Source organism: Mus musculus, chromosome 7 (assembly GCF_000001635.26).
Source record: "Mus musculus strain C57BL/6J chromosome 7, GRCm38.p6 C57BL/6J".
Taxonomy (NCBI): domain Eukaryota; kingdom Metazoa; phylum Chordata; class Mammalia; order Rodentia; family Muridae; genus Mus; species Mus musculus.
The window spans coordinates 115434596-116588028 of NC_000073.6; the positions used below are offsets into that span (position 1 = coordinate 115434596).

A 1153433-nucleotide genomic window follows, 5' to 3' on the forward strand; every position below is an offset into this window, starting at 1 on the left:
AGTTGCCTTGGTCATGGTGTCTGTTCACAGCAGTAAATCCCTAACTAAGACAGTATTCATTCCTCATTTTTCATGAGGCTGTCTGGGTTGTCTAGATAGTTCTGGCATGACGTGAGCTGAATTCAGTCTTTTGCAGTTAGTTAGTACTGGGTGAGCCCCTTGGGAATGGGCTGATGTAGTGTGGCTTCAACCAGGACCACCGTGAGATCCATCTCTTGTGTCTCATAACTCCTCAGCATGCTTATTTTCTGGAAGATAAGATACCCATGTTCTCCTGAAGCTAGGGAAAATAACAAGTGATGAATGACCAGAGAGCAACATCTGGTGCCTGGAGATCTGTGAAGGTTCTGTGGGCAACACATTTACTCCCATCCTAATGGCAAAAGGAAGGCTCAAGTCAAGGGCCTGGTCCACAAGGGCAAGGGTTAAGAGTTGAAGCGCTGAAGAATAGAAGAGCTTCTTCCCCCTCACAGGAGAGATGCACAACTGAATGATGGCAATCTTGATGCACATGCGAAGCCAAGGTGGACTTCTTCCTGACACTTCTACCTCTAAGTACCCATTTCAAACTTGAAAGTTGCATGCTATGAACTTGAGACTCAGAGAAGTCAGTCCCCAATGCTGCTTGCTGGACACCTACTTCTTGGAAGACTTGGATAAACACCTCTTATAATCTACCTATCTTCTAGCCATACTGAGAAGAGAGAAAAGACTGTCATAGCTCATCTAGTTTCTCCAGCCATGAGGCATGTATTATCCTTCAGTCAAATAAAGCACAGATAGTTTCTAGCTTTCAGGACTATTCAGGTTAGAGATAGCTTCCCTCTACTCCCAGGTCAAATCTGTCTAAAATGGGAAAAGCTAGCTTCAGAGAGGGATCTAGACCATTGGTCAGAGACACTCTCATGCTCTCCCTTTTGTGTCAGAACACCAGGTTTGGTCAAAGTCTACTCTCTGCTCCATCACAAAGGACTTGCTTAAATAAGCATGCTTAGCCCTTTTGACTTTCCACAGTAGGAGGACAGTGTTCAAATCCTGCCCTGGGAGAACTCAGTGAAAGGAATCATCCATGAAACAAGAAGCTTTTACCAAGCACTGAATCTGCTTGAATGTTGGTCTTAAGGTTCCCAAAACCCTAGAAGTATGGAAGATATATTTTATTCTTCATATGATACTCAGTCTAGTGAATTTTGTCATACCAGGTAGAATTAAGACAGGATAGCTACCAATAAAGTTATTATCTCTTGGGTAAATCTGTAAAAGTGGATTGTCTAGGTTTGCATGATAAACATGTTTACCTTTTAAAGAAACTGTTGATCTGAACTGAGTTTAATGAAGATTTTTATTTTTGTTTATGAGAGCGTGTGTGTGTGTGTGTGTGTGTGTGTGTGTGTGTGTGTGTGCTCATACACATGAGTAGAGTACCTACAGAGGCCAGAAGAGGGCAACATATCAAACGGAGCTTGAGTGACAGGCATGGATTTGGGGAACCAAATTCTAATCCTGTGGAAGAATAGGATGTGCTCTTAGCCACTGAGCCATCTATCCAATTACAACCTGAGCTGACTTTTTAAGTAGTAGTACAACCCTTGTATGAGAATTCTAGTTGCCCCACATTCTTGCCAATGTGCTGTATGATCAGCCTTTTTTAAAATGTGTGGATTCTAGTAGCAGCTTAAAAGTGTCTCATTGGTTTAATCTGTCTTTCTTTAGTGGCTAGTGAGTTTACATTCATATGCTTATCTGACATCCATTTTCCTTCTTTTAAGCAAAGGGTTTGCTTATTTAGCTAGAAAGTAAATATTTTTCCAGCTTCTCTTGCAGCTATGTGGATATACTTTCTTTTTAAGTGCCCACTTTTTATTTTCATTTAATTGTTTAAAAGATTGCTTGCCCTCAGCTTGTATACTGCATCTGTCAGCTTTTTCTGCTGTGTAAGGTGACTCCCAAATTCACATGCAAACAAGTCTATGTCCCCATTTCTTGCTCACAATTCTGTAGGCTTCTGACCAGCTGATAAGTTCCAGGCCAGGATAGAATGCAGGTTGGTTTCACATGGTTCACATTGTCACTAAGCTCTGCAGGTGACAGCTACCTCATGCAAGTCCCACACATAACCCAGGTTAGACACTGCCAGGGAGAACATGCCCATGTCATTTCTTACAGCTTTGATGTAGTAGCAAGGCAGGAAAGTTGACTCATCAAGTAAAGATAGATCCAAAGAAACAGGTTTTCTGAGCACTGTACTTACCAGTGCATTTTCTCCTTCCTACCATGTGAATATGGAATCCACAATTGACCCTGAAGTTGATGGTGGAGCAGGTAGAAGGATCTAAATCCCTGAGAGTTCATGTGGAATTTGACTGTTTACCACTGTGACCTACCCTTACCTGAGGCTCACTGCATGAAAATAAAGTACTTTTCTTCTTATTTGTAGCATTTTAAACTCACTGCATGTATATAATATGTTTCATGAATGTGTACATGTCCGTGTCATATGCCAAGGCCAGAGAAGGGATGCCATGTGTCTACCACTCTCTAGTGAGGTCGGTCACTGAACCTGGACCTAAGTTGACAGCCATCAAGCCCCAGCCTTCCTCCTGTATCTGTCCCTAACAATGCTAGTGAGGTAGGTATACATGGTCATGGTAGGCTTTTTATATGGGTCCTGGGATTTCAAACGTATGCTTGCACAGCAGGCAGAACAACCCACCGAGCCATCTTCTCTCTGGCCCTCTTAAATGTACCTTATTTTAGCAGCCCAGACTTTAATACATGTTCCAGATTTTTCAAGTATAGGGCAAATTTCTGTTTTGCTTTGCTTTCATCTCTTCTCAGGTAGGTGAAGGGAGTCTCCAAATATCCTACAAGGAGTCCTACATGTCCATCAATCCAGGTGAGAGAAGATACAGAGATGAAAATGCAGGTGTTACCACCTCAAGTTTCCACCCATGGGATGGGCTTCCATCTTGATAGTTCCAAGCATCCCAGGAACCAGTCTTGTCCTGGTGAGACTGTTTCCTTCTGAGTACCTCCCTCCATGAAAGCAGGAGCTCCCTCTCTGATAACGGGGGAGGGGGCTGTCTAAAAAAGCCAGGTGTCAGCCTTGGCAGGGCCCTCATTGCAACCTGGTGGCTCTACTCCATAGACTCTAAATGACAGGCTGAGCATCTACTGATGTGCTCATTAGCACGCTAGGAGATAAGTGTAGGTAATTGGGGAGAATTTACCCTGTGGCAACAGGCTTCCCCAGCAGAGGCCAAACACACCCCAGCAGGTAGCAAGTACAGAGATGGGGTCTCCTGACCTCCCAAACAGCCATTTCCCTTCCTACTCACATCCTGTGGCTTACAGGCTCTTCTGCAGCCTGCATTGCTGCTATGTCACCTGGTACCTTTTCTTCCTGGACACACTGTCTGCCCACTTCCAATTGCATATCAATCCCTTTATCCCCCACAACCCACTGCCTATTCTTGTCTGTCTGTCATATCCAAGCCTTCTTCTTCACTTGGCAAACTGCCACTATGCCTCCAAGTCCTGATAAAATTAGATTTTCTTGAGGCCTTTCAAACACAGTCTCTCAGCTTCACTGAAGGAGCCATCTCTCAGCTCTGGCCCCAACATCCCTGTTCCAGTGGCAGTGGAATATCTGTCTTTCCCATGTACCAGGCCCTGAGGATATGGTCGAGGTCATTTTCATATTTGAGTCTCTGGTGTTTGGTTTAATGGCCAGACAATGACAGTATTTATGTCTGACTGGAGGGAGGAACAATGTAGATAAAGGGACAAATGGATAAGCCATCAGCTAGATGGATAGATGAATGGGGAGCTGCTAGGATGCACTCTCCTGGGCTAGCACTTGCAACTTATCTCAGGCATTTATTTGGCATCTCCTCTCTTACCCTCTTGTCAGCTTCAGAAAGTCATGGGTCGTGTATATTTTATTGAAAGCTCTAACCTCAGTAACCAGTTGGGCTGGGACCTCAGACGGTGAACAATAAGTATCCTCTGTGTAAGTTAAGAAGGAAGAATTTACCAGATTGTGGGGCAAGTGTGTGAATGACTGGTACCCGAATAAATGCAAGGTGGCTCCAGGGGCTCTGACCTCTAGAGAGACTTGGAGCTTTCTCTTGGGAGAAGATGGCTCTTTTGGGATAAGATAACATCATAACTAATCTCCTGAGGGCTTTGTAAAGACTAGGCTGTAGGAAGCATTGAGAAATGCATAGGAGGAGGCAAGGGCCAATATTTTTTTTAAGAAATAATACTTTTTTTCTGTGTCTTTTCTATGTACAAGAACAGGTATCTGTACTTTTGCTTTTTTTAATATTAAGAAAAATAGGTTTTCATTGAGCTGTGTTTTGTTACTCCCAGTAAATTGACAGATGGAGTATTCATGCATCTGAGTCCAGACAGAGAAAAGAAACAAGAGTAGCCCCTGGGTTGAGTAGAAGTGGCAATAACGCTCCTTAGTCCCTGTAGCAGGTGGAAGCCACAGGGCAGGGAAGACAGTAGCAGAAAAGAGTTCCTCACGCTGGACCATGCATGAGAGACCTTAGTATAGGATGTTTAACTACCCCTTGCCTGTGCCACCATTCCCTTGGGATATCCCCAGGACTACCTGGGGTTTGTGACAACTTTATATTCACAGAGCTGTGAGACAGAGCAGGCTGTTGCAGCTGTGTTTGAGGCCAGTTGCTATAAAGGAAGAAAAGAAAAGGGCAGAGAAACCCAACATGAAGCTCACTCAGAAGTTCTAATATGCCATAGGTAACACAAGTAGACACTGCCCAGAAACCCTCAGAGACTTTACATGGAGCTCAGAGTTCCCCCAGTTAGGCAGGGTGAGGCTCAGAAATGATAGCTAAAAGGAAGAAAGATCACAGACGCTGGAAATTTGGGGATATAGAGGATGAAGGATGGATAGATGTTGGATGGATGGATGGATGGATGGATGGATGGATGGATGAGTGGTATACTGGCTGGTTTTGTATGTCAACTCAACACAAGTTAGAATAATCAGAAATGGGGCCTCATTTGAGAAAATACCTCCATGAGATCCAGCTGTAAGGTGTTTTCTCAATTAATGATCAACGGGGAAGGGCCCGACCCATGGTAGGTGATGCCGTCCCTGGGATGGTGGTCCTGACTTCTATAAGATAGCAGACTGAGCAAGCCATGGGAAGTAAGCAACACCCTTCTATGGCCTCTGCATCTGTTCCTGCCTCCAGGTTCCAGCACTGTGTGAATCCCTGTCTTGGCTTCCTCCAATGTTAGATTATGATCTGGAAGTGCAAGCTAAATAAACCCTTTCCTCCTCAACTTGCTTTTTGGTCATGGTGTTTCATAGCAGCAATAGAAACTCTGACTAAGACAGGTAGATAGACAGACCCACAATTAACAGATGGATTGATGAAAGGATGAATGAATAGATAGATGAATGGGCAGGTAATGGATGGATGGATGGATGGATGGATGGATGAACAGAGGATAAAATGGATAATGATAGATCAATGAATGGATGTGTTGTTAAACAGAGAGATGGGTTTATAGAAAGATGGGTAAATTAATGGACAAGAGGTATGTGGATAGATGATGGGTAAGTGACTAAAATTACTGCCTCTCCCTCCAGGGCAGTGACTGGTCCCCCGACATAAGAGTTATAATGGAACTGGATGCCACCAGATGCCTATAGTATTTATCTGGAAAGCACTTCTCTTTCTAGAGTTTACAGTGAACGCTTGACTGTCTCATTTGTTCTTGGTCCTCCACACCAGAACCCTGATCTGGGCAGACAATCATTGTGCCTCAATCGGCCTGGAAGAAGGAAATTCTACTTAAAAATATTCAACTGAGCACCAAGTATGTGCCCTGCTTAGCAGAGAGCAACCTGATTCCAGCAACTCCACACAGTGGCAGCAGCATTTTGACAGCCCCTGACACTGCTAGTCCCTCATGGCTGGGCTCTGTGGGCATATGGGGCAGGCAGAGGGACTGTCAGCCTCACTCCCAGCCACCTGTTGGCCTCTGAGAGTAGGAGGACCTAGCCTCATCATTTGCCAAGTTGAGTCACATTGCTATATGTCTACCATGTAATCATTAAAGATTGGCCTTCACTGGGGTTTATATTATTGTGCCCATTTTTAACATAATATTTTTATTGGTTATTTGGGAATTTCACATCACAAACTTCACTCACACTCATTTCCCTGTCTTCCCAGATCTGGCTTCCCCACCTTTGTGATACCCACCCCCTCAAAGAGAGAGAGGGAGAGAGAGAGAAAGAGAGAGAGAGAGAGAGAGAGAGAGAGAGAGAGAGAGAGAGAGGAAGGGAGGGAGGAAGGAAGGAAGGAAGGAAGGAAGGAAGGAAGGAAGAAAGAAAGAAAGAAAGAAAGAAAGAAAGAAAGAAAGAAAGAAAGAAAGAAAGAAAGGAAGGAGGAAAAAACTCCAATTTGTATTGTCCATATATTCACTGGAGCAGGGTCAAATTCTCAGTGAATAGCCCCTTAAAGAGAACTGAGTTCTACCCCACCTGCACCCCTGGCAGAAGCCATCAATTGTGGAGAGCTACAACTCAGCATCCTTATCACAATTTTGAAGAGTTCTCTTTGATGGTTTTCTGTTTAGGCTGTTAGTTTTAGGCGGCAGATGGGATATTGGTTGTCAGAGAAGGAGTCTATGTCTATTTCTCAAATGTGAGTCTACAGTCATCAATACAATGACAAAAGTAGTTTCCTTGCCCTTTACAGTCAGCAGGAGTTCAGTAGATCATGGAGTTCCACATGACTTATGGCAACAGCACAGACCACAGACATCCATATGGTCTCCAGTGTAGGCATGTGCCATGGACTTTGATAGCAGTGAAGAGCACAGATGTCAACAGGCCCTCTGATGTGACAAGGGTGGACACTATCATGGCTTCAGGTGGCAGTGCAGATCACTCAAGTCAACATGGCTTCAATTGGCAGGACAGCACACACTGCCTATAGCTCCCACTGTCCTAGTTGTACTCCATGCTATAACAACATACTAAGCCTGACTGGTCTTTCACAGTGCCATTGGCTTCCCTTCCATCCCTTCTTACGTACCTGGTAAACGCTAACTTCTTTTTCATGGCTCAGCTTCTGCATCCTTTCTTGATCCTCTTGGACTCCTATTCATCCCAATAGTAAAATAACCATGTCTCCTTTGAGTTCTTCTCTGTCTGCCTCATGCCATCAGATGTCCACTAACCATGAGTCTTCTTTTCTATTGTCCTGCTTGGCTTTCTCCACAAGAATGACAGAACTTGAAACTCTGAAGGCAAACCTTCTATTGCTTTCAAACTCCCTGCCTCTCTGATCTTCATTCTTCCAGCATTCATCCTGCTGTATGCTCCTCATACTGTCCAGTATATCATGTGGTACTCTGAAGTCATTTAGTAAGGATGCAAAGGTCTGTGTTGGGGAAGAGCCTGTTGCTCTCAGTGTTGCCCTGCTAACTAAGGTCAAAGTCTGGTGTAATCAGAAAGCCCTGAGATTGGTGCAAAATGACAGACTCCCGTTAGCCCCAGGCTTTTCCTTCTCTGACCTTGTTTGGGGATCTTGAAACCACTATACCCTCTGCAGAATGCCAGGTAGCTTTGGTTAGATTACAGGTTCAGCTTCCTTTCTCCAGATAAGAACCCATTCAGTGAGGACCTGATATTTCTGGAATGCCTCCCCGTGCTAATGAGGTTATCTCGGTACCTTAGCCTTCAGCCATTGTCCTTTGGCCACCCTGCATATTCCTACCCACTTCCCCAAAACTATATAACCCTTGATTCAACCTGGATAAAGATGATCTGTCCCCCAGCAGCTGATCCTTCATTTCAGTTCATGCTCAGGGGTTATCTGAAATCCCATTCATCAACTCTGTTCCCTTCATCCTGTGGGCCAGTGTCCAACGACTCCTAGGGAGGAGGGAACCCCACAGCTCAGCATAAGTTCAGGTTCCTGCAATGTAGAAACAGTTTTGTGCTCCCAGTAACAAAACAGTGAAGAGCCTCCTTTACCTCTCTGGAGAGCCACAATGGTACCACTGTGGGGCTTCTAGAATTTTCTATCATTTTACACTTAGTTGCACCATTTCTGCTCATGTGCAGACAAAGAAAGCATGAGAAGAGAGCTGATGCCTGAAGCCCATCACATCACAAGGAAAACAGATGGATTGGCACCCACTTCTGGACCATAGGCCAACCACAAATCACTCAGAGGCATCTTGGAATCTGGGACCCATCAAACCAACCCACAGGATGGAGGCTAAAATTTGTGAAGGACAAAGTGTCTCTACAAACAGCACAAGGGCTTCCTTGGTTTGAGTTGTTCTTCTAGGAATAATTAGAGACTGAATTGTTTCGGTTTTCCTGTGCAGCCTTAGACTGCCAGAAAGAGTGTCACCATGGAGGACTGGAGTTCTCTTGTGTTTTCTCAGGGACATTGTTAGAGATGTACTAAATGATTTATTATGAATATTCTAAGTATATCTCCATCATAATCTTATTTTTCATAAATACAGATGAAAGTATTTTTGGTGAAGCAGATATGTGAGGTCATCATGTTACTCTGGTCTCCCCACTTTCGTCTTCCTCCTCCTCTTCTCTATCTCTTTCTCACCTCCCCCTACAGTTTATTAAATAGCATGGGCACTTCTTCATTAATTAAACTTTAACTCAGGAATTTTCCTTTTAATAATTTGAAAGCTAAAAAGCCCTTTTACAAAGATGTTTACCACCTTGTTTTATATATTAACAAAAGTGTAGAAATAATGTGGTAAACATCTTTGTAAAAGTACTTTTTAGCTTTCAAATTATCAAAAGGAAAATTCCTGAGTTAAAGGGTAACCCTGACCATGCCAAGAATGTTCCTCTGTATATGCAGGTGAGGCCATGTGAGAAGACCTCAGGATGCTGCCCTGCTCCACCTTGTCATGCCCTGCCCAGGACTCCCAATGTCTGGCAGCTTTATGCTGTTTAGAACCCATTAAGGAGGTCCAGTCAGAGCATGGAATTTGTGTTCTGCTTCTCTGCCTAGCAAATCACTTCAAATAACCTCTGAGAGCCCCACCACTGAGCACCACACTGATGACAGCAAGCAGAATTCTAATAACTAGATAGTCTTAAAACAGACCATCTCCCCAACTGATGAAGTTAACCTAGAAAGAACCCACAATATGACCAGGTTCATTTGCAATGAGTGAGAGTCAGAAGACTGACAAACATTTGAGTCTCCAGATCTTAGCAGAGGGAAACGGTGATACTCAGATTACAAATATAATCCTATGCTAAACAAGAGATGACAAAAACATAGATCTCAAAATGTGTTAAGAGACAAGAAACTATCAAAACTGGCCAAGCAGATATAAAAGTAAATGACTTTGATTCTTGGAAATGAAACAGAAGCTTTTAGACATTGAACTTTGGATGGATGTGTCAAAACAGCAGATCAGATACAATGGAGTGGGCAATCCGTGATTTGGAAGGCAGAGATGAAGGGATGTTTCAGAGTACAAGTCAGACAGGGAGCTGGAGAACACTCAGGCTGTGGAGTAACACAAAGTGGGAAAGAGCAGTGAGAAGAAAAACAGCCAGTGGCCCCGGGGATGGTAGTGCACATTAGGAATGCTGGGGTAGCCTGGGCTACACAACAAGACCATGTTAGGGGAAAAGAAGAAGCAAGAGGGGGTAAAGTGGGGAGAAAAGAGAAGGAACAATATTAACAGAAGTAATATCTGAGGGCTGAAGGCCAGCAAGATTGGTTAGTAGGTTAAGGTACCTGCTACGAAGCCTGACAACCTGACTTTAAGTACCCAGGACCTACAGGGTAGAAGGAGAAAAACAGTTAAAATGCTGTGCTCTGATTACACACATGACTTGGCACACACATAGGCACACACATACAGTAAGCTGGGTTTAAGAATAACAACTCTTTAAAAATGTGATGGCTAAGATTTTTTTCAGAACTAATGAAGAGATATGAATCTACAAATTCAGAAACACAAATGTGCCAAGCAAGAAGAATAAATAAATCAAACCAGACCCATAGCGAAATAAACATGAAGAAAAAGCCATGACAGCGACCTGTAAAGCGGCCAGAGAACAAAGGCAGCTCACTGGGAAGCAGCTGGACCCACAGCACTGTGGGGAAGAGCGGCGGAGGCCAGAGCTGGTGGAATAAAGCCACAGCCTGCTAAGAAAAGTGCCAGCTCCAGAAAGCCAACCTCAAGGGTACACCAGGCTAGGGACATGGCTCGGTGGTAGAGCACTTGCCTAGTGTGCACGAGGCCCTGGGTTCACGGAAAACACAATGGTGGTGACAAGAAAATAAGGACACTGAAGGTAAGCAGACACTGAGCTTGGGGTCCTGTTGACCTTCTTTAGAGCAATTTCTAAACTGGGAAATGTGAAGATAAACACAAGCCAGATCTCTACCACTCACGACGGCAATACAGACGAGGTGATGCATTAAAGCAAAAATTCAGTGATGGTGTCACACAGGAGAAGACAGAGTGTGATTGAAGCATCTGAATAGTTTTGTGTTCCTTCTTGTGTTGTTGAGGAGAGAAAATAGATATTATCTATTCATGTGAAGTGTACAAGACAAAGATCAAACACAGTAACCAAAAGAATAAAAACTAAATTTGTAACTTACAAAATTGTAGAAGAAAAAACAAGTTAAACCAATAACTAAAAACACCTGAGGATGAAACCGTATAGATGGGGAGAAACATGGAGAAAGAATAAAGATACGTCAAGAGACACATATAAGTGTGTTAGCAATCTGGACAAACAATAAAAGAAAAGGACCAAAGTTACAAACTGAAACTGACACACAGAGCTTATTAGATTTGACTTTCTAATTTTTTAAATTTATTTGTGGTAGTGGTGGTGGTTGTGGTGTGTGTGTGTGTGTGTGTGTGTGTGTGTGTGTGTGTGTGTGTGTATGCCAGGTATGTACAATGCCCTTGGAGGCCAAAAGAGGGCATCAGATCCTCCTGAACCTGGAAGTACAGGCAGCTATAAGCAAACTGACCTGAGTTCTGGGAACCTAACTCAGTTCCTCTGCAAGTGCAGCAAAAGTGCTCTTAGCTGCTGAGCCATCTCTCCAGCCTGGCTTCCTTCTTCTCAAAACTGTCCTATTTTAAAGAGAAAGGTCTAAAACATAAGGGCACAAGCAGTATAAAGTAAAATAATGGAAAAAAATACAGTCAGCTAAGTTTACCTAAGTAAATATAGGTTGGCTATATTGTTTTAAACATACACTTTAAAATCCATGGATGTCAACATGTTACAATAACTATCCCACTCTTCAGCAAATTGTAGACCTTATTAGCTTATATTGAACTAAATAAATAGCTTTAACAATCATTAGAAACAGAGACAGAATAAAAAAAAACTTAACTTCATAGTAGGAAAGTTCAACATAGCTCTCTAATTAAAAATATTAACACCAGAACCAACTTGCTTAATACTCAATAATTAACACTAAATTGAAACATAAATAATTAATTAATACTTCATACTGCCATTGCTTGATCCATATGTAGGAAATTTATAAAGTTGGGTCATGTCTTTAAAAGTAAGAAAAATACCAATCAATCAATCAATCAGTCAGTCAGTCAATCTAAAAAGAATGAATCACATTCTGGGCAATCAAATAGTTTACAAACAATTCCAAGGATGTTCCTGACTAGTCAGTGACTAAAAGATCACTTGTAAGCCGCTCCTCCCACTAATGCCAAGCACGTGGGGCAGCCTTGGATATTTTATAGAACACCTGACTCACATGATCTAATTCTTTGGAAATCCCAGTGAAGCAGGTGAGGTCGTCACTAGTGTAGAGATGAAAAAGCCCAAATTGGCCTCTTGGGTTACTGTGCCCACATTGGCACCCACAGAGCAGCCACTGATGGGCCCTTAAACATGGTCACTGTAACACTGCACCACGCATTGTATCAAAGACTTTCCCATTCCTTTCAGAAAGTGTCTCCAGAACCCCGGGGCAGCCTGGTTCTGAGAAGCCCCAGGAGGCAAAGCTTCCATGCCAGAGGGCAAAGGGCAGCAGGCTAGGTTTAGCAAGCCGGATTCCTCCAGCTGTCCATGCAAGGGGCCCCCTGCCAGCTTCTTTGATGTCTCCACTTGAGGATTGGGATGGGATTAGTGTTCCCCCCACACCCCACATATTTACAGATGGACAGGAAGCTCTGCAAGGGAAAGAAGGACGGATTAACATTCACACACTCTGAGTTCTGGCTTGGCTCTGTCCTGTACCATGTGACCTGCAGAGTCTCATCTATAATGTACATGCTGACGATTCTGGGAGCCGGAGGGGCTAGCTTGGGGTGGAGGGTGGGGTGGGGGGTTGGCAAGAGAGGACACCAGGCTTCTGGAAGCATAGTTATTCTTTCCCACAGTCAGGTTAATCTGACTCAGCCTGTCATGAGAGTTGGTTCTTTGGGGGATGCACAGAAGACCCACAAATCCCTCGTGTGTTAAGTGGCCCAAGTACCACCACTCAAAGTTGCAGTGGTAGAGTGAAGTGAAGCTGTTTTCCTCTCACAGCACAGACAGCCCAGGATGAAGGTTTGGCTCCGGGTGGCCATGGCATATGATTCTTCCAGCTGCCACTATGCTGTCCCTCTTACCATATGGTCTAAATGCTGCTCAGCCTGCTTCTGTTTCAGGAAGCAGGTGGGAGGACCAAGAGTCCTCCTCCTCCAGCTTCTAGGAGATCCCATTGGATGGAATCCACTCATAGGGCCATGCCTCACTGCAGAGGAAGTAGAGTTATACAGCTGCTGACTATGTTACAGGCAAAGACACTACGGGGTGATTTTGAGCCTTTTTTTCATGCCACCATCTTTCCATTCACATGAAAGGAGAACAAAGAATTTCTAGGGTTGAAAATGGACTTTTTAACAGTTTGGGGTTTGGCAAACATTTTCTGTTAGCTGTGATTTATTGAGTTCTTATTCTGCGGTCATTAAGTCAGACACCTCAGCAACCAAGCATCACATCTTACAAATCAATTCCGAATACAACTAGGAATGCTCCTGTGGTAGTTAACTTTGATCGCCAGCTCGTCTGGATCTAGAATCAGCTAGGATACTCTGGGCCAGTCTGTGGGACCTTTTCTAAGAAACACCAACTTAGGAGTAGCCCCTCTCCCAGAATGGGCAGCACCTTCCAGGTGTCCCAGATATAACGGGATCCACTAAAAGGGGGTGCTGGCTCTTGCTGCTAAATCCATCTATGTGGCTGCTATTGATGTCATCACCATACACCTTCACTGACATCAGAACCCAGCTTCTTCAGTCCTCCAGCCATGGACTACATATGAGAACCCTATAGGAATTCACCAGGCACATTCTGCCTCGGCTGGTATTACTTGGTTGTCCTATGTATGGCCACCCATTTTGCTACCCAGGCCAAATAAAGTAAGCCAAGCCAAGCCAAGACCCTTTGTAATAAATAATAATTCCATTGGCTCTGTTCTCCCTACTCTCAAGAAAGAAATCTGCCACAGCTGCTAAAACAAAATGTTCGTATGTCCGGATGAGGGAGGCTTCCTAGTAGTCAGAGTAATGCCCGTACAATAGGCCTCCCCACAGCCCACAGAATGTCTGGGAGTGGGCTTCATATCCCCAGGGCAGAAATAAGTGACAGGAGCATCCAGAAAGCCCATGCATCTGTCACCACGAGCTTGTCACATACAGGATGGAGGGGTTGGGAGCAGAGCCTAAAACTTAGAACTGAAGTCAGGGAACACCTTGCCTCATTGTCAGCAGCAGGATTCAGTCAGAGGCTAGCAGGACTGGCAAGATAGATGCAGAGGCAGATGTAGCTAGAAGCTCAGGTGTCCTTCACCATGCTGTTGAAGCCCTGTTGTAGAGCCAGAGCCCAATGACAAAGGCTAACGGAAACTTGTGTGCAGGGCAGGAAAGGTGGGGAGGACATTGCCTTTGAGCACAGCCCCAGAGACTAGACGAAAATCAGAATACCAATATTAGTTTAGCAGCTGATAGAGGCCCGTTTATGCCAGGAGTCGTGATAGGGACTTCATGTATATTTAATGGAGATAGATGCATTTATTGTTCACGGAAACACTGTGGAGACTAAGGGAGGTGAAAGTTAAAGAGGTCAAATGATTAACTGCGAATCACCCAGCAAGAAAGAGGCGGGGCCTCCAATGCTGGAGAACAGAGGCCCAGGGTAGAAGCAGAGCCCTGGAACTGCAAGGGTAGGGCTCTGAGTCAGTGGATGTGGGTGGGAATCCCAGCCTGTCACTCCCACTATCAGTCAGGTCCTGATAATTACATGTGCTCTTTGACAGAGCCCTGCCATGTCTGTGTGAGATCCCCAATCCACGGAGCCTTTGCTAGCATTGGACTAGGAACAGGTTCCAATGTCTTTCCTGCTTTGCTCTGTCAACTCCAGGATCTGGGACACTGTCTTCTCCTCTGACCATCTCTTGCCATCTCTCCAGCTCCCTTCTTGTGCTAGCTATTTTGTCTCCTTGGTGTGATGAAAATACCTGACCTTGGTTAACTGGAGGAAAGAAGGGTTCACCTTTTCTACAGTTTGGTGGGGCTGTTAACCACAGAGGGAAAGGCTCCAGTGTGAGGCAGCTGCTCACACTGCAACCCCAACAAGGAGAACCTGGCAGGCAGGAAGAAAGTAGGGCAAAGCTATAAAACCTCAACCCTTCCCATGCCTTAGGGGACCTACTCCAGTCAGTAAGGCTCTACCTCCAAGTTTCTATAACCTTCCAAAAGAATGCCACGCCACTGGGGATGGGGGTGTTTAAACAAATGAAATGGGGGAGGGGGTGTTCACACTCAGATCCAATCACAGGGCTATCTTCATTGTTCCTTTATCATCTTAGCACATATCATTCTCTGATGTACTAATCTTTAGATTATTTGTCTGTGCATGGAAATGTAGACTTAGTAAGATTAGAGCTTTTTCTTGTTTCTGGCTTACTGCTGTACCCTTACTGTCCAGATAATAACCACAAAGTGTGTTTACTAGTAACTTGTTTTCTTTTTAAAGATGTGTTTTATTGGGGAAAGGGAGGCTCTGCAGAGACAGCTCAGTGCTTAAGACCCCTTGCTGGAAAAAATGCCTTTTCCAGAGGAGCACAGTTTGATTCCCAGCACCCACACAGGGGCTTACAGTAGTCATAACTTCAGTGCCGGGTGATCCATTGCCCCCTAGGGTACCGCACACACATGTGCATTGGCAACATGCAGGCAAAACGCCCATACACATACAGGGAAGAGAGAGAGAGAGGGGGGGGGGAGAAAATTTACTTATTTACAAGTGCGCACGCGCACACACACACACTGTAAGAAGTGAGAAAATGTTTAGGTCTTTAGGGATTTCAGACTAAGCCAAGTATAATGGCACATGTCTGCAATCCCAGCAACTCAGAAAGCTGAGGCGGGAGGATCTGAAATTGGAGGTTAGTCTAGAAGGAAAATAATGACAGCCCCCCCACCCACAATCCCTAAACTGCCATGGGTTGGCTCGTGCCCTTCTTGAGAAACAGAGCCATGGAGTAGCCACAGGGCCATCAGTTTTCTTGCCTGGACTCACTCCCTTCCAGCTGCCCACACAAGGCGATGAACATTCCCTTTGAGCAGCTTCTAAACCACCCTTCAGAGTCCCATCCCCCGGTGCTTTCTCCGGGGCCGCAAGCCTCTTTACAAGACAGTTTCTTTGGGTTTCCCAAAGCAGGACACCCTGACACTTGGCATCCCAAACAGGCTTCTTATTTGCTTCCACCACACACAGTGGGTTCTGGAACATTCTGAGGAATGGGCTCTTCTGGCCAGCAAAGTCAAACCCAAAGAATCAGATAAACAGCAGCGGCCCGGCCTCCACCCCTCTTGGGGCTGATTCATGAGGCCCAGGCGTGCCCTTTAGCTGCCAGCACAGGGCCCTGTGTGCTCAGAAAAATCCTGCCTGGGGTCTGGGGCGGCGGCAGGCTCCTAAGAAGAGCACCGCCTACATAAGCAGGCGTCTGCCTCTGCCCGGGAGCCCATCCGTTATTCTCCGCCGCACAAACACCTTCCACTTTGTACTAACATTTTGGCAGTTCCCTACAAACAAGCACTTAGCGCTGCTCCATAACTCTGCGTTGTTGCTGGGCCTTGGCTCCCGGCTGGCACAGGCAGCGGAGTGGGCTGTAAAAACAACAAAAAACGTCTGAAAGCGAATGAACCATTTGTGCTTTTTTTTCCCCTTCTCCTGCATCCCCTGCTGCTCCCCTGTGTTGTGGTAGATACACAAGTATGAGTTCAGACTTTGCACCACATTGGGGGGGGGGGGGGAACAGCTATGTGAATTTCAACAGGATGGCTTACAAGGCCCCAGGTGTCACTTTGTGTCCTGGGGCGGTGGCTTCCTGTATTGTTGCCCTGGATCTACAGACTTCGAGTTCACCTACGACTCACTCAGTTTGGGCTTCATTTACCATCTGGGTACCCATGCGACAGGCTCTTCTGAAAGAGAGGGTGAAGGGTCTTAAACACGGTTGTTGGCTATCCCAAGTCCGTCTCCACAAGCCTGGCCCAGAAGGACCTTGGGTCTAACAAATAAAAGACTTAGAGCTTTGCCTGGCAGAGTTACAGCATTGCCACCACAAGAGCCAGGTTGTGAGGCTGCTGATGGCCTCTGCATGGCTCTTCTAGCCCCAAACTAGCAAGGTTGCTCCAGGTCTGAGAAACAAACCATCTGCCCAGGGCCCCTCTCTGGGTGCCCACTGCTGGCTCAACCTCTTAGCTAGTACCTCTTTGTATGTTTCCTGGATCCGCCAAGAGCTCAAATTTTGTCTAAGGTATTTGAGAGGCCCTGCCAATGTTATGTACTGGGTAGGTGACCATACATTTCTCCTGAAAAATGGAATTTAATTCTTGAAGGGAATTTCTTCCATCTGAAGGCAAAAATGCTTGGGCTCACAGTGGCTTGCCTGGGGTCACACAGCTAATAAATGAGGATTCTGGGATTGCAAGGAAGGTCAAGAGTGCAAAATTAATTCTCAGGGCCAACCTGGGCTACTTGAGAACCTAGTTAAGCTGGGTGGAATGATGTACATTTTTAATTCAAACACTCGGGAGCCAGAGACAGGTGGATCTCTATGAGTCTGAAGCCAGCCTGGTTTATGTAGTGAGTCCAAGACCTGCCAGGGCTACCTATGAAAATATCTAAAAACAAATGACAAACAAAACCAAATTAATCAGGGAGAGGTCTTACTTCTGGGTCATACCTTTTTACCTTCAAACCATCTTCAACATTTTGCCAACTGTGCAACACAAGGAACTGTGCCCTCTCCTCTTAGGCCTAGGGCATCTGTACAGTGAGGGGCCTGGGTCTGGTCCTCCCTCTGATCTTCTGTCTTTTACATGTAACTGTGGTGAGCTCTGGTCTTCAAATTATGCCCATCCTTCTCCTCAGGTACCTTTCTCATTCATTCATTCATTCATTCATTCATTCATTCTTTCATTCTTAGTGAGGCACTTACCTCCAGCTGCCTCTGGTCATATGCACAGCACACCAACAGGAACCCGCCATGGATCGGATCGTGTGACCAACTACAACAAATGTGTACACTCCAGCTCACTGGCAGGTTCTTAAGTTCTGGCACCTACACTCAGGGACAGAGCAAGCTGAGACACCAGAGGGTTAGAGACGAAGCAAGGTCCAGGTTGAGCAGGGAGGTGTAGCTGATGTAGGTCTGGCTCGGGACATAAGCACTGAAGTGGGTAGTATGAGCTGGCAGGCGAGGGTAGCAAGCCCAGTCAGTCTCAGTCATAATTGGAGGTGAGGGCACAGGCTAACCTGAGCTTGGTTCAAACCCGAGCCTAAGTCAGCTGGCTGGGGAGATGGCTTGGAAGGTAAAGTGTAAGGAGCAAAGCTCAGAACCCCAGAACCCAGGAAACCGTCAGATGGGTGTGCTGGCCTGCCTCTAATCTTGATTTGGGCCAGGCAAAGACAGGGGATGCTCAAAGGTAGCAGAGTAGCTAGACTAGCCAAATATGGGAGCTCTGGGTTCAAGTGAGAGATTTTTTTGACTCAATATATAAAGTAGGAAAGTGACAACCTCACCCAACAGCAACATCTGACCTCCATACTTGTGTGCCTTCCCATGTATGTGTGAGCATGCGTGCACACACTACACACACAGGCGTTACACAAACAGAAAGTAGGGGTCTGGGAGGGGAGGTCTAGATCCACTGTCCCCACCACAGATTCCCCACAGATGAGCAGGTGCTAATGGCTTTGTCCCAGGGTGACTGGAAGCCATGGAAAGCAAGCAGAGGCCAGACCTGTTAGAAAAATATCAACACTCTAAAGACCTCACAGCCTCAAGGATAAGTCCTGTTATTATTCTTATATGGACGGGGTAACCAGTAAGAGGTCTTCCCCACTTCCAGCCTTAGCTTTGAATCACACCAGAAAGATTTAGACACAGAGTCCCAGGGAAAACAGCCTGAACAGTCATCTTTCCCAGGGGAAACCCCAGCCTCTGACTGGCCACAAGGTTCTGCGTGCCTTGCCACTTAGGCCTGGGAATTGACAGGCCCAGCCCACCCAAATTACCCTCAGTGGGCATCTGCCTTTGGTTAAAGGCACAGCGCTTCTTAGTAGCTTAGAACATCAGCCATAAACAGAGCATCTGCATGGCGCATGGTGTCGTTTAAAAATAGCTCAGGCTTGGGAACCGCATTTTCCTTCCCTGGGAGTTCTTGGAATAAGAGCAGAAGCATCTTTGGTAAGATTTAGCCCTCTAACACGTTTCTCCAGTAAGCCATCTTTGGTCTCAGGGCCCTGGATAAGAGCAGGCTGCCATGCTGGCGCAGTCCTCCAAACAGCCACGAGGTGGCGCCATGGCTGCCTTGTGGGGGTCTATAGGCCCCAGGGCCCCCGCACTACAGTCTTGGCTCGCCCACCCCTGGGCCCGGGAGCTGGCTGCGGGCAGCGGCTTGGCAGCCTAGATCTGGGGGCGGATGGCGGGTGGTGTGGGGTTTCAGCCTCCCCGGAGGGCCCTCACTGCTGTGTGCTGAGCAAACGTTCGGGCCTGATGTCGGCAACATGCGGAACCAATTTACAGGGGAACTCGGCAGCCAAATCAGCCACCTTTGGGCGGGAGGCAGGATCTCTGTCGCCCCCAGGGGCTCAGGAGCTCCTGTTTGGAAAACCAGAGGTTTCCTTATGCTTAGGGACAAGACCAGCCCAGCTAAAAGTGTGGAGTCAGGGGTGAACTCACCTGTCCTAGGCAGGGCATTTTTAACCCAGGACTCATTGTCGTGTTTCATAAACTACCTAGTACCCAGGTCATCCTCCAGGCCATCTGCCAATCTTTAGGGAGTGCGAAGACAGCACTAGAATAAACCAGGAAAGCAACGTGGGTTCAGGGCACTCACACTAAATAATCTGACTCTTCGGCTGGGCCAGGGCACTTAAACACAGACCCCTCAAACGCAAGGCCATGGGGCCTAGACCGGAGCTCCTCACAGCGCGGGCACAAAAGCAAAATGAGAGAAAAGGTTTGACTCACAGTTCAGGGTCCATCATGGCAGAGTAGTGACTGCAGCAGACCTTAGTGGGATCTGGTCACTTTGTGTCCACAGTCAAGAAGCAAAGAGCAGTGAGCCCATGGTCACCTTTCTCATACAATCCACCATTTTCTACAATCTAGCCCCCTCCAGCACAAACTGGCTCTACTCACAGTAGGTGCATATTTGCATCTCACTTAACACAAGATAATTCCCCACAGGTCTGCGCAGAGGCCCTTGTACCGGGTCTCATCAAGATGAGAACTTTGACCATTTGTGGGGCAGCTGTGTTGACAACCACTGCAGTGCAATACTCTACTCTTCAAGCTTCTAAAGACGCCAGTCTTCACATTGTGGTTCAATGGAAGAGCACAAAGCCCTGGAGTCCATCGACAGGACCACCCCAAAATAAAAGTCCTTAAGTCCTATTTCCTTCCAAGCCAGCCAAGTGACAGCCAAGTGCTGGCCCCAGAGCCAGCCAAACCTAGCTTTCCTTCTGCCTGCTGCACGCTGTGGCTACTTCCCATGCCCTCTAGCTCCTCCATTGCTTCCTTAGGCTGACTGATACTGGGAGTGCTCAGGCCTGCTCAGGTCTGCAGAAAGAATTCATCTGCCTCGAACCAGCAGGTGTGGCCAACACTGAGAACTAGATGGGATTCCTCTGTCTTTTGGTTAATGTAGGAAGCCCATGGAAGACCCAAAGGAGTAACAAAAGACACCATTTGTGGTCCCCAGAAAGTTTATGTTTTTAGTAAAGCTGACAGATAGGAATCAGTGAATCACAGAAATGAGTGTAAAATAACAACATGGCCCGGTGCTGCAGGGGAGGGCTCTGTGGAGCTAGCCAAGCATCTGCAGGTATCAGGAAGGCTTCCCAAAGACAGTGAGGGCTAAAGCTGCCTCCAGGTCAGGTAAGGAGAGAGATGTTGCTGGTAAAGGGCTCACATGACAACGGACCAGCAGCATGTGCAAAGCCACGGGCCTGCTCCGAGGCACCTGACACAGAGAGATGAGCTTAGAGCAAGCCGCAGGGGCTGGGCTATGGACTGGAACCTTGTTCTGTAAATAAGAGCAGGGCTGCTGAAAGGGTTAAAGGCCAGCAGGGCTTTGAGCCTGCTTGTTGAAGTTGGTGATAAGGAAGACCAAGTAGAGTGTGTGTACTATTCCTCCAACCGGAGGAGGGATGGATGGCATGTGATTTCATATGCTGAGCAGCCCAGTGGGCCAGATGCTAAGGGAAAGACTCTACAAGTGGAGAGAACCCAAACTGAGGCTTCCTTGTCCCTGGTCAATGAGACTGTTCCTGCCACACCAAACACTCCAGAAAATAATCAATTAATTTCTTGGGTTGATGACATGTAGTTAAAGTGTTTTTGTGTTTTAAATACCCATAAGCAGGAGAAGCTGGGCATGTTGTAAGGGAAGTAAGCTCTCTTTCACGTAACTTCACAGGACAACAAGAGCCAGGCACACCAAGATCTGGCCATGGCAACAGAGCCAACCAAGCATGTGCTGCATCCAGGATGGAGGGACCTGTGAGCTCGTGGCCTCTGCCAGCCAGTGCAGTGCCTCCCTTGCAACCTTCATGGCTCAATGGTCAGGGTTTATAATTCATAGATAGCAGGAAACATGACATTTTATACAGTGCTTCATTTAAATGTACAAATATAATCCTGGCACTGTGTTAGATGGGCAACGAAGGCTGCTATCCCTAGATACAGGCATATGGAGCCTGGGAGAGCTGGGGACCAATACCCTTGGGATGGAAAGCTCTGGCCTGCACAGAGGCCCGAGGAGAGGCAGCATGGCTGACTGGCTGCGGCCAGGACTTCATGTTGTCAAACAAGGATTAGTGATGAATTGTGAGGCACGTGACCTTGAACGAGAGTCCGATCATCTCTTTCCTCAGCTATAATAGGTGGATAATAATTTGTCCTGTCAAGCAAATCATGGAGGTGATGACACCCCATAATGTGTAAAGCGTGGAGAGTAAGAGGCCTTAGTATCTCCCCACAGAGGCTCTGAACTCAGGACCAGGAGGGTAATGGAGGAGCCTTCCTCAGGGCTCAGGAAGCAAGGGCCTCTTGCCACTTCTTCCCTCGCCACCCGACTGTCCTTGTGCCCTGTAACAGACAGGATCCATGCCTGTTGAGTTCCTGCCTGCCCTCACCACCTGCCACCAGGGTGCAAATATCTAGTGGAATGGAATGCCTCCCTCAGCAATGTCTGTGTGGCCCTGTCCTGTCATTTGTATGCCCTCCAAATGCATACCCTCCATTTGGGGGGGGGGGGGATAAACTAGCCTTGAACTAGTTGTGTAATTGAAGATGACCTTGAACTTTTGACTTCTCTCTTCTACCTTAAGCATGCCCACTTTTATGCACTACTTGGACAAGAACCCAGACTTTGTGCATGGGAGGCAGGCTCTCACGGTGGGAAAACACGAAGCCTTGTGGCTGGCGCTTACCGTGCAGTTTTGTTCCCACATTAGCAAATGGAGAAGCACGGGGCTGAATCAGAAACAAGTGAGCCAACATTCTTCAAAGCCCTCTACATATGTCACGTAGACCTCTTATACCAAAGATCCCATAACTGTCAAAAAGTGTACCACCAGCTGGGGACCAGGTGCTCAAACACATGAGTCTAAGGGGGACATTTCTGGCCCAAACTTTATAATAACAATGTATTTTACCATTTAAGAGTGTTCACTTTCACCAGTCGTGTGACCTCTGACAGTGGTACCTGCCAGTAGGCACATGATGAAGAGGGCAATGCAGGAAGATTGTGAGTTAGAGGTCACACACACACACATATACACATGTGTACACACACATACACATGTGCGGACACACACATGCACACACATACACACAGGGCAGGGAATAGCAGAGAATTTGCTTCTATTCCTAATTCACTAAAAGTTTACTGAGAAAAATGAGATTTGGTGGGAGTTGAGTGTTTTCCTGTATGATTTAGGTAATAATATTGGTTTTCTCAATTGTTCTTTTAAATGTAAATTACATGTATTGCTTAAAAAAATATTAAACCAAGAGACTGGGGAGATAGCTCAGTGGTTAAGCGCATTGGCTGCCCTTGCAAAGAACCAGGATTTGAGTCCCAGCACCCACATGGTTGCTCACAACCATCTGCAGCTCTAGGGGATCCAGCACCCTCTCTGTCTTTCACGGTGGCTGCATGCACATGGCACACATTAACTCATGCAAGCACACACATTACATACGAAAGTAAACAAAATTACTGAAGAAATAAATAAAAATAATATATTAAACCAATCTTGACTTCCTAGAATAAACCTCTCTTGGTCATGATTAATTTTTCTTTTGGTACGTTCTGGAATTTCACTTGCATACATGTCAAAGATTCTTGCATACATGCACTAAAGATGTTGATCAAGTTTTTGCTCTTCCCTTTGTCTGTCCATCCCACCCATCCATTTCATCCATCACACCCACCCATTGTTGTGTTTTATAAAAAGAAAGAGACCAGAGATATGTTTGGTGGAGTCGTGGTATGGTGTGGGAGAATGGGGTGCCTCTGCGGGGCCCATGCTGAGGCATCCCTTCCCCTGAGGGGCCAGCCACACAAAGACAGTTTAGTATAGAATAGAGTTTATTTAGGGCATGGGGAGGGGAGTTGAGGAGGTCGTAGAGGCAGAGAAAGGCAGAAAGAGAGCAAGAGTGAGAAAGAGAGAGAGAGAGAGAGAGAGAGAGAGAGAGAGAGAGAGGGGAGTAGAGGCCGGCCATGAGCACATGGAGAAAGAGGGGGAAGGGGGAAGGGGAGGAGGGAAAGGGAACAGGAGCAAGAGAGAGGAAGGGGCAAGCAGCCCCTTTTATAGTAAGTCAGGTACACCTGGCTGTTGCCAGGTAATTGTGGGGCAGAGCTTGGACAAAATGCCAACACCCGTCCCTTCTCTTCCTTCCTTCCTTCCTTCCTTCCTTCCTTCCTTCCTTCCTTCCTTGCTTCCTTGCTTCCTTGCTTCCTTGCTTCCTTCCTTCCTTGCTTGCTTGCTTCCTTCCTTCCTTCCTTCCTTGCTTCCTTACTTCCTTCCTTCCTTGCTTGCTTGCTTGCTTCCTTCCTTCCTTCCTTCCTTCCTTCCTTGCTTCCTTGCTTCCTTCCTTCCTTCCTTCCTTCCTTCCTTGCTTCCTTCCTTCCTCCCTTCCTTTCTTCTTCCCTCCCTTCTTTTTTTGTGATGTCTCTGCCCGGTTTTAATATCAGGGTAATACTAAAATCTTAAAAGAAACTCTTGAAGCTTGGCATTATTTATTTCCTTTCATACTTGAGTTTATCAATGCCACTTCCAAACCTGGAATTTTCTTTGTGGGAAGAGTTTGTAACCACAAAACATCAAATATTTTTTAAAGACTAGGAAATTATTCATATTTCGTACCATTTTTTGAGCCTCCTTGCTAATTTTTAAATTGCCCTCTGTATCTAAGACTTCAAATTCATTGACCAAAACACAAAGCATTTTTTTTCATAGTTTTCTCTTATCTGTTGCGGTCTCCTTCCTGTTGTCCAGGAGGCTTACATCCCTTCTTTCCCTCCAGTCCAGCCTCAGTAGAGGTTTATCAATTGTATTGACCTCAAAGAGGAAGCCACTGATGGTTTCTTTGATTTCCCCCATTGCTTTCTATCTACTAGCTCATTGATTGTTACTGTTTATTGTTTCCTCCTTCTACTTACTTTCAGTTAAAAGGAGACTTTAAGCACTTAGGTCCACCTTCCTAGAATGACAAACTCATTTGCAAATAGCAGCTCTGCTCCCCCTCCCTGCCTCTCCCATTTGTCTATCCATTGATCCCAGGGCTGTTTTTTGTTTGTTTGTTTGTTTGTTTGTTTGTTTGTTTAAACAGAGTCAGCCCGCCCTGTCATCTATCCAATGGCAAGTCATAAAAGCTGGCTGCAAATGACATGTTTTTAGGGGAACATGCCTATGCTGCAACTCAGCTCTCCCACCCTGGGCTATGTGAGGCTAGACTTCCTCAGACCCTTGGTGTATGTGGGTTGTCTAAAAGGTCAGGCCCCTCCCCTGTGCAGCCCAGACACACCTGCTTTCTAAGTGAGTGAAACTCAGGTTGTAAGCTACACACCACACTTGCATGCTTCAGATGCGGCTATGCATTTTCAGGTATTCCTTGTGATCATGTTCTATTTTGTTTCCCCAAAGTCACTATTTCAATGGGTGGTCTATTAGAACTGATGCTTGTTGTTCTTGCTTACTCGGGACTTCACCACTGCCGCTTCTGTGCCTCTCTCCATAAACAAGTTCACTGGCAGCTCCTGGCACAGGCCTGCAGGAAGCTCAGGACCCCAAGTGTGCTACCCCCTATCTGTGGCACCCTCAGCGCCCCTCCTGTATAGAGTTGTTCTGGTCTTGCCTCCCAGGCTCATCTTCCTGCTGTGCTCATTCCTTTGCATTCAGAAAGTGAGCCCTTTCTGGAGACTCCAGGCTAGGCTACCAAGGATGGCCATCTTTAAGGAGCAGGAGATATGGGCCTCTGCTTGTGTGGATGGCTAGAGGCCTTGATGGAAACGGTTCTTCCAAAAGCCCCCTCCTTGCTCTCTCCATCCACACATTCTATGGCATCCCACCAAGCGACACAGACTGGATAGCTTCTTGTCCAACAACTCAAAGGAGCCTTGTACCACATTCATAGCTCACCAAGGAACCTCACACAGGCACTTCCTGAACCATGTGCCTCTGTAGGTCTCCAGGTCCCCACCCAGACAATAAAAAAATAAAATTTAAAGAAAGGAACATGCTTTTTGCGCTCTCACCTTTCTTACTCTCTAGCCTTCCTTCCCTCTCTCTCTTTCCCCCTCTCTCCACATGGCCATGTCTGGCCTCTCTCCCTCTTTCTACCTTCTCTCTTTCCCCCTGTCTTTTTATAATAAAGCTCTAAAACCATAAAAAGTTCCCACACAATGCACCATGTATGTTAGCTCCTCAGTAAATATTCAAACAACTGAACACTGGTTTTAAAACACTGTGCAAGAACTCTAAGTCTGTTGTTTAAGTCAATCTTCAGTTGAATCTCTCTCTCCAGTCCCCTCGCATGTCCAGATGTGGAGAACTCAGACTAAAGGATTATGGGTAACTCTCTGAAGTAATAGATCAGAGTTCTTCAGAAGGTTTATCTACTTTGCATTTTGCTTTATGAGTCTTTCAGTTATTATGCTATTAAGCTGTGTAGGGCTCAGGTTTTCTCATTTACACACAAAAAAAAAAAGTTGAGTGAGTGAATCTCAGCCTGGAGAAAGTGCCAGTCATCTGGAAGACACGCTAGAACAAGTCTTGCCCATCCCATCCTCAGAGACAGTCATAATCTCAAACTTGAATTTGCAACAGACCCAGCTTGCTACTATGAGGTGGGTCTCAAACCCAGGACAAAAGGCTAACCTGGGTGCCTATTTAACACATCCTAGTATTCTTTAGTCCCTTCCTGTTATAGGAAGGATTGTTACAGGGAGTATGGTGACCCCCTATCCTAAACTTCTCCAAACCAGAGACTGGGCTGCCCTTTTCCCAGATGCTTTTCCAGCTGTTTGAGTTACCCAGACTTTTTCTTCTACCTTTTACTCCCCTGGTTCTCCCCTTCCTCTTCTCTACACATGGCCAAACTCAGGGTCCTGTTCACTCTGAACTTTCCCAGATGTCCCTGCCTTTGGCTATGCTCTCTGTCTTATCTACAGTAAACCTTCTTCTCCACCACACCTAGCAGTCATGTCTGTCCTATTTTATTTCATTTTTCATTCATCTGGGGCTGAAACCTTCAGGGAGAGAGAGAGAGAGCGAGTGTGTGTGTGAGAGAGAGAGAGAGAGAGAGAGACAGAGACAGAGACAGAGAGAGAAAGAGAGAGAGAGACAGAGACAGACAGAGACAGACAGAGACAGACAGAGAGACAGACAGAGACAGAGACAGAGACAGAGAGACAGAGAGAGCGCTCCTTACTGAGTTGACCCAGGTGACAAAGTAGAGTCTGAAATCTGTCCTTGATTCCAAGCTCAGAATTTTCTCTACTCCTCTGCATTGGTAAATGTTCTAGCAAGGCACTTTAGCAAGAGAATACTGTCATAGTTTTTGTCATTGTGACTCAAACCTAGACATACTTGATCTCCTCAACTTAGGGAATCTTAGTTGAGGAACTCTATCAAATTGGCCAATACACGATCTCTAGGGGACTTTTCGTGATTGCAGAAGGGTCTAGCCTAGTGTTGGCTGTGCCATCCCTATACAGGTACACTTGGGATGTGTCAGGAAGACAGCTGAACAAGCCAGAGAACACAAGCCAGGAAGCCATATTCCACCATGGCCTTTGCTCCAGTTCCTGTTTCCAGGTTCCTGTCTTTAGTTCCTGCTCTGACTGCCCTCAGAGATGGATTGTGACCTGGGAGACTGAATAAACCTTTTCCTGCCCACCTTGGTCTTGGTTAGTGTTTTATCATAGCAACAGAAACCAAACTAGAACAGATCCTGAATATCAATAAATTTGTTTAACAGACAACCAGAAAATAGACATTAGGGCTAGGGGTAGAGGGCTAGAGTAGGCCTTTTGTAGCTGCCCTTGTTTAATGACTAGGTCTTTAAACTGCCAGTCTTGTACCCTGTCTGGCTATCTTTCACCTACAAAAGTCCTCTGCCTCGCTGTACACACAGAGCTTCATTATGTGAGCCACTTAATTGCACGTATGAGGTGGAATGAAACTTCATATGTCCATGTGGAGTTGCATTAGGCAATATTTTCATGTTGCTTCCAGCCATGGTGTGAAAATCATAACCTCACCACCACGTAATTTCTTAGAAATTCACACCTAATACAGTATGGGTAATGCTAAAACCAAAGAAACTTTCTCTCCCTCTCTTCCCCTGCACTGCTTCCCCTCCCCCAAAACCAACTGCTGCTGTAAAGAACACTAAATACATGGAAAAGTCTGGAAGATTGAAAGTTCATAACCTAAAACTGAGTTGGGCCTCCAAAGGCATGGCAAGGTGACTGAAGACCTGAGTGTCTTGTTTGGGCCAAGTTGTGGTAGGGAGTGTGATATGCCTTCTCACCCCTGGAAAATTCAAAAATCAGGTTTGCTTTACTCTGGGAAAGAGAACAGGAGGATGCTAATGGAGAAAGACCAGGAGGAAGGGGAGGGAACACACCTAGTGAACTCTAAGCCACAAAGAAGTGAGGTCGTCTGGAGGCCTGGAATTGCCCACGTGTAGCATCTTGGCAGATTTCATTCCACTTACATGGTGGAATGTAAGCTCATGAGAGCTTGGGCTGTGTTTATTTAAGTCCTGTAAACATTTACTGTGCTGAAGAGGAGACTGGCCCTGTGCTAAGGGCAGATGACCTGGAGACAAAGTGAGCAGCTCCCTGCGTGGGGATGGCTGGGTTAGGGTTGGGTCAGACACGGGTGTGCAGAGGTGGTTCCAACTCCACAGTGATTTTTCAGCAAGGGCAGGATTACAGCTGCCATTTGGGAAAGGCCATTATAGCCAGAGGTGGTGTGTTATTGCTCTCCTGTTGCTGTGACTAGGGAAACTTAGAGAAGAATGAGTCTATCAGGGCTTGTTGTTCCAAAGGGATAGGAGTCCAATGTAGTGGGAAGGCATGGCAGCAAAATGGGCATGGCGGCTGGAGCAGGGAGCTGGAACTGATATCAGCAATCACACACAGGGAGCAGACACAGTGAACTTGACTAGGGCAAAGCTTTTGATCTTAGAGCCTGTCCCCAGGGACAAGCTTCTTCCAGAAGGGCCAACTGGGCACCAAGTCTTCAAGTCTGAGAGTAAGGTGGGCATTTCTCATTCAGAGCACCACAGATGGAATGCTTGGATAGACTTGGATGTAAAAGTCCAGAGAGTGACACTTGTACATGCTCAGAAGGAACTCCTAAAGCCTGGAGACCCTGCAGGACACCCAGGAAAGCAGGGGAGTTGGGGAATGCCAAGGGCACTAGGATGCCCAGTCCTTAAGTTTGGATGACTGAGTGTTGACATCAAGTCTTCAATAGGAAAGTAGCTCAATCAACTATTTCCGCAACAGATTAAAGTCATCCTCAAACTCACTAGTAGCCTTTGGAGATTTCAGGTAGTTACCTCTGCCTGGTAGGAAAGGACCAAATTAATTGCCAAACACAGCCATGGTTGAGAGCTAAGTTTCTCTGAGGTTTCTCTGGAGGTGGAGCCAGCTTAGCTCCAGGGAGTCATGGGACTTTCTAACATACCTAGGAATCATGCCTCCCCCTCCTGTGTGTTTTGGAGTGTGGCCTGACTTCCCCCAGAGCTGGCCCAGTCCAAAATCTCCTTACCTATTCAGTTTTCATTCTCTGAAGATCACGATGGAGTACCCATGGGGAGACATCTGAGCCAGGGGCTGGCGCTGATCCATAGTGCTAGAGATGTGTTGTGCTTGAAGCTCAGAGACAGAGCTCTTACCAGACTCCTCTTGGTTACTGTGGTCAAAATAACCACTGACAGAGACAGTCTGCAGAGGGAGGGAGTCTTTTGACTCAATCTTTTGGAGGCACCAGTCCACCACACAGGAAGGTGTGGCAAAGCAGAACAGTTCCCACCATGTAGCTACCAGGAAGCGGAGAAAGGGGGAGCTGGCATTCTCTTGGCTCCCTGGATCATCCAGTACTCAGGACAGCGTACCCGCATCTCAGGTGGGTCTTTCTCCCTTTAGCTTCTCACCTCAAAAAGCCATCACAGACAAACCCACAGACGTGCATTGTCGGTCTCCCAGGTGATGCTAAATATAATCAAGTTGACAGTGAAGATAAGCCATCATGGGTCACCAGGGTGGGTGGTAGATGAGGTAGGGGGTGGCAAACGTTTTCTGTAAAGAGCCTAACTTCTCACACATTTTGGATTGTATGTCTTCTATTGCATCGACTCACCTCTGTCGTGCACATAAAAGAAGTAGCCTCAGCGATGCACTTAAAAGTGGGTGGAGCAGTGTCTTAATAAGGTTTCCCTTACAGAAATATATGTTGAAGTGCATTTGAGGACTGACTGGCTATGGTCAATCTTTAGATATGTTATGGTGGTTTAAATGAGAAATGTCCTCCATTGTCTGAGGTATTTGAGCACTTGGTCCCCAGTTGGTGGTGGTTTGGGGAGATTTAGGTGGTGTGGCATGCTGTAGGAAGTATGTCACTGGGGTGGGTGGGGGTGGGGGTGGGGGTGGGATTCCAAAGCTTAAGACCTGGCCCTACCCCAGTTATCTTTCTCTGCTTTGTGACTGTATTTCAAACTGTGATTGTTTTGTTTGGTTGTTGTTGTTGTTGTTTGCATCTGTACCTGTTGCTATGCCCACCACTTGCTGCCATGATGGACTCGTCCCTCTGGAACTGTAAGTACAAATCAGCCCTTTCTTCTCTAGGTTGACTTGGACATGGTGGTTTTTCACAGCAAAGATAACTCATAGGCAAGCTCTGCTGCAGATTTTAAGCTTTCCTATTGATGAGGCCTACCTATTTCCCCAAAAGAAGCAGGCCCAAGTTCTAGAGAATACCATTTTTATGTAATAAAAATAAAGGTCTATTCTGTGAACTGTGTAGAGAAATTTTAATCCAGCAACATGACTGCTCTGATTACAGCCAAAGAAAGAACTTCTAAGATCTACCTGGAATGCAGACATGCCCTTGGTACTCATCTTTAATCTCTCTGGCTGGACTCCTTTAGTACACAATTTTAATCCCAAACAATGTTATCTCATTGAGGGACAGACAAAGTGACAAATCAGAGAAAGATTTGACAGAACGAGTCATAGAGAGGACATGCCAACTCTCAAGAGAAAAACTGTTTAAGAGCAGCTTAGGGAGAGTGAAGGCTGGTCAGTGAATTTTTCAGTGAGTTGGAATTTGAGTTGGAAGTGAACGCAGTGAGCACAGCACCGTCAGTGCAGTGCGGTGAGTGAAGTGGAGTGCAGTGGGCACAGTGAGCACAGTATAGTACAGTGAGTGCAGTGCAGTGCAGTGAGTACAGTGCAGTGCAGTGAGTGCAGTGCAATGCAGTGAGTGCAGTGCTGTGCAGCAAGTGCAGTGCCGTGAGTACAGTGCGTGCCATGAGTGCAGTGCAGTGCAGTGCAGTGCTGTGAGTGTAGTAAGTGCAGTGCAGTGTGGTGAGTGCAGTGAGTGCAGTGTGGTGGGTGCAGTGCAGTGCAGCGCAGCACAGTGCAGTGCAGCGAGTGTAGTGCAGTGAGTGTAGTTTGTTAGTGAGTTTGTGCAGTCAGTATGAGTCAGCAGAGGCAGTTGAGGCCAGAGAACTAGGAGCCAGATCAGAACAAATTTCAAATGTTAGTTTGAGGCCAAGCCGAGCAATTCAGTGAGAAGCTGAGAGAAGCCAGATTGAATCAGAACAGCAGAGTTGAATCTGCCATCTAGAGTTCAGAAAGAACTGCAAAGGGCGAACGTATTCAGAAGTAAGCCTCCAGGATGACAATTGAATTAAGTGAATAAATTTACAAACTTTAGATTCAGTCCTAATATCAGAGGTTCTGGAACAATCCTTGCATTATTATAGAGAATCAGAGGCACGTGCTCCAAGCTAACTCTCTACTACTACCTTAAGTAAGACCTTGGTCTCAAAGCTTTATTCACTCTCTCATGAGAAGACAGGTACACTGGAGACAGATAGCTCCGTGTGGTGACTGACACGGACCACGTCGAAGACTGCTATTTGCTGAAGATGAACAGGTGAAGTCAGCCCCAAGCTGCCAACAATGCAGGGGACCCGTGCTCACACAGGACCATGGTGATGTTGCCTGGGTCCCTTGAAAAGAAGCCTGGAGACTCCACGTGCTATTCACAAAGGCTTGCCTGTGCAAGGCACAGGGCCACCCAACCCAGCACCCTTCTCTGGGCACCTGGTTTTTCTCGGGACATCAACCTTCATCCACTCAGTCTATATGATGATGGAAGGGGCTGCTTCTGTTCCTGTCCTGGGCCACAGTGACAGGCTCTGCCACAGTCATGCCATGCAAGCCATCCCAAGGAGACTGAATTCCCTAAGTCTGGAACATATATTGGAGAAAGAACAGGATTTCTTGATCCCTTTCTGCTCTGTAAACCACTTAAGCTGACTTCTTTCCCATCACTTGTAGCCAATAACGTATAATCTAAATAAACTGATATTTAACTTCAACAGTATTTTTAAACATTTACTTATTTTATGTATATGAGTACACTGTCACTGTCTTCAGGCACACCAGAAGAGGGCTTCGGATCCCATTACAGATAGTTGTGAGCCACCATGTGGTTGCTGGTAAATGAACTCGGGACCTCTGGAAGAGCAGCCATTGCTCTTAACCACTGAGCCATCTCTCTAGCCCAACTTCACCAATATTTTATGATTTTTATTTCTTTTGTTTTAGGGTCTCAGGTGTCTTTAATTCTCTGAACCCAAGCACTTCACAGATGGCCAATCAGAAAATTGACTGCAATTTACATGTCTGATTGGTCAGATCTTAATATTGCAGAAGTCAATCAATCAGTCAGTCAGCCATTAATCAATCTTCAGCTGTGTCTAGCAAATCCTCTCTTTAGTCTGTCAGCATTAAGGCGCTGCTGCACTGATGCCTCGGGTCCCATTTAAACTCCTCCTAGCAGCCTATTAAAGTTCACCAAGTTAATTTCAGCTCCAAGTTTTGATGGGCCGGTTTACCTCTTCTGCCTGTCATTTCCCCGGATTTTCTTGTTTAGATTAACTGGACTTTTGCCACCCCTTGCAGCAGCATTGCAAAAATAGAGAGCCCCAGATATCACACTCAGTTTGGCAGGCATTTGAAATTCAACAGCCTACAAGCCGATCCAGTTTCTGGACTGTATTTATAGCTGCAGACTTATCCCCCTTGGTGCGTCTTATCTGACACAGTTTAAGGTCCAAAGCCACTTATGTTTTCCACAGCATTGTCCAGGGCAGGCGTGCTTGGCTCGTATACCCCAGCACACCCACAACCTGTCTTCCTGGCACCTGTGGTGGTCCTGGTTACCTCTGCAAATGGAGAGTCCCAGGTGTCGAGGCTATGGCCACTGGTGGGTTTACTTATTTCTCCAGTGGCCCAAGTCCAGGCATTTAGCAGGTGTTATTCTTTTCAACATTCACAAGCATCTTTCCCTAGTGAATTAACTTCTTTAAGATGGGCAATAATCGCACGTGGTTTTATGGGGGTATTTATCCAAATATAGAATATGATTACTTTTTACAATTAAATGCATTCTAATTTCCCTGTAAGCCCTGACAGCAGGATAGTGTATCATGGCTGAACAGCTGGCTTATCCCTGGCTCAGTATCCTGACTGTTCTTGAGCGATGGTACAATTCTTTGGATTTTTTCCCTCTGTCTTAATTTTCACACCTGTCTCTGCAACCCATTAATAATAATAACAGTTCTTCTTTAGTTTCCAAAGGGCAGAGGGGGCTTGCATTATTGGGCAACTCATAGAAAAAAAAATCACCATTTCCTACGATACTTATAAAGGAGTTCTGAGGGCTCACCAGAAATTAATGTGTGCTGCTACTTTCAATAGAATTATAAATAAGATTCAAAGAGAAGAATGCAATAGTAACCACCCTTGCTTGAGTGTGTATGACAATGCCTATCAGCCTTGACCCAAGATCAGAACTCTGAAGATTTTGTTGAGATTTACATTGTTGTTGTTGTTGTTGTTTTTTCTCAACCTCACATTTTAAGTGTAGTTGCTGATACGAGTGGGTCTTTTAAGGACTGTTTAGAACACGGCACCAAGATTTTCTGAGCCAGAAAATTGTTAAACTGTTTTTCTATGACTCCGTGGCTTCTCTGCTGATTATTGCTGTTTAAGGCATCTTTTGTTGCAGTGCCGACGGAAACATCAATATAGGATCTGTGTTGCCACCGGTATTGTGCTGATGAGTGGCATTACTTTCTTTGATGGTCTTGTATAGGAATGAATATTAGTCAAATTCTATTGCAGATACCCCCAGGGAACTCACCATAATATGAGACTAAACTGGTTCGAACATTTCTGTAAGTATCTGGACTTAGAGGGAACCAAACCCCCCTCTTCAAGGTTGTAATAACGTCAATGCCTCCAACTCACAATTATTTGAGAATTTTCTGCCTCCCCTGAGCTATTTGCTCAGAGCTGGCCTCTTCTGGGGCCTGGGGGTCCTGGTAACAACATACTGGCTTTAGCAGGGTTGGGCCACAGCTCGGTTTTAAGATACTGATGTCAGTTTCAGGCACTGGTGTCAACACTGGCCCCATGCAAGGTCCTGTGGAGGGAAGACATAGTTGGAGGTGGGGTGCCAGGGAAAGGGTAAGCAGGCAAGTCCCTCGGACAGCAGATGATGCACCAGAGGCTCACAGCAACATCCACACCCTTCTTCCATAACTCCCCAACGAGGTGAAGTTGGGGTTCCTTACTTTCAAATTGAGTAAAAATCGTGACTTGCAGTCTGAGTTATAAAAGAAGACACAATATTGGCCTGGCCCTCTTTCTCTCACATGTGCAGTTTACTCTTAACATACAGCCCCCGCCATGTTGTAAAGGCAAATAGGCCATACTCTACCCTGGGTGCAGGAACAGTTAGACAGCATATGAGGGGCAACTGGAGGGAGAATGTCTGTCACAGTTGGTCCTTGTCAACTTGACTGCATTTGGAACCACCTCTAAGACACTGCTGGGTGTGTCTGTGAGTTGAGTTTCCAGAGTTGACCAGAAGGGAGACCCACCCTGAATGTGGGTATCTCCTCCATTCCATGGGCTAGAGGGTCCTACACTGAATAAAAGGGATAAAGTGAATGGACTACCAGCATTCGCTCTCCTTAGCTTCCTGAGTATGGATGCACTATGCTCATCAGTCAGGCTCCTGCGGCCATGCTTCCTCTGCCAAGATAGGTTGCTTTTGTCAAGAACTAGTCAGAGATGTTGAGAAAAAAAAATACAATGTCTATACAGGTAGGCATATACATAAAACAAATTAAGAGTCAGAGGGAGCCTTCTAAGGAAAGAGCCACGCTCACACTGCCAGAAACCCTAGAAATGGACTTGACCTCTCTGAGTTTTAGTCTCATCCTCAGAAAAACATGAGATGACATGGGAATGGAAACACACATGTTCTTTCAAAGTGTTATGTGGAAGCCCAGAAACTGGGGTTTGGGGAAGGCCTTGGAAAGCAGAGTCAAAAACAAGTGGAAATTTTCTAAACAGAAGGGTGAGAGTTTCCTCAGAAGGGAAATTTTGTGTGGTCCAGGCTGGAAAACAAGCAGCAGAGTGTGAGAGAAGCAGCCAGGAATTGTGGGTACTTAGGATCATGTGCAAGATGAGACTGGGTATGCAGAGGTTTGGCTGTCAAGGGAGGAAGTTGTATTCAGTGACAAGCCAACGACTATAGGAAAGCACAGGAGTGCAGGCCTGGCTTTGTGAAGGCTGTGGCAGTGGATGGCCTGGGGGAGAAAGAAGCTTGGAAGAGGGAGACAGGCCTTGTCCTTTACTCGGCTCAGTAGATAGCAGCCCATCATTCTCTCTGGCTCAGACATTTGCCAGAGAGAATGGTGGACTCAGAGGTGGCAGGTAGCCCTGTGGTTAGGCTCTCCGTGATGTCCTGTGGCTGTATATCTTACACCTGCCACCTCACCCCATATTGCTCCCATCCCCAGCTCTCTCACCCTAAGAGGTAGAGGCTAAGATCCCATTTGACAAAAGGGAATACTGAGTCAGCTGACAAAGACTCCTCTGACTGCTAAGTCCATTCTTTAATGTCAGGCTTACCTAGGATTTTCAAGACCTATGGGCAAGTGGGGGTAGTGGCATGTGAGTGCCACCTCAATACTAGCGAGTTCAAGGCCAGTCTGAGCTACACAGTAAGTTTCAGGTCACTCTGGGCTACATGAAACCCTAGATAAAACAAAGAAACCAACAAACCCCCATAAAAGCAGAAAACAAACCAGCAAAAGCCTTTGGGTCCTGGAGGGGGGCCTTGAGATGCATGGTTGCAGATTTAATCAGCTTGTGTCAACTTGCTTAGGATAAAATTTCACAGGTTCCTGGCTTCTCTCTAAAGAGGGCTTTTGTATAGGGAATACTAAGAAAAGAAGCAACTGGGTCTCTGGCCCTCACACTCTCTGTTACTCTGGCCTGCTGTAGCTCTGATTTGACAAGTCTATTTTAAGGCCCACAGCCCCATGGAATTGTGTGTAAACACCCTAAAAGCCACTATTACTGGGAGCAGAAGTTCCCTCTGGGGGGCACTAACTGTAGAAAGAGCTTCCTGTAGGAAGCAGAAGCCACTAGGCATATGCTCAGCACCTTCATGCACAGTAAGCTGCTCTGCTTAGACAGGCTGGTGCCCAGGGCTTCCACATTTGTCCTAGCTCATTCGCGCTCAAAAAGAAGTCCGGAGACAGGGAGAGACTTTCCCTCTCATCTTCTCTGGAAGAATCCACACCTGCTCTTTCCTCCTATCAAAAGTCACAAGAGTTTCTTGTTGCAGTGGTGTGTGGGTCATGAGAAGAAGCAGGTGAAGAGCTGTGAAGCTGTCAGGCCAATCCCCCTCCATCCTGCAGTGAGTTCAGGCAGACACCTTGTAGGACGCTTGGGACCTCCAGGCTCTAGCATGAGATGTCCATAAGTTTGGGTCTTGCTGTACTCCGTGGAGGAAGGGTTTGAGGGCACAGATTAAGCCAAACACAGAGGTCATAAAACAAAATTTATCTTTAATTGGTAAGTGTCAACAGCAGTACAAAAGATGGAGTGATGACAACTAGTTTAGGGTAGAGGACAGTCTTGAGGTAAATGAGCATAAATAGGCAGTTCCTATAGACACTCCCCCGCGGGCCTGAGCCCTCTCATGGCATATACATTATCACCCAAGGATGGCGTGTCTAACACATATCGGGAAAGCACCTTGTGCAAAGAGGGGGAAAGTAGCTAAGGTGCCAAGGTATTCCAGGATAGACAAAGACGGCACGCCTTTCTATCTCATCCTGTCCCTTAATTGTGAGGCAGAGCTGGAAAGCCCTGGACAAGTCCCACTGGAGGGTGTTCCATGCTGAGTTTGTCTCATGCCAATACTGTCCAATAAGATCCAAGAGGTCTGTGTATGTGACAAAGCTAGGGGCAGTGATCCACTCCTTTGCGTTTGAAGAGATTCTGTTGTTTTTTCCCAATTCTTTAAGTCCTTAGCAAACTTCTCTTTATCACTATCCAGAGGAGAGTGTGGAAAAGCTGTGATGGTAACCCTTCAGGTCATTTAAAAACTTTACACTGGACTGTACAAGATTTTTTTTGATAAACTATTTACATTTTCAGACTTTCAAACATATTCAAAGCAGCAATAGACACTAGTTTTTTTAATGCTTGTTTGTTTTTCTAATTGCCCAAAATAGTTACCAGCCATGGGCCACGTAGGTACCTGTGGTATTCATAGAGTTTCAACAAAGAAAATCTGCACTTAAAATTTACTGGAGGGTGTGCCGAATGTCCCTAGAGTTTCAAGGGTCACACCCACAGTGTTGCTATGGGAACCAATGCACAGTACCTTGGCAACAGAGTTGTAGTTGTCCGGACAGCCCTACACAAGCTTTATACTTCAAAACAGCAGCCAGCATGTCAGTCCAGCATGTCAGTGAGTTGTGCTGATTAAATTAACATAGAATACAATCTCACAATATACATCACAAACAAATTACAATGTAGGCAAAGAAAAGGGTTACAGTAAGATAAGTTATGTAGTAACAGCTTAGAGGCTTGTATAGGGTAATTCAGAATTGTACATGGCAAATACAAGAATGAGCAAAAACAAGTGCTAAAAACATCCTAATGTGCTACAAGCTGGAGGAGGATACAATGAAGGCTGGGTTTTAAAAGGAGACAGAGTAAATGCTCTCTGACCAAGAAAGACAATGGAGGACGCACACCAGCAGACCTGCAACGTATAGTGATGGCAATTAAATGTTCGCACATCCCCCAGACTCCCAGAGTGCCACACATGAAAGCCCCGCTCTACACCTACAGTTCTGTGGAAATAAGACCAGCAAGAAACATCATCTACTCGCCTTCCACCAGCTTCTTTGTCAATAGATGGGAATCTGCAGGAAGCCTTGACTTTTCCATCCCTCCCAGAATCCCTGTTCCTCTGCCCTCGAGAGGGCCAGTTTATAGGTGTTTGGAAAGGTCAGGATGGGGACAAAGAACTATGCTTGCAATGTCATGATTTTCAATCTACTTTTGCTGTGCAGATGCACGATCATGTGCAGCATTAGAAACAACATGATTGGCAAGAGGAATACCTGCTCACAAAGAAGCCACATCAGGGATAGAGGGCCTAAAAAAAAAGGCAGGGCAAGTGAGACAAGCCAGGCCACCGCTGTTGTTACACTTGGAGAATGAGCTCAAGGGTCAGCCTGATCCTTAGAGGATATGTGCACACCAGGCAAGGGCACAGCCAATTGGTTGCCGCTTTCTCAGTAAAGAGGAAGACCTGGCTGGCCATCATCTCAACTGATTCTTCTAGACACAGATCTTTGCTGTTGTTGGCACTTGGTACAGGACTTCTATGGCTCAAAACTATGAAGTGATGTGTGTTGCCTTTCCCTAAGGAGCTGGTAAAGTCAGCTTATTGGAACTGAGAGACTGGAAAGCAACACCCTCCTCAGTGGCATCAGCCATGACCAGGCCATGTTTCTACTGAAGGAGGTGGTCATCCTTGATTGCTGAGCTCCTGGCTCAGAGACTGTATACTAGAGATGTAGCCTGGCTCTGCAGGAGCCTGGTGTCAGCCCTAGAGGGATCACACCTTTTTTTAGCACTCCTCCGGCTCACTCACACAGGGCAAATGTCCAGAGGAGGCCAGCATTTGACAAGTGGAACAGCACTGGCAGCCCACACCTGAATTTAGAAGCTGGCTTGGGAGTCAGTGTCAGGCCTTGGAGAAGGGAGCTGTTGTCAGCCTTGGAGGAGGAATGCAGGCTGAGGACAGGCTAGAAGGTATCAAATAGCTCATGATGCAAACCTGAAAGGTTGAGAGAGTGTTTGCGAAAACAACATGGCCTGGAATTTGCCAGCGAGGAAGAGAAATTGCCAACTAGGCTTCTCATGTCCACGGAAGAACCTTTTTTTTTTCTGTGTCCCTGTGTTCCTTCCTCTCTGCCCTTCCTTCCTGTTCCATAGAACCTGTTCATTAGTAAGTAGGCTGTCTATCAATGCTGCTGTTCCCAGTTGACAAAGAAAGACCTGAGCCTGTGAGTTCTTTGATGGAGACAAACCTGGGCTCTGATTTAAAGCTAGTGTAAACTGGGGAATGGAACATTGCAAGAAGGTGATTTCAGAATGCCCTTGACTGGTGCTGTGGGGTTTATACTAACCTTGCAGGCAGATCTTTACCTCTGAACTACAACTCCTGCTTCTTGCCATTCTGGGGCCACAGAACTATCTGGACAGATGGGTATGGATTCCCAAAGCAAGCTGACTTTCTTTTAACTCTGCTGGAAACTCAGTGTGTGCAACTCCTCAGCTTCCTATTTAGAAATAGGGGGAGTCTGAGCTGGGGGACCAGCGGGTTCCAGACTGTGTGAGAAGCAGGTAGGGGTCCTGCTGTCTTGGCTGAGGGTAGACACTGCCTCACTGAAGCTAAATGTGATGGGCCAGCTTTTAGTGCGGAGCAACACATATGAATAGAGAACAGAAAGAAGATTCATAACTTATATGTCACTAGGAATTCATGAACCAAAAATAAATTCTATTTCTATGTTATATTTACACAATTAGAAAACTCTAAAAATGAGATGGTGAAGTCATAAAAACTTTGCTTAAGCCCCACTGATGTAAGTGATCTCTGTGATTGTCATTCTCCATTCCCATGGATATTTAGAGCCAAGTGTGGCTAATAAATAGAATAAACTGTGTATGCACAAAATTTAGATTTGAATACAGCATCACTGTCTGAGCCAATGAAAGAGGCATTCATACCCAGTCATTCCCGGACAGCTTTTGCACTTGAGAATATGGCTAGAAGTTACTGGCCCCCAGTGCTGAGGCCGAGCTGGAGCTGACACAGAGCGTTCCTACACACATGTATTTTGCATAAATAAATGAAATAACAAGACGTAAAAATGACTCAGATCCGGCAACTGTGAGGCAAGCCCACACGAGTCGAAACAGGTGACTTTTGTTCATGTAGTTTCCATACCAGTTTCACATTAGTCAGTGATAAAAATACCATTTATATCCAGTGCTTGTAACACTTACGAAACGACATCTGTGAGTGTGTGGGATTTTTTTTTTCTTTTTCTTTTTCTTACTATAAGCAAAATCAAGTTTCAATCCTAAAGAACAGTCCTTTGTTCTCTACTAGCCCAGAATATTATTTTGGCATGGTCATAAAAACAAACAAAATTAACTACTGTGCTAAATGTTTGCCTTTGTGCAAAATTAATTACATACAATACAATGCTAGCTATACAACATTCTACCTATGCAGCACAGTTTTCTTTTTTAAAAAAAAGAACAAACAAACAAAAACAAAAACAAACATACCAATGGGAGCAGAAGCCAAAGACATGTGGGGAAGCATGAGGAGAAACTGAGGAAGAGAGATCCGAGAAATCAGTAAGACATAATAAATACTCATTTTGTTTTTGAAAAGTGACCCCTCCTCATATGAAATCAATGTACAAGAACAAAATTCCAATCCCCAGTTAATCTTAAGAACAAACATCCCTAGCAGTACCTTAAACAGCTTATGGAGAGCACTCACAGCTAATGACTCAGCTGGTCATCTCTTGGCTAGACCTACTTTATTGCTATTAGCTATGGCCTGGAGCACTCTTTAAATAAATATGAAGCTTTACTACTTTTCCCAAGTGACAAAATGGCTCAATTTTTGATGGAGCTGTTCTTTTCCTGATGCTTAGATGCTAGGCTATACTGTTCACTGACACCCCCCACTGAAGGGCTCTGAGTAAGGCCCCCTGAAAACAACAGGCCTGGGTTCAGGATGGTCAAACTCACAACAGTAGAACTGCCTGTAGTTAGGAGATGAGAGAGGGAGCCCTGACACCTCTCAGCCCTGCAGCATGTCTCAGTCTCCAGAGCTCACCTTCAGTGGCAAGAGCTTATCAGCAGCAGCGTTCACGAGCAGCCACTGAGAAACGAGGTCTTCAGGGGAGCTGTGGGTACCTCTAGCATCTGTCCCTAGGAGCTGGCAGCTCACCATTGCTTCCCTTGCCTGTGGTTTCCTTTCTTCCTGGATTTCCTCGGAGTTGTCTAACAACCTGTAGAGTTTTGCAAAGATCTCCATGGATGTGCCAGCTGGGACCAGGTAGCTCAATAAAGGTGACAGAATGCCGGGTCCAAAGTAGACCCCGTGTGGCCCATGGTCCTTGGGCTTCAGAGTGGCTGTGAGAGGCTCCTTGACTGGCAGTGACCACTGCTGACTCTCACTGCTGAATGGAACTCAGGTTCTACTGTTTACTGAAAAACTCAATGAGGGAGAAACTCTAGTCAAAGACCCAAGGTCATGGTGACTCCTGGGGGCATACATGTTTAAATGTAGGATACCTTGACGCAGATGCACAACCCTGCAGCCAGCTACACACTTGTCTTTAAAAACAACAATATATGCATGTACTAGCATCACTTCAGAAATGTTTCCAGGGGCTCTGGGGACATGAGATTGCTATGTACATCTTTTGTATCCAGCAGGAAAAAGAGGTTAAAGGGCAAGGAGGGCAAAAAAATATTAAATTAATGCCACCAATAATTTTTAAAATAAATAGTAAGTGGACCCTTGACATTCTGGAATGAATAAATTATTTAAGAGAACAATGTGTTAAGGTTGAATGTCAGGGCAAAGGCAAGGTAAGAATGGATGTAGTGAGAGGCGGTCTCAGACAGGGGAGTCCACCGTGTGGTGTCTGGTGTGGTGATTGCTCTGATCTATGTCATCCCACGCCACACACTGATGGCACATCAAGAGGCAAACACAATTGGGTTCACGCACTGTGGCAGCCTTGCTCATTCCTTACAATATCTTGTCTCCAGATTCCTGAGTACTTCACCATTTTCTGGAAAAAAAATGTGGTTTGCTGTTTTATTTTAAGATGTCAAAGATTGTCTAAGACTTTGCAGTGTCTCCTGTAAGACTTTTAAAATAGTTAAGATTCAAAAGTTATGAAAAAAGTTTGGCACATTCAAAGTTGAATTCTACACATTGAAACAAATGGAATTCCGAGGCCTTTTGAACATGTTCTATATGCAGCCGCTCACGCCGTGGACTTGTCCGGTTTCACAATACGAAATCCTCAGTTGTTTTCTAAAGTAATTCAGAATAAAAACACATTCACAACCTGTAGCCGGCACAGCATACCTGAGTGAGAATGTTTAACCCCATCTAAAACAGTAACTTAAACCCTTTGTCAACATCCAAAAGAAAAATAGTAAGACAGAAATGTAAGACTCATAAGACGGCGATGGGCAGAGATAAGTTTCCAAGTCCCGGTGTCTCATATTTAATACGTCTTCACCTAAATAAACAACAACAGTAACGGTAACGACAAAAACTCAAGTTTATGAAAAATCAGGAAAACGTAATCTGTCTCACACGTTACGAAGCAATTAAGACCATTCTGCTGATGTATTGTGGAGCCACAAATGCATGCGGGCTCTTTAAGAACTTTGTTGTTGTTGTTGGGGGAAAGGGAGCGAAATGTCAGAGTGTTTTAATTCAGCAAACAAAAGCTCCTCAGTTGGCACTGACAGGCTCTGGGGCCTCATTCTCGCTGCTATAGTCTGATTTGGGATCATCTTCGTAGTCGTCATAGGCTTCCATTTCATCCTCTCCATTAATCATGTCGTTCCCAGCCAGGCTTGCGCCGTCCATCTTCATACCATACGTGCTCTGGATGACAGGGAGGCTGGGCTCGGGGCTGGCAGAGGTGCTAGAGCAGTCAGATGTCATCTGAGGTGATGGTGTGGTCGTTGCCATAGTAATAGCACCAGGATACACAACACCTGTTCCTGTGGTGATGGGCATCTGAGGCTGTTGCCTGTATAGATCCACAAACAAAATGAAAGAGAGAGGGAAACTCTGTAAGTTCTCACATGAGACCTGGGACTTCCTAACCCACATTTGCCAAACCAGGCCCTCTGTAACATGTTAAGTGGCCAGAAGTGACAAAAAATGTTCTTGGAAGAATCCCTGGACTGTTCCTAAAGCTGTAGCTGGTGGTTAAATAATACAACGCAGCAATTTGCTGACAGTTTCACAACATAAAGGCAGAACTTCAACTTGGCAAATATCACAGAGCTCAGATCACACTTGGCATTGGGTTGGGCACAAATACTGCAGTTAAGACCACAGAGGTCCATCTGAGACCATTTTTAAAAAGAGACGAGAGAGAGCAGCGTTAAAAAAAAATCCTTGAGAGGCATGGGCATGTTGTAATGGTACTCTTAAGTGGGTTGGTGTCGTCTTCAACTTGGTTTGAGAACTATGGATGAAAGAGAAAAATGGGAAAGGGCCTGGCAAGTCCCAAATAGCCCCATTTGGCAAAGGATTCACTCTGCCTCTATTCTAATGTGCCCTTGTTGCTTTAGCTGGACTTTCCAGGCTGGGGTCCTTCCAGAATAATCATCTTGGCTATCACTGAGGCTGAGGATGAAGCTGGGGCTGGAGGACTCAGTAATAAAGAGCAGTGAGCTTTACACCCTAATAATAAGAGACACCAGGCATGCTGCTCCTGCCTCATCCCAGCAGATGCCAAGTTGAGTCACACCAGATCACCTCTTTATGCTGTGTCCCCAGCTCAAACAAACCAGCAGATCTTGTGACAGTCAAGCTCTCCTGTGCAGCAAGAGCTGCCACGGTGTCTCCCCTTTCATTCAGTACACAAGAATTAAAGCTCTATTCAACCCAGATACTATGTCTGAGACGTTATTTATCAGGTGGTCCTCAATGGTTCTGGGCAGCAAATTATAGTCAAGATTCACCCCAAGCATCGCTGTAACTCTTCCTGAGTCGTGATAGTCATGTTTGTAAAATGGGTCAGGGGTGTTCTAGAAGGCCCTTCTGCCTTGTTTTAACCAAGCTTCTAGTCAATGGTCATTTGAACAATTCTTATTAGGCTTCTATGTCAATATGACTTTCTATCCACCTTACTCTCACAGAAAGCCTGCCAGCCTGTCAGGTCGGAGCCACTCCAGCATAGGTGTCATCTCCTTACAGAGGTAAGCAGCCTTAGTTATAGAAGGAGAAAAGCCAGAAGCCTGAAGATGTGGGCTCATACTGCCTTTACTGACCTTCAGTCACCAGAGGGATATCTCCAATTCTTTAAACGTTTACTAACATAACACAAATATTTGTGTGATTATAACTTGTACACACACACACACACACACACAAAAACACATATCTTTGTTCAACAAGCACCTCTGAGATGATATAAGCCAAGGACTCAATAGCACCTGGCTAGCTGGGGCTATGTCAAAAGGAAGCAAGCGATACTGAGAAGTTACATCTATTTGTAGATATATCACATGAAATCCTGCTCCCTCTCAAATTCTAAAAATATATGTTTCAAATTTTTTGAAAGTAAATTAGCACAAATTAAATTTTATGCTAACCTGCCCAGAGCAGGAGGTACTATATTGCATTTATAACTGACTATGGATAATTATAGCATACATAAACTTTATATTTAGTATATATATATATATATATATATATATATATATATTATTGCCTTAATTACAAGTGTAAAGAGGACATTCTTCTGCAATGTTGACCCATTTTACAGATTTCTTTTGTTTTGGTTTTGGTTTTTTTTTTTTTTGAGACAAGGTTTCTCAGGACAGCCCTGGCTGTCCTGGAACTCACTCTGTAGACCAGGCTGGCCTCAAACTCAGAAATCCACCTGCCTCTGCCTCCCGAGTGCTGGGATTAAAGGCGTGCACCTCCACACCCGCGTTTTACAGATATCATAAGGTGACAGCTATCTAAACTTTGTAGGTCAACACAAACTATCAAACATTTTCTTTAAATACAGAAAACAGATGCTTTTCACAAAGACAGATGATTGATTTTTGAAATATTTTAAGCAAAATATCTGTACCTCATTTATTTTTATGTCTCAAATAAATGTAAACTGTGCCCCAAACCTAGCCCTCTCCTGACTCGACATTTGCCCATCACTGGGCTGCTTCTGTGGTGCATTGCTGTGTTCTTCCCCAGGCCTCTGCCCTACCTACCCCTGCCTAAACACTGCTTTACTAGCTGGTCGGTAACTCCTGCCCTGGTCAGTCCAGGCATTAAGATGAACTTAGGTGGAGTAATTACACTGCCCTGCTTCTGCTCTCTGCATCTAAAACACGAACTGTGCACCAGCCTCTGGTGCTGTCCTCTGGTGCTGTCCAGGCAGTGGACGGCACACTCTCCTGGTGCACACCTTTTCTCTCGTGCTTTCGATGCTCATCTGGTATCTGACTTCTCACTTTAAGCTGACAACATGGTTTTTCATATGATGGGGAAAACTAGACACAGTAGATGAGACTTTCTGGAAGTTCCCACCATTGAACTGACTTGCTCATGGCTCTGACCCCAACCCTCTACCTGCACTGTGCAACTTTTAGTAAGTTCAGAATCTGACAGAGAGGCCTCTGTCACAGCTTACTAAGGATTCCCTCCAGCCATGGTCTCTCCCCATCTATACTATCATGTCTACTCTCCCCTCCTCTCCAGCTGCTGATCCACTTCTCTGATGTTCTAAAACAAAACTCAGGAGGCCCTCTCTCTATTTCTTCCCCTCAGTTCTTCCTTAGACCCATTTCAATTACTCCCAGCTCTGTGCTGAAACGACTCCGGAGAAAATCACCAACAATCTCCAAACTATTAAATGCAAAGTCAGCTTCATCCTCACCCAGCTCTGTGGCTTTAAACAGCATCTCTGTGCTGACCACTCCAGCATTTGTGCATTTGTATTTCTAGTAAGCACCTCCCTCCTTAACTAATTTCTCTCTCTCTCTCTCTCTCTCTCTCTCTCTCTCTCTCTCTCTCTCTCTCTCTCTCTCTCTCTCTCTCACACACACACACACACACACACACACACCTGTGTGTTCTTTTATGTGGATGCTAAGGACTACCCCAGTCTTACAGGCGTAAGACCAAACTTCTGCTCATCTCTGGATTTCCAGCCTTTATGTGGCCATTCTGATCTTGACAAGCACTTCCAACCTTTGCAGTTGCTTAAGCCAATTCTTAGTAAGAGTTCTTCTTTCAATTACAGTTAATCCATTAGCAAACCATGCTGGTTCTCCATTGGGAAAATATCTAGCATCTATCTACTTCCTGGCACCTCTACTCCTACACACCTGGTCCAACCACCTTCAATTCAAATATGATTTATCCTAGGAGCCTAGCCTCTTTGCAACAGGCTGTTCCTCCTAAGACAAGTCCCAACACAGTGATTAGAGTGATCCTCTCAAAACCCAGGCCAAAACTCAGTATCTTTTGTTTTGCTTTGTTTTTGATTCTTCAAAGCCCTTTCTCTTTGCCTAGAGTAAAACTCGACTTCACAATGACCTACAAGGTCTTTCACAGTTTGGCTCTCTATCATCTCTCTGATGTCTCTTCTTTCTACCTATTCCCTCTTTGTTCCTGCTATTCTGGCCCCAGTCTTCCTGAATAAGCTAGGTATAGTTATGTCTGGGGACCTTAGGGCTTGCTGTCTTCTCTGCCTAGCATAGGCAGAGCTTGCTTCCTTACCAACTTGGGTCTTTGTTCTCACTCTCCTCGGAAAATGTCCTGGGGCTCCCCTAAGCACTGGAACAACCTCTGCAACACTCTGCCACTTTCCCCGTCCTTATTTTCTCCGAAGGCACTTGTAGCTATTTTATACACTTACTTATTTATTGACTGATTGTCTGACTTCTTCCACCACTAGAACTTAAGTGTCATAAGGATAGGACTCTTCACTAACATAGCTCCAGAGTCCAGACAAGGCCTGAGCACAGGGCACACTCAGTAAGTCCCTGCTGAATATAACCAGTAACTGGATGTGGGAACAAACTGGTAAATGGGAGGGAAAACCAATAAAAAAAATATAAGGGACATTTCAGCCAAGAAGAGATATGAGACTAGAAGTCTGGGAGGGACAATGACAAAGAAAAGATAAGGACTTGACAATAATTAAAGGCTAAATGGCTGTCCTCATAAACAGGTGACCAGACCAGATGAGCAGGACTAAACTACAAGTCAGCAGGCAGGTTTCATGGCAGAGAAGGAGGAAGAGCCTTCTGATATTGGAGAGGTTTCCCAATGGAAGTGGCTGCATGGGAGGCAGCATGCCAAGCCTCCAGGAGCCTGAGTCATGTGGTAAGGATTACAAGGCTAGTTGGTGACATGAAACACAGAAGACCTAAGACCCTTCTGTGGCCACACGAGATTCTGTGGGGGATAAAGTCTAAAACTATATCCTACTCTGGTTCTGTCATCTTATTATTTAGTCTTAGAGACTTAAGACAAACAATTACTCGAACACAACCAGTCTAAGCTGAAGAAGGTTGACTTTTGCTGTTCCTCCATCCAGCTTACCTTACACTCTCTCCGTGGCTGCCTCCGTATTATTGCACATCTGACATTTCCTCCCTCACACAAACCTCTCCTTTATTCTTAGTTGGGAATCTACTCTTAACTAGCCAGACTTTCTCAAACCTCAAGGCACTCCCTCCAGGGTGCCTGTGGCTGGCTGGCCTGGTCTTACTGCATAGGAAACTCCCTTCCTGAGCTTCAGTTATTCATGTCTATGTGTCTAGATGAGCAGTGTGTGTAACACCACCTATATTGTGGCTGGTGTGACAAACTATTCTCAGCTAACACAGTCATACATTGTCTGGCTTGTCTAACCATTGAAGGTGCCAAAAACCTCTTGTCTATACAAACAATGCCTCAAGCTTTGGTGATTTAGAACAGAGCTGGGAATCTCACTGATATCTAATAGGCCCTTAACAAGTCACTGCTCAGTCAATTAAAAAACCAAAAAAAAAAAAAAATCAGCCAACAGCATCAAACATTGTCTATCAGGAATCATTTTCCTAGAAAGCACTTTTCCTTCCTTTACAGATCAATTTCAAAATCAAAATTCAAACCCTGCAGATTTCACAGGCAGGGATAGCTGGCAGGCCTGGGTCTCTGCAAATACTGAGCATGTACATCAAGACAGAGCTGAGGAGATCTTGGAAGTGCTTGCATGCAGCTGGCAGAGCAGGGCATTACCTGGGCTAGAGAGAGCTCAGCACCGAGGGGAAGTTCTTAAATCCCAAGAGCGGTTCTGGAACAGTCTGGCTTTGCCAAAAATAAAAGAACTATGTGTTTATATGCTAGAAGCTGTGTAGCTTTCAGAAGCACAGGGCTTGGCTTGTGAGAATTCGAGGTAGGTTGCATGGCTCTGTGGCTGATGCTATAGGAGGGGGTGGAAATACAAGCCATCTTCTCAAATTATCTACTGAGATTTCTAAGCTGGTTCCTTACCAGCCAGTGCAGGAAACAGTATGTCCAATATTTATCGGTGTCTTACAGGCTTCTTTTGACCCCTTTAGATTTAAAATGAAAATGGTAGATTTCTAGATCACTTGGGGCACAATTATCTGGGAAACAATGCTTCTGAGGTAGTACAAAATAAATACCTGACACAGGTTTATTTATTTTTAACAATCTTTACGTGTCTGCGTGTTAGACACTGTTCTTAGCATTTTCCATATGCTAAGCCATTCCATCTTTAGAGGGACTCATGTTATTGGTGCTGTGGTTATCCTTATTCTACATATAGAAAACTGACAAGCAGAGAGATTAAGGAAGTTTTCTAAGGGTAAGCGGGGCTTCTGAGGAACAACGACTGAGGCATTCTAACATTGGAGCTGAAACTGGCTTTCTCGGAGTCAGTGCCTTCAGTACTGTCCTGCTCGGGTTCTAATTGTGAGGTGTGCGCACAGTGTTAAGGCAGATGCACTTTCTACCCACATCAGCCACTTAAACATCAACAGTGCCCCTGATTAACTGTTCCGTTGGACAAGTGGGTTCACGTCTACCAACACTATGCCTGCCAATCCTCAAATAGTGATGGTGTCTATCTAATATAATTGATATATTTTCAATAACCTATATAACTCTTCATTCAGCAGAGCCTATTGCATACTATGAGAATTCAATATCTTTCCATTGTGGTTGCTTAAAAGTCATCCCCATTGGATACTCTGCAATATCTAAGTAACTCCCTATAAGTTCAAAGGTAAGTTACTACATGTGTTTCCAAATAAAAAGCAGCTTTAGTAATGATTCCCAAGAAAAATATATCACTAAAGCTACATGGGCCTCAGTGAATATCAATTCTGTATCCACAGAATAATCACAAAATCCTGATACTTAATCTACCATTTGAAGGAGTTAAATCCCAGGCAAGGGGAAACTCTATTACATGCTATTGACAGAATTCTTTTTGTGATTGCTAAGTTTTAAAACAAATCTAACTCAGCAGTTACAGTTGTGCAGTCATATAAATGTACAGAAATGTAAAGTAATGTATGTAGTGTTACTGGCTCAAAAGGGATGCATGCCTTTTCAAAATCAGCTATAAAAATTGATCTTGCCCCATCAAGACGTCAATAGTGATCTTTGAGTTTTTGTTTGTTTTGCTTTCTGCTCCTATGGTTGTAATCTTAGAGCTAATGAAGATCAATTTCCAAAGTTGAGCCTTGGGGACTTACCAATCTATCAGACTTAACTATTTAAAAGAAAATAGGAATCCGTGAGTAGGGATAATACCTAACTTTATGTAGCAGATGTTACTGTAACTGGGCAGAGGGACACACTCAGCACTTCAGATTGAGGACAGGCCATTCTGGTCATTGCCTGCCATTTGGCAGCCCGACTCCTTCTATACACTAAAATGCCCTTCCTTATACAGGTCTTCCTGCACTGTCAAGAGCAGCCGAGCTGGGAATGGTGACACACACTGAGTGGTCCCAGCACTCGGGAGGCAGAGGCAGGAGGATTTCTGAGTTCGAGGCCAGCCTGGTCTACAAAGTGAGTTCCAGGACAGCCAGGGCTACAGAGAAACCCTGTCTCAAAAAAAAAACAAAAGAAAAAAAAAAAAAAAAGAGCAGCCTAACCCCTGAACGTAAAGCTCCTTTAATCAGCACACCCATGGTCATGTGCCACACTGGTTTCAAGGTCCATGACCCCTTAATGAACCACACAGCTATGCTCATGTCTGTTCCAGAAGAGCTTGTGAGGTGCCTTTTGAGGTAACACGGTAAGGAGAGTTTCTTTGCCATGTGGGATGGCAGAGGCAAAGACCTAGAGTTGTGTTTTGATGTCTCTTCAACTTAGAGAGCCATAGAAACTCTTTGAACCTTAGTTCCTGTATCTTATTTAGAGGATTATAGATTGTGAGCCTTGGAAATACAAAACGCCTAGTGCAGTCTAGGCATCCAGTAAACAGCAGATGTCATCAAGTCATCTACATTTCAGGGAGTTGCAAATCTACTATGTTTGACTACATAAAACTATAAGTCTGTACCAATATGTGTTGTGGTATTTGGATATAGGCCCATTTTAATGTACTCTGCAGCAAAGATAACTAAGGTAAATAACATTGCTACAACTCATCTATTCAGCTACGCTTCAGGAAACAGAAGAGTTCTTCGGATAACCTTTTAGGCTGTGGTCAAAGAGACCCACCAAGTATCATTCAATACATAGGGCCGCGAGAAGGCCAGGAATCACAAAAGCTCTCAAATTTAAATTTTTCAAAAGATAAACACAATCCCAGGGATGCAGTATCAGGTTAAAATAAGCTGTTTATCATGCAGTCTTAAATCCATATTGTGTTTAAATGACTAACCTACTGAAAGGGCACTATGAACCTGTATTTTTCATAAATCCTCTCATTACCATGTGAATGGTCAAATTATATTGCATTGTACTTTTTGTATTAAAAGCATTATTTTAAAAGATGCAAACACTCATAGCACAGAGATATTTGATAAGCCTATTTTGTCACATCTTCATATATTAACATGTTGGAATCTTTACTTAATAAGGTAGGACAATTTTCTTTATCCCTAAAATGGTCTCTGAATGCAGAGTTTAGGGAAACTCGTAGGGGACTCAGGATGATATTTTTGCTGGCATAGTAGATACCTAATAAGTCAAAAATGATGATGCTGGGTTAGAGGTACTGTACAAAGTACTGACTTCTGCAAGTTCTACCATCTTGAATTGTCTCCGCAGCTCTGCATGATGCCTGCTATCATTCCTCCCATCTCATATGTGAGGAAAGGCAAGCTAGCAAAGGAAAGGCCTTCCCCAATAGGTGACAGCCTGGTAGGTGACAGGTCCATAGGTGACAGAACCAGCATTCCTTCAGAGCCCAGAGCCCTAGCTCTCCCCTGGGACCCTGGTGCAGCACACTCTCAGGGCCCCTTCACTGACCTCCAGGCTGTGCTCTGCTCACTGCTGAAATTAAGTTTACCCTTTAGACACATGCTTAGCTCCCTTTTGCTCTTCACAGCTCCAGCTTCACTGCTTCCTTTCTGCCTGTTCCACTCCTCTCTTTCATCTCTCTCCCAGGATTCTCCCTTTGGCTGCAGCTGCTTCAGCCTCTGTCTCCAGAGTGGTCCTGGGGTTTCCACCCCCACAGGCTGCTAAGGTCTGTTTGCTGGAATCACTAGGCATCTATCTGCCCCACTTATCCTGACTACTGTGGTTAGGAGGGGCCTCTTTTGAATGCAGACAGCCCGTCAGCCAAGTTGAAATTTATACCAGAAATCTATTACCTAATTTTTAAACAAAATGACATGAAATCAGACTTGGAGATATCAAAAACATGCCCAGTTTCTGATTTAAGCAAGAAAATCCACATTGTTACTGCTTCCACCACAGAATAATTTACTGCAACAGGAGTTCTGGATATGATGCCAAAAATGAGGTCTTCTAACCAATGTCAAGGCCAATTATCTTGTGGCAGATCCCACAACAAAAGCAGATCATTGTGAATATAGTCAGAAGCGCCACCAGAGAAGCTGGGAAGCTGTGGGGATTTCTAAGAGTCAGTTTTTACTTTTTCTCCCTGTCTGTCTGTCTAAATAAACTACCAGAAACTCTGTGTGTGGGCACTGGCTATCTTGGTATCATTATTTTCATGTAGAGTAGGGACAGAAGCCCAGTTGTAGGTTGGTGGTACAGCAGAGTCCCATAGTCATACCTTCCACGTGTCACAACCCCTCCCTTCACAAATTTCTTTTCCAATGCACATGCTAGGAGCACTCTGTGGTCCTTTCCTGGGAAGGGGAGTATGGGGCTCCACTTGGGAGTACCTACCCCACAGTGAAGAACTGTCGCATCTCCTGCCTTCGCGAGCGCATCAGTTGCTTGTACTCCCCAATCCGGAGCTTCTTGCCATCCACGATGCATGTGCGCTTCGGCCGGGGTTTGTACTTGTAGTTTGGGTACTTCTCTAGGTGGATTTTGCTTAGCCGGGCCTGTTCTTCATAGTAAGGTTGCTTCTCCTGGTTGGACATGGATTTCCAGCGAGATCCTAAACATGGGAATAGCCTTAAGTAAGTAAGTGGTCACAAGGATGGTGACACCTTCCAGACCTAGGCCATATCTCCCATTACCTTACAGATTTTGCTCAGGAATCCCTGTTACTATACACCACTAAGCCTCTCAACTTGTCCTCTGAACCACAGAGCCAAAAGGAAAGAAAGAAAGAAAGAAAGAAAGAAAGAAAGAAAGAAAGAAAGAAAGAGGGAGGGAGGGAGGGAGGGAGGGAGGGAGGGAGGGAGGGAGGGAAAGGAAAGAGAGGAAAAGAAAAGAAAAGAAAAGAAAAAAGAAAAGAGAAAAAAGGAAAAAGGAAAAAAAGACAGTATATTGTATTTTTTATCAATACGTGGCTGGTGATACTATGTTATTTAAACAAAATATTGTCATGATTGTGTGTGTGCACAGGAGTGCAAGTGGGTCATAGGACATCTTTGTGGAATTGGCTCTCATCTCCCACTTTTATATCGATTCTGAGGGTTGAACTTAGTTTACCAGGCTTGTGAGACAAGCACCTTTACCTTCTGAGCCATCTCACCAGCCCCACTGTACAATTTTAACATAGCTTTGCTGCCGTAACCAAGAAACTTCCCTGCTTACCTGTCTCTCAGCCTCTACCTGTCTCTCCTACCCTCCATTCCCCACCCCTCTCCCAAAGGGCTAACAGCACAAATTTTCAAGGCGTACTTGACTGCCCACATTCTCAGAGAGCTTCTGTCTTTAGGCAAATGCTAGCTAGCATTCTTACCCACATAGTAATCCATCCTGTGCCCGTTACCTCGTTACCCAAGGATGACACACCTCTGCTTAAAGGCTGTAGCTCTGAAGGACAGCTGGGGTCATATGCCCCATTCTTACATTCTATAAATGATCTCTCAAAGATGAGCCAATATAACACAGAGTTTTTTAAAAGTAGGGTTTATACAGGAAGAAGGAAAAGTATTCCTTTCTCTAATATTGTTTACAAAGAATTATCTAAACACTTGACGGAGAAGGGATGTGTTTTTTCACATGTATTGAATTGCATTTTTGTGTCTGGTGGATAAAGTGGTCACAGCTGTGCAGGCTGGATGCTAGCAGTTCTTCAGTGGTGATTTTTCACACATAAACAAATGGTAAGGTTGTTCAAATAGTCTCAGTAGCCAGCAATACCCCGGTTTGCTCTCGCTGTATCCCCGTCCTTTCCTGGTGGATGCATGAAGCTGTGCAGATCCATCGGCTATGCCAATCAGCTTGTTATGCCGGCTGCAAGCAGCACAGGCCCCAGCTTAGAACGCCTGGCATGCTGGAAATGTGAAATGCTTGCACATAATGGTTTACATTTTAATGAATATACTTTTTATGTCCCTCATAATGTTTTCACAGGATGCATATCAATAATAGAGATTTTTCAAGGCTGCCAAGATGGAAACAGAGGGTGTCTGTACCCATCTGAAAGCTTACAAATGCCAGTACCTAAATGGCAAGAAACAAACATGAAGTTATCAGCAGTTGTGAAGCTGGAGTAACACTAATTTCTTTTATATGTCTTTGAATTTAGAAAAAATATATGTATGTGTAGATATTTTCCGTCCTTTAGAAACATTTTAGCTTGAGAGGTATTTAAATTTAAAAAAAAAAGTATCATCCCTCTACCTACCTCTGAAACTCTAAAATGGAAATTTCTCTAAATAGGAATAACTTTTAACATTTGCTTTAAAATTTAATATTAACAAAAAAAAGAAAAAAAAAGAAAGAAAGAAAGGAAGAGAGAGAGAGAGAGAGAGAGAGAGAGAGAGAGAGAGAGAAAGAGGAAAAAGAAAAGAAAAGAGCCAGTCTTTCTATGTTCCACCTCTATTTGGTCCAAAGTATGTTTTAAATTTTCTTAGAGGCTCCTGCCTCAAAATGTCTCAGAATCAAGTTAAATCATTTATTTTGTGACAAAACATGTGTATTTGTGTGTGCCCAGATCACTGGTTTTTACTCAGGTTAAATATTTATTGCTCTTGAACAAAACATTTAAAGAATTAAAGCCCCAGTTTGAGCCTGGTGCTTTCCAGCGGCTCCTTGGGGTTCTGTTCTACGGTGGCAGCTTAAACAGAACAGGGACGTCTGTGTTTCTTCTCTCCAAAGAGGAAACATGTTGACTGTAATGCTGCATGTTGAATTAAATATGTTCAATATGTTGAGCACAACAGTTCCAAACTGTGTAATCTGTGTGAGGAGAGCCTACCCTGATGGAACAGAGTTTAAGACTGAGAACCTGGAGGCTGACGCTGGCAAAGCGGGGCTCTACCCTGAGGCTCACAGCTATGAAATGTGAACGAGGCATACAGTGTCAGATGAAATGTAGCATTATTTCACAGGTCTTCAAGTTATCATTAGAGGCATTGTTCCACACCCCATGAATTTCACGCCATTTGGGGGGCACTGCTAGTACTTGGTGAACTCTGCTAGTGGGCCAGGTGAACCTGAGCTGTAAGGTCTGTGTTTGCAGGGCTGCCTGGAAAAATATGGATTTAAAAAGCCAGGGTAAGAGCCTTAAGTAGCCTGTCCCTGTGAGTCCTGTGACCTCATTCAATAGTCGCTAAGTTTACAATGTAAGCCCATCACTCTAAGAAGTTCAGCTCTAAATTAAAGTTTTTAGCCAGGCTTATCCAGAGGATAATTCTGCTCAGGAAGAAAGTTTCAGGCCTTGTCTTAGCAGACAAAACATCCCTCACCTGAGCTGTGGTGTGGTAGCATTCTGAGAGAAAATAACCAAGACTGCTGTAGGCAGTTGGTTTGGTTTCATTTGTCCCCTGACAATCAGTTTCCCTATGGGGCTAACTTCTGCCCCTGCTTCACACCTTTCCACCCACCCTACCCTCCTCGTGGGCTGAGAGACCAGTGCCAGCTGGGCTGCAGCACTTGCCTAAGATTTTGCTAATGTTGGAGTTATGCATGTCAGGGAAGGCCTGAAGAATTTTCCTCCTTTCGTCCTTTGCCCAAACCATGAACGCATTCATTGGTCGCTTGATGTGGGGTTCGCTGCTGGCACGGCCGCGGGCATCCCTGTAGACACGGGCTTCAGCCACAGTGGCGCCTCCTGTTGGCCAACAATAATACTGCTGTAGTTTAGCTGCAGAGCCATTCATTGCTTTGCTTCCTGTAACATCAGGGCAGGAAGAACAAGATGGGAAAAGCATTATAATGAGAGCATTTCACACTTTTCTGCTTGGCTTATCTGCTGTCCTCTGGCCCATCTTCTGTTCTAAGGGACCTTCCAGAAAAAGACATTTAAGACGATGTTTCCACAGCCCTTTCTGACAAAGTATCAGAGTGGGCTGAACTGATGCTGCCCGGTCCCTACTCCATACACTCCATTCAGCTACGATCTGGTGGACTCTCCTGATGCAATGCCTTCCTTCAAAAGTAACATCATATCAAAAAAATCTGCTACTTCAAACTATATGTGTCCCCAAATGGTGTCCTACCCCAGATGCCTTCTACTCCTCCACCCTGGTCCCGCTGTCCTTCAAGTCCTTTTCAATTGCTGCTGTTTCAGGAATGAATTGATTCACTGTGAGTGAATACATTGTGAGCTTATGCACTGGGGATGGGAAGGCGACTAAGCCTTCAGGAAGCTCACAACCCGGGAAGCAGACAGTCAGGACTGGCTGGGTTTGTGAGAGCTCTGCAGGACTGGAACCATCAGGGCACCACGAGAATACAAGGCAGGATGGCTGCTCAGCCAGTGTACGGGAGACTGGCATTTCAGCTGATTCTGGAAGAAAGAACTAGAAGGAAGGGATGAGGGCAATAAGGAAGGACATTCACGCTCCAGGAATAGCCATGATGATGAGGACCTCCATACAGGATGCCCTGGCTCTGGGATCCACGTCCATGGCCTGAAGTCACTACTGTTTAATGTGACTGTCTCCTTCTGGCCTTTGCACTCCAGTTCAGGAATATGAAATCCCCAAAGTTAGAGACTCCCTTATTCTCATGCTTGTATATTAGTAATTCCCAAACAGCATAGTAAATATTCATTACGTAAAAGGTAATTGGTCTTCAATTCATATGCAAAAATAGCAGACTAAGAAATACTTGTTTCAAGAGTCCTGGTATATTTCTGTTGATTAAAAGGATTTCTTTATCGTTTATGAAACTATATCTAAATTCCTCATCTTTGACACTTTCTGAAGACATAGTTATTAGCATATAGGATGGACAGACAGCTCCTGGGGACAGAGCGAAGGCTGAGGCTCACTTGTAGCTGGACTCCTCAGATCTGGTGTTGCATCTGGCACACAGAATTCTGATTAATAATGTGTGTTAAATGAAAGAGGGAATAAGGCTCTTGGGTTATCATCTGTCACAGGAGTGTGACACTGTCATGAGCTTTGCTTTGTATTAACTACTGAACAGCTACATAGATTGAGGCCCATGGTAAAATGTGAAGGGAGCACAGTTGATGGTCTCAGCTAGTGCTCCTACTACACAAACTAGAAATACTGCTTCCCAAAGTTCAGTATGCGTTAAAGCCAATAGCCCCATCTTCTAGAACAACCTATCAGTGCAGGCAGTGAAGTTCTGCAGGAACAACATGCCCCATCAATCTCTGGCCCTTCTTTCCTATTTCCAGACACCTTGCTTAAGGAGCAATTTGTTTATGTCAAAGCCAATAATAAATTAGGACATTAAGAGGTACTATTATTTCAAAAATATGGTCATCATTTACTATAAAACAAAAGGCAGGCAAAAAGGATAGAATTTTGCTGATACTGTGACTTTTTCCCTCAACATGAAGGGGGCGGCGAGCCACTTTCTGAAGATTATGAAAACAACAACGCATTTTGCAAACAGCCTTTCTTCAAGCCCTCCAGACAGAACGATGCCTTACTCAGAAAGGCTCGGATCCCAAGATGCATAACTAATATGCTACCTTTTTGCCACCATACCCACAGTACATTAATTTCATTTAAAATGCACTGACCATACAGGATAAATTGATTTCACTTTATGTGGGTTTGACAGCCATGTTTATTGTGCAGTGAAATGCAGTGTAGCTTCCAGCTGACAATATCCATCAACACGGGGCAATATGCTGACTGCTGGGCCAGATGAAGGCATGCATTACTCTGGAAGTGAAACACTCATTCAGATACGACAGTGTCTTCTCCTGAGGATCACTGCGGTAATTTATGATGCCCTCGGTGCCATTACTTTACAACTGACATGGATGCGGCAATTTATATACTGGCATGTGTACACATAAAAGGAGACAGGCTTGTGGAAAATGTCAGATGCCAAAACATTGCAGTATTATTCTAAGTTAACTATAATGCCACAGGTGATTAACAACTGGGACCCAATTTGCTGCCATTGTTTCCACTCTACTAGCAACAGCCAGCATCTCATTTCTCCCTTGGCAATGCCATTTTGTGGGACCAGGGGACACTTTACTTTCCCACAGACTGACAGAAGTCATGGTCAGATTTTAGAATGTAGTCCAGAAAGACATCGAAAATATTCTACTGATACTGGTTCTTTCAGATGCATGGCCAGTTCTCCCTCCCCTCTGTCTCTCTTCTTTGTTCCCACCCTGTCTGGGCTGTTACACAGTCTCAGCTTCTTCATCTCTTTAGGAGCTCTGTGATAGTCTGCATCTTGCAAGGGACATAACGTAGGTCAGCTTCTCCCTTCACCAGAGTCTTCCCCTGTCCTCCCCAGCGTGTGCACCACCTACACCCAGCCCCAGGGAGGTTTAAGCCTCCAAGGATGAATCCAGATCAGAAACTGAAACACAGTGCATACTACAAAATGCAAAGTGAGAAAGAGACGAGTGATACTTGAGAATATGTGTCCATGTCCCCTTCCTTCTCCCTTTCCGCCTCTATCTTTCTTGTCCCCTCCTTTCTCTCCCAGAAGGAATGAGCTGAAAATGGAGGGGACATCTTAAACTGGGAATAATATTAGGAAAAGCCAGGCTTTCAGAAGAAGAGACTTATCCAAGGAGTCCAAAGCTTAAAATCATGAGTTGGACCTGATATCTGATCAGATATTAACTGCAGCTGGAACTTTTAATATGGGACAAATATGCTGTGACCAAGCCCCATTATAAACCACTGGACCCATGTGTTTGTCTGACTTCCTCCTCCTCTCATATTCTTTCCCTCCTGTCTTCCATGTCTGAGGTACATCACTATATAGATGACATCTTGGATGTCACTCTCTTTCTTAACTAGACACTCAACAGGAGGCTGACAACAAGCTTGCACTGCACATGAAAACCAGCCCTTCCCCCTGGACTCACTACTGCTAATATCCTAGAAGGGGAAGCCCCTTCCCAGACTGTACAATGTCCAGGTCCATGTTTACATTAATAGTGGAAACAGTGCTGGGCTGTGCACTACGCATGCTCCACCAGGGTATACAGAGGGGTTTGCATTTGCACGTTTTGCAGTGTCCGTGCTGTACACAGCTTCTATGAAGTGATCTTGAGTTCACCATACAGAAAGATGTTTTCCAATAAAGACTTCTTGAGCTGAATCTTTTGATAGAAAACATCTCTCGGTATCGCCCCCCTTTTATTCTAAGAATAAGAGAAGAAACCTGTGCTTTAGCTCTAGGTTTGAACTAAGTGGGGAAAGAATCCCACAGAGATCTGAGAGGTGGAGAAGTTTTAGAGAATGTTACTAAACCTCCCTAGGACTTTGTTTATGAAACAAGAGGATCAGGCGACTGTTGTAGCACTAGAAATATATATGCTGTACATGCATGCATAAATTCAGAAACCTTCAGGAAGTCCCATTAAAATGAAAATCACATGTTTTTAAACCCCCCTTTAAAAGATAAAAATGTTTTACAAAACACTATACATTATTTTCAAAGATATTCTATTAATCTATATTTCAGAAACCCAAAATTGACTTTCTGCTTTAAGTAACTTTTAAAATCTTTATATCAAGTATGCCATGGCCTATTTATTTTTTAAAATATCATTAAGTGCACAAAGATAAGTATATTCTTTTTTTTAAGATTTATTTATTTATTTATTTATTTAGTGGATATGAGTACACTGTAGCTGTCTTCAGACACACTAGAAGAGGGCATCAGATCTCATTACAGATGGTTGTGAGCTACCATGTGGTTGCTGGGAATTGAACTCTGAACCTCTGGAAGAGCAGTCAGTGCTCTTAACCACTGAGATAAGATAAGTATATTCTTAAATAACCAATTCTTATGTCAGAATCTAGCACCAAATTCTAGCATGCAATCACTCAGAGTTTCATGAGCGACTAGATTGGGAAGTCAAGGGAGTCGCATAGAGAGTGGCTAGAAGGTGTGTAGGCTCACAGCAGTCTGTCGGGGACCACACCTTTCCTGCTGACCTGAGAGTCTTTACCCACCAGCACAGGCAGTCCCAAGAACAGCTACTGTAGGCCAAGAGGACAGCAGGACAGTACCAGGAATCTGAAGCCCTGTTTGCTGGGACCTCCTGCTCTCTACAGTGTCCCTGCAACAGGGATCGTAGGTTAGTTAATTCATTCTTTCTCCAAAGAAGGTTGTGTAAATAAAAACTTTCAGGTAAACAAGAGAATCTGTAGGGAGAGGATTGAAGCTGCCAAGACAAAGATTTCTTTAGGAAGCTGTGAAGTGAGTGATTTAGAGAAGACAGAAAACTGAGTTTTTCCAGGTGGGTTGTTAAGAGGCTCATTTCACCAGCACAGCCCATGGCAATGGTCCTGAACTAATCCTACAGAGGGGCCCTTCCTGGGCAAGTCCCAGGGGCTGTCTGGGTGAGTGAGTGTGCAAGGAGGTTTTGTGCTTATACAAAGATTTCTCTAGGAAGAAATTCTGGAAAATTCTATACTGTGCTTGGTAGTCACTCCAATGCATTAATTCAGCGAAGTCTCATGACAAATTTTCAGTGCACAGAAAGCCCCAAGATAGAGCCCCACAAAGGTAAGCAACACTGGTACTAGAAGTTTTAAGGGGTTTGGTTAACACAAAGTTAAAATTATATGCCGATGCTAATGAAGATGATTTCAGAACACTGTAAAAGGGAAGAGATGTTATCAGCATCCTTGGGGTACACAGAGGTGCATCATAGGAAGGTTTCAGAGACAAGGTGCCACTTTCAACTTTAAAGATGAGTAAGATTTGGTGAGTGTGGTGTGAAAGTGTTCCAGGGAGTCGGTGTGAACAAAGACATAGACTCACAAGTGGAGCACAGTGAGATGCTCTCAATGGGTTTATAGAGAAGGAAGGGAAGTCATAACAGATGAAATTAGAAAAATAAACAGAGCTGGATTGCTAAACACCTTGAATGCCAACATCAGAAGCCTGTAAGGTATTTAAGCCGAGAAGAACAAATGTATCCTAGAGGAGATCAAAGCAGAAACTAAATGAGCAAATACCACCAGTTTCAGTGATTAACTGTGAAGTCACATAAGGAACAGAGAGAGAAGGTGACTAAATACTTTCTGAAAGACCTTCACACTTTCATTTTGTCAGAATGAGTGAGAAAGACTGGGGTACAAAACAAATCTCCACTGCCATCTAGTAGCACCAGACTGCTTTTATCAGACCAAACCCCAAAAAGATGAACACTTGAAACTCTGGGCAGCAGTCTGAAGACAGTGAAGAGCTAGGAAAGTCAAGCAGAAACTGTAGAGTTTGTCTTAGGAGAAAGGGAAATTCGTGTAATGGAACCCTGTTGTTGCAGACTTTCCACAAGGCAATACTTCCCAGTGTGGACATACGGAGTGCCTGGGATGCGACCAAAAGGCCTACCTGTGCTGTTTATGATGTCAGAAGACAGGCTGCCTTCCAGCCCTGAAGCCTGACTTAGTTCCACAGCAAAAGGGAAGATCTGTCAGGTTTTCAGCATATGGATGGTAAAGAAAAGGATGAGGGGCAGCACCAGCGCCTCAGCTCGGGATGCTGAGAGTGAATAGAACGAGGTTGCTAAGCCAGCAACACTTCTAGTGTCAGAACAACCACGGTTTCTGACACCCTCAGAAACACCAACTAGAAACACAGCCAATGAGCCAACAGCACAGCGGAGGGAGGCTCTCAGCACAGGGGAGACAGGGATGAAGAACAAAGTGGAAATTCAGACCATGTTTTTAAAACTCACATTATATAACCTAAGCCCATCACATTCAGAGTCATGTTAGATAAAGATGAGTTAAATAACTCAACTTCAATTCAGAGATTTTTTTTTTCAGAATGAAAACTTATGAAATAGAAGAGTAATACAATAAAGATACTTTTTTTTACAAAGCAAAGACTTAGTAATTTGAAAAATAAATCAATAAAATTGGCATACCTATTTCAGTCTAATCAACAAACAGAAAACAACCAAGAACATCAATATTTACACTGAAAGGGGGGATTTCACTGTGAGTCCTATTCACATTAAAAAGACAATAAAGAGATTTCTCAATGACTGAATTTGAATCAATCTGACAACTTAGATGAAATGAACAAACTCCTTAAAAGACAGTCACTAAAATGTACTTAATAATTAGAAAGCATGAATTCTTTGATAACTGAGGAAGAAATTTTAATTCATATGCTAGACACCTTCCCCACTAATCTATTCCTATTTTTTTCTAGTGGGATAGATTCACAAAGAAATTTCCATCAGTAAGAGAATGATTATGGTAAAAGAACTTCTGGGGGAATCACCATCCCTGACCTCAAGCTGTACTACAGAGCAATCATGATAAAAACTGCATGGTATTGGTACAGTAACAGGCAGGTAGATCAACGGAATAGAATTGAAGATTCAGAAATGAACCCACACACCTATGGTCACTTGATCTTTGACAAAGGAGGTAAAACCATCCAGTGGAAAAAAAGAAAGCATTTTCAACAAATGGTGCTGGTTCAACAGGAGGTTAGCATGTAGAAGAATGCAAATCGACCCAATTCTTATCTCCTGTACAAAACTCAAGTCCAAGTGGATCAAGGACCTCCACATAAAACTAGATACACTGAAACTAATAGAAAAGAAAGTGGGGAAGAGCCTCGAGCACATGGGCACAGGGGAAATTTTCCTGAACAGAACACCACAATAGCTTATGCTCTAAGATCAGGAATTGACAAATGAGACCTCATAAAATTACAAAGCTTCTGTAAGGCAAAGGACACTGCCAATAGGACAAAATGACAACCAACAGATTGGGAAAAGATCTTTACCAACCCTATATCCAATAGAGGGCTAATATCCAATATATACAAAGAATCAAGAATTGAGACTTCAGAGAACCAAATAACCCTATTAGAAAATGGGGTACTGGGGATCCATCCCATTATCAGCCTCCAAATGCAGTCACCATTGCATACGCCAGCAAGATTTTGCTGAAAGGACCCTGATATAGCTGTCTCTTGTGAGGCTATGCCAGTGCCTGGCAAACACAGAAGTGGATGCTCACAGTCAGCTATTCAATGGAACATGGGGCCCCCAATGGAGGAGCTAGAGAAATTACCCAAGGAGCTAAAGGGAACTGCAACCCTATAGGTGGAACAACAATATGAACTAACCAGTACCCGGGAGCTCTTGTCTTTAGCTGCATATGTAGCAGAAAATGGCCTAGTCGGCCATCATTGGGAAGAGAGGTCCCTTGGTATTGCAAACTTTATATGCCCCAGTACAGGGGAATGCCAGGGCCAAGAAGTGGGAGTGGGTGGGTAGGGGAGTATTCTTATTCTGTTCAATACATTAGGAAATTTATAGCTAAGATCCCACTGAACAGCCTCTGCTCTCTATCATTAGTCAACATGCAATGGAAGCACACAGATACAGCACATGCTACTATCTGTTCATAGGTAGTACCATTTTTGCAAAATATATATATATATATATATATATATATATAAAGTATCTACAAAGTCAATGACTAGAATAAGTGAAAAATTTCAGTATTGTGATATTAAATAACACAGAAATCAAACATATATATATATGCATTGGCAGTAAACAATCAAAATCATTAGAAAAAGTTTTGAATCAGGTCTAGTGACAAATGCCTTTAATTTCAGAATAAAGGACATAGGTGGATCTGTTTGAGTTTGAGAATAGGCTAGCTATAGTTACACAGTGAGACCCTGTTTCAAAGCAAACAAACACACTTTTATGTGAATAATGATATTAGACAATAAACTACTAAATTTAACTAGAGCGTGTCCAAGACATCTACATGGAAAGCACTGTGCATAGACTTTTAGAAACCCTACGGAAATCAGAATGCACCATGTCTGTGAAACATAAAGTCAACTGTTAACTTATTGGTTCTTCCCGAATTTACTTATTCCTCAAAGGAACTGACATGGGATTTCTCAATTCATATAAAAAGTAGAGCAGGAGCAATGCAGGGTTGACAAAACTAAAAGACCTGACGGTCTTTCTACAACTAGGACTAAGCCCGGGAATAAATACCCTGAAAAGAGTGACCTTTGACCTCTCATCCCACACAACAGTTAATTTGAGATGAGTTATGACTGGAAATCTAAAGTAAGATCATAACACTCCATACAAAATAAATAGCAATATTTTAAAGTGACTTTGGAGTTTTGAGAATCTTGAGATGGCATATACAGCTCTCAGCTCATAAGAAAAATAACAAATTGAGCTGCATCAAAATAAAAGGGCCGTTCATCAGGAGTCATTGCTGAAAATGGGCCAGCTATGGGTGAATGCCTGTAACCCTAACACTCACAGGAGGCTGTGGAAGGAGGCTCATCAGGAATGCCAGGCCTGCAGAAGCTACATAATGTGTTCCATGTCAGCCCAAGCAACGGAGTGAGTGAGACACTGTCTCAGAACACACAAAATACACAAATAGATGCCCAAGTGTAAGAGCAGGCTGGGGCAATGAGTCAGTGCATTCGTTTGGTAAGACTTTCAATCTAGAAGAGATAAATAACAGCTACAGAAACAACAAAGCTAGGAGGCTCACAGCTCCCTTTCTCACAGCAGACACCCTGACCAGCCCCTCACCCTCTGCTGTCATTCCTTCCCTGTCACCTGCACCCTCTGACTCTGAGGCAAAACCAACCTTTCATGCCTTAAAAACAAATGGATAAAAGTAAACATGCAATTTTTAAAAGGGGAGAAGACAAACAGTTTATAGAAGAAGATATAGCCAATGAAGGCAGGAAAAGCTATTCTGCATAATTAATTACAAGAAAAGTACAAATTAAAACCACAATGGGATCCCATTTCACATTTGTTACAATGGCATAGAAATGAAGTGTTGGCAAGCTTGGGGCCAACTAGCAGAAATGGGAAACAGTAAATAATTTCCTGGCAGTTTATCCTATAATACAGCAGTTTCACTCCAAGTGCCTCTCTAAAATAAATGAAAATTTCTGTCTAAAAATAGATGGATATAAGAATATCATAGAAGTCCTAGTAATAATAGACAAAACTTGAAATAGTTGGAAAATGGATAAAGTATGCATACTACAAGATACTCCCCAAAGAAAAATGCTTTAAAATCTACTTAATTAAAAATAAAAGCAATAAAATTTTAAAATGAAAAGCCAACCAACTTACAAAACGACTTTTTCTGAACATTTTCCTCAGGAGCCCTGAGGAATGTGTGGTGTTCTCAGGTCATGATTAATTCAAAGATGTTGTTGGTCAAAAAGAAAGAAAGAAAGAAAGAAAGAAAGAAAGAAAGAAAGAAAGAAAGAAAGAAAGAAAGAGAGAGAGGGGGGGGAGGGGACGGGAGGGGAGGGGAGGGGGGAGGGGAGGGGAGAGAAGGGGAGGGAAGGGGAGGGGATGAGGGGAGGGCAGGAGAGGAGAGAAGGGGAGGAGAGGGGAGGGGAGGGGAGGGGAAGGGAGGGGAGGGGAGGGGAGGGGAGGAGAGGAGAGAAACAAAACAAAAATCAGGAAGGGAGAAAATTAGGAAGGGAGAAAAAGCTGTCATTGGTTGCTTTTGAGTAACTGGGCAGCACCTGCAGTAGGTGGCTCCAGAGGACAGTGCACACTCACAGCATTTCAGACTGCTTTGCCATCACTAAAATGATTGTTCCTCTCTATGGGGCTTTACAATTACCTGATGCATGTGCTAGTCTCTTATGTAGTTAGTAGGGATAATAAAAACAAGCACACTCGAAGTAAAAATGTAAATGAGAAATTCTGGGAGGGGCATGAGAAAGGAATTCTGGGAGGGACATGGACTATCAGGAAAGAGGAGTTATAAATCACATTCAATTTATTCACCGTGCTCATCTCACCAAATCCAAATGGCTGTCTTAGAGATTCAGCTCACTATTGTTGGTGGTTTTAGCTTTGTCCAATCAGGAGAGCCCTTTGGTAGCTTCTGTTCCTGCTTATGGTCAGAATGTTAACTTACTTTCATTACAAGAATGCTGATTAAAGTTAAATTTTGATTTCTTCTTGTTTAAAACAAAGAAAGAAAGTAAAAGGGGGGGAAGGAGCTGGCTGTCCTCATGATTAACTTAGTAGAAAACCCATTCTGTGCCGGAGAAAGCCTCCATCATCAGCGAAGCAACATGCTCCTCATGTCTGAGACATAGACGGCCAGGCCAGCAGGGCATGGCTTATCCCTGCCTCCTTTATAAACCATCAGCTAGATGTGTTCGTCTGTTTACTTTGGCAGTGTTGGAAACCGACCCGCCTTGCACAGACTAGGCAACGTGCTTCACTGCTGAGCTCAAGGGCAGGCCCTAGCTGGGCAGATGAGCAACACTGGGGAACTGACTTGAGGAAGGCACATGTGGTGGATATATGACTGGCTCTTCTGAGCTAAAGATTGGTAAATAACTAAGAACCAACAGTGCAAATGAGAAGGATGGGGTGCCTGTGTCATCTGCCTAAGTTTCATATACCTGTTTTCATCCCAGGATTCTATAAGTCCACTATAACAAATACCCTGCATTTCCTTCATCTATAGACTCTGTCTAAACCAAAGAGACAGTAGATAAATCATAATGGTAGGTGGGTAGTCATATGTAGCATACAAACAAATAAACATTTCACTGAATACTCTGGAAACAGTTAATTAATTGCCATTCCAAAATGATCCTTTGGGAAGCAACTTAGCTTTTTAATAGACTAAGCCAGAGGTCATGTTTCAGGAAGCACACCAGATGTGCTATGTAATTGTACTCCAAACAATATCTACAAAGTGCTTTAACTAAATACATGATCTCAGTTCTCCTCACAATACCCTGAAATGGGTATGAGGGTAGACAGCCTTTAGACCAAGGCTTCCAGATTCTGTGAACACTCTCTGTGCTAACCAGTCTCTATCATACTATCAGGGAGCAGAGCCACACCTAGGCCTTGTGTCTGCCAACTCTCAGCCTAGCACAATTTCCCTAGGCCAAAGTTCCTAAGTCACCATGGGAGATTTGAGAAAATGGAATTTCAGAGCCACCATTCTCTAACTGGAATGTAAGTTTCTCCCTATAAGGATGCTCTTCCTTGCCCAGCTTAGCACATCCTAGAAGTCTGTTGCATGCTATGAAGTTCATGCCCTTTACTGTGGTCTGAAATGCTGCCCACCTTGGCACCCCCACACTGAAGATGCAAGCACACTTGCAGAAAGCATCGAGAACTGAAATGACAGCAGGGATTAGAAGTGTTACACCAAGGCATCTCCTGATTTCAGGGTTATGAGAGCATTACTGTAGACAGCACTGTTCTGTTTTTCTATTAGAAACTGTCTTCTTTGGAAAAGATTAACAAGAAGAACCAAAAGGGAACTCCCTAAGGTCAGCTCTGAGGAAACATAGACTCTAATTCAATAACTCTGCTACTGCCCTGGAAAAGGCTTTAGTACTGCAACATCCATATGGAGCCAATTGGACATTAATGGCTAATCAATCCCTCTGCTTTCTATTCTACTTAAAGTGTCACAAACCATGTTTAGATTAGCCCATTTCCTGCTAAGGATTGCTCAAGATGTCTTTTGTTCTTTTAGGCCCCGCCTGACGGAGGCAGCTTTAAACAAACACAGAGCAGAGTGGTGTAGGAGTTATAACGTGCCACAAGTGAGGACAAAGGGGCCACACTAAAGCCCTTTGTGGTATTTGTTAATGTTTCTCATCTGAGTTTGAAAAGGCTTAATGACTTTGTGGTGAGCTGGTGCATGTGGCCCATGGCTTTACAAAATGAAGGGAGTTCTCACCAGAGGCCCTGCAGTCTCCTGCTCTCGGTTTTGGTTTAATTTTTTTTTTTAATTCTCATTATATTTACTTTGTACAGATAGCTGAACAGAGTCCTTCAGCTTGTTTCAGCTACAGATTCCCGCAGCAGCTGGGATGGCTTCTGAGTTCCTGTATTTTAATGATCTGAAAGTGGCACAAAGCACGGAGTATTCCACTTAATCTGTATGTGAGATGTAGCTCGGGAGGGCTCATGTGCCGGTGTGGCCAGGTGAAAAGCAACGTTTAAGTCTGCACTGGAGACCTCTGGGGATGAAATAAGACAATAACAGGTTTTGTCTTCTGAGGATGTCAGGGGAACCAGCCTGGTACGAGCAGAGGCCCATGGAGGACACAGAGGCTGCTGAAAGCTGGTAGACTAAATAATTCACGCGCGCAGCAGCTCCTGGCTTCACCTAGCCCTTGTTCCTACCACAGACTCTATATGAAATGAAGCATAAACCAAGGCAAAGAAACACTTACAAACAAGACATTACTTGCTGATTGTCTCAGCCCCTCCAGGTCCCTGCCAGAGCACTTTAAAATCTAGCCTTCTGATTCAGATTTACTTTCCAGGTTTGAATGCTTTAACCTGCACAGAAATTCCACTCTCTCATTTCAGGCGGAGTGGAGCATCACACATTCACTCTGTCCAGGCCACTTCTCTATCCAAGCCCCTCCAATGTCCTGCCCTGTCCCTGTGCCTATAGATGAATCTCAACCTCCAGAGCAGCAGGCTAGCTTCTCTGTACAGCTCCAGCGCTGTCTCTTGTTGCCCTACTGGAAGCATTGGTTTTTTTGAACACTGCACTACCTGGTTCCTACACACTGTTTTCATGCTACAAATCCCAGTTCTCTACTTTCCTACAAAGGCATCTCCATCTTGCAATCACTCCTTGAACACAGATTAAAGGACTGTTACTCTTTTGGAAGACTGGCAGAACTCTGGGTTCCAGTAGGAGGTATCCTGTGTCTTACGCCTACCTCTAACCTGACGTTCAACCTCATTTGTTCACATCACCAATTCCATGTGCCCACTTACTCCAAATGCAGTGAGTGCATGGTGTCCTAGCCATAGCTCACCCCAGGGTCCAGCAAAACCAGCTATGCCAGAAATGCTGAAACACAGAGGGCACAGTGGAGAACAGAGCTATCTTTCACAGGAGGGATTTTAGAGACAAGTCTGTGTGTTTCCCTGGCATCTGAGCGTTTCTGCAGTTAGACTCTAAGTAAGTCCCCCATTGATTTCTTTGGTTTTTTTGTTTGTTTGTTTGTTTATTGGTTGGTTGGTCTTCTTCTTCTTCTTCTTCTTCTTCTTCTTCTTCTTTTCTTCTTCTTCTTCTTCTTCTTCTTTTCTTCTTCTTTCTTTTCTTCTTCTTCTTCTTTTCTTCTTCTTCTTCTTCTTCTTTCTTCTTCTTTCTTCTTCTTTCTTCTTCTTTCTTCTTCTTCTTCTTTCTTCTTCTTCTTCTTCTTTCTTCTTCTTCTTTCTTCTTCTTCCTCTTCTTCTTCTTCTTCCTCTTCTTCTTCTTCTTCCTCTTCTTCTTCTTCTTCTTCTTCTTTTCTTTCTTCTTCTTCTTTTCTTTCTTCTTCTTCTTTTCTTTCTTCTTCTTTTCTTTCTTCTTCTTCTTTTCTTTCTTCTTCTTCTTTTCTTTCTTCTTCTTCTTTTCTTTCTTCTTCTTTTCTTTCTTCTTTTCTTTCTTCTTCTTCTTTTCTTTCTTCTTCTTCTTCTTCTTTTCTTTCTTCTTCTTCTTCTTCTTCTTTTCTTTCTTTTTCTTCTTCTTCTTTTCTTTCTTCTTCTTCTTCTTCTTCTTCTTCTTCTTCTTCTTCTTCTTCTTCTTCTTCTTCTTTTCTTTCTTCTTCTTCTTCTTCTTCTTCTTCTTCTTCTTCTTCCTTCTTCCTTCTTCCTTCTTCCTTCTTCCTTCTTCCTTCTTCCTTCTTCCTTCTTCTTCTTCTTCTTCTTCTTCTTCTTCTTCTTCTTCTTCTTCTTCTTCTTCTTCTTCTTCTTCTTCTTCTTCTTCTTCTTCTTTTCTTCTTTTTTGAGACAGGGTTTCTCTGTGTAGCCCTGGCTGTCCTGGAACTCACTTTGCAGACCAGGCAGGCCTCAGACTCAGAAATCTGCCTGCCTCTGCCTCCCAAATGCTGGGATTAAAGGCATGGGCCACCACTGCCTGGCCCCCCTTTGATTTCTTATATACTGTTTTGTGTCTTGTAAGAAGAGCTGTGATGAAAAAAAAAAAACATATACCTACAATTGTTTGGGATCCGCACACTGTCATTTTGCCTTTTGCTACTTCTATTGACTTGCCATACTGAGAAGTTCTCGTCTGCTATCTTGCCACTTCCAGGACAACCGTGGAAGGAGGATAAGAGGGTCTGAGCTTCTTGCGAGTATTAATTCTGAATGCTGTTGCCAGTGTTTTATGGTGTGTGTAAAATATGTAAACTGATGCATGCACAAACTCATAAAACCACAAAATGGGACCTTCTCTCTCTCTCTCTCTCTCTCTCTCTCTCTCTCTCTCTCTCTCTCTCTCTCTCTCTCTCCCTCTCTCTCTCTCTCTCTCTTCCTCTTCCCCTTCCTCTTCCTCTTTCTTTTTTCTTTCTCTTTCTCTTTCTCTCCCTCTTCCTTTCTCTTCTTTTCCTCTTTTCTCTTTCTCTTTTTCTTATCTTTTCTTCCCTTTTTTCTTTTTCTTTTCTCTTTTTTTTCCTCCTCCTTCTCCTCCTCCTCTTCCATCTTCTTATTCTTTGGAGATAGTATCTCAGGTCACCCAAGTTGACCTTAAACTCACTAAGTAGCTGGGGATAACCTTAAACAGCCAATCCTCATGCTTTTGCCTCTTAAGTCCGAGGATCACAGGTATGTACTTATGGGAAGAAAAACAGCCAATTAGGCTACAATGTCAGTTTCAAGTTTAATCCTGATCTTAAGCAGAGAAATTTCAAGAACATTCAGAATTGACTTCATGCCTTGATTTCTACCAGCCTAAGCTTGGGCCAAATGTTAAGTCTGCATATGGAAAGCCAAGGGGCTGTTGCTGCCAGGAGAGGGAAGTTTTGGGACTGGTACCTAGACAATGATAGCATATCAAAAGCTAAATAGTCTGTGCATGTGTTACATAGAGCTCTGTGTGCATGCTCACTCCAGTAGATTGGTTTACATGAAGTCGACAGGCCCATGGCTAGAGAAGCAGTCTGATTGGCAGTCTGGTTTTCAAGGTAGGAGTTATTAATCCTGGTCATTTGGTTGCTGTAGAGTTGGGGACCACTCTGTAATATAGCAATAGTATAGACAGACATATCTCCCTCGGTATAAGAACATTCTTTCTGAGGAGCAGTTTTGTGTGTGTGTGTGTGTGTGTGTGTGTGTGTGTGTGTGTGTCATACACACTATCACTGGATCTTTTCAGTACAGTCTCCAAAGAAACTAGCCACTGGGCAGGACTCAGTACCTCACAGATGGATGGGCCTTTGGCTGGACTTTCAAGCCCTGACACTATATGAAGCAGGCTGAGTTCTTCTTATGCAGTATTCAGGATGCAGCTTCACAAAACCCTTGACATTTCACTCTCTTGCCCCAACAGGCCTATCTATCATTTGAAGAGTTCAATGGAAATTGTTTTCTCCCAACATTAAAAGTTATTTGGGAGCTTTTAAGACACAGCAAATATATTTCTGTAAGAGAAGTTTATTTGCTTGTTTAAGAGCCCTGCACTTTATATATAGAGCTGATATAAGCTGCAGCACAGGAGCCTCTAAAACAGTTTATATCCACAGTAAAATACATTTTTGTGATACTCATACAACAGCCCAGAGCCAAGGGCTCTGTGAACTCTGTTGCTCTTCTAGCCTGCGCAGCTATTTCTCATATCTACCATGTCTCAGGCTTCTCCCACTTCCTTACCTGGCTATAGACACTTGCCTATTGGTTCTTCCAGGTTCTTCTGTCTAGAGTGTCTCAGGAGGGTCTCTGGGATGTCTGGATATGTTGCTACAGGAAGCGATAGAGGGCCAGATGCCTAACCCTGACACACAGCCTTGGGTAATAGTCCTTCTGATTTACTCTAGTCTTTTCTGCTTATGGATATAATTCTTCACCCTTTATTCCTGGTACATATTCTAACAGATTGATACCCTTCTAAGAAAAGACAAGCAAGCTCTGGAATATTTCTACTAAAAAACTCATTTATCTAAAGGATTACACTAGGCCTGAGTTATAGCTTAGTGGTAGATCCCTTGCCTAGTATGGGCAAGGCTCTGTGCTCAATCTTCACTATGGCAAAAACAGACCAACAGACCAATGACAAGACCACATGGTCCCTAATTGGTACTCGCTGCATTCTGGCTGCATTAAGGGCAAATGAGTCCAATTACAAGGCAGTATAATTAGAGAGTTAAAGAAAGCAACAGCAACACTAGGAACTATCTAAATAAGACCACTACTTCTTAAACTGTGGCTCAACACCTACACAAGGCGATCTAGCCTAACATAGAAGTTGGGAGTAGGGTGGCAACAGCAAAAGGTCCCTGAATACACACAGTGACCAAAACTTAATTCAAAATCAAGCACATGATGGATCAGCAGTGTCTCTGGAAGCGCCTACCTGTGCTGCACTGTGTGGCCTCACTGCAGCCTGCGCTCCGAACACAGGCTGTCTGCCTGAGCCTGTAATGGACACCACAGCTCTGGCAGCTCAGAGTGCTGCCTTCACACTTCTGCTAGGGTCTGAGATTACTGCATGCTGTGAATCACGCTGTTGTCAGTGAACTTACAGTTTTATGTTCGTATGGAAACATAATGGCTTTCTCATAGAAAACAAAGATTTTTATTATCTTCCTACCATCATCTGTCACTATGTTAGCATCAGACAGTGAGTCTCTGGGTTGTATTGCATTAGAATGTTTGGTTTTAAAATTTGCCATTTGGATGATGACTTGAGTTTCATACAAATCACTAAATTTTAGCTTGATTCAGGATAATTTCCAATCATTTCTTAGATGGACCTAAACACACCTGTGCCATTTTGTACAATGTATATAGATGAAGGGGAGTCTCCACATTGATAATTATAAAATCCAAGTGTCAATCAACTCTGAAAAATGCTGAAGGTGCCATAACTCCTGCAGCTGAAAATTTGCTTTGTTTTTAATAAATGGTAAAACTGTATTTATGCCAAAGAATTGTTTTAAGGTATATTTTATGATTTACTATAAATAAATGATTCATAGAGCTCTTTTATGCACCTATATGGGTATACAAAACACCCAACCAAAGTTTTGTGGCATTCTCAGGTGACAGTAAAGTCTTGTGAGTTTTCTTGGGTGACAGTGGGGCCTGAGGAAAGCTTAGAACCTGCTCTGCATCTACCTCCGCACTCACAGGTTAGGAAAAGCTGGGAGACAACATTACTTTCTAGAAGGAAACAATAGGGATGGGAATCTTCTACTTCTTGAAGTGGAGGGTGAAGGGGAGGGAGTGCGGCACCTAGCACAATCCTGTTTTACTTTTCCAGAGTCCAGAAGTCAAACTGGACCCTTTGTGCAGAAGTTAAAAGAGAACTGAGAAAAATGATAGCAAGCCTTTTAAGAACAAGTCAGTTCTCATCACTCTCGAACATCTGAACAAGGTGAAGCCTCCGTTTCCTGGGAACCAGAGAAGGGACAGCTCGGCTGAAACTGCAGGGGTAGGTCCCCTTCTTTGTTCCAGATCTGAGGATCTGGTGTTGAAAGATAAAGCATCACCACTCCAATGGGCTCGAATCAGTGACCTCACACTCCAAGGCACAAGTAGCCCTAGCATTTGAATGCCACCTCAGGTTAGGCCAGCTTCTTCTGCTGCCTCCAATGACTCCTGGCTCACAGCAGCAAACTTCCTTCCCTGTGGGAATAATGATCCAGAGAAGATAAGAGAAAGGACAAAGTGTCAGGGACTTCAGAGGATGGCCCAAGGGGAGGTGGGGCTGCCAAGGAAAGATTCGAATACTAACTGGCACACTTTGAAAGACAAGAAGGCAACCCCACAGTCTTCTAATTTATAAACAGTGAGCTTAAGCCGATGATAAATACAACTGACCTAAGATAAAAGACTCAGAGGCAACCAGAGGTGCCAAAAGAAAGATGGGGGAGAAGATGACGATGGTGAGAAGTTGCTTTAAGAAAAGTAACTTTGTTGTAATCCAGTTCCCCACGTATGAAGCTGCAGAGAGCTTCTGGGAGCCTTAGGCCTATGCAGGAGCCCCTGGGATGGAAGCGTCCACTCCCATCAAATCCGGATGAGTATCTAAAACACAGAGTAGCACACTGGTCTAATGCCAATTTCAAGTTTCAAAACTCAGCTAAAGATAATCGCTTTCAGAGCTTGTCCCTAAAGACAGGCACGTATTCCACTGCTCTCCACATGAGAGTGAGGGACAGATCCCTCCAAGGCTACACCATAGCAATTTCTTATACAAAACATACTGCAAAGCAGTGAATTACCACAGGTTTAAGAGGGAAACTGAGAGGGAGGGAGGAAGGGAAGGAGGGAGGAGCTAGACAGAGATAGAGGAGGGGAGGGAGGGGTAAGAGGTAGAGGACAGTCTCTGGGAGAAGAAACTCATCTGTGGAAGGTAACAAATACTGCAGACGTTCTGTTTGCATTAATAAACAGTAAAGCACAAAGAACATGCACGCTCACTTGAGCAAGTGGCAGAAATGAATCCTTGAAGGCACCGTTCTCTTATTTCTCTGAAAACAGAAACCTAAATGGAACCGACTGAACTTGGTGCGGATATATCCTTTTTCTGACCAGAAACAGACTCTGTGCTTTCCAAAGAACCTTACACCAAGCATGGAAGCGGAAGAAACTTTGGAGACAATCAAATCCAACACGCCTCCTTTAAAAGACAAAGACACTTGTGCAGGGGCATCGGGCACCAATTGCCAGTGGGTCGGTCATTGAGCAAAGGAGCTTTAATCCAAGCCTCCCAATAACCAAGCCAGGAACCTTTCTGCTGCACAATGTAACTTTGAAATCAGCAGGCCTGGGATAAGAAGGAACTCTGGCCTACAAAGAGCCCAGAAAGGGGAAACGCCACACAGAGTCTACAAACAGTCTGACAGCTGTTTGTCAGATTGTCATTTTTAATAAAAGGTCACAAAACCCAACTAACCAAACCCTCCCATTCTTATGTGTACTAAAGGAATGTTAAAATCTTGTGCGAACTCAATACAAGTCAAATCTTCATCGGCTTCTAAACATAACAGGGCCTTAACCAGGCTTCCCAAGTCCCCAGCGCCAGTGAAACCGTAGCTTTATAAATACCATGGCGAACAAGAAATGCTGTCTTGTCACATCCAAGCCAGATAACAGCTGGACTTTAAAAATAAAATTTTGAAGACATTTGCCTTTTATATTTCTAATTTCTGTTTGCCTTGCTTATGGTTTTGTCATTTGATTTTGATGAGTGGTTAATACACGGGCACAGCTGCCTTTTGGGGCGACCTTTCCCCGTTGCCTCCACGCCCGGAGTGGGAAGCAGGCCTTTAAGCTGCTTCTAAGAAATGCCATCCTTTTCATGGCTGGCAGGCACAGTCCTGGGAAGTATGTCCAGGCAGGGCCTGTCTTCTGATTGACTTACTTTTGTACTTAAGACGTCTCACAGGAGGAGTGAGACATGCAAGAAGAGGACAGCCCTTTGAGATGGCTGTTCCACAGCGAGAGGAAACTTGGAGATGACTGTGCATGCACAGAAGGAGGCATAGCTCACCTTTCAGCTCAGCCTATTTAAAAAGTTTGCTCTCTGGGTACTTGGTAGGGGAACCAAGAAATCTTACTCTTAAGGTCCTGTTCTCAGTGATGATAAGGTACCACTTGTATGCACAGACTTGCCTTTGAATCTTGTATTTCCTCACTAGATCATAAGCCCTAGCTGCTGAAGGACATCACTGTCTTAACTTCCCATGACTTAACCAGGGTCTAGTTCAGGGGACTGGCACACCACAGGCACTCAAGCAATGTTGGCTGTTTGTTTGTTTTGTTGAACCATGGGCTTAGTGGCTGTGTAAGTACACTTGGTTGTTGTTACCTTGACACTCCAGCCCTTGTCTAATCTTCATGCTGAGGGGAGTATGAAGCAGAGGAGAGAGAATACTATGTGTACATGCTAACTCTCCTGACTTTAATATGAACTGTAACTCCAGCAGGATTTGCAATCAGCGCAGTCTTGAACAGATGCCAGGAACGAAGCTGGAGTCAGCAGAAGGCTGCTGCCCATCTCAGAAGTCCTCACAAAGGCACTGCACTGCTGTCCATATTAGTTCAGGTAACTCGACTCCATTCATGAACTCACAGTCCCCCCAGAGGCACATGAGGTCTCAATGGCAACTCTGGGCAAGCTTCTGAAGGGAGGTTTTCACACGCTCCGTAAGCTCCTGGGCCACTACAACCTGTCTACTGTTACACTCATCAGCATGCTGCTCTGTGTGATGGGGAAACATGAGAACTGATGTATGGCATGACCAGCTATATTTAGGGGAAAGGAAATGGCCCATACTGAGGAAGGTCACAAGAAGCTTGTTGAGAAAACTGAAGATATTCCAATTCTCCGGCTATACAGAGGTATAGTCTGGAAGCCAGAACCTGAACCTTCCATCCAGTTTTAGTTCTATCATTACTGGCATTGAACCTATAGCAAGTTATTTAGAAATTTAAGCCTCAGTCTTTTAACCTATAAAATGGGAAAAATAATACTAGCTAGGTGTTATAGAATATAGACAGTATTTGGGAGGCTGAGGTAGGGAAATCATTAATAATAATAATAATAATAATAATAATAATAATAATAACTTCCTCAAAGAATATCTAACAATTATATGAGAAAAGGATGTGAAAATAATAGATCCTCTGGCATATAAAAAGAAAAAAAGGTAATTAGGAAAATGTACTTGGATCTAGACAATGTGCAGACTGAGTGGAATTTCCTCAACTCTTCTGTAGATTTTTCTTTGCTGTTAAGGTTTTTAATCTTTTTATAATGGCCAATAGTTCCATTCACACAATCACATCAAATTGATTAGCAGCATTACTGAGAGGCAACTCACTATAATTATAGCTAATACATAGTTAAGAAATCAAATGAAAGTGCTGGCCGAGCAAGGGTCAGATGACAGCTCCGCAACTCCTGGTCCATAGCCAAATGAACAGTCGTACCCCCCTCCCTGCCCCCCGAGTGCTGGAGATAGTCTAGCTCACTTTATAAAGCCAAAGGCTTAGGAACTCTACAGTAGGACTTCTCAGGGACACCGAGATGGGCCCGATCTAAAACACTTCTTTGCAGACTACCATGCCAACTTCCATGTCTGTGCTGGTCACCCTGTTAACCATGCCAACCATTTGTCTGGCTAGACAGAAGCATCTCAGCCCTTGCCAGTGAAAGCCTGCTGTCTGTGTGCCTATGACAATGTCAGTGTGCCCTTGATACACACTCGTCATGGAGGAGAGCAGGTAGAGTCCTGGTCTTTAAGCCTTTTAATCCCTTACTTCCTGCTCTTCTTCCTTTTCCTCAGCCCCTTTCCTTCTCTTGTCCCTTTCCCTCCTCTGTGTTGCTTCCTCTCCTGTCTCCCTCTCTATCACACAAGCACACAAGTTCATGTATATACCACTCAGAATTTATGTTGACCCTATTCACCCAGGACCACCTTCAAGAATTAGTATCTCCAACTAACACAGAAACCATGCTTTCTGGAAGCTGGGAAGCCTTGCTCCTGTCTGACACCACCCATGTCAGTGTTCATACCCGGGCTTCCAAGCTGCCAGGGGAGGTCCAGTTCTGCTGTTGCTAAGAACTATCTTTGTGTGTTTTTAAAGGATCAGGGTCCTGGGAGAAACCCTGCCAGCACATGGGGAACTAGCGAGACATTTCCCTTCAAGCTAAAAAAAGGATGTTCACTAGGATCTGCGATGCATAAAGGATCCTGTTACTCTTAAGAGAGCAAATTAATCTTCCCTGACTGGCGGGATGGATGCTGCCAAAGAAACAGCTAACGGGAAAGCCGGTCCCCACTCTGTGATGACACAGTAAATAACCAGGCCACACTGCTGGCAAAGTGCTGACCTAACCTATAAATTGTACCCGGCCTCTGGGGAACGATTTTTGCTGACGGGTGCTTGGTGCATTTAAGACAAACAAACAGGAAGCAACGAGGATGGGCATAGAGAGCTGCAGGTAGACATCCTGAGAGGGAGGCTGCTCTCTCTAACAGACGCTGAACAGGCTTCAGCCGTGGCTCGTGCACAGGTCTGGAGCTAGGTCTTTCCTAAGCAGTCAGTCGGGGTCTGCTGAATCTGTCTGTTAGTCCCAAGTTTGACTGTGCCTAGGAATTACTTGGTCTAGTTTTTTTTTTTTTTTTTAAAGAGGTCTTCTTTACAAAGAAGACTTTTCAAAATTATGTTTCTTATTTTTCTTAACAAGAAGCCAGTTAAGTAGGTGATGATACACAGAGATCTGTTTAAGGAAATGTAGAAGGATTTTTCACTAAAACTTTAAAATAACATCTTGAGGTACTTGCATTGCTTGTGTTCAGTAATAGAGAATCCAGCAGTGTCTCAACTATAATACACATTGAGGACCAACATTTCATTTTTGCCTAGAAAATCCAAATAGTGACATCCAAGAATGGTCATAAGGATCCCGTGCCTAAGTCACTCATGTTCATAAGCGTACAGATTAGCAGAAACATAACCTAGGGAAAAGCCACTCACCTTCTGCGTCCTCTGGCCGAGTGAGATCGATGACACCCGGGCCCAGTTTTCCATCTTCACTTGACTTTCCTGTTAATTGGGGACCCAGGTTCTCAAAGCGTGTTCTTTCCTAGGAGAAAGGATAGCCAGAGACCTGTTTTAGTTTTGAGCTTCAGTAGTTGCTTAATGGGCACAGTGTGGCTTTAGAAACATCATGTCCGACCCATGCATGCTCTGAGATGGCTGACGGCTGAGCTGTCACTGATGAACCAGGTGATCTAGGAGTCAAGAAGGCTGAACCTGGAAGGAAAGGGAAGTACGTGATGATACACAGAGATCTGTTTAAGGAAATGTAGAAGGATTTTTCACTAAAACTTTAAAATAACATCTTGAGGTACTTGGATTGCTTGTGTTCAGTAATAGAGAATCCAGCAGTGTCTCAGAGCCCTCAACTATAATACACACTAAGGGACAACATGACAGAGAACGTGCCAGAGCTATTCTGCCTGTCCTGTCCCTTCTGTTGGATTTGCTTCTGGAATCTACAAGAAATACAATGGAGAGAGGGGCCAGATGTGCAAAAACTTAAGAAAGTTCTTAGAACCTACGGCTAAGCTAAACGGAGAACAACCTTTCCTTCTAGAGATCATGATTTTGATCAGTAAATCCTGATAAAGTACAAATTAGAACTATGTGGACCAGGATTTGAATGTGTCAAAGTTGGTAGAGTGGACAGTGGCACTGTTCCTTTGCTTGGAGCAAGTGTTTCAACTGTAAATTCCTAGGAACTGAAGAGTGCACCTAGTAAAAAACAAAAAAATCAAAACACACAAACAAAAACAAAAACAACCCCCCCCCAAAAAAAAGCCCCAGGAAGCAAAACCCCTGCTTCTTTAGGAGAGAACCCCAAAGGTGTTTGCTTGTTTACCAGTTCCTGTAAGAGCAGGAGTTTGGGGTAACAAAATAGAAGAAGCCCTGCCCCCCTCAGATCAGTGGCTGGGGCTCACCGGTCATCCTAAATGGAGTGGAATGATCTGTACAAACTGAGCACAACAACCCTATTCTCACCTCCTTCTCCATGCTTAGTCTCTAGACTCACACTTGGCTTTGTGTTATCCTTATGAATGAATGAAGCCTTGTTGTTCATTACTAGGAAACGATATTAAATGTCATGTCGGCTTGAATGTACAGACATGAATAGCAGCTTGCAGCTCGGGGAATGGTTTCTGCATGTTATACTAATGCATTATGCAGCAGTGGAGTGCTGATTGCTCTTCAGTCTATTGTTCAATGACCTAGTTCTGCATCGAGCATGTTCGGCATCTGATGGAAACATGCCGAGCGTTCTGTTCCGTAAGATGTTTAGAAACTTGGAAATATTCTGAAGGAGCAAACATACAATTACTTGATAGAGGATGTGCCTCATTTGTACAGCCTCACTGCGTTTGTGCTTTCTAATACGATTATTTTTGAATATCATTATATTTCTATAATTAATTCCCATCAGTCAAATTGTTGCAGTAAGTCTTCCAGTTCCCCTTCATCAGAGACTGCGTTGAAATCTTCATTGGAAGAAAACACAGCACAAGCCCTGCTTTAATCTTGCACTGTTTCTGGGAAAGCTTTGCAACAAAACACAATCACCTAGCCATCGCCATCGTTTCTCTAAATGCGTAACACCAACCCACTAGCTTCAACAGCAGGGTGTGGGGAAACCTCTGAACTACAACAGGTATAAAAGACAGACAGAAAATCAAAACCAAAGGGAATATGGCTCCCCAGGACCTTCTCGAGTGAAAGCATGGCTGCAGGGGAACAAACTAAGCCAGATGCAGTGCACAGCATAGAGCCTCCACAGCTAAGTTGCGCCAGAGCCACACGTGGTCAGGGAAGACAGCTGCTGACCACCAGTCTGCTTCTTCTATTTCTGAGTAGTACTTTGGATCCCTGATGATGCAAAGAGAAAGAGTCAAAGGGACAAGCCCTGGAAAGCCACCTTAGACCTTGGCTTCCGCCACTGCTGGCACATTTGCATGTGACTGTCCCTGTGATGGGCCCAGAGTCCTCCCTTCTTCTCTGAAGAACAACCTTTCACTGCATTTTTGAGGCAGGTGGGGGTAGAGCAACTTTCTCTAAAACCCACCTATCAATATGCATATTCCAGGGATCTTTCTAGTCATTAATTCTCTTTGATTTTCCTAGAAAATATTCTCAGTTAAAAAAAAAAAGTTCCTGAAAGAGTATCAGTATTTTGACAGCGAAGAAGAAGAGGGGAGATTACATGCCATGCTTTGTAAAAGCCCCAAGACAACAAAGCTTACATGATGATAATATCTTTTCTTTCCTAAAAGTGAAGTGTGCTCGCAATGCAGTAGTATCAGCTTGTTTTAATCATAACAAAAAACATCTAGGACGTCCGCAACACATTCACAGTGTCTTTGAAGTCAGACAATTTTTCTGACTTCACTGAAAAAAAATTCTTCTGCAAAGACACTTTCCCTGTAAAATATCAATATTTTGACAGACTGGAAGACAAGGAAGAGCGTCCCATGAAATACTGGTTAAATAGGCAGAAAATAAATCCACGATAAAAGTGTTGGGGGCAGTGGGTTGCATTTTCAATTTGATAATATTAAGCACTGTGTTTGAGATTAAAGCCAGACCCTGCAAAGCCAAGCCCTTTCATATAAATTTCTATTCAGTCTCCCAGAAGATTTCCCTTCTTTTCTTCAAAGAATAGCTCAGAATATTTATTTGCCAGCACAGAACCCTAACACAGGAGGGCCCGACGTCTACCAGTTAGGTCTGTTCAGGTGAGCTAAGCATAGATTTACCAGTATGTTGAACATGAGCCTCTTAAACACAGGACATAGATATAGGCATGGGGAGAGTATGGAGATGCTTCAGTGTAAGAAGTCATGTCTCTGGCTTTTAAACACCAATGGGCGGGTGCCTGTATGGAATATAGACAATGGAGTGCATGTCCTTACATGCTTACACCGCAAATAACCCATACCGAGCCCTTGAACTAGCCCTCCCAATATACATAGCTTCCAAGTAGGATAATGTAGAGACAGGAGCAAAATTCCTCAGTGTAAGCTTAGCCCCATGCCCACTCCAAACTCCCCCTGGTCTTTATATTGATAATAGAACATATTCTCCATGCTGCCCCATGAGCGGACACTCACGGATGCATTGTCAGTCCCAAACACGCAGGCAAGGTGAAAGTTACTGGAAAAAAATGAAACATCAGCTCTGCTGTGTTGTAGGGACTGTTGGCTCTCTAAGTGCTTTGAAATTATGATGTATGAGGTAGATGTTGCATATTAAATATAGATATTTAAATGATAAAGCCCCCGTTAGTGAGAGCTGATGAATGTAAAATGTTATAAGCCACAAGATGGTAGCATCCATCATATCCACGTGTTATCCGAGTCAATGATGAGGTGGCCTCAGTGCTGACAGACAGACTCTGATTATTAGCCCTTATTTCCAGAGTCACTGAACAAACCACTCAGCTCCTCTGGCATTATTTTTAACTTTGCATTAAATTAGCAACTTTTCCCTGCCTACCGTGACAAGATTGATCAGTTACATCTTGGCACCAGTGGAGAGAGAATGAGTTTGGGGGTAAATACAAGACCAGGGGTTTGTTCTAGTTTAGGCAAGGAAGTCAGCTTCCGGGCAACAAACGTGAGACTGTGATCTGGGGAAGGCACAGAGATGAAACAGTAAGCACACAATAATGGCTTTTCTTTGCACTTAGATAAAAGCTGAATTTTTGATGGGCACAGTATATTTTAATAAAATTTTATATACTGTGTTTTATACACTTATTGGCTATTCCATAATAATGTGTGTGCTCACAGTAAAATTGCTCTTAAATTTATGTGTGTTATTTATATGTTCCCACGTAACAATGCTTTTTGTTGTAAAAAATATTCTGTTTATTAATGTAACTTTACAACCACTGCATCCAAGATCCGTGGTAAATTAATGACATTTTTATTATTTTATAGTGTCATTAAATTTTTACTGATCACTCCATCAAACAGAGGCAGTAAAGGCCATAATGTAAACTGGGACACTTAGATCAGGCAGCAGGAAGACATTCCATGGAGTCTGAGAAAACTGCTGGCAATAAATGATATTTATACCATCTTTAAGCATGTGAGACTACTTGGATAAGTTTGGCAAAACCGTTTCAGTAGTAGAGTGGATGGTGTACTTAAATAACAGTTTGCTTGCCAAAGAGACAAGCCACTTTCAAACCATATGCAGGATGACAGATTGTAGCTGTCCCCAGAAAACTAACATATGAAATGTAACTCTGTGCCTCACCTTCCCTCTGGGTCACCAAGGGTGGCCAGCCTGTACTGTGTGTGCCTTGAATCCTTCAAGGCAGTCCCTTCCCTACAATCGAGAGGGAAAATGGCAAATGCTCAGAGAGCCTTTGTTAGTCACTTTACAAATGGATATATTTTATTTTAGACCTGTGTAGACAATGGTACCATGTACTTTACTCTGGTGGTCTAAAAGAGAGTCACTTTACCTACCTTTATTCAAAAGCCCATTTGTACAGATTGTCTGAGTGTGGTGTCACAAGGCAAACAGCTATAGGTTAGGGTGTTATTAACTATACTGTAGTTTTTAAAGGTAAAAAATAATTATATTGGGTTATTTTTACATTTAAATATGTGATAGTTAGGATTTGTTCAACACCAACTTTCTTAAATAAACTTAAATGTGTGTTATTAACTAATTGACAAATATTCTACACACACACATATGTATGAGATAGTAAATAGAAAATTCTGCGCCCATATAACTGTGGAATTAGTAGCACCAATCTCTTGCATGGGGAATCTGACATGATTCTTTTTTATGTAAATAAGAATTTTGTTGTTACATAGCCAAATGAGCATTTAAATATTTAAAACGTTTTAAAACCGTTCAGATTTGCAATAAAGGTTAACACCACAGCTCATCAATCATTTTGTGCCCTCCCAAAACACAGGTATTGCAGTATTCTGAGATAATGTCAACCCTTGAAGTCCAGCTATGTGTAGTTATAACATCTTTCCATCTTCGTCCCAGTTCCAAGCTCAATCATTTCTAGACATTTGATTTCACTTTTATATTGCACTAGCTCTTCAATATGGGAACACAGCATCCAAAACTAAATATGACCACTCTCCTTACCCAGCACACTTCCTGACCTTTATTTACACAGGTGCTAACTTGCTAATAGTTTCAATCTCACTTCCTTCTTAACTCTTGTCCACTCAACCACCTGGGCTGGCTGCTTTTCCTTTCAGAAAGTCTTTTGTCCTCACCTCAAGGACATCCTGTCATCTTTAGCATAGTGTAAGCCTTCTGCCCTACAGCCTTCACTGTCTACAACAGCCTCCTAGCAGGCCCTGATCACTCTCTTCTCTGGTCTACTGTTCCCACTGCCTCCTCAACTTAGGTCATTCCAAGTGTCTAGGTCAGAATCGTCTATCACTCCTATTTTCCACTGCATTTTGGTCAAACCCTGGCTTGCAAGGTACTTCATTCACTGCTGCCCACATGCCTTTTCAAGTCCAAAAATTGAAAAAACAAACAAACAAACAACAAACAAACAAAACCCCTCCCCCCAGGCATCTTCTGCTAGGGACAAACAGTGGCTCATCTCTGGACAATCCTGCCTTCCTCACAGTCTCTGGGACATGCTTCTTCTCTGCCTTTTTGCCAAGTTCTATTCATATTGAAAAACCCACATTTTCTCTGTATTCTATATCCTGTTTAATCAACTCATTTTCCAATATGCCCAAATTCTAAGTCTTGACTACATAATTAGCCCCTAGTTTTCATCGCACTATGTTCAACAATAAGGGTTTGGTTCACGGACATTGCTGACTCTCTATCATCAAGATCAAAGGATTTTATAAGTTGGGATTCTATCTTAGGCCTTGCTATAGATCTTACACAGCAGTTCATCTCATAAGACCACACACAAGGGAGTGGCTAGAAGGAGAAGGACTACTAACTTTCCAACAGTCAAGTTTTGTGACTGAGATACCTAGACTCAACACACTTTGCACTGTACTGATGAGAGTTCTTGAAGAAAAGAATCTAAACAAACAAAGCTTGATAGGAACCTGAAATATTCCTGAAGGGGGAAGATAAAGAATTTTTAAAGAAAACAGAAAAACGTATTTGATTATACAGCTTAATATAAATCTAACTTGGACTTTCCACAGGTAAATGAAGGCATCTTTGCAAACTCTGTCAAATACTGACAACAGAAGATATTCCCTATCAAAGACATTTGGCTTAAATCAGTACATATTCCAAAATAAAGTTTTATTTTATTTTGTTTTTTAAGCAAGACAAATACAACATACAGTGATTCTCTGACCCACTATGGCCTGCCCTGGACATACCTTTTTATGATTTGATTCTCAGAAGATATTCTCAACCACGTACACACAATCCTATGATTGACTTACCATAAATATTCTATCATTTTATTTTATATCCTATAGTTTGCATTTAGTAATTTAATGGTCAGAAATATGTTTGGGGCTGGAGAAAATGACTCAGTGAGTATGAACACTTACTGCTCTTGCAGAGGATTTGAGTTGGGTTCCCATCGCCCATATCAGCAGCTCAAAACCTCTAGTTCCAGGGATATGACATCCTCTGGCTTCTGTAGGCATCTCCACTCATATGGTACAACTCATACATACATACATACATACATACATACATACATACATACATACATACAAATGAAATGTAGGCTTGACATGTTAGAAGGTGAATTTTTAGAGGAAGAAGCATTACAAGCAGTGGAAGTCACATTCTTAGGGCCACTTCAATGCTTCCAGAGTCAGTATTGGTGATAATTAAGCCACTGACTAGGAGAGATGAAGCCCACCATTGACCTCTGGAGTCCAATAATATTTTGTTAGCTAACATTTTTAGCTTATCTAGCTCCTAATGCATCCTTAACAGCAACACTGTGCTAGTACTCATGAATGAATTAATCCCTGAGTTTTCTGATTGTGTTTGCTCCAGAGCACAGAGACACCTATTGGAGGACAAGAAGAAAGAGGGCACGTTCTGACCAACTTGTTAGAACAGAAGTCTCTCCAATGAGAATTTGTACCAAGGCGATTAGTACATGGCCCTCTGTCCTCTCATTTCTAAAGAGGAATTAAACTGAAATTAACCTGACTTTGCTTAAGTGCTCATTCTTCCATCTGTCATTAGAAATAGACATGTTTTAACAAAGGAAAATTACCAATAGTAGACAGCTAAGCAGTGTAAGCGGAATGTTTGGGAAGAGTTGAGATTGCAGGGAAAATTGTTCATGCAAAGTCTTTTTTTTTTTTTTTCTTTCCATTATTTATTAGGTATTTAGCTCATTTACATTTCCAATGCTATACCAAAAGTCCCCCATACCCACCCACCCCCACTCCCCTACCCGCCCACTCCCCCTTTTTGGCCCTGGGGTTCCCTTGTTCTGGGGCATATAAAGTTTGTGTGTCCAATGGGCCTCTCTTTCCAGTGATGGCCGACTAGGCCATCTTTTGATACATATGCAGCTAGAGTCAAGAGCTCCGGGGTACTGGTTAGTTCATAATGTTGATCCACCTATAGGGTTGCAGATCCCTTTAGCTCCTTGGGTACTTTCTCTAGCTCCTCCATTGGGAGCCCTGTGATCCATCCATTAGCTGACTGTGGGCATCCACTTCTGTGTTTGCTAGGCCCCGGCATAGTCTCACAAGAGACAGCTACATCTGGGTCCTTTCAATAAAATCTTGCTAGTGTATGCAATGGTGTCAGCGTTTGGATGCTGATTATGGGGTGGATCCCTGGATAAGGCAGACTCTACATGGTCCATCCTTTCATCTCAGCTCCAAACTTTGTCTCTGTAACTCCTTCCAAGGGTGTTTTGTTCCCACTTCTAAGGAGGGGCATAGTGTCCACACTTCAGTCTTCATTTTTCTTGAGTTTCATGTGTTTAGGAAATTGTATCTTATATCTTGGGTATCCTAGGTTTTGGGCTAATATCCACTTATCAGTGAGTACATATTGTGTGAGTTCCTTTGTGAATGTGTTACCTCACTCAGGATGATGCCCTCCAGGTCCATCCATTTGGCTAGGAATTTCATAAATTCATTCTTTTTAATAGCTGAGTAGTACTCCATTGTGTAGATGTACCACATTTTCTGTATCCATTCCTCTGTTGAGGGGCATCTGGGTTCTTTCCAGCTTCTGGCTATTACCTCTCCTGGGCATATATCCAGAAGATGCCCCAACTGGTAAGAAGGACACGTGCTCCACTATGTTCATAGCAGCCTTATTTATAATAGCCAGAAGCTGGAAAGAAATCATGCAAAGTCTTGACACAGGATTAGAGTAAGGTAGAATTCCCACTTCCTAGCAGGAGCCCAGCCCTGGCTAGAAGGTTATTCTATTGTTCAACTGATTTACATACCTTAATTTGCATTTATCTATCTTTTAATATTAAATATATCTACATATAAACACTTAAATATATTTAATTGCTTTTGTAAAAATTCTGAAAAATAATTTCATTTTGTTTAAAAGTAAAACCAAAATAAAAGAAGAAAGGGAGGTTATTTTAGCAGGATTTAGTAGCTGGCGTGCCTAATCTGATATAAAGCCAACAAGGCAGACATTACATCTTTAGAGCCAGCTGAGGAGCCACAGGAACACACCCATAAGACAGTTGTAATATGTATGCCCTATGGTCTTGGTGGCAGAAGAAAAAGGAATGCAAAAAGAAGTCAACAACAGATTTTGTCAAGAAGAAATGCTTCAGTTGGCTTAATTATAATGCCGTCTAGGAAGAGAATGGCGTTTTAGGAAAAAGTATAAGATTTGGAATTCTACATTCAGAAAACTCAAAGAAGCTGTACAGCATCCAAATAGAAAATGCACACTGAGTAGGAGATGAAGTTGATCAGGGAGAGAGTTACAGCACAGCCGGTCAGGCAAGCTATGTCGATGCTTGCTGTTCACCATGCAGGTGGCAAGATCCTTTGCGTGCTTAAAAATGGAAGTAAGATCTGGCTACCACATGATTTCTCGAACTAAGGCCTAAATTTAGTTCTGAGATGCTTAGTCAAGGTAACAGGAATGCATCTCTACTTGTATAGGTCATCTATTAATGCAGGAGAATAGATAGTTTTAGATAATGCTGTTAATGTTTAGCTTAGAATATGTAGTAATAATGTCTTTAACTGTTATATTTTACTAATTTGTTTTCCTTTCTTTCCTTCTTCTTTTTCTTTTTGCAAAGAATTCACACATATACTCTCTCATCTAGTCCTTTATCTGAGAGTTTATTACTCTACCCCCACCTCAGTCTCTGTCTTTCTGGAAAAGCACTCACACATACAACCTTTTATTTAATCACTATAATCCCATGGCACCAGCATTTGCTTACCCATTTTATGGATTGGGAGGTGATACAGTAATCATATTTTAGAGTTATGAAATTTATCTCACCACAGTTTAATGGTTAAAAATATAAAGATATTCTTATGCCTCACCACTGTTTTCTAAGGACAGCCATAGTTGTAACTGAGTTCGATGAGGCTCTTACAGTCAGCATTACTACATTATGACAAGGTATACTAAGAAGGAATTTGGACACAAGTGTATACAGACTGAAGAAAGACCGTGTGAGAACAAGAAGGGCAGATGTAGAAGCCAAGGACAGAGGCCTTGGGGCGGGGGGGGGGGGGGCGGGGGGCGGGGGGGGGGAAGACAGCCTCACTGGCATCTTGATCTAGAATTTTCTAAGATTAAAAAAAAATCTAAGTTGTCTGAGCCCCCCCCCCCCCAGTCTGAGGTAGCTGTGATAGATAACAAACTGTTAGAATGGCAGCTTTTGCTTCTTATCTCACAAAAGCTTTCTTGTCACTGGGCAGTTTATCACATAATCTAAAAGCAAGATGGAGAGAAATCTTTAACCTCAGCAACGATTCTTCCAAAGCACTTGCGATCAGAACTGGGCAGCAGTTCACTGTTGATAATTCTCTCTCCAGCTGCCTATCCTGTCACCCAATTACTACCTAGTTACCTGCCTTTCTATAGTCTATCTACCATACATCTATCAATCATCTACCTACCACTTATCAGCCATCTACCTATCTACCTACCTACAATCTATCACTTAACTACCAACTATCTATGAATAATTCCTCAAAGATGAACATTTCCCCCTAGAGAGAAGGAAGGTTTACAATGATTCATCAAAGGTTGCCAAAACCCACAAGATTCAAACTCAAAAAGAGGAATCATAGTCATAAGGGTGAGATGAGCTGTTCAGATTTCCTGGGGTGCTCAGTTGGTTTTTGTAACCCCTGGACCATAGGCTGCTTGGGAAGGGAAAGTGTGTCATGCCTCCCTCTGCCTCAATAGTACTGGGCCCTGCAAGCAGAGAAGCATCATGCAGCACGTGCTTGACGCAGTGAACTACTGTCAGCACAACTTCTTGCGAATATGTTTTATGGGGCTTTCAGAGACACTCTCAAATGATGTATGACAAGCTTTTCCCAAGGATGTGTAGGGTCACCAAGCCTGAAAAGTTCTGTCTCTACTGTTCTGGCAACAACAGCATCCCATGCATCTCCTACAACATGCTTAGATTCATGCCATCGACTGTCATATGCCAAGTGATATGGCACCATTAGTCCTAAAGACAGGAGACCATGTAAGCTTTAGGAGCCGCTGAATTCAATTATGTTTCTCTGGGTCTTAGTGCTGACTGACATCCTGGAGCAGAACACTTTCTGTTTTGTTCATATGGTTTTAATATGGTTTTAACCAATTGCAAGGTTATTTATAAGTTTGCAACTCCCAAGTAGACTTATAAAGCACCCAAATTTAAGCAGATCCAGTTGTGTGGTAGACAGAGTCCTGCTTATATGTGGTTTCAACTTTTTATTCCTGCACAGAGGCATGTGGCAGATTTGTTCCTGAATATTCTCTGATTATTTGGTAACAAGTTCACAAAAGGTTCCATTGTAAAATTACAGAAGCTCCTTTGAAAGCTAACACATGATTTAAAAACAGGGAATTCTATCTCACTTAAGCCACTAGTAAGACTCTGTCAGTCTGACATTCCCAGTATGAGCAAAGGACATCAAAACAAAACTGATGGCCAGCTAGCAAATGTCTTTGTCCAAAATGGTATCTTGGGAATTGTACAAATTTGAGTTCAGATATCTATGCAATTTGCAGTGTATATTGCTCAACATTATTTTCGGTAACATGGGTACAATTTATTCAAGCTAAAGACATCAAAACTACACAAATCAAGAATGAATATTTTCTTCAGAATTATGCATTGTACTTCAGTTTTAGCAGGCCAACTGATAGTTTTGAAGATGCTTCCCCCACAGAACTATAAACACACACAAAAATGCAAAAGTGTAAGGCATTACTACATTGTATCTGTTTTAATTTATGAGCTGTATAATATATATCATATCCCCTAAGAGGTTTTACTGTAATTTAAAGAAAACATATCTACTATAAAATATGCATGTTTTTAAGAGAAAAAGAGGGGTATGGGGAAGCTGTCATTCCAGAAAGAAACATGAAGGCCTCTTCACTCAGAGCTCTGAGGCCAGAGAGGCCAGGAGGCTTGCTTGAAGCCCTGCAGTCACTACCAACACAGTCAGTTTTTCCCCAGGGGCCTCCAGGTTCTCTGCTCCTTCCAACCTGTCTGCTGTGTGCCAGCCATGCTAGGTTGTTTACTTCATCTACAGAATCAAGAAGCTAGCTTATCTCTGTGGATTCTTTCAGGTTTGAAACTCTCTGACCCAATAATAACCATCTATCTCTCCTAGATCTCCGGCATATACTGCAAAATCATGTCACTGTGTCACAAAAGTTCTTAGTAATTATTCACCTTTTTAAGGGATGTACTCAAAATTAACCCCTCTGTCAAACAAGCCTATCAAGCTGTGGTCATTTTGGGTCCTAACATGTCCATTTGTTTACTGCTTCAGAAACTCTTGAGCCACTGCAGACAATGGAAGGTGACAGGGGAAGGCAAGGGAAGGGGGCAGTGAAAATCAGAGGGTCATTTTCATCTAATTCGCTTTAAATCTGTCTCTGTCTCCAGGCTGGTGTCCACTGTGGGCCAGCGGGCCCTGGATACTGCACATCCATCTCACCTGCAAGCAAAGTTTAACAGAAGGGCTGCTACTCTCTTTCAAAGAAAGATCTTGTGTATTTTACTGCAGCCTTCTCCCAGGAGGAAAGAAGCACCATAAAGCTAAAGGATATCACAAATGGGTTTGTAATGAAAATCACAAATAACTTTGAATTACATCTGATTAGAAAAGGAGCTTCCTTTGAGTGAAAATAAAACTTAGGAACTATCCTCACTTGCTAGTAATGTTAATAGGCATTTCAAAGAAAAAATATTTAGGAACCTTGTTGAAAATAGTACTCCAAGATGGTATGTCACAAAGGACAAAAGAAAGTATCCAACTGTGGCGATATGTGTTAATTGTATGGCTTTCCAAAGCTGTGGGAGAACTGGTATCAATTACAGTATAATTACCATTACTTCCAACAGAGTTAACATGTAGTTACTACAAAGTAGCACACAATTAACTGGTGTCACACTGCAGACTAAATAAGATACAAATTAAAATTCCCAAATGGGGTCACAATACTCGTCTAAAAAATAAAAATAAGCCTAAAATATAAAATTAAATTAAACAAGTTGTCCCTGATACTGTCACACACAGTCTTTTCACATAATTACTTCAAAGGGGAGACATTCAAGAGATTGACGTAAGGACACTTTATTTCTAGGCATTACATTTTAAAAACTGCATAAAGACAGAAATGCATTCATTAACAAAGACATTAAATTTCTTAGTGTAAATCTATTGCAAGTAAAATTAGGCTTTTCTCGCTTCTTTGAATTCCTGAGCATTGAACAACCCTTCTTTGAAACCAAATTCAAGAGGATTATCAGTTTTTACTAATGGCCAATACATTTTGTTTTCTATCAACACTTGACAAGAGGTTGCCTTAGTAGGACCACAGAGGCACACAAACATGAGTAAGGCTGAGTCCAGGAGAGTGGGGGAGCTTGCACAGACTAACAGGTGATTTGTTGCGTGTGGCACTAAATCCTGTCAATTCCGTATCAAGAGGTGACTGAAAGCCAGGAAGAATGGCCCAGCTCAGTCCATAGGAGTGAAGTTCCTTGTTGGGATGTTTCAAGTCAGCAATAATAACACAGGGTACAAGGATGTGCGTGGGAACATGTACAAGCTAAACAGCACAGCTAGGTTTAATTGGGAGGGAGCTGTGAAGAGGGCAGAGGCAAAGGAGCTGTCTTTAAAACACAGCTACAGTGTGTCTGCTGTCTCCTTTTCAAACATCTGGGCTTCTGACTGAATTCCTGTGTAAGCGTTCTTCAGAAATACTGCACAGGACTGTAGAAAGCTGATGGCTTTGTAACAGACTTCCAGGATAGAACTGTTGCTACAGTCCTAAATAATCAGAGTGGAAGCTGCTATGGGATTGTCATCTTCTCGTTAGCATGCTAAGAATAAACTTCGTAAATAGCATGTTAATTAGTGTAGCAGACAATATTTTATTAGCAACTTGTGTTTTGCATATTTTTGAACTTTTTTTCTTTTAATTTCCCATGCCTGACTTTTCTTTCTTCCTTTTTTTCCCCTTTGTGGTATCCAATGCCTGCTTGAGATTAAATGCGGCTCGGCACATTTGTTAAAGGCTGCACATCTCCTTTGAAAATTACATAAGCATATGTACAGATCCACAAAGCTTGGGGCAGTTTGTTCTCCCTGAAGTCAAAATTTTCTCTTCTTACTGCGTAAGAAGCCTAGGAATTGACTTTTATCCTTGCTCCTGCTTCTGTAATTTACTCTACTAGATTTCTGACCATTTGTTAGGCACCGAGGAAACCCAGCCTGATCCAGGGGTGATTGGAATGGTGATGGGCATGTGAGGATGTCAGGCCACTTCCTCTTGTTCCCCCAGTGCTGCTACATTCCTCTGACTATTGCTGTCTCAAAAAATGTGCTGATCATTGTGTGTGTCAGGCAACTCCACCAAACCTGAAACGCTAATATCCCAGCTAGTGTGCATTACACATGTGATGTAAATGAGCTAGAGGCTCTCTACGTATCCGCAGTTTGTCATCAGAGAGCCCACAGACAGAGAGGTATGCTAGTAATTACTGTCTTATCCACCATGTGAATAAGTCATGAAGTAGATACAAATAAAGACCACCTGATTTTAGCAACTGATTCTGATTGACACAAACTTGAAATATTTTTAATTCAAAGTATAGCCTGCATGGAGTATTTTATTTATTGTCATTATATTGGGGTGGGGGAAAGGTTATCATCTCCACACTCAAAAATGAAAGAGTGAAATGCTTTACATTATAGCAGAGACAATGAATTTTGGGACTGCACCAACTTTACTTCTTAGTAAGTCAGAAATCAGTTGTTAGAATTATGATTCAGCAATTTAAACACCAAGGTGATAGCAACACTGGAACAGAATCTAATTCAGTTCATAAATTTGAGTCCCAGCTGATGATCATTCAGGGTCAGACTCTAAACAGTAAGGTGCTTTAAAATGTGGGATTTTAATTCCTTTAAAAAACAAATGTTTCTATATATTTAGGCAGCTGTTTCTGCAAAGTTAGAAAAAGCTTCACACTTAAAGAAATGTTCAACGTTCTTAGTCATCAGGGAAATGCAAATCAACGTGACTTTAAGATTCTATCTTACACTCATCATTCTATGACTCTAAGATGGCTAAGATCAAAAATTCAAGGGACAGCTCATGTTAGCGAGGGTGTGGAGCAAAGGGGGCACTCCTCCATTGCTGGCGGGGGTACAAACTTGTACAACCACTTTGGAAATCAATTTGACAGTTTCTCAGAAAATTCTACCTCAAAATCCAGCTATAGCACTCCTGGACATATACCCAAAAGATGTTCTACCATACCACAAGGACACTTGTTCAACTATATAGCAACTGTACAGCTTTATTTGTAATAGTCAGAAACTAGAAACAATCTAGATGTCCTTTAACTGAAGAATGGATAAAGAAAATGTGGTTCATTTATACAATAGAATACCACTTAACTATTAAAAACAACGTCATCATAGAATTGGCAGGCAAATGGATGGAGCTAGAAAAGATCATCTTGAGTGAGGTAACTCAGACCCAGAATGTCAAACACGGTATGTTGTCATCTATGAGTATGCTTTAGCCATAAATTACAGGATAACCATATTATAATGCATAGATCCAAAGAAACTAATTAACAAGGAGAGTTCAAGGCAGGATGACTGAATCTCACTGAGAAGGGGAAATAAAACAGACATCAGGAGTGGATGGAAGGATGGAACTGAGTGGCAGAAAAGGTGGGGAGGAGAACAGGGAGGATCAACTATGGTGAGGATGGAAAAGAGAGATCTGGGAGAGAGAACTGGAATTGGTGGGAGGTTTGGTTCAATCTAGAAACCTGGAAACTCCCAGGCATCTATGAGGGTGACCTTAGCTAAGGCTCCTAGCAATAGAGAAAGAATATGGAGTCCAAAATAGTCACTTCCTGTAGTAAGGCAAGACTTCCACTGGAGGGATAAAGACACCAATCCAGCCACAAAACCTTAGACCCACAATTTGTCCTTCCTACAAGGTGTGCAAGGATAAAGTCAAAGCAGAAATTGATGACCAATCAATGAGTGATCCAGCTTGAGACCCATGCCATGAGAGAAAGCCTACCCCTGACACTATTAATGATATTCTGTTACACTTGTAACAGAACTAACTAACCCAACTAACCTGGGTCCATAGGGACTTACATGGGATGAACTACTAACCAGAGAACATGCATGAGACAAACCTAGGCCCCCTACACATATGTAACAGATGTGCAGCTTGGTCTTCATGTGGAATCTTTAACAGCAGGAGCAGGGGCTGTCTCTGACACTGTGGCCTGCCTTTGGATCTGTTTTTCCTAACTGGGCTGCCAAGTCTAGGCTCAATAGGAGAAGGTATGTCAAGTCCTAGTGCAACTTGATAGGCTGAGGCAGGTTAAAATCATGGGAGGCCTCCCCCTTCTCTCGGGAGAAAGGGAGGGCAGAGGAGAGTAAGAGGGAGGGACTGAGAGGAGGGGGGAAGCTTTAAAGTAAATAAATCATCAGTGGAAAAATTAAAATGTATTACTTCCAATTTTAAAAAAAGAGCTGGTGGGGGTGTGGGGGGTGTGAGAAAAGGTGCTTCACCCATGATCCCTGTAAACTGTTTTCTAAATGAAACACGAACAACTCCTCCAAAAACTTGAGAACCGAAAAACCAGCAGGGGCAAAGAAGTTGTCCACTCAATCCCAAGACCAGCTAAGGAAGGGTTCTTAAAATGGACTACACAGTCTCAAGGAGACAAAGACAACAAATCGAACTTCCAATGGGAATAGTGTAATTAGCAGAGGTTCTAAATGGTTGCACAATTTTTAACTGTAATTTTAGACCAATCGATGACCTAAGACCATGAGAATAATGATTACACAAACTATTGAAGTGTTAAAAATAGAATCTTCTTCCATTTTGTGTTTGATTTTTGTTTTTGAGAGAAGTCTCACTATGTAGCTTTGATGGTCTGAAACTTGCTGTGTAGATCAGACTGGCCTTGAACTTGAAGTGGTTCTCCTGCCTCTGCCTACTAGGTGCTAAGATTAACGGTATGCAACATGCCTAGTAAAATTTAATTCTTATAAAACTTCCCTGACATATGTAATCCAAAGAAAAGGGGAAAAAAAGGACTAAATCTGTTTTTAACCAATTAAATAAACTCATGTTTAAATTTTATTGATTAGAACAGTCAGTTTTAATAAATAAGGTGATAGCCAAACAAGTAGCAAGTTGGTTGATTAATTAATTAAAATAAACTCAACCAAGCAGGTTAAGACCTGCCATTCAAACAAGACTTGAGAGCTTGCTCTCCTGTGAGTGCTAGGATCTGAGGACAGACTATTAAAAGGCTGAGACCCAAAGAAACTAGCCTGAAAATGAATATCTATTTAGGAGCTGTCTGGTTTAAAATCTTAGCCTTCCCATGAAGAACAGTCAAGATGTCTGTGTGCTTGCTTAGCTAACGTTTAGGTCTCACTTACTGCTGCTGGTAGGGCAGTGTCATCTGAGCACCAGAGAGCTTGGGCACAACAGAGCTGAGTTACTTGAAATGGACTGCATTTCCTCTCCACAGTCTCTCCTTGCCACTACCACCCACAAGGATCATAAACAAAAAAATTGCTTTATTTATGGAAAACCAGAGAGGACACACTACTTATTTATGCATCAGCTTAAGGCTGCCAAGCTCATTCCAGTCCAAAGAGGCTACAGGCAGTAAGCCCAAAGTATGGCCACAGTTCCCTTCTAAGTAGAAGCCACTGCCTCACTTCCCAGACCCCCTTCATAGACACCAAAGCCCCCTACCCAAGCCATGGTGACATCAAACACACCATCAAGCCCTGTGCCTAAAATCATATTAGAGGCAATAATCTACTGATGCTTCAGAACTCTCTGAGGGAGGCTAAGTATCTGTAGCCTTGCCTGAGTCCCCTAGAGAACAGGCCTCATGCCTTAGCACCTAGCCTCAATCCCTCCTGCTATTGTGCATGGCTTCATTTCCAAGAGTTCACTTTGTTGTAGGCATAGATCAGGCCATCAGCAAGATGGCTATCCATGTCAACTTCCAAAGCTCTGCCACTCAGCACTGACTTCATCAATTTAAATTCCAGAAGCTTCCCAAGGCGGAGACTTCATGCCCTTAGCATTCGCCATTTAAATAAAGGAAACAAATCTTAGCTTCTGCTCAAGTCTGTACACCCTCCACACCCTTACTGTGCAACCTCCTCCTCATGAAGTAATTCCTTTGTTGTTTAGGGTATCTTTCACAGGATGCACAAGCTAGAGCTCCCATGTATGTGTTGCTACAAAAGTCACAGGCTGTACAAGGAGACACGTTCGTTTCATATGGTAACACTTCACCAGAACAACCTAGAACCAGCAATTGCCTCTTTCCATTGCAAGAGTTTGGAGAAAAATCACCAGTAGTCAGACACTGCACTCTAACTGCAGCAAGCTTAAGTTTGTGGTGGGAGTGAGGTAGGGAGATAGGGAGAAGACAGATGAGGAGAAGGGCAGCAGAGGGCTTAGGGAACAGATCAGAGAAAGAGGAATACACCCCCATACACATGTGGAGGCATAGACAGAGCAGAGCACAGGCTACACCTCACCCACCAAGAGCCAGCAGTGAGGCAGAGCAAATAGGACTTCTGACTGCAAAGCCCTCTGGAGCCTGGCAAGAGGTACACTTATATAAGGTCTGTATTCCCTGGAGAACAACACACACACACACACACACACACACACACACACACACACACACACATACCTGGAGACCCCTGAAAGGAAACTACAGCTTCAGTGGGGCGGAGGAACAGTGAAGTCATTTCTGCTCATGAGCACATACCTAATGAATCAGGATTTTAGATTCAGTGTCAGGGAAGAGCATGGAGGAGATTAGGACAAGGGCTCTTCCTTTGAATTACCAAAACAGTGAGACACAGTGGGGCTAGGAAGGCGACCACAGGAGGAAGTGGTGGGTTCTCAGTTTTTCTCTTGAGAGAGGACAGCAGAAAATAAGGGCTTTGCCAGGGTTTTCTGATAGGAGACTGAGACTCTTGCCCCAGACAACTTATTAGTCATAAATGCCCACAAACCATGCTAATTACTTCAGCTTTTCGTTTCTGTTTACAGCCACACATGCCTACCATTGTCTTGCTTGGAAAAAATAACTTATTAGTTGCTATGTAACAAGTTCATTGTCTGAAAGTTTATTTATCTGGGGAAATATTCTTTACCTCAGCCACTGTTACCTTCCTTTCTCCTCCTTTGTCTCCTCTCTCTCTCTCTCTCTCTCTCTCTCTCTCTCTCTCTCTCTCTCTCTCTCTCTCCCTCTCTCTCTCTCCTTCACCCCTTCCTCTCTTGCTCAGTCATGGCCAATCACTTACTTTCCCTCAGACTCCTTATTCAAGACTCCTGGAACCTCACACCCTGTCTTGGAGCCTGGTCCTCATTACTGCCCCATGAGAAGACAAATGCCCATGTCCTGGCATATCTACATGGGGGGGGGGTGTTCATCTGGATCTCTCTGTAGTCTTTCTAGGACACACTGCTCATCAGATGAGAAACACTTCCTGACCACCTCTCTGCAAAGCTTTAGTGCTGGAAAACATGAGGCAGTCAGATTCACTCACCCACCTTACCCCACACAGAATGTTCTTCACTCTTGCCCACAGCCTTGTGTATTTATCATGTTTGCCTTCCCAGTGAGTAAACAAAGGCACTCGAAAGTAACAGGCCAAGGTGTAAGGCCACATGGTTGAAGTGAATGGAGCATTCATTAGACCAGAGCAGAGACTCTGACTTCACTCTGGACTTATTTAAAGATGTTTTGTTCCTTCTTCCACTGATGATGTTAGACTAGACCTAAGGATATTATGTTACAGCAACTACATCAGTGGTCTAGAATACAAAAGACTAAATCTGCTTTAAACTCATCTACAGAGGTGTTACCAATTTAGTATGGGACTTCATACTTGTAAAAGGACAAAAAGTCCCTCCCCCTTGCTTATGTTGGGGATCAAACCCAGGGTCCCACACATGCCATGCAAGTCTATCACCAAAGTCCCTCCCCCTTGCTTATGCTGGGGATCAAACCCAGGGTCCCACACATGCCATGCAAGTCTATCACCAAAGTCCCTCCCCCTTGCTTATGCTGGGGATCAAACCCAGGGTCCCACACATGCCATGCAAGTCTATCACCGAGCTTTAACCCCTAGCACTGAGAAGTTCTTGATAGGTCAATGTGGCTTTTCAAACCATGAATTCATGAAATTATTTCTTTAAAATTGTTTCTATTTTAGAGGCAGAAAAACTGAGGTTGATTCTAATGTTGATAGCTTACTATCAACATAGAATAAAATCCCAAACTTAAGATTTCTCTTTTTCATAAAAACTATGCTGATTCTCCATAATAAAACAAATTCAAATGATCTTTGGTAGGAGTTACTGGGACTGGCAGCCAAGAAGATATGTGAGCTAGGGCTAGTGGGCAGTGTGTGTCATAAGACACTCTTTGTGTTTCTTTAGAGCCAGTGCTGTTGACTTTATTTATAAAAAGACATAAAGGGCAAATCAGGGTTGTACCAAAAATAAAAGCAAGCATTTCTCTCCATAGCAGGAAGACAGTGCTTTGGGAAATTCTAATCTTAGTTGCAAATGTCAAGATTACAAACTGGATCTTAGCTAAAAGTGAACCTTTGCCAGAGTGTTCCTGAAGGTACATTTGGGACAACCAGATTCAAGACAAAGCTGAAAGGGGAGCCAGGAAGGAAAGAAGGTCACATCTATTGTAGAATTCTCACTACTACAAAGGCAGGATTGAGACCCACCAACTGAAAATGATCAAACAAAGCAACAGTCGCCACCATCCAGAGAGTTGAACAGAATCAGACGTAAACACAGATAGACATAATATTTCATGGTAAAGCAGCCTCACATGTATATCTGGGTCAACACACACACACACACTAAGAGACAGAGACAAAGACTGTTTAGGGATCACTTGGATACATAGTAGAGCCTGACATTGAAAAGTGACGAAGTCTATCTGCTACAATAGAAAAGATGTTGGCTATGAAACCATGACTGTGAAAAGCGTCACTTTCCTTGCTTCCTACACGCAGATCAGCTAATGATTTCATCTCCTGGAACCTCATTTTTACCTGCAAAGCGGAATGATAGGAAATTATCTGTAAGGAGGGCTGTGAGGGTCAACTGTTGATAAACAACAAAAACAACAACAACAACAAAAATGCTTTGAAGACTAAACACTGACATCCTCATAGTCTCAAAACTGCAACTGCCAGAGGAATCTCCTCAGGTAAAGAAGAGAGCTAGTGTTACTCACCTGGCTACTGCCAGAAAGACTTTTGTAAACCTTGAACAAGTGTGAACTAGTGAGAACTAAAATGTCATATAAAATGGATGTAAAAAAATTCTGTTATTGGCATAAACTTAAATCACTTCATATGCTACTAAGTGCTTATTGTGTACTAAATAAACATGCCTAGAAAAAAATGTGTCCTTTGAACTTTAACTCTAATGAGGCATTATACAGCATATAATATATACTTTATATATCTATATATAGATATACATATATAGATAGATATATATATTTCATATACTATATATGTGTGTGTACCATTTATCATATGTGCATGTAACAGAGGAAGACTAGACTGAAGTCATACTATGAAAACTTGAGACTCACTATCATTGTGACCTTAGGAAATAGATGCTGTCCTGAGACCTGGGATGCACACTGGCCCAAATGCTGGGGAGCTGGGTCTTGTACCCTTTCCCAACGCCTTTCGTTTTGGAGTAGGCAATAGCTCCAGTCCTTTCTGCCTCACTTCCGTCAGGTATAAGGCGAGAGCCTGTACTAAGTGGTTAGAAGCCACCCTAATAGTGCCACTCCCTATGGCCAAGCATTCAAACACAGAAATCTATGAGAGACCCCATTAGCAATTAAACAAACATGAACATCAAAACTGCTTGTGTGCTTATCCTCCTACACTGTTACAGGACTTCGTCTCACCTTCACATGTCTACTTTGGTTTCTTTCCAGTTGTTGTCCTTGGTTTTCTTTTCCCAGTAGCCCTCTTCCCTGTAGTTCTTATTTACCTGTACCACTGCAAATCACTCCTAATGACTTTTTTCTGCATTAAGGCAAACCATATAGTTCTGTTAACAGTTTTTCTCCCTTAACTCTAAGAGGACTAAATCTCAAAACTGTACTTATTGCTAAATACTTATGATGTTTGAATAGAAGATGTTTTAAAATTAAGGTGAATGCAACTCAGTCACTGATGCAGATAGGTGTATGGTACAACCTAGAACAGCTCACAATCCCTGCTCTGAAAATTCACGGGCCCCTTAGAGGATCCAGTATGCCAAAATTCTTTCCACAATCATACTGAGACATTATTTGTTCCTTTCCTTTCCTTTCTTTATTATACACACAATTGTGCTCAAAATGTTACATGACTAAGGATAAAATTTTAGTGACAAAGCAGAGAAAGAGAGCCTATTTCCAAAGTGAGTCAGGCACTAAAGGGGACTGTAAACATTAAAAACAATGCTGTCCACATGATATGTTTGCTTTACATAGCATGGTTAGTGTTAAAAATGTTACTAACATTGATAACTAATTAATTTGCTACTGTGTTAAATAAGTATTCTGATGTTTCAGTTTTAATATCTAATATGATGGATGTTGGTTGTTATCATCCATGGAGTATAGATCATACAAATTCAAAGTCTTTGAAGTCTTTAATAATTTTCAGAAATGTGGAAGGGCCCTAAAACCTCAAGGGTTGATGACACCCTGGCAGGAGAAAGGTTAGATCTACAAGGATGAAGGCCTAGAAAGTGCCTGCCCGCCGGGAGGCAGAGGCAGGCGGATTTCTGAGTTCGAGGCCAGCCTGGTCTACAAAGTGAGTTCCAGGACAGCCAAGGCTATACAGAGAAACCCTGTCTCAACAAACCAAACCAAAAAAAAAAAAAAAAAGTGCCTGCCCTAGTGAGGGGCTTAATTAATAAGTATGTTCTATGTTCTATACATTGCCCAGATAATAGCTCCTCCAGAGCTGGGCACAAAACCACTACCTGACTGTGTTGAGTCTTAACACATTTACTAGAAGTGATAACTAGATTTTGCATTTTGACCTAGATACTTGTAAGTAAAACTGAAAGCTTCCTATCTGCCCCAGACCCTCACCTCTGTTCTTAAAAAGCATCGTGAGTCCTGAAACCCTGTACCAGTCCTCACCGTTCCTCCCAGTGAGAGTGCAGAAGAAATAAGAAACACAACCAAGTAAGGGTTTTTTTTTTGTTGTTGTTTTTTGGTTTTTTGTTTTTTAATGAATTAAGCCTTAAACCAGTAGCTAGGCAACCAATGAAATAGCCCTGACAACAGGGAAGAAAGAAAGAAGGTAATGGTTGCATTCAGCCAGAGTTTACACACAGCACACAGAGCTGCCCAGTGCTGCTGGTTCAAATGCAAAATGCAGCACTAATAAAGCCTCATTGCTTTTTTCAAATTGTATAGAGCTTCTGATTTGTGTACATTCTTTAAGTATAACTATATATGTTCATCTCAAAAAACATCCAGGAACACGTGTTTATGTAGCATGCTCCTGACATGTTCAGTAAATTGTATGTTTTGGAGGTGTGATATACCCCTTGGTTTAATTTCTAAGTAAAACTTCCCTCTCCATCTTCTGCAGGTGCGGAAAACAAACAAGATGATGAGAGAAGACATGCTGGGGTAAGGTCTTAGCTGGCCTTTGCTTCCCAACCAAGAAACAGGGACAGCAAAGCCCATATCCTTGACAGATCAAGAGAGACACACTGTATGTAACAGATAGTATTTTTGGAGCCTAAAGCACTTTTTAAGTATTGTTTATCATGTTCAAAGAATCATTCAATGTCTTTTGAACTGACTGCTGCTCTCCTTTGCAAACAAAGGTGATCATAGATTCTGCCCCTTCCTGTGAAATTTCCACTGTGGTTTACATTCCTCCATAGTATAGTTTTGGGAGCAAAGGAAACATAGAAAACACTGCAACTGATCACACTAGTCAAACTGCAAAGACAATAATCGCAATCAATTGGTTCTGCATATACTTGATTTGAAAACAGTAAAATCCCACTGGTCTGTATAAGGAGTTCAGTCATTCTGCTGTTTGCTAAATAATTTCCTCTCAGCCCCATTTCAGTTACTGCTGTATGGCTGCATTGATCTTTTGATTATGCTTACCTGGTCATGCAACAGTAAATATCTGAATCAGCTGTAGAAATAACAAGAAGCTGTAGCAACTGACCATGAGCAGCAGAGCCCGCTTACTGTTTCCCTTCCCCAATTAGAAGGGAGCTTTATACACTGCGGTGCTGATGGGCTGAGCTTTGCAAAGTCAGGCAAGAAACAAGGACCTATGCTTGGAAAAATGCAACAGTTGCCTTTTAAGACACACACACACACACGGGGGGGGGGGGGGGGGGGGGGAGGAAGAGAGAGAGACAGACAGACAGACAGATGTATATCTGCATCATTCAACCTTCTGTTTATGAACCCAGAGCCAAAGAATAGCCAAGCAGGGACAAGGCACTGTGGAGACAGAAAGCAGGAGGTTCATGCTGCTCTATGTCTAGCTTTTCCTTGTGCCATCAAAGGTTTGGGACAGTCAATACACAAGTTCTTTTGTATGTCCTAGGATTAAAACTATCATAGAAAGTTGCTAACTGAATCAGATACAATTGTCTATGTGAAAATAGTCTTCGGATGAGAAGCACCAAGACTCAAATCCGTTTTTTGCTCTAAGTCCGAAATGTCAGGAAGTGCCTTCCTTTCTACCAGGTAAGATGTAAAAATCCCTTCCATCCCCTCATATAAGGGGCCTGGTGGTGGTGGTGGTGGTGGTGGTAGTTGAATGGTTTGGTTTTATCAGATTTCAGCAAACCCAGGACCATGAACAGGCTCTCCACCAAAAAACTCCCTCTTCTACTCTGTACTTTCAGTCACAGCCCATGTACTTCAGATACAGGTAAAGTGTGGTCTTTATGTCACTGTGGCTCACTTTGTCATCTGCTGAGGGCCAAAATCTTTCTCAAGCAGTTTCCAGAGGGTGGTGGCTCAAGCCACATGTGTATGCCTGTGAAGCCTGCCCATTTCTGAGCACTGCAACCTGACATGATGCCCACACAAGAACATTCTCCAGCCAATCGCTGAGTCCATTCATAGGTCAAATGCACCACAGACCATTCATTAAGAGGGCTACCCTGCCTCACCTCTCCCTTAGCCAGATGCCCTGAGCTTAGTTAGCTCTAGGACATTTATAAGCAGAGTGATTGAAATTCAGCCTGGGATTTTCACAACAAAAATACTTAGAATTATCAGAACAATAAAGTGTGGTAAGGAATTTACCATAATATGATCTAATCACACTGGTGCTCCGGCACAGATGGGGCCGGCTGGTGTTCTTGGTGGGAAAAGCTAATTTAGGATGGAAACTCAGCCTTCTGCTGGCAGGATGCTCACAGTGTGTGTGTGTGTGTGTGTGTGTGTGTATGTGTGTGTGTGTTGTGCACACAGAGGCTCTTGGAGATGATGGTGCAGAAGAGCTCCTGGGGTGCCGTTACAGTCTATTGTCCCCACAATCTATGTATTTAGCAGACCCTGAAGAGAGATGCTCCACTGGGGCTGTTCTGACCAATCAAATCAGTGATGTTTTGACATAGCAGACATTTGCTCAATAAAGTGAAACAGATCATGGATAAATATGTATTCATATGGACACACACGTGAGCTTGTGTGTGCTATGGAAACATGGCTTTTCTGTTCCAGGTCCATAAATGTTAGTCCACCCTGGTTATACATACAGTATCTATTTAATGACACCTAGAGTGATAAATGTGACAGGCAGTGGTAGGCACCGGCATGTAATTCCCCATCGCCTTTAGCACTGGAAGGGTCTATCTATGTATGTTACTTGGCCTTGCTTCAGCTAAAGACAGTCACCTCAGGTCAAATCCTCTTCTCAGAGCAGCTTTCACGAAAGGACTGACTGGCACTAATGTAAAAACTCATTCTCTCTAAACTTGGAGCAGTTCTCAGTAACTGTGGGGTCCTGGAGCTTGTGCAGGAGTTGCTGGTGGAGGCACAGGGCCACCATTTCCTCACCCGGTCCTGCTTTGTCCCTGTCCCTCCTACAGACAGCACTTTTGGAGAGTCACCCCCTGACACACACATACACACACCTGCCATGAACATCCAGCTAATGGCTTGCTCCCCAGGGAGCCCAGGTATGTGTGCTACATTCTTTTGTAAAGAATGATCAAGTATGAGCGAGAAGTATGCTTAGTCAATGACAAGGCTTGTGACAGCAATGCTATAAAACTTACCTAAAACTGTAATATGGGGTCCAAAGAACAAATTCCTAAGTCTAGTTTAAAGGTCTTTATATTTAAAGAAAACTGGGCCAGTAGTTCAAAGGTGGCAATTTTCAAGCCAGATAGTAACCTGGATTTGTACCAGTCTACTTCCTAGTCTTTCTGCATATTATATACTCCCTTTTGATTTAGAAGAAAAGGTGAGAAGAAATAGTGGTGCCCCTATGGAAGGAAAGCCACCAAAGTAGGATTGAGATATGAGTCATACGAGAGACAAAGCTGCTTTCGGGGCTCTGGATGGTCTCTTGATGCATTCCTCTAACAGCGACCGGCCTAGCAAGCACAGATGTTCCCTCTAGAGGCCAACAAGGCCCAGGTCACACAAACTTCCCCAAGCCGGAGGTCAGGAGGTCTGAGATCCTGTACTGAACATGCATAGCATCCCTAAAGCGCGTGGGCTTCCAGTGTCCCAAATTCAACCCCAGTAAAGCTAGCTACTGACACAATGAGACCCTTCAGCTGGGAAACCACAGCTTCCTGATTCTGTGAAAACCACATTGCCGTTTACCTTGAGGGACTCGGTTCTCTTCAGCATGTTATATTTTAGGTTGTAGTTTATTAGTGTGTTCAAAGTCAACCTCACTTCTCATTTTTCTCTCATAACTTCCAAGGAAAAGCATAGTTTTCTTTTTCATTTTTAACTTCAGATTTCTTCCTCCCAAACGAATTAAGAAAAGACAGTGGGAAATAGAAATTAGGCTTTGGGATTTGAAGTGCATAGTGTCCACATTTGACCTGCAGCTCCAACTGATCAGAGTAAGTAAGTAACTACATAAGATGCAAGGTACTACTTTTAATTTCTGATTCTATGGGTAGGTGTGTTGCCTGAATTTATGTATGGTGTGCCAGGTCCTGTAGGAAGCTAAGGGCAGCCACAGTCCAATGAGAACTCAGGGGGAAATCCCAACTTTACTATACTTTGGGAGACCAGCTCTTTCTGGGGTTAATCTAGTGCAATAAGATGGGGCTTGGAGTGCCCCATCTTATTACCAGCCCTATCAGCCCCATCTAACCCTGCACTCCAGATGTCTCCTGAATGTGACCCAAGAATAGAGCAGTAAGGTCAAGAGGTTGGGAATGAGCTATGCATTTGCACCCCTTGTAGAGGTTCACATTGTTTCCTTAAGAGAGAAGTCTCAACCTTATGTGGCTACAAATGTGGCCTTATTTTGAAGTAGAGTTTTTATAGATGTCTGCAAGTTAGAGTAAGGTCACAACAGATTAGATGGGTTAGAAAGTAGACACATAAGACAGAAGGCATATAGAAAAGACAGGAGGAAATCGATGTAGAATAGACACAAGCCAGGGTTCCTGCAACAATTAGAAGCCAGGAAAATAAGGGGGAGGTCATGCCAGGAGAGCTGCAGAGAGCACAGCTTGGGGACTGGCCTCCAGAGCCACATAGCTGAAGTCGCTGCCTCTCTATACAAGCCAATGCGTCCTTACTTAGGAAAGGGTTTTACACCTGAGCTTCCAGATGATCACACCACACAGGGGACTACAAAAAGCACCATACACTTCCAACTTCTTCAGGAGCAAACAGAAAAGCCCTGCAGGGAACTGGGGAAACCACAAGCTTTTCTCCATTGTGCAAACTCTGCCATGTCTCCTCACCACAGTCACTGAGGATTGAAACAAAGGGGAGGTTCCCGGCCTGAGCTCAGCAGCCTGCAGTCTTAGTTTACAGAATAAACACATGGAAGTGTTTAACACTTACTTAACTACTATTACTACTGTCTATCACAGAATTCATCTGTCTCTCTACAGTAGTTCCACAGTTAAAAGTAAATAAATAAACATTTTCTCATAACTTAGTGCCGGGCAAGTATTTGTATGTATAAAAGGAATGAGTTGTCTTATCGGGCATACACCTTCCAGTCACCCCATTTCCACATTTCTTCAAGAGGCCAAATGTCTCCTGTATGTCAACCAGATCTCATTCACACCCAGGACAGATCCAGCGTGGCATGAACTGAAGAGGCTTCCCAGAACCCGCCAGGTCTACCATGCTTTTCCCAGGCTATGACTTTTACCTCATGTCCTCTGCTGCTCCCTCTCCTATGACAGTCTGGCCACACTAGTCTGTACACCCTTGGCTCTCTCTGTCTGGAGTGCCTTCCGTCCTGTTCCTGTGGCTTCACCATGGCTTCCTTCAGGTCTCTCTCCTGAGTCTTAGGCCCAGGCAGTCACTACTGCCAGTGGCTTCTCCCCTTTAACTTTCTTCTTGGCTCCTAACATATATTCACTCTGTTTTGCATACTTGCTTGCCTCTTCATGGTCTCCTTCCCCTGTTAGTGTGTGCTCTGTTTAGCTCCATGCTTCATGAATCTATCTTAGAACAGGTACTACATAAGTGATTTGCTGGATCAAATTGATAAAAATGAATACAGTTTGAAATTTGCTTGTTTTTGGTTTTTACTTTTTGAGGGAAAATCACAGCATTAATGGTGAGCAACAATTCACTTAACTGTTGTGAGCTTATGTTTATATTCTTTTAAACATTCTTACACTAGATTTTCATTCTAATTGGATAATTTACAGACTTTATTAGAAAGTTCCTAAGTATGTCCCAGAATGGGACAGAGAGAAAGCAACAGGCAGGTAGGTTGGGTACCTGGGAGGCAACCTAAGTGCCCATCAGCAGGGATGTGACCATGTGACACAGGACGATAAATTACAAGGTGGCCCTCAAGCTGGAAGCCCAGATCTTTGGTAGCAAGTTAGGACCTGGAGGCCTAAAGCAAAAGAGATGCAGACGAGCTGGTGGGCCTGCCATGCAGTGGAGAGGGATACAGGATTACCTTCTCAGTCCTGCAGTTGCTCAGCCCCATGTTGTTCATGGAGGACAGTTTCCCATCAACTCCGTGTGGCTGCTGTTGTTGCTCCCGCTGGATCTGTTCTCGCATCTTCCGAGCCTCCTGAATGGCTTTCATCACTGTGTCCTGGTCCCCAAACAGGGCAGGAGAGTTGAGACTGGATAGTATATCTGCATACACAGGGTGAATTATTAGAGGCGTGTGGGGACATAGTCTCTCATGTGCTGGCTATGATCCATTCCCCAGGGTAACAGTGTATTCTCTGAACAAGGAAGGGGCACATTTGTTATTAAGGAAACTACAACACTAGTTAGAGAACAGAAAGTCAACCAAGCTGTACAGGTTCAGGGTGCAGGTTGCACATGGAGGATACCCCAGTACTGCAGGCTGTGTGGTTGTTTTCTACCCTCTCACGGAGGACTGGTCCAAGGTTCTAATCTTGTATATACTGGGGGGAGTATTTTCCCTGCTTGTGCCTACAGTATCAATGCCCCTACATTCCTGTCCTAGGTCTACTGGGAGGGTAACTGCTTTGCATGTATCTGTAATTTACGTACAATCTTTGCTGATCTGTGGGGGATGGACAAGACAGGGGTAGGCAGAGAGGCAGCTGAGATTTGTCCCCATCCTCTGTTTGTGTGCTATGTGGAGGAGAGCAGTTTTAAGCTCAACAGAATGAGACCTAAGAGGGCACATGTGCACTATGGTGACATCTGTATGTGTATGTTATGTGTCCACTGCAGGAGTGAGGGGGCGGGGAGGAACACAACACGTTCTCCATTCTCCAAGAGCTGGCTGGTTAATGAAGCATTCTTCTTATCATGCTGCCTCGGTTATTTACCAAGAGGATGACAACCCTGCCCCACCCCCAGCTTGGACACCCACTGCTCCCAGCCCTCTCCCCCACTCCCGCTCCTGACAGTGAAGCAGTATGTGTGTCGATGGCTTTCACATGAGCACAAATCCTAAAATCAAGTAAGAATAAACATTTTCCTTCAATATGTTCTGTGTAACCCAGGGGGGAAAATGAAATGGAAACTAATTTTCCTCTATGCTTTGCATTGTCTCAGCTTAAATAAATACTTTGTTGGATTGGTTTTTCCATTTTGAGACAAAGGAGGGCAATTATTTGATTTCTGATAGATTTCAGCTGCTGTAGTGTATTTGACACAATCTACTTGTGTGAGGCCCTTTGTATTTCACCACACATGTGTGTTAGAGGTACATATGTATATATGCATATACCTCACAGAGACAGGAACAGGAAAACCAGACTACAATCAAGCTTATATCACATGCCTTGTATGTACAATGTGTGTACATATATATGTGTACGTATATGTATATATGCATATATATATACCTACATATAGAAAATGTTGCAAAAAGTTCCAAAAACTGTCTATGAAAATGTTTTTAAAAGTCAGTTACTTTATAAAATATTAAAAACATTTTCTTTTGTTTTGGAAGTTTGCTGATTAAATAAAAGACCACTTTTGTGAAATACTATTTGCACAAGATTGCTGTCCAGCAGCTAATGCTTTTAGTCCTTCCCATCTGGCTTCTGACCTAAGAAGCTGCTGATAGGAGCAGGGCCTGGGACATACCAGCTCTGTCTCTATCCCTTTGGATGCACAGTCCAGGCTGTAAGTACTTTCCAAACAACATGTGAAAGTGACTGCACAAAGCCACTTCAAGAAGCAGGCCTCTGTTTCCTTATGTTGGTTCTCTTTTCTCATCTCCCAACTCCCAAGATGTCAGCCAAAAGAAACAGTTCGTGTTAACGTTCTGGATGTGTGTCTCCATCCTCTCCCTGAGGGGCCCTGACAGGGTGTAAGAATCTGTGGCTCCTAGGAGAGGAGCCTAACTGGAAATCAGAACAGACTGCTGTCCACATCCTAACGTCCCAACTGCCATTGGTAACAGCACATCTTACTGTCAGAAGACACACTCACACTCAGCCCAGTTGAGTGTACTTCTAACTGTGAGCTTCCTGATAGGCAATAAGGCTCCATGATTCAATACCACAAGGAAGAGGACATAGTAAGAAAATGGCCAGTCTAATCCCCACCACCCACGCCCCCATAGTCTTTATTTGGAAACCAAGAGACGTGAAAAGTGTGAAAAGTCTACTAACAATCCCTTAGTGCTTGCTTTGTTCCTGCCGACAAGTGCCTTCCTGTCTTTGTTTCATTTTACCAAAGCAGGCAAGCATGCTGGGATCCACCTATCATTGTCTTTCAAAATGGAGACTCTGGCAGGTGGACTGTTCTCTTCAGGCCTGCAGAAGCCCACAAGCTACACAATACTATTGACTTTTCAGGGTTTAGGAAATCCAAAACGACTCTAGTCACTAACTTTTTGGTTCAGCTGTGTCCTTGTAAAGCCCATGCTTTTACTGTATACTTTTCAAACAGGGGCAAGAAAATCCCTTCAAGTTCTTGAAAATGCCCTTCAGAGGGCAAGAAGGAACAGGCATATTGTGACATGCTTCTTGTATGAAGCCAATTCTTGATGCCCTTACAAAACTACGTCAGGGCAAAACTGACAAAACTCAGACCCTGCTAAGTGTCTGATGACCAGGATCTGCCATCATCCAAAAAAAAAAAAAAAAAAACCAAACAAACAAACAAAAAAACAAAACAAACAAAATAAAATGGACGCTAGCAGGACTTGTGACGATTTCTAAAATTTCTAGTTTGCACAAGATACTAAGTTGAGTCTGCTTCAGTGGGAACTGCATCGCTGTCCTTCCCAAGGAACACGTGACCCAGGGCTAGAAGGCACTGGCCCAATTGCTTTCTTTCCCAGTTCACAGGTCTCTTCCATTTACCTAGAGAGGATCCTCTCCCCAGGCTTCCTCCAATGGGGCTGGGGATGCTGCTTTTGTTTGGCAGGTTGACAGGGCTGGTTTTGCTGGCTGGGAAGAGGTTCTGGGTGGGAGATGTTGGGGACTTCACAGGCTCTGCTGTCTTAGGCCGGGATGAGAGATTCAGCGGCTGGGCTGTTGTTTCATCCTACAAAAGTTTAACATAAATAATTATTTAAAAAAAGACAAATGAAGCCCATTATCACTTAGAAAGCCACAGTTATTTTACACCTCCGAGACAATGCCATGTTCTCCTACAATTATAACAAAAGAAGCTAATTACCCACCTCCTTGAAGATTCATCGGAAGGCACCTCATTAATTTCCCTGTGTTATGCTTCTATTTACATTAACTGTGTAGTTGGATCATTCTTTTTGCCAAATTAAAATCTGAATTAGCTCACATTACAGCTTAATTTCCTAATGTGTTTTCAGGGATCTAAATTAACCTAGGGCATTTACAAAGAATTATTTAAAATTTCAGTAGCTCTGTAGTGCTTTTGTGTTAGTCTCTCTGAAAAGTTCCTGTGACTATAAATAGTCCCCGCAGCTAATTTTTTAATATATATTTTAAATCAAACAATTCCAAGTACTTTAGAATGGAAACATGGAAAGCCATCTCTGCTCTCCAAGGCCCCTGCCCTCAGAGTCCCATGCCACACCACAGGCTTCTATGTGGCTTTCTGGGTGTGGGTGCTCTTGTGGTTTATATTCTGGTCTCTATTCATGTTTAAAATTAATTTTTGTGAAGAGCAAGCATACATTATAATTATGTTTTACATGCTATGCTATATGCAATTTATTTTTCATGCTTAAAGTGATGTCTTGTTACAATCTTTGCTACATATATTTATGGAATGTCTATTTTAAGACCCATATCCCTCCACACCAAGCCCAGTATTTTCATCTCTGGCTTGGAACTCTGAGTTAGCCAGTGGCTTGAAAGTTAAGCAACTTGTTTTCATTTTGTCTCATTTATCCAACTGTCAAAGAGCTACAGACAATATTTCTCTCATTTTACATATTTAAATATGTGATTTAAAGGTTCAATATTAAGATTTGCATTATTCGCTCTGAAGCAAAATCAGCAGCAAATGTCAGATCCCATCTCACTTCTGGGACACAGGGGACTTGTTTTCAGTGACATTATTGAGAATGCACAACAGAATCTGGTAACAGAACATTCTCTCCCAGGGTAAACATGTGACCTCACTGAGGCTTAGATCTTTATCTATAAAAAGACAGCCATATACTAAGGGATGTCAACCAACAACCATGCCAGAAAATAACAGTGGAGGAGGAGGGGCAGAAGGGCAGGCACACTGACCATGCAGCAGGCAGGACACTGGCACCTGCAGTGCATGAGCCACTGAGCCACTGCTGCCCCTGGAGGATGAGCTGCACCACTCAAACCCAACAAATGCAGAGATGAGCTTCCAGATAACCAAAACTCCCTCCTCAAGGCTGTATAGGGAGAGAAAAAATTGAACCCAACTTACTGGACTTCAAATCTCGCCCCTGCCCTTTCTACCAAATAACCAGCAAAAATGATCATTTGTCTCTGTCCCTTTGAGTTGTTTTGTTGTTGTTGTGCTTGGTATTAATAGGAAGCAAGGGCTCAGTCCCATCTGTGTTGCAAGGCGCTTTAATCTATATTTAGTATAGGGCATGTTCTGGGGAAACATGATTACATCCACTATGAATGTCAAAATTATCTGATGTACTAAATTAACTTGCTTCTTTTTGCCCTTGACTCAAAGGATATTTAAACTAGTCACTTCCTTCACTCATATTGGAATCATAGCGATTTATATGCTAAGTATTTCACTCGTGTTCTCCATGTTTCTTTTATTTGGAGTTTGCTGAACTTCTAAAATGCCTGAATTTAGAGTGTTTGTCCAGTTAGAGACATGTTCCACCACTATTTCTTCATATGTAAGTCAACTTCTTTCTTTCAGTCATGCAAGTTAGGCCAAGTGACATTGCCCCAGGACAGAGTCTTTCTTCTGTTCTACTTTGCATTGTTTTGCTCTGTCTTCCATGTTTTTTTTTTTCTCCTGTGGGTCTGAACTGCTCCTAACCCTATTAAGTGACTGCTCACCTGCACTACTGCGCTTACCACTTATAGGCAACTCATTTTACTTCTGTGCTTTGTCTTATTATATTTATGTTTTCTTCAATTTTCTTGAAAATATGAACTTTACAACATGTTTTCAGTTTTACATATGCTCTAATTTACTATTTATAATTCATAATTTATGTCAAGAAGTTCTCCATTGTAAATGATGACAGAGGGACAGGAACAGGCTTACTCCTCCAGGTTAAGCACTCACTGTAGCTGGGCAATGGTAGTGCATGCCTTTGATCCCAGCACTTGGGAGGCAGAGGTAGGTGGATTTCCGAGTTCGAGGCCAGCCTGGTCTACAGAGTGAGTTCCAGGACAGCCAGGCTACACAGAGAAACCCTGTCTCGAAAAAACCAAACCAAAACAAAACAAAAACAACAACAACAACAAAATAAAACAACTCACTGTCAGGACACAGGACATGATGCCCATTAGACAGTACTCTAGAGGGATCTATGCTAGGAGCCTGGGAAAGTGATTCCTGAAAAAAGTGAATTCTAGACTGGTCCTACTTTAATATCTAGAAGGAGTTTCTGGGAAGTGGTACAGGGAACGACGTATTCTCCCTGAGTAGAGAGTTCAGAATTTATGATTGCTAATGTAGACATAACTTTTGGGGGGCACTAAAGAGGACAGATCTACAGATTGGCTTGCATGCTGATATAGTTGAGCTCTAGTAGCAGATGCATGTGAGAAGGCATCCCGAGGCTGGGGAGAATGAAGAGAGTAAACAAAATGACTGTGTGTTCATAAAAGACTGAGAAGGCTTACTCTCACATTACCACAGTGCAAAGGTCCCTTGATGGACATACAGGGCAGGAAGGAAAGTTTCTAGGAGGCTATTGCCTCATCCTGGTAGTTTAGCAACCTCAAGATTCCTGGTTGTTTTGAACTTAACAAATATGAAAAGTATATCCAGAGAGGATCCAAAAGTTCTGTGTCTTAGAATAGATTTCAGATACTTAAAGAAATGCAAACACTTTAGTAGTAAACACTGTGAAATTCAAAATATGCAGTATCTATTCAATATATCAATATATCAATATCTATTCAATAACTGAGCTTATACAGAAGCACAATAATATGAATAAAGAAGAGAAAAATACAACTGCTTTCAAACAAACATCAGAATGGCACAGATAGTAGCGTTAGATAAGACAGAAAAACAAAAACAGCAACTTATAGGAGGTCTGAATGCAAGCAGACCATGACATAGTCTAGAAATGCAATCAGAGAAAACATTTATGTTCTTTCTATATAAGAACAGTGGCATTTTTTGTGACATTTTGATAGGGCTAATAATTGTATGCCCCCCCACCCCCACTCAGGTTAAGATAGCACAAGGCATATGTCAGGGGACAGGCTGTAGGGACTAAGCGCCTTGCCAGGCTGAGAAGGCTTTTGCTGTATATAGAGCAGACACATGATACTCACAGCCCAGCTCAACATTTCTCAATCTTTCTCGGTATGGGAGTATGCAAGCAGACACTTCTATTCCAACACTGAAACTACCTTCATTTCCTTCATGACCACCAACTCCTGGATTATAGTGACAGACTTTTAATAGATGAAAACCCCCTGTCTATCGCTGTTACCTTCGACAAATCCTGCCATGTCATATTTCACTATACAATGTGTAATAGTGCTTTATATCATGAGAACCCTGATGTATCTGATGATCAAATCTTCACAGCCAGCAGACTGAGTTTATTCTCAGAAGTTCTTCAGTAATAGAAACATTCAATTTAAATGCTCACTTTATATTTTGGTTTATATAGTTCTACTCACATACATAATATATGATCTAAGATGTAAGAAATGGGTCCTTTGTTGCTAACATAAAATAGTCAAGTCAAACCATACAGAACTCTTATGCCTAAGAATTTGCATGTGGTCAAGTGAGTAATAAAATCTGTTGGCCCACAAAGCTGGAATGGTAAAAGCAGATAGAAACTTGAATTTAGCCAGGGAACATTTACTCATCTAGTAAAGGCTTGGTTTGGTGCAGTTCCAGTTGGCCGACTTAAATTACAAAATGACTTTTTCACATTAAAATATTTAATACCCAAATAGCCAGAGTTGCGGTGTTTTACATATTCGTTCTCTAACAGCTATGAAGAGACTCAGTCCTTGTTTGAGCTGGTATGCTAGGTCTTGTATTCACAAATAAGCTTTTGGAACATAAAACAATGTGTTTCCACAAACTTACAATTCCTGTGTTAATTGTTATAGCTCAAGATTTCTAACAATTAAGTGTAATTTCACCTTATTTCTCTAGAGAATCTAAAAGAATAGATGTCATTAAGTTAATATTTGGGGGTCTCCACCTCCAAACAGGCTACCTTGGGGATGCTCATGGTTTTGGTCTTCAATAATTAAAATCCATTATTTTTACAGAATTTTTGAAATCTCAACATTGCTATCTGGAAATTGACCAGAATAAAACCCCTTCAGTGACTGCAGAACACTCAGTAGTGATGCTGGTTCATCTCAAGTGTTTCCTATGTGAAGAGTCAAAAGCTGCCCAGACTCCCCAGATACAATGCTTCTGATGCATTACAGTCATGTAGCCACACTTAGCACAACTCTCCAAGGTCATGGCCAATTACACACAACAATTATTTCTCCAAACAGTGTGAATTTATTAACTCGATATTGGAAGAAGATACAGTCCCCCAAGACAACTTATATTTTGTATAGGAACAATATGTAGCACACATTTGAAGTGCCTGATCATTTCTCTTGTCATCAAGTATCCCTCTGGTGACCAGTTTGGGGACATTGACAAATCAGTTAAGAAAACCATATATCAACACTCTTCCCATAACTGCGAGAGCACATTTATCCTCTCATAATGACGTCAAAAGTACCATCAGCCAGTGGTGCTCTATTCCTCAGCTCCTGTGGCTGGCCAGTGCTAAGACAGCCCTCTACAGACTATGCCAAGTCTGGCATTAGAATTCCTTCCATCCTCTTTTAACATCAAGGATTCTAGGTCCTACTCTGATACTGTGAGGGGGCTCCCCACCTGTTTGAGGATCAAGGAGAAAAGTGTTGCAAGTCTATGACAAAGACTGACAATACAAGCACAGTCATTTCTGCCAGTGAACATTAAAAAAGGAAAGCCAGACTCTGAAGGGAGAGATTTTTGAGGAGTGAGTTTTTGGAGTTCGGTAAGCATCTCTCAATATAGCACTATTGTTATCAAAAGGGGAACACCTGCTTCTCAGTGCTCAATCATGACATCCCTATAAAGAGGCACATTTGGGAATCTTTTATGTTGCTGCGTTCCTGCTGCTTACTCCCAGCATAGCCCGCTTCACTACCTTTCTTACAAAGCTATTTTCCAAACCGTTTCCACAATCCTGCAAAGCAAGTACCTTAACTTGAGTTACAGGGCTGGTCCCTCTCTTTTCATTTTTTATCCCAGTAGGTGAGACTGCCCCTGCCGAGTTTGGTGGCTGTGGAGTTGATGGCATCTTTGCTCCAGGTGACACCTGCATGCTGGCCAGCTGAGCGGCATAGAGCTGCTGCAAAACAGAGAAGGCAAACATCGGTCTCATTAAATACAGCTGAAACAGGTTCAAAAAACCCTTACCGTATTGTCAGATAACAGCTCTCAGAACCCTTAAGTTTTTCTCTGTTTTTGTTTGTTTGTTTGTTTGCTTGTTTAAGAGGAAAATAAGAAAAGCTAAGTAACTCAGAATGTAAGAGGGCTGGAATGAGAAACACGATGCGTGGCTGTTCCAGCAGTGACAATAGGAGGAGACCGGTCTCTACACCTCAGTCCTTTCAGCTGCACTAAAAGGATTTGGCTAAGCAATCTCTGAGGGTCCTTCTAGGGCTGGAAATTACTATACAAAGTTCTTTAATGTCCAGTGAGTCCACTCGTGGACTAAGAAACTAACCCAAACTTCCCTGAGACACCTTGGTTCTACCATACTTCTCTGGCGATCAGATCCTTCTTGGAGATCAGTCCTGCCTCTAAGCTCCCTGACAGCAGCCACTTCCCTCTCAAGGTCTTATCTCTAGGCACCATATAACGGTCTTTGACAGGGTATGGCCACATTGGTAGCCATAGAAACAAAAGTTAACCTTCTTTTCCTGGCCCTAGGACTGAATGAGGTAACCAAATGGCTTCTTTATGCCTAGAATAGCTCTCCTGGTGTCTCCCAGAATTCTCTTTGGCTTGCAATTCCAGCTTCATCTGCTCTTCTAAGAATTTGCAAAGGTTCTCTTTGGTAGTAGACCTCTGTTCTATCTTACAAGAGCTCCTCTTCCTGAGGCAAGGTAAACAGACTACCTGATACTGTAAATCTTAACGTGATCAACATTAAATACATTGATGAAACTGAATGTAGACCCAAGACTGGAATATAAGCCAGTCTCACTTTTATATAATTTTAGATTTTATCAAAATAATGTTATACATGGTTCCATAAGTTCAATATTACTTTAAGGCTTTTAAATAAAAGAAATCACAACAGCATGAGCACCTTGAAAAAGTTAAAGCCCCTATAAGCCATCCATGATGGCCTTGGCCTCCCGCACTGGCCTCTCCACTTCATGTCTACTCTGTGGAGACCATCTCTTTTCAGCTTGGTTGACTGTTCTTACTGGCACTTTCCACCTTGCTTGCAGATGTTTATGTGCTGTTCTGCCCTTATCCTTTGACCTCACACAGGAGGATGAAAGCTTGGCCTTACTACATCACCAACCATTTGTGCTTTTATGTATCCCTCCATTTGCTTAATGTTAACATTACACATTTTAGGTTAGTCTCACTGTTCCATTCTACCTTGGCACTATTCAAAGCTGAGCTATGCAAAGAGCTATATTGCATTCTTTCTTCTCTTCTCTAGTCTCTTTCTCCTCTCTCTCTCTCTCTCTCTCTCTCTCTCTCTCTCTCTCTCTCTCTCTCTCTCTCGCACACGCTTGCTCACTCTCTCACTTGCTCTCTCACTCTTGCTCTCGCCATACAAGGATTGAATTTGTGTCTTCAAGCTTGCTAGGTAAATACCACTGAGCTACATCCCCAGACTTCATTATTTTATTTTAAAACAGGCTATCACAAAGTTGTCCAGGCTAGACTTGAACGCCTCTGAAAGCAGACACGCCTTGGACTTGTGAGCTCCCTGGCTCAGCCTGCCATGTACATGGATTAGATACAGCAGCAACTTTTCTCTTTAACTTTTTATTTTGTTAGATTTAGTATTTGTATTTTTTATCATTTTATTTTTCATTTGTCTCCTTTTGGTTTCTGTAACTATCACTTTGTAATTCCCAGACTCTCCAAAAGACCAAGAAAACTCAACACAATACAGTTGACTATACAGCTAATCTTGAAATCCCTTAGAGATACCGTACTCAGGATTCTCCACACCCTTGCTCCCGTCTGAACTAGTTTATTCATTAGGCTGCTGTGCTACATAGAATCCCCTTTGTGTCTCCCATATTGGATTCTGTTTTCTGTCTGTCACAGCTTCCTGTCTGTTAGTTAACTGTCTTATTTTAGGTAGTAAATACCTTCAAGGAAATACTTGAGAAAGTGCCTATGAGGCTAGTTTTTAGGAACTAATAATTCAGGAAACTGTTATTATATTCTCTTGATACAGAATTCTAAGTTAAAAATGACTCCTAGAATTCCAAAGACAATGACCTACTGTCCTTTTTCTCTTTTTGCTAAAAAAGTCTGATGTCATTCCGACTTCAGATTCTTTATATGAAATTAGTTGTCTCTTGAGATAGCATTGACTTTTTCCCTTTATACCAAATGTAAGGATTTCACCCCAAGGTCTATCTGCCTGTTGCCTTGGCACTCACTGGTCTGGAGCCCAGCCTGTCTAATGTATAAAATCATGTGTTTCAACTCTAGGCAATGCTCTGGGATTTCCCATCAACTCACACTAATCAACGTTAGACATGCTCATGGACCTTAGTTTTTCCTTCTGTCTCCTACTATGCAACATATTACTTTACTCTATTACAGATTTTTTTTATCAGTTTCTAAGAGGTCTATGAATTTTCCTAAGTTTCAGCTGTCCATTTTTAAGGGTCCTTTTGTTCCCTGGCTGCTTATACAAAGCATTTTGATTACTTTTCTGTTGGGTAATGTTAATGATGGCTTTGAATTTGTTTTCTTTTTCTGTTCTCTGCACTTATTTATCTCTTTTAATCTTTCGAGCTCTTCCTCATTGGAAGCTTTTCTAAAAGTCTCTGGTGATGGTTGACTGATATATAAGTAACATCACCAGAAGTGGGTGGGGATTCTAAGTGTGAGGAAATATGGAATGAGAGACTTCCATAGAAAAGAATGGTGCAGAAAGTAGTTTTTTTTTCCCTTGGAGAATCCAAAAATCACTCATGCTGGACCATACTCTTAGAGGGATACTCCCAAATTCTGTCTCCGTGGGAGGGTTCATTTGAATGCCATTATTATATCTGATGTCCCAAGATTAAAAATATAACTATTAATACAGATTCTCAAGAGTCTCTTAGTCCCTTGCTAGGTTGTGTGCTGCTAATGATGGGTAAGATGAAGCAGTATCCATTATCATGCATGAGGCTGAGGTACCATCTCTTCTTGATTTTACATGGCCATCTTGTTGACCACTCTCTTTCTATTCTGCCTTCCACGACACATCACCTTTTCTTTACTGATGACAGTTATAACTCTAGTATCCATTTCTCATGTCCCCCAAACTTATAAAGATCTTTCTTTCTATCTGTAGTCAAAGGTTGCTACTTCCAATCCTTAGATGCCCCTATTATTAGAACTTATGTAAAACTGGTAATACATGAATCTGTTAATTTACTGTGGTAACCCACAGTCAGATATCCCAATCTTAACACTTTATTCTTGAAAACATCATTCAAATATTTTCTTTTCTACCTATAATCAAGATTAAACCATTACCTTGATGGTCAGATTTCTATCATAATAAAAAGCTTCCTAGTTCATCAACTACAGAAAAAAAATAGGTCAAACTTGACCATATTAGTAGAAGAGAAAAAACAGGTGGTTTGTGTATTTCAAGCATTACTATTATTCAGATGGACAAATAAAAAAAATTACAGTAATCAAAAACAGACCTTTCAGCACATATAATTAAATGAAAGCTTAATAAAGAATAATTTGCAAGAGCCAGATGTGCCTATGTCATGATTGTTGCTTTCTTTGGAACAATTTTTCTAATATAACAAGCCTCTAAAGAAATTAAAGTTTCTTAATTCTGTATGCAATGACTCAGTGGCAAGAAAAATTCACAAGAGTCAAACCGCTATAATTTAGGCAAAGAAAAGGCTGTGGTTTGTTTCTTTTTTACTTTGATGGATCTTTTCCTTTTGAAATTCAGCAAGAAACAAAAAAGGAAAAAGAAATTCAACAAGGCTGAGCATGCGGCTCATTTGGCACTGTGCTTGCCTAGCACAGTGGATCCCTTTCTGACACTACATGAACCAGGGATGTAGCATAATGTTTGTAATCCCAGGACTTGGGAAGTAGAGGCAGAAAGATCAGGAGTTCAAGGACATCCTTCCATACATATCAAGTTTGAGGTCAGTCTGAACTACACGAGACCATGGCTCTAAATAAATAACACAAAACAAGTTGGTAGGACACACAAGCATCTGCTATGGAATTTCTGCTTGGACTAAGCCACTGAAGCTCGATAGTGAATGACGCAGGTAAAGGTAGCTTCAAATAAAAAGACACATTGGCTGGTTTGGGGAACTATAACCAATAGCTGAATTTTAAAGAGCCATTAGGTCTTAGAGACATACTCCTTAGGAATGATCTATTCCTCATCAAAAGGAAGTTCATTTCGTTTTAATCTTTCAGGAAACTAAAGAATGCAAAAACACATCTTTAGAAATAAGTCTATATTTTAAATATCTAACTCAATTCAATGACCCTTTAGATTTACTGGACAACATAGTTAACTTTTAGAAATAAGGCAGCATTGTTTTCTCTAAAGTTATGATAATCATTTCACACTTATATCCATTAAGGTCTATATAAAAGTGGCAGGATCCCATAAACTCATCCTGCTCAGGACTGGTTTCTTGTGAGTTGTGACTCTTGGTGCATTGGAAACAAGATGAAGAGCCACAAGTGAAGTGGACAGCAGGATGTAATGTAAAATTCAGTACAACTAGCCTTGAGATTAAAAAAAAAATCAGAAAATAGAATACAACAAAAACAAAGCTACTATATTCTACCTAATTCTACCTAATTGGAGATTTTATATTTAATTTAGATAATAAGAATGCTATTCATCAAATAGGCATAATTTTACAAAACAATTTCATGGTTCACTTTCTAAATTACTATCAGCTTAATATATTCCATTTGCAAAGTTCTGTACCAGGAACAGAGGATCCAAAGTATTGGACCAACATTCAGCCCTGGAGGTGTGAATGGAGATGCCCAACACATAACTGACAGCTTTCTTAAGGTGTCCATCCCTTTTGAACCTTGTGTTGAGTCAGGCATGTGTTGGTTACTGTCTATGATAGACGGTAAATTTCCTGAAGACAAGAGTGATTTAATTCTTGCATGCCTGACACTAATGACAGCAGCTTGGGAGGAACAGGTGCCCGAGGAGCACTTCTGAATTGACACACTACACAGATCATTGCACGGCAGAAAAGATTATACAAACAAGAGAATCACACTCAGTTATATTTATTATAGGTCATGAGAATTATGTTCAATTCTAGAAAATCAAATCAAAGGAGTATACACTCAATCTTTGCTAAAATCCATTGTTTCCCGTGCATAGTGGGGGAGGACAGGGGAGAGAAGGAATAGAGTGTGTAAGTCACATAGGTATGAAGATGTCCCAGCGAAGCCCATTACTTTATATACTAACCTCAAAACGAACTAAAACATACATTTTAAGAATTATTTTGTTTCACAAAAATGGCCCTTTAAAGTGATTTGATGACACATTTACCAGGTGTCAAGTGACTGCTAGTGCAGTGTGCTCAAGCGTCTCACAGACACAAGTCTGAGCACAAGCAAGGAATAGCATCAGGCTTTTCTTTTTAGTGTATTTACAAAGAGCTCTAACATTTTCCCGATACTGCATCTTCTTTGGAAGAATATAAAAATACTAGTTATTCTAATGGCATAGCTTTAGTTAGAAGATCTCTTTGCAGACCAGGGGATTAGGAAGGAAAAAGGTCAAACTCTGATTATGTAGCTCATAGGGTTTATAAAAGCTTCATTGGATGCAGGATTCTCAGGCCAGAATACACAGTCTGGAGATGATCATGAACAGTGGCTCCTAACCACAGCTGAGGTCTGAAAAAATCAGCAACATAGAAAAGTAGACGGCAAGCTTAGTAAAAGTCCTATAAACATTTCAATTTGGTGAAGACTTTTGTAAATGCAGATTTTTTTCCATTTAAGTTGTGTAAAATGCTTAGTGATTGTCTGGGATACTGAACTGTGGCTTAAATATACACTATATACAAAAGAAATGCACATAAAATTGAGCCTAGTTGAATTTTTAAAATTATAAAAGCACTTATATTTTACAGTGCATTAAGAAATTATTTTTTAATCTTATCGCTGAAAGAGCCCCACCTTTACTAGCAGAGGTTTAAAGAATGTACTTAGCACTGGACCTTGGGAAGTAGACCATGGCACATAGAGACCTGAAGGGGCCTAGCCTGATGTCCTCATTCTATTGGTAAACTGAGGTTCTAAGGAGCTCACGGTGTTTCCCAAGAACAATTATTTATTACAGGAAGTGGAGGAAACTTCTCACTCTCACCTTGTTACCAGAATGTCACTGGAAATAGAAATTGGTTACAGGCTCGATCTTTGCACCTTTCAAATACATTTCCAGCACTGATTGTTCATTGACCAAACTTTGCTCTATACTTATAAATTAAGTCTTGTATTAAACAGTGGAGGTACATCAACAAGACTCTCTAAAACAACACTCCATTTAATGAGGAACTCACAGTATACAGCTGCCTAGACAGTGCTTGTAAAGTTATAGTTAGAAACCTCTGAGACTCACAAGGAGAGAATTTCAGGAATCTCACTAAATAGAGCACTTGATAGTGTCTGAAGGATCAACAACAGCTTCTCCAAAGAAGATAGATCTTACTTAGGTAAAAAGCTTTCCAGGTGGGACGCTTAACAGAAAGCCTTCCAGAATGAAAAACCTCGAGCATTCTGGCTCTGAGGTGGATGTGGAGGCAAGCTTTTGAGGAACTTAGGAACTTAGTTAGAGCTGCTGAGTGCACAGAGATTGAAAGATTAGGTGGGCAGTTTAGTTCATTTCAGTTTGTAACCATTGTCACACAACATGAATGGACTGATGAAGAAATGAAAGCAAATTATTTCGCACAGTTCTGAAGGCAGGGATATCCAAGCCCAAAGCACTAGGAGATTCCATGTCTGGCTGGGGTCTGCACACTCCTACAAGACTCTTCCCACTTTGACCTTCCATGACAGAGCAAGCAAGTGTTCTCTTTCAGGCTCCTTTTTTGAGGGTTCCCTACTCATGAGTTGATCCTCTCCTGCAGGTTTATTTTCTGACATCATCAGGTGGGGATTACAGCTTTCAGCATAGGACTTTTGGTGGGAACATAAATATCCAACCAATGCCAGGCTACGTTCATAATCCTAGAATTTATCTCTAAAGTCAGGTACTTAGAAAGAAAAGTTAACTAAAACCAGGAAGCACTGCATCTTCTCCATGCTATTACTATTCAACAATCTTTAAAATAAACAGATTAGGAAAATCCTCTGAAGATTGTACAAGCCTACAAACTATATACCTCTAACAACACTATCAGGAGCTTAGTCTCAGGACCAGCCTGAATAAGACCTTCCTCAGCGTTGTATCCTAATGACACTTTCATAAGCAGGTCTGCACAGGAGTTCTACCAAGGCAAACATGCTTGAGAGTCTTCTGGGATCCATACTGGCTGATACACTGTGCCAGAGTGATGCCATAGCACTCTGTGTGTGTGTGAGAGAGAGAGAGAGAGACAGAGACAGAGACAGAGAGACAGAGACAGAGAGAGACAGAGACAGAGAGAGAGAGACTGTGCCAAAGTGATGCCATAGCACTCTGTGTGTGTGAGAGAGAGATACACTGTGCCAGAGTGATGCCATAGCACTGTGTGTGTGTGTGTGTGTGTGTGTGTGTGTGTGTGTGTGTGTGCATGCACATGCGTGCGTGTATGTGTGAAGAGACCCATGACTTGGGAGCAAACAACCAATGTGATACCAAGTTATAATTCGAAACATGATGAATCTACATTTATCATATTGAAAAAATATTTTTTTTGTATTCTTTCATGTAAGATCTCCAGTAGAGAATTCCACAGAGAAAGGTACACGGCCTTTTTTTATCCATAATCATATCATGTTCACACAACTATTCTTCCCATCACCTGGTGAACACTCCCATTCATTCACAATGTAATTCAGCAACCACATACTGTGAAATAAACTAAGGTACTGTGCTAAATATTTGGATTTATTATTTTATTTAATATTTATTATAATTATATAAGAAAGGTATAGTTACTATGTTAATAACAGTCTCTCTCATTTTTCTCCTAAAATCAAACTGTTTTAAATAACTAAACAGGAACACATAATGAAACCCATATCTGGTTTCCAGCTAAAAAAGATTCTGATGTAGCCCCTGTTCTGAGTTCTCAATCAGCATAATACAACTCCAGATAACTGGGACTGCTCATTCAAAGTGGCATTTCATAATTATAATTTTATAAATGGTGAAATAAAAGTTAACATTACCACTAGGTATCATATACTTAATCTTCAACCAATTTAAGCCTGAGTAAAAGACCTAAGAACATCAGTTCACAGACTGAAGAGTAGAGAGCAGAACCATGCAGGATATGGGTAGGGACAGGGGGACTCGGTAGACAGGGGTAAAAGACCCCTACTATGTTCCAGCAAATAGAAAATCAACACAAAAACCAAACAATAACTTTCCATGTTCTGAGTTCATTTTGGAATAAATTCTCTCTACATGTCATTTTATCTAACAAGGACACAGAGTGCCCTGCCCACTTCTTTCTCAAAAGAAAAGGAAAATTCTCCTCAGGCATAAGTTGCCTATTGGCAATATACTGTTCAACAAAACCAGATATCACCGTTCCTACCAACAGATTTAACTCTTACGTTCATATTTATCCCCATTAACATCTGAGAACCCAAAGCTTAGTTCACACCCAGGTTAATATACCCTACCCTGGTGTGTCACATACTGCTAAAGGGGACAAGAGAAGTTGGAAGTAACAAGCTGGGTAAGAAAGGGAAGCATTCTGAAGGAAGTGCCATTATTAACCTGGCTGATGCCCCAAGCCTAGCTCAGCTCTCCAGGGATCCCCTGGGTTCCTCTGCCTGCCTACCCAGGAAGCCATGCTGTAAAACTGGACAAGCTCAGCTGTGAAGAGGTGGGAACACAGGCAGGTAATTAAGGAGCCTGATTTAGTGCTTGTTTAGTAGAGAGGAAAATATGTCAGTACTAGCCATTCCAGACAGAAGGAGAGGTGAGGAGGGAGTTTAAAAATAATTACTTGAAAGGTTTACAAATACTTTTACTTCTCATAAACCTTCAATGTCAACAGAACGATCCAGGAAATACAGCTGTGGTTTTCTGGAAGGGCAGAACTGAAGTCCCTGTTTTCAACACAGAAGGTACTTGTGTGGCTACTCCATTAATATTTGAGGCTAAAGAATCCTGTCTGAGGGGATAGAAGGGAAAGGAAGAAACAGAGGAGGCAGGCAGCTTTCATTCTCTGTATGAGTTCATTGCCAACACTGTCTTGCTTTCCTGCATGTTTTTATCCTGCACTCTTTCCCTTTTTTTTCAATTTTTATTAAACTATAATTATACCATTTCCTCCCTTACTCCCTCCAACCCCTTCCATGACCTCCCCCTAGCCCCTTTTCAAATTCATGGCCTCTTTTCTTTAATGACTATTGGTGTGCACGCACGTATGTGTGTGAGAATGAACATATACATACAAGCTGCTGGATCTGTTTGGTATTTCTTGTATGTATATGTTTTTCAGGGCTGATTACTTAATATTAAATAACCATTTAAAGGGCCCATCCCTGGGTGGGGGTGGTGGCTAATTTTCCTTTTCTCCGTAGTCATTAATTGCCTGTAGCTCTTCATCGGGGTGGGAGGAGGCGGCGGCTATGAGATGTCCTGCATTCACACTGCTATGCCAAAGTCCTACCTCTTTGAAACACAGAACAAAATGCCCTTTCTCTGTGAGCCCTTTCCTCCCTCTCCCTTAGCTTCTCAACCCTCTAACATCATAGACTTTGTGAATTTCCATCTAATTTTCTCCATGTCTTTCCCTTTCACAAAATTTTGAGCTTACTAAGAAGTGAAAGACAGGGACTTCTTTAATCTTCCTTCCTAGTAAACAAGGTAATGCCTGGCATTTAATATTAGTCCTGCTCACACTGGCCATCAACCCCCTTTCATTTCTAGTCTGTGACATCTTCTTGGAATTACTATTATTTCTTCCAACAATCTTTTCCTCCTCAAAATGAAAAACAGAGGTCATCTTTGGTTCTGTAGTCCTGAAGTTTTGGACACATGAGTTCACTACGTGATATACTAGTTCTTTTACACAGAAACACTGGGCAGTGTGAAGTTAGCAGGATCACTGTGAATATAATCATCTAGTCTCCCCTCCGTACATATGAGGAAATCTCAGGTCTAGAGGATAAAAGTGGTCTGCTGTACAATGGTAGCTGGCAAGCAATAGAAGAGCAACACCTGGAGCTCAGGGCCGTGGCTTCTCCAATCACCTTCGTGTGCACTCAGGCTTCTGTGTCCTGTGTTCCCATAGGGAATAGGTTGCAGATAGAATTTGCACATTTTATCAAAGATAAATTTGTCTGAAAAATAATTAAGACCTAATCTGTGGGTACCCAGAAATGACTTATTTTGGAGAACTTTTTTTTTAATATTTGTTTTTAAATGTACATATTTAAAAGTGCCACCACAGTAATTAGGTTAAGGTAATTATAATCATGTTAAGGTATTTTTGGATTTTTAAAAGTAAAGTTTATGCAATTATAGATAAAGGGGTAAAAATGTATCTCAGGTAAGAGTAGGCCTGAGGGTTTTCTTGGTCTTTGTGTAATATTCCAAAGCAAAACAGAACAAGTTTAGCGACTATAAGCCAGTGGGAGTCAGTGAGAGCCACTGAGAACCAGGACCTGGCATGAGATTCACTACTTCTTGCAGACACATCATAAAGGACAATAATGGAAATGAATGCAAAGAAAAGTATCCCTACTGGATGTCCCCTTGCCTAGTTCTCAAGCATTCAGTAACTTGGTCCTCTGCATGACTCAGCAAACAGGGCAGGGAATTTGATGGCTATGAAGAAGAGAGACTATAGAGAGGCTCAAGAAACTTCTTTAAAAGTGAGAGTCCATCAGATGGCAAAACTTCCAATCCTCTGTTACAGAAATGATGTTGAGATTCATTCTCCAATTGCACTGATTACATTGAACTACAGTTTAAGAGTAGTCCCTTGCCTGATAATGCTGCATGGTACAATTTGCTAAGAATAAGCAAAATTCTCTCTCTCTCTCTCTCTCTCTCCCTCCCTCCCTCCCTCCCTCCCTCCCCCCCTCTCTCTCTGTATGTGTGTGTGTGTGTGTGTGTGTGTGTGTGTGTGTGTGTGTGTGTGTATGTGTGTATGTGTGTTTTGAGTAACTTTTCTTTTATTGGTGTTAAAGAAAATATAAAAGCATATAATGTGTTATGTATAGAAATAAAAGCGAATCACTGAAATGATTCATGAAGCAAAATATTCAAAGTGGTGACATTGAGGACAGGTGGCAACCACCATTATGGAAACCAGCAGCTCCATGCCAGGAGCTGAGTAGGCCCTGCTGAGAAGTCTACCTCTGTGAATGTATTACTGGTCCAGTGAATTTCTATTCACAGAGCCAGAGTTCACCAGCAAAACCCCAGACAAGTACTTCTCAACTCTATAAAGATGATAGAAAGACTCATCCATGAGCCTAGCGTTTGGGTTTGGAATTTGTGGATGGCAGGTCTTTGATAGAGGTGCCCTCAAAAAATCAAGGAATCCAGTGTGGGAGGAGTAAGTTGTACAGGCACCAGAGAAAGGATAATGTGTCAGAGGGTTGCATCCTCTAGGCCTTATATATTATGAAATGGACTTTGGAGCCCACACTGAGTTTCTGGGTTTCTAGGAAATACCATCTTAAAACAACATGGCTGACCTCAAAATTCTCAGCAGTACCAACATGGGAATCTGGAGACAGTCCAGGAGTCTTGCATTGGCTCACAAGATTGCCAAGGAACCAGCTGTTATTGCTTGAAAAATAGTCTACAACAGCCTGGCTTCCATGGTCATCAAAAGCCTATCTATGATGAAGCTTCCAAGCCAATACAGAATGAAGACAATTATGGTAACTATGTAATTAAATAAATATTTAAGTTATATATATATATATATATATATATGTATATATATATATATATGTATGAAACAAAAATACACCAAAATACAGTGTTTTCCCAATGCTACCTTTCTGCTCAAGTCATTGAACAGAACAAATATTGTTCACTGGAAGTATTCACTATGTAAGAACATTGTGCTATTTTCTTGATGAACTTGGTTTTGATTTCTCCACAAACTTTGGAAAACAGAGCAGAAACAGGCTACTAAACACAATTCACACCTATAATAAAATCCACACATTTATTAAAAATCCATTTATATTAATACCAAAGTAAAATTTGCATTTTTAGAACTATTGAGGGAGAAAGGGGTGTATTCGGAACTCACCAGTAAGGAATCAGGTCAACTATGAGGAATCATGTAAAATATTCTCTTAATTTCCTCAGATTTTCTTCTATGCTTTCTTTAAACTCAAGCAAATGTTTTGCCCTATTTCAGGGCTAATTCTGCTGTCACTGTTTAAACAGCAAATTATTACTATTGCCAACTGTAGAACTTTGTCATATTTTGTAGTATGTAAATATGCTACCTGCATCTTGCAGTGATACCCATGGTTTACTCTCTAATTAGCAGAAAGGGAATAGCTTGAATGTGGTGGCCATAGTGAAAACCATTCAAATGGTGGATAACAGCACACAACATGCTTTATTGTCAGTAGGCACAGACACATAGCTCAACAACTTCCATGGAACCTTAACAGATTATAACTACATAAAGGGTTAGAAAATAAGATTTTACATGTTCTCTGAGAAGCAGAATTACATCCTTCCCAAGGGTACACCTCCTTTAGCTATCACCTCTGCTCACTAATTGTGTGGTCTTCTATAAGCCATTTAATCTCTCACAGACGGGAAATGGGACACAGGCAGAACCTTCTCCACAAATTACTGTGGCAGTAAACTGAACTCATTATTGGTACTTCTTGTTCGTATAGCACATTTTCCTTAAGAGGCCATTTGTAGGGCCGAGGCTGGAGCTTGGCAGATAGAGCACAAACTTAGCCTGTGAGGTGGGAGAGAGGGTGGGAGATTAGAGAGAGAGTGGACATTCTTGGTTGGGGATGTAGCTCAGTGGTAGAGCACATGTCTAGCATGTGCAAAATTCTGTATTCAATCCCTAACACTAGAAAAAATAGACCAGAAATAAAAACAGGCAAACAAAAAACCAGGAAAACAAAGACTAGGCTGAGAAAAGTATTTACAAATGACGGAAACACCATGGCTGGGAACAGTTTTGACTAAAAGCACTTGGCTGAGCTTTGCTCCAAGGAAGCTCTAGAAATAGGCCCTTTGCTAGCTGAAAGGTAAAATCACCATGAACAGAAAGAGCCCAATCCCTGCACACGGCTGGCCTGGGTTTAGTATGGTCTCCTTCCAGCCTGTTCCTTTGAGCCAGCACTGGGAGGTTGCATACTACAGAAATAAGATGCTCATGCTGAGAGTGAATGTGGCAAGATTTATAAAAGTTACCATCCCCTCTGGTGACAGGGGAAGTACCATGCTATTCTCTAGGGAATAGGAGATTTGTTTGAACTTTGTTGTTATTGTCTATTCTTGGAGAGAGAGAGAGAGAGAGAGAGAGAGAAAAGAACTTTAAACATTCAAAGCCCTGGCCTTTATGGAGAGTGTTATGGCTCTTACTATCTCTTCTAAGCCTACTGTACCATGTCTGAAAAACTCTATTCCTGATGTCAAATCGCAGCTTCGGTTTGTTAAGAAAGCATCTTTCCAACAGACCATGGAATATTTATGTCTCTGTGCAGCTCTTTGAAGGAATAATCTTATGTTTCTTGTGCCTGTCTTGGGTCAGAGGTTCAGATCAGCATTTCTTTCTGTCATCCCTTATATGCTGTGTGATAATTTACAGCACAGTAAGATGAATCATAAAACAAAGTGACTATTTGACTTCAGCGACTAATTCTAGTTAATCAAAGATTTCCAGCCTCCTCTCAGCATGAATGCTGTGTGGAAAATATGAGAAGAACAAAGCGTTTTGTCAAGTAACACACCTCGTGATATAAACACATATGTCTCTTAAAGGAAATTTTATCGTTTCCACATTATCGGCACACAAAAGGCACATTCTTGTCACAGACCTGGTGTGACTGTGGAGTCATCGTTGTTGGAAACAAGAGCCTGATTAGGTTCCCACACAGATATGAATAGACTTTCCTTCTTTTTATTTTTTGTGAAATAGCTGCTTTTATTCCTTTTCAAACAGACTGGTAATTGTCACCCTAAAAACACTGAATTGTGCTCAGGCAACATTTGTTTCTGCTCTTTCTTCCTGTCGTTTTAGAGTCAGCCAATAACATTACTGTCCCTTCTTGTTGGTCTTCTTCTGGTAAGTCTGAGTTAATCCACAGCTGTGTGGATGTGAAAAAGGTACACAGCAGGCTACGGCTGCTTGGTCTCTTGTCTGCTAATAAAGTGAGCAGTCTGCAGGACAGATGTTAGGGGATCTGTTAAATAAGTCAGTGACAGAGATCCTGACCTCTGCCAGGGAACATTTTATTATTCCAGAAAGGGGCATAATTACAACACGCTAACAATGAGAAGAACAGAGTCTTTCTCTACAGATTTAACTTCTCCTTACGTGTTTTGGTCAGGATAAGAGTATCCAGGCCCATTCACGGAGAAGCAGTTTGATTCTGCTTCACAAACTGCAGATTACGGGATTTCCCCAAATCCCCAGGAAATGGTTGGACCTTGGCTTTGTGTCAATCTTCCACAGTGTTGTTTATTCAGCATGTATCATTACACTATTTGTACAGTGTCACTTGCCACAGGGCACCATTGTACTGAAGGGAATATCAATCTTACCAAACACAGTTCCCTAACTATTAATTCCAATATAATGGGAAATGTAAACTAGAGATCAAATTAATATAGGAATAGAACACACTAAAGTTACTCGGTAGACCTTGTACTGATTTACTATTCCTGGCAGGAGTAAAATTATTTCTCCACAGCCATTGCAGACGCCCCCTCATGTTGCGGAAAAGGCTGCTGCTCTCTGACTCCACGCTGGCCTTTCCAGGCTTACCTCTGCTTGCTCTGCACATTCAACCTGGACCACGGACCTCTAAAGGTGCCACATTGTTGCTTTTGTCCCCATGTTCCCATGCTGCTGTTTGTTTAGGGATCTCTCTAGGTCTCTGTCATTGTGCCTCCCTCCTCACACTCTCTTACCAGGAGTCAATATTGCCAGCATCTCACCCCAGGAATTTGCCAGAACTGCCCCAGGCAGAGCTAAGTGCTTCCTCCTCCCACAGTGTTTTCAAACTGGGAACACATCTATTTTAACAATTATTATGCTGCTTGCTAGATTGTGGGCCCTCAGAGGGCAAGGGTTGAGCTTTATTGATATTTCTATATCCCAAACAGAAAAGGGTGCTTACAACATAGTAGCCATTTAGCACACATTTGGAAAACTAATGTATAAGTGAACTGAATAATCTTTTATAATGCCTACCATCGCTACAACAAGGTTTTTTTTTATTTTGTATTTTAATGGATAATCTTAATTATGTGGGTGCAACCAAATGCAAACACACACACACACACACACACACACACACATACACACACACACACACCTAGTATCTATATCACCAAAAATAGATAAAAATACAAAGCATACTGTTTTCTTGCTTTCTGTTTTTATTCAACCCAAACTTATTTACACTAAGCACCGAGGCTCTTCTTTGCCTTGGTGCCTGCATTTCTCTGCACCCTCACCCAGGCCACCAGTAAACACTGCAGCTCTAGCAAGCTAATCTAGCTCTTTGGGTCACAGTTTCTTTAGTATAAAATCAAAATATTCATTAAGCACTTGGCAGTGTGCAAAGCACTTTCCTTGGGGATTTTATCCCAATGGACATCATTTCTAAAACCACTTAACAGAAGGATCTGGGTACTGGGAAGGTTAATTTGTCCAAATTCAAGCAACAGGCTCAAGATAGGACTTGGCAGGTGAGACTGGTCAAGGGTTTTCTATCTTTCCAGCTATGAAAATCTGTGGCTTTCACAATATTACTATTGACTTGTGAAAATTCTTTTTCTGTATTTTCTGTTCTTTTTGGGTTTTTTTTTTTTGTTGTTGTTGTTCTTTATCAGTAGGAAATCAAAACTAAAGTACTCTAATTGCCAACTGGCTGTGATCGCCATAAGTACACCGTGGGGGGGGTGGCTTCATGGCTTTTGAAGTCAGGAGCATGAGATACATATACTCGGTCAAAATATTCCTCAGCATTTAGATACAAGGGTTTGTAAATACAGAAGCATCCTCAACCAATGAACACCGATGTGTTATCTGTTCACTTCGCTCTGAACCACTATGTGTTTCTGATTTCCTCCCTGGAGGGTAGGAAATTGCTTAATTTGCTTGCTTAACTGAAGGACATCAGACATAACTTTAAAATGTTTGCTAAATAAGTAAATGGATTAGAATTCAATACAAGGGCACAGACACAAAGGCGACCAAGCATCTAACCATGTAGCAGGCCTTGTGTGCCTATGGTTTCCTTTAACCTCCTGACTGCCCTGTGGGAGATGGGATTCCCACTTCACAGGTGAGGAGATTGCGATTCAGAAGAAATTAGTCCATGTTCACTTGGTTCTTATAACTACAGGGATCTTGTACAATCAGGAAGCACTGCTTGCATGAAACCTCCAAGCCACTCACAAAGTTAAAGATTGTGAAGACAGAGAAAAGAGCAAGTCAGGGCAGGCAAGATGGCACGGGGGCTTAAAAGCCATGGCTACACAAGCCTTACAATCTGGGTCAGATCAATCCTCAGAAGCCACAGTAACAAAGTAGAAGGAAAGAACTAAGTCCCAAAACCTTATCTAAGCTCCACACATTGGACATAGCATGGCTATGCCTCTCCTGCCTCATATGGGACATAGTGTGGCTATGCCTCTGCTGCTTCGTGAACTTCTCTGTACTATAAATGAGTGACTTTTTTTTTTTAAAAAGAGAGAGAACAAGCTAGCTGCCACACAGAGAGTAGCATATATCTTTGGTCACTGGCCATGACTTGATTTAAAATGACCTTCAGGTCTCACAATGTGGTCAGGAAACCCCTGAAGATGGAGGTGCAGAACTAGTAGGTTGTGGCTTCCTGGAGAGGAATTCTAGAGGGTGGTTTTGTTCTACAACTCCTGAATGTCTCTTTCTAAAGACCACTGGTGAGTGGATAGAAAATTGAGACGCCTATGTCAAAGGAGTCGTACATAGACCTCCATTATCAGAGTGAAGCTTCTCTCTTTGCCTACCTCACCCAACACACTAATGCTATGTCTGACCCTATCCCTTATCTATATACTATGTGGTTCCCTGGGTGTGGAGTCAACACATTCTGTATGTAAGGAAGGGGTCCTAAGTGCGTGACCAGCATCCCCACCAGGAGGGATGTCTTCTTGTTCTTATTCAGTAGTATAGATTCAAGATGCTGAGGGCAGAAGCAATGAGAACGCCCTAGGTGGCATTTCTCCTTTTTGTTGTTGTTTTGTTTTGTTTTGTTTTTACGAGACAGGGTTTCTCTGTGTAGCCCTGGCTGTCCTGTAACTCACGCTGTAGATCAGGCTGGCCTCGAACTCAGAAATCTGCCTGCCTCTGCCTCCCGAGTGCTGGGATTAAAGGTGTGTGCCACCACGCTTGGCTCTCCTTTGTTTTAAAGTTTCTTTCTTTCTTTCTTTCTTTGCTTGCTTGCTTGCTTTTCTCTTCAAGCAGACCAAAGGATCATCCAATGGGAATGCCACACTAAAGCACTTTTCCTACTGAGTTTTGAAATGGGACCTCTGAGAGGGAGCTAAATATAATTCAGTAACTGAAGCAATACCTTTGTAGGTTTGAGCATTAGATGGCCCATTGCCATATAACTTAGTTACAGGGAATTTCAGAAAAGATGTTTTTTTTCTTTCTCTCCCAGTTGACTAGAGGGAGACTTGGAAAATGGAGCTCCCAGCCTTTCACCAGTGTTAATTAAATACAAATCACTCAGAATGGGAGCGGTTAACTGGGAGCACCACACTGTTCCTTTTCAACACATTCCTGGATGCACAGACAAGGTTATCTGTTAAAAGAAGACTCTCAAGCCCAGAGGTCTTACTGATGAAAAATTATAAGAGGCAAAGCACCATAATGTGACAACTGTTCATAGAAAAACACATTTCAAACTACCAATTTCCATATCCATTGTGCTTAAGTAACACATACCATAAAGGAAATTGGCGGAACAGATGGTTTCGGCGTTGGGGAACCAATGCAACCCGGTTTTCACATGAATGCAGTCCGACAGTGAAAGCCTCCGTGGAAGACAGCTGGCTTCTTACCTACAAAGTCTACTTTCCCCTCAAGTTAGAGAAATTTCCCCAGCACTACAGTATCAGCATATTTTCTCCTTGTGTCAGACACCCTGTCGTCTACAGCGTCAACTGGACAAGTTGCCCAAACTCTAAAAATGGAGCTTGCTGAACCGGCGCTTCTGTCCCGGCCACTTTAAATTAGAAAACTCCTCAGCTGCTCCACTAATGGTTCTGGAAGTTTCATGCACTGTCTGGATCTATTTGTAAATTAAATCGTTTAAAATAAAGCCCTTTAATACTCCATAATCAGTCGTGTCTCTCGGAACATGACTTTACTGCGAATGCTCCTTCCTGACTCTCCTATTGTCCCGAGGTTCCCGGGAAAGAGGCAGCCAAGCGATAATTCAACATTATCACTGGTCCAGTGCACTAATCGCTTAAAGAGCAGCAGAGGCTCTGTGCTCTCTGCCCCTGGCTCCCGCAGCCTCCTGGCCCTAGGCAGGCAAGGCGACCCAGCCACAGCCAGATGTCAGGAGGCATAGGCAGCTCCTCATGCAGCAGGCGCTCACTCCAGTATGGTTAAACATCTGCCTCCTCTGCAGGCAGGCAACCTGCTGAACACACTCTGAGAGCTGTGCGGGGGAGGGATGGCCAAGGACACAGTTCCCAGCTCCTTTAGGAGACCCATCAAAACTCTGAAATGGCAAGACAGCCCCAGACACTCTCTAAAGGACAGAGCTGCACACAGCAGAAGCATTCAAAGCGTTTCCTCTGAGGAAAGAGAGCTAAGGAGTGAGATGGGCTCTTCCTCATAGTAGTTCTCGGGCTTGTTAATTCTTTTTCAGCTTGAAGTTTCTTCTAGACAGCTGCAAATTTGAAAAGTATGTAAACTCCTTGGGGTGTGGAAAAGACCACACTGACTTTGAAAAATGTCCTCTTTATGATTTAATTAAGTCGGCCTCCCTTCACTTCCATGTTGCTGAAAGAAGAACACTTTGTGAAGGAGTTCTAAATGGCTGTGCATCCTGCAAGCATTGTGCCTCCTCTTGCGCCCCGCCATTCAGTGGAGTTTGAAGCAAAGGATCCTCACTGAGAAACAGATTCTAGAATATACCCAGCCACCCACTAGAGTCCTGCCTAGTCACTAGGGAAGAAACTTGGTCCAAGCCACTTCATTCTCCTGAGCTTTCATTTCTTCTTCAAACGTATGGAAGTAACATTAAAAACATTTCTTACAAAGGCTAAGTATAAATTGCTTTTTAAACTGGACAACTGGTGCTATATATGTATTTGTATGTATGCATGTGTACACATACACAATATTACGATATTCTGCCATGTACAACTGGCATGGATACAACTAGATCGATTTCATTTTGTCATTTTTATACACATACATCATCACAACTGGCTATTATTTAATGATGTTCATGCCTAGCTTTTCTTTTGCTTTGTATCCGAAAGAAATTCAGGTTTCCTTTGTATCATTTATTTAATACACCAGATACAGGTCCTCTGCCAAGAATGGTTTCATTCATACTACTGGCTCTAAGGAAAAGTATCCCCACACCAAAGCTAATGAGCAGCTCCCACATCCTTACCAAGTCTCATAGTCACACCAAGTCTCATAGTCACACCAAGTCTCATATCACACCAAGTCTCATAGTCACACCAAGTCTCATAGTCACACCAAGTCTCATATCACACCAAGTCTCATAGTCACACCAAGTCTCATAGTCACACCAAGTCTCATATCACACCAAGTCTCATAGTCACACCAAGTCTCATAGTCACACCAAGTCTCATGTCACACCACTCTCCTAGAATGTGTGTGCTGTTAAAGATAAAAACCAGCACTCCCTCCGGAAAGCAAGCACATACTGTGTGCCTCTTAGTTCCATCAGGTGTGCTGTGGCTGCTATTAGAAACCTTTCAGCTTTGAGGATCAGAGAAAAACAAACTGAGGACAGACAATCAAACAGGTCTTGATTTGTAACAATCTGCCTGTGTCTGGATGGACAGGATACTTCAACCTGGATGAGGATACTTCTGCTCCAGTGAGTGATTGCTGTGTCCTATTCTCTCCTCTATTTTCTCCTCCTCCCACCAGAATACAAACTCAGTAGAGGCAGGTGCTTTGAGCATCCACTGATACCTCCTGCTATCTACATACATGCTTTTCTCAAGCTCAGCCCTGCTGGCACTTTAGGCAGGATGTGCTTCTGTTGCCAATGGCTATCAAAATATTGCAGTGACTTCAGGATGACGTGTCTGGTGATCTCTTCCTATCTGATGCCACAGTAATCTCATTGCTCTCTGCCAATCAAAGCAAAGTGTCTCCAGACACTGGCAATCAAGCCTTCAGGAGAAAACTGCCCTCAGTTCAACCCTGGTACCTAGAACAGTGTGTGCTGCACAACAGGCACCATGTAAACACTGGAGAAGGACTGAATCACTAAATTTCTTATGTTTGGATTTGTTTATAAACTTAACAAAAAGACACTAACTTTAGAGCAGTTGGAGTGTGACTGCAAAGTTACAATGGCACAGAGCTTTTGCATCCCAGCCCTGATGTGCACATGCTCTCCCCATTATCAGCATCCTCATCCGAGTGGAGCACTTACTGAGGATGAGCCGTATCAACTGGTGTGCTCAGCTACAGCAGCGTCATTCAGAGCCGCACATGCTCTATGTTCCACCAAGTATGACTTTATATTCTCAGAGGATTTTCACAGTTTCCATGCCTGCCTTGTCCTGTCCCTCTTTACCCCAAACCTTGGTAACCACTGTTTTCACACATATATTTCATTTTTCAAACTTGCTGAGCACAAATCACTTATAGACTCTCTTAAAGATATATCTTAAAACAACTTTAATGTGGGATTTATTTATTTATTTATTTTACAGTGTTTATGTATCCCTGGCTGGGCTAAAATTTGCTATGTGGCAAAGCTGACCTTGAACTCTTTATTCCTGCAAAAGTGCTGGGATTACAGGCATATGCCTCTGTGACCAGCTTAATAAGTGTTAAGTTTAATGGTCATATTCAAGCAAATACTTGAACTTTGATTTTATTGGTCATCTAAGAATATTATACAATGTTTCTATTATATTCACTCTTCCCCAACTCCTCCAAGATCCACCTGTTCCATATCGACCAGTAGGATGAATTTTTTAAATATGTATTCTTTCATTATTTAACTTAACTGGACAGGTAAATTAGTAAACAGTTGATAGATAACCCAACTGGATTCAAGCATAATAGACTGCCCCCCGTAGGAGGTGAGACAGTTAAGTGAAGGATGTGTCTTAAATAGCTGCTCTTCATACACGTGTTTTTACTTCTGCTTTCCTTTATACTGCTCAAGGTTAATACCTCCAGAGACGGTACCGTCAAGGCACCAAAGATGAGGACGAGGTTAAGCTCTGTCACAATGCCAAGTGATGGTCACAGGTATGGTCACTAGTGTAAAGGGAACAGGACAATAAAAGACAATAAGAGAACTCCCATACAGCCTACCAAATGGACTCTCACACAACCTCTCAGAACTTGAAAATTCCAGCTTAAATATTTGCCTCACCAACTGATCAGGAAGATGGAGACCCTGGAAAATGTATTCAGTTCTACTCAGCTTTTATTCTTTTTAGTCTGGTAAACAAGAGTACAAATTCTGCATTAATTGTTTATTGATATAATGGAATTGTGTCTGTTTATAAAGCCGGGTCAAGGGAGTGTTTATTCCTCTCAAAATTTTGATGTAAATATCTGCTACTCTCACTAATTATAGTGACTAGAACATACAGTGGTTATTTTTATATGTGTATTCTTCAGCACAGAGAAGATGTTTACAATGAACTGAGAAATGAGGGTGTTAGTAACATTTAAGTTATATCTACCTCTCTAAATATATAATATGTGAAAAATTATAACTCATTATCACAAGCCTTAAATTCTAGAATAGTCAAAATAAATTGAGATGGTTTCAAACAATTATGTAGAGGGTGAAATATTACAAAACTTCCCTGTACTGACAATTGGGTGGACTCTTACAAACCTGTAAACCATATGAACTCTCCCAGGGGTAAAGCAGAAAGGCAGCTCTATAAGGCTAACCAATCCATTCCAACCTTCATGGGCAGAAGTTTTGTAGTGCAGTTGGGCTAAGACATGAGAGAAACCTGTGACCCTGTCCCGCTTCTCAGTCTCTTTTACTTAAATATCACTAAGAATGGTTTAGTCTTGATCACTCTTATCTGTTACCTGACAAATCAAATTAGCTTGTGATATCTTTCCCATATATAAATGGTGTAACTGTTGGCTCTACTCACTCATCCTGTCATTGAAAACCGGATGAAAGTCTCTACTGACACAGGATTTTTTTTCAAACTTTCTAATACATGCTCAGTCAGCTCATGCTCTAATTCCAGTATAGACATATGCAGACAATACCAATCCAAAATGCTACCAAGCTTATGTGGGGACACAATGATAGCAGTATTCTTGGGGAAGGAGTTGTCACTGTCTATTTACATGCAAGGACAACTGTCCCTCAGTAGTTGTGAGGGATTTGTTCTCACCCCTTCTTGATACCTAAGTCTCCGGAGGCTCAAGACCCTTCTATAAAACAGGACCTCTGTATATCTTTCCTTGTCCTTCAGCTCATCTCTAGATCTTGTATAATGCCTAATACAATGTAAATGCTATGCAAACACTTGCTATACTTGTATTATTTAGGGAGTCATGACAAAAATAACCTGTGCACATTTAGTAGAGATGCACAGTTTTCAAGACATTTTTCTGCCCATGGATGGTTGGATTCATGGATTGTAGTGCTCTCAAATAAGTAAGGGCTGACCATTTTTGCATAGCGGGAGATTCTTGGTTGTGGAGTGAGTGACAGGTGGGGTTGGAGGTGAATGACTCTTGATGGGGATGGGGGGCTCTTCATATTAGTAGAAGTTTTGTGCTTCCAGCATTCTGTCTTCTATTGAACTATCTCTGAGGGTATAGTCTAATGCCCCAAGAATCAGACAACAAACAAAAGGTATCAGGGTCTATAGGAGAAGAGCCAACTCTCTCAACTTCATTGCACTGCCTTAAAACTAAGTGAAAATCAATCATCTTAAGGGAACCCTCCCACCACCTATTGTTTGATTATACACAGATAGTAGATGAGTACAAATTTTGACTTTGGCAACTATAATAACCAGTCAGATGTCCAAGGGCTGGAGAATGCTTCTGTATCTCCCTTTAACTTGCTTATATTTCCTTTAGCTTCTGTTGGGGTTCCTCAAGAACATGCAAATTTTCTTAAACTGGAATCTGCAAGTGAAAATTTATATGATCCCTACAGACAGAGTATAGGACCAAATGTTTTAAGAAAAGTGTTAAAGAAGGTTAGATGTGATGGCCACCAAAGACAAAATTTGTTCACTCTTGTTCATCTTATTAAATGCAATGCCAAGTAATGTTGGGGATTTTATATTGAAGAAAGAAAGAAAAGAAAAGAAAAGAAAACCCAAATCTAAGTTCAGTGCCTGACAGTCAGATGACAATGAGGAACTTGGTGATATTGTAAAGATTTTATATAGTTGCCAGCATTTGGGGAAATATGATTTATGATCCTATATACTATTCATGACAATCCCGAACATATGTGTATACACACACACAATATATATCTTTTCTCACTATAAAAAGGCTAACAAAAGTAAGCATTTTGGAAGTAGTGCTCAGCAAACAGCAAGTAAGGAATGGCAGGGAGCGGAGCTTAGGGCTCCATCCCATTAGCTCAGGGCACATGGGATCCAGCTGCTGCAGTTCTATCAAGTCTCATACCCCTTGAAAGTCAAGAAAAGAAGCTGAGGAGTGGGTTTGTGAAGGCTGATTAATACAAGGCAAGCATTTCTCCTTAAAATGCAGCCACGCGATTGGTATCCTCAAGACAAGCCTAGAATCAACCAATTCCCTCTCCTCCATGGGGTGGGTAGTGCTCTGCATCTCTGATCACCTCTGTATTAACTCTCAGTGCCATCCAGCACAGCTAACCTGCACCAGCATCCACATCCCTGACATGAGGCATGTTTACAATTGTCACAAAAAAGACACCGTCCTAGCAGCTAGAGAGCCCCTAAACACAACAGATGAAGCCAGAGTTAAAATAGCAAGGGAGTCTCTCTCCCACACAAATGGGAACAGTTTCTCTTTCCACATGAAGCAATAAATTTGACAATATTTTTTTAAAAAAATATGTTCCTTTTCATTTTAGCAAAGCCTTCAATATGCTCCTCCATCTTTGTAAACTTGGCAAGACTTTTCCTCTAAGCAAAACAGACTAACCAACAAATTTGGAAATCTAATTCTATTGATATTGTCTTTAATTTGCACACCCAATTCCTTCATTTAGGCTACTCCCCATGCTACCACTATAGGAACCAGTCTGTTAAAATTTGCTCCAACTAAAGCTTGGTGGCTCTGAATGCTCACAAATCCTTCTCAGGGGCTAATGAAGACAGAAACTCTGCCGTGACAATATTAAGTTTGTTTCCTCTGGTGATTCAGAGAAGTGAGCAATCTGTCAGCAATGCATTGAGGGAAATTACTTGTCTTGGAGGAATAACTGCTGACAGTCACTTTATCTCAGGGCTGACCCAAACATCTCCCCACTGACAAACAAATTACTGTCTAACTTTGAAAAGGTAGCTAGCTAGTTTTAATTTTGATTTCTCTTTCAGAATCATTTATATAATATCTAGTTCCACCATTTATTGTATTTTTAAAGGGGTAGCAGAAGTGTTCAGTGGTGTATGTAGAGGGGCAGGTTTGAATTCATAAGCAAGAAAAAGAGGAAAAGAAATGATAAGAAAATGAATCACGAGGCTCCCTTCAAGACTGCGCATGGACAAAGCTGTAGAGCCGACTCGACATTAAGACTGGCAGCATTGCCAGTGGCTGGCTGGGTGAGTGAACACATTACCCACACAGTTCTGTAGGAATTAATTTTCTTCAATAAAATGATTTTTAAGGATCATATATTTCACAATCTAAACATATGTCACTGTTTCATAAACAAAATAAATGGATTAAAATAATACATTACCAATATGCTGACATGTGGAGATATTTTAATTAGAAATTCTTAAGCTGTGTGGTATTTAACTGCTGGATTTGCTGAAGAGAAGCATGCATCATTTAATAAGAAGGCATGAGGCAGGTGTATCACTTTGCATATGGTACCAGATTGTGTTTAATATAAGCTACAACTATGAGGCAGCATTGCTCCCAATTAAAAACAAAACAAAGCAAAATTACACTGGGATCTATCATTGACAGTAATCAGGTAAAATGAACCAATATACTATAAATAGAAAAGAAATCCAGAACTCAGGTTTTGTGACAGTGAATCTTCAGACAGAATCTAACTGTATCTATTTAAAGGCCATAGTTACATGATTGCCTCATTATTCTGGTCCCCTTTCCTGAACATTCTTTTTGACTTACTTAAGGACCAGTGCTAACATAGCTACCAAAAGCAAATGGCAAATGGTGCAGAAATGTATACGGTGAGCGCCCTAGAGTGAGTAGCAATATAGTATCTTGTTTACTGAGGAAAGTGCCCTCTGTTCTGGAAAGGTCAAAAGCTTTGTAACCTTAGAGTTGCAGTTTCCCATAGTTCCCAGGGTTAAATACATTATCAAAATTAATGGTTCAAGCACCTCAGTCTTCAGATATATGAGTATTTGTCGCTCTATCTACTGAACTGTTTAACTAAAAATAGCACCTTTGGCCTCCTGTCTGCTGATATTGTGCCCCTGAGGCAGAGATGACCAGAGCTTAGATTAGAACAGCTTTTCCTGTCTTCCTTAATTTAAAGACAAAGCTAGAATATGCTAATATCAGAAGGGTCATCCCATTTTTAATACCTTTCCTCTCCTTGATGCAAATTTTCAGACTTTAGAATATGAGTAGTGTTGCTAGGGTTGCAGACATGTGACCATAGAAATGCCAGCTTCTGAAGGGAAATCAACAGGTAGAGCAAGCCCTGAGCACTGTGTTGGTTAAGGGTCAGTATGCTGTAGAGTTCTTCTCCCAGGACACTCTCCTTGTAAAGAAATCCTGGCACTGTCACAGTTTATCATGACCCCTATTATTGACAGAAACATGACATATTAACTTACCACAGGGAGGAACGAAGCCCCAGCTTAAAGAGGCCATGATTTAACTGCAGTAAAGCAAGTTACCATAAAGTTTTCTCTCTAAATATCCTAATATTTTTGTACATATTACTGTCCAGCAGTTTAGATGCAGGTGTCTACTGTGCTGTTTAAAGATGCTCCAGTAAATATGCTGTGCTCAGGCCACAAAATCTGGAAGACCTGCCTTTCATACAAGTGTAACCAGCTCCAAAGGCTTATTGACATGCAGAAAAATACTTTTTTTAATGGAAAGGACGAGCCGCATGTCCTCCCATGGATGCGGATCTAGCCTGTGATGTATATTCTTCTACATGTAGACAATTATAAAAGTGGATAAAGTGTAACATTTAGAAAGGAAACCAAGGGAGGGTAACATTAGCTAACAAGGAAAGACAGGCTGCAGGCAGAAAGGACAATGAGCTACGCAAGGGGCTATAGAGCTAGTTGTTTTCTAGTTTTGACTCTTTGTTTTCTTCTTTTTTGGGGTGGATACGTGCATAAGAATGTGGTCTGTAGTAAGTGCAAAACCCTAATCAAAGCTCAAGTGGCCAATATAGCTGTACAGAAGTTCACTGAGATTTGGGGAATTTGGAAATGGGTTCCTTAAACCAGCTATCTGACATTTTTATTTGTGAGTTCATCACAATAAAGATATGTCTTTATAATGAAATTTTTAATTAAATCAATAATTTAAAATGCAGGCAAGAGAACATAGTACAAATAAAACCCAGGATACTCTCAGACCAGATACACTTAAACTACAAAGCTGTAAAAGCTCTTGCATAGGATGGGGTGAGCCCAATTAGAGTGACAAACATGTGGTATCTGCCTAGCTTCTACCCCAGTACCACTGTGACTCTGGGAAGCTATGACACTATGGTTTCCGGGAGCCAGATTTGATACAGCAGGCATATGTGCCTGTGAGGGAAGAGATCAGGAGAGAAGCATGAGGTAAATTATAGTATTTGGTAGACCCCAGCTGAAGGGAGAGGAAGGGACAGAACACGATATCTCTACAGAGAACCAAAGGCAAAGAGCTTGCACGGAGATCCCCTGCTTTCCCAGTCTCCTTAGGCACATCATAGCTCCTTGGGCTGGGTGTTCTGAGTAGGTCAGCTTGCTACCTACCATTATACAGAAAGAATGCCCCCATCTATATACACCCTTCTTTAGCACTTTCTGGAATGAGCTGATTTTCACACTGCTCAGGAACATGGACGCATTTCTACAGCCAACAGAAAGGCCTCTGAAAGAAAGCTTTCCTGGCTATGCAGAAGTCGGCATAGCATGCCAGTCTGTGTCTAGTCATATCAGAGTCTCCTGCCCCATCAAAGAGCAGGGAGGTGACAGAGGGCATTGCAACTCTTCCTTTGGCTGTTTCAAGATGGCCTTTTATCTTGTCCTCCTCCTTAGGCATGACCACCTCAGTATCTACCATCATTTCCAAGTATGTGGACTGAAAAGAGGCAGAGGAGATCATGCCAAAGGTCAAGGACAGCTGGCCTGTCTACAGTGATAAGACCAAAGGGCTGAATAACATACAATTAGAGTTTTTTAGAGGAGTGCAATGGGTAAAGTATCTAAGTTAGATTGTAAAGTTTGGTACTTGGTCTCACCTATGAAAATTAATCTTTTTTTTTAATTAGTAGCTACATTACAACACTCCCATATCTGAAAGAGCCAGAAAGGGACACTAATGATCGATGCCGGAGAGGGATGCAGTCAAATCAGACACCACAGAGAGAAGGGCCAGGTTCCCATTGCAGAGAAGGCCTTCATGTTCTAAAGGGATCACACATGCAGAAGGACATGATTTCAATTTCCCACAACACTGAAAAAGGTTTTCTGGGTGATTAAATACTTAAAGAACACCTGAGAAACTTGTTGACTCAGCCAGGCCCAGGCACCCAACTTCAGCCTATGAAAACTAAGTCAGGAAACCCAGCTCAGGCAGAGTCAGCAGCTGTGAGTGAGTATCCTAAGGCCCAGAGTATTTAACAGCTGTGGTGGGCTCTCAGGACCGCTCTATCCCTTAACTGTAGGACTCTAGAATCAGAATTATAGTTGATCAAGGTTACAGGGAAGAATATGGTCAAATAGAAATAATCTTTAAAGTTTAAGTATTTGTTAAGCATAAGACATACTACATGAGACTGGGTAAGAGTGTGGAACAACAGCTTTGAAGCTCCTCGAAAGAAAAAGGCAGAATAGAACCTAGCTTAAGGCCTTCCGGTTAGGAGACAGGAGATTGGCTTTAGCATTCAGGCTGTTTGCCACTTTTCAAAAGGCCTAAAATATGCTGGAAACATCCAGTGCCCCACCCAAAGAAGCACCAACAGAAGCATTCATACCTCAATCTGTCTGTGGTTGTAAGAGTGGCCACCACCATGTTCAGAGGGGTCCAAATTCCTGCCAAAACGGTCACTTATGCCCTTTAGCCTTGGGTTAATTTGTGGGTGGGAAACATGACCCTTCTGTTTAATGGCATATTCAGAAAAAAAAAAGACAAAACATACTGTCAGAACTCATGAAACAACATGGAATTCAATGCAGGGTATAGACCACATCAAAGGACGGCACGTAGTCCCAGACCCGGTCTCTGTTTTATAGAAACTGGTAAAAGAACCTCTGTCTCTAAACCCAGAAAGCACCACAGTACAGCTAGCTCCACAGTGGGATGAGGAGGACCAAAGTAGGGTCACCAATGGGAGGGTTTCTTTTAGATCTTCCTATGCTGCTTGGAGCCCAGTGTTGGGAGTGTGGAAGGTAAATGTCTGTGAGAGAAGTGGCTGGCCATCTGCTAGCAAGCTGTCTCTGTCCCAGGTGCCTCTAGTGGGGACAGCTTCAATGCTGACCAGAGGAGGCTTGTGACTAAAACTTCTCGGGTGTTGCAAAAATTCTTTTCTTCTTGACCCAACTGAAAATGTTTAAAGTGTTATAGGGTGTGTGTGTGTGTGTGTGTGTGTAGTTTCCTTTCCATACGACAATGACATTCCCTTTATGTTCAAATTGCACAGGCAATGACAACACGAAAATGCTGTCTGTCCGGAAGCTCTACCCTGGGTTCAAAAGGGAAGAGCAGATAAAAACTGCCCTTAAGGAACTTTGAACTGTATGGAAACTTAACTTATGTATTTCTAAGTATGTTAATACTAAGAGTTTGACTCTTTTTGTTTTTAGCACTGATATCTATTCATATTTAAAGTCAATTCATGGCTCTGACGAGGGTGTTAAGTGTGCAAAGGCTGCGCAGAACTATTTTAAATACCTCATTTTACTGTGAGGAACATACGGTGCAATAATTCTTCAGTCAGCCTCCAAACATGATTACCTTGATAAACAAGAGACACTGATCCAGGACTGAGTTGGGCACCATGCCTAGACCTTTAACCCTGGCAAGAACAAGGTCACACTACAGACTTGGGAGCAGTGTGTTTATATTTTGCTAAATAATCAAAGTACCCAGGAATAATGACTCCTTATTCCCTGAGCTCCAAGGAGCAAGAGGCCCAGCATTGTCTCTGGTCTAAAGCTGATGGGAAAAAAAAAGCCTGTCTGTATACCTGTGTATAATGGAAACCCAGATGAAACGTGGATAAGAAAAAAGCTAATACCTTCAAACAACAACTAGCCTTAAACAATGTAAAACTCTTAATTTGCTAAGAGAGAGCACACAGAATCACAGAACCAAATTGTAACATCGGATTTCCTTTAAAGCCGGCTGGAACTGGCACCTTTCTCTTCCATTTCAGCATGTTAAGTACAGAAGGTGTTAATTCTCTGGACTATGCTTAAAAAATTATTTAACATTTAGGCCATTATTTAGAACACAGCTGGATTGCAGGTTTCCACTCAAGCACTGGCCCTTCTCCCACACTCCTTTTTCCTCCTGGCACTTACCTGAAGCTGTAAAGGGCTGAGTCCAGAAGCAGCAGCAGCTGCCATTGTTGACGGAATGAACTGTACGGGGTAGTTATCACCTGTCGGAAAGAACAATGCGCACAGGTTTAGACAATGCACAGGGAATCGCAGCAGACAAGTATAAACATGGTCCTTGGATCGCCTGAGCTTTACAACATTGCCCTAAGCCCAAACATCTGCAGAAACAAAAGGCTTAGTTGGGCACAGGCTTGCACTGCCGCCTTGGAACTTTTTGTTAACAGATAGCTGGTAGGCAAACTGGCAAAACATGAATGTGATGTTGAAAAAAATTAAATGTGCAATTCAAGCATGTTCGCTCCACTACAAATCTTGTAATACATCATTTTTTTAAGTGTAAAAAAAATAAATAAATTAAAGCCAGGCTGATGCTCAGCACACTGTGGATTTTCTCTTAGAGAAACAGAAAGTTTGGACTTGGTAAATAAAATGGAGAATTAGAGTAAAAAAACAAACAAAAAAAGATATGACAAGCCATAATGCTCAATTTTATTCCATAGAAAATAAAGCGATAAGAAAAAAATCCCCTTTAATATGGCCAATCTTACCTGTTGGTACCCTAAAATGCTGGTACCCTACTGGTGGGGGAAGTTTGGGTCTTGGTTTAACCACTGGTACTATAGTGAAACCTGGTGGACAGTCACTCACACAAGGCACTGATTGAAGCATTTTGGTGATGACAATGCAATTACTTCACATTCTGCATGGGCTGCCTGCACTGAAAAACTGGGAGTATTCTTTATGCTTTACAGTAAGGCGCTTCAAGCCCAAGCCAATACCTACCTGTGTTGAAACACCTCCTGTGACCTGAGAACACAGGCATGGCCAGATACCCATACAGCCAAGAGGAAAGGATGAAGGACATATTGGAATTGTGGTAAGTGAACTAAAAATTAATATTTGTGGGTGAATCACACAATATCAGTGATTTAATGTAGTAGCATGCTGGCTCCAGCTACTTATTTAAAGTCAGTGTTATATACTATCTCTAGGCTATATTTTAATAGGCTGCTCCCCCACACATTTTTGACATTTATAATAATCATGCTGTTTTGCATGAACTTTTCCACACTGAACGCTGAATGTAATAATGAAGAGACATTGCAAGAAGAATTCCAGGCACTGGGGTTGTCAACTAGAAAGCAGGAGAACCTCTTGTTTCCTGTCTGCATAGATGCTAACACCCACAGCGTGTCTGGTACCCCTAGCTTCTTACAACTCATCCCTGCTTGCCATGTAAAGTGCTACTCAGCTGGCCCAATGTAAATGTTAAGTTGCTTTCACTTTTAACAAATTGTTAGCTTCTGATCTACACGGTCTCTTTGCATCATATCCATAATACCTCATCAGACCATTGAGCACAGTGTGCGCCTGTACACAGTCCAGTAACAATTGGCTTCTGATTGCAAACGCAGTGCCGCTACAATGCACTCGCTAAGGCCACATTGTGCCAGTCTCCTATGGAGCAATGTTCAAAATGTCTGATCTGGTTTTTCCCCTTCCATGAGGCTGATTTTCATCTGCCCCACTCTAGGAGCGTTTTAAAAAAGACAACTTGGCAAAATTATTTTTATAGTAAATGACTATCCCTTTATGCTTAAATAAGTCTACTGATCTTCTTGATATTTAAACTAAATTATCTGAAGAAAAAATATCTTGATCTAAGTCAAATGGTAATTTTTTGGTGGCTATCTTATCAGCTTTAAAAAAACCACAAATGATACTGAATTAATGATGTTTCAAAAATAGAGGGAAAATATAACCATTCTACCCATCAGCACAGACCTCCTCCCCAAACATTTTAAAGCTGTTCTTTCTTTAAATGTCATGCATTATTCATGCAACTCCACACCACAACCCCCTCCCTAGAAGTTTAATACCAGTGGCTTTATTTGTACTAAAACATTTTTCATGTCAAACATATTTTAAAAAATCAAACTCTGAAAGAATTCCCCAGGGCACTCCTTCTCCATAGCTGTCATGCCACTGTGCCGTGAAATAGTCGGCTTTTTACATGGTTTCTGGCTTGCCAGTTAATTTATGACTGTCTCTACCACACCCTGTAGTACTCTCCAGCTCACCTGCTGGCTACAAACAGCTTTCTTTCCACTGTTGACAAGCATATTTTCAAAATATTTTTAACCTTTCTGGGGGTTTGAATCTGCATATCTGAATAGATCTTCAGAAAGCTATTTCTCCAGAACCCATCATTGTATCAGTACTAAAAGTCAAAATGAATCTATTAGAGCAATGGAGTATATCACTGAGGATGGTTAGAAGGGAGGGGGAGCACAAAGCCGGGAGAGGGGGATGACGGTTAGTTGTAGAAGAAAAAAAAATGTACCAGGGAGAGGGATTTTTGGGCACTGTGAGTCTAGTTTGTGATATCAAAGTTACACATTTCCTTTACCCACCCTACTTTTCTTTAGTAACAGTTGATCAAGAAAAGTTTGCAGTGGCTGACTTGGCAGGGAATCAGCCAACATGTTGCAGCAATTTTTTTCAAATTTGTCTCTGGATGTGAAATGTTTGCATGAGGACCATTCTTTTTAAATTTGTACAAAGGAAGAGGCAGCCTGTTGAAACAGGTTCGCTTAGGCATGACTGTAATCTGGCCTTTTTTACCTCAAGTCTAAGCAGTCAGTCCACAAACACCAATAAAAGAAGCAAGGGCCATCCTATAAGCCCATCTTCTGATGGTCTAGCTATCATTGCAGAGCACACACTAAACAGAATTGAGACCCAGGTGAATGTGGCTGACACTGGCGCATTCATCAGAACAGTCAATGTTCCTCTAGCATCCATTCTTCACCAAGGATCCCAATTGAGAGAGAGATGAGAAGAGAGAGTAAATTCTTCCATTTCCAGAGACATCCAGATGTGGCCAAATCTTCAAGCTCTTAATCACTCTCTAGAGGAGGAGAACTTATTTCAAGACTCTAGAACACACCAGACACCTCCCAAAATGTTCCTACTAGGTACATTTCATATATAAATCCTACTTTCAAAAAAAAATCAGGAAGACACAGTCAAAGTCTCAAGAGCAAAATTCTGTCCACTTATTTACATTCCGTAGAAAGGCAAGAGATTGGGAGATTCATAGATCCTAAGATTGTTAATTATAGGTATTAATACACTGTGAAAGTCGTTTGGAGACTTGGGAGGGGTCAAAGGGAAGAAGGAAATTAGAACTAGGAGTGAGGACTCCGCTTCTGCAGTAACTTGACCAAGATGGGAATAAAGTCTCCTATCACATTTTCTGCCCTCCAACAGAGAAGAGCAATATTTTACACATCCATACCTTCACAAATTATTATGGTGGCATCATTAGAAGTTGACAAACCTATGGAGCATACTTTCATGAGCTATGCATGTTCTTGTCAATATACAAACGTTTCTAATATAGACTTTGTTGTGTCTCTTTTAACACCATCTCTTGGTCCTCTGAGAAGATAGAGGAGGTCCAGACTTATCCCTGTGTGCTGCTATATTGCTGCAAAGGTTTTCAGGTAATATGACATGTTTTTTAATTAGGTATTTATTTCACTTACATTTCCAATGCTATCCCAAAAGCCCCCCCACACATAAACTAACACAATACTTTCAGTTTGTTTTAAACTAGTCAGTTTTAAACTAACACAATACTTTCAGTTTGTTTAGGGCACAAAAACTTAGAATTGTTGATAGCAGCATATTCTCATTTCTCTGCTAATGTTCTCTTCTATTCATCAAGAGTATTACAGGTGAAAATATTTTTAGCTTAGTTTTATTTATTTAACTATCACATAGATTATTCTACATGCGTTTTAAAAACCTAAGAATCATGCACCGTATTTATCCCTTCAATTATTTGGTGACCACATCTTATGCCCTTGGCCAATCTTCTAAAAACCAGGGCGTTGTCATGAGGGCAATTAAGTGAGTGAGTATGGATTAACAGATACAAGCCATCTCCATAAGAAATCAACTCAGATGACAACTCAAAGTTCATGTCTAACAACAGTTTATCTGTGACAGAATCTCTAAACATGAGAGGACACAGGAAATCAACCTCGGTGTTTATAACACAGGTTGCTTTGGACAGGTGAGTATGTCTTCTTTCTGGACCTCAGCACTCACACTAAAAGCAGAGGCAAATGATGGGAGCACCATGAAGATGCGTTTGTCCTAGATATGTGGGTTCAAGTAACCAGTGTCCCTGTGTTGGTGACACAGCTCTACTCTGAAATATTGTGGAAGACAGCAATGACTGGCTTTGTAAGATGTTGTTTGGATAAGCCCACATGAAAAATTACTTTCTAAATAAAAAATTTAGAGTTCCTTAAGATCATATCCATTTAGACTATGTTTCAAGAACATGAGCTACCCATTCAGAGAACTTTCGATCTGAATGCGGATGCCATCATTTTTGAGGTATGAAGCCTTAGAAAACTTAATTAACACTAAAAATTTTAGTTTATTCTTTTCATTTAATAAACTAGAATACCACTTATTCCCACTTATATCTTAGGGTTGATATAAAAATTAATGAGATTACTCACACACACGGGGTTATCTTGGCAAACAAATGGTATGCAATAAAAGAAACATCAGCTAACAACTGCAAGCATTGTATGCCAGCCAATTACACAACTCAGAAGAAATAGAAAACACAAAAACTGCCTAACTACTCACGTGCAAATAGAAAATCTCAACAGGCCCATAACAATCAGAGATATTGAACTAGTAATCCAAGCTCCTAATAAAGAAATGAGTGCATTAGAAGGATTCCCTAGCACTCTGTCAAATGCTGAGCTAAGACGTCCACTTCACGTGCTCTTCCAGAAAAGAGGAGAGAGAAGTTTCTCCTTTGTTCTACGGGGCCCCAAATACCTTGATGACAGATAAGAATGTCATAGGAAAAGAAAACTGAAAATCAATATCCTTTATGAATGTAAACACAATCTCTTTAAGAAAACAAGCAAATTCCATCTAACAGAATATTGAAAGCAGTATTTGCCATAACAAGTAGGATTTATCCAAGAAATTATAAGGTGGTTTCATCTCAGCAAATCAATGAAATGCATTAAAATAATAGAACAAGGGTGGGGGGGAGCAGAGAGTCCTGCATGATCATCTCAAAATTATACAGAAAACATGCTTAACCTTTCTACAATAACTCCTAGAACTACAAGAAAACAAACTCAGAACAACCAGGGTTATGATTCCTAGCTAACACTGTATTAACAGCAAAATCCAGTAAAGCTTTGCCTCTAACAGAAAGAACAAGAAAACCTTCCACTGTTTTGAAAGCTCCACCCCATATTACTAAACAAGAAGAATATAGAAAAATATACAAACTGTCAAGAAAAGTTTTTTAAAAAGGTCTATTTTAGAATACACACATACAGAGACAGGGAGAGACAGAGACAGAGAGAGACATATTAGGATTAACACACAAAAGCTCAATTTAGTTATTTGTGCCAGGAATAGATATAAATAAACCAAAAGGAAATAAAGAAAGCCCATTTGTAATACCGCCTAAAAGAATTTAACACCTGGGTATAAATCTAACCAAAGAGATGGAAACAGTTACACCCTAGAACTATAAAACACTGTTGAAATAAATAATGAAAGCATAATATTGCCTAAGTGTCCACCAACTTAAAAATGGGGAAAAAAATGTGGGATGCACACAATGGAACACTATTTCACCAAGTATGTCGCCTGTGACGACATGCATGAAACTGGCCAACATTGTGTTAAGTGAAATAAACCAAGGCACAGAAGGACAAGTATGGCCTGTGCCTGCTCATATGTGCAAATCTAAAGTCAGTTGATCCCATAGAAATTGAAGGTAGAATAGCAGTTGCCAGATATTCGAGGAAACTTGAAGGGGAGAAGATGTGAGTACTGTCTCATCAATAGGTACTCAGTTACAGTTATGAGAACTGAGACCTGACATCCCACTGCACTGCATGATTGTGGGTCATGACAATGGAATGTTACATGTTTCAGAAAGGAAGAAAGGATTTTAAGTGTTTTGGCATTTAAAAAAATTACAAATGCTAGAGAAGATAGCTGGCTTTCCTTGACTGAGCATTGTAAAATCTAGCCATGAATCAACACACATACATACATACAATCTTCATTTGTCAGTGGATTTTTTTAAATCAATAAGAAATACAGAAATACACAGAAAGAAATATCTGTATTGACAAGAAGACAACATTATTAAGATGTCAATACTATTCAGAGAAATATACATATTAATATTATATATATAATATTCATTATAATAAACATTATAATTACGTTATAATTATGTATAATATACATAATAATCCCTGTTAATCCTTTTTATAAAATGGAGAAATGAATTTTTAGGCTTATGTGGAACTACAAGGGTCCCTCAAAACTGCAGTGATCTTTCAAAAGGTGAATAAAGCAGAAGACTAGCACCTCAACATTGACTACAAATCAACAGTTGCTAACACAATGTGGCACTGACATAGAGATAGGCTGGCCAGCACAGCAGAATGGACATGTCAGGGACAAACCCTCACACATACACTTGTTTTATTTTTGAGGAGGTGCCACAACTATTAAAAGGAAGAGGGTGGCCTTTTCAGCAAATGGTGTGAGAAAAACTAGACGGACTCTGGCAAAAGATACAGACATCCAATTTGTATATCTTGTGTATGCCTCTCTTGCATGGCAGTAGTACAGTAAGCTCTAGGTACTAGCATGGAATATGGAGAATCTGTAGGTCCAGGTACAAGCATACATCCTGTTCTTAGAATATCTGAGGAAAGTCAAGGGTGCTGGTCACACATGATAGTTTTAAACTCCCAGCTACACGTGACAGTGTTCAGCTGCCTAATGCAAAGGAGAGTAGATATGATTTTGTTTTTCAGGCACAGCCTTGTTCTGAAGTTCACACTAGTAACTGTGGAGGAGGCTTCCTGCTTTGATTTCTAGTGTCCGTGAGCAAGTGTGTTTACTGCCTCCCTGACCACTGCATCTCAGTCTCACAATGTGAGAAAGTAGACCAGCTAATGTCTGAGACGTATATGTTCAGGGCCCCAGTGGATCCCTATCTAGAAAGATGTCTCTAATGATAAGACTAATAGAAGAATAAAGATGGAAGGATCAGAAGTTAGTAAAGCTACTTGTAGAGAAGCTAGTCTAAGAGCTGCTGCCTAAAGTCCTGCACTGCATCCTGGCACTGTGCCTCCTCAGCTACCTGGAGGTGGGAGATCTCATGTGGTATGCACCATACCTGGCATACTACAGTTTCCAGAGATGCAGGTCAGATCACCTGGATGGGAGTGATAACTCAGAGCCCTAAATATTTGTGACACTACTCTAACATAGGATCCAAAATGGCCAACTTCAATAAGCAGTGAGTGCCACCCCACCATGGTCCTTACTTCTGGTAGTCAGGACAGTTGTTCAACCAGTAAATCAGCTTACTTGGCTCATAAACACCAAAATATGGCTGTTCTTGGAAGAGTGGGGGAAGTAAAAAGAGAGGAGTTTATGTTCTATTTTGTAAAAACCAGAGAGGTACGTGTTCTGATTCTCACTTAGGGGCCCAGGTATGAACGCGTGCCATTTCAGGACTATGTATCTCCTCTCCAAATACAGTAGCTGCTCATGTTCATTTTAATTGAAGTGACCATGATTTAGTTTGGAGTAAAATATTTGCTTGTCCGGACTCAACCCAATACTGTTCCCCCAATTTCTGTGATGACAAAAAGGTCGCAATGTTTAGTTGCATAAATCTATAAGTTCTCTACTCATAGCTTAAGCGTGTATATTTTTAATCCATTGCCAACATAATTTTTTATCTATAATTAAGATTTGATTAACCAAAGTACTAAAGGATTTAAAATTTAAATTGTTTTGGTATATAAGTTTGGGGTTAATAGAAAATACCTTGAGAGAACAGCTTGCCTATAATTGAGAATCTTCCTACAAATCCAGCCCTACTAAACTGCTCTCAACAGGTTTAGCCAGCCTAACCAAACACAGATTTGCTATCCAAAGACACAACTCTGAGTCACTAAATCCTGTACAAAGTTGTTCCTATCCATACTTGTTCACCTAACATGGTACAACCTCATCAATACCTTTGGAGGAGAAACAACTTTAATTCACTGAACATATAGCAATATCTACCCCTATGAGAAATAATGTCATTACAGTAATGAAATTAGATAACACGATGATAAGAAAACTACAGTAGCAAAAACAAGGCCCCTGTGTGGTTTTGAGCTGGGGAAAGAACTAGTAGTAAGAATACTCAACCGATCTTTAGCTCCAGACAGCCGGCCACCTTCCTGGTGAGAGCACGGGGTCTGCCTGGCCTGAGAGGTTTGTGGCACAGGCGCCGGCGGGAGCCTTCTTGGCTCCGGGACTCCGCGGAGGGCAGGCTGCACGGGTGACCGTGTGGAATACAGAGTGCCAGCTGTTTCTGGGACGGGCGAGAGAGTCGCAGAGCTTCTGGGCGGCGCCATCTTCAGCTCCAGACAGCCGGCCACCTTCCTGGTGAGAGCACGGGGGTCTGCCTGGCCTGAGAGGTTTGTGGCACAGGCGCCGGCGGGAGCCTTCTTGGCTCCGGGACTCCGCGGAGGGCAGGCTGCACGGGTGACCGTGTGGAATACAGAGTGCCAGCTGTTTCTGGGACGGGCGAGAGAGTCGCAGAGCTTCTGGGCGGCGCCATCTTCAGCTCCAGACAGCCGGCCACCTTCCTGGTGAGAGCACGGGGGTCTGCCTGGCCTGAGAGGTTTGTGGCACAGGCGCCGGCGGGAGCCTTCTTGGCTCCGGGACTCCGCGGAGGGCAGGCTGCACGGGTGACCGTGTGGAATACAGAGTGCCAGCTGTTTCTGGGACGGGCGAGAGAGTCGCAGAGCTTCTGGGCGGCGCCATCTTTAGCTCCAGACAGCCGGCCACCTTCCTGGTGAGAGCACGGGGTCTGCCTGGCCTGAGAGGTTTGTGGCACAGGCGCCGGCGGGAGCCTTCTTGGCTCCGGGACTCCGCGGAGGGCAGGCTGCACGGGTGACCGTGTGGAATACAGAGTGCCAGCCGTTTCTGGGACGGGCGAGAGAGTCGCAGAGATTCTGGGGCGGCACCATCCTCAGCTCCAGACAACCAGCCACCTTCCCGGCAAGAGCCACAGAGCTTCTGAGGCTGCGACATCTTCGACTCCAGACAACTGGCCACCTTCCTGGCCAAAGCAACACAGCTTCTGGGAAAGATCCTGTTTTGGGCCTTCACCTTCAGCCAGGAGGAGGTCCAAACACCAGATAACTGTACACCTTCCCTGAGAGAGGAGAGCTTGCCTACAGAGACTGCTCTGACCACTGAAACTCAGAGAAGAGAGCTTGTCTCCCACGCCTGCTGATAGAGGGTAACAAAATCAACAGAGGAACAATCTTTTAACAAAGACAACTATAACAACTAACTCCAGAGATTGCCAGATGGCGAAAGGTAAACGTAAGAATCCTACTAACAGAAGCCAGGACCACTCACCATCATCAGAACCCAGAACGCCCACTTCGCCCAATCCAGGACACCCTAACACACCTGAAAAGGTAGACCTGGATTTAAAAGCATATCTCATGATGATGGTAGAGGACATAAAGAAGGAATTCAACAACTCACTTAAAGAAATACAGGAGAACACTGCTAAAGAGTTACAAGTCCTTAAAGAAAAACAGGAAAACACTGCTAAAGAGTTACAAGTCCTTAAAGAAAAACAGGAAAACACAACCAAACAGGTAGAAGTCCTTATAGAAAAACAGGAAAACACATCCAAACAGGTGATGGAAATGAACAAAACCATACTAGACCTAAAAAGGGAAGTAGACACAATAAAGAAAACCCAAAGTGAGGCAACGCTGGAGATAGAAACCCTAGGAAAGAAATCTGGAACCATAGATGCCAGCATCAGCAACAGAATACAAGAGATGGAAGAGAGAATCTCAGGTGCAGAAGACTCCATAGAGAACATCGGCACAACAATCAAAGAAAATGGAAAATGCAAAAAGATCCTAACTCAAAACATCCAGGAAATCCAGGACACAATGAGAAGACCAAACCTACGGATAATAGGAGTGGATGAGAATGAAGATTTTCAACTCAAAGGACCAGCAAACATCTTCAACAAAATTATTGAAGAAAACTTCCCAAATCTAAAGAAAGAGATGCCCATGAACATACAAGAAGCCTACAGAACTCCAAATAGACTGGACCAGAAAAGAAATTCCTCCCGACACATAATAATCAGAACACCAAATGCACTAAATAAAGATAGAATACTAAAAGCAGTAAGGGAAAAAGGTCAAGTAACATATAAAGGCAAGCCTATCAGAATTACACCAGATTTTTCACCAGAGACTATGAAAGCCAGAAGAGCCTGGTCAGATGTTATACAGACACTAAGAGAACATAAATGCCAGCCCAGGCTACTATACCCAGCCAAACTCTCAATTACCATAGATGGAGAAACCAAAGTATTCCACGACAAAACTAAATTCACCCATTATCTCTCCACGAATCCAGCCCTTCAAAGGATAATAACAGAAAAAAAACAATACAAGGACGGGAACCACGCCCTAGAAAAAACAAGAAGATAATCCATCAACAAACCTAAAAGAAGACAACCACAAGAACAGAATGCCAACTTTAACAACAAAAATAACAGGAAGCAACAATTACCTTTCCTTAATATCTCTTAATATCAATGGACTCAATTCCCCAATAAAAAGACATAGACTAACAGACTGGCTACACAAACAGGACCCAACATTCTGCTGCTTACAGGAAACCCATCTCAGGGAAAAAGACAGACACTACCTCAGAGTGAAAGGCTGGAAAACAATTTTCCAAGCAAATGGTCTGAAGAAACAGGCTGGAGTAGCCATTCTAATATCGGATAAAATCGACTTCCAACCCAAAGTTATCAAAAAAGACAAGGAGGGACACTTCATACTCATCAAAGGTAAAATCCTCCAAGAGGAACTCTCAATTCTGAATATCTACGCTCCAAATGCAAGGGCAGCCACATTCATTAAAGACACTTTAGTAAAGCTCAAAGCACACATTGCACCTCACACAATAATAGTGGGAGACCTCAACACACCACTTTCATCAATGGACAGATCGTGGAAACAGAAACTAAACAGGGACACAGTGAAACTAACAGAAGTTATGAAACAAATGGACCTGACAGATATCTACAGAATATTTAATCCTAAAACAAAAGGATATACCTTCTTCTCAGCACCTCACGGGACCTGCTCCAAAATTGACCATATAATCGGTCACAAAATAAGCCTCAACAGATACAAAAAGATTGAAATTGTCCCATGTATCCTATCAGACCACCATGGCCTAAGACTGATCTTCAATAACAACATTAAGAATGGAAAGCCAACATTCACGTGGAAACTGAACAACACTCTTCTCAATGATACCTTGGTCAAGGAAGGAATAAAGAAAGAAATTAAAGACTTTTTAGAGTTTAATGAAAATGAAGCCACAACGTACCCAAACCTTTGGGACACAATGAAAGCATTTCTAAGAGGGAAACTCATAGCTCTGAGTACCTCCAAGAAGAAACGGGAGAGAGCACATACTAGCAGCTTGACAACACATCTAAAAGCTCTAGAAAAAAAGGAAGCAAATTCACCCAAGAGGAGTAGACGGCAGGAAATAATCAAACTCAGGGGTGAAATTAACCAAGTGGAAACAAGAAGAACTATTCAAAGAATTAACCAAACGAGGAGTTGGTTCTTTGAGAAAATCAACAAGATAGATAAACCCTTAGCTAGACTCACTAGAGGGCAAAGGGACAAAATCCTAATCAACAAAATCAGAAATGAAAAGGGAGACATAACAACAGATCCTGAAGAAATCCAAAACACCATCAGATCCTTCTACAAAAGCTTATACTCAACAAAACTGGAAAACCTGGACGAAATGGACAAATTTCTGGACAGATACCAGGTACCAAAGTTGAATCAGGATCAAGTTGACCTTCTAAACAGTCCCATATCCCCTAAAGAAATAGAAGCAGTTATTAATAGTCTCCCAACCAAAAAAAGCCCAGGACCAGATGGGTTTAGTGCAGAGTTCTATCAGACCTTCAAAGAAGATCTAATTCCAGTTCTGCACAAACTATTTCACAAGATAGAAGTAGAAGGTACTCTACCCAACTCATTTTATGAAGCCACTATTACTCTGATACCTAAACCACAGAAAGATCCAACAAAGATAGAGAACTTCAGACCAATTTCTCTTATGAATATCGATGCAAAAATCCTTAATAAAATTCTCGCTAACCGAATCCAAGAACACATTAAAGAAATCATCCATCCTGACCAAGTAGGTTTTATTCCAGGGATGCAGGGATGGTTTAATATACGAAAATCCATCAATGTAATCCATTATATAAACAAACTCAAAGACAAAAACCACATGATCATCTCGTTAGATGCAGAAAAAGCATTTGACAAGATCCAACACCCATTCATGATAAAAGTTTTGGAAAGATCAGGAATTCAAGGCCCATACCTAAACATAATAAAAGCAATCTACAGCAAACCAGTAGCCAACATCAAAGTAAATGGAGAGAAGCTGGAAGCAATCCCACTAAAATCAGGGACTAGACAAGGCTGCCCACTTTCTCCCTACCTTTTCAACATAGTACTTGAAGTATTAGCCAGAGCAATTCGACAACAAAAGGAGATCAAGGGGATACAAATTGGAAAAGAGGAAGTCAAAATATCACTTTTTGCAGATGATATGATAGTATATATAAGTGACCCTAAAAATTCCACCAGAGAACTCCTAAACCTGATAAACAGCTTTGGTGAAGTAGCTGGATATAAAATTAACTCAAACAAGTCAATGGCCTTTCTCTACACAAAGAATAAACAGGCTGAGAAAGAAATTAGGGAAACAACACCGTTCTCAATAGTCACAAATAATATAAAATATCTCGGCGTGACTCTAACTAAGGAAGTAAAAGATCTGTATGATAAAAACTTCAAGTCTCTGAAGAAAGAAATTAAAGAAGATCTCAGAAGATGGAAAGATCTCCCATGCTCATGGATTGGCAGGATTAACATTGTAAAAATGGCTATCTTGCCAAAAGCAATTTACAGATTCAATGCAATCCCCATCAAAATTCCAACTCAATTCTTCAACGAATTAGAAGGAGCAATTTGCAAATTCATCTGGAATAACAAAAAACCTAGGATAGCAAAAACTCTTCTCAAGGATAAAAGAACCTCTGGTGGAATCACCATGCCTGACCTAAAGCTTTACTACAGGGCAATTGTGATAAAAACTGCATGGTACTGGTATAGAGACAGACAAGTAGACCAATGGAATAGAATTGAAGACCCAGAAATGAACCCACACACCTATGGTCACTTGATCTTCGACAAGGGAGCTAAAACCATCCAGTGGAAGAAAGACAGCATTTTCAACAATTGGTGCTGGCACAACTGGTTGTTATCATGTAGAAGAATGCGAATCGATCCATACTTATCTCCTTGCACTAAGGTCAAATCTAAGTGGATCAAGGAACTTCACATAAAACCAGAGACACTGAAACTTATAGAGGAGAAAGTGGGGAAAAGCCTTGAAGATATGGGTACAGGGGAAAGATTCCTGAACAGAACAGCAATGGCTTGCTCTGTAAGATCGAGAATTGACAAATGGGACCTAATGAAACTCCAAAGTTTCTGCAAGGCAAAAGACACCGTCAATAGGACAAAAAGACCACCAACAGATTGGGAAAGGATCTTTACCTATCCTAAATCAGATAGGGGACTAATATCCAACATATATAAAGAACTCAAGAAGGTGGACTTCAGAAAATCAAATAACCCCATTAAAAAATGGGGCTCAGAACTGAACAAAGAATTCTCACCTGAGGAATACCGAATGGCAGAGAAGCACCTGAAAAAATGCTCAACATCCTTAATCATCAGGGAAATGCAAATCAAAACAACCCTGAGATTCCACCTCACACCAGTCAGAATGGCTAAGATCAAAAATTCAGGTGACAGCAGATGCTGGCGTGGATGTGGAGAAAGAGGAACACTCCTCCATTGTTGGTGGGATTGCAGGCTTGTACAACCACTCTGGAGATCAGTCTGGCGGTTCCTCAGAAAACTGGATATAGTACTACCGGAGGATCCAGCAATACCTCTCCTGGGCATATATCCAGAAGATGCCCCAACTGGTAAGAAGGACACATGCTCCACTATGTTCATAGCAGCCTTATTTATAATAGCCAGAAGCTGGAAGGAACCCAGATGCCCCTCAACAGAGGAATGGATACAGAAGATGTGGTACATCTACACAATGGAGTACTACTCAGCTATTAAAAAGAATGAATTTATGAAATTCCTGGCCAAATGGATGGACCTGGAGGGCATCATCCTGAGTGAGGTAACACATTCACAAAGGAACTCACACAATATGTACTCACTGATAAGTGGATATTAGCCCAAAACCTAAGATACCCAAGATATAAGATACAATTTCCTAAACACATGAAACTCAAGAAAAATGAAGACTGAAGTGTGAACACTATGCCCCTCCTTAGAAGTGGGAGCAAAACACCCTTGGAAGGAGTTACAGAGACAAAGTTTGGAGTTGAGATAAAAGGATGGACCATGTAGACACTACCATATCCGGGGATCCATCCCATAATCAGCTTCCAAATGCTGACACCATTGCATACACTAGCAAGATTATGCTGAAAGGACCCTGATATAGCTGTCTCTTGTCAGAGTATGCCTGGGCCTAGCAAACATAGAAGTGGATGCTCACAGTCGGCTATTGGATGGATCACATGGCCCCCAATGAAGGAGCTAGAGAAAGTACCAAAGAAGCTAAAGGGATCTGCAACCCTATAGGTGGAACAACATTATGAACTAACCAGTATCCCGGAGCTCTTGACTCTAGCTGCATATGCATCAAAAGATGGCCTAGTCGGCCATCACTGGAAAGAGAGGCCCATTGGACACGCAAACTTTATATGCCCCAGTACAGGGGAACGCCAGGGCCATAAAAGGGGAGTGGGTGGGTAGGGGAGAGGGGGTGGGTGGCTATGGGGGACTTTTGGTATAGCATTGCAAATGTAAATGAGCAAAATACCTAATAAAAAATGGAAAAAAAAAAAAAAAATACTCAACCAACAGATAACATTTGTGTATGGTTTACTGCAAGGTTCCCAAGACTGGGTCAGATGAATGAAGACTATTACTGAATTCTGGTGCCAGCTCAGCATCAAGATCAAACAGCCAGCTTAGTTTAAATCAATGTTCAAAATGGAGCTACCATAAAGAACTAGGTCAGAGTGTGAACACTGATGAACACATGTTCTCTTATACTGAATGTAAAGACCAACTCTATAGAGAGGGGTGACTTCTAGAAACCTCATGGGAATAAAGATCCAGGACCCTTAGTCTAAAATGTGGAAACCAGAACTACCTCAGATTTTAGAATATTTGCATAGATTTACCAATGAAGAAAAAAATGATATATAGTGTTTTAAAAGCCAGAACTTTTCAATGTCATCTTGACACCAACTACTTCCACTTTCAGAATACTTTCTTTTTTGAAACCAGAATGCTCACCCTTGACTCGTTTGTGTCTGAAGACTTTTTAATCAGCCCTCAGAGGGACCCATCCTTAGAATCAGTATCCCTGGATCATCTGAGTCTCCCCCAGATTCCTTCTCTCATAGGAAATTGAGTTCCCTACCAAACACAGAGAGGCATCTATGGTCAGAAGCCGTTTTAATTGTAAGTTTGCTTTTGGGCTGTTTCATCAGTTTCCTTAGAATCTCAGTGAGGTGGTTTATATCTGTGGCTTAAGCATATTAAAATGCCTTTGTTCATGTTCTAAGCCACACATATAAAGGAACTGCTGCCCTCAGATTGGCTGTACCCTGACTAGGTAGTTCATATAATCAGGCTAATATGTTAAAAGGAACTTGACACAGGAATTATTAATGAGCAAAACAAGGTCACTACCTCTGAGCTGGGGTCACTTACAAAGAACGCACAAATGAAATCGAGGTTGGCTTCTGTGTACTTGGCTATTTTCTTACGTTGGATTCCTTTGGCAACCTATCTTTAAACATTTAAAGCCATGTTTACAAGGAGGCTCTGAAAGAACTTCAAACCATTATGCCCCTAATTGAATTCCCCAGGAGTCCAGGAAACTCAGAGGAAAAAAGAAAAATCATAGCATTTGCTAAATCATCTCAAAGCACATTTCACTACAAGGTTATATGACCTGATTTTTTTTTTTTTTGAGTTCAAGGATGAATGAAGACTATTACTGAATGCTTCATTATTTAGACCAAAATAAAAAAGAACTTTACCCATCAGTGGTGAAATAATTAAATCAGCAGTTTTAACTTTTTTTCCCAAAGGACATTTTCCAAAAAAGGAAAAAAAAAAAAAAAAAAAGAAAAGGAAAGAAAGAAAAGAAAGAAAAAAGAATAAAAGAAAAGAAAAGGAAAAAAAAAACGTAAACAGAACCCAAAGGCAGCATGACCAGTTTCCCAGTGTGAAAGCTCAAGATGGGCAAAAGACCTGTGGACAACCAAAAATGGTTAAGGGTAATGGAGTGAGAACCATGTGGGACTTTTATATGTGAGTTCGAAATAAACTCTAATGAGAAAAGAGAGAAGTAAAAGTTCTAGAGACCGATTAGTTATGACAATGCCCCCCCAGCTCTGGTTTTACTTTGAAATAGGCTTTTATGGTGTTTTTATCCATAGCTCCCTTGTCTGTGCCTGTGTTTGTTGTGACTACTAAGCAAAAACATGTGGGCCCGAGCATTTCCAAAAATTGTACCCGCGGCTCTCCACTTACCTGGCTTGTATGTTATTCCAGGGGGGAAGAGGAATCCCTGTTGGGCAGCAGCAGCTGCTGCCAAGGTCCGCTGGTCATGTGGAAAAATTGGGATCATGAGCGGAGGCATGTGCCCCTGAACCTGCTAAACAGAAGAGAGCCTGTGATCAGACAGGGAGCAGATGTTACCAAGAAGCACTTGTCTCCCATTGCTGGAGCTGCTCTGCTGCCCACACAGCCGCCCACTTCAAACCTCTTTGCAGAGCTGAAGCTGAGAACACTCAGGCAAACTCCACCTAACTGGTCTCCTTAGCTGCCTGCCGTGAGCAGACCACCGTCTTACCAGAGACTGACCACATCCCTGCTTTCATCTCAAGGTGGTCAGTGGCCTTCTTCTCTCTTGACTTGTTTTTCTAGACTTCTTTTGTGAAAGAAAGAGCAGGAAAACTAAATGCTCTGCTTTCCTCTCACCCTGTAGGTGAGAGGTTCTGCCCTTTCCCCTGCACTACATTCTAAGCTTCACTGTGAAAACAGTATTTAGCATCCGTGGCCAGAAAGTAATGTCTAATTGTTATATATTCCAGAAGCTGTGTGTCTCCCTCATCCATGAGCTTCTTCCAAAGCCTCACTGCATTATATTAAACACACAGCGCTTCAGATTTAAGGCTACTATATCTTGGCGCCCAATTAAACTAATATCCTTTGCCATACACACCTCGCTGTAACATATAAATTGCTTGTCAGCTTTATGCACTGCCATGTAGCTCAGTAATTATGGAGTTGTATCCACTGAGCAACTCATAATAAATCCTACTATATCAGATTTCATTTGACCTCAATAAACGTATCAAAGACCACAAAAATGCAAAAGAGAAAAACATTCAGTCTACATCAGTATTTGTGCTCTATATAAAGGAAATCAGAGCTATGACAGAATCATGCTCCTGAAAATCACATTTTAATTTCCTACCTCCCTTCTTTTCTCTAGCAAGCTGCCCTGGTTCCAGCAGAGCAGAGCAGGGAAGCTTTGTCCTGGCCTTTAAGGCCTGAGTCCATAGGCGGAGCCACGGGACTTTCTTCATTTAAAGATCAGAACAGAGATGCGTCAAAAGGCACAGTCTTTTGGTTTAGACAGATCTAAGGCTTTCGGTGACACAAAATGACTACATTATACACTTAACTAAACATTAAGATAGAAATGTGTTCCAGCAGTTCTACAAACTCCAAATGCATCCTCTAAATTCCTAAATCTTTTCTTTAGATGAAATCCCATATATGAGCTGATGCCCCTGTCTAAATGGTACCAGCTTACTTTCTCCTGTCTCTGTCCCTTCACAGCCAGGGACACTGTGTAAATGCTTCTGTGTGGGTCTGAGAGGTTCCATTTGCCAGCAGTCTTTCTCGGGGGAATGCCCTAAGATGTGGGTTAATAAAGGGCAAGCAAAAAATAAACACTTTACAGTATTTTTTTTCTGAATTCATTTCTCAGGAAAATCAAGTTATAATAAAAAGGTCTTTGTGCAATTACTACCTTGCCAGTGGGGCGTGAAAGAAAGTAGCTTTGAGCAGCTATTTCTTCTATTTTAGCTGAGGTAAGCCCAAGCTTTGTACATGAGAGAACCAACTTTGCCTGGTTAAATTGGAGCTGAACCTCTAGTGCCCGTGCCTCACCTTTAGCCTGGAGGAAAAATACCAGGTTTGCTGTTCAACCCCAGTTTGCTATGACCCTGTACAAATGTGAGATGTCCAAGATGAAAGTGGGAAATTCTATACCAGAAAACAAAACACAATGTCTTTATGAGTGACTACTCGTCAAAGGACATCCCTTCACATCCCTACAGAAAATGTGGTCCTAGCATGGGCCTAGAGCACCATATAAATGCCTTACCCTGAAGAGGAGGCAACACAGAAGAGTGAGGGTCTGCATGTTGTTTGTTCTCTCTCTCTCTCTCTCTCTCTCTCTCTCTCTCTCTCTCTCTCTCTTTGTGTGTGTCTGTCTTCCTTCCTTCCTTCCTTCCTCCCTTCCTCCCTTCCTTTTTTCATGTAACAATGAAATAAGCTGCTACTATGTCTTAGGGGTTTGAGAAGCAGCTAAAGAAATCACTGCTACTCAGCTTAAGAGAGAGAGAAAGGATAAGATGCTATGTGCCACATATAAAAGATGGTGCTGAGACTGAACAATTATAGGGACAGAATAAATCTCAAGAGAAAGGGCTTTTAGGAAAGCTTTGTACAAAGATGGATTTATCCAATAGTGGCTCTGAGATGGAGCAGTACCTGCCCTTTCCCTAGAGGTACTGTATACTTCTACATAAATTGTGTATGCATGTGTGTGTGTGGTGTGTGTGTGTGTGTGAATATATATATATACATATATATGTATGTATATATATATATGTATGTATATATATATATATGTGTGTATATATATATATATATATATATATATATATATATAAAACACATGGAGCCATTCCAACTTTGTGATTCTATGATTACTAAAAAGCTATCATTAAGAAGACAGTGTCAACAGAGAGCCACAAATGGAACATTGACATCACTCTACCTCACCAAGCTCAGGGACCATCACGGAAGAAGGAGCAGAAAGATTCTAAGAGGTAGAGATCAGAGAGGATGAGAAAAAAAAGTGTCTTCAGGATGTGACAGGGTCACTGTATTCACTACAACTATGGCTGTTACCCAAGGTGAACCATGTAAACATTCTAACATGGCAGGGGAAGGAGCTCATGAGCTCCCACCTCTAACTGAGGAGCTGTGGACAGCTGATGGCTTCTGAGGTACAGGGAGTAAGTTATTTTAAAGGATGTGACCACTCCCCAGAGGTTGGCCATAGTCTGTTTGATGGTCCCACAACCAGGAGAATATGGGCATTAACATTGTATTAAATGAGTCTTTAAAAAGTGATGGGGTGGATGGAGGTTGGAGAGACAGTTCAGCAGCTATGAGCACTTGCTGCTCCTGTGGAGGACAACTGTTCGTGCCCAGCACCCACATTATAATGTCTTGCAACAGTGATCTGTTTCTACAGTTCCAGGGGGACCCAATGCCCTTTTCTAGCCTTAATGGGCACCAGGCATGCATGTGGTACACATACATATGTTCATATAAATAAAATAGAAGTAAATGGATTATCTTTTTAAAAAGGAAAAGAAGCCATGAAGAGGATGTAGAGAAGTAGGGATAGAAGAGAGCAAGCGTGAACATGATAAAAACGCACTGTGTTGGAAGAATTAACAAAAACACTTTTAAAAGAACATCGTGTGACTGTAGTCATTCCTTTCATGTATTTACTGAAAACTGGCAGAGTCTCCATTAGTGAACAAGCCCAAGTGTCTGTCCCCTGTACTTCCTGAGCCATGTGCTCTTCAAAAACTTAACTCTCCTGATCCTGTCAGTTAACACTTGCAAACACTGACTAGGTGCCCGGCAGTCACCGTGAGGAAAGGAGAACCAAGCTCAAGCCTGAGCACATTCCCTAACATAACACTTGTATTGTATTGTAGTCAACATTAGCTCTTTGGTTTTTTTTTTATGTTTGGTAACAGGAAAATATCAAATTATGGTTAAACAGAAGACAGTAGATCTTATCCATAACTCTACTTCGAGAAGAAAACCGCGAGCTAACTGGACCATTCAGTTGAGACAGCTGACACTTGTCAGCATTTGGCAGACACTGTGCTTCACCTGTGTATAGTAACAATTTTGAAATTTTGGTTTCTTTAAAAAACACAGAAATATAAAAATACATTTTTGTTTTAATCTCAGACATGGGATACAGGGCTGCTCCAGATTGTCCATGGCAGCTGTCTATGATTTGCCTTGTGCTCTAGCAGAGGTGTGATTTTTCCAGCTGCAGATATTTTCTGAGATTGTGTGGTATTTGAGATTCTAGGCATTTTTCAGAGGGTGTGTACATGCTGGGGCCTCAGGGGGCATGGCGTATTGTTGTTAGTTGGTTGTTGGCTGTTTGTTGGTCATGGTTTGTTAAGTAGTCATGTGCAAAGAAGAAAACAACAAGAAGAAATTAGATAAACTAATGGTGAATATCAAACATCCCCCAAGGAACTCAACGTCCCTAATGAGCAGAAAGTAGTCCAAGGATAATATCACCCCATTTTCTGACCCTTGACTTTATTCAGGGATCTCTTTCCTCTTTATCCTTTTTTCCCTCTCTCCCTTATCTAGTTTTACTGGACTGGAAGGGTGGGGGGAAAGGATGGAAGAAAGAAGAACCCACAAAGTAGTAAAGATAAGCTATGCCTGTGTAATCCAGTACCAAGTTTCTAGAAAAACATGAAAAGGAAGAAGTGGGACTAATTACAGGGATTGCCTGGAGATGAAGCATGGTGGCTTCTAGTGTCCCTTGTTAATCAGCATCTTAGAAATTTAATTTTCCATCAGGTGAGCAAACAACACAGGGAGAAGTTGAGTGTGATTGTCCATCTGAAATTACCACTCTCATCTAAGTAAAATGGCTGTGTTTGTTTTTATTTATTGTGTATATGGTGTGGGTAGTGTGACTCTGTGTGTTCATGTGCATGAACACATATATGTCTGTGGAGTGTACCTGTGGAGGTCAGAGGACAACCTTGGGTACTGGTTGGCCTTCACTGCTCAACTTGTTTAAGACTTTCTTTGCTGTTGATGACTGTAAATGCCAGGCTAGCTGACCTGCAAGCTTCAGAGATGCTCCTGTCTCTGCCTCCCTTCTCCTCCTAGGAGTACTGAATGACAGATGTATGCTACTACACCTGGCTTTACCTGAGTTCTTCAAATTTTATCTCAGATTCTCACATTTGCACATCACATGCTTTATCCACTGAGCCATCTCTCCAGTCCCTGGGGTTGTTTTTGCATGCTAAATAACATAATTGTAGGTGTTTTGCATTAACATATGCAGTTAGAATTTGGGGTCATTCCTTTCTGTCATGCTCTTCAAGGTTAAAAACACCAAACCCCTTACTGGTAACTATTATCCAGGAGGCTGTTTCAGTCAAGAAGTCGGGATAGAGACAGCACGAGAGCAGCAGTGCTAACTAACAGAGCCAGGACTAGAGCTCCGAGAAGATCTAGGCTGGACAACAGCATCAGCAGCAAATGTCAAGACATAGGTCTGGCCAATAGCATCAGTAACAGGTGTCAAGATAAGGTCTGACCAACAGCATCAGCAGCATTTTCACAGAGCAAATTCTTCAGGTCCATAGCATGTCTTCTGAGTCCGATCAATGCTCTGAGGTGAACCAAATATGTAAACCAACATTTCAGGGAGAGTGGTGATGCTTTGATGTACATTCACACAAACAAGTGTTTTTTAAAACTGACAAGGCTCTGCCCTACCCTCATGAACTTGGAATCTGTACTGGAGGTGAAGCTGGAGCATGGAAATTTCTAAGCAGCTCCCAAGAAATGCTAGTACTGCTGGCCAGGGACAATTCCTTGAGAATCCTCACTTTAGTCCAATTCTTAAATTGTACACACAAGGAAACAGACTAACAGTGATCATATAAGATACAAGGCTAGGGTTACACTGCCTCTGACAGCTGGACCTAGAGTCCAGAACTGCCAATAACTCTACACAGTTGTTTGTTATTACATGGTGATTTCAGTAGTAGTAAAAAGAGAGATCAGTTTTAGCCAAGGGACCTAGAGGTTTCCAGCTGATAGTAATTTGCACGTCAGGACCATATTCTTGGAGACAGTTCTAGGGTTTGGATAATGGGAGCACTGTCAAATTTTAAATAGTTTCCTCCTTTCTCTCATTGTTATCCAGAACTTATTGTTCATGGCATTTACTGTCACTAATTCTGATCACTGATTACAATACATTCATTAGCTATAATCATTTAGCTCCAAGCAATAAAATTGCCTTTAATGTCTTATTCCAAGCAATGGGAATCAAATCCCCTTTGTGCATGTGAGCAAGAGCTCTACTACCAGGTTAGATCCCCAGCACTTTGTCCTTCTTTTATTATGAGTAAAGCAAGGATGTAGTGAAGCAAAGTGTCCTATTAAAGCCAGCATAGACAACCACTGCTTAGACTGAAGGCTGAGTGCAGACAGGACATTTCCTTTTTGAGTTTTAGTTAAAGAGAGGTGATGATGGCCAATATCTTCCATTGTTCCCCTTATACCTCCCATTGAAAAGGTGATGTGTTTACCCTCTCTCATTTAATCCTTACAAGCCCATGAGGCACTCAATTTTATTCTTACTCACTGAATGAGAAAGCCAAAGCTGGACAACACTAAAATAACTTGCTAGAATAACTTCATCAAATAAAAATGTAGCATGTACAGGATCCAAGGTCAGATCAAGATCAAAGTTTGTACTTGTCAGGGATAAGGTTCTACTACAAATTGTCATGCTATATTAAGCATGAAGTCGGGTTTTTCAAAGCAGATCTAAATGGCATTGGGAATGCAGTTCTTTGAGGCAAAGTTGTAGATTTCCACTCAGTTGTAGTAAACAATACAGTGAGAGTATAGGCAGCCTTTATCCAGTGTCCTTCAGTTGGGAAGATGCTAGAATTTACACCATAATAGCACAAAGGGACTCACATTTGTATCTCTACCACTTACTCAGAGCTGCCCAGTGTGTTGAAAATATTGTCTTAAAAATTAGCAAGGTTAATAAAGCCTATTGGTACTTGTATCACCTTCTACAGTCTTCTCCCCAGCAGGCTCTTCCTGTGCTCACTAACAGACTGTTGGATGAACACGGGAAGGAAAGGGAAAGCAAGCAATAAAGATTGGGAAAGAGGGCTTGGTGGCTATACAAGAACCATAGAGCAGACAAAGTATTTTCTTCTCCTGCGGGCTGTGAACTAAGGTAACTGCTCTGAGTGCCAGTGACTAGGGCTGATGAAGCATTATGGAAACAAATAAAATTCTGTGTTCTGAAAAATGTGATCCTGACTTCTGTCCCACTCACCCATTTGGTGGCATGTGAGGAAGGGTAGTCATATGGAAGACGGCAGCTTCCCAAAGTATTTTACTGAAAACTAAAAGCAATCAAATTTCCCACACTCCATCAAAGAGTAACCAGTCTCCACATGTCTTGTCATGTGGCTATATCAAGATTTTAGATGGCATTTCTCTTTCTTGAAATTGTAACTTTCCTTGTATATATTGAGATATTCTTTAATTATTCTATAGATAAAGAGAAAGAAATGACTTTATAAATGCAGAGAATAAAGCTTGATGTGGCCAAAATAAATCTCAGCATGAAAACGTCATTATTTCTACTGCTGTGGAAAAAAAGCACTAATTGGCAGGGTATCTAGTGAGTTAACAAGAAAGAAGGATCTCGTCTCAGGTCAAGCTTAGTGCATGCTGGAAGGAACAAACGACTCTCAAGTACTACTGTGTCCCTGTCCTACACTTCTGCAACCCCTGACCGACACATTTCCCTTCTTTAGAGAGAGTAGAGAACACATTCTCCATCATACAGGCTGTATGCCTAGAAATTTTAATTGGTGGGGTGTTCCACGCATCATTCAGGAAGGAAGACAGCAGCAGATGCATGTGAAACACTTGGGTCCGCTCCCTTCCAAATTTGTGAAATAGCATTGCTGTGTCAAGACTCATGCCTTTGTTTTCCCTGTGCTAAGTTGTTGACGATGCCATTTCTTGCCATCTGCCCCCGAGCTTCATTAAAGATACATGAATGGGCTAAGTCTCGCCTGATAGCTTGCGAGGGACAGGTGCTATTGTTTGTCCCTGAAGACTTGCACTAAAGATCTGACTCAGAATACTTGAGAAAGAGCATCTGTAGCAGTCAGTCAGAGCAACTTGGCAGAGACCTGGCTTCGTGCTAATATGCAAACAGAGTGACACTCAGGGGGCCTCATTTTCTCTTTCATGAAGATGGTTCCACTTTTTTTAGTGATATGCAATAAGTATTTGTATTGAAAAATCATGTACATATTAATGTCTGTGCTTGAGTTAAAGACTGGGCAAGTCAGGGTTTTTTAAATAATTTATTTCCAGAAAATAATTCCTGGTATGGTTTAATTGGAGAAAGTCTTTTGAAATGTTGGAAAGAAAATCTCCAATATGTGTACACCATGATGGAAAGAAAGAGGAAGATGGGGGTTGGGGAGAGACAGCAGAGACTGAGAGAGAGAGGCAGAACTAGTACACAGACAGTGAAGAGGGATCAGTTTCCCTAACTGCCACACTTGTCATCGCTGAGGATAGCTGAGTAACCTATATAATATATTATTCCAAGGTTAAAAACTGCAACATCTAGGAGAATGAATAAAAGGCCCAAGAAACTTATATGAAGAGCTTTAAAGTGCAGGTAGGAGTTGTCTCTCTGCCAAACAGTACATAGCAAACTGTAACACTTGAGTAATTAATTCTGGGAGATTATGAAGGAAAAGGTCCCATTTGGTAGTGTATATTTGTGGGACTGTGATAAGCAGCCAATTTTGGTTGAATAGGGCTTGCTCCAGTGACCCAGTAGAGAAATCTACAAGGGACAGAAAGGCGAGCCACGTTCCCAGAATCAGGTGCCTGTCCATAATTCTGTGACTATCAGTCATGCAGATGGTGTCCCAAGCTTCGGGCATTCTGGCTAGACACCACCTGCACAGTTACCTGACTATAGCAGGTATGCTCCTCCCCACAGTTACCTGGCAACAGTAAGATAGCCCAGCCCACTATAAGAGGGGTTGCTTGGCCCCTCCTCGCTTTTTTAAAGACTCCACCCCCACAGTTTCCTGACTATAGCAGGTATGCTCCTCCCCACAGTTACCTGGCAACAGTAAGATAGCCCAGCCCACTATAAGAGGGGTTGCTTGGCCCCTCCTCGCTCTTTTTAAGACTCCATCTCCACAGTTGCCTGACTATAGCAGGTATGCTCCTCCCCACAGTTACCTGGCAACAGTAAGATAGCCCAGGCAACTATAAGAGTGGCTGCTTGGCCCCTCCTCGCTCTCTTTAAGCCCTCACCTTTCTTACTCTCTAGCCCTCCTCTCTTTCCCTTGCCCCCTCTCTCCACATGGTCATGGCTGGTCTCTCTCTCCTACTTTCTCTCTTTCTCCCCTGCCTTTCTACAATAAAGCTCTAAAACTATACACTATTTCTGATCATCATGGCCCGCCATTCTTTAACACTTTAATGATGGGATAGGCTTTCTCTTAACGAGCTGCGTCTAACCTCCCACCAGAAGGCCATTCTGTGCTCCAGCCACGGACCTAACCAAGGACTCTCGCCCGTGTGGGAATTATCTAGTGCCCCTGTCCTCTCCTCCCGTCAGCCCTGGGGCCCAGTGCCACTCTCCGGCCCCCATTCTGGTCTCAGCTCCTCCAAGGTATCCAGGGTGAGATGCCAGAGTCTGGGAACCTGGTGCCTAGGACTGCCTCTTGTCCACCACTCGCCAGTGGGGTCCGTGGCTTCCTACAGCCAGACACCCACTTGGGGCTGCGTGGAGAGCATGTGGCAGTCCTCCCACATCCACCCGCCCAGAGCACCGGAACTCTAGTGGGACTCTGGTTCTCTCCCACTTCCCTCTTTCCCCCACACCCACGGCCCCACAAATGGTAGCAGAGGATGGTTGTGAGCCACTATGTGGTTACTGGGATTTGAACTCAGGACCTCCAGAAGAGCAGTCAGTACTCTTAACCGCTGAGCCATTTCTCCTGCCCAGTGGTGGCTCAAGCCTTTAATCCCAGCACTTGGGAGGCAGAGGCAGGCAGATTTCTGAGTTTGAGGCCAGCCTGGTCTACAGAGTGAGTTCCAGGACAGCCAGGCTATACAGATCAACCCTGTCTCGAAAAACCAAGAAAAAAGAAAGAAAGAAATCGTGTAAATGGAGGGTGATAACAGATTCAAGAGCAGTTAATAAGGTAATTCAACCAAAATGGGCTGCTTAACACAGTCCCACATATATTTTTCCCCCAAAAGAAACTTGTTCAGTGGCAAGTGTTCTGCTAAGTAAGTGTGACACCAGGTGACTGTGCTCTGTCCTTTCTTAGGAAGTTCACACAGAGTCCTCTTGGTTGACCACAGCCCTCATCTACTAAGCTCTTCAGTTCACTTGCCATGTCTTTCTAGGTACATGCAAAGCCGCTGAATGGCCAGTGTCATTTACATTTTAATCTGCCCCCATTACTCTCAACAAAGGGATAAGAACATAATGAACACTGTGTAATGGCTGACCAGTGACTCAGAATAAGACCAGAACTTCCACATTGTGATAACATTGTGCTTACACCTGCAAAGGATAGGAAAATGTCAAAGTACATCTTGAGATAACCTTGTCTGCATTTGCTTGACATATCTAGCAAATCTCTAGCTGGCTGCAGTTAAAAAGTAATTAAAGGGAAATCCTGGCAGGAACAGGTTTGAAATACACATCTCCTAGAGAATTTGTACACAGAGTCCCACCAAAAGGCAATGAATATACACTGGGTAGATACTGTAGTCCATTAGCAAAGGGATCTTTGGCTCCTGTTTGTTGCTGGGGACAGGGTGGTATTTTATCAACCCATTCCTTCTGGCCCTCTCTTCTTTCCCTCTCTTTTCATCTATTCTCTCTTCCCTTTCTCCTCCTCTTCTCAGCTTTTTGGGGAAATAATAGATAAGATATTTTGTGATCATTGTTCATTGTTTTTTATAATTTAAAAAATTATAATATAAATTTTTATAATTATAGCTATGAATTTTTATATAATTCATTGTCCCCTAGAATTCTCCAAATTCTTACTAATTAGCCAAGAAGATTCCCCCAAAGGTAGAACCAACTAAATATATTATAGTTTAAAAGCATCCTTTACAAAACTCAATTTTTTACTTCACTCATCTACTTCTGCAATCAAATTTTAAAAAGCACTAACTTTATATTGCATGGATACCATTTGTCCTATTTGCTTTCTGTTGCTGTGATAGGGACCATGACAGAAAGGAACCAGGAGGAATGGGCTTATTCAGCTTACTCCTCCCAAGCACAGTCCCTCAGTGAGGGATGGCAGGACAAGAACTCAGTAGGAACCTGGAGGTAGGAACTGAGGCAGAGATCATGGAGAAATGTTGCATACTGACTTGATCCCTCTCTCAGATTGCTGTGACAAGCTAAGCAGCACACTATTCCATATATTACACATCAACAAGAAGTTAATCTAAGAGAGCAGCTACAACACTTACTTCTCCTTACTAATCAGACCATTACATAGTGAAACATTTGAAATATTTACAGAAGAAATAAAAGAGACACAGCTTTTCCCCAGCTTTTCTTTGTCCCCACACCATTACCACGAGTGATTGAAGTAGGCAAAATTAAATCAGTTTGCTCAATTGTCCTTAAGACAATCATTCAAACCCTCCACCCAGCCCAGCTCTCTTTGCTTTCTTCCTTGATTATTCAGCAGAGAAGGAGACTTTGCGAGGAAGAGCAGAGCAGCTGTCTGTCAATGGGCACAAGCTCTACACCACTTCTTTAGATACACCCCAAAGAGAAAGCCAGTCCTGATGGAGACACTTGTCCTTCTTGACACCTCTTCATTCTCACTGCACACTGAGTACTCTAGCCCCACTAGCATTTTAAGTGGGCTGACATCTTTTTAATCTACCAGATCTCAATAATGAAGATTATTGCTTTAATCCTGGTTTGTCTATGTATGTTCTAAGTATGGAACTTTTCAAAGAAAAGAACATGAATTTGACACTAACAGACTTACTTTCTACCATCTCTTACTTACTGTCCCTCATTTCTTATTCCTAAAATGAAGAGCTTGACACACAGCCACCTCAGTTATTCTTAGGAGGAGCATTACTTCCTGAGGAAGGAGGCAGTGTCTATCTTATTTCAACTCTTCAAAAAACATGTATTGTGTCTCTATCACTGCATGGCTGGTAGCTAGGTTACTAGAGATATAAAGTGCCTATAGCCTCATTTCATTATAAAGTACTATTATGTTAGTCTTCACTATACCCTAATATAAGTCCTCCTGTCTGTCAGATTGCTTTGAAATAATGTCAACCAAGCAAGGAAGAATTTGCTTCAGGAGAAAATCAAATTATGGCCAAAAAAAATCCATTAGGTATTGCTCCATGATCTTTCCATGGTGTATACACCAGAAAAAAACAAGAATATTTATGAGGACATAAGTCAGATAATTTTCTTAAAAAGATGATAAATGTTAATTAAATGTGCTTAAGTTTCCTTACTATGTTTTAAGAAACTCTCACCAGGAGGGAGATAGAATATCCTGGCCATAAAGAAATTAATAAAACATGTTATGCAAAAGTAAAATTTATGATTCATTTGGAATTAGATATCTACCACCTTTTCAATCCATACAAATGCATAATCTTGTCAATTAAATATTATTGTTAAGGTCTAGTAGTATGTTAAAATCACTTTAAAGTGCGACTAAGGAAAATTCATGTGTGTTTATTACTCCTCAAGGGTCTATTAGTGGGCATTTTATTCAGATCCGTGCTGTAAAATCTGCATAAAGTCAGCATATTGTTATCCCCATGTGTGCATTTGTTTGGTTAAAGCAGAACAGCAAATCTCAATTTTTGCAACTTCTGGAAAAGTCAAGAGAAGTAAAACAGTCTTAATTTTAATCAGATACAAACAGTTATCACTACAGAAGTGAAGAGTTGACTATTATGCAAATAGTCACAGTTAGTGGTCACCAGGCCATCAGAGAAGACCGAGCTAGTCAATTACTTTGGCTATTTCCAAAGACTAGTGAAGATGAATGTCCTATGCTATCCTGTCTTCTGTCTGGAGAAGTAGGAAGCATTTTTAGAGACTGATGATTGTTGTTCTTAAGTGGAAACCTCATTAAATACACAATGATCAGAGTGTTTTGCCAAGATGAAAATTATTTCTTTTTCATATTTTGTATGAATGCCATCTACGTACATTCCCATTTGTAAAGAATGTGGTGTTTCAGTCTCTGTAGCAGCTACATCCATATATAAACCTTTCATAAACTTTTGACCTGTAATGAAGGCAAACTGGGTTTGACTCCTGAACTGTTTTATAGAAGCATGTTCTGCTAGCAATGACCAGAGTTCAATTATTAAATTCTTCGTCTAGAAATGCAGGTTTATATTTGGAACTGCAGGTCTTGTTAAAGTTCTGTTCAAACACCTTAAACGTAGGAGCATTGTGTTCACCAGACTCAGTAAGAGGCCTTGCACAAACTAGATGCTCAAGAATTTGTGACAGATGTATCCAAAGCTTGTACTTGACTTAAAAGCTAAGCCAAGGCAGTGCTGAAGACTTTTATCTGCTTGATTAAGTCAAATACCTCATATCTGCAAGCCTCATACAAGGGTAACAAGAGGAGAAACCTCCAGACACAACTTACCCTGGTGCACTTGAGTTTGCTATGCCAGAATCTAATTTCCAGGTTTGCTTTTTAATAAGAAAAATTAAAATTGATTTAATTCCTTTATCAAGATTTTTTTCTAGTTTGATCAGTCAGTTGAAGTTCTTCTTTAGTATAATTTGTAGATGATGCTAAGAACCTTCACCAACTACATCATCCCTGCCTAAGAGGATGATATGCTCTCAACAGAACCACAAGTGTAATAGTCCAAGTCATGATTTAAAAATGTTTGTGATGCCATCTTGGGCTGGCTATACAGTACATATTCTAGAAGAAAATTTAAGCTTCAACTAATTCAGAGAACAAAAGCTGTTCTTTCTCAAGCAAGGCCTGAGAAAGACACTGTGCAGGATGTAAAGAGAACATAAGGTTTCCATGCTGTCAATGTCTGGCATGTAGATAGTCTTAGGAGATATCAGTGGGATGCTACTCTGCACACTGTGTGTGGTTGGAGGGCAAGCAGGTGATAATCAGAAAATGGGTACTGAGGACAGGTATAAACGGTAACTGTCACCACAAGCCTAGTGGCCTTCAAGTTGGTCATCTACTATACCCACCAAGCTTTGAACAACAACAACAAAATCCCATTCACTATGATGTCATCCTGGACATTACATACAACTCCTACTGTACTTTTAGCATGTACACCACACATGTGCATACATTCATAACATATATACACAAAGCATACTTACATAGTATACACCATATCACACACAAATCCACATTTGTACAACACATACTAAACATACACCATATACATACACACAGATGCACACATATGTACATATATCATATACATCTATTCACATAACACAACAAACTTAAAAATACACTGTATAAAGATATACCTCACACATTCACACACAATAGACACAGGATCACCTACACACCGTAAGTACTCAAAAAAATCACACAACATTCTTTTATATACTACACATCCATCCACACACAACACAAGCATGTTCACATACATACCACATATATACATAAATACAATACACTCTCATATATCACACACACTCACACACAACGCACACATGCTCACTCACTCACATACACACAACACGCACACGCTCATTCATACACATACCACATACATAAAACATGCAGTCAGCATACTCTTATATACCATACATACACACACAAAATACACACACTCACACATATGCATTCTCATACATGTATAAACACACACACACAATCCTAGATCCTCCCCAAGCTTGATGAACAAGTCAGTCATTGGGCCACATGGAAGATGTTGTGGAAGGCAAGAAAGATAGTGGATGCTCAGATGCTTCTCCATTAGCAAGAGAGGACAAGATAGTGGGAAAATACACACTGAAGTAAGCTGAGTGGAAAGCGACTCTAGTCAGTGACTCTGGGGTTGTAGGTACAAAGGCCCTAAGGCAGCAATAATGTCAGGCAGGGGTGGTGAGGCCAGAATACAGCTAGCAGAGAGGGGAAAGGAGAGGCTAAAAAGTCCTAGATACACAGATCCTCTAGGGTAGCAAAGAGCTCAGGAAGTTGGCTATCCTCCTGAGAGTGAGGCACAGTCCCTGGGAGGGCTTGAAGAGAGAGTGGTGGCTTGAGATTTAATTTAAGCTCATCACAATGCAAATTGGAAATGGAGACTCATTTAGAAACTGCCTCAGTAGTCCACAACCAGGGGTGATGTGGGCATATTTCACTCTTGCATAACTTCTCTGTTCAAGCGGAAGGAAACATGTGGCAGACATCACAATAGGCTGAGGGGAGCATCCCCAAATTCAAACAAGGAAGAGGGAATGTGATGTTGGCTGACCCATGCTCCTTTATGGTGGTCTCCTGAGAAGCCATGTGTGCCCTTGAAGATGAAGGTGCACCCTTTGAATCTAGTGTCTCCTTCATGCTGCAGCTGAGATGAGTAGATCTTCAAACCTGGGTGGAACCTGCTGTGCCACAGGAACGTTCACCTACCTACTATGTCCCTTACCAAAACTTTAGGCAATGGAGAAAGTTACTGACAGAAACTAAATGCAAATTCTTAATTCCATTTCTTTGTAGAAAATAAATATTTAAAACACTTAAAGGTAACTGCAACCTTTTTATAAGAAAATGTCAATAATAAAGATCCCAATGACAGAATTTAATAAATGCAAACTGGCTCAAATATTGGTTGAAAGAATTTCTTTACATTTTTTGGTAATAAGGGTAATGTCATATTTGGTAAATAAAAATGGGCTCTCTAGTATAAAGGCAGATGTAACAGTCATTCACTTCTTGCCACCCTGCTGGTACAATGACCAGCCAATAGTGTTGTTTTGTGCAGATTAGTACTAACTCACTGCAATTAATAACTCAACAGCAGAATCACAAGTAAAGAAACGGAACCCAATGGTGATGAGAAATGGAAAGATGCTGGTGAGCCAGTGGGATAAAGAAAGAACAGAGCTCACATTGGCAAATGAAACTCCTGACTCTTTAGTATGATTGCTTGAGCCAAAACCTCTTACTAAGAACTTGTCTGGATGGGGTGAAAATATTTGATGGTGCTTAGGAGAAGGGAGCATGAGGACTGCCACAGGATAAGGCTTAATCATAATAAGACTCTGTCTATAGAGGGGAAAGAACAAACAGATCAAGCTAACTATGGCACATGCCTATAATTCCAGTAGCTTTGAGGCAGAAACAGGACAGCCTAAAAGTCTGAAGGCAACCCAGTTCACACAGGAAGTTCTAAGGCAAGGCTACAGAAAAGACTTAATTTCTAGAAAAGAAAACAGTGGGGGTGAAAAAGAAAAGGAGAGAGAGAAAGAAGGAGAAATAGAAGGAGAGAAAGGGAGGGAGAAAGGGAGGGAGAAAAAGAGAGAGAGAGGTAGAGGGGGAGAGGAAGAGGGGGAGGGAGAGAGGAAGAGGGAGAATAAGGGGGAGAGAATGAAAGAGGAAGAGGAAAAAAGAGGGAGAGAAAGGAGAGAGAAAGAGAACAAGAGAGGGAGAAAGAGAGGGAGAAGGAGAAAGAGAGAGGGGGAAAGAAGAAAGAGAGACAGAGATGGATTTTAAGATTTTCTTCATTCTGTATTTTCATGCTTTGGTTTTTACTTAAGCACAATGTTGCATTACCTTTGAGAACAATTCTTAATGGGAAGTTAAGAAAAGAATGCACAGCACAGATTTAAACATATGCCCATATAAAGTCATCCCTAAACTTCTGGATCATTAAAAGAACCTTGGTGTACAGGTTTGTCCTAATCATGAGATGTTGAAGAACTAGATGGCTAAGTGTAGCAAGAACACTAAGGAAAAGGACAGACAGAAGCAAAGGTGCCTTCTTGCAGGGAGCGACATCTATGGACTCCAGTTTGACTCCACTGTTGCCATTCTGTTCCTTGCTTCAGCAAAAGGAGACTCCAGAGCTGGGAGTTGAACCCACCTTGGAATAGTGTGTGAACGCTGCAGTGACCAAAAGCTCCTTACAAAATGTAATTGCTATGAAAGCTTTAATACATGGAAAAATGTGTGTGAGAAAACGTGCATCTCTGTGTCTACTTAAGCTTCTTGTGCTTTGCCTTGGCTCTTTTTCTTCTGTTTGTTTTGTGGTAGCACAGGAGTTGGAGAGGTCTGCATGGAGCCAGGGGAGAGAAAACTGTAATCAGAAAATATTGTATGAAAAAAAAAACTTTTTCAACAAAAGAATAGAAAAAGCTTTCATACACATATTTTCATTGTTCTTTTGTGTAGCTATGCATGTGTTCATGTGTATGTACACATGTGTGAGAGCATATATGCATAATGTGTTTGCATGCGTGTAGAAGTCAAAAATCAAACTTCCAGTGTCTTCCTATACCACTCTTCACATTATTGAGACAAGTTCTCTGTCCAAACCTGGAGATCACTAATTTGGCAAGACTGGCTGACTGGCAAGCACCCAGAGATCCAGCTACCTCAGCACACGAGACTCCACCCCCCTGAGCTAGGATGACATGCATGTGCAATCCCTGGCGTTTTGGGTGCTGGGGATCTGAGCTCAGGTTCTTATGCTTTGAGATCCATATGTTCACTCGTGGGAATTGCTTTAAATTGAAATTCCATATGACTATTGAAAAGTAGGGTATTTAGATTGCTAAACATACCAATATAAATACAAGGGCTGACCTATCAGTGCCCCAACACTAGCTACTACTGGTATAGAAGATGGTGTTTATTATTCCATATAATCATTTAGAGAGAGGTTATTTCCAATCAAGCCTATCAGATTATATAAGTCATTTTAAGCCTTTAGATTTCTATATAAGTACAAAACTGAAACAAAGAAAGAGACTCTCACTTGCTACTGTACCCCTTCACCAAAGGGGCAGGAAAGAGAAAGCAAAGATATTTAGATGGTTATTTATCGCTTATCTACACTGTCCCTGCCCACTACTTCTCCAGTAGCTAAAGGCAAATCATGATTTTTGTTAAAAACTAAAGTCCAGGAGAAGCACACACTGACATGACCACATGGCTATTACAGAACTGATTTAACACAAGGACCCAGTCCATCAGTGTCTCCAGCTGCAGTGCTTATGGAAAAAGACTCAATCTGCAGATATAAGTTTTTGACATTGGATGGTTTTGGTTACAACTTGAACTCCTAAATATTTAGCTGTCAATTTATGAGCATACACTGACCAGAGTTTTGTTATCAAGTCCACAATTATTTGGAATCATGATCAAAGCCAAGGGCAATTGTTTTTTAAATGTACACTAAAAATTTCCCAAGTCAATGGCACAAAGCCTGCCTTTCATTCTCTTTAGCCTTTTTAATTTAAGTTTAAAATATAAGCCCTTGTTGTGTTCTTCAATGCCACACTATGGCTGCAGTTTCCTTGGTAGAATAAGGGCTGAATGTACATGGAAATTATCAGCCAATAACAATAGGTCTTTGTCCAGCTGTGACTACTTCCCTCCTCTACAGCTAGTCCTTATCTGGCTCAGGAAATGCCTGTTTTAACTGACAGGTAGGAGATTAAATCTACAGCTGCTGCAACACAATCTCAGCTCTGTTAGATGGGCTTTCATTGGAAAGCACTACAAACACGTAATTTGTTTACGTTGTACCAGCAATCTCTGACAAAGCAGACTGTCTAGCTGAGACAAATGTGGTTAAACCCATTTATTGTATTATTTCTGCTACACAGAACAAGCTCTTAAAACGCAGGAACTAGACAAGGCACAAGGCTCTCACTGTCTAAAGAAATCAAGAATAGAGACTCCTTGCTACGCTGGCCTTTTACACGGAAGGCACAGTCTCCCCTGAAAAGCGTTGATTCCGGTTTCTCTTTTAAGTGGGTGGCTCGATTACGTTTCTGCTTTCAGTTTCTGAGTTTCTTTTGTTCCTTACTAGCATAAACACACGTGAAATCCTGCATCCAAACATCTTTAAACTCAATAACAAGATGAATATTTACAGCAAGTGCTGTGGCACCTCCTCCAAAAATATCCATAATGATAAGTGCTGTTGACAAATGTTTATTACAAATTCTGATCATGTTATTTGATTTCTTTATTTCATTTAATGAAGAAGATAACTTTGTAACTCACAAAGGCTATGAATGGCATGTCCTTCAAGTTAAATAAATAGTCCTGCAAAGAGATACATAACTGTGAAAAACATTAGAGGAGAATCCCAACAACAGGATGGAAAAGAGTGCTGCCCTCATCTCATTATGACCTCACTGCTCTGTGCTGAAAATAACTAGTAACTAGAATAAGAACGAATCTCAACTAGAAATGGAAAATAATTTTGCTTTTCTAAATTAAAGTCTCTTCTTCATATTTACACCTTTATATATAAAGTTTACTTGCTCATCTCTATCTAGTACTCAGAGTATGATTATGCACAAACTGTAACATTACTAATAGCTACAGTTTAAACTTTAAATACACACATACATACGTGTGTGTGTCCAAAGAGTGATAATCAGTGTGACCAGACAGCAGATGGTATGTAATTTAATTTTTAAAATAGGAAAACAGATGCTATAATTCAAACTTGCCTGAAGAATTAGGAAGATTGGTGTAATAGACAAAAGGATTATAGAACTGTACCCGAAGCAGTCAAGAGCCTCACACTCTAATATGTCATTACTTTTTAAAATCGTACTCGATTTTGCCTTAATCATCACCATAAAACAGGAGAGTGAGAGAAGAATCTTCCAAGTTAAAATGCTTAAAAACCTGAGTTAGTCTTAAAATACAGCAAGTATGCAATAAACTCGCTGAATCCATGGGGTCTCCCTCAAACAGTATGGATAATGAGGGGAATCCATAACAGACATAAACAAACCCAGAAAGATGTCTAGACCCCGCATCATTACGTATGATATATGCTCAAGATAGATGGGCAGACATTTGAATGTTCAACTTCAAACTTGGCTTCTATTAGACTGATTCAGTCACAGCATGGGGTTTTTTTAATAAACAAACCTCAATGTTAGAAAATATTGGGGACTCAAATCATGTATTATGCCACAGCTAGTTAAAGGTGTGGTGTTCTAATGTCTTGTATTCCTTGAAGCTTTCTTACAACCGACTATAAATAATAATAAAGGAAAAACATAGCATATAAAACATACAGAAGTCTTAAGACTCTTGTCTTGCATGTTCAGAGCAGCAGATGCAATGCTGGCATTTTAAATGCATGGCCAGGAAAGAATTTGTATCTCCCATTAAAATTAGAAATGGCTTTAACTATGTGGGCATTGGTTTTCATTTTCCATTATTAAAGATGTTGAATACTCTCACATAAAATATGTAATGTTAATTATTTATCTTATTTTAGTAAGTTCTTTGTCAGGCTGATGTGCATAGTATACATACATACAATACAAAAATAATCACCTGATTCATACAATCTTAAAAAGCTAGAAGTGTTTTTAGTAAAGCATTTTTCAGTATAGTCATCTTAAACATAGAGACAATAAGACCCAGAGACCTTGTATGTCAAGGTCTCAAAACCTGAGATCAAAACCCAAACTGAAGGCCAGTCTGTTTCCATTACTACTCAAAACATTAGAAAATGAAATTTTGGGGGATGAAAAAGAATTCTAGTCCAGTGATTCTCACACAGACAAGATAGCACTCCTGTGCTTTTTCAGAACGGTGTTTGCCACCTGCTTTCACAGAGCCAGTGGCCACATATGACAAAGACCAGAAGGATGTGGGATGCTTTGACTTGTTGGTGGCATTACCATGCAAAGAACATGTATGTTATTAAATCTGCTGAAATCCAATTACAGGGACTTTAATTTCCACTTACAGTTTCTTTTTGTCTCTTAACATAGAACCTAAAAACAGGCCACCCTTTTCTTCTCCAAACTTTACTCTGAGTTCTTTGTTACAAGTCCACACATGGGAAGAAAATGAGGACAAATCTCACTTTGTCTAAAGGGAAATTAGCCAAAATGGCTAGCAGGCTACACTGGGAATTACCTTTCTTCCTTTCACCTGCCCCACCAATCTTTATGCCTATAACATGTATTCAAATTAGTCACACACTATCATTTTACAAAATACATGAAACAATTAATTCTGAGAGCAGAATGATAACTTTGACCTTCAAATTCCTGACAATATACAGAGTTTTCCAAAAACTGTTTAGTAAAATGTAAATTTTGTGTGTGAGGGGGGCGGTATACTCCTGAAATTAATTTTTAAAAGGCTACATACACATAGGCAGGCTAAGTAGAATATAGTATATAAAAAGAACAATTTATCAAACCTAAAAAGGGCTGTTTGGAAAATGTAAGGTTGGTTTAGCATTTGAAAACCAATCAGTGTAATTCATGATAATAAAACTAAAACAATGATTATGTTAATAATAGAGAAGAATTTTTAATTAAAATCTATTTATGGTTTTAAAAAAGAAAACTTTCAACAAACTCAACTGGAAGGGAAGTTCTCCACAGTCATCAAGGTTGTTTGATAAACCAGCAGTTGTTGAAAGAAAATAAAATTCACAATGTGGAAAATCTGTGGAACACACTATCATGACTGTAGAAAACCTGAAGGAATCAAAATATTATAAAAAGCGAAGAACTAAAAAGCAATAAATTAACAGTCAACACACAGGGTAAAACAAATAAGAGCAGTTTCTTTTCTAAATAGTGTCAATGAACGACTAATTTTTTTATAAATTCCATATATGCTCTCATAAAAAGGAGAAAAGTTTAGCCAAAAACTATAAGACTTCTATGTTGATAGAATATACGACACAAAAGCACAATTCACAGCCTGAGAACCAAGCAGACAAGACTGTGCTGTAATTCGACAATGGCCAAGGGTGGAAAGTTCTGGCATTTTTATCTTAAAATACTTATGCGAAATAATGGTGATGGTGTGGCCACTCCATTTCACTATATTGAGCACATAAAAGTAGAAAATTATAAAAGAGAGAACTAAAACACCATAACAAGGAAGAAAGTAATATATGCACAGAATAGAAGAGTTATATGGTTCAGATAGCAATTCTCTTCATATTGACTCATTGAATACAGTATAAATAAAAATTCATCTGGGGTAAGTGTAAAACTCAAAGAGAGTTTACCTAACATGCTCCCTTGGTCCTGTGATCCATCTCAGCACAGCAAATCAAATAGATAGATAGATAGATAGATAGATAGATAGATAGATAGATAGATAGATAGAAATAATAGGTACATAGATGATAGATACAAATAATTGGCATATGAATGAAAGACATTATGTGGTAGATAGATTAAAATGCCATTGAACAAGGATGTCAAGGTAATTTAAAGAAGAAAGGATAGTTTCTTTAAATGAAATTTTGTTAGAAATAGATACCATCACGAAAAAGTAAGATTACCTATTCATCTTACATTATACACAAAGTCTAATTCAAATGGATCAATATATAACATAAAAGTTAAGGTTAGAAAACTTCTAGACAAAAATGTAGGAAGAGGCTTTGTGACATTGGATTAGACAAATAATTAAAATATGTGTACATAATGAAGCTAAAAAGAAAAAAACCACATCAGCCAAATTATGAACTTTGATTTTGACATAAATAAATCTTCCTTCACTCAAACAAAATTCAATGAACCTTGAAAATACACAACTGAAAAAACAAGCTGGGAAAAATGATTTGCAAAATAAATTGTGTGTGTGTGTGTGTGTGTGTGCACGCACACACGCGTGCAAATATATGTGTGTACATCTGGATCTGTGTTTGTGGGTGTATGGACATGTTGTATGTAGCTACTACTTTTGTGTATATGTATGCATGTATATATGTGTGTATGTCTGAGTGTATTCGTGTGTGTTCTACAGTGGGGTGGCAGCTATATGTGTCTTAAGAATCACAGAAGCATGTTTTAAAGAGCAGCAGATCATATCCCAAAGAATCACAATGCACAACCCTTTAAAGGTTTCCTATAAAGGTATTTAGAGAAAAGTTTCACAAGACAAAGACCAAGGTTTTCACTGAACTGTCTACAGAGGGTTAGCAGTAGTGATTCTAAATTACTTTATCAGACACAAAAGTAAGAGGGGCAGACTGAAGATGTAATGACAGATGCTAATCTGAATCTTATGGCATTATAATGATATTATGGTGTTATTACCCTGCTTTAAGCCACTGTGGTAATTACATGGGTGATGATAATAACGATAATGTAATAATACTAATGAAAGCCACACCAATCCAGCATCTGCAACATGTCAGGTGCTTTCCTATGGGCTTCATATGAACTAACACATGTAATTCTCAAATCACGTAGATGAGGTAGGTACTGCCATTCCCCTTACTTTACAGATGAGCATTGGAAGGTCAGTAGTTCCCCTCAAGGTCAGGCAACTCACAGGTAGAGGGCTCAGGATTTGAATTCAGGCTCTGGTATCCTACTCTTATCTTAGTGTGCCTTGTGTGAACATATGCTTCAAGGCTCGAGCACTGGGCCACAATATAGGGTAAGGTTATAAGAAAAGGAGAAAGTAGGGGAAAGCAGAGGGTGCTAAGACCTTGGAGACTCCACAGAGAGGATGTGGACTGTGCCTATCACAGCATGTAAGAGCACCATGCCACATGCCAGGAATGATGCTCTTCAACATACAGAGACCATGCTGGCTTTTCCATGGTTACATCCATGTGTTGAGAGTCACTGGCTCTGTGCTCTCACCTCCCGCTGCCTACAGGAAACTTGCAAATATTGAAAAGGATGTGTCTTGGAAGATAAAAATACTCTGAAATATTGAAAAGTACATTATCTTGAAAGATAAAAATTCCGTTGCCATATTAATCAAAAGTAAAATTTCTATAATGTTAAAGGACTGAATGAGGTATTTTTGCTTGGGGTGGGGGGGCATGTGGCTCTGAGAAAGATCAAGAAGCAATGGCTGGAAAGAGACCAATGTTCCCATCTGTAAAATCTATGCTACACCTCTGCATGCTTCTATCATCTTAAATTTGAACCATAAGATCTTGAATTCCTTAGAAATAAATGAGAAAATGGTATTTCTGCTTAGCTTGAGGAATCAAGGTAAAATTATCAAATACATGGGGAGACTGTAAGACAATGAACTATCATGAAGCACTACATACTGTGTAGAGTGCCACATTAGTATCGCTATCACTCATCTATAGATGGGGGTTTTAAACAGTGTTTCACCATGGTTCCACAATCACAGCAATGTCTAGGAAGAACAAAGCTCAGGAATTCAGACATAATTCCTGATATCCACAGGCTCTCCAGGAGATGCACACAACCTTCACACTTTATCTCCACCAGTCCACAAAACAGTGGGATGCACTCAGTCACCCTCAGAAGTATATAAAAGACATATAGTTATTAGATTGACATAGGTAAGATTTAAAACCAAGCAAGTGTGATGCTCATCCTCTGACAGCAACAGTCCTGAAGCATCACCCCCAGCTTGTGTTATGTCTCCATCTCCTGTGAAATGGAAGTGACCCAGATTCTTCTTGATCTTACAACCATAGCAACTTAGAGAACTCCAAGCCAGCTAATCTGTAGACTGTCCCTAAGTTGCTTTGCTTTTCACTGGGATGTTCTTTATGGTTAAATTCGGATTGTATGTTTTGGCATCCAAAAGAAGAGGCTGCTCTGTTGTGCTCCTCACATCCCATCAGTCACTGGGGGGGTCGAGTTAGTCCCTAACCGTTAGTGTCACCTGAGCAGTGTAGTACTGGCCAGGCCTCTCCATCACACTGATGAACTTTCCCTTTGACTTCCCTGAATGTTGTTTGTGTCAAATGCTTTCAGACTAGGTAGACGCCCTTCCATAGCCAGCTCCCTCCAGCAGCTTCGGCATCCCTGTGCATCCTCCTCTGAATTCACCATGACTAGCTAGGTTGGTTGCCGAGCAGCTTCCCTAAGCTCTTCACATCTTATGATGATGAGAGTTAATTCACATGCTAGATTAGAACTCAAAATAATAATATAATTTCATGATGCTGCTTATCAAAACTATAGTAATGTGAAGACTTACCTATTTATATATGGATATAGTTGTTTGTACATGTGTATATACATAATACATGTGTAAGACTTATTTCTCAGTTCTGTGAATGAAATGTTAGAATAAGACTGGAAGTAAAGCAGTGGTCTCAGCCTTCCTAATGCTGTGACATTTCATACAGTTCCTCCCTCAGGTTGTGTGACCTCCAACCATACAATTATTTTTTTTGCTACTTCATAACTATAATTTTGCTACTGTTATGAATTGTAATATAAATATCTGAGTTCTCCAATGCTCTTAGATGATGCCTATGAAATGGTCATTGGATCCAAAGGTTAAAAATCTCTGGAATAAAGTATCCCCTAGTGGTTGTCTATACACTGCAGCCACATCATATCCTCAAATACTTTCCCTTGTGTCTCTTTGGGAAAGAGAAAATAATGAATATTTCAGAAAGTGAGGAAGTGCCTAAAGAATTATAGGAGTACAGCAAACAGTGTTTTATGTGTGTATGTGTGAATGTATGTTAACAATGAAAAATTAGGTAAAGATAATACTCTCACTATATGGAATACCATGGGAAAGGGAAAATAATGAATATTTCAGAAAGTCAGGAAGTTCCTAAAGAATTATAGGAGCACATCAAACAGTGTTTTATATGTATATGTGTGAATGTATATTAAAAATGAAATATATATGTGTGTGTATGTGTGTGTAATCTACACACACATTTTGTGTATCTCTTCTATGTTATGAACATATGTCCTCATCCTTGGGTTGCTCCCGAATTCAGCAGTCTTTATTTATGGGCCCTATGTCTCACAATCACTATGATAAGCAGTTGTCTTACAGGGCTGCTTACAGCCTAGTTTCCTTTCTTAGTAGATCCTTCCTAGCATTCTAATCTGAGTAAGATAAGGAAGGAGAATAAGAAGTAAAAAGTGCTTTTTGTTTTTCTAGCTTCCCATGTAGGTCCTATTTCTTACTAATTACAAACTGCTATCCCCTTCATTTTACTGGGTGCAAATTGGTATAGCAGAGTGAACACAGCTTTGGGAGCCAAAGAGAAATAAGCTCAACCCCTGGCTATCACAGCCATCGAGTTACCTTAGTTTTCGCTTCTACTAGGTGGCAAAAGTTAAAACATAAGCTGTTGCATACTTATTAAAGCTAAAGAAAATTAACATAAAGAAACTGGATTGGTGCTTGGTAGCTTGAACCACAAATGATAACTACAAATCACTAGTCAAACTTAGATGGTAAGTACTAACATAAAGGCCTGTTTGGTTAATGGCTCTGTTTTGGGTTTGGAATGTGGCAACATGAGAGATCAGCAGAGGATTGACTTCTGTCCTGGCTTTTAACACACAAGGGCTTGGCTCAGGACCCTCCCGTGTTGCCCTCTGCCAAGGATAAGTGAAGAGTGTGTTAAGTAAAGTATAAGAATGGAGCAAGGAAAACACAATTTAAGAAAAAGCTAAATAGATGCTCTGAAAACTGAATCTTTAAGGTGTCTCCATGCTTAGCATGTAAGAGAAGAGACAGTGAGACCTAGCTCATGCCCCAGCTGCCTGTGGTTTGGATTTCTCCATTAGGCCTCCTGTGGAAGTGTCCTAATAAGGGTTAATATTTCCCTACTAAAGTTGGAAATGCACCAGATTATTCTTACTCAGACACGAGATCCTAGGGAGGGCTGAGTTGGTTCCAGCCTGGACAGCTTCATCTTTTCCAGTAAAACTACCAGCAAAGCCATTATGTCTTAGAGACTGAATGCTTTATGTCACCTGGGTAACTCTAAAGAGCCTACAAGTTCTGTCACAGCATATTTCCTCGAAAGGAAAAAGCCGGCAGAGTTTGATATGGTTAAGCACAGCAGGGCAAATCTTGCTTCCTGAGTCATTTCCTTCCCAGGGTTCTGTGCAATCCCTTCTTCTCAGTTCCAGTGGGAGAGAAAGGAAAAGCTCCCCTCTCCACTCTACACACTGGTCTTCTGTCCTATCTTCAAGGAGAAATGCATGTGACTAACAGTGCTCCAGCATCCTGAGGGCATGGCCTGCAAGCTGCACTGGACAGCAGTTCTAGGTCAGGTTTTGATTTTTCAGCTCCCCTCTTCTTCCCCAACCTCAGTTATTCACTGTGAGAGTTCAAGCCTACTACTGACTACATACCAAAAGCACAGCCTGATGAAGCTGGGAATTGCTGTGAGCCTCCAATGAGCCTTCAACAAACCTTTCAAAGAGGACTCGCCATCGAGTTAGAACTGCCTCATTCAGTGTCTTTTCATACAAACTCACTGCAACAACTTAACACCTCATGCGTAGCACATGACCACTGAGACGGACCTGAGTACCACTGTCTGATCCTGCTTGCTAGCCAATTAGCAAACACAGGAAAAGCAATGCCTTCCATTTACCACTCTACAAAAATCTAAAGTATGTTCTGCCAATCAGTTACCCAGCTAGACCACCCATGGCTGATTTTTTTTTCATTCTTCCACCTTGGAATAATATGGGAGGAAATTTCGTGTGTGCTGTCCTCTTCCTGCATTTTCCAGCTAGATTAAGCTGTTGTCTATGCAATTGCCTCCCAGCTGCCGTGACTTATGAAAACAACAGACCCTGCTCTGTTGTCTGGAGAAAGCAGGGTTGTTATGAGTAACTTTATTGCAGGCACATGAGTGTGTTAAGACTTTAAAACACGCTCAAATGTCATGTGCACACCCAATGACGGGCAAGAATAATGATGAAAAAACAAGAGATCTATGTCTATGAAACCGTGTTGGACAAAATGGGCCATTCATTGTGTTCCCCTGGGAATGCCTGGACTCTGCAGTCAGAAAACAAAAAAGGCACTTTTTTCCTGCCGTAGGCTGAATGCTTAGCTTTGCCATCTGAGCCATAAGAAAACACGGGCCCCTCTGCTGCGGGTGCACCCACACACGCTAAAAAATAGTAATGCCTCTCTTTCCTGACTTTTTTTTCCTTTCCAGGCAATCCCCTCTGTGTAGGCTGTAGCCAATATAATGTCAACACAAAGACAAAATAGTTTATCTTACAGCAGTCCCCAACAATTTCCCTCTTGTCCTCAGCTAATTGCCCTTCCCCCAACATTCAAAAGGAAAAGCAAATAAAAAGATAACCTTTACTCCAGTGGTGAGCTTAGTATTGGCACAAATTTTATACACAGCAACGTCCCTTGTGTTTCCTTGCATGTGGCTACTGTGAATGCTCCACCACATAAGCCAGAGGACTTGTTTACCTCTGCATTTTGCCCTTCTCCTAGCAAAGCTTCTGGGGCATTTTTGCTAAGTTTGCCAGCTTCTCAAGAGCACCCTCTTGTCTCCACATCAACTCCAAGGCATCCTTCCTGCCAGTGTGTTTACATATATTATAGGATGGAATGACAAATGAACCTCCAGGTCATTTTAGCCCCAAAACATCTTAATGTGCTTATTTTGCTGGAAGTTCAAAGCTTTTGTGCTTTATTGCAATTTTCGAGCATAGTCGTTTTATATAAATAGACAAGGTATGTTATTCAGTGATTTTCCTAGATGGATACACTTGCACATTGATGGTCCACTGTCGATGCTACAGTAATTTCCTTGGCAGCTGAATCAGCAGAAAGAATAAACAAATTTCCAAGAGTAAGCTTCTACCCAGGATCTTCAATCTTGAACCCTCTTAGTACACTCCAGGAAAGCAATGGAGGAGTCTTGCTCCACGGCAAGGTGTGCAGGAAGGTGTTAGAGAGCAGATGGAAGGCCATCAATCCCACCTCATCTTCCTTTCTGGAACGCAGCTCCCTGCTCTTGAATTCCCACCCAGCAACCACTGAAGGCGCCTGGCAATAAACTGGGGGCAGACTGCAGGCTTCTGTGGCTGTTTCTAAGAGTTTAGCACAGCACACATACGCCAACCCTGTGACTAGAGGAAGTGTTTGAAAACTGTTCAACATGTGCCTTGTTTTTACATAGTGAGCAAATGGCTTGGAAATGCAACAGTTGAGAGAATGAGATATACATTTTGTCTGACAATAAAAGTTGGTTATCTTTTGTTTAGCTAACTAGTGTTAAGGTAGCAGGCAAGCCTAAAGATAGTTAATTGTGGGTGTGTGTATACATACCAGAGGACACAGGGTATATTTAGCCAGCCTACTGGTTGTTTTGACTGCTCTGAAAGCAGTTGATTTCATGGACTAAGCAGTTAAGTTTGAATCTATGACTGAATTAAGGAAGTCAGAAAGCATTTCAGAAACTATCTAGTCGCTTAACACTGGGTCAGTTCACTTACTACTTAATTTAAGTCTGCTGTGGCTAGAGACACTCACAGAAAAATCATTCAAGCCACGGTTAAAGCCAGAGCATCAGAGAAGTTGGTGGCATCAAATAATCCTGATGAGAGCTATGTATATCTCTGAATGGGAAGAGCTATGTGGTCATCAGCCTCCCTGCAGAAGGAGGAGATACCTCTCCAGGGGGAGAAAGCATACCAGGCCACAGTCTAGAACTAGAGTTCAGCTTCAATATTTCTCAGGAAAGGCCTGGGGCTAGGAATGCCTGTAGCACTCTGCAGAGAGGCCCAGTCACAAGAGCACTGAGAGAAGACCTCACTGAGGTCCAGGGATGACGATGACCAGCCTGCTGGAGCCACTCATGAAGTATGAGAGTTTGCTAACTTACAGACCCCAAACCTGGACCAAAGCAGCACACTGACCTGGTGCTCAAGTCCTAGTGACAAGGAACATACATTAGTCCTGTCTCCTCTGCTGAAAGATAACCACTGACAACCTTGCCGAGCCATCAGAGCAGCTCCGAATTTGTTTTAACAATTCAACAACATCACCATTCCTCATTCATCCACTTAGCTTAATTTTCCTAGCATCACTTGCAATGCTGAGGTTGTCTCTATTAAGCCATTTTTCTTGCATCATTAACTTTTAACCAGGCATCGATAGCTTTATTGTTTAAATTGCGTATGACTTTATTTAACGTCAGCATTTCTTCTAGCTCCTGACAAGAAGTCACATTTTATAACTAATTAAATTGATCCCTGGGAAGCAAAAGCCACTAAACGGAATTATTCGAACCCAAGTGTCAATATATTAAATCAAAGGGCTAATGAGTTGGGTCACTGCATCTTTTATTGGGAGGCTACGGCAGAATAGAACTCATATTATCCTCTATTTTCTGCCTTAACAATCAATTTTATTTAAACCAAAGGCAGCTAATTAATACTTTTTGATCTTATAGTAAATAGTGCCTCTTTTCATAACACACAAATGGGGGTGGGAACCTTTCTCTGATACAAGGTGTTCTTTGCATCTTTTACAGAAACAAACAAGGTGATCCATACAAGGTTCTGCAGGCAGCCTATTTTGAGAAGTTCTGGGTTTCAGTGACTAGCATTCTGGGTATAAACACAAGGAATAGTTGCCTTTTGGAGCTGACAATGGAGGCTAACGAGTGTGATTAAGCAACAGCTAAGTGTGTCACACCAGCTTTTTCTCTCAGTCCTGCAGCCACTGAGTAACTGCCTGTACCATGGTCACTTCTGTCTGGACATTCCATTTCAACCCATTGCTTTGTAACTCACTCTTTTCAGTCTTCTGAACTAACTTTGCATCTTCTGACAATAACCCCGTCACCTTTGCTTCTTTTATCGGTAGAAGCATTCCCTTGCATGTGGCAACTGTACGTTCTGCCACATACACGTGAGATTGTTTACTGCATTTCTGTTCCTCCCCCTCAGGAAGCTTCTGGGGTAGTTTTGTCAATTTTGCCTTAGTACCTCTCCTCTCCATATCATCAACCCAGCATTCTTTCCTGCCAGCATGGCCACACATATTATAGGAAGCAATGATAAATCATTTAAACCCTAATACATCCTAATGTGCTTATTATTCAGAGATAAAATTCCTGTTTAAAATTTTATATTTTTACATTTTCTTTGGGAGAATATCACCAAATTTATCATTTTTTTATATTTGGTGAAGAAAAGAAAAAATAACATAAAATCAGATACAGAATTTCTCATCATCTTCAGAATCATAAACAAAGCAATCTTTAAATCATAACTATCATACAAGCACTTAGCAAATATAGAAGTCAAAAAAATTGAGTCCTATACAATCAGGCCTCATGGCAATTAACCTTACAACAGTGAGGAGACCACCTCTAGGAAACAAGGCACTGAGGTCAACATGAAGAAGTTGAGAGTGTAATGAACACGTACATGGCTAACTGCAGTTGCTAGATACAGTTCAGGCAACACCTTTAATGTAGGTCAAAGAATTTCATTGTATATATCTGGCAAAGAGCCAGCATCACCGCAGTTTAAAGGTGGCCTCAAGATCCTCTGGGTTGAATGAATACTATTTATCACATAATAAGTTGTCAAAAGTCAACTCCATCTCTACTACTCAACTCTGCTGATTTACCTACCCAGATCACATGCAGTTCGGAGGGACACCACTGATGTTTTTAACAAAAACAAGGCCTTTCGCCTACAAAGAGTTTGCTTTTACAAATATTACATTACAGTTGCCTTCTTTGTAGACAATGGTTCTTTTTTGGAAGCAACCTTAAATAGTCACTTTTCTCCATTTATAGATATGCATGATTTAGAAGTCTGGCATGTGCTGTGGCTGCTTGCCACAAATGCTTTCCTCTGTTTCCACTGGTCACAAGTCACAGGCATATTTGACCCCACCCACAGACAGATCTGTTCCTTATCTGGAGAAGTGATTGCTGACTTGACACACAAATGGGATCCCAGTACAGTCCAGGGGAGTCTGATGCTGGCCTGTCAGTAATTTACAAAAACAAAACAAAATACTAATTGCTGCTGTTTGTGGAACAGATGTATTGAAAATCAGAAAACACTTTGCCATTAGTAGAGATGACTGACATAGAAGAACACACTGGGATATTCTTGATAAATACTTAATACTGGTTTAAGAATTATACTTCCCTCCATTTTCTAGTTTCATGTTAATTTATACATGAGTACACACACTTTCCTACCAAAAGGGATACCAAGGCTGGCAGACTTAATGCTTTTAAGGAAGGAAAATTAATATCCTTAGAAAAGGGAAGATGTTGTGAATTGATAGCTTCATCCAATTTGTTTGTTGTTCTATGACCCTACGGAGCAATCCTGCACAAATATCCTACATAACAAACAGCCTCTAATAGGACCAGTTATTCAAATAAATTAAATCTTTCATCCAGTTATTCCACTACCCCCAAAACAGAGTAACAGTAAGGGCTCACTGCATCAAGCACTAAGCAACTGAATATACCCAGGACAGACGCCCACTGAACCCATCAGAAATCCATCTGTCTCACTGTGTCTCAAGGACTCTTTGGCTGCTGTAACCACTGGGCTCTGGGCTCCTTGAACACAATTCATTTAAATCTTCCAGTTGCTACCTCTCAAATGCCAGCAAAACTAAAGAGATTAGTCATATATGATCCCAACTTGAGTGTTCTAACTTACATACTACTTACTGGCTAGATGTAAATGATAATCTAGTTACTCTTAATGCTAGGAACGCTAAATCCCAAGTGGAAATACAATAAAACTAATGTTTTCCTCAGAGTGCCAATGGACTCGGTGATCCTGACAAGCACCATTCTAAGAGCAGAGCAGAGCGTAGAGAGCATAGATCTGGCCATTCTGCCCAGTAATACAGAAGTCAGTGAAGTACAACTGCAATTTATTCTTCCTAGCTCAGCACATTTGCACCTTTACCAGAGGCCGACCACTACCTGGACATCTGAGACCTGTTTTTTTTTTTTTTTCATTTGTGTGTGTGTGTGTGTGTTGGACAAATCTGAGCCATAACAAAACCATGCAAAGAGCTAAAAATCATCCAGAGGCAGAATTATAAACCTTAATAGAGTCAAAGAAGTATGTTATGATCAGGATTCTAAGTGTGCCTTATAAGCACATGAAAACAGTTCAAGTTAAATGCACCACTGGCAGTATAGGGGAGCTAGGAAGGGAGTATTGCAGACAGTCATGTGGATAATTCATTTGTACACATACACAAGCACGCGTGCACTAGCAGACATACATAAGTTTTTAAAGGCCTCTCATGTTGTCAGTCGTGAGTTGAGCCACACATCTCTGTTCAGCACCCTTTACACTCACACCGAAGCAGTCCCTCCTCTCCAGTGTGGAGGCCAGCAGTCTGTCCATGCTCCTCTCCACATTCCAATGCTTCTGTGTTGAATCTGTGACAACTTCACACACCTACCCCTGACCTTTTCTCCTCCCCAGCTCTGGAATAAATCAAGTATAACAGCCTTCTGAAACATTCAACCATGGCCTGATTACTTTAAAGCCACTTAATGTAAGTCCATGAAAGGTATGCAAGGTGGTTTAAAAAAAAAAAGATAAAACAATAGAATTTTAGTGATATTTACATCACATTTTCCCATCTCCATTTACCCATCTTATGTACAGTCACAAAATAGTATACGGACATTTGTCTACCTTGAAAATGAGTTACACCTTGAATTTATAGCCAGGCATTCCTGGGGCAACCAGCCCTCCAGGGAGTGCTCAGATATTTGCATGGGACAGTTTGGGTTGCGCATATTTGACGTCTTACTCATACATTCCTCCTTTACAAGTTGTGAGCCTGGTAAATTTCCCACTTTGAGACTATATTGCTCCCTACTTTTTTTTTTTTTTTTTTTGGTCTGTAGATGATTCTTGAATTGCACTCTTTGCTTGACCAAAGCTAAATATCACAAGAGATAAATATACATAAAACTAATTATTTATTTACTCAGTTTACATCCCAATATAAACCCATAAAACAAAATGCTTTGCATGTGAATTTGTTTTCTAACTTAGTTCCACTTTCCTCTTTGACAAAGGAATCTACAGGTCTCTCAACCAAAGCTGCTATGCAGGAAAATAATGAGAACACAGTTGTTATTACCCTGGAGACACTGAGGAAGAAGAGAGAGGCAGTGGATGCAACAGTTAAGGTCACAGACTCCAGTCTTGACTGTCAGCTCTGCCACAGAGTAAAGGTGCGACCTTGGACAGATTTCTTGGGTTTATTATTTCTCATTTTTACCACCTATGAGTGAGATGACATCTCCTGCCCTATAGGTTTATCTTGAAGGCATCAATGAGTTCAAGTATCAAAGCCTTAGAGAAGTATCCAGATTACAGGAAGTACTACGTGTCTGCTATTGCTACTCAGAATCCTGATGAGGCCTCTTAGTGTGATATCTGGCCCAGCTGGTATCTTACTTCTTACACCTCTGTTTTCTTGATGGTCAACAAAGAATTACTCTGCTAATCAAGTGGCATAAAGCATATGAACATTTATTTTGGTACAAACACATAGACCAGTAAATAAATACCGGCCACTATGCATACAGCCTATCTTGTTTCTCCATCTTCCTCTTCCACAGCAATGCCTGTTGCTTCCTCTCTCTTAAGTACAGTCTTTACTTTGATGAAGCTGCTGAGTGTCTCTTCCCGTCCCCTAGTAAGAGCTATTCGAACCCCAGATGGGAAGGCAGTTTTCATATGCTTCATGCCCTCTCTTCCTTGCCTCAATGATCACACTCATATTCCCATAACCTCTCCATTAGTAACCCATCCCCACATTCCATTTAAGACCAAAGTTATAGAAAGTTCTTTGTAAGTCTTCTAAACCAGTGTTCTTTCTGTTTGTTAGAGGAACAGAAAGAAAATAAATCCAAAGGCTCAAATTCCAGACCCATCATTATCATGATCAAACTACGTAGCCTCGGGGTGTCACTCTGTCTCTAGTACTGTTTCCTTAAAAGCTAAGTAAGTGGCTCTAAGCAGATGATTTCTTTTCTCTTTTCTTCACTAGTATATAGTAATAGTACAGAACAATGGGTTCTATAGTGGACACATTTATACATGCATATAATATAGGTTGACCATAGTCAACTTATTATTATTTCTCCATTATCCCCACATATGGTCCCTTCCCTTTCCCAAAACTCTCTGTTCTAGCCTCCTTTTCTGTTGCTGTGGTAAAAACATAGTGGAAAAACAAGTTTGTTTCAGCATATAGGCTACAGCCAACCATTGAGGGAAATCAGAGCAGGAACTCCAATAGAAGCTTGAAGCAGGAACCATGGAGGACCATAGTTTTTGGGCTCATGCTCTGACTCACTCATGAGCCCAGGTTCAGCTAGTTCAGCCAGCTTACTTAGATACTTAGGGGCTGTCCCTTCCTGCATCAGTTAACAGTTAAGATAACCCCCGACAGACATCACAAGCAAACCTAATCTAGACAATTCCTTTAGAGGCTTTTCTCTCAGATGACTCTAGACAAAGCTGACTACTACATTTCCTTTTTACTTTCACATTTATCTTGTGGTTCTTTTGTTTGTATACTTTTTGTTTTTTGAATCTAGGTTCTGCATATGAGAAAGAATTCTATTTGTCTTCTTGTTGCTTTTTTGTATGATTGTTCTGTTTTGTTTAAATAGGTCCTCACTCTGTAGCCCAAGCTGGCCTTCTAGTCACGTCAATCTTCCTGCCTCATCTCTCAAGTGCTAAGCTTACAGGCATGAGTAATCATTTACATTTGGCTTTTGATGATCTCCATTTCCACTCATTTTCTAGCAAATGATTTAGTTTAATTTTACTCTTGTTTTTGATTAAATAAACGACCATGTACATGTTTCATATGTTTAATGTATTCATCTGCCTGTAACTTGGCCCTCATGATTAGTACTTCTGGAGGCCTGAGTATCTTCCAGTAGACTTACAGTGCTACAGACATATGTACTGGAAGAGTATCGTTGAATCTCACCATACTTCTATTTTTAGTTGTTAGTTTTGCTTTGTTTTGCTTTGTTTTTATTGTTGGTTTTTTATTTTGAGGGCTGGAATTCCATAATGACTAGACTAGATTACATTCCCACCATCTAATGGATAAGGTTTTCTTTTTCCCTGGGTCCTCACTAGTACTTATTCCTACTAGGGTGATAAAGAGTCATAGAACATTTTTGATTTATATATCCTTGATGATTAAAGATGTTGAAAACTTTCATGATAGATTGACTTAAAAAAAAGGAAACTTTTTGAGGACCATTCAATTCATTTTCCCCTTCCTGTATTTGGTAATTGTTCTTTTGACATTTAATTTTTAAAGTCTTTTATATCTATCATTTATATTTATCTCTGATCAGACTTATGGATAGCAATGACCTTCCTCCATCCTGTATGGTATCTCTTCACATTGGCTGTTGCTTCCTCTGTGGAATATAAGGTTTTTAATTTGAGGCAATCCCTTTTTGTTGTTTCTTGTTATTATTCCATTAGTTATTCAGAAAATTATTGCCTGTGCCTGCATCTTGAATATTTTCCTCCTGAATTTCAAATTTTTGGGTATTGCCTTCATACCTTTTATCCATTTTTAAATGAGTTTTGTGCAGGGAAAGAGTTAGGAATGCTCTTTCAGTCATTTATATAGGAACATCTAACTTTGCAATGCCAATTATTGAAGAGACTATAATTCCTTCAATGTATGTTTCTGCCATCATTGCAGAACCTGATTATCTGTAGTTATGTAGATTTATTTGTAGGCCTTCTAGTCTCTGTTGAGCCACATGTCTGTTTTTATGTTGGCAGGGTGCTGTTTCTCTTGTCTGGTTGTACACTGTAATTTGAAATCAAATGTGATACATTAAGGAATGTTTTGGCTACTCTGGGTCTTTTGTGCATCCATGTGAGTTTTAGGATGTTTTTAATTCTTATAAAGAATGTCACAGAACTTTAAATAGAGATCAAATCTGTGCATAGAATGCAACAATAATCTTTTTCTCAATATGAAGTCTGCAATCCATGAATATAGGCTGCTTTTCGACCTCCTAGTGCATTTCATTTCTTTCTTCAGTGGTTTAAAGTTTTGACTAAAGAAGTCTATGCTCACTAGTTTTAAGGCAACTTGACTGTTTAGCCTCTATAATTTCATGGCTTGTCAAGTTTTGTTTGCTATTATGCTGTCAATACTTAAAATTCTTATTAGCACATATTAGGTACCTGGTAAACATTTGTCAGCCAGACAAATATCCATCTTCTTTGGTATCCTGGAGACCCAGGCAGAAATGTGAGGACTATTTTTAACCTCTTCTTAAACCCAGCCATTTGCTCACTGTAAATTCATGCACTCAGTATCCTCAAATCCATCTCCATATCGAGAGCCACTGTAGGCTGGGTCCTGATTTTCTTCCCTTTCGGGCTGCTTGGACATTAGATGCACTCTGACTCTGCTTTGATGCGATTCTTCACAATGTTATCAAAATGGTCCCTCTGGATTTCAAATAACATATTTTTCTCTTCTTTAACTTCCCAGAGAACTGGTTATAGTTTGTCATATGAGGTCCACTGAAAAGACCCCCTTCAGCTTCATTGTGCCACACCTGTACTTGTGTACACCACTACAGCCTTACTGAGAAACAGCTCTCATCACAGCTTATCAACTGTATTATTAGTTAGCATTCGCTAAAGGAACAGAACTGATAGACTGAATACATATGGGATTTGTTATATTGGCCTACAAGATGCATTCCTGATAGTCCCCAAATGTCTGGTACATACTATAGAAGCCAAAACGAACAGCACTACTCAGTCCATGAGGATGGATGTCCCAGCAGCCCAATCTGGCTTTGAGGTCTATAGAACTGCTGATCTTTGGTCTATGCTACAAATCCAAAGAAGCTGGCTCTAATATTGGTGAAAGAATTCAGGTGACAGCAGATGCTGGCAAGGATGTGGAGAAAGAGGAACACTCCTCCAGTGTTGGTGGGATTGCAAGCTGGTACAACCACTCTGGAAATCAGTCTGGCGGTTCTCAGAAAATTGGACATAGTACTACCGGAAGATCCAGCAGAACCTCTCCTGGGCATATATGCAGAAGATGTCCCAACCAGTAAGAAGGACACACGCTCCACTATGTTCATAGCAGCCTTATTTATAATAGCCAGAAGCTGGAAAGAACCCAGATGCCCCTCAACAGAGGAATGGATACAGAAAATGCGGTACATTTACACAATGGAGTACTACTCAGCTATTAAAAACAATGAACTTATGAAATTCTTAGGCAAATGGATGGATCTGGAGGGTATCATCCTGAGTGAGGTAACCCAATCACAAAAGAACTCACATGATATGCACTCACTGTTAAGTGGATATTAGCCCAGAAACTTAGAATACCCAAGATAAAATTTGTAAAACACATGAAACTCAAGAAGAAGGAATACCAAAGTGTGGATACTTCATCCCTCCTTAGAATGGGGAACAAAATACCCATGTAAGGAGTTATAGAGACAAAGTTTGGAGTAGAGACGGAAGGAACGACCATGCAGAGACTGCCCCATCCTGGAATTCATACCATAATCAACCACCAACACAGATACAATTGCATTTGCCAGGAAGATTTTGCCTACAGGACCTTGATATAACTGACTCTTGTGAGGCTATGCCAGTGCCTGGCAAATACAGAAGTGGAAGCTCAGAATCATCTATTGGATGGAACACATGGCCCCCAATGGAGGAGCTAGAGAAAGTACCCAAGGAACTGAAGGGGTCTGTAACCCTATAGGAGGAACAGCAATATGAACTAACCAGTATCCCCTGAGCTCATGTCTCTAGCTGCATATGTAGCAGAAGATGGCCTAATCGGCCATCATTGGGAGGAGAGGCTCTTGGTATTGCAAAGATTATATGCCCCAATACAGGAGAATACCAGGGGCAGGAAGTGGACGTGGGTGGGTTGGAGAGCAAGGTTGGGGGAGGGTATAAGGGACTTTTGGAATAGCATTTGAATTGTAAATGAAGAAAATATCTAATTAAAAAAATTGAAAAAAATGGCATGGGGGAATAGAGGAACTTTCTGGCAAAGGTGAGAGCAATTAGGTGAAAGTTTTCTTCTTCTTCTTCTTCTTCTTCTTCTTCTTCTTCTTCTTCTTCTTCTTCTTCTTCTTCTTCTTCCTCCTCCTCCTCCTCCTCCTCTTCCTCCTCCTCCTCCTCTTCCTCCTCCTCCTCCTCCTCCTTCTCCTCCTCTTCCTCCTCCTCCTCCCCCTTCTCCTCCTACTACCTCTTCTTCTTCCTCCTCTTATTTAGGCTGCTGTCAAAGGTGCTGCCCACATTTAAGATTGAGTTTTACTGCTTCCATGATCTGATGAAGAGAGTCCCCCACAGGGTTGCACAGCTGCTAGGATTGTAGCTGGTTACAAATATAGCCCAGCTGACAAGTGAGATGAGCCACTCTACCAGTAAGCACTCTTCTGTACCCTTGCAATGCCGGGGTCCCTCCTATTCTGCTTCACATTACCAATCTCACATTATTTGGCTCAAATTTCACTCAGACTCATCAATCTGCCCTGTGGTGGCAATGAGTGAACAGATACAGCACAGTGCTCAGCATATCCCAATGCTGCCCTAAGGAATGTGTCATTCTTCTTTTGTCTCAGTGCAATACCCAAAGTGTAGTCAACGTTAGTTTTAAGTAAAAGTTGTTATTTTTCTAAAAATCATTTAAGCAAGCAATTAGTTACAGCTAGGGAAACATGTTCCAACATGTAATGAAAAACAACTTATGACTAATATACATATAAAATAATATGTATAACTAGTCTCCTACTTATATCTACCCAAACTCCTCTTCCACCACCTTTCTGCTTCTATAACAAGAAAACGAGAAAAATAGGAAGGGAAGTGGAGGGAATCGGAATGATAAAGAAGGGAAGGAATTAAATATTCTGGATATTCTGGAATAGCTTCCTCTAAATATTTAAACTTCAAGTCAGAGTTACCAGTGTGTTAGAACCCAGGGTTTTCCCCTGGTCTTTGGGAGGGAAAAATATACCTCACACCATCTGACTACAAACATTTTATATTGTGCATTTTAGAAATGAGCAGAATATGAAATAAATGTGTCATTTACAGGAGAAAGATAATGCCCACAGTCCCCAGAGGACTTGATGCCAAAGTCATATCTACTAATAACAGAGAAATAAAAACACTCCATTCAGAGAATACCCTCATCAAGCACACTATCAGTGCTGCTGATGCTGGCCAGAATTCTGACATAAGTTCCTCGCCTAGAATCATTGAAGGTTGGCAGTGACCGGTGCCTCAGTTAGGCCCTACTTCGGTTCAGAGAATGAAAGTCACCTCAGATGAGAAAAAAGTAACTTCATCAACTGCTAACAACATCAGGGTGATTAGTGGTGCTCATGTTTCTTGTCATATCCATCCATTTTATTTCTCAACATTTTCCTTCAGGTCTCCAAAACCGGTATGTGGAGGAATTGCTGCTCATTCAGGAAAAGACATGTTTCCTGTTTTGAATTTTTTGATTTGGCCTCACATGATCAAAAGCTAATTCAATAGAAAAAATATTAGGTGATGTGAACTTGTGAACTGATAGAAAAAAAATGAGCACAAAAGACTGTTATACAGCACTCTGAGTAAAATAAGACTCTAAAGCATAAACCCGTGGATTTTAGTAACCATGTAACTATACACACAACTGTGGAATCTTTTAAATTTTTGACCAAGTGGAATTTTAGGTTAAATTTAAAATGTAATAAAGTTTGTAACATATTTAGTTGCTATTAAATAGTCTCCTTTCTACTGACTTTTATTGGCACGCAGAACAATCAGACTTTTGATAAGTCTGTTTCTACCTATAAAACGCTAGTTAATGCAACAGAGCACTGGGCTGAGTGAAACCTCATAACCAAATATGCACAAGTGGCAGGGTCAGAGAACAGGTACTGAGAAGTGGGTTAAGCCTCTTCTGTACAGGGTTTTGTTTGGGGTTTCTCATAGAGTAAGGGTGAAGACTATGCAAAAGAATTACCTTACAAGGGAGTGCAGGGCTCAACTGCACTGACCATACCTGAAAAAACTGCCTTTCATATACTAGTGGATGTGGTTAGGCGGCAGCAGGGTGAGTTCTCTCTAAAAGCAGAAAGGTAAGACAAATGTGGGGAATGGGTACATATTTAATAAAGAACCACATTTGAAAGCTGGGTAGAGGGGTACAGGGCAGAGGGACAGGGACCACTGGGACTTAACAAAATGTCCTCCAATAGGCAGAGAGCACTGTCTGTTATCTGGACAAAAATATGCCTCAACTTCAGATTTACATCCTCTGCCCATGGAAACTGACAGGGAAGGGCAGGGTCAGAGTTGTACAGCCTGACAGAAGTGAGGCAGGGTCTGCATATTTCGTGGGCTTGAGTCTGTTGCTGTCCTCCTGTGTTGGGTGGGCATTGAGCTTTCTTAGGGGGTGATTTGGATACTACTTGCCTAATTTCCGTCACAATCACTTTCCTTAAACACCAGCTTGAGCCATTACAGGCAGTGTGGTAAATTGCTTCACAGGGATAGAAGATGATGTGGCTACTTTTTAGAAATCAATGTCATAAGAATAATCTTTATGTTAAAGTGGGTTGGTGCACAGACTATTGCAAGATACTGTTTAGAAAACTCCTGGACTGAGGATAAAATTAAGTGTAGAATGTTTCATTTTGTCAGGCGAGGCTTTATTTGAATTTCTAAATTATCCTTTTCCTGGAGTCTACAAAAGTAGCAGAGTGGGCCCAGGGGGCTAATTATTATTTCTGACTGTGAATAACTTTAACATATTTTTAAATTAGTGAATGTTTGGAACTGGCCTCTCTTAATTTTTTTTTATTATCAAATACAAATTCTTACCAAAGCTTCAAGAAGAATTCAAACTCCTGGTGCTACACTAATGATTCTGGCTCCTCAGGTAGTGCCAAATAGCTTTAGTTTAATATCCAATTAGTTTGTTGTTCTCTTCAATATTTCCCCCATCACAGATTTGGTAAGCCAAATCTCAGTGAAGAACATGCTCCGAGCCATTTGTCAGTTTCCATTGGTACACACGGATTTCAATCAACCAATAGGATTTCCCTGCATCAGAATTTGGTAGAGATGCAACTGGTTCATGTGAAGCACGGTTTTGGTTCCTACACCACACCACTGTATCTTTAAAATGCATGTTAGCATTAACGAGTATTTTTATAACGGTAAACATGAGAATGATTTTAAATAGTACCAAGTTATCTAAATTAAAATACTTTATCGATTTTATTTTTATTGTTAGCCATGAAAGTTCACACAGATTCTTTAAGAAGGCACAAGATGATGGAAATTCTGAAAAAAGCAGAACAAAGAGAAAATAGGATGTTGGGTTTATGCAGCACAACAAAATTTCCACTACATAAAAGCTGCTGGGTGGACAGCAGGCAAAGTTCACACTAGTCACAAAGTCAGATGGCTCCTGTAGCACTCATGTAACATAGCTCACACTAGTCTTAAAGTCAGATGGCTTCTGTAGCACTCAGGTAACATAGCTCACACCAGTCATAAAGTCAGATGGCTCCTGTAGCACCCATGTATGCAGGTTTCTCTTTCTTCCTCACTGGCCCTCTGAGTGCCATAACACCTGGCACCCACTTAAAACATTATCTTCAGCTTGCCCCAGGCTCTCATAGGCCGAAATTACTATTTTTTTCTGGGATTCACTGTTTGACTATGCCAACCTCTCCTTTGGCAGGGGCTATGCTGTGGCCTACTCTATCAGACTGTGGTTACCCACTATCTTGTCCCTCATCTCCCTCCTGGCACTAAGACAATAAATTAATAGAATTTTCTGATTTCTTCTGTGTACCTCATCTGATGCAAATATTCTGTATAATTATATGTGCTGGAGCTTTCAGGCCTTCTACTTTATACCTATAACTCAGATCCCTTGTTAGTAAACTTAGCTTTAAATTCATTATGATGGTGATTAACTATGTTAAGCAAAAATAACTGAGAATTTCCCAATTTTACATGGACAGTCCTATTTACAGCTTCAACTAGCTATATCCTATATTCTTCAAAACAGGAGGAATTGGGTTTGAGGTTTTACTAAGATGGCCACATAACCTGGATGTGTTATCTCTTAAAGAGCATCTCATTCTTTTTTGATATTTTGTGGGATATAATGTGTGCTTTTTCACATTTCTTACATAATTGAAAAGCCATCTCCATCAACTTCGGCCTGAGTCCTCAGTGATTGATTGGTTTGACCAAGGTCAGTGTTTCAAAAAATATTATTTTTGTTGTGACAAGTCAGTGAGAATAGAAATGGTGACAAGGCAAAGATAGAGAAGAGAAGGGAACAGAGTACAGAACAACAGAATAAAATGGAATATAATACAATATAGAAGAATAGAATAGAATAGAATAGAACAGAATAGAACAGAACAGAACAGAACAGAGCACAGAAGAATAAAAGAATAGAATAGAGTGGAAGGAATGGAAGGGAATGCAACAGACCAGAACAGAGGAAAATGAGAGAGACCAAGATTTTCATAAAATGAGTGAAGAAAATAAGTGTTGAGGATAAGAACAAGAAGATAAAAATGAAGGAAAGACTGAAGAATCAGAGAAAGTGACATAGAATGCCAGCAGAAAGACTAGACTAGCAGGAAAATATGGGATGTGGAGATAGAAGAGAAGAGGACCTGAAAGGAAAAGAAAGGAATCAAACACAAAAAACCCAAGCAGAAAAGGCACAGAGTGGTCCATTCTGGGAAGGGAGTGTCATTTAACAGAACCTCAGCTTCTGTCATACACAAGCACAAACCCGTATGAGGTCAGGAGCATTGAAAATGAGTAAACCAGGCTGCTCTCCATCCAGGTTCCTCCCAGCCAAAAGAATCTCAGACCTTTTATATCTTGATTTTATCTTTCATAAAAGAAAAATTTAACAAGTAGGGCCATGATTGGAAAGAAACATGATGCAAAGATTACAAATGACAGAACATGTGATCTCAGTCTTAGAAAACTTTAAGTGCCATTTATTTTTCACTGAAAAACAGCTAAGCCACGTGTCGAACAGGGTCTCTGAAAAGGCATAATCCAACAGAGGAGGACACTTTCTACATATACTTTCCAGATATAGTCTCATGATGAAAACTCTCTTTGTCTCTTAAAGGCAGGAAAATATGACTAGAGACATACTCAGCAGCTGAGTGCTTGCTGCTCTTCCGGGGCACCTGGGTTTGATTCCCAGAGTCCATATTATCTTTTCTTTTTATCTTAATTCATTTACAACTATGGATTTACTTAGAGTTGATTATAAAACAGTGTAAAATCTACTTACGGTGGAATAATTTTTGGTGTATTTTCTTGGGAATTCCAATTGTTCCACCTTTCATGGTAACCTCTAAGACACTAAGAGCTATCTCACATCTTAGGGATGCCCTGGATGCTGCATTTTAATGCACCTAAGGGTCCATCAAAACAGATCGCTACAATTATTTCTATTGCACTAACTATAGACTCTTTCGTTCAGACTACTAACTTTATCAAATTAACATTAATAGCCAATTTATCTACAAATCCATGTCCACAATGGACAGACTTCACCTTGATAAGGTCAGTGCCTATGGAATTCAACAAATTCTTCTCATTCATGGAGCTAAATATTTTAGTGTAATTTGTTTCATGCATGTGCTTTTCAACATTTGCTTCAATAACTAATATATGCACAAAAGAAGAAAACTGAGTAATTCTGTGTGTTTTACAGTAAAACTGTTGAAAATTATACTTGTCCAACAATATTCACCAATGTTCACCATGTATAAAGCACCAAGTAAGCATGTTCAGACTGCAGAAATGTCTTGTCTTGTCTTGTCTTCAGGTGGACACTTATCTTGTAGGAGGATAAGACGTGTACAAATAGCTAAAGTCAGTGCCCATAATAAGTGGTATGAACATCTTGAGGGGCTGTGGAAAGTCAGAAGAGAAAGAACTGTGATGGAAGGTACCAATCACAGGTGATCAGTGAAGGCTTCATTGAACCAGGTCTTAATGGATCTCCAAGGCTCTAGGAGGTAAACAGGACTGTGAGAACATGGGCAGGTGTCTTGGTTCCTTTTACATTATTGCTGTGATAAGACAAGACTAAGAAAACTTAGAGAAGAACTTATTTGGGGCTTATGATTTTAGAGAGTGTGTCAATGACCATCATGGTTGGGAACATGGTAGCAGGTCAGCAGGTCAGCAGGCATTGCACTGGAACAGTAGCTGAGAACTTACATTTTGAGACACAACCACTAGGTAGAGATGCAGGCTTTTGAAACCTAAGCTCACCTCCAGGCACACACCTCCTCTAACAAAGCTATACCTCCTAACCCTTCCCAAACACTTCTACCAACTGGAGACCAAGTATTCGAAAATATAAGCTTATGGGGGCCATTCTCACTCAAACCACTGCAATGGGTATCCCAAATAGAAAAATGATGTGATAGGTGGCTTGCACATGGGAAAGTACAAGCATGCTCAGAAGGTTGCACATGGGCAATGTAGTGTACCATCTAGAGAGCCATGACTTCAGGCTCAGACCTCTGAACTCTGAAGACCATAACATACTGACACACTTTACCCTCACAGTCCCAATGTCTCCTTTGAATTCTGATTTGTAGATCTTCTGGCCTGCTTAGCACAACTACCTCATGTTCTACTACTCCTTCAATTTCTCAGCTCCATACTTAATTCAGATTCTCTGCTCTCCCTCCCATTGCCCATCCTTGTTCCCTGCTCTCACCAGTTCCCAGTGAGTTACACAAACCAGTGGCAGCTCCATTTTACCACTTTCTTAGGTCCAAATCCCCCCTTAGGTGAGGTTACCTCTGACTCAACCCCCATTCTCTCCGCAGCTCTCTGTTTTCGCCTTCACAGAGTATGTAGTCATTGCTACTGTTTCTATAGCTCTGGTCAAAGCAATCGGCAGGTTCTGCCAGAACTTTCTCAGTGTTCCCTGTGTTCACTCTTGACTCCTTTACAGCACTCCAAATCTGGATCAAGCCAGAATAAGCTTGTTAAAACCCTGGTCAGTGTTCACATCCTTCTTTTCCATGGTTGCCTATCTCACTAAGATACCAGAGTTCTCCTGTCTGCCAGCCACACTGGGTCCTTCATACTCCTTACCTACAGCTGACTTAGTTACCTTATGACTTCTGCATATGCTTTTCCCTCATCCTAAAAATGTCTTCCTCTGAATCCACAAGACTAGCTCTCCCAATTCCTTAGAGTCTCTGTGAAGACATCTTTTTGATCAGTGCTTTCCCATCCTGTTTATGATTCCTTTCCCCCAATGCTCCTCCAGCTCCTGTCTATACTAGCACGCAATGTTACTCACCTTGTGCACTTTCTGCCTGTTCCCACTGCCATGGCAACTTAACATGGCAGAGGGTACTACATACCATCACATCCTCAAGACTAGAAGTATAAACATAGGATAAAAACTGCTAAGTCATTCAAAATTCGAAGGCAGAGGGCCCCATTAGGGATATCTAAGCAGAAGAGAAACAAAGAGAAATGATTGCTTTGGAGTATATATACAGAGTGAAGTAGAGTCAGAGACCATCAGGTGGGGAAGCAGTTTAAGCCAGTTTCAGCAATTTGTTGGTGGAATCTTGTTGATAACAATAGATTAAAAAGCAGATAGGCTAGACCAGGGACATTTGAGGTGAACTGAACTAGAATTGGTGATTCTATGATATACCTATAATAGTGAGTAATACAAATGACATGGATTTGCAGTAGTGTTGTTGTGTATAAGAATGGGAAACAGACTGGAGTGGGGCTTACAGATGGTTACCGACTGTTACCTTGGGATACCCCCCCCCGAATAAAAGTGGGAACAAGCTTAACCTCATTGATACATGTTAATAAGAGTGCTGGGATTTTTTTGACTCAATTCTGAGTACTCTGATATATTTCATCATCTCGTGCATTCCAGATCTAGAGCAAAGGTGGCTCAGTCAGCTTAAATGGCTTGCAGTGTTTTACTTCTAGACCATTCTTTGTGACAGAGACTTCATGACAGTGCCTCTGGGTATTAAACAAGGCATCTAACAAAAAGCACTTGGGAAGAAACAGCTTCTACTTATTTTCTTCCCCAAGTCAAAGTCAATATTTTCACCCTCACAATAGAGCTATTACCCCATTTCCTTCAGAGTCACCTGCACTCTAGTTGAAACAGTCATGGGGTGAAGTTGTATTCTTCACACCTGTTAATGATGCATCACAAAGACCACTTCACAAATGCCATCAAATAAGGTGTCTATCTGCTGTCCATCTCTACAACTGTAATGAATAGTTGCCACTTTTCTATTCTGTAACATAGACTCTACCACGTACACTAGACAGTGCTACACGAAGTGAGCAAGAGGTGTCTGAGTTTGTGCCAGGATACCATATATGAAGGATTCCGGATGTTTTTATGTTATATATCTTAAATATAGATTTAACAGTATTTGGAAGAAACTTTTAATCACATCAATTGTGAATATTCTATAATTTATTTCATATCATAAAGCCATGCTTTATTCTTGAGACCTAAGTTCAGAGTTTAAAGAGATCTCCATTTACAGATAACCCTTTATAATAACCCAAAGAACTCGTGTTTCCTGCTTCCTGCTTTAAGAACATAAAAATCCAACGATTAGTCAGAAGATGGTCATTTCTTATGATTAACCCTATCTTTATAATTCCCTGCATTCCCATGCAGACACACTAAAATGGACTCCAGTAGGCAGTACCTGCTGGAAAGTACTGATTCTGAAAAAGAAAACCCTTCAAAGATAAAGATCAGTCGTCAAAACAAAACAAAACAAGAGGAAGAGCAAAGGGGCACTTCCTTGGCATCCTTTCTTTTCTGCTGAGGCACATGTAGCCTTCATCTGTTCTGGCAGAAGGACAGATCTTCATCTGTTTGTGCCCATTGTACAGTTGGCTGATATACAATCAGAGGAACACAATACAGCTGTAATGAAGTAAACATGGCAAATGTGGGAACCTGATGAAGACAAGAACAGTGCAAAGGGGAATATTCACGTGACTTCCCACCTGCACCCTTTAACAATGTGGATTGCACTGAGACAAATGAAAGATTCAAAGCCCAAATCTCCTACAGAAAAGGTTGCCATAAGGACCCCTCCACATTTGAAGACAGTGCTGTCAAAAGAAAGGTTCATAGTGTTTCCAGGGGTGCTGCTTAGTAAATAGTTTAAATTCCTTCCACTTGAGACAGAAATCCCAAGTATATTGGCCTCTCCCCTCCCCCTCTATTGAGTTAATATTCCATGATATACACCAGGACTACTGAGGGGAAAACCTCTCTTCAAACAGCAGAGATCAGCAAATGGCTATTTCACAGAGAATAAAAATATACCCTAGTAGTTAAAAACAAACAAACAAACAAACAACAACCATGTGGCAAAGCCATGTTAATAAACCTGGAGTAGTGTAAACTATAAGAGAGTGGCTAAGCGGAGAGAGTAATTAGCCTTTAGCATCCTCTTCCTTCAAGAATGCATCCTCCTGTGTTCTTTTGAACAGCTCCAGCCCTGGCTGCCTTTGTTGGGCTTGGAAATTGTTCACATATGAGAGGAATTAAGCCCTCATTTAACAGAGGCACATGCCTGTCAAGACCAGAGGAACAAAGACTAGTCCCTGGGGTCTGTTCAGCTCCCAGAGGCTGCCACTCATTCTGTTAGCAATGCTAACCCTTTACAGAATGTGCATAAAACCCAATAAATCATTTCATCTACTCTGCTTAATGCATAAGAGCCTGACCAGTTTTCGGTGTTTTTCTTGTACAAGTTCACAGCTAGTTGGAAGCAAACAAACAAAAAAAAAGTTCCTATTGTTTGTTTTCAAAATGTCCTGAGACTTTTCTTTTGTAATGTGAATGTCCTGAACACTATCCACAAAAGTAAGGAGGCAGTGTCTCCTCAGATCTCCTCACACAGATCTTTCCCACGTGGATGGTTAATCTTAGCTCTCATTCTGTAAACGCCAGTGCCTCTCACAGCCGGGTTTAAGCCCAGCTACAGGAGCCATTCCTGGCAACACTAAAATGGAGAGGCCGAGAACACCACAGAATTGCCATCCTATTCAAATTCAATACCTCACCCCTCTGGATAGAAGGGCAAAGCATTCTCAAGGCAGAGCATGCAAGGACTGCTTACTGCAGGCTCTTTGCACCAGGAAAGTGCAACAGCCTTCTTAGAAGCCTAAATACCTTCCCATATTCTTATTTCCCAGGATATACAACATTCCTCTGGGGAAAGATACTGATGAAGCAATCTTCAGAGTATTGCCTCTCACCCAACCCCACTTACTACTTTACCTGATGATAAGGCTGTGGAGGTAGAGCACCAACCATGCTTTAAGAGTTTTCAGTTTTTAAAGCAGTGAAGAGACAGGCTAGAGTGAAATGAATATGTGTTCATACTTATTAAAATGACTACTCCATTTAAAAGTAAATTGCTCGTTTCACCTGACTGTGCTGCATTTAGAGAGAGCAAACATGCCAAGGCTCTGCTACAATGGTGTTAATATTCCCAGAAAATGCAGAGTTGCAGGGCTGCCAGCTTCAATTCTTAAGGTGCCCTGAACTCAGGAGCCATAAGAGCCTGGTAGCACAAGGACTGTCCCTTAAGCAGCAGGGGGAGAAAAGCAGGCCTGAGTCTGCTAAGTAAAACCAGATCTAGCCAGTGGATATCTGACAAAGCCCTACAGTTAATGGGGACCATAAACAAACCATGAGACCAGCATGGCAGGAGCTTCCCAAGAATCATTGTTATAATAAGCTTCATTCCTATTTACTTAGGTAGCTGTCAGTTGTTCAATGGGCACAAATGCCTTATGCAAGAACAGATAAACTATACCCATGTCTCAGCAGAAAGGAAAGAATGAAGTGGTAGTACATCAGAGTCCTTCTCATTTGTAATTCTGGATCCTCCCCAGACGGTTTATCCATTTTCAAATAACAAGTTGTTTTCACGTTTGAACCACAATCACATCTTGCAGGCCGTGGCACAGGCAGATATCAGAATGCAGTGCCACAACAAAATTAAATAATCCTTGAAAAAATACAACAAAGTTTATTTATAAAAAATGGCATTAAGGTGAACTGTCTAATAAGAACTTAGATTTGCTTAGATAGAACATTATATGGTTCTGTTTTAGATTCATCCCTAAAGCCCTGAAATATATTAGAATTTTAGTGAGTAATTACCCTATTTACTTCAAACAAAATGGGAGGAAATCGAAAAACCATATTAAGCGCTACCACACATCAGAAATGAAATTCTCTCATATTTTCATCATACAACCCAATAAATAAATTGTAGTTGGAAAATTCATTGGTACCAGAAGATGAAACATAACTAGCTACAAATGAAGAAATAGCCGTAAGGAGTCACATCCAAGTTATCTACACAGGAAACCCACTTCCAGGAAGCATATAGGGAAATTTCCCCTTTGTTGATTGACTGACTCCCCTCCCCCGAGTTAGACAAAGTTCCAATCATTTAACCTCTCTTTCTAAATGAAAATGCAACTGGTGGTGAAATCAGCAGACTGAGAACTGCTCTGTATATTCTGTATGCCGCTGACGGAACACTTCAGTGGGATGTGTTGTCATTTCCTGCAATTAATAATACCTTGGAAAGCTATGAATTTTTCCCCCAAATTATAATATTTTACTTGTAACACTAAAATTAAGTTTGAGTCACGCTTTCCATTATGGATCCCTAGTGCCAGGAATTTGTCATTAACTGCAAGATGTGTTTGCTGTCCCCTGAAAGCAGGCCTTTATAGTCCTCTTCCTAACTAAAGTTTTCTAAAAGTCCCCACAGCCAGCATCTAGGTGGCAAACATTGCAATCCATTGCAATGTTCCATGGAGGCATCCCACAATTCCAAGCTCTTTCATGGTTTACAACAGCATCCTCCTCTGAACATGACCAATGGTACAGTCAACTTGGCATTTGTCCTCAAGCTTTCCTGGCAAGAATGCCACACCCTCTCTTTACTCTAAGGCCCTACATCTATTCTTCCACCCAGGATCAAAGCTCCTCAGAATTTCAGGGGCATAATTTAGAAACCTTGCTTTAAACACAAGAAAGCAGAATTATCTGAAGGACATGCAGCAGGAGCAGTGCAAGGACCAAGCACAGATGTGCTGAATCCCAGTCTGGGCTGCCCTCTGTCCTGAGCACGTCTTTCTTCTTTGCCCTGAATCTATTTTGTCTCCATTTGGGTATTCCTGTCCTCCACTGAGATGGGAATGCATTCTATAAAGAGCAGGTCAGTCACTCTTCTCTAGGCTTGAACATCATGGCCTCCCAGAGCCAAGGAGGGTATTCAAGTGTGGAATTAATCCATTGTCCCAGGGAAAGTCAGGAGAATTAGTCAAAAACAGTTGTGCGTATCAGTAAAAACAGGTTTTAAACCTGACTGAAAATGGACTCTACCTTCATTCTGATTTGGAAACTATTACAGTTCCCTCCTTGAAGGATGCAGTTTTACATTTTCCTAATGGACAGGGAGGTGAGAGAAATGGATGCAGCATCTGGCAGGAGACATTATGCATTTTGAATCATTTATTTTCTTTTACTTTGAATAGGTAAAAATGTTGGGCTCTGACCCTAATAACTTTGAGTGGGAATTACTATATGTGAATTAAGAATGGTTATGTCAGGACATCCCTCAGCATTCAGAAGACATTCCCTTGTGCTCCATCAAGTGCCACACAGTATATCAATTTTTATTCCTATCTCTCAAGCCTGGTATGCATACTGTTTAACTTCTTAAATTCTAAGTGTAGACATAACTCACAAAAGCCAGGCAAGTGCTTGACTTATGGGTGATGGCACATGCAAGATTTACATCAACAACTTTGTTAGACAAGGTCTTCTGTGTTTGTGCAGCCACACTGCACAACTCCATCTGTGTTTTAAAAGCTATAAAATAAATTGGAAAGGTTTGCTTGCTGTCCTTCTAATTTCTCAAGCACCATCGATCTAATAACAAGGACTATTTTAGCGTGAGAGCAAGGAATTGAGCCCTGGTTTCCCAGAATAAAATGCCCCATTCCCTTCTGCACCATCTTCAGGCAGCACTGTCTAATTCCTAGCTGACTATTCCTACACGCCTGAAAAGCCTTACTCCCTGACAATGGAAACAGCTCTCATTTGGCAGCTAGAGGAAATAGTTGCTTTTCCTTTGCCTATAGTTATTATGGAGATAATACTTGATTACAGCATTACACAATGATTATCTTCTAATCACATCACCAATTTGTAGGTTCTGAACATACATGTGTGTATCTACATAGACTCACATATGTGCACATCTGCTTCCCTTTAGTATCTCTGAAATTATTTCTGTACCCCATCACCCAGGAGAAGTACTAATGATAGTGTGGCAGCAGATACTAGGCATGGGCTTACTTGGGGCCTTTTACAATTATCTCTGATCTCAAAAACTTATGTAAGGTACCATATAACAATCCATTTTTAGGAATTAGGAAATGAAGGCTCAGAGATCTAAAGCAACTTTTCTGGAAGCTAGTAAACGGGATAATAGACTACAAAGCTAATCATTAACTGGACTGGGATCTACAACCTGCTTCATCACCTCCAACACCTGTGCTCTACTCTCCTAAGCATGAACCCAGAGTGCTTGGTTTATATACAGGAATCTAGTTTCTAGTGTCCCTAGATTCATACATTCTTCATGGATGTTAAAAGGTAGTCAGTTTTACAATTTTAAAACACTTTAAGAAAACAACAGGTTATGAATTGGGGATGCAGTACAGTTGGTAAAGCTCTTGCCTAGCATAAACAAAGCCCTGGGTTGATCCGCAGAACCAAACAAGCAAGTCATGGTGACTTATACCTATAATTCCCGCACTCAGTGGATGAAAGCAAGAGGATCAGAGCTTCACTGTCATCCTCAACTATACCGAGAATCCTAGGGCATCATGAGTAAGAACTCCACTTCACAATTAATTAAACAAACAGACATTTGGATGATTATATGTGTGAGTATAGTATTGTAATGTACAAGCATATGTGAATACAGCTGCATGTACATGTATATGAATTCTAGGTTGTTTAGATCATCTCTGTGACTTACTTTGTTGAGACAGGGTCTCTCACTGAACCTGGAACATAGCTGGTGACTAGCAAGTCCCCAAAATCCTCCAGTCTCCACTACTTACAAAGCAAGGTTTCAAGCATGAATGTGACCACACCCAGCTTTTAATGCAGGTTCTGGGATTCAAACTCAGATCTTTATGCTTATTCAGCAAACACTGTTACCTGCTAAGCCATCTACCTGCCCAATAAGAATGTCAGAGTAGGGGATAGTTCATGTGGCTGGTTAAAAAAAAAAAAAAGCTGTTTAGAATAATAATAAAAGTCATGTGATCTCTGAAAATTCACTTTCTAAGTGTTTTGTCTCTTTCTGGAAGAGTATATTTCATTTTGAAGTGTACCATCTCTTAAAAACATACACCTGTTATCATCAGTTTCTTGTGCTCCCCATATACCCCTGCAGAAATTAAAAGTCAAACTATTGGAAACACTAGCCAGAGTTATCTGCTTCAGATACAGTCTGCTTAAGTTAAGTGTCTATTACCAAAGATGAAAGTATATTTTAATAAGTCATTTAGTTTTTAGGCTGTATCTCAACTCTCTGGATTATTGAAAGTATGAATGAATAAATTGATGGATGGATGGATGGACGGATGGATGGATGGATGGGTGAGTGGTAGACAGATAGATGAGTGGAAGAGTCGGTGGATGGGAGAGTGGATGGATGGTTGGATAGAAAAACAGATGGACAGACAGCAGATCTAAAAAACCTAGAATTCACATTTAGGCATGTAATATATATTATCATGTAAAGGTCAACATTTCTCAATTCTTATTACCCACTACAATTATACACAAATAAATTTTTAGCTATGCCCATGCTAGGACTGTAGCCTAACTAATTAAATAATTACACCAGGATATTTCACATGGGTATTAGATGCCAGTACTTGTTAAAGTCTTTCACGTAATGACGAGGTACAAACAAGGTTGAGGATCATAAACATGCAACTTCGTCAATCACTGCTCATTTTCATCAACCAAAAGAAAATGTTTTTAAAAAAGTTTTTAACAGGAAGAAAAGTTATTGACCCTCAGGATAGGCCCAAAATACTTTAAAGTCCCCAAAAGTAATGCAGACCAGAAAGTTTATATGCAAATACCTAAAGATTCTCAAACATAGATATATCTCAAACTATGTCACAAAAGATTCCAGTCCATTCTTTTTACCTCTTAGTTGAAGTAAACTGAGTCCACGGCAATGGCTTGACCTTTTCCATTTACTAATGAAGAGTGTGCACTACCCTGGTATGAGCGGTGGAGGCAGGCTGAGTACTTAGAATTCAAATGTAAGAGTCATCAAGGTCTTTTATTTTATAAACCAGTAAAATTTAATAGACAAGTGAATGAAGAATAAATAAATACAAAAGCAGAGACCTACGTGTAGTTCATAGCATTTATCAAATAAAACTACTAGAAAAGGAAGCAGGCAACATCTATGATGACTATTGCTCCCTAAAAAGAAAGGACATTTTCAATTCCTAAAAGGTGAAATGTAAGGAGTGTTGCTTTTAAGTTGGCTCTGTGGTCAACGTGTGCAACCCTCTCCTTCCCTGGCCGTGAGTGAGGACCTTGAGGCAGCCTCGATGTGCAGTGGAGGAGAACACGCACCGCCCCTTCCTGCAGTGCTTGCTCAGGAACTTCTCAAACTCCATCAGCAACAGCTTTCAGACTGATCCAAATGCAGGTGCTCAGCCACTGTTTGCTTAAAGATTTTATTTCTACTAAAGTTGTTTTTCTCTCTCAAATACGTTTATTTCATAGAAAACATTGTGTCACTGCCTACAAATAAAACAAAAATGGCTCATCAGTAGAACATAACCAGAACCTTGGAAAATAGTGAGTTTGAACCAAGGTACCTGCGGGGCTACGTTAGTTAGGGCTGCTTCCAGAAGACATGGGTTATTAAAAGGAAACTCAGTGCCAGGCATGAGATATTTCCTTAGGAGTTATTAGTCAGGGCAGGTCCCCAGGTACCTACAACAACACAGCCTATCATCCTTGGTTGCTTGCCATAACTAAACAGTGGGCCCCTAGTGCTGGAGACAACACACAGCTTAGTTACAGAAGGCAGAGAAATATATATTTAAATGAGCAGAAAACTATGTCCCTGCTGGCTACCTTCCAAAGTTCCACTGTGTAGGCTCTTGGAAAAGCCACCAATGATCTGACCTAGCACTGGACCCTGCATGCTAAAGTACTGACGGGCCAGGCAAGATGTATTGACAGAGAAATGGTGGCATGACTGTTACAGGTAATAAACTTCTTTCTGATTGATTCTGAGGCTGTTATTATAAACCCGGTCAAAAGTACTTGACAAGGAAGGTCATTTGGCCTGGTGAGGGAATATATCGGTCTTTTGTTACATTGGTCATGTTGTCAAAATGCTTTCTAAGTCTTTCTTTATATCCATAGATCTTTGCTGCTCTCATCCGTGACCAGGGAAGCTTCTTTTTAGTGAAGAGTCTCTCATAACCAGTCAAAGTGTTGGATACTAGAGACCAGGTGCTCAGATTAAACAAAGTGTTATTTTTTAAAAGGAAAAGTAAGTATTTATCTTAGAAAAAATTAAATAAGTAAATAAGCTGAGGCCACATGTGGTGGTCCATGTTCTTAGTGGTAGCACTTGGAAGTTGAGTCAGAAGAATCACTGCAAGTTCAAGGCCAGTGTGGGCAATGTAGTGTAACATTATCTCAAAAAGAGACAGTGATAAAAATATATATACATATCCCATTATTATCATATTAGAAACCCCTCTCTCTGACACATACATATGAAAGAAAGGCAGGGGGAGGAAGGAATGAGATTCACTAAAGACTTATATAAAACTGAACCTTCAATGCAAAGAGGACCAAGAAACCAACAGAGTTACTTTCTTCTTATAAGACTGAGTCACTACCATGTTATGTCACCTGCTGATGGCACTAGGATCATCTTACCCACTGGGCAGCTTCATGCCCTGCCTAGAAGAGAAGACTTTCTACCACTTTAATCCCAAGCAAGGAACAGACTCTCTGGCTTCCATGAATTTTCAGAATCTCTGATTTAGGAAGCTGGGGATAAGATCTGGGAGATGAACAGGTCCAAGAAGCTGTGGGACTTTAGAGAGTACCAGAGCAAAAGAGGGGAGGTTCATACACAGGAAAACCACAGACTTATGATCTCCAGTTTCCCTTTGCCTAGCATCTACACAAGGCCGTGTTAGGAAAGCAGGAAACTAGAGGACTAAGTCTTCAGAGCATCATATGAGATCTTGTCTATACTTTTCTTATTTCTAGACCCATTCCAAACTAAGCAATCTAGAGTGATTAATGAGTAGTTTTAAACCACAGTAAGGGTTTGTCATTTTAGCTTTTATGGCCCTTGCAATTCATAAATTACAGCAGCTTTACCTATTCTTTATAATCTAGAAACTTCATTATTAAAATGTTTGAAGCAGGCTATACAGCATCTATCATTACTTTAAAAGTTAATTATATTACAGAAAAGAAATAATTAGATTTGCATTTTTATCTTGGTTTTAAACTTCGAAAGAAGATCACCACAGCTTGCCTGTGGGCAACTGAAAACAGCATGCAGCAGAGAAATAGAGAGGAGAGAGGGTCTGTTTTTCTTGGCTAATTCATGATTGAAGATAGAATTACAAGATATTTTAAGGGCTTGCTGAAGCTGGGGGCTAATCCTAGACTTGTAAGCTTTGTTTATTTCACTGCGTGGCAAGAGACTACCAGACACATGTACAATGCCAATAGAAGTATCAAATTGCTTTCGATGGATTTATTTGCTACTTTCTGAGGCTTTTGGAAGGATATCCATTACCTGATCGATAGCACACAGCACCAGACTATTTGCTAGAGCCAACACAGGGGCAGTGTAATTGCCTTTTGTTTCTCAATCCTAAATACAGTTAGAAAAGAGATGCAACCTAAGCTGAGAGTGAAAGCCAGCTCGTGACTGTGCTCTGCTCTAGCCATCTTGGAAAGACAATAAATGGAAGGTCCAGCTCTTAAAATTAGAGGTCAATTAGATACTTAACGATAAAGCATATCTTCAAATATATATCTATTATTTTATGCTAGCAAAAAATTAATTAACCAGGTCAAGCAGGCCATGAAGGCTAATGTACAAAGTAATTATTTCTGATCTTTAGACGACTACTTCACATTAAAAGGTAGTCCTTTATTCTGCTCAGCAGATACCTGAAATGTCTATAGTTAATCATCCTGAAGGAAGCCACAAGCAAAGCTTATCTGAAAAACAGGGGACATCTGAAGCCATCCTGTTTGATTGCTTAAGGTGATTGTTTTCTTGTTGGAATATTTGTGTATCCCTGTATCACATGGCAAGAAGGAGAGCATACCTTTATTGGTGTTCTACCACACAAGTAATGCAGACACAAACGACATATGCCAGCAGCATATAAGGGCATATCATAACCAAAAGAGAAAAACACTACATATGAAAATATTCATATACTCTTAAGAGTAAATCTTCCATGAAGCTAAACAGAATAACAATTTTGGGGGAAGGTTAATAAACAGCATGTTCTACAGCAGTTAAAAGGGAGAGCTTTCAGCAAGACAGAAGCTCTGGAAAGAAGTAGTGTGGCATTTGTTTCTGGATTTCTACAGATTGAGTTTCCAATCTAACATGTGTTTGAAGTGATAGAGAAGGGTGAGAAATATTGGATATTGATCACAAAATTGATAATGATTCCAAACTTCACAGTTTTACTCAAGAAGATTAGTATTCATGAATCGACAACATCTGCCCTTGTCCAGAAAGCCAAGTGCCTCAGGAAATCCCCCACAGCCATTTCCCCCAGAAGAGTGTGTTCTTTAGTCAGTCTTAAAGACAGACCACTTGAATGACTCTAAACTCTGGTCTGAAAAGACTTGGATCATTAGATAACTCCATTTATTTCTGGAAAAGTAATTTTTTTCACAAAGATATTTGAATGAGCTGGATTCTTTTACAAAGACCAAGTTGCAACCCTAAGATGCCATCATTAAATGTATTCCCAATGACAGGTTATAGATGTCAATATGGTATATTATATCCATGAAGAATGGTTTTTCTGATTCAAACCTATAATATGGTCAAATGAAAGTAGATGAAGGAATATATAAAAGAATAAGATCTAGATTTATAAAATATTTTCATCTACTATACCCTTATCTTGACTGGTTGATTAAAATATTATAGCAACTATTAAATATATTTTTGAAGTGGGTTCTGTATGCCAGTTCACATCACTCATGAATGAGATGCTTTAGAACACTAGTGGAGGTGCTACAGTGCAGCAGGTAGGGAACGTGGGTTGAAATGACTGACGCCACTATCTTCCTTTGGAGTTAAGAAGCAACTTCGCTGAGCAGAAAGACCCACATTCTATGACCTTTTTGTTTACATCCCATGGTCTTGCTGTCCAGAAATATCAATCATGCCTGACTTTTCCTGTGTTCCATAGAGGAGGTCCACCTAATATGCAACAACCTTGAGGAATCACCATTTCCCAAAGCACAAACAGGGCTCTGAGTTCAACAAGCAAATAGCATCTGCTAATATTAAGCTATGTTAATAATCCTTTAAATCATAATTTTGTTTTTAATGGTAAGCATTAGCTCACTAAAACCATTTTAAAAATCACTAAATCACTGATTTTTTTTTTCAACTCCACTTACACAGTCTTAGAGATCCTTTTTTCAAAATGTAGTTAGGATCCCCGAAGGCAAAATTATGAAGAAAAAAAAAAGCCTGTTCAAAGAGGAAAAAAAATAAAGGGAAAATTCTCTCAACTGCACATATAGGTTCTAAATGATTGCACATAAAATTCTCATCAGGACCTTTACAATACCATCTCAGTCACATCTTTCTCTAGGTCCAATGAAAGACCATGGTTTTCATTCTGGGCAAATCATTGAGGTTTTCATTTGTTGCTCTTATAATAGATCCAGATGTGTTTGTATGCAGTTAAGAGAGTGTAGACATTTTTCTCCTTTCTTCTAAAGCTTGCCAATTGAAAAACAAATCAGCATAGTGAACTAGAGTAGCGTCTTGACTGTAGCTACTTAATAAGGGACGGCTGATTGTGAAGGCAATTTTTGCTGAACATGTGTGCCAACAGGTTCTAGAACTGTGAGAAGGGTACAAGTGTAATACTTTTTCAAATTGTCTTTGCAGTCGTTGGGAACTTTAAGAAAAGCATTAATCTGCCCTTTAACACCAGAGCTAGGAAGGCAGAACAAGCCGATTTCTCTGGGTTCAAGGCCAATCTGGTCTACACACTGAGACCTAGTCTCAGGAAAAAAAAAAAAAATTAAGAGGCTAGATTTGATTTTTAATCATCTGGTTTGTTTGTTCTGTTTCAAATGGAAGAATGTTTTCTTTGTGAAAAAAAAAAAAGAACTGTTGAAACAGCCTTTAAGCTCACATTTTCCCCCTAAAATGTCATTGAAATTAACCAAACTATAATCTTTCTCATAAAATATGTTTATGGCTGGTGAGAAAGTATCTTTAACGTGTATCCTCTCCCAAAGAACTGATTGAAAGGTTGAAAATCAAAATTATGCCTTGTAAGAGTGAGAGATAAATAAGTTTAGTGCAAAGAGTGTTTGCAGCATTTAAAAATTCTTAGAGAGAAAGATCTCCCCCATAAGTGCTGACAAAGATGGGTCGGATCCCAGGACAGAAGGAACAGCAAGCACAAGCCTAGCCACTCTCTCCTTCTAAAAAGCACAGAATCGTGTTAGAAAGAAACTTAAATCCGTAAAATCCACTGAACAATGACATTATACAGCTCTGCTGTTTTATAACTTGGATTTCTGAGTTCAAGTGCTGATTAGCTAAATTAAAAAATAAATAAACAATGAAAATGTGCCCAATAATTAGGCAGTTAAAATTCTATTAGTAAACTTGAAAGAAGAGAAGCTTATCTTTTTCTCTGTCTCTGTCTCTGTCTCTGTCTCTGTCTCTGTCTGTCTCTGTCTCTGAGTGTGTGTGTGCGTGCCAGAGGGTACACATGAGAAAGGCTGCATAGCATGTATGTACACACCTGTAGAAAGCAGAAATCAACCTTGCATGCTATTTCTCCTGTGCCATCTGTCTTATTTTATCAAGACAGTCTCTCTCTCATCAGCTTGGAGCTTAGCACTGAGGCTAGTCTGATTAGCCAGCAAGCCCCAGAAGTGCACCTAGCTCTGCTACCCCAGTATGCGTTCTGGGTCAGAACCGAGGCCTTTATGGTATGTGACAGGCAAGCATTTTACCAACTGAGCAATCTCTCAAGGCCCATCTCTATTTTCTCAAACTGAATATTCAAGCTAATATTTTAAGATTGTGTTCCACAGTTACTTAAAACATGTCAATTTCATGTTTTCATGTTACAATAATAAAATCATATGTAATCAGTAACTATAATATTTCATAAAATACTATGAACTAACTGCTATGTATCTGAGGTTTTCAGTAGCAGGGGAAGGTATCAATCAAGATAGTCAGTTGACATAAATAACATTGGCTGAAGAGCAGACTATATTAGAAATACATAAACACATACGCTTACTAGAGTATCCATATTGATAACTAACTGATCATGTTATTTAACACCCCTGAGTTCTTGGAAAAGGAACCAGAGAAACGTAAGAAACCACAGACTAAAAATCTTAATGTCAGAAGAAGGAAATACACTGGAAACCTTAATAAGAGCAGACAAGTGGACACCTGGATAGCTATGTAATTAAGGACCTCAGCATGAGACATGAAAGAGATATCATGAAGAGAAATTATTCCCAGATTTAATTGTAAAGTCTGACCATCAAAAATGCAAAAGACATTCCATCTTGATTTTGAAACGTAGGTTTGAATACAAAATCAGAACACAACCAGAAAACACATTCCAGTTCTGTTCTCCCAGTGAAGTTGCTGAAACAAAAAGCTAAATTGAGGAGAGGCACCTCTTCAGACACTGTTGGAATTGTCAATGTAGTCACGGTGCCCAGCACAGTAAGAAAGGTTAACAAAACGAAGCAAAGATCTAAGTTAAAATCGCTGGAATTCTTCAATAGAGCATTAGAAGAAGCTATGGGCTTATGCTATTGGTGCTTTTGGAAGTATTAGAAGGCAGGACATCAACCCCTGGAAAAGCACTCATAATTCTCAGAAGACACTGGCTCAGCTGTGATGGTCTAGATCTCAATGGGTTAGAAAATATCTACAACAAACAAGAGAAAGATTTCTGTTGCTGGCAAAGTATAGCTCTGGGACCAGTCAGTGTTCTGAAGATTAATCTAGACAACTAGTGCTTTATTTATTTATTTATTCCAGCACTTTCTAGAATTCATATTTAGTTTTCTATTCAGAAATAAAAGCCATTCTCCCTATCGATCTGAAGCAGCTGTTAGTTGAGTTAATCAAGTGTCTAAAGGAACAACATAAATCAGACTGTCACCTTCCCTTTTGTAGACCTGTAATGAACTACACATTTTCATACTGCTGCTAGAATGAATAAATAAATACAAACATACATACATACATACATACATACATACATACATACATAATACATAAAAGCTTTTCTAAAGTACGTCACAATTATTCAGAGCCATCTTTCTTGCTGTCTCAATTGTAAGCTCCTTGAAGACAAGCCACTGTTCATTTCTATGTCTGCTTTGCCCTGTATCCAAATATACTGCCATTAGTATTTTCTAAAAAAGAATTAACTAACAGACTTTTCCCAAATTCTTCTCAGAATTGACCCAACCAGTCCTTCCTAACAAGTAAATAAAAGCAATCTTCTTTCTGCAGCCCTATTGCATAATAAAACACAGAGCAAAAAGTGGCTTTTAGCAGTGAAAACAGCATCTCATGCTGCCTTGGAAACCAAGAGGCTTCAGCCTGGTGGCATCAGGGCAAATAGAAAAAGGCAGGATTGAGGAGAATGGGCAGATGGACTCTGCTCACACATCACACCAGAGAAGGATGCTGTGACCCCCACCTGGCTGTCCTCTTGGACCACAACTGTGTACAGCATCGTCCTTGAATAACAGCCACGTTGGCACTGTTGATAAGATGGTCATTTACAACACTTTAAGTTCCATTTTGGAAGAGGAGTACATCTACAGATAGTCAGATGAGGGCAATAAAACACACTGACCTGGATCTGTTGCTGCAGGAGATTAATCTTGTGCTGCTGCTGTAGAAGTTGCTGCTGTTGTCTTGCGATCTATCAGAAATAAAGTTCCATTAGGTTAAAATGAAATGCTTGTACCTTTGCCATTACCTCTGCATCTCTCCTGCTACTCCCTGATGCCGTACTGCACCTCAGTGTGAAAGACTCCCTTTGGAAGGAGGCCATGGGACCAGAGAGGAGGGGAAGAACCTGAGCTAGTGGGGGTGCCTCTCTTTATCCAGAGGTACAAATGACAGCCCTGTGCCCTAGCTGAAAGCTAGCTCCTCAATATGCACTGACTTGCTGGAGACCACAGACTTTGGAAACTAGATCCTTACAGAATAAAACAGAAAAATCCTGGCCACATTTGTCTAACGAGGATAGTCTGGCTATAAAAAGTAAAATCTGCAAGTAAAAGGCTTCCTAATGTGCCACAGGTCTATTTCTGTCATAAGCCCTAGCAGACTTATAAATATTATCAAAAGAACATAAAAACAACGTAGTAAACAGGGAAAAAACTTTAGCTTTTTGGATGACACTCTGTGCTCTACAAGGCATTTTTAAGATAGGCTGTGCTGTAATTTCAATTTACCCTTTAGGGTGACGCACTGGTTCCCAGTACAGGATTTGCATACAGGTGTTCTATTCCCTTTCTTTGCACAGCAATCAAACTCAGCATCTCAGGAGGTTATCTGGGCTACAAAAAGAAATACTAGCCATAAAACACAAACCCTAGCAGAGGCTGCCCATGCGTAGGGAAAATACCTTTTCTAAAATGGTGGAGCTTGCTGCCTAACTAGATGGGAGTCAGTGTTCAGCTGCATTCTGTGCCCACTCACTACCCAGCTCACATTGACTGCAGCCTCAGGCTCTAAAGAGGTTTCTTCCAGAGTATACACTGCAAAGCAGGGAGGCACGGGGAGTCCAAGAGCTCCCAGGAGGACCTAGTGTCATAGTGCGTTGTGCTCAAGATCTCCTCTTTGTACCTATTTCCATAACCCAGGATTCTAAGATGAGCTATGGGGGTGAAACTGCGTGCCAATGACTCCAGCCTCTACCATGTTCATCTTCCTGCTTCCTGTCACTCTCCCTTGCCTAGAACAGGAGAAATACCCAATCATGTCATCCAGCATAGAAGGGCAATAGTGGGAGACTTTCTGATGCTGCTCCGTCGCTTCTGGGGACAACTGGCTCGTACCGGAAGCATAATGCTAGGGTCTTTAAGCAACCCCAGTTTGGGAACTGGGATTGTGTTTTCCCAGAATTTAGAGTCCATAGGAAAACAGGATTTAATAAGGTTAGGACAGCCTGCTCTGGCTTGTTGCCACTCAAATCAGAAACGGACCACTCACTTTGCAGCTCTAGGTATGGAGCTTTGAATATTTATTTCCCCTTAGCAAACTGGTGAAACACCACTAGGCATCTAATATTGATGGTCCCTCGTAAATGATAAAGTGCTGCCTAGAAATGCATCGGAAACACCACAGCGCAATTACCATCATCCACTCTGCACACATGGGTTTGACACAGTGAAGTATGGTACATAAGCACCATGTGGCTCAAACTCGGAATTTTATTTGCCAATCGGTTGAGCTACATGCTCGCTTCATTGAGCATGACAACCTAGTTTTAAGTGTCATTTAATTTTCATTTTGAAATATAATTACAAAGTGTTCACTGTAAGATATCACTCGTCTGCAAATGTGTCAAGATTAATTTGTGCTAGCTTATTCACAAGTGTCAATAGTTAATTACTGTGTCATCTCTGGATGGCTAAATGACATTCTAACTTCTGATTTTTTACAGTGTTCCTTTATGTTATTTTCCATTAGGGGCTGAGTCCATATTCCTACATGTGGGCAAATACTCAAGCATATAAAATACCAGACGTCACAACTCATTAAAATCAACAGAGCATATACTGCTCTATATATCCCTGTAAAATACATTTAACTGAAAAGATAATTCCAGTAATAATGTCAGAATTTTAAAAACTGCACATTAATTTGGGTCTGTCTGATCTAGGACGTGAGAGGCTATGCTATAGGATCATTGTTATATTAATGCACTCTGGGAGACAAAAAACTCACTTGTAAAAGCGGTTCATTTTCTAAAAGACGTACATTTAAACTCTGATATTTTTTTCTATGTTCTCATTTCTGAGTCAATCAAGTTCTTTGAGGATTCATGTACTAATTTGTTCAATGCCTCGCCTCACGCACACTATAGAGACTGTAACTCACCATCCAAACCAACACTGCTTTCACATGGATACGGGATGGGATATTAATAATTACCTTGGAAAGTAAACATAAGCCAGGCAGCGCTATTTGGGGAAGATTGAGCACTTTTAAAGTTAAAGGAAAGCGTTTCTAGAGGGGACAGTAAGGCCCCAGTTAGCATGAGTATGCTCTGGGTGACTCTGTGGATGACTATACCTAAGTATTTCAAATCACACCTTCCAAAAGCAATGTCTCTGGTCTGTACTGCTGCCTAGGATGTATTTCTTTGCCCCCTTGAAGACTCTAAATTACTAGAAGTTTCCCTCCTCTCTTTCCCTCCCTCCCTCCTTCTCTTTCTCTCTTTTTGTTCTTTCCTTTTTCTTCTCTTGAATTTCTATGATTTTATTTTCTGAAGAAAACCTCCAACAAGTAGACCAATTAGTGTGATTGCTTGCTGAGCTTGGCGCCGCCCCCCCCCACGCCCCCATCTCCAGTTCCCTGGCTCTTTGTGAGCCTCACCTGTTCTTGCTGTTGGCGAGCAAGGTCCATTTGCTGCCGCTGTTTCTCGATCTGCGATGCTGCCAGCTTTTTCTGTTCATCATGGGCTGCCAGGAGCTGCTCCCGCAAGCTGATCAGCTGGGTAATCATGGTGGAGAGTTGCCGTTCTTTCTCTGCAAGGCTCTCAGGTGTACCTAAAATGGAAATGAGAGGAAATCTCACAAGCTTGAGGAATGTCTTGCAGGAATCAGAGAAAGAGGGGCCCAATTTAGGAGGAGAACCTCTTGGACAAGAGTCTGGGACTGGGAGTATTTGCCATGAAGTGCATTGTGCTGTGATGTGGTTCGTGCTTACCATGCCCAGCACTGTGTTGTCACCTAGCATCCCTTCCCCTCTCTAAAATCAAACCAAAGCAGACTAACCTACCATCTAACATCTTTCACAGCACACAAATCCTTTGAGCAAACCAAGAAACCTGAGGTATTTAATGGTGGCTGTGGGGGGGGGGGGGGCGGGGAGAGATATTTTCTTCAGTGGTGTAGCTACAAGTAAGGAGCCCCAGCTCCTGTATCCTTACCTGTGTCCCTGGAAGTAACCCTAGTTAAACTCATTGGGTTACCTAAAACTAAAGAATGAAAACACACATAGATAGGAAAGCACATGGGGTGGGCATTGTGGGACAAGTTCAGAGGAGGAAGGAGATGGACAAGAGTGGGAAGGGGATATCAGATATAATCAGAGGTTTCATCAAAATGCACTATATACCAAAAATGTTGCCACAAACATACTATTATGTAGAACTAATATATGCTAATTTAAAAAAACTTTTAAAAAAAAAACCAAAGTTCTAAAGTCCTGACCAAAATGCAGAAACTTTACATATTTTAATAGTCTATAACTACCCTTTCTTTAGTGGCATTATCAGTAGCAAAGAAACGGTAGGTGCTTACTAAGCACTATCTAAGGAACTTCCTAGCTGTGGTCCTCATAGGCTTTCTATTCTCAAAGGTCTGTCTGAAGTTCAGAGGTAAGAAAGAGGTCAAGCTCTTGGCCATGAAACAAGTTCTCCCAAGAGAATTAAAATAGCCTTAGGTAAGAACGTCTTAGGGTGGTGGTGGTGGTGGTGTTTTGGGTTTGTACTAGAGATCAAGCTAAGGTTTCCAGATTTGTCCTCAAAGGCAACAATGTTGCTTGGGGGGCTCCCTCACCCTTTGCCATTTGTCACTCCTCAAAGGGAGAAAACAGGCTCAGAGGCTGGAAAGGCCTGCACAAGGATGTGCAGCTTAATGAACGCAAAGACGCAGAGCACTTACGGTATGCGCTAATGGCACTGCACAGTCTTTTATGGGCAAATTGCACAGCTCTCTTAAGTAAAGGGGACAGAATCCTTTTGTGAATCTAAATTAGAGCATTTTAGCACAGTGTTAGATAAGGATTTCAGTCACTGTATTGGAGCCTCACTGGTTTCATTATAAAGAAGAGACCTATGCTTTGAAAGCTTTTCAGGAAGACGCCAGCAGCTGTCAAAGGGGATGAAGAGTGCCGATGTTTGTGAATGTGGAAGGGAAGACTTCCAGCCCTGGGAAGCCCTCCCCTTCACGCCTGCTAGGAAAGCACCCAGACCCAAGGAGCTAAACATATCTTAATTCTGTGTCCGATTATCTGAGAGGACTCCCAAGGGGGAAAAAAAGTGTCTTCAGAGTATGCTGGCTAGCCCTTGCTAGCATGGGATTACTTAAAGGGAAGACAGATGGTGGCAGAAAAGCAACCCAGGTAGAAAACTTTTGGATTTTAATAACCAACTCAGGAAAAAAAAAAAAAAAGCCTCCCTGACTGACCTGAAAGGATATCTATAATCAAAATTAAAAGACAAGAGTAAGAGTGAGGTACAAGAAAGGAGACACTGATTATTGAAACATACAGCAAACCAGGAATGGCTCTTGGAAATCATTAAAGAAGAAAAATGGGTTTTTATTTCATCAGTAGGCTTTTAGATTTGGTTAGAAGAAGAGGAGGAGGAGGAAGAGGAGGAAGAGGAAGAAGAGAAGAGAAAGAGAAAAGGGAGGAGGAGGAGGAAGAGGAAGAAGAGGAAGAGAAAGAGGGAGAGGAGAAAAAGGGGGAGAAGGAGAAGGAAGAAGAAGAGGGGGAGGAGTAAGAGGAAGAAGTTGTTATTAACCCAGAAATATTAAATAAGAAAAATATAAATGTTGCCAAAGGAGATCAAAAAACAATATGCTTTCATTACAATATACAGGACTGAGTGGCTACAGGAAAACTAAGGAGCTTATTTATTTACTGACTTCATTCTTTTTAATTCAGTAAATATCTTTTGATGAAAACAATGTGCCAGGCACTATATCAAATAATCATTATATGACTGTAAACCACTACTGAGAAACTGCAAGCAAAGCAAGTATGCTAAGGGAGGTTGGCCCAAGTCTGGATCCAAGTTCAAGGAAGGAAACCTAGAAAAGTCACAATTTAACAAGAAGAACATGCATTAACAAGATAAAGAGTGGAAATAACTTCTGATAACTACCAGAAAAATATGAAACATTACCACTGCAGGGGAAATACAGATAAGGGAAGGGTTGTGAGTAGTGGATGATCAAGAGCTTTCCAGAAGGAAAAAACAAACAAACAAACAATACAGACTTAGGCTCTGCATGAGTACGCTGGGGGTATATGGGCTTTGGTGTGTTTCAGAGATTGAATAAAGGTGATTAAATATGAATAAAAAATAAAGCAAAGAGGCTAAAGAGGCAGGAAAATGTCATCCCACATAGAGCAGGTTTGATGAGCCTTCTCTCCATTCTGAGAATAACGCACCATCACTAACAGTTTAAGCTAGGGCTGCGCTCTGGCGGTGTTGTGGGGAACAGGTTGGAAAGTTCTGAAATCATAAAATAAATGTGCGCTTTTTATTGCCTATGTTTTGTGTCCTATCTTTAACCCATTGTAATTTTCTTCTTACACTTGATTATATGAGGTGAGTTAGGAAGCTTGCTGAAAACTGCATCGGCTGCCTTACCATTGTTCTTGGATAATAAAGTATCCCTCAGAGTGTTTTGGGTAAGGACCAAAGACACACAGGTTGAATTTATGTTTATATTTTTCAGTGAAGATGAAATTTTCCCTTCTCCAGTTTTAAAGCCTTTTCAACAACCTTTCATTTATTTTTCTTCCTCTTCTGCTTAGTAAACAGAGAAGCTGAGGTGGTATGTAAATAGCAGCTTCTTGTTCAAGGAAGAGCCAACAGTGCTATCTATAAAAGCTTGGGTGACTCCATTATGTGACCTAAGTTTACCAAAAAACACCAGTTAGATGAATCATTTTACAGAGTATAAAGACAGTGAAACTGTTGGATTGTAAACAGTAAAAGTGATTTTAAAACTCTTCCATTGGACTTAGCCATGTTTTTAAGGAAAATAAAACAAGGTAACAGTAGTATTTGTAAGTTAAGGTTTTAGGTACTCATATAACATTGTCACTAAAAAAAGTCAATTTTTTTCCCTTAAACTTAAGTAAAGTTTATCCATATATCAATTGATCCAATGATAGGTGATAGATAATTTATAGTCGATTGATGTAATAGAAAAGGTATAATATAGATAGATGGATGATAGATAATTGATAGGTGATTGATAGGCATATATGTAGACAGATGGTACATAATAAATGATACATAGCTAGTCAGATATAGATTGTAGGTGATAGGTAGCTAGATGATAAATGATAGTTAAATAGATCTAAATGATGGGCAGTACGTGATAGCTGGATGACATAGATAATTAACAGTTTGTACAGCTATGAGTCACAATAAGTGGCGCTGGGTGACATGTAAAATTCCTTTAGAATGAGAAATCCTATGTGTAGCCATCTCTTGGGTTCAGATCAGTGAGTAGTACATTCAAACAATACAATCATGTATGTTCTCTAAATGCATAGGTTGGGGAGGTGACTTTTCTGTTCCATACCCATTGTATACATTTGGCACAATGAATTTAAATATCAATATTTGAACATATACTAATAGATTTTTCTGTTTAAATTGATGAAGTATTTATCTACCCTGCTGTAATAAAAATAGTATCAAGTGTGAGTCAGTGATCCAAACAACCTGAGAACCCAGATTACTTCATTCTCAGACATGTTTCGTTGAACCGCGAGATTCCACTATTACGGAGAAACTAGAATGCTCAAGATGGCTGAAAGAAGAGGCAGCCAAAGGGGCATACAGGACTCCTAAGTACAACCAGGGAGTGTTAGAGAAGCAGGGGGTTATAAGATGCTTCTTCAACTAACTTAAGAATATGTGGGGGAAATCTTACCCTAAGTCATGTTTTGAGATTTGACCAAATCAACTTAGAGTAAATAAATAAGTAAATAAATAAGATAGGAACCTGGGATAAGCCCCATCTCAGCGGGCCAGCAGAGGTCATCGGTTGCCTAGCGTCATCTGTTTGACATCTTTAGACTATCTTAAAATGACTCTCTCAGACGCACTGCCAGAAAATAGCCTCTTCTGCCTTCCACTGAAAGCCAGAGGTAGCTTCATAAACCACAGAAAGGGAGCCAGTAAAAAGCTTCAGTACACAGCTTTTCTCCAAGTCAGTGCGCCTGCCTTTCCTGTGTGGCACACACAGGGTGTGTGTGCCTGACGCTTGCTCCTCCACGGTAAGCTGTATCTATCCTCCAACTGCAACACTGTATCTATCCTCCAACTGCAGAGACCGAGCTGCCAGCTGCAGCTCGGCTTTTCCTTTCTTTTTTCTTTCTTTCCTTTTTTCTTCCATGGGGTCATCTTTATCCCCAAACCACATCTGTCTTGAGTTTCTCTCGGATTAGTAAGGTGGATCAGTGCTCCCCGGGGCCTGCTCCAGCTGAAGTATTTTAATTTGACTAAACACCTGATTTATTTTATCTCTCCGATGAGAAAGGCAGTTTGTCTTAATAGAGCCTGTCAGCCCACAGCCCCATTCACAGCGATTTACAGGCGGCCGGGGACGCGGCGAGAGAAGAGTGCTGCGATTCTGTACTTTACCCTCCTCTGGAAAGCACCTAAAAGCAGCTATTCACTGCTACTGCATGTGGCATTTTAGAACTGAATTAGCTTTTTATTCAAGTAACTACACTTGTTGTGAATAGCTTATCTGTAAAATTGCTACATTCACTACTGATTTTATTAACCTTTGGCTCTATCACAAAATGGTCTTCAGTTAGGAAAGACCTTTAAAATTGACACGTTTTTTTTCCCCCCCTGAGGGGCCTTTATTCCAGTGACTTCAGATTTACTGAATTTGATCCACTGAATTCTTTACCAGTTGTAGTTAAAATTTTGAGCCTCAATAGGAAGTCAATAGTGTGTAAATAAGGAAACACTTTTTTAAATGTAAATATGGTGGCAATTTCCCTCATCAAAAGTTTTCAAATACCATCTTTTATTATAACAGTTCAGAATCACCCCTCTAACCTATTGATAATTTCTTTTTTAACTTTTACAAACCTCTCTTCAGACTCAACACCAAAGGGAAAAATACAAAATATATAAGAATCTATGTGGAACAGTTAATTTATTTTTTTGGCTTAAAATAGAAATCAAAAGTCATATTTAAGGTTAATTTAAAGTTCTTTCCCCCACATCAGTTCATAAAAGTTAGCACCATAATCTGCCAGCTAATTTTGCCCCTACAAATCCATATGATTACAATTGGTGGCACTAGAAAGAGAGCTGGGCACTAGGAGGCAAAGGCAGGCTCCGGGGCAGAGCCATGCACAGCAGGGTTGGGCACTTTGCGTGTGGACTGGCCTCAGTTCTTTTCAAATAGCTCCACACCCATGACTTGTAGAGCACAGGAATCTTTGTAGATAACCCCCTCAGCACTTAGTTGCAAAGTTGAACACTACTCTCCTGAGGGCTACATTTTTAGAAGAAAATAAGAAATGTGCACAGCAGTCAAGTGGGAGACAGAAGGAGACACTTAAAGAGAACAGGGAGGGAGGTCAGAGGGAAGGAGAGAGAAAAGGTAGCTGAAAGGCCAAGGGGGTGGGTGATAGAAAAAGACAGACACAGGAGAGAGAAAGAAGAGAGGGGGAGAGGAGAGAGAGAGCGAGCACTAAATTAAATTCTGTGCATTTCCCTGTATGTTTTTCCTTTCTAATGAAATGAGGGATTATGTTGTTAAAGTAATATTTACCAAGTCAAATAAAGCCAAGGGCAAGCGGCCGCATCTAACGCAAGTCTGAGGGGCTACAACATGAAACAACAGCTAACCAGCCTTTTTCATTAGATCCTGTGCCAGTTACTTTAACAGACTTGATAGAAGGTCACAGTGAAACTACAAGACTCTGCAGCTACAAATGCCTGCTCCTGGTGTGATGGAGAGAGAGCAGGCAGAGCCGCTGGAGTGGAGTTCCAATGAGGACAGACTTTTCCACATCAGTCCTAGAAGGATTAAAACACTTAACAGTCATTTCAAAGTGACACCAATCCAGGACCTCAGCCAACAATCCAGAAAGATTTTAAATTCAGTTGAAAAGAAAAGCTTTTACGAGTCAATTTTCAGGTCAGGTCTAATTGTTTTAAAATGGACACTGTTTGAGAAGAAAGCTAAAAATACAATGCCAATCATAAAAGAAAGCCTCATTTGATCCCTCCTGCCCTGGGGTAACCTGGTCAAGCTGCTGCCTCTCCCGCTTCAGCCCTGCACACATCAGATGGGCTGTGATGTTGCTACTTCACAAGCCCAGTACATCATTTAGCCCTGGCCTTTTTTGATGGAATCTTCTTTTAAATGTCACAAAATAGGGCATCAAAAAGTCAACAAAAAATAAACCGGGTGAGCTAAGGAGACCCACAACACACCAGAAGATTCCTTGATAAAAGTTACTTTGTGATGACTGCCTGAGAAAGGACCCCTGTCCCAAGGTACCAGCAGATAATTGAGCCCTGAATCCAACAGCAATGTAAAAAGCTTTCTACTCTAAGGGCCCCAGTACATCATAAAGATAAAGGATTTCAGAAAAAAATCCAACAACACAAAGCCCTCTATTATCTTATCAGGCTTTGGTTACAACAGCTGAACCAATAGGAGCAAATCCTGAATGACTTTTTTCAAAACAGCAGAACACTGGAATTGCTTTGTTTTCTCCTCAGTCGGCTATTGTCATGGCTCCCATATGTTCCCATCCACTCCTCAGTAAATAAAAAGTTTAATAAATGCAGCAATTGTGCTCTTAGGAATGACCTCAGGCGCAACACACAGGAAACCCGTCTCATGGATTGAGACAGAGGCTTTTTCCCCCACTAAATATATGAGAGTTTCCTTTTCAAAATGTAAAGAAATCTAATTGAAATGTCTTTCAAATCTACTAAACGAGAGACAAGAAGACCCCGGTCCTTCCTAAATGAAGACCAGTCTCCTGTCTATGCCAGGCACACTCACCTCTCCTTAGCTTCCCTTCTTCCTGGCTGTAAAAGGAAGTGTGTTTCCTGGATCAACTGAGGTCTATTCATGTTGCAGATCCTAACAGAGCAAGAACAATCCATGGAACTCTGCCATCTGGGCTCCCAACCTCACAGCTGGGCACCAGCCCATTGTGCTTTATTAGCCAATCATTTTTGGGTCCGGAAGTGAAGACATCCTGACACATCTCTTTTTCAGTAGGAGACAAGCTGCCATAGCAGTACTGCTAGGTGTGTGTGATGGGCAGTAAGGGCTATCTCTCCATAACCTACACATTAAAAATAATAACTCTGCCTTTCAGAAACATGGGAGTCTCTGCTCCTGTGTGGAGAACAATGAATCATTTTGTTTCAATCACCGAGGTTTGCAGACTTGCCTTCTTTGGACAGTCTATCATATCTACGGCTAGAAATGGAGGAGAAAGACAGACAGCCCTATTAAAGCAGCATTGCCTAAGCATCACTTGTGTCCTTACCCTAAACAGAGCGTTGTTATCTTTATGTCACAGATGAACAGCTAGATCAATGAGAACATAAATAACTTGGCCAACCCACGAAGCAGTTGACTGCATTTGAATCCTAGTCTTTTCATTTCTAATCCACACATGTCCAGAGTTAAAGCTACCATCTCTCTACAGGTTGGAAATATAATCAGGGAATATCTATAAGTGAAGAAACAATGTTATGAGGGACCCATCAGGGACCACGGCCAGGTAAGTAGTAAAAATAGACAATTGAGCTCTTTTACAGGTTTTATCTTTTTAAAGATTTTTTGAAAAGTTATGTGTATGTGTTTGTATGTGCACATGAGTACAAATGAGTGCACGTGTATATGTGTTTGTATGTGCACATGAGTACAAATGAGTGCACGTGTATATGTGTTTGTATGTGCACATGAGTACAAATGAGTGCACGTGTATATGTGTTTGTATGTGCACATGAGTACAAATGAGTGCACGTGTGTATGTGTTTGTATGTGCACATGAGTACAAATGAGTGCACGTGTGTATGTGTTTGTATGTGCACATGAGTACAAATGAGTGCACGTGTGTATGTGTTTGTATGTGCACATGAGTACAAATGAGTGCACGTGTATATGTGTTTGTATGTGCACATGAGTACAAATGAGTGCACGTGTGTATGTGTTTGTATGTGCACATGAGTACAAATGAGTGCACGTGTGTATGTGTTTGTATGTGCACATGAGTACAAATGAGTGCACGTGTGTATGTGTTTGTATGTACACATGAGTACAAATGAGTACACGTGTGTATGTGTTTGTATGTGCACATGAGTACAAATACCCACTTAGGGTTTTGGAGCTACAGTTACAAGCAGTTGTGAGCCACCCAGAAGTGGTGCTAGGAACTAAACCTGGGTCTCCTGCAAGAGCAGTATATATTCTTAACCACTGAGCTGTCTGGTTCCAGAAACTGGTTTTTAAGAAGAAATATACAGCTACTCTTTAAGGTTGTACTTGCAAAAGAAGTTTAAAAGGTGTACTAGGAAATCAAATAGACAAAAAGTTCAGCAATGAACTTTGTCAGGATATCGATGTGAAGACAGATCTGGACATTGAGTGACAAGTCTAGAGATCCTCAAGAAGCGAGCAGCCTGACTTGCAGAGAAGATCCTTGCCGTGCTTAGTTTTGAAGCGTACCCTTCTCTCCCCAAACAACATATGGCCTGCTGGTTCCAAGCCCAGACAGTGATTATGCAGGCCAAGGCATTCTCCAACATTCTCTCACATTCCAGATATAATATTTACAACACCCATGAAAGTCTGAGAACTTCTCAAATATTTGCATGTGTCACGTGTCAAGTGTGCTACTACCCTGGATGCAGTGTTTCTGTAGACTGAGACAAGGACTGGCCAGGAGGTGGTTACATGGGGAAACTTCCTTGCCAAGTCTGTGAAACTCCTAGGTAGCACTGAGGTTGGAACTATTCATGTCAGCATAATACACACACACACACACACACACACACACACACACACACACACTCCCCAGGTATATTTGTAATTTGCCTGATTTAAGTCTGGACAACTCCTGACCTAGTCCAACCTCACCTGTCACACAGTAAGAATAAATTCTTGGTAAAGGACTTTCGTTTTTATTCTAATTTATGTTTTGTTTTCCTGATTCATAAACACATACATGTGTTTATGAATATGTACATATATAATATATGTCAATGGTGTAGTTATTCCATATTTACATACGTATGAGAGAGAAAATATGTGTCCTTATGTAGCCATATGTGACTGGTAGTTTCCAGGATTACAAGGCTGAGCATCTGACCTGGTAACAAGCCATTCATGCATCCCACCCATTGCAAACTCAGATGAGGAGTCTGTAAAGGCTCATATAGTTGCAAAACTTTGCTTTTTCTTCCATTGTTATTTCACTATTAAATATGGATGAATAAACAGATATATCCTTTTCATTATCAGCTTTGACTGATACTATCTTTGGGTTAAAACAAGTACTACCAAATTGATTTCATCATTGTTTTACAGAGACACACCACATTGAAAATGTACCTTTCAAGGTTTTCTTACTAGAAATTCAGAGTTCACATATTCAGAATAAAGGAACTGAAGTATAATCAGAGACAGAGAGACAATTAAACCTGGATCCAGAAGTGACCAGGGGTCTCCTATCACAGGACATTGTTGAACATGATAAACCACAATATGAGAAAATATCCAGAATATTCTCTAGCCTTTTCCTATAAGAATTCAGCTAAAGGCTAATGTATGCTTGTTCAACTTATAAACAATAATTTCTATATATTCTCATAATAAAACATTCATTCCAAAGCCAGTTTGAGGTCTTAAAGTGATCATTTAATATGGTTGTAGATTCCAAAGAGAGCTTGGAAAATTTTTCATAAACTTGCTTTTAACTTTAAAATATTCCTGGTTTTACAAGTGTACTTCCAATAAAAATAAGCGATTTTAACTAATGTTTTAACATAATGGCAATATCTGAGTGTGCACTACAGAAGCAAGATAGAGGAACTATTTGAAACTCACAGAGAATAGAACACTGCAACTACTGTGTGGGAAAAACACAACCTCCCCAGTGGTGGACATCTCATTCCAAAGAGACAACAGCCTGGAAGGTACTAAAGAGTATTTACAGAAACTGAATTTTAAGTGTAGAGTTTTCTAAAGATGGCATTTGAGAACATGTAAACCTCAAGTACAGCTGTGGACAGTCACAGACAGTCTGGCTCCCAGCCCAATTTTAAAACCTGCTCTGCTGAGAAAATAAGAATGCATCATAGTGCCACACAAACGGATAAGGACTGTTGGTAGCAAGGCGGGACAAGCAAATCATTGGCTATTATACACCTCCCACTTCCCACCGGAGTGCTACGTCCTCAATGAAAGCGACTGTGTCACCAGCATCTCTGAGAAACAGATTCTATGCCAGGCTGACAAGCACTTCTTGGCTCAGTAAAGTTGAAAGGACTTAGTGACCAATTCTAAATCAGGAGTTCACAGAAAGGTTGGAGGTAGGCAGTGGCAGCAGTTAACAAGCCAGACGGATGGCTCTGAATCCCAGGAATCCTTGTGCCTTATGTGACTTTCTCACAGTCTGGGGACCACTGTAACTAAACAAACCTACTGGCCATCTCGTATCACTGTATATGAAGCACTAAACTGAATTCAGAGAAAGGAAAGAGGTGATTTAAAAAGTTCTGGTTTAGGTTAATAAGCATTTTTGAGCACTAAGAATAATCCCAGTCCCTACTGTGTGCTGGGGTCAGTCATATTTTTATCTATAGTTTAACAAATTTAGAAAATGGAGAATGAAGAAAATGTGAAAACGTATCCAAGATCACATGGATGTACTTCATTGAGGCATTACTCTAAGTTACCTGGTCTGTTCTCCAGGAACTCACAGGCTTGGTTTTTGTTTTGTTTTGTTTTGTTTTTTAACGAAAAATACAGATAAGGTCTAGTTATCAATGACTTGATACATAGTACTCAAGAAGTAACTCTATGTTTTTATATTTTTAAATACTTTATTGGTAAATACAATATTAATAGGTAAGGTATACTTAGGAAAATTATAATATTAACATCTATAAACATAAATGGAGAGAACTGAATACACATTAACTCTTTGAAAATACTCAGAAAAAATGTTATAACTAGAAATTTAATTTCAAACTACTTGAACGGTTTTGTCAAATAATTCTATGACTATAAAGTTTAAGTTAAGTTAGAAGTCCCAATAGTGGGAGGACTGTATGAATTACATAGTCTAAGCATTTAAGGGAAACGTCTTAAAGGGCTTTATATTATTGAATAAGTAATCTCTAGAATCACTCCTTTCAATAAAGTTGGCGTATGTATCAACACCCTGCAGCTAGAGTCCAGGTTCTAATTCTTAATTACTCAGAAATGGGGGAAAACTGTCAAAGGAGTTAGTTAGAAAGTTTTAAAAGAAAAATACGGGTAGTATGAGGAAATTAATTCTTTTTTATTTAAAAAGTTGGAAGAATGAGCTTTATTGTGATCCAGATCTAGCCAGACCTAGACATCGATCCATATCAGTGTTTCCTAACATTTTAAAATCAATATATCTATTACTTTATTAAACAAACTATAGAAAGTCAATCAGCTGAACAAAATCTCCTTGGCTAATGGAAGTATACAGAATGCAGGAAGAAAACTGGCACATTGCATAAGCTTTTATATGCTATTAGCAACCCATTTGAGAATCCAACTCTACTAATCAAGAAGAATTTTAATTAATGGAGTATTGGCAGTTTGTCTCCAGTTTAAACAATCTCAAGTGCTCTTTGACTCTATGAAGACAATGCAATTTCCCATCACACTGACACATGCACAGAACATCTGTGGATTTCTCCCTAAATTGTTGGCAGCTTCTTTCCGTTTCAATGATGTGCTGGGATTCGGAAAAGACTCAGTTGTCATGCAGAGTTGATGTTTATTTTTTTATGTTCCATGACAAAGACAATTTATCTAATCTAATTTTTTGGCAAAAGTAATATATAAAACCATCTAAGGTCCTTGTTTGTCTCATGACTTGCTCAGTCTTAGGCTCTCCAACACCTATAACAGATTCAGGTGGGAAGACCTTCAGAAACTATTTGTTGAAAGGAATTCTGTCATGTGAAGTCATTTGGACAACATATCATCAATGCCATTATGATTATATCAATAATGTACATGTGAGATTTAGGACACCTGGTAAATCTGGACATGGAGGCACTCCAGTTATAACTTACTCTCGGTACCATTTTCTAAATAATATCAAAGACATAAAAAATAGAATCCATAGCTGATAAATAAATGCCCTAAGTCCCACACATGAATCCATATAGTTTGCAAACCTGAGATATGGATGATGGAATTTTATAAAATAAGTGAGCTCAATTGTTTATTTCAAATATGTAGAAATGTATAATAAAAATTCATTATGTAAATATATAGGTGAATACATAAGTAGACAGATATGACTTATGAACCAGCTTATATAATCTTAATTCCACGACTTCTGTATTGTCATGGATTGTGGAGAGAATTTTAATTTAACATAAACAAAAATAACCTTTGGATTCCTATGAAAAGTGATTCCTGATTATGGGGATTTTCAGAGTATACAGATTTCCCCTTTTAGAATAAAAAGATTTATAGTTTTACTCAATGAACTAGATAACAAGAAGCTGCCCATGCAAAATATAGTGATTATCAAGATACGTATATTTTATAGCATTATATTGATATAAACTTTAAGTTTGATGTTAAGTACATGAGGAAAGTATAAATACATAAATAAATGATATTTACACTTGCTCCTGAAGATTCTAATCCCATAGGCATACACAGTAAAGAAATAGTCAAATTCCTTATAAAGACAGAGACTAGTCAAGTGATCCATCAAGCATAAAAAAGTGTAAAGCAAGAACTTTCATAAGCCAGTGAAAATGGCACCTAATAGAAGTGTGCCTAGAACCTACAGGTCAAAGGAGTTAGAGTTCATGGGTTTCAGATAAATTCCTTATAACATCATCTCTCCCTATAGCCCATTTCTACATAACAGCATTAAAATATTCATATAGCAATATTATTCCAAAGATTCTGTAAGTAAATAGCTAAGAGATTAATAGCAATACTACATATGCAATGTCTTACCAACTCAAGAAATAACTCCCACATGATGAGTAGAGAATGACTGTCTTGCCTGAGCCCTAATTATATTTTCAAGTTCGTATCTCTAACCTGTCAGACACTTCTAATAGTCTCAAACGTAAGGCATCTGAGGAATCTGTATAAATCACAACAAGGAACAGTTGGTGTAAGAAGTGATGGATCTAAACCAGACAAAGTTGCCTAAAAGGCTTTGTGCTAACAAACAAACAAGCATAGAATAGCAAGGAAATCTACTAAATACACTTGGAAAGAGAAACAGTGGTTCTTCCAGGCTTTGTAGATGCGGTTCCATCAGATCCTGGGGCAATGGCTTAAAGAGCTTGCTTCATACCATGAAGTTCACAGTAAGAAAGGAAATGTAAGAGGCAGTGAGATCAAACTTTTAAATGAAAAGTCTGGATTGCTCAAACATATACTAATTTAGAATTTTGAAGACTAGAAAAATAAAAAAAGCAAGTGGCTGAGTCACTTCAACCAAATGTCCCTAAACACATGCTTGGCGCCTTGGGTTTCTTTTCCTTTCCTTTTCATCTAGAAAAACTCAATTAAATTGTAACCATTAACATTGGGGAAAAAAAAAAAACTTGGTTTTCTGACACCCTTTTTTGAGGAAAGATTTAGTCAAGTCCAAGTAGAAAATTGAGCAGCCATGTTTTTCTTCGTGGCAAAAAGATAAACAAGGGAAACACTGGCCCAAGAAACTCACACATGTATTCTAGACGACAAAGTGTACTTTGGATTCAGGCAAAAGCACTTCCAAGTTTTAATTATCTTTGTAGCAAACCAAACATATGGGCAAGCAAACTATCCAAGGTGGTTATGGTCATGTGTGAACACTTAAGCCCACTCCTGAGCTAAACGCAAGCATCTGTGCAGATGCGGAACCCAGTTCTGAGTGCAAAGAAGAGCACAGGTGACAAAGCTGACAGCCACTGGCCCCATCTCCACCATTTCAACACAGCAGCTCAACAGTCACTGTAGCTTAGATCACTCAGGGAAAAACCAAGAAAGTTTTTCTTGATGTTTCAGGAAATATACAGCAGTTATCAGCTCCTTTATCTCACCATTAAAAATCAAAGCTGCAATAGCCAGCCTTCCAGGCCACCAAATCCTCCAAGATTAAAACAATGCACAGCAAGTGCTTTTGAGTATGAAGCGACTCATTTAGTCCTACTTCCCACTCAACTGATAAAATGATAAAACAGGTGCCAATGAGAGCATGTGAAAACTTTAGCTTGCAATACAGTGAGATAGAAAGGAAGACACTATCTTGGATAATTTGTTCATGAAAATCAACCAGACACAATAATAATTCAAACACTGAAAAGGGTTGGCAAGTGTTTTGAAAGCTCTCATGTTGTTAACTATAATCACCATTTTGTATCATAGATACCAACAAAAATAGTCACATTTGTTATAATAATAGCTGAATTTAGCTAATCCACAATGCATATATTGCAAACATCAAAACAATATTATTGACAATTTTGTCATTTTAAAAAAACTGTAATAGTTGATATGGATTTCTCCACCAATTTACAAATGATGGGCCATACAGGAAAGACATATGCTATACTCACAGAATATAAAGCCAGACCTTGAACTCTTAACTCAAACCTATTTGCCTTTCTAATTCACAATACACACATACACACATACACACATACACACACACACACACACACACACACACACACACACACACACACATTGGTAGTTATGCTGAAGAGGCATAGACAGGAGGATCAAAGTTCTCATTCAAAACACATTGTTCTTTCTTTCAATATAATGTTAGTTCGTGAATTTGCTTGGGTGGGGGCACATGTCCATGTGTATTTGTTCCTGTGCACGAGTGAAGCCTGAGGCTGACTTCAGGAGCCTTCCTCAATCGCTCTCTGATCTTACTCATTGAGGTAGTGTGTTTCAGATGAGGGTGCTTCAGATGAATCCAGAGCTCATGGATAAAACTAGTCTGTCTAGCCATTTTGCTCATGGGATCACCAGTCTCCACCTTCCAAATGTTGGAATTACAAGAGGGGACACAAAACCTGTGCAGCATTTATATGGCCTCTGGGAATATGAACTCTTGTCTCCGTTCTTGTGCAGTGAGCATTTTAACCACTGATTCATGTATTAAGCCCCCAAGCATACTATTCTTTTAGACAGGTATCTGAGAACACTTTCTTCATCTGGAATTTTGGACCTTTCATTAGCGTCAAAGCACCATCTGACTAATTCCCCCCTCCCCCAATGTCCCAGAGAGGCAGCCTGGAGAGCTGCAGAGGAAGACTGAGTGTGGCTGTGGGCACAGTGGGTGTGTTCTCTGTTTGTCTATCTCTGTGTAGCTCTCTGTAAGCCAGTAGGCTATTCACCCAGGCTATCATATACCTGAGTGTACAGGGAAAGGAACTTCATGCAAAGAAAAGCACTCCCTAATACTCCCCACAGCTTCCCATACTGACTCTTTCATCAGATGCAGATAAGTTTAAAACCTATCCTATCTATTAAAAAGTACTTGCAAAGTCTTTTTTTAAAAGCATGCTTATCCAGTCATAGACTCATAAAATCACTGTTGGAAAGAATCAAGGGATGATTAAACCCCACATTTTATACAGCAGCTAAAAGCAAGAGAGGGAGGGAGGAACTGCTGATGTCATGTAGTTAATTAGCTATTGCAGAGTTAGGAATGGAATCAGAACTCACATGTGCACTGCTGGGACTTGAACCCAGGGCTGGTATGTGCCAGGTAGCCTGCAGCAGGCCTTATCCTGAGCCCTGGGCATCAGAATCACTGAGACTCAGGGCAGATTCTTTCCACCATCACACGTTCTTCATTGTTGACATTTTAAAAATGAAGTTAAATAATTCACTTTAATTTCCCATTAATCAACTTTGCTAACCATTTTCCTGCCTTAAAATCAATGTGTATACTTTACTTATTTTAGCAGATTTGAATTTCCCAAGTATACCATATAATCTATCAATGAAATGTGAATCAAATGACAGAAGCAGGCATGGAGGAAACAATGTCTAATTATACCAAGGCTTTCCTTTTAGACATTAGAGTCTAGAGTGAGTATGAAGCTCTTCCCATTAGGCTGGTCTTAGGAAATTAATCATAGTTTGAATGAAATGGATATAACAAAGTCAGATAGCTAAAGCACACATATAAACCTGTTTTCATAATATTACTGTTTTCTTTTTCATTTCATTGTATTGACATTTGCCTTGATGGTGAGAAAGTAACGGCGGGTGAAAGTGTTGTGTATTAATATGAATTAAAGCGACAGAACTGACCTCTGCCAGTGCCCCGATGCATGCCTGGGAGAACATAAGCCCACACTTTAGTAACAGGTTGGCTTCACTTCTTGGTAAAACAGCAAAATAAATTGCTTTTTAAAATTTAATTTGGAGTAGACTTTATAAAATAATGGGCATAACTAATTGAGAAATAAGAAATATTTCTGCTACTGCCAAAATATAGTCATCGTCTAGAGGAGAAAGCACGCGTGTGATGCAGAGAACCAGGTGCTTTGTTTACAGAAACCACAATCTCTGGAGAAAAAAATAATCAATGATAGACAACAGATATTTATTCAGATCTGGATTTTTAGCATAAATTTTGAAACAAATCAATCATGAGAGATTTTGAAAAACATAGATTTTTTTAAAAATAGCTTCACATTTCCTAGTCTTTGTAGTTTAGAACAAGTTATTTGTGTGTTTCTAGAACCTTGGCTTTCCTACATTCTTCAATTAAGAGTAAATAAGCATTGTGAAGAAATAGGTGGGGCTATGGGTGGTGGGCGTCTGCTGAAGGAGTGGAAGTCCATATCTTGCAAGGACAAGATGCTGCACAGGTTGTCCACTCCCAAGAGGTAAGCCCGAGGAACACATTTACATGAGCAAACACTAAACAGACTCAGTTGGTTGTGTGAATACAAATGCAACAGTAACAAAGAAGAGGCTGTGATCTTGGGAGTAGAGAGAAGTGGGTGGAGTTAGTGGGAAAGGAAAGTACAGGAGTAACCTAGATGCAGTGCTCAGGTGTTCTCAAAAAATATATTATCTGAAAGCATGAGCACATGGAGAAGCTATAGCCCATGCACACTGAGAAGAGCCGGGTGAACAAAATGTGGTCTATATCTGTATCACAAAACAGTATTTGATGACAAAGAATGAAGGGCAGTCACAGGAGATGAAGTCAAAGAGCTAAGAGGGCTCACATGAGTCATAATATTTGGGACAATGATCTCCTTGGGCAGAACTTACAACAACAAAGGACAGCACTGGAGTCTGGGGATGGCTACAGTCTGAACTAACCCAGAGCACAAGAAGATGGGTCCTGGAATGTCAGGTCATCAAAAGGTCAAAGTCCACCCCAGAAGTCAAACAGGAGAGCTAAGAGATGGAGTACATGCCAACTCCCCAGGCCTCTGCTCATGTTCCTTGTCTCCCAATGCCAAAACCCAGAAATCAGTCACTACTGAAATCCATAATGCTGGGACTTGTGTTGCAAAACCAGGCTCAGAAGGATTAGGGTGGTGATGGAGTTTCTGGGACAGGGTTGCCATTTACTGGAAAAAGATGGAGGCATGGTAAATCTAGAAAACAAAGTCAGGGGCATCTTTTTTATCTATACCGAATGCAAAGTTTTCAGATCAGAATGAATGACAGAAAGCTGGCTCTATACAGTTGGAACTCAGAAACCAGATCTGTGCTAGAGAGAGAGATATGAACTCTAGCTTTCCAGGGTTTGGGACACTGAATAAGATATGATGGCATTCTGTAAACCTAAATGACTCTCCTTCTTTAATACACTCTTCTTTTGTTTTCTTGAAGTAAAAATAAATTATAATTTAACCAATTCCTCTTTAACATCCTCAGAAGGGTGAACTAAAATCAGTTGTTACCTGGGTGTTTTTTTTAGATGCAGGGCCTTTTACAGATGGGGCCTACATTTTAGCCATCTTTACATTCCTAACAGCTAGCACATAAGACTTCCTAAGTGTTTGTCATGGGACTGGAAAGATAGCTTAGTGGGTAAAAGCACTTGTTGTACATATATGAATTGGGATCCTAGCTGCCATGTAAAAGCCCCAGGTATGGCCAGGTTTATGTGCCTGTAACAACCTCTGCAGTGTCAGGGAGGAGGGCAGGAGACAGGAGGACCAAGAGTCACCAGCCTCTCTCCAGTTCATCACATACCTTCTCTCAAGGGAAGAAAGTGGAGAGTAGTAGAGCAGGAAAGCAGACAGCCTCCTCTAAGACAGCCTCCTCTAGCCTCCACATGTGTGCACACACACGTGCACACATACCCAAACCTACACATATGTGTACAGGCAGAGATAGAGATAGATAGATAGATAGATAGATAGATAGATAGATAGATAGATAGAGAAGAATGCAGCCAGATGAGTGGCACTGATGAAAGTATAAAAGAATGAACTGGCATGGGAATTACAGGCTGTCCCTAAAGTGCTGTCTGCAATACAGCACTAAGGAGAATTGCTTGCTTCTACAAAGAGAACTCCTCAACCCAGTCCCTCAGGTGTTTTCATGCTTCCTGAGGCTGCAAGTCAAGAGGAGGACAATAGCCACACTTTTAAGGGACAGTGTGAGGAGGCTAGACAACTCTCAAAGCTGCTGTGAAGCAGACAGGGGAGGGGCTTGAGTGCTGCTTGGAGCTCTGCTACTGGGTGGAAACAACTCACATTTGTCTGGTTGTTTTTTCTGCTCCTGCAGCACAGCCTGCTTCTATTTAAACCGATAACAACAAACACAAACTACTTAATGGCTTTGGTGTGTAGTAAATGTTTATCAGTTCAACCCATTTCATACTGTAGCCACATGAGTTTATATAAGACATCTACAGGGTTGTTTTATGTTTTCATTTTATAGAAATTATATAGCAGATATGTAATTTTGCAGTTTTCATTTAATGTTTCCAAACTTGTGCCTGTTGGTTTCTGTAGCCCTTTCCCTGTGTCGATGGCTTGATTGCTATTAAAAGCTACACTAGAAGAACATTCTCCTGTGTCTACAGGAGTTTCTTCAGCATAGAAATTTACCAACACAGAAATGTTCTCAGTTTTGCTAGGTGCAAAACAACTGTGCTGAGAGCAGCTTACTGTCCTGCAAGCGCTTCCTTCCTACCCTGACTGTTGGCCTAAGTGACAGGGAGCAGTGTCTGTCTGGTGCTTTAATCTGTTCTTCTTTAGACAACTCTTTCTATGAAGTGTCTATTTTATGTTGAGCCAGTTTGCACCTAGCAAGAGATGTTGGCCACCTTTATTCTGGTTCCATGATCCTAATATTCAGGTCTGTCAAGAATTTTCACCAAAGACAAAATGCAGTACTTTGAGCAAATGAATTTTACGGGTTTTTTTCCCAGAAGTTATTTTTAATAACGACAACCTCATTGTTTAAAATCTCTTCAGGATAGTGCTGGGCTTGGCTGACTGGACTTATTTTATTTCTAGACCTCAAATCTAGGATAAGTGATGTCACATCAGCGTGGACAAGGGAGAGGAAGAAGTACCATGTGAAAAATGTCTCTGTTCAATGTTAAGAAGGCAAGCTGGCAGAATTTAGGAGATCAGAGGGAAGAGTAGATACCTATAAACATTCTCTGCCTTGGAGTTTTATTTACTTTGAAGGGAAAAATGAATATTCTATGCACTTTGCTTCCTCATTAGTGTTTTCCTTAGCATGTTTAGTCTCTTTCTTTTACTTTGGACACTTTTTTTTTGTTTTTGTTTTTCGAGACAGGGTTTCTCTGTGTAGCCCTGGCTGTCCTGGAACTCACTCTGTAGACCAGACTGGCCTCGAACTCAGAAATCCGCCTGACTCTGCCTCCCGAGTTCTGGGATTAAAGGTGTGAGCCACCATGCCTGGCTTACTTTGGACACTTTTACATCTAACACATACTTAAATACACAAAAATCAGAATTAGATATAATGAACAATGCATGCATAAAAACCACAGTGGTAGCTGGATGAAGTCTAGTTGACGGTTTGCCTTTTTTTTTTTTTAAGATGCAAGAATGGACTTCCCTTCTGACATGGGTGGAGATAACTTAGAAAAGTCAATGTGTGTCCCAAGTACACACACTCATGTGAGGGAATGACTCTACTCCACTTCCACAGCATTGTATCTGGTTTCAATCCATTCCGGTGAGAATGAACTACATCTTTGTGAAAATACACATCATGAGCACCAATTTCAGAACTAGCCTCACATAATAGAACTCTTCTAGAAAAATTCTATTTCCAGAGACCTCACTGAAGAGTATTATTTCTTGGCATCTCTATGGTACATTGTCACAGAGGCATCTTGCTGAGGATGCTTACACCTCCACTTTGATAGTACTAGGACATCCTCTGATGACATTCATACCATACAGCAACACTGTCAAGAGGATGTTCACACTGCTATACAACAGTGCTATATCACAGAACTTTCCAGATAATGGAGATATTTTATCTCTTTGCTGGTTAGTATGATAGTCACTATCCAGATATCATAATTAAGCACTTAAAATGTGGCTGAGGAACAAAATTTTAACTCTGGTGACTTTCTATTAATCTGAATTTATATTAAATGGACATATAATGCTAGTAGCTTCTGTATTGGGTAGCAGATCTAGAAAACATTTCCTTTTAAATAGGTCTAAGCATTGGTTTCTAACTATACAAAGTAGGTAGCCAGAATTGGAGAATCTAAGCACAGGATCAGAGGTACACTATTCAAACACTATAAGCAGTGAGTACTTCTCCTCCTTTTACAGTTGAAATTCCATACACATGCTGCCCTGTAGCCCTGCACCTTGTGGCCAGGATCTCATTTTCACCCATTAGCTATCCTGTGGCTCCCAAGATAACTTAGTGCTGTGTTCCGAATTCTCCTAACTTGTATCCTTGGGCATCTTAGCTTGGTTCTAGGATGACTCAACTGCAATTAACCATAAGTTCAGGTTTCTAAGTTATTTCTCCAACAGGACATGCTATGTCTACTTCCAGGCCCATGGATGGTGTCAGATCCATGCCTCTAAACTCATGCCTGACTCTGCTCTCTCTTCTCCTCCAAGTTGAAATTCTTCATGGAAACTGCTGCAGAAAGTTTGATGACATGATCCTCTCTGTTCTCTTGGATCCAAAACTGGTCTTTCCTAGGGCACTAGCAATCCTGTTGTTTTGCTGAGTGAAAGAGGTTAAAACTACTTCTAATATATCTTCACAGAGAGAAGAAAATTATATTATAAATATGAAGACTCAAAAAAAAAAAACAAATAATTAACAGCACCTGGTACGATAGGAGACCTTGGAACAGGACCACAAAGGGTTGTTGTTGCAAAGAGATGGCAATCTTCTCTAACTGCCTTTCATAGTTTTAACTTAATAATTAACCACAGTGCAATCTGTTATTAGAATTCTGTTCATGGTTCATAAGGCTTTGCAGTAAACACAGAAGTCCACATGATATTGTGCTAGAAGTGTAAAAAGTCCAGAAGCCTCGCCAGCAGTCAGAGTGTCTGTGGCTTGTGCTCTATCGCTGTTCTTTTGACATATCCACATATCCTTCATGGCAGAGCTGCAGACCAGAGAACCCAGAAAGCCAGAGCATCCTATAGAATATACATGCAAGGAGACAGTGCAGGTCTACACTGCAATTAATAGCAAACCAGAGACCCCAAAGGCAAGGGTACACTAAGGGAAGCTAAGCCCCTCAAACCTGGAGGATCAACCTAACACTCATGAGATTTTTAATGAAAAATTACAGATATAAAATAATATAGATGACCTCCAAAATTTCAAAACAAATGAATGCATAGCTCCTATTGTGATCCTGGCCTAGTGTGACTCCATAGCCAGGATGGTAGTAATTGGTGCCTTTTGTTTCACTTGCCCATCTCTGTTCATCTGTCTGACTTGTTCAAATTCTAGTTTGAAAGAGCTAAGAATCACATGACAAAGTATGACCCAGTAGTGTCTGGGTGGCCCAGCAGGGGCCAATCTCTAGAAAGGCAACTCAGGCAGAAAGGATGGCAGCTTAGCAGCAAATAGACCTTGATTCAAACCTTGAAATGGCTGGCATTTTCTTGGTGTCTGAAGAAAACTGTCCTTTCTTCCCGAACCCTTCTTTCTCTTCAGTAAAAGAAAAGTGATGATACCCACTTCACAGCCCTGGCTTGAGGATTGTGTGAGATTAAAACACACAATGCACTGTGACACAGTATGTAATTAATGTCTTATCTCTTGTTATTGTCAGATTCTCTGCTCTTTGCTCTAAGTCTTTAAAGGGAAGCCTTCTTGGGGCAGGAACGGTGGCTCAGTGTTTAAGAGTACTTGCTGCATTTGCAGAAGCCCCGATTTGATTTCCAGCTCCCACTTGACAGCTAACAACCATCTGTAACTTGTAAGTTGTAAGGGATCCAATACCCTCTTCTGGCCTCCTTAGGCACTACACACATGCGTTGCACAGACATACATGCGGCCAAAGCTATCATACCCATAAAATAAACAATCCTGCCTGAGTGGTAGGAAATATGAAATCATATAAACCCCAAAATAAGCACTGTATGGGGATTTGTGGGTTCACTGAAACTCTACAAACACAGTCCTTCTTGAAAAACAGAAGAATGGGTGACAGGAATTCTAAGGATCCCATTTGGGCTCGGAATCTTGTGTTCAATAGGAAAAGTTTTGCTCTGGTTGGCAAGAGGGCTCAGCTGATTAAGGTGCTTGCCATCCAGCCTGACCACCCAAGTTCAACCCCACAGACCCACGAGGTAGAAAGATAGAACTGACTCCCATAAGTTGTCCTCTGTCCTGCACAAGGGCACCAAGGCAAGTGACCACACCTACACACCTCCTGTTTTCTCCATGAAATGGAACACAGGAATGCAGAATGCCTCCTCAGAGTGCTTCCTGCTGTTTTACTTTCTACTCTGAAAGGGGATGGTGTTAACTGCTCTACTCTTTCATTGATGGCTCATCAGTTACTTCTTATGGTATGTCAGGTGAGAGTCTGTAGAGAATGCTCCTGCAGGTCACAAAGATCTCTTTCCCTGTTTCCTGACAACCACACTGAATTTACACAGAGACCTGGCACAAGCAACAAGCCTTTTGGTAGAATACATTCCCACATCCACTTAAAAGGGTAGCCTAAAGCCTGTTAGCCACAGCAGAAAGACACACAGTGCACAGTGAGGGCTAAACAACAGGCACCATGCTTCCAGGCTAAGGCTCATTGGCACAAACTGTGCCTGAAAAAAATCAAAGGGCTCTTTTCAGTAAGCAGTAGAAAAGAAATCCAGGGTTCTTGGTGTATCCAAAAGCCCGTGTTTAAGCAAAACCACAGCATGGCTATGCCCATTTTGTTTTCTTTAGCGTTCTTAATAAACTTCTATTTACTCTCTCGTGATGTTACCAGCTTAAACTTTGGCTCTCAGTAGGTTTCCCCATGTTCAGCCCTACAGACATGTGTAAAGCACTCTTTGTGAGCCTCAGCACCAGGGCCGAGGATCAGGACAGTAGAGGTGGCCTCACTGACTGTGTCCAGATAAAACAAAACGCTTCAGAAACAAGCACAGAAGCTGAAAGTTGCTATGAACTAAAGTCAAAGTAGTAAAAATCTATTTGTCCACAAGATAGCCAAAGGTGTGCCTTGATGCACCCCAAACTAACATGTAAGTAAGTCGTCGTCTCTCTTTAAGACTTGATGAGCCAGGACTGAAAATGGTCTCAGTTAATAACAACCTACAGGCTTCTTTTATAATCTCTCTCTTTCGGTAACCACACTGCTTCTAACAAACCTTAAAATGAGTCTATTCCCAACAGAAAATGGAGAATTCTCTCCAATCATCTCAGCTTCTGACTGGATTTGGAAAATATGGTCAAAGCCGGGAGCCATGTGCACGCACGTGTGGATTTGGTTCCATCGCACTCCTGCCCTAATTCTTGTGGCTTGGACTTCCTCCAGAAGCTCCGCCTTACTCTGTGGTTTGTATTTGAGATCCCTTCTCCTGATTCATTGCATTCTCCTGATTGACAAACAGATTTAGATATGAAAACAAACAGTTACCTGCCTGTAATTGGTTTCTAACAGCTGTGCTGTTGTAGTGCTTTTAAAACCACAGTGAAGTTGCCACCCAGATATGCTTTCTGTTCCATTCAGGAGGGGGTGGGGTAGGGTTGGCTTTTTTTTCTTGTATTCTGCCACTTAGGCATCATGACTGTTGACCAAGGTAATCTATAACTTTGATATATCTATAATCTACTTAGTTTATAAAGTGAAATATATGTTTAATTTTATATCTCACAAATTGAATTTAAGTGAACAAACACTGGATTTTAGTTTTCTAGATTGGTGGGCCTTCTGATCAGATGCTGAATAATGTTCAAGAGAAAAAGAGTCACCTGCTGTGATATGCACCACTTTCCTGACAGATGAAAAGACTATCTGATGATAGTTTGCCCCATAACACCAATGACTTTCACAAAGCACATCAGACTAGTTACAGGTACTACTTACATACTAGCAACAATTGTAATTCCCTCTGAACTTCAGAGTAAGAGATGGAGCTTACCATTTTAAAATTCCTGTGGAAATCAAATGTATTTTAAGTATCACCTTTGATTATTTAATCAGACAACTTGCATTTTGCCCTGGCTAATTTTGAAGGCTGATAATATTTTACTCATAAAAATAATTGTGCACCTGTTGTGACGGGAATCTGGTTAAACAAATGTGAACAGGAATGAAACTTTGCTTTAACTGCAAGAACACAAATCTCTTGTTATTACGTCAAGAAACCCATTTTTAAAAGCATGGATGGATCTCATTTAGATCCAATCTCTTCTATGGAGAGAGATTTAAGAATACCATAAAGGCACACAGAACAAATAGCTTCGAGAAAACACTGGCTGGGCTACTGAGCCAATACCTGTGGAATCCCACCTCCGCATCAAACCCTGCCTTCATCTGCCTCACTTCCTCTCCTGGCCATACCATCTAAATGATGTTGAGCTATTTCTGTGAAACAAGTCCTTTCCTTCCAGCTTATGATCAAAGGAGAAATAAAGCGTGGGTCAGCGGGAACTCTGCCCCTCTGGCCCCTTTCTTATTCTCAGACCCTTTCAGCAGAAGAGGTCTTTTTCAGTACCCAAATTCTCTGCGATTTAAAACAGTCTGGAAATCGTGAAGAGAGTCAGATGTGTGCCTTTTCTCTGCAGTTTCAGTCATTTTGAACGGATTTCCTAAGAGCTACCAACTTGTGCTGGACTATTTAGTCCATTTCTGGGTGTAATCAATGCCAAAGTGCTGAAAAGAGGCTCAAGGGAAAATAATTTCTCTCAAGTTAAAGTAGCTAAAATGTGCACTCAGTCCTAGTGTCTCCCACTGACCCCGCAGGCAGGTGGTGTGGCTGACTGTCTACTCTCTTCAAGGTCGTATTCAAAGAGGGGTTTTATTTTATGTTACTAAACTTGGAAACTGTATTCTTTACAGTATAGTCTCTATGCTAATTTCATCTTGGTTAATGCAACAGATGTTTACCACCAGAGTTCAGAAAGTCAGTGGATTTTTAAAAGTGACCTAAACTCTCCAGAGTTTTATTTTTCAATAGTTTAATGTAGACATTTGAATTGAAGGAGAATCACAAATGAATAATTGCATCAAATTTCCCCAGTGCATTAAATATGCACTCAGTGGTAATTACCAACAGTGGTAACAAATTTAAAATATACAGAATAATGTATAAGTTATGTTCACTCCATAGGCCTTTTCCATAAGAACAGCATTGGGATAAAAATTCCATGCCTAGTTTTTGTTTTGCTTTGCTTTTTCAATCCAGAAAAATGATGTAAACTCTAGGACTGTGGGAGGTCCAGAGCCATGCAGCAGTTCCTCTGTGATGCAGCCATGACCCTGAGAGTGAGCTCAAGAGCTGACTCTAAGGAAGGGAATACCTAGGTGGTAAACTGCGTCTGCTGTGCTAAACACAGGCATTGGTGGGGTCCAACAGACAGAAGACTAGGAGCATCCTACAATTTTTTCTTCCAAGAATTACTTATGGATAAATATTTCCACCAATGTATATTTTAAATCTCTATAATTTATTCAAATGAAAGGATCTCAGGTGAGACACAGAAAATGAGTGTTAGTATATTTTAAAATGTTTTTCTCTAGTTTGCATTTACTAAAATCTCTGTATAAGTGCTGAGGTAAATGTATACATAGTAAATTGTATCTACCACAGTTATTTTCAAAACAAATTAAGCCAAGTCAGGAGAAGTGGCTTACAACAATAATCTCAGCACTCAGGAGTCTAAGGCAGAAAGGTTGCCATGAGTTCTAGGCTAGCCTGAGCTACAGAGTAATATTTTGTACAAACAAACAAGAACAACAAAACAAAAACAATATACAAAATACCTTATATCAGCTATGTATCAGAAATATTAAATGTGAGCATCCCATTTTAACAAAAAGAACAAAAATTACATGGGAAATCACTTAAGTTTTTTAATAAGACATTTTGACCTTGCTTAAACACAACTGTTTAATAATCCTACAAAAGGCTTGGGAGGTCTTTAATAACTAAACTGTAATTATAACAAGATGGAAATGAAGCTGGGTTAATATTGCCAGGTCTAACTTATTTGAAATTAATTAATTTTAATTAGCAATAGCTTGATTTTGGGTTGCACAAACATTAACAACGTACTCTGCACTGTAAACTTGACAGATGTGTATGGTATTGTCAATTTCTTAGCCTAAGAGGTCTCCCTCTCAGGCTTACACATGCTGGCTCATTTTCTATAAGATCTCTGGTGATACAAGAGGTCTTCTTCCTGTCACCACTGGAAACCAACCAGAAACTTCCTTTCTGTATAATTTACTGTATGAATGAATGAATACGTACTCTCACCTCTGCTTATGTCACTATTAAACGTTTCAGCCATTCTAGCCCACTTGAAGCCAGCCACTCATTCATATCATGAGGAATGCTGAGCCGCAAGTCTCTCAGTGGCTGATGGACTCTGTGGACTCAAGACAAGTCAGACTTGGGTTAGTGTCTTGGAAGGTGTTTCACACTCAATTTTTCTCTTTTATGGAGGTGGAAAGATGAGGCTGAACTTTCCACCCAACAGTGTTGTAAAATCACCATGCCAGCCTCCGAGAGCAGCCTCTTTCAGTAAGCACCACACCACATACAGATCCCTCTCTTTACAACATCCCCATCACTGAGCCCTACTCGCTACAGGCATGTATTAAAGTATGGGTAGATTTATGCATGTTAATGGCTATGTTCATTTACAGGTTTGTATATTAATATGAAATTTTAAAAAATGTTTCTGTTCAAAGAATATTACCTACTGTGGTAGAGAACTCGACCCCACCCCACCCCCCATCAGCCTACATCTGACACACATCATTAAAAACTCCAGTTTTCACTAATCCCACCAGGAGAACGACAGAGGTCCCGCTAGCCACCATTTCCTGGTAAGCAATCTGAGGGGCTTCCAGGAAATTGCTAATGACCTCCATTTGACTGAAAATCTAGGCTGCAATTAGTAAAGTTTTTCTTCTCCATACTGGTTGGGATGTTTATTTCCATTACAGCAATCAGGAAGGAAAAGTACGATGTGTTGTTTTCATGTTATATCAAAATGTATCCCTTTAATTTTGCTATATCACTGATGGACTAATGCATATTAATGTAATCATAATTGCATAAGAATACTTTAGTTCCTTTACTTCTACCCAAGTTTGCCTCCTTTCTGACTCTGGTACATAGCTCTTGCTAAAATTAGCCTTTTAAAAATGGAATCACTGGGAATATTTTATAATTGGAGACTATTTTTACATTTAAGAATCTTTCATAATTAAAACTTTTGAAATCAGATATGATTTTAAAGTTTTGTGTTTTAATTATAATAATTAACTACAAGAAAGAAGTTTCCGATTCTTATTCAGTGAATTTAAAATATGATTATGTGGTCAATGCAGTAACAACAAAGAACAATTTTAGCCAGTGTTATATTTATAAGCAGAACCTGTTATTAAACTTTAGTATTTTCTTTTATATAAACATTGATTTCACTAATTAGATTCAGCTGATCTTACCCCAACATATCGATTTCTTTTAATCCTGACAGTTAACAATGAGTCTAATGTATCATAATACTTTAGACCTTAATCATATAGTAGGAATTTTTGCTGGTAGCTTTTGTTAGAATTTTAATTAAGAAGACCTTGTGTCTCCAACCTCCAGTGGAGGGGGGGTGTTTAATTGCTTGCATGTATATCACACAGACTTCAAAAGAAGCAAAAGATGTTTATAGCAGAGAGTACAAAGGAGAGCTCTGAGATGTCTACACTCATGCAAAGCGGTGTAATTAGAAACCGTGGGTGCTGCTGGATCCAAATGCATGGATGTGTTCAGAGGGGCTGCTTCATGTATTTGCTGCTGGCTAAAGGAATCCAGGAGTTCTCCCGTAATTACTCGCTATTGATTACAAGACATCCAAAAGACTATGTGAAATTGGCTAAACATGTTATTTGGAACCAAATATTAAGTTTCTACCTTAGTAATTTACCATGTGGTTTAGAGCACAAGCTTTCTGGACTTATCTGGAGAAAAACAAGTTGGACTGTGTAACAGAAAAAAAAGCCTCCAGCTCTAACTTTTTTGAGTGTCTGTGATTCTCAATGTGAATCTGAAGTTCTACTCTATAGGAACATGTACAAAAGGCACTGGCTGTCCGTCAACTGCATCATTTCATAAAAGAAGGAGGTAAGAAGACAATGTCCCTGAATTACAACTCAGGGCATTAAAAATATTCAACTTAGAAGTTTAAAATACATTAAATCTTAAGAAACACTGGCACACTATTATTTGAACACATTTTTTTAAATCACCAAATGAATGAACTTTGCTGATTTTATTGATAAAGCAGCAAAAGATTCACTCATAGACATTTCTGTTCCATTTGGGATTTTTAAAATTTATTTAGAATTTCCATACACATGAAAATAAATAAATAAATAGTAAAAAAAAATACATATGTATACACATATATACATATATACCGTATGCATGTTTGGTATCTGCAGAGGCCTTAAAAGGATATCAGGTGTCCTGGAACTGGAGTTACAGGCAGTTGTAAGTCAACATCTGTATGCTGGAAATTGAACCTGAGTTCCCTGCAAGAGCACAAAGTGCTCTTAAGCCACTAGCCATATCTCCAAGATCTGTTTCTGATTTTTAGAAGTCTCTCCAAAGGAAGAAGAAATTATCACAAATTTATGAGTAGAAATACAAGAAAATCTCATTTATAAACAAATATTCAAGGTATACAATCATAGTTCCTGCTCAGGCAGTTAAGTACTGTAATTGCGTAAAGCAGAAAACAGTGGGCACCATGCCTTCTAGAACAGAGCATTCAGGGGAGGGGGAAGAGGAAGACAGGTGGGGAGCAAGCACCTGCACTGTGGTTTAGGTCCTTATGAGACTAAACCAAGTAGGAGTCCATGGGCATGGAGGTCAGCAATTGGTATAGAACACTGATTCTGCAGGAACTGGAAGATCCATTCTGACCTGGAGATAACAACCCTGCCTAAGCTACTTCTAGAACATTCTGCCCTATTTGACCTTTAGGACCCATCATGCCCTGAAATTAACCATGACTCTCCACATGCCTGTCCTTTCCTCTGAGGATTCCTGCTGGCAATCAAAGCTGAGATGAAACCAGACACTCAGAAGTATTTCACAAAAGTGTTAGAATGAAGGTCCTTCTTGGTTCCTGCTGTATTTTCTTTGTGTGCTCTCTCATTGGTTTTAGAGACAGAGCCTCACCATGTAGTCCAGATTCACCTTGAACTCACAACGTAATCCAAGGGGGCCTCAAGCCTAAAATCCTTCTGCCTCAGCCTCCTGGGTTTAGGATTACAGGCCCAACCTCCATACCCAGCTTAAGTTGATGTTGTCACTTTTGTATTTGCCATAAGCACATATAGTTCCTGCCTTTACATCTCTAGAAAGAACGCTGGGGAAGAACAAGTGCAGCCTCTCTGCTCCTCGGTGCACATGGTAAGAACCAACGTCGATGAAGGCCAAACCAGAACCTCAAACACAGCAGTAAACACTGTGCATGACAGTACTTCAGTAATAGCTCTGAAAACACTGCAACCTTTCGCAGAAATTCCCCCTGGAAAACGTAGTCTCAGTCAGTTTTCCATCATGAAAAAACAAACAAACAATCTTTGTTTTTCTAAGCTGTAAGGAGGCTATACCTCAAGGGCATCTATCTTATACCTAAATGTAGATAGCAAAACACATAATCCTTAATGACACTAGAAAGGAGTCATTCACTTCCTCTTCTCCTTCACTGCACATTGTCTTTGCGTGTCTCTTGTTATCCGCGTGTTTGACAAACACAAGCACAGTTTGTACTAACTTAGGCAACCAACAACACTGTTTAGCTGGCACAGTGCCCAAAGAGGCACCTTCACACCACGCAGGAGATGCCAGCCACCACATCCAGGGGAAGACGTGTGAAGGAGGCTCAAAACCTTTCCTATAACTGAAGATGCCGAGCCTCTGCGTAGCAATAAGACACAGATCCTCATGTTGCAGGCATGGCTCGGGGACACAGCTGCATTCAGAAATGTGTCAAACCACAGCTATCCTAGAATCCACACACACTCAGCACAACTTGAACCCCACCTATCAGTCTTGTACTCTGTCTTCTTGTCACTTGTCTCCACTCCTCTCTCTCAGTCATTTAAGTACAGATGGCAATAAGGATTGTATAGTGCTGCCTGTGTCCTGCCTCATGATCAAAAGTAGAAATGTAAAACTACTGTGTGCGCTGTGGGGGAGGCCAGGAGCCAAGTCCAACCACTCTAACAGTGTTAAGGCTTCAGAAAACTTAAAACCACTCCATTGTTCAAGCAGAGACGTCTGAGACCTCTACAGCTTTGTGCAACACTTTCAACAGCTAACTTTCTGTTCTGTTTTACTCAGTTTTAAGAATAGGTATAATTTCTTATTAGTTTAATATCATAAAATATTTTAGATTCTTTTTTATTTTCTGTTTGTTTGGTTCATTTGATGTTTTGAGACAGAAGCTCACAATGAAGCCCTGGCAGGCCTGGAAACTTGTACCTCAGGCTAGTCTCAAATTCATAAAGACTTATTTGCCTCTGCCTAGGATCAAAAGAGAGCCACCATACCTAGAAGATTTTGTCTTGTCTTGTTTTGTTTTATTTTGCTTGTTTGGTTTTTTGTTTGTTTATGTTTGTTTTTTGCAGTCCTGGCTCTCCTGGAATTCACTGTAGAGACCAGGCTGGCCTCCAAGAGAGATCTCCCTGTCTCTGCCTTCCTTCTAAGTGCTGAGATTAAAGGCACAAACTATTACACCTGACTTCGACTTGTTTGTTTGTTTGTTTGTTTGTTTTTTAGATAGGAGAACTAGCCTGAAACTCACCATATGGTCCAGGCTAGATCTCATGGAAATCCTTCTGCCTCAGTCTCATGAGCCAGTGCTCACAGTTTTAGGTATTTTTATATTCTATTTTGTGGACAGTAAAGAATCTCACATTCTTACAATGTTCCCTTTGATGTGCTATATTTCAGGTGCCCTCTGCTAACACACGCAATTCAACTCTATTAGATACTATGACTTCATGAGATGATGTTTTGTGCTTTTAAGAACAAGTTCCCTGTTATCTCAGCTCCCTAAAACAGCACAAAACAGACATCTGCTCTTCTGCCCAACAACTTCAAATAAGGTAGCATGTTCCAGGTCAATCCCTCCTGCTTGTCTCTAACTACTCTTCATAACAAATGTTTGGGCTCTCACCATGAGATTACTGCTACTAATCTCCTGCAAGTTACTGTTACCACATTCTAACCTCAAGTAATTTGACTGCAGGAAAAGAGGAGATCTGAGGAAATGTGGCTGTGCATGATGCTGTGGGGTTTCCCTTGGTGAAGTTAAAGGATGCTAAGAGATACTTTAGGTACCACACTGAGAAAAACAGAACTCTTTGAGGTGATGTTCCTATTTTGACTGCAACCAACCATTCAGAACGTAGTGTAATATAAGCATATTACTATATGCCTTAAATATAAACAATAAAAACAGTGGCTGGAGAGATGGCTCAGTGGTTTTAAGAACACTTGCTGCTCTTGCAGATGTGGTGTTTGGTTCCCAGCACCCACATCTACCTACTCCCAACCAACTGTAACTCCAACTCAAGGGGATCTGACACCTCAAGCTTCCTTGGGCACCTGTGTTTCTGTGCTCATGTCCACACTCAGGCACATGCATACATATTATGTAAAATAGTGAAATAAGTCCTAGAAAGATGGCGCAGCAATAAAGAGCACTGGCTGCTTTTCTAAAAGAACTAAGTTCAATTCCAAGCACCCGGATGACAGTTCACAACTGTAATTCTATTTCCAGGGAATCTGACACCCTCATACAGGTATACACGGAGGCAGAACAACAATTAACAATCAATCAATAAATAAATGCTTTTAAACTAATAAAATAAACCTTTAAACAAGCAATAAAAATACTAGACATGACACAGACTCATTGACAACTTTGACCCATTGTCGTATAAACTTTTGCAGTAGTTTGGCTGCTACCCATGGGTTTTAGCAGCTTCGCTGTTCTTCATTTGGACAGCATTACATGAAGCAAAGTGTTTACAGTGAGAACTTAAAAAAACATTGTGTCTTAATTGTATAGGAATATTAAGGTCTCTGGATTGAAGACTCATCTTTCAGTCTTCTCTTAAGCATTCTATGGCCCCACTTTTTTCCACTATATATTTCTAGAATATTCCACTAAGATTGATGGTGGCTATTCCCTCCTTATAGTAACTTTGTTACACTACATGACTTTAAAATGAAATATAAGCTTACGGAATATAAATCAACTTAAATTAGTTAGTGAATGATGTAATTATTAAATCATCATAAAATGACAAAAATTCTAAAACCATACAGAGTTACATAATGCTATTTCTAGAAACATACTCATAACCAAGTGCCTTTAATATTAGGTTTAAAAGTTTTAAATGAAGCATTTAATGTGGAAAGTTAGAGTACATAAAAACAAACAAGCAAAAAGTAGGAAGCAAATCGAGACTAAAGAAGCAGTACCAACAAAGGCAAGGTGGTTATTTCCCAGGCAGGCTGAAAAGGGGCAGCATCAACACGTAACTCCGAAAGCTGCATTTTTAGGGTAAGTGGCTAAATAGTAGAAAAACTGCTGCCAAGAGAAGTGAGAGACAGGAGGAAAAACAAATTTGCAAAAGTAAGATTTAGATACATAACAAGAAATACACAGAAGGTGAAAGGCTGAGTACGACAGGTTCAATCAACAATAACATCGAAACAATCTCACAGACTATATGATTTCAGAAAAAGTATTTCATGAAAACAATGACCTACCTTAAAAAGTAAAAAATGTTTTTATGCTTTTGTGTTTTCAGAATATATTGCTCAGAATTTCAAGATATTATATATATATACATATATACATAAATATTTTCTACTTTTATTACATAATCTAGAAAGGAAAGGCCAGTTCTACTTTGAATTCTGGAAGTTATTGTAATATATATATATATATATATATATACACACACACACACATATAGATAGAGAGAGAGACAGAGAGACAGAGAGAGACAGAGAAAGAGACAACAGAGAGACAGAGAGAGAGAGAGAGACTATTGTGGATGCCAACAAGAGCTTGCTGACAGAAGCCTGAAAGGCTTTGCCAGTGCCTGACAAATACAAAGTGGATGCTCACAGTCATCCATTGGATGGAGCACAGGGTCACCAATGAAGGAGCTAGAGAAAGTACCCAAGGAGCTGAAGGGGTTTACAGCCCTAAAGGAGGAAAAACAATATGAACTAACCAGTACCCCCAGAGCTCCCTGGGACTAAACCACTAACCAAAGAGTACATATGGTGGGACTCATGGCTCTAGAGGTATATGTAGCAGAGGATGGCCTAGTCTGTCATCAATGGGAGGAGAAACCCTTTGTCCTGTGAAGGTTATATGCCCCAGTATAGAGGAATGCCAATGCCAGGAATTAGGAGTGGGTGAGCAGGGGGAGGGGGGAGGGAATAGAGAGGAAACTTGGAAAGGGGATAACATTCGAAGTGTAAATAAAGAAAATATCTAATAAAAAAGAATTAAAAAAATAAATTACAGATAAATACAAATCAATGCAATTTATAAGAGATACACCCTGTAGGACATTCAAAGATGACTATCCCACAATTAACCTGGGTTTATTTCATAATGAACTCAAATCCCGAAACCAGCAAAGTGTGCCGTAAACACAACACAATTCCTTAGAGCCATCTAAGATGCTAGAACTAAAACTATATATATATGTGTGTATAGATAGATAGATAGATAGATAGATAGATAGATAGATAGTTGGTTTTTCGAGACAGGGTTTCTCTATGTAGCCCTGGCTGTCCTGGAACTCACTCTGTAGACCAGGCTGGCTTTGAACTCAGAAATCCACCTGCCTCTGCCTCCCAAGTGCTGGGATTAAAGGCATGTGCCACCATTTTTAATGATAAAGAACTATATTTTCAATGGCAAACTGTATTTTAATGAAAAAATAACTGGCATAGGCATGGTGGGATGTGCCAGGGAAAGCAAGGATTCAGAGTCATTCTTGGTTATAACAGCCAAGCCAGCCTGGGGTACATGAGATGGTATTTTTAAAAGTAGCTTATGCCAACACAAAGTGTAAAATACTAAAACCAACACTATAAATTAAAAACGATGTCAACAGTTCTGCTCCTGTCTCTATTGCTTTATACTGCTCTTAGCAATCTAGGTGATATGATGTGAAGTGATGAAACAAAGGCCGTTCAGCTGCTGCATGGTTAGACTCAGTAATCTCAATAAAAATCCACATGGAGACGGGGGTAGGGGGGGGTGGGGGGGTGGGGGGGGAGGTATGGGATGCTGAACTCTGAAGTCAGAGGGTGGATTGGGGGAGGGGAATAAAATATGGACTGTAAAAAATAAATTAATAGAAAAACCAATAAACAACAAAAAAAAACCCAAAAAATTGATACATAAAATATGTAAAAGGGAAATTATACAGTGAATCAGTAAAACTGATTTGCAAAACTTAGTATAATCTCTAAATACAGTTACAGAAGAAAAATAATATTGAAGGATAAGGAAATGTACAGAATTAAAACCAAAATAAGGAAGTGGAGAGAAAGCCCAGTGGTTAAGTGCATGACAGTAGGTGATCTGAGTTCTATTCCCAGCACCCTCAGGGTGGTTCACAACTGTGTTTAACTCCAGTTACAGGGAATCTAGTGACCTCTTCTGGCCTTGGTGGGTACTGCATGCACATACATTTAAGCAATACATCACACACACACACACACACACACACACACGAATTAATAAATCTTCAAAGAAAAATTGAATAAATTGTTCCCAATAAAAAAATGTATGACTTTATAAAGATGTCTGTTCATCTAATAGTTTTATATAAATGCAATTTTAAAACATTTTTAATGTTAACACACTGATATAAAACAATCCAAGATAAACTTTTTAAAGTGTGACAATACCTTTGATAAAAGTTATAGTAAATATGAAATATTCTATATTTATTACTAAGGCACTAGTAAATATATATATATATATATATATATATATATATATATATATATATATATATATATAAATGGTTTCAAATGTATAATAAAGTGTAAGAAAAGATACTATTCCAAGTGAAGAGTGATCACAACATTCAGTCATAATGTATAATGTTATTTAAAAAAAACACTATAACTTTAGTTGACATTATACATCTAAATATATTCAGGAGGGAAGGAAGAGAGAGAGAAGATAAGGTTAAATGTTTCAACATAGAACCAACTAATTGGGAGAAAATATGGCAGAATAGTATCTAATCTCAAGAGTAGGAGACATCTACCCAAACAAACCTCAACAGATTCAAACATTTAAAGGGGAAAGAAGGCAGGCATGTATGTGCCAGGATATGACACTATTAAATATACCCAAGGGGTCTCAAGTTCTGACAGCCAGCAAGCATAAGACAAGTCCTTTAGAGGGAAATGGGCAGTTTGGTGTTGAGTAAAATGGCTTGGTTGACACAAGGCAATCTCACTTTATGCTGCTGCTGCTGATTTTTAAAGACTATCCAAATGAAAACCTGCAGGAAATAGAAGGAACATCTCAGAAGTGGGGAGACACTAACTTTATACAAAACTCAGGGTATAGATGAAAGGTAAACAGAAAGCCTGTGCCACGAGATTTATGCAGAATTAAAGAATACTTTTGTTTTTATTGTGTGTTGTATGCTATTTCTTACAGATAGATATGTATGAATTTTGGAATCAGGAGAAAATAGGAGCCACTGACACACAATGCTTAAGATTGGAGCTACTGAAAACCCACAACAAATCCTTAAAGGGTAGATCACCTTTAAACCCTCAGAGAAATGCCCTGAGCACAGAAACACAGTTGGCCAAGTCACTTAGGACAAAAAGAGTGTGTTCTCTCAGCATCGGTTAAACCAAACTGTTGGAATTACCACTTTACTAAGGTTTTTAATGTCTAATTAGTGTATGATTGATATATTTTCTGTATGTGATGTTTGTGGTGACAAAATGCTAAAATGTATTAAAAGGAAAATGTAGAACAAGTTAAACAGAAAATTCAGAAAGAATATTATCATTTATGTCTATAAATTCAGAAAGAATATTATCATTTATGTCTATAAATTCAGAAAGAATATTATCATTTATGTCTATAAATTCAGAAAGAATATTATCATTTATGTCTATAAATTCAGAAAGACTCACCCCTGGAAGTTATGGGCCTCCAGAGAAGCAGCATAGAAAATCTTGATTCTGTATGTTTCACTTTTGAGAATTACACATTTTGAGCATCTGAAACTTTTGCTTATTTTTGAATTTTTAAACTCATAATTAGAATTAAATATAAATAAAAGTGAAAGGTATGAGAGGATAGACACCCTGAAGTGTATAAAAAGCCAAAGTGTGTTAGCACGGAGATAATAAAATGTTAGCTTCCGTGCTGTGGGAGAAAGCAAGACCCCCATCACTCATGTTGGCAAACGCTTGCCTTTGCATAAGCCATTTCTGTCCTCACTGTTATAAAGCCAATGGCTCTGGAAAGAGAAGAAAACACAAAATGACGTGTGAAGTCACACAGCCGTGTTATTGCAGCTGGATGGAGAATATGTCATAATGACTTTTCTTTCTACCCACCAGTTATGTTGAGATTCTGTTTTTTCCAAAATAGCAAATGGTCTTTATGAGTACAAAGCAGAAGAAGTAAAATTGAAAATAATATTCCATTTCCACTTGATTTTTGACACTGTGTTAGTTAATGGAATGAGCTATTAATTACTCTTTGGGAAGAACAACTGTTCTTTGCATTAAGTTGAATGGAACAAGAGCTCTATCAACTTTCTCCAATAAATTAAAAATAGCATTTTCATGAAGTATCTGCTACCAAATGGTTGTCTTAACTGAGCTATATGACCCAAAAATGTTTGATAAATCCAGAGATCTAATGTGATCAAGTCCCTGAAGTGTTCCTGCAAAAAGAGGATTTGAGTTTGTGAGCAATGACTGATGGCATTTATAGGGGGCTCTGGCTTCCTCTTGAGACAGAGAAGTATAAGAAAATAACACTTCTCCTCCAGAAAAGTGTCCACACAAGAGCTGGATTAGTCCAGATGCACAGACATTTTGCTCACAGGTTAGCAATGATGAAATACACTGTACTCCTTAATTTCTCAATATTTAGAAGGATGACCTACAGGCAGGGGGTGAACCTATGAGGCTTCCTAGCACATTGTCTGGTTCCTGTCTAGTTCTGTTCCCAGAACCACAAAAGTAAGTAAATTAGAAAACAAAGGTACTTTAGGATTCCAAGGGCAGGAAATGATAAATCCCAGAACTCTCTTTGCTATGAATCAATTCCCAGTCCTATAGGCATATGAACAGTAACCATCACTGTAACCCACACGCCCCCAGATTCTCTCAGTGCCAAGTGACACAGTTGCTAGACCTTTACTTGTGTAATCTGTGTAATCTCTCTCTCTCTCTCTCTCTCTCTCTCTCTCTCTCTCTCTCTCTCTCTCTCTCTCATATAAAGTAGTTGCCCATATCACCTCCATGGAGAAAGAGATGTAGGAAACTCCAGTGTTTAGCCAAAACTACTCAGACATAAAGTGATATAGACAGGATGGGAAGCAAGGTAAATAGGTCTCCAAAATTACCCATAAGTTGTGATGCGGGGCGTTTTCTATCTGCTTTTTGGGGGATTTTATAGAGAGCCAATTTGCAGGGGGAAAAAAGAAATCACATAATTTCAATCTATAAACTGTGCTAGTACTATGATCCTAAGAGAACAAACGTTATTTTAAACAGTTCATTGTTTGACAAAACTTCCTCTCCATCATCTTTGTCAAGTAGATCCACAAGGTAGTTTGTACACTGACACTGGGGGCAGAAGATATCCATAGAGCACACTTTACAGAGAAGACATTCAGGGATGTGTCACATCCATTCTTCCATGGAAAGAAGAGTAGATTTCTTTACCCTTTAGTAATTTAGAAATGAGAATTTAGGGTCCTGGCACAAAGACCAGCAGCTGCATGAAGTATGTGAACCAATAACTGAACACATTCGATAATTTTTATATTTTACCTTTGATTTCTCCAAGAAGTTCACTCGTATTTAGTCTTTCCATTTTTTCCTTCCAATCTTTTGAAAGTAGTTTTTCCATGCAGGAGGAATCTATTAAAATACAAAAGCAAGTATTAAAGATGTGTGCTATGGACCCAGAGGGTGAGCTGCCTGAGCAACTGGCTCCTTGGGAAACAAACAAATGCTGTTTCCGCTGCTGTTGCTTTAATTCCGCCATCACTCTATAATAAAACCCCATAGCTAAGGTAAACTATTGCCCCAGGATGATAGTGTTCCCTAATCCATGCTTAGCAGCCTAATTCTAGCAATATTAATCAATGTTTATCATTTATCAGACTGGTAAGACAGAACAAAGGCTCGTCCCTGTGGCTTTAGATTTAGATAATATTTCTTTTAGCCCAGGCAATTTTTTAAAAAGTTAAGTAAAATTTATATGCTGTGCAAGAAACAACGATAAATTGTTAAGAGAGAAGAAGCCAACTGACCTGTAACCACTAGCACATAAAAAAGAAATTCCACTTTGAAAAACTAAAAATCAGGCAAGTAAATAAAATTAAGATGCTCTTTGCACCCTCATGGTGAAATCTTCTAAAACTTTTATACAAAAACTAATATATATGTTTATTAAAGAAAGGATCTGTTTAAATACTGTCCACCTTCTGCACTTTAAAATAATGCTCTAGATTACAGGGAGTAAGCACATATGCATTTATAAAGATTCACGATATCACAGGAGTCCAAACATGAGAACACAGTGCTAACAATCTCTTTTCTTCTGGGTGTGTTGTTTTCTTTTCAGGACAGATGGACTCACAAGCAAGCCTCCTGCTTAGCACTGTCTGCGTGTACCTTTCCAAGGCTCAGCTCTTAACAAATAGACCATGGTTCCAGGGAATGCAGATTTTAAAACTCCCATTAAACTTTAGCATTCCAAGTGTCAAAATTCTGATAACATTCTTTTCAAATTATATTTAAAATGGTTCCTCCAGTTCCAAATGCTTTTTCTCCCCCATATCAGCACCTATCTTTTCAGCATTTTCTCTTTCAGGATTTTTCCCCCTTTAGCTTCCAAATCCGCCTTGAATTTTTCAGATTGACAGTTAGGTCAAGATGGCTCTAAAGGGCTTTAGAGGCTAGATAAGCTTTGGAAAAGGCAGTGATCCTTGCTTAAGAGATGAGAAGACCTTCACATGATTAGAAAGTATTGCTGAAAACAATTAACGTTTGTTTGTGACGAGATCAATCAATCAGGGAATGGATGGAATCCAGATCTAGTGCCATGAAAGGGCTAATGCTGTCACAGGGCCATGTTCTGTCTACAGAGAAGGGCTATTAAGTGAGAGCCCCACCTCTCCCTGCCTTCTCTCCACATCACATCAGAGATGCTGCATGTGGTTTGTTCAGCACCTGTATTTTTTCTAATGTTAAGACTGAGTTTACAGAGCCAAGGAGCGAATCTTCAAAGGCATGCATGCCAGACCTTACTGTTTCTCCAATCAGACCAAGATGGCTATAACATTAGATAACAGTGAGACAGATTAATAGAGTCTTGAATTTTACACTCTACTAGGGCTTGCTACATTTTCACCTATCATTGTAGGTTTTGTCATTGCACTAAACTGATGCTCACTAGCACAGATGCAGGAGCCAAAAGTCTGGTTAAGTTAGAGTTAAGATGCTATACCCATCAGAAAAAAACACAGTATAACAAGGATGGTAACAAAGTCAAGTCAAGTTCACACACATGATGTAAAGCATCTCTATAATTTCTATAAATAGATTCAAAATACCCCAGAGATCCCAGGAGAGAACGCTGAAGCTCCATGGGAGATGGAGACAGCTCTATGGACAACAGGAACGGATGCTCGGACACAAACCCAGCAGGCTTCACAGGAAAGCTATACATTTACAGGATCCAAAGCATGTGACATTCTACTAAAACATCCATCCTTGCTAACACAGAGACCCAGCTACACCAGCTCCTGCTTAGGTAGAAAAAGCTGAAGGAAAAGATAAAACAGGCTTTGTGTCTCTACATTTATAGACAGGAAGATATTTAATAACAACCACAGATAATATTTATCTGAGGGCACTAATAAATAGTCACTTCATACAACTTCATCATCCTTTGATCTTACTTCTAGGGCTTGAAATGAATAGTGTCTCTTGGCTGCTCATCTGACTGCCAGACCCTCAAGAACCACGTTGGTGCTGTAGGGTAAAGCAAGTGAAATGAATGTGATGGGCCAGGAGCTGGCTGTCACCCAGCCACTCTGTCCTGGGGGCTCTCGGATCAGAGATGAGGAAACATATAACAGGTTCAAAGTTACCTATGACAAGTTTATTGTCAAAGGTCCCAGTCCCATGGATCATACTAATGCACTCAATATCTGGGTAGGGATGCAGGTTAAGTGTAAGGCTCCCTTTCCATTCTACAACAGCCTTCCAGCACAGCAGCAGCAGGCAGCTGGTCAGAGCAGACCTTATCCCATCATGATTTAGCACAACTTCAGAGATCAAAGAGGGAAAACTACATAAATGAGACCTTACACTCCACACAGAAAGAGCAAGACAGTGTCTTCAATAAAACAGTCACAGTGATTCTAAATGGGGAAAAAAAAAAAAAGTCCCCTAAATAGTTTAGGGTTCTATCATGGATCAAATGCGTTTTATCTGATTAATCTGAAAACAACTCTCTGTCATGGAACAAATATGTTTTATTTGATTAACCTGAAAACAACTCTCCACTCAAGGAGACAGTGACAGTAAATTTCATTATCTAAGTTTGGCTGTTCAAACTTCTGTGACTGAGCTGTCTGCAGCTACACAACCAAATGACTCTTCAATACTGGAAGGATCATAATACTATGCATGGTACACAGTAGCCCCATAAGTAAACACATAAGTAAAACCAGGTATAACTTACAGTGCCCTGACATTGTGTAGCGCATCACCAGAGGCTATTCCATCCTCCCCAACACTTTCTCAGTGAAACCCGGGACCTCAGATTATTTTGCCTATTAATTTATGAATGATAGAAATCTGATTTTTGCTATTCTCCATTTGAAGCAAAGATGTAGAGATTCCATATCTCTAGACTGGGTTATGTAGCTGTTGCTAGGCTGGTTAGCGGGTGAGTTTGGGTATTTTGTTTGCTTGCTTATTTTTTTCAAATTCAAGTTTTTATCTTTCAGGAAACATATTCTAAACTTTTGCTAACAAAAGAAAGATACAATTCAGGACTTATTTATTTAAAATACACTGTAAAACAGATTGCAAACTATGGTTCTACTTCTTAGAAAGTGAGGCGTTGGGCTGAGTAAAGGATGTGACTCACCATGGTGTGCTAATGTACTGGCTAATAACACACTATGGAATAACAGAAGAGCAAGGGGGGTTAATCTGTGCACTGATATTCTAAGAAAGGTTTTTCAATTACTCAATACACACACACACACATGTATACATATACATATGGCTTCAGGAGTACTATGATAAAGGTTTATCTTCTGTGTCAGAGAGTAAATAAATCATAATTAAAGCCAAGGAAAAAGACAGAATAATGGGAATGTCTCCATGTACTTGAAACAGTTTATCTGTGAGTAAACATTTGTTACTCCTTTCATTTCCATGTGACACTGAAAATCAGAGTGTTAGAATATCGCAAACATGAGACAGAAAATATCGTTCAAATATTCCAGTGAAGAAGCAAATGCCTCAGTTCCTGTGTACACATTAGAAGGAATGTGTGCTTTATGGTGCTTAAGACCGTTGTAAAGGCATCCCTTCGTTTTACCATCAGAATCACCTATTTCAAATGCAGTCACTTTTCTCTATATCCCCAAATACTGATACTTATCTGAAGTGCCCAATGACTTTAATTTCCAGTCAAACCTGACACTGTATGTTTCCTTGCCCCTCGGTGGCCCCAAGTGCTTTCACTGGGGGACATTCAGATGCAGTCATCAGCTACTGTACATCTTTCCACACAGTGGCAAGCGCTCCACAATACAAGGGATAAAATTGGAGCTTGGAGAGCTTGAAGAGCACTCTTAAATTTTAATTAAAACCCTCCAAGCTCACTAAAAATAATTAGACCCTAAAATGTGCCAGTTTTATTCTGAAGTCACTATAACATACAAAGCAATTCTCCATGATGACTGTCCTTATACATACACACACACACACACACACACACACACACATACACACACACACACAAAATGAAACAACTGACTTTCCAAATAAGAACAAGGGGTATAAATAGAGTCTGTTTTCAAGCAAGCTCTTCATGCAGGGAGCTGACAGAAAAGCCCACAGAGTGTGTTTTTGAGACTGAACCAAACAAACCTAGAAATAACTTCTCTAACCCAGTGTGCAGATCGCCAGCAACTCCACAGAAAATCCAGTTTGGAAAGAGCCGTGCACACTATATCACTGAGCTTTGCTGATCTGAAAGTCAAACCTTTAACCTCTTAAATCTTTCTGCTATCTTAAACTATCTCATACAATGCTATCCTATTTTTAGGCACAGCAGAGAAAGCATGCCTTTCCCATACAGCAGGACAGCGGTATAAACATCAACACAGATGCTCTGCCAGGAAGGACTGGACTTGTCAAGCACTTGATCATTAAGGAATGCACCAACTGTTTGGGATAATCTCGTGCCAGCCCCCTTGTGCTCCACACTCCCCTGTGGGAGTGGCCAACCTTGGTCTACTCCTTGTCTTCATTTTCCTCCTCCACAGCATACCCTCCATCCAAAAAGATGAGAAGAAAGGCAAGTATGCCTAGCAATGAGAAAGCAGGCTCACTTCCCCAAACAGACCAAAACTTTAAAACAATTAACCCTCCCCTCTTCTTTCAGATAAATTGCTAAGTATAAAATGCAATCTGTTCCCTTTGTTTACTCAATAAGAACAATTTGTAAATGACTCAAGGATAAAATTCAGAAAATGTTGTGCTAAATTAGAACCATTATAAACATGCTAATGACTCAATACTCGAGTAAAACACGCATGATCCGTGTGAAGGGAGAGATTTCGTTTCTGTAAAATTCTGTTGTGCTGCCTTAAAATGATTTGGTCATTAAATCAGATATAGTCCTTCCAGGAAAAATGTTAATTCCACAGCCACTTTACTGAACAATATGCTGTGAGTGAGGGGGTGTGTTTGCAGGAGGCACCATGTGGGGGAAGAAATCAAGGTGTTGGAAATGTTGTTAGAACGATTAGATGCAAGACTCTGGGATGTTCATAAGGAAACAGAGGCTGCACTTCTAAGCCCTGCCAGGCTCACATGTAAGCATCTTCGTGTTAGGGGCAATCTTTTCTCCAGGTACTATTTTTATCTACCAGAGTTTTTCTTAGGCATCCCTGACAACTGGCACTGAGCATACATTCATGAAAGTCACACTGTTCTATATGAGCAGGCAAAAGCCATCTACCTCTCTCATCTTCTGGCCAAGGCTCCTAGCACATAAAACATGAGTTTGGGGATCATTCCCAAACCAGATGATCTACCTCTCGCCTGGTCATCAAAGCATTGCCACTGTAGGGTCAACACCGGAAAGGAAGGACATGCTACAGGTGACTGCAGGGCTCACAGCCTGGTCTAGAGCTGTAACAGCCATTTCCGAATGAGTTAGAAAGGAGTGAGGATGAGGAAGCTCTGGCATCACTGACTTCAAACAGATGGGGACCACTTGACTGTGCCTCAGTGCTTGCTTTACCGGAGACTATTTAAATCACTGTTTAACCATCAGTGCTGTGGCCTGTGCATCCCAGCAGCCAGCAGTGGGAAAGGGGTGCTTTTACACTCGCTAACAGGAGCTTCAGATATAGACACAAACATTCACTCTTTGGACAGGGTGCCAAGAAGACAGGTTACCTCAGGGAAAGTCAGTGGTGTCCAGCAGCCCAGTCCCCTACACATGGTGCTTGGCTAGTGTTTCTGACCCTCCAGTTTGCTTTTTCCATCTCATTTAAACTGAAACTTTTCCTTTCTTATATACCATCCACTAAGCAACCAGTACAAAGCTCTTTCAAAAATGCTTCGAACTCAACAGGTCATTTCTTCCAAGAAAGGTTTCATTTTCCTGAGGGAGAGCCACATGTGCAGCCTGAGGCCTTAGTCCACTGTCACCGCTTGCACAGGAGACCTCAGATGCTGCACTGTTTGAATGTACTAGAAATGTCTGTTAGAAACTCCATTGCTGGTGGAACTGCAAGCTGGTACAACCACTCTGGAAATCAGTTTGGCGGTTCCTCAGAAAATTGGACATAGTACTACCGGAAGATCCAGCAATACCAGCCCTGGGAATATACCCAGAAGATGCTCCAGCATGTAATAAGAACATATGCTCCATTATGTTCATAGCACCCTTATTTATAATAGCCAGAAGATGGAAAGAACCCAGATGTCCCTCAACAGAGGAATGGATACAGAAAATGTGATACATTTACACAATGGAGTACTATGCAGCTATTAAAAACAATGAATTTATGAAATTCTTAGACAAATGGATGAATCTGGAGGATATCATCCTGAGTGAGGTAACCCAATCACAAAAGAACACACATGATAGGCACTCACTGATAAGAGGATATTAGCCCAGAAGCTCAGAATCCTTCTTAGAAGGGGGAACAAAATACCCAGAGACAAAGTTTGGAGCAGAGACTGAAAGGAACAACCATCCAGAGACTGCCCCACTTGGGGATCCATCCCATAAACAACCATCAAAACCAGACACTATGGCAGATGCCAAAAAGAGCTTGCTGACAGGAGCCTGATAGAGCTGTCTCCTGCAAGGCTCTGCCAGTGCCTGGCAAAAACAGAAGTGGATGCTCACAATCATCCATTGGACGGAGCACAGGGTCCCCAATGAAGGAGCTAGAGAAAGTACCCAAGGAGCTGAAGGGGTTTGAAGCCCCATAGGAGGAACATCAATATGAACTAACAAGTACCCTCAGAGCTCCTTGAAACTAAATCACCAATCAAAAAAACAAAAACAAAAACGAAAAAAACAAACAAACAAAAAAACAAAACCACATGGTGGAACTTGTGGCTCTAACTGTATATGTAGCAGAGAATGGCCTAGTCAGTCATCAATGGGAGGAGAGGCTCTGGGTCCTGTGAAGGCTCTATGCCCCAGTATAGGGGAATGCCAGGACCAGGAATGGGAGTAGGAGAGTTGGGGAACAGGGGGAGGAGATAGGGGATTTTCCGAAGGGAAACTAAGAAAGGGGATAACATTTAAATGTAAATAAAGAAAATATCTAATAAAAGTCAACATTGTTACAATACTAAAAACAAAAACAAAAACAAAACAAAACAAAAAAACCTGGAGGTAGCCATATTGCTAAAATATATCCTACCAATGACATTTCCACTTTAGTTACCGCTGGTCCTGTTGTATATAGTTATCAACTATTTGTTTTACTGTGTCAGATTTATATGTACCTGGTTTTTAAAAATAATATTAGATTATGGATACAATTTAATTATTTTGGGGTGTCTAATGTGTTCCATTTGTTTGCTTATTTGTTTTGTATTTTTAAGCAGGATCTCCCATAGTCCAGGCTGGCCTAGCCTAGAACTCCCTATGTAGACCATTAACCCTCCGTGCTGTATATAAAGTGCCAGGGATCTAACTGAGGGCCTTGTACCTGGTAGACAAGTACTCTACCAACTGAGTTACATCCCCAGAACCCTATATTCATTTTTCTGAGAAATCATTTTTAATTCTCTGATTCTGGGCATACATGTATCCCTGGGTTTGGGGGGCCCCATGTAGAAGCCCAAGGTAAATATCAGATGTATTCCTCCACTGATCCCACATATTTAAGACAGTGAGTGTCTCTCACTGAACTGAGAGCTCACAGTACCTATGGAGCGGTTGGCCAGTGAGTCCCAGGGATCTTCTTGTCTCTGTCTCCCTGGCATTTGTATCTTGTTCTGTGTGGTCTTTCACTTGGGTTCTGGAGATCAAACCGAGGTCCTCAGCCACTTAGCTCTCTCTCCAACACTCTGAATGCTACTGCTATCTTGCACATCCCACCTGTTCATCCAAACACAACCACTGCAGGAGTTGCCAACTGCAGACTCTGTTCTCTGCTTTCTGCTGCTCCTCCTGATCACACAAAGAATTTTGATTCATCAGAATGCTCTTCCTAGATTATTAAAAGCCTCTCTCATGCTCAGGTCAGAAGAAAAAAAGTGTGTGGACCTGGGATTATTGTGGATAACACAGACAGACCCTGATTGTCCTAAGAGAAAATACACACAGAAGTGAGGAGCAGAGAGCATGATGCCTTACATCATATTATACTCTCCAATGTGAAAGTCAAATGCAATTCTCAGCCTTGGTGAGATAAGCCAATATGTTGTATTTGCTTCAGTGTCTGCAGGTTGGAGCTTTAAAAATACCTAATCAAGCCTGGTGGTGGAAGCATACTTTTAATCCCAGGATTCAGGAATCAGAGACTGGTGAATCTCTATGAGTTTCACTATACCTGGTACTGGAAACCTAGCCAACTACTGGAACTAATGAAGCCATGGGTCTTGGAGGAGAACCCACAACACCATGTTCCTAAACCAGTATACTCCCTAATTAGATTATAAATATTGGCCCTTATACCCACAGATAAGTGGAGCCCTCATCTCTCATCAAGGCAACTTTTCTTTGTGACAGAGAACATTACAGAAAACTACAACCAATCAAAATTCAGAGTTCTGGAGCCCAGTCCTAGTGAATATTTCTACAAAACAATTTCTATCCTATGTCTCAGGGAACATTGCAGAAGTGACAACAAAAATATTTTAAGAGTCTGAGAATCAGGGAATTTATTCTGTCCCCAAGTAATGTAAAGGTACACCCATAAAGTCTTACCAACATGAGTGCCTAAGCATAACTTGAATGAGAACAAAAATAGACATGCTAATGTGGACAGGGGAAAGACCATGAAGCCTCAACTCAACATAAAGAACTATAGGCACCTAAGGAATGCTGAGAATAGAAGAAATAGTCTTTCTTATTGGTTATCCAATTCCAAATGATCAGCTTTGAAGAAAATACATATGAGTAACATTATAGAAACTGAGCATGATATATATATATATATATATATATATATATATATATATATACATATATTGTGATATATATAGTTACATGTATATTACATATATATAGTATATATATATATATATATATATATATATATATATATATATAGGAAAATAAGCCATGACTTAAAAAAATAATTTGTGTTAATTGGGAAGATGTAGAGGGAGGGAAATAGGGGCATGGTGTAATTATATTATAATCTCAATAATAAAAGTTATAATAAAAAATTTTATAGTCCCAGTTTTATATTCAACTTGAAGTTCATTTTCATTTGTTTTATGTTCTATGAGTGAAACAGGCAATGTAAACTTTGTGTCTAGTTGCTTCAACATTAACTGTTTGAAGACTATCTTTTTCCTTCTTTCATGATCTGGGGGTGCGGGGGTCAAGAGACTGGGGAGGCTGCTGCTGGATTTCTGCCTGCCCTGCAGATGGTCCCTTGACCTTACAGACATTCACTTTGCCAGCACTGTTGTACTCGGACGAGCTCACACAGAATGAGGGTGTGCTCTCGGCTTGGTCATGAGCAGCTTCAAATGCATCTTAGGATTGCTTTACTTACAAAACAAAAGGGTTGGTAAGATTTTTCTGAATTTATAGCTCAATTTTAAATTGTACTTATTGCTTAAATGTGCACATAAAATTCTGTATTTCTCTCCAGCATTGTCTTAGCTGGTCTGATATATTCTTGTCAGATTAATTTCTCATTGTCATGTAGTTAAATATATTTTGTGGCTGTATATGATATTTCTTCATTAAGCCATGGTTGATTTAAGCCTGGTGGTTTAGTTACTGTTTGGGAGATTTTTAATTTTCTTTTCTTATCAGTTTGTTATCTTTTTCCATGTAACCAGAAAACATACTCTTTTTAAAGTTAAGTCTTTCATCTTTACAGAGACTTGCTTATAACACACATAAACTTTATGCAAAACTCTAAATTCACTTAAAAAGGATAATTATGCATAAGTTTGCATCTGCCATGTGCTGTCACCATCAATTACGTCCTGGGGATTGAAAGTTTTGTTCAGATCCTCTACATTTACCAGATTTTCCAACAATAACTGAACTGTGGGTGTGCCTTTTATTTCAGTGCTCTCGAGTCTTCTTTATATTTTGAAACTATGTTATTGATGCACAGAGGCTTAGAGAGTTAGGCATGGAGCAGGCACCAGCTGACACTTATTTCTGCTCCATGGAACTAGAGGCTTACATTCTTAAAGAAACTTAGAATTTTCTGCAATTATTTCTTTAAAACTTCCTCAGTTGCCTCCTTCAGGCACTCCTACCGCCAGCACAGCTAACAATCAGCTCCATAGGCTCAGCCCTGCAGTTCTGTTCATTTTTGAGCCTTTTCCCTGTGTTCTCTGGTTTGGAAAGTTTCTACTAAACGCTAAAGTTTAGCGTTTTGAATTTTGCTTCTTTCTTAGCCTACACTTGACTGTCTGTAGTCACATTCTCTAAACGCTGCTTTTCTTTGTTCAGAGTGTATGAATATTCTGGTTTCTGGTTTCCATGTCTCCATTCACTAATGCTAGTGTTTCTTTAGTTTCCTATTTTCTACTTTCTCAAGACACTTAATGAGGATTCTGACTGTCTGTACTGAAGGGGTTAATCCAGGACCAGTTATCCCTATGTGGCCAAAAGCAAGAGTAGAATATGCCTTTTTAAAAACATGGCAGTGTAATACACAAAGAAAACAAAACAGTATTGATGATGACAGACTAATATAACAATTCATGGTTACTATGAAAACCTTTATGCTAATAAATTGAAAGTTTAGATAAAATCAAAATTTGCTGGAAAATTACACACACACACACAAAGACAGAAAATTGATCACTGAGGTCACTTTGACCCCAAATTTGCCAAATTGGTGAATTTTTCCAAAGAGTCAAGGAAGAAATAGTAATCTCATACAAACACTTTTTTTAAAAATCCAAAACCATTCTTTTTAATAGCTGAGTAGTACTCCATTGTGTAAATGTACCACATTTTCTGTATCCATTCCTCTGTTGAGGGACATCCGGTTTTTTTCCAGCTTCTGGCTATTATAAATAAGGCTGCTATGAACATAGTGGAGCATGTGTCCTTCTTACCAGTTGGAACATCTTCTGGATATATGCCCAGGAGAAGTATTGCTGGATCCTCTGGTAGTACTATGTCCAATTTTCTGAGGAACCACCAGACTGATTTCCAGAGTGGTTGTACAAGCTTGCAATCCCACCAACAATGGAGGAGTGTTCCTCTTTCTCCACATCCTCACCAGCATCTGCTGTCACCTGAATTTTTGATCTTAGCCATTCTGACTGGTGTGAGGTGGAATCTCAGGGTTGTTTTGATTTGCATTTCCCTGATGATTAAGGATGCTTTCAGGTGCTTCTCAGCCATTCGGTACTCAGCTATTAAAAAGAATGACTTTATGAAATTCCTAGGCAAATGGATGGACCTGGGGGGGGGGGCATCATCCTGAGTGAGGTAACCCAATTACAAAAGAATTCACATGATATGTACTCACTGATAAGTGGATATTAGCCCAGAAACTTAGAATACCCAAGATACAAGTTACAACTTGCAAAACACATGAAACTCAAGAACGAAGACCAAAGTGTGGACACTTTGCCCCTTCTTAGAATTGGGAACAAAACACCCATGGAAGGAGTTACAGAGACAAAGTTTGGATCTGAGATGAAAGGATGGACCATCTAGAGACTGTCATACCCGGGGATCCATCCCAGAATCAGCCTCCAAACGCTGACACCATTGCATACACTAGCAAGATTTTGCTGAAAGGACCCAGATATAGCTGTCTCTTGTGAGGCTATGTCAGGGCCTAGCAAACACATAAGTGGATGCTCACAGTCAGCTATTGGATGGATCACAGGGCCCTCAATGGAGGAGCTAGAGAAAGTACCCAAGGAGCTAAAGGGGTCTGAAACCCTATAGTTGGAACAACAATATGAACTAACCAGTACACCCCGGAGCTCATGTCTCTAGCTGCATATGTATCAGAAGATGGCCTAGTCGGCCATCATTGGAAAGAGAGGCCCATTGGTCTTGCAAACTTTATATGCCTCAGTACAGGGGAACGCCAGGGCCAAGAAGTGGGAGTGGGTGGGTAGGGGAGTGGGGGGGAGGGTATGGGGGACTTTTGGGATAGCATTGGAAATGTAAATGAAGAAAATACCTAATAAATAAAAAAAATGTAAAAAACAAAAACAAAAAAACAAGAAAAAGTCTAAAAGCAAACTATTCAACTCATGAGGCCAACAAATTTTGATCAAAAAGTTTATGAGAAAATAATATATAGATGGATCTCCTTTAAAATCTACACACAAAAAGCTGTAACAGGAGTCTTCAAAAAGTTTAAGAGAAAATAATATATAGGTGAGTCTCCTTTATAATCTACATACAAAAACCTTAACAGGGATCTGCAAGATGCATCACAGGAAAAGGGACTCTCTCTCCAAGCCTCATGACCTGAATGGATCAGAGGGCCTATCTAGTTCAAAGAGAGAACAAACTCCAGCAGGTTGTCTTCTGAACTACACACACACACACACACACACACACACACACACACACATACACACACACACATACACACATACAAACAAATAATTTATAGATAAGAAAAACGATAATAAACATTTTAAGTTATTTATATACACAAAAAGTATTACCAAGTATAAGTATTAGAAATAAGGCAGGAGTGGGACCGTTAAGTTCCACAAAGATTCAGACGCTGTGCAACACAATGTCCCTTACTGGGACAAAGGTAACAAAGCATCTGACCGTTCTGTTGGGGATAAATAAGTCTCATTATAACACTTAAACCCCACACCTGGTGTGACTATACACTGAGCAGTCTAAGAACAGAGGAATTTCCAGCAAGTGTAATTATTAAAGGCAAATGCTGTTTCCCTGAAGACTCTAATCAGATGTAGGAAAGAGAAATAGCAACAGAGAGATAAGGAAAAAGTTATAGTCTATATAATCAACTTCTGACTTCCAATCCAGCAGTATAAGGAGTTCAGAAGTCACCATTCCACCCCAATTACAAGTAAAATGCTCAACAGACTGAAAGTTGACAACTCTTCCTACGTCCTTTAGAGAAAAAGAGATCATGTGACAAGCTGCTGTCCCCAAATGGGAGATTTGCACAAAGAATCACAACTCACACACAGGAACACCCAAAGAACCACAACTCACTGCACAGACAAACACACAAAGAACCACAACTCAAGCATAGGGACAAACAAACCCAGCTCACAACACAGATGGGCCCATAATGAACCACAATTCACAATACAGGTAGACATAAGCAAAACTCACAAGACAGATACAAAGAACACCCAAGATGACTAACACGTATTTGCCATTTTTGTGTTTTTTACATATGTGCTTTGGTGTTTTCTGCATGTCCTCTTTCTGCGATTTGGCCTTTGACACTAAATTATCAACAATTACTGTTTGGATTCTTTGTTTTAAAGTATTATCCTCCCCACCCCCTGCTGCTTGATATTCTGCTTTGGCGATTTCTACCAATGTGCACTCAAGCTCAGAGATGATCAGATACCTATAGCACCTGCTCAGAAAACCATCAAACGTATATTTTATTTCACTATATTGGTTTCTTTCAATTCTTGGAATTCCTATCGCTTTGCTTATGTTGCTTGTCTACTTCTGCATGCTGCTGACTTTCTCCACAAAAACCTTTAACACATTAAGTGTGATTTTAAACACCCTGGTCTTACAATTCTGAACAACTCTTTCTTTAAGCTGCTCTTGGCCATGGGTCTTAGCCTAGTAACAGGAAAGTAGCTGACATGTCATCCCACCACAATGGTAGAGTCTGTCCATGAGGGAGCATTCACATACTCTAATTACTTGATAAAGATCCCACTTCACCACCACTGCATTGAAGCTAAAGCTGAGGAACACATTCAAGCCACACCACCAGGTGAACAAAACACACAAGAAAAATCACTTGGGACTCTGTATGCTGTGAAGTTACCTTTTAAAAACAAAGTGGAAAAGAAAGATTTCCTTAGACAAAAGCATCCTCATAAGAAAAGTAAAAGCTGTTCTTCAGAGAGAGGCCAATAGTGCTATCAGTGGCTCAGACTAGGGAAGAGGTGGTGCCTCACCTGGTCTTGGGCTCTACTGAACCACTTAGTTAAAAAACGATAGCAACAGTGAGTGAAAGCAGTATGTATAATGGTGTGCATATCTCAACATGGCTGCCCCTTCTAATGGTGGCTGTGTCTGAGTAAAGGTGTGAGGGCAACAGAAGGAAGGCTGACCAGAAAGACTTAGAGACAAAAGCCACTCTTATATGGCTCTCGTCCTAGACGTGAACTACTGGAAAGTTCACTTGGATTTGCTATAAATCTCGTCTGCAAACTCTAGGCAGTGACTGAGAAATGTCCTAACAAAACTATAACTGATTATCTAAGAGAGAAGAGGAAATCATATAAACGCTAGATTTAGACCACAGGAGGAGTGGGCAGAGAAATACATGCAAAGACATGGTAGTGATACCTATTTGTAAAGGTTCCATGACAAATCTATTACTGTTTGCAAACTACAAAATTAATTCTAATAGATCCACATCAGGTAGAAAAGGTATCAAAGGCTAAAGTAGGACTGAGAACACAGGTTAAGCACCAACAATAGCAGCACAGTGGTGCATCTCAGTCCAACTCTATGGAAACCATACACAATCAAAGGTCTGAATGCACCAAGTTACAGGGGTAGTGGGGCCAATCACAGAACACCCAACTATAGTTTGTCTAAAAGAAAGCACTGTTGATATAAAGATACATAGATTAAGGAATGAGGTAGAGGAAGGTTTGCTATGCTACCACTGTGCAGAAGAAATGGGAGCAGCTGTAAGAAGTTCAGACTGATCATACTTCAGAGCAGAGAACGTTATCAGGGTTAGGGGATCATCTTCCTTAGCAACTCTACAAGACATGACCATCCTTGATATGCATACACCAGCAAGAGAACATCCCAACACACTGGGCAAGATTTGCTTGGAGAAATAGATGGATCCACTCTCATAGCTGAATATTTTAACATCCTTTTGTCATAAAATGGACAGAGCCAGCAGGCATAAAAATCAGTAAGGAATGGGTGACCTTAACACCATCAATCAACTGGACATAATTGATGCCTATGGATTACCCCCACCCAACAGAATAGTCTTTAAACTCATAGTGAAGAGGGAAAAAATGAGCATGCTGTGAGCTGTAAACTACAGCAGGCAAATTAAAAAGAAGAGATCTGTACAGTTCTCTTAGACTAAAGTGGAATTAGGGTATTAACCAATAATAGGGAAATGTCAAATGCATAGGTATTAACAACATGCTTCTGTACATTCCTGAGACAACAAAGAAACCTCAAGGAAAATGTTAAAATATTTTTGTGCTAAATGAAATAAAAGTACAGGTTATCAAAATTCTTCAGAAGTAACAAACGTGGTGCTTAGAGGGAAATGTATAGCATTTATCTAAAATTAGCAAGCCTAGTTTCTGTTTTATGACATTAAAAGAAGGGGAAATTAATCTACAAGTAGAAGAAGAAAAGAAATAATAATTAATGTGAATGACACTGAAAACAGCTCAGGTGTGGTAACTCCAACTCATATTTGTTATCCCAACATTTGCAACACTGAGGCAGGAGGATTGTTATGAGTTAAAGGACTTTGAGACCAGCTACAGAATGTGATTTTGTCTCAAAAATAAAAGAGGAGGGAAGATAGAGAGAATAGGGAGGGGAGGGGAGGGGAGGGGAGAGGAGGGGAGGGGAGGAGAAGGGGAGATGAAAGAGGCTTGGAGGGAAGGGGAAGGGGGAAGGGGGAAGCGAAGGGAACAGAGGGAAGGAGAGGGAAAAGGAAAAAGGAAATAGGAAATCAATAGACTGAAAGGTACTTCTTTGAAAATGTTAGTAAAATAGGTAAGTTTCTAAACAAACTAAGAAAAAGAAGAGAAAACAACAACAACAACAACAAACTTACTAAACCACTGAGTTCAGAAGCTATGAAGAAAGACATTGTTGCAGATCTTGCAATGTATAAAGGGAGACTAAAAGAATGTTATTAAACTTTTATACCCACACATGTAAATACCTGTCCTAGATGAAACAGAAACCAGTAAGTAAAAAAAGGCACAATCTGCTAGGCCTTCAAAAAGCATGAGAGGTTTGAAAGACCTAAACTTATTTCCATTGAAAACACCGAGTTGGATTCATCAGATGCAGGTGAATTCTAACACATATTTCAGGGAGACATGACACCAATTTTTCTTTGATTCCTTTCAGAGGGTAGAAACAAAAGGAAAATCTCCTAGCTTATTGTATAAGGCAGCAATTCCCAAATGTCAAAACCAAACCAAGGTATACTAAGAAAATTATAACCCAAAACACTATGAACTCAAGCCAACAATGCTTGAAAGAAATCATTCACAACAATCAAGTGAGATTGTCCAAGATATGCAAAGGTGGTTCAGATTTTAAAATAATCATTTAATATCACACCAGCACGCCAAAGAAGGAAAACCACATGATTATACCAATAAACAAAGAAAGGTCACTTGAAAGAGTTCAGTGTCAATTACTGATAAAACAAACAAGAAACAGCTTCATAAAGAACATTTAAGAAAAGAAATACAGAATAAAAAGAAATCACAAACTTAAGTTGTGGGACTCAAGCCTGTCCCGGCGAGACAAGCAACAAGCCACAGAAGCCCCTTCTCACTGATGCTCTTCAGTACCAGACTGTAGGTCCTAGTCAATGAATATGTCAACAAAAGAAAGGCAAAGGATAGCAGAGTATGAATAATGAGATATTTTGATCATCTATGTTGAAGATACCAAAACACTAACCAAAGCATAACATTAGCATGAGTTTCATTATGTGGCTACAACAATGCTGAAGGATATAAAATTAACACACAAAAGTCAAGCATTTTTCTATCAGCAACAAGTGGAATCTGTCATTTAAAACACATTGCAGTTTGAATCAGTGTCCCCCACAAATGCAATATTTGGACCTGAATCCAATACAGTATGCCCAAAATGTATAGAAAAAAGAAACTCTGATAAATGATACCAAAAATTAAATAAATTCAAACTATTCCACATTTAAAGACTGAATAACTCTAATATATAATATCAAAAAATGTGAGTTCTCCCAATCTGGTCTGTAGATTGATTACAGTCCCAATTAAAATCTCAAACAACTGCCCCAAGAACATCAACAAAGTTAAGGTTAAAGTTCATACTGAGAGAGACATAAAAGAGCCTATACCCACCTTGTAATTGAAGGAGACCTCAGTCAGAGGACTAACACAAGTCAAGGCCTTATTAAATGACAGCAAACAAGACCACTTGATATCAGAAAAGAATCTATGAATAGATCAAGATATAAAAGAAAACTTGACCCTTCTAAACCTGATCACTGATGACAGAGTCATCATGGGCTTGTGAAAAGATAAGTCTTCCCAATAAATGGAGCAAGGAAACTGGACAACCAGATGCAAATAAGGCAGCTAAACAAACCTCACACCCATGGTACATATTACTATGGACCGATAGTAGTCCTCAGTACAACACACAGAACTACTGAATTCACAGGAGGCCGCGAGGGGTCAATAGATCTTGAGGACTGTGTTGTGATGATGACTTTGTAATCAGCACACCAAAGACATACTCCAGAGTCAATGACAAAGTCAACCTTTGAAAGCTAAATTTATATCTTCAAGATTAAAACTTTTGAGATTGAACTTTAAGGTGACAATAAGATAGCGAGACAATGCCATTTAAAGTGCCAAAGCTACCTGAATAGACACCATAGAAACACACAGATGGTAAAACCTATGGGAGTATGTGAAAAACCTTAGTCACTGAGCATGAGATAGGCACTTCACACCTATTAGAATGGCCAAAACTGGGAGTGTGGCACCAAATACCAGCACAGTGTGGCACAGGAATGAAGAGTAGTACAGCCAGTGTGAGTAACACATAACAGTTTGTCCCCAAACTAAACACTATCTAATAACACAGTGTAGCTTTTTTTCGCTCGTACAAACTAAAAGATATGCCCAAAACCTGTATGTAAATGTTTAGAGCAGCTTCACTCACAGTCGCTCAAACTAGGCACCAGGCAAGCTGCCATTTGGCAAGTAAATAGATAACCAGTAGTAGATTCAAACAGTAGAATGTTATTCAACACTAAAAATAACTAAGTCATCAAGTCATGAAGATACATGGAGGGAACATTAATGTATATCATAATAGCAAGTAAAGGGAGCCAATCTGAAAAGGTTGCATACTATACTTACATTATAGTGTCTTAACACACAACATTCTAGAAAAGGGAAAACTATGGTAATCACTGAGAAGAGAGGATGAGTGAGCAGGACAAAGAGAGTTGACAGAAGAGTAAAACCAGCCATGGTGTGACACACAGACACACCATCAAACATGCAGAAGGAACCTTAGTGGACTGTGGACTTTGGGGAGTCCATGATGTTGACACTGGTCCATTAGTAAGATGTGCTGTATGTTGACAGCTGGGAAAGCTGTATATAGGACAGGAAAAAAGACTACATGAGCATGCCCAGTACTGCCCAGCCAACCTTGTTGCAAACCTACAGAACTGCTGTGAAATATGTTTATCAGCCTACAAAAATTCTGCAGAAAATGAATAATATACACTACCATTTGATCATGTACAAGGAAAGAAATATAAGCCTGAAATAAGTTATAAGAATTAATAAATATATTAGAAAGATAATTGACTATGTGGTTAATATAATATATTTCTATATATTTGAAAAATATAGAAAAATAAAAGCAATGAATTTATAAAATATACAGAATTTCTACACATACACAGTAAAAACCCTATAAGATAGTAATAAAATAAATTTCTTAAATTTCAAGTAGAAGGATGTTGTGCTACGATTTTGAAAGACATGTTAAGATTAAGCCCTGCCAAAACATATCTAAAGATTTCAGCTAGACTGCTATTTAGTGACATGTCTGAGCCAGTAGGATGGCTCAGTGGCTCAAGGCACTTGCCACCAAACCTGATGACCAGGTCTCACATGATGGAAGCAAAGAACTGATTCCTGTAAGTTATCCTATCACCTCTAGATGCACATTGTGGCAAGTACACACACACACACACACACACACACACATACACACACACACTCACACAAAATGTAATTTTTTATAAAAGAAAATCAAAATCATTTCCTCAGGAGTACCACTGATAGACTCCACTAGAGTACAAGGCTGCCTACATCTTGCCACTCAACACATTATTGTATTACTTCCTCATTGATCTCTGTCAAATCAATCAGCCCATCTATCAGCTCCCTAGCACACCCTCACTGTTCCACAAAGCAAATGAGAAATAACTAAAGCCTCATACTTAATGCTAGTAAAGTTGAATGAAGAGTGAGAGTTGGGGCCCAAATCCTCCATGGGATCCACTGAGTGAGCAAACAGTATTCAATATACTTTCCTTTTGCTTGCTTTTGATGTGACCCTTATGTAGTCCAGACTGTCCTTGAGCTTGTGACTGGCCTGTCTCTCCCTCCCTAGGGCTGAGATTATAGTTATGTACAACTACACCAGTAGTAGACTTTCTGAAATTGCTTGCCTTTTTCTCCGTCTTAGACTTCAGTTGTTTTGTTACTATGTGTAAAAGGTGCCAGGGATCCTGAATGCTCAGCCACTGCAGGAGAGATCAGGAAGAACCCCAGGTAGGGAGGCACAATCTGGAGAGCAAAAACCACTGTGACTGTGATGTTGCTTCTCTTCAGGGAAGCTTCCCACAAATACTCTCCACCCTCAAGTTTTTGTCAGGGTTTTTTCCCCTTAAATAACCAAATGTTCCGCATTTATATGAGAAAATGACCGGCACAGGAATGGGAACTTGGGAATTCACAGCAGGGTGAGCCTGTCTATTATTAGCTCTTCACAGACTCCCGTCTCTCAGAGAGAGGACAATAAATTAAGTAACCATCCAGACTGTAAAAGCGTCTACCTAAATATGCTTCCCCACGCCCAGTTTTAATCTGGCTTAGTTTTCAACATTTACATTTTGAGCTAAAGGAGGCTCAAAGCTAAAATTATATTTTTGAGAAGAAGAATGTTAAAGAACAAAAAGCCCAACTGAAATCTAAATAAATTCCCCTTTCTTTTTACTTTGAGAGAGAACAGGAAGAATGACAACAAATTCTCAACTGACTATTGTCCTGTGTGGATTCCAAACACTGACCAGTTCTCTTGATTACACAGAGCACAAAGGCTCTTTCAACAGTTCCCCTGCACAGCTTGAAGATGGACTACATGTGCCTCTTAATCCTCTATTCAAACTTGGCAACAGTTAGTGGTATCAAAGGGAGTCCAGCTATGAGCTGAGCTCGAAGCTGGTGATACTGCATGCCTGAGAGTCTAGGCTCTGTGTGTGCATCAGGTACGAGTACTGAGCAGTTTCTAACCACAAAAACACATGCATCCAGCACATAGACAATTAACAGCTAAATCATGCAAGTGTCAAGACTCAAAGGTTGTGCACAGTTATTGGTCTAAATGTTTCATCAAATAAGCAAAACACAGAATAGGCCTCAAAGTGCACTTTAAAAGCAAAGATAATGTCTCAGAGTGCAAACTCTGCAAACTACTGAACACAGCCACAAACTAGTGAGATGTGTATAAAAGAGGGTGTAACACCACAGCAACCAAAGGCCATAGGCTCTGGTCTGCCATACATTTCACAGGCTATAGTATTAATAGACAGATGTTATGGCAGATCTTTTAAACAGATAATAACATCCTTTTTACATATAAAACTCTGTTCTCTGTACATGCTTAAAAAATATAAGCATTGCCTTCACTGCAAAAAAAAAAAAAAAAAGTCCCTTGTTAATCAGCATAGAGAGAAACCCTGCACTAGCATCTCAGGGTCGGATCAATGAAGCATTAAGATCAAAGCACTGAGAGGAATTCTGAGGTAGGAATCATAAATGACAAAATAATTAGTGTGGACAAAAACATTAGTGTGGGCTGTGTGATGCATCCATCCCTAGAAAAATGGCAAATCCCACTGGCAGCTACCCTGATCTCACACCTCCCACAAGCCCTGTCAAGTGACCTGCTGACAAATGACATTACTCCCTTGAAGTTGCCTAACACACTCTTTGTAAAAAGTTCTCAAACTCCAAAGCTTTCACGTTTGCAAGTAAACTATGAACTTTATGATCAGGGTTTTATTTCAAGTGGCTTCTATGGAGGATAGCAATAGCAATAAAAATATTAATAACAGTCAAGGTGATGACATACTTGAAAGAGCCTCAGACAGGAGTGAAAAAGACTTATAGTCTTGATTTCATCTTAATTTATAGTTTCCCAGAGAGCCTGGGGTTCTTCTAGATACAACACTGAGTCTCAATCACCCCTACTGCCAAACAAAATCTCAGGAGTAAATTATACTCAGCTTATTATGTTTCCACTGTGCTATGGAAAGGGAACACACTCTGAGCCTCTTATCCAAAACTGTCAGAAGAATGGCTGGGAGACTCTGAGCAGGATGCTTGATACATCTTCAAGCAAACCGTTCATCAGACAACGAGGAAGAAATGGTCCCTGAGAGCTTGGTCATTTATAGATTTGTGTTCTTAAAGTTCTCAATTACCAGCTCCTGGGCTCTTGGCTTTCCAATAATTACTGAGTATCATGAGACTACAGGTCTATATAACTGCCAACAGTCTTACAATCACCTAATGCTTATCAGGGAAACATGTTTTCACTTAGGAAGTATGGTGTTTTTTTAACTTTGAATACACATGAGAGAGAAAGACAGAAGGGGAGGAATCTTTACCCATACTTTACCTAGACTCAAATGTTAAGCAGGCAGCTGTATAGTTGTGTGTCTCTTAAGAGTGTGTCCTTTTCTTTAGACCTGTGCTATGCAGTCCAAATATTCACTAACATGAAGCTACTGAGGTCAGTTCGACTGAGCTACCTCCAACCCTATGCCACTGCAGCTATGTCATTTGCAGTTCAGTGACATTCCTCATTATTCTTCCATCCATTTTGGTTCTTCCTGCCTATTTGCTTTGTGTTCAGAATATGGACAATGGTTGCAACTGGCACAGTGATACAAACCGTTGCTGAGCCACTGACAGGGAAGGCATCCATCCTTGCCTCTCCCAGTGGCCTCTGCTCCCTGCTCCAGCCACTCTGATCTACTCAATCACTCCCAGCTCTCCTATTCTGTTTGTGCCTAGTATCCTGCTCATAGATCTTTCTATTTTATATCTGTTTCACTCTATGTGTTGAACATTTGTTTGTACCCAAAATATAGTGTTTCTTAAATATATTTCTAAAGGAAATATATTATACTTTATATTATACTAGTAACTCCAAGTCAGTTTAGCCTCTTCAGCCTTTTATACAGCTACATGGTATTCCATTCTGTGGTTGTTCATTAGTTGATTCAGTCATTCTGATGTGTGACTATTTAGGCTGTTCCCCTTGTCATTAACATCACAGTGACTTATTTTGAGTATTTATATCCTTGAGTCGTTCAGAGGTGACTCTAGGGTAGATTACAAGAAGGGCACTGATAGATCATGAGAAAATCTACCTGTAGCATTGATATGCAGTGTTTCTGGGCAGCTGGCTTGAGTGTCTTTGGGGATGAAGTTCTTCCTCATAACCAGCAGCTTGGAAAAGCAGGAACTGAAACTACAGGATTGAGGTTACTGGTTATGACTGGATTTGAGGGTATCTCTGGCCCTAGTTGGGGACAAGACATTTTGAGTTGCCCCACAGGTTCTAAAATTGCTATCGAGCTGAAGGCTTTCTGTAAAACCCAAGCTACACCACTATCCTGTTCCTCAGGAGGGGCCTGTCAACCACCTGGGCAGGGAGTGCAGAGCCTGCCTTCACTGTAAGTCTGTACGCTGGCCTCTTGGCCATTGTCTGCTGTTGGTCTGGAAAGTGCTTTGCTCTCATAGACTCTTCTCATCCTCTATACTGTGCTCTGTGTCCCCTCTGAATTCTTTCCTCTAGTCACAAGGACTAGGGAGCCAACAGAAGGTCAGAGTCAGAAGCTGGAAACACTAAATTTCCCTTCCAAATAATTGTGCCAATTTTCATTCACCAAAAAAAAAAAAAAAAAAAAAAAAAGTGCCCCTTTCTTCATTTTTCTTCATTGGCTTACAAAAAAAAAAGTTAAAAAGTGGTCACAGGTTTAACTTTCAGTAACTTTATATACTAGAGTAGTACCCACTTCATTTCTGGATATGGTAGACACTGAAGTTACTCTGCTTCCTAAATTATGTTCAAAAGGAAAACAAGCCTTTTGAATAATATTTCACAGATATCTGGTGACAGAGACAGTATTCCCTAGGAGATGGAAGGAAAATAAGTAAGTCCTAAGTTGGTCTAGCTTACTACCTGACCCAGAGGGAAAGAGTCCAGGTGAAGGCTGCCTACATTCCTGAAAAGAAATAGTATTGCAGAGTCCTGGGCTCTGGGCTGGCTGGAAGAGAGGGCACCACACACTCAGAAAAAGCTAGCACTGTCTGTTGGCAGAGCGACCTGCACTTCTATTGAGTAAAAATGAGAACATGCACTCAGAGAAGACAGAGGAAGACTGCCTGTAATGATGAGAAGAAACGATCATAATTAATAACCCAGGGCAGTTCCCACTGACTTTAGGATCCAAGCTGGAAAGAATCACAACTCTCTATGACAATCTACTCTACAACCAGATAAATGCCACTTTGTCCTGCTGTGAAAACTTAAAAATAAGACCTGAAAGGATCATATTGCTTTCAAGCGACCTAACAGTATACAGGAAAAAAAGCCTAAGGACAACGACAATAAACACCTGTAAGGTACAACTACGTCTAGCTAAATGTGATACAAACCACACAACTATAGAGCAAGAATCCCAGGGAAATCCATGTCTGATGAATAGGGGAGCCCTGTTCCCCTATTACATGAAGACACCCCTAATCACACTGTTTACACCTTGAGATAGAGAAGCCTTGACAAGCCTGCAGCAAACCTTGGAAGCACAGTAATGTGAGAACCAATTCCCAAACAAAAACAAGGACCAAAGACTATTGTGCAACATTTTCACATAGGAAGAAAGAGAAAATGATCTATCTAAAACCTTGACCCAGCAAAAATGTCTTTCAGAAGCAAAAATGAAATAAGATGTTTTGACCATACAAAACTGATGGGATTAGTCATAGCAGATCTCCACTCCAAGAAATGTTCGAGGGGATTCTTCAAGTAGAAGAAACTTGTACTGGGGAATCTGGATCCACTCAGTGGAATTTAGGGTGACAGGAATAGGAGTAGCAGGATATAAGTTTTCTTACTACATAATTATTATTTTAAAATAATTTACACACACACAGACAGACACATCAATGTGTGATGGTTAGTCTTCCTTGTGGAACTAGCTGGATGAGGAATCACCTGGGAAACACACTGTTTGGCACTGGCACATCTGTGGGAGTTTTCCAGAAAAGTTCACCTGAAAAAGAGAAGTAGCCCAGCATGTGGGTAGAACCATTCCATGGGCTAAGAACCTGGCCAAATAAAGTTAGAGAGAGACCCGATCAGCTGTTCAGATACCCAGTCCTCCACACCTCCTGACCTCCAGATAGAAGGATGTATCTGAAACCATGCCCTCTCCTCTTGATAGGCTATACCCTCACACTGGATCCAAAAGAAACCATTCTTTCTTTGCCAGGCACTTGTCCTCAGCAATGAGAAAAGTAATAAATATATTACACATTGTAGGATTTCTGCAATCGGTATAATTAAAATGTATAGTATCAGGGCAAACTCGAGAAAAGAAAATAGAAGAATGCTTGTGGTTCCTGCAATAGTGTGTGAATAGTTTGACAACTGGCCAATGTGTAAGAGGAAAAGAAAAACCCACAATTAAAAGTCAGAGGCTTCAAACTTCATTTCTCACAATTTTATAGTAGGAGCTCTTCACAGTCTTTCTTCCTACATTTCTATATGTATGTGTGCCAGGAACAGGGCCTGTGTGTCCCCTGGCCTGTGGAGGTGAGAAGTGGGTGTCAACTTGCAGACCAGTTCTCGCCTTGCATCATGTGGGTACCAGGGACTGAGCTTTAATCTTCCGGCTTGGCAGTGAGGACCTTTGCTCACAGGGCTGTCTCCTGGGCCCTTGGCATGGTCTTTAGAGGTATTTCATATTTGTTTTTAAATAATCTATCCTGTCTTTCTTGCTCTATCATACCATCATACCTTTTACCAACAAGTTTTTCTTTACCAAAAAAAAAAAAAAAGTTAGATATGCATACGGCGTTACATTCTCCCAATACAAAGGGGATGGATTATGATTAACAAAGCTATGTGCATGCTCCAGTGCGTCCACATCCAGTGCTCAACACCCAGAAGTGTAAAGTCAGTACAAATTGGAGTCAATATGTTCTTTTTTTAGAAGAAAGGAAAACGGACAGGAAGTTAGGGGGCAGAGAAGGAAGGTTTACTAGGAGAGGAAAGAGAAAAGAGTTAGAGGTAAATGTGACCAAAACATGTAGGGCTCTCTCAAAGAATTAATATAAATATTTAAGAAATACTAGGCCACACATTTTGCTACTGCATTTACTAATTAAAAAAACCAATGGCTTGTTTTGTTTTGTTTTTATCTCACCAAGAGCACACAAATAAGCAGAATAAAATAACTAAACATACATAACATGTCAAAAGTCATGAGTCAGTAAAATGTTAAGCTCTACCACTGCTCATCACACATCTGGAATGCAATCAAGTGAACTTTGGTGGCCTTTCCATCTTCAGCCCAAACTAAAGCATACAAGCAAGCCAGTGGGGGACTGAGAGAAGGCCAACAAGCCCTTTTGGCTTCTAAACATGGCCATTCCAGGTCTACACAGTAAATGTGGAGAGGGGTCCCAAGAATGTCCACCTCAAGGAATGGTGGACCCTGATCTGTGCATGCTGGGGCATACAGGACTGGGCCGTTACTGCTCTGCCAGTGATGACGCTGACAGCCTTTCCGCCATTGCTTGGGGTCACTCAGCTGTCCCCATAGGTACATGACTCCAGTACCCTTTCCTGCTCCTCTGAATGCATCTCCTTTCTTCTGACTTTGCTTCCCTTTCTTTGACTGCCTGAATTAAGAGCAATTAATTCTCCTTTCGTAGGGCTTAGGGCCACTGTCCACCAACAGGCTAATGAGAAGAGAGGGGAGCAGAATTGGGAGAGCAGTAACAGAGCACACACAAGCACAGCGGAGAAAGTAGCAGGAAAGCCAGCTAGCTGTCAAAAACACCTCCAAATTGTTCATAATGGTTTTAAAGCTAAAGGGAAATCTTTGATCGAATATCTTATCTGGTGGTTGAAATAAAATAGTTATTTAGAATTTAGCAACCTCCAGTTCACTTTCTTTTCTATTAGCATAACAGAAAGACATTGGGTTCACAAACGTTCCACACTATGACCAGTATTCACATGTCTTTCTGTCTTACCCACTGACTATCATTCCATACTAATCTTCTACTTTTGTAATCACATACAAATCGTATATGCCTAGTATTAATGTCAGTTCCTAAGTGGCAGCTCTGACTCTTCTATTTTCAAACTTTTTCATGTTGAATTTTTACTTCAAACAATACATATGGTTTTTTTATTTGTTTTTTTTTTTTGTTGTTGTTGTTGTTGTTTTTTGAGACAGGGTTTCTCTGTATAACCCTGGCTGGCCTTGAACTCAGAAATCCACCTGCCTCTGCCTCCCAAGTGCTGGGATTAAAGGCATGCGCCACCACTGCCTGGCTTAGTAAATTATACTTATTTTTCTTATCAAAATAAACTAAAGCAAATATGTTTAATTCTGATTGGTATGAAAACAATTGACTATTTCCCTTTGTAGTTTTTTAACTTGTTAAAAATAAATTAAAAATTTAAGATTTAAAGGGCTACAATTCCTCATGTTGCCCCAACCTAAAGCTAATCCCTAGAAAGCTAACACAAAGCCCACAGCTATGCTTTTGTCCTCAAGTATTTTTACACAGTTAACCCTAGATCATAGCTGAGTCTCTGCTGAGTTACCTCTTGCCTATAGCGCATGCATGAGGCTTCCAGCTCCTAGAAACAAATGAGCACCTGGCCTAGGAGAGCACAATGGTGTATGCATGATCTGGGCTGAGGATTGCAGGCTAAGGCTTACTCTTTAAAATCTCCCCATTATTTTATGAGAAAGAGGAAATAAATGCTAAAATAAATATAGAATGGCAAAATCTTGAAATGTTTAGAACCTAAGTAAAGATACATATGAGTTTATTATAACATTTTCTATTTTTGCATGATCAAGATTACCTTATAACACACTTTCTTAAATCCTCTTTTATATGTTACCCAAACTATGGATTCTTTGCAATATACAAGCTCATCTCAGAACAAAATTACCACTTCCTTTAAGGAGTTAATGAACCAATTGGTCATTAACATCTTGTTATGAGTTATTTCAATCAAATGTTTAATCAAATCTCTTTCTCCTCCTATCACCTCGGATCACTTACACAAAGTGTCAGTCCAACAAGTGGAGAGGAAGCAAGAGTGACCATAGTGAGGGGGTGTTAAAGCCCACCCAGCCAGAGATAGGAAAGAGTTCGAGACAGGTAGTAACTACAAAGAACCCAGAAATGGCTTCTGTCTTCTTTAAAAAACAGCCTACTCTTTAAATCTTGCTTCATGTACTGTCTAAACTTGGCTCAGAATAGAGTCAGAATCATCATTGATCTTGTCCTTCAAACTGTGATAAATACAAAGGGATTCATGCTGTACTTCACAAATCTTGGACTCTGAAATTTTTCTTTCTACTCATCGTGTAAACAATTATTTACAGCTGTTAAATCCTTACATGATCACATTTGACTACACCTGATATGCGTTATGCTATAGAGAAGTCCAGAAACTTTCTGGATGATAGAGTTCTAATGTGTGAAAGAAACATTTGAACCTGGTCCGAGTCAGGCCCTCGCTAAGGTTAATCAAGTGTGTTCCTGCTATTTTCTATAAATGTACCAAAATTCTTTGTGAAAATATACTAAAATATGACTGCTCATATTTTTTAAAGGTATGTAATACCTGCTTCAGCAAAGCTCGAGAGTTAGAAAGCAAATGAAATCAAAGGACTAAACCTGGGATCTCTTTCCTGTAAGACACTTTTAGCCCGTTCATAACCCTTTTCCTTCTCCACCGCCTCTACTGGAAAAGCTGGACAAACAAGCCATTTGCTTTTGTCTCCTTCGCAGCTGCGGTAATCGGCCATATAACCTAATTCTAGACGAGACATGGGAAGACATCTGCAATGGGACTATTGAACAGTCTCCCTTGTTTTGAGTCACTCTACCCTCCCCCTGCAAAGAAAGGGAACATGTGGACTCATTCATCTATGCACTACTTTCTGTCCCCACTCCCAGACTATGGGCCTACTGTGGCTAAGGGAAAGCTGTAAGATTTGTAGGTATGCAGGACCATGTCCCTAAATTCTAGCCTCCTGCACTAACACCAGCATCTCACCTCTCCAGAATGCTTGTTATGCAAAAGAGCTAAATACCCATTTGTTTTTAACGGTTTATTTGTTCTTATGCTCTTATTCATCCAGCAGGTCCTCCCTCTGACTCCCCTCAGCCTGCCTCTTGCCTGCCTCCTGTATTGCTGCTGTTACTGATACTCTGAGCTACAGTGTGCTGGAAATTTTATACAGCTTGCTTTCTCTGTTTTGGTTATTCATGCTTGTAGTCTAACACATTCCCAAAACACAAGTTTTATCACTTAATTGTGCCATGTGAAGTATGGCTAAGCCACAGTTTCCTCAAGTGCTGCACAAATTAAATGAAGGTACATTCAAGAAACACTAAACCTCTTATACACCATAACTGCATGGTAAAAAGGTTTTATCTAAGAGATAAACAGTTGTTATATCTGTCATCACACATGCTCCAGGAGGAAACAGAAGTAAATACTATGGTCACCAGACACCCATGCCCTAGGGCTGAGCACCTAAGGTCTGGGAGGACTATGTACTAGAACTGAATTATGTCCCCAAACTGTACACATTGAAGCCCTGACAACCAGATTCATGGAACTCAGAGCATATTCCAGGAGTAGTCACGTGAAAATGAGATCCTAAAGACAGGGCTCTCAAAATGGGATGAGTGTTGTAAAAGAAGAGACGCCCGTGAGCTTTCTTCTCCCCTCACTCCTATGCCTCTCACCCTTTGCTATGTGAAGATCCAGGAGAATATGAACACCTGCCAGCAGGAAAAGCCCTCACTAGGAATCTTGGACTTCTTAGACTCTGGAACTACAAGAAACCCATTTCGATTGTTCAAGCCATCCGGTCTATGGTATTTTGTGATAGAAAGCAACCCAAATTGACTGAGAAACTAGGTGACTAAGCTCCTCTTAGAAATACTCAGACATGCTTATTGTGACCTAAGCCTTTAATCCCAGTGCTCAGAAGACAGAGACAGGTAGATCTCTGTGAGTTTGAGGCCAGCTTGGTCTAGAGGATGAGTTCCAAGACATCCAGAGCTATGTAGTGAGACCCTGTCTAGAAAACAAAAACAAAAAGAAAAAAAAAGGCATAAATAAGCAGAGAAGTTACAAAGTGGGGGAAAGCACATGGCTTAAGTACTTCTCCCACAAGTACTTAATAAAAGATAAGTCTTCTTTGTAGACTATCTACCTTCCAAACACCCCCAACCTGTGACTGCTTCAAAGGATCCAACACTGGCTGGATCAGGTGTGGGGGAAAAGAAGCCAGGGCACTTCTTTTCCTGTCCTTCCAGCTGGGAGAGGGGCTGAAAACTCCCTCAGCAGTCAGGTTTTCCTGCACTTCCCAGTACAGCTTACTACAGAGCACAGAGTGGTTCACACTGGGTTTTCGAGGACTACATGTGCTTTGGAATATCCAGTTCTGCTAATTTTTAACTTTGTGGTCTTGATTAGGGCACACACAGAGATCATGCTTGCTAAAATCACATTAAACAGTGTATCTGGCATTATGAACTTATCTGATAAGTATCACAAAAACAACAAAGTATCAGTGAAAGAATTAATTACAGGTGGTCCAGAAAATTTCCCAAATCCAATTAAACATTTAGGCACCTAACCTTAGGCACTAACCAGGACAGATATCTCTGTGCCTTCTACTGCTTATGCTAGATTGTTTCCAAAATGCCAGAGGATTGGAAAATAATGTTTTAAGAAAGAAAATGTGCAGTTTATTCCAAGTACTTTTCATTTAAATAAAATATCCCAAATGGGATCTAATTATTACCTACCAGAAAGCTTTCAAGTTACAAACAAATATGTTTCGAATTCACAACAAGATATAATTGCCTAATGAGTGTATCCTATAAACACTAATAATTATGACCTACGGTACAACTCAAAATAATACAATCTACTTTCCCCCACAACTGCACACCCCATCTGATCAAAACTATATGCTAGAAGCTATTACTCAGAGCTTGGAGCTCAGATGCCAAGCTTTGCAGCAGGCCTTAACTCGCACCTGCAAAGGGATTGTTGAATGTTCCTCTTCCAGGTAAAGACAAAATCAAACAAGGAGATCTGAGGATCTGAGGCCTCGGAGTTTCAATGTTGGAGAGGTTGGAGAGGAAAACAAAGGAGATGAAAAGAGGGGGGACAGGAAGAGGGAGAGACATGAGGGAAAGGAAGAGGGGGAGAAACATTGAAGAAGGAGGTGAGAGAAGAAGAGACAGGCTAGAAAATAAAAATAATAGTCATCCATTGGAGCCTGGATAAACATAAGAATGACAAACAACTTTATCAAGACCTAAATGATAACATTTTAACAGATGAACAACCGTGCCTAAAATACAGGTTTAGAATTAACAGGAAAGGGAAAATCAGAGACCTCCAAAGATGGAAACCTAGACAGAAAAGTCCTAGTGATCTAAGGTTGCACACTGCTGCACTTAGGCATAGGACCAAGTGTGAATGGTGAGTGATTAGTGAGTAGCAGGAGGGAAAGAAGGCAGCTCCCAGCTAAAGCCAAGCTTACAGAACTTCTCACCCATTTGCTCTATGGATGATGCAATGTAGGATTCTGGAATCAGATTGCTACAGTTGCGACATGCCCCTCCTTTCATTGTGGAAGAATTAATTTCAGTTACAATGGAAGGTCACTCCTGCAATACTAGAGATGGCACACCTTAATCCACACAAAGAGACTTGGAGAAAAACAAGTTCAAAGGACAAAAGCTGGCTACTGCAAAGCTGAAATATTTAAATTCTTAAGAATTTTCTTTGAGATTGCATCAGATCTATACAATCCTAACTAGCTTCTCTGAAGTAAGATAATGCAATCCGTTTTAGGAAATTTGGGATAAATGAATTATCCCTCTTTCTTTTTTTTTCCCTGACCTTTGGAAATTTCAGTGTTTAAGCCTTAGTTGTAGTCTGACTTTGTGAAGATTTTAACTATTGTGCTACCTTCTCTTACATGGTAAAGCACTTACTGAAATTTCATCATTTTTATGTTGCTTTTTAATTTTCTTAACAGAGATTCCTTCTTAGCTTCAAGAATATTGTGTTTTGAGCTTCTCAGAGAATCAAACTGAAACTTAACTTTTTCAAAATAAGCAACAAATTTAACCACTTAATTTAAGTATTTTTTAAAAACTCCACCTCAACTTAATTTAATATTTTTATTTGACTTAATTTTGGGAAACCTGTCAACTTTTTGTCAATATATGGGGAAAATAACAGCTAGTTTAATCAAGACATTTTAAATAGTATAGTCTTATCATTGAGTAGTAAAATTCTATACCAATAAGTATATTAACTCTAGAAAAATCTACACTGTAAACTAGAGTCTGATCTGACTTAAATCAGATTAGATAAGAATGACCCAGAAAGCCAGCCTCCCCACATCATTTGATCACAGTAACTTCAATGAAATACAAACAGCAGAACTTATTAAAAAGTTAGTTGGTCCGAAGAGGCAACTTCTTTTTGAATGCTTGACTCAAAAGTCTTATAGGTACACCACAGAACATATATATATTTTTAAGAGTTTATGTGAGAGGTAAAGATTTCCTTGGACATGTCAGCTTTGTCAAAAATGCAGATAAAGTATTTCTGGTGCCAAAAAAAGGTATCAAATTTATTTCCACCCACAAAAAAAAAATTGGATTGCATCCTTGTTTTATCAAAAACAGAGACTTCTGTGGAAAGAGGAATGCTCAAATTGGTTAGCCCACCAAAATGCTAAACAAAATAGAGAGTTACCATACTTTATTTGAGCTGATTTTATAGGAACCGTATGTATGACTTTCACTCTCTAGAAAGTGGTTTTCTCTTGAACACACATCAGAACCATTCATCATAACATAATTGCAAGCTGTCAGTCAGGACCGCACCCTTAGCTTGTGGCAAACCGCCAACACATCTGTCAGAAGCACTCATAAGCTTCCGTGTGTCACTGTGTGTCCCTTACAAAGGGAACAAGCTCAGTCACCGATTTTACATTCTCCAAATGAAACAATGACTCGCTTAAAACCACAAATGGAATTGTCCTGCTCCTCTATAGACTGTTAGCTACTTTTACATTCTCCAAATGAAACAATGACTCGCTTAAAACCACAAATGGAATTGTCCTGCTCCTCTATAGACTGTTAGCTACTTTCTCACCAAGTGACTGACTATACTGGTCCTTCAAGGGAACCACAGATTTATTCTACAGTAGAATATTAGTAGTATGCTCGTCTAAAAACAAAGAGATGTGCACATTTTGCTTGGCTATATGTATGAAGATTTAAATGTCCTATTCTTAAGTGCCTGGAAGGCTGGCTATTTTAGTGTTCTATTTTTTAAGTTTCTTTTCCTTAACCATCATTCTCTGGCTAAATGCATGGAGAGAAACCAAACCTGTTTCAGAAAGAACAAAATTCATTCTGGAATCCCAGTAGCTAGTTCAATGATAATTGATTTAAATCATTCTTATAATCTGGAAAGGCAGCACCTGAAGAGGAGCATGGAGGAAAGAGTGGTGTTAATACCTTAAGCCACCATCAAAGAAGAATTAAGTGATGGCTCTCTTATTCACTGCAAAAAATAGTCTCCGTGTCAGACATACAAATGCTATAATGAGACTACAGAACAAACCCACTGATAAAAAAAAATTGGATCTGACATGTCAAATATTCAGAAGGCCTAAGTTTTTCCATTGGTTTTGGTTATGTACATATATAAGCAAGGGGGTGGAAGGAGGAGGAAGGTGGGAGGAGGAGGAAGGGAGGACGAGAATTGCCACATCCATGGTCACCTTTCCTAAGTGTCTTCCTGTCTCCTCTCTCCTTTCTTCTTATTCTCTCTCTCTCTCCTCTCTCTCTCTCTCTCTCTCTCTCTCTCTCTCTCTCTCTCTCTCTCCACCACCCCAAATGCTACATCAAAAAAGTTTCTGTGTTTATTATTTGAATGAGATACATGAGCTACTGTAGCAAAGAAATGAGGATCTTCTACCTGTGAGACAGAAAAATCCTCACATACATCCACATGGTTTTTATATTGTCAACACAAATATACATAGTTTGCATAGTAGGTTTCTCCATGGTACTAACTTTTACCAGAATCATATGGACAAAATCTCTAAATACAGTAAATCTTTACTGGCTCTCATCCATCAATAACATACACATTTTTACTAGCTATTTTGGTGACCAAACCAAATATAGACCCCATGTTAATATCTATAACAGAGTACTTAAATCTGGTGATACTCGTCTGTATCTCAAGTTCAAGGCTAGACTGGGTACATAGGGAATTCCAGTCTAGCCTAGTCTACAGAAGGATAGTCTTAAACAATAACAACAACAACAACAAATCAACAATAATACACGTGTTTGATTTCAGTACTTTACACTATTCTTAGCCTTCATTTACTGGTACTTAGATGTATCAATTACATGATACGAATAACCCAACATTTAGAAGCTTCAGACGTTAAGAAGCGTTCCAAAGCACATAGAACAACCACAAATACCTGCTCCAGATGCTAAGAAACCCATGGTGCCTACATGGACTCATATGCAAATATAAAAATAAAAATTAATATGCAAGCAAGTTTAATATGTGAAATACAAGCAGGTCATATGTACTGTTACTACCTTAGCTGCATATATTATATATATACATATAAAGTATACACATTGTATACTTTAAAATACACAGCATATATTAACTCCCACGATCTATATCTCATAGAGAAACTTTCATTCACATCATGTTGATAGGAGAGTGGCATGCACGGGGCACCTAACTCTTCAGACTGACTGACTACCACTGCTTTCTGATGCTTTTGTTTTAAACTGACTCCCTCCCTCAGATTAGTTTTTCAAGACCAAATCCCCTGCTCATATGTTAACACAAAAGGATCCCCTCATCAAATTAAACACTAATACATTCATTTACTTGGAGTCTGTTCTTGATCAATTGCTCCCCACAATGAAATTTTAAGGAGAAAGCCAATGCAGCAATGCAAAATGCTCAAAACTCAATCAGCACTAATTGAAGTGTGTGTGGCTGAAATAGCATAGATTGTTTTAAAGATGGTTTTAAGAGTCATTTATTTTAGAATAAAATCCAATTGTGAAAATAATGTTTATAATTGCTCTGATTTCCTCACATAAAGTCCAAAATTAAATATAGAAAGTATTTTAGTTAAGGCTACCACCCACTCAATTTCCTTTTTAAGAAAATAGCTATGGGAAAAGCATATTTCCATAATTAGAATCTTTGAGTTTGAGCAGTTTTTTAGGTTTATATTTAATTTTAAATATATATAATTTATTATTATTAAGACATTAATTTCCATCTTTATTTATAGTAAATATATAAATTTTGAGAATAATTATAGAAGTTACAAGGCAAATAAAAAATGCCAAACTATGTATATACCTAAAAATAATCTATATACCTAAGATACTACACATTTATTAATTTCTAATAGGTATTTTAATCCCACTTTATTAAAATAAAGTATTTTTAAAGTATTTTATTAAAATAAAGTACTTTCACTACTTGAAGTCTGATTATTCATGCCTGTGTGTGTATGAGAGAGAGAGAGAGAGAGAGAGAGAGACAGAGACAGAGAGAGAGACAGAGAAACAGGCAGACAGAAAAAAGGAAAGAAAGAGGAAGAGAGAGAACTTTTGGCACAGTAACAAATATAATTCTATAAATTATGACAGAATTAGTAGGGTGCTCTATTCTAATCCTGCAATCCCGATACTCAGGAGTCTAAGGTAGGAAGAACCTGAGCGATTTAGCAAGTTATAGTCTAACCTGGGCTACAAAGTAAGACCTTGTCTAAAAAGTAAATAAAAATAAGCAACACAAGACAAAGAGGTAGAATTAAAATTCATTTAATGTTTATGCTCAAGAATGAGAACCCTGAAAAAGAAGACAAAGAAAGGAAAATAGGAGCCATCCACATGGGGCCGCTTGGAGCTCTAAGTTTCTGAGTGTCTACCTCAAGATAGCAAGTCGTAGGTAACAGGTTCAAATAGAACCTGTGCAAGAAGCAAGCAAAGCATGCTTGATTGATATCCCTCGGAGGCCTGCCCTTTCCAAAGGAAAATGGGGGAGGAGTGGATCTAAGAGGGTGGGGGAACTGGGAGGAAAGGAGGGAGGGGAAACTGCAGTCAGGACATGATAAATGAGAGAAAAATACATTTAAAAAAGAAATAGATAATATTATTATGTATAAATAAGAAAATATGCCAACTTTTAAAAGAAAGTTTGATTTAAAATATTAAAATAGAACTATAACACTAAAGTCATTGCATGGAATTCGTAAGGCGTTTGCTACAAGAACTGATGAGTTTGTATTATGAAATACAAATGTCTTATACCATACTTTAAAAAAAAACCTATCACCACAGACAGTATACACATAGAGAATTTAGTAGCAAATGATTATCTTTAACCATAGTTTACAAAGGAGACCAGAAGCATGCACACACCAGCACTGAACCTTTCTGGAAAAAAAAAAAAAAAAAAAAAAAAAAACGGACTGGCTTTGATTTCATTTCCATTGAATCTAATAAAACTTGCTTAAAATGTTTAAAAATTTGGTTATGATTGCACACTGTGCAAAAGGATATTCAGTGTCTCGAATAAATGCAAAGGGACAGATACATGAAAACAAGCCACAAAGACCCTACTACAAGAATGATTGTTTGCCTAATGTCTTGTTTTTTCCAAAAAGGAAACATCTCATTGGTAATGTTCAGAATCTCCATTCCTCATGGAGTCCCCTAGGTCCTTGGCATCCTTTTAAATGGCCATGGCTTAACGTTGCTAAAGTATTCCTGATACAATGAAAGAAAATTTTTGCTGTGAAGTGTAACTATGACCAAATTCAACCACAGTTGCTACACCTCAGTATGTAAATGCTGACCTCATACCTCACAGGATGAAATGTTCATTTTTACACTAATACTTAACATGAAGAGGGATTTTTTCCACCCAAAAATGTTAAATCCAAATACTTGTAAATAGATACCCCTCCATCAAGTGTACCAACTTGATTTTGGGTATCTATTGTAGTCAAAACGGGGTGTTCTTGTTAATCCAATAATCTAATCAGCAGGTACTATATTTATAACATGTGGGACACTAGTTTTATAGAATTTGGGTGCTACTACTATAAATAACTTAATTTTTATTGCTTTAGGAATTCTTGCAGAATTTTAAAATACCATTTTCATTTCTCAATAGGCCAAAATATCTACTAAAAGAGTATTCTCACAAAAAAAAGTGTTTGAACTGCATCCAGGTATAGAAAACTTTCACATTTGCTTTTAGAGAAGACAGTTTTGTAAATGGAAGGGCTTATAGGTTAGAAACAAGGCATTCCAAACAAGCAGGATATCACACAAAGGAACTCAGTGCAGCATACACAGAGTCTGCATGGGTCTGGACCAGATGAATCCTAGTGTTGAGAGAAGCAGGGTGTTGGTTTGGGAGGGGAGCCCACTCCTAATCCAAAAGATATCTCCAGTTGACAATTGATCACAAAGAAAAAGTTTTTTCTAACAGTCTCACTTGGGTATGCAAGTCACTCTTAAGGACAGACCCCATGCCCAACAGTTCAAGGTCAACACAAGACAATTTCAGTGGTACTGTTGGAGATTCTTTGTCTCATGCTTTATCTTGGCAATATTTTTATTCTTTTCTTTAAAAATATTTTCTTCCCACCCTCCCTTACAAGTCTTTTGGGTATATATTATGATTTCTAGTGTTGCATTTTCATGGAATTTCTTTGTGCCCAAACACATGTCTCTGCACCTATAGGTTTCTCATTCTTTTTCTTTGGATCTTTTTCTTCTGTCTGTTTTTTTTTATCCTATTCTGGTTTATTAGTATTTTATCATTTTTTTAGATGTCTGTTTATATTCTAATTAAGGAAGAAAGTGTGTAGATTTGGATGGGTGGGTAGTTGGGGAGGATCTGGGAGGAGTCAGGGGAGGGAAAGCCATAATTAGAATATTCTGTATGAAAAAATGTCAGGTACAGAACTTCCTACTTTATATTACAACTCTTTATGTCCACGTGGGTACTAGACTAGGTTACAGGAAGAAAGGGGAACATTTTAAAAATAAGGTGCTGTCTGGTTGGGCTTCAGTCATAGGAAATACTAGGCACATAATGAGCAAATTTCAAAAGCCTGTAGAAGTGCTAAGATAGGGGTGGTGTTGTTGCTATAGAAACCCAGGTGACATAGTCTAGCCAACCTCCTTCCATGAAAACAACAACAACAACAACAAAACCCACTCATACTACCTTCCCTTCCTTCCTCTCTGGAGAACATCTGTTTTGTCCAAACTTTTTTCATATGTATGTATTGCTATGGTCTCTTGGATTTTTAGTATTTTGAGTTGTTTTTAAAGAATGACAAAACATCTTGTAAACTCTAAACACTCACTTACCTCTTGCTATTTATGATTGTTAATAATCACTCATAACTTAAAAGGCACATCACATATGCTACAGCTGCAAGATAGATTATAAGGTATACTTTTTTAGTGTTTTAAAAAGGCATTTATTACCCTCAAAAACATGAAATCTCTGCATTTGACGTATGTATATATTCAAGCAATGTCTAATGTTTAAACAATGTTTAAAGTTTACTTCTTAAGCTGTCTTTTCTCTTACACAATTTCTCTTTCTTCTTTTTCCTTATAAAGTTGATACAGCATACTCAAGAGTTAATAGGATCACTATTTCAGAATTTTATCAATTTAGTCTTAAAAGGATAACCTTTGAACATATACAGTATACATTTTGTTTTGTTGTGGGAAGCAGGTTATTTCTATGTTTATTCAGTAAAGAGGTATAGTTAAGCAATGTTGACTGTTAGACACATCTGCCAGTACGCTATTAGTAAATAGAAAACCAGAGTAAATCAAAGTATTTTTCAGTTAATAGATTACAACAAATATAATGTTGTGGCCAGGCAGTAGTGGGGTATGCCTTTAATCCCAGCACTAGGGAGACTGAGGCAGATGGATATCTACAGGACAGCCAAGGATACACAGAGAAACCCTATCTCAGAAAAAAAAAGATGGGAGGAGGTAGAGGAGGAGGAGGAGGAAAAGAAAAGGAAGAAGGAGGAGGAGGAGGAGAAGGAGAAGGAAGAGGAGGAGGAGGAGGAGGAGGAGGAGGAGGAGGAGGAGGAGGAGAAGAAGAAGAAGAAGAAGAAGAAGAAGAAGAAGAAGAAGAAGAAGAAGAAGAAGAAGAAGAAGAAGAAGAAGAAGAAGAAGAAGAAGAAGAAGAAGAAGAAGAAGAAGAAGGGTTTTAAAACAGAGGCATAGGTTGTGCTAGTTAGGATCTGGGTTAGGTCTGTGAATCCATGTAACAAAGCTGAGCGTAGTGCAGATCCGCAGTCCCAGCAAGGAGGGGCAGAAGCCGTGCATCCCTAGAACTCACTGGCAGCCGCTCTAGCCACTTGGTAAGCCCCCAGGTCAGTTAGCAACCCTGGCTCAAAAGCAACAAGAAAAGGATGTACCTGAGGAATGACAGCCAAGTCGCCCTTTCTACACACGTATGTGAATATATGTGACAAACAATCTCACATATAAGCATCTGCATGCACTTACCTGTATATGAGCACTCACATACACATTCACAAATTATAAGGAGAAAAAAAACGTTAGAGCAGTTTTTAAAGACCTCCATTGTGTTGTGGCATACAGCAGGAACTCAGCAAATGTTTCTAAAGAAACAAATAATTCTCTCAATGTTCTGTGTCTATCACTCAAAGACTCAATGGTACCTCTAAGATATAGCCAGAGCCTACATCAATAAGAACTTTCTCTAATTATGTTACCTATACTGAACTGCGATGGGAGGAAAATTACCAAAAGCCTTTATAAATATCCTTAATAGATGTGCAAAAAAATGAGTTTTCTAACAAATCCTTAAAATAGTGTCATAGATTTTGAAAAATAAGTTGTTGCTGTACTTTGTATGTCTAGAGGTGATTTCTCCAACAAAAGAGTGTTCTAGACCTAAGGGCTTAGACTGATTCTAAGAAGAAGGTGCCAGAGGTGGCTCAGTGTAATTGTGGATTAACTTGGCTGGACCTAATGGCAGAGCACAGACTCAGTAATTTAAGGAAGTGTGAACAGATGTCACAGACTTCCCAATGGACATATCTAACAGCAGGAAATTGTGGGTGCACACTAAGGCAGACAGTGTTCCAGCAATGCCTCTGGTACAACTGCAAGTCAGAGCACCTCAGTTAGAGTTCTGTCACCTGACATGTGGCTGTCACTGTGTTCAAGAAGACATTTATTCAGCAGTCACACAAATTGTTATGCAGAATTCTATTGTTAAAGGCATGGTAGCAAGCAAGTTCTGGTAAATTACAAGATGCTTTTATTACACCCTTCTTAGTTTGTGTGCTCTGTGTCTATTTTCAATCTTTCAATTATTGCAGCTCATTATCATGTTTGACACACAAAAATAATGTGTGCTGACTAATAGTGGTGGAAATTTGAGTGCATGTACTAGATTTTCTAGATGCTTGGCATTTTTTGTAATTTACATTTTAAATTAAACTTTAATCAAAAAAAATAGTGAGTTAGGTGAAATATTTATAATGTTTATGTTAGATAAAGGGCCCATAAGGAATCATACCATTCTCTGATATTTTGCTTTATTTCTTTGATTTTTTTTTAAACAAAAGTGTGTTTATTTTGTTTAAAAACTGATTATGAGTATGCTGAAATTTTCAAGAAAGATGTATAAACCTGACAGTTCTTCAAACAACATGAAAATGCATATGTCTCTTTTGCCACTGTAGTTCATGCAGTTGTGTGGGTGGATCACTGCAGTGTGTATATGCTCTGTTGAGACCAATCGTTCATGGAAAGGACAACAGTGGAAGTCCAAAGGTGAAGGGAAATGCACTATTCTGTCGGTGCCATTCTTTCAGATTCTGCTCTCTTCTCCCCTTCTCCCCTCTTCCTGTCACACATACAACATGTGCGCACACACACACATATTGTCTCACACAGAGTTACACATACACACAGAGTCTCAAACACACGCATGTGCACATAGATACACATACATGCACACATTCATACTCCTCATAAACTGACTTTCCTTGAAGGAGCCACCTCTTCTCCTGCACAGAGCAGCTCCTAAGCAGGTGAGCCTCTCACTCCTTACCTGGTGGCTTCATCACATCCACATGACACCACACTTAACATGTGCAACACAACATAGGAGACTAAGCAGTATCCAGAAGATGTAAGTGACCTGAATTTTCACTCCAGCTCCTTGTTTCCTGGGTAATCGATAACTCATCATTATCCTCCTTCTAGAACAGCACAAGAATAATGTCCTGTTCATCTTCCCACTCCAAACTTGTATGGGATTTGAATGATGCATTAGAAAACTTAACTATGTAAACTCTAAAGACATGCATACAATTAAAGGATTATCAACCTAACAAACTAAGGTAGGGAAATTTCATGGTGTGCTCCCTTATGCAATGTGGGAGTGTGTGTGGATCTCAAGTACCAATACTGGGTTCCTAAGTTTCTCACATACTTTAAAATAAATAGTGAGTAAGAAACAAGACATATTTGGGGAGTTGAATTTAGTATCTTTAAGCTTGTGTGCACTGAATCTACAGAGACTGCTCCTAGTACTTTGCCATTCACCTTTCTGGCTTCAGGCTGTCTTTCATTCTTCATGGACTCAATGGCTATTCATTAACCAGATTTTACTGGAACAACAACAACAACAACAAAAAGCTTGGTTAAGGGACTGAGGTAGGAATACAGTATGATTTCCCCAGTGTCCAATATCCTAGAAAAGTCTCTGAATGCAGAAGAAAATCTTTGACTCACAACCAATTTCTTCAAGGCTTTGCCTAAGTCCAGATCATGCCAAGGTATTTGAATTTTCAATGTTCCTATTGCAATAGTCACATAAATAGCTAGCTCCATTTTTATACATGTGACCTCATGCATCTATTTTGTTGTTTTGTTCTTTAATCTGTCTTTGGTCTCATTTTCGTCATTTCAAACTTTACAGCATGATGGCTAATAAGCACTTTGCTCATTTACTTGAACAGTAAGTGTACTAAGAATAAGGGAAAGTGGGTATTAGTGTAGAGAAAGCATAAGCAATTGGAAGCTAAAGTTTACTTCAAATAACTCCTTCATTTCAAAGCATCTCAGAGAACTCTTATGGATGCCCAGGATGTGAAAGCCTACAACGTCAATGTCAATGGTGCAGCAAGTAGGGAGCTTCATAGCCATGCATCTGTCAGAAGGTGCACCTTAGTTATCACAGGACTGTGGTGTGATAGCTTCACAGAGAGCTCCACATATGACAAAGGGAAGGTTTTTGTTTTACAGAACAAGTGCACAGATCTATGATTCTATATCTAAGTTTCTCATTTCTATTAAACAATTCTTCCTTGACATTAATACATTCAGTGTAATTTCTTACAAGTTAAAATTAAAACTAATTTTTAACCAATACTTTTTAATATTCCAATCTATAAGCTGATTGAATATAAAAGCCAATGGTGTTATCAAGGCTTCTGAGTGCTGAATAGCTTCAAATTGATGGACTTAGCTGGGGTGGGGGGAAACTTTAAGTAACAGTATCAAAACAAATTACAAAAAATTAAACAAACAAACAAACAAACAAAAAACCACTGAAGAAATTTCTATCAACTGTATAGCTAAAAGCAATGATTTGTCTCACTAAAACCAGTCAAATGAAGATAGATTACGATTCTTAACTTTTTAAAACAAGGTCGCCTAAAAGTGATTAGAATACAAAATAACTTAATTACATAGAACTAGGGTCATGTGAATAAAAACTGAGGCTCGGGGCCTACGACTAGACACATTCTGAAGCGACTGAACACTGACCTGGGGAGTGGGGGGATCTGACTTCCCGTCCTGAGATTGGCATGAGAGTGTGTTTCTATTTTCTATTCCTGAGTTGAATGAGGAAATCTCTATTTTCTATTCTTGAGTTTGGGGGACATCTATCTTCTACTTGTTAGTTTTAGTGTGTAGATCTTTTATTCTGTAATTTTTAAAGCATAGCTACATTGGAATTTTCATCATCCAAAAGCCAAGTTTTCAACAAGCAGTAAATAATGTTTGAAAAGAACTAGGGTATTTCACTTTTATCTTTTTAATCGAGAGTCAGATTGCAATGCCTAAAGACATTTTCCCTCTTCAACTTAAAGAAATGAATGCGTCAGATTAGATAAATCACTAGATAGTTGTTAACAAAACCCTAGGTGTGCCTCTTAGCTTCCTAAAGCCCAGATGCAGCCAAATCAAAGACTGAAAGACCCATAAAGGGCAAGCCCACAGAAAACTTTTTGGATACATTTGGGCATTATTCAGAACCTATCTATTCTATGTCTGACAATCTAGACTTTGATTTAAATTCACATAAAAAATAAAGGCAGGAGCTGATTGTCCCAAGAGAAAAATGGATTTATCGGAAGCCTGAAGTCTAACTGAATATGCTATGATACTATGTCCCAAAGAACACCATCCTCAAGTAAAGAGTATAATAATGATGGCAATGGACTTCATACATTGCCACAATGGTACTTCTGAGAGCCGAAGTCTAATTAGGGTGATTAAAATCTTTTAACAAGCATAATTTTAATAAAGCATAAACCCTGAAATTTCCTCCACCTGCAATGATTTGCGGGTTTCAACTTCATTTGCTGCATTCACTGTAGTTGTTTCGGCTGCTACCTGCAGACTGGGGTGAGTCAAGCCAGAAGCACTGCCTTCCAGTGGCAGGAAGAGCCTCCCTCTAGGCCATGAATCTCCCTCCTGACAAACGAAAGCAAAGCACAAGATCTCTCAAAAATCAAAGTGAAAATAAACAGCCCAGAGTCGAAGAGAAAATAAAATCACTTCCAAGTTTCCTCGGTGGGTGAACTATCTGCATCTGAAACTTGGGAAATCATCCATTTTTATGACATTTTAATAGTAATATTTGGGATTATTAGCATGATAAACTTCTCACCTATTCATCTTTTACTTTAAAAATCTGCTCATCTTATGACTAACACCTTGGCATTCAAACAAATGTGATGCTGAGACAGAAAAAATAAAACCTGTATAAATGACAGAGTGTTCAACCATGAACACATTGTCTTTTATGAATATTATAATCACAGAATCAATAAGCCTACAAAGAAAAAACAGGACACAAAACGTGTTTTGTCATTTCTGACGAAGTTATAAAAACAACAGACATTCAATATGCCAAGTGTTCTTCAATCCCTCATAATCATAGCCTTATTGAAGTGAGGACAAAAAGGGTCTAATTGCATAGGAGCAATCTCAATGTAATAGGTTATACACCCAGGCACTGCTGCACAATACAACAAAAACAGCGTTCCCTGTGTATAGCAGAATGTCATCTCTCATTTTCAGGCAATTACCTTCTTTCTTGTCAACAGTTTTAATAACCTCCATCATCTCTAAAAGACTTTTGCTTCAGTTAAATAATTTTCAGCTTTTTAATATGCAAATGTGCTTGTTCATATGCATGGGTGAAGTGGCACTGCTACTTGAAATGTGTCAGTACATTGTGGAGCACCTGCACCTCGGGGAAGCTTGATTTAATTGACACCTAATACTATTCATTATTCCACTTAGTGAGCAACTCCTATTAGTCACCTGTAGGTTTGCCTATAAGCACTGCTTTGGCCACCAATAAAAATATGATATTTCTATAAATAGAATGCCCATATTTAGCAAGTGGGGTTCAGTACTGTTGAAGCTTTGGGGGGACATAGGAAGATGGTATGGAATCAATAGTTTTTTTCAGCTGGCAGTTTATAAACTCCTTTTTCTGTAGATTTCTGTACACGTGAAAACTTGAACTGCTTTCGTAGACACAAGATGTTGTGTTTTCTATTACATGGTTCAATAAGTAGCATCTATCTCCATGGAATGAATGGCTGGATGAAAGTGGGGATGGATGGATGGATGGATGGATGGATGGACAATTGAAAGACTGACTAAACAAAACTACCTTCCAAAGCATATTACTCTTTAGTTTGTTTTAATCTAGAGTTAATTTTTAATTTTAATGACCTTGGTTTAAGGTGCTCTTCAGATTGAGTTATTTACCATAAGATACAGTTTTAACATATCACAAAGTTAGAAGACAAAGGTAGAATCATGTAGATAAACATCCAATTTTTGGTAGATCTTTTGAAATACATTCCTGGGTAAGAGGGTGCTACTGTGAGGCATGTAGAGTATTTAAACAACTTCCAAATATCAGCTCAGAGAATTATAACACATATGGGATTTTGTGTATTTGTTGGTATTAATGTAATAAACATGTACTGTAAATGATTACAACTTAAGTCTATTAATCTTCTTGCCTTTATGAAAATGGAAGGATTAGTGTTGAAAAGAATGTGTGGACTTAATAATATTGGGGATGCAGCTTCACCACATGGTCTGTGACCTTATTGTCCAGGCTACTTTTCTTTCTGGCATTAATGCATCTGTTAGTCCCAGAGGCTTAAACTACAGATGTTTAACATCCTGCTTATAGACAGATCATCTGGAATACAAAGTGAGAAATCTATACTACTTATTAGTATATATTATAAGTGTAACAGAGATTTAATAGCCCATTCAAATAAGATTAGTGGGACCATAGCTCAGGGGGAAAAGGGGGAGGGCATCTCAACTGAGATAAACTCTCAAACCTGAGATGGGGAGACAAAGAAATAATGAAAAACATATCTTCATCTGGAATATGTTTTAGAACATCAAAGAAATTGTCCCTAATTAATGTTGTTTATATAGTAGCATAAGAAACATTAATTATATCCTTCAATGTAAACTTAAAACCTTTTTATGGAAAGGGATTTATAAATAAGGTGGTAACCTGCACTGAGGAAGCTTATCTACAGCATGCTGAGTGATCATAAATCATGTTAATGTCTAGAAGCAAAAAAATATATAAAAAGTGAGGTCATAGTGGAAAAATATTGAATCCTCCTTTCCCCAGGTCCAGTCATTTCTAAGGAATACAGGAGAAAAAAGGAAAGAGAAAGCAGTGGTCAATCAGACCTTTGTTGGTATCCCCCAAAATGTAATCTCCAAACTGAAGAATGGCAGCTGGCAGAACAGCTGGTGAATAGGATTAAAGTCAGAAGAAAGAAATAAACCTCAACATATGTCCAAGCCTGCGGTGCTGGGACCAAGCATGATTATACCCCAACGGATAGGCTGCGTACAGCTGGAAAGAGCCACTGTGCCATGCTTCTCCATCCCGCAAGGTCATTGCTGAGCAGCACACTGAAGGTCTGAGCGAAACTCAACTGCGCCTGAAGAACTCTGTGCCTGGGAAGCGGTTTTAACTGTACCAGTGAGCTGGGCACTTTAACCCTTGGAGCTTGCTTTGCTGTAAAGCAAACCAAATGGCAGATTAACACTGAATCTAACAGATTGCACTAAAGTAAATATAATTTTTAAATCATTTAAACCCCTTAATCTCATCTCAATCATATCAAATATTTAGAGCAAACATATTTCCATCTTTCATTTAGAGTTTAAATAGGTACCAAGGGGGGAAATCTAATTAAACAGATGACAGTAGGTAGGGGTTTGTAAATTGTCGATGCTTTCAAAATGAACGTTTTTTTACAGTTATGGCATCACAATTGGCAAAAGAATAATGTGAAGAGGCTGTTTTCATTGCAGGATCCTCGTGTTCTCACACCATGTAACTCACACCAACAAGTTCTGTGCCACCTCTGGGCCAGAGTGGATTTCAACCTTCTGTAATAGTATATGAAAGATGACATTGAACATAAGTGGACAAGCTGCAATACAAAACAGCAACCACATGGATATGACTGATGGATGAGAAAGGGCTTTATTATTTATGGAAACTTAGAACATGGAGCACCTAATTATCCCTCTCCTCTTAAAAGAGCAGTTAAGCACTGCTGTGGGTCCTGTGTCTTGTCCGGATAATAACTGTTTCTACCAGGAACTCAGCTAACTGGAGCTCAACAAGCACAACAGTAGAGGCCACAGATCACTTTCTCGTGTAAAAGCAGCTAGCTATGCCCACTGTCTTCTTTACCTAATGGGGGGCAGTATTGTGGTCCACAGCAAATTGTGCTTGATGAAGATGGGAAATGCAGTTCTTGGGAGCCCAAAGGTATGTTCCCAGACCTTAAAAGAAACCCATGCAGAAACCACCCAACAATCAGAAACCTAACCAAGCAGTCGCACTCCTGAGTCACTTTACTTCAGGGTTGGTCACAGGAGTTTGCCAAGATGAGAAACAGCCAGGCCTTCAGTTCAGCACTGCTCTGAAGCTGAGGAAGCCTGAACAGGCCTACTCTCTGCACTCAAAGGTGAGCTAAGCCATGCCCAGCACGCTTGCTCTGATTTTTCCCTCTTTACACCCAAACTAGTCACAGCAGCTCCAAATTAAAAAAGAAAGGTAGAAAGAAAAGGGAAGGTCTAGAAATTAGCAAACACTGCCTCGGGAGTTTTAAAGCCTTAGCTTAAACTTCAAAGAGCCAGTTTCTAATTCTTAAAAGAATTTCAAACAAGAAAGGCCATGTTTGTAAACTGAGGCTGAATCCCAGATGGAAAAATACCCAGTGGGCTTTTCAAGCAGTCATTTGGCAGTATGTCAGGATATAACAATGGCCTATGATAGTGCTAGTTTTTCTCAGAAATTATTATTTATAAATATCTGATCATTTTTGGGACCAGTTTGGCTCTGCCAATATCGGGGTACAGCAGCCTTCACTGTCCGCCAGCGTTCACTCATCCTCACTGTGTGTGTGGATTTTACTAATTCACAGTTTTAGGAGCCTCCTTAGTACTTGGTATTTTTTAAACATTAATGTGGTGCTGTCTATAACTCCATGAAAGCTCAAATTGCCTTACATTAAAGGTTTAAAAGTAGGAAATAGTCATTTCTGCAAAACACAAATGCTAGAAAAGTCTCAGTCAAGTCCGAATAAAGATCTAAATAGAGTTGCCAAGTTCAATGTTCTTGTAATGGCTTTTCCCATTTTCTAAAATCCCAAGATTGCAAGCGTAGAGTTGTAGGGCACTCAACATTTCCTAGAATATTTAAATGTTGAAAAAATGTTTCTATCTGTCATTGTAGCATATGGAAAGAAACCTACATAGCTTATTAATGTCTTTGGAATTGTTTAAGAGGATTTAAAGATATGAGTTAAAAGAATTTCATAATCTTAATTTCAATTTCTCCTTTTCATTTAATAGTAGACATTCATTAGGACCCACACACTGTAATAAATTATAATAATTTCAAACAAGAATTAAATTACTAGGTACCTAGTGAAAGAGCCATTTTTTCTTAGGTACCCTGTAATCTAACTGTCAGATTTAAAATCTATTCCCAATCAACTCTTCACAACACTCACATTTATTCATCTATGTTAAATTAATAAAAGGTGTGAATAATGCTGACAAAATTGATCATTATTGTTCATGTAGATTTAGAAAATTATAAGGTAATCTAAAATGTAAAAGGAATTGAGAGAAACTATTAAGGTTCTTATAAATAAATTCATCCTATGCTATTTTTTCAAATCAAGACTGAAACTTCGATGAGACTTATTTAAATTGGCTACATATGCTATTTGATAAATTGTACAGTTTTAGAGCACAAACCGTTTTCATTATTTTTGACAAATATCAGTACAAAGACTCTACTATAGCCTTAGAGTGTAACAAATACTTTAGGAGCATATGGCAAGAGAATTCCAGAAAGTAAGAAGCTAATGGTATCCAGGGACCGTGTAGCTTGCTGAAGAAAAGATACAAGCACAGGGACTATCCAAGAGTCTCCCAGAAATAAACACTGCCCCTTCCTTTTCCTCTAGGTGTAGCAATGTAGGTAAGTTCACACTCAGTCCAAATCTATTCCAGAACATGTCAGTAGTACTCCCTGTGTGGACCCTGTTTGCATACTCCTGAGTGCTCCACCCTGTAACCCCGCTGACCCTCCCCTTTCTACTGGGCATCCCTGAAGATAGGGGAAGCATGGCGACATCTGTTCCCATTCACACCGATTTTAATTTACCAAAAGAGCTCCGCTATTTTCAGAGCAGACTCCAGAGCACAATGACAGATTTAGGGCCTTGGCTGAGGTTGCATTTCCAGTGTGTCAGCATTTCCTCCTCACAGAGAGTAAATTCCAGGGGGTCACAACAGAGGAATCGCTGAAATTCTAGCTTCAGAGAAGACACTTTTCCCACCCTACTTATTTTGTCCTAACTGGAGCCGCCACTGCGCTGCCCTATCTGGTGGGCACCAGTGGTGGCCTGCAGTAACTGGACTAAAGTTATCTCATCTTAAGCAAACGTGGAGGTCCTTTGGACCCTTCCTGTGAGGTTCTCCACACAATTATCTCGTCCAGAGCTGACTGAAATGTAATAGCTGTCGCATAACAATTTTATAACTACACATTTATAAAGGACTCATTTTTAAAACACAGCCACATGCCCTGCCTGTTTCATAATCGGATCGCAGGAACAGTTTTAAGTTACAGATATTCTCTCTAACCTAAGAGTTGCACAGTTACATGATTTTTTTTTATGGAGTGCTTTTTGCAAACAATTTAAATGCAAGTTAGGAAAGTCACTCACAGCCACACCACGGCAGTTTTCCTGGATAATCCAGAGATTTTCAAGGCACAATATGAACAGCAACTTGAGAGAAACAATGCCCAAGTTGTGTTGTGATTACTCAGACATGAGCAGCTGAGCAGAGAAGACGGGCAATGGAATGTGTGCAGCAATCAGCTCTGTTGACTAATCAGAATTTGAGACACTGGAAGGTAATAAGGGTATTATAAAGAATGGCTTATTGAAGGAGCAGCTGTTTATGTGCAGCTCACTAGACTGCCATGGTATGTTTTGGTGAAAATGTTTAACTCCTTTTAAAATGATCATTAGAGAAGAGACGACAGCAAGTACCAAGAGGCAAGTTTGGAAGAATCAAAACACCGAGATTTAACAGCTTTGGGACGGTTATCTGGGAGCTTGGAAATGGTCAGAAATGCCAGTCCCAAGGCGCTTTTAAAATTAAAAGTACTTTCTATTCGTTGTTGTTTATAAAAGCTTAGTAGTTAGGCCATCATCGTTACTAGACTGATACAGGCACAGGGTGAGGCAGGAATATAATGGGGAAATCCTCAGGGCAGAACAAAAAGAAAGAGGCCCCTGAAAACAGCCACGGGACAAACACAAACCAGAGACTGACTTGGAATTCAGAAATGGGCTTATTGCCTCAATAAACAGAAAGGTGGAGATGCCCATGTCAGTCACAATTTCAAGTTTCAAATGCTGGTTTTGCTCAAAATATAACTACTAACAGCCTCTCCTATTTTGATTTCAGAAGAGTAAATAATTTTTAAAACACCAGGGAAGAATGTAAAACAATATTTCATTTACTGATATTATTTCCACACAGTGACTATCACCCCAGCTGAACTGTTGGTCATACTGAGTGTTAGCTTTATGCCCAGCTCATTCAGCTTGTCCTTTTACTTTCTCCCGAGAAGCAACTGTCTGGCCTTGTTCTGCCCCAATCACTTCTGGAACAACAACAAAAACCCATAGTATACCATAAGAGTAACAAACATTTCACTGGCTTTCTATAATATAGCATTATGAACATTTCTTTCTGACAAGTGTTCAGTAATATTTTTAGGCAGTCAGCAAGCAGTCAAAACTCTGCTATCTTTTTGTAACAGTTCACATGTCAAACTGGCAAAGTGCCCACAGTATAAGGCTGGAAAAAAAAATCTATTTAATGTCTGCCCCACAAGGCAACATGAGGTTTGATTGGCAGAAAGTGGAGAGTGGCTTTTGATCGTGTGTCCTAACATGCAGTTCCAGCTCCTGTCTTCTCAGCTGATGGGCTCCACATTACCCATTCAAACAGCAGTGACAGAGCACTGCACCACTCCCCGGCTGCAGTCACACGCAGTGGGAGCTAGGCTGGGGACAGCGCCACTGATTAAATATATCACTTTTTCAAGACAAGCAGGTTGTCTGAATCAAAGTTGGACAGAATAGACTCAACATTATTAAAAGGGGATATAAAACTCGGATTGAGTGATGTTCAGCCAGTTTGCACAGCCTCGGGGATTCCTGAGCTGACAGGGAGAATAAGGAAGAGCAGAACTCATAAAACAGGGCCAGAAATTAGCTGTGACACCTCGCCTATTTTCCCATCACTTCAGGACCAGTGAGTTTCAAAATCCTGGAGTCCCCTTTTCCCTTTTTAACTTTCATTTTTAAAAAAAAATGAATTCAGCAAAGGAAGAAAAACACATGAAAGCGTGCTGACTGCAGTTTGTCAATTACTGTCTTACAAGGAATAAAACGGCAGATGCAGGCTTTTGCATCTCATTTAAAAATACACTAATACAGGTTCTTCTAACGAGGATCCTTATTTTTAGATTTTATTGCATTTATTCACTTGGAATTATAGTATAACTTTTAAGTCTAGGAATATTAGAATCATAGAAATCGTGCAGTTTAGCATTTTATAAGTTCTCTGACTAGCAGAAGCTATGGGAGAGCTGGTTATCATATTTAGCACCCCTATATTCTCTGCTATAGCATGCATACTACTTAAACATTTTTGCCTAAAATATGTTTACATACATAAACATCTAAAATGAAGACATGCTCAATACAAATTTTTATTGTCTCCATTTTTTAAAATTACTGAACGTAGCTTCTAATAATGTGCGGGGCATCAACAGATACTTATAGACTGTGAAGAAATAAAAACTAAAGTTGTTTTCTATTTGGAAAAGTAAAAATAAATGTCCAAAGAAATGACAAAACTATAACCAACTATCTGGAACTAGAAACTAAAGGTATAGACTAAAATTTAAATAATTGTCTAAAACAAATTATTTGAAATCAAAATATACAGTCAAGTAAAAAATGGTCAGCCCAGGTATGATTTTAAAGCACTTGGAGAGTTTAATCTTTTCATATCTCTGCTATGAGGACTGGCTTTTATTTATTTATGGTCGTTAGTGGCACACGCCAGCTTTTTCTTGGAACACCTATGTTCTTGTTATTCACTTTGGCATCACTGTGCATAGTTAGCAGCAACCTGCTTGTTAGATATTTAAGATATCATTAAAGGATTAACTCTCCCTACCAAGGTGAGGACAGCTTTAATAGAGAAGGGGGAGGTGCTCAGCGGCACCCTTACACAAGACACCCAAGTAATTGGGCAGCAACAGCAGAGGCAACTGCTTGACAATGGAAAAATTACAGAAAAAATGCTAGGGTTCAATTTACAGTCACATATTCCTTATTGTATAATTCAACTAAATTACTTTAAATTTCAAAGTTAATTTAATGTTTGATGGTATATATTGGTGAAGTCGCATACTAATTTTCAGAATAATCTTAATATGACGATGTTTGATTTATGTTCTATTTGCCACAGAATGTGCCATTTATAATTGATAAATTACTCTGTATTAATCAGATACACATTCTCCTGAATGAGAAATAAGTTATATGTCATATGGCATCTGTACTTTGTGTAGTGAAAGGCCTTTGAGGATGATGAAAACGGTAATAACAAATTTTATCCAAGTTCTCAAAGGCAAAACCAAGCAATCACGTTGAAATCTCGGGGTTTGATGTTAGAAAATTACCATGAAGAGGATAATTTGACTTCCTGTGTGAACCCAGATTTTTCTTTAAAAGGGGGAGGGGTAGGGGCTTCTGAAACCCTGAAATGCTGCAAAACTGTATTTTCTCTTCTCCTCCCAGATATAAATTATATCAGTGCCCTTCCCGCACTGCCATGTGCATTTGACTAAAGCGTGCTGGGAATGGAGAGGAGACCGCCATGATGAGCTGTCAACTGGACCAGGTCCGAGGAAATCAGCCTGGCCTCCGCGGGACTGCCAATGAAAACACATTAGACCAAGTAGATGTGAAGCTCTCCAAAGCATACTCTCCCCTTCTATAATCCAATTGTGAGAGAAGGAAAAAATAGTCAGTGTTCGGAAGAAATGTTTGTGTTACTCCTGCTTTGCCAGTTGAGTCTTTCATATTCTATGCCAGGAGATCCAAAGAAAGGCAGAATAAACCCACACAATATTTTGCAACAGCATTTTAAAAATAGAGAAGGAATACTTTCCTTTTTTAAAAAAAAATCAAAATAATTAATTATTTTAGCCACTCTATTATTGCTTACAGTAATACACGGCAATAACATTTACATTGATTGAATTCTGTTTCCTTAATGTGAAATTTGTTTGGGGTTAATTAGCACGGCTGAGGAATAAGCTTAATAATTTTATCTTGTTTACACTGGAGGCAGTTTTCCGAGAGCACTGCTCAGGGAGGAAGTGACATCTAATTCCAGACAAAACATGGCGGTGAGGGCGGCTGCTCACTGTGGGGAGGCAAGCCAGGTCTTCCTCCTTGAGCAAGACTCCCACTACTTGGGGAGTCTAATGGCAACCACAGAAAGTTGTCAAATTATTTCTCAGACATGGTTAAGTTTTTAAAACAAATACCAAGCTGAGCAGGGAAGAAAGAAAAGACCGTATACAAATGGAGAAAGTCTCTGATATTAGACATCTTTACTGTCCCTTCCTAAAGAAAAAGTGGGTCTAATTAGTTGTCTTCCTAAAATGCGTACCTAGCATTTTTATTATGTATTATAACATTTTGCTCAGAGCTGACATTTTTATTCTGACAAGCACTGTCTGGAGAGCTCTCAATAAATAATACATTGACAATTTTCAGTAAATAAGCAGTGGACACAAATCGTTATCCTTACTTACAGCTGCCCCACTCTAATAGTGCTTTTACAAGGGAGGTGACTATTCAGTCTAATGCAATCCTCTCCGTGCTAGGAAGACATTTTCATTCATTACCACGGTCACAAGCACTTAAAGCACTTTTAAGCCCTGTTGCAAAACAGCAGGACTGGCAAAGTGAGTGGGGCTGACGAAAACTCAAGTTCTTCACCAGAGAAACCTGAGGCTGTTCACCTAAACACTACAAAAATTCACTTCTGCCCAGGCCACCTCCACACCTCTAGACCTGCTTGTCTAAGGAGAATACAGGATTTCCTTTAGTAATTAAATGTCTATCTTGTTAAGGCTAAGATGTGTGGTGGTAGGCTTTGTTTTCTGTATTACTTATAGCTTCATCAGTTAGTGGTATTCCTGAAGCACCATAGAGAGTCATGTTGTGACCTCTGTCTATATCTTTGAATAAGGTACAAAAACAAAAATAAAATTGGAATGCAAATAAATACATTTGAAACCACACAATAACTTTTCTTCTTTGCTTTGACAATGTGCTTTCCCTGACAAGCCCCTAACACCAGCACCCTTGCCAGTCATTAAACTATTAAGGCCGATTCAGATTTCATTTATCTTTATGCTGTAATATAAGTTCAAATGTTAAGCTATGTGGAAATGCAAACCTACAGAATAAGTAATCAAATGGAGAGTTGACATCTATATTTATTGACCTAGCTCCCCCACAGCTAGTATTTTTAACCTACTACTTAAAACTATGATCAATTATTTAACAAATTGTTAGGAAATTGATCATGGATCTGTATTATCCTGTTTGAAGTTAATGCTATAGTATACCACTGTCATAGGCCATGTCATCATGCTTTGGTCAAATCTAGAACACATAGCACTTAGGTACCAGATGATAGTGGAGTTAAAAGTTTAGATCACTATATTGACCATGTTGCCATAATGTAGCTCCCTTCTCAGGTATTTTTACTGACCCTGGCATAAACAAACCCACTGTCCCACCAGTTTCCAAGAGTCAGCAATTGCCAAATGCAACTGTGTGGTGCATGTAACACTTGGTAGTGACAGCAAGCCACTGTGCCATTAATGTACTAATTTTTTTTCTTGAGTGTTTTTGGAGTTAACAAAAAGTTTACTATAAGGCAGCATGCCAGCTATGCAGTCAGCATCCTTTCTACACAAGATGTAACTCATCTTGTGTCTACTGCATTTTTTGATGGCACCAAAGGGCCAGGTGTAGTGACTTCCCTCCATCTAGAACTGTGACCCATCAAAATGAGTTGACTAAGAAAAAAGAAATTTACTCCATGGCAACGAGAGACAAGGACCTCGAGAGCATGTTCTTATTTTTCTTGTATAGTTCCTCACACATCTGCATGCTGGGTGCATTTTCCATCCACAGAGAGAAGACTCAAACTTAGTGCATCTAGAACTAAACATTTCCCTGAAACTTCTCATCCATGGGAGACAGATCATCTCAATAGTCTCAGATCTCTCTTCCAGTTGTCTCTCCAACTGCATACACCATAGCCAATTAGCAACTTCAACTGTTTCTCTAAAATCTGGTTCCTATATATCCTCTACTGATATTTTACTGTTAACAGTATATGCCTAGGCCATTACAATAGCCTACAGCAGACTGTCGTTCGTTGCCCATTGTCTTTTTGCTACTGATGGTCAGAATGCCAATAGTTACTTCCCATTTTAAAAAAAATCCTATTCTGTCATTCATCCTCATATTTAAAGTTCTCATCTGTTTTCCAGCACTAAACAATCAAATTCCATCTTTTCAGCATACCTTCGACCTATTTTTTACTTTCACTCAGATCACCTGAATTAGACACAACAAACATCCTGAGAAGTTCATTCATAACACTGACATTTTATGTACATTTCTTTTCTACCTCAGATTCCAACTTATCCCTTGTTCAGGATATTCAGCTTATAATTACTTAAAATCCAGCTCAAATTGTATACATAAATTTCTAGCCTGAGACAAAATAAGGGTTCTGTCTTCTGCCCTGCCGCGTGCTACCAGCCTCTTCCTATTACAGCATAGACAGCCTTTACTCATGCCACTTTTCTCCCACCAAACCTTAAGCCACTAAGAAGAGTATCTATTCTTATATTTGCCTTCTTTTCCTCCTTCCCACCTTTACTGCCCCCACCTTGCTCTACTACAATAGATTTGAAAGAGCTTAATAAATAAATGCCTTGTAGAATTATCAGGGCCACATGCAGTCAAAGATTGCTGTGAATGTGGTCCAACACACAATCATAGATGCCTTTTAAGATGTATGAGATCTTAATAATCTATTTCATAACTTGATTGCAGTTCTCAGGAATGAACCTGTCAATGACTATCTGTTATAATGTTGAAAGGTTGGATGTGCCTGTAAGTCTGCTTATAAAAAAAATTCAAATATGATGGTGTACATATTACTTACTAGGTCTTACCAGATTTTAACAGAAACTGGATTAAATATGTATATCATTTGTACATCTTCAACACAGCAAGTTTTCAAGTACATGCTCTTAAATTTAGATTGTTGCTTTTTATGAGCATTTTGCAATTTCATATGCAGATTCTGTAAAAATGTGATAGGTGTATATCAAAAGAATTTACTTTATTGAGAAAAATTATAACAATATTGTTTTAAATTTTGTTTTCAAGTATTACTACAGTCCAAATGTTTCTGTCCTCCCAAACCCACATGCTAGAATAGAATCCGAAGTATGGTGGTGTCAAGAGGTAAAGATTTGATGGCTGGGTGATGAATGAAGTTAGTGACCTTATGAGAAAGGACTATGAGTGCTTGCTTGTCCCTAACAACATTTGAAGACATGGTATCAACTAAGAAGAAGGGAGCAATTAGGTCTTGGGATTCCTTGACTTTGGGCATGTGAGCAATGGGTCTTTGTTTCCCAGCTTGCAGCACTTTACTGTGGCAGCCTGTGTGGACTGACATGCCCCTAGTGCTGTGGAGAAGTGCAATGAATCTCTGGTAATCTTGCCCCTGACCAGTGAGTCACCATCCCACATGACCTCTGTTCTAGCCACGACTGCAGCTGCTGGTGTTTTGCTGCTGGTGTTTTGCTGCTGGTGTTTTGCTGTGCCATTTTGTTCCTGACTTCTAGGGGCATCCTATGTAGCCAAGCCTGCCATTTACAATATGAATCAATAGAGGCAGACAGGGCTTTTCAAAAGAAGTGGTAACTATCCATTAGCTAAACATATACAAATGAATTCTGACTTAAATCTCACACCTTATACAAAAGTTACCTCCAAAGTATATGCGGACTTAACTGTAAAGTGTACAATTCTATACATCCTTTAGAGGAGAAAGTAGAAAACAATGTTTAAAATCCATGACTTGGAAGTTGTTCTAAAATTTTATATCAAAAATATAGTCTATAAAGCAAAACATTGTTCATCTAGTCCTCATTAAGACTCTAAACTTGCAGTTGTGTAGGCACATGGAAAGGCAAACTAACGACTGAAGAAGATACTTCCAAACCATATCTCTAATGTAGGCCTACTACCTAGACTAACAAAGAGATGCCAAATATAATAGCAAAAGAAAATCTGGTTTCCTACAAAAGGGCCAAGGTCTGAAAGACAGTTCATGAACAAGGACACACAGACACCAAACAGCATATACAATGGGTAACACTCGTAATAAAAGAAATACAGATTAACTCACCATAAAACATCACAACATATCCATTAGAATGGCTAAAAGGAAAGTTAGAAAGCCAGCTACTGACAAAGGTACAGAGACACTAAGTCACTCCTCAGTGGCTAGTGGGAAAGAAACATTGCATGGGGACTCTAAAGCTGTGTAGCAGCTTTTTATCAAACTAAGACTGAAACCACCATCTAACCCAGTCATTATTCTGAATACTGATGATAGAGAAATAGAAACTTCTTTTCAGACAAAAAGTGGTAAATTTTATAAATTTCATAGAATTTTTTTGTGATATCACCAAACTGAAACCTATATGGAGGTCCTTGACCAGGGAATGTATTCATACTACAGGATTGAGAATATAAGAACTATTCATATTCAAAGCAAAATTAATGAAGTAATAGAAGAAAATCTAGGCTGAAAAAAAGTCACAGAAGCTATTTTCCACCTGGCAAACAAGAATGCAGCTTCTTCTCCCAGACGCTGTCGACACAGCAGGCACAGTCAGGGAGACAGTGAACTCAGTTTCCACCAGTGTGAGATCAACATGGATGGATGAGAGAGGTTCATGATGTGGCTGCATAGAAAGACTTGAGATTTTGCATATGTCCATGGTAAACTGAGAACCAATTGGCCATAACTGCATAGGGTTGTGGTTTCAGAATAGAGAGTGTAATTCCAATCCAAGGGATGATGAAAAATGGTATCATACCAAAACTCACATTCTCATTGGCAGAAAGACTTTTAAATAGGTCTCATATAGCTAAAAAGAGGGGCAAGTAATGTCACTAAAAGAAAAAATTGTTTTTGTCTCCACTGGCCTGCATTGCCATTAAAGTTATACTTAAAAGTCTAACTGTGAGAGTGAGGTAAATGCAAGGTAGGGGAGGCAGAAGGAGAAACTAGAAGCATTAGTCAAGATAAGTTTCATTTGTTTTTTTCAATCAATAAACATTTATTAGGAGTTACAAGTGCTGGGAAACAGGCCTGGACAAGCCCTGGTTGATTCTCTACCTAAATGAAGTGGGTGACAATACAAAAGACAAGTGAGGAAGTCACAGGCAGTAAGTCTGTTAAAATGAAGTACACATATATGTCCATAGGATTCCTGGATGCTAGGATCACAAGCTTATAAGACTTCTCCGAAGAAGAGGAAATTTAGTTTTGATATTTCCTATTATATTTATTTGTGTGTAATATGAGAAACACACATTCCATTATGTGTATGGGGGTTAAACGACACTCCGCAGGAATAAGTCTCTCTCTCTCTCTCTGTCACACACACACACACACACACACACACACACACACACACACACACACACACACTGGTCCTGGGAATTGAACTCAGGTTTAGCAGTGGGCTCCTTTATCCACTGAGCCATCCAGGCTTGCCTGGAACTGAAATCTAAGTATGTAGAAGGTAGAAACTGAGAGCTAAGGGATCATCCTTTTAAAAGGCCAAAGAGAGTGAGGGAGATGACACAAGGGTAAAATAGTCCCTGTGGGATCAGTTTGATGAAGGGAGACATAAAAAGCCATATGTGGACATGGTGGCATGCGTATGTAATCCAAGCACTCCTAGAGAGACAGAGAAAGGCAGAGAGAGACAAAGGAAGGCAGAGAGAGTAGAACCAACTGGAAGCTGGCTGGCCACCTAGTCTGGAATATGCTATGCAGGAACAGCAGGAGAGACCAGTGCCTTGGAAACAAGGTGGAAGGAGACTTAGGACTCCTGAAAGAAGTCACAGTCTGACCTCCACACATGCACCATGGCATGCTCATACACACACATACACATTAATTAATTAATTAATTGAGTAAATAAATAAACAATTCTAAGTGAGTTCTGTTTAAGCTGGGATGGCATTCTGGAATATGATGGAATTTCAGAGCACAGTGTGTTGGGCCTCTTCTAAGACTTCCCTTTGACTCTTGTTCCCATTCGCTAAAAAATAAGCAATGGTGTGATTGATCTTGCTGTTGTTGCTGCTGTGGCTTTTCTTAGCACGATTCAATATTTACCATAGTGCCATAGCTATTCAGCATACCTTCATCATTAGTATTTACTTGTTTTTAACATACTGCAAGCAATTATGCAAACACATAAGCCTCTAACTCTGCTGTTCTCAGTGGTAGTAGACAGCCTGCATCCTCTGACTTCACTGTGGGGCATTTGTCTGGACTTGTGCTGCAGTGTGGGCTCCTCAGACCTAAACTCAAAAGACATCAACTGAGAAAGGGCATCCACCTTTGTGCCACCAGATAACTCAGAGCTAAGCTATCAGCACTAAGTTGGGGCCTTGAAGCCATGGCTTTGTAAGGATTTCATTGGACAATGTCTTCTTCAGACATCAAAACTGCATAGCTGCTTTTATCACTCACTACATAAATATTCCCAGATCAAAAAGAAGAGACAATCATGAACACTTTCAAGAGTAAAAGAAAAGGAATTATGAGATTGGTTGAAATGAGTGATTTATTTCAAAAACATTTTGGGAGAGGGGCAACCTGATTAGTGGACTCTGAAGTTTAGTTGCAAATTTTTAAAAAATCAAAATAGCATAGAATTATAGAATTTTAGAATTGATTCTTTGTGTGTGTGTATAATATATATATATGTGTGTACATATATATATATATATATATATATATATAATACACACACAAAAATATCTTATATATCAACATCATTTTATAAATTTTAAAAAACTAAAACTCAAATCAATTAGTTAATTTACTATCAAGCTCCTAGGGTTATAAAAGATTGCATATCAATTCCAAGCCAACATCTGAAAGAAGTCCTCTTTTTTATTTTTATTAGGGGGTGTGGTGGGCACATGCCTAGTAAGCACATATTCACATTTATGAACATATATAGTAGACTTTGGGAGACTAGAGGTTGACTTTGGGTCTCTTTCATGATAAGACTCCACTCTAAATATTGAAACAGAGTCTCACTTGAACCCAAAGTTTATAGGTCTGGCTAGTCTAGCTAGCCACCTTGCGCCAAAGAGCCTATCCCACCTCCCGAATGCTAGGAGTATAGGCAGGCCTCCAACCTTCCTGGTGCTGGGGATCTGAACCACGCAGCCATCACCCCAGCCTCCCTCCTGAAAGGATTCTTAAATAATTTTGAACTGCTAAGGATGAGACCCAGACTATCCATGTATGCAAAGCACGCACGCAAACACTGAGTGATATGCCTTTTTCCTTTTCCTTTCGCTTTTTCCTTTTTTTTTTAATTTTATTTTTAAACAGGTTTGTCCAGTTTTTGAACTTACTATATAGCCCAGAATGGCCTTGTACTTGTGATCTTCCTGCCTCAGCTTCCTGGTAACTGGAATTATTGGTCTATGATATTCTTAGAGAAAAGCAAAGATTTCCATATAACAGGTCAATTGACTACCCAAAAAATGTTGTCTATTTCAATATAAACAATAGGATTGAGCAATAATCAAAAGGTTTGTAATTTTAAATTTAAAGTATTTCAGGAAAATGTAGGTTGTGAACCCAAGATAATTAGAGGTCAGTAATTATTCTAATCCCAAAACCACATCTTAAGATGGGAACATGAATAAAGACGATCAAAAGGGAAACAGTGTGTTTCCTAACAAACCCAGTAATCACAGTCCAGCATGAGAACAAGGCACCTGCGCTTGGCCATTGTTGAAAGGGCCGAAGACATTTTATTACCACACAACAAAAGGGAAATTGCAGCAAAGGGCCCATTGAAGACTCTTGTTGAGTTTCTGAAAAGGTTAGTGATTATAGAAAAAAACAAAAACTAAAAACAAAACTATAAGAAGTGAAAATGCATAATACTACACAGCAAAAATCATCTCTTCTGTCTAATATTTCACACACTACTGGAAGGTGTGACATATGACAGTCTGTTCTACTGTCCTGTCTCTAGACATTTGAATTTTTCACAATTTTCAGTAGTCAGCAGCCAATAGTGTCAGGGAACATCTTGCACTCGTATGATGCACAAGTGAGTGAGAGGCCTCCCTTCAGAACAAGCAGCACTAGTATTGATACTGATACTGACAAACACGCTTCTCTCTCTCTCTCTCTCTCTCTCTCTCTCTCTCTCTCTCTCTCTGTTTCCCACTCTGTTTCCTGTGTGCATGTGTGTGTTCTCCGAAAGCTGTCACTGTCTAGATCTCTTTGGTCTATCTTCCTCAACTGCTCTTACAGTTTTGTTTTTAGTTTTTGGGTTTTTTCCATAATCGCTAGCCTTTTTAGAAAAGGGGGTGAGGATACAACCAGGGCTCAGAAGCTACAGGGTGCCGTCATTTTTATAAAGTCCTAAAAGTATTATTTAAAAACTAATTCAAAACTATTTCAAAACAAAATGAAAGAGAACAGCAAAGTCCCCGCATGTCCAGAGCAAGGGCTGCCCAAGAGAAAAGCCATGGGCAGTCACCAGTACACAGCCTCATCCACAAGGCCATGAGCATTTGTCTCTGTGGTCATAGGCTTGGTCTTCACCTAACATGCCAAATGACCCACTTCCTTATCTGCTCATTTTCTCTTTCAACTATTAAAAAAAAAACACTAAAGATCCAAAGTTTCCTCTGCTCATTTCTTGAAACTCACAGAAAAAAAAAAATCTGAAGAAAATGTACTGGGTTTTCAAGGGAAAACGCAAACTTCCCAAACGCAAAAGGCAGAGGGTACTGTGCCTTTCCAGTGAGCCATTAGGAAGCTGCCTCTTTGTAAACAACAAAATGCCTAGAGCACCCTCAACCCCCTCCCCGTTCAGCAAAAGACAAACCTGAAACAACTGTGTGTGTCTGCTAACGCTATTAGTGAAAAGAGCCAGGAAAAAAACTAACCTTTAAATCTGAGGAGCTAGAAATGGGCCAAGAATCTACAGTACCTTTTCAAAGCAAAAGCCAAACAAAGAGAAGTCAAGGAGAGGACTCAGCTGCACAGTTGAGCTACCTGGACTGTAACAGGGGCCATGAAACAGCTGCAGATAGAACGAGTGACTTGTCCAAAAGGCCACGGGCCATGGAACTCTCACTCATTCTGTGATTCCTAAAGTTACAAGAGAGATTGGCCAGTTTCCAGAAATTGAAAAGCAAATATACCTAACTTGAAAATGCACTAAGCATAATTCCCACACTAAATAATCCAATATAGCACCAAGAATATAAATATTATTAGGAGAAAATAAATTTTAGGAAAAAAAAGGAGAATAGAATTTAAATAAAGCTGTATTAGCATTGTTCTGGCTAACTACCTGTCTCCTCACCTAACTGTGAGCAGACTGCGGAGCCTAAGTACTCATTTCCAATTGCTTGAGATGATACTTGGCAGGGCAACAGTGAATAATCAAAGCCCGTTGACGTGTATGGGTGTAATACGTATGTGTACAGGTTTGGGGCAGACATACATACATGTGCGTGGCCTGAGGTCTGCATAGGGTGTCTTCTTCAATCTCTCCCCTCTTAGTTTTTGAGACTGCATCTGGAGCTCACCAATTTGTCAAGTGCCCAGGATCCTCCTGGGCCTAACTCACAGTACTGGAGTGGCCTTTTAAGTAGGTTCTGAGTATCAAACTCATGCCCTCATGTGTGAGAGGCAAGCACTTCACTGAAGAAGCCATATCTCTGAGTCTTTCTAATGTGTTTTTATGTACAAATCTCACAAATGATAACCAGAAAAGGTTTAGACATGCTAAGACTTCAACAATCAAATCAATCAAAATATAGTAAAACCTTAATATTCACACATTCTGCCATAAAATTGTTTGGATGCTACAGCATAGCGGGAATGTCAAGGTGCTCTTGTTATTACTACACAGGATTTCATAGATTTCATTGCAACAAGAACACATTGTTCCTGACAGGAGTCTGAAACCTCATCCAAAGCTCCACCAACCTCAGTGGCTGACAACACTGCATTCCACATTTCACAGCAGGGAAGACTGGCTTCCAGTGGGGAAACTTTACTATCAGCTTTTCCAGAAGGCCTGAAAGGCCAGCAAAACTGAATTGCTCTTCCAGAACACAAGAACACCATTGCCGCCAAATGCTAAATCCCTTAACACCCTGGGGCATTTCCTACAGCCTGCCCGCATGCAAGGAGATTTTTATAACATTTCTCTTTGAAAAGTTTCTTCAAATAACAACACTGTAATAGTAGTTACAATAATAATAGCAATAATAGCTGTGATGAGAAAAGTGATATCCAGTCCCCAAAACCCAGCTTCATAGATGAAGGAACTGAAGCACAGAAGGGTTAAGTCATACACGCAAGGTCTCATGGCCAGGAGATAACTTTGGCTCAATTTATTGAGTGCTATCCTGTATGCCCACAATGGTCCACATGACTTAGTGCACTGACCAATGGTTGACTTTCATAACAGCACTATAATTTTGGTAGTTTGAAAGAAACTGCCATAGTTTGGGAAGTAATTAGGGAGTGTGGCCTTAATGGAGGTGTGTCATTGGGGGCAAGCTCTCTCTCCTGGCTATAGATGAAGATGTGAGCCCTCAGCTGTTCCTCACTTCACTACCATGGACTCTAACCGTGGAACTTCAAGTGGAATGAAATGCTTACTTTTATTGCTTTGGTCATGGTGAAAAGATAGAAAAGTAACTAAGACAATACTTATGTACATTTTGGATTTAAAAAAAACTAAAACAGCAAGAAATTTAGTAATTTGTGCTATAGAGTTTTTGTGGTAAATACTGAGTAACTACCAAACTATAACACCTTGCTCTAGCTCCAGCCCACATGACAGTTTGTAAAAGTGCTGTCATGAGTTCTGAAACTTGGATTCAAATCCAGATCTACGTCAATCTAGGACATGACTTTTGAAACAGAGTTTTCTCCTCATTTCAGCTATACTAGACAACAACTTTATTACACAAAAACATACAACATTGGTACATTTCAATGGGAACACAGAGCAGATGACTGTTTAGAGATGTAAATGATACCAGTGTGCCTGTCATACACAGAAACACATACATGGTACTTCCAACAGCTATAGCATCCTTTAAGAAGCTTGCTTTGTCAGAAGTCCAAGCTTACTGCCCTTTGTCGAGGGGCACAACATGGTGTATCTGTGTGCTTGTATCACCCTGATGGCCTAAGGTACACCAGGGGGCAAATTCATACTCTTATGTCTCTGACCCAGAAGTGTCTATGGAACCCTGACTAAGCTGTGTCTTCTCCACACTCTCCCAAAAAAAACTACATCTACTCTGATATTTGTACTTAATTCCAAGCACTGCTGCTTCCTCACAATGGTGGTAATTATTACCCAAAAGAGAATCTTGAAAAGTCTGAGAGTCAGAAAGTCTTATCTGACACCCAAGGGTTTTCCTCTTGTGTCCCTGTTCCTCACGTGAGTCCCAATGCTGACTGCAACCCACCCCAGCGGCCTGGGACCATATACTCAGTAGTATGATACACAAGACATGACAGCGGTTGGAGCACTATTATTAAAGAGAGATGAAAACAGCTGTACATTATGCTGAAGCACTCACTCTTCCCTCCACAAACAGACGGTCCTGGATTACAAGCAGCACTTGACCGTTTAAATCACGACAGCCACCACATTTAACCAGCTGGGCCATATTCTCCTAGCGCTGCCTGTTGACCTCCTCAGTCGCAGCTGCTCAAATGAAATTCTCATTAGACAACCTATTTTCAGAAGCCAAAGGGCTCTCTGATTAAATATATGTATTTAGATATAGAAGTCCTTTTTAAAGTGTTCATTTTCTGACAACTGTCGCTTATGTTAGGACCCAGCTATGCTGGCAACAAGATGGGTAACACGGGATAACTAGGATTCATCATTTAATCGAAGCTGAAGGATTTTTATCTTGGAAGCATTCTAACCTGGCTCTATTAATCACAGCCTTTCTGCACACTCTACCCACCAGTATCAACAGGACTTTATAAAGAAGATTCTAAGATTTAGTCATTCAATATACTCTGTGTCTCTACTCACCCATCATTTCCCTAAGTGCCACATAGTCATTCATCTACTTATGACACTAAATCAAAGTTAAATTCACAAAAGGCAGAACCCTTGTTCATCTTCCCATCAGCTTCACTGTTGGGAGGGGGTGCTTCTGACAGAATGCCATTGTTCATCAGATTCTCTGCAATTTAGTCAGAGCAATGCTCAGGGAGAAGAGTGATATAGTGGATCAATGCATCTGCCTGAAAAGTTGCTGTTTTATTATGTAAGCAACGATTTTAAATGGACAATGATAAATTTCACACAGATGAGTTTCTGCATTAAGAGGAATGAGAGTGAAGGTCTTTTTAATTTGATAAAGAGTCAAAACATTTTCTGGGAATGACTCAAGAAAGATCTTCATTTATTCTGTTATCCATACAGGCTTGCCAATCAGTTGATCCTAAAATATGGCCCTCAAACCATGATGTGGAGGGGAAATGATATATGTGAACAGTTCTTACATGCCCCGTGAGCTGTCCTGTTCCACCTGAGGAACCAGGCCCAAGGCTTTAAAGAGCCAAAGCCAAGGAGATACTGGGAGGATTGTCTGTGATCATTTTAGAATCAGAAATCTATCCTAAACTTTAATGATCTTTCTATAGCTCCTTGGTCTCCCACTGCCTTCTATTGTTACCAGAAGACAAATGAAATTAGTATTCAGGCTTGAGGAGGTGACTGACTGAGTGGCTAAAGCCCTGGCTGTAAGAGTGCCAAGGCCTGAATTTAGGATCCTAGTACCTTTGTGATGCTGGACACAGTGGTGTGCATCTGTAATCCCAGCATGCTTATGAGAAAAGAGAGTGGAGATGGGACAATCCCTGGAAGGGACAGGGCAGTTAGCCTAGTGTATGCAGTGGCAAAGAATAAATAATAAACACTGCCTTCAACAGGATGCAAAGGGAGGGCTGACGATTGAAGTTGTTCTTTGGCCTTCACACAGTTGCTAAGGCAGGGTGTTGCATACACATATGTGGGCATGTGGGCATGTACATGTGCCTATATGTGTACACATGCACACACTTAAAAATGGGATTCAAACTATAGCATTATAAAACTAGAAACCATGTATTGCTCCCATTTGCAAACCATATTTGCACTCTTTATTTTATTGATTGTATCACTATCCTCCTATTTGCCCAGAGTTTAAAAAACAAAATAAACAACAATAAAACCTTGGTTTGCACACTCACACATCTTCACAATTCCTCTCCCGACTCCATCTCCCTATACAGCCCTCCTTTCTCACTTGTGCTGTCTTCGTTAAGGCCCTTATCCTCTCTAGCCTGGAACTATTTCCTGAATACTTGTCCCTGCTCCCATCCACCCCACACTGAACTGCCGGATTTGCTTTCTCAGAGCAAAGGTCTAATCCTTTGCCATGAAGAACAGAGCAGTTAGCAGTTCCTCCATCACTTCCAATATTGCATTTGAATTTTCTAGCCAGAATGGCAAGACCTGTCAGGATCCAAACACAGCCTAGTTTTTTTTTTTTTTTTACAGGTCTGCACCATCACATCTTCTTTTTTTTTTTTCTTTCCATTTTTTATTAGGTATTTAGCTCATTTACATTTCCAATGCTATACCAAAAGTTCCCCATACCCACCCACCCCCACTCCCCTACCCGCCCACTCCCCCTTTTTGGCCCTGGCGTTCCCCTGTTCTGGGGCATATAAAGTTTGTGTGTCCAATGGGCCTCTCTTTCCAGTGATGGCCGACTAGGCCATCTTTTGATACATATGCAGCTAGAGTCAAGAGCTCCAGGGTACTGGTTAGTTCATAATGTTGATCCACCTATAGGGTTGCAGATCCCTTTAGCTCCTTGGGTACTTTCTCTAGCTCCTCCATTGGGAGCCCTGTGATCCATCCATTAGCTGACTGTGGGCATCCACTTCTGTGTTTGCTAGGCCCCGGCATAGTCTCACAAGAGACAGCTACATCTGGGTCCTTTCGATAAAATCTTGCTAGTGTATGCAATGGTGTCAGCGTTTGGATGCTGATTATGGGGTGGATCCCTGGATAAGGCAGTCTCTACATGGTCCATCCTTTCATCTCAGCTCCAAACTTTGTCTCTGTAACTCCTTCCAAGGGTGTTTTGTTCCCACTTCTAAGGAGGGGCATAGTGTCCACACTTCAGTCTTCATTTTTCTTGAGTTTCATGTGTTTAGGAAATTGTATCTTATATCTTGGGTATCCTAGGTTTTGGGCTAATATCCACTTATCAGTGAGTACATATTGTGTGAGTTCCTTTGTGAATGTGTTACCTCACTCAGGATGATGCCCTCCAGGTCCATCCATTTGGCTAGGAATTTCATAAATTCATTCTTTTTAATAGCTGAGTAGTACTCCATTGTGTAGATGTACCACATTTTCTGTATCCATTCCTCTGTTGAGGGGCATCTGGGTTCTTTCCAGCTTCTGGCTATTATAAATAAGGCTGCTATGAACATAGTGGAGCATGTGTCCTTCTTACCAGTTGGGGCATCTTCTGGATATATGCCCAGGAGAGGTATTGCTGGATCCTCCGGTAGTACTATGTACAATTTTCTGAGGAACCGCCAGACGGATTTCCAGAGTGGTTGTACAAGCCTGCAATCCCACCAACAATGGAGGAGTGTTCCTCTTTCTCCACATCCTCGCCAGCATCTGCTGTCACCTGAATTTTTGATCTTAGACATTCTGACTGGTGTGAGGTGGAATCTCAGGGTTGTTTTGATTTGCATTTCCCTGATGATTAAGGATGTTGAACATTTTTTCAGGTGCTTCTCTGCCATTCGGTATTCCTCAGGTGAGAATTCTTTGTTCAGTTCTGAGCCCCATTTTTTAATGGGGTTGTTTGATTTTCTGAAGTCCACCTTCTTGAGTTCTTTATATATGTTGGATATTAGTCCCCTATCTGATTTAGGATAGGTAAAGATCCTTTCCCAATCTGTTGGTGGTCTCTTTGTCTTATTGACGGTGTCTTTTGCCTTGCAGAAACTTTGGAGTTTCATTAGGTCCCATTTGTCAATTCTCGATCTTACAGCACAAGCCATTGCTGTTCTGTTCAGGAATTTTTCCCCTGTGCCCATATCTTCAAGGCTTTTCCCCACTTTCTCCTCTATAAGTTTCAGTGTCTCTGGTTTTATGTGAAGTTCTTTGATCCATTTAGATTTGACCTTAGTACAAGGAGATAAGTATGGATCAATTCGCATTCTTCTACATGATAACAACCAGTTGTGCCAGCACCATTTATTGAAAATGCTGTCTTTCTTCCACTGGATGGTTTTAGCTCCCTTGTCGAAGATCAAGTGACCATAGGTGTGTGGGTTCATTTCTGGGTCTTCAGTTCTATTCCATTGGTCTACTTGTCTGTCTCTATACCAGTACCATGCAGTTTTTACCACAATTGCTCTGTAGTAAAGCTTTAGGTCAGGCATGGTGATTCCACCAGAGGTTCTTTTATCCTTGAGAAGAGTTTTTGCTATCCTAGGTTTTTTGTTATTCCAGATGAATTTGCAAATTGCTCCTTCTAATTCGTTGAAGAATTGAGTTGGAATTTTGATGGGGATTGCATTGAATCTGTAGATTGCTTTTGGCAAGATAGCCATTTTTACAATATTGATCCTGCCAATCCATGAGCATGGGAGATCTTTCCATCTTCTGAGATCTTCTTTAATTTCTTTCTTCAGAGACTTGAAGTTTTTATCATACAGATCTTTCACTTCCTTAGTTAGAGTCACGCCGAGATATTTTATATTACTTGTGACTATTGAGAAGGGTGTTGTTTCCCTAATTTCTTTCTCAGCCTGTTTATTCTTTGTGTAGAGAAAGGCCATTGACTTGTTTGAGTTAATTTTATATCCAGCTACTTCACCGAAGCTGTTTATCAGGTTTAGGAGTTCTCTGGTGGAATTTTTAGGGTCACTTATATATACTATCATATCATCTGCAAAAAGTGATATTTTGACTTCCTCCTTTCCAATTTGTATCCCCTTGATCTCCTTTTGTTGTCGAATTGCTCTGGCTAATACTTCAAGTACTATGTTGAAAAGGTAGGGAGAAAGTGGGCAGCCTTGTCTAGTCCCTGATTTTAGTGGGATTGCTTCCAGCTTCTCTCCATTTACTTTGATGTTGGCTACTGGTTTGCTGTAGATTGCTTTTATCATGTTTAGGTATGGGCCTTGAATTCCTGATCTTTCCAGAACTTTTATCATGAATGGGTGTTGGATCTTGTCAAATGCTTTTTCTGCATCCAACGAGATGATCATGTGGTTTTTGTCTTTGAGTTTGTTTATATAGTGGATTACATTGATGGATTTTCGTATATTAAACCATCCCTGCATTCCTGGAATAAAACCTACTTGGTCAGGATGGATGATTGCTTTAATGTGTTCTTGGATTCGGTTAGCGAGAATTTTATTGAGGATTTTTGCATCGATATTCATAAGAGAAATTGGTCTGAAGTTCTCTATCTTTGTTGGATCTTTCTGTGGTTTAGGTATCAGAGTAATAGTGGCTTCATAAAATGAGTTGGGTAGAGTACTTTCTACTTCTATCTTGTGAAAAAGTTTGTGCAGAACTGGAATTAGATCTTCTTTGAAGGTCTGATAGAACTCTGCACTAAACCCGTCTGGTCCTGGGCTTTTTTTGGCTGGGAGACTATTTATAACTGCTTCTATTTCTTTAGGGGATATGGGACTGTTTAGAAGGTCAACTTGATCCTGATTCAACTTTGGTACCTGGTATCTGTCCAGAAATTTGTCCATTTCGTCCAGGTTTTCCAGTTTTGTTGAGTATAGCCTTTTGTAGAAGGATCTGATGGTGTTTTGGATTTCTTCAGGATCTGTTGTTATGTCTCCCTTTTCAGTTCTGATTTTGTTAATTAGGATTTTGTCTCTGTGCCCTCTAGTGAGTCTAGCTAAGGCTTTATCTATCTTGTTGATTTTCTCAAAGAACCAACTCCTCGTTTGGTTAATTCTTTGAATAGTTCTTCTTGTTTCCACTTGGTTGATTTCACCCCTGAGTTTGATTATTTCCTGCCGTCTACTCCTCTTGGGTGAATTTGCTTCCTTTTTTTCTAGAGCTTTTAGATGTGTTGTCAAGCTGCTAGTATGTGCTCTCTCCCGTTTCTTCATGGAGGCACTCAGAGCTATGAGTTTCCCTCTTAGAAATGCTTTCATTGTGTCCCAAAGGTTTGGGTACGTTGTGGCTTCATTTTCATTAAACTCTAAAAAGTCTTTAATTTCTTTCTTTATTCCTTCCTTGACCAAGGTATCATTGAGAAGAGTGTTGTTCAGTTTCCACGTGAGTGTTGGCTTTCTGTTATTTTTTTTGTTATTGAAGATCAGCCTTAGTGCATGGTGATCTGATAGGATACATGGGACAATTTCAATATTTTTGAATCTGTTGAGGCCTGTTTTGTGACCTATTATGTGGTCAATTTTGGAGAAGGTACCATGAGGTGCTGAGAAGAAGGTATATCCTTTTGTTTTAGGATAAAATGTTCTGTAGATATCTGTCAGATCCATTTGTTTCATCACTTCTGTTAGTTTCAGTGATTCCCTGTTTAGTTTCTGTTTCCATGATCTGTCCATTGGTGAAAGTGGTGTGTTGAAGTCTCCCACTATTATTGTGTGAGGTGCAATGTGTGCTTTGAGCTTTACTAAAGTTTCTTTAATGAATGTTGCTGCCCTTGTATTTGGCGCATAGATATTCAGAATTGAGAGTTCCTCTTGGAGGATTTTACCTTTGATGAGAACAAAGTGCCCCTCCTTGTCTTTTTTGATGACTTTGGGTTGGAAGTCAATCTTATCAGATATTAGGATGGCTACTCCAGCTTGTTTCTTCATACCATTTGCTTGGAAAATTGTTTTCCAGCCTTTTATTCTGAGGTAGTGTCTATCTTTTTCTCTGAGATGTGTCTCCTGTAAACAGCAAAATGTTGGGTCTTGTTTGTGTAGCCAGTTTGTTAGTCTATGTCTTTTTATTGGGGAGTTGAGACCATTTATGTTAAGAGATATTAAGGAAAAGTAATTGTTGCTTCCTGTTATTTTTGTTGTTAAAGTTGGCATTCTGTTCTTGTGGCTATCTTCTTTTAGGTTTGTTGAGGGATTACCTTCTTGTTTTTTCTAGGGCATTGTTCCCGTTCTTGTATTGGTTTTTTTCTGTTATTAACCTTTGAAGGGCTGGATTCGTGGAGAGATAATGTGTGAATTTGGTTTTGTCGTGGAATACTTTGGTTTCTCCATCTATGGTAATTGAGAGTTTGGCTGGGTATAGTAGCCTGGGCTGGAATTTGTGTTCTCTTAGTGTCTGTATAACATCTGTCCAGGCTCTTCTGGCTTTCATAGTCTCTGGTGAAAAATCTGGTGTAATTCTGATAGGCTTGCCTTTGTATGTTACTTGACCTTTTTCCCTTACCGCTTTTAGTATTCTATCTTTATTTAGTGCATTTGTTGTTCTGATTATTATGTGTCGGGAGGAATTTCTTTTCTGGTTCAGTCTATTTGGAGTTCTGTTGGCTTCTTGTATGTTCATAGGTATCTCTTTCTTTATATTTGGGAAGTTTTCTTCAATAATTTTGTTGAAGATGTTTGCTGGTCCTTTGAGTTGAAAATCTTCATTCTCATCCACTCCTATTATCCGCAGGTTTGGTCTTCTCATTGTGTCCTGGATTTCCTGGATATTTTGAGTTAGGATCTTTTTGCATTTTCCATTTTCTTTGATTGTTGTGCCGATGTTCTCTATGGAATCTTCTGCACCTGAGATTCTCTCTTCCATCTCTTGTATTCTGTTGCTGATGATCAAATCTATGGTTCCAGATTTCTTTCCTAGGGTTTCTATCTCCAGTGTTGCCTCACTTTGAGTTTTCTTTATTGTTTCTACTTCCCTTTTTAGGTCTAGTATGGTTTTGTTCATTTCCATCACCTGTTTGTATGTTTTTTCCTCTTTTTCTGTAAGGACTTCTACCTGTTTGATTGTGTTTTCCTGTTTTTCTTTAAGGACTTGTAACTCTTTAGCAGTGTTCTCCTGTATTTCTTTAAGTGATTTATTAAAGTCCTTCTTGATGTCCTCTACCATCATCATGAGATATGCTTTTAAATCTAGGTCTAGGTTTTCGGGTGTGTTGGGGTGCCCTGGACTGGGCAAAGTGGGAGTGCTGGGTTCTGATGATGGTGAGTGGTCTTGGTTCCTGTTAGTAGGATTCCTACGTTTACCTTTCGCCATCTGGTAATCTCTGGAGTTAGTAGTTATAGTTGACTCTGTTTAGAGATTGTTCTTCTGGTGATTCTGTTACCGTCTCTCAGCAGACCTGGGAGACAGATTCTCTCTTCTGAGTTTCAGTGCTCAGAGCACTCTCTGCTGGCAAGCTCTCTTACAGGGAAGGTGCGCAGATATCTTGTTTTTGGACCTCCTCCTGGTCGAAGAAGAAGGCCCAAAACAGGGCCTCTCTCAGAAGCTGTGTTGCTTTGGCAGTTCCCAGAAGCTGTCAGCTTCTGTGGTGCAGACTCTCACCTGTGCAGAGTAAATTCCTAAGTTCCAGGGAGTCCTGGAACCAAGATGGCGACCGCTGCTGCTGAGGCTGAGGCTGTCTCCCGAGCCAGGCGGACACCTGTCCTCTGGTCCGGACGGTGGCCGGCTGTCTGCGGCCCGCCAAGAGTGCTGCCTCAGCGGCTCTGTGCTTCTGCCCGTCCCAGAAGCTGTCCGGTTCTGTGGCGCACCCTCTAACCTGTTCAGACTAATTTCCTAAGTTCTGCTGAGTCCCGGAACCACGGTCTAGTTTTTCTATTTTAATATTCCCTATGCAAATTCACCTCAAGTTAGAACCTGAAGGCTGGCTGTTTTATGCCCTTCCTCAGCCTACAATGTCTTTCCCTGCATTCCACCAAAGCAATACTTTCATTCTCCAGACTAGTTAGGACTCATTCCCCATAGAACCCTCCGGTGGCTTCCTAGGCAGGAGCAACCTTACCTTGTAAACTCCCAAAACATTTGATCTGTTCAGCTTTCATGGAACCTGTCACTGTTAGACTTCAGACTGGGTTTCATTCGCTATGTGTCCTATGCCTTTTACTAGACTACGAAGCCTTTAAAAGTTTGAGACTACTCCCTCATGCATTGTGAGCACAGCATGTAATCTTGCAACAGCCTTCTTAACCTTGAGTCCAAAAGACCCCAAAAGACTGATAGACAGAACTCAGATGGGAAAGCAACCTTTCCCCAACTAGCTCATACTGCGATTTTTGCCGTTCCTCAAGTGATGGGTGAAAGCAACATCTGCCGTGGCTGTGGTATTATCACATTAACAAGAGACAGTTCTCCATCTCACTGCAATCGTTAAAACACCTGCACATGTCAGTTATAGCACTGCTGCACTAGAAGGGAGTGGCTGGGCCTACCTTAAACTTTATCTTACCACGAGTAAAGGATATCACATTCTCCCTTACCACATTTTAAAAATTACTTGGGTATTTAATATAATTCACTTCTCTGAAGGTCTATAGATTTTATTTTCTGAGTTTACCATAGTGCTAAGGAGTTACAGACTTCACTAGACTGTTGAAGGGAGTCATAGAGAAGATAAAGCTCTGAAAGAGCAGAAGAGTCAGTCAGCTCAGAGTTCACACACTAATGATCACATGTGCTATCCATAATTGCTCATCGGCCCCTCTAGAGCATACTTGTTCATGTTTTAAATATAGATCAGAATGTACCAATCATCATCTTTCACAATCTAAAGATGAATGTAAGAAACATATTAGAAATTACTGACAATTGGGAAAGATATAAAGAGCTTGAAACCCAGTATTGAAGAGGCAATCAGTATTCACGAGTACACATGCACACATACCCTCAGGTGACAAAAAGGATCAATCATACACATGGATGTGTAAAAAGAAATATGTGATATATGCATCAAGCAAGCACAAGAATTCTAAAGGTCTGTAACTAAAGAGAAATAATGGTAAAGTTGATTATCCAATCACCTCAGTGGTCTCCAGAGGCATCAGTACATGGAAACACAGTGGAATTATTAACATTTATAATGTGATCACCTTCAGAAACATCTCAGATCCACATAGTTTGCAGTTTATAAGAGACTTTCATATTCATTGTTTGGGTTATTTCTCAAAATATTTCAATTGCCATGTTAAATACAAAGACCACAGCAACTTTTGAATCCTGTGGTTTGGAAAAACTGAGTGTATCAGACAGGGCTACAGTTCCTAAGTTACTGCTGGGTAGCCTGGATCATCAAAAGCATCAACTACGTGCCAGCAATCTGATTAGCATGACAAGAACGTGAGCAAGACTCTTTAGTCAGACTTCCACAAACATCAATAAAAGACGAACATTAAGTCTTTATAAGAATAAATTCAATTAGACGGGAACTACCTGTCAGTCAAAGTCCCCTAGAGTGTCACTAAGGTCTAAATCTCAAAAACTAGTGAAAAATCCAGGGCTAGGTCAGGGCTGAAGCACACAGATAAAGAACTCATGTACACACTCACTGTGATAAGCCCACAGCGCATTTTGTTTAAATACAGAGTCCACTGGAGGCTCCTGTAGAGGAGCTGAGCACAGAAGGCTGTGGCAGGCACCGCCTCCCACGCTTGGAGGCTTTAGCAGCTCTCCACCCTAGTCCAGCATTTAGGGGTGGATGTGAAATTTTAAATGTGTAACAGTCAGAAAATGGAAGGGAAACACATTAGAAAAAAAGTTTACTTCATTTTTAAATGGGACATATTATCAAAAAACTATCTGTCAAAAGGAAATAAGAAAAAAATCACTAAAACTGTTAGATAGGGAAATTCCCTTGCTATCTTTTTCCAGGGTGATGGTTAACATCAGTTCTAATCCTTGGGGTATTGTTGTAAGAAACAAACAAAACGCACAGATTTTGAGAAAACTGGGGCTATCTGCTTAGCACTCATAATGGACTTCAGTCAGCTGTCACCATAGTAACCTCTGAGTGACTATTCCCAGCTTTCTTAGGCACTTCTGGCCCTTGGAATCCTGGTTATTTTGCTATTGCCGAGGGGAAAAAGCCCAGAGAGGAAGTCCACATACCCTCTTGTTCTGTCCGAGTCATCTCCTCCAGCTTCTTCTGCTTCAGCGTATCCACCACATCGGCAAGGCTCCCTTTGCGGCGTTCCGGGGTTCCAAAAGTAACACTGTTCATTATTTCACGCTCCCGACTCCCTTCGTCAGGCTTATGTGGTGAGGTAGACGTATTTCGGAAGGAATATAGGGAACATAACTTATTATTCTCTGACTCCTAGAAAAAATAAAATGAGATTGTATAAAAGTCATTAATATGTAGGTTTCTTTTCCAGCCACTCCAAAAAGAAAAAGAAAAAGAAAAGGGAAAGAAGAAAACCTAATTGTTGAATAGCTTATGATTATCACTAGATCAAATAAATTATATTAACAAAATAAAATAAATCAGTGAGACAAACAGAACTGCTTGTCTTATAAGCAATGCTGAACTTTAAAGTAGCAGTTAATTATCAAAGGAAACAAACGCAAAGCCCAGGTTCAAGCTGTGTCATTTTTGAGGTAAGAAAACAAAACTGGACAGCTTGGCTTCTCATTCACACATGCTGTGCACTTGTGAGCATTCAGTTTCTGTGACCCAGGATGAGAACTGGTGAAGTCTTTCTCCCTAACTGGGTCCTTTCATCAGCAGCACTCTTCCCACTGACCAAAATATGTACATAGCAAAAAACAAAAAAACCCAAAACAACAACCAAACAAACAAACAAACAAAAACTGCTTTCTCCCATTTAGAAACTTTAAAAATAGTGGAATTTAGTTTCAATGCCCAACATTCACTACTCACTAGAAATTAGATAAAATGTCTAAACCTGAGCCAGAGAGTCAGCGATCTCAATTCTCCAAATGCTGGGGTTTGTAGGACACCAGCTTGTTTCAAGCTACACACATGCCCATAGTCCCAGAAGCTCCTGTCCACCCTCAGCCTTGCTCCTGATGCCCCAGCTGTAGCATGCCATCCACGTGGCATTTAAAAACTATCTTGAACAACAGTAAATTGTTCATTGCAGAAATGTTTGCACAGGAATTACTTCCCAGTATACAAGAGTTTGCTAACTACTAGGAGGCTCATCTCTAGCTACAGAGAGGGAGCAAATCTTAGGTTAAAATACAAACACCGTATTAAAGCTTTTGGAAGAGGAAATTGTTTTGCATCTCTGAATAAGAACTGAGAAGCAGGGAGAGAAATGTCTCAGCTGTTCAGAGTGCACTGCTTTTGCAGAGGACCAGAGTTCAGTTCCCAGCACCCACGTGGTTCATTTTGCAGTTCTACAATTCCATTTCCAAGGTACTTGATGTCTGTGGCTTCTGTGGGCACCTGTGTTCATATAGTCACAATCACAAACCCACACACACACGTAATTTAAAGTAAAATAATAATTATAAAAATCAAGAACCAAGGGTTAGAGGCAACTGTTACATAGCTGTAGCCCTCCATATATCTGTCTGAACAAAAATATTCTTTTCCTGATTAAAAACAAGAAAAACTGTTGAGAAACATCAAAATTCTAATGGCTCCTAGTCTCTTTTCTTGCAAAGGTAACCAACCCTGCCAGCTTGAGCAAAGGAGGGCTGGAGCTGAGTCAGAGGCAGAGCACTGGCCTGCCATACAAAAACACCAGCTTTGGTCTCCTAGAACATGTAACAGAAATAAATTAGTGCTGGAAGAAATGGGAGGCTGGGGAGACAGCATCAGTACATGGAGGTGTTGGGGCTAAATCAGCGAGTCTCCACTGAATGAAACAATGGCTGCGCTCAATAGTACTGCTGCCACCGTTCCCACGGAGAAAGGGACCAGAGAATGGCACAGCACTTGAAAAGCCCCTGGGCACAGTGCAGAGCCCCCAGAGGGGAGATAATGTCTGAGGGAAGGAAGAGATATAGCACTGGGACTAGAGGCATTGATGTGACCCTCGATTAACTTAAATACTGTGATTACTGGAAACTCTACTGAATGGTTTGTGTTAATAGATAAACTGTATGGTTTGGATTTCAATAAAACAGTTTAAAACAGTGTGAGATGAGTCTTCTGCTCCCTGCCTTCATATTATTGCTAGCACAATGCCAGAGGGGCTGTGTACAATGCTGAAATCTGAAAGGACAAAGTAAATGGGTGAGGTATGGTCTAGAGTTCTTTATCTTGCCCCTAGACAACCCACAGAAGACTTGGCATCTCAGCATCTGTAACATCTGTAAGCATTCTGTGGAGAGAGGCTGAGAAAGCCCTCTGTGCAATGCCTACTGGGCTTAGGCCTTGATTCCTTAGCATACGTGGTTCAGTCTCCAAGTTGTATAAACAAAGTTCCCAGAAACATCATTGCAGTGCCACTGTGACTGTGATATTGGTAATGATTACTAGCTTCTTTATCCTTCACTTTCCCTCAGATGCAAAATAAGCTCATATAGCGCAAAAATAAAAACGAAAGCCCTGGCACAAGCTAAGAGGAGCTGAATGACAAATCTGGCCCAGGGACCTGCTCGCTGACAGGTGACTCTATTGAGCAGAATGGAGGTCCTCTCACAGGTGTCAGATGGAGACTGAAAGGCTCTGGAGAGGCACTCCAGACTAGCAGTCCATGCATGGAGAGCCAGTTGTCCCTCAGGCTCAAGTTCAAGCAGCCCTGTAAGCTGGTTATCACTTATCTGTTAGACTGTGTTCTTTATTTTATGGTCGCGGAATGTAATTACCATCATCCTATACCAAAGACAACAACCATGGGCTCCTTTACTTCAGTGATGACCTATGCTGTCCTCTGTCCCATGATCTGTACAAGGTGCCTCTACACTAAAAAGTACAGAACATGAGGCTGCAAAGTCATGATTGCCACAAGAACTACTCCTATGTTGCCAAGGCACCAACACAGGCACTGAGTAAATTCATGAGAGGCTGAGGTAGAAAGAAAAGTGCTTAGCCTGGCCTTTGGGAACTCGGAAGGGGGATGTGCTTATCAGTTTTAAACTTAATAAAGTTTCATAAGCACTGGGATTTTCATGAACAGAGATATGCCCCTAATTCATGTCAGTAAAACTGACAAGCTATCTTTAAAATTTTGTCTCGTAGGATGTCAGCAACCCCAAAAGAGAGGATGGAAGGGAGTAAGGGAGGGACAGCAAGAGAGGGAGGGAGGAGGAGAGGAGGGAGAGACAGAGACAGAGACAGAGAGACAGAGACAGATGTGGGGGGAATCTATCACGGCCCCTCCCAGGAAGACTCAGAAAACATTGTGGAAGGGAGGGTGGAAAAAGTGTAAGAGCCAGGGACCGGGAAGGACAGCTGCAGCACAGTGCCTGCTGGGTAGAATACAAGCACAGCACTCAGAGCAGCTGTGGCACTGCACAAGGTCTGCACAAGATCAAGCCGTCAACACTGTGGCATAGACAGGAAAGGGTACTTGGCAAGGAATCACTGTTGAAGGAAGGGGAGTCAGTTTCCTTTAACAGGATGGACAGCCACGTAACATAAGCATTTTTAAAAATTTTTAAAAAGTACATGACATGAATCTGGAAGGAGGATGGGCGAGAGAGGAGTTGGGGGGGTAGGGAAAAGTTATAGTCTCAAAATACTATATTTCTGTGTGAACTTAACAAAGAAAATATAGTCAAAATAGAGAGGAAATACAGAGTGAGAGCAGCAAACAAACTTAGACAAAAGATTTCAAACCACTCTAGAGAGTTACATCATTTTATGGAAATGCTCTTAAGGAATAAAAGCATACTTTATTTTGTAAAAAGACAAGACAGGTTCTAAGTCAGACCAACTGAGAAATATGTGCAATGATTTTTCTGTATCCCTAGCATCACCTCAGGAACAAAAAAGTATGGTAACTCTGAGATATAAGTCCTGACCTCCCTGTGGACATAAGGAGAAGAGAGTAAAATAAGTCTATGTGGAGACTGGAGAGCTGGCTCATTCTGTAAGGTGTCTGCTGTGCAAACGTGAAGACCTGAATTCAGAACCTTGCCCTGACATAAAAGGTGGACATGGTGTTGTTAGACAGTCACAATCCAACTGCTAAGGAAGCAGAGACAAGCCAATCCCTGCAGCTGATTGGCCAACCATTTTATACAAATGGGTGAGCTATAGATACAATTTGGGACCCCATCTAGAAATAAAGGTGGAAAGAGATAGAAGAAGACACTCAGTATGACCTATGGAAGGATACACACACACACACACACACACACACACACACACACACCACAACACACACACCACAAAAAAACAGTTTTGTAAAATTTTAAAATTTTCTTGGCCTTAACATTGCAATGTGGATATAAAAAAATAAATAAATAAACTAGTGAGTTTTGAGATTTTCATAAAAAAAACAAGACAGGAGATGACTCCCTTCCTTTGATCTTTCTTTGGAAAACAATTACTAAGTCACATGAGTGATCACAGAAGCACCACAAAAAGCCGGGAGTGAGGAGCGCAGTGAGCAGACCACTGTCACATACTACAGAAATTTACAACGGACTTGCTTCCTCTTGGCCTTTCTTCTCGATGGTCCCACCAAAAGTATCAGTTTAAAAAAAAGAAATAGCAAACATTTGTTTATCTGGTCTTCTAATTTCTCTATCTATGAACAGATTCTTTCTCTAATACAGAAAGACAAAAGTTACTTTGGAGTTGGACACTTAACAGAAGTGGCAGAGCTTTGTCTGTGAGCCCAGAGCCTGCTCTGTGGGGTCTTCAGAGCCTCTTGGTTATGATCTCCCTGAACTTACCCAGAGAAGACCAGCTTCAACCTTCAACTGAAGAATTTCAGATTATACAAGAGAATCCTCATGGGCTAAAATTATATATCTGCATTTGTATATATTTATGCAAATATACACACACACACACACACACACACACACACACACATAAAGAGGGGGCCCTGAGGAGATAATTACTGATGGGGATTAAAACCCTCATGGATGAAATTTGTGACCCAAAAAGCCTGTTGGCAACTTAGTTAGGCCCTTTTTGTCATCCTTCCCTTTCAACAATAAGGAAGGACATTGTTAATTAGCTCCTTCTTTCTAGAAGGTGCAGTAATGGACACCCTCTAACCATCTTGAGCCTGGGGAAAGTCTCACCAGACTGAAACTACTGGTAACTTGACTTTAGACTTCCTGAGTACTTTAGGTTTTTAGTACTATAACAAATACCTGAGATAAATCAATTCATAAGAAAGAAAGCATCGTTTTGCCTTATAACTTTAGTGGTTTTGGTCTATGAACTATGAACCCCAACCCTACTATGGGCCTGTGGTACATATCACAATGAAAGCATATTAACAGGAAAAGCCTGACCAAAGAGAGAGTGAGAAGAGGGAGGAGAATTGTAATTCTCCACAATTACCTTCAAGGGCACAACTCCAATACCTAAAATTTCCCACTAGGTTCCACCTCTCAACACCTCACAACATCACTTCATGCTAAGAGTTAACCTTTAAAACATGGACACTGGGGACACTCCACCAAACCACAGCACCTGCCTTCAGAACTCTGCACTATTAATAGATTTCTACTATTTTAGTTCTTTAGTCAATAAAATTTTGTTGTAGCAGCAAAATAACTGACTCTATTACATCATTTCCTGTTTGTGCTCCAAAAGTATGAAACACCAATTGATGTCCTCGTCCATATTAAAGTTGTTGAAATATCTTAAGAGATCAAATAATAGTATCTAAGTGTGCTCTGTCTACCTTTCCCCTCTCACTTCTCATTTAACATAAATCCCAGACCCCTGTACACTGTAATCTCTGTATGTGGGGAATTGCAGGCTGGTCTCCAGTTGAGCTGAGGTCTGAACCCTGAAAATGGTGATAATTCACCTTTATGACACAGTAGGCATTCCCTCATGCTCCTGGAACTCTAGCTCCTGCCTAAGTTACCACCCCCCCCCAACCCCCACAAGAGAAGCATGGCTAGAAGTCACTTAGGCAATGGCCCAAGCTTCTGACCTTCAGGCTAAACTCCTCCCCAGTTACCTAGCAACAGTAAAGACCATAAAAGGGGCTGATAGGCCCCCACCTCACTCTCTTATGCTCTTACTTCTCACTCTCTTCTTACCCCTCACTCTCACCCTCTCTCCCCTCTGTCTTCTCCTCTCCTCTCTCTTACTCTCTTTCTCTCTAGCCTTCTCTCTCTCTCTTTCTCTCTTTCTCTCTCTCCTCTCTCTCCTACCTTCTCTCTTTTCCCCTGCCTTTCTACAATAAAGCTCTAAAACCATATATAGAGAGAGATCTCATCAAGATCCGCTGCACTCACTCTGGTCAGTGTTGGGAACCTCTTCCCTCATCCCTCTCTCCTATAACCCTGGTGGCTTTAGCAAAGTAGCTCCGGGGTTCCCAGGTAGGGCTGCCCCTTTGCCAACCCCTGAAGAGTGGGTCAGCGGAATTCTCGCCTGGGGATGAGTGAAAAGTGTATGGCAGCTCTCCCACTCCTGACAGACCAGAGAATAGGTAAAACTCTGGCAGGATGTGGGTCTCCCCTTCCCCTGGGCATCCCCTGAGCCCCTCCCCGTCCCCAGGGCATCCCCTGGGCCCCCTTTTTAATTCCCAACATCTATATATCTCTAAAAATACTCTACTAAATAGTGAATTCCCAGTCTTCTTTCTGAGTGGGAAGCAAGCCAGCCCTCAGCAAGAGTATCTCTGCCATGCCACTTGGATGGAGCTCTCAGGTGAACATCTAAACACAGGATTTCTGACCCCAAACCCAGAGCTCTTTCTACTCACACACCCACAAAACAGTCACCTCAACAGTATAATGCTGTAATTCCAAACAAGCCCACCTTGTAAACCTTTCTGTTTCCACACATCTCTCTCCAGAAGGAAGACTTCCCCACTAAAAGGCTGCAATTGTATTTTTGATACTAATCTTACCGGAGAATTAGCAAACAGAAGTTGCGGTGCTTACATGCCATTCCATAAAAAATCCTTCCAAACTCAAGTACTTATAGCAACATTCAGAACTGCTGGTTCTGTCTCAGGGTCTCCCAGGGAAGCCGTAGTTAAAGCTGTATGGTGGCCGGCTCACATTTGAGACCTGCTTAGAGGTGCGGCACCTAAGCAGGAACATTTCAAACTCTGGGTTGGAATGGCTAGAGTTTCAAGGACACATTCCTTCCTCTATTACTGTGTGACTTCTCCATATTGTGTCTGCCCTCTAGCCTGGTTCCTCAGGGAGAGTTGGAGGCAGGCTATCGCTGACACCCTGTAAGTCAGTCCCAGCTTTCTAGTCAATCCTTGAGTCATGGAGCTTGCCCACAGTCTTGAGGATGGAAGCTAGACTACCTTTTTATAGGATAGAGCTATAATTATATCCTTAAGTAGTTGCTGCGAGAAGTCAATCATTTATAAAGCATTTCATATGGTACCCACTACTAGCTATTCAGGAACTCTTTATTACTGAGTCCTTTGTCCATGTGCTTTGTGTCACTTGTCTCTTCAACATACTGTCATGATAGCTACTGGCACTATTTTTAGGATTTTATTCATACTAATTCATCAGAGTGGAGTAATGAGCCTAAACTACATTATACCCTTTGCTCCCAAGCTGAATCCACTAAGTACTGGCTCCTCACAAAGCTCCAGAAACCTTAGCAATTAGATTTTCTCTAGGAATGTTATCAGCGAGCACTTATCCTACACATGCAAGTGAGCTATCTCCTCCCTAATTCAAGGCTGGGCGGCTGCCACACCTCTGTGAGGAATGTGAATGGGCAGCAGTACACAGGCAGAGGGAGTGCAGTGGACTAGTGCTACAAATGTCAAACATGGTGCCAGAGGTGGGAGCGGAAGAGCAGAGATCAGGAATGGGGTTTTGTCTGTATCCTGGAGTGGAGACCCATAAACAGGTTGAAGTCATTGCCACTGAAAGAAAGGCTTGAGAAATGGCCTAAGTCACTGTACCAGTCAACTCAGTGACTAGCTGCCCAATCTGATTGTCAAGACAAAGTATTAGCCTCTCTTACCCTTTCTTGAGCACATAAGCAAAATTCAATGAAATGCATCCATTTTTGTGCTTTACACATTGCCAATTTAATGTGCTTTCTATTTTTTCTTTTGAAATGTGGCTACATATATTCCAGGCTGTCCTTTAACGTGCTCAAGATGACCTTGAACTTCTGATTCTCCTGCCTCCACCTCCTGAGTGCTGAGAATGCCTGTTTTCCATAGTGCTGGACCCAGGCTCTGTGTATACTAAAAAAGCCCTCCACCACCCTAGCTACATCCCCGGATTCTGATGTCCATTTTAGGTACAACTTTTCTAGTCACAGCTTTATCTTCATTCTAGCACACTAAAGCCTCCCTAAAGATTATGTTTATTTAAATGAAAAGGATGTGATTATTAATCATCATTGATATAATCAGAATTATAACATACAGTGAAAAATCAAAACGAGTTGCCCAATGTTTTCAAATTTATGGTGTATTATTCTTTGAGATTCACAAAAAGTAAATCAGAACTCTAAGGTAGTCTCAGAGTTACCTAACTTCTGGTATTAAACATACGTCTAACAATCTTCACACTCTATAATCTGAATAGCTAAACTTAGTTAAAGAGTGAAAGACACTTGGTTTGGTACCATGGAGAATGAGAGCCTACAGGAATAGGAATGTCAATCAGAGCTCACATTAAGGTAAGTTCCCCATGCCAATTGTTTTGCAATGAAAATGCGTTATACCTAGGGAGATAATGAAAAGGATTTACAGGAACTATATATACTACACATGTGAACTCATTAGTGAGCATTTTATCTTTTTTAATATCATTTCCTGTTCTCCTTTCTAAATATTATACTCTACACACAAACTTGTTCACTTATATACATGCATGTGTCATAGGTTAAGATCCATACATGAAGAAGAACATGCAGGATTTTTCTTTATGTGATTGAGTGATCTCACTTAATATTACATATTCTAAGTCCACCCATTTTCCTGAAATTTTCGTGATTTTATTTTTCTTCAGAGTTGAATAACATTCTGTTTCATGAATGTGTCAGATTTCATTATCTGTTCATCTACTGATGGTCTACCAGATTGGTTCCAAGCTCCTGCTATAGTGAGTAGAGCTGCAGTAAACATGGAGGTGCAAATATCTCCATCACAGGCAGAGTTCTCTAGGCAGATGTCCAGAAGTGAAATATGGTCATAGGATAGTTCTAATTTTAATTTTTTTTAATCAGGCTCCAAAGCTGATTCCCATAGTGGCTGTGCCAGTTTGCACTCCCAGCAGCTGGGAGTCCTCTTTCTCTGCATCCTCTGCAATAGCAGTTATGACTATTGAGTGAGTCCCGCCCCACTCAAGGTAAGGTTTCCTGAGATTCTAAATCATAGACTTGTTCTTGAAATCTGATACTACTCAATATACAGTGACTATACTCAGCCCATACCTAGACTCATTTGAAGAAAGCCCAAATCAATAATCAACCCAACTTATTAAAGTACACTGGGTATTCTATTGATATTCAACTACTGGATAGTCTAGAGATAATTATGGATACTCAGTACCTACAAAGATGCTAAAAAACAATAAAATATCAACTAAAATTGATATAATAAAAAGAAACTAAAAGTTGTGTTCATGTTGACAAGTGTGTCAGGGGGTCAGTCTTCTCTGCCAAAGTGGAAAGTTCCCACCATGACCTCAAGTCTCTGTCGACCCTGCTTCTATCTATTCTAAGTTCCAGTGGGATGGTCAAGTTGTATTACATAAGTTGCATGCATCTTCATATCCATTTACACTCAGTGGCCTTATATATATACTATATATACACCAGGCTTAGTTAGCTAAAGCTTCAGTCACAGCAGCGTTATCTTCACTATATCCCACCCTCCCTAAAGATAAGATTTACATAAGAAAAAGGTTGTTTATTCATAAATGGTCGCAAACCCGAAAGTTTTCTTTTTAAATAGATATTTTCTTTATTTACATTTCAAATGTTATCCCCTTTCCTAGTTTCCCCTCCGAAAATCCCCTACCCCCTCTCCCATCCCCCTGCTCACCAACCTACCCACTCCTGCTTCTTGGCCCTGGCATTCCCCTATACTGGGGCATAGAACCATCACAGGACCAAGGGTCTCTCCTCCCATTGATGACCGACTAGGCCATCCTCTGCTACATATGCAGCTAGAGCCATGAGTCCCACCATTTGTTTTCTTTGATTGGCGGTTTAGTCCCAGGGAGCTCTGGGGGTACTGGTTAGTTCATATTGTTGTTCCTCCTATGGGGCTACAAACCCCTTCAACTCCTTCGGTCCTTTCTCTAGCTCCTTCATTGGAGATCCTGTGCTCCGTCCAATGGATGGCTGTGAGCATTCACTTCTGTATTTGTCAGGAGCTGGCAGAGCCTTTCAGGAGACAGCTATATCAGGCTCCTGTCAGCAAGCTCTTGCTGGAATCCACAATAGTGTCTGGTTTGGATGGTTGTTTATGGGTTGGGTCCCCAGGTGGGGCAGTCTCTGGATGGTCTTTCCTTCAGTCTCTGCTCCAAACTTTGTCTCTGTAACTCCTTCCATGGGTATTTTGTTCCCCCTTCTAAGAAGGAGGGAAGTATCCACACTTTGGTCTCCCTTCTTCTTGAGTTTCATGTGTTTTGCAAATTATATCTTGGGTACTCTGAGCTTCTGGGCTAATATCCACTTATCGGTGAGTGCATATCATGTGTGTTCTTTTGTGATTGGGTTACATCACTTAGGATGATATCCTCCAGATCCATCCATTTGTCTAAGAATTCCATAAATTCATTGTTTTTAATAGCTGAGTAGTACTCCATTGTGTAAATGTACCACATATTCTGTATCCATCCCTCTGTTGAGGGGCATCTGGGTTCTTTCCAGCTTTTGGCTATTATAAATAAGGCTGCTATGAACAGAGTGGAGCATGTGTCCTTATTACATGTTGGAACGTCTTCTGAAACCCAAAAGTTTTCTAAACTACCTCATTATCATGACATATAAGTGGAAGTTTGTGTATACACAGAAAAAAGAGGGGGAGTTAGGAAAGGAGGGACAGAGGAGAGGAGGGAGGGAAGGGAGAAGGGAAGGAGGGAGAACATAGGCAGGCAGGCAGGCCGGATGCATCCTTTAAGCACAAATTGTGGAGATAAGTTCTTAAGAGTGCCTGTGTTGTCACCATACAGTCACCTTTCATATTAACATCCTTAAAATCCTAGTTTTCCAGTCACAGCCAGTGCATGGATCCCTGTGCAGCACATGGAATGATAAAATCCTTACTTAACTCAGGTACAGGCAATTGGGCAAGGTTTTTCTAGTTTAACTCCCAGCTTTTCCACCATTCATTCATTCAAGCTCAGACAACTTAATTAAACTCTTTATCTTTAATTTCCTCCTCTCTAAAATGGGAGCAATAGCACCACCAATAAAGGACCGGCTGCGCTGGGTAGTTATTAAGTGCATGACTAAACCTAAGATTCTCAGACCTATGCCAGTTATATGGGCACTAATGAGGTGGTGCAGGATTGGTGGCAGTGGTAGAAAGCCCTGACAATCAACTGCGGGGGCTTCTCTGCAAATACCTTCCTGTTCATGGAGGATTCACTATTTCCCAAAGCAGTCTTTCATCTCTGGGGAGTTGACAAATTTTCTCTTTATAAGAATATAAAATTTATTTCAATCTATAAATCTGCCCCATATAAATTTCAGATTGAAACACTTTCAATACACCATACAGCTACCATAGCAACTTTCTACCTTATTTTTAGCAAACTCGGGGAAACATCCCAGCTTCCCTTACTTCTTCATAAAGATATAGTTCATAGACAGAGAAGAGGTGGTGCAGAACCTTCCTCCTACCACTCACGGGACAGAGGCAGGTGGATTTCCATAAGTCTGAAGCCACCCTGGTTTACATGGTGAGTTACATGCCAGCTAGGATCTACAGAGTAAGACCCTCTCACAGAAAAATAAAATAAAATTTTTAAAAAGTTCAGATATTCTGATTAGTCTCCCTGAAGTATATGCCAGCTTGTTTTTTCTCTCTCCTAAAGAGTAGTGTACTGAGCAACCTGAATATTGACTATACAAGAATTAAGTCACCCTTATCGGCACTGCCTTAGAGGTATCATGCTTTTAAGTTCTAGTGCCATGGGCAGGAAGTATCATAGATGGAAATACTCAGGAGGGTTCTTGGTAGTGGAGTGTAAGTATTCTCAGGCAGGAATGCCTAATGGTAAACTCCTCAGAGGCCAAGCCAACAGCTTAGAATATCAAGGCTCAGCCCTTGGCTTACTCATGTGTCTCCCATCTCAGGCAGTCACTCACTCAAAAAGTCACTGGGTGCTAACAATGCTGCCAGGCTCAACCAGCTCAAACTACTTCAGCTCTGAAAACGGGAGTTAAAAGTGGTTTGAGACTTGGCAATTACAATTCAAATCTTTCAATTTTGAGATGAAGAAATTCAAGTCAAGAATTAAGAGTGGCTTTCCTAAAGTCACATGACAAATCAGTGGCAGAGATGAGCACAGGCTTTTGGTAAGGTAGCAGCCTTCTGGGTCCCCTCCCAGTCCCACCAGGGAGAACAGCTCCAGAAAGGAGTCTTTTTCCCCCTTTTGTTGACAATCCGAGGCACTGGGTGTGGGAAGAATTACGCAAAAGTTGTACACGTTGCACAAGTTCTTACAGATCACAGGTCCACTGTGTGGAGGGGCCCAAGGCTCCACAGTCGTTTTCTCAAAGTCTGCTCTAATGTCAAGTCTATTCCTCCTGCTAAGCTCTGGGAAGATGATTTTCTCTCTCCTTTATCTGAGAGACATCTGAGTGGTTTGAAAATTAACCATGTGTTATCATTGTGATTGTTATAACCAGCAAGACAACTGGTATGCTTAAAATTAGACAAACTACTCAGGCTCTGTTCTTCAAACCTTACCCATCTTAACATTAAAAAGTGCCAGGTCCCAATTAGGGTTTGTTAGATCCACTTGTTTCTTAATAAAGATGTTTTTCTACAAACAGTGAAGACCTTTCAAGGCGAAGCTAATCTAGGGAAGAAAGACCGGACAGATCACTTTGCACACTGTACACACTTAGTCTCAAGGCCTCTTTCAGCCCAACAATCTCTCTTCATTGGCTTCTGTCTAGTACATGTTCCAATTTTGAGGATTTCACTGCAAAAGTCTTTTAATGGCTTTCTAATACATCAAATACCTATGATGAGCTTAACAGGAAACTTGTGTTAATCTAGAAAAATATATGTAACATCTTCAGCATTCTGATTTCAATGTCTACAAGGAGAACAAAATATGAACAGACTAAAAATAATTTCCAGATGCTACAGTGTTGTAAAACATCCATCCATCCATCCATCCATCCATCCATCCATGCATACATGCATACATGTATCTACAAACTTATCTCTGTATTTGCAGAAAGGGGGGAAACTAGGCACTAAATGTCTCAACATTGACACAAAGCAGTAGGAAGTCTAACCTGACCATCAGGTCCCCTAGTGCCTGAAGCTCTGCCTTTTCCCACCTCAGGCAATAAGCCTTTATTGACAACCACATCACCAGTCTGCACTTTCTGAGAGGGAACTTTCAAATACCAACAACTAAGATTCATTCCTTAACCTATTTTGCCATTTTAAAAAGAACAATAGCCCAAACCACTACATTCAAATTATAAACAAAGTATAGTTGTGTTTGTGCAAAATGAAACAGGTTTTATCAAAATGAAAAAGTACAAAATAAAACAGCTGAAAGTCAAATAATACTGATAAATTCAAGTGCAAAAGTTTCCTCAATTTCTTCATGGAGATAAGAAGAAATTAACTGAAGAATCTGTACAAGAAAATATGCATAAACCCAAACCACCTGTAGACTGAAAGCATGCCTGTGGAGCTCTTCATTTATCAGGAAAGTAATGGTATCCTTGATTTGTTTAATCCAAGCTACATCTCAATAATTACAAGACACACACAGAGACATATACACACACAGTTACACACAGACACACAGACACACGCAGTCCAAAATAAAAATAATTGTCATCTAAGTGTTCTAATTCTTCCTTTTCCATTTTGTTGACATTTCATATCATGAGTGTATTCTGTGACACTGCTCTAGTCTATCTGTGCTTGAAAAGACATAAGTCCTATCAGAAATTAGATGAATTTTAGAATATTGTATTCAAGCTACTCTCAACACACTGGTAATAGAAATAACTTGGAGTTAAATAATGATAAAAACAAAAGTTTACAAATAATTTCCAATCATTTTAGTTAAACAAGATTTTCCATTTTCTAGGGTACTAAGGAAATATAAAGAAGATAAATTAAATGCCTAAATATCCATTTCTAATTTCAACCTGATTGTAAAATTTTATTAGTGAAGGTTTGTAAATTATACTTTGGATCTAAGAATGTAGTTCATGAAAAGATATAATATTGAATTCAATTTGCATCACCTAGAAAAATAATGCCTAGCAATCATGGGAATGTAGTAGCACCAAAAAAATAGCTAGAAGGTTAATATTACAACATAATAAATGTTATCTCATGGAAGGCTATGTTAACAAAAGGGAATGATAGCTTAGAGTTGTTCTTTTAAAAGGTTACACCTCTCTTGAGAAACAAGGAAAACTTTTAATTGAGAAGGACAATCAAATGGTGGAATAATTTGCATACTAAAGTGATTAATACACATTTATTGAAGGCTTGTCTAGTGAAGAACTGGATGTGTTTGTGGAGAGAACAGGGTGAGCAGGATGAGATCTCTCCTGCTTGAGTCCTCATCAGAGCCTTTCAGGCTCTGAATGGTGCAGGTGAGATTCAATTGCCTTCCTGGAAAACCCAGCTCCATTGGAATTAGAGAAGACAGACCCTAAGGAAGGCAAACAGCACTGGCTTGTGGTTACAAAGCAGGAACGACCACCACTGTCCTCCCCATCCCGTCCCATCCCATCCCATCCCATCCCATCCCATCCCATCCCATCCCATCCCATCAGTTTAAAGGGGCTGCAGAGGAAGTTCATGCTCCCCTAAAAAGCTCAAAGTAGTCCTGAAAATCCCTACATGCCACTCGGTCCATACCCTCCCCTCTAGAGCACGTTCCTTAGACCATCACAAATATGCAGGTTTCATTATTTCAGTTATTGTTTTTCATTCTGGTGAAGTGCTCACAGCCAGGCAAGAAGAGATGGCGTGAAGAATTTTGAAGAAGTGTATACATGGGCCCAAACCACTTGCAGACTGGAAGCGCTATGGAGTTCTACTTTAAGCAGAAAAGCATTGGTGTCCTGAAGTAGTCCCCCACTGATTAACGACAACAAATTCTAACAGGATTATTTCAAAAGTAAAAGTCTTCTACATTCAAATATGTTCATCCATAAGAAAAATAAAACCTGAGGATCATCCTGTTCAAGCTGTTTCTTCTATACCAGATTACACCAGTTTCTGATACAATCAAATGTTGTTTTATATAATTATCATGGTACAACTTCTGCTCTGTAGAAGTGCAACTCCAAGATACACTCTCTACAATAAACCAGCAACAGGGAAGAGCGGCATCATGGATGACAAGACACACTCTGTGGTAGACCAGCAACCTAGGAAAGCGCAACATGTACACTAGTGGCACTCAGAAAAAGAAAAGAAAACTATTCATGGGGAAACAAATCACATAAAATTGATTAGGAAAAAATTAGGAAAAGATGGCCAAATCACCCAAACAACAATACCCATGATTGGGTAGAAATGTGTGAATGACAAGTGACATCAGTGATGGGGTTCAGTCCTCTACAAGCCTAGCCACTGGAGCTTATACAGACACAGTCCCGAGTTGAGCGTGGCATAGCCCAGCTCCTTGAAGAGACACTGTGCACACAGTTTTATTATAGTGACAGAAAAGATAGCAGGGACTGATTTTCCTCAAACTGTCAAAACACAGACGAAATACAAGTCTTTGCATGGATACAGCAAAGTATGGGATTCTTAGATTTTGGCAGGTGTTCAATATGTAGCCCACATAATCACATGCTAATGACTGGATTGTGCTAATCAGCATGCATACCTGATCCCTTCGTGCCCAAGGGGAAGTCAACCATTGCAGAGCAGCTAGTGTTTCTGCTTCTGATAAAGATTTTGATTATATGCCAGGTAAGAAGAAAACCTTTTTCAGAAAGTGTCTTTACAAAGAACTATGACATCACTAATAGGACAAAGTAGGATATGGCCACTCAGAATTCCAAAAGTGTCCAAGTTTCCTTCAGGAGCACTCCAATAACCTCTTTCTTTTTTATTTAAACAGTCAAGGTTTGAGGAAGTCTTTTAGAGTATCATGGAGGAAAAATAACAGAAAGGAAACATAGGGCATGATCCAGGCATTAAAGTTACAGTAGAGTATCAGTGTGTTAAACACACAAACAAGTTTCCCATGTCACTGCCACGGCAAGGTTTAACAAATTCCACATAGCAAAATGGGGCTTTACTCTACAGCATGAACTGCAACTAAGTTTGTGATTAAATTAATGAAATAATTTTTATAAAAAGAGACAGCGCTGTATGCTGATTTCAAAGTTATGGGAAAAGGGAATAATACTGTTTGGTGTCTTTTGGGCTACAGTTGGACATCTTCCCCTAATCAACACCTAAGTTTGAATTCTAAGTTGAATGAATTTTCAAAATTAGAAAATGAGAATAGTAGTGTGGTGGTTTGAATAAGGCTCATATGTTTGAATGCTTTCTCCCCCGTTCTTTATGGGACTTCTTAAAAAAACAAAAACAAAAACAACAAAAAAACCCTCCTATTGCGAAGCCACACCTCCAACAAGGCCCAACTACTCAAAATAGGCCACACTCCTAAACCTTCCAAACCCTATATGAACCTATAGGGGCCATTCATATTCAATCTCTCTCTCTCTCTTTCTCTCTCAATATATATACACACAAATATATATGAATATATATACATATGTGTACATACATATATATGTATATATATGTATGTATATGTATATATATATGTATATATATATGTACATGTACATGCTTATGGATCAGATGTAGGCTTTCAGCTACTACTATTCTAGTACCTGCCTGCTGCCATGTTTCCTACTATCATGGTCACAGACCTGTCCTTTGAAACTCCTATGAAACTGTTTCTTCTATAAGTTGCCTTGGTAATGGTGATTTGTCACAGCAGAAGAAAAGTAACTAAGACAAGAAGTAACTAAATTTCTCAAGAAGCCTAAATATTGCCAGTTTGAATTTTTTCCCATGGGTTTCAGATATTGATCAGACACCACACAGTAGACAGATCAACCTGCCCTCGGGCATGAGGACAATACTAGTCAGACCAGGTGAACCACACTTACTGAATTATAGCCCCAATAAATGTATTGAAATTAAATTCATCGGGGTGGTACCTAGTACCTTAAATTACTAAATCTCTTTCTCTCACACATACACACACACACAAAAAACCTTGGCAACAATTCAACATTCTTAAATCTTTCAAAAAGAAGCAAGATGAGAAATCTTCTAAAAGTCTGTCACAACATGAAGTGTGGCAGAAGATTAAATCCCCAGTGAGAATTCCTGGACTATGTTATCACACAATGACAACAGCCATGTTCCGAGAAATGGTACAAAGTCCACACCAGAAATTTTATGACTCCAAGTGAACTACAGAAAACACTCCAGTGCTGACTAGCAATTTTGCTTGGCTGAAGCAAGAGGCAGAGAGGCCCAACAGCTTGCAAGCAAGGAAGCATTGCTCCTGGTCACTATCGAGTGGTCCAGCATGGCATTATTATTTCTTTTGATTATAACAAAGAATAATCTTCACATCTCTTGTTGATGTGCATCTTACCTTAAAACTTCTCTAAAAAATAAAAATCACCATCTAAATCTTGCTCTTTTCTGTATTTTTTGAGTTTTTCATAGATTGACCAGGGGTCATAAGAACTGTGCATCAGTCCTCTGGTAGGCTGCAAGCAATCAGGAGCAGATCAATTACACTTCCTAAGCTACAGTCCCTACAAGCAAGAAAGCTAGTCCACTTGCCTCTCTAAAGCAAGAGCTTCAGACATTCTGGGCTGAGGGTTCAATGTAGTTTTTTTCTACTTAATGAGTAGTTCAAACGCAGATATATGTAATAACATCTTTGCCTAATAAATATCAATATGATTGTGAGTGTAAATGGACAAAGGCCTATGTTCATGAGTCCTACTTTAAACCTTATTGTCACGTTGTACATTTTTCAAGAAGGACCCTGTGTTGGCTGGGGATGTGGCTCAATGGATAAAGGACTTCCTAGTAAACAGAGTTTGAATTTCTGGGACTCACATAAAAGTCAGGCAGGTAAGGTGGTCAGTTTGTAATCACAAAATTCCTGAGTTAAGACCCTGGGGAAGTTAGTTAGTTAGACTAGGCAAATTGGCAAGCCCTGGGTTCAGCAAGTGACCCTGTCTCAGTAAATCAAGTGGAAGGTGATTGAAGAAAACAACTAACATCAGCCTCTGACCTCTATAAACATATATACATGTGTGCATTCTCACATATAGCTACACACATTGATCCCACACACATGCACTCTCTCTCTCTCTCTCTCTCTCTCTCTCCACATAAAGATAGAGCCAAACCATTGGTGTCTCATCACATTTTCATGGTCACACAGAAGTCACCATGGTTTGATCGGGAATGTGTATGTCTATCACTGTGTCCCTGGACGTTGGCCTCTTTTATTTCACCCAATTTTGACTAAGCTCCTGCCTTCGTGGTCTCAATGGATAACCTCTGAAACTGTTACCTCTCCCAGCCTCATCCCAGTTGTACCTGCACAGTAAGCAATGCGATCTATGAGAAAGTTAAATAAAACGTTATTACTGTCTTGCTTAAAATCTCCCAATGGCTTCCTCTTGCACTTGAAACAAAGTTCAAACATTTCATTACAACCTTTGAGACTCTATGATATGTATCCTCTGCCTGCCCTTGATTTCATTCCACATCATTCTGTCCTCTCCAGACACTCTGCTGTGTTTTGTTGTTCAAATACACTAATCAAAAGATGTTTGTACTAACTGCTAAAGACACTTTGGTTGCAGGACATTAAGAAATCTCAAATTGACCAGGAATCTCTCCTAATGGCTTTCACAGTGCCAGAAGGTGCTGTTCAGGCTACCGGGGCAGAAAGACATTTCCCAGTTCTGGACCCTTCATGCTATAGCATCAACCTGCCAGAAAAGATGTTTCCACTAGTGTGATCATGGTATGACAGTTGTGATAATAACCAACTTTTTTCTGATTGGATTAGAGACTTGTTTCATAAGAGGTATTTTTGTCTGATACTGTAACCTGGTCAAAGGTCTATGACTTGAAAGATCATAGAGTCTAATAGGGAAGTCTATTGAGGCTATTATACTAAATGGAGGGTTGTCAAACTGCCCTCCTAATATTATGTTTATATCCATATAATTGTGCTGCTTCCAACCTTGGTCAGAGGAGCTTCTTATTGCAGTTGATGGTAGTTAATGCAGAGACCAATAACTGGTCAAAGTGCTGACTTCAGGTACTTAGCCATAGATGGGTCATCTATATCAACCTCACCATATCCAAGATTCAGGAAACATGATGGAAGAGTGGGAAAAAAGAATGTAAGAGACATAGGATGGGAAGGAGAGTTGTGGAATGTTTTTGGACATGACGTGGCTGGTATACACATCAGCCCACATCAGCAACATCTACTTGGATAAGACCTTAACAATATCAAGCCAGTGAAAATTCCAGGGGCTGCTGAGGCTCCATCTCTATCAAAGGACCTATTGAGAGTTAGAAGCTGCTGATTCACTCTTCTGTGGGAATGTGCCTACTGATAGGTGGTCTGTCCCCCAGTGGATGGTCCTACATCCTTTCACATCGGTATAGCACTAGTTGAACTCAGGAAACTATTAATATTATTTATTAATATAGTAACAAATTTTCAAAGAGGACATAAAGTCAGGAAGAAGTTGGGTTGGTTGTCAGGGGGAATTGGTGAGAGGTGGTGGGCAGGAAGTAGATAAATAAAAACATATTTTAAATCCAAACACTGTTAAAATTGAGAAATTGTTAAGATTTTTGTACTTACTATATTACTTTTTACTACTTGTAAGTACTTTTATATTTATCATCTCCAAGTCTCTGTACAATTGACTTGTTCCAAATTTCAGCTGAAAGTTTTCCTCTTTAGAAAGATCTTCCTTCTCATTCTCCCCTCACTGAATCTTCCTCACTGTTTGAACTGTCTGACTCTGAGACCTGGTGCTATGTAAATTCTACTAGAACAGAAACCTGATATTATCACAAGTAGTCTTTGTATCTGGAACTGAGTAGTCATTCCAAAGCCCCATGGCCAATGGTTATCTACCTCTTTAAATTACATTTTAAAGCAAAAAAAGAAGAAGAGAATAAAATTGTACTAGTAGGAGAACATAGTATTCCATGCACCTCTCAACTCATTCATTTGATACAATAGCTACACAGAAATGCAATCTTCACAACACACCCTGCCCCACAAAATATGTAATTTGCAGAGAAGTTTACTAACAATACCTAAGCTCACATGTTCTTTCTACACATAAAACTTTTGTGGAAATAATTACATATAAGAACAAATATCAGTCACTACTAGCTATCACAGAGATGCTCCTTCACACTGACATCAGAAAGAAATGTGCTGTGTACATTTTATTACGTGTGTGCATTCTTTACTAATGGCACAGGGTCAATAAGAATGAAAATGCACATCTCTGGATGGTGTCAATGTTCCTATGCCAAAAAGGTATTGGTACCCAGAAAACCATGACAAGAAGAAGTGCTGTACACAGAAGCAGACAGACATTCTTATGTGTACTAACACTTCAACCATAAAAAAGTCACCAGTTGATTAAAAAAAAAACACTAAATTTAAAATCAGACATTCTGGTTTCTGTTTTATATCGCATTGGTCTGTGAAATCCCTTCCCTAGAACTTCTATCCTCCTTCTGTGCTTAGATTCCTCCGCATTGTTTTTATTACTGGAAACTGTGTGGCATCTTACTTTATTGAGTTTCCACTTAAAATAACCAGGATGCTAAGTTGAAACTTTTTTTCTAGTCAGGTCATGGGGACTGGTGAATTTTTTTGTCTTTTCTACTTTTGTTCCTGATATTTCCCAGTGAAACCCTTCTGGATTCGGTAGACCAAATGCTGTCCAGAAGATGAGGACCATTGTGGAAACTGATTCCAGAAACTGAAGAAGCCCTGACAAATGTGTGTTGTAGTTTGTATAGTCATTCTTGGCTTCTATTTCTCTACAGTATTTGATGGGATTCAGTTGATAGTAATCAAGCAAGCAAACAGACAGACAGGATCCATAGAAGACAACTGCAAATGCCTGGGCTCTTCATCAATGTGCTTTATACTTCTTAGTTAATGAAATAAATTAAAATTTCACATCAGTCACAGTCTTCCTACTCCAACACACACACACACATACACACACACACACATACACACACACTCCACCCAAACATACACATGCTATACAAACACATACACACACACACACACACACACACACACACTCCACCCAAACATACACACGTTATACAAACACACACACACATTTGCAGGTCTGGCAGGAACATAAAAATCCTTCCCATTGTTTTTCTTTACAAGAAACAGAAGCTGCCTGGTGACCTGATCTGTGGCCTAGGTCAGTTCAGGTCCGAGGCTACAGGCTCCATGTTGTTGACTCTATCTGGTGAAGAGGGAACACAAAGAAAGTTTCCACATGCAGCTGCTATTTCCCATTTGTTAAATCCTTTTATTGCACCATATAAGTACACAGCTGGGAAACGCTATAGAGTGGGAGTTAAACAAATATTTTGGCTTTCCAGCATTTGGAGAACACAAAAGCTCCAGCAGAAAGCATAGCGAAAGTTTGGAAACATTTCTATGAGAATGGTCTCTTTCACACTAATCTATAATATGTTTGCAACCTTAAGCTATTTTACACTACCATAAATCATACGTAACATAAATTATTACATATACATTAGTATCTATTTTCTGACAAGTTCTACATAACAAAAAATTCAGACTAACTCAGCAAAGCAACCTAGCACTTGCCAAAAATAAAGTTTTTCTAAGAAAAATAAGGAAAGTGCCCTCAGAAGAAACAGAACTTGAGTGTATTGTCCCTGCCTCTCCCCATACATTTCCAGTCCAGTTACTTATACTTGGTCAGGCCTGCGCATGGCATCAAAGCACAGCTATCTTGAGCCAGTCCCTCTCTGTGCCCCCCTTTGTTTACATTAATCCAAGTCACTGTAATCTTTCATCTAGGTTTCTGAAGTAGAAACCCCAGGGCCCGTCCTTTCACTCTTGCTGCCCGCCCATCCATTCACTGGGCCACAGTTGGAATTATCTGTGAGAAGCCTTCCTCAGCCCTTCAAAGGCTGCTCCCACTGCACTCAGATCACATCTCACCTCCACAATGCCATCTCCAAGGCCTGTATGATATGGCTCCTATCTATTTTTCCAACCGCATCTGATGTATCTTCATTCATTATCCTCTGACCACAAAGACCATCTTTCATTTCCTTAAATTAAGTTCTGGGTTTATCACCTCAGACACTCTAAACATGCTGTTCTCTCCACGGATTTATTCTTTGCCCTACTCTGACTACTTTCTGTCCGCCTTAGGTTGGAGAGGGCATCCTATCCATCTATATTCAAAGTTAGATTCACCTCATTGTGCTTTCAGACAACATTCTGATCTTCTGCATAGCATGGACAACTTCAACTATATACATATTTGCATGTCTGTCCCCTGTCCAAGAACACAACCTCCAGACAGGCATGCATCACCTCTGCTTCACCATAATACAGCTATAGTTAGGGAATGTGTGGCATCCAGAAGGTGCTCCATACATATCTGTTCAAATAAAGACCAAGCAGTCGCATTATCCTGCCTATGAGCGAGGAGCAGAGAGTGGATATGCACCTCAGCCATGCCACCGTGCAGTCATGGAATGAACAAGTTAAGTTCAATCAGAAAATGTTCTCCATTCCTGCCTCGATATATATTTGCCTTCCCTTTCTCCAGCCCAGAAAACTATTCACTCTTGATTCCCCGTGTATAAAAGAACAAAATGATGTCATTTGCAAGAAAATCTGGAGATCATCATGTTAGGAGAAATAAGTCAAATACACAAAGAAAAGTATAAGTATCCCTCCCCCATAGATGAAACAAGTTGAATATGGTGGGAGAGAAACGTTGACCTGAAAGGACTATCAGGAACTTAGAACAGAAAAAGTAGAGGAAGGGGGTGTTTAAGAAATGGTAGAAGAGCAGGAAACTGTAATAAAAGTACTACATGCATTATGAAAATGTCATAATGAAATTTGTTAATCATGGAGTAAATCTAAAATTATTCAAGACATGCTCCATTCATCCTTTGATTCCCTCCCCCACACCTATACTGTGTCTACAAAAACATTTGAAAAACAAAAACCTTTCTCCCTCTGGGAGTTATTTATGTCAGTATGTTCATTTGTTAACAAAGGCATTTAAAATGATATCTTGTTTTTTGTTTAGGACTAAAACTCTCATTGTCTACTTAAGATATTTTTCACTAACTTAATTTTTGGTCACCCAAAAGTTAAAAAATACAATCTAGGGTTAAGGCATATCAAGGTTCTGGTTTCTTCTAGATGATAATAAAAGAAGAAGATTGTTGTTGGACTAGATAATTAATGTCCGTCCTGAGGCTTCTGTTGGGATGTTTATAAGGTAGAATTTACCATGGGAAAGTTCCCTACTCCTGCATTACTTGGAATGTTGTTTCTGCTTCTAGAGAAAACCTATGTGGTCTGATTGGATGGTACAGTAGTCTCCAATGCTCCTTTGATAGTAATATATAGGCACATGACTTCTCATTTAAAATGATAGATACAGGCATGTCCTTATTGAAGATGTAGTCACACTAGGATCTCATTCACATGGACATATTTGCTTAATTGTTCAATGTTAATACACAGACACACTTCATTCGAATATCTATTTTGTGACATTACTAAATTAATCACATTAAATTAAAATGGAAGGTATAAGATAACTGACTTCTGCTTGTTTAAAAAGTAAATCAATATTCTTTTGTCAAGCAGACCTAATTATAGCCATAGCCTAGATCACAAACTGCTTTCCAAGTTTTCCCAGTTACCAGAATAATAACAACGGTATGTATGCCGCATGTTTGTTTTGTGGTCTGACCAGGAATACTGTGAAGCCATGTATTTTCGTTTTCCTTAACATATCCCATCGCTGATAGCAGGCACTAGAATTGTGGTGCTCACCATTCTTTGCTGAGATGACAGAACGCTGTCCCAGTCAGCATCTTGTTGAATGGTACTGACAAGTGTAGGCAGCTCCTCAGAGTGAGGTTTGTTGTGCATTATGGGGTGCAGAGGCAGATGGGAGGCCGGGTGTTGATCACTGCCCTCTTCCTTTTCCCTTGAGGTCAAGTCCTGGGTCATTGCTTCCTCTCCATCCGCTGTACAGGCAAATGGAGAGGTGGCTTGCTTGGAAGACATTCTTCTGCAGAAGAAGGGAAACACTGTGGATTAGAGGACTCTGAACAAACAAATTAGAAGCTATTGTATTTGACTAATAATAAAATAATAGCAAAAAAATAAAAATCTTTGAAACAGAGAAATTGACAGTGTAAACTGCAAAGGACAATTGGCTTATTTGTTATCCTCCTCCTTCTCTTTACCTGTGCCCCCTAACTGCTTTACACAACCCCCAAATCTGATCTTTATACGTTTTCATGATGTACAATATATGTATTTGTATGCCCTTCTTCCAGGCTTTATGAGTTTCTGGTGGCAAGGGTACTTGGGTTGGTGGTTAGCAGTGGAAAGACCGAGTGAGTCAGTAGACGGACTAATGAACAACTCTGAGGGGAGACTTCAGAGAGAGAATACCTAACTCTCTCACAGAGTGATGAAGGGAGAATTTAAGCTTATGTTTAAAAAAATTAGACTCATTAAATAATTTGTCCTTAATATGCTAATAAAACTGGTCATGACTTCCTATCTTAAATATTGATTATGAGTGGCAGACCGCACACCAATGGCCTATATGAAACTTTTCATTAAGAATTGCTTCTTAACTTTTAAGTGTCATGTTGACTGAATGGCTTCTAGTGTCAGATAAATGTTATAGCAACTTTGTGGCATTTTAGTTGAATTTCTAAAATAATTATATCTCCATTTCATGTCAGAAAGAATACACATGACTCATAGCATCTACTATGAAAATATAAAATGCCTCCTGTGCCTACTAGAGGTTTAACGTCTCTCTCATTAGTGGCAGTCTTCACAAAGAGACTGTCAAAGGACTGTGTAGTGGGGTCTTCATTGTGTGCTTCAGATGAGATCAAAAAGCATGTAATGCAAAATTACAGAGCTCTGAGAGCATCACTTTAGAAAGATGAATTTCTTAGTAAAGGGGTCAGTGACCAAATCACTAAAAGTTTACAAATTAATGGAAGAATCCATTTTCCCCTAAAGCTTCGTGTTGATTTTTATTTATTGTATTTCCTTTGAAACTGCTGTGTAATGGAAGGAATACAATCGCCACCTTAATTGCTCTTTAACATTAATTGATTTCATACCATTTTTAAATGCACAAATCAGTTAACATAGGGAACCACATGAGCATTTTTCAAATTAGCAAATCATTAACTTGCCTGTACTGTTTCTACAGACAAATAAATACTGATTAAAGGGTCTAGAAATCTGAGATTAACAGTTAAATTTACAAATCTGTCACATGCTTTCATGAATATTGCAGTGAAGGAAATATCAAGTGCAAGGAAAAATAATTAAGTTAATTCCAATTTAAACAGTAGTTTTTATGTAGCAGCCCATGTTTCACATAGGATTTAACAGCTAATGCTAAATTTCTCACAATTAATGAGGGGGCTCAGAGTTAGTATCCTACAGTGAAAAACATTAATAGAAGATCAGCTAAACTAATTATGCACAGTTCTAAATAAAAGTATTACGGGCTTTTGAAGTGCTTTGAAACATAATAAAATGCTGATACCTACTTATAATAATCATTGTACAAATACCAAAACTTTCATCTCTTTAGATGAGACTAGAAAATAGAACAGTTTGCAGATGAATAGCTCTATTTCCCTAAAAAGAGAGAAACCGAATGTTCTAAAGAGCACCGTTTCAAAGACTCAGACACATTCTCCAGTGACTCCTGTTGGTGCTAACAAATGGGGAAATACATGCACACATGGAGAATCATAACCAATGGATGAGTCTCAGTATTGAAAGTCACTACAGAACCTACTGTACGGGCCCCAGAAATACCACTGCAAAACCAGGCAATTATAACTGTCCTGTAAGTTATCAAGCATCGGTCACAGGCAGCAAGAGTGTTTGCATTGTTCAGATAATGGGCAGTTAGCCCTAATGTAATCACACACATTAAAAACGAATGAATGAGTTGACTGCCACCTTTTAGAAACACTTCAATGCAAGTGAAGAAAAAGTCATAATCCAAAACTCAGAGTGACTTAGGTTCTCTCCAACAAGCAGCCTCTTATTATAAAGTAATCTGCTGCCTTCCAGTAGCAGTATCTGTGATTGTTGCTTTAGTATAAATTAATCATGACACAAAACGCAAAATGTAAACAGTCTCTTAAGAATCATTTTGACGACAGACTATGCTGGTTAACAATGGTACGATCCTTATTAAACAACGCTGCAGCTGTAAAAATAGACTCAATCTGTCCAAAGCTATGAGTTGAGTTTAAAGGCAGGTTGGTGAGTGTTTTTCTTAAGGAAGGCTGGGCCCTCAGTCTTAATCAGCCAATAAATTATTTCCTGCAATTACATTAAATAGAAAATTATCTTCAAATGGGGAGTGTTAATTGAAAATCAAAATTCAGAGGGAAGTTTAGAAATTACACGCTGAATACAATTAGTGGGGAGAGGCCTCACCTCTCCTCCATCGGCAAGCTTCTGGTGAACCCTCTAGTGACCCATCAGAAGCCTATTTACAGTGGCACACAAGCTGTCTTTTCTTTTACACCCACAAACACAAATGTGTATCAAGGTTTCAAATACCAGCTCAGCTGCCAATATATTAAAGCCGACTGTTCATCCTCAGCTCACACCATAACCAGGCAGAGGAGTGGGGAGGTAGGAGAAGCTCCCAGCCCATGCCTTGGTAAGGAGGTCGACACGCTGTGGCCTAAGAGCGCTCCTCGGATCGTGCTTGACATCCTCTCTGTGCTTGCTTTATTAGCACTCTGCGCTATGTTGTCCACAGAGGAGGAGGGGATTCTTGTTCTCGCATCAAGGTATTTCCTTTGGATAAGACAGTTGGGCTATTTCAGTTCTCAGCAGTAGCTTGGTTGTTGTGTTGCATTAGTCTAGGACATATGTTCTCAACCTTGCCAACGCAGTTTAATACAGTTCCTCATGCTGTGGTGACCCCAACCATAAGATGATTTCATTAATACTTCATAACTCTAATTTTGCTACTGTTATGAATTATATTATAAATATCTGATATGCAGAATGTTTGGTATATTACCCAATGGGCTTGCGACTCACAGGTTGAGAAACACTAAGTGGCAGTTGTTTGTCTTTTATATGAATATACACACAACTTATTTTTAATGCATAGCTTTTTTAATTGTTATATTTCTATCAGTGCGTATGTGCATGCGCTTGTGTGCACATGTGCGCGTGCACATGTGGAGGCCAGAAAACTACTTGCCGGAGCAGGTTCTCTCCTCAACTATGTAGGTCCTAAAATTTAACTTAGCTGCAAGCACCTTTATCTGCAAAGCCATCTTGCTGTCACATAGTTTATTAAATAAATCATAGATTACTACTGGATCATGCTTACTAATTTTTACACATAAATGATTATATAGTCTTCAATTTAACTGATTATGTCCTCATTTGTTTCTTTCCTTAGTATTATCCTTTCTTATTGTTCATTTTTAATATTGGGGTGGGAAGAGGTATCAAAGATGCAAGAGGCCACTTGCCGAGTAATGTATGTGGAGACCAGAGGACAACATTCAGGAGTGGATTCTGGAAATCGAACTCGTGTCAGGTTTGCACAGCAAGCATGTGTAGGTAACCTTACCTTGGCACTCTTCCACGTCTTAGCAATCCTCCTTGACACTTTCCTACAGCAACTGAGCTGTACTTTAGGAAGCACAGACAATCAACTTTGGTGAAACCCTTGTTCCCATCACTCTACCCAAGTCACCTGCTTTAGGAGTCCATGAATCGAATACACCTTGTTAATTATGGTTTGCCAGCTTTGTGTGAATTCTCACACTTGTTTTAAATATGCTTATATACTATCCACTACAACGGTGTTTCCATACACTCCACCTCTGTATATTAGGTAGCACCTCACCTAGCTATGTCCCACACAACTAATGAGCAACAAAAAATGAAAATCTTTGCGAAAATGGTCAATTTTATGTGACTTTACTTTGTTTTATTTTTGCTCTATTATAACTTAAAAATCATTCGAATGAATTGTTTTTTTAATTTGTATTAAAAAAAATCTTCCTAGTTAAAGCCCCTGAAAACAGGGGTTTATAATGGAAGTGCTGACACAACCCTACTAAAGCAGCGCAAATGTTGCCGCTATAATACACAAAATCAAGTTCTATTATTCTCAACTCTCCTCGCTCATGGGATTTTTCTTTGCTGTGCTCCCAGCCAAACTGCTGAAGCATGAAAAATTTAAATGCAATCAAATGTGCCCAATTCTACTTTACTAGAACAAGTGTCTACAGTGGTACAATCTTAAAAGGAAATGCAACAGATTTGTTTGGTGTTTTTTTTAACTGTTTATTTATAATACAGTGCATTGGAGATCAAATAAAAGAGGAAATTACACTCACATGGTACCAGTGTATTGACTACACAGAGCACATTATAATCAGAGAGGAAAACTACATTGTCAACTTATCACACTGGTTAAACAAGATGGTTTTCTGGGGCATAGCTATTATCAAGGAAAACCTCCAAAAAGAATTGTATGTCTTGGGACATATGAAACTCAGTTCCCATCATATGTTCCCTGCACTTGAACTATATCTGCCCAATAGATCAAGTGACTCCCCTTGGATGTTGGACCATTGAGAAGACCTTCCAGCTTAAGATTTGGGGTTATGAGCTTGATGGGGACAATGCTCCATAATCAATGCTGTTTCCAGAACACCAGCAGGACCATCTCTACTCCAACAAAGGGACAAGCACTCTACCTTAAGCCCCAGTGTAAGGGTCCAGATGCTTAGGTTACTGCCAAGTGATTCAGTGGTAAATGTACACTCTGTTCTTGAGCAAGGCAGGTGAGGTGGTCTGGGCTTTATAAAAGGAGGAAGATGGTGGACACATACATACACTAAGGCCTCTGCTTCAGAAAAGTATGATATACAGAACCTTTCCAATATAATGGCACAGAACTATTATCTAATATTTTATTATTTTGGTTATTATCAAATAACACTCCCTTTTTAGGTATGTTACACTTATTCAAAAGAATTCTGTGCCTACACATACACATGGTGGCAATAATGAAAAAAGAGGCTATGAATTTAAAAGAGAGCAAGGAGGGGTGAATGGGAGGGCTTGGAGGGAGGAGGAAATGATGTAATTATATCATAATCTCAAAAATAAAAGAAGTAATAAAATCTAAAAATAAAAAAGAAATGCTGTTCTAACACAAAGCAGCACTTATAAGCTCATTTGCTGATAATAAAACTATTAAAGTTCAGTGCAATGCTTACATTTATTTTTTGAACCTCAGCATAGACTCATCTCGGTTAGATAACTCATTATTTCCTGAACACTGCACTTGATCTGATTCTGAGAAATAAGTTCATTTTCCAAAAAAATATAACACTGCCTCTCATTTTAAGGAGCGTGAGTAACAGATACATTCAGCTGCCAAAATGCACAATGCCCAGGAACCCTCACAAAGGATTCCAGTCCACCCAGGCTAGGGCAAAGAATGACTTCCAAGCCTTTTTCCTGTGCCTCCAATTCCCACGTTCAGGGATTTGAGAGGGTTGCAAGGAAACGCCTAACTCTACACTTTAACGTGAAGAGAGTCTTGAGGGCTGGAGAAATGGCCTGTTTGGTGAAGAACAACTGTTGCTCTTACAGAGGACTTGGGTTCAAATCCCACCACTTCTATGGTAACTAACAAACTTCTATAACTGTAGTTCCAGGAAATCCAATGTCCCTTTGTGAAGACATGTAAGGTCATTAGGTACCTGTATGGTACACAGATGCACATGCAAGCAGAACACCTATAGATATAAAATAGATCTTACAGTGAAGACACCTCTTGCAGGATACACACACACAAACACACACACACACACACACACACACACACACACACACACACACACACACACTGGAGAGGCCACCCTTGCTCTCTGGGTCTCTGTATTCTTTGAAGCCACAATCTCATGTCCTCTCCACTCCACCTCCAAATACCTGTGGGCTTTTACCAATTTTTCTTTCCCTGTCCATGTCTTAATAAGCAACTGAGGGAGTGCAAGGGGAGCGCTGTCAGAGCTACTGGAAAGCTGAGAAGCCATCTTCCTTCTAGCATTTCAGCTCCTCTTTCAGAGTTTATATAGAACACCAAGATGTGATACCTGTCAGGATACTCAAGGATCTGAGCAAGCTGGCAAGTGAACAGAGATGAGGCAATGAAATACACTTAACATTAAATTAATGGTCTTGATTTTTCTAAGGCCTCTAATTTTCCATACAGATGCACCAGAATTGTCACCAAAGGCGCTCTGATGTTCTTACAGAATAGGAACTACCTGGAACAGATTCCTCTCAAGTCATCAAATCTGTATCTCTGGAGCCTATATTTAGCTGACAATGTTGCTGTCACTTTATATAGCTTAAGTCTGTTCTTTGGACTAGAGCTCATATGTCTTGGAATGCTTTGACTCATGAATTGTTTCTCCTGATAATGTTACATCACGTAACCTCCTCTGTCTAACTAGTCAGTATCTGCTAGAAGGCCCAGGCAACCCGTCCAACTGCTGGCCTTTGATTGGCTGACTGCCTATGGAAAACCTAAAATGATCCCATTTGTCCCTGTGTATCCAGTTCCTTCCTAAGAGCAAAACAACTTGGTATCATGGAACCACTATACTTTTTGCTTTTGAAAATAATACTGAATTTTCTCACAGTAGCTGTTGGGAGTTTTGCTCTATAAAGCCACTACCAGAGAATATAAATAAAACCAGTGGCTTGACAGTCAGATCAAAACTGAACAATGGCTACTATAAATACACACCCTAACTCAGAGGGTTTTAATCAAGCTCAGCCACTGTTCAGCTCAACTGAAAGACCTCTTCGTGGCTTTCATAAGAGAAGGCCATCTAAAATAACAGCATAATGAATTTATTTCCACATGGTCACTTAGAATATCCTCTTCACGTGGGATGAAAAGCTTTCTTTTTCAAGGAGCATCCCCACTGCGCTGAAACTGATCCACTAATAGACTGTCGGATTCTGGAACATCTCATCTGCTTCTCTCATACAAATAAATAAATAAATAAATAAATAAATAAATAAATAAATAAATAAATCACAGACCAGAGCTACATTCTCTCAAACAGAAAGTGTAGGAAGCTATCCCTGGACATTTTTCCATTCTTCCTCTATTGTCAGTTACTCAGAAAAGGAGAGAGAGAGAGAGAGAGAGAGAGAGAGAGAGAGAGAGAGAGAGAGAGAGAGAGAGATATGAAAATTTGATACTATTGAGGTTGTTCCCAATATGAAATCTCAAGCATAGCTTTGCTGGACAAAATTATGTGAAGAAGCTGATTTTCTAGGTTCCCATCAGTTACATAAAGCTATGGGGCAATTCTCTCTGGTAAGGACATATCAGATGCATTTTAGACTCCTGTAAAAGAAGGATGGGAAAGTGGAGATGGAGGGGAGAATGGAAAAGGGAGGGTGTGAAGGAAAGGAAGAGGAGAGCAGTGATGGGAGGAGCAGAGAAAGGGGCAAGACGCACGGCTTTGCAGTTCATTTTCAGTTTGTCTACTTAATGAAAACCTCATTGCACAGCCCTGAAAACCATCTCCAGCCGGAGAAGCATTTCTGATTTAGCAGAGGTTATGCAAGCATCAAAGCAGTTAAATATAGGTGCCAAATGCATTGCCAGGAGCTCTCAGTTCTGTGAGTTAGTGTTACCTGACAGCTTAGTGAATATAAAATTACTTGTTTCTCCAATTGAAGACAATCAAATTGTCACCTTCCATTGTAATAATGCACAACTAGTGATCAGCAAAGTGCAAACATAATTACCACAAAGAAAACAAAAAATCAACTCTAAATCTCTCTACAGAGTAAATACACCTATCTGGCTTCCCCCAAAAGGGGTGCATTTTAACCCTGCCTGTGCGACAGAAATGCTCTGTTATTTATCAGAAAGGTTTATTAGTCTTACATCAAATAAAAATGAAAAACAATAAGAAAGACCAATTTAAGGGAAATGAACCAAGTATGAATAGGAGCCACACAGCCTTGCTGGCATGGTACAAAAGCCTACAGGTGACACCACAGTGGCTTATATGCCTCACACTCAGCAGAATGTCCATCACAAAACAGTCTAACCTCTAGAGAGTTCCTTCTAGTTTAGAATCCTCCATGAAAGTGGAAAAGAACAGAATTTAACCTCATTAGTTTTTTACTTACCTTTTCCTTAAAAGAGAAGGAAAATGTATGTTTTATTTTTGTCTTCTAAATTGGTCTAAGTTGTTTACATTGGAAATTTATCTTCCAAAATTGATTATTTCTATCCAAATTTAGAAATAGCCATGAGTAGGATACATCACTTCAATTGTTTTTGAGACCTTCAGCATCTGGAATTCTTGCCCAAATCTGGTGCCCAAACTGACTGACTCTTCTGGAGACCTTGGTAACTACAAACTAGTTTGGTTTTAAAGCTATGAACATTTGACCTGGTTTTCCCACACACTGAAGATGCCATGGTCCAGGTAAAACTATTATCATTAGCATCCTGGCACATAAAAAGGAAACCTGCTACATAAAAGCTCTCTTAGCAAAGTAACGTTCTTTTATGTCTAACTCAAAATTTAAAATGCTCAGATTCATATAATTCTTTCCAATATTGTAAAATAAATAAATAAGCAAACAAACAACTTCCCCCTATGCTCCCAGCTCAGAGGACTTGTTTTCTTCCTTCAGTAGTGTCCTTCCTTCAGTAGTGTCCTTCCTTCAGTAGTGTCCTTCCTTCAGTAGTGTCCTTCCTTCAGTAGTGTCCTTCCTTCAGTAGTGTCCTTCCTTCAGTAGTGTCCTTCCTTCAGTAGTGTCCTTCCTTCAGTAGCGTCCTTCCTTCAGTAGCGTCCTTCCTTCCTTCAGTAGTGTCCTTCCTTCCTTCAGTAGTGTCCTTCCTTCAGTAGTGTCCTTCCTTCAGTAGTGTCCTTCCTTCAGTAGTGTCCTTCCTTCAGTAGTGTCCTTCCTTCAGTAGTGTCCTTCCTTCAGTAGTGTCCTTCCTTTATGATAAATGTGCATAAGTTGCTAAAGTCTGGTATTCCACTTTTGCCTCTCACCTCTGTTCTAAAAAATTATCACTTCTAATCATTCAACTCATGAGGAGATAGGCTTGGCAGGGGAGCAGAAAGTCCTACACCAGGTTAAAGAGAGACAAACTGGGCACCATCAACAGCTCAAGATTCCCTAAGTCGGCATACAAATCAGAAGCTGTCAATCTGGTGTCTTGCTCCCTGCTGGGACAATTTCTTTAGACTAAACTCTTTCTTAAAGACAGGCTCCTTTTCACTCTACTCTCTCCACTCTCTATCATCAGGGAAGAGTAAGAAAGACACAGGTGCTCACACAGGCTCAGAAACTCTAGCGGGGAGAGTAGGACAGAAGTCGGGATTCTGGGCAAGCTTGACTGTGATCTGTAATACATTTGCCATCATCTAGTGAAAACATCATTTTCCTTGATCTTGCAATTTTTAAGTAATATAACAAACTTTTTCCTTCTAAGAGATCCTACATGTGACCTTACAGAGTGACAACCTCCTAGCTGAGAGGATGCAATCAGGAGTGTTGAACTTCGATGATGGCTAATTTAAGCCATTTCTGAAATTATACACCCACATGGTATTTCTTACAATACAGAGATAATAAGGAATGTTGAGAGAAAAGGTATACTTTGTCAGAGAAATAATTCCAAGGCCCTAGTAGACATTGTCACAAGCTTCTGTTAAGTACAGGAAAGGAGGAATTATTCTAGGATTTTATCCTTTGTGACCCACAGACAGACTTACACCTGCCCTGCTCATTGCTGGCTCCTTAGTGCCTGACCCATGCATCACATCTTACAGATGCTCAATGACTCTAGAAAGAAAAGCAGAAGGAAAAGCTGAAAGGGGGTCAATGAGCAAATAGATCTTTCTTTTTTACTTAAGAGAACAGATACAAATATACCACTCATGTGCCGAGGCATTCACCTCTATTCTGTCCCTATACTCTTGATCAAGCATCTTTCTGCTTTATTTCTTTTTTTTTTTTTTTTTTTTTTTGGTTTTTTTTTTTTTTTTCCATTTTTTATTAGGTATTTTGCTCATTTACATTTGCAATGCTATACCAAAAGTCCCCCATAGCCACCCACCCCCTCTCCCCTACCCACCCACTCCCCTTTTATGGCCCTGGCGTTCCCCTGTACTGGGGCATATAAAGTTTGCGTGTCCAATGGGCCTCTCTTTCCAGTGATGGCCGACTAGGCCATCTTTTGATGCATATGCAGCTAGAGTCAAGAGCTCCGGGATACTGGTTAGTTCATAATGTTGTTCCACCTATAGGGTTGCAGATCCTTTTAGCTTCTTTGGTACTTTCTCTAGCTCCTTCATTGGGGGCCATGTGATCCATCCAATAGCCGACTGTGAGCATCCACTTCTATGTTTGCTAGGCCCAGGCATACTCTGACAAGAGACAGCTATATCAGGGTCCTTTCAGCATAATCTTGCTAGTGTATGCAATGGTGTCAGCATTTGGAAGCTGATTATGGGATGGATCCCCGGATATGGTAGTGTCTACATGGTCCATCCTTTTATCTCAACTCCAAACTTTGTCTCTGTAACTCCTTCCAAGGGTGTTTTGCTCCCACTTCTAAGGAGGGGCATAGTGTTCACACTTCAGTCTTCATTTTTCTTGAGTTTCATGTGTTTAGGAAATTGTATCTTATATCTTGGGTATCTTAGGTTTTGGGCTAATATCCACTTATCAGTGAGTACATATTGTGTGAGTTCCTTTGTGAATGTGTTACCTCACTCAGGATGATGCCCTCCAGGTCCATCCATTTGGCCAGGAATTTCATAAATTCATTCTTTTTAATAGCTGAGTAGTACTCCATTGTGTAGATGTACCACATCTTCTGTATCCATTCCTCTGTTGAGGGGCATCTGGGTTCCTTCCAGCTTCTGGCTATTATAAATAAGGCTGTTATGAACATAGTGGAGCATGTGTCCTTCTTACCAGTTGGGGCATCTTCTGGATATATGCCCAGGAGAGGTATTGCTGGATCCTCCGGTAGTACTATATCCAGTTTTCTGAGGAACCGCCAGACTGATCTCCAGAGTGGTTGTACAAGCCTGCAATCCCACCAACAATGGAGGAGTGTTCCTCTTTCTCCACATCCACGCCAGCATCTGCTGTCACCTGAATTTTTGATCTTAGCCATTCTGACTGGTGTGAGGTGGAATCTCAGGGTTGTTTTGATTTGCATTTCCCTGATGATTAAGGATGTTGAGCATTTTTTCAGGTGCTTCTCTGCCATTCGGTATTCCTCAGGTGAGAATTCTTTGTTCAGTTCTGAGCCCCATTTTTTAATGGGGTTATTTGATTTTCTGAAGTCCACCTTCTTGAGTTCTTTATATATGTTGGATATTAGTCCCCTATCTGATTTAGGATAGGTAAAGATCCTTTCCCAATCTGTTGGTGGTCTTTTTGTCCTATTGACGGTGTCTTTTGCCTTGCAGAAACTTTGGAGTTTTATTAGGTCCCATTTGTCAATTCTCGATCTTACAGAGCAAGCCATTGCTGTTCTGTTCAGGAATCTTTCCCCTGTACCCATATCTTCAAGGCTTTTCCCCACTTTCTCCTCTATAAGTTTCAGTGTCTCTGGTTTTATGTGAAGTTCCTTGATCCACTTAGATTTGACCTTAGTGCAAGGAGATAAGTATGGATCGATTCGCATTCTTCTACATGATAACAACCAGTTGTGCCAGCACCAATTGTTGAAAATGCTGTCTTTCTTCCACTGGATGGTTTTAGCTCCCTTGTCGAAGATCAAGTGACCATAGGTGTGTGGGTTCATTTCTGGGTCTTCAATTCTATTCCATTGGTCTACTTGTCTGTCTCTATACCAGTACCATGCAGTTTTTATCACAATTGCCCTGTAGTAAAGCTTTAGGTCAGGCATGGTGATTCCACCAGAGGTTCTTTTATCCTTGAGAAGAGTTTTTGCTATCCTAGGTTTTTTGTTATTCCAGATGAATTTGCAAATTGCTCCTTCTAATTCGTTGAAGAATTGAGTTGGAATTTTGATGGGGATTGCATTGAATCTGTAAATTGCTTTTGGCAAGATAGCCATTTTTACAATGTTAATCCTGCCAATCCATGAGCATGGGAGATCTTTCCATCTTCTGAGATCTTCTTTAATTTCTTTCTTCAGAGACTTGAAGTTTTTATCATACAGATCTTTTACTTCCTTAGTTAGAGTCACGCCGAGATATTTTATATTATTTGTGACTATTGAGAACGGTGTTGTTTCCCTAATTTCTTTCTCAGCCTGTTTATTCTTTGTGTAGAGAAAGGCCATTGACTTGTTTGAGTTAATTTTATATCCAGCTACTTCACCAAAGCTGTTTATCAGGTTTAGGAGTTCTCTGGTGGAATTTTTAGGGTCACTTATATATACTATCATATCATCTGCAAAAAGTGATATTTTGACTTCCTCTTTTCCAATTTGTATCCCCTTGATCTCCTTTTGTTGTCGAATTGCTCTGGCTAATACTTCAAGTACTATGTTGAAAAGGTAGGGAGAAAGTGGGCAGCCTTGTCTAGTCCCTGATTTTAGTGGGATTGCTTCCAGCTTCTCTCCATTTACTTTGATGTTGGCTACTGGTTTGCTGTAGATTGCTTTTATTATGTTTAGGTATGGGCCTTGAATTCCTGATCTTTCCAAAACTTTTATCATGAATGGGTGTTGGATCTTGTCAAATGCTTTTTCTGCATCTAACGAGATGATCATGTGGTTTTTGTCTTTGAGTTTGTTTATATAATGGATTACATTGATGGATTTTCGTATATTAAACCATCCCTGCATCCCTGGAATAAAACCTACTTGGTCAGGATGGATGATTTCTTTAATGTGTTCTTGGATTCGGTTAGCGAGAATTTTATTAAGGATTTTTGCATCGATATTCATAAGAGAAATTGGTCTGAAGTTCTCTATCTTTGTTGGATCTTTCTGTGGTTTAGGTATCAGAGTAATAGTGGCTTCATAAAATGAGTTGGGTAGAGTACCTTCTACTTCTATCTTGTGAAATAGTTTGTGCAGAACTGGAATTAGATCTTCTTTGAAGGTCTGATAGAACTCTGCACTAAACCCATCTGGTCCTGGGCTTTTTTTGGTTGGGAGACTATTAATAACTGCTTCTATTTCTTTAGGGGATATGGGACTGTTTAGAAGGTCAACTTGATCCTGATTCAACTTTGGTACCTGGTATCTGTCCAGAAATTTGTCCATTTCGTCCAGGTTTTCCAGTTTTGTTGAGTATAAGCTTTTGTAGAAGGATCTGATGGTGTTTTGGATTTCTTCAGGATCTGTTGTTATGTCTCCCTTTTCATTTCTGATTTTGTTGATTAGGATTTTGTCCCTTTGCCCTCTAGTGAGTCTAGCTAAGGGTTTATCTATCTTGTTGATTTTCTCAAAGAACCAACTCCTCGTTTGGTTAATTCTTTGAATAGTTCTTCTTGTTTCCACTTGGTTAATTTCACCCCTGAGTTTGATTATTTCCTGCCGTCTACTCCTCTTGGGTGAATTTGCTTCCTTTTTTTCTAGAGCTTTTAGATGTGTTGTCAAGCTGCTAGTATGTGCTCTCTCCCGTTTCTTCTTGGAGGTACTCAGAGCTATGAGTTTCCCTCTTAGAAATGCTTTCATTGTGTCCCAAAGGTTTGGGTACGTTGTGGCTTCATTTTCATTAAACTCTAAAAAGTCTTTAATTTCTTTCTTTATTCCTTCCTTGACCAAGGTATCATTGAGAAGAGTGTTGTTCAGTTTCCACGTGAATGTTGGCTTTCCATTCTTAATGTTGTTATTGAAGATCAGTCTTAGGCCATGGTGGTCTGATAGGATACATGGGACAATTTCAATCTTTTTGTATCTGTTGAGGCTTATTTTGTGACCGATTATATGGTCAATTTTGGAGCAGGTCCCGTGAGGTGCTGAGAAGAAGGTATATCCTTTTGTTTTAGGATTAAATATTCTGTAGATATCTGTCAGGTCCATTTGTTTCATAACTTCTGTTAGTTTCACTGTGTCCCTGTTTAGTTTCTGTTTCCACGATCTGTCCATTGATGAAAGTGGTGTGTTGAGGTCTCCCACTATTATTGTGTGAGGTGCAATGTGTGCTTTGAGCTTTACTAAAGTGTCTTTAATGAATGTGGCTGCCCTTGCATTTGGAGCGTAGATATTCAGAATTGAGAGTTCCTCTTGGAGGATTTTACCTTTGATGAGTATGAAGTGTCCCTCCTTGTCTTTTTTGATAACTTTGGGTTGGAAGTCGATTTTATCCGATATTAGAATGGCTACTCCAGCCTGTTTCTTCAGACCATTTGCTTGGAAAATTGTTTTCCAGCCTTTCACTCTGAGGTAGTGTCTGTCTTTTTCCCTGAGATGGGTTTCCTGTAAGCAGCAGAATGTTGGGTCCTGTTTGTGTAGCCAGTCTGTTAGTCTATGTCTTTTTATTGGGGAATTGAGTCCATTGATATTAAGAGATATTAAGGAAAGGTAATTGTTGCTTCCTGTTATTTTTGTTGTTAAAGTTGGCATTCTGTTCTTGTGGTTGTCTTCTTTTAGGTTTGTTGATGGATTATCTTCTTGTTTTTTCTAGGGCGTGGTTCCCGTCCTTGTATTGTTTTTTTTCTGTTATTATCCTTTGAAGGGCTGGATTCGTGGAGAGATAATGGGTGAATTTAGTTTTGTCGTGGAATACTTTGGTTTCTCCATCTATGGTAATTGAGAGTTTGGCTGGGTATAGTAGCCTGGGCTGGCATTTATGTTCTCTTAGTGTCTGTATAACATCTGACCAGGCTCTTCTGGCTTTCATAGTCTCTGGTGAAAAATCTGGTGTAATTCTGATAGGCTTGCCTTTATATGTTACTTGACCTTTTTCCCTTACTGCTTTTAGTATTCTATCTTTATTTAGTGCATTTGGTGTTCTGATTATTATGTGTCGGGAGGAATTTCTTTTCTGGTCCAGTCTATTTGGAGTTCTGTAGGCTTCTTGTATGTTCATGGGCATCTCTTTCTTTAGATTTGGGAAGTTTTCTTCAATAATTTTGTTGAAGATGTTTGCTGGTCCTTTGAGTTGAAAATCTTCATTCTCATCCACTCCTATTATCCGTAGGTTTGGTCTTCTCATTGTGTCCTGGATTTCCTGGATGTTTTGAGTTAGGATCTTTTTGCATTTTCCATTTTCTTTGATTGTTGTGCCGATGTTCTCTATGGAGTCTTCTGCACCTGAGATTCTCTCTTCCATCTCTTGTATTCTGTTGCTGATGCTGGCATCTATGGTTCCAGATTTCTTTCCTAGGGTTTCTATCTCCAGCGTCGCCTCACTTTGGGTTTTCTTTATTGTGTCTACTTCCCTTTTTAGGTCTAGTATGGTTTTGTTCATTTCCATCACCTGTTTGGATGTGTTTTCCTGTTTTTCTATAAGGACTTCTACCTGTTTGGTTGTGTTTTCCTGTTTTTCTTTAAGGACTTGTAACTCTTTAGCAGTGTTTTCCTGTTTTTCTTTAAGGACTTGTAACTCTTTAGCAGTGTTCTCCTGTATTTCTTTAAGTGAGTTGTTGAATTCCTTCTTTATGTCCTCTACCATCATCATGAGATATGCTTTTAAATCCAGGTCTACCTTTTCAGGTGTGTTAGGGTGTCCTGGATTGGGCGAAGTGGGCGTTCTGGGTTCTGATGATGGTGAGTGGTCCTGGCTTCTGTTAGTAGGATTCTTACGTTTACCTTTCGCCATCTGGCAATCTCTGGAGTTAGTTGTTATAGTTGTCTTTGTTAAAAGATTGTTCCTCTGTTGATTTTGTTACCCTCTATCAGCAGGCGTGGGAGACAAGCTCTCTTCTCTGAGTTTCAGTGGTCAGAGCAGTCTCTGTAGGCAAGCTCTCCTCTCTCAGGGAAGGTGTACAGTTATCTGGTGTTTGGACCTCCTCCTGGCTGAAGGTGAAGGCCCAAAACAGGATCTTTCCCAGAAGCTGTGTTGCTTTGGCCAGGAAGGTGGCCAGTTGTCTGGAGTCGAAGATGTCGCAGCCTCAGAAGCTCTGTGGCTCTTGCCGGGAAGGTGGCTGGTTGTCTGGAGCTGAGGATGGTGCCGCCCCAGAATCTCTGCGACTCTCTCGCCCGTCCCAGAAACGGCTGGCACTCTGTATTCCACACGGTCACCCGTGCAGCCTGCCCTCCGCGGAGTCCCGGAGCCAAGAAGGCTCCCGCCGGCGCCTGTGCCACAAACCTCTCAGGCCAGGCAGACCCCGTGCTCTCACCAGGAAGGTGGCCGGCTGTCTGGAGCTAAAGATGGCGCCGCCCAGAAGCTCTGCGACTCTCTCGCCCGTCCCAGAAACAGCTGGCACTCTGTATTCCACACGGTCACCCGTGCAGCCTGCCCTCCGCGGAGTCCCGGAGCCAAGAAGGCTCCCGCCGGCGCCTGTGCCACAAACCTCTCAGGCCAGGCAGACCCCCGTGCTCTCACCAGGAAGGTGGCCGGCTGTCTGGAGCTGAAGATGGCGCCGCCCAGAAGCTCTGCGACTCTCTCGCCCGTCCCAGAAACAGCTGGCACTCTGTATTCCACACGGTCACCCGTGCAGCCTGCCCTCCGCGGAGTCCCGGAGCCAAGAAGGCTCCCGCCGGCGCCTGTGCCACAAACCTCTCAGGCCAGGCAGACCCCGTGCTCTCACCAGGAAGGTGGCCGGCTGTCTGGAGCTAAAGATGGCGCCGCCCAGAAGCTCTGCGACTCTCTCGCCCGTCCCAGAAACAGCTGGCACTCTGTATTCCACACGGTCACCCGTGCAGCCTGCCCTCCGCGGAGTCCCGGAGCCAAGAAGGCTCCCGCCGGCGCCTGTGCCACAAACCTCTCAGGCCAGGCAGACCCCCGTGCTCTCACCAGGAAGGTGGCCGGCTGTCTGGAGCTGAAGATGGCGCCGCCCAGAAGCTCTGCGACTCTCTCGCCCGTCCCAGAAACAGCTGGCACTCTGTATTCCACACGGTCACCCGTGCAGCCTGCCCTCCGCGGAGTCCCGGAGCCAAGAAGGCTCCCGCCGGCGCCTGTGCCACAAACCTCTCAGGCCAGGCAGACCCCGTGCTCTCACCAGGAAGGTGGCCGGCTGTCTGGAGCTAAAGATGGCGCCGCCCAGAAGCTCTGCGACTCTCTCGCCCGTCCCAGAAACAGCTGGCACTCTGTATTCCACACGGTCACCCGTGCAGCCTGCCCTCCGCGGAGTCCCGGAGCCAAGAAGGCTCCCGCCGGCGCCTGTGCCACAAACCTCTCAGGCCAGGCAGACCCCCGTGCTCTCACCAGGAAGGTCTGCTTTATTTCTAAACCCCATGATTATTTTGTCTCCTCCCAACATTTCTTCCTTCTGTGAAAGGCCCCAAACAACCACAGGCTGTTAACATGAAGATACACTTTACAATGCCATAGCAACAAAACTTAAAACTAGGTAGATCAGAGTTTTCCTCAGCACCTTCCCTTGTTTACACAGACGTATAAGAGTCTCAGAAGCATCCCAGCTGCTCTTTGCCAGCCTGCCTCAACTGTGTCAAGCCACCCTGCTGATGTCTCTCAGGCCCTCCCTGCTAGCCATACTTAAAATAACCTCAGGACAGGGTTTTTCTGTGCATCAGGCTCAACTCTAGCAACCTACTCTAAACTAGCTTATCTCTTTCAGTTCCTTCCTCTTTCAATGAATTGCTGCCATTCTGTCTGCCTCCACTGTTCTAATCAAAACACATCAGTAGCTTTCCTCAGGAGACACAGTGAGATCTAAACTCCTGACCCAGGCATTCAAGACCCTGCACCCAGACTCATCTGACTTTCCTAAGCCTTTTCTGGGCTGTACCTTCCCTTTCTGCCCTGTGTACACTGGTACCCTCAAGCTCTGTTCACACTTGCTGTTAGGTTCTACCTGGCCCTGTCACTTCCCTCAGCTTCGTGGAACCAGCTGGACCATCCCAGGTACTGTGGTCCTCTCAGGAAGTGCTCTAAGGAAGTCATCCTCACAACGTGTTTATTCAATAGTTCATCCACACAACCTTTTTCTAATGAAAGAATGATAGACTATAAGCAATTGTATAGATTACCCCAACCAGACTATAGAGTTTCCAAGAAAGAGAACAAAATTTCATGTTTCTCTGCATCCATGGTGCCAACCTAGTACAATATTTGGTATAAAGACGACATCAGTAAATATTACCCAGTTGTTTAAATGCTATTAAATAATTAAGGAGAAACTAGAAGGGTATTAACTAACCAGAAAAACAGTAGCCATGATAGAAAATTTAAAATGAAGCTTCTAAACTTCCATACTCTATTAAATGTCTCCTCTTTACTCACGCCCTGATCCATTAAATTCATTTCAAATTTTAAACATAAATACAATTAAAAAGCCAAACCAATCAATTTATTTTTCCAGGAACATTAAAAAGATAAACAAATGAGATAGTAAATGGATAGATGATGGTTAGACAGATGAACATTGGAAAAATCACTAAAAACTTAGAAAAGCCATGCCCTGTGCTCTGCTACTACACATAGTGTGAGCTCATGTTCTCAGACTACAACAGGAGTTAGGAGACATCACTGTCCTGTTTAATAATGAAACCAAGGAATAAAATTATTCTTATTCTTATGCTTATTAAAAAAATAAAATATAAGGCCAATTGAGATGACACATGTCCTTAATCCTATCACTCAGGAGGTAGAAACAGGAGGATAACTTCAGGTTCAAAACTTCCTCAATCTACATAATAACTGTGAGGCCAGCTAGGACCACAGAGCAAAAAACCTCCATCTCACAAAAAAAGAGAAAATGAAACAGCACTCACCCAAAGGGCATACCAAGCAAACAGAGGACAGAGTGTGAAAGCTGGCAGTCTAGAATTACCACATGACTCCTTCCTTACAATATAGTCCCTCCATATAGAATATCATTATGAATATTCTGTGTGTGTGTGTGTGTGTGTGTGTGTGTGTGTGTGTGTGTGTGTTCTAAATGCTCACTTAGTTCAACTTTAATCCACTCTTTTCTATTTTCTTTTAGGCCTAAAGTATAGCCCAATGGCAGAGTGCTTTCCTAGTCCTGGAGTTGATCCCTAACACTTCAAAAAACAAACGAAAGATAATTTCTAATCCTAGAGTTGGAGGTATTTGATTACTAGATATCTACTGAAAGAAGGGATAGAGATAAAGACAGGCAGAGAGAGAAGAAAAAGAGAAGGAGAAAGAAGAGAAAAGCTGTGGTGGTTTGAATGAGAATGGCCTCCACAGGCTCATATATTTGAATGTTTAGACAAAGTTAGTAGAATTGTATGGGAAGGATTAGGGGGTGTGGACTTATTAGAGGAGATGTTTCACTGTGAGGTGGGCTTAAGCCATTCCCAGTTAACTCTTTCTCTGCCTCATGGTTGTTGTCTCAACATGTAAGCTCTTGCCTACTTCTCTAGCACCAATACCTGATGCCTGTTACTACTCTCCCTGCCATGGTCGTCATGAACCCTAACTCTCTGGAACTGTAAGCCCCAAATTAAAAGCTTTCTTTTAAAAGTTGCCTTGGTCTTAGTGTTTTGTCTTGGCAATAGAAAGTAACTAAAACAAGAAGGAAGAAGAGGAGGCGGAAAGGAAGGAGAAGGAAGAAGAGGAGGTCAATGACCCGGCCATCCAGACTCTCATTCCAGGTACTTTGACAGCAAAATCACTTGAGCAACTAACTACAGCTTCTATACAATACAGGAGACTGGGAGGTGCGCTGTAGTGTCTAAGAACTGTTTATTAATGTAAACCATCCTTTTCTACTGTGCATTTTCTGACTAGCATTGATGACCCACATGTAACTATGTCCTTAAACAGTCAATGGTGAAATACAAGGATACCACTGCTTATTCATATCTAGGTTTAGAGGAAGATGAGACCCAATTTCTACTCACCAGCCCTGACCTCACAAGCTACTCTGGACACAGGTCAGAGCTGGAAACACTTCAAAAGGTATGACTCTTACTGCTATACCAGCTGCAAAAGCAGGGAATCAGACAGCCCTGGGACGGGGGCGGGAGCGGGGGGGGGGAGCTCCAGCAATATTCATTTAGACACAACTGTCTCAGCTGATCCCAAGGAGGGCACAGGAACTCAAACAACATCCTAAAACCTTACTGCATGTGACATTGCATATACCCTAACTTCTAGAGAAAGAGGCAGGAAAGCTTTTCAAACACAAGGGCATGAATTTTTCTAAACTGTCACTGTCTATAGAAGCTGAAGGAAGATTTTACCAGCAATACAGATTTCCACATTTTTAATATGCACAAAATAGTCTGCTTTTACAGATAACTAAAGTGCCACTACCTTGTGTTTTCCCCTCCATACCTCTACAGCTCTCTACCTCCTTATAGCTATTTGCTATAAATTTCTCACTTGCATTTGCTGGTAACATATTATCATAAACAGCTCCAGGAGAACATGAGAATCCAATTGTCTCCATGAATCACTGCACAGAACTGTTTTGCTTATCATTATAAAAGTCAAATGTGGCTGCCCACAGCCTTGCATATTAAGAGACTCTTTATTGAGTGTCCAACTGCATCTACTGCGCTAAGAACCTCTGGCTTTCCCAAGCTCTAGTATTCACTGTAAGAAATAACTAGATGTTACTCACAGTCACAGGCCCCCACCATGAAAGCCTGCCTTGCACCTTCTCAAACCTGACTTGAGAGAGTTCTGAGGATGACTTTTAGAGGTGCTATATTTATTTGTATCTACAGTGCCTAAAACTAAAAAAACCTTACCTGTCTTGACAGACCCCACTGCCAGATGGAAGACTGTGGTACGGTGGGCAGGTTTTGAAAAGGGATTTAAATCTCAGACCTCTTATTTCATAGACTTATGTACTTGAGAAGTCATTTAACTGTCTGAGCCACCATATCCCTATTTGTACAAGTGGGGTCAACTTGTGTACCTGTAAGAGTTGATGTGACTATTGCACTAATCACTGTGAAAGAACCTAGCATTTAGTAGAAATAGAAAAAATGCTAAATTACTTCAAGTGAAACTTAGCAGAAAAATATTTTGGTCCAAACAAAGGCAATAAAAAATCCTTAAAGAAATTCTGAAATTTTAGAAATTGTTTAAAGTCCTACTCAATGAAAGTTTACTAGTCTCAGTCTGTCTGTGACACAATGATAAGTGGGCTAGTGACAAAGTACATTTTATATACACAGGCACACACACCATCTCTACAAAGAGTTACAGACAAGACAGTCTTTACACTGGAGAGACCAGATCCTACTGACCACACTACTGAGAGCTGTTTCCCAAGGACAAAGCAGAGTCTGGGACTCAGGATGTCCATTTGGACCACCTCCTGTTCATCTCTTTCCTTGATTTTCAATAACCAACAATTTGGATAGCATAACCCATTTATGCTTGTTTTGAATGGATTTTTAAATGAAAACAATCTTATGGTAAACAGAACTTCCATCTTCAGTACTTATATTACCTTGAGAGTACACAGGAAGCCTAAGCCACCCGTGCTCCCTGAATGCATGAGTGCTCTTCAGAGCACACAGTGATACCTGTCCCCACATGACAGGCCCCAAAGTGTTTCTCGTCTTAGGCCAGTTTCTCTGTTTCTAAATCAGGTAGAGGACCCAGTTCCTACTGATGCTCTAAAAAGCTACGCTGCAGCCTCATGGCTGAAGACACAACGTTTATCCTCTCCCCGCCATTTACTTTAAAGAATCGGCCTGCCTGTTTGGAGTTTTAGCGACTTCATTATTACAAAATAGACGTACTTCACTGGGGCTCAGTCAAAAACTCGATTCACTGCAGCTTGAGGTGCCTATTCGCATTATTTGAAGCTGAATGTACGGAAAGGATAAACTTGCCTGAGGACCAAGCTCATAAACACAGAGGTCTCTACAGCAGATGGATGAGAAAAGAAACAAATAAATATTTTGAACTTTGCCAAGCAGTACAGGGAACAAACTCGGGGTGTGTGTTACTCGGAGGAAAAAAAATGTAGAAGAGACAAGTGACAGAATTAAACGGGTTGGAGTGAAAGGAATTACTGAAGCACTATGGTAATGCATTTCTCAGAAGTCAATTCAACTCACTGGTGTTTCATATAAAATACCTTTAACGATGTTCGACACTGTGAATCCTGGTAGAACAGCAGCCTTTCTTCGTTAGAATTGTTTGTGAGCATTGACCTTTTTAAGTTCTTTAGCTAAAACACTCCAGAAATTACCCGGTGGCCTGCTTGTCAGTTGTGCCTCTTTGAAATGTTTATTACGATGAAATATTTCCATTAGAGAAGGTATCTTTGCCGCTGCACATAAGGCCCCTTGTCAGACGCAGCCTGCCTTTGAAAACAGCAAAGATTCCTGGGGCACAGGTTACTCTTCCTCAAAGAGTTCCTGGACGAGTTCTGTGATCCTTCCTATATAGTTATCTACCAGGACCTTACAGTACACAGGGAAAAGAAAGTGCATGTTTTTAAAAATCTAATAAATACTACCCAAAAAAAAGGTGTGTGTATTAACCCCCCCCCCCCCAGAAAAAATCAAATCTTAAAAAAAAAAATTTACAATTCCCTAGGAAGATTACAAATGTCCTACAAAAATGCCTTTCAAGTTATTAGTTCGGTACCGTGACATCAGCGGGGGCTCCTCACACACCACCTTCCCACCCGATCAGGTAGGCTTTGAAGTTTAGAAAATTAGAAGGTAAAGTACCACAGCTAAGACCTGTGACAGCTAAAGGCACAAATCACTCACACGAAGTAGCTGTTCCTCCACTCTTCAATCCGGCTCTCTCTTGCCACATCAGCCAGAACTTCAGCACTCGAGGGCGTACCCCTCTGACACCTTCCCAAATCACAAAAAGCACTAACTAATTTCTCCTGAGTCCCAGGCTACCAAATGCAGCCATGGCTTTAAACAGCATCTAATCTGCTTAAACAAAGCAGTGTCAGTTTTGTTCAACAATTAAAAGAGTTTAAAGCGTAAAAGTGGATGGGCGAAGCAAAGCTTCCCGGCCTGTGGGGAGATGCAGCACCCACATGCCTTCTGCCACTGCTGCTACAGTTAAGCAAACTTTACAAGCTAGTCAAGCCATCATGCAATAGAGCCTATTTGCTGAGCAACAGTGGAGCTTTGTGGTCGGCCTCACAGTTGACAGTAAGTTATGAGCCCTTTGTGAGCACAGGGGAAGGAAAACAGAGATCGGAATTTGGCAGGAAAATATAATACAGAATTCTCCTGTCTATGGAACCTGAATTTTTGTGAAAACAATCAAGCATTGTTGAAAGAAAGAAAAGCAACTTTGACAGATGAAATATAGAGGGGCCCCTTTTAGGCAAACAGTAAACAAAGCGCCATTCAGGCCAGGTCCGTTCTGTCATTTATAAAGATAGCTCCTTCTGTGTGTGAGAGTTTACAGCAAAGAGTTCAGATTCAACAAATCAAGTGTAAAATCGCCCACAGTCCCCACTAGAAAAGCCTGCTAGGAAAAGACAGGAATGCCAAAGAGAAAAATATCACAGTTTTTTCTGTGTGGTAGAGAGGACACAATGGGTAGATGGGGTGAAAGGGCTCTAAGAGAAGTCTGAGAGACAAGCCAAAAATCTAACAATTGTTAATTATAAAGGGCTAATTTTGTCAGAGACAGGAAAAGAGAAGGACACTGGAGATCACTCAATAGAAATATGAAAGGAAGAAGCCATTCTCCATCATTGTTGGAGAACTATGTCTCTCTTTCTCCAGGCTGGACCTCATGAGGTCATCATTGGCACGAAAGCCTCGAAACCTTGGGCTTGGTTCTACTCTAGTTTGGCCATCTGGAATGCCAGCACACAGTGCAGTACTTTCTCCAAAGTATCTTAATTCCTCTTTCCAAAAATAGGCACCCTGGCCAGCTTTAGTCACCCAAACTGGAAAATGTACAGCAGAGAATGAAATGAAAAGCATTTTTGTTTCCTCGCCCTCCTCAACCAGAGCTGAGATTTCAGGGTGGGGGAGTCAGGAAAAGGAGCTCCAAACACTGAAGCTCTGACTTACAGAGCCTGTTTCTGCTAAGCAAACGGTCGCCAATCGTTTGGCAAGTATTACCAACCTGAGTTTGGGACATCTAAGAGACTCTTAGACACACATGTCCTTGCAGCCAACACAGTCATTGTTAAGGGAATTTTTTTTAAGAGTAGAAGAAAAAAAAAGTCCCAGTTAAAATCAAATGACACAGGACTTGCACATCATTTGGAAAGCATGTATAAAATTACTTGGTTTTTGCTACACCCAGCTAAAGCAACAGCCTCTGCTGCCGTGTACTAATCTGGAATCAAACCAAGCCACACCTAAGCAAATAATGCTTAGGAGATGCAAAATAATACAGATTCCTTTATTTAGACTACCCAAACAGTTTATTTCACCAACGAAATCCCATAATAACTAGCTACATTTTAAACATTCCTTTTAAAACAAAGCCCACAAAATGCTCACGTGTGCCCATAGGTCAAGAATAATAAAAGCAAGCATGCATATGGATTCAATGCTGCAGATTTACTCAGCATTGGTTAATGGTTTCTATAGAGATTGATGTCAATCTCTCTGGCCTTTCTTGTGTCAACAGTAAGTTACAACAAGAAAGATCGTGGCTTTTGCCTTTGATTAGAAGAGGTGTCTTTCTCTGGTTGGCTGAAGGTCACCGCTCTGCAGTATGCACTCACTTATTACAGCTCCCAAGCAGAGTGTATACAGAAAAGAGCTGATTTACTCCCCAAAATGGCCAGAGCCAGATGGAACAAAAGATGTCTCTGACTACATTAGCCAGTTTTCTTCTGAAAGAAATTTGATCCTGATAAAGCATTAAACACAGCACAGAGCTAATAAACCAGGAGTGGGAGGCTAACCACCCTGCCATTTTCCTTCTCTCCATCCCTTTCAAACCATACAGTATCAGGTAAATGGTTATATTGTTTTATTGTAAGCGGCATACATTACAGGAAAGTCAGTTTTATTGCAAATGTGCTGATGGTTCGAGCAAAGGGTATCTCCACACTGGAGGAAAACCAGAGATGAGGCACTACTGACAGACCGTCAGCCCTGCCACAGCTATAGATGAGCTGATCTGGGAGCCAGTCCACCAGAGGAAAGAGAGATGAGGCACTACTGACAGACCGTCAGCCCTGCCACAGCTATAGATGAGCTGATCTGGGAGACAGTCCACCAGAGGAAAGAGGACTAGTGGGACTTTTCAATTAGGCTTCTTTGTGAATGGTAGAAACTTTGTCATTGTGTTCTGAAGGAAAGGGACCATTGTTTGACCTGATGGAGAAAAGAAAATACATTATTGCTTGCCATTCTGAATACTTCATACAAAGCAAGATCTCCGAGACAGTGTCTTTATAGTAATCCTCAGACTTTGGCTAGCAACTGAGAAATCATCAGCCCTGAGCCCACCACCACTTTTATTTAGCATGCAAAACTTTACTGCCTGCTCCATATCATGTACTGTCATGACTCCCAAACTCAGAGGTATGTAACACTGTGATATATGGTACACATGTGCCTCACCTAGTGACAGAATTTAACCCGATGAGTCCATGATGAGAACTTACAAGTCAAAACTGCATTTTATACACTTCATCTACCAAGTCGCAGAGCTTAGCAACTGTGCGGTACTGCCTACGGAATCTGTGACTGAGCAGCTGAGTAGGAGCTGTGGCTTGCTGACATGCAAGGAAGCTCAGAGTTCACCACACCTCAGACTGCTAGCCTTGGATAAGAGGATCTGCATGTGGTATTTGGAATATAGTTTCTATTAACATATTTGTGCCATAATAAAGATATCAGATTGTAAACTGAGCAAATGTGATTGGGGACCATTTTGCCTTACACTATAGCAAGAAATAGAACTAGAGCATGAATCATCATAAGATAATATACATAGGCAGGTGTTCTAGAGAAACACGGTGGAAACCCAAAAGAGAAAATAACATATTCTGAAGAAATCAGAGGTGGCACAGAAGTCCCAGTCAGTGGGCTCCTGAAGGACGACTAGTAATTTGTCTGGTGGAAAAAGGTGGTTCCGTGATGTGTAAAGGCACCCTGGGAAAACAAACTTCAAAGCAGCAGAGATACAGGGTGTCTTGAGAAAGTCTGGAAAGGCAGGCAGGCAACAAAGCAGAAAGGATTTCAGTGCTTTCCACGCAGTAAGGATTTATCCTCTGGGAGATAACATGTTGATGAAGATATTTAACCAAGGGACCAGTGTGGTCAAAATTCCTTGTAAGAAGAAAATCCCTCAGTGGCCTTAATAAGGATGACTCGGTCAAAGGGGCACACGTGTGTTTATGCTCCTGCTGAGGTACTTATGTGTGTCTAGCTGCCCTTTCCTTATCTGCTCCTCACTGCTCGGCTGGACATGTGGTGCCAACCAGTTACTCTACCTCCACATTCTCCCCAGCCTCTGTGTTCAGCGTCTCCAGCCACCGCTGATAAACGCTGTTGAAAGAAGACAGGTGGAGAGAAGAGCAGAGGGAAGGAGACAACGAATAACAGCCAAGAAGGTATCTGTGAGAAAGCAGAGCTGCAGAAGAAATGGCTGGCGCAGTGGCTGGGGTTTGAGCGCTTACTGCACTCTAAGCTCACTAGCTATCTTCCCAGCACCTCATTAAGTCTCCAAACAACTTTTCAAGGGACCTACCAATCAATCCCTTTTACAGGGCCAGAGAAGTGGTACACATCTTTCCTCCCAGCCCTGGGAAGTCTGAGGCAGGAGGATACAGAGTTCAGGGCCAGTCTGATCTATACAGGCTCAAAACAACAATAAAGAAAAAATTGAACTCATTTTCAAATGATCCACGTTAAGCTCTAAAGTAGCTCAGGAGCTTGGCCGTGGTTATGTGCCTGGGATCTTACTCCCACGCTTTCAGCTGTTGGAGTGGATAGCAAGTGATCCCGTTTCCCAAATACAAATCATACCAAAAGCTATACTAGTTGCTTTGCAAGGGCAAGTATCCTGCCCCCACTTTACAGATGAGAAAACTGAAACTTCAGGAACTTAAGTAACTTCACTGCAACAACACAGGAAGTACCATGCAGCATCCTGTCCTTGCTCAATTTGGCAGCAGCTCCACTCCCAACACCCTCAGCTTTCCACACACCTCCCTGTTTCCAGATCCACCATCCAAGCTCAGCTACAGCTTGATTCTCCAGAAGCCTTTCAGGAAAGCATCAATCTTTCAGTGACTTTTCTATTGCAACTATTTATATAAGAGCCATTTAACTTGATCAGGATAGACTTATATTTATTTCCTCTTCTATTTGTGCTATGTTTACCCCCACCCCCCACCCCACCCCACCCCCAACAGCTAACTTTGAGATACATCCCTGGCAGGATCCTTGGGCAATCTGTACCATCCAAACATACCATACTTCACTCTCAGCTTTCAGGAGGGTATAAGAATTGTATCCTGGTGCGGTGTGACACCCAAGATAAATGACAGGTTCCTAGCTACATAAACAAGGTGTGGAATGACTTTAGTACTTTAATAATAAGAAGACTTTCAGAATGATCACAGAAATAATAGCTAATTCTCCATATGAATGTATATATATATACAAATTCATCTGTCATATAACACAATGATGGAGGTTCTTCAACCCTATTTTACACGGGAAACTGAAGGAAATAAGAAAAAAAAAGAGCTAAGTAATGTGTCCAAGTTCCATTGGACAAGCCTACACGTCTCACTCCAGAGTCAGTGTGACCTTAACTACTTCTCAACACTCTCTCTATGTATCGTAGCTCCATGTTGCTAGAACATACTGTTCCAACATTGAGCAGTTCTTATACCTTAGGAAAGAATGGTAAAACATTCCTTGCTCCTGCTGCACAGTGTGGAGATGTGAAGGGACGGGTGGGAAATATAAACAGCAGGTATCAAATAAACTGCTGGGAAAATAAGAAAGAAAGAAAGAAAGAAAGAAAGAAAGAAAGAAAGAAAGAAAGAAAGAAAGAAAGAAAGGAAAGATAGACAGAAAGAAAGAAAGAAAGAAAGAAAGAAAGAAAGAAAGAAAGAAAGAAAGAGAGAGAGAGAGAGAGAAAATGAGATACATTCCTCTTTAAGAAGGACAAGAGTATGCCAAGTATGCCATTTTTGCTCAAGTGAATTATAAAGCACCCATGTCATCCTCTCAGGAATACAGCAAATCATATGGCATACCTCAGAACGAGCAGCCATTGTTCACTAAGAACTGAAACTCAATACCAGACTCTGTAACCCTAAACCAGCATAAGGCCCCCTCCTCAGAACACAACACAACAGCTGTGAGGGGCTCAGAGCCGTGGCCTGGGGAAGACACCAAGGAAATCCTGGGGCAGCGCTGAGCACCAACTGGCTTCTGCTTCTGCCTGAGGCGGTGGTTGCAAAAGTGAAGAGCAAACTGGTCTCACTTCAGACAAAATCCCTAGGAATTCAAAAGCTGGAAAACAAAAATGACTGCACTTTGTGTTTAGATAAACTTATAATTTACAATTTTCACAGCCCGTATATGTACTATTTCCTCTACTTTACCCAGTTGTATCAGTGGTTAGACTTCTCACTACAAAATCATTATCTCCAGACAAAGTTCAGAGAGGGTAGCAATGCCACACCTCCACAGGTGGAGTGCGGAGCTGAGAGTAAAAATCCATGCCCCTTAAAAGAAAGGGAAACAACAAAAATACCGCCCTCCTTTACCATGTGGTCCTCCTGAGAGAAGAAGAATGTGGGTCCCTGTGTAAAGCTACTGAGCCTGAAAAGCACACAGGGGCCAGACCAAGTCAGGTCCACGCCTTCCCCTTGAGAGAACAATAGCAAGCAATAAACACTCCCGTCTAGGCTCCACAACCCCACTGCTCCCTCAACTCACTCCTACCTTCCCAGATCTTAGGGAACAGCAGGGCAACCGAGCATCACCACAGCAGTGTCACACACAGAGTCCCCGCCACCGCTCTGCTCAGAGAACACTAGAAGAGTGAAAATGCAGGCACGTCCGTGTGTGGAACGGCCCGCTGATTCTCTAGAAGGAGGTAAAATACAGCAAGCATGTACAGAAACACTATGGGGTGCCTAGCCCTGCTTAAGGAAGAGGGAGATCAAGAGAGAACCTGACAGAAAAAGCAGAGAAAGCTACCCAAAGCTGAGGTCTTCTATACCACAAACATTCTCTGGAAAGCAGAGATTAATATACAGATCGACTCTTCTCAGAATATGGAACTTTTCACATTCCTGTAAGGAGCAACAACATGTCACATATATTATTCAGAAGTTGCCAGAGTGGTAACGGCCACATGGAACAGCCCAGAGCACCTATCTCTCTTGACACGGAGATGACTATAAGCTGGGCACCTGGCCAGTAATGTGAGCACAGGCTGTAGATAAGAAAAGTGCTGCCAAGCCCAAGTATCCTCCTCACTATTCTCTTATTAATTAATCAGTAAATATAGATACATATGTACATGGCAGAACTCTGGAGTACAGAGATAAAGCGGGTAAAGTCACTTCCGTCACAAGCCAAGCGAAGCCAAGTCTCAGATGTTCTCCAGCTCCGTGGTCCACCACTAACACTTTATGAACTGCACAGTCCACGTAGAGGCGCTCCTCACAGTAAGGAAGAAAGGCCTTCCAGCCTCAGGATCAGACAGAGGGTCTAGTGACCGAAAAAAGGGTTTAAGTAAAGAGAGACAACCGTTGTTTGAGATGTAGAGGCAGATTCCCATTGTTAAATAAAAGCCCTGTGGCTAGACAGAGGTGCGAGGAAGAGATAAGGTCTGAAGCCAGCCTAGAGCTGGTTCATAAGCTCATAATGGGGGTGGGGGTGGGGAGCATTTGTTTTTTCCCTTCAAAAGAGGTTAAGATCTTATTTTTAAGGATTTCTGATGCTAAAAGTTATTTTTGGTAATAAGTCTCTATATCTTTGCTTATTCTTATCAGAAACATGGTTTAACATTTAAGTTTTCAGTAACTGGCTTTAGGAGATAAGTATTGAGAGATAAAAGTACACATAAAATTCACCTAAGCTGACAGCCTCAGCTACATAGCTGACTTAAAGCCAATCTTCATGAGTCCCTGTATCACAATAAAAGACAAAATAAACCAAAACAAGTTGTCAAACTCTACTATCTTGTTTGCCAAGTGAGGGCTGATCAGAGAAGGGAAGCAATTTGAGCCAAGTGTACAGCTACTTCATGGTGGCCCCAGCACAAACACCCAAGAGTAACCATACCTACAGAACCAGGCTTCCCTGTTACTAGACAGCAGGAAGTATTTGTAGATGGATTAATTGTTTTTCTTACTCTACAGTTTGAAAAGATACAATGCTTCTAGCATGCAGTATTTGTAATCATTACCTATAAGAAAAGTTTCCCTTTCAAACTTAACTCTTTTTTCCTCCCCCAAAACTTCTCTGTTCAATTAAGCTGGAGAATTTTTGAGAGCTCTAAAACCAAGGCCCTGGCCTAACAGACCCTTAAGTGAATCCGTTACACTTAATCCATAACAATAATAACTCTATCTGAATAGCCTTTCCCTGGAGACAGGGGCAGGACTTGCAGGATAAGCCCCACCCCTGCCCCAAGGGAAATTTCCAAAGACTTGCATTTTTAGGGAAAGAAAACACTCCTCCTTAGACTGGCTAAGGTAATATTTTGACACTTGTACAGTCACCGTTCTCTGTTGAAGTCAGCATCCCTGGATATACACAGCAGAGGGTGAACAAGATTGCCAAACTGAGGACAAGACATTTCTAGGTTTGTCTCTGAGAATTGTTTGACCTGGAAAATCAACACCGTCTCTGTCTGTCCTACCCATCTGTAAATAGGGATAACAGTTTCATGGCAACCAGGTAGAGCCCACAGCTTAACAGACATAACATCAATGGGAAAGGCAGAGTGCATGCACACACATGGGAAAAGCAGTGAGAGCAATTGAGTATCATTACTCAGACCTACTACCAAGTTTAGAGATCAGGAAGCCATCTTGCATAGAATTTAGGAAAGACTTAAGAGCAAGGCACAGCAAGAATATCAACATAGAGACATTAGATCACCCTAGTAAGAAACCAGTCTTTTGCAACCTTAAGGGGTTACTTAAATTTCTTCAGCCTCCCCTTCCTTATCGGTAGAATGGGGATGGCTTTACTTTAAAACTGCTACAAAGAAAAAGTAACAAAATTAGGCAGGTACCTTGAATTATCCAGAATGTTAATTGACATTATCAAAAATAAATATTTCCTTATAGAGAACTTCAAATCCCTGGCCTTCATTTAGTATTCTCATTATATCAACATTTGAAACATTTGTAATATAAAACAGTAACAGCACAAACATCATTCCAGGGCTTGGAGAGATGGCTCCATGGTAAAGTGCTGGCTGTCCAAGTGTAGAGACCTGAGTTTGAGTTCTCTCAACACACATAAAGCCAGACATGGCAATGCATGCATCTGTGATCCAGACCTCCTGTGGTGAAATGGGAGGCAGAGACAACTGAATCCCGTGGAGCTGATGAGCCAGCTAGCTAGCTTTCTGTATGTAGCAGCTGGATGTACCTGATCCTATCTCAAACCATGGAGAAGGCTATAGGGCTGACATTGAAGGTTGTCACTGACCAGCACAAGTATGCTACACTTACAAATGTAAACACAAGGACAATAGCATTTCTGATCAATATAGAACAAGAAAAACTAGGACACTAATTAATCAACATGCTAGCAATTGGACAGAATCAGTTCTGTGGATGGGTGTTTTCTGTTACATGGTACACATTTCAGATCCGGGAATTTTCAGCCTTCTTTATGACTGTAGACTACAAGAGTATTGTATTCTGAGAAAATGCCAGATGTATGGGTGTCTTAGTCCTGAGGTAAAAAATGTTCATCCTAGTGTCTATTATCTGTTTGGTGTCATGTTGACACCTATTGATGATGTTCGTGATTTTTTATACCTCTACGTCAGTCTTTGTTTTCAGTAAAAACATGAGCAAAAAGCCCTCAGACTAATGGATTCAGACATTTTCAGACACAGCTTTAATTCCCTTTCATGAGATCAGGAGCAGGGACATTTCTAGTGGTAGACATATGTGGCACAGACATGAGATCACACTCCGAGCTTAATAGGAACATAACAATCTACTCATTGTTTACACTTTAACCCACAGGGCAGCTGGGAATCACATCCAGCCATATGCAGAGCTGAACAAGTGGTCATGACTTCATTAAAGCCAAGCCTTAACACACACAGTTTGGATGGTGTGCTGAGGGGCAGGCCTCTTGCCCTGGGCTGCTCTGAGTCTAGCCAAAGGGCCCAGGCGGTTGTTGCAAATGTCCTCTGGGATTAGACTGTTCTCTTTGCCAGGGATTCATCTGCTCTCCTTCCCACTTCCCCGTTCTCCTACACAGTGTTTAATCAGCTGCTAGGATGGCTAGAGAGGTCTCTCCATTCTTACCTCCTGACATCCTGCAAAGAGAGCCAATTATAAAATGATCTACATACAATTCCACCAACCTACACATATAGAAGTGCTTCTTCTGTCATAAAGAATGAATTCAAGTAGAGAAAGAAATGAAAGGGATTTCTTACTTAATCTTTCCCAGTCTATGACAGCTATAGGGAATATTATATCCAATTTGCAGACAAGAGACTGAGAAGGAACACTGCAAGCAAATTGCAAGACGAAGATTTATATCTGGGCCTAAATTTGCTGTTTTTATTATTCAGTGGCTCAGAGAACAAATTACTTCATAAGCTACGGCCTATCACAGTTCCTTTCTACATCAGGCACTGTACAAATTTACCAGGGAAATGTGCTCTTGGTGAGGAATCACTGTTTAACAGGGCAGGGGTTCTTCTGTACACTGGTGTCGCTGTCTTACAAGATCTCCATCTGGGTTTTGTGGCTATTGCTTTGGGTTTGGTATTCTCAGTTTGCAATGCTAGGGCGTACACACAGGTAAGGGCTACAGCCACAGCCCAGCTTCTTTCATGTCGTGTCCATGCCTAAGATCAAATGTAACACAAGTACCAAGTTTTCAGGATGAGTGTGAGAGAATAGACCATCAAAACACCTGCAACCTTCACCAAAGTGCAGAGCCTTCTTAGACCTTCTTAGAGCCCTAGGCAGGAATTAGGCATGGGACATATATCTGTAATCCCAGCATTTAGAAGGCTGAGGCAGGAGAATAACAGAAACTCAAGATTACTTCCATTACATAGTGAAACAAATAAAATAAAACTTCTTATAAGGATGCCCACCATTCTTATATATGTATATACATATATTCATATATATATGAATACATATATATATGAATCATTACAGTATAATCTAATATTTGGCACACTAAATTTTAAAGTAACAAAAATTCCACACGTTGAGTTGCATGTCTCTGTTTATTCTGGTTCCTATTAGTTCCTTCCACTCACTTGACTGCAGTCCCTCTGACCCTCACCCCTGCTCTGGAATAGCTGGGTTCATTTCTACCCCTCCTAGGGAGGGAGTCGCTACACTGGCAGCTCCTCTGCCTGGAACTCTGCTTCCACTATGCCTGAACACTTCCTCTTTCTGTCTTCATTTCTTGTTTTATTCTGTCCCATAGAGGATATTACTTTACTTTCTGAGCTTGCCTTTCTGTTGTCGCCTGTTTCTCTCTGTTAGAATGTAACCTCCTGGGGCTGGGTTTTTCTCTTTTGCTCACAGATGTGTCCCCAAGGCCATGGCAGACATACATACACATACACATACACATACATACATACACATACATCTGGTGTGTGTTCAGTGAACACCTGATAAGAAACCCTGAGTTCCAGAGAGAGACTGGTTACAAGGTTACAGCACAGATGGAAACACTGTGCAACACACATCCTAAATTCACCTGCATGTGGCCTTGACTTCAATAGAGGCCATCATTACACATCCTTTCCTACCAAAATCTCACACTTAACAACTCAACACCATCAGGGCTCTCTGGCCTAGCACTCTAAACAGCCTGCCTGCTATGGCGCATTCTTATCCTACTAGCTTTGAGATCGTACTTGACCTCTGTGTCTTATATTCTCTATCAAAAATCATAAAATAAAATAAAACATAGCTCGTGGAAATTACATAAAAGATTCAACTATGCACCATGCTTACACATCTTCAGCATGGTATCTTGTCCAGAGATAAGTATGGATCTTAGCGATCATTATTACAAGAGTATTTGTTAAATGACATATGAAACTCTAAACTCATCCATTTATACTACTTTAATTGGTTTATATAGCTTCCTTGATTGGTCAATATTACAAACTTACCTAAGACAAAATTCTCTTTAACTCAATAATATTTGATTGAATTGTTGATTGATCTATTTGTGTGGTGAGCGTGTGTGTGTGTGTGTGTGTGTGTGTGTGTGTGTGTGTGTGTAAATGTGTGTGCCTGTTCTGTTTAGGAGCATGAGGAAGGCAACCTCAGCTGTGACTCCTCATGCCTTGTTTGTTTTGTTTTGTTTTTAAACATTCTAGTTATTTAATGTGTGCATTCACATCCATGTATCCTGGAACAAGTTTGGTGGAGAGAGACACTATTAGTGTGGATTCTCTCCAACTATGTGGGTCCCAAAGATCAAACTCAGGCTTGGTAACACTGAACTACCTCATTGCACTGACGTTGCTCTTTAAAATAGGCTTCCTTACTAGCCTAGAACTTTCAAAGTAGGCTAGGCTGCTAAACCCTCCCAGAGATCCAACCTGGGATTGCAAGCAGATGCCACCATGCCCGCTTTCAGGTTTTTTGTTTTTGTTTTTGTTTTGAGATTTGTCAGTTGGTGGTTAAAAACAAAAACAAAAATAAAAACATGGATTCTGAAGATTAATTCCTTTCTCATGTTTACATTGCCAACAGATAAACCCCAGCCTCCAATCTATATCATTAAATCAAGTAAAGATACAGATTGCAAATGCCAAATTGCTCAAAATGACCACAGTAAGTAACACAAAACTTTTTAAAAAGTAAGTTTATAAGTCCGGTCCCCTTATCTAATTATACCATGTGAGGTACTAAACTACACCAAAGTATATTAAACACTTTTTGAGAATTGTATAATAGTGTGTGTGTGCTCTAAGAGAGAAGAAATGGTGAAAAATGAATAGCATGGGAAGGAAGAAGCAAAAAGAACAGAAAAGTGGGATCAGACTGCAGGCTTTTCAATCGAGGGACAATCAATCAGAAGCAACAACTGTAAGAAAAGACAGCACACAATAACAAAGATTTGGGCTGATAACTAAGAGTGAACTTTGTTGGAAAGACCACTTCTTCGAAGACTGCTGAAAGATAAGCCCAGTGTAGTGAAACAGTGGCTGACTCTAAGGAAGCAGCAGTAGGTCCTGGTCACAAGAAGCTTGGGCACTGCATTCTCAGGGCAGGGAAAATGCGGGGGACAGTGACCAGAGAGTTAGGAATCCCTCAACTCTCTGTGAATGGTAATTTAAAAAGGAGAGAGGGGTGTTCAGCTTAGATTCGTCATAAATAGAATATCACCTGCCAAATTTAGAGTCTAACATTCCCTTATTGTGAAGTCCTGCCCATCACTTTGAAGATATTTCATTTGTGTATCTCACTTGATGCTGTAAAAATGCACATTAGTAATGTGAATGATGTTTGAAATTTGCCATGCTGGTACTTATGACACAAACACTTTCTCAAAAGTCTTCACAAATGTAGTTCATAGTGGGGGTGAGGATGGGGGCAGAATGACAGTGTACAGAATGTCATTCCCAGCAATGTGACAGCACATGTGCCATCCACAAGCAGCAGGACACAAAAATACAGTCTCACCACAAAACATTAGTAACGACACCGAACCTCGGCGTCTCTGTATTCAGTAACAGCCTCCAAGGACAAGCCATGATTCTTTCGTTCATACACAAACCAATAGATTATAGAGATGTGTCCAAAGGAGACAGCCTACTCTTCCACTAATGCATTTTTCTCATCCCTTGGGTCTAACTTCCTTCTTTGTGCTACTCTCTCACTCCCAAATAACTTAAGAATCCAACTTACATAACTGTTGTCATCTGTGAACCTCTCTTTCTACTAGGGAATAGTGAGCCCTACAAGTAATTATTTGTCTTTGCACATTTAATCGGTGGATTTCTACCATTTCCAGAAGCACACCCAGTAACTAGCTAATTTTTATCTCAAGAATTTGGGCTATATGGTCTAAATGTGCTTAATTTTGAAAATTTCAAACCCAAATGTACAAAATAATTGTAAATAAATGCATACACATAAACAGAGAGATGACTTAGCAGCTAAAAGCACTTACTCCCAATCCTGACAACCTGGGTTCTATCTCTGGACCCACATAGTGGAAAGAGAAAACTAATAACACCTCCAAGTTTTTCTCTGATTTCTACATGCACACACACACACACACACACACTTTTCAAAAATATGTAACACCCTAGGTACTATAGTATAATTGTGCTTGAAAGAAGGAAGGGCAGTGGGAAGAGGAGAGTGGGGGAGAAGGAAAGAGAAAGAAGAACGAGAGGGTTAAGGAGAGGTAGCAGGAACATGGAAGAGAGGAGGAGAAAAGAAAGGAAAGCAATAATGAAGTAATAAGAAGGGAAAGGAGAGGAAAAAGGAGAGCAAAAAAGGGGAGGGTGGAGAGAAAGAGGAAAAGGGGAAGGGAGGGATGAATGGGAAAAGGAAAGGAAAAAGAAAGGAAAGGAAAGGAAAGGGAAGGGAAGGGAAGGGAAGGGAAGGGAAGGGAAGGGAAGGAAAAAGGAAAGGAAAAAGGAAAGGAAAAAGGAAAGGAAAAAGGAAAGGAAAAAGGAAAGGAAAAAGGAAAGGAAAAAGGAAAGGAAAAAGGAAAGGAAAAAGGAAAGGAAAAAGGAAAGGAAAAAGGAAAGGAAAAAGGAAAGGAAAAAGGAAAGGAAAAAGGAAAGGAAAAAGGAAAGGAAAAAGGAAAGGAAAAAGGAAAGGAAAAAGGAAAGGAAAAAGGAAAGGAAAAAGGAAAGGAAAAAGGAAAGGAAAAAGGAAAGGAAAAAGGAAAGGAAAAAGGAAAGGAAAAAGGAAAGGAAAAAGGAAAGGAAAAAGGAAAGGAAAAAGGAAAGGAAAAAGGAAAGGAAAAAGGAAAGGAAAAAGGAAAGGAAAAAGGAAAGGAAAGGAAAGGAAAGGAAAGGAGAGAGGAGGGAGGGACAGGGAGAGGAGGGGAAGGGAGGGAAGGAGGGCACCTATATTGACTAATGTAAATACCACATCTCTGATCCAATGTTCAACTCAATCAACCCCACCCCAGCATCTATTCCCAAGCCCTCTCACAACATCACACTGGGTCACACTACCTTAAGAAAGCCAGCCCTTCTTCTCTGAACTCTTTATGGGTCTTTCATCCCTCAGTGTCTTAAGGCTGCTATGCACACATCTGAGACGTCCACTTATAAAATGTTGAAACCCCACAAATGTCTATCAAGAACATAGGAAAACTATTCAGATGCTGCCATCCTGAGGAACTCAGCCTGACTTCTCAGTTCATGAGCATCTTCACTTCTGACAGCCGAAACTCTGACTTACACTGTCACCTATTCCCAGGTCTGCAGCTTTCCTTTCCAAACTTTTTCATTCTTAGTGGTTTGTCGGATAAAATTGTGATTATGCATGTCAAACTAATTTTTAAAATTAACTTTATAGCAACGCAATGTATGGTACTTCAAATAACATATGGGATACATTTTTAAAACAGAAAAATTATAATTCAGTATTAATGTTGTTATAATTTTTCACAGCCAGCACTTTGATTTATTTCTCAGCCTCTGCTTAAATCTGTCACAATATGATCCAAATACTTTACATACTTATACCATGGGTATCTAGAGGAAAACAGCTCAGCCATCCAAAAACTAGCTTCCCCTGCAGAGAACCTGGGTTCCGGTCCCAGCACCTACATTGTGGCTCATAACAGCCTATAACTCCAGTCTCAGGGGATCTGACACATTCTCCTGACACCCACAAGCAAGTCATGCACATGACGCACATACATACATGCAAGCAAACATTCATATACATTGAATAAAAATAAATCAATCTTTAAAAGTCATTGTTAAAGACAAATAAGTGTGTATGGCAAACAAAACAAAACAAAACAAAACAAAAAAACCTAATGTGACAGAAAAAAATTATTCAACCTTGAAATCCAAGAAACAGCAAAACAAAATAGTGTTTGGGGTCAATTTTTTTAAAGGGAAGACCTATCTCTATTGCTATTTCACCTATTGTACCTGCCTCTCTTTTTCTCCATACTTCCCTCCACTCCTTATTTTTTGTAATGACTGCTGTTTGTCAATTGTATGTCATTGGATTTAGAAAAGGAGACAAGCATGGTCAGAGATACAGGATGGGTGTAGCATGGTAGCAACATGGACAGTCCCAGGACCTGAGAAGATGGAGGCAGGAAGAGCACAAGTTTAAGACAGCCTATGCCACATTAATTTATATGTGTGTGTGTGTGTGTGTGTGTGTGTGTGTGTGTGTGTGTGTGTGTGTGTGTGTGTATATATATGAGAATGAAAAAGTTAGTGCAACATTGTGACTAATAGGAGATTTTAAGGGTGAAGCTTGAAAAATATATTCTGGAATTTCAAACAATTACTGCTATCATTAGTTTTCATTAAGAAAAAGTCTGTCGATTTATTTGAAAAGGAAAGCTCAAATTTATATGAAAAAGAAACATACTGTAACAAACACTTTTCAAAACCTCTTCAGACTTTGCTAGCTCACACCAATGAACACTCCGGCTCCTCACACATGCAGAACTTACACTCTGGTTTCATCAAAACTTATCTCATAAAACTATGAGAGGGGAACAAGAACTCCAAAAAAGAAGGGAAAGGAGGTCTCAGAATAGATGTGTCACAAAAGCAGAGGGAAGGAATATTTGGGGGAAGGGGACACTGTGGAGGGAGGAAACTTCATAAGCAAGCAACATTTGTCCAGAATATCACAATTATCCTCCTTAACTGTGAAACAATTTAAGACAGAGAAAAGCCTGCCCCAGAAGACATGATCCTAAAATATAAATTGTAGGGTTCTTTATCCTGTCGTTATCTGCTGTATTACACATGGGACTCCACCCGGGTACACCTCACCCCAGCACCATTGTTTGTCTGACAGCTGTAGCAAGGGAGAGAGGATTTCACTCTCCTCACAGCAAGTTTGACATGCGTCTATCTCCTCCATACTTAGAAAATATGAGCACACTCTAAAAGTACAAATGTTTCTTTTCAAAACACATAAATTCCAAACTCATTAGAGAGTGGCACTGGGTTTATGGGGGACAGATAAGAAGCTGGCCAGAGCCCCTCAGTCTTAAACCACTGTTAAGAGTATGAATCTGCAGACACCCAGGCAGTCAGTTTGCTACTCTGTTCGATAATCTAGGCTAGCCTAGAACTCACGCACAAAAGAGACCCTTCACCACATCCTACAAGAAGGAACTAGATTTGAAATATCTAAGAATTCATTTTCATTTAAATTGAAAAGATTACTATCGCAGCTTGTCTTACAAATTTTATACATTTCTACCAAAATTGCAAATCGAAGCAGTTTTTGTTGTTGTTGTTGTTGTTGTTTTGTTTTAAGGGAACCAGAGAAAGAAATTTGGTAACATGACTGGGGTTCATGCAGATACAGGAACATAGCTCAGTGGTTTAGTGGTTTCCCAGCATACTGAAGACCTAAGGTGAGTCTCCAGTATGAAAAACTATGAGTGATGGTAATTCAGCTCAAATAATATGAAATCTATTAATTAAAGTTTGTCAAAGAGTAGGCAGATTAAACAAAATAAATTGAGAAGTAGATCCAAATGCCTCTAAGAACTTTATAATGAATGTAACATAAAAGATGGATTATACATTAGGCATAGTGGCACACCTTTAATTGCAGCTCGTGGAAGGCAGAGGCAGGCAGATCTCTGTGAGTTTGAGGCCAGCCTGGTCTACAAAGTGGGTTCCAGGACAGCCAGGGCTACACAGGAAAACCCTGCAAAAATGGATTGTGCTAGCAATGATGGTACAGACTTTAATACCAGCATCCAGGAGGATCTCTGTGATTTCAAGACTACTCGGCCTACATAGTGAGTCTCAAGCCATCCAGGGCTACATGGAGAGACCTTGTTTCAAACAAAACAAAACAAAACAAAACAAAACAAAACAAAGCAAACAAACAAACAAAAAGATTGTAGGAGTAATCTGGTTGGATCAGCCACCAACCAGTTCTAAATTGGCATGGATTGTATGCTCTATGGTTCAGATACTGAGAAGTCTGAAGTGGGCACATCTGCTGAGCCCAGGGACTCCAGGCCATCTAGGAATATAGTGAGACCCTTCCTCCAAAAGAAAAAAACAAAAGCAATGCCATCTTCACCATCTAAGATATTTAACATACAAGTAAATATTTCTTACAAAAAAGAATCAATAGCTCATGTTCGTTGGACTAACATATTTCTTTGTGTTCAGCTATCCAAAATATTTACATATATGTATATATGTACTTATTCAGCTGATTCTTGAAATATCTAATGACATACACACATGAGCAGGACATGTATTTTTTTTTAAATAAAGACATCCAGACAGTCCAAAAAAATGAAAAAGTACTCATTTAACTACTACTCAGACAAATGTAAATTATCCTAAAACTGAGCTGTCATTTTCTACATGTTTTACTGGCCTTGGTTAAAACAGTGACAGTGTGTTGGTAGAGATATGATGAAGTGGTTTCACACACTAGGCTTAAAAGTGAGCTGACTGAGCTTCTCTGGAGGGCATTTTGCAAATATATGTCTAACTTCCTTAAAGAGGATCAGCCAGCAATGCATTTCTGAGAATTTAAACTGAAGAAATAATTGCAGGTGTGTGCAGCAATTGAGCTGTGGTAGGGCTTAACAAGATGTTGCTAATAACAACAGAAAATTAGAAATAACCTTAACTAAAGCTATCAGCAAACATGTGCAATGCACACAATAGGACAGCATGAGATATTGAAAAACAATCAAGTAGGGCTAGAGAGAAGGCTCAGCGGGTGATGCACTTGCCACTGAGCATGAGAACCTGAGCGCAATTCCCCAGATCCACAAGGCAAAGGGAGAGAATGAACTCCTTCAGGTTGTCCTCTGACCTTGACATATTCACACACACACACACACACACACACACACACACACACACACACACACATATAAAATGAGGCTTTTCTCAAATTATAATTTTATTTTACTAGAAGAAAAACTATTATCATGCTAGTGACCATGTAGCATCATGGAAATAATAGCTTGTTAAGTAAAACAAGAAAATGAAACATTTCGTACTACTTGATCCTATTGTTATTTTTAAAGTAAATATATAGAGTATAGATAAATGTAAATGATTGATAGGTGATCAATAACAGAAGATAGACAGATGGGCTTGATAGGTAGACAGATAAGACAGGTAGGAAATTTTACAAATCAAAACACGTATATGCCTGAAGATGGTTATAATGGGACCAAGGAAGCAGGTTGTTTGCCTTGACTTTTTATACCTGCTCTGAACTTCTCATGTTACCTTTATACAGATTATGCACTCATTTAGAAAAGAAGACATTTGTGAGGAAGAGCATTTTAGTAATGTGTGGGGAAATGCTAATGAGGTGCTAATGTTCAAAAAGTAACTCACACCTAGTGGCAATATGTGCTGTTATCAAAGTTCTATTCCTTGGACATGGTAGTGGACTTGTGGATACATTTTTATTCACAAAAAAATAAATTAGAAAGTAATGTAACTACAAAGAATCATGACTTGGCTGATTATGAAATGGTGTCAATGCAGTCACCTCGCCTAAGGATGAAGTTATATGAATTTTTTAATGTAAATTTTGCAAAGGGAGCTGGGTGGTGGTAGTGCGCACACCTTTAATCCCAGCACTCAGGAGGCAGAGGTAGGCAGATCTCTGAGTTCCAGGACACTCAGGGCTACACGAGGAAACTCTATCTTAAGAAAGAAAGAAAGAAAGAAAGAAAGAAAGAAAGAAAGAAAGAAAGAAAGAAAGAAAGAAAGAAAGAAAGAAAGAGAGGGAAGGAAAGAAAAGAAAAGAAAAGAAAAGAAAAGAAAAGAAAAGATAAATTGTCTTGACCAAGGCAACTTATAAAAAAATTATTAAAACAAATTGCAAGGGGAAGAAATAAAGCATGATAGCCATTAAAAATCTCTGAGAGGTTAACTTTAGATTTCAAAATTATTTTCATTTTTACCATATTTTATAATTCTTTCACAGTAACTGCATAGAACAATGTTTATTTTTAAAATTGAAGAAATTTACAAAATATCAATATTCAATAATATTTTATTTTCTTATATAAATATGAATACATAAGTATAAAATCTCCTAAAATATATTCTACTAAACACTGCACTATTTCTCAATATCACCCTAAGAGTTCCCTCATTTTTAGTTTCCTTTTTATATTTTCTGATTTTCCCTAATAATCATGGAACATTTTTAAAGTGGAAAATAATCCATGAGAAAGACTGTATTTTATCCTTTTCTTCAAATCTATTCCACCAACTAACTTTTAAAAGCCCATAATTATACTTTCTAACAAAAATTAAATAATACACTGACTGATACCACAAAATGACAGTTCTAAGCAAAGCAAAGTTCAGGAATGTATCGGTGTGTTCTGTTGGGGAAGGAGATCCACAGTAACAGAGTACACACAGTGAAGCACGTTAGTTTATATGGTAACAGAAAACACAGAGAAGGATTATTTCAAAAACCTTCACGTAAGGTGCAGCGTACATGCTCATATGGAGCCTCCAGCTACATCAAGCTGTAAGAAGGTGAGGCCAGCCACGGTCGCCCATGTCAACTGCCTGCAGCAAGGCAGAGGGATGAGTAAGACTACTGTGAGATGGCGCAATAGGTGACAGACTGTGCTGGCAAGAGGTCACTGTACATGGGACAAAAAGCAAACCTCAGCCAGGGCCAGTTGTTTGGCAGGAGGCCTTGCTTTTCAAAGTCCTGGCCTGACCCCTAAGCATGCCGCCCTGAACACCAGGTAGGTCCTCTGGGTCTCAGAGCCTTGACATGAAGCAGAAAACAACACATCAAATGGTTGAGCTTTTAAATTAATGCCCAAATTTGTATATAGCAAGGAGACTTTAGGCCCTGGCATGACTTTGAAAGTAGTGTTAATTTAATCAACCAGACATGAAGATGTTAACGTTGGCAAAAACCACTAAAGACTTTTCAAAAGAAATAAAAAGGTGAAGAGGACTTCTACCCTTGGACATGGGAATTTCTCTACAGAGAGTGAAAGTTCAGCACTGGCAACTTTCTCCTACTTCAGAAAGCCTGGTCCCAGGTTCTGTCTTCTGGCTGCCAGCCCCAAGTAGGCTAATCACCCTGGAGCACTTCTCCACATGGAGAAACTGATAGAGCATCAACAAATTCTTTATCAACATCAACACTTTGTAAGACTGACGAAATTAAAAGTGTTGTAATCTATAAATGGCCAAGCCAGTTTTGCTAAAACTCTACCCCAGCTGAGCACTATGCTTCAAATTAGGTCCAAAAAGTGTCTTCGTTACCTCTGCCTCATTTTTTCAATCATATATTTTTCTCCCATTTCTAGAAAGTCTGATTGCCCTTATAATGTCCACATTATATTCATAAATACTCTTTGTGGAAATATGCATCATGCCACCAGTTTCATTTTCTAACTGTGGAAGAAAACATTGAAAACCTTCATTTTTCAGTTTAATTTTCCACCGCTCTGTATCAAATATCACTGACTTCTATCCTCTCAAAATTTCACTTCTCTCCATCCCTCCCCAGTCCAAACATATGCCCACACAGATGCAGGCACAGGAACACCCACGGTTATATACACACTGAGACAAACTCCTAAAAATAAATGTTTTAATGCCACCCAAAGGTGACAGCAAGATTGAACAATTCTTCATGGTGGGGTGGGGGTTGGGGTTAAGGGGAGGTTGGTGGGAGTAATAAAACAGCTCTATACATGTTCATCAGAATCTGGTAACTTTTGCTCTAAGTCAATGCCATTAGTCAAAAATGATAAATCACTATTATAATAAGCCAACTCTCAAAATTATTTGGTATAACAGAGAAGCAACAGACCGAAACAGCAAAAGTCTTTGTCTATCAAATCATTGGATTTTTACTCAGCTAATTGCAGGTGCTGCTCCTCTTGGAGCCATCATGGAAATATGCAGACAGCATCTCTGTCAAACAGTCACATCACCACTAACAGCAGCATCCCCGGCACCTGTACATACAACACAGTCTATAGTTGACTCCAGTACCTCTCTTTCAGGAATGAACTTCTTTCCTTCTTCCTCTGATGGCCACAGTGTCCTCATTGGAAGCCTCAGTTGCAATTGGAAGCCTCATTATTTCTATTTGAAATGACTGTCTGCCTCCACACCCTTCCACGAAGAAAACATAGCTTTTATCTTTGTTTTGCACATTCACACCACAGAGGAGGGAGTAGTTCAGTACTATTTGCCACTTTCTTCCAATAGTAGAGTAGCAGATGAACAAGGAATGATGGTTCAACACTTAAGTCAGCTGCTGAACAAGACTATACTCATCCAATTTGTCCAATGGAAGGTCACACTTTGAAACGTACAGGAGATGCTCACATCATGTAGGATATTATCCCAAGGTGAAGACATGCTGTTTCCGACCCTTCACCTGGAGCTTGGGTCCACTCTAAACAAAATCTTGTAGCTTTAGATTGTTCTGTGTTTAGGTCCAAGAAATAGACCGAAAAAACAAAAAATTCACAGTAAGGTCACTCTCAACTTAAGAGTAGATTTTAAGGAAAAGAAAAACAGAAATAAGAAATGGTGTTCATTATTTGTTAGATTAAAAATGAAATATATTGATTAATGAAGGCTTCAGCATTTTAGAGACTGTTCATAATTTTCACAAACATTGAGTTTTTTAAAAATGGTTTAAAGTTTAAATTAGAATCTTTTCCTTTTTTGTTTTTTGGGTTTTTTGGGGTTTTTTTGTTTGTTTTTTTTTTTTGTTTTTTTGTTTTTTTTTGTTTGTTTGTTTGTTTGTTTTGAGACAGGGTTTCTCTGTGTAGCCCCTCGCTGTCCTGGAACTCACTCCATAGACAAGGCCAGCCTCGAACTCAGAGATCCATCTGCCTCTGCCAGGATTAAAGGCGTGTGCCACCACTGCCCAGCTGTTTTTTGTGTGTGTGTATCAAATTAGAATCTTAATAGCTAATATTTGTAACTCATATTATACAAGTTTTATGCTAATTATTTTGCATACATTAACTTCTTTGGTTCTAAAAACAAACCATGTAGTAGTAAGTCCTAGGAGCCGGTTTATCGCCACTACCCCTAATATTCATCCATAAGAGAAGTCAGATACATGCATGAACTTGCCTGAGTATACACCCACTGTGGGCTAGGATTTGAACCTGGAAAGAGGAACTTCAGAGACTGCTCTCTGAGATCCTGTCTCATTTAGATGCATATAAAGAGGCTCACACCTGCTTCCCTGAGATGGCTAGTACCATGCTACTAGAGACCGTCTGCTTCTTCACAAATCATCAATCATATGCCTGATATGAGAAACACAACAAAGGTGTGCTTGGGATTCTGGGATCCGCAAGTCCTAAAAAGTTTCACGCTGCATATAGGAGGAGGGTACTCCTTCATGGCCAAGGTTCTGAAAGTCCTTTCAGGATCTGTTTGTCCTGAATGCCAAGCTGCTGACACCCCTTCACACTGTACCAGAGTAACACTGTGCTGATGGTGAGAATCAGAATGGATGCAGATCCCAAAGAACTATCTCACGGTCATATGGTTAGAGCTTATTTCTCTCCTTAAAGGAGAGTCCTCTCGGTTCACAATCTACTTACTCTACTTAAATGTCACTGTATTCTTTCTATTTTCTTGAGAACCACATCTGGGTTCAAATTCTGCTTCTAACATTTATCATAACACAGTCCTGTTATGTTCACAGAAGTACAACTTCTCTGAACCTATGAATTTTCATGTATACAATGTAGAAATGGTACACCATGCTGGACTATTGCAGGAACAAACCCAATGGGCTCAGCACAATGTCTGGCATATGCTGAGTTCTTAGTTCTAGTTCTTTGCTACTTGAAAAAAAAAAGAATAACTTTAAGAATTGAAAAGCAGGGCTGCAGAGATGGCTCGGGAATTAAGAGCACTTGTTTTTCCAGAAGATTCCTAGCATCCATTCTACGTGGCTCACCACTTATCTACAGCTTCAGGGGTAGGGTCTCTGATGCTTCTGGCCTCTGCAGGCACTGCACTCTCATACATATATCCACATGAACTCATACACGCATAATTAAGAAAAATAAAAATAAATGGTTTAAGTATTGAAAAATAAATGATGGAATTCCTGTACAAACACCTATGTCAGTGTTTGGCAATGGAAGAAGCCCGCTTAATGATATTTTCCCTATTTTTATCTAATTTGGCAGTTCATGGTCAAAAGTAAGTAGAAGCTTGGAGTATAGGAGAACTGATCTTGTTAAAGGCCAAAATAACAATCAAAGAGAAATAACAACTTTGAGTCTGGAAACAAAGGTAAATACAGGAAACTCAAATACAGATACAAACGTTTGGAAAGCACAGCAGTTTTGGTACAGAGGCAAGAAGTAAAGAGACAAGCAGACCCTCAGCTCAGGGGACAGTTCAGGACTGGATGGTCATGGTGACCACTCTGAGCCATTATGATAAGCTAGCAAGAAATGGAACTGAAAAACCAGAAAATAAAACTGATATGACATCAGCTGCACACAAATCACACCGAACAGTCACAGGGCTGCTTCCTTTTCAGTGTTATGCACTGTTATTATTGTGTGTGCAACTGTACGCTCCACAGACGCACCACAGTGTTCACAGTGTTTCAGGAGTTGGTACACTCCTCCTTCCACTGGAAGCTCTAGGATTCGAACTCGAGTGCTCAGGCTTGGGGAGCTCTTACATGCTGAGCCACCCAAGCCAGCCAGGAGCCAATTTAATACTGGAGTTGCAGATCATTGTAATTATCTCTGTTAACTGTCTGTATTTACAAACTCGTTGTAGTTACTGCTTAGGAAATCAGCATGCTTAGTTACACAGTGAAGCATAGGGCTGATTCTTAAAGAGTCCTAGAAGCTCAAGGAGCATGTGCGTGAATGACAGAGCAATTACTCTCTGCCTGTTAGTCTTCTCTCACATAACCTGCACTGTGCCTAGAAGAACAAAGGTTAATCAAAGTGTGAGTGACATTTAAAAATGAGAAGAAAAGAAGAAAAGAAAGAAAAATGTTATCCAACAAATTGTTATCCAACAAATTCACTTGAAAAGAGTGCCAAAAAAAAAATCAGTCAAAATCAGTATGGAGCCTAGATTATGGCACATGTGTGAGTGCCTCTGTCTGAGAGTTTAAAAAAAAGAGTTTAAACAACCCTAGGGAAAGAACAAAACATATGAATAAAGTGGGAAAGCTGAGGCTTCATCATCACAAACGGAACGCCTTTAATCCCAGCACTTGGGAGGCAGAGGCAGGCGGATTTCTGAGTTCGAGGCCAGCCTGGTCTGCAAAGTGAGTACCAGGACAGCCAGGGCTATCCAAAAAAAGAAAAGAAAAGAAAAGAAGAGAAGAGAAGAGAAGAGAAGAGAAGAGAAGAGAAGAGAAGAGAAGAGAAGAGAAGAGAAGAGAAGAGAAGAGAAGAGAAGAGAAGAGAAAAGAAAAGAGAAAAAAGAAAAAAGAAAATTACCCTGCTTTTGCAGATTTTGGTACAGCCATCCATCTCTGATGTTGTACTGGAGACAGAGAAAGGAGAAGATCAGAAACTGAACTGCACTATCAGAAGGGAAGCCATGGCAACAGTGCCCATTTCTGACCCACAGCAGCTAGGTCTTGGAATTGTCCAACCAGCAGAGATTGCACAGACACACATAGCAGACACCAGAGGATGGTTCCATTCAAAAAGTGTGAATCTTCCTAAAGTGCAAGTCACTTCCACTTCTTCATTATCCAGAGATATATGAATGAATAGAGAAAGAAAAGCATGAATACAGGATAAATGAATAAGAATGAAAAGGTAAATAAAAACAACGTGTGGGACACTGTGAAACCTCAATGATTTTAAATACTGACACATCACCAACATTGCTTTAAACTGTGGTATAGAGTAGAGATGGACTGAACTTAGAATCTGTGTATTCCACTCCAATTACTGTTCAATTCACTCGTTTATGCTTTCCCCAGATATGCGGCTCTCTAGCCAACTCAGCTAATATGGACAGGTATTCCTTTCTTTTTCTCCTTTACCAGAGCAGAGACTAAAGGTGATGGACACCATCGCTAAACACAGGTCATCTACATTTTATGGTGCAAAGAGGATTAAGCCCAATTTATCTATAAGGTATTTTCAGAGGCGCTCCATCCTTGGCCATGTTACCATTTTCAAGTCTTATTACTGTTGATTAAAAGATAAAAAGTTTCTACTAAAAGAATGGTAAAGAAAAATTAATGAAAACAAATATCTTCCCTTTACTATTATGTCTAGGAGGCTGTTTTAATCCATTTTAAATTGGATATACCCAAGTCTTAGAAATGCAAACTCCTGAGATCACAGGAGACCCTGAGACTTTTGAGATCTTAAAGGAAAGAAGGGCATAATAAATAAGTTTCTGGTTCTGATTCATTTTTTTCCTTGTTTGAATTAATTAATGCTGAGGAAATCCCAGGCAACTGCTATTTCATTTGTGACTGAATTGAGTCCAAAGGAAAAAAATATGTAAAACATTATTTAATTAAATTTTTGCAGTTTTTCTCTCTCGACTTCCTCTCCCACCAGCTAATGCACATTGGAACCCAGAGGAGAGTTTCATGTCAGCAGCGTGTGTGTCGCCTTGGGCGGCTTTCCTGTGTTCAGAGCTCTGTGGTGTCTGGAGTCACATTGTTCTTCAGCTCAAACCCTTGAGTGTGATTCTCATGCTCCTGGCCTCACTTCAAAGTCATCTCCAGCAGAATTCAAAACTCATCGGAAGATTGCATGTATTCGTATGCATAAGGATCTGGGAGGGATATGCTTTTCTTACTTACAATTATTTTTATTTATTTATTTGGTTCTTACATGTATATGGATTTGCCTTTACTTTTGGAAGTAGCATAATAATAAGAATTAGAGAAATCTTTAAGTCTATTAAAAATACAAAATTAAAGTTTTCTTTCCTGATTCCAAGTTGAGAACTCTTGTGGGTGGGTTGGAAGAGGTGAGGGGGGACATTATTTTAATGCCTGTATTGTGATCCCAAAACAATACCTAAGTATGTTAACCTCCTGCCTTAAGAGATTCGTTATCTCTCCATCATCTACTATACAAGGTCCTCTTAGTAAATCTACATCCTATGTCGTGTGACCTGATTGGGTGCTACCTTACTGGTCTCACTTCCTGGCACCTGTGCTCATATTAAACAATGTCTCTGTATCTTACATCATCACCGCTCAGTAGTTTCAAATGTTGGTGCATCTTGAAATAAGATAAAGACCTTTAAAAATATCGATACCTATATCTCATTTCCAAAAATTGATTTGCTTGGTTAATGGGTAGCCTAAGCATGGGGCTACTGTTTTTAAAAATTGCAAGTATCTAGAGTTGTGGTACAGAGGCACCGCTTGCCTGCCATGTGTGAGGCCCTGGGTTTAATCTTTAACACCACAAAAAGAAAGCAAAATTGCTAGATTTCTTCACAGTCAAGACTGAGAATCAGGCTAGATGATTGCTACCCAGGTCTTCTCACAATTGCTTTCCTCCTTGTGTTCTCAGGAAAGATCTCTTATTGAACCTGGAGTTTATCAATTCAGATTTGCTGACCAGCAATCAAGATTAAGCATCCCTCCAAGGGAGGGATAATACAAAAGGCCTTTTAAAAATCCATGTGGAAACCCACTACTCTAGAAGCTCCCTGAACTATGAACATATAAAAAGGAATTTAAATGAAGTCTATGTGCAATGGTGGAGACAATACTCCAACTAGACATACATTATAGGCTACTAAGTAAAACTTCAAAATAATAGGTTACATCTTGATGGCAAGGCCCTATTTCTGAAGACACCACTTACCATGGCATCAAACATTAAGAAATTTAGCTGGTGCTCAATTATTTTCACCCCTACTAACTAATGCTCATAGTGCTGGAAGGCTCTACACACACAACCAGAGGAGAAAATTAACCAGTCTCAACAACTACAAACCTTGTGACATACAGCAGCTACCTGCCTACAGTATAGACTGGTGCAACAGTGGCACAAATTTTATGTGAGTAACCAGCCACTTTTTGCTTGGATATAAGGCCTATAATAAGAGATGGGACCCACACCTAACACTATTTATGAGGCCAAAAACCTACGACTACAGAGATCCCTAGACAAAAACGTACCCTATTGTTCGAAATGAACATAGCAATAAAACAATTCCCAATGACATATGCAACCCTCAACGAAGAAGCTGCTTCTTACAATTGATGGTAATTAACATACAAATACACAACTGGACAATATACAGACAGAGATCTTGGAGTATTCATCTGTAATGAAATGTCTATATCAAATCCTTCCCCCTAAAGATGACCAACACAAATGAACTCCGTGTGTGTGTGTTTGTGTGTGTGTGTGTGTGTGTGTATGTGTGTGTGAATACACGCACAGCCCCCCCCCCATACCTATCTCCGCTGGGGTTTCAAATGTACTCACTCTGCCTGGCATTTACATGGGTACCTGCTATCTGAACTCTGGTTTTCATGGTTTCATAGCAAGCTCTTTACCCACAGCTTCTAAGCAAATTTCTGCAGGCTCAAGTAGTCTTTCCTTACTACCAGCCACCCTCTATATAAAGACATCTTATTTTTCTCAATGAGAAATTAAATGGTACCTTGTTTTATTCACTTCTCAGAGCCCTTACACCTTACATTCCTACCATGTCTTTTCTATTGTCTGTTCAATTAAATAAGAGTGAGTCTTTAACTCTACCACAATTGTCATGTACCCTGTAAAAACCTTCCCTGACTACCCTATATAAGTCAATTACTCTCATCACTGATTTAATCAGTCTTCTATTACATTGCTCTACATTCATAAGTTTATGTGTCTGTCTTGCCCACACATGTGTGCGATTCTTATAAACTGAAGTCATCTAGATCCTGGAGTCTAGGGGCAGGGGACATAGCTCAGGGGTTGACTATAAACATATGTGTTTAAAGACTTGGGTTCCATCCTCAGAATGAGAGCTAGAGACAGAGACAAACAAATAGAAAGTGGTGATCATCTCCTTGATGCCTAGGATAGAGAGCCACAACCTGATGTGTGGTCAGTGAGTGAATGGATGGTTTCAAGAGGGAACAAGGCCCTGAGTCATTACCTTAACTTTTAGACCAAGGGTCAGACATTCAATAAGGCATGCAAACAACATCTGTAGGAAAATAAAAGTGAGACAGTGGGCAATTGCATACCCATATTCTTTCAATGCAAATTACTAAAGGAAAGATGGGTGGTAGGGAAAGATGATGTTCCCTGAGTATACAAGTCCAAGGTACCCTTATCTATACTTAGGATTATCTTGATCCTTTCCAATCTAAATCTTCTATGCCTTACTTGCATAGTTTAAAGATAACTTATACTTTACCATTTCCCAACTTTTAAATATCTAAAATTTTATTTGAGGATCTTTAAGCTGGATAGCTCAAGTGTAGCAATGGTATATGCATAGCATAAATTATTGTGTAGAAGAATAAGAGGCAAAGCTTTGTAAACAAACACAATACTCTGAGCCATAATTTTTAAATGAAATAAAAATGTGAAAAGAATAAACCAATACCTGTAAAAGAGAGGACTGTTATCTTCCCACAAATAAAACTGTGTGTTTCTAAATAAAAGTACATATCTCTATATGGTTATATAGAAAAAATCTGGAGGAAAAGCACAAATTGAAAATAGCAGTTACAGCAGGGCGTGGTGGTGCATGTCTTTAATCCCAGCACTTGGAAGGCAGAGGCAGGCAGATTTCTGAGTTCGAGGCCAGCCTGGTCTACAAAGTGAGTTCCAGGACAGCCAGGGCTACACAGAGAAACCCTGTCCAAAAAAAAAAAAATTAAATAGCAGTTACGAGAAAGTAGTTACTCTTGGAAGGAAAAAAAGAAAGATTATACTGAAGAGAGACATTAAAGACATTTTTCTTTTTTTGAATAATTATTTATTTGAGAAGTCTGATGATTTGGGGGGAAATGTTGTATCTAGTCTATGATAGTACTCACTGGGCTATGAATAGCCTCTTTATGAAGGGAAGCTGAAATAACAGAATAATATAAGGTACTTCAAATGGGATCCTTAGACTTAACACACAACTAGAGGAGTCTGTTTTGAATCTCCCTGGCTCCCCCAGACTAAACCGCACTCTTGGTTGTTTTCAGGCCAGTGCTGAGGCCTAAGCTCCCTGAGCTTCTGGCCTGGCTTTTCATTGCACACCCCTGAGCTGCATCCCAGTCCTGAGACCCATGCTCTCCTGTTCCCCCTTTTCATAGCACACTTCTCAAGCCCACTCTTTTGTGTTTTGGTGGTATCTAAAATCCTCACTTGGGCTACTGGCAGATATCACCTGCCTAACTATATGTAAAAATACATACCATGTTTTTTATTCATAAATTGAACAACCCAAAAGGCAAACTTAGACATCATGAAGTTCACATAATAGAATACATAAATGTAAGTCTCTTGGGTCAAGTCTTTTCCCTTTGGAGCTAAGAGACTCACAAAAGATCGCTGTGTTAAGGATCAATCCTGAACTCATTTGCTATAGCTCAGTATTTTAGTCATTCTACTCTTGGTAGCCAGGTCTTCACTACCACAGCAAGGAAGTCTACTGTATTTCAGCAACTATAGCTTGCAAACTTCCTTCTGCATGCTGTGGCCATGGCTCACTTGGACTTGTGTACTGGTACACCTTGGTATGCACTACTGCTCATCCTTGCTTCTCATCCTTAGCCACATCCTTGCTAAGTATTGTATATTCTTATTTTCTCTCTGTGTGGGTAGGAACTGAACCTGGACTTCATGTATGTTAGGTATATATGCTAGCCAAGTGTTCTATCACTGAGCTATATCCACAGCCCTCTTTTCTACTTTTATTTTGCATCAGTCTCACTAGGTTCACCTAAGCTGGCCTTGAACTCATTCAGTAACCCAAAAAGGCCTGAACATGGGATCTTGCTGCAGGCTCTAGAGTAGATGGGTCTGTACCATCCACTCTTACATTCTCTTAGATCCTGTTTTTGAGGGGTAGCATGCATGGCTCTCTTCACCTCAAGAAACTTCTACCACCAAACCCAAACAAGCATGAGCAGACACACTTATCGTCGGCCTTTGTCCAGCTGAAACACAGAAGTCTGGCCTTCTTAATGCACAACAGCTTTTCAGGTAATCATTACAAATAGTTCCTGGAATTTGTCTGGAAAAAAACCCATTTGCTACTTGTCACTTGTCTGCCCGTGTGTGTATATGTGACATAAACACATATACTCTTCATGTCCTCTTTAAAGTCATCCAAATGAGTACCTGCCACTGAACACTTAGGTGTGCACCTGAGAGCCTATGACATCACAAGGTTTCACGGCTTCATTCTTTTCCAGTAACATTTGTGCCTTATTTTGGAGCTCTAAGATATTAGGCAGGGACCTGGCCATTAAAGTTCATTCAGTAATCCTTCACATAAAGGAAGCTCAGTAATCTTCATTGATTACAAGCATCAAGACAATTTGGTTCCACTTGTTGGAAATTGCTAACCATTTAGCATTTCTAGGAAATGTGAAAAGAAAAAGAAATTTTCAAGTCAAGACAATGTATAGAAGACATCTACCAAAGCCACTAAACACATCCTTTGACCTAAGCCTTCAGGGAGGCTTAGCGGTAAGTGAATATTCTTTTTGCATAGGCAGCTGTGCCTAGGAATTTCTTTAAAATAAGTTTAGTCTTGGATCCTGTTTGAGCTCTTGTGAAACAATAACAGCAAAAGCCTTCCTGTCATTATGTCACAAGGTTCCCACAAGAATTGTATAAAATGGGCTAGTAAAAATGGCTGTATAGATAAAGGTGCTTGCTGCCAATCTGACACCCCAAGGAAAAAAGATCTCAGGGAACCAGACAATGGCAGGCAAAACCCAACACCATCTTCTGACCGCCAAGTATTTGCTATGGCATAAGCACAAACAAAATAAGCAAATAAACAATAATAAGGGGAAGATCTTAGCAGAGTTTCAGGAAACAAAACCATAATCAGAATATATTGTATTTAAAAGTCTGTTTAAAGAAAAGAACAATAGAGAGAAAATAATAAGTAAATATCAAATCGAATAAAAATTTTAATTTTATAAGATGATACATAAAACCTTACTTAAAAACATGACTTAAGTCTCCTTACCATCTTTATTTTACCTTTCTATTATCACCATCACAATTATATTTGAGCACAATCTCAAAGCCTTGGACGTTAATTATAAATGTCAGCAAAGTTTTATGCAGAATACAACATAATTATGTCCTGACATTTGATAAGTCTTACCTTCCTGATTTCATTTTCTTTATTCTTTAAAAAAGAGAAAAAGTTACCTACAATTCTCCTGAAAACCAAAGCTGTATAATGTACCATGACAACTCTCCCCTTGAGACTTTTTTTATTTCCTCAGTTGAGTCTTAAGTTCTCCCAGATTTCAGAAGACTCTTAGAGCACTTCTACATAGGATTATAGTCGCTGAGTTACCCTATAGCATACAATGTGGGAGCTAAGTTCCTTTGTCTATACCACCTCCTCAGTTCATTCTTTGCTGACACCAAACTGCAAAATTCTACACAGTGTGTCCAAACAGAGCAACAGACCACTGGCTTCACCATCAGAGACTTGTCATCCTTCATACCCAGTTCCTTTTTCTTCTTTCTCTTTCTCCTCCCAGATAATAACAGGTACTTACAGAATGCCTATGATATGCCAGACTACATATACTACATGTGAGGGGAAAAAAATCCAACAACAAAGTAGGCTATTTCAAAGTAAAGAAGAAAGGAAGAAAGGAAGAAAGGAAGAAAGGAAGAAAGGAAGGAAGAAAGAAAGAAAGAAAGAAAGAAAGAAAGAAAGAAAGAAAGAAAGAAAGAAAGAAAGAAGAAAGAGGGAGGGAGGGAGGGAGGAAGGAAGGAAGGAAGGAAGGAAGGAAGGAAGGAAGGAAGGAAGGAAGGAAGGAAGGAAGGAAGGAAGGGTGCAGTTCAGGGGAGAAGACAGCCTTCTGTAAAGACCTCAGGACAGGAAATAAGTGAGAGTGAAGTGGAAACTTAAGGGTTCTTTGGAAAGTCAGTTGGGTAGAGTTTTGCTGGGCAAAACACATGAAAGAATGTTTAGCTAAAGTTTACACAGGTAAAAGGCTAAGGCAGACTTGTGAAGGAATGTTTTACTGAAGCAGACACAGGAGAAGCATATATTGGTCTGCCTTCCACTGTGTAGTTGAGCTACATTTGTTGTAGAGACACCACAAAGAAAAACAACCGAAAACCTGGTGGTATGCTGCGGCTTCTTGCTGCTTCCTCGGACTAGGGCTGATTGACAGAGTGATAGCAGTTGAAACAGACATAAATGCTGAGAATATGTGATGTTTGGAGGGTATAAATAAGAGTGCACAGACAGTGACAGAGGCTGAGCAAGGCTTACATATAGAGCTAGCTGCAAAACTTGTTGGTATCTCGATTCGCTCAGAGAGGCACAGCTGAGAACTTTTCCTGGTGTCCCTCTGGGTCCCTCCTGTTGACTTGACCCAAGGCCTGGCTGATGTGTTATCTTGACTCTACCAAACTAGACTACTGGTGTATCCATGAAGTATTAGCGGGTGGATTGAGCTGCTGCTGCTGCTGCTGAACTATAAACTGAACTGCTGATTTCCAGACAATACAGACAGGAGTTGCTCCAAAAACCTTTCTAAACAGGTCCACTGTCCTCCCCACCAATCCCCACCCCGACCCCGCTATCCTTTCTTTTTCACTGCCTCTGGTGGGTGGTGTTTTCAAAAATTGAAATTACATTGGTGGCTACAAGAAGTAACTGGAAACTGGTACAGGAGCTGGATCAGAAAGGCTGAGAACAAAGCTAGAGCTGCAGCCAAGGCAGAGTCAGGTTCTGGGCAGGAGGCCCTTGATGCTTGGTTGTTGTTGCTTGTTTTGTTTTGTTTATTTGAATGAGAATATTGTGGGAAGTCAAGGATCCAAAGAGCGATAAGTGGGGATCTCACTACTACACAATGAATATGATATATGAGTCAAGTTTGGGAAGAAAACAAAATGAACCATCAACTTAATAAAGTGGCTGCCTCTGGCATGACAAGGCAAGACTGAGCAAGGCTTAGACTTTGGAGTGACATTTCACTTCTTATAAATGTATAGCATATTTAATATGCTATGCGATATAATTGATCTCATTTTTTGACTGAAATTCCACAGTAACATTTGTCAAAGAATTAATAAATGCAGAGAACTCCATTGTTAGTTCCCTCCCCTTCTTCAGTGGTCCTGAATTTCAAGACAAGCATGTCAAATTCAGGTATTTCCCCTCTTACATATTCAAGTTCCTGAACCCTGACTCCATAGACTTATACTATCAGATGCTAAGGAATCGTTAATTAGCCTGACTTTTGTTTTAGCATCTACCTTAATCCTAGCAGGTCCCAAGAACCACAGTGCTAATGTGAGGATTAAGTGAGCTAAGGCATTCACTTACCTCTAAGAACTACACATTTAACTAATATTATTATTTCATTTATTATGCTCTGCTGTTTCCAGCCCTAAATATAGGCCAGGACATGAGAAATAAACACAAGCCAAGTATGTGGGGCTCTATGGTGTTCTGGCACTCTAAACACACACTTCTTACCCATATTCAGATACACTCAGACACGTGCACACACACAGCATATGCTTCCAACTTGAAATTCATAATTTTTAAAAGAAGACTTTTGTGCTCATTTTAGGAATTAACTGATAAAATTTTAATTTGAAATGATATCATTATCATTAAAAACATACTTTCAAAAGTGTTCATTTGTTGGACACAACTGCAATTTGAGGAAATTGTCTGACTTCTAAGAATAATAGCCTCATATTCAAATTATTTATTACACAAGCTTTTTAGAATACTCATTATGCTCCATGTTACATTTTAAAGGTTTACTTCTGTAGTATCAGGCAAATTTTCAACCTTATAGAATTGAATATTGACATCAAAATTTCTTCTTCAACGGGAGCAGTCTTTGGTGGAAGAACATTATTAAAATCCTACCTTTTCACTTAATTTTCATTGTACAAATAGCACAGATCTTCTCATTTCTCTTCCCTTTCAATTCACAGATACAATAAAAGCTGTCTTTAAAAAGGACTTTAAATTAAACACAGCAAGGAAATGAGTCCTGGGACCCTGAAAATATCAAAACCTATGACAGTTTTTGTTGCATCATTGTCTGGAAAATATCTCAGTGAATCTTTATGTGAATGTTATACTTTAAATTATATTTAATGCCAGAGAGTCCAGAATGTGCTTTTGTAGGGGGAAAGGCAGAAAGGAAGAGGGGGAAGGAAGGAAGGAGAGAGAGAGAGAGAGAGAGAGAGAGAGAGAGAGAGAGAGAGAGAGAGAGAGAGAGAGAGAGAAGAAAGTACATTTGTCACTGGGGATTCTTTAGTTTATGTTACTTGAGGTGAGGTTTGGACTTCGATTATCTTACTAATCATTCCTCCATGCCCACTTCCTTGTTCTTAATCATCAATCTAATCGTGTGTTTTCAAAATTAAATATATTTATCCACTCATGCAAACACTTTCCGTGACCTTCTACTGACAGAGTGTACAGGGATCTATCTCATCAACAAGAACATTTGGAACTTCTTAGAATGTTCTAGCAGCTTTTGAATTCATATTAGGCGTAATTGTTTACATACATCAACATTCTACTGTTCAGAAATGAATATAAAAGCTTATGTTTTACTTACCAAGCTCTGCCATGCCACCCCACCGCCTGACCAATATTATCCACTCTTCGGATACTCATTCTTGCTAAGTAAAAGGATATTTCTTCTCCAGCTGGATTAATAATCAACTTTCTAGATAGTTCATTTGTAATTCTCTTCTGGTTAACCCTTAGCACGACAGCAGTCTGCCTACCCAGCTCAAGCTAACCAATTTACGACGTGGGAAGGAAAAGAGAAAAATTAATCATGCAGATGACAAATGGAAAGTTCAAAGAGAAAAGAAAAATGAGCGACACTTTGGATTAGGTCAAAAAGAAGCATCTGCCTCCAGTTTTTCACAAAAGGTATGAATGTTTGTTAGGGATTACAAAAGCACTTGGGTCATAAACACAGGAAGCTAAAGAGGTGAAAAACCTAGCCGGTTTATAGCACCACAGACCAGTGCATTCCAGTCCATGTTTACGGCTTTCTTGCATGCAGATAAACACAACTGGACTCCTGAGCATGTTTCTTTTAGCAGGAAGGTCTGACTTTCAAATTCTAAATGCCTTTTTCCTCTCCCAACAGCAGTAGCCACTAGGTCCCCTATCCCACAATAAGTGCTTCCTGACAATTTAGGGCAATTTTCTCCAAATGTGGTCTGCAAACACTTGACTCTGAATGATCTGAGATGCTTGTGAAAATGTAGACACCTGGACCCTCTGTCTCCAGTCCTAACATGCCAGGCAGTTCTCATGGGATGTTAAAGGCTTAGAAAACTCTCTAGAGGAACCATTACTGACCTCCTGTCAGAGACTCCAATACAAATTCTGAGGATTAAGAATTAAATTATTTACTCTTGCTGCTGTTAGTTTGACTTTGACCTTTTCAAGATTTATTTTTATGGTTTTTTTTTATTGTGTATACCATTGGGAGTGCCATGGAGGCCAAAAGCATAGGGTACCCCCTTGAACCAGTGTCATAGGCAGTTGTAAGCTGCCTGACATGGATGTTGGGTACCAACTCTAGTCATCTGCTAGAACAGTACAAATACTTAATCACTCAGCAGTCAATCTCTCCAGCCCTATGACCTTGACTTTCTGCCTTGGTTTTAGACCCTGACATTCTACCTTGCTTTATTATGTGTAAATGGGCTGTCTGAGACCATGACCCTTCCTTCTAGGATATTGGCAGTCGTCCATATGTGGACCACCCAGAATCTAGAATCTATCTTTTAGCTCTGTTTGGTGCTTAAGGTCTGACAGTGGTCTAAGCTCCAGACAGGCTTTTTTCTTGGTCTGCTTTATAGAACACTTTAACTCCTCTTTTTGCCTCATTTCCATAATGGTCTACTTGCTGGTGTCTATTGCCCAATCTCTTAGCTGACACACTGTGCTTCCTGTGTTAACTTACTTACAAGGCTATTCCGGGCCTAGCTTGCCCCTCTGTACCTGTTCCCATGTATAGTCACATCCAGAGATGGAAATGAACAACTAACTACTCAGAAGGTGAAAAACAAGCAACCAAGGTTCACATGGTGGATAAAAGCCTGGTAAGAATGAATAAAAACAGATGACAGTCAAGAACAGCTAATGTTCTTGGGAAGTGAAGTGACCACCCCATGAAAATAAAAGCCAAGAGCTGAGTCTTGAGCCCAGGCCTGTGATCCTTGCTAGGACAGAAACTCAAGCAGCAGGATTAAGGGTGCAAAGACAGCTCAATGGACATAGCAAGATCATGTCTCAGAAATAAAAAAAACAAGTAAGACTTTAAACTTGTTTCATTATAAGCATTTGCTTTTATTTTCATGGGGTCTACTAAGGTTGGTCAAAAAAAAGTGATTTAATTCACAGAAAAGGTTATAAATTGACTCAAACAGTGCTGATCCAGTAGAACCCAAGTAACATGAATTCCCATGCCTCTCTACCAATATTTAAATTTTGGGGTCTAGACTCTGTTTTTCTGTTTCTCTGTCACCTACAAAATTAATATAATAAGCCATGTCTTTTGCATCTTTTGGTGCATTTTTATGATTAAGGAATCATGATCATTGTTAGGAAAAAACTTTGAAATTACAAATATCATATAAATATGTGATATAGCTATTATAGCTAATAAATGGTCATATATTTTATGATTTAAAAAGATTATAATTAACATAATCACAAAGGACATAAAGGATTGTTTTTGTTGGCTCATATTACTGTCATTGTAAAAGGGATAAATATTTAATATAGTATTATTGTGATGTGGTACGTGTGCACAGTGTGATATGTTCATATACATGTATGTTTGTGGTATATGTACTTGTTAGTGTGAGTGCGTATATCTGTACATGTGAGAGCATGCACAAGTGTGGACACAGGTGTCTTCCTTCAATCTCTCTCCCTCTTTATTTGTTAAGACAGGGTCTCTCACGGAACCTGAAGTTCACCTATTAGGATAGGTTGTCTGGCCAATGAATTTCAAGAGTCAACTTTTCTCTGCCCATTCCTCTAGGGTTGAAATTACAGATGTGTTATCACATCTGACTTTGGATGTGGTTCCTGGGCTTCTGAACTTAGGCTCTCAAGCTTGTGCAGCACACACGTAATCAACTGAGCCATCTTCCTAGCTGATGTTACATTATTTTAAGGATTGTATAAACTTAACCCAGTAAAAACACTAAGAAAGAGCTAGTGGAATGTTCTTCGTAGAGAAATGTTGAAAAAAGAACCAATATCACTTAGTAGCAGGATATAGTAAAAATCAACCTAATTTTTAATCAGAGAATCTGAAACTGCAACCAGATAAAACCCTTAGGAGTCTTCTCAGAGAACCCAGAGGATGAACAAAGGGATGATCTGAAGTGACAGGAAGAACATTTGACACACACAAGCATCTACCTAATGCCAGAGTTCAGATGACCTCATGTGGAGAATCGTGGAAAACCTGAGCAGTAATCAACACAGACAAATATTAATGATGGTACTCAATTAAATAATAAGTATATATCAAAACTGGAAAAACAGGATCTGGAGAGGTGGCTCAGCATTAAGAGTGCTTATTGTCCTTGCAGAGGGATGGGGTTCAGTTCCCAGCACCCACCTGGCAGCTCATAACTGCCTGTAACTCCAGGTGATAAGGAATTCCTGCAAGTATATGACTCTCATAGACTATGCAGGCTCACTTATATACATATGCGTATATTCAAAAATAAGCCTAAAAACTAGGGAAAAAAGGAAGTCCTTGATCATTGTACTAATTGGTTATAAGTGTTGCTAGTGTGTGTAATAAATGCTTGACTTGAAATCCTTGAAATAAGCATAATTCAATCAGTATTACTATTGAGATTCTGAAACGGTGTTCTAGGCATGAAGGATGGATGACTACAACTACCCACAACCCCCTGCTACACAAATCTGGTATTCTATGGGAAAGAAGGTTAAGAATTTCAGGAGATACTGAAAACTAATGAAACCTAGAAACATATATAGCACCAGAAAAATCAGGGATGTAGTGCAAACAGGATAGTCAAGGTAGACCTACTAGGGAGGTGACAGCTAAATAATGACGGGAAAAGTGATAGGATTTCATGAGCTACTGCAATCAAGAAGGGTTTGTTTCCTTAATGAAAAATACCACTGTTTTAGAAATAAATAGAAGAGAGTCTTCCAAATTAACTTCTGAGTGACAGTGAAAATTAACAAAATAATTAATTTCATGGTAAAACACAGCATGGTGGACTGTGAAGAAGTCATTTTAAATGTCCTAAAAAATTATTAACATGAAAAAATCCAATGATTCCAATATTAAAAATGTGCCTATAGTATGATCCATGCATGCAAGTTTTTTTTTTACCCAATAACTATTTGCCAAGTGCCTAGGATAAGTCAGGTTTCACATTGAACATTAGAGACAAAACATAAATAACTATCCATGTTCTTTCTTCTCACACTCAGGCATAAAAAAGACTGAAATAAAATATACCTAATGTCATGGTGGGGTAAATTTTCTTTAATATGAAATAATAAGGTAAGGACATGGGTCATTCCCTTTTATGTCCACACACAGCCTAAAATTTCTAAATACTTTCCAAATGATTCAAAATATAAACTATGGCATTTATACTGATCATATTAAATATCATGATTCTATATTTGCTTTTGAGTATTTGAATATAGCACAAAGTTACAGTCTAACCATAATCTCCCGAATCTATACTACATTTTCAAATCATGTAACAAATTTAATGTCTCCAAACAGCTAATTGAATAACCTCAGGTCACTTTTTACAGACACAAAAGCAAGAAAAAAAGTAATAATTCTGTGACTGTGTAAAGAAAGTGTTAAAACCATCCATTATACTAATAACTTGAAAGCACATCAGAAAAAGGCAAGATGAAGAAAGTCTCAAGACCCTGTTAACCAGGCTTCCCAACCAAAGCTCATCTCCCCAGGGTTATAGAGATGTAATCCTAAACTGTACTACCATATTTGTTTTGTTCCTGATACAGGAAGTTCCATTTCTGTAAAAATAGAACTTCAATAGTTATCAAAAAATTTTTCTCTGAATACCACTAGCATTCCAGATATTAGCTTTACCACACCTCTCAGCCACTCAGAGAACCAGGAAGCAAGTTAAACCTGTTTGAATAATGCTTTCTCTCTCTCTCTTTTTCTTTTAATTCAGGTTTTCATATTTAGACAATACAGCAAATGGTAACCCTTTAGCTCTAAAGAGCTTGCACTTCCTTGGGCCAGTCACTTCCATCTTTCTTCACGTTTCAAATGTAGAAGTGTAACTAGCTAGTGGCAAAAGTCTTGCAACTCTGGAGTTTCATGACTCAGCTATATCAGCTCAACAAACAAAAGGAATACAGCTCCTCCAAAGAACAAAGGTTAGCACAAGGAGGATGGTTGGCTGGGCAATGGGAGACCTGGGATTAAGGGAGAGTCTCAAACCTCCAACTCCCTGGACCAAGTTCAGCTTCAACCAGAGAATCACGATGAGACAACAGAGAAGAAAAATAAAGGTGTCTGAGATCATCAAAAACAGTCTTTTTTGTTTATAAAATGCAACACTCCTTTCTTTATTCTTTTTAGCTCTCTACACAGAGAGAGGGAGAGGGAGAGGGGGAGGGAGAGGGGGAGGGAGAGGGAGAGGGAGAGGGAGAGGGAGAGGGAGAGAGAGAGAGAGAGAGAGAGAGAGAGAGAGAGAGAGAGAGAGAGAGACTAATATAGAAGGAAAAGAGAAGTCATTCATTTCACTGAACTACAAGTATTGTGACCCTGGGAAGGGTGATTTGGCTTTGAGGATTTTAAAGAAATGGTGCTGTATTCAGTCTTTTTCTATCACCATCCCCATATACAAAGCCCTAGTAGATCCTAAAATTGTGGCATTTTCTTACGTACATAAAAAAATTGAACTGCTATTGCAGCAACATCTAAACAGTTTCCTGTAAACTTTCTGTGATGGAAGTCATAGAATTTATGGTAAAACCCTGTGGAGTGCGGAGACAAATTTCTTTCATATTTATCATTCATTTTATTCTGTGTGCATTTTAAGGAAAACCTTTTAAGGGTACCAATAATGCAAGAAAGCGACAACAACTAAATTTATTGTTAAGTATCACATCACTGGTCCTCCGGGAGCTCGAAGAGAAAGCTTAAATCAAGCTCCACACGCTGGAGAGGTTCCCAGAGATGTGCTGGCCCAGAGGCAACCCATCCAGAGCACACTGGGATCTCAGGACGGTGACAAAGAAATACTACTCTCTCAACTGAAGCAGGTTGGGGACAGCCCTTTCCCTTCTCTTTTCTTTTCTTTCTTTTCTTTTCTTCTTTCTTTCTTCCTTTCTTTCTTTCTTTCTTTCTTTCTTTTTCTCTTTCCTTCTTTCTTCCTTTCTTTCTTTGGCATAGTACAAATTCTCTCCCCCAAATCCTCCCCTCCTCCTGTTTCACCTGACTAAACTGTAGGTATTTGTCCCATCACCTGACTTAGGGGCTGGCTGGCTTGAAATATTAGAGAGAGGGAGAAAAAAGAACACAATCTACCATTGTTTCCCCAGACAACGACCTTTCATGTCCTTGAGGCTCACCATGACCTTTTCATCTTTCCTATCCCAATGGTCTCTCCTAACAACTAAAACTGCACTCAGTTGGGCTGAATTCCAGATTGTCATAAAAAGAACCCTGTCCTTTCAAAACAAAACCAATTTTTACACCAAGGTGGGGGAGAAACACAAGTCCATTGTTCCCTCCCAGATGGAAGTTGGAGTTACTAAGGCAACTGCTCTAATCCTCCTTTTTACCACCTTTTTCACATCGCTGGCCTATCAAGTATGCTACCTTTTAACTCATAAGCTCAAAAGCTGGTCGTCTAACTGGCTGCCCTAATTAGCTACGATTTTCACACTACAGACAACATGATGAGCTAATCGAAATTTGCAAAATAATGACGTACCTCCAGCAAATATTCCTCCTCCTGAGGCCCAGTCTTAGAATAACAATAATGAGAGCATTATTAGAGAAGGGCATTAAAATGCTGCACTGCTGCTAAACAGAGAACTTAATTGTTCTGGTCTTGTCCATTGAATCAACAACCTATTGTTGTGGACTTGAAAAATAAAGGACTTGAGAATGGGTGCCATGATGATTGGTCTGTGGCCATACCGGCACTCTGTGGAATTGTTTTCTTTTCAAACTCTTGATGGACTAGTAGCTTTGTTTAAAAGTAACATAAAAGGCGATTGTCTGGACTAAAAAAAAAAAAGTCCTATTTATTGAAATCCTTAGAAGCAGTTGCATGCATTTGTTCCTGACCCCTGAGATAAAAACACAGTGATCATAATACCACCATTTGTGGAGTCCTGTCACCACTGCCTACAGTAACTCGAGATAAGAGACTGTCTTTTCTAGCTACAGTAGGAAGGAAGGAAGTACTTCTGAGCAGAAAGCAGGAATGACGAAAGGTCAGATCCCGGAGAAAGCTCATTACTCTCTGAAGGGGGGACTTTAAAATAATGCGAGTCTAAGAACCCTGTGTAACTGCAAGTAAGAAGCACACAGCTTTTCCTCCCTGCCCACCCCACCCCCCAGCCCTTGAGATTCCTGCCTTTAGTGAAAGACAATTAAAATAAAATGATTATTAAACAACAGAGACGGCATGTCTGGGGCAACCTGGAGGACAAGAGACCTAAAAGCTTCCAGGTCTCTGTGCTTGTGCTCACCTCTGTCTGCAGCAGGAATAATAAAACCCTGGAGTTAAAGGTTAACTACTGTAGGATTCTTAGCAGAAGAAAAGCCCTGTTTACACATTGGAGAAGTGTCTTCCATATGGAGCCCTGGCTTGCTTTCTGTGAGGTCAGGCCAGGAGCTCCATGTGGAATGGTGGGGTGGGGATTGATTTTGTTCATAGTATTGGGGGGATCTATTTTTAAACCAAGTAAAATCTGTATTATATAAAAATGTATTACATTGTAAATAAGACCTCTTCCTTCATTCATCCTGTGCTCTGCTTCATTCGTCTTCATCTTGTTAGGCTAAATTAATTAACAATCTCGCTGCTGCACACTTTCTCTTTTCATTACATCAGATAATGGTGGGCATGTGGAGAATGCCCTCGCCACGGGAATTCTGCAACTGCAGGGCCAGGGAGAGTTTCTAGGTATCCGTGTAGTAAGATTCTCTTGTAAGTATTTATTCGGTGTGCCTTTTAGAGTTAACATTAAATTAAGCACCCAAATCCTTAATATATTATCATAAGAAAAATAGTTCCAAATAAAAGAAAAACTAAACTGAAAGGTGCAAGATACTTTAAACACACACATACACACACACACACACACACACACACACACACACACCCCACAACCAAGTCTCACTGTACATTTCACCTAAAATAAACTTTCCAAATTTGGCAGGTGTGTTTTCACAACGCACCGTGAGGCTGCATGGAAGACTGAGAAGACACACCCCGCACTGTTCCGCCCCTCGCTTTGGAATGTCTAGCATGTGATAAATGCATGATTAGAATCTCACTGGTCAGTCCCATTATTTTAAATCTATGAGTGCAATGTGGTCAGGACTTTTGTAAGTTTCCTTTTCATCCTGAAACCCAGTGGCATCTGGGGCTATGCAAATGGACAAAAAACGTAAAGCCCTTTTTAATCTTTTCCCTCATCAACCGGTGCTTCTTTCTCCAATCACAGCTTTGTGCGTGCTATCTTCCTGCACTCATTTCTTATTTAATTAAAACAGACACTGACAGAAGGACATGGATTAGTACTGTAATGATGCATTTACTCAGATTAATCGGAGGCTCCTTTTAGAGTAATGGCTTAAACAAAGAACAAAAGGAAATTGTTATGAAACAGCCTTTTATCCCAGGCAAAGGTCGCATTATGAGGTTTTTAATTTTGTCAGCTTCTGTTATGCTTTGCCTTGCTAGTGGAACATGAGAAGTGCTTTTACCCCCAATAAAGCCAGTTATTATAAAAACAGCCATTAAAGCTGCAAATTAAAATGTCTGATTTTAAAACAGGTTACTTAGCTTTCAGAATCCTCTAATTAGCATGGTGTGCATTGTTTTGAAGAAAAGAAGACTAAAAATGCTAATGACCTACCGCCAGGTGACCAGCACTGCGGCATGAAATAACAAGGCCCTTCCCAAAGAACTGGGTGAGTTAACTACAGGATAAATAGTAAGGACCTTCCCAAGGAACTGGGTGAAATCACCAAGGGCAGGACCTAGCCAATGCTCCTCAAGCACAGCTCCAGAAACAGAAAGCCATAGCTTCTGAGAAGTATCCTGCAAGGCTCTGCCAATGTTCAGAGGACTCTCAGCCAGCACCCTTTTATTTCATCACAAAAATGAAAGCAGACTTCTTTCTCAAACAAAAGAAAAGGAGAGGAAATAGCAGTGCTTTACAAAACACATAAAAACAATAGCCTTCTGATTTGCAAGGTCAAAGTGCAAAGCAGAGTCATGTGCCCAATAAAACTTGCTCCGCCTCTTGTCAACCAACCTTAGCTCTCTTGGGTAAGCTGGACCTGCTGTGTCTGGAGTTAAGTTTTAAAAGTTCAGTCTATAGTCATAGCATTCATCTACACTGTGCTATCTTCAAACGGCCCAGAGGTAAAGTGTAAAGTGGGTTTTACTTTTCTAAGACTCTCTCTCCTTTCTCTCTCTCTCCTTTCTCTCTCTCTCTCTCTCTCTCTCTTTTCTCTCCAAAACTTGTTCTTGGTTAAAGTTGCTCTTGACTAAAAATGTTCAGTCATGTGTCACACAATGACAGGGACATGGAGTTGCATAGTTGTACACAAACAGTCATCTCGTGGGGTTACACATCACACTAGCACACATAGGATCTCCCACTATTCAGACAGCCATCATAAGCCTGTAACTCATGTTATGTGTCCTATTGTATGTACTCAACTTGATGACTTACCTGTGTCATTCTTTAAAATTACATAATCCCATGTTCTAGAAAGCTACTCTACATTGGCTCCATGCACAGACTGGGGAGGGAGTACCTTTAAAATTTCACAAAAAGAATAACTACTTTTTCCCACACTGGTACCACCGAATGCTTTGCTCTCTGAAGATCCTGGGTCCAGCAGTGGATAATGTTCCCTTTTACCACATCCCGGCCAACCAGAAACAAATTGTCAGTGGGATAACAAGAAATGAATAGCTCAGTATCATTAGTGATGGTAGTTGAGTTACATACTTCAGAGATGGGTTATCTGAGATTATAGAAATATTTATGGCTACAAAAACAATGAAAAATTTTGACCATTGCAAAACTTAGTAGCTTAAAACAAGTTAATTCATGTGTTTGCAGCCATTTAATTTTAGATGAATCCATAAACTTACCTTGAATGGCTAGGTTTTTGGTGCTCTAGGATGGCACTGTAGGAACAAATGGGGTCTCTAAACTACACTCCCTACATCTCATCCTTCATTAATAGAGCAATATCTGACCAGTCTGCAAGCCTCTTCATGTGAGGCATTTGCTCTCATCCCATTAGCTAAAGAAAGTTAAATGACTAATGCTTCCCAGGAGAAAAAGGATACTGTGAAATTTCAAGGCAAAGGCTTTGAATATGAGCACGATTAGAAAATAATCAGGTCTTTAAAATGTCAACACTAGCAAAGAAGTCAAGGTCATTTAAATTATGCCTAAAGCTCTGCAGAAGGAGCTTCCAACTCATTCCATTGTAACTAATGTTGTCTAGACAGCTACTCAGAATTGACAGAATTTCCATTTTGATACTGAGAAAAGGCTCTTCAAAAGCAATGAACAAACAGTCCTCTCACATTTGTCCCCACTGATTCCCAGTGGGAATACTTAAAATTTGAAGGAAATCCTAAAATGTGGCCTATACAATATGTATTTTTATGTTCTGATGGACTTGAACTAGCTATACCTTAATAAAAGAAGATTTCAAAACTATAAACTTCTGTAGATCTGAATCTCCCATGCTACACATATTATCATCTATGGAAAGATATAATACAGTGGTTCTCAGGTTGCAACCTGTTTGTTGTAGCCCCTTTGGAGATCTAAGTACCCCTTCACAGAGGTCTCCTAAGACCACCAGGAAACACATGTTTACATTGTAATTCATAACAATAGCAAAATTACAGTTATGAACTAGCAACAAAAATAATCTTATAGCTGCAGGTCTCCACAACATAAGGGACTGTATTAAAGGGCTACAGCACTAGGAAGTTTGAGAATCACTGACCTAACAGTAGATGAATCTATTTTCCTCATCTCTCAAAAAATATAGTTTTCTTCCACATTAAGAAAAAAAAAAACAAATAACCACTAAATTGTAGTCCTTTGCTATATAGTACTTCAAAACTACAAGATCAAAATTAAATAGTATTTTTTAAAATTGCTTTTAAACCTCAGCCCATAGAACTCCCAAACCTACTGTTCCTCCAGCATCTTTAACTATGATAAAGGAAAACAAAGAGAACTGACCTAAGGCATCTCACAAGACAACTGAAAACAATTAAGAAGCTGAGTTGGATGCTCACAGTCATCTATAGGATGGACCACAGGGCCCCCAATGAAGGAACTAGAGAAAGTACCCAAGGAGCTGAAGGGGTCTGCAACCCTATAGGTGGAACAACAATATGAACTAACCAGTACCCCCGGAGCTCATGTCTCTAGCTGCATATGTAGCAGAAGATGGCTTAGTCGGACATCATTGGGAAGAGAGGCCCCTAGGTCTTGCAAACTTTATATGCCCCAGTACAGGGAAACACCAGGGCCAAGAAGTGGGAGTGGGTAGGTAGGGGAGTAGGGCGGGGGGAGGGTATAGGGGACCTTTGGGATAGCATTTGAAATGTAAGTAAAGAAAAAAATCTAAAAAAAAGAAAAAGTAGAAGAAGCTGAGTTGGCACTCTGTAAATTCTGTTTTTGATCTTAGAGGTGAAAGAGTAAGAAAGGTATCCACAGTGACTGTGCCCACTTCCTCAAGTTGATCTGGAAGAGGCACTACTTAACTCTAGTGTCATACTTAAAGCCAATCACCAGTCAATCTACTCACAAATACCTACCAGTAGTAGGAGTGATAACTATGCAGGGTTACTAAACCCTGTGGCAAGGGAACTCAGATCCTAATAGCATTACTGAATACTTTCTCCTATGAGCAACTAAAACAGCAAAGTGAGGATCCAGCATATCCAGACACTGATCCCTCTGAGCCAGTGCTGATAAAGGCTGCCAGAAATAAGTGAATAAAAGCCAATGAAATGGAAGAGTAGAAAACAGAATACAGAGGTGGGATAACTACTGCTATCGACATTTTGAAAAATTCATATGGAAACCTATAACAATAGAAGTTTCCTAAATTTAGATAGATAGATAGATAGATAGATAGATAGATAGATAGATAGATGGAGATATAGATATAGATATAGTTACCATATAATGGGAGGCTAATACCCAACTAAACACCACATACTACCAAATAAAAATACCAATACCAGGAATGGGTTACCTCTTTTTGAGCCCTTGGCCCATTGGGTCCCAGAGTCCTCCAAACATTACAGGCTATTTCCAGTGCTTTTTAATTACCCTCTGGAAGTTAACAGTGAGATTCTATTGCTGAGACACCACATACTTGAGTCATAAACATGGAAAAATCAAAAGGGTAGTAAACTGGAAGCATAATCCCTCCTAGCCAGCCTTCACAGCACTGGGGGAGAGGGGCTGAGCACACTACTAAAGAAGAAAGGAAATCACCAATCTCACCCAGCTGTGAACTCTGTGAGGTAGCCAACTACTTTCCACCTATATTTAAAGCCTTCTTCACAAGATGGATCCCATAGCTGGCACTTGTTATACAGAGACATAAAACAAAACAAAACAAAACAAAACAAAAAACACCTGTGATCAGATAAGTCATGGGCCTTTGGGGGGAAGCTACTAGTACTCTGCTAAATGAACATAACATTAAAATGACTCCTAATGACTTGCTGTTATATCCATAGAACAATATATCATTCAACCCATATCAAAGAAGCTTATAGTAGAAACAGAGAACCAAAATTAGACAACATGCAGAGAGCAAAACCTTTGGAGTCTTAGACCTAAATGGGACATCTGTATCATTCCCCTCTCCTCAAGGCTCTGGACACTCACAGAAGAAGGGGCAGAAAGTCTATACGTGCCAGAGTCTGTGGATGACTTCAAGAAAATGTCATTTTTCAGACACATGCATGTATGACAATTGTGGAAGTATGTACAAGATTTCTGTAAGCTCAAGCCAGACAAAATCCTAGCATAGGCTCAGGGGAGGTGGGCAATGAACCCCACCCTTCCCTGAGGAGTACTGACTTGGTAGCTTCTGTGAAAGATAGGGAGGTAGCTTGAATAAGAATGGTCCCCATAGGCTCATATGTTTAAATATTCAGTCTCCAGCTGGTGGAACTTTGGGGGATGGAGAAGGAGGTGTGGGCTTGCTGAAGACTTGTTGTGGGGTGGGGTTTGAAGCCCAGTTCAAAAGGTTTTAGAGGAGAACAATATCAGTAACTGGTCTAGAGATGATTCCTTGATTTAAAAAAGAAAAAAGAAAAAAGGTGACTATCTACTGTCCCTTGTCCTAACAATTTTCCTGAGGTTAAATTGAAAAGCAATGGACTAATTTCTTCAATAGAGGAGATTTCAAGATAGCTTAATATTGGCTGTATTGTATGGTTATTAGTAATCATTCTCATATAGGTCTTCAATAAAAAAGAGCAAACAGGGCAAAAAGGATACAAAGTGTACAGTTTGAAAAGTAAAAGAGCACCAAGAAAAGTTGATATTGGAGCCAAGGCTTGTGCTGAACAAGATAAGGAGACTAAGATAGGCCTGGCTTCACTGGACAGAGGAAAGGACGCCCTCCGGGCAAGACCACACCCAGCTAAACTTCCATCTTGGGAAAAGAAAAAACAGCAATGAATGCTGTTGCAAATGTGACATAAAGGGTGTGGGCTCACCATCTCAAATTTGGCAATGTTCTCCATGCAGTTATAGCTTTAGAGTCATGAGATAACATGATAATGGGGTTGTGGATTCTTTCTCCAAAGTTAAGGAAAAGCTGCTGAGGCCAAAGATATGGCAGAGAAGTCCCTGCATGGAGGCCCCAAGAGGCCATTTTGTGAAAATGTCAAAGTGAACCCTGTATTGTGTTGGAGACTCAAAGACATCAAAGGTGGGGGGGGGGGGTGTCTGCCATGGAGAGCTGCAAACAGAGAGTGGAACCAGCCCCAGACAGAGAAGTGTGTTGTAGGCAGCAATACTGGAAAGAAGAGCTATCTAAGCCCTCTGACATCAGACATGGAGCTCCAGGATTTGGAATTTGCCTTATTATTTAGCTTGATCTTGCTTTGGTCCCTATTTTCACACTATGGCCTGTTGTGTTAACAGTTTCCTCAAAAATTAAGACATTCCATACTGCAAGGAAGATCCTTAAACAGGAAGGTAAACAAGTCAAAATAGCTTCAGGAAGTCCCTGAAACTGACATGATTCACTAGACTCTTCAGAGTAAGCTGTAAAAGCTGAGGGCCTCTGAAACTAGTAGAACAGAGCGAGCTACAAAGAAGACTGAGAGGCCAGATTGGACGTGTGGAAGAAGCAGAAACCAGCTGAGTTGCCTGGAGGATGTTTAAATCAAATAAGGACATTCTCCAACCTGCTGAGCTGCCTGCAGATGATCACTTTGTGAACTGTCACCCATATTGGACTAGGCTTTGGTGAAGCAGCTATCTTTTAGTCATCTTTGCTCCTGTTAAGTAACCCAAATAGCACTCTTTGGTTCACCAAGCTGTACTTTGGTGGTATCTAGTCCACCAAAAGTCCCCAGGGTTCACTCTCTGGGGTGAATAGATGTATGTATTGTGTCTCCTTAGGAAAAGTTCTGTCATACAACATAATTGGCACCTGAACAGGGACACAACAAAACCAAAGATGAATTGGAGAGAAGTGAGTACATGGTCCTGGTCATTTATGGGTAGCAACTGAGGCTATTGCTGAGCACCCTGAGGGAAGAGCATCTATGAAAGATATTCCAATAGACTTGTGCTTTTCCATATAGTGTATGTTCGTGTGCCTTTGTGCTTTGACAACAGTTGCATGTATCTTACTATGGGTAGTGAGATATGCAGCTAAAGCTGAAACATCGGGATTAGGGGTATCTGTGGGCAGAATCCCAGAACGGCAGCCTTCATCTATGTGTATGGGGTGGCATGTCTGCTTGGTGAATGGGATCTACCTTGTGACTACAGAAACACCCTGAAAACAGTTAAAGGTTTAGAGGAAATCTTCCAGTCTTCGAGATTAGTATACAAAGATCAAGAGTATTGGCAGCAGCAGGAAAGGTTGCCTGACCTCTGTCCTGTGCAGTTAAAGATGCATCTGAGGCTGAGATAGTGCAGGAACTTGTTTATGTAAAGAAACAACTGCAACAAGAAAGGGAGTTGAGCTGCAAAGAAGACTCTCAGCCAAGCAAAGCTGCAAAGATGACTCTGAGACCAGACCAAATGCCTAGAAGAAGCAGAAACTAGCCTAGTGCCCAGAAGAGGGTTAGACCAACTAAGGTACCTGGAAAGAACATTCTCCAACCTGTTGAGATGCCTACCAGATGCAAATATGTTCCCAAGTTCCCAGATTTGTGAGGTGTTACCCATGCTGCAGTGGGCTTTGGTGAAGCAACTGTCTTTTAGTCAATTCTGCTCCTATAAGTAACCCCTCACCCATATTCCTGTAAGTAACTCCAATAAAATGTATTGACTCACCAAGCTGAACTTTGGTGATAGTTGTACTTTGGTCTGTGGTAAGCTTCCTAGCTGGAAAGAGTAGACATATGTGTTGTGCCTCCCCAGGAAACATTTTGTCACACAACATACCCAACCCCTTTCTTTTGGAATGGCAACACATATTCTGTGCCATGGTATGTTGGAAGTATATAACTTGCCTTTTGATTTTCAGGTGGGTTGTAATTAGGACTACATTGAGTCTCAGAAGAGGTATTGCATTTTGAAACAGTGTTAAAACTGTAAAAGACTGTAAGAATTTTTGAAGTTGAACTAAATGCATTTTGCATGATATGGCCATGAGACTGTGGGGTCATTGAGTGGAATGTGGTGGTCTGAATGATAATGTCTGCATAGGTTCATAATTTGAATACTTGGTCCCCAGTTGATAAAACTATTTGGAAAAGATTAGGAGGTGTGGCCTTGTTGGAGATCTGACATTAGGAAGAGTTTAAGGCATCAAAAGCCTCCCACCATCCCCAGTCCACTCTCTGCTTCCTGTTTGTGGATGGAATGTAAGCTCTCAGCTGTTTCCTGCCTGCTACCATGCTTCCCACCATGACAGTGATTATTCCTATCCCTCTAAAACCGAAATCCCCAAACAAACTGAAACCTTTCATTTCTAAGTTTTCTTGGCCATGATGTCTTATCAAAACAATAGAAAAGTAACACAGGAAGATTGGGTTTTCTTTAGTGGGTGACTTCTGACTAACAGACTACACTTCTGGGAAAGCCTTACTCTTAAGAGTAGCTGGGTGGCTGCGCAGTGGTGGCGCATGCCTTTAATCCCAGCACTAGGGAGGCAGAGGCAGGTGGATTTCTGAGTTTGAGGCCAGCCTGGTCTACATAGTTAGTTCCAGGACAGCCAGGGCTACACAGAGAAACCCTGTCTCAAATATCCAAAACAAAACAAAACAAACCAAACCAAAACAAAACAAACAAACAAAAACAACAACAACAAGAGTAGCTGGCCAACACTAAATGGGGAATATGGGAGGGAGGGGAAGATGTGGGGTTCCACAACTTCTCTGAACATAGAGGCAAGGGGGGATCTAGGACAAGTAGGAGAAGAGGGAATGTGAAGATGATCAAAATACATTGTATAAAATTCTCAAATAAATAACTAAGATATTATTTAGAATACATCAAGACCAGCAAAGCCCACTGCTGCATCTAAAATAAAAATAAAAGGGAAGTGCTTGCTGAAGTTCACCCAAGTGGAGCAAAGCACAGTGAAGCCCATGTAAGTGTTCTCGTTCTCCATCAATTAAGAACCTCCATCAATTAAGAACTTATTTCAATGAGGATTTTGTTTTAAATCAAAGCCCTAAATTCTGGTTTGCTCTTTGTCAACAAGGACAGCATGGGACAAGCATGCAGCTTGTGCTGGCTTTCCATGGTCTGATTCTCCCTGCTCTCACCTTCACCGAGTTTCTGTCATTGGGACAGCAATCCAAGCCCACAGAATAGAGGAGGAAGGGAGTCACCACAGGAGTCAAGTGCCATTATGCCCTCACTGACACTGGGTTCTAAACAAACAAACAAGCCTCGTTCATGAGCTGGGAGCAGGAAGGAGCTTGACTTAAACTTCAAATTTCCATTAAAAGGCTCTTTGGTTTGACAGACTGGGAATGTAAAAGAGAAACAGAAACCTGTGGTATCAGAAAAGGAGAGAGCCATAGAGGAAAAGGTGGAAAATGGAAGAACAGTCACCTCTGAGTATCCAGTACCTGGCATATAGCACAAGCCCCAATATGCACTGATTAAAACTGTCACACTCTTAGAATAGGAAAGGATTCGGGACAGTGAGCACATTTGCTCATTTGTAAGGAACCACTGGCCGCAGCACACATGCATGAAGCCCAAACCTGAGCGTTCCTAACTTTGGCATCAATTAGCTTTTTCACAAAAGTAGAGGAACCACAGCTACATCTCCAAACACAGAGGCAAAACAGGGTTGAAAATGGCCCCAAGAAGAGACTTGCAGGGATTTGGGTGCCATATATGGCTCAAAATGACCAGGAGCTGGGAGGGAAGGGCCTGAAAGTCGTACTGTTTCCACTGTATACAGAGGAGCTCAGTGTAACTCCCATTAGTGCAGGAACCTTCTCTTCAGTTAACCTTCCCTGACATTTCTAAACCTGCTGTTCTCATACTCCCCACTGACTGTTCTAAAAACCTTACAAGAACTAACCAAAGGCAAAAGCAGAACGGGTAACCCTGCTATTGTTTAGACCAATGGAGACATTCAGACATCTCCATCTTCTCTATTGCAACTTCCTCCATATCTGTGTCCTACACAATACCACCCCTGCCCAACAATATCTTAAGTTGGTGTTTCCAAAATCTTTAAGGATAAAATAATCTCTCCCAGTTACATAGTCCTCCAAGGAAAGATAACCTGGGTGTCCTTTGCAGGCTAACAGGTATATATTACCCTCAACTTATTTTACAAGGCTAGAGTGTTCTTAATTCTAAAGCAAAATGCAGATGCTATAAGAAGAGAAAATTATGACTAATCTAGTTTATGAATACAGATGCAAAACATTTTTCAATTTTAACCAATTCTAAAACTGAAAGAAGGTAGTTTCTATGCCATTTCTGCTACATGGTTCAGAAAATCTGCCAGTAACGGCATATTTACAAATCGAAGAAAAATTCTAAGAAAATAGAAAAGGCCTTTATAATAGTTCATAGTTATCAGGAAAACGTCAACATGTATTCCCACAGAAGACAGAAATAGTATCTTTGCTCAGAAAAAGAGGAAAATCTTCACATTCCTGTTGGAAGGAATACCCTAAGGCCTTTGGGAAGAGGAAGGCCTTACTACTAGGTCAGAGCCCACACGCGCTTTCTCCTTTGCAGAGAATCTAAGACAATGAGAGTAAAGACGCAGAACAGTGTGCACACGGAGCAGGACTGCAGTGTGCACACGGAGCAGGACTGCAGTGTGCACACGGAGCAGAACTGCAGTGCAGAAATAGTTTTTGGTCAAAAGACCACATTGTGCCTAGGTGGAAGGTATAGGTGGTAAGAATGAATGGTAACAGGTATGTTAACTAGCTTAATTCTAACATTTCACGTACATACATATTGACATGGTCTCCCAAATTGCAAAGAAGTATAACTTGTTAAGCTAAATGACTTTTTAAAAATAATATATAAACCTTATCTAGTTTTTAAATATAAGGTAAGACACACGTGGGTCCCCGTGCACATCGGTATGAGCATGGTGAACAATCTGGTAAAAGTGTACAACATTGAGTAAAAAGCAACGCTGAGTAACAGACATAGCCCATCACTGCTAGATGATTTGTGAAAAGAGAAATTGCAGCAGGGAATAGTGGTTCCCATCTGTAATCCCAGCACTTGAAAGCTGAAGGAGGAGGACTGCAGAGAATCTGGGACCCATCTGGGCCTACGAACCTGAGACAGTGTCTCAAGAAAGGATGCGGCAGCAGTGTCACATACATGAGGGTGGAGGGAAGCTTGTGGCATGGTACACAAGGTTTCTTCTTTTCTCCTCGCTCTTGCAGTGTTAATGCTTACACGGAGATAATAATAAAGTGGCATGGTCTTGCTATGTGAGTCTCTCCTGTCAGCAGTTTGTGGGTAAGGAAGACAAATAGTGAGGGAAGAAAAAAGGAAACAACAGAAAAAGCTTCAATGGAGAGGATAAGAACTTCTGTCAGCACAGGGCTGGGTTAAAATTCTGTGTCACTTAAGTAAAGGGTAAATTCTTCTTAATGGCTAGAAATAAAGCTTCATATCCCCTGTCTCTAAGACACTCCTATGGCTCAGGAACAATGTCTTCCAAACATGCTGTGGGAGGGTTGAACGGAACGAGTCTATCCTAAATCACTTCAATGTGAGTGTTCGTCTTCTAAACACCCCAAACTGCGTAAGATCATGTCCCAGAGGAGCCTCTACACCTCTGAGACTTTTGTCTGAGACTGTCAGATCTGAAGGCTGTGCTTTTCAGGTCCAGGGAGGAAATGGCCAACCTACAGCACTGGCACTGAAGGCTTGCAGGGAAAAAAAGAGCAAATTTGATTAAGAATGTACAAACAGGAAAGCCAGGATGCTATTTCTGATGATGTTTTTAACCGTTAAGCAATAAAATCTTACAACAAAAGGCCCAGTGTATGTTGAAGAGAAGCACATATTAGCCTGGTCTTTTCATGTGTGTTCCAGGTCCTATTAAAACACACAAATGGACAACTCCTAAAAGGCTATGTAAATAATATATATTAAAAGCATCCCCCTTTAAATACAGTTTATAACATGTGGAGAGTAATTTTCCTCTCGAATGCAGATTATTTTTTCCAGACAAACATCAAAATCTGTACTACAGCACCTATTCCTGTTTTGTTTTTTAAACTAGTAAGATCTGTAACTTGAAGCAAGTCCATTACAGTTCATCTCAAGTAGAATTATATACTAATGAATAGGATTAGCATATGAAAATGTCACACATAGGCAGATGAAGTACAGGGCTCCCATCCTTGCAGAAGGCAACAGCTAACAAAAATGTCAAACTGAAACAGAAATTAATATTTAAAACATAATCAAATTTCAACTTCTTTTCCTTAAGGAAAGGGAAAGTATACTTTTAACCAAAGAGGGAAAAAAATCCATAAACTTTTCTATTTTCAAATAAGCTGAAAGTCTGAAATTTATCTAGCTATATCATCTTGTTTGCATTCTGTTCTTTGACAATGCTAATAAAATCATCTGGCAGTGGCTGTTTAAACAGTAATGACTTTCATTACATCACCCACATCCCTCACACTGCTGGAAAGGGAAGCAGAGTAAATAAACCATAGTATGGGGTGAGTATGTCAACACCAAAACGGTGTTCCAAGTGGTCACCCACATCAGGAGTGCCGGCTTTGGTTGCATTTATTTCAAGTGATGAGACCAATTCAAATGGCTTTAATAAAAGTAACCTATGTGTTCACATAAATGAGGAATCCTGGCTTCTGATAGTGGGATTCAGTCCCAATATGATCTAAGTAAGAGTCTCTCTCTCTCTCTCTCTCTCTCTCTCTCTCTCTCTCTCTCTCTCTCTCTCTCTCTCTCCTTCCCCCTCCCCTCCCCTTCTTTTCCCTCCCCTCCCTTCCCCTCTCCTCTTTTCTCCTTCAGCCCTATTTCCCTCTGTAAAAAATGACTACCTGCATCTCTATGTTAGTAAACTCAGTAGAAAGATAGTGCTTTCTTCTCACTAATTAGAGAACATACCCCAAGATTGAGTCTTTCTGTTATGACTTAGACAATAAGCTTATTTCTGTGTTAATCTCTGTGTCCAGGCACATGGAATGGAATGCCCACTCCTTAGGAATTGGGCAGGTCAGGACCTCTATGCTTTAGCTACCTGGAGCATATGAAAGGCTTTTTCCTAGGAGAAAGCTAGGGAAATGCTGGATGGAAACCTCAGGGAACAACATAGTACATAAGAGTATGCCTTTCTAATAATGGGAGTGGGACTGCAGATCAAACTATTTATCATAAAAGAGAAATGGCTTCTATGAGTTGTGTCATAAAGTCCTTAGAACACAACTATGAACCAACAGTTCTTGCTTTGATAACTTCAGTTCTGTGCTCCGGCTTCAAAGATGAACACTCCAAATAACTGCTTGCTTCTGTCCTCCTAAGTTTAGATTTATACAACACAAATATCTACAGGGCCATACGTGTGTAGGTAGATAGATAGATAGATAGATAGATAGATAGATAGATAGATAGATAGACAGACAGACAGAGAGGTGTGTGTGTTCATCTTGAGTTTGGGTTTGGGTTTTTGTTTGGGGGTGGGAGAGTTGTTTGAGATAGAGTCTGGCTCTATAGCTTAGTCTGATATTGAAATCCTGATCATCTTGCCTCTTCTGGGATTATAGCCATGCACCACCACAACAGACTGCCATCATGAAATTTTTCTAACCATAGGCTCCAAGAACTACAAAAGCTTCTTAGAAACTTCTCTGATGTCAAGCAAACCTTTACTGTGAATGAATGAAGAGTGCATGTAACCTAACCATTTGTGGTTATTCTTTGAGACAGGGTTTCAGTATGTCTCTTTGTCTGACCTGGAACTTACTATGTAGTCCAGGCTGGCCTTGAACACTTATCTTAATTTTTAATTGAAACACTTATACACTTTAAAATATAAATGCCACAGAAGAACAGTATATTAAGTTAGCATGTAGGGCCAGTGAGATGGTTTAACAGATAAAAGTGTCTGCCTCCAAGCCAGGCAACATGAGTTCAATTCCCAGGACTCACATGGTAAAAGGAGAAAACTGATTTCAGCAAGTTGCCATCTGGCACACACATGAAATAAAAATGCAATGTAAAACATTAAACTACTGTGCCTGCTTATACCTTAAGTTGGAGCAGTCTTCCAAGTCCTTTGTAAGAAAGGTATGTGTTACGGAATGTTGCACTGCAAGAAAGTCTGAGGAAAATAGAAAGTCATTGAAGGATGGGCTTGCTAATGGACCAGCGAAGATTTCCATTAACATCAAGACTGTTCCCACAATTACTTTGTGCATGTGTTTAAAGCACTGAGTGCACACTGTGGTGCTGATAGGGTACAAACAGCATGGCCCACGGTGCAGCCCCTGATCCTCGAGCAGGATGAAGAGTGTAATAGTAAGTGAGACTGACATGAGAGTTCTTTCTCTCCCCTCCTCCCCCCACTTCATCACAAGCCCCAGATTTTCTTCAGCATCTCATGGTATATAAAGCACTTTATATATCTACAGACGTTTTGCTCAATTCATCTGCAAGTGACTTCTTTACATGAAATAACATGAAAAAGCAAGCAGTGCATGTAAGCCAAGCTGGATGTAAGATGAGCAATGTTGAGTTTGATGCATATCGAAAGGGTTATGCTATGCGTATGAGTATCTTAGAATAATGCTTAATTAATTTGTTCAATAATTACAAATTGTGTGCTTATTGAATTAGGAATTATATAGTAGGAATTATATAAATGTATATGTTATTTAAGATAAATTAGATGTAATATTCCTGCCTGATAGAAAGAAATTTGATCAGAAACTGAAAGAAAGAACTGTTGGAAAAAAAAAAAACACTAAAAAAGACCAATTCTGAGGAACACAACAAGAGAGAAAGTACAGCAGGGGTTCAGATAAAGCAAGATCGCAGCTACCAGGGACTGGCCTCAGACAACACACCAGATCACTACAAGTGAATGAACATGTTTGTCAGAAATATCCAAAGATGTGCTAGTGTGAAACACATTGCAAAATACAGGAAGCCTCTGATACTAGCTGGTTCTAAGTATCAAGAGAATTTTGGATGAAGATACCATGAACATATAAGCTTTTTTAATGTCCTAAATTTTTAATGCATTGTATTATTCAAAACTAGAAGATTTTGAGAGCTATAAATAATACATGCTAGAATGCTGTGGCAGTCAAAATATTTGCAATATATAGAGAATGGAACTTTTCATATACAATCTCTGGCCAACATTACATGCCAAAGATACTCAAGATATATATTCTTCTTTATTATTTACATTTTAGTACATGAATAATAAAATATGAGGTAAGTCTCCTACATATAATGGGAAGTACTTTTAATATTTGAGAGGCCATATAAATTATCTGCTTAACTGGGCAGGTAAAATCTATACCGCCTCACCATAAAAATAACTGGGCGTCCACAAGATTTCTTTTCCCCTGTGGCCAGTAAATAAAATATCTACCATTTTCACAAATACACCACAGACTACGTAAGCAGAATAAATGATCGATCATGAGGAACTCCCGAAAACCTCCAGGTTTTCTGATGGTTTAAATGGCATTGCACTGGGCAAAATAATAGGAAAATAATCTAGAAAGAAAAGATGCCTCCTGGGTACCCCAGTTGTTGTATTTAAACAGTTGAAACATGAAGAACATGGCAGAGATTGGGGCAGTCTTTGATTTTTTTAAATATTCGATGGGAAGCTTAGCAGGAACCTTCACTGTTTATTTGTCCTAACAAGTGGCTCTTCGAAGAAAGTGGCATCCTCTCCATATGCAATGAGCAAGTCACCAAACTTACCCATGAGCACTGGAGGTAGGTCAATGTAATGATGACACCCTGGCTGACCCCCTCCAATGGTAAGCCTGAAGAAAACCCACCTGTCTGTTGAGAGCCACGTGGCCACATGCAGACCAGTAATTAACTCACCACCAACTCCTGCAAACCTTCCTGTAGACAAGAAATGGTGACCTTCCCACTGGCCAATATCCTGTCTCTAACACTTTGGTGGGGGGGAGGCAAAGTAGCTTATACAGAATTTCCCAAGATGTGTCTGGTTCTGCCTATGACATTCTAGAGGATCTCACTGATCATAAACACACTTGGAAAACTGAAAACACCTGGGGGATAAGAGGTGGCTAATTTGTGCTATCAAGAAAAGTCTAAAATTTTGCTCAAATTACAGAAAGCTACACCTGATCAAAATGTGGAGCTATATCTACACCAGAACCCCTACACCTAAGGCACAGGGGAAAGCATGAAAGGGGGTGGGAAGACTATAAAAGCCAGAAGACCAGGAATTCCCTTGTGAGATTGTGCCTATGAAAGAGAAGCTATACTCATGAAATCTCAACAATATGGATGCCTAAACATGACCGGAACAATGACAACACCAACTGACTTCACAGTGTGGATGGGGGAATCTCACAGGGCCTCACCTCTAGATAAAGACCTCTAGGAAATTAATGGCTGCTGAGACAGGGAGAATCAGTCTTCCTCAGAGATGAACCCTCTAATTGATGACTTAACACCAAATAATCAACCCTAAAAATATATACACACAAGCAATATTAAATGGGCTTAGCAGGTTGTATTTATATATGTATTCATGACTATTGCATACATGCACAAGTTCACACACACATGCACACCAATCAATTAAAAGGGGTCTTAAATTTGAGAAAGAGTATAATGGGGTGGAGAGAGAAGAGATAGGTAGGGGAATGATGTAAATACAATACATCTATATGAAGTTTTAAAAATAAAATTATTTAAGATATGGAAAAAAGAAAAGGCTGCCTCGGTTTAATAAATGACAGCTAATTGTGAATCTAGACATCAGGTGTGAGCAGCACTAGCTGCTTCTGTAACTTGCCACACTACTCTTCTATACCGTTCCACACTTTACTCACTTGTTGGTCAATCACTGATCACATAGTTATTGGACACTTGCTATCTGACAAGCACTCCAAGCAACAAAGAATCAGAGTTTTGAGGGTTGTTTGGGTTTTTCTCTTTTGGGGGGCTACATAACAGAATGTCATAATATCATAATAAGACACTACCAAATAACCAAACACTTTATGTCTAAGTTGATGGCGAGGTGGCCAGGATGGAAGACAAGGAGTCCAAGATAATATAGGAACAACACTGTCTGCCTTACTCTGAACTGGACAACAAAGTGTTGAAGCCCCCTATAAAAATCTGATGCTTCTTCATAATGAACAAACTCACCTACCCCAATGTAGGGCTTGCTCTGAAATATGAAGAATTCTCCTAATTGAATAAAAAAAAAGTGAGCTGGTCTGTCTGTCTGTCTGTCCATCTACTCATCTATCATCTATCTATTTATGAAGTATTGGGGATAAAACCCAGGATGCCTTACATGCTAGACATGTATTTGGTCACTATAGGCTACTTCCGTGTCATGGCTGCTTCTGATGACAAGGAGCTAAGCAACAACACAGAACACAGATCATAGAGATGCAAAGACCAAATCAGCAAACACTTTCAATCTAATTGCACTTGAAAAATCCAGGTATTGACACTCTAAGACTAACCATGATGATCTAATGATCAAGAGAGACAATGGCAAACTGTGTACCTGCCATCCCATTCAGACTGTACCTGCATTGCCTCCTAGCCATCCACACCCTGCCTTTCCCATCAAAGGGCAATACATTGTGCTTTCTATCTGAAAGGCTCAGACACAGTGCTAGAATATGACAAATTCAGAAAAACCTTAACTTCCACTGTGGTAGGGTAAGGAGTTCATTCACACTCAGGCTCTTGCCTGACAATATCTTGGTCTTCAGAGTTTAAAATGATCCTCATCCCCAAGGACCAATACAAACCCAAAGAGTGATAGACTCAGATTAAGACTAGAATGCAGTTGAGGGAGAGAAGAAATAGATTTTACTGAAAATTCACAACAAATTAATTTGGAATAGAAAAGATATATTCTAGTATAAGCTAATTATCATATCTGAATCTATTTTTCTTTTAAAATGTTAAACATCCCAACTGTTCTCATAAAAGAAATACTAATATAGTGGTGGGTCACAATACCCTAGACCTTGTACAGATATTAGTACACAGAAATTGCCTGTAATTTGAAGTTATTTTCCACCTCTCTGGGCAGAGAGTCCTTCACTTGACTCTCTGGGCAAGCAATGTTCAAGAGCCTTGCCCGTTAAAAATCACTGCTCAGTTCATTCTGCAGCCAACCGTTCTTGCCTAACTCACAAAAGGGCAGACTATCGTGAAATATCTAAAAGGCTCTTTAAACAAACTCAAACATTCCCGATGCCACTATATTTTAAAGAAAATGAGAAAATTGTACATTCCCCAGACTGCTCTTCCAGGTGGTCCTTGGACATCACTGGATGCTTGCTGAGTGCCAAGAGTCTTCAATCCCTACATCAGCATTTCTAACCATTTCCCCCTCTCACAGCACCTTATCCTGGTTAAGCTGCTAATGTAGGATGTGCCCAGATGAAATCACACCCCGCAGGGTATACAGGGTTCTTCACCTCAGCACTCCTAAAACAGAGCACATGGCTTTGCCTTGTTTACATCAAAATGTGTAAAACCAATCATTTTAGGCAAGTTGTGGTGATCCTCATTGTGTCCACTCTTCTGTTAAAAGAGGAGAAGGAAAGAAAAGAGCTGAGAGCCAAACACCTTGTGAGAGACTGGAGAGTTTAATATTGAGAACTTGGAACTTCCGCAAGGCAGCCCCACAGGGAGCTTGTCCCCTTAAAGCAGATGCTTCTACTGTCAAGCAGAATATAACAAGAAACCTTAAGAACAGGGCACCTGGAGCAAGAGAATTGGGAGGAGGGAAGAAATGTTTGTGGTTCCAGCCTGACTTCTAACTGACAGATATCTTTACATAATCTTAACAGAGTTTAGTGGGCCAGATAGATATCCTTGGCTTTCACTTTCATTTATTTCTGTGAATCTTTAAAAAAAAAGTAGATAAAGTTGGGGGACAGGCCAGGAGAAGGATCAAGGAGAAAAGGAAGCTGGATGGCCAACTTCTGGCAGTTAAGCTCATCACCTTCAACTAACATGGGAAGTTCAACAGAAATGTTTTACAAGCTGGCACCTGCTTCCAGGATGAGATGCACTATCAGTCCTTTCTAAGTGACATATTTATACTGCCAGCCAGCTAAACAAATGCCCCTTGTCACTTTCACTCAAGACATCCTCCCACTCCAGTATTTCTAAACAGTAGAAACCAGCCTGGCCTAACACATGTAGTCTGCACATCACACTTCCCACCCTATAAAGGGAGTATTTCCATTAACTTTGCAAGTTCAGGGGGGGAATTCTAGCAACTCAATGCAGTAAGACAATGTAAATCTCTGTTAGTTTAGTATCCTCACTTATCAACCACTACAATTCCACACAAAATGAAGCCATTCAGTATGTTCCCTCACCAAGTGTTCTAGAGTAGGGCTGCTTGCTGCTAGGTTATTTGCATATTTCTCTATGTGAGATGCTGTGGCTCTCCTCTGCCTATAATACGATGAACTCACCAGGATGATTATCCAATTACAGCATGTGCTCACCACACCACACCACACATTATGGTTTTGTAGCTTGTTTGCCTTAAAATTACAAAGATTTGAACAGCATTCAAATGAGTGGTCTATACACACTATAGTTAAAATATTATTGCAGTTATATGTGTTTCCATATAAACTAGTAAAAATAAAACATAATTCTTCTCTGAGGTAATATTTTATTAAAATTAAAGTAAAATCTGGGCTCTGCTATTTCTTTGAAGACAAAATTAAGACAGAAGAAGAAGAAGAAGAAGAAGAAGAAGAAGAAGAAGAAGAAGAAGAGGAGGAGGAGGAGGAGGAGGAGGAGGAGGAGGAGGAGGAGGAGGAGGAGGAGGAGGAGGAGAAGGAGGAAATATAGTTGAAGAACTAGAGCAAATTATAGCATTAGGTTTGAAAAAACAAAAACAAAACCTTTTCAATACAAAGGTTAACCAAATATGTTATGTTATGTCTAAAACAAGAGTATTAGTCAACTAAAAGTAAGAGGAACACACAACAACAACAGCAACAACATCAACTTGAAGGCAATTGACATCCACCCTGAGGAAACGTTGCGTCTCTCTGGTCCTTCCCCTGCTGTTTGAACAAGACAGCATCTCAGTCCTCCCCACCCTGTTACTACTGTGCCATGCATGATAGTGATGGTTTTTCAAGCTCCCCATCACAGTGGAGAGGTCCCTGTACCTGAAAAGTTGTTCTACACAGAGCAATGAGCAATTCCCTTTGAATTTAAGAAGTATTCCACCAGACGGGGAAAGGGGCCACAGTATGGGTCTTTAAAACATTTCTGGGATTTCTCAAGGTGCATCCAACTGAAAAGTGACTCTCCAGCTCTGCTTTTAAACATTATTAGGGAATGCACTGTATCTTCACCAAGGCTCAGCTATCTGACAGCTGTCATGGGGTGACTGTTCTTTTCTTACTCTGACCTCTCAAGCTCTGGCTCCAGCAAAAGTTAAGCCATATTTGAAATAAAATGATTAAGAGAAGAAGAGTAGAGAAAATCTCCAGAGTAAATGCAAATTGAGGGAATGGTAGAAACCAAAATGACTAAGACTAGTGTGCCTGGTGGGCCACCATTATTAAGATTTTTAAAAGAACAGTGGTTTGCTGCTTCATCTTGTCTAGTTTTGGATGGCATTTTCTTTCAATGGGAACTTAGTAAAGAGAACTTAGTAAAATCTTCCAACAAGAGACAATATGTTTTTCTCAGACTATGTTTTTCAAAGTGAAGTCTGACAGACTATGTTTTTCAAAGGGAAGTCTGAAAATAAAAAAACATGAAAATGTGCAAACGTTTCTCTCAGTCCTCATAAAATTTCAACATTGGCTCTGACATTTATTTAAGGTGACAGTTTCTGTGGCAGAAGGGTGTGCTTGGCCCAGCTCCCCATACACGTCCATGTACTTTGGAGGAAATGCTATCTGGCCTGTCTAGAGAAAGATAGCTGCGGTAAGAGTTAGACGAAAGTCGGGACTGCAACTCTAGAAGAGTTCTGACAAACAAGTTTCTTGGGCAAAGGGGAATCTTCTAACTGATTTCCCTTCAGTGTTCCGATCCTCTCTCTGTACCAAGAAAAACAAGCCAAGCAAAAAATTAATTTAAATTTGTATCGCATTTCAACTTCTCTGAAATTGAGGAGTTATTTCTTAGTAAGACTTAATTAATCCTTTGGGCTACATATTGATTACAATATAGTGATCCTTGGCTTATTCCATACATACTTCAGTGCTATTTATCAAGGGTATCCATAAGAAGAAGAGACAACAGACCAAGGACATTATGTCTTTCAAGCTCAGTGGCACTTAGCAGATTCCTGGGCCTCCAAGGCCTAACAGCTTCAGCCAAGACTTTTCACACAATCAGGTGATGAGGCCCCACCAGTCAGCAGATGTCTAATTCAGATAACAAAGAGAATATCTTAGTGACAATGTGAGAAGAAGAAGGAAAAAAACCAGCAAAATGGATGCAGACCCATTGGACCGTGTCTTCCCTTTTGCTTTGCAGAATTCAGCCTCAAGTCTGATGAGGGCATTATCTATATTCTTGAGCAAATATGGCCTGATCATCGTCCACCTTTACTTTATACACAGCCCAAAATAAAAGACTCAGAGAACAGCAGCCTCTCAGTCTTAAGCAAGATTTTAACTTTCTCTACAGCTCTAACACATACACAATGTCTGTATATTGATATTCTTGTCTTAGAAGAGCGAAAAAATTGTAGTATTATTGGGCAGTTTATGTTTTTATCTCTATTTTCATCTCTAAGTCATCCCTAATTTAATATTAACAATTAGCAAGTATAATTTTGTTGCATATGATATAGAAAATGCACAGGATTTGAAGAGGTGTATAGGTGTTAGGACCAGTGGCTGCACTTCCAGAGCACTTGGATTCAGTTCCCAGCATCCAAGCAGCAAGCAGCTTACATTCGTCTGTAAATGCAACCCCAGGAGAACCAGTGCCTTCTTCCAGCCTCCTTGGGCACAAGGCACACAAGCAATGTGCAGACTTGCGTGAGATCAAAAACACTCAAACACATGAAAATAAACAATATTTTAAAAGAAAATGTACAATATGCTTATAAACTCCAATTGATCTATTTTCTTAAAATGTCAACGTGTGTTCGTGTAACAACACTAATTTCCATATTTGTTACTGGGTTTCCCATTCCTGGAGGTTATCTTTTTTTGTTGTTTTGTTTTGTTAAGGCAGTGTCTTAACTATGTAGCCCTAGCTGTCCTGGAACTCTATATAGACCAGGCTAGTCTTGAACTCACAGAGATCTACCTGCCCCTGCCTCCCAAGTGCTGGGTGCAATGGCACACCCAGTCTGAATGGTCAATCTTTTAAAATGTCCATGACTTCACCTAAGCATGAAAGAAAAGAGCCATAATAATGATGCAGAGACCCCACAGATAACCTTAGCTAGACTGTGGGTTTGACTTAGAATCAGTAGAAATGTCATTGTTCTTCCCCCTCTTTCTTTTTCAGAGACCAAGAATAAATTTCAAAAAAAAAAAATTTTTTTTTGTTAACTTGGGCCCCATTTCAACTTTTGAAAAGAAGCTAAGAATGGAGACAGCTTACAGAGGCACTTGGTGCTGGAGTGGAGGCATGGTAGTGATCAGTCAGAGCACTTTAGACATCGCCGGCTTACTTTCCAACCATCTGTATCGAATATGCTTCATTAAAACAGAACCATATGGAAAACAAGCTGGCAATTAGCAGAGCTTCTGAAAGCGCCCCTAGCACAGTGGCCTGCAGACTGCGAGAGGAACCCATGACCTCCTAACTCCGTACTGCTGCTGAGGAGGAGCTGGCAGCAGCCCCTGGACTGGCTTCATCCACAACACTGCACCATTGCAACATACCGCTGAGTTGTTGAAATAAGTACAAATGAAATAGTAAGGATTTTTTTAAACAGTTTTTATTAGATATTTTCTTCATTTACATTTGGATGCTCATAGTCATCTATTGGATAGAACGCAGGGCCCCCAATGGAGGAGTAAGGATGTTTTAAGCTTTCCTTATAGTTAGGTTAGCTATTTAAGCATGGATACATTGTGGCAATCAGCTTCTCAGATGACACTAACAGTGTACAAAGTCCCCCAAATCCACTTTCAAGGTATATAAGTCACTCAGTGGCTGTACAGGCACTAGCTCAGGTCTCCTAGCCATAGAAATAAGCTGTGATGACTAGCTTCTGCTGGCATAATGAACTGTCAGGCCTCAGGAATTGACTATAATGATATGTGTAAAAAGACTGCCATGAAATAATTTGGTCTTTGTTTCCATCAAGAAGTACCAATAACAGGTGCATCTTGCTGGACACTACTTGTCTTAGGGTTTCTATTTCTGGAAAGAAAATCATGGCCATGACAACTGTTATAACTGGGACTGGCTGACAGTTCAGAGGTTTAGTGCATTATCATCATGGCAGGAAGCATGGTACCGTGAAGATAGACATGATACTGGAAAAAGAGCTGAGAGATCTATATCTGGATCAGCAGGCAACAGAAAGTAAACTAGCTTGAGCATATGGGAGCTCAAAGACCACCCCCTAGTGACATACATCCTCCAACAAAGCCACACCTATTTCAACAAGACCATGCCTCTTAGCAGTGCCACTCCTTATGGATCTATGGGGACCATTTTAACTCAAACCATCACACTATCAAAGCAAAGAAGGAGTCATCCTTGTCTTAAAATACAGCTGGAGATAGTAAACTCATGGGAAGTGAGAAGGGCCTGGATGAGAATGATGATGGTAGAAAAAAATGCTTGAGGTATGGTGCAGACTATAGAGATAGATCAATGTGTATGGTGTTTGCCAAGCATGAGGACCTGAGTTCAATCCCAGAACCCAGTTGGGATGGTATACACTTATAATCTCAGAGCTGGGGAGGTAGAGACAGATGGATCCTTGGGGTTCACTGGCCATCCAGACCCCAGTGAGAGACTCTCCTTAAAAAACAAACAAACAAAAAATCAAAAACTAGGTGTACAGCACCTTAGAAAGGACCCCTGGTTCATGCTCTGCCCTCCACACTCTCAGACATGCGTGCGCACACACACACACACCTTGTAAAGTGAATATCTTATCATTCACTTTCCTCCTATTCAGGACGGTTACACAGCACTAGTTCCCTTAACTACTATATCAGAATGTTCCAATAAAGAAGGGAGTAGTAGTAAATCTAGCTGGCACCCTGCTCACTGAACCATGGCATGGATGGTAGCTACCATGGAAGAAGGCGCCTGGGAAGAAAGATTTTGCCAACTCACTCAACCCCAGCGGGATAGACTGTGTCTGCCACAAGAAGGGATTCTTTCCCTCTAATGTATACACACACAGCACACACTGTTTCCTACTGCTCCTGCTCCAGTACAAGTCTGATGGTTCATCTAAACTCTTTTGTCTCTTCCTGCTGCTTGGAGACCAAATCTCACACTTGTTCTTCAGTAGCCTATTTTTCCTATAAAAGGACAATTACTTTAATATATATCATATCTTGTTTCTCTCTCAACACCCTCAGTGACTTCCTATGCCACTTAGAATGAAAGCTGCCATCATGGTCATAGTCGGGGGCTCGTTTCAAGGCACCAGCTACCTCTCTGATATTACTTCCAACTTCCTTTCATTGACTCTGACTTTCTCCCTTAGCAGGTAGAGCTGAAGCTTAGGCTGGAGCTGGAGCTGGGGCTGCAGCTGGGGCTGGAGCTCGGGCTGGAGGAGGTGTGAGATTCATTCATGGAGCATTAAAAGGCACAAGGACAAATCAGAGATCCGAGAATGACCATTGAGAGAAAAGAGTGGAATGAGATCTAAACTGGAAAAGGCCTATATTTAAAAAAATAAAGAAATTCATTTAAAACATTCACTTACTAAAACCTTCTGAGTATCTTCTACACGTTGAGGACTGTGTTGAGCCGCATTTAGCCAATAATATCAACAACCACTGAGTTAAAGGAATGAGAACTGAGAATAAAAACAATAAATATGGAACTTAGGGATATTCAGTAGTCTTAATGTTAGCAGATTCTCTAGAGTTAGATTTTTAGGACAGAGAGTAAGGAAATATAGATACAATGCAGAGATAATTTTTAAGAGGTTTTAATCATACAGGGAAGAAAGAAAATATTCTGAAAGTTAGCATAAGTGAGGAAAACTATCTTAAGGAATATTAATAATTTGTACGTATGTGCTTTAGTGATTTCAGCCAGTACCAGAATGTTTATTCAGCTTATAAAGCATACTCATAGGCACTGCTATAACTGATTCACTACAAAAGTCAGTTTAGCAGGAAAAATTGTATGTTAAAGGTCCAGCAAAATGGCTTAGCAGGTACAAGCGCTTTCGGCCAAGACTGATGACCTGAGTTTGATCCCCAGAAACCACAAGGTAGGAGTGAGAACTGACCTCAACCTCCTTGAGTTCATATGTGTGTTTACATTGCCATATCTGTAAAACACTCTTGCCTTGAAATGTTACACCATCTGTGACTCTTAAATTATTTCTGCTTCCTCTTCTGCAAAAATTCCTGAGCCATACTTGCCATGGCAGGTGCAGAGAGGGGAAGAAAGGGGAAGGGAGAAAAAGACAGAAAGAATTTTTTTAAACAAAATAATAAGAAAAATGTTTATTTAAGAAAGAAAATTGAACCAAGGACCAGTAAATCTGCTGTGAGGTTGGATGTTCTTCATGGCAGAGAAGCTACACTCATGAAAGCTCACAATATGGCTGCCTAAACAAGACCTGAACAATTCCAACACCAGTTGACATCCTAATGTGGATGGGAGAAATCTCACCAGGCCCTTCTCCAATATGAAAAGCTACAAACCACTAATAACTGCTGGGAGAGGAAGAACTAGTCTTCCCAGAGGATGATCCCTGATTGGTTATCCAATACCATTCTGTCTGTCCTGTAAACACACACAAGCACCACTAAATGGACTTAACAGGTTGCACTTGTATATTGTTCATATATACATAACAATATGATTAAAGGAAAAGAGGCCAAGGATTAGAGAAAAAGTAGGGACATTGGGAGGGGTTGAAGAAAGGAAAGGGAGGGAGAAATGATATAATTACATTTTAATTAAAAACAAAATAACTAGAGAGTTTAAAAAGACAAATTAGTTTAACCAAAGCCAAAAAGAAGCAAAACAGGAATTTCAGAAACACACAACAGCATCTCCAGTGGGGATGGAATTTGTAAAATCACAAGTAGAGATGTCTCCTCAAAAAACCAGAGGGTACAGTTTTTCTTCTGTGACAAAAGATGAAAGAAAATGGCTGAGATATTGAAGTGACTGTGCTGCAAAGGTGAAGCAAGCAGAGCAGGAGGCTTGCAGCCGGCATCTGTTGCTTGAGAAAAGCTTATGTTGGGCAGATGTAAAGCCACACTCCTCAGATGCTGGCTAGGAACCACATGTCAAAGTTCTGCGCATCTCAAGATACCAGAGAGCACGATGGGGAAAATATTTGGGGGAAGGGGAAGCGCTAAAGGAAACCGGTGAGAAAATGCACACCGGAGCTGGGACAGACAGTGAAAGTCATGAGTCGCTGTGCCGCTGTGCTGGCTGCCGGGCTGCTGTGCAGCAGAGAGGTCCACAGGTCATGTCCCCAGGACACTTTCTTGAGCAGAGCCCTCTCACCCCCTTCCTCTGCTCTATCTCCTAGGAAGCTGCTTTGAAAGTGCTCATCCCTCAGAGCTCTGTCCCCCTCCAGCAAGGTCTTTGCTTCCCCCTTTGGACTGCTCTGGCCTCAGGCACTGGCCCCTTTCAAACCCTTCTCTATAAGAAATGGTCCAAAAGCTCAGCTCTGTGCCTGTGCATCCTGGCCTGGCCCCAGACATGGGTCAGCTCAAATTATGATCATGGAGGAAATACACCTCGATTCCCATCTAGTCCCTCCTTCCTTCCTTCATGCATTTACAAATACTGAGCATCTGTCAAAAGTTCTTGTTCCTGAGGACACAACTTCAGATGAACAATGTCTCAGCTCTCATTTAATTGCCACTCTGATAAAGAGAACAAGGGTTTGGCCCTTCAATTTCTTAGCCATCTGACCCTGAGCAAGAGGCTTTATGCTTGTACATTTCAATTCCTGAACTGAACTGAGCTGAACTCCCTCAGACTATATAGGAGAAAAAAAGTGGAGCATGTCAAGGCATTAGTATTCAGATGTCAGCACTCTGAGCTTTGTCTCACCAGAAATCCAGCAGCTCTTGGAACTTGACTTACACTTTCTCAGCACAGGACCTTTGTATATGCCCTTTCTTTTGTGTAAAACAGTATGTTCCTGTGCTATCTCTATCCTGACCCTTTTATCTTATTTATTGCCTATTCTTTGAGATTACAGCTTAATCATTACTTCTTCAGGGAAGACTTACCTAATTCAATCAATTCACACAAGTTACATTTGTTAACAGTGAGGGGTGGACCACAGTCTTTTTAGTGGGTCATTCATTCAAGGATCTAAGGCACCATTAACTTTTACCTGGGTCATTCACAACTCTCCTACTATGGCTTGAATGCCTGTGCTCCCATAGAGTCCTCCCTTATCCCTAGGGTGACTGTATTACAAGATGGGTATCTCTGAGAGGTGATTCAGTCCTAAGTAGAGTGTTACTATATGAAGCCCAGGGAGAGACTTGTTACCCCTTCCCCCATGAGAGATTAGGGTAAGAAGACAGCTATGTGTGAGGAAGCAGGCTCTTAGTCTTATGGATGGGCTGTGCCTGGCTTTGGTCCTCCCATGTTACAGAACTCTGAGAGATAAGTACTTCTTGTCTATAAGCCCTTTGGGCTATGGCATTTTGTTATCTCTATCATGCAGTCCACAGTCAGCAGCAGGCAGTGCACATTGCTTGAAACAGAAGACTGCGAACCCACCTGTCTCTGCTTTCCCTTCATCCTTCTTCAAAATGGCTCAAGTCATATGCAGCCTTGCCTTTCACAATACACAACTCTGCTGACCTCTGTAGCTCTGACCCTCACTCCTCAGTTCACACCTGTGATGGGATGCTATGTGCCTTCCTGACAGTCTCCCCTCGGGGCCATAAGTCATCCCTTCACTCATAGCATCAATATAAACTCCACCTTCTCTGTGAGGCAGTACTGTTTTTGCGCTAATAAACTAGGAAAGTCTGTACTTTGGCCTCCTGACCTCTTTCACCCATTCGGTCTTTCTTGTTAGCACTCATCTCTTCCACAGACAACAGTTCTTTTCCATGTTTGTCATTTGTAATGCCTTTGCTGCCTCAACCCTAGAATAAATAATGAGAGCAAAGACCTCTCTTTGCTGATACAGGGACCCTGCTTCAAACAGTACCTGGCACACCACAGACCGTACATCTACCGTGATAATGTCTGTGGAATAAGCCTCATAAATTCTCAAAGTAAACAATTTAGACAGCTGAAAACAAAGATCCAGTTATTTTATAATAGCTAGACAAAAATCCGATACCCTTTGAGAATTTCATTTCTAGACAGAATTAAGATACAGGTCCTAAGAAAGAACGAAATCCACATTTATGAGTTAGATAAAAAGGAAACCCAAAGAAGTGTAACATGTAACAAGAGATTATAAATGAAAACTAGAGTGCACTTTGGGTGTGGTTCGAGGGCAGCTGAAGGCCTTTCGAGAGCTGAACAAGCACACTGTCACTTAGCACTGCACGTGTACCTTTCCACAACTGTGACATATGTCGATGGTAACAGCTGTTAGCTTAAATTTACTAAAGTTCCTATTGTTTTAATTGCTTCATTGTGACACAGATCTTATGTTTAAGTATTCATCATAGATAATTTTCTACATTCTTTTGGATTATAAAAAAAGAATTTCTAACTCTGACATTTTTACTATTACACATTTTTACTATTATAAATATAATGTGCCACTCAGGCATCATCAAATACCTCCCACAGGTAGTATTGTAATGTAGTCAGGGAATAATTTGGGACAAGAAAGAAGAGGAAAGCTGGGCATAGTGGTACATGCCCACAATCCCAGCACTCAGAGACTGAGGCTGGAGGATCATGAGTTTGATGCCAAGGTGAGCTACATAATAAGACCTTAAGAAGGGAGGGAGAGAAAGGGAGGAGAGAGAGAAGTGGGAGGAAAGAAAGTAAAGACAGACATATTTAGAAACTAGGAAATGCTGTTGCTTGGTAATTTTCCCTAAGTACCATTAGCAAACCAACCATCACCTATCCTGTCTGCTTTATTCAACTGGCATTAAGTTCACAGCGCTTTCAGGGCACCTCTGCTTCTGATCGTTCTGATCCTAACAACTGAAGGTCTAGAGTTATCTTAATTGAAGGAACCAAAGAACTACATTTAATTAATACCACTTCATTTAGGACAAATATCTAGCATAAGGTGTCCATATGTCACCCAGTGACATAAGGACAATTAAAAGAATCAACACCACTTTCAAAGCTCTCTTGAGAGTTCAGAACTCCTGCTCTTAGCTAAAAGGCATACACCAATGTAATTATAGTCCAAGGTAGACTGGTGGGAACTTTCAAGGATTCAAAGCAGTTTGTGACTAACACTGAAACAGTGGGGACTAGCCATTGCTGTTGTTGGGGACTGAACCTTCAGCTTTAGCAGAGCCCGCAGCACCACTGACCAACATCCATCCCACTCTTAAGAAGTTGACGTTTACAACCAGTAGTTAAGGAGGTGAGATTTCAGTGTCAGAGTTATATCAGATATATTTGGCCATAAAACTGTCTAAACCTGAAATTCAGTTTTACATTTATCTTTTTTTACAGTCTCAAATTTTAACCAGTCTTTTTTTCTAAGACAGTGAGGGTCTCCATTTTTGTGGTGAATCCAATCACCCAACAATATTTTTGACTTAATAGTTGCAGTTCTTGAAATGCTCTCATGCCACGGACTACCCAAGGCACAGCTTGTAAATCATTGTGCAAGAAGGGTTAGGCTCACAGGTATAACCCACAACTTGAGGGCCATTAAAGGACCTCCCTTGGTACACCGGATTTGGAACATGGCCTATAAAAGTTCAATCAGCATTTAGTCACCCACCAAGCAGTCCTCACTTGTCACATCTAGTTATATTTCTAGTCATTGATGCATTAGTCCTCGAAATAGCAGCTGTTCAATTTTTTATTATCCCCATCACCACCAAAAAATATATTGTTACTATGTGCTATTCAACACACCCTTAACAGTCAAATAGGAAAGGTCACTGTGTTTAATCAGGGCAGTAAGTGCATGCGGTCTGACCCCATTTGGAGGGAGCAACCAAGTAACTGAGCAGTATGAGCAGGATGGGGGTGGCAAGATTGTGCAATAAGGCATCATGAAAAGGATAAGTTTTACTTTATATGTGACCGGTTGTCCCTTTCCTTTAGTGCTGATGTTAGTTCTGGAGCTAACTAATACTTATCAGCTCCCAATCACAAACAGGATAGTTTGCATTCCTGTTATACAAGGTCCTTCAGCATTTTAACCAACTGAATCCTTCTAGTCACAAACACATCACATCTCCACATCAAGAAAGAAATACTGACAAAATTTTATATCATTTTTCCAGTGGATGGACATATTATCAGATAGTCCATTTAGTCATATTACATAAACAAATTATTGTGAAATAGTTTGAGGCAGGGTATCATATAGGAAGATGTCTATAAAGTTGTTATATAGCAAAGGCTAACCCTCCTGTCTTTACCCCTGAAGTACTTGGATTACAGATGTCTGCCTGGCTACTAGAGTGTGGGGAATGGAATCCAGTCTGTGGCATGAGTCTTGTCATGCAAGATGCGGTCTTGGCCAGCTAGCTACTTCCTCGGCTTATCACTAGCTGCATTATCTTTTACTACAGTGCTTATGGACATCAGTTCTCTCCTTCAACTTTGTGGGTTCTAGGAATTGAACTCAGGTCTTCCCACTTAGCACCAAGTGAATTTACCTACCACTAAACCCTGTTGATAGACCCACTGGTTGTATATTAAAGTGGGAAAGCACTCAGCATTTGACCCTTTATCCCCAACGTGATCTAAGAGGAAGATAAGAGTCAAAGTCTAAGCCTGAGGATGTAACTCAATAGTAAAGAACTTGCCTAGCTGACATCCTTGGAGACTGAAAAGTATTTTTCTTAAAGAACCAATTGTAAAGTTTCTTTCCACATCTGTAACACTTTGTAGACTTCCTTCTACACTTCATTCCAGCCACAGTAGTGAGCTTGTGTCTATATGTCTGAGTACTGTCACTGATGTTTCTGCCCCTGGGAATAAGCTTAGTCGATCATGTCCCTCACAGCAGATACAAACGGTGCTGCTAAAGCTTTGATTATGTGTCTGAAATAATTCTAAGCTAGAACACAGAAAGATTTGGTATCTTAGACCTTGATTTTTGTGACCATTACCTGATTCCAGTGGTGGCTTTCGTGATGCAATTTTCATTTAAATGCATTTTGATAATCTCTTTCACGTCACTTTAGACAGACCTTTACTGTATAACACTACAATCATTTATATATCTAGATCATCTTCCCCTCTAAATCATCAACTCTGACACAGAAAGCCCTTGTATTTAGATGTGATCTAGCCCAGGAGAATGCCTGGTTCCTAAGCACTTACTAAACATTTTATTAACCTATAGAAAACCACATCAAATATTCATCTGAAGTGGTGTATTTATGGTCCATATGAGTTAAACATTAAAATACCTAGGAGAAAAGTCACGTGATTTAATTCATAAAATAAGTACAGAAAAAGTGATGGCCATGAATATGTAAAGATAATTTCCATTTTCCTTGGTGTTTTTCAATCTTTGGGTTTCTATTGGATATCACACTGAATGTCAGATAGTACACCCTCTCTTACAAAATTGAACTAGCTGCTAAATGTGCTTAACTATTCTGCCTCCCAGTCCATCATACAGGATAAAGAATAGCATTCACCCCAATCAAATTTGATATTATTTATAACTGAGAGCTCCTCTGCTCTGCCAGTGGAATTATAGATATTAATTCTTCAGTGTTCTATTGATGACTTATTAATAGTCATAATTCAAACTAAGTATTAATTGAAAATGACACAAATACCAATGGTTGTATGGATTATAAACAACTTATATCTGTGTTTATTGCTGTTACATCACATAATTTAGAATGTAATCAAATTTCTTAAAAGGTAATGGTTTCAAGAACTGAAAATTTGGGCTTAGAAATTTTTTTTGTTGCTTCTTCATTTTATTGTATTTTTGTAGGGTTTTTGTTTTCTTAGATAGAATCTGACTATACAGCCAGGCTGGCCTTAACCCTCCTGGGTGTTGGGTGTATATTAGCAGGTCTAGCTCTTTAAAATATAATTTATACATTTTTGTTTGCTTTTATATATTTTGAAAAATCCAAATTATCTTTAAAGCTGTTTGCACATAATGATAGACAAGACACTGAGTTGCAGGCTTAACAGACAAACATGAACTCTAACACACATCTTCCTATAAGAACATGAACTATAAATGTTAGATCTGGGACCAGTGATACCACCAAATTGTAAGAAGCCAGAAACAGACAATGAAAGTCTTGAGGAGTGTGAGCCTCCAGCCTCCAGGCTTTGGAGCCTGACTATCTTTCTAAGCCACATAGTCTCAGTGCTTTGTTAGGACACCCACACTCCTAGCAGAAGTCTTCTTCAAGTACAAGTATTTCAAAAACAGGGGTGTTATTTTTTTCTTTCCACTGTCTTCTTTCAGCTTTCTCCCTCCCCTCTCTTTCTTCCTGATTGTTTCATATCTGTTTATAAACATGTTTGGGTCTTCCCTACCAGAAAAAGAAGGGGTGCTGAGCCGGCTCAGTGGGTAAACATGCACCCTGCATGAGCCAGATGCCCTGAGGTCACTGTGGAAGAAGGGAACCAATTCCCAAAAGTTGTCCTCTGGCCTTCACACACACACACACTAATAAGTAATTAATAAAAATTATTTAAAGGGGATGTCACTCTCCACTAAGGGACCCTCACTCACTTGTTTCAGAGCAGATTCCATCTCTGTCATGACTCCATTATTCTTGTACAGCAGTCCTTGGCCATCCATGGCCTTAGCAACAAACTGCTGTTGACTAATTGCATTGGCAGAGCAGATGATTTCTCAGTTATAGGTAATATTGGGTTGTAGAGTAGCAAATGCTCTCTCCTTAGATTCTTCTAAGATTCTCAGCAGGGCTCACACTTTATCAAATCAACAGTCGCAACTTGAGCCACACTCCCCTTCTGTAGTCTCTTTCGTGTTCCATTACGTTAAAAAGTCCCAATTTACTTTTCCGTTTTTCCTCTTATCTTCCACAGCCTCTTGTTCCCTTTCACTATTCCCCCATAATTCCATCTTTAGGATTCTTTTTCTTTCCTTCCTCCCCTCTCCCTTCTCTCATCTGTCTCCTCCTCTCTCCTCCTAGTTCCTTGTCTCTCTCTCTCTCTCTCTCTCTCTCTCTCTCTCTCTCTCTCTCTCCCTTCCTCTCTGTCTCTTCTCTCCCTCTCTCTGCTCTATTCTCCCTCCACACCCCCCCAGTGTGTGTGTGTGTGAGAGAGAGAGAGAGAGAGAGAGAGAGACAGACAGACAGACAGACAGACAGACAGACAGAGAGAACATAAGAGATATCTTCTGATTAGATAGCTTTAACTACAATCCTTTGTACATAACTCCCAAACCTAGTCCCCTGACAGCCACACTTTCACACAGTGCAATGTTGACAAGCACTGTATTTTGGACCTTAAATGCCCCCTAGCTCCCATGTTTAAAGGCTTGGCATTATTCAGAGGTGACAGACACTTTAAGAGACAGAGCATAGTGGGAGGTTTTAGATCTCTGCAGATGTGCCCTCAGAGGAGACATTGAAACCCCAGTCCTCTTCCTTCCTGTCTTTCACATCACAGCCATTAAGCAAAGGGTCTTTGCCCCACAGCCCACTCCCTCTTTGCTGTGCTGCCTCCACCCAGGCCCCAGGGCAACAGAAGCAACCAACCATGGGCTGAAACCTCAAAGACTGAGCCCAAATTCACTTTCCTCACTTTATGTCTATCAATCTAGCTTGGGGATTTGTTGGTTTTTAACCTGCCTCATAATATTACCACTAATAATATCTGTTTCTAGGTTGTTGGAAGAATTAAATGAAGAAACATATTCTGAGCAGTAAGTAGCTCCTTCTGGCCTCCTCCATGGGAAGTTTTCAGTACATTCAACCTTGCTGCAGTGTCAACTGCCTGACACCTCTTCCTACAGTCTAACTAGATTCTAAGTATGACATCACCACATCATGCTCAATCCCCCAAATAGTCACAGAATTCTAGCATCTGTAAACAAAACACAACATCTGGTCAACAGCCACGGCAATTCTCTCCTAAATTATTCTAAAATATAAAACTAATCCCATTCTACCCAGGATTATCTATCATTTCTCATAGCCACACTCCCACCTCCATGAGACTAAAAACAACACAGCAGCAGAGGCACTTTCTGACCTCGTAGCACCCAAAGCAAGCTTCACAACAGCATTCAGAGAAGAGTTTCAAGTTAAGATTCAAACTCCTCAAGTACTAGGTTCACAGGCTAGGATCCTAGGACAGCTAGTCTAGTTTCTCTATGACCAAAATAATTTTTATTAACACAATAATGAATAGTAGGCAAATATTGGTTGAAACTCAGGACACACAAGCACTCTATCACAAAAGTTACTAGTAATAGCTACTGTGCTGGTTGGCTTTTTATCAACTTAACACGAACTAGAATCACCTAAGAAAAAGAAATCTCATTTAAGGAATTGCCTACATCAGATTGGCCTGTGTGAATGTCTATGGAACATTTTTTTCAACTAACGATTAATGTGAGAGGGCCCGTCCCAGACTACTGTGTATGGTACCACTCTGGACGGGTAGTCCTGGGAGGTATAAAAAGGGCTGTTGAACAGGAACCTGTATGCAGTAAGCAGCAGTCAGAGAAAGCCAGTAAGCAGCATTCCACATAGCATCTCTGCGTTAGTTCCTGCTTCTGGGTTCCTGAGTGTCTACTCTGGTTGATGTCCTGTTCCGGCATCCTGTCCCTTGATGATGGACTCTATCCTTTAAGGTGAAATAACCCATTCCTCCACAAGCGGCTTTTGCTCATGGTGTTTCTCAAAGCAACAGAAAGCTAACTAGGTAGAAATTAATCTGAAGTAGCCAATGTTCTATATGCACACATACAGACACAGCTACCTCAAAGAAGTTTGTCTGGTTTCACATGAAAATGTTAAATATAAAATGATCACCACAATGCCTGCTATTGTGGGGTACTCAATAAATGTTAGCTGTTGGGACTGCTACAAAAACATATACAGATGTAAGTAAAGGGAAGAATATGTTAACTCCCATCACTAATGAAATACAAAGAAACACTTTTTAAAAAAGGATTTGACTCAGAAAACAAGCATACTGCTGTAAAAGAAGTTACTGATGAGATTATCCAGAAAATACTAATTAAATCTGAGCCTCAATATGTGTGTGTATTTATGTGTGTATTTATATTTTATATATGCATACATATGCAGAATAAATAATGGACTATCGCTTATCTGTTTTTAAATAAAATTTAATATATGATTCAAGTTGCTTTGATTCCTGTAAAGAATATTGAGAAATAAACAACATATTTTCTTGACATTAGGTTTTAATTATAATAAGAGAACTTTAGAGATTAAAGTGAACAAAGCAATGTAAGTGACATTATGAAAGAAAAACTATTGCAATGAGGAGGATATTTGTCTCTCTTGCTCATTTTTTCTGGGAACACTGATAGAAACACAAAAAAGCATTTGCAGCGTCTTCCCCTGTAGAAAACAAACTGGGCAGACACAGAATCCCCGCAACGGTAACTGATGGCGGACCCTCTACCCTGAAGACTGTCAGGAAGGAAGAATAAGCAGGAGAAGGGAAAGCCTTGGTTTTACTTAGAGCTCACAGAAGGGGGATGTCACACTCTGAAAGGGATCTGTCCTTTAGACCATGACCTACTGCAGGCCTTGAGTGTTAATCTATCTGCAATTTCAATGGACAACAAAGGAGGAAAAGGAAAAGCCAAGTGAAGTGGAAGAGACCCTCCCTTTCCGAAGGCACCAGGAGAAGCCCATGAAGAGAAAGGTTTAGCAGGCCTGCAGCTTGTGGTGCAGAGAGACACAGGTCTGTTGCCCCCTTACTTGCCAGCATGTCTTCAAAGCTTCTGCTACCAAGCCACAGGCTAAGCCACAGAGTGACCTCCCCCTGGCATTGTACAGAGAGGAATGTGCTATTGTGCTCACCCCAGTCTCTAGCCTGCAGAAGCCCACTCCTTCCATCCATTGAGCTTAAAGAAATCAAACCTCTTTAAGTTCTGTTTAAGCCTCCAGAGACTGACAGAGAGAATCAAACTAGGTATCTAGCAACTGAATGGTCAGAAGAAAATGTATGCGCAATATTAATGCTATTTTTCAGGATAATTACGCTCCCATCTCCAATTCTCCTAAGTTAAAACTTAGAGGAAATGCTCTATGGAGTTACAAAAACAGATAGCCTTTATTACAACACTCCAGACACAATTCTGCTTCTTTTATTTAAGTTTAATTGTATTTCCAGCTTCTGTTTTAAGTAGTATCTTGTGCGTTCATTTTTCTTGTTAATGATAACAATAAATGGCCAGCATGTGATAGCATTTATCAGCTGCTCACTAAAACAAAGGACCCTAGCAGCCAGTTTACAATGAAGATCACAGATAAAGAAAATCCTGTACAGAATGCTGCACAGGACTTCCGATTGATCTAGCTAGACTGTCCCACTCTGTCAGTAGCAACAAAAATGCCTCTTGGCCCTTATTTTCCAAGGTATCCCTGCTTCCTTTGTGACAGAGACAAAATCTTGAGATACCTAATTCACAACTCTTAGAATGAACTGCCCATGGTACCATTTCCCACACAAAACTCTGGATTTTCACACCTGAAGCATACAGCAGGGCAAACAACGGTATCTTCCCACAGCAGGGCTGTCCTGATAATTCCTACACTGTGTGGTTTCAGTTCAAAGCTGCTAACCACAGACTATAATTAAGCTTAGCACTTGAGACCTTGCTATACCTCTCTGTAAAGTGTAAACACAATTTGGCATACAACTGATATCTCTGCAGTGACTGGGGAATCCTGCATTCACACAGCTGAGCTACCCCACTGAACACAGCAAGTTCCAGGCAGAGCCTCAGCGCTAAAGGGAATGGGAGACACTATGCTAACGGTGGCTACAGTATTGATGAATAAAAAACATAACCCCAAGGCTAAGCTGCCAAATAAGTAGTGAATTAATTCCTGTAAAGTACTCCAATATTACAAAGGTGTGTTGAAAGGTGTCTGCTCATGTTTCAAATTAAACGCACTGCTGGTCAGCGTTAGCACTTCGGCTTTGAACACCAGCCATTTGCCTATAACACTTCAGGGGCTAGGAAAAACGGATTTGCCGTTCACACTGGAATAATTAGAACATGTCAGGAAGAATTAATTTCCTCATTTTTCAAAAGGATACACAGAAATTACCATGTTATTATATGACAGGGTCCCTTGGAGAATTATATTAAATTTAATTTCTAGCGCAGCCCACACAACAAATTAAAGTCATAAATAAGATGGAAGAAGCGGGACGCGGAGCATATGTTTATGGCAATGAGTGAAGCCAAGGGACCAGAAACAACTATCTTCATTTCATTTTATTTAAATCAGCCAGACACTGTGTATCTGAATGACAGCACTTGTTAATGGTGCTGAGATTATAGGCTCCCTGATTCTAGAAAACAGAAGCAGTCAGTCAGGGTCTAAAATAGTGCACTTCCTACAGTGGGAAAATTAGTAGGAATTTACTCCCCTTTCAAGTCCATTTCTTCCTTTTTTTTTTCTTTTTTTTTGCCCTGAAGCAAGTTCAACAAAGATAAACTTATTGTTTGTAACCATCTCTCTCTTTTTGTCTTCTCTCTGGGTAATTTTCTGGGGTCAAGAAAATGAATGGAAGAAGTTAAGAGTCACCAGGACTTGGGGATGCTATGACCAGTCTGCCACGATGTACTTCCTGCTCCAACCTGTAAATGCATCGCCCACTGAGCGCGGGGAAGCACAGGCTTAGGGGAAACCTTGGTTCCATAAGAAATTACAAATACCTTTTCCGTACAGCTTATCAAACTGGACCAAAACTGAGAAGGAGACTGTTCAGCCAACCAAAAGTCACATGACTTTTCAATTTTCCATTAAGTCCAAATGCAGGTGGAACAAGAATGGATCTCGCACCTACTATTAATAAATGCCACTTATGTCCGGGGACCTTCCGGTCACCCTGACTGTCTGTCTGCTCAAGAACCCTGCCCTCAACCTAGTAAGTCCCGGGTCTCTCAGAAAGGATTCTCTCTCCTAAGGCCTCCTTATCCACCCAAGTCCAGCATAAAAACGCAAGAAAACTTTAATAAATGTATTATAAAATATTGATGGTATTGATTCTCCCCTCCTGCTTGTACATATGTATATTTTTATTTCTACTTAACTTATGGGTGAAGTAACCAAACTGGAAGCAAGTGTTTGTGGCGCTTTTAATTTGTTCTTGTACGCTATTTTTCAAAAGCCTTGAGCTGTCTTATCCACATTGCCTGAGCTGGGAAAGCAGCACCCTCTCCAGAACTTCAGGCTGGCATCTTAGACTCCCTAGGAACCCAAATGCTTCAAACGTCAATTGGCAATTATCACAACAATTTGTGTTGTGTTATTGCCCATTCAGGGCTCCCAGAGGATGTGTACTAGTTCACATTGTCTTCAAATGTGAAATGCATTCAATATTTAACAGATTCCAGAAGTTAAAAGAGTGATAGCTAGAAAACAATTGCAGATTACTAAAATGAGAGCATTGACAAACTGCCACAGGAGAGAACCCTAGATTTGGTGAGTGACTGGTTCTGTACATACTCATCTACGAATTCTAGTGTCCAGCAACTTGCTGGTGTTTTATCAGTCTTAATCACCCAAGACATTCTTAAGGTGAAAAAGGAGTTTGTGCACTTTAAGAAATAACTGTCGTGAAACAGAGCACTCCCTTGGGTGCAACAAACTTTAAATAATTTGTGAATCAATTAACTGGCGACTCTCTTCCTAACACAGATTTCACACTCTCAGGTCACTGCATTATCAGCCTGATACGAATCATAACATTTTGAAGAAAAGTTCATAATTGAAATCATTAATTAATTTAACAGGACTTTTAGTTATGCATTGCATTAAGCAGCTGTAAAGGAGCAGAGATTAATTAGTTGTTTCTCTGACAATTTTCGCTGCTGCTGTGACTTGGTGGACAACTTTCTGACTTGGAAAACACACCCTGCTCTCTATGTTCTGGCAGCAACCTACCCAAGCATCTCAAGTCAAAGGGACTATGATGTCACTGAGAGGAGGCTTGGAGACCTGAAATACTCCTCTGGAGGAAAACAAACTAATAACAGAGATTGCAGAGCCTGATCTTCCCCCTTCAGAACGGAAACTCGGGCACAGAGGAAAGCTTAGCCACGGAAATCACAAGTGGTTCACAGAAAGGAAAACACCCAAGTCATAAGGAAGTGATTGTGATAATACACATTTGTATATTTTGTGTATTCATGGCCTTAGAATTTAGACTCTCACTAACCTGCAAGTTGTCTATAAAGTGAATTTATGTCAAACTCTAGGAAAGTTCAAAGAGCAACTAAAAATAAAATAAAATTAAATTAAATTAAATTAAAAACTTAAGGAAAACTGACCATCAGTTTTATTTGTTTTTAAAAGGTTTTTTGTTTTATTTTGTTTTATTTGTGTGTATAGGTGTTCTGACTGCATGTACACCACATGTGCACAGTGCTTGGTACCTATGAAGGCCAGGAAAAGGCATTTGATCCTCTGTAACTGGAGTTGAAGATGGTTGTGATCCTCCATGTGGATTCTAGGAACTGAACGTGGATCCCTTGAAAGAGTAGCTCTAACCACTGAGAATTCTCTCCAACCCTGACCTGCAGCTTTTCCAATACAGTGGTTTAAGATTCTTTCACACTGAGTTGCTCTCTGCACCACTGGTTCATCTAATGTGCTGCAGCTCTCATACTTCAGCAATGGCACTAATGGTCTCAATAGAGACCAACTTCTGTATTAGTCAAGGTTCTCTAGAGTCACAGAACTTATGGATAGTCTCTAGATAGTAAAGGAATTTATTGATGACTTACAGTCGGCAGCCCAATCCCCAACAATTGTTCAGTCGCAGCTGTGAATGGAAGTCCAAGGATCTAGCAGTTACTCAGTCTCACACAGCAAGCAGGGGAAGGAGCAAATAAAAATAAAACAGGAAAATCACTACAAAAATGCATGTCCTGGGCCAGCAATAGTGGTACACACCAGAACTCCTTGCATGCCAGAGGCTGATGGAGCAAGCAGATCAAAAACTCTTGGCCACCCTTGGCTCCATAACAAGAACCTACATTTAAAAATACAATAAAATAAAAACTAGCAAAAGAAAATTACATGTTTACCAAAAAGTGAAAATTAAATAGTTCCAAGCTTCTATAAGGAAATCAGCATACTACCAGTATCTCAGTTATGCTTTTTAGCTTGTTCTTCTCTCCATCCTCTCACCTAATGTGTGGAAAGCATGGTAAACTTCCAGGTACCAAGCATCCCAGCTCTCTTAGTATCTAGATACTCTAACCCCTCTGCTCTGAACAGCCTACTGGCTTCCATGTGGTCCCAGACAAAAGCCTACCACTCCTATAAAAATCCCCTTGAATGGAAATAGCTTAATGCAGACTTGCCCCATTTCACCCTGGAAGACTTCACATTTCTCACCTCATTCATATCTTGACTCCAGTGCTAAAATGCCATTATAATTTCTCTTTTTCTCTGTCTCTGTTAGTGTTTTAAGGTATTGCAAAGTGCCTTTAGTATACTAACACTTAAGTCTTAGCATGTCTTCCTGGGTCACAGTACACTCTTGGTAATGGCCTGTTGATGTAAATAGGACAATAATACATAAGCAAATACAGACCCTGTATCACTTCTTGCCATGGTCATCTCTATAACATGTACACAGTTAGTAACTGCTACAGGTCATCCGTGGGGCTAGGTATCAGACAAAAGTCTACACAAATGTTCACTTAGGCATGAAAGCAGGCATCGTGGTATAAGACTGGAATTCTGGTGACTCACAATGAGACAGGAGGATTATTTGAGCCCAGCAGTTAAAATCTAACCTGGACAATACAATCATATAAAAACAAAACAAAACAAACAAAAAGTCTTCTGTGGTTTTTTAAATAATTGGTCTCTGTTTTATTTTGTTGTTTTGTGGTTTTAGTATTTTATTTAAACACTAATTTAACTAATGAGATTTGGAATATGAGACTAAGGAGTAGAAACAATAAAAAATGTTAAGTCATTTTAAGATTTTTTTTAAGTCAAATTTCTCTTTACCATCAAAAGGTACATTTCCTGGGAATCAAATTAAATGCACAAATTAAAACTCAGTCTGTGGTTCTTCTGACATTTCTTTACCTACTTGAGCAGCAGAGCAACCCGTCATCTTTTCTGAGATGCCATGCAATAAGGTAGCACTTGGGAGGCAGAGGCAGGCGGATTTCTGAGTTCGAGGCCAGCCTGGTCTACAGAGTGAGTTCCAAGACAGCCAAGGCTACACAGAGAAACCCTGTCTCAAAAAACCAAAAATAGATAGATAGATAGATAGATAGATAGATAGATAGATAGATAGATAGATAGATAGATAGATAAAGTAGATAGATAGATAGATAGATAGATAGATAGATAGATAGGTAGGTAGGTAGGTAGGTAGGTAGATAGATAGATAGATAGATAGATAGATAGATAGATAGATAGATAGAGTAGCTCTAACTGCACTGTTGTTTACCAATTGCATACACTATGTCTGAGAACTCACTGCTGAGCAAGTCAGAAGTCACTGCTCGCCCTATCTCCCCCATTTTGTCAGGCATGTCGATTCTATCTTCCTCATTTCTCACTTGGGTCTATAATATAAAGTCCTTCCCAGGAGAATCTGTGGCAAGCTCACTCTTTTTATAGTAACAGTTCCTGGTTTCAAATACTCTCTATAAATGTACCATTCAGATCATGAAGCCGATGTAAGAAGTAAAGGACACAGTATGTGTAAGCATTCAATGAGTGTGGGCTCCCTTCCCTCTGTGCCACCCTGAAACCACCATCACCACCATAAACCCTGCTGGACAGCTCAGTTCTGTCATATCATTCTAACATGACACTGGACACCCTTTCATTCTGCATTCATTGACAAAACTATTTAACATGAGGTCAAAGAGCAGGAAAGTCCTGTGAGTCTCTGTTAGCAGTATCTAGATATGCAGACAAAATGATGATTGCCAATATTTAAATAAAATACTATAAAAACCTGATAAAGCCTGATTGGCACTTTTTAAGAGATAAAGAAGAGGCTCTATTGCTTGTTTTCATTAGTTTTGAAGTATCTGTAAGAAATACAAGGTATTGGAAATATGCTCATTTCTCTGCCATTTTTTCCTATTGTTAAGAAATTTTCTTATTGCTGATCATATTTAAATTGATGGCCAAACTCATAAAACAACAAAGCAAGTTAATAGCTGTATAGTGATCACACTCACCATGTTGCTGCATTGCCTGTCACAAAAGTGTCCTAAATAGCTACTGCAGTCTCAATTTGCTATATGAGGGAGATATCTTAATGATCTAAGACACAGAAAAATCCTGAATCAATAATGGAATCCATATCTTAAAATGTATAGGGTTAATTTCTATGTAAAGATGCTTAAAATATATGAACTAATTAATAGCAAGGCAACATTAGGTCAGTAAGTCTGGAATTCATGAAACCCCTTTACCCAGTGTGGCCTATCAGCTCACAAATGCTTTACCCAACTGCTCCTTCACCCCAACATTATCCAAGGCACATATGACTGAGCTATCTGAATTTATTCAAATTACACCATAATTTACAGTTTTGTCCAGTCATATGTCTGAGGGTATTTTCACATCCTTATTCGTGAATCACATCTGTCTATCTAGGGAGCCTCAATGTCCCTATTATTGACTGTCTTATGACTTCTTCTACCATCACTGAAAGTACTTCTCATTTCCTGGCCCTTGGAGAGTGTTTATGCAACACACTCCCAAGTTCATCATTATACCTTGTCTGAACACTCTTGAAAAGGGTGGTTTTAGAATCCCAGCCTTGACTTCAACCAGGCCTAGATCTGTTCCCCACTGGGGAGCTAGACAGGACTCCCTCTGTGGTTACAGACAGAACAAGTACATCTCTTTATAAACGTGTGTTTTGGTGGTTTCCTTAGAGAGGCAAAACTATCTGAGCCAGTCCAGTTTTAGAGTGAAATTTTTGCTTTCATTTCTAATGAGCATATGATATCCATAGACAAATCTCATTCATGAGATACAGGGAGTAGAACACAGCATGCCAACATCTGCAGAAAAAGGACAGTATTTCTTTCTGAAACTGTGTGTGGTATGGAGAGAAAAAGAAAAGTATAAAAAAGGCAGAGAAAATATGTTTTCTAGATAACCCCTTTAAGTGGCAATGGAAAAGTCCTTTATACCTTTCTCATAAGACGCTAGAAAACAAAGGTCATAATGACAGTCACAGAGACTTCACCGAAGAAGTCAGTGTGATAGAAGGGACAGAGGGATACTAAAGTAGAGAGAGTGTCAGAGAAAGAAAATGATGAAGAAGGGGAAGAGAGCAGAAACAAGACAGAAAGTAACAGGAGAAGGAGGGAAACGTAGAGACTAGAAGGGAGGCTGGGGATGTGGTAGGAGCGGGAGAGGCAAACAATCAGAAAAGTTGGCTGCATCCGGTGGTTTCTTTTTTAAATATATTCTCTTTTACAAAGGGGGACTAGGAAAATGAAGCAAGCAAATTTCTTTAGCAGATAGCCATTCTTATGTGCCTTGGTTCCTCTTGTGGATCCAACAGCCCCACTGGTTAGAACTTCAGTGGTCACATTTCTGTATAGTCAGCCAAAGCAGTCCCAAAAATTTCCCCAATGTCTTACACACACAAACAAGTTGCTCTTCAAATTCAGGCATGATGGTCATTTTTTCCTCTGTTTTCTCTTCAACAAACATAGCTATTATAGAAAACGAAAGGAAAATTCCATGTTTCATTCAGGTTTGAATTCCTTGGCTTGGTAAAATACCCTGACCTGTGGAGTAAGATGTTATTCCTTGTCAACCTACTTTTTCCATAAAAAGAAAAATCTTACAAGATTCAATTATATAATATTTAAGTAGAGCAGTAAGTTTTTGTGCCCACCACTATAAAAGATTTCTTTTCCTTTCTTTTCTTCCTTCCCCTTCTTTATTTCCTTCTTTTTGCTTTTCAGAAAGAAAATTATTGCGAATTTCAATTTACATCTTAATGCAGCAATCATCATTACAAGTCTGTTTTTCTTTGCGTTGTGACACATACTGTTCACAATTAAATTATTAGGCCTAAGGGGAAGAGAATGAACATTAATTAAAATGATCCCAAATTGAAGACTGGCTCTACCAGTGTGTGCTTTTTGTCAGGGGCTGGCAATGATCCTTAATTCTACCTGCCAAAGTAGTTATATAAGATAAATGAAGTTCTCACGTTCTCTCTCCTCCTCCACCTCCTCCTCCTCTCCCTCCTCCTCCTCCTCTCTCCCCCTCCATATACATGTATGTGGTAGACACACACACACACACACACACACACACACACACACACACATATATATACACACAAAATCAGATACAATTAAACATGGTGCTATGAATAAATTACATGCTACCTGTAGAAGACAACTAACTTTATCCTCCTCATGATTTTAACAAAACAGAAATGTAACTAATATTCTGTGAAGGAGACTTGGTTCTTGGAAAACAACCGTAAACCAAAGAACACCAAGTTTATTGCTTTATTTAAAAAAAAAAAAGAAAAGAAAAGAAAAGTTCCATAGTATTACCTGAGGATCCAGTTATACCACTCCTGGGCATATACCCAGAAGATATTCCAACACGTAATAAGGACACATGCTCCACTATGTTTATAGCAGCCTTATTTATAATAGCCAGAAGCTGGAAAGAACCCAGATGTCCTTCAACAGAGGAACAGATAGAGAAAATGTGGTACATTTACACAATGGAGTACTACTTAGCTATTAAAAATGATCAATTCATGAACTTCTTAGGCAAATGGATAGAACTAGAAAATATCATCCTGAGAGAGGTAACCCAATCATTTACAAATACAGAGGCCAATGTTAGCAACCAGCCATTGAACTGAGCCCAGGGTCCCTAATAGAGGAGTTAGAGAAGGGACTGAAGGAGTTAAAGGGGTTTGCAACCCCATAGGAAGAACAATACTATCAACCAACCAGACCCCCCAGAATTCCTAGGGACTAAGCCATCAACAAAGGAGTACACATGGCTTCAGCTGCATATGTTGCAGAGGATGGCCTTGTCATGCATCAGTGGAAGGAGAGGTCCTTGATCCTATGAAGGCTCCATAGATGCTCTAGTATAGGGGAATTCGAGGGCAGCGAGGTGGGTAGGTGGGTGGAGGAACACCCTCATAGAAGCAGGGGGAAGGAGGATGTGATAGGGAGTTTCTAGGAGGGAGGGAAACCAGGAAATGGTTTGAAATGTAAAAATAAATAAATAAATAAACAAAAAAACATTAAAATCTTATTCACTTAAAAAAAAAGAAAAGAAAAAAGATACATTGGTGCAATATTTTCCAAACCATGGGTTGAATGCATGATAAAAATCAATTATCTGAAACAACTGGCATTTTTCACTTTAAAAGGATAAAGAAAAGAAGAGAGAGGAGGCTAAGAAAGATACAGGCTAAGACTGAAAAGAACACAAAGCAGGTACTAATGATTAGTGTCACAACTAATAAGTGCTGGGGGCTGGAGGAAAGCTCAGCAGAGAGCGTGCTGCTCTTCCAGGAAACCCAAGTTCAGTTTCCAGCACCCACATCAGACAGCTCACAGTCATCTACAACTACAGCTCCTGGAAATCTGATGGCCCCTTCTGGCCTCCACAGGCCCCAGTTACACATGCAGTATACACTACACTAACTCACACTGACAAATGCACAAAAAAAAAAAAATTAAATAAATAAATAAAAGCCATTAACTAAACTTTCTGTTTCAGTTACACTGTGTATTGTTGGGTCAGCAGATCAGTTTACTTTTTTATTCTAGGTCATACTCAAAGAGCTAGAAAGTCTCTTGACTTGGTGAAAACTAGAACACATAAAGCCCTGAGCTTCCATGGAATAAAGAACCAGTCACTTTTGTTTTGCTTATTACAGATCTCTTTGATCCATAGAATTCAGGATATCTTCTGATTTGCAAGATTGTGAGGCCAAAGTATTTATTTGCCTATCAGAGTTCATCTAAAGATGAGAGAGAAAAACTACATGGATCTAAATAACTTTTCAAGTTCTGGAACCATAAAATCCAGCAGTGATTTAAAGTAAAGAAAAATTAATGCAATTAGAAGAGTTAAAAATGTCATTCTTTTCGTATTCAATAACGCAAGAACTAACAAGTGAGAGGCCGAGGAGATGTCTCTTCCTCTGTGGGTAGGTGTGGGATAAATGGAAAGTAAAGCAGCCCAATGACCGAGCTTTGCTTGAAGAGCGTTCTCACCCCACCCCTTTCCTGAAAGGTGTAGAGCGTCTGTGTGTGGGAAGGTAGGGAGAGTTAGCCAATAGACATGACGATGGTGTATATTAGTGCATGTGTTCACTTTGGTCTCATTTTAGCCAAACAAGTTCAGAAGTCAGCTATCAAAAGTAGAGTCAATCAAGCTGAGTAAATAAGGCAACCATTGCACAGCAAGCTACACAGCTCTAGTCGCCTGGCAGTGCTGCCAACAGTGCCAGAGTAACTGGGCTGTTCTGTTTGGAGCGTATGAGTTTGTCTTTACCATTGGCTCCTTGCCAATGTGTGTGGCCCACACACCAGACATCTCTGTTTATGAGTGACCCAGCTATGGGGCCATATGATGGAGTTCAGATTTTTCACTTGGCAACATGAAGTTAGCTGAGTTGTAAGCTTCTATTTTTCTACTTTTTCCCCTAAATGTCCCATTTTAGGAATAATACCTGGTTTATAAGAGCAAGCACCTGGTTTGGCCTGCACTTTGAGCTGATGCATATCCTTCGGGAACTACATCTTTCTAACTGTTTTATCTATAACTCCCTCAACTGTTTTCTATACTAGCAACTTCAATCCAATGAGTTTATTAAATGCCAGCCCTTGTTCCTGCTTCTCCTTCCCTCATACTACCCCCACTTGGCAATAAAAATAAATATAATTTTCCATATCGAAAATGAAAGGAGTAAGCATGATTCAAAACTCGGGAAATTCAGATGTTTTCGGATGCCACCAAAGCTGTCAGTGCTGTTACGGATGCACTGTGGTTAAACAGTAATGAGCTACAGCTCTCAGTTGATCATCTATTAAGGAATATTTAATTCCCAGTCAACTTCAGCCACTTCCTATGTGCATGCCGACTTTATCTCACAGAAGACTTGATAAATAATGTTTTCCAAGACTGTTCAAAGCTTCACTCTCACCAGTGCTGATGTTTAAAGACAAAGAATCCATAGTGGAGGAGGCACAGGCTAAGTATAAGACCTATCATACAAATACCTGGCTTCTGTGGGTGCACAAATGAAGCGAAGTGTTGTATCCCCCTTCTCTGAACATCTTAAATGTGAGCTTAAGCACTGCTCTCTCTTCATCTTCAAACTACAGAGCCCTCCAATTAGATGCCCACTGTGCATAAACAGATATCTGTCTCTACTCCGGGATCCCAGGCCACCCATCCCTGCTCCTCAGCTAGGGTACCCAATTACTCTCTTTGCACAGAATGGTTATGAGGCAGCCCTGACATCCCAATTCCATCTCAAAGGGAGTTTACCCTCATTGCTCCTTACTAGGGAGTGCAGGAAGCTCTAGTCAGATGTTCTACCAGACACTATCAGAAGAATGTTATGAAAGCTAGACTTTAAAGTAAGAGTGTTTGACCATTTAACAGTAGGTTTCTATGAAGTTTCGTAATACAGGATGAGGTAATGAGACTTGGGAAGTTTCCTAAGAACCATCTATAACATGGTTCCTATCAGATAAGTTACTCCAAATGACAAACTCTCAGAATGTTGCCTACTGGTACTTTACAAACAAAGATGTAGATAAACACTAAAAGTAAAAACAGGAAATTAATAGCCTTCAAGTATATCATGTTTTACTAAAAGAGAAGTACAATAGAAAAATACATAACAAGAATTCAGTGTTACTGACTGTATATGAAGTCTGAGGTTTTAAAATACAGAATAGGAAGCGTACATAAGCAAAAGATTTTTGGGGATTGCAACACAATTATTATTATTATTATTATTATTATTGCTGATAATAATAAGTGAAAACTTTATGCCCATGGTATGAGCTAGAGGTGAGAGGGAGTACACTTCTAAAACCAGTACTTTTCTCTTCTGAGCATAAACACCTTAGATAATACCTTTTAAAACCACACAGAGGCAATCTTCAAAGCTGGCAGCACTGGAAAGTTGGCACAGCTCAAGTCAACCCATCTCTGTGTGAATTCCAGAGAAAGAACTGATGTACACTGAACTGTCTGCACAGCCCAGTGCTTTGCTTTCTTCCCTACACTTCTATGGTCCATGAGAGCATCATCTGGGCAGAGCTTGCACATTTGTCATCAGAGCTTCTCAAATGTCTTATACTCTATCGTGCCTAAATGATTACCAAACCAAAGCAGCTTTCAGTGATTAAGAAACTAGATTGTATAGGAAGGCAAACAACAAAGCTCTGGCAATGCTGGGACTCAAAGCAAGGATGGATGGACATGAATTATAAAGTTGTTTTAAAAATACACAGACTTTTTATTTAAAATAAAAACAGAATTCAAGCTATGTAGCTCTGTTGGAAAGATAGCTCTGTCAGTAAAGTGCTTGCCTTGCAAGCGTAAGACCTAAGTTGAAACCCACATGAAAGTGCCAGGTATGGTTGTCCACTTTGTTATCCTAGCACAAGGAACATAAAATCAGATCAATCAATCTCTGGGGCTCACTGAACAGCTTAGTCCATTTGGGGAGCTCCAGGCTCATCAGAGACCTTGTCTCAAAAGAGATGGACAGCATTCCTGAAGATGGCACCTAGGATAGTCTTCTGGCCTATGCTTAATTCACACACACACACACACACTATAAACACACTATAAAACAATATAATCTGTCTTTTTTAGGAAAATGGTGTGGGAAACTTAACCTTCTCCTTAAGTATCACAAAGGATTAACTGAATGTCAGATGCCTATCTCAGTTTTTAATAAGTAAAAGATTGACATGCACAGTCTGAAGCAAAGTGAAACATGTAACTGATTGTGCTTAGCCATCATCAGCTACCACTGAAATTCCACTCTAGCTGAAGGAAGACTCTGGCTATCCACTCAGGACTTCCACAAAGCTCCCCAGAGCATGTGATCTAGTACATACCACATGGTAAATGTCCTCACTTTCTCTAGGACCTCTTTGCTATCACTAACCCCTGTTCTTGTAAGCTACAAAAGTCATGCATGAAAATGAGAGCTTACTCAGCATTTCTGCCAGTGTATGAAGGCTGAGGGTTATGCTGAAACGGTTTCTTCTTGGAAAGTTTTTCACTCTGTTCAACTATAAAGCTCCCATCAAAGAAGCACACTTAAATGATAACGTCCTTACTTGTGACTGGACTAAGGTAGGTGTGTTAGTGTGTGTTTGGGCAACACTGGAAAATGTATGGATGCGGATGAAGGGATGCTTGTAAATGGAGACAGAAATGTGAATGACAGTGAAAGTGTCAATGAAGATGTGGATTAAGATGGAGGTGTGGATGCAGATGAGGATGAAGATGCATTTCTCCACAAAAGCCTTTATTCAAGCATCTGAACGGTCAAGAGATTCATGGAACTGAGTTCATCATTTGCATATTGAAGAATAGGTCTGCACAGGAAAAATCAATCAGTTAGCACTTGGCATTTTATAAAATGAATTGGTTGTAGCACTGTACCTAACAGGACATCAGGACAGACCTCTCATGCCTGAGTAGAGGTGGGTATTGGGGTGGATATTGGAATACTGTATACTTTCTTAGTCCGTACAATGGAGATTTAAAGTATCAGCTCTTAGTTGAACATGTTGGTACATGTCTCGTAATTCTGGCACTTGGGAACTAGAGGCAAGAGAATCAGGAATTGAAAGATCTCCTAAGCTACATAAAGTTTAAGGTCAAACTGGGCTACATGAGAACCAGGAAGGATGGAGAAGAAACCTCCTACCAAAAGCAGTCATCAACGGAGGGATCGAAGGAAGGAATTTTTTTTTTAATTTTTTTGAGACAAGGTCTCTCTACATAGACCTGCCTGTCCTAGAACTCACTATGAAGACTAGGCTAGGCTGGCCAAGAGCTCACAGAGATCTGCCTGCCTCTGCCTCCTGGGTACTGGAATTAAAGGTATTAGCTACCAAACCCAGCTAAAAATTATTTTTTTCAAAAGTCATCAATTTTCCAGGGAAAGGGCAATTAAGGAAGATTGAGGTTTTATATCAAGAAAACCCAACAGCAACCCTGTCTGATAGATAGTATGTATACATCCTCTAAGAATGTACAGAGACTGGAGGAATATTATGGTAAAAAAAAAATCAAGTTAAAAGAATGTTCCTTTGCAATGCTGATCAAGATGAAGTCCCAGCGTTTGCAGTTTCTGTTAGTGTTCTAAGAAACACTACACGCCACGGCTCACAGAACACAAGGAAACAGTGGATCCCCACACTGTGCAGCTGCAGCCTGGCAGGTTGAAATGGCACAAACAAGATGCCACCAGATTTTATTTTTCCTTATAAAGGAAGCTAGGAAGAAAAACATTTTCCAAGTCATGAGACACAGGGCAAGAGACAGAGGATAATAGCTAGTTTGGCATGAAGGGTCCCTGAGGAGCAGGGAGCCCAGGAAGGGCACACACCAAATAAAATGGACAAGCTGTCTTTATTTTAGCAGTCCTCCTAACCTCTGGTGCACTACTGACACTCCACAGACAGCCTGTGAGTGAGACAAGCTCCTGAGGCAGACGGACGGAGCTGCTCCAAGGCAGGTAAATAAATCTGTTACTACTGAGATAACTAACTATTCTTCTCATGTGTCACCAATCTTGGGGCATAAACAGAACAGGTGATGACACCTATGAAATGCCATTTTATCCCCCTACTCCTGACGCTGAAACACATAACTCATTCCAGTCTTAGTGGTGGTTTTTGTTTTGGTTTGCTGTTGTTGTTGTTGGTTGGTTTGGGTTTTTTTTTTTTTTCAGGGAGGGGGCGAAGGGAGGTTGGCAGTTTTTTTCTTTCCTCTGAAGATGAGTGGGATTTTGTTATTGTTGCTGTTGTTTTGCCTCCTTTTTAAGTCATCTTAAAAAGTGTGATACTGCTAAGTGATGGGGCAGGATGACTCAGTGGATAGGAACACTTGCTCCGTAAGTATGGGGGCACACAAATAAGAAGGTAGACATGGCACTGAGAATCAGAGACAGATGCCCAAGAGCTCCTTTGGCTAGGAGAGGAAGACTGGCTTAAATGGCAGGCTTCTGATCTAATAAGACGAAAATAAGAGGACAGCAACAGAGAAAGATACCTCATGTTCTGTCCTGACTTGTGCATGTGTATGAGCATGCACATATAAGCCACACCCACATGAAAAAGAGGGACAGAGGCGGAGGAAGACAGAGAGAGAATGCCAAGAGAAAGTTAAGGAAAATAAGATTGCCAGTATTTAATGTTTCTTGGCTGCTTCTCAGATTTTTTATGCTATCATATGAGACAGCAACATATAGCTGTTGGATTTAATGTTAGCCTCTATATCTTATGACCCTGTGTGGTGGTACCTGCATCCGCAAATCAGTGCCCTCCCCCAAAAGTCACTGCCTTTCATCCCTCACCTTGAAAAAAACCAAGAAATTATCAGTCTTTGTAGCAACAAATAATTTTTGCAACTATAATTCATTAGTGCCTTATTCCAAAAGCATATGAATACTTACAAGATGGTTAATCCTCATTAAAAACTAAGATTACATGACATAATTACATGTAAATAAGAAAAGTGAATTAAACTCTTACCCTTTCCTATGCTGGGCACTAGGTCTGAATCATATATACAATTAGAGTTATATTGCTAAGCTAAAAATATTGGTAAAGATCTAAAAATGACAAACAGTGCCTTTTAAATTAATGTCTTATTAGTTGAGTGAAGTACGCTGACAAAGAATAATTTATGCTCATTCAAACCGCACTCGACATCTTCAGGTGTTTCCAAATGAGCTCACAGAAGAGTGATTAAATGCATCTGATAACAAGCCACACATTGCTGAAATTACTTACCGCCTCATTTTATGATTAATTAAACATGTAGATTAAAGTTGCAAAAGAATTTAGATTAATGAGCAAGTTAAGTCTTGCTGATATAAGTGAATTGGGAATTGGATGCTCCGTGGAACTTTATAAACATGCATTTTATAATGAATAAGACAAGGCTACATGCAGAAGCGTGGCCACCAGGGCCTTCTGACGATGCAGTCTTTTTTAACATGGTTTGACAGCTTTCAAATAACATTCTTCTGTAAGCTTTAAACTTTGTGCTGTGCTGTAAAACACACGACTGCATAGCTCGGGTACCAGGAGGATGATTAGTTCCCAGCTCTCCAAGGTAATGACCCCCTGTAGCAGCAGCTGTTCAGAAAGAATTACAAGCTCAATTGTTATTTTAATCAGAGCTAGTTTAATCGTTAAATGCAGTTATGCAACTTGTAAAATTATATGACACCTCATCAGTAGCTTCTCTCCAACACTCCTTCTTCCCAAAAGAAAACCATCCCCCGAGTTCCAGCTTCCAGGGTGCATGGACAGCCGTTCATAAAATATCCAAAGCCTTTTATTAGCCGGCTTCTCTGCTAGGAAAAGTAATATTTAATTTGTGGCAACTCCTGTCAGCTCCAAGAGTGTGTCAAAATTTCAGTGGGGCCTGGCTAAGCATCCAGTTTTTCTCCTTTAAGATCAGCTTTATCTAATCCTAGCAGCTCAGACAGTGTCAGAAGCCAAGTTGGACTTTAGGATTTTCCAGGGCAAGAGAAAAGCAGGTCGTTCCCAGAGACGTATTGCACTTTCCTTCTCAAAAGGCCCCAGAGGGGGGAGAAATTGAACCAAAGTCACTAAGCTAGTCTCTAGTTTAAACTCTCATTTTATTGCTAGCAGCACAGCACAGTGCTGTTTGTGAGCACCCCCTGCCCCGCGCACGAAGAGCCCTGGCAGCATGTACGGGGACCGGCTCTGCTGCACACACCTCTCGTCACCCGCATCTCAAGCTCGGCAGCAGCCGCAACACTTCTATATGCCGTTAAATCTTTCTCTATGCTAAATCGGGTGTTTTGCTTTGTTTTAATTGATTTTTTTTTATCTAAAGAGTTTACCAAGAAAACTATGAAAATTTCTAAGTGGGAAAGAGAAGGCGCTTCCTGACACAGGTGGTGAGTTACAATCATTATTCCCACCTACATGTCATGTGGACATAATCACCCATTGGATGATTTATGTTAATGAGCATAAAATAGTAACATATATTGATTTTATTTAAAGTTAAAATCAGCTTCATCAACAAACAAAACAATCAACATCTTATTTTATCTTTTCTAAACTTTTAGTTTTATTGTCAATGTTTTTCTCCAGGTAAGACAAACCAGTATGGCTAATTTCACTAGTATGGCTAGTTAAAATGCATTCACTTATGCCCTTGACTATTGACTAAATGTCATAATAGAGACTTCCAGGAACTAATACAGGCTCCAATGCTTCAAGGAGTTCACAGCATACTTTTTCTCTATGTAAAGTTTATATCCTTCATTTCTAACCTTCAGTTACCTGAAAGCCAAGTGGCCCCAGGAGCCTACAGCACTGTCTTAAATAGTGCTTTAGTGTCACACAGGTTCCTATGTGTGCCAGGAGGACACAGATCTACAAACTATCTACCACACCACAGGTAGCCAGCTCTTTTACACCAGCCAGTACATACTGTTTCAACCCCACACAAACTATGTCGAGTGTACTGTGGTCAGTAATGTTTAAAAAAAAACTGTCATTTCTAAGACATTTTAATATGAGAAGGTATATTTACCTGTGCTGAAAATAACTGTGTATAACGACCTTCATGTCCCCAGCACTGAGCCATCCTGTATGTCTTATTATTAACATGTCTTAGGCTTCCAAATTTCTAGATCTTGTACATACATAAAATACATATATTTACTGGTATAAAGCTTATATGTTTGCCTGAAATATCTAAATGGACACTTCGTCTAATATTTTTGGACTAAAAGGTAATTTAAAATACCCCAAACCAACCACAATATGTTATAAAAATTCAGCATTATTCTTACTAAATCAAGATGGAAATTGACGCCTGCTGACTTTTACGCCACAGATCGCAGTCCTGTAGACTAGGGTACCTTCTGCATCTCAGCTACAGGCTGAAGAAAGTATTCAAATGCTCACTGCAGACCAAAACGAGAGGACTACAGTTATCTTCCCACTTGCCTGCACCACTTTGTCCAGGGGAACTGTGAATGCTGGGTATCCACAGCACCTCCAAACACTCATATCAACCTGAGTTGTGCCTTGCTTTGGGTTCTTGACCTATGGAGAGATTTTCAGAAATTCACAAAAATTGCTGTGTTGCAAGATGTTTACAAGCATCCTGGTGGCACATCTGGAGCTAAATTAAGGAGGGTCTTACCAAGGAAGATGCCATCAGAGAAGACCGAGGAAATGTAAAGATCCAGGCTGAAATTCAGCAGCTTGGGAAGACGGGTGCTTGCCGGCCTGACAGACAGCAGTTGACAAGCAAGCAGACAGATGTCTAAAGCAGGTCTACATTTGGCAGAAGACCAGCAGTAAGTTTGGTACCTCTGATTCATGTAGTCAATGCAAAGATTCAGGAGACAGTGGGAAGGCAGCTCCCAGAGCTGGGTGCTAATCATTATTTATCCATTGTTCTCTCAGACAAACACAAATCAATTCAATGAAAAAGTGCTGCACCTTCTCTGTGGGGAAGAAGCTAGGATATCTGCTTTCTAGATTGGTCACGCTAGAACCACGTTAAAGTTCCCAGATGTACATAACGGTTCATGGGCAAGTTCACATTGGCCATGGTATTTTTAAGCTAATTGAGGATTAAAAGATAATTGCTTTGGAATGTCAGGGTTTCTAAATATTATTTTCAGCCTAATATCATATCATTCAATGATGAAAATTAAACCCAAAACTTATTTCACTCACAAAATAAATTAAAGATGAATGAAAATGGGATAAATGCTTGGGAAATTTTAATATGTCAGATCTTCGTATTTTCTCTTCTTAACTCAATAGATAGATCCTCTACTTTAAAAATTCCTGAAAATACTGAATTATGGTAGTAATTTGTGTATAAAGTTTAGTTAACAATTCTAGTAGCTCTAAGTACAAGTAAAAGAGAATATGTGAGAAACTCTGATATGCACATTACCTATTTCTTAGTGACACACCACAAAACAGTGCAAGAGCCCAAAGCAATTCACCATAAATATAGGCAGGATTAATAAATGGGAATATCAGTTACAAACACATATATTGTACTTGAACTATTTACAAGGTTTTTCTCAGGCTGACCTTGAATTCACTATGTAGCTGAGGATGGCCTTGAACTTTTCATTCTTCTGCCTCCTCTTCTCAAGTGATGGGGTTACAGAGCTATGCCGCCATGATCAATTTATGTAACACTGGGGACTGAACCAAGACTGTGCACACTAGGCAACAAGTGAGCAACATCCCCACAGGATCATTACAGTTAATGAAGAACCACAAAGTGCTAGAAACATTTTCCTCACCTCATCAATACTTAAAGAATGTCTGGAAAAAATTAAAAATAGTAGTTGTTGGACCCACTAGCTACCAGATGCAGAATAAATGTGTACTATCATATCATCCTTTCCAACGGCCACATCCATTCACAGATGAGGGAACTGAGACTCAGGATAGCAATTTTCCCATAGTCCTGTAGGAAGCACTGCTTAGAATAAGCACCGGAGACATCAGGACTGTCAATCAGGTGGGCCTATTTTCTTCAATGGAAGAAAATGAGTGACACCTAGTCATCTGGAATGCCAGAATGAAAAGTGGTCAATCAACCTGGCGATTCTTTGTTATTCCATTAGGAGCCAACCTCCACCTAGATCCCCTCTTCCAATATCCTGAGCATTACTCAGGTTCTAATCCCATCCTTTGCATCCTCCACTAACAGAATCTATCCTTCTATTTCTAAATGATCTTTCTTCCAAGCCCTAGTCCTGAGCTCTGTTTATCAGGCAATAGAGTTCATTGTTAATATAAAGGTCAGAGGACATAAGCTATGCTATGTTTAAATGTGTAAGAAAAGTCAACCACAAGACCAGTCTCTGGAAAATCTGACCCACTGCCTGCTACTGTCTTGGGTTCCATTCTTGACCTCTTTGCACTTATCCTCCTGCTGGCCATGAGGCTTGGGAAAGGGGGTTTCCTACATTGTCACATCCAAAGAGGAACAACAATGAAATCCTAATGTACCTAACTGTGAGGTGTAACTGTTGTTCTATATAGCATGCTCAATGATGGTACATGATATCTATAATTTTCTATCTATAATTCCTTTCTGCTTCTTTTTGTTTGTGTGTGTGTGTGTGTGTGTGTGTGTGTGTGTGTGTGTGTTTGTTTGTTTTGGGGGGTAGGTTTTTTTGAGACAGGGTTTTCTCTCTGTAGCCCTGGCTGTCCTGGAACTCACTCTGTAGACCAGGCTGGCCTTGAACTCAGAAATCTGCCTACCTCTGCCTCCCAAGTGCTAGGATTAAAGGCATGCACCACCATTGCCCGGCTCTTTTTGCTTCTTAATTCACCCCTATCACTCTCTTCTAAGGTTCATCTATTCCATCTACTTAGTACATCATCTAACACCCCCCCACACACACACTGTAACAGTTCAAGTGACACTAGCTAACACAATTCACAAAGATGCAATATTACCAATACCAAGGTTGTCATCATAGCACTATGATGAAGACAGCATAAAATTGTTCCACTGGAATACTGAAATAATTCTTCCATCTTCTACTTTATATTTCTCTGTACTCTCAACTTTATGGGACCATTTATTACTACTACTATTATCCTCATCATTATCATTATTAGTTATTCACATTATTAACCAAGTCAGACAACCACTTTTTCTCTCATGCTTCTCTCTAGCCTCACCAGATCTTATTTCCCCTCTCAGTTTTTACTTTACTTGAATGCCTTCATATTCCTAAAGTCTCCTCTTTCTTTTCTGGTCAACAATCTACTCCTGAAGATTTTGTAAGAAGCTCAGAACTCTTGACTATTAATCTGTACAACAAATAGCAAAGTATGTTCCGTATGCTGAAGAGTAGGGGTAAATATGCAAGATCGATCTTACTTGCTTAAAAGCCATGAACCTACTTCAAGAGACACAAAGAAACGCAAACTTGTAACATGGATTTTTGTCATCATAAAGGAAGATTTAAAAATTGAAGTGTATGTGAAGAAGAGAAAACAGGAATTATTTAAAGCCTCACTAATGAACAGGACACAGTTAACAGCAGTAATAACTGTCTTGTTATTGAATACTCTCTAGTGTAGCAATACTTAATAAAATGCCTGGAATACATATGTTATTTTCCTTACATAGGTGATGACTTCTGCTTCTAGCCAAGATGAACTAACATGGACCAGATTACAATGCATGGTCCAACACTAGAGATTTGGACCAATAAAATGAAAATGAAAACAACAGTTTTAGAGCAGATATAAAGCAACAAAGAACCTGAGACAGGAAAATCAAGTATGGTCATGTGTCACTGCATGGGGCAATGGCAGCTCTGATATTCAGAGAAGAAACATAATGGTCTCAGTTAGCTACAGTGATGGAGCTAGAAACAAAAGTAAACTATGATGTCTGTAGTTTATAGGGCAATCTAATAGGAAAGGGACCTCAATATACCAGGTTCCAACCATCTCTAGGGAATCCCTTAAAAAGATTTAGCCAGTTTCTAATGGTGCTAGTCAAATTGGATGTAGAAGAATGGAAATAGATCTGTACTTATCACCCTGCATAAAATTCAAGTCCAAGTAGATCAAAGACCTTAACATAAAACCATATATGCTGAACCTAATAGAAGAGAAAGTGTGAGATAGCCTGGCACAGAAGATGACTTTCTGAACAGAACACTGAGAGTGTAGGCAGTAAGATCAATAATTAAAAAATGGGACCTTGTGAAACTGAAAAGCTTCTGTAAGGCCAAGTACACTGTCAATTGGACAAAGCAGCAGTCTACAGAATAAGAAAAGATTTTGACCAACTCCACATCCAATAATGGACTAATATCTAAAATATATAAGGAACTCATGAAACTAGATATCCAAAAAAACCAAATAACCTAATTTGAAAATGGAGTACAGATCTAAACAGAGAATTTGTTATAGAGGAAACGCAAATGCCTGAAAAACACTAAAGAATGTTCAACATCCTTATCCACTAGGGAAATGTAAATTAAAACTACTTTGTGATTATACTTGTCAGAATGGCCAAGATCAATAACATGAGTTAAAGCTAATGCTATAAGAATGTGGAGAAAGGGAAGCACTCCTCCATTGCTGTTAGGAGTGCAAACTGTCTAGCCACTATGGAAATTATTATGCCAGTTCCTCAGAAAGTTGGGAATCCATTCACCTCAAGATACAACTATACCTCTTTTGGGCATATACCCAAAGGATGCTCCATCCTGCCACAAGGCCACTTGCTCAACCACATTCATTGCAGTTTTATTCATAGTAGCCAGAAACTGGGGGTGGTATGGCCTTGCCCTTAAGCTCGGGTCTTGAAATCCCACCAATCCCCACCCTAGAAATCCCTGCCCCTAGGAAGTCCTATTACATACTTCAGGACATGATAATTAAACATGAACACTTATCAACAGAAAGAACCCAAAATGAAAGAGACCACAAGGAGAGAGGGCCTGAGCTACAGAAGTTCAAGCTCTGTATATCTGACCCTCCAGAGTGTGGCATGAGAAAACAAAAATGTCAGAAAACACAGTGGCTAAGCTGTTTCTAATGTGATGAAAGGCAAAAATCCGCAGACATCTCATCTCAAGGATCCAAAGCTTGAGAGGTAGTGAAGAAGATCTCTATGAGTTACATGACAAGACTCTATGAAATCAGTGATGAAAATCTCCAAAGCCACCAGCCAAAGATTGTGCATTACATACAGGGCAACACAGGCAGGAACTATAGCAGAAAGTTTTTGCAAGCCAAAGGACAATGAATCTATGAGAGAACAGTCAAATAAAGGTCCATCTGAAATACACATGAGAAAAAGAAAGCTTTTTCTAGAAATGCAGCTGATGGGCTTAGAGTCGTGGAATGTTTGCCTAACAAGTGCAAAGCCCTGGATTCAGGTCCCAGCTCCAATATAATAGTGAAATCTAAGTGGTAAACAATCCTACCGGAGACACATGAGTAATACAAAAGAGTTTGTATTTTTCATCTTCTGCCTCTTTTTAAAATATCTGTTAAAATCTTATTGAAAATTCAAAGCAAAAATATAATTTATCATGAGGATTGTAGCAGGTGTGAAGCATCAAGGGTAGAGAAACGAAGCCACACCACTGTGAGTCTTTGTATGTGATATCATTAGTACCAAGGCTCTGACCGTTGAACAGAGTTGCTATCAGAACTAGAGCAATCACCAACATTAATAAAACAAACAAACACGTTTTTTTAAAGTTTTAGATTAAAATAGTCAAGATTCCCAATAAATTGAAAAGAAGGCATAAGGAAAGGAAAGGAAAGGAAAGGAAAGGGAAGGGAAGGGAAGGGAAGGGAAGGGAAGGGAAGGGAAGGGAAGGGAAGGGAAGGAAAGGAAAGGAAAGGAAAGGAAAGGAAAGGAAAGGAAAGGAAAGGAAAGGAAAGGAAAGGAAAGGAAAGGAAAGGAAAGGGAAGGAAAGGGAAGGAAAGCCTGAAGAATGAACAGGTGGCAAACTGGAAAAAGGGAGTACATACTGATACTTAACCAAGCCAGTGACTTCATTAAACAAAAACAGGTTAAGCATCCCAGTTAAAAGGCAGAATTATCACATTACACAAAAATTAGGTCATGTATAAGAAATCAATTTCAAATGAAAACACAACCATTCAAAAGTGAGAGTTGAAAAAAGCTGGGCGGTGGCGGAGCACACTTATAATCCCACTTAGGAGGCAGAGGCAGACATATCTCTGAGTTCAAAACCAACCTGGTCTACAGAGAGTTCCAGAACAGCCAGAGCAACACAGAGAAACCCTGCTTCAAAAGAAAAAAGAAAAAGAAAGAAAGAAAGAAAGAAAGAAAGAAAGAAAGAAAGAAAGAAAGGAAGGAAGGAAGGAAGGAAGTAGGAAAGGAAGAAAAGGAAAAAAGAAAGAGAGAGAAAACAAAAGAGCATAGTATAGTAGCACTAATAAAAGAGTGCAATAGGTTTGCAGACACGGTAGACTTCAGAGCAAAATAGAATTTCTCTAGGTTAAATGATTTATAGTAATGCTTGTGTAATCACACTAGGAAGATATAACAATCTAAATACTAACCCACCTGGTTCAGTTTCAAAGAAAAAGAGGCAAAGGTAGATAAAAATTTAAGTAGAATAAGAGAGTTTCCAAAATCTCTTTTAGCAGGTGAAAACACAATAGTCAAAAATAATTAGATATGTAGCACACACCTGTGAACCCCGCACTCATTAGGCTGAGGCAGGAGACTCATACAGAATACAGGCCAGCCTGAGCTACACAGTGACATTCCTATCTTTAAAAAGTCAAAAGGGATAACAGAAGACCTGACTAACTCCATCTATCAATCAATCAATCAATCAATGCCATCCAACAGCAAAGCATTTGCTCCTTCCTGCTCACAGGGCATGTTCTAAGATGGAGCACGGAGAACTTTCTCAGCTATAATACAAGGCTCAATATGTTAAAAGGTCATTAGATCATACAATGGGTCTTTCTGATACAGTGGCATTAAACTGGGAATTTGTAACAAAAGAATGACTGGAAGACACCCAACTATTAGAGTATAAACTTAAACTTCTAAATGAAACATGAATTTAAGAAGGGAGGCAGAGGCAGGCTGATCTCTGTGAGTTCAAGGTCAGCCTAGTCTACAGAGTGAGTTCCAAGACAGCCAAGACTACACAATTAAACCCTAGCTCAAAAACACCAAAGACAAACAAACAAAGAAGAAATCAAAAGGAAAACTGGAAAGCATTCAAAGTGATTTCAAATGTGGTTGTGACCTCTCAGGCTCATGGAAGCAGCCAGAGCAGCACTTGGAAGCCAGTTCATAGCAACACAACTGCTATTGCAAGAACCTCAAAACAGCAGCCTCGGCCTCAGCTTAATAAATTAAAAAAAAAAAAAAAACAGCAAATAAAAACCAAACCAGAGGATGGGAAACATCAAGATTAGAACAGAAATAGGCAAATTAGAAAACAGAAAATCAACATTAAATTCTGATATGTTTATATTCTCATATGAGAAAACAGAGATATGGTTACACTAAATAGCTTACATACATTAAAAGTATAATGAGTGGTATCATGAAAAACCCATGCCAATAGAATCAATAATTTATATGAGATGCTCCAAAAAAAGTAACTTAGAATACACAAGAAAAATATTATAACTCAATGAAAAAAACAACCACAACTCAAAAACCAGGAAAGGACTAAAATATATTTCAACAAAGTAGATAAACAAGCACATGAAAAGAAAGTCAGCATCATCAGTCATTAGGGAAAGATAAATGCACAGGGTGGCCCAGTGAGATGGCTCAGCTTGGAAAGGGGCCTGCACCATGCCTGATGACCTGAGTTCAATCCCTGTAACCCACACAGTACAAGGCGTGAACTGATTTCCACAATCTATCTTCACATACATACTAAATTAATTATTCATTAATGAATAATTTTTAAAAGAACATATACCAAAAAATACTGTTATAAATCAGGAGAATAGCTAAGGCTAAGTATGACAACTGAGGCCATGAATGTGGAGTGCCTGAACTGCTCATTCACTGTAGCAGGAACACAAGGAATGTAAAGCTGTACTTTGGAAAAGTTCAGCAGCCATATAAAGTTAAGCTTACACTTGCCCCATTCTCCTCTCAAGTGCTTATCCAAGACACAGAAAAGTACAGAACCACACAAAAATGGATGTTCACAGCAGCCTCACTTGTAGTATGTCAAAAACAGAAAAAAACAACTATAAATGGACAATCAAAAGCAAGTATGGCATACTGATATAATAAAACACTGTTCCACAGTTTTAAAAATAAGGTATTGGCAAGCATGCGGCTGAATCTCAAAATAATCACACCCAATGAAAGAAACTCTAAAAAACAACATATTCTGTTTGATCCCGCTAATGCAAAGTTCTGTGAAGTACAAAGTGAGCTGTGATAACAGGTCAGTGACAACCTGGGGTCTGTGTCAGGCAAGGAGCAAGAATGAGAAACTGGGAAGGATCGAAGACCCACTGGGAATATGGAAATGTTACTTTGCTATGGAAATGGCATTATTACTGTTGCCTAACTCAAAAAAAAAGCTATCAAATAAAAGAAATAAATAAAGCTATCAAAACCAGCATACACAGGTGGCATTCTGTGCTTTAACTAACACCTCTGCTAGCTCAAGCAAAGCCCAGCGTGCCAGGAATACCACATGCCTTCTTTCAAAACCATTAGAATACTCTCACAAGTCCTCCTACAGGCAGTGGGACTGGTACTGAGGGAAAAAAATCTTGAGTACATTGTACTCTGATACTATGCTAGTAGCAGCTATCATTTAGGGAAATTGGCAGGGGGAGAACATGGAACATGTAAATATAGTTTGATCCACAGAGAAATTTTAAAAGTTTTATTTATGGCTTTGTTTATGCTCAAAGCACAAAGGCATACGAAGAGTCTAAGTTGTTAAATATCAATAAATGTTAATTTTCTCATAGGATATTTAAATTTTCCATATTTTAGCACAAAAATATCTTAATTTATAGAATGTATATGAAGGATATAGAATTTATGGAAGCATATGAAAAACACTTTGTTATTATTGACACACACACACAAAAGTATTTATCTGATATTCATATTCATTAGTCCTAGTAACAAGTAAGATAGGTTTTTCAGTCACACAAAAGCTATGAAAAAGCATTCAGTGTGTCCAGAGCTGAGACAGATGTATTTAAATACAAGATGAATGAAGCCAGCCTGTTCAACTCTCTAAAGAAGAAACAACGAACAGCTTTGCAGGAAGTACTAGGTGTGTCAGTTTCCTTTGCATTTTTCAGATGTGTGTATTTCATCTATTCTCACAATCAGACCATAAGCTCCTGATCTCTTTTAAATCTATCCCTTTTCTCTTTTAAATTCTGCCTCATGTGAAAGATTCTTAAGTTCAAATTGTTATGGAATACTGAAAAGATGGCTCAACATTTAAGTACATTGGCTGCCCTTGTATAGAACCTGGGTTCAGTTCCAAGCACCCACATAGCAGCTCACTACTGCCTATAACTCCAGATCCAGGGAATTCAATATCCTCTTCTGGACTCCTTCGGTACCCAGCATACATATATGGTACACATATGTACAGTCAAAACACCCATATACATAAATAAAATAAATCTTTTTTAAAATTCTCATGGAAATAGTTCAAATTCATATAAAATAGATGGGATGGATGGATGCATGCATGCATGCATAAATAAGTGAATAGGTGGATAAATGATAACTGGATAGAAGATGAATGATGGGTGGACAGACAAATGGATGAATGGGTGGATAGATGGATGGATGGATGTGTGGGTGGATGGATGATGGATAGATAGATAGATAGATAGATAGATGAATAGGTGGATAGACAGATGAATATGTAAGTAGATGATTAGATAGATGAGTGGGCAGAAGGATTATGGATAAATGAAGAGGTGAATGGATGGATGGACAAGTGTTTAGATGATTGAATGGATAGATGGATAGATAGATGTCAATTTTTTTTCTGAATGATACTGTAACAAAAATGGCCAAGATCCTCAAGGAAGCTGTGTGGCTATGTGTAGTTTTTTGAAATGCCTATTTTCTAAGTTTCACTTCAGTAGAAGCTTTTTGCATTGTGGTATATTTCCCAGCACTGCCCATCTTGCCTTGAAAGGAATAAGTAAAAGAGAGTCACAATGTTTTTAAGTGTAATGTCTGATGCAACCATACCTGTTGTGACAACTGAACCAGTGAGCCGTTGTCATCATGACCCAACAGAGCTTTACTCTTTACAGAGGCCACACAATTATGATCCCAAGAAAGCTGCCTCATCTTAAGGTTCTTTGCTTTCTTCATGTTCACAGCTGCCTGGCTCCACAATAAGCATCTAAAATCGACAGGACCCTGCCTATGTCCTTGAGCTCCTGGAGTCCATGTTTGTTCTTGTTAGATACATCTCCACATTGTGTATGCACTTGGGTGCCTCTAAATCTTCAAGGTAATTTTATCTCTAAGCTTACTAGTGTTCCTTTTGAAAATACTATATTGGCTTAGCATTCTATGGAAAGGAAAGAAAAATCCTTAAATATAAGTGAGGATTTCATCAGTGAGATGGAAAAGATTGTACACATTGGCAAGAGGTATTGTACTGGGTCACTCTTGCCTTTCATAAAGCCCATGTAGACATAAGCAAAAGAAAGACAGAGAAAGCCACAATGGCCATTCGCCATTATAGCCTTCCACTACCCTTCTTACTGATCCTTTGCTTAAACACCTTTACCCCTCCTAAAACATGTGCATTATATCCCTCACAGGCACTTTCCCTTGCTCAGATCACAAGGGGATTTCCAGTCAACCCTGCTGACGGCTGCCTGAGTTAGGTTTTCAGAAATAACACCTCTGGTCTCTGGTCATGATGGGCCCCTGTGATCTACTTAGTGTGAAAACATCCCATAGTCCTATATATCTGCATTTTCCAGCTCTTCCAACAAGCTGTGCCCCATGACATCCAACCTCTCACTATGCCCCTGGCTCCCTCACTGCCATCACCTGTCCTGTGCTAGTCCTACACTACCAGGCACACCTTCTTCCTCACCTATTCCTCTCACAAAATTGTACTCAACTGTAAAGGAACATTAAAGGTTTGCTTCCTAGGGCCAGTGCTGTGGATCAGCAGGTAAAGGTACTTAGCACCAAGCCTAAGGATTGAACTCACATGGTGGAGGGAGAGAAATGACTCCTAAAACTTGGTCTCTGGCCTCTACATGTATGCTGTGGTATATATGCACCCATACATAAGCATAAATACATACATACATATATACATACATACATGCTTCTAATGCCCTTGTCCTTAATGATGTATCTTTAAAAGACTCTAGAATGCTAACCTCTCTGTAAGGCACTTAATACATTCTGCATGAGAGACAATATTATATCTCTGTAACAATCGAACCATTGTAGCTTAGTCATTATTTATTACTACCTTCTTGGAGTATATGTTGTCTTAGTTAGATACTTGGGACACAATAAGGAATAAAAGCACTATACAATTCCCAGGAACCTATGCACACATTTGCATTTATTTCTAGTGCCATGCCTAATGTTATGCTTTGAGTATACTCCATGTGCAATATATGGCTGTGAAGATAAATTCATTTTCAGCAGGTACTAAGCACTCTCATGATTAAAAACCTTTATTGTCAAAACAATGATTTGCTTTAACTGGGAAAACAGCTGGTCACACATAGAAACAGGTTTTAGGGACTAAGCTGAACACTGGTTGGCCACTAGTTATGTCATCATATGTGAAGTCTGTGGTGGGGGCAAATCACTCCTTACTAAACTTCTAATTTCCAGAAAGCTGAAAAATTAGATGCTTCAAATGTTTTTGGTTTGGTTTGGTTTGGTTTGGTTTGGTTTGGTTTGGTTTTTTTTTAGAAAAGGGAGAGTAGAATGTGTGTGTGTGTGTGTGTGTGTGTGTGTGTGTGTGTGTGTGTGTTCACGTGCGTGTGTGTTGGGGAACATGCTGTGGACATGGGTATGAATGGGTTCATAGATCCCAAAGTCACAAAAATTAGTTAGTTATTGCTAGAGGACCAAAACAAGCATGGCAGTGCTAAGATTTACTTCAGATGAGCTCCACACCCTCACAGTGACTTGACTCTCCAAGGGAAAACTCAGCAGGGCATGCAACAACCACAATGCCCATGACCCAAACTCAAATCTGCAGCACCAAAACCTAAAAAACGGTCCATCTTATAGAATAAAGAAAAGTACTCTCTGTGTACGAGGAAGAGAATTCTGAAAGTCACTGTTCTGGAGGAAGCTGTTAGCTTAAGACAACTAAGTTAAGAGAGCCGAGTTGCAATGAGCTTGAAAAAGATGAGATGGCATTCAATCTCAAACTAAGATGGAACAGTGCAGAGACCAAATATTTCAGCTGCTCTGAGTTAGGTACAATGAAATGGGAACTTTATACCCAGGACTGTCTAAATAATGTCCATCCCTCGTGGGCATCAGATTTGAGGTCCTAGCTCAGTCTTTTACTTCCCTGCATTCCCACCTGTCCTTTATTTACTTACTGATCATTTATTCACCCTTTCAATAAATATTTAGGGGGAACTTCTTATAGATCAGGAATTGTGCTAGAAGTCGACTCTACAGGCTTAAAGAATAGTCATGGCATCCACCCTGAGAGAACTTTTAATCTGGGGGAGGAAACTGACATTATACATGATACATTCCTAGCATTTTAAACACTACCATGGGAAAAAAGAAAGAGAAAAAGAAAGGGAGACAAAAACCAACTAGCATACAAAACCACAACTGGGGAGAGTGCCTGCCCTGAGCATCTCTGAAAGTTAACCTATACAGTAAGAGCCATGGCTACAAGTCCTGACTGCTGAGCCCACCCATTCCTCTCCTGCTGTAGGAAGTGTACAGTACTAGTGTTAAGTGCTATCACCAAGGAAACTTCCTTGAGGAATTTCAGATTGTTGTGAACTCACCATTTGATCAGTATTCATGGTCTTAACCAAGCCACAGCATTCTTCCAAGGGTATAGCTCTCATTATTTAAATACTACTCTTTTTTTTTTTAATTAGGTATTTTCCTCGTTTACATTTTCAATGCTATCCCAAAGGTCCCCCAAACCCACCCCCCCAATCCCCTACCCACCCACTGCCCCTTTTTGGCCCTGGTGTTCCCCTGTACTGGGGCATATAAAGTTTGCAAGTCCAATGGGCCTCTCTTTGCAGTGATGACCGACTAGGCCATCTTTTGATACATATGCAGCTAAAGACAAGAGCTCCCGGGTACTGGTTAGTTCATATTGTTGTTCCACCTATAGGGTTGCAGTTCCCTTTAGCTCCTTGGGTAATTTAAATACTACTCTTGATATGACCTATAAACTTGATCCTTCTGGTACTATAGAACATTTACCTTATTTATGTGTAAGTGGAATTGTTCTTAAAAAATAGCAATATCAAGAACAGGGCCTAATTCATTCTCTGAAGAAGAAATGCCCAAGAGACACAAGAAATCCCCAAGAGCTGGGGATGTCCCTGGTGACTGGCAAGCCTACAGTGATAAGCAGCGAGCTTGCTCACTGTTGGGGAGCTTCTAAAACCTTTTAAAAGATGCTCATTCCTCTGTCCTGTTCTCAGCAAATATCAATAAGCCTTAAAACTTGACAATCCTTAATTCTGGCTTAGTAAGCTTCTAACACAATAAAGACTATTTCTTTCCAAATATTCTACCTTCATCACTTCATAATAATAAACTAATTCCAATAGTTTCTCCATTTCCCTGTGATTGCACAGGATGAACTAGAGCAGCGGTCAGGAATCCTTTGGCAACCCTTTATCTCAAAAAAATTTTACATTATAATTCATAACAGTAGCTAAATTACAGATATGAAGTAGCAATAAAAATAATTTTATGGTTGGGAGTCACCACATCAGGAACTATGTTAAAGGGTCACAGCACTAGGAAGGTTGAGAACCACTGGTCTAGAGGGACCTTAGTTTATATTTCAAAAATGGGACAAAATAAAGAACAATTGGATCTTGGTTTCAGTTCTTTGTTTCCCAGAAAGCTGGAAAACTTTAATCTCAGCACTCAGGAGGCAGAGGTAGAAAGATCTCTGTGAGCTGGAGGCTAGCCTGCTCTGCAGAGGTAGTTCCAGGATAGCCAGGGCTACAACAGAGAAACTCCGTCTTGCAAAAACAAAAACAAAAACAAAAACAAAAACAAAAACAAAAACAAAAACAAAAACAAAAACAAAAACAAAAAAAAAGAATGACAGCAGCAACCACAGGCTACCTTAAAGAAGGTCTGTAGCCCCGGTCAGAACAGTGGAACTGCACAGAACTTAAGAGGCAAGTGCCAACTGTCACCTTCAACTTACCACACAGTGCAAACTAAAAGCAAAGCCACCATCAGTAAAACAAAGAAGGGACAGAGACAGGGAGCAAACAGAGGGAGAGAAGGCAGGAGGCAGGAGGCAGATCCACCACACTCGCTCGCATGAAAGGATGGGTTGCACTAGCTTCCCAACACCCAAAACTAAGCAAGACATGCTTTCCCTCGCATGCTGACTTAGACTTTCAAAGAGTCAAGGTGAGGGCTAAGAGGGAAGGCATGTCATCCCTGCCTTGCTGTGCCGGGCTTATTTCAGCTAACATGAATCTCTAATTTCATGCATTTTCCTGCAAATCACATCATTCTGTTCTTTGTTATGGCTGAATAGTACTCTGTCGCATAAACGCTACACATCATCTTTATGATGCCATCTCTTGATGGCTGTCTAGGCCGGCCCTACCTGCAGGACTGTAAAATCACTGCGATATGCATGGGGCACAACTCTCTCTGGGAGTGCTGACCTGGTGAGGAACTTTTCTAGAGTTCTCCCATACAATGCTACCATGAGCTATATGGGTGATTATTTTCATACACATCTTTATGACTCTTTACCCAGATAAAGTAAAATGATTCTCATTAGTTTTTCTGCAGAATCTACACTTCCTGGAATGTCTTTTAAAAAACACTGAATTAAAATAAATACACTTGCAATAAATCATAAGAAATTGTAGAAATCCTTTTAAATAACTGTTGCTTAATCCCAACAAGTATTTCCAAGTCTTGAAAAACAGTCCTAAAATCAATTTTGTGAGCTACAAAAAGCCTCCTATGTTAGCTGTCTCCTGTCCACACATCTCTCGCTATCTCTGTTTTTGCAGTTACTCATAATGTTGGAGGTAGAGATGTTGCCCCACCTCTTCAGCCATATTGCCTTCTCCAAGGCTCTGGATCCTTTAATACTCCTCTTGTCTGCTCCATATTATGCTCAGGTTTCTCAGTGTCCCCAGATGTTTCCCTTTAGCTGCCTGCCCTACAACTCTAGATTCATGGAAAAACCCACTTAATTAGTCATAAAACCAACACAGTCAGTGGGTTCACACAGTGCCATTACTAAGAGAAATTCCAGAATGATCCCTTCCCTTAAAGCTGTCAGTGTTCAGTGAATATGAACTTAAGCACATATTTTAACAGCCATTCATTCTAACTTGTGATGTGCACACAATAACAAAAGAAGACAGTATCCCACGAGGAATAATATATCTAAATTTCTATATTACTTAGCTTAATGAAACTGGAACATTTGTGGAAGGCATAAAAACCAAGCCATGGGCTTCTTATCAGCTTGCCCCAATTGAAAAATTAAAATTGTATTTCTGTTCAGTTCAAGTAGCTATAAGGGCAGAGACTGGATTCCATTAATGCTGCTGCTTAATTGTTCATAATGCCAGGCTTAAAAAGGGAAAAATAACAATTAACTGGCAAACATGCCTTGTGCTATGGCTGTGCATTCCAAAGCCCTAAAAGAGCCAGAAAAGAGAGGAAACAGAAAGCCTGGTGCTGTAGGGGGGCTATCACCTCTGCCCATGGGAAGCTGAGCTGTCCAGAGAAAACTCCACCTGCAGAAACTCTCTAGTAATAGTTAAAATTTAAACCCCTCCCGTGTACACACCTCCCTTCTCATCAAAGCACTGTGCCAAGCCCGTAGTGCTCAGCAAATAATAATAACAACAAGCACACATCATGGGGATTGTCTTTTTGACTGATAAAACATTAATGGTAAGTCTCTTTGCCAGTCTTTTATATGAAGTGAGGTTTTAGAAATGCATCTTTCTCAGTATAATTAACTCATGCCTTTGAAAACTCCCAGCAAGAAGTATGTAAGCAATACACTGAAAAGGAGAGAGGCTGCATGGCATGATTCTCCTGGCCGGCAACATCTAACTTGCATTGTGATGCTTTGGAACTGGCAAAAACTGATGAAATGATTATCCTCGTGTCAAAGTGCAAAATAACATACCAACATGCTTAGATAAAACTAAGCTAAGTAATACAGACTCAAAACACAAAATAGATGTCTAAGATTTCTCAGACTTCCTAAACTGGATAGTTATTAAAATGGATGCAGTAATCAATGACTATTTTGCTAAATTATGGGCAGCCTGTCTGTCATGTCCTGCTGTTAGCTGTGTACGAGTGTCTATTGGCACTCCCTCACCTATGCTTGAGACCATTACCCAGCTGAGACAAAGACTGAATTTGCCTTCTCTATATGCATTTGGTCCTTTCATTAAAAATTACTGTCACGTAAAAATACAGGGTAATGTTAAAGTCTCTTTTTGGTTAAAACAATCTCAGAAAGCAGCAGGGAGCAGTTCTCCCCAGGTCTCACTCTCCTTTCTCCAGTGGACACTGACCACATCAGCACTGACCCTTGTGTGGCCCACCATACCTTCAAATGCAGCTAATAAATCCAGCTTTACCACAGTCCTACAGAAATATGAAAGGACCATTATAGCATCTAAAAATGGAGCTGTTGGTGTAATATTAGTTTAGAGAAAACTATAAACTGGGTGATAAATCAAAAATTGTAATAATACTTTGCTTAGTTGCCAAAAGCATTACAATAGTTCTGATGTAATGTGTGCATTATCTTGGAAGCATCGGAGTGTTGCTAGGTAGGATTCAATGAGTCCTCCTCAAAGCCTCTGCTCTTGGGGCTGTGTTTTCAACAGCAAAAGATAATGATTGTATGTGTCCTTTGATTACAGCCTCCCCACCTGGTGCATGAACACCACCACCACACTATCCTGCCTCCTTCGGAAGCTTCCTGTACTGGCACCAAATGTAGGCCCACCAGGAGCCAAGCCTACTTTACAGGAAATGTGTGATTGTGCATTTCTACTCCAATACTTAAACAGAAATCTATACCTTCCGGGCGGTGGTGGCGCACACCTTTAATCCCAGCATTCGGGAGGCAGAGGCAGGCAGATTTCTGAGTTCGAGGACAGCCTTGTCTACAAAGTGAGTTCCAGGACAGCCAGGGCTACACAGAGAAACCCTGTCTCGAAAAACAAAAACAAAAAAACAAACAAACAAGCAAAAACAGAAATCTGTACAACTCTACTTCCTTTTTCTTCTCTGAACCACCCCAATTCATTGGTGTTGAAGAGAAAACCAAGATCAAATTTAGACATGCTGTTTGAAATCAGCAAAGATGGAACACTTTGGTGCCAGACAAAAACTGGGATTGTAAGAGTGAGTTTCGGCCTTCTCTGAAATGCCTGGCTCAGGCCGTGTGTTTTACGTCTGAGGATATTGGCATGCCTCACATTTAAGATTATGACACACCGACTCATTTTGAAATTTTAAAGATCTTCCACTGCACGTGTTTCAAGTCCTCTGTGACTATCATTGATAATTGAGCAATTAACTTGAAATTACCAAGTGAGCTGTGATGGCACAAGGAGTAGCAAGCAACATGAAAGAGGAAAGAGCAGGGGTGCTGCACAGGCAGAAGTTGTAAGGAGGGAAAGGGGCCATAATGACACCAACAGTTCTGAGTAAGTCTTAATGGTCCCAGGTCTTGGGTCTGAGTGTGCCTGTAGAATAAGTTAATGGAACAAGTCCTGAGTCCTAAGAGCCCTTTGGGGCAGTGTGTTCTGGTGCTGCAGAAAGAAACCTTCTATCTCGTCTTGTGTAATACTTACAGATTGCTCCAATAAGTAAGTGAAGGAGCTTCACTAGATGACAAGCACAAAACAATTAGGTTTCAAACCCTGACACCCAGATCTTAAGAAATACAAGCTCTGGCTGGAGCAATGAGTCTGTGGTAAACAGTACTAGCTGCTCTCTCTGAGGACTGAATTCACTCCCAGCACCTATCTGGTAGCTAACAACTGTCTGTAACTCTAGTGTCAGGGGACCTGACACCCTCACACAAACATACATGCAAGGCAAAACATAGTGCACATAAAATTTTTTTAAAAATCATTTAAAAATTTAAAGAAATACAAGGTCATAAAAATAATTTGAAGGTCTTACTTTACAAAGCAAAATCTCTAAAATCTGACCTCCAGAAGGCATGGATATACAAGGCAGAAATGAAGAGACGTGGTCTGGCGTGAAAAGAGCAGAACCCTAGCTCTACCAGGAAAACCAGAATGCCGCTGAGCTGCTCAGGGTCTGCCTGCAGAACTGGCTTTTTCCCTAAAACTGCAGTGTGAGTCTGATAAGTAACTTGGCATGAGCTCCCTTCCACACATAGACCTAACGCCTACCTGACTTCAGTGTAGGCCATTCTAAAGGAAAACCAAAAATTTAGTCAGAAAAAAGAAACACTAGGAATCACATTTTTTTCCTGAAAAATCCCACTGATACTACTCCAAGACACCAGTCTGGGATGTGAAACCAGAGCAGGCTGGCCTTTGAGGGATAAATTAGAAATAGGCAGCAGAGAGCATATAAAGAGCAAGAGTGCAGAGGCACCAGTACATAAAACTTAAAAGCTTGCGGTGTAATGGATATGCAGTCAGATTAGCAGCTCCTTTCAATTAAAGGAGATTTCTGGCCTTGGTTCACAAATGTATAGTAGGTCTGTGCATTAATGTAGATACTTCAAATGTCAGTATATCTCTAATTAACATGAGCACACAACTGTAAAACTGAGAAGGCACAATTCTAAATTCCTTACACGCCCAGCACTAATGCTTTCGTGGGGCAGCTCCCGTTGTCATGGAAAATGGCATTCAAGCCCTATTTGTGGATTTTCACAGCTCATCTTTTTTATTTACCTGCTCTATGTCAAGATTAGACTGGAATAATATTTTTTAAAGATAATGCATTTAGACATACTTTCCCTTAAATTCACAGATGTTCTCCCTGAGGGAGCCTTGGTCTGGGCTATGCTCAGTTTGCCACAGATTAATTTTCATTAAAAACTAACAGTAATAATAATAACAATACCACAAAGATGCAAATTAATGACTCCATGTACCCCCTCCCCAAAAAAAAACTATGTAATTCAAAAACTTCCAGCAGAAGTATGACATGTGGTAGTCTGGACCACAAGCGTAGGAAAAGGCCAAGGAGGTACCAGCACTCCAGAAAGAGAAGTGAGTGGGAAGAGGGACTGGGCCTCTGCTCCTCTGACATAGCATGAAACTGAGGTCAGAGACAGTGACAAAAACAAGCGAAAGAAAATGAAAATTGTCTCTCAGAGGACGACACCACGATGCTGTGGGGAAGAGTACACTGAGGTCAGGCGTGTGTCCTGCTGTGCTGACACGGAAAGTAGCACAGGCTCATCTCACAAAACTCAGCCAGATTCACGGCTGTAGAATAGGGTCACGCCAATCTAAGCTGTATTCGTGCCTCAGTCCTTTAGTTAATCAATACTCTCTGCCCAACCCACCTCATATTTGTGTGTGTATGTGTACAGGACAATAAAGTTATTAAGATCAGAAGGAGGCAGCATTTTCTATGTGGGAATCTATTTCAAATTGCTGAGTAGTCTGGGAAGATTAGAAAAGCAAATTATCTATTGAACCATCTTTGGGTTTCGTTATTTGTTGATTTATTTAATCAATCATTTATTATCACAATAAAATTTAGTAGAAAGGATTACATAATTATTTTTCATTAACGATAAAAAGTTAAATATGACATAGAGCATACAGATCAAGATCTTTCTACCCAGTGCCTACTTTGGAAAAATATGTCATTTTACTCTTTAACAAGAGAGAAAAAAAAAAGGAAGAGGGATTGCGAGGATAAGACACGGTGTCAGAAGTCACAGCCATCTGAGCAGACTGGCAGATGCGAGCAGAGAGATTCCCATCAGTCCTCACACACCCTCAGTGCGGCCTATTCATTATGGATGTGCAAGATAATAGCCCACCTTCCTTATCTCACAGACTGGAGCTGTGAGCTGCAGCTTCCTGCCTTAGACAGGCAGTGACCAGGCAGTTTCAGAGTGAGGCTCATAAAACCTGTCACTGACCCTCCCACCCCGGTTTGCTGGCTTGACTGGGCGACCAGCTCCACAGCAACTGGAAGAAACAGAGCAGTCACAGCTTCCTGCCACATCTCTTCCCACAGCCCTACAGCTTAAGACAGCTTTACCAACCCTGGAATCTCTGGCCCATGCCCTAACCTAGCGTTTTCTGAACACTGGAAAATGACTACATGAGTCAATTTGACAAGCATGGCTTCCACTCCCATGACCAGACAGAATCTGACCAGAAAAGGTTTGAGGTGTTTTAAGTTAAACTATAAAAACAATGGCATGAAATCTGTGTGAACTGTGTCCCCTTCCAATGTCCCTACCCCCTGATCTTTGACCCTGAGGACCCGGCTCCTGATCACCTTCTTTCAAGATTAGCATCTCTGTGTCTTGATAAGGAGTGAAGAATTTAGGAAAGAAACCTTGGTTTGATGAGAAATCACATTTGAACTAAACGATGACAATTATATTTGTTGCTTTAAAACCTTTGATTTCTCGAAGAACTTACTGGAGAGACTGGAATGCTAGGAAGGAGCTGAGAAGGGGCTGAGAGAAATGGCAGAGCAAACTGGCATGAAATCCAAACAAGACATGAAGTTTATACAAGCCTGTGTTTTCAGGGTTACCTCAGATCATCAGACAAAAGTTGATAACTTCATTAAAGAATAATTTTGTCATTTTCTAAAGATTAATTTTTGTATTTAATGTGCATGAAGGTTTGCCTGTATTTATATGTGAGTTCTACATGTGTCCACATGAGGCCAGAAGAGAGTGTAGAAATTCCTTGGGCTGGAGTTTCAGGTGGTTGTGAATCACTGTGTGGGTGCTGGGAACCAAACCTGGGTTCTCTGCAAGAGCAGTCAATGCTCTTAACCACTGAGCATCTCTTCAGCCCCAGTTTGGTCATTCTTAAAGCACTAAAAATATACAAAATGATCTAAACTACATTTAATATTCGTATCTATTTGCTTGGTTAGTCCTGATCAACAGTCCCACTGACAGATAAAGCTGACTTTTAGATACATTTTCAGTGCTTTCTGCTTAAACTCTAATTTTTGACATTTCTTCAAATACTTTCCTAAAAAGTATATTCTTTACAACAACAAAAGATGTTTCTTATATTTTTTACTATTGTCAACTGTAAAGAGACACATCCTTAAACACCAATGCTTTGCAACAGTGTAAAATGGCAGCAAACTCTGGTTGCTTAAAAGTAGATTTATGCAGACTTGTTTTAATAGCTACCATGTACTTATGGCTTCTTCTGTATAACAAATATGCGTGAAAGTATTTTAATTCATCTTTTTTTTCTTGAGAAAATAGGGTTTTTTTTCTCCAAAATAAGGTTGAAAGTATAAAAGATACTTGGGGGAGGGGAAAAAGGGAGAACACCACCATTTCGGTGTCCATTCTATATTCACCAATGAATCTGGCTCCTTAGCATCAATCTCCCTGCACAAACCGCTCTTTGAAATCTACGCTATCTTGTATCTTCTCAGCATAGACACGAAGATGTACAAAGTTATCAGGGTAAACAGGCATCTGTGGATACAGGAGAATTTTTAAGGTGGCCTGTTCCTACAGTGAGGTTATTTCCTGAAATAAGGTTATTGTTTAGGCCTATGGTGGTAGGCCTGCAATGTGCTGCTGTACCAGGAGTCACAGCAAGCAGGCTTTACAACAGCCAACATTGTCTGCATTACCCTAATTCCAAAAGAATCACTTATGTAGAACTAATAATATTTACTAAACAGTTACTAAAAAGCTAACCAGAATTTACATATGGGTTGATTTGTTTGTGAACTGTGACTTTTGCTTTATATAATGAGAAAAGTAGTGACTGGATCAATACTCACAGTTATACACGAGGATCACCCAGCACCCAGAAGTCACTGGTAAATCGCCTTTGAATTCATGAACGTGACCTACAATTTTGGATACAAAATGAAATGAAAAAGTATAAGTAAACTGCATTTACTGCTTTATTGAAGAAACGTACATCCTGGCAATGAGTAGTAACATTTCAAACAAAGTCAGCGTCCTCACCTACTCTAAGAACTTTTGCCAAGACTTTTGTGCCAAAAGCAACAATTATTTCATTGTTCTACATCTAAAAATACAACCTCTCCATCCACAGTGGCTTTTTCTAAAAACTATCAGCAGTAGCAGGAATATTTAAAAGTAGGAGTGAAAACTAAAGGAAGATTTTTTTTTCAAAGGGGAAACAAAATTTGCAAGCTACATTTTGGAAACGCATCCTGCAAGTTAAAAAGAATTCACTTCATCAGAAATATGCTGAACATGTTCAACAGAAATATCACATAGGTGAATTAGTAAAGAAGGAGGCAGTGTTTGCTCTACACAGGGGTGGAGTGTTAGCTGCTGAGGCTGTGCCTTGCATCCTGCATGGCCACAGTTCTACCCAGCATTCTCATGCTTGCACACACTTCAGTTACACTGAAGTAGCAGATGTAGTTCAAACATGCAGAGCCGGCGTTATAAAACTATACTAGCACAATGAGTCACTTATGCCTCTAAATATCTATGGTTTCCTCCCTCCGGAGCCCCCATGCATTAGAAAGTAGTTAGGTCGTTTGCTTTTATTGTTTGGCCTAAATAAAGCACATTTTGGTTCCATGAAAACAAAGGAACTTTGTTACAGAGGCTGTATTCTTTCCAGAATGTGAAGATGCTGATGAGTGGTGTTCAAATGAAAGTAATGACGGAACTTAAGTTACTAATTTAGCTCAGGAACTTTCCTGGACTCTAGGGATGAGTTTGACTCATTCTGCGTCTTTAAAAATATAGACGGCAAACACACAGTGAGAACTAACTAGGTTAAGTAAAATTCATTCAAGAAAACAAAAAAAACTTTGGTCAATATATTGTTGTAGAAACCACTATACTATGTTTCACAATCCCTACAATTGATCAAAATAGATTAGAGATGCGCATCTGAAAGTAAGAGTCAAAACACAGTAAATATCTAATTCTGCCCTTCCATGGCACCTAAAATACACTTTGACCTAGGGGTCATGACAATCTATTCTAATCTCTAGTCAGGACCTAGGGACAGTGAGGGTCTGGTATTTGAGCGGGAGAGGATCTGGTTAGAGTAATGTTTTCTCAACCCGTGGATCATAACTCCTCTGGGGTCAAACAATGCTTTCACAGGGTTACATATCAGACATTTACATTCTATTTCTAGAATGACAATTATTATGAGGTAGCAACAAAAATGCTTTTATGATTGAGGGTCACCACAGTTTGGGGAGCTGTATTAAAGGGTCTCAGCACTAGAAGGCTGAGAACCACTGGATTAAAGCCTCCTCCATGCTTCCTCTCCAATGCTCTGCAGCTCTGTGATCTGACTTCCAGGGAGGAAAGAATACAAGAGCCTAGCTAGCCAGGAAGACAGTATTATCACTCATTTTTGGTATTTTATCCTTCTCTGCTTTAGACATGAGACATTTTAAGATCTAAGAGGGCAGTATTACCAGGAATACAACAGCTTTATCTAGACACTCAACATGAATTACCTCAAAGCAACAGAGTATTGGGTTCGGGGGGGGGGGGGGCGTGCAGAGATTATTTTCTTATCTGATCCTTTTACTTCTTTATGAAGATATACATAGATCCAACCCCAGTGGTACAGGCCTGGATCCCAGCTACTGGAGCAGCTGAGACAGGAGGCCTGCAACCTCAAAGCCAGCCTGGCCTACAGAGTGAGTTCAGATGAGACCTGACCTCAGCATCAACACTAAAGAGGGGCCTGAAGGTGTAGTTCCGTGGAAAAGCATTGGCTCAATAAGTCCGAGGCCCTGGGTTCAATCAGTTTTCATGGGGAAAAGAATTAAGTTTCTCAAGAAAGAAATCTACAGCAAAATGCTAGAAATTCAAAAGGGTTTTCAGAACCTATGCAATTTCTCTTTTAAAAATATCATATCATGTTTCTTTGTTGACTAATCTTTTACAAGCATGAATTGTAGTTGTGAGAGATACATGACACATCCTCTTCCTTCACTGTAACGTGAACAATGGGGGACATAAGAAAAGCAACTAGAGAATGTCATGCTGAACAAGAATTGAACTTTTTCAATCACTGAGCTGTTCAGGAATTAATTGGAGCCCACATATTGTGAAAATTTCTGTGAAATTGTACTTTGTAAAGCTTGCATGCATATAGATAGAGATAAAGGAAGAGAGATTTTTTTCATATATGTACATACAGGTATTTGGTTTTTCTAAAAACTCTAACTCTAACAAATCATTCCAGACATTTTGGTCAAAAAAAAAAAATATTCTAACACTACAGGAAATTCTCTACGTCCCATCTGTTAAATCAATGCTGTGCTGCTACATGTAGGTACAGATATCTCTCAGTCAGACGTCAGTCAACTTAAACTATTGGTAAATTCCAGAGCAAACAATTGGAAGAGGGTATATATTCCTCACATCACATAGTTCATTGCATAAACAACAACAAAAAAATGACTTCACTGTATCTTCCTGCAAAATAGAAAACAGGAATAAAGAAGCGACATGTCCGAACACGCGAGGGTGTCGGCCTGCACACACCATGTATTCTATACGCTAGCTAGAAAAGATAGTTCCAAAAGCACAAGTGGCCACTTTGGTCCTGAGGCAGCACACAAGCGAGAAGATCTGGAGGAAATGCCAGAGAAAATCACCATCTGTTCTGGAAAATCCCAGTCTGTTCAGTCCGAGGACTTCCCAGAACACCCTGGGCCACGGACTATCCAGACCTCTGCCCGCAGTCCACGCAGTCAGCAGGAGCAACTATGGGCCAGCGACTGCCCTGGAGCAGGAAGGTATTTTAAAGTCTTACCCCTCAAAATAATTCTATCATAGACTTTTACATTCACCACAGTGGTAGCCAGCTCCCTACCTTCCACTTGTCAACCCTTCACACATTCTTAGATAAATTTCTCAGTATGTATCAATATAAAAAAATCATGAAAAATCTAAAGGAAATGATACAGTAAAGAAATACTAATATCCAATAATACAAAACAGTTAATAACATGAACTAAAATATAAGTCATGGTATCATACTGAACAGAAATTTAATGGCAAGTGTTAAAATGCTTGTCTGTATCCTTCAAGTTGTCAAGCAATTATCCTAAAAGAACCAATCACAAACACATGAAAATCACAGCACATGTAGTTTTTGTGCTCATTGTAATACATCTATAATAGTTTAAAAAATCAAAGCCGGGCGTGGTGGCGCATGCTTTTAATCCCAGCACTTGGGAGGCAGAGGCAGGCAGATTTCTGAGTTCGAGGACAGCCTGGTCTACAAAGTGAGTTCCAGGACAGCCAGGGTTATACAGAGAAACCTTATCTCGTAAAACCAAAAAAAAAAAAAATCAAAAGCAACCAAGTGGTTGGATAAGTTAATTATGACACAGAAACACTACTTTGTAACTATTTAAAATTAGGGTGTAAATCTTATATTTACTAATATAATGTTACCACAATATATTTCTTAATAAAAAACAATGTGTATACTAAAAACAAATTTATAGAAAAACCAAATACCTACACATACATATGTGAATATATACATATGCAAGTTTTACAAAGTATAATTTCACAGAATTTTTTACAGTAGATAGTGAGCTATAAGTTCTTATTTATTGTTGTTACTCTTACAGATTGATGTTATTTGGGGGTTTTATATGTAACATGTCTAACAGATACAAAAACAGTTTCTAAAATCCAGTTTGTTGTTTAAACATTCAGAAGAAAGCAGATATATGGTAACTTGCTTTTAGTCTAGGAACAAAAGTTGAGTGTTAATATTAGAGGTTTTCAAAAGAAAAAGAAACTCAGAGTTACTAGGCAACTTCAGACCAGTGTCTGAACATCAAATAAAGAAGCCACGAAAACTCAAAAAAAAAGCCTGTCCCAGTCTGCCAAAAACAGCGGACAGATCAAAGGTAAATAGCAAATAAAAACACAGGCACCTCCCCATGTAATTAGACTTTAAAAGCTTTCAGGCTAAATTTTTTTAATCCTACATAAAGTCCTGTCTCCAGGCCACACCCATTTCTTTTGAACACTCCTCCTTTTCTCTTTACTGTTTGATTTGGCAAGAAGGCTCAAACATCAACTGGGCAGTTAGATTAAATGCCCTTCCAACCCTGAAAGTCCATAAAGTACTTAAAAAACAAACTTGTAAACACAATGTTGTTTATTTTTACATTAATTATAGCATTGCACATTAAAGAATTGATGAAGAACTAAAGAATTTTACTTTCTTGACTCACTGACTCGACAAGGTTATATATAGTGAACCACTGGTTTAAACCACTTGCCTTCAAAACAGTTCTTCCTCGGTACTGATCTTTTACATTCCAAAATAAAAATTGAGATATTAAAATACCTATAATATTCTCTGTGCAAATCTAATGCATTTCCTAGAGCTAAGTAGCCTCCTACACACACCTCAACTACATTAATCTTAACAAAAAATAAAAAACACTTTTTTTTCATAGTTTTATGAGATTGGACTCATTTTTCCTGAATTCCACAAGGCTTAGCTTTCGCATTTAATGTTTTTTAACAATTGCATGAAGTACTTTTAGCTATTAAAAAAACACTGAATTTTGACTTTCAAAAGAATTTATAACAAGGCTAACACTGAAGTGTGGTATTAGGAGTGTTTACATGTACGCAGGTACACATGTACATGTGCACACATGTATGAAGGCCAGAAGTCAACTCCATGCGCTATTTCTAGGGAGCTAACCAACCTGTTTTCTGCTAGCACAGCAATCTTCCCTAGAAGAGCTTGCCTCTTTAGTGAAATATGAGTTCTACTCTTAAAGAGTTCCAAAGACAGTTCTTAATGAAGCCAGGTCACTTAGCTACTCATGTATTCTGTTTCTCAGTCTGCATGACCAATATTATTTTAGTGTAAGGGTCCCACCTCAAAAGAGATATTAGAAAAGCAATCAGAGGAGATGGCTGAGCAGCACAGAACTACAATGACATTAAGATAGTCTCATAGTCTAAGAATATTGGCTACTCTACTGATAGTCAAACCCCTGGATATCAGGATTTTTCACAGTCCTTAAAATTTACAAATCCCAAAAACTTAGTGCTATATTTAGAAGTATTCATTATGCTAAAAACTGGAACTTGTGTATTTTTAAGTATTGATTTATTTAAAATAGCAACAATAAATCTATTATCCAATAATATAAGAGTTAATGAAATGCATTGTTTCTCATTTTTGTAAATTTCTTAAATGCTTTCTCCTCTGAAGGACAGCTATGATCTCCTGGATGCCACTAAAGTCAAACTGTTGACAAGCTGGTTTGGTATCAACAGGAAGAAGTATCCATTTGTACTGAGATACATACTCAAAAAGAGGTAACAACAGGAAGAAGTATCCATTTGTACTCAGATACATACTCAGAAAGAGGTATCAACAGGAAGAAGTATCCATTTGTACTCAGATACATACTCAGAAAGAGGTATCAACAGGAAGAAGTATCCATTTGTACTGAGATACATACTCAGAAAGAGGTAACAACAGGAAGAAGTATCCATTTGTACTGAGATACATACTCAGAAAGAGGTAACAACAGGAAGAAGTATCCATTTGTACTGAGATACATACTCAAAAAGAGGCAGAATGTTTTGTAGCCTTTCCAGATAATTGTGACTATTTTTCTTTGATCTATATCAAAAACTGACAAGTAGCAGTTTCTCAAAGGTCAAGGACAAGATGGAATATGAAGCATAAACATCAGTATGGTTTTTGTACTCTCTGATTTAAAGGCCTCTAGTCCTTACCTGGGTCTTCTGAGCATACATAGCTGTAGCATCATTAATCCATTCATTTGAAAAGTACTGGCTCATTGACTCACACACATCCAACACATTGACATGCTTTATATACAGTAGTTTTAAAGCAGCATTTCCTAATATTTCCAACAATCCTACCAGAAATGTTTTCTAAGCCTGTTGGGAACCCATCAAGTTCCTGAAAGTTTAATTTTACTAACAAATGACAGTGTCAAGTGCCTTTCTTCTTTCTTTCTATTTTTCCTTTTTTTCTTTTTCTTTCTTTCTTCCTTTCCTTCCCTTTTTCTTTCTTTCTTTCTTTCTCTCTCTTTTTTTTTGGTTGCATTTCCTTAAATTAGTAGACTTGTTGCTCATTTTTTGAAAATATGTCTGCCAAGGGCCAAGTCAAAACAGCTATGGTGTGTCTTGTTAACTGTGCTGCCAAGTGAAGACTATGCTTTACCACGTGTGCTCAATCACAATGACCCCCACACTGGGTGTGCAACATGAGTATTCTGTATTTACTTCCAAATTCAGAATATTAAATCCATACTAAAGAACTAAGAAAAATCAATCATTTTTACTCATGTATATAATTAAACAACTTTGTCCTTTTTTGCTTACTTTTATCATGGGTGATGAGGATGGAGAACTAAGTAAGTTCTTTATTGTTTCTCCAAGGCACCTAAGATCACTTCTAGTAAAAGATGTGAGGTCACCAGGCTACATTCAGGTACCACTTCCATGCAACTGTAGGTATAGTGATTAGGAAAACAGAGCTGTGCATTAGGATAAAAGTGGTTTTGACTTCAGAGACAAAGGCCCTTGAGGGTTCCTACTATGAAGGCCACTTTTTGATAACCACTGACATACTCTAAAACTCCACTCTGCTGCTAAGGAAACTAACTGGTTTAATATTTTCAAGACAAAAAGAAGGAAAAAATTTTAGCACAGCAAATATGATATGGTAAGTACTAATTAAGAGGTAACTTTTCTCTTGCCAAAAGAATAATGCTTTTGTGTAGATATCACAAAATGGTCATTTATAGTTAAGTCAAAAACGAATGTTTTTAAAAATAGAATAATTTGCTCACAAAATAAAAGGTGTCCAGTCTAAGCTGAATGCCTGTTACAGAGGTATCAAAAGAACTCTTATGCCACATTAGAAGTTGAAAGTCAGGGGATGGCTTTGTGGACCTGAATTCAGATCCTAGAACTCAGGTAAAAGCTACCACAGTGTCTCATACCAGCACTCCCAGTGCAGCATATGGGAGAAAGACAAGCAGATCCTGAAGGCTCATGGCCAGCTAGTCTAACTGAATTGGTGATCTTTCTTGGGACAGAAGGAACTGATGTTGCACAATGTAGGCCTCTGCCAGGTTGTGGGACTAAATCGTAAATATGAGCTAGGATTGCCGAAGTGTGACATGTTTCCACAACCACCAACACTGTATTGTTCTCCTGAAGTAACAATTTAAGTTATTGTGGACAAAAATAGTAGGCACAAAAACAGTACTCACCGGGAAAAAAATAGATTGTTTAGAAGAAAAGAATATGTCTTCATAAAGGCTTTTTCACAAAGGCAGCTTATCACTATGAACCAAGATCAAACTACAGACCATAAGCTTTCAAGAACTGTTTCTAGAATCACATAGTGATTCTAGATTGGTCCCTAAAGCTTTTGCACTGACTACAGAAAAATCCCACATGCTTTATAAATAATGGCCACTGGAGGAGAACCAAGCATTGTTAATGGCTTAAAAAGAACACTAGGGTATATTCTGTAATTTCTTCATTCAATAAACATGTACACTGTTGCCTTCAGTCCCTTCACCTTCCATAGCAAATGCACGTCTGGACCACCCGTTATGACGGACTTTCCATCTGTTTCATTTTGCTTTGGTTTTGAGCTGAGATAGAACTCATTACTTTGTGCTTGCTAGGCAAGCACTCTACCACTGAGCTACATCCTCATCCTCCTTGTTTATTTATAGTTACCAGCCTTTTCTTATCTCCTCGCTGCCTATGTGGTTTTGAACAGATGTGCATCACTTAAAAACAACAGGCAGCAAAGGAGGTCTTAAGTGAGTGGAATTTGTAAAACAACAACTAGGGTGCTTCTTAGCATTTGTTTTTAACATTAGGCCCACCCAGACATACCAACTGCATAACCCTGAAGCATGGCTGGCCCAGGAATCTATTCTTATGCAGTTTTCCCAGGTATTTTCTCCCTGGTAAAATTCAAGACCTACTGGGCTGAAAAGCACAGGAGTAAAATCATTACAAAAAATTTAGTAAATTTTTAAAGTTTTATTACTTGTAAAAATTGTAAAATGTTTTATCTTATTGAAAATTGTTTCAACAAGAAAGTTTTTTTAAGCTATGAAGTATTTCCTTCAGTGTAAATTAGGATTTGAAACTAGACCTGGGGTTTACTTAAAGATTAAAATGTAGTTATTACTGGATGAGCTGTTTTCTTCTTTTGAATATGAGATAAAGATACAGGAATTTGGTAAGCATTTTTGAGAGCCCATGGGTGTGTAGCATGGACTGGCATCTCAGAGAATTCATAATGATAAAGCTCAATTTCAGAGCACCAGCAATTGAGGTCTGGATTCGTCCTCTTCTGATAAAAACTGCAGCTAAAGGTCTCAGGTCGGTGGAGAGAATTGCTTCCTCTAGTCAGCTTCCCCCCTCCTGAATTATACTCACTGGTAAGAACGGAGAGGCAGAACACTGAAAATAGCAATAATGTAATAAAATTTTGTAAGCAAATACCAGATACTAAGAAGCCCAGACAAGTTTCATTCAGCTTACTGTTTTCTAAACAACACACTGGTAAAAGCAAGTAAGCCGGGCTGCTCTGTGCACCAAGCCAGTTAAGCCAAGATATATTTAAAGACATCTTAAAAGGGTCAATTTGATCCTCATTTTAAGAAACTTCTTGTTGCCGCTCTCAGAACCACTCCCTCTTAACCACAAATAATGACTTGGGTAATGGAGCTTGGTAATTGAAAGTATCAGGCAAATAACACCAAGATGAGTTGACACCGCCTGTTGTGCAAATATGTACTTAGGATGGTTATAAAAATAACAGCTGCATTATCAACTGGACACCAACCAGAACAACTTACATGAGTGCAGAGGGCCAGTGTGCGCTGAACTTGCTGTGCAGCACGATGTAGCACTTTGTATGTTGTAAGTATTTCTAAATTCATGGCAGAAATTTAAAAGAGGAGAGATCATTTAAAAAAATAAGGATTTGGTAACTTGGGTAATTAAAAACCAAATTTCCTGAGTGTATCATAGTTACGCCTTGGGCTGTGAATGCTTTCTCTGCTGGGCACCATGCTAAGGCCTGGAGAAGCACAAGTAACCCGAGTTGAACTGGTGATGTCAAGGTGCTCAACAGATGAAGAAGTTGCCTCAGCAGTGTAGAAACATCCAGTAAAGAAAGCAGAATGGAAACTGCATGGCCTCGTGTTCTGTGATAAAGAATGTATATTCTAGAATGAGAATATTGGGGTCCTCTCCCAGCTTTTGTGACAGTTGGAGATGAGAACCTGACTCCTGCCTAGGGCACAGTATTCACATACATTTTTTTCTCTGCCCTTATCCTGAAACTCAGCTAAAATGTGTCCAAGTCACATATTATACAGAAGAGATGATGGCTGGTATAGCCACCTACTTGTATGTGCCTAAGCATCTGTGCAGGGATCAGAAGTCAAAGGTGGATATCTTCTCTCTTGTTTTCTACCTTGTAATTTCAAACAGGGCCTCTCATTGAACATGAAGCTCAATGGTTAGTCTAGAAATGGCTAATCAGTGTAGACATGCTTCTGCCTCCCAGATCTGAGATCTGTATGTGGTGACATGCCTCTTTTTCACATCGGTGCTAAGGAGCTGAACTCAGGTCCTCGTACTTGCTCAGCAATCACTTTACCTACGGAGCCACTTCCTCAGTCCCTTAGCCAATACTTTTTTTAAAAGAGTGACTTAAGGATAACAGGACCCCAGAGCTGAGGCTCCCATTGAGGCTGTCAGGGCAGCAATGTGCAGACCCAACGGAAAGATCAGCTGAACACTGAGTGAGTCCTCCCCAACCTAAACAGGTCTTTACCCACTCTCAAAAACAGCAACAAGCAGCATGAAGAGATCTATTTATATTTTCAGAACATCTCAAGGGTCTCACAGTGAAGTACAGATGAAATCTGTCCTGGCATCTCAGAAGAATTTCCCTACCTCTGAGGTGGAAACTATGGTCAAGGGAACAAACACATAGCTCAAAGAAGGTTTGGCAACAGACGGGTGGCAGAGCTTGCATGCTAAGCCTGAGTTTGCAATTACTAGGCTATATCCATTCCAAGGGGGGAAAGAATGCCTCCTGTGCTTCATCTGTAAAGTGGGGTGGTCAGCAACAAGTTTCAGTTCTTTACTTCTGTGCTTAGTTCAAATGGAAGCTGGAAGAGCTTGAGGTTAAACACATTCAGTGCTAACGCCTACCCATCTCCATTTCCATCCCCAAACAACTATCAATTTTTTTTCTGTCCAAAAGTTTTTCTTATTTCACATTCTCTTGCTGACTCCCTCTCAAAACAAGATTTGATGAAACAGTAAGTAGCATATCTGTGCATATGTGTGTGCACATGTGCCCCTACATGTGTGTGTGTGTGTGTGTGTGTGTGTGTGTGTGTACATAATCATATTTCTGATGTTACTATGCTCAGGCCAAAAATGGGACAAAAACTCCTCGTTTTTACTTGAAAGGATGGAGATAACTAAGCCCTCCAACATCCCAGCCCTGAATCTAATGTCATCCCCCTCATTCTGTGAATTTTGTGGAACAGATGGTAAGAAACGAAGACAACTAGGACTAGCAAGATGGATCAGTGAGTAAAGGCTATTGCTTTAAGCCTGTAGACCCAAGTTCAGTCCTTGGAATCCACACAGTGGAAAGAGATAACTGACTACCACAAAGTGTCCTCTAAACTAAACAGAGAGAGAGAGAGAGATAGCACGTATGATAGATAAACAAATATGTTTTATAAAGAAAGGAAGATAAATACTACAAAGCAAATTCTATCACTCATACACAATACAGCTGATGTCCAATTTTCAAGCGAATTTCCACAATCATCTGTAAGAAGGGATGGCTATTCCACTGTATACATAAGAAACCTGAGATATCTGCGAGACAAAATATCAATTTCTCAGCAGGTTCCACAGTCAGCACTGAAGCTCAACCAAGTCTCATTTCAAACCTCATGATCTCTTCCTGTGCCATAAATGGAGCAGCTTAGCATCTGAGACCCCAGCCAGCCCCTTCAAAGCCTATTGGTTCTTATGCCAAGAACTCCTTTTAAGAGATTCTAAATGCTGCCACCTGTGTCTGCTGACCCCAACCTTGCTTTTCAGCTCCCATAATTCTTCAAAGGCAGACACTATATCAAGCACACATATCAGCCCATCCAAGCCCTTTCGTGGACTTCCATTTCAGAGTAACTGTGGGATAAACCCAGAACCTGATACATGCCAAACAAGCACTCTACCACTGAACTAGATCTCCATCCCCTGGTCATTCTTAAACACAAACAAACAAACAAAAAAACTAGAATAAAAATCTTAAAACATATATATTATGTACATTACATGAAAACTTAAAGAAACTAAAGAAAATTATGCTTTGGTCAAGGATATTATAATTGTGCTCCAATAAATGACTTAAATCCTAGGTGATTTTTTACAAATGAAGTTTAATATCTTCCCAAGAACATAATGAAACACATGAGCCTTGGGTTTAAAACCTCTAGTACAAATATCACTGAAGTACAAGTGAAGAAGGTGTTCCAGTGCAGAAATCCACCAACGGACCAATGAACAAGAATATCTTTTAAAAGATGACTCTGTAGAAGAATTTAGCATACTGACACTATTCAATAACTGGTCCTGAGAAATGTAGTCATTTAAGGGAAAAAACAACAATATTGAATTCCTATCTCACATGTCAATTAAAATAAATTTTAAGTGGCTTTTTTGTAATGTAAAAAGGAGAACCATGAGTAATCTATCAGAAAATCTAGGTGACTATTAGTATCTTAGTGATCTTTATAAACATGATATTAAAATAAAAATGGTCAAATGAATATTAATACAAATTATAACTTTAGTTTTTAATTTCTGTATAACTACAATGAAGGAACAAACCATAAAATCTTTAATAAGTATGTTTGGAACAGTGTGACAAAGAGGAACAATAAAAGCTCCAAAAGTCATTTAAAATGAAAAAAAATATATGTTACTGATGTAAGTACTTACAAATGACAAAAGAGAAAAGTAAGGAAGCTTTACAAAGTGTCCAACATCACATTAATGTTCAAAATGTGACATTCATGAGCATAAGGACGACTGGATGCTCCTGTTGACTGGTGAGAAAAGTCGTGCCTTCTGGAAGATGGCTGACTACACATAGCATTCACTGTGCATAGCATCCACTGTACATAGCATTCACTGTACATAGCATTGATGACAAAAATATGCATATGGGAAGATGTAAAAAGTAAAAGATCCTGAGTAAAATACATTTTAAATGGCGATGGATGACCTTTGTTACAAAACTCTCGTTTGTCTCTTTCCTAAGTAAAGTACTGGAGTAGAAGGTAAAGAGGCATGTATAATGCTCCTGACAGAAAATGTCTGGGAGCCAGCAAAGGTCTGGCGAGACATGAGTAAGAGCAAACCTCAGAACAGAGTGCAGACCTTATATATACTTATGTCAAGGAAGAAAGCCATAGATATCTAAAGAAAGGAGGTTGAAGAAGTCATAACGTGTTCCATAAACACAAAAACAAACTATCATGTGTGCACAAGTGCACATTAATAAAAGAATGATGCACAGGGAACTAACCCTGAGTATGGAATGCATGCATAAATGAAAGGGAGATTCAGGGGGAGGTTTGGTAAGTGTGGGAGCATAAGTAACTGCTGCTGCTCTTCTTCTATCTCTTCCCAGGTTGCCCAAATTATGTACATGCATAGGTACTCATTTCTCATAGGCTCAGAAGAAAAAAGGCCATTTTTATTTTTAAATAAATTAAAAATTGGGTAAAGATTAAATTAAGACTCAAGCACAGTTATTTTTAGAACAAATTATAAGCTCCAAAATGACACTGGAAATGATAAATGATAGGTTGAAATAGTGCTATGAAACGAATAAATTTACCTTATTAAGTAAATTCAATGCTTATGTATGTATATAAATATGTGAGACACCTACATTATACATTTATCTACTTACATTATAAATGATTAAGCCTTTATAAAAAGGTTGAAGGAAATTTGAAAACCATGTTTCCAGAAAGTCTGTTTTGACATGAGCACGATTACTCTGATTTAAAATGCAGAAGAAAAAGAGATGAACCAGCAACAAGAGGAATATGAAGCTACCTGTATCCCAAAGTCATCACATTTTAAGTAAACTTAGTCTACTCACCATGCATAAAATTATGTAGTTTTGTAGTTATTAAAATTTTTATTTAGAACCCTAGGTGATAACACAATATACTAGTATCAGAACACAGCAAAAGTAGAGATACAGATTATATTTGCATGACTTTAAAAAAAATCAATCCTATGGAAATTCCCTGGAATCTAAGAGAGTGACTCTAGCAAAGAAGCTTAGAAATGAGGGATACAGAGCCTGAACCAGCCATCTTCTATAGCCAGGCAAGGCTTACAGTGGTATGACTGTGACACCAACCCAGCCATAAAACCTTCAACCTAAAATTTGTCCTGCCTGCAATATGTGCTGAGGTAAAGGTGGCATAGAACTTGTGGGAATGACCAACCAATGACTAGTCCAACTTGAGACCCACACCTGACAATACCTGGATGGCCAGGGACCAGAGCCTGGTTAGCCCTGAGACCTAGGATAGAACCAAACACAACTGAAAAACAAAAAAAGCAATGGAATTATTTCTAATAATATTCTGCTATACTAGTAGACCAGAGCCTAGCATGACTGTCATCAGAGAGTCTCCATCCAGCAACTGACAGAAGCATATGCACAAACCCACAGCCAAACGTTAAGTAGAGTTCATGGAGCCAAGCAGAAGATCAGGAGAAAGTATTGTAGGGGCCAGGGGAGTCAAGGAAACCACAAGAACGTGGTCCAAACCAACTAGGGTTCATAGAGGCTCACAAAGGCTTACAATCAGGGAGCCGGTATGCATCCTCTACATATATGTTCTGTAGCTTTATTTTTCTGTAGTTCTTATGGGACTCCTAACAATGGGAATGCGGTCAGTTTCTGACTCTTTTACCTGGTTTGGGGAACCTTTCCTCCTAATGGATTGCCTCACCCAGACTTGACATGAGAGTATGTATCTCCTCTTATTTTAACTTCTTACACCATGTTTCCCTGATATCCCTAGGAGGTCTGCTCTTTTCTGAAGAGAAATAAAGGAGGAGTGGAATTGCCTGAGAGGTAAGGTGGTGGGGAGGGGGTAGGAGGATAAGAGGGAGGGAATCCCAGTTAGGATACATTAAATGAGAGAAGAATAAAATAATTTTAAAAATCAATCCTATGCTTAAAGAAGAGACTAAAAACTATTGAGCTGTTAGCTAAGGCTCTGCTGGCTTGGAAAGGGGTAAAGTTTACTCTTCTCTTTCTAGTTTTGTAGTTTTTTTTTAAATTTTCATGTTGCTAAATAAAGCCATTCAAAAGTATGGAGCTCTTTATGGAGTTTACATTTGCAAAGTTCACAATTCTGCCAGCATTCAGGACTTTTTTCTAGACTATATTAACATGTAGTACATCTCTTTAACTAGTAATATGAGTTCTATTTCCTATATTCAAAAGCCCAGCCTCTAGAAACAGCCCTGAATGCTTGTTATAGCTTTCATCTGGAGCCCTGGACAGCCACAACAGAAATGTGCATGCTGCACTGCCTCTCTTGTGTCCAGGGAAGTTTTGGCTTCATGAACAGAATTACTGAACTTCTCTCAGATCAGCAATGTTCCTCAAAGACGCAGAATGGACAGGTTTGCCTACTTTTTCCTTCGTGAGTAACTTTGCTTCCTCATCTGTGAGTGGCACAACATAGCCCTGTCTTATGTAGTTGGCACTGAGATTATGTAGAAGGAGAGACATCAGTATAGTTTCTAGCATAGAACAGAACTAGACAAGTGGTAGCAACTGTCACTGTTATGTTCAAATATTTAAGTTCACTTCACAATGTTGAAGCTCTTTAAACTGGTATCATTCTCCTTAGCATTCTCTGTAATATAAAAATAATCTACATCAGTAAGAGTTTTAAGGCTATTAAATAAGATCATCTACCATAAAATAACCTACAAAATAGTGAGGTTTTAACAAATTTTTGGCACTTATTGTGACCAAACTTTCTTTCTATAAGATTCCAGTCAGTAAGCAAGGGCAATTCTATGACTCACAGAGATCCCATCACATACAGCCAACCTTCCCTGGAGACCCATGAGTAGCCATGGAGGCTCTGTAAAGGAAAGGGCTGACTGTATTCAAAAAAAAATGATTACATAAATAGGGGAGCAGAATTGGCTTTTCTGCTTCCCAACTCACTGGACTCCACAGGCTAAGCCGTGACACCCTCGCAATACCTTAATAATACCATTTAGGCCAGGGCTTCCCCAGACCGGGTCCTATGCAACACTGGTTTCCTAACATACGAGGGAACTCAGAGCTGTCCCCTGATCATATGAATTCAGGAAAGTTCAGACTGAACAGATTTTATGCCTAAGGATCTTTCTGTGCATTAATGTCTGTGGAAATATCAAAACAGATAGTTAAAGAAAGAAATTTAAAGAAACTGTTGATAATTTTGACACAGTTTTTAAATGCTTACCCACTTATTTGATCATAAACAAGTCAGGCAGAAGTCTCCTGTCACTGAGTTTACCTCCTTACAGGGAGGCAAACAGGACACAATGAGGTGCGTGAACAGTGTTTCAGACAAGCAGCTAATGAGAAGACACATAAAACCATTTGAGCACAGAGCTCAGCGAGCTGGAGTGTGGAGCCCAAGATACCCAGAAAGTAAGCACTACAATAAAAAATATGTCATTCTGTGTAACTTACAAAAGGCATTTCTAATGCAAAAGTAAATGACTTTTCAAAGTAGCACACACATACTAGTCAAAAGAAAACACTAATAACATCAGACAAGGGAGGCTGAAAGTAGAAAACCATTAGAGAAAAGGACTAGTAATAATCATGACAGTATCAGTAAAAAAGCAATTTACCAACAGAACAGAGCATGGCTGTTTGTATGAACTTGAACTCATAGAACAAAAATATTTAGTTAAATTTAGTAGAAATATAAAGAAAAATAAACAAACTCATAAGCAGAGTGAAGATTTTTCAAAACTTCTCTTAAGTTTTTTAATTAAAACAGGGGACTCTGTTGAGATGGCTCAATAGATAAGGACATTCACCACATAGGCAAGTGACCTTCACTCAATCCCTAGTCCAGGTAGAAAGAGAGAACAGAGTCCTACAAATTGTCCTCTGATCTCCATGTGTACACTATGATGTTCATGTACCCGTATGTACACAAATCCATTCACACACACACACACACAATTAAAATTTAATCTATATGCCCAGATAATTTTATACATTAAATACTTCTATCGATAGCTCTTAAAATACAGGGACTAAGCCAGGCAGTGGTGGCACACACCATTAATCACAGGACTAGGAGGCAGAGGCAGGTGGATCTCTGAGTTGAGGACAGCCTGGTCTACAAAGTGAGTTCTGGGAGAGCCAGAGCTGCACAGAGAAATCCTGTGTCCCTATCTCAAAAAACAAAACAAATCAAAACAAAAAGTATAATGACTAAATAAAATTAAATAAAAAAAAAAGACCTAGCCAGTATTATCAACAAATTTGAACCAACTGACTGATTTAGAGTGGTGCACCCAACTTAACAATGGCCACCACACCATTTATTTCAATGGCTAAACTATTGGAAATACTGAAAGCATTTCCTTCAAGATAGCAAGTGTGAGAAGAATAATCACTGTCACCTCTTCTGTTCTCAGTATGGCAGTGAACAATACAGCAAGACAAGACAAGATAAATGTAAAGTTCAGGGACTGACAGAAGCATCAACAGATAATGCAATCCCTGGACAGAAGACACCAGACCAGCACTGTATGCAGATGGCTGTACACGGGCAGTTAATCCTGCCAGTCAACTTGACAGGATTTCCAGCTCCTAGAGGACACGCCTCTGCTGTCTGGGAGCAAGTTCCCAGACTGGTTTGGGTGAGGGGGACAAATCCACCCTGAATGCTGATAGCACCATCGGATGAGCTAAGGTGAATCAAAAGGAACAAATGCGCTGCATAGCAGCATTTCCCTATCTCTCTTCCTGACTGCCAACATAAAGGCACAGTCCCTCACAGTCCCACTGCCATGGCTTCCCACAGAGTGCATTATGCCCTCAAACCAAAGCAGACCTTCCCTCAACCCTGCTCCTGCCAGGAACCCCATCACAGCAGTGAGAACGTAACATATAAAATAGAAAAGCCCACAGAGGAAGGGTTACATGTAAATCTAGCAAGTTTGTTTGTGCCAGAGCACTGTACCAAAAAATGTACATTTCTATGCATAATCCCAAACAATATTTATGAAACTATTTCAAAATTACATTATATAAACACCAATACAGACATCAAACACCTAAGTAAAATGTATAGTGAAAGACATTCAAAACTTCCATGTAATCAACTGTAAAATTTTTGAGAACAAGTCTGAAGGCTGGCAATGGGACCAATACTGTATTGTGGATTGGAAGATTCAAAATCCTATAAGAGTCCATCTCCCCAAACTAACTTATAGTTTCAATGCAATGCCAATTAGTTTCAATAGTCTAAGCATGTATATGTATAGTTCTTAAGTTGAGTGCACACACACACACACACACACACACACTCAGAGACAGACAGACAGACAGAGAGTGCATGCACAGGCTTGCTAGGCAAGGCAGCCAGACTTAGGGAGTAAAGACCCACCCACAGGAAGACAGGCAGCAGAGACTCCTGTCAGGGCTGCACTGTTGCTTAGCATTGTGGGCACCATTAAGCAATGAGGAAAGGCAGGGGTCCCACTGGACATCTTTTTGTAAAACTGCAATAAGACCTGACCTAACCCTCACACTCCCAATTCCATTCCAATGCTCTGTGCGTCTAAACTTTCAAAGTGGGACAGTAGCCCAGAGTCTTAAATGAAAATACAGTGCATTTCAGGTATTTCGTGGAAGTGTTTCAAGATTGTACTCTCCCCGTAAAATTATTCAAAATGCTGCATTTTTCTAGGGAAATGAATGACGGGTATCCAGTTATCAGGGTTCCTGAGCAGAGTGCAGTGGGGGCCATGAGCTCTCAGCATGTTTCCTATCACCTGGCTGGACACTTGTCTCCCTTTTCAGGACCTTCTCCAAAGGTGACTGGATTGTTATCCCAGCACTGGCTCTGCAGCAGCCAGGGGTATAAATGCCCCTGAAGGGAAATCTCAGTCACTACAAAGCAAGTGTTCTAGGCTTTTCCTTCAGGAAGGCACCAGTGACCCAGCTGGAGCTCTTCCATCTTCCCAGCCTCCCAGCCAACACTCCTGCACTCTGCCTCTCAAGGTGACCACCTGAAGGCCACCTGCCCCTGCTGTCATCACAGTCTCCATGGCTGTTGGGAAACAACCAACAAGAACTAGCTTTCCTCTGGAGCACACTAGGGGATCCCACAAGTCAGTAAGGTGAGGCAAATGACGGAATAAAACATAAGTGGTTTAAACAAAAGTAGAAGTCACAAAGGAGTCTAAATGGAGTACTTTTAAAAGGTACTAAAATGTAGTCATACTTAGAGAACTACAAGTTAAAACCATTAGAAGATGTTCCACCATGGTCCCAGAATGCTGCAGCCACAACTAATAACAGCAACAAAGGGGACAGAAGCTGACCACAGGAGCCCTGTGTGCCATCAGCAGGAGTAAGGAAGGACTTGTGTCTAAGGAGAAAACACAGCTCAGCCACTCCACAGACTTCCCCAGCAAAGGTGCATCCCGTCTGTGCACATGGGAGAGAGAGCCTCTCACAGAGCTGTTCATATGAGCCCCAAACTGGAAACATTTGCCAACAGAAAACTGGGTAAACTCTGGTCAGTAGTACTCAATGAAATACTATGCAATTATGAAAAAGCATATTATTATCGTCATCACAGAGAAGAACCAGAATGAATCTTACAGTGTGGATTGAAAGGATCTGGACAGAAAAGAGACAGTAAATCTACAATTCTATTTATATTCGAGTACAGAAAATAAGCAAAGCAAAACTGTCTTGTTTAGGCAAGCCCGTTCTGAGATGAGACCACAAAGAAACTAAAAGACTCTATTACCTCAAAAGAAAAGCAGTGTGGGCTTTATCTTTGGATGGGGGTGGGGCTTCTACGGTGCTGGAAACACTGGGCCTGTTAACCTAGGCAGCAGCTATAGACATTCGCCCCAGGAGAAAAGGCATTTTTTTAAAGCCAAGTGTGGTAACATGCTCCTGAATTCCGGGGTCTTGAGAGATAGAGAAAAAGGGCCAATAGTCAAAGCGGGCCTGCAACAGCCTGCAATACATGAGACTTGGCTCAAAAACATTACTGTCAATGCCTGTCTCTTCATACCATTTACCACAAATGAAAACAGAACTCATTGTTTGGGTTTATATTTTTATTTTCAATTAGGTTGTTTGTCTTATATTTAGAGGTCAGGCAGTTTTTAACATTTGTACTATAAAATATATTACATATAGAGAGAGGTACACAAAACAGTAATGTTAGTATTAGAAACTGACAGGCCAGCTATGAAAAAAAAATGATTACATTCATTTAAAATTTCAATTGTGGGCCAGGCATAGTGATGCATACTGAAGCCCACACTTGGAAAGTTGAGGCACAAGGGTAAAGAGATTAAGGCCAACCTCAGCTACATAGTGAGTTCAAGGCCAGCCCTGGTCATATAATGCTCCAGATAGATAGATAGATAGATAGATAGATAGATAGATAGATAGATAGATAGATAGATAGATAGATAACAATTTTTATATAACCTTTAGCCCACAATTCAACATCAAGAAATATCTCAGACATCATTTGTGCATAATCACACATTATACAGGGATATTCACTACAATATTGTTAGTACCAATATACTAGAGCCAGTAAGCATCCATTAATAGGAGTTAAATTAGTTCTAGTATACACATATATTTGAACATATTGTAACATGTAAAAGAATGAGAAAATTATATTTCTGATACAAAAGCATTCTGAAGACATTGTGAAATCTTCAAAAACAACAAACAAAAAATAGGTTTGACACAGGGATGTTTATACTAAGGGGATGCAGACACTCTACAGGACATTCTCTGGTAGGTTGACAAGAAAACAGTGACAGCCATGGCTTTGGGGAAGGGGACTTAGGACCTGAGGGGCTTGAAGGAAATCACTGATCTACTTTTAAACCATATACCTTTTGTAGCTTTATAAATTTTTACTATATATGTATGAACTTTTCAAATAAGTAAGTTTATTTGGGAATTTAATTTCATAGAATTCCTCACAGACCTTGACATATAATAAAATCTAACTCTTGGAAGTTTGCTCAGCCAAGCCTTATTTTTAACACACACTAACCTAGGCACAATTGGCATATTAGGCAGCAACATCTCTGAGATGCCCTGGAGGGAACACAATTGACAAAGCCTAAAAACAAAGTTAGGAGAACCATGGTCCTGGCAGGATGGTCTCACTATAATGGGAGTGTCTTTAAGATAGCATATCTTTTTAAAAATACAGTACTAAATGCTGTTAAAGAGAGCAAAGATTAGAGACTTTTTAGCCTTGTGCTAATGAGCACCAGAGTAAACATCACAAACTCACATACACAGAAGGAGAACAAGCTGTGCCTGGGCCCAAACAGGCCCACAGAGCATACACACCCAGTATGAGATTATTAATAGATTCCATTTCTCTTCACCTAGGCATACTTGAGCAATAAATGATTCTTTCTTTCAGTTGATTTTGCCCATTTTTCTGGCATTCATACCTTGGGGATGTGATGAGGTTTCATAATTTATGCAGAAGTAAAACAGTTGCTATAAGGTAGGTTGAATCAGATATCTTCAGCTTCACTCCCTTTCTTGAGACTCAATGAATGTAGCAGTGCTGTGGCTATTATAACTTTGGCCACGTTCCATGAGCACTCTGGAGCCTGACTTTGTCATGGATCTAAGAGTATCTCATTTCAGTTGATCTCATATCTGTCTTTGAAGCTACAGTCATCTACAGGCCTCAGTTGTATACAGTCATAAATGATGTGCGAGTCGTCAATCGGAGTCCCATCAGAACAGGAGTGAATTACACTTGGAAGAGATGAACACTGCCCCTCTGAAATTCTGAAGCTGGGACTTCAGCAGCAGATGGGTGGTGGTGCAACACCTTCCAATCTTCATAGACTAGAGACTCCTGGGTTAACAGTTAGCCTACAAGGGCTCCAGTTATTTACTTGCTTGTGACAATCTACATAAAAGCTATGTTTCTGACCAAGCCAGCATCAATGGTTTTATCTTGATTTTTTTTTTTATTTTCACAGATACTGAGTGACCAAGTTTTGGCCTACAGTGATAGTAAGTTCCTGAATTTTTTCTGTTCTACCTCATGTCAGACTCTCTACTGTTTGATTAATTAATTTTTCAGTATTGAAAATGCTGAGTTTCACTGTGACTCGTGTGTCACTGTTCTTCGCTTATGTCCTCTCCTTCTAGCTCCCTTCACTAGGAACTACTGAGAAAGTTGTTTCCTGTCTTTCCTTTTATAAAGAACCTTAGTATACAGCCTTCAATAAGCATTTGATTAAGCCACAAAGTTCAATTTAGTTAGCACAATTTTATAAGTAGAAATATTATATAATCAAAGTACATTTTTAACCAGCCATGTTCTGTGGTAAAATGTGATTATTAACATCCTAGCTTTTGCTTTCGATGAAATATCTGAAATATCTAAACTTATGTGTGTGGCAGCTCTTGTGGTGTGCTGGTGGTGTCTTGAAGTCTGCTGCAAATAGAGTCCATTACAGAGACAACCAGTAGAGAACTGATTTTTTTATCCCCTATTTTTTAAAATAGGGAAAGTGATCAGAAGAGCAGGTAGCAGTGAAAAACAGTGAACAATCCTCTTGCAGACTGACTGCAGGAAAAAAATAAGGAAACTCCTGGGTTTTTATCTTAGTGGGAATCTTCACTGAATAAAAAGCAAGCTAAAAATCCAGGACCGTTGTCCAGAAAAAAAGGAAGCAGAGTAGGAAGAAAGGGCTGCGGGTTATTTACAAAGCACCCTGAGCTTTCTCTGGGCTAGGAGCATCTTTGCTTTTAAATACCATGCTGCTGGCTGTCATCCCCAAATGGCAGCAGCATATGGATGTGTTGCTATGGAGGGTGGTGGCTACAGAACCACGAAGTGGGTTCCCACCCATAGAGTGTCGCCCTCACAGGCCATCTGGTGCTCCTTCTGCATAATTAGCAAAATATTGACTTAGCACTTAACACTCTAGGGAGGCTTAAACCAATTTTTTAAGCAAGAAAAATTCTTGCCAACTCAAAACAGAATTGCACTGTATAAATCTTTCTCCAACAGAGACCTTATATGGCCAGGGTTAGCTGTTCTTATAGAATTGTTATTGTTACAGGTGAACTCTGCAGATAGTGTGACCCATGAGGACAGTGGCCACAGAGCAGATGTTGTCCAGACATTCACCCACTGAATTCCTGGTGTAGTCAGTGCACTATAGAGGTGAACCAGTAAAAGGTGACTCAGCCAAGCTTGGGAAGGGACATCTGATGGCCTCCACCTGAAAGAGCTACCTTAAGGGAGAAAGACTAAGCTACTAAAACCTAAAAACACAGGAACTTAACCAGGTTCCAAAATAACCTTCCCAGACAACCATGGCTTCTCCATCACTCTGTTTTTCTCAGAACAGCTGTCTAAAATGAGTTCCTTACATTAAAGACAAAAGGGAGAAGATTAAGGTTCTGAACTGTGCCTCTGAAAAACCTATTATGAGTGTCTCACCATCGTCAGAATACATTCAGGGGGAAAGCAAGCAAGGGAAATCGGAACTCAGCAAAGCATCATACTGCAAAATGTCTCATTTTCAGAACTGCAGATTGCACATGTGGTCTTTTTTTGTCCCAACTTCTGTGAACCAAATGCTTGCCTAAGGACAACAAAACCATCATCTTCTAAATGACGTGTGCCAGGAAAGCATGTTGTCATGGTAGGTACGAGATGTGCATAAAGCAGTAGCTTGCAAACCAAGTATCAAAGCAAGCAAATACAGCCACTCATGATAGAGAATTCACATCTCTCTGCAATATGATATTTTAACTCCGCAAGAAAAACAGCAGTACACAACATCTTTTGATCAGCAGCCAGTTACAAATGGATTGCTTCAGAGTCAGTATTACATCACTCTGTGTTCATGACTACGACTCCTCTTTGCAAGACTGGATTTTCAGCAGTTACTATGATAAGAAACTGTGTTATAATGAATGTGAAACAGGAAACTAGGGTGACAATGTGCAGTCTGCAGAGTTTGAAAAGAAGCAAACATAGTGTATTAGCAACAACGACTTAAGAATGAGATGAGCCAGTTATGGTGCATACTTAACTGCAGCACTCAGGAGGCAGAACTTAACTGCAGCACTCAGGAGGCAGAGGCAGGCAGGTCTCTGTGAGTTCCAGGCTGGCCTGAATGACAGGGCACAGTGAAATTTCGTCACACACACAAAGAAGAAGAAAGGAAATAAAGGGATGATATTAAATTAATGGTTTTATAGTTTATCTATATTGTCTTTTACAAAGAGCTAAAAGGTTACTAGCACATAAATACCTAAACTGGGTAATCTCTTTTGGGAAAGAATTACTGTAATAAAACCACTGACATGCATCAGGCAGTAGTGGCACGTGTCTTTAATTACAGAGCCAGGTGGATCTCTTCATTTGAGGTCTTGTCTACAGAATGAGTTCCGGAATAGCCACAGCTACACAGAGAACCCCTGCCCCAAAATTGTTTTAAAAAATTCCTGGCAGACTAAGGACATCACAAACCAAGTAAAAATTGACTTCTGATATGAAATCTTTCCCTGCTCAATTCCAAACATATAAAATACAAGGAAACCAAAGTACTGTTTATAAGTAGAGAAAGTGACTAAAGTCTGAAAACCTACTTCCCAAGCAAAGCAGAGAATCCACACGCAGAGCAACAATCGCGTGGTATCAGGACAGCAAGCCTAGCAAAGCACACACACTGTGACAGACACCCCGAGAGGAGGGGAGAGACCGACTGCACCAAAGGATGAAGTCCTGGAAGCACTACCCTGCCAGCTTAGGAAGTGAGACTCAGTAACGCTGGTGCGGCTGCACAGTCTGGGTATGCTGACTGTGTCTGATAGTACTGTTCCCAGACCAAGCGTAATCAGGAAAATTTACAAGAGCTTGTAGGGGAAATAGGTACTAAAGACGGGAGGGAGATAAAAACAAAAACACAATTTTAAAAACCAGAGACTAATCACCACTCTGTGGAACGCCTAGAGACATTCAAGAGAGGATGCTGGGAAGAAGTGGGGAGAAAGATCTTTGCAAAGTAATATAAAAAGAATAAGAAACCTACAAGTGCCAGCAAATGATGTCAAAGGCAGAACATAGAGGAGGCTAGGCAGTATCCACAGCTGTGATCCCAAAAGCCCCAGTAAAACATCACATTCAATGCAGCCTTAGCAGCCAATAAAAAAAGAGAAGACCCAAATTTGATAATTTCATATATTCTTCCTGGCAAACGAGATTTTTTTAAATGAAAAAAAAAAACAAATTTTCGTTGAAATATATAACTATGAAATATCAATAAAAATATTTGGTATTTTTTCTTTAATGCCAAGAAGCACAGTATTTTTCTGCTCTTGTGTTCTTGGATGACTTCAATACAATAGACTGGTTATCTGGGCTTATCTATGTAATTAGACCAAGGAAGACTTCGGTACACACAGAGTAACTTGATTTATAGTGGTCCAAAGAGGATGCTTTTTCCTCTCTGCTAAAAGCTAATCGTGCAGGTAACTTACTGTTTCCCAGACTACCCGAATTTATACACCATATTTTTAAAAATGAGATTTGTTGGAGCAGGAGTGTTGCAAATGACTTAGGAAGACAGGATGACAATAATTTGAATATAGGCAGTTCTACACTGGAAACATTTAACATCCTGCAGCACAGACCTTCACACTCATTCTCACGTGGGCTGCGGGGCCACAGGCATGCTGCTCTCAGGACACAGACAGACACACCTCCAACGGTATGACTTAAACTCAGAGGCTGCACCACATACCTGGCCACTGATAATGACCAAAAGAAACAGCTGCTATTGGAACTGGATATTTAAACCTGGCCATGAAAACTGTTCCTGAGGGCTACATGTGGAGCTCAGCAGTTAAGTGCCTGCCTGTGTGGCCCCGGCCCCAAGATAAACCCTAAGTACCAAAAAATAATAAATGATAAATTTAACAAATAAAATGATCCTGACTAAATAACTGGTCACCAGGAACAAAAATAGTCTGTAATTATCTCTTTTCCTAGTAAGAATGTGTGTTGTCACTGGTAATTTGCAAACTGCTTCTCAGGTTATTAACCCTCTACCTTTCCCTTTCACCAGCCCGAGTAACCCCTTCTGGCCTCTCACCTTAATTTCTATCTAACCTGATACCTGAAACGTCAACTTTTCTTCTTCACAGATGACTGCTTACTCCATCCACAATCTTCCAGGGATTTTTCTTAAACTCAGAGGTAAGCATGTCACTATTAGGCTCAACATTGGCATGGTTCCCCCGAATTCCTCATCATAACCCTACAATCTTTACTAAATTCAAAATTTTTACAACTCTGGCCTCAGAATAAGTTGTACATTCCTTTCATTAGGCTTAGCCACTGAGATGGAGTCCTCTCCACCTCCAGATGTCACATGCAAACCTACCTCCTCCATCAAGTTCTCTTTCTTCTCTTTTTACCATGTATACACCTATGTGCATGCATGTGTACGTGTGTGTGCATGTGCATGCACAAACACACTAGCATGTGCTGGTGATGGTCAAAGGACAGCTTGCAGGAGCTGGTTCCACAAATGGAAGTTAGGTTGTCAGGCTTGGTGGCAACTTTAGCTATTGTACCACCATAGTTAATGTCCCCTGACAAGTTCTCTTGACAGTTACAAAGTCTTCAGACTAGAATGCATCCCTCATGCCTTAAGTAATGAGAACATGGCCTGTATGTCTCTTCTTGATATGCGAGTTTGCTCTGTATCTAACATCTTTCATCTTTTTCAATAGACTGTCTTCTCATGGAGAGGCTTGTCCTGTTCATTTATTTCCCCAGCAAAGTCTACACAAGTGCTCTAATTACCAGGAACTCAGTAACATTCTGTGGGATTTAAATATGAAGCAAGTTATACAAACAAAACTTCTGGAAAAATACAAGTATTTGCTACTGGCATGCTACACCTTATATACAACATATCCATGTCAATTCGCAACTTTTACAAAGCAAACACATTATAGAAGCAATATGTGTATTCATCACAAACAGGGCAATACCTTCAGCAACAGTGGTTCACAGCAAAGCAAGTGTGTCTGCCTTTTCAAAAAACTCTACTTCCAGAATCTGACTCTTGAATATAAAAAAATTATCCTTAAAGGCTAGACAAAAAAAATATGGTCACTATCTAAAATATATTTTATTCACATCTCATTCAATTTCCCCTTTATATTTGGACCACTAACAAAATGTCTGTGACAGCACTTTTCCCAATAAGAAAGGCAGAGCTGGCAGTGTCTTCAGTCACTTGCTAGGTTCTGGGAAAACGGAGATCACAGGAGAGAAATTAGTTAAATGAACCTTTGTTTTCAGCAGCTAAGATAAAAATCCAGCATATTACTAACCATGTCTTCCAGGTGCTATGCAATAAGCTAATCTGGAAGAAAACTCCTTTCCCAAATTTCATGGTGTGATATTAAATTTTAAAAGTACTGCTTTGGTCTGGAGATATGGTGCAGTGCTTAAGAATACTGGTTGTTCTTCCTGAGAGCCTGGGTTTAATTTCCAGCACCTACATAGTGACTCACAACTATCTGCAACCCCAGTTCCAGGGGATCTCAAACCCTCTTCTGGCCTCTATATGTACCAGGCACTACATACACATGGTACACAGACATGCAAACAAAAAATAAAAATAACATATAAAAAAAAGTACTGGTTTACCTGAAAATCAACATTTCTTCTTCCTATAACAAATTTACTTAAAATAAGATCCACATATATTTTGGGTAAGAAGAAATAGATATACAAAAATCAGAAAAGGAATTAAGGACTCAGAATGAATTTCTATATAGCATTGAAAGAGGTTCTTATTTCTACCAAATTTTCCCTCCAGCCACCTTTTGATGTACTCTGAGCCACATTACAGATACAAATGTAGGAGGGGTGGGGCTGGCAAGATGGTTTAGCAAGTAAAGTTCTTTTCTTTTTTCTTTTTTATTGATTATTTTATTTATTTACATTTCAAATGTAATCCCCCTTCCCAGTTTCCCCTGTACAAGACCCCTGGCCCCTCCTCCTTCCCCCTGCCTTTATGAGGGTGCTCCCCCACTCACCCACCCACTCCTGCCTCAGCACCCTAGTGTCCCTCTATCCTGGGTCATCAAACCGCTACAGGACCAAGTGTACCCCCTCCCAATGATGCCAGATAAGGCAATCCTCCGCTACATATCCAGCCAGAGCTATGGATGCCCCCTGTGTACTCTTTGGTTGGTGGTTTACTCCCTGGGAACTTTAGAGGATCTTGTTGGTTGATATTGTTCTTCCTATGAGGTTGCAAACCCCTTCAGCTCCTGCAGTTCTTGCCTTAACTTCCCCGTTGGGGTCCCTGTGATTAATCCAATTTTTGGCTGTGTACATCCGTATCTGTATTGGTCAGCTATACCGAGCTCCTATCTGCAAGCACTTCTTGACATCAGCAATAGTGTCTGGGTTTGGTATTAGCAGACAAGATGTGTCTCTAGGTGGGGCAGTCTCTGGATGACCTTTCCTTCAGTTTCTGCCCCACTCTTTGTCCCTGCTTTTCCTTTTAACAGGAGGAATTCTGGATTAATATTTTTGAGGTGGGTGAGTGGCCCCATTCTTCAACTGAGGGCCATGCCTATCCACTGGATATGGTGTCTACAGGTTCTATCTCCCCTTTTGGGAGCATTTCTGCTAAAGTCCTCCCTGTTGGGTCCTGGTAACCTCTTATGTCCCTGGCATCTGAAACTTTCTAGTGGTTATCCCCAGCTCTCCCTCCCCCACAAATAAAGCTCTTATTGTATAAGCCCAACAACCTGCATTTAATCCTTGGAACTCACAGTAATAGAGAGAACTAACTCATAAAAGTTATCCTGTGACTGCCACAAAGGTCTGTGGCACACATGTACCCCAGTTCACACACACACACACGTATTCCCATACAATTAACAATAAAAATGAAAAGTTACAAATTAATCTATAGTAGGAGCTTTTACAGGCTATACAACCGACCAAAGGCTTTCCAGATGGATGTTCATGCCTGGGACACAAATGCCAATCCTGAGAAATGGCTCTAGAGGCCAAAGGAACTTCTCACTCTGAGCCCAGCAACCAGACTACAAATATCACCTGTCTGCTCCAAGAATTCTGACCAGCATCTCAGTTACTTTTAAAAGGCTCATAAAAATTCCTAGAGAAGCCAGGCAATAGTGGTGCATGCCTTTAATCCCAGCACTTGGGAGGCAGAGGCAGGTGGATTTCTGAGTTCGAGGCCAGCCTGGTCTACAGAGTGAGTTCCAGGACAGCCAGGGCTACACAGAAAAACCCTGTCTCAAAAAAAAAAAAAATTCCTAGAACACCAAAGAAGTGAAAGGAGGAGGAGGAGGAGGAGGAAGAGGAAGAAGAAGAGAAGGAAGAGGAGGAAAAAGAAAAATGAAAAAAGGGCATCTGCCCTAGCCATTTCCTTTTAGAGTCCTGGAAAAGTGACAACATTATGAACGTGTTTCCAAGGTGAGAAGTTTTTGACTCTCTCTAGAATGCATCTTCCTGGAACCAGCCCCCTTCTAATAGTTAACTTTTCTGTACACTCTTTCTTGTTGCCATTGAAGCCTTGGCTGGAACCTGCACTGAAAGAAACAGTTTAAAAGTCTATAATGGCTGGGCGTGGTGGCGCACGCCTTTAATTACAGCACTCGGGTGGCAGAGGCAGGCAGATTTCTGAGTTCGAAGCCAGCCTGGTCTACAAAGTGAATTCCAGGACAGACAGGGCTATACAGAGAAACCCTGTCTCAAAAAAACAAAAAGCAAAACAAAAAGTCTATAGTGAGTGAAATTAATCTAATTTGACCTACAACTCCCAAGCTTTTTAAGTACTGTATACCTACTCAGTCATCCTGGAATGGAAAGAGAAATGCTACAGGTAGAAGAATTCTACAAGTAAAAGTCTCCTGTGGCTACATTGCACTGCTTCCAACTGTCTGTTCCCACCTCTGCCTAGGACTCCCATGGCCTCTCAGTAGACAAAGTAGATGTCCCTGACCCATCACCAGGCGATAGAATATAAAACTACGTGGCATAGCCCTACCTTTGGAAGATTTAAGTGCACCTGTGTGGGTGTGATGAAGCCTCTTTTACTCCTGGGTCTTCTATGGGAACACCATAGCCCCAACAGAAGCTGTTCCTTCAACTCAGGTCACAGACTAAGAAGACATTTGGCCAAGCAAAGCAAACAGAGCCACAGCTAGCCTGTAGATCCAGGACTGAGAAATAAATGTTTGTGCTTGTAAGCTAGCTTGGGGTGCTTTGTGACTGCAGCAAAGCTGACACATTCAGAACTGGTAAACAAGGTGGTATTGTGTTGCATAACAACCTCAAAGACTCTGTGACTTACAGCAACAAGTATTCATTTCCCAGCTTGTGTTACATATCAGTGAGAACAGGTCATCTTCTATTCCTGTGTTCCAGGTTGTAAGTCAAGTTCAGGTCTATTCTGTTGTCTTCTCCTTCTGGAATTAGGGTTGAGGGTTATACATCCCATGGTTGAAACATGCCATTTGCATAACAGAGGAAATAGCAAGAAGAGGTTTGATACAAGCTTTCCAATCTTCTAGAAGAGCCTGACAGTCCTGCAATGTTTCTAGATGGGAACCTGCAGGCTTATAAAAGCTTCTGCCAAGAAATTACATTGTTAAGACCCAAGTCAGTAAGAAGGATAAAAGATGTCTCTATGAAATAGCAAATGGATGACTGTGGATAACAGTAGAATGTACTGTCTCTGTCTCCTAAGCATACCAGTTAGTCTCCATCATACCCGGACCCCACCCTGTGAGGAAGGTACTAGATTTTATAAAGCTAAAGTTAGTACTTGTTGCAAGTCATTTACAGAGAGCTGGGGGCTTCAGAATGTGTGAGGGGGAGCTGCTGGCCCCAGTGCAGGATGGCAGGACACTAGAATGGTTCCCCCATCCAGACTTATGAGCTTGGAGAGTATTAAATACTAACTCAGCAGGTGGGCTCTGTTATATGGAAGCCAGCATTTGCCTAAAAAGGGCTTTGGGAAGCAAACATTCTAAGTGAAAATAGCAAATGTAAGGGTAACAGAAAGCATGGTGCAAGCCTATGAACACAGACTTTAAATAGACTGTCAGGAATGAGCTTGTCATAGATAAGCCAAATGAAGAAATTGTACTGATACAGTGTGTGACTCCCAAGACAAGATATGACCATTAAAATCAACTCATGGCCTCCAGCACTATCATTGCTCATATGTGTGAGTAGATGAATAACGAACACATTTATTAAATTTAAACGAGTCAAAAGGTGACAATAGAAGATCTAATTATGATAAATAGAATCATATAGCATTCATTTAAAAGTTTTAATTATACAAACTGGGACCATATGGCAAAAAACTTATACCATTGGAGTTAGAAAAACATGGATTCTACTTTCAGCTTCACTACAGTGTGACATAGGCAACCAACTTAATCTGAATCTTAAATGGCTAAGTAAGACAGTATTAAAACATACTGCATTTTAAAAGATTCAGAATGATAATAGTTACTTATAGTTCACTGAGCAAGGCTTAATACATGATAGGCAATAAAGTCTAGGAAATGTTTGACCTGGAAAGTGTAGCAAACACATTCATAAATCCTTTGCAGTTGTTTTGGTTTTGTCAGATTTTTATTTGTTTGTTTGCTTGCTTGCTTGCTTGCTTGCTTGCTTGCTTGCTTGCTTGCTTGCTTGCTTGCTTTTAAGGCAGGGCCTTGAAACTAACTCTGTAGACCAGGCTATCCTCAAACCACAAAGATTTGCCTGCCACTTGCTATCAAATGCTGGAATTAAGAATGTGTCCTACTATGCACAGCCTACAAATCTTTTTACAGTAGGAGCCATTACACTAGCTAAAGATGGCACTTGAGTCAAGCTTACTAAGCTTACCTGTTCCAAGCTGGGTCTCCAGGGTGGTGCAGCTGGGAAGTGGTTATGGATCTTTAGAAGGAGATGCCTGTGGGAGATCCTAGAGTCACGGGGGCAGCTCTGAGAGGTATGTGGGACCCCAGCCATTTTCCCTTTCCACCTTCATTCTCTGACTTGATGAAGCAAGCAGTGTGCTCTACCACACAATCCTGCCATGTGAGTTAGCACCACATCCCACTGAGTCCAGATCAGGGACAAGAACCTAAACCAAAGCCAGCCTCTAGTCTTTATAAGTTTACTCCAGTAACAGAAAGCTGACCAGCACACATGGAATAAAAGCATTTTTTCTCTATTCACTCCCCTTAAAAGCAATCAACATAATGAAAATGGCAAATGACTTAACAAAATGATTTTTAAAAAAAACTACAAGATCAATGCACTAAAGATTATTTTCCAAATGCATTCAAACTAGAAAAATGGAGAATTGAGTGATCTGACACTAACTGTACACTCAAACTAAGAATACAGTTGTCTCAAAATAAGAAGATAGACCCAATGATCCTTTGAGGAAGGTGGAATGCAGTAGGGGTATGCAAAGCAACAGAACTAGTCAGGAAGAGTCCATGAAGAAATATCCTGGTTGTGTACCAAGGAAATTCCAGGTAAAGCAGAGCTCGATGAGAGAAACACAAGCATACCATCTTGTCTGTGATCTAATATCTTTAGACACTGTCTGTGGTGGAGAAATGTAAGCAGAGACCACCGCATCATACAGTCTGCCTTGCTTACAGCGCTTCAGCATAAGTCATAGAAAGCTCTAGTGCTACAAACTGGGGACACAAACAGGCATAAACTGTAAGGGGTGGGAGTGACACCAAATGCCCACAAAGGCTGTTGAGACTAATAGAACATAAAAGGTACTAAAAGTCTCCTGAGCAGCTTTGTGCAGTGGACAGCAGTTAGTGCAGAAACGTGAGTGATCGAAGGCACAGAGAGTAAGAGTATGGAGTGCTCAGCCATAAATGGAACATCCTCACCACACACCCCACAAGGCTCAGGACCATCACAGAAAAGGAAGAAGAAAGATTGTGAGAGCAGCTGTCAGGGAGGATTGAGATGAAGCAGTCTCCCAAGCATGACAGGGCTGATGTGCTCCTGAATTCAGAGAAAATGTGGGTATCTATACAAGGCTCCATAAGATGAAGCCAGTCAACAGTCCAGCATGGAAGGGATAAGGACTCATGCAGAGCTGTGTTGATGGCTTCCTGGGGAGGGAAAATCACTTTTATCAGAAGTGCAGTCCCTGGTAGGTGAAGCATGATACAGAGGACACACAAACACACACACACACACACACACACACACACACACACAACACAGCACAAATTGGACTCAGTGTGGTACTTTCCTAAACATGACATGAGGCTGGAGCTGTGTAATGGAGGCACCTCATCCTCCCCGGGCTTCTAGATATGCTCTGACTCTATTTCCTCCTGAAGACACAGTAACAAAACCTGACTTTCCTGTCTGATTTTGTTGGTTGTTCTTGCTCAAAGACAGGATTCTGCTATACATTGTTTTTATTATTTTTCCTCATAATACCCAGAATTCCTTTTGATATGGGATCACAACACAAAGCTCCTAAAGTAATTCTACTTATTCTAAGTAAAAAGCCAAAGTTAAATTTTGTTGTCTGTCTTAAATAAAAAACAAACTATAAAAACTCAAATAACAAAAAATCTCTTTTGACCTATAGTGAAAATTATTCCTAGTTTCCTTTCTATTTACCTGTGTTTGATAATTTTGTATATTAGCCATTCTTATTTTTAGGATTTTTATCATTACTATATATCAACTGTATATAAAGATAAGTTCATTGTGACACTTAGCCATTCTTTATTGAGGTTTACCACCTGAAAAGCTTAAATTAGGCTTCTGTTCCCCTGAGAAAAGGAGTTGTATCTGTACAGTCAGCCTAACATGGGCATGGGAAAAACCCCTAGACAAAGAACTACAGGCAACTGATGAGTGTTGAGAAGGGAGGGAAGAATGAGTCTTCCCCAGATGATCTGCTAGCTGGTTATCCCATACAAAGTGATCCGCTCTGAAATCATGAACATAAATGTAGCACTAGATAAACTAGATAAACTAGATAAACTAGATAAGCTCAGCGGGTTGTAGCATCTGCGTGTGTGTGTGTGTGTGTGTGTGTGTGTGTGTGTGTGTGTGTGTGTGCATGCGCATGTGTGTGTGTGTGTGCGTGTGTGTGCATGCGCGTGTGTGTGCATGCTCATATGTGTGTGTGTATAACAATAATAATAATAAATAGGCCATGAATTTGAGACTCAGTAGGGGGATCAGGAGGTTAGATGAAGAAGACATGGAAGGAATTGGGAGGAGAAAGGGTAGTGAGAAATGACATTACATTTAACGCAAATTTAAAACTTTTAGACACTAGGTTGAGACTCAGATAAGTGCCTCAGTCAACTGTCATCAGAGAAGCTTTTTTGTCCTACATTAAACAGCAATTAACAAAAGACCCCCAGCTGGACAATGTGCACATGGTGGGAGACAGACTGCATCTGCAGCACTCAGGCCCAAATGGAATGTCTGTATCAAACCTCTACCCTCAAGGCCCTGGGATCTTTGTGGAAGAGGAGGTAAAAGACTGTAAGAGACAAAAGTGGTGGCCAAGGAGACAGAATCTTCTAGACACAGAAGGAAAAATGCATACATATGAACTCACAGGGACTGTAACAGCATGCACAGGACCTACACAGATTCAAACTATACAAATTCCTAGCATTGAGAAGGGAAGGTGGGCACACAAAAATATTCCTTCCCCAACCAAGAAGCTGTTTGCAATTGATACCCTCCAGGAAAGGAAAAATCAGTTTTCTCCAGTGGACTGTTGCTAGCAACATCAACCACACTCTAGGGTAGGCCCCACACAAAATGGACTCTATATTTTTTTGTGTTCTTTGGTTAGGGATCTTATTGTGGCTTTTTAAGTGAGTTTAGTTACTTTTTGTTTTGGTTTAGGTTTATTTTTAAAGAGAGAGAGAGAGAAGATGAAGTTGGATGGGTAGGGAAGCGGGGAAAAGTGCTGGGTGTAGTTGGAGGAAGAGAAAGAATATGATCAAAATATATTATATGGAAATTTTCTATTAAAAAATAAGCCTTTGGTAGAAACATTTTAAATAAATGCATAACTTTTTAAGTCACTAGTCTTAGAATAGACCCCCTAAAAATTATTCTCATAACACCACTCAACTCACAGATTTATTCTTAATTCTGGAAATGAGGAAGGGTGATGAGTGCCTTCATTCTGAGCACTTAGCTATATGCAGGAAGATCCTTAATTCAAGGCCAGCCTGGCTATCTATGGAAAGCCTGTGAAAAAATAGAGAAGATGAGGAGAAGAAAGAAGGGAAGGAGAAGGGAGGAAAAAGGAAGGAAGGAGGGAATAAGGGAGGAGAAGGAGTGAGGAAGAGAAGACTGAAGAAAAGGAAGGAAGGAAGGAAGGAAGGAAGGAAGGAAGGAAGGAAGGAAGGAAGGAAGGAAGGGGGAAGGGAAGAGGGAGAGCGGGGAGGAGGCAAGGAAGGGAGGAAGGGAGGAGGGAGAAACCTAACTATCTGACTCACAGCCTGCAACTTTAATCTGCACTAGGTTCTACATCCAATGCTCTAAAATAATATGACTTTGTTCAGTTTTATAATGATGTTTCACTAATTAGATTTGCTCTTTGAGAGTTTCATACATGTATATAATACATTCTGACTGCTCTCAGCCCTATCATCTCACCCCCTTCCCACCCTGCTCATGCTTCGCTTCCTCTTGCAAGCCCCTTCCCATGTTCATGTTTTTATGCAATAAATGCTCAATCCTGGTGACCATATGCAATTTTGTCTAATAGTAATCTACTTCTTTAATTAAGCAAATTAAATTACTTATTCCTACTTAGAATATATTACTATATCATGGTAAAAAAAAAATCTCCTTTAGGTCGGAGAGATGGCTCAGTTGTTAAGAGCACTGACTGCTCTTTCAGAGATCCTGAGTTCAATTCCCAGCAACCATATGGGGCTCACAGCCATCTGTAATGACATCTGATGCCCTCTTCTGGTGTGTCTGAAGACAGCTACAGCTTATTCATAGAAAATATATAAATATATCTTTTTTAAAATGCTCTTGTTCTTTTGCTCTCTTGTTTCTTGCTTGCCCTCCTGGGCTCTTCCCCCCTCTTCCCTCTCTCCACATGTTCATGGCCAGCCACTACTTCTCTACTCTCTCCCCCTCTCTGCCTTTCTCTGCCTCTACTACCCTCTTGACTCCCTCCCCATGCCCTGAATAAACTATTCTATACTTAAAAAGAAAATCTCTTTTAAATAGCATAATTGGAGAAAAATTTGTCACGCATACATGACACCGTAGGTTTGATCTCCAATATTGAAAAAAAAAGCCTAGAGCTCTTTCTGCTTCCTGACCACGGAGAGGTGAGTGCCTCACCACCACCACCAGACCTGTAAAACCATGAACCAAAATAAATTTTTCTCCCTAAGTTGATGTTCTCTGATATCTTATCATAACAGAACACTCACTAATACAGTCACCCTGGAGGTATGCCAGCCTTTAAGAACACTGCAGTTTTAATGACTTCTAGTTAACAGCTTCAGAATCAACCAAATTATTTGATATTTTTCTAGGTTTTTTTTTTAAGTGATACTTCAGAAACATTTTTCTACAACGACCCTAGAGACAGAAGAAATGAAGAATAGAGAGGTGTGCTTGCCTATTGTTCCTGACTGTAGAATTTGATCCCCTGTGCTCAGAAGAATAGCTCAGACCTAGACATTGGTTGTGTGCACAGCATGCCAGAGCTCTCAGACACTGGGTACTCAGAGCTAAGGTATGAACTGCAAAAGTACTATGACCTCTGGAGTGCAATCATCCTCACAGGTGATTCTGTGCATTCCATGGAGGAACACTTCCATTTAAATTAAACTTTTGGATATTTTGGTGATTGCTTGGAAGAGAAAAGCATGCGGCATCATGTTCAGCATAATACAAGCAGAATATGAATTTCTGATAGAAATATTTTCAACAAAATGAAATCACTGAATTAAATTTTCATTTAATATTGATGCCCTGTATCATCAAAAAATACTTAGATACAAAATTACAGATTGGCATCTTTTTAAAACATAATACTTACCATACTGATTATATTCATTCAGCGAAAAAACACAAAATTTTCAACATAAATCAAGAGTATATAACACCAGTATCTTGTGATAGAAACATAATATTTAAACCTAAGTGAACATCTTTAATATTTTGTGAATAATTTAGTCTGTGAGGTTGAGAAAGATAGCAGATCACTAGTGACTGAGACTGTTTATCTCCTAAAATTAGGTACACTAGAGAAGCAATAGAAGGGCAAATGAAGAGGGTTAACCCTAACGGGAGGAAAAAAAACCTAACCTTGCATCTTGAGATTTTTAAAAATCATACTTTAGGGCAAGACTATTGTTCAGTGAGTAGAGTGCTGAGTGAGCAGGAAGCCCTGATCCAGACCCAACACCCTGTAGAAGCAAGGAACAGCAACAGCACTGTGACCCCTGCACTAGTAGAGGTCACAGCAGGTGAAAATAGGAAAAATGCAGGGCTTGCTGGCTAGCAAGGCTAGCTACAGTGAAAGGCCCTGTCTCAAGTATAGGTGAAGAGCAGTAGAGGCAGACACCCAACCTTAGCCATTGGCCTCAGCATGTGCACACACATGAGAATGCATGTACACACACACACACACACACACACACACACACACACACACACACCATACTCTAAAATTTTAATTCTGAATAAATCAAACATGAAAAACGGAGTGGAAAGCCACCTATTGACAGCTCTTTTGCCACCCCTTTTTCTGTAGCAGCAAGTGGTTGTTACACTTTTTTTTTTGTCCTAAATTAAAGATGTTTAAAATTAAGAGTTTTGATGCTCGTAGTATATATGCCTTTGTTGAAAACATGAAATTCTGTCTTAAATGTATCAATAACATCTCTAACTTTTTATTTTTATCTTATTACAGTACATGTTTGGATAAATAAGAGGTAATAAAACTGTCAATATTGCAAAGAAATTACCCATATGCTAAAATAACCATATTTTGCCATTTGGTAACAAAAAAATTGTTTCAAATGTCACTTTAAAAACAAATACAATTCTTCCTACATATTTATTTATATTCAATATAATAAAGTGTCTGAGCCACAGCATTGCATGAGTCATATATATATATGTGTGTGTGTGTGTGTGTGTGTGTGTGTGTGTATATATATGATGGTAGTATCCTATTAGATACTACCAAGAGCACATGCAGATCCAAAGAAACACTCAGAACTACCATACCATATTTTCAACATGATACTAAATACACCTAATAAAACAAGTCAGGGGCCGGGCGGTGGTGGCGCACGCCTTTGATCCCAGCACTTGGGAGGCAGAGGCAGGCGGATTTCTGAGTTTGAGGCCAGCCTGGTCTACAGAGTGAGTTCCAGGACAGCCAGGGCTACACAGAGAAACCCTGTCTCGAAAACAAAACAAAACAAACAAACAACAACAACAACAAAATAAGTCAGAGGCAAATGAGTTCAAAGAAATACACTCTCACTCACCCTTCACCAGCCGCTCGCAAACATTGGTCAGTGATACAGAAATCCTCATAGAGACACCTAGAAAATTCTCAAAGGATGAATTCCTAGGCCTCTACATTACAAAACTATGAATAATTTTGAAAACTAAGAGTCTTGGGACCCATAAAGAAGTAAAGTTATAGATTACATTAGGTTTTCTCAATGCTCTAAAGACACAATCCCATAAGATCACTTTTCTAGTCAAACTGGACTAGAAAACTAGAAACTGGACTATTTCTTTTAGAATTCTGGCCTGGGTATATAATAAATTTGAAATGGATGACCTCCTTTAGCTCCAAAATAATGCTGCTGTCTAGACTGTAAAGCATCAGAAATCCCCAAGTGGAAATGGATTGGCCCCACAAGTTCTTAACATTTGAAATGTTGCACTCACACATAAAAGCATTGATTCTAGCAGCGGCCAGAATCCTATGCCAGTCCACTCACAGCATGGTGTGGCACTGAACTGTAGCACTCTTGCTTCTCTAAGAAAATAGGAGTTGAGCATGGTTCTGCCTCAGGAGACTGATGCAGGCGTATCATGTTGTGAGAACAGTCTGGGCAACCGAGAGTTCAAGACCAAGATGAGTTACTAGTATGAGACCCTGTCTAAAGACAAAAGAGAATTGGGGTGAGAGGTAAGATCTGAAGAAACAGTTCGTGGACAATTCAAACTGTCAGGAGGGAAGGGAAGGAGAGAATGATGGAGCAGAGAGGGAAAAAAAGAGAGGAGAGAAAGGGAAGGATGAAAAGAAGGGAGTGGAGGGGAGGGGAGGGAAAGGGAAGGGAAATTTATTGAATTCCACTCCCAGAATAAACTATACTCCTGGCCCTCAAATGAGCACCATCCTTTTTACAAACAAGCTCCACTGGCACTGGCAAAATGGTTTCAAGAGCAAGAGACATAAGCAAAGATTCACCCAGAAACCTTCAACTGGAGCTTGGACACCATCATGACCTTTCATCCTACGAGCAAAACCTTCACAAAGCTACAGGCAAGGCACTAATGAGAGAGAGAGAGAGAGAGAGAGAGAGGTTTCTGCAGAAGTGTTAGTCTGAATGGTGCTCGGGATGAACCATCTTTACCTAAGCCCAAACAAAGATGTGTTCCTGTTTCTATAACAGAGTTCCATGATGATGAAATCTTACATGTATATTCAAAAGTATCTTAGTTGGGGGGCGGGGTTATACTATAAAACACTAACATTGACTCACTGAAGTCAGTACTGGGATCTCTCTAAGAATGGATACACTCTTTAGAAATGAAGTAGAATGAAAAAGAAAAATTTTAAGCTAGTGAAAATATCTAAAGGTAATGCATTTTTTAAATATATAGGCAGAATTGATAAAATTCTTTTTAAGTACTTATTTTGGGCATGTGTATATGTGCTTGACTGTCTGTATTTACACCAAATTGTGCAGAAGTCCAAGGAAATCCTAAGAGATGTAGGATCCCCTGAAAGTGCAATAACAGAGAGTGGTGAGCCACCATGCAGTGCTGGGAATCAAACCTAGGTCCTTTGCAAGAGCAGCAAGTGCTCCTAACTGCCAAGCCTTCTCTCCAGCCAAGAACTGACATCATTCTTTAGCTGAGAAACTATTTTCCACAAAACTCCAGAGTAAAAAGGTCTAGCCTATGCTCTAAGAGCAAATGATATATCTGCTTATATTTTCTTTTGAAGGCTGATCAATAATTTCCAAGTTTAGTCCTAAATGATAAACAATTCTAATTTCCCATAAAAGCAGCACTAGAAAATGAGTATAATCCAGGAACTGGTTATGAAGTCTTTGTAGTTGTAAAAAATTGTCCAACTCTGAATCAGGCAGTCATTTGTCTTACCAGGCAGGAGCATAGTATGCATACTTGTGAGTGAAGACACAAGTCTCCCTGAGAAGGGCATTATGAGCCAATCAGCTGTCATTACCTTCGTTTCTCAAAATACTTGGTTAAATAAGTTGTGTTGGTTTGGGGCGGGGTTGTTTGTTTGTTTCATTTCTTTTGTTTTTTTATGTTTATCCAAGACCTGCGCCATATTAAATGTTATTCTCCATCTTGCAGGAATGTTACTCTCCAGATCACCTTCACATGAGGTGACAATCATTGACTGTGAAGGCGCAACAGGTGGGTCATATCAAAGGTCACAGTAGTTCTGTTCACAGGCCCAGACATGAGGTTTTCATTATCCTTAATAGAAACAGAAGCTGACAATAAAAGCTTATCATTGAAATACCATCTCTCCACCCATTAAGATGCAATAACTTGCACAGTAGAACATTACACATTCTGCTGCTGGCTAGGACATGGTTATTTTGTAGTGTTATTTAAAAAAAAAAGTATAAATCTGATGGCCTTTCCTGAAGAAGTAGAAAGGCTGATTATAAATTCATATGAAATTGCCAAGGACCCTGAATAACCAAAGCTATATTGAAAAGGGTCTGCACTAGAACACTAACACTTCCAAATTCACCAGAAACGCACAGTAATCACAAGTAGTGCTGGCCTAAAAGTGAGTAAAACTAATGGAACAGAAGAAAGAACTCAGAAGCAAGTGCAGACATTCACAGGTGAATGAGCACCAAAGCATTCAGTGAGGAAAGAGTGGTCTGTTCAACAATATGAAAGGAAGCTGGATATATGTGTGTAAATCCTCACTCACACCGTGTGCAAGAGAGGTCATTGTAAGATGTAGCAGAGTCCTAAACCTATGCATTAAGTAAAGAGTCCTTGGTGAATGCCCAGGGGTATGTCTTTACAACCCTGGACTTCACACTTATTTCTTAGATATAGCATCAAAGGGGCTGGTGAGAGAGCTCAGCAGTAAAACTTTTGCCATGCAAGCCGGCTGATCTGAATTCAATTCCTAGAACTAAGATAAAGGTGGAAACAGAGAACAGACACGGCTAAGTTGTTTTCTGACCTTCACATGCATGTGGTGTCACATGAACATGCACATGCACATCATACATACACACATACAGACACAAACATATATATATACACACAAACACATATACACATAAAATACATGCACAGACACATACAAACAGACAGACGTACATATACAGCTAAATAATAATTATCAAGATAACACCCAAAACACTAGTAACTAAATATATATATATATATATATATATTAAACTTCTTCAAATTTTATAACATTTTTAAAGTATTTTTTAATTATGTATCTGTGTATGTGTGTGCAGGCAGTCACAGAAACTAGAAGCCTTCAGTCCCTTGGTCCTAGAATTATGGACATTTGTGAAACACTAGGCACAGATGCTGGGAAGTGAACTCAGGCCCTCTGCAAGAATAAAAAGTCCTCTTGTGTTATATTTCTGCAAAAATGATAAGAGCCACTCACCACCTAAATTTTGGAACTTTTTATATATCAAAGAACACTACTTAACTTGAGAAGAAAACCCACAGAAAGTAGAAAATCTTAGCAAAACATAGTGTTATTTATGTTTAGGATATTTAATGTCCCAAATACAAACGAACTCCTCACTACCCAATACTAAAAATATTTTCTTAAATTGTAATTACTGAAAATGCAGTCATTTCCCAAAGAAAATATACAAATAGCCAAGAAGCACATGAGGAGTTGCATGCATTAGGAAATGTCACTGTGCCGTAGGAAAATGGAAGTCAGAACCATGGCACAGGACCACTGAGTGCCCATGATGGGAGAAATCGACAGCATCTGTGCATTGCTTCTGTGACTCTTAAAACACATCCACTATGGAAAACAATTTCACACTTCCGCAAAAGGTTAAGCACAAAATCACCAGATCCAGCAAATCAAAAACAGGTGCTAGGAAAAGCTGGTATGTGAGCAGTCATCACAGCTTTCTTCATAGCAACCAAAAGGTAGCCACAGCCCATTTCCTTAAACAGGGTACCAGACAACCAAAACGAAGGCACTGCTGTGCAACAGAACACGATTCACTTCAACAGAACACAAACGTTAAAGCTCATTCATGGTATAGCAAAGATGAGCTAAGGAGAAATGCAGAAAAGTAAGCAAACCAGAAACAAAAGATGAGTGTTTGCATGGCACCGTTCATATCATGTATGCAAAACAGGCTAGTCCAGAGGAACTACAAGATTGCTTATTGCTTTTGAAGATCAAAACCTTTTCTCTTTTACAGTATAGTAACTTTGCAATCTATGAATGTGCTAAAGCTATTGATTGTAAGAATTTTCAAGTTTGTTTTCCCTCTGTCTCTGTCTGTCTGTCTCTCTCTCTCTTTCTTCTGTGTATGTGTAAGAGAGAGAGAGACCACAGATCAGCATTAAGTGTCACTTAGCACCTTGAGTTTTAAAATGTGTTACTGTGTGAGTGTGAGGATGTAGATGCCATGGTGTGGGAAGACAACTGTGGAGTTGAACTCAAGTCATCAGGCTTGAACAGCAAGTGTTCCCCCTCCTGACCATCTCAGTGGCCCCCACAACTCTGCCTTTGAGATAAGGTCTCTGGTTAAACCTGATGCTCGCTGAGACAGTAAGATGCCTGGCCAACAAGCCCCAGGGCCCTCCTTGTGCCCACCTCTCCAGGGCTGAGCGCCCAGATGTGCACTACCATAGCCAATTTTTCACATTATGTGCTGGGGATTCAAACACAGGTTCTCAAAATATGCAGCAAGTGCTTACTTGATTGAGCCATCTCTCTATCCCAGAAAAATCGAGTTTTATTGGCAGTTTTTCTATCTTGGTGGGGCAGGAAGTATTGGGTTAAATGGGGACCCAGAACTTGCCTCTAAATCCTCTAATCCAAAATAGTTTGATTGTGTTGATAATGCACATGTAAATAATTTTATCATAAATTTCCCATATAAATTGAATGTTATAATAGATAATGAAAACAATTAAAACTGTCACTACTTTTAAATTATCTTTCCCCTCTTGTGATACTGAAATTATAACTCGCATTTAATTCTTTGATTTATGGCTCTTAAAGCATTTTATTACATTCACTTATTTATCCATGTGTATATGAGGGGTGTCACAGCACTCTTGTAAAGGTCACAAGACAACTTGCAAGAGTCATTTCTCTTCCTCCTTGTGTGGGTCCTGGGCATGGAATTCGAGGATCAGGTTTCACCAAAGGTAGCTTTTCCCATTGAGCCGTCTCCATAGTTCTGATGTATGACTTTCAAAGAAGTGAGCTACCAGGAAGATCATCAAAATTGAGTTGTACATTCTTATTAAATTACTTCTTTAATGATTATAAATGAGGAAAATGTAGCTGTTGGTCAGAAAATCAGAAATCTGGTATAAAGTGCAATATTACCAGGTATTTCATGCATCTTTGGGAGTCCTGCCTCTTAAACTATCAAGGTTGTAGTCTGTTATGAGATTGGAAGTTCTCGGGACACAAATGAAGTGTGTTTGTAGAGTCAGCTGCTGCCTCACACTGCAGCCACTGTCTAGTGGATAATGTTAACAGGATGTCTGCAGAGGTAAGCAAACAAAGCTCTCCATCCACAGGAGGAAGTGTAGAAGCCCACCATCTACAAATGAATGTGGTTGTAGTCTAAGAATTAGATAAATATAAAAAATTGATGATTTCCATATACATTTTAAGCCTAGGATTGCATTGATTAGTCAAATGCTGGGAAAAAAAAACCCCAGACCAGTGAGTTCCATTGGTTCCTGTACCATTGGCACCCTGCTGGTGCTCAGAGCCTCCACTCTAACACATGTTGACTTCTAGCACTTTGCCATTAATTCAAACATACCTTTAAAAATGACATTTTTAATTTTCCTATCTTAGCATTTGGCAGTCCATTCCACTTTTGCTCTATAGTGCTCTCTCTAAACATAGCTTTTTGTCAAAAAGAAAAAAAAGACTGTTTTCAAAATTCTAATAATTTCCAATTGATAAATGGATTAGTTACCTTTGTGCTTCTTTTCATTCGCCCAAAGACTACAAAATCTCCTGGACCATTCCTGTTCTTTCATCTCTTTTTAAACGTCAGTTAGATGGCCCCACTTAAAACTGTGATAGCCATCTACTACCAATGATCACCAGCCAGGTGACGCATCCCTGCTTGGCACTCTACCCATCTACTTTTGGGTAGGCCTGACCTCACTCTCTGAAGTGAATCTGAAGTTGTCTGAAGTAAATTCAGGTAAACTTAGCTCCTCCCCCAATGCCAGCCTTGAGACAGCACAGCATTTGCTGATGAATACTGTAGAAACCTAAGGTTTGCATGAGCTGAGCTAAAGCCATTTGACCCTCTGGATCCCAGTGCACTTATAGCACTTAAAGGAATTTGTAAAAGGAAAACAGTTGCTGTCCCATGAAGGGTGAAGTCTTTCTCTTCTGTCCAATTAGATGGCTTTTCCAGAATTTGTGGCATTGTGTTGACTGAAAAAGGACTCATCTTAAGATCTTGTTTGGGCTAAGAATGTCCATGCTGGCTCCTGCAGGGAACTGATAAGGTAGTCCTATACTGCAGAGGTCACAAGAATGGTTAGGAAGCTATACTCTTGGTCTGATGGGGCCATTTTACCTAAACAAATGGAGATGTTGTTTTCATTATTTGTGGGATAGGGTCCCTTGTGCTGCTCATGCACAAAGCATCCATGTCTTAAATCTGAATATATCTGCAATTTAAGAATCTCACCTGTTCTGAGTAGTTAAGTCCTCCCAACTCAGCATCCCTGAGTCTTCTTTGAATGAAATATCAAAAGTGAACAAGTTGATCCAAGTAGAATAGAATTTTTGTATATATTATTCCCAAAAGTACAAAATTAATTTTGTTTTGTACAGTAGAAAAGTGCGTTGAACCACAACTGGGAAACCTCTCCATTTGAAAAGATGCCTTCTCCATTGAATTATTAAGAAGTGTGTGTCTCAGGGGAGAGACGTTTCAAATTAGAACAGGACAGGGAGAGGGAGTATTTCTAGTGCACACAAGAGGGCTTTTCAAGGATAGTCAGTGCAGGACACAATACACTTGGTTCTCAGCCCTTAACTGGAAGATTCTTCACTCCAAATCCAGATTTTAAGAAAAAACAAAAACAAACAAACAAACAAACAAACAAACATGTTTGAGAATGTAATTAAAGAACCAGGCACAGCAAGGATACCAGAAAATACAGAAATAAACAGTATAAAAATCTACCACACTTAACAGTATTGAAGATTGTAGAAAAATAAAGGAAAGTGGTGACTGAGGAACATTCCCAAGAGAAATAATAAGAAAATTATCAGAAGACTTCAAAGGGGATTAGAAATGTATGTTCAAATCTAAAAATTGGACATTATCTATTTAAATTATACAAAAGCCTCAGACAGACAGGCAGGCAGTGCAAAGACTCCTGAGAAAACAAATACATCCAGGCTGGGGTACCCTTGAGCTGTGTACAGAAGAATGGTGCCTGCATACGTAACGAAGAGTAACAGTTGTTTTGGAGATTCGTAAAATGGACCCACCCATCATGTGCCAAAGCACTGTACCACCAGAAGGATTTATGCCTATGATCAAGCATAAGCTGATTTTAAGAATACTCAGGAGACAGTAGATAAACTGTGAGGGCAGCACCACTGAGAGTCAAACAGAGGATAATGGCACAGAAAGATAATGAAAATGCAGAGTTTGTTCTTCTCCACTGCGGAATTATGGACTTGTAATTTGATAATAAACTAATGTGATATGGATAGTAAAATATTAAAACAGATTATATGTTATGCATATACATGCATGCTTAGGCTTACAAGGAAGAAGAAAATTATGTGCTATGGCCAGGAGAGAAGTAAGTCAATAGAAACAGACACAGAATTGAAAAACAACAGATTTAACAGGTAAATATGGCACATAGATATGTAAAATGCCAATGTGTTCAAAAATACAAACTTGTTGAAAAGAAGAATGGAAGGTACAAAAAGAACATGTAAAGCAAAAAAGGAAATACTATCCAGAATGGAAGTCTACCAGATTGTATTAACAATAGAACTTGATGAGGTAGCAATGTAAACTATTCAAGATAAAACACAGAGGGAAAAAAAGAAGAAAATTAACAGGGTATCAAACAATCTAACATACATGGGAGTCCCAAGATAAAGGAGATATCAAATGAAGAATCTAGCCAAAGCTTTACAAATGTGAATAAAACTATAAATTCACAAATCTGGGGACATCAAAAAAGGCACAAGAAGAGTTAACAAGTGGAATCACTCGAAGAGAACACCAGTACATCATAATCAAGCTACTGCCCAAAAAAGGAGAAGAAATGCCTTAGAGCAAACCACAAGAATAGCTAATTAATATATATAACACACTACAGATAGAGCAATGGAAATAATGACAACATCATTACCATTACAAAAAAAAGTGGATGACTTTATAAGTATATTTCTAACACAAAGGCAAAAATCAAGATTTTTTTTCACACTGATGAAAGTTAACAGATAATTCTTCATTGGTAAACCTACACTACAAGAAATGTTAAATAAACTAAGTATTAATACACCGGACAACATCTAGAGCCAGCCAGAAATGAAAACACTTTTTCTAAACATTTATTCACAAAGCATTGCTACCCCTGTTTAGCTCTCTTAGCATGACAGAGGTTTGGGGTATGTGTGTACATGCACATGCATCTAAATGCTTTCTATAATATTCCTGAAAGTCATAAATGAAGATCTGAAAGGTTACAATGAGACCCCTGTGCCATAAGTAATCACAGCCTTTCTCTGGGCTGACATTTGTAAGTCAGGATTTGGTAAATATCACAGGTCTCTGACACAGTTTGAGAACCAGGAAAATTAAAACAGCATTGCATAATACCTATCTTAATGGGAATGAAAATCCTTAATTCTGAGAAACAATACTGTGTGAGTACATGGACTATTTTCATACAATGGTAATTACTTCATTTCATAGTAAATATAATAATCACTAAATGTTAGTATCACCAAAAAATTGAAGTCTAAACATGAAGCCTGGGAATTTATCATCGTTACAAAATATTTTCTTTGTATCTCTTCTTTTAGTGACTAATCTACCTGACACAACAGCAATTCATAACTACTCAGCATCCACCCCTCTCTGCTGAGATCATATTTTTAAAGAGGTACAGACCCCAGTAACATCTAGCATGGATTTGCCCCTTGGATGATCTAGCTCTAAAATGTCCCCTGAAGGCCATATGTTGAGGACTTGGCAGGGAGATTGTGTTGCTACTGGGAGTCAGGAAGACTTTAAGAGGTGGCCTACTGAAACAAGTCAGGTCACAAGGGACAAAACTTTGGTGGAGGCTGGGGTCACTGGCTCTTGCTCTCAGCTTCCTTCCCAGCTGCCAGAAGCTAGCAGCTTTGCTTTCCGGCATATTCCCTACCATGATTGTTCTGCTTTGCCACAGACCCAAAAGAATAGCGCCAAGTGACTACAGACTGAACTTTCTAAAACTGTGAACCAAGCCTTTCATCATAAGCCAGGTCTTTCCGGTATTTCTGTCACAACAGAAATCTGACTAACACGTACCCAGAAAAAAGCATTAAAGTAAAAATCAATTCACAATATTAAGATAGATGAGTTTCATCTCTGACTTACGAGCTTCATTATTCAGGACCTTTACCACTATCAAAAGAAACCTTATCAACGAGGTAAATAATATGTTACTATCAGTTAATGAACTAATAAATGCCTTTCGGTTTTTAAAATGTTCATAGTTTTCATAGAAGCTTTCCTTGCGATGCTACATGTAACGTTTGTCTTGTTATTCTCAACACTAACCAGTAAGAGTAAACACACAGAAAAGAGTAAAGCAGACAATGTGCTTACAACCCTTTGGAGTGAGGTTTCCCACACTTCTGCCACATTCGTGCTCAGCTCTGAGGAAGAATGACTCTCCTGTTTTACTATCAAGGGGAATCGCGATTAGATGAACCACTGCAAAAGGACGCGTGGAACTGAGGCCTGAGTGCTCTCCTCCCTCCCATTGAGCTCTCTTCTCAGTCACCACTGAATGTCTACCACACGCCAGGCCCCAGGCCATGCATTGAGACAGAACAGTTCAGAAGGCGTCATCCCTATGTTCACATGCATATGTTTGATTTTACCCAAGACCCACTAACTGTGACAGCTAATTATATGTTATCTGGCCCAACCCTTGATAATGATTTCCCTCAAATTACCTAAAACTGTTCTTATTCCCGTAACAATCTAACTACTATACCATAAATGTTGACAATTTCAGAAGACACAAAATAATCATTTCCTGTAAGCTACTAGAATTCAAATGAAGTCTTTCAAGAGAGAGGTCAGTTTGAACTTTCCAATAAGCCTCACACGCAATGGAAATACAAATGCAGAGGGAGAGGAGAAAAGAAAAGAACCCTTTGTACCTGCCAAACTCAGCAGTTGAGTTCTCACTTTAGAAACCAGTTGTTCTGCGTGCAGCGATATAATGATGGGGGGGGGGGGGGGAGTAATTACAATTAGGTGGCTATTTTGATTTCTCTTGCCATAGTATCTGTATTGAATGTCACTTGATTTGTACAAAAAATAAGGTCACTGATTGCCTAAAATATATACAGGATTACACCTATGAGTGCCTCGTGGAGAAATGTCTACAAATGGAGGATATCGCCATTTAAATCACATACAAGCTGTTGAGACAATTTGAAAAATTCACAACCAAAAATAAACAGTCAAAAAAACAAACAAACAAGCAAATGGAATTCATAGTCTACATAGCAAAATTCAACAATCTGAAAGAAAAGAATGTTTTAACTTGCACCTTAAAAACTTGACAATGCTATGAAAACTTATTACAGCTTTCAGTGTGTGCATTTAATCTAAATTACCACTAATTAGCTGATCATCTACCAAGATAGCTATAATTATTTCTTTTTCAAATCATTTTTTCTCAGGTGTGATATGTAATTTAAGCATGTGCTTCTCAAATAAAATATACTGACATCATTATTATTACATATAAAGTTTTAAGCACATAAAAATTTTTGTCAAAGAATTTTGTCTACCAGATTATTAAATCACTTTTTAAAATAGAAATATTATTAAACAGAAATTCTTTAACCACATACCTTTGACTGCTTAGGTAAAATTATGAAAATATTCATGTTTACCAATGATCTAGTGACACTCCAGTAATTTTACATCCAGATGTGTTTAATATACATACTTCCCAAGATTCTGATCTAGATAAGCAGATTGAGAAGCAGACATGGAACTTCTAGATGTCTTGCATCTCTATTACTTATGTAATAAAGGCTTTCCTGCATTTGAGTCAAAATGAAGATGTGTAAGAAATCACAGCTCTTGTTTATAGTCTATTATCTTCTACCTCAGGCATCCAACAAAAGGCCACTAGCTGAACATATAGAAACCGATCTCTTAGTGACAGTTCAAAAGTCAAAATGACTGGGAATATTACTCAGATAATTATGATAATTATCAAAACTTCATTATGGCCTGAAAGCAAGAAAGAAAACAAATCAAAACCATTGATACGCAGGTCCCCAAATTAACACTGTCGATGAAATGAAGGCTGCCATTGTGTGGTAGCTCACCATTCTCTCCCAGCCTCCACAACTTGTACATTTTTCTCTCACTAAAACAAAATTACTAGATCTTGTTTGTTTTGTGATCTATCTGTTTCGAGACAAGGTGTCATGCTTCCCAGGCTGGCCTCAAACTCATTATGTAGCTGAGGATGGCCTTCAACTCCTGGTCCTCCTGCTTCCACCTCCCAAGTGCCGAGATGGCAGGCATATGTGACCATGCCTGACTCCACTGTGTCTATCATCCCAATATTCAAAAGTAATTAAAGCACAACTTTAAACCCTTCTGTCTGTGAATTATTCTAATATAGTCAGAGGATTACACAGAGAATTGACCTGGAAAAACAAATATTTTTAAACCTATACTAGTCTCTACAACCTTCTCTTTGTAGATTAAAATATTTAATGATCCAGTCAAATAAAGTACCCAGTATGAAGCCATGTAAGATGGTTTTGCTTTCAGCAGATAACATTTTATCTAATCATAAATTTACTTGTAAATACTTGGTGGTAACATTTAATTGTTCAGCAGCTTTATTTTTATTTTCAAAATAATGGAAATTTAATTGACAAAACATAGAATACACACAAATTTGATTTTGTGCCAACAAATAATCCAAAGGTCTCAGCTAAGACTACCAAGATGATTATAGGTAGATGCACAAGATTTTCTGGCTTTACTCTCTGGCTGTTCATTATATTTACACACGATGACTTGACTGCCGCATTTGAGTTTCCATTTTCACTGTCAACTGAATACGTTCCAAGTGTAATGCTTGTCTTTTGGTATATTCAGTGCCTTGATCAGAACTCGTAAACACATCTGTCTTTTACATAAAATTTCAAATCTCCATCCCAACTTCCCTTATTTACTGGAAAGTGTTATTGAAGATGTCAAAGTACCATGAACATAGTTTGTGTATGCCCACATGAAGTGTGAAGACCAGCCAAGCAGGACTAGGAATTTTTCAATTCAGTGTATGAACTGCGTGTGACAGATTTCTTAACCCTGTTCCTTTCCACTTTAGCTTGGTAACCTTTTCTGCCTATTTTATAACCTGAATTGTCCCCTGTAAATATATTCCTCGTGAAAGATCTCCAGCAAACCCATTTCACATCAAAATCCTTTCTCAACTATTCACTACCCCTAGAACATTCTCAATAGTTCCACCTTAACAAATTCCATTGTGAAGCTGGCAATCTCCACAGAGAAGTTAATCTAAACAAAGTTCCATCCCCTTATCATTCTATAATCACTTTGCTTATATATAATTTTCTTAGGTGACTAACACAGATATCCTAATTTCTCACCTGAAATTTCATCTTTATGATTCCAAATTGTCACATTGGCAACTGCCTTACTTATTGGTTATAAACACTATCATTAATGTTATCATAGTTAGGTCTTACAAAGCCATGGAAATCTTTCCTGTCTCGTGTAGCACAAGAATTGCTTCTTTTCAGATCAAAGTATCATCATTGTACTTGAGGTAACAGAGAGACCTCACAGCCCTTTTGTTACAGAGCTACATCACAATGACTAACAAAGGCCGGCTTGGTGACAAGATGAGCTCCATCAACTAAAGACCCCTGCACATTTCACATGCTGGCTCTGCCCTCAACAACTCAAAGCACTATTTCAAAATTTCAATATCTTAAATACTTTTTTGACACACTTTTCTAATTATCAAGAACACAAGAATAATTTTCACTTCACCAGATGCTCAGGGAAGAAGTTAATGACCCTGGAAACTGAAGGAAGAAGATGCATCTAGCTGACTTCCCCAGGTGAGGGAGTACAGCACAGAAAGCTTATAAATTACCATTGCTGACAAAACAACCAACTGTCCTGGCTGTATCTAGAAAAGTTGTTTTCTAGCACATGAAAATGTTTGCTCTTTCTCCTGTTCAACACTCTCCAGAAGGACTACCTGCCTCTTTGTCTTCAAGAGATGAGGGATTGCTCTCATGCCTCTCAAGTCCTACTGAGCAGCAAGATGACTGTCTTCAACTCCACTAGGACTTGTAAGCCTCGCTCCGCTCCTAGGACTCTCTCCTGCGTCCCTTGGGAATTCTTTCCTCAGCAGAAGCTCCAGATTCCCAACCTTCTAGGGGTGAAGGGCTGCACTCTGGTCAACTGAGAAGGCAAGGCCCTGTATTTCAGTTGTGATTGTGCAGATATAAGTGCAGGGACTGAAGGAGCCAAGGCGTTGTGAAAGCTAACCTTATGAGCAAAGGAGCCTGTAGCAGTGTGTACCTCTCCTGATTCACACCAAGAGTTCTCAGCTAAATAGCAGCCTTTCTGTCAGAGTGAAAAACAAAGCCTTCTCACAGTGCTTGCATTTGTGATACATCTGTTGTAAGTGGCTTTCTTAGCATCAGAAAGCATTTTAATTGTAGTAAACTGAACAATGCAGAAATTGTTTGAAGAGGAGATTAAATTTAATGAAATTCACAAACAACCCCTTTTAGAAAGTAACAACAATTTTTGAACATTAAAGAGGAGCTCATTATATCAAGACAGCTCCACTGTGAAAAGCGGTCTGACTTCAATCACCACATATCCACATGTTAATGAACTTCTGTGTAAAAGCCAACACCGAGAGAGAAGTAATAGGAACACTATCTCCATGAGTGTTTGCGAGAGGAAAAATCTCCTTTAATCAATAAAACACCTTCTCACGTGCACCTCAATACTGACTGGGACTCTTTCAAAGGACACAGAAGGAAGCTGCTGCTAGAAAGTTCCTTTAAGACATTACACAGCTTGCACTTTCTTCAGGGTTCACATGCTGCCAGCAACCCAGCTCCGAAGACTTTCAAGTTCCAACAGACACAGCCTAGTACAGTCTTCATCACCATAATTTCAGTGCTGCCCCTGATCAAACAGACAAATCTGAAACTGAAGACTAAGAGGCAACCAGTGACCTTTGATTAGGGCCATGAGCCTCCATTGTAATATAATGCCTCATTCATTGCTCTCTGGGACCAACAAGGAAGTATGTTACTGACTGAAAGGATGTCACTAGCAGGCTTATTCCTCACAATGATTTCCATCATTAACTGTTAAATTTTTCATTTGCAGCAAGTGGCACCAGGTGTTTAAAAAACAAAAATCAAAAAACCAAAGACATAGAAAATCAGTTTCCTACCTTGCAAATGAATGAATCATTTTACCCCAGCTCTCATTTACCTGTTACTGACTTTCAGGCCTTATTAACTGCATTGTGCTAATCTTTCAAAACTGTAATTTGAACAATATTGGTTTGTTGCTACTACTTAGAATCTAAGGTAAGCTAATAATATTTCCTTTGAGACTCTGACTTCCCTAAGCTATTAGTGCACCAGTCATATGCATGCCCATAGAGTTTATTTTAACCAAAGCAAAGTTTTTAATTTTAAGCTTATTTTTCCTTGCCTTTTACAATGTTCTCTGCCAAAGAAAAAAGGGGTTTTCAGATTATAGCTATAGTCCGCATATTTTGGTGACAAACATTAGGCTGCCCTTAAGATCTCAAGAAAGTAAACTATGAGTTCAATTATGATTGAGGTACTGGGTGTGGAGATAGGGCGAGAAAGTTTTCAAAGCCAGCCCATCACAAATATGTTAGAACCGCACAAAGGAACTGTTAAAGTGAGTTCAAATGAACGCTAGAATGGATAGGGATCTATGGCTCTGTGGCATATATACCTCACAGGCAGTTAAACACGCACAACATTAAAACATTCTAGATCTAGCACTTAGGAGGCAGAGGCAGACAGATTTCTGAGGACAGCCTGGTCTACATAGTGAGTTACAAGACAAGCAATTCTAAATAGAGAGACCCTAAAACAAAACAAAACAAAAAAAAATCATTTCAATTCTTACTCCATGTAATAGCCAGTATTGTCATCTTTTATTGAGCCCAAACATATCTAATACTTGGCATTACATATATCAATCAATATATGAATCTATTCTATAGATATGCATGCACTATGTGTATTTATGTAAAATATATACAAGTTGGAAGATAAGAATTAGAAAAGTGTTCTGTTTATAATTCAAACTGGAATGGGAAAGTAGAAAAGAGGAAAGAAGTAAAGACAGAGAAGTGGAAGAGGAAAGGGAAGGGGAGGAGAAAGTCAGAAGAAGGAAAGATAGAAGGAGTGAAGAGGGAAGGAGAGGGAGGACCTGCTACACCATTCTGTCTAGTCTGCAACTGCACAGTGACACCTACATGATCACATCATTCTACTGCTTTTGAACACCACTTTCCCCAGTCATCCAAGTTCCTATCAACACCTATGACTGCAATGCCTTGCCTAAGATAAACAAAGACACCAAACTGAGATAAATACTGAGAAATGGATGCAAGGACTTGGCCCTGGGTAATAGAAACTTACAACTTCAATCATTTGCCAAGTCAACTGAATCAAAAAAAATTAAAGTTCATGAGGGCCAGGCTCTTTTCTCTACACTGCCGTATCTCAGAACTAAAACAATAGGCACTTAACCAAAAATGTTTTAATGATACATATAGTCAGAGACTTGAGAGATGGTCCATTGGTCAAGAACACTTGCTGCTCTTCCACAGGACCAAAGCTGAGTTCCTAGCCCACACAGAAAATGGCTTACCTATAACCTTCAGCTCCAGGAGATCCCATGCTCTCCTCTGGCCTCCATAGACATCTGCACACACATGTGCATACACACATAAATAAAAACAAATCTCAAAGTAAGAAAAAATGTGCAATTTTTTTCATATTGTCAACATGAACGTTTTCTGATCCAGGGCAGTCATTCCTAAGATATGATCATAGGATTCTTCCAGAGGTCTTCAAGGTAAATTTTGTTATGGTAAGGATAAATGCCCTTCTCACTCTTCTTTCTGTATCCAGAGGCTGCTTAATGACATCATACCTCTAGAGATAACTGTGCTCCTTTGTTGCACATAACCAGATTAGGAATTTCCAAGTCTGAAAAGATGGAGTAGGATCCTTTTCCATTTTCTCTCCTCTACAGACAATTAACACAAACATAAGAAGACACCAGCAGGTGGGGAAAGGTAGACCAGTCAAGAGAACTCACAACACTGCTGTGACTTCCCTGAGATTTCTTTCAGCTGCATCTTTCCCCTTGAACTGAAGATGCAAACAGCCAAAGAACACCAATAGACACAAGCAAAACACATCCCAAGTACAACCTAGGAAACCAATAGACACAGACAAACATGTCCCAAGAGCAGTCTGTTCTCTTTGGCCTAATGACCAGGAAATTGAAAGAATTAGGCAAGGCGACCCATTCTACAATAACCACTCTGACTTCAAGTAGACACTGGAGATGAAAAGGTCTTGTAGTGCCCTCTTAAGTGATTCAAACAAAAGCCACATGGAAACTAGAGTCCCACTTTCTCATGGCTGTAAATGAGGTTCTGAACATCACTCTCTCATCTCAGAATTGTCAGAAAAGACCAGGGAGAGGCCTTTCCCCTGCCAGTCAGCAACTGCTTCTCTGGTTGTGCTGTCCAAGGTCACGGTATCCTCTCATTCTCACTAAAGTGATATCAGAGTGTACCCACAGGAGAGTCCAAAAGCACTGCCCATTGGCAAAAGGTCATTTCCACTTGAATGACAGTGAGGATCATTCTGAGAGTCGGAACTTTTCACACAGCAATAACAAGAATCTTGTCACTAGATGGGCACCTGAACTGCTAAATTCACCTGGCAGTAAAAGAGCAGCATCCTACCCTGCTACAAAGGGATTTGACTAAAGCAGAAGGTTTTGTCATAAGACAGTACCAAGATGTCCAGGTTTAAATCAAAATGCATTGTCAAAGAACTGGAAAGTTCACAAATTAAATGAACAAGTCAATCAATAGATAACAACACCTAACTATTAGAATTGTCTGGCAAACATGTTAAGCAGCCATGATTTAAGAAAGTATTTAAATGTCCTGCAAAGGAGGCAGTTGTGGGCCAACATGGAATGACAGGATCCTGTATAATACCCTTTTCCACAAGGACTGGCAGCAGTGAAGGAACATTTAGTTTAACTGGCAACCCCAGAAGACCCACAGACCAAGGCCCCACTGGTGAAAGCATGCCACGTTGGCTTTACCCTGCATCAGGTCCATAGTGAGGTGCCCACAATGAGAAAACACACCCGGATGAATACTCACAGGGACTTCAGTCTAGAAGGACTCAGGGTGAACAGCATGGCATCTCTGTGAACCCATTGCAACAGCCCCTCAAGGCCAATGCATGGCCATGAGGAAGGACTCTTCCAAGTACACATTCTTTCCCTGGAAACCCTTCATCACCAAGAAGTGAGACAGATCTGCTAAGAATTCAAATTGACAACCCAGGTAACATCTCATAAGTTTATAGAAAGAGAAAGCCAGAATCATCATGACCAAGAGAAGAGTTTTATGTTTTTGCCAGTCTCCACAGGGTCTATGGTAAGGTCTCAGGATCCTAGTAAACAGGACCAAGGAAGCTGTAGAGCAAAATATTAATAGAAAAAGTAATGTTTTGCTTGAGCACTGTGATAAATTTTCAGTAAGGCAGAAAAAAACTGAAAACTTTTAGAACTGGAAAATAAAAATAAAATATTCAAAAGAGAGGATTGGTCAGGATGAAAAGGACAGAATGACCACTGGCTCTGATAGAAAACAGTAGGATGCATCCAATCTAAGCAACAGAGACAAGCTAAGCTTCAAAAAAGATGAACCAAGGCTCAGAAACCTTTGGGAAATGCCATGTCAGTTACAGGGAAACAAAGTTCACACAACAGCAGACTTCTCATCAGAAACCCTAAGAGTCAGAAGGGAGTGGCCTGATATTTGTTAAGTGCTAAAAGACAGACAAAGCCCTACACAGTGAACCATACTTCAGGAATGTGGGTGAAATCTAAACATTTCTCAGAAGAAAACATGAAGAGAGTTTATCCAAAGTAAAATCACACACAAAGAATGTAGAAGGAAGTTCTTCAAGCAGAAAGGCCACAAAACACTGGAAGGTTAGGAAGAAGAGGCCACAACAGGTAGCTTAGTGGTAACGTGTTTAACTAGCCTGCATGAGGCCTTGATTTCAGTTCTGGGAGGAAGCAAGAGAGGAAAACATGAATAAATCAACCAATTTTCCTTCTCCTCTTGAGTCTACTAGATTATATAAAGCACACTACCCAAACTTGGACCAAACAATTCTAATGTAAATGAGATAATCAACAGGGGAAATAATTCCAATGCAGTAAGTACCAATTAAAATAGCCCACATGAACAAAAACTTTATTAAGTGTGCAAAGAGACACCGAACACCAATAGTAAAGAACAAAAGAGCCTCTGATTTAGGGCACTGATTCTCCAGATTGCTCAGAGTAACCTAAGGCAAACATTAAAAGCCTGGAGTAGGGCGACCCTCCAGAATGCACCAGACACCTGGGAGGTAAGAGACTCTAAGGACTCAAAGGGAGGGACCTCAGATGAGATGCCCAACATTAGGGAGAGGGAACTTATAGAGCCCACCAACAGGAAGACAGGGCATCAAGTGAGGGAGGGGGGTTGCCATCCCACAGTCAAAACTCTGACCCATAATTGTTCCTGTCTGAAACAACTGCGGGGATGGAAACGAAGAGGAGCCTGAGGAAAACAAGGTCCAGCAACTGGCCCAAAGTAGAATCCAGCTCAAGGTGAGGTCCCAAGGCCTGACATTATTACTGAGGCTATGAAGTGCTCACAAAAAGGGACCCTATCATGACAGCTCTGAAAGACCCAACAAGCAGCTGAAAGAGTCAGATGCAGATATTTGCACCCAACCAATGGACAGAAGCTGCTGAGCCCTGTGGTTGAATTAGGGAAAGGCTAGAAGAAGCTGAGGAGGGTGACCCTGTAAGAGGACCAGCAGTTTCAATTAACCTGGCCCTGGAGATCTCTCAAACACTGGACCACCAACCAGGCAGCATACTCCAGCTGATGTGAGGCCCCCAATACATACATACATATATATATATATATATATATATATATATATATATATATATATATATATATAGTAGCTGTCTTCAGACACACCGGAAGAGGGCATCAGATCTCATTACAGATGGTTGTGAACCACCATGTGGTTGCTGGGATTTGAACTCGAGACCTCTAGAAGAGCAGTCTGTGCTCTTAACCGCTGAGCCATCTCTTCAGCCCACCCCCCTCATGTTTTTTTTTAAGACTACAAAGTTGAATGGGTAGATAAAGAACAGATATGGAAACTAGACAGAAGTAATAAAATAGTTTAAATAAGTTTACAAAAAGAGATAAGATGTCAAATATGTTAAATATTTGTTAATGAATTAATGTGGCAATAATTATTTTAAGAGAAAGTAAGTGAAGAAACTGGAAGCATCATACACTGCTGGCAGAAATGCCAAAAAAAAAAGTATAGCCACCGTGGAAAACAGTACAATAGTTCCTCAGAAAGTTAAACAGAATTGTCACATGACCTAACACTGCTGTGAACATACTCAAAACTGAAAGTGGGTATCCAATCAAAAACTTGGACACAGATATCATGACTACACTACATGCAAAAGCCAGTAGGCAAAAACAACCCACATGTCCACATGTTCTATGGAATACTATTCTATCTTTAAAGGCAATATTGACATGTGCTGAAACATTCATAGACCTGGAAACACTGTGCTAAGTAGAAACAGCTTGGGACAAAGGTTATAAATTCCATGGCTGCATTTTTATGAAATTATCAGCAATAAATCCATAGAGTCAGAAAGCAGATTACTGGACACCAAGTGCTAGGGGAGGAAAGAAAAACAACTTATTGACAGGTTTTCTTTTCGGGTGATGAAGTAGTCTAGGACCATATGGGTGTGGTGACTGCATAACATGGGGATATGGTAAATATCACTGAACCAGACCCCTCTATGCTGTGTAAATTTTACCCACAGAATTTATCACAATGAAATTAAGGACATGATGCTCCAGTGCCAACAATGAAAATTTATATCATATTCATAAAAATAATACTGAGAGCCTGTCACTCAGTCAGAACTAATGTTCTCTCTTGCATGCTCCTACAATCCTTTGTCCACTACTGTATAGAAGTGTCCATAGCATAACAGACAGTATGCTTATGGCTTTCACACTGCCCAGCTCCCTTCAGCCATCTTTTACCTCACCTCACCTTCCTCACTCCTCAGTCTGCCCTCTCCTACGCCCTGGTGGCACACTTTAGTCTGTGTGCGTATGTCTCAGTGCCCGGCAGTGTGGATGCTCACTAAGTCTGCCAAGTGAAGGGGAGGAGAGACAAACCATGAGTGCCTGGCAGAACAGCCTGTAACCATCGTAAAGGTGAAAGTCATTACCAACTTACCTCTGTATTTAGAGGTGGAATTTGTTATACTAAATTTACTCCAATCTGAGTATTTGACTGTTCTTTTTTTTTTTTTTTTTTTTTAGCATGCCAATTCTCAGAGCAATCTGAAATCCGAGTTAACTTTAATCTTTTCAATTTTTAGAAAAATGCATCTCATCCCCTTTTTGAAAGGACTCAAAAAAAAAAAAGGCAGCAGTAAAAATGGTCAAATTCACTCTATCCACTGTTGTTCCCCTAAGAGGCAAGGAAATGTGAGCATCTGCCAGATCAGTTATGTTTTAAATTTTCTGTCAAATAATGTGTTAAGAAAAAAGTTGTTTAAATATGAGTATTATCATTCCTTTAACTGAATATTCACATAAAAATAAGAAAAAATAGATGATAAATTTTGTTTCTTAGACATAGCTGTGCACCAGTTTCTTAATGCGACTACTTAAATGATCCTACTTCTTTTACATTGTATGATATGCAAAACAAAGTGTGTTTTGAGCATTTGTTCTACACAAAAAGAAACATTACTTACTAAATCAAAATAACTCAAATAAAGACAATGTTTGAGGGTTCTTTTTGACATATATATGTGTATAATGTATATTATAGATGCTATACTCTGTGAAACTAGAGTTACAAGTGACCTTGCCCCACCTGATGCTGGTGCTGAGAACCAAACTCAGGTCCTCTAGCAGAGCAGAAAGTGCTCTTAACCACTCTCCAGTCAAGGCATCTTAAGCCATCTCTAGAGTCCTCCATGTTGATTTTAACACACACCTTGGTAACTTTGTAATAGTTTATTTTGAGTTTTAGATAAACTGTCTACTTTTAGATTTCCTGGCATTTACCAGACATATTATCAATAACACTATTAGAATGCTGAGCAATATTAACCTCTAGACCAGAGATTTGTAAAAATTGTCAGGAAATACCTAATTATGAGATTTAATATTCTCTCTTAAATGCATTATGCTTCAGCAGAAAGTAAGAACTTTCCATCTTTTCAGACCTCCCCCTTTATCACTTAGAAACAGCATTGAAAACTCGGTCTCTATCATATACAGCCCACTTCCAAATGGAATTTTTAAGCCATTTTTTCCTGCCAGCTATTAAAAGGAAACAACGATGCCATGTTGGTTTAAAACACTGTACTACATAGAAAACCAGGTTTCTTGATTTTTTTTAAACCAGAGAAAAACCCTGAATTCGTTTCCTTTAGTAAGTTTGACCATTCACTGTAAAAAAAAAAAAAAAAAAAACATTCGAATAATAAAGATATTCAAACAAACAGAGGTAGACCCAAGGCACCCACCCTGAGAAGGCATCATCCAAATCCAGTCAGGCCTTTAAGGTTTGGTTTGGTTTGGTTTGGGTTTTGGTTTTGGTTTTGGTTTGATTTGGGTTTTGGTTTTGGTCTTGGTTTGGTATTACCTGTCCCAGGATAGCCTCAAACCCACCAACAGCCAAGGACTACCTTTAGCTTACAACCCTCCTCCTCCCTCCTCCCAACCCCCGCCCCAAGTGCTGGAGTCACAGGTGTGTCACCAGTCCATGTTTTTGCTGTGCTAGGGATCAAAAGGGTCACTGTGCATGGACAGCACGCAATCCACTGACTGGATAGATCCAAAGGCTCAGACCTTGAAGGTCCTGCCACTGGTTTTATTCTCCTATCTCAGGAGGTGCAAACTCACCTAACAATTGAGTAGACAGTATCTTGTATCTTATTATTAAGGTCTCTGTGTTCAGAGAAACATACTATTTTCTGTCTCCATGAGAGCTGGCAATAGTCATCACGTGATACATACTTGTTGGTTGGAAGGGTCATCTAAGACATATTTAATCTGAATAATAATGGATTTAGTAGGGATTTCTTATTCCTGGAGGGGTTTGGTAGACAGATCACTTTTTTCCTAAAATGACTACTATGCCTCCTCATTATAAGTGCTGTCCAATTAGCTCTCTAAATGTATATCATGAAAGTCTTTATTTAAACAAGCTTCCCTCCTGATGCCCCTCTGAAGCCCATTCCAGGAAGTGTTGCTTCCACCCACAAACAGCCCCCTTGGAACACTACTGTTTTCTTTTTGGCAAATATTTCTCAAAGTTTATTTCCAAAGATCCTTCATTTAAATAAATGTAAAGATTCAAGACATAATCCTACAACATTAGGTCAAATATTATTTTCCTTTCTATCTCTGAAAGCACAACTCCATTTCTTCCAGAACTTTCTGTTAACTGAAGACACTCTCCAGCTTGTTCTTTTGTATTTGATGTGGCTTTATTTCCAGTTTTGTTTTGAGCTCTGCAGCTTCCTAAGACTGTGCCTCATAGCACCACTTTAAATTCTTATACTGGACAGTTAAGGCAACCTTTCCATTTGGTGACAGACAGTTAGGACAACCTTGCACCTACCTGCTGGGGTCAATTTTACAGACATTGTAAGTCACCAGCTTTAAAGTACTTTTTAAACCATTCACATAAGCTAAAGTATCTATACTTTGCCTCAGTGTCCTATGATACAGAACAAACTCCTCAGCCCCTTAGTCTGTCAGTGAAAGTATTACAAACACCCACCACACCCACCACATAGGGAGCTCACCAAGCCTTGCCAGTCACACGGGCTCTGGAGATGGGACCCTTCGCAGCATTCTGAATGAGGATCTCCCTAACTGGTAAAAGCAAAAGAACTGAGACAGTACTGAAAATACTAATTTTTCTATGTGACTGATTATTGCTTAAAAATGTGTAAGCTAGCATCTTAATATCCTCCCTTTTTCCTACCAAATGCTGTAATTTTAAATTATAGTATTTTTAAAAGAAAAATATTGAATATCCTTAAAGGGTTCTGAACCCAGAGGTCTTAGGTGCTTTAATAGCTCTTAATATATTTCTCTGTGAATGGACAGGTACTTCTTTCTGCTGTTTTATTATGCCAAAAATAAAAACAAACTAAAACATAGAAGGCATAAAAAGCATTTTAGATAATGCAATCCACTTCAATCCACCATTCAGGTTAGCACATCCCACGACTGAGAGGCAGGCACACAGCAGAGCTGGGGGCATCGGCCTTTAATCATTCTAACGACATTAGAGGATGGAGCAGTGAAGCCCAGGCCAGGGAGGGCCTTTGCGTTCTGCTTCCTAAGTGAGTGCTTTCATGGCTATGTTATACATTAATCTGAAATGGAAACAAACTATCTCTAAACATAATCAAAAGCACAGGATCTATAAAGATTTGAGGAGTTTTATACCAGTTACTTCTCAAATAACAGCATTAGAATTTTAATATGTAGAAAAATTTATTATGATATATCTAATTTAGAGGTCTCAAAAATATATATAATTCTATAGCTGTGTTCTCTTTAATGTTTAGCTCCCTTGGTTGGCTTCTAAAATTAATTAACATTTCATATCTCAGCAGTCATAAAAATAACATAGTATAACATCACATGACAGAAACTCCAATTTCACCACCAAAAAAAAAGACTTGAAATCAGATTGCCTTGATTATTTTTCTTAACAACAAAGCGCATTCAGACAGAGGTGAGTAATAATGGTCCTCACCATTGCACAAAATTAGCATTTCCAAAGGACAGCACTGTGATCGGCCATACTTCCAGTCACTTCCATTCATACAACTGCACTGTTCAGCTGCAGGTGTTCACTCGCACCTGAAACCTGCGCACCTGTGAGTCTACCCAGCGGTGTGCTCTGCTGTTTTTAACTAACTAGTTCATTGGCAAGAAGGGTGTCAATTAAGGCAATCACTGTCCATATGGTCATTCAATGCTCTGTGGGTCAGACTAACCACTTTATTTTTGCCCTATTTCATAATGTCTCTCTACAAATGATCAACTCCTAGGGCATTAACATAAGGGCCATTTGTACTTGATGTAGAAATAAAAAGACATAAAATTAGGCTTAAACAAGGAAAGACTAAGTGGACAGCCCATAGGTTGATCATTTCTTCGCTTTACTTACTCCATTCTAATTCTGTCTCTACCTCTTATATTAAAGTCTAACCATATATATTTAATTCAGTTCTTTAAAATTTCAGCAGACAACTTCAATGCTAACCCACCACTGCCCTGTCTGAAAATCTTTGATGTCACAGCATAATAGCTCCTGAAAGAACAGCGCTAATACCTAATGTAACATGAAACCAGGGCTCTGCACTGGGGCTGTCTGCTGTCAGAAGCAAGCAGTCTCAATGCTGCTCCACAGAAGTGACAAGGTTAGGGCGTATCTATACAGCATCTCCGACTCCCAATGGGAACTTCTGATTATCACAAACTATGACAGCCTGCTTCATTATCTCTCTCTCTCTCTCTCTCTTTTTTTGGAAACAAAAATAAATTACATGCTAATGTTAGATGATGCATATGGCTTAATTTTGTTCTGGAGTATATAAGTTGCACACCTACAGGCTCTGGTGATTTCAAAAAATATTAATTGAGGCTGGCAAGTGATGGCACATGCCTTTAATCCCAGAACTCAGGAAGCAGAGGCAGGCAAATCTCTGTGAGTTCAATGCATGTTCTACAAGGCTAGTTCCAGGATAGTTAGAGTTATACATAGAAACCCTGTCAAAGAAAAAAAAGAGGCTAAATGAAAATGGCTCTATTTTCTACTAAGAAACAACTCAGGCATCATTTTATCACTTTTTTGTATAGTTTTATACAAAAATTATTTAGCATATTTAGCTTGGAAATCATTCTACAGACCCTCCCCTTGGGGTGGCTGTCTATAACACCAGAATATCTATTTAAGCCTGAGCACTTGAGGCAAGGGGTCTATCCATACAGAAAAGGAAACAGTAAGATAGGCCAGCACAAGTGGCCAATAAGACAACCAGGACACAGATTGTCCCTTTTACTTATTAACTAGATGAAAATACAGTGGTTTCCATATTATTTCCATTTTACCAAACACCTACAAAGAGACAAACTGAATACTATTTATCTACCTCAGCAATATCTACCCTGAAACACTGGGCATCTTTGCTCCTGTCATGACAATGCACAATACTTGCATTATTCATTAAGCAGACGATTTTTTGCTTCAATTTTCTTCAAATTTTTAAAATTCTCTTAATGTCCATATTACATAAGACCTATAAGGAAAAATAAAACCATATTGGGAGACTTTCAAAATAGAAAAATAAATGATGAATACAATAAGGTCACAGAGTTGGAAGACTGGACATTTAAAGAATCATTTCTACCTAAATTTTTTTCTTACATAAATATAAACAAACTACATCAAGAACGCTAGGTCATTTTTTATATGTATTTAATGTAATTCTAAATTCATACAAAAATGCAATGGGACAAGAAGCACTAAGATACTCTTGAAAAATAAGAACCAGGTAACAAGATTTAGCCTATGAGGCACCAAGACTCACTGCAAAACAAATATGAGGAAGACAAGGAGGCAGGAATGCAGTCACAGACAGGCACATGGAAGCACACAAGTGCCAGCACAGACAGGCACATCAGAGGACACAATAAAGATTCCAAAAAAAATTCTGAGCAGCAGCTGATAGGTGGCAAAGGTAAATTGTACAATCATGAGGGAGAGGTAAGTTTTTAATAAATTGTGTGGAATAGCTGGAGATCCATAAGAAAATACAAAATGCCTGTATTCAAATAATATGCCAAAATACATTCTGGTTCAGTGAAGATCAGTGTAGAACACACTAGAGATTATTTTATGGCCTCAGATAGAGAAGCCCAGAAAGTCACTAACCATAAAGAAAAATATCAATAAATATTCAACTACAAAAAAAAAAAAAAACTAAAAACATCTTCCCATCAGAAGATTCTCTACATTAGAAGACAAACCAAGTGCTGAAAAGATGGCTCAGAGGCTAAGAACACTTGATGTTCTTGCAGAGGACCTAGGTTCATGTCCTGGTGCCCACATGGCAACTTATAACTTGTCCGTACTCCAGTTCCAGAGGATCCAACAGCCCATTCTGGCTTTCTTGGGCACTAGGTACATACATGGTGCACATATATGCAGGCAAAATACTCATACATATTAAAAACACAAATAAATTTAAAGACTTCACTAGATGAGATAGAATAGACATGTGAAAAGCTCCTTTTCAAAATCACAAAGTATGTGCATGCTATTTTTAAGGTTAGTTAAGAATTAGAATCAGAATCAGTCTCTCTCACAGACCATACAAGAAACAGCCTACATTACAAAATCCCCTGCCTCACAATTCTGCCACCTCAAAGCACTAAGTCACGTCTTCTATAACAGCAGTTTTAAAGAGATTTTTAAAACACTGGTTTTAAAGAGATTCCTTCCTTTGAATTAAAACCTAATCTTTTTGACATGAAAGTTCCTCCAGAGACAATGCCCTAAGCAGGGAACTAAGGCTATCAGCAATTTCTGAAGAGTTACAATGTGAAGACTTGAAATTCTTAGATTTAGAATAAATACTTTGTGTCTCCTAATAATCCTCTTATATTAAAGATCTTTATTCCATTTGATGGTCTCCCTAAAATAGATTAGTTTTTTAAACGAGGAGAAAATGCTTCAAAGTGTTAAGTAACTAATGGAAAAAAACATTTAAATTAAACACACAAAAAAAGGATGGAATAAGAGGAGAAAGCAGGAGGTTGTTTTTCCAAATTTATAGTTTTAAAAACAGAATCTCAGATACACTCAAATTCTATGTTCAAATATATATATTTGAATGAATATGATCTCACTTCTTAAACTGGTAAATTAAATGAGCATAAATCAAAAGGTTTTAACCATATTACACCCTCTATAGCCATGCGCTGTTTTCCACTGTACTGTTTCTTGTATGGCTTCTCATTTTTTCTTTCTATCAAAGCTTTCTTGTCACACAGGTCCTGGTTCTAGAGTCTGTATGTATCTTAGCTAGTATGAATGGGACAATTGGGGCTTATAGTAACTGTATACTTTGCTTTGAAAATCAGCTAGCTGAGTTCTAAGTTGGCTGTACCATGATGTTACATTACCATAAGCAAGGAATGAGCATTCCAGTTTTTTCCCTAGCTTATCCACATTGGTTGGCTTCTGCTCATATTGAGCCTGGGATGTGTGAAGTTGTGAAGCAGCAGTTCACTGTGATTTTAACTAGCACTCCCTAATGCTTGATGATATTCAGCATCGTGTCTGTCTGTGTGTGTGTGTGTGTGTGTGTGTGTGTGTGTGCGCGCCCGTGTGTGTCTGTCTGTCCATGCATATTGGCTAGGTAGCTATATTATTTGGAAAAATACTGATTGATTTTTCTGCCCTTTATCAAAGTTCCTTTTTTCTTAGAATTTGTTTTAATATGTGGAGGGACAACAACATTATGGTGTTGTCTTTTCATTGCTAAGAGCTCTGAGGATTTTTATGGGCATAGACACCTTATCAGACACGTGATCTGTAAAAATTACCTCCTTTCTCCATGTTATCCTTAACTCCTTGGTAGTTTCCTTTGAAGCACAAAATTCTTAATGTTGATGAAGTCCAATTTCTCTTCTTTTCACAGCATATACAAGAAACCATTCTCTATACCAAGCTTACAGAAATGCAGTCCCTATTTCTTCTATGAGTTGAATCTCTCACATTTAAGTCCTAGCACATTTGAAGTTAATGTATATGATGTAAGGTAAGAGTTCAGCTTCATTTGTAGGGATATTTTATCACCTAAGTCCCGGCTATTGAAGACTGTTTTCTCATCATGAGTGGTGAGGCCCTTTCAAAGTAAGTGTGATGATCTCATTCAGTCTCTATCATTGATGTGATCACTAAACCTAGGAATGTCTAATCATGGCTTCTTATCAATGAACTCAGCCTGAAATTAGAGTTTAATGAATCACTATACTAATCATTCAATTGAATGTAGAGGCTTTTTTAATCTTATCTTTACACATTTTAATTTTACTACCCTCAAATTGAAACTAATTTTAGGACAGCCTGAAGTAACTGACTGCTAGTAGCCAAGAAGCCCTCTAGATGCTTCTTCGTTACTTTTATGAAGCCTGTCTTTACTACTTACAGAACAGGAGACATAGTACTTTACACCTTTTACCTCTCAACTGCTTAAAGTGTGGTCTCAGGCAGAGGCACAGAGGAAAAGCAGCAGAGACATGACCTAAGGGTGTTTGGGGAATGTACTAAATCTTAAGCCTTACTCCTAATAGAATCAGAATCTGAATTTTACTAAAGACCTCCAAGTAACATACATGCCTGCTTAAATTTAAAAAGCAATTTTCTAGTTGATAAAATTTATAACGTTCTAGAATTATTAGAACATTGTGTAAAAGTCTTCCTAACAGAATAGGATTTTAAGTACCAAGACAGCATGCCCAGATCTATACAGAGAGATACCATATGGACCAAGCATTCAGCAGGAAAAGAACAAGTCCGACCTTGTTACTGTTTTTCTGGATGAGTGGATGTTCAGCACAGTGTTTATAATCGGCCTCAAACATCCTTATCATATTGTAAGGTTCTTAAGGCAGGAGCCTCTCAGAATCACCCTTGGAGTCATTAGTGCCTCTCTGATAAATAGAAGGTACTTTCTGTATTTTGAATTATATTCAACTAAGCCTTGTAAATATATAATGACTACAAACTATATGCCAAACACTCAACCATTTCTAATAACTAATGTGTTAAATGCTATAATCAGATCCAAAAAGATCACAAAACTTTTAAAACGTAAGAAAAATGTAGACTATAGCCCATGGGTACATAAAAGTAGAAAACAATTTTAAAACCATATCAATTATGATACCAATATTTTAGAGGGTTCTCTGGCATTTATTTATTTTGTGTGTGTATGGTGCTGGAGTGAGGTCAGAAGACAGCGTTGGGAGTTCTCTCCTTCCACCATGTGAGTTCTAGGATGAAAACTCAGATCCTCAGCCTTGGCCAAATGAGGTACCTCACTGGCCTCAATATATTTTTTAAACCAAGAGAAAAAGAGGATTCCATAGTAAAATACAAATTACAAAAACTGACTCGAGGAAGGATAGCACAATGAATAGATCAATAAAATGCAACTGAATCTCCAGGTCTTTAAAATGTATAGTGATAAAATAGTTCTATAGTTAGGATTTGGTTTTGGCTTTTTTTAACCATTAATGAAATCATAAATTCCTATGCTCTCCCCATGATTCCAGAACATTCCTATTGCCCTAGCTCTACAATTATGGCATTAAGATACATGAATTATGGATATAAATTCATATATATACATATAACTCAGATTCAGCAATATGCATTTATACACAATATAATCAGCTAGTTTAATAAAGGAATATAAGGAAGTTTAAGCACTAGAATATCTATCAAAATGTTTCACACTATACTAATAATATTAAGGGGGAAAATTTATGTGATCAGTAAATTCCAAAAAAAAAATTGTTTGAGGAAACCATATGACCATATAATCCAAAATAACTCAAGAAAGAAAGATCACATGAATGTAGCCAGAGAATGTCTATATGAAATAAAGACAAGGTCTTGTACTGAGGCACAAGGCAGCCAGCACAGTACAAGTCACAGTAAATAAAAGGCTTATGAGTTTGAGTTGGCAGCAAGATTAATGAGTCAACAGTAAGAGGTGGCTTCCATTAAAGGGGGGCGGTTCTATTAATAGGCAATTATCTAGGACAAGAAAGGTGATAATTCCTACTACTCTATAACAGTTGTACTTAAAGTCTCAAATCCTTGGCCACTATGTCTTAACAATGTCACCTTAAGTAAATTCTTTTATTCTTAAGTGCCCTCCATCTATAAACCATAAATAATAGCACATACTTTGCTGGGTTAAGGAAAACTTATATGAGATAATACTTGAAGCATATCTTCATTGAACATATCAAACAAGAAACGGGGCTTTTTTTCTACATCCATTTACTTTGTGTGTGTGAGAGAGAGCATGGCATCCACTCCATATGCCATGGAGTCAATATGGAACCCAGAGGATGACTTGTAGGATACAGTCCTGTCCTTTCACCATGTGGGTTCCAGAAACTGAACTCAGGTTATTAGATTTGATGGCAAAATATCTTTGCCCTCTATGGCTTAGATATTGCCATACCCTAATCCAATAAAGTACTCCAGGTATTCTTTCACTGAGCAGTACCTGCCAAGTACCTCTGAGGTGCCAGACACAAATTAACTAGCCGCACAAATGTCCAGATGGAGATTAAGTTATGGTGTACAGGAGAAGGTCATTTCCATAACTGCTCCCCTGTCAGCAATGGATAATCATGGGGAATCGCATCATGAAAGGGTGACTGGTGCAGTCCTTCAGCTTTAGGTGTGTTTCATAATGCAAAAAGGCTGAGTTTATAACCCGAACAACATGTACCCAGAATGCACTCTCATGTGCCCACGGGTGGCCGCAGGGACTCCTGTCACCTACAGCACAACCCTCATGGCATCCAGCACACAGGAAGTTACTGCAGTTCCACAGCTTCCTTCTTTAATATCACTTCACCATCAGTTTAGACGATGAGCCAGGACCCCCTAGTGATGCTTCTCCTCCATCTCTCCGCAGTGCCATCTTCTCCAGGCAAAGAGGATTGAACCATTATAGAAAGAGCTTAGCTTTTACCGTCAGACAAACTCGGGTTCCGATCCCAGATCTGACACAGCCAGTCTGAAGCCTCTGCCAAGATCCTCTGGAACCCACAGATTCCCGGCACTGCAGGACTGAGGCTAAGCTCCTCTGGAGAGATGCTTTCTGAGGGGAAGGTCACCTGGAGTTCATGTCAATAAAAAGTTTAAGGGGAATAGAGGGAAATCAAAGGATTTCCAATACCACAACCCAATCTCAGACAGACAACTGCACTCAAGCCTCCTGGATCTAGGAAGCAAGGTACTGTCAGAGCCCAGTCAGGACTCCCCTGGGCCTCCCTGGGAGTGAGCCTACAGGTCCAATGCTAAAGCTCGGTGGGCAACTGCTGCCTCCTCAAACTCCTGGAGCTCCTGCTCTTGCCTCTTCAGTTACAGGTCTGAGCCCAAGAAATCACACATCTAGATTCACTGAGACCTGTGTCAGTTCCTCTTCACAAGCCATGACACTGAAAAGAGACAAGGCTGACCTTGTAATAAAGGAATTTTAGCTCCAACAGGTTTATTTGTTTCTGGTTGAACTAATTCTCAAAGTATGCGTTGCTATAGATGAGTCAGGCTTTTCTCAAAGGCCCTATGGATGTGTGTGGTATAATATAGAATTATTTTGCATTGTATCTCATGTTGTCCATTTTATGTATGTTGAATGCAATATTCTTCTGTTTGGGTCTTTACAGACATTTACTTTAACGGTAGCAAGCACTATACCTATACCACCAACGAATACAAATAGTTATTCCTTTGCATCTTAAAGCATCCCTAGGAAGTAAGTATAACTTTGCAAATGAGGAGATGGAACTCTGAGGAGACAATGTTCACACTGCTGAGTTTCTTTAACCTCAAACTAACTCTCCCACACTGTACAGGTCAGAAAGCCAAAGTGTGCTCACCCACGAGCTCTGGTCTTCAGAACATTTGACTGAGAACTGGTTTTCCACATCATCTTACCACGGAGGCAATAAAGATTCAGGGAAGAATATTTTAAGCTTTGGGATCAAGAAGAGATTCAAAGCTTCAGTATTTTCATTACCTTACTCTAAAATTGATATCTACACAATAGCCTTCAAGTTGAAATGATTACTGTCCTTAAAAAGCACTTAAATGCCCACTAAAAAGAAATTTAAATAGACTCAGTGCTACTTAAAGGTTATATGTCACTCTCCGTGTAATAAAACACCAACTGAGAGATAACTGACCACATTGGCCTGGGACCTGGCTAACACACACAGAAAGCAGTGCATCCACTTAGAAAGCATTACAGCATATAATAAGAGATGATGAGACATCAAAGGCAAAAGAAAACAGGTATTTCTGTCTAAATCAGTGAAGTTCTGCCACTAAACACAATAAATGTCAGAGATGGTAACCTTAGCAGCAGCAGGAGCCTAAAAGATACACAAGAGGCCATCAATTGAAAAGGAACCATCCAATTGGTCCAAAGGAAAGAGAATTTGAGATTTCTGCATGTGAAATTGAAGCTAACAGGAAAAGTCAGTAAGTCATGTTAGCTGAACTCGTTCATATTGGAACCATGGCCTCACTTTGCAAACTCTGTAATAACTGAGATCAAATCCCAGCATAGAAACCATATAAAGCTGAGAGTGTGGCTCTGAAAGTAAGCACTGCAGTGAATGCCATGGCATGTTCAGGGAAGACTACTTTGATAACTTCACCAGTGAGATTCCACAACAGAGACAGAGAGAGACAGAGAGACAGAGACAGATATACAGAGAGAGCTCCTGCGTTGCCTGATTATCCAACTTACTTGCTTAATCACCTTGGCTCATGACTGTCAGGGGAAATCTCTTGACTCATTTGCCCATTAGAACAGCTTTGTTAGAAGCACACATGCCACAAGGTCTCAAGCTAGGATATCTATGCCTACCACGGTTTTGCTACTCAATGGCTGCATGATTGTGAGGTGGCCATTTTCCTCTTCAACTCTTAACTTACTTTCATGTAAAACAAAGATAATATCTATTTCCAAAGAAATTGTGAACATTTAATAATAAAATGACAAACACTTAATGAGAATTTACAACTCTTATTATATGTTTCTTCGAGTATATCTGTTCATTCTAAGTTCTGAGGAACTATGATACAAGTACTGTTTTCACCTCTGTTCTATGAAAGGACCCAAGAAATATGCATGGTGCATAGCATCTCCTGCCAGTACACACTGATGATACTCATCTACTCCATTATTCAGTACTGCAATCCATGGCAGTACGTAGGTCCTGAAAAGAAGAATAAAAAAGGCTGAAGTCTGTTCATCTACAATAAACTCAAAAATAAAAATAAAAAAGACAAAAAAAATAATACTAGTGGAAGAAAAGTATCCATGAAAACAGTGCCTTTTTCTGTTCCTAGAGATCTCCTATCCTCCTCCTCTTGAGAGCCAGTTGTTCTTAAGATTCTAGAAGAAGTTAACTAGCACACTTCAAAGACAGCCTACTCTCTTGGTGACAGAAACCATACTCAAAAAGCCTGGCAGTGGCCACAGCTGCCTGCCTAGCCAAGCACATGCAGTGAACCGATGGCTTTATCCAACACCCTTCCTATCTCATGCGGTCCAAGCTCCTCCACAGACACAAGTTTCCCTTCCTGAGGTATTTCCTAGCCACTGAGCTAGAAAGCAAGAGCATGTCACCCAGGATCACGTCATAGAAATGCATTGTCAGAAACTGAAGAAGTAAAGAGTTCTACATATATGCTCCTAAGCCCACTAGCATGAGAATCATAGATTAGATTCACAGCATTTGTTGCTTCTGAAAGCACTGTGGGCATGGTGGCTTAAGACGGGCATGCAGAACAGAGAAACCCACCAGAAGTTTTATATGAAGAAACGATACAGCCCCAGAAAGTAATAAACAGGACATCAAAGCCAAAACCACCTTAGAAATCATTAGTCTCACAATGAAAGAATTTATGCCTAGAGAGAACGGACAGAGCCAACATCACCCAAAGTTTGTTTGCTGAGCTGAAATTCCCAAACTGTTTTTGTTATTAAGTCAATCCACAAAGGAAATATCCCATGGAGTTGGAGGGTGGGGGACAAGTAGGAAATGCTGGTTTGACGGTGGTTGCCAAAGGCCATCATCACTGGTCGCCACTCTTCTCATCTTTTCTAACTTCAACTTTGACTAAATCAAAGGAGGCTGAGTATGGAAGCGACAAAGAGCTGCAGACATTCCCACTAGTAACCCTCACTCATTCCCCTCCTAAAGCATGGGAAATGGGCTTAACTCTAAAATTCCTAGGCCTTTCTTGTCCGGTTACATTAAAGGAAAAAGAAAAGAAGAGAAGAGAAGAGAAGAGAAGAGAAGAGAAGAGAAGAGAAGAGAAGAGAAGAGAAGAGAAGAGAAGAGAAGAGAAGAGAAGAGAAGAGAAGAGAAGAGAAAAGAGCACAGGCTGACTTTGCCATAAGAAACAAAAGCTGTCTGATTGCCTCCTTTCTCTTATGGGCTCCCATAGAGTGTCGTTCTTTCTTCTTGAATTCCAACACATGAAGCAGCAACTGACCTTCCTGCTGCTGTCTGGGTTTCTCTGCAGAGATGGTGTCCCAGAAAGGAAGCTCTGGATCTCATAACTTCCCCTTGCTCTCTATATTCTCCCCTATCATTCTCACCTACTTTTTCATCCCAGTGGCCTCCTAACTGGATGCACCATTCTAGGAAAATATGATATAAAAAAAAAAAAACAGGCTTATGTATTTATTTAAAAGTAAGAAAATGATTCCTTATTTAAATTTAAATACTGAATAACATACTGTTCTCTGTATCAATTATTAATGCCTCATATCTAATAAAAGACATTCTGAATAAAAATAGAGATTAATTTTAGATATTAATATCTAGTGTTTTTAATTAAATTAATATTGAATAAGTACCCAATTAGTTTAAAAATTCTTTCCAAAGATATAAGTTAGAAAATAATGTTAATACTGCAAGCCTTAATGATAAACCTGTGACCAGCCTGGCAGATGTGTCACTGTAAGCTGAGGCTCTTTAATAGTACATTTTTGGATGGATGATGATCCAAGCAGATCTGGCCAAAAATAGCAAATACTCTTCCTAATTCTCACGAAGACAGTTGTAGATTCAAATTTCTATCCCATGACACTGACAGTGTACCCTTCCTTAGTGTACTTTGAGATGCTAAATAATAAAGGTTAAAAAATAAAGACTTTACAATCTGTAAGATATTTTAAAACTAAGTACATAGATATAAATTTAAATTGTAATTCTTTCAAACAATGTCTTTAAAAATAATATGAAAATTCAATCCAATATTTTACAAATTTTAACAACACATTAAAGACTTAGAAGCATTTCCTGAGTTTCTTCATAAAATAACAGGTTGCATGTTTGTTCTTGTTGCTCCCATCAAGAAAGCTACAAAAAAAAAAACCAAGATAAACAATAGGGCAACAATATACAATCCCTTCCTGAAATGAAAATCATAGCTATTTAATACACCACTTTGGAGGAGCCATTTACCCAGAATGCAATGTGAATGACAACCTCTGGGGTTGTACATCAGTTCTGTCACAAACAAGATTGAAAGACTCATAGATATGTATCAAAAGATGGCCTAGTCGGTCATCACTGCAAAGAGAGGCCCATTGGACTTGCAAACTTTATATGCCCCAGTACAGGGGAATACCAGGGCCAAAAAGGGGCAGTGGGTGGGTAGGGGATTGGGGGGGTGGGTTTGGGGGACCTTTGGGATAGCATTGAAAATGTAAACGAGGAAAATACCTAATAAAAAATATATATACATAAAAAAAGAAAGACTCATAGAAACCACGGCTGAAAATTTGCACAAAGACATATCATGCCTTGTTTTTTCAGATTAATATATCTACATGTTTCTTGTTTCTTAGCATGCCTAAAGTGATATTTCTGAAATATAACACTGAAACACAGCAGAAGATACAATCTTGGCCATGAGTTTGTTTGTTTGTTTTTTGTTTGGTTGGTTGGTTTTTAATAAAAGTAATTCCCAGGGGTAACTGAGGAAGTGTGTAACAGTTGGTGAAGTGGTTGTCCTGGCTGAGGTAGAAGAACAAAGGATGAGACTACAGACAGTACCACAGGCCTTACTAACTACTGCCTCCAAATGCTGAGGTGTCATATGTAACATCTACCTTTCAAGACAAACCTGTGAAACAGTGAAGATTTTCATTTTTTTCTGTTTTGAAATTCTTTTACTAATGAGACTCAATGACTCAAAAGGAGACTACAGTTTTTGGAAATACTCCTAATGTAGAGTTATTTGGGTAATGTCAGACCTCTGCAACACAAAACTTATACAATAAAAACAAAGACCACAGGAAAGACACAGTAAATCAGCCTGGAATTCTTATTCCTAGGCTAAAGGATACAATGCCTGAATGCAAGGCTTTCTTTCAGGTTCACACCTTACAGCTGCAGCTGACCATAAAGCACGACACAGTACCAAAAGCTGTTATAGAAACCCTGTTTTGCAATATTCAGTTTGCACTAGAATATCTCTAGCAAATAGCACATCCACTACACACAACTACTTTATTAGCAGCCACAGAACAAATTTGCTTAAGTGAAGTCTTAGTAATTAAAAGAACAAGCATGCACTGAACAGGGAAGACGTTCTAAGGCTATAAAAGTGATGGGAAGCACTAGCAAAATGGCTTGCACCATCCACAGGTTCCCTGCTTATCTCAGGAAAAAGTTTCCAGAATTAAGGAAAAGAAACAAAAGCAAGCGACCTAACATACCAAATGCATTGAGCTTCCCTGAAATAACACTTGGTACATAAGCCAAGAGGAGGGGAATAGATTATTGATAGGTAGAGATTCTGACAGGTAATTAAATAGCTAGAATAAATGATAGACAAATTGAGAAGGTACACAGATATACAGACAGATACACAGATAAATAACTAGAAACATACCTATAAAAATTGTCTCTTTAAGGTAAAAGTCATATTTTATCAAACAAGTAAAAATAATTGCCATTTACACATTGATTTGAAAAAAAATTGTAAACATCACATCACATTGGGTGGTTTGGTCACCAAAATTCTATGACTATTACCTTTAAAATTTCACATCTGAGCCGGGCAGTGGTGGCGCACACCTTTAATCCCAGCACTTGGGAGGCAGAGGCAGCCAGATTTCTGAGTTCGAGGCCAGCCTGGTCTACAAAGTGAGTTCCAGGACAGCCAGGGCTACAAAGAGAAACCCTGTCTCGAAAAACCAAAAAAAAAAAAAAATTCTCATCTGTTTTCAATTTTAAAATTGGCAACAGAATATTCTAACCTGTTTAGTGATATTCAAAGTCTTGATGGATTTGGGGGTCTTTTTATTAAATTATTAAAACTTCACTCCCACTGGTAAAAATAATCAATTGGAAGATGGTGATTTAGGGGTCAAATTTAAAAAAAAAAAAGTTTTTGCATTCTTTGTGCTTAGTATTAAAAAAAATTAATATCACAATTTAGAAAGTGTAACTGGTGGTGTGATTTTTCTCCTGCACGCATGTGCTTTCCTTCTCCGGGATCACTGTTTAAGTGTGACAGCATTAAAAGCACAAAGCAGAGGAAAAGGAGCCTAGAACCAGATGTTGAATCACTCCATCATGGTGTGCAGCCAAGACTTTTACAAATAACAAAGCATGTCCTGGGTTAGAGTATGGGAAACCATAATTAATCTTAAAGTTTTTGTTCCATCTATAGCTTTCCTTTAAATATCTGTTTGGAGATATAGCATACAATACTTCAACAGGACATGTCTAAAGTTTTAAGTAACTATGCACGTGTAGTAGAAACATGCTTCATGTATGATTCTCCCAGTTCTCCTGAGCCTTATCCCTGTCTTGTCAGATTCACTATCTGTGATTAGATTCCTACGCTACTTTGGGTCTCTGTTTCCATATCTCTTTGAACATACTAAATTCTGTGTCTTTCACCTAAAACTGCTGGAAGTCTTTCCTCTGCTCACGACAGTCAGAAGTATGGGTACCAACAGCTATGGTACTACCATACTCTTCTGCTGAAATTACATCTTATTAGTAATAAAGGATATTTTAAAGATGCGTCAGCTATAGATTTAACTGAATAGAGGACACATTTGGGAAATTTTCTGATGACCATATAATTCAATGCCCTTCTTACTACATTTAATAAAATTTTACTTCTTTTTTAAATTACCTTAATATAAACTTGATAAGTAAGCAAAACTAACATATGTACTATTTTAGCTTCTTAAACTGTAAAATACGTTGACACAAATGTCCTAATATGTTGGTATTTCAATTACAGGGCCTAGCTTATACACACATTAAAAAGCAAAAAGAATAATAATATAAACAAGTAAAAGTGGTACTAAAAATATAAAGAAAACATTAATACACTGTAAGAAAGCATAAACTTTTCTTCACTTTCTGATAATATTGATGATCTTTCCACACAGCTATGACAAAGACATTATACACAAATTTCACAGCTTGCACATAGTTAATTACGGACAGTGCTTTAGAAAAATGTGTCATAGTTAGAACAACCATTTTTGCTTCACCCTTGTCAAACCACACAGAAGAATTTGAGTGCCCAAGTTCACTTATCTTACCCTATTTAAGCTGATTATATGCATGCTCCTGCATGAGCACACACACACACACTGAAGAAAATAAGCCTACTACAAGGTACCACACAATTTAAAATATGAAACTATTCAGTATAATGAACATCCTATAAACTGCATAAACCAATACAAATGTACAGTTCAAAGCACCCCCATAAAACTCAAAAGGTTCTAAGCTCAGAAAGGTGGATAATCTCTGTTAGTAATACCTTAAAATATTGTAGTTGAGTCCTTGCTAAATACATACAAGGCTCTGGTATCATTAAAAAAATTAGAAGTTTACTATAATGTTCTACAAGTTTAGGGATAAAATTATTAAAATTATTTCTAAATCTCAATACATCTAATTTCAACAAAAAATTTAATAGTGAAAAAGAACTAGAGCCAGGTGTGGTAGTACACACCTCTAATCGCAGCACTCGGAAGCAGAGAGAGGTCCATCTCTGTGAGTTCCAGGACAACCAGGACTATGTAGAGAGGTCCTGTCTCAAAAGAATGTGTGAATGAATGAATGAATGAATGAATGAATAAATAAATAAATAAATAAATAAATAAATAAATAAATAAATGAGATGCCTATAAGAGAAAGGAATATATCTAAGAAATTTCTAAGTAGTCAAATTTTCCTCCAGCATTTATTTGGGCTTTCTGACTCAAGAATGGTATATATATATTCATTCCTGGGATTCAGTTAGCTAATAAATCCTCCATCTTATTTTAATTTAATTTATTTTCTTTTTGTTTGAGCTGTTGCTCCTTTAAAGGGAGCACAGCTAGTTTTATGTGCCTCAGGATGCCTTAAAACTGTTTTCTATGAGTCCCACCCTTGACTCACCTCCAGAACATTCTTTATAATGTAGAGATGGTATCACTTTTTCATGATGTTAAAAACAATACAAGTGTCCAGAAGTCAAAGGGGGTATCAAAGACAAAGCAGGCAATGACCACTGAAATCTAGGCCCACTACTTCAGCAATCTGTGTGACCCCCCAGTCCTTTCTCAGACAGTCATTATGTCACAGCCACCTGAGTGGCAAGATCTCAGTGAGCTTGTTTAATTTGGAGAAATGAATTGTTAAACACTAAAGAAACTCCAGATCAAACCCAGAAGCCCTCAGCTCTGAGGAAAGGCCTTTGAGAATCTAGAAAACATGAGTTTTCAGAATATAAAACTAACAAGAATAAATGCAGCAGCCCTGTTTGAACATTCTCAGGGATGGGAAGGGGTTGTTACTGTCCCTGCTCCTGCCATGCTCTCTGTCCTGCCATGCTCTCTGTCCATTAACATCTTTTTTTTTAATTTCATAATTTTTAAATTTTTTATTAGATATTTTCTTCATTTACATTTCAAATGCTATCCCAAAAGTCCCTTATACCCTCCCCCCGCCCTGCTCCCCTACCCACTCACTCCTACTTCTTGGCCCTGGTGTGCCCCTGTACTGAGGCATATAAAGTTTGCAAGACCAAGGGGCCTCTCTTCCCAATGATGGCCAACTAGGTCATCTTCTGCTACATATGCAGCTAGAGACACGTGCTCTGGGGGTACTGGTTAGTTTATATTGTTGTTCCTCCTATTGTCCATTATCATCTTATAGGAATTCCTATTTCTATACTCTGAGGAAGAATTTACTTTCATGCTCCCCTTCGATTTAAAGTTATAAAGAGTCTTGGGAGATAGCTCAGTTGATAAAGTTATTGCCATACAGCAAGCATGAAAATCTGAGATCAATTTCTAGAACCCACATACATAAAAAGTTTGGCATGGTGGTGTGCACTTGCAATCACTAAACCCAACTGGGAAGACAGAGGCAGGCAGATCACTGGAGCTCTCTGGCCAGCCATCCCAGCCAACTGAGCAAGCAAGCTCCAGGCTAGTGAGAGACCCTCTCTCAAAACATAAGGTTGATAGCATCTGAGAAAGACACTAAGGTTAACCTCTGGCCAACACACACTAAGACACACACACCTGAATACAAGTTCAGGCATACATCCATAAACACAACAAAATTATGAACTATGCTAACTTGATGCCTATTAAAATTAAAACTATTAATATGTAACACCAGAAACAAATAGGAGAAATTCAAATTAATACTCAGATCAGAAACTTTTCAGATAGCATTTTCTCTGCCACTATGCTTGTCAAATGAATGAAAGGAGCACATAAGCATAACATACAAGATTATACTAATTCATAATCTTGAATCAGTAGCTTATCTGACAGTATTGTGTGTGTGTGTGTGTGTGTGTGTGTGTGTGTGTGTGTGTGTGTGTGTTGCTGGAAATCGTACTGAAAACCTTATACATACCACACAAGCACTCTACCTCTGGGTTATATCCTGGGGCTCAAGTGCATTTATTAATAAACCACTTCTCTTAATTTTTATACCTTATTTAAAAACTTTGAAGGGAAACAAATCTGAAAGATTTCTTTGTACCTTTGAATATACCCATGATGTTTCTGACCACAAAATCGAGCTCAGAAAAAGAGGTGCAGTGATTAAGCTACTGGTCTAGGGCCATATCACATTTATGGCAGATACAGCCTTTTGAGAAGTCACAAAACACAATGAGACATTTTATTATCAGACTCACCAGATAGTAAAGAATTACACCAAATGTTGCCCCGGTGTTCCTTGAGGTACTATCTGACTTCCTTTTCTTTTTTTCTTTCTTTCTTTTTTTTTGGGGGGGGGTTCCTTTTTTTTATTGGATTTTCAAGACAGGGTTTCTCTGTGTAGCCCTGGCTGTCCTGGAACTCACTCTGTAGACCAGGCTGGCCTCGAACTCAGAAATATGCCTGTCTCTGCCCCCAAGTACTGGGATAAAAGGCGTTTGCCACCACTGTCCGGCTCCAACCATCCTTTCTATCACAGACCAAAGGCCACCTTATACTAGAAGCTTTCCTCAGCATAAGGACTTCTCACATGTATGTGTATATATATATCCACTGTAGTAATGACTATACTGCTCAGAAGTACCCATATTCATATCTCCTCAAGGATTATGCATTTTCAGCTTTGAAATTGTGTAATCAAGTAATTCCCAACCTTTCCACCATTGAGGACAGTTTTATATATTTCTCTCCGTGAACCCCATATTTTGAAACTAGTCAACTATAGTATGTACTTGCCAAGCCATTCTCTACTTTTCATTCATCAGGGCATACAAAACAAATGTGCAGTGCTCCTAAGTCAGCAGGGCACTGGTCACTTCCATTAGTCATGAAAAACACATCGATGGTCGCTCTGGAAGTGAACACAAAGATAGAGCAAATGAGCACTGACATTCTAGTGAGAAGATGGAAAGACAAGACCAAGCAACCAGTCCTACCTGCAGCATCTTTATTCCAACCTTTGCTTGGAATAAACAATATCCTGGAGCAAAGTCCCAAGAGACTACATTCATATCCGGGAGGCAGGATGACTGGTAAGTCTATCTTCCTGCATGTGCTTTATTGAAAAGGACAATGAATATGAATGCAGTTTTAAAACTGGTAAAATCTTTCAATATTAAAGAATAAAAGACACTTCTCATGTCAAGAGTCTAGTACTGATCACATAACCACTGTCCATCTGTCCTGACATAGTTGTCTACAGCATCTTGACACTGATCTTCTCAGCAATTCTATGCAATAAATTCTATCACCGTCCCATCCTTTAAATTAGTAAATTGATACTTGAAGAGACTTTGTAACTTTTCCAAGTACATACAATTAAGTTTGGGGTAAGATGTAAAAGGAAATAAAAACTAAAGGTATGATTCTGCTCTTTGCAGGTCTATCATTCAAATGAAGAAAAATATTTCTTTCCATTTTTCCTTCAAATAGAAGATAAAGACTAAAATGTATCTATTGGACAAAAGAACTCTCTGATGTTGTGAAACATTTTGTTTCACAAATGTGAAACATTTATGTATATAGCCACATTCAGATATAAAATCTCTTTTGTTGCAGGCATACAAAAGGGAAAGATTTAATTGATCAGAATGAAATAAGGATCATCAATTTTGAATGGAAGATGACAGATGAAATGACTTTTCATAATCGCTTCCAGATTTTAAGATTGGAGTTTCATCAAAATTTAGAGGTCATGAATCCAGACACTACATTCACTCACTTGGGACTCTCCCAAGTCCTCTATAATTCAGGTGAGTTCTATTTAGGAAAGAAAAGAATATACATGGATGCTTCTATTTTACAGAAGAGGAGAAAAGAAGCAAGTTTGCAACTAGCCAAATGCTACATTCCTTAGTACACAGTTAGAAAAGCTGGAACTGGAAGGCTAAGTTTTCTCTAACAAATATCAATGCCCTCAGCATTGGGTCCTCTGGGTGCTAAGAAATAAGTACCCAACCACACTTCCCAGTGATATGTCTGCACAGCAGAAAATGAAGCCTTCACACCCATGTGTCAGAATAAGTCCCTTCTTAAGCCGATGCTCTTTGATTTTTTTTTTTAAAAGTATTGTGTTTTCTTCTTACACCCACTAAGCTTTTTTTAGACTTGGAAAATGAAGTGTTTTCAATTTTCTTTGTTCAATTTTAAAGAACTACTCTCTTCAAAGAAGCAGAGACTGTGTTTAGAAGGTGAAATCAAAAACAGCACTGTAGTCCCTTTCTGCATTTGGATGAATATATTAAAGACAGACAATTCAACATCTCTCTTTACTATGACTAGAAACAACGAGCCAACGAAGGTGACAGGAAGATCATGTAAGGGGTTATCTCGTGGTGACATCTGAGATAGCATGAGAAGTCTGCATACCATACATAATATGCATATCATACAATGCACTGATCTTATTCTCATTTTGCCGATTTACATGGAACATCACTGAGAAGCAGCAAATCAATATACTTGAGCAATTTAATCCAAAATAACTAAAACATGGAAAACTCTTACAGGTTTCATAATATCATATAAGGCCTCAATACTTAGTAATACTTCATTCCCGAGAAAGCATTAAAAAGGTTTCACTGACCCTGAAAGCTTCCTAATGAAATACACCAAGTCCTTGTTGTGAGCACCACAGCAGGCTTTTCATAGAGAGAAGACACAGAAATAGAAAGTCCAGAAAATTACAGACCACATTCAAGCTGATTCCCAAAGATGCAAAATGTACTAAATAGACAAAGCATTGGAGTACCAATTGTTAGATCCTATTTCACTGTTCTATTTTACAGCAAGTTTCACTGTATCACTGTTCTGTACCCCAACAGGTTAAGACACTGATTCAATTTATTACAAATAAAATCAAACATCTCCCTTTAAATGAAAACAAAAAACAAAAAACAAATAACTCTAGATAAAAAGCAAGATTTCTACAGTTTCAAAGTATTGCTTCTCACTTGGAGTATGAAAAAGAATGTCGCCACATATTTTCACGCTATAAAAAAGCAAAACAGAAGATTTCTAAATTCTTCTCTAAATATTTTGAAAAGAAATTTTCCCAACATTATATACTATGCAAGCTACTGCGGAGTCCTAAATATATTAGCATTGTAAAGCACAAATAACTAGGCAGTTAACTTTTAATGTGGTTTATTAGTTTATAGTGGATTGTACCATCTACAATTAACCTCAGAAAATAACTCACATCCTTCCTAAAGATGAAAGTTTTTTGAGTGAATGGTAAAATGGGTGATATATTAGGGGTCTTAGAGGAGCAAGAAGAGATTCTGAATATAAACAAGCCATCATTCTGGTAAAAGGAAATACAAACAACTAGAATAAAAATAGTTGATGCACAAAAGCCATAATGAGGGGGTAGCTCAAAAAATAACTTCGACTTTGAATGGTTTGGATGAAATACAAATTATCCACAGAAAAGTGTGGACTGGCATAAATGTTTGTACAAAATCATAAGTGTATTTCAAGAAGTATGCAGAGGCACCAGCCTGCATGATGCACAGGGCCCGGAGATGCTCTAAGTGCCAGTGCAGAGCCCAAACCACTGCATCTTAATTACCATGCAGCCTCAGATATATTGCCTTTGATATGGAAATGTTCTTGTTCTCTCATCTTCACATATGGTCTCATGCACAGAAATCTTTATCTGATTCATAAAAAATAAACTAGAATCCAATCTCAACACCTGACCTCAGTGCTTAGAAGTTCTTACTAAGCGTGGTGTCACTATAAAAAGAATGGCTAATATTGGTGCAAAGTTGGATATTTTGAGCAATGATATGAAGGATTTGCAGTTAAGAATTGAATCAATACTGCCTCTCTGAGATTTTAGGGTTTCCTGTTCCCTTTTTTTAAGACTACCACAGATTTGAAGAAAAACATCAGCACCCCACTTTGGAGGTGAGAGCCCAGAGGAGAATTAAATTATATTCCATTTCTCAGCCTCTATCCATGCTCTTCAGGTGATTATTATTATTCAAACTATGACAGTCAGATATTATATACTTGAAAAGCTCCATTAAAACCATAATGTAAATTTTGAACTATTTCCAGTTTGACTAAATGTCTAAACAAAATAATTAGCTGAAAAACTTTACCCTCTCCTACAGACCAAGGAAAATGAAAACCTCCTTCCTAAGAATGAATAATGAATATGTAATGAGAGGACGGTGAGAATCTCTGCTACCTCTCACCAAAACAATTAATGTTCAGATAACAACTGAAAGCTTAACTGACAAGGCCATACTGTCCATTTAAAACGTGCTGTGTCTAGTAAAAACTGTTTTCATATAGTCTAAAACACTGGCTTTTTTAACTAGACTATCTTCACATTTGGGACATAATCACAAGGAATGTGAAATCCGCTGAGGACATGAAATGCTGCTGCCGTTATCCTGCACCCTAATTCTCCCTGCTGAAAAAAAGAAAAGGAAAAAAAAAAAAACCAGAAAGAATTCCTAAGCAAGTTGCATTCCAAACCCAGATCTGGTCCATTTCGTCTAAAAAAGCACTGAGTGCTTATTTTGTTCATTTTAGCAGGTTTCTATAATAATACCTGCCATCATTAAACCTCATATATCCTCATAACTTGATCAATGTGAAATGGCCTAGGTTAATTTTTAAAGATGTGTGTGTGTGTGTGTGTGTGTGTGTGTATACACAGTAACATGACACATCTAACCTCATGATGGCAGATATCACAGGCCATCTGCAAATCATCTTCCAGTGTGTTATCTGTGTTTTATCATTTCTAGTACCTGTCTGTGCCTGATATGGTACTGATATGGTGCTCTTAGACACATTTCTAGGGAATTTCTACTTTACTTCAAAAACAGCAATTGATATACATATATGCATCCTCAAACTATGTTTAAGCAAATAGTTCTCTTAAACCCAAACTACAATTTCATAAAATGCTGTTTTTAAGTAGTATATATATATATATATATATATATATATATATATATGATATAAATATAGATATGTGAGTAATATCACTAGTGGGTTAAAATAGCCAATATGAAAAGATAGAAAGTACTAAAAGCCTTAAAGCCAATGTATTACCTTATTCTCAAGAAATACCAATCCTTCCAGGACCTACTGTATTAATTGAAAGAGAATTATATAAAATATTTCAGATTTATAATATTTAAGGTAAATAGGTACAGGAATTTGATCATTGACTTAAAGCCCAATATCTCCTAAAACAAGACAAATAAAAAATTTATATAAAACCTCAATAATGCCACCAAAATTTATCATTATGTTTAAAGTTATATATTTTGAAGCTTTATAAAAGGAAGATTTACTGGTTATATTGACACGTTGTAAATCCTTGCTTTTCCCTTATAAAGAAAAATATCGGTTGTTTTCTGCTGCTACTGAAAAGATGCTTCATAGACAGCATTCTCACAGCACATCACTCCATTTAAGACTGATGCTGAATGCATTAGAGTCAGTTTAAGACACAGGCACATGATAACTGCTTGATAAGTAGTCTCTTAACATTTGTTTTTACAATATATTGTTGAGTATTGTAGTTATGCAATATAGTACAGAATGTATCATACCACATAATTCTAAAACAGCTCAAATATTTGCATTTTAATTAAAAAACATATACTCCAAAAGAGCATTCCTTTTCTTCACTTCACAATAAAATCAACAACGAACCAGATAAAAAATAAACAATAACAAAAAAAACCTTCTCTTCCTGCCATAGTAAGAAATGTGGAAGGGCAGAGGAGAAAGAGGTGTCAGTACTCATGAAGTGACTAAGGGTGTCAGCTTGCCTGAGGAAATACCTGGTCTCTTCCTGGTATCCAGTCCTGATCACTTCATGTCTTTGGCCATAAACTAGATCCAATGACTTCTAGTGCACACTGGCTTTCAAAATGTGAACCATTTAGTGGAGTGTTTCCTTTTCTTAAGAACAGGAGCAATATAACATTTCTTATAAGGTCTCTCAAATATTGAGAAGAAATCTACATGTCATTGTGCCTCTCCACATGCTCATGTATGTGCATACAACAAAGACCCTCTGGAAAATGCATCAATAAAAATTCCCAGGCTGAGAGAACAGAAACTTCAGCTCTAACCTTGGTCATGCTATAAGAAAAGACTGTACTGGCTTCCATCGAAGCAAGAGAAACTTAGTAAGCCCCAGCTTCTCATCACAGAACCCCTGCTGCTGAGAAAGCTAACTGTCCCACTAGACCTGTGCAAGGTTTCGGGGAAGTGTTTGCTCATTTGTTTTGAAATTACAGAGAATCTTTCCAGTACTATATCTGAGAGACCTAGAAGCAAGGGAAGAAGGCAAATTGATGTCAGTGCCTAATTCTGAGTGCTGAATTCCACAGCGAGTGCCCAGGGTGGCAGAGGGATGACAGAGGAAAGGTCATGTTTGAAGCTGCACAAGTCTGGTCTGCACAGGGCCACAAGCCTTAAAGCTGGCCTCAGGCTAGGATGTCCCGGGAAGCTCAACAGGAAACTAGCATCCATCTGAGCAGACAGGGAGACAAAGCTCTGCTCTAAGAACCCCAAGCTGAACAGGAATGAGAAGGGAAACAACAGATCTGCCCAGCTCCCAGGTCCACTAGCAGCCCCAAGCAACTAGGCCTGAAGCGGGAGCAGAAACTACAATCAGGCACTGACACTAAATTATTGTGATAGACCTCTGAGAGTGGGGGAAGCAGGGAGACAAGTGAGCAGATCTGAAGTCTCTTCCCAAGCCAAGTCACACAGTGCCAAGACTGGCTGATCCCAATAGATGAGTGCACACAGAGTGTTTGAGCAGATTCTCCAGGGCAGCATGTGGGTAGGATGTGGCCAGGTTTGTTCTGTTTCCCCTTTCCCCATCCAGTCTGCAACCTGCCGCTGATGTTGGGTACCTTCTCCTAACCAGCACTTGCCCCTTAGCTGAAAACTACGAAAAACTGGAGAAGGAGAAAAGGCAAAAATCAAAAGCGAGATTTCATGGTCAGTCTTCCTAGCCAGGGCCTCTCCAGGCTCTCCTGGCCGGTTAGGCTTCCCTTGGGAATCCTGTAATCCAGAGCTGAACTGAGCTACTCAAGTCAGCCAAGCCCGTGCCTATGGGCCTTGGGGATGAGGTGCTGAGTACGCAGGCTAATTATACATGTGGCATTTGGGCAGCCAACTGTCCAGTTGACACCTTACCTTATGAGGAAGCGTCCTCCCCACCAACTGTTCAAAACAAAATGCCATCTCGGGATCAGCTTCGCCTGCTCTGGGCCGGTTCAGGGTTCCCTCTCCTACCGCCTCTCGCCTCTCCAACCTAACACAAGAATGTGGCCTAGGGAGGCCAGTCGCAGGCAGGCAGGCCCGCCAGGGTTGGGGGGACAGGCGGGGCGGGCCTTGCCAGGTGTCTGTCCTGTCCCCCCTCACTGTGGACCAGCTCGGGAACGTAACCACTTGACCTTTTTATTCACCGAACCCACCTTCTAGAAATAGACTGGGCGGGGCTGTGTCTGTTCTCGGACCAGGGGGAAAACCCGGACATGTGACTACAAAGGACAGAAGAGAGGAGACCCTGGTGGGCGGGGGGAAGGGGCATTCTCTCCACTGGGTTGCTGGCTGGGCGGTTCCGTGAGGGCCAAAAGCCAAGCCACTGGAGTTCACCCTGGAGCCCAGCGTCCAGGACCGAGAAGTCACCAGAACTCCCTCTCAGACATTGAAACTGGAGGTCCGGAGCCCAATCTATTGTGCCGCTGGGACAGTTTCGGACTATCTTGAGACTGAAACTTCAAGTGCGGCCCTTACAGGAGGCAACTCGCAGAAGCAGCCTAGAACAGCCCATCTTGCTAACTAGCAGCCCTGCCAGCCCAGTAAATGACTTATTTTAGACCACAAACTGGAGTCGCTGCCGATAACTGGTCATTCACACAAACAAACATTTTCAAACTTGGTCAGAGTCAGACAAGCTTAAATAAAACTCATAATACGCCGGAAACGACCACCTTTTATCTATCCGAACACACCAATTCTTTTTATCTTAAAGCTGCGCGGACCCGGAGCCAGTCTGTCCTCCGCAGAGCCCGGCCGTTCCTTTGCATTTGCAGCAGTTCAGCCCCAGCAGCCTTTGCACAAACCCGGGTCCTTCTTCGTACTGCCCTTTAAGGGAGAAAGCCGAAAGCAGCTCCCCCGGGGCAGGCGAGCCTCGCCAACACCGCCTCCCGCCCAGGGCCCAGCCGGTGCTCCGAACATCGGCCCGCAGCGGGCAGCCAGTAGCGGGCCGGGCAGAGAGCCTAGAGGGACGAAGGTTGCGGGTCAGGCTCTGAGCCGAGGGTGCCGGCTGAAGCGCAGAGGACCTGGAAGCCGAACCCGCGCGAGCCTTACGGGGCTGTCCCTCGCCCACGCCGTCAGCGGGCCAGCCTGCGCAGCAAGCGTGCTGAGCAAAAAGGACCACCGTTGGGTTGCAAACTGCCTTGGAGTTCGGTTTGTGTACTGCTGAGAGGACCATTAAAAGTAAAGTGCAATAGTGGAGGGAGCAAGGGGAACTGGAACTCGAGCGTCCCGGGAAAGTCGTGGGAAGCCCCGGTGGTGGAGGGCGAGGAGGGAGCGCGCGGCTTCTAGCCACCCGGGTTTTCTTTAATCCTCCGGGTAAATTTCACCCCTAGCGCGGAGAGCTACGAAGATCCTGGAGTCCCGCCCGCCCTAGGCCAGCGTCAACCCCACAACTAGCCAACGATCCCAGTCCGAAATGGGGGAGGTTCAGAAGCCCTGCGGGTCCTCCCGGCCCCTGAGCCACAGCCTGGCTAACACTGACGCCTCTTAGAACTGCGGCGGCGCAGTCACACGGCAAATCGACACTTTTCAAGAAAACAAAATATTCATTCTCTAACAAAACTAACTTCGCATTGAGTTTCTATTGGGGGAGAGGGGTTAACTCGGCCCTAAAGGAAGCCCGTTTTGTCCAGGTTAGATTTTGTCTACTTATGGATCAGCCGTTGGGTGAGGGTTTAATTTATGGCTTATGCATTCTTTTAAGGTCGATTTACATGACCTCCGGCTACAACTAAGATTGCCGAAGAGGGCACTCCAGTCGTCAGTCGGCCAAACCCACAATTACAACAGCCCTCCCCCACCTTCTGTGGCTCAGACTCCCCTGGCAATCTAAACTGTTCTCTCTCTCTCTCTCTCTCTCTCTCTCTCTCTCTCCCTCTCCCCCCTCTCCCCCCTCTCCCCTCTCCCCTCTTCCCCCTCTCCCCTCTCTCCCCTCTCTCCCTCTCCCCATCCTTTCCTCCTCCACCTTTCTCTTGTTTCTTCTTTTTTATGACTTTACTTTTTGATATTATGAATAACATAAAATATCACTTTGAAAGTTTCGCTAAAACTTTCTCAAAACCCAAGCAAGCATGCCGCGATGAAAGATCCAGTGTTCACAAAGCCCTCAAGATGTTGCCCTCTTGTGGGTACAAAGGGCATTGCCATCCAAGAGCCCCATCTGAACCCTAAGCTGGAGAATAGAAAGAGCGAGGGAAAGGGAGAGAGGGGAGGAAGAGGAGAGAGAGGGGAGGGGGAGGGAGAAGGAGAGAGAGAGAGAGAGAGAGAGAGAGAGAGAGAGAGAGAGAGAGAGAGAGAGAGAGAGAGAGAGAGAGAGAAACACTAACACAACACAGTAGGCACACCAACTTCTTCCATCCCACACTTGTGCGAACTTCCATGAAATACCTACCTCGAACTTTACGGAGACTTAACAATTCACTCTCTAAGCCACCTGACTTCTTTTTCATCTCATTCCCACTTCTATAGATTATCTACTTGGGGAGGCGAAGGTGGAGGAATTAGGTGGGCCAAGAGGGCAGACAGATTTCCGGACGAATACTTGCGATGGCGATAACACTTCTGCTGTCAAAGGTGGCTTTGGCTGTCTCTCCCTGCCCTTTTGCCTCGGTGTCCTACGCACAGTTATCTGCGGCTACAACATGTGTTTTCTCGGAGTGATTTGGGGAAGGGGTGGGGGCAAGAAAACCAGAAACCCGCCACGCAGATCTGTCACCGCCTCCGGAGTAAGGCACAACTCTCCGAGAGAGGCAGGCATCCTGAGGAACAGGGTGTCCACAGCAAGGGAGCGGCGCCGGGCCCCTTTCTCTACCTCGACTCGCCCGCTTGCCTGCCCGCCGGCGAGCACCCTCCTCCCAGTCCCCTCCCGGCCAGCCGCGGCTCTGCCAAAGGCTGCGCTCGACTGCCTCGCGTCCCTCCGCTGTCCCACCCCAGCCGCCGTCCCCGTACAGAGAAACTAACCCCAGAGGTGCCGGGAAGGGCAGGAGTGGGAGGCGCTGAGGCCAGTGCCCAGCCTAACGCGGGGCTCCTGTCCCCTGCCCCCTACGGCGCCCCAACAGGTAGCTATGACTGCTGCTCTCTCACTCAGCCTCCCTCGCTCTCTTAATTCGCTCGCTCCGTCCCGGTTACCTGGGCGGGCTCCAGGATGGTACCTCTCGGGAGGGTTCCTTGTGCGCTGCGCCGCGGGAGTAAAAGACATTAAAGAAAAAGGGAAAGATACAAATTTTAAAAATTAAAGAAAGGGGAGTCGGTGCTAAGTCAATTAGCTGAGCCTGGGGAGCAAGGGAGCAGGTCCCCAGCGCTGCGGCCCCGGCCCGCCGCCCGTTAACTCAAGTCTGCGGGGGTGTCCTGTCCCGGGCCCTGGGGGGAGCGCTGAGCGCACAAGTTTGCTGCCGGGGTGCCAGGAGGTGCACGCGGAGCCGGGTGACAGGGGGCTTTCCCCCTTGAAACAAGTGAAGGCGATGGTTAGTGCTGTCAATCTTGGCAATCAGTGTGAGCGGCCATGTCGTAAGTATTCAAAGCATTTCCCGTCGTGCAACATCAGAAAGTGAGTGGCCAGGGCATTGATCTGAGCGAGGGAGAGGAGGCAGGGCTCCCCTCCCAGACAACACAGGCAAGATGAGACAAGAGGCGAAGGAGGCAGCAAGCCAGGCGGGGCGGCTGGGAGGGAGGGGGAAGGGCCGGGGAAGAAGGGAGGGGAGAGCAGGAGGCAGAGGCAAGAGCAAGCCTCTGAGAGAGGAGGGCAGAGAGATCGGCTAGAGCAGAGACTGGAATTAGAGAACGCGCCCGGGACGCAGAGAGTGAAGCAACGGCTACAGGGGCATGAAGAGGAGGGCGATTCCGGGCAAGAGGGGCCAAGGAACAAGAACTAGGTGAGGGAGAAGCAGGCTGAAAAGAAAGGACCGAGGGAGCATTGCTAGGGACTGGGATTGCTGGAGAAGGAACCAAGAAAAAGGTAAAGTGAAGCGGGAGAGAGGTAGGAAGCTCTGAGGAAAAGAGGAGCAAAGGCGAAGGATGAGGACGTCAATTGGGAGGAAAGTAGGGATGGCCCTTTGAGCTTCCGAAAAGTTAAGCGACTGGAGGTGGCACAGTCTGAAGGTTAAAAAATATGGATACTGAACTAGAAGGTCATACTAGTGAGTGAGGGAAACACCTGAAGGAGAAGGATGTGGACCAGGTAGGAGAAAAGTGGCTTTGGGGGCTAGTAGTGCAGATGAGAAAGAGTAGTCAACAGAGTAGAGAAAAAAGGATGCAGGAAACCGATCATAAAACCATCAATGTGCAGAACCTCAGGGAATGGGGAAGAAAAACTGAAACAATATAGGAGAAACTGAAAGAAAAAGAAATTGGCATAACAAATCCCTAACTTTGTGGGTAGCCTTGTCCTGAAGGCCATATGACTGACAGAGTTCACGGAATAAAATTTCTATAAAAAGATACGTGCAAACACCACAGACAGCTTCATACCTGTACAGCAATAAATAAAATGGCTGAACGTCTGTCTATTCTATGGAACTGAGTGGGTGACACATGTGCATTAACTCAGCCTTGCAAAGACTAGACACTAGAAAGAAACAATCCCAGAGGGCTAAACTGAAGCCTGGAGATGTTGAAAACTTTTAAGTCGACCAGACTAGCACATAAAATTGCACATTCAGATATAAACAATTATTGAATAAAAAGCACTGTCCCTCCCACAATAAAAGCCCTAGCCCGGATCAAGATCCCCCTCTGAGCTATGTGTAGAGTGGACTAATGGTGTGGCAGATGCAGAATGCCTAAATGAGGAGAGGCCTGGAACCTTTTCTCAAGGCATAGACAACTGGAAGACCAGAACCAGAGGGAACATAGATGGTGTCCGCAGTGGTAGTTGAGAAAAGAGAAAGAGGTACGTGAGAAAACTATCTGTGGTTGCTGGCAAGAGGCAGTGTACAAGGGGTCGACCTCCCTCAAGCAAGGCCCAGAAAGGAAAAAAAAACAAAAACAAAAACACAAAACTGAGGTCAGTGGAGACCTACATCAGGAACAAAGCTAGGAGCAAGATCCTAGTTGATCAACATAAGCTGCAGAGACTTTAAAGGCTTCTACTTTGTAGAAACTGACAAAAGAGAGCTCCTTTGAGGAGCCTTCTAAGGAGAGACACTGAAGTAAACAGAAGAATCTGGAATGATGAGCAACAAGAGGAAGACCTCCCATAGATAGAAGCAAGAATAAAAGAGAAATTGTTAAGCAGGCAATGGAAGGAAGAGGCTCCTAATGTATACTCCATGTTAATTAGCTTCCATATGAACTCCAGACAAGAGAGAGGTGGGATGGAGGTAGAGAGCACACCTAGGATGAGCCTGGAGAAATGCAGAGACTGGCTGTTTCTGCTTTCTGGAAAACAACTGGAGGGTTCAGAGTTTAGAGGCTGTGTGTTAAAATGGCTTGAAGGCTGGTTGGAAGGAAAGGAGTCCTTAACAAGAAATGTTGAGATTTCCATTGCTCACAACTGCCTCCAGATAGCACAACTAGAGAACCATGAAGGGTACCTAGTAGGCCAGATTTTTATTTAGCAGTGTTCCTTAGAACACTGGACCGTCCATAGACCTAACATCCAGAAGGAAAGTCCAAATCTGCACTTCCATCTGAGAAAGCTTCCCCCATTTGTGTCTGAGCAAGGCTCCACCTGGCCCAGCTCTGAATTCCTGAGCCTTGAACTCTTCAGCTGCCTCAGCTGCCTTCCTGAGAATTCAAACCAGAAACCCTGTCCAGAAACCCTGTCCAAATCCTACAGGTCAAACCAAATGACCTGCCCTAAAAAGCTGCAAAGAGAAGTGCCAAGATAGGTGTCAAAGACCAATTCGCAGGGAAGAGCCATTCAAACAGATGAGCCATTGCATAAGCAAACATGGGCGCCACTGGGTTCCTCCTAATTGCTGAGGCAGGTTTGGCTTTCCCAATACCAGCACATTGGTCTTTTAAAATCACAGAGTATTCTGGGATCTGGGAAGCAGAACCAGCCGACCAGAAAACAGGCCTCTGGGCTGGCGGGAGGCAAGAAGGAAAAGAAAAAGATTTCTGTGATCCAAGGCCCTAGTACCTTCTGAAAAGGAGCTCAAGAGACCGCTTTAGATTTCAAGTCATAAACTAGTACCAAAGTAGATGGCTGAGGGGCAAACAACCCAGAGCAGGTGACATATTTCGTCCCAAAGGAAGAACACTAAAGTTTGGGGTCTGGGCGTCACAATCCAGACTGCACTGGGTGACATGTGGCCCGGGGGAAGTAGGGGTGTGTGCTTGCTAAGGGTTTCCTCCAAAGCCTTGAGCACCAGCTGTACTACGCAAGTGGGTGAGGCAGAAAGCCAGGCATCCATCCGCTGGTCTGGTGGGCTTCCCACCTGATCCGCACGCCTGCGGGTTCCAAGAAGTCTATGAAGGGCACCCGACACCGCATCCCAATCCTGGAACACACAAGCTCACTTCTAGGGTCTGGAGCCAGCTCGACTTGAACCCAGCCTTTGAAATGCCAGGACTGAGAAGGGAAGAAGAGGCCAGCGGGTGGGGCTGACTTACCTGCCTGCTGCGGTTGCTGCCTGGGCGCCCGCTGTGTTTGTGTCCCTTTGCACCTCGACCAACCAAAGGCAACTCGGCTTTGTTAAGTTTGGCCTCGCACCTCCAGAGAAGAGGCACGAACTGGCAGAGACAAGGCGCGTTCCTGGAGAGAGGTTCCCCCTGAACTTGGGAAGGGCAATGCAATTAATCCTGCTTCAGAAGTTAATATTTAAAACACCCACGCAAAGAGAGAGAGAGAGAGAGAGAGAGAGAGAGAGAGAGAGAGAAGAAAGAAAGAAAGAAAGAAAGAAAGAAAGAAAGAAAGAAAGAAAGAAAGAAAGAAAATAGAACAGCCGTTAAAACCTCGAATTCTCCCTTTGAAAGGCTCTTTTACACTAACCGGGCGGATCATTCAGACCTACATGACTTCATCTTAAGGTGGCCAACTTCTCGCAGGAAGGGCTTCATGGCTACTGTGTAAACAGGACAAATATGTCACTCACTCCAAAACACCAAGGAGAACTTTTAACAAAACGAAGAGTATGTGAACGAGTGTAAAAGGCAAAAGGGAAGAAGTTGAAAAACTTTAATTACAGCGTGGAGAAAAGTTTTCGCCATTGGTCTCCTTAACCCTGGATGACAAACACCCAAGCGCTCTCGCAGCCCGCGGCACTTTTGTTTAAGTTTGGGAGAAGCAGATAGTATCAGCTCCCAAATAACAGTGCCCTTGGGACAGGCAGTGCCTCAAAGAGGTTGGAACTCGGGTTTCAGCAACAAAAGCAAACTGTGAATAATATTCTTCGTCCTTTAAGATAGCATTTCGCAGAAGGACAAGGCACTGCGCCTGTACTTTAAACGGATGGAGAATAACATTAAATTTCATCTGAATCTGAGAGTCATCCAGTTGAAAAAAGCATAGCCACGGTGACAAGAGCAACAGAGCACTGTCACAAAGGTAGGAAAAGTGGTAAAAATGCATGAACTTCTGTTTTCAAAGAACAATAAAGATAAATAAAAAGTAAGTTTTCTAGACATGCCTTTCCTAGCTTAGGAAAGTTAATTTCCCAATGTGCTTTTGCTGTCAAAGGTGCAAAGCCAAGGCGAGGGAGTGCGTGGCTGGAATCTGCATGCTGATAAGAGAAGGGTGATGTACTTACAGTGACAGAGGGCAGGCTGCGGGAGAAAAGCTGTTTGTGTTAGCCTGCGAGTTACCCAGGGCTGCAGTGAGAGCCGAAGGGAGGAGGCGTGGGAGTGCCCGTCTGCGTACACCTTCACCGCGTCTCATTACATCTGCCAGCCTCTCTCTCCCTCTCTCTTTCATTTCCACATTCCCTTTGTTCCTGAAAAAAAAAATCTACACGTCACATCAGAGTCCCCAGATGCAGTCTACACCAAAGAAAAAAATGAATAATTCAATCAAACTGTGCATAGTCTCTAAGGCAATAAATCTATCGCACTTAAAGAAACGAAGGGTAATTACTACCATAGAATTAGAATAAGGCCAAAGACCAGAGATGTCGCTGAGTCTCTGGATAAACTCCACAGTCAAATAAAGTTTCATTTATTTGATCCTTTTTACATCTTGAACGGGAAGTCAGACAAAAAATTAAACTTATTTTAGAGCTATTCGCATCTTTTGAAACACTGTCTAGAGAGTGGGGGAGGGTATTAGAGGGTCTACCTTGTTCAAAAGCTCCCAAAGACATCAGCTGAGCGCCCGGCACAGACACCAACCAAGACAATGCGTGCTGGTGGAGTCTGTCCAGAGCCCATTTCTCCCACTCCACCCTCCTCCACTCCCCTCTCAACAGCAGAGCGCCCTCCGCTAGCCCACAACTGTGACTCTACAGGAGGGCAGCTGTAATCTGAGAGCCTTACCTGCGGCAGTGCGAAGACCCCAAAGAAACTGTCTTTCGCTGCCACCAACACCCCGTGCCATTCCTACGCACCCCTCCAAAGTCCTGTAACCATCTAGTTCTTCCATCTGCCTACAAGAAACTGTATACCGGATTTCCCCCCCCACGACTGAATGGAAGCTCTATACGGAACTGACTTCTGGATATGCCTTGGGTTGAGTTAAAGCGATGTCTGGAAAGGAAAAGAAGGGGAGGAAAAAAGGAGGGGGCAGCTCAAGCCCTATCCAAGTTAGTCAGAAGGCGGTGTTAGGCGGGAAGCGCCTACGGGAGAAACAGCTGGGCTGCACACTGGCCGTGCAGATCGCAGTTCTAGGAACCGTGTCCTTCGTCCCTGAGGTAAGACTGTATGACTGCCGCATGCTTATTCTTTCACTGTCCGTGTCTCTCTTCTCCGCCCACAACTACCCCTACCCCTAGGGTCGGCCTGCGCGCACCCTAGAGGACTCCAGCGCAGCAAAGAGTTGTATATACCGGAGCCACTCATAAATCGTGGGTGTCACTGAACAGAGATCTGCAAACCTGCTGTTTGCCACAGCAATCAAACCCTCTGTCCTGCCAGTTGCTCACTGACCCAGGGTACTCAGGCCGCACAGTGGGCAGAAGCCCGGACCAGCCAGATCACAGGGGACGGGAGGGGGGTTGGGGGGACTGCAGGCTCAGGTGACGCCAGGAAAGCTCCAGCGTCCCAAACGGGGCTAGTTTCCATCCTAGAAGCGCTTCTGCCTGCTTCGGCGATACAGAAGCGCAGGCTACGCGCACGTGCGTGTACACACAGAAAGAGAGTCATTCAGTCATTCAGTCACGCACGAACGCACGGCTGACATTCCGGCCCAACGATCCATCTACAAGGGCCCCTTTAACAGTCAATTCAGCTCTCGGAGGAGCCGCTGGGAAACTGGAGTTCGTGGAGGAGCCCATGGGTGCCAACTGCCAGTGCAGCCTTTGTTTACGTGCCTCGGTCGCCACCTTGAGGTGGAGCTCAAGAGTGCGCTGGGCTCAAAGCCACTACGACCCATCATGCAGGCAGAGCTGGCAGCCAGGACGACCTCCGGGACAGTTTTTGTTTTGTTTTGTTTTTTGTTTTTTGTTTTTGTTTTTGTTTTTGTTTTTGTTTTAAGCCTACGAAGGTCCCCCTGGAGCAGAGGAGTCCCGGAAGCCGTACTGCTGGGAAACCCAGATCAGAAGATGGCAGAGCGACACCTGCAAAGTAGCTAATGCCAGTACTCAGTGCATTCTCTCACTAGACTACAAACCTGGGGTTAGAGAACAGATCCGAGACCCGGACTTTCAGCACTAACTACCCAGGCAGGGAACGGGTAGATACCTTGAGAAAGACACAGCCTCGGCTCCTACAGGACGGAGGTCATGGCTCAGGGCGGCCTCGGCCTCCCTTGGGTTCCTTTGCTTGCTCTTCGATGGGAGACAAAGGTACTTAGAGATGCAAGCAGTCATAAGCAGAGGTCTTAAGATGAGAACTGAAAACAAGAGAGGAACGTTGAGACAGCATAGCTATGTGCTGCAAAAGCTGAGTCTCAAGTGTCCCACTTCCCAAAAACTCAGGCCTTCTGGGCACCTTAAGAATAGGTTTGGCAAAACAGTAGTGTGCTATTAATTGTATCACCTGCTTCCATCGTCTTAAGCTCATTTTCACTCACTGCTCTGCAGATATATTTGCAGTTTGTATATCAGGCTTTTAAGAGCCCTCTTGTTGAATCTTGCAACAACCTACTGCAGTTGTTCTTTGTTATTCCTGGACAACTGCCTTCAAGACTTGGAGGCATCTTACAAAGCCATCCCAAAGGTTCTCCTCAGAGAACTGCCCTGAGAACACTTCTGAGATTTTTCACTGCTGCTTGAGTACATAAATGTTATTTAAATATGATGTTTTACAAAAGGAGAATTGTTTAAGAAAAAGGACACTTGGGAACTATTTTGAGTTATATGAAAGCTTAAACCAGGACTGGCTGACACCAGCTGTGGCCTCCAGTATTTGGCCAGCAATAAATAAATGAAAGAAAATTTGTAAATAGGTCCACAGCAATATGATGCTAATAGCCAAGAGGAAATGTTTTCTCTGAAAGGAGAAGCAACAAGCCTCGAAGCCAGACCTCTCTCCTGATTTATGCCACAGCCCAGCAAATCAACAGTGCCTTCGCTCATGTGGAAAGCTGAGTACTATTGAATACAGTACTGAATTTTCCCAGGGAATCCCAATCATAGAAACACCTGTGCTAAGTAATGTTATTCTAATCCACTATGAAAATCGTAAGTATGTAATAGCCCTCAAATCATCTCATTTCTTAGTCACAGTGGGGTGGGCCAACTTCATGGAAGAACATTAGGCTTGCACAATGCTCCAAAGCCTTAACTCAAAGGAAGCTTGGCTTTACTATACATAATACTGGCCATTCATTTTATCTTAAATGAGACGGGCAAACACTAGAGCCAACATAACTGGCAGAAACCAAGCTTAGGTAGAAATATCAAAGAACTGGAAAATACATTGAATGTGTAGAGACCAATTCCATAATTTTTAAACAAAAATCCTTGCAATATTAAGCTGACATTATTCAATGGGCATACTTCACATTACTATAAATAGAAAATAAATAGGAAAATGTAATGAAATTACGCCATCAAAAATACAAGGATCTGGTTGGAAACCACTGTAACCCCTACCACCGCTCCAAGCCCCATATAAACCAACCGTGCTTTAAAATCATCAAGCTAACCTGTTTGAACTGCTCCATGAAAGAACAAGTCAGGATTACAGCTGCTTTACCACTGGATGCCACTGAAGCTAATGCCAGGCAAACAGTCACAGGAAATAGAAAGGCTTATCACACATCCAAATGCTCCTTTGAAAAGCCTATATGGAATTTGGGGTTTTTTTTAACCAAAATAAAAGTGATCTGGACAATTTACAAATTTAACACACAGGGTGGGGGGATACAATGAAAAGTTATGTTTCAAACACAGCAGTAAACTCCCTCACTAAAACTCCCCAGTACCCCCTCTCAGTGAGTGTGATACTGAGTTGCCTTTGCACCGTGGCCCACTGTCACACTGCCTCATAGGTGCTGACTGACTGACTAAACCTTCCTTCCAGACCAGAAGTTTACCACTCGCTACGATGACTGTCATTCCATTTAGGATACACTCGAGCTACACAGGAAACAGTAGGCAAATCAATATGACACCTGTTGTAATTGCCTCATAAAAGACAGACAAGGGTCCGCTCACCAGTTGCTGCCAGCAAAGCAGCTTACTGACATTGTCCTTCTTCAGAAGTTTGATTAGTTGCTTTAGAATTTTATGTTTTATGCATTGTGTTTTTAAAACTGAATTTGGTGTCCTATAATTTTAAAATGTGTTTCTTAACAATCTCTCTTTTGAAACTACAGATTGCTTTTTAAAATGTCTAAGTATAGGATTTCTGTTGCATTCACCGAGAGCCTAACATGTGAAAAGAAAATAATTAAAAGCATGTTAACCAAGGATTTATGTTTTGCATTTTTATAATTCAATGAACACGAATTAAAAATGACTTTTATAAAATATATTAGCAAAAATGGTGTTTGATAATTCCACCTGATGTTAAATTATCTTATTCATTATATATTGTTTAAATTAAATTACCTAATTTTTATCAACCAACAAATTATATACATTTCTAAAATAAATTTTTTTAATTATACATTTCTAATTTTTCAAGTGGTATATCTAAAAGCATCTTTATTTAACAAGAGAGTCCATGGTTATAAGCCATAGACTAAATAGCATATTTTATTTTTGAATCAGTCCTAAAAAAAATTCAACCTGTATTTCAAATCAAAATGTTTAATATCAGTGCTAGGCAAATATCCTTAAACTGATGATACATGTCATTATCATACATCATAACCATACAATAGCGATATGAGCTTCTTGAACTCAAACAACTAAAGTTGAAGGAATAAGCCAGTGTTCCCAAGGATTTGAATAGTCACTGTTGCTTAAGTAGATCATTGGATGTTATTGAATTTTTGTTTTTATTAGTTTTTTTTTTACATTAGTTTGAGGATATTGTCTTTCCAGTAGGGGTGGAGAGAAAAGCAGCCATGTTGAAAGTCAGCAGCATGTGTTCACGCCCGTATTCATTCCTATTGCTTCAAGAAAACAGGCAGCGAAAGGTTCTCTTATACATGCTTAAAAGTTCAGTAACTGTAGCTTCTGAGGAAAATGCATAAACCCAAGAGTTCATATAAACCTCTTCGGATTGAATGCAGAATGTTAACCATCTGACTCTCAAAGCTGATGAGCGCAGTAGCAAAATGAATATTAAGCAAATGACTGTTGCCTACACTCACTAGAATTAGCATACTTCAGATTATAGTTTATAAATTTTTAAGAACATGAGCATCATGATATGGTTGTCATAGAAACTGCAACAATATGTCATTTAAATTAATTTTCTATGCAGTGATAAGGCCTAGTTCTACATCACTCCAATACAAGTTTAAAAAGCAAAAGAAACGCAGTGAGAGTCCAACTTCTACCAGCTTAGAAAAGGATAAAGTGCAAATGTTTTAAAGAAAGAAAAATGACAATGCATTCTAATTGCATAGTAAGATGGCAATTTAATAAAGGTTATAAAATGCTTTAAATGAGCACATTCTGAAAAAAAAGTTTTTATTAACAATCAGCTACTTCTTTTAGTATTCCTTACTCTTGTTACACAGGCCTATTTATAGGTAACAAAAATTATTGGTTATTATGTGTTACTTAATTATTAAATTATGGATGCTCTTTATGTTCTTGAAAGATGGGTGCAGTCACTTTCACATTATAAATTCAGAACAACTAGAACAGAATTTTAATATTTTTAGTGATTACTTCAACAGAGTCTCTGATTTAGAAAGAAGTGCCACTGCATTACTGCAAATGCCTTCATACTATATCACTGCCAGGGAGTCTCTGTTGACATTAATGGCTCAATTATTGGAACAGAAAAAGCCTATGAAAATAAAGCATATTTCCTAAAGACAGAAGATTTCATGTCCTAAATTAATCTGTCTTTTGGCTACCAAATATCTTTTCCTTATATTTTCTATCATTGAACATTTCGATATGGAATATATCCATGAAATTTTAAAGTCTATATTATATACTTAAACTCTGTATTTATATTGCTTATTTTGTATGTAATTTAGCCTTTGTTGGTAATATTTCAACTAATTGCAGAAAGAAATTTCATGAAAGCACCAATGAGAATGTTGTACTTGTACAAGTGATTTCTGAGACATGAATGAAGGGACACATGTTTTTACAGTCTGAGAAACAACCTGAAAGGGAGATAGAAACGTATATAACATAGCTTTCTTGATAGGATTAAGAGGATTCCAACGCTTTTAAATGCCAGTTTTTCTGACAATTAACAATGAAAAGCAGATGTTTACAAAGCTGTTTCCTATGCTGTCTTAAGAGACGATAAAGGATGGTTTGTGGATAGTAAGAATGAAAAGCCAGATAACTGCTTGCCGGGTATGTATTTAAAAAGCATTTTCATTGGCTCACTTATTGTTAATAGAGAAAGAAAAACACTTTGTGCTGCACGCACTGCGTGACTGTGACTATAGAAACTGCCATCATAAGTCCTCAAAAACTCCTCAGATGTAATTTACAAAGATAATAATAACACAGGATTATTTCACTTCTCTGAATGCCACACATTTGCATACCAGAACTTTGTACAATGTAGTCATAATGCACATTGACAATGGCAAGGGCTCCATAGCACGTTAGCTGCAGCACACGGTCTGTGCTTCACACAGTCTGTCTCACCAAGCTTTACTCACTGTTGTCAGTGTTTTTCTTAGTAAGCCAGGTGTCCGCTGCATACAGAACTGAGAGACCACGTTAGCAACTGCAGCACCATTGTAAGAAAACACAAGGAAGCTGAAAACCATGTGACCTTGAAAACAGTAACAAGGTGTGACTTGAGAAAGCTACAAGTGAATATTTTTTTAAAGTTATATGTGATAACCATGGGCCTTTATTACCAGAAATAAACTTCAAAACTTGCTGATGCTCAGAGTTTAGATAGTTTTGGTATTATTATCTATTGAACCAAGTATGTGCTAAATATTTTTAATGTTTACAGCTTTAAATATGCATTTGTAATGAGCCTTCTTCTTGCAGCATCTATCTCCTGCCTACAGCTTAGTGGCTGTGTGTGTGCTATCCACTACAAACAGCAAATAAAGTCTAATCAGGTCTGTGTCTGTGAGGGACTCTTTCCATGAGGTACCTCTGGAGGAGTGAATGGAACTCCGTGGAGCCCACAGGCACAGCATTGTTGTTGCCGACATGGTTATTCTCTAAAGTGACCTTGGAAGCTTTTCATATTTGTCAAAATGGAAAAGATATTTTTGAAGCACAGTGAAGAAAAAAAGGAAGCAAGAAACACAACTTGTAACATTTCCTTGATGAACATAAACTGAGCATAAATATCTAATTAAGAAAATCTTTTAATACACTAAAACATATACATACTATTACAATTAATGTTTTATTTATATGGAAAAATGTAAAAGATAATTTTGTCCCTACTACTTAGTAAATATTCACAAGCTAGTAGATATTTATTCTTGTGAATATTATTGTTGAAATTAAATATATTTCCACATGAACTTTCAATTAGTTCTCAAATTATGATAACATATAAAACACATTCACATACTTCATTCGATTTAAAAAGGGTGTTTTGAAATGTAAGTTGAACATTACATGAGCACTGCAATGTGTATTTAACCACAAGGGAAAAGGAAACTCTTTAGAGCCAATAATATTTTAACCCTTGGTATTATTTTGTTAGCTAAAAGATCACTGAAATCTCCAACAGTCTTCTCGATGACCCAATCCTTATATAATATTTAATATACAACAGGAAGAAGTTTGTAAAACTGCTTGAGTTTGTTTTAAAAATGAAAGTTTCATATAGTCTAAACTTTACTGATGGAATTTCAAAGTTTTTATTCTCATTTTCATTTTCAAATAACTATTTAGGATAACACTTTATCTGCTAATGTTCAAGAAGTATTCTGCAAAGTTAATAAAAGATTCGCTTTTATCACTGACACCCACCCCCCTCTCTCTGTCCAAGGCCCTACTGTATCTCGAGTAGCCTGGATGGAATCCAGTATGGAATCCAGTCCAGGCTTGCCTTGAACTTGCAGTCATCCTGACTCGGCCTCTCAAATATCACTGTCATTTTCTTGTGAGGATGAATTATATATGAATCTTAAAAACAAAAAAACAAAACAAAGAAAGTCAGATGAACTTCCAAAATGACAGGAAGTGAAACCCACTCTCTACATCAGCACCGAAAACACTTTTAATTTTGTGTACCAGAATGCTGTAGTTTGCTTTCCTGTTGCTGTGATGAACACCGTTTAGGGAGGAAAGGTTTTATCTCCCTTCTATTTCCAAGTCACACCCCCTCATTGCACAAACAGTGAAGGCTGGCATGTGTTCTCACTCTCTGCTCTCTTTTACATTCAGGTACCTTTCTTATACAGCTTAGGACCACCTGTCACACTATGGCTCCTTCCACAATGTGGCCCTGCCACATCAATCAGCAATCAGGAAAATGCCTCTGTATTAGTCAAGTGCTGGCAGAGCATCTCAGGGGACAGCTATACCAGGCTTGGCAAAGGGGAGGGGTGATGGGCCCGGGAAAGGGGACAACATTTGAAATGTAAATAAATAAAATAGAGAAGAAAAAAGAAAATGCCTCACAGACAAGCCTGCAGGCCAATAGGATAGTTCCCACTTAAGAGTCTCTTTGATAACTTTGGGTTGTGTCATATTAACTCACTCATAATTTCACTCTGCTTCCTAGTATTGCATGGATTCTTCTCCAACAGTTATTAGAAGTACTATTCTTTTATTCTCTGATGAATATAAGCACATAAAATGTGAACTTTAGCATCCTGCTTTCACTTTCATCCTTACATCTGAAAAACCTTCAAAATATAAATGTTTTCTACCAAGATGACTAATATTTATGAACATACAGATGAAGGATCTTGCAATGAGCAGACTTCTTTTGGTCTGTAATTATGGGTGATCTCCAACTTATGGTGGTCTAACTTACAATTCTTCAACTTTGCAATGGCACAAAAGTAATACATGGTTAATAGAAATTCTTCCAGAAATATTCATCTTTTCCTAGAGATCGCTAAGACCCTCTTCTGAGATGCTAGGCATCCACAGTGAACTTCCAGTCAGCCACGTGAACATGAAGGACATAAGTAAGAGACCAACAAGAGCTGGATTACTAAGCCAAATGGCTGGTAGGTCCAGTGTATTACATGCATTTTTAACTAATACTTTCTGCCTATAACTAGTTATGTTTTCAACTTGTCATGGGTTTATCTGGATGTAATTCATGGAAGACATCTTCCTTACTACATAAGCAGAGTTACAAACTCAGTAGCTGATATTCTACTGCATTTCCCACAGAAGTGCTCAAGACCTACTGAAAATTATTTTGTGATGTACTCAGGAGGACTAAGAAAATCAGGCCATATCTAGATTGTAAAATATGGTTGCTAAGATCCAAGAAGAAGAATAAAAAGAACCATTGTGCCTGGATCCCACTGGTATAGAGCAGACAACCCTCAAAAATGATCGCCATCCTGTTTGCAATGACTGGATGCTACATCAGATCTGTGGAAAGAAATGGTCATCCAACTGTCACAAGAGGCAGAGTCTACCCAGAAGTGGGAGTATTATAGCATCTTTGCTGAGCATGTGTGGGTGTCCATAAAGATGAGCTAGAGTGGATGACACTAGACTAGACAAGATGTCAATATATCAGCAAACTTGTAAAATCTCCTACAAAGATCACTCCACTGCAGGATTTCCCCACTATGTCTGGGAGTGCATGCACTGACAACTCTCCATTCACCTCATCCCTGCTTCCTAAGGACCACTTCTGTTTTTTAAGAACTATTTTTATTTTACATTTATGGTTATTTTCCTCCACGTGTATATCTGTATAACACATATATGCAGTGCCTGTGTAAACCAAAACAGGACACTGGATCACATGTGGCAGCTAGCCACCATGTAGATGCTAGGAATTGAACCTGGACCCTCTAGAAGAGCAGTTCAATACTCTTAACCTCTGAGCCATCTCTCCAGCCCACTAAACACCACTTCTTCACTAACTGTTGAGAAAAAAAAATGACCCCTGCATAGCAGGCATCCTACAAATGTCTGTACAAGAATCCATGAAATTCAATCAGAAAGAGTCAGGGACCTTGACATTTCTTGTGTTCATAATCCAAACGTATCTGGTATAGATATTTTTCTGCCAAGTCCTGATTTCTTTTATCTTTAAAATATACACATTTTAGTTGCAAAAAAAAATCAATGAGAAGGGCATTTTCCAGGCCAACTTGTAAAGAACTTCACTTTTTATTCTTAATTGATTTTCATAAAGTAATGCATATGAATAATAAAAGCTAATATTACACTAAATAGCTCACGATACTAGGCCCCTGCCACATCCTTTTCCTTCCCACATGTGTGACTCCAGGCAATCACAGTCAAATCCTCTGGCTTTCTTTTGATATTTAGCTCCACATTTTAAAATACCATGCTTTTAAATGTACAGTCAGCTTTTGCACACGTGCTGATTTCTTTTGTTCATGCCCACAACCATTTTGACAGGTGAGTATTTAGTTCTCTCATGTCTTCTCATTTCTCCATACAGTATGTAATAACCTGAGGCTGGAAAGATGATGCAGGAGTTAACAATACATACTGCTCTTGCTGAGGATCAGAGTTCAGTTCCTAGTACCTCATCACACAGCTCACAACTCCTGTGACTTCAGCTCCAGGAATCTAACACCTCTGACCTCTGGGGGCATCTGCACTCACATGCAGAAGTTTGTAGTAGAACAAACCACTTTCCTCACTTCTGAGAAGCCAATGACAGCGAAAGGAAGGATCCAAGACTCCACGGTCTTCTTCTAGAACATGCCCCAGTGACCTAAATAGCTCCCATCATAGCCTATCTTCGAGATTCCTTACAGCAAATCTCTTAGTGTGTACATACTCTTGCTGTTGGTTCTGGCTCACTGTAGAGACCTGACTGTAAGGACTAGCCCTGTGTTCCACCTCTGCTCACACTGCTCTCAGCCCTCCCTGCAGTCACTATTGGCTGCCTTTAGACTCTGCTGTATTAGATTCCTCAGTCCTCACTGCAGACACTAGTGGCTGCCTTTAGACTCTGCTGCAATGGGTTCCACATATTCCTTTTCCTTGCTTTCCTTAATTCATTTTCCTGGAGACAAATCTCTAAGACTTTCTTTAGCAAAAATAATAAATGGAAGGAAAATTGTATTTGCTGCATATTAGAAAATGTATCTATTCTGACATTTTATTGATTGCTTGTGTATAGAATTATAGGTTGAAAATCACTTTCCCTTAGAATTCTGTGATTGTTAGCCACTGTATTCTAGACTTCAGTGTGACACTGAGACAACTGATTTCTGATCCTATGCAACCTACTGTTTTCTCTTTCTGGATGCCTTTAGTTCCAGACACTCTTTCAATTTTTTAATCCCCATTTGGTTCTCTATTCTCTTTGCTGAAATTCTACAGATCAGCTGTTGGAACTTCTAAAATGACTGTCTGAAATGTGAACCGCCTCTTTGTTTCCCCTGTCCTTAACTTCACCTTTGAATCCAGGAGCTTCTGAGAAGGCTGTCTTACTCTTACAGAAGGACACATGTCCTTAAAGACTCTTGACTGCCACATCTCTACACTTCCTCCTTCTGAAGGTGGCCATCATGCCTTGAGAGGCAAAAACAAAAAACCATTTAAGTACAAGGATGAAAAGGTAATTTCAAAAACATATAAAACTATTCCCAGCACAGAACAAGAATGCTACAAATATTTGTAAAACAAAAACTTAACTGAATAATGATAGTGGTCCTGTTGAAGGATAAAGTCTAAGACTTTAGGGGCATTACTGCACTTATGCTAGCCTGAACTTCAAAACTTCAGACATTGTAGCCAAAAACTTCCTTGTGGTTATATGATGTGATCATGATAACTACTACACTGTAGAGGACTTCTTACTATTATGGACTCACCAAAAGTATCCAGATAATACTAATTTTAGCTTCATTCTGGGTGTCAATCTCTATGCATGTTATTTGTGGTATGGTTTAGTTATGGTTTCCCACCACCCCAAAGCTTCATGCATGGAAAGCTTGCATGGCTGAAGTGTGGGGTGGTGGAACTTTGCAGAAGTGGAACCTAATGGAAAGTATTTAGGGCCTGAGCTTCTCCTGTCCTAAGAGGCTAGGAAAAAAAATATGGTAGAAGTGAACCCATGACAGTAGGTTGCAAGAAGAGGAAGCCAAGGAAAGCAGTAGCAGCCTCTTTTCTGGTTTCTTGCTTCCTTGAATACACAAATCTGCCTCCTAGCACTTAGCCAGCTACCATCCCACTTTTCCATCATTTGGTGAGACAACCAGCAGGGACTGACCAGAAAACCAGTAACCATGCTGTTTGGACCTTCTTAAATAAACCTATTTCTCTTCTATATTACCCAGTGCCCAGGATTTTGTGATAATACTACAAAATAGATTAAGACAATAATTCTTTTCTAATAGAACTTGAAGCTCTGTATTTTGGGTTCTCTACATCTCCTTAAAACCGTGGGTGCTAAAGTTATACACTACTCACTGAAAAGAATTGATACAAGTTCTCACAAAATGTCACAAGAGGAGTGGACAGTGATTCTTTGTCATGTAATAACTTTTATTTATTCTTAATCACACTTGGTGTTTTTGTTCGTTTGCTTAACAAATAGAGGCAGGCTCTGTGGTACACGCCTTTACTCTAATGACTGGCAGGCAAAGGAAAGAGAATCAAGAATCAAAGCCAGCCTTGGTACATAGTAAGATCCTTCCTCAAACAAACAAAAACCACAACAACCACAAAAGCTCCATAGTGATCACCACCAATGATAGAGTGTCTCCCCTGAAAAACAGAACCCCTACAAGCTTACAGATAATCTTGCTTGACCTTGCTCAGGTGGCACAATCTGTCTCTTCTTGGATGGGCACATTCCAGGAGGAAGGGACTACAAGAGGGAAACACAAGCTCTGTGCTGTGATCATTTCTGACCCTAAATAGGATTGAAGCTATCTTTTTTCTGGTAGTTCTTCAACCACCCAGATGGGAGAGAGGCTGCCCCGCACTGTGTGTGCCAATAAGCATAGTACAGGCTGCTGAAACATCAGACTCCTGTCTCTCTTTCTGTCTTAAATCCCTTTACACAGTCTCAAAAATTTAACAGCCAGCATGCTGCATTCTGAAACCTGCATTATATTCCTTTTTAAACTTTCTAAAAGAATAAGCATAATAGTCATTGTAACTAGTGAATAACTTTAAGGTTATTGGAAAAAGTTTTTTAAAGACTACAATACCCCAGACAAGAAAACTGAATAGCCTCAATGAAGTTTTCAACGTTTTTGCATTTATTACAATGTATATGCATACATGTACCTGCATACGCAGAAGTATAAGGAGAAAAAGACAAAAAGATTTGCAACAAATTCGGCTTTTAACACTAAGTAAACTAGGATCTCACTGCTGGGCTTACTGCAGAGAAATTACGTTTGCTGTCAGAATCACACGAAAGAGTCAGGCTGTTCAATCTGCTTGCCTATTCCCTGACTAGATCAAATGCTCGTGGGGCTCTGCATTTGAGTTCTTCATATAACATAGTCAAGTTATCAATCCCCTGTCAGATTAATAGATGACAAAGAACTTCTTCTGTAGACCAGCACTTCACTCTGCTGCATAGAGCTTTCTAGCTTTGTGTAATCCCATTCATTAATACTTGCTAGTGTCTCTTGGGCTATTAGAGTCCTACTTGGAAAGTTGACATGCTGAAGTGCTTCCCCTATTTTTCCCATGGTAACCTGAAACTTTCAAGTCTTACATTAAGATACTTAATTGATTTTGACTTGATTTTTGCTCAGGGAAGGGGTGGGGAATCTCATTTCATTCATCTATGTCCATTTCCTCACAGCATTTGTTGGGGTAACCATCACTTCTCCAAGAGCTGAATTTGGCCCCTTACCCAATAGCAAATGCCTGTAGCTGAGTTAGTTTGTTTCTGGGTCCTCTCTTCTGTTCCAGGATCATTGTGTCTGCTTTTGTGTCAGTGGCCAGGGTTTTATCGCGGTCATGTGATTGGTATACTTGGACATCAGGTACTATGACCCTCCCAGCATTGATCTTTCTACTAACATTGCTTTAACTCTTGAGGGTCCTTTGTATTTCCATGTGAATTTCAGGACTTTTATCTGTTTCTGTGCAGAATGTCAGCATTTTGGTGAGGGCTGCAGGGACTCTGTGTTGATTATTTTGGAAATAGAGCCAGTTTCACCATATTGGTTCTCATGCATTAACATGGATGTCGTCCCACATTCTAGTGTATTCTTCAGTTTCCTTCTTCAGTTTCACAGGGCTTTTTTGTTTGTTTGTTTGTTTGTTTGTTTGTTTGTTTGTTTGTTTTGCAGAAGTCATTCACCAACATATTCAGCTTATTTCTCAATGTGTTTTATGACTGTTGTGAACGGACTATTTTTCTTGACTGGTCTTTCTAGACAAATTCATTACTAATCTTATGTTGGCTTTATATCCCACAACTTGGCTAAAAGTGCTCATTAGATCAAAAAGCTTTTGGATGGGGTTGGGGACCTTAAGTATCAGATCCTAGCATTTGTAAATATGGATAATTTGATTTTCCTACTTATATATCATTTCTTTCTTTATCTTGGCTCATTGCTTTAAGGACTCAAGCACTGTATTAGATACAGGTGGGCAGAATGGACACCCCTGTCTCATTCTGACAGTTTCAGAAGTGACTTTCAGGTTGTCCCTCGTTAGTCTAAATTTGCCCTAGGTTTGCCTACTGAGAAATGTTCTTCCTATTCCTAGTTTCCTTAGAGATTTCATCATAAATAGTACTGGATTTGCCAAAGGTCTTTTTACATCTATTGACATGACCATGTGATTCCTATTTCTGAGTTTATGTGCTGGATTATATTTATGGATTCACCTATGTTGAACTATCCTTGTACTTTGAAATTGGAACCAATTTGATTGTGCTTGTGAAACTTTTGCTCAGGGAGGGGGAGGGCCTCATTTCATCCCTCTACATGTAAGTATCCATTTCCCCACACCATTTGTTGACGTGGCCACTGTTTCTCAAGTAGTTGATTTGGGCCCCTTTGCTTAACAGTAGACTTCTGTAGCTGAGTGGCCTTATTTCTAGGTCCTCTATTCTGTTTCAGTCTTTCTAGGAAATTTGGCTTGTAATCAATTTATTAAGAATTTTTGCATCTATGTTCACTAGGGAAATTGGCCTATAGTTTTCTTCTCTGCTCTCTACTTGTTTACTTTTAGTTTCTGGATAATGTTCATATAGTGAGTTGGATGGAATTCCTTCTGTTTTATGGAATAGTTTCAGGAGCATCTGTGTTAATTCTGTTTTAAGATACTGATAGAATCTAGCATCAAATTCATCTAGTGCTATGCTATTCTTGATTGGAAGTCATTCTACTATTGCTTCAGTCTTGTTGCTTATTATAAATCTATTTAAGTTATCTATATCCTCCTGATTTAATTTTGATAAGTTACATTTCTATTAAATTGTACATTTCTTCTAAAGTTTCAAGATATTCCTTAATGACCAACTAGACTTCTTTTAATACTTGTTGTAAAATCTTTTTTAGCTCTAATTTTATTGAGTCTTTCTCTCTCTCTCTCTTTTTGTTGTTGTTGTTGTTAGTTTGGCTATGGGTTTGTTGATTATCCTTATCTTTTCAAAAGAAACCTTGTTTCATTGGTTCTTTTTATTGTTTATAGACTCATTATATTAATGACCTGATATTTATTATTTTTCTCCACTGACTAATGTGGGCATAAGCTTATTTTTATTTTTTCTGAGGCCTTTAGTGTATCATTTAATTATTCTATTTATTCCTAATCTTTTTTAATGTGCACACATTCATTGTTCTAAATTTCATTGTTCTTTTAAGATAAAACTACCAAAGATTCGGGCTAGTTGTTTTCATTTTCATTTGATTCCAGGAACATTTTAAATTCCCTCCTGAGTTTTTCAGTGACCCACTGACAATTCAAGTATGTTCAGTCCCCACATTAGTAGAGTTTCTGTATTTTTCTATTGATTTCAAGTTTCCTATTGATTTCTAGCTCCATTATGATCTAAAATTACTTTGAACTTTTGTATATGGAACATTCTATAAACATTTGTGATGACTATTTTTCTCTATGATACAATGTAACTCTAAAGACCATTGATGGGGTGGGGGGAGTCTAGATTATTGATTGATGACAGTGGAGTTGAAGTCACCTACTATTACTATCTCTGAAATCATCAGAATCCTCTGTTTCTGTATGCCTATTAATGTTTGTTTTATGGAACTTGGTAAACTCATGTTCTCTGCATGTATATTTACAAATCAATATATCTTATTGATGGACTATTTACTTCTATGATATTAGTTATTCTCTTCAAAAATATTAATATTTTTCTTATCTAATTTTGACTTAAAATATGCCTATTCAGTATGCTACTAGGGCTTGGTATGTGGGACATCATTTAGGACACTGGTGGCCACATGCTGACTAATGAGCATGGGGAAGTATCTGTGGCATTTCTGAGCATAAGTTTTAACTGCCTGGAAAGGATCTGAACTTACTCTTTCTTCTACAATGACAACTAGCAATGTTTTAAATACAAATTGGCCTATTGGCCTATATCCAAGTTTGAAGAATAAAACACAGAAATGTCTGATCAACCTGATCAGTACAGAGCATGTAAAATGATTGGAAAATACAGCTTTCTAGTTGTATACTAATGATCCCATAGGATCACCTGTAATTAGACTTAGTGATTTGTACCTAACTTAGTTTAATCCATAGTGAAACAGATATTTTGCTTCATTTTGCTTTATTTGAATTTATTCTTACCTATGTACTTAATTGTATGCTCTCCAATTCATGTGCTAAAACTCTTAACTCCCAATGTAACTAACTGTATTTGAGATTGAGGCCTAAATTGAAGTATGCTAGTGAGCTTCTGTCACTGTAACAAAATATCTGAGATAATTAAGAAAGAAAAAAGAGGGCTGGAAAAAAGGCTCAGTGGTTAAGAACATTGACTGTTCCTCCAGAGGTCCTGAGTTCAATTCCCAGCAACCACATGGTGGCTCCCAACCATCTGAAATGGGATCTAGATGCCTTCTTCTGGTGTGTCTGAAGACAGCAACAGTGTACTCAGATACATAAAATAAATCTTTAAAAAAAAAAAAAGAAAGGGAGGGAGGGAGGGAGGGAGGAAGAGAGAGGGAGAGGGAGAGAGAACGGGAGAGAGGAAGGAAGGAAGGAAGGAAGGAAGGAAGGAAGGAAGGAAGGAAGGAAGGAAGGAAGGAAGGAAGGAAGGCAGGCAGGCAGGCAGGCAGGCAGGCAGGCAGGCAGGCAGGCAGGCAGGCAGGCAGGCAGGCAGGCAGGCAGAGAGCTTTATTGTGGCCCAGAACTTTGAAGATTCTGATTCAACTATTACTGCTTCCTTTGCTGTAGACCTATGGTAAGTTACCACTGTGTCAGGAGTACGTACCTGAACTAAACCGTTTACATTAGGATTATAAAGACCAAACCTTGAATTCATTGAAATCTGTGGGACATTTGACATCCAAACTCTAGCAAGCCACAAGGGTGGGACTGGTCCTGTAGGATTCCTTTTCATATTAGAGAGACAAAAGAGATCCCAAACTTTCTCTCTGCCTGCCATGGCAGACACAGTAGCAAGACTTCCATCTACAAATCAGGAAGACTGCCCCTACCAGGAATAGAGCTCTTTCAGCCTTAGGCTGGGACCTCTGGCTGTCAGAAATAAGAGCAATACTGGTACTATGCATGTATCTTTCTCTGTGGTCTATTACGGCAGCCTGAGTAGACCCTGGCAATTCTGCTATTGTCTTCTCTAATTTCTGCTGTTGAGTACTTAGTTTTTCAAATGTACTTATTTGATGTTCTTCCTCTTTCCTAATAAAAATAACTTATAAAATGTCTGGGCTAAGATATAAGTCAGTACAAGAGTGTTTACCTGTATGTACAAGGCTATGGATTCAATGTCCAATAATGAAAAATATAATAATTAAAAGTATTTTTAAGGGGCTGGAGAGATGGCTCAGCAGTTGGGAGCTCTGGTTACTCTTCCAGAAGATCCAGGTTTAATTCTCAGCACCCACATGGGAGTTCACAACTGCCTGTGGCTCCAGTTCCAAGGGATCCAACACCCTCACACAGACATACACACAAGCAAAACACCAATACATGTAAAATAAAAATAAAAGTATTTTTAAATGAATATAAAATAAAATAAAAATAAATTTTAAAATAACATTTTAAAATAATAAACACTACTTTGATATTTATAACCATTAAATTCTCAACACTACATTTTAATACTTTCTACAATATCAACCCATTAATTAATGTTTTACAATTTCTGAACATATGATTCTTTTTTCTAGTTTTAGCTACTCATCTTATTGATCTGAGTTAATTATACTGAGAACTCAGTATGACTTTAAAATCTGTTAAGATTATTTTGTTGTCTAGTATATGCTCAATTTTAAATATATTCCACGCATAAATAAAAGGAATAAATGTAACCTATTGATAGGTAAATATGCATTGAATAGATTTATTATTTGTGTTATTTTCAAATCTCTTGTATCATTACTATATTATATCTGCTTGATAATGATAAGTACCAAGGAAGAAGTGTTAGAACTATATTCCAGTTTCTCCTTTCAGTTCTAGGGACTTTACAATGTTTATATGTTGAAGTCAAATTCAGTTAGAAGAGTACACATTTAAAAGATTAATATGGAGCTGGGTAGTGATAGCACACACTTAGCACACACTTTAGTCCCAGCACTCAAGAGGCAGAGACAGGCAAGTCTCTGTGAGTTCAAGGCCAGCCTGCTCTACAGAAATAGTTCCAAGACAGCCAGAGCTACACAGTGAAACCCTGTCTCAAACAAACAAACAAATAAACAAAAAGTTTACTATGGACTGAAAAAGATGGCTCAGTGATTATGACAGCTTGCTGCTCCTCCAAATAAACTGAATAAAATTCTCAGCATCCATATTAGTTGGCTCACAACTGCCTGTATCCAGCTCCAAGGGATTTAACACCTTCTGGCCTCTGAGATTTATGTATATACAAGTATATATAAATGAAAATTAAATATTTTTAAATGTAATTTTAATATTTTGAATTATGTATGATTTTTATATGCCTATAATCCCAGCATTCAAAGGGCTGAAGGTAGAGGATCACTAATTTGAGGCCAACAGAAGCAATACAGTGAGATCCTATCTCACAAATAAATTACTCATCTACTGCTTGTTTCTATCATATATAGTTCTTTTAACTATAATATAATCATTTCCATTCTTACTTTGTAGCAATATATTTTAGTATTTTTAAATAAAAACATTATTTTTTATTTATTTGTATTTGAGGTAAAAAGTCTAGTCTTTTTAAATATTCAAAAATGGTAGTCTGTTCTTTTATTATCATACAATTACTTCATCTCTAATGGCTACTATTTCTGTAGTTTGCAACTTCTATGCTGTAGTTAAAGTGTCTTTCTTTCTATTTAGCTGAAATATTTTTCACATACTCTATTTTTCACCCTGTCTTTGTTTCATAAATAGCTCCATAAGTCCCACACATATATCTGACATCATCAGATAATATGCAATAAGCAGTATTATGTCTGTACTTTGTACCTATCTGCATCATCCCCAGCTGAGCTGTTTCTTCTTTTGTTCATTTACTCTTTCCTCGGATCCAGTGAACTACTGTGTGTTGATTTCGGTTATTCTGATGGTACTTCCAAGACAAGGTTGAAGGAATGAAGTAAAAATGGGCAACCTGCTCTTTTTTTTCAGGTCTTAGGAAGAAAATGTTGATGTTCACATCCAGGATGATGTCAGCTGTGGGCTTCTTCGTGGCCTCTCTCTGCCATCAACCTATACTCAATCTGTTCTGAGGCTTTCTCTTAAAGGCCGCTGGGTTTCACGGAATGCTTCTCTACATCTATTGAGATGACACGTGGTTTTTACCCACCATTCTGCTAATGTGAGGTGTCACATTTATGAATTTGCCTGTATTGAACCTTCCTTGTACTCCAGTGATTAATATGCTTAATCTTGGCATCTCATCCTCCTGTGCCCTATTGAGTAGGGTTCTATTCAGGATTTTTTTTTCAACTCTTATCCAAGAATATTTGCCCACAGCTTTCATTTTGGGGCGTGTTATTTGATTTTGTTGCCCGAGTCTTGTCATGATTCTTCTGTCTTTACAGAATATATTTGGAGGAAAGAATTCCTCCCCTTTGACATTTTGGAATACTTTGATTAAAAACTGGCACCAATTCCAATTCTAAAAAGTTGAATAAAAATGTAGCAATGAGTCTCTCTGGCCCTGGGCTTTTCAGTGCTGAGAGACCTTTATTTACTCTTTAGGGGTTGTTGGAGGATCTTTCTTTCCCCTCTCCCCTCCCCTCCCCTCCCCTCCTCTCTCCTCCTCTCTCTCCTCTCCTCTCCTCCCCTCTCCCCTCCCCTCCCCTCTCCCCTCTCTCCTCTCTCCCCTCTCTCCCCTCTCTCCCCTCCCCTCCCCTCCCCTCCCCTCCCCTTCTCCTCTCCTCTTCTCTCTCCTCTCCTCTACTCCTCTCTCTCCTCCCCTCTCCTCCTCTCTCTCCTCTCCTCTCCTCTCCTCCCCTCCCCTCCCCTCCCCTTCTCCTCTCCTCTTCTCTCTCCTCTCCTCTTTCCTCTCCTCTCCTCTCCTCTCCTCTCCTCTCCTCTTTCCTCTCCTCTCCCCTCTCCTCTCCTCTCCTCTCCTCTCCCCTCCCCTCCCCTCTCCTCTCCTCTCCTCTCCTCTCCTCTCTCCTCTCCTCTCCTCTATCCCCCATGTGCGTGTGTGTGTGTGTGTGTGTGTGTGTGTGTGTGTGTGTGTGTGTGTATGTATCATAACGCATGCTTGTGGATGTCAGAGGACTTGTGGAAAGTCTGTCCTGTCTTTCCACCATGAGGTTCTGAAGAGGTTCTGAAGGAGAAATCTCAGGTCCCCAAACTTCGTTGCAAGCATCTTACCTGCTGAGCCATCTCAGAGACCATTCCTCCATTTCTGAAGAGTGTCTTTATTGCATATAGTAGTTTTTTCCCCATAAGCACTGTGAATAATCCTTCCTACACTGACTTCCACAGAGAAGTAAGCTGTCAAGTAGAAACATCCTTATATCCCCTTCCTTTTTTTTTTTTTTCTACTTTGAGGTTCTTGCCTTTATCTTTAAACTTTATTATGATAGGTCATAAGGTAGACTTGGTTGAGTTCTATCTGGATGGTGTCCTCGTACCTTCTTGTACCTGGGTATTTACATCTTCCTCTAGGTTATCTTTTTTTAACATGTTTACTATCCCTTTGGTAAGGTCAAGGCTCACTTGAAACCTAACAGCCTGAATACTACCAGTATGATTCATACATGAAATTCTCTTCAAAAAACACTTGCTCTTTTAATGCTATATCAGACTTCCTGTATGTCCTTCAACCCTTCTCATTTGTGAAGCTTCTTTTTCCTCCTTCAGCTGTGTTTTTAAATAGCCCATCCTGGCTCTCAATGTTTATTTCTGTTTGATGTATCCTGCTATGAGTGCCTTCCATTGTGTTTATCATTTTATTGAGTGTACTTTTTAGTTCAAGGATTACTCTTTGATGTTTTTTAATTACTTCAATCTTTCTGTTAAGTCTCTCTGATAAAAGTACTAGTTCTTTCTTTGAATTTTCTTAAATTCACTAGGTTTTCTTTTTTTAATATTTTTAAAGATTCATTTATTTATTATATGTAAGTACACTGTAGCTGTCTTCAGACAATCCAAAAGAGGGAGTCAGATCTTGTTACGGATGGTTGTGTGCCACCATGTGGTTGCTGGGATTTGAACTCCGAACCTTCGGAAGAGCAGTTGGGTGCTCTTACCCACTGAGCCATCTCACCAGCCCTCACTAGGTTAAAACAAGTCTTTGAAACATTTTTGTCCAAAATTTATACATATTGACAGCTTTATGAACAGTTTTTGCTGCTTTATTATATAATCCATTAGGTAGGATGCTATTGAAACCATGTTGGTATATGAAGAAGTTTCTACTTTGAAGAGTTGATTATTTATCTAATCTTTGTAGTCTGGATTTGTGCCTGTCCTTCCAGAAATTCTAAGCAGGGTGCTTCCTGTCACAGTAAGTCATTGCCACTATCTCAGTATTTGATACATCCACTAGCAAGGTTTCCTGTGGCTACAATCAGTGTACTGCTACTATATCAGCACTAGAGGGATCTCCAAGCCTACATTTGCCAAAAATCAAGCGCACATGTTGTTTAGGGGGCTCTGAGGGAGTGCTTTTAAAGAGTTGGTGCATTCTTGCATGCCTACACAGGGAAGATTCAACACATGCAAAATTAATCACCCAACAGAACCAAGGATTAACCACCATATGACCATCTCCATAGATTCAGAAAAGATACTCCTCAAAACTCACCATCCATTCATCCATGAAAAGAAAACTAGACAATTTAGGTACTTCAACATAATAAGGGTCATTTAGAAGTCCACGTATAGCACAGAACTAAATGTGGAAATGGTGAATGCTTTCTCTCTAAACTCTGGACAAGACAAGGATGTACACTTCCACCACCTTTTTCTCCTGTGTTGCTAAACAGAACTCCAGAGTCTTGTACACGTTACATGACTGGGGAGTCACCAGCGCACAATCCATTGCTTTCCCCCACTTTCAGTCAACTTCAGCTATTCCTGAAGTCTTCACCAACACTGTCAAACAACACAAGTAAATAAAGGGCATCAAAATCAGGAAGAGGATCTCAAACTGCCTCTGTTCAGAAAACATGATATGGAAAACCTTAGGGGCCTAACAAACACCTGCCAAACTAAGAAAAGTCACAATGTTGAAGGATACAAAACTCAATAAACAAAAATAATTAGTTTTTATAAACTAATAATTTTTCGAAATTAAGAAAGCAATCTTACTCAAAATAACTAGTTAGTAAATAAATAACCTAGGAATAAATTTTACTAAGGAAGTAAAAGTTCTGTACAACAAGCACAATGAAAGGCTGGGAAGGAACTCAGTCTGTAACTACATTCCTGGCAAGCATGAGGACCTGAGTTTGATCCTAGAACCCACATCTTTTGAAGAGAGAAATCTGGGAGCGGGAGAAGTGATGCAGCAGTTAAAAGCTCTTGCTAGCTTTTACAGAGGACTCTGGTTTGGTTCCCTGCACCATGTCAGGCAGCTCACACAACTACCTGTATTCCAGTTCCAGGGTATTAGTGACATCTTCTGGACTCTGTAGGCACCTGCACATATGTGGCAGGCACAAACATGCACACACACACACATACACAAGTTAAAAATAAAAACACAATCTTGGGGGTTGGAGTAATGGATCAGTGGTTAAAATTGCTTGCTGCTCTTCTAGGGGATCTAAACTGAGTTCTTAAATAATAATGATAGGCAGCTTACAACTTTCTGAAACTACCGTTACAGGTGAGCTGATGGGTTTCTGGCCAACACGGGCATCCACACACATGGCATGGCATCTACACACTCAGACACACAGACATAAATGAAAATCAACATAAACAAGTAAACAAAAATCTATTTTTAAAAACATAAAGGTAATTGGCCCCTCAGGAATGACATCTGAGGTTGACCTTTGGTCTCCACATGCACAAGCACAGACAATCATGAGTACACACACACATGAGCACACCCACAAGAAAAACGTTAAAAAACACTTCTGAGAACCACTGAAGAGGGACCACAGTATAGCTCAGTGGGAGAGTTCATTCTGAGCATATGAGGCTTGGGTTCAATCTCAAAAACTGAGAGACAAAAGGAAAGAGGGATATTAAAGAGAACATACAAAAACATGGAAAAGACATATCACACTCATGGATTAGAATAACCAATATACTTTAAATGGCCATACTTTATATTTGCTGTAATTCTTTCAACACATCAGTGACATTTTTCACTTTCACTTAGAAATATAGTCCTCAAATGCAAATCAAAACTACACTGAAGTTCCATCTCAGCTTAGTTAAAATGTCCATCTTCAAGAAATCAAAGAAGCCTTATATGATGTCACTTTATATATCACTAGTTAGAATAAAATTAGTGCAACCATTATGAAAGTTAGTATGGAGGTTCCTCAAAAACTTAAAACTAAAAAGACAGTATGACCAGCTATAGCCTTCCTAGGTTACTACTCTAGGGATTCTAAGTCAGTGTCCCACAGAAACACAAGGACATCTACATTAACTGCTTTTCTAGTCATAGCAGCCTAGATGCCCATCATCAGATAGAAAGACTAAAAAACACAGTTTTATGCACTATGGAATTCTGTTGTACTACAAAGAACATTGAAATCATAGCATCCTCAGAAAAATAGATATTACTGAAAATCATGAAGTAATAAGCCAAACTCATAAAACAAATATCACATTTCCTCTTATACATATAACCTCGACTAAATTATGGGTGTGTGTGTGCATATCTATGACATGAAGGTAGAAAGTGTCATTGAGAGGAGAAGGAGAATTCTAGGGAGAGTGGAAGGAAAGCAGGAAAAAGCAGTGGAGTGTGTCATGAAAGCAGGAGGGAGTATTTGGGAAAGGGAAGGGGACCAGCGAGGATGGAGCAGGGACAGAGGACACGTGGCAAATAAGAACAAGGCATGATATGCACAACAATGACACAAACAAAGTCACTTCTTTGTTTGCTAAACTAAAAGTTAGTTCAAAAAAATAACTTAAGCTGGAAACAACCTGAATGCTTTTCAGCAGCAAATGGGACCTCTGTACAATGGAATGCAACTCAATAGAGATAGGACCCAAGCCACACATACACTCAAGGACAAGGGTAGAGATCAAAGCCCTGTGCCGAATAAAATCATTTCTCTTATAGGACTGTCAACAAGAGGCAAGAATTAATGTCAGGGAACATATCTTACTCAAGCATTGAGAAGGGAGAAGGCTTGGGGAAAGAAACTTAGGACTTGAATACATTGTTTTGTGTCCTGATTATGGCGATGGTTGTGTGCAATTGTATATACACCAGAAACGAGAAATACACTAAGTCATCAAAATGTTCCTTTTATGTTGTGCTAAGATTCTGAGTCTTTAATATAAATGGAATTTAAGTATTGCCCAAGGCTTAGCTTAGATGCTCTGGAAAGCGTGTCTAGCACATTGCTCTCCTTTGCCTCCCACATTGGTCTTTGAGTTTTACCTCTCTCAGAACCTTAACTATATATTTCAATGTCTTTATCCATACATGAAATGTAAAGGGTTTCATATAACATATAAGGGAAAAGCAAGGTCTTCTTGTCTACTTATACATACAAATAGATGCATAGTTATTGTAAGCATCTGAAGAGCGGATCCTGCTCTGCTATGATCCGCTATAACTTACTGCCAATGGCTACAACGTCAAAAGAATTCTTCCCAAATTAAATGATAAACTTGATAAAACACAGTTCAACTTTTCTAAAAAAATCTAAGATACAACATTATAGGAATATTTTGGAATATGATGACAACTTAAGGTTATTCAGATGTTAGGTTTTAAAGTCATTATTTAACAGAAAAAAAATCTATTTTTCATGAAGCAAACGGAGACTGAGATCATCTGGATTTCAGCCCCTGCTCATTACTCACATTGGATTTAGAACCTGCCAATCACGAAAAGGTTCTTCTCTTTCACCTTTTAGACAGCAATAAACTTGCCAATCAGATACCCACATTTCATAATTTACATCCCTGTGCCAAGCACTGCCTTCTCCTTACAATCTTCTTTCTAATTAAAATAAAGGATCAGGGAGCTGGCTCAGCAGCTAAGAGTACAAGCAGCTCTTCCAGAGGGCTGAGGTTCAGTTCCCAGTCCATATGGTGGCTTACAACCAACTGTAACTCCAGTCACAGGGAATTTGACACCCGCTTCTGGCCTCTGCAGGTGCCTCTATGTGGTACACAGACATACATACAAGCAAAACACTCATCTTTTTTTAAAAAAAAATGATAGATCATGGAGGGTGACAAATAGTCTGCCCGACCTATTCCTAACCTGGAATTAAATAAGATTGCATCAAATAAAGGCACTGGCTCTGTGACACAGTGAAGTCACAGAAAGGGGAAATGGAACCAGAAAAGTAACCAGGAATGCCCAAGCAACTAGAACAAACAAGGTCATTATCATCGCCCTCTTCCTCAGTGTTATTTAGGTCCTATTCTCTACCTTTAACTCAGATTTCACTTCTTTTTTAACTCGGCTACACACATTTAACACAAGCATACTCACTCACGTGACTGTTTTGAGCATGTCCTGAGGAAGAACGTGCTTTATTACTTGATGTGCTGGGGATGAGCCTGCCTGATACATACTAGACATTCCTATATTCCTGAGGTCTGTCCCTAACCTTTCACTCTTAGTTTCAACCCTCCTGCCTTTCTTTCTTTCACCCACTCAGTAGAATATATCTAAAGACAATTAAGCCATGAGGCTCGCTGGCTTGTTTTAAGAGAAACGATCTGAGTTGCTCAGATTGGCCTCAAACTCCTGTGCTAAAGCAACCCTATCTTAGCCTCTGAGTACCTGGAACTACAGATTCACGCCACCATGCCCAGCTATAGACTTATGAACTTTTCTTTAAAACATCCTTTGTCAAAAGAAATTGTGGTACACAAATCCTAGTGCTCAGGAAATAAAAGTAGGTGGATCTCTGTGAGTTTAAGGCCAGTTTAGACTATACATATTGAAACCCTGTCTCAAACAGGCGAACAATAACAAAAAATACTTATTGAGGATCCTAGCTACTCCTCTGTCCTATTCCTAGAGATTTCCAGTTCTCAAAAGTAAGAGGCCTTTTCTCCATAAATACACCCAACCATTCCGTTATCTGTCGCTTAACAACAGTCTCTTCTCACTTCACTTATCTTGAGCATCACTAGCATCCCTTCCCCAGCACTCCTGCATACACCATATATTATTATTATATTATATTAGTCTAATGTTAATGCTACTTATATACCATACTCTTCTCTCATTTACAGCATTCAGTAAAGCTTAGTTCATCTGTAGACTTGTGCCCCATCACCAGTTTTAGAACGTTTTGTCACTCCCTCCAATAAACCCACATGCTCATCAGAAGCAACTCCCTACTTCCCAATCCCCACCTCACCAGCAACAATCTACTTTTCATTCTGTAGATTCACTTATTCTGTCCATTTCATTATGTGGCATCACATACTATGTAGCCTTTTGTGACTACTTTCAATGTCATAAATTTTACCTTATGGTTCTCATTTGTTTCTAGTGTATACAACTTATTTGCCCTCTAGGTTTATGCTCACTGAAAGAAAGAGAGTATTTAGGATCACCTTCAATACCTTTTATAAAGTACTTGAAAAACCACTACTGAAAATGAGTCAATAGATTTCTTTCACTATAGTTATTTTTTTATTTTTTAATCTCATTGATCTTACTCCCCGAATATTGGCATGTTACTTTTTACTATGAACTATTTTATTTTTCTATACATAAAGTTAATAACCCTCCACAATTGAGGGAACATCAAGAATGAGGAAGAAGGGGCTGGTGAGATGGCTCAGTGGGTAAGAGCACCCGACTGCTCTTCCGAAGGTCCAGAGTTCAAATCCCAGCAACCACATGGTGGCTCACAACCATCCGTAACGAGATCTGACACCCTCTTCTGGAGTGTCTGAAGACAGCTACAGGGTACTTTACATATATTAATAAAATAAATCTTTAAAAAAAAAAAAAAGAATGAGGAAGAAGAAAGAATTTAAAGAGCAGGAGACTGGGGGGAAAGTGTTGTGAAACTCCATCTTCTGGACATGCCCGTTCCAAACTCATGAACTCATAGAAGACGTGATTCCTGTACAAGATGGGGTCTGTGAACTCCACCATGGATGCTGGAAGGGTTCAGGAGTACGTACTTTTTAGAAATTATTGGTATGTAGTCATTGCTGGAGAAGGGAGGGCCATTTTTTTCCAGTGGTAAAGCCACTGTTAAGTTGCCAATGCTACAGCAAATAGCAGCCACTTATGCTCATGCAAGAAACTTGATTAAATTCAGTGAGTCACACCATCAAAACAAAAACAGATCTAAACACATGAAAATAAAAGGGAAGTTGCTCGGGAAAGGAGGTTTAACAGAAGTGGGAGGGATGAGAGTAACTGGGGTGAAAGTAACTAAATATAGTGTTAGAGAGAGATTGTGTGTGTGTGTGTGTGTGTGTGTGTGTGTGTGTATGTGTAAAACTTTTGGGTAATTTTCAAAATTTTAGATAAAAGACTGACAGAATTCCAGAGCAATGCTGGGCTATACCTTTAATCCTAGCACTTGGGAGGCAGAGGCACAAGCCTGTTCTACAGAGCAAGTTCCAGGACAGACAGAGCTACACAGAGAAACTGTCTCGAAAAACCAAAGGAATAGGGGAAAGACTGACAGAGAATGTCTCTGCTCCTCTTCAATAGTTAGGCCTTCTGTTGTTGTTGTTGTTTTAACAGTTATGTGGCTGGGGGAATGTGGAGGTCACAGGACAACTTGAAAGAGTTGGTTCTCCCTTTATTATGTGAATCTAGAGTGTAGAACTTAGGTCATTGAGCCTGGTGGCCAATGCCCTTAACCATCTAGTTGACTTCTTTTATTTAATTGGATTCTCTTTGCTTAGGTTGGTTCCTTCTTTGGCTTACTAATTCACCTTTAGACCTGCTTTTACTTACCTTTCTCAGCTTGTTCTCATAGCTAGCATAGACAAAAAGGAGGGACTCTTAAACATTAAACTACTTTACTTATTTAAAATGATAATAATGTTCATCCCTTCACCCTATAAATATTTATTAAGAATATACTATGTAAGACCTTGGGTGCTGGCTCCGCACCCAGTCCCACAACACCCAGAGGAAGTTCGACTCTCAGGTGTTCTAACATGCCCAGGATCACAGATAAGGAAGCCACAACATCTGCCCCAACACTGGGAGTAACTGGAATCCAGGGACACAGAAACCCCCACCCGGCACGAGTTCCTTCCAGTCTGAACCTACACCTGGAGCAGCCATGGGGTGTTGGTTCTGCACCCACTCTTAAAACACCCAGAGGGAGCCAAACTTTCAGGTGCTCTGAAAAGCCCAGGACCACAGGATCGTAGAGGAAGCTCTACTCCCAGGAGAGCGGACACACCCAGGAGCACTGGAGCTCTGACATGCTCAAGATCACAGCTGAGGCCACAACATCTTTCGCAACGCATAGCATAACTGGGACCCCACCCCACCCCCCAAGAACCAGGGAAACACAAACCCCTGGCTAGCCAGAGACATGGGTTCCTTCCATCTTGGAGCAAACCCAGAGCTCTGGCTCCCCACCCACCCCTGTAACACCCAGAGAAAGTTTGACTCCCAAGAGCTCTGACATACCCAGGATCACAGGATGACAGAATCACAGGATTACAGAGACAGCTGGACTCTGAGGAGTTCTGGCACAACCAGGATCACCGAACAGACAGGCTCCAGTCAGAGACAGCAAGGGCAGGTAGCACTTAAGATAACCAGATGGTGAGAGGCAAGCACAAGAATATAAGCAACAGAAACCAAGGTTACTTGGCATCATCAAAACCCAGTTCTCCCACTATGGCAAGTCCTGGGTATACCCCATCTCACTGGAAAAGCAAGATTCAGATTTAAAATCACATCTCATAACGATGATAGAGTATTTAAGAAGGACATAAATAACTTCCTTAAAGAAATACAGGAGAACACAGGTAAATAGGTAGAAGCCCTTAAAGAGGAAACACAAAAATCCCTTAAAGAATTACAGGAAAATACAACCAAACAGGTGAAGGAATTGAACAAGACCATCCAGGATCTAAAAATGGAAATAGAAACAATAAAGAAATCACAAGGAGAGACAACCCTGGAGATAGAAAACCTAGGAAAGAGATCAGGAATCATAGAAGCAATCATTACCAACAGAATACAAGAGATAGAAGAGAGAATCTCAGGTTCAGAAGATACCATAGAAAACACTGACACAGTAGTAAAAGAAAATGTAAAATGCAAAAAAAAAAAAGCTACTAACCCAAAATGTCCAAGAAATTCAGGACACAATGAGAAGACCAAACCTAAAGATAATAGGTATAGAAGAGAGTGAAATTTCTCAACTTAAAGTACCAATAAATATCTTCAACAAAATTATAGAAGAAAACTTCCTTAACCTAAAGAAAGAGATGCCCATGAACATACAAGAAGCCTAAAGAACTCCAAATAGACTGGACCAGAAAAAAAATTCATCCTGTCACATAATAATCAAAACACTAAATGCACAAAACAAAGAAAGAATGCTAAAAGCAGTAAGGTTAAAAGGTCAAGTAACATATAAAGGCAGACCTATCAGAACTACACCAGACTTCTCACCAGAGACTATAAAAGCCTGAAGATCCTGGGTAGATGTCATAAAGACACTAAGAGAACACAAATGCCAGCCCAGGTTACTATACTTAGCAAAATTCAATTAACATATATGGAGAAATCAAGCTATCCCATGACAAAAAAAAAAATTTACACAATATCTTTCCACAAATCTAAACCTACAAAGGATAATAGGTGGAAAACTCCAACACAAGGAGGGAAACTACACCCTAGAAAAAGCAAGAAAGTAATCTTCAGCAATCACCAAAGAAGATAGCCATACAAACATAATTCCACCTCTAATAACAAAAATAATAAGAAGCAACAGTAACTTTTCCTTAATATCTCTTAGCATCAATGGACTCAATTCTCCAATAAAAAGACATAGACTAACAGACTGGATACGTAAGCAGGACCCAGCATTTTGCTGCATACAAGAAACACACCTCAATGACAAAGATAGACACTACCTCAGAGTAAAGAGATGGAAAACAATTTTTCAAGAAAATGGTCCCAAGAAACAAGCTGGAGTAGCCATTTTAATATCAATTAAAATCGACTTTCAACCAAAAGTTATCAAAAAAGATAAGGAAGGACACTTCACACTCGTCAAAGGAAAAATGTACCAAGATGAACTCTCAATTCTGAACATCTATGCTCCAAATGCAAGGGCACCCAATTCATAAAAGAAACTTTACTAAGGTTCAAAGCACACATTGCACTTCATACAATAATAGTGGGAGACTTCAACACCTCACTCTCAGCAATGGACAGATTGTGGAAACAGAAACTAAACAGGGATACAGTGAAACTAACAGAAGTTATGAACCAAATAGATTTAACAGATATCTATAGAACATTTCATCTTAAAACAAAAGAATATACCTTCTTCTCAGCATCTCATAGTACCTTCTCCAAAATTGACCATATAATTGGGCACAAAACAGTCCTTAACAGATACAAGTAAACTGAAATAATCCCATGCATCCTATCAGATCACAACAGACTAAGGCTAGTCTTCAATAACAATAAAAACAACAGAAAGCCCACACACATATGGAAGCAGAACAACATTCAACTCAATGATAACTTGGTCAAGGAAGAAATAAAGAAATAAATTAAAGACTTTTTAGAATTTAATGAAAATGAAGGCACAATATATCAAAACTTATGGGACACAATGAAAGCAGTGCTAAGAGGAAAACTCATAGCTCTAAGTGCCTCCAAAAAGAAACTAGAGAGAGCATATACTAGCAGCTTGACAACACACCTGAAATTTCTAGAACAAAAAGAAGCAAATACACCCAAGAGAAGTAGACAATAGGAAGTAATCAAACTCAGAACTGAAATCAACCAAGTAGAAACAATAAGAACTATACAAAAAAAATCAACAAAACCAGGAGCTGGTTCTTTGAGAAAATCAACAAGATAAATAAACCCTTATCCAGACTAATCAGACGACACAGAGACAGTATTCAAATTAATAAAATCAGAAATGAAAAGGGAAACATAACAACAGAAACTGAGGAAATTCAAAACACCATCACATACTACTACAAAAGCCTATACTCAACAAAACTGGAAAATCTGGATGAAATAGACAATTTTCTAGACAGACACCAGGTATCAAAGTTAAATCAGGATCATATAAACCATCTAAACAGTCCCATAACCCCTAAAGAAATAGAAGCAGTCATTAAAAGTCTCCCACCCAAAAAAAAGCTCAAAACCAGATGGGTTTAGTATAGAATTCTATCAGACCTTCAAAGAAGACCTAAAACCAATACTCTTTAAACTATTCCACATAATAGAAACAGAAGGCACATTACCCAATTCGTTCTATGAAGCCACAATTATGCTTATACCCAAACAAAGACCCAACAAAAAAAGAGAGCTTCAGACCAATTTCCCTTATGAATATTAATGCCAAAATACTCAAAAAATTCTCACAAACCAAATCCAAGAACACATCAAAACAATCATCCATCGTGATCAAGTAAGCTTCATCACAGGGATGCAGGAATGGTCAATATATGGAAAGTCACCAACTGCCACACCCCCTCCAGTAGCGACTCGAGTGACAGGCCCAAAAGCTTGGATGCAGTCCCAGGGTGAAAAATTCACAGAAACTTAGTCTCCTGGAACCGTGGCATCCTGTAAAACAAATGCTCCAAATCTGTGCTTGCTTTAATCAGTGAACGGATCTGTGTGCTTTCCTTCAATATTGTTTTATTATAAGTGCCTCTAAGGACTGATTTTGACATATGAATTTACAATGGCCTAGGGGGAAGGTGGACTATACAATAGACTAGAATTGGAACTAAGGCAAGGGCATGAAGCCCTTGCCCCTGGCTTCTAAGATTAAACTGACCTTAGGTGGGGCTGCTTTTGATCCCAGTAGTTAACATTGATTTTTATCCCAGTTGGTTCCTGTTAGCTTTTATGTACGCATTCTTCTGTTTTGCTATAAAAGTCATTTTGCATCAGATAACTTCAAAGTACCTTGGATGACCTTAATGTATCACTTAACTTCCTTGTCTTCCGTAATATAAACCTGATGCTCTCTTTGAGAAATTACATTCAGATACCACACTCCCTTGTGTTCGCATCTGTTTGTCACTTTTTCGCAGACTCCCTGCCCACCTGTACCAGGACCCTGATTCTCCCGTGGATTGAGGGGCCAACTGAGTCCAATCTGCGGCAATCAATGTAATCCACTATGTAAACAAACACAAAGACAAAAACCACATGATCATCTCATTAGATGCTGGGAAAGCATCTGACAAAATTCAACACCCCTTCATGGTAAAAGTCTTGGAAAGATCAGGAATTCAAGGCCCATACCTAAACACAGTAAAGGCAATATACAGCAAACCAATAGCCAATATCAAACTAAATGGAGAGAAATTTGAAACAATCCCACTAAAATCGGGGACTAGACAAGGCTGCCCACTTTCTCCCTACCTATTCAATATAGTTCTTGAAGTCCTAGCCAGAGCAATTAGACAACAAAAGGAGGTCAAAGGGATACAAATTGGAAAGGAAGAAGTCAAAATTTCACTATTTGCAGATGATATGATAGTATATATAAGTGTCCCTAAAAATTCCACCAGAGAACTCCTAAACCTGATAAACAACTTCAGCCAAGTGGCTGGATATAAAATTAACTCAAACAAATCAGTAGCCTTCCTCTAACAGGCTGAGAAAGAAATAGGGAAATGACAGCATTCATGATAGTCACAAGTAATATAAAATACCTTGATGTGACTTTAACCAAGCAAGTGAAAGATCGTACGACAAGAACTTCAAGTCTCTGAAGAAAGAAATCAAAGATCTCAGATCTCCCATGCTCATGGATTGGCAGGATTAATAAAATAAAAATGGCCATCTTGCCAAAAGCAATCTACAGATTCAATGAAATCCCCATCAAAATTCTAACTCAATTCTTCATAGTGAGAAAGAGAAATTTGCAAATTTATTTGAAATAACAAAAAAACCCAGGAGAACAAAAACTATTTTCAACAATAAAAGAACTTCTAGGGGAATCACCATCCCTGACCTCAAGCTGTATTACAGAGCAAAAATAGTGATAAAAACTGCATGGTATTGGTACAGAGACAAGCAGGTAAATCAATGTTTTGGTTTTTGGTTTTTGGGTTTTGGGTTTTTGGTTTTTGGTTTTTGGGTTTTTGGTTTTTGGTTTTTGGTTTTTGGTTTTTTGGTTTTTTGGTTTTTGGTTTTTGGTTTTTGGTTGTTTTTGGTTGTTTTTGGTTGTCTTTGGTTGTTTTTGGTTGTTTTGGTTTTTGGTTTTTAGTTTTTAGTTTTTGGTTTTTCAAGACAGGGTTTCTCTGTATAGCCCTGGCTGTCCTGGAACTCACTTTGTTGACCAGGCTGGCCTTAAACTCAGAAATCCACCTGTCTCTGCCTTCCAAGTGCTGGGATTAAAGGCGTGTGCCACCACGCCCAGCCCAGCATTTTCAACAAATGGTGCTGGTTCAATGAGCAATCAGAATGTAGAAGAAATGCAAATTGATCCATTCTTATCTGCTTGTACAAAACTCAAGTCTAGATGGATTAAGAACCTCCATATAAAACCAGATACAGTGAAACTAATAGAAAAGAAAGAAAGGAAGAGTCTCGAATACCTGGGCACAGGAAAAAAAAATTCATGAACAGAACACCAATGGCTTATGCTCTAAGATCAACAATAGACAAACGGGACCTCATAAAATTGCAAAGTTTCTGTAAGGCAAAGGACACTGTCAATAGGACAAAATGGCAACCAACAGATTGGGAAAAGATCTTTACCAGCCCTATATTGGATAGAAAGCTAATATCCAATATATACAAAGAATTCAAGAAGTTAGACTCCAGCCGGGCGTGGTGGCGCACGCCTTTAATCCCAGCACTCAGGAGGCAGAAGCAGGCGGATTTCTGAGTTCGAGGCCAGTCTGGTCTACAAAGTGAGTTCCAGGACAGCCAGTGCTACACAGAAAAACCCTGTCTCGAAAAAAAAAAAAAAAAAAAGTATCACACACGCCTGGGTAATGACTTCTACACCGACAAGCATGTGTGCGAGGAGATCACCATTGTCCCCAGCAAGAAACTTCAGAGCAAGATAGCTGGCTATGTCACGCATCTGACGAAGCAGATTCAGAGAGGTCCCGTGAGAGGTATCTCAATCAAGCTGCAGGAAGAAGAGAGGAGAGCTGATTACATCCCTGAGGTCTCAGCCCTAGATCAGGAGATCATTGAGGTGGATCCTGCCACCAAGGAAATGCTGAAGCTTCTGGACTTGGGCAGTCTCTCTAACCTGCAGGTCACTCAGCCTACAGTTGGCATGAATTTCAAAACACCACATGGAGGAATGGATACAGAAAGTGTGGTACACTTACACAATGGAGTACTACTCAGCTATTAAAAACAATGACTTCATGAAATTCTTGGGCAAATGGATGGAACTAGAAAATATCCTGAATGAGGTAACCCAGTCACAAACGAACACACATAGTATGCTCTCACTGATAAGTGGATATTAGCCCAAAAGCTTAGAATAACCAAGATACAATTCACAGACCACATGAAGCTCAAGAAGGAAGATGACAGTGTAGATGCTTCGGTCCTTCTTGGAAGGGGGAACAAAATACTGATGGAAGGAAATACAGAGACAAAGTGTGGAGCAGAGAATGAAGGAAAGACCATCCAGAGACTGCCCTACCTGGGGATCCATCCCATATAGTCACCAAACCCAGACACTATTGTGGATGACAAGAAGTACTTGCTGAAAGGAGCCTGATATAACTGTCTCCTGAGAAGCTCTGCCAGAGCCTGACAAATACAGAGGTGGATGCTCACAGTCAACCATTGGACTGAGCACAGGGTCCCCAGTGGAGGAGTTAGAGAAAGGACTGAAGGAGCTCAAGGGGTTTGCAACCCCATAGAAAGAAAAACAGTATCAACCAACCAGACACACACACACACACACACACACACACACACACACCCAGAGCTCCCAGGGACAAAAAACACCAACCTAAGTGTACACATGGAGAGACCCATGCTCCAGCTGCATATATAGCAGAGGATGGCCTTGTCAGGCATCAGTGGGAGGAAAGGCCCTTGGTCCTGTGAAGACTCAATAGATGCCACAGTGTAGGGAAATGCCAGGGTGGGAGGTGGAAGTGGGTGAGTAGGTGGGGGAACACCCTCATAGAAGCAGGGTATGGAATAGGGGGTTCCTGGGAGAAAACTGGGAAAGGGATATAACATTTGAAATGAAAGCAGTCTCATATGAGGCTATGCCAGTGCCTGGCAAATACAGAAGTGGATGCTAACAGTCAGTATTGGATGGAACACAGGGCCCTCAATGGAGAAGCTAGAGAAAGTACCCAAGGAGCTGAAGGGACTTGCAACCCTATAGGTGGAACAACAATATGAACTAACCAGTACCCCCCAGAGCTCGTGTCTCTAGCTGCATATGTAGCAGAAGATGGCCTAGGCGGCCATCATTGGGAAGAGAGGCCCCTAGGTCTTGCAAACTTTATATGCCCCAGTACAGGGGAATGCCAGGGCCAAGAAGTGGGGGTGAGTGGGTAGGGGATCAGGGCGGGGGGGGGGGGGCGGGGGTATAGGGAACTTTCGGGATAGCATTTGAAATGTAAATAAAGAAAATATCTAATAAAAAAATTTAAAGAAGAAAATATCCAAAAAAAGAATATACTATGCATCACATACCTGTATAGGCAATGAGAAAATAATATTAAACAAAATAAGTCAGGTCCTTGCTCTTGGAGCTCTTATTGTAAAGACACATAATAATCAAGGCACAATAAACAAAATAGTTATAGATATGAATGGAAAGAATAAAACAGGTTGTAATACTAGAGAAAGTGGAGATGGACCATCCCAGTATCCCAGGAACTGTTAAGTATAGTCATTTTTATAGTTCTGTGGCTCTGTGTGAGTGTGTGTGTGTGTGTCTGTCTGTCTGTCTGTCTGTCTGTCTCTGTGTGTGTCTCTCTCTTTTTCTCTGTGTGTGTGTATGTGTCTCTGTCTGTGTGTCTCTCTCTCTCTTTCACACACACACACACACACACACACACACACACATGACCTACACATAACAAACCTTAGCTTGGTTAAGATTTTATCCCAGGCTCACATGCTTTGAGCCCTGCTCCCCAGCTGGTGACACTATTTTGGGAGGCTGTAGAAGCTATCACAGGCTGAGCCTAGCAGAAAGAAGTAGATTACTTAGATAGGCCCCTGTGAGTAAGTAAATTACCCTGGCTTCTTCCTACTACCCTCTCTGTTTCACAGCCACTGACCAAGCAGCTTCTGCCAGTGCCTTCCCCAAAACAACGGGCCGAAATCATTGCACAAGTACACTTTTCTTCTCTGTTCTTCCACAGCAGCAAGAAAAGTAACTAGTGAAATGCTTAGGAAATTAAAAATACCTTACAAGTCTATGAAACTCTAAGGCTAAGTCCTGGTTCAGTGGTATAGTAAATTCCTAGCATGTATAAAGCCCTGAATTAGATCCATTATAATAGCCATTTTAAAAATCTAATTATAATATGACTAACTTCCATAATTTTACAAAGATTGATAATTTTTAGATAATTATACTTAAATTATAATTCTTTGATTAAAAAGTAATCATAATTTAAATCAATTTAAATTTAACCTGTGATTTATATTGATAAGCTTTAAGAATAGCATTTGTTTTGATTTTTCTAAATACAGTAAAAAAAATTAAGTTGTCTTACATTGAATCAGTAAAACTTTTATACTTTTTGATAAATTAGTTGTTTAAAACACTTTATGTCCTCTTTACAACAACATCTGATAAGTTTTATTCTAGGCACAAATTTCCTGATCTGATATTTATTTTTGTTTGTTTGTTTACTTACGTACTTAAAGACAGGGTCTCACTATGTAGCCACAGCTGGCCTGGAGCTCACTGTGTAGAGCAGGCTGGACTCACACTCAGAGCCTGCTTGCCTCTGCCTCTACCCTGCCTGCTGGACTCTGTTGAGCTCACTGTCACTCCTTTCCTCACATTACCACTTCACTTCTGGATATGGGATATTTTACCTTCAAAAGCCTGAAATAGGCATGTGTGAACAAATGTATCTTTCCATAACACTATTATCATTGTAAATAAGTAAACTAGTTCAACTGAGATGAGTCTCTCCATTGTGTGGTCCAGACTGGCCTCAAACTCACAATTATCCTGGCCAGGTGATTATAGGCAAACTACCATACCCAGTCAAGGCTGGAGCTAAAGTAGTGGTCTTTTTTCCATTGTTCTTCCTCTTTCTCATGAATACTTCAAAATGATGACAAAAAAAAATTCATCACATGGAATTTCAGTTCATATGTCACAAATTTAAGCAAGTATACCTTATTTTATTTAAAATAAATTAGCAATTCTTTCTAATTTTTGTTTAACTAAGAAAAGAGATATAAGTCCTTTTAAATATGAAACTTGGTATACTATTCAAATCATGTCTGTAACTCAAAGAAAAATAACAAACTTAATGAGGAATGTAAAAAATAAAATAAAGAACAAGGAGAACCCATTAGTTTAAAGATACAAGGAGCAGCCAAAGATGACAAACATGCCTGAAATTCAAAACACAGTGGGAGAGGGAGTAGGCACGAAACACATAAATCGGTGTTTTGAATTCTCTTTCTCTGTGGGTATAATTGTACCTTATTTTCTTATAATGATTTATTGAGGTAAATATTCTGTATGGTTTAACAGCTAGGGCTTCAAAGTGTCAGGCACAAGCTCTCCTTTATTCATGAGGCAGCTGAGGACTGGGATGCGGATTCACTTCTGTATTCTGGGACTTGGCAAAGTTTGTTTTAAGGTCCTTATAAAGAATTCATGTTGATGCAGTCTATTCAAATGTGAAAAACACTGTGCTGTAATGAGTGAAATAGAAAACCTTTACAGTAATTCTGCAGAAAAAAGTAAATAAACTGAAGTAAGAAACACAGAATTACTTTCAGCAAAGTACAGAATGCCCCTGCGTTCATCTTAATGTACCTTTTCAGGTTTAGGAGATGCCTACAATCCCATCACTGGGTGGCAGCTAAACTGGGGAGTGAATTTAATATTAAGGCAAAAAATAAAATGATCAGAATTGGAATAAACCTTAGTAATAGTCACCTGAAAATCTTCTGGGATGATTTCCAATATGCACAGGCTGCTGTTCTGGGACCAAAGTCTATCCATAAGCAACTAGTAAGGACAACCGCATGCCAGATAGAAACTTCTTCGTTTTGAAAGGGGGAATAAGTAATTTTCCAGATACATTTGCTTTTAAAGTCCCATGCCAATAGAAGTTAGACACGGACACCTAAGACAGAGAGACTTTAGTAGCTCATCAGTCTCCTTGTCTAAGCCAAGCCTTTATGTAAGAAATTCATAGTTCTGCTAGGAAATATGTATACCTTAAATATACAACCTATATGAACAGTAGCTCCTGCTGCATCCATACTCCTACCTATAGGCCACAGTAACACTGTGATTCTAGGACCCAAGTTGATTACCAGCACCCATGGTGGTCAACTCACAAATGCCTCTAAATCCAACCACAGGGAATTTGATACCTTCTTCTAGTCTCTGTCACCTACACTCGCACGGGCATACTCACACAGAGACAGATACATACACAGTTAAAAACTGAAAGTAAATTTTTTTTTTTTTTTTGGTTTTTTGAGACAGGGTTTCTCTGTATAGCCCTAGCTGTCCTGGAACTCACTTTGGAGACCAGGCTGGCCTTGAACTCAGAAATCCGCCTGCCTCTGCCTCCCAAGTGCTGGGATTAAAGGCGTGCGCCACCACCACCCGGGGTAAATTTTTTTTTAAAAACTACATTTTAATGGGATTTTTCCTTGTCTAGAAAGATGTGTTGTGCTTTTGTTTAGTTGAATGAAAGAAAACTAATAAATGGCATTTTTTATTATACAAGACAAGAATAGATAAACTGATAGATGACAAATAGATAATAGATAGATAGATAGATAGATAGATAGATAGATAGATAATAGAGTAAAAATAATTTTCTAAAAATATTGCCTGCTAGATAGTATGCATTAAATTATAATTTAATTTATAAGAGTCTAGGATAGTTATGCATGGAGCAGATTATCAGTAATTAGACCTTTAATTAGATAACTTAAAATTAGTAACTTAAAATGGCCCTGGAGAAGTTTTTATCACTATTCAGATGATCTCATCCCTCCCAGAATAATAACTATTTTGCTAACATATAACACAATATTAATAAATATAAGGCTTGATGCTTTGACATTACTTTCAGCCAAAGCACACAGCATTATACTTAACATAGTTTCTAGCCAGAGCCACTCATCTGAAACACACATGTGTCACAGTTCATGTTTAAGTTATACGCTGCCCCTCCCCTTGCTTTCCATTGTTGATATGAAATGAAGAGGCAGCACCGTAACCAACTCTGAAAGTAGTTTTCTGGCTATGACTTTAAGTTCAAATTAAGGCAAGACAATGATGGGTCTCCAGATGGAAAAAAAGAGTTGGAAGAAAATAGTACAGAAAGAAGACTGTGCCTTCCTGCACCTTCTAAAGCCAAAACACATCATACTCACCCCACTTCCATCTCTGGCTGTCAGCTCTCTGCTTCCTCTCGTAAGAACAATAAAAATACATGATTGATACACAGTTCGCCTATAATCTACATTTAATGCACTTGCAAATGATATTTTACTTATATAACTTTGTTGTCATTATTCATCAAGTGTGTGTATACATGTGCTACAGTGCATGTGTGGAAGTCAGAGAACAGTTTTTGAGAGTCAGTTCTCTCCTTCTACCTTGTAAGTCCCAGGGATCAAACTCAAGGTGTCAGACATGGTGGCATCATAAAGTGAGCCATCTTGCTTGTTCACCAATTTTTTCATGTGTCTTCTTTTGTTTTTTTGAGGTAGGGTCTCACTATGTAGTTGAACTGACCTTTAACTCATGATCCTGCTATCTCCTGAGTGCCGGGATCATAGGCAAATACAACCACACTCAGTCATATATACATATGTGTGTGTGTGTGTATGTATGTATGTATATAAATACACACACGTGTGTATACATACATATATATAATTATATATATCGTATATAATATATATGTCCTATATATTATACATAATACATATGTTATATATAGTATATAATACACATATATGTCCAATATATATTATATAATACATATATATGATATATATTACTATAAAAATACTTTGAATACTCTGTTGTGTGTATACCCATCATTTTTATGCTAACTTTAAAATTAATTTTAAAATATAGTTTTGTTCTGGAGTTTTTGTGGTTTTTTGTTATGGTTCTAGGGATTCAACATAAGATCCTGAGCATGCTCAGCAAGTATTCCAGTGAGCTAAATCCTCAGCCTCAACACTATCTATCTTCTGGCTTTTCACAAAACAGCAGAATTTGCAGAAAATCTCTGGTGGCTATGCACAATCAGTTCAGTTTCAAAGGCATCACAAAGCTAGAACAAAAAGAAACTAGTATGAACCGTGCATCCTCCATTTGTCAGACAGTTCTGGGAAACAGCTCATTAATCCTCACAAGCGTGTGTGGGAAGGGGTTATCCCTTTTTCTGAAGATGATAAACCAGAACATGGAAAAAGAAGGAAAAAAACAAAACAAAACACCAGAACATGGTGACTTAAAATGAAGTGTTGCCTGTATACAACTAGTAATCATCAGAGAGCCAGAATTCAAACCAGATGCTGCCAAATCCATCTCTGCAATATAACTACTTATCAGCAATCAGTGCCACCAACAACCACTTGCTTCATGTCTGCTCACCTCTCGTAGCCTCCAAGGACTGTACTCTCTTGTCCATTCTACCCTCACCTAGAGCCACCTATCTCTTAGCTCCATCACTGAGTCTGTCGCTTCTCTCTGCAGGTTCTAATGTTCCTGAGGTGCAGGCCAGAGCCTGCTGTGACTTCTTTTGTTTCCTGCATAACTTCATCCACTATCTTGGCTTTAATACACACCTAATTAGAATACATCACTCCCTTGTCCCTAAGAATAACATCATTTGGGGAAACAATACAAAAATAGATATACTATAAGATACAGTGCTGTTATCTGATTGAAATCCTGGTTTGTTGATAATCTATTCCCTGTGTTAACTAATATGAACTCAAATTTGACTATTGTCTACTCTGTCATCTGTTATTCAAAGCAGAAACTCAGGAGTCAGCCTTTGCTTCATTTCTATCATCCCCAATATCCTTTAAAATAAACTTTCTTGGAGAAATAAGATTTTGTCCTTAAAATATGTACTTACATTTTCCTATAGACAGCTTAACTCTTTAAAATTGAAACAAAATGTAAAATGTAAGCAACTGTTAAAGTAAGCAATAAACATGTGTGATAACTGATGCTTGTAATTTCAGCACACAAGAGGCTGAGGCACAAGGAACACCTGGAGTTTCAGGCCAGGCTATCCTATATAGAGCACAGAGGGAGGAAGTAAAGGAAAAACAAAGAGAGAAAGGAGGGGAAAGAGAGAGGTAATGGAGGGATGGAAGGATGGAGGGAGGAAGAAAGGAAGGAGGCAAAACGGATAAAACAGGAATAGGAGAGTTGCTCTTGCAGAGGAGTCAGGATTGATTCCCATTACTTACATGGCAGCTCACAATTATCTATAATTCTATTCCAGGATCTGATACCCTCTTCAGATCTCAGAAGATGACACCACATATACAGACATGCAGGTAAAACACTCAGTCACATAAAATAATGAATTTTTTTTTTGGTTTTTCAAGAATAAAGTAAATTTTAAAAGCAATAATAAAATGTGAAATTTTTTTACTTTTAGCATTGTAACAGTATTCATTCCTAAAAATGGTAAATATTTCAGCTATACTATAGTTCTGTTTATGTATGTTTTCTTTTTTTGTTTTGTTTTTCGAGACAGGGTTTCTCTGTATAGCCCTGGCTATCCTGGAACTCACTTTGTAGACCAGGCTGGCCTAGAACTCAGAAATCCACCTGCCTCTGCCTCCCAAGTGCTGGGATTAAAGGTATGCGCCGCTGAACAATAAGCTTAATTGTATACAGTTGCTCTAGAAAAAAAATATTGCTTCCATGAACCTTTTTATTTGACAGATTTCCCATTTATCCTATGATTACTAAATTTTCCAAGTTCCTTTTGTCAAGTTCATTGTTTTGCTCCATAAAAACCTGATGGTTTTCTATATGCCCCGTGGTTACCTACCAGCAGCTCTGCATGGTGTATTCTTTAATTTTCTTTGGGCCTTTTTGCCCACCAGACACAGATCTTCCTATTGCTCATTCTAATATACAGATTAGCTTTGAATATTCTGGACTTCTATCATCTTCAAAGCTCTAAGTTGAAAACTGTTGTTCAGAATCTGTCGAGAAAGCCCTGTTAGAAAAGTTTCAAAAAAGTGGCATTTAGTACTGGAGTCCAGAGCACTTTCCTGCTCATTTTAGAAACTCAAAATCCTATGTAAACCTGACCAACTGCCCATTGTTAGTGTCCATCTGGATGGAATGCTACTGAAAGCATGCTCAGCAGTAAGTCACAGCTACCTTGTACAGCACAGAGCACTCCTATCCTATCATAAGAAGCCCAAACCTCTGCTGGCTAATACGGTGCCCAACGGCCACCTGTAACTTTTGGGTACTGGAAATATGACTACTTTAACTGAGATGTGCTGTCATATTAAAATAATACCAGATTGCTGAAGAAAAGATGGTATCTCACTAGTTGTATTGATTATGAGTACATCTAATTATGATTATTATGCTTCTACTATTTTAGGAATATTGGGTCTTCTAAAACTTACATTAACATTAATTTACCTGATCTCTTTTACTTTTTAAAAAGACTCAATCAATTTTTACTTCTTACTGGGTATTAGAAAAACCAGGACAGTATGTGCTCTTTTTTTTTTTTTTTTTTTTTGCATATTAACAAACTTAAGACTCTATAGAAATGTTTTTTATTTATCCAAATATTTGGATGAAAAATATCTCATATCTGAGAAGTACTCAAACAAAAGAAGGAAATCAAATATGACAAAATGTAATAATGATAATGAAATCTGGATTCTAGGTATAAGTTACTAACATGTTTTCTATTATTTCAGTGAACTCTTAAAACTACAACAATAAATCAACCTTCCAAACAAATGTTTAGCACATAAAAATTGACAAAGTTTATTAGGAAACATTAGTTGTAGATGGTTTTAAAAAAGAATATAAGAGATGACAATCCACAAGACATATACAAAGATATTAAATACTATCTAAATTAAGACCATAATTCAAATTGCTAATTATAATCACTGTGTCTTGGTAAAGCAGCTCTCACTCTCTGAGATTCATCCGCCTTCTCATGAAAGCCAGTGAAACTCACTTGAAGCTCAATCATTTAATTGACCGCAGTAGTCACCGGGTACCCGGCACTAAGCATGCACTACATCACAGAAGCACAAATGCCATGTGGGCATCTTCTCTTCAGGTCTATCACGGCCATCTTTTAAAGTGCAAGCTACAGGTGGGCTGTTTCCTTAACCAAAGGATTGTAAAAGATGTATCCGAGATGGGTATCCCACACTGCCAGGATGGTTATACAACTAACCCATGGCATGGCAGCCCTCTGCTACTGTAGCATAGCGGCTCAGTCCAGCTCCTGCTGTACTACCAACCGAACATGTACTCCATCGCTCTTGACACAAGGCTCTCATCCTTCTTTGGTGTCTGTCTGTCAGAAATAACCTGGTAGTCACTAGTGGAGGCCTTGTATGCTGTGGCAAGAGGCCTCATGGTAGAAACCCTAGGAGTGCTTCCGGACTGTGTTGGAGTGCCTAAAGTCCTGATGGGTGTTGTAAAGGCTAGAGATGGAGATGACAAGACTCCTCTGTCACTGTTTTCCATGACATTTTTATCTATACATGGCTTGACACCAATCATGATGGATTCTCCAAATATTCTCCCGTCTTTGCTTAAGGCTTTCCGGGCTTGCAATTTAGATTGGTAACGAATATGCATCCAGTTGCCTGTGTTAGACATCACATGCTTTAAGATATTCCCATATTGTGCAAACTGTAATAATATATAAGAAGCAGATGCCTGTGGAAACCCAAACACAGTCACCCAAGTGTCATCTAGGTGATCTTCTGAAGTCAGAGAATCTCCTTGAGTATAAAAAGGATCCAGTTGGGCAGGAGATAGTGTTGTCTTTCGTGGTTGACCAATGTTTGCTGGACTAAACATGCTTTGCCCAGGCACAGGAGTTGTAGCTCCAACAAGAGGACTCTGGGGCTGGTGAGATGGCTCAGTGGGTAAGAACACCCGACTGCTCTTCCGAAGGTCCAGAGTTCAAATCCCAGCAACCACATGGTGGCTCACAACCATCCGTAACGAGATCTGACTCCCTTTTCTGGAGTGTCTGAAGACAGCTACAGTGTACTTACATATAATCAATAAATAAATCTTTAAAAAAAAAAAAAAAAAAAAAAACAAGAGGACTCTGCAACAATGAAATGTTTGCCTGTCTTCTTGAAGTCAAAGGCGTTGATCCAAGTCCTGGGCTGGAAATGTCATCATAGATACTTCTCACAGGTGGAGCTCCACTCTTATCTTTATGAGCAGGGACAACTGGCTGTGGTGGGGAGCCCCCTGCTAGTAAAGGTGATCTCATTTCCATTACTCCTACTGAAGGGCCACTAATTGATCGAGGTTGCGGAGTCACTGGAGCTGGTAGATCCCCCATTAAAAATCCAGGCAAGAACTGGGCATTAGCGCCTGTCTTTGGAGATGTAGGTGAACCCAACATCATTGGTTCAGATCCCAACGTGGGCGCCTGGGGATCCACCGCAAACGCTGCCATCGCAACGGCCGCTCCTACTCCAGCAATGAGCTTCCCAGTTTTCAAAAATGGCGGAAACTCTTATCCAGTATGTGCTCTTAACCACCAAGCTATCTCTCCAGCCCCATCTTTTTACTTTCCATAGTATAGCTATAGAAAAATTTGAATTATATTATGACTCATATTTGTGACATTATATCACTATCTCCATAATAAATGGGATTTTAAAAATTAGCTTTGTGGTGTCTTATTTTCCTTGAAGAAACAGCTTATGATTAATATGTGGTTGTGAATAGTCTAAACAAAGCAAAATTCATAGTAAAACTTACAGTTTCGGTAAGAATTAGGAGTTGAAAAGAATACACAAGGCCGGGAGATGGTGGCACACGCCTTTAATCCCAGCACTTGGGAGGCAGAGGCAGGTGGATTTCTGAGTTTGAGTCCAGCCTGGTCTACAAAGTGAGTTCCAGGACAGCCAGGGCTACACAGAGAAACCCTGTCTCGAAAAACCAAAAAAAAAAAAAAAAAAAAAAAAGAATACACAATATCTCTCTGCTCAAAGTAGAAAACACGACACATTTAAAAAAAAAAAAAAAAAAAAAGCTCTAACAGTGAAAGGAAATAAAATATTATTCTGAGCCAGGTTGTGATGACACACACCATAAGTTCCAGCACTCGGGAGGCAGAAGCAGGCTGATCTCTGTGAGTTCGAGGCCAGCCTGGTATACAGAGAGATTTCCAGGACAGCCAGGGCTATACCAAAAAAAAACCCTATCTCAGAAAACAAAATTATTCTGCTAAGAAAGTAAATAATATCAAAACAATAGTTTGATTTTGAAGTCTTACTTTTTTTTTCTAACTACACAGTTCTCTGAGAGAACAAAAATCAGCTCCTATCATATTAGTTGTAAGGAATTCAGAAAACAAATATATATACATATGCATATATATTAAAACAGACATTATCAAGCTAATATATCTACATATTCATTTCTTCTTCAAATGTTTTACTATAACAGACATAAAAAAATCTGATCTAATTATACAAGCTAAGCAAAAGAGAAAGAGGGTAAAAAGATTCAGATGCTTTGGAAAACCAATTAGGATCATTTTCTATTTCTAAGCATAATTAGTCCCCAGTGCATATATATGTAAAATATACAAGTCTCTGTAGTTGGAGAGTTCATGACAGTGACAAACTAAAAACAACTCATCTTATACTGTATGGTTGTAGTGAAGTCATATAGCAGACGATGACTCCGAAACAGGATGAGGCAGAAGCTACCGGATATGAGCAGGAATGGTCCATAAAGAACACTGTTAGAGAAGACACTTTGTAGAAAACCATACATGCTGTACTAGTTAAATGAAACTCAAATAACGAGAAAGTTAATTTATGATTGTCACAGAAGGTAAACAACCAGGAAAATTGCTTAAGTAAAAAACAAACAAAAAACCTAAACTACAAATTTAGCACTTACATTGCACTGCAGGATTTTTAAAGCTTATAATTTTTTTTTTTTTTAAAGATTCATTTATTTATTATATGCAAGTACACTGTAGCTGTCCTCAGACACTCCAGAAGAGGGAGTCAGATCTCGTTACGGATGGTTGTGAGCCACCATGTGGTTGCTGGGATTTGAACTCTTGACCTTTGGAAGAGCAGTCGGGTGCTCTTACCCACTGAGCCATCTCACCAGCCCCAAAGCTTATAATTTAAGTACTGCTAGAGTCTATAGGTGGACTTGGATATTCTCTGAAATCTTGATGGTTTACAATGCTAAAAAAGAGAAGGGGAAAAAAAGAAAGAAAAGAACAAACAAAACTCACTCTGTAGATCAGAGTAGACTAGAACTCAGAGGTGCACCTGTCTCTTCCCCGAGTGCTGGGATCAAAGATGTGCTTGCTGCCACCAGGCTTGTGTTGTCTTCATTTTGCTTGTTTGTTTTTCATGTAGTGGAATTGAATCCAGGAATTTAAACACTCTGGGGAAGGACCTATCACTGAAGTTTATCTCTGCCTCAATTACCAGTTCTTCTCTCAGCGTTAAAAAAAAAAAAAATGAATAGGGGCTGGAGTGATAACTTACGTGCTCAGAGTACTGACTATCCCTTCTGGAGGACCCAGGTTCAGTTCTCAGCATATACATGGTGTCTCGCAACTGTCTAACTCACAGATGTGGTACTCAGGCATATATGCAGGCAAAATATCAGTACTCCTAAAATAATAAATCAAATTTTTAAAATAATAAATAAATCATAAAACAAAGAAGGAAAGTCCTGTAGTCTGTAAAGAACTTTACAAGAACCACAATTTCATGCCCTTGATCAACTTCTAAAAGCTTGCTGTTGAAAGGCACAGGGCATTGTTTGGTCAAATAGGGCATCAGGAAGGAGTGTCAATATTCAGCCTGGCTTTGCAGCTTGTTTACAAACAAGTTAGGAGCAGCAAGAGATGTGGTTCCTGCAGGAAATCCATGTGTCTGTTGGCACCACTAGCTACTGACAGCGTTCTGCCAAGGACATAATCATTTCTCTTCTCCCTTACTTTCAAATATGGCCATGCTCCCTCTTTTGTTCTATTTTCCTCCTGAGTAGCATCCTTTATGTCTGGTCTTTTTCAGTTGAATTTTCTTCCCCTACCTCCTTCCAACTATTTTGTTTGGGGGTGGGGAGATGAAACAGAGTTCTAAGGAAAGGTTTTATAACAGGTTCAAAAGTATAAAAGCCATTTCAAGCTCCAGACATTTGTAGCCTTTCTTTCCATAGTTCCTGAAAGAGCTTTTTAAATGTTAAAAGCCCAGATAGGGCTGTCTGCCCCCCCCCCCACCCTGACATTCCCGCTTTACTTCCTTTGTAGTATTGAGTTCTTCCTACCCTCAGCCCCCAATAACCTCGCCAGTCTTTAAAACAAACAAACAAACAAAAAACCAAAACAACAGTTTAGCAGCAACAACAATAAAGGAATTAATTCATTAAACTTTCAGGGGCAATTTCTAAGAGCCTGTATGAAGTGTGTGTCTTCTATAAAACTAAGATACTCTAATTCTATGCTTGGGGATTTAGGATGTCAGTTTAGCATGCTTCATTTCGAAATGGAAAGTTATTACAGCAAAACATTTGTGGTCTTTTCTCCTCAGAAATACTGAAATAAAAACCATCAAAAGCATGTTCATCTCTATACTCTTAAATTTCAGAAAGAATGTCAATCAATATGTTCTGTGTTAGCCTAGCTTACAAGAGAATTACTTGTGTGCAAAATACAAAGTCTGAAAGATTGAAATTATAAATGTATTTCATGATTTCTTGATTTATTTTGCTAGTGAGCCCAGACTGGTCTCCAACTCATAAGCCTCCTGCCTCAGCCTCCTGAGTGATGGGACTAAAGGTATGTGCCACCACACATGCTTTTAATTTTTATATTTTAAAATATTTTAACTTATTTTCAAAGCATGTGTTTTTAATTCTGACACTTGGGAGGCAGAGGCAATTCTTCAGTCCCTCCCTTCTGGCCAGCCTGGTTTGAGGCCAACCTGGTCCTCATAGTGAATTCCAGGACAGCCAGGGCTACACTGAGAAACCCTGTCTAGAAAAAAACAAAAATGAAAAAACAAACAAAAAACAAAAATACCAAAGCACATGTTTTATGTGTGATAAGGGAAAAAATAGTTTTAAGGTATTTGCTCATGCACATATACACATGAACAAACATGTTACTGTTTTATTATTTTTTTCAGACATCATGAAAGAAGAGATCTTGAGAGGTAGGAAAACTTTTACTAAGGAAGGCAAGAGAATATCTGTGATTGAAGAGAAGGAAGGGACCGAAGAACTGGCTCAGCAATTAAGAGGACACACTTCTTAGCAGAAGACCCAAGGTTTGGTCATCCTCCCCACCCCCAGCCTCAGATGGCTCAACCACCTGTAGCCTCAGGGACCTGAACTCACATACATAAACTCAGTCTGTCAGACAGACAGACAGACAGACAGACAGACAGACAGACAGACACAGAAATACATGATGAACAAGTAAGGCAGAAGATGTCTACTAGGGAAAGGAGGGGGACCAGCTGGAGTGGGTAGAGAGCAAGAATGGGGGTGTGGGAATAGCAGTGAAAACAGTGTGTGCAAAAGTGCCACAGTGAGATTCATTAGTGCATGTGGGGCTTGGCGGGTGTTACTGCTGGCTTTGTTTTGTTTTGAGACAGGGTCTCCCTACATAGCTCCGGAAGTTTGGACTGTCCTGGAACTATGTAGACCAGGCTTGCCTCAAACTCACAGAAATTCACCTGCCTCTGCCTTCCAGGTTTTGGGATTAAAGCTGTGTGCCAGCATGTGTGTTGATCTTGGAAAACTAAAAAGAAATAAAGCACATTATGACCCCTAGCTTACTAACTGTACAGTACTAGAAGTCAGATGAGGCTGGGAGGTGGCTCAGATGCTAAGAGTACATACTACTATTGCAAGGATGCACGTTCAATTCCTAGCACCTGCCTCATAACCAGCTGTAAGTGCAGTTCTAAGGGAAACCCCACACCTTTAGCCTCTTCCAGCAACTGCATTAACATGCACTTACCCCCACATAGATGATGATGACGATGACGATGATGATAATGGTGATGATACTTTTTAAAATCCAGACGCACATCTGTAACTGGGAGGAGAGGAATGGTGGAGGATGGTGGAATAGCTGGAATATTTTTCTGAGAGTTTCAACTTAAAATTGAACTTGAATCAGGCATGGTGGTACACGCCTATAATCTCAAACTTAATAAGCCTGAAACAAGAGGATGAGGCATTTGAGGCCTGCCTAAGCTTTAGACCATGTCTCAAAACATATAAATTATTAATTAAAATTTGAACTTGGCCTTTAGGGTGTGTCGGGGTGTCAAACTCTAGCAGAGCTTATAAATATTTCTCAGAAGAACACACACAGCCAACAGATAGATGAGAAAATGCTCACCATCACTAACCATTAGAGAAGAACAACAACAACTAAAAATAATCAGAGTAGTTTGCCTCAATCCAGAAAAAAAAATAGTATTGAATATATATATTACTATCAAGGATGAAGAGGAAAGATGAAGTTCACACACTACTAATGGATGAATATTGGCACAGCCACTATAGCAAACAGCATGAAGGTTTTTTAGAAAATTAAAAATAGAACTATCATATGGTACACAGCAATCATCCAACTGGTATGTATACAAAGGAAATGAAGGCACTGTGTTGAAGAGACATCTGTGCTCCCATTTTTAACGCAGCATTATTTATATAATAGCCAAGAAATGGAAGCAAGCTAAGCATCAATCAATGATGAACAGATGACATAGTATATATACACAACATTCAGCCTTACAAAGGAACGGAGTCCTGTCATGTGTGCCATTATGCACGGAACTGGAGAGCACCAACAGGAATAACTGAGAAACAGAAAGACAAGTCCTAAGTGATTCATTCATTCACACAGGGATTATTTAAAAGTGGACCTCATGGTAGTGGAGAGTGTTTACCAGAGGATAAGGAGAAAACTGAGAAAAATATAGAGGGCAAGTTGGTGAATAGGTACTAAGTTAAAGTTAAATACGGGTAAGAAGTTCTGTTGTAGGTAAAAGCCAGGTAAGACTACACACATCTGTAATCACAACACTGGGGGTGGGGGGGTTGAGATAGGAAAATCATGAGTTCAATGACACAATGTGCTATGTAGAATTCCAGGTCAAGCTGGGTTAATGAGACCTTATTTCCAAACATCAGGAAAAATAAAAGATAGGAGAAAGAAGTTTGAATGTTTTCACTATTAAAAAATGTACCTGGGGCTGGCGAGATGGCTCAGCAGGTAAGAGCACTGACTACTTTTCTGAAGGTCCTGAGTTCAAATCCCAGCAACCACACAGTGGCTCACAGCCACCTGAAATGAGATCTGATGCCCTCTTCTGGAGCTAAATGTACGTACGTATATAAATAAATCTTTGGGCTGGAATGAACAGGGACAGAACGAGCAGAGTTGATCAGAGCCAGCAGAGGTCTCCCCCCAAAAATTCAATTCCCAGCAACCACATGAAAGCTCACAACCATCTGTACAGCTACAGTGTACTCATAAAATAAAATAAATAAATCTTTTTTTAAAAAAAGTACCTGAAGAGTTAGGTATTTCTTCAGAAGCACACACTCATCTAGAATAAAATAATCCTTAGAGACTCCATCCCTTGACATTCAGCACTCCCCAGACTGTAATTCTGTAATCACTTTTGCTCATTTCTATCTTTGGCAAATTGTTTTGATGTATATGGTTAATCTTAATCGGTAAACTGAACTTAAACTGTTACAATTAAAATTTAAATTGCTTGAATGCAGAAAATATGTTCCTTATGTACCCACTGAAAGTGTTTGGTAAAATTTAAGGATTAGCAGAGAATATCTAAGGTAGTACAAACTTAAGACATTCACTAACCATCCTGTGGCACTGTGTTAGAAAACAAACAAAAAGTGAAACTGGAATGGTCTTGTATTAGAGAAGGTATTTCATAGCTCCATCGATGACTTCTTGTTAACAAGGGAGAGTATTACTAAGTCTCTGTGTCATCATATATTGCTACTACTATACAGTTTCATCTTCACATCTAGCTTTGTGAACATGAACTGAGTCAAGTCTGTTCAAATAATACAGTATGTTATTCTGAGGTTTGATTTGCTCCATGATGTTTTATGATAACTTGAACACATAGCCATCCAGATGTGCCACAAATCTGGTGAATAAAAAGCACATTAAAATTTCCTGGACTTTTATCTATTACTAAAGTTAAAATTATTTAATATTTACTAACCTTAATAATAATCCTCTTCATCTTAGAGTCACTTAGCTATCTTTAAGTAGCTACTGGGCCATCTTATTTTGCCAGTAACATTAAGAGTTCTAAATTGTGCTTATTACAATTTTTCAAATCTATTTGAAGTGAATTATAATCATCCTACTTTGTTACCTCGATGGAATTCCATTGTAATTGCATTTATAAAAGTTAAATAAAAACTAAGTAGGGTCATGAAGTTAGTAGGTAAAATATTTTAATTTTAGTGACTAAAAAACCACTTCTAAAAATATTTTCTTCATGGGTTTTTTTTTTTCCTTTATTGTGGTTTAACACAGAAATAAGAGATTAGTTTGTTTTGGTTAGGCTTATTAAATATAGCTCTAACCGTATTTTTATATAATTTATTTAAAAGCTAGTCTCTGCTTCAAAAATAAAGGAATTGGATCTATGACTGCATAAATTAAGAAACTGTCTTCCCTGTGTGCATAGCTCTAAGTCCTGATGTTTGGGATAGGGGCGGGGGGTGGGGTACTGTTTTTATTTTATTTTTATTTTTTATTTTTATTTTGAGAGGAGGTCTTACTATAGACTCGGCTGACAAACCACACATTACTTAGAAGAGGATGATCTTGAATTTCTTATCTTCCTTCACCACCTCCCAGACACTAGGTTCACAGGCATAGTCAGGTTTCACTTTGGGCACAGTTCTATCAGTGGTTCATCGTCATCTGAAATGTAGTTCAACTAGAGTAACTGCTGAGCACAGACACTGACAGGTGTCTCATAGACCACTCGGTATGGGGACTTAAGACTAGCCATGTACTGTTGTCATACTATTTGTTTATACTTGAAAAAAAAATCTTTTTAAAAATCAAGGCTGGAAGTCTTCAGAATGAGTAAGGGCAAGAAAGTCATCCTGACAGTATGTCAGGTTCACCTGTGGATGCAAATTCAGCTATAACATACAGAAGTTTATCTTCAGTATCTGAACACTGGACTACAAGATCTTGCAGGAAGCTTAGTTGGGGCTGGAAAGGGAGCAGGGAAATGAGGAAAAGGGAACTAGAAACAAGATTGCAAATGGGAAGGGCAGCGAATGTATCCATCCTAAGGGGGCGGGGTGGGGGTGGTCTCTTGCAACTAGACTGAGGAGACAGTTGAAACAGGTTGAGACTGCTACTGTATTGTAACTTTAAAGGGGTTTATTATATAGGAAACTTACCCCCCACCCCCACCCCAAGAAAAATAATAAAGATACAGGATTTTTTTTTGGCAGACAGACTTCAGTCGATGAAGTTTCAAATAATATCTACCTTAAAAAGGGATCAGAGAGTTGGGTCACTCTTATCTAGAATACACTAAGCCCAGTGGAAAACGGTCCACAATTCCTGAGGGGTGGAGCTGTTTAGAAAAAAAACGAAAAACAAAACAGCCAATTAACAAGCCTTCAGCTTCACACTGAACTCTATTCAGTAAGAAAAGAAAGGAAGGAAGGAAAGGAAGAGAATGAAGACGTTAGAATATCCCGTGTGAGCAGTAGAGACCACACATTAGGCTGGGGGAAGAAGCCATGTTTTAGGTTTTTGTCTTGGGCCGAGAACTTGTATTCAAAAAGCCTCAAACATTACACTTAAGTCTATGTGTTTAACTATGATGAATGTGTTTACTAACAGGGCAGAACCTCACACACACAAAAAGGCGAAAACCCACTCTAGGTCTGTCTGTGGCAACGAAGCTCTCCGCCAACGATCACCACCATACCCATCCACGGGAAAGCTCCCTCTACACGCCGAAGAAAGCGTAGCCTCCGAGGGCTCTCCCGCCACGCCGCGCGAGATGCTTCGCTCGGCCTCCTGGGAAATGTAGTTTAAGTCACTGAAGACGGCTTAGTCAGGCCAGTAAAGAGTGAGTCCAAAAAAACTACAACTCCCGGTGTGCTCCAGGGTGACGAGCGGCCGCAGCAGTGACGACTGTAGCGGTGAAGGGCCGGAGGGGGCTCTGCGTTCTGGAGTGGCGCTGCTTGGTCCGGCGGCTGGGTGAGGGCTGCTGGTGTCGCGTTTGAGGAGAACTGCGAGTGTGTTTGGCATATCCCCGTCAGGATCCCAGCTACGATGAGTGCTGCCCGGGAGTCTCACCCGCACGGGGTGAAACGTTCAGCCTCCCCCGACGACGATGTAAATAACAATGGATGAGGGTTGAGGCCTAGTGAAGGCTGGGGTAGGCCGGGAAGGGTGGATGGAGGAAGAAGCGCCCGAAGGAAGGGGGCGCAACGAGGGATGTCTTCCTTTTCCTACTAGAATCTGAAGGATTGAAGAGGCCCTGAGCTGAGATACAGAGACCTGCGTAGGAACGGGGGTTGAGGAAGGAAATCCTGAGAAGGGTCGAAAAGGAAAAAGAGCTTAATCGAGATGTCTTTGCGTTTTGGGAAACCGGTGAAGCTCATTTCTTAGTCATTTCAGGATAGATATGTCATAGTCCTGACATTGGTCTAAAACGCTCCTCTGGCAATCGCGAAATGTTCAGTCACATTTGGACAAATTTTCCAGCCCGAATCCTTTTTTGCAGTGTACTGGTAATTGCTGCCCTAACTACACCATTCTTAATAAACAGAGACCAATATTAAGCCGAAGATTGTGGTAGACAGTTTGGGGATGGAATAATGGCGAGGTCAGAGGGAGTGAGACCCAGAAGCGCATTTTGATGTCAGATACCTTTTTCCTGCCCTCTCATGCCTTCAGCTCATCAGTTTAAATAATAAACTGTCCCTTATTAACCTGTTCAGTACTGACTACAATGCCAGATACTGGAATTGAAGATTAATAAAGAGGATGCTTATATTTGTCTTAGCTCTAGCATAGTGTTTAGAAACTGCAGGTAACTTGTAAAATTAGGTTCTTCTATAATGAAATCCCTTGGAAACATTGATGGGGAAGTTGGTGGGAAGGGGACATGAGGAAGTCATCTTTGAGACAGATGAAAGCTGGTCTCGCTTATTCATACACTGTCAGCTTCAGAATTGTAACTTTTAGTGCAGTTTGACATCTTTCATAAGTCCTTTGTGAGCCATAAAAGGTTCCCTGAATTATTTTGTAGTTAATGAGAGAATACTAAGAACCACACTCCTTTGGTTGGAAGATGGGGTGTGGACCAGAATTGTAATAATAGAATAAATTTTAGCCTTGTGAGGAAGATTAGTAATCAATTAAAAAAGAGTGGAGGGATGACTGGTTGTCTGTGAGATTAATTCATGTCCCTTGTCTTCCCTGCGACTGGAATTTAGATCTTCCATTGTTAATACCGCCATTCTGCATTGTTAGGAATTTGTCTAGGTTTTTTTAGTGATCTAGATTGTAGATGTAAAAGAGCTGTTACATTGTTTTCCTCCCAATATCAACTGTGAGTTGATTCCGAGAATGTCACACATTCTTGCTTTGATAGACTCAGAAATAAAACAACTTTTTAGCCAGGTGAACTTTGATATATTTCAAATCCTATAACTGTTGTCTTGATAGTTGATTTATAGGTGATTATAATTGCATTTTCAAGATTGGGACCTGTGACTTTACCTATACTATCATAAAGACGACTGTGTTGTTGTTGTTATGCTATATACAGTAATGTGTCCCTTAACAGTGGTTTTCTTAACTCAGTTTCCATTATATATGGTTATTATTTTTTCTGCTAACTGGATATTACCTTGCTTGATGTTTTTGTTTGTTTAGCTCATCTGTATTTTCAAGATACACCTGGTAATTTTAGAAAATCAACTATCAGTTTATGTGTTAGTATCTGCTGCAAGGTTTTCTGATTCAGTGATTTGATGCATAATTGAGGGCAACAAAACCAGAAGATACTAGAAATAGATATCATATCTCAGAATGCGCTGCTAGGAAAGGGTGACATAGAAATAGTCTCAAGTACAGTGGGATATGTGTATGAGGAGTAACACCCTGACTGCAGTCTGTGGGGAGGAGGAATGAAAAGGGCTTCTTAAGGTTTCATTGGTTTGCTAGAAGTGGATAATGAAAGCTGTTCTATCAGAGTGGGAGAATCACAAGTACAATTAGGCACTGTGTTTCAGAGTGTAGTATTTTGGAAATGTGCTTGCTGTTCTTGGAAAGGAAGAACGAATAAACAACGATGCATTAAAAGAATATAATTAGAGATTGTAAAAATAGAGTTACTTAGGTAAAAACGTTGTCAAGATGTTTGCTGCTGTGTTCTTGTTGGGTATGTATGTGCTGGTCATTGAAACCTGGGCCTTATGTATAAGCTACAACCCCAGCCTGAGTGTATTCTTGAAAGAGAATGGGAAATTGGAAAAGTTGGATTTTAGATAGTTGTGTTTTTAGCCTTCTACAGTTCTGCAACTGTGCTTTGTAATTTGGCCCCATGCAGTATGTGTGGAAGAAGCAGAGGTTGTGGCCAGAGCATGGGGCAGCTCATGCAGTTTCTGAGCCTTAGCGCCCTTTATTCCCTGCCCACTGGTTTGCTTGTTGGACTGTGAGTGGCTCTAGAGCAGCGGTTCTCAGCCTTCCTAATGCTGCGGCCCTTTAATTCTGTTCCTTGTGTTGTGGTGGTCCCCAGCCATAAAATTTTTTGTTGCTACTTCCATAGCTGTAATTTTGCTACTGTTATGAATCATAGTGTAAACATCTAATATGCCACCCCCAAAGGAGTCTCACAGTTTGAGAACCACTGGGAGTGGGAAGTTATTCGTAAGTTAAAGAAGGTTGCATGTTGAGTGTCCCTTAGGCTGAGAACCAAGAGTGTTTCAGGTTTCAGAATTTGTTGAATTTGGGAATATTTGCATGTATTTTTTAAAGGTTTATTTATTTATTATATGTAAGTATACTGTAGCTGTCTTCAGACACTCCAGAAGAGGGAGTCAGATCTCATTACAGATGGTTGTGAGCCACCATGTGGTTGCTGGGATTTGAACTCAGGACCTTCTGAAGAGCAGTCAGTGCTCTTATCCCTGAGCCATCTCTCCAGCCCTATTTGCATATTTATAATGAGCTATCTTGAGAATAAGGTCTGAGTATCGGTAAAAGATTGACCTATTTCATGCATTCACAAATGTGCCTGAAAGTAACTACATACAATATTTTGAGTGCACCTATCACTACTGCGTTACCTTGTAAGGTCAGGTGACTAATTTGTGCCATGTATTCAAGAGAATTTTTGGAGTCACAGCCTTTCAGGTTTTCATATTAGATTTTTAACCTGTATGCAACTCTTCATGCACTGTTGAGATGGACTCTTTTGTTGTAGTGGTGGTTTAGTTTGGTTTTGGGTGTGGGGAGTCAAACCCACGACCTCATACATGCTAAGCAGGTTCTCTACCACTGAGCTATGTCCCCAGCCATTGGGATTTCAATTCAAAACTTCCTTGTATCTGAGACTAGTATTAAATTTTCTGTGTAGCCCCAAAACTCAGGACACTGCTACCTTTATCTCATGATTATAGATAGGCAGGAGCCACCACACCAGTCATAAAATAGGCTCCTGAAAAGTCGTAAGTCAATAAGGAATCAAAGCTAAGTGAAATGTCAGTCCTGGCTCACAGAGCAAGTGGTTTAGTGAGAATAAGAATTGGTGCCAGGCAGTGGTGGCGCATGCCTTTAATCCCAGCACTCAGGAGGCAGAGGCAGGCAGATTTCTGAGTTTGAGGCCAGCCTGGTCTACAGAATGAGTTTCAGGACAGCCAAGGCTACACAGAGAAACCCTGTCTCAAAAAACTTTAAAAAAAAAAAAATTGGTAGTAGTGGTACTTTATTATAATGAGCTAGAAATAGTTAGGAATTGATCTATAAGAAGATCCGCAGTCATGGAAAGGAATAGAGATTTGTAACTTAGGCAGCCAAAATTATGAGAACATAAAATCTCCTCACCAGATGTAGTTTAGAAGAACAAGTGGTGTGGTGCAAATGCTTTAACTCTCATATGCCCAGAAGTTGTGCTCCTTGTTTTAAAAATTCTGTATATTTCATTCGTAATTTTCAGAGAAATAAAAGGGGACTATCAATGACTACTCAGAATTTTAATCTAAATTTAACAATAACAAGTCTAAATTTCTACTCTATTGGTTTCTGATTTTTAACAGTCTTTAAACCCAAAGGGTTGGCATCCTGTGGATGTAGCTGATTGCTCATGGGTGTCATGTATCAACTAGAACATATGGTTAAAGAAAGATTGCTTATCTATTTCTAATAGGTTTTAGCTTTCTCGTCGCTTCTGTTTCTTGTATTTTCGTAGTGAAAATGTAATAGTTGGACTCTTACCATTTTGTGTTGGAGGTTTTTCACCTTTGCCCCATAATTGTAAAACATTTTTATTTTTTATTATATTTTAGTTAGAATGATCAATCAAATGAATGTCTTCATTTCTTTATCATCTTTTTCTTTTAGTCACCTTTGTATGCACACCTGTCTTCAGCCTTTGCCCATTACAAATCAAGTAAATGTTGTACATATATAATAAAAGATGAAGTAAAAGCCAAGCATCCTTTTAGAAAAATGAGATGGTCCCAGCTCTTCTTGCAAAATGAAACTCTTTCTGCAAAATGGAGCCCTTCCCGTTGAGTGGCTTTCTGCATGAGGGTACCATATTCTTTATTCCTGTTTTGTCTCACTTGATTGGTGGGTTGGAAAAACTCATCTAGTCATTTATTATACAAAGAATCAGCCTGAGTTATTTGCACATAACTTTATCCTCATTTTTAGCCTATAATTCTATCTGCTATTTTGCTTTTTTTAATTATTAATTTTTTGTGTGTATGAGCGTGTTGCTTACAAATATGTCTGTGCACCAAATGTATGCCTCGTACCCATGGAGGCGAGAGAGGGCGTGAATTTACTAGAATGGGAGTCACAGACAGTGGTAAACTGTCATGTCACTGCTGGGAATCAAACCCAGGTTCTCGAAAAGAGCATCTATTGCTCTTACCCACTGAGACAACTCTCTGGCCCTCTTCTTTTTTAAAAATCTTAGTTCTAAAATGCCTTTTGTCAGTTTTCTTCTTTTGGGTAAAAATTAAAGATTGCACAACAGATGACTGAGTAAGATATTTGACACAATATAGTACAAAAAGGGTTTCTCTTGTTTGTTTTCTTACTTTTAGTCACTCTTAATATGGCTGCAAGTGATTGACAGATTATAATGAAATCTTACATTTGCTTCAAAATGTAGAGGGAAATATAGTTATTATAATTCTATAGTACTTAAATTGACAAAACAGTTCAGCGATCCTGCTTGAAAGATACAGTGAATTTTAGACTTTTGGGGCGGGGGTAAACTTTATTTCTGCTCTTTGGAGGATCTCTAAGAAACAATAAAATTTATAACATTTTGGGTCTAATAAATAATTGGAATTTCTCAAACAAACAAAAAAACCTGAAAGATTATGATGACATGCTGTTTGTTAGAATATAAGCAAAGAATATATTGGAGTGATTTATTACATTTTCTGTGTACATGTACATGTGTATACACGTTCACTCAGCATAATTTCATGTCACACTACGTGGAAGTCAGTTCCTTCCTTTCACCTTGGGAATCCCAGGGCTCAAACTTAGGTTGTCAGGCTAAGCAACAACTACCTTCTCCCATTGAGCCATCTGACTGGCCCAAACCCAGAAATGAATATTGTATATTATTGTATATTGTATATTACAATATACCCAATTGTGATATATTATAATAATTTGTAAAGCTTTCTTTAACAGTCCTAGCAGCCTGCTGTTACTGAGTGCTCTAGTCCCCTTCACAGCTTGATTAGGGCAGTAGGTGTCACAGATTTGCATCCTGGAGCTCGAGACCCGCAGGCTGTGTACGTCGTAATGTATGAGCGCTTAATTTTCAGGCTTTAGAGACAGAGCTGTGGCTGTAACAGAATGAGGACTTCTGCCATGAGGTGAGGGAAGGGAGCTGGCAGGACTCAGGTGTGATACATTGATTGACTTCTACAAACCACGAGTCCCAGTTAATTAAAACTGGCAGAAGAAAACTTAGAGTTACAGATTGAATATAAGTATTTTAATATTTGTAAATGCAGAAACAAAAACCAAAATAACTAATGTCTTGCAGCTTGGATCTAGCAATTGGGAGGCAGCAGACTTAGGCAATGAAGAAAGAAAACAAAAGTTCTTGAGACTCATGGGTGCAGGAAAGGTAAGCATTGGATGTTTTTATCTTTTTAAAACAGGGCTGTGTCTATATGGTTAAGAGAGGAGGATAGAGCATCTTGGGGTCCATTTTCTTCTGCTTGATTTATTTTTTTGCTTTGGGAACTACACCTAGCCTAACCAAACACTTTCAGTTTATACTATTTCTGAACCACCTTTGGCATTGTGGTTAGAGACTATATGAAGAAAATTGGATTTGTATAAACTAAGCTGATTGCTTGCTGCCTGATGGTTTTCATAGAAGGCATTTCTAAGCAATTATAGCTGCTGCCAAAAGTCAGAAGTCTGTATTTCATAGCCCTTAAAGTAGCAGCCAAGGGAATATTCCTTATCAGAGGCCTAATTTTAGGAATGTTGCATATATCTTGGAATACACCTGAGTTTAATTAAATGTGTAGTTATAGGTGCTAAGAAAGCATTCTTTGAAAACCTTTCATTTCCTAGCAGTTTTGTTTGCAGACTACATTTGAAAGCATTGGGAGAACATTTTCTTCTTTTCAGCACTCCAAGATAAAACCGCACCCTTTGTTGTACATGTGAAGCCCTGGTGCATTTCACCAGCAGTTACTGATTATTTAATACATGCCAGCACTGCTCTGTGTCCTGGGTATCACCAGTGGTGATGGGATGACTCTTGTGCATTGAAAGAAACGGCAACTAACACAGTCATTAGTGTGAGGGAGCATACAGAGGTGGACAGTTATCTCCGGCTTTCCTGCCCAAGAGAGCTTCCAGAAATAGTAGTGGGCAGATCTGCAAGCTCAACTCCCATTAGAGGGTTCTGAGTATAGAGGGCGAGGAAGGCGAGCCCTCACAGGCTGTCAGGAAGCGTTCTGTAGTGAGTCAGTGATCCTTGCTGTAGTGAGTCAGTGATCCTTGCTGTAGTGAGTCAGTGATCCTTGCTTCCTGATGATTTGCAGGGTTATAGTACGCAGCTTTCTCTTGGCATCTACAAAGAAAAGATTTGTTAAAGGTATATAAAGTAATTCAGGGGACATGATCGAGTCTAGGATGAAAATTCTGACAGTACTGAAAACACTAGTCTAAGAGAATCTTTTAGTAACCAGTTCATGGGCTTTCTGCCATCATATAAATCTTTGCCTAAAGGGCTGGAGGTGGAGCTTAGATGTGTCCTTAGATGGAAGAAATATACATGTGTCTCCACAGGCACTTTTTAATGTTGCTTTGGGATTAGATTTAATCTTTTCATGGATCCTTTCTTTACTTTAGGAAATGAAATGGGAACCATAAAGAGTGGACTGAATAATGAAACTAATTATGTAGTTTCTTTGAATGAAATTATTTTTATGTTTTGAATTACATTGTTTTAAGATCTGTCTTTGGCAGGTTGAAATTGAGGGTTTGTTGTAATCTAATAAAGAACTAGCTAGTTAATTGTGATATATTGTAAATAATAATGTTCATTTTCATTTTCTACTACTTGATACGTGATAAATATTTTGCTTTCAATCTAAATAAGTTTGGGGGGGATTTTTTTACTTTGTTTTGTTTGTTTGCTTGCTTGCTTGCTTTCTAAGTTATTCTTGAGGAATCAGGAAGAGATTGCCGAAAAGGTTTTAAGAAATTCAGGAGGTCTAGGCACGATGATAGCACACGCCTTTAATCCCAGCACTCAGGAGGCAGAGGCAGGCAGATCTCTAAAGTTACAGGCTAGCCTGGTTTACAGAATAATTTCCAGGACAATCAGAACTACATAGAGAAACCTGTGTTGAGATGGGAGCAAGGGGCCATGACGAAATGATAGCACATACTCAGCAGGAAAGAAAATGCTTGGGCTGGCTTAATTTTCTCGTTGTGTATCATTTAAAATTCCAGCCTGGGACAGGCATGTGGTGCTTGCCTTTAATCCTACCACTTGGAAGACAGATGCAGATAGATCTCTGTTTTGTTTTGTTTTGTTTTTTGAGACAGGGTTTCTCTGTATAACCCTGGCTGTCCTGGAACTCACTTTGTAGACCAGGCTGACCTCGAACTCAGAAATCCGCCTGCCTCTGTCTCCCGAGTGCTGGGATTAAAGGTGTGCGCCACCACGCCCGGCTCAGATAGATCTCTTATGAGTTCAAGGACAGCCTGGTCTACATAGTGAGACCTTGTTTCAAAATATTAGAACCTGATCTCTACCCCTTTGAGTGTTCTGTGATTGTATTCTCTGTTTTGTTTGGATGGCACTACCTCCTAGGATTGTATAATTCACTGCTTACATTTGTGTATTTCTTTCTAGTCTTTCCTCTTTATAATTCCATAAAGACAAAGATCTTGATTTATGCCTTAGTCTTCAGAATATTCCAGAAGCCTGCAGTAGTTTCCATTACATTATAGTGAACACCCAGGAATTATATTAAATGAGCAATTTCAAGTTTTAATATATTTTCTATCTTCTTACAGAAAGAACACACTGGTCGTCTTGTTATAGGAGATCACAAATCAACATCTCACTTCCGAACAGGTAAGAAAAACATAATTAAAGTAGAGGTGCTAGATCTATATGATTTTGAGCTTTTCTGTGCATAGTTCTGTTAACTAAAGCATTTCAAGGGAAATATATTCTATTGGTAAAACAGCTGCCTAGCATGCTTATAGCCCTGGCTTTGCAGCACCAGAAAAGGCAAAAAAATAAAAAATAAAAAAATATATGGGAAAAACTTTTTAATAAAAACTGCAAATGAATTGGATTTTAATTCAGTCTACTGGAAAGTAAACGAAATTTTGGTTATTAATTAACAGCATAATCTAAACTAAATGTAACAAAAATTTTAACTGAATCATTTAACTTTATGTGACCTATCTTACTTATATAGTATCTTTCAGAAATCATTTGATCTCTCATTTTTCTGACATTAGTTACTTCAGAATGATTAGCATTGTTCCACAAGGCAGAACATTGGCCTTTCAAAATGGAAAGGCGTTTTGGCATTTAATATTTGTCTTTTAAAATTGAGAATTGTATTAAAGTGAAATGGCATGAGTGCATGAGAGGCCGGGATAGTCCTTGCCGTGCTCACTAGATAATGATGCCAAAGACACTGAGAGTTCTATGAAGAAAAGAACCGGAAGGAAGCGCAGAAATGTGTGATTGGAGCCTAGCGTTGCGTTGTACACTAGCGCTCTGCCGGGGTTGGGTGCAGGCTGTCGAGCCTATTCATTTCAAGGGGGTCACAGGGCTGTCAGTGCTCTGCTGCCTGGTGCAGAGTAAATGCGAACATACAAAGGTTGCATGGTAAATACTTGGGATTTTAGTTTGTGTCTATTAACTGAGAAGCAAAGACAGGCACCAAGAAGCATTACCAGGCCACCCTTAGATGACCTTGCATGCTCTGAGCAGAATTGCTCATTTTTGTTCTCTCTGTTCAGAAACAAATACTCTTGTTTATCGGAGGTTTTTAGGTCACTTGGAGAAAACCTTCAGAGTGATCATTAGCCGTTTAATTTAGAAGCTTGGCTCCTAAGTTATCATTAATGTGTGTGTTGGCTACTGTGTTGTTTAGTAGGTGACAACTGTGCTACAGAAACTGTCCACACAATGCAATATGAAGTCAGTCAGTTAGAGACCTCAGCCCTGAATAGAAGAGCCTCTGTTTTGTGGGTCTTTTTGTGTAATCAAATGTTTTTGTTGATTTGACTGAATCATAACCAAAGTACAATGGACACGCAGGGGAAGAAGACAAGAAAATTAATGAAGAGCTGGAGTCTCAGTACCAGCAGAGCATGGACAGCAAACTGTCAGGACGGTACCGGCGGCACTGCGGCCTCGGCTTCAGTGAGGTGAGACTGCTCACGACTGGGGCATGAGCGCTTTCCATTTGGTATTTGGGTTGCCAGAGCATCCGAGAACCCTGAGAGAGAGAGTTAGTTTTCTTTCTTTCTTTTTTTTTTTTTCTTCAAGACAGGGTTTCACTGTGTATCCCTGGCTGTCCTAGAACTCACTCTGTAGACCAGGCTAGCCTCAAACTCAGAAATCCGCCTGCCTCTGCCTCCTAAGTGCTGGGACTAAAGGCATGCGCCACCACTGCCTGGCGAGAGAGTGCTTTCTTGTCAGCTACTTAAAATACTCTTACAGCACATCTCTGTCACTACAGAATCAGGAAATGTTCTTAAGAAGTTAAAATGAGTTTTCTAATGTTGGCTTAGGGTAAATTTTACTTAACCTTGGCAGACCTTTAACAGATACGAATAAATGCTCATAAGATAAAAGTCTTTCATGTAAGTTTAAAACTGGTCTCTAATAAGTACCAATGTGTAATAATGACTGGTGTAGTGTGAATGACTGACAGATGCTGTTCCAGGAAGAGAAAAGCAGGAAATGTCGTCAGTCGAGAGGAGGGAGACAGCGAAGTGCTCCTGGGAGGCTTTCCTTAAAGCCTGGAGTGGCTGTCCTCAGTCTTTCCCTCAGCAGCCAGGAATCTTAATTTGCCTATGAAATACTAATACTACCTAATACTATGAAGTGGACGGTTTGGGGTGTTTAAGATAGGATCTCACTATGTAAACCCTGCTGGAACTTGAACTCCTAGAGATCCACCTGCCTCTGCCTCCTGAGTTAAGTGGGCTGTTTTTAAGATAGACAAAAATTAGGACCAATCCCAGTTCCCAGTTTCTGTACTGGCCAGTGGTGCTTCTCTCTCTTCCCTCATAGGCCTTTGGTTGATGTTTTAGGTAGAAGATCATGATGGAGAAGGTGATGTGGCTGGAGATGACGATGAGGACGACTCCCCTGATGCTGAGAGTCCAGATGACTCGGACAGTGACTCTGAGTCTGAGAAGGAGGAGTCTGCAGAAGAGCTTCATGCTGCTGAGCATCCTGACGACACAGAAGACCCGAAGAGCAAAAAAGATGCGAAGAGCAATTATAAGATGATGTTTGTCAAGTCCAGTGGCTCCTAACTACCAAACACTTAGTCTTTGTATTAAAAGTAAGCCTTATTGTTATAATGCACAGTGGAGGACTGCTTATAGAGCACAGACCTTTGTATTATAATTTTTAAAAAGGCCCTTTTAAATAACTACAAAGAGTGTTTGCTTTCAAATGCCATGGGTTACATTTCTCCAGGCATGACTATAACCATTTTTGTAAAGAGTCCGAGTTGTATAAAATGAGAAATAAATGCTGTACTCAGCTTCCCTTCATGTTAGCATCATCTGCCCTCTCCCCCGTTTGCCTCTGCAGGTGCATTATGGGGGATACTTGCCTTGTTTGTGGCAGCTCCTTCATCTTCATCTTTTGGTTTGTTCCTATTTTGCTCTTACATAATTCATCTGATACTGTGACGTGTTCCCTTGGTTATACTTTGTTAAAGTAGACCTGTCCGTCATGGAGTTGGCTGCCACCAGCCCTGCTGCAGACCATCACTGACAGTCCATGCTTGTTTAGTCTTTGCTCGTGGACCAGAGCAAGCACAGGACACTTATGTGTGGAAGTGCCCTGTCACATCATTCAAAGGTTGCAAACCCAAAATGTCTTTATATAAGTTGATTTTACTGTATGGTAAAGTTTTGATAAAATTTGGCCAGTTTTTACAGAAGAAATTATTTCTCTGCTCATTTAGTCCTGTGTATTTAGAAATATGTAAAACTGGATTTTTTTTTAAGGTACTATGTGACCAAAGTTCATTTTTTCCTCCTAAGGTCTAAATAAAGAGAAAGCAGTTTCCCATATTTGATTGTGATGCCTTTATCCTCATTGTCTATAAATGGGGAGCAGGCTTACCAAGTAAGAAGTAGGAAACTATGTATGTTCATCTCACCATCTCTCTAGAGTCTACATGACTGACAGGAACCATCACCAGGTGACTGCGGCTGCCAGAGTAGGGCGGGGCTCATCTCTTCTCTCCTTGGTTTGTAGGGTGCATTGTGGGGTAGTGGATGGAGCTTTGAATAATTGTCCAATTTTTAATTGGCTTAAAGATGAGAATGCAGCCTGTATTAGAACTGATCTGTTATGTATCAGACTGCAGTGTGTGCCTGCTGAGCTGGACTTTGTAAAGCTACTCCTTTCAAAGTTGAAATGGGGGCACAGAGCAGTTGGGTTCTGATTCACAGGCTACGTTTTGCATTTTCACCCAAAAGGCCTTTCCATTTTGTTTTTTAATTCCTCACACTCTACAAGTAGACACTGCCCATGTTAAGTATTCTCTGGATGATCAACAGTGTGTGTAAAGTACCTTAGAGAAGTTTGGGTTTAGTGTAAACACTGATTTTCAAATCCAGCCTCTGGGACTGCACATTACAGTTAATTTACGTTGAAACTAAGAACTAATTTATGTCTAAGAATAGATGCAAGGCTCTTGTTCTCTTTGTCTTCCTGCTCCCTCTCTGTCCTCTAGTCCCTTCCCCCTTCCCTCCACATTCCCTCCCCCTCTCCATGGCCTCTTCTGCCTCTCTCTCTCTCTCTCTCTCTCTCTCTCTCTCTCTCTCTCTGTCTGTCTCTACTTACTACCCTCTCAACTTCTCAACTCCCCTCCCCATGTCCTGAATAAATTTTACTCTATACTAAAAAAAAAAGAGAGAGAGAGAGATGAGAGGCTAGAGCGATGGCTCAGTGATTCAGAGCACTGGCTGTCCTTCCAGAGGATCTGGGTTCACACCTACATGGCAGCTTACAACTAATTCCAGTTCCAAGGAATCCAATGTACCCTTCTCACCTCCACAGGCACCAGGCACACAAGTGGTACACAAACAAACATACCAGGAGGCAAAACACCATTTAAGAGCAGAACCATAAGGATGCTGGCCAGACATCCTAGTGCCAGGAAGACTGAGCTGATTGCCCTGAGGTCATAGGAAGCTGCATAGAAGGACTGTCTCAAAAATAATAATGGAAGCTAGAAACACCAGTTGCCTGGGAGGGCGCTCCGCTAGCATACGTAAAGGCCCCATTCTCAGGGCCACAAAGGAATGGAAGATCAGTGAGATTATAAAGCAATTCCACCAATTCACTATTAAACATTCAGGGCTATTTATAAGATTTTCAATTTTAATCCATGTCTAACCACTAAACTAACAAAACTCAAGAGGTAGAATAGGTTCTTGAGTATTGGTCCATGAGGCCCTGCAGCCTGTAGTCCCCACATCACATTAACCACCTTGCCTATCTTACATGAATGAACGAATTTCAAGGAACAACATGAAAGGGAAACAAAAGATTTAATATGCCATCTTGTACCCAGTTTTTAAAAACTCAGGAAATTGGCCCAGTGGGTAGAAGCCCTGACTGTCAATCTGCCCCTGATGACATGAGTTTGCCCTCCAGCACCCACGTGGTAGGAGTCAAGCCTACCACACTCTCTAACTGCTCTGAATTGTCCTCTGAACTTGCATGTGTGCAATGACAGCTGAGCACACACTGCATGAGATAGAAAACTCAAAGAATACAAATGGCTTTTGAGCAATTGGACACAGTGGAAAGGTTTTGATTTTCCATACTGGTGACTTCATCCAGAACTGTCCTTGTCCCAAGTTTGCACCCAGAGGTTCACTCCTAACAGGGCCTTTCCATGCATCAAATGACTGCCTCTTAATGACTAGAATTTATGTCATTTGTAGTAGCTAAAAGCCTAGATATTTAACACCTGGGTGAATGGAAGAAGCAGAAATGTCCAGTGTGATGACCTTATTTGAAAACAAAAGTTGGGGGCTGGAAAGATGACTCAGTAGTTAGGAGCACTGACTGCTCTTCCAGAGGTTCTGTGTTCAAATTCCATCAAGTACATGGTGGCTCACAATCATCTGTAATGGTGTCTGATGCTCATCTGTGGGTATTTTGTAGACAGGTTATCTCTGGCGGTCCTAGAATTCAAGGATTCTCCTGCCTCTTGCCTTTGAATGTTGATTAAGGGCATGTAGGTGATGCTACATCTGACTTCTTATTCTTACATTTTAAAAAAATCTACAAGTTATGAGCCTCTTTTATCTTCCTATCTCTGTAATGTCTTTTCCTTCTGTCTTTTCTGAACTGGGCTGGCTGGCTGGCTCCCCACGTACAAAGGATTCCCCCCTGAGCCAGACAACCTGAGTTTAGTCCCCAGATCTGACATGGTAGAAGTTGAGAACTCCCACAAGTTACCCATGACCTCCACATAGCATGCATGTGGTATACATCCTTCCTCCCCTAAATGAATATATTTTTAATTCCATGAAGTTGTGCCGGTTAAAACCACAGCATGGACATGTGTCCCACAACCCGGCTCTCTCCATTATTGATGATAAATGAGGCGACTTGAGCCCAGTGTGCTAAGTGGCTTGAGCCCAGTGTGCTGAGTGGCCTTCCCTTGCATTAGTAAAAGGACAACAGACCGATCATGGTTAGTCACTGTGAGACTACCGTAAAGCCTGCAGGTGAGTGGCCAGGAAATGCCAGCACTGTAAGAAAGAGGGCAGGCCCGGGGAGATGACCCAGTTGCTCCTGTAGAGGGTGGAGGTGTTATTCTTAGCTCCCACATGGTGATCACAACCACCTGAGACCTGAGTGTTGTTAGATATGGCTGAGCCTCCATGTGGGTGCTAAGAATTGAACAGAGGTCCTCTGTAAGAACAAGTGCTCTTAACTGTTGAACCAACTCTGCAGCTCCTCCTATAATGAATTTAATAACCATTTCTATTTTTACCTACTTCATTCCTTTCTACAATCCACCTGAACATGAGTCCTACTGACCCTTGACACTACTATGCAAACGTTTGATTACACCAGGGTCCTCTTTTCCTAAACTCTGTCTTGTCTCTTCCTTGGCTTATTAGCAGTGTCTGTCACTGTGACTCAGTGAACATCACGCTAAGATGTGTCCACCCCAGTGTTGAAGAGGTTCTGAAAACCTCCCATTCCTCAGTACCTGGAGGGACTTCTTCCTAGCTCCACCACCTTAGAAGATCTCACTGGAGGGAAAGACAGTGCCCTCCAGCCATCCTGTAACCCCTTGTACAATACTCCTGGGGAATACACTCTTCCAAGGCTCCTAACAAAAGTAAAATTGGAAAATGTGTTGACTCTCTGCAATTCAGATGGTGTATACTTGAAACGTCCCCTCTGGAACAGATGGTGAGAATGGTCTGTGGTGATGGAGATGTGGTCTAGGCCCTTACCATGTTAAGCAAGCTCTCTATTCCTTAACCACACCAACGGCCCCATGTGCTGAGATGAATCAGGTCCTGAGAGCATTGGCCTGCCGTGCTAGTTAGTGTAATGGCAGATGGCTATAAAGCCAAAAGAGCAGCATGAGCTGGTCCACAAACCTGTCTTGCCCTCTGCTCTTCCAGTATGGATGACACCACACAGAACCCTCTCGACGCCTGTTGGTACCGTGTTCTTGAGTGTCCCAACTTCAGAACTAAGAGAAAAAAGTTTCTTTTGAGTTCCAGCTGGTAGAACCTCAATACACCAAGTATGCATGCGACCACTGAGTTATATATAACCCAGCCACTAATTTGTTTTTTTTAAAGGTGGAGTCTTACTGTGTTACCCAGGCTGGTCTTGAACTCCTGGGCTAAAGTAACTGTAAACATGCCCCACTATGCTCTGCTAAAAGCTGTGTGTGTGTGTGTGTGTGTGTGTGTGTGTATGAGAGAGAGAGAGAGAGAGAGAGAGAGAGAGAGAGAGAGAGAGAGAAGGCAAGCACTCTATCACTAAGCTGCATTCCAATCTTCTTTATAAATTAACCAGTCTGGGATCCTGTCAAGGTGATATAAAACAGGATAACAGAGACTCCCCAGTTACATGTCCTCAGTGAAACTGCTAGAAAACATGGAGCTGGAGAGATGGCTCAGCAGTTAAAGCCCTGGCTGTTCTTGCAGAGGACCCGGGTTCAATTCCTACCACACACACAGTGGTTCACAACCACTTCTAACTCTAGTTCTAGGGGATTTGATGCCCTCTTCGAACCTCTCTAGGCATCAGGCACATACATGGTGCAAATACATATATGCAGGCAAAATAAGAGTAAATTTAAAGGTTAAAAAAATTGGTAGAGAACTGTCATGTCAGCTGACTGGTGTATTCAAAATAAATTTGGTGAAAAAAAACCAAACTTGGTGAACTTCCAAATAGTTCAGCGGATTAAGTGCGGTTTCTTAAACCTACAACTGCTCAATAAATACAAGCCTTCCCCTTAGAAATGCCAACTGCAAGCATTCTGCCTCTGCTGTCTCCATGCTGTTTCCATTTCTGTCACTCCTGTCTCCCTTCCTCTTGTCACTCAAGCAGTGTCTAACATTCCAGTTTTCATTGTATAATTATCAGAGGCTGGAGAGATGCCTCAGAGGTTAAGAGCACTGTTTGCTCTGAAAGAGGACGCAGGAGCCATGCGTGGTGGTGCACGCCTTTAATCCCAGCACTTGGGAGGCAGAGGCAGGTAGATTTCTGAGTTTGAGGCCAGCCTGGTCTACAAAGTGAGTTCCAGGACAGCCAGGACTACACAGAGAAACCCTGTCTCGGAAAAAAGAAAAAAAAAAAAAAAAAAAAGAGGATGCAGGTTCGATTTTCAGCACCCACATGGTGGCTCGCCACTATATGTAACTCTAGTTCCAGGGATCCGATGTCCTCTTCTGGCCTAGTGGGAAATGCTCTGTTCTTTCAGCTGACACTGATTCTTCATTGTTTTGTCAGATCTTCTTATATCTGTGCTTCTTATATCTGTCATTGTTTCTATAAGAATGAATCACTTGGGCTGGAGAGATGGCTCAGCAGTTAAGAGCACCAACTGCTCTTCCAGAGGTCCAGAGTTCAGTTCCCAGCAACCACATGGTGGCTCACAACCATCTATAATGGGGTCTGGTGCCCTCTTCTGGTGTGTCTGAAGAGAGCAATGGTGGTGTGTACTCATATGCATAAAACAAATAAATAAATCTTAAAAAAAAAAAAAGACTCACTCTGGAGAGTGTGTTCCGGCTCTCTGCATTGCAGTTGCCTCACACAAGCTTGGGTGCTGTTACTGCTGCTGCGCCTCCTCCCCCTCCTCCTCCCCCTCCCCCTCCTTCTCTCCTCCTCTTCCTTCTCTCCCTCCTTCTTCTCTTCTTCTCTTTTCCTCCTCTTCTCCTTTTATTACTTATTTGATCTGCTACAAATATTTCCTAAGAACCTGTTGTGTGCCAAGCACTCTTGTAGAGCACCTGAGTTTGTTTCCCAGCACCCACACCAGGCAGCGTATAACTGACAGCTCCAGGGGGTTCAACACCCTCTAATGGCCCTTACACCATATGCACATGCGCATTACACACACACACAACGTTTATCAATAAAATAGAGAGGTGGAGGCTGTGCCTGACAGGTGGCTCTGGCAAATGGCCTCTCCTCAGGGAGACTCTGGCCATCTGATTCCTGCACAAGCAGACATCCTTCTGTGCTCATTTTTGTGATCCACTCCTTGTTCAGCTCCATGCATTTCCAAGTTTGTTTCAATGCCTAAGGCCCTTGGAAGCCAGGGTCTGCACTCATTTCTCCTCATTGCTGCTTTGGGTCAAAGGGAGAGAGAGAAATGACCTCACTTTTCTGTCTCCAGACTGCAAGTGCCCATTAACTTGAACACCAAGTGCTATAGCATGACCTTCCACTGGCTTGATATCTGAATATCAGACCCCATCAGACTCTCACAAAGCACCTTTCAATTACCTCTGCCTCAGGAAAAACCAAGGAATACCTGTTGCGTGTTTCCCACAAACCATGTCCCCCAGCACCAAACAATGCCTTGCCTGTTCTCCCTGGTACCCACAAGTGCAGCTCACCCAGGAAGCAGCTTCATAGATCCTAACTCACACTCAGAATGGACTACCGCCATTGCCGGGGCGTTACCTCCAAGACTGACATTCCACAGTGGGTCAATTTGCCCACCAGTCTTCAAACTACAAGAAGCCATTTCCAAGAGAATTGCAATATTATAAAGAAAAGATCAGGCCTGAAAATTGAGTTCACGTAGCTAAAGTGGAACACATAGACCATAGCCACTAGCTTCCACACAGCCAAAAACCAAAGACAGACAGCTCACAACCCACAGCTTCGGTTACACCGGTGATTGGTCCTCTTTTATTATACAGACTCTTAGTATCACTAACCCTGTGAGGCTTTCTTGTTTGGAATGTTGTCCTTGGACCACTGCTCCTCAATAAGGATTGGCTTTGGCTTCTTCCCCTGGGCACATTTGGCAATGTCTGGAGACATTTGTGGTTGGTCACGGTTGAGAGATGTTGGAATATAGTGGGAGGAGGCAGAGGCCACTGCTGAATACCATCCTACACCCAAGACACTCAACAGAGTGCCCTGGTCCTAGGAGTCGGTCCTGTGCAGCCTGAGAAGCCAGCCCTAAGCCTAAGGAAGGTGCGAGCCTGTCTGTCCCAGGAGCTGTCCATTACAAATGCATGTTTATCACAGCGCGTAGGTGCCTCTGTCACTCAGGTGTCACATCCTTCTGGCACCAGTGCCTGGGACTGTGCAGCCAGCCAGCTTGACCATGTGCTGTGGTAACCAGGAAGGTCTCACGTCTCTTGCTCTATGTTCTTGAAATAGCCAATATGAACAAGTGTCATGATAGGCTGTAGGATGTGCCACCGCGTGTTAGGAGAGTGTGGCAAAAAAGCCTTCAGTTCTGTGTGGCCCATCTCACCCAGATGGGCCATGGATTCCTGCACAACACTGTGAATGGCTAGCATTCATACAGAGGAGGGCCAGAAAGGGACGGCTGGGAGAGGCCAGAGAACGACATTTTTGCTGTTGGTTTTGTTTGTTTGTTTGTTTGTTTGTTTGAGACACAGTTTCTCAGTTCAATGAGACTCACTTTGTAGGCCAGGCTGGCCTTAGAGATCCATCTGCCTCTGCCTCCTGAGTGCTGGGATTAAAGGTGTACACCACCACACCCAGCCAGAAAACAACTTCTGAAGAGATAATACCAAGGCTACAGAGATGGCTCATCGGTTAAGAGCACTTGCTGGTCTTCAAGAGGACATTAGTTCAACTCCCAACACCCACATTAGGTGGCTTACAACTTCCTGTAACCCCAGCTCCAGGTCATCTGATTTGCTCTTCTGGTCCCCTCAGGCACCTGCATGCATACACACATACCTCCACTGTGTACACACATACAAGTAATTTTAAAAAATAAGTCTTTTTTAAAGAGAGAGGATAGGGTCTTCTCAAATGGCCCGAAGACATCCACCCACAGGTTGAGAATGCCACAAAAATCCCAGTTAGAATAAAGACAAAGAAAGTCCCAATGAGACCAAGTCTGATAGCTATGTCTTTGATCCCAGCACTCAGGAGCCGACCCCTCAGTAGAGGCATCCTATTATGCTGTCACATCCTTTACCAGATGTGAATTACTAGCTCCAGCCCACATTTAAGGAGATGGGGCTACAGGGTGTGGACACCAAGAGGGAAGAGTCAGGGGTGGTCTCAGAGACTGCCATCCTTAGAGAACCTGGGTAGGAATGAGAGTCCATAGCAGAAACACAAAATAAAACTACTGTAGGCAACACTTAGGTATTTTTTCTTGCTTGCTTGGTTTTTTTTTGTTTTATTTTGTTTTTGTTTTTTGTTTTTTAAGAGATCTCTGAAACTCAGGATAAACTTATATTTGCAATCCTCCTGCCTCAGCCTCCTGAGTGCTGGTATTGTAGGCATGTGCCACGGGGCCCAGCTTCAGTTTGGTACCTTTCTAAACTGAAGATGTGCCTATGATCTGGGTGGCTGCACACTATTATCTGAGGCAGCTCTGGTGTCCTTCAACAGTGGAGCAGAGAAGGGACAGGTGTTCATACATCACTGTAAGATATTAGAGCATTAACATGTAATTAACATCTAATTAGGGTATTAACATGTAAGGTGGCTGTCGGAAGCAAGATCTTCAGTGGCAGAGAAATAACAAATGCATCTTATGGTCAGACTGCTCTGTCCAGTGGCTTGGGGTTATCTAGGAGACACTTTTGGGATATCGGGAGAACACTTCCAGAGAGCTTTAACTGAGAAGCGAATACTTATCCCAAATGTGGGTGCTCATGAGCCTGGGTCCTGGACTGAATAGAAAAGAGAAAGTGCGCTGGTCACCGATATTCCGCTTTTCCTTCTCTGCTCCGGTCTCTGTGCTCACCTACGCATGTGTGGTGCATATACAGACAAGCAGGCACACACATGTACACATAAAAAGGTTTGTTTGGGGCTGGAGAGATGGCTCAGCAGTTAAGAGCACTGACTGCTCTTTTGGAGATCCTGAGTTCAAATCCCAGCAACCACCTGGTGGCTCACAACCATCCATGATGAGATCTAGCGCCCTCTTCTGGTGTATCTGAAGACAGCTACAGTGTAGTTAGATATAATAATAAATAAATCTTTAAAAAATTAGTAAAAAAAAGTTTTTGTTTAAATAAAAACAAGCAAACAAACAAAAAGACACATTGCATAATAATGTATATCACTGCAACTGAAATTTCCTTTATTCCTGTAATCTTGTCTTTTTTTTTTTTTTTTTTTAAGATTTATTTATTTATTATATGTAAGTACACTGTAGCTGTCCTCAGACACTCCAGAAGAGGGAGTCAGATCTCGTTACAGATGGTTGTGAGCCACCATGTGGTTGCTGGGATTTGAACTCCTGACCTTCGGAAGAGCAGTCGGGTGCTCTTACCCACTGAGCCATCTCACCAGCCCCCGTCTTTTTTTTTTTAATCAAGGAAGAAACAGTTGTTCAAATTCAAAGAATTATATATGTATATATATATGTGTGTGTATATATATATGTGTGTGTGTTTGTGTGTATAGTGTACATACTATATAATTATGTATATGTATATATTTTTAAGACAGTCTCATTATAAATCTCATGATGCAGTGTTCTGAAACTCACTAAATAGCCCATGCTGGCTTTTAACTCCAGGTAATCCTTCTGCCTTAGTCCTAAGATCGACGTGTGCCACCATACCCACCACACACACTCTCTGCTGAGAACTGAGCCCAGAACTCCCCAGGCTTATGCTCCACCCTGGCTTTAGAACTTTTGGGAGCAATACTCTTCCAGGATTGTCTAAGTGAGTGGAAAATCAGATTTATTAAAGTTCCTGAGCCAGGCATGATGGTACATGGAAACTTCCAGCATTCAGGGACAAATCTGAGGTTGGGCCATGGGTGCCACCTCCCACCTCTGCTGTCACCATAGACAGTGTCCTTTCCTAAGTCATAAGCTAAAACAAACCCTTCTCACATTAGGCTGCTTTCATGAAGTATGTATCATAGCAATGAGGAAAGTAACTTCAAAAAACAAAAAAAAACAAACCAAGTCCAGGTAAGGTATGTATGAACTTTGAACTGGACATGGTGGCACACACCTTTAGTCCCAGCACTTAGCAGGCAGACCTCTGTGGGTTTGAGGCCAGCCAGAGCTACATAGTGAGACCCTGTCTCAAAACAAACAAAAACCCCAAAACAAACAACAACAAAAGAGACGGTCCTTGTAAGTGCTTCACTAGGTGGTAAAACCATAAAGGAAAGCCTGCATGTGTGCCTAGCACATAAATGGGAAGGGTGACTGCAGGGGCAATGGCCTCCTGAGCAGGTCAGCTAGGGACAGCCAGTGTCATGGCACACATCTGGTTCTGGCCTAAGTGTTGTATTCTGGGTACTTTCTATGTGTGCACTATGCTTTGTCTATATATCCAGTTACCCAGCTGTGGACCACAGCGACCTGGCTGAGGGCACACAGAAGCAAAGGCAGTGTGTTCCCACCAGTGCCTGTCTGGGCTTCCTTGGGGTACGATAGCTCTCTTCTTGGAGGCCTCAGCCCTGAACAGGGTCAAACACTGGATGGAAAAGATGGCAAAGCCTGGTGACGAACCCTACCATTTCTAACAGGATTTGCCTTGAGGGGCTCAGGCCTCTCTTCCTGTAAGAGGCTCAACCCCTCACTGGTCACACTGTGGCAAAGCAGGGAGGGGAGGGGCAGGGATGGCTAAGAGTACGTGGTGTCAAGAGTGCTTGTTTGCAGGATAGTTACTGGGCCTCACTCTCAGAAACTACCTGCCTTCCTTCCCATACGGCTTTCATAAGAAGACACGAAAACCCTCTCCAACGCTCCCGCCCCAGCCCCCAACTTCAATGAAAAGGTCAAGGGAATTTTCCTTCCCTTTAAATGGAACGACTCTTTCTTGGGCCCAGAAAGAATTATTTATCAGGGGCTCACCGTACTCTGTGTGCCTTTACAGGGCCCGGCTGGTTGCTCTGAGCCACAACAGACAACTTTCTTCCTGAAAGCTCAATTTATAGGCCAACTTCAAAGCCTGGGTCCTCAGAGCAGGGCGCCAGGCTCCAGTTTGGGGACTGACATCAAAGGGACTACACAGGTTGATGGGATGTCAGGTGGACAGCCGCAGGGCTGCAGGAGCAGGCCTCCAAGGACCTGTCTGTCCTCAGCACCTGAATGGAGGCAGCTCCATCGCGGCCAGGTTCCTTGAATCCTAGCTTCAAAAGCCTAGGGCTGCTGCAGGTGACTGCCTGAGATGGCAGAGGGTGAGAGCAGAAGACCAGGGCAGAGGGCTAATGGAGGATCCCAAACCTATTATGCTCCTTGGCCAGCTCTTAAAAGGGGCAGGGCTTAAACATGGGTGAGCCACCTCAAGCCTGCTGCTCATAGGAAGGATCAGGCACAAGGACAAAAGAGCTGGTGATGTACCAAAAGCTCTCCAGCCAGGGCCTCTGAATAACGGTGACTCACGTGGGCTTCCTGATGACCCAAGAGGAGCAGACTTGGCTAGCTCCATTTTTTCAAATAAAAACTGAAGCTTAGGGAGTGAGGGCTGATGTGCTGAGTTCCATACTTGCTGCTCAGGGAACTAGAGATGGTTCTGGGAGCTAAGACACACAACTGAGATGGGTAAACGCTTCCAAAGCATTGCAAGTGTCCCTGGCAATGACATTTATTCACAGGACTACGATTTTTAGCAATTCTTGTGGCTACTGTAGGAAATAAGTCAGTATCCCTACTCTCTACATGTTTATATGTTTTTATAAAATTTACTATTCTTCGTGTGTGCACGTACATGCAAGGTGCCCGTGCACCAGCGTGCAGATGTGGAGGGCAGAGTACATCTTTGTGGATGTGTGAATCTTTGTGATGTTGGTTCTCTCCTTCCACCTCTATCCATCTCAGGGACTGAACTCACATCTCTGGGCTTGTGTCGCCAAGGGCCTTTACCTGCTGAGCCATCTCAGTGGCTTATCTTCTCACAAAGGAAAAGGCTAGATGTATGAAACATGGTAAATTACTATAACTTACGTGTAGCTAGACAATTGTAAATAAGTATATACACATAGATTTATTAAGGTCTTTTTAGATTCTATTTACTTTTATCTATGTGTAAGGATGGTTTTGCCTCATGTATATATATGAGATTCAATATGCATATGTATGAGATGGCCATAAGATGACACCAGATCCTCTGGACCTTGAGTTATAGACAGTTAGCCACCATGTGGGTGCCAGAAACTGAACTCTGGTCCTCTGCAAGAGCAGCCAGAGATCTGAACCACTGAATATTTATTTCTTCTTAATGTTTCCTATAGCATCAAGAACCATTTTCTTCTGAGTGAGTGTAGGGCTAAATATACCTTTAATTCCAGATCTTTGGAGGCAGAGGCTAGCCTGGTCTATATAAAAAGCTCCAGGCTAGCTAAGGCTACACATATGAAAGACCATCTCAAACCAACCAAGAACTATTTCAGCCAGGCAGTGGTGCCCCACGCCTTCAATCCCAGCACTCAGGAGGCAGAGACAAGGCAAATCTCTGAGTTTGAGGTCAGCTAGGTCTACAGAGTTCCAGACAGCCAGGTTTTGCTTGAAAAACAAAAGACCAAACTAACAAAAAAGAAGCATTTCCAATGCACTCTAATTTAATCCTTATAGTAACTCGACTGTGGGCAAACCTTACTTTATACGCAGATGAGAATAAATAGTAACAGGTAGAGCCAAGGAGACGGCTCAGCAGCTAAAGTCGCTTCCCACCAAGCACAACCACCTGAGTTTGATCCCTGGGACCCACAGAATGGAAGGAGAGAATAATGCCTGAAAGGTGTCCTCTGGCATCTACACACAAGCCATGAGTGCCTCCCACACGCCCAAAATAAATAAACGAATATAAGTTTTTAAAAACGGTAGAAAGTGTCCTGCATAATGAAGATGAGGCCAATGTGTCCAATCGGATGCTAGTGGGATGCCATGCGCAGAAGCGTCAGCGGCAGGCAAGTTTCTGGGAGGGGGAGAGGTGGAGGGTAACCATGACGGCCATCCTCAGTACCCTTAGTTCCCCCCACCCCCACGACACGCCCTCCTCCAAAGTGAAAGTCCTTTATACCCCTGGGTCTCTCTCACCCCAGCTCTCCAGGGGCTCGTCTTGATCCTTCTCAGTCTCTGAAAGGTGTCCCAGGACAAACCCTCCTGAACAGTGAGAAGTGGGGAGGCAGGAGATGGAGACGCTGGATACCAAGCACAGAGCAGTGCTCCAGACCCCCACGGACGAGACAGCCGGGGTGGGAGGAGATGGAAGCAGCCACAGCACAGTTTCTCTGGTTGGCGGGCGTGTTCCTGAGTGCCATTTGTGACACTGGGACCAAATACCTGAGAGAGACAACTTAAGAGAGGAAGGATTTCTCCTGGCTCACGGTTTCAAAGGTTTCAGTCCTATAGCTTTGGGCGCCACAGATTCGTAGACTGTGGACACGGAAGCAGAATAGTTGGTCGTGAAAGCCTGTGGCAGAGGCTACTCAGCTCCAGGCAGACAGGAAGCAGAGAGAGGAAGAGACTGGGAACCGGTTCTCATCTAAAGGCACACATACCACCAGTGGCCAACTCCCAGCTCCAGAGAGCACCACCTGTTATAAACAGGCACTCGACACAAGAGCCTGCAGGAAACACTTCCTGTCCAAATCATAAGAGCAGGGCTCATGGAAACAGACCATTTCCAGACCACCTCCTATACGGGTTGAGGCAATTTCACTAAATAGCCAGTTTAGGGCTGAAGAGATAGCTCGGCAGGTAAGAGTACTGACTGCTCTTCCAAAGGTCATGAGTTCAAATCCCAGCAACCACATGGTGGCTCACAACCATCCTTAATAAGATCTGACGCCCTCTTCTGGTGTGTCTGAAGACAGCTACAGTGTACTTAGATATAATAATAAATAAATCTAAAAATAAATAAATAAAAATAAATAGCCAGTTTAGTCTCAAACTCACAATCCTCCCGCCTCTGCCTCTCTAGTGCTGGGATTTCAGGTACATGCTACCATGCCTGGCTCAGGCCTTAATTTGAAAAGGCTTGGCAGTCTTGATTGCCTGGGGCAGCAGTTCCGATGAGGAGTCTATCCTGAGCCTTCTCATGTGACTGCTTGAGTTAGAGATGAGGATACTCAGCCATCCCAGCTTAGTGTCCACATCCCATCCAGGCAGCCCCATTGCAATACCACCAAGGGGAAGAGGCCGCCCCAGTCCATTCCCTGCCTCGACTGTAAGAGCTGAAGATCTGCCCAGCTGATGAGCCTGGATAACTGCATGATCATGACAAATCATTAATTACAGTGTTAAGCTGCTAAATTTAAGATATTTGACCCCTGGCCGGGTGTGGTGGCGCACACCTTTAATCCCAGCACTCGGGAGGCAGAGGCAGGTGGATTTCTGAGTTCGAGGCCAGCCTGGTCTACAAAGTGAGTTCCAGGACAGCCAGGGCTATAAAGAGAAACCCTGTCTCGAAAAACCAAAAAAAAAAAAAAAAAAAAAAAAAGATATTTGACCCCACCGTAGTTACTTGAAATGGGATGCAATCCCTGAACAGGGAGAGATACAGAGGCAGTTGCCAAGCTTAAAGACAGAGGACCTGGGCAGGTGCTGAGGAGGTCCTCTGCAGCCACTCCCAGCCTTGCTTTGTGGACAAGAGATAGAAACCAGAGTGCCAAAACTCCTCCCATAAGCATGGATGGGGGCGAGGGGTGGGTGGGGCTTGGCTGGGATGGGGAGAATGGATTTATGAAGAGAATCTTCTGGACACTCCTGGAGAGGTGTTGTAGTTTGAAGAGATGACAAGAAGCCAGGCAGGGACAGCTGTCCTGGAGGGCAGGGGTGAGAGGCCAGCTTGGAGCAGTTTCCCAGCCAGCAGACATCTAGAAGTTGCCAGTTGGGGGACTCAAACTAGAGAGAACAGAAATGAAGCCAGTGAGAGGAATGCTGGCAAGCCCCTCCCCTCAGTGGGGGGGGGGGCAAGACCACTGGAGACACAGTGGTTGGTGACTGTTTTTTTGTGCTCACTGGCTGTTGTGGCCCTAGACACACTGACCACAGCAGGAGGCCTGAAAGTGAAAGCCAAGAAAACAAGCATTGGGAGGTGGGAGGGGGCATGAATTTCAATCTAATGGGATAGCATTTGGGGGAGGGAACAGGGAGAGGGGGGATTCAATGGGTATGGCTCCTGCCTTTGTGGGCAGAGACAAACGCAAAGAACTGATTTTTGCAGCAATTCTGACCTTCCAGGGACTCCCCAGCAATTGTCCTTTGCTGGAAGGACTTTGCAGAGATGTCCATACCACAGACTCTTTGGGTTCAAGGCAGGGCTGGATGGGTGGCTTTATCAGCTCCTCTGGGACAATTCTGCTTCTGAGCCTAAACCCTGGGTTTAGGAAAAAAATGTTTCTGAGAGTCAAAAGCCTGCAGACAAACAGAACTTAGACCAACAAGGAACAGAGAACTTGACAAAAAGAAGCCCTAAAGGGGCTGGAGAGACGGTGCAAGTCACTAAGAGCTCTGGCTGCCCTGCCAGAGGACCTGCAAGCAGCCACAGGGCAATCATAGCTGATTGTAACTCTGGTTACAATCTGATCTGGTGCCCTCTTCTGGCCTCTTCCAGCACTGCACACAGGTGGTGCACACATACAGGGTGGTGCAAAACAACAACACACATAAAACAACAACAAACATTTTAATTTAAAAAAGGAAGCATGAGTCTTGAGTGGGTCAAGGCTCTTAACCGTGTTTGGGGGTAGACTGAGAGCTCTAGATGCTTCCAGCAACCAGAACTGGGATGGTACAGGGGACTCACACAAATAGCAAAATGCTGACACCCTGATCCATGAAGGATTAAGATGCAACTCCAAGTACAGAGGCAGAGCTCCTGTCACAGACTCAAGAAGCCTACCTAGCACTGGGGGATATCCGCAAGGTGTGTAGACTCTAACTGGGACCCCAGCTAAGGGACTTTGTCTGCCTAGTTCTTTCTCAGCTCCATAAGAATGTACACAGTGGGCAGCTTGGTGGCACATTTCCTCCTCCATGGAAGAGCTTCAAGACTGCTCTCATGCATTTAGAAAGTCCCATTTAGTGTCTGCCCTGTTCCCCAACCTGGGGTTTACCATCTCTGCAGCGCCTGGCTCTCCCACAAGGCGGGGTTGGTTCATACTCTGCAGCCTCTGGCTCTACCCACCCTCCCAGCCTACTCTAGCCTCATCTGCATTTAACATGCCTTGTTGGGCTGTGGCAAAGAATACTCAACAGATTCATATTAAAAATGCCCTTTAAAATTCAAAAGCTTTGAACTAAAGAAATACCTTGAGAAGTTCTCGTGGAAAGTTCAGGCCCGTTGATTCAATTCACTACACTTAGATGCTCCTTCTCAAATAATAGGGAAAAAATGTAACAGGGTCAGGCCCAATCAATATGCTTGTTCAAACAGAATTGCGGGGACTCTGATGTGCGTACGTTTTGTGCTCTACCTTTGTACCTCGCCACTTGCTCTGAAGAAAGGTTTCTTTTGCTGGGGGAGCAATGAAAGTGGTCGCCTTTTGAGTGCAGGCTGCAAAGCGATGGCATGTTTACCGTGCTGGGAGGGGCTGCCATTTTTTTCATGTCTCCCCCAGCCTAGTCCCTTTGTTCTTTTCAGAACAACCGGAGAAGTCCCTTGCAAAGCCCCCGTGTGATGCCGGATCCTGAAGCAGAGGGCTCCCAGCACTGGCCCGCTAGGTCTCAGAAATGTGATTTTGTGGATTAGACAAATAATTTGCTGCTTTGTTCCCACCCTTGGTGAGAACACAAAAGGACTTAGAGCACTGTGTGCTGCTCCTGGGGGGGCGCCTCCAGAGCCCATAAGAGACTCCTGGCTGCCAGGGCCAGAGTCTGTATGTGTTACTATCATCCCCCTTCACACTGCTGGGAACCTGCAGGCCCCCAGGGAAACAGGTGAAAGGTACCACTGAGAGTAGCCAGGAGAACTCTGCAAGAACCCTTCCATGTGGAGGAAACTGAGGCCTTTGAGGGAGGAGAAGGGACCCGCTGCAGGCTTACGGGCCCAGAGCTGGGCCCAAGGCAGGCTGAAGAGATGAACAGGACGCTTGCTTTTAGCACCCCCCTGTATGCAAACTGTTTTCATTTAGCTAGAATCATGGATGTGGTAAAAATGCAGGCAGTTCTGGAAGTTCAAGTGGGAACTAGCAGATTTCATTCCTAATTCCTGTTTGACAGCCGATCTTAAAATTTCCTTGCTGGTTCTGGCCAAGATTTGAAAGGACAGCCTGGGCCTCACCTGGGGCCTAGGTTGCAGTCAGAATTAAGAGGTAAACAAGGCTTAATGGGTAAGGGTGTTTGCTGTTAAACCTGATTCCCTGAATTTGATTCCCTGGAATCCACATAGTAGGAGGGACAAATCTCATAAACTGTCCTCTGACCACCACATTTGAGTCACAGGACGTGTGCACTTACATCCACACACATAGAATAAATGAATGCAAAAAGAGATTAGAGACTAGACAGGAACACCCCCACACCCCCGACTCTCTGCTCAGACCCTGGGCTCTGTAAGGACACACAGCTGAAAATACTGGACCAGAGTCCTTAATCCCAGACTATGCACACCTAGTCAGCCAGTCTGCAAATGGCCTCATCTTGGCTTTTGTCTTTTAACGTTGTGGAAGCAGTGTTTGAATGGACACGTGTGCACATGCATGCACACACACACACACACACACACACACACACACACACACGTGGAAGTGTTGGCATAAGCATGTGTCTAGGCACACACATGTATGGAAGGGAGAGGCCCATGTCAGTTTCTCCCTCAATTGCTCTTCCATCTCCTTTTTGTTAGATTTACTTATGCATCTGAGTATCTTGCCTACATGTGCATGTGTGTACTGCTTCTGTGTAGGGCCCATGGTGCTGAGAAGAGGGACCCAGACACCCTGAAATTGGGGTTATAGATGTCTGTGAGCCACATTCAGGTTCCGTTCTGGGAAGAAAACTGGGGTCCTCAAAGGCCACAATTGGCTGGCCTGGCCGTGGGGTTTTGTTGATTTTTCAGACGACTGCACTCAGTTGCAGATCTTCCCCGCCTTACTTTTATCTGTTGCGTGACATTCCAGCTAATGTTTAAAACAAGAAGAGCATTTCTTAAATTCCAAACAAACAGTAGCCACAATAGCAGCTCTCCCTTCTACCCATCCAGAATGCCTGGGAATCCATTCTTCCCAGTTTAAATACTTGGAAGGCTTCTCCAAACCTCCAACACACTCCTTGGCCATGCGGGAACTTGGAAACGCACACATCTCTAAACCAAACTGGCCCCTTGCCTCCTGCTTTGAGCATGCATCCCAAGTCAAGATGAATTAAATGCAAATCCAGTTTGCAACGGTCCATCACTAACAGGCCTCATTTGAATGGGCGCAGTGTGTGGGTTGGATGGGGGCCCGTTGTACCACTTCTGCTGTCTTGGATGAGATTGGGCCCGACCAGCCCAAACCGGCCCCGAGTAGGGATCCTTGCCTGGGGGTGGGAAAGGAAACCTCACCCCTCAGGCCTCCAAACTCGCTCAAATGTCAAGGGGCTGTCAGTGAGGAGGCTCTTTCATTCGTGAACACGGAAAGGGGGAGGCAGAGGGCTGACACAGGGTAAGGGCACACAGCCCACGGTGAATGAATACAGCCAGCAAGAGCCAGGACACGGATGAGGTTAATATTTTAATCTATACATCACTTTTTTTTTTTTTTGCAAACCATTACACTTTTATTTAAATTAACTTTTTCTTGCAAAATATTCATTTCATTTTTCCAACAAAATCTTATAAAGGCAAAAAATAAAATCTTATTTTGGCAAATGTCATGAAGTTGATACTGGCAGCATATGGAGTTAGTTAAAAATAGACAGTAACTTCTAAATATATTCAAGGATTCTTTTTCTTCTTGTAAGCATAGTCAAAGACAAATTTTCGTTTAAAATGCGGCTCCACCCAGTGAAGGTGTTTATGGTTTTCACTGCTTCCTGCATGTAGAATATCTTGAGACAAGTTAAATAAAGGGACAAAACACTGAGTCTGGCATGGCCACCTCTTCCTCAGCTGGGCTGGAGTCAAGTCACAATCCTGTGTCCTGGCCCTGCCTGCCCACCTCACCAGACCTAGTCAGAGGAAACTGTCCTGGGTTTCCCCACAGCAGGCAGCAGAGGTCCTTTAGTACAGCCTGGCTGGAGGGATGGCTCAAGGCTAGGCATTTGTAAGCAGATGCCACCCAATGCCCAGTTATTGCTTTAACACATCTCGCTTTCCACCTCACAGTGGCTTTTTTCTTTCTTCTGAGAAGTGTCTGCTGAGAGAACTTCACTTCACCGACAGCTGAAGAAGCCAAGGCTTTCGAGCACACGGCTGCTCCTCAGTCAGAATCAAGGGCCGAGGCACAGACGGGCTCCGTGCGGCCATCCAGGTGCAGTTTCCAGGGTTGGGCATCGGTTCAGGGATGCGGACCTCTGCAGTTAATTTCCTGGACAGCGTAATGAGCTCCATACTGGAATCCACAGGAAGCATAGCCTTGAACCCTGCACTGTCTGGGTTCACGGGAGGGTAGAAATGGCCCTGCTTGCCTTGCCCCTCTCCCCACTCACTCTGCCACCCCACCCCCATAGTACCTGAATCCCTATGTGTGGCTACAAACCCCTGCAGGCTCACCTTACCAGCCATTCAGTCCTCCAGGTGAGCATTATAAAATATATTCTGATTCTAAAATACAGTATATTTCACATCATGTATCAAAAGTGCTTCTGTCATCTGTCAAAAGGTATCTGGACTGAAAAGCATGGGCGTGTGTTAGGATGGAGCCCTGGTTCCAGGCTGCACCCACCATGGTGGGTGGGTTGCTCTCCTCCAGCCAGAGCCCCCGCTCAGCTGGAAGGGTTTCCACTGGGGCAGAGAGAACCATACTCCAAGAAGACGCTGGTTTCGCTGGGTCCCCGGCTCCAGGCTTCTCCTCTGCACACTGGATCATGGGTCTGTTATTGCCTGGGCTGGCAAAAAGTACAGGAGACAATGAGAGGCTGGCGGATCTTTGTTCTTGTCCTAAGAGTGAGCATGTTTGTGCACACGCATGAAAGGGACTGGTAGATGGAGCAAGAGAGCAGGGTGTGTGGGCAAGGCGGCCGCTGTCAAGGGACCTTTTCTTCTATGACCCAAAGCATTGGGCTTCATTTTCCTTCTTAGGAAACATGCTGCACCCACACTAGCTCATAAACTTACCCCTGCAGTAAGCAGAGGCCTGGGCAAGCCTTGTGGGGTGCATAGCTCTGCCCTGTATTCTCTGGAGGACCAGAGAGCCTGCTTCTCTGACCTTGCTTTCTAATCTAAGGACAGAGTGGCTCTAACCTGCCTGTGGTGCCATTACAGGAAGAAGCATAGCTGAGCTCTGGAGAGAGCATTTAAGGCCTAGCACAAGACAGAGTGTGGGGCTTAAAAAGCTAGAGTGAACAGAGCCTCTCACTGGCACCTCTGTCTGCTTAGATTTCTATTATCTATCTGTCTGTCTGTCTATCTATGGTCCTGGTAAGTCCCAGAGGCCTTTACAAAGGCCATGGCTGCAGCTTTCCATGGAGGTCTACTCTAACCCCTCCTGATGGCCAGACTAGGCCCAAGCTAGCTTACCTCCTCCTGCCCTCAGGCTGGCTAGAGTGTGCCTAAGTTGGAGGGCCCCCGTGTAAAATGATACCCCCCATCAGCCTGTTCTGCAGACCCTTGGAGCTTCTGGGGGTGGCCCAGATAAGCCTACAAGCCAGCAAAAAAGTTCATGCCAAAGGGCTTAGCACCCTGACACAAGCTTCATCTCCTTGTGCAAGTCCCTCAGGTGTCTGAGCTGCATCTCCTTGGATACAAACTGGAGCGAACAGCTTTATAGGGTGGTTGTGAGGATCAGGAGACACTCAGCACGATGCCTAACACACAGCAGTCCCTCAGCACAGTTAACCATAATCCAGGAAAGGAAGGAGAAGGGAACTGTGCAAACTGACGGCAAGGCAGACTGTTAGGGAGAGACTGGCTGCAGGGAGCTCTGGCGTGATGGCTGTGGTCCAGGTGAGGATACAGACGGGCCAGCGGATGGAAGCTATGAATTCACGCACAACTGGTCAGGAGCTGGGCCTGCTGGCTCCTGGAGGGGGTTGGGATGGGGGGTGGGGGTTTGGGTAGGGAGGGTGGAGCATCTTCCTATACCTACTGCCTGTCCTTTTTTGGTTTTTTGTTTGCTTGGTTTTTGTTTGGTTTGGTTTGGTTTTTTTGTTTTTGTGTTTGTTTTTGGTTTTGTTTTTCAAGACAGGGTTTCTCTATATAGCCCTGGCTGTCTTGGAACTCACTCTGTAGACCAGGCTGGTCTCAAACTCAGAAATCCGCCATACTTGCCTGTCCTTGTCAGCCATTCACTTCATGGGGTCGTACCAAGCATCCTGATGGGTTGTGCTCCTGGACCTGCCTCTGTCTCTTCCCTAAGGCAGCCTTGCTGTGTGGAGGGCTGAGCCCAGTCCCTCAGGGTCTGCCTGTCTCTGTAACTCTGGGCTGTAAGCCGGTCTCTATGATAAAACCCTGAAAGAATGAGATCTAACTCTTCTTTCCCTGGACACTGACAACGTGGCCTGTGCTGTTTTGGGGGGCATCAAGCTGCCTTCGGTAAGTGCAGCTAGTACCCTAGAAGATATGCCCACGGCCCAGGGCAGCTAGCTGTGAGGGCAGCCCAGCACAAAATCCTAAATGGGCTTAAAATATGAGAAGTTGTGGGTTTTTTTTTTTCTTCAGTTCTTTTCTTGTACCTCAACTGTACAGTTCTGCAGCATGAACCCTCCAAAAGCCGACATCATCTAATAGAGATAAAGGGCTGGAAACTCCCCCAAGGTATTTCAGCACAGTAGCACCTTTGATGTCGACCTCTTTTGAGCCCTGAGACCTGAGTTCCTTAAAGGTGAACTTCTGTCTACCATCTCTGGCAGGTTCTCCACCCCACCCTCCAGCGGCCGCAGTGCCAATGGAAGGAAGCAACAGCAGGCGGCATTGCAGTCAACTCAGTGGCAGTGGGAAGGCAGGAGGGGCATGCTGAGACTACAGGGCGCACAGCAGCAGGCCAGCTAGGCGGGGGCTCTTACTTGGAAGGTGTTAGACAAAGGTGTAGTGCAGTCCGTTGCTTAAGGGGGGGTAAGGTGGCACCGTCCTGGAGGACAGGGGGGCTTTAGGCGGGAGGAGGGCCAGCTGCTGCACTAGACAGAGCACACAGGAATCAAGCAGTGTGTTAGAGTGATCTGCCCACCCACACCACCATTTGCCCTGCCTGGCAAGACTGTGTGGCCTGGTCCGACTGCCCCACAACTAATAGCCTGGTCCTGGGGGCAGATCCATGAGGCCTAGCTTGCCTGTAGTTTCTGATTCAGGGAAGAGAGCAAGAGCAAAGAAAGGTGTGGAACAAGAGGTCAGGGCTGGGGTCATCAGCTGTGAGGGAGGAAGCAGAAGGGATTGGTCAGAGTGAGAGCAAGCTGGGACTGTAGCTCAGTGACTGGTGGGTCAGCCCAGCATACCAGAGGCCCTGGGTACCACCTAAGATGTGGAGGCAGAGTGGGCACAAGCACAGCACGAGGTGGTGCTTGGAGGGCAGGGGCAGCCTCCCAGGGAGGGGCGCAAAGGCCGTTGAGATAGGATTGCCTAAGTCCCAGCCACAGAGCAACACAAGCCCTCTATATGCCTTGGACAGAACGGGGCCAGAGACTCTGCTTTAGTCTAGTTTGGTTTTGAGACAGGGCCATGGTGTGGTCTATGCTGGGCCTAAACTTGCTATAGAATCAAGAATGACTTTGAAATCCCAATCACCCTGTCTACACCTCCCTAGGTGGGAATCAGGCACCACACAAGGCTGTATTCTAGCAGCTGCGCTGCATCAGGACAGGGAACAGGCTGCTCCCGAGAGTCTGGCATCTGTGTCATCATTTGTCACTCACAGGCCTCCAAAAGCGATGCCCAGGCTGCTCCAGACTCCCCAGGGTTGGCAGCCACAGGGCCCGCTGGCCTCACACTTGGCCAGGTGTGTTAGAGGACCGGGAGATAGAATGGTACCACTCTGAGTCCTCTGACTGTCCGTCTCAGACGTATAGCTGGCCAGGGACACCACATAAAGACACAATGGCCTCCATATAAGGGGCAAACTATACCAGGGAAACTGTAAGGCTACCACAGAAAGGGAGATGTGAACAGAGGGAGGAGTCCACAGCCCCTTTTCTGACCGTTTTCTTTATGACAGGGTCTCATTCCAGCAATCCTCCTGCCTCAGCTTCCTGACCACCGGGTTTACAGACACATGCTTAAAGCATCCTTCATATGTAACACAGCAGCCGTGTGCTGCTTCTGTGGTGACATTCTTTTGGCTAGGCTGGCCAAGCCTCAATTCTTATTCTCCTACTTTCTGCCATAGGTCACTGACAAGGTGAGTGAGTGGCTTTGGCTTGGGGACCAAGGAAGGGTTTCTAGGCAGAGGTCAGAGGAGCTCTTTGCTTTGCCCCACCACGAAAGCCCTGCTCCAGTGTCACGTCTGCCCCTTCTTCCTAAGGAAAGAAATGTCCCTGTCACCTTGTCTCAGAGCTGGCAGATATGGACAGCTCTTCTGTCACTTGGGTCAGGCAGGCCTGCCAACATCTGCTAACTTCCTGGTTCTAGGACATGTCACTGAGAGCAGCAGGCAGGGGACTGGGCCCTGGAGGGTGGCACCCACAGCCTTACCTGCTACCTGTTTGCTGCGCTTCGAGGCCTCAGAGGCCAGGGCATAGGAAATGTTGATTATCCGTTCCTGCTCCTGCAGCTGCGAGTCCAGGTCGGCCAGGCTGTTGCGGTCCTGGCCCAGTGGCTGCAGGTTGCACATGCTGTTGGGGATCAGAGAGAAGGCTGTGAGTCTCGACACCCCCCACCATCAGCCCCACATGTATCTCCCTGGCTGCAGGGAGGTGACTCTTCAACACTTTAAGGGGCATCAGATATGCATTGCCCCTTTTCTTCCAAGACAAGAACGCCTACTTCTCCCTAAACCCACAAAGAACACAACTCAGTTCCTCCTGTAGGCCTCAAGCTAAGGGTTCCGGCTGGGGATTCCTGATAAATCCAGATATGAAATGGTTAATGTAACTCTGAAAGGAGAGCTCAGAGGTCAGAAAAACCACTTCCTGTTGTCCAAGCTCAGGTTCAGGAAGTGGGTAAAGGCCGGGCCCATCTATGAATCCATAATGGAGTGTGGGCACAGGTGTTAAGAGGACCATCAGTGAAGTGACATCCACTAAGTCCGCCTCAGTACTGTCTAGCGAAATGGCCCACACTTGCCAGTCATTGGGGACAGATCTGGGGACATGGACCTGGGATGGGAACCCTTCATAAGTTCTTCAGCACCTTTTTGGTAACTGAGGCAAGCTTTCCTGTTGGAGCACCGGCTGACCCCTTCAGAAGAATTCATTTGAAACAAAGCCTAGCAAATTATTACCAGTCAGCCTGGCCTGGGTCTTCTCATGGCTGAGCTATCACCTGAGATGGAGTCTGTGAGACTTCTAGATTTGAGCAAGTAGGGGCTGACCTTGACCGGGCAAGGATATTCCGTATCTTCTCCGCCTTTTGGTACCGTGCCTGCAGCTCCTCCAGGCTGGGTGGTTCCTCGGGGTCTAGTTCCACATATCGCTCGGGGATGGAGACCTTCTCTGGTTTAGACAGCTGGGGAGAGGATCAGGTGGCAGGGTGGAGGGTAAGCGCAGATGCTCTGGTCTGAGACATGTTTTCCCACCCTTCCTACCCTGTGAGGAAGCATCAAAGTCTACAGATGTCATTCCCACCCTGTTCCCCCTCCCTTAACAGCATAGTCGCCCACCATCAGACTGGTGGCCTGAGAGCATGATGGTGACGGGGTGATGGAGACCTCAGGGGAAGGGAGACAGGCTTCACTGAGTGCTTGTTTAATTGGGGAGAAACAGAGGCTATTTAACCCTCTGAGGAGTGGGTAAAGGCTTTGCGGTTGAGTGTGCATCACTGGCTGGGCCAAAGGTGCCGGGGATGCCTCATTTGCATAAGGAAGAATTCCAGGTGCTGCTGGCCAGGATCTTATGAAAGGAAAAGAGGTTTAACCTGGCTGCTGGGCTATGTGACCTCCTCTGGTGTGGCAAATGTCTACGTGCACTGGGATATGCAGGCCCAGTCAGTGTACGTGTGTGTGTGTGTGTGTGTGTGTGTCTGTCTGTCTCTCTGTCTGTCTGTCTGTCTTGGGGGTGTGGAGGGAGCATGATCCTGCCAATATCAGGACAAGATTTCTAGGGATTGGACATGCCTCAACCCCACTCTTGCTCCAGGCCTGTCCCCCACGGCTCACCCAGAAGAAACTTGCTAAGATCATCAAAAGAATCAGTTGTGGAACTAAGGACTCGAACCTGAGTCTCATACCGAAGCACATGCTCTTCCTGCTACACTAGACGGCTTTCTAGAGGCCAGGGGAAAGGGAAACAGAAGGCAGGCAACACGCTGAGACTCTCACAGGAAGCACTTGATCCTTAGTGCTACACTCAAAGCCCCAGTGAGCCGACCCTCCAGCCACACGGGCTCAGTGGGAGCTCTGGTGTCCTTCCCACCTAAGGAGCTTTCTTCTGCTCTAATTTAGGGATCTGGCACTGAAATAGGACTTCAGTAAGTGAAGTCTTATTTCAGGGCTGTGAGATAGTACGTGTATTTAATCCCAGCACTGGAGAGGCAGAGACAAGTGGATCTCTAGTCTACACAGTGAGTTCCAGGCCAGCCAGGGCTACCTAGAAAGGTCCTGTCTCAAAACAGAAAATAACAAAGCCCAACCAACCAACCAACTAACCAACCAAATAAACAAACAAAAAAAGGTCGAACCAGAGCCAGGCAGCTTAGAGACCACCCAAAACGGATGGGTGAGCTGACATAACCGTAGTAAAACCTCTCCCATCTCAAACACACTTCTGACTTTGGGGGGCGTACAGGTCAGACCTGACTGACTGAAAAGCTTGAACCAGCAGTGACAGCATGCAACCGGTTAATAACCAAGGTGCTTTTCGTACTTCTGGGCAGAGCGTAGATTTTTACCTTCACCTAACGGATGAAGACTGATGGTCCTCTCTTCAGTTCTCCACCTGCCCCCAGCCTGACTCTGCAGGTTTATCTAAGTTACCTTTCCTAAAAGCTCTCTCATTCTTTCCTCTGGGACAGTGCTCTGGTGACAAGGCCCCTCCCCCATGCTATATACAGATTCAGTCTTCATAGCACCCCATTCCTGCAAGAATGTTAAATTTGTGCATTTGAGAGATGGCTCAGTAGGTAAGCTGCTTGCTGCCAAGGCTAATGACTCAAGTTTGATCTTGGGGACCCACATGGTAGGAAAGAACCAACTCTACTGGTTGTCTCAGTACATTTTAAATTAAAAAAAAAAAAGTTAATTTTGTTTTCCCCCAGCACCAGTGGGAATCCCTGTTTTTAACCTGCTAGCTAAAGTTCTGAAAACCTCTGTCCACGCTTTTAGGAATATTTAAGCTTGCGATTTTCAAAATGTCATCTTAATTTGCCTCAAGATAGTTTTCTTCCCCCTTGACTAGGTGGATTTTGGTCTCAGTAGCAGAACTGAACCCATGTGGCCCTTCAGTTTGTTGAAAGGTGGCAAGAAAAAAATCTGTCATCCGACCAGGACAGATCTAGAGTAGGAAGTAGACTGCATTGTAGCAGGAGGATTTAGGTTAGAGATAAGGAAGGACAGCAGAGGGCAGCCTCGCATTGCCAAGAGCACATGGAGGCTCTTTGTGAATAAGAAAGCCGCCAGACTGTTGGCAGCTACTGTTTAGGCTGTCAGAGAAAAAGACCTGGGGCAGGAGGCTGAATTTACTGACTGCAAGAACCAAGAACCTAGAAACTCAAGTACCGAGTTACCTACAGTGTTCTCTTTGTTCTCAGAGCTCCTTTCCCCCATGAATCCCTAACCATTCAAAGGGAAAAACAAAACAAAACAAAAACCTGCAAATGGATCTGCCCTGTCTCTTGAAATGGGAGGGCTAGGTATGTAGTTCTATGTACTTGGCATGTGTGAGACCCAGATTTTAACACACACACACACACAACCACAGTGGCAAAGTTCCCCCTCTACCTAAGTAGGGCACCTGTGGAAGACTTAGAATCTCACCCAAACTCAGCCTACACCTGGGAAAAATGCAGCAGGCCAAGTTCCTACACAAATGTTTTGGGGCACTGGAAATTCATATAACAATGTCTTCCACCAGCAGACATTTATAGCATGCCTACTGCGTGCCATCCTAGTGCTAGGGACACAAAGGACTGAAACAGCTGCAGACACTGCCCACAGACCACAGGTGACCAGAGATGTCTAGAAGACTGCCTGGCACTCCCTCCCTCCCTTCCTTTCTCCTGCCTTGTTTTCCTAGGCCTGACCTGTCATGAGGCAAGTGGGCCACTAGAGGGCAGCAGAAGAGTTCAGATCGAAATTGGCTCCAGTCCCGGCTGGAAATGTCTCCTGTGACTTTTCAGACCTGCCCTGTATTTTCCCACCACGTATGATAGTCTGCCTAAGAGGTCATTTTCGAGGGCCACCACTAATGATCCAGGGAACATTTTCTAATCCTCTTGGGAACATGCTGAGTCACTTAATTCTCCCCACATCATCAGAAATAGGCTTAAGTGTGATTTAGAACATGGACGCCTTTACGATCTCAAGCGTCCGGACCTTCCTGGGCAACAGTGAAGCTGAACCCTGCCTGGTGACTTCTAGAAAGCATGAAGGAAGCCCCTATCCTCACCTCTCTGCTGATGTCCAAGTCATAGTCTTGTGGCTCCAGGTCCAACTCCATGACAGGTGTGGCTTGCACTTTCAGCCAGCCCTCCTCTTTGTCTTTTCTGTCCCCCTGAGCAGCCCGTTCCAGCAGCTGCAGGTCAAACTCTTGTTCTCGCTTCCACTGGCAACAGAGGAGAGGGTTAACCTCACTTTCCGACCCATTCAAGAACCACACAGGGCCCTGAGGCCTAAGGACCTGGGAAGACGGACTTTTGAGACATTAGGCAAGTGTCATAGCTGTGTTGTGTGTGTGTGTGTGTGTGTGTGTGTGTGTGTGTGCGTGTGTGTGTGTGTGTGTAACTGAAAACTGGCCTCTGCCTTCGTCCTGTGGCCTCTTCCACACTGCTGGCTGTGCTCTGATCTAGGACCTCTGAGTATTCAAATGTGCATCCGTAGGGTCCTGGAGGAAGACCCATGACTTTAAGCCTACAGTGGTCCACAGGGACCCAGCAATTGGTAGAGAGTTCCAATCAGTACCAAGGAGTTGGTTGACCACCAGTGTTGCAAACTGCCGTGGAAAATGATAACCATTTGAGATAAGACAGTTTCCTTAAAATAGAAAACAAACTAAAAGTGAGATCAGAGGGAATTGCTCCAAGGCTGTTTCACAGTGGCAACTTTGTATCAATGTCTCTTCCCAGGAGGGAAAAATCTACCCAGGCACGTGTGCGCAGTTCCAAGATGGCTTCCTGTTCACTTCAGACCTCTGACCTTAAAAGAACAAAGGACTCTCTTGTGAGGATGAGACGATACTTAATGCCTCAGGTCACCTCCTCTCTCTCACTCCATTCATCTCACAGTACCCCAGCAGCCAAAGATACCTCACAACCACCCCGACCCGATCCTGTCGCCATGTCAGCACGCTCCACACATTCATGCACAAGCTCGGGTCCTCCGTAGCAAACCAACAGAATTGTGTGTGCTGATGGTTTTCCAATTACAGTTTGGATGACTTAGGCAACTGAAGTCCAGGGATAAATTTAATGGTTCACAAAGAAAACACACAATTCCTTACACGCTCACAAGTGCTCAAAAAGAGACAAGTCCTCATTTAAACCCAGCCTGATTGCTTCCACAAACAGCAAAAGTTCACCGCACTCTGCAAACTACCCTGCGGAAGAACCACGCCAATCCGTAATGGGAAGCAATATGTTTATTGGCGCTGACGAGACTTACACAAGCCTTTTTTTCCCCCAAAGAAAAAGCACAAAGGATTGGAGTTGTGGATCGGAAATACTCTCTGTATCCCAGACAGCAGGTTGTAGAAAGTCAGGGTTCTGATGTTTACTTATAATACTTAAAAGTTAATGGGTTTATAGCTTTTAAAGACACTATTCTAGTCATTTGGTGACTAACAGCTGCAGAGAGGCCCTCTGAATACAGTTTATTTTGCTATCTATTCAAGTTACTAGATAAGAATTACAAAAGCAATAAGGAATTGCATGATGGGATAGGAGGAGTTACCACCAAATGGCTTCAGACTACGCACTCTCTAAAGCTGATATTTACTGTCCAGGGTAAGGCATGGATGGAATCGGTAAATCCCCAATGCCCAGACCACTGCTAATGACCGTGGTCCTCACAGAGCAGCTTTTTGGATGGGTGAATTATCAGTCAGCTGGCCTACACAAAGCAGGGCAGTGGGAAGGTAAGCAACACCTAGGGATGCCTGCTAGTCTAGGGAGCCAAGAGCTGCTAGTACAAGCCTGGTCAGAGACAGCACTGGCTGGTTAGAGAGGGGCCAGTACCAATTCAGAGCGTCTGTAGAGACAATCAGGCAGGATTAGAGGCAATGAGCGCAGACACTAGAAGCGTAGGAGCTTGTGCAATGAATTAGGGAGGGAGCAGTCAGGCTAGAGGGCTGGGGAACTGGGGGCTCCAAACCCCAAAGCCAAATGCAATGTCCCCACAATGAGCCTAAGGCAACCGTGGGCAGGTGCAGCGCCAGCCACCAGGGGCAGCACCAATTTCCCCAGCCCTCCTGAGTACCTGAGGCCTCAGCCCCGCGGGCTGTGGGAGACCACCAGCACCTTATTGAGTTGCCTCCCCTGGCTGCGGGATCTGCTTGGGAGGCTGTGTGGTTGAGTTGCATATCATACCGTTCCTTCCCATCTGCTCTACTGGAATCCTACATTCTCAAGTCCTTCGTTGAGCCCAGAGCCTCCTCCCACTCAGCGTGGAGAAAGGATGAGGCCTCTGCTGCTAGACCTCCCTACTGCTTTGTTTCCCGGTCATCCTCTGGCCAGCTCACACGTGCGGCTGGAGTTGTGGACAAGCAGCCCCTTGGGACGGTCAACCAAGTAAGTCACCCTGGCAGGGGACTTGCGTCTGCTTGGGGGACTCGGGGAAGTTCTGGCCTCTGTCCCAGCCCCGCCTAACATACTGAGCCGAGATCTCCTGGCAGTGGCTGGCTGAGGTATCGGGCTGAGAGCAGACCCGTCTTTTCTCCTTGGCTCAGGGTCCTCTTGCGCTCTCGGACCAGAGCCTTCTGGTGCCGCTTCATCCGCTCCAGCTGTTCCTCCGCACTCATCTTGCCCCGCTGGTGGTCCCCCGAGTACAGACGCTCCAAGGCACTCTTGGGTCTCTGAGGAGGAGGCGAGACACAGAGGAGATGGAGCGAGAGGCCCTGCTTCTTCCTGCTTCTAGTGCAGGGTCGCAGCCTAGGCTGGCCTTAAGTTCACTACTTAGCCAAGGATAACCCTTAAACTCCTGGCCCTCCCAGCTATTCCTCCCAAATGCTGGGATTACAGGTGTTGACAATCAAGCCTAATGTATGCAGTGTTGGGGACTGATCAAACCCAGGGGCTTGTACATGCTAGGCAAATACTCTACCAATTAAGCCACACACACCCCTGTCCTCTTCCTGCTTGGTCTCTTTCTCATACACTCTTTGGGCTCATCCTAGCCACAGAAAATCACTTCCTCTAATTATCCAATGCCCCTCGTCCTAATGAGGTTTCTGGGCAGAGGCTGACCCCGAGGCTGGCAACCCAGGGTGAACCTAGGGTACAGGTCTCCTGGGCTTCTCACCGCCCTGACAGGCTTGGCAGTCATCAGAAAACAGAGATGGCAGTGTAATGGCCTTTTTGGTGTGGTGTGGTGTGTGTGTGTGTGTGTGTGTGTTGAGAGGGGAGGGGGGAGAGGGAGAAGGAGAGGGAGAGAGGAGATCCTAAGTTCCCCATGACTCGCTCGAGGTCACTGCCATCCCAGGGGCCCTTCCTTCTATGGAGTGTGAGTCCCTCCACATCCCATGGCCACTTACAGAGAAGGTCGCACTGCTGTTTTCGGCATTCAGCCCCCTCCGGAGTGTGACATAGGGAGCAATGGTGGACGACTGCTGGAGCCTGGACGTGGAGCCTGAGAGCCCTAAGCAAGGAAGACTCAGGTGTATGTGTGCTGTGGTTGGAGACACCCCCAGCCCTCCCTAATCACCCTTCTCACACACTCCCCTCTCCTGAGGGACCAAGGAGCCCTGCAAACACCACACTTGCCCTGGTCTTTTCTCCTTGGGCCTAGGTGAGGCAGGACACACAGAGAGAAGAGGGTTGGCCTGGGTGGCCTCTGTCCCTACAGAGCTGTGCACAACCCTAACTATGCTTCCATACAAGAAGTGCTGGGCTACCGCAGGTGGGAAAGCGTGATACAAGAACCTTCGCCCCTCTGCTTCATGGAGAATCCAGCTAGGGATAAACGGGGAGCCTAGAGAAGAGACCATGGGCTGAAGAAGTCCCTGAGTCGCAGGCTGACACAGGTCTGATGTGGCCTTAGTGCTGGCGGTTTCCAGCACCCCAGCCTGCAGGCTGCCATGATCTGGAGCCAGAGCTCTGAGACTGGTACCCACTCTGTTTCTTTTTCTTAATTTTATTTATGGATATTGAGTACATGTATGTGTGTGTGTGTGTGTGTGTGTGTGTGTGTGTATCATGCAAGAGTTATGTGGACAGATGTGAACCATCATGTGGGTGCTGGCAATTGAACCTGGGTCCTCCTGGAGAGCAGTCAGCCTCTTAGCCACTAAGCAATCTTTCCAGTACCTGCCTCCGTTTCCTGATCTTTAAAATGGGAATCATAATAGCCCCGCCTCCCAACACAGTTGCGTATGAGGCTCATAAAGAACAGGTCAACACTGTCAGACTTTAGGGCAATCACTGTTGCTGCTCTTGGAGGCAGAAAGGGAGAAAAACCAAACGACTCCTGAGGTCAGACCTGTCCTCCCTCTTAGCAACAATCACAGTTAGACTCAAGCTGCAGGCCAGGATCTGAGGTCTGAGTAGAGGCTGCGAGTGCTAAAGAAGAGTGAGGTGCCTGAAGGATTCACAGTCTTGCCTTACCTCTGCCTGGCAGCGTCTGGTACCTGCTCTCAGAGCCCACGAGGCTCAAGGAGGGCTGAGGCACGTCCCCACTGAGGCTGGCCAGCTCTGGCTCACTCACGTAGGACCGGAGCTCCACCTGTGGATAGAGTCTTAGACTGTTAGGTCACTATCGTCACACTGCCCCTTCCACTCGGTGGACACACCCGGTCTTTACAGCTCACCTTCAAGTCCCCATTCACACACTGGCCCTGCTCCCGGTCCCTCTTCCTCTCATCCGACTGTCGTTTGAGTCCACGCACAGATGTGTGCCGAATGATGGTGGCTTCTCTCGGCAGTGGTGGCACAGCTGGGGGCTGGTCCTCTGGGCTGTAGAGTTCAGGAAGTGGTGGCCTGGGAGGTGCCTCGTCTTCCTGTGCAGAGAGAGAACCAGATCCAGTGTGCAGAGGGATGGAATTGAAGGGGTGCTCTTACGAGGCACTGCCACAGGGTCAGCCACTTCAGATGCTCATCGCCCCCCACCCCCAGGAAGCTTCGAGGAGCTACCTCCATTCCAACTCTTCTCTTTGATTGACATACTTTCTAGTTTCAAAGTGCTACCTACCGGTGACAGTGACCCAGCTCCAGCACTTGGTGTCCTGGATCTACATTCTTGGCAGTGTCAAATGACACCGGCCTCCTCAGCCCGTTTGTTAGGGGAGGTGAGATGCTGACCACTACTTCTGAGATAGTGACAGCACACAGCCCAGGGACAGACATCTACCGGCCCTGTGGTGTTCAGCCTGAACAGACTCCAGAGCTGAGTCCTTCTGTGTGAGGAGCCGCTCATCAGTTGGCATCCTGTTCTTTCTCTTGGAAATGAACCTTCTTACAAAGGCTCTCTAGTGGGCTGACAGGCAGGCAGGAGAGGCACTGGCTCACTTCCAGGGAGGAAGGGGACAAGGCCAGTCTCCTGGGTACTCAGTGTGCTTGCTGGCTTCTTGGGGGCTGTGGATCTTCCATGCCAGGAGACCAAGCCTGAAAATTCACTCACTGATGACAGCTGTACCCCTCGTCATTAACTCTTCCCTCCTTCCCCTAATCTGACCTTCTATTTCAGGATTTCACAGAATTTAGGAAAGTCCAAGCTGATTCTACAAACAAACCCCAGTATATTTGGGGGTGGGGGTGGGGAGAAGTTTCACATTTTAGTGTGTTTGCACGTGTATATCTGTGGCAAAAGATAAACCATCTGCCTAAGACAGGCACAGGCTCCCTAGAATCAACAGTTTCCAGTCCTGACAAGCCAACAGAATCACCAGCGTCCAGAAAGCTCTCCACAAAGAGAAACCCAAAATACTCATTGTCTTTGACTGAAGAAAATGGCGAGACAGGGTGGCTGAGGGACATTTTCTTAGACACTTTCCCTGTGGCTCTTGTTCCTATGTTCTTTGAAATTACCTATGTCTGGTTTTTAGTTTTATGTATTTATTTAGGTTTTGTTGAGACAGAGTTTCTCTCTTAAGTCCTGGCTGGCCTGGAACTCAAGAAGAGATCTACTTGCCTCTGCCAGGATTAAAGGCGTGTACCACCACCCTGAGACCTTTCCCAGTTTTTAAAATGGTAAATTAAAGAAACAAGTCAAGCTACAATGCGGGGTCCCTGCACTCAACGGGACTGGTGAAGTCACGGTGTAGAAGACACAGATTAGCTGTGTTCTGTCCATGCATAATTCAAGTGCTTAGGGGTGCAAACATGGAGAGTCAACAGACGCCAAGACCACTGGGAACAAGGGAGGAGATGTGGGGCCTTCTTGTGATGGCCACACTCTGCTTTTCAGTCTGAAGGTTGGCCTATAAAGGATGGTGGCCTGATTGTGATTCACTGACATTTAAATGTCATTTTTCAGAATAGATATTTTAATAAAACCCTTGCATTACATGTAGGTGCATGTATCCGCATGTGGGTATGTGAATATAAGGACAAACATCCTGCAAGCCAGAGGCCTCGGATCTCCTGGAGCTGGAGTTATAGGTGATTGCAAGCCACCTGCTGTTGGTGCTGGGAACCAAACCTCCATCCTCTCAAAACGCAGCAACGGTTCTCAATCACTGAGCTATCTATCTCTCAAGCCCCAGACATTTCATTTAAAAAAATAAAAATAAAAATGAATGGGGCTAGAGAGATGGCTCAGCGGTTAAGAGCACTGACTACTCTTCTAGAGGTCATGAGTTCAATTCCCAGCAACCACATGGTAGCTCACAACCATTTGTAATGGGATCTGATACCCTCTTCTGGTGTGTCTGAAGACAGCTACACTGTACTTATACAAATAAAATAAATAAACAAAACAAAAAAAATTGAAGGTAGGTGGTGGTAGTGGCACACACCTTTAATCCCAGCACTCAGAAGACAGAGGCAGGCAAATCTCTGTAAGTTCAAGGCCAGCCTGGTCCACAAAATAAATACCAGTGTAGCCAAAGCTATACAGAGAAATCCTGTCTTGAAAAACAAAAACAAATTTGATATTTATCTTTACCTTGGGCATTTTGCCTGCATGTATGTCTGTGAACAGAAGAAGGCATCAGATCCCCTGGAATTGGAGTTATAGTCAGTGCTGGCTGCTATCTGGGTGCTGGGGACTGAACCTAGGCCCTCTGCCAGAGCAGTCAGTGTTCTCCACTGCAAAGCCATCTCTCTAGCCCCAGGGGAGTTATTTCTGTTACACACATGTGAATGTCTAAAACAAGCAAACAACCATACAAAAGAATAAACCTGAGGCCGTCAACACTAACTGCTTTTCCAGAGCTCCCAGATTCCATCATCTGCTCCAGAGAAAACTGAGATAGCTCAGAAAAATGAGAGACTTGCCAAGGACCCGGCGAAAACCTGAGGACTGGCATCTCAGTGCCCTGGCTCCCAGGCTGTCACGTCTCCCTCTGTGCCAGCCCTGGTTGCTAGGCACCTTGCTGCACATCAGCAGCCTCCTCTCCATCAAGGCTCTGGTCTGCACCTCGCATCGAGCTTTGGGCAGGAGATCTCAAAATGGAACAAAACCAGCGATTCAGCCAGTGCAGCTTTTATGAGTTATTGCCCGTGGTGAGGCAGACGCTGCAACGATGCAGGAGTTAGGGGTCACTCATGTAGCTGTAAGTCACACTTCACCCTGCTGTAAGGAAGCCCAATAAACTCACTGGTGATCAAGCTGCACTGGGGTGGAGTCATTTCTTTGGTATGGTATCAGTGCCTAATGGGAGGTGAACCTGACTTGTGTTCATATCTCTTCAGGGAGTCACCCAGCATGCCCTCAGCTCCTAGCTGCCACAGCTTACCGCCTGAGGCTTTGCCTTGGTTGGTGACTGCAGAGGAGACATCACTTTCCTCAGCTGGGGCGGGTGAGGTCGGTATGGCACATAGGTCTGCAGCTGCGGAAAGAGTCGGACCTCCAGAGGCGTCCGCACGGGGCTGGTGGGAGGGCTGGGCTGCAGGGCCGGCTTGCTCTCAGTTGGAGAGAGTGAAGGCACAGATGGGTGAGGGAACAAAGGCACCGTTTTTCTTTCTGAGGGTACGGGCAGAAACGACACAAGGGTGGAACCGAGACTGTCTCAGTGCACGGGCCATTCTGCCTGCCCCTCTGTGTTCTACGCCAGGAAGATGGCTAGCTGTCTTACCTGGATTTTTGACAGATCCCACCAGGACTCTGTAGTTCTCTTTATTCGCACTCAGGCCTGCCATGACATCTTCGATCCTCCACAGATCCTTCTGTATCTGAGACTTCTCCTGGGGAACACAGGGGGCCCCGTTCAGGATCTTCTTGGCTCCTCACTAAATGTTTCTTCTGAGGATTTGCTATACGTCTTTAGTTAGAGCCCTTTACCATAGGGGTGGCACAACCTTTGGGACCTGCCAGGGCCCAATCTAAGTCTGCTTGAGAAACAGACCAGTGAGGAATGCTGGAGTGAGCAGTGTTCACCAGCTCAACTGGCCTACTTTACCTAACTTAAAAATAGATGGTCTCGAACTGCATAGGATGAACTTAAATGATGCATGCAACACCTAGTCCGTCTCACAGAGATGGGAAAGAACTGGACCAGAGGAGAGGAGGGGGGAAGAGAACGGGTTTTCAGTTTCACAAGACGGAAAATTCTGGACTACGGCTGCACAACATGTGGATGGACTTAGACTGCTCAGCTGTACTCTTAAACACAGTTGGGATGTCTGGTGTGGCGGCACACACCCTTACTGCAGCACTCAGGAGGCAGAGGAAGAGGCAGTTCTGGTCTAAATAGTTGGAGGCCAGCCAGGGCTACATAATGAAACTCTAGCTTAAGAAGAAAAAAAAAAGATTTAAGATTAGCATTTCAAGTTCAAGGTCAGCCTTGGTTATGCAGTGCGACCTTTCTCAAAAAGCCATGGGCTACAGATATACCTCAGCAACAACTAGAAACAACTTTTGGGAATATTTTACCAACAGCAGTTACTCAATATGTTCAAGCCATTACAGTAAGTATTATGGGATGTTGTTTCTAATGAAGGGAGTTATGGGGGGATGGGAGGGGTAACAGTGGGAGAGAGGCATCTTCTAGGGATTCTCTGAGGCCATCCCTGAACCAGAGGTAAGAGTCTCCACATTGTCCTCAGCATCTCCCAGAACCACCTATGAGTGAGTGGGGGACAGTAGGTCCATGGGAAAAGAAAAAACAAAATTCCCCAGAGAAGTTCCTTGGTTTCCTAGGGTTAGGGGAACATCCAGAGTTCACATATTCATGAAGAAACCTGAAAGAGGAACCTAGCTCAGAATCCCATCATCGGTTAGCAAGTCCGGCTCTCAAAGAGGCATAGCGTGGGGCCCTGAGCACAAGAAGCCTCCAGGAACATTTGCTGAACTCAAATACGCTGAATCTATGTAGTCAGAGCCCCAAGAAGAAACAGATCTGAAATAGAGTTGGAAAACAGGCCATGTTCTATTTTAAAATTTTGAGGGTGGAGTAGAAGCCCGAGGCTTACTACAATAGGAGAGAGCACAGGCCAGCTAGAATGTCCTGACTTTTTGTTTCTCTGTGTAGTCCTGGCTGGTCTGTGGACCAGGCTGACCTTGAACTCAGAGATCTGATCTCCTCTGCTTCCCAACTCTTGGGATTAAAAGTGTTCAACCGCTAGGCTTTCTGAATATTCTGACTTTAAGTTAAAGCTACTTCTTCCAATTTGGCCAGGGGCCACAGAGGTGGGGATCAGCCAGCCTGGCTCCAGAAACAAACAAATAAGCATAAATGAGAGAAGAGGAGGCTCCAGGGACTTTTTCCTCAGGCCATCGAGTGACTACCAGAAACAAGACAGAGGCTGGACTTCCTGCTGTTGTCTAGGGAATCCAGGAGAAACTCATCCTGGACCTCTTTTTTTTAAAAGTTTTATTTATTACTTATTTATATGAGTACAGTGTAGCTATCTTCACACACACCAGAAGAGGGCATCAGATTCCATTAGAGATGGTTGCGGGCCACCATGTGGTTGCTGGGAATTGAACTCAGGACCTCTGGAAGAGCAGTAAGTGCTCTTAACCACTGAGCCATCTCTCCAGCCCCCAGCTCTACTCTCTTAAAGGATCAGCTCTTTCCCCAAACACTGAGAGTTAGGCATTGAGAGCAAAGAGTTCCCTGCTAAGGTAGAGCTTGAGACAGCTGTTTGGTAGAGCTCACAGCCCTAACAAGCTAGTGATGAGGACGAGGGAGGTGACAACCCTCTTTCTTGGTCACCTGGAAAAAAAAGGCTCTCCTGTGTTGCTCCTGCAGGGTCTGCTTTAGCTGCTCCACATCCTTCTCCAGCTTCAGGTACTCGTTCCATGCATTTTCCATCTCCTATTGGCAAGAAAACACTTCTGGTCCCTCGATGGGCCCTCACCTTGTTCCCTCCCAGGCTCAAGGATACCCACCCCTAACCTACTACCCCCTAGGCAAAGAAGGAAGGGGAAGGCTTAGGTGGAAAGGAGATGGGAACAGGTGTTCCTGGCCACCTGCACTGTCCATTCCTCCCCCCAAGATGGTTTCCCTCCCTACCCTGGTGGGAAGGTCAATACCACACTAGACTGACAGCCACAACAGTAGAAATTCTGACATCTCAGAATGCACTATACAGACTAGAATACAGCCTGAAGACTTCTCCAAGAAACTGAGGCTCCCTCAACTATCCTGAAGGAAAGCAACCTAAGGTGCACTAGGGTGCAGATAGAGTCAGACATGATGCCCTGGATAAGTAACCTCCAGGAGGCAGCGACACGCTCTCACCCCTGGCCTCATCTCAGCGGCAGCCCCAGGGGAAGTGCCCGTTACCTCTTTCCCCTCTACATACCGTGGACTCTCTGCAGAGCTCCGCACGGATGTGGACGAGGTCCTCCTGCAGGAGCCTCTGCTGGCAAGTGATCTTCTCCAGGTGCTGTGGCTGGTCTCGGTACTGTTCTGTCTGCCTGTGCAGCACCTCCAGCACGGATTCTAGCTGATCCTGTGCCGGAAAGGGCCAAGAGCAAGAGGATGGGCGAGCTGTCCCCCAAGGAACCAACCAACTGAGGCCAAAGTGGTGAGCTGAGCTGGAACAGATACAGGGCTCCGGAGAGCAGCTCATTGGCCCTTGAGGCAGTCTCGATAAAGCTCTGCCACAGCTTTCTTATCTACAAGATAGGTGCAGAACCTTCTGATTGCTTATAGGTTATCAGGAAACAAATGGACAAATTGACAGAGAACCTTCCCAAGATCTTGTGAAGAAAAAAAAAAAAAAAGCATGTCACAGATCTTCAACACAATGAATATATCTTATTAAAATATAAAAAGAGAAAAGTCAACCTGAGGCCATAACTGTGGCCCCAGTTCTCTCCTGTCTTCCCATCTTGACTTACTGCCTTTCCAGCTCAGATCCCTGGGGTAAGCAACCTGAGGAAGCAAAAGGCTTTGCCCAGTGTGATGAGGGCCACTTTCTCCAAGGCAGACCTCTGGGTTTCTTGTGTGAGGCCATCAGAGCTACCAATAAAGACCTTTCCCAGGCTTAGACCTGGGCCAGCACAGAAAAGGGAGTATGAACCAGCAGGCTGTTCTTCCTAAAAGGAGGGGAGTGTTGAGGCTTGGTCTGTTGCTGTCTATTGTAATGCCAAATACTGGACCCCAAGATCTAGCTGCCTCCGGGATAAGGATATCTATATCTACACAGAGTGATGCTATGTAACCTTGTCTCTTAATTTAAAACTGATGGTTAACTAAAGATGCCTCCAGCCTGTAGCTAGGCAAAAGAGAGGTAGGTGGGGCTGCGATTGCTAGGCTTGGGGTCTGAAGCAGAGACCGTGAGGAGAGCAGAGAGGTGAAGAGAGAAGAAGTCGCCACGGGGTAAGTGAATTGTGAGAACATGGCCATGAGGGCTGGCCAGTTGAAGTAAGAGGGGCCCAGGCAGAACGTGGCAAGTTATATTACAGTTATTGACAGAGAAGTAGACAGAATAGCTCAGAGGGCTGATATCTGCCCAGCTCTAGTGCTTTAAGGCTTATTATAAACATAAAGGTTCTATTTGGGAACTGAATGTCAATAGTGGGGTAGAAACCCCCAATTAATTTTAACCACACAGGGAGGCTCAGATAGGAGCCTTTGAGGAGCACTTTTAGACAAGAAAGACTGAATAAAGTAACCCTTGTTTATGTTTTGTGTGGTTTTTTGAAACAGGACTAAGCATTGTATAGCTGAGGATGAAAATTCTGATTTAGAGCCTACCTTCCAAGTGCTAGGGTTATAGGTATATGATAACTGTACCTGTTTTATGTAACCTGAGGATATAAGCCAGGGCTTCACACATTAGGCAAACACTCTATAGCCTGTTACAACTCTAGCGCCTCCTGTTGATTAATGCTAACACAGGAGTGCAAATACTATGTCAGCAAAGCCAAGATGGGTACAGTCCCCCCATTCCATCCCACTACTATGAAGAAATGATGCATACTTTATTCTCCTTGAGAGCTCGGATCTTGTCTTCCAAGTCCTGGAGTATCCTGTCTTGCTCACAGAAGATGCTCAGCTTGACCTGTGAGTAAGAACGAGTTGGAGAGGGCTGGGGGGAGGGGGTGAGAACATGGCCAATGGCATTGGGAATAAGAGCAGAAAACCTCCAGACAGTGAATATGGAAACCCTTCTGGAAGCTGCCCAGGTCCAGGTCAGGAGGTGGCCAAGGAGCCGGCCTGTCACTGGCAACTCACATCAATGTCACTCTCGGCGATCTTCATGGGCTTCAGACTTCGATCTTTAAGAAGGTCTCGGCCTGTCATCTGGGAGGTGAACAATTTAATGATTAACAAGGTGTGTGGAGCCAAGTAGCAGGAAGGAAGGTTAGTCCTATGGTAGATGGATGTGGAAGTCTCAGCAGAGGCGGGAGGCTCATGGCACAAAATGGGCAAGAACTTGAGCACTATCTGCACTGTATTAATGCCTGCTTCATTTTATGGAAAAACTGTTGGTGATGCTAATAGGAGTATTAAGTTTATCAAATTAATGAAAATGCAGGTGCTCAAGTTACAGGGGTCATCAGTTTGCCCCAAACAAGCATGACACGTTCCTATGAGTCTTTGGAGGTTTGCCATTGGTAAGAGAGGCGTGCTGATACACCTAGAGACAAACACAGTTTGTCCAGGTCTCTGAGAAGCCACTTCCCCATAGACAAGGGCCAGCCTTCCTTATCCTACACTACTAAAAGATCCAGCCAGAGTGGGAAGGTACCCAGGGCAGATCCAGCCAGTGGTTTAAGATTCACACCCAGACAACAAGGCTTGGCTGTACTCAAGTGAGTTACAACCTATCTTACCACCTCAACAAAGCAACGAACAAGTCTCTCACACTTCCAGGCCAGTAGAACAGCCCATTTTACAGCCCCCGTCAACTGTAAGCAGGCAGCTTGCTGCTGTCCTGTTCTTACTAACTCCCGACTCTATCCCATGCGCCGCTTTCCCCGGGCACCTTCCTTTCATAGGCTATGAAGATGTGGGCTTCTGTGGGCACGATGACAAGGTCAGTTAAAGCACCTCGAGCCAGACAGCCTTTCTCTGTTCTGTTTTGCAGCCCTGCCCAGCAGACATGGAGAGCAGGGTAACCATGGCAGAGGCAGGTAGTGTGTGCTAGGCAGAGGACCCTAGGATGGAGAGACAGTTGCTGGAGTGATAGCCTTTGTTTTCTCCCCGCTCCACCTGGAAGGCCCAAGAAGTTTGCCAGTGTGAGCCAGGAGTCAAAAAGGGCTGTCCATCATTCTCTTCAGACTAACCACAGTCATGTGCCCAACTGCCATACACCCTCCCTCAGCAAGTCCAAGCCACTATCAAATGACTTCTTTAAAAGAATATGTATTTTCTGTGTACGATGTTTTGCCTGCATGTCCGTCTGCGTATCATATCATACGCGTGGGTTTATACAGACAGAAGACGATGCTGGATCTACTGTAATTGGGGTTACAGACATGTGAGTTGCTATGGGGTGCTGGGAATGGAACCTGAGTCTTCTGGAAGAGAAGCCAGTGCTCTTAACCACTGAGTCAGCTCACTACAGAAGAAGTCAAATGACTCCTCGCTTTGAGCTGAGGACTGCTTCCATTTGGTCACACAGCAGACGACAGGGACCCTGGCCTTGTTTTTTTTGTGGTAGAGACTGAGTATCAGGCCTGGCATATGAGGAAGAGTCCAGCAAGCATCATCAAGTTCTGTGGGGTCTATGCAGAGTATGTTACAAACATGCATATACATAGTTAGAATATAGAGGCCTGAGGGGAGGGCTATGAGTTGGTCTCTTCTTCAAAGCTGGCCTTGGCTCGTTAACCAGCTAGAAATCACTTTCAAATTGAGGTGCACTCTGGGGATTTCCCCCAGCAAACTCTTCCCCCCTTTCCCCTGAAGCTTTTTATTGAGGATGTCTCTGATGCTTAAATAAGGCAGAGGATCTAACTGAGCAACGCCTCATTTATCCAGCACCATCAGGAAAGAAATGAAGTATCTATACACAAAGGCATTCTGAGAAGGAGAAATCCGAATTAGGCCTTCTGGAGGCGTCCCCTCTGGAAGTGTGCCCTTTACTGCTGTCCTCTGTGACTCTGGAGCCAACCTTCTGTTTCTCTCTCCCTCCAGGGATACCCACATTCCCTTTTTTCTAAGAAATAGGCGTCTCTTGTTCTCTCTGATGTGCTGTTTATAGGATGTTGGGAGCTAGGAATTCAAAGTCCTTGCCTTTCTTTCTTCCTTTTGAGTGGGTCTGGTGTCCTTCAGCATGTCCCTCTCACACAGGGTGCCTGTCACTGCTGTGGGGCTTAGAGTATCAAATCACCATAATGTCTGCTCATTTCTCCTCTCCAGACCTATTAAGCACATTAGGGGGCACTGTGGAGACTAGAATGCATTTTCTCTCTATCCTTGAAGCCCAAGCAGGACCTGGCATATGGAGGAGATCTGGAGGATGTTAGCTGAGTGAGTTTATGAACATAACAAAATCAGACTGGCTAGTTTGGCTTCCGATGGAGTAAAGGTTACAAGTGACAGGGCACCGGCTCCTTGAAAGGCTTATACTCCTCAGAGGTCCTTCAGCTTAGCTCTGATCCAGAGAAAGGATGCTCTGATGAACAGTTCCAGCCACGGGTAGTACATGGCAGTTAAGTTTCCCTTTTTAAATGGTGCTCAGTGGTAACAGTATTTCTATCCACCTAAAACATCAACAAATGTCCCCAGTATCCGTCCCCAGAAATATCAAAGGTCTCAGGTCCCCATTCATCTTAAAGAATCTCTACATGGGAAGAGACTCAGCCCCTCGGCCACCCTACCTCCCCTCTACCACATCAGAACAGGACACCTGCCCCTCAGTCTGTAGCCTCCCTCAGAAAGCTCCAAGAGCTAGTTACATTGCAAAGGAGATGGTGTGGCCATCCAGTTCCAAACTGGGTCCTGCATGTCAGTATCCTGCCCCTAGAAAAGGCAGAGACAGTGGAATCTAAGGCTTCTCTCAACTCCCATAAACTCATGCTCGGCCATACCAATGTGGAGGCAGACAAGTGAAGATGGAGACACAATGCAAGCTGGTGGCAAGCTCCCCACCCCTGTGCAACACAAAAGATGGAGCCACAGGACACCACAGATGAGCGGGCTCAGCCACAATGCTGAAGAGAGCTTTGGGTTAAAGAAAATCAACCGAAATGACTTGCAGGAAGCGTGGGGCGGTCAGGAGAGCAACTGCTTAAGCAAGTGATGGTGCCGGCCCTGAGCCAGAAGCAATGGAATGGCCCCGCCTGGAGACACGGATCCGATCATCTTACGCTTCTCCCGGGCCGACAGCCCCGTGCTGACTTCTTCAGCACTTTGTAAAGCACGTTGATCAAAGGTTCATTATTTTTAATCTGTTCCAAACAGAAAGGCAAATACAACAAAACGTAACAGGTGAGACATCAGACGACACTGGAAGCAGCCACAGTCTGGGGGGCTGGAGAAGGGGAACCTCAGAGATGAGGTGTGCAGACAATTAAGACGTGCCTCGAGCCTTGGTAGAGTGAGCTCCCAGCTAGGGACGCCTCTAAAGGAAGAACTGACCAGTTTTGCTTGCTTGGGGGCCCCTGTGTGGGCTGACCATGCCCAAGGGCTACTTCCTGGTTCCCTTCCTTCCCGGTTCTGTAGAGGAAGGGGAGGGGAAGCCTGACGGAAGAGATCTGCTTCTTCCTGCCTCCATCACCACGTTCTGTAACACCTGTAAGCTCGGTTTATGCATTCCTCTCAGTTCTAACCATTATTTCCAACAGAATTTCCTCAGACTTCAGCTCCATACTTGGGTGCAGGTAGGTAAATGTCTCCGCTTACCCAGAGGATCCAGATGCTCACAAGCAGTGCTGTCTACAGCCTGTCAGGCCTTGAGATGGCTCAGTGTGCAGTGCTGTCACTGAGCCTGACGACCTGAGCTTAAGTCCCTGGGAGCCGTAGGGTGGAAGGAGAGAACCAGCCCTGCAGACCTCCAAATGCAGGCCTTAACATATGCACACACACCTCCACACACACATGCACACAGACACGTTAAAGAAATGTGAAGAAAGAAAACACGGTCTCCCCCACCAGGTGTGTAGATCCCAAGCCAACCAAGTTTTATTTTTATTACAGTGTTGGAAGTGGAACCCAGGGCCTCATGTGTACTAGACAAGTACTTTACCCCAAGTTACGCCCCCAGGTTGGCATCAGAATTCCTACTCAAGCCCTCCAACTTTGGTGTGCCGAATCACCTGGAAGGCTCGGGCTCCACCCTGGAGGTCCTTGTTGAGCAGGTCTGGGCTAGGACTCAAGATTTGGCATTCCTAACAGATTCCCAGGTACTGCTGCTGTGACTGGTCAGGAACCGTACTTGAGAGCCACCACTTCCAAGATGTAGCTCAGTTGGTTCTGTGCTTGTCTGGCATTCACAAAGCCCTGGGCTCCATCTCCTACCATATCAAATGGACATGGATGTACCTACAAAACCCTAGTACTCAGGAGAAAGAGGCAAAAAGATACAAGTCCAAGGTCATTGGGCATCCAAGGACAACCTGGGATAGATGAGCCCTTGTTTCAAAAACAGACAAACAAACAAACAAACAAACAAAAAACACAAAAACAACCACTCTGAGGTAATCTTTTCTTTCTCGACCATAACTGTATTTTAAAAACATCTAAGGAATTGTTTAAGTCAAGTCAGAATCTCTAAGCATTGTAGTGGTTTCAATTAAATTGGCTCCCAATGCCTATTAGGAGGTGTGGCCTTCTTGGAGGAAGTGGTCACTGGGGCAGGCTTTGAGAACCCAGACGTCCAAGCTACATCCAGTGTGGCAACCACTTCCTGCTGCCTGCAGCTCAAGATGTAAAACTCTCAGCTCCTTCTCCAGCACCAGGCCTGCCTGCTTCTCACTGTGACGATAATGGACTAAACCTCTGAACTGTAATCCAGTATCAGTGAGCTGTTTTCCCTTATAAGAGTCGCCATGGTCATGGTGTCTTTTCACAGCAATAGAAACCCTAACAAAGACATGCATTTTCCAAATTCCCTAGTGGTTTAGTTCATGGCTGGGCTTAGTAATCTCTGTTCCTGGATGGCTGACCTCAAGTTTTAGTGTGTACAAGAATCACACCTGAGCGTGGCTTGAGCAGAGGATCCTGGACACAAGAGTGCTAACTCAGTAGAGATCAGAAGGAAACGTATTTATGTATTCATCTGTGTGTACATCCTATAGTGCCTGTGTTGGTCAGAGGGCAACTGTGGACTTGTTCTTCCCTTCCACCATATGGGTCCTGGTTTCAGGCCATGAGGCTTGGTAGCAAGTACCTATACCTGCTTTACCTCTAACCTCTGCTTTTAAGTTTATTTTTATTTATTTATTTATCTATCTATCTATCTATCTATCTATCTATCTATCTATCTATTTATTTATTTATTTATTTATTTTTGAGTCCAGGTTTCTGTGTCCTTGGCTGGCCTGGAACTATGTAGCCTAGTTGGCTTTGAACTTGAGGCAATCCTTTTGTCTCTGCCTTATTGAGTGCTGGTCAAAAGGCATGCATCACGCCAGGCTCTAAAGTGTGTTTGTTCTTTGTGACAGAGAAGTCTCTACGGGAAGCTTTGCTGGTTGCTGTGAAACTCACCATGGAGACGAGGCTGGCCTCAAGCTCACAAAGATTCACCCTCCTCTGCCTCTCAGTGCTGGGACCCAAGGCACAAGCCATCATGCCCGGCTTTAAAAATAATTTTTTAAAGGGAAAAAGTCATTATGTTCTGTGGGCTGGCCTCTAATTTATGGGCTCAAATGATCCTCCTGTCTGAGTCAAGAAGCTGGGACCCCAGGTGTGTATCGTCATAATTGACTCAGATCTATATTTTAAAAATCACGTTCCTAGATGCTCTAGAAATAGCTGATGCCCCAGATAGCAACCTAAAAACTCTGCCCCAGAAGCTGACTTTGGAAACGGACAAGCCCTGATCTTAGGCTCAAACTGTCAGAGAGAACTCACGGTGCTACAGATGTGGAGCCAACAACGGTACTCCCTGGGGTTGAAGGCAACCTTCTGCATTTACAAAGGTATTCACTTGAGCAGCCAAAGATACCCTGCTCAGCCTCACCTGGATGCATGTCAGGGCGATATAAAAATAACTCAAAGTTGGGAGTACAGGCACACATCCACAGCCCAGAAGCATCACTTGAGCCCAGATAGTTGAGAGCAGCCTGGGTAACACTCTGAGACGCTATCTAAAAGGATAATTTTATTTTAAATGCTATGGACGACAGCGACTCGACCACAGCCCACTCTTTAAAGCCAGTTAATGGAGTTCAGGTTCTGGGATCCAGAATTTCCATGATGGAAACACAGCCCCCAGATGACTAACTCAGGGCTGCGGTCAGTTCCAGCCATGGAACTTTGCAGAACTCCCTTACCCGCTCTGAGACAAGGGTTCTTGGTTAACAGGATAGAGAGAGTAACTCCTACCATTCAGTTACTGTGAGAATTAAAATTAAAACACAAATCAACCAGACAGACACTGCCAGGCAGAATAGAAGCTTCACCACTGCTCAGTCCTTTCTACCCTGGCATCACCAAGAGAGCAAGCACTCTCCAAAACACACTAGCTAAGAGCTGCGTCTTCTGCGCGGTGCCTGCATTTGATCGCCTGGCCCCACAGCAGGGATATTCACCCGAGGGAGAGGAGCCTGTGGAAGGTGCTAGGGAGAAGTCACCACCAGTGAACTCAGGACACCCAGAGGGGTGATGGGCCCTGAATCTTTAGCTCTTAGAACAATAACATAGAAGAACCTAGGTTGACATATCAGAGTGAGGGAATCCATAGATCAGATGTGGGCAAGGGAAGTATTCTCTAGAGAAATTCATCTTAGGGATGGGGAGAAAGCAGTGTCACAGCACCTGCCCAGCAAGCACAGGCCCTACGTTGTACCCCTAGCAAACCATTTGTGTATATGCACGTGCGCGCGCACACGCTCACACACTCACCACACCTTGGCGGCGACCACAGTCCAACTACCTGAGGGGCTGGTGCAAGGTCAAAGCCAACCTGGGCTACAAAGTGAATTCAATGCTAGCCTGAGAATTTATTAATAATCATAAAGTAAAAAGAGATTTGGTGACATAGTTGAATATGCCTCAGAGGTAGGGTGCTTGCTTGCATGAGGCTGGAGGTTCAATCCCATAGAGGATGGTCCTAGAGGGGCACAGCTTGTCTCTCATGCCCAGGGTGGTCCTCTGGGCTCATTCAAGTGCATCCACTTTCCTGGGTGTGTGAACCTCTTCTCGTGCTGTCTCTACCTACAGTACCTGCATCCATATCCCCCCTCATTTCAAGGACATCCTGCCGAGCATGTTATAGGATCCATAGGTTCCAATCTGTGTGGCCCTGTGAGAGGACATTCACCACCACAGAGAAAGCCCTTTCAGAAGACCATTTCTACCAACTGAACCGTCCGTCTGCCTATAGCTGCCATCTGCTTGGCTTAATCCTCTTCAGAGCCACAGAAAACACATGGGGGAAGAGGGGAACCTGAGTTCAAAGGTGACATCAGCACATCACGGGAGGCAGAGTAGAGATGTGCCTAACCTCCTGGACTGCGACCCCGACACAGGAAACTGGAATGGCACATTTACACTTAGCAGACTTTGAACATCTGTAAGCATAGTCCTTTGTAGGCCCTTGACCCTGGGCTCTGCATCCTGTAGTGGTCTGCATCATGGACCACTCTCCTGGATCTGTGCATGGCAGCCAGGTCCCTGCCCTCTGATGGAAGCCATGCAAGCACACTGGCTTTTCTGATCATTACTTCATACACAACTGCTCTTCTCTCTCTTGGGTAGACAGAGCCAAGCCTCTTCCAGCTGCAGGAGAGGTTCATCCCTGGACTACTTCCCTGAGAAGAGCTTAGTAATTACAGTAGCAGATACACAACCAGGAAACTCTGGCTACAAGCCCAGCTGTTCTCATGATAATGCCAGCATCCAGAATACCTCCTCAGGTGACATAGCTAAGGAAGCTCCCCCAGGAAGCAACTTGCCTCTCCAGTCCATCAAACCCATTCCCTGCCATCCTAACCCAAGCTCGGCTCTCCAAAAAGTTTACTGCCTTAGGGACCATGGCAGCATAAATGGCATGTGCTTTAAGGCAGGTAGCGAGGTAGATATGAGCTTTAGGGTGAGAGGGTGCTGGACGCAAATGTATCTCTGTCTCCGGTGCGGCTTTGAGAAGGTAATTTACCCCCTTATGGGACTACGTTGTAAGCTAATGTGGTACAGTGAGACTCAGAACATGGGCTGTCGCTACTCGGCTTCTGTCTGACTCGCGCACCGAAGCCTCGTGCCTCTGTCTCTCTTCCTCCATTCTCTTCCTCCCTATAAGGCCTATGACAGAGTCGGGAGTCAATAGGATTTATTCCACCTCACTCCATGGCTCTAATATCACCACTGCATGGCAGCGACTCTCTTTGGCTTACTCGGTCCCTACCAACTTCATCACGGCTGCTCATCTCCATGATTCTTCAAAGCTCTGCTCACATGCTCCCCACTGCCTTAGAAGCCTTTCGCTCACGGCCCATGGACTTCTCATGACCCCAGCTCAGAACTGATCAAGACAGATGTTTGTATGGTCACTGTATACACTATCATTTGGGATATTTTCCTTCCCTAACCCATACTATTCGGAAATTCCTTAAGACTAGGGCCTTCAGTTTTTCTTTTGCATCTGCCCTTGTCTTTTGTAAAGCTGGGCATACAGCAAGTGCTTAACAGATGCATGAACTAGGAGATATCTAACCAAAGGTCTAAGTCACCTAAGGCATGGGAAACCCCCACAAGGGTTTACAGCTGAGCCCTACAAGGCTGGGAGACAATCCCTGCATCAGAAATGTCTTGAGCCAGGGATACAGTGCAGTAAAGATAAACGTGGTCCACAACCTTCTTCCTTCCCTGGGTTGACTAAGGTTACACTCCCTCCTCCAGTCTGTCCCAGAGCTCAGGCATGAGGAGGGCTGTCACCAGAGGAAGCTTGTGGGTTGTGGCAACTCAGCAGCAGCTTTCTTTGGGCCCTTTCAGCTCGGTGGTAAAGGCTAAGCCAGGGCTTGAGCTTCAAGTACCCACAGGCACCTCACACACACCAACCAACTCCCTATAAGCCAAACACACCCCTGCCAGCAGCAGAGGCTCTGGCAAAGCCACTGGCTATTTCCCAGGAACCTCTGGCTCTACACCAAGGGAAGCAACAGATCAAAACCATGACCTTCATATTGTCTAAGCCAGAGATCCTATAACAGGGCTCACAAAGCCATTCCACAAGAGTCAGACCATAAGCAATGACTTTTTCCTGATTCAGACAAGGGTTTTCACTTAGGGTCTGGAACTTGAGTTGGGCTCCAGTAAGTAATACTTGCAGAAAGATGAGTGTCCATGGTAGGTGGAATCCAGATGCCACTTATCTTTAGAGACTTATTACCTTTATTTAAAGGTAGTGTGCGTGCCTGTGTGAACTTATGTGCCTTTGGACTGCCTGGAGAGGTCTAAGGGAATCAAATGCTCTAGAACTGATTAGTAAGTGAACTACCTGAGGTGGGTGCTGGGAACTGAACCGGGGTCTTCTGCAAGAGCAGCAAGTACTCCTAACCCTTAAGCAATCTCTCCAGTGGCTACCACCCACCTTCAGATCCAGATACTCCAGGTCCTTCTTCAGCTGGAGGTAGGTGTCATCAGCCTTCCCAGGAAGCAGAGAGAAAAAAGCAAAACAGGACAGTTACAAACACCATGGTTTAAATAACCCAGGTCTTCGAAAGCAGATCATTCACATTACACTGGAGACACGGGACCACAGCAGATCAACACACCAGGCTACAGAGGAAGCACAGATGTCTTGTTGCAACTCAGAGCCCTCTTTCAGCATGGCAGAGTTTATGGGTCACAGTGGGGATAGCCAGCTTATCCCTGCACCCATTGCGGTATGATGGGAAGGACCCAACAAGAGGGCTAGGGCAGAAGAGCAGATGAGGCAGATGCTAGGCTCCTGAGGCAGAACCAGAAGATCTGCCCGGAACAGCACTCGCCACACTCGAAGCCAGGATCCCATTGACACAGCTATTCCAATTGTTGGCATCAAATCTTTGCCTTGTGTTGTCACATGCATGAAGTAACAAGACCCCAAGTGATGTGGATGGATGACTGGAAAAGGCAGAGAGAAATGACTTGGGTGATCCAGGAAGACCCGGTATGACTTTAGACTCCAGAGGGATAAGTAACCGCTGCTGGAAGTTTCCCTGCTCTTTTTGTTCAGTAAGAAGCCACAGCAGCCATATTAGGAGCTAGTGTGGGAGTTGTTGAGTAAGACTTGCTTGTGGTGTCTTCAATGGTCTATCAAGCTCTTCGGTGTAATTATTGAGAAAAAGGCTCCCCACAAGCCACACTCCTGTTCAGCAAGCAGATCACAGAAGCTAACTGAGGCAGAGGAGTGGCAAGAGCTGAAGAGTGGTCCAGATACCATGTTCTTAATGAACTGAGGTGTCCAGCTGTGCAAGCCAAGGATGGGGAAGGTGCATAGCTCTGGTGTGAGACGGTCACCGACACACACATGAGACATTCATATCGTGCCTTAGGCATGGAAGCCCTGTCTTTAAGGGATGCTAGAGCTGGCATAAGCTTATTTCTTTCCCTGGATTGCCTCCTTCCTCATCCCACTCCCCCAAGTCACTGTCCCTGCACACTTTGAACAGGACAAGAAAAGACAGCTGGAGAATGCTATAAGTCAAATTCAGGACTTATGACTTTTTTCTTTTCCCTTTTGCTGTGTGTCTCTGTATGTGATATACATGCATATATGCATGTTTTTGCATGTGGGGGAACAAGTGTATAAGCACTCCATTAGTCTTCCACCTTATTTATAAGGTGGGCTCTATCACCCAGAGCTCACAGATGTGCTTAACTAGTCTAACTAGCCAGCTTGCTCTAGAGTTGGAATCACAGGAGGATGGCCACATCCACCCAGCCTTTACAGGGTTACACTTGCATGGCAAGCTCTTTAGCCACTGAGCCCACTAAGTCTCACAACTTAACTTTGTTTGCTTGCTTGCTTGTTTTTTTTTTTTAACATGTCCTTTCTTACACTCATCTTTCTAATTACAGTTCCTGAGTCCTTCAGGTCTTGCTAAAAGGGGTCAGGGAAGGAATGTGACCATCCCAGCAATCCCGTGTGTCCTCTTCCTGGCTTTGTGCTGCACGGAGGGACCAGGCTTACTTGGACGAACCACTGCTACCCAAGGACAACGTTTCAGGCAAGAGTCCACTTCCCTTAGCTGCTCCAGGAACACAAGACAGCCAATCCCAGGGCAATCACAGGAAGCCTGGGTACCAAGCCCAAGGCCCTGATGCTATTTAAAACTAACCCCAGTAGGACTGGGATTCTGGCTCCAGCCTGCCAGCTCTTGGTAAGTTACTGCTCCTTTAGGATCCTCTTGTCCCATGATAGTTCCATCCCACCCCTTTAAGGTGCCCACAGGGCTAGACAGGACAAGAGATGAGGACTGTTCAGCAAACGGAGGTGCCCTACATTTCCCTCCAGGCTGACCCACATATGTCTTCAATGAGCAATAATGCTGACAGGGCACAGCTCTTAGACAAGACGACCACGAAGCAGCCTGCTACTCTCCACAGCTCAAGAAGCGAGATTCAGGTCTGTCCCACCCCATGCAGCCCCTCCCCTGCACCAGAGGGGGGCGCTCCACCGCGCCCACAGTCACTAGCTGTAGCACCCAGAAGCAAACAGGCAAGGGGAGAGGCAGAGAGCCAGCCAGCAGGACAGACCAGAGCACGGCACGGGGAGACATGGGAGGCAGGCCATCCCTGCCGGGGCCCAGGAGGGCCCACCGGCGCTGACCTGGCAGGCGGGAAAGGTCAAGTAGTGGTGTAGTAACTGGCCCACGGCGAAATTTCGCACGCTGGCCAACTTGGACTGGTGCCGCTGCAACCGGGTGAGCAGCAGCGAGAGCTCCTCCAGCTGTGGGCGTGCAGACACATGGGGAGGGAGTCAGCCACCGCAGGGCACACCGCTGCAATTCTACTCTTCACCAGTGCCAGGACCACTCTGACGTGACACCGCCAGGCAATGGTCGCATTGGCCTCTGTTAGGGCAAATAGAGGCACCGCCAGCATAGGGCACTGGAAGCCACCAGCTCCGCTTCACCCAGAAGGATGAGTGCTTTGAAGGGAGAGTTAACCAATCATAGTGAAAGCCAGGGAAGAAAGGAGAGGTGCCGAAGGAGAGAGCAAGTAGCTGGAATATACTTCTTACAAAATCCGAAGAGAGGGCCAGCCCAGCAGTCCCCTCCACTTTCCTCAGTCTTTGGAGGGCTTGCTGCAGGGCCTGAGTGCTCACTGGGCCTGTCTCCTCATCACCCAGAAGGGATTGGAAGCTTGGCTCCAAGGGAGAGAGTGCTATGGGCCTAGGGTCCTGGATTCTACAGTATGTCAGTCACCTGGAGAGGGAAGTGAGGGGCAGCTTACCGATTTTCCATGTAAGCTGGGAGCGCTCACTGTATGGGTCATGTAGCCCATGGAGGGCATGGAACGCCGGTCCACGTGAGAGGAGTTCTGTGACAGGAAAGAAGCCAGACTGAGGCCAGGCAAGGAGACCTCAGCCACTCACTACCAGGACTGCCCACCATGCGTCCTTCCATCTCTCTGAGCCCTAGGAGCCTGGTGTCTGAAATGGACACCTTTCTCACTGGGCACAGCACAGCAAACTGAAAGGCCCTGAGAGTTCGACCTCAGCTGGGTTGTTATATTGTTTCCTGACTTACAGGCTGCCAGGCAGCCACCGAGTGACTCTGTCTCTCGATACAAGATCCCAGTCACCTGGTAGAAGTTCCCAGGCCTCACCTTGGCAGCATGACCCCGTGCCTTCCTGGGAGAACCCCCCAGAGAGATGTCCACACTCCTCCTCTGCTCGGGTGGCTTCACTGTGACCCTTTCTGCTGGTGTATGTGGCCGCCGGGGCGGAAAGGGCCTTGGAGGCCCAGGAGGAGGGATGTCAGAAGGAGACGGAGGCACGGAGATGGAGCGGGGCACCTCCAGCAGGCTCCGGCTGCGACCCTGCTCGGTGAACTCTGGGGAGCCAGCTCCTATGGGTGCGGTGGGGCTGCCGTGACGGAACTGCTGCCTCTGCTGCCACTCATAGAGCTGCCACACAGTGCCGTCTCTGTGTGCCCGGCGCTCTTCACTGGACATCTTCAGGTGGCTGGCTCGGTCCTGTGCGTACTTGTAGTCGCTGGGCAGGTTCCGGGGAGGGGGTGACGAGCTCCCAGAAAGATGTCTAGTGCTCTTGGGAAGACTCTGGTAGTTTTCCGGGAAGGACAGGGGCTGGCTGGGACCCTGGCGAGGAAGTGTTTGGTCTAAGGGCAAGCTGAGAAAGACAAAGAACATGTCAGGCCATCACACAAGGCAACACAGCTAAGGAAATCCACAGGGTCATCTTGTGGGGGAGACATCAGGACCCCAAACAGCGACTGACGCAGACACCTGGGGCTTCTCACTGAACCCAGAACCAGTTTTCTCTGAGAGCTGGGACCACGGCAGGGTTCCTGTGCCCATCACTCCTGGAGCGGTGTGGTTAAACCGTCTCTCCTCTCTTACCAGTTGTCAATGACAAGCAAGGTGTGTTGGTCTGGAAGGTCTCAAGAGTTTTCTGGGGTGAGAGGCTCTCCTTCTGCCTGGGAACCTAGCACCAACCCTCAAAACTCACAAAGAAAATGGCTGGAGGCGGGTGGGGAGGGATGTCTTCTCTTTGCTACCCTTCTAACCCAGACACTGGTACCTTCCCTCCTACAGAGAACTCTGAGAGCCTCCTGATGTGTTTCTTGTACATGGTCACCTGATCTCATCACTCCAGTGTGCTCTGAACCTCCTCAGTGCCCTCGAAATCCTTGCCTGGTACTCAGGGCTCTCTAACATCTGATTACAACCTACCCTGAGGTCCCGCTGTTTTCTCACTGCTCCCTCCAGGACTGAGACCAGCAGCCTAGACTGCCAGGGATGGAGGAGCACCCTCACCGCCTCCCCCTCACACACCATGAGCATCCCGCATTGGTTGTCCACCACGGAGCCCCCTACCTCAGTAACTTCTCACTGTGCAAAAAGCAAAAAGTAGGTTTTGAATCTGAATTCTACATACACTGGACATGACTGCAGGAGGCTTACTGACTGCTCTGAGCCTCAGTTTCCCTACCTGTATGTGAGGTAGTATTAGTGCTTCATCTAGGGTTCTGAGTAAGGGAAAATACATCCTGAGAGCCTTAGCATGTTATGCACCTTCCTGACACGGCTTCCCCTCCCTCCATGGACAGGCGTGGTGGTACACACCACCTATAAAAGCAATAAGGAGGTAGAAGTTGGAGGGTAAGAAGTTCAGGATCAGGCTGGAGAGATGGCTCAGCGGTTAAGAGCACCAACTGCTCTTCCAGAGGTCCTGAGTTCAAATCCCAGCAACCACATGGTGGCTCACAACCATCTGTAACAGGATCTGATGCCCTCTTCTGGTGTGTCTGAAGTCAGTGACAGTGGACTCATATGCATTAAATAAGTAAATCAATCTTTAAATAAAGGAAGTTCAGGGGCGTCCTCAGCCGTGCAATAAGTTCTGGGCCATTCTAGGATACAGGAAACATTGTCAAAGACTAGGGGTTGAAGAGATGGCTCAGCAGTCAGAGATTTGCTGCTTTTCCAGAGGGCCCAGGTTCAATCCCCAGCAGCCACAAAAGGTTCATAACAACCTGTAACTCCAGTTCCAGGAGATCTATCTCCCTCTTCTGAATTCCATGGGCATCAGGCATGCACAGCAATGCACAGACATACACTCAGGCAAAACATTCAGAACATAAATTCAAACTTTTTTTTACAGTTTACGGCCAGTGAGATGGCTTAGTACATAGAGTGCTTGCCAAGCAGGCTTGATAATCTGAACTAAATCCCCAGAACCAACGGTGGCAGGAGAGAATGGACTCCCAAAAGTGTTCTTCTAAATGCTGTATGTGCATTGCAGCATCCATGTGCCTGCTCAAGTGTGTGTGCGCTCCCCCCACCTCTGTCTGTCTGTCTGTCTGTCTGCTCTCTCTCTCTCTCTCTCTCTCTCTAAGTTCTTTTTTGTTGTCGTTTGCTTTTTTCAGTCTAATCTGCAAGGTAGTGTGACCTTGTAAAGAGAATAGGCTCTGGGATTACAGAAGCCTGGGTTCAAATCCTAACTCTGTCTCATCAACTTCACATGGCAAACTTATAACAAAAACATCACTGTGTGTCAGTCATTGCTCTGGGATGATGCTAACTCTGAGTATATGGTCAGTGGAGGCGGCAGCAGCAGCAGCAATACCTGAGGCTTTATTCAAAGGGCAGGCTCCTGAATTAAGCCAGTCACTGCATGTTCTCGCTTGTACATGGGATGCAGAGAAGCAAAGAGTAAGGCTGGCGATGGCAGAGATGAAGCAGGAGATGTTGGTCAGCTGTGCAGACTTTCACGTGAGCATGTATCAGAGCCCCACTGTACACAACATGGGGACCACAGCTAATAATAATAACTTCAGAATTCTCAAAGAACAGAGTGATTATTGCTACCACATTACATAAGGATATGTGGGTGAGGTGATGAATATTAATGTTTCAACAGCTTCACAATGTATGCATATACCAAAATCTCCCATCTGTTCCATCAATATATAACTATTACTTTTTCAAATGTATGATTATGTTTGTGTGTGTATGCACATGTGTTGGAGTGGGCACACCCATGTATGTTTGTGTCTGGAGGCCAGAAGAGGACATCAAGGGTCCTGCTCTAACATTCTCTGCCCCCTTCCCTTGAGACAGTGTCTCTCCCTAGCCTAGAACTTCTTGTCTGACTAAGGCAGCTGGCCAGTGAGCTCCCAGATCCATCTGTCTGCCCCCTAACACTGGGATTGCCTGACATGGGTGGAACTGCACAAGAATCACTCGTGCCAAGTGTCATTTCTCTACTCCCATAGTTATTACTTTTGGTTAAAAGTAAAAGCTGGAGAGATGCCTTAGCACTGGCTGCTCTTACAAAGGACCTGGGTTCAATTCTCAGCACCGACATGGTGGCTCACAACCATCTGTAACTCCAGTTCCAGGGGCTCTGACTCTCTTTTCTGACCTCTGCAGACAGCAGGAACACACACACATGGTACACATAAAATAAAATAAAATAAATCTTTTTTAAAAATCTTAGAAATACAGGATAGAGATATAATTCAGTTTTAACAGTCTTTGTCTAATATCCACAAAGCCCTGGGTTCAACTCCCAGTGTGGCATAAACAGACCAGAAGCCAGTCTGGGATCAAGACCCTATATAAAATATAATTTCAAAATGTAGGTCTTTCAGCCCAGGAGATCTATGAATAATAACCTCTGGGCAGGGTACTTTCACCCTGTTAAACAGCCCCAGAGGTTGAAGGATGCTATTCCAATCCTAGTACATCACTCATATCGTCTGACCTCACGTCCATCTCTTCTGCTCTACCCTCACTCGCCTCTCTGCACAACGTGGATAATAAGCCCCTCTGACTCACCATCGTGAGGGACAGAAATAGGTGCCATCAAATATGGCAGCTTCCCTTTCTCAGTTTCTTTTCATTCAGTTGAGGTAATTTTAAGATCACTTCAACCCAAACCTGTCTAGCATGCAGGTGTGCCTGCTTGCCACTAGGTGGCAGAGGTTTTCCATTCATTTTCCCAAAGCCCACGTCTAATGTGGTAGCAGCTCCCAAATCCTCAGAGGTGGGTGGTGGCCGAAGCAGTCAGCAGATGTGGGACTGCTCCGTCCATCTGTCTCTACAGCCTATGCAGAGTACCTGCCTACCATGTTTAGATGGTCACAGTCCCCCATTCCCACTATTAAGTATCCCAAATCCGGAGGCTGTCCTCAGTCCCTGCTTCCCACTTATGCACTGTCTACCATTTGGGGAGACCTCAGACATTAGTAGGATGGTGGCCACTGGCTCCTGCAGCCAAACTATAATGATTAACTGGCTAGTGGAGGGAGGGGCAGGATAGGTCCCAGGAGCAGGTGGGTGCTCCTGGGGCAGCCTCTGTCTTGACAACAGACATGTGTCCAACCTGGCCTTACATAGTCCTGTATTAGGAACCACCTGCCCTGTGGTTCCAAAACCAGAAAAATTAAACAGGATATCCTGAGAAAGTGGCTGCAAGACAGTCACGCCAAATGTAAGGTCAACTTTTGTGACTGCTCCTGTTTGCTGAAGAAATCCCTCACCCTCGCTTCCACGTCAATCATGCAAGCCTTTCATTTCCTATTGTGTTCCCTCTGATCGGCTTTTAATCCCTGGCCCCACCCACCTTTTTATTTTATAAGTACACTTTACTTTAAACACTGGGTGCCGGTGAAAGTAGAAGGCGAGGACTCTAAGTACCGGTATGTAAGACTCTTGCTAACCCCATCCCAACAGCGTTAAATTACAGGAGATGCAATCTAGATATATCTCAAATATGGGGATAAGTGAGAAATAGTTCCCTATGTGGACTTCCTTCCAATGCCTCTGTGTGCTCTGTCCAGTGACAAGGAGGTCAGCACAGTCTTACAACACACTAAGGTGAGATAGCTGGCTTCTTTATCTGTGTTTTCAAATGGAAAATGGAGGAAGTTCCTTCACTAAGGAGCCAGACCCATTGGTCACTTACCATAGGAAATTACCATATACTTATATATATTTTCGTGAGTGTGTGTGCATGTATGTGTGTGTATGCGTGTATGTGTGTATGTGCATGTATGTGTGTGTGTGTAGAACAGACTGGCCTGGAACTTACAGCCACCCTCTAGTGATTACAGACATGTGCCATGAAACCCAGCTACATAATCTTTAAGGACAAATATCTGGGAACACGGGGTGCAGCCCCTTTAGGACGGTACAACCCCAGGGCCAATGTGCATCTTCTCTGCACTCTGCTTTCAGCCTCAGTGCCACTGCCTCTCCTCCCCTTGCTGATCCCCCTCCCTTCAGCTCCCTGACACACACCACCTTTGTGCCTTCCACAGGGCAGGCCATTGTGGCGAGGAATAACGAGGTCTGTGGGTGGTGAGAGCCTTGTGGAGTCCCATTTCATCAACAACGAGTTAGAAGCTCAATGGTCTAATTTTTTTTTTTTTTTTGCAAGGACTTTCTCCCATGAAAAGGTCTCGAGAGCCAGGCATTCTGGTGGCTCCTTCATTCCTACTGTCCACTGCCTTCAGATTTAAACTCTGAAACTAGCTCTGGCTGGGTGGGGTGTGCACGTCTTTCCTCATGGTACTTGGGAGGTAGAGGCAGGTGGAGCTCTATGAGTTCAAGGCCAGCTTGGTCTACACAGTGAGTTCCAGGCCAAACAGGCTACATAATGAGACCTTGTCTAAAAAGAAAAAAGAAAGAAAGGGTCTAGAGAGATGGCTTGGCTGTTAAAGAGCACTTGCTGCTCCTGCGGAGGCTTCAGGCTTAGTTCCCAGCATCCATCCACATGGTACTGTTTCTAACTCCAGTTCTAGGGGAACTAATGCCCTCTTTTGGTCTCTATGGGCACTAGCCCATATCTGGTACTCAGACATGCATGCAGGGAAACACCCATAAACATAAAATGTTTTTCTTCAAATGAGCCCCTACCAATGACAGGATGAGTTTCCACAATACCTGGGTTCTTCCCGGGGCTCCTCCAGGCATCTGGGAGGTGACACCTGGGTCTCAGTGCTCTCAAGAGTCTACAGAGACTCCTTGGAAGCAGAGGGACAGCAGTGCAAAGCTGATCAGCTACTGACACTGTTGGCCATCTGTGTCCACAGACCACACTCTAAACACAGCCTTGCCACTAAGCTGTGTGTCCTAGGTAGGCTACCTCCCTTCTCCAAGCCCATTTCTCTGGTCTGTAAATTAGAGCTACCACCTTCCTGTGGAGGACTGTTAAGGTTATTCACATAGAGGTAGAGCGGTTAATTAGCTGAGCAGGTACTGGAGAAATGACAGCACCCGACCGGCCCCACCCTTGTTATCACATTAGACTAACCTCCTGCCGTCCCCCTTCTGAGCTTTTGTCCAGTGCTCTGCCTGGGCCAGGCCGGTCTTCCTCTGGCTGTGTTTTTCTGGGTTGGCCCTGGGAGGAGCAGTCCGCTGGTACCCATTGGTCCCATTCTGTTCTCCCAGGCCATAAGGTGGCACCCCGTTCTTCTCGGCTCGCTGTGGCTGTGCTTGCTGGCCTCGGGGCCCACCAGGTAGATCGACAAACAAGGCATCCTCCTCAGCTGGCAAGTATGGGGACCTGGCCTTGCTCCTGTCCCTCCTGCCCTCCAGTGGGTCTCTTTGAGCACGGAAGCGTTCCTCCTCCTGCTCCCTCCTGTTGAAGCCATAGGAGTCCTCATAGCCTCGACGAGGACAGTCTCTCGAGTGCCCAGGTCCCACGTGGCCACATTCTTGGCAGGCGTCAGTGTGGTTGGCCTGTGGCATGGCCTGCCGCTCCACCTTGTCCACGTCCCTGTAATGGCAGCAGCACATTCAGCCCACAGCACAGCCGAGACTTCCAGGAAACATTATCTACTTTATCTCAGAGCATCCCTCCACCCCTAACCCAAGCTCAGTCCTTTCTCCTACTGTCGGAACCTGGCTTAAGTGCCACTTCTTCCAGAAGGCCGCTCCTGACACACTCCTCAGTGTAAATGGGACTACGGCCTGACACCATCACCACACTGAAACGGCTGCTCCAGAGCCATACTCTAGTTTCTGCCACCTACTGTCTTTCCACTCATGGCCCTCACCCCCACCCACAAGCCCGGCCAGCTTGGGGAGAGGTACTGGTGACAACTAAAACTGTGAGCTGAGGATAGAGGAGGGACTCTGTGACACTGGACATGGTTCTTCTGTCAAGGCCTGCCACACTGAAAGCCTCCTAAGGACAGGTCCTACCCTAGTTCTGCATGCGGCCCCATCACTCAGGACAGAACAATGGCTCACTGGAGTCAGAAGAAGACACTCCAACACAGATGGGAAAATGAGCAGGAATTCAGATGGGGCATTAGTCTAGCTATGTTCCAGGGTAAAAAGGTCCTGCCCTTCCAATACAGGGCTTGTATGATGGTTTAGCCAGGACTGTTTGGGCTTTGATCTGGGAGCACACAGCAGAACACTCCTGTATTTAAACCATGATGATCAGAGCCCCAGGACCACCCAGAACCTCGGCTCTCCGGGGTGAGTACAGATTAAAGCTAGTCTAGGGAACAAGAAACATTTAATACCCTACACAGTGGCTACTTCTTGTTGTATGCGGATCTAACTGTGGGCACGCAGACCCAAACAAGGCAGTCACACTTGCCACTGTCAATGTTCGAATGCCTTCTCCACAGAAACCCCAAGTTATGCAGAAATAAAGTTTCTCTGTACTTCTCTACTGTCTGTCTGTCTGTCTGTCTGTCTGTCTGTCTATCTTCTCTGTGTAGCCCTGGCAGTCCTGGAACTCACTCTGTAGGCCAGGCTGTCCTCGAACTCAGAGATCCACCTGCCTCTGCCTCTTAAGTGCTGGGATTAAAGGTATGTGCCCCCGACTTCTCTACAATTTTTTTTTAATTTACCTACTTATTTTGTATGTGTGTTTGAGTGTGTTTGAGTATATGAAGGTATCATGGCGCATGTGTGCAGGTGAGAGCACAACTTGCAGTAAGAATGGCGAGCCTTTTACCACATAGCTCCTGGGGATAGAATTTAGCACTCCTTAGTGGGGAGTGCTTCACCTGCTGAGCCATCTTGCCAGCTCTAGGTCTCCTTTTAAACCAAGGTCTCAAGGAGTCCAGGCTGGCCTTGAACTTGCTATGTTACTGAGGATTGGATCGCTCTCTTGATCTTGCCTTTACAGGATTACACCACTACACCCGGTTTGTATCTCATATCTGAGGGACATCTCACCTCCCAAACCTATACTTCTATCCACTGCATGTCTGACAGCATTTCTGCCTTCATTTGGGCTCACCCTTCCCCACTTTGGGTCAACCCGGTTTAGGTGCTGACTTTACTATTTCTTGCTCTGCTATGGCTCCAAAGTCTCAGGGCCTGGTTCAGGGGGAGACAAAGGGCCAGACCGTCAGTCCTCGGACTCTGGCTTGAGCTCCTGCTGCCCTCCCTGTGTGAGGGGTTGTTTGAAACGGAAGCCAAGAGCAAGAAACGGATGGCAAGTAGAGGGAGCGAAACAGAGCCCTGAGGACTCAGCCTAAGTTCTCACATGTACCCACACCCAAACCAGATGCATCACTGGTCCTCCCGGGTGTGGATCAATAAATTCCCTTTCCCGTGTGCATGGACGCTGGTTTATGTTACTCACGCTACAGAGGTTGTTACATCTCATTAGAATGAAGGATTGAGATAGTGACTCGAGGGGCCTGCCACTCCAGCCCAATGGGTCTTTACGTCCTGGTGACAGGAAACACTCAGGGACTTATACTTTAAAAAAGCAAGGCCGGGCGTGGTGGCGAATGCCTTTAATCCCAGCACTTGGGAGGCAGAGGCAGGCAGATTTCTGAGTTCAAGGACAGCCTGGTCTACAAAGTGAGTACCAGGACAGTCAAGAGCTACACAGAGAAACCCTGTCTCGAAAAACTAAAATAAATAAATAAATAAATAAATAAATAAATTAAAAAAAATAAAAATAAAAAAGCAATTCCTGGGCTGGTAAGAGGGCTGTGCAGATACATACTTGCCACAACTGGAGTTCCATCCCCAGAACCCAGATTGTAGAGGGAAAGAATCGACTCCAGGAAGCTGTCTTATGACTGTCACATGCATACTGTACACACATACACTGAGACACACACGAAATAAATACTACAGTGTTACTGTAAGCTCAAAGGTAAGAAATTCTGCTCTGGACACTTGAGCAGTTCGACCCCTCTCCTCCTCCTCTCCTCTTTGTCAACCCCACCAGAAGCCTTTGAGTTCCTTGGCCTTTATCCTCATCATGGTCTCCAATCTCCCCCCCCCCCCCCCCCGACAGGGTTTCTCTGTATAGCCCTGGCTGTCCTAGAACTCACTCTATAGACCAGACTATGGTCTCCCATCCTTATAGGCTGTGCTTCACAGCTACCTTTGAGCTGGTGAAAGTCCAGCTGCCTTCTGGGTCACCCCTGGTAGGGTCACAGTTGTTCTGTGTTTTCATGTGCTTCCACTACCAAGTGCTCATTCCAGCTGGGAAACCCAAAGACCTGTAGCTCTTCTTCCTTCCTTCCTTCCTTCCTTCCTTCCTTCCTTCCTTCCTTCCTTCCTTCCTTCCTCCCTCCCTCCCTCTCCCCCCCCTCTCTCTCGTGGGGGTGGAGAAACAGGAGTCTCATGAATCCCAGGCTATCCTCTAACTTTTCTGTCCCCGAGGGGGGCCTGCCTCTACCTCCCAGGTACTGGAAGACAGATCTGTCTTACGCTATGGTAGCGCTTGAACCCACGGTTTATGCCTCCAGACAAGCAAGCATTCTATAACCTGGGCTTTGTCTCCAGTCTCCAGATGGATACATCTTCTTATTATGCACACTATAAATATAAGCAGTCAGACAAACATACCACTATCATGGAGGCATCAGAACTGTTAACCCTAAAACCATGGAGTTTGTTGGTCTGCTCTTCTTTTAGAGCTAATTTTGTAAGAGTAAACTCTGGGTTTTAGCGTGTGTATAAAGAAAGATGCACCCTCCCACGTATGCAAATACTTCCTGGAAATCACTTTGAAGGGAGATGATGACTTCTATTCAGATTGATACCAAAAGACCCTGCAGAGTAAACATCTAGGGAGTGGCAGGCAGAGCGGTGTCTGCTCGGTGTCTGCTCGCTGCCTGCCACTCGTCTTACCCCTAAGACTTTGGGGTTATGAAGCTCCTCATCCAGGACTTAAAGGGACAATTTTATGCCCAAAATGTTCAGTCGGTGGCTGCAGGTAGGAAAAGCAGCGCTTCCTACTCCATAGCCCTACATGACTTCAACATTTAACAATTTACTAAATTAGGGGCCTTAAAACCAAACAAAACCAACCAAACAAAACCATTTTCTCCTGTCTCCCTATATTCCCAGCAATTTACCATATGACTTCTCAAATCACAAGAACTGTCACAAAAGAAATCTTCACGGATCAATTTAGCACAATGGGTTAAGTATGCCTTCATTTGGATGACTGTCATTCAGAGGGCTGGCCAAGGAGCATAGGTGTCTAGAGCTAAAATGGCACAAACCCTTCCCAAACGGGGTGCTGCTGGAGTACTGAGCACTGATCCCCAGTCTCAGAGGTAGGCAAGCTCACGGCGAGCCCATCCTGGTCACCATCTATATAGAACTCTGTATGAAAGACTGAAGAGCTGAGGCCTCGCAGTACCTGCAAGGCATGTAGCTTCTTTCACTCTGGTTAGGGCTCAGTATTGAGGAAGGAGCTGCTGAAAGCAGCGGGGATGGTAGTCACTTCCTTCTTTCCAGTGCTGAGTTAAATGGGGCAACCCCCCACTCCTTGTCCCAGGGGAAAATCTCTCACCCCACGGCCCTTCAACTGGCTCGCTTTACCAGAATTAGCAACAGAGGACCTGCCTGGGTTAAGGACACTCTACCTTCAGCTGCTCTCCCCATGAGTCACAAAATACACTCAACAATGCCCTTGCCGCTTGCATAGGAGCAGCAAAGGACAAACTCCCCTGGGAAGTTTTATGGATTGAAAACTCCACAGGGTCTCGGTCAGGGTCATATATGTTTTTAAGGCTGATGCTACCATTGCCACACATGCAAGGTCCCACTGTGTGCCAGGAACTTGACAAGGCCCATCTCTCACCAGACACTCACAGGCATACACACAGGCAACATGACATACACACAAAAAAGATAATGCTACAGTAGAATGTGAAGGGTGCATCAGCCAGCCTGGGTGATGGCTACTGGTGTTCACTCACTCCCAATTAGAAGGCAAGAGATTTTCCAGTTGAAAGGGAAGGAACCTTAAGCAAAGATGATGGAATTTTAAGAGTTAGAAGCAAAACAGGTATAATTTTCCAAGAAAAAGTTTAAGATCTTAAAAGGTAAGGATCTCTTCTAAAACTGATAGTCAGCTGGACTTCTTCGGGTAGGACTAGAGAGGTCCAAATCTTGGCTAGTGAGGGAATCCTCACACGCTCTGAGCACAAGGCACAGCAGTCACACACTCTCCTGCCTATAGCTTTCTCTGCTGGTCTTTATTCACTTCTGGGGACCCAAGTGATACTGTTGAGTCCAGTGGCTCTTGCCTATGATCTCTGTACTTAAAAGGGCTGAGGCAGGAGGACTACTGTGAGTTCAAAGCAGCCTGGGTTACAAAGTAAGATGCTATGTTAAAAAAAAAAAAAAAAGATAACTTGACTGTTTACACAGTAGATCAAAAAACGCCAAAAGATTGGTAAGACTAACAGTGAAGACCTATGAGCCAACACTCACATGTGTGTCACACCATGCTGCTTAAGGGACAATTTGGTGGGGCTACATAAAATAAATGGGGTCAATCTGAAGATTTCACGTGTGAGGAGCTGTAGAGGGGTTTTGATATAGGGCTATTTATAGCAACAGCATTAGAGAACATTTCTGAGCTGGCCAAGGCTCTGCACCTGTCTGAATGCCCAGCACAACCACATGGTAGACACCACCCTGTGGATGCCACACCGGTGGCCAATTAAACAGTCACCAGGGTTTGAATGAGGTTTTCATCCCAAAAGTCAACGAGTTAGAAGTCTGGTTCAAGTGTGATGGGAGTAAGATGGGCCTTAGTGTGCCAGGTCGAGGCAATTAGGTCAATGCAGATGCTGCAACAAAAGTGACTGATACCAGTGTCTCTCTTACAGGAGCTCCCATTATGGTGTCACTTGCCTTTGATACAGTCCAAGTAGTGTGTGTGTGTGTTTGTGTGTGTGTGCCTGTGGTAGATTCCAAACCATGCTACTTAGTCTTCCGCCTCCCAAACTGTGAGGTGATTAAACCTTTTTTCTTTATATATTACCCACACTTTGGTATTTTGTTATAGCAGAATACAGACTGATATAGTGATCTATGTCTACTGGTATTAAATAATGTAGATCTTCTTGTTCATGTTTTAAAACAGCAAGAAAGCCAGTGAGATGGTCCAGTTTGCTACCAGTCTTGACAACCTGAGTTCAATTCCTGGGACCCACTTCATGCAAGGAGAGAACAACTTCTGAAAGTTGACCTCTGATCTCCACAGTGGTGCCATGGCATAAGTATTCACACACACACACACACACACACACTACATAAGTAAAATATAATAAAAATCTAAAAGTAAGAAAGAAACCTACATATACCTTATACATCTATTCCATGAATAGAAAGTTATTTTAAAGGATATCAATTTACCTGACACGTGATTTGGAATATCTCTATCCCTTCTACCACAAATAAGAAAAGCTGAGAACGTGTGTGTGTGTGTGTGTGTGTGTGTGTGTGTGTGTGTGTGTGTGTGGTCCCACGGCAGCCATGGCCCTTAGATGCTGTCTAGTGACTTGTGTTAGCATTTGCACCTTCTCCTCCTAGAGCACTTGGTCCAGTACAGACTTGAGAGAGCTGAGCATCCTACACCCAGCATGAAGGTTGGAACTGCAGCCCTAGGGCATTTCCCTGCCTACCGCCCAGGGCCCCCACCAGGACTGACCTCCTCAGCGATGAGCGAGACAGCACCTGCGCAGCCTGGTTCATGGCCCTGACCCAGGCGTTCATGTCCTCCAGGGTGTCGGCACTGAAGTAGTAGGTCCTCATGCCCGAGTGCTCCATCTGAGAGCCCGCTGTGGTGGTGCTGTAGATGAGTGCCCTCATCCCCGTATGCACAGCCTGTGAGCACGAGGACAGACAGATTAGCACACATTCTCTACGGGAACAAGAATAAGGAATACCCTGGCTGTCTTCCCGCTTCTAGATGCTTCTAGAGTGTCGGCCAGTTTGTCTCCACATCTGAAAAATGTCACAACCTAGATGCTACTTTCTCACTACTGCCAGACCCAGAGACCGATATGGGTGCTTCAGCTATCTAAAGAATCAGCTATTGTCTTTTCAGAAAACACCATGGAACTGGGCAGAGCTGATCGACATCTGACTGGGAATTCTGGGAAGCCTAGAAAAAGGCACAGGGGATGACCCTTGGTTAGCACCTTGGATCATTCCCATCAGAGTCCTCTGCCCGGGGGCTGGAGAGATGGCTCAGCGGGTAAAGCACTGACTGCTTTTCCTAAGGTCCTGAGTTCAAATCCCAGCAACCACATGGTGGCTCACAACCATCTGTAATGAGATCTGACGTTCTCTTCTGATGCATCTGAAGACAGCTACAGTGGTGCACACCTTTAATCCTAGCAGCAGAGGCAGGCGGATTTCTGAGTTCTAGGCCGGCCTGGTCTACAAAGTGAGTTCTAGCTAGGACAGCCAGGGCTGTACAGAGAAACCCTGTCTCAAGAAACAAAACAAAAAAACAACAAACAAAAACAAAAAACAAACAAAAACAAAAACAAAAAAACCAAAAAACAACAAAAAAACTTATTTATAATAATAAGTAAATCTTTGGGCCAGAGTGAGCAGGGGCTGATCGAGCAGAGTTGACCGCAGTTGAGTGGGGTTGACTGGAGAGAGCGGAAGTCCTAAATTCCATTCCCAACAACCACATGAAGGCTCACAACCATATGTACAGCTACAGTGTACTCATGTACAGAAAATAAATAAATAAATCTTAAAAAAAAAAAAAAAAAAAAAAAGAATCCTCTGCCTGAGGAGGCAAGAGTCTGCCTCTTACCTCGCAGTGAAAACCTCACCCAGTCTGCACAGGTATAGAAAAGGGAAGACTGTCAGAGTACCCACTCTGTGGCCCCTGGGTGTGGCCACAGTTTTAGTCTCTTTGTAATCCCAGCAGCCTGGAGAGGTAGGCACAGACCTGGTTTGCAGATGAGGCAAATGGATCTGAGAGGTTCAGTAACTCTCCCACACACCCCATCTGGGAATAGGTTCTGAGGGCGATTACCGTCCCTGGACACTGAGTGATTACCGTCCCTGGACACTGTTCATTTTACAAACTTCATGAGAAAGGAGCCTTTCCGATTTTGTTCCCCACTCTGCACCCAGGAAGAGCAGGCACAGTGCCCAGCATAGACATGTGCTTACTATTTGTTGAATACTTGAATGTGAGTGGAGAGTTTTAACCCTGGTCTGACTCCCAGCCCAAGGTTCTCTGTGTAAAGCTCATGGTCCCATGGAAAACTGAGATTCACCTCAATAATGTGGACCGAGAATAAACGGCAGGCCAGAGCAATGACCAGCCAGAGAAAACAGTTATGAACTGTTGAGTGGCGTGCCTTCAGTACGGATGAACAAAGCCTCGCAGGTGAGCCTTTGGCACTTACTCCTCCCCACACTGGACATCCCAGCCCACAATGCATACTAACTACGGGCCTGTTTATCCCATTAATACATCTGAGTCTACCCAGCCCAGTGCCCAGAGACACTACACAAATTTTGCCCGCAGTTAAGGTCCCCACAGTGGCAGAGAAATCTCCTATCCCCATTTTGAATGTCTTGGGTGCCCTTTTGGTCCCCTCTGCTTCAGCAAGCAGGAGCTATGGCAGTAAAACCAACAAGAGACTCATGCAGACTTCACCACACACCAGCAGAAATCTTTAGTCAGGTTTCCCTGGACCATGAGGCCCAAGATCTCCGCATGTCTTCCCTTCCTCACCACAGAGCATTCTGGGGAAATCTCTTGCCCACCAGTCACAAATGCGGCAAGGGGGCGGGGGAGGGGGGTCCACCAGGGCAGTCTTTTGAAAGAGCAAGTCACTGAGCTACAAGCACCCTCAGAGGCAGCCTTGGGCACACTTCCGGCATGCAAGTACAGTTTTGCAGCCTGCCGGCAGATGGGCCACGACAAGTGCGGCCGCCACAGGAGTCACACACAAGCACAGGGCCTTGTTCTCTCGTCACGTGACAGCAGGCTTGTGCCCAGCTGCTCACCCGAGGACCAGGTGTCCAGCTTCACTCTGCCTGTGCTGAGGCACTCGGGTGCTCTGACTGTGAAGGTAAGAAAGACACAAGTTCCTCTGTCACCTGGTCCAGTGACCTAAACCCAGAATGCTTTGTACTTTGTACAAAGGTACCTGGCCCAGTGAGAAGCCTGGGAGCTGATCCCTTCCTCTCTGCTCTCTGCTCCTCAGCTAACACAACCCTACTTTATATGACTGCACCCAAAGAAAACCGGGATGAGAGTAAGAAGGCATTGACCTAGCTGCCCTAGAAGACGGCTGTGCTAATAAGACACTAAGAAGGAAGCCCAGCTCCACCCCCCCCTCAAATCCCAAGATCAAATTTCAGGACAGCAAGAACCTTTGTGGGTAACAAAGGCACAACCAAAGGCCACGAACTGACTGACACTTTCTCAGATGTGTGCCCTGCCCAATAATTCACCATCTACGGAGTGCTACCACATGGGGAAAAGCACCACACTAGAAGGTAGAGGACAGCCTTTTACAGGGCTGAGACCACTCAAAACCACTTCTAAGAAAACACCGGTGGATGGGCACCGCGATGTGACAATTGCTGCTGAGAGGTTAGCGGCTGCAGCTCCGTGGGTAATGACACTTGCTCTAGGAGCATCAGGGGCTGAGTCTGAATCCCCAGGACCTACAGAAAGCCAGGTGTGCCTGTGCGCATCTATAACCCCAGTGTTAGGCACTGGGACACAGAGACAGGTGGATCCCCAGAGCTTGCTAAACAGTACCCTAACCAAAATGGTGAGCTCCTGGTTCAGTGAGAGACTCTATGTCAAGGTAATAAGGGACACATGGAGAAAGGAAGACACCCACGGTTCTGAATTGTACATACATACTGCAGCCACTACACACACACACACACACACACACTCCAAACATACATTATACTACGCACACACCATACCACACTACATACACACAAAACACTACACACACAACACATACACCATACCACACAAAACACTTACACTACATAAACACATGCTACACATTACACTATACACAACACACACACACTCCAAACATACATTATACTACGCACACACCATATCACACTACATACACACAAAACACTACACACACAACACATACACCATACCACACAAAACACTTACACTACATAAACACATGCTACACATTACACTATACACAACACACACACACACTCCAAACATACATTATACTACGCACACACCATACCACACTACATACACACAAAACATTACACACACAACACATACACCATACCACACAAAACACACTACATAAACACATGCTACACATTACACTATACACAACACACACACACCACAGCACATTACACACACAAAACACTACACTATACTACATACACACTACACACATACACACCATACTACATTACACACACACAAAACACTATACAGCACACTCAGACATACACTCACACACACACACACACAGTCTGGGAGGTTGTGAAAGAGTGTGACCCAGACTCATCTGAGATGGACATTCACACAACTCCTGGATAGGAAGACAAGGCACTCAGCCTCCGAGAAGCACAAGCACTTGGTGTACAGGTTCACGGATGCAGCCAGCATGGCTGGCACGAGAGAGCAAAGGGGAGGGCTGCACATGGTGAGGCTATGAGGCTGCCAGGGCAGGGTCCTCAGGGCCTTGCAGGCCACATTACGGGTTTATGTTTAGTTAAAGAGGGAGCCAAACTGGGCCAAGCAAGATCAGACCTTGGAAAGACCACTGGCTGAAGTACAGAAAGGAGGAGAGAGACCACAAAAAGATGCTTTCTCAGCCTCTCTCTCTCATACCCCGCAACAGAGTGTGAAGATGAACTGCACACAGCCATGATAAACTCCCACGATGCCACTCCAGAGGCTGTCTCTCCTGGTTCCTAGTCATTTTTCTGCAATGATACCTAACCCCAGTGTGACAGTTTGAATGAAAAACATCCCCATTGGAACACTTAGCTCCAAAGCGGCCCTGTCTGATGAGGCTAAGATGGTAGCCCCTTGTTGGAGGAAGTATGCTATTGGAGGTGGGCTCTGAGACTAAACGCTCAAGCTACTTCCAGTGCCCACTCTGGTTTACGCTTATAGTTTACAATGTGAACTCTGGGCTTCCTGTTCCTGCTGCCCTGCCTGTCGCACGTCTCTGCCATGATGAATCCATCCTTCTGGAACACAACCCAAAATAATCCCTTTATTCCATACATTGCTTTTGGTCACGGTGTTTGCCACAGCAACAGAAAAATCACTCTACCCACAAAGGGGAGACTTCTTGAAAAAGACTCGGCCACTAAAGATAATTCTAGAAGCCACCGAACAAACAATTGTTTCAGAGCAGCTCCTGAGCTACAGAATAGAAGAGTGGCTGGGGTGATGAGCTTTAAAAAAAAATTTTTTTAAATGAAGCTAGTAGTACTAGCTAGGCTAGAGCTTACTATTTAAATCAGACCAAGCTGGCTTGACTTACAGAGTTCTGCCTGCCTCTGGCTCCTGGATACAAGGATTAAAGGTGTGGGCCCATCAAACCCAGCAATGAGTTTGTTCTGTTTAAGTCATTTACACCTTGTTAGTCTGTGTCTGAGTCCCTCTTGCTTCCTAACTTCCTTTTCCTGTCCACAAAAGCAGCTGCATCATAAAGGTGTTTCTGAGAACATTGTTTGAGACGGGAGAACAATACCTTAAAGGAATACTTGCGGCTTATTCGATCCTCTGGGGCCACTGGGGAGATGACATAGCTGGGCAGAGGGATGCTCCCGAGAACAGCTTCCTCTCGGCTGTCTTTGGATAGAAAAGCACATCACAACAACGTTCTAGGAATCCTATCCAGGCCGTCTACCGAGACTGCACTGGCACCTTCCCCCCGCACCAAATGCTTACCAGCACCTCGGTGCTAAGGGGCGGTACCACAGAAGAGAGGCTGAAAGGGCAATTTTCCCAAGGGCAGACACAGGCATGTGGACACTCTTAGCTCATCATGCCAGTGAACGGGCAGTATGTGATGTGCTGTGGAACATCTTCCCTCACTAATCCCCTCACTGCAGAGTGACAGAGTTGGCCCTTGAACTCATACACTCAATTCACACGGTTCTTCGCCACCAGACACAACCCTAAACCCAGTGTCCCCACCCTTCTGTGACAGCCCTTGCATTTGGTCCCTACCCACCTTGTGAGCCTCGTCTCCTAGATCAGGGTCAGTCCTTCCCCCACTTCTGCATCTAGTACCTTCCTCAAGTGTAACTTTTCTCCTTGTAATGTCTGTCTCTTCCCACACTGGCCAAGTACTACCCATCCTTAGAAGCCAAATGCAAATCCTAGGCCTTCTCAGAATTCCCAAATGACAACCCTCTATCATTTCCCTTGAAGAACCTACAGACTTCAATGTCTTCATTGCACTCAGCAAAGCCTACACTTGTCTTCCCCTTCTGTAGGAGATTCCACCTTATCCAATCCCAGACTTTATGTATGCTCAAATGGGCAATTACACTCAAGTGTCCTGTCCAGTGGCACAGGAGAGGCACCCAGAAAGCAGGGAGAGTCCCCTGCTCCCCAGCTCTCTGGGGGCCTCCAAGGTAACCTACATCTAAGAGGGACAAGAGCCCATGTGACTGTGGGTCTTGAGACTGTAACTGAATCTTACGTACTTGAATTCAACAATTTGAACTTCTATGGACTGGACTGGTAAAACTGAAGCCACCAGCCATACATGTCAGTGACCACTCTTGCAGGGTAAGGGGCTAAGAAACTCAGGCCACTGTTGTAACGACTAGATTTGAGAAAGCGCCCATCCATGTTCTGTCAACATCCTCTCTTCTATTACAAGGAGCCCTTGGTGATCAGAGGCTGCCGCTCACCTTTATAATAAAACAAGCAGTAATCAGCCAGCACAAACCAGCGTCTTTTCCACAGCCTCATCCCGGAGCTGTCCTGCAAAGCACAGAGAATCAGTCAGAGCAGCCTATACACTCCAGCCCTCCACTCACCTGAAGCCAATCCCAGAGCTAAGACCTGCCCACAGCCACTCTTTCTTTACATTTTTTTATCTTTAATATTTATTTTTGGGGCTAGAGAGATGGCTCGGCAGTTAAGAGCACTAATTGTTCTTCCAGAGGACTGAAGCTCAATTTCTAGAACCCACATGGAAACTCACAACCTCCTGTAGTTGGAGTCCTGGGGAATCTGACACTCTCTCTAGCCAACACAGGAACCAGGCATGCGCATGGTACACAATGATACACGCAGGAAAGATCCCCATACATTCAAAATAAATCTAAAGATGTAAGTGTGTGTGTGTGTGTGTGTGTGTGTGTGTGTGTGTGTCTATCCACAGGGGTCACAGAGTGTTAGATCCCCTGGAGCTAGAGTTACAGGCCATTGAGAGTCACTGATATGGGTGCTAAGAACTCTGCAAGAGCAGTGCATGCTCTTACTCAATGAACCAATTTCTCAGACTTTCTCTCTTATTTATTTTTTCATTTTGCTGTTGTTTTTGAGACAGGGTTTCTCTATGTAACCCTGGCTGTCCTAGAACTCTCTCTCTAGACCACGATGGCCCCAAACTTGGATATCTGCCTGCCTCTACTCCCTAGTGCTGGGGTTAAAGGCATGTGCTACCATGCCCCTTTTATTTTTCTCTCATCTATCTATCTATCTATCTATCTATCTATCTATCTATCTATCTATCTTTAATGAGGTGGTCTCCTGTGGATAGTGACGATGAAGTCCAGGCTGGCTTTAAACTCACTATGTAGCCCAGGATGGCCTTGCCCACTTTCCGATCTTTAGCTTCTACCTCCAGAGTGCTGGGATTACAGGTGTGCCACACCTTGCCTGGTTTATGTGGTCACGTGATTCAGTCTGTGCTCTCTACCAACTGAACTACATCTCTGGCCCTCTGTCGCTCAATAAACCACTGAGACCTTATTGAATAGCTCCTCTTGGAACAGGACGTTAAACTTAAATTAACTGATGGTTTATAGTCCCTCCCTCTTTCTATGAATGTGTTATTGAATAGTTACTCTTTAAATAGACATTAATCTTAGACTCACTGATGGTTTATCACAGGAAGTAAGGTTTTCTGGTCTCCTAGAAACAAGTTATTATAACTCATTTTCTTCTAGAAAGGAAAATTCAAAAATAGAAGTTACCTATGAATAATAAGTTCTTACTAAAATGTGTTTTGTTTTTGTTTTAGAATGTAGGCTATAAAATATCTTCATTCATGTTGATTAGAAAATGAATTCACATAGTATTGAATAGTCTTATGTTGGGTAATTGAGACAACGCTCTCAGCTAACCAACTCTGTTTTCTACCAAAGGACTGATTTGTTGTTTTCTTTCCATTCAAAGTAAAGATCTGAATTCTCTTTGCAATCAAATTTCCTCAAAACAAAAGTTCATCAAAACCAAACCAAACAAAAAGACTTGGTCACAAGGAAAATAGTAATTTTACACACCAGTTTTCTCCAAGGCCCAGGAGAATCTCAGAGTTGGGTTTAGCTGTTAAACCATCTTTCCTTGGGGCTGGAGAAATGGCTTTAGTGGTTAAGAGCATTTGCTGCTCTTGCAGGGGACCTGAGTTCAGTTCTCAGAACCACATGGCAGCTCACAACTGTTTGTTAACTTCAGTTTCAGGGGATGAAATGCCCTCTTCTGGCTTCCATGTTCACCAGGCATGAGCAGTGAACACATCCATACATGCAAGCAAAATACTCATACACATAAAATATAGTCTTTCCCTATTCAGAAGTTTTGACAGTTAAAACAAAAGAACAGTTTCTAACCCTGAATACAACATGAGGCTTGTTTGCCACCCCCCACATATCCCTTCCACCAACACACACTAAAGTACCCAAACCAAATTAAGTTAATGTTGTCATCTGATGGTCAAGGCCTGCAGACTGGCCAGATGATTTCTGCAGTCTCCATAGCATTTGCCTCTTTCTTACTGGGAGGCCTTGATCCATCCTCCGTCCATGGTTCAAATGCTGCTTCCCAGGAAGGCTTCCTCAGCTGTGTGAGCACAGTCTACCCTCTGCTGTAGGTCTGCAAGGCTCTGACCCGTATGGCTGGGAGCAGCAAAAGGGTCAGGAGGTAGGAGAATGATTTACCTGACAGGCCTCTCTCCTGCCACATTGCCAACCGGTGCCCTTTACTTAACAGGGCAAGTCAGGTAGGATAATGACTCAGATGAAGACAGAAATGTAAGAAAAGAGACAAGATGGGAGTGTGAGAGGAGACATAAGACCAGGGGCAGATGAAGGAGCCTCTGGGGCTCCCCTTCTATGGGAAGGGTCTTTGGATCCCCTCCCACACAGTGTACAATGCTCAGGAACCCCTCCTACATATCACACAACGCAAGACTTTCTCACAACTGCTTCCGTCAAATAGGTGCCATTGCTCTGGGCGTTTGATTGTTTTTTGTAGATGCTGGTAGGTGACAGATTAGGGACGGGTGACAGTGTGATGTTTCCCTCTGCAGATGAGGAGTTCCTCAGGACAGGCACCTTCTTATTTACCTCCTCACACCTGCTGTGTGAGCCCTTAAAACATGGGAAGCAAACGAGTAAGGAAATAACAGGAGAAAAAGGAGGGGCCAAGAGACTAGTTCTAGACTTGGGAGCTCAGAGCTGGCTGAAGACCAAAGACAAAGCACGGAGTGAGGGCGGGAGCGGTAAGGAGATGACGGATGCAGGGGCTCCCGGCTAAATGGATGTGGGGAAAGAAGGGGCAGGTGCTGGTGCTGGAGCACATTCTATTAACGTTAAGAGCTGCTGCTATGGCGTCCTGGGTCTCTTCCCTGTGCATCCGAGAGAGGAGTGATAGTTCCTTATTACTAAGACCTGGGGAAAGTGGCTGGAGGGTCTGGGGGTGGGGATAATGAATTTGGCAAATCTGGACTTCAACATGCTTGGGAGCCAGCCATGCATCCCAGGCAAGGAAAAGGTAGCATTTGTAGCCAAAGGACAACAAAGACAGACAGGTGGGGCAGAGGGCTAACTGGAAGCTGGATTCTGGCTGACTCATCCACTTACACTGTATCCTGGGTGCCAATCTGCAGGTGCCTCTCCTTCATCTCCATCATCACCCCACACCCCCACTGACCAGCCCCTGGCTACCCAGAGCAACAGGGACAGAAGTGGTGAAATGGGTCTGAGGAGAGACACTGCAACCCTTGAACCATCTGCTCACTCATGAAAAAAAAACCGAACAGGTTACTGAGCACAGAGGGCAGAACCCGCCTGCCGCAAAGAAATTCTGGAACGGGAAACGTCTCTAACTGTTCACAGCCTCCCCAGGCTGAGGGAGAAGCAAGCAAGACCCACTCACACTTTCACCTCACGCCCACGTCAGCAACCTCACCTGCTTGTGTAGCCAGCCCCTCACCACCACCGGAACATTAAGGTTCCTCCGAATGGCCTGGTCCCTCTTCCCGAAGCTGTGCACTTTACTGCTGGACTTGACAATCTAGGAAAAGCAGACCTTAGTTCTAGCAGCAGGGACTTGAAGGGGCACAAACATGCTTGTATCTTAGGAGGGCCGTTGGTGGTCTCTAAGAGGCAGCACCCTCCTGTCAGTGCATGTTGTTGGCCATAGCATCACGCCGGTCAGACAGCAAGCCCCAGACACAGTGAACTTCCCAACTGGTTCACACAGAGACATTAAAGGATGTTCCATTAAGTTAAGAGCTGCTGCTATGGTGTCCTGGAATGAACCCACCTTTCAGTCCTTGGCTTTGTCAGTTTCTAATACTTGGCTCCCAACCTGGTTTACCTGTCTAGGTCAGTGATCCTATACTTTGAGCATAGAAACTTGTGGGCATTTCCTTTCCGCAGGCCTGTCTGCCACTGAAAGTCGTCAGGATCTAACACCATGCACATGTGAACAGGGGTGCTGCTTTCTGAGCACACCCCAGAACAGTGACAAATGCATTCAAGAACTAGTTCCGGTCTATCAGCAACCACCTGTTTCCCTGGAAAGAGGCCACCACCTCTCTCCGCCTTCATTACTTGGTCTGTAACTGGGGGAGGATTTCTTATGGGTCCATACCACAGATCTAATGATAATCAAATGGACTTCTGATTATAAAGGGGTTTGGAAAAATATAGAAAGAAAAAGAAGAACCCATGACCAGGAGCTCACCTTGGGTCCAGGCTTGGCCTCCAGGGTGGACGTGGTCCCAGCTGTGGATGTCTCACTGACCATGCTGGACGGTCTTTGGTTTCTCTCTGGCTTCGACATATGTGGGTGTGGCCTGCAGGGAGGTGTAGGGGGGGTCCAGTGAGTGCGCGCCAAGCTGCAGAGTGGGAGGCTAAGTCTACGATCTGTTCCAGGTTGGAGCTAGTTGCTTGGCCTTAGAACAACTCAGGTCCCAGTTTTTGGAGGCCGTCTGATCCCAGATTGTAGACTGAAGGCCATAATATCCACCTGTCCCTGTGCTTCAGGACACCCAAAAGATGACAGATGGACATATCACCACAGCCAGGTATTCCAGAAAAGGGTGCACACCGCACTATCTGTCTGTGGTCCTAAGGTACCACGCTCATTCTCCTAGTAGGATGCGCCTGGTGACTGCTCAAGGCACACAATACTCCTCACAGAAGGAGAGACACATCATACCTCTATACACATACACCTCCACTTCCCTGACTCCCAGAAGAAGCTGCTTATAATTAGTAACAAGAAATCACTTGTGCACACATCCACACCCCCAGACATACACAGAAGATGCTTACATAATAAACGCCAGTGGGGCTTGCCTCCCAAAATAGACTATTCAACAAAGAGTCCTATTCTGGGAACACTCCATTTGCCCCAAAATAGAGCCATTGGAGCTATTAACCCCCTGTGCCATGCCTGGAGAGCAGGAAGCCATGGAGTGTATGTGGAGCCACGGTAAGCTTCCCCACCAGCAGCCGAGCCACATGGAGGCCCATGGCTTGGAGCACTACTCTAAAGAGATTCGGAAGAACAGCTTCTCACCTGCCTTCCGCCGAGCCCATATCTGCACCAGTCCTTCCCACACGGGAGGGTCAGTGCCTTCACTCAAGCTCAGTACCTATCTTTGAACAGCGTGATTCATTACGGCAAGACCCTGCTAGCTCCGCAATCTGTAGGCTGTCCCTGAGCAGAGAGCAGAAACCACGTCGTTCCTTGACTGCATTTTGTCTGCTGCTCCAGTGAGCATCAGGATCCAGGCAGGTGATTAGCAGGCAGACTATACTGCAGAGAAATCACTTCAGAAGACTTAGCCAGGACCATGAAAGACAAAGCTGGAAGATCCAGGCCAGACGAAACTGGTCAGAATGTCCTGTATCACTTACTTGAGTATGGTGTTACAGAAAAATTCTAGTCTTCACCTAAAGATTCCATGCTCCCTCCAGGTACTGCCACGGCTCAAAGGACAGGGAACTTTGTAGCGCCCTGAATCACAGCACCAACACTGCCCCAGGAGGGGACTTCTCTGTAGAAGTTGTGTGGCCACTAGACTTCCCAGCAGAGCAGGCATCAGCTTCCCAATGGGCCAGCCCTGTGAGATGCTCAGCTGCAGCAGATGTGCTTCACACAAGGCAGAAAGCTGGCTGACTCCTTATCAGCCAGGCATCCTCAATCCCTGCCCCTGGCTTCCATCCCAGCCAAAATGTTGTTACTGCTCCCTGCTTGGATAGCAAATGTCACCAGGCTCAGCCTCTCCCTTGGCAGAGGCTGTGGCAGCAAGATCATGGCATGGGAGTGGGAAGAGGCTCTGTGAAGCTGCCTTGTCCTCCCTCTGCCTCTAAGCAGTACAACCAACCATCCTCCCAGGACCCTGGCCTGCCCAGCTTTCCAGAAGGAGGGACAAGGAAGGAGACTAAACCTAAGACACAACCAGTGAGGGAGACAGAATAAAGGTGCTTTCCCCCAAGTCTGAGGACCTTAGGTCAATCCCTGGGACCTACATGGTAGAAATGAGAACCGATTTCCACTAGTTGTCCTCTGACCTACACAGATACTCAGACAGACAGACAGACAGACAGACAGACACACACACACACACACAGAGAGTCAGACACACACTGAGAAACATACAAACACCTATACACATATACACTCACATATACACACTCACACACACATACACACACACACACATATGTGCCCACAAACACATATAAACATATAAATAAATTCAAGACATAAGAGCCAATCTCACAGAGGTTTTGCTGAAATTTTTATCAAGTTCAATTGGCTCTCCTTTGACATGTTATTACAGGATATTTAACAAGCTACATGAAAAAGATGAATGAGTGGGAATGTCCCGTAGTCCTGCTACCCAAAGCAAAAACATTTTAACTTTTGTTTATGCCTGTCCTTTTCGATACGCCTGCTTTGATTTGGGGCACATTTTAACATAAACATTTCACTCATCACTTTTAGATTATCTAAATCATCTTAAATAAACACAACCCTTTTTATGTCGAGCTCTTCCATGCCTCCTCTACAGGACAATGAAAAAAACTCTCTGGATTTCTATCGGGAAACCGGAAGGAGTGTGCACTTTGCCATTTTTTTGAAATCTGAACGTTATACCTTGCCCTAGGTGCTAGCTGGCTGGGCGTTCTCTCAGCCAACAGCATGAGGAGAAAGACAACTCAACCACAGGTTTGGATGAAGCAAGAGGACAGAGTTCCTGCTGAAGGAGCCAGTTATAGAGACTTTGTCTGGAAAAAGACTGGTTATAGCCACAGTACTGAGATCGAAGGGAGGAGGTGGGAGGCAGGGTAAGAAAGGAAAACCCAAATCTGCCCTAGAGAGGTGACTGTGCTGTTTCTACTAACACTGCAGAAACAAATCCCCGTTCAAACAACAGCCCCCCAACCCAGCTCTGAAAGGACAAGATACACACACACAGCCCACCTGTCCAAGAAACGGGGCCAGCCTTCAAAGGATATTGGCTAGATTCTCTCACCGTGGGTGACATTGAATGATGACTTTGGAAATGACCGCAAGCTATTTACTAGAATTACAACCAGTAACTCATTTCACATCAAAAAATAGATAGGAGAAAGCATCAAAGCAATTTTCTCAGCTGGATGCAACACTGGCACTCATGAAAACTTGCGGAGAGGTTTAACCCCATGGATTTGAGCAACAGGACCATCCACGAAACCTCCTGAATAGATAAGCCAGGAAACCCAGAAATGACTGAACAGAGAGAGCTTCATTCAACAAAAGGAATTTGGGTCCATTTGCTTCAGCTCTGCTCACTGGACAGTCATCTTCCTCACTGAAGAGGTTGGCGGGCCAGACTCTGATCTTTCCTCAAATCCTTAGCCTGAATGTACTCCACTAATAAATTGCACCCAAGAAATGTCCCCAGAAGACATACAGCTCTCCCATCAGCCTGCCCTCAGGCATACTGCATCCCACAGAGGAGACCACCGAACCTGCATGCTCAGACTATTAGCGTCCTTACATAAAATCCATTCGCTGTAAGCCTGCTTGCTGGGTTTCTGTGATGCCTGAATTCCCAGTGCAGTGGGACGGCTGGAACAAAGCCCTCCCTTTCCTTCACTCAGGCTGCATGAATGCAGATTCTTTGGCTGCAGGGGTGTGGGCTAAAGTTCAAAACAGTGAGCAAGACTTTGAGCTCAACTGCCTCCTGTCTGTACCTAACAAAAGAAATGAAGACTAGACAAAAATCAGCCGGGAAGAAGCCCACTGGAAAATGGCTGGCCTCTACCCTGGCCTTAGCCATACAGTGGCTTTCTCTGCGCCTCAAGACAAAGTGTGCATAGTCCTACAGGCAGAGCAAAAAACCTCTACGTTCTGGAAGCTGTTTGCTCTGAGCACTGGCATGTCATCCCAGCAGGACCTCTCCCTTCTGCAAGTCACAAGCTGTGAGGGACGGGCGCATACAGTTACAGCAAGCCAAGCGGTGGGCTGATGCTGCAGGGCCTCCTGAACAGCTAAGTGCCGGGTGCTTTCCCTGTATCCTCTCAGCTACATGGTTAGCTTGTCAGGGTTATCATCCTTGCTTTGTAGATGTGCCCCTGACAGATTAATGCCTTGCCTAAGATAGCTGCAATGCTGGGAAACCTGGGCTTACTCAGGGGTCTGAGGCAGGGAAATTGAAGTTCAAACATTTAAAGTAAACTCATAGCAACTTAGTGAGATTCCATCTCCCAATGTAAAGGCGAGTTGGGCTATGGCTCAGTAATAGAGTGCTTGCCTACGAAGATATAGGTGAAGTTCCTAGTGCTGCAAAGATTAAAAACAGGTGAAAAACAATGAACTGGGTGGGTCTGCCACAAGAGATCCCAGGTTCCAAGTGAGAAGTCCCCAGGTCTGTAAGATATCGACCTTGGATAGATCAGCCACAAGGCCAACTCCAAGCCAAGGAGGCCTGAAAGAGCAGAAAGAGATGACTGCATTTCAGTTGAGCTCTGACGTTATGACTCTTCCACAAGTCAGCTCTCTGTGCCTCAGTTTCTATTTTGTAAAACAGGCTGAAAACCACCTCTCTCTTCGCAGGGCAGCGTGTACGTGAAAATGTCTTTCTGAGAACCAGGAAGCACTGTGAGACAGCACCACCCTGTGTCTCCACTGGAGACCCCAGAACCTAAATCCCATTCACAGTTTATTTTTATTACCAGAAAGCTCAGACCACAGTGGTTTCTTAGCAACGCCTTACCTGCGACTTTTTTTAGTCAAAGTATAAAAACTATGGCAGGCTTTTCCCTTAAGTGGTCAAGGCAACGGCAGGAAGTCGGAAGAGAATGGGAAACAGAACTCCATTTCTGAATATTAAAACAAACAAACAAAAACAAAAACCAAACCTTATTGGGCTGGGGATACAGCTGGGTGGGTGATAGCGACCTTGCTTAGTATGGATAAGACCCTCAGTTTGAATTCCAGCATTGAAAAATAAAAAACCTCATTTACTATTATCTCATGAATTTCTAGATCAACGGGCCCCCAATTTCAGGCTGTGTCCTCAAGGATTCCAAAGACAAGAGAACTCGGCTGGGTGGCAGATGTGAATGGAGGGCTGAGACACAAGCACACATTTAAGGAGCACAATCTACAGTGAGAGAGAGAGAGAGAGAGAAAGAGGAGAGAGAGAGAGAGAATGAATGAATAAATAAATGAATGAATGAATTAGTTCTTGTCCCAAAGAGCCATAGAGGCAGGGACACCTACATAACCCTCTTCCCAGAAGAGGCACAGACAGGCTGCCGACGCTTCCCATCAGCTCCCAACACCCCGGGGGAGGCTGACTGACATGGGATTTCAATGCAGCCTCATTCTTTCACAGCTCACTATGAGCTTTCCCCGTCCCCCTCAATTCCTTAAAGACAAGCTGGAAAAGAGCCCAGCAGCACCCCCTCACCTGGCATGAAGACAGCCCAGAGAGCTGTGCCCCCAACCTTTGTCAGAGCATTGTCCTGAATTTGGCCTTAGAGTCCTCAAGCTGGACTGCCCTGGGCTAGTCTCTTACCCTCTCCAGACTCCATGACTGTCTGTGCAGGGTGAGAGCGAGACATGGACCTCTGGGACGCTCCCCTTCAAATCCGCCTCCTTCCGGCCTGTCTGTTCCTCCTGCCTGATCTACCGAGTGGCCACTGCTCTCACCAAACTACAGCATTTGTTAAATAGAGCAAATTTGCCTCCCCCCAGACTCGGGGGAGGCAAAAGCAATGGACAAGAGAAGTCACAGGAAGAAACCAGACTTCTGTTTTTGAGCAACAGCTCCCCTTTCACATAGCAAAGCCACCACAGCTACATATTTGGCCAGCAGAAAAGAGCCAACGATGTGGGTGTCATGTGGCAATGACTGCATTCCTAATGTTAAGCCCTTCAAAACATCCACACCAAAAACTGCCACTAGGCCCTGAGTGAACTAAGGGCCCCCATCCCCATGTCCCCTTACCTGTGACTGTCACAAATGTTGTCTGAAAACCCAGAGAGGAAAGCCAGTCAAGTTTCTGCATCTGCTTGCCAGGTGTTTGCATTTCTCCTCATCTTTTCTGCTGCCATGGCAACCAAATGCAACAGGCAAAGCTAGCCCAAGACTATCAGTGTCTGGAGAGAAGGTGCTGGTTCTACCAGCCACTGATGGTAACATACAAGACTCTCACAGCCCAAAAGGATGAGCACGGGGTGGCTTCCCTCTGGAGCTGGAGTGCCCTCTCCTTGCTCTTACCTCTGGCTGCCAGCTTTTACCAACATGTAGCTACAGGAGGAGCAGCAGGAGACAGCATCACCTAGCAGCAGGAGATTCCCACATAAGCCAACAATCTGCACCAGTCTCAGAAGAGCTAGCCCTGAAACCTGTAATATAAAGCCTCTTCTGCAAAGGGGCCAACGTTCAGTAAGAGACCGCCTACCTTCAGGAAGCTCAGATCTCTTTTAGAGCTGTCTTCAAACACCACACTCACAATATTATCAGCAATTCCAACCAGTGTTTTCTTTCTCCAAATACACAAATGACAAAATGGGAGAGCAGATGAAATCACTGCATGCAGGGAAGGGAAGGCTCAGTGAGGGTCCCCTTGGTGAGGAGCCTCCAAGGGAGCCTATGTGCCTTGCAGTTGCTCAGCACAACAGTGGGCTTCTGGACTTCCAAAGCAGGTGCACTCTCACTCAACTCAGGCTCCACCTCCACATGAAACGCTTTACAGAATCTGGGGATCGGTGTACACAGCCAGCTGCCGTCATTGCTCAGGAATGTTTCTGTCCTCTTCCCTAAAGCTATAGAGACACCCTAGCACTGAGGAGAAGACAGCATGTGCCTGTGCTTGAGGATCTGATATGGAAATCACATTCCTGAACCTTCCAAGCCCAAGCCCCTTGTATGCAGGTAGCCCTGTTAGCTACTGTGATAATTAGTTCTGTCCACTTGACACAGCCCAGACTCACAAGGAGAGTCTAGGTGAGGAGTTGTTTACATTGGGTTAGCCTGTGGGCATATCTACTGGGGACTCTCTTAATTAAGTCAACTGATTCAGGAAAACCCAGCCCACTGTGGGCAGCACCATCCTCTAGGCAGAGAAGGTCCTGAACTCTGTTAAGACTGGAGAAACGGAGCTGTGACTCGCCCGTGGTAACAGACGGTAACCTGGAACTGTAGGCTGAAACAAACCCTTTCCCTCACCAGTTGCTTTTTTGTCACGATGCTTGACCACAGCTCCAGAAATAAAACTAGGACAGCCACCAAAGGCCAGACCCATGCGGATAACTGCAGAAAACCAGGAAGAAGCTTCAGAAGAGCAGCACAGTGACCCAGTCATGAGCAGGGCGGCCCTGTAACAGTGCTGGAGAAGGGTCCTACAGAAGAGACAGGAGCGGAGGCCTGGTGTCTTTGAAGCAAGCCTAAGGTTACTGCAGATCAGCCAGTTAGAACCTCTATGCAATAGCAACCGTGGTCCACTCAACACACTGAGCACAGCCTGTGACTAGGGTTTTCTCTCTGAAGACCACTGAGATAAGCAGGGTTCTGTTTCCTCTCCTCGAGACCCCAGCTTTGGGCTCCTACTTGATGCCCCTAGAGGTTATGTGTATGTGTACAATTGTAGCAAGAGAGTAGGATGGAAATTAAGTCAAAATTAGCATGTGAAAGAATGGAAGGTTGACTTGTAAAAGAGCAAAGAAAACTGTGGACTGTACAAAGATCCAAAGCCCACCATACTAGACTATACAGTCCCGATCCTCTGTTTAGAATCTCTGCCATTGCGCCTTGGATCTTTTTCCAGCTCTGGTCTATTTCTACCCGTGGAAAAGCTTTTCTCCCTTCGTAAACAATTCTGTTATTATCCACTATCTCTGTCCAGATCCTTGTTCAGGGCAAGAACCTAGGAATTCCCGCAGGGATCCTCTGCCCCATCTCAGCTCTACAATCTTCCCACCAGGTGGGGAGTGTCGTCAGAGCACAGTGTACAAGGTGATGTTTCAGGAGAAAGGGTGTTTTAGGAGGCTCTGATCATACCACCACAGAACGTCCTGCAGCCTCCCTCTCCGCCCACATCCTCTCCCCAGACGTGTGAACACTGAGAAATAAAACTCTTCTCACTTGGAATCAACCCAGCCACTCCAAGCCCCCTCTACCTGACACAAAACAAACAACAAACCAAAACAGCACAAACAGCCTAGCAAGCGAGGTGTTGGGCTCACATCTTCAAGCTTTCAAACTCTGCCTGACTAAGGAGAACATTAAAAATAATAATAATAAAATAATAATAATAATAATAAATACTTACTCCTCCCGCAGAACGTATTCACTGTTTTCTGAAGAAAACTGTCCAGTCACAGGATGCCTGAATGTTGTTGTCTGCTGATTGTGGCTAGAGAGAGAAGAAGAAGTCAAGTCAATGAGGGGACAACAAGGACACCAAAGTCAGCATGCCCAGGGCCCTGGCCATCAAATATTCCTCAGAAAAGGAGGAACATAGCTGGCTAGAACTCACCACACTGTAGCCCAGGTTGACCTCAAACTCATACTGATTCCCCTGCCTCTGACACCTAAGTGTCCAACTGGTTTTCTTTTCTGAAACAGGGTCTGGCTACATGTCCTTGCCTGCCCTGGAACTTCAGTGTAGACTAGGCTGGCCTCAACCTTCGGACAGTCCTTCTATTTCTGCCTTGTACGTAGTGGGATTATAGTTGTGTGTCACCACACCCAGGAAAATACAATATCTTAAAGGCATATTTCACTAAGTTCCAATACACTGAAACATGAAGGGGAGGGGAGGGGAAAAGCCCTTACGATAGTACAAGCTGATACAAGAATGAAGGAAAACAGGCGACGCTTTCAACAGCTTCCCTGAACTGGACGCCAGGGAGAGAATGCCAAGAATTAACCACCCACCCTGCAAGTCCTATCTTCTTAAAATTCCTCTCAGTGCTACCAGATGTCTTCAGTTCACTGAAGGGATAATAAACGTATGGGCATGTCTCTACAGCGCGACCCGCATGGTTCCAACACACAGGCACTTCTATCACCCTTTTGAAGTCAGGAGTGGCTGCTTCCATGCTAGGCTGACAGACTCGGCCAGTGTGAAGGTGCCTTGTGTTCTGACAAAAACTGCCTGGCACTTCAGAAGATGCAGAGCTGGCTCTGGAGGCTGCTGGCTTGTTTCACAAATAATTGAATCTCCTTTCTCAAAAGAGAATGTGATGGACTGAAAAAGGATTTCCCAAGAACTAAATCAGAGTTGCTTTCAAGTTTTTATATTAAAAAAAATACCAAAAATCACCAGTAGCATCATTATATATCTGGAAATCTCCTTCCAAGGTAGTTTGGGATTTGGGGGTTGGGGGGCACATGTACTAGAGCACACATGTGAAGTCAGAGGGCAACTTTCAGGAGTCGTTTCTTTCCTACCATGTGGATAGGTCCTAGAGATTGAACCGAGGTCATCAGGATGAGTGTCAAGTGCCCTTACTTGCTGAGCCCAAGTTGGCAGTGATTTTTCTACATATAAAAATATGTTCCTTTTTCAGTTTTGATATTTGATGTTATCTTTCTTTCTTTCTTTCTTTTTTTTAAATCCTCAAGTCAACATACAAAGCAAAGGTTTCCACTGGGGTTTTAATATCACATCTAACTGATGCTAGAGAAACACTTCCATCCAACGCCTTCATTTAATTTACTGAGTAACAGAGCCTGACATATGGACATAATCTTTTTCATACAACTTGCCTGTGTGCGAGGCATTGCTGAGGGGCAGGGGCACAGGGGCACAAAAGCATCCCTATCCCCCGGCCCCATGGTGCTTCTCTTTAGACTCGTGCTCTTCTGATGCTGAATATTTTAGAGGGGTTCCCTCCCATTATAATCAACACCTTTGAGCATAGATGCCCCCTTGCCCCAATTCCAATTATTTCCTTGAGTTAAAGTCGTCGAAGTAAAATTACAAAATCAAAGGGCATAGTCCCTTTTAAAAGCTCTTAACACAGGCAATGGAGAGCCGTTTTTGCCGTCACAGCCAGTAGATCATCTCATTTTAGTGAGGTTAAGATGGTAGCTTCACCCCCTAATTGAGCACTGGCTTCTCTGGAGGCCAGTGTATGTAAATCGGCACAGCACAAAGGTTAGAAAGACAATGTCTAAAAGCATGAGATTTCCCTTGCTCTGTCCTGGTGCCTGAAGTAACCTTAGCAGTGGTAGCCGGAGCAGCCATGGTACTAACTAACAGGCCAGCAGGCCAGGCTGCTTGTTCCTTGATCCAGCCCCAGCCCCACCCCTACCAAGCCTTCACTCATCCAGGCACAGCTGGCTTCTCAATTCCTGTTGCTACCCAACCCACAGAATCCTATGACCTCATCAGGCAGGCAGCAGTCTGGGCTTCCCGAAAAAGCAGCTTTCCACTTTAGGATGTAGCCCCTGCAACACCTGCTTCAGACAGCCTTGCATCACGTCCAAGAGCTGGGCCTTATGTGCACACAGCTTTTTTTGTTTTTAACCAGGAGCCTGGAGAACACAAACTCTGGGTCAGTCCCATTTTCAGCCTAGTGGGGGGAAGATGTCTTGCTCACGGGGGGACAAGCAAGCAGCAGCATCCCTCACATCTGAAGCTCAGAAGCACTTCAGAGTCCACAAAACATTTGCTCACACATCTCAGCCGTCAACACATCAGCTCCTTATTTTCTAAGTGAGAAAGCTGGGTGGAGGTGAGAGCTGTGTACAAGACAACTTCAGGGAAGAGTGTTAAGACAGGGCATGGACCTAGGCTCTGATTGGAAATCCCATGCCTTCTACCTGTTGCCCCCTTCCCTTAGGAACCAGAGACTGGCTGCTTCCTTCCTGACTATGGTCAGAAAGCCCTGTGGGCAGGGCATCAGAACATAGAGCTTACCTTTACTCCCCACCCCCCATCTCCCTTGTGCCCAGGACCAAAGTTCTGAAGGATACTTGTATGGCGATCAGTATAACCCAAGCAGCCCCTGGTCCTACCATAAGATCAGCCAATGGACTCTCTGGTAGACAGGAGCACAGGGCAAATCTTTTATGTGCCTGGAACAGATCCAGCAGCCAGTGGCCACCTTTTCTCAATATAACATCAACCCTAAGGGCAACCACTCTGCTCCCCATGCCCTAACTCATGTCATCACTTGTAATTCAGAGTCCCAGCTCCTGAATCCTGAGCTACAAGATGCTGGTGCTGAAATCAAAAGTGCAAGCACCCTAACATTAGAAGGAACATGAGTTAGGTTGACACACACACACACACACACACACACACACACACACAAACAGCTGTTGCCCGATCACACACTCCCTTCTGTAATATGCATGCTGCCCTCAATGCCAGCATAGCCAGCCTCAGCATCAGTCCTTCCAGCTTCCAACTGCTCACATTCATCAATTCCTGTCCAATACTCTCAGATAACCGAGGAGGTCAGGGCCACGGGTCATGTTATTTCCATAATACAAATAAGAGAAATGAGACTGGGGCTAGAGAGATGGCTCAGAGGTTAAGAGCACTGGCTGCTCTTCCAGAGGTCCTGAGTTCAATTCCCAGCAATCACATTGTGACTCGAAACCACCTGTAATGGGATCTGATGCCTTCTTCTGGTGTGTCTGAAGAGAGCTACAGTGTGCTAGCATACATAAAATAAATAAACCTTGAGAGAGAGAGAGAGAGAGAGAGAGAGAGAGAGAGAGAGAGAGAGAGAGAGAGAGATATCCATTGAGAAAGGAGACAGGCCTGCAGGGATAAATGGGTCCTGAGTTTTGACTGAATGTACCCAGCTTGCTTCTGGCAGAGCTTCTGGCTCAGCACTCTGAACAAAAGGACAGGTAAGGTCCCTAGACTATGCCATTCAACCTGATACCAGTAGGGCAGGTTATGTGCTGTCATCTGGCCTTTAGGGAGAAAAGCAAACCCCACAAGAGGTAGATAACTTGTCTACAGACTCAGTCAACTACTCTGCTCCCTACACAGCTCCAGGCCCACCACTGCCCAAAGAAGGCTGCCTGTTAAATCAGCTTGGAGTCCTCTCACGCTGCACTCGTTGTCCCGCTTTGGACCTAAAACTCCAGTCTGTTTCCTGATTCTAAAGCCCACAAAGTCGCGCATGTCCCATCACCCTAACTCAAGAAACAATCTGCAGGCCTGTCCTGACACATCCCTGAAATACCTGTTCTGAAACCCGACTTCCCACCTTCCCACTTTGCAGGCATGGCCCTGCCGGGAGCTGATTTCATAGGAATAGAAACTCTTCACACAGGAGTTGCTGCTTTGCTTTAGGCTACCAAGAAAGCAATCTGCCAAATGAATTAAAACATAATCTAGTCCTCTTTCTTAAAATCCCATCTTCCTCCTGGAACCAGCCTTTCAGAAGGGCCTGGCAGCCATGTGACCCGGAGAGTACCAGAGAGCACCGAGGGGAGAGTGAGTACCCAGGTAAAAAAGCACACATCACAAAAGTCCTAGGCAGGAAAGGACTGAGATTGGCTCCACAGAGTGCGACAGCAAACACAAGAGCCTTGATAACAGAATCCAGAGGGCCACGATCTTTAATCCCAGAACTCAGGAGGCTGAGACAGGGGGGTCCCTGAGTTCGAGGCCAGCCTGGCCTGCAAAGTAAGTTCTGAGGTAGTCAGGACAACACATAGAAAGCCTGTCTCAACAACAGGTATCCCCTGCCCCCAAAAGAATGAGCAGTGGCTTTGATTAGTTAAATATTTCAATTAGCTAAAAGTTCCAATTATTTACCTAGCACATTTATTTTTTATTGATTTTTTTTTTTTAACTCAAGGAGCTCTGGAAAGCTGTGAAAGATGCTTAAGAAGAAGGAAGCGCACACTGTTAAGTGTGGCTTTCTGATGGTTGTGGCTTTGGTATGTGGAGTGTGACAGATGTGCTGTCAGCACTAGCTCTGTTCCCAGCTATAAAAAGAAGAAACCGCTTAAAATGTAAGGAAAGTATCTGGCCAAAGTCAAAAGGGGCCTCATCAAGCATGCTGAGCAGAGCCTGTCAGTCCCCTGTCCCCAACCTTCTAACCCTTCCATGTGCCTCCCAGGACACTGTAGAACAGTTACCCTCAGGCTAAGGCTGACTTCAGCATTGCCTCCAGGCTTCTTAAGGCACATTTTATCTTTGTCCTCAGTGTCTCAACAGAACTATGGACTGTGGGTCACCTAATAGTGCTGAAAAACCGAAACTCCAAGCATGAGAAGAAATTGCCTTCACTACAGGGGCTCTCATCTGGGCTACTCAATGGAGAGGTGGTGGTAATCAACAGGAGAAACTATCTTCAAGAGCTGAGGATACAGCTCAGTTGGGAGAGTGCTTGCCTAGCAAGCACTAGGCTGTGAGTTCAATCCCAAGCCCCATAAACAAGCTAGTGGCCCACATCCATAGTCCCAGCACTCAGGAGGTAGAGCAGTTCCAAGCGATCCTCAGCCACTTGTGAGTTCTAGGCCAGCCTGGGCTAGATGAGCGGTGCCTCCTTTGCATTTCCTAAGCTCCTTTGGTTTATTTTGCTTAGCACTTTTACTAATTTATTCACTTAACAGAAAGTGCCACCATAATGTGGCAGAATGGTCTTTCAAGTTTGCAGAATTTTAAATATGCCACAGTTGACAACAGCTCGCTACAGACAGCCACTCCTCTGACAGCCCCTCTTCCCGTAGCCAGGGGATCCTGAATGAGCCAGTATATGGCCCCATCCTGTCCCCCAAGGGGAAGCTATCCACTCAGCACTAACCCATCTCTTTCAACACTGGGAACCACTCAGTCCAGACAGCTGGAGCTGAAGCTGGGTTCAGATTAAAGCAAGCTTCCTCACCTCTTCCAAGCCTTGGTTCTGGCATTACAAGTGCGATTCTCAAATGTTCCTAAGACATTTAAAGAAGGGTTAAAATAAAGGGGCATATACACTTAGCATACAGAAGGTGCTCAATGTTTAACCTGACTGAGACTTGACTATGGTAACAATAAACAGACATCTAAGTTTTAACAAAAGGAGAATAAACCCTTTTCACCCCAAAGCAAGTATTCCCGTAGCAATGGCCTCAAACACCGGAGTCGTTCTCTGTTCCTTTCTGTATCTTAACTTCCACCTGTGGTGCACATGTGAGCACTACTGGCTTCTTCTCAAAGATGCTCTGCATCCCCTCACCTTCTCCATCTGCTTGCCTTTGACCCACATACACGCAGCAGCCCCAGCCCATCCCCCACAAGGGATCGCACCTAGGGCCCTGGGCACAGGAAGCAAGTGCTCTGTCATAAAAAACCAACGGTGTCGCCAGCCTGCTTTTTACTTTCTACTTTGAGACAGGGTCTCACTAAGTTGCCAAGGTTGCCCTTGAATTCACTCTGTTCTCCAGGCAGACCTTGCACCTGAGATCCTCCTGCCTCAGCCTCTCAAGTACACTGTGATTCCTGCCTTGTAACAAGCAGGCTCATCTTTTGTCTCCTGGTTAGTAGTCTTGGTAACAGCTCCTAGGCACGTCTTTTGCTTCTTCTGTCTCAGCCTCTGTGACTTCACCGGAAGCTCTCGGGTCTTGTAAGGTAAGAGAGATCGTGACAGCCTCACTACACCATGCACAGTGAAAATGCACTCCTTGCCTTGGCTTATAAGATCCTAGAAGGCAGGCTAGGGCTATAGCTCAGTTGGCACAGTGCTTGCCCAACACCCACTGAGCCCTGAGTTCCATCTTTAATACCACATAAACTGGCTCTGTGGCACACAGTAGGTGGACACATAAACTGGCTCTCTGGCACACAGTAGGTGGAACAGAAAATCAGAAGTTCAAGATCCTCAATGATGAGAATCTGTCTCAAACCAAACCAAACTTTAGATGATCTGACCCTGCCTAGCAGCAGCCTCTTCAAATACTCTTCTGTCCCTGCCCACCTCATTTCCTCAACACTCAGGCCTTTCTTACTTGGCACCCTGTGTCCTCGCAGTCAGCATGCTCCTTGCCTGTCTGTGTCCATGGAGCTAGCACCTTGTCCTTTAGACCTGGGCAGGGCTATCACCTCCTGGGCCCTTCTCACTGTCACTTCACACGCACCAGCCAATTTCAGCTATTAACAGCTGTAATGTTTCTCACTTATGTATCAGCCAGTAGGGGTGTCTGGCACCCAGGAGGTACTCACACAAGTATTTCTCGACTCCATGGATGAGGAAAAGGGGTGGGGGACTGGATTGTGATCTTCAAGTGAAATAAATGAGCTGTCTGAGCCTGCAAAAATTCAGACTCAAGAGACAAGAACCTAACAGATATTGGCCATCAGGATGTAGGTGCCTTCTATGGGCAGAATAAAGAGACACTTACACACCAGAAGCCCCTCAGGCCCAAGGTGAAGGTTAATGCCCTCAGTGCAGAAAGGCATGAATCCAGCGCCTGAAAGGAAACTGCTGAGCAGCTAAGGACACTCAGGGTGGGAGCACATGGCCTCTGTCTCCTTTTCATGAACGAGACAGAATGTGGGGCTAAGCTCAGCTCAGAGACAGCTATGAAGGCTCTTGCTTTGTTCTCTGCTCCCTCCACCAGTATATCCTCTGCACTTCACTTCCTGCATGGGAGGAGGGATGCTCATGGGGAAGGCACCTGAACTATTACCTCAACAGCCTGGGAATGAGCACCAGCCACCTTCAGCAAGAGGCTGTGTAGAGTCTATCAATATCTCATAAAGTCCCAGGGATGGGCCAGTGGGCCAGGGTTCCCTGGCAAAGAATCCTCTGCCAGTGCTGGTAATACCCACCAGCCCTGGGGACCAGAAATGCAGCAGTGCTGGGCTCCTAGTACCCACACTGTCCCCATCTCATTCATACCCACCCCAGACTAGGCGGAACTTGAATGCTGAGGGGTGCTCTGGTACTACTGCCTTTTCAGTGTCAAAAGGCACTGAGAGAGTCTAAGAGAGTCACATGGTGACTGCCAACCTTGGAAAGAGGTATTTCTGTACTCCTCATCTCCTGCTCAGAGCAGAGTGATGGCTTTTAGTATGATCTGGAAAGCTTGCGTGTTCTCTCTCTCTCTCTCTCTCTCTCTCTCTCTCTCTCTCTCTCTCTCTCTCTCTAGGTTTTCAGATCCACTCAGTGGCCACTCCATTTGTAAAATACCTCTCCCAAGCCAAGCAAGCCACCTGACTGGCTGAAGCTTGCCTGTACCCCACATCCCACAAAGGGCTGCATACCTAGAATTCCACCTGCTGAATAGGGAGTTTTCATTTTGGCTTCCTGTGCTCATGAATGAAAAGATTAAAGGCAAACTCCTACTAGAATGAGGAAATCAAAGGCAGACAGCCCATCCCCTTCTGGAAGGAAGTTTTCAGAGAAACAAGGTAATAGAAGCTGGTATCAGCCTTGTTAGCAGTAACTCCTCACAACCGCTCAGGGCTCCGGTTTCCTCACCCTGGGCTCCCCATCAGCAGAGGCCACCCAGGCAGATCAGATTGGACACAGCCCAGAGTTCAAACCTTAGCCCTGCTCCATGCATGCATGACCTGGGATGAGTGGATGAGGGCTGGGCTTATCTGTAGACGGTGGAGATAAACCAACTCTGCAAGGTTATGAGGAGGCCGTCAGGAAACACTTCCGCATTTGGGGCCTGCTGAGCTTTTCCTTTGCTATGAACTGCTCTTGAGGTGTCGACCTGCCTTGCTCTGTGCGGCAACTCCAGCAGGAGAAGCCTGCAAAGACTTAGACCCAAGCACATGCTTTCCTCCTTTGAGTTAAAGAACACACAACCCCCAGATCACTGTTAACATCTATTTAAAGAACTCGCCTGCCAGACAAAATGGTTTCAGATCAGCAGGCACACCCTTGTCCCTCAGAGGGTCTGTCCCCATGGTGCAGAAACTACAGGCCAAGAAAACCCACCTCCCCGACCACCGGCCAGAGACACAGAGTACTGAAATTACAAGGAAGACATTTTCTACCTCAGGACACCCATTTATAATTCCATTCAATGCTTCCCTAGGCCAGTGACTTGGCAGCCACTTGAGAAGGCAGGCCAGGTGTTATAAGACTCTCCCAGGCAATGAGGACATTTTAGGTGACCGAGGTTCTTCTCAAACTCCTGCCATCCGCCCAAACCCAGACTGAAGTTCAACAACAGTACAGGTAACTTAAAACACAAAGGGCTGTCCCCTCCTCAGCTGCCAACAGGATACTGTTCGGAAGAACATGAGGGAGATAAGAGTTCAGGACACCTTTGTCCTACTTTTCCTAATTAAATGGCATTCTTGCTGAGCAGAGGCACTCCTGGGTCATCTAAAACTTCAGGAACCAAAATATATCGCCCACTGAATCCTTACAGACCCGTACGGGACTCACCTGTTCTCTTCTTGCAGACAGGCCCGCACTCGCTTTGAGCCCCATGTTCAGAACTGTGTCTTTCCTGGTGGTAGTCTCATGAAACTGCCCTCTCTGCTCAGGGCCGACCGAGAGGAAGGCTCCCAGCTGCCTACTCTCTCTCTCTCCTTCTCAGCTTCACCTCTCCAGGGCTGCTACCAGGCGTTACAATCCAGCAGTCACTCTGGCCCCGGCTCATTCATTCTCCTTCCTCTCCACGCCCCAGCAAAACCAGATACCAGGCAGGAACACAGCTTCAGCTCTGAGGCTCCACCCCCTGTGGCCAAAGGGAATGAGGATGCCTGGCTGTGCACAGCCAGGCAAGCACTGTAGGCAATGGGACCCAAAGTGTTCTTGGAGCCTGTGAGGCTGGCTCCCTCTAGCATCTAGACATAGCCTAACGTCTCTAACCATAACGTCAGGAAGAGCCATCCAGTGAGTTTTCTCCATTCAGCATGGGGCTAAAGTCAGCCCTAAAACCAAGCCCATTCTTGGTGGAGAACACTGCTACCACATCCACCTACCTGCCTGGAAAAGCTCCAAGGTTCTTTCAGAACTTCCTGGGAATGGCTACGGCTCCTTCAGGACAAATCTTAAGCAGGAAGCTTTTGCTCCCAAAAGAAGTAGGAGGAGACAGAAAGGGAAACTGACACTGAGGTAGGTCACAGACCAATAGTGGCTTTTTCGTTGTAACCTACAGAGATCACGGGGTAGGTGAGATAGCTGCACCAGGTTAAAGGGGAGAGGGGGTTGCAGACTGTTACAAGGCTGCCCTCTAGAGTTTGCCACATGCTGGCACACAGTAGGAGATCAAGAAATAATTACTGAGAAAAAATAAAGGGGATTTTGTTCTCAGTCTGTTTAGAGTGACAATTTTTCTAAAATTTGTATCTGTTACCATCTTAAAAGCTTTGGGTCCTGAAATCCAGGTTGTTGTCTTTTTTTTTTTTTTTAAATAGTTTTAAAGGAGTAAAACAAGTTGTAAAACAGAATGGGAGCCTGGCACTGCAAAATGAAAGAGATCAACCCTTACTAAGGCAAGTCAGGTCCAAAGGAAACTCTGATCCCCCGACTCTAAAAGGCAGCCCAGATATCCAGAGAGGGGCTCAGCCTGCACTACTGGAGGATTTCTGCAGGTTAGATAAGAGCCAGCATTCCCCAGGAACTAGGGAAGCCAAAGCCTTCTACAAAAAGTTACCCTCTACCAAAAAGGAGTCATTTCTCTTCATACTGCAGAAGGGACAAATGGCTGTCCGTGGTGTCTGTCAGCACACCAAAGCTTGCTGGCCTTCGGGCTCCCTCAGTATCACATCTAGACCTTCTCACCTCCTCTACACTAAACTCCCTCCAGCTTGTGGGATACCCTTCCACCAGCTACTTAGTCTCCTTATAGCCCTGTTATTTCTTGTGTGTGTGTGTGTGTGTGTGTGTGTGTGTGTGTGTGTGTGTGTGTGTGTGTTTTCTTTCTCTTTTTCTCCCTCCTTCCTTCCCTCCCTCCCTCCCTCTCCCTCCTTCTCTATTCTCTCTCCCCCTTGCTCTTCTCTACTCTCCGACACACAGCCCTAGCCATGTGCTCTGCTCTGAACTCTCTTTCTCTGCTCTGGACTATTCCAGATGCCTCTGGCTGTTCTCTGTCTTTCATGTCTCCAATATAATTCGCCCCCATAACCACACCATAAAGTAGTCATGTAGTTTATACGGGGAGCCACTACTGACAGACAGCAGGTGGAGGAAGAACATTCATTTTGAGGGCGCTCCATTGAATGGGCCAGAGCCATCCACATACAGGCATCACTAACTGGACTATGTGGGCCATCCAGACAACAATAAAAGACATGAGGTGGGAGGGGGCACACTGGGGAATATACAAGAGGAGTTGGCAGGCAGAAACAGGAAGTTTCTATTGTATACATGTATACATTTTTTCTTTATTCCCCCAAATAAAGAAAAAAAAATTTTTTTTTTCCGAGACAGGGTTTCTCTGTGTAGCCTTGGCTGTCCTGGAACTCACTCTGTAGACCAGGCTGGCCTCGAACTCAGAGATCCGCCTGCCTCTGCCTCCCAAGAGCTGGGATTAAAGGCGTGCACCACCACGCCCAGCAAGAAAAATATTTTTTAAAAAAATCATGAGCGGCCAGGAGCCAGCCTCACAATTGTCTTCCTTGACAGAATGTTTTAACTACAAAAGATCATAATTAACTACAAATCAATTGCTATGAAGACTGAATGAGGCTTACAAGCCCAAACCCCATATGGTTAATACTTATTTGGTCCTACTGTGTGTTTAGTTTAGCATTATGTGTACTTTGGGGATAAACAATTACTGCATAATCTGCCCCGTAATACTGGCACTCACATCCAATAGGACAGGCAGATGTGGTCATCTGTGCCACACACCCAGGTTGGAGCAGGTGTCCAATGCAAGCTTGAAACATGGCTATATTTAGAAACCACGTTGTAAGGGCAACAACCTTTGAAGGTAGACTGAGCTATTTCCATTTAACAAATAAAGAAATCAGAGCTGAAAGTAGCCCAGAGCCCTTCTGTAATCACATGACCAAAATTCAAGTTAGTGCAAGTGGGGGCTTAGTTTTCCAGCTTACACTTCAGGCAAAGGCCACCTCTGGCCCCAGTGGGTCAGATGCCAAGGAGCCAGGGCAGGAACAGGAAGTGGCCTGGGCTTAGTCATCAGGTGCCTGGGTTTAACCCTCCATCACCAGCAGCACCCAACCAGAGATCAGTGACAGGCATGTGAGAGCTAGAAGGGACACACAGACTGTCTCCACTCTGCCCAGTGGCCCTGCTCCCATGACCCTGGCCTGGCTGTCCTTGCTGCCAGATCAGCGGTGCTGAAAACCAGATTTCTTGGCACTGCCTCCCCTCACCCACCTTGCCTCTCTATCTCACAACTCCATAGGCCCCAGCTCCTGCCAGATTAACTGTCCACCAGCTCCAGTCACTTAGTCTTTCCAGCCCCTGAGCATGACTGTAGCTGTCATCTTCCCTGCTGAATTCTGGGAAGCCTCCAAGGTCTGTTTTCTTCTGAGTGGCCCTTTCTGGTCACCTCAGGCCTAAGCGACACCTGAAGGCTTAGACTAGAATGACATAGTTCCCAAATTCTGATTTGCTTTTCAAAACAGACTCAAGAGCTGCATATTCCAGAAGGGTAGGAACCAAAACCCCTTTCCTGCCTCCAACCCACTGTTCAATCTGGCAAATACTTGTGCCAGAGAAATCCTTATGCCATTATTGCTGTTTGCATTTATGGAATCCTTAGGCACTTAAATTTTTAGCTGGTCAGTGAAATACCTCAACAGGTAAAGGTCCTCCCCCTGAGCCTGACTACCTAAATCCAGTCCTTAGGACCCCATAGAAGAAGAGAACTGACTCACATTAGTTGTTCCCAGACCTACCTACCTACCTACCTACATATCTACCTACACATACACACACACACACACACACACACACACACATACACATAAATGTATATGTATACACATAAATGTATATGTATATACATATACATACAATACTATGTATGTTCCTCAAGTTGTTTTTTATACTTTATATAATAACACGGACTCCTCCATGTCCACAGCAAAAAACAGACATAGCACCGCCTCCATATACCTCCCAGGGCCCTCAGCACCCTTTATACAGAGATGACCCTGGAACCATCCCATATGCTAACCTACCCAGACACATAGCAGGCATTGCACACTGATGACTATGAACTACTATGACCCCAGGACAAGTTTTATTTGAGTTCCAAGGAGGTTAAAAATCCAGTAGAATTTTAAAAGCCAAAAATGCCATTCTCATTCACATATATGTCTCAAATCCAGGTCACCTTGGAAAAGCAAGCACTATTGCAAGGCTGCCAAGCAGACCCACCTTCAGCTTACTGTGGTCGCTGTGGTCGCCACCACACCCTCTGCTCCCAGGGTTGACCTGGGAGCCCATCTGTCATCACTTGCACACTCCCAGTTTTCTCACACTAACCTCTTTATATCCATGGCTCAGCCAGAATGGGGAAAACAAAAGACAAAGCCTTGGTATGAGTCGTTAAGAAACGAGCGAGTGCACAAACACCCGAGCTAGAGCTGCTCAGCGAGCCCTACCCTCTGAACTTGCGACACAAGGCTGTGCTGTCACCTACAAAGTTCACAATGGAGTCTTTGAAAAATAACCTAATCAAGTTTTACTTAAGTTTACAACTCTGTGCGAGGCCAACTTCATAGCTGTCCTTGGCCATACGCCCTGGACCTCAGGCTGGGTGCACCTGCTGGGGCTGGGGCACACAGTACTGACAACTGGAGGCTTTCCTTTAGCAAGTATGTTTAGAAGAATCTTGCATGAGAGTAGGAACCAAAGGAAGACGGCAAAAATTGGCTAGAAATTTTCTTTCTTATCAAGCAAACAAATCTACTAACTTATACCATCTGTCATATTTGGAAGAATCTTAGTGGCTACTGGGAACTTGCCCTTAATCTTCCATGCCTAGGCGACAGCACAGCTAAATCCAGACCACCATGCCCGTCTCCACCAAAGATTACACGGCAAATTGCCACCAGCATCATCCCTAGAGGTTGTAGTGGATGCCACTCTGATGACAGACACCAAAAGTCCCCACAGACCGCCAACATGGACTCTGGGAACAGAAAAGCATCTCTGAGGCCGGGTGCTCCCTGGATAAGACCGCTCACTTCCCCTAACACTGAATATGGCATTTAGACCTCAGGTCAGAATATAGTCCTTGACAGCTTGGTCCTGGGTCCAGAAAGCCACAGAAAAAGCTGCCACTACTAATGTGCATTCAGGAAGAATCTTAAAAGGCTCTTACTAGGTGACAAGACCTGAAAGATGCTGTTCACAATGACTGGAACCAGCTTATACGCGCCATTCACTCACTCAATACATAAATATCTGAGAGCCACCTACTTTCCAACCCTGTGTTTCCCCCCATCTCAACAGTTTATAATGGAGTCAGGAGTATAAGCTCAGACCTTATATCCTACCAAAGACGATTAACAGGAAAGCTGTTTAGATCTCCACAAATGATAACCTGTCTTAGTCAAGAGCAGCAAATTCCCCATTGATGAAGTCATATTGGAGTGACTTGTTTTCTTAGTAGGGTAGCCCTTGTTTTCCAGAAATCACAGTATTCAAAGTTTAGAGGGCCAGAGAGATGGTTAGTAGGTTTACACACTCCTCAAATCCGCACGGGTAGAGGAAGAACCAACTGCTGCAAGCAGTTCTCTGGCATCCATCCACAGGCCTGGTATGACAAGCCTACACACACACACAAAATAAACTTTAAAACTTTAATTTAATTTTTTAAAAGACAAAAGATTTTAGAGCTGAAATCTACTCCAACTGACCTCATCCAGTCTCTGCTCTGTGATAAGGAAACAGGCCTAGGAAGGTGAAGAGAATGGCTGGAGGTCACAGGAATTATGGAACCACGCACGCCAACAGCAGTTCCTGAAAACAGGATTGGTGGGAAGCCCATCCTACTTCGTTTTTAAGTAATTTCCTGCCTTAGACAAAATCCATCTTCCAGTGACTCATTTCCACTCCCAAACATGAAAAAGACATTTGAGAAGTAGGAATCCCTATGTCTAGTCTCTGGACGTCATAAGAACCAGAGAAAGGTAGATCTGGATTTGAGGGGCCTGTGAGTGCACATACGTGCACACAGGAGAGAAGTCACATGAGGACAGAGGTTACACATCCAGAGCCAAGGAATGCAGAGAGAGGTCAACTTCTGCCATCAGATACAGCAAGAAGCAGAAGTATGGGACAGAACCAAGCCTGCTGACATACTGACTTCTGACCTCCAGAATCTTAAGACGATAAAGGAATAAAACTCTGTTGTTTGAAGGCATTGGATTTATGGGCCTTTGTTCTGATAGCCTAGAGAACACAATCTGCCTTAGTCCTAAGGTTCTAGAAAACTGTAGATCTAATTAGTCCAGTGTGGAAAAACTACAGGAGGATCACTAGATATTTGGACTCACTTAACACTAGAACAGAGTCCAAAACAAATAAGATTAAATATTCTTAGTTTTATTTTTTGTTTTTAGAAACAGGGAGGATTTCTCTGTGTAGCCTTGGCTGTCCCTGAACTTGATCTGTAGACCAAGCTGGGTTCAAACTCAAAGATCCTCCTGCTTCTGCCTCTCAAGTGCGGGGATTAAAGGCGAGTGCCCCGCCCTGCTCCCCCACCCCCACCAGTTATTCTTACATTTTTAACTGGTCAAAGCCCATCAATATCATGCCCATCTCAGGATCCACACCTATCAGCCAAGTGGGAAAGCTGAAGCGAGCACAGAAGATCGGGACCAGGACTGTGAAGGACTCAAACAGGCTCCTATCACTGAAGGAGCTGGAACTTTTGTGGCCTGGGAAGACTCTGGACAAATGGCTGACAACTTGATACAAGCCAGAGTCGTCTGTAAGGGAGGAAACCTCAAATGAGGGGCAATCCTGTAGGGCATTTTCTAAGTGACTGCTGTGGGAGGGCCCAGCCCATTGTGGGTGGGGTCACCCCTGGGCTGGTGGTCCTGGTTCTGTAAGAAAGCAAACTAAGCAAGCCATGGGGAGCAGGGCAGTAAGCAGTACCCCTCCATGGCCTCTACATCAGCTCCTGCCTCCAGGTTCCTGCCATGGGTGAGTTCCTGTCCTGATTTCCTTTGATGATGAACAGTGACATGAAGTATAAACCAATTTAACCCTTTCCTCCCAGGTTGCTTTTAGTAATGGTATCTGATCACAGCAATAGTAACTAAGACAGCTGGACGGACTATCAAGAAGTAGGGATGACAGGTGGCATTCTTGTTATGGTACAACTAAATAAACTTTTTAAAAATGTTCTGTGTGGTTTGGGGGTTTGGGTAGCTCAGTGGTTGAGTACTTTCCTAACAACCATAAGACCCTGGATTCCAATCCTCAACTCTAGAGGGCTAAAAATAAAATAAAATAAAAATAAAAGAAAGTAGAGATAATCTGCTTTGTTCCCTGGGGTCCAAGACTGTTGAAATAGGATATGTGGACTGAGATCCAGGGAGATAGACTCTTCAAGGAACTGAGTGACAATAATATCAGAATGGCCTCTGACCATCACTGGCTAGATGCCTCTATTGTGCATTTTCAACCCCCTCCCCCAAAAAAAACAAACCACAAAACAAATCACTTACCAAGTACCTTAGAAATAAAAGAATGGAGAGCCCAGTCCTGCCATGAGCTAAGGAGCCCACTTTCTACTCTCTAGCTCTGGGAGCCTTTGAGTTTAATGATTATCTAAGTTGAGCCATCTCTGCAACGTGTGACTTTCTGAGCACACACTAGTACTTGTTGGGAAGCAGAATCAAGACCCAGTGCAGAGCTACAGTGATAACTCCTGGCCTGCTCCCAGGGAGCTGGGTTTCATACCATTCTTACACCAAATGTTCTTATCTACTTCTATGTGTTCCTAAGAAAGTGCACACGTGTGAGTACATGCCTGCATGTGTGTAAGCTAGCCATGGGGCAGCTCACAATTGTCTGTAACTTTGGTGCTAGGAAGCTGATGCCCTCTTCTGGGCTCTTTGGTCATCAGACATTCATGTGGTGCGCACACATATACTCAGGCAAAATATTCATACACATAAAACATAAGAGAAATAAATCTAGAAATGTATTTATTCCTTTTCCCCTCTAGAATTTCCTCCACATTATTGGACCAGAGAAATTGCTGGCAGGGAAGTGGTGTCTCTCTAGAACCCAGGAAACAGCCCAAAGCCTTGCAGGTAGGAACAGCATCGTAATGAGGAAAGCAACAAGAGGCAGGAGTATCCACATTACCGTACTCAGTAACCTACTACATCCTGACTTTGGCCCTTCACTCTGTCAAGGGCAGGCTGGGCTGGGGAAAATCAACACACAGATCTGAGGCAATGATTGTCAACCTTCCTAGTGCTGCAACCCCTTAATACAATTCCTCATGTCATTGTAACCCAAACCATAAAATAACTTTTTAAAAAGATTTATTAATTATTATATATAAGTACACTGTAGCAGTCTTCAGACACACCAGAAGAGGGCATCAGATCTCATTACAGGTGGTTGTGAGCCACCATGTGGTTCCTGGGATTTGAACTCAGGACCTTCGGAAGAGCAGTCAGTGCGCTTACCCGCTAAGCCATCTCGCCAGCCCAAAATAACTTTTTATTGCTACTTCATAACTGTTATCTTGCTGCTGTTTTGAATTGCAAGATGCTTACAATCCTAAGAATGCCTGTGTTTTCCGATGGTCCTAGGTGGCCCCTGTGAAAGGGTCATTTGAGCCCCACCTACCAAGGGGTTGGAACTTACAGGAACTTACAGAATCACTGATCTGAGCCAGGCATGGTGGCGCACGCCTTTAATCCCAGCACTTGGGGGGGTGGGGGGGGCAGAGGCAGGCGGATTTCTGAGTTCAAGACCAGCCTGGTCTACAAAGTGAGTTCCAGGACAGCCAGGGCTACACAGAGAAATCCTGTCTCGAAAAGCCAAATTTAAAAAAAAAAAAAAAAAAAAAAGAATCACTGATCTGAAGGCTCACTGTGCCCAGAGCCCAGGGGACATCTCCAGGAATTAAAGCATGGGGCCTTTGTTTACCAGGTTGTCAGAGGCAACCCAGCCACATTCCAATGGGAGGAGTCTCCTGTAGTAACTCCTGTGTTGTACCCTATCTGGTCCCCATGATCAGGTTACCCAGCACCTTTCAACCTCCCCAGTCAGGACCTCCTGCCTGGCTAAGCCTACCGTTTACTATGCATCCACTCCAAGGGACTTCTAGCCATAGAATTAACAGTTCTGGAGACCCCGGAGGGGACCTGCAGAACAGTACTTTTCCTTGGTCCGCTATCTATGCAGGACTCAGGGAAGGAGGGCCCCACTCTACCTCAGAACTAAGGACTCAGACTCTCAGAAGAGGGTGGAATGGGATGGCTTCGGAAACCCCCACCTAAACAGTTTCCTGTTTTATTTCCCAATTGTGTCCATTCAGGAAGGGAGTCCTGTTTGAGGAACACAGCAGGAAGACGGGGCCTGACCACAGCAACCCCAAGAACCCAGAGTTTCCACTGTACACACCATGACCACACTGGCAACACCCTGACAGAATCTTCTAGCTTGATTCTGGGATTTCTTTCTTTTCTTTTTTCCTTTTGATTTTCAAGCATTAATTGGGGCAGGAGAGAGGAATGGGTAAGAGGGACGCATCAGTTAGTGGAAGAAAGTGAGCCTGAAGCCAGAACTGGGCTCAAACTTTGGTTCCACCCAGCAGTGTGGACACTTTATAGAAAGCTTCTCCATGATGTGATATCTGGCAGCAAGGCGGCCACAAGGTTTCTTATTGGGGTCCACCCCACCCCACCCCACCCGAGGGAATCCTGAAGATGCTCCACAGCCCCAGCAGGGAGCCCACCATGTCGGTGTCTCAGACTTCTCCCACAGAGAGTCAAAACTGGAGACTGGTGGTAGACATAGATACCAATGAAAGATGGGTATCCAGAACAGTAACTCTAGTGAGCATAGCCCATTCTTTTATTTTAAAATTTTATTTTCTTGGGGCTAGGGAGATGGCTCAGCTGTTAAGAGCACTTACTGCTCTTCCAGTGGCTCTGAGTTCAATTCCCAGCAACCACACTATCTGTAATGGGATCCAATGCTCTTTTCTGGTGTGTCTGAAGACAGCTACAGTGTACTCATATATATATAATCTTTTAAAACATTATTTTCTTATTTTTCACTATGTATATTTATATGTATCTGCATGTGGATATATTCACTTGAGTACAGGTATCCATGGAAGCCAAAGAGGGTGTTAGGTCTCCCTGGAATTACAAGCAGATGTAGGTGCTGAAAACCATACCCAGGTCCTCTGGAGGACCACTAAGTGCTCCTAACCATTGGGCCATCTCCCAGCCCGCACATCACTCTCTCTATCACACTCTACTCCAGGCCTCTCCCACATGGATATGACCTAGGAGGCGGGTACCGTTCTCTTCGTTTCATGAAGGAAGAAACTGAGGATCAGAACCACTAAGAGATTTGTAGAAGATCACACAGCTAGAGAGGGCTGGGGCCAGAGTTCAACCCAGGCCCTCTAACCGAACAGCTTGGGGGGGGGGGGGCGCAAATGTTGGACTATTCTCCGTCAGACATTAAGGCAAGGGCTGAGGATGTGGCTCAGTTTGCAGAGTGCCTGGCCATTGTGCACAGGGCCCTTGGCCTCCATCCCTGGCACATCTTGCAACATCAGCACTTACCCCATAATCCAAGCACTCAGGAGGTGAAGGCAGAAGCATCAAAAAGTCAAAGTGACACTTGGTGACATATCAAGTTTGAGGCTAGCCTGAGCTACATGAGCTCCTGCCCCCACCCCCGAAAGGAAAAAGACAACAAGGCAAAAATCAATTCTTTATATTGCCAAGGCAAGAAGGAAGGAGAAGATGCTCTTACTAGACTCTCCACCCTCTGGAAACAACCCCAGGCCTCTACTTCCCCATGGAAGTCCCAGCAGTTTGGACTGCATGAAGATAGTCTGGAACTTGCTGGTGGTCTTTCACTAGCAAGGCCTCTTACCTTTGAAGAGGACCGTGTAAAGAAATGAGTGCACACAGCATCCTTCCTCGCGCCTCCCACTCTACAGACAGCTGCACATCACTGCCTCTGAATCACATCTTGAAACGAAGCCTTTCCCAATACAGGCTCTGTTCCCCAGTGTCAAACTATGTGGGCAGGAAGGGACGCAGACAGCAGAGAGCTTGCTCAGTGAATGGCTTTCTCGGCTGCGTGATGGTATCTGATGCATGTTAAATGCCTCCCTGCAAGTCCCCAAGTGTCTATTAATCAGTCAACCAAGAACAGAGGGCTCCAAGGGAGAACCTGCCACTGCAGAAGAAACCGAATTGTGGGCAGGATCCTGGCTAATGCATAGGGGCAGAGGGCTGTGGTCAGTACGGTACTCTGAGGGAGTTGGGCCCACCAGTCACAAGGTAAGATAACAGAAACACCATCTACAGACAGGAACAAAAGTCTACCCCTTCCCAGGTTTACCTGGGCACTGGTTGAGCCAAAAAGAGAACTTACTCAACTGTCTAAAGGAGACATGTGAACCAGTGCAAAAGCACACAGCTCTAGTCCCTCCGGCTGGGGGAGCCTGGGGTGGGAGGACGCTTGGGTCTAGGAGTTTGAGGTCAGTCTGAATAATATTATAAGATTTTATTTCAAAAATAAATAGAGCTGAAAGTTGCTATGTCAGTAAAGTATTTGCACAGGCAAGAGGTTCAGAGCTCCGTTCTTAGAATCCATGTAAAAAGTCAGGTGTGGTGGCGCTCTGGTAACCTCAGTGCCAGGGAAGGCAGGGAGGGGATCCTTGGAGCTCACTGACCACCCGGCCAGTCTGGACGAAATCAGTGAGCCTCAGGTTCCAGTGTGAAAGCCAGCCTCAAACACAAAGTGGGCAGTGTCTGAGGAAGGACGCCTGAGGTTATCCTCTAGCCTCACACACACACCACGCGCATGTACTGTACACATAACACTTGTATGGTCTGGGGGGAGGTTAGAGAGAAGTAAGACAAAAGAGAAACGCAGAAAACTCATTTGTTCTTCCTCAGTTTCCCTTACACTGGGAAAGTCAACTCCCGACTCAGAGGCACACACCAAGCTCTGCATTTCCCCTCCTTCCACCACAGCCAGTCAGCCAGAAACCCCACAGCTAGCCTGTCTTTACTGTCTACAACTATGGCTCTGCCAGCATCCTGTGTGGTGGCTGCAGAGTCCCCACTGTGCGGCGATGGCAGAGGTCTGGTGGCAGCATTATCTCCGGGGCAAGGCTCCTGAGTGCATTCAAGGGAAGGGCTGTGGGGATGGCACCTCTGTCCAAAAGGCTGCTGGCTGCTATCACCTTCTGGGAGTTCTCACGAGCACCTTGCACGTGTTGCTTTTGCTTTGGGAACACAGAGCAATTAGAAAGGGACTCAGACTTCATGCCTGCAACTGCGGCTGTCGTGGGAGGGTCTGCCCTTGCAGGCACACATGTGGCTCAGATGTGAATTTAAAAGGCGATTAAGGAAATATGCAGTTTGGTATTGAAGGCCTCTCAGGGGGTGAGGAAAATGGCAAATGCTCATTTCAGGGCTCTGGGTGGCAATCACTCCCTACTCCCAGAGCATTCAGTCATCACCATGACAACCACCCAAAGTCTTCCTTCCTCTGTGGCAAAGACAATAGAAATTTTAATTAAGGCCATTCCTTTTTTTTTTTTTTTTAATCAGTTGGAAGAAAACATCCACGAAATGTTATCCAGAAAAATACGACCAGAAACAGTTTAGGAATTCGGCAATATTTTCACTGCTTTGCACAAATCACATGACCCTCTCCCCGCATCCCCAAAGCCTAGTCTCCGTCTGCCTCAATGTCTCAGAGTTTATAGGGTTCACACATTTAGATTTGTCTGGATATTTGATCTAACATCATAAAGCTGTGTAAATTCCAATTTAATTTTCTGGCTATGACTGAGAACAGGGTTCTAACTATTTTTATCTCAGTCATAAATTCAAAAGGTCTGATACACTTTCATTAGGCTTCGGTGCTCAATGGCCTCTGGACTGACAGACCTGGATCTCTGTGGTGCACTCTGTGTGATCCTGGGCTAGCTTTTTACCTTCTCTAGATCCTACCTGGAAGACAGAGTAGGAACGGCACTGTGAAACATGTCAGTAAGAAGCAGTAGTGATCATTTTATACATATGCACAGTGAGCTGTCAATTAGAATAATGAAACAAAGTCATTATTATTTTGCCCCAAGTAACAAAGGAGCCCTGGTCCTGCCTTCCTATGAAATACATCTGGAATGCACTGGCTTCTCTCCCGCCTCTATCCTAAACCCAGGCTCTGTATCACTCACTTGCATTATCCTAACATCTCCTGCCTAAGCTCTTTGCTTCTAGACCCTTTTGCACAGTCCTCATGACCAATCAACTGCTCACTCTTCTCTATGTGAACTTCCAATACGATTTTCAGGGTATGGGGGGTGGGAGGAGACACTGGGTTTTACTGGAAAACATTCTTACTCTAAAGGCCTCTGAAATAAATGGGGGGGGGGGGCTAGAAAATAATGTTGACCAGTGAGGTGGTTTAGCTGATAAAGGCCTTGCTGGCAAGCCCGACACCGAAGAACTCACGTGAAGGGAGTTTATTAACTTTGGAAGGTTGTTCTCTTACCTCCACATGTGCACAGTAATAATGCATACACAAATACACACGTGTGCATGCACTCAGATACACATGGTTTTTAATGAGAAGGGAAATCTCATGAAGGGTGATTTGTCAAGGGCAAAGACCCTTCCTAAGTCTAACAGCAAGACTGGAATCTTGCTCTGCGGACCTGGGTGGAACAAGGAGCCACAGGGCTGTGGGCAGGCGGGGAAGCAGGTAGTTCAGTAGATGGGGTGCCTGGAGCAGGCACTCTGTGGAACTGCCTTTCATTTGCTTCCACCGTGGCAGAGAGACCTCACATGCAGACAGATGCCCCTGCACGCTCTGAACAGAAAGGCTTTGAAGGCCCAGAGATGGATCTGCCAGCCCTAGGAATGCAGGTCACCCTGCCTGCTGCCAGTGTCTGTGTGGTAGGGAGGAACTACGCATAGTTCAGCTCTCACAGCTGAGAGCCCTCGCTGGATCTGACTGTGTGGCTGCACACTCTTCTCTCAAGCATGCAGCACATGCAATGCTGGCCGGCTCGCATGCCGGGATGACACAGTGAAACGGCGGTCTTAGGAACACAGACACTCTGACCTGCCTTCCCTGGACTCCTGGGTGTCTTGTTACAGCTCTACTTCCACTGGCCTGATGGCTTGGCCCCACCACCATCAGGATAATCTCCTCCTTGTCACGAAGTTCATGCATGTTTATACAGGTCAAAATGATGAGAATTGGTCACGTCCTTAGTGATCTGGCAGGCCAGGAAGAAAGAAGATAAAAAGCAGGAGGCTCCAAGCAAAGGCTCCTCACTGGGTTCGTCAGGTCGTCACCTATGAGACCAGTCTCTTTTGCCCCCCCCAACCCCCCAAAAAAACCCAAAACAAACAAACAAAAAACAAACAAACAAAACCCTATTTTCCTAGAATAGAAACTCTAAATTTAATTTTTAAGTTGCTCAGCACATGGAAGCCATATATAACCCAGAGGAATATGTACGGCATGAAAGTTTATTTTTCGCTTGTTATTTACAAAAAGTAATAATATGCAGCCCTTAGCAAAAATAAAAAAATAAATAAGTAAACCTAGAAAAGGAGAAATGCTGAGGGGGGAAATCACTTCTAGGTCCACTGGCACTCTCGTCTGAGAGCTAAATAATTAATTTTGTGCTAAAGCAAGCCTGTTTCCCCTTGTAGATTCTATTGAAGATGAACTAATAAAAGCCAACGTTTCCAAAAAAAATAATTGTGTGGAAGTCTGCCACTCTCTTCGCAACTCTACCATCAGGAACTCATTTGTTAGGGTGAGTGTGGGTCTTCCCAGCATGTCTGCTGGGGTGGAAAGAACATGAAGGACAGACAGCTTTATGGAGACAGTTCACAAATCAGTCACCACTTGCTCCTCTATCCAATCTTCTAGCCGCCATCACCACCATGCCCACTCCATCTCTGGGCAACAATTAATCTATTTTCTATCTTCACGAACGTCTCCTCCTCTGAATAATAGCAGGGTAATATATTGGGTCACCTTTTGTGACTAGCTTCCTTCACTTAAAATAAATCTTTTAAGGTTCATCCTTGTGACATTATCAACATTTCGTTCCTTTTCATTGCCAGGTAATATTCCATTGTAGACATATATCACAGTTTTTCTTTCACTCAGCTGGTGGACATCTGGGTCAGACTATATTCACCTTTAGGATATCACAGATAATGCTGCTGTGGACAACGTATGGGAACTTATGTTCTCATTTCTCCTGGGAGTAGAATTCATCAGTTTTACGGAAATTCTACATTTAAACTTCCGAGAAGCATCAGACTGGCTCCCTCAGTGGCTCCCCAACATGCACCAACCCTAGTTAGCCACTCATCACTAAAATGCAGAAGGCCTCCAATCTGAGTTCTCGCCATCCATGGTTCCAGCACTAACTCTCAACCAAGACCCCAAAACGTTAAATGGGAAAATAAATGATTCCTGAGTTTGAAGCCGTGTGCTGTTCTGAGTCATATAATAAAAATCTTGCAAGTCTGCTTCATCCCGCCCCAGACGTGAACCATCCTTTGTCCATCATATCAGGCTGCTAGTAGGACCTGCTCATTAACCACCTGGCATCATCTTGGTTATCAAACTATCTCAGCATCACAAGGTAATATATACTCAACTAACCTGCATTCTACTTAATAACAGTCACCAATAGCAGGAAATGTGCTGCCAAGTTGGACACAGAATTACAAATACCCATGATCCCTAGCTCCCTGGGAGGCTGAGGGGGAGCCTCACAATCTCCAGGTCAGCCTAGGCTACAGAGAGACCCACAGAGGTAGTGACAGGAAGGGGGCAGCAAGTCTGGGAGGAGAGGCAGGCTTTGGTGCTGTGTGGTGGCACTGCAGAGCACTAGGGGAGAAGCACTGGGCTGCCGGGTTCACCATCCCTAGGTGTGTGGGGGAGGGGGGGGAGGGGGAATACCATCTGTGATTTAAGGTAGCACTGGAGCCTGCAGACACAGCCCAGCAGAAAGGGGGAGACTGCTGCAGAGACATCGTGTGTGAAGTCATCCCGTGCTTTCCTCAATGGCTAGTGGCATTCGTTGAGTATCTTCCCATGTGCTCAGTAAACAGTTATATATCTTATTTAGCTCAACTAAGCTTAAAAAAGAAAAAAGAAAAAAAGCGAGTCCTAAGGGCTGGAGAGATTGCACAGCAGTTAAGAGCACTGGCTGCTCTTCCAGAGGACATGGCTTCCTTGCAACTGCATGGTGGCTCACAACCAGCTGTAAATTAACTCTAATCCCAGGGGGACCAACATCCCCTTCAGGCCTCTAAGGGCATTAATGGCACACACGTGCTACCCAAACATAAAACAAAAATAAATAAATCTTTTTTTTCTTTTTTAATTTATTGCAAGTCCTCTGAACAGGGCCAATATCTGGATTCAAATGTCCCTTATAGTTGAATTGTCCTAGGAAGTCACCTTTGATGAGTTTGACATTTCTGATTTACATGTATATAGTAATCTAACTCCCAGAGAGTAGGGGACTAGGATACAGTGTGCTTAACACACAGCTAACAAAAGTTACTAACATCTAACCTTATGGTAACACTTTCTAATCTATCAATTTGAAAGAGTTCAACACTCAGGAAGATGCTAAGACTGGCAGAAGAGAGGTTGAGAGCACAGGGCAGAGGGAGCTGAGAGGTAGGGGGACGAGCAGAGGAATAAGTCTGTAGTTAGAAGAGACTGTTTTCAGTCTTCTTTTAGCTATCAAAGCCAAAGGCAGTTTTGAACTTGCTCCTCTGCCACTCAAGCACTCACTGACTTAAGCTCTAAATTCTGCTTAGAATAGCCTAAGTGGCTGGCAAGATGGCTCACTGGGTAAGGACACTTGCCACCAAACATGATGATCTGAGCTCAATCCCTAGAGCCCACACAATAAGAGAAGTGACTTCTGCAAGCACCACTGACCTCCACATACATGCTGTGCAGCAACCCCCATGTGTAATAAATAAATGTAATACAAATTGTTTTAGAGTCATTTGTGTTAAACCTGTTACTCTACTGTGAACTGGAGTTGGGTGTTAGTCACTGGGTATCAGGATAGCTGTATAGTGCACAGGGCACATAAGCATCAAGTGACTGATAATGTATTAAAGAACGAGTCAGGAGGAGTAAACAACCAGAGCTTGTTTAGACATGTCTCATGTTGGGAAGGAGGAGACCTTCCCTTAGAGGCTCCTGGGGAAGGCTGAGAGTGGCCAAGGGGCTGAGCTTCCCACAACCCTCCAACTCCACTGCACAGTATAGATGTCTCTTTGGCTAGTCTCTCTCTGTCTCTGTCTCTCTCCCTCCCCTTTTCTTTCAACCAACACTCAAGAATTATGGGTCCTAGTGGGAGGAGCAAAACCTCCTTTACATAAGCTCAGAGCAGAAGGGGGGGAAGAGGGGAGACAGTAGTGGCTCCAATTCAGAGTGAAGGCAGGGCTGGGCAGTGGTGGCATATGCCTTTAATCCCAGCACCAGCACTGAGGAGGCAGAGGCAGGTGGATTTCTGAGTTTGAAGCCAGCCTGGTCTACAAAGTGAGTTCCAGGACAGCCAGGGCTATACAAAGAAACCCTGTCTTGAAAAAAAACTTAAAAAAAAAAAAAAAAAAAAAACCAAAAAAAACAAAAACAAAAACAAAAACAGAGTGAAGGCAGGCTGTCTGAGAAAGTCTAAGTCATAGCACAGGTCAGAATAAGAAGAGTCACTTCAAAAAGAAATTCTGTGTGCCACTCAACACCAAAAGAAGAGTTGAGCCAAAATGGGAAGAAAAAACAAAGTCTCCTGGCCTCCCACACATTGACATAGTTGCAGAAGCATTTATTTGGGCAGAGCATGGTCTGAGAGCAATCGGTCCTTCCGGCTTCTGTTCTTCCTGCCATGTCCCCTGTGTCAGACACCCAAAATCTATTGCTGCCACTTGGCCGTTTCTGCAAGGTCCAAACTCAGAGCAAACTCTACATGCCTGCTGCCCATCTGTGCAGATCACAATTCGCCCCTGGTGTCCTTCACCGATGAAACCGGAGACCCTTCCCCAAGGCCTTGAAGAGATCAGTGTGGGTCAGGCTTGCATTTTCAATTTCTTCTGAGGTCCTTCTAGACGGGCCTTCATTGACTTAAAATAATCCCCCTTGTTTTGGGAGCTCGAGGGATAGCTCAGCAATTGAGAATACTTGTTCTTGCAGAGAACCTGGGTTCAGTTCCCAGCACCCACATAGTTGCTAACAAACATCTGTAGCTCTACTTCTCCCTAGAATAATGCCTTTGCCAGAAGGCATTATGCAGCAGTGGATCTGTGAACTATGATACCAACCAGCCAGGCAAGATGTATCCACTGGTGCATTAATGGCATGGTTGCTATGGGGATAACCAACTACTTTCAGAGTAGATTTGAGGTCTGCTCTCAGGGGAGAATTCATGCCTGGCTCTGTAAACCACAACGGCCAGAGGGGAGCCGACTACTATGGCAATATTATTCAACTGCCTTCTAAATACTTGTTTGTAGAGATTATTCAGGCTTTGACCTTTGGTCAGAGAGGCTTCTCTTTGGAGTGGGTCATGACTCATAACAAGCCAAGGTACTGAGAAGAACTGACTGCTGAGTGCTGAGCCTGAAACAGGACGCCTCCCCCTCTTCCTCTCTCCCTCTTGCACATACACATGGACACCTTGGAAGAGGAAATAAAAGATGGTAAGAGCTGGGCTGGTGAGATGGCTCAGTGGGTAAGAGCACCCGACTGCTCTTCCAAAGGTCCGGAGTTCAAATCCCAGCAACCACATGGTGGCTCGCAACCATCCGTAACGAGATCTGACTCCCTCTTCTGGAGTGTCTGAAGACAGCTACAGTGTGCTTACATATAATAAATAAATAAATCTTTAATAAACAAACAAACAAACTCCTCATCTTAACATAGGTCATCCCCTTAATTAAAAAAAAAAAAAAAAAAGATGGTAAGAGCTGGAGGCTGGGGAGGAATGCTGTGCAATACTGCCTGGACTGAATGAACATGGAGTTACCCTCGAGAACTCACAGCTCAGGATCAAGCCTACATTCCAGCCTGGAGAGGAGAGAGACGCTCTAAGACCTAAGACCCTGCCCCCAAATGAGGAGCGATTGGCAGTTAATGGCTTTTGGGAGGGGGGGTCATCTTTATTAGAAGTATAGCCACTAGTGAGTTGTCCTATGCCTGGCTCTGTAAACCACAATGGCCAGAGGGATGCTCACGCAAGCAGCTCTGAGTAAACAATAAAAGACATCGAAATAGTGGCAAAGCTTGTTGGAAAGAAGGGGTTCAGAGAACATGGGAGAACAGATAAAAAAAGGGAAAGGGGGTTAAATATAATCAAGATGCATCATGTACATGTAAAATTGTCAATAATTAAAAATACACATGCATGTGTATCCACATGCACACACACAAACACACATACAACCTCAATATGAGAAATGAATGAATTAAACCAGACCAAGGATGTTAATGTTAAAATTCCTAGTAAGTCTGAGGCCCTGGGCTTGACCCCCAGCACCATGCATGGCAGGTGTGCACACCGGAATACCAGCATCAGGAGAGTGGAGGCAGACGAATAGAGGTTCAAGGTCATCCTCAGCTACACAGGAGCTTGAGGTCAGCCTGGGACACTCGGGGTTCTGGGGAAGGAGAGAGGAAAAGAAGGGGAAGGATGGAATAAGGAGGGAGGGGAAGGATAAAAATGTAAATTACCCATAACCACAACCACTGATACTAATTTGGTGTACTGCCACCTGTTATTTATGTAAGAATTAAAATTCATAAGTACATTTTGCACGTTCTGCTTGCAAAGGTTTTTTGGCCTTTAAAATGGGGGAAGATGTGAAATGTTTGGATGAGTGTGTGCGTGCAGCAAGGGAAAGCATACAGACAGTGTGTCTGGGAAGGCTGACTGTAACTCGCTCGCTCTTCATGCAGTGCACCCCGCGCTAACACACCATAGCGGGTGTACCTGCTCACAACAGGTCACCTTCTGAGCCTTGCCAGGAGCTTCAGAAGACACACAGGAAGAAAGGTTCACCTGTTTATTTACTTAATTATTTCATTATTTTGATCCAGGGCCTTACTATGTAGCCCTGACTGACCTGGTATTCATAGCAATTCTCCTGTCTCAGCCACTTGGGTGCTAAGAGTATGTTGTATGCCACCAAGTCTGATTTCCTTCTTTAAAACAAACAAACAACTCAAGATTCTCTTTATCCTGTGTATATACGTGCATGGGTGAGTGCAGGTACACATGGACTCTAGAAGAAAGCATGCTGTCCCTTGGAGCTGTAGTTCACAATAGCTGCAAGCCACCTGATATGGGTGCTCTGTCAAAAAGAGCAGTATGCAGGGCTGGAGAGTTAGCTGAGCAGTTAAGGGCACTGGCTGCTCTGCTAAAGGATCTGGGTTTAACCTCCACCACCTTCAAGGCACCTCACATGTGTCTGCTTTTCCATCTCCAGGATCAGAAACCCACACGCATGCACACCTGTAGGCAAAACACCAACTCACATAAAAATAAAATTTAAGAAACAATCCTTCAGGGGCTGGTGAGATGGCTCAGTGGGTAAGAGCACCCGACTGCTCTTCCGAAGGTCCAGAGTTCAAATCCCAGCAACCACATGGTGGCTCACAACCATCCGTAACAAGATCTGACTCCCTCTTCTGGTGTGTCTGAAGACAGCTACAGTGTACTTACATAAAATAATAAATAAATCTTAAAAAAAAAAAAAAAAAAAAAAAAAAAAAAAAAAAAAAAGAAACAATCCTTCAAAAGAAAGAACAGTGTTCACTGCTAATCACCGAGCAACCAACCGATCCAGTGCCCCACCCCTCCCTCTCTCCCTCCCTCTCAGCTTTACTTTGTCTATATGTATGAATATTTTGCCTGCATATCTGATACCTACAGAGACCACAAGGGGGTGTCAGACCCCCTGCGACTGGAGTTACAGGTAGCAGTGAGCTGCCGTGTGGTGCTGGGAACTGAACCTGGATCCTCTGCAAGAAGAGCAAGTATTCTTGAGCACTGAGACACTGCTCCAGCCCCCCATTTCTTCATTCTCTAACATCATGCTCACTGAAGTATTATTTCTATCCTAGGGAAATCTTTAAACACTTTTCTCAAGGTCACCATAACCCAAAGCATCCGCTTGGATGCTTCCTTGTAAGCAATCTCAGCCTCCATCCTCACCTGCAGCCCTAGGGCAGCCTGGAGGGACGGCAGAACACAGCCCTCTGGATCTGCAGGAAACAGCTGCTAGCTCCTTTGAGTATGTCCCCAGGCAAACAGAGAAGCAGAAATACCACCGCCCCCCAAACTGGCTGAAGTGGCGGGCTTTACCCAAGTCAACGTTTTTCCCCAGGCTCCAGCTCTATCTCCCCAGAACACTGGGAGGTATAGACTAAGCATGAGTATACGTTAGTCCCATATGAGCTCAGAGCTTACAGTCCCTCCCTCCCCCTGCAGGGTGTTAATATGTGGCTCTGGCTGTCGTGGAACTCACTATGTAGACCAGGTTGGCCTTGAACATACAGAGATCAACTTGCCTCTGCCTTCTGAGGATTATAGGCAGGCTCTACCATGCCTGGTCTCCAGCCCCAGCCCTTTCCATATGAAGCATCTCATCTATCTGAGGCAGGCCTGACTTCCAGTCCACGCCAGGAAAGGGAAAGTTCTAGAAGGTGACAGCTTCCAGGCAGATGTAGACCTCAAGGATGAAGGTGTGATTCCCATCAGCAGGCAGCCTTGAGGCTCCTGGAATCAGCAGCAGCCCTCCCTTAGCACTGCCAGGGGTCAAAGAACAGCTTAGCAAGCTGGGTGCCACCCATCAAAATGGATACCTGACAAACAGGACTCCTGTGGGCTGACCCACATCCCTCAACAAAATTCATGTTTGATATCCTCCCCAACAGAACTTAAGAATACAGTCATATTTGGAGGTTAGATCATTCAAAAGGTGGTCAAGCTTGAATTCGAACCCTGGATTATGCATAGCCATGACACCTTAAGGCCCAGCTGCTCACAAGACTGGAGCACGGGAGAATGCTTGCGTTCAGATCAGCAGGGACAGCATGGAGAGACGGTGTCTCAGAGCAAACAAGTCTGAATGGGGATGACAGCGCTCTTATAAGATAAAGTGCTGACAATTAAAAGACAGGCTACAAGCCAGACACAAGTCTCTAAGAAAGCCAAACATACTGACATCTTGACTACTAGCCTCCAGGCCGAGAACATACATTTATGTTGCTTAAGCCAGCCAACATTTTCTGTCGGCAGACCAAGAACATTAACATAGGGAGCTGTAAGCATCTACTGGCTGGAGTCGGGCAGAGCCGCAGGTGGGCGCACCTTGATTGCAGGGCAGGAAAGGGACCATTTAGGCTTTGTGAACCGGAATGTGAACAATCTGATTCTCTTTTCTCCAACCTGATTGCTCCCTTCCAAAATGGAGAAAGCATGGTGCCTTCTCTGTGAGGTGTCTGGGTGAATTAAATGCGGTGTGCATTGGCGTAAACACTCAACAGTAAGCAGCAGTTATACTGCTCATTAATATGCATAGCCACATTATCAGAGCAATTCTCACTAGTAGAAACTGGCCAAATGTCCTGGCTAGTTTTTATGTCAACTTGACCCAGCCAGAGTCATCTGAGAGGAGGGAACCTCAGTTGAGAAAACGCCTCCAGAAGACTGGGCATATGGCAAGACTGCAGGGCATTTTTTAAATTAATGATTGCTGTGGGGTATCTAGCCTGTTGTGGCTGGTGCCATCCCTGGGCTGGAAGTTCTGGGTTTGATTAGAAATCAGGGTGAGTAAGCCAGGAAGCAGCACTCCTCTCTCCAGCTCCTGCCTCCAGGTTCCAGCCAGGTTTGAATTCCTAAGCTTTGGCTTCCCTCAATAGACTGTGTATTCAGGATATGTAAGCCAGATAAACCTATTCTCTACACGTTGTTTGTGGTCATGGTGCTTCATCGAAGCAACAGGGACAGAGTTTGAGGTCACGGTAAAAAGCAAAAGGAGATTCCAGCTTCTCTGTCCACTCCTTTACCAGGCCTCCACACAAGAACTGGGGCCCTTTTATGTCTTTGCCTTTCCCCCCTTGAGATGTTCTAGGGATCAAAGACAATCATGTGTGTGTTGTGTGTACTCTGGTAAAACTCCACCCATAAGTTACTGAGAGCAAGACTGGTTCCCAAGACCTACAGAGCAGCTGCAGCAGCCCCCATGTCCTTCCTGACCTACCCCACCCTCAGGCACAGCAGCTGGAAGGTGGAGATGTCACGCCAGAGCCTTAGAACCTAGAGTGCCTGGCCCTTCTCACTCTGCCCTGTGACGCCTCAGATATCCTGCGCCTCTGGGAAGACTACACACTAGCTGAGTCTGCTCCAAGCGCACCTAGGAGCTTCTCTGCAGGCTAGTACTGGCTTCTCACCTAATTCTCTGTGAAAGCCAGCAACATGGGGGAAAAAAGGTGTCTGCAACTTGGTTTTCATAAAAGATTTGACAGCCCTTCAGAAACTCACTGTAAAACAAACAAACAAACAAACAGAGCACACAAAAAACTGGCTTCTGCCAGGCAACAGGAAAACTTACCGAGAAGAAGGAAGCTTAAAACTCCATGGGCAGAAATGAAGGGTAATGTTCTTGACCAAACACACAACTAGAACCACCGCGCTGAGATCTGCACTTTCCAATCTGAGGAATCTCAAGTGCTGGTAATTAGACCTGAATCTTATCATTGACACTTAATAGATGAGTAATGTTTTATAAACATTTCCACATGCAAGGTGTCACTTCATTCTCACTGACAACAAACATTTCTTTCCATCATAATCAGCTAGGGCAAGGCACTGGAGAAGGTTACGCTCGAGATCGCACAGCTGGGAAGCACAGGGCTGGCAGAGAAGCCACAGAATAGAATCCAAAGCAAGTGGTCTTTTCAAATTGATTTATGCCTTCCTCCACGGGCCAAGATGCAGAGGAGAGGAGAACTTATATGCACTGTGACTTCTATTTATGAGTGCAACCCTGCACATTAGCCAAGCTGGGGAGACGCCAATTATGCAAATTATAAAAGTAAAATCCCCAGACATAAAGCTATCGGGGAACAGCTCTGGCCACAGCTTCTCCCCGGAAACCAGCAGTTCTTAACTGGGATGATTTTGCATCCACAAGATGTTTGGCAACACTGGAAACGTTTTTTTCATACTTACAAGTAGGAGGAGCTACACACACACACACACACACACACACACACACACACACACACACACACACAAATAAACACCGCTTCTTGGTACAGAGGACAACTTCCCACAACAAGGAATAATCTACTTCCAGACAATGATTGCAGCACACTGGAGCAGCAGAAAGCTGGGCCAAGGTCCACAAAGGTATGAACTCTGCAAATTTGATGTGATGGTGTTAGCCTTCCAGGTCCTTGGGCAAGTTAACCACAGTGCATGTCTCTACTATAAAACAAGATGGGGGCATTGTGACATAGTAATTCTCAAAATTTCTAGTACCTAGACAGCGGCCTTGGTGTCTCACTAAAATATAAAATCTATTCCTAGAAATTCTGCAGTTGTTACCACCGCCCTGAGTGTCTGTTGCAGGTGACTGACAGACTGCAGTCTGAAGGGCACGGGCTGGGGTGGGGGTGGGGCGATACTGACTCCTAATCATACTAAGCAAACTTTGCAATCTAGGGAACACCACAACCCCACTGCTAGCCTAGAGGTGCTAGAGAGAACGACAAGGGCTTTTTCCAGGGAGTGCTGGCTTCTGCAATGCTAAGCAGGCAGATGAAAGTGAGGCTCACAGAGCAAAGCCCCACCCACCAGCACCCTGAGGAAGGTGGGCATGGATGCCCCAGCCATGGAGAGCAGCCACGCTTGTCACAGAAAGACACCTTGGACAAACAAAATAACAAAGGGGCTTTTATTCCACTCAGGCAATGACTTGCCCTCATTAATTCTTTGAGAAAAGGTACCCCCAACATTTTCCAGGAAGCTGGCTGCCCTGGGCCTCAGGGATTGTGCGACACTGTGTAGGCACCTGATCCTTTTTTTTTTTTTTTAATATATATGTAAGTACACTGTAGCTGTCTTCAGACACTCCAGAAGAGGGCATCAGATCTCATTAAGGATGGTTGTGAGCCACCATGTGGTTGCTGGGATTTGAACTGAGCCATCTCTCCAGCCCACACCTGATCCTCTGACTTGTCTTTCCCTAAGGCACAAATTGGAAAACTTAAGGTCTGCTATTCACAGCCTTACCCCTGCCCTCCACAGTTAAAAAGAAAGAAGAGAAGGGAGGGAGGGAGGGAGGAGTTCCCAGGCCCTGGCTGAAGAACCCCGCTTAGGCAAATGAACGAGCTGTCTCTTCTCCGCTTTATCCTTTGACCTGAAGCAAGCATCTTCATCCTGCCCACACCACCTGCTCAATCAGCAGGCGGTGAGACACAGCTAAAGCACAGATCTCCACAAAGGCGTCCCGGCAAGCTGACCCAGCTCAGGAAAGTCGACATATGCTCTCATCTGTCATTCTCCCTTTTGGTTCTCAGGACAATATGGAGCGCACTTCTGTTCCCGGGCTTCCGATGCTCGCCCTCGCATGAAGGACAGTGCTGATGGGATGTGGCAAGCACGCCTTCCTCCTTACTTTAGGACAGTGGTTCTGAACTTTCCTAATGCTGTGACCCTTTAATACAGTTCCTCACATTGTGGTGACCCCCGACCACAAAATTATTTTTGTTGTTAGTTCACAACTATAATTTTGCTACTGTTATGAATTGTAATGTAAATATTTGATACGTAGGATATCTGATATTCAACCCTTGTGAAATGGACATTTGACCTAAAGGGGTCATGACCTACAGGTAGAAAACTGATGCTTTCTGAGAATTGCCAAGCGTAAGGACCACCTGTGCAATATTTTGTAAAAACAATGCCCCAATCCAGAACAGAAATCAGAGCCTCTGCACCAATCCCAGCATCCAGCCCAGGGTCTAAGTATAGACAGGGACAGCACTTATGAGAGGCACACCTTGCAGGGGGATCTTGGGCTCCAACTTGGTGAGCTAAGTACCAGGGACATTCAACATCAAAGTGAATCCAGGCTGGCAATGAAGGTGGACAGAAAGGTACTTAGAGAGGGAGGTGACCACCAGAGAGCTTCTTTTGTTGTTTTGTTTTATTTTTTCTAGACAGGGTTTCTCTCTGTAGCCCTGGCTGTCCTGGAACTCACTCTGTAGACCAGGCTGGCCTTGAACTCAGAAATACGCCTGCCTCTGCCTCCCCAAGGCTGGGATTAAAAGTGTGCCCAGCTAACAGAGAGTTACTTCACCCTGTGCACAAGACACTGGCTTGCCTCTGAGGCGCTCATTCTATTTCTGCCCAGAATTACACTGCCAGGCACTGAAGGAGAGAACCGCACTCTGTAAGGACTGGGCACTTCCTTTTAGTAATATCTGCCCAAACACAGCCTCCATGCATTCACAGGAGGTGGGATCTGCTGGTGTTGAGGAAGGGAAGAGCAGCATGTAGCCAGGGGAGGCCAGCCAGCCTGGGCTAGGTCCCTGAGGACACTGGTTTCATCTCCTACAGTAAAGAGGCCCCCAGGGCTGAGTTCTATCCTAGGAGGCTGGCTCCACCCTGATGGGGCTGTTGCCAGACTCTAAAATAACCCAACGGAGTAAGCGACAAAGGGCCCTCTTGCTGTCCTCAAAGTTGCAGCTCTCTGAATTTCATCTCCCTTCCAAATTAGCATGTTCCTCTCTGGATATACAGCTAGGGTCTCCTGATGAAGGACACTGGCTAAGAAAGGTGGCCCAGGCTATTCCCAGCTGCTGTTTAGCAAGGGTGGGTGGCCCAGATTAGGACCCTGGCCTCCTGCATTTTCAAGAGCTGCTTTGAGACCAGAATAATGACACCCTACCTTCGGGGAGCATCCTTCCTGTCTTAGTCAAGGTTTCTATTCCTGCACAAACATCATGACCAAGAAGCAAGTTGGGGAGGAAAGGGTTTATTCGGCTTACACTTCCATACTGCTGTTCATCACCAAGGAAGTCAGGACTGGAACTCAAGCAGGTCAAGAAGCAGGAACTGATGCAGAGGCCATGGAGGGATGTCCTTTACTGGCTTGCTTCCCCTGGCTTGCTCAGCCTGCTCTCTTAACCAAGACTACCAGCCCAGAGATGGTCCCACCCACAAGGGACCTTTCCCCCTTGATCACTAATTGAGAAAATGCCTTAACAGTTGGATCTCATGGAGGCATTTCTTCAACTGAAGCTCCTTTCTCTGTGATAACTCCAGCTGTGTCAAGCTGACACAAAACTAGCCAGTACACTTCCTCAACGCACACCAATAGCTCAGCCAACTAGCTTGGGAGGCAAATCTTTCGGCTGGCCCAAGCACATCTTTTCCCAGAGAACGAATCTGATAGACCCACGGTTGTCAAGCACCGCTCTGCATGATAATTGCCCCACAAGCTCTGTAGAGGGCAGGGGAGGTCTAGATGCTGGCCTCCACAGAATGGCCTCTCTAGGATGCAGAAACCCTACCTGGCGTTATCAGTGGCAACTTGATGCGGAGATCGCCCTCCCAGCCGTGACAGCATTAGCCAGAGCCCCTCAAGTTTCCTCCAGGGTAACATAAGGCTGGTGGCCGGGGCTGAGCTGTGAGGTTCGAAGATGGTGTGCAGTTCTGCTCCGCTCAACCCCACTGAGAGGAAGCAGCAGCAGGTGAGGATTTAAAATGCAGCCGATGAGATTTAGGTTAGATTCAAGAGTGAACTTCCTGACTAAGAGGGAAGCACTGGAAAGGCTGACCCATTACTTAAATTTCACTGTCGAGCCACAAGAGGCTGATTGTACTGTCCGCCGGGACTGGGGGTAAGTAATGAGGAGGCAGCATCAGCGCACAATGGTCAGAGGCAGGGGACTCACCCCGACTGCCAAAAATACCAGAATACGCTCATCTCTGAACTAGAAAGACAAGTTCAAGGAATTGAAGAAAATAGAAGGAAAAAGTCAAATATTCTATGCATTTTGGGAGGAAGGGTCTACTGAACAGAGAACACCAGTAACCGTTTATAAAGCGGATGAAAATGTTACAAGGCTTCAAGGGCCTGGCTGTGAGTGTGACCACGTGTGTGAGACACATCAAAGCTGTGCTCTGCCAATGACATACCCATACAATCCAGAAACAAACAAACAAACAAACAAACAAACAAACAACAAAACCCAGAGGTGCTGCAGTGCAGGCCTGTGCCAGAGTACCCACCCACCCAGCGTTCAAGAGGCCCAGAGCTCCATCTCCAGCAGTAGGGTCAAAGCGATGGCCTTGTCAGTGCCCACTGTCAATGCCAGCACTGTTAGCCCAGCACTCAGCCAGACAGCAAGACCAGAGAGGAGTTCAAGGACAGCCTGGATGACATGACACGGGCGTGTCCACTAAACTCCAGCTGGAGGCACCGAAGAGTTTACTGTGTTGACTTACTGAGCATGGATGGGAGATTACTTGTAAGCGTGTGAGTGACCCCCAAGGCACCACACCCCTGGAAGGGAGGGGCAGGGAGAAATATTCACCTTAATTAGTAAGAACTATTTTTGAGTGTGAGGGTATACATTCTTATTTTCTTCTTTTGGGGGCTGTTTTCCAAATGTTGTAAATAAGAATAACCAAAAGCATTCACAAGGTTGAGAGAAAGCAGAGAGCCTGGCGTCTGACGAAGCTCCGAGATGAGTCCACCTCATCTGCACAGCCATTATTCCCAGAAAGCAAAACGCTGACACTCGATCCCACACTTGGCAAGGCAGACACAGCGTGCCTTCCAAAACAGCCTGGCATGCCCGCTGAAGCACCTGGAAACCACACAGAGCTGCTCTACTAGGAGGCACAGGACTCCTCCTCCAGAGGGTCCGGGGTTCCCAATTCTTGTCCAGACCTTCCTATACATTTCACCCAGAGTGAGGGTGAACAGCAGGAGAGGGAGGAGGGGTCTGTCAAACAGGGCCTTCCTGGAGCAACCCTGAAAATGTTCCAAAGTCAGAGCCAGCCCTGCCAACTGCTTGTCCAGTGTAGCCAGGGTCTGGGCAAGCTTCATTCACATGGTCTGCAAAGTAGAAACTGTTGGCTTCGTTCCATAAAATAAACGGTGAGTCCAAAATTCAGGGCAACTGCCTCAAGTCACACCAAAGGAAATTAAGTGGCAGGGCTGGGACAACATCCTGCTCACGCCCCCCATGGCAGGAAAGGTGTTCTCCTCAGCCACCTCTAGCACTGACTGGCATCCATGGAGACAGCATGGCATAATCCTAAACTTACACCCCACTGCCTGCTACCACTGTCTCTGAATGCCTCAATGGCTCACTGTGGCCAAGTTTCCCGGCCCTCTTCAAGGACACCGAAGGACGCTGAGCCATGGAGAGGTGAGGGTTCCTGTGAGCATCCTCTCTGCTGGTACATGTGTCCTGTGGTTCACAGAATAAGTTTACAGGATTCCCTTTCCACTCACTGCACATGTGAAGCAGACAGACCCCAAGTCTTCCTACAGATGGGGAAACTGAGACTGAAGAGGTTGGCTGTCTCTGAATGTACAAAGAAGCAAACCAAAGACTAGAATTGAGATATCTTTGGAACTCTTTCCCTGAAAAGTTATGACAAGTGTCTTTCCCCTCCTGATAAGGCCCCAACTGCAAACCAAATTCAAGTCTACCAAAGTCCAACTTAGAGGGGCAATGAGTTTCCTGGGCTGGCTCACAGGTGTGGCAGAGGGGTTTACTGACGGGAGCACAAGTGACAGAGAAGCAGCTGCACCCCGTGTAAAGTGCCACCCCGGCATGGATGACCACCTGCCCACAGCTGTGAAGTCTCCCTCCAGCTACTCTCCAGTCTTACTCTAAGCACGGACTGAGACCATGGGGCTACAAATTGAGTAGAATTACATACAAATAGCCAGAAGGTCCAGGAGGGACTGTCTGGGATCTCAGGTGAGGGGCCATTGATGCATCTCTCCCCCTTCTTCTAAGAGGGAGGGCCAATATCAACAGGTCTGACCTCTCGGAGAGCCCTATAAATAGCCCCAGCTGCTCTTGACAAAGCTGGGTGACCAAGGGTCACACTCTACTCTCTTACATTTGGGTGCCATCATCTTCCCACAGAGGCATGTTCAGAATTTGGGCTCTGGGCCTCGGTTCAAATCTCAGGCCCAGTGTTTCCTACCAACAAAAGGCCACAGGTTTTGGTCTGAAAATGGGACTTCAGCCAGAAGGTGAGAGGTGGGCCATATTAGCCTAGGAGGAAGTGTCTCTGTCTGTGTGAAGTGGCTGGTAGCTCCACCCTGCCTTCATATCTTACTTAGGGGATCTTGAATAGGCTCTTCATGAAGTAGTAAGGATCTTCCCACCTCCTTTCCAACCATCCTTCAGGGCTCCTAAAACCCTGGCTATTCAGTCCAGCTGCGGCCTCACCACAGTATGTAACCTGGCTGCTCGCTTGTCTGCCTCCCTTGACCACAGAGGCTGGCTGTGTGTCTGACTGTTGTAATGCTTAGTATCTGTCTATATTGCTTCATGTCAGGCTACTACAAACTGACTGAAGACAGCACAAATGGCACTATCTAGTGAAGAAGGAAGCCTCACAAAACTAACCCAGACCAGCACGGCGACACACACCCATCATCCCAGCACGCTGTAACTGAAGCAAGCAGACTGCAGAAAATGCAAGGCCAGCTATATAGCTACCTCCAAGCCAGCCAGGACTGTGTAGTACAACCATGTCTAAAAAACACATAAGTGAAAAAACCCACAAACATACTAAGTCAATAATATAGTTTCTTATAAATTGTGTTAAATGTCACATGAGGATAGGGGTCTGCAATATATAAACAGAGGGCTAGGCTGGGGAGATGATAGTTCAGTAGGCAAAGGCATTCGCCACCAACCCCAACCTGAGTTCTAGACCAGGGCCTACATGATGGAATGACAGACCCAACTCACACAAGATGTCCTCTGATCTACATATAACCATGTCATGTGGAGGACACACACACACACACACACACACCAACACCACCACCACCACCACCACCACCACCACCACCACCCTCACACAAAACAATTCACTTTTTCGGTTGGGAGGTCTACTTACTAGAATATAGAAATCAATGTGACAAAAAGCATTTGCAAGGCTGGAGATGGCTGTGAGGTTAACAGCCACCCTGCTCTTACAGAGAACGTGAGTGTGGTTGGTTTCCGTCATCAACCCACTCTGGGTGGCTGCTCACAGGCACCTATAACCCTAGCTCCACCAGTATCCAATGCCTCTGGCCACCACAGACATATATATTCTCTCTCGCTCTCTCTCTCTCTCTCTCACACACACACACACACACACACAGAATCTTTTATATATTTTTTTTAATTAGGTATTTTCTTCATTTACATTTCTTGCTACTGTTATAAACAATAGTGCAGGGGCTGGTGAGATGGCTCAGTGTGTAAGAGCACCCGACTGCTCTTCTGAAGGTCTGGAGTTCAAATCCCAGCAACCACATGGTGGCTCACAACCATCTGTAACAAGATCTGATGCCCTCTTCTGCTGTGTCTGAAGACAGCTACAGTGTACTTACATATAATAAATAAATAAATCTAAAAAAAAAAAAAAAACAATAGTGCAGGATATCTGATGTGCTACCCTTGTGAAAGGGTTGTTCAACAACCTTCCCAAAGGGTTCTCCACCCACAGGTTGAGAACCACTGGGCTAGAAGTGTGAGTTTGAGGCCAACCTGGGCCAAATACTAAGACTCTATCTCAAAATAATAGTATCAATAATAAATTTTAAAAGGTCTAAATTTTACTAAATTTAATTTTTTATTCTTACAAAAAGACAGTTTACTGCACACCTTACTTTTCTCATAAACAAGCCTGACTTCCTCTATGGATTAATAAATGTATATAGTATAGATAAAGGCCCACCAGTAGAAGAGTAACTAAAACTCGTCCACACAGACATACCCCGCATACCCACGCTCGTGCGTGTAAAGCTCCAGAGATCACAAATATGAAGTCTGCTCCATTGACCGGAAGGGTGAGGGCAAAAATCATCCCTACCTCTGTCACTCCGCAGAGGCTGCCCATGTTCCCAGAGTCAGAGCCCACATCCCTCCAACCACGTGACACACCTCCTCTCCTGAGGCTCTGGCTCTCTGGGCACCAGGTAATCCAAAGCCCTTCCCTTCCACATTACCTAGACAGTCAGCACGCCCATGGGTTCTGGGACTAGAACCTGGGCGTCTTAGGGCCATTGGGTCCAGCTGTCACAGCACCTATGTGTAGCACACGGACAGTGATGCTTCATGTTTAAGACAATGAGAGCAAGGTGGCAGGCACTATGGAAACGTCACAGTGAAACCATTTATTCTGTGCTGGTGATGTGAGCTAATCATTGTAATGAGGTACACTCTGGTCAGCAAGACACTACCCCGACAAGGATGAGGCACACTCTGGTCAGTGCCACTACACCCGGAAGTGGCAGCACTTTCTTGGCAGGGCTAGGAAGGGGACAAACCTTAGACCCATTGTTCTGGCCTGCATCCCCAAAGCAGACCCCGATGGTTCTTTCCCTCTACAGTCTACAGCTCTGGGTCTCTTCAGCTAAGGAGGCAGCAGCTCACTCTTCCTCTTCCTCTTCCTCCTCTTCTTCCTCCCCTGGCTGCTCTAAGTGCATAGGCTCTGGTTGATTATCTGAATGCTGAAAATGCAGGCATATGACTGGGTCTCAAAAGGCATGTGACAACTGCCCTTTAAAGAAACTGACAGGCACAGACCACGTTTTCCTGGAGCCTTGTGGCGTCACCACACAATGTGAACGCCAGGCACATGGCAGCAGGATAAGTGTTCTCTATCACTTAACTGCATGAGTCAGATTTGATAAATTCCAGTCTTTGAAAGACTATCAAAAGGAAGCTTTAAACTAACAGGCTATGATGGCAGCCTAGCAACCCAGCCTCCTCCATTGCCACCTGAGCCGGGTACTGGAGCAGTCAGGTCCTAACAGACTTCAGAGCCTCGAGGATGGCGGGCTCCCCAGCATACAACCTGTGGGAAATGAGAGCAAGCTGAGACCTGAACCCCAGCTCCATTTCCCCTTGCTCTCTGACCTTGGGCTTTCTGAACACACACAATGAGCCCACTCTCACTCATTGACTCATGGGTAAGGCACCCAGGAAACAGAATATGTTCACCAGAGCCACTTCCTTCTTCCGGTCCCTGAAATACTAAAGGCAGCTGGGCAAGTCCCTCACTGGGAGAGCACTTACCACACACAGCTCACCCACACACCGCCTCTGAAATCTCAGCCAAGGCCCTGCCCAACCCGTACTTCCACTTTTTTTCTCTAAATAGACAGTATAGACTCTAACCACATCCAAAGTGATGATAAACGACAAATGAGGAGTTTAACGTTTTAGCTGTGTTGTTCTTCAAACCTATGTGAGAAATACCCCTAAAATAAAAGTATGTGCCCTGTATGACAGACACCCCTGGGTCACGGATAGGAGGGGAGCCTAAGTTCTGGTCCTGGATCAACTAGAAATGGTTCTGTATGCTCGGTCAGTTCTGAAACTCAGTTTCCCCACTAATAGACTTGTCAATCCCTTCCAGTTCTCAGAGTCTGATATATCATTGAGTAACCCAAACAAGCAGAATAAGCCAAGCTGAGAATGTCTTTAAAAAGACAAATGTCAGTGGAGTGTGGTGGCTCACGTCTTTAATTCCAGGTGGACCTCTTGTGAGTTTGAGGCCAGCCTGGTTTACAGAGCGGGTTCCAGACAGCCAGAGCTACACAGGGAAACCCTGTCTTGAAAACCAAGGAAAAAAGGCCCGAATGTCACCCGACATAGTTTAGTTACCCCTCAGTGTCTCAGGGGATTGGTTCCAGGACCTCCTGAGGCAGCCACCTACATGAAACGGCACAATATCAGCCCCTCCCCATTCCTCCCATATGCTTTAATCTACCTATAGATTGCTTTAAATAGCTCTGCAATGGAAATGTTGTGTAAACTTGCTATACTGTACTTTTCAGGGGATAACAAGTATGGGGGGGTGTCTACACATGTTTTGGATAAATAATACTTTCCAAATATTTTCTATGTGCAGTTGAGCAGGTTATATGAAGACCCCTCAGACGTGTAGACAACTAGAATTAACACCAAAGAGGAAAAATATGGAAGGATGAATGCCAGCTCCTTCAGTCTCAAAGACCATGCGATTTGAGAGCTCTGGGCTTTGCTACAGTTGGAGTCGCTGGGGAAGGTATCTAGTTGAGTCTGTAATGAGACAATCTAGACTTGAATGTCAGCTTGGGTTTATACCTTAGACTTTATCACCTTAGGCAAGGCATTCAATCTCTGGGTTCCTACAATTATAAAACGGACAGTAGCCAGTTCTCAAGGCCAACTAGGGACAGCATGTGGGCCATCCATGGAGCACCTGAAGCAGAGGTGAGCAGTGGATAATGGCTGTCACTGTGCCTTAGTGTGGGTTTCTATTGGTTCAACAAAATACCATGATCAAAAAAGCAAATTGGGGAAGAAAGGGTTTATTGGGTTTCATTTGAGGGAATCAGGACAGGAATTCAAGCAGGGCTGGAACCTGGAGGCAGGAGCTGATGCAGAGGCCGTGGAGATATGCTGTTTACTGAACTGCTCCCCGTGGCTTGCTCAGCCTGCTTTCTTATGGCCACTAGCCCAAGGGTGACCCTACCCACAATGGGCTGGGCCCTCCCCATTGATCACTAATTGAGAAACCGCCTTACAGCTGGATCTCACGGAGGCATTTCAACTGAGGCTCCTTCCTCTCTAGCTTGTGTCAAGTTGACACATAAAACCAGCCAATGCACACTGTGCGTCTGCAGTCACTGGCAGAGCACACACAGCCTCAGCTCTGAATCTCTTGATCACCTTCCTCTCTGCCCACAGTGCTGAGTCAAGGGTGATCTGACTTCGTAAGGAAGAAAGGCTTACAAAACTATAGCTGCCCAGAGACGGATAACAACCCAATCTCCCCCAACAAAAACAAATGCTCCCATCTTCCTCAAGAGAAAAAAAAGTTTAAAACACTCCACCGAAATGCAAAGTGCTTATCTCCACTCGTATCCACAGTTCTCCCTCTTTATCTCCTTCTGTAATATTTAAGTTTTACAACATATAATTGAAAAAAAATAATTAAACAAGACTGCCTGCTGCTGAGCCAGGCCAGACCTGACACTGCCCATGTGTCACCAGCACAGATCTGGACACCTGGCGTCAGGCAAGTCACTGCACCCTGCTGTAAGATGAAGGACGGGCACCTGATCTGATGACATCATCAGGCTGCTGTGAGGTGAGGACCCAACAGCAGGCTGTGGAATCTCCATCCTTCTAGAGCTCCTAACTTCCTGTGCCTGGAGGGAGGCCCAGCAGTTGCTGTTACTTTTCCTTCCAACTCAGAATGCATGGCTTCGAGTCACACCTTTATAATGTTGCTCGGATCGTTAAGAGAGAATAGCCCACAAGGCGGCAGCCTTTTCTTAGGAGCATACTTCCAAACTAACAAAAATGAATTGGAGGCTATGAACATAACTCAATGTTAGTGAGCAACTCCAAGTTGAAACCACTACCAGCCACAAGCCGTTGTCTTCCCCAGGTGTTCTGTTCCTTTCTTCTTGCTGACATTTTTTTTCCCTCTCTAACATTTGGGGAACTTCAGACCTCAGTGCACACTGGGTTGTGGGAAGCAACGGCAATGAGACAGAAGATCTCACCTAAGGAGTCAGAGAGCTGGGACCAACCTTTGTGAACGCTGAGCCCCATGGTGGATCTGAACAAGGGACTAGTAAGAACATCCTACAGCCAAGCTGGGCGTGGTGGCGCACACCTTTAATCCCAGCACTTGGGAGGCAGAGGCAGGTGGATTTCTGAGTTCAAGGCCAGCCTAGTCTACAGAGTGAGTTCCAGGACAGCCAGGGCTACACAGAGAAACCCTGTCTCGAAAAACCAAAAAAAAAGAACATCCTACAGCTTTATACCTTATTTCCCCTACAACAGCAGAACAGGCCAATGAAGAAGGGTACACAAACATATTTGAGGAAACTTGAATTTAGAGGCTCTCAAATGGTGGTTTCCAAGAGGCAAACAAAATCAAAATAATTTTTGATAATTGTTTGCCTCTCCAAGAGGCAAACAAAATCAAAATAATTCCTAACAGCTCAACTGCTTCATCAATAAAATGTAAACGATAGTATCTGCCTCTAAAATTGTCCAGAATTCAATAACACACACAAGAACGGTGTCCAACAGCCCCTGGCACACAGCCTGTTCGACCAGAATGCCATGCCACGCCCCCACGCAGGATCCTGTTAGGACACCTTTCAGTGGCCCCAGCATCTAAGGCTCCAAAGACCTCTTTCAGTACTGGAGGCTGGAAGCCAAGTGTGATGTTCAAGCGTGATTAAACCCCTCCAGGAGAGCTGTCCCATCTGATCCATCCCTAGGAGCCCAGACATGGTTTCTAACATACTTATTTCCTCGTGAGAAAAGCAGCTCCCCCAGCCCACATCCCAAAGATCTTCTATCTGCCAATTAGTCAGCACTGTGCTAAATCCTTTCCAAACACCTCCTATAATCCTCCCAAGTATGGGGCTAGGGTGGGGTTTCCTTATCCCTATTTCACAAGTGAAGAAACTGACTCTGCCTCAAGGACACAAAGCAGAGACTGAGTTCAAAGCCAAGTCCACAGAGAAAATCTCTCTCTCTCTCTCTCTCTCTCTCTCTCTCTCTCTCTCTCTCTCTCTCTCTCTCACACACACACACACACACACACACACACACACACACACCCTGCCTTAATCAACCCCTCACGCTCTCTCCCTCAGTTTCTGCATTCCCACAGCATGCTGGCCTACAAGAGTGGTCCCTTTTGACCCTCACAAGAGACAGCCCAACTCCCCCAGGAGGATCTTTGTGGTTTTGCAAACAAGGCTGCTGGGTCTTGTCTGTCTCCTCCTGACCTCCTGATTCAGACAAACCCTCAGAGTATTCCTCTCTTGCCCTGAGACAAGGCTCCCTGGAGTCAGTGCCTAGCAGAGGCCTCGGAGTAGGCAAAGATACACCGTGACTGCGTAACCACGGGATGGGACACAGGACATGACACAATTCCAAACAGCCACACCCCACCCTGTGACCCCATAACCCATCCCATAATTCCAAAGGCTCCGTGAAAACTGCTTTGCTTTCCCCTGAAATCCTCCAACCCCTTCCTATTCAACTCACAGTGCTTAAGAGACACTATCAGTCACTGGCTCTTTATGGAATCCCCCTGGGTGGCTTCACCAGGCAGGGATAGGGCCACTGTCAGTGAATACTGGGACATGACAGCAAGCCAAAAGATGAGCAGACATTATTAGATGTCAGCTTTGGGCTATCTTCCTACAGCAGAGGAAAACTGGCTCACAATCAGAGCTGTCTCCAAGCCCTCCATACAGCACTGATAGCTTGGGCCACCACTGGAGAAGACAACGCAGCTAGGTGCTGGGAGTGGCACCCAGAGCGTACAGATCAGCAGGCCCTGCTGTAGAAACCCATGGTACTGTTCTGCCAACTACTTCCTTAGGGGAATGCAGCCATTGGAGTGGCCAGCCCACAGAGCAGGAGTGGAGAGGAAGAGGAACCTATGGAGCCAAGTGCCCGCAGAAGTTTTCAGAAAGCTAGGACCTAAAGGACACCAGGCCTGTTTCAGGGCCTCTGTCACCTAACAGCCAGCCACAGGCAGAGTTAGCATCAGCTTCCTTGCTCTCTGCTCCCACGCCTTCTGTAAGGCCCCTTCTTAACACACTTCTACACCAATCAGAGGGCCCTTCAATTACCAGACTGAGCACTGGGTGCTAGGCTGGGCAAACAGATTGCCGAGTCTCAAGACTGACTACTGCTAGGAAGAAGGGTAACGGTGTCAACTCTCCTCAGGCTTGCTTCCACTTATCCCCAAAGCCTGTTCTCATCCCTCAGGCTTGCTTCCACTTATCCCCAAAGCCTGTTCTCATCCATGCCCCCAGCAGTCTGGAATCTCCCCTCCTGTTCTGCTTCTTGGGGCCCAGGTAGAGATACCCCAACTGTAAGTACAGCACACCTAGTGCTTGGTGATAGACGCCATGCTCTGTCAAGACAAGAAAGGGAACGGAAACCTCCTAGGGGGTGGGCTTCACTCCACTCTGCCCCCATAGTTCCACACCTAGGCCTGTCTTCCACTCTGCAGGAGACACAGGCTGGGTATCACCTGTCAGGTTCCTGCCAGAATTTCTACAGACCCAGGTTCTCAAAGCGGCGTCAGAGATACTTGTAGAATGTAGAATTGCAGGTAGCATTTGCAGCTCAGACTCCAGACTAAAAGAGCTCAGTCTGGTGTGAGAGTGAGAGCAGTTGGTTTCCAAAGGCAAAGAAAACAGGTACATACTGTGAAAAAGACAAAAAACGAAAGGACATTGTCTTGCGGTCTTCCCCAGAGAGTCTGTCTGTCTCGCAGACAGGAAAAAGGGGTCCCTCCCAAGTCCCAGTTCCCTGGGAGAATGCCCACATTCTCCCTGGAAATACACTGCAGTATGATGGACTGAAGAGTGTCAAGGAGAGAGAGAGAGAGAGAGAACCTGAGAGCCACCAATCTCATTTCGAGTCTCTGCCACCAGCCGATACAATATTAATAATTAACCTGCCACCAAGAGCTGCTGTTGCTAAGAAAGACTAGTGACAGCACTGGAGCCCCAGCCCTAGAACGCCCCCCCGCCCCCAGGTTTCATAGTTTTGGGCGCAAAGGGAGCCTGGAACAAAGCCCTGCCTTCCTCCAGGACACCTGAGATGTCATTCAAGAGGGGCTGACCCCTGACCTTTCCATAGCCAGCTTCGGGCTTTCAGCTCTCCGAAAGTGTGCAAGGAAAGGGTCGGAGGTGGGGGTGGGGTGGGGGTGGGATTGGCCGACTCCGTGCAGAACCGCTGGCCACCTCCCGCCTCCTTTGGAACCAGCCTCCGACCCGCAGCTCCCACGCCTCTGGGGCCTCTCAGTTCCCACGCACCACTGGCGATTTTGGAAAGCCATGCTGTCTGCAGAGAGAGAATCCTGTTACCATGAACACAGGCAGGACTTGGAGACGCGATTCTTAACCCTACTGGGCAGCTACCGGCGCGCCCTTCCCAAGGGGAGATTAACCAGTGGCCGGCTGAATCCTCTCCCAACCCGCCGCACCCAGACACAAAGCACCAGACCGCAGCCCACGATCACAGAGTCCTGCCCGACAAAGTTCGTGCGTGCACACACCTGCAGACTGCCAGCGGCTCTCCCCAGAACCCCAGGGCGGCGGGGCGCGCATCCCGGGGCGGGCAGCGCCAAGGTTCCATGCGCCCGCTCCGGCCCCAGTGGGCCACCGGTCAACAGCTTTGGGCCACGGAACGTGCCCGGGCCTCCACGCGCCCGCGGAGCATCGTGCGCCCTTCTCGTCCTCGCCGGGGCCTTTACGAAGAGCCCACACCCACTTGACATCAGCGCCGACCCAAGCGCGCCGCGCAGCGCCAGACGCTGGCCCCTGGCAGTCCAGAGGGCGCCCTAGGTGCTGCCGCGCGGCCAGGACGGCGCGTCCCGGACTGGCACATTCCTTTCCTCGCAGAGGATGCTGCAAACTGGAGGAGGCTGAGATGGAGGAGGGGAGGGAGGCAGGCGCGCGGGGAGGGCAGGACCTGCGGCCTCACCACTGCGGCGCTCTGGCGCTCAGCCAGCCACCAATAAAGAGCTCTGCCAAGCCCTTGCAGCGAGCACCCATCAACAGTGAAGACCAGGCTGTAGGTGACGAGGTGTGATATCCATGCACCGCCAAAAACCTTGAGAGCCCTGACCTTGAATTCTCTTCCACCCAATGTTTCTGGAAGCTCCCCTTTAACAGTCCCTAGGGAACTGCCCAGCTGATTCTGTTAAGTCAGGAAAGAATGCTTGGTTAGATATGGCTGCTGACCCCCATACCCTAAGAGTATGACAGGCCCCAGCAAAACAGACCATACCCCTCTGGCTTTGGCAGCGCCAACTGTGTTTTTCTTCTTTCAGTGTCCTTGGTAAAAAGGGACTTTGCTTCTGTTCCTGCAAGCAGTTGGAAACAGAACCGCCCAACAACCCACACACACTGCTAATTCATTCATTAGCATCTAAATATTCAAATAAAAATAAGGCTCAGAATGTGCCTGCAGCTACACATAGAGGATAAAGTGCCTGCACTCACAGCCCCGGGAGTCTAGTCAGGATGAGCGCTTAACCACAGAACAAACTATTACAGTGGTCGCAGAAGTGCGGATGCAGCTATGCCAGGGACCCCAAACTGACTCAGTAACTGACTTCCTTCCCTGAGGAAGCCACACAACTGCAGAGGCTTGCTGAGGGTGTACCCTGGTAACTAGGGTTTACTTAAGTTCCCATCAACAGGTGGAGATGACTGGGCAGATGAGGGCCTCCATGCCTGAGAATCAGCTTTTGTCCAGAATGGGTGTGGGGCAGCCCACAGGCCCAGCAAAACAGTTTACCCATGTGTCCAGAGGCCCTCAAATGCTCTCTCCTGTCGGCCTGACTCACGGCTGTCTCACCTCAGCAAATGCAGAGTTGGGACCGTCACTCATGGATCCAGTGTCACTGCCATCATTCTGCGAGGCCCGTGGATATGCCTCTGGTCTCTGGTCTCTGTGTTCTATCTACGGGGTAGGGATGGGTGAGGACAATACCTCTCCAAAGATTTGTTTAACTCGGCTTCTTTGGAAAAATATACAAATGCCATTCTCATTCTGTAGCCTCTCTGATACAAGACAGCAATCGATTATTTTCCAAATCACAAATCATACTGAAGGGCCAGCTCAGTGGGAGCTAAGTTCCAATCCCCAGCACCTATGTAATGCTGGGTGGGTGTTGTGGTCTGCATACAATCCCAGGGCTAGAGGTGAAGAGGTTCTAGAGGCAAGCTGGCTAGCTAGAGTAACCTCCCAGTTCAGTGAGAGATGCTACCTGTATATATAAGGTGGAGAGCGAATTGGCCAGGCAATAAAGGACAGGAATGCTGTGGAAGATTCTTTTGAATAATTTCCAGTTTAATAGGGGAAATAGACCCATTGTAGGAAGTATAAAATGTTCCTGGGGATAATTTGTCAGTATGAGATAAAAAGCCTTCTAAAACACTCAGCTCCTGTGAGCCAGTTAAATAAGTGTTTATCCACAAAACATAGAGATCCACCCAGGGCTCACTGGTGTCACCATTTGCGCAACAGCACATAACTATAATGACCTAAACACACAAGAGGCTGGCTAATACACTATGGAACAAACATCCTTACAGTGAACATGTCCAAGCTTTAAATGATAGACTTGGGGCAGGGTGTAGTAGAACACACCTTTAACCCTAGAACTCAGGAGGCAGAGGCAGGCAGAGCTCTGTGAGTTCAGGGTCAGCCTGGTCTATGTAGTGAGACCTTGTCTTTAAAAAAAAAAAAGATATACATATATAATATTTACTGTAGAGCAAGCAAAAGGTTCTAAGACCAGCGATCCTGACTGTGTGTATGTGTAGTGATCCTGACTGTGTGCATTGTGTGGGTGGGGTGGGTGGAAAGCACTTCCCATGGAGCTGCCTGGTGTTCCTTTTTGTTCAGAGCTGACCTTACCCATGTCCTGCTGCAGACATGTCCTGCGATGGCACAAGGAACTCTATTAGCCCATACTAGAGGTATCAGGTCCTAATATTAACATCAAATGGAGCAAACCTCCCAGGCAAACAGGAGCGCACTCAGTTCTTCACCCAAACACACCCGCCACTGCAATTGGATCTTTGTCTTAAAGGGGAAATCACTTTGCCTCGGGCCTTGGTGTAGAGATTTGTCAGTTATTCTTCTGGCTCACAGGTACTTAGACTTCATTACACACGAATTCCTGTCCAAGGTGGTATGGGGTCTGTCTGGTTTTATGACTTTTTTAACCTTACAAGGACTCTGGACGCTAATTAGTGTACAGTTCAGTAAGGCAGACAATGCACTACCTGCCAATATGAACAATGGCAGGACTCTGCTGGGTTTTTATCGCCTTCCTTGAGATTTTCTGGTTTAGCTAACTTGTCTGACAATAAGTATATATGACTCTGATGATCAGATCTTAAAATGCTGCTAAAAATAACTGAGTTTAGGAAACTGTTCAAAATCTAGTGTGTTCCTGTAATGCTTGGGAGGCTGAGGCAGGAGGATCACTATGAGTTAGTTCAAGATCAGCCTGGGTTACAGAGTGAGACCCAGCAAGTGTTCTTAACCACGGAGTGATTTTTTTCCAGCCCCTGCATTGACTTTTAAAAGGCCACTTTGCCTGTGCCCTTCACATTCCTCCTTTTGGTGAACGCTGACACTGTCCCAGCTGGTGCCCCTAACCCAAGGACAGACACTCCATCGTCGCTAGGATACCACACAGAAAAAACTGGCAAGAAAATTATTTTTATATTTATCTCCTGGGCTGTGCTTATAACAATGCCCAGAAACTTAGCAAAGGTTCCAAAATGAAGCAGCCATGACCAGAGGTTCTGTCCCCTGCTTCCAAATGTTACCATTATATGCTAATTATTATATTATTCAAATACCAGGTTTGATATTCTGGGTTCTTAGTGAGCTCAGGGAATTATAGCCTATGCCTTGATACAAAGAAGAAAACAAAAATCTCACTTTTTTAAGGCCTTCGTGGGCCACCAAGCACACAGATAAAGACTAGTTAGCAAGTCACACATTAAACTAGGCTCAGTTGATGAGTAGGCGGGTGCTCTGCACCTCTGCTTCCTCTTACTAGGAAGCCTACTAGTGGTCAGGGTTCCCTTTTAGGGGGAGACGCAAAAGCACTTGGGCAGAGTAGCTAGCACCCGGCATGGGGCTTTGCTACATAATGAAATCAGACATATCCACTTTCCGGTAAAGTAGGGAGCCGCTAGCTGTGGTTTTCAGCAGAAGGTGTCCAAGTTATATTTTTTTTTTTAAATCACATTTATCTGAGAGAAGGGCATGCGTGACATGGTGTGCATGAAGAAGCTAGAGGAAACCTGCAGGAGCCGGTTCTCTCCTGCCGCCCTGTGGATCCTAGGGATTGAACTCCAGCTGTGGGCCGTGGCAGCAGGTATCTTGGCCTGCTGAGCCATCTCACAGGTCCTACCTCCCGGTCTGAGCTCTCCAAGCTCCCAGAAGGTTCCCAGAGGGGCAAGTAAAAGTGGAAGGTGCTGTGCTAACACTGTGGTATAACTTAACATATCAAGGACAGAAGGCAGGTGGACCTGGCTCCACGCTGCAGGTCCAGTTTCTCAGATTGTAGTAAGTTAGAAACCATGAGGCGGGATCTACAGATGGCCACTTTAATTCAATCGTCCTTTCATGCCCCGAGTCACTGTGACACTCACATCCTGTGCACAAAACAAAATGCATGGCTTCCAAGCCAGTCAGAGATGCCATTAGGATACACTTTAAATCCACCTGGAGCCTAATCAAGCTAATTTTACTGTTATTGTGCCTATTAAAACACGAAGCCTTTGTTTAGAGAGAGAGCGCGGAGCGGAGGAAGGCACAGCCATTAAGGCTCAGGGCTCTGATTAGCTCAGAACTGTTTCTGGGAAGGAAGTTAACAAAAACAAACCATCAGGCTGTGTTGGCTGAAGCCTGTGATCCGGGCACTCTGGGAGGAGAGGCAGGGCGATCAGGAGCTGCTCTGGACCAGCCTGGGCTGTAATACAAAGAGAGCCTGTCAAAACACAAGCCAACACTGAATTTTGAATGTAGCTTCAGTCGGGTCAGAAAGCCAACTCCAGGGCAGGTGAGAAGATCCATTGGACACAGTAACCAAGGAAGCAGTTATGCATGTGGTGTGGGTCCTGGCGGGAAAGGGCTTCCTGCCCCATGGTCAGAGATCAAACGCCTCACAGATAAAGAGTTCTGACAAAAATTAATAATTAAGGGGGCTGGAGAGATGTTTCAGTGCTCAAGAGCACTTAACTGCTCTTTCTTGCAGAAGATTCGATTTGGTTCCCAGGACCCATGTTAGTGGGTTCAAAACCGCCTGTAACTCTAGCTCCAGGGGATCTGACACCCTCTTCTAGACTCTATAGGCACCTGTACTCACAGGACATACACACAGTGGAGATAAATATATACATAAATATTTTAAGCTGAAGATAAAAAGACACAAGACATTAGTTAGCTACAGCACACACTGCCACTAAGCACCACCTTCTACTTGGACGGGAATAACGTTGGGTTAAAATGTAGGTCCAGGGACTTACCACCCACCACCCCCAGATAAAATCAAATAAAAGGTCTAGAGTCTGTCCAGAGCCCAACACTTGTTCTGTTCATATGTTGTTAAGTTGCTTCTTTGTACATGTGTATGGTGGTGCAGAGGGTCAAATCCAGGACCTTGTATAGGCTGTGGTCAACAGCTTAGAGCTGTCCTCAGCAGGCACGGAAGCTAGCTCTCCAGTGATCTGGCTACTTGTAGTTTAGAGCCCAACTATGAGACTTTCTAAGCTTAAAAAAGTTTAGTATAACACATAGAACACCAGCGATCACCCAGGTAGTCTGGTTCCAATTCATAATCAAAGCTAAACAGAATCTAATGAGTACCTCTTATGAACTCTCACCCCATACAAGACTACAGCATGATGGATGCCCCCCCCCCCAAAAAAAAAACAAAAACACAGGTATGGAAGACTACTGGCTTTCAAACGGAGCTAGTATGCCCCTAACACTGGCAGTCTTGGCCAGCACCCGTAGCCAGGAAAGAACTCTCTCACCTGACTATAGCTAGTATCTAAAAAGCCCACAGACTTGGACCTGAGCAAAGTCTACACTCATTCTCTTCACAGCTGGGTGACCTGGTATCAGTTGTTTGTCCTTCTTGGAGTCTCATGTCTTCAACTCTAAAACAGGGCTTAAACACATACCCCCACTGTGGGGTTATAAGACTTGGCTAACAGAACCAGGTAAGTATATGCAACACTGCAAACGAGAAGTGACAGTGTCACTGGGGCTGGAGAGCTGACTCAGTTAAGAGCAGACTCAGTTAAGAGCACTTGTTTTTGCAAAGGACCTGAGTTCAATTCCCAGAACCCACATGTAGGCTCACCACCTCCTCAGGCACCAGGCGTGCATGTGGTATATAGACATATATCCAGGGAAAACACTCATACTCATAAAATAATAAAATAAAATCAAGGGAAAGAAAGAAGTGCTGTTGTTATTCGACCATTGGTAAGTGCCAATTAGGGTTTCTCTGCAGAAGGCACAGCGAGCACAGGGGATAATGACAGAATAGAGGGGCGCAGGTGAAGGCTGTGAAGCTGTGACAGGTGAGGTCAGGGAGGCAGCAGCAGAGGCCTAAGCTGCGGAGCTCCAGCTGAGCTCTAAAGATGGGTCCAGGCATGAAGACAGGTGGGAAGAAACCGAGGGTCTCCCTGGAAACAAGATACCATGTGTGGGGAACCTGACGGCCTGTGGGAAGATCAATTTTGTTCCTTGCAAAGGTTTCTGTAGCTTCCGTCCAGAGGATGGCCTGGAAGTCAGAGGCAGCGAGTAAAGCTGCAGTGTTTATTCACTTCTTAGCTGTGTGCTGTGCTAAGAAGTGTGTGTGTGTGTGTGTGTGTGTGTGTGTGTGTGTGTGTGTGTGTGTGCGCGCGCGCGCGCGTGTGTATCTGTGAAGGACTTTAATCCCCCTAAAAGCTTTTTGGTATGAGCCCCGTTGCTGCCCTGATTTTGCAGACAGCGAAACCAAGACCCAGTGAAAGAGGCAATGAACCCATCCCCGCTGGTCTGTGAGGGCAGCGCCAATGACAACATACAAATAGGGGAAAGGGAGTAGAGGTGAAGAGGCCCTCCGCAGCAGTGTAGGGGGTCAGGGTGGGAGCTGGCTCAACAGCCTGAAGCTAGAACCAAGGCTCATGGGTGGCATTCACAGGGACAAAGCAAAGGAAAGCCAAAGCTGCTTCCAGGCTTTGAACTGAGAAACAGAGGCCAGTTTTACATCCTGAGAAGATAGGAGGTGGGGAGAGTTCAAATCCATATGGATTGGACGAGTCCAGCAGATGTGGGGGTAGAAGTCACAAGGCAGTGAGTGGCAGCAGTAGTTGCTGGGTAACAGTGAGAAGATGAGGAGACAGCTCTCCTGGCTATGGACATCTGGTTTGCTGTCACAAGCTCGCAATGACTCTGAGACTCCCAGCACATGCCTGGACTATCTTTTTTTTTTTTAATGTTTATTTATTTGTTTGTTTGTTTATTATGTATATAATGTTCTGCCTGCATGTATGCCTGCAGACCAGAAGAGGGCACCAGATCACATTGAAATGGTTGTGAGTCACCATGTGGTTGCTGGAAATTGAGCTCAGAACCTCTAGAAGAGCAGCCAATGCTCTTAACCTCTGAGCCATCTCTGCAGCCCCCAGCCTAGCCTTTAAGGCCCATCTACATCTCGGCTCCATGCTCTGAGCAGCTTCCCAGGAGCCTGGGCACCAGCAATCATCCTGATGATCTCCAGAAGGCACCCTGGCCCGAGCACAAGGTTATCAATCACCCAGCATCCCTCCCACGTCAACACTCCCTTTATCTGTCCTCTTGTCACTGCAGCCCACCAGAGTGGGAGGGCCTGGAGCCACTTGGAAGGTCCACAAGTCAAGACAATAAAAGGTTTCCTAAAATAAGCTCCCAACAGTGGCCCCTTCCAAATCCCCAGCTGCCACAGGGTCACAGCATGATAAAACAATTTCATCTTGACACCTCCTGGGCTCTCAGGAAGAGAGAGTGTGCTAGAGGTTGGGAAGAGGTTGTGAGGGGCGCATTTCTGAGAGGCAGCTTGACTGTGGGACACATCAGGCAGCCATGTTTTCACTCAGCCTTCAGGAACTGTGTGTGCTCCAACCAAAGGTTCTGCTCCGTCCTCCCCTGTCTGCTGGGGCTTCCTCTCCTAACTGGATGTGCATTCGTGTATGTGTGTGTGTGTGTGTGTCTGTGTGTGTGTGTGTCTGTGTGTCATCATTTTTGTCCCTTCCCACAAGCTGCTTAGAATCCACTGTGAAACGGGATGAAGAAATAAATGAACAGAGTGCTCAGCTGTCACAGACCCGGCTGTCACAGACCTGGGTGTCAGGCTGTCAGAACCACTTCATCAATAAAGATGCTTATGCAGAGAGTAATTAAAGACTAGAAGAGGGAATACCCTAATTATCAAGTAAAATGCTCCAATACTTTGATCTCTTTTTGTTTGAGAAGAAAATACAGGTCTGGTACCGGGTATGGAGGCAGGCACCTTCAATCCCAGCACTTGGGAAACAGAGGCAGTCAGATCTGAGAGCTGGAGGCCAGCCTGGTCTACACAGTAATGCCAGGTCTCAAAATAAAAACAACAAATCAGTTTATACTTAGCACCCGTATTCTTATTTCTTCCCTCTCCTTAATTAATGCGACAGTAATCTAGAGGGAAGAGGCAAACACTAAGACACTGTATGTGCATGGTGTCTCTGTGGTTGTTGCCTTTCACAAAAGGTCACCGGTTCCACACCAGCTACTTCATTTTCCCGGGAGACCTGTCAAAGCCACTCAGGGGAGCAAGCACAGACTCAGTGTGAATCCTTCATGGGTAAATCCGGGCTCTGCCCATCCTCTTCTGGAGTCTGCTGCTCTTCCCAAGAGTCTTTCTGAGCGCAGACACAAGCTGGCAGACGTGAGGCAGACAGCAGCCCAGAAGCACAACTTTGCAGACATAAAAATTATGACATTTTCTCAATACTGTCTCCAGCCAAAACCCTTCCTGAGCCTAGCAAGCCAAAGATAGAACCAAACGCCTCGTCTTGTTTACAAACACCACCAGGGCCCTTCCTCGGGGACCTTCCTCTCCAACAAACCCGAAGGCAGCAATTACTCCCAATCCCATGTGCTGGCCACATGTGTTTTGTGATGAGGCGCATTCTCCAGGGAGCAAAGAACAGAGATGATTTTTGCCTGTCATCTGTGAATCCTTGAGCACACGATGATGATAGATGCTTATGTCTGTCCCCAGTATTGCCAACCTTACAGAAGCATCTATTGACGCTTGGTGCAGTTGTGAAATATATTTTATTGCCAAGTATTTTTTGAAGATTGACAATCCATGAAGTATACACTAGAGGGCAGCACTGAGCCACGGATCCGCTCATTTGCCAATCCTACTGAAGTTTAATTAAATAATGAACCCCATTCTCAAAATTAGGTCTCTATTAAAATAATGGCAACAGAGACAGAGTAATTAAAAACACATGCCTGACAAATCCATACCCACAAGCCCATCCAGTGCACTTCCTGGCTCCTTGTCGCTTGCCACAATTACTGGATAAATCCAATTATGCCTTCGGATGCCCAAACTCTGCCTCTCCTCTCCCTTTTCCCCAGTGGCTTCTATGAAAGTAATACCCATCTTTAATGTGCCTGCACTTGAGGAGACACCGCATCTAGTACAATAAACACATCCTCCGAGTGCAGAGACCAGGGAGAACATGTTCTGAGGACTCTGCCAGCCCCGGGTGTGGGCTTTCTTCTCCCGACACTGGAGAGAGGCTGGAACTCAGCAGCTGTCAGAAGCAGCCATGAATTTACTAGAAAAGCCCTGCTGAGCCCCTGATAGCCAGGGGATGAGCAGGGGCTCAGGCTCAGTCTCCCCACCTGTGGCACAGCACGCCCCACCCCAGGACAGGGCCATCTGCAAATGCACCGCCTCCCCCTGAAGTTGTCATTGCTATGAACACGCCAGGAAGGGCACGGGGGGGGGGGGGGGTGGTAAAGTGCGCTGGAAGCCGGATAAAGTCCTCTGGCAAGTGGTAGTGTGCGCCCTTGAATAGCCCTTGCCTCTCTGAGAAGACAGGACAAGAATCAGTCACTGAGGTCTTACAGTCACATGGGATCGGGTCACACAAAGCAAAGGGAGTCTAAAAAGGGAGGTCTTCATCCCTAAGAGGACGGTGGTAACATGACTGTGGGGAGCAGTAAAGACCAGCTACACTACACTAGCACCCAGAGCTGCTGTCGCCCAGATAAGGCCGAGGAAGTGAATTGGAAAGGGAGAGATTACAGACAGGCTCCAGTGCGCATAGCCAAACACAGGCTGGGCAGGGAGAACTGAGGACAGGACCACCAGGAAAATCATCTGGGTGGGTCTGTCTCCTTCATCAACCTCCGTTGCTTTCCTCTGTGGGGACGAGTAGTCTGTGTCTTTGGCTTCAGCAGAGTGTCTGGCACACAGGAGGCACATGGAGGTGTGATGGGGGCCACGGGGGCGTGGGGGGGGGGGGGCGCCACTGCTTTGGACAGAAGAATCTCCTCTCTCCCGCCCTCTGCTGGCTATCAGAGGCATGGTATCTGCAGCCACTCTCAAAAGCAAATAATCTGCCTGACATAATTACATGTTTAAAAATAAAATCATTACCATCTTTTAGATAGCTGGGGTCAGGGATCTAGTTTAGTAGTAGCGTGCTTACCTAGGACACACAGGCCCTAAGTTTGATCCCTAGCACCGAAGAAGCCAAAGGGAGGGAGGGAGGGAGGGAGGGAGGGAGGGAGGGAGGGAGGGAGGAGGGGAGAGGAGAATGAATAAAGGAATCCAGTATTCTTCACTTCTTAGAGTTGAGTCCAAGGTGCTCAGCTTGACTGAAGAAGAATTAAAAGCCCTCTGCGGCTTGCAAAGCTCTAGACCCTTGCTGGCTCCTTCATGAACCTGCGCTCCCTTCAAGAAGGGGAGTTCACGCCTCAGAGGCGCCAGCAGCCAGTTATCTTCTGGGTAAAGAAAGCATCGCACAAAGAAGTAGCCATCTCTACTGCCCAGTTCCACTAAGGCTGGACAGAGTGGTGAGCGCCTGTAACTCTAACACTCAGGAAGCTGAAACCGGAGGATCCAGAGTTCAAGGTCAGCCCAGGCTGCATCAGGAAACTCAAAAACAAAATGGAAGAAGGAGCCCATAAGTGTGGCAGGGATGTGGGCAAAGTCCACCGTTCATGAGACACCCGTATGAACATGGCATAATGATACCAACTAAACAAAACAAGAAACAAAACAAAAAAAGACGGGGGGGGGGGGTCTTGCCTTAGGAGCAAGGCCAAAGTGACAAATATGAGATTGCAGGTGCCCTTCAGAACGGGCACCCTGTCTACACCTGTGCATCCTGAACACATGTGGTCTCATCAGAGATGGGCACCCCACAGGAGGCCTTTGCACAGCCGGGTTAAATGCCAACGTGCATCCACCGTGAGAGTGGGATGCAGCCTACAGAACAGGCTCATCCTCTGTAGGCCCCCACACTGAGGTCCAGCTCGGATGCTCTCACTGATGAGAGTCTTGCATCCTCGGGAAAGCCCACGTATCCTGATGTGGGTCTCTACTGTCTTCCTCTGAAGAAGGTGACTGTTTCCACAGAGAGACGGAGTCGCTAAGGTCCTCCTTCCAGCAGCCTGTGACCCTTCCAGCTTGGAGCCACTGACTCAGAGTCTCTGGACCGGGAAGTGATGCAAGCGGCTAGGATTTAAGAGCACTAGGATTTAGGATTTAATCCTGGTGCAGGGAGACAGAGACAGAAGGGCCAAGAGTTTGCCTGCCAAGCTGCCTAGCCAATCCACAAGCCATGCCGAGATCACTGAGAGATCCTAACTCAGAAGAATAATTTCGGGACTGGCGAGTTGGCTCAGCGGGTAAGAGCACTGACTGCTCTTCCGAAGGTCCTGAGTTCAAATCCTAGCAACCACATGGTGGCTCACAACTACCTGTAATGGGATCTGATGCCCTCTTCTGGTGCGTCTGAAGTCAGCTACAGTGTACTTAGGTAATAAATAAATAATAATAATAAATAAATCTTTGGGCCAAAGCAAGCAGGGACTGGGCGATCAGGGTTGACCGAAGCGAGCAGAGATCCTAAATATTCAATTCCCAACAACCACATGAAGGCTCACAACCATCTGTATAGCTACAGTATACTCACATACATAAATCTCTAAAAAGAGAAAAGGGGAAGGATAACTTCTTCCGAGTTACTGTGGTGGTCCACTCCTTTAATCCCTGCACTCAGAAGCCACAGGTGAGCCTGGACTACAGAGTAAGTTCCAAGACAGGACAGAGAAATCCTGTCCTGGGGTGGGGCGGGGAGATAACACAGAGAGCAACTGAGGAAGATATACATGCACACAAACACATGCACACAAACACACAAAATAACACTTCTATTTTTGGTCTATTTAGCAGTACAATCTTACAACAACAACAACAACAACAACAACAACTCTATCAAAGCCTAATATATAAAAAGCAGCCCACAGTGCTGAAAAGCCAAAAGCAGAGTCTACAATTCCTCTGAGGATGGATGGGCCTCTCTCCCTCTCTAAGGCAATGTTTCTCAACCTTTCCAATGCTACGACCCTTTAATACAGTTCCTAGTGTTGGGGTGACCCCCAACCATAAAACTATTTTTGTTGCTACTTCATTAACTGTAATTTTGCTACTGCTATGAATCATAATATAAATATCTGATATGCAGGATATCTGATATGAGACCCCCTGTGAAAGAGTCATTGGAGCCCCCAAGGGGTCTTGAGCAACAGGCTGAGAACCACTGCTAAGGGCTCTGCAGCTTTGTTCACCGCTGTGCTGAGTGACAGCAGCTTGCACAGAGGACACTCGATAAACTGTGCTCCCTGAAGGAAGCCAGTGTTTACAGAGGTGTTCTACATCCTAGGATCTCACATGGATGTGGCTCAGCTGGTGGAGTGCTTGCCTGCCATGCTCAAAGCCCTGATACCACACAAACCAGGCATGGTGGTCCATGCCTATAATCTCAGCTCTTAGGATGTAGAGGCAGATGGCTAAGAAGTTCAAGGTCATTTTTGGCTATAGAGACAGGTAGAGGCCAGCCTGGACTACATGAGATTCTGTCTTAAAAACAAAAACAGGCCAGGTATGATGGAGTATGCCTTTAGAACCAGCACTTGAGAGGCAGATGCAGGTAGATCTCCATGAGTTCAAAGCCAACCTAGTCTACATGGTGAATTGCAGGACAGCCTAGGCTATGTAGAGACCCTGTCACAAAAAAAAAAAAAAACAAAAACAAAAACAAAAAAAAAAAAAACAAGGAACAACAAAATTATGTATTTCAATTAACCTTTCTTATTCTAAAGATGAGAAAATTGAGGCCCAGTGCTTAAGTGGCTTTCCCAAAGTTACATGACTGAGTTCAAATTCAAACTCCAGGGTTTAGACTCTACCTCACTGATCACTCAGACCCGATCCGTTTCTTAGGCAGATCTCAGGAGGAAGACCAGAGGCTGCAGGACTCATGTGTGATGGCATGTATATGCTTGACCCAGGGAGTGGCACTATTAGAAGGTATGGCCCTGTTGGAGTAACTGTGTCACTATGGGTGTGGGCTTTAAGATCCTCATCCTAGCTGTCTGGAAGCCAGTATTCTGCTAGCAGCCTTCAGATGAAGATGTAGACCTCTAACTCTAAGCTCCTTCTGCACTATGCCTGCCTGGATGCTGCCATGTTCCCACCTTGATGCCATCATCCCTTTTTTTTTTTTTTTTTTCTTTCTTCGAGACAGGGTTTCTCTGTATAGTCCTGGCTGTCCTGGAACTCACCAGGCTGGCCTCAAACTCAGAAATCTGCCTGTCTCTGCCTCCCAAGTGCTGGGATTAAAGGCATGCACCAACACCGCCCGGCCCACCATCCCTTTTATTTCTCTTATTCTTCCCAACCTGCCTCAAGCACATAACAGGTGGCCACTTTGAAGAATGCTTGAAGGCTGGGCACCTGACAAGACAGGATGGTGGCACCCACTGCACAGCCAGCCCTTAAGTACTGAATGGGCTCTTCTTGTCCTGTTGGAAGGGAGCAGGGGGCAGTTGGCATTCCCATTGTAATCCCAAGACAGGGAATGAGAGAGCAGCAGAATACCAGAGAGACAGCCAAAGGGGAAAGGGCAGGGGCAGACGACTGGATGGGACACAGGACACTGGGGCACAGGGACAGAGGGTGTCATCAGAAATTCACAGCAGTTTTACCCCAAGCCACAGTTTTTAAAATGACTCTGGGGCGTGGAGAGAGGTCTCCTCAGATAAGAACAATGACTAGAAGCGTCCATAGGGTGGCTCACAACTGGCTGGAACTACAGTCCCCAGGTATCTCACACCCTCTTCTAGTTTCCGAGAGGAACAGTGCATGGTGCACAACCATAAATATGCAGACAAAACGCCCACAAACATAAAATCAAAGTGAATTCTAAAAAGGCTCTACAGTGCTGCGATAAAGCTTCCATCCAAGCAAAGCAATTTCTCCACTTAGGCAATTTTCTTCCTGTCCCTCCCAGAGACATTGAAGAGACTTAAAGTCCTTTAAAATAGGAGAAACTACTAAATACCCTTAAATCAGACTTCATAAAATTCCCACTTCAAAGAAAATGCCAGTGATAATGGCCCTGTGGATGTTCAAGGTCAAGTTAAATGACTCAGAATAGTGCTCTGGATGCCTGCCTCAAATTCAGAACCTGCCTCTCCAACGCAGTCCTCGAGATCAAGAGCCTGGGGACCCGAACATCACTCAGCAGCACCAGGGGAATGGCAAACATTACAGCTGCCAATTGTGGAGGTGCACACCTTTAATCCCAGCATTCCAGGGACAGAGGCAGGAGGATTTCTATGAATTCAAGGTTTGTCTGGTCTACATAGTAAGTTCCAGGACAGATAGAGCTACACAGAGAGACTGTCTCAAAACAAAAAAGATTTACTTTTTAGCTTTGTGTGTGTGTGTGTGTGAGTCTGAATATGTATGGGCATGTGAAGGCATGTACCCACAAAAGACGGAGATGTTGGATCCCCTGGAACTGGAATTACAGACAGTTGACAGCCTCCCATTCTGGGTGCTAGAACTCCAAGATGGATATTCATTAAGAATAGCAAGTGCTCTTAAGAGCTGAGCTGAGCCATCTCTCTCCAGCCCTACTGTTGACTTTTTAATCTGGTTCCTCTAACTGATTTAAGAAACCAACCTGGCTATGTGACAAAACAGAATGTCATAGATCTGTAAGGAGCCACATTTTCATTACAAAAATGTAATTAATTTAGTGTATTTTACTTGAGCCAACATATTAAAAGCACTATCATTTTCAACATGATCAGGACACAACTGAGATACTTTATTTAGTTAGTTACTTATTTACCTGGTTGTTTGTTTTAGATGTGGAGTCTCCGGAGTCTAGGGTGCTAGTTCACATTCATAACACATCTTAATCCAGACCAGTTGAACCCTAGTGATCATGGCCACTCTGAGGCTAGTTGTGGGGTGGTGAACTGTGCAAAGATAGCCTGGTCCCAGTCAAGCACACGCCTGGAACCCTGGAGACCTGGTGGGTCATAACTTCCACCTTCATGGGACTGTAGGAGTTTGGCCACCCCTCCTGGGCTCCTAGCTCCAATAGCAGCTACAGCCTCCCACAGCTCTCCTGCCGAGAGGTATGTGGCCATTGGTCATCAAGGAAGAGCACCAAGCCCTCCCACATGCAAATAAGGTTTCAGCAGTAACACTTGGGGAAAGGTCTGCTCTCCCTGTGAGCCACCCAATGAGGGTGCTGGGAACCAACCCTCGTCCTCTACGGAGCAGTAAGTACTCTAATCATTGACCCATTTCTCCAGAGCCCTCCCTCTCTCCTTCCTTCCTTCCTTCCTTCCTTCCTTCCTTCCTTCCTTCCTTCCTTCCTTCACTTATTTATTTGGTTGGTTGGTTGGTTTGGTTTTTTTGAGACAGGGTTTCTCCTATGTAGTCCTAGCTGTCCTGGAACTCACAGGGATCCGCCTGCCTTTGTTTCCTGAGTGCTGGGGTTAAAAGCTTGTGTCACTACTTTTTGTAAAGGCAGAGTCTCTTGTAGCCCAAGATGCCCTGAACTTCTGATTCTCCTCCTTCCATCTCTTTTGAGTACTAGGATTATAGATGTAGGGTTGTTCTCACGCATGCTAAGCAACTGAGCCACATCCCCAAACTCCCAAATCAGAGGATTTTGAACATCAAGAATTTGCTGCTGAGCCAAAGCTCTGACTTTCGCTCCCTATTTTACAACATAAATCCTGTCAAATCAACTGCAGGCTTAAAAGATAAAAGCTACGGTGTGGTGGTTCTGACTGTGTCCGTTTTCAGAGGCTGCATGGGGAAGCTGCTTGCACCCTTGTTCTCATCAGACGCCCACACTCATGACCAGTGTCATAAACAGCAAGGACCAGTGACCAGGAGATCACCCAAGAGCACCAGCAGGGGAGAAACCCAGTAGCCTTAGAGTCCAGGTATCCCAAACAGCCACAAAAGCAAACCTGAGGACATTTAAACTATGCACTGATAAGCTGCAGAAGGTGGCACAGGCCTGTCTCCTCAGAACACGAGAGGGGGGGGGGGGATCTGAAGGTTCAAGGTCATCCTTCCCTGCACTGCAAGTTCTAGGCTAACGAGGACAGGAGACCCTGTCTCTGAACAAGTACACACTCCAGAATATAAGAAAGCTGGGGTTTGTTTGTTTGTTTGTTTTCCTTCGAGACAGGGTTTCTCTGTATAGCCCTGGCTGTCCTGGAACTCACTTTGTAGACCAGGCTGGCCTCGAACTCAGAGATCCGCCTTCCTCTGCCTCCCAAGTGCTGGGATTAAAGGCGTGCGCCACCACCGCCCGGCAGAAAGCTGGTTTTTTAAAGACATTTCCCTGCTGATTCCAATACAGTCTCTGTTTGGAAAGAGACTGCACTAAACGATCTTGCAAATGATAAAAATATCTCTTTCTTTTGTTGTAGGTGTGTGGGTGTTTTGTCTACATGCGTCTGTGCACCACATTTGTGCCCCGTGCTTTCGGAGGCCAGAAGAAGGTGTTGGAGCACCTGGAGCTGGAGTTACACAGTTGGGAGCCACCAAGTGAGTGCTGAGAATTGAACACAGGTCCTCTGGAAGAACGGCCAGTGCTCTTAACAGGTAAAGCAACTTCTTTAGCCCAAAATACCTTTTCTCTCTTCTTTTTTTTTTTTTTTTGGGGGGGGGGGAGGGACTTCCCATCACCTGGTAGGTTCATGCAGGAAAATCATGAGTTTTAGACTAACCAGGAAGGCATATAGATATATATAGTTTTGAGACTGTGTCTCAAAAACTAGTAACAACAAAAAAAGGTGAAATAAGTCAGATTCAGAGGGACAGATATCATATTCCCTCTAATTTGTGGACTCTAGATTTATATAGACAAAAATAATTATATATATATATATATATATATATATACACAGCTGTTCTCAACCTGTAAATCACAACCCCTTTGCCAAACTCCTATCTCCAAAAGTATTTACACTACAGTTCATAATAGTAGCAAAATTATAATTATGTAGTAGCAACAAAAATAATTTTACGGCTGGGGGTCACCATAACATGAGGAAATGTATTAGAAGGTCACAGTATCGGGAAGGTTGAGGACCACTGCTCTAGAAGAAGGGGACAGCACTGTGGGGTGTGGGATGGGCCGAGTACCTGGTGCACTGTATGAAACTTATCACCATGTACAAAGAATATGTGCCAATAAAAGATAATAAAAAAAACACTTAAAAAGCAATGTGCCTTATCTCCCAGGAGTCCTCCCACCTGGGACTAAAGTGAAATAACACTCTGCTCATATTCAGGCATGATACGACAGATAGGACTGTAAAACTCTGAGCGCATGCTGTGCAAACATGAGGAGACATTTTACTGTGCAGTCACCGCCTCCAAGGATCCTGGAGGGAAGATCTCCTCAGATACTAACTGCCACAACCAGCAGCCAGTATTAACTGAGCACTGATTCGCTCCCACAAACATTCTTAGAGACTACATTTCCTCTGTCATGCTAGAGGCTGGCGTTTTCAAAGGGCTCTAGCTGTACACGCTAGAGGAGGCAGAGGCAGGCCAATCTCTACAAGTTCAAGGTCAGCCTGGGCTACAGAGTGAGATCCTGCCCCCACCCCAAAAATGAGAACTCTGGGGCTCAAAATAGTTAATGTTTTCTGATCGAGCCACCAAGCTAAACATGAATAAGTCTCTATAGTATAAAATCATCATTACTCCTCCTAATACTGAGAATCGCTAGGGTTCTTTCTGGCATCCATAGCAGATCCTCCTGCCTTTACATAGACACCTCCTTTCCGGTGTCACAGCACACATAACTGACTACTGTCCATCTTCCCCAACAGTCTCTTAAGAAATGGCAACTCCTTTCATCACATGTCCCCCCACACCCAAGACCTTGGCCTCTAGTAGGAGAGGGAAGGAGAGAGAGACGAGACAGATGGCAGGTGCGTGGAAATTTTAAGGAATTTCCCAGGTGATTCTGATATTGCTTCAGTTACCGAGGGACAATACAATGGATGCCTGCTCAGGGAAAGAGGCTAGACAGACAGACATTACCAGATTTACAAATTGAAGATCCATTTCTGAGAAGGGAATAGGCTAAAAACCCTCATCTATGGGTGTCTGGAACTCACTGATCATGAATGACAGCAAGGAGATGGGGGGGGGGGGCAGTTGAGACAACAAATTTGGGTGGAAGAGACTCGGCCCCCAAGAGCTGCCCCAGCTGTACTGAAGGGCAGTTTGAATGGACTCTGCAGAAGGTTGGACTATGGCTCCAAAGGTACCTGAGCAGGATCAGGAGTCCTGCCAAAGCCGGTTCCTTGTCAATCTGGCCTTGTGGGATGCTACTGCTTTGCCCATGCGTTCAGGAACCTGGCGATGCTGGCTTTGTTTTGGGGGAGCACAACTGGCCTCTTGGGACCACAGCTTGATCACAGCAGAGACAGACAAGAACCATGGTACAAACCTTCGATTGCTGTTTGTCCTCTTAGTGGAAAAGTCACTCCCTTCTCAAGAGGGCAGCAGGATCCTGCAGTGGTGGCCACAGCTCTTCCCCATGAGGGCAGCTGGCTTCCCTGGCCCTGTCCTGCTAGAGGTTAAAAGATGGGCCACACCAGTCTGGGAATCTGCACTGACAACAGCCATGCATGTTGTACCAGCCCAAAGCTGAGCCTCTGCACTTCCTTCCAGTTCCTTCTTCCAGACAATGCAGTCGTGCAGACCCAGTTCATAGGAATTGGATGTGTCTCCTGCCAAAGACCCCCAATCCCAGTTCTTCTCTTTCCTGAGCTTGTAGCATAGAGAAGGATAATACAGGGCTTCAAGTGTAGGGTAAAAGAACTTCTGCCCTGGACTTGGGCTACATTTAGGGTCTGGGGACTATGGGGTATGAATTGTTTGTGTCACCTGTTCTGATGTGTTGAAGGACTTTACTCTGGGACCTCAGCAGAGGCTCCCAGAATCTGGATGCTTAGGGATGCCATAAACCTGCCCAAAGCTTCTCTCACTGCTATCTGGAAATGCTAAGTCGGAGTGTGAAGTCTCCAGGCTTAGAAGTGAGGTTTCTGTAGAGAACAGCATTAGAGAACTCACTGCTGACAGGTTCCAACTTGCCGTGGTCTTAATGAGCCTTCTGTTACATGCAGGCTGCAGAATACACACTGAACCCAGGAGACAGAGGAGGCACATGCACTTCCTCGGCTACCATTCTGCTTCCTAAGGGTTAAAGCCCTACCCCAGCTGAGAGAACTGCACATCCCTGAACTCTGTGTGGGAAGTAAGAGGACTAGGTTATCTTAGCCAAGAGGTAGCTATCCCAGTATCCCTGGGAGCACGGAAGAACAATGTCAGGGCCTGGGGAACAGAGCATTTTGAAGCATCTCTGGTAAACTGACAAAGCCACTGTGTTTTCAACAAGTGGTTGATTAAAAAACAAACAAATAAACAAAAAACAAACAAACATCAAAAAAATGAGGGCTACTAAAATAGCTCTGCCAGTAAAGGCACTTGTCACCAAGCTTAACAACCTGAGTTTGATCCCTAGAACCTACACACAATGGAAGGAGAGAACTGAATCCTGAAAGCTATCCTCTGACTTCCACACAGTACATGGTACATATGTATCCCTCCACATACACATTCCATCTCCCCAGATAGTTGTGTGGTGCTCACACATACATACAAGAGATGGATGGATGGATGGATGGATGGATGGATGGATGGATGGATGGATACTCGAAGATGGCACCTTGGGAACTGAGAAGATAGCGCAGTTGTAAGAATGAGGACCTGGGTGTGTCCACTGGCACTCATCCAGGAAGTGGCCAGCATGCATCTACAATCCATGACACTGCTCAGTAAGGTTCAGTAAGACACTGCTTCGAAAAAGCAAGAGAGAAGGGCCTGGAGAGCTGGCTCTGCAGTTCAGAGCACTTGCTGCTCTTGCAGAGGACCCAGAGTCGACTCCCAGCATCCCCATGGAGACTAACAACCACCTGTAACTCCACATCCAGAGGATACAGCACCCTCTTCTGTCCTCTGAAGGCATCAGGTTTCCACGTGTTGCATAGATACACATGCAGGCAAACCACCCATACACATAAAATAATAAAATAAACAAATCTTTAAAGGGGACAGGGCTGGAGAGTTGGCTCAGTGATTAACAGTACTTGCTGCTCTTCCGGAGGACTCGGGTTCAATTCCCAGCACCTACATGGCAGCTCACACCTGTCTGTAACTCCAGCTCCATGGGATCTGAGACCCTCACACAGATACACATGTAGGCAAAATATAAATGCATACAAGATAAAAATAAATTAAAAAAAAAGAACAAGATTGAATGCAAAGTAGAGAAGAAGACACCCATGTCAAATTCTGGCTCCATATACATGCGTGCACCGGCATGCACACCCCCACGAACACATACACAAAGAAAGGAAGCCGGGCGAACAAGGGAAATACCTGCTGGTGTAGAATAGTCCAATCCCTCAGCATGCTCCATAGAGCCCTTCAATCAGCTGCTCAGGAGCGACTGGCCTTGCCACCACAGCCTCTCAAGCACCGTAGGCACACGCCTGTGCTCGCCCACACATCTGCCCTTAGATCCACATGCCTAACCTTACCTTTGGACTCCTCGGCCTCCCATCCCCAGGCCAAGGGACCTCTGACAATGTCCTTCTCCAAATCTCTTCACCCTCTCCTCTGCCATCCTTGCTGAACCCCATGGTCCTTAAACCCCAAATCAAATACCTCTTCCCCAGGGATGGAGAAATGCCTCCATGATTAAGAACATTTTCTGCTCTTCCAGAAGATCTGGTTCCCAGCTCCCACGGTTCACAACTACCCATAGTTCCAGCTCCAGGGGATCCGTGCCTCTTCTGACCTCCCTGGACCCTGGGAAGGCAGGTGTGCCCATACAACAGTGCACATACACACATGCAGGCAAAAACGCTCATACTCGGAAACAAACCTAAAAATAATGGTAAAACTCTCTTCCCCACCCGCCCCACGTTCACTCCTTCCCAGCTGCTTACCCCCTGCCTCTTCACTCTCACAACACTCGGTGAATCCTTCTTGGCACACACGGAGAAATCACCCCTTCCATGTCTGCCTCCCACACACAACTGCCAGCTCCGGAAGAGCTGGAGAGCATTCTGTCTCTGCGCTAGTACCCCGCTCACTATTTTAAATCACATCCCCTGAGTCCTTGCAATTTGTCAGGTGCAGTGCTGGGAATTCTGTATGGCTTCTTTAACCCTTCCCACCTCACGGAGGTGACGATGGCTTTGAGGAGCCATCTTCTAGAAGCAAGATCATACACCCAAGGTCACTCAGCTAGAGGGAGGAAAGACCGCAGGCATGCTCACTGATCAGGTCAACCTCCCTGCCAGCACGGGAGAGAGAGGTGAGGTGCCCAGGTCACCTCTGTTGAGTGAACAGGAACAGCCTCCACCAGACACGCCCTCAAGGAAAGCCTGACAGCCTGAGTTAGCTTCCCAGATCCTGCATACAAGTGAGAGAAGTAACTCCACAAGCTGTCCTCTGACCTCCACGTGTGCGGTGCCCACATATGCATATTACGCACAAATAATAATAATAATAATAATAATAATAATTTAAAGGCTGAAAAGCAATCAAACTTAGCCCTGAGATCATACACACACACACACACACCCCTGACATGAAGCTGCCACGTGACATTTCATGTATTTTGCATTAACAGAACTCACACTGACAAAGCTTACACTGAGCAAGCTGGGCTGATTAAGGGCTAACATGTGGCTAATTAGTACTGCATTTACCGCTCAACACAAACTCTTTGCTAACAGGATTAAACTTACCTGGCTGCCTGTAAAGAAACATATTGTTGCAGCTTGTGTTTCTGTTTTCCTGTTCAAGTATACAAAACTGCGTACTCTGTAGGAAAATGCAAAGCCCACTAGAGTCTGTGTTCTTCCCTTCCAGCTCCAGCACGCCGAGGTAAGGGCTATAGTCAGATAGTAAAATAGTTTACAAAACTGACTCAATGAGGGAATCTTTGACAAGGTTTAGAAACTGACCCCTCATACGCAGAGGGATCTGCACAGGGTCAGAGTCAGGCTAGGTTCTGGGCGGTGCCAGCTAAAAAGCATAAACACAGAGAGTACACCACAGGCTAAGTCGCACTTGCAGAATGCCTGGTCTTACATAGTTTATTAAACAATAACAAGAAGTTATTACATAAAAACACAACTATAACTGTCTTCTTACCTGACACTGCTGGAAGAATAAAGTTTTTCGGTTTTGTTTCTCTGTGTAGCCCTGGCTGTCCTGGAACTCACTCTGTAGTCCAGGCTGGCCTCGAACTCAGAAATCTGCCTGCCTCTGCCTCCCAAGTGCTGGGATTAAAGGCGTGCGCCACCACCGCCCGGCTAAGAATAAAGAATTAATAACATGAAGGTGGGGGCAGAGCTCAACTGGAGAGTGTCTATCTAGCACAGTGAAGGAAGCCCCGCGTTCCAGCCCCAGCGCCACATAAACCATGAACAGGCACGGTGATCCCAGCTCTCAGGAGGTAGAAGGGCCAGAAGTTCAAGGTCATCTCTGGCTGCTCTGAGCATTTGAGGCTAGCCTAGGTTATAGCAGCCCTGTCTCAAAAGAAAGAAAAAAGAATTCATGAAATTCTGAGAGTATTTGAAAAGTCACAGGACCAGAAATGACCCAGAACACTCTTTGGAAAGGAATAAGAGAACGTAGCATATAAAGCAGAGCAAACAACGATGCATTAAAACCTCCTCTACCACGTCTACCTCCCTGACTTCATGGATAGATTTTTTTTTAATTACTCAAATATATCTCACAACTGCTGCATGCAGGACAGGACACTAGAAAATCTAAAAGGATTTCTACAAAAAGGGAACTCTAAATGCATAGGGACCCATGAGTTATAGGCTACAGCAGGCTTACAGTTTGCTCTGTTTTCTACCTGTGCTTCAAGATGTGAGCTCTCAGCTTTCTGCTCGTATGGCCATGCCTGCAGCTTGCTGCCATGGTTTCCATCTTATCCATCTAAACTCCTTACGTCCAAATAAGGTTATGGTGGTTTACCACAGCAACAGCAACAGACCTCACACAGACCCAGCACCTGGATACACGGAAAGTCCAGAGAACCGCACAGCCATTCAAAGGGCACTGAGCGGATTCTTAGAAATGGTTTCCTTCGCAAAAATACGGTTGCTGTTTGTCATAGAAATGTATTAAACATACACACACCCTGAATGCTCACCCTACACCAGGCACTGTGCTAGGCTTAGAGGGAAAAAATATCAATGATGGTCCAACATGCAGTTCTGCAGAGGGCTGTAATCCCCCCAGGCAAGTTAGCGCCCACTGATAATATGGATGCCCAGAGGAAATGAATGCCTTGATCAAGTTACACAACAAACATCAGCCACCTCAGTGGCTCCCTCTGCTGCCCCACAGGACAATGTCACAGTGAGGTTCAGAGATGGCTCTCTTTTAATTACACATAAGCCAGCTCTGTGACGTGGGAAAGAGAAAGGCTTTTCCTTCTTGGCTTTTGTGGGAGATCTCCTCTTGGCTGTGGCCCTCATCCCCTATCTACAGGACATCACATACAGCCTTGACTTCAAGAAGGCAAGAGACAGGAAGCTGCTCCAATCACCCAGTCTCCAGAACATATAGAGAGGGTCATCTGTCTAGGCAAAAGTTATGCTGCACTTAACACAAAGATTCAATAGACAGTCCAGATGCTCCCAAAAGACCAGAAGTGAGCTATAGGGCTTCCTTTGTGCAAAGCAGGCATTATCACCTTCCTGCTTCCAGGCAGTATTAGTCATACTTGCTAAGGTAAGGGAAAGCTTTGACAAAAGAGATAAGAGTTTCCATATTACAGTAAGGAGCCAAAGGTTAGAGCTGCAGTGGGGGGAGCAGCGTAGAGCAGGGAGAGAAGGGGGGGGGTGCACCAAGAATGAGAGACAGAGAGATGGAGGGAGAGACAGAGAGAGAGACAGAGAGAGAGAGAGAGAGATTGCACGCAAATGCACAAGAGCCTGCAACCATCATTTTCAAACCAAACTGCATAGGGGGTATATAAACTGAGATACAAGAATATATTTCAGCACAACATGTTAAGCACAATATACCTTACAAGCATCCATGCACACACACACAATTAAAACAGAGCTGAAAACCAAAGCCGTTATAAATGCACTATCTATTCTTGAAGAGGAGCCAGCTTTTATTCCCAGCACCCACATGGTGGCTCATACCCGTCTTGTAACTCCAGTTACAGGATTTCAATACCCTCTCTGGCATCCCAGGGTACCAGGCATTTAAGTGGTACAATGACACATACCCAAGCAAAACACACATAAACATAAAATAGATGGCTTTTAACTTTTTAATTAAAAAAAAAGACTATATTACATGAATTTCAAAAAATTGGCAGGGGGTAGGGATGGGGGTGGGGACCACAATGTCTCTCCATGTCCTGGAACTTGATAAGTAGACCAGGCTGGTCTTGAACTCACAAAGATCCACCTGTCTATACTGGGATTAAAGGCACCATCACGCCTGATGACTTTGAAAATATGTTAATCATGTGGCTGTTGGGGAGGATGGGGGGCTCAGGTTAGTGTAGTACCCACAAAGGCCAGAAGAAGGTGTCAGATCCCCAGGAGCTAGGACTACAGGCAGCAGTGAGCTGACTTCCGCAATGCCACTTCTGATTACTTTCCACTCTCTCTCCACACAGTGGGAGCTGATGGAATTATAAATAAACATGACTAGTGGAAGAGAATCCGAATCCCATCGTGTTTGTGCCAGATTATCTCAGGAATTTGCAGAAAACATGTTTGTAAATGTTTAATGAAATCTCACAGCCAAGCAATGTGCCTGCATGCCTGAATTGCCTTCTTCTGGGCCTAGCATCCTCCCTGGGTGAGTTCTGAGGGAGATGTCAGCCCAGGAGTAAACCAAATTTGAAAAACTGAAACAACCCATCAAGGCCAAAAGTAATCACATCAGGTCTGAATGCCCAGGCCAGTAACAGACCAAGGTAATGAACCTGAATTGACTCTGAGAAACTACAGAAGTACTGAGACCATCTTGATTAGAAAGGCTCCTGCAACAAAAGGCCCACTCAACTGAAATCTAATCTGTGTCAATTAACGCCCCCAGAATGAAAAACTCCTTTATCAGCCTGCAGTTCCTGGCTCAAGCTCTCTCCTTTTTTGGAAGGTGGGGATGGCCAGGTGCAGTGGGGTGGAGCCTGACACTCTGGCCAAACACAGGGAAGGAGCAGGCTGATTCTGGTGGGTTCTTGGAGCTCCGATCTGCACTCCCCAGGACTCTGGGAGCTCAGAGTACTAATACTGACCAGGCCCCATCACTGTTCCTCAGAGTAGAGTCCATATCCACTCTCCTGCCCTCCTGTCCTCTTGGCTTCCTCCACACTGAAACACATTTTGGCCCCTCCACTCGAGATCTGAAACTTGTTCCCTTCTGACCAGAACACACAGCCCTTGCTCACCTGTAGCCAGCTCACAGCCTCGAGTTCCACCAGCCCTAAAGAAACCTGCTACTGTTTCCACGCATCAGGTACCAATGCAAGAAGCATAGGCACCCAGGAAACACAAGGAAACCAAGGCGCTAGATACAAGTGCCGTAGTCCTTACTTCCTGAGCTCTGAGTGCCTGGCACCATGGGCGTGAAGGTGAAGGCCAGCTAGGCCCTCAAGGTGAGTGAGGGGCTAGAGTGCGGGAGGCATGCACGCCAAAGGAAAAGAAATGGGTGTTACACACGGTCAGAAGGTGAGGGAAGAATATCCAGGGGGATTCTGGGAAAGCCGCTCAGTCACATGAAAGCTAACTGGTGTGAGGTCGTATCTATCATCAGCAGAGGCAGCTGCTACCCACAAATTCAGGAGAGCAGGGTGCAAAGGAAAGAGAACACACAGCCTGAGGGGATTCTCCACCCGCAGGGGGCTGCTCAGCCACAGGAGAGGCACTTAAATAATGTCAACATCAATAGGCTGTGTAGCAGCTACACCCAGAGCAGAGGCTTCCCCAAGCCTGGAGGCAACTTAATCCCCAGCACCCAGCTGGGGACACTGAGGCCTGCAGGGCCTGGACAGGCAGTAAGTAACTTGCCAGTTCCCTGAACCCAAACTTGTTTTTAAACTTCAACTTCCTTTCACTACTCCAGCCCTTGTGGCCCTGACCAGACCTCCAGAGGACAGACCCAGCCAGTAGCTGCCCCTCCAACCCTCCAGACAGGCCACTGTCCCTGAACCCTCGGGGCCCTGGGTCTTCATTGTCAGAGCTGTCCCTTCTCATTTTCTGGGTACAGCTTCCCCCTTCCCCAAACACAAAGCACTCAGGTTATAAGAAAATGGAGTCATTCAGAAAACCTTCCTCACGGAGGTCCCCAAACCACCCCAATTCCCAAATCATTTCTCCACCACTCACTAGGACTACCGAAGTTCCAGATAAAAGGACAGGATCCCCGAAGCTTGGCTGGAAAGGTTGTGAAAGGCACCGCAGCTTCTCAAGGTGGTCCGGGCACTGAGAGGGGCTCATCAGAGTCTCCTGGCGCCTTGCAGGGCAAAGGCAGTGAGTGAGCCTCAGCTTGCCCCAGGCAGCCAGAGCTCCAGAGAGTTTACAGTTACGGCTGCAGGCAACCGGAGAACGGAGAACAGAGAAGTGGCCCAGAAAAGGAACACCCCCCCCCAGCCCCGCACCCACCTTTGGCCACACCCGAAAGGGACATCTGCAGCTGTTATTCTCCCTGGTGCAGCATTTACTCTAGGTGTCAGAGCCATTTCAGCCTTGGTCCTCAGACCCTCTGTGGCATCTGCACACAAGGAGAGGAAGCACAGCCAGGAGTTAAAAAGACCAAGGACTCCCTGCTGCACCCTCCTGGGCCAGGGTGGCAAGACCTCAGTCAGCTCTGACATCCAAATAAGATTCTGCCATTAACTAGCTACTTAACTCCGGCAGTTTAAGTCACCTCTCAAAGTCTCAGTCCGCCCCCCATCCCCTCCCCAGCCCTCCCTCACCTCCCAAGTGTTGGGAACAGTACCGTCCACCTCACTGCCGTGGTGTCACAGGAGGGGACCAGCACAGAGGGACTGCTGTGGGTAGGTGCTCATGAGTATGTCCTTGGTTGGCCAAAGTCACCAGGCTGAAAGCATGTACCACCAGCCTGGCCCCATCCCCACTGCACAGGGAGTAAAGGGGCAAATACATCAACTTGTCTCCTTTCCCAAACAAGAGCGTTGGCACTGAAACACCCACATCCACACACACACACACACACACACACACACACACACACACACACACACACAGTCTTTCTCCACCTAAGAGGCACAGGCCTGGAAACAATACTGGGCCTGCACCCTTTTGCAGGGTGTGACTCTGGACAGGAGTGAGCCTCTGCTTTCTTACGCTTACGTGGATGGACGCTACCACAGGGTCCAGCAAAAGGGCTGTTTTGAGGCTGTTTGCCGAAAGGCCCTTGGAGACGGACAGGGAGAGCAGGAAGCGCCTGAGATCTTTCAGCTATGGTTATCACCTCCACACAGCATTCATCTCCCAAAACACCCGGCAAGCCTCTCTCCTTGCGAAAATCAGCTTCAGCCACTGAGTATGGGCCGCCTTGCTCAGGCCTAACGGTTGTGTTTGTGAGGATGTTTCTAGCATTCTAACCTGCCGGGGACCCAGGAGCAATAAAAACCAAACCACAAGACCCAAACTGTGGGCCAGCCACCAGCAAACGGCAGTGCTTGCTCCTCCAGGACAACCAGAGTGAACGTACAGTCTGCGAAGGGGAGGAGGAGCAGGGGAACCACGGTGGCCTGCGAAGTCACCAGAGTCAGCATCCCCATCCCCTCCTGCACCCAGGAGCCAAGGCCTTTTTCCTTCTCCCAGGAGGCGCTGGGCCATCAGCTTCCTCTTGTGCAGCTCAGACTGTAACAGGGGTGGTGGGCACAGAGCTGAGGGCCAAGCACCTGACCAAGCACCACAGTTTGTATCCTAGAGCTCAGCACCTTTTATTTTTAGAGGTTTGTGTTCCAGGTTGGTGAGGAACCTGTAGATACCTCAGACCTTGCTTAACTTAGGACTTTTTCTTTCATTTTTAATGGTGGAGGTAAAAGTTGGGGTTTTTCTAACTCGCCATATATGCTAAACAGCAAGCTTAACTCTGAAACCACCCATATGCCCTACTTCAGGATACCAGAGACAGCAGCCCCTGCTTCTGAACACGACGCCAACACTGGAACATCGCAGAAATGTCACTGACCACAGGGCACTGAGTTACAGCTGTCATCAGCTGACAGAGGAAAGAGGACAAAAAAGGGGACAAATGGTTGCACTTAGTGGCCTAAATCCTGACCGTTTCCCCCTGGGGAGGCAGGAGAGCTATTGGTACAGTCAACCAGAATGTCCAGGGTGTGGCCACAGGTGTCCGATTCTAGCAGCCCTGGTGTCTGGTAGAAAATGTCCACAGAACAGGGACATTGTGGCATCTGATTGGCAGCTGTACCACACTTGAACAAAAGAATGAATGACAGGGCCTTCCGCTCCAGCTCAGACCCCTCTGTGCTCAGCTTCATCAGTTACACGGCGCTCTAAACACTGCTGTGGTTGTTTTGTTGGTGGTGGTTTTGGTTTTTGTTGGGGTTTTTGTTGGGTTTCTTAGACAGGCTCTTACGTAGACTAGCCTGGCCCTGAACTTGCTATGTAGCTAACATCTGACCATCATCTGATCCTCCCAAGTATAGGCCTACAATACCATACCCAGTTTATGAAGTCCTGGACTGAGCCCAAGCCATTGTGAGTACAAGCCAGCATTTGACCCACTGAGCCATCTCCCCAACCCAGCACTCTTTCTTTCTTTTTAAAAATATTTATTTATTCATATGTCTGTGTGTGTGCCCATGTGAGTTTAGTGCACCATGTGTGTGCAGGGAAGCAAACGTGGGCCCGTCTGAGAGTAGCAAACATTCTCAACCACAGAGCCATCTCTCCAGTCCCAGCCCAGGGCTATTTCTAAAAGTTTCCATTAGACAAGAGAGACACTGATACCATTAGTTAGCATCAACTCTCCATTTCTGCCTCACCCAGCCCTGGAAACCTCTACACAGTTTAGGTGACTTGTATACTGGAGTCATCTGGTGTTTGTTGTTTGGTGACTGGCTTATTCCACTTAGCATAATGTCTTTGAAGTTCATATTTCCTCCTTTGGAGGGACAGATACTATTCAGTTGTATGTAGAGGTCACATTTTGTCTATCCATGTCATCCGTTGGTGTACACTGGGACCCTTTCCATCCCTTGGCTACCACAACTGTCACAAGAGCACAGTGTACAACTACTGGGGCCCAGCTCTCAATTCTTTGAGTCTATACCTAGAGGTAGAATTGCTGGGTCACATGATGGTTCAGTTTAGATGTCTGATCACTCCTACAGCAATTCCATGAGAACCAATTTCTCCATACCCTGATAACCCCTAAGCTATACTCGATCCCAGGAAATAGCCTTTCTCTTGTACCCCAGCATATCTACAAACTGTTGTAGCCTTGAACTCCACTATGTAGCCCAGGCTGGCCTTAACTTTACAGCAATCTTCTTGCCTCAGCTCCAGGGTGCTGGGACTCCAAGCACAAACCACAACACATGTAGTTCTTTGTCTACCTCTTTTTTTTTCATCAGAAAAACAATGACATTAGCACAGCATTTACTTCACAGAGCAGTTATGAGAAAGTCCACACAACAGCAATGGGTGCATTGCCTGCTTGTCGAATGCTGCATCTTTCAATAAACATATAAGAATAAAGGTGTATAAAGAAGAAAAACTCTGGAAGTATCTAAAGATAGTGAGGACCAACTCAGAGCAGGGACAAAGGCATGTCTGCATGGGTATGTATAGAAAGAAGCATGCGTGTGTATGCATGTGTGTATGTGTATACATGTGTATGACTATGTATATGTAGAAACTTGTATACATGTGTGTTCCATGTATATGTAGTATGTATGTACACATATGTGGAGATGCATGAGGGAGGGTATATGCATGTGTGTATGAGTGTGTGCGTGTGCATATATTTGTGTACATGCATAAGTGCGTGTATGCATGTGTGTGCGCTCATGCTGCACAGTTCTAAGTCACCACTAAGTCACTATTAATGTCAGGCATTTCAAGGGATATAGACATAAGTGAGACAGAGTCCAGCCTCGGAACCTCACACTATAAACCGCAAGGCAATCAGGGTTCCAGGAAGTTTGAGCAAGGCGTAAAGACATCTGGAGTCAGTGACCATGTATGAAGTGAGACCTAGGGACTAAGCTGAAGCCGACCTGACTGAACTCCAGGCTTTCCCACTGGCGCACCTCCTGCACCAACACACATAGCTCAGAACGCAGGGAGCCTTTGTTTCAGGTCCCCTAAATTTTCCACTCAGTTTTTTAAAAATCTTTTCTGTTTTCTAAAGCAAACTCCTCAGAAGGACTTTGTCATCTCAGATATCTGAGCAGTAACTTCTCTCCCTGCTTACTCACGCGGCCAGCCACACCCTGCTCGGGGCATCCTCCGCTCTGGTCCCAAGACTGTACTGCTGCCTGTGTCTGCCGCAGCAGGGACATGGTGAATGCTCACTCCCTTCTCCACCAAAGCCTCCTTCCCTGGACTGTCTCACTCTGGGAGGAGCTGCCTCAATCTCGGCTTCACTGAGTTGTGACACAGCCCCCCGGCTTATCTGCACATGGGCTGTACGCTGTTACTCCTCAGAGACAAGGAGACAGGATAACGACCTTCCAGAGAGGAGGCACCAATACTCCCAGTCAGCACAAAGTCACAGGGGTGGAAATCACTCCAGGACACACGTGTTCTCTATGCCCTATTTGTTAAATCCCCTACCTTGTGTTTTTAAACCGGCTGTTAAATTTCAGCTCAGCAACACTCTGAGTACATTATTAACTGCACAGGCTCCAGTGGCTTGGCCAGTTAAAGTTTAGGAAAGAGCATTCTCATTAAAGCCTAATTTCTCCAGTGAGCCTCTGAACAGCAGTCTACTGGGGCAAGCCTCAGCCAGCCCCACAGTCCAGCCAAGCTACCATCAGGTTTTCCCAAGCACACTTCTGTTTTTCCTCCAGCAAAGACAACAAACAACAACAACCCGGGTGATTCCAGGATCCTAAGCGGGGTGTCCAAGATCTGGCAGGAGCTGGTTATCCTGAACCTTGGCCAGGTGGGAAGAGAAGGAATGACTCAGCTCTGCTAGGGCCACAGGGCCCCTGGCCCTCACAGCTGCAGCATGGTATGCATCAGTCTTTCCAGGGAGTACTATGCCACAGCACCCCGAGAACCATGGAGAACTGCGTCCACAGCACCCAAGTCCCAGGGAGTACTTTCTGTGTGCTTCCCGCCACTTACATCTGTTCCTCAACATAAAGGCACTCTCCAAGTCAGGTCGCTGAAGAGACAAGTCCACAGCTCAGCTCTGACCTAGACAAATAAACACTTGTACCAGGATGGTTTGAACACTGTCATCTGATACTCAGACATCCCACTCCCTGCCTTACCCTCCACACATAACAACCTTAGCGTCAAACTCTACATCTTCTTGGGTCTAACTGCTCGGGAAAGGTGGCACTGGAAAGGAGACAACACCTACCTGTCTAACAACCACCCCGACTCTCTTAAGGGCCTTGGGGGCATACAGGAAAGAGGCAAAAAGGAGAGGAGAGGAAGGGATGAAGAAGGGGAGGGAAGAGAGCAGACGGATGCTCCTTAGTCTCAGCCAAACTCAAACTACAACTATGACTTGGTGTAGGCAGAAAAGAGCTACTAGGCTCTACTCATGACATTGCCTGGGTGCTAAAGGAATGGAGGCTTAGACTATCACGGGCCTGCCTTGAGGGAGGTACCTCATTCCTGAAACACTTGCTAGACAGAGATTTGCCTCCCCCTCCTCCCAGGCACAAGAAGAGCAAATGCTGGAGGCCTAGATCCAGACAGCCCCACAGCACTCCAAGATGCTCCAGCGGACCCAAGGGCTCTAGGTGAAAGGCTGCTCCAGCCTCTGCCCAGCAAGCCAGGACTGGACCAGCCCGCCTTCCTCCTGGCCATCAGTGGACTCACAGTCTCCAAGGAAGGGCACCTACCACTGCTCTCTGTCCCCCAGGAGACCTCTGGATACAGCTGTCCAACTCTGATTCTGCCAGGCCATCTGGGCGGCTGCCCCAGGGTTGCATCGGATTAATTCGACACAGGGCCAGAGGTTCCTGCCCACCCTCTCTGAAGGGCTGCTTTGTGTTTCCTGCTTACCAAGAAAGAAAACTGTTTAAGCAGCTGAAGGACACTGTGCCCAGTCTTTAAAAGAGACACAAAGCCCAAAGTCACCCGGCACACCCTTGCCCCTCTACCATGAATGCCTGCATGCACAGCAGGGCCAACCTGCGAACTCAAGGCTCAGACTTCCAATCCCTTGCTGGACACTGCACACAACTCATCCTGGGTCTCAGAAGCATGTGCGTAGCCTGACAACATCCACCAGTGCATTGCTGCTGCTCGCTCTTCAGGCCTCCCGGACCACCTATGCCTGGGGGCCTTTAACGACTAGTGGATCTTTCCTACTTGCTCATTTGGGGCCCCAATAGAAAAGTTGACTGTGACCAGACACAGTGGCACATATCTGTAATCAACTCTAAATGCTGAGGCAGGAAGATAGTAACTTTGAAGCAAGACCCTGTCGAAAGAAGAACAAAGCGAAGGAGAGAGAGGGAAAGGGAAAGAGAGGCAGGAAGGAATTTAAGAAAAGAAGAAAGATGACTGCTCTCTTTCCTCCCCTTCTCCATCCCTTCCTCTCCTCTTCTTTTTTCCTCTTTCCTGTATGCCCCAAGGCCGGCTTGGCGGTGGTGAGACAGGTATTGACTCCTCATCTTCAATGCTATCCTTCCTGAGCAGTAGACCCAAGGATGTCCTTCTTGGTGACCTATGATATATCAGAAACCCAGCATACTGAGCTCATGGGCCAAGGGAAGAAAACTGTAGGGGTTTGGTAGTGGTGGTGTGGGTGTGGGGTGGCAGGTGCTGAGAGGAGACTCTGGCTCTTTTGATGCAGCTGACCACCTGAAATAGTCTATTCTGCATCTCCCATCTCCACCCCCTCGAGGTCACTGGCACAAGCACAGGACTTGGGGTCAATCAAGGTGTGTCATGGCCACCTGCCTGTACTGCCAACACTTGGGAGCTGAAGGCGGCGGGGGGGGGGGGGGACATCAGGAGTTTGAGGTCATACTCAGTGATAGCTGGAGGCCACTCTGGGACGACACAATGAGCTAGATTGAATAAAATCATAAAGAGAGGAAAGAATCTCAACAGGCTGATTCTCAGGACTCAAAACAGCCACATGAAGTCCAAGTCCAAGCCAACGGCCTCCCAGCAGACGCAGCAAGTGGAGAATGTCACATGAGCAAGGTATGACTAGATAGTAATGGGGACCGGGCTCGATGTGAAGTTGAATTACTAAGATTACAATACTGCCAGGCACAGAGCATGTATCTGTAGTGCTGTAGGAGCTAAGGCCGAAGGATCACTTAAGCACAGGAATTAAAAGCCACCCTAGGCAACAGAATTAGACCTCATCTCACAGCAATACGAAGAAGAAAATATATTTATTAATACTAATCAGCCACCATGCTCCACCCCAGGGTAAACCCAAGAGCCAATCAAATCATCTTTAGGAAGTGATATAAAGGGGCTGGAGAGATGGCTCAGCAGTTAAGAACACTGGCTGCTCTTCCAGAGGACCAAGATTCAATTCTCTTCTCAGCACCCATATGGTAGCTTAAAATTGTCTGTAACTCCAGTTCCAAGGGATCCGACACCTGCAAACAGACATACATGCAGGCAAAAACACCAATGCACAGAAATTTTAAATAATCATTAAGAAAAAAAATGATGTGATGTACAGTCAGGTGTGATGGCACATACTTTTAATCTCAACAATCAGGAGGCAGAGGCAGGAGGATCTCTGTGAGTTGGAAACCAGAACTTGGTCAACCTGATCTACATAGTGAGTTTAAGGACAGCCAGGACTACATGGAGAGACCCTGTCTCAAAACACCAAAAAAACACAAAACAAATGAAAAGAAGAGACACACAGCCACACTCGGTAGCACGGATCTGTAGCCCCTGCACTGGGAGGTGGAGGGAGGATCAGGAACTCAAGGCCATCCTCAGCTTTATAATACAACAAAAAAGAAGACAGAAAACTTGTATAATACAACAGAAAAATGAAATGACAGTTACTAGAAAGCCAGGCAAAGGCGGCGGACACCTTCAATCCCAGCGCTAGGGAGGCAGAGGCAGGTGGATCTCTGAGTTCGAGGATAGCCTGGTCTACAGGATGAGTTTTATTAAAAAAATAAAAAACAAAAACCAAGTCATTCTGGCCTCTCATCACAGCACCTGCAGGCAGGAGCAGGTGAACCTCTGGCCGTCTTAGGCCTGCTCTACAAATCTTGGGATCTAGGGCTACACAAAGAATAGAGAACCTGGCCTGTTTAAACAACAACAACAAACCTGGTTATTACTTCTGAGCTAGAGCTAACTAACACATACTTTAAGGGAATTTTCAGGTGAAGTGGAATGCGGCCAGAGTGGTGTCAGAGGCAGTGAATAAGCCATGTTTGAAAGGGGAAGGGAGTGTAAACCTGAACAGGGGACTCAGTACTGAACCCCGGGCAAGGATGCGGATGGGAGGGCACGGGAGGGCTGGGGATTTAGAGGGGCACATAAGACATCTGTTGGGGCTGTGGCCATGGAGAATCCCAAGCAAGTCTGAAGGGCACAACAAAAACATGAATCTAAATGCCCTGCTGCTCCTCCTCCTTGGGATTAAAGCAATTCTACCCTGTCTTACACAAATGCCATTCCTATACACTTCAGCTTCCAAGCCTTGCCATGAGGATAATAACCTCCGCCTCCCAATTCCATCACATTAAGGATGAAAAACTCAATAGAGAACGTTTTATCGAATGCTGATATCCCGGTCCAGAGAAAGCAACGTCTAAGCAATTCAAAGATACTCACAAAGACAAGCATGTCAGCAACACCGGCACCCATGAAACTACAAACATATTTGCATGTTCAAGGACTGAAGATTATTTAGAAAAATGCCCCACTCCATAGCCCAGGAAGTCAGGTTGCATATGAGAGATTCAGGACATACGGAGAAAATACAATTGATTAGGAGCACTCACTGCTCTTTCGAGGACCCAGGTTCAGTTCCCAGCACCCACGTGACAGCTCACAACCGTGAGTTCCAGGGGATCTGGCCTCTATGGGTACCAGGCATTGCACACAGTGCATTAACACACAGAGAGAAAACACAAAACAAAACTACACGTACAACTTGACATGCTACAACCCCAGCACCGGAGAGGCTGAGGCAGTCCTGCCTTGAGTTCAAGGTCAGCCCCAACCTGGGTTACAAAGTGAGATAGTCACTCAAAAGGAAAAAGATAAGCAGGTAAATAAGTAAAGCCTATGTGTGACACTGTCCAAGTTTATGAAAGTCACATTTCTCCCTGAGAAAAAGACAGGAAGGATACGTCGGTGATCACTCCTGCAGAATTAGAAATAGGTGTTCCCCCAGGGCGTTTCTTTCTGTTAATTATTTAAGAATTTACTCTTTGCCAATTGTAGAGCGGAGTGCAAACACAGCGGCATGGGGTCAAGTGGCCTCCCTGTCACACAGCCTTTCCGATTCAAACACAGACCCCAGTCAGCCTCACTATGCAGCTGAGAACTATATCAGGCCAGCAATGCAGGGGCTAGAACTCAGGGCTTGCTGCATCCAAGACAAGCTCTCTACCCACTGCCCTCAGAACTGTTACTTCTTAATAAACAAAGACAAATGAGTCTGAATATGAGGTCAAGATTCACATTCCACGTGACTCCCAGCCATGTGGGTTTCCTCTAACAGAGCCGGAGACTAACCCTGTCACCTTGTCTGCGTCTAGAGTTAGGCAGTCATCTTATGTGTGTCTCTTTTCTCCCAACGTACAGGGGACCATTACCCATGCCATCAAGTCAATATAACAGATATACAGTAGCCTACTGGACACAGGTACCACGATGGATGTGAGCAATGGATGGAGAGTTGTTTTTGTTTTGTTTTGCTTTTTTATTGTTGTTGCTTGTTCCCCCCCCCCCCACTTTTATTTCTGAAGGGAAACAGTGCATAGTGGGCAAACTCTGAATGTGGGGGAGTTCCTGGTGTTGCCTATAGTATGGGCTTGGTAAACAAACTTCTGTGGTTGTCATATCTGAAGCTGACTGCATTAACACCCAGTTACAGCGGGGCACCCAAGGTTCGGCTGACTAGTTTAGGCTTTTGAAGATGTTTCCCTAGAACCTAGCAAAGAGTTGGAGACAGAGGTAAGTCTTTGAAGCATCAAGATAAGAATGCAGAGCGGGGTGTGGTGGTGCATGCCTTCAAACAGCCGGGTCTACAAAGTGAGTTCCAGTACCACCAGGGCTATATAGTGAGAGTCTATCTCAAAAGAAAAAGATAAAGAAGGGGTATTTGTGAATCTCGTCTCTGTCTTGTTTTCCAACCACTCTGTGGAGTGGGCACTGAGGTGCTGGGACTCACGAACTGGCTCTTCAGAAAACCCTGAGAATGAGAAACATCCAGCCAGTGGCACACATCTTGCCGTGACAAAGGGTTTCCTACGGAGAGGGAAACCCTGAGGGCTCCAGCCAACTTAGATTTCCTTTTCCTCCGCTCCGGCTGGCCTGCCTTATAGGCTTGCTATTGGGGCTGGGGTACACCCAGGTCTGAAAGCAGCCCCTGGTCTACAGAACCATGGAGGCTTGGGGGAATGTCCAAGTCGCCCTCCAACCCACCAACTCTCTCTCAGACAGGCCCGTCCGCCCTTGCTCCTCCCAAATGGGGCTGCACTCAGCCACAAGGAAGCCACTGGCTTAAGTGTTTTAAATGACAAGACACAGGACACAGAAGCCAATGAAGGAGCCACCAAGGAAGCCACCAGGTTGCTGTGCTCCTTCCCAGCACCGCTGCTGTCTCACACTCCCGATAGCAGCAGTTACAGGTGAAGACAGCAGCTTCCCTTGGTGTCCCTTCTGAAGGAATAGGCTACGCCAAGCCCCAAAATAAAGGGGACAATGGACATGTGTAGGAACTAAGCACAGAGCTCTCAACCATGGCTGAACATTCATATCAACAGAAACTACAGCCAAGGACCCAACATCAGAGACCCCCACTCAGTCACAGAGCAAAGCCTAGGCGTTCCATGCATCAGAAATACCAGACGGTTCTAATCATGCCTGTTAGGGACAGAAACTGAGCCCAGGCACCTGCTTCCCCAGTGAAGCCCAGGCTTTCTGCTGGAGCCTCCCAGTCACAATCAGGCCCAGTGTCCACCTTGCCTCATTACAGGACACCAGTCTTCCCATCCACTGTATTAAAAAGCAAGGCCCTGCTCAGCCTTAGTAAAGTCCCCTATTTCTCCCACTCCTTAGGGCCCATCCCAAGCCTTCTCGGTCACTATCTGATGTCCTGGGACACTCCTGCTTATTTCAGGGACCGCTTTCCACCAGGGCTGCCTACAGTTCCCTCCTTACCATGACATCCTTCTGATGGTGAGAAAAGCTGGTGAACATGGAGGGAGGGGAGGGGCTTCTGGGACAGTGTCTTTCTCTATAGAGCAGGCTAGCCTGGAACTCATTATGTCACCTAGATTTGCTTTGAACTATTGACAATTCCCCTGCGGCAGTCTCCCATGTGTTGGGATAGCAGGCATGAGGTTCCACATCTGACTTAAGTAAGCATTTATTTACACCTGTTTGTAGATGACATTTTAGACTGAAGTTAAAAACTAGCTCAGTGGCTGGGTGTGATGACTCATGCACACCTATAGTCCCAGCACTGGGAAAATAGAGGCAGGAGGATCACCACAAGTTCAGACCAGCCTAATCTACAAAGTGAGTCCAAGACGAGCTAGGGCTACACAGTGAGCCTAGTTTCTGAGCTGGACATGGTGGAAAACACCTTTAACCTCAGCACTGGGGAGGCAGAGGCAGGAGAATCTCTGTGAGCTGGAAGCCAGACTGGTCTACCTAGTGGGCTCCAGGCAAGCCAGGACTACATAGAGCAACACTGTCTCAAAAGAAAAGGAGCAATATATAAGCTTTGGGGTTGTTTCACTCAGCATAAGCATGTATCACAGTGTGATATACATGTTACTGCATGATACACATTGCTACTGCAATGAAGTGTGCTTTCCAGCTCCTTCCTCAGGTCATCTCCAACACAGCCAGGTAAGCCATGGTACAACTACACAGTGAACAAATGTGCTGCTATTAAAACTGATGGCACAGTATTAAATGACAAAATGTGTCTTATACTTAAGTGAGGAATACATGACAATACGTTGTGCTGTCCTACTCTTCTTGACACACGCCCACTTATACACACATCTAGACACAACAAAATGTCAACAGCAAACCAGGCATGGTGGCTCACATCTATCATGCTGGCATTTGATAGGTTAAGATGGAAGTATCACAAGTTTGAGGCCAGCCTAAGCTACATAGTGAGCTGTAGGCAAGCCTGGGCTATAGAGTAGAATGCTACCTAAAAAGCCAAAAGCCCAAACACACACACACACACACACACACACACAAAACAAAATCTGAATCCACAGTGATTCTGAGTTAACAGAATTACAAGGGTTTTTTTTTCTCTCCTTATTGCTTATCTACACTGCCTAATTTACAAGAAACATGAATAACCTTATAACACACTCTTGTTTAAAAAAAAAATGTTTTGAGTAAAGATCCAATTTCTCTATCTTCCCAGCTTCCAGCCAGAGCCATGGCCTTCCTCCAGCTGGCAAGCCCTGTTAGGTCTCCACACTAGGACCCATTTCATTCACAGTTCAGTCCAGCAGGCACCTCCTACTGCCTGCCTCACTGCCACTCCTGAAAACCCAGGCACTCACCAAGGACCTGAAACTGCAGCCATACCATGGATGCTTAGCCAGAGCAGAGGACCCAAAGGAAAACCTCTGAAAGTAGCAATACCTTACCCCTCATAACCTAAGCCTTATAGGGCTCATAACATAAGCCCTATAAGACAGCTACTACCATTGAGGGGCTGACAAAGACTGCATTGAACCCCTACTATGGGGTCTTTGCCAGGTTCCTCCATATTGCTTGTTAGCCATCTACCCTTTTCTATCCCACAACCCCAGCCTCACCCCACCCCTGCTTTGGGACAAGGTCTTATGTAACCCCGACTGACCTCACATTCATTGTGTAGCCCTGAACGGCCATGCTTCCACCATCTTCTGTGCGCCAGGATGGATCATCCAGGGCTTTGTATGTGCTGGGCAAGAACTCTACCAACCAAACCCCACTTCTGCCCACTGAGCCCTCTCTCTCCCACCTTTCTCCTAGCCAAGATGGCAAGCAGTCAGGACAGGCTGGTTCAGCCACACAGCAAGGCCAACAAGGCATGGAACAGGCTAGAAGCATGGAGACCTCAGAAAACATGAGGAACAGCTGCGAGGAACGCCCCAGTTCATCCAGCACCCATTCTTCATGCCTCTAAGCTAAGTGGGTTGGAGTAGATGTCGTCTAACCGCCATGCCTCTGTCCAGCTCATTAGTCCAGAGCCTTCTCTCTCTAAGATCCCATCTTAGGAGGAAGCAGCACTTCCGTTACACTTGGAGGTAGCAAACTGCTCTCTCAGAGCAGCTCACGTGCTTTTCCTGTCCAGTGTCTTAGAGGACACTGTTTTCAAAGCAAACACCAAGGAAGAGCTTTGTGCCTGGCATGCACTTGGCTCCAATGTCACAGTCGATGGTCATTATCTGGGTAGTGAGTGGATAGTTACACCAAAGCATATATACACATCCACCAACATCCTTTAAAACAAGGACACAGCAGTGGACCATTACACCCATGACGGAACATGCACATGGCCATTTGTTCCTTTTACTATGGTCAGGACCATTGCTTACCCAAGACAAGACTTGAGCTTCTCCAGCCCAGCTCAGCCAGCTTGTCTTCCCATCCCCACTATCACAGGAGAGTAACCATCCTAGCCCACTTCCTCTGTTCAGCTTCCAGACATGTCACCTGGAGACTGCTGGCTACTGTGTCAACTCTACAAAAGCACCCAACAGCTCCCTGTCTCCCAGAGAACTTGGTAGACCTCTTCAGTCAGTATACAAGGCCTCCATGTGTCCAAGCTTCACCTCCAAGAACCCCACGTTCATCTACACTTCGCGTCTCCATACCACTGTTTATCCCCCACCTTGATGAAGCCTTCCCAACACACCTAGGTCCCACCAGCTGCTCCACTGATGGCCTCCACCTCCTATTCTCTGTGTCCCCACGCCCTGCCCTAGCTCTCCAGAAAAAACAAGTGACTTCAACAAGATGGTTGAGCACACAAACAAGGTGTCATCCCGGCCTCGTCTCTGTGTCCCCTCGGGACCTGCTATCACACAGTGCACACAGCAGATATGAAGGAATATCTGATGCCCTCTGTGCCCAGATCAAGCCCTCACTGCGGGGGTGGAGCAGCCCCTGCTCTAGGATGGCTGGCCGCTGTCAGAAAGCACACAGATCTGAGGAGAGATCTTGGCTCCACCATTTGCAGCAGCATATTTCTTCATCTCCCAAAGATGAATGGAGATAAGGCAAGGGGCCCAGCCTCCAGCACGCACGAAGGAAAGCCTTCCTCTCCCTCTGCCACCCACCAAAGCCCCCAGGCTTGATCGTTGCACACCAAAAAATGGAAAACCGGTTGGACAGCAGGCACACCTCATCCCCTGGCTGCCAGTTGGCTCCCTAAGGCAGAAGAAAACAAAGCCCGACTTCACTCCTGCCCCACTCAAGCAGGTCTTTAGAAGAAGTCTTTGTTATCGCTGCTGCCGCTTAAAGGCCTCTTTATGGGCCAGGCACATTGACTGTTTGCAAGAGGGGAAGCAAAGTCAACCTAAAGCTCAGTATCATCGAATGCTGGGACAGGCCATCCCTTCACAGCTCCCAATTAAATCGGGCATTAACTAACTAACGGCCACCTATCCCTGTTGCTTAAAGAAAACCAGGGAAGGCGGAATGAAAGAGGCCCCAACACTATTCACAGAGGTCAGACATAAAGCAGTTGCTACCACAATCAGAGGCAGAAAGTTACATCAGGCTGGGGAAATACTTGGTAAAGTCTTCGTCTTGAAAGCATAGGGCAGCCAGACGTGGTGGCGCACGCCTTTAATCCCAGCACTTGGGAGGAAGAGGCAGGCGGATTTCTGAGTTCGAGGCCAGCCTGGTCTACAGAGTGCGTTCCAGGACAGCCAGGGCTACACAGAGAAATCCTGTCTTGAACCCCCCCCCCCCAAAAAAAAGAAAGAAAGAAAAAGAAAGCATAGGGCCTGAGTTTGACCCACAAAACTCACATTAAAATTAAAATAGGCAGGTGGCGTGTACCCAGCATTAAAGAGGCAAAGACAGGCAGATGCCTGAAGTTTACTGGCCAACCAGTCTAGCCTATTTTGTAAGTTCCAAGGCAGTAAGAGACCCTGTCTCAAAACAAATAATTAAGAAAAAATTTAAAAATTAAGTGAGCTGCACCTTGTTTGGAAGAGGAACGACACCTGAGACTGTTCTCTAGCCTCCACATACACGTGCACATACTTACACACATATGTACACCTACACCACCCTCTCTTCTACACATGCCCTGACCTCACGCCAGGCCAGTGTGGTGTTTCATTTAGATATTCAAGTGTGGTGGCAAATACCTGAAATCCCAGCATTTGGGAAACTAAGGTAGAGATACTGCAAATTCTGGACAAGTCTTGGTTAGCAAAATCTGTCTCAAAACAAAACTAAAACCTATGAGATTAGAAAGATGAATTGGAGCCAGGTGTGATGGTGAACACCTTTGATACCAGCATTCAGAAGCAGATGGATCTTTGTGAGTTCAAGGTCAGCCTGGTCTACAGAGTGAGTTCCACGGCAGACAGGACAACACAGAGAAACTGTCTCAAAAAAACAAAAAGAAAGAGGAGAGGGAGGGGGGCGGGGGCGGGGGAAAGAGAAGGAGAGGGAGAAGAGGAGGAAGGGGGGAGAGGGGGAACAGGGAGAAGGGGAGGGAGAGAGAGAGAGAAGGGGAGGGGAGGGGAGGGGAGGGGAGGGGAGGGAGGGAGGGAGGGAGGGAGGAAGGAAGGAAGGAAGGAAGGAAGGAAGGAAGGAAGGAAAGAAGAGAGAGAGAGAAAGAGAGAGAGAGATATGTTGGTGGTAAAAAGCACAGGCTGCTCTTATAGGGCATCTGGGTTCAATTTCCAGCACACACATAAGGGACTCACAACTGCTTGTCACTACAGTTCTAGTATAGTGTCTATAACTGAGACCTCTTCTGACCTCTCTGGGTACCAGGAATATGCATGATATACATACACACATACACATAGGCAAAACACTAATACACATAAAATAAAATAAATACATCTTTAAAAGACACACACACACACACAGCCTCATTAACAGCTGTCTAGCAGGTCTCCCTGCCATTGTCTGGTTCTCCCTCCTTGCAGCCATCAGAATAACATTTTCAGTGCGCCACCATGTGCTTCAGGGCCTTAGTTACTGTTCCACTCATCACATGGTCCCAGGGCAGCCTCTTTCCCACGTGGCCCACAACCCCAGGCCCTCATTAGCTTTCCACAGTGCTGAGACTGCTTGCCAGAGCTCCCCACCCCCATTCTTATTTACTTGAGGGTCACCTCCTCTGGGATGCTGCACTGACCTCTCAGAGCTAAGTACCACAACCCTTCTTCATGCATCCGCTTCAACACTTACCAGCGTGCGGTGGGAGCTTCTGCCCACTCACTCCACCCTCTCCCACTGCCATCCCTGGGCTCCAGGACAAGAGACCATGTTCTAGTCACCTTTAGATACACAGCCATGGAATCCAGTGTATGTAGCAAAGGTTGACTGACGAAATAAAGACAAGACTTCCAGGATGTCTGCTCCTTCCCACCTGACATCACCCATGAGAGGTAGCTACAGCTAGACGAGTCCTCCACGTCACAAGTGAGACCCAGCCAGGCAGGGGTAGCACATGCCTTTAATCCTAGCACTTGGGAGGCAGAGGTAGTAGATTTCTCAGTTAGCTGTTAACAGCACGGGTGATGGATGCCCAGCTCTCTTGGGATCAGAGCCGAGGTGGCAGGAACCACGCATTCTCACGGCTCCCGGGCCATTCTCCCACACTCCCCTTTACCTTTCTAAGGCTCCTCACCGTGGCTGTCATTTCCAATGAGAGACACTTTCAAGATAATCTTTGAGAATTTGGCCCCGTGAAAGCAGTAATACAAAGAACCTATTTCCTGAGCAGAGGCTCTGTTTGGTATGGAAGTGATTCCCCTCATTTGGATACTTAGCAGCCCGCTCACAGACAGGCAAGACCTTCAGCAGCAAGCAGGTATGTGCACACAGACCATATCCCCACATCTCCTGCCCTGGGTCTGTCCCTATAAGGGATGCCCCCAGAGGTGGATATAAACAGTGGGAGGAGCCAAACGTGGTGATGAAACATAGCAGCACCAGTCACCACAGAAAGGGCAGGACCAAGGACCTATGCCAGACCTCCCTCACACCCTGAACATCCTAAGCACTGGATCCTCTAAAGAAACTTGGTCCAGTTAAGCTTCAAGAGAGAATCCAAACAGAAACGTTCTTGGTCTTTAGGAAGACCCAGGGTGTCAAGAGCAGCTTGTGTCTGTGGGGCTTTCCCAGAAGCCAGACACGGGTCGTCATGCACAGGAGCTCGACTGACTTGGGGCCCACTACCCTTAAGCACGTCTAAGGGCCACAGAGCACAGTGCAGACAGGATGCAAAGGTTTAATTTCACAGACTAGTGGCAAGTGTGCTTTTGTACAGATGAATCCCATGGAGATGGTGGTAAGGGGACATGTCTGGCAGAAGGCATGCTGAGCTTGACCGTGGGAAAGGCTGTTCTTCGAGACACGCGTGTTCTTAGTTGGTTTGAGCCGCCTAGGACAATGAGGAAGAAAAATCAACAAGTCTCTAAATGAGAGAACTGAATACGCAGGCCTTCATCAGACGAAAGTTTCATGTGCTCGGCACGCAGTGGGCCTTTAACAAAAAGGAGTTCTCCTTCTGCAGAGGGGTCAATGAGATCCACTGAAACCACCTGAGCCAAGGAAAGAATGAAATTAGATTTGCATTCTGGTAGGAATGTTGTGCTGGTCCTAGGAGCTCTGGAGGTTAATGAAACATCCATGGTGATCTCGACAGATGCTAAAACTGCATAAGGCAAAAAGAAAGGTAGCCATGGAGCCATCCTCAGGCCTTTCCGTTAAACTCTTTCACCCTCATAATAATCCCGAGGGGGATAACGGCACAGGCACACATTTGTGTGCACATAAAGGCTGAGCCTCAATGTCACACATCTTCTTCGGATTCTCTACCTTTTTTTTTTTTTTTTTTTTTTTTTGGGTTTTTTGAGACAGGGTTTCTCTGTATAGCCCTGGCTGTCCTGGAACTCACTTTGTAGACCAGACTGGCCTCGAACTCAGAAACCTGTCTGCCTCTGCCTCCCGGGTGCTGGGATTAAAGGCGTGCACCACCACGCCCGGCTCTATCTCATTTTTTGATACAAGGTCTCTCACTGAACCCAAGGTTCATCAGTTCTGCTAGGTAGAAAAGCAAACCCGAGAGATTTAACTACCTCTGCCAGCTCGGTGTTGGGACTACAAGCATATACCCCAGAGCACCCTGCTTTTTTCATTTAAATTCCAGGGGATCAAACTTGGGCCCTTGTGCCTTCGTGACATGCACTTTAATAGCTGAGCTATGTCCCTAGCCCAAGTGAGACATAGCATTCCACAAAAGTTGCTAACGAGGAAACTGAGGCACAGGGTTTAGCTGAGAAACACCACCACCAGGATCCTAACCTAGTCAGTTTATCTTTCAAACCACCCAGGTTATAAGGATGTCACCAGACCCTTTTGGCCCTTATTCCAACCTTTCTCCTACCATTGTGGAACAAACCAGCCCAGGCTGAAAAGGGAACAAGGGGCTGCAATAACTTGGTTCTGAAGCTGCAAAGACAAAATGACTGGGCGAGGCGTGGGCCACCAGATCCCCACAGATCTCAGGGTGGAAAGTGCTCAATTAAAATGCACTCGTTCAGAGCCCAGCCTCAGCCTTTCAACAGAGCCACCATTGTCCATCTCAACGGCCGCTGCCCACAGCCTGTTGTCATGGAGCCGGAATGTGGGGTCCTGGCCCTCTCTGACGGCACCAGAAACGCTGCTCTGTTTACCCACGTTGCCCTTATTTAAAAACAAAACAAAAGGCCCCACTCCACCCTCAGCCTTTCACCATCATGGCACTGGGGAAGGGCAGGGGCTGCCAGGAGGATGCTCCATGAGCCAGTGGGTGAGGCTGGGTTAAAAAAGAGTCCCAACGACCTAACCAGGTCCCTCGGGAGACTGGGAAAGGGCTCTAGGGAATACGGGAAAATCCGTTCCAAACCCAAATCTGCATGGGGTATAAACAGAAACTGGGAAGCCTTGGAAGGGCCCCAAGCCCCTTCAGAAAATCTTTATGTCCAAAGAATTTGGAATGTTTGGTCAAGGGCTCAAGTCCAGGTTCCTATCATTGCAGACTCTCTGCCTAAATCAAACAACCTGCAGGGCAGAGACAGGCTTGTGTGTCCAAGCGACTGACCAGCAGAAGACCAGCCAGCCAGGACCACAGAACCCAGGAAGAGGGAGCTCCAGATGCAAGGGCCCGGAGCTCTGCTTACACCTCACTGGGCCCAGAAATAGAGTGTCCACATCCAACACACCGCTCTATGTGCACAGGCTCCCAGGACAAACTTAATCAGTAACCCCATCCAGAGTAGGCAGGAAAGATGGGGTGGAGGGTGGGATGTGCAAACCCAAACGGAGCTCTTTATGGGGGAAACTCATGGTAGCTGGGCCCAAACAAACGAGCTCTAAAACCTGCAGCCCAGGCAGCCTGCTGACCTCAGACACACAGGGCTGAAGAGGGAGCCTGTGTGCTCTGGGCCACCTGTTAGTTCACAGCCTCACCCTTTCTGTCCCTACACCACACATAGGCACAAGTCTAAGCTCAACTGTCCAGTGATGGGCAACCACCTTGAACTGCAGGATTCTGCATCATTGAAAGATGTGTTATCGCCTCCTGGTTCTAAGACCTCTTTGGAGCCTTCTGTACCCCGAGAAGATGCCTCCCACCTAGGGGATTACTCCAAGTAACAGCAAGAACTAAACAAAGGCTCTTGGGAAACTCTTCCCTAAAGGAGGCGGGGTTAAATAAATGGGTAGGAGAAGATGATGAGCGGCTGTTTCAGATCTAAAAGCAGGGGATGCGGTGGGATTGCTCAGTGGTTAAGAGCTCTGACTGCTCTTCCAAAGGACCTATTCCCCACTGCTAACAGTTATAATGGCAATCCCAGTCCACGCCCTCTTCTGACCTCTGCAAGTTGTGCATGTACATGGTATATAGACATACATGCAGACAAGATACATAAAATTAATTAGTTAACTAATTAATTAAAACCCAAAAAGTGCCTGGATGTGGTGAAACACACCTTCAAAAAATAACTAAAGGCAATGATGATCTCAGAGCCAAAGTGGAATTTCCTGCCAATGATACTGGGACACTAACAAATAGAGAATGCTTCCTGCCATCCAAAGAGACCCAGCGGAGGTGAATACCAGTTCTGCTGCCAAAGGTGTCTCCACCTGATAAGCGACAACCAGGAGTCAAAGGACACCTGAGGTCTTTCCATAAAGGCCTGAGGTTGTAGAGAGAAAGGCAAAGAGGGGGAAGAAGGTGCAGAGGCCCAGTTCTAGCCTCTCTCAAAATCATGGGCAACCAGAATGGGGAGAAGAGCTTTAGATACAGAAGCTCCATGGGCAGCCAACTTGGCATTACTTGGGTGGTCTGCGCTACATGGTCAGAGTCGGATCTGCCAGGTCTGTAGAAGCAAGCACCCTTTCCATGACTCCATTCGAACACCACCACAACTACAGGGCCAACTGGGCAAAGAATAGCCAAAGAATGAGTTGTCAGTTCTCTTGTCACTCCCAAGCCTAGGTCCCACTGGTTCCTCCTCAGGGAAAGGACATCCCAATGCTGTCGTCACAGGAGGCAGAAGACAACGGGCTGACAGCAGCAGTCACCCAGGCCAATTTTGATGATAGAGTTCTTGTGAAGAACCCGAGTCCAAGATGGAGGTGCATTCCATGCTGGGTACTGTATTAAACACACTACCTACATGGGCTTGGGGCGGTCTGTTTATCCCACACACAACCAGCAAATCAGCCTTCTAAAGCAAATGACATTCCTCTGTCCAAAAGCCTAGGATAGCTCCCCCAAACCCCAACCCTGGGCGAAGGCCAAATCCCTCACCCCCACACCTCCTGCACTCTCAGCCCAGCCTGACCTCCTTCTGCTCCTCCGGACAAGCCAGGCCCACTCCAGACCCCTGGCTTCTGAACTTGCTGTTCTCGCCTCAGGGGACCTTCTGCCTAGATGTCACATACCTTGATGAGATCTCAACTCAGATGCCTCCCCCGACACCCCACCCTCCTGACTCCCCAGCCCAGACCTCACACATTTGCAGTCCTCCAAAGGTACATCTTTCTGTCCACTGCAAAGTATGTTCAAGGAGCAGAGAGTTTGTGGCTTATGTACACAGTCCAGCCTGGCCTCTGCAACAATGCCTGGCAGCCTCAGGAAATCAATAATGCTCAATCAGCTGATTACAAATGGAAACTGAAACTCAGGGAGGGGCAGGGACACAAAGTATAAGGACCTATTTACATGAAAGTGTTATGGTGGCTTGCCCAGTCATATACCCTGGGTTTGAGTCCTAGCACCACATAAACTGCTGTGTTGGTATGCACTTGTAACCCTACATTGAGGAGGTAGAAAGAAGCTGAAGGTTAAGGCTGAGATACACAAAAAATTTCCCCCCTCCCCCCGCACCAAAGCAACAACCGAACCTACTTATTTATATGTTAGCCAAAATTAATTCTAGTTGGATGAGTGGTGTACACCTTTAATCCTAGTACTTAAAAAAGGAGAGGAGAGACAGGCAGATTTCTGTGAGTTTGAAACTAACATGGTCTATATAGACAAGTTCCTAGCCAGCCAGGGTTAGTTACATAATGAGACTCTAGTAGGGGGTAGGGGGGGAGAGAAATTGATTCTAAGAAGAATGGGTTCCTAGGGTAGAAGCCTAGTCTATCATAAAAAACCCGCCCAAAGCTGCCACACAGCAGGAGCACTGAATAAGCTAGCCACCCCTAGACACCTGGTATGTCCTTACACTGAGATTGCTTTACACACGGCTTTCTGTAAAACCCTTCGTACTTACAGATGTGTGGGAAGGCCAAAACCTTAACACACAAGATTAAGCCAGGAGAAGGAGAAGCACAACTACAAAGGTGTCCTACAAAGCAAGTCAGTTCTGAGCACCATTGCAGTGCCCAGGGGAGCACGGCACGGGAGCACAGCAAAGTGACCCTTAACACCCTTGTAGGAGGCTTCGAAACCACCAGGGGACGACGCTGACAGGAACCTCCGACCCAAGGCACGGGGTGATCAGGACAACCCACAGGAGTCCTTCGCCGTGTGCCTCGTGCATCGCCTTTCCTTTGAGCACACTAGGCAAGTGCAGTGTAGAAAACCTGGCTGCAGTCCCAGCTGTCACCAGTGACATGAGTGACCTTGAGCAGATTAGCTCGTGGCAGAGGTTCAGTTGTACCTATGAATGGTGTGGCCACTGGGAGTTCCTCAGCTAACAGCTTTCTAGAAAGGCTCTCATCAGATACTCAAGGCTTTCAGAAAGCACCTACTGTGTGCTCAAATTTGAACCAAGTTGAGGCCACCAGCAGGTGACACAGGTGCCAGGGGACAGGAAGGCACTCTCAGTCCCGCTGCTCAGTCCCAGGGAGGAGCACGAGGAAGTCGGGAGCTGATTTGCAATCCATCAAATTAATTGCCCCAAATGGAAAACTTACAGGCCTCCTGTGTCTGCCCTAATCTCTCCTGGCCCTACTCCCCAGAAAAAGAATGTGAGAGCCGGAAACTGCTCAGCCCTCGGTGCTCAAGAACCATGCCTTGGAAAAACCTCGGGCACCACACCAGACAGTCAGTCATCTCAGGCAAAAGTTCCCAGCTGGTGGCTGGCTCAGGCCTGCCTCCACCCACCTCCACCTACCTCCACCCACCTCCACCCACCTCCACCTACCTCCACCCACCTCCACCTACCCACCATCAGGAGCCCGCAGAGAAACCTTGGTTTCCCCAATGGCCTTTAACCTTGCAAAGCAGACCTACCCAACCAGCCCCTTTGGTAAACAAAACTGTAGCTTCCTCTACCTTTTCCGCCTAAGACTGAATGATGGGGCGGAGCTGACCAGGGGCAGACCAGGCCTGGACAGGGGTTTCCTTATAAATGGGTGTGGTACAAACAGCCCAGGCTAAGGCCATGGCTAGGTTCTAACTGGGCTGGATCCAGCCCTGCTGAAAAGCCACCTGCCCCTTTCTGGCTTTCAGATTAGTCTGAAGAATGAAGAGAATGCAAAACAGCCTCCAGGAACTTCTCGGCCTGTTTATGACTCAAGTCTGACAGGAACACTCTAGTAACTTGGACGGACCTCCTTTAGCTGCTGAGACACAGCACTAGATGGGAAACGGAGGGGGCTCTCCAGTCTTCAGAAAGTTCTGTATTCCAGGGCCTTCTCTCCCCAGATTATTCTACCCCGTGACCCCTGCACTTCCTAGACCTTTGATTCTGTGATAGCCTTTGTCCTCTTCCCTGCATGACAAGGTTTTGAGACACAATTCCTTAGTAAAGGCTTTCTGGTGTCTCCCTCCCCAACCCTAGCACCAGTGACTCCAGCCTCCCTCCTTCCCTCCACTGGCCTTGGCCCTTCACCTACTGAAAAGTCAGGAGTAAACACAGAGGGGCCACTGAGGAAGGAGCACAAGCGCAGACCCGGGTCAGTAGTGAGTGTGAGACCAGTCTGAGCTGTGCGAGACCAGGTCTACGAACAACAAAACCAAAGAACAACAATAAAAAAGTTACTCCAACACATTTCTAACCTAGCTCTGAGGGAATGGACGGAGCTAAACCCGGCCGGCCCTCTTACAGGCTGTGGACCTGTGACTGGTTGGTTTATCTGGGGCCTGGGTCCGCAAGATCTTTCCTGGTCACTCTGGCTTTTCAAGATGTTATACAGCCACAAGAGGCAATGACTCAAAGCCAAAACTTCTGACTCTGGCTCTAGCCTAACATGTTCCCTGCTAAAAAAATCTGGCTACTCTAGGAATGCTAGAGATGCTCTAAACCCTTTCGTGAGGACCCTGTAGAAGCCACAGCCCACACAGGAGAGGGATACTGACACTCAGGGACTCTGACCAGAAGAGCATCAGAGGGTGTTTACTATCTGCAGCCTCCTCCCTGTGTTTGATAAGCTCTGCTGACAGCGAACTCATACACGGTCCCGGAAGGCCTAGGATTCAACATCTTGAGAGACAGAGACAGACAGACAGAATCAAACTACGTCCCTAGTAACCACTTTCTTCCTCTAGACCCCATAAATGAGGCTACATGCTGGAGCCTTGAGCCTCACTCCATGGCCAGCTGTCTCTTTGATGGCACATTCCTTCCTGCCCTGTATGATTCACTGAATAAAGTGTTGTTGTTACTTATGAACTCTGGGTGCACTTTCTGTCTCTTACACCCTAGATGTTTGAATCACCTAGACACTAAACACACAAAAGCACAGATAGGGCTGTCTGTGACCACCATAGGAATATATATAAGGCCCTACAACTCACTGAGTGTAGCAGACAGCACCCCCCTACACACACACACACACACACACACACACACACACACACACACAGATGAGGGATGACTACCTGGGGACTCAGTCCACCCCTCTGCTGAGTCCTGGGAGGAGGGACGGGCAGGAGGTAGTCCTCAGTAGTGAGAGGAAGTTGCTGGCCTGTGAATGAAGGTGAGGACAGCTGATGTTGCCAGGGGTCAGGTTCTAACTAGGCCATACCTAGGACAAGCACACCATCCCTCTATCTCTGTCCCTTCTATTTTTAAGACAAACGTGCTGCCAACCAAGGTATGTGTTACCTGTTACCAGCTTCGGAGGCCAGCCCTCACCTGCCAGGTGGAGTCTCGCGTGCAAGACCCACAGGACTAAGGTTCTCTAAGGGACTCACTCTGCAGCCCGCGCTCTCCCGCTGCCGCCAGTGTGACATGCTTCCTGTGACTCTGCCCAAGCTCCATCCTCTTCCTCTATCACTCAAGACTCCAATAAGCCCCTTCATGTTTTTCAAGACCAAGCTGGAGGCTTGCCCAGAATCCCAAGTTTCCCCTGACCTGCCCCTCTGCCAAATTATCCAGGTCCCCCTTATCAAATTACTTGCATGGTGTCTTCTAGTTTGTGACACAGCTGTGACCCTTCTAGCCCAGGCTCATGGCTCCTTGGGCACACCAGTGGTGCTGTGAATCATTAACCTGATGCTTGCTTGCTATGTATGTACCAGAAGTTTCTGGGAGCACCCAGATAGCAGCAACCAATGCAGACAAAACATATCCCTTGGATTGACGATATCCTGGTGCTAATAAAGAGCCAGCACACGCATATAGCTTCTATCCCCAAGACCCTTCTGAGTACCCCACGTTAGCTCATGTAAACCCTATCACAATTACCATTATTCCTGTGTTACACATCAGGAAGTTGAGGCCCCAGATTATATAGGGATCACACCACAAGCCGAGAAGTGCCAGTGCTGGGCCTCAAACACAGACAACCACACATCAGAACCTGTGTTCCTAACCTCCGTCCAAATAACTCTTCTCATGTGGATGCTCAGAGTGCCCGGGGCCTGAGCCTAACACATATCAAGGGCTCAGTGAAAGTCCACCTTTCAAAGAGTCCCTTAGTGACAAAGGCTATGTCACTAAGCCCTCTGCACCATCCCAGCTGGAGACCCAAAGCTTCCCTGACTAACCCAGACCCCACACTACTCCCTCCTGGGCACCTCTTTCCACGAAGCACCCACACCTCTTACCCTGGGTCCTTGCCACACACTCCTGACCATCACCTGAAACTGAATGAATACCTTGATGCACCAGCTACCCAATGCTCTCCAGAGGCACAGCAAAGGTGGATAAAGAGATGCTGAACTGAGTTCAAACCTCCCCTCTAGCTTCTCCACTATTACTGCAGCCTTTTCTTCCCCGCCAGGAAAAGGAAGGCAGGGCTCAGGTGAGACACGAGTTGTGCTACAAACTGTACTCAAACTGCCTCCACAAATGCTAACTGCCAAGGTCACAATTAGGATGCAGCTCTGGACACTGGACATTTTCAACCTTGGTTAACCCTGACAGGACAACCGATGCTGTCGTCTAGAAAATACCCATCACTAAGATGCTGAGATGGCCGAACAAGACAGCAGGTGGTCTCTGTCTATATCAGTAGACAGGAGGCCTGTGGGATTGAAGCCAAGGAACTGAGCAATCTCCCACATACCTGGGACAGCACAGCCACTCCAGAGGATAAATAACCCCCTGGGAATACATATAAGTGCCAAAAGTATTAAACAATACTTACTGCTGCATTCTGGGAATCAATACTCCACATTCTTTTGTTGTTGACTTTTGACTTTTCTTTTTAGGGTTTTTTGGTTTGGTTTGGTTTGGTTTGGTTTGGTTTGGTTTGGTTTGGTTTGGTTTGGTTTGGTTTGATTTCTTGGGACAAGGTCTTACTATGTTTTCCAGCGTGGCCTTAAGCCCACAGTCCTCTCATTCAGCCCTCCAAAGGAGAGATTACAGGTGAACACTAGCACCTGAGCTCAGCCATGTTATTTTTGTTTAATCAAGGCAAAAAAAAAAAAAAAATTCTTGGGGAAGATACCAACATTCACCCCATTTTACAAAAGCTTAATAACTCACCCAAGCTCCACAGCCCATGCTTTTCTGTACCCGTGGCACCTGGTACTTGGCATGTGACAGGCAGAGGACAACATGGCCAAGACCCTAGACCTTCCTGGCCAGGTTCCAGCCCCCAGGGCAGCACAGTCTATGCCCTCTACAAAGCCAGCCACCTCCCCACTCTCCCCCAGAGCCCAGGAACTCATCTACTGTCTCCTTGCCTGTTCCAGGGAGAGGTGGCAATGCCTGCCACCAGTGGGGCTCTGCCCAGGTTACTCAACAGAAGGTCCCCAAAGTTTACTTTTCCTTAGTGTTACAAAAGGTCAGGTCACACCTCTCATTCATCCTTTTAAGTGAACCTGTACAAATTGAGTGTTTCCCTAAAACAAACCACCCCAGCCTGTGCACGACCATCAGGGATCTTGAGGGAGGCAGCCAAGCAGGGGAAGGGGGCTGTGATGACACAGAGGACTGCTAGGCAGCCCTCACTGGGCTACCTAACACAGCCCCCTGTCCTCCTCTGTAAACAGAGTCAGCATATAGTTAAAGGAGCCGTTTCTGTTAAGTTTGGTGTGCACGTCAGCACCAGACAAAATACATTAAATAAATAAATAAATAAATAAATAAATAAATAAAGTAAATGTGGTATTCCACACCTGTAATCCCAACACCAAGGAGGCAAAGGCAGGAGGATAGCCCACAAGTCCCAAGCCAGATCAGTCTACATAGGGAGCTCCGAGCCAGCTAAAACTAAGTAGTAAGACATTGTCTCAAAATAAATTTTTTTTTAAAAAACCCACACAAGGCCGGGCGGTAGTGGCGCACGCCTTTAATCCCAGTACTTGGGAGGCAGAGGCAAGTGGATTCCTGAGTTCGAGGCCAGCCTGGTCTACAAAGCGAGTTCCAGGACAGCCAGAGCTACACAGAGAAACCCTGTCTCAAAAAAAAACAAAAACAAAAAAACAAAAAAAACAAACAAACAAACAAAAAAACCAAAACCACACAAACACAGAATGAATGAATGAATGAATGAATGAATGAATGAATGAAGGTTTAAGAAAACCAGTTGGCTTCTTGGGGTACCAGCCCATCCTACAGCTCACTTTAAGAACTTCCCAGGCTTGGACTGGAAAGATGGCTCAGCGATTAAGAGCACTGACTGCTCTTCCATTCCCAGCAGCCACATGGTGGCTCACAACCATCTGTAACGGCATCCGATGCACTCTTCTGGTGTGTCTGAAGACAGCTACAGTGTGCTTATGTAAATAAAAATATAAATAAATCTTAAAAAAAAAAAAAAACTTCCAGCTTGTTCTATGAAGCATCCAGTACCAATCACCCATGCCTCTCCCACATCTCCCACAATCAGAGCACTTTCTGAGTTCTAACTTAAATATCTGTCTACTCGCCGAGCATGAAACTTTTCTCTCCCCCTGAAGGATTCATGTCCTCTGAGTTTCAGCACCCATCTGATGACAAACACAGAAACACACCTACACATTCTCAGGTAAGGAGGGCTGGGAAAACCAAAGGCAGAGGCCAGCTGAGCTCTCTTCAGCTCCCGCTCACACCTCACACAGGAAAAAAAGGCATTATTCAAAGCCTACATAAATGGATGTAATTTTAGGTACCACCAGTTCCATTTAAAAATGCATCCCTGGGTACAGTGATTATAGATATTTAGCTTCACAGCAGCCGTCTGTCTATTATTTTCCAAATCCCCAGTTCAAAATGTGCTATGAAAAAGACTTTTCCAAGCCCTCCCCTGGCAGGCTAGGTAAGCCTTTCTCCTCCCTTGAACCCTGACCCTGGGCTCCAGTCCTTCTTCCCACCCCTGCTCAGAGCCGTACTAACTCCCAGCTCTAAACACTCTCCTTGTAAACCAGCCCATTTCTGGAGAGACAGGTCAAAGGTTAAATCAGCAAACCTACATACCTCTTTGGCTGAACATTGACCCTGTGCCTGACACAGTCCACGGGGAGCTGGTGAGTTGTTTGGAGCCCCTAGTCCTGCCAGGATCCCTCAGGACCAGCGCAGGGATGTCGGGAGTGGTAAGGTATCTCTATCCCATCACCACCATTCACTGGCACACACGCAGCCATCCCTGGTTCTGAGCTGCAGCCTGCCTGCCTCCTCCAGCAACCCAGAAGGACCCTCCAGCCTGGCGTCCTCTGTCCTCAGAGTATCTCTAAGTACTTGTGGCTTCTGAGGTGTGAGCTCACCACCCCGTGGAGGAAGCAAGACCAGACTCCTGCTCCCAGAACTCCCTCTGAGCAAAAGTGCGGGCAGTGACTGACATCGGTGCCCCCTGCTCCCCCTCTACTACCTTGCACCCAGCTCTGTCTGACTGTTTTGGACAGATGAGCTCCTGTCATGAAAGACACAATGCCCACAGGCCCACCATGTGCAGAGCAGAGGCGTGGACCTGCAGCCAGGCTATCAGTTTTCCATCTCAAATGACACTCGGAGGAAAGGAGCGCCGCCACTGCGCAGACGCTGGAGCTGAAGCTACAGAAGGCTTCACTCTCCGCACAGCGAATCACCTGTGCACCTGTGTAGGTTCCCAAGTCCCAAGGCCCCAGAGGCTTGGACCCACATTCTAGACTAGGACTTCATTTCACTCACTTCATAAGGGTGTCTAATACAGACACCAAAGTTGCTGCCTACCCCGAAAGGAGCAAGACGTCCTGCCAGATAGCCCAAGTGGGAACCCCAAGGAAGGTCCTCCACCAGGGTAGTGCAGAGGGCAGGGGGTGGAAAGCCCATAGCAATTCCGAGCCCAGGAAACGTGTTCCTGTTCTCTCTGGAGGGACACAGCTACACAGCTTCCAAGATCAGTAACTGCTCTTTGGTATTTAGCACCAACCAGGGCCCAGCTTCCAATTACAGACAAGTCTCAATACAAGCAGAGTTCTCCGTGAGGCACACTGGCAAGCCTGGAGTCCCGGTATTTGGGAGACATGAGTTCAAGGCTAGCCTAGGCTATGAAATGAGAACCTGTTTAAACAAAAACAAAGAATGGAAAGAAAAAGCAAAAGGGCACAAACTTCCATCTCTAGCTCGGATTCAGGAGACTTCCCCGGGAACAGCACACCAGCCCCTGGCCAGCAGCACAGCACCTAGCCTAGCAAAGCACAGCACCTAGCCTAGCAAAGCACAGCACCTAGCCTAGCAAAGCAAAGCACAGCACCTAGCCTAGCAAAGCACAGCACCTAGCCTAGCAAAGCACAGCACCTAGCCTAGCAAAGCACAGCACCTAGCCTAGCAAAGCACAGCACCTAGCCTAGCAAAGCACTTCCTTCACAGAGCCGGCAGAGCGGCAATCATAACGGTTACTTTCTCAGTGCCTGCCTGCTCTAGCTGCCCTAGCTGGTGGTCAAAGTAGCCGCCACCATAGCTACCCTAGCGGAAGAAACACCTAGAGACAGAGATGGAAGTGACCGGCCCAAGCAAGAGGTAGCACTGGGGTCTCAGGCACCAGTCTATAGCATCGTTTTGTTTTGTTTTCTTTTTGAAACAGAATTTCATGTAGCCCAGGGTGGCCTTGGTAGCTAAGCATAACCTTGAAACTCTGACCTTCCTGCCTTCACCTACACAGTGCGAGGATTACAGATGTGCACCACCCATACCAGGTTTATGCAGTGTTTGGGATCGCACCCAAAACTTCATGAAAACTGTGCAAGCCCGCTGATAATCAAAGTCATTCTCCATCCCAGCCTCATATCTTGTTCTACAACCATTGTGAGACTCAGACTCAGCACTGGGAACCCCTTGGGCAATGTCCCCCTCAGCCCTCTTTCCTGAAACCAAGTTGCCAATTCAGGCTTTGAGCCAGGGCCCACCCAATACCTCCTCTCCTCACACAGATGCTATGACCCACACCACCTGCTCCCCTGCTTCCCTCTCCCCTGCAGCTCAGCACTGCCCTTCTCCACAGCTGCCTGCCTTCCTCAATCTTCCCCTGGAGGTCCCCAGATCCATCAGAGCCCCACCCCCAACACCCAGACTGAAACTGATCAGGATCCTCTCTGCTTTTGCACTGGACACTGGAAGTAGGGATAGTGGCCTCTGTCTCTGTCCACAGGGCCCAATGTGAAGGCCCTTCAGCTTCACACTTGGTAAACTCCTTCACCCAAACCTCTGGTTAGTTCTCTAAAGAGGCACTCACCCCTACACAGCCCACTGGCTCCATCTATGAACTATGGTCAATTCAGTTTACAAATGGAGATGACACAAATATGCCACTTATTGCGCCCTTTTCTGGTCCTGGCCCCACAGGAAGACTCCACAGGAAGGCAGCAATGCCCTGGGCACAGGACAGAATGGGCCTCTTACTACATTCCCATTGGCTGAGTGGGTTCCAGGGAGGCACAGGAGAGTGCATGCTAACTCCAAGCTGCCAGGCCCAGACAGGAAATGCAGTAGAGCCCCTGAGAAGGCTGGCTGCAGCTGGCTGGGGCTGGCTGGGTTGTCAACATGATCTCAGGCAGGCCCTGAAAGACAGTCTGGCTCTTTAAGCAGACTTAAGAGGCTCATCGGTTCCTAAGCTGGGTCAGTTGACATCTGGGGAGGAGGAAAAAGGAGAAGTAGAAAAGATTAAAGAGGGGGTGATACTCCAAATGAGGAGATCCACCCTTCCAGGACACCAGGGCCCCTCTCACCACCCCCACCTGCCGAGGGCCACAGCTCGGCTCACTTGTTCCTCAGTGGGATGTTGGTGAGGGAGGCCCAAGATGCTGCTGCTTTGGGGTCCTTAGGGATGGTGCAGAGGAGTGGAGGGTGGAGCCAGGGTAGAAACAGCACCAAATAACTCAGGTGTGAGTTCCAACTGCAATTCTTCTGGTTTCAGAAAGACCTTTAGCTCCCCACCCCTGTCTCAAATGCCCAAGCTGTACAAATGACAATCAAAAGGCCTGCTCTAGAAGGAATGGTGTTTAACTCCAGTGTCAGCTGCTGATCAGGACAGACAACTTGTCTATTTTCCAGTGTCCACAGATGATACCAGGTGATGCCTGGTTACAGAGCAGCATTATACAGCCTCTAAGAGTCCAGGAAGGAGATAGAGCCTTTCCACAGCACGCTGGGCTCTCATAGCCTAGACCCCTGAAGCCTGGGCAGGCACCTGTGACGGACATCAGGCAGCCTGGCCCTTTTTTTTTTTTTTTTTTTTTAAAGATTTATTTACTTATTATATGTGAGTACACTGTAGCTGTCTTCAGACACTACAGAAGAGTGAGTCAGATCTCATTATGGATGGTTGTGAGCCACCACGTGGTTGCTGGGACTTGAACTCAGGACCTCTGGAAGAGCAGTCAACGCTCTTAACCGCTGAGCCATCTCTCCAGCCCCAGCCTGGCCCTTAATGGACCATTTGTTTTCCTAAAACACATCGCCCCAGCCCATGCAGTACAGGACCATCAGGGATCTTGAGGGAGGCAGCCAAGCAGGGAAAGGGGGCTGTGATGACACAGAGGACTGCTGGGCAGTCCTCACTGGGCTACCTAACACACACGCATGAATTCCTCAGCCCCCATCCACACGTGTAAACAGAGTCAGCAGCTGATAATAAAGGAGCCATTTCTGTTAAGTTTGGTGCCCACGTCAGCGCCAGACTGTTAAGATAAACTGCTGAAGGGTTTTGCACCTGGGTTCTTTGCCTGTTTGTTATTTGTTTGTTTGTTTGTTTTGAGACGGGGTTGCCCAGGCTGGCCTTGAACTCAATATGTAGGCTAGGCCTAGCTAAAACTCACAGCATCAGATGTTCTTACCTCAGCCTCCTGTGTGTTCCAGGCATTCACCACAACTGTACTTGACATCTCTGCAAACGTATGTGAAAGCTGCAAGAGTAAAGGGGCTAGAAAGATGCTTCAGAGGTTAAGAGCCCTCTTATTCTAGAGGACCTAGGTTCTAGCACCCCAACCACCTGTAACTCCAGTTCCAGGGGATCCAACACCCGTTCTTCTGACCTCTCAGGTACCAGGCATACATGTGGTATATATGAGAAAAATACTCATACACATAAAATAAATAACTATATAAAACTTTTTATTTGTTTGTTTTTGTTTTTTCAAGACAGGGTTTCTCTGTGTAGTCCTGGCTGTCCTGGAACTTGCTCTATAGACCAGGCTGGCCTTGAACTGAGACCTGCCTGCCTCTGTCTGCCTCTGCCTCCTGAGTGCTGAGATTAAAAGTATGTGCCACCACGCCCAGCTAAAAAAGTTTTTTGGTTTTTTTTTTTTTTTTTTTTTTTTTTTTTTTTTTGAGACAGGGTTTCTCTGTGTAGTCCTGGCTGTCCTGGAACTCACTTTGTAGACCAGGCTGGCCTCGAACTCGGAAATCCACCTGCCTCTGCCTCCCGAGTGCTGGGATTAAAGGCGTGCGCCACCACCGCCCGGCTCTAAAAAAGTTATTTTTAAATTGCAAAAGAACAGTGAAAAGTGTCCCCAAGTATCCGTTATCCAGTCTCGGCCACTGTTAACATGGTGTCCCGTGGTGTTATTTTCCCCCCACTCCCACCCCCCACAAATATATACTCCCCAGCCCCCTACCCCTCACACACAAATATATACTCCCAGGCCCCTACCCCCCCCCACACAAATATGCACTCCCCCAGTCCCACAACCACCAGAGCAAACATTTTAGTGTGCATTTTCCAGAACTAAGGACATCTTGTTAGTACTAAATGGTTTTCCATTTTCGTTGGTTCAAATTAATTTCTGAGTTGAGTTCTACAGTTAACATGCTGCTAACTCCAGGCAAACCAGTATCAGAGACATCAAGCTCCCCCATCCTCCACTCCCCCCACCCCCACCCTACCCCCACAACCCCCCACCCCACCCCCGCCAGCAGTCAAATGCAATCAGGATGCAGACTCACATTCTCGCCCCAGCTCTGAGCTGTGGGAATAGATGTATAGCAGCTCACGTTCATTGGCATTTACTCTGCACTAAACATGTCCTGGGCCTTTTTTCCACCTCATGATTCATTTAATCCTCAAACTAACAACAGTGGACCTTTGGAGAAGTAAGCTTAGAGAGAATCCAGCAACGGACCAAGGTCAGAAAGCAGCCAGGGCCCGGCTGGGATTAGCATCCAGGTGCTAAAACTGTCTCTCCCCACAGGTGTCAACCCCATCCACACACCTACACACTGTCTACAGGGTGCAGGGCTTCCAGAAAAACCAACCCTGCTTCCAAGGTAGAGGGTGGTTGTGAGGAAACTGGATGAGAGAGGCCAAGCAATCTCAGTCCAGCAAAAGATGACAGCCCAAGCCTGACCCAGTGGTACATGCTTTTAACCCTAGCTCTCAAGAGGCAGAGGCAGGGAACTCTGTGAGTTAAAGACCAGCCCGGTTTATATAGAGATTTTGGAGCCAACCACAGCTACATAGGAAGGCTCTGTCAAAGGGGGTGAAGGTAAGAAAGGAAGATAGCCTGGGGCCACAGCAGCTGCTGGTGTGGCTTTCCTCCAGGCACTAAGACCCAGAAAGACCATAAAGCCAATGATGGGTCTGTGTCCCCACACTTCCTGGAGACACAGACTCCCCACTACACACCCTCTCTGTCTTCCCCACACACATCGAACTGAGCATATGCATGGCAGAGAGTGGGAGACTCGCACAGGTCCGCCAAGACCGACATAAGTCCAGGGGCAGTTAAGAGAAGCTGGCACCTCCTGGGGCAGATGCTTCTATTTGGGAAACGGCAAAAGGCACACAGTAGATCTGATGCAGCTTACCAACGTGGCGATCCCGAGGTAGGCAGAGAGGATGAATCGACTGTAAAGGCCACAGAAGCCAGGCGTGGTGGTGCAGGCCTGTAATCCCGGCACTTGGGGCACAGAGCCAGGAGGATGAGGACTGGGGCCAGGCTGGGCCTCACAGTAAGACACTATTTCTACAGCCAAGGGCTGGGGGTGTCATTCAGTGGTAGACTTTGCCCAGCAGGCCCAAAGCCCTGGGTTTCACCCCGGCACAGCAGAACTGAAGTCAGCACACACGATGTTTTCTGCACCCACGTCTCCCAGGGAAGCAGACCTTCCCCTTCCTTCTGTCATTAAATCTGTGGTCCCCATGTGTGAGAAGCACAAGCTAGGGTAACAATACCTCCAGGCCTCTCTCCCGAGCCCTGAAATGGCTGAGCTAGTAGGTAACAGGTAACTGTAGGAAAAATCACTTTACCCTTCGAGCCAAAGTTCTACAGGCAAATAAATAAATAAATAAATAAATAATGGTAAGAGTTGAACCAGATAGTGTTCCTGAAACACTCTGCAGACAATAAAAACATTCATTCAAAGTGCTTCCCCTTCCCAGAAATCAAAAAGCAAATGTTTTGACAGCCCAGTGACAAGAGGAAAACACCACCATATTCCTCCAGGTTCTTCCCTCTGCCAGTGTTTACTCACAAACCCGTGCCAGTCTGAGATGCTGGCTCCTTATGCTGAGCTGGAGTGGGCACCACAGTCTGTCACCCAGTATTCCACATCCTGGCCTGACTTGCCAGCTGCCCACCCCCCCCCCAAAAAAAAAAAAAAAAACCTGACTTGCACCCAGAGCCTTGCACATGCAATGCAAAGGCCCCACTCATGGGCCGGAGCCCCTAATCTCTTTATTTTTACTTTTACGTTTGAATCACAGTCTCACTAAATTGTACAGACTGGCTTTGAACTCACTCACTCTGTAGCCCTGGAAGACCTGGGATTGGCTGTCCTCCTGCTTCCTGCTCAGGATCTTCCTCCACTAGCACGTGCCGAACACCCTCTTAGCGTGCGAAGAGGATGGAAAGAGTACCAGCGGGGCAGAAAAGCACCCAGTTCTTACTGTTTCTCCTTTTGCTGTGTTGGGAATGGAACCCAGGCTTCCTTGGCGTGCCAAGCAAGCACTCTTCCTCTCCCATGAGCCACCTTCTCCCAGCGCCCAGGTCCCCCAGCAGTTGGTTACCAGTGCAGAGGAGACTCACACCTCCCCTCTTCACACAGACCGACCTGCCACAGGAGCAACTGGCTCCCCCACGGGTCAAGAGCCTTAAGCAGCTTCAATCCTTTTTCTCAGAGGTTTTTCCAGGTGCTTTGAGAGTGTGATACAAATCACAGCCCTAAGTCCGTCCGTGCTCCAGCTTTCCACAAAACACTCACTGTTAGTGTTTTCCCACGGACCCAGTACTAAATCCGTGATCCGGCTTTCCCCCTTGATAAAGCCACCAGGAAGTACAAGGTAAAGTGTGAGATTATACCCAAGCCAGCCAAGCAAGAGAACCTGCTTGCCCTTCAACAATGAGGCTTCAGGATTTCCACTTTAAATACATGTAAGCCATTAGCACCCAGAATTCAATGTAAGACTGTCAATTTCTGGTTTGAAATAAAAGTTCTGGAAGTGTGGTGTCCAAAGCTCCAATAGTTTTTCTTTTCTTTTTCTTTTTTGGTTTTTTGAGACAGGGTTTCTCTGTATAGCCCTGGCTGTCCTGGAACTCACTTTGTAGACCAGGCTGGCCTCAAACTCAGAAATCGCCTGCCTCTGCCTCCCAAGTGCTGGGATTACAGGCGTGCGCCACCATGCCCGGCCTCCAATAGTTTTTCTAAAGGGCCTTCCATTTAATAGGGACTTCCCCCTTGATGACTTTCACATCTGATTCACTCTGTGTTTAAACTGATTGAAAAGTTGAAGGCATGCCCTAAGAACTGGGTATGGTCCACAGCAGGGTGTCTTTGAAGGAGGCTAGAAGCTGTGGCTCTCACCACCCCAGCTCTCCCTGCTTCTCCCAGCCTCCTATGTCCCACTTGGCCAGCATGTGCCTCACCCTGTCCACAGTGCCCTGAGCCTGCCCACTCTTATACTGTATTTTACAGTGGGATATGGTGCTGATGAATCATTCGGCATTAGAGGTGAATGACCTGATATTGACATTTAAATAAATGATTATATTTGATATAGAGATGAGCTATAAAACATATATAATATATTTAATTTTTTTCTTTATTTAAAATGATATTGAACAAACCAGAAAACAGTGATGCACACCTTTAATCCCAGCACTGGGGAGGCAAAGACAGCCAGACCTCTGTGAGTTTGAGGCCAGCCTGATCTACATAGCAAATTCCAGGATATTCAGGACTACACAGTGAGACTCTGTCTCAGAGGGAAAAAAAAAAAAAGACATGAAATAGCAAATTTTTAAAACCATGACAAGTCTGGGGCGGGGGTGGGGGGGGGGACTGCAAAAGGGACACTTTTTTTTTTTTTTTTTTTTAGATTTATTTATTTATTTTATGTAAGTACGCTGTAGCTGTCTTCAGACACTCCAGAAGAGGGAATCAGATCTCATTACGGATGGTTGTGAGCCACCATGTGGTTGCTGGGATTTGAACTCCAGACCTTCGGAAGAGCAGTCGGGTGCTCTTACCCACTAAGCCATCTCACCAGCCCGGAACACATTTTATATTGTAGATTTGTGGATTTGTCTCCTTTAGCTTGACAAAGGGGCTCATGCAACCTAGGCTGGCTTCTTACAATTCAATCCATTTTTGAAGATGGCCCTGAACTCTTGGATCCTCCTGCCTCCACTTCTAGAATGCTAACTGCTGGCTGAACACACTGGCGTACACAGCAGCTTTGTTTTGTTGTTGGGTTTTGGAGACAGAGACTCCAATATCTAGAGTCTCAAGTAGCCCAGACTGAACGGCCAGAATGACCTTGAACTCTTGCTGGCCTTGCCTCCTCCTCCTCCCACATGCTAAAATCGATGTGCCACCACACCCATTTTACTACAGTACTTCCAATGGCACCCTCCCCTTTCAGTAGGCTCCTTCCATTTTCATTTTGCACTGGAGACCTGAAAGTTATGCTATAGACTCCGCCCCTAAAATGTTTGCAGGCCACAGCACAGGGGAACAGCAGAAAAACAACTTCACTCCAAGCCTTCAGTGAATCTTTCCCAAGTCCTACTGCCTAGGGAATGGTACCTACACAGGATGACCCAAGTCCACAAAGCTAAGGCTGGAGGACCTGAAGCTAAGTGGCACTTTGTGTGATAGATTGATCCCTGTCAGGACCTTGGAGCAAAGTCAGAAGATGCCAAGGCCCTGAAGCCAGGGAAAAGGGGGGATCTAGTTCAATTGCCAATAGATGAGAAAATACCCAGATGCAGAGTGCTGAGCTCATGAGACCAAGGAGCCAAAGAAGGCTGCCTGAGCCTCTCCTGGCCAGGTTCCTGCTTTGAGTGTTGCTGTTGCCAATGAGTGACTGACTCCAAGATGCCTGGGTGTAAACACCAGCCCCAACAGGCCCACTCCTGGCTTCCCCGCTTCTGCTCCACACACAAGTCTCCTCTTCAGCCAGGAATTGATAAATAAAGACTGGACTACTTAATGACTGCCCAAGGTTTCATGGGGACACATCCTCTTCCATAAATACGGAGGGCGGAAGCAGGTCCAGGCCTGGGCTGTGTGCCAATGCCTCAGAAACAGTGAACAGGTCTGCCCTCAAGGAGCAGCCTTCAAGCAGGGTGTGGTGTGCCAACACCCCACTCCACACACATACACACCACCAAGCACACAAGTGGCTGAGGCAGGACGAGCATTTGCCTAGAGCTGAACTATGGCGCAGATCTGTAACTCCCAACTGCTGGGACACTAAGGCAGTGTCCAAGTTCCAAGTTCAAGGCTGCCCTGGGCAGCCCAGTGAGGTTCTGTCTCGAAATAAAAATTAAACAAAGAGCCACTCGTGGTGGTGTACCCCTTTAATCCCAGCACTCGGGTGGCAGAGGCAGGCGGATTTCTGAGTTCGAGGCCAGCCTGGTCTACAAAGTGAGTTCCAGGACAGCCAGGGCTATACAGAGAAACCCTGTCTCGAAAAAACAAAAAAAAAAACAAAAACAAAAAAAAACCCCAAAGACTAGACTAGAGCCATGACTTCCTGATGAAGGACCTAGGTTCAGTACATGAGGCTCTATCTCAAAACAAAACCAAAAGCTAGGTACAGTGATACATGCCTATAATCCTGAGACATTCTCAGGAGAGCTGAGGCAGGAGGATGTTAAGTGTTCCAGGCCAGCTGGACTGCAGAGTGAGACCCTGTCTTTAAGTAAATAAATCAGACAACAGCTATGAATAGCAATAGCAGGTCCTGATATTTTCTCCAAGACCTCAACTAAGTTAGCACCATGTGGTGGAGGTGCTTACCTGTGAGACCAGCTCTCGGGCTAAACTGCAAGACCCTGTCCTAAACAAACAAACAAATTAGGCCCAGGCTTGGCGTGCACACCTTTAATCCCGGCACTCAGGAGGCAGAAGCAGGTGGATCTCTGTGACCTGAAGGTCAGCCAGGGACACAGGGACACAAGACTGTCTCAAAAAACAACAACAACAAACAAACAAACAAAAAAACAAAAAAGACATATAATTGCCACTATTCTCATTGTTGGTGTAGATAACACTATCATAACTACTGTGATATTTGCTATCCAGTCAGGAGACTCATGGAAAAATGAAAACATCTCAGAGCCCAGTATCTTTTTATTAAAGGGGAAGTCTGCACCACCTCACCTGTACTTGTGAGAACCATGAAGGCAAAGTGTAGCCAAAAGCGCAGAAATAAACTAAAATAAAGAAACAGACTCCAAGCCGGGAGTGGTGGCGCACGCCTTTAATCCCAGCACTTGGGAGGCAGAGGCAGGCGGATTTCTGAGTTCGAGGCCAGCCTGAGTGAGTTCCAGGACAGCCAGGGCTATACAGAGAAACCCTGTCTTGAAAAATCAAAAAAGAAAAAGAAAAAGAAAGAAAAGAAAAAGAAACAGAGTCCAGATGGTATTAATCTGTTTAGTAAGATGCAGTTACCTGTGACCCCAACCCTCAGGAGATAGAGACAAGAGGATCTTAAATCCAAGACCAGTCTGAGGATCACAGGAAGATCCTGTCTCAGAAAACCAAAGGCTGGGGACAAGGGCTGAGGGGTGACACACATGTCTAAAAGGCTAGGGACAAGGTTTGGAGGTGACACACAATCAAATGTAGTAACTAAAAAAAAAAAAAAAAACTCTTTAGTAAGCAGATAGGTGTAAAACTTCATGGGGGGGGGGGGTGGGACAAAGAGGCCTCTTGAGAAATTATCATGTAGAAAACACAATGGATTCCGACCTACTGGCACCAGCAGCCTTTGAGAGGAGGGGCCACAGTCAATGTTGCTATGGGTAGTCATTTCCAAAAAGTGTGGGAGGATTCAGATGAGGGAGTGGTGGCAGCAGGGACAGAGTGATCGAAGAAGAGTTGCAACAGGGATAAAATCCCAGTGCTGAGGCTGCAGCCTAGAGTTTACAGACTGCAGGATCACAGGAAGATCCAACTCAACTCAAGGCTGTGCCACTACTGCAAAACACTCACCACCTCTCCTCGGTGTCCCAGTAAGTGACCTTGAGATACACACTGGCATCCTTCCCTCTCACCTCCACAGAAACTCTGCTCCAATAACTGCCAGTTTTTTTCCTACATCTATCTCCCCCACACCCACCCCCCAGGTCCAGAAAATAAGATGCTGCACCATCTTTCCCTGGAAAGAACAAGCCCCTCTGTGGTGGTTTGAATAGGTATGGACCCCACAGACTCCTGTGTTTGATTGCTTGGCCCAGGGGGAGTGGCACTATTAGGAGGTGTGGCCTTGTGGGAGGAAGGCTTGGAGGACTCCTCTGCTCAAGCTCTACCCAGCGTGGAATTCCACTCTCCTCCTGGCTGCCTTTGGATCACGATGTAGAACTCTCAGCAACATCTCCAGTACCATGCTGGTCTTTATGTTGCCTGTTTCCTGCCATGACGACGATGGACTAAACCTTTGAAACTGTAAGCCACCCCCAATTAAATGTCCTTTATATGAGCCGCCTTGGTCATGGGGTCTCTTCACAGCAATAAAAGCCTAAGACACCCTCCCTCTACCCACACAATCTCCAGCTATCAGCCAATGCCTGGACCCTTCTTTGCAGCAAAACTTCCAGGAAGGGGCTGGTGAGATGGCTCAGTGGGTAAGAGCACCCGACTGCTCTTCGGAAGGTCAGGAGTTCAAATCCCAGCAACCACATGGTGGCTCACAACCATCCATAACGAGATCTGACTCCCTCTTCTGGAGTGTCTGAGGACAGCTACAGTGTACTTACATATAATAAATAAATAAATATTAAAAAAAAAAAAGAGAAGAATTAAAAAAAAAAACTTCCAGGAAGATGTACTGCCCTTCCTGGACAGGTGTTTCTTACCCATCTTACCATGGGTGGCAGTCTCCTGTTCTGGAGGTCCCTGTGACTACACATCTTCTCACCTTCTCAGTCTGTCCTCTTAAGTTTGCCTTTCCTGATCTCAGCCACTACCCGCCCCCAGGCTTAGAGCATTGTTCTGCTTAGTTTCTGTAGCCTGGGAAGAGGGAGCCTCAACTGAAGACTGTCCTGCAGTGGACATGTCTGCGGGGAATTGTCTTGACTGACGATTGATGTGGGAGGGCCCAGCCCACTGTGGACCATTGTATCCTACACATGTAAGCCTAAGGAAAGTGGGCTGGCAGGCTAGAGTGAGCCAATAAGCAGCCTTCCTCCATGACTTCTGCTTCAGCTCCTGCTCAACTTCCTGCTCTGACTTCCTTCACTGATGAACTGGGATGAGAAGTATAAGCTGAAACAAACCTTTGTTTTCCCTAGTTTCCCTAACTATGCATTTGCTCATGGTGCTTATGACAACAGCAAGCAAACCGGGACAGACTTTCTTGGCCCACACTTGTCCTTGATGACGTCACCTACTCCCTATGACATCACACACAGGTATCCTCAGATGGGTCTCTGCAAGCCTCTCTCCCTCTCAAACCCAAGTTTCAGATTCATAAATCTGTATCAGTGGTTCTCAACCTTCCTAATGCTGCTACTTCATAACTGTCACTTGGCTGTTATGAATCATAATGTGAATACGTGTTTTCTGATGATCCTAGTCGACCCCTGAAAAAGGATAATTTGTTAATGACATGTTGAGAATGGCTGATCTATATGATATATTCACATCTTATATATAACAGAACAAAATATAGAGTTTCTTAACACCTATTCAAGCCTGTTTTTCTCCCAGCCTTTCCATCTCAAAGATATGAGCACTACCTACCCACTCAGGACCTCTCACCTCTAGGAATCATCTGTGTGTGTGTGTGTGTGTGTGTGTGTGTGTGTGTGTGCGCGCGCGCGCGCGCATGTGCAGTATGTGTACTTGTGTGTATTCCTGTGTGTACAAGTGCACACGTATATGTGTTCCTGTGAATGTAAAAGCCAGAAGCCAGCCCAACCTCACATGTTTTTTTCTTAAATACCCACTTATTTTCTGAAGCAGTCTCTTGCTGGGACCTGGGGCTTGCAGCTTAGGCTAGGATGACAGGGTGGCAAGCCCTGGATTCTCCGGTCTCTACCTTCCCAGCGCTAGTATTACACGTGCACATTGTTACTACACCTGGGTTTTTATGAGATGGAATGTGAGTCCTCATGCTGGCATGGCAAGCACTTTATGAACGGAGCATCATCTCCCCAGGCCCCCAGGAGTGTTCTCGTTCTTTCTCTCTCTCTCTCTCTCTCTCTCTCTCTCTCTCTCTCTCTCTCTCTCTCTCTCTCTCTCTGCATCCAGAGCACAGCCTCTATCTGACTCCTGCTCTCCATCTCCGTGCTTCACCCCCCCCCCCACTAACGTCTGCTCTGGACCACAGCCACAGCTTCCTGCTGCTCTCCTACCTCCCTGGCACAGCTCTCCACCCAAACGCCATACTCCCAAAAACTGCCAAACATACCAAGCCACCTTAAAACGTCTGCATTCTCCCTGGTCTCAGGATAGAGCTCAGCAGCTCTTTACCCTGCTCCAGTTTCATCCTTTACCTCCCTTCCTGTGCCTTCCTTTAATGCCATCCTCGCCCTTGGTCACTTCCTCCAAGCCACACAAGACTTTTTGCTCACTGAACTTTTTTTTCCCCCAGAGCTCTACCACTGAGCAAAATCCCCAACCCCTCATTGAACTCGAAGGGTTTTGTTCCTTAAACATTTTTCTGAAATGTTTTGCCCCTACTGGTCACCACAGCAAGGGTCCTTCTTGTCATTCAAATTCCAAATGTCACCTGCTCAGAAAAAAAGTCATCAGGACCTACCAGTCCCATCAGCCATCCAATCACTTCAAGTCACATCCCCTCATGTTAATTTTCCGCACAGCAGTCACCGTTACCTGCTATTATTATTTGTTCACTCTTTGTTCCCTTTCCTCCCGTGGGTTACAAATTGACGAACAGAAATAGTGAGCACCTCCCTTGCATAGAGCACATCCATCAGCAGCCACTATACAAGAGTCCCATGTGACAAAGGAGGCTCGGGGACTTTCTTCACATATTCTGATCCAGATCTAAACATTGTTTCCAAGTTGGTGAAGAAATGAATTCTGAGTCACGGTCGCGCACAGTACACCGAGTGCCAGTCAAACCATGGAGCGCCAGACCTTTGGCTAGTTCATTCATTCCATAAACAAACATTTACAGAGCTCCTACTCTATGCCAGGCACCGACTGACTGGGGCAAACGATCAAAGGCAAGTTCTGACTCCCAGGACCCACAGGAAGCAGAGGGAGGAACGCTGCAACACAGGCACCTTGCCCGACTGGGAAAAGTGAAGACTGTACACTCGTGTCCCCTTACAACTTCGAGATCAGATCCACGCGGACCAACAGACCAAGAATAACTTGGGACAGCGCCCAGAGGCTCAGGCGGCAAAGCTCCCGTTCTACTAGCCCGGGCAGAGCAGATCGTCCGCGTTCCTCGGCGTTCGGCGCCCGCCGAAGACGCGCGGGTAGAGTTCCAGGAATATCATTGGCTGCCTGGGAGCCCCACCCCCATCCCATCCCTGAGAAGCAAGGATGCGGCGGCCCGGGTCGCGCTCCAACTCTCCACGGCGAGCCCAGCCAGCGCGGCTAGAGTAGCGTCGGGGCCCCTCTTCCCCCTCCCCCACGCCCAAGCCCTCAGGCCACACTCCCGACCCACGCGAGCCCTACTCCCCGCCACCCGCCACTGTGCCCAGCGCAGGCCCCCGGGGTAGGCGTGTCCCGGGGGAGCCTTGGAGTTTGCAGGCTCGGCCACCGGCGGGCGGGACCTGGCCAGGCCCCCTGCGGCGCTGCGAACCCCCGTACGCAGCCGTCCCCCCGAGCCCGCCACCGTCAAGCAAACAAACCCCGAGCGCCGAGCCCGCCAAGGCTGCGGGAGAGCAAGGCAGGTGCGGCCGCGGTGCGGATTCACTTACTCGATGAAGAAGCTGGCGCCCTCCTCCGTGAAGCCCTCCTCCCAGCCGCGCGGCAAGTCTGCGGGAAGGCGAGAAAAGTTGGTCAAACTAGCGCAGCCGTGGCGACCCCGCTCCGCACCCTGCATCCCGCACCGACCCAGCGCCCACCTGAGCGGATCATGTGACCCGAGTTGACCGGTTCGCCGGTCCGCGGGTGCAGCCAGGTCGTGCAGCGGAGCTGGTCACTACGGGAGAGGTGCACCTGTTAGCGCCGCCGCCCTCCACGCCCGCCCGCGGCCCCAGCCCCAGCGCACGACCCCGTCCGGGTGTCGCCGCCCCTCACGCACTTGATGAAGAAGACGCGGCCGTCCCGACAGACGCCATAGGACCAGTGCTCAGGTAGGGTGTCCCGCCCGACCGCAGCCGCCATGTTCGCCCAGCGCCTGAGCCCCGGGCCGGGGGAGGGGGGGGGATGGGTTAAGGGGCGGGGTAAGGGGCGGGGCGAGGAGATAGGGGTGCAAGTTGTTGGACAGAGTGAGTGGGAGGGACGAGAAACGGGGAGCTGGAGTAACTAGGAGTTGGAACAAGGAGTTGGGTAGGGATAGGGAGGGGAGGACAAGATCTGAGGAGGGATAGGGAGAAGGGTGCATTGGAAGAAATGAGGGGGAGAGCAGGAAGGAGTGGAGAGGGGCTGAGACAAGAGGGACTTGGACCGACCCTACTGGGTTCCCCTGTGGTGGGTGCAGCGTGGGCTCCCAGCCTTGGTGACTCGCAGTTCGAGGTCACGGCCGGTGCTTCCAAAGTTCACTGGTGGAAGGCCGGCCGGAGCAAGGCACAAGGCCCCGCAGCCTTTGTCCCCGAGACTCGCGGGCGAAGGAACAGTCTAGCCCCCCCCCATCCCCCACCCTTGACACACACACCCTTGCTCCAGGAAAAGCAGGCGACCTGCACACCTCTGCTTCTCCTCCCCCCTACCCCGGAAGTGTGCTTCTTTCTTAGACAAGGAACACCGAACAGGTTTCTGCTGGATTCCGGAGCAACCTCCAAGTCTAATGTAAAATAGGAGAAAAGCTTGCCTGTGATTCCAGGCCTGGGGAAACTGAAACAGAAGGATTGCTGAGAGTTGGAAGACACAGAACTGCTTGACAGAGTTTCAGTGCAGCGCGGGTTACTATGAGACTCTGTCTCAAAAAACAAAAAGGTAGGGGCTGGAGAGATGGCTCAGCAGTTAAGAGCACTGACTGCTCTTCCAGAGGTCCTGGGTTCAAATCCCAGCAACCACATGGTGGCTCACAACCATCTGTAATGGGATCCGATGCCCTCTCCTGGTGTGTCTGAAGAGAGCAACAGTGTACTCACATACATTAAATAAATCTTTAAATTAAAAAAAAAAAAATGCGTGTCGTCCCCCCCCCCCCCCTTCTGAAGCTGTAGAGATCACAGGCAAAAAAGAGAATGCTGGGTCTGGATCTCCCTGCTCTCATTTTGGAAGAGCTGTCAAGCCGAGCTCTTTACCTACTTAGGTCTTGGGGAGCGCTCCTGAACCCCCCAGAGTAAAAGGAAACCCTTAGCTCACTCATTTGCTCCTAATTGACGTTTGTGTGTTTACTCTTTTGCGTCAGTTGGACAAGAGAAGGGGTTTTGGTCTGCCCCAAACTCCAGGACCTGGGCGCCTGAACTATCTGCCTCAGCCTTTAAACTGCAACTCCTCAGCAGCAGAAGAGCAGAAGAATGCAAAACACTCAGACACTCTGTCACATTGCAAGTGGGCGGAGCAGCAGCCGGAAGCTAGGCGCTGGGCAAGGGTCAGGCCAGCCTTGCAGAGACAAAAGCTGCGGGTCTAAGGAGTCTCACAAGAGGGTGCAACTGTCTGCACTGGGCACTGGAATGAGAGATCAGTAGGATGGACCCTGAAGGGGGCACAGCCGGAGCTCTCCCGGTGTTTCTTGACCTGTGGGTCGCGAGCCCTTGGGGTAGCATGTCAGATATCTATTCTGTATATCAGATATTTACCTGCATTATGATTCTCCTTCTCCTTCTCCTTCTCCTTCTCCTTCTCCTTCTCCTTCTCCTTCTCCTTCTCCTTCTCCTTCTCCTTCTCCTTCTCCTTCTCCTTCTCCTTCTCCTTCTTCTTCTTCTTCTTCTTCTCCGTTTTTTTTTTTTTTTTGACACAAGGTTTTTCTGTATATAGCCCTGGCTGTTCTGGAACTCTGTAGACCAGGCAGGCCTTAAACTCAGAAAAACACCTGCCTCTGCCTCTCAAGTGCTGGACTAAAGTGTGCGCCACCACTGCCTGGCTGCATTACGATTCTTAACAGTAGCAATGAAATAATTTTGTCGTTGAGGGTGACCACGACATGACTGCTGTTCCAGAGGATCCTCTGAAGCAGTCAGGAGGGAGAAAGGCGCTGTGGTTGGGGATGCAGAGCCCTCAGCCTCTGACCCAGTTCTTCAAATGAACATAGGGAAATAGCATGTCTTATTAAACACTCATTTGAAAGCAATATATTAAATGGACAAGAATATGAACTCACCACAGTTAATAGAAATGAAACACAAGTGGCTTTTAAGCATATGGGAAGGTAGTTGACCGTCAAGTATACAAATGAAAATTACAGTGGGAGATTCTATTTCGTAGATGTCAGATTACCATGGGCTGGTGAGATGGCTCAGCAGGTAAGAGCACCCGATTGCTCTTCCAAAGGTCCTGAGTTCAAATCCCAGCAACCACATGGTGGCTCACAACCATCCGTAATGAGATCTGACTCCCTCTTCTGGTGTGTCTGAAGACAGGTACAGTGTACTTACATATAATAAATAAATAAATCTTTAAAAAAAAAAAAAGAAAACCATTCTTGTTCATTGTTGCTGGGACTACAAAATGATTCTGCCTTCTTGTGATGGTTTGTATATGCTTGGCCCAGGGAGTGGCACTATTAGGAGGTGTGGCCCTTATTGGAGTAGGTGTATCACTGAGGGCCTGGGCTTTAAGACCCTCATCCTAGCTGCCTGGAAGCCAGTATTCTGCTAGCAACCTTCAGATGAAGATGTAGAACTCTCAGCACCTCCTGCACCTTGCCTACCTGGATGCTGCCATGCTCCCACCTGATGACAATGGACTGAACCTCTGAACCTGTAAGCCAGCCCCAATTGAATGTCCTTTATAATAGTTGCCTTGGTCATGGTGTCTATTCACCGGAAATAGAAAACCCTAAGACATTCCTTGAAGGCAGTTTGGCAGCAGTTGTTACACATTGCTTTGACCGGACAACCCCATGGGAATTTATCTGACATGAAATAGTACATCTCTTCAGTGTGGCTCAGCTGCTGAGAGTGATGGCTCAGAGGTTAAGAGCACTTGCTGTTCTTCCAGATGACCTGAGTTCAATTCCCAGCAACCACATGGTGGTTCCTAACCATCTGTAATGGGATCTGGTGCCCTCTTCTAGCCTGCAGGCATAAATGCTGGCAGAACCCTGTATACATAATATCTAGGTAGGTAGGTAGGTAGGTAGATATAGATAGAGATAGATAGATAGATAGATAGATAGATAGATAGATAGATAGAATCTTTAAAAGAAATAAAGACTGCATACTACTGTTGCAGAGAACCTGCCTGGGTTGGGGTCCCAGCAACCAGCATATTGGGTCACAACCATTTGTACTCCTGAACTTAGAGCATGCTGTATGCATGTGGTGCATACATACATGGGGCATATACACACATGCAGGCAAAATTATATACAAATGTATACACATAAAATAAAAAAAATAAGGTCTGGTGAGATGGCTCAGTGGTAAAGAGCACCAACTGCTCTTCCGAACGTCCCGAGTTCAAATCCCAGCAACCACATGGTGGCTCACAACCATCCATGACGAAATCTGATGCCCTCTTCTGGAGTATCTGAGGACAGCTACAGTGTACTTACATATAATAAATAAATAAATCTTGAAAAAAAAATAGAAAGCTGAGGAAATTGGAAAGCTCCGGTCAGGCACCTCATTCCAAAGAATGATGCTCTGAATAAGGCACTGCTGGTGTCTCTGCCAGGAGCAGTGGTGCACACTGAGTCTCAGCTACCTGAGAAACTGAAGCAAGGGGATCGCCGCTGTGCAGAAATTTTAAATAAATAAATAAGCCAGGCGTGATGGCGCACACCTTTAATCCCAGCACTTGGGAGGCAGAGGCAGGCGGATTTCTGAGTTCGAGGCCAGCCTGGTCTACAGAGTGAGTTCCAGGACAGCCAGGGCTGTACACAGAAACCCTGTCTCGAAAAACCACACACAAAAAAATAAAAATAAAATAAGAAATAAAAATATTTTAATCGGGCTGGAGAGATGGCTCAGTGGTTAAGAGCACTGGCTCCTCTTCCGGAGATCCTGAGTTCAATTCCCAGCAACCACATGGTGGCTCACAACCATCTGTAATAAGACCTGATTCCCTCTTCTGGTGTGTCTTAAGACAACTATAGTATACTTACATATAATAAATAAAATAAATCTTAAAAAAAAGATTCTTTATAAAAAATATTTTAATCACATGTACTCATGAGTTATCCCAGAGAATGGTGTGTTTTTATTATAAATATGTACATTTATATATTAGTAATATTCACAGCAGCTTCATCTGTATGGACAAAATCTAGAAATGGCTTCCTACAGGTGAGTGGTTGAATAACAGTCCATCTCTTAGGCCACAGCATTTGGTTTCACAACAAAGAATCTTGACAAACAGGCAGGTAGGTGCACCTCAAGATTATAATACCAATTTTTGAAAGAGCAGTCCCTCTAAAAAAGTTACACTTGACTGTATAGCACTCTCAAAGTACATTAGCCAATATTGGTTTTAAAATTTCATCGAGGCTGCACTTGGTGGCAAATGCCCTTAATTCTAGCAACAGAGAGGCAGAAGTAGATGGATCTCTGAGTTGGGAGCCAGCCTGGTCTACATAGTGAGCTCCAGGACAGCCATAGAAACCCTATCTCACACAACAGAAACAGGGATAGAGACATGACTAGGTGGCTCAATGCTTAAGAGTGCTGGCTGCTCCTCTTAAGAACTTGGGTTTGGGGCTGGTGAGATGGCTCAGCCGGTAAGAGCACTAACTGATCTTCCAAAGGTCCTGAGTTAGAATCCCAGCAACCACATGGTGGCTCACAACCACCCCTAATGAGATCTGATGCCCCATTCTGAAGACAGCTACAATGTACTTATTTATAATAATAAATAAATCTTTGGGCCAGAGCAAGCAGGGCCAACTGGAGCAAGTGGGGCCCACCCACCGGAGCAATCAGAGGTCCTAAATTCAGTTCCCAACAACCACATGAAGGCTCACAACTATCTATACAGCTACAGTGTGCTCATATACATAAATAAATAATTCTTCTTTTTGTTTTGTTGTTGTTGTTGTTGTTGTTTTGTGGGGTTTTTTTGTTTTGTTTTGTTTTGTTTTTTTGAGACAGGGTTTCTCTGTGTAGCCCTGGCTGTTCTGGCACTCACTTTGTAGATCAGGCTGGCCTCAAACTCAGAAATCTGCCTGCCTCTGCCTCCTAAGGGCTGGGATTAAAGGGGTGTGCCACCAATGCCCACCTCTGTTTTGGTTTGGTTTTTTTAAGGATTATTTATTTGCTGGACAGCCAAGGTTACATAGTTTGGTTGTTTGTTTGTTTTTTTAAAGATTTATTTATTTCATGTATGTGAGTACACTGTTGCTCTCTTCAGGTACACTAAAGAGGGCATCAGATCCCATTACAGATGGTTGTGAGCCACCATGTGGTTGCTGGGAACTGAACTCGGGACCTCTGGAAGAGCAGTCAGTGCCCCCAACCCCTTATTTTTCAAGGTTACATAATTTACTGTCTTGAAGAAAAAAAAAAAAAGACAGAAAGAAGAAGAAAATTACAGCAATGAGGGTTGGGGAGGTAACTCAGTTGTAGAGCACTTGCCTGACTGAAGCAGGAGAATAGAATACAAGGCTAGCCTGGACTACATTCCAAGACCTGGTCTCAAAAGTAGAATAAAAGCAATGATAAAGCATAGTTGTATAAATCGCAACTGTGATGGTGAAGGCACAGGACTTTGCAGAGAAATAATGCAAGAGACTTCATTTCATGTTTAAATGCATAAGTAAAACAGTAACAGCAAAATCTGTACATAGACTCTTGTAAAAGAGTTTTTCTTCCTCTTCCTCCTCCATGTGTGTGGTTGTGAATGCCCACAGGGGCCTCAGATTCTAGGACACACACACATGTCCTTGGATAGAGTCGGGAGTGCTCTTAACCACTGGGCCATTGCTCCAGAGTTAGAATCTCTTGCAATTACTAGTAACATAACCCAGCAAATTGTCAGCAAAAATGTTTGTGCTGTATACTCTAGCTCTACATGCCCAGATAATAGCTGCTCACACATGAGTTACCTCTGACCTACACTGAGGTGAAATGCCCTATGTGAAATATACACCAGGCCCAGTGGGTGTTCCACATTCATAACCCAAGCATTTGAAAAATGGATCTCAGAAGATGAACAGTTCAAAGCCAGGCTATAATAGGAAGTTTGAAGCCTCTCTGGGCTTTATAGACCTATTTCAAACTACACCCCCTAAAAATGTGAGGACTGGGGAGCTATCTCAGCGACAGAAGATTTATGTTGCATGTGTGAGTCCCTGATCCAATTCAATGAGATGACAGACACATAGAAAACATAGCCTTTGCAGATCATTTCTTTGTATAGCTATAAGCTTTACTGCCCCTTAGAATTATTTGAGTGCTTTAGGGGGAAGAAACCCAAAACAACAAAACAAAACAAAGCCATCCTGGACCTCCCCAATGGTGTGTGATGTGACCTTGGCGTTATTGAACGCTTCCCAGGTGGTTCTAAGGTACAGAAGCTTAGGAACCACACTACACCATCTTTCACATTCCCTCTCCGAGATTAAGGAGAGGCACTTTACAGGTAAGATGGACATTGAAGTCTGGATTCAGAGAGGCCATGTCAGTTCTGTCCCAGGCTGACTTGATTAATCAAAACAAGAAGTGAAGTTTCATTGCTGGACGGTGGTGGCGCACACCTTTAATACCAGCAACTCGGGAGGCAGAGGCAGGTGGATTTCTGAGTTCGAGGCCAGCCTGGTCTGCAAAGTGAGTTCCAGGACAGCCAGGGCTATACAGAGAAACCCTGTCTTGAAGAAAAAAAAAAAAAAAAAGTGATGGTTCCTCAACCCATTGTCATGGAAATCTTTCCAGGTGATAAAAACAAACAATAGGTGTTTTATGTTTTGAAGAGATGGCTCAGCAGTCAAGAGCACTGACTGCTCTTCCAAAGGTCCTGAGTTCAAATCCCAGCAACCACATGGTGGCTCACAACCATCTGTAATGGGATCTGATGCCCTCTTCTGGTGTGTCTGAAGACAGCTACAGTGTACGCATATAAATAAAATAAATATATATTTTTAAAAATTATTTTAAAAGGAGATTTTCCATGTTCTTCATCTGAGTTGGTTCTATGAGGGTGGCTTTAAGATAGATTGAGCATATACATTTTTTTTATTACGTATTTTCCTCAGTTACATTTCCAATGCTATCCCAAAAGTCCCCCATACCCTCCCCCCACTCCCCTACCCACCCATTCCCATTTTGTTGGCCCTGGTGTTCCCCTGTACTGGGGCATATAAAGTTTGCGTGTCCAATGGGCCTCTCTTTCCAGTGATGGCTGACTAGGCCATCTTTTGATACATATATGCAGCTAGAGTCAAGAGCTCCGGGGTACTGGTTAGTTCATAATGTTGCACCTACAGGGTTGCAGATCTCTTTAGCTCCTTGAGCATATACATTTTTTGAGGTGGACAAGATAAGAGTTGTCTCTGGTTTTAGGATACTGAAACGAAGTCCAGACCAGGGAGGGCTTCTTAAGCTTTTATACTTGCAACCCCTTTGCCCCCCCCCCCAAATTTTTAATGTGCTGCTTCTTTTCCCCTTCCCCTTCCCCTTCCCCTTCCCCTTCCCCTTCTTTCTTCTTTCTTCTTCTTCTTTCTTCTTCTTCTTCTTCTTCTTCTTCTTCTTCTTCTTCTTCTTCTTCTTCTTCTTCTTCTTCTTCTTCTTCTTCTTCTTCTGGTTTCTTTCTTTTTTTTGGGGGGGGGGGTTTGAGACAGTGTTTCTCTGTATAGCTCTGGCTGTCCTGGACCTCACTTTGTAGACCAGGCTGGCCTCGAACTAAAAAATCCGCCTGCTGGGATTAAAGGCGTGCGCCACCACGCCCTGCTGGTTTGTTTTTTTCTTGACAGGGTTTCTCTGTGTAGCCCTGGCTGTCCTGGAACTCACTCTGTAGACCAGGCTGGCCTCAAACTCAGAAATCCACCTGCCTCTGCCTCCCGAGTGCTGGGATTAAAGGTGTGTACCACCACTGCCCGGCTTGTATGTTTTCTATCTCGGGACAGCATGACCTGGTGGCTTTGGAATGAGCCAGCCTTGTGATTCTACATATTTCTCTCCTCACCAAACTATGGGGCATGGTAGCTGACAACAAAAATCCTAGAGCTTTGCTGACCCACACATCATGTTCCTGCAGTTAGAAGCTCTCACTACCAGAGTAAGGAAATGAGAAGGGCAGGAGAATACCATCACTACAGAAGACTGAAGATAGAACACCAGACATGGCCAGGTGCTCCATAGTAGACTCCCTTCCCCACCTGCTCTGAAGCCCCCCCTACAAGAAGACTTCAAGGTTCCCCCTGTAGTGAGCTTGCCTAGTCTTCATGAAGCCTTGGTTTCAATCCCCAGTACCCACATAAAACTAGGCATGGTAACACACATCTGTAATCCCAGTACTCAAGAGGTTGAGGCAGAAAGATCATGTGTCCTCATGTCTTCCTGCAGGCTCTCCATTCCCAGCTATCCTGCTCTCTCTGCATCCGTTTTCCTTTTAGGTTCAGCCAAAAACTAACTAAAATCTGTCTCTGATTCTGTGTCGTCCCCACCCCACCCCCACATATACACTGTCTCTTGATATTTCTCTCTTTATCTCTTTCAATTACACGTAAAGTACAAAGAAATCTTCGCTTGTTCTCTACTCTTTTGACACCTATGTTCTGACATGATGTCCTGGGACCACCGCACACATCCCATCCCTGGCCCTTTCAGATGTGTCCGTGCCTGGGAAGACTTCAGGTAGAGGGCTTGACTGCTGTGTGTTAGGAGCTGGGAGCTGGGTTCAATCAAAACAGAGCAAAAAGATGCACTTCCAATGAACAAGGGCATCCATACTCCCACAGGATCTATATAAGCTCAAAGATTAAAATCAGCCCCCCCCCATGGTCTTTTTCATGATACCTTTGTAGCTACCTACATCTTCTAGCCAGTAGCAGCTAGAAGCTCACTGAAGCAGACAGTGAACACAAATGTCTTAATTTCTTTCTTTTTTGTTTTTGTTTTGTTTGGGTTTTTTTTGTTTGTTTGTTTGTTTGTTTGTTTGTTTTGAGACAGGGTTTCTCTGTGTAGCCCTGGCTGTCCTGGAACTCACTTTGTAGACCAGGCTGGCCTCGAATTCAGAAATCCACCTGCCTCTGCCTCCCGAGTGCTGGGATTAAAGGTGTGTGTCACCATGCCCGGCCTACGTCTTAATTTCTACAGGCAGTCACCTTGAGAATGGTCACAAATTTACCAGATAATCTGGGCTGGAGAGATGGCTCAGCTGTTAAGAGTACTGACTACTCTTCCCAGAGGTCCTGAGTTCAATTCCCAGCAACCACATGGTGGCTCACAACCATCTGTAATGGAATCTGATGCCACCTTCTGGTGTGTCTGAAGACAGCTACACCAGTACACCAGTGTACCACCTTCTAGTCTGTTTGACTGACTCAGGGTCTCACTATGTAGTCTTGGATGGCCTCTTAACTCACAGGCTTCCTCCTGCCTGTCTTCTGAGTGCTGGGATTAAAGACTTCCTCCACCTGGCCCATTTCCCTCTGATCTTCAAAATAGAGTTTTCTGTGTATCCAGTGTTGTCAGCAACAGCATCCTAGAGACACCTCTCTCACCAGGCCCCACCCTTTCCCACTCATGTTCTACCTCCTGGGAGCATCTCCCAGAGACATGCTCCTTACCTGTTCTGCTTCTTTGCTGCCCTGTTCTTGACCAAGAAGGTTTCCCTTCCTTCCCTACTCTGCGATACCCAGACATCCCATACTCACGCCTTCCCAAAGCCTTCTAGACTGGGTCTGTTATTGTTGTTGTTATTTAAGATTTATGTATGTGAGTCTCTATTTGCATGGTAGAAGGACATCTGAACCCATTATAAGTGATTGTGAGCCATTATGTGGTTGCTGGGAATTGAGCTCAGAACTTCTGGAAGAGCAGCCAGTGTTTTTGACTGCTGAGCTGTTTCTCCAGTCAGTCAGTCAGTCAGTCAGTCAGTCAGTCAGTCAGCTAGCTTTCCAGATTTACTAGGAATTACAAAACCACGGCTAACACATTGTTCAAGAGAGTGGACTGGCCCTGATCCTCTGACCTGAGATCTGGTGCAGCATGCTTCAGTGACTACAGATTCCAAGAGCACAGGGACACAGCCTAGCCCATACCCAGAGCATCTGTAAACATCCCCAAGGCACAGTCTACAAGCCCAATTACTGTTTTGGAAACACTTTACATTAGACAAAACAAAAGTCCCTAATGCCTTTTCATATAAACAGGTTCCTGCTTTGCAACTGGTCTCCTGTGGGAAGCAATGGAACACCCTAGAAAGTCATAGCCATGCCTTGTTAGACAACAGACACAGAGGGTAAGAAGTGTGTCCTTGGAGCCAAGTGTGGAGGTGGTGTCTCTCTCCCTGGCTCTATTGAGATTCAGACAGGAGGATCACAAGTTTAAGGTAGCCTGTGTTACCTAAAAGGACTCTGACTGTAGAAATATTTGGGTGATTTTATTTCATCCTATAGACATATCCTAGAGTGACTTCCTCAAAGATGAGTATAGTGTCACTAGGTGGTGTTTTATAGCACCATCACTATGTCTGCAATCTGTCCCAGAATGGAAGTCAACAGGCAATGTGTGAGTGTTCCCTTTTTATGCTTTTGAAAACTTACGTGCAAGTGTGTGTGTCCATGTGGGTGTGTGCACATGCCTATGGAGGCCAGAAAGGAGTGTCGGATTCCATGGAGTTGAGCTTACCCCATCTAATGTGGGTGATGGAGCCGATCCTAGGTCTGCTGGAGGAGAGCAAGTCCTCTTCACTGCCCTCAACTGTCTTTATTTTCAATTACATAAATATAAGCGTGGTTTCCTCTTGGAGACTGTTGGATGCCCTAGAGCTTAAGTTTTGAGTCGCCTGGGTCTTTTGAAGAGCAATACATTCTTCCCAATTGCCTAACTGCTGAGCAATCTCTCCAGCACACTCACCCCCAAGCCTCCATAATTGCTCTTAAAACAACCCCTGCTGTGGTATTTTGCTGGATATTTTCTGCTTGTCAACAATCTAATGAGGTCGTAAGCATCAAAGATGTAGAGCCATGTGGTGGGCTGGAGAGATGGCTCAGTGGTTAAAGTACTGGCTGTTTTTGTAGACACCTCATGTTTGCATCCCATTATCCACATGATAGTCACAGCAGTCATTAACTCAGTTTCAGGGGATCTGGCCCCTCTTCTCACATCCACAGGTACCAGGGACATAGATGGTACGCATACAACTATGTAGGCAAAACAGTCATGCACATAGAATAAAAATAAATATTTTTTCTTTTTTTTTTTTTTTTTTTTTGGTTTTGGTTTCGGTTTTTTGAGACAGGGTTTCTCTGTATAGCTCTGGCTGTCCTGGAACTCACTCTGCAGACCAGGCTGGCCTCAAACTCAGAAATCTGCTTGCCTCTGCCTCCCAAATGCTGGGGTTAAATGCATGTGCCACCACTGTCTGGCAATAAATCTTTTTCTTTCTTTTTTAAAAAAATATTTATTTATTTAAATTATTTATATATATGAATACATCATAGCTGTCTTCTGGTAAGAAGAGGGCATCAAATCCCATTACAGATGGTTGGGAGCCACCATGTGATTGCTGGGAATTGAACTCAGGACCTTTGGAAGAGTAGTGGGTGCTCTTAACCGCTGAGCCATCTCTCCAGCCCCTAATAAATCTTTTTCTTTTTTTTATTATTTTTATTTATTTATTTTTTTCGAGACAGGGTTTCTCTTTATAGCCCTGGCTGTCCTGGAACTCACTCTGTAGACCAGACTGGCCTCGAACTCAGAAATCCGCCTGCCTCTGCCTCCCGAGTGCTGGGATTAAAGGCGTGCGCCACCACGCCCGGCATAAATCTTTTTCTTAAAGGTTATTTTTTAAACAGTGTCATAAGACAATGTATAAGTTGCTATGCCACTGCTGAATAAAACATCCTATTTTAATAAAGGGAGGCTTTATTTTGGGCTCTGGTTCTAGGAGTATAAGAGCCCATCACCATCCCAGCTGGAAAGCACGGCAGCAGGAAACTGAAGCAGCTGTGAGCTCACACTTTAAACCTCAAGCAGGAAACACAGAGAGCAAACTAGAAATTGGACAAGGCTTTGAAACCTCAAAGCCTGCTCCTGAGACATGCTTCCTCCAGCCCAAACTGGACTCCCAACTGGGGACTAAGTATTCACATGCCTTATAGACTATGGAGGGCATCTCATTCAAACCACCACAGGCACAAATTCTCAGTCTTTACCCCACTAGTTATCAGACATGTACCTACATTTATACAACAGGAGCAATAACGTTTTACAAAGAGGTGCTTAAGGCTCAGTGGCAGAGCCCTTGCCAGCGATGCCTGAGGCTCTGAGCTCCATCCCTAGTATAAAGAAAGAGAAGAATTATAGAGAAGATTAAGTAATGTGTCTGTGAACCTCCAGTGCTAACACACTTTGCTAAGGAAGGTCGGCCTCACCCGTATATATGTGTTGGATCTTTTCTTTCCATCTGTGAGCCTGGACATATATTAGAGGTTTTGATCTTGAGCTGGGGAGCTCAGGGATAGAGCACTTGCCTGGAGTCAATCCCCAGCACAGAGTGGAGGGAGGGAGGGAGGGAGTAGGGTGAGAAGGAGGGAGGGAGGGAAGAAAGTAGGGTGGAAGCTAGGACAGGGAGAGGATGGGGCAGGAGGAGGGGAAGGAGAAGAGTTTTCATCTAAAACTTCACTCTTCTAGCAGCAACTAGAGAGTCCTCAGGACGAATGCAGACTCAGATACATCCTGGGCCTCTGGGAAGTCTAGGTCCCCTGCTGCTTCTCACAGCCCAAATGCATTCAGCTGAAATAAGGATTTAAAAAGAAAGAAATTTAATTTATTTATTTATTTATTTGTTTATTTATTTATTTATTGGTTTTTTTCGAGACAGGGTTTCTCTGTGTAGCCCTGGCTGTCCTGGAACTCACTTTGTAGACCAGGCTGGCCTGGAACTCAGAAATCTGCCTGCCTCTGCCTCCCAAGTGCTGGGATTAAATGCGTGTGCCACCATGCTCGGCCTTGTTTTTGTTGTTGTTGTTTTTGTTTTTTGAGACAGGATTTTTCTGTGTAGCCCTAGCTATCCTGAAACTCACTCTGTAGACCAGGCTGGCCTCGAACTCAGAAATCTGCCTGCCTCTGCCTCCTAAGTGCTAGGATTAAAGGCATGCGCCACCACTGCCCAGCCTCTTATGCCCTTTTCGGTTCTCTGTAAGCACCTGAAAACACAAACAATCACATTTATACACCCACACAAATAAAGTAAATCTTTCATTTAAAAGCCTGGCTGGAAATGGCTCTGCAGTTAAGAGCACTGGCTCTTGTACAGGACCTGGGTTCAGTTCCTAGCATCCACATCTCAGTTCATATCTATCTCTAACCCCAGTTCTAAAAGATCTAGCATCCTCCTTTGGCCTCCATGGGCACCAGGCATACACATGGTACACATATGCAGGCAAATACTCATACACATACAATAATAATACATATTTTAAAAGACTGGGCATGGTATGACACATGCCTTCAATCCATCCAGGAGGCAAGGGCTAATAGGTCTGTGTCATCCTAGTTTACATAGCAGGCCAGGCCAGCCTGGACTGCACAGTGACACCCTGTCTCCAGGTATGGAGGCATATGTCCATAATCCCATAATCCCATCATGCACTTGGGAGGCCTCAAATTTGATGCTATCCAGAGAGAGAACCTGCACTGTGGATTTGTCTGACAAACAGTGCAGAATATATATTTATAAAACTCTTACAGTCCACCAGTGGGAGCTAGTGACTGCAATCCCAGCACTTGAAAGGCTGGGAGACAAAACCAGTCTGAGATACGGTGTAAGTTCAGGGCTACCCTGGGCTCCAGCCCAAGCAACAAGACGGTAACTAACACACTACACCAATGTCTCATACTTTTAATAGGCATCAGAGTTCCTGGAACACTTAGTTAAAATGCAGATTCCCTTTCTCTGCTTTTGGGGGTCAGTGTGAGGCCTGAGATTCTGCCTGTTTAATAATAAAGGTGACAGTTGAAGGTGGCCACAGGTCACAGTTTGGATGCTGCTGCTAAAGACTGGAGAAGCAGCAGGTGTCAGATGCCCCAGCAAGGTACATGCATATGTTTCAAATGAATATGCAAGAGCCAGGCATGGTGGCCTATAATCCCAGCACTCAGGAGGGATAAGCAGGCCAGCCTCTGTGAATTTGAGGCCAGCCTGGTCTACAAAGGGAGTTCCAGGCCAGCAAGGGAGGCCTTGTCTCAAAAAATAAAAAAAAATTAAAAAAGAAAGAAAGAAAAGAAAGAAAGAAGGAAAGGAAGGAAGGAAGGAAGGGAAAGAAAGAAGAGAAGAGAAAAGGAAAGGAAAGGAAAGGAAAGGAAAGGAAAGGAAAGGAAAGGAAAGGAAAGGAAAGGAAAGAAGAAAACATGGATGAATCTCTCATTTAGTGTAGCCCAGGCTGGCCTGGAACTCAGGGTGTGCCTAATGATGGCCTGGAACTCAGGCTGTTTACCACCTGAGGATAACCTGGAATGATGATTTTTGAATGAAGAGGCTAATTCCTGACCTCTTGCCTCCACTGGAACTCCAGCTGAGTTACCACCACACCAGGTTTTATGTGGCACAGGGGACTGAACCCACTTTGTGCATTTCAATGCTACCAACTGAGCCCTGAAACTTTAAAAGGAAATTGTAGTTTTTTTAATATTTAGTGTGGCTGGAGAGATGGCTCCATCAGTTACAAGCATCAGCTATTCTTCCAGATAACCCGGAGTTCGATTCCGATTCCCAGTTCTGCATGGTGTGATTCATATCCATTTGTAGGTAGAGTTCCAGGGGATCTAAACCATCTTCTGGTTGCTGCAGGCGCCAGGCATGCATATGCTACACACACACACACACACACAGTTAAAACATACATACATTTAAAATAAAAATCATAACTTAAAAATTGCATGAAATTCTCAAAGAACAAAAACATTTAAATATTTAGACATAGCATACAGTTAAAAATTAACAAAAATATGAACTGAAAGACCCATGACCACGTGGCATTAGTAGGTGTTCAGTCAGTAAACCCGTCTTTCTCTTCTGTCCTCCATTCATCTCCTGACCTCACTCCCCCCCTCGGGCTGCACCACCATTTCTGAGTTTCACTAAGTGTGGTGGGAGTCAGGCACTCTGAGCTGCATATACAAAACAGACAGCCCCTGTCTAACTGGCCCGCAACCTATCTCCATCCCCACACGTTTGTTTCCGTGCATCAATCCTCGTTTCTCCAGCTTTATGCAGGCCATCTTCTCCCAAGGCCGCAAGGTACTTTCTACTTTCCTTCTTCAGTACTGAACCTAATTTCTCCTCCAGAAGACTGTCCAGGCTCAGTCACTCGAGACTGAAAGGAAGCTTGGGCCAGCCAGGCCCCTGCTGCCCTCTACTGGGCTCCCCGGCAGTGCAAAGCCTGTTGCCTGTCTCATTTGGAGGGTTTGTCTTGGGTTGTAATCCAGCATGGGGAAATAGAGGCAGGAGAATGAAAACTTCAAAACAAAACAAACAAACAAACAAACAAACAAAAAAACAAAAAAACAGAGTGAGTTCCAAAACAGCCAGGGCTACACAGAAAAACCCTGTCTAGAAAAACAAAAACAAACAAACAAAAATATATTTAATCACATTATGATATATACATATAACATATATATATATATTTTTAAATTTATTTTATTTCTTTTTTTTTCTTTTTTGGTTTTTCGAGACAGGGTTTCTCTGTGTAGCCCTGGCTATCCTGAAACTCACTCTGTAGACCAGGCTGGCCTTGAACTCAGAAATCATATGTGTGTATGTGTGTAGCATATGCATGCCTGGCACCTGCAGCAACCAGAAGTATACACATATATATACTCTAGCTGTCTTCAGACATACCAGAGAGTGCATCAAATCCCATTACAGATGGTTATGAGCCACCATGTGGTTGCTGGGATTTGAACTCCGGACCTGGAAGAGCAGTCAGTACTCTTTTTTTTTTTTTTTTTTGCAGTCAGTACTCTTAACTGCTGAGCAGTCTCTCCAGCGCAAAGCTTCCACACTGAATGAGTAAAGCCCGCACCAACAGTCTTGAGTCTTTTTGAGACAGTGTCTCCTTAAGCAGAGTAGCCTTCAGTTAGCTTAAATAGTCAAAAATGATCTCAAATTCTGAGTCTCCTGCCTGTACCTCTCAAATGGAGGGATTACAGGTGTGTGCCGCCATGTCCAGCAGTCTGTGAACCTTCTAAGGTACACGATCATTTGTGATCATCTCATCAGCACCTAGCATAGAGCTCTGTTTATAGCAGGCACCCAATACACATGATGTAGCCAATTCATTAGCTATGCAGCTAGCTCCTAAAATGTTCCTCATTGAAGCCTGTCACTAAAATGACAAGCTTAGAAACACTTGCTGAGTGAACGGGCTGATTTCATAATTCTGGACCCCACAGAGATTTAAAGAAATTATTGGCAATTAAAAAACAACTATGAGCCGGGCGTGGTGGTGCACGCCTTTAATCCCAGTACTCGAGAGGCAGAGACAGGTGGATTTCTGAGTTTGAGGCCATCTACAAAGTTAGTTCCAGGACAGCCAGGGCTATACAGAAAAACCCTGTCTTGAAAAACCAAAAAACCAAACCAAACCAAACCAAACCAAAAAACAAAACAAAACAAAAAACCCAAAGCCCCATGGAGACAACTATGGCAAAGCCTGCCACCTTACTTAGAACTGCAATGTTAGCCCGAGCTCAAACTCCCCAGATGGCTCTGCCTCAGGGAGGGACCGTTATCCTGACCTGGGAATTCAGCTAAACATTTCATTTGGTTTGTAGCCACAGCAACACATAACGGTGTAAGAAGCAAGGTGACGGAGGTAAGGTTACAATGGCAGAAACAGCACCAGCGTGGAGCTGAGAAAACCACCCCCATTTCTGACTAAAGCAAGCTGATTTGTACATATTAGTAACACCATCAGACAGATTGACAGTGTTAAGAGAACAGTGGAGACAGAAGTGCTCTGCAGTGACACTGTTCAAACGCCCTGGACCCCATTCCCAGTATCCTGCCTCCCCAGATCAAAGGACCTAGCTGGGTACCAAGGCATTCCGAGTGCTTGGAAGATGGAGGCAAGAGATCAGGGGTTCTTTATTCTCTGCTATATAGTCAGTTCCAGGCCAGGCAGGGATACAAAGAGACCCTGTCCTGGAAAATAAATGAAGTGGGTAGGGTGGCAGCTAAAGTCACTTAACTTGATGGATTTTTTTTTTACCTTTCTTCTTTCATTTTTCATTTGCTTGTTTTTTGTTTTTGTGTGTGTGTGTGTGTTGATTTTTCTAGAAAAATATAGTAATTATATTTATAATTCTTGTCTTTTTAAAAAGGCTTATTTATTATATGTAAGTACACTGTAGCTGTCTTTAGATATGCCAGAAGAGGGCATCAGATCTCATTACAGATGGTTGTGAGCCACCATGTGGTTGCTGGGATTTGAACTCAGGACCTTTGTAAGAGCCGTCAGTGCTTTTAACCGCTGAGCCAGCTCTCCAGCCCCTTGTCTTAAGACAGGTTTTCATTGCTTGTAACTACATAGACCAGGCTGGGGTCCAGCTCAGAGGAACCATTGCCTCTGGCTTGTCAGTGCTGAGATAAAGGTGTGCACCAGATATATTTTATAAAACAAAAAGTACCAAAAAAAAAAACCCAAACAAACAAACAAACAAACAAACCTCAGAAAGTACCATGACAGTAAAGCTGTAAGGACAGAACTCTAGACACCTCTGTGACTTGAGTGAGTCTCACAGTTAATTACTTTCCTGAGCCTCAGGTTTTTCACCCTCATTTGTTTGTTTTGTTTTGACTTTTTGAGGCAGGGTATCTATCACGTAGCCTTGGCTGGCCTAAAACTTGCTTGTAGACCAGCAGTCTCCAACTTGTTCTACTCTTCCTGCTTGTGTCCTGAAGGCTGGGATACAGGCTCAGACTACTACACCTGGCAATTTTATTGTCTTTAAAATGGGGGTGGAGATGGCCCAGAGCACTGGCTGTCCTTTCAGAGGGCCGGGATTTAATTCCCACCCTTAGATGGAGGAGGATCACAACTGTTTTTTTTTTTTTTTTTTTTTTTAAAGTTTACAAAGTGGTTTCCTACAATGATATCTTTTTTTTTTTTAAAGATTTATTTATTTATTATATGTAAGTACATTGTAGCTGTCTTCAGACACTCCAGAAGAGGGAATCAGATCTCGTTACAGATGGTTGTGAGCCACCATGTGGTTGCTGGGATTTGAACTCTGGACCTTCGGAAGAGCAGTCGGGTGCTCTTACCCACTGAGCCATCTCACCAGCCCGGATCACAACTGTTTTTAACTTTCCAGAACTGCACACATGTGGTGCAGACAGACACTCAAAATGAAAATAAATACATCAGCTTTTAAAAATTAGGGGTGGGCTGAGAAGACAGCTGAGCAGGTAAGGTGCCACCAAGCCTAACAACCTGAGTTCACCTCCTGTAACTCACATGGTAGAAAAGAATCAATTGTCTTCTAGCCTCTCCAGTTACCTTGGCATGCATATATACATGCACACAATCACAAACAAATAGAATTTCAAAATTAAAATGGGTACAAATTTTTCTTTGGGGGTGGTGGTGGGCAAGACAGAGTTTCCCCATGCTGTCCTGGAACTCACTCTGTAGACCAGGCTGACCTCAAACTCAAGGGCTCCACCTGCCTCTGCCTCCTGAATGCTGAGATTAAAGGCATTCGCCACCATGCCCAGCTCTAGAGCTGGCTTCTATGGGCTCACAAGAGCCAACTGTTAAAATTTTCAGAAATCCAGGTCTGGAGAGATGGCTCAGCTGTTAGGTGCACTGCTTTTTCAGAGGTCTTGAGTTCAATTCTTGACAACCACAACCACATGTAATGGGATCCAATGCCCTCTTCTGGTGTGTCTGAAGACAGCAACAATGTACTCATAAAATAAATAAATAGCCAGGAGTGGTGGCACTTTAATCCCAGCACTCCGGAGGCAGAGGCAGGCCGAGGCCAGCCTGGTCTACAGAGTGAGTTCTAGGACAGCAAAGGCAACACAGAGAAACCCTGTCTCAAAAAACCAAAACAAACAAACAAACAAATAAATGGAACGGAAATGTCAGAGGCTGTGCAACTGTTGATTTGCATTAAAAAAAAACAATCGGAAATCCAACAGGCGGTGGTGGTGCACACCTTTAATACAGCATTTGGAAGGTAGAGGCAAGTGGATCTCTTGTTCAAGGCCAGTCTACAGAGGTCATTCCCGGACAGCTAGGGCTACACACAGAGAAACTCACTCTTAGTTATAAAAAAAGCCAGAGGGGGCTGGCGAGATGGCTCAGTGGTTAAGAGTGCCGACTGCTCTTCCGAAGGTCGTGAGTTCAAATCCCAGCAACCACATGGTGGCTCACAACCATCCGTAACGAAATCTGATCCCCTCTTCTGGAGTATCTGAGGACAGCTACAGTGTACTTACATATAATAAATAAATAAATCTTTAAAAAAAAAAAAAAAAAAAAAAAAAGCCAGAAATCCTGCAAGCCAGTTAAACATCAACTTTACTAAAAATTAGACTTGTGAGAAAAATTATGTTCAAGAAAACTGTCATCACTCTGTCAATGCAAGCACGCTTCCTACTTCACGTCACTTCCTGTTATCTCTGCTCTTGAGCATCTGTGCCTGCTCCTCTGGGTAGGAAGTACGAGCCACCGTACTGTATCACCCCCGTTAGTGGTGTAAAGCCAAGCAGTGTGGTGTTTCTACATCTCAGAAATAGGTAAGCACTGTCTATCAGGTAGACAGCATACCTCTGCACTTAAAGGGAAGTAAAACAGAAAATTATCAAGATTAAAAGATAACATTGAAACCTGCAAGGGAATAAGATGGAAATGAATAAATAGTAAAAAGAAAACTAGAGGGACCAGAAAGTCTAATGTGCAAATAAGCCCTGAAAAAGAGAATTGAAAATGGGGGTGCCGGGCTTGGTGGTGCATGCCGTTAATCCCAGCACTCGGGAGGCAGAGGCAGGCAGATTTCTGAGTTCAAGGCCAGCCTGGTCTACAGAGTGAGTTCCAGGACAGCCAGGGCTATACAGAGAAACCCTGTCTCAAAAAAATAAAAAAAAAAAAAAAAAAGAAAGAAAAGAAAAAGAGAATGGGGTTGGTAAAGCTGTCAAAGGAGTAATTCAAGGTTTCCCACAGCAGCAGGGCAGCAGTGGGCTGAAAGGGTACGGAGCACCCTGCAGACCAAATGAAAACTAAAAGCTGGGTATTACTGCAGCTCGTGCACTGCTGGGCAGTGAGTCCTAAGAGCAGAGGAGGCGACCTGAGCGGGTTTGAAGCTAGAAGACCGACAGCTGACTTCACAGCAACACCAATCTCTTCCTGCTCCTAAGTCAGGAACAATTAACACCAAGACGGTTTTTACAGAAAGTTATTTCCAATCTAGACTTTTTTTCATTTCTCTGTCAATCAACAGAGAGGCTGAAAAGAACTGTCTCCTAGTCTTAATCATTTCCACTATGCAGAGTTCAGGGCCAGCCATGGCTATACAGAGAGACCCTGTCTCAAAACATGAGACATTGTCTTGTCCTGTGCAGCGGTTAAGCACTTTAGAGTATCTTGAAAGCGCTGAGTTACTAACCGAGACTGGAGGTTAGCTTATGACTTCTATTTTACAGTTTTAGGGGGGAATCAGAACGACTCACAGGAGTGGATTCTCACCTTCCAGCACGTGGTACCCAGACCGGGACTGCATGGCAAGTGCACTTACCCATCAGGCAGCCTCACCAGCTCCGCCCTGAGAAAGTCAAGGGCATGGTTTTTTTGTTTTTTTTTCGAGACCGGGTTTCCCTGAACAGCCCTGGCTGTCCTGGAACTCACTTTGTAGACCAGGCTGGCCTCGAACTCAGAAATCCACCTGCCCCTGCCTCCCAAGGGAGGTGGTTTTTTTGTTGTTTTTTGAGACAGGTTTCTCTGTATAGGTCTGGCTGTCCTGGAACTCACTTTGTAGACCAGGCTGGCCTCAGAACTCAGAAATCCGCCTGCTTCTGCCTCCAGAGTGCTGGGATTAAAGGCACCAAGCCCGGCCCCGAGTGAGGTTTTTTTTTTTTTTTTTTTTTTTTTAAGATTTTTATGTGAGTACACTGTTGTTCTCTTTCAGACACACCAGAAAAGAGATCAGATCCCATTACAGATGGTTGGGAGCCACCATGTGGTTGCTGGGATTTGAACTCAGGACCTCTGGAAGAGCAGTCAGTGCTATTAACCACCGAGCCATCTCTCAGTCCTGGCAGTTATTTTTTTAAAAATTAAAAAAAAAGAAAAACTCCATGTCTGTGTTAAGTACATGTCCAGAGAGCCCAGCAGAAGTTATCCAATCCCCTGGAACTGCAGGCAGGTGGTGTGAGTGCCTGACAGGATTGCTAGGAACCAAACTCTTGCAAATGATCAATTTCAGAGACATCATCCAGCCCGGGTTTCACCGACCTTTTTGAGAAAGGGTCTTGCTATGATCAGGCCTGTCTGTCTCTGGTTTATGACTATAAATGCTACAGTGAACCCAGCACTCCTATGTGGGATGGAGAGTGGAGGAAGCACAGTCAGCCAGCTCAAAGGCCAGCTAGCAGGACTCAGTGCAGGGCAAGAACCAAGGCGGGTGAGGATCCCTAAAGCTAGCTGTCCACCATAGACACACTGCGGTGTGCATATGCCCACACTCAAGAGCAAGACAAACTGTTACAAGCTTACTAAAAGCCAGTGAATCCTTCATTCCAATGTAGAATAAAGCACATGCCAGAGATACAAACCTTGGTAATGGTGGTCTTCATGAACCTGGAACTATTATAAAAATAGATCATTTCAAGTGTTGTCTAAGGCATGTAGCAGATACAGGTCACTTTCCTTCAAAAGGAAGACAACTGAAGAAAACATGAAAATTTTAGATTCTCACTCGAACAGATTTGGACAAATTGTGGACCTGCTGTTTCCATGGGTCGGAGATGTAACCAAGAATATGAAATGCTTTTTAAAGTAAAATGTACCTAACTGGGAGAGGCACATGCCTTTAATGCCAGAACTCAGTACACAGGCAAGTTTCTAAACTTAGCCAGCCTGCTAACAATCGTCAATATGCAGGTAAAGCAAACAGCATTGGAAAACGCATGGTTTTGAGAAAGGGTTACACTGTGTAGCCCTGACCTCAGTCAGCCTGATGCCCAAATATAGGACTAACATGCTACATACCTTTTAACCCCCTTGCCCTTGCTATCTCACCCAATAGCACTGTATCCCCACATTTCTGCAGGTTAAAATCCTTATAACCAGTCATATATCACAGTATCCAGACCTTCATCCCATTCTGTTACTAGGATGAGTTTTTACATACTTGTGTACACTCGCCATATTTTAAATTCACGAAGTTTCTTTCCACCAGCACCGTAACCTGCCAAACCCTATCATCAGCCCTGAGACAATTACTTCAGTGTAGCATCATTACTGTCTAGGCAACATGGCAGACTTCACACAAATACAATCTCTAAGGGTCGGGCTCTTTTTGAAAGTGGGAGTTTGGCCAGGCAGTGGTGGCACACACCTTAAATCCCAGCACTTGGGAGACAGAGGCAGGCGGATTTCTGAGTTCAAGGCCAGCCTAGTCTACAGAGTTCCAGGATAGCCACAGTTGCAAAGAGAAACCCTGTTTCGAGAAAGGAAAAAAAAAAAAAAGGAGTTGGAGTTTGATCCATCCTGTTGACCAGACTACATGACTGTGATGCAGCCAAAGTAATTCACTCCTCAATTGGAATGTACGGACTTCAGCTTTCCTTAAGACACCCCTAGGAAGACAGAATCCACTCAGTCAACAATGCTATACTCATTAACACCTCACACATTTTAAACACTGAATACAAGAGAACTCAAACTTTCACAACTTCCTAGTGTCTTACAGTTCTCCTACATGTTGATAGTAACAACCCACCAACCTTTGTACCAGCTGGACTAGTAGTTTAAGTGGCCAGGGAAACCACCCACTAAACAGATGCCAAACACTCCCAAACACATGCAGCAGCCACGCAGAAAGAACCACAAAACACCAAGTTACTCAAAGTGATTTTATTGCTTGTGCACACAACAGCATTTATGCCACTAGAGCAGAGGCTGTGGATGACTCACTGGGGGGAAAAAAAGAGAGAGAAACTGGGATTAGTACCGGACTTCAGGACCCATCAACTCTCTTGGTGACTGGAGCTATCCCCAAACCGCTACAATACCCAATTGCATACAATGCATCAAACTAAGCCCTAAGTTTAAGCATGAGGATGGACAGGCTCATTCTCAGCCAGACGTCTAAGGCCAAATCTAAGTGGCCAAATGGTGGAAAGATCAACCTATCTGCCATAAACAGTCAATGTCTGTATGCTTATCATAGCGAACAAGTCATGAAACAAACAAAAGGGGGGGATTTCATTCATAGTTTAATCAGCATCTATCAACTATGACCCTCTTCTTACCTTTAGAAGGACCCCCCCCCCCCCCAAGCATCATAAACCAACCAGTTCTGGCTGTCCTGGAAGTAACTGTGTAGACTAGGCCAGCCTCAAATGCAGAGACCTGCTTGCCTCTAGGTAACATTTCTTCCTTCCTTTCTTTTTCTTTTGGTTTTTCGAGACAGGGTTTCTCTGTGTAGCCTTGGCTGTCCTGGAACTCACTTTGTAGACTAGGCTAGCCTTGAACTCAGAAATCTGCCTGCCTCTGCCTCCTGAGTGCTGGGATTGAAGGCGTGCGCCACCATGCCTGGCTTAGGTAACATTTCAAGAGAACACTGTCATGTGATTATATATCATCCATGCAAGCTTCCCCACTACTATGACAGAGATGAACTGACACTTAGCCAAAAAGGCAAAATGCCTACCACTATTCATTATTTACCATCTAGCTGATTTGCCAACCAAAAACCATATACTTACTATTTCCAATTAGGTGGGAGCACCCGCTTAGTCTTATAGTATCGAGCCAATCGGTGAATTCTGCTCTCTATCAGAATCAGGCGGAATTTAGCATCCTTATCCTAGAAATAAAAGAGATTTAAGAAAACCACCAACAAGTAAAGAAACTAAATAGCTTCTATGGTTAGGTTAAGTTCTTAGGGCAATTTTTTTAAGGAGGCAGGGTATCTTATTATTATACAGAATAAGTTGGTTGTCTTACAATGTGTTAGACCAGGCTGGTCTCAAACTCCAACAATTAAGGGCATGCATCACCAAATCCACAGAGGCAATTTAAACTCCTAGAATAAGGCCCATAGCCACAAACCTACACAAAAGCCCCAGCACCTGGGACCAACTGGATGTAATAGTTTAGGGGAGCTAAAAATCAAACCACCTATTTCTAGGAAACTATCATGTTGACTATTAGCCAGCACCCAGAACCACCTGAGAGGACTCAAGTGCGTTCTCCCCTCTGAAGATCCGCAGCGCAAGTGTCTCGACACAACACCTGGTTTGTTGTCCGCCTTACCTTTCTGTTCCTCTCAAGGTGCTTTCGGACAGCAACAGCTTTCTTAATCAAATGGTAGAGATCCTCGGGGAGGTCAGGGGCAAGGCCTTTGGACTTGAGGATTCTCAAGATTTTATTTCCAGTCACAAAACGGACCTGGGCCACCCCGTGTGAGTCCCTCAGGATTACACCTGAAAAGAGAAACACACTCAAGCACACACACATGCGATAAAACCCTAACAGCCAAACTCCAAATTTCCAGCTCACTCAGACATCCAAGGAAGGTCAACCCAACATGGAAAGTCCTTCTGGTGGAAACTGCGAATGTTGGAACACCATCATCACTGTGAGCTTGCCAGAATACATCTGACCAGAGGAAACAATGTGACTTCTACCTTTATATTTAGTATTAACTTAAAAGCAGCCCAACATTTATTTGTACCTATCTTTAAAACTGCATGTTATTGCTTTTAAACCTCAAATTACTTCAGATCAGCTGAGCCCATTTCACATGATTTTTTCTGCATATTTCTAGCGAACTTTTTATATCCTAAAGAGGATATTTTCCTCCGATGAGCAGTTATTCCCAGACTCAGAAGCCAAGCTACCAGAAACGAGTTATTTCCCATTTGTACAAAGTCAGAGCAGCTTAGAATCAATTCAGTTAGATGTGACTCAATCCCAGACAGCCCTTGCTCCGCTGTGGAAGCAGGAGGAACCTTTTTAACATACGGACTAGACACATTTGTTTCTCGAGAGCAGAAGGAAGAGATTACATCAACACTCACCTATCTGGGAGGGAGTCAGGCCTTTCTTGGCCAATTTGTAAATCTGTTCCTTCACGTCGTCAGACGTCAACTTCAGCCACTACAGATGGAAGAGAAATCGGCCTTAGGATGAGAGAGCACGGCGGCAACCTTCCACTTCGGGTCCCATCCTCCCGCGCACCGATCGCTTCCCACGCCGCCCTCCAACCCTCAGCCTCTACTCACCGTGGGGACGCTACGGCGGTAGGGCAGCGCCGACTGGGACAGGCCCTTCCTGAAAACAGAAGATAGGAAGTAAAGCGGCGGCCCGCGCCCCAAGCAGCCCCACTGTCCCTTCACCCGCAGCCCGCATCCTCCTCTCTCAGCCCCGCGCCCCAGCCCCGCAACCAAGGTCGGCGCCGCGGGCTCACCCGGGAGCGTGCATGCGACCCATGATGGCGGAGGTCTGGCAGCAAAGAGAGAACGAGGTAGGAAACGGCACAGGAAATCAAGCCGCACAGGAAGTGACGCCACTCACCGACGTTTGCTCTCGCGCGGGGGCGGGGCTACATAGTGTGGCCACCGGAGCCCGGGAGACTACGCGTCCCAGAAGGCATGGCGGCGAGGCGGTAAGTGTATGGCTGGGTTGCTACGCCTTGAACTCTTGTCTCTAGTCTTGCTCTTAGCCAGAGCAGCAAGTCTGTCTCTAACATCTCTTCGGAAGTCGCATCTGAGGGGACCTAGGGCGTGCTCGAGTCCTGGGCTGAAGGATTTGGATAAGCTGCGGGTTTCTCAGGGCTCCCTCTGCAGCCCCGAACTCGTGCGGTGTGGGATGATCGCAAAGCCTAGGTGCAGCCGGCGCTTCTCTCTAGATCGTTAATTCTAGGCTTCCGAGCCCCGCCCGGGTCTGTCCTCCTGTCTGCGCGCCTTTTCTACACAGGTCGGAGCGCAGAACCGCTCACCCCCGTCGGAGAAGAGTTGGGAACGAGGAAAGAAGCTTCGAGAAGATGAGGGGGAAAGGGACTACCCCGGGAGTTGGTCTTTTAAGGATGTCCTAGTCCGGTTCACCACAGAGCGTTCGAAGAATGGGTGAATATAACAATTTATTGTAAATGCAACAAAAAACAACAAAGACATGGACCCAAGAAACTCAGATCTACAAGACCCTGTTGACAAGTGAAGCGTGAGAGGTTTGAAACAGTACTGAAATACTGATCCAGTTTTCTTTTTTGTTGTGTTTGAGACCGGGTCCCTCAATGTAGTTTTGGTTGTTCAGGAACTCGCCTTGTAGACCAGGCTTGCTTCAAACACACGTTAAGTCTTTCTGCCTCTGTCTCTTAAAAAAATGCTGAAATGATGATGAAAGGTTTGAGCCATCATGCCCAGCTGCGTTCTTTTAACCCATTACTAGTTGAATTACGTTTTCCAAAACATTGGGAACTTGAACCAAATTTGTATTTATTTCCTGGCAAAGTTGTATTTGATTAATTAACCAGATTCACACTTTTAGCCCAGATATGTGATCCGAACATCAAGCTTGGCTTCAATTCGCAATCCCTAAGCAAGAATACTTCATTTCACTCTAACACATTTGTCCGAATACAAATTTAGGGTTCAATAGTCTTTCTCATTTCCACGAGTCACTCCAACACATCTCACCACAGAAACGTATCAAATACTTCATTGTTTCCACGGGTACCCCAATCCTATCCATCATCTCTCAGGCAGCTTAAGTGGTGTCCCATTATGTATACAATCCATTGTCTGCCTAGTGGTTAGTGGTCTCTTTGTAAATCCCTCTAAATTGTGTGTGTTAAAGATTGATTTATTGATTTATTTATTTAATATAAGTACACTGTAGCTGTCTTCAGACACTCCAGAAGAGGGCATCAGAACCCATTATAGATGGTTGTGAGCCACCATGTGGTTGCTGGGAATTGAACTCAGGACCTCTGGAAGATCTAAATTGTTTTTAAAGACTTTTACTGTGTGAATATGGGGTAAGAGGATAACCTTGTGTAGTCTTTTCATCTTTTTACCTGGCTTTGAATATCAAACTAGAGTTGTCAGTGCACAGCAAGCACTTTTGGCTACTGAGCCATCTCAGGGGCTCTCTTTTTATATTTTCTCCATGTATTTGAAATAAAACCCAAGTCCCTGGCCTCATGTCCTTCCACTTTGCCCTTATTTCTACTCATTCCAAGCACATTTTTTTTTTTCCTTTTTGGCTTTTGAGACAGGTTTCTCTGAATAACCCTGGCTGACCTGGTAGACCAGGCTGGCCTCAAACTCAGAAATTCACCTGCCTCTGCCTCCCAAGTGCTGGGATTAAAGGCACCAAGCACATTTCTTTTTTTTTTTTTTTTAAAGATTTATTATTTATTATATGTAAGTACACTGTAGCTGTCTTCAGACACTCCAGAAGAGGGAGTCAGATCTCGTAAGGGATGGTTGTGAGCCACCATGTGGTTGCTGGGATTTGAACTCCGGACCTTCGGAAGAGCAGTGGGGTGCTCTTACCTGCTGAGCCATCTCACCAGCCCCACCAAGCACATTTCTAATCCTATACATAGTAACATGTCTACCTGGAAAAAAATTAATATACTTTTAAAGATGTGTGTCTGTGTGTCTTGTCTGTCTTGGCATCACAGTACCTGCAGTGCCCATGGAGGCCAGTAGAGGGTATCAGATATTTTGGAACTGGAGTTAACAGAAAATTCTTAGTTGCTACATGGATGTTTGAAACTGAAACCAAGTCCTCTGCAAGACCAGTAAGAGCTCTTAACCCCTTAGCCTTCTCTCTAGCCACCCCCCCCCTTTTAAAATTACTTGTTTATACAGCTGTGCAAGCTGAGTGCAGTGCCCAGAGGCCAGAAGACGATATTGGGTAAGAACTAGAGTAATAAGCACTTGTACTTTGTACTGGGAACCAAACTCTAGTCTTCTACAACAGAAAGCCATTGTAGCACTAAGCCATCTCTCTAGCCCACTACCTGCAATAGTTTGAACTCTAGTACCGGCAAACAGCTTGGCACTCAGGCAAAACTCAGTTATTTCAAAGGATAAGCTTACATAAGCCATCTCTCTCTCTGAAGATTTTGGGAGCCAGAGGCTTTTTATTTAATGTATGAATGCTCTGCTGCATATAAATCTGCCCACTGGAAGAAGTCATCAGATCCTCTAGTAGATGGTTGTGAGCCACCATGTGGTTGCTGGGAATTGAATTCAAGACCTCTGGAAGAGTAGCTAGTGCCCTTAGCCGCTTAGCCATCTCAACAGCCCCTTAATTGTCCTTTCAAGGTCTTTATACTGGTTTTTTTTTTTCCAAATTATTAGAATGGTTAGAGAGCCAGTCTTGTGCTCATAATCCAGAATAAAGGTATGGTGTTAATTTGCACTTCCGAATGTGGCTAAGTGAACTTTCACAGACCAAGAACCATGCCTACAGAATTCACATCTCAGGAAATGATAGGCTGTAGCAGATTATCTAGACCTTCAAAGAATCACATTCAAATTCAGGATAAATTTTACAAACTCCTGGGTAAGATGCAATAATTATTAAAGTTTAAAACCAAAATACTGAATCAAGAAGGAAGGAAATGACAGCCAAGTTCCTTTATTTCAGAAATATTTTAATTGTAGTATAGTTATGAAGTCACATTTAATTCAATGAATATATTCCAAGTATTAATAAAAATATTATACATCTTAACTCACTATGCTGATATAATTAAAGCATTTTCTTCTTACAGGCGACACTAGTAATCACATGTATGTTTGCATTGCTGGTGAACAGCGTGTAAGTAAATGTGTATCATAATAGCAGGTCTTCAGTGTTTGTTTAAATCTGAGTTATCAAAAGTGAATTTTTTTAAATGTTACAATTCATGAGTCTTAGAAAGAATTAAACAATTTAAGGCAAGATTTTGAACTTTATATACAACTTTAATTTGAAAAAAAAGTACTTAAAAAAGATACACATGCTTTAACAACTCATTCCCATAAACACAGTAATATAAAGCATTGGTGCCAGTCTCATTGGATTCCTCAGAGAAAACAGGTTCTTGGGATGAGCGATCATCTTCAGATCCTAGAGCACTGGCAAGAACAAAGAATTCTGGCACAGGACTTGTATGTAGCAGACTTATTTTTACTTGAAGGTAGTTATAAATATGATATACATAAACATTAGTGTCTTGGCCTGTCTAGCGTTCTCGTTTTCCGATGTATTTTAAGGTGACTGTTAAGAAGCTCTAGAAGCCAGCTGACTATGGTGACTGCAGCCGCAGTGCACAGAGGCTACGTTCTTCCTCCCTATCACTGTTTTTTTGGTATGGGCTGAAGATTAGCATTTTACAAAGAAATAACTTACATTAAAATATATGTATTCTAATGACCAAAGAAGGCACAAATTGAGTAAAATTAAGAGACAGTATCACCTTTTGAATTCTTGTTAACTATACAGTATTACTTATAATATATACTTTTAGATATTAATCAGATTTCTTGTCACTGAAGTGACATTACATTTTTAATTCTGTTTCTGCTAAGATACACGGTAACAGATCACAAAAAGGTCCACGAGTCCAGTCAATGACGACCTTTTACAAACAGCATTTTTTTAAGTCTGGGTGACCCATGGAATGGAATTAGGTTTCTCTCAAAAGAAAAAAAATATTCTAGTGCTACTTACATCTGCAAAACTATTTAAGGAAATGTTAATTGTGGAAAAAGCAAACAACGGTGCTTAGATCTTCATTTCAATTATCAAGTAGACAACACAGTTTAATATAAAAAATTCACATACTCATACAGGTTTCCCTACAAATGGACCATAGTGTTAGGCACCAAATATTTCAAGTTTTGATTTTTTTTAAAAAATGTATTCCAATGATAACACTCTTAACTCTTAATTTAACTCTGTAAGCATCATCATTTCTGTCAATCACTTTGTACAGTTCATAAAAATTTTATTCTAGCGAACTGAATCCGATTGTCCTTTCTTGGTACCCTTCATTAAGTAGTTTGTCAGTTTTCTCTTAACTACCAAATTTGCTACATCTCTATTACCTTTCTAAAAATATTTGAACTTCTAACCAAGAAATTTATTATATATACATGTTTATCAAAACTAAACAAAATTATGTCTGAAATGGGGAATAAAAATGAATCTTTTTTTATTTTTTGAGACAGGGTTTCTCTGTGTAGCCTTGGCTGTCCTGGAACTCACTCTGTAGACCAGGCTGGCCTCGAACTCAGAAATCCGCCTGCCTCTGCCTCCCAAGTGCCGGGATTAAAGGCGTGTGCTACCATGCCTGGCTTTAAAAATGAATCTTATTCTTAATGGCTACTCCACAGTAACTTCACACTTCTCTCTTGCAATTTTCATTTCAGTATATTACAGAAAATAATTCTTTCATGTGAATGTACAATGTTTCCAAATACAGGACAGTTTACACAACACCTTCCATAAATGTCTAAATTAAACTCCTTATCCTGCCTGAGCACGTTACCAAACAAAATAGGGAATAAGGCTGAACAATTTCCATTTGTTTAATGAGGGAGTAAAGTATAAATACATGGAAGTGAAACTCCAATTTCAGTTCACACCCTTACAAATGATAATGGAATGATAGAATTTAGAATACTAATTTTGAATATCAATCTCATTCAATTACGGGGCAATAAACATTAAGTTAAATAGCTTAATAGTGAAAACAACCAGAAGTAGAGGAAATAGTATTTCTGTGGAGAAACCATTAGTAAATGTGCATGACTTGCTGTCCTCAGTAAGGTGAAAATGCATGAAAACTACTTGCTCTTTAATCAGAAGTAGAGTGCCAGTGAAGCATGTAGTTAAGTAAGGCACTGTTATTTACAACTTCAGTCATTGGCACTTACTCTGAAAAGGCTTTAACAATGAATAAAAATCGTATTTTTTTCTATTCTATAAACGACTTAGTAGTTCTCAGCATTCTGACTACTATTTGTGCTTTGCGTTTCAGCCTGTTGAGTAGCAGCTGCATCTTTCCTTTGGTGTCTGTGAACATACACAGTGGTAAAGGCTGTGAGGTGCATAACAAAAAACAATTTGCTGTGTCTGTGTAGGAAGAGTACAGACAAGGTGACCAAAATGACACAGTATTATGTCAAAGTCTTTTTCAGGACTTAGTATATATTAAGTTTGGGATTGGTAGCACTCAACAAAATAACTTTGAAATAGCAATGGCTTCTATAAAAGTTAGTCATATGACTGACAGTTGGTCCAACATGTTAAGTTTATAATTTCTGCCAAAGTATGAAATTATACAAAGTTCCCAAGTGTGTGTATGTGCGCATGCGCACACATTTATAACTCCTTGTTTCCAAAGCTCAGAAGTCGGAAGTTTATAGATACGTTGCCGCAGTCAGCTGATACCACTTAACTGTCTCTTTGCTCAAGTTGAAATCTTTCAGTGGCAGGGTTATTCCACCCAAGAAGAAATTCTCCCGCAGTGATTCTGCACTGAGTACACTCAGTTGAAGTTCTCTCTGCCTCAGAGTTTCTTTGCTGTATCCACTATATACAAGCTAGAGGAGGGGAAAAAGGATAAGGATTGGTTTCTTGGAATCTTTTCAACAAAATGTAAGACATCAGTCAAAAAGTGATGCAATGAATGGCACTGACTAGAGCAGCAGAAGCATGCTTTTAACTTCTGGTCTGTCAGTGTTTAACTCAGACACTGGGTAAAGTAGGACCAATCACTGTCAAAAAACAGATCCCCAAACTCTCAGTCATGGTTTCTGTGAGCTGGAGTGACGGGGAAAGAAAAAGAAATTACCTGGTGATTACCTTAAGGTGATCTAATCGCTGGAGAAAAAAAAAGAGGATAGATGGAAAGCAAGTTTGATAATATAATTTTAAAATTATCTTCCAAAAACAGATTAAAATTCCATTTTCTTCTTTCTTTTTTTTTTTTGGTTTTTGAGACAGGGTTTCTCTGTATAGCCCTGGCTGTCCTGGAACTCACTGTGTAGACCAGGCTGGCCTGGAACTCAGAAATCTGCCTGCCTCTGCCTCCCGAGTGCTGAGATTAAAGGCGTGCGCCACCACACCCGGCTAAAATTCCATTTTCTTTAAATGCAGGAAATGGTAACTTCTTAGTCATAAGAAGATACAAACACACAGTGAAAGTGCAGTTCTCAGCAGATCTGCAGTGCTCAAAGCTACTGTTACTTCAAATCTTCATCACAACACTCAAATTTTTTACTTTTCCACAGAGCTTTACAGTAAGTTCTGAGAAATGCTCTAGTTCGTCTTATTGTCTGACTAAAACAACCACATGGACGCTTGCATCTTACTGTCTTGACAGGGCAACATCAACTATTGGATTAACTAGTGGAAAAGCCACTAAACACCCCACTGCTATTTTACAAGAGTAATACCAAGTGTTCTTTGGTAAACATTACATGCATTTTTAAAGAGTGAATGATCTTCTATAGGTAGGTGTCTGTGAGTGAGAGTGAGAGACAGAGACAAAGTCTTCTAATTGATAGCCCAGGCTGACCTTCAATTTACATTATAATCTTACTACTTCAGCCCTCTAAAGAGCTATGAGTACTGGAATTTACCACCCCATCTGGCTTTTTACTCTTCAAACTTTATTCATTAAATTTAAAAAAAATCATGTATATTCATACATGTGTAGGTGCCTAAGGAAGCCAGAGGATGTCAGATCCCCTAGAACTGGAGTCAAAGGCAGTTTGAAGTTCTCTGATATAGGCACTTGGGCTGAACTTGGGTCCTCTGAAAGTAAGTGTTTGTAAGTGCTGAACCATTTCTTTAGTCACATGCTTGGTGATAATCTTGATAAAAGTTCAAGTTGTCTTCCAATCTCTGACCAGACATTTTTTGTGTGGATGAAATGCTAAGATACATAAATAATATGTCTACCTGAAAAATACTTAAGGGAGCAAACTGGGGGAATTTTAGCAGGTTTTAACTGATCTGCTAGTTGGCGATGAGTATCTCAGCAACAGTTGTACTCAATACTGTTCAGCTCACGTGGGTTTTTTTTTTTGTTTTGTTTGTTTTGTTTTGTTTTGTTTGTCTTTTTGTTTTTCGAGACAGGGTTTCTCTGTGTAGTCCTGGCTGTCCTAGAACTCCCTCTGTAAACCAGGCTGGCCTCGAACTCAGAAATCCACCTGCCTCTGCCTCCCGAGTGCTGGGATTAAAGGTGTGCACCACCACATCGGGCTTTTTTTTTTTTTTTAAAGAGGACCTGGGTTCAATTCTCATCAGCTACAGGCAGTTCACAGCTGCCTGTATGTAACTCCAGTTCCAGAGAAACCAGCACCACCTTCCGGCCTCTGTGTGTTCCACACACATCCATTGCACTTACATACATGGCAGCAAAACACTAAATACACATAAAAACAAGTAAACCTTACAGAAATAAAAGCATTGAAATCTGAAAACAACTACTCTTCGAAATTTTTAGAAATGAAGCTTAGCTTACCATTTCATTGAATGTTGGGTTCCTAGTTTTACGTGAAATTTTGGTTTTACGTTTTGACGTTTTGTGGGTATCTGGAAGCAGGTATGTTTTGACATAGGGATTTGGGTCAGCCCCATCTTCAGTCACCTATAAAGAAAAGCAGTCTCTTTATAGTGGTGCTTCCTACCGAGGTACAAATTTACTCTACAGTCAGCATTTGTCACCACTCACAAGATCTTTGATGTGCATCACCATGATGAAGAGGGTGCCATTTCGGTAAGAAACAGATAACTTCACTGCTCCTCCTATTTGGCCCAGAGTTGGGCTGAAGGGAACTGCACCTGAAAACAGAAATACTTTCCTCTTTATCTCAATGTGCCTGAAATGGCTCACACTTCAGCAAAAAGAACTGCTGCATGAGGGCACGGTGAGAGGCAGCAGATAGGAAAAGTAGATCTCATGCCATGCAATCCCCTCTTCAGACCTCTGCAGGCATGTGTATGGTATACATGAATACATTCAGGCAAAATATTCATACACATAAAATCTTTAAATTAAAAAAAAAAAAAAGGAAGGAAGAGCTGATTTCTGGCCTCCACACACATGTATCCACACATCCACCTCTACCCCATCACAAAAGTCATCAATTATCAACCAGGAGGAAATAAGTATAAGCTCACCTGCAGACCTAGCTATTCCTTCAGCTTTCTCATCACGAAGTAAAGGGTGGAAAAAAGTACAAACAAGATCACACTAAGATTGAAGAGAAAAAAGGCTCATTAGTTAACTATTATATAACACAAAGTAGACTACGTTATATTTACTTCTTAGATTGGAAAGTCACCTCTGCTACATCTGTTGATGCATTCATCAAACTCTGTAAATAACTGTTTAATTCAATTTTCCTCTTGGCTGCAACATCTTTTATGTGTGTTCTTCCAAGAACCATCCTATTAGGAAAGCTACAAAAGAAAAACAAAAACATGATTTAAATTATTTTATCAGAAAGCATTTGGAGACTCATGAACAGCACTTACTTAGAAATATACTTTGTTATATTTTTGCCCATATCACTCAAAGCACTGGGAATAAGCTACCTTTCCTTCCTTTCCTTTCCCTTTTCTTTTCCCTTCCTTTCCTTTCCTTTTCCCTTCTCCTCTCCCCCTCTCTCTCCCTCTCTGTCCCTCCCCGCCCCCCCTCGGCTAAGAGCACTGACTGCTCTTCTAGAGGTCCTGAGTTCAATTCCCAATAACCACATGGTGGCTCACAAACATCTGTAATGGAATCGGATGCCCTCTTCTGGTGTGTTTGAAAACAGCAACAGTGTACTCAGATATATAAAATAAATCTTTAAAAAAATGTGCTCTCTCTCTCCTTCCTTTCTTTAAAAAAAAGACTTATTTATTATATATAAGTACACTGTAGCTGTCTTCAGACACATCAGAAGAGGATGTCAGATCTCATTATAGATGGGCTGTGAGCTACCAATGTGGTTGCTGGGATTTGCACTCAGGACCTCTGGAATAACAATCAGTGCTCTTAACCGCTGAGCCATCTCTCCAGCCCATAAGCTACTTTTAAATACTTATTTTCCCTTCCTCCCTCCCTCCCTCCCTCCCTTCCTTCCTTCCTTCCTTCCTTCCTTCCTTCCTTCCTTACTTCCTCCCCTCCTCTCCCCTGCCCTCCCCTCCCTTCCCTTTCTCTCTCCCTCCCTCCTTCCTTCTTATTTATTTCATGTATATGAGTACACTGTTGCTGTCTTCAGACACAACAGAAGGGCATCAAGATGCCCATTACAGATGGTTGTGAGCCACCATGTGGTTGCTGGGAATTGAACTCGGGACCTTTCGAAGAGCAGCCAGTGCTCTTTACCACTGAGCCATCTCTCCAGCCCACTTATTTTCTTTTTTTTGAGACAGGGTTTCTCTGTATAGCCCTGGCTGTCCTGGAACTCACTTTTTAGACCAGGCTGGCCTCGAACTCAGAAATCCGCCTGCCTCTGCCTCCCGAGTGCCGGGATTAAAGGCGTGCGCCACCACATCTGGCTCACTTATTTTCTTTATATAAGTCTTGACATCATGATGCATGTGTTAGCTGGGCATGGTGGCACATGCTTGTAATCCTAGGGCCACTTGAGAGGTAGAGACAGGCAGATCAGGAGTTGGAGGCCAGTCTCAGCTATATAGTAAATTGCAGGCAAACCTTGGCTATATGAGACCCTCTCTCAACAATACCTGGGGGGGGGTGGGGGAAGGTGCATGTGTTATTACTTTCCCGTTTTGTTATTAGTTTTCTGTTATTTGGTCTCAGCTTTAATAATTCACAAATATCTTACCTGACCTTATCTCTAAAATAATCACTACTCAATAATCATAAAAGAAGACACAAGAACAATGACACAGGCCCCAAATCAGGTGCCAAAACCATCATCTCAACTCTTATTTTGGTGATGGTAAAAAAGAAAAATGAGTGCAGACAGTAACATACGCACGAGTGTGTGTGTGTGTGTGTGTATTGCTTTTCAAGACAGGGCTTCTCCTGGAACTCTCTCCATAGACCAGGCTTGGCTCCAACTTACAGAGATCGGCCTGCTTCTCTGCCTCCCAAATGCTGGGATTAAAGGTGTGTGTCACCATTACCGCCTAAGCCAGACTTTATATATCTTTTTTTGTTGTTGTTGTTTTTTGTTTTTGAGACAGGGTTTCTCTGTGTAGCCCTAGCTGTCCTGGAACTCACCCTGTAGACCTGGCTGGCCTCGAACTCAGAAATCCACCTGCCTCTGCCTCCAGAGTGCTGGGATTAAAGGCGTGTACCACCATGCCTGGCCCCGAGTGAGATTTTTTATTTTTTTTTAAGATTTTTATGTGAGTACACTGTTGTTCTCTTTCAGACACACCAGAAAAGAGATCAGATCCCATTACAGATGGTTGGGAGCCAACATGTGGTTGCTGGGATTTGAGTGCTGGGATTAAAGGCGTGCGCCACCACACTTGGCTGACTTTATGTATCTTTTGAGACAAGGTCAATCTCTGGCTGTCCTTGAACTCATAGCAAGCAATAACATACTTTGATACCCATTTTGCCTCCTTGTTTTGAAATCTTGTATGTGAAGAATGTGGCAAAGGAAAACAACTTACTGGTCATTAAGCTACAGTAAATCTAAGGCTTTACAAAGGAAGTCAGATAAAAAGCTAAGCAATAGGGGCAAGAGAGATGGTTCAGTGAAGAACATGTATTACTCTTGCAGAGAACCTGAGTTCAGTTCCCAGCTCCCACACTGGTCAGCTCACAATGGCTACTATAACTCCAGCTCCAGGGGTCCAATGCTTCTGTAGGCACCAACATGGCAAACACACAGACACATACACAATTTAAAGCAATAAATAAATAAATAAATAAATAAATAAATAAATTAGAAAAAATCTTGGGCTGGAGAGATGGCTCAGCAGGTAAGAGTACTGACTGCTCTTCCAAAGGTCCTGAGTTCAAATCCCAGCAACGACATGGTGGCTCACAACCACTTGTAATGACACCCTCTTCTGGTGGGTCTGAAGACAACTAAAGTGTATTTATTTATTTATTTATATAATAAAAAAATCTTTGGGCGGGAGTAAGCGGGGCCAACCAGAGCAAATGGGGTTGGCTGGAGCAAGCAGAGGTCCTAAATTCAATTCCCAACAACCACATGAAGGCTCACAACCATTTGGACAGCTACAGTGTGTACTCATACACATAAAATAAATAAATCTTTAAAATCTTTAGTGTCCTCTTGCCCCTGCTTCCTGTTTACATGCATCACCAGGCCTAATTTAAGATTTTAGTCACATGCTCATTCAACATAAAATTCTAGCTTTTTATCTACCTTCAGTTCTGTATAGATACTTATTATTTTAATTGGAACTAAATGCTAACCAGTTTCTCACCTATATATAAAAACAAATTGTTCCTATATAGGAAAGTATGAATATTTGCAAGGATAGGAACATACCCAGGTAATTTCCAAAGAGGAAAAATAATACTGAGCTTATTGTGAAGTTCCTGAAATTCATCAAATGTCCGGAATACAAATGATGGTTCAAGGTGTCCTTCTCTTAGAATTCGAACCACATAAATCTGAAAAGAAATCATGTAATAGCCACGTTACATTATAATGAAACTTCCTTTCCTGATATAAAAATTTATAATGCAAGTGCTTTTTTTTTTTTTTTTTTTTTGGTTTTTTTCGAGACAGGGTTTCTCTGTATAGTCTTGGCTGTCCTGGAACTCACTTTGTAGACCAGGCTGGCCTCGAACTCAGAAATCCACCTGCCTCTGCCTCCCAAGTGCTGGGATTAAAGGCGTGTGCCACCACCGCCCGGCTATGCAAGTGCTTTTAACCTTGGTAATATATATTACTATTAGGACACAGTGAATAGAGTTTGTTGTATTTACAGTACACATCACTGCATTCTGAAATTGAACTTAAGATACTGGAAGATTCAAATAAAAACTTGGAAAGTTGCCGGGCAGTGGTGGTGCACGCCTTTAATCCCAGCATTTGGGAGGCAGAGGCAGGCGGATTTCTGAGTTCGAGGCCAGCCTGGTCTACAGAGTGAGTTCCAGGACAGACAGGGATGCACAGAGGAAACCCTGTCTTGAAAAATCAAAATCAAAAACAAAATTATATACTTAGTGCATTTCCAACAAAAAGAAAAAAAAAGTTTAGGATTTAAAAATGTAAAAAATAAACAAACAATCAAACAAAAAACTATGGTGTAGGAGTTAAGGGAACATTTTTCTGGATATTTCAACTACTATAAGTTACAATACTTTGAATACCATAAGAAGAGTCAGGTACATCCACAAAAAACGAGGCATATGTGTGTATAAACTTTGTATACTTACCAGCGCCATTATAAAATCAATGACAATATAGCCTCAATAAAATGGTTAAAAGTGAAATTGCTTTCTAAAAACTACTCATCATACATCAAAACAAAGCAAACCCAGAAACATTATCTAACAAAATATTAGCATGAAGGAGAGAGGTGCAACTCAGTGGCACAGCTTACAGCTACCATTCCTGAGAAACTGGGATTGACTCTGCATGAAATAAAAGGGGGGAAAATCTGCACAAGGGTAAATAATAGCCTCAAAGAGTGTGGAAAAAAACAATACAAGTCATATATTTGTTTCAAAATAAGGTTTGGCAAGGTATGTTGGTACAAGCCTTTAATCCCAGCACTTGAGAGTCAGATACAAGTGACTCTCTGTGAGTTGAAGGTTAGCCTGATCTATGCAGAGTTCCATGACAACCAGTGCTATTATATAGTAAGATCCAGCCACAGAAAAACCAAAAAATAAGCTTTTTGTGTATATTTAATGTTATGTAACCATTAATGCCCTGGGTTTGATTAAAAAAAAAAAAACCCAAAAAACAAAAACAAACAAACAAACAAAAACAAAAAAACAAAAAAAAAGAAAGAAAATACTGTACTGAAAGATAGAATGAGAGCTTCAGACATTTTTGTTCATTTGTTTGGCTGGTTTATCTGAGAAAAGCTCTCTCTAAAGCAGCCCTGGCAGCCCTGGATTAGGTATTTAGATCAGGCTAGTCTCAACCACAGAGATGTGCCTGCCTTTGTCCTCTGAGTACTGGGATTAAGGCATGCATAATGAAGCCCAGCTGAGAGTTTAAGACTTTTTGAATTGTACTGTTAAATCTATTATAGCAAGCAAGATTTCCTTTGAAACAAGAAAAGATGAAGGTAATGAGAAAACACTACTTTGGACACCAAAAAAATGTATTTTGGCTCTTGTGATTTTTAAGTAAATTTAACAATACAAAACTATCAAAATCATATTGTTTAAGTACATTTACTTATTTTTAGACCATTCATGGAAGCAACAAGCACAAAAAACCCAACAATGCTTAGAACTTCAAGCAATCACTGAAAAGTGAACAAAGGACAACAGAAACCTTATCCATCTACATACTGAACAAACTTACATAGTGTTTATCTGGGTTGTATTTCTTATGATATGTGAAAACAGAGACTTCCTTGATCCGGCCATCTTGTCTAAAGGAGTATGTTTTCGGTGAGAATGAAAGGATGGGCTCATCATTAGAAGGAAGGCCAGAAAAACGTAGCTGAGCAAGGTTATGAATGAAGAAATTAAACTTTGTGGCAATGCTTCCCAAACTTGACTCAATCAGCCTACAAAATAATCAAAAACTTGTTAATAGTTTTAATAGTGAGTTTTCATGGAACATATGCTAAACTTAAGATAATAAAAGATGAAAATCACTTCCTTTTAAAATATTAAGAGCAGGCTATGGGGTTGGCACAGGAGGCTAGGATATTTGCCACAAAGCCTGATGATCTAACTCCAGGACCGCATTGTAGAAGGAGAGAACCAACTCCCTATACGTTATTATCATCTGCCTGCTTTACAAGCCGGCAGCATATTCCACACACAAAGGAAATAATAAAAATGGTCTTAAAAAGTAAAGCATGCTGGGTGTGGTGGCGCACGCCTTTAACCTCAGCACTTGGGAGGCAGAGGCAGGTGAATTTCTGGGTTCGAGGCCAGCCTGGTCTACAGAGTGAGTTCCAGGACAGCCAGGGCTACACAGAGAAACCCTGTCTCGAAAACCAAAAAAAAAAAAAGATGACTGCTATTTTAAGTCATATTTTTAAAAAATCTATTAAGTAGCATGTGAGAATTTGGTGGCAAGATTCCCTTAGATAATCATGATCATACTTAATTAGGAAAAGAAGTTTTGAAATGGTGGAATTTGCAGAAGCACTTTGTAAGGAAGGCTAGGATTATATATTTAGGTTACCAAAGGAACAAGAAGACTCAGAAATATATGTCAGGGCTGAGATGTAGTTAGTAGTCCTTTACTTGCTTCACTTAGGGGAACCAATGACTAGAACAAGACCAAAAAGACTCAGAATTTAGCTCTGTAGTAAAATGCTTCTAAGTACACAGCCCTAGGTTTGGTTCCCAGCCCCAATGGAAAGGAACAACCACAATAAAAACTATAAACACCCAAAATGGTTGAAGTTGGGAAGCATTGAAAAGTCAGCTTCTGGGGGCTGGAGAGATGGTTCAGTGGGTAAGAGCACTGACTGCTCTTCTGAAGGTCCTGAGTTCAAATCCCAGCAACCACATGGTGGCTCACAACCATCTGTAATGGGATCTGACGCCCTCTTCTGGTGTCTCTGAAGACAGCTACAGTGTACTTACATATAATAAATCTTTGGAAGAAAAAGAAAAAAGAAAAGTCAGCTTCCTTCATTTCAGCCAAACCTGACTTTAGGAAAGATCTGGCGGGCCAGTGCTTCATACCTCCTCTCGCGGAACAAAAAAGTGAGCTCCATTCCCAGAAGTCATAACAACAGCATTCAGTGAACATGGTCACTGAGTCTTTAGAACAATGTTTGCCAAGATCTGTTTTTATTGAAAGCAACAGTGGCATTCAAATGCTAGCCATTTCCTGACATGCACTTCAAGTACTGTAGTGAAGCAATAATATACAGCCTTACTGTATCAGTCTCCTGCTGGGTTGTGGTATCCATAGAAACTATTATGATAGAATCTTGGAAAAATAAATCATCTCAGAAAAAACCTTAAAAGAAGCACATTATCATTACTGCGGAAAACATGTTTCTTAGATGTTTATAAGCAAGATCCATTCATTTGAAATCATGTACTGAAAAACCAGAGATTATATATACTTTGAGAGGAATAAACATTGTTTTAAGCACTGCTGCAACTTTTAGTAACTTTTCCTTTCATTGCTGGTGAATAAACAACCAGGACTTTACAGAGGAGAGGATAAGGACTCTACCTCTGAGCTACATCCCTAGTCTTTTTGTCACAAAGGACTTTTTGACAAAATTAAACATGCCATACCTAGTAAAGAAAATAGTAGCTTCAGCATCTGTAGTTTGGGGCTGAAGTGCATCTCTAACATATTTCAGATCCTGAATACTTGTGAGTTCTGGCAATCCTGAAGGAATCATCTGTAGGAGGAAAAAAATTGTTAAAATTTCTGTTGGTCAAGTACTTAGAATTAAGAGAACAAAAATGATCATATACGTGAGGAGTTTGTTAATATGTTGGGTATTTAAGTGACTTACAAATGAGAAACTTAAAGTTAAGAAGTCACATGACTTGTTGGAAGTAAAGTCCATTTATGGACTGTAACGTAAAATCCCAATCTCCCTCCTAGGATTATGTTTACTGTAACAATTCCAGTCACAACAATTACAGCACCTTTTTGTAGTTGTTTTTTGTCCTTCTTACTGAAGTGCTATATATTCTAGGAAGTACAGAAATCCTGAGTATACAGCTTAATGAATGTTTGCCACCTGAACATTCTAGATCTAGAGACCAGCAGTGAGTGCCCCTTACAGACTCCAGTTACTTCTACTCTCCACTCTGGGGTCACCACCTTCCTGACTTTTTGTATCTTTTAATCAGTGAAATAATCAGACATTGGGGATTCATAGCTGTAATCTAAAAATATTTCACTAACATTATGACATTTTGTGACTACAGCCAATTTTATTCCAAAAGCATAAAACATCTTCTTTAAACTATCAAAATACTGAAGCTCTAATATACAATTCAGTGTCTGTAAAGACGGTTACCAGTGAGAGAAGGTTAAGAAAGAGGTTTGTTTGCTTTCTTATCAAGTTGTAGGCTTGACAGCAGAGGTCCACAAACAACTGGAAACGAATGGTGGGCTTTTCACCTCCATTAATGACATACGCCATGTCAGAGGTAAGCACAAAAGGAGCTCGGTCCCTGTTGAAAGTACACAGAGGGCATATTTATAGACACACAAAATAAATGGTGCCACTATTGTTAAAAGTTATTAAATGAAGCCATGTGAGCTGTGACAGTTTTCAAGTAGGAAACAACAAATAGTTTTGCATTTCCATAATCCTTGAAAATTCACATTTTGAGGAAACTATTACATAGCAACTTCATCATTGGAACAGAACTTGAATATGAAATTTTCACAAAAGTGATTACTTATAAATCTATATCCTCAAAGACATATTCAACAGTGGTTACAAAAAATGCAGAGAATTTTTTTTTTTCGAGACATGGTTTCTCTGTATAGCCCTGACTGTCTTGGAACTCAAGAGGAGAGGAGAATTTATACTCATTATCATTATGCGAATAGAACCATTTGTAGCAGCTACTATGAACTAGATTAAATAGAATACATGTCCATTTACTTTACAAAGTTTAGACGCAAACTGGTTTTGTCTATTGTGTGGTAAGATCATCTTATTTATTTATTTATTTATTTATTTATTTATTTATTTATTATATGTAAATACACTGTAGCTGTCCTCAGACACCCCAGATCTTATTTATTTATTTATTTATTTATTTATTTATTTATTATATGTAAATACACTGTAGCTGTCCTCAGACACCCCAGAAGAGGGCATCAGATTTCATTACAGATGGTTGTGAGCCACCATGTGGTTGCTGGGATTTGAACTCAGGACCTTTGGAAGAGCAGCCAGCACTCTTAACCTCTGAGCCCTCTCGCCAGCCCAAGATCATCTCTTAAGGCCTTTTCAGTCCCAGTTATGTTCAAAAGAAGACACAGAGCTGGGACATGTCCTTTCAGTGATAGTAATAAGAACATTAGTACCTTTTGAAGCTACCAAACATCTGTGCATGGCCCAAAAACTTTCCAAAGTCAATGTGGAACATGTGTCCTGTGCTTCGAAGCATTATATTGTCATTGTGCCGATCACAAATGCCTAAAACATAGGTGGCTACACAGCACCCAGCACAAGAGTAGATAAAGTTCTCAGAAGCCTGTAATAAAGACATAAAATTATGTTAGAAAAAAATGTCTTAAAGGAGGCAAGGTGAGGCAGGGTTTGCCAGTGTGCAATAGTAATCGATCACCGTTTTTTTTTTTTTTTTTTGGTCATAGGGTTTCACTATGTAGCCCTAGCTGTCCTCAAATTCACATAGATCTACCTGTCTCTGCCTTCTGGTTATTGGGATAACCACTACATCAGGTCCAATCCAGCACTCTTTAAAAATAATATTTGGAAAGCTGGGTCTTGTAGCTCATATTTATAATCCCAGCACTCAAGAAGTAGAAGTAGGCTGGGCGTGGTGGCACGCTTTTAATCCCAGCACTTGGGAGGCAGACGCAGGCGAATTTCTGAGTTTGAGGCCAGCCTGGTCTACAGAGTGAGTTCCAAGACAGCCAGGGCTACAGAGAGAAACCCTGTCTCGAAAAAAAAAAAAAAAAAAAGAAGAAGCAGAAGCAGGAGGATTGCTATGAGTTTCTGGCCAGTTAGAATGAGATCCTGTCTCAAAAAAAATCCAAGGACAAAATATTTTAAAGGTATAAAACCATTGGAAACTTCTTTTAACAGCATCAGCATACCAACTAAGCTATGGGAATAAAGCCAGCTTTTTCATATGCCCTTCTAAAATGTACTTACTGCTACATCTCTCTGCCTTCTGTCTTTTAACAGATATGGGTCCTGCCAGTCTCTATTTTTTAAATAGAGTATAAACTGGACAGTGGTGGTTCACACCAGCACTCAGGAAGCAGAGGCAAGCAAACCTCTCAGTTTGAGGTTAGCCTGGTTTACAGAGCGAGTGTCTATGGACACCTAGGGACAGAGAAATCTTGAAAACAACAACAAACGTTTGAATGGCTCATGACCAGCTTTTAAGTATCATGTTTATAGATGAGGATCAATGTTATTGTGGGAACAAAATTAATCTTGTGCTTGCCTAGACTGAACAAAACTCTGGATTCAATACCCAGCATAAAAATTTTTTTTAACCAACATCAATTTAATTTTCCTCTCTACTAGTATAGAGAACATATGTAAAGAAAGTTAGCTCTGAGCTGCAGATATGGCTCAACAATTACAAGTACTTGTTCTTCCTAAGGATCTGAGTTGGATTCCAAGCACTAACAACAGGAAGCTTCCAACTGCCTCTACCTCCAATTATAGATCTGACACCCTCTTCTGGGTTCATGACAACACACATAGACTCTACATTTAGTTAGCCTTGCTATTCCTGGGAATTATTAACATATCACAGACGGAGATATAACATATAAGATGTACATAGTATTTTAAAGCATACATATTGATTCTTAAAATACTGTGATTGTTTTCTTCTTTTTCAGATAGGGTTTGTATCCCAATCAGTCATTATCCTCTTGTCTGAACCTTCTGAGACTGTGACTTCAAGTTTGTACTATAACGCTAGTACTAGCAAAATACTGGATTGCTATTGGTCTTTGTGGATAATTTTATTTTACAACCCTCTAGAAACCATTGTTATAACACTTAACACCAATCTATTTACAACTTATTAAAAAAACCCCACCATAAACCAGTAACTTAGGTATTAAGATTTATGCCATTTTACAGGCATGTGAAACTAAGATAAACCACTCTAAAAGACTCACAATATACAAATTCCTTACTTTACTTCCACAGGTCAACAGATAGATAGCACTTCAATGACTAAAAATGACACATTAATGGCACCTAAATTAGGCAGCTAAATGACATTGAACCTGGAGTCCTTTCAAATAGAGAGCACAAGGGACAAGAAGATAGAGAAGACAAACAACAAAAGCAAATTTTTTTGAAAATGCCATACTGAAACATAATTTTTCACAAGCTAATAAAAGCAAAACAAAACTGGAGTCTTCTTAGGTTACCATTCAAAGTGACTATAAGTCTTCCTTAAGACATATTAACATTATAACAGTTCTTAGGCATTAATAGCCTTTATAATATATTCTGATAGCTCTTTAGAATAAAGAAACATACTGATCACCTTTTCATATTCTTCTTCAGAAGGATTGTATTTCCTCAGCCACTCAGCAAGTGGTTTATCTTTAAAGGATCCTGTTACACCATATTCCACTTGGATTTTCCTGAGGGTATCTGAAGCAGGAACTAGCTCCACCATGCCTTTAACAAACAAAATAAAGCTATGTAAAAATGTGTCCCCACACTAAGTTTTTAAAAATATTTACACCTTTTAATCCTTGAAATAAGATATTAAATCTGACAGGTCATGGTAAAAAATGTAAGCACCCAAAATAAACTTTTTTTTCTCTCTCTTTTTTTTTTAAAGATTTATTTATTTATTATATGTAAGTACACTGTAGCTGTCCTCAGATACTCCAGAAGAGGGCATCAGATTTCGTTACAGATGGTTGTAAGCCACCATGTGGTTGCTGGGATTTGAACTCGGGACCTTCAGAAGAGCAGTTGGCGCTCTTAACCACTGAGCCATCTCGCCAGCCCCCAATAAACTTATTTTTAAAAGCATCCAAGATCTGGAGAGATGGCTCAACAGTTAAGAGTACTACTGGCGGGCTGGAGAGATGGCTCAGTGGCTTAGAGCATTGACTGCTTTTCCAGAGGTCCTGAGTTCAATTTCCAGCAACCACATGGTGGCTCACAACCATCTGTAATGGGACCTGATGCCCTCTTCTGGTGTGTCTAAGACACAAATATACATAAAACAAATAATTCTTTAAAAAAAACAAAACAAAAACAAACCCATTTACATAAAATAAAGATAACAAAAAAACCAAACAAACACAATGTCTGGTGGCGGTGGAGTTTCACACTTTTTTTTTTTTTAAATAAATGAGCTAATCTTTTTTTTTTAAGGATTTATTTACTTTTATTATATGTAAGTACACTGTAGCTGTCCTCAGACACACCAGAGGAGGGTGTCAGATCTCATTTCGGGTGGTTGTGAGCCACCATGTGGTTGCTGGGATTTGAACTCTGGACCTTCAGAAGAGCAGTTGGGTGCTCTTACCCACTGAGCCATCTCACCAGAGATGCACACTTTTAACCCTTACTCAGAGGCAGAGGCAGGTGGATTTCTGAGTTCATAGCCAGCCTGGTCTATACACTGAGTTCCAAACCAGCCAGGCCTACAAAGAGAAACCCTGTCTCTGGAAAAAATTAAAAATAAAATATAAAAGAGTATTCTAAAATGTAATGATTGATTTGTGAGTGTTTTGTGTATATGTTGTTCATGTGGTAGGTACCTAATGAACGTTCATGATTCTTTTTTTTTTTTTTCTTCTCTTTTTTTGGGGGGTGGGGCGAGTTTTTTAAGACAGGGTGTCTCTGTATAGCCCTGGCTGTCCTAGAACTCACTCTGTAGACCAGGCTGGTCTCAAACTCAGAAATCCATCTGCCTCTGCCTCTCAGGAGCTGGGATTAAAGGCGTGCGCCACCACTGCCCAGCAATGAACGTTCATGATTAAGAAAAATGATAGCGTCACTTGATGAACATGTAATATATATCAAAGATTGAATTCAATTGAGGACTGAATAAGATAGGTCAGTAATTAAAAGTGCCTGCCATGCTACCCCCTGAGTTCAATCCCTAGAATGCACAGAAGAAAGAAAAAGAACTCTTTTGTTTGTTTGTAACAAGGTTTCTCTGTATAGCCCTGGCTGTTCTGGAACTAGCTCTGTAGACTAGGCTTGGATTGAACTCACAGAGATTCGCCTGCCTCTGCCTCCCAAGTGCTAGGATTACAGGTGTGTGCCTCCACTACCACTCATTTGAGAACTGACTCTTAAATGTTGTTCTCTGTACCTCAAACATGTGTATCTATCCTCCAAAAACACATAAATAACAAAGTAAAATTGAAAGAATTATCAACTGAGTAACAAAATAAAAATCTACAAATAAACAACTTCCCTCAAAACAAACAAACAAACAAACAAACAAAAATCTAGAGCCATTATCACCATTTATTCTGTGGAAATAAAACCAAAATTGGCTGAAGTAAATGAATTCCTTATTGGGTCAATTGATCTACACTCTTTAATACAAAGTGTTTATTAGGACTACTTCTGAGCTGTTTTGCTAGCAATTATATTAAATGCTTAATAGTTGTTTTAAAAGTATTTAATTATAAATAGTCCAACCAAAAGTAACACTAGATGTAAATAACTGAGACCCCGATAAGCCTGCAGCAGGACCTTTAAGTATACAACCAAAAGTAAACTACATTCATGAGACAAAGAAATCAAGACCCAACTAAAACACCTACCTCGATCTCGGCCAGTTGACAGGCATCTGAATATCACCATCCTCAGATCCAGTCCCTCTTTAAGCCAGATCTTATCCATAATCTTTATCATCTGTAAAGCTAACATATCTTGCCGAAGATCTTCACCAACCTTGAAATTAAGGAAATGAAAATGACACCTTTCCCCAAGCACTTGTTACATGCTGTAAGATCTGAGGGGCGTTTGGAAGATAGAGATTATCAGAGCTGTACTGTACTTTCCTTTTTAAAAAAAAAAAGATTTATTTATTTATTATATGTAAGTACACTGTAGCTGTCTTTGGACACCCCAGAAGAGGGCATCAGATGGTTGTGAGCTACCATGTAGTTGCTAGAATTTGAACTCAGGACCTTTGGAAAAGCAGTCAGTGCTCTTAACCACTGAGCCATCTCTTCCGCACTAAAGATTTATTTATTATTATATGAATACACTGTAGCTGTCTTCAGACACATCAGAAGAGGGTGTCAGATCTCATTACGGATGGTTGTGAGCAACCATGTGGTTGCTGGGATTTGACTGTTCTTCGGAAGAACGGTCAGTGCTCTTAACCACTCAGCCATCTCTCCAGCCCTTGTACTGTACTTTCCTAGAGAAACTTACTTAAAACTCTTTCTGTCTCCATTTCACAGAGTGAACTTTATTTTAATTAATTAATTAATCAATCAATTAATTAATTTTGAGGTGCTGGGGTCCGAATCTTTGGTCTTATGTACATTAGGCAACCACTGAACTACACTCTACTCAACAGTACATTTAAAAAGTTGAATTTTAGAGTATGTAAAATACCTTTAATTAAGAAACAAAAGGGCCAGGCAGTGGTGGTGCATGCTTTTAATCTCAGCACTTGGGAGGCAGAGGCAGGGGGATTTCTGAGTTCCAGGCCAGCCTGGTCTACAGAGTAAGTTCCAGGACAGCCAGGGCTACATAGAGAAACCCTGTTTCGAAAAAACAAAAAATAAACAAAACAAAAACAAAAACAATACCTGGCTGAATAATATAATTTGAGCATAATTATAAATATATTTTTGAGGCTACTCAAGAAAACTATGAAAAAGATTAAGAGAGACTTGCCTTAACAAATATTAAGACAACTTCTAAAATGTCTATAATTAAAACAGATGGCACTGTTTTAAAAAAAGGCACCAATATCATTAAACAAACAGAAACTTGTATCTATCAAAGAAGGTTCAATTTAAGCTATCTTTGTGAACCTCCAATTAACTTAATGAATTAACCAGAATTCTCCATTCTTTCTTAAAAGTGTAAACATTTTATGAACTCAAGAGATGGCTTAGAGGTTAAGAGCATTGGATGCTCTCCCAGAGGTCCTGAGTTCAATTCCCACCAACCATGTGGTGGCTCACAACCATCTATAATGTGATCCAGTGCCCTTTTCTGACCTGTAGGCATACATACACTGTATACTAATAAGTTAATAAATCTTACAAAAAAAGCATAAACATTTATGATTATAACTCAGAAATCTCAACAGGTAATAGATTCTTCTCTAATACTCCAGTCCTTCTGCTTCACATAGATTATTTCTGTTTCTAAAAACCAAAGGCCGGATAAGTAGCATACCCTACAATATTCAGCACATGGGAAGCTCTAGCAGGATGATCCAGGGTTCAAAGCCAGCCATGACTATACTGAGGGATATTGTCTCACACAAACATTCCCCTAGGTAATGTCACTCCTGTTTTTGCAGCTTGGCCAACCTAATGGTGCCTGCCTGCTATAGTCAGATTGGCCTAGGGCTAAAGTTGTCCCCAGTCCTATCTGAGAAGACTGAGTGTATGTCAGTAATATTTTTACAGAACTACTCACTTTTTTTTTTTTTTTTTTTGAGACAGAGTCTCATGTCAAGATCAGCCTACAACTTGCAGTCCTCCTTTCCTACGCTTTCTTGAGCATTGCATTACAAGTGTATGTTACCACCTTAAATTTTACTGATTCAACTTCAATTTCAAATAAATGTTTAATAAATTTGGTTAAAAGAATTTTTAAGCTGCCATTTTTCCCTCAGTGACCTAGTTGAACACATGGTGCAAATCCATTGTATAGTATAGGTATTTGAGAAGTTCAACCAGGAGAAGAATCCCTTAAGTCTAGGCCTTCAGCCAGGCAATACAGAGGAATTATCATTAAAAAAACAAAACAAAAAACAAGAAGCCTAGTATGGTGGCACACACCTTTAATCCCAGCGCTCAGGAGGTGGAAATGGGGAGATAGCTGCTTAAGTTCAATTCCAGTCTGGTCTACATAGCAAGTTCTAGGATAGCCAGGGTTATATAGAGACCCCGTCTCAAAACCAAACCAAATGCACCTCGCCCCCACAAACCCCAAGAGACAAAAAACAAAGAATAACTCTAGCCCTCTCACCTTAAACATGACATTAATTTCTTCCCCCAGAGGGTCAGCATTCACCATTGTGACTTTCAGAGGCATAGCATTAGAACTGAAGAACGAACATGACTGCAAACACAACACTAAACATTAGAAACGTTAACACTAGCATAAAAGTGAATTATGAATTCATTCATGTTTTCCTTTTCCTCTGTTCTGAATTACAGCAAATCAAACAATGGCTGTTAACTAGCATTTACATGATCCTCCAGTAATATATGTAACCATCTCTTGATATTTAAACATAGTATATAGCAGTAAAATAGCTTCACTAAAAAGGTAGACATGACAAAAATTTAAAAACTTTTTAATCACCTGAACTTTAAGTCTGAATCTCTCAACAGAACACACAGTTGTTTGACTCTCATTCTGATCTGGAACAGATCCACTTTCACATATGTACTTGTGACATTCATTACTTATATAATCAAATAGCAACATTTTAATAATTCCTCAGAAAAGATCAACTCACATTTTACCTAACTTTTTGTGGGACTAGGGATTGCACATATAGGGCTTTACACATATAAACCAATTCTCTACAAAAATCTTACCTTAAAATAAAATCTTCCAAAAAGCTAACATAAGGCCACAACAATTTAAGAATACAAACAAACTCAGGAAGATAGCATTTACACATTGTCTTGAGTTTAAGTTATGACATGATTTATTTTTTAGTGCTATTTTGTTATGATTGCCATTGAAAATAATAATAAGAATGTTGGTTTCAAAAAAAATACAAAGAAAACCCAAAATAGTAAAAAAAAAAATCTGACACTATGTCTTTAAGGAATACTGATTAGGTTTTTAAAAAGCTGAAAAGGACTGGAGAGATGGCTCGGTGCTTAACAGCACTGATTGCTCTTCCAAAGGTCCTGAGTTCAAATCCCAGCAACACATGGAGCTCACAACCATCTCTAATGAGATCTGATGCCCTCTTCTGGGGCGTCTGAAGACAGCCACAGTGTACTTAGATAATATAAATCTTTGAAAAAAAAACATGCCGAAAAAAGATCTAACAACACCCTTCCTTTCCTATGTACTTACAAATAACACATCTTATTCACACTTGCATGAAGCAACTCTCTTTTTATGCATTATTTTGAAGTGTATATGAACCTAAAGAGTATTGTAGCCAGGCATGGTGGCACACGCCTTTAATCCCAGCACTCGGGAGGCAGAGGCAGGCGGATCTCTGAGTTTGAGACCAGCCTGTCTACAGAGTGAGTTCCAGGACACCCAGGGCTACACAGAGAAACCCTGTCTCAAAAAAACCATAAAAAACCAAAACAAACAAACAAAAACAACAACAACAACAAAAAGAGTATTGTGTTACCTTAATATTTAGTTCTTTTGCCACTAGACTTGGTTTGAGAGGAAGACGGCATTTATTTCTCAGAAAAAAGGACTGTACCCGTTCCATACTCTTTTGGAGGACAACCTATGGAAGAGATTACCTTTGTAAGTACATCTTGAAAATGAAGATCTATTCATTTTGAGTATGTTCACGTGTATGCACATACATACACATGGAGGTCACAGGTTAATGCTTGGTGTCTTCTGTAATCACTCTTTATTTTTCTGGACAGTCTCCACCAAACTCGGAGCTTACTGATTAAGCTAGGCTAGCTGGTCAGGGAGCCCCAGGGACCCTCTTACTTGTCTTTGCTTCCAGCTTTCCCAGCACTGAGATTTCAGGTGGGTATCACTCTGCTATATTTTTACATGGGTCCTGAGGATCTAAATTCAAGCTTGTGCTGTGAGTACTTTACTGACAGCACTGAAGATCTGTTCTTTGACGATTTCTTCTATGTCTATAAAATATTCCTTGCTCATATCCACCTCCTCCTATATCCCCTAATACATCTCCCTCCCAATATCACAAACTCCCTCTCTTTCCTAAGTAACTCACTAAGTCCAATTAGTAACACCCATATACACAGGGTGTGGGGTCATGGGGTTAGGAGTCTCACTATATATCCCTGGCTGGCCTGGAATTCACAGAGATCTCCCTACCTCTTTCAAGTGCTGGGATTAAAGGCATGTGCCATCATGCCCAGGAAGGTATAGCTTTTTAGAGAAAACAAGATGCTAACAGAAGTTATTATAGTTTATATATATCTTAACTATTTTGTCCATAGGAATATCCCATAAAGAAACAAAAGCATGCCTGAATCAGTAACATGTTTCTACAAAGTGAGCTATTAGGGAGATTGAAACAGGGCTTTGAGATAACTTAAGAGTCTGAGACCAGCCTGGGCAACCCAGTAAGATGCCATCCTTTCAAAACATAAAAGGAAAGAAATAAGGAATGCTAGGGGATGAGTGAAGCTGTATGTAATAATGTTCACAGCAGCATTACATGGGAAACCAAAAATATATAAAAAATGTACACGGAGGTTCAGAAATCATGTTCTCAGTACTTGGTGACATTATATACTTACAGAATGTGAAGTATAACTCTATGTGCTGACAAGACTTCTCCAAGATAAAGTGAAAAGAGACATTTTCAAAAACAAAACAAAAACAAGAACAATATTTGAAATAATCTAAGAACATCTGAATAAACAGCCTATCTTGTGTTCATGATACAAGACCAGCTGAATTCAAGAATTAGGATACATTATTATGGCTGGGGATAGCAGAGCATACCTTCAACCCAGCATTGGGAGGCAGAAATATGAAGATCTCTGTGATTTTGAGACCAGCCTGGTCAACATAGTGAGTTCAAGGACAGCCAAAGCTTATAGGGAGACCCCCTTCTCAAAAAACAAACAAACAAACAAACAAACAAAAAACCCCAACCCCCCAAAAAGTTAGATATATAGACACATACACATTGTTATAATTGCAGTATTTCCAAGTTGATCTTAGATTCAAACATAGCTCTTATTAAAATTTCAACTGCCCAAGTTGAAAAGAACTCTTAAAAATTGCAATAAGGCAGCAGAAGTATAGGCTCTTCCAGTTGGTGGCTTCTGGAGGGGTTGGCGTAGGGGATGGAATTAGTTTTCTTTAAAGGGCTGGCCACTGGGAGTTTGACCATGCTCCAGTAAATATATGGGCAATACAAATTGGACTTGGGTTTGTTTGTTTGTTTTCCTTCTTATTCTGTTTTAGGGGAGGTCATAAGAGTTGCAGTGGACCTAGGGCGACTGGGAAGTGAATGGGATCAGGGTACATTATCTGAAATTTCCAAATAATCAATAAAAACATTTTAAAAAAAACAAAAAAAAAATTGCCCAAGTGAGTTGACAAGTATCTCCCAGCACTGTGGAGGCTGAGGCAAAAAGATACAGGGGACAGCCTGCCTGGGTATGTGGAGAGATGCCACCCCCCCACCCCCCTGCCAAAAGAGTCCTTGTACTCTCTTCGATGGGAACATACCTGTCTTGTTGATCCACTAGCCTGCCTTACTTTTTCTGCCACTCCTCCTAAAAGCTGTACAAGTTTCATCTGCTTAGAAAGCTCTTCTCTGAGTCCTTTTCCTCCTACAGAGAGGAGAGCACCCAACACATGTTCATATCTGCTTCCAAAGTGTGTATCATGCAAAGCATCCTTGAGAAGCCTAATGCAACAAAAATATGCATGTCAGTCACCTCTGTGAAATAGATGAAGCTCCTGCAAAGATCCATTTAACAAGATCTATTTTGTATATCTAGGAAATTAAGTCATATGAGCAAGAAAAGGTTCAACAGTTATTATAAAGCTATTATGTCCAAATATTGCCCAATTTTATTAATTTTGGTTTTAAAGACTAAAATTTTAGCTTCTATAAAATAACAGATTCACTACACATAGCAAGTATCATGAGCACTCTGTTTATATTTAATGATTATGACATCTCTGTCAATATCTAAAAAAAGAAAGGAGCCACATGATAAAATTTAAATCTTACCAATACAAACTGTGTGCTATCTGGATGTTTCCCAATGCCCTGGACAGAAGGAAGCGCACTAGTGAACTATTCAAATAAATTTCATATTTCAAAGCCTATGTGTAAAAGGAAATAAGTATTATTAGGAGTCAAACCTTATTAAACTGTTCAGATAAAGAGCATTAAATACATAGCCAAAATATTATTCATTGGTGAAAAGATAGTATTTATAAAAACGAAGCCACTAGGTTTTATAGCTCAGTGGTAAAAGGCTTGCCTAGCAGAAACTTTTTTTTTTTTGGTTTTTCCAGACAGGGCTTCTCTGTATAGCTCTGGCTGACCTAGAACTCACTTTGTAGACCAGGCTGGCCTCAAACTCAGATATCTGCCTGCCTCTGCCTCCCAAGTGCTGGGATTAAAGGTGTGCGATGCCACCACACCTGGCTGTAGCAGAAGCTTTATACTACATCCACACATAGTGTCCTCAACATTTCTGCTGAACTGTAATGGCATTTTTTTTTTTTTTTTTTTTTTAAAGATTTATTTATTTATTATATGTAAGTACACTGTAGCTGTCTTCAGACGCACCAGAAGAGGGCATCAGATCTCTGTTACAGGTGGTTGTGAGCCACCATGTGGTTGCTGGGATTTGAACTTCGGACCTTTGGAAGAGCAGTCGGGTGCTCTTACCCCCTGAGCCATCTCACCAGCCCTGTAATGGCATTTTAAAATAGAAAAGGGGACCCGTAATCATTCCCTACCCACTGGAGCTAGAGTGAGTGAGTTGGAAGCAAGGTAGTAAAACCTCCTACCTGTACGAACTGTGGGAGCAGATCTGCTAGCTCATCATCACTAATGGCCTCCATCCAGCTCACAGCAAGCGATCGCACCTCCTGATCAGCAAATCTAGAATATCAGAAAAATCAAGATTTAACAGTAATTTCTTCCTAATGCAGCTGTACTAACTCAAAACATAATTTTAGTCTGCCCCTAAAAAAGAAGATTCAAATGGCTCTTATTCAAAACCAGTGTGCTGGTATGGTAGTATATACTTTTAAATTCAGCTCTTAGGTGGCAGAGGCAAGCCAACCTGAGTCTACGCTAGCCTAGTCTACACAGCAAGTTCCTAAGGAATTTTTCATACATACTTAGTTCCAGTTGAACCTCTTCCAGAATGTCTACTTTTTTTGTTTTGTCTTGTTTTTTATTTTTTGTTTCTCTGTGTAACCCTGGAATTCCCTCTGTAGACTAGGTTAGCCTCAAACTCAGAAATCTGCCTGCTTCTAAAGGTGTGTGCCACCACCACCCAGTTCACAAATCTCCACTTAAACTCTTCCATTCTTACTATTCCCTCTTCTGCTTTGTCTATCACATGTGTTCTCCTGCCCTCCTACCCTTCCCTTAATACCTTTCTTTTTACTCAAGTAGAAAAAAAAGCACTAAATGCAGATTCTATTCCCAGGTTATTGCAAACTTTAGCTTCATAAAAACTAATTTTGTCTCCATCATAAAATATTAATTATTAATAATTATAAATTTAGATCTTTATGAGTTCGAGGCCAGCCTGTTTACAAAGTGAATTCTGAAACAGTCACAGCTACACAGAGAAACCCTGTCTTGAAAAGAAACTTTTTTGTAAATTATATGATAATTAATAAAAAATTATTATTCAAAACTAGCCATTTAATTCTTTCTTTAGGTTAAGTTTTATTTGACACAAAATGCTTTTTTGACCATTTTAATGAAAAAGATTAATTATGTTTACATAAATTACATGTACACATTTACATTATCTTATGCTGTTTTCACGTTAAAAGGGAAGTACCCCTGCAGCATAACACATTGATGGAAAATTTGACAAAAACCCATCAAATAAATGTATTTGACTTACTTTGCATCAAGGAGCTCCAATGCAGCTAGTGGGCACAATGGCGGCCACTGATGCAGCAATGAGTAAGTTTTGGCAAGATTAGCCCACTTCCAGTTTGGAGCACTTGCTAATATCTTCGGAAGACAATTTGGATGTTTTAGGCAATAATAGCGGTTTTCCCACAAAAAGACCTTATCTTCTTTAGAAAGTCTGCATATATAATAGAATTAAATTACTTCCCAGTAGAATTATGATATAGTTATCTCAATAATTAAAAATTCAAAGAAGAAATATATTCACTTGTGACAGTCACTTCTTGATAGTACTAATATTAATATCAAATAGGAATATTCAATGCATAGCAAACATCACTAATCTACCTTTATTTGGAGATGAAAATCGTTCTGCCTTGACAAAGTGCCATATTTGTTAAAATAAAGGGAAATTCCAACAAGATGCCAAGCACTACAAAGTCAGAGTTAAATAAGCAGAGCTCACCCTGCAAGGCAGCAAGAATTCCATCCACACAAGTAAAATCAAGTGCAACAGGGAAAACAAATGCTGCTGCGGTCTGTTTTTAGGGAAGCATACAGTTGAATTGAAAAATAGTCAAAATGGGGAAAAAAAGTATTTTGGAGACATTCTCTGAGTTAAGTTCAATGACATGTTCATGAAATATTTCACTGTTGTTCCTCATTCTTTTTGAGGCAGGATCTTATATAGCCCTGGCTGGCATCAAACTTGCCATGCAGCTTGAGATGGATTCAAACTCCTGTTCCTCCTGCCTCTATTGCCTGTGTTGAGATTACAGGTGTTCAATAGCATGTCTGGCTCACACATTTATCTTTGTGCACACAGTACTCAAGTAAAATGTATTAATCTCATATTCAGTATGGAAAAGCCCACAAATATGATAAGAAGTATGCAAGTTATGCTGGCTAGTTTTAGGTCAACTTAATACAAGCTACAATTATCTGAGAGGATAGAACTTTAACTGAAAATGCAGACAAGCCCATATATTTTCTTAAGTAATGATAAAGGATGGAGGACCCATACAATCTCTGGGTGGTGTCATCTCAGGGCTGGTGGTCCTAGTTTCTATATATAAGAAGGCAAGCTCAGCAAGACATGAGGAGCAAGGCAGTAAGCAGCAGTCCTCCATGGTCTTTGTATCAGCTCCTGCCTGTAGGCTCCAGTCCTGTTTGAGCTCTTGCCTTGACTTCTTTCAGTGAGGAACAGTGATGTGGAAGTAAGTGTAAGCCAAATAAACACTTTCTTCCCAAGTTGCTTTGGTCATGGTGTTTTACAGCAATAGTAACCTTAACTAAGACAGGAATCTTCCTAATTCTCCTATAGACAAGCATCTGTATTGCCAGGTCAGGAAGCCTTGGGACTGGGAAAGCAGGCTGTGAGTGGGGTCAAGCATGTTCAAACCCCAGAATTCTTATCCTGAGATCTGAAGGAGTAGGATCTCTCACCTACTGCCCTGGGCCCGCATGTACTGGTCCACATAGCCCTATGCCCCCAATCTTTGCCTCACCAGGGGAGGTCACAAAGCTGGCAGCCAGGTTAAATTGCCTTTCCTCTTACAAGGTCATGTCCAGCAGCACCTGGAATTCCTCCTCATGCAGAGGAGGCATACCTAGCCATGGCCAATGATATATATTCATCTTGATAGCCCTTAACACCCCTAAAAAATTTAAACAGTCTTTATTCCTGACCCACCCCCCACGACCCACAAACTGAATTAGTTCTCCAAAGCTGTTCCTGGGTGTGTGTTCTTTGTTCACAAACTCACTGTTGACCAAGATCCTGCCTGCACCACCCAGTCCTGGTGCACAAGGGCCTGACTACCCCAAGGGAGAGGTGGACCAGGACAACATGCTACGCTTCCAGAGATGGTCTATTCATACAAAAGTATCCACATGGGTGTGTTCTAGATTTTATTTTCTGTGTTGATGATGTCACCATCCTAATCTGCTGCTTAGTTTCTCCATTTACTGTATCACGTACTAATATATACAGCTATAAATATTCACCGTTGCTATCTGGATAATTGAATTTCCCATCAATGGACATCAACCATCAGTTGGCAACGCAAATAAATATTACAAACAACATTTGTGTTTCAATACAGAAATACATGAGCATTTTCTCTACTTTATACTAGGAAGCAGCACTGCTGGGTTGCAGTGTATACATATAACATCTACAGATTTGTCAAATTGCTCTCCAAAAGGAATGTGGCCTTTAAATATCTGGCTAATAAAATAATTCTCTCTTTCTTTGTGTGTTATGTATATTTTCTTTGTGTGTTACATATAGCTTCATAGGATGATGATTATAGACCTCTGGAAGAGCAGTTGGTGCTCTTTACCACTGAGCCATCTCTCCAGCCCCCCATCCCCTATATCTCATTTTTAAGAGCTTGCCTTGTTCATCCACTTTCTGTTATTACTTAGCTATTTATCTTATTAACGTAAAGATGTCCTTTAAAAAATGTGTGTGTGTGTGTGTGTGTGTGTGTGTGTGTGTGTGTGTGTGTGTGTGTGTGTGGACAGCGTGTGCTTGGGCATGCATGTCATAGAGCATGTGTGGCAGTCAGATGACAACATTTGGAATCTGTGCTTTCCTTTCACCTTTATGTGGGCTTCAGGATTTAACTCAGGTGGCCAGGCTTGACTGGCAAGCACTTTTATCTGCTGCACCACCTTGTCAGCCCATAAATAGATTAAGCAAATTAATCAGCTGATACATATTAGAAATATATTTCTCAGCCTGTTTGCCTTTGATAATTCAAGAAGGACTGGAAGATGGCTCAGTTGGGAAAATGTTTGCTATGCAATTATAAGTACTTGAATTCAATTCCCAGCACTGATGTGTTGTATTTTGTTTTGTTTTAAAGCATCTGGGTAATAGAGGTGGAGACAAGTAGATCTTAGGGCCTGATAGCCAGCCAGTCTATTCAACTTGCTGGCAAGCTCCAGATTCAGTCAGAGACCCTACCTCAAAAATAAGGTGGAGAGTGATTGACTAAGGAAGATATTTAATGTTAACTTCTATATTCTATATGCACATACATGTTCACATACAGTAAAACATGAGTCTGGGTAAATGGCTCAGTGGAAAAATTACTTCCTATGCAAACATTAGCACCTGAGATCATATCTTTAGCATTAACATATAAATTTGGTGTGGCAGTGTGCATCTGCATGCCCAGCATTGGGAATGAAGAGACAGGGAGAATCTCTAAAGTCCTGTGGCCAGCGGCCAGCCAGCCTTGCCAAGAGTCGAGCTCCAGGTTCAGTAAGAGTCTGTCTCCAAAAAAAAAAAAAAAAAAAAAGAGGGTTAAAGAGACCCCAGGTAGGCCTCTCTCCACATGGGCACACACAGACACGTGTTACAGAAACAATTTTAAAGGCTAAATAATTAAAAATACTAAAAGATTTATACATTTCCCTGATTTGTATGTAGCCAGTCTTTCATTGGCACTGTTGGGATCATTCTTTACTCTCAGTCCCAAGTGGCCCTCTTCATATCAAGACAACTTAACTTCTAAATCATGGTCTATAATATAAGCTTTAACCTTAGTATTACATCACAGGAGAGTCCCAAGAAAGTAATAAACAAAGCATACCCAAATGATGAATCTCTGTGAATAATATCCAGAAGTTTCCCCTTTATATCACTCTCCAGTGTTTCCAACTTGTCTTGCTGTATAATGTTTCTATCAATTTGAGGAGATGTATAAATAATGTCAAACGCAGGAGAAGGAAAATCAACCTGAAAAAATTAACAGAAATCAGTGAAAAAATATGTGTGTGTGTGTGTGTGTACTTGGTTTTCCAAAGACAGAATTTCTCTGTGTAGCCCCGGCTGTGCTGGAACTCACTCTGTAGACCAGATTCACCTTAAACTCAGAGATCTGTCTACCTTTGCCTCCTGAGTCTTGGGACTCACCACTGCCTGGCAAAATCACTCAAATTATAATCCAAAATTTCCATATTAGTATCTTTGTCTTTCAGGAAACCAATTTTTCTTAACAATCTAGATAAATTGATATTAAGTATAAAGCTAGTACTTTTTTCTTCCTGTTGATAGTGATTACCAACAACAGTTTGTCATTCTCAAAAGCATGTTTTTATTTCTTGGGATAGAAACACCATGTTTTACTCTCAGAGAAACTGGAAATGGTTTTATTAACACTTAAATTGAAGACAGATTGTGAGATTAAAGCAAGATTAGGCTTCTTTAATAACAATCCATGCTATGGAATATACAAACCCTGTTTAAAAAGACATTCACACTTAAGCCCTCCGTGAATCAATAACTACCATTACCTGTAGCACAATTCTTTCCATGACATAGCTTTTTTTGGGGATTGCTCCAGGAATAGAATTTGTATGTGATGAAGTCCAAAGGTAGAGAAGTTTAGTTCCACATGTTAAAAACCTTAATGAACATAAAAAGAATACTGTGACATCCTTAATCATCAGGGAAATGCAAATCAAAACAACCCTGAGATTCCACCTCACACCAGTCAGAACGGCTAAGATCAAGAATTCAGGTGACAGCAGATGCTGGCGAGGATGTGGAGAAAGAGGAACACTCCTCCACTGTTGGTGGGATTGCAAGCTTGTACAACCACTCTGGAAATCAATCTGGAGGTTTCTCAGAAAATTGGACATGGTACTACCGGAGGTTCCCGCAATACCTCTCCTGGGCATATATCCAGAAGATGTCCCAACCGGTAAGAAGGACACATGCTCCACTATGTTCATAGCAGCCTTATTTATAATAGCCAGAAGCTGGAAAGAACCCAGATGCCCCTCAACAGAGGAATGGATACAGAAAATGTGGTACATTTACACAATGGAGTACTACTCAGCTATTAAAAAGAATGAATTTATGAAATTCCTAGGCAAATGGTTGGACCTGGAGGGCATTATCCTGAGTGAGGTAACCCAATCACAAAAGAACTCAAATGATATGTACTCACTGATAAGTGAATATTAGCCCAGAAACTTAGAATACCCAAGATATAAGTTACAATTTGCAAAACACATGAAACTCAAGAAGAACGAAGACCAAAGTGTGGACACTTTGCCCCTTCTTAGAATTGGGAACAAAACACCCATGGAAAGAGTTACAAAGACAAAGTTTGGAGCTGAGACGAAAGGATGGACCATCTAGAGACTGCCATACCCAGGGATCCATCCCATAATCAGCCTCTAAACGCTGACACCATTGCATACACTAGCAAGATTTTGCTGAAAGGACCCTGATATAGCTGTCTCTTGTGAGGCTATTCTTGGGCCTAGCAAGCACAGAAGTGGATGCTCACAGTCAGCTATTATATGGATCACAGGGCCCCCAATGTAGGAGCTGGAGAAAGTACCCAACATAGGTAGAACAACATTATGAACTAACCAGTACCCCGGAGCTCTTGACTCTAGCTGCATATGTATCAAAAGATGGCCTAGCTGGAAAGAGAGGCCCATTGGACTTGCAAACTTTATATGCCCCAGTACAGGAGAATGCCAGGGCCAAAAAGTGGGAGTGGGTGGGTAGGGGAGTGGGGGGGGGAGGGTATGGGGGACTTTTGGGATAGCATTGGAAATGTAAGTGAGGAAAATACCTAATAAAAAATTAATAAAAGGGCTGGTGAGATGGCTCAGTGGGTAAGAGTACCCGACTGCTCTTCCGAAGGTCAGGAGTTCAAATCCCAGCAACCACATGGTGGCTCACAACCATCTGTAACGAGATCTGACTCCCTCTTCTGAGGACAGCTACAGTGTACTTACATATAATAAATAAATAAATAAATTAATTAAAAAAATTAATAAAAAAAATTTCAAACCCACAAAACATGATAATCAACTTGGAATGTTGGTAAAACAGTACAGTTTTAAAGAATACATTGGAAGGAGTCAGCTACTACACTACTGAGAAGTTAGATAAAATATTAAAGTTGGGGTGGGAACAGAAAAAGGGAGAATAAAAATGCATCTTGGAAAGAATGGCATTGAGAAGAGAGCAGAGAAGGGATAAGGACGGCCACTGTTGTCTAATACCACTATGTAAACAGGAAGTGTCCAAGTTTCCCCTAGAGACCAGGACTTCAAGGTCACGACCTGGATTACAGAACTGCATCCTGATTTTTACCATTAGAATAAAAAGCCAAGAGAATCAGTAAGTGCTTTGTACCACTGAAACACAACTTACTTGAAGCAAACTATATTTAGCACTCCTCAGTACATTTTTTTTTCTCTAAAAGGCTAGACAATAAATATTTAGGAGCCTACATATTTGTAATCTCAATATTCAGAGAAGTTTCAGAGAAACCTGAGAGCCTGGGTCCACTCCCTGAACCCATGTTTGAAAGAGAAAACTGTACTCTGAGCTCTGAGTTGTGCTCTCACCACACACACACACAAATAGATAAAGTGATAATGGAACAGAGGTGGAAAGGGAGCAATGGCAAGCTGTGGCGGAAGTGGTGTCATCTCTTCTCTTGCTCTCTTACCCCCTTTCCCCTCAGTCTCTTCTCCCTTCCCCCCTCTCCCCTCTCTCCACGTGCCCAGGCCAGCCTCTAATCGTTTTCTCTCTCTGTCTCTCTGTCTGTCTGTCTGTCTCTGTCTCTACTACCCCCTCAACTCCCCTCCCCCTGTCCTAAATAAACTCTATTCTATACTATGCCATAGTGTGGCTGCTACCCCAGGGGGAAGGGATGCCTTAGTGTGGGCCAACAAAGGCACCCCCTTCCCCGACACCTTATGGGTCCACCACCAAACATAACCCTGTCTTTCTTTTTCAAGGGACAGAACCTTAAGTTTGGTATAACGTGGGCTACATAGTGATTTCGTGCCTAAAAACAATAAAAAATGAAAATTAGGGGCTAGAGAGTTACCTCAGTGGTTAAGAGCATTTGTTACTCTTGAAGAATAACCAGGTTTGATTCCCAGCATCCACACAGTGGCTCACAGCTGCCTGTAACTCTAATTCTAGGGAATCAGACTTCTGATCTCTGTGGTTACTATGCATGTATGTACATGGTATACAGACATCCTTGCAGGCAAAATGTTCACATACATAAAGTAAATTTAAATGAATAAATACAGTTTAAAAGGCTGGACATGGTAGCACATATTTATAATCTCAGCTATAACAGTCTCTGTTGCAACGTCTTCATTTGGCTATAGTAATATAAAGTACTTAAGAATGATATATAAATGAGTATGTTGTATGATATAACAAAATATATTTATTAAAAACAGGAAGTGGGATTGGTAAGATGTCTTAGCTCTTGTAATCAATTCCAAACCTACACTGTGGAAGAAAAGAACTAACTTCTGCAAACTACCTTCTGACTCACCCACACACATACACTATAACTGAATGTTAAAAAAAAAAAGGGCAGTGGGACTCAAAACATACATTGATCCTTATTCTCGAACTAGCAACTATTTAAAACAATTAAGTTATATACTTTGATAAATTAAAGTTCTTTTTTCCAAGATTAATATTTAAATTTTTTGCGTATGCATGTATGAATAAAGGATAGAGAGATGGCTCAGTGGTTTAGAGTACTTGCTGCTCTTATAAATGACCTTAGTTCCTACGACCCATATTAGGTAGTACACAATCACTTATGACTCCATTTCTGGAGGAGAATTCCAAATCTTCATTACATATTTCATCTATAAATTGTTTTGTATTTCCCAAAAAATAAACAATTTCAGGGCCGAGGAGACGGTTCAGTTGGTAAATGCTTTCTCTACAAGCATGATCCGAGCCTGATCTCCAGAGCTCATATTAAGAAGCCAAGGATGCCAGGTATATTTGCAATCTCAGCGATGAGGGAAGTGGACATAGTGGTGGGTTCCTGGAGCTCATTGGCTAGTCAGTCTGAGACCCTGTGCCTCAGATATAAGGTAATGAATGGCAATCATGGTTGTACTTGAAACTCCACATGCACATATGAGGTTACTATCCCCAGGAAAGATCTTTAGAACTCTTAGATCAAGGGCTCATAACACTAAGGACTTGTTAGTGAGTTAGAACTGTTTAATATTGTTCTATCTCTGAAAATGGAGAAAGGTGAGAATTATAAAAAATAGATTTTAGAATCAAGAACTGATACAGCCATTGCATTGTGTCATAATATACTTTACAGAAATGACAGTGTTTGGCTACCGCTTTTCTCCTGGATCAGTGAGTGACAAGCCATCCTTTGCATATTCACCAGCTAACTCTGAGACTACAGCAGAGAGACTACTTTCTCTAGCTCAAAGCTTATGCCTGTCACTGCTTCCAACCTGGCCTCCAGCCTGTTTTTGATGTACAGAGTATCAGAGAACTCACCATCACAATTCAGTTAACACTCACCGTTTAAAATCAAATAGAGTTAAAGAAACTTTGCCCAGAGCTTCTGGCCCCTTTCTCTGTTTATTAGAATCAGGGGAACTTCCACTGCTCTGATTTAAAACTCCAAACAGAGTAAGATGAAGAACTGATTCTAATGGCAACTGCGATATCTGGATAGGAAAAATGATTCTGTGGGGCAGAGAAAAAATTTTGTTGGTGTTAAGAAAAAAAAAAAGATTAAAAGTAAAGATTAGTAATCACTTAATGAAGACAAATTTTAGGTGTTTTATTTCACTTATAAAACAATCTTTAGTTCTGAGTAACTTTTAGCTAAGTAGCAAGTATGGCTAACTTGTAAAGTTACATCTTAAATTTCATTATCAGTATAAAACTTCAAAAATGTAACAATTCTTTCTGTAAAAATGTCTAAGAACTTAAAGTTAGGCAGTTTGATAATTAGGCAAAATAAAATTAGACCTTACTTCTGCAACTAGCTATTTACTTAAATATGACAAGTTCTCTTAGTTTAAAAAAAAGAGTATTTAAAAAATTAACATTCCAGAATATTATCAAGTACATAGATTTAAGATTCAGCTTGGTTTTTAAGAGCTGGATTCTTGTATAGTGCTCTATAATAAGAACTTAAGCAAGTAGTTTATAAAATACAAGTTCTAGAGTTCTATATAAATTTTTATCTTTGACATGACAAAGTCTACAAAGTAACACTACACTATTGCAATTTTAAAACAGAGATTTAAAGGAATACTTCAAAATTTTTAATGTTAATTACATTTTAATGTTAATTACAATTTGTCATAGTATTTTGTGTAAAAGATGTCAAGATATCAGTAAGAATTTACTGAATTTCAATGGCTATCATAATAATGTATACATTGGAAAAATTACAGACTAGGGTACAGTGAAATAATTATAAAAGTAAAAAATTCCACTTACAGTTCATCCCATTTAATAAGATAGAAGAAATTCTTGTACGTGCCAACCTTCTTTGACTGAATAGGCTTAAAAAGATCCTTCCCATTGTGAGACAGGGAACATATCAAGTAGTATTTTTCATAACTGAGAAAAGAAAGCTTAATTTGATTTCTAGGTTGGTAATAACTATCTAACACAAGTACATTAGCAATTTTTCCCAAGTGACAAAATGGTCACCTTTTGTTTTTTGAAATCCACGTGAAATTTAACCTTTGAAGATTCTACAGAAACAGAGGAATGGTGTAACAAAAAAAGTAGCGTGGGAAGCATATACCCCAAGTGTCAGCCTGGGGCTGGGAATGCTGGGACTATAATGATCCCCATAGAATATAAGCTGTTTCAGGTATTGTGCTAAGAGGGCAGGCAAATGATAACAGACTATGTGCTTATCCATTTCTAGTTAAAACTCACGAAGTACCAACATTCTCTTCCCTTGGTGTCACTTCTATCACATCCCTGTCTTTTGTTGAGGTTTGCTCAGTTTCTTTGGTCTCTTCCTTAGCAGTAGTGGAGATGCTGATGCTACTTTCCTTTGCTACACCACAGTAATATTCAGCTAAGCTTTATTTAACAATATACAGACCCAGGAATTCAGCCAATCTTCACAGGTATTGCTGCATTCTTTTCACTAAACACCAATAACTTAGTTCCAAACTGCTGTTCATACTGACACAATAAGACAATCTTCTAAGAACCTTGGACTCAATAAAACGGCATTCTTCTACTCTAACTTACTTCTAGGTTTACATGCTAATCATTCTACTCCTATCCACAGCTTTTTCTGGGTGTGAATAGGTAGGGTGGTGGTTGGTCTTGGAGACTTTGCATTCCTCTGTCTCCACCTTCCAAGTACTAGGACCAAAGGGCTGCATGCCATGCCCACCTATATCTATAACTTAAAGTTATACAGGGCAGTGGTTGCCCCCGCCTTTAATCCCAGACCTTGGGAGGCAGAGGCATGTGGATCTCTGAGTTTGAGGCCAGCCTGGTCTATAGAGAGAGTTTTTGGACAGCTGGGGCTACCCTGTGTCAAATGAAAAAAACATTTTTTTTTCATTTCATTTATTTAGAGTGTATCTAAGTCCATGAAAGGGTGTGTATGGAGGATAAAGGACAGACAACCTGTGGGAGTTGGTTCTCTCCTACTATGTGGGTCCTCCTATATGGAACTCCAATGAACAAAGGAAAATACAAGTTTAAAAAAAGCAACACAATTTGTTTGCCATGTTTTCAGCTGGGCATTTTGGAACGCACCTGTAACCCTACTACTTAAAAGGCTGCAGTGAAAGGATCACTCAGTCTCTGAAGATGAGAGCAGCCTGAGCAGTATAGCGAGACAGACAAAAAGAAACAGGCAGGAATAGCCATTTAAACAAACGCTCTAGAAAGGCATTGTTCTCATTTGTTACTGGATTTCCAGTACTGAAAACTCTACTTGTAGATGGGGCTCAGTAAACACTTATTTTTCATGACTTAACAACACCACTTTCAGCTACAGAGTTCAAGGCTACATAGCAAATTCCAGAACTGCCAGGACTACAGAGAGACCCTATTTGAAAACAAAACAACAACAAACACTCTATCATTTCAATTCAATTGAATTTAATTGAAGCTCAATTCAAGTGGAATTTTTTAACTCTCCACTAGACTTTTTTATTGAACGTTTTAAGCCACCATGAACATATTTCAGTAAAATATTAATTTTACACTTTTCAGTTTATATTAGTTATTTTAAAGTAAATTAAAATTGGCCCCAAAATGCTATGCCTTAAAGATTTTAACAAAAGAAGTCAAGAGGAAAACCCTTATAAAAGACATCATAAGAAGGAATATGCTCTTACAGAATTCAAATATTAGCAGTTGGTAGACTGTGAGCTATTAAAGGGATATAGGGCCTGAATTCTAGTCCCATTACATTTTGTTTCAAATTATGTTGATTCTAAAAGGCAGGCAGAAAAGCTCAGCAATCTTAAGGTAATTCTTTTAAATAACATTTTTGTTTCTCAATTTCACTATATATTTTCCTGTGTTTTTTGTTGTTGTTGTTGTTTTTTGTCTTTTTCTGTTTTTTGTTTTTTGCTGTTGTTTTCTTGTTTTATTTTGTTTTTTTGAGACAGGGTTTCTCTGTGTAGCCCAGGCTGTCCTGGAACTCACTCTGTAGACCAGGCTAGGTTTGAACTCAAAGATCTGCCTGCCTCTGCCTCCACCTTCAGAGGGCTGAGATTAAAGGTGTGCACCATCATACCTGGCTCTCTTGCTCTTTTTTTATGTCATAAAAATGACATTTTTCACTACAATTACTTCAGACAGCTCTGTAATTTTATTAAAACCACAAAGGTACAAGGGTTCCCAGTGATCTTTAAATTGTTCATTTAAACAAAAAAGATAAAAGTAGTTACTAACACTAAGTGTAACTTGTGGGTAAAGCTGTGGATGTCCTTTAAGCAGCTACTTACTTTGATACCCAGTTACTGGAAATTCCGTGTGCGGCATAGACAGTGAACTGGAGCTGCTCCGTTGCAGTCCATGCTTCCTTGATGTTCCTGCTCCCTCGGGGACAGCCTGTAGAACACCTACTAGAATTTGCATGGAGCCTGAGAAGATCATAAATCGCTGTTGTTAGGTGATCCATGCTTACTTGAACAGGATTTTCAGGATTCAGTGACCCTACATTGAAACAGAGTCTTAATTCTCTGAAAAAGCAAAAATCATTGCCAAAATGTAAAACAAAAAATCTAAAGACATACCCTTAGTTGAGTTCTTCCTTGTGTCACTTCCAGATAATGAAGTCACCTGTATACACATGTATCAATTAGTCAGAAATTGACCATAATTTAATATAAAATGTTTACTGTTTCTTCCTTTTTTGAGACAGGGTCTTGTGTAGCCCAGTCTGGTCTCAAACTTGCTAAACTCCTGCTCCTCATCCAAAAGGATGGGATAACAGGAGTGTATCACCAATCACCCTTGCTTTTGTTTTAAATAACCTTTACTTTTGATATATTTCATTAAATGTCAAAGAACCCCTTCTTAGAAGAAATCTGCCAAACATGTTGGAAAAATTAATAAAATAGCAAACAAAGAAATGGAGGGCTATGAAAATGTCTCAATCGGTAAAACAGCTGCCAGGAAAGCATGAGGAAGAATTCCCTGCACCCAGGTAAAAGCGAGTGTATCGTGTCAGCACAGGGAAGGGAGAGGGTGTGAGGCAGAAGGTGGATCCTTGTAGACCCTGGAGTTCACTGGCCAGTTAATGTAGCTAAGTTAATGAACATTAGGTTCTACAAGAGACCCTGTCTCAAAAGGAGCGGAGAGCAGCTAACATCTGTTGTAGAACTCCAGTCCCCACATGGACCATATTTGCCCACCCCCAACACATATACCCATATGAACATCTATCTGCATCCACATAACACAGACACAAATGCAGAATAGTAACAAAAAAAAAAAAGCGAAAACATAAACCTAAGTAAACAGGTTTGGTTTGGTTTTGGTGATGGGGTCTTAATTACCATGCAGCCCAAGTTGGTTTTGAACTTAGAGATCTACTTGTATTTGCCTCTCAAGTGCTGGGATTAAAGATGTGTGCCACTATGCCTGACAACAAATGATTTTTAGTAATATGAAAATTAGGACAAGTTGGAGTGGGAAGCCATGCCCATAATTATAGCACCCGGGAAGCTGAGAAAGGAGGAATACAGCAAGTTCAAGGCTGGCCTGGACTAGAGTGAGACCTTGACTCAAAGTAAGAAAGAAACGAAAGTCTGCCTACAGTCAGTGCCTATGAAGTAAGAGCAAGACAGGAAGTCTAGGACTTCCTTGGCAAAGGTACAGTGAGTTGGAGACCAGCTTGGAAAATATGAGGCCCTGTCTCAAGAAGACAGACAAATAAGAGCACCTAAAAATTACTATGGAAAAGAATGAAATCAGTTCTTTTATTTTAAATTAAACAATTATTTTGTAACATAGTACAGTATTTTTCACTATCATAAGAGTAACATTCCTAAAGAAAAGAATCTAAACTCTATTATCATTCAGTGATTAAAGGAAATTCATATATATGGTAAACTCCCATCTTGACTACACTTTACTCTTCCTTTATTCAATAAAGGGATAAGAATAAAAAGAACAGGAACTTCCGACATTAGAGTCTATGGTGATTTGAGTTTCCAATAATTTTTAAACAGAACCCTGCAAATCCACCCCCCCAATCCAATAAATCAAACCAAAACAAAATGTTGAGGACACTTAAATCTTTAAGTGTCATGAGGCTAAAATTTCTGGAAGAATGAGTACACTTGTGAGCAGCCAGACACAGAGGAGCAGGCCAACGACACAGCTTCTCCTTAAAATGTATAGTAGCTTGTGAGATTCACTTTTTCTTTATTCCTTTCAATAAAAGACAAACATTTTTATGAACTGAATTTATTAAAGTCCCATGGAAGGAAGTATCATGGGACATAGTTTTATTAAAAACTGACATATGCATAATAGAAGACTCAACATCTGGCTGCTTCTAAGGCAAAGACACTTCAACAGGGCAGTGGTATGGCTCAAGTACAATAAGCACGAACATTTCCATCAAGAGAGGACTGGAAGCACTAATCTAGGTTTCCTAAATTGCCAGGGATCTCACTTCTAGAGGGAAGACAATTTGAATCCACTATTTGGTGTCAATGTTCACAAAGTTCTTCCATCATTTCAATAAGGAATCCCCACCTCACCAAAAGAGCAATCAATTCAACAAACCCAAAAGTAAAAGTCAAAAAAGTTAATATGACAATATCTTGTCTAAAGAGGTAAACATCCTGTGTAAGTGACAGGTGGTCACTTAAGTCCACACACATACTCACATCAGCACTTTTATTCCTTGGAAGGTTAACTGCTCGCTTTAACTTCTTCACTGCTTCTGTAACGGAGGGGGTCTCCACCCCATCTAAAGCACTACAAATTTTTCTTACTGCTTTAATCACTTGATCAACAGCTCGGTGCTGGTTCTTTAAAAAATGAAAAGTAAAATAAAAATAACAAGGTAAAATATTCGACTCATGTCAAAGATGAAGCCAGAAGCTAGATATTTTAGACAATTCTAAGATTAGATACTTTCTACTGAAAAGTAAAACAACTGAGATAAGTTCTTAATCATGTGGTATGCTGTGAAAAAATTTACTAAAGCAAGACATGGTTACTTTTCACTCCGAAACAATTATTCATAGGTAAATGTTATTAATTTCATATTAGAATTAAAAGAAAAAACAACAAATTAGGAACAGAACAATTACTAAATCATCTTTTTAAAACTAGATTTGCTCATACATTTAAATTAAATCTAAAAAGCAAAACTAAAATTATCTACCTTTTTGTTGTTGTTTTTTTTTTTTTTTTCGAGACAGGGTTTCTCTGTATAGCCCTGACTGTCCTGGAACTCACTTTATAGACCAGGCTGGCCTCGAACTCAGAAATCCGCCTGTCTCTGCCTCCCAAGTGCTAGGATTAAAGGTGTGCGCCACCACGCCCGGCTTTATCTACCTTTTTTAAAAGATTATTTATTATATGTAAGTACACTGTAGCTGTCTTCAGACATACCAGAAGGGGGCGTCAGATCACATGACAGATGGTTGAAAGCCATCATGTGGTTGCTGGGATTTGAACTGAGGTCCTTTGTATCCACAGTCAGTGCTCTTACCCACTGAGCCATCTCACCAGCCCTAAATTTATCTTTTAAACTTTCACTTGGAAGTAATTTCCATGTTGAAAATAACCCTCTTTTGTAAAACATTAGTACAAAAAGTACAAAATTCTAATAAAATAAATCATAACCCTTGAGGGGCTTAAGAGATAGCTCAGCGGTTGGTTAAGAGCTCTTGCTGCAGCAGATGACTCGCCTAGTCTAGATAACAAGTTCCAATTAGACGGGGTAGTACAGAAACCCTGCCTGAAAATAACAAGTCAATCAACCCAAATATCAGGAGAACCTGAGTTTGCATCCCAACACTCAAAAACAAAAGCTGAGCATCCCACAAATGCCAATAATTGGCTCTGAGGGACTCCACAGGTACCCAGGTATGTAGTATATTCCTACACCTAAGCTCATATGCACATACACATTTGGGCGTGCACTCACACATAGTCATACACATTTTTTTTTTTTTTTTTTTTTGGTTTTTCAAGACAGGGTTTCTCTGTGTAGCCCTGGCTGACCTGGAACTCACTCTGTAGACCAGGCTGGCCTTGAACTCAGAAATGACTCAGCGGTTAAGAGCACTGACTGTTCTTCCGAAGGTCCTGAGTTCAAATCCCAGCAACCACATGGTGGCTCACAACCATCCGTAATGACATCTGACACCCTCTACTGGTGTGTCTGAAGACAGCGACAGTGTACTTACATATAAATAATAAATACATATTAAAAAAATAAAATAAGTTTATTTTCAAAAAAAGAAATTCTCTTTTACTAAAAAGGATAAAATAAAATCACCTTTTTACCCTTTCATTAATGTTTATTTAGAATTTTTATTCAAGCAGCTGGCACAGAGGCAGGGGAATATAGCTCTGGTCAAGTCCCAGAATGTGTCAGGCTGGTTCGGTTGTGTGTATAGGCATGTCCACACAAGTCTGTAATCTTGACACTTGGGAGATAGAGGCATAACAAGAGTTCAAGGTCAGGCAATGGGAGCTAAATGAGACCCCATTTCAAAAACAATCTAGTAGAGTATATTCCTTTGACTGGCCACTGACTGATAAACATTAGTACTGATAGGCAGTGAGTTCTCTATATCATGTTATAGACTTTTGTTCTGGGCATTTATTTGGATTTCTATTTTAAATCCGATCCACACAGAATAATCACATCGCCCGCTCCTAACATGTGTTGAGGTGCTTTCAGAGGCCAGAGGAGATGGATGTTACAAGTGGTTGTGAGCTATTCCACTTGAAACCATACTCAGGTCCTCTGCTAGAGCAGTGCATGCTCTTAACTACTGAGCCCTAAGAATATTCCACCAAGTCATTATTTCTTTTCTTAAGTCCCATACTGCCACTTTAGCAAAATGAACAGATTATTTCCAGAAAAATAAATTCACGAGAATTAAAAAATTTCTGCAACTTGCTGATTTCTTTGTAAACTTTCCCAAGAGAAAGTAAATCATTAATCCATACAAAAACTATATATGAATCTTTATTCCAACATCACTTATGATAACCAAAATCTATTAACTGAGGTTCAAATGTATATTATTAGATGTACAGACAAACAAAATATACTACAATGGAATAGTACTTAGCAAAAAGGAACTGCTGGTTGGTGCTAGGGAGATGACTCAGTTGGTAAAGACAATTGGCACGAGGGTCTGAGTTTGGGATCTTCAGCACCCATGTAAGAAGCTGGCTGTAGGGTTATAGGGATGGCTCAGAGATAAGGAAGGCCATGAATTTGGTCCCCAGAACTCATATGAGGTAGCTCCTAACCACCTGAGACTTCAGCTCCAGGAGATCCACCCACACTAATTAAGTAATTATACAACACACCACACAAAGGTATAAACTACAAACACATATTACAGATAAAAGGGTTTGGTATTTGAAAAAAACGAAACAGGCATTCCATTATAAGAAATGTGCAGAAGAGGAAATCATGCTAGAGACAGGAACTAGCTCAGCAATTATTTGAGGCTAGAGCTGGAAGGAGGGTCAACTGCAAATTTGTATGTGAAAATTCTCTAGAACAGCACTGGGGTGATGATGGTAGAATTCTGTGAATTTGGTAAGCCTCTGAATAGTGGCAAATGCCTATAATGCCTGAACTCAGGAGCTATGGGCAGGAAGATCAAGAACTCAAGGCCAGCCTTAGCAACATAGCTAGTTCAAAGTCACTCTGAACTGACTGAGATCAATAAACTAAAACAGGAAAAACATAGATACAGGAAAAAAAAAAAAAAAAAAAAACATCGGGAGGCAGAGGCAGGTGGATTTCTGAGTTCGAGGCCAGCCTGGTCTACAAAGTGAGTTCTAGGACAGCCAGGGCTACACAGAAAAACCCTGTCTCAAAAAAAAGAAAGAAAGAACTACTACTCAGCTATTAAAAAGAATGTACTACTCAGCTATTAAAAAGAATGAATTTAAGAAATTCCTAGGCAAATGGATGGACCTGGAGGGCATCATCCTGAGTGAGGTAACCCAATCACAAAAGAACTCAAATGAAATGTATTCACTGATAAGTGGATATTAGCCCAGAAACTTAGTTTAGCGAGATATAAGGTACAAGATGCAAAACACATGAAACTGAAGAAGAACGAAGACCAAAGTGTGCACACTTTGCTCCTTCTTAGAATTGGAAACAATCACCCATGGAAGGAGTTACAGAGACAAAGTTTGGAGCTGAGACAAAAGGATGGACCATCTAGAGACTGCCATATCCAGGGATCCATCCCATAATTAGCCTCCAAACGATGACACCATGGCATACACTAGCAAGCCTTTGTTGCAAGGACCGTGATATAGCTGTCCCTTGTGAGACTAGGCCAGGGCCTAGCAAACACAGAAGTGGATGCTCACAGTCAGCTATTGGATGGATCACAGGGACCCCAATGGAGGAGCTAGAGAAAGTATCCAAGGAGCTAAAGAGATCTGCAACCCTGTAGGTGCAACATTATGAACTAACCAGTACCCGGGAGCTCTTGACTCTAGCTGCTTATGTATCAAAAGATGGCCTAGTCGGCCATCACTGGAAAGAGAGGCCCATTGGTCAGGCAAACTTTATATGCCCCAGTACAGGGGAACGCCAGGGCCAAAAAATGGGAATGGGTGAGTAGGGGAGTGGGGGGGGGGAGGGTGTGGGGGACTTTTGGGATAGCATTGGAAATGTAATTGAGGAAAATACGTAATAAAAAAAATAAATAAATAAATAAAAAAAAGAAAGAAAGAAAAAAAAAATACAATTGGGCTGGAGAGATGGCTCAGCGGTTAAGAGCACTGACTGCTCTTCCAGAGGTCCTGAGTTCAAATTCCAGCAATTACATGTGGCTCACAACCATCTGTTATGGGATCTGATGCCCTTTTCTGGTGTGGCTGCAGAGAGTGACAGTGTATTCATCATAGATAAAATAAATGAATAAATCTTTTTAAAAATTATACTTAAGGTGGGCAGGATGTATTTTGAGCATATACTTATAATCCTAGCACAAGGGGAGGCTGAGGTTGGAGAATTCTAAATTCCACAGCCTAAACTACACAGTGAGTTTGAGAACAGCCTGGGCTAAATAAAATAGTAAGGCACTGTTTTAAAACAAACAACATGTTCAATCAAAATTGTAAAAGAGGAAATAAAAGAATTGATATTTGAGACAAGTGGTTTGGAGCACTCAGATAACATTTAAGTTCCTTAAGGAATGAAAGCCAAGCAAATACCTGAGGGAGCTCTAGGAAATATAGGTACCAGGCTCCCTGCTGGGGAGCACAATTGGCAGATTATAAGTTTAAGAGCTGGGGCTCAGGATACAGTCCTAGAATATAGGAAGTTGAGGAGGGAAGTTCACAAGTTCAAGGCCAACCCAGGCTAAGCATTAAGTTCAAACTAGCTCATTTGTTTTACAGTTTATAATTTTAAACTATCTTTCCTAAAAGCTCTTTTTCTTTTTTGTCTTTTTTCTTTTTTGGAGACAAGAGCTCTTTATTATGCAACCCTGGAACTCACTATATAGAGCAGGCTGGCCTGAAACTCAAGATGTGTGTCACTGCAGCCGGCTCTAAAAGTTCATTTTTTGTGCCCTTACCTCCCCTTTTCTCTGACTTGACATCTGCTTTCTGTTACTATTTTTCACTATTAAAGTAAAATTTTCATTTGGAATAATTTTAGAATTATAAGAAGTTACAGGGCTGGCAAGATAGTTCTGTGGATAAGAGCACTGACTACTCTTCTGAAGGTCTTGAGTTCAAATCCCAGCAATCACATGGTGGCTCACAACCACCCATATGATGCCGCCCTTTCTGGTGTGTCTGAAGACAGCTACAGTGTACTTATTTATAATTAATAAGTCTTTGGGCCTGAGGGAGCGGGGCTGACTGGAGCAAGCAGAGGTCCTACATCCAATTCCCAAAAACCACATGAAGGCTCACAACTACAGTGTGTGTGTGTGTGTGTGTGTGTGTGTGTGTGTGTGTGTGTGTATAAAATAAATAAATTAAAAAAAATGAAGTTACAAAAATAGTACAGAGAGCTAGCATATAAACCAGTTCAACAGCCTGCACAACCATGATACAACTGACAAAACCAAAACTGGAGCACACCATCACCTCTAGATTTGCTCAGCTGTACCAGTGTTTCCACAAACACCTTTTCCTCTTCTGTTCCAGATATTAACTCAGGCCACATCATTACATTTAATGATTTTTTTAAAGTATCATTTTTCTTGGGTGAGGGGGTTGCAGAAGGAAAAGCAGAGAATTTGGAAGACTAGTAACACAACTGACTTAGAAATGATAAATGGTCATAATCTACATGTGTTTTTAAGGCAGAGATAGTAAGAATTAGGTTTAATTTGGGAGATGAAAGATCCTTTTTTTGAAAGGTCAAGGATAACACCAAGATTTTAGTGTGATTAAAAGGAAGAAAAAGTTGCTACTTATTAAGGCAAAATAATAATAATGATATTAAGTTTTAAAGTGGAGAGGCTAATCTGGTAAGTACCAGGGTATATATGGGATACCTCTGTATCTTCTTATTTTGCTCTGAACCCAAAACTTCACTTAACATATAGCTGTGAGCCATCAAGAAAGTCTCATAGATAAAGGAGTTTAAAGTCAAGCCTAATGACCCAAGTACAATGCCTCAAATTCACATGGTAGAAAGAAAAAACTCCAGGAGTACTCTAACCTCCTCTTGAATACTGTGCATGTGTGAACACACACACTCATACTCCACACCCCCAGAGAGTAAAAGCACTTGCTGCCAAGCCTGACAATCTGAGTTGACTCTCTAGGACCGATATGGCCATATGGTGGAAGGAGAGAACTAATTTCCTCAAGTTGTCTTCTAACTTGTACACAGATACATCTAAAACAGCCCCTTCCAACTTGTGTGTGTGTGTAATAATTATTTATGGGGCTAGAGAGATAAGCAGACAGTTTCCAGGATACTTGGTGTCCTTTTCTGGCTTCCTTTTGCACTAGGCATACAAGTGCACAGGCGTACATGCAGACAAAACACTCACAAATATAAAATAAAAATAAAATTTTCCAGGCATGGCGAGTGTAACTTTAATCCCAGCACTTAAGAGGCAGAGGTATGTGGACCTCTTATAAGTTTGAGGCCAATCTAATTTACATAGCAAGTTCCAGTCTGGCCAAGACTGCATACTATGACCCTTTCTCAAAACAAAACCCACCAAAATAAATAAATAAACCTTTTTCTTTTTTAATGCAGATGTAGGGGGCTGGCAAGATGACCCAGCAGGTAAGAGGACTGACTGCTCTTCTGAAGGTCCTGAGTTCAAATTCCAGCAACCACATGGTGGCTCACAACCACCCGTATGAGATCTGACACCCTCTTCTGGCATATGTGAAGATAGCTACTATGTACTTATGTATAATAAAAATAAATCTTTGGGCCAGAGTGAGCAGAGTCTGAGCGAGTAGAGTTGACCGGAGCAAGTAGGGCGAACAGCGCCGACCAGAGCGAGCAGAGGTCTTAAAAAAAAAAAAAAAATCAATCCCCCCCCCCAAATCAATTCCCAACAACCACATGAAGGCTCACAACCATCTACACAGCTACAGTGTACTCATATACATAAATAAATAAATAAATCTTTAAAAATAAAGCAGATGTAAACAAATTTACAGAAAGATTGAGAAAAAATATAAGTACTACAAAATTGGAACTGTGCATGTCTGATGTACAGTTTCATTTTAATGTTACAATGGGCCAGCAAGATTGGCTTAGCAGGCAAAGGTGCTTGCCATGAGCCCAATAAGCTGAGTTTGATCCCAGGACCCACATAATAAAAGGAGAAAAGTGACTCCCTTCAAGTTGTACTTTGATTTCCAAATGCAAACGTACAGACATATCCATGTCCATTTACAGACACAACAAATAATTCTGTTTTAAGGAGTGCTAGAAATGAAGGCATAGTTGGAATGAGTCTCTAAAAGAATAGGAAAAAAGGAGAAGCAGCAAAATTTTGCAGCTTACTGCTGCAAAGAGAACAGAGGAGTGGTGGGGCTGATACAGGATTACATGGGCTCTCAACATTTTATATGTGTGTATGCATGTGTTATGTATGAGCACTACATGTGTGTTTGGTGCCCACGAAGACCAGAAGGGGCCATCAGGTACCTTAAAACTATAGCTGCCATATGGATGCTGGGAGGAAAATCCAGGTCCTTTGGAAGAGAAGCCATTGTCTTAACTGCTGAGTTAACTCTTCTTCCATGCCTGCAATGATTTCTTAGTAAACCAACTAGTCTTTTTTTTTTTTAAAAGGGATTTGTTTGTTTAAAGTATGAATGCTCTGCTGAATGTACACCAGCATGCCATCAGATGCCCTTACAGATGGTCATGAGACACCATGTGGTTGCTGGGAATTGAACTCAGGGCCTCTGGAAGAGCAGCCAGTGCTCTTAACTGCTGAGCCATCCCCCAGTACCCCTCAACTAGTTTTATAGCTGTTAAGATACCATGCATACTTTGATGATTTCCAAGTATATTATCTCCACTTGGATCTCTTATACTAAATTCCAGGTTCACCCAATGTCTCTTTTGGATGAGTTGATGCCATCTCAGACACCCAAATAAATTACTTTCCTTGTCACTGTGACTAAATGACAACAACAGCTTAATGGAGGAAATTATTTGGGCTCACTGTTCAGGTTCAGTGTACCAACACTGTCTCAGGATATGATACTCAGTATTTTAATATGTTGATAAGAATGCACTAGTAGCAGGGCTGGCAAGATGGCTCAGTGGGTAAATCCTGACAGATCTTTAGTTCAATCTCAGGAACCCACACGGTGGAGAGAACCAACTCCCGTAGGTTGTCTCTCAGTGTGCTGTGACACACACACACACACACACATATATATATATATATACACTCAAAATGCTCTTTTTTTACCTGAATAGTTGAAAAAAATCCTTTCCTCTGAAGCTAATTCTGCCAACCTTAAGTCTAACCTCTACATTATGGCCAATCTAACTTTATAAGACCGAGCTAAACAATTCACTCAGCCTGTGCTTGGCAAAAAACATCTTAAGTGACTAGAGCCATCTATATGTAAAAGATCAGTCAGCCTTTTCTATAAAGGATCAAATAATAAGGGCTCTTCTCAACTTTTTTCTGGCTAATTCAAACTGTTTAAGAGCTAGCCAGACATGAGACTATGCTGGGGCCTAGCAAACACAGAAGTGGATGCTCACAGTCAGCTATTGGATGGATCACAGGGCCCCCAATGGAGGAGCTAGAGAAAGTACCCAAGGAGCTAAAGGGAACTGCAACCCTATAGGTGGAACAACATTATGAACTAACCAGTACCCCGGAGCTCTGGACTCTAGCTGCATATGTATCAAAAGATGGCCTAGTCGGCCATCACTGCAAAGGGAGGCCCATTGGTCACGCAAACTGTATATGCCCCAGTACAGGGGAACGCCAGGGCCAAAAAGGGGGAGTGGGTGGGTAGGGGAGTGGAGGTGGGTGGGTATGGGGGACTTTTGGGATAGCATTGGAAATGTAAATGAGGAAAATACCTAATTAAAAAAAAAAAAAAAAAAGAGTTAGCCAGACAGTTCCTGTGAGCCACCAATAAGGTGCATCTGGGTGTGGCTGCTTTTCTGAGTCAGAACACAGGAAGGTCTTAACTATTGCTTTGTCTTCTCTTTTGACTTTTTCTTTTATACGCTGGCTAGAGCTCAAGTATGCTTTTAAACTCTGATGCTTTGGGCTACCTTCTAAAGCTTTCCCTACCTCCTGTCCACTGCCATGTGCATGACTAACACAAAGAATATAGTTTTAAAGCATTTAATCTAATTCCAAAACTAGAACTTCAGAGAAAACAGAAATAATCTTTAAGTTCTTATACCAAAACTTACTTCAGTTTGAAGAGCCAGTTCTACTTGGTAGTGATAGGAATCTAAGAGCTCTTCAACAGGGTGTCTGAAAGAAAAAACAGGTATCATGGCTGAAGACTATTTTAGACAAAAGTAGTTGTTATAACAAAAAAAATTATATATATATTCACACCCAAAATGAAGTTTGAAAACCTGTAATGAATGTTTTAGATGCTATACCTTGTCATGACTTCTTTATAAGGTTTTTCTATTTGATACAAGTATTTGTTTAAATCCACAGGTGCTTCATCATCTTCTGCCTAAATAAATACATATACACATGTTTAAGAAGAATCAAATATAATAATTTGGTCATTATATCAAGGTAAGTATAAATAGATGATAAAATCTTAAAATTAGACTAATTTTTGAGGGCTGGAGATAAAATGCTAAATATTATTTATAATCGACTCAATAAGATAATACTAAGAAAAATTGATCTTTTAATTGCTTTAAATGTTTTATTATTTGGGACTGCAGAGATGGCTCAGAGGTTAAAAGTACTTGCTGTTCTTGTAGAGGATCTGGCTCTGGCTCCTAGCAGCCATATGGTAGCTCACAATCATCTGCAATTCCGGTTCCAACAGATCTGATATGCAGTTCTGGCTTCCATGCACACCAAGCATGCATAAGGCATCCATCCATACAAACATCCCATCCATCCATCCATACAAACATACATACATACATACATACATACATACATACATACATACATACAGGTAAACACTCAAGCACATTGAATAAAAATAAATCTTTAAAGTTTTATTATTTATTTACTTTTGTATGTATGTGTACAAAGGTGTGTGCATACGTGCATGCAAACATGTGTAGAGGCCAGAGTCAATGTCATATATCTTCCTCTACTGCTTTATAGCTTATATTTAAGACAGGACAGGTTCTTTTCCTAAACTTGGAGCTAATTCACTGGCTATACTGGCTGGACAGTCAGCCTGGAAGGTCTGTCAGTCTTTTTCTCCTTAGTGCTGGAATTATGGAAATGCTCTGGTATCCCTAGCTTTTTATAGATACTGGGGATCCAAACTCAAGTCCTCAAACATTTTATCCACTTAGTACCAGCCCTGTACACCCCTGTTAATTCTAAAGAGGTTTTATGTAACTCAGACTGGCCATGAACTCTTGATCCTTTTGTCTCTTTGCTGGGATTATCGAAGTATACTACCATATCTGAACAACTTTTTTTTTTTTTAATATTTTATGTGTATAGGTATTTTGTCTGCACCTATGTGTATCTATCAGTGCATCATGTACATGCCTGGTGCATCATGTGTGTGCCTGGTGACATGAGAGGGCAAAAAAACAGGTGTCAGATCCCCTGTGGGCTATTGTATGGTACAGGGAATCAAACCTAGGTTCTCTAGAGGAACAGCCAGTGTAGTCTTAACTCAGAAGTCCTCTAGGTAGCCACAAACTTCTATTTTACAGAGGGTAAAGGCATTAGCCCCCAAGTCTAATAACCTGAACTCCATCTTTGGGACTTAAATGGTATAAAGAAAGAATCAACTCTCACAAGTTGTCTTCTTACCTAAACACACCCATACCATGGCACGCTTGAGTACACACACGTACACACACACACACACACACACACACACACACACACGTACACACACACACTCAGACACACAGAGACAGACACACACAATACATAAACGTAATAAATTTCCTAAAAATGGAAAAGATAAATGATCCTAAACCTAGTTTACAATGAACAAATAAAGCAAAAACTAAGCTGGGCAGATGGTGCACACCTGTAATCCAGGTACCACAGCAAATTTGAGGTCAGTGTTGTCTATTTAAGGAACTCTAGGACAGCTGGAGCTATACAGCAAGATCCTATCTCAAATAATCAATGGAGAAAGAGGGTGGGCAGAATCTAGGGTGGGACCAGATGGGAGCAACATCATTTGACTTTCTGCCTTTTTTCTCAGTAAGTTTTGTCCCATTATCTGCTCATCACCATTGAGAAAAGCACTAGTTTCTCCTGCCATTCCACATTATGCAAACACATTCAAAAGAAACTGAAAACCCCTATTTAGTATTCCAATCCCCCCCTCACTCTCTTAATTAAGCCTGAAATTTTCTCTTCTGGGTAAGACTATTAAATATGAGACTGTGCTCTTGCAATGAACTAGGTAAACATATCTTTTTCTTTAAAACCTAAATGAAAAAGCAAGGACTATGGGTATAGCAAGGTTAGTAGATGACTGGCACAAAGCTCTCAGTTCAGTCTCCAGCACTGCATAAAACTGGTCATGGGCGGCACAGTGACTTCAAAGCCAGTCTGAAATAGATGAGACTATCCTCTTCCCATTAAAAAATAGAAATTAAAAATAAAAGTAAAGCAGACTTCATTTTGCTTTTCAAATTTATATTTCTAGATCTGAGGAATGTGCTACTTAAACTCCCATGACTAAAGATCTGAGAGATTACTGTTGGGAACAAGTGTATCATCCCACCATCCCAGGCTGGTGCAGAAAAAGGTGGAAAACATACAGACTGAAAAGCTGTCAACTATCAGAATTATTCGGACTCACTAAATGCAATTCATAAACACTTACTGTTCGAGCCAGATTCTGGCACATTGCACTCAAGGTCAAGAGCTGTAATTTAATCTCTGTGTCCCATTTTCGACAATTTTGAATATGTTCGTGACTTCCAAGGCAATGATTACTGTTAAAATACATGAATAATCCACCAGTATTATTCTATTCAAATCACAAGTTATAGACATAAAAATAAAATACAAATTGTATCTGTATCACTTTTAACCAATCAACTACAACTTTTCACATATAAGTCTATTAAACTTAAGAGAGTATCATGCCTTTCTTCTAAAATCCCACCACCATCTTAGATACAGCATATCTCAAAACAAGTTTCAACAATAGGATAAAATATATTTCTTATATTTTATAAATATATAAAAATAAAAAACATAAATGAATAGCTGGGCAGTGATGGCACACACCTTTAATCCCAGCACTCTGGAGGCAGAAGCAGGCGGATTTCTGAGTTCAAGGCCAGCCTGGTCTACAGAGTGAGTTCCAGGACAGCCAGGGCTACACAGAGAAACCCTGTCTCAAAAAAAAAAAACTAAAAAACAAAAAAAAAACTCCAAAAAACCATAAATGAATGAATGAATTTAGGGACATGGTCTCACTATGTAGCTCTGGCTAACCTGTAACTCAATATGCAGACCAGGCTGGTCTCAAGCTCACAGAGATCCAACTGCCTCAGCCTTCCAAGTCCTGGGATTAAAAGAATGCGACACCAGGCCTAACATTCAAATATATTTTTAGATTACAAATCTAAATTGAAAAATATTTTAATTTAAGGTATTAAAAATGAAATTTCCAAAGATACCACTCAGTAGTTAAATAAACTTACTTCTGTAGAACCTCCTCTTGACCACAAACTTTCAGAATGTAGCTGCCAACATCCACTTGATTCAAGTCATCATGTACCCAGCAAAGGGCTTGCATTATAATTATTTCTACAGTAGAACTCACTGAAAAAGAGTTAGTTATCATTTTTATTTTGCTCACTTACCTCTGAGCATTACTTATAATCTAAGAGAAGACTGTACAACAGAAATATAAAACAAATTCAATTTGAGGTCACATGTATTACTCTAAATTTTCTTTCTTTGAGACAGAGTCTCACTATGTAGCCCTGGTTGGCCTGGAACTTACTATGTAGACCACATTTGCCTCAAACTCATTGAAGGGATAGAGAGATGGCTCAGCAAGTTAAGAGCACTGGCTGCTCAAATTCCAGCACCACATGACAATTTACAACCATGTGTAACTCTAGTTCCAAGGGATCCGATACCCTCTTTCTGGCCTCCAAGGACACTTACTAGGCATGCAAAATGAACAGCACACAGGCAAAACACTCACACACACATTAAAAAAAAAAAAAAAAAAGACAGGTTTTAGACTAAGGCTCTGAATTCTAGTGTATATTTTGGATCTACAGCATGAACCAATCTAATCTAGATGAGCCACATTTTAAGGGCTCCACAGCCTCTATTAACTGTTAAGGCAGTGAAGACCTAAATAAAGAAAGTCACATCAATATTACAGATTCCTTCAAATAAGGCAGCAGTCAGCAGTACCTAGCAAGCAGGGTCTTAAAACAAATGATAAAGAAAAAGAATTACTACTTTAGATATTTGTATAGTAAATTTTCCAATGAAGAAAAAAATAGACCAAGTAGGCAGTGACTCTTGCGAACATGAGCTAATAACATGACAACAAAAAGAAAATTACAGTTCTCAATTCTTTTTAATATTATTTTTAAATCTATGAGTGTTTTACCTGTGTATGTGTGTGTCCATTAGCTTTGTTAGACAGTGAGCAGCCATGTGGGTGCTGAAAATTGAACCTAGATCCTCTGCAAGAACAACAAGCGCTTTTAACGACTGAGCTAACTCTGCAACCCCAAATTAAAGTTTTTAAATTACCTATTTCTATACTCAAAACTTTCATGTTCAACTTTTATCCCGCCATCCTCTAAGACATGGTTTCTCTGTGTAGCCCTGGCTGTCCTAGACCTAGCTCTATAGATCAGGCTGACTTCAAACTCACAGAGATCCACCTGACCCACCTGACTCTGTGCTGAGGTTAAAGGCATGCACCACTACTTCCCCTTCAACACCACACCCCCAACCATCAGTCGTTTCTTGGCAGTGTGTAATACTGTAAACCCCAGGCTAGTCTCGAAATCATAGCAACCTTTTTTTTTTTTAAAGATTTGTTTATTCATTTTATGTATATGAGTACACTGTAGCTGTTGTGAGCCTTCATGTGGTTGTTGGAATTGAATTTTGAACCTCTGCTAGCTACCGTTGGCCCCGATGGCTCCAGAAGAGGGCGTCAGATCTCATTACAGATGGTTGTGAGCCACCAAGTGGTTGCTGGAATTTGAACTCAGGACCTTTGGAAGAACAGTTGGTGCTCTTACTCGCTGAACCATCTTGCCAGTCCCCTGCCTCAGTTTCTAGATGTTAGGAATATAGGCATCAGCTACAAGCTGGGCTGCTTACTCTTAAACCACACTTAAACCACATGAATACCAGTGACTTCAAAAGCTTCTATGTACTAAAATATCTTATAAAATAGCTCTATTTTTCAATAGACTCAAAACAAACAAAAAATATGCACTCTGATCTATGCTTATATCATACTGCTTACATTTTTTCAAGTTCTAAGGATTAAACACAGGGCCTTACTTATACTAAGCAAGAACTGTACTACTGACCTATATCCTCAGCCCATTTCCAGAGATATATATTATAAATATAACACATATAACTAATCAATAGATATTTACAATACATTTGAGGCTAGTCAGACTAATGAAATTAAGATTGATACAAATCAACATTTTTACTCCTGCTTCATTTCAAAGCACCACCTGTTGACTCTTTTTAAAAACTTAATATTCTTATTGCATACTAAATTTAAATGGCTGAAAAGGAGTACATTTTCCTTTAGAAATTAAAAAATGACTGTTATAGTTGCCTAACATTTTCTGTATCAGATTTACATTTTTTCAAACGGCTTTCCAAAAGTACAAAACCAACAGGTATTCAAATATTGGACACATTGCTAATTACAATTAAAGAAAAAAAAAGAAAGGCGCCAGTCTTAAGACTATAATTACTACTTTAGGAATACTTATTTCACCACTCAAATCCCATGTAATTAAACACATTATAAATATATCCAGGACATAGTTCTAGAAAGGATATTTACCCAAGCTTGGAAGGAAAAATTAGCACCAAAGGGAACTACTTTCCCTGCAGAGGAGATTAGGAGTGATCTGAAGGTTCATGCCACTGACAGCTCTCTGTAAGAAAGTACTGTTCTTGCCATAAAAGTAGAGGGAAGTATTATAATTAGCTTTGATAGCTAATGCTTTTGGGCCTTAGCTAAAAACCAACTTATTATATTCAGAGGAAAGTCCTGCAGTGACCTGGTTCCTTTAACCAGAAAACTTCCCAAATGAATGCAGTAATTTTTTTTAAAAAGATTTATTTATTGTTATATGTAAGTAAACTGTAGCTGTCCTCAGACACTCCAGAAGAGGACATCAGATCTCATTGCAGATGGTTGTGAGCCACCATGTGGTTGCTGGGATTTGAACTCAGGACCTTCAGAAGAGCAGTCAGTGCTCTTAACCGCTGAGCCATCTCTCCAGCCCGAATGCGGTAATTTTAAAAGGATACCTAATGCTAAAATTTTTGGTTCATGAGAAGAAAGGATATATGGACACTGAAAACATTTTATCCCTAGTCATCACAAAACTTACCATCACATGTAAAAGTAACTGGTAGTTGAAGCCCTTCAATTTCAATGGAGACCTTCACACTGGCATTCTCCCCACACATGTTTCTTTGCACTGTCACTGGACTTAACAAATAGCCTGGATTTGTGCAGTGATCAGTATATGGAAATTTGGTCTTCAATCTGTTCACAAGAAAGAAGATATTAAATATGTTTTTAGTTTCTTTAAAGATGCATTTGAGAGCCCTGAACAAGATTTTAAATGCTTTCAGCTACTCAGAGCAACTCATGAGAATGGCAATGAATGAACTCCTGTTAAAACTCAAAACACCAGCATGTACCTTTTAAATGAAAGGGAATCAAATTAAAAAAAAGAAGAAGAAGAAGAAGGAGGAGGGGGGGTATTAACTAGTGCCAGGATATCTTTGGTAACACTGTCAACAAGATCCAGGCATTCTAGAGAGGGCCAGCATCAAATGAGGTTCTCTGGTTTAGATTCTTAGGCTGCACGATGCAATTACATAAAGTGGTCTGTTTTAAATGAATTATTGATGGCATGAAAAAAAGTAACTAAAATTGTAAATACCAGAGGGATAAAAAGTTTCTGTCCTTTCAAAATATTTTTTCTAAGTGAAACTTTTTTCCTGTAAATACTGTTTGTGGTTATAAGACAAGGGGGAAAATGGGTTTTAAAGTAAGTGCTACGAGGGTACTTTAAAACTTAAGGTCACATGCAAAGATATTCATATGATTGACACACTTAGATGTAGATCCATGAATGTAGTATGTGGCTCATCTCCAGACATGACTAGCATTATGGCTAAAACAAGGGAGCCAGTGAGATGGCTCAGTGTGTAACAGTGCTTGCCACCAAAACTAAAAACCTGAGTCAGTACCAGGAACTCATATGGTAGAAGAAGAGAACCAACTCCTGCCTGGCATCCTCTAACCTTAACATCTTTATAAACTTTATGAGAGCCCTGAGAAATAAACACACACACTTGCCATGGCATGTCCATCAACACATAATTCTCACTCACTCATACACACATAAACACACACAATGAACAAATAAACAAATGTAATAAACATTTTTAAGGAAGGGGAGATTTAACAGTGTCAATGAATGCTGGAAATACGTAACTGACTTTTTCCTGGAGGCTGGTAACAGGTTTCGGTCCCCTTACCTAATCAGCTTGTCTTCTCCTTTGTTGCAGTGCTGGGATTGAACTCAAGGCCTCATACATGCTAGGAACCTAGGCATATACATCACCACTGAACTATATACATTTAGCCATCATCTGTTTTTCATGAGGCCTTGAATGAAATGCATACTGAAAAAACTGTCTATGTGCTTCTATAACTAGTAAACAATTTGGGACTTTTGAGATGATTCGGTGGTTAAGAACACTGGCTGTTCTTCCAAAGGACCAAGTTTTAATTCCCAGCACCCCCATGGCAACTCACAACTATTTGTAATTCCAGTCCCAGAGGATGCAAGCAAAACACCAATGCACATAAAAATAAATAAATCTTTTTTAAAAAAATTTTTTAGATTTATTTATTTACTATATGTAAGTACACTGTAGCTGTCTTCAGACACTCCAGAAGAGGGAGTTAGAGTTCATTAGAGATAGTTATGAGCCACCAAGTGGTTGCTGGGATTTGAACTCAGGACCTTTGGAAGAGCAGTCAGTGCTCTTAACTGCTGAGCTATCTCTCCAGCCCTAAATAAATCTTTTTTTAAAAAGTAAATGATTCAAGGAACACAGCGAGAATAAAACAGTTTGAGAAGACAAGAGCAATGGAACAGTCAATACAAATCCTGTAAGGCAGACTACTTGATTCTAAACCTTATTTTTACTATTTGTTAGCTGTATAAAAGGAGTTAAGTTACTGGTGTTATCTTGCTTCAGATAATATGACCATTTATTTCTCAGGATTATCGTAAGAATATGTAAAATAAGACTATTAAGCACTTAGTGCTAGTACATAACAAATACTATAAATGTTTTATAAAATAAATGAATCAAAGAATAAATGTGGCTTTTACATTGTGATCTTAGAAGACACACACATAGGATCCAATGTTAAAAAGACAAAATATGGAACTATAGAGACAGTTCAAATAGAGAGAGATGGAAAGTGGTTAAAAGTGTATACCGTTCTTGCAGAGGACCCAAGTTTGATTCCCAACACCTATGTCAGATGGCTCACAGTTACCTATATTTCAGCTCGAGGTGTTCCTATGACTCTGGCCTTTACTGGCACCAGCATTCACATGTACATAACCACACACAAACTATATAGGGGTGTGTGTATGTTATGTATGTATATGTTTATATATACACACACATATATGTATTTCTTTTTAAACAAAAAAGTTGAAATGTTATGAAAGTGATATAAGCTGAATTGATATTGGTACTATATCACATGTGGACACTGTAAGATACTTCATTGCTTCCAAGCTTATCCCTTCATAACACAATAAGCTTATACTTCTGTAATAAGCCAAATACAAAATGGCTTAATTTTATTATTTCACTCATAATTGGCATTATTTTATTTGTGGATTCATGAAATAACATTGAACCTTTAATCCCAGCACTCAGGTGGTAGAGGGAGACAGATCTCTTTGAGTTTGAAAGCAGTCTGGTCTATCAAAGGAGTGAGATCCTGTCTCAAAAAATTAAATTAAAAAGTTATCAAAAAAGAAAGGAGGGGCACTTCATACTTATCAAAGGTAAAATCTTACAAGAGGAACTCTCAATTCTGAACACCTATGCTCCAAATGCAAGGGCATCCATATTCATTAAAGAAACTTTTAGCTGGGTGTGGTGGTGCATGCCTTTAATCCCAGCACTCGGGAGGCAGATGCAGGCGGATTTCTTGAGTTCGAGTTCCAGGACAGCCAGAGCTATACAGAGAAACCCTGTCTCAAAAAAACCAAAAAAAAAAAAAAAAGAAACTTTAGCAAAGCTCAAAGCACACATTGCACCTTATACAATAATAGTGGGAGACTTCAACACCCCACTCTCATCAATGGACAGATCCTGGAAACAGAAACTAAACGGAGACACAGTGAAACTAACAGAAGTTATGGAGCAAATGGATTTAACAGATATCTACAGAACATTTTATCCTAAAACAAAAGGATATACCTTCTTCTCAGCACCTCATGGCACCTTCACCAAAATTGACCATATAATTGGTCACAAAACAGGCCTCAACAAATACAAAAATACTGAAATAATCCCATGCATCCTAACTGATCACCATGGACTAAGGCTGACCTTCAATAACAACATAAATAATAGAAAGCCAACATACACGTAAAAGCTGAGCAACACTTTACTCTACTCTACTCTACTCTACTCAATGATAATTTGGTCAAGGAATAAATAAAGAAAGAAATTAAAGACTTTTTAGAGTTTAATGAAAATGAAGACACAACATACCCAAACTTATGGGGCACAATGAAAGCAGTCCTAAGAGGAAAACTCATAGCTCCGAGTGCCTCCAAAAAGAAGCTGGAGAGTGCATACACTAGCAGGTTGACAGCACACCTAAAAGCTCTAAAACAAAAGGAAGCAAATTCACCAAAGAGGAGTAGACAGCAGAAAATAACCAAACTCAGGGCTGAAATCAACCAAGGGGAAACAAAAAGAACTATACAAAGAATTAACCAAACCAGGAGCTGGTTCTGTGAGAAAAATCAACAAGATAGATAAACCCTTAGCCAGACTCAATAGAGGGCACAGGTAGACAGTATCCTAATTAACAAAATCAGAAATGAAAAGGAAGACATAACAACAGAATCTGAGAAAATTCAAAAAAATCATCAGATGCTACTTCAAAAGCCTATACTCAACAAAATTGAAAAACCTGGATGAAATGGGCAATTTTCTAGATAGATACCAGATACCAAAGTTAGATCAAGATCAGGTTAATGATCTAAACAGTCTCATATCCCCTAAAGAAATAGAAACAGTCATTAATAGTTTCCCAACTAAAAAAAGCCCAGGACCAGATGGGTTTAGTGCAGAGTTCTATCAGACCTTCAGAGAAGACCTAATCCAAATTCTCCTCAAACTATTCCACAAAATAGAAAAAGAAGGTACTCTACCCAATTCGTTCTATGAAGCCATGCCTTTCTTTTTTTGATAACTTTTAATTTAATTTTTGAGACAGGATCTTACTCCTTTGATAGAGCAGACTGGTTTCAAACTATGTTTCTGATACCTAAACCACACAAAGACCCAACAAAGAAAGAGAACATCAGACCAATGTCCCTTATGAATATCGATGTAAAAATACTTAATAAAATTCTCACAAACTGAATCCAAGAACACATCAAAACGATCATCCATCACGATCTAGTAGGCTTCATCCCAGGGATGCAGGGATGGCTCAATATACGGAAATCCATCAATGTAATCCACTATATAAACAAACTCAAAGACAAAAACTACATGATCATCTCATTAGATGCTGAGAAAGCATTTGACAAAAATCTAATGCCCCTTCATGATAAAAGTCTTGGAAAGATCAGGAATTCAAGGCCCATACCTAAACATAATAAAAGCAATATATAGCAAACCAGTAGCCAACATCAAACTAAATGGAGAGAAACTTGAAGCAATCCCACTAAAATCAGGGACTAGACAAGGCTGCCCACTTTCTCCCTACTTATTCAATATAGTACTTGAAGTCCTAGCCAGAGCAATTAGACAACAAAAGGAGATCAAGGGGATACAAATTGGAAAGGAAGAAGTCAAAATATCACTATTTGCAAATGATATAATAGTATACTTAAGTGACCACCCCCCAATTCCACCAGAGAACTCCTAAACCTTATAAACAACTTCAGTGACTTAGCTGGATATAAAATTAACTCAAACAAATCAGTGGCCTTTCTCTACACAAAGGATAAACAGGCTGAGAAAGAAATTAGGGAAACAATACCCTTCTCAATAGTCACAAATAATATAAAATACCTTGGTGTGACTCTAACTAAGGAGGTGAAAGATCTGTATGATAAGAACTTCAAGTCTCTGAAGAAAGAAATCGAAGATCTCAGAAGATGGAAAGAAGATGCCAATCCATGCTCATGGATTGGCAGGATTAATATAGTAAAAATGGCCATCGTGTTGAAAGCAATCTATAGATTCAATGCAATCCCCATCAAAATTCCAACTCAATTCTTCACAGAGTTAGAAAGGGCAATTTACAAATTCATCTGGAATAACAAAAAAACCTAGGATAGCAAAAACTATTCTCAACAATAAAAGAATCTCTGGTGGAATCACCATCCCTGACTTCAAGCTGTACTACAGAGCAATTGTGATAAAAACTGCGTGGTACTGGTACAGCAACAGACAGAGTAATGGAATAGAACTGAAGACCCAGAAATGAACCCACACACCTATGGTCACCCGATCTTTGACAAAGGAGCTAAAACCATCAAGTGGAAAAAAGCCAGCATTTTCTTTTCTTTTCTTTTTTCTTTCTTTCTTTTTTTCTTTAAAAAAAAAAAAAACACAACATTTTCAACAAATGGTGCTGGCTCAACTGGCATTTAGCATGTAGAAGAATGAGAAGTGATCCATTCTTATCTCCTTGTACAAAGCTCAAGTCTAAGTGGATCAAGGAACTCCACATAAAACCAGAGACACTGAAACTTACAGAGGAGAACATAAGGAAGAGCCTCGAAGATATGGGCACAGGGGAAAAATTCCTGAACAGAACACCAATGGCTTATGCTGTAAGATCAAGAATCATCAACAAATGGGACCTCAAAATTGCAATGCTTCTGTAAGGCAAAGGACGCTGCCAACAAGACAAAACGGCAACCAACAGATTGGGAAAAGTTCTTAACCAATCCTAAATCCGATAGGAGGCTAATATCCAATATATATAAAGAACTTAAGAAGTTGGACTCCTATTAAAAAATGGGGTACAGAGCTAAACAAAGAATTCTCAACTGAGGAATACCAAATGGCTAAGAAGCACCTAAAAAAAATGTTCAACATCCTTAATCATCAGGCAAATGCAAATCAAAACAATCCTGAGATTCCACCTCACACCAATCAGAATGGCTAAGATTAAAAACTCAGGTTTCAGCAGATGCTGGTGAAGATATGGAGAATGAGGAACACTCCTCCATTGCTGTGGGATTGCAAGCTGGCACAAACCACTCTGGAAATCAGTTTGGCGGCTCCTCAGAAAATTGGACATAGTACTACCGGAAGATCCAGCAATACCACTCCTGGGCATATACCCAGAAGATGCTCCAACTTGTAATAAGGACACATGCTCCACTATATTCATAGCAGCCTTATTTATAATAGCCAGAAGCTGGAAAGAACCCAGATGTCCCTCAACAGAGGAATGGATACAGAAAATGTGGTACATTTACACAATGGAGTACTATGCAGCTATTAAAAACAATGAATTTATGAAATTCTTAGACAAATAGATGGATCTGGAGGATATCATCTAGAGGTAACCCAATCACAAAAGAACATACATGATATGCACTCACTGATAAGTGGATATTAGTCTATAAGCTCAGAATACCCAAGATACAATTTGCAAAACACATGAAACTCAAGAAGAAGGAAGACCAAAGTGTGGATACTTCTATCCTTCTTAGAAGGGGGAACAAAATACTCATGGAAGAAGTTACAGAAACAAAGTCCAGAACAGAGACTGAAGGAACGACCATCCAGAGACTGCCCCACCTGGGGATCAATTCCATAAACAACCACCAAAGGCAGACACTATTGTGGATGCCAACAAGAGCTTGCTGACAGGAGCCAGATAGAGCTGTCTCCTGAGTGGTTCTGCCAGTGCCTGATAATACAGAAGTGAATGCTCACAGTCATCCATTGGACGGAGCACAGGGTCCCCAAGGAAGGAGCTAGAGAAAGGACCCAGGGAGCTGAAGGGGTTTACAGTTCTGTAGGAGGAACAACAATATGAACTAACCAGTACCCGTAGAGCTCCCTGGGACTAAACCACCAATCAAAGAAAAAACACGGTGGGACTCATGTCTCTAGCTGCATATGTAGCAGAGGATGGCCTAGTCGGTCATCAATGGCAGGAGGGGCCCTTGGTCTTGTGAAGGTTCTATGCCCCAGCATAGGGGAATGCCAGTGTCAGGAAGTGGCAGTGGGTGGGTTGGGGAGCAGGGGAGGGGGGAGGAGATAGGGGATATTTGGAGAGGAAACTAGCAAAGGTGATAGCATTTGAAATGTAAATTAAGAAAATATGTAATAAAAAATTAAATTAAGAAATAGAATTCATAGAATAGATGTATCAAATCACACAGTAGCAAATCTGAGAAATGACTGAGAATGGAGGATAGTCAGTTTAATGTCATCCTGGGTTCTACAGAAAATTCAAGGTGAGATTGGACTACAGGAGACAGCACTAAATAATCAAACAAGCAAACAATTAATTCAAAGATGAAGTCAATTTTTGAAAATATTTGGAATGTCTTGGAATTAAGATACTATCGTAGGGGAGAGGGTATGTTCAATGTTACTTGTATGTATGCAATTATTGCAATGATACTTTTAACGTTCCCTAATAAAAAGAACATTATATGGCATAAGTATGAGATATGACTCACATATAAAGAAAAGGTAGGTATAGAATATAGTTTCTCATTTTGTACTACAGAAACAGAAGCTACAATAACTCGAGGCCTGGGTTGGAGCTCGGTGCTAGAGGGCATGCCTAGTGCCCTAGGTTCAATCTTCATTATTCCAAAACAAGCTTACTATATCAACATTTTTTTAAAAACTTTTCTTTAAACCAAAACTAGTACATCTAGTAAGTTTTATCAAGAAAAAGAAATAAAGCAAATATAATGAAAGGCAGCCCTAAGTCAAAAGTAGAAGACCTTCACTATTTCAGTTCTTTAATTTCATTGACAAAACCAGTAACAACCAAAGTCCAGGCCTAAGATATGCACTGAGTTGTTAAAACAGATGTACTGTAATTTCAACTGTAAGTACACATAACACCCTAATAGACTGATGCTGACTTCACAGCTTAATCAAAATATGACTGCATGGATATTTTTTAGAAGACTTTTTAAAAAGCACAAACTGAGTACCATGTGGCTTAGCAGCTGTGTGCATGCTTGCTTCAATACCCTGAAGAGTAAGTCATTGTAGAAAATTATAAATGAGGCTAGCCTGGGCTACAAAGCCAGTTTTTCTCTCAAAAGAGGAATGGGAAAGAGAGTCAAGAACCTTAGTGTTAGTGGTACAGTGCTTGTCTGGCATATGTGAGGTCCAGGGTTCAACTCCCAGCACTGGGGGAAGATCTGAGACTATTTGTGTGTGTGTGTGTGTGTGTGTGTGTGTGTGTGTATTTGTACACACACATGTGTAGGGAGGGAGGGAGGGAGAATGTATGTATGTATGCATGTATGTATGTATGTACATATGTATGTATGTATGTTTTTAAAGTCCACTGGGGTTGTGAGGAAACTGCTGGAAAAAAAAGCAGTCACTTTTGAGGAAATACATGTGCTGAGTCTCCATGTTTCCAGAGCAAAAAAAAGAAATATAAGAACTCATTTTCTATTTGGTTCATCTAGAGTTACATATTATATAAGTTACTCTGAACATAAGTGTGTGTGCGTGCATGCGAGTGTTGTGTGTGTGTATGTATGTATGTTTATGCGTGTATATATAAATACGGCAGCCTCCTCATTCGGTTCTAGTTGAAAATACTTCCAGTAAGCAAAAAAGAAAAATCTGTGACCCAATAAGGGAAGAAAAATAATCATGTGCTCAAGATGCTAAGATTGGTGGTAAATTATTCCCTATCATATAAAAATCACTATTTTTTTAACTTAAAAAATTTATCTGAGGGGGGCTGGAGAGTTGGCTCACAGTTATTAAAAGCAATTTCTTTTCTTGCAGATAACCTGGTTCAACTCCCAGCACCCATATGGTAGTCATCTCACAACTGTAACTCCAACCACAGGGGGATCCAACATCATCTTCTTGCACAGAACATGCACATGGTATACTTACATACATGTAGACAAAACACTCATTACACATAAAATAATGAAAATTTAAAATGTATTTATTGTTTTTTATTTATGTGGGAAAAGGGTGTGTAAGTGGAGGCTAGAAAATAACCAAAGGGAGTAGATTCCAGGAATCAAACTTGGGTCATCAGCTTGGTAGCAAGCACCTTTACCTACTAAGCCACCTGAGTGACTCCTATAAACTTATTTTTCTTCAGACGCATACGTTCTACAAAATAGAGCTTACGTCAGTATTTATTTTCAAGCATTCACTGGAGAGTTAGCTGTTTTAGCCAAAGAAAGACTACTGTATACACTTAAAGTTAGGAAGTTTAGGGCTGGAGAGATGGCTCAGCAGTTAAGAGCACCGACTGCTCTTCCAGAGGTCCTGAGTTCAATTCTCAGCAACCACAAGGTGGCCCACAACCATCTGTAATGGGATCTGATGCCCTCTTCTGGTGTGTCTGAAGAGAGCAATGGCGTACTCATATACATAAAATAAATAAATAAATCTTAAAAAAAGAAAAAGTTGGGAGTTTTGTGAAAACAGGTCTACAATTCAAAAGGCAGATAAAGAACTTGATTATCCAACTTGGAAAGCTTAAGTATAGTACTTGTAAAAAGCAATATGAAGGAAACCATAGAGCACTTGTTTGGGAAAAAGAAACTATGTAAGAAATATAACAGATTATTTCCATTAAGGTAAAGATTATTCCTAAATCATTAACTAAAATGGTACATATATTCAAAAATGATCTGAGGCCCCCGTGGCCTGCTTAAAAAGGAGATCTTTTTACTAAAGACAGCTCTAGATTCAGAATGAAGCCTCTGATGGTAATTGCTTTCCCTGCATGAGAGAGCAGATTTTGTCCTCTCAACCTTGAAGTTTGCTACTTCAGTCTTTTGCATAACTTTCCTCAGTCTGGCTAAGAATCATTTTTCCTTTCTCCTAACAAAAGCACCAGAATATAGTCAGTTGCCATAGTCCATCTCTTAAAAAGTCCCATTAACAATAGGAGAAAATGAAGTTAAACCACATGGAGGTTAAACATAGAAAAGGAAAGAAAGGAAAGAGAAAGACAGAAAGTCTGAAGGATCTGAAGGAAGCAGTAAATTGTAAATTTGAGCCTTCATGTTGGCAGATCTGTAAGACCTATAAGACTTGAGAAATACAAGCAAAGGATCGAAGTTTAAGTTCAAATTTCAATATATTTGAATATATGTGATATACATTCATTCATATATACTATATATATATATATCAATTTCAAATTTTTAAATAAAAAATTGAATTTAAATATTTAAAAATTAAAAAAAAATAATTCAAAGCAGTAGCAGTGGTATATATCTGTTACCCAGCACAAGGAAGGCTGAGACAGAAGAACTGTCTTGAGTTCAAGGACACTATAGTCTTCATAGTATGTTTCAGCCTAGCAGGGGCTACAGAGTGAGAGCTTCCCTGTTTCCTAAAGCAAAACAGAGATGACAACATAGTTTAGCAGGTAAGCATTTGGTGCACAAACCTGACAACTTGAGTGTGTTCCCCAGATCTCACAGAAGAATGTAACACATGCCCTGGTACAATCATGAAATGGAAGCAAACATTTAACCAGAGGTAAAGAAGGTGTGCCTCTGTACTGAGAGCAGAGAAAAACTGTGTTAGGGTATTTCTTTGGACTCAATTTTTCCATCTATAAAGAATATGGTACAAGGACTGAAAATATAGCTCTTAGTTGGTTGAGGCCCTGGTTTCCATCCTCAGTACTGCAGAAAACCAGATGTGGTAGCTTATGACTATAATCCTAGCCCGTGGTAGAAGCAGGAACATCAAAAGTTCAAGATCATCTTCAGCTACAGAGGAATCTGATGCCAGCCTGGGCTAGAGACCTCATCTTTCAAACGATAATAACAAAACAAAAATAATAATAACGTCCAAAACATACAAGAGTAAGAAAATATTTAAAAGCTGTATTTTTAAATAAATGGGATAGCATTCTGAATGCTAGATAGTTTGTGAGAAAATGGGCATAGTTATATATGCCTGTAAATCTAGAACTCAGGAGGCTGAGGCAGGAAGACTGAGATTTTGAGGCCAGCCTGAGCTACAAAGTGAAATGGTGTCTCCTAAAACAAACACATACATACAAATACTTACTTACTTACACACACACACATATATATTTTTTGAGAAGATGGAAGTATGGAAGTTTGTCTAAAAACAAGACAAGACAACTTTCTAGGTATATGGAAATACACATGCAAGGCAAATCTTCACTTGTTAATAGGATCAGAAATCCATTCCTGGCTTCATATTTTTCCCCTTAAATATTAGAAGCCTGACAAGTAAAGATCTAGTTTATCTGTGGCTTATGGTATATGCCAATTAATTGTTTGCTTCAAAATGTTAGCCACATGAAGGAAATAATTTTTAAAAAACTTAAACATTTTTAGGATTGACATTGAGTAGCAACTTTTGGTTATTGTTTTGTTGGTTTTTGAGACAAGGTTTCACTGTGTAGCCTTGACTGGCCTAGAACTCAGAGATATGTTGCCTCTGCCTTACTCATCTCTGAAGTTTTTAGTTTTAATTTAAAGAATCTGTAAATTTATAACGAAAATTCCTTACTTCATAATGGATTGACAAAAAGCTGCCACCTCGTCATTCTGTACTTCAAATTCTTGTAGAAGAGAACTTCCAGTTGGCAAACTACTGGTCCCATTTGGGTCTTTCTGTAATCAAAAAAGTGGTTTTATTTTAAAAGTCAAAGATCTCTAAAATGCTACGTAGTAGCACCCCACAAGCCAGTTTTATGAAGCTATACAAAATTAGAGAGGTAAGATGAATCATTTACTAGGAGAGCTCTCTATTGGGTTTAACACAGCATCTTAGCCTATAACTCATGCAGTCCTCAGACTTTCAGTGATCCTCTTGTCTTAGCTTCACAGACATGGGAATTACGAGCATGAATTAATACAACTAGCTAAAAACACTGATTTCTTGGCATACAGTTGAGGCAAGAAGATCTCCAACTCAAGACCAGCCTATATGTAATCAAGAACCCATCTCAGAAAAACAAAAAAACACAAGAAAAAGGGGGATTCTATCCTGGTAAAACACCAACTAAGCCTAGTTTTAACTCATTGTATTTTATTGATAAAATTAAAAACATGCTATACTGATCAGCTAGAACAGTAAATACATTTCCATTCTAAACACTTCAGTAAGCTAGCAACCGAAGAAGATTAAAGACTCAGCTGTTTTAAGAAAAGGAAGAGAGCAAGCTCATTTGGGACTCTAATAAACCAGGATGTCTATATATTCAACTCAAGCTTCAAATTCCAAGAAAACTGCATCTTATATAGAGATGAGTTTTAGAAGAATGTATTGTTTTCTATGTTAATAAGCATATGCAAACATTCTAACAGTCTTTTATAAGTTATATTTGGCCAGAATTTGTTTACAGCATTTAGGGAGATCAATTTACCACCAAGTAACAGCCAAATAGTAGAGTTCTCTTAGAGGTATTTTAACATACAACATAGAAATATTTGATTTAGTACAAATTTCAAATATAAATTTCCTTTAAAAATTAGGAATAGTTTCAACCCAAACAAAGTGAATAAAGAACCAAAGTTTTAGCTCAGTGGCAGAGACATGGCATAGACTCTGGGTTCAATATTCCATATGGCAATAAATATGTGGGAGCAGAAAGATGGCTCAGCAAGTAAAGGTACTTGCTGCCACAAATAGAAACTTGAGTTTAATCCCATATGATGGAAAGAGATAAGTGATTTTTGAAAACTGCCTACTGACTTTTGTGCATACACACACACACTCTCTAAACAAATGTGAAAACAAATAAAGAGCATATAAACCTCAAAAATCAATAGTTTTTTTTCTTGGTGTCTACAAAGATGCTTAAATAAATAATTTAAGGGCAACATGAACAAAAACTCTAACTAAAACAAAAATAGATCCTTACAATAAAAATTCAGCTAGGCATCATGGCTCTCAACTGGCAGGAGAATCTGAAATTCCAGGCCAGCCTGGGTTCTACAGAGTTAGACCCTATCTCAAAGACAAAATTACCACAGAAACCAAACCTAACAGTTAAATATGCATCCTCATTCACCCTTCACTTCATGGTCTTCAATCCTTTGGAGCTTGTCTGTCTTTCTGTTTTGGGATGGATGTTCTTTAGGGTCATTTACTCCCTTAAAGACTGTTGAATAATGGACCCACATTAAAGAATGTAGACCTTTTGGCTAACCAGGTGACAAAAGTGCTTCTAAGGGCCAATATCTTCAAGATGCTTTGTATGCAGTTCCATCAGTTTAACACTGTGGGCTGAGATCTACTCCTGAAATTGCAGTTTCACTAAAACAGGACACTTGTACAGGATATTCAGTATTTACCATAAAACCTGTTATACTGTTAAAGGTCTCTTTTAAATGTAAGAAAAGTTTGTTCAGGATTGCTAGGAAAGCTGAACTAGGATAACTTCCCTGCTGTATCCATACAAAGCATCTGTGAGGGCATTGGCCCTTAGAAGAAATGGGATATATTTTAGAACAAAAATCTATCAGTATATTCTCTGATTTAAAAAAAAAAAAATGTCAAGAATACTGCATGGGTTGGGACCAGTGGCACACACCTTTAATCGCAGTACTCTTAGCACTTTACAGAGACAGAAGCAGGTAGAGCTCTGTGAGTTCAAGGCAATCATGGTCTATACAAAAAGTTCCTGGCCAGTCAGGATTACATAGAGAAACCCTGACTCAAAACAACAAAAGAATATTAAAAGGGAAGCCATACCTAGTGGCCCACACCTATAATCTTAGCATTGGATATAAGACTACTGAGACTACAGCAGGAGGATTCTACAAGTCAGCCCAGGGTATATAATTAGGAAACCACCCAGCATTGGCTACAGAGTGAAACCTTGTCTTGGAAAAAAATATATTTATATACTGTATGGGAAAACTACATGCCAATACAAGTTTTAAAGTTCCTCATACATTACTCAGAAATTAAATGGGATAAAAGCAATTCTGAAAAAAAAAACCTATAGCAAATGCATTCTAAATATATTACTTTTCAGAACTAAATGCATTGCTTCCTATACAATAAGAATATTTTGAATCTTTCTTCTTTAAAATTAATGAGGGAAAAGGAGGGGTAAGGTAAGAAATGGCTGAAAATAGCATGCTTATAATCCCGGCATTTGGGAGGTAGAGGGAGGAAGTCAGGAGTTAAGGTCTAGCAGCTGTACGATGAGTTCAAGGGTACATGAGACCTTGCCTCAAAGAAATAAAATGAAATTGATGTTGGACATTCTGCCAATAATATATAAAGTTAGGCTGCTAATAAACTTTTAGAAACATCAAGTGACACACTTATAAAACCACATTGTTGTTTCTAAAATAGAATGTTGCTATACTACAGTACAGGCTAACCCCAAATTCACTATATAATCTAGGCTGGCCTCAGACACTGCCTTGATCTTCTTAGTGTTCCAAGTACTGGGATTTGTATTTATTTTAACTATTATCATTTTTATTTTAAGTACATGTATTTTCTACCTGCATACTTATTAATGCCTGGTGCCTGAGGAGGCCAGAAGAGGGAATCAAATGCCCTGGAACTGGAATGTCTTAGTTAAAAGTTTTATTGCTGTGAAGAGACACCATGACCACAGCAACTCTTATAAAGGAAAACATTTAACTGAGGCTAGCTTACAGTTTCAGAGGTTTAGTCTATTATAATCATGATGGGAAACACGGTGGTGAACAGGCAAACAAAGGTGCTAGAGAAGGAGCTGAGAGTTTATATCTTGATCTACAGGTAGCAGGAGACTGTGCCACACTGGGCATAGGTTGAGCATATGGAGACCTCAAAGCCCACCTCTATAGTGACACACTTCCTCCAACAAGACCACAATTCCTAACAGTGCCACTGCCTATGACCAAGTATTCAAAACATTTCTGTTACAGATAGCTGTCAGTTACCACATGGATGCTGGGAACCAAACCAGGTCCTCTGAAGGACAATAAATGCTCTTAACCATGGAGCCATCTCTCTAGCCTCAAATATTTTAATTATGTGCTATCATATCCAACTTTCAAAACCACTTTTATGAATGCCATCTAATCTCTCCTCTAAAATATCTGAAATCTGTTCAAATTAACTAAAACAGTTATTGACCACCACATCTGATTTAAGCTTAAAGTACCAAAACAGCTTTTTAAAGCTGTTCCTTTCCTGGTTTTGATCTCACACAAAAACTGCACTTAAGTATTTAGATTATTATTAACCAAACAAAAGACACTAAGAGGAAGCAGGAAGTAGGCCTGCTGAGTAAGGAGAAAAATATCCGTTAGAGTGGGGTTTTTAACACACAGAATTTCTAACAGGAAATGAACACATAAGTACATGCAGTAATTATAGAGAATAGGTATTTGCAATGCTGTTTCCCAACAGAAAGCATAAGCTTCAGGGAAATACTTGTGAGTAGGCTGAGACTGAGCAGTATGTGAGCACATGAAAGACCCACTCCAATGTTTTCCAAAACCTGCCCATAATTGGTGCTCTCTTTACCTTTTTTTTTTTTTTAACCTTTTGGGTTACATAACCAAACTTTCTTATTATAATACATATGTATGATGTCAGTATGTGTGTGTGTGTGTGTGTGTGTGCGTGCGCGTGCACACGTGTGCACATGAATGTCACTGTGCATGTGTGGAGGTCAGAGGACAACACTGTGGGGTCAGTTCTCTCTTTCCATCTCTACACAGGTTCTGGGGATTGAATTCACAGTGTACAAGTAAAATCAGCATAAGATTTCACAAACTTTATGAGATCTTGGTATCTAGAAAAGATTGGGGGCTGGAGAGATGGCTCAGCAGTTAAGAGCACTGACTGTTCTTCCAGAGGTCCTGGAGTTCAATTCCTAGCAACCACAACCACATGGTGACTCAAAACCATTTGTAATGGAATCCAATACCCTCTTCTGGTGTGTCTGAAGACACTGAATATGTACTCACATTTCTAAAATATATAAATCTTAAAAGAAAAAAAAAAGAGTGAGGCTAGCCTGAACTACATATCAAGTCCCTATCTCAAAAACATTAGTAAGGGATAGGTAAGATAACTTAGAAGGTAACGGTGCTTACTGCCAAGTCTAACCACCTGAGTTAGATACATGGGATTCATATAGAAGGAGAATGGACTCCTGCAGAAACTCATGCACATTTACATATACACAAATAGTAAATTAAAATTTAAAACTTTTTAGGAACTAGGCTTGAAACTTTGATATGAAAATCTTTTTTGTACATCAAACTTAGATTGAATGCTTCTAATAATTATGTTTGCAACCTGTATCACTATTATGAAATAGCTATAGATTCCTTGTAGATAATTAGATTATTAAACTTTCCTATTTGAATTTTCTTCCCCATCTGAACTTGTTATACTTTTATGGATACTGAGATGTAAAACTAAGTTACTATACTAGTCTCTTAATTTACATGGAAAAAAGGTAGAATCTGCTTGATTTGGGCATTTTCTATAAAATATAACTTTCAGCAGCAAACACTTGTCTTAACACAAATCTCGCACTGTTTTATTACCCTAACATACACAAAGGAAAACTTAAAATATTTAATAGGATTGAAAATTTGTTATACTACTATTTCATTGCTTTACAAGAACACCATACCTTTCCAGAGATCCTATTCTATGCATTAGTTTGAAAATACACATTCAAAATACAAAACCTCCTAAGGAATGCAGCTCAGTAGCATGCACAATGCACTGTCTTCAATCCCTAGCACAAGCACAACTACCACCACCACCACCACAACAATACACACACACACACACACACACCCTACAAAAAAGCTAGCATCCTCTTTTAAATGGCAACTTTCGAAACTTTATATTATATACATATGTAATATTATATATTATGTTATTTTAAATAAAGGGATCTCATAAATATCTAGTATGACTAGTTCATAAGTTAAGAAATGTGATCAAGGCCAGGCATGGTATTGCGAGTCTGTTAATCCCAGTCTTGGGGAAGCAGAGAGAGGAGGATCAAGTACCATGCCATCCTAGCCTATATAGCATTAGCAAAACTACCACAAAAAGACCAAACCAACCAACCAGACAAACAAACAAATAAAAATCCTTCAGACCAAAATAGTAACTTTAAATATAATTAATATTCTCTTTTTCTGGGGAAAAAATGTAATTTTGTCAACAGGTCTCAGATGCCTTAACTTGTAGATCCTGAAGACTTCTTTTTTATGACACAGGTTTGCTGGCACCCCTCTGAGAATGTGCTCCAATAGTTGTGTACAATAGGAGGATAAACAACATTATGCCTACTCAGCCACATGCAGTTACTCTAAGGCCTGGCAGATAGATTAAGCTACTTCAGGGTAAATGGTGTGCTACCAGTCAAGCCGTGGGTGCTCAGCACTAGCTAAGGTCAGCTAATTGTGCTACTTTTACCTACTTGGCTTTGACCTACAGTTCTCACTAACCCGTTTCCTTATTCTTTAATCCTACCTCAATTTAACTAATTTAAAACATGACACTGCCCGAAGTCAGGTGTGATGGTTCACACTGGTAATCTCAACACATGGGAAGCTAAGGAAAGGGGATAGCAGAAGTCTGAAGCCTTAGCTAGAATGAAAAACTTTTAAAAGGCTAGGGATACATACAAAAGGACTAGGGAGGCAGCTCAGTGGTAGGACACTTATCTAGCAGGTGTGAGACCTTAGGATCAATCCTTGTCACCAACAGGGCAAAGAAACAACAAACCCTGCTTATGCGGAGCAGCTTCAATAGTTAATCTCTGAAGTTTGTGACAACTACTAGACCAGATGGCTCAGACAGCGGCAAACCTTATATTCAGGAAACTACTTATTCTCATCATTTTGTCACAATGCTTTCTGAAGGAAACCACACAGGAAAATATCAGGAAGGTACTGATATTTAAAACAAGCAGGAAAAGATTCACAGAGGCAGACATTCATAAATATCATACTCTTTTCCTCATCAAGGCAAGGCTGGAAAGTGACTAGTCTTTGCAATCTAATCATGGTTTAGTGGCCTTACAGAAACTATTCCCAGAGTGCTCTAGTTTGCTATCTGTCTTCCCACACCCCTAGCTTCATAGACTCCTCTAAGGAGTAAGAAAACTTTCAAGTCCTCCATCAAGAGAGTTCAAGGGAGTTAGGTATCATCAGGAGAATTTAGGAGAAGTTTTGAAAAACTATTTTTCCCTTCAAACTCCACATTATTTCATCCTAATTCCAAATGAGAATTGAGTGGCCTGAGCTTTGTGCAGGGCATAATGACATGCAAGCAGATCTATGGAGCTGGCTTTCTAGTACATGTTTGAGTATCTTCTGTAACAAGGAGCTTATTACTTCCAAACATCCTGACACCAGATCTTTGCTTTTAACAAGTAATTCCCTTCCCTTCCCCTGGACAAATAAAATGTTACTATGGAAAATCTGAAATACACACAAAAGGAAAATAATGTAAAATGCCTGGCTATCTGGCTTCAACAGCTATTATCAAGTGGCCAGTCTTACTTCATCCATAACTCTCCCTAATCACAACACCTCATTTGGCTTTAAAATTACATTAACTTCATTTGTAAATCATCTAAAATTTTGTGTGTGCTCACACACTCCAGCCAATGTGTGTGTGGAGACCAAAGAGCAATTTGAGGAAATCTAATCTCTCTTTCCATCATGTAGGTCCTTGGCATCAGGGCGTCAGGCTTGGTGGCAAACACTCCTACATACTAGTCCTTTTACAAATTCTTCTATCTACTTACCTATTAACTACCTATCTACTCACCCACCTACCTTACAAAAACCAACAACTATAATTTCAGAATTATACCAAAATATTAACATAATTCCTTAACTTCTTCTTCTTCTTCTTCTTTTTTTTTTTTTTGTTTTTTTTGTTTTGCTTTTCAAGACAGTGTTTTTCTGTGTAGCCCTGGCTGTCTTGGAACTCACTTTGTAGACCAGGCTGGCCTCGAACTCAGAAATCCGCCTGCCACTGCCTCCCAAGTGTTGGGATTAAAGGCATACGCCACCACTGCCCAGCTCCTTAACTTCTTTACAGCACATTTTTTTCATCTTTTACCAATATACGGATACACTACTCTGCCCTTGTGAATTTAACTGTCTCAGTAGCTTTCTAAAACAAACACGAGTTCAATCTAAATATAAACAACCTAAATAAAACTATTCTATAAACTAGTTCTTACATCCCAAGTCCCAGTCCTGAACAGTATAGAACCAGGAACTTCTTCAACTTGTTTAAGATAATTACTAAACCTTTTAATTTTATTAAAGTATTTTTTTTAGTCAGGGTCTCATTGTGTAGCCATGGCTGACCTGGAACTCAACTCACAATGTCAACCAGGTTAACCTTGAATTTAAAAGATTCACCTGTGTCTGCCTTCAAGGCAAGTGCCACACGTCAGGCCTTAATTATTTCATCTTAAATATAAGTTTACAAAACAGGGTAAGTACATACAGCTGGTAATGTAGTAGTATTTCCAAAGGACAAGAGAAAGAATTTCAGTATTTTCACCATAAATGATAAAACATCTAAGTTCCCTTTAAGATCAAAGGCTCACTTTTTCTTTGATAGTGAGATTATAATTTTCTACTGCCCCAAAGTGAGTTGGCTCCAGGTAGCTGTCCTTATCAAACAACTACCAACAGCTGACATCTCAAGCGTAGCACCATACATAGAATTACTTTCCATCATGTTTAACCTACAAAATGAAACTGCTATTAAAAAGACCATGTACTCATTACTACCCTACAGTACAAAGTAAAAGATCTGGGGACGACTAACTCCCCTTCTTCCCCTCTCCTCACTTAAAAATTTTAGGAAAAATTCATAGAACATAAAAGTCACAATTATAATCATTTAAAACTGTATAATTCTGTAGCTTTTATGACATTCAAATTTTTCTGCAATCATCAACAATTTCAGAATGGTTTCATTACTTCAAAGAGCCTGGACTCTTCTGCCATTCCATATACAGCAACCGAAACCATTCAGACGCTATTCTGCTTCCTTTTTCACAAGTTTGCCCCCTTTAAAAATTATTTATTCATTTAATGCATATGAGTATTTTGTCTGAATGTATGTTGTACGTCATGTGCATGTCTGGTGTCTCTAGAAGACAGAAGAAGGTATCAGATCCCCTGGGACTAGAATTATAGACCATTGTATGTCACCATATGGATGCTAGAAATTGAACCCAGGTCCTCTGGAAAGGACCAGTGTTCTTAACTATTGAGCCATTTCTCCTTCAATTGCTTCTTAAGAATGCTTCATATAACTGGAATTATACAATACATGCACAGTGGAGTTGTTGCTGTTGTTAGTTCTAAAATAAGGTCTTACCCATGGTTAGTCTAGTACTCACTATGTAATTCAGACTAGCATCAGAGCTTGTGGCAATCATTCTGACTCAGCCTCTTAAATTCTGAGATTACAGACATGTGGCACCAGAATTTTTAAATCTAGTTTCTATCAGCATGTTGGTTTTGTTTGTTTGTTTTTCCTGCTGGTGGGCAATAAACCTAGAGAGCCTTAACTAAGCACTTTACCACTAAGCTAAACCCTCAATCCCACACTCAGCATATTTTCAAGCTTTATGTATCAAGTATCAGGATTTCATTCACTTTTTTCTAAGAGTATTCCATTGCATGGATATACTATTTTTTTTCCCCCTCCAAGACAGGGTTTCTCTGTGTAGACCCGGCTGTCCTGGAACTCACTCTGTAGACCAGGCTGGTCTTGAACTCAGAAATCAGCCTCCCAAGTGCTGGGATTAAAGGCATGTGCCACCACTGCCTGGCTTGTTAACTCATTCTTTAGTTTAACATTTGGGCATTTTCTACTTTGAATCTTTATGATTCATTTTTTTATGAATAATTCAGTTTTTAAAAAGTAGACAAAGATCTTAAATAGATATTTCTTAGCCTGACATGGTGACTCATTTATAATCCCGGTGCTTGGGAAGCTGAAGCAGGAGGAGTGCTTACAGTTTGATGATAGCATGAGATGCATAGTGAGTTTAGAGTAGTGTCTTATACAAATGAACAAATAGGCCATCAAAATGACACAGAGATGGCCAGTAAAACCATAAAATGGAGGCCTAGAGTATAGTTCAGTGGTAGAAAGCTTGCTAAGCTTCCATAAGGCCCTGGGTTTGACCCATAATACCAAAGAAAAACAAAAGCCATGAAAGAACAATCAATATCAACTTAAAATGGAAAATAGTAAGCGCTGGAAAGAACGAAGAGAAGCCTGAACCTTCATACATTATTGGTAAGAATAAAAAATGTTACGAAAAATAGTATTCATAGTTGGGTACCTGTACCTGTCTGAAACACAATCCTTAGGTTTTGGGAAGAGCATGAATTCAAGGCCAGACTGGGCTACATAGTGAGAGAAACTCTATAACCAAAAACAAACAACAAACTATACACAAAATTACCTTAAGATACACTCAGATATACTGCTCCTCCCCACTTCTCTCCCTCTCTCTCTCTCTCTTTGAAGCAGACACTAGTGGACCTGGAAACTGCTATACAAACCAGGGTAGCCTCAAACCCAAGAGATCTGTCTGTCTCTACTTCCTAAATGTTGAGATTAAAGGTGTGAACCTCCCAAAGGTGGGATTAAAGTTTTTCTTTTTTTTTTTTTTTTTTTCCAGTCAGGGTTTCTCTGTGTAGCTCTGGCTGTCCTGGAACTCACTTTGTAGACCAGGCTGGCCTCGAACTCAGCAATCCGCCTGCTTCTGCCTCCCAAGTGCTGTGATCAAAGGTGTGCGCCACCACGCCTGGTTTTTCTTTTTTAATCCTTAAATATTTCCAAGGTCTACAAATATAAAAGCAAAATATTTGGAATGGTATGTTTGAAAAGGAAAATTCTAAACTGTGCCTGACTTTCTTTTGAGCAAAAATTTAATATTTGCAGTTACCCCTTAGCTAACAATGTCTTAAACCTGTAATCCCAGCACCTTGGCAGGCTCTAGTGGGATGGCTGTTCCAAGTTTCAGGGCAGTTTGAGCGTTGTCTCAAAGGAGCTAAGAGCACTGATAATGACCAGGTTCAGTCCCTAGCACTCAAATGGTGGCTCACAACTGATGCCCTCTTTTGACCTCCACATGTATTGTACATATATGGGGCACAGACATAAGGAGGCAAAACACCCACACATGTAAAATAAAAATAAATCTTTAAAAAATTCCTAATTAAAAAAAAAACTCAAAAGAATTAAAAAAAAAAGTTCACATAAACATAAATTAATGATAATAGCCTTTACACTACTATTTCATTCTTTTTTTATCAATATAGGTATTTAAGGAGAAGCAGTTAAGCTGGGCGTGGTGGCACTCATCTTTAATCCCAGCACTCGGGGGTGTGTGGGTGTGTGTGTGTGTGTGTGTGTGTGTGTGTGTGTGTGCCCAGAAGCAGGTGGATTTCCGAGTTTGAGGCTAGCCTGGTCTACAAACTGAGTTCCAGGACAGCCAGGGCTATACAGAGAAACCCTGTCTCAAAAAAAAAGGAGAAGCAGTTAAACAGGCCCTTTTCCCGTTTCTCTGAAGTTATGTTTTTCTTTGTATCTCTCATGATTTAATAACAAAAGAAAATGTGTTGGAAGTTGTATAATACACTCCTTTCTAGCCTTGAAAATAGAAGGAAAAGAAAGGTTCACATATAATATAGAGGGACTAAGAATATCTTCAACTCACTTCACTGAGGATAAATCTTCAACAAGGCTGGTCTTGCTTGTTTTTTGAGTTTTGAGACAAAGTTTCTCTAGGTAGCTTTGGCTATATAGTCACTATGTCAAACAGGCTGGCCTCAAACTCAGTGATCCACCTGCCTCTGCATTCTAAATTCTGGGATTAGAGGTGAGTGCTACCAGATCAGCCTAACTAGGTTTTTATAATCTTACAAAAAAATAAGCAAATTTTCAGTTGGCTTAATCTTTAATTTAATCTTTGCCACACAACAAAAGAACCAAAGCAGCCTAGAAGCAAAGAAAAGCAAGATTATAAAGACCTTTTTTTTTCCCTAACAAATGATTCACACAAATATGCACTCTGTTTTACTACTGAATTTAAGAAGTTAGCAAGGAGAGACTATACCTGAGATACTTGGCCCTGGGCTTTTGTAAATTGAGCTGTCCGAATGATTAAAGACTGGCTTCTTGTTACAGTTGCCCCAGAAAGGGATTTTCCATTCACCTTTCTTTCTAGGTGACAACTTGGCGATCTCTCTTCAAGAAGAACAGCATCCCAAGGATCCTCTGCTAGCAAAACTGGATCCTTCTTCTCTTCTTCATGTTCTAACACCTCCACATAGTCTACCTTAGGCTTACTCAGAGGATCCAAGTCTAACCAATCAAACTTATTGATGTCTTCAGACTTTGGAGATATCTGTAGATTGCAGACTGAAGCTTTCGAGTTTGCTATCTCCAAATCAGTCCTTGCTTTCCCATTTTTTAAAAATTCTGAGGTACTTGCTATTTTTTCAAATAGTTTTGCCATGTCAGGACTGACTAGTGGCCGATAGACTGGTAAACTTCCTTGTGGATGAAATGGTGTGGCAGGTGTCAAAGGATATGAAAAATATGGAGACTGTCCAGGAAGTCTTAAATATACAGACTCTGTTGATGGAAAAGTGGGCATCCTTGGACTGAAGCCATTCTGGAATGTGGCCTGTTTACTGTATGCTGAAGGATAAGTAGAAGGTAAAGTGTACGTGGAAGGCCCGCATAATCCAGGGGGCCACTGGCCTCTTTGACCACTAGGTCTAAGATACAGCTGTGTTGAGAACGAAGGGCTCAGAACAGGAGTAACTGGCAATGCAGGAGGTTTTCTAGTTTCAAAATTGTCGTCCAGCAATATCTTCTCAAGTTCAGCCTGGGTGAGCTTTTCTACATCAATATCTACTGCTCTTTTTTGGGAATCCAACTCAGGAAACACCATGAGATCATAATCCTGTTTGTTAAAACCTTGTGTTCTTTGTCTAGTGCTGCTAGACAGCTCAAAGCCTCTTGGGCTGTCAGTCATTTGTCTATCCTTCTGCAGTTTTGCTAAGGCTTCTGCTTCCATCTGTAACGCTTCTGCTTTGTTCACATCTTTGGTTCTTATTGGTTCTGGATGTGAAGATGAACATTGTTTAAATTCACTGTTGTTGGAAATCTGAGCCATGTCCACAAAAGAGAACAAACCTCTTAATCTTTTTTTCTTGTAGATTCCAAAATACCAGGACCTACACAGAAAAATAAACATAACAGTCAGTTAGATTTTCTAAACACAAATTTATTTTGTTTAAACCTAATCCTGCTGGGTGTGGTAACAGACATCTATAATAATCCCAACATTTAAGAGGAAGAGGCAGGAAGAACTCTTGAGTTTGTGACCAGCATGGTCTATCATGAGTTCCAGGTCAGTCAGTACTACTTAGTAGTATGCTGTCTCAAAACACAAGTAAGTAAATTTTTTGAAGCTACTTACAAAAATACACACTAAATAAAAAACAATGAAGCCGGGCGTGGTGGCACACGCCTTTGATCCCAGCACTCGGGAGGCAGAGGCAGGCGGATTTCTGAGTTCGAGGCCAGCCTGGTCTACAAAGTGAGTTCCAGGACAGCCAGGGCTACACAGAGAAACCCTGTCTCGAAAAAAAAAAAAAAAAAAACCAAAAAAACAAAAAACCAAAAAAACAAAAAAACAAAAAAAACAATGAAAGGTTTCATGAAATCCTAATGTAAAGGCTCATAACACCGTATCCACTCTTGGGTTCAGAAGACGCAGAAACAACACATTTACTTTATCCCATTTCCTGAGTGATCAAACTACTTGGCACAGTAAATGAAGTTAAAGAGGTGTCATGTCTACTGTCAAAATGGTCGACATTTCCCAGTGGCACTCTAGCTTTATTCCTGGCATGAAATTACGTGAGTGCCCTTCACATATTTCCAAGGCAAGGCTTATAATTATGCAACAAAAAGTCAAAATAGTAATGATCTTCTTCTTAGTATTTGTTAAACTGATCAAGAGCAAACTTTATCAGTTAATAAAATAGACAACTGTTACTTGATCAAAATCTATTAAAAACTTATTGAAGCCTTTGTTATACCCCAGAAATGTTAAAAATGTACGAAGTAGCATAGCTTAGAATAGTAGGGCAAGCTTTATAATTATAAAGAGCTGTAATATTTCACTCAAAAATTTTATCGTAACTCAAAAGTTATCATACAATTTTGATTACACTTATGCAGTTAAAATCACTATAAAAGTTATCCTTAAAATATGTTTTCATAAAAAAATTAGAGCCTAAGCCTTTTCTACACAGTAAATGAAAATATGCATCTAAGAAAACCATTCTAAATGGAGGTAGAAGAATCAGAGATTCTAGATCATCCTCAGCTACACTGACAGTTCAAGGCCAACACTGATTCTTGCCTGTGCTCTTCTCTTTCTGTTTTTGGTTTTGTTCAACTCTGATGTGATAGTTTTTGTTTTATCTTATATTTTTGTTATTATATTTTTATTATTTTCCCTTAGAAGCCTGTTTCTTTTTTTAAAAAAGGATTTATTTATTTTATGTATATGAGTCTACACCAGATCGGATCTAATTACAGGTGGTTATGAGCCACCAAGTGGTTGCTAGGAATTGAACTCAGGACCTCTGGAAGAGCAGCCAGCGCTCTTAACTGCTGAGCCACCTCTCCAGCCTGTTTGTTTTCTTATAGAGGGACAGAAAGGAAATGAACCAGATTTTTTTTGGGGGGGGGGGGGGGAAGGAGGGGTAGGAGGTACTGGAAAGAATAAAGGGTGGGAAAACTGTAATCAGGATAGATTATGTAAGAAAAAAGCCATCTATTTTTCAATAAAAGGAAAACCAAAACCATGAGACCCTGTCAAAAAAAGATCAGGGAAGGAGCTAAAGTAATGGCTTAGTAATGGCTGCTCTTCTCCAGGACCCATATTCAATTCCTAGCACCAACACAAAGGCTCAGAACTATCACTTTAGTTCCAGAGTATCCAAACTCATTTCTGGCACTCTGATTGTAACACCAGACACCAGGTGGTACGCATACATGTATACAAAACAATGATTCACATTTAACAAAATTTGAATTTCTTTCTTTCTTTTCCTTTTTTCTTTCTTTCTTTCTTTCTTTTCCTTTTTTCTTTCTTTCTTTCTTTCTTTTTTTTTTTTTTTTTTTGGTTTTTCCAGACAGGGTTTCTCTGTATAGTCCTGGCTGTCCTGGATCTCACTTTGTAGACCAGGCTGGCCTTGAACTCAGACATCTGCCTGCCTCTGCCTCCCTGAGTGCTGGGATTAAAGGTGTGGGCCACCACGCCTGGCTAAATTTTAAATTCTTATTAATTTTATTTTATTATTATTATTTATTAATTTTTTTCCTGTATGAATGTTTTCCTACATGTATATCTGTGGATCACATGCACACCTCGTACACATGGAGGTTGCCAAAAATCATTGGATCCCCTGGAACTGGAGTCACAGATGATTGTGAGCTGCCACGCAGGTGCTGGGAATGGAGTCCAGGTCCTCTGCAAGAACAAGTGCTTTTACAACACTGAACCATCTCACTAGCCCCCAAAGAATTGTATTGTTTTTTTTCTTTTAATTAGAAAGGAAGGAGCTACATGATCTTTTACAAGTAAAAATGTTTCAAAGTGCCCCATTTTATAGATAAAAAAATTAAAAGTCTGATTAAAGAACTAATGTAATAATTAATATTTATCACTAACTTTCATGGTAACCCCTGGCTGTTCACTACTATAGCTACTTTAAAATTCTCTAAAAGAGGGTAATTAAACTAGTCAATCAAACTTTTGGACACCATTAGTATACCCTAAAACAAAGCAATTCATTTAAAAGCTCCTTGCTCCTTCTGTGGTAGACATTAATTTACAATTTAAATTTAAACCTCCAGAAAAATAAAACAAGTCAGTCTTGTTACTCATCTCAATGCTTTCTGATCTTAACAATTCAAGAGTTAGCCAAGCCCTGTTGGCTCCCTAAGCAACACTGGAGAATGAGGTTCCAGGAAGCTTCAGAGTGACAGCCATGAGTTCCCATTCCAGCTTACACTATATAGCCAGACTCTGTTTAAAAACAAAACAAAACAAAACAACCCAACAAGAAACAGGGCACCTGCAACAAAACCTGACAACCTAAGTTTTCTGCACCTACATGGTTGAAAGAGAAAGACAACTCCTGAAAAGAAAGCCAATTCTTAGAGGTTGTCTTCTAAACTCTGTCGCATACATGATTTAAAAACTTAAAGTCACAAGATGCTAAGAAAACGAAGAAGCAGCGATTGTAGTTTAACAATGGACACAATCTTTTCGCTGCCAGCCACCATCATGGTTCACATACATGCCTCCTGAAAGGACCTGTCCAAGGTGGCTCTGCTCTACTCCTTTACTGCCTACATCCCCACCTGGCTAAAGGTGACATCTGACGGTGTCAGGAGCATATTTACAAAATGGCCAAGAAAGGCCTGATACCTTCAGAAATCGGTGTGATCCTGAGGGACTTGTGGTGTGACATAGGTCTAGCTTTGTAGCCAGCAATAAAAATTGAAGAATCCTCAAGTCCAGAGGCCTTGCCCCTGACCTCCCTGAGGATCTCTACCATTTGATTAAGAAAGCAGTCTCAGCCTGCAGGCATCTTGAGGGTCAGAAATGATGAGGATGCTAAATTTCACCTGTGACAGACCAATTTCATTGGCTCATTATTATAAAATTAAGGAGGTCCTCCTCTCATTTGAAAGTATGAGTCATCCATAGCCTCTGCTCTAGTCGCATAAATCTGTCTTAAATACTCAGGCAATAAAATCACTTAAAAAACAAAACTAGACACTATTCTAATATGACAATGATCTGGAACCAATTATGCCACTACTAGAAATATTATAAAACTGGGAAGACAGCTCAGTCAGGAAAGTGCTTGCCACTTGGGCCTAAGTTTGATCTCAAAACCCCACATCCATTTAAAAAACCCATGCATGACCATGACCGTACAGGCTTGTAATCCCAGGACTGGGGCGATGGTTACAGGTAGATGGATCCCTGGTGCTTACTGGTTAGCCAGCCTAGCCTACTCAGTTAACTTCCAGTGAGTGACTCTGTCTCAAACAAAAGATGGACAGCACCTGAGGAAAGACACCCAAGGTTGGCTTCTGGCCTATACACACACAGCACACACACAATTGTGGAAGTTGTAGTTACTAACGCTTAATAAAAATCATGGCAAGTATCTACATATTTCTTTTTTTTTTTTTTTTTTTTAAAGATTTATTTATTTATTATATGTAAGTACACTGTAGCTGTCTTCAGACACTCCAGAAGAGGAAGTCAGATCTCATTACGGATGGTTGTGAACCACCATGTGGTTGCTGGGATTTGAACTCTGGACCTTTGGAAGAGCAGTCGGGTGCTCTTACCCACTGAGCCATCTCACCAGCCCTACATATTTCTATCTATGTAGAGCTAGAGATATATAGATGCTGTCACACTATATATAAGCAATTTAATCTTCACAAATTTTACAAAGTCCTATTGCTAATATCTCTGGTTCACAAATGAAGAAACATAGACAGTTATATAATATGCCTAAACTTGAAGCAAATAGGGGCTGGAAAAATGGCTCAGCAGTTAAGAGCATTTGCTCTTTCAGAAGACCTGAGTTTGGTTCCCAGAATTTACATGGTGTTTCCAACCATCTATATCTCCATTATCAAGGGATCCAACACTTTCTTCTGATCTCCAAGGCATCAGGCACACAAATGGTGAGCATACATACATGCAGACAAAGCATAATACTCATAAAATAAATAAATCTAAAAAGTAAAATAGAAATAAACTTATAGCAGGCAGCAAGTGTGGAATATATCGAAGCATTACTTAATTTACATGGTACACTTTTAAATCACCTGGAACCACTATAGGCTTAAATTAACATAACTTATCCATCATAAATATCAAATTTCTTCATCAATCTTGAACTATTTTTTCCTATTGTGATAAATTTTGCTTCACTCTCATCACAAGGCAGTTACCGCCGCTAGGTAGTCACAACATACACAATTTGTCAGTTAATTTACCAGCAACAAATGACTGGCACATTTATAATTTCACTAATAAGGACAAATTCTTTTTTTCTTTGACAATCAAAATTTTAATGACCAAAACAAAAATTGGAAAAGAAAAATCAGGCAAAAAGAATCTTTTATTAACAATTCACCCTTCACGCTGGGCGGTGGTGGAGCACGCCTTTAATCCTAGCGCTCGGGAGGCAGAGGCAGGCAGATTGCTGAGTTCGAGGCCAGCCTGGTCTACAGAGTGAGTTCCAGGACAGCCAGGGCTACACAGAGAAACCCTGTCTCGAAAAAACAAAACAAAACAAAAAAAAATTCACCCTTTACTTAGAAAAGCAGATGATTGGGTTCAGAATAAATAGAGAGAGGCAATTATCTTGAACACTAGAAGGAATATGGCAACAGAGAACTAAAAATAGTTGTTCCATCTCTGTTAAAGACGGAAATACCAGTAGATGAAAAGAGAATATTCTATCTCTAATTCATGGGAAGGAGGAAGTCATCTAAAAGGAGAAACCAAGTACTTTGGTATTAAACACTAATTATCACAAAAATAAATTGGAAGACAGGATTTAAATGAAAAGTTTAAAATGTTAACAATTTTATTAATAAAAACAAATAGATGAAATAATTTTAACATATTTTTCTACTATATCCAAATTACCACATCACAGATAATATGAATAGAGTATTTTCTTCTTTTAGTATTGTTTATTTTACACGTACTTATCACAAGAGACTAGTTCACCTTTGTTTTAGGTTGTTTTGTTTTGTTTGAGACAGGGTTTCTCTGTGTAGCCCTGGCTGTTCTGGAACTCACTCTGTAGAACTTAGAAATCCGCCTGCTTCTGCCTCCCAAGTGCTGGGATTAAAGGCGTGTGCCACCACTGCCCAGCATTTTAGGTTCTTTGATACAGAGTTTCAAGTAGCAGAGCCCACATTAAGGATGAACTTTGATCCTCCTGCCTCTTTTCCCCAAGGTGCTGAGATTATAGGTTAATGCTACTGGGATTACAGCCTGCATTGCCACACCCAGCAGACTCGTCACATGTGTGCACAGTCCAGAGTCAGGAAAAAAGGGCAAACAAGCATTATAATTTCTGCACAGTAACATGATGCATGGTAAAACAGTTCCCAACAGCCATTGCTTTCCTCAAGGCAGAAAAGCAATTCAAATGCTTACTATTTGGGAAGAAAAGAGATTTTCTTTTTATTTAAGTCTATAGATAATCTACGGTCTTTACATAAAAGCTACCTTATCTTTTTTAACTTAATGTAATTTTTATTTTAATTTTTTGCAACATAAGAAATCAAACCAGCCTGATGGTAGTGGTGCACACCTTTAATCCCAATGCTCAAGAGGCAGAGGCAGGCAGAACTCTGTGAGTTTGAGGCCAGCCTAGTTTACATAGTAAGTTCCAGCACAGTCAAGACTACATAGAGAAACCCAGTCTTGAAAAGCCCAAAACCCAAAACAACAAAAATGGAAGGAAGGAAAAATGAAAGAAAAAAAATAACCAAAGATATTTGAGGTAACTGCTCTACCTCTGAGTTATATCCCTAACCATCTTCATAACTTTTGTATGTTATGTAACTTTTAAAAAGTATGTAACCAGAGACAGGGGGTGGGGAGAGGGGATAGGGGGCTTCCGAAGGGGAGACCTGGAAAGGGGAAAATATTTCAAATGTAAATAAAGAAAATATCCAATCAAAAATAAATAAATAAAGAGTATGTAACTTCCATTTAATAATATTCTAGAATGATAAACTTAATATTCTATAAACAATGCATTTATGGAACTAGAGAGATTGCTTAGGGGGTAAGAGTGCTTGCTCAGTAGAAGGACCTAAATTCAAATCTCTAGCATCCACATAAAAATTAAGATGGAGTCTGGTGTAGTGGCACACACCTTTAGTCCCAACACATGGGAACCAGAGACAGGCAGATCTTTATGAGTTTGAGGCCAGCCTGGTAGAGTTCCAGGGCAGTCAAAACTACAAAGAGAAACCCTGTTTCAAAAAATCAAAACCAACACCACCAAAAACAAAAAACCAAACCCAACAACAACAAAACACCTGAGCATGGTAGCTAGCAAATAAATAGATAAAAATAACTGAAAAAGAACCGTAACAGCTCATCAGCAAAATATGGATTCTGAACACTGACATCCTGTAGAACTCTGTTGTCAGTCTCTCTAACCAACCTGTCCTGTCTCTAAAACGTTCTTCAGTCCTTCTTCCTATCTTTTGTGTTTCAGATCTACCTTACCTTCTTTATTATCATCTCACCTCTGAAGGCATAATGCCTATAAGACTATCCTCATGTCATACATAAACTGTACATTGAAAGGCAGAGTTCCCCAAACCACCCTTAGGTTTGATAATCCGGTAGGATACATAAAATGTACAGAACGCTCGCTGTTACACTTGTGGTTAATGGTTTATTACAAGGAAAAGATAGATTAAAATCAGCCAAGGAACAGAGCATGTAGAGCAAAGTCCAGGAATGTTCCCAACGTGGAACTTCTGTAGTTTTCCCTGTGAAGTAAGAATGTGTTGTTCCCACTGTCAGTGTGTAACAGTGTACCTGGAGTATTGGCAACCAGGGATTCTCCTATGAGTTTTAGGGCCGTGCTTTTTTCCGACTGTGCCTTCATTGCATAGGCACAGTTGGCAGAGACTCATGACTGGGTTTTATCCAAGCTGCACTTCAGCTTTGATTAGGCACTTCACTACTCAGGGAACCAAATTTTCAAGTAAATGAAGTAGTTAGGCTCTAATGGTAAGATTTACTCAAACACCAGCATTTCAACATCAAACCTTATTTGCAAATTTTAATTCTTTCCTCTAAATTTAAATTAAATGTGTAGTAATATTTCTGCCTTACAGTCTGACACAATTAAAGTTTTTCATTTGAATCAAACTTAATTTTACTTTGTGGATCTGGTGAAATGTTTTGATAAAGACGGAGAATAAATTAAGTTAGCTGAGGCTACAGGCTTCAGTTTCAATGTCTAGCCACAAAAGAAAAAAAAAAGTTTAATCATTAAGATTACATGTCAAACCTCCCTGTCCTCCTTCAAAGAACCTTGAAAAATCTGACAATAAGAGTGTGTAGTGTTGGAGACACTCTACTGTACTTAACAGTGTAACAGAAAAACAAAGATAAAGTTTATGCACATGAATTTACACTGTTCAAAAATCCCTACTGTTCTGTAGAAAATAACAAATAAAAATGGAGGGCTTGGAGTATAGCTCAATAACAGACAGTTTTGTATAGCATGGAAAGGGTAGTGGGTTTCTTGGCAAAGACAGGGAGGGAAACAGGGAGACCCAATAGACAAATATGCAGATAAATGAGGGAACAATGATTTGGCATTAAGGATGGTGACAGTGGAAATGTTAGAAGTGGTTTGATTTAAACAAACATGCTGGGGCTGGCGATGGCTCAGTGGGTAGGAGCACTGACTGCTCTTCCAAAGGTTCTGAGTTCAAATCCCAGCAACGACATGGTGGCTCACAACCACCCATAATGAGATCTGGTGCCCTCTCTGGTGTGTCTGAATACAGCTACAGTGTACTTATGTATAATAATAAATAAATCTTAAAAAATTAAAAAAACAAACTAACATGCTGAGTTTAGATAGTTTGTGAGACAGAAAAACAAAATCATTTCATTGGGGAGGTGGATGCTAGGGGAAAAAAAAATGAGGCATGGGAAAAACTAAGTTTCCCCAAGATTCTTCATGATCTTAAAATCAGGTAAACCCAGCATGGTGTATAACACTTGCACTTGCAGCACTCAGGAGCCAGAGGCAGGAGGATTATTATTGATTTTAATGTCAGCTTGCTCCACTTATATACAGTTCCAGGCCAGCCAGGAACTACATAGTGTAACCCTGTCTCAAAAGGGGGAAAACAAACAAAAAGACCAAAATGCAGGCAAAGGCTCTCCAGAGCTCCAGTACCTGCCAGGTGAGAGCCAGTGAGATGGCTCAAGTGAGTAAATTGCTTGCCAAACAAACTGTAAATAGAGGAGCACAGAAGTTCAAGAATAAAGTGGAAGGTAACTAATCTTACCTGTCTTTATTTCAGTTAAATTATTAATATTGTTATGATGATGATGATATGTGTGTGTGTTTGAGGTGTGTAGGGGTACCCAGGCCTAAGTACTACACCTTAGGAATTGGCTCTCTCCACCACATGAGTCCCAGGGATCCAACTCAGGTTGTCACGCTTGGTGACAAGCTCCTTTACCCACTAGGCTTTCTTGCCAGCCCATATTTTTAAAATTTAAAATTCAAAATGTTTTGTACAAGTATACTAATAATGAGCTTAAGTCATGACAAAAACAATGGTTATACTGTAACCTAATAAGCACTAATCTTTGTTCCACTCTCAAACCCTTAAGAGCAACATTCTAAACATCCAGGACACCCGGCCACAACAACCTTCTGTGTCTAGACAGGGGTCTACTATATATGAGTGGGGGAAGCTCAAGGAAGAGAAGGCCCAGCTACAGAAAGAGGATTCTTCTGAAAGGCAGCATGCTGACCTCAAAGCTTGCAATCTAACTTGGTTTCCCAACAGAAGCTCATGGTGGAGATAGTTACTGAACTTTGGACTACTTTTCTGTTCATTCATTTGACATGAATCATTAAATATACTTTGACATTACCAATATTTCAATGACAAATAACAGTAAATCTTTTGTGCTAAATGTTACAGTACATTTCTTCACTTCCAACATAGCTTAAAAGAAGAGAAAAATTAGAACAGAAATACAACTAAGAATTACAAAGTAAGAAACAGTAATAATAAAAAACGAAGTCAAGATGGGAATGTGGCTTTTAGTTGATAAGAGTGCTTACCTATCATGCAATGTAGAATGTATGTTTACGTATAGATACATATGTGTGTTATGTGTGTATATGTGTGTGTGTGTACATGTGTGTGTCCAATCATTAAAATAAGCATCGAGGGGGCTGGAGAGATGGCTCAGTGTTTAAGAGAACTGACTGCTCTTCCAGAGGTCCTGAGTTCAATTCCCAGAAACCATATGGTGGCTCACAACCATCTGTAATGGAATCTGATGCCCTCTTCTGGTGTGTCTGATGACAGCTACAGTGTATTCATATAAATAAACTTTAATAAATATAAAAATAAAATAAGCATCAATGTGCTCTAAACACTAAGAAGTTCTAGCCCATGAAAAGATGCTGAACAACATTAGTCAGAAGGGAGATACAAATCTACAACCAGACACACTTCAAATCTACATGACAACTATAATTTTTTAATGGAAAATATGAAGTAGTGGCAAATATATGCAGAAACTCTCATATTTTGCTGGTAAGGGATACAAAAAGGTGCTGCCACTCTAAAAAAACGCTTTTGTGTGCTTCTTTTATTTATTTATTTATTTATTTATTTATTTGTTATATGTAAGTACACTGTAGCTGTCCTCAGACACTCCAGAAGAGGGAGTCAGATCTCGTTACGGATATTTTTTAATGGAAAATATGAAGTAGTGGCAAATATATGCAGAAACTCTCATATTTTGCTGGTAAGGGATACAAAAAGGTGCTGCCACTCTAAAAAAACGCTTTTGTGTGCTTCTTTTATTTATTTATTTATTTATTTATTTATTTATTTGTTATATGTAAGTACACTGTAGCTGTCCTCAGACACTCCAGAAGAGGGAGTCAGATCTCGTTACGGATGGTTGTGAGCCACCATGTGGTTGCTGGGATTTGAACTCCTGACCTTCGGAAGAGCAGTCGGGTGCTCTTACCCACTGAGCCATCTCACCAGCCCCTGTGTGCTTCTTTTAAAATGTAAAAATAATTATTGTTTGAGCTAGCAATTCTACTCATACTCAAAAGCACCAAAAACAGATTTAATTTACACATCAATCTGTTCAAAGGACACTGTGATAATCAAACTGTGCAATCTTGGTATAAACACTATTATTTACAATTGCCAATAGGTGGGAATAACCAAGTATCTATCAATGCATGGATATACAAAATGTGGCATATGCACAGAACAGAATATCATCTAGTCATAAAAAGTAATGAAGAATACTGTAACATGAATGATCCTTAAGAGCATTATACTAAGTGAAATAAACCAAACAAAAGGCACAAATGCTGTCTATTTCCACTCAGGAAACACCTGGAATAAGAAAATAGGGAGACAGAAAGTTGGGTAATGGTTATTAAGGAATTCAGGAGGTAGGAGCATGGATAGTTATTACTCAATGGGCAGTCTCATTTTGCAGTAGTTAAGTTTTTTGAAATAGACAGTGGTATAGATAACATAATAACTGATGCCACTAAATTATAAATGAGCAAATGTTCATCTCTGTGTGTGTATGTGTGAGAGGAGAGAGAGACAGAGAGACAGAGAACTGAGGGTATAGCTCAATGGCAAAGTTCTTATCTAATAGATACAAGACCCTGGGTTGAAGTCATGTACCCACTGGAGTCCAGAGTTGCATGCTTTTAATCCTAGCTCTCAGGAGGCTAAGGCAGGAGGATCAAGAGTTCAAAGCCAGCTTGATCTACAAAACTAGACTGTAACGCAAAACAAAAACAAAAAACCCAAAACAATCTTTTTGAAGTGATGAAAATATTGTCTGTCTCTTCCTTCCGCCCTCCCTCCTCTTTTTGCTGACAGCATCCTTGTAGAGCTCAGGTTGCCCCAGACTCACTACACTAAGGAGCAAAGGATAACCATCAACTCCTGATCTTCTTGCCTCTCGTCTAACACTATGACCTCAGGTGTAGGCCATCAAGCTTGATCACAGAACTCCATAAATTCTAGGCAATCACTCTAGCAATGGAGCCACATCCCCAGTCCCACATTCTTTGTCCTAACTGCTGTTGTGCCAGTTCTGTGACTGCTATTTTCCATAATCAAAAGAAGTGTTCAGTTTGGATGCCCAGATGTCTAGATAAATAGATTTATGGATTTTTATATGTAAAACATCTTCAGAAACTATGTGGGGCAAAAAGAGCAACTGCAGTTAGTGGGGCATATGTAGTGGTTCACACCCTGTAATCCTTGCACTTACAAAGCTGGAAGCAGGGATGCCATAAATTTAAGGCCAACCTAAGCTACAGAGAGAGAGTGCGCAACTAAAAAAACAAAACAAACAAACAAAAAAAACCTCAAGCACTGTCATACCAAGCATTTTAGCTCAGCACGCACAAAATCTAGTCTGAAAACTCCATGACAGAATACTCATCTAACATGTAAAAGGAGGAAGGGAGGAGGTCTATTCTGACAAAAGAGGGCCATTCCAAGACAGATATGGGATACACACATGTAATTTCAGCATGCCGAGACTAAGGCAGAAGGATTGGAGGGTGTTCAAGTTGCCAGTGAAAATCTGTCTCCCAATCCCTCCAAAAAGAAAAGGAAAGGAAAGGAGAGGAGAGGAGAGGAGAGGGGAGGGTTGGGGAGGGGAGGGGAGGGGAGGGGAGGGGAGGGGAACACAGCATATTCCCTGGAGCTAAAACCCACCCTTTTCCCTCTTAGCACTGTAGTCTAAAACTGATTTATACAGTAAACTATGAAGTGATTTTAAGAACAGTCATAAATTCTACTATGAAGATAGATAAAGTGACTTAATAAATAAACCAATGCAGTTACGGTTACTCACAGCACTGTGGTTTCCTTTCTAAGAATAGTTAGGTCTCCGTCAGAGCTTATCTTATAGGAAGAGCATACATGTTTACTTACTCTCCCAAACTGAAAATAGAACATTTGAAAAGTATTTTCCTGACTTCTAAGTAGACTGCTTTTTTTGAAACAAAAATCACTCTTGTGCCATTCCCTCCTCAACAGAAGGCATTACCAACACTGATCTCCTCTCATCCATTTCCTCTCACCTGGAAAAAAGATTGTGATTTTGCTTTGTTTTCTCATTACATGGTGGGACTTTAATGATGATTTCTTAGATACATGTAGTGGCCTACAATGTAACTCTAACACTCATGAAGCTGAGACAATAGGATTAATCTAAGTTCAAGCCCAGCATAGGCTATACTTTTGAGATCCTGTCTTGATAGGGGAGGCAGGGAGGGAGAGGGAGAGAGAGAGAGAGAGAGAGAGAGAGAGAGAGAGAGAGAGAGAGAGAGAGAGAGAAGGAAGAAGAGATGGAGGGAGGAAATCAGCTGTGCACACCTGTAATGCCAGTACTTGGGAAGTAGAAGCAGGAAGATTAAGAGTTCAAGGCCACATAGCAAATTCAAGGCCAGTTTGTACGCTGTGGCCCTATCTCAGAAAAATGTTGTCATATGGATTATAATTGGTCTTTCCAGGATGGACTATAAACTTGCTCATTCTTTAAAAAATACTCCAAAACTGTGCTACACGTTATATATGTAAACAAACACCAATTTAAGAAACACAATGAAAAGAACACTGGACCAGTATTGCAGGACCTGGGTACAAACAGTACCTTTCTAGACACTATGCTAAATAAGTCCTAATATAATTACACTTCATTTTTCTTCTCCAAGAAAACAAGAATCTTCACTATTTATTTAATCTTGACGACTAAAACCATTACTTAAACTATAATCAACAATCAATGCAAATATCAGGCTCGTATGTTGTTGGTCTAAGTTTGTGATTCTCAACCTTCCTAATGAAAGACCCCACCATCAGGCTTAGCAAGCTAGCTGCAGTAACGCCATTTTGCAAGGCATGAAAAAGTACCAGAGCTGAGTTCTCAAAAGTTACAAGAAAGTTCAGTTAAAGATTAACAGTTAAAGATTAAGGCTGAATAATACTGGGACAGGGGCCAAATATCGGTGGTCAAGCACCTGGGCCCCGGCTCAGGGCCAAGAACAGATGGCTCTCAGACGTCAGTGTTAGCAGAACTAGCTTCACTGATTTAAAAAAAATAGAGGTGCACAGTGCTCTGGCCACTCCTTGAACCTGTGTGTCTGCCAATGTTCTGACCAGGTGTGTGCCCATTGTTGAACCTTCATTAGACCCTTTCCTCGTACCCCTCCCATACCCATTTCTTAAAAATAGACATTGTTTAGAACTAAAAAGTCCCACCTCAGTTTCCCCAAATGACCGAGAAATACCCCAAGCCTTATTCGAACTAACCAACCAGCTCGCTTCTCGCTTCTGTAACCGCGCTTTTTGCTCCCCAGCCCCAGCCCTATAAAAAGGGTAAAAACTCCACACTCGGCGCGCCAGTCCTCCGATAGACTGCGTCGCCCGGGTACCCGTGTTCTCAATAAAGCCTCTTGCTGTTTGCATCCGAATCGTGGTCTCGCTGGTCCTTGAGAGGGTCTCCTCAGATTGATTGACTACCCACCTCGGGGGTCTTTCATTTGGAGGTTCCACCGAGATTTGGAGACCCCTGCCCAGGGACCACCGACCCCCCGCCGGGAGGTAAGCTGGCCAGCGGTCGTTTCGTGTCTGTCTCTGTCTTCGTGCGTGTTTGTGCCGGCATCCAATGTTTGCGCCTGCGTCTGTACTAGTTAGCTAACTAGATCTGTATCTGGCGGTTCCGCGGAAGAACTGACGAGTTCGTATTCCCGGCCGCAGCCCCTGGGAGACGTCCCAGCGGCCTCGGGGGCCCGTTTTGTGGCCCATTCTGTATCAGTTAACCTACCCGAGTCGGACTTTTTGGAGCTCCGCCACTGTACGTGGCTTTGTTGGGGGACGAGAGACAGAGACACTTCCCGCCCCCGTCTGAATTTTTGCTTTCGGTTTTACGCCGAAGCCGCGCCGCGCGTCTGATTTGTTTGTTGTTCTTTTGTTCTTCGTTAGTTTTCTTCTGTCTTTAAGTGTTTTCGAGATCATGGGACAGACCGTAACTACCCCTCTGAGTTTAACCTTGCAGCACTGGGGAGATGTCCAGCGCATTGCATCCAACCAGTCTGTGGATGTCAGGAAGAGGCGCTGGATTACCTTCTGTTCCGCTGAATGGCCAACTTTCAATGTGGGATGGCCTCAGGATGGTACTCTCAATTTAAGTATTATCTCTCAGGTTAAGTCTAGAGTGTTTTGTCCTGGTCCCCACGGACACCCGGATCAGGTCCCATATATTGTCACCTGGGAGGCACTTGCCTATGACCCCCCTCCGTGGGTCAAACCGTTTGTGTCTCCTAAACTTCCTCCCTTGCCGACAGCTCCCGTCCTCCCGCCCGGTCCTTCTGCGCAACCTCCGTCCCGATCTGCCCTTTACCCTGCCCTTACCCCCTCTATAAAGTCCAAACCTCCTAAGCCCCAGGTTCTCCCCGATAGCGGCGGACCCCTCATTGACCTTCTCACAGAGGACCCCCCGCCGTACAGAGCACAACCCTCCTCCTCTGCCAGGGAGAACGACGAAGAAGAGGCGGCCACCACCTCCGAGGTTTCCCCCCCTTCTCCCATGGTGTCTCGACTGCGGGGAAGGAGAGACCCTCCCGCAGTGGACTCCACCACCTCCCAGGCATTTCCACTCCGCATGGGGAGAGATGGCCAGCTTCAGTATTGGCCGTTTTCCTCTTCGGATTTATACAATTGGAAAAATAATAACCCTTCCTTTTCTGAAGATCCAGGTAAATTGACGGCCTTGATTGAGTCCGTCCTCATCACCCACCAGCCCACCTGGGACGACTGTCAGCAGTTGTTGGGGACCCTGCTGACCGGAGAAGAAAAGCAGCGGGTGCTCCTAGAGGCTAGAAAGGCAGTCCGGGGCAATGATGGACGCCCCACTCAGTTGCCTAATGAAGTCAATGCTGCTTTTCCCCTTGAACGCCCCGGTTGGGATTACACCACTACAGAAGGTAGGAACCACCTAGTCCTCTATCGCCAGTTGCTCTTAGCGGGTCTCCAGAACGCGGGCAGAAGTCCCACCAATTTGGCCAAGGTAAAAGGGATAACCCAGGGACCTAATGAGTCTCCCTCAGCCTTTTTAGAGAGACTCAAAGAGGCCTATCGCAGGTACACTCCTTATGACCCTGAGGACCCAGGGCAAGAAACCAATGTGTCTATGTCATTCATCTGGCAGTCTGCCCCGGATATCGGGCGAAAGTTAGAGCGGTTAGAAGATTTAAAGAGCAAGACCTTAGGAGACTTAGTGAGGGAAGCTGAAAAGATCTTTAATAAGCGAGAAACCCCGGAAGAAAGAGAGGAACGTATCAAGAGAGAAACAGAGGAAAAAGAAAAACGCCGTAGGGCAGAGGATGAGCAGAGAGAGAAAGAAAGGGACCGCAGAAGACATAGAGAGATGAGCAAGCTCTTGGCCACTGTAGTTATTGGTCAGAGACAGGATAGACAGGGGGGAGAGCGGAGGAGGCCCCAACTTGATAAGGACCAATGCGCCTACTGCAAAGAAAAGGGACCTTGGCGTCGGCCGGTGGCCTACCTGTCCAAAAAGCTAGACCCAGTGGCAGCTGGGTGGCCCCCTTGCCTACGGATGGTAGCAGCCATTGCCGTTCTGACAAAAGATGCAGGCAAGCTAACCATGGGACAGCCGCTAGTCATCCTGGCCCCCCATGCAGTAGAGGCACTAGTCAAGCAACCCCCTGACCGCTGGCTATCCAACGCCCGCATGACCCACTATCAGGCGATGCTCCTAGATACGGACCGGGTCCAGTTCGGACCGGTGGTAGCCCTAAACCCGGCTACGTTGCTCCCCCTACCGGGGAAAGAGCCTCACCATGACTGCCTCGAGATCTTGGCCGAGACACACGGAACCAGACCAGACCTCACGGACCAGCCCCTCCCAGACGCCGACCACACCTGGTATACAGATGGAAGCAGCTTCCTGCAAGAGGGACAACGTAGGGCTGGAGCAGCGGTGACCACCGAGACCGAGGTAATCTGGGCCAAGGCGTTGCCAGCCGGGACATCCGCCCAGCGAGCTGAACTAATAGCACTCACCCAGGCCCTAAAGATGGCAGAAGGTAAGAAGCTAAATGTTTATACTGATAGCCGCTATGCCTTTGCTACCGCCCATGTCCATGGAGAAATATATAGGAGACGTGGGTTGCTCACCTCAGAAGGCAAGGAGATCAAGAACAAGGGCGAAATCTTGGCCTTACTAAAAGCTCTCTTTCTGCCCAAAAGACTCAGTATAATTCACTGCCCAGGACATCAGAAAGGCAATAGTGCTGAAGCTAAAGGCAACCGAATGGCGGACCAGGCAGCCCGGGAAGCAGCCATGGGGACTGACACAAAGGCCTCCTCACTTCTCATAGAGACCTCAACCCCGTACACTCCAGACTTCTTCCATTATACTGAGACAGATATAAAGAACCTACAAGAGTTGGGAGCCACATATGATAGAGAGAAAAAATATTGGGTCCTGCAAGGTAAACCTGTGATGCCTGACCAGTTCACCTTTAAATTATTAGACTTCCTTCACCAGCTCACCCACCTTAGCTATCAGAAGATGAGGGCACTTCTAGACAGGAAAAAAAGCCCCTATTACATGCTAAATAAAGATAAGATCCTCCACGAGGTGGCGGAATCATGCCAAGCCTGTGTCCAAGTAAATGCCAGTAAGACTAAGATCAGGGCCGGAACACGAGTAAGAGGACATCGACCAGGCACCCATTGGGAAATTGACTTTACTGAAGTAAAGCCCGGACTGTATGGGTACAAGTATCTCCTGGTATTCGTGGACACGTTCTCTGGCTGGGTTGAAGCCTTCCCAACCAAACATGAGACTGCCAAAATAGTGACCAAGAAACTTCTGGAAGAAATATTTCCAAGGTTTAAAATGCCCCAAGTGTTGGGGACTGATAATGGGCCTGCCTTCGTCTCCCAGGTAAGTCAGTCGGTGGCCAAGCTACTGGGGATTGATTGGAAACTACATTGTGCTTACAGACCCCAGAGTTCAGGTCAGGTAGAAAGAATGAATAGGACAATCAAGGAGACTTTGACCAAATTAACGCTTGCAACTGGCACTAGAGACTGGGTACTCCTACTTCCCTTAGCCCTCTACCGAGCCCGCAACACTCCGGGCCCCCATGGACTCACTCCGTATGAAATCCTGTATGGGGCGCCCCCGCCCCTTGTTAATTTCCATGATCCTGAAATGTCAAAGTTTACTAATAGCCCCTCTCTCCAAGCTCACTTACAGGCCCTCCAAGCAGTACAACGAGAGGTCTGGAAGCCACTGGCCGCTGCCTATCAGGACCAGCTGGACCAGCCAGTGATACCACACCCCTTCCGTGTCGGCGACACCGTGTGGGTACGCCGGCACCAGACTAAGAACTTGAAACCTCGCTGGAAAGGACCCTACACCGTCCTGCTGACCACCCCCACCGCTCTCAAAGTAGACGGCATCGCTGCGTGGATCCACGCCGCTCACGTAAAAGCGGCGACAACCCCTCCGGCCGGAACAGCATCAGGACCGACATGGAAGGTCCAGCGTTCTCAAAACCCCTTAAAGATAAGATTAACCCGTGGGGCCCCTTGATAATACTTTTATTAATCCTACTCTTCGGACCCTGTATTCTCAACCGCTTGGTCCAGTTTGTAAAAGACAGAATTTCGGTAGTGCAGGCCCTGGTTTTGACCCAACAGTATCACCAACTCAAATCAATAGATCCAGAAAAAGTAAAATCACGTGAATAAAAGATTTTATTCAGTTTCCAGAAAGAGGGGGGAATGAAAGACCCCACCATCAGGCTTAGCAAGCTAGCTGCAGTAACGCCATTTTGCAAGGCATGAAAAAGTACCAGAGCTGAGTTCTCAAAAGTTACAAGAAAGTTCAGTTAAAGATTAACAGTTAAAGATTAAGGCTGAATAATACTGGGACAGGGGCCAAATATCGGTGGTCAAGCACCTGGGCCCCGGCTCAGGGCCAAGAACAGATGGCTCTCAGACGTCAGTGTTAGCAGAACTAGCTTCACTGATTTAAAAAAAATAGAGGTGCACAGTGCTCTGGCCACTCCTTGAACCTGTGTGTCTGCCAATGTTCTGACCAGGTGTGTGCCCATTGTTGAACCTTCATTAGACCCTTTCCTCGTACCCCTCCCATACCCATTTCTTAAAAATAGACATTGTTTAGAACTAAAAAGTCCCACCTCAGTTTCCCCAAATGACCGAGAAATACCCCAAGCCTTATTCGAACTAACCAACCAGCTCGCTTCTCGCTTCTGTAACCGCGCTTTTTGCTCCCCAGCCCCAGCCCTATAAAAAGGGTAAAAACTCCACACTCGGCGCGCCAGTCCTCCGATAGACTGCGTCGCCCGGGTACCCGTGTTCTCAATAAAGCCTCTTGCTGTTTGCATCCGAATCGTGGTCTCGCTGGTCCTTGAGAGGGTCTCCTCAGATTGATTGACTACCCACCTCGGGGGTCTTTCACTAATACTGCAGCCCTAATGCTGTTCCTCATGTAGTAATGACCCCCCCAACCATAAAATTTTTTGTTGCTATTTTATAATGTAATCTTGTTGCTATTATAAATAGCAATGTAAATATCTGTGTTTTCTGATGTCTTAGGTGACCCTTGTGAAAGAGGGTCATTCAACCCTCAAAAGAGTTGTACCCCACAGATTGAGAATCACGGGTCTAAGTTATCTACTTCTAGTGTCTGTTTCTAACAAATTTCAATGTATACCAAATTAAGTGAAACAATTTTTTTTCCCTATAGTGTAACTGTTAAGCTAGGTATGGTGGTGCATGCCTATAATCCCAGGTACTTAGGAGGCTGAGGCAGGCCAGCAAGTTAGTTCCTTGGCAACCTGAATTACATAGAAAGACTGGATCTCAATAATAAAGCCAGGTACAGTGCTTCGTGTCCATAAAGCAGTACTTGAAGGGCTGGGACATAAGGACTACCATGAATTCAAGGCCACTTGGGCCTATATAGTGAGTTCTGGGCCAATCTGAGCTAAAGTATATTACTCCATCTCACAGTATGACTTCCAGAAAGCACAATTAAATAGTATTTTAATATATTCTCAAAATCCAAAGATAAATATCTACAGCTAAGCCAACAAAAACTGCTTTCAAATCTATTTAAAAAGTGTTTTAAAATTCCATTTATTTTGTATCCAAATAGATAAAAAAGAAATGCAAGATCAGTTCTGCTAGTACCTGCCATCCTAACACTTGCTAGATAGAAGACAGGAAGAGCTAGACTTCAAGGTCCCCCTTAGCTACAATCTGAGGCCAGCACAGGCTTCATGAGACCCTACCTAGAAGAGCAAAAAGGTAATCAAGTAGTTCACAGTTGTATTTATATCCCTTTTAACTGTCAAAAAGTCTATGTGTATATCTTGTTCTTTTTTAATCTATCACATCAGAAAGAAAACATAGGCTAAGCATGGTGGCACTTGCCTTTAACTCCAGCAGTCAGGAGGTAGAAAGCAGATCTCTTGAGTTTGAGGCTTCTCAAGGTGGCAAATTCCAGACCAGGGCTACATAGTAAGATCCCAAGTGAATAATGTCCCAACAATTTCAAACAAAAATCCTAGTGCCAGGGATGGTGTAATATACCCCTTAATAGGTTTGTGGGATAAGAAAGTACCCAAAGCTCCCCTTCCTGCTCCCCCCTAATACAGGCTATTGATTGCTATTGCTCCTGGTTGCAGACCTAAGTAATAAGACACTATTGCTAAAGACAGAAAACACTTCTGGTTGCAAGCCATGCAAACATCAAGCTAGAACTCACACAATATGTACTCACTGATAAGTGGATATTAGCCCAGAAACTTAGGATACCCAAGATATAAGATACAATTTGCTAAACGCATGAAACTCAAGAAGAACGAAGACCAAAGTGTGGACACTTTGCCCCTTCTTAGAAATGGGAACAAAATACCCATGGAAGGAGTTACAGAGACAAAGTTTGGAGCTGAGACAAAAGGATGGACCATCTAGAGACTGCCATATCCAGGGATCCATCCCATAATCAGCCTCCAAACGCTGACACCGTTGCATACACTAGCAAGATTTTGCTGAAAGGACCCAGATATAGCTGTCTCTTGTGAGACTAGGCCGGGGCCTAGCAAACACAGAAGTGGATGCTCACAGTCAGCTACTGTATGGATCACAGGGCCCCCAATGGAGGAGCTAGAGAAAGTACCCAAGGAGCTAAAGGGATCTGCAACCCTATAGGTGGAACAACATTATGAACTAACCAGTACCCCGGAGCTCTTGACTCTAGCTGCATATGTATCAAAAGATGGCCTAGTCAGCCATCACTGGAAAGAGAGGCCCATTGGACTTGCAAACTTTATATGCTCCAGTACAGGGGAACGCCAGGGCCAAAAAGTGAGAATGGGTGGGTAGGGGAGTGGGGGGGAGGGTATGGGGGAACTTTTGGGATAGCATTGGAAATGTAAATGAGGAAAATACCTAATTAAAAAAAAAAAAGAAAGAAAGCTTCTGTTTACAGTGGATGTAAATTAATGAAGAGCTGTATGATTAGTTAATGTGTTGAAAACAACTGACTGCTGAGGGCTCAGACTTAAACAAGACATCAGTACCATCAGGTTCAGGTAATACGAGGAAGAGAGGCTGAAAGAATTTAAGAGCCAGAATATGGGAGGGAATACTGTAAAACAGTCTTCAGGGTGTGACACGGCTGCTGTATCCATTACTCACAGAAACATGGCACAAGACCTGCATAAGACTGGGCCCATTAACATTCTATCATGGATTTGGAAGGGACTCATAAACTTGCCCCACTCTCAAGGAGCTATAAGAATGGTTGCCAGGGGTGGGAAGTCATATTCCTCAATGGTGTAACCCCTAGCTAGCCGCCTTTACTTAAGTAAATAACCACCCATCCACACTCATGCAGACAACCTTAATTAAAATTTTCACAAAAGGGAAAAAGGAAGACATGAAAGTTGTTGGGAGGAAGAGGTTCACTGGGAAGGGAAGAAATAACAGAGGATTAACAGGGGTGGGGATGGAAATATCATAGTATATATACATATATATTTATATTATATAACATTATATAATATATAATAAATATATAATATATATGAAATTAAAATTTAAATAAAGAAACATTGCAAAAAAGATAAAAGGCATACACAAATGCACAAAATAAAGATATAAAAACTGTGACTTCATGGCCAGATGTGCTGGTGCAGGCCTTTAATCTCAGCACTTGGAGACAGAGACAGATCCAGGCCAGTCTAATATATGTAGTGAGTTCCAGGATAACCAGAGATATACAGAGGGACCCTGTCTCAAAATAACAACAACAAAAGCAAACAAACAAACAAAATTGTGGCTCCCACATAAGCAAGAAAAATCAAGAGGTTTCTTTTAGCTTCAACCATAGTCCTATGAACATTGTGGAATACACCTATTGAGAGCAGAATTTCCAAGTGTGACCATGATTCCTGCTAAAAGAATATTGTATATAAATACTATCGAATAAATATCAGAGCTTTTAGGCACTTTTCTCAATTACCTTACCACTTGCAAGAAAGCTTAGGATCTTATCACCTTTACCCATGTTGCCCTTGTTAATAGAAAGAACTCATTCTGTAAGCCTCATTTTGGGCATGATCTTTCTCATCAGACCTGCTCATTTCTTTAGCTCTCAACCCAGGAGATCACAGCCTTCTTTGGAACTATGAATCCACCACTGTCTTTATAACCAACTGGCTAACCTGTCTTCCTAGGTGGATTGAACAATTTCTACTTTGTTTTCTTTCTCTCTTTTCCTCCTCCCTCCAGTTTCTCAGGGTTGGTTTATAGCCCAACTCAGTTACAACTATCAAATGAAACCACCAAACTAAAGGGGATATGGCTCAGTGGTAGAGTCCTTGCTTAGGCCCTAGGTTTAATCCCTAGTACTGGGAGGGTAGGGTGTGTGTGTCCAGATTAAACAAATCATCAAATTCTGTAAATTTAGCACACTAAAATATCTTCAGTATTTGCCTGTCTTGGAAATATGATCAATTAGTAAAACAGATTAAGTTGTCTTATTAAATAAAGCAAGGTAAGTTACAACTTCATTCTGAAAGTACTGAGAATCAAACCTGTGGTTAGACAAGTTTCCTTAGCTATACCCCCAGCTCACAGAACTTTTGCTGTTTTGCTTTTTGTTTTTGGAGCTAGTCTTCTGTAGCTCAGGCTCATCTCTACAGGTATGTGGTTAAAGCATTTAAGAAAGTGCTTTGTACCTCTCCTGATCTGAAGGGTTGATGTGATGCTGTGAGGCAAACTCTGAGCTCTTAGAAACAGCCTGTCTTTAGGTAGAAATGCACTGAATGTGCCGAACTTATTACATTCCAAACAATATGCCAGATTTACTCTTGGGCACAGAAATGTACATAGCAACATAAAACTGAATGGAAAATTTGGAGCTCTAAATAGATGCAACAAAGAATTATACACTTACACAGCTAATTACAGAAAGTTGTTTCTAAAATCCTGAAAGCAAACAAGTCAACCTTTATGCTCTATAAAAATGAAAAAAGATTGAGACCACTAAAGTATAATGTTTGCAAGTTAGACTGCAAGCAACATGCACACCAATCATAACCCAGCTTTGCTTCCTTTATTATTATTATCATTTTTAGAGACAGTGTCTCACTAGGTAGACTAGGCGGACCTTAAATGTGACTCTCCTACCAGAGCTCTGCAGTGCAGACAAGCATTGCAATTATAGGGTGCACCACCATGCCCAAGACAACGGAGGTTTTTACAAGACAAACTGCTTTCAATATGAATTCCGCCAGCACCCATGGGAATCTGTGGAGGTGCTGTATTTATTATGTATCTATGTTAAAAATCACTTTGAAACTAAGTTTGAGTTAACAAATATCTCTCTCTCAGTTACAATGCTTTTCAGTATTCAAAACACTGAATGCCAAACTTGCAGGCAGTTTCAAAAACTTGAAAATTTCAACCAAGGCACTTCAGCGTGGTCTGTAACCTTGAATAACCAACTCCAATTACAGCAGAGCTACTTAACAGTTTCTCGTGGAGAAAGAACCATCAGGGAGGCAAGAGTACAAAGTCTTCCCTGGAACCAGTGTTCCAGGACCTCTGCGCAGCCTCTCTTCCCGAACACTACTTCACCAACCCCCTAAGAATAGCCTTTTATTTTCTGTCCTTGGCTTGAGATGTACCACATTCAGTGATCTCCCCCCCCCCCCGCCCCCCGCCCCGAAGGCAGTATTCTTCCTGACACCTACCTGGAAAGATTTAGGGATACTTTTTAAGAAGTAATCTTGTTCAAACAGGGATGCTTCCTTCGTGTCACTGAATTCAAACACCCACTGGCTAAAATAAAAATATACTAATTAGGACTTCACCTTCTATCAGGACAACACGGTGAAAGAACTACCGTATACACTCCCCTCCTCTTCAATTATTCCTTGTTCCTCAGTCACGCAGGAAGAGTTAAATATTCTTACTTTAATGCCCTAGCAGAAAGATGATGCACTAAATATACACAAATATCATTGCGTTCCCAAAGCAAGCAGTTTCTGGATTTTTGTTTTAAGGTAACGAGGTGAAGGGTCTCAGAAGAAAAAGAACCACCCGAGGCTCTAAAAACCGAGCTGGGAGAGGAGAAGGAAGAGGCCATAGCAGAAGTTCAACAGCCACTCTCCAGAACAGTCGGGACAGGAGCCTGGGACCGCCACCGCGGCTCCCTCGCTGTCCCGGGGGACCGTGGGGTGGCTTCCCCTCCCCCGCCCCCCGAGGGACAGCAGCGTCCGGCGGCCCGCGACAAAGGGGCCTGGCGCGGGGCGCTGGCGACCGTCGGGTGGGGGACGGGGCCCCGAGGAAGGAGTCAGAGAGGATGGAGTGACCAAGGGGCACGGCGGCCGGGTCCCTCCCCTCTGAGTCCCTCGGCGGCTGCGCAGAGCCAGGTCCCGCTCCGCACGCACCGGCAGCCCCTCACCTCACGCTGCGGGAGTCTTGGTCTTCACCGCAACCCGAGCCTTCGCGCCCTCCAAGGTCCGAGCCATGTTTTTCTCCCGCCTCAGCTGGCTCAGCCGGCCGCTGAGGAGAGCTTCGACTGACTCCGCGGCCAGCCGAGCTCTGCACGTCACTTCCGATGGTGCAAGCACCGCCCCCGTACTTGAGCGCCTTGCGATTGGCCGACGCGGATGGCCTACCTGAGATGGCGGGCGGGGCGCAGGCGGAGCCTGAAAGGCAGCAGCGGGGAGGTTGCGGGATGGAGTGTGGTTGCCCCGGGGAATGGGTGTCTTAGGCGCGGCCGGCCGGGGGCCTCTCGGGGAGGCTACCCCGGGACTCCTCCTGGCCGGCCTCGAGCTCCGAAGCGCCCTTTGTTCCCGGGCCCTGTCCCAGCACCGCGCGCCTCTGATCTCTGGCTTGCGGTTGCCTGGTTTGAGGTTTTGGCCCCAGGCCGCCCAGAGATTAGCTTGGTTTGGAAGACAGAAAAGAACAGTCAAGACGAAATCTTTCATTCCCTCCAGCGGTCGGCGAGCTCTCGCGGACGTTCAGGTGCTTCGAAGTTTGCATTAGCTCGTCGTGTGGGCCCTGGAAAGGGCTGGATGCGTGCGTGCGGCGTTCTCGCCTTGGTGTTTGCTGACAGCCCCGCCGCGGCCAGGTGGGCAAGGTTAGCCCGGTAATAACAGCGCTCGGCCAGACATCACACCCAGGCCCCATAGTAATCATACCTTTCTCGTGAGCGCGGACTGCAATTGGGCTTGTAAAGAGTTTAGCGCTCTGTTGTCTGATTCAAAACTGTGAAGCAGATGGGAGAATTATTCCCGTTTTACAGATTGCAAAAGACGACTGTCGGTAACTGTCGGAGGAGAGGAATGGCAACGTAAACTGGCAGAGTCTGCTTGGGTTTTGGGATTTCGAAGTGTATTCCCAGCATTTCCCCCTTTCCTTTAGTAAGGGAGGAGAGACCTCTGATCCTTTTGGTTTAAATAAACACGCTTGCACTTCTAGAGGCTGGATGAAGTTCTGCTTTAAGGGGAAGCGGGAGAAGGGGGCAGGGAAGGAGGGCAGGGAAGGGAATATGAGAATGTGGCATCTTCCTGTAGTCCAAGCTGAAGCTAAGACAGGAGATTACTCTAAAGCTCAGCAGTTCAGGACCTGTCTCCAAAAACAAACAAACAAACCTAGCTCAGTGGTAGTGCACCTAAGTAGGTTTAGTCTCCAGCACTAGCTGAAAGCAAAAGGAAAGGCTATTCTAGGGAGAAGTCTAGGAGCAACTTCTGGCTGTACCACCCTCCCTCCCAGCCCCTAGCTGTCTACTAGCCCCACCTCCACGCAAGCTTACACACCCCAGAAGAATGTCCCTTAGGAATCTGCTCAGCTCTACAGCATTGTTCTGCTTTATCTTCTCATCAAAGGAGGAATTTATACACTTGGCAGCTCTTCCTCAAGATTTAAAAGGGTGAGGAAAAGGAATTCTCTCAGGACTGGCTTCCTACCTTCTGCTGGAAAACAGAGTGTGCCTTTAGGAAAGAAAAGAAAACACTGAGTCTTATGGGAAGATAACTTGGTGTTCTCTCTCTCTCTCTCTCTCTCTCTCTCTCTCTCTCTCTCTCTCTCTCTCTCTCATCTCTCTGATCGAGAAAGGGAACTATCTTCTTTTGGTCCCTGGTAGCTTATGCCCTCCCTGGTTTGACTCAAACAAATCCTTGTTGAAATTCTGGCTTTCTCATTTATTGTGGCTTTTGTATGGCCCCACAGGTAGGAAGTGCAGTAGACTGAGAAGCTGAAGACTTAGGTAGCTTCCAATTGCAAATTGTTAGGTGTCAAGAAGCTGGGCTAGGAGCCCCCTCTCAGCCCCTCCTCTGCCTGGCAGTGGTGCCTGCCGATGGTTGTTAAACAATGTGAACAGACTTGTAAAGAAAGTGCAAACCATGCTTGCTGTCCTTTGAGACCGATTAGACACTAGCTAACAGCTACTTTCTCCTACTGGCTTCAATTTTAAGACTTGATAGTAAAAAGGAAAAAAAAAAAAAAGAATTAAGGGGTTGCATTACATTTAAACTGCTCCAACCATAACTTCCCACAGAGAACTTCATGGCATAGCCAATACCCCCAAACTTCTTCCAGTACCAAGTACGAAATAGGGACCCTTTCTCTTTTACCATATATAAAAAGAATGGCTGACATTTATGGAGCATTTCCTGAAACCAGACCCTGTTCTTTGAATTGCATTACTGAATCCCACCCACAACCTGAATGAAAAGGGGCCATTATGTCCTTGATTTATACTTGAGCACTTTGAGGACCAGAGAGAAAAGCAATTTTCCAAAGGCCACCCAGCTATTAAATAAAAGTCCAGGGTGATGCACGCCTTTAATCCCAGCACTCGGGAGGCAGAGGCAGGCAGATTTCTGAGTTCGAGGCCAGCCTGGTCTACAAAGTGAGTTCCAGGACAGCCAGAGCTACACAGAGAAACCCTGTCTCGAAAAACCAAAAAAAAAAAAAAAGAGTCCAAACCCAGATCTTACTACTTAGCCCAACCTTTTTAACCCTCTCACTGCCCTTAAATTTTAACAGGAGAGCTTTAAAAGGCCATCAATAACTAGGCATGGTTGTGCACCCCTGGAAGTCCAGCACTCAGCAAAGGCAAGTAGATCACCAAGTTGACCAAATAAATCCTTTGCATGTATATGGAGTCTCTGAGTAGCACAGTGACCCACACCTATAATCCCAGTACTTGGGAAGTAGAGGACAGAGTTGAATAACTAGGCCACACAGTGAGACTCTTATGTCCAAAAATAGATGTACCCCAGTGGCCTATCACTTGCCTCCGATGTATAAGACTCCGGGTTCCAATCCTGACTCTAGACTCCTTAGAAATCATCAACTATGGCAAATAACATTGACACGGATAAGTGACACTCAGAATAGTGAATTTGTAAACCATAAAAGTTTGTGAAAGGAATCAATGCTTGCCTTAATCCAAAAAGGGGACTGGGTGTTGAGGGAGCATATGCTGAGCCCTGACCTTCTGTAGAGTGTGTTGACCACAGCTCTATGCCGAGGATATGCTGGGCAACAAGGCTATCTCTGTCCTCTGAGCTTGGAGTACATGGGAGACAAGCACTAAATACCCAATGAAATGATCATTTATTCTCAATTGAGATAAGCAGTGAAGGAAAATTACAGTGTTCTTTGATTTAGAGTGAAAAGCAGGAAGGCCTTCTCTAGGAAGTGTCATTGAGCTGAGTAGAAATTAAGGAGGTTGGACATGCTGGCACACATCTGTAGTCCTAGCCCTTAGAAGACAGAGGCAGGAGAATTAGAAGTGCCATGCCAGCCTTGGCTACTTGTCAAGGCCAGCCTGGGTTACATGATACATGAGCTCATAGTTTTGGTGGCGAGTGTAGCTTTAACAGCTGGCTGGGTCCTTTCTCCAGCTTAAAACCCTTCTCAAAAGGTGGGAGGGAAGAGGAAGAAATGGAGGGACAAAGGGAAGCCTACACAGAGGGAACTGTGTGCAAAGAGGAGGAGCAAGGCTCAGCAGAGGAACTGAAAGGCCAATGTCATTGTTACAGTGGGAATAAGAGGGAAGTGACTCTTGTTTCCGTAATGAGTAAAAACAAGCATCTCATGCTGGGGCTTAGAGACAGTGTTAAAAACTTAGGTCTTGGGGCTGGAGAGATGGCTCAGCGGTTAAGAACACTGAGTTCAATTCCCAGCAACCACATGGTGGCTCACAACCATCTGTAATGGGATTGGATGCCCTCTTCTGGTGTGTCTGAAAACAGCGACAGTATACTCATATACATAAACTAAATAAATTTTTTTTAAAAAATTTAGGTCTTAACAAATGATAGTATACACCTGTAATCTCATCACTTGGGAAGGAGAGGCAGAAGGCTCAAAAGTTTAAGGCCAGCCTGGATCATATAAGACTTTGTCTCAAAAGCAAAACAAACATTCCTACCCCCCCCCCCAAACTATTTGGAGACTGGAGAGGAGACTCAATGGATAAGAGTGTGCAATACTCTTCTAGAGGATTTGAGGTCAGTTCTCAGTAACCCTGTCAGACGGCTCACAATTGCCTGTAACTCAAAGAGCTCTGATACCTCTGGCCTCTTTGGGTGTCCATACACATTTAGCACAGACTCATGCAGAAATAAAACACCATATAATTTACAACTTTTTTAAATGAAATGAAATTTTATAAAGTTAGCTGGGTGTGGAGGTATATCCCTTTGATCTCAACACTAGGTGTTTTAGTTAGGGGTTCTTTGCTGTGACGAGACACCATGACCACAGCAACTCTTATAAAGGAAAACATTTCATTGGGGCTGGCTTACAGTTTTAGAGGTTTAGTCCATTATCATCATGGTGGATAGCATGGCAGCAGGCAGGCAGACATGGTGCTAAAGAAAGAGCTGAGAGTTCTACATCCTGATCTGTATGCAGTAGCAGGAGACCATGTACCACAGTGAGCATAGCTTGAGCATCTAAGTCCTCAAAGCCTTCCCCTAGAGTAATATACTTTCTCTAACAAGGCCACACCTATTCCAACAAGGCCACACCTCCTAATGGTGTCACTCCTTATAGGCCAAGCATTTAAACACATGAGTTTATGGGGACCGTACTTATTCAAATCACCATTCTAGGGAAGTAAAGGCATATGGATCTCAGAGTTCTAAGCTAGCCTGGTCTACATATCGAGTCACCAGTCAACTAAGCCTGCATAGTAAGACACTGTGGATTTCAAGCTCTCAAATGGTCACAGTTGTACTTTTTTTGAAGATTCCATGTAGTGCCAGGAAAATGCCATAGATGGGGCTGGAGAGAATTCAGGTAGCCTACTTTGGAAATAAGAACAAATATCTGTGCCTTGGACTTTGCATAAGACACAGTAAATACTATGCTGACTAGACCAGGGTTTCTGTTTTAGGAGACAGTCCAGCTGGGAAGAGTGACTTAGGTAGCACGGGATAATCATTCATAGAGATCTTTCTAAATAACTCTGGAAGTCCAAGAGAGATACATAGGGAAGATGGAAGATTGCTAGTTATCTTTGGCCTCCATGTTTATTGATACCCTAACTAAGCAGCTTAAAGGAACATGCCTTTCATATTTTCTTTGGATCTGGAATGTAAGCCTTGCTCAGGTTGATCCTTCAGCTATCAGTCACATCATTTAATGGCTTAGTGGGCAAGGGGGAGAGACCATATGGAAGAATATTTCATGAAGCAGTGAGAAGGCATGCATAGTGCTGGCTTCCCTGGGATCACTACAAGTTTAGGGCCATTGGACTCTCAAACAAGTTCTAGAAAAGTCAGGGATACATATCAACATCCTGTCTCAAAAACAACAAGGTGTGAGAGAACAAGACTATGCGAGGACTAGTATTTTGGTGTCACCCTGTGTATTCCTTATAAGTGGATAAGCATGGCCCACATTCAACAGAAGGAGAACACACAGGTAGGAAAATCATAAGGGCATTGTATATGGGTCATTGGGGTTCAACAAGTGTTCTTAACCACTGAGTCATATCTCCAATGTCTTTTAAAGACATCAGTTTATCCCGACCTCCCTCTACAAAGGTCCTGTTCACAAATAAGCATGCATTCTAAGACCTTTAAGTGTTAGCACCATGGATTTGAATCTACAAGGAAAACAATTCAATTCAAAGTGTATGACATGCAAAGAGTGAAAATAACCTGTAATGATAAATCTTGTCAACTTGACTGGGTCAAGAATTGATTAAGAAGCTGGGCGGTGGTGGCGCTCGCCTTTAATCCCAGCACTTGGGTGGCAGAGACTGGTGAATTTCTGAGTTCGAGGCCAGCTTAGTCTACAGAGTGAGGTCCAGGACAGCCAGGGCTACACAGAGAAACCCTGTCTCAAAAAACAAACAAACAAACAAACAAACAAGAATCGACTAAGAGAAAAACCGGTTGGGGTATCTATAATGGATTTTTCCTTTTTGTTTCCTCTTTAAAAATTTTTTTCTGTGTTTGGCCCAAATCTTCCTTTTAACGTACATATATGGTATATAGAACACACACATACCCACATATATACAGTTATACACATTATACACACATAACACATATACACACATAGAATTCTATTGGTTCTGCTCATCTTGATAACCCTGACTAATACTTAAATATCTATCAATAGGGAAATGGCTTGCATCATTCTATGAAATAGAATAATATGACATAATGGTAAAATGATGTACCTATCAGTCTGAGAGATGGCTTAGCAGGTAAAGGTGCTTGCAGTACATGCCTAAAGTTTTTGAGCTTGATCCCCAAAACTCATGTAAAGGGAAGGAGAGAAATGAATTCACGGAGTTGTTCTCTGATTCACACATGTGCCACACACACACACACACACACACACACACACACACAGATTTTAAAATTTTAAAGTGTGAAGTCTTGGTAATTGGGGCATGAAATATATTTAGATTACAGTGGACATGTTTGACACCAAGCTCAATGATCAACAAAAATGAAGATAAAACACAAACAGTACAGGAATGGAGTGTGTGATACAAAGTTGCAGTGGGATCTTTATCACTCCTTCAAGGACTTGTGTCCAGGAGGTTCCAATAAAGTCCCACTGTTAAATTCAGCTGAGTTCAGATAATTACTGACTGAAGGCTAGGGGTGTGATCTGTTGATAGAGTGCTTACCTAGTATGCACAAACCCTGTGGGTGAGGCCCCAGCACCCCATAAGCTAGACATGGTGGCACACTCCTGGAATGCCAACTCTTCTTTTGTTGCAACTTTCTGTACATTCTGTTCACACTCACATCAACACATCATACGCACATACACAAAATAGTAAATAACAAAAATGTGTAAAGAAAAATTGAAAAGGAAAGAAAGAAAGAAAGAAAGAAAGAAAGAAAGAAAGAAAGAAAGAAAGAAAGAAGGAAAAATTGAATTCTAGTTTTTAATAGAGGAATAACATCTAAACCAGCTGGAGCAAGGATGGGACAAGCAGGAGTCTAGAGGAAGTAACCTGGGCACTGAGTGGAATAGGACAGGAAAAGATACAGACTGGTGTATCAGACAGAGGGAAGACAATTGGAATTTCCTCCATTCAGATACTTGCAATAGGCTGGAGAGATGGCTCAGTGGTTAAGAGTACTGACTGCTCTTCCAGAGGCCCTGAGTTCAATTCCCAGCAACCACATGATGGCTTACATTACAGATCCCATTACAGATGGGATCTGATGCCCTCTTCTAGGATGTCTGAAGACAGATACAGTGTACTCATACAAATAAAATAAATCTTATATTAAAAAAAGAGTTCTTGTTCTTTCAGAGGACCCAGGTTTGAGTCCCAGGACCAATGCAGTGCTCACAAGTACCCTTAACTCCAGTTGTAAGGGATCTTCTGGCTTCTGATGACAGACATCCATGCAGGCGAAACAATCACACTAAAACAAAATGAATAGTTTTTTTTTTTTTTTTTTTTTTTTTTTTAGTTTTAAATCTTTCTTTTTTCCTCCTCCTCCTCTTCCTCCTCCTCCTGATGTGATTTTGTGGTACTGCTGGTCAAACCTAGAGCCTTAACTTAGAAGGCTGAGTCAGGACTGCCACAGGTTCAAGGCCAGCCTGTGCTAAGTAATCACCAGGCCAGCCTGAGTGAAATGGCAAACCCATCTTTCATTAATGGAAAAAAAAATCCTGAGCCTTGTGTATGCTAAGCAAGTGTTCTACCTCTGAACTAGTTAATGCTTTGGAAGTTTGTAGACTTACATGACTGTGTTAATAGAATTTAACCCATATGATGGATCCTAATTTTTAATCGGAAGATACAGTTACCGTGGTTAATTGTAACCTCTCCATTTTCTGAAGACCTGATTCTGTTTCTTTAATCCTTAAAGACCATTCATTTAGGGGGGGGGGGGGGGCTGGAGAGATGGCTCAGTGGTAAAGAGCATTGACTGCTCTTCCAAAGGTCCTGAGTTAAATTCCCAGCAACTACATGGTGGCTCACAACCATCTGTAATGGGACTTGATGCCCTCTTCTGGTGTGGCTGAAGACAACAACAGTGTACTCATATAAAATAAATAAATCTTTTTAAAAAAAGACTGGTTAAAAAAAAAAAGAAAAAAGAAAAGGAATGGATGTTTTGCTTGCATGTTTATGGCTACACTACTTTTATGCCCTGTTTCCAGGCCAAGAGAGGGCATCAGTATCCATAACTGGAGTTATAGTTGTGAGTCACCATGTGAGTGCTGGGAACTAAACCTAGGACTTCTGGTAGAGCAGCCAGCGTTCTTACCTGCTGAACTATCTCTCTAGCCCCATTGCTCCATTCTTAATGTTTTCAAATAGTTTTATTATAGTTCTCACCACCTAGTGAGTTCTGAGTGTTCAGCCTTGTATATACAGACTGTTTTTCCTACCCTTCCTATTCCGCATACACTGGCTAGTCAATTCTCTTTTGTTTGTTAGAACTAGAGACTGAAGGGAGGCACATGTGCTAGAGAAGCCAGCCAATGGGTTAGCCAAGCTCTCCTTTTTGACATGTTAGAACAGTCTTTATATTCCCAGGGTGTCCTTGAACTCTTGATTCTGTCTTTACTCTCTTGGGTAGCTGGAGTCCTAGGCATTCACCACCATGTCAACACTCTGCCTCTCTGTGTCATCCATCAGCCCCTTCTTTATCAAACCTTTGATGGTAGATAGGGCTCTAGAGAATTAGATTGGAACTCTTTTTTTTTTTTTCCTCTCTGTTTATATCTTCTAACTGGGCGAATTAATCAAGTCCCATCATTTTAAGTACCACTCCTGTATCAGTGATGCTCACATCTGTACAATTAGTCTCCAATATCTCTGAACTCCCTTACGTGACTGTCTGTGTGTTTGCATTTGAACCTTGGCAACTCAGAATTCAGAAAAGCTGGGTGTAGTGGTCCATGCCTGCAATCCCACACTCAGAAGAGGGAACACAAAGCTTGCTGTGAGCTTGAGATGGTGGTGAGCTCGAAGCCAGGCTGGGCTGCATGAGATTGAGTCTCAAACACAATGATAACAAAAGAACTAACCAAGCAAAACCACAAATCAAATCTCACCACTGCTTAACCCCCCCCCCCCCCCCCCCCCCCCCCCCCCCCCCGGTAAACTCAGCACGGCAGCACCAAGGATGAAGGATTGCTGTAAGTTTGAGGCCAGCCTGGGCTACCTAGCATGACACAGTCGCAGACAAAAACAGAAACAAGACAAACTCTCCAGAAGCTTCCCACCCCACCTACAATAACCCCCCCCCCCTTTACTCCCAAAGCCTTACGGAAACAGCGGGTTTACCTCTGGCCACAGTTTCCCATCCAGATCGGCCTCCACTCCTGCTGCAGTCGTATTAGTAATTCCCTTGCCTGGAAGGCTGGATCCTTGAGGGTGGCTCGCTTCGGTTTTTATCCTTTAGATCTCTGCCTAAATGTTTCTTCCTGAGAACTGGCCTGACCACTCTGTCTGAAATAGCCATTGAGCACTGATCTGTGCAACAGCACTTTAATGCTCTGGGAAGCAGCAACTGTTTCCTATTTTAGTTGTTTCTCTTTCTACATGGGAAAGTAAACTCAATGCCAACCGGGACTTCATCTTGTTTATCACTAATTCCTCAGTATTTAGACCAGGCACAGAACACAAGTTGATTGTATGTAACAAAGTCTCACTCTCTAGCCAAGGATGTCCTGAGGCTTAACTTTCTGACCCAGAGTGGCCTCAGAGTCTCAGCAATCACGTCTCTGCCTCCCGAGTGCTGGGATTACAGGCAAAAAGCAACCATCCTCAGGGGGAAAAAAAAGCTTAAAACTTGAATGAGTAAATGAAATAAGTTCTTCATGTTTGATACCCATTCCCAGTCCTCGTCACAAAGCCTTGCTTTGTGAGCCAGTGGGAGAAGCATCTGCATTGGAACCGAAATAGTAAAAGAGAAAAACGGAGTTGATGTTCTTCATGAATTAGAAAATGAGGTTGGAAAATGTCAAGTGTTTTTATGTGGTTTAGGAAAGGATATCAACTCTGTGTGTCACGAATGGTAAATAGGGCCCAAGGCTGCAATTGTAAAACTTGGGGAGGCTTCAGAGAATGATCCAGGAAAACTATATGGAGGTAAGGACCTAAGTATAAAATCCAATAAGCCACTGCCAAAATTTAGCTCTTCAGCGTCCCTCAAAAGTCTGTTGCAAAAGCTAGGGGAAGGTCTTCAAGTCCCTTGAGGGGATAATGGGTCCCTTGTCCCTTTGTCTTGCCTTATTGAATAGAGTCCTGGAGCATCTTTGTTCCATGATGTGCTATGGACATAATATACGCTTTGTCACAGTCCTAAAATAAGTGGGGTCAACCAGTCACAGAAGGGAACCTCCAAATCTCTCTCTCTTCTCCTCCTCCTCCTTCTTCTTTCTTCCTCCCTCTATCCCTCCCTCCCTCTGTCCTTCCTTCCTTCCCTCCTCCCATCCCCTTCCCCTTTCTTTGAGATTGGGTTTCTGTTTGTAGGTAGTCCTGAGTGTCCTGGAACTCACTACATAGACCAGGCTAGCCTTGAACTCATAGAGATATGCCTGACTCTGCCTCCTGAGTGCTGGGATTGAAGGTGTACACCACCATGCCCAACTCCCAATCTATTCTTTTAAACTTCATTACTTTAGGGGTTTGAGGTAGGATCTTACTCTGTAGTTTGGACTATCCTAGAGTCACTGTGTAGCATAGGCTGGCCTTGAACTCCTCCTGCCTCAACCTCCCAAATCTGGGATTACAGACTTGAGCGTTCATGCCTGGCTCCCATGTTTTTTTATAAAAATCAAAAAGCAACTACTATATTAAGGTCTTCCTTATTCTGTCTGTTTCATGCATCCTTTGGGTGTCAGGTGACCCAAAGACCCCTTTTCAGAGTAATATTTTTACATGTACATTAAAATATAATAGGATAATCCAGGAATCTGTGGCTCCCACCTATGATCCTCTCGCACTGATATAAACTGGGGTAAAACCAGGAATTTAAGGTCATTTTCAGCTTCATAGTGACTTCAAGGCTGGTCTAGGATCCTGGAGACCTTGTCTTAAAAACAAATAAGGATGGGAAGATGACTCAGTGGGTAAAGTGTTTGCTGTGCAAGCATGCCCTGAGCTCAGATCCCAGGCTCCATGTAAATACAGGGGCAGCAGTGCACGTCTATAATCCCAGTACAGGGTGGGAAGGGAACAAAGACAGACAGATCCCCAGTCCTCACTGGCCAGGCAGTCTAGCCAAGAGTAAACACTAAGTTCAGTGAAACACTGTCCCCAAAATAAATAAAAATTAAAAAATCAAAATGGAGAGCAACTGAGGAAGACACCCAGTGTCTACCAGTGGCCTCTACATGGGCAAAGATACTCAGGCGTGTACACAGATGTGCACACACACCAGACAACAAGTCAATGGAGTGCATGGAGCATGACAGCTGTTCCGTTTTGATTATTTTTTGATATAGAGTTCAAGGTCATCCTCTGTTATATAGGCAGTATGTAGCTATAGCCTGGATACAGGAGACCTTGTCTGGAGGTAAGGGGAGCCCTGAAACAAAAGCTAAGCCACGCCATGCACTCTGACAGTAGAGTACTGTGACAGCTGAGTGCAACTAATGCCATGCTTCCAATATGAAGAGAAATAATTCTCTTTCCTTTTTAAACAAAAGGCTATAAACAAAGCTCTCTAAAGGTGCACTGTCCGAGCTAAATGATCTATTGGCATGACAGGAGCAGTCTGGCTGATGACAAAGCCATCTTCTTTTCCTGTGGACTCATAGGGTTCTCAGCCTAGGTGTGCACAGATGATTCTGGTCAGTGAAACTGGATATATTTCACCTTTAGGATAGAAACTAGAAGCCTCAGAGTGATGTAATATACTAAAGACAGCAACCTAACTTTTATTGGGTTTATGTGAGAAAAACATATTTCTGTTGTGTTCAGTCACTGAGATTATAAAGCTTATCATTAGAGCATCTAGCACACAGGGGGATGCCAAAAGAGTAAAGAAAGTATTTGGGGTTGGAGGGGTACAGCTGGGTGACAAAGTGCTTTTGTAGCTTACATAAGGCTCTCAATTCAACCCCCAACACCTACATTAAAACAAGTACAGAAAGATCATTTTGCATTTTTGCTCCTCAGATGTGGGTCTGTCTGCATTTCACCTCCCCACTGGGATGGAAAAATGAAACGCAGGGGTCCTAGGCTATGTTTCTTCTTTGCTGCCATTGGAGTGCCTAAGATAGGGACCTTAGCCTGTGTTCCTCCAGGTGAGAAACAGTGAAAGCTAAGGCCCAGGCTGTGGTTCTCTATTTCCTGAACACCCAGACACCGCTGGGAACCGTGAGGGATTGAGAACAGGGGGCCCTCGGGCCTGAGATCAGCCCGGGCCAGGGGGAACCCAGTTTAGATCAGGGACAATGTCAGGAGTGTGGAGGGGCCTTCTGTGGGAGACTTAGGTGGTGCAGTCGGTAAGGAAGGCTTCTCCCCTTCACAGTGGTTCTTGATGAAAGAGACAGTCCTTGTTTGTCCAAACTGTTTATTCATGGTGAGAAAATGGATGCATATGACTTAGGGTAGACCAGAGATTAAATACCTTTTGCAGGAAGGAATGTCTTGGAAGGGAAGCTAAACCCTCAGGCAAGCCCACCTAGATACTTTATTAGCATGGAGAACTCTGGGCTCTATGCTACGTGACTAGTTGTCATGATCCTCTTATTGGGGTGTTGTGGTCACATACCCCAGGACAGGAATTGGATGGGGAGCAGATTCAAACTCCTACCTTTCTTAATTATGAGAATTGTAAGAGTTTCTTAAACTTCTTAAACACTCAGACTCTCTTCCTGTGAAATTGGCTCCAATTGATCAATCAATCAGTCAATCAAATATACAGAAAGGGCTCCGGCCAGCGTCTGGCACAAGCTGAACATTCAGCTCATGTTAGCTCTCACTGGGATCACAAGAGGGTTCTATAAAACTCATTTCTTCTTACTACTCAGGCTCCAGCTTTAAGTGATTTCACAGTTATGCGACGATCTACAGTGCTGTGACCTACACCCCTATGTTTGTCAGGCTTCGAAGTATTTCTGGGACCCTTGATCTCCATATTAATAGCAGTGGTAGTATTTATTTTTATTTTTGAGATGAGGTCTTGCTATGTAACTCTGGTTGGCCTCAAACTCTCTATGTAGACTAGACTGGCTTTGAGCTTACGGCAATCCCCCAGTCTCTGCTGCCTGGTTACTGGGATTACCTGCATGTACCACATGCTTAACTAATGTCATATTGCCATTCAGTTTTTTTTCACACCTCTAGTAAGCCACCATACCTAGCCGTACTTATAAACTGTTTATACTCATGTCTAAATGGCAGTAGAATGGTCTTTCTTTCTAGTTACATACAGGTAGGCTTGCCATGGGTCTGAGGGATTGTCATCCTACCTTCAGCTCCATGGACTGTCGAGCCAATGGTTATTTAAAAGCAAGAATCATCTGCATTCTCTCTCTCTCTCTCTCTCTCTCTCTCTCTCTCTCTCTCAGATCAGATTCTCTACTGTAGTTTATTCAATATTTCTTGATGGTTCCTCAAAGGGAGAGCTAACCCAGGAACTTTGCTTGGTATTCAGAATACCATTCCTCATATGTAGCATGAAATTAGTTGGCCCTTGGAATCTCGTACTATTCACTTCTGGAACTGAACGTGTTCTATTAGTGTAGTGTTTATTACAGGCATGTTCTTGAGACTTTGGCCATTGTGTCAGAGTGACTCATAACTAGGGACCATTTCTCTCAGGTCTTATTACCAGGAAGCTATATTTCCCCTAAGAATGACTTCATTGTTGTCACGGGTTCACTGACTTTCGTTATTGTTGGGGTTTTTCCATTTTTACCCACCCCCTGGAAGATCAGAATGGGATACAGCCCAGGTCTAGCTATTGCATAGGACTGCTTGCCTATATCACAATGGCTAGCATCTATGTACCCCACTTCTGCTTATCTTCTCACTTCCACCCCAATTACTTGAACCAATTGATTTATTCCATGTAAACTGTTGGAGTCTTCTAAACAAAGACACAGAGCTAGAGCTGTCTCAAATACTATTACTGAGTGCCTCATAGAAATCAGTTTGATGTTGGAATTCATGTTTGTATAGATTCTAACATTCCTTCACCCATGGGGCGCCCCCTCCCCGCCTCTTTCTAAGTTATTTTCCACTCCTTCCGCTCTGTATTGCCAAATCTTCCAACGACTTCCACACTTGCTGCTCTGCTTGGAATGCTGGAATGTTCTTTCCTTGGCAGCCTTTTAGCACTCTCCTGACTCTCCACCATGTTTTGGAGACAGGGTCAAGCCCACAGAGATCCACCACCCTCCTGCGAGGCTCACCGCTGGGCATTTCTGCATGTGCACATGCTGTGCATACAGACTTTCTTTTTCTTTGTGAATCTGTACTTTGTAAGTTGAATTTGAAGGCTTCCCAAAGTCTTTGCTTCCCCACTCCAAGGGCAAGAAAGGGCACAGAACAGGCAGCAGAACAGAGCTAACCTTTCTCATCTGGGCAGGAATCGTCAATTAGGCAAAATGGGAACCAGTGATTTTGAGTCATAGGAAGTATATTTTCCTCCTCCTATTTTTTTTTTTTTGTTGTTGTTATGAGATAAGGACCGTGTAACCTAAGCTGGCCTCAGATTTTCTGTATAGTAAGACTAGTCTTGAATTCTTGATCCTCCTGCCTCCACCTACCACATGCTGCAATTACAGGCTCATACCCCCATACCTAGCTTCACCACACACTTCAAATGCATACCCATGTGCATTTTGTGTGCGTGTGAGTGCACGTGTGTACCTGCGTGTGTCCCCATGTGCCATCTACATTGTTCATTGGCCCAGAGATCTCACATTTGGCTAGGTTGGCTGGCAAACCCCAGAGATCTGCATGTGTCTGCTTTGCCAGCACTGGAATTACATTCACAAGCCACCACACTGGGCATTTTTGTTTGTTCTTTCAAAACAGGGATTCTCTGTGTAGTCTTGGCTGTCCTGGAACTTGCTCTGTAGACTAGGCTAGCTTTCTACTCACAGAGAAGATAACTGACCCACACACACATTATGGCACAAGCATTTGCACACATATGTATACATGTATACACACACACACACACTCATACTTTAAATTTTTTAAAGAAGAGAATGAGTTTCCTTGAGAACACGAGGATTTGTGTGCTAGACCTACTGGTAAGAAATTGGGATGAAACATAAATAAGATTTTGTGCTTCTCATGTTATGGACAATCCAGTGGAGGCTAACCATCTATAAACGTCATCTATTAGGCTTGAAAATGACCTTGAGTCCCTAATAGATTCAGTAGTGAATAGGAAAATGGTGGAGTATTGGTTGAGAGTTCACAGTAACTCAGGCTCCATGCTAAACAACATAGGCAGCCTCCACATCCCCTCATGCACCCCTAAATTGTGGAAGGAAAATATGCAGTAGTATATAGATTCTCCAGCCTCCAGTGGTAACTGACTGGACTCAAGGAATTCAATGGCAATGAGGAGCTGGCAGCATACTAATGCCCATGATGCAGATGTTAACATAAAAACGAGTCAAGAGACAACACAGCCAAACTCTCAGGACACTTCCTTTTATAGCTAGCACCAGGGCTGGACTTATGCTCTGAGTTTCCTGGTCTAGAGTCCTGGACTTGGATTTCAAAGCCACACCTCTGCTTCCAAATACATGAGGTAATTTGATTGTTATGTAGCCAGTCACCACAGAGATTTCAGAGTGTCACAATCACAACCATGTCGCACTATGTCATCTCTGGTAAGAGTCTCAGTGGCACCACGGGTTTTATTTTACCACTATACTATGGGTTGGTTTATAAAGTGATGCATAGTTTTTACTGTTTTCTATCCAGCAGGGGGAGCCAGGTCAGTGTGCATTGAGAAAATGAATAAAAACCAACACCAAGAAACGAAACAACAAAAGGTGCTGGGTGCAGGGGTCACATGACTCTGTGGTGTGCTTTGCTGGTGGTCACAGAGGTAAAAAGGGGAACTGGGAGTCACATAAGTGACATGTCCTGTTTCTTGTTTCCTGTGTCTTGACATCTAATCCTCATTATTCCAAGGGCTTTTGTATTTGTTTGTTTGTTAGTTTGTTTGTTTGTTTTTCCCTTAAGATTTTACTGTAGAGGCAGGCATGGTGGTACACTTGTCTTTAATCCTAGCATTAGGGAGGCAGAGGCTGGGCAGATCTCTATGAGTTCTATATACAGTGAATTCCAGGCCAGTCAGGGCCACATAGTAAGATCTTGTCTCAAAAAAAAATTGTAGTTGTATTTTGAATTATGCATATGTATGTGTCTGCATGTGGATATGTGCATAGGAGGAGAGGTTCTTAGGGAGACTGGAAGATAGCGTCAAAGCTGGAGTTACAGGTAGTTGTGAACCTCACGAAACGTGTTCTTGGAACCAAATTCAGATCCAATACAAGAGCAGCCTGTGCTCTTAGCCACTGGACTGTCTAGCCCCTATATTAATTTCTCTCTGTTGCTGTTATAAGACACCACGACCAAAGGCAACTTAGGTTTATTTTGACTTATGGTTCCAGAATGAGACTCTGTAATGGTGGGGAAGGCATAGCTGCAGGTGCGCTGAGCAGGAAGCTGAGAGACCACCTCTAGACTGCACACGGGAATTAGAGAGACATCTGGAAGCAGGGATATAGACCCTCAAAGCCCACTTCTAGTTATGTACTTCTTCCAGGAAGGTCCCATGTCCTAAAAGTCCCATAACCTTCCCAATTAGCACCACCAGGTGGGACCAAGTGTTCACATAACTATGAGAGCCTTCGGGGGACAGTAACCATTAAGCCACTGCAGCTCCCTGTTTAACTTCCCTTCCCTATTCCCAGTAAAGCGATGGACAGCTCTGAAACTACTCATCTACAAGAGCAAGATCGTCATGGTAATTTATGTCCCCTGGAGGCTTCTCCTATGTACTGGCTAGTTTTATGTCAACTTGACACATAATCATCTAAGAGGAGGGGCCACCAATTGAGAAAAATGCCTCCAGAAGATAGAGCTATAAAACACACAAGCCTGTAAGGCAGTTTCTGAATTAAAGATTGCCATGGGGGTTGGGGGGCAGCCCACTGTGGGTAGGGCCACCCTTGGGCTGGTGGTCCTGGGTTCTATAAAAAAGCAGATTGTGCAAGCCATGAGGAGCACACCAGCAACAGTAAGTACTCCTCCACGGCCTCTGTATCAGCTCCTGCTTCCAAGTTCCTGACCAGTTTGAGTTCCTGTTGTGGTTTCCCTCAATGGACTGTGAGATGAATAAGCCCTTTTCTCCTCAAGTTGCTTTGGTCATGGTGTTTCATCCCAGCAAATAGAAGCCCTAACTAAGACCCCCTGGCTCACCATCCTTATCTGTCTTGTGTGGGCAAGCACAGTTGAGATGGGCTCATGATTGCAGTAGCAATGTCATATCCAGAAATCACATTTCACAGCTCTCCTCCCTTTCTGACTCTCCAGGTCTTTCCATTCCTTCTTCTGCACTGTCCCTTGGGCCATGGAGAGAGTATCAAGCATGTTGGTGTTGGTAATGGAATGATTGTTGAATTAATAAATGAGTGGTAAGAAAACACAAACAAAAAACTTTCAAAGGAAATTTATCAGTTTTGAGACAGGTCTTCTGCTATAGCCCAAGCTGTTCTTGAACTCACGGTGTGGCCCAGGCTCTTCTAAAACCTGCTACAGTACCTCTGCCTCACTTCCTGCTGTGCTTCAGGGATTACAGATGCTGGGCTCTGTTTTGTCTTATTGGTGTGTAGGTCTGGGTGACTTAGTACTTACTATGTCAGCACAGCAATCCTCCTGCTTCAGCTTCCTGCACACTGGCATTATAGATGTGCGGGGTCACACTCAGCTTTGTGGGTTCTCCCCCCTAATGGTTCAGAATGAAAAAGGTCAAAAAGAGTGAACAGTTGTTTTATGCTTCAGTTGATACTTTATTCCGACTCCAAAAGTCCATCTCTAGTTTCTTACGTATGTTTTATAAGCAACACCACCACACGTTTGTGATCTCCCTATTATCACTCAGACAGTGGTCAGCTACACACAGTAGCATTTGCTTTGAAAACTTAAGGACATAGCTTCTGAATGAAGGCAGAGTATTTGAGTATGGGCATGCCATGTGTAGTTTAAACTGTAGCTTGCTATAAAGGTGGCTTCTGATTGCTCACTCTTGATACAATGGATAGCAATGACTAAAGACTGTGATAGATCTGTTATTTAGTTATTTTTTACATGTGAAAGCTATCTGCAAGACATTTTTTCTAGAATATGTTTGCTGAACAGAGATACAGTTCTGGATGTAATTTTAGTAGATTTTAAACCTACATCCTGCAGAGCCAATACTGAATATATACTCTTGTACGATATGAGAGAATGCCACACTAGATAGACATGGCTCTGCACACCTGTGACCTTAGCTCTTGGGAGATTGAGGCAGGAGGATCAGGAGTTCAAGGTTACTATCAGCTACACAGTAAGTTTGAGACCAGCCTGACATATATGAGATCCAGTCTCAAACAAAACAAAATGAGATGGCTCAGTCCATATAGGTACTTGCTTCCAAGCCTGCTGGCCTGCATTGTTGTGGGACCACATAGTAAAGTGAGAGAACAGACTCCACACGCAGTCTTTTGACTTCTTCACACCTGCTTCATGTGTATCCACACCAAACACAAAATAATTAACTTTTTATGTATTCATTTTAATTAATGTATTTAAAAAAAGTAATTTCCATTTCATTTTCTCTATCCACTCTATGACAATGTTTGACCATTTTCCTACCGGGCTGTTGGTGATCTACCCGTGTGATTTCTCAGGCATGATTCGAGGCCATTGCACAAGCTTTATCTGGCAGGTGTCACAACGGAATGTGTCCTTCCCTTCCCCTGCCTTGCATACGCATAAGTTGTGGTTGCCCAGAGGGAGCTCCTGACAAAGACTCAGGTCTCAGGCTTCCTGCCTGGCTGCGATCTTAAGCATGTCTGCATTCCTAGACTGTGAGCCTTCATTCTAAGGTTCTATGGCGCTCTCTTTAAGGGCCTCTGCGGAGACCTCCTTTTTGGAGGGACCAGGGAAGAGGGAATTCTAGAGATAATTTGATCTGCCCTGGCTTAGTTAACTTAGTACTTCCCCATTGGATTTAGTACTTTTCCACTCCTGGCTCTTTACCCAAAACTTCCCCTTCCAGGGTCCTCAAAAACTGTGAGAGCCTTTTTCTCAGGGGTGCCTTGGCAGCAAAACAACACTCTGCAAACTCTTGAATGCCTCTGCTGATCCCCTGACCCTTGATGTTCCATGGGACATTCTTGCAGAGAAAGATTCACAGGGAAGTCAGGGCTTTCTCTGGCTTCATTTTCTCTTATATTATTACAAATAATGCTTGGCTGGCATTTTCATTTCTGGCTCCTTGCAACTGGTAGCTTTGCTCCCTTTAGCCCTTTGTGTATACACTTATGTGTGTCTGAATTTACATATGTATGCACAAGTATTTATGTGTTCTCTCTCTCTCTCTTTCTCTCTCTCTGAGTATGTGTGTGTATGTGTGTGAAAGATCAAGGCACGGTGAGAAGAGGATTTAAAATCTGAGATTTCAAAAGACTAACATCCTAGATTAGGTACAGTGTTTCACATGTATAATCCCAGCACTTAGGAGGTGAAGTTCAAGGGCATCTTTTGTTTTTTGTTTTTTTTTTCCACAGAAAATACTTTAATACAATAATACCAGAAATAACAGCAACAGGATAATTAGCCATAAAATGTCTATGAAACTTCTTATATATAATTTTTTTCTTTTTTCATTTTTTAAAATTGGGTATTTTATTTATTTACATTTCAAATGTTATCCCCTTTCCTGGTTTTCTCTCTGGAACCCCCCTATCCCATCCCCCTCATCCTGCTTCTATGAGGGTGTTCACCCACCAGCCCACCTACTCCCTCCTCCCCTCCCTGGCATTTTCTTACACTGGGGCATTGAGCCTTCCCAGGACCAAGGACCTTTCCTCCCATTGATGTCTGACAAAGCTATCCTCTGCTACATCAAGGGCATCTTTTGATTCATAGTGAATTTGAGGCCAGCCTAGGCTATGCACAACCAAAACCAAAATAATGACAACCACAAAAAAGACGACCCATATCCAGGTTGGATTCAAGGGTTCCCAGAACTCAGGTGCCCCTTGTTAAACTCAGTCTGCCTGAGACAGTCTTCGTTTTATTATAACATTTGCAGTTTTAAATGGTGTTATGCCCTGAGCACCTCCACTCCTGGGACCAACGGGGATTGTTAGTTACCCTTTATAACTAATTTATGTCTGGAATAAATGAATTAGCCTTTGATTCCCACAACCCAGGGAAATAAAAGAAGGGAGATGCAAACATCTTTTTTTTGTTGTTTTTGTTTTTGTTTTTTGTTTTTGTTTTTTTTTTTTTTTTTTTTTTTTTTTTTGAGACAGGGTTTCTCTGTGTAGCCCTGGCTGTCCTGGAACTCACTCTGTAGACCAGGCTGGCCTCGAACTCAGAAATCCACCTGCCTCTGCCTCCCAAGTGCTGGGATTAAAGGCATGTGCCACCACGCCCAGCAGAGATGCAAACATCTTACAGCAGAAAATGCATTTAAAGTTAATCAAAGAAGGGCTGGAGAAGTGGTTCAGCAGTTAAGAGAACTCATTTCTTCTCTATCAGAGGTCCGGAGTTCAGATCTTAGCACCCACATCAGGCAGTTCATAAATACTTGTAACTCCAGCTCCAAGACAGCCTCGCTCCCTCCCCACCCCCACCCCTGCCCCAGGCTTCCTTGGGCACCTGTAGACACGTGTGCATGCATAGACATAAACAAAATCAATCTTTAAAAAAGGAGGAGAAAGTGACTATAGGGACAGCAGAGACACGTGATTACAGTAGATGCTATCAGGGAGAAAATAATTAAATGGCTAGAGTGTGAAAGCAAGAGCACATCTGCAGGTACAGTCTTTAATAACGGACAGTTTACCAGCTCTCGTGTGGTACATGCCTAGAATCCCAGCACTTAAGAGGCTGAAGCACGAGGATCAAAAGTTCAAGGCCAGCTTTGATGACAAAAAGACCCCACCTCCCAACTAAGAATAAAAATAATAGACCGATTCATTCTGAGTTAACTGGGGAAAATATGGTTGTTTAACGTATTTGACTTTATAAAGCAACTTGCTTTACAGTTTGACATGTTATGAAAAATACACCACAGTTATCTAGGCTAGCAAGTGTTTCCATAGAGACAACACACACACACACACACACACACACACACACACACACACACACACACACACACGCTGGCATGCAGCACAGCACCTAAGGGTGCTAAGACCCAGATCTTTCTGACTCAATCCCCTTTTCTTCTTAAGCTCTGTTCTTGAATTCAGAGGTAACTCCAGGTCCCTACTCCATTAGCATGGGGAATATATACCACATGTGTACATTTGTTAATTTAGCATTGATTTTGCAGGGCTTTTTATTTGTAAATCTACCCCACCTCTCATGGGGATATGGGGGGTGTGGTGTGTGTGCATGTGTGTGTGTGTCTGTATGTGTGTGTTCAGGTATATATATATCAAAATGTGCATGTGGAGCTCAGAGGACAACCTCAGGTTTTGTTTTTCACCTTCCTTCTTGCTCTAAGACAGGGGCTCTTGTTTACCGCTGTGTATTGTCAGGCTAACAGGCCTGCGAGCTTCAGGAATCCTCTCTCCATATCTTCCATCTCACCAATGGACACCAGGACTCTATAGGTGAGCTGAACATCAGATTCAGGTCCTCACACCTGGACTGTAAACACTTTATCAATGGAGGCATCTCTCCAGCACTTAGAAGACAATCTCTCAGAATCAGTGTCAGCTCCAACTCACTGTTTATAATCTGAATCTGATCAGACGTTGTAAATGGGCTGGGGAGATGGCTCAGACTACAGTGCTTGTTGCTCTTACATAGAACTGGAACTTGATCTTCAGGACTCATGTTGGGTGGCTCACAACTGCCTATAACTCCAGCTCCATCAGTCTTACACCCTCTTCTGGTTGATTCTGTTACCTGCACCCATGTGTGCTTATTCCCTTGTCCCTTACAAAGAATTAAAAATAAAAAAAAAATCTTAGAAAAAAGTTGTCGTAAATGGTGTTCACCACTTAATCTTTTTGTGGTTATATGATATACGCTTGGAATCTTATGCCTGCTTGGCCATACTCTACCAATATCCTTAACACATCCTTGCCCTCTAACACAACATTTTATGTTGTTTGAAACATTTTTGTTTTGAGATAGTATCTGGATACATTTACCCAGAACTTCCAGTCTTGACTTGTCTTCCCAAATAGCTAGGGTTACAGGCCTGCAACACCAGGCCCAGCTCTGAGTCTTAAAAGGAAAAGTACATAGCTTCCTCTTGGGCTATGTTATCATTTCCAAATACTTTAAAATATGCAGTTGTACTGCTGGGTTTATCCAAGAATAATTAAATCCCACACAAGAGTACCATGTACGGGCTGGAGACATGACTCAGTGGTTAAGAGTATTGACTGATTTTCCAGAGGTCCTGAGTTCAATTCCCAGCAAACACATGGTGGCTCACCTTCTGGTGTGTCTGAAGATAGCTACAGTGTATTCATCCATAAAAATAAATATTTTCTAAAAAAAAATGAATACCATGTACAAGAACATGTATTACAGTTGTGGGCAGTATCTTAGTTACTTTTCTATCGCTGTAACAAAACAGCATGACTAAGGCAAAGTCCACCCCTTCCCCGTGACATGCCTCCTCCAACAAAGCCACATGTCTGAATCCTTCCCAAGCAGTTCTACCCACCAGGGACCAAGTATCTAAACCTATGAGTTGTGGGGCGGGGGGTGGGGGGGGAGGGGGAAGAGGGCATTCTCAATCAAACCACCATAAACAGTTTGGACTCCAACTATTTTGTTAATTTGTAAAAAATATTTAAGCCAGGCAGTGGTGGCACATGCCTTTAATCCCAGCACTTGGGAGGCAGAGGCAGGCGGATTTTTGAGTTCAAGGCCAGCCTGGTCTACAGAGTGAGTTCCAGGACAGCCAGGGCTACACAGAAAAACTCTGTCTCAGAAAAAAAAACACCAAAATACTTAAATTGTAATAAAATACACATTAATAAGCCAAGTGTGCAGGCCTGTAATCCCAGTACTCAGGAGGTAGAGGCAAGAGAACTGGTAGTTACTGAGACCCTGTCTTTCTGTTTGTTCTATTGAGAAAGGGTCTCATGATGTCCAGCAGGCCTTGAACTGGCATGGTCTCACAATATAGCTCTGACTAGCCTGGAGCTTATTATGTAGACCAGGCTGGCTGTACACTACCAGAGATCTGCCTACCTCTGCTTCCTGATCCTTGGGATTAACAGTGCATGTTACTACACCTTGCAAACTGCTTAGAATCTCAGTGTAGTTTTTGTTTTTAAATTTTTTATGAATAGCATGTATATTTGTATGTGCGTGCGTGCGTGCGTGCGTGTGTGTGTGTGTGTGTGTGTGTGTGTGTGTGTGAATGCCTGCAGAGGTCAGAAGAGGGCATTGGATCTGGAGTCACAGGTGGTGGTGAGTTTTCGTGCCAGTGCTTAGGAGTGAACTTGGAACCTCTCAAGAGTAGCCAGTGCCTGTTTTCATGGGGCATCTCTCCGGTCTCTCTTAGTTTTTAATTTGCATTTCTCTGATCCTGCCTATGCCTCCCATATGGTGGGCCTAATATGTGTTTTCTCCACTAACCTAGCTACTAGAGAGTGCTTTACTGGGGACTTGTAGTATTTGGACACGGAGTGACATAGTAAGCTTTAAAGAAGTTCTACCTGAGTTTGTGGATGGCAAGGTGCAGCATCCATTTGTGTTACTCTCGACAATGCACAGAACAGCTGCTCTCCACAAAGGTGCCAGGGTGCAGGGTTCTGAGTTATGTAGGGTAAAAATAAAGAAATGTCATTAGCAAGTTTACAGCGTGCTCATTATAAGTATGGAAAATACAAAACTCTGGAGAGAATGAAGAAAGACATCTTCATCACTCCCCCATTCCCACCCCACATTCCCACAGCCAAAGGCAAGGTCAACATTTTGATCTATTTCCTTTCTATCTTGTTTTTATGTGTCTGTGAATGCTTGTATCTTGAATCTCTGATGATATTGTTTCATTTTTTTTCTAGGGGCTTGTGAGTTATCCAGAAACAGCCTTTAAATGAGCCTGTAATAGCCCATTCAAGCAGAATGCTGTAATTGGTAGCTCCTTCTCTATGGTAACTTAAGCTTGTTAACAACTTTTCCCTCACAGACTTATTTTGTATGTGTTTGTTTGCTTGGTTGGTTTTATTTTGTTTTGTCTTGTTTGGTTTGGTTTGGTTTTTTGAGACAGGGTTTCTCTTTGTAGGTTTGGCTGTCCAGGAACTCACTCTGTAGACCAGACTGGCCTCACACTCAGAGAGATCCACTGCCTCTGCCTCCAGAGTGCTGGGATTAAAGGCAAGCACCACTATGCCTAGCTAGTTTTTAATTAATTAATTAATTAATTAATTAATTAATGTGTATGTGTGTGTGTGTATGTGCACAGGAGAACAGGTGCCTGCAGAGGCCAGAGCAGTCACATTTTCTGGAGCTAGTCAGGCAGTTGTGAGCCTCCTGATATGAATCCTGGGAATCAAATTCTGGTTCTCTGGAAGAGTAGTTTGTGCTTTAATTGCCGAGCCATCTCTCCAACCCCTATGTTGTGGATTGGTTTTAATGCTTTGAATTAATCTGGCCCCCAAAATTTGGGAATCTGCATGTCCAAAAGCTCAAGGTCCTTGTCCCCAATTGGTTTTTGAGCTATCAATAAAGAACCAACAGCCAATGGTTGTGTAGGTAGACTGAGGCGGGACTTGGAGATTTGTGGAGGCTAGGAACTGGCAGAGGAAGAGAGATTACCATGTCTTAGAGGGAGACGGATCTGATTTAGAGCGGTAGAAGAAAATTCATCTAAAATGTAGGAGGAAAGGGAGAACGGCCCTAAGGGAGGGCTGCCTAGAAGGTAATAGGGCAACAAAAATAAAACATAGATTTAAAAGGTATTGAGCCAGGAGTATGGAAGGAAATATATGTTAGTCGAGTGGAGGATTAGAACTGCTCATCCTTTGAGCTAGTCAAGACATATTAAAATTAACTGACATGTGTGTGTGTTTCTCTCCTGAATCCAGATAGTTCCTGAATGGGTGCCCACGTACAACATGTTGGGAGCACAAAGCAGTTTAGTCAAACTACCGCTACATCCCCCCACAAAACCAATGATTTTTATCAATGGTTTGCATTAAAATGTTTTACATATTTGATGTTCTTTTAGATAGAATTTCATGAAATCAAAATTTATAAACTTTTTCCAAAGTCTAATTTTTCTTCATAGTTAGAGATGGAAACTTCCATAACTAACGAACAGGTTGCAATGTGGTAGTTGTATCTGGAAGCAAGTCTGGTAAGAAATGAGTATCAGAAAGCCAGTCATCTGGAGTTAACCGTGTTGCAGTCCTGTGGAAAGACAAAACCTCTTACATGAACTTCAGTGGAAAAGACTTAAAGATGTCTAGGACATGCTACAGGCATGATCATACCTGTGCTTATCCACAGTGTGTCCTCTGGCACATCTCATCAGAGGCTTGTTTGGTTGGTTGTTTGTTTGAGACGGGCCTTCATTGTGTAGCCCTGGTTGGCTTGGCGCTCACTTGTGGACCAGGTTAGCTTTGAACTCACAGAGATCTGTCTGCCTTTGCCACCCAAGTGCTAGGTTTAAAGAGGTGTGCCACTACACCCTGCTTGCTTTTTTTTTTTTTTTTTAATTTTAAGGCAGTCTTATATAGCACAGGATAGCCTTAAAATTAAAAATCCATATGTATCTAAGGATGACCTTGAACTCCGGATCCTCCTGCTTCTATCTCCAAAGAGCTAGAGGTATAGCTGTGTACCATACACACGTGCTCACTTCAGGTGGCACTTCTGACAGCTGTAGACCCAGGGAATACTTACACGTTAATGATTAGAATTTTGGTTTCATGATTTCTATATGTTTAATTTTTAAAAATTCATTGTATTTATGTAATAAGACAAATGATTTCTCATACAGTTCTTATAACGCAATGTAGTGGATATTAGTACCCTTGTGTCACAGTTGAGATATCTGAAGTGAAAGAGGTCAAGCGGCTTATGTGGAAATACAGTGAGAGGCACAGATGAAGTGTAAGAAAGAGTCTGAGCCAGGAAGACAAAGCCAGGAAGACAAAGAATCTGCATTGTCAGCAAGGGCTGACGCTTCTCTCAAGGGAGCGATGCAGCCACGCAGTGTCCTGAGGAACCTTCTTCCTATGACTACTGCCTTTTTACTGTCTCAGGTATCTTTTCAAGTCACAGACGTCAGAAAATTAAAAGTTTATTTCTCTGCTGGTAAAAATGAGCCAGTCCAAAATTCTTGGGCAGGCATGTTCACCTGTCCTGAGGAACCAGGCCAGGGAAGTCTCCATAAGGAGGAGACAGAGGGGAAAGGGAAAAGAAAGAGAGAAAGAGTGAGCAGAGAGAGGGAGAGAAGAGTCTAAAATGTCTGGGTAATATAAGGAAGAGCCTTTGGGGAAAGGGCAGCCTAGCCCCTGGGCTGGGAAGTTCAGGGTACAGAGCTTGGTATGCTATATCTGGACTGAAGGATGCTGGGAGAACCTTGAGGCCTGGTCTGCTTTGGTGTGTAAAATATGCACCTCAGCCCCTTGTCTGGGTCTGAAACCCGACATCCCAGCCTTTTGTTCATAATAATTGAATAAGAGGTGACATAACCATCTACAACTACTTCCTGCTGACATTGGGGGCAACATCATCTTTGGGGACACTAAGAGAACTGGGATGCTGGTAAAGTCCTGGGAGAGCTGGTTGTTTCACTACTGTCCAGGCTGTGGGACCATCTGGGGGATAGGAGTGTGCAGACACAGTTGAAGCACTCTGTGAGGCTGGGCCAGAGCACCTGAGGGTAACTGATTTGGAGCTGTCTGTGATGCAGGCTCTGAGTAAATATCTGGACTTGGCAGGATGTAGAACAGATTTTATATATATAAATTACATATATATATGTATATATGTGTGTATGTGTATATATAGGTGTGTATATATGCGTGTGTGTGTGTGTAGATAGATAGATAGATAGATAGATAGATAGATAGATAGATGCATGCAGAAGGTAAATAAGTAGGTTAAGGAGAAAGAATTTTTCTTGGGTGTACATTTGAAACTTTTGGGCCCAGGGTCTTGGTAGTTGGAAGAGGCAAAGACCAGGGCAAGGGGAATAGATCATCCCTCAGGAATAGGCAGGTGGGGAGGATAACAGGCTGTTGATTGACAGTACTTATTCTGAGTTCATTTGACCAATGAGAGATGGATCCAAGTGGATTCCCTGAAGCTTCTAAGAGTCTTTTTAAGTCCACAAAAAGATAAATTCAGATGTTAGTATTACCACTGTTTAATGTCAAAGCTTAAAACTTTGAAGTCTCACTACAATAGCAGCATAGTGAGGGGAAGAGATCTGAAGCATGTTTTATTCCTCCCATGTACCTTCAATCATTTTTTATCACCATACAATTTTTAATTTCATATCCTCTGACCTTCATAACTTACAGTTACCGATCTCAATGTGTTTGAGATTGTCAAAGGAACCGTCTATTGTGGTGGCTCCCACCTTGACTCCTAGTACTTGGGAAGTAGAGGCAAAAAGGTAAAGGGTTCCATTACATTCGGAATCTGAGGTCAGCCTGGACTATATGAATCTCAACCCCACCCCACCCACTTCCTGGAACTCACTGTAAAACAGGCATGGCCTCAAACTCAGAGATCCACCTGCCTCTGCCTCTGAGCATTGAGGTTAAAGGCTTTTTTCACCACTCACTTCCTGGCTAAAATCCTGTGTCAAAAAACAGATAACCAACCCAACCAACCAACCAACCAACCAACCAACCAACCAACCAACCAACCAAACAAAATCAGTCTACTTCCCCCAGGAAGTCCTAAGTCAATTTTTTTTAATTAGGTATTTTCCTCGTTTACATTTTCAATGCTATCCCAAAAGTCCCCCATACACCCCACCCCCAATCCCCTACCCACCCACTCCCCCTTTTTGGCCCTGGCGTTCCCCTGTATTGGGGCATATAAAGTTTGCAAGTCCAATGGGCTTCTCTTTGCAGTGATGGCCGACTAGGCCATCTTTTGATACATATGCAGCCAGAGTCAAGAGCTCCAGGGTACTGGTTAGTTCATATTGTTGTTCCACCTATAGGGTTGCAGTTCCCTTTAGCTCCTTGGGTACTTTGTCTAGCTCCTCCATTGGGGGCCGTGTGACCCATCCAAAAGCTGACTGTGATCATCTACTTCTGTGTTTGCTAGGCCCCGGCATAGTCTCACAAGAGACAGCTATATCTGGGTCCTTTTAGCAAAATCTTGCTAGTGTATGCAGTGGTGTCAGCGTTTGGAAGCTGATTATGGGATGGATCCCTGCATATGGCAATCACTAGATGGTCCATCCTTTCGTCACAGCTCCAAATTTTGTCTCTGTAACTCCTTCCATGGGTATTTTGTTCCCAATTCTAAGAAGGGGCACAGTGTCCACACTTTGGTCTTCGTGCTTCTTGAATTTCATGCGTTTAGCAAATTGTATCTTATATCTTGGGTATCCTAAGTTTCTGGGCTAATATCCACTTATCAGTGAGTACATATTGTGCGAGTTCCTTTGTGATTGGGTTATCTCACTCAGGATGATGCCCTCCAGGTCCATCCATTTGCCTAGGAATTTCATAAATTCATTTTTTTAAATAGCTGAGTAGTACTCCATTGTGTAAATGTACCACATTCCCAATTTAAAAAAAAAAATGCTTCCTTGATTTCAACTTTAGAGTTCCATATAAATTCTGGACATAACACACTGTTGGGACAATGGAGCATGACAGGAAATGTAATAAGGTTGAGTGGGTCTGAGACGCCAGCACCCATATGAGATGGTAGGTGCCTCCCCGCTCCCTGCCGGATTCCTGGCCCAGAACACATGACCACACTCCCCACATAAGTCACATAGCCCAGAACAGAGTTCTTCATGCTAATGAGGTATCTAGAGGCCCTGGAGGTGTAGCCAATAGGCTTCCCTTCTCGGATATTCCTTCTTACAAATGGTCCACCCTGTAAAGGTGGTATGCTCCAATTTTCCACGATGAACAATCAATAAACAGTTTGGAACCAAGGATTATCTCTTTCATCAAGAACTGCTGTAGGGAGAATGGAGAAAGCCTTTGCCTACTGAGCTGTGCTGCCTAAGTCTCCTGCAGAAGGCCTCTCTGTGATCCCAGACAACTGCCACTAAGGAAAGGACAATTGTAAATGAGCTAAACTGGAGTTCCCATCCCTCCTCCCCCCACCCCCACCCCCTCCCACCCCCCTCTTCAGCCAAGGCCTCCAACTCCATTCCTAACTTCCCTGAGACCCAGTGGTGCCTGGATGTCCAGCAGTTTGGGAGCCCCTGACCCTCCATTCCTGACTCCTCTGTGTGGCACCCCAGTGGCAAGTGGATTCCCAGGAGTCAGGGAACCCCAGATTCAGCCTCCCACATCCTAAGCTGCATTTCCCATGCCCTGAGTGGTGTATCAATGCTTTGCTGGAGCCCAGCACCTGACAACAGCAGCATCTCACTGTTTTGCCCACTCAGCAGTGGTGGAGTGCAACTCCCCACAACATCCCATGATCACCTTAACTTTGCAGTATCTGAGGAATCTGTTCTCTTGGTATCCTACTCATCCCAACCTCCTCTAATGCATCTTTTGGTAGCCCTCTTTTGTTTTGAATCTATCTAAACTATACTTCCTTCAGTGACACCTGGTCTACTCTTTGCCCTGGGGCTCCTTTTTTTTTAATTATTTATTTATTACATGTAAGTACACTGTAGCTGTCTTAGACACTCCAGAAGAGGGCATCCGATTTCGTTACAGATGGTTGTGAGCCACCATGTGGTTGCTAGGATTTGAACTCAGGACCTTTGGAAGAGCAGTTGGTGCTCTTAACCCCTTAGTCATCTCACCAGCCCCGCTCTGGGGCTCCTTATGTGGCAAATTTCCCTCATTATAAACTGCTAGTTAACTTGACCTTGTTAAGGGTCAGCTTGTCCCTGGTGACCTGAGACAGGTTGGGCAGGAGAGATTTGAATCTGGGTTTGCCAAGCAGAACCTAGTGTTTAAATGCCAGAGTGAGCAGGCCAAAGGCCTCACTACTGTGGAAGGGACATACACAATAGTGCAGCTCAGAAAGAACTTTTGTTGTTGTTTGTGTTTGTTTTTGTGTTTGCAGCTCAAGGCTGGCTTGAACTCACTGGAGCTGAGGATGACTGTGAATTCCTGATCTTCCTGCCTTTACCTCCCAAGTGCAGGGGTTATGGGCCTGCACCATAGCTCCTGCCTTAATACTTTATTATGGGACTCAGTCAGGACTTGAGCTGTGCTGTCTGCTTTTAGAGAAAAGGGAGGTCACCTCAGATATCAGAAAGCAGGCATGGTGTGGGGTGCAGGCCCGTAATCCAGGTGCTTTAGAGGCTGAGACAAAAAGATTCTGACAAGTTCCTGCGCATCCTAGGAAACAAACAAACAAACAAAACTAAAAACAAAACTAAAAACAAGCCGGGCGTGGTGGTGCACGCCTTTAATCCCAGCACTCGGGAGGCAGAGGCAGGCGGATTTCTGAGTTCGAGGCCAACCTGGTCTACAAAGTGAGTTCCAGGACAGCCAGGGCTATACAGAGAAACCCTGTCTTGAAAAACAAAAACAAAAACAAAACACAAAACAAAAAACCAAACCAAAAATCCAACAACAACCAAAACCCAAAACAAAAACAAAAACAAAGAAGAGTTCTTTGTGTGTTTTGTTTAGCACTTCTTCAACAGATGCCCTTTAATTGTTGTATGGTTGGATGTATTTGTTACAGTAATGAAAAGCTGACAGATACACTGGTAATAACCACTTACTTGTTATGGTTGCTTAACTAATAGAGATCAAGCTAGATTTGTAGTTTTCTGCATTAATGCTAAAGCTAGTTTATATCAGTTCATTAAGTGCTGACAACTTAAACTTCAAGAAATTGTCAGCTCACTGTTAAATAAGGCCAGTTGATAGGAACTTAAGATATTTAACAAAGACAAAAAGCTCATTATCATTTCTTAATTATTTTGGTAAATGTATTATTATCCGTAAGCTTGTTTCTGTTCTGAGATAGTATCTTACTCTATTGCCCTCATTGGCCTGGAACTCATTTTATAGCCCAAGCCATCCTTAAACATACAACAGTTCTCCTGCTTCAGTGTTCTGGGTGCTATGGTTAGCAGGCCTAAGCCACCACATCTGGATGTCCGTGTTCTTGAGATCTGAGAGACTTGCAGGGCAGAAATACTATGCAAGGCTGTGGGTAAGTGTACATCTTCCCCAGCCTCTGCCCCCCCAATAACTTAGCAAAAATTGCCATAATGGAAATAACACAATCCAAGTTTGCTCTTCCCAGTGTGAGAAGGCTCCTTGTTCCCAGGGATCAGCCCTCCAACCGTTGCTGAAGGGCTGAGTAGACCAGTAGTCCCAGCATGAGAACAACAAGCAACAACAACAACAACAGTGGAAAGAAAATGATCTCAATGAAAGAAAGAGCTCAAAGTGCTCAGTTAACTGGCTCTAAACTTCTCTCTGTTAGTTCAGAGCACATGAAACTGAGGCTTACACACACATTCCTTTCTTCAGGCTGACTTCCGGGGCTGGGGGTGAGGCTCAGTTGGTAGAGTGCTTGCCCATCATGTAAAGTGTCCTGACTTCACTCTTCAATACCACATAAAATTGGGTAATAAAATGTCTGAAAGGCCAGCACTCTGGAGGTGGAGGCGGGAGGTTTAGAAGTTCAGGGCCATCCTTGGTAATATAGTATATAGAGAATTTGAGGACAGCCTGGGTTACATTAAAATGCTGCCTCAGAAAACTAAAACAAATCAAAACCAAGCTAAAGTAACCAACTAATCAAGCCAAACCAACCACCTGACTTTGGGACAGTAGTGTCAGTACTAACACCTTGTAAATCCTTGAAGTCAACAGTACAAAAGCAATGTTTCACAGCCCATACAAAGAAGTCCTACCTCCCCCTGGGACTTCTCTAAAAGTTATAGAATTTTTATTGATTGATTGTGTGTGTGTGTGTGTGTGTTTGCCAGCATGCCCCACAGTGTGCATGTGTTTGTGTGAGGACTAAAGTTATGTTTTAATTTTTAGTTACTATGATTAAAAGATCTATAACACAGCAATGCCTCTAACCTGGAAGCCCAATTGCCCAAGGACAACATTCCTGGAATGCTGGGGGCGGGGGGAACTGTCCATGAAAAATAACAAGCAATGTATTATAGTACACAAGGCCAGTAAACAAGGCTTGGGGTCCCAACTGCACAGGATGTGCTTGATCACACAGAGGTGGGAGCTATGTAGATGTGGATCATCCTTATCCTTGGGGACAGTTGGCCACTGGCCTGCAAGGACAAAAGAAGGAGAAGCTTTGAGCAGGGTTAAGAAGGCCATGAGTACTGGTTGCCTCTGATTGGATGAAAGCAGAAGTATGAAATCTGTGGGTTTTGCTTTTATAAGCCCATGTCTAATATACTTCTGGGCCATTCTCTGACATTCTAGGATTCTAGGGCCTGGACCTGGGCAGTGTCCATCTTCCTGGCCAGTATTTAATAAAGCTTGCTTCAATTTTGGCTCAAAAATTGTGAGCATGGTCTTATTTCCTGGGGCGGAGCTAACATGTCAGTTCTTCCCTTCCACCGAGTGGTCTGTCTCAGGGATGGAACTCATGGTGGTCAGGCTGTCAGGGGAGCCATCTTGCTGACCTCCAGTAGGATATTTCTTATAAAGCGTTGGTGGGAGGCAGGTAGGTCACAGGTGGTTGATTCAAGCTGATAACCCCACGGAAGTCAAAAGAGCAGAGGAAACCCCACAACTCTATTGCTCCCATAGGACTGTAGTCTGACACAACGAGTTGACTAAGAACACTTCCTGTGCTGCAAGGCTTTCTTTTTTTTCACTTCTGCTTTCTCATAGAATGTCAAGGGACAATCCTGTGGATGCTTTCTAGTGACAAGTATCTTTTCTCCTAGTTTCCTTTGCTCAAAGTCCCAGGTATCATAGAGAGAAATCACAGTGACAGGATCAGCCGATCCTATTGTGTCCATAGTCAGAAGAGTTTGTGCATATTAGTGCTTCTCCTTCTGTACAATCCAGGATCCCTGCCTAGGGAATGATGGGACATCCCCCACTACCACCCCAGAGTGGGCAGGTCTCAACACCTCAGTTGACATTCAAAATAATCCCCGCAGGCATGCTCAGAGGCCCATCTTCTGGGGTACTCTAACTTTTGTAAAGTTGACAATACTGACCATTCTCTCTTTCAACTATTCTTTCATTCGGATGTACCCCATCCACCCTTTTCATTTCACGCAGCCAAGTCTCCCCTCAAACTCACTATGTGACCAAGGATGACCTTGAACTCTTCATTCTCCTGTTTCTACCTCCCAAGTGTTGGGATTACAGGTGAGTGCTACAGGCTTGGTAATTTATAGGAAGAATATGAGGGCAGAAATTGCATGTGCGGAGTTAAGATTTAGTCACCCAGCAATGGTAGAGCTTTCAATGTTAGTTAATTGGTGATAATTATAAATTTACAGTAAAAAAAAAAAGGTTGGGGATATGGTTCAGTGGTTAAGAACACTGACAGCTCTTTCAGAGGACCCAGGTTCAATTCCCAGCATCCACACGAAAGCTCATAACTGTCTATAACTCCAAGCTCTGACACCCTCACATAGAGACATACAAGTAGGCAAAACACCAATGCACATTAAAAAAAAAACAAATGAATAAAAATTTACAACAATCAAACTGATGAGGTTGACACATAACCCATGAACTACACACAGAAGGCATACAGGTCAGTTCTGTAACTGAAAACGGCAATGGGAAAGGCAGCCTTGGAGCTTGTCTGAAGGAAAAGCTAAGGAGATCATTTGCATATTGCTGGGATGAAGACCACAGGCTTTTGAGGCAGCTCAAATTCTAGCCTCCTATTTCCAAATAATCTATATTAAACAAGTTACCTAACACCACTGCAGCTCTGTTTCCTCATTTGTAGAGTGGGAATAATGTGTCTGCGGTGTGTTATGAGGATTGAATAAGATCACGGGACTAGCCTGCGTTCTGAGCTATTGTTGGGAAGTTAACAGAAGTTCTCAGCCTTGAGAAAAGTAGAGACAAGATTGCTCTTGAGAATCAGAGGTTAAAGAGCTGGAGATACTTCAACAACTTCCATAAGCCTCTAGGGAAAAGCAAGGTTAGTTAGGATCGGAGAAAACATTTCAAGTACACTTGGAAACCCGAAGAAGAGCCAGTCTCCCAGATAAGGAGGTGACAGAAATAGAGGCATCTGCCTTTGAGTGTGTAACCCCCATGACAGTGACAGTTCCCTGTCAATGACTGAATGAGCCCAGGTCTGTGCATGTGTGTGTTTGCTAGACAAACTCTGGTATTGTTACTCAGATCCACTGCATTTTTCTTTTCTTTTTTTCTCTTTTCTTTTGAAATAACATTATCTCATTGGCTTAGTGCCTGCTGCAAGACAAGTGAAGCAAACGACCTTCAGGCATCTGTCCATTGTCCTTTTATGCCTCTACAGTAACTGGAGTTAAAAAAAAATCCACACCATCTGCCACAATATCTGTAATTATGCAAGAGTGGTACTCACACCTTGGCAGTAACCAACAACTCACTGATTGAACTTAAGACCCACTCAACAAGAGGGAAACCATGCCAGGTTCTGGAAACTAGCCAACAACCCAGAGCTAGTGAAGCCATGGATCTTAGACAAGAACCTACAACCAAAACTTTACTAAGCCAGTATATGCCCTAACTACACTCTAAACATCTGTCTTTATATCCACAATTAAGCGCCCTCCTCATCCCTCATCAAGAAAACTTTTTGCAGCAAATAGAGGCCATTACAGAAAAAAACAACCAATCGGAATGCAGAGAACAAGAGCTCACAGGTACCCAAGCCTACTACAACACAACTCCTGTACTTAAGCTTCTGTACCTTGGGGATCGTTAAGGAAGAGGAGGGTAGAAGGATTGTTAGAATCAGAGTAGTAGGAAGTTTGCTGTGAGACTGCGTCTTCTAGAAATGTCAGAGAAGCTCCACTGAAGTGGAAACTCATGGGTTTGTCAGAAAGTCGTTTGGATGGTGTTTTGCTGGGGCAGACACATGAAGAAATGTTTGGCTGATGTGGACACAGGTGAAGGACTAAGGCAGACTCATGAAGGAACATTTAGCTGAAGCAGACACAGGTGAAAGGATGTTCTGCTAAAGCAAGCTCGTGATGCTTGTGAAGGACACGTGATGAAGGATTCTTTGCTAATGACACATGTAGCAGTGAATTTTGGCTACACTGCTTTGTGCATCTGCCCAGAAGCTAGTTTGGGATCCTCAAATGAAACACACACACACACACACACACACACACACACACACACACACACACACACTAGCTTATTTTTTAAATGCCTTGGCTATCTCAAAGGCTGGGCACTCCTAAACCTTCCACTCCTACTCCAGGCTCAATTGGGGAAGTGGCCAATGGCTCCATTCCTCCCTGTGTCCTACCTGTACATCTCTATCCTGCCCCTGGCCCAGTCATTGGCTGTTGGCATCTTTATTGATCGATCAAAACTCAATTGGGAACAATGACTTTCAGCATCTGGACACGCAGATTCCTGATTGAATCAAAGCATTACAACCAGTCTCCAACAGACATGCATGTACTGATCCACCTTCCATTAAGTAGTTGAGCTTCACTTGTTGGAACTCCATAGAAAGAAAAACACCAAAAAACTTCTGGTGATGTGCTACAGTTTCTTGCCACTTCCTCAGACTTGGGCTGGTTGGCAGAGTGATGTCAGCCATGCTGGTGCTGAGGCAAGACCCATGGAGGAAGAGTGATGTTTCCAGGGCATAAATAGGACTTGATGGACAGTGACAGAGACAGAGCTTGGCTTGCTGGTACAGCTAGCTGTACACTGCTTATGGGTCTTGCATCTTCCTTGGGAGAGGCATAGCCAAGAACTTCTCCTGGCTTTCCTCCTGGTCCAGTTGTGGGATGGTAGAACCATGCCAGGAATCTTGGTGGGTAGAGCAGTTTGAGACTCAGAGACTCTGTGGGCACACCTGAGACTTTGGCAACTCCCCGCTCCCTGTCAGCCTGGAACACATGCCACACTCCCCACATCAGGAAACCTGACCTGTGGTCACCTCAGCCCAGAACAGAGTTCTCCATGATAATGAGGGACCTAGAGGCACCAAGTGCTTAGCCAATAAGCTTCCCTTCCTAGACTTTCCTCCCTGCAAAAGGTATTTAATATTGAGTCAGACCTTAAGAAGGAGGTATGCATCCATTTCCCACCATGAACAGTCAATAAACAATTTAGAACCATGAAATATCTCTTTCCATCTACCACCACACGGAGACTGTGGAAAAGGTCTTAGCCTACCGAACTGAAGCTAAATCTCCCATAGAAGTACCTTCTGCACTCCCAGACAACTGCCACCATCTCTGTAGCCCTAGATTGTGCATTTGGGCAGACTAAGTCTGTCTTCCTGGCTCTGGTTACTCTGGGCCCTTTCAGAGAAAAGGACAGATCAAGCCAGACTTAGCTTGTTGGCTGTGGACAGAGTGCTGGAGCATCCTCCAAGTTCACATGCTGAAGCCCTTTCCCCAGGTATCTGTCTTTGGAAACAAGGCCTTGAAGACTGTGATTAGGATAACACTGTTAGGGATTCCTCACCCAATCTGGCTCATGTGCTTATAAGAAGAGGGGCTTAGGGCCTACATGAGATTCCAGAAAGAGCAAGTACAGAGAAAGGCCATGGGAGAACATAGTGAAGAGGGAGCCATCTGCCTAGGAGGTTGGGAAGCCTCAGAAAAAGCTTAACCTGCTGACTGTAAGCTTTAGCTTTTTAGCCTCCAAAGCTTCCACCAGAGAATTCCCATTCTTCAGGAGAGTGGTGATTACGAACTGATGGCATGACTATTCCAAGGTATGGTTACTCAGAAGGTTTTTATTGTAGATATGTGTTAAGTTTCAAACCCCAAACAGTTGCTGAGGTGTCTATTTAATATATCAAACCAGACCTGGTCTCCAGGTCCTCCCAGCATCCCTCAGTCCCTACCTATTATAGGGCATGGCTAGCATACACACCCTCTACCCAGAATTCTCCATCGCAGGGGCTGGGCTGCTCTTCCCCAAAAGTTCATCCCTATATAATCCAGACATGCTTACCTGTCTCTTTTTGTACCTTTGGCCTCCTGGCTGCTGCACCTCGTTCCCCTCCCTCCCCTCTCTCTTCCTCTCCTCATCTCCCCACATGGCTCATCTCAGTTGATGAGACTCATGTCCATTGGACTCTCCCAGATGTCTCTGACTCTAGCTATGCTCTCCCACATATCTATAATAAACTTTCTCCTCTACCATACCTAGGAGCAGTCCTTTCCTTTCCTTTCCTTTCCTTTCCTTTCCTTTCCTTTCCTTTCCTTTCCTTTCCTTTCCTTTCCTTTCCTTTCCTTTCCTTTCCTTCTTATTTCTTTTCTTTTCTTTTTTTCCTTATTCAATATGAGGAGAGAAATGACTCTGAAAGAGTCCAGAGCAGAGAGATAAAGTAGGAGACCGAACATGACTAGCAGACTGGATTTGGCCATGAGAGGAGGGGGAGTGGAGCACCATAGAAGAGAAAGAGACAACCAAGAGAAAGGAGCAGAGAGAGAAAGCACAGCCTTTATAACAGGGCTATAAAGACAAGAGAAGCTTGGGGGAGGGAAGCCCAGGAGCTGGAAAAGTTTAGGGGAAGGGGCTGGGTGAGAAAAGCCAAGATGTTAGCATGGACTCTGAAATATGTAACAGGCACTTGCAATATTGAGGGATCCTGGAGACCAGAGCGTGCTTTGGTGTGCTAATAGGCACCACAGATAACCATTGGTCCCTCCTGTGGTAGAGGGGAACCAGCTTCACAAATTCCCGAGGAATGCTGGCTTTTGTCTAACTGCCAGAAGTTGGACCTTACAGTTGACTCTGGTATGTTGTTATGACAGTCCTAGCAGACAGAGAATGCATGGCCAGGATTCCTAGCGGCTGGGGTATTAAAATCTAGGTTTGGGCCTTTGAGACCACTCAGTAGTGACAATGCTTGCCACCAAGGCTGATGACCTGAGTCTGATCCCGAGGATTCTCATGATGGATGGAAGGCATGAACTCCCAAAAGCTTTCCTCTGACCTGTACATGCATGCTGTGGCAAGAGTGTGCCCACATACACATGAAATAAATACATGAATGAAATAAAAATGTAGGCTTATGTCAGGCATGGAAGTACCAGGATTATGTGTGTGTGCTCCCACATCCTGCTCACATCTGTTCTCAGGAGGGATTTATCAGCATTTACTGTCCTCTCTCAGTACCAGGTTTCCAACTGAGACCCTCGCTAACTCTCCAATACATCCAGGGCCTTGCTTTCTTTGTCTTTTATACCTAGGCCAGGGCCAGGAGAGGGTAATGATGGGTGTTTCAGTTTGCCTTTCTCTAGTCCAAGGCTAATCAAGCAGGGGCACTGTCTACCTGCTGCTTAAGCCAGAAATTCTGCCCAAGGTAGAGGGAAGCAGAAGTGATGGGTGTAGGGATGGGGTGGGCAGAGCCTGAACTCAGTCCTGGGATAGAGAGAATCATAAAGGTAGACCAGGGCAGCTGAGTGGAAGCTGGCCAGAAGGTCTGGTCAGGAGCCAGGGGAGTGGGAACAGTGCCTGGGGAGAGTGGGGATTACTTTGGAGTCAGTAAAAGGCTGATTATTTGCTTTAGAAAGACAAGGTCTGGGACCAGCTGCGGAGGTGGTGTTTTATACTCAGGTAATCCCAGAACTTGGGAGGTAGAGCCAAGAGGATCAGGAGTCCAAGGCTGAGTCTGAGGCCAGCCTAGGATAGACGAGATCCTCTCTTAAATGCAGCCCCCTTTCTCCTAGACCCCCAAATCAAGACAGGGTCTAGGAGACCCTGAACTGGCAGAAGGCTTGATCATTACACCTATCAGATGGAAAGCTACATTTGCGTTAGGAACTTCTTATCATCCTTGTTTTGAGACAGAGCCTTGCTGTGGTAGCTGGCCTGGAACTCACTATGTAAGCTGTTCCAGGCTGGAGCTTACAGAGGGGGAACCTTCCTATCTCTGTCTCTCAGATACCGGGATCACAGGTATCCACCACTACACCAGGTTTTATAAGCCTTTGACCACTAGAAGTAAGGGCCCAGCAATATAGCACTTTCTCTTTCTTGTTTTAAGTTAGTTTGAGGAGTGAAGTCAGGAGACCTTGGATATGATAAACACACAGTTCTCCACTAAACTGGGCCTTAGCCCCTGTGTTTTAGAGAGGATCTCATTTCTAAAAAAAAAAAAAACAAAACCTTTTTTGAAAACTTATCTGAAGAATGAGAGAAATAAAGTAAAATGCATTATATGAAATTTAACCACAGATGAAATTAAAATTCATCTATAATCATTAGACAAATAGTGTTATTCTTAATAAATTATTCAGGAAACCTTCAAATCTTAAAGATCTGCACTTATATACTTACATGTTTCCTCATAAGGGAAATCATGTTATAACATTTTTTTTTTCAGATTTTAAATTATGTGTGGATGTATGTGGTGGGTATGTGCACATTAGTAGAGATTCCTTTGGATCCCTTTGGAGTTACAGGTGGTTGGAAGCTGCCCAACATGGGTGCTGGAGCCAACTCATGTCCTCTGCAAGAGCAGTATGTGCTCGTAATTGCTGAGTTATCTCTCTAGCCCTTTCCCCCCCTCCCCCTCTCCCTCTCCCCCTCCCCCTCACCCCCTCCCCTTCCCCTTTTCCTTCCCCTTCCCCCCCCTTCTTCTTCTTCTTCTTCTTCTTCTTCTTCTTCTTCTTCTTCTTCTTCTTCTTCTTCTTCTTCTTCTTCTTCTTCTTCTTCTTCTTCTTCTTCGAGACTGGGTCTTCATAGCTCAGGGCAGACCTCAAACTCTCTGTGTTTTTTGACCTTTGAACTCCTGATCCTTTTACCTCTGATTTCTGGAATCCCAGGCACGTACCAGCACACCTGGCTCTGTTATAATTCTTAAGTTAAAAACAAATCAATTTAATATCCCTTTTCCTGCTTGATGCTAAGTATCTTGCTGAATTATAAAATTAGCTATTTTTCTTCTTTTAAAAAGTTTTACTTGTTTTGTTTCCCATAAATAAACAACACTTAAAAGCTGTGCGGATTTAGTTATGATAATCAGCAACTTCAGATACAAGCTTGTAATCCCACAAGTCAAATCTTCATCTTCTTCAAAGGGGACTGTCCAAATAAAGGAAGAACAGTGTGTATTAGGCAAGGTGCTCTCCCAGGCACGCCAGGGCTTGGAACCGGCTTAATTCTCAATCATGCATCCACTTATGTCCACTTCAGTCTCCACTGGATGCCTGACTTTATCTTTAGTTATTTCAGTTTCCTCTTCTACAAAAGCAGGGATTGGGCCTCCTGGTGTCCAGCCTTGATGTTCCGTTGCTGCCACGAAAAGCTGCTTTTGATTGTGATTGTCAGAAAATGAGTCAAGACCCAGAGACACGAAGCAACCAACCACCCACGCCTGGTGTCAGAGCAGCAGCCTGTGGGTGAAGTGCTGAGATGCCTGGCTTTTAGCTGGAGACACTTTCCCTTGTGTCGTGCAGGTTCGCATTCTTTTCGGAGGTAATTTCCCTACTCCAAATCTGAAAACAAACCAGGAGAAACCCACATGAGATCTTGGGCAAAGATTAACTTCCTTTAAGGAAACAGTCATTTTTCTGGGTGGCTTGATCTAAGTCCTAGCTAGCTTATTGTGGTCAGAGGCTTCTTTCTAATGAGGCTGCAAAACCACATGAAAGTGGACCAAGTGCCCGCACTCAGTGTAAATGAGTGGTGTCGAGGCCACACAGTACCTTTGTGGTAGGTGTGTGGCCTGAGGGCAGAAGCTGTTCCTGGCTCATCTGTGTGATCAGCAAGACAGGGTTCCACACCTCATGCCTTCTCCCATGTGCCTACCTCATAGAGCAAGACTGAGACAGGGGAGTAGGCTGGCAGAGTGAAGGAGACAAAGGTATAGGAATGGCATCTCAGGAGAGTTTGTTCAGTCTCCACTTTGGGAACTCTCAAGGCTGCTCAGCCTTTCCTAGCCACACACATGGGACTTTGTCCTTCCTTCCAAAGACAGGAAGAATGCCAGGAACCTAGGTCTGTGTTCTACCTGCTGCCTTTCTTGTTTTTAATGGGGCTGGGGATTGAGCTTGGCTTCACACACACCAGGTAAGTGCTCTACCCGCAGCATGCTGCCTGTTGTTTGTGAGACAGTCTTGCTGTGTATCCCTGGCTAGCCTGGTGCTTGCTACATAATCCATGCTGGCCTCAGACTCTGCCTCAGGAGGATATCACCTCGGTGCACTGCCTCTCTTCACACAATCTTGAATTCACTATGGATTTCCTTACTAACACAGGGAAAAGGTCAAATCAGACAGACACTGTTGAACTTTAGAACTTATGGGACTAAGTTTGCAAAAGTCATTCATGGTATCTTCTGCCTTTTCTGACTCTAGGGATAGCTTTGAAATTTGGGGGTCAGTAATATAGAGGTTCCTCTGGTTGAATGATTGCTCACTTGTCAGAGATCTCAGTTATCTTGTTTCCTTCTCTCTCTCTCTCTCTCTCTCTCTCTCCCTCTCCCTCTCCCTCTCCCTCTCCCTCTCCCTCTCTCTCTCTTTCTCTTATCTGTGTAACTCAGACTGACCTCAAACTCCCTATGAAGCAGAGGGTGGCCTACTGATCCTCTTGCCTCCTGCATTGCTAGGATTACAGGCATCTACTGCCTTCCACAGCTTAGTTATTGGATTTCTAGGGGCTGTGTGATACCAGCAGGTTTCTTATTGGCTTTTCTTCCAATGTACCCCATGCCGTGGCCCTGAGCATCCTTCCAGGCAGGTCTCAAAGCTATGGACTCAGAGGTTGTGTGAAGCTCTGTTTCTCCTTCATTACCTCTCTCCTTGCTAAAAGGGAGTGGAGAACTCTGGAAAGAGTGCAGATACCGAGAGGGAGGGACATTGCCAATAAATATGTCTGCTCAACCCCAAAGCACAGAAGAATCTCTGTGATAGACAGAGGTGGGAAAAGAAACAGGAGGAAAGGTCAGGGTGACAGGATAGGCTATATAGAGAAATCCTATGTTGAAAAACTAAACCAAAGCAGAGAGAGAGAGAGAGAGAGACAGAGACAGAGACAGAGACACAGAGAGAGAAGCCCAGGAGGTTGGAGAACCAAAAAGAACCCACCCAACAGTGCCAAATGCTGCTACAAGGCCCAGCCTGCTTGTACAGGCCTGTCATCCCAGTCCTGGGAACTGGATTCAGCTGGATAAGGAATCCAGGGCCATCTTCCACTACTTAGAGAGTTAAATCTAGGCAGAGCTGTCTGAGACCCTTTCTCAAATGAGTGAACTAGTGGGCAGTGCAATGGCTCAGCAGGTATGGTGGTGCTTGCTGTTAGTACCTGATGACTTGAGTTCAATCCCCAAAACCCGAGGTGAAAGGAGAGACTTCACGTGGCACATGTGTGCCTTCCCCACAATAATAAAAATAAACAAAACAAAGTTTTAAAAAAACTTAGAGCTAACAAATTTCTAGTCTGAAAAAAAAAACTTAATTGTTTTATTTATTTATTTTCCACATCAAGCTTTAAATTTGGTGGTGGTGGTGGTGGGGGCATAATGGCTATTCCTGGTTGCCAACTTGACTATATTTAGATTGAACTACAATCCAGAATTGTAAGGCTCACCTGTAATCCAGATCTTGAGGCTAGGAGATACAAGTTTCTGACATGAATCTTGGCATGGAGAACTTGAGGCATAGTGGCTATGAATCTTAGGCTAAGGCAAAGAGATCTCTGAATTCAAGGTTTGCCTAGGACAAAACAAGTTCCAGAACCAGGCATGGTGGTACACACCTTTAATCTGGGCCACACCTTCTACTGGGGACCTACATAAGGACGTTGGAAGAAGGAAGATTCACTCTTCTTCGTCTGCTTGAATTTACTTGCCAGCACATCTGTTGGAATCTACTAGCCTTGTGGGACTGAACAACTACGAGATCTTTGGACTTCGTATTCACAGCTGACCATTGTTGGGGAGTTGGACTATATACTTTAAGTATCATAACAAATTCCCTTAAAACATAGAGACTAACCACAAGTTCTGTGACTTTAGAGAACCCTGACTAATGCAGGGGCATCTGAAGAAATGGCCTATCAATTAAAAACATCCTGAGTACCTACATTAGGACGCTCACAACGACCTGTTAACTCCAGCTCCAGGGACCTAACACCTTCTTCTAGTTTCCATGGGGACACACACACACACACACACACACACACACACACAGAGAGAGAGAGAGAGAGAGAGAGAGAGAGAGAGAGAGAAACAGAGACAGAGAGGCATACACATAAATAAAAGGAAATCTTTAAAACTACGTGGTTTGTGTGTGTGTGTGTGTGTGTGTGTGTGTGTGTGTGTCTGCTAGTCTGTCAAAAGACCTTGCTCAAGAGCTGGGCATAATGACATGTACCTATAATCCCAGCACTTAACAAGTGGAGGCAGGAGGACTGGGAGGTTCAAGTCCAATCTTGGCTGTAGAAAATGTGTGAGAGGCTTTTATCCTTGAGTTCTGGCCATATGCTGTGATTTTGACTTAGTTCATGATCTCAGCTAAGGACTAATTCCAGAGCCAAGCAAAAAGTCAAACCAATCCACAGCCTAAACTGGAACCCATATTAAAGATCAGACTTACGAAGGTCATTCTAAGCACATTGCTTTAGAACATGTCAGTATTGGTTCAGGCACCAGCTGATGACCCCACACAAAACCCAGCAGAACATTCTCAGTGTGAAGTGGCATGCATGTATACTGACAACACAGCCTGACCTCCACTGAGTGACAAGCCCTATGTACAACTTAACACTCCCTAGTGCAGATCAGCACAGAATTAAAGTCCTCCAGACTAACCCAGATCAGAGCTAAAGCATGACTCAGCATGGTCCAGTCCTATAATGTGCTGGCCTACTCTCAGACTCATTAGTCTATCTGTCAACCACTTAGTGTCACCCTGCTACCTCCAGATGTTGCAGTAGATGCTGAGACTTGGACATGGGAGGACTTCCTAATAGCTCGAATCATCCATGAAGCCTAAGTAAAGTCAACACTTCCAGAATGGTGTCATCAAATAACCACAGGATTTTTTCTCATGACATATTTTGCTTCATCTGCTTAAGCAATTTTTAAATTGCATAATGGTATGTCCTATACTGACACCATCCCATCACCTATGTCCCAGTAGGTTTCTATACTGCCTATGACCTATTTCAACAAATATTTACCTAGAAGACCAAAAGTATTGCCTTTAACTTGTAATCTCTAACTCTACAAAAGGAGATTAATAAATTAATAAAAGTACTGTAAGTACAATGAAGGTATAATGAAAACACCTTCAGAGTTCAGTAGAAGCATGATGGAAGAGTGGTTTCTCAGGTCAACATGGCAACATGTGCATGTGATCCCAGCATTTGGAAGGCAGAGGCAGAAAGATTATGGAGATAAGGTTGAAGCTAGTCTGAGCTACACGGTGAATTCGTTTTAGGCAACATGTGGCCCAGGCTGGCCTTGAACTTGATCCTCCTGTCTCTACCTCCCAAATCTGGGCTTGTAGGTGTACACCAACATACCCAGCTCAAAAGAATTGTTCCTTAGTTTAAAAGAATGTGGTGTGGTTAGAAGTAATCTATATTTTGTGCCCACTCCCATTCATGTGTGTGTGTCAGTGTGTGCAGAGGTCAGTAGAGAACCTTGGGTGCTGTGGTGGTTTGAATATGCTTGACCCAAGGAGTGGCACTAGTGGGAGGTGTGGCCTTGTTGGAGGAAGTGTTTCACTGTGGGGGTGGGCTTTTAGACTCTCCTCCTAGCCCCATGGGAGCCACTCTTCTCCTATTTGCCTTTGGAACAAGGTGTAGAACTCTCAGCTCCTTCTCCAGAGCCATGCTTTTCAACATGATGCTAATGGACCAAACTTCTGAAACTATAAGCCAGCCCTAATTAAATCTTGTCTTTATAAGAGTTGCCTTGGTCATGGTGTTTACTGTTCACAGCAGTAAACCCATAACTAAGATAGGTGCTATTCCTTAGGTGATAGCCTCTTTCTTTCTTTCCTTCCTTCCTTCCTTCCTTCCTTCCTTCCTTCCTTCCTTCCTTTCTTTCTTTCTTTCTTTCTTTCTTTCTTTCTTTCTTTCTTTCTTTCTTTCTTTTTTTGAGAGAGAGAAGCACTCTCTGGGCTGGAACATAGGAGGTAGGCTAGGTGGGTTAGCTCATGAACCTGAGGAATCTGCCTGTCTCTGCCTCCTAAGCAGTGGGATTAGAAGCTTGCACCATCATGCCCGGCTCCCTGCCGCCACAGACACACAATGGTTCTGGGATGTAACTCAGGTTCCAGTGTTTGCGAGATAAGCCCTTCACTGACAGAGCCTCTTCCCAGGCCTCCTCTGTGCTGTGATGAATAGGTAGGAGTTTATTCTTTTTGTTTTTGTGATCCTGAGGATTGAACCCAGGGTCACCTGCCTGTGAGACAAACTTTCTACTAATGAACTATATCACCAGCTCTTAGCTGGGTCTCTCTATTTTTGGGAGTCGAGATAGAACAGGGTGTTACTGTTTAGCTCTGACCAGCTTAGAACTCACTCTGTAGAACAGAATTGGCTTAGAACCTGCATTGATCTTGCTTCTGCCTCCCAAGGGCTGGGATTATAGTCTTTTGTCACCTGGCTGCCTTTTCCCTTTTCCCCTTATTGTTCTATTATTACTGTTATTGTTATGCCAACCCATAGGATAATGCCACCTGCATTCAGGGTGGGCTTTTCCTCCACAGTTGTCATTGGAAGTTCTCACATGCACACTCCAAGGTATGACTCATAGGTGCTCTGGTGTTTCTTGATTCAATCCATCTAAGTGAAGAGTAGGATGGGGGTTGTTTTCCTAAGTATGTGTGTGCAGAGTGCTCTTCCAGTCATTGATTATGAACTTCTTAGAGTTTCAACAACATGGCTGCCTAAATAAGACCCGGAAAAAGATGACACCAATAGACATGATGACTGGCAGGGGAACATTTCAAGGGGCCCTGACCCTAAACAAAGAACTACAGGTAACTAAGGAATACCAAGAGAGGGAGAAATAGTCCCTCCCAGGGAAGACCCTCCCCAACAACTGGTTATCCAATACCAAGTGATCAGTTCTGAAATCATATGCATACAGGTTACATTATATGTACTAACCAAGTTGTATTTAGTATATATGGTTATGAGCCACCATGTGGATGCTGGGAACAAAACCCCGGTGTTCTGCAAGAACAAGTACTCTTAATCACTGAGCCACCTCTTCAAGCTCTAGTACTGGGATTTTTAAGTGCTTTTAATTCAAGATGGCCAATGTGGCAAAGCAATGCATTTGGGGGTGGCATGTGCTCTTTCAACACAATGGAGGAAAGATGTGATTAGAGCTGCAGGCTCAGCTCTAGGGAAGGTTGCCTATAATCTAGGTTCCCCTTCTTTTGTAATGGGTTTCTTTCCTCTCCTGCCATTTATTTCCAAACACTAACTCACCTGTTATCACTAGATAGATGTTGGCTACAGGTAGATTGTGGTAAACCAGGAGAACCTGTTGTGGCAAAGATGGACATTCTTGGTTCCAGGTAACTGATGCCCTGAGGCATGTAGGCTGTCAGGACTCCAGCATTTCAAGAGAACCCAGAAATTCTAGCTTTTATTCCAGAAATCCCAAATATGATAACTAATTAGGAGAAAGAAAAGTCAAAATCCTGTGTGTGAGCCAACATGGTTTTAAGTCTGGACTATACTACCCTTCTGGGAGTGAGTCCTCCTCAGAGTCCTCATTCCTTGGGTTATAGGCATGAGCCACCATGCCTGGCTTCAGGTTGAGTTAAGATTTCATGCAACCCAGCTGGCTCTGAATCTCTCATCTTCCTGCCTCTGCTTCCTCATTGCTGAGATCTCAGGAGCATGCCAGCATGCCTGGCTTATTCAGGGCTAAGGATCAAACTCAGGGCTTCATCTACTCATGAATTACTCTACCAACTGTACCGCTTCCTCAATCCCTAGCTTTTAGCCTAGTGCAGAATTACAGGCATTCTCTGACGACACAGCTCACTAGATGTATCATCCATTCCTAAGGGGAGAGGACAGTCATATTTTTTTAACTTTAATGAAGATCCTAGGATTAGGATTAAGGTTTAGTAGCTGATTAGTATATTCTCACTAAGGTCTTCCCTTGGCATAAACAAAAATTATGACTGTAACATAAAAGATTTATTGGATAATTTTTTTAACTGCATGATTAAAATTTATTCTAAACTGTTACAGTCCTTGTAACTGATAGGATATGTATAAATAAAAAATGTGTGTGTGTGTGTGTGTGTGTGTGTGTGTGTGTGTGTGTGTGTATTTAAATGTGAAATGCTCCCACGCAGGCTCGTGTGTTTGAACACTTGATCCCCAGATGGTGGCACTGTCAGAAAGTTGTGGAGCCTTTAGGAGGTGGCGTCTGGTTAGATGAAGTGAGTCACTGGGGTTGAGCCTTGAGGTTTTATAGGCTGGCTCCTCTTCCTGTTCTCTCTCTGCTTCTTGGCTATAGATGCAGTGTGACTAGCCACCTCATGCTCCTGCTGCCATGCCTGCCCCACCAAGAGGGGCCGGATCCCTGCTTAAACTGGGAGCTGAAATAAAGCCTTCCTTCCTTCCCTGAGTCATGTACCAGGTATTTTTGTCATAAAATGAGAAAGTAAATGCAATATGCTTCAGAATTCTATTTTGAGTTCTCTCTCTCTCTCTCTCTCTCTCTCTCTCTCTCTCTCTCTCTCTCTTGTTTTACTAGGGAGGGCACATACTAAACACTCTTCCACTAAACTATATCCATAGGCTTAAAATAATTTTTTTCAAATTTTCTTTCTTTCTTTAAGTATACTGTAGCTGTCTTCAGACACACCAGAAGAGGGCATTAGATCCCATTACAGATGGTTGTGAGCCACCATGTGGTTGCTGAGAATTGACCTCAGGACCTCTGGAAGAGAAGCCAGTGCTCTTACCTGCTGAGACATCTCAACAGCCCAAATAATTTTTTTTTTTTTGAGACACAGTGTCACTCAGTTGCCCGGGTCAGTCTTGAAATCATTCTGTGCCCAAAGCAGATCTTGTATTTTCATTTCCTCTTCCTTAGCCTTCCAAGCAGCTGGAAATACAGGCCCATTTATTATGGGCATATGTTTTTAAATTTACATAGTTTCATTTAGAAATGTTTTAACAATGCAGAGCAACTATACTTTCTAGAAAAAAGATGCTATTAGCTTAGACATCATCCGTTTACCATAAAAGGGAGGCGTGGAGATGATTCACAAAATGAAAGACATCAATGCTTGAGTGGGAGGAGCTTCCCAAGGATGCCACTGGCTCTAAACGAGAAATAGCCCTTGTCATCTACAGCTACTTTGCTGTCTCCATATGCTGGGAGGAGGACTTTGTCTCTGACTGTCACACTAAATGGCTGAATCTCCTCACCCTTCGTAGATCCTGATCCCACAGCTACTACTGATGCTTGCAATAGTTTTCCTAGACATTCTTCTAGAGGCATAATGCCACCATCAATCGCAGTTTCAACTGCACTGCGTTTAACAAATGCTCTGTTATAGTGGAGGAAGCACTCTGCTTGCCCTGACAGGAGTCACCACCACCACTGCTGTTGGAACTCTGTGCCTTTAGCTGCCATTGCCCGAAGACCCCATCAATCTGGCTGGAAAGGCTGGCTGCCTAGCACAGCCCAGCACACGGTGCTGTTGTTTTTAGGGAAGCAGGTTTAGTAAGATTGCTACTTGGGGGGCAGGATCACTGTTCCTTGCTAGGAAAATTTTCTGCAGGGATAGTACGATTTTTAAAGACCTCTTGAGATTATGTCTACTGTAAATAGATCTAGATATGATTTATTGCTATGAATATATATCTCCTACATGCTAATCTGCATAATAGCAAAGGGGAGAAGTTGAATTTTCCTTTTTCTTTTCAGTTTTTTTTCAAGACAGCGTTCCTCTGTGTAGCCCTGGCTGTCTTGGAATTCACTCTGTAGACCAACCAGGCTGTCCTTGAACTCGGAGATCTGCCTGCCTCTGCCTCCCAAGTACTGAGATTAAAGGCACATTCTCTTTCTCAAGGAATTAAAAAAAAAAAAAAAGCAAAAGTGAAAGTTTCTTTGCCAAAACATTATGAAAAAAGTACTAATATTTGAGATAATTTTTTTCTATCAATCTATATGTTTAACAGATATGTGTTGATTGTGATCTGTGTGATAACCCACATATCTTATATACCTTCAAGAACCTTTTATATTAGTGAGAAAAATATTAAGGACCCAGGCATAGTGGCACTCACCTTTAATCCCAGCACCAGGAAAACAGAGGCAGGTGAATCTCTGTGAATTTGAGGCCAGCCGGGTCTGCACAGCCAGCTTTAGGACAGCTACAGAGAAATAGAGAGACCATGCATTTCAAAAAAGAGAGAGAAAAATATGTCTTGCATATACATGAGTGATCGAGGCAACGTTGGGTTGGCTGCTGGGGGCTGGCAGCACTTGAGTCCTAGTGGCTGAGAAAAACCAGTCACTCACTCTTCTGAAAGGGGCAGAGCTTGGGCAAAGGCCTTAGGTGGGAAGGTTTTCAAAGAACAGACAAACCCATGTGGCTAAAGTGTAGTGACTCAGAGAGAGAGAGAGAGAGAGAGAGAGAGAGAGAGAGAGGAAGAAGAAGGAGGAGGAGGAGGAGGAGGCTGGGCAGAATGATAAGTGACATGTAGGCTTTGACAGACATCGGAGGAGTTTAAAGGGTTTAGACGAGAAAGTACTGTTTTCAAGAAGTAAGTACTGTCTCTTAAAGCACTGTGGAGAAGGGATGATTGCTGGACCAGTGCAGGGGCGGGGGATGGGGGGCATACACTGGTAAGAAAGGACAGTGTTGGTTGTGAGAGAGTGAGGTAGAGACAGATTGATTGAGTCTGGAGGTAGAACCCACAGGTGGATTAGATACGTGGGATGAAGGAGGGTCACAGCTGACTCACAAGGTTTCAGTTGAGCAACCAAGCACATACTGTTTCCTGAGATAAGGACGGAGAGAATGTAGAGTAGGTTGCAGAGAAATAGATGCTAAGACACAGTTAGGTGTCTAGAGATCTGTCAGGTAGTTTCTGGATCAGGGAAAAGGGTGTAGGTAGAGTTCTGAGTTGGGAGTTGGCTTATGGTGAGGGAAAGCCTGTCACATCTCTGTCAGCTAAGGGAGGAGTTCTGGAGCAACAGCTGTAGTTAGGAGACTTCTGGCAGACGTGACACACGAGCTCCAGGCTTCCTTGCTCACTGCCTGGCAGTATGACTACTGATGGAAACCATGACTCTGGCTCTCAGGTTGAGGTGGACTCTGAAGCAGGTAATAGCAGGAAGCTGTGAACTAAGCCCGCATCTCCCAGCTAGCCCGTGTCTCCCAGCTAGCTAAGCCCGTGTCTCCCAGCTAGGCCCTAGAAGCCAAGCTCCACATGCCCCAGGGATAGCTTTGTGTGGCAGCTGTACTAGTCAGACTTTGTGTCAGCGTGGCCCGTGTCTGAGAGAACAACTTAGGGGAGCAGAGGTTGATCTGGGCTCACGGCTTCAGAGCTGCTGGTTCTCCATGGTGGTGAGGGCATGGCAGAGCAGAACAGTTCACATCATGGTAAGAGTAAAAAGAGACAGGAAGAAGATAGAGAATGTCCATATGAAGAAACAGCCTCAGAGAAGTGGAAATGGAAGGCAGATTTACATAGAGTCAGAGTAAAAGAAGGGTGGGTACATAAAGGAAGGCTAGTGACCTAGATCAGCACGTTGTTCTTCAGTGACAACTTCCTGAGAGGGAGGATCAGGGGATGAGGAGTAAGCAGGAAGCCAGGACAACTTGGGAGCAGGAGGACTTGCGCAGTCTGGTGGCTCATGCAAGGAAGTCTATTAAGAAACACAGTGTTCTATTCACCGTTTGTAGGGGAAAGAGACAGAAGCAGCAGAAACCTATCACAGAGCAGGATGAAGTCAGCAGGAAGTAGCCAAGCAATGTTGCACAAAAGTGACTCAGGCTATCTCAGGCATCGTAGACCAGGCACACAGAGGCCTTGGGACTGATAACCAGGGCCCCTCTGTGGGGAAGACTTAGGTTCCCAGGATCCGACATATGAAGTTCCCCCAAGGCCCTGGCCCCAGGCTATTGCCACGCCTGTTCCTGGTTTTAGACCAGGAACTATGTTCCTTTTCTGTATATCAGGGCCTCAGGGAAAGTCTTGGGTTAGCCTGGCTCTAAACAGAAACTTTTCAATAAATTTCAACACTAGCAGGGCTGGCTCAGTGGTTAAGAGTACTTGTTCTCACAGAGGCTTAGGGTCAGGTTCCCAGTATCCACATGGCAGTAGTTCATAATTGTCCAAGACTCCAGTTCCAGTGACTCAGATGCCTGCTTCCGAACTTCTTGGGTACCAGGAATGCACATGATACACAAACTTACATGCAGGTTAAATATTTAAAATAAGATAAATAAATCTGAAAATGGAAGAGAACATGTTATGTTTTTCAAAGGATGAGAGTTTGACTCTCCAGCACCCACATCAGACATTCACACCTGTCTGTGATTCCAGACGCAGAATGATCCAATGGCTCTGGCCTCCATGGACACCTGCACTCGCATACACTCCCACAAACAGAAATGCACATGTATAGCCAGAAATAATTATTGAAAAGAATTATACAACACTTGTGAGTGGTGACTCATGCCTGTAAACTTAGTACTCAGGAGGCCAAGGCAGGAGGATTACCTCAACTATTTTGTAAATTGCTTTGTAATTTTTTTTTTTTTTGATACAAGGTCTTACCATGTAACTATGGCAGACCTAGAACTCACTATGTAGACCAGGCTGACGTTGAACTCAAGAGATCTGCCTGTCTCTGCCTCCCAAGTGCTAGGATTAAAGGCATGTGTGTGTGTGTGTGTGTGTGTGTGTGTATATATATATATATATATATATATATATATATATACATATATATATTTGGCAATTTTTGGTGTGAATTTTAAAATTGTACTTTACTTATTATTAGTATTAGTAGTATTAGTTTTAGGCGTGTGTGTGTGTGTGTGTGTATAAATATAAATGCTACAGTTTATAGGTGGAGGTCTTTCTTAGATAGAATTACTGCTTAGGGCTTTATTGCTGTGAAGAGATGCCATGACCAAGGCAACTCTTATAAAAGAAAACATTTAATTTGGGTGGCTTACAGTTTCAGAGGTTCAGTCCACTATCATAATTAAGGGAAGCATGGCAGCTTGCAGGCAGACAGGGTGCTGTAGAAGAACTGAGAGTTATATATTTTGATTTGAAGGCAGCAAGGAGGGAACTGGATTCCACAATGGGTAGAGTTTGAGCATAGGAGACATCAAAACCCACCTCCATAATGACACATTTCTTCCAACAAGGCTGTTCCTATTTCAATAAGGCCACACCTTCTAATATTGACACTCCCTATGGGCCAAGCATTCAAACATATGAATCTATGGGGGCCAAACGTATTCAAACCACCACAGTTACTATTGTTGTAATGGAACCCCGTGACCAAAAGCAAACTGGGGAGGAAAGGTTTTATTTGGCTTGCACTTTCACATTACTATTGATCATTGAAGGAAGTCAGGGCAGGCACTCAGTCGGGGCAGGAACCTGGAGGCAGGAAATGAAGCAGGGGCCATGGAGCAGTGCTGCTCACTGGCTTGTTCCTCATGGCTTATTCAGCCTGCTTTCTTCTAGAACCCAGAGCCATCAGCTCAGGGAGGCTTGCCTACAGCCTGATCTTGTAGAGACATTTTTCTCAATTAAGGTTCCTTCCTCTCAGATGACTCCGCTTGTATCTACCACCATGTGGCTGCTGGGATTTGAACTCAGGGCCTCCGGAAAAGCAGTCAGTGCTCTTAACCACTGAGCCATTTAAACATGTAGACAAGTTGAAAGAATTTTGTATTTATGTTACGACTTCTTTTTTGTAACCACATTTCTTTACTTAGTAGGAAGGGATTTTTACATTATGGGAGGTATTCTGGGGTACCATATTTACAGGCAGAGGGTAACGGGTAAGGAGAGGAATATCCAAAGACAGGGTGGAGCCATTGGGTAACAGGAACCAAGTCAGTATGAGCAAAGGGACTGCCTTTTAGGTTACACGTGTGCAGAAAGAGGAAAGGATTAGCACACCCGGAGGCTCTGCAGATTGGAAACTGAGATACGGTGAGTGTGCTGCTATTACCTAACCATCCACTCAGCTCAGTTCTTCCTTGTTAATGGAACCCAAATTTGGTGTGGGGGTAGCAATGTAGAAAGTAATTATGATTGACCCAAGCCAGTTGTGACTATTGCCTTCCCCTCTGTGGGACACTGGCTATCCTAGGATACCCGGAAGTGAAGAGAATGACTGGCAGGGCCACTGTGAAAGTCCTGTGGAAGAAAGGGAAAGAACTTTCTCAGAAAAGGCCCTTTGCTGCCTTGACTGCCCAGTTCCCCCCGACCTCCATGCTTCCTACTTTTGAGGTCAAGATTCATAATATCACCAGGAGTGTACATACTAGTGTATCCCTCTGATAGCATTTGAGAATTGGGAGCAGGAGAATTGGAGTTCAGGGTCATCCTTGGCAACACAGGGGCTAACCTGGGCTACACATGATCCAGCTCGTATAACCCCAAATAAAGAAAACAAACAAACAAACAAACAAACAAACAAACGTAATGAGTGACTTGGGTTGGGAGTGTAGCTCATTCTGAAAGCACTGTTCAATGTATGAGGCTTCAAGTTCCATCCTAGCATGACAACCCCTCACCTCAACAAAACCAGGAGACTGACCAAACTCACATAAGGAAGTTCTTAACTGAGGTGATGCAGGTTATCTGATAAAAATGAGAGGGAAGGGAGGACCAGAGGCACGTAACTGTGTGGGATGGACATGGAGGGTATGGAAGGAGGAGGATGGACAGAGATGCTGAAAGGTTGCTTGGCAGAGGTTATACTTTTGGGGCAAGTGACCTTAGAGATAAAGATCTGATGACTTTTCTCCCACAGCACAGAGAAGTGTTGTTTCAGATAGGGAGCACTTTGGCTTAATCCAAGGCTGAGTTTTTATCAGATGAGAGCACAATGAGCAATAAAGGCAAGGGAACGGATGCCTGTGTGGGAGCGATTTCATAGATCAACCACAGACATTGAACTGGGTTAGGAGGAGAAAAGTGATAGGATACCATTGATGCTAAAGCCTGAAGGAAGCCAAGAACGGTGGTATGTGTCTGCAATGCTGGCACTCAGCATGGAGGTGGAGCCAGGAGGATCAGAACTGAGCAATGTTATAGCTAACTTAGGATAGATGAGTCTTGTCTCAAACAAATGAATAAATGAATAAATAGACAAATAAGAATTAATAAGTAAAGAAGGAAGAAACAACATAAAGAGATTGCGTTTGTTTGTTTGTTTTTCCCCAGGAACCAACTAGACTGGGACAGACTCTCCTGTTTCCTCACAGACCTGCTTAATCAAAAGTTGTGTCTTGGGCTGGAGGGATGGCTCAGTGGTTAAGAACACTGATTGCTCTTCCAGAGGTCCTGAGTTCAATTCCCAGCAACCACATGGTAGCTCACAACCATCTGTAATGGGATCTGATGCCCTCTTCTGGTGTGTCTGAAGATAGCTACAGTGTACTCATATACATAAAGTAAGTAAATAAATCTTTTAAAAAAAAGTTGTGTCTTATCAGGATCTTCAGAGTCAGGGAGATGGCTCAGGGAGTAAAGGTGCTTGCTGCTCAGAATTCAATGCCTGGAACCATTAAAATTGCAAGGAGAGAACAGCCTACAAATGTTGTCCTCTGACCGCCCACTCAAATCATGCATTTACACACACACACACACACACACACACACACACACACACACACAATCTCAACAACAACAACACTTTTAAATACATCAAATGGTTTGTATATTCATGGGAGACTGAGAAGTAATGGCTTAGAGAACTTGATAACAGTGAAACATTGTTTCTTTTTTGCACTAAGGATATTGACAATAGGATTTTGCATGAATTATCTAGCCCTTGATTTACTCATTCACTTTCTGTAAAGGGCCAAGGATAATAATTTTCTTGTTCTATGATACTGGATGCTGAACATGCCAGAAAAGTACTCTACCACTGAGATATATGCCCAGTACTCTCATATTGTATTTTGAGATCATCTTGCTTAAGACCAGGCAGGTCTCAAACTTGCAATCCTCCTGTGCCAGCCTCCTGAGTAGCTGGGATTCCAGGTGTATGTTTGCCACTGCACCTGGCTCATAATTTGTGTCTTGAGAACTGAAAAAAAATTAATATCTTCTCAGATCTGCCATTGCAATACCATGGTAGTCAGAGATACTATGTAAAGATACTGTATATGTAATGTGTATACCTGGTAAATATGGCTGTATGCCAACAAAATTATCTACAAAAGCAGGCAGCAGGGTGATTTGGTCTCATAGCTACAGGAGGCTGACCTGTGAACTAGACCTTATTACAATTGTAAGTCTTAGCTCCCATAGAGTTTGCTGTTGAGGTTGTTGTTGTTGTTTGTTTGTTTGTTTTGTTTTTGTTTGCTTGTTTCTGAGTACTTAATGTGTCTGGAGTAGTAAGCAGTCTCTACTGTCTTCGTCCATCTTCGGAACACAAAGAGTTTGCCTTTGTAACCAACTGATCAGTTGCTGTCATGTTGAATCTTGGAAGAAAAATACAGAGGGGCATATTGTCACATTAAAAAACCAGAATAGAGCCAGGCGTGGTGGCACATGCCTTCAATCCCAGTACTCAGGAGGCAGAGGCAGGCGGATTTCTGAGTTCGAGGACAGCCTGATCTACAAAGTGAGTTCCAGGACAGTCAGGGCTACACAGAGAAACCCTGTCTCAAAAACACCAAAACAAACAAACAAACAAACAAACAAAACAAAACAACCCCAAACCAAACCAAACCAACCAACCAAACAAACACCAGAATAGGCTGGGTATAGTGGTGCACACCTTTAATCCCAACACTGAAGAGGCAAAGGCAGATTGATCTCTAAATTCAAGGCCAGCCTGGTTTACAGAGTGAGTTCCAGCTGGGGATGTTACATAGAGGAAAAAAAAAAAAAAGCCAGAATAGGTGGGAGATGGTGGCACATGCCTGTAATCCTAGCAGTCAGGAGACAGAAGCAAGAGGCTTGCCACTAGTTCAAGGCTGGTTTGGACTACATGTGGAATTCCAGGGCATTGAGGGCTACAGAGATAGAAGCTGAAACAAAACATTAGAATAAATGCAATATATGTACACACACACACACACACACACACAGAGAGAGAGAGAGAGAGAGAGAGAGAGAAAGAGAGAGGGAGATAGAGAGAGAGGGAGAGAGAGAGGGAGAGAGAGAGAGAGAGATATGAAACAACGAACATAAAACAACCAACCACCCAGAAGCAGCTGAATGACACCCTCCACCCTCTCTCCTGAGGTACCAAGTACTCTATGGGGCAGGGCTCATAGCTGCTGGTTTGCCCAGATGTTTTTCTTTTCTTCTTGCCTGCCCTCCAGCAAACTCATTTTGATTTTCTTAGCTAAGCGGAGGTTTTCTTGGAAATTAAAGAATCAAATTGCCTAGTTCAAGATGAGTGATATCCCACGAAGGCAATAATCAGCTGGGGTTTCCTAGGTAACGGGCGGAGGGGCGTGTGAGGAGAGAAGATAAACTCTATTCAGTACCATCTCCAGCACCTAATATGCCCCAAGGTTACAGGTGCAGAAATACTTTTTAACATATCCCTGTAGCATGCTATGCCAGCCACCCTCTAATTTACTCTTCACTGTCTCTGCAGCAGAAACCACTGCTGCCTAAAGGCTTGCTCATAGTTAATAACGCTAAGTAAGGGCATATTCCAAAGCAGCACATTCAATGCAGTGGACTGCCAAGGCAGGAAACAACCTGGAACTGTTTTTTTTTCTCCAACATAATATTTTTATTGAGTATTATTTGGGAATTTCACATCATGCACCCTTCACATTGACTTCTGAGTCCTCCCAAGTCTGCCCCCACCTTTGCAACTCCCCCCCCCCCCAAAGAAGAAATAAACCCAAAACCAACCAACCAAACAAAAAAAACCTGCCAATTTGTGTTGACCATAGGTTCACTGGAGCATGGTCAGACTCCCAGTGGCCAGCCCCTTAAAGAAAACTGAGTCCTCTCTCACCTTTTAATCCATTGGATTCTTGCTCATTTAACCTCTCCATTCAGACGTTGACTTATTGGTTACCTAGTGAGCTGATTGGTTACTCTGCCAGAATACATACCAGGCATAGAGTCAGATAACAGATTCAAGACCAGGCCCAGATGCCTGGCATTTGAGGCAGTGTTGGGGAAGGATTCTGACCTGTGTAGTGTACTGGCTCTTCTTCCATCCTTCTCCCTACCTGGAAATTCTCCATCCTAGATAAAACCTAAGTCTCAGATTTTATTATTAAATAATATTTCTTTCTCCTCTTAGAACCGCATGAAATACTCATGTGAGTCTGCCTTGCATATGTTTATAGTCAGTCACATATTTTGTTTGTTTTTGTTTCATACGGCAGGCTCTTACATAGCCCAGGCTGGCCTCAGATTCCATCTACCATGTGCTAGTACTGAAGGCATGGGGACCACCATGCCTGTCAAGTCTAGCAATTCCCAGTGTTGGGGTGGCATATCAATTCAAATCTTACGTGGTTAACAACGACACTTATGATGTAGGGAATATCTCTCAAGTTGAAATTTAGTGTCCCTACACCATATTTCTTATCTTCCTCAAGTGTCATTATGTTCAACCTGTTCATTTTCTTTTTCTTTTTTTCTATTTATTTAGGTTTTTCGAGACAGGTTTCTCTGTATAGCCCTGACTGTCCTGGATCTCACTTTGTAGACCAGGCTGGCCTTGAACTCAGAAATCTGCCTGCCTCTGCCTCCTGAGTGCTGGGATTAAAGGTGTGCACCACCACGCCCGGCTCTGTTCATTTTCTTACATATGTCTCTACATATGATGGGGTTCATGATATGTCTCCTTCTTTCTCCCTTCCTTCTTTCTCTCCCTCCCTCCCTCCCTCCCTCCCTCCCTCCCTCCCTCCCTCCCTCCCTCCCTCCCCCCTTTTAGTACTGAAGGCTGGACCAGGGCCTTGAGTACAGAAGGGATGCTGTCTACCACTGACTACATTCCTCGCCCTTGATGCTATTTTTATCATTTTTTCCTGTAAGAACTGTTCTTCTTTGCTTTTATTTAGTGCTGTTTGGTGGGAGAATTGGAGTCAGAATCTCACACTGTTCCCTGGACTGACCTCAAACTTAAAGTTGATTCTTCTGCTTCAGTCTCCCAAGTGCTTGGATTAAGAGCCACTACTCCAGGCTTTTATCCTCATGGCCTTCTGAAGTGCTGTGCTCCGCTGTCTTCTAATCCAGGAAATTGCTGTTTACTTATTGTTCAGCCTGTTTTTCTTGTCTTCCCCATGCCCTTCACCCCAGAAAGGTGTCGTCACCTCAGTCACCATACTCCTGTTCGCTGTCTTCTTCCTTTAATTACATCATTGGATGAATTCCACCTTCTCGTTTGCCAGGTTTTACTGATCTGCATCAGATTTCTATGAATCATACAGACAGATCAGCACCAGGGTTTCTAAGGTTTGCCCTTAGAAAATCTATGCCCAGTTTTTGTGCCCCATTCACATGGTATTTGTCCTTGTGATAGGTTAATAGGTAATGGAAATGTTCAAGGCAGTTCCTGGCTTTAATAAGTTAATAGTCTAGTATCTTGTTTTTGTTTCATAAGGCAGGTTCTTACAGAGCTCAGGCTGGCCTGGAATTCCCGATTCTTTTGTTTCCATCTACCATATGCTAATCCTGAAGGCGTGGGGACCACCGTGCCTAGTGAGTCTAGCAATTCCCACAGTGCTGGGGTGGAATATCAACTCAAATATTACAGGATTACTAACGATTCTTAGGATGTAGGTAATATCTCTCAAGTTGAAATTTAGTGTGCCTATAACATAATCTTTTATCCTCTTCAAGTGTCATTACATTCAACTTGTTCATTTTTTTTTAAACATATGTCTCTGCTCTCAATCCCTCAGTGGAAGCAGAGCCACAAAACAAAAAATGGACAACATTCTAAAACACAAAAGGAGCTTAGCTTTGGGATATTATTCAAAGTAAGTGGACGAGAGGTGTGGATAAGAGTTAAAATCTAGAGGCTGAGGTTTTGGTTTAGTCACCATCCCAAGAATGGCCGAGTTAGTACAATGTGACTGACTCTTTTTTATAGACTGTAAGTGTGTGTGTGTGTGTGTGTGTGTGTGTGTGTGTGTGTGTGTGGCTGTTACTGACCCCATTTTATACACAAGGAAATGGAAGCATAGTGCTCTGATACCTTCTTTAGGATGGGTTAGAAAAGTTGAGTGTTGCAAGAGAGAAGTCTGATCTCTAATGGTGCACACAGCCATTAACCCACGTTGTGTCTTGCTAACAGTGGTTTCCATTGCAGTCTACCCTCCCCTGGATCTGTGGGTTCTTCGTTTGTAGATTCAACCAACTAGAGATAGAGAGAATGAGACAGAGAGCGAGCGAGCGAGAGTGCTAAGTGCCAGCATTCGTGTGTCTCTCTCTGCTTCCTGATACCTTGTGCCAGCTGCCTCAAGCTTCTTCTACTGCTGTACTGAAGCACACCCTTAAACTGTGAGCAAAACAAACAAGCAAAACCCCAAAACCAAACCAAACCAAACCAAACCAAACCAAACCAAACCAAACCAAACCAAACCCCTCTTCCTTCTTTAACTGCTTTTCTTAGTATTTTTCGTTGCAGCAAGGAGACCAGCCAGTCAGTACACAACCTAGGACCTTTTTCTTTGGGTTGAAAAACAAAACAAAACAAAACAAAACAAAACAAAACACCCTAAAAATCAGTCAGGTGCGAGTAACTGGCACTCACGCTTCAAAACCAGCTCCAAGGCTCTAAAGCTTTTCTACCCTCCAAGCACGTACAAAATGCCCCACGGTTAAAATGTTGTTAATGTTAAATGTGTTGAAGATGTCTTGACTCCACGGGGCAGAGAGAAGAAAAATCTGTATCTGAGAGGTAAATGCTATTAAGTCACAGGGACTCAGGGACCACGATAAGGAGGGTGGGGGTACGTTAAATACCAGTCTGAGTCCCTGCAGGAAAGAGGCTCTCCAAGACTCACAAGAGGGCTACCACTTTTTTCTCCACCACTGTGGGCGCTGCAGGCTCATGCCAGAGACCAAGAACCTGGCAAACCCTAAGATTTTGTGGGGGATCCCCGGGCATCACTTCACCCTACTAAGCCATGCACTAAGAGCTAGTCTAAGACAGCAAGGGAAGGAAGAGGCGCGGCTTCCTCACGCTTCGGAGAGCGCCACGTCCCTCTTGGCTAGTTCTTCCAGAAGCGCCTTCGCGTAGGCGCGTCCCTGGACCAGTTCACCAATAGGAGTCCTCCGCGATCCGGAGCTGGACCAATTAGCGGCTGTGGGGGGAGGAGGCAGTCACCATGGCAACCAGGAGGCGGGCACGCATTAGGCTGTGGATCAGAGCAAGGCGGAGGGCCGTGGGCAGGGAAAACTGGTGTGCTCGCGGCGGGCATCAGTCGGCTTAGCCTCGCGCGCCGGGACCCTGCAGAGAAGGTCAGTGGCGCGGAGCAGGGTGTAGATCCCAGCCTCGAGGAGGCTGGACGGGTCACAGAAGAGAGGGCGCAGGTCTGTTCTTGCCCTGCCCATGGTTGTGGGCATGGAGGGCCGAGTTCTGGGCGGGCAAGGTTGGGGAGGGTCTCCCAGCTGAAGCCGGAGGCGTCGGGTCCACTCCACCACTCTTCTAGCTACAGAGCGCTTGAGCTTTTCTTCCGGGTGGGTAGCACGAGCAGGCAGAGTAGGTGCTGGACCCAGACTGGGGCGGGGTACGTGGGCGAGGGGCTCGCCCACTGGTGAGGTCTCTGGACCTATCGATTCCCGGCTGATGCTCCGCGCCCCCCCGCCCCCCTCCAGTTGTGGAGCAAAGCTAGGCCCAGGAACACAGCTCTTCCCCGGGGTATGTGAAACCAGCATCTGCCACTAAGGAGAAAGTTCCTGCCAGCTGTAGTATCGTTTGCCCCAAAGTGACAAATTAGGTGAAAGAGGATACATTTTGATTTAGGGGGAAGAGAAAGATGTTACTTTCTTGTTGCACCTGCTGAATGTTACCTCCGTGGGCTGGTGTGGTTATTGTGGTTGATACAGACAGCAGTCTTACCAGACAGTTATTTTGCAAAATCAGAAAGGGGTGGAGGGGAAGAGAATGAAAATGAACAGGAACCCTTGTTCTGATAATTTATACCTTTTACACGGGTTAATGTACCTTTTACACAATTGAATGCCGAGTGCTATCATCTAAGTTTCTTATTTAAGAAACTGTGGATAAATAATATACATTTTATCCCCCTCCCCAATCATCCTGATTTTGACAAAAGGCAGGAAAGTGGTGACTCACACAATATCAGCTGTTAGGGGAGCCTGAGGCAGGAGGATACGGGGCTTAAATGAAAATATTTGTTATAGTGAGTTACAGTTAATTTTGGGATTTCCCTACAGGAAAGCTTAAAATGTTGAGATGATTGTCCCAAAGAATTGTCAAGAGGTGATAGTATTCTACCAGGCATTTGGACCAGGGAGCCTTTGGCTATTTAAATTGCTTCTTAAGGTCTTCCCTGGCTGGTTTTGTTAAGAAACTGGACTTGAGTAATGCTCAGATTATTTTATCTTAGAAATTGTATCAGGAGTTTTCCCTCACATAAGCTGTGTTATGGTTCTATAAAACTCAAATTCAACAAATAATGGTCCATGTTCCAACACATGTTCCTTGGTTAACACAATTAACAGGGTTGCACATTAAAATAATGGAAATTTAGGATTACAAATGAAATCTCAGATAGTATCACTCTAGTTATTAGGTGAGCACAGGACTCTCCATCATTAGGTTTGTCTGATGTGGGTCAAAAATTCATTTCCAAGAGCCATCTAGATGACTCGGTGGATAAAGGCGCCCGCAGCCAAGCCTGATCTCCCTCTGAGTTTGGTCCCAGTGACCCATAGGGTAGAAGGGGGCACCAGCTTCTGCAAGGTGTCCTTTAAAACATCCATAAATACATTGTAACAATTCCTCTCTGCCTCCTTGTGGGTTTACAGATGCTGTTCTTAGGCTATTTTCATTTACCCACTGCTCTGTGGTGGAGCCCCTGTCGCATTTACTCTCCTCTGTTCCCTAAGGTACTTACTGTTCATTTCATACTGTGTGTGTGTGTGTGTGTGTGTGTGTGTGTGTGTGTGTGTATAGGCTAGAGGCCCATTTCAGATGTCTTCAATTACTTCCCACCTTATGTTTTGAGACCTGGAACTCACCTATTTGGCAGAGTATCTGGCCAAGGATCTCTATGGATCCTCTGTCTCCACCTTTCAGTTTAAGCCTTCTGAGTGCTGGCATTACAGATGTTGACATGACTTTTGCCAGGTTCGTTTGTGTTCACTAAATACAAAGTGAAATGTAATCATAAGAAGGCAATTGGGACACTTTTCAAATCAGTAGTTATTGATTATGGGCGTTAGTTCTGGTGTCTTTGTTTTAGGATATGTTGTGTGTGTCACTGCAGACAGCAGTACAATAATGTATGTTAAACTTGTGGCCTACTTCCTAAGGACACTTTTAGTGACTGGTGTCTGCAAAATATTTCTTGAGTATTTGGGAGTTGGAAGGGTCAAGTGCTGGTTTTTAAAACACATTGAAGGGCTGGCAAGATGCCTCTGAGGGAAAAGGTGCTTGCTGCTAAGCCTGATGTCCCACGTTCAATCCCGTAACCCATGTCAAGGTGGAAAAAGAACCAACTCCCCCAAGTGTTCCTCTGACTTTTACTTAAGTGTCATGGAGCTCGTGTGCACATGCATAAAATAAATACATAAAAAGTAAAACACAAAACATGTGTTGAAAATAATTTATACCTATTTAATTTTTTTGAGGCAGAGTTTCATTGTCGCCCAGGCTGTCCTGAACTCACTATGTAGCCAAGTTTGACCTCAAACTTAAGGCAATTCTCCTAATTCTCCTGAATTCAAGGATTATAGGCAGTAGACACCACATCCCATTTTAATCCAGTTTTATAGTTAGGAAAATCAAGACTCAGAAAATCAAGTTTCAGACTAAGAATGGAGCTCTATCTTAGCATACATTCAATTCCCAGCACGGGGCGGGGGGCGGGGGGGAGGAAGAGAAGTGCAAGTAACTCTCAAGTGAAGGAAAGAGGCTCAAGGTTCAATGTGCCGTTTCTTTCTTTGTTTTTACCATGTTGTATTGAAGTCATGTACAAAATGTAACCTGCAAATTCTCCTCCCCTCCCCTCTCCCCTCTCCTCCCCTCCCTCCTCCCCCCCTCAGAGATTTTATTTGTTGTATATATCTGAGTACACTGGTGCATCAGACACACCAGAAGAGAGCATCAGACCCCATTATAGATGGCTGTGAGCCACTATGTAGTTACTAGGAATTGAACTCAGGACCTCTGGAAGAACAGTCAGTGCTCTTAACCACTGAGCCATCTCTCCAACCCCCCCCCCCCCGACAGTCTTATATTAAATACACTGCCCAAAGACACCCGTTACTAAAATTTGAAGAGGTTTGATTTGCTTATTTTCTTTGCAGACTGCATAGAAATACTTTCAGCATTGAATTTAATCATGTACATCCTGTCTTATGTAAGGGGGTTTCAGAGAAGGCGTTGAAATGAACTGAGTTTTATATCTGTGGCAAGGAGAGATGGCTCAGTGCTTAAGAGCACTTGCTGCTCTTGCAGAGGATCAGGGTTCAGTTCCTAGAACCCATATCAGGTTGGTCACAACTGCCTATAACTTCCATTTCAGTGGCTCTGACACCCTTCTCTGGCTTCCGTAGGTACCTACATGCATTTGGTGCACATACAAATAAGTAGGCACATACACATATAATTAATAATAATAATAATAATAATAATAATAATAAATAGCAGTATATCTGTGACAAACAGGTCAAGTTAGTTAAAGATAATTATAATATTTATTTTTGTATGTGTGTACCATGGCATTCATGTGGAAGGTCAGAGGACAACTTTCAAAAGTTAGTTCATTTCTACCATGTGGTTTCTGGGTCTCAGGTTTGCCAAGCTTGGTGGCTAGCGCCTTTACCCATTAATCCACCCTATCATCTCCAAGTTAACTGTTTTCAAGTAGTGGTAAGTAATTATAAAGAAATATTTAAGTTAAGAATTTGTTAATTGTTTAGTTTTCTTTCTTCCTTCCTTCTTTCCTTCCTTCCTTCCTTCCTTTCTTTCTTTCTCTCTCTCTCTCTCTCTCTCTCTCTCTCTCTTTCTTTCTTTCTTTCTTTCTTTCTCTCTTTCTCTCTTTCTCTTTCTCTTTTCTTTTGGAAATAATCTCATTTTGCCCAGGTTGGCCCCAGACTTACTATATAGCTAAAGATAGCCTTGATCCTTCTGTTTTCTACATCATGCTGGATCAACAGGTCGGTAGTACCATACCTGGCTTTCCAGCTAAGGATTTAACAGAACAAGTTATCCTTGGAGCTGGATAGCCCCCTTGAGGTTAAGAGTATTTATTGCTCTTGTAGGGGACCTGGTTTGGTCCCCAGTACCCTCATGGTGGCTATAACTCCAATTTTGGTCTCCAGGACCACAGGGATGCAAATGTTGCACATGGGTACTTACATGCAGGCACCCACATGTACACATAAAATAAAAACAAATACTTTTTTTTTTAAAAGAAGACGTTACCTATGTCTAAGCCAATGGTCTGTTGCTATGAAGAGACACCATGACCGTGGCAACTCTTATAAAGGAAAACATTTAACTGGGCCTTGCTTACAGTTCCAGAGGTTTAGTCCAGTATTCTGGTGGGGAGCATGGTATCAGGCAGGCAGATGCTAGAAAAGGAACTGAGAGTTCTACATCTGGATCCACATGCAGCAGCAAGAGAGAACCACTGGGCCTGGCTTGGGCTTTTGAAAACTCAAAGCCTACCCCTAGTGACACACTTCTTCCTGTAAGGCCATACCTCCTGGTCCTTTTAAATAGTGCTATTCCATAAGCATTTAAATGTTTGAACCTAAGGGAGCCATTCTCATTCAAACCCCTAACTGTATATCTTAAAGTTTATCTGTTTGCTGAGAAAGCCTTATGCTCTTATCTTGAGTTCTTTCCAGGGCAGAACAGCTTAGCCATTGTACACAAGATCTGTTTGTTCTGTCCTTTGTCTATTTTATCAGTACTTTGAGAGGTCATAAAAATTGGATACTCTTTTTTTTTTTTTTTAAAAGATTTTCGAGACCTGATCCTCTTCATAGCCCCGGCTATCTTGGAACTCATTATGTAAACCAGGCTGGCCTTGAACTCACCAGAGATCCTCCTGCCTCTGCCTCTAGTGCTAGAATTCAAGGCATGGGCCACCAAATCCTGCTAATTTGATACTTTTCTTTTATACTATTTTCATACTATGTATTTAATAGCACACATTCTTGTGTGTTTTTCCCACTAAATAAGAATGCATTTATAATTCATTGTTATATTTAATCTCTCTTTCTCCATTTAGAACACACCAGTCAGTTTTTCAAGGGAAAATCCTGGGCCAGGAGCCAAGTCCTGATCTCTACAAACTTAATATTGTGTAGATTATTTTACCACCTGAGATCTCAGTGGCCTCATCTGTGCAAGAAAGAGAAAATTAAATAATAAAAAAGATAAAACCTTGGCCTGTCTGAAGGTAAGTGTTCAGTGAAAAATCGTCTTCTGTAACAAACAGAAACCAACTATGGCAGCCAGCAGCAAATAAACACTGGGAAGAGACCAGGGGGAAAGGAAGGAAAGATAGAGTCTCACTATGTAGCCCAGGCTGGTCTAGAACTCACTATGTGGCCCCGGCTGGCCTTGAGCTGACAGCAATCCTTCTGCCTCAGCCACCTGTGTGATGGGATGGAGGCATTCATTACCATACCCTGATTAAAGTAATTTTTCTTTTAAAAAATATTTTACCCATTTATTTATTAGTGTGTGTGTGTGTGTGTGCGCGCGCACGTGTGTTTGTGTGTGTTTGTGTGTGTGTCCTCAGAGGCCAAAGGAATCTGATGCCCTTGGAGCTGGAATTGCAAGTGATTGTGAATCGCTTAACACGGGTGTTGAGAATGGAACTTGGGTTAAGAACAGTGTGTGCTCTTAAGCACTGAGCCATCCCTTCAGTCCCTAAAATAATTCTGCCTTATAAATTTAAATTTTATTTTACTTTATGTGTATTGGTGTGTTTTGCCTGCATTCATGTCTGTGCACCGTGTGTATGTCTGGTGCCCTCAGAGTCCAGAAGAGGGTGTCAGATGCCCTGGAATAGTTACAGGCAGTTGTGAACAGCTTCATGGATGCTGGGCATTGAATTGGGGTTTTGTGAAAGAGCAGCCAGTGTTCTTAGGGCTGAATCATCTCTCCAGCCCCTAAAAGAGTTTTTGAAGTCATAGCTTATAATAGGCAACAGGACTTCATAAAGTTGACTGCAGCCTCACCTTCTAGTTCTTGATCTGTTGCCCCTAAGGTTCCTCTGGTCTTCAATGGCAATGATGGCTTCTAGACCTCTACTGTTACAGTGGAGTTCCAGGCAGCCAGGCAAAGACAAAGAAGAATGCATTCTGTCTCTCTGGAGACTCCCTGAACCAAGACTTCAAGGAAACATAGCTGAATGGATGGGCTTTATGCTACTGAGAAGGAAGGAATGGTTTGGATATCAATGGAGAAGCAGAACTCTCTGCCGCAGATAGAGCTTCCCTCCTCTCCTTTCTGAGCTTAAGGCCCTTGGCATTGTCTTACACAGCCTTGGTGATGGGAGCAGACCTTCTGGTCTGAATGCTGCCAGGAGAAAGAGGTAGTCTGTTTGCTGAATTGCATTTCTGCTATTTTCTCAGGTCGTTTCTTTCTCCTAATTTGTCTTTTTTTTGAGACGGGATCTTGCTGGTCTGGAACTCAAAATCTAGCCAGGCTGTTGAACTAGTCTGCCTCTGGAGTTGTGATTACAGGCATGTGCCCTCCTTTTCTTTTGTTCTATGATTCATTATAAAGGCACTTTCCTCTTGTTTGGAGATTTGTTCTGGTTGTTTAAAAACAACCACCCATGAATGTTCAGTGGATGTTTGTTGTTCAGAGGCAAGCTGACACGTATGAAACTGCGGGCCTGTCTGGAAGCAAGACACTAGAACGATAGAGACCTTTCCCCAAGATTGCCGCTTAACCTGCCATCAGAAGTGACTGTTGATGAGTGTGACCCCTCTTGGTGTAGTCTTTGTATTCAGGATAATCACACAGGACATATGTTTGCCTGGCTTGCTAGTTGAAAGGAATTGATTGTCTAAAGTCACTTAGCACTTACCTGGCATGAAAGTTTTTCTACTGCCCCTTGCATAACTTATTTAAGTATACCAGTTCAGGGGCCAGTGTTAGGAGTTGAAGCCAGGGCCTTACTCATGCTCTTCAAACCCTCTATATGGAGCTACCTATATACTCCTAGCCCTGGGGCATGACAGTATTTCTTTTCAGATTTTTCCCTGTAAATAATTTACAGACATACCATGCTTTATCACTTAAAATAGTTCGGACGACCAGCTCTGATAGGACACAGTTGTAATCCTAGAACTTCGGAGGCTGGTAGAGGCTGGAGGATCAGGAGTGGAGGCTGGCCTGGGATAGAAAGCTCAACTGGCATTATTTTAGTGTAAAAAAAAAAGTGAATTGAAATGAACAACCTTGAGAAAATGAAACAGCAATCCAGGGAATGGAATTTTAATCGAGAAAGAATGTAAAGATTCAATCAGTTGTTCAGTGTTTATAGGATGGAGATAAAGAGAGATTAAGGTTTTATTTCTATGAAGTGTGTTTGCATTTTCACAAGCTCTTCTGCTCTTCCTCTTAAATACGTGGGCATGGCCAGGCATGGTGCTACACAGATTCCTATTGGTCTTAGACTCACTGTGGAACCGAAGATGACTTTGAATTTCTGATCCTTCATCTTCTACCTTTTTAGTGCTGGCATTACAGGCAGGAACCACCATGCCTAGTTTTCTTCAGTCCTGAATGGCTAGCAGGCTAAGCAGACTCTTTTCCAACTACACTACCTTCTGAGCATCTTACAGGGTTTTCAAATGCATTTGACATTTGAGTCATCCAATTAAATATGTCTGTTCCTGAATACCTCTTGAATAGTCCTTATCTTTTGTTTTGCTTTTGTGGTTTAATACAGTCTTACTTTGTAGCCCAGGCTAGCCTCAAACTTGCTGCCATCCTCATGTTTTAGCCTCCCATGTGCTGGGCTCAGCTCAGTTAAAAACATTTTTTTTTTTCAGGGTTGGAGAGAAGGCTCCACAGTTAAGAGCACTGGCCACTCTTCCTGGGACCTGGATTCCAGTCCCACCACCCACATGTCAGCCTTAAAATAAAAAAGAAGAGCAAATGGGGGTGGGGATTAATTAACAGGGGAAAATTAAAAAGGAAAAATAAAGGAAACAGATTCACAAAGGCAGGGGTGGGGCTAGGAAGATGACTCAATGACTAAGAAGGCTTGGTATGCAAGCAAGAGGATCTGAGTTCAAATCCCCAGAACTCAGGTAAAAAGTGAGACATGATCCCTTATGTACCTGTAGTCCCAGCTCCTCTGCCTTGCATGTGAACATACCACCATATGGTATTATTTATCTATCTATCCATCCATCTATCCATCCTTCCATCCATCAATCTGATCTATGTACCTACCAACCTACTTACCTATCTATCTCTCATACACACATTTACACAGTTTATACTCTTAATTGGATAACCTCTTCACTACTTGAGTGATTTCACAGCTAAGAAATCTGTCTCTGTGTGAGTCACAGCTTTGAGTTGTTTTTCTGGACTTGGGAGGCTTGTTTTGGATTTACTGGATACATAGGAGAAGGCTCTGATTCCTTCTGCATCTGTACTTTTCATGTTGTCATATCATAGGGCTAGGGATGTAGCTTATTTGTCAAGTGCTTGCTTGGCATGCACCAAGCCCTGGGTTCAATTGCTGGCACCTTATAAACTGGGTGTGGAGGTGCACACCTGTAATCCTAACACCCAGGAGATGGAGACAGAAAGATCAGGAGTCTAACTTCATCCTTGGCTATATAGTAAGTTCAGGGCAATCTGGGTTATATGTCTCAACATGTAACAACAACCACCACCACCACCACAACAAAATTCACATCATACTACACCATACTAGACTTGGGGGCCTCCTGCCTGTAATCTCAGCACTGGGAAGGCTGAGAGGCAGGAATGCTGTGAATTTGAGGCCAACCTGGGCTATCCAGTGAGTTGAATGGGTTTCATGTTATCCTGTTGTTAGAGTCAACTCTCAGCTTGTAGTGTTTAGCTTTGTCTGCTGTTCAGCAGTTGGTGCACTGTCTCCTTTCAAGCTCTGTGTCGTCCTTAGGGAAGAAGAGGGTGATAAAGGAAACCTGGTCAGGGAAGGAAACTAGCTCACACCCCTTCTTCCTGTCGGCTGTCCTTCCTCTGCAATCATGTGCAACATTCCCACATCTTCTAGTCGATGGAAGTCCGTAACTGGATCTGTCACTTTCAACATTTTTAAAGCGATTTTTTTTTCCTGTCATTACTCTTCTACCTAATGTACTCGAACACTTTCCATTTCCTCTGTTAGGGCGACAGTTGACATTTCTGAGTCTTTATTAAGGAACTAAGCCATGTTTAAGTTAATTGTTCTGGTTACATCTAGAATGAGCACTAAAAGATTAGAATCTAGTAGAGGGGGAAAATACGTTTAGAATGGTTTCCATTGATCAGAAAGAAGTGAACAAGATGACCGTCTCTGTAGCTCAGCAGGGAAAGGCGCTCATTGAGAAGCCTGATGATGTGAAGGGGGTGGAGGGCGAGCACTGACTTCTGCGGGTCACCTCGGAGCTCTGCAATAAGGAGAGGCAGTAGCTATTAAAAGGCAAGGCAAGCAGAACGTCCTGAAGAGGATGGTAGCGTTCACACGTAGGATTCCTGTGTTTCACTGGTAGGACACATGACCATTATGGCATATAGAAACAAAATGCTGCCATTGAAAACCGAGCCAGCCGCGGCATGATTTATCATGCACAGTCCATTTCGTTCCCGAAAGTGCTTCTACAGATTAATTTAGATACACAGGTTTTGCACAGCATTTATAAAAAGACTTATGGGGCTGGGGAGATGGCTCAGAGGTTAAGAGTGCTGGCTGCTCTTCCAGAGATTCTGAGTTCAATTCCCCAGCAACCACATGATGGCTTACAAACATCTGTAATAGGATCTGGTGCCCTCCGCTGGCAAGCAGATATACATGCAGGCAGAACACTACATAATAAATACATCTTTAGAAGAGATTTATTTGATTTTTAAATTTTATTTTATGAATGAGTGTTTAGCCTGTATTTCTGGGTATCACGTGCATGCAGTAACCCAAGGAGGACAGAGAGGGTGTCTGATCCCCTGGGGTGGAGGTACAGACAGACAGTTGTGATTTTCGGTGCTAAGAACTGAACTCTGGCCTTCTGGAAGAGCAATCAGGGCTTTTAACTGCTGCATAGTCTCTCCAGCCTATCTTTGTTTCCTGTCAGACTCCATTGCCTGGGAGTTTCTTCTAATCCTGTAACTTGAACTTCACAAGCGTTGGTATTGGGGCTCTCTTGGTGTTAGCATAAGCTGGCAGAGGGCTTTCAGATTTCCTTTAATTGTTTGTGAACCAGAAGCCCTGACAGCTGTCAGCTGTGGAGGAACAGCACCAACGTGTTCTTTCCCAGGTGTCCTGTTCCTTAGCTGCTCAGACACATCATATCAGAACGCCCCAGGAGCTAAGTGAACATGCCCGGCAGGTTGGACCAGGTTCTTCAAGCCGGATTTAGCAACTCTTCCTTTCGCCCACCCCCACAAGAGCTCCCTGGAACATCTTTGGGAAGCTGCCTTGTAGTTTTGAATGTAACGTGTCAGCAAACCTTGGCCAGCTATTTCTCCGAGAGTCCTTCCGTGGAGTGCTATGAAAACCCATTCATAGACTGGAGATGCAGTTTAGTTGCTAGAGTGCCTGCTTTGATGCAGGAAGCCCCTGGATTCAATCCTAGCGTGTGCAGTCACTAGATTTGGTGTTCTCGAAGAGAGTCTTGAACCGTGGACATGTTCCTAGTAGTTACTGAACTATCTTGCATGGGCTGATGAATGGACACTCCAGAAAACAAGTCTGTGGAAACCAAAGGAAGTGGGCCCGGGAAGTAGCTCAGTCTGCAGAGTGCTTGCCTAGCACACACAAAGCCAAGTTCAACGTCCAACTGCGCATGACGGTGTACACTTATAATTTCAGCACTCCAGCGGGTTGAGGCAGGAGAATCAGAAATTCAAAGCCATCCTTGGTTACCTAGGCCAGCTTATCTCTAAATGTCACTGTGAGTTTGATGCCAGCCTGGGTTACATAAGACCTTGTTTCAAAAGAGCACAAGCTCTTGTGCCTGTGTCTTTCCCCTTTAGGGTTAGTTAGTGTATTATTTGGAGGCATGCGAGAGAACATTAGGAGCAGTTTGTCAGCCTTTCCCATTGACTGAAATCAGCTTTGCCTCTCCACTTCACCCTGTGGTACTGAGGTCAAACCTTCCCCAGCACATGGCACATGCTGGATAAATACTCTGCCGCCGAGTTATGTCCTCTGTCCTTTTCTTATGTCGCACGCCGCTGGAAGTTATGAAACATCTGCTCAGCGTTAGGAAGACGTTATTGACAGTTTGACATTTGCGTATCTGCCTTGGAGATGACCACATCCACCCTGTCAGCCCAGTACTTGGGACCTGCAGTCGGTTTCTGCTGTCCTCAACAGTGCACCATGGCTGCTCGTAGGGAATGTGTGTGTGTGTGTGTGTGTGTGTCTCAGAACATAGAGTAACACAGCTTTGTGTAGTAGCTTCCTGTCTAAAGTCTGGTAAAGCAATTAGTGCCCATAAATGAAAAGGTCAGGCTGTTCCTCTGCCAGCACTGTTGCTCACCTCTGTCAGCTGCCTCATTTTCTCTGCTTACAGAAGAGCACTTGAATGCCACACTACAGCCCTCCTCTCCAACCCCCACTTCCCGGCCCAGCAGGTCTGGAGATTGAGTTAGGGCTCCATGCATGCTAGGCAAGCGCTCACCGTTGAGCTATGGCTGCAACCCTTTCTTGTTTGTAGCCCAGGGTGGCCTCAAGCTCTGTGTCAGCCTTCTGAGTCCTATGGTCACACTTGTGCAACTCTGGGTCTGACTTAGTTTAATCCTTTTGAAAATAGTGACCAGTAAGACATAATGATAATGCAAAAAGTTTGATGATATGACATTAAGAAAAACTGACATAACGTCAAAACTGCAATGACTTTTATGACATTCAGGTAGTATAGCCAGATTGCTGTTACCTCCTAGTCAATCAGTATTTTTCAGTTAATTGAAAGACAATCCCTGACTTTTAAGATATTAAGCTAAATAATCCTGTATCAAGTTGCTTAAGTATAGACTCAGTGATCTGAGTAAATTTAAACAGGAAATATTTGCATTAGAAGGCAGATGTGGCTGGGAAGATGGCTCAGTGGTTAGGAGCACTTGCTGCTCTTGCAGAAGACCCAGGTTTGGTTCCCAGAACCCACAAGGCAGCTCACAGCTCTCTGTAACTCCAGTTCCAGGGGATCCAACCCCCTCTTCTGAGCTCCCCAGGCAGTGCACACGTGTGGTGCATAGACACACACGAAGGCAAAACATGTGAGGAAAAAAAAATCTAAAAGAAATTGAAAAAGGAAAGAAGGTTGAAAGGGGACTTGTATAGTGGTAGGAGAAAACGGACTCCTAAAAGTCCTGTGATCTTCACACATTCAGTGTGACACATGTGAACACACATGCACACATACACATAGTAAATAAATAAACAAATAAAAACAAGAAGAAAGCAGAGGTTGTCAGATATACAAAACTGTGTACATGTATATACTTGTACATGCTTATATATTAACACACTAATAGGAGCACAACTAATTTCAAATAAGATTGGGCTCAGACACAAAGTCACTCAAATAGTAAAGTCTGGCAGAGGGCTAGAAAAATGTAAATTTGTGTAACCTTGTAAAAATTGACAGAATTATCAAAGAAATTACAAAGAAAGAAGATCATGTTTTTTCTCTGATAGAGATAGAATAAAAAATGAATGTGTTAAGAATATAGAATTTAGATTATGGAAAATTATAAATCATGGCTAGTATAGTGCCATTTATATTTTCTTCCTTCACATTAAAAACATTTAGCTCGACATTTTGCTGTGTTTCTTTTTTGTAAAATTGAAAGATGATTCTATATCATGTAATTTACACACACAGACACACAGACACACACACACACACACACAGACACACACACACACACCCTCACTATGCAGTCCAGTCACGTAGTCTAGGCCTCAGGCTCAGTCTTTCTGCTTCAGCCTCCAGAAGCTGGAATTACAGCATGGGTCACCACACGAGCTGTCGTCCATCTTCATGTAAAGTGTCCACTTGGCTGGTGTCTGGGGCACTCTAATGCTGCACCACGTCAGCTCTTTCTGATTTAACACATACTCCTCCCCACTAAACAAATCTTCCCCCTGGGGATCTTCTGCTTTTCTCTCCTGCTGCCAGCAGCTGTAAGCAGTAATAATCTCCTTCTCTAGGGATTTGCCTGTTGGGGGCATTTTACATGGATCAAATCGTATAATATGTGTTTTTTCCCCTTGATTGTGTTTATTATGATATTTGATTTAAATACACAGATTTCTCCTTACAAATCTCAGCCTTTGGCTTTTTAAAATTCCTAAAAAGCAAAATAGCTTTTGGTTTTGAATGACATACAATGATGAATTGTCTTAGCCATGTAAAAACCAAAACAACCCAGAATGAAAGAACACAGGCCCATCAGTGTCTCAGCCTGAGTATTGTTCCTGCCTCCGGAAGCAAGCTGGGCCTTCGGGCGGAGCCTTCTGTTTCCAGGGAAATCTCTTAGATTTTTCTCTTTTTTCAGTTTTCTCTAGATTTGATCTGTGCTATCCTTGCTGTTGGTTTTGTGTGTGTGTGTGTGTGTGTGTGTGTGTGTCTGAGCACTGGAGCTAGCCTCTTGCTTTACCAGTATGATGTCAGGCTTGTACAGTAAGCCCTATTCAACTAGAAGTTTAATGTAAAGGTATTTGTAAATTGTTTAGCCTAGTAATTTCCTACAGTTGGTTTGAGCATGAGCAATTGGTATTTCTGATTAGGTATCTGAGAAGAATCTCTATCTTACCCACTAATTTGATGGTGGGATTTACAAACTTAAAGAATACTGAGGTCCGGCTGGTTGTGAGGGTCCAGACCTGCAAGAGGCAGGAGGAGCAAGAATTCAAGGTCATCCTCTGCTACTCAGAAAGTCTGAGGCCAGCCTGGCTACGTGACCTCCAAGTTAAAAGTGTCCAGTGACTGAGTTGTGATAACACAGCTACAGCTGTCAGTGGCGAGATAGTTTGGTTGGTAAAGTACTTGCTAGGCAAGAATGAGGATTTGAGTTTGACTCCCAGAACCTATGTAAGAAGCCAGGCTGGGTGGCAAATGCTTGTAATCACAGCACGGGGGCCGTGAAGACAAGAAGATTCCCTAGCCAGCCGGCCTAGTCCACCTAGCAAGTTCCAGGACCCAGCAAGAAACCATGTCTCAGAAAACAAGGTGGACAGCTTCTGAAGTATCTGACCACCACATGCATGTAAGCACACACATGCATGTGCACCACTCCCCATCTACACACAAACATGGGAACACCGCCCCCTACCTCAGGGCTGTGGTTGGAACGCAGGATCCTATGCATGTCTGGGAAGTGCTCTACTGCCTCAGCCCCTAAGCTACCTTGGAGATGAGCATTCTGTACAGTAGAGCAGACAGGCAATGTGTGGAAGGGCAGTGGTTTCTAATGCTGCAGAATTAGCTACAGGACTCCATAAAGACTGGGGTCTCTGGTTTCCGAGGCCAGCAAAGGCCCTGGGGATTTGCATTTCTGCAAAGGCTCCTTACAGGTAGCTGTCGCGTTGTGTCAGTCCCTCCAGGTCTCAGCCCTGCTCTATGGCTTTCTGACTACTGCGTCTGTTTCCTGCGTACCTTCCTCTGTGCTGTTGATGTTCTTAACATTATTCTTGATTTGTTCCCTTTCATAAGCCTGTATGTGTAAAATATGTTCTCTTTCTGATCCTTGCAGGAGACTAGGGCTATGGATCCTTATGGAAACAATAAAACTTGAACAATTGTATTTAAGATATTTGAAATCTTTTGTTCTGTTTTAACCCCATGACATCCTACGTGTAAGAGATGGACATAATAATCAGTACACTACAGAAACCTCTCCAACATTCTTCCTGATAGACACACTTTTTCATTATTGTGTTTTTCAAACAGTCTCTTCTGTGTAGCCCTGATTGGCCTGGAACTTGCTATGTAGACTAGGCTGGCCACGATCTTGCTGCAATCCTCTTGCCTCTGCTTCTTGAGTTCTGTGATTACAGGGATGTGCTACCACACCTGGCCCATTTGGTATTTTACTGCAATTTAATTGAAAGACACTATTGGCTGTTGTTTGTTTTTGTTTCTGTTTTTGGAGACAAGGTTTCTCTGTGCAGCCCTTCCTGTCCTGGAATTTGATCTATATAGACCAGGCTGGCCTCAAACTCAGAGATCTGTCCACCTCTGCCTCTGAAGTGCTGGGATTAAAGACATGAACTATCACAGTCCAGCTGTCTTTTAAGCATTCATTCATTCATTCATTCATTCATTCTCTGAGTGTGCACTTGGGTCATGGGATACCTGTGGAGGCAGGAGGATGGCTTTTCGTGGTTAGTTCTCTCCTGCCATCATATGGGTCCCAGGGACCAAACTCAGTTTGTCAGCCTTGATAGGAAATGCCTTCTTTACCCACTGAGCCATCTTGACAGCCTGCCTGGTTTTTCACTAATGCTTTCATTGTAGTTGTTTATTTGTTTTTAATTTTTATATGTTCATGGATCTGTGTCTGCCTGTACATTTGCATGCAGTGCCCACAGAGGCCAAAAGAGGGCATCAAATTCCCTGGAGCTGGAGCTGCAGGCAGATGTCAGTTGCCAGATGTCTCTGAACAGCAGCAAATGCTCTCAACTGTCGATTGTCTCTGCGGGCCTTTTGTTGTATTTATTAATTTAAGATTTGTTTACTTTTAATTCTATGTGTAGGGGTGTTTTGCCTCAAAGTGTGTCTGTGCAGCACATGCATGCCTGGTGCCCGAGGAAGCCAGAAAGTCCTCTGGAACTGGAGTTACATAATTGTGAGCAATCTGATGGCTAACCACCGAGTCATCTCTCTAGCCCCCTTGTATTTTTTTTTAAAGATTTATTTATTTATTATATGTAAGTACACTGTAGCTGTCTGCAGACACTCCAGAAGAGGGAATCAGATCTCATTACAGATGGTTGTGAGCCACCATGTGGTTGCTGGGATTTGAACTCCGGATCTTTGGAAGAGCAGTCGGGTGCTCTTACCCACTGAGCCATCTCACCAGCCCTCTAGCCCCCTTGTATTGAGCATTTTGTAATTAATCATTTTTTTCCCTTCTTTCTGCTTTTTTTTGTTTTGTTTTTTAATTAAAATATTCTAGTGTACAAAATAGTGGGTTCATTTAGGACATTTTCTTTCTTTTTTTTTTTTTTTTTTTTTGGTTTTCAAGACAAGGTTTCTCTGTGTAGCCCTGGCTGTCCTGGAACTCACTCTGTAGACCAGGCTGGCCTCGAACTCAGAAATCCGCCTGCCTCTGCCTCCCAAGTGCTGGGATTGAAGGCGTGAGCCACCACCGCCCAGCCACTTATGACATTTTCATACGTACGCTTTGCCCCGTTTGGTTCCTACTTACAGATACTGCCCTTTCCCACCAGTCCTCCTCTTGCTGGCCCCTCCCCCTCTCACAAATAGCGCACTTTGTGGTTTTATGTCACAGGAGTGTACGTGTGTTTAAATGTACATTCCTCCCATCACGTTAAACAAGCTGTGTTTTATGTCTCCTGCCTCTTCTGTCTTTACCCTCTCATGTCTCCATCTTTTTCCCTGCCCCTCCCCCTTGCACTGACCTGCTCATGTTCTTTGTTTCTTGTCTTTTGAACATTTCTCCTGTACTTTCCTGTCAACACCCTCCCCTCCCTCTTTTTTTGTTTTTTGAGACAGGCTTTTGCTATAGTGCCCTGGCTGGCTTGGAAATTACTGTGTAGCTCGGGCTGGTCTCAGACCAGCAGTGATCTTCCTAACTTAGCCTTCCACATGCTGGGTTTATAGCTGTGCACCGCCACACCAGGCTCTGACTGTTTTGAGGTAGGGTCTCCCCAGATAGCCTATGCGGACCTCGGGCTTACAGCCCTCCTGCCTCAGCCTCCAGAGTATAGGATGATGCTCTCCCTTGATTTTCTTCTTCTTCTTCTTTTTTTTGGTTTTCAAGACAGGGTTTCTCTGTATAGCCCTGGCTGTCCTGGAACTCACTCTGTAGACCAGGCTGGCCTCGAACTCAGAAATCCGCCTGCCTCTGCCTCCCAAGTGCTGGGATTAAAGGTGTGTGCCACCACGCCTGGCAATTTTCTTCTTTTTAAAAATCGTGTTTTCTTATATGCATTTATTTACTTTATGTGTGTTTGTCTTTCCCCACTCAGCCATCTTGCTGGGTGGTCCCCTGACTTGCTTTGGCGATTTATTATGTCAGTTTTTAACTTATCATCTGTTTTCATCCCACTCCCTAGAGGTGTTTCTTGGTTGGTTGGTTTGTGTTTGTTTTGCATTTAGCCTCTTGGGAATGGATATATGATTGAAGTGGCGCTGGGAACGCATGTCTCCAGCCTTGCAGCATCTTTCCAGGACTTTGCTGTAATGACTTCTCCATTTCAGATGAGGTGGAGGATCATCCAAGTACAGTACTGTTTTCTCTTGGTTCCGTGCATGCTGACCGCTCTGGAAGCTGTTCCTATCGATGTGGACAAGACCAAAGTACACAACACTGAGCCAGTGGAAAATGCAAGGATAGAGCCACCAGTAAGTACGTGGGTGGATTATGATGGCAGCAGAAGTGAGGATCACTGCTGAGACTCACTCAGTGAAATCCTAGCTAGTGGATGGACCGTGAAGTGTTAATTGTGGCCAGTGGAGGGACTGTGAAGTATTAATCCTGGCCAGTGGATAGACCATGAAGTATTATTAATTGTGTCCAGTGGATGGACCATGGAATATTAATCCCGGCCAGTGGAGGGGCCGGGAAGTATTGCTAATGTTGACTGCATGCATAGTCCCATATTTAGGAAGTATTTCTGAAGCAGTAGTAAAAAGTCATTGGCCAGGAATCAGGTGACATAACACTGACCAATGATATTTAATGTAATTTGTATGTAGAAGAAGTGATCATACTACATTTTTAATGTAACAGAAGAGAAATACTGTTATTTTCTAAGGAGGGAATATATGATCATGGGAGAGACCATTCTTACCCCCCCCAACCCCCCAGAAACCCATTCACACCATTGTGCTGTTGTTTTTCAGTGGTGAGGATGGAACCTGGAACTTTCTGCATTCTTGGCAACCACTCTACCATTTAGTCACACACCCAACCTTAAAACTTTGCTTTCTAAACCCTACAGGACGTTTATACTTACTTTGTAGTAAACCATGATATTGGTCCCTATTTGGAACTCTCTCTTGACAGTTGAAGCTGTCGTTGACACCCGGGGTAAATGAAGTGGGATGTAGAGTCAGCAGCAGGCCCAAAGCTGGTAGCTCTGGGGTCCTCCATTGATCTCTTCGGGTAATTAAAACAGAAAAGAGAGGGAGCCAGTGCTGGAGGCTCTGGTGGCTCCAGACCAGCACTGCTAGTTACTGGCTTGAAATTCTCAACTCTTTTACTCTTCTGGGGCCAGAACTGGCTGCTTCTGGCAATTGCCTCCTGCTGATAGCAGCAAGTGATTAAAAAAAGAAACTTCATTACTTGGGGCTGGTGCTTTCTGTGACCAGTGAGAAACTCTTAACTCTTTTAACTCTTAGGGAGCTGTTGAGAAAGAAAAAGGGAGAAAATCACACACACACACGCACACACACACACACAAACACACACAAACACACACACACACACACACAAACAAACACACAAACACACACACACAAACACACACACACAAACACACACACACACACAAACACACACACACACATACACACACACACACACAAACACACACACACACACACACACACACACACACACAGTATGAAGCAAAGGGAGCTTCAACAAGCAAGTTTCATCAATTTCATACATGCACATGTATATATACATACACACATACCTATATAGATACACACTTGGTGGATTGAGCAAACTCCAACAACTTTATTTTTTCCTTTAGTCCTTTTTATATGCCCTAAGACAAAGTTTTCTATGTAAGAAAAAATACCTCATTCAGACATAGATAAAATATTACACAAGATAAAATATTACAGCAGGATTGTTGATTATAAGTTCAAAGTAGTAGTTTTATCTCTTTTTCATTTCATAAGCTCATTATAAGTTCAAAGCAGTAGTTTTTATAGTATTACCCAGTCCTAGTTCATGGCCTTGCTTTATCATGATGCACACCTGTGGCCTCATCCTTGGACCTGACCTAGAATGAATGTTTTCTTTGATCATTAATTTGTTCCGGGACTATTTTTTTCCTCCTGCTCTTTTCATCCGTGTAGTGCATGGAAGCTCATTTTACCCCTTCTCATGGAACATTTGCTTACTGTTTTATGAGGAGGGAGCACATTCTATTCTTGATTCTAACTTTGTTATATCTTTTGGCAGAATAACTAAAAATATCTCCTTAAACTTTCTATCAATTACTCTAACTTCCTAAAATTATTTTAATCAAATCAGGAATTCTATAAAGTCATTACTTCTAAACAGCAGTAATTCATGAAAGTGAACATCTTTCATGTTGATCTGCAGGACATTTGCTCAACAGGATGAGCTCATACCCAGGAATCAATCATAACAGGTTACAGGCAGACAGGGTATTTCTTTGCCCAGCCACACCATGTCAGAAAATGAAGAGTACAGCAATGGCAAGCATGAGAGACATGTCAGCAACAAGAAGCAATCCTGGGACAAAGTCCCTAGGGTCCATGCCTCTCTAGGGTATACCAATCACAGTCATGCAAAAGACAGTGAGCCACCTCCAGGAAGCTCACTTGCTTGCCACAGCTTTTCCTGCATGGCATCTGCCAAAGAGACATTCTGTCTTGGTGCCATTCTGCTAGGAGTTGCTTTCAGGTCTTTCTGTTCAGACTAAGGCAAACTTTCTGAATTGTGACTGTTTGTATCAAAGGATACTGGACTTTATTATGATGAATACCTCAAGCAAGTGATTGAAGTCTTGGAAACAGATCCACATTTCAGAGAAAAGCTCCAGAAAGCAGACATAGAGGAGATAAGGGTAAGTGGAGTTCGACAGTGGACATGACACATGCTGAACTAAATATTAGAGATGAGAGCTTTGTAGAAAAGATGGGGAAAATCACACTGAGAAGTGGATTGGATGTATGGATCCGTGCTGTTATATTACAGAGATGTGTAGAAGATAGACACGTGGCCAGTGGGAAGCAGTAGGAAGAGGAAGTCATTCTTCCCAGCAGAGATCATGTCAGAGCTCAACTATAGAAGGAAGATTTGATGGTGTCTGAACCAAACATGCAAAGGCTGTGACTCACACAATGTTTAGCAAATACTCTGGAGCTGGATTCCGGGGTTAGAAGTGGAGGCCACAAGTGGTCAGATAATGGCTTTGGAGTCATGAGCCAGATGGCAGAGAGCTGTGTACAGCAAGTGTAGTGGATTGCATCATGTTCTGAGGAGAACAGGAAGTTATTCAAAGGTGAAGAGCAGGTTAGGGCCTGGTCAGTTCCAGATTAACAGAGGAGGTAGTGAGCAGTGTCTTATGTTAATATGGTAGGGACAGCTAAGAATACCATTAGGTGTAATATACGCATTGAAAATGTAGCTTGTATTGGTTATATGCAACACTGCAGTATCATGTATAAGGTATTTACATATCATGGATTTCAGTGTGTGTGTAGGTCCTATCCTAGGGATTGAAGGAGGGCTGCTGTAGATTTTTACCTGTTAACCAGTTGATAAGGCATTTGGGTTATTTCTGCTTATTTTGGCTACTCTGAGTAAGGCTTCAGTGGACAACAGTGCTGAAGCTGTTGTGTTAACATGCTTCAGAATTTAAGTTACAGTCCTGGGGATGGAATTTTTGGGTCATGTGCTCACTCTGTTGTTAGCTTTTAAAAGAATTGCTTTGAAGGAATAGCTTGTTTCTGTCTTTTGAGGCAGGGACTCAGGCATTCAGGCTGGACTCTAGTTCACTATGTAGCCAAAGCCTTTGAATTTTTGATCCTTCCGCCTGAGATTACAGGTGTGGCCTTGGATTTTTAAAATACAGTGCTAAGCTTCTTGCATGGTAGACAGGTACTCTAATAAATGAGCCAAGTTCTCCCAATATTTTTTTTTTTTTTGAGTCAGGGTTTCATGTAGACTAGGCTGGTAGGAAGCTAAAGGTAGCTTTGAACTTCTTAGTTCCTGCCCCCACCTCTCAGGTGCTAGGATTATAGTCATCATGCCCAATGAAATAAAAGGAGTACTTATATAATGTAAAATGTATCCAACTCAGTCAACCTATTACCAATTTAAAAGAATGCTATTTAAAAATATGTTTTAAATTTTAATGTGTGCGTGTTTTTCTTATGTGTGTTTGTCCATGTGCATGCAGTGTCCATAGATGTCAGCTAGGATGTTGGATCCTCTGGATCTGGGGCTACAGGTGTTTGTGAGCTACCATGTGGGTCCTGAGGTCTTCTGGAAGAGCAGCCTGCGGTCTTCATTGCTGAGCTGTCTCTCTAGTTCCTATAATGCTATTTTTACTCCATTACATCAGGTATAAAGTAAAATGTACTAGATAAAACTAATTTATTAATTTTGTTGACAGAGCGGGAGGCTGAGTCAAGAGCTGGACTTAGTAAGTCACAAAGTGAGGACGAGACTGGATGAGCTGAAGAGGCAAGAAGTAGGAAGACTGCGGATGCTCATCAAAGCTAAGCTGGATGCCCTTCAAGGTAGGCGCTGGATGGATGGGAGGATGCTTTCAGTGTTGGCTCGTGAAGGGTCTTATGTTACGTGCCAGCATACTTTATATTTGTGGTATGTATGTGTTCATGTGTTTGCATGAGTAGTGTGTGCACACTCATATGTGCCTGTGTGTAGAGCCAGAGGTTAATGTTAGGTGTGCTCTGGGGCTGATACTTGCTGTTTTCTCACGCTGTTGCAGACACTGGCATGAATCACCACCTTCTTCTGAAGCAGTTTGAACACCTGAACCACCAGAATCCTAACACATTTGAATCCAGAGATTTGGATATGCTAATCAAAGCAGTAAGGATGCGCCCCCAACACGGGGTCTTTCTGTTCCTTTGAGGATCCGTGAGTTGCAGATAATCTCAATGAAGTGGGAACCTGACTTTCATATGCTCTGGGCTTGAAGCTTTCTCACTACAGATATCAGGACTAACACGGTGCACATCATTCATCCACACCTCTAAATCCAAAATTCTGTGAAAACTGAACCAGGCTTGGACTAGCTAGTCTCCATGGTATCTGTAGGTTTTATTTAGGCTCTGTAAAGAAGTCCTGCCTACGAAGGTTCTATGGGAGACTCAGTTTCCTTTATCAGCTCAGTATTTCCTAGTATTTCTTGGCACAATTCGGTGTCATTGAAGTCTCTCTCTCCATCTCCATTTGCCCTTCCTCCCTGTGCCCTAAAATTTGAAAAATCCCTTAATAATTTTATTACTATGACATCTAGTTTGGATGTCATAGTAATAAAAAAAAAGATTGGGAGAAATTGGCTCATTTATTGGAGTATCTGTCTATCATGCAAGAAGCTTAGCACTGTATTTTAAAAATCCAAGGCCACACCTGGCTATGTTTATTTTATATATGCTACAATTAATTATAAATAGTAATATTTATTACTATTATTTTATTGTATGATTATGTATTGTATTTGTGTAGGAGTATAACTCAGAATTTCATGCATGTTAGGTATTCATGCATTCTGGGAATACTGGTATGAGCTACCATATCTAGTTGGCCCAGGTAGTTTTAGATGAGAGTTTGTGGACCTATTATATTAGTTATGAGAGAAATTGACAAGCTAGATGTTTTAGTTGGGCAGTTATGAAACTCAGTGAAATAGCTGTTGACTACCACTTTCATTTCCTGCCGTGTCCACATTTGACCCAGTTTCTTCTTTTTGAGATCAGTTTATATTTTGTTTGCTTCGAATAGTCCAGTGTTTGTTGGTTTTACTCTCCAAACGTCTGTTAGAGAGCTCAGGGTATTTTTAAAAGCTATTTTATTTTGTTTTGGGGAGATAGCTCTGGGCTCAGTTGAGAGACCCTGCCTCAGTGACTAAGGTAGGGAGCCATCAAGGAAGACCCCCAGCATCAACCTCACGCCTTCACACGTACCTGCACACAGATGCCCACACACGTGTGAACACACATGTACACTCGCATGCACACCACACACATAGTGTGAGGAAGAAAAAAGACTGGCACATAACACTTCTCGCTCGCACGTTGACGTTCACGTGTTGTGCTTTAGGCTACCGCGGATCTGGAGCAATATGACCGGACTCGGCATGAAGAGTTTAAGAAGTACGAGATGATGAAGGAACACGAGCGGAGAGAGTATTTAAAAACGCTGAGTGAGGAGAAGAGGAAAGAAGAAGAGTCTAAGTTTGAAGAGATGAAGAGGAAGCACGAAGACCACCCCAAAGTTAATCATCCCGTAAGGACTGGGGTTCATAGAAGTCATGTCTAGATGAGTTTTGTAGCAGAATTTTGTCCTAAGTTTAGCATATAAAATCTTGAGTCTTAATTCTGAAAAGTTCCTCAGATGTATTTTTTGAGTCTCTATACATAGATTATGTTTTGTTTTGAGCACTTTCTTAAAATTGGTTCACAGGGAAGCAAAGATCAACTAAAAGAGGTTTGGGAAGAGACTGATGGATTGGACCCTAATGACTTTGACCCCAAGACATTTTTCAAATTACATGGTAATAGATTTGATACAAATATTGATATTTATACCTGCTGTTTGAAAAGTCTGTATTTGATATACTTATAACTGATTACTGTGATGGCTTGCTGTTGAGTTCAACCAGTAGTTACATTTAGAGTTTTCCCTTCAACTGAGATTATTAATAGTTCATTAGCTGATCTCAGAAACTATCTTAGATCATAGTTGTGTCTGTCTGCCCACATTTACTACTGAGCCATTGTATGACTTACCCCAATGCTGTCTGCAGACTGGAGCTAGTTCTGTGGCTGGTTAGGTAATACCTAACACACTTTTCATGACATAACTACAATTTACTAAGCTGATATGGTGGTGATACCTGTAATCCCCGCACTTGGGAAGCTGAGGCAGGAGGATTACTGCACAGGTTATCCTGGACTACATAGTGAGTTCCAGGCCAGTTAGGGATATATAGCGAGACGGTGCTTAAGTTTTGTTTTAGCTACTTTTTTATTCTTGTAGATACTGCTCTATCTCTTTGGAAAGAAGTAGATAATACATACTCTTCTAAAACATGATAATGAACTGTAACTATAGAGTTGTCCCCTGGATTGATCTGAGGCCTCATGAGAAAGCTGAAGCCCCGCCCTGCAGCCGATTGTCGCTTTACTCAGCACTACTGCAAACCATTGTAATTGTTTCTTAAGTATTTACTCTCCGAAGGAATCAAATCTGCTTTTGCATTTGTAACTATTGAACTTTAGATGTTAACAACGATGGATTCCTGGATGAACAAGAATTAGAAGCACTATTCACAAGAGAGGTAAGTGGTCGTTACATCCTCAGGCGGTTGGGTCTGCCTTGTTCTCCTCGGTCACCCCATCTTCTTTAATGTTAGGTCTTCTCATTTTCTTTTTTCAGTTGGAGAAAGTGTATAACCCACAAAATGCAGAGGACGATATGATAGAAATGGAAGAGGAGAGGCTCAGGATGAGAGAACACGTCATGAGTGAGGTATGCTGTAAGGTTAAAGCGTGCCCCAGTCTTCCATTAGTCAAGTTCTTGCAGTAATTTGTATCACAAGATGGAGGAATAAACAGGCAGTCAGTATTTCCTTAGATTTATTCATTTTATGTGCATGAGTGTTTGCCTATATGTACATATGTGCATTTGTGCCTGCCTGGTACCTGAGAAGGACAAAAGAACACTGCTTACCTCCTGGAATCGGAATTAAAGACAGTTGTGAGAGCCCATGTGGCTACTGGGAACTGAACCTGTGTCCTCTGCAAGAGCAGCAAGTGCCTTTAGTCACTGAGTCATCTCTCCAACCCCCCAAATAAGTATTTAATTGGATTTTGTATTTGTGACCACAGTATTATACTAGATTTCCTTAACAAAATAATTTGTGGCTACTTTAAATATTTTATAAGGCAATGCTGCTACTATATATTAGCAATAAACATTTGGGGTAGTGAAAAAACAATGATGTATAGTTAATATTTTTTAAATGTAGATAAGCTTTTATGAGTTGGAAAGCCCTTGTCAGAAACCCAAAATGCTCCAAAATTCAATACTTTTTGATCACTGATAAATATGCAAGATGTGGGAAAGCCTATACCATGAATTTTTCATGTTTCTTGCACAAAATTATTTATTGTATAACATTGCCTTCAAGCTATATGTATAAGTTGTATACATGAACCATAAATTGATTTTATTTTGGGGTCTGTCCTTATTAGAGTTTCTATTGCTGTGAAGAGACACCATGACCAAGGCAACTCTTATAAAGGAAAACATTTACTTGGGGTTGATCTACAGTTCAAAGGTTTAGTCCATTATCATCTTGGTAGTGTGCAGGCAGACACGGTGCTGGAGAATCTGACAGTTCTACATCTGGATTTGCAGGCAACAGGAAGTGACAGTGACGCACTGGCTAGACTGGAGCGTCTGAGACCTCAAAGCCCACCCCTAGTGATGCACTTCCTCATACAAAGCCACACCTAGCCAACAAGGCTAATAGTTCCACTTCCTATTTAATTGGTTCCATCCCAAGATACCTCATTATGTTTTTGCAAATATCTCAAAATTTTTTGGCATGGAGGCGGGGTAAGGTTTGAAACAGGGTTTCTTTGTGTAGCTCTGGTGTCCCAGAACTCTCTTTGTAGACCAGACTGGTCTCAAACTCACAGAGATCCTCCTGCAAGTGCCTCTCATGTGCTGAGATCAAATCCAGAATTAATTAATTAAAACAAATCTAAAATTTAAAACCACTTCTGGTCCCCCACATTTTGGATAATGGATACTTAGCCTATGCTAAGAAGTCTTCCGAGTTCTGTTACTTTAATAATTATGACAACAAGTATTTACATCTTGTTTGCCTTCCATGTGCTTCAAGGGTACAAGAAGGTAGGGCTGGCTCAGCTGAGCTTGTGCCTAGCGTGCTTTGGCTCTTCCGTGTCCTATATTCCCAGGCTTCAGGAGCGATCCCTCACTGGATGACATAAGGAACATGAGCAGCTCAAGGCCCGATCATGGAGTGTAAGACCGATGCCCAGCTGTGCCAAGGCCCATGTCTGCTCACTTCCCACTGCCTGAAGTGTTTCCAGTCAGTGAGGAGAGAATGGCACCTCTCACAGGCTATCTCAGCAGCACTTGCTGAGCTGAAGGCAGGGATGTAGAACCCTGTTGGTTATAGGATTGGAGCAGTAATTGCAGTAACAACACAAACCATCACAGAGACCTAAAATTTGAATTTCTGTCTTTTAGAGCAACTGACTTTTAAAAAAACTTTCCTTGTGAGTGAGTTTTTCTTTCTCCCATGACTTGGGATTCTAGAAACAGCACCCTGTGAGGTACTGTCGTTAAGTGCCTGGCAGGTGTGAGCAGGACAGGTGCCTCGGCACAGTGTTTGTTCTAGTGTGTGACCCTGCTGTGCACCCCCACCCACCCGCCTGCTCCCGTACAGGAGCAGAGACACGTGATGGAGACTAACACAAAAGCATGCTAACTGGCTCACTAAATCCAGGCTGGGACCCCAGATCACTAAGAGGTCCTCTGTCTGGACATGCTAATCCCTGCCTGGTCCATTAATTCCCCCATTCCTATTCTTTGTTCTTAAAACCTCAAAATGCCCCTCTTCTTCTTCCCTGTCTTCTAGTGCTTTACAGAGGAACAACCAACCCATCTTTCCCACCAAATCCTCCAGGCCCTCTTCCTTTCTGCCCGTTCATTTTGCCTTGCATCTGCTATGTGCTTGCATCATGGCTACTGCTCCTGTTGAAAGCCCTTTCCTTCATACAGGAAGAATACTGGTCTCTCTCTTCAAAGACTCCTGCTGTGTCTCTTGGGTCTGGTTTCATCTCTGTACTGGATCACTCCCTCCACTAGAGGGCAGACATGATCTTTTATTTTCTCCATAATCTATGTGGCCAGTGCAGTGCTGGCCAATGCAGTGTGACCTCATAGCACTTGGCTGTTAGCACGCTGGTACAATCCACACCATCTTCTTCAAGTCCCTGGAATCCCCAGTATGAATATGGCAGTGGCTGGGCCTGTCCTTGGCCATGGTCACCTTCATGCTCTCGTCCATTCCTTGGGTGACCACAACACCCTCTATCAGCGCATGTGCTCTATAGACCGGAAGTAGAAGTACAGGAACTTGTGACCACCAAGAGGGTTCTGGGAATTGAACCCCAGTCTTCTTCAAGTACAGTAAATGTTCTCAAGTGCTATGCCTTCTCTCCAGCCCCAGGGTAGCTGCTGTTTGGCTTCAGTGGTTTCCTTGGGAATATTGCTCTTTCAGTGCTGAACTGGGGCCTCTGTAGAGTAGAGGTTAGCCTGGACTGCCAATGAGACCCTGTCTTATAGCCCCAGTGTCAAATGAATTTGTTTGGTCATTAAAGTTCACCATTGTAATTGAGTTTGCCAAGAACTGTACACTGTGCATTGAAGAGGACTTAGAGAGGCCACTGACTTCTGCTTAGATATATTTGTAGTATGGTTTAGATATATTTCTTAAAAAAGAATTGAATCAGGCAGGTCAGGTGTGGTGGTACATACACACTGTCTTAGTCATTGCTCTGTTACTTTGAAGAGACACCATGGCCAAGACAATTCTCTCTCTCTCTCTCTCTCTCTCTCTCTCTCTCTCTCACACACACACACACACACACAGACACACGAATGAATGATCATGGCAGAGAGCATAATGACACATATGGCAGACATGGTGTGGGAGAAGTAATTGAAAGCTACATCATGATCTGCAGACAGAAAGAGTGAGACACTGGGCCTGGCTTGAGTTTTTGAGTCCTCAAAGCCCACTTCCAGTGACACACTTCCTCCAGCAAGGCCACATCCACTCCAACATAGCCACGCCTCTTAATCCTTCTCAGATAGTGCCACTGTTGCCATCCCTGTGACAAAGCTTTCAAATATATGAGCCTATGGGAACCATTCTTCTTTAGACCACCACGCATGCCTCTAATCTCAGCACTTGATAGGCAGAGACAGAAGAACCACTAGGTCGTCAGGCCAAACTGGTCTTCATAGCCAGATCCATACATACCGAGGCCCTGTCTTGGAAAGCATATCCCCATGCCTGAGCAACCAGTAGGTTGAGCATCTTAACCTCACCTGCTTTATTCTTGGCCTTTACAGCTGTTCCTGAGAGGTGGATTTTTCTTGTCTAAGCACTTGGGTCTAGCTGGATTATATTTATTGTGGTGAAGGCACTGGCCATAACAACCTAACTAGCCAGTGTGCTGGTCTTGAGCATATCAGGTAGATGGATAGCTTGCATTTTCAAGTTTTAATTCTGATAGAAGAGGAAGATGTTTTTCTTTATTCTATGAAAATGGAATACTTTTCTTCATTTTCCTTCCTGTTTCTGTTTATGTTAACCTGTTCCTAATAATAATAATAATTAGCTGAATATTTACAAAGTAGCATTCCTAAGATTTATACCTTAAAAATATGGAAGATTTATTTATGTTGCCTTTGTATTTCCCTCTAATCAGATTGATAACAACAAAGACCGATTGGTGACTCTGGAGGAATTCCTGAGAGCTACAGAGAAGAAAGAATTCCTGGAGCCTGATAGCTGGGAGGTAACAAGGCCAACTTTACAGGGACATGAGGTTCTAGAAGCTCTGTCCCATTGGGTCCTGCTTTAACTGTCATTCCTCATTATGTTTGTTTGTGTAATTTTACAGTATTCATGCTTGATATAAAGTGTCACTATAAAATAATAGTTCCTTGTCTCCTTGGAAAACGTTCTAGCAATTTATCTTTTTTATGATCATACTGTGTAAAATTAGAAATCTTTTAAAAAAAAGGATTTATTTTTTATGTGTATCTGTGCCTGTATATATACATACATGTATACCCTGTGCATACTTGGTGCCTGAGGAGGTGGAAAATGGGTATCCAATTTCCTGGAATTGAACTTATAGACAATTGTGAGCCACCATGTGCATTCTAGGGACCAAATCTGGGTCCTTTGCAAGAGTGGCCAGTGTTCCGAACTGCTGAGTCATCTCTCTAGCCCTCAAATTAGAAATCTTTTAAAAAGTATACGTTTGCTAAATATAAAATCACCACTGGCTGGAGAGACTCAGCGGTTAAGAGCACTGACTGCTCTTCCAGAGGTCCTGAGTTCAATTCCCAGCAACCACATGGTGGCTCACAGCCATCTGTAATGAGATCTGATGCCCTCTTCTGGTGTGTCTGAAGACAGCAACAGTATACTCATTCATATACATAAATAAATCTTAAAAAAAAATAAAATCACCACTGAAAATTTAAAACATAGGTACATTTTAAGATTAAATTAAAGGACCCACTGAGCTGTCTTTACTGTAGAGCGACTCTCTTGTGTACAGTGTGGAAGCATCACCAGTCAATAAAAAACTGATGGCCTATTAGCATAAGGAAGTAATCGGTGGGAATTCTTGTAGGAAGAGAGGACTCCAGGATAGAGTTAGGTGCAGGAACAGATTTGCCCGGAAATCTGAGGAGACAGATGCATAAAAAAAACTGAGAGAGATAACTAGCCATGTAGCATTCATAGAATAGAATAAACAGGTTAATTAAGTTATAAGCTAGCTGGGGAATAAGATCAAGCGTATCTAGGCATTTCTTCATTAATAATTTAATCTAGGGGTCGTTATTTCAGTAACTGGGGTGTAAGTAGGAAAGCCAGCTGTTACACTGTATAGATACATTTTCATGACTGTTGTTTGAAGCAGTGTCTCATGTAGCCAAGGATGGCCTTAACAGATTTCCCTGCCTCACCTCCCATGTGCTGTGATCACAGGCATGCACCATCATGTTTTTGTTTTCTGAGACTGTTTCAACCTCACCCTTGAAATAGCCTTCCTGCCTTGGTCTCCTGAAGGCTGGGATTACAAGCATAAGCCACTGGACCTGTCCTCCAATATTTTATTGCTATTATAAAAGAAGCTGGGGCCTGGGAGGATAGCTCAGGGGGTCAGAATGTTTGGTGTGCAAGTGTGAGAACTGGAGTTCAAATCTGCAGAATCCACGTGAAAAGTCAGGCGTGGTCACACACACCTGTAACCCTGCAGCTGGAGGAGGGGCAGAGGAGGTGGACTGCTGGGATTTGCGGTCAGCCAGACTAGCTCCAAGTTCAAAGACCCTGTCTAAAGAGATAGGACACCCATGTCTTCTCTGGCCTATGCATTGTTCAGCCACCTCTACTCTCCATCTATAGAAGAAACTCAAATAGTGATGTAAATCTATTGGCCCAGGTACTCTCCAGAGACTGAGATAGGAACACTGCTCTAAATTCAAGGCTATCCCTGAGCTATAGAATGAGTTCGGGGCCACCCTGGGCAAATTGGTAAAACCTTGTCAAAGTAGAAAGTGAAAAGAGAGTGGCAGTGGCAAAAAGGGAAGTGGGGAGTGTAGCTCAGGAATACCCCATGGTCATGTGCAGGGTCCTACCTATGTTTGGTCTCCAGTAACACAAATAAATATAAAGGACATACAGTCCATGTGCTGTCATGTGTGCCTATATCTCAGCACCTAGAAGGTGGAGGCAGTACGGTCAGGGTCAAGGTGTCATCACCAGGTACACAGCAAGGGCTTCCTGAACTATATGAGACTCTGTCTCCAAAAATCATAAAGGAAACAGTTATGAACAGGAGTTGGAGAGACAGCCCAATGGTTAAGACATTTGCCGTTCCTGTGGAGAACCTTGGCTGGGTTTCCTGTACGCTCAAGGTGACTTACAATTGCCTATACTTCCAGTTCTATAGGATTCAGCACCCTCTTCTGGCCTCTACAGGCACCAGGCATGCGTATGGCACCATAAATATACTCAGTCACACACATATGTACACATAACATAAACTATTTAAAATATAGCAAATCAATTAGTTAAAAAGAAATGACTGATAAACATACCTTTTTTCTCCCATCGTTCCTTTCTGTTTACCCACCCGCCCACCTATTCGCTCCCACTCACTTCTGATCACTCATAGCCCAGGATGTTCTGGATGCCATATCAACTAACTTGGGCATGAAATCCTTTTCACTTGTTTGTTTTGTATTTTGAGAGGATTTTATGGCCCAGGCTGGACTGGAACTCACTCTAGCTCGAGCTGACTTTGAACTGGAGGCCATTATAGGGATGAACCACCATGCCTTGTTAACATATATTTTCTTATTTTGCCCAAAAGTATGTTACATATATTCTTTTGTACAGTGGTGACTCTGGAATTTTCAGGCTGAGCACAAACACCTCTGTGCTCCTGACCATGTTCTTTACTTCCCTTTTCCTTTAGACACTGGACCAGCAACAGTTATTCACCGAGGACGAGCTTAAAGAGTATGAAAGCATTATTGCTATCCAAGAGAACGAGCTTAAGAAGAGGGCGGAAGAGCTGCAGAAACAGAAGGAGGATCTGCAGCGGCAGCACGACCACCTCGAGGCGCAGAAGCAGGAGTATCATCAGGTAGACGCCGAGGGGTGTGGCTTGCAGGGACTTTCAGGGCACATCTCGAGTCCAAGGGCCTGAGACAGGAGGATTGCTTGAGCCCAGCTACCAATTGTGTCACAGAGTAAAACCTGTCTCAAATAAACAAAAGCAAACAACAAACAAACCCCAAATTAGGGGCTGGAGGTATAGCTCAGAGGCAGGGAGTGTGCTTAGCATGTTGGCATCCCTGGGCTTGGTCTTCAGTGGGACAAGAAACCCAAGCCAGATGTTAGATGCTTTGCCAAGAGCTCATGTTTTTTGTGCTATTTATTTATTTACTTACTTATTTTGCTTTTTTGAGACAGGGTTTCTGCGTGATGGCAGTATATGTCTTTAATCCCAGCACTCGGGAGGCAAAGGCAGGTGAATCTCTGTGAGTTTAAAGTCAGCCTGGTCTACAGAGCTTGTTCCAGGACAGGTAGGGCTATACAGAGAAACCCTGTCTCACAAAAACAAAGATTAAAACAAACAAACAAACAAACAAACAAACAAACACACAAACCACCAACCCCCCTTCCAAAAGAAAACAAAGCAAAACACTGCCACCAAAACAAAAAACCCAAAGAGACATGGTTTCTCTGTGTAGCTTTGTCTGTCCTGGGACTCACTATGTAGATCAGGTTGGCTCGAACTCACAGAGGAGTTCTCTATGTTATCCTAGCTGTCCTGGAATTTGATGTGTAGATCAGGCTAGCTGGCCTCCAGAGATCCATCTGCCTTTGCTTCTAGAGTCCTGGGACTAAAGGCATGCACCATAACCATCTTGTGGTGGTGGTTTTTTGATTATTCATTTATTTCAAGTTCTCAGGTAGCCAGGGTTGGCCTGGAACTTCCGATCCTTAATATCAAGCTAACCTTGTGTTTTTATAGTATGCCTCGATGAACTACTAAGGTGTCATATTTTAAATTTTTGTGTTTTTTTTTCTTTCCATTTTTTATTAGGTATTTAGCTCATTTACATTTCCAATGCTATACCAAAAGTCCCCCATACCCACCCACCCCCACTCCCCTACCCGCCCACTCCCCCTTTTTGGCCCTGGCGTTCCCCTGTTCTGGGGCATATAAAGTTTGTGTGTCCAATGGGCCTCTCTTTCCAGTGATGGCCGACTAGGCCATCTTTTGATACATATGCAGCTAGAGTCAAGAGCTCCGGGGTACTGGTTAGTTCATAATGTTGATCCACCTATAGGGTTGCAGATCCCTTTAGCTCCTTGGGTACTTTCTCTAGCTCCTCCATTGGGAGCCCTGTGATCCATCCATTAGCTGACTGTGGGCATCCACTTCTGTGTTTGCTAGGCCCCGGCATAGTCTCACAAGAGACAGCTACATCTGGGTCCTTTTGATAAAATCTTGCTAGTGTATGCAATGGTGTCAGCGTTTGGATGCTGATTATGGGGTGGATCCCTGGATAAGGCAGTCTCTACATGGTCCATCCTTTCATCTCAGCTCCAAACTTTGTCTCTATAACTCCTTCCAAGGGTGTTTTGTTCCCACTTCTAAGGAGGGGCATAGTGTCCACACTTCAGTCTTCATTTTTCTTGAGTTTCATGTGTTTAGGAAATTGTATCTTATATCTTGGGTATCCTAGGTTTTGGGCTAATATCCACTTATCAGTGAGTACATATTGTGTGAGTTCCTTTGTGAATGTGTTACCTCACTCAGGATGATGCCCTCCAGGTCCATCCATTTGGCTAGGAATTTCATAAATTCATTCTTTTTAATAGCTGAGTAGTACTCCATTGTGTAGATGTACCACATTTTCTGTATCCATTCCTCTGTTGAGGGGCATCTGGGTTCTTTCCAGCTTCTGGATATTATAAATAAGGCTGCTATGAACATAGTGGAGCATGTGTCCTTCTTACCAGTTGGGGCATCTTCTGGATATATGCCCAGGAGAGGTATTGCTGGATCCTCCGGTAGTACTATGTCCAATTTTCTGAGGAACCGCCAGACGGATTTCCAGTTTGTGTGTTTTAAAACTACTTTTGTTACAAGTTTTCTGTTTTGGAGTTGTGGGATCATTGAGAACATGTCACGCTAGCTGAGCAATGCAAACAACTTTTATCTTTGGCCAAGAGCAGGAAAAGTGAGGCAAAATGACTAATCAACTTTCCCAGTCTGTGGGGGGGTGGGGGGGTGGTTAGGCTAGGGGCTTCTTAAAGGGGAGGGGAGGGAGGCAGTGGTGCAATAGTGAGGTACTGGGGTGAATTTAGGGCCATTGGTCACTTTGGAACCTGGAACTAGGAGCTGGCTTTGTCCAGTATTTTGCACAGGCTTTTGAAAGCATAGGTTCCTGGTCAGAAGACAAGGGTAGGGACCTCTTAGCCCATGCCAAACCTCTGGCCTAACAAAAAGGATGTCCATGTCCTTTCTGGATATAAGTATAGATTTTCCAGAAATCTGGGCGCCACCTCTTTTTGTTCCTGTTATGGCTTCTTCCATGACACTCGCCAACTATCCTGGCCCGGAGAGGTGTGTCCTTCAGCATGCCTATGGCATGATAGGAACTCAGAGGCTGTCTGACATCACTCTGACAGCCATCTTGGATTCAGCCAGTTTTGTCAGCCCACCTGAGAGGACCTTCTGACCTATACATGCCTTGTCTTCAAGATAAACAAGATTAGGGTGGGGTGAAAACTCATCTGTGTCCCTTAGGCAGCACTCAGGGTGACAAATTGTATTGCTTTCTCCTTTTTATGCAGTCCAGGACCCCAGTCCATGGAACGGCGACACCCATACATACAGTAGCTTTTCCCACATCCATTGACTCAATCTGGAAAGTTCCTCACAGACACGCCCTGAGCTTTATCTTCTAGAGCTGTAGACCTTCTCGTGTCAAGTTTACAGTCAATGTTACTCATCCTACCCTGGCTATGTCTTACTGAGCTCTCTGATGGCCAAAGCTTCACCTGGAGCTTCTGCATTTGAACATCATTAACAGAGCCATTAAAAGACTAAAATCTCCTTATTGCCTGGTCAGAGACTTACCCTACCTGTTTATACCCCAGACTCTGCCACGGGTAACTTTAAGGCTATTAGACCTTTCCCAGTGAATGAGACCAGAGCGTTAACAATGCACAGCCCCAAGAACAGAGCCAAGCAGGAGTGTCATCAGCTGGCTACACTGGATAAAAAAAAAACCAGTATTGTTTAGTAGGCCCTCTCAACCTTGTTTCAAATCTTGATTACAGTTTGATAAGGGACCAGGTTGCCTTTTCTAATAACCCATGGGGATTACATGACATTCATGTAAAACAAAACAAAACAAAACAAAACAAAACAAAACAAAACAAAACACCCAAAAACCAAACTGGGTATGTTAAGCAACTGTGAGTGTTTCAGGACAATGTTATTTAATCCTTGAGTAAGGAAAATCATTACTTAATACTTCTCATAAAGCAGATCTACCCAAGAGACCAAACTGATTGTTTTAATTGGCTTTTGAGACAGGGTTTCATGTAGTTAGGGCTGGCCTCAAACTCTGTATAGTGAAGATAGCCTTGAACTCTTGACCTTCTGGCGTTTCCTCCCCAGTGCTGGGATTGGAGGTGTGCACCACAGAGCCTGACTATGAGGTTAGAGCTTTGTCAGAGGGGTAACTGAATGTGGATGAAAGTAACTGGTACACCCTCAGGCTGGAGGAAGAGCTGCTAGGGACCCCCAGGGAACCGATGACCCACAGTGCTCTCTGCCTTAAAGCCCATCTCACGAGCTACCTTCCGCTCCGAGTCTACGTGAAGTCAGACAACATTCACCCAGCATTCATGCCCAGGGTATGATAGGAGAGTGTTCTAGAAAAAAAGACTCAGGTTGTTAAGCTTAGCCAAAGATTGCATCTATGACCCAAAATATCAAGCAGTACTTTAATATTTTGCTTCTATTTCCCAGGCCGTCCAGCACCTGGAACAGAAGAAACTTCAACAAGGCATTGCTCCATCAGGGCCAGCGGGAGAGCTGAAGTTTGAGCCACGTATGTAATTTTGTTTCTTTGTTTGTTTAGGGAAATAAACCTTTATAAATTGATATCCATTTTCATTTTGAATGCAGTCTATCTTCATTCAGATGATTAGAATTCATGCTATATTTCTATATATTTGAAGGAAATTTACATTAAAGAAAATTGAAATGTTCTCCAAAAATTTCATGGGTGAACAGTTCTCAAATACCACATAATTGCCTTCATTATGGTACAGTGATTTATTTCAAAATTACTTGTAATTTTTTATGATCATTTATATTAATCTTACTAGGGAACATGTTTATAATTTATAGTCTCTGATGAGCTAATCATACTTTCAAAAAGTAAAATAATGTATCTGTAAGTAAGAGAACATTCGGAATAAAGGAAGATATGTTTAAAATGCAAGCATACTTCTTTTGAACAGACACATAAAGTCCTGATGTCTGCCAGAACTTGGAAGAAAACCGTTGATTCAACATCTATTTCATCTTTCAACATCCTTTCTTTTCTCTCCACTCAATAAATACTTTAAAGCACATTTGGAATAAAGGAAGAGACTTTTAAGTGAGAACACACGTTTTTATCTTTTGACATGGATATTTAAGGATTGAAATCTCCCAGAACAGGACAAAAACAAACCCAGCCACTCCTCCCACTGTTCTTTCTTTCTGTTAGTGGTCCAAGGGCCACATCCCATAATTTCAGGACACTGTCATTGGCTAGGACAAAGAGCTCTGTGGGTGGCTTGAGGGTAACCTGCTGTCACTCTGAGGATGGCTTCCTTTCAGGGGTGCTTCTCTTTCTCTCTTAGCAAATCTGTCTTTGACCCCAGTGTTTCTGGTGACTTTGGACTGCTTTTAGCGCCCTTCCCTCTAGGTTTCAGTTGAGTGGCCTCTGTGCCTCGGAACAGTTGCTTCACTCATGTTCTAGAAAACCAGTGACAGTGATAGAAACTAACAGGAAGTCTCCCCCTTTGGCTAAGGAAATCTAGGAGTGGTGCAGAAATCTCCGTTCTGCTACTCTGCTGTCCTCAGTGTGTGGTTTTATCCTCTGGCTATCATGGCAGTGGGGAAGGTCAGGAAAAAGGACCTGAGGAACATTCCAGAAGAACTCAGCAGTATTTGAATTTGTATCTCCTATATTTTGACTGTCCACCAATGTTCAGGAGCATGCCTGAGTGGGCTTTCAGAGGATGTCCTGTGTGGCAGCTTTAGTCCAGGGCCTCCTACCGCAGGTCACACTGCTGCTCCTCGATGCCCTCTGCAAGCTGAATACCCCACAAGGAGCAGTCTCCAGCCTCAACTTAGGCAATGTTGGGGGGACACTTTCAGTCTTAAGTCAACCTCATTCGACTTTGCTTCTCACCTGAAGTTCTTTCTGTGCTCTCCTGAGTCAGAGAACTCTCATCCCTCCCACTCCAAGGAGAAGCTCACCCATCATCACCGAACATGAGCCCCAGACCATGATATTACTCTGTGGCCCTCTCCATCGGGTTAGACCATGGCTCCTTGTGTTTTCTGCCCTGAGAACACCACATAAAAGATGCCTGGGCCAGGGAAACTGCAGCAAGATAGGAAGTTTAGAGGAAGGCTGGGAGGTAGCTCAGCAGGACAGCATTTGCCTACCATGAGCGAGGCTATCACCAACCTCCAGAACTATAAGAAACTTAAGAGGAGAAGGAAGAGGAGGAGGAGGAGGGGAAACAATCAGAACAGGATAGCTGATCTTTATCACCTAAAAAAGATACTGTTTGGCAAGAACAGTGGCCTTCCTGCTGTAAGGTATGACTGTCCCCTTGCTTGCCCATCAGGCAATCCCTGGTTGGCAGTTCTGAGAGTAGCTTCTTTGTCCCAGTGTCTTCAGAGGTCTGGGTTCTGTCCTATAATTATTGTCCACAGATGTTTGGGGACATATCTGAATGACTTTAGGTAGGGTATTCTACTTGTCTGGCAGCTTTAGCCTATGTTCTGCTGCAAGCTTCAGGCTCAAGGCTTGGTTTAGCCAACAGCTGCAGGCATTGTTTTGCAGGCAGGATCATGTTTTCTTTGTTTTGTTTTTGCCAGCTAGTTCCTCAGCTAGTTCCTTGATTTATTATTATTATTATTAGACAGCCTCAGGCTGGCTGGGGACTCACTGCAGAGCCTGGGCTAACCTTGGACTTATGGCAGTTCTCCCATCGTAGCCTTGCAAGGGTTGGGATTACAGGTGTAAGCCTGAACACTGGGTTACAGGTATGATTCCAGCATGGTTTAAATACGGATTTGTTTTGTTTTTCCTGATTTTCTGATGGTGAGGATTGAATTGAGCTGTCTGAGTTCTGGGCAAGCGCTCCACCACTGAGTGACATCCTCTGTAGACAGTTTTGGAGAAAGAATCTTATCTGTCTGCTGGCCTCTGTGCTCTCTCTTTCTCCGGGGTCTTAGCTCAAGGCTCTTTTAGGTTATAGGCTTGGATGGGATGACAGTACCTTTCACTGGGTCTTTTCTCCCTTGGATGATTATTATCACTGGGAAGAATTTTTTTTTAAGGTTTATTTTATTTATATGAGCACACTGTAGCTGTTTTCAGACACACACCAGAAGAGGGCATCAGATCCCATTACAGATGGTTGTGAGTCACCATATGGTTGCTGGGAATTGAACTCAGGACCTCTGGAAAAGCAGTCAGTGCTCTTAACCACTGAGCCATCTCTCCAGCCCCAGTTATTTTTATTTTGTGGGTATGGATGTTTTGCCTGCATATATATCTGTGCATCATGTGTGTGCCTGGTGTCCAGGGAGGCCAGAAAAGAACGTGAGATCCCCTGGGGTTGGGGTGACAGATGGTTGTGAGTCACCATATGGGTGCTGAAAATTAAACCTCCGTCTTCTCAAAGACCACTAAGTGCTCTTACCTGCTGAGCCATCCCCCCAGCCCGGCAGGGAAATCCTTAAGGGCGAGATCTTGGGAAGGTTGAGGAAACCGCAGTTCCCAGAGCCTGGGCTTACTCCCAGTTCAGTTGGGAGGACATCTGTAGTTGGCTTTCAGTTCTTTGAGGCTCCAGATTTGGGCATTTCTCAATCTGAGCCATTGTTACTCATTGTAACTCAGCCTAAGTAGGAAGGAGTGAACAGCTAGCCCTCTGAAGTCATGCTATCATGTTCTCTGGTACCTTAGGCTGAAGTGGTAAGAGGTCTCATTGAATCCTTTCTCCTCCACCATGCTGGCCCCATCCCTCTTTTTGTGGTGGTGGGACTTCAAACCTATACATGACTTTGTACCCACTGAGCATGTACCTTTCATGGGTTTGGTAGTGAATGCCCATGAATCCTAGCATGGGGAAGTCTGAGGCAGGGGGACTGCCATGAGTTTGAGCTCTATGACAAGACCTTGTCTCAAAAGAGAGAGAGAGAGAGAGAGAGAGCAAGCAAGCAAAGGAAGAAAAAGACACACTGTGCCCTGAGCTACAGCCCCATGCTAGCCCGTGTTCAATGCCCCTGTACTAGACAAATCCTTTCTGAGTCACAATTCTTGGTTGTAGGTGATGAGATATTCTGTAAGAAGCTTTTCATTCTTTACATAAAGGGGATTAGAGAGTATAGATGGCTCATAGACTCTTTAGGAAGCTTTGAGACTTTTTTTTTTTCCTGAAGAAATAGAGCTAGGGCCTAGGATGGAGTTCAACATGCAGGAAGCCCTGGGTTTGATCCACCAAACTACATAAATTGGGTATGGTGACACATATCCGTGATCCCAGATCTTCAGGTGTGTAGGCAGGATGATCAGAAGTTCAAGGTCAACCTTAGATACATAGGGAGTTTAAGGGTAGCTACATGAGACTCTGTCCCAAAAAGAAAACTCCAAGGTGCTACCTCACCAGAGTAGGCTGTGGACGATGAGCTGCTGCTTCGGGAATAACCAACAAGCAAGAAGCTGCCTGCTGTGTCGGGAAACCCGGATACCTGCGAGCTCCAGAACCTCACCAGCTCTGCCAGGGGCTGTGGCCACAGAAATGAAGGACTCACTTCCTGTTCCATGGCCATGTAACTCCAGTAAAGTCTCAGGTAGGTATGCCTGCTTAACTAAGAGATTGTTATCCAGAGCCCTCACTATACTGCAGGCTAGGAATGCCAGTGCTTATTTTCTTTCCGCCATGTTACAGGACTGTGCATTAAAAGACTGTTTGACCTTCTTGCCTGTTGGAGGACTTTGTGTCATTGAGCCACCCATACATTCTAGCAGTTCAGAATTTCACACCAAGTTTACCCTGCTGCTATTTTGTTTCTTTCTTTCTTTGTCTCTTTGTGTTTTTGAGACAGGACCTTACTATGTAACCCCAACTGGCCTGAAACTTGCTATGTAGACCAGGCTGGTCTTAAACTTACAGAGATCCAACTATGTCTGCCTCCGAGACCAAATTAATCTTTAATCCATTAACAAGTCCTAATATGTTTTTTTAATAAAACATACTATGTTCTCTTTTTGATGAGTGCTTATTGGCACAACAGAAGAGAATTAAGAAATGCTATTTGCAGCAAGGAGTGCATGGGCTTTCTTCCGAAACCAGTTGCCCTCCTCAAGCAAAGGCTGTGGGTAGATAATCATATAGGAAGATACTGTGGGGTAGTACAACCCCCAGATGCTCAGTAGAAGACTGCCCAGCCTAGCAGCTGCCATCTGTTATCCCAGCACTTCCTACCTCTGAGACAGAAGGATAGGCTACAGAGAGTTCCTCTGTGCTCAGTTTAAGGTCCTACTTGAAGAAGGAAAGACTGTGGACACATCCTGGCCATGCTTAGCTTAAGGAAGCATGAGCAGATAGGGGCAGACAAGGCAGCTCAGTGGTTATAAGGATTTACCACCAAGCCTGATGACCTTACTTTGATCCCTGGGACCCCCATGATGTTGGAAGAACAGAACTGACTCCTCTGACTTTCACACACTCACTCCTGCCCACACACCATAAAGAAATGTTTGTATGTTTCTGTTTTTGTCGGAGGCAGTGTCTCATTGCATATCCCTGGCTAACAAGAAACCAGGCTGACCTTAGAGATCTAGTCTGCCTCTGTCTCTGGAGTGATGGGATTAAAGGCATGCACCACCATGCTCAGCAATAAGCATAATTCAAAAGAAACAAACTGTGGTCTGGGTGCTTTCTTTGTGGACCCTGCATCCCAGAAAGCCACTCGGTTATACATTTTGGGCTTTTTTGGGCAAAAATTATGTATACTATCATTATTGTTTGCTTCTTGAATAGTAGCTTGAATAGATTTATATTCCGGGAAGGCTAAATGCATACCTGCTTTTCACATGTAAAGTGCTTGCGAATGATCGTGCTTTTTAAAATTAATTTAGTTAATGAGCGGGGGCAGGGGGTGAGAAGTATCTATTTTCATATTTTCTTTAGAGTGAAATTTTGGTGTGTGCATATATTTTAATCCCTGTCTTGCAGCTGCACTTTCAAGACACTGTCAAGGAGCCAGAGTGAGAGGTGAACCCCTTCATGTTTGTGCAAGACTCTCATCACCAACGTTCTGCAAGAGAAGTCAGCCCTCAACCTGAACTGCCTCAGCGGAATACCTTTTAGACTTCTGAGACAAAGTATCATAGGCCAGGCCTTTCTTGATCTTCCAACTCTCTTACCCCTCTGCTGTCTGAGTGCTGGGGCAGTGGGCATATACCACTATGCCCAGCTACAAACTTAGAATAAAAAACCCAAACTTGTTAGTACCCGTTGAGACTAAAGTCTAAAGTGAATTAAAAGGGACAGTTTGTGTTTTCATTTCCGAGGGTGACATGTGGGAAGACAACTTAGAAGTGTGGCATTTGAAATCAGTCGGATCTTTTTTGGAATGGGATCTTATGTTATGGAATTTGCCATGTAGCCCAGGTTACCCTAGAACTGTTGGTAATCCCTCTGCCTCTGGCTCCCTAGAACTGGACTTAACGAAATCTTCCATGTTCAGCTTTCCTTCCTGTCTTAAAGCTTACTTCTTAACTAAGTAGTTAGCGATAAGTTCATAACTACTTCTCAGGGAATCGTAGAACTGAGCCAGAACAAGCCACAGTGACTACTGACGGTGTCAATCTGAGAAATGTGAGCTGAAGCCTTCAGTACTGTCGGCCTGCTTGTTGAGCGAGTAGCACAAAACCAGTGAGACGTTCAATTTAAAAATTTAGAACCTTTCAAACCTTCCTTATTGGACAATATACAAAATAATAGCATTTTGTGATGACAGATGTTTATGGGTCTTAGTGGCAGGTATTTCACTGTACAGTTCTTGCTGTAGGTGTTAACTGATAGGAGTCCTGCACTTGCTGATGAGAAACGCCTTGGACCAGCTTGGGTGTCAGCTGCCATGACTGTGCACTACTGCCTTCTTGCTTGTCTTTCTGGTTACCCTCTCTGCAGCATGACTGTCGGATCGAGTTTTGTTTTGCTGGTAATTTTTTTTCGGTTATGAATTGAACCTAGGATCTGGCACACACTATACAAGTACTTTGCTACTTAGCTATATCCCCAACATATTCATTCTCTCCCTCTCCCTCTCCCTCTCCCTCTCCCTCTCCCTCTCCCTCTCCCTCTCCCTCTCCCTCTCCCTCTCCCTCTCCCTCTCCCTCTCCCTCTCCCTCTCCCTCTCCCTCTCCCTCCCTCTCCCCCTCCCTCCCTCCATCCTTCCCTCCCTCCTTCTCTCTTTCTTTCTCCCTCTTTCTCTCTCTCTTTCTCTCTTTCATTTTGGGTTTTCAAGACAGGGTTTCTCTTTGTAGCCCTGACTGTTCTGGAACTGTCTGCACTGGCCTTGAATTTTCTGCCTCTTGAGTGCTGGGATTAGAGAGGCAAGTGCCACCACTGCTCAACCTCCCCTCACCAACTCTTTTTTTTTTTTTTTTTTTTTTTTTTTACTATTTCTTAGGACTGTAAAACTTTATTTATGAGTATCTTCATGACCAATTAAAAATCTTGAGAAGTCCTTGATCTTTAGGATTCACACTTTGATCCCAAAGCATCCATAAGTATAGACAGCGCAACGAGCTTTTCTTTTAAAAAGATCTCATTGAAATGGTAAAGGCTGATGGCCACAGACATTGGTCCCCTCCTCAGAGGCAGTGACACCCTCCTGCATCCCAGGGTCAGTCAGGGCTGTGAGGTTACCCCATCATCCAGAATTTGTAGCTTAATTCCTACCCTGACCGGGAACAGCTGTAGTAAACTATCCCCAGGTCACACTTAGGTATTCAAGTTCAGGCGCCAGTGAACGCTTCTGTCCCGCCCATACAGTGTCAACTGTTCTCCTCTCTCCTTTTCATCACAAAGTCAATGGAAAAGCTTCTTTGAATGTAACATGGTACTGAGATGCAGCCAGTGAAATCTAACTGCAGGGGATCGTACGTGGTTGAATCTTTAGTGAGAATAGCTAGCGTGTATATTCACAAATCTTGATGCTACATTGAGTCTGAATACAAAGGAACTCTAAATTGTATTGTTCAATGAAGGAGATGGGACATGAGTATCCCACATAGGGGATGAACATCCTAGAAAGGGGCTTTCCAACTTTCCTAATGGTCCCCACAGGTCCCCATTTTTATTTTTAAAAGTCAGATGACTAATTTGTATCTGAGTGTCTAAGAGAATCTGATATTCCTTAAACTCACAAATGTCCTAATATTGTCGAAAGCATCACCAACACGAATAACATGTAGGCGATTTAACATTATGTGTACATTACACAGTAATCTGAGTGTAAGACGGAATGAATGTTGAAGGATGTTAAAGGGCTAACCCTTGCAGCTTGTGTAATGTATCGTCAGCCAGCTCCCAAGGGGAATTGAATGTGAGACAAACATGAGCCCGGCCAGTAACTAATTGTCTGAAGGTTACTAAATTTAAACTAACATTCTCACAATGTCATATTCCTTGCAAGTGATTTTGGATTTTATCCCACTTTTTATTCGGATTCATTATACCTTAAAGGAGTAACGCAAACATACCAAAGCCAGCTGGACACTGTAATGTCTTTAACTGAAGTTGTATTGTTTGAACTGTATCTCCTAAGTGTTACTACTACAGCCTCTAATGCATTTAATTTAGCTTCTAGGGTTGTATTTATATGTAACATCTTGTGTTGCCAAAGCTATAGAGGTATCGCAAGCAAGCTGATTGCAAAATAGGTAGTTTGCATTTGGAAGCAAGGGCCACAGTGGAAGGAGCTGCAGATGCTATAGCAGTGACTACTGTAAAACTGGTGGCTAAAACGAAGACTATACCCAATTAGAGGGGGAACAATTGGTACAAGTAACATTGAAACATCTCCACATTTTAAAATATAAGGTCTCCGGTTCGGTGACATATATGAAGGGTTTAATAGGCAGTGAGTCTAAACATGAAAGAATGTTCATGCTAGAGTTATCTTTTCCAGAAGTCTCACAGATGGTCATAGTGTCCAGGGCTGTGGCTAACAGCCAAAGGTCTGGCTGAACGTTTCCTCTGGAGACATTATAGCAGGGCATGGCTAATGAGGAGAACCTAGGAGGTTACCTTCATCCAGACTGGGTGGGTGCCTCCAAGGCAAGTCAACCAGCAATTCAGGTCATCTACCCAGAGACACAAAGTTCTTTAGAAGTGTGCATCATTCCACCCAAGAGGGAATTCTAAAGCCAGGCACCAGATTCTCACTGCACAGAGGGAAATGTCTATCTAACAAGGTAACCTGTGAGTGATCAGAAACCAGAAAACTCAAGTGAGAATGAGTTGATGATATTGAAAACCTGCACATCAAATCCTTGCCAGACCCCAAAGCCAAAGTCCTGTGGGTCACTCAGATGAGAGGGATATATATGTACTGACTCACTAACGACAAACCAGTTGGAATACTGGATGTCAAAGAGAGGGTGAGAAACCTTCAGATCAATTACCCCAGTCTGAGGATTTATAACTATTATATAATATTTTAATAGCGAGTTATTTTAAAGTAAAATTTGATTTGACATACATTATAGCCAGCTGTCCATAATTGTTAATCATACACTTTATAAAGTTAAATATCTTATGTATAAGTGTTATCCTCTTTCTATATTATACCTTCTGCTATTCTTTAACTTATTTGGACGTTTATAATTTATAAAAGTCTTTTAGTTATTCATTTTGTAAGCATATATCATCTCGATCCTTATATATAAATTCTTACTTATTAAAATAATTTTAATCATTATGTATTTTTATTAAGATAATTTTTATTTCTATCCTTATAACATTTTTATTTTTAATGTCATATCTTTTTATCCTTAAAACATTAAAAAATATTTTAAACCATATCTTTTTATAATTGTATAGTTATATCTCCCCTTTATTAAAACAAAATTGGTTGGGATGGCCTGTTGATCTTCTTTTATTGTAAATGAGTATTAGCACTGAGCAGGGTTTGTTGTGATCATTTTACACTGGCTCAGCTGAAGGCAAGAAAATGATAGTTGTTTACTTTGGAAAATAGGGCAGAAAGCGTGTATTGGATCTCAAAAAAACTCACTTGATTATTAGTATGTATTTAAAGAGAACATAGAAGTAAAAACATCATTTAATGTTTGTATTTAGATATACATTTATTTACATATATATATATACATATATATATATAATATATTTAAAGGCATAGGTAAGTTCTTCTTATTGAAAGAGAGAACAATTCACTCTCCCTCTTCTCCTCCAATCCCCAGTCTCATCCCCAGGTCTGTAGCAGGCCGCCTGCTGTCAACAGTTTATGCAGTTCTTCTCTTACCACCTTCTTCCCTACCCATCCCTTTGTCTCAGCCCCCATCTCCCACATGTATTCCATGGGAACCTGCTCAGCACACCTGCCAGAGAAGTAAATAGTCCAGGGAGGTAGGCATGATCATCAGACGTCCACTCCCAGTCCTCTCCTCCAAGTATAGTCCTTCAGTCTCCTCCCCAACTTTGTAGCAGACCACCCTCTGCACTGCATACTCTGCTTTCCCCCCTCTTGTGGATCCCTTCAGGCCTCCTCCTTTCTAGACTATTCCTGTTTCCAACTGTTATCTATCTCCCAATACCTAGACCACTCCAACTAGAACCCCAGTGGCCCCAATTGACAGGATCCCAGAAGCATTCCCTACCAGGGAACCTAATCTACCATACTCTTCTAAGAAGCAGAGAGGGAATCACAGAGAACTGCAGCTTAAATCACACATTGACCCTAATACGCTGATAATAAGTGTCTTCAATAACTCTTACCAATAGGCAGGTCATCTAGACAAAAACTAAACAAGGAACAAAATACCCGTCCAACAAAGACAAGACTGATACTAACCTAGAATTACAATCATTCCAAACCCAGATACCTAGACACCAGCACAATAATATGACCTATAACAACCAAGTCAATATGTCTCCAGTAGAGTCCAGCAACCGTGCTACAGTAGGCCCTAAGAAATGAGACATAGTTGAAGCATAAAGACCAGGACTTCAAAATAGCCTTTGTGGCTACCTTAGTGGTCCTTAAAGGGGAAATGAATAAATCTACTAAAGAAATTTATGACACGGTGGATGAAATGAATAACACAGATTAAGACCTGAAATTGGAAATAGAATCAATAAAGAAAACCCAAACTGAGGGAAATCTGGAAATGAAAAATTAGAAACTTGAACAGGAACCTGAGAGGTCTCACCAAGAGCACACAAGAGATAGAAGAGAGAATCCCAGGCATTGAAGACAAGATAGAAGAAATGGATACCTCAGTAAAAAAAAAAAAAAAAAAAGTTAAAAAAAATCAGGCACAAAACATCCAGGAAATTTGGGACACTAAACACATCTACAAATAATAATAGATGAAGGAGAAGAAACCCAGGTCAAAGGCACAGAAAATATTTTCAACAAGATAACAGAAGAAAATTTCTCTAACCTAAAGACAGAGGTGCCTATTAAGGCACCAGAAGCACACAGGACACCAAATAGACTGGACCAGAAAAGAAATTACCCATAGCACAGAAATAATATTAGAAACACTAGGTGTACAGAAGAAATCAAGTATATTAAAATCAGCAAGAAAAAAAAGACCAAATAACATATAAAGGCAGACCTATAATACTTGATTTCACAATGGCTCTAAAAGCCAGATGAGCCTGGGCAGATATTCTATAGACTCAAAGAGACCACAGATGCCATCCAGACTATTAGACCCAGCAAAAGTTTCTATCATAATTGATGTAGAAAGAAAGGTATTCCATGATAAAATGAAATTTAATCAGTATCTATTTACAAATAATAGTCCTGCAGAAGGTGCTAGAAGGAAAACCAACCTGAAGAGTTAACCGCATCCAAGGAAACACAAGTAACATGATTTCCAGACCAGTGAATCACAAGTATGTGTGTAGGGATACAACAAAATAACAGGAATCAACAAACACTGATCATTTATAACTCTCCATACCAATGGTCTCCTTTCCCAATAAAAAGACAGATTAAAAGAGTGGATGTGAAATCAGGACCTATTCTGTACATCTAAGGAACACACCTTAATATCATATCAGGTGAGGACAGACATCACCTCAGGGTAAAATGATAGAAAAAGATATTCCAAGCAAATGGACCCAAGAAGCAAGTCAGTCTACCAGTTTTAATATCTGACAAACTTTAAACCAAAACTAATCAGAAGAGATAGGGAAAGACACTATATCCACATCAAAGGAAACTCCATCAACAAGATATAGCAATTCTCAACACTTATGCACCAAACACAAGGGTACTGATGTTCATAAATACTACTACAGGTTAAATCTCATATTGGCCCTAATACATTGATAATAGGTGACTTTAGTACCTCACTGTTGCCAATAGACGGGTCATCTAGACAAAAACTAAACAGGAATCCTAGAGCTAACCAACATCATAAACAAAATAGATGTATTTACAGAACACTTCACCTAGACTCAATTGAATATACCTTCTCAGAAGCTCATGAAAGTATGTGGTCCAAAATTGCCACATACTTGGATACAAAATAAGTATCAACAGATTTAAGAAAATTGAAATGTCACCCTGCATCCTATCTGACCACCACAAATTGAAGTTGAGTATCAATAACAACAGAAACTACAGAAAGCTTACAAACTTATGGAAACTAAACAACTCACTACTGACTGAAAAATGGATCAAGATAGAAATTAAGAAAGAAATTTAAAACTTTCTAGAATTGGATAAAAATGAAATTCAATATACCAAACTTATGGGGCATGATGAAGGCAGTTCTAAGATGCAAGTCCATAGTACTAGGTGTCTATATTTTGAAAACTTGGTCCACAGGCTGTGCTGCCAATGGAGGCCATGTTCATGTGCCCCTTACAGTCAGCAGCAGCATGGATCATGGACTTGCACATGGTTTCTGGTGACAGCATAGACTGCAGAGGGCTGCCTCAGATGTCCATGATCATGACCATGGTTCTTGCTGCTGCCGAAGGCCATGCTGAGGTCATTGGTGTTTGTTGCTGCCTGAAGCCATGTTGATGGTTTCAGATCATGCTGCCACTATGGGCCATGTTGGTGTATGTAGCCCATGTTGCTGTTGGGGGCCATGCTGATATCTGTGACCTATACTGCTATCTTTGCTGTGGCAGAGGGTCGTGCTAATGGTCCATGGTCTGTACTACCATTGGTGACCATGCTGAGGTCCATAGCCTGTGATGATTCCAGAGGCCACGTGGATGTCTGTGGTCTGTGCTGTCACCAGAAACCATGTGGAAGTCATTGATCCTTACTGCTGCTCACTGTAAGGGGCATGGAGGCTTCTTTTGGATTAGTGGCTGCTGACCCAGTTGAAAATGAGAAACCTAGAAGGTTTCTGTGACACCCCGCCCCACCAAAACAAAAACAAAAATAAGAAACAGTCTAGACTGGAAGCTATTGAAGAGAACTCGTAACAATTGTGGAAGGAATGCTGAAGCTCAGTGCTTCACATTGATAGCTCCTGGCAAGGATGGGGGCCAGAAAGTGCTCTGTTTATCAAGGGGCTGGTCACCGAGAGTTTGACCATCCTCCAGTGAGTATATGGTACTTTTTCTTTCTTCTTTGTCTTTTTTTTGAGGGGGAGGGGAAGAGGTCACAAGGGTTGAGAGGTTGACCTGGGAGGACTGGGAAGTGAGTGTGAGCAGGATGCATTATGTGAAATTCCCAAATAATAAAGATATTCTGTTGGAAAAAAAGAAATAAATAAACTCAGTTTAATATTTGGGCAAAAAATTGGAGTGATCGATCTCATAGTAGCAACCTAACAGCACACCCATGTAACCACAGGCTGTTCCACTCATGCCCAATTTCCCAAAATAATAACTCTGAGACTGAATTGTCTATGAATAAATGCCTAGGCTAAAGCTTGGCTTGTTCACACTACCTTGTAACTATTCAGTTATCCCATTTATTCTATCCTAAGCCCTGTCCCATGGCTAGTTACCTCTCCCCAGGTTCATGCAACTGTTTTCATCAGTGTTTGAGGTGAATCCCTTCCCGTGCCTGACAAGCCCAGAATCCTCTCTGCCTGCCAGAACTCCCACCACCTATTTCCTGCCTAAGCTAATAGGCCAACAGCTTTTTTATTGACAGGTGATGCTTCTATACAGTACACAAGAGATTCTCTTTACACACCTGGAAGCTCTAGAACAAAAAGACATTACTCCCTAAAGGAGTAGATGGCAAATAATCACCATACTTCAGGCTGAAATCAACAAAATACAAACAAACAAACAACAACAACAACAACAAACAGTACAAAGAATCAATGAAACAAAGACAAGATACAAGAAATGGCTATATGTTAAAACTAAAAAAATTCAGGCATAAAACAGCCAGGAAATTTTTGTTGGTTCTTTGAGAAAAATCAATAATATTGTCAAGCCCTTAGCCAAATTAACTAAAAGGTAGAGTCCTGATCATACTCTCAAAATCCAAATTAACGAAATTGAGGAGCGGGATATAACAACAAACACTGAGGAAACCCAGGGAACCATAAGGGTGTGCTTTAAATATTTGGACTCTACCAAATTGGAAAAAATCTAAAAGAATGAGTAAAGTTTTAGATACAAACTACACGCCAAAGTTAAATCATGAATAGATAAATAATTTAAACATACCTTAGTGAACAATTTATAGCCCCGAGTGAAATAGACACAGTAATTAAAAGTGTTCCAAAAAACCCAAAACAAAACAAATAAAACCAACCAACCAAACAAGCCCAGGGTCAGATGGTTTTACTGAAGAATTATCCCAAACTTTCAAAGAAGAGTTAATGCTGATACTCTTAAAATCACTCCACAAAATAGAAATACAAAGTAAAATGCTAAATTAATTTTATGAGGCCATAAAATATCTTTAGATATACCTTGATATCTAAAGACACAAAGACCCAACAAAGAAAGAAAATTTCAAATCAATTTCCCCTATGAACATAGATATAAAAATTCTCAACAAAATAGTTTCAAACCAAATCAAGAGCACATACATACAAAAACATCCACTACAATCAAGTAGGCTTCATTCCAGAGATGAAGAACGATCTCCCATGTTTATGAATCAGTTGGATTAATAAGGTAAAAAAAAAATGACCATCCTACCAAAAGCAATCTACAGATTCAATGCAATCCTCATCAAAATTCCAACACAACTCTTCACAGTTACTAAAAGGACAATTTTCAGCTTCACATGGAAACACAAAAATCCAGAATAGCTAAAACAATCCTGAATGATAAAAGAATTGCTGGAGGTATCAACCCAGCATCTTCAACAAATGGCGCTGGTCAGGCTGTATGGCTGTATCTAGATAGATCCATATTTATCTCACAGACTCAAGTCCTAATGGATCAAAGACCTCAACATAAAACCAGATAAACTGAATGTGATAAAAGAGAAAGTAGGGAATAGCCTTGAACTCACTGGGACAGGAAAAGACTTTCTGAATAGAACACTGATATCTGAGGCACTAAACTAAGGTCAACAATAAATAGGACCTTATGACGCTTCTGCATGGCCAAGGACACTGTCACTCAGAAAAGATTGTTTTTATCTACTACCCAACTGATAGAGGGCTAATATCCAAAATAAATAAATAAATAAAAACAAAACAAATTAAAAACAACCAAACAAACCTGGGCATCAAGAAAACAAATAACCTAATTTAAAACAGGGTACAGATCTAAGCAGGAAATTCAGAAATGAGGAAACTCCGATGCCTGAAGAATACTTAAAGAAATTTTCGACATCCTTGGTTGTCAAGGAAATGCAAATCAAAACTACTTTGAGATATCATCTTATAACAGTCGGAGTGGCCAAGATCAATAAATCAGCTGATTCCTGATGTTGTTGAGGATATAGAGAAAAAGGAGCTCTTCTTAGTTGCTGGTGGGAGTACAAACTTGTACAGCCACTGTGGAAATCAGTGTGGTGGCTCCTCAGCAAGCTGGGAATTGATCTGCCTCAAAACCCAGCTATACTGCTTGTGGATATACCCAAAGGGTGCTTTATGTCTGCGACAGAAGTACTTGTGAAAACATTGTTGCTCTATTTGTAAAAGCCAGAAATTGGAAGAAACCTAGATGTCTGTCAACGGATGAATGGATAAAGAAAATGTGTTAGACTTACACAATGGAAAATCACTCAGCCATTAAAAATAAAATCATAAAATTTGCAGGTAAATGGGTGGAATCAGAAAAAATAATCATCCTGATTAAGGTAACCCAGACCCAAAAAGGCAAATATGGTTTGTACTTACGTCATTGATAAGCTTCAATTCACAGAACCACAGAGGTTAGGCATAGAGCAAGGGACTAGAGGGTAATGATAGATCTCCCTAATAAGGGGATTGTTATAGATGGGTGGGGTAGAGGAAGGACTGGAACCAGAGAATCAAATGGGGAAGGGAGAGAAGGGGGGAAGAGGGACAGAATATGGGGAGGGACATCTAAAAGTAGGGTTTGTTTGAAGGACCACATGGAAACCTGCTACAGTAGATGCTTCCTAAAATATGGACATATATGAACGTGGTCTAAACAAAACTGGCAAGTAACAGGGGAGACAGAGATGCAACTATCTTTTTTGGTCTGGGTTACCTTACTTGGGATGATGTATTTTTTTCTAGTTCCACCCATTTACCTACAAATGCTATGATGTCATTTCTTGTCACCATATGGAGCTTCTGGTACTAGGAATGGGTTCTATCTAAACAACCTAGGCTCTTGCCAAGACCATCAGCTGCTCTCTACAAATTGACAGTAAGGCCCCATTGCTAAAGGCAACAGCTATGTAACTCACTGAACATGGAGAAGCCAAGCTGGTGCTTGCAGAGAGACTTCACCCCTATAGGCTAGTGTTATTGACACTGGAAGGTACTCCGCAGGCTACTAAAGGCAAAAGGTCAACACCAGCCCTTCAGTCTACAATGGTCTTGCCAGCCAGATACGTTAGTGCAGTGGTAACACAAAGCTTGTGGGAGTTACACACCAAAAGCTGGTTTGATTTAAGGCTCACTCCATGAGATGAAACCAATACCTGATGTTGCCTAGGTGACGAAGATTCTGAGACTAGATAACCCAAGGACTTAGGGGAAAACACAATACTAATGTGTCAATAAAGGAACGTAGCAACAAAATGACTCCTAATGACACTCTATTATACCCAGAGCAGTGCCTTGCTCAGCCATCATCAGAGAGGCTTCCTCCTGCAGCAGACGGGAACAATATAGAGACCACCAAGGGATCAACACACCCATGAACTCACAGAGACTGAGGACGCACGCACAGGGCCTGCAGGGGTCTGCCTGACAGGGTCTTGGAGCTGAAAGGAGAAGAGGATATATGTCCCCATCTTTAATCCAGAAGCTATCTCCAGTTGATAACCACTTCCAAGTGAAAATTTAGTTTCTTTTAAGGGATTGTCACTGGTGAAACAGATCACTGTTGTGGGTAGGCCCAAGCCTGGTATGAGTTGGCTGACAGATAATGGACTCAGTAGTGTCTTTGGACAAAATGTTGTGTCAGCACTTTTTCACTCCTACACAGAGCCTTTGTGTATATATTATGGCTTTAGTGTTTGTACTTTTTATTAGATTTCTTTCTTTTTTTTCTTTCTCTTCTCTCTCTCTCTCTCTCTCTCTCTCTCTCTCTCTCTCTCTTTCTCTCTCTCTCTCTCTCCCCCTTTTGTGAACAAGTGTGTCTCTATGCCTGTGTTTTTTTGACTTTTTCTTGGCTCTTTTTCTCATTTGTTTTGTCTCATTCTGATTGAAATAAACTTACAATATTTTATTTTATTATCATTTCTTAGATGCTTGTTTGTTTTCTGAGAGACAGTTAAGGGGTCGGATCCAGATATAATAGAGAGAACTTGGAGGAGTAATGGGAGTGGAAACTGTAATCAGAATATATTGCATGAAAATATCTGTTCAATAAACGAAAAACATGAACATTATGTCTCAGTCACTGCTCTATAGCTGTGAAAAGACACACGGACACCATGACCAAGGCAATGGTTTCTGTTTCTGTTTCTTTTTTTATTTTTGCCAAAGACATCAGTAAACTTTTTAAAAACTTTCCATTGGTTCCCTTTGAACTCCACATCATGCAGCTCAATCCACAATTCTCCCCATCCACTCATACCTGCCCTCCACCCTTAAACCTCCTCTCCAACAGAGGAAGCTGTAGTGTGTTATAAGGCATCCCACAGTATACCCCTCTCTCCACACTCCTTCGCTTGCAAATGTTCAGTACAGTGACTCATCCGTCTGGTACGAGGTCTCTGGCTTCTGCTACACTATCAGTACTGGAACCTCACTGGGTCTCCTCTCGGATATCCTGTTGTTGCCCTGTGTCATGGAGATCTCACAGTTTTGGATCTGTCTGACCAGCCCCTTCATCCACTCCAGCGATGTGGGAATAGGGCAACTCAGATCCCTGGATCTGGGCCTGAGAGGCATGTAAGCTGGTCAGCCTGTTGGCTCTCCCACTCTCAGGCTCATGGCTCAGGGGCAACCCTTGCAACCAGGGCCAGCTCTACTCTGCTGCCTAGGCAAAGTGCAGGGCCCACTCTCCCAAATACTGCAGCTGGTGAAAGGGCCAGTTCTCTGACTCTTCTGACCCTGAAGCCAGCTCTCCCACCTGCCACAGGTCCCAAGAGATGAGGGAGTAGAGGAGGGCATCTCTCCCTCATCCTGCCACCACACAACAGACAAGAGGCACAGCCAGCTCTCATGCACTCGTACTTTTGGGGCCAGCTCATCTGCAGTCTCCATGTCCAGGGCCATCTCTACTGTGGTGTCCAGGTAAGGTGCAATGCCTGTTCTCCTGACTGCTGCAGCAGATGAGGGGTAGAGACAGCTCTCCTGCTTTTATGACCTGGTCAGGGTCAATTCTCCTGCCCTCCATGGGTGTTGAGGGCAAAAGGAGGGAAGAGGATCTTTCTCTCATCTGTGCCACAGCAGACAAGAGGCAGGGCCAGCTCTCCCATGCTCACACCCTCAGGGCTGACTTACCCATAATTCCTGCAATGTGTACTCCAGAGTACTGCAGCTCGTTAGAGGTGGGGTCATCTCTCTTGCTCTCATACACCCAGGGCCAGGTCTTCCACAACGCCAAGGCAAGGGGTAGGGCCAGTTCTGCAGAACTGTCAGACATCAAAATGTTCCCAACAGCAGCCCAGACCAGGGACACCTGCCTGGCCTTCGGTGCTACTGCAGGGCCACAGACGCAGACACAGTCCCTGGTGGGAGCACAGGCCAGGACCCCATCGTAGTCCCAGATGGCATCATTGGCTAGACACATCAGATTGTTCCTCACTACCCTCAAGTCTCTAGGTCTGGACCAAGGCAATTCGTACACAAGAAATTATTTAATTTGGGTTTGCTTACATTTTCAGAATATTAATTCATTACCATCATGGTAGGTGAGTTTCCTGGTGAAAGACTACACTTCCCAGCTTCCATTGCAAACAACCAACGTCATTTTTACTCTATAAGAGGCTACATTTTATCTTTCTCTGTAGGCATTTTGGCCATCAACGCCTGTGAGTGACAAAGATGGCCCCTTGCTGTGAAGAAACATGGTCCCACTTAAGGTTAGATCAAGTCTCTTTCTTTATGCCTCTCATCTATCTATTTTAACACTCTAATATATGGTGCTAAAGAGCTGGGATGGGAGATCTGAGCCTGCTAGTGGACACACATACACTCCTGGACGACTCTGCCTGGTTTTCATATGCTCCCTAGCCCCCAGCTTGTGAGAGGTAAAGGGTCTCCCTTTATCTCAGGCAGCCTTTTCTTTTCACTCATTGACTCTGCCCTTTCCCTTACCTTACTGTCTTCCTCTGACACACCTGACCAAGGTGGGAGATTACGAGGAAAACACTGGAGCAAGGTCATTGAACCTCACTTGGAGGCATCCTGGTTAGGTCTGGGAGCTCACTCTGTTAGGTCCCAAAGAAACCTGGGACAAGGATTACTTAGTACCCGTGGCCCCTCTTAGCACTTCTCACCTCACCCCCTACCCTAAACCCAGTGGTCCCCAAGATCTGGTGGCCTCTCGAGGAGCAGATCCTCACGGACACCAAGAGATGCTATTTACATTTTAAATTTTATTTTATTTTTTATTTATTTACTTTGCTTCCGATTTAAAACTCTTAGTTAAATAAAGGTGGTTACAGCCAGTTACTGGGGAGAATACAAGAGCTTCCTCACCTCACCCGAGAAGCTGCAGTTCTGCCGCTTCCTTATCTGGACTTCTTTGATAATGGAATCCTGCCTCTGGTGGTTCCTACGCTCTGTAACCCTGTTTCCTTTGGCTCTCTGCTGTAGTCCTGCAGCTTCATAACCCCACCACTACCACCACCGTGATCCTACACTGCAGCCCTTCCCTCCCTTCCCTCCCCTATGGAGCTGACTGCTCTGTCTCTTCCTTATGCCCTCCTGGGCCTTCACTGATGACCCTTTCTCATTTCCTCCTCACACTCAGACATTCTATTAAAGCTTTCCTGTCTTACTGAAAATGGCTTGGCCTCAGTACAGCTCAATCAATGGCCAAAAAAAATCTGCACACTAAATTTTCAAATTCTCTCATATGATAACAACTTCTGCCATTGCCCAAACAAATGATCCAAATCTCTCCTATTTAAACTTTCTCTGCTCAAGATGGCCTAGTCGGCCATCATTGGGAAGAGAGGCTCCTTGGTCTTGCAAACTTTATATGCCCCAGTACAGGGGAATGCCAGGGCCAAGAAGTGGGAGTGGGTGGGTAGGGGAGCAGGGCAGGGGGAGGGTATAGGGGACTATTGGGATAGCATTTGAAATGTAAATGAAGAAAATATCTAATAAAAAAATAAAAGAAAAAACTTTCTCTGCTCTATAATCCCCAAAACGTCTATTTTCCATTCTTCAAACTCTTTTATCTCTATGATTTCTTTGCTCTCTGGTCTCTATAAATCTATGACTATGATGTCAACTATCTTAGGATTTGAAAGTTCATTGGGTATGGTTAAAGGGTCTATAAAATCTGTAACAAAAAGACAATAGTTAAAAAAACTATGCATATGCAATCTTATTTTGCTGTATTTTAAGATATACTTTGTATGTAACTTGAATTAGGAAAATAGATGTTTTTCAACGGCATCCATGTGACTTGCCTCCATCTTGGCTGATGACCTCATTGTGATGGAAGCAACTATGTGGCTGGCAGCCATCTTTAATATGGTTAGAGAGTACATAGAATGTAACTTACCACCATCTTGGTTAAGATGACCATGTGGTATCAACTAAGGCAACACTTCTTGTTTTTACTGAGCTGTCTTCTTATCATGATATCTCTTTCTAGATAAGGAAGCATTGTCAGGTCTCCAAAATATCTTGGACTAGGGTGGATTTTCATATGATAAGTTCCTAAGGTTATAAAGGTATACTCAAGTTAACAAAAACTGACTCAGAGATGTATATCTTGCTACTTATGTCTTTGTCAGCTATATTTAACATCAGGTTCATAAAAATTTAAATAAGTAACAACATATGTTTGATAAATAAAGTTTATACGTTCCAAAGGTAATAGAAGTATATTCAGGTTAACAGAACCTGACTTAGATGTATGCCAAACTACTTAAATCTTTGCCAACTATAAGGCTTCTAGAAAATTTTAGATAAGAAACAAAATGTTTGACAAACAAAGTATGTTTGATCAAGGTTTATAAATTCCTAAGGTTGTAAAGCTATACTCAAGTTAACAGTATCTGACTTAGAGATGTATAATCGCTTATATCTTTGCTGTGTCCAATACAAGGCTTCTAAAAATTTTTATAACAATATATGTTTAATAAACATCTGTAACATATATATGTGTGTATAAGCATATGTATATAATAAACATATGTGACAACATATATTTAATAAATAATACATATTTGATAAATAAGGTTTATAAATTGTAAAAGTATTTTTTATTTGTTTGATATAATTGTCATCTCTGATGCTTCTTGCCTTTGTCTGCTAACCTAGGCCTATTTCTGGAAGCTTCTAGCCTCCATACAATCTAATCTAGGCCTAGAATGTTTCCAGCCTCTGAGATTTACTACTGAATAAGTTCACCCTTTTTTGTTCTTTGGCTGTCTGGTTTGACTCAGCTGTTCTGGCTTAAACTTCTCTCCAAGCTGACTGATTCAATCTGGCTTCTCTCTCAGACTCTTCTGAATTGCTCTGGTTGGCCTCATACTAATTTGGCAATGTGTTCTAATCTTCTGGGGCCTGCTGTCTTGACCTGTGCTTAGCTTGTTCTGTCTCTGTCTGTCTGTCCTGTCTGCAACCTGTCTATGTACAAGTATCCCAGTAAAAGTGCAGCCTCTCTCTCTGCACTGCTCCTTAAACAGCTTCCCTTCCCTCTTTCTCCTTATAAGGGTTGGGCAAATCCTATTCTGTCAAATCTTTCTCTGATTCATCACTTTGTCTGTTACTCAATGAGACATCTCTTTCAAACATGGGTGCATCCTTCTACCAATAACTTTACCTTCATTGTTTGAGATTAAAGGTGTGTGCTAAGGGCTGAGCCACACCACAACTAGCAGTAGTTGTCCGTTCCCCCCCTGCCCCCAGTAAATAACAGTCTTGGGGTTCACAGTGTGTCTGCTGCAATAAATTTCTAAGCTCCACTCAGGTTAACAGTAACTGACTTGACGATATTTGTCTAGCCTTTTTGTCTTTGCTAACTTCATTAAGCTTTGGCTATTTGGATAATCTAAATCATACAAGAAACTGTGGTATTCTGTTATGGTGCCCTATGAAGAAACCAGAAAAGCAATGTTCTCAGTCTCTCTGTGGACTGCATTTATATTTTCAAGTTTTATTTTTGATACTAAAGGATCTTCAATGAAATCTTCAACTCAAAATTTTAATGCTCAAACTTAATAGGGATTAGCTCCTAGCAGCGACCCCAAGGTCTCCAGAAGATGATGGGGCACAGATGACTCAATTTCACTTGTGCTAATACTAATCATAGGGCAAAGAACTGCCTCATACCTCAGCTGCCCTGAGGGTGCTGCCCAAACTTCAGTTGATTGGATTGATTGCTATACTTTGCCTGGCCTAACTGGTCAATTTTGAGAAGTTCCTTCTCCAGGGGAAAATCTCTCAGACCTTCTGGGTCTGGCAGCCAGAGGCCAATGTCCTGTGCAGCAAATAAAGATGATACTGTTTTTGTGTGACGGCTGAAGAAAATACTTCTGCCCCCAATAAAGCCACCAAGACTTAGGCAACTACAGGGAGTGGTGAGTCTCTGTCATTTTAATTGATACATCCTGGTATACTTTATCCTTATCAGATCTCTGATGGTGTTTTTTGGCCAACTATAGCTTTGTGAGTTTGACAGCAGCAAGCACTCCCTATCCATCCCTCCTACACCCTCAGCCGCCTTTTCTATTCATTTCCTATGCAGAATCGGGCCTCAGGTCTCACACTTATAGGGTTACTAGGGCTCCAGCTGAGAAAGGGACACAGTTTAAGTTGCTGGCAAACTTCACTATGAAAGAGACAAACTCACAAAACAGATTTCAAAGTAACTTTTTAAAAAATTGGTTATTTAAAGAAATTTGCTTTGCAGTGTCTACTCCCAGTAATCAACGACTCGTGCATGAAAAATGAAAAATGTCTTAGATTCCCTTCCCTCTGGCTGTGCTATTGTTATAGTAAAAAGTACTGACTTAAAGTGCATCTCATAAAGCTAAAGACATCTCTGTCCAATCTACATATCCAGCCCTCTGGACAGAGGAAAGAGTGTTAATGCTTTTAACCCAGAATCACTTTCTGGGTTCCCCAAGCTTTTATTATGACTCAAAGGCATGAGTCTACTGTTTTTTCTACAAAATGGATTCCAGTACAAATTATAAGCAGTAATAAAGCTCAGACATCTAAAACTTTTATCTCTTTTTGTAAACTTAAAAGAAAAATCTTGTAAGTTTCGGGGAGTGGCAACTGATATTCACAAATTGAAGGCTAAACCTTCTCCAGATAAGTACTCCTGTCAATCAACAGCCTAAATGTTCTCATCTGCCTATCCCTGAGGATGGGCTAGCTCTCTCCCTTGGTCTTGGGACTCCCCTGCCCAACTACCAGGACCATGTGCCAAGGGCTATGGTATAGGGAAGGCAGCAAGGAGGTATAGCATCAGCAATTGGGCCCCAAAACTGACGACTTTTGGCCATTTAACTCTCCTTTTTTTTTTTTTTTTTTTTTTTTTGGGTTTTTCGAGACAGTGTTTCTCTGTGTAGCCCTGGCTGTCCTGGAACTCACTTTGTAGACCAGGCTGGCTTCGAACTCAGAAATCCACTTGCCTCTGCCTCCCAAGTGCTGGGATTAAAGGCGTGCGCCACCACCACCCGGCACAATTTAACTCTCTATTGCTGTTCTGGGGCCCAAAGCTTCTGGCTTCTGGTAATTAACTCCTGTTGGTAAGAGCAAGAGATTAAGAAAAGAAATTTAGTTACTTGGACTCTTTTCTCTTTGGCTCAAGGGCCTCTTGCTAGCCAGGTGAGAGGTTTTGAGTTCCTTAACTCTTTGAGAGACAGAGAGAAAGGGAAAAAAAGAAAGACAGAAAGAAAAAAATCACATACATACACAGACACATGCACACTGGGTGAAACAGAAAAGGGCTGCGCCCTCTTTATTATTGCTTTCAGCTCTTTATAGCTTTTTAGACAAAATGTTTTCTAAATAAGAAAGAATTACCTCATAGATACAATATTACACAAAAGGGGAGTTATAGAAGGCTGACAATAGTAAGTTCAAACCAGTGTTTCATTCTATAAGATCATTAAAGTTCAAAGCCATAGTTTCACATGGCCTTGCTTCATCACAGTGCACACCTGTGGCTTCATCCTTGGACTTGACTTACAGTGAATGTTTTTCCTTGATCACAAATCTATCCCAAGGGTATTTCTCTTTTTAGTGTAATTTATGAGAGCCCAGCCCATCTTGTTCCTTATTTTACAACCGTTCCTTACTATTCTATGAGGAGGGTGCACATTCTGTTCTTGATTCTAACTAGATTACATCTTCCTGGGAAAACAACTAAAACCATCATCTCCTTAAACTTTCTTCCTAAAATTATATGAAGCAAATCAGGAATGTTATAAAGTTGCTAATTCATCGAGACAGCATTATTCATGAAGTTCTCATCTTGATCTGCAGGAAATTTGCCCAATAAGGTGGGTTGATGCCCAGGAATCATTAGGCTACATAATTGTTGCAGGAAAGAAATATCAGCAGTGAGAAGCAATCCTGGGATGAGGTCTCTGGGGCTGTGCCTCTCCAGAGTGCACCCATCCAAGCCATGCAAAACAGTGGGCCATCTCCAGGAAACTTGCTTGCTTGCCATAGCCTTACCTAGATGGCTTCTGCCTACCATGGGCCTGAAAGTTTCAATTGTATATCTAAGGAAGAAGTATTTCCCCTAAGCTGCTTATCTTTACTTTCTGTCCTTACTCTATATCTGTCCTAGTAGATTTTGAATCAACCATAGACTGCTCCAAAACTGCCTGCAATGTGCCAGCCCCAGGTGTTTCTCTAGAACCACTCAGACGGCACCAAAGTGACCTGTACTTTCCTAGCTCCAGGTAGTCCCAAAGAACCTTGGCAGTGAGTGAAATGGATGTTCCTCAGTCTGCCTTCCTTTCTCCCTTCCTGGCTTTGACCAACATTCCAGCCTTTCTAGGCCCCCTGACAACGATGCCCCAATTTCAGCAGGAAGTAGTTATAGAAGAAATTATGGTGTCCTTTATCATCTACAGAATGATGGGACTACTAGGTCCCAAAGAAAACCTGGACAACATTCACTCAGTACATGTGGCTCCTTCCAGCACTTCTTGCTCTGCTCTTCCCTCCCAGGGGCTGGGCCTTTGCTTCCCTTCCCCCAGACTGATCCCTGTGAAACTGTCATTTTGGATATGTGCTCTCTTGGCTCCTTGTTTCTTGGTCTGTGACTCCTCTCTTGGTCTGTTTGCCCATCTTTCTCTTTCTTTTCCAATTCCCCCTCCTCCTCTCATGATCTGGATCAGTCTGGACCCTTCTAGATGTCTCTGGCTGTTTTCTCCCTCATATTTACAGACCCCAAAGCGAGGAGCAGTCAGAGCCTGGGAATTGTCTCCTGAAGAAGTATTTTACTAACTAGTGGAACAATCTCTGTATGGAAGAGGCAGGCCTCATCCTGAGATGTCTATGAACACCAGACAATACTTATAGCCCAAACCAGCAGTTCATATTTCAGTAGAATCCAGCTTTCAGTATTCCTCTGGCCCATTTCTTCAAGCCCGGATCCCTTGTGGGATCTTTCTTCTCCCTTTACAGGGTTCACCTGAGCACAGGTGTGCACATTTTAAAGAGATGTCTTTAATCAGGCTTTCCAAGATTGGAACATAGTATCTGGGTGTGAGGAGTTGAACAGTTTTGTGGATCACCTCGGTCAGGTGACTTGGTGGAGATCCATAACCAGCCACTTCCCAGACTCAAGGTTGGGCTGTACCTACCATCCTTGTTCATTCCTTTTTGATCAGTTCTTATTTCACTAGTCTGTCTCACTCTGGGGTGTATTCTGGGGGTTCCAGTAAGCTTAGCTACCAACTGGTTCTAGACTTTCTGGGCAGCCAAGTCACGTGCATTGTTGTCTCTGGCTTCTGGGGAATGACCTTTTTCATGTCCTTTGCAATGGACAATGGCCGCCACCTCACCCTAACCATAGAGCGTCTAACAGGGCTAAGATTTCTATTTTTGATTTCTTTTCCTGCTGAGGTTATCAATCCTATTTCCCTGTATAGAGCCCCATCAACATGGGTCATGGCAAAAGCATATTGGCTGTCAGTGTATATGGTGATGTCTTTTCCCCAGTGGAGTGCTCAAGGGAAAGCTAAAAGCTCAGCTCACTGAGCTGAGGTTCTCCTTGAAGAGTGTGGGGGGATACCACCTCTGCCCCTGCATACCTGATCCTAGTTTTGGTGAATTTGCTCCCATCATTCAGTAATTCATCATCTGGTGTCACCAATGGGTCATCAGTCTTATCAGACCGGATCAGGTCAGTTACCTCAAGACAATCATGCAGGGGACCTGTGGGGGTCACATGAGAGAGTGGCATGGTTGAGGCCTCACGTCTTGTGGAACCAAACCCAAGGTCAGTAGGTGTAAGACATCCATCTCTCAGGTGCTTTCCCTAAGAGGGTCTCAACAGAATGTGGGGTTGTCAGGAACAGTTCTTGTCCTAAAGTTAATCTGTCAGCTTCATTTGCTAGCAGGGCAGTGGCAGCTATGGCCTTTGTACATACCATCCCATCTGGCTGTGACTGGGTCAAGGCTCTTGGACAGATACACCACTGGTGTTTCTCAAGGTTCCAGGGTTTGTGTGAGGACCCCCTAGGCAATGCCTCTGGCCTCATCCATGTACAAATGGGATGGCTTAGTAATGATTGGGAGGGCCAGGGCTGGGCCAGGCACCAAGGTGTTTTTCAAGGTCTCAAGGCCCTCTGATCCAATCTCATTCCATATCAAAGGCTTTGTACTGCCGTAGAAGAGGCTTGGCTATCTATGAAATCCCTTTGTCTGTGAACAGCAGTAATCAAACTACCCCTAGGTTGATGAGAGAGTGGGGACTTGCAGGAGAGCTGGAATATAGTTATGGGGGGTGCATTTGCTTTCCCTCCTCCATGTTGTAGCAGAGGTATGTAGCCTGAGGGACACTCAGCTTTAAAAGGCTTTCTGTCAGCTGCCCACATTTTTCCTCAGCGATTGAGGCTGTGAGGATTCCGTCGACACACTGGAGCTAGATGTCTTGTGGATATTTTTGTCTAAACTCCAACAGATCTGCACTCAAAGCCCCGTCGAATGATGCTAGCGAATTCCTGAATGACTCCTGGTCTGTTTCCTCCCTTTCCTCTCTTGTGCAGTGATCACCACACGGGACAGTGCCTTTCTTTCTCTGTCTTTGACTGAATCTTGGCTGTTGTGAATTTTCTGAGCAATTTACAAATGCCGAAACCTACTCATCCCTTCAAATCCCTCTAATTTCTGGAGCTTTCTCCTTCTGCCTGGGGTCAGCTTCATGACATAGGCGATATTATGTCTCTGGTTTTCCTATTCATCTGGGACTATGGAGGTAAATACCTGATATGTCTTGCAGAGTCTTTCCAGGTGATTCATCAGATCTCTGAGAGACCCCGGGGACCTTAATTTGTCTGGTAGTTCTCCTGGCTGTTGCTTTTGATCTGCACAATAATGTTTGGTGGAAAAAAAATTAAAGCCCTCTTACCTTAAATCAATTTCCAACAGACTGATAAAGGCCTGAGGCTTTTATGAAAATGGAGGTTTTGGGGGTCTTCCGATTATACAAGTCACTGGTAGAAAGCAGGAGGAGAACAGGGAAGAAATTGAACTTCCAGTCCCCTACCTCGTGGGACTGGGGAATTACACCCTCCTTCCCATGGCATAACAGCAGGAGGAGCTTATGGCTCTGGGAACTATTTGGAAGGGTGACAGCTGGGATGGGAAAGGTGTAAGTGTTGCATCTCTCCAGGGGAAAGGCTTCCCCCAATGCCAAGTGTTAAGCTTTGATGGTGGTAGGAAGTTCTCCAGCGCAAGTGTTACAGCTCCTGGCAGTCAGGAGCCAAGGGCTAACACAAAGTCACACTGCTTTAGAAACCTCACATGGAGACATTTATTGGGAGACAAAAACCTGGGAGAGGGGACTGCTTGTGCTTGGGTGAGAAGCAACAAAGAATTGAATAGAAGACAGGGTTTATGTAGGGTTATGGTGGAATTGGTGGGAGGTGGGGGTGGGGTGGGAGTGGGGGCTTTACAGGTTGGCCTGGGATCAGAAGGATTATATGGCCCAATCGTAGATCTGGGACAAGTTTGTGTGTGTGTGTTGTTGTTGTTGGTGGTGGTGGTGGTGGGATGGTGCTTGGCCTCTCTCAGGACCAGCTATTACAGCCATGCCATTAGGGAAATCTGGGAGGCAGGGCCTGGCTGTTGATACTTCTCAGCTCCTGGGGGCTGGTGCTGGCCATTCCTGAGGCTCTAGGGGTCAGGCCTAGCTGCCAGCATAGTAGTCTAGGGTTAGAGACTGGCAGCCAGAGATCTCCAGAGGTGGGGCTTATAAAGGAGTCTCTGTGCTTGGCAGGGAAAGCCCCCACCCCCCACTCCCATCCCCAACCCCACCACTGCCATCCAAGTCAGCATGAATAGCCAACACTATTTCTTTCTCCCTGTGGCAGGGCTGAAAGAACAAGCAGAAAATTTGAGTTTCTCTGGGTGACCTGGTTGGGCCAAAAGGATTTGGGTCCCAGGTGAAAGGACACAGGTCTTAAGGTAAGGTGGGAGTCTTGCAGCTCCTGAGGGTAAGGTAGGATGCACACCTATGTTGCTATAGCAACAGCAGAAGTAGTCACACACATAACCACTGGCAGAGCTGGGACACTACAGAGTTCGGGGTGAGGTGTCCTTGTGAACCTGCAGGAAATCATGTGTTGCCTGAGTTGCCAGTGGCTGCAGTCTTGGGATGGCTCACTTTCCCTTCCATTTTACACCTGTTTATCCAACCAACAGAACTGACAGAAACACACAGAGACATACACAGGGGACACAATCATACAGAGAGACACATAGTATACAGGGTTCAGTTTGGCAGTAGTGCTTGTTCCTCCTCCCCCTCCTCATCCCCCTTCTGTTTCCTCAACACTGGGTTCCCCTGTGTAGTGCTGGCTTGTGGGACAATGGGCTACACACAGACAGCCTGGTCTAAGCCAGTCGAGCTTAGTTCTTGAACCCCAGTGGGTGGTAATTTCCACCTACATGGGACGGAAGATCATGTCTCCTGGACACCTGGCTCCTGTCGAAGTTACTGCCCCCACAGCCCCCACAGGAGAGGTGAGCTATCAGTCACTGTAGGAACAGCACCAAGCCTTCTCACATGTAAATAAGGTTTCCAATCCAATGAGAGGTACCTGCTGTCAAACCCTGAATCAACCCCAGAACTGTATATAAATCCATCCAGGGAATTAAAGGTATGTGAGAACTACTCCTTTGTCTGAGTCTTTTGTTCCAAGAGCTATAATACTTGGGAAGAGATCTTCTCTCCAGAAGAGCCACCTGAGGTCCTGCCGCACTCCTCGCTGGATAGTTGGGTGGGGGGTGGCAGGTGGTCAGTAGTCTGCATTCCCATGTCATGAACGTTTAATCATAGGATGAGATAGGACTGCCCAACACAGATGGCCCATCCTGAGATAAGATATTTTTCCATTTTTGTGGTTATCCCCAGGCTGTTCTTTGAGAGGGGGTTTTATGACCTTGTTTGTGGATTTTATGGTCTGTTCCTGGAGCTGGTGCAGTATGGCCTTCTTTTCTAAATCAGGCCTGGTTCTTAAATGGAAGCAAATAGGGTTTATGTTGTCCTTTCAGAAGCTTAGCTGTTTATCTGGGCAGAACCTTAGCTAGCTCATCTAAATCACCCCGACTAATCCTGGCACTGTGCCTGCCATTTGGGCAGCTCTAATTCTTCATTCCTGTGCATGTGCATCCACCTCTGCACCCTGCTGCTGAATCTCTCCCTTCTGCCTTCTTCTCCCAGAGACTCTCCCTCTGAATGGAAGTTCTGCCCTCCCTTTTTGCCTCAGCTATTGGCCATCAGACCTTTATTAAAGACAATCAAATACGATTTTAAGTTGCCATAGGCAGGCGAGGAAGAATGACCATTTACAAAATAGGAAACGTGGTGATGGGCCATAGCTTCTGCTGGTACAGAATTAACAACTGAATATAAGGAGATACGCCTTCACACAGTGCATCCCATCATATTCACCTTTTAGTCCAATAAATGGCCTTTTCTATAACATCAATAAATTATATTAAATAAGAACAATGCTGGCGAAAAACACTCCACAAGAACAATGCTGGCGAAAGTACTTCACTATCTGCACTATCTTTGTGAGTTCAGAGTTCCGTACCTAAATCATTTTCTATCACTATCTAAGCTTTTACCCCTCCTAACCTTTAAAACTTGCATTACCAACCTAAAAAGAATCTTTTTAGACCTTAAAACATTTTCTTAGATCCTAAACAACTTAAGCTAGAATGTCTTTAATCTTTAATAAGGAAAACTGTAAGACTGTAACTATCTAGTTTTCAAACCCATCAGAGACCTGAGGAAATGCAGAAAAAGCAGCCTCAAAAACTATGAAAATGACGGAGACTCTTGGCTACCTGGTTAGTCACTCACCCAAGTTTCCTCTGTATTGGGGCAGCATCTAATCTCTGCCGACAAGCCCCGAGTATCTGACAGACATAAAAGGCATTGCTTTTCCCGTGGTTAGCTTTGCCACATTTGAAGCAAGCTCCACATGTAGGTATTTTGGTTCCCGTCATCTTCTTTGGAGTGGAGTGGAGTGCTGCCAGGAGCTGGTGTGTGTGTGTGTGTCTCACTGTCATGAAAAGCCTTTCGTTATTAAAATAAATGCTATATCCTACAGCTCTCTGAAGTGTAGATAGCGATTTACTTTCTGTTTAACTTTGATACCATATAGAGAAGGCTACATAAAGCTTTGAAGTGGAAACTTATGATTTCTTTGGAAAGTCAGCTGTGTTGGATGGTGTTTTGTTGGGGCAAACATGTGAAAGAGAGTTTTCCTGAAGCAGACACGGGTGAAAGGATGTTTTGCTAATGCAATCACGTGAAAGGACATGCAATGATGGATTCTTAGCTAGCGACACGTATGTATTAGTCTGCCTTACATTTCGTAGATGAGCTCTATTTGTCAGCACTCCTTAGAGAGAAAATGTATCAAAAAACTTCAGATGATGTGCCGGTGGCTTCTCACAACTTCCTGGGACTTGGGCAGACTGGCAGAGTGATGTCAGCTGATACAGGCTCACATGGAGTTTTGCTAAGACAGAGTCACGTGCGAGGCAAGACCTGTGGAGGACATGTGATGTTTGAAGGGAGTATAAACAGGTCTCAACGGACTGTGAGAGGGACTTGCTTGCATAGCTAGCTAGCTTTGCAATGCTTCTTGGTTTCCTTTGCTGATCTCTGCATCATTTAGAGAGGCACAGCAAGGTACTTCTCCTGGCATCCCTGGTGGTCCTGCAGAATGGTGCTGATTCGGCAGAGGCCTGGCTGTTTCTGCTAGGTGGTGCCACCGCTGCTGATTCATGCTTGCTATCTCGACACTACCGAACTGGACTGCTGGTATATTTGTGAAGTGTGCGTGAGTGGACTGAGCTACTGCTGCTGAATCCTGTGAACTGAGCAGCTAATTTCCTGACAAAGCCGATTGGGTTTGCTCCAAAAAAACAATTTCTAAACAAGTCCACTTCCCCCATATCCTAATAATCTTCCTTTTCCACTACCTCTGGGGGTGGTGGGCTAAAGGGAGGTTTAAGCATTTAAGAGCCCATATTAAAAGAAGGGTTGGAAAAAAAAAAACAAAGTTACAAAGCTTATTTCTGCAATTAACTAAACTAGTACCTACCTAACATGGCTACAAGTTTGATTATAGGTGACTAACTTACTAATTTATATTCCTCAATTATCCTAAGCAGTTTACATTAGTAGTAGTTTTCAAAGACTAGAATTTTACACTACATTTTTAAATGAGTTGGATATGCACGTATACCTTAAATAAGAGTTGAATCATATATACAGCATGTTGTAGCAAATTTAATCTTAAATTTCTATTAGTATACAACAATCCATATCAATGTAAGATATTTGAGACTTCTTATTACTTCTTGTCTAAAAGGGAAAACAATAATCTACTCTTCTTCTTCAATGTGATTCAATAATCTACCATAGTCTTCTTATCCCTACATTCCCCATTTTCCTTTTATCATGTTTCACCCCTAACATAAGATAAGAGAGAAAGAAGAAAAGAGGGAAGGGAGAGAAAGAAGGGGGAAAAAAACCCTCCCTGAATCTAGCTTTCTTTACTTTGTTTCCTCCCTGACCAGGACCAATGTAACCAAGTCCCCCAATGACAAGGAATATTCATACCCAAAGAGAATAGGGCATTCTGTTCTTAAAATTGCTTCCTGCTGGGCTGGAGAGATGGCTCATAGGTTAAGAACACTGACTGCTCTTCCAGAGGTACTGAGTTCAATTCCCAGCAACCACATGGTAGCTCATAACCATCTGTAATGGGATCCATTGCCCTCTTCTGGTGTGTCTACCCTCTTCTGAATGTGAAGACAGCTACAGTGTACTCATATACATAAAATAAATAAATCTTTTAAAAAATTGCTTCCTGCTGTCGGGGGGGGGGGGGCGCAAAAGCATCTTTGGGGACCCTAAGAAAACTGAGATATGGCCCAAGTCCTGGGAGCGCTGTCTGTTTCATTTGCTATCTAGTCTCTGTGTGATAGGAAAGTGAAGATCTTAACTGAAGTCCTGGTTGAAGCAGTCTGTGAGGCTGGACCATTTTAGCCAGCCACTTTGAAGTTGTCCTGGATGTAATTTTTGAGGAAACAGCATCGGAGGTGGTCTGTGAGGCTGATCACCTGGGCTACTTACCTTGTCCTCATTGGTGTTTGTCCTTTTGCTCTGAAAATAAACTTTTAAAGGTAACCTAAGGTTTTGCATTAACACATGTATGGAATGTGCAGCGTGCCCCAATCAGCTAACAATGATTCTCTGCTCTATGATTGAGCAGGTGAAAGGCATCTGTTAACTTTATAAGACTATATGGACTGCATAACTAAACCATTATAAATCTCCATCCATGCCCTATGAAAGGATGGCATGTAACAAGTCATGAGGACCACGTAGCTAACAAGATTCATTGGCTTCTGCAGAGACATTCATGTGCCAGCCAGTCTCCTCAGCTGTTCCCAAGTAAGAGAATTAGCATTTGTGTCACCTGTCTTGTTCTTTCTGGGTCTCTTACTCCTTGTCTGCAGCCAAGATTTCCAGGAGGTTTCTCTCTTGATCAAATCTAGCTCACCCTAATTTTTTTAAAGATTTATTTATTTATTTAATGTATATGAGTACACTGCGGCTGTACTGATGGTTGTGAGCCATCATGTAGTTGCTGGGAATGAAGGTTGCTCATTCTGGTTGGCCCTGCTTGCTCCGGCCTAAAGATTTTTATTTATTATTATATGTAAGTACACTGTAGCTGTCTTTAGATGCACCAGAAGAGGGCACCAGATCTCATTATGGATGGTTGTGAGCCACCATGTAGTTTCTGGTATTGAACTCAGGACCTATGGAAGAGCAGTCAGTGCTCTTAACTGCTAAGTCAACTCTCCAGCCCCACCCTAAATTTTTTTAAAGGGACATTGAAAATGAGTTATTCCCACTATAAGGGAAAAATAAACAAACAAAGCCCATATTTCTCGTGAAGGTACCTTTAATACTGAGTTATTCCCACTATTAGGAATTATTGATTCAACAAAAATCAAGCAAAAAACCCAAAACCCAAACCGAAACCAAGAAAATCAAGTTCTGGGCTAGCTGTGTTACCTCATGGTGCAGCGGTAAGCCCTGCCCATCGTTCTTGCAATTCAGGTGTTGCCAGTGCTATGGCAAACCCTTAGCAGAAAGAGCCGACTGCATCTTGCATCCAGAGAGCTTTGAGTTCCAGCTGCCACCAATTTCTTCTCTTCTATTGGTGAGAGCTTTTTTCCTTCTTCTATTCCTACTGCTTGTAATTTAGTATTCCATCTTGCAGTCTTCTCTTTATCTAAGTCTGCTTTATTTTGATTTTTCTTAAAGAGAATATATAAAATTGCAATCATGATCAAACAATTATTTCCATGCTGATAATCGAAACAAAATTGTTCAGGGTCCAAGTGCCCTCTTCATTTCCCATTTTTTAACACAGAAAATATACTTCTTAAATCTTTAACTTTCTCCTTCCTTCAGGGACTTCACTTTATTATTTAACTTACAATTTGTCTCTATAACTATGTAAGCGAAGTCTGGTCCTCTCTCCCAGCCCCATGCTCCCAGACATGACTCAGACTCAAATATATTTACAAATACCTTGGCCAAATTTCTAGGCTTTTCTCTGACTAGATCATAACTAAAATAACCCATTTATTTTAACCTACATTCTGCCACATGGCTGGTTCCCTGTGCTTAGCCTCCTCCCATCCCTCCTGTGAGTCTCCTGCACCTGGCTCTATCCCAGAATTCTTTCTGCCTCCTGGATGTTCCACCCTTTACCCTTTCCTATAGGCCAGAGGTGTTTTAACTGACAGGCAATGCATCCATACAATACACAAGATATTCTCTCCAGCCCTACCATCACCTCTTTATTAAAGCCAATCAAATACAATTCTAGATTGCCTTAGCCACATACCAGTGATGGGCCAGTTGTCTCTACCTAGTTTCTTTCCTTTCTTTAGCACCTAGGCATATTTTAAAACATTTCTATTCATCTCTCTTTTACTGCTTTCAAACTTTTACATTTATCTCTGTATTCAAGCTTAGTTCTGGGATGTGCAGATTTTCAAGCATACTGTTTTAGTTCAGAAGTTTGGAACTTGAGTTTCTCAGATTCACCAGGGCTCCGGGAATGTCTTCCCTTTCATAGCCTGCAGCCATTTCTCAGCTTTTCATTGGTTTCTGCTACCTGCCATTCATAGAGCAGGGCGTGGCTGACTGCTGCTTCATTCCTGGGTCCTCATGCCTGAATCTAGTCACTAAACTTGGATTACATGCCAGTTTCTGCCCCGTGTTTGGTATGCCTATTATAGTGAGACTTTTCAGACTTACTAGTGGTTTAAATAATGACCCAAAGACTTAATATTTAAAAACGTAGGCTTTAAGCTGGGCAGACTCTCAGCTAGCTCATCTAAATCAACCTCACTAATCCTGGCACATGGACAGGTCTCCTACTTTGCTCCTGTTCATGTCTGTCTACCTCCATGTCCCACTGGCGAATCTTTCGCTTCTGCCTTCTTCTCCCATAGATCCTTTCTCTGCACACAAGTTTCACTTTCCCCTTCCTGCGTCAGCTATTGACCATCACCTCTTTTCTTCCTTCCTTCATTCCTTTTTTTTAAAGATTTATTTATTGTTATATGTAAGTACACTAGCTGTCTTCAGACACACCAGGAGAGGGTGTCGGATCTCATTACGGGTGGTTGTGAGCCACCATGTGGTTGCTGGTATTTGAACTCAGGAACTTCAGAAGAGCAGTCAGTGCTCTTAACCACTGAGCCATCTCTCCAGCCCTACTATCACCTCTTTATTAGAGCCAATCAAATACAATTCTAGATTGCCTTAGCCAGATACTAGTGATGGGCCATAGCTCTCTGCTGGTACAGAAGTAAGAATTGAATATACAGAGACACATCTTCACACAGTGTACCCCACACAATGAATAAATTTTAATAAGGCTTTTAAATTAGGTTCTGGTGGCCAAACCTAGTGCCAGAACTGCATCTGAGAGTTCACCAAAGAACCATATCAGCCAGGGTTTTTGAAGGGAAAACCAACAAAGTTATAATCATAGGTCTTGCAATTGTCTTTTTGATCAGAGTAAGCAAGTTTGATTACAAAAGCAGAAATAGCAGTTCGTCTTATGATCAAGAGCAGTTAATTTTTACAAGCCCAGTGAGTTTTAAGAATAGACTTTAATATCTGGGTATTAGGTTGTTAGGGAACAACTGTACAACCTAGGGGCTTCCACGTTTGAGACTTTTTTTTTTCTTAAGCACGATAAGCTTAAACGTTAAATGTAATGTTAACCAGCACATAGGCTGGCCTGGAACTCAGAGATCTGCCTAACTTTGCCTCCCCACTGCTGGGATTAAAGGTCTGCACCATCACTGCCTGCCTTTTGCTTGTTTTTGTTTTTCTGTTTCTTTGAGAGATATTTTCTAAAACATCCCATTGAGCCAGGGCTCATTTAATTATCTTGTTTATAAATTATGATGCTTCTTAACAACCGATCTATTTTAAATAGAACAATGTGGAGAAGTACGCTTACTGCTGTCAGTATGTGGCCATCTAGAAATGAGTCCATCAATGAAAGGAGTAAGGAGCTGTCTTCAGCCTTCTCTGATAATTCAGTTTATCACCTTTGTCACTCTTTCCTTCTTATTATCCTCATGCTTAAAGAATTCATATCTATCTTTTAAATATTTTACTTACTGCACTTCCCCGTATACTCACAAAATGTCCACAGGTGCTCTCTCAGACGCCTTCACCCTGCAGCTAAGAGGAACCCTCATCATAGCTTTCACCCTGGGCCAGTTACAGTGGTTTATGTCTGTCCTCTATTTTCTGCTGCCCCCCTTCTTGTATGCTTTGTAGCCCCCTGCTATTTTTGCTACCTCAGTTTTGCACAGCAGTCCTGGCAATGAGACCAGTCATCGTCACCTTGAGGCTCTCATTGGCCCACTCTGTCTATACTCCTCCCTACTCCTCATCCTTCCTGGAGAGTCTCTCACTTTTACTCTGTAACCGAATCATCTCCGTACAGCCCTCTGATAGTTATTTTCCAAGTCTCTTCAGGCACCTAGGACGGTGTATTGCCTGAGTCACTGTAGACAACCAAGCTAAGACACTCCCCGTGCTACATGACTGAAGAATCCCGAACTACCCCTCTGACACAGACCCTCTTCCACAGAAAACAGCTATAAATACAAATACAAAAATGCACAGCATTCATATTCTCTCATAGTTAAATTTACTAGCTGAGCTGGGCTGTGGTGGCGCACACCTTTAATCCCAGCATTTGGGAGGCAGAGGCAGGCGGATTTCTGAGTTCGAGGCCAGCCTGGTCTACAGAGTGAGTTCTAGGGCAGCCAGAGATACACAATAAAGAGAGTTACAGAGTAAAAGTGAGAGACTCTCCAGGAAGGATGAGGAGTAGGGAGGAGTAGAGACAGAGTGGGCCAATGAGAGCCTCAAGGTGACGATGACTGGTCTCATTGTAAACCCTGTCTCAAAACAAACAAACAACAACAAAAAGAATGCTAGCTGAGACTACAGTCTCCAACATCCCTTGTGTAGGATGTCGTTCCGCTTCTACACCTCATATTCTTCCTGATGCCATCTGCACACCACCATGAATAAACAGAATTTCAGTTCTGCCTAAAGTCAGACCAAGCTTTTCTTAAGGCCTTCCATCTCTACAGAAGGAAAGCAAATCGGACCAAACCTCTGCCTTCCATCTCTCTACAGCAGGAATGCGTGGTGCTGGGAGGGACGGGGAGGGGGGTCGGGGGGTGGTGGTGGTGGTGGTGGTGGTGTGTGTGTGTGGGTGTGGGAGAGGTATGGGGGGTGCAGCGGAAACTTACTGTTAGGCTTGAGGTTTTGAGACAAAGGCCAAGATGGCACAGGCCAAAGATCCCTCATCTCTGTTACGGTAATTCTCCATCCCAAATAAGCCCTGGCAATGAAAACACGACTCAATTCATATGAATACATTTTTGTGCCTAGACTGGGCAGATCTACCACTATACTACCATCTTCTCCATCTATGAGACCCCTTAGAACTTGTGGTTTCTCCAGGCCATGTGCTTCTGCTCCATTTTTCTTCTTCTTCCTCCTCCTCTGCGTCTTCTTCCTCTTCCATTTTCTTCTTCTTCTCTCTCCTCACCTTCCCTTTTATCTGCCAACTCTCCTTTATTTTACAAATTAAGGTGGGAACCAGATTTATAAGAAATCACCTGAGTGATGACTCATTCCTTGTTCAAAACCACTCATAGGAGAATGGAATTAACATCAAATATAATTAGCCCCAGGGCTCTCCACAACACACCCTACCCCCTGCCTCTTCTGACCAGGATCCTGTGCTTGCAAAAGTCTGGTGCAAAACACTGGACAAAGCTGACCCTTAGTTCTGAATTCCAAAGTGACCACTATTTGCTTATAGGAGATTCCACTAGGTTCCTCCCAGGGACCTAGCAATGGCTTACATCACCACCTGCAGCCATTACCTGCCCATGTGGCTTATAAAAGGACTCCTTGCCATTCCAGCTCTTTCTTTTTCTTTTTCTATTCCCATGTGTTCCAGGCCAGTCTCTCTCCCCACCCCCTATCATGCTCTTCCTCTCCCTCTCCTTCCCACTCCCCTCTCCTCTCCCCCTCTCCCTCCCCCTCTCTCCCTCTCTGTCCCCCTTCTCTGCCCTCATGGCTCTGCTCCCATCTGTTTGCCTCTATACCTTTCTCTCTCCCCTTCCCCCAAATAAACTTCCTTTATATCAGGTCTGTGATGTGGGGTGATTTCTCAGGGGACAACCTTGGCATGGGCACGACAGTCACCCCCTTGCCACTGCATTGTATTTTATAACAACCACTGGACCCAATGCCACTTTATAGGGCTCTAAACACTGAATGGGGCTATAACCCCAATGCCTCACCATCACACCACTCCCTTCCCCTCCCCTTTAAGAAGCCCCTCCCCAGCCCAGCCTGGTAACTTCACTGAGTCCCCCCTCCTGTGAGGTTGGTGAAGCTGTCTGAGCGCTGCCCCCAATAAACCTGCCTTTATACTTTAATTTGGCTCAATTCAATTTATTGGAGAATGAAATTTAATGGATTGGAGAAGCTGTTCATTTATATTCTGATCCACAGGCAGAGAGAGAGAGAATGAAGAGCTCTGGTAGGCCCAAATTGGGGTCTATATAGTGGCCTTCTTTCTTTGTTCCTATATAACTGCTCCCCTCCCCCCCCCCCTTTCTCAGAATTAAGGATAGAATTTTAGAATGAATATATATATGTTTGTTTTTTTGTTTTTTCGAGACAGGGTTTCTCTGTGTAGCCCTGGCTGTCCTGGAACTCACTCTGTAGACCAGGCTGGCCTCGAACTCAGAAATCCTCCTGCCTCTGCCTCCCAAGTGCTGGGATTAAAGGCGTGCGCCACCACACCCGGCTCGAAAAAATATTTTAATATACATCATAAGAGCAAGGGTGCAGAAGAAAATGAAGCATCTAAAGGAAAAGTAAAAATTAAAAATGTGCTCTTTCGAACCCAGCTATCCCGACTGGTCCTCCCCTCCCGCTCTTTCTTTTCCACTCTAGTTATTACTTTTAGACAGTCCCCCAGTCTGATTCATTTTATATATTTACCACGGCCATACTCACGTGCTCCTACCCAGCACTGTGCTCCTCTTGTCCTGAATCAGCAGGGACACGGGTCCTAAAAGGCAAGGCGTTGAGGTGGGGCGGAGGGCTGGATCTGAGAAATAAGACAAAAACAAAAGCTACTGCGGATGTCTTGCACAAGGTGTTATCTTACGCCAGCCAAGCAAGTTTATTTAGAAATATAGCATTTTTTTTTTATAGTGTTTGGAAGGGAGAAATGGCCAAGGTCACATAGTTAAATCACCCATTGCTAATTCCCAAGTCATCATCTGAGGAATGTTCTATTTTCAACTGTTGTATTTTTGGTTGTATTGTGTTGGGGATTGAATTTAGGGCCTTGATGTTGCTAGCCAAATACTCGACTGCTGAGCAGCATTTCCCACATTTGGGGGACCTTTACTTTTAAATACTTTAACATTTAATGTATTTAATTTAATTCTTTAATAACATCCTTAAGAAACAAACATTGTTTTATACTTTGTATACCCTTGTAGACATAGTCTATCTTATCGTCAATAAGGAAAAAATACTGTTTGGAAAAACAAACAAACAAACAAACAAACAAACAAAAAATAAACAAGCCAGGAAGCTCGTAGTTTCTGGCTATCAAGGCAGCGCCTGTTACTTCCTGGATGATCTGCTCCCAAGTTCTCCTGTGCAGGATCCATTGTCGCATATGCAGCCTTCACATCAGCACTGCGTACATGGATCCCAGTGTGCCCCCCACCCCCACGAGCTATTGGAGAATGCTAAAGGATGGAGGGTGGTGCAGCTCTCCGGTCAGCCTCAGAGGTCAGTGGCCTCATCGCAAGCCTGTTAACATCTCAGAATTCTCTCACAATCCTTAACTATCCATCTTTTCTCTTTTTCCAAAACCCATGGAAATGAGAAACCTTGAAAGCTTAAACATAGTATCTGGAGAGTAAACTATGTATCTCTGAGTGAAAGATCATATCTTAAGTCTTTGGGTGAGATATGTTTGTTTATACATAAGCTTATGCCCCAAATAGCTTGATGGGGCGGGTAGGGTATTAATTACTATGTATCCTTGGCTGTCTTGGAACTCAATTCAACCATAGCTTGAATTCACAGAGATATGCCTGCCTCTGCCTCCTGAATACTGAGATTAAAGGTGTGAGCCATCACACTTGTCTATAAAATACATTTTTTCTTTTACTAGGAATTTTCTTTTATTCCTCAGATCTCTACTATATGTTATCCCTATTTCTGATTGTTTTTTTCTTAGCTCTCATGATGGTGGGGGTGGGAGGGGGAGCAATATGACCAGGATGCTCTCAGTCTCCCATGCCCACTTCCAACAGCATACCTGCCCCATAACTGTGCACAGTCTTCCCTGTGAAAATAGAAACAGTGTCAGTATATCTAAAAACACTTTTTTGGCCCTAAATCTCCTTCCAAGTACGTTTCAGCTACTATATATATTTTTTTGATTTTTTAAAAATTAGGTATTTTCTTCATTTACATTTTCAATGCTATCCCAAAAGTCCCCCATACCCTCCCCCAAATCCACTACCCACACACTCCCACTTCTTGGCCCTGGCCTTCCCCTGTACTGTGGCATATAAAGTTTGCAAGACAAATGGGCCTCTCTTTCCAATGATGGCCGACTAGGCCATCTTCTAATACATATGCAGCTAGAGACACGAGCTCCAGGGGGTACTGGTTAGTTCATATTGTTGTTCCACCTATAAGTTGCAGACCCCTTTAGCTCCTTGGGTACTTTCTCTAGCTCCTTCACTGGGGGCCCTGTGTTCCATCCACTGTGAGCATCCACTTCTGTGTTTGCTAGGCCCCGGCATAGCCTCACAAGAGACACCTATATCAGGGTCCTTTCCAAAATCTTGCTAGTGTATGCAATGGTGTCAGCATTTGGAAGCTGATTATGGGATGGATCACTGGGTATGGCAGTCTCTAGATGGTCCATCCTTCATCTCAGCTCCAAACTTTGTCTCTGTAACTCCTTCCATGGGTGTTTTGTTCCCAATTCTAAGAAGGGGCAAAGTGTCCACACTTTGGTCTTCGTTCTTCTTGAGTTTCATGTGTTTTGCAAATTGGATCTTGTATCTTGTATCTTGGGTATTCTAAGTTTCTGGGCTAATATCCACTTATCAGTGAGTACATATCATGTGAGTTCTTTTGTGATTGGGTTACCTCACTCAGAATGATGCCCTCCAGGTCAATCCATTTGCCTAGGAATTTCATAAATTCATTCTTTTAAATAGCTGAGTAGTACTCCACTGTGTAAATGTACCACATTTTCTGTATCCATTCCTCTGTTGAGGGGCATCTGGGTTCTTTCCAGCTTCTGGCTATTATAAATAAGGCTGCTATGAACACAGTGGAGCATGTATCTTTCTTACCAGTTGGAACATCTTCTGGATATATGCCCAGGAGAGGTATTGCAGGATCCTCCGGTAGTACTATGTCCAATTTTCTGAGGAACTGCCAGACTAATTTCCAGAGTGGTTGTACAAGCTTGCAAACCCACCAACAATGGAGGAGTGTTCCTCTTTCTCCACATCTTCACCAGCATCTGCTGTCACCTGAATTTTTGATCTTAGCCTTTCTGGAAGTCTCCCACTATTATTGTGTGAGGTGCAATGTGTGCTTTGAGCATTACTAAAGTTTCTTTAAAGAATGTGGCTGCCCTTGCATTTGGAGCAAAGATATTCAGAATTGAGAGTTCCTCTTGGAAGATTTTACCTTTGATGAGTATGAAGTGCCCCTCCTTGTCTTTTTTGATAACTTTGGGTTGGAAGTCAATTTTATTCAATATTAGAATGGCTACTCCAGCTTGTTTCTTCAGACCACTTGCTTGGAAAATTGTTTTCCAGCCTTTCATTCTGAGGTAGTGTTTGTCTTTTTCCCTCAGATGGGTTTCCTGTAAGCAGGAAAATGTTGGGTCCTGTTTGTTTAGCCAGTCTATTAGTCTATGTCTTTTTTATTGGAGAATTGAGTCCATTGATATTAAGAGATATTAAGCAAAAGTAATTGTTGCTTCCTATTATTTTTGTTGTTAGAGTTGGCATTCTGTTCTTGTGGCTGTCTTCTTTTAGGTTTGTTGGAGGATTACCTTCTTGCTTTTTCTAGGGCGTGGTTACCATCCTTGTATTAGGGTTTTTTTTTTTTTTTTCTGTTATTATCGTTTGAAGGGCTGGATTCGTGGAAAGATAATGTGTGAATTTGGTTTTGTTGTGGAATACTTTGGTTTCTCCATCTATGGTAACTGAAAGTTTGGTTGGATATAGTAGCCTGGGCTGGCATTTGTGTTCTCTTAGTGTCTGTATAACATCTGTTCAGGATCTTCTGGCTTTCATAGTCTCTGATGAAAAGTCTGGTGTAATTCTGATAGGCCTGCCTTTATATGTTACTTGACCTTTTTCCCTTACTGCTTTTAATATTCTCTCTTTATTTAGTGCATTTGTTGTTCTGATTATTATGTGTCGGGAGGAATTTCTTTTCTGGTCCAGTCTATTTGGAGTTCTGTAGGTTTCTTGTATGTTCATGGGCATCTCTTTCTTTAGGTTTGGGAAGTTTTCTTCTATAATTTTGTTGAAGATATTTGCTGGCCCTTTAAGTTGAAAATCTTCATTCTCATCTATTCCTATTACCCATAGGTTTGGTCTTCTCATTGTGTCCTAGATTTCCTTGATGTTGTGAGTTAGGATCTTTTTACATTTTGCATTTTCTTTGATTGTTGTGCTGATGTTCTCTATGGAATCTTCTGCACCTGAGATTCTCTCTTCCATCTCTTGTATTTTGTTGCTGATGCTCACATCTATGGTTCCAGATTTCTTTCCTAGGGTTTCTATCTCCAGCGTTGCCTCACTTTGTGTTTTCTTTATTGTGTCTACTACCCTTTTTAGGTCTCGTATGGTTTTGTTCATTTCCATCACCTGTTTGGATGTGTTTTCCTGTTTTTCTTTAAGGACTTCTACCTGTTTGGTTGTGTTTTCCTGTTTTTCTTTAAGGACTTGTAACTCTTTAGCAGTGTTCTCCTGTATTTCTTTAAGTGAGTTATTAAAGTCCTTTTTGATGTCCTCTACCATCACCATGAGATATGCTTTTAAGTCTGGGTCTAGCTTTTCGGGTGTGTTTGGGTGCCCAGGACTAGGTGAGTTGGGAGTGCTGGGTTCTGATGATGCTAAGTGGTCTTGGTTTCTGTTAGTATTCTTATGTTTGCCTTTCACCATCTGGTAATCTCTGGAGTCAGTTGTTATAGTTGTCTCTGGTTAGAGCTTGTTCCTCTCATGATTCTGTTAGCCTCTATCAGCAGACCTGGGAGACTAGATCTCTCCTGAGTTTCAGTGGTCAGAGTACTCTCTGCTGGCAAGCTCTTCTCTTGCAGTGAAGGTGCACAGATATCTGGCATTCAGACCTGCCTCCTGGCAGAAGATGAAGGCCCAAAACAGGACCTGCCCCAGAAGCTGTGTTGCTTCGGCCTGTCCCAGAAGCTTTTAGCTTCTGTAGTCCATACTCTCACCTGCGCAGACTAGTTTTGGAGGGATCAGGGAACCAAGATGGCTCCCCCAGGTGTTCCAGCAAAGCCCTCCTGGGCAGGGCAGACACCTCTCCTTTGGCAGGGAAGGTGCCCGGAAGTCTGGAGCCCAAAACAGGGTCTGCCTCAGAAGCTGTGTGACTTCTTCCCATCCCAGAAGATGTTAGCTTCTGTAGTCCACACACTCACATGCGCAGACTAGTCTTGGAGGGATCCGGGAACCAAGATGGCTCCCCCAGGTGCTCCCAAAATACTTTTGAATAGAAGGTCACTCAGTATTTTCAGAAAAAAGTGTCTTTTGGAGTTTAAAAAAATAATATTTTCATTATTAATTTTCCTTTTAATGAAGAAAATTGTTGACTAGAACTTCATAGCCATATTTTATTAATATTTGTTGTTAATAAATAACAATAAATAACAAACCTTTAGTGCAATTTATATATACTTTATTTGTTGTGTGTGTCTGGGCTTCATGTCATGCAGGGTGGCCTTGAACTCTTTATAGTTGATGGTGATCTCAAACTCCTGATCCTTATTTCTACCTTCTCAGTGCTGAGATCATAGGTGTGTGCCATGGATCCCCATTGCTCCTCCTCTTTGAAATTCAGTGTTTTAAGTGGAATCTTTTTTTTTAAAAAGATTTATTTATTTATTATATGTAAGTACACTGTAGCTGTCTTCAGACACTCCAGAAGAGGGCGTCAGATCTTGTTACAGATGGCTATGAGCCACCATGTGGTTGCTGGGATTTGAACTCTGGACCATCGGAAGAACAGTCGGGTGCTCTTACCCACTGAGCCATCTCACCAGCCCAATTCAGTGTTTTAAAAGGTACTATTTAGTACTACAATTTTTTTTGGGGGGGGTGGGACTTTTGAAAAAAAATCCACTCTTAATGTTAAATTAAAAATAAACATGTTACCTAGAAATGTTCTCTTAATTTTAAATTTGGAAACAAAATTCTGTTAGCGTGATGTTGAGACTTAATTCTTCTTGGCTTATTTTGACCCTTGAAATATTTTAAAAATTATAAATCAATAACTAGATTTCAAACACATAGACTTAATAATATTTGTTGATATTTTGTTATTTTGAACCCATTGTATGGATGTTATGGTTTTCCTAGTGTGGGGTTCTCTCTAAACTTCATGGCCAGCAGTGTCCATCTGCAAGAAGCAAGAAAGGAGTCCAGTTGACACCACTCAGTAGCCAGTATTGGTTCAGACTTCAAGAGGCTGACCTTAAGTAGTTTGGTTGTGGTATATGTAAGCACAGCACAATTTTGAAAGTTTCCTGGTGATAACTAACTTAATGCTGTTAAACAACAAATCTTAAGACATGACTACTTAGAAGTTCTTGTAAAATACAATGGCATCTTTTATTGAGATAGATTCTACAAATTAACTAAGATGACAGAATCAAGATAAAGGTGTGGGGCAGCCAGTGTGGCCTGACTCTACAGACAGCAAAGAGGTCACAAGGCCACAAAATACATCCATTCCTAGCTTCTGGGCAGAAAACCTGTTATACACTTCTTCCTCTGAAGCCTCAACTCAGTGTGTTTAGTGTTCCTGTTTTCCCTGGTGCTTATCCGTGAGCAAAGACCTTCATTTCTCCCACACTCCAGCTTTGTACTTGTCGGAAAGTACAAAGTGTCGACTGATATAATGTTTGCATATGTTCATTAAAATTATATTAAAATCAGGAAATGCTTATCTGCTATAATTTTCTCTTATTTCTGTGTGTGCTTGTTTATGTACTTATGCATGTGGGTGAGTACACACATATGTAGAAGCAGAGATTGCTATGTTCTTCAATCTTTTCCCACATTATTTGCAGAGGCAGGGTCACTTGCTGGTCCCAGAACTCATCAATTTAGCTAGTCTACCTAGCCAGCTTGTTCCAGAGATCCCCTGTCTCCATCTCTAGCACACTGGGATGATAGGTGGGCCTCTACTCATGTCTGGATTGTATATGGGTGCTGGCTGGGGATCTGAACTCTGTTCCTCAGGCTTTACCTGCTGTGCCATCTCTTCAGATGACCCTTTTCTTTATTTTCAGCACAGTTGGGAATGGAACCCAGGCCTTGCCCACACTAGGTAAGCTTTCTACCATTAACTTTATCCATAGCTCCTTGTATTTTTTTTTTTTGACAAACTGGGCAAGGCTGAAAGAATACATTTTGCAAACCACAAACATAATTTAGAGCAGAAGGGCCCGAGCAGACTTGTACTGCTGAGAGTCTATCTGTAGAACTCTTAAGGATCCAGCCTTCCTGGGAGTGCAGGAGCACTGTTTTCCAGGCAAACTTGTCTACAGCTCAGAGTTACACAGAGATGAGAGAATAGGGATGGCCTGACTTCCATGTCCCAAGACTGAGATTTGCTGACATCTATAGCCTGGGTAGCAACTCACCTTATTGTCAGTTACGATCAATTTTAGCCTGAAGCAGTTATGGTTCCCAAGCTGGAAGAGTGGGTCCCTTCTTTTACAAGGGGGTCTTTTCATTGCTTTGAGTTACAATCTGCTTTGGAAGGGGTAGGCTGTGCCACATAAGGAGGTGGGACAGCAGCAAGCCCATAGGGAAGAAAACTCTGCCGTAATCCAGAGAAGGGAGGAGTAAGAAGTTGTTTTGTTTTTGGTTTTGTGTCTGTGTTTCTTTTTCTTTTTTTTCTGGTGTCAGTAAGAGCTTCACCATGGTACTTGCACCCTAAATTCCCACCTGGTGACTCAGCTGATAGAGGAGAAGGAGACCTCCAGGCAAACCAACCCAGCACTGTGAGCTCATCATGGGTGGCAGAGTGGCAGACTGGCTCCATGGTGAGTTTGCTGTTGGTGTTTCTGTGGTGCATACCCTTGGCAGGTAGGATGTGGATGAAAGAGGGAGTCTACTCTAGCTCCTGTCATCCCTGATGGTCATATGGGGCCCCACTTACTGGGGTTATAACCTGCCAGGCCTATGAGAGCCCTGCAGAGTACAGATTTACTGATGGATTCCTCCAGTGTGCATTGAAGACCTACAGAGTGCAAATTTGTCTTGATTGCATCCCTCTTGGTGCCTTGCTCTTTCACCCATGATGTTGAAACTAGAGGTGAATTTGAGAAAAACTCCAGCTTTGTCCCATCTAGGCATCTTTAACAAAGTTTTTGCAGAGGTGGGGAGGGGCAGTTTTCATTTCATGGTAACATTCTAAAGGTTTTAGTTCTATAGCTTGGGAATCTAAGATAAGGGGCTGGCTGGTTCAGCTCTAGGATAACTTCTGGTTCTGTCATCATGGCAGAGAGAGGTCTCTCTCCTGGTTCATACAGTAGCTCTAGTCAATGGCTCTAATCCCATCTAGAGACCTGCAACTTAATCATCCCCCAAACCTAGAGGCCTTATGTCCTAATCATCCCCCCAAGTCCTTCCTTCCAAATGCTAGGAGGATGAAGACTTCTGTACTTAGTACACCACCAAGCACGTTCATCAACAAGCATGTTAATAGGAAAATGTAATGTTCTTAAGACGACAACGTATCCAAACTGATGTACAGACTTGGTGTACAAGTCTATCAGAACCCTAGTGGACTTCTATGTAGACACTGATAAGCTGGAGCTGCTGAGATGCCTTTCTTGTCTTTGTCTGGCTCTGATCCAGGTGCCATTGTCCCCTGCAGGAACACTTAAGTCTGGCAGGGGGCTAAGTTTGTGGCTCAGCCAAGATCACAGTCACTTTTTCTGTCTGTGCTCCATCCTTTAGTGTCTGCCACAAGTGGGTAGCCCCTTGGCTTATAGCTCACCTCCTCCTCCTTCTTCTTCCTCCTCTTCCTCCTCTTCTTTCTCCTCTTGATCCTCCTCTTCCTCCTCCTCCTCTTCTTCCTCCTCCTCTTTCTCTTCCTCTTCCCCTTCCTCCTCCCCTTCTTCTTCCCCTTCCCCTTCTTCTTCCCC

The 1153433-nt window shown here is 42.2% G+C and overlaps 7 protein-coding genes, 5 long non-coding RNA genes, 1 other non-coding gene and 2 pseudogenes across 107 annotated transcripts; 6 read left to right on the forward strand and 9 right to left on the reverse strand.

The window, feature by feature from the left end:
- Positions 1-36276: 36276 nt before the first annotated feature.
- Positions 36277-606181, reverse strand: Sox6 (SRY (sex determining region Y)-box 6). 51 transcript variants are annotated; one of them, XM_030242289.1, is made up of 18 exons: positions 606165-606181; positions 604082-604264; positions 509299-509367; positions 366774-367014; positions 342456-342663; positions 267101-267190; positions 227677-227849; positions 224921-224989; positions 162901-163024; positions 145970-146049; positions 144421-144543; positions 115415-115564; positions 109875-110058; positions 107027-107211; positions 78066-78174; positions 55068-55241; positions 51953-52169; positions 36277-42626 (listed from the first exon to the last, which is right to left on the reverse strand). In XM_030242289.1, the coding sequence occupies exons 4-18, from the start codon at positions 367008-367010 to the stop codon at positions 42323-42325; spliced, it is 2427 nt and encodes an 808-aa protein (XP_030098149.1). In that variant the 5' UTR covers positions 367011-367014; positions 509299-509367; positions 604082-604264; positions 606165-606181; the 3' UTR covers positions 36277-42322. The 51 variants fall into 51 exon arrangements, with proteins under 51 accessions (XP_030098149.1, XP_017177557.1, XP_030098156.1 ...); XM_017322068.2 differs by having other exon boundaries at positions 55068-55301; XM_030242284.1 differs by having other exon boundaries at positions 42062-42626; positions 55068-55301; positions 115415-115561.
- Positions 63045-90430, forward strand: Gm51455. Its single transcript, XR_003946667.1, has 3 exons — positions 63045-68556; positions 75506-75627; positions 90202-90430. It is a non-coding gene; the product is annotated as a predicted gene, 51455 (long non-coding RNA).
- On the forward strand, positions 597384-597955 carry Sox6os (SRY (sex determining region Y)-box 6, opposite strand). The gene is made up of 2 exons (NR_152104.1): positions 597384-597572; positions 597725-597955. It is a non-coding gene; the product is annotated as an SRY (sex determining region Y)-box 6, opposite strand (long non-coding RNA).
- Positions 606182-646767: 40586 nt separating the features above from the next.
- 1110004F10Rik (RIKEN cDNA 1110004F10 gene) lies at positions 646768-670615 on the forward strand. Of its 3 annotated transcripts, XM_030242811.1 has the most exons (7): positions 646768-646817; positions 653679-653819; positions 663167-663358; positions 664845-664928; positions 667349-667409; positions 668616-668725; positions 669617-670615. In XM_030242811.1, the coding sequence occupies exons 3-7, from the start codon at positions 663353-663355 to the stop codon at positions 669842-669844; spliced, it is 489 nt and encodes a 162-aa protein (XP_030098671.1). In that variant the 5' UTR covers positions 646768-646817; positions 653679-653819; positions 663167-663352; the 3' UTR covers positions 669845-670615. The 3 variants fall into 3 exon arrangements, with proteins under 3 accessions (XP_030098671.1, XP_030098670.1, NP_062746.1); XM_030242810.1 differs by lacking the exons at positions 646768-646817; positions 653679-653819 and adding an exon at positions 658724-658930; NM_019772.2 differs by lacking the exons at positions 646768-646817; positions 653679-653819; positions 663167-663358 and adding an exon at positions 658785-658930.
- Positions 647167-658554, reverse strand: 1700003G18Rik (RIKEN cDNA 1700003G18 gene). The gene is made up of 4 exons (NR_029433.1): positions 658467-658554; positions 654518-654595; positions 652032-652160; positions 647167-647491 (listed from the first exon to the last, which is right to left on the reverse strand). It is a non-coding gene; the product is annotated as an RIKEN cDNA 1700003G18 gene (long non-coding RNA).
- On the reverse strand, positions 648268-650038 carry Gm4353 (predicted gene 4353; annotated as a pseudogene).
- An 18274-nt stretch (positions 670616-688889) lies between the features above and the next one.
- On the reverse strand, positions 688890-873788 carry Plekha7 (pleckstrin homology domain containing, family A member 7). 24 transcript variants are annotated; one of them, XM_017322186.1, is made up of 30 exons: positions 873656-873788; positions 873477-873553; positions 873330-873387; positions 754675-754758; positions 746579-746690; positions 745799-745903; positions 742291-742363; positions 741117-741217; positions 736067-736242; positions 729437-729901; positions 723262-723784; positions 722887-722973; positions 722261-722380; positions 720038-720091; positions 713658-713738; positions 710575-710643; positions 710321-710401; positions 708695-708844; positions 708103-708204; positions 706021-706129; positions 705682-705908; positions 702595-702783; positions 702392-702509; positions 701323-701426; positions 700444-700644; positions 698026-698181; positions 694797-694930; positions 693959-694098; positions 692341-692451; positions 689124-690225 (listed from the first exon to the last, which is right to left on the reverse strand). In XM_017322186.1, exons 1-29 carry the CDS (start codon positions 873736-873738, stop codon positions 692351-692353), a joined length of 4080 nt encoding a protein of 1359 aa, XP_017177675.1. In that variant the 5' UTR covers positions 873739-873788; the 3' UTR covers positions 689124-690225; positions 692341-692350. The 24 variants fall into 24 exon arrangements, 22 of the variants coding, with proteins under 22 accessions (NP_001292114.1, NP_001292115.1, NP_766331.1 ...); XM_030242502.1 differs by lacking the exon at positions 722261-722380 and having other exon boundaries at positions 873656-873770; XR_001785538.2 differs by lacking the exons at positions 873330-873387; positions 873477-873553; positions 873656-873788 and adding an exon at positions 755181-755239 and having other exon boundaries at positions 692341-692446.
- On the reverse strand, positions 846910-856883 carry Gm44867. Of its 9 annotated transcripts, none has more exons than XR_001778271.1 (3): positions 854540-856883; positions 852474-854107; positions 846910-847242 (listed from the first exon to the last, which is right to left on the reverse strand). It is a non-coding gene; the product is annotated as a predicted gene 44867 (long non-coding RNA). The 9 variants fall into 9 exon arrangements; XR_001778267.1 differs by lacking the exons at positions 852474-854107; positions 854540-856883 and adding exons at positions 848077-850655; positions 850696-852101; XR_001778269.1 differs by lacking the exon at positions 852474-854107.
- Positions 873789-896911: 23123 nt separating the features above from the next.
- Positions 896912-899595, reverse strand: Rps13 (ribosomal protein S13). Its single transcript, NM_026533.3, has 6 exons — positions 899490-899595; positions 899305-899353; positions 899101-899179; positions 898334-898503; positions 897784-897884; positions 896912-896988 (listed from the first exon to the last, which is right to left on the reverse strand). Exons 1-6 carry the CDS (start codon positions 899510-899512, stop codon positions 896955-896957), a joined length of 456 nt encoding a protein of 151 aa, NP_080809.1. The 5' UTR covers positions 899513-899595; the 3' UTR covers positions 896912-896954.
- On the reverse strand, positions 898576-898662 carry Snord14a (small nucleolar RNA, C/D box 14A). The gene has a single exon (NR_028273.1). It is a non-coding gene; the product is annotated as a small nucleolar RNA, C/D box 14A (small nucleolar RNA).
- Positions 899574-913586, forward strand: Gm10589. The gene is made up of 2 exons (XR_869889.2): positions 899574-899687; positions 913406-913586. It is a non-coding gene; the product is annotated as a predicted gene 10589 (long non-coding RNA).
- On the reverse strand, positions 902670-1008870 carry Pik3c2a (phosphatidylinositol-4-phosphate 3-kinase catalytic subunit type 2 alpha). 4 transcript variants are annotated; one of them, XM_006507440.4, is made up of 34 exons: positions 1008709-1008870; positions 1007996-1008083; positions 982858-983986; positions 971265-971368; positions 959606-959763; positions 956678-956798; positions 955849-955960; positions 953447-953526; positions 953249-953312; positions 944025-944168; positions 941919-941964; positions 941628-941838; positions 939133-939255; positions 938200-938367; positions 934152-934263; positions 933449-933594; positions 929833-930021; positions 928754-928847; positions 927963-928057; positions 927452-927632; positions 925401-925505; positions 924041-924133; positions 921640-921769; positions 919383-919519; positions 917203-917372; positions 916178-916334; positions 915438-915547; positions 913525-913732; positions 911524-911648; positions 908380-908497; positions 908216-908288; positions 907767-907876; positions 907557-907682; positions 902670-905628 (listed from the first exon to the last, which is right to left on the reverse strand). In XM_006507440.4, exons 3-34 carry the CDS (start codon positions 983923-983925, stop codon positions 905446-905448), a joined length of 5061 nt encoding a protein of 1686 aa, XP_006507503.1. In that variant the 5' UTR covers positions 983926-983986; positions 1007996-1008083; positions 1008709-1008870; the 3' UTR covers positions 902670-905445. The 4 variants fall into 4 exon arrangements, with proteins under 4 accessions (XP_006507503.1, XP_030098074.1, XP_006507504.1 ...); XM_030242214.1 differs by lacking the exon at positions 971265-971368 and having other exon boundaries at positions 1008709-1008858; NM_011083.2 differs by lacking the exon at positions 1007996-1008083 and having other exon boundaries at positions 902681-905628; positions 1008709-1008863.
- Positions 1000187-1002331, forward strand: Gm40453 (predicted gene, 40453). Its single transcript, XM_011241958.2, has 2 exons — positions 1000187-1000777; positions 1001948-1002331. Exons 1-2 carry the CDS (start codon positions 1000288-1000290, stop codon positions 1002295-1002297), a joined length of 840 nt encoding a protein of 279 aa, XP_011240260.1. The 5' UTR covers positions 1000187-1000287; the 3' UTR covers positions 1002298-1002331.
- A 48605-nt stretch (positions 1008871-1057475) lies between the features above and the next one.
- On the reverse strand, positions 1057476-1057812 carry Gm32676 (annotated as a pseudogene).
- An 11944-nt stretch (positions 1057813-1069756) lies between these two features.
- Positions 1069757-1105993, forward strand: Nucb2 (nucleobindin 2). 9 transcript variants are annotated; one of them, NM_001360375.1, is made up of 15 exons: positions 1069774-1069889; positions 1071423-1071503; positions 1074860-1075030; positions 1087242-1087385; positions 1089704-1089811; positions 1091366-1091492; positions 1091705-1091808; positions 1093042-1093227; positions 1093405-1093495; positions 1094223-1094281; positions 1094380-1094472; positions 1098477-1098566; positions 1101267-1101437; positions 1105350-1105431; positions 1105847-1105993. In NM_001360375.1, exons 4-15 carry the CDS (start codon positions 1087242-1087244, stop codon positions 1105852-1105854), a joined length of 1263 nt encoding a protein of 420 aa, NP_001347304.1. In that variant the 5' UTR covers positions 1069774-1069889; positions 1071423-1071503; positions 1074860-1075030; the 3' UTR covers positions 1105855-1105993. The 9 variants fall into 9 exon arrangements, 6 of the variants coding, with proteins under 6 accessions (XP_006508090.1, XP_006508089.1, XP_006508091.1 ...); XR_378260.2 differs by lacking the exons at positions 1071423-1071503; positions 1105847-1105993 and adding an exon at positions 1095854-1095996 and having other exon boundaries at positions 1069758-1069889; positions 1105350-1105361; NM_001130479.2 differs by lacking the exon at positions 1071423-1071503.
- Positions 1105994-1153433: the final 47440 nt, after the last annotated feature.

What these genes read in the sequence shown, in the direction of transcription:
- Rps13 (NM_026533.3), bottom strand. Translation starts at nt 899,512, where the DNA reads ATGGGTCGCATGCACGCTCCCGG. An exon ending in GGTCGCATGCACGCTCCCGG is followed by an intron (nt 899,354 to 899,489) that starts GTGAGCCCGCGG and finishes TTCTGTTTTCAG; the next exon opens with GAAGGGCCTGTCCCAGTCGG. An exon ending in ACCGCCGTAGCGTCCCCACG is followed by an intron (nt 899,180 to 899,304) that starts GTGAGTAGAGGC and finishes TTCCATCTGTAG; the next exon opens with TGGCTGAAGTTGACGTCTGA.
- Sox6 (XM_017322068.2), bottom strand. Translation starts at nt 367,010, where the DNA reads ATGTCTTCCAAGCAAGCCACCTCTCCATTTGCCTGTACAGCGGATGGA. An exon ending in TCGGCCAGAGGACGCAGAAG is followed by an intron (nt 55,302 to 78,065) that starts GTGAGTGGCTTT and finishes CTGATGTTACAG; the next exon opens with GAAGCAAAGCAATGAATGGC. An exon ending in CAACATTAGCAAAATCTTAG is followed by an intron (nt 52,170 to 55,067) that starts GCAAGTGCTGCA and finishes TCCCATGTTTAG; the next exon opens with GATCTCGCTGGAAATCCATG.
- Pik3c2a (XM_006507440.4), bottom strand. Translation starts at nt 983,925, where the DNA reads ATGGCTCAGATTTCCAACAACAGTGAATTTAAACAATGTTCATCTTCA. An exon ending in AAATTAATGTCATGTTTAAG is followed by an intron (nt 921,770 to 924,040) that starts GTGAGAGGGCTA and finishes CTTAATTTCAAG; the next exon opens with GTTGGTGAAGATCTTCGGCA. An exon ending in ACCCAACATTCAATGAAATG is followed by an intron (nt 905,629 to 907,556) that starts GTAAGCTAAGCT and finishes CCCCTCCTCTAG; the next exon opens with CTTGTATATAGTGGATACAG.
- Plekha7 (XM_017322186.1), bottom strand. Translation starts at nt 873,738, where the DNA reads ATGGCGGCTGCGGTCGGGCGGGACACCCTACCTGAGCACTGGTCCTAT. An exon ending in CAGAAGGGGGACGGCAGGAG is followed by an intron (nt 723,785 to 729,436) that starts GTTAGTCTAATG and finishes TGTCTTTCTCAG; the next exon opens with CTTGCCCTTAGACCAAACAC. An exon ending in CACGGGGTCATGCTGCCAAG is followed by an intron (nt 722,974 to 723,261) that starts GTGAGGCCTGGG and finishes TTCCTGTCACAG; the next exon opens with AACTCCTCTCACGTGGACCG.
- Gm40453 (XM_011241958.2), top strand. Translation starts at nt 1,000,288, where the DNA reads ATGGTAGCAGCCATTGCCGTTCTGACAAAAGATGCAGGCAAGCTAACC. An exon ending in GGCCCTAAAGATGGCAGAAG is followed by an intron (nt 1,000,778 to 1,001,947) that starts GTAAGAAGCTAA and finishes CCTCTCTCCAAG; the next exon opens with CTCACTTACAGGCCCTCCAA.
- Nucb2 (XM_006508025.3), top strand. Translation starts at nt 1,087,242, where the DNA reads ATGAGGTGGAGGATCATCCAAGTACAGTACTGTTTTCTCTTGGTTCCG. An exon ending in CAGACATAGAGGAGATAAGG is followed by an intron (nt 1,089,812 to 1,091,365) that starts GTAAGTGGAGTT and finishes TTTTGTTGACAG; the next exon opens with AGCGGGAGGCTGAGTCAAGA. An exon ending in TGGATATGCTAATCAAAGCA is followed by an intron (nt 1,091,809 to 1,093,041) that starts GTAAGGATGCGC and finishes GTTGTGCTTTAG; the next exon opens with GCTACCGCGGATCTGGAGCA.
- 1110004F10Rik (NM_019772.2), top strand. Translation starts at nt 658,868, where the DNA reads ATGAGTGCTGCCCGGGAGTCTCACCCGCACGGGGTGAAACGTTCAGCC. An exon ending in CAGCCTCCCCCGACGACGAT is followed by an intron (nt 658,931 to 664,844) that starts GTAAATAACAAT and finishes AATGTCTTGCAG; the next exon opens with CTTGGATCTAGCAATTGGGA. An exon ending in GCGGCCTCGGCTTCAGTGAG is followed by an intron (nt 668,726 to 669,616) that starts GTGAGACTGCTC and finishes TTGATGTTTTAG; the next exon opens with GTAGAAGATCATGATGGAGA.